Source organism: Bubalus bubalis, chromosome 11, assembly GCF_019923935.1.
Source record: "Bubalus bubalis isolate 160015118507 breed Murrah chromosome 11, NDDB_SH_1, whole genome shotgun sequence".
Classification (NCBI taxonomy): Eukaryota; Metazoa; Chordata; class Mammalia; order Artiodactyla; family Bovidae; genus Bubalus; species Bubalus bubalis.
Window position 1 is genome coordinate 64,947,528 of NC_059167.1, and position 972,174 is coordinate 65,919,701.

Below are 972,174 nucleotides of genomic sequence, written 5' to 3' on the forward strand. Positions count from 1 at the left end.
CTGGGTATTCAGTAATTTTTCTAACTTAAAAAAAAGGTAGATTTAAATTTTAAACAAATAATAAACACTTATTGTAAGAAAAATAAGCAAATACACAAAGTAGAAAAGTAAAATTTCCACAATTTTGCAATTCAGGGTAACTGAGATTAATATTTTGGTGATTAGTATTCATTAAATATCTAGGTGCATTTGTCTTACCAAGATAGAATCATACTGTTTTAGCAACTTGGTTTTTCCACACAATATGTTGGGCCAATATCATCCCAAGTCAATAAGAATGCCTCTATGACAGTGGCTCTCAAATTGTGGACTCAAGATCTTTTTATACTCTTAAAATTTAGATAAGTCAAGATTTTTATATTTATGTTGATCTGTTGATATCTACTGTATTAGAAACTAAAACTGAGTAAAATTTACAAATAACAATTTGTTTAAAATAAACCACCCATTTATGTTAAAATAAATAACATTTGTAAATGAAAAACAGGTTTTCCAAAACAAAAAGTGTGGCCATGTTTTACATTTTTGCAAATCTTTTTAATAGAAGACAACTGGGTTCTCATATCTGTTTCTTCATTCAATCTACTGTAATATGTTGTTTTTGTTCAAAGATATGAAGACACTCTGGCCTCAAACAGATACATAGTTGGAAAAAGGAGGAGTGTGTTTTCAAATAACTGTAGATATTACTCTTTGAAGCTACACCAGAACTGGTCCAACAGCAAAATCTTAAATGTGGAATCTGAAATTTTTGTACTCCATAACATTGAATTCTACTAGTCTCTTTAGCAATTTGAACAGATCTTTTACCCATGCTGGGTTTCATAACATCCTGTATTTGTCATTTAGAAAATACTGGTTCATTGACTTATATGGATTTTCTAAATCTCAATACTTTTCATTATATAGTACTACAGAATATTATGTTTTAATATCCCACCAAATTAACTAAGACTTTGTCAAATTCACAGCAGCAGACACAAGTTCTCCACAAAATATTCACTTGAAAGCTAGAATTTTATTGCAGACAAAAGTATCTTCCTTGAAGAGAAAGGCTTATTTTTCATATCTGAGAAAATGCCTGCCAAATACCTAAGTCTGAATAACTGTAGATTATCTGTCAGCTGTTTTAAATAGTGTTCCATGATAAAGGTGGCTGGTTCAGCTAGCAACTCTATCACAGAAGTGCTTCTCTTCAAGTCAACCATAACACTTTAGATATAGCAGAAAAGCTTTACGTATACTTCCCTGTTCATTATACAGAATATTAGAAGACTATCAGATTGAGATTTAATAAAATTAGTAATTTTTACTGTTGTATCAAGAACATTGTTAAGGGAAACAGGCTCCTCACCCTCCCCACCCCCATCCTTTTTAAGCAAGAGAAAGAAAGGTGGTGAGAAATGACTAGTGACTTTGGTGACTAGTTGCTGTTGGTGTCACTGCCTTTATTTTGTGCTGTGGCCAACAGTTTCACCACCATTGCTTCTGCAACAGTAATTACAAATACCAACATGTTTTTCTAAAAAAAGGCACATAACTTCTGCACCATTACCACAAAAAGTTTTTACCTCACAAACTTTCCCAATCTTAGGAACCCTCATGGGGTCTGTGGACCACACTTTAAGAACCAACATTCTATAGTACGTTTAAAGGCTGCAGTGTATTACATTGTATGTGTGACCATAGTTTAGCCAGTGTCCTTTATTGAGGGCATCTAAGTTATTTGTAATTTTTCTCCATTGCCAATGACCGGAGAAGGCACTGGCACCCCACTCCAGTACTCTTGTCTGGAAAATCCCATGGGCGGAGGAGCCTGGTAGGCTGCAGTCCATGGGGTCTCGAAGAGTTGGACACAACTGAGAGACTTCACTTTCACTTTTATGCACTGGAGAAGGAAATGGCAACCCAGTCCAGTGTTCTTGCCTGGAGAATTCCAGGGATGGGGAACCTGGTGGCCTGCCGTCTATGGGGTCGCATAGAGTCGGACACTATGAAGAAACTGAGTAGCAGCAGCAGCCAATAATGATGTAGCTAAAACTTCACTTGCATCCTGAATTATTTCTGCAGGATATAGTCTTAAAAATAGAACTGCCAAGCCAAGGAGTATACATCAAAAAAAAAAAAAAAAGAATCCTGAATATTGCCACATTGTTTTCCTGCAGGTTTACCAATTTACACTTGCATTTTACATAACAATATGTAAGTACCCTTCCACTTATCAACAACAGTGATTATCTTTAAGAAAAAAAAAGGTTACCAAATTTACAGGCAATAAGTGAATTCCATTTTTCTTTAATTTGAATTTATTTACTTACTAGTTAGGTTTTTTTCATATATTTATAAAAATTGATGAGTATTTATGTATGTTGTCCATTTCAAAATTGGAAGCCTTCTTGGGATTGTATCCTTTGGTCTGAGTGTGTAGGAATTTCTATCCAGGTTTTTTTTCACTTTTAAAATTTTGTTTACTTTTATGTGTAAATTTTTAATTTTAATGAAATTGCCCATCTTTTTTGAAAATAGCTACCCAGTCTTTTTGGAGAAGGAAATGGCATTCTTGCCTGGGAAATCCCATGGACAGAGGACCCTGGTGGGCTATGGTCCACGGAGTTCCAAAGAGTTAGACGTGACAGTGATTAAATCCGAGAGGTAAATGGCAACCCACTCCAGTATTCTTGCCTGGAGAATCCTGTGGACAGAGAAGCCTGGTGGGCTGCTGTCCATGGGGTCACACAGAGTAGGACATGACTGAAGCCACTTAGCATGCATGCATGCACAGTCTTTTTATATTATTTGTCTCTATTTTCTGCCTTGTAGTATTTTCTATATTGTATATTTTCTGGCTTTTCTGTCATGCTTTAAAAAGCCTTCTCCATCCCAATACTATAAAATGTATTTACTTTTTACTTTCTTAAAGCAGTTAACACCTCAATTCTTTACTTTTATATACTATTTGAGATAAAGATCTAATTTAATCTTTTCCCAAATAGTTAACTACTACTCATTCTTTCCAGAGCGTTCAGTTCAGTTCAGTCGCTCAGTCGTGTCCGACTCTTTGCGACTCCATGAATCGCAGCACGCCAGGCCTCCCAGTCTATCACCAACTCCCGGAGTTCACTCAGACTCACATCCATCGAGTCAGTGATGCCATCCAGCCATCTCATCCTCTGTTTGTCCCCTTCTCCTCCTGCCCTCAATCACTCCCAGCATCAGAGTCTTTTCCAGTGAGTCAACTCTTCCCATGAAGTGGCCAAAGTACTGGAGTTTCAGCTTTAACATCAGTCCTTCCAAAGAAATTCCAGTGCTGATCTCCTTCAGAATGGACTGGTTAGATCTCCTTGCAGTCCAAGGGACTCTCAAGAGTCTTCTCCAACACCACAGTTCAAAAGCATCAATTCTTCGGCGCTCAGCTTTCTTCACAGTCCAACTCTCACATCCATACATGACCACTGGAAAAACCATAGCCTTGACTAGACGGACCTTTGTTGGCAAAGTAATGTCTGCTTTTGAATATGCTATGTAGGTTGGTCATAACTTTCCTTCCCAGGAGTAAGCGTCTTTTAATTTCATGGCTGCAATCACCATCTGCAGTGATTTTGGAGCCCCAAAAAATAAAGTCTGACACTGTTTCCACTCTTTCCCCATCTATTTCCCATGAAGTGATGGGACCAGGTGCCATGATCTTCATTTTCTGAATGTTGAGCTTTAAGACAACTTTTTCACTCTCCTCTTTCACTTTCATCAAGAGGCTTTTTAGTTCCTCTTCACTTTCTGCCATAAGGGTGGTGTCGTCTGCATATCTGAGGTTATTGATATTTCTCCCAGCAATCTTCATTCCAGCTTGTGCTTCTTCCAGCTCAGGGTTTCTCATGATGTACTCTGCATAGAAGTTAAATAAGCAGGGTGACAATATACAGCCTTGATGTACTCCTTTTCCTATTGGAACCAGTCTGTTGTTCCATGTCCAGTTCTAACTGTTGCTTCCTGACCTGCATATAGGTTTCTCAAGCGTTAGGAGCTTTATTTTTTCCTTTTGTTAAAAAATACATTTTAAAATTACTTAATTTGTCAACAATTTAGTACACTACAGAAGACTCGTCTGTTTCTCAGAATCGTTGATGGTTTGCTCTGTTCCCTTTCAACACTGTTTCTTTTTCATTTAAAATACAGCTACTTAGAAGGCAATGGCAACCCACTCCAGTACTCTTGCCTGGAAAATCCCATGGACTGAGGAGCCCGGTAGGCTGCAGTCCATGGGGTCGCTACGAGTCAGGACACGACTGAGTGACTTCACTTTCACTTTTCACTTTCATGTATTGGAGAAGTAAACGGCAGCCCATTCCAATGTTCTTGCCTGGAGAATCCCAGGGACGGGGGAGCCTGGTGGGCTTCCGTCTATGGGGTCGCACAGAGTCGGACACGACTGAAGCGACTTAGTAGCAGCAGCAGCAAAATGTAGCTAAGCGCCAAAACATGGTTTGCGACAATTTCATTGCTTTCCCCTCCCATTTATCTTTACTGTATCACATAGAGCTACTCTGTTCTTTTTAAGAGCTACGTGATGTTCCATAATGCGGACATATCACGTTTATTTCGTCTTTCCTCTACCGATGAATGACTACGTTTCCAATTTTTCGTTATTTCTTCCATCTCTCCCAAGAACTGCTGGGGTACAAGCTTTCTTGCGCGCATGTGCAAGTGCCCACAGGTTACATTCCTAAACAGAGCTTAACTTTTGAGTGTTGTTGTTTGTTTGTTTGTTTGTTTTTCATTTTTGAGGGCTCTGGAGAACCAGTGCACGTATTTCGGGAAGCAAAACACGCCCACAACAACCCAACCAGGAAGAGACCCATGGCGGGTTCTCACTTAGCTTCTACAGTTTTTGTTTTTTTTTTTTCCTTTCATAACGTTGAATTTGCTTTTTACCTTGTAGATGCAACAGTTCCCAGCATCGAAACCAGCAATACACTCATTCACTTAGCCACCAAGCCCCGTAACTAAGAAAACAGGGGAAGCCTCTAGCCGCATAAGCCGTGACGCCTGCTTCCGGGAAGCGGACCGGAAGTCGCTCTTTGATTCTGCGTCAAACCCAACTTCAGGGGCCGTCGTAAAAGTGTCGCCCCTTGTCTCTGGGACCGGCCACAGGTTTCCACTCGCCTTTGGCAAGGGGTCTGGAACTGCGGGCGTCAGTTTCCCTCAAGATGGCGGACGAGGAGGCTGGGGACACAGAGAGGATGGAAATCAGCACGGAGTTGCCGCAGACCCCTCAGCAACTGGCGTCTGTAAGTCCCTGAAGGCCAGTTCCTTTTGTAACCTACCCCCGCCCCCACCCCCGCCCCAGTCCCTTCTTACCGCGCTCACGAGGATGTGGGGCTTCACCCTTTATGGTAGCTACGGGAATGGGGAGTCGTATGGATTGATCTGGATGGAAGTCACAGAATAAAAAGTTAGTCATCACTCAACTTCCTGCCGGGCAGGTCTCTGGAATATAATGACTTTGTAATTTATTAGCTTTGACAAGTTCAAGCATGTCTCTCTCCTGACGTGGAAAGAAATAGTAATGTTATTAGATGATCTGGTATGGGGGTTTTGGAGGACGAGCCATTTTCCGATAGACGCAGTGTTAACCCCTCCTGACGACAGGAGTCCAGGACGCAGCACCTAGTATTGTATTGCATAGCTGCCTGGGTGGGGCCTGATAGTGGCAGGCAATGCTCCCACTGTCAACTCATGTCAAGATACGGTGGGTAGCACATCGTTGTATCTTTAGAACCCAGGCCCAGTCCTCAGTGGAGAAACCCGTCTTCTGCCTTTGTTTTTTAAGGTGAAAAAGAGATGTTCAGACATTTCAGGTCAGAGCGATGCCATTAATTAATATCGGCTTCTACACTTTTCCCTTATCTTTTGTGAGGGTGCGGGGGCGGGCGGGGGACGAGAAGGCAGAGATAGTAAATTTGAGTCAATAGTCTGACTACAGGGAGAAAGCTGACTAAGGAGGATAAGAGGTAGGGGGCAACACTTGGGAATGTTCTGGATGTCCCCAGGCACCTAGTGGGGAGATAACATAGAAAATACTCAAATATTGGTCACTGCTTGATGTTGAGTTTTATTGATTGGCCTTTGTGTGGGATGTGCACTTCTTTCTGATGTGTCTTTGGTTTGCAGTTTTAATAAAAGCACTTTTTAAAGTATTTTACCCCTGCAGACACTTGAGTTTTGTTTTATGAGAGAACAGAGTGAGCTCCAGAAATAAGAGTCCACTTCAGGGACGGAAGAGACTGGCTGGAAGATAAAAATCAGGTGGGGAAGAAGTTGGAATAAGGGTTTGGCCATCAGCTAGGGCAGTGCTTGCAACCATCCTCTAACCCAAGTAGCAGTTCAGCCTCATTTCACCCTGTTAAAGAAGGAAGCATATGTTTGGGATGATAAGAAATGAGAAGATAGGGAAACTTTAGAAGCAGCTGAAACATCTGATCATAATGTAAACCTGTACATTTTACATCTTTAAAGGAGTGGAGAAACTGTGCTGTGGTCAGAAGTGTTACTGTAGTTTTGTGTTGCTAAAGATGACAAGCATTTATTTAAAGCTTTGATATGTTAATTCCTTGCAGGTGATGCAATAAAACCTCATCAGTCTAGACTGGATTTACTTAGAACAGTAGATAATGGTACAGAAGTCCAGCTGGAATTATATTGCAGACTCATCAAGATACATTAGATTTCTTTGGGCAAGACTTTGAGTTTTGCAAGATCGTAGGTAGATGACCGGAGAAGGCAATGGCACCCCCACTCCAGTACTCTTGCCTGGAAAATCCTGGTGAGCTGCAGTTCATGGGGTCGCTAAGAGTCGGACACGACTGAGCGACTTCGCCTTCACTTTTCACTTTCATGCATTGGAGAAGGAAATGGCAACCCACTCCAGTGTTCTTGCCTGGAGAATCCCAGGGACGGGGGAGCCTGGTGGGCTGCCGTCTATGGTGTCACACAGAGTCGGACACTACTGAAGCGACTTAGCAGCAGCAGCAGCAGGTAGATGACAAGAGAAATGTAGTAGCCTCAGATTATTCACACTCTAGAGACACTGGTAAGTGCTCAAACTTTAGTACAAGAGAGGGTGAATGAAGACCTGTGACTGGTAAGCCTCTGGATTACTTTTTTGGCTTGGATCTGTCTGCCTACTCTAGGACGCCAGACATCTTCCTACTTTCCTGTTCTTTTTAAAAATATCATCTTCAATTTTATCCTGACTGTGGAGTAAGATACAAGCTTTCCAGTTTACTTATTCTTTTTCATTAAGCAAAACAGGCACAGAGATTCTTTAATATTTAAATAATTTGAATTTAAATCACCATTGGGAGGCAGGGGAAAACAAAAATAATAAATATGGAACAGTTACAGAGGTTTAAGAAATCATACCAATTCCATTAGAGTCTTGTCCCTGTGTATTATTATATCTATTTTACTTATATCAAGCTTCCTTCTTAGAAAGTTTGTTTTTTGTTATATTGCTATCAACAGGCATGAAGTTTCTCAAATTTCTGACGTCATATAACATGCAATTAGAATGTTCAGTTCAGTTCAGTCACTCAGTCATGTCCAACTCTGCAACCCCATGGACTGTAGCCCGCCAGACCTCCCTGTCCATCACCAACTCCCGGAGTTTACCCAGACTCATGTCCATTGAGTTGGTGATGCCATACAACCATCTCATCCTCTGTCGTCCCCTTCTCCTCCTGACCTCAGTCTTTCCCAGCATCAGGGTCTTTTCAAATGAGTCAGCTCTTCACATCAGGTGGCCAAAGTATTGGGAGTTTCAACTTCAACATCAGTCCTTCCAGTCAACACCCAGGACTGATCTCCTTTAGGATGGACTGGTTGGATCTCCTTGCAATGTAAGGGACTCTCAAGAGTCTTCTCCAACACCACACTTCAAAAGCATCAATTCTTCAGCACTCAGCTTTCTTTACAGCCCAATTCTAATATCCGTACATGACTACTGGAAAAACTATAGGCTTGACTAGACGGACCTTTATTGGCAAAGTAATGTCTCTGTTTTTTAATATACTGTCTAGGTTGGTCATAACTTTCCTTCTAAGGAGTAAGTGTCTTTTAGTTTCATGGCTGCAATCGCCATCTGCAGTGATTTTGGAGCCCCAAAAAAATAAAGTCTGACACTTTTTCCACTGTTTCCCCATCTATTTGCCATGAAGTGATAGGACCAGATGCCATGATCTTACTTATCTGAATGTTGAGCTTTAAGCCAACTTTTTCACTTTCTTTCACTTTCATCAAGAGGCTTTTTAGTTCCTCTTCACTTTCTGCCATAAGGGTGGTGTCATCTGCATCTCTGAGGCTATTGATATTTCTCCCAGCAATCTTGATTCCAGCTTGTGCTTCCTCCAGCCCAGCGTTTCTCATGATGTATTCTGCATGTAAGTTAAATAAGCAGGGTGACAATATACAGCCTTGACGTACTCCTTTCCCAATTTGGAACCAGTCTGTTGTTCCATGTCCAGTTCTAACTGTTGCTTCCTGACCTGCATACAGGTTTCTCAAGGTGCAGGTCAGGTGGTCTGGTATTCCCATCTCTTTCAGAATTTTCCACGGTTTATTGTGATTCACACAGTCAAAGGCTTTGGCATAGTCAATAAAGCAGAAATAGATGTTTTTCTGGAACTCTCTTTTTCAATGATCCAGCACATGTTGGCAATTTGATCTCTGGTTCCTCTGCCTTTTCTAAAGCCAGCTTGAACATCTGGAAGTTCATGGTTCACGTATTGCTGAAGCCTGGCTTGGAGAATTTTGAGCATTACTTTACTAGCGTGTGAGATGAGTGCAATTGTGTGGTAGTTTGAGCGTTCTTTGGCATTGCCTTTCTTTGGGATTGGAATGAAAACTGACCTTTTCCAGTCCTGTGGCCACTGCTGAGTTTTCCAAATTTGCTGGCATATTGAGTGCAACACTTTCACAGCATCATCTTTCAGGATTTGAAATAGCTGAACTGGAATTCCATCACCTCCACTAGCTTTGTTTGTAGTGACGCTTCCTGAGGCCTACTTGACTTCCCATTCCAGGATGTCTGGCTCTAAGTGAGTGATCACACCATCATGATTATCTGGATCGTGAGGATCTTTTTTGTACAGTTCTTGTGTGTATTCTTGCCACCTCTTAATATCTTCTGCTTCTGTTAGGTCCATACCATTTCTGTCCTTTATTGAGCCCATCTTTGCATGAAATGTTCCCTTGGTATCTCTAGTTTTCTTGAAGAGATCTCTAGTCTTTCCCATTCTGTTGTTTTCCTCTATTTCTTTGCATTGATCGCTGAGGAAGGCTTTCTTATCTCTCCTTGCTATTTTTTGGAACTCTGCATTCAGATGCTTATATCTTTCCTTTTCTCCTTTGCTTTTCACCTCTCTTCTTTTCACAGCTATTTGTAAGGCCTCCCCAGACAGCCATTTTGGTTTTTTGCATTTCTTTTCCATGGGAATATTCTTGATCCCTGTCTCCTGTACAGTGTCACGAACCTCAGTCCATAGTTCATCAGGCACTCTATCAGGTCTAGTCCCTTGAGTCTATTTCTCACTTCCACTGTATAATCATAAGGGATTTGATTTAGTTCATACCTGAATGGTCTAGTGGTTTTCCCTACTTTGTTCAATTTAAGTCTGAATTTAGCAATAAGGAGTTCATGATCTGAGCCACAGTCAGCTCCTGGTCTTGTTTGTGCTGACTGTATAGAGCTTCTCCATCTTTGGCTGATTTTGGTGTTGACCATCTGGTGATGTCTATGTGTAGAGTCTTCTCTTGTGTTGTTGGAAGAGGATGTTTGCTATGACCAGTGCGTTATCTTGACAAAACTCTATTAGCCTTTGCCCTGCTTCATTTCGTATTCTAAGGCCAAATTTGCCTGTTACCCCAGGTGTTTCTTGATCCCCTACACACGTTCCCCTCATGTGTGTAGGGGATCTTTAAAAGATAACATAGTCTTTTGTTGATATTTGACGCTAAAATGTTGAGAGAAGAAGGAGTGAGAAGTTATATACCATTTTCAGTGTGGAGACATTTTTCCTTAGACATTTGTATCTATTGTTTTAGGCCAGAGCACAGCTTTCTGTAGTAAGAACACAGAGTAAGAAGACAAAGATAAAAACCAAAGTCTATGGAGTCCAGACTTAAGCCCTTTCCCACCAGATCATAGCAGGGCCTAGTGCCTGTTGCTTTTTTTCCATAAGCGTCTCCTAATTTCTGTTGTAGACAGCTAGGGAAAATTCTGATTTTCAGTACCAAATTCTGTAGAGTCATAAATGAAATTCTAAAACTACAAGTCAAGAGTGACAGCTTCAGTCCTTCTAGTAACTTACTATAGATGAGCTGGTGCTTGAGAGTGACTGCTTATGTTTAATAACAGACATTGTCCTGCAAATAAAGAGGTTTTTATTCTCAGCAGTGCATAGAGAGTCTGTCTGGCTAGATGTGTGTATAAATCAGTGACACAGGATAAACCAGTGTAGTATCTGCCCATCCTTTCTTTATGTGTACTGGCTTTGAGGGTTACCTTAGATTTCTCTGAAGGCGTTAATCATATGTTGGACTCTGTGAAACAGTTTTCTCTAAGCTTTTAACTCAGATGGCTTAAAACAGACTATTAAGGCCTCTTTAGTCCCAAATGATTCCTATGAACTCCTATGTGTTCTTCCAAGATAATGTGATTTACATACCTCCTGTTGAATAACCAATAGTTATTTGGTGAGTCTGTTATTTAAAACCATTTGGTATAGTCCTTTTTTTTTTTTTTTAATGTTACACTCTGTAGTAAGCTCACTGCTTATGGAAATACAGTGTACTGAATAAATGCTACTGAAAGGCTCAGAAGAGTTATTGTGCTTCTCTAAGTGCCTACTTGCTATTCAGGAATGACATAGGCCCTGTCCAGAATGGAGTTTGCTGTTCATCACTTAAATATAATTCTCCTTCAAATAATTTACTTAATGCTGTTCTTCAGAATGAAGTCTCTGACTTATTTGGAGGAGTAGGGCTATAACCACTTAATGTGTCTTTATGGACTGCCTTTTACAAATCCTTTGAACTTTTGGTATAGTTGGATAAGCTAGAAATGACTTTAGACACAGGAGGGAAAATCTGTTAATTTATCCATGTGTGTTTTTATATACACATACTCTGAGAAAGAATTTTAGTTTATTTGAAAATATTAATTCAACACAGTAGAAAGAGAATATGAGATATGTACCCCATAGTGTAGGAAACCAGATTTCATTCATCCAGAGACTTTAAGGAGAGCTTTGAAAATTGGAGCATGAACCTATGGTCAGAGAAAAAAGGGAAGAGAATGGCTTAGGAGGGATGGGATGCTTTCAAAGACTGAATTCTGACAGCATGCATATATGTAAATTATTTCAACAGGGAAGAAGAGAGAGGGGCCTTATTTGTCACACTTACTGTACATTTGATTCTGGCTAATGGCTTAGTGGTAAAGAATCCTCTTGCCAATGCAGGAGACCTGGGTTTGATCCCTGGATCAGGAAGATCCTCTGGAAAAGGAAATGGCAATCCACTCCAGTATTCTTGTCTGGGAAATCCCATGGACAGAGGAGCCTGGTGGGCTACAGTCCATGGGCTCACAAGAGAATTGGACATGAGTTAGCAACTCAACAACAACAACAAAACAACAATTTTATCAATGCCTTGAAGACATAGTAGACATACCATATTTACAAACAATATAAGGCTTAACAGATATAATAATATTATAGGACACACACACATACAAAATCTCCTTAGGCTAGATATTGCATTAAAACTAACAAGGTGAGATTTAATTGCCATGAAAATAAAGCCTTATGTCTAGGACTGCGTATTTGTGTGTAGGACTAAATCTCATGTATGTGACTGGTTTGAGGGTTTTAGTTTTTTGCAAACTTACTAAGTCATAACATGATATGACTGCCAAAACAAAGAAAGCAAGCAAAAAAAAAGAAACCTCTTTAAGCAGCTGAGTGTCCAGGATAAGGGAAATACAGAAGCATATTTTACATGTTCTGTGAAAGAGTAATCAACATGGAGTGTGGTCTGGATACCACGTCTTTATGGATGGCTAAATTTCATTTCTAGGAATGAGCAAGTTTTCTTTGGTTTCTACATTACTGTTTTTAGCCCTGGAATAAAGAGACTAATGGGAGTTAATATTTATTATCTTCGTTTCTTTGATAGGTTGTTGGGTGAAAGAGTAGAGTAATTTGTATTGGATTATTTCAGGCAGCATAACTTAAAAGTTACAGGAAGGTAGATTTTGGTTTAATTTGGGCTGTAAGAATGGAAACTAGCTGAGAGGAAGTCTTCAGACAGGCTTAGGGAGCTGATTATCAGATATAGACAATTTCCCTATGGGATAAGTGAGTGAACTAGGGTTTTTGTTGTTTGCTTGTTTTTAAACTTCATAAATCTTTCAGATAGTATTACAAAAAATTTTAGTGTAACCAAAAATTTTCTTGGTTCCTAGAGGTGTTCCAGTTACAAATCCAGTACTTGCTATGAACAATTCTGCAAGCTCCAGATTTTGTTATGCCTTTAAATCAGGGGGATTAGGAACAGAATTACTGGCCCTCTGAATACTGTTGATGTCCATCAGTTATCTCAGGAAGCGTAAGTTGTGATTTGAACAAAAGGGAACTAGTATACTTAAAGTAAGTTCCGTTTTCAGACTGATGTTCCCAAATAGGCATCCCAGTCCCTGGGTCAGAGTTGAAAGAATATCTTTAATCTCCATGGGGACAAGGAAAATATTTGGAATGTTTGAGAATTTAAGTGTGTGAGAACTTGTTTTCACAGAACAGTCAATTAGGAAAGTCTTTCCTTATCTAAATATTGAAAAAAAATGTTTTTTCCCCTGAATATGAACATTTAAAATTCTTAATCATGTCTCAAATTGGAGAAACTACTAAAAGCAACCAACCAAAGAACAAAATCAAACCTACTTCAGTCACCAGTAATTCTGAACATGTCACTCAGGAAAGTACATCCTGAATAGTTTTTCTTATCAAGGAAAAAAAGAAAGAAACCTTAGCTGAAAAAAGGTTTTCATAGTTGTGGCAGCCATTTAGGAGAGAATTTTTTGTGAAACAGTATAATTGTACTTTATCTTCTGTAAAAATTTTGTAAACAGTTTTGGAAGGTTTAATGTTACTTGCTTTGTTCTCTCTGGTAAGAAGTCCATAACTTTCAGCAATGACTGAGAACTTGTACTTGAGATAGGCTTGTGGGGATACAAGGATTTGGAAGGAAAGAACCTTCCTTCAGAGAGCTAACAGTCTGGTTGAAGGGGCTTGATGTCCGCATTTAAAAGTAACAATGTTATCTAGCCGGAGAAGGCAATGGCACCCCACTCCAGTACTCTTGCCTGGAAAATCCCATGGACGGAGGAGCCTGGTAAGCTGCAGTCCATGGGTTCACTGAGTCAGACACGACTGAGCGATTTCACTTTCGCTTTTCACTTTCATGCGTTGGAGAAGGAAATGGCAACCCACTCCAGTGTTCTTGCCTGGAGAATCCCGGGGACGGGGGAGCTTGGTGGGCTGCTGTCTATGGAGTCGCACAGAGTTGCACATGACCGACGTGACTTCACAAACAAAAACAAAAAAAATGTTATCTAGCAAAGATGTAGGTTCTGAATGTGTACCTCCTTTAGTTAGTGCTGTATTGGACATATGGGAGAGAGAAATTTCCTTAGGTTGGTTAGTGAAGTATTCATGGAGGTGAGTTTAGAGCTAAATAGACTTTAAGGAAGAGGTGAGGTAGAAGGATAGAGAGCTAGTGGTAAAGTCAGTGGAGAAGGTGTTGAAGGCATCAACACCCAGAGATTCTATCCAAATCAGCCAGTTCTATAAAGATAGCATTTTACAACGTTAGTTCCTCAGACTGAGATGTGTAATGACAGAAATAAAATTTAAGAACATTTAGTGGTATCCATGAATGTTAGGCATTTGTTAGCTAAAGAGGCTTTATTTAGAGGGAAATTTTAAAAAGAAGGCAAAGTTTTTTTTTGTTTGTTTTACTATTAAAGTGAAATTGATCAAGTCTTATGGGTAAATTTAAATGAATTATGTATTTATATTTGATTAAGTAGAATGAGCACTGAACTCTGAGAGTCAGAATACCTAAGTTCTGTTCCTGACCCTGATAATTAGTATTCAGTCTTGGACAAGCCAGTTTACTTTTTCCTTATAACTCAGTTTTAAATGAAGTAATTGAACCAGAATAGATCCCTGAGGTTTTGGTGATTCTCAAGCTTCTCATGTTCTTAAAAACATTCTTGAAAACTAGATTAGAAACTAGTTCTGTGCCTTCCATAATTAGATAGGACAGAAAAAGGTTTTTGGTGTATAGTACTGAATATATAGAGAATTTTTTAAAAAATGCTCTCTGAAGAAAAGAATTTCAGGTACGACATAGAATGTTAAATCTTCTAGTTATAGTTATTGTCAGGTATGCAAACATGAGTTGTTTGTTTGTCAGTGCCCTATAAAAATTGAAGTTAGAATATTGGAAGGTATAGTTGGTTTTTTTAAAAAAGGTTTTAGTAAAATATTTTTAATTTTATAATTAAAAAATTGCTCCCAAAATATGGAATCGCTGTAAAGATATTATTGTTATTAGGTAAGCAAACATACAAATAAATTCCATGAAAATATGCTAAAATCCCACTGCTCACTACTGTTAACATTTTGGTATATATTCCTACTAAATTTTCCCCATTTTAATATATATAGTATATAACCAAATGAGATTTTATACATGCTACTTTGTAACCTACTTTAATGTACTGTATATCTTTACTGCCTTTCCACTAGGTGGAAATAGACATCTTCAATATCATCTCTCTTTTTCAAACTTCTTATTTTGAACTCATTTTAGACTTTAAGAAAACTTACAAAAATAGCACAGGCAGTTCCATTATATCCCTAACCCCTGTATCCCCTAATGTTAGCATCTCACATAAAATAGTACAGTTATTAGGGTTGCTGCTGCTGCTGCTGCGTCACTTCAGTTGTGTCCGACTCTGTGTGACCCCAGAGACGGCAGCCCACCAGTCTCCCCTGTCCCTGGGATTCTCCAGGCAAGAACACTGGAGTGGGTTGCCATTTCCTTCTCCAGTTATTAGGGTTAGGAAGTTAATATTTCTACAAACTAAACAACAGTCCTTATTCAAATTTTACCAGTTTTCCTACTAATGTCCTTCTTTTGTTCCCAGATCCTATCAAGGTTCCCACCTTACCTCCCACCTGTTTCATCCAGTATGTAACAGTCTGTCCCAGTATGTAACAGTCTGTCCCAGTTTCTCCATAGTCTCCTTTCAGTTTTTAACAGTGTCTTGATTTTTCCTTATTTTTAATGACCTCAGCAAGAGCTCAAGAATATTGAGCAGTTACTTTGTACAATGTTCCCAGTTTGGGTAGGATATTCTCTTACGTTTGGAAGGAGGGTATATGTTTTTGGCAAGAATAACAAAAATGGTACCATATCCTCAGTATATCATTAAGGGATTCTTGATATCAGTATTTCTTATTACTGGTGATATTTATCTTAATCACTTTGTTAAGTTGGTATCTGCAAGTTTCCTCTATAGTTACTACCTTTTCCCTTTGTTCTTAATAAGCATCTTAAAGGGAGACATTTTGAGACTTTTTTGCATCATTTTAATGGATGTATCTGGAGAAGGCAATGGCACCCCACTCCAGTACTCCTGCCTGGAAAATCCCATGGATGGAGGAGCCTGGTAGGCTGCACTCCATGGGGTTGCTGAAGGTCAGACACGACTGAGGAACTTCACTTTCACTTTTCACTTGCATGCATTGGAGAAGGAAATGGCAACCCACTCGTGTTCTTGCCTGGAAGATCCCAGGGACGGCGGAGCCTGGTGGGCTGCTGTATATGGGGTCACACAGAGTCGGACACAACTGAAGTGACTTAGCAGCAGCAATGGATGTATCTCCTATGGTTGTTTTAGAGTTTTTTTTCCTCCCCTCTTGATTGCATTATTGACACTTGTCAAACAAGGTCAAACAGTGTAACATTGTTTACAGTGAAAAGTGAAAATTCTGAGACCTTTCCCTCAGTTCTTTTCCCCTCAGTTCTCCATATAACCACTGTTAACAATTTGATGTTTCTCTTTCTAGAGACTTATTCTGTGTTTAGGAAACAATGATACATGTATCTATACGGATGTATACATATATCTCTACATTGATGTACATGTTGAATTAGGAAACTCAAATGTATAGAAATGTATAAATATCATTTAGAGGTTTGTTTTTGCTTTTACAAAAATGAAATTATATTATTTTAAACTTGCTTTTTTCAGTCTACAGTATTTTATGACCTTCTGATTGCATATAGTACTATGGATGTACCCTTTAATGATAAACATTTAGGTGGCCTTGTTTTTTCACAGTTACAAGTCAAATAGTGGACACAATGGAATATATATATATTTTTTTACAGTTTTGCCTAGAAAATCCCATGGGCGGAGGAGCCTGGTAGGCTGCAGTCATGGGGTCGCTAGAGTCGGACACGACTGAGCGACTTCACTTTCACTTTTCACTTTCATGCATTGGAGAAGGAAATGGCAACCCACTCCAGTGTTCTTGCCTGGAGAATCCCAGGGATGGGAAGCCTGGTGGGCTGCCGTCTATGGGGTCGCACAGAGTCGGACACGACTGAAGTGACTTAGCAGCAGCAGCAGCAGGTCTGATTAAATGATAGATTCCACCATTTCTTTAAACTATTCCCTTATTGATGGACATTCAGATTTTTTTCCTGTTATGAATAACTTTGTACATGAAATGTATAGATAGAAAAAACTTTAAAATGATTTTTGATAGATAATACATATGTAAAAAAAATTAAATAGTAAAAATGTTTATACAGTGAAAAATAAATAGAGGCCTGTTTTTGCTGTTAACAATGTATTTTGAACCCTTTCAAAGATTGTCTACTCTCATGTAAGCATACACTGATATATCTCCTTCTCTTCACGTCTTTCTTTATAAATGGTAGCATACAGTTTTCACTGTTTTGTACTGTTTGCTTTTTATTTAACCGTATAGCTTGAAGAATATTTTATATTAGTACATTTAAACCTGTGCTCCCTCTCTTTTTTATAATGGCTGCATTGAATTTATGTGCCATGATTTATTCAGCTTTTGTTATGGGACATTTAAGTTGTTTCTAGCCTTTTACTATTATAATAATCCTGCAAATAAAATACTTGTATATATTTCTTTTTACATATTTGAGATTATCTGAGGAACAGATTCCTCGAAGTGGGAATTTCTGAGTCAAAGTTTATATAAATTAAAAATTTTAATAATTATTAAAATTGTCCTTCTGAGAGGACAGGCTAATTTAATTTCTACAATAAGACCTAATTTTAATATAATATGTTTTATATAAAGTTTTATAGAGTTGAACTTATGGAGGCATATTGAGCTTCAGGAGAGCAAACTCAGCCTTATATATAATCAAATATCTAGAACTTTCCTTAGTTACTTATGATGGAACTTTATGTAAATTTTTAAAAAAAAATTTTTTTATTGGAGTATAGTTGATTTATAATGTGTTAGTTTCAGGTATACACAAAGTGAATCAGTTTTATGTGTATATATATATATACACATATGTGTATATACACACACACACGCACATATATCCACTCTTTCTTTAGATTCTTTTCCCATATAGGCCATTACAGAGTATTGAGTAGAGTTCCCTGTGCTATACAGTAGGTTCTTATTTGTTACCTATTTTATGTGTATATACATATGTGTATATATATATACATATGTATATATACGCACACACACACACATGCACATATATCCACTCTTTCTTTAGATTCTTTTCCCATATAGGCCATTACAGAGTACTGAGTAGAATTCCCTGTGCTATACAGTAGGTTCTTATTTGTTACCTATTTTATGTGTATATACATATGTGTATATATATATACACATATGTATATATACGCACACACACACATGCACATATATCCACTCTTTCTTTAGATTCTTTTCCCATATAGGCCATTACAGAGTACTGAGTAAAATTCCCTGTGCTATACAGTAGGTTCTTATTTGTTACCTATTTTATGTATATAATACTGTGCATATGTCATTTGCAGTCTCTCGATTTATGCCTTTCCCCTGTTAATGATTAATTCTAATTGTATGTCAGCTTATAAAACTCCTTAGACAAGTTTTATGAGTTTATCATAGTTGGATAGATTTCTGATTCCTTTTCTTTGTCCTGAAAATTGTTTTTTACACTTCAAAGGGGCACCTGTTATTTAAGATATAGCGAACAAGTGTGTGTTCACCGTGTCAGAACTCTTAATGATTTTATAATGTTATCTAGCCTTTGTTTTTAAAGACTGAAGAGTCCTAGTTTTCCATCCCTATTATTTTTTCTAGGATTTTTTCATTTCCCTTGATAGTTTTCACTTCAGTAACACTACCCAATGGCCTGAAGAGTCAGTCTTACTTCTTTGGATCAGGGTATTCCTGTGCTAAAAGGGCCGGGACTTTAGCTATGTAGATAGCTGTGGGTGGGTGCTCTATCCTCTGTTGGCAAGTTGGGTTAGTATATGATAAATATACTTCATAGTTGCCTCCTATTTCTGTGTAATTTCATAGAAGCGGTAGCTCAATTTAAGAAGTAGGGATGTGTTCATTTTAATATATATCTGTTCTAAAATTTATCTTTCACAGTTTGATTGTATGAAAATTTGAAAAATGCACAGTAAGTAGCAGAACTGGATACCAGTTACTCATGTTTATTTTGAGGAACAGAAAGTTTTAATTTTGATTAATTCTGTTTTATCCATTTTTTTTCATGGTTAGCGTTTTTTGTGCCCTGTCCAAGAAATCTTTGCCCTCCCAGAGGGTGTCAAAGAGTTTTCTTCTATGTTTTTGTCAAGAAATTTTACAGTTTTAGTTATTACCTTTAAATCTGTGATCCATTTCAAATTAATTTTTGTGTATGGTATGAAGTATAGGTTGAAGTTAATTTTTTTCCATTAGGATATCTAATTATTCCTACACCAATTTTTGAAAATTGCTGTCTTTTTTGAACTATGTTGGTTCCTTTTTTGTTGTTGTTGTTGTTGTTGGTTCCTTTTTTAAAAAATGAATTGACACTCCACTCCAGTATTCTTGGGCTTCCCTTGTGGGTCAGCTGGTAAAGAATCCACCTGCAGCATGGGAGACCTGGGTTTGATCCCTGGGTTGGGAATGTCCCCTGGAGAAGGGAAAGGCTACCCACTCCAGTATTCTGGCCTGGAGAATTCCATGGACTATGGGGTTGCGAAGAGTCAGACACACTGAGCAACTTTCACCTTCACTTTACATACGTATGTGGATTCATTTTTAAACTGTCTTAGTTCCATCGATAAAAGTATATATATATATATATACACTAGTGCTAATTCCACACTATTAGTATACCTTTATAGTAAGTCCTAAAATCAGATACTGTTAAGTCTCTTTCTAAGTCCTTTACATTTCCTTTTTCTTTTTTGGGGGGGCTACCATGCACAGCTTGTAGGATTTTAGTTCCTCAACAAGGGATTGAACCTGGATCATGACAGTGAAAGTGCCAAGGTCTAACCACTGGACTGTGAGGGAATTCCCTCCATATTCGTTTTAGAATCAACTTGTTAATTTCTACAAGAAAGCTTGCTGGGATTGTGTAGAATTTGTAGTTCAGTTAGGATGTATAAACCTTTTAAAAATATTGAATCTTGTAAACAATGAACATGATGCAACTCTTCATTTTTTAAGATAGTTTATAAATTTCTCTCAATAATGTTTTAAAGTGTTCAATATAAACTAATTGCCAAGTATTTTTTTGATGCTACTGTAAATGCTATTTTAAAATTTCATTTTCCAATTATTTGTTGCTAGTATATAGAAATACAGTTGATTTTTATGTATTGATCTTACATCTGATGAGCTTGCTTAGTTCGCTTACTATTCTTGTTTTTTTTTTTTTTGCTACACTGGGTATTTGTTGCTGGGCACAGGCTTTCTCTAGTTGCGGCAACGGGGACTACTCTTCTTGCAGTTTGTGGGCTTCTCATTGTGGTGGCTTCTCTTGTTGTGGAGCATGGGCTCAGTATTTGGGTGCACAGGCTTAGTTGCCCCACAGCATGTGGAATCTTCCCTCGAACCTGTGTCCCCTCCATTGGCAGGTAGATTCTTAACCTCTGTACCACCACAGAAGTCTGTGTGTGTCTGTCTGTTTTAATAGTTGTATATGTTATTCTATTTTTGGCTGTGCTGGATATTTGTTGCCACACGGGCTTTTCTCTAGTTGTGGAGAGAGGGTGGTACCCTCTAGTTGTAGTGTGCCAGCGTCTCATTGTGGTGGCTTCTTTTGTGGTTCCTCAGCTCTAGGGCACGGGCTCAGTTGCTCCGCAGCATGTGGGATCTTCCCAGATCGGGGATCAAACCCATGTCTCCTGCACTGGCAGGCGGATTCTTTACCACTGAGCCACCAGGGAAACTTGTGTGTGTTTTTTAATTGATTTCTCAGAATTTTTTTGTGAAGAGTAATCATATTGTATGTGAATAGAGACAGTTTTATTTCTTCCTTTCCAATCACCATGCCTTTTATTTATTTTTCTTGTTTTATTTCACTAGCTATGACCTCTAGTACTATAGTGAATAGAAGAGAACAGATATCTTTGCCTCATCCTTGATCTTTGGGAGAGAAGTATTTAGTGTATTATTGCAGATATTTGTCTCAATCTGTGGTTCTTTTCATCTTTCAAACCATATTATTTTTTATTCACTATGAAAATTTCCATAAATAACTTTTTATTGTACAGTTCTGTGAGTTTTGAGAGTTGCCAACAGTTGTGTAACCATCACCATAATACAGATGCTACAGAACTGTTCCATTGCCCTCAAAATTTATGTTGCTGCTACTTTGTTGTCAGCCTCTTGCAACCACTGTGCTATCCTCTATCTCTAGTAGTTTTGCCTTTTCTGGAATGTTATATGAATGGAATTATATAGTACATAGCCTTAAAAAATTTTTTTTTAATTTAGAATATTGTTGTTTAGCCTCTCTAAGTCATGTCCAGTTCTTTGCAACCCCTTTGACTGCAGCACTCCAGGCCTCCCCGTCCCTCACTATCTTCCAAAGTTTGTCCAAGGTCATGTCCACTGAATCAGTGATGCCATCCAACCATATCATTCTTGGCCACCCTCTTCTCCTTTTGCCTTCAATCTTTCCCAGCATCAGTCTTTTCCAGTGAGTTGGCTCTTCACCAAAGTGTTAGCGCTTCACCTTCAACATCAGTCCTTTCAATAACTATTCAGGGTTGATTTCCTTTAAGATTGACTGGTTTGATCTTGCTGTCCAAGGGACTCTTCAAGAGTCTTCTTTAACACCACAGTTTGAAAGCATCATTTCTTTGGTACCCATCCTTCCTTATGGTCCAGCTCTGACATTCATACAAGACTACTGGAAAAACCACAGCTTTGACTGCTGCTGCTGCTAAGTCACTTCAGTTGTGTCCGACTCTGTGCTACCCCATAGACGGAAGCCCACCAGGCTCCCCCATCCCTGGGATTCTCCAGGCAAGAACACTGGAGTGGGTTGCCATTTCCTTCTCCAATGCGTGAAAGTGAAAAGTGAAGTCGCTCAATCGTGTCCAACTCTTAGCGACCCCATGGACTGCAGCCTACCAGGCTCCTCCGTCCATGGGATTTTCCAGGCAAAGAGTACTGGAGTGGGGTACCATTGCCTTCTCCACAGCTTTGACTATATGGACCTTTATCAGCAAATATGAAACTAGTATAAATGCCTTATATGGTTGTTATGTAAATATAAAACAAACATGAAAACTAATAAAACCAGAAAGCCAACCCATTTCAAATGAACAGAATTAATTTAATTCAGTTCAGTTCAGTCACTCAGTCGTGTCCGACTCTTTGCAACTCCATGGACTGCAGCACACCAGGGCTCCCTGTCCATCACCAACTCCCAGAGTCTATTCAAACTCAGGTCCATTGAGTCAGTGATGCCATCCAACCATCTCATCCATCCTCTGTCGTTCCTTTCTCCTCCTGCCTTCAGTCTTTCCCAGCATCAGGGTCTTATTCAGATGTGTCAGTTCTTCGCATCAGGTGGCCAAAGTATTGGAGTTTCAGCTTCAGCATCAGTCCTTCCAATGAATATTCAGGACTGATTTCCTTTAGCATGGACTGGTTGAATCTCCTTGCAGTCCAAGGGACTCTCAAGAGTCTTCTCCAACACCACAGTTCAAAAGCATTAATTCTTCGGTGCTCAGCTTTCTTTATAGTTCAACTCTCACATCCATACATGACTACTGGAAAAACCATAGCTTTGTTTAGACAGACCTTTGTTGGTAAAGTAATGTCTCTGCTTTTTAATATACTGTCTAGGTTGGTCATAACTTTCCTTCCAAGGAGCAAGCATCTTTTAATTTCATGACTGCAGTCACCATCTGCAGTGATTTTGGAGCCCCCCAAAATAGTCTGCCATTGTTTCCACTGTTAACCCATCTATTTGCCATGAAGTGATGGGACCGGATGCCATGATCTTAGTTTTCTGAATGTTGAGCTTTAAGCCAACTTTTTCACTCTCCTCTTTCACTTTCATCAAGAGGCTCTTTAGTTCTTCTTCACTTTCTGCCATAAGGGTGGTGTCATCTGCATATCTGAGGCTATTGATGTTTCTCCCTTTATTCCAGCTTGTGCTTCATCTAGTCTAGCATTGCTCATGATGTACTCTGCATATAAGTTAAATAAGCAGGGTGACAATATACAGCCTTGATGTACTCCATTCCCAAATTGGAACCAGTCTCTTGTTCCCTGTCCCATTCTAACTGTTGATTCTTGACCTGCATACAGATTTCTCAGGAGGCAGGTCAGGTGGTCTGGTATTCCCATCTCTTGAAGAATTTTCCACAGTTTATTGTGATCCACACAGTCAAAGGCTTCGGCATAGTCAGTAAAGCAGAAGTAGATGTTTTTCTGGAACTCTTGCTTTTTCGATGAACCAGAGGATGTTGGCAAATTGATCTCTGGTTCCTCTGCCTTTTCTAAATCCATCTTGAACATCTGGAAGTTCACGGTTCATGTACTGTTGAAGCCTGGCTTGGAGAATTTTGAGCATTACTTTGCTGACATGTGTGATGAGTACAATTGTGCAGTAGTTTGAGCATTCTTTGGCATTGCCTTTCTTTAAGATTGGAATGAAAACTGACCTTTTCCAGTCCTGTGGCCAGTGCTGAGTTTTCCAAATTTGCTGGCATATTAAGTTCAGCACTTTCACAGCATCATCTTGTAGGATTTGGAATAGCTCAGCTGGAATTCCATCACCTCCACTAGCTTTGTTCGTAGTGGCCCTCTTGACTTCACATTCCAGGATGTCTGTCTCTAGGTGAGTGATCACACATGATCTGGGTTGTGAAGATCTTTTTTGTACAGTTCTCCTGTGTATTCTTGCCACCTCTTCTTCTGCTTCTGTTAGGTCCATACCATTTCTGTCCTTTATTGTGCCCATCTTTGCATGAAATGTTCCCTTGGTATCTCTAATTTTCTTGAGGAGATCTCTAGTCTTTCCCAGTCTACTGTTTTCCTCTATTTCTTTGCATTGATCACTGAGAAAGGCTTTCTTATCTCTCTTTGCTATTCTTTGGAACTATGCATTCAAATGGGTTTGTCTTTCGTTTTCTCCTTTGCCTTTCGCTTCTCTTTTCATAGCTATTTGTAAGGCCTCATCAGACAACCATTTTGCTTTTTGCATTTCTTTTTCTTGGGGATGGTCTTGATCACTGCCTCCTGTACAATGTCACAACCTCCATCCATAGTTCTTCAGGTACTCCTCTATCAGATCTAATCCCTCGAATCTGTTTGTCACTCCACTGTATAATCGTAAGGGATTTGATTTAGGTCATACCTGAATGGTCTATTGGTTTTCCCTACTTTCTTCAATTTAAGTCTGAATTTGGCAATAAGGAGTTTATGATCTGAGCCACAGTCAGCTCCCAGTCTTGTTTTTGCTGACTTTATAGAGCTTCTCCATCTTTGGCTGCAAAGAATATAAACAGTATGATTTTGGTGTTGACCATCTGGTGATGTCCATTAACTGTGACTCAATTGCCAGTGTTGGTTTGAGAGTAGAGAGTTCTCTTTTTCCTGCCTGTATTTAAAGACTGCTGTTACTTAATAGCATTAAAAATGTTGGGCTGGCTGGGTGGTTTGAGGTAATTGCCTCACATTTAAAACCAAATTGCCAATGAGTAATCCATGAATGTCTTTTAACAGGGCATTTCTGGGTACTTAGAATGCTCTCTTGCTTGATTGAAGACAAAGGTGGCGTTATTGGAATCTGCATATAGTATCTGTTAAAACCACTTATAATAGGAGTCAGGAATTTGGCCCAGAGATGGGCTTTGCTCAGTTCACATATATGCTGTCAATATGAACAAGGTCCCAACTACTAAGAGGCAGTAGTACATAATCTTTTTGAGTTTGACTTCTTTTGATTTTGCATGTGTTGATCATTCAGTCCTTTTATTGCTGAGCAGTAAAGGAGTATGCTGAATATTCTGTGGTTTGGATGTACAAACTGTTTATAATTCGCCAGTTGAAGGACAACTCAGTCATTTCTAGTTTGGGGCAATTATGAATAAAGTTGCTATAACTTTCAAGTATAAGTGTTTTGTGAACATAAGTTTTTATTTCTTGGTTAGATAACTAGGAGTTTGATTGCTGGGTCATATGGTAAGTATATATTTAACTTTGTGAGAAACTGCTGAACTCCTTTGTAAAGTATGTGTATAACATTTTGAGTCCCTTTCCTTTCTAAGTTTTCTGCATTTGTGTTGATACTTGGTATTGCCAAATTTTTATTTTATTTTTTTACCTACACTCTGATAGGTTTTATAGGGATATCTCACTGCCATTTTAATTTGCATTTCTCTAATGATTTAATGATGTTGAGCATGTTTTCCTGTGCAAATAAGCATGGCAAAAAGCCACCTATTAACAGTTTCTTTTGAAAAGCAGAAGGTTTTTTGGGTTTTTTTTGCTGATGTTCATTTATCTTTTCTTTTTGTTTTATGGTGAGTGCTTTTTGTGTTCTCAAACTCTGGCACTCATTCATTTTGATCTCTCATTAAATGCTATGGTTCCTTTAAATAATTAAACTATTAGTAAATCCTAAGAGTTCTCATCACAAGGAAAAAATCATTTTTCCCCATTCATTTAATTTTATATCTTTGTGAGATGATGGATATTCACTGAAACTATTGGGGTAATCATTTCATGATGTATGTAAGTCAGATAATTATGTTGTACACCTTAAACTCATTAAGTGCTGTACGTCAATTACCTCTCAATAAAACTGGAAGAGAAAAACAAAATAATTAAACTACTGGTATGAGGAATACTTTATCGCTATAGCCTCTGAATCACCTTCACACACCAGGAGTTGGCCACTTCAGCAGGGAAGAGTAATTCTCATCTGCTATAGCTGCACTTCTTTTTTCTATATGTGGACAACCACTTATTTCCAAGTCCTTCTTTTAAAAAAAAAAAAATCACCCACTTTCCTTTTGTATTTGCTACTGTTCGGTCGCTCGGTCCTGTCCATCTCTTCGCGACCCCATGGACTGCAGCATGCCAGGCTTCCCTGTCCTTCACTGTCTTCTGGAGTTCGCTCAGTCTTATGTCCATTGAATCGATGATGCCATCCAACCATTTCATCCTCTGTAGCCCCCTTCTTATCTTGCCCTCAATCTTTCCCAGCATCAGGGTCTTTTCCAATGAGTCGGCTCCTCACATCAGGTGGCCAAAGTATCAGAGCCTCAGCATCAGTCTTTCTAATGAATATTCAGGGTTGATTTCCTTTAGGATTGACTGGTTTAATCTCCTTGCTGTCCAGGGGACTCTCAAGAGTCTTCTCCAGCACTACAGCTCCTTTTGTATTGGTGAAGAGTAAAATAGGAGTATACTGTAAATCACTTTCTCTGAAACTACAGAATTATGCCATTATCTGTGCCATTACTTGTGCTCCTAGATCTTTAAGAAGGAACTTGTAAGAAAGTTTAATTTTTGTTTTGTTTTTCAGTGCTGGGATCAGCAGATTGATTTTTATACTATTTTCTTGAACTATTTGGCACACGTGGTGCCTGACATTTATTTTGCTGAAATGGACCCAGATTTGGAAAAGCAGGAGGAGAGCATACAGAGGTCAATATTCACTCCCCTGGAATGGTACTTATTTGGAGAAGATCCAGATATTTGCTTAGAGAAACTGAAGCACAGTGGAGCATTTCAACTTTGTGGGAAGGTTTTCAAAAGTGGAGAGACAACATATTCTTGTAGGTAAGATTTAGAAATGTACAGGATTGGTTGTAATTACAGCTTAATATTCTGTGCCTACTTTATGATGTACCTTTCTTGGTGTATTGCTAGTTGTATTTAATTCTTCTTAATTAACTTCCTTTTATTATACATTTATGTTTGTTTTTGCTAGTACAGCTTATTTTTGAATATATGACTTACACAATTCTCTCACTTTTCTTCTTGTTCTCTGAAAGTATATAAGTGATTGATTTTTGCCTTGTTTGTAATGTAGTCCATACACCCTTATCTGAAACTCTTGGTGCCACATGTATTTCAGAATTCTGAATACTTCCCCAGTAAAGTTGGGGCAGGATCCTATAATCAAACACAGCATTTCTATAAGAAATCTATGACTATTCACGGCAAGTGGTATAAATAAAGTCTATAGTCCCTTGTCATTTCAGGTTGTTTTTTTTGCCACCAAGTGACATTTGGTATCAAAGAACCTGTTGGAGCATTTGTAACTTAATTGGATAGAAGAGGTCAGTGGTAGGGAAACTGGAAACAACTTTAGGTTTTTTGCCTTTTGTGAAAGGACTTAAGCAGCATGGTACACAGAGAACTTTTTTATTCCCTTCTCTTGCCTGAAACTTTTTAACTTTTAGGTCTTAATTGGACTTTTAGGGTTTTTTTTTTTCCTTTTATTAGAAGTTGTTTAGGTTAGGAATGTGAATTTTCAGATTTTATAAATACAGAGAATTACTTTTTGCTTCACTGTAATTCTAGATTTGACTGATTTGTGTATAGTAGCTCAGCTGGTAAAGAATCGCCTGCAATGTGGGAGACCTGGGGTCGATCCTTGGGTTGGGAAGATCCCCTGGAAGATGGCATGGCAACCCCCTCCAGTATTCTTGCCTGGAGAATCCCCATGGACAGGGGAGCCTAGCAGTCCATGGGGTCACAAAGAGTCAGACAATGACTGAGTGACTAAGCACACACAGCAGTTGTTTAGAACATACTACATTTCTTTATTCTCTTATTTTCTTAGGGAAAATTCAACTTTTGTATTTTGTATACCATTTTACTATATAGCAGTTTCATTTTTCTTGTTAAGTACTTTTAGCTGAAGCCCGGTCGGTTCCAACTAAAGCATAGTAGAAGACATTTGTAGACCTCATTTCTCCAAAAGGGTCCCGGAGGCATTTTTAATTGTCACACTAGGGGGATGGTACTGACATCTAGTGGATAGAGGCCGGGTTGCTGCTTAACCATCCTATGGTACACAGGATAGTCTCCTGTATCACCAGCAAATAATTATTCCGTTTAAAGTGTCAGTACTGCTGAGATTTGGAAATCCTGCTGTGAATAGGTTAGTAGATCATATATATTTTAGAAACTGTTATTAGTCAGTCTTTACTTATTAGCATTTAAAAGTTCAATTTTAACATTGCCCAATTCTATCGCTTCAACTTTTCTAAATAAATATTTTTAAAATTAATTTTGCACTTTGCACTTGTTTATATTATTGTCAATGTTTCTCTGAAAGTATTAAATAAAATTTTACATTTTAAAAGTTTTTATTAAGGAAAAAATTAAGAAAGATTGAATTTAATTTATTCAATAAATATTCATTGAATATTTATCATGGCATGCTGCGATTTATGGGGTCGCAAAGAGTCGGACTCGACTGAGCAACTGAACTGAACTGAACTGAGGCACTGCTCTACAAGCTTGGGAAATATTATACAAAATAAATTAAAATCCTTTCCCTTATGTTGCTTACATTCTAAGGAATTTTGTCTTTAACCAAGCCTCATTTACCAGTGAACAATCAGTGCCTGTAAAATACATTTGTAACTGTAATAGGCTAAGATGATGCAGAGAGTGAAGAAAAACTGATCAATTTTTCAGAAAACTAATTTTGGCATATATGCTGCCAAATCACGCACCAGAAACTAATTTTGAAGTGGAATTTAATAGTTTGAAACCAGGTGAAAGCTCAAAATAATGAGGATAATTTAGGGAACAAAACCAAACATCCAAACATATACATTAAAATATGGCCAGAAAGAGGCCAACAGTATTTGGAATTCAATTTTTAAAGTATTTTCATAAACAGTTTGTGTATCATATAGGAAATTGATTCATTGTTATACTTTGAGCATCAATGGGAGTCATCTAAATTTTGGCACCTGATTTTTAATGTTTTTCAGGGACTGTGCAATTGATCCAACATGTGTACTCTGTATGGACTGCTTCCAGAATAGTGTTCATAAAAATCATCGTTACAAGGTATGGAAATAGATGCATAAAATCTCTTGATTGGCAAGAGACTGATGGCCAGCTAGTCCAAATTCCTGATGAGTACTTGAGTTCCTGCTATAACACATCTGATATGTGAACCTTTAGCTCTGGTTAAACATATGTGGTGGAGCATCTGCTACCTCAAGAGACAGCCCCTTACAATTTTTTTTTTAAGTACATCTCTTTTATACAAAAGATTGTATAAAGCATATTAACAGCTTAAAGAATAACTATAAAGTGAACACCTTTCTAACCACTCCTTAGGTCAAGAAATGAGACATTGCTAGTTCTCAGGGGCCTCCTTCTGGATCACCATCCTTCTCTCCCACTTTATGATATAACCTCCCTTCTGTGTTTTGTGATAACAGTTTCCTTCATTTTCCTTTTAGCTTCTCACCCAAATCATATTGAATAGTTGCATCTGGTTTTGAATTCTGTATAGATGGAGTCATTCTGTACATTTCTCTTGTTGAGTAGCTTTCACTCAGCATTATGTGTATGTATATATGTGTGTGTGCATATTTATATATGTATATGTTTTGTCCATTTACCTTATAGTGTTTGATAACCCACATTGTTTTTATTCATTGTACTGTATATGGATATGTAGATTGTTTCCAATTTTGGACTATTACTGTATAAAACAATTTTTCTGTGAACATTCTTATTTGTGTATTTTGGTACACATGTATAGAAGTTTGTCCAGGGTGTATATCTGGAATAGAATTGCTGAGTTCTAGAGTATATCTTAAGTCATAGTGGATAATGTCAGACTGTTTTCCAAAGTGGTTATACCAATTTGTAAGTTCTTCAGCAGTATATGGGAGTTCCTATGGCTCCACATTCTTGCAAGATTTGATGTTGCCAACTTTTTAAGTTTTAGCCAATCTGGTAGGTATCGAATAGTATTATAATGTGGTCTTAGTGAGGGTGCCAAGCTTTGGAATTCTGTGGGCCAGTACAATTTCAGAAGACTTTGGGTAAGACACAGGGTTTTCAAATTTTTATTTGGCTAAATAAGTTCAGTTTTAACTTTAAAAAGAGCACATGAACAGCAACCAAAAAATCCTTACCATCTCCTATAGTTTTATGAAGAAAAGGAAAATTTAATTCCAAGGAAGTAGGATAATCTCAGACTAAAAAGCAGGTCTTTAAATTGTATACATGTACCTCTGTGGAAGAGCTCATCACAGTCCTTCCTTTTCTGATTTTTTCTGTTGACTGGTAAAGCTTGTCTGTTAAATTTGGGAACCTCTTCACTAAGCTATCTTTCAGTATTGAAAGCTTACAGTCTACATTGCACCACAAAGCACTCTTTTGTGAAGCATCCTTAAGTTTATCATCTTTAGGTTTTTGCAAAGCTCTTCCTATAGAAGGTGCATGTACAGCTTACTCAGGAATCTTTGTGTTATTAGGAGGATGGACTATTGTTTAACTAATAAAAAATTATGTTTATAAGCTTTAAAAAATACTGCCCTTCAAAAGTGTGTGTAAAGAACAGAAGACTTTTGTTGGGGGAATAAGTGATAGAATCTTTCTGAAATACCTGTTAGATGTGGTGAAATTTTTATAGAAAAGCAGGGGAATGACTAATAAATACAATTCAGGTAACAATAACCTCCGTGTCAAATGGAGGATCACACAGGGAACTTGGCAACAGTATTAATATTTTCCTGGGTTAGATGCTGAATCAGTGGTGTTCACTTCATTATTCTGCTTTGTAACTCACCTATATATTGTGTATATTCTTTTTAAATAAAACACAATAAAAGAAAAAAAATGAAGCCATTAAAAAAAAGATTAGAAGAAATAAGAAGGGATATGTTTTCCTGCTGAGAAGGGGAAGAAAAGGATAACGATGGGGATGCAGACCCAAGATCTGATACTGTTTTAAGAAAGCACCAAGAAAAACCTTTAGGCACAGAATAGTGCAGAACAACTTTTGCTGTCCCCAGCACTGTGGAGGGAGTGGGGCTGTTTCACAGAGATGGTGTGGGGTCTCTGTCCAGACCTGCTCGGCCACGTTGAAGATTCATTTCAAATCACGCTAATGGCTGCCTTATGGAGTACTCAGTGTTCCCCAAAGTACATCTTTCATAGCAATCTTAAAGTTCACAGCAGAAAAATTTAAAGTTCCTGTAGAGATCTATGCAGTATTACCTGTGATGGAGTAGGAATAAATCCTGCACTGCTGCAAGTTTTTTTTCTGAAGTATGATTCAGAACTGTGAATTAGGAAGTTCCCTGGTGGTCTACTGGTTAGGATTCAGTGCTTTCACTGCCATGGCCTGGGTTCAGTCCCTGGTTGGGGACCTGAGATCCTGCAAGCCATGAAGCGCACCTCACACCTCCCCCTGCCCCCACAAAAAAAGAACTGCAAATTATTCCTATAGAACGTGTTGGAAGTTCTGCTACTTGGAACATGTGATTACCTTTCAGAATAAATATTGGTATTGTTGTAAAATTGAAATCAGGCATTTAAAATACTGTGAAAACACCAGTAGTTGATGAAATAATGAAAGGTGACTCTCCATCCCTTATTCACACTCTTCACACACTGTGAGGAGGGAAGGCTTCTGCATTGAGGGTGTTATCACCATAGAAGATCATAGTCTTTCATTGCTACCTCACAACACACACAGGTAATTCATTTGGGGTAAATAGCTTATCCAACTATGTTTTATAACTCTTTCTGAGAACATCTGGAAAGATAAAATTTACTGAATTTTCCTATTTGTCTTTGAGTTAAAAATTTAAAAGGATTGTGGATCCGACATGGCAGTTTGCTTGATAGTATCTGACTTGCAGGCACAAAAATAGTTGGAAAAAAAAGAAAAAGTGAAGTTGGTCAGTCGTGACTCTTGGCGACCCCATGGACTGTAGCTTGCCAGGCTCTTCCATCCATGGGATTTTCCACGCAAAAATACTGGAGTGGATTGCCATTTCCTTCTTCAGGGGATCTTCCCAACCCAGAGATAGAACCCTGGTCTCCTGCAGTGCAGGCAGACTCTTTACTGTCTGAGCCACCAGGGAAGCCCCCCAAAAATGTGTTCATGTGTTCATATAAATTTTAATTTAATATCAAAGAACCCCATATTGAATTTTTGATCTATCTCTTTTGTGTAAAATTGCTATCCCACACCAAAGACTTTTTGCTATGATCTTGCAGAATCTAAGATGAGAATTGAAAATAAAGTAGAAGCATAAAAACAAACACAAAATTTTTGAGAACAGAGATAAAAATTTGAGCTTGATCTGCTGTGTGTAATGTGCCCCTTCTTTGTGATATCCAGCTTTTCAGTAGTTTATCCCTTAAAAATAAAAACTACAGTAAAGGGACTTCCCTGGTGGTACAGTAGATAAGAATCTGGCTGCCAACACAGGTAATGTGGTTTTGATCCCTGGTCCAGGAAGATTCCACATGCTGTGGTGCAGCTAAGCCTACACACTGCAACTACTGAGCCCACGTGCTGCAAATACTGAGCCCACATGCTGCAACTACTGAAGCCCGTGCACTTAGAGCCTGTGCTCTGCAGCCACAAGCAACTGCAACGAGAAAGCCCATGCCGCGCAACTGGAGAGTAGTCCCCGCTTATTACAACATAGAAAGCCTAAGTGCAGCAACAAAGACCCAGCATAACTAAAAACAAATTAATTAAAAAACTACAGTAAGATAAATAAGATCTGAGAATCTAAGGTATTTAACATGATGACTGTAGCTGATAACACTGTATTATTCTATAATTGAAATTTGTTTAGAGAGTAGCATGTAAACATTCTTAGATACATACAAAAAGGTAAATATGAAAAACAGAATATACTGAAGCACATTCTTTAAAAAAAATTTTCAGTAAACTTTGCATTTTTATCCTCAAAATAGATAAAAACACCCAGTATTAAAATTTTTACTATTTTTTTCTTTTTTGGCCACTCCATGCAATATGTGGGATCTTAGCTCTCTGACCAGGGATCAAACCTGTACCCCCTGCACTAGAAGCTGAGTCTTAACCACTGGACCACCACGGAAGTCCTTCAATAGATGTTTGTTGAAATCAAGTGTTAGGATCAAAAGGGCAGATCATAGGAAGTATTAGGATCATAGGCAGGGCTGATATCTAAGATTTAATTATAGAAGTAACAATCAGGGTCTGTCTTAAGATTAGTTCTATGTAATGAGAATTTATATATTGTCTTCAAAATGCAACAGCATTAAAAAAATTATTTACTTAGGCAATGCAATAAAACTTACTTTTTCAAAATTCAAATAATACAGAAGAATACAAATAAAAATTATTGTTGCCTTTCTGTCCCATCATACTTTGTTAAACTAAACACGATTTAGTACACATCCCTACAGATCTTTATTATTTATAAACATATATATTTATATGTTTAGGAGGTATGTTTGTGTGTGTGTGTGTGTGTGTGTGTGTGTGTGTGTGTGTGTATATAAATGGGATCCTACTATGTACTCGGTTTTGCAACTTTTTTTGGCCACACTGTGCAGCTTGCAGGATCTCAGTTCCCTGATCAAGGATTGAACCCAGGCCATGGCAGTGAAAGCCCAGAATCCTAACCACTAGGCCAACAGGGAATTCCTTGCAACTTGTTTTTAATTTAATGTATCATGGAGATAGTTCTGTGTTGTTACATATAATAATTCTTTTTTTTTTTTTTTTGAGAGATAATCCACATCTTTATTGACAGACAATTCACATTTAAAAAGTATAATTCACATAGTATATTCACAGAGTAGCACAATCATCACTATAATAAATTTTGGAACATTTTTATCACCCTCAAAAGAAACCTCATAACCCTTTTTACCCCAACTCTTCCTGCAGCCTGAGACAACCATTAATCTACTTTCTGTCACTACAGATTTGCCTATTCTGGACAATTCATATAAATGGCATCACACAACATGTGGTCCTGTGTAATTGGCTCCTTTCACTTAGCATGATGTTTCATTGATTATCCAGGCTGTAGCATGTATCTGTGCTTATTCCTTTTTATTATCAAATAATATGCCACTGTATGGCTATACCACATTTTATTTATGCATGCATCAGCTGATGGACATTTGGGTTGTTTCTATTTTGGGGTGATTATGAATAGTGCTATGATGAATATTGTAGCCCCCAAGCAGTCACTGATCTGGTTCCTGTCACTGTAGTTTGGTATTCCCTTTTCTAGAATTTTATGTAATGAAATCATGTAGTACATATGCTTTTGTGTCTGGCTTTTTTCACTGAGTGTATTGTTTTTATGATTCACTCATATTACTGTACCTGTTATTTAGTCGCTAGTAGCTCACAAACTTTTTTGCTGAATAGCATTCCATTGTGTAGATACATTCCCCAAATTTTAAATTCTCATGAAATCTAATTTACCAATTTTTTACCAAGTTTATGCTTTTTTTAAAAAACTGGAGCCTATTATACAGAGTGAAGTAAGCCAGAAAGAAAAACACCAATATAGTATACTAACGCATATATATGGAATTTAGAAAGATGGTAATGATAACCGTGTATAAGAGACAGCAAAAGAGACACAGATGTATAGAACAGTCTTTTGGACTCTGTGGGAGAGGGCGAGGGTGGGATGATTTGGGAGAATGGCATTGAAACATGTATAATATCATATGACATGTATAATATCATATGTGAAACGAATCGCCAGTCCAGGTTCGATGCATGATACAGGATGCTCGGGGCTGGTGCACTGGGATGACCAGAGGGATGGATGGTGGGAGGGGGGTTCAGGATGGGAAACACATGTACACCCGTGGCAGATTCATGTTGATGTATGGCAAAACCAATACAATATTGTAAAGTAATTAGCCTCCAATTAAAATAAATAAGAAAGCTTGACAATTTGATCATTATTTAGAATTGGGCATTCTAAGGCCTGGACAGAGACTGTCATGACCATGAGAACTTTTATTATCTGAGAGTCATGTGTATGCCCAAGATTTATTGGAACAGAGAGGAAAGATTCCCCAATGAATACAATTTAAATGTACATTGTGAATCAGATCCATATAATAACTCTTGCCTTGCTTAATTGCTACATGTATTCCTTTGTGGGAGTATGTCATTATATACTTAAATCATCCCTCTTTTCTAGGTAATTACATTGCTTCCAGTTTTACAGGAATTAACCAATAATGCAACATATACATATACCTTTGTTATACACTAATGTATATATTCAAGAGTGCTTGAGACTAGATTCTTAGAGGTATATTTTCTGACTTGAAGGGTGTGTGCATAAACTTTGATGGATTTTTCCAGATTTTTTTCTGAATTGCTGTGTCAGTTTACAGTCATTTCTCTATATCTGTCCCGAAGTTTATTTAATCAGTCTTTTTACTTTTTGCCAATCTGTTAGTAGTCAAATTATCTGATTATTTTAATTTGCACTTCTATTACTAGTATTATGAACATCTTTTCATTTTTTAATTGTATATTTAATTTCTTCTATGTAATGCCTATTTCTGTCCTTATTTTTCTGTTACTTTTTTCTTACTGCTATGTTATATACTTCACAAATATTATCTTAATATGATTGTCTTTAATAATTTTTCATTTTTAAGTTAGATTTTTAAAGATATAATTGATATACAATAAAATCTACCTTTCTACGTGTACAGTTCCATGAGTTTTCATAGACACATACAGTTTGGTAACCACCACAGTGTGAAAGTGTTAGTTGCTCAGTCGTGTCCGACTCTTTGTGTCCCCGTGGATTGTAGCCTGCCAGGCTCCTCTGTCCATGGAATTCTCCAGGAAAGAATACTGGAGTGGGTAGCCATTTCCTTCTCCAGGGGATCTTCCCAATCCAGGGATCGAAACCAGGTCTTCTGCATTGCAGGCAGATTCTTTACCATCTGAGCCACCAGGAAAGCCTACAATGCTGTTAAAGTATACAGCACTCAGTATGTCAGCAAATTTGGAAAACTCAGCAGCGGCCACAGGACTAGAAAAGGTTGGTTTTCATCACAGTCCCAAAGAAGGCTGATGCCAAAGAATGTTCAAACTACTGCACGATTGCACTTATTTCACATGCTATCAAGGTAATTCTCAAAATCCCTCAATCTAGGCTTCAACAGTACATGAACTATAATTTACAGATGTACAATCTGGATTGAGAAAAGGCAATGGAACCAGACAGAGATCAAATTGCCAACATCTGTTGGATCATAGAAAAAGCAAGGGAATACCAGAAAAGCATCTGCTTCATTGACTATGCTAAAACTTTTGACTGCGTGAATCACAACAAACTGGAAAATTCTTAAAGAGATGGGATTACCAGACTACCTTACCTGCCTCCTGAGAAACCTATATAGAGCTCAAGAAGCAACAGTTAGAACCAGACATGGAACAATTGATTGGTTCAGAATTGGGAAAGGAGTATGTCAAGGCTGTATATTGTCACCCTGCTTATTTAATATATGTAGAGTATGTCATGCAAAATGCCAGGCTGGATAAATCACAAACTGGAATCAAGATTGCAGGGAGAAATATCAGTAACCTCAGATGTGCAGATGATACCACTCTAAATGGCAGAAAGTGAAAAGGAACTAAAGAGCCTCTTGATGAGGGTGAAAGAGAAGAGTGAAAAAACTGGCTTAAATCTTAGCATTCAAAAAACTAAGAATCATGGCATCTGGTCCCATCACTTCATGGCAAATAGATGGGAGAAAAGTGGAAACAGTGTCAGATTTTATTTTCGTGGGCTCCAAAGTCACTGTGGACAGTGACTACAACCATGAAATTAAAAGACACTTGGCTCCTTGGAAGAAAAGCTACAACAAACTTAGACAATGTATTAAAAAGCAGAGACATCACTTTGCTGACAAAGGTCCAGTCCGTATAGTGAAAGCTATGGTTTTTCCAGTAGTCATGTATGGATGTGAGAGTTGGACTGTAAAGAAGGCTGAGGGCTGAAGAATTGATCCTTTTGAACTGTGGTGCTGGAGAAGACTCTTGAGAGTCCCTTGGACAGCAGAAAGGTCAAACCAGCCAATCCTGAAAGAATCCAACCCTGAATATTTGTTGGAAGGAGTGATGCTAAAACTCCAGTACTTTGGCCACCTGATGCAAAGAACCGACCCATTAGAAAAGACCCTGATGCTTGGAAGGACTGAGGGCAGAAGAAGAAGGGGGCAACAGAGGATGAGATAGTTGGAGGGCATCACTGATACAATGGACACCAACTTGGGTAAACTCTGGGAGATAGTGAAGGATAGGGAAACCTGGCATGTTCATGCAGTCCATGGAGTCGCAGAGTTGGACACGACTTAGCGACTGAACAACAACAACAAACCCCCACAATAAGATATAAAACATTTATATCATTTCAAAAGTTCTCTAGTGCCGTTTTGTAGGCAGTCCTCTTGCTCACATACCCGTAGCTCCTGGCGTTCACTGATCTGTTTTCTGTCCCTATAGTTTTGGCCTTTCAGAATGTCTTATAAGTGAAATCATACATTATATAGTGTTTCCTGTCTATTTTCACTTAGTATAATGCCTTTGAGCGCCTCTCATGTATCAGCAATTTGTTCCTTTTTATTGCCTGGTAGTATGCCATTGTATGGAAATGCCACAATATAGTACCTGTTCATCACTTGATGAATACTGGACTTACTTCTACCTTTTCAATAAAGCTATTCAAATACAAGTCTATGTATGGACATTTGTTTTCATTTCTCTTGGTAACCTCAGAATGATATTGCTGGATCATAAATTAAGTGTATGAAATCTATTTTCTGTCTTTTAAACTTGATTTATGCTGTCATTTGCCTTAATGACATTTTAATTAATATGTAGTTATGTTTGCCAGAATTTTTTTTAATGCTTCTGTAGTTTATGTCTTGCTTCCATGGCATTCCCTATACTAAAGTTTATACTTTTACTTTGATTTGAAACTACATTTTTAGTAATTATGGATGAGTTTAGCATTCCTCAGTATATAAAATTGATTTGTATATTCTAATTTCTTTTGTTACCTTTGTTCTAGTAGTAACATTTGTAGTAATAATTTTTATAGTGCTTTTAGTTCCTTTTTACTCCCTTACTTAACTTTTTATTGTCTAGTTTGTCAGTTTTAATGGTGTCTTTGCTTTCTTCCTATTACCTACTTAGTAGTTGATAATCTAATGCTTTCTCCTTCCTTTCTCCCATTATTTTAGTTGTCTTTCTAATTGTGAGGTTGTATAAAGTTTACATTCTTCTATGCATGTATCTTTCAACACCTTTGATTTGTCCTTTTTTAAAAAAATTTCCTTAGTTTTAATTGAAAGATAATTGCTTAACAGTATTGTGTTGATTTCTCCTGAACATCAACATGATTGATTTGTTCTTAGTTGTTTTTCAGTCACTAAGTCATGTCCAACTCTTTTTCAACCCCATGGACTGTAGCCTTCCAGGTTCCTCTGTCCATGGGATTTTCCAGGCAAGAATACTGGAGAGGGTTGCCATTCCCTTCTCCAGGGGATCTTCTTGACCCAGGGATTGAACCCATGTCTCATGCATTGCAGGAGGATTCTTTACCACTTAGCCAATGGGGAAGCCCTTTGATTTGTTCTTAGCACTACAATTACATACATAAAATATTTACCAACTATCCTTTCTCTGAAGTTTCTCCAGTCACTGCTTGGTCAGCTGAGGCTCATCCTCTAGGGTTCAGTAAATTACAGTTTATGGGTCCAATACAGTTCACCATCTATTTTTGTATATGGCCTGCAAGCTAAGTTTAGTTTTTATTCTTTTTTTTTTTTTCTTTTGGCCACACCACAAGCCATGTAGGATCTCAGTTCCCCAACCAAGGATCAAATCCATGCCCCCTGAAGTGGAAGTGCAGAGTCTTAACCCCTGGACTGCCAGGGAAGCCCCTAAGCTAGTTTTTATATTGTGAAAAAGAATAAGAAGAATAATCAGTTCTCAGTTCAGTCGCTCTGTTGTGTCTGACTCTGCGACCCCATAGAACAGGCTTCCCTGTCCGTCACCAACTCCCGGAGCTTGCTTAAGCTCATGTCCATCAAGTTGATGATGCCGTCCAACTAGCTCATCCTCTGTCGTCCCCTCCTGCCCTTAATCTTTCCCAGCATCAGGGTCTTTTCCAATGAGTCAGTTCCTCACATCAGGTGGCCAGAGTATTGGAGTTTGAGCTTTAGCATTAGTCCTTCCAATGAGTATTCAGGACTGATTTCCTTTAGGATTGACTGGTTTGATCTCCTTGCAGTCCAAGGGACTCTCAATAATATTTCATGATAAATGGAGCATAGCTATGTTTATTCATTTATTTATTATCTGTGGCTGCTGCTTCACTACAAAAGTAGAACTGAGTAATTCAAAAGAGGTTCCATGGCCTGCAAAGCCTAAAATATTTACTGTCTGTTCCTTTATACAGAGAGTTTTTTGATCACTGCTGAGACAGATCCCTCTGGAACGTCATGTGTATACAGTGTTCCTTTAGTTCTGACACGTTCAAAATTGTATTTTTAAAGCTTAGCTGTAGATAATATCCTTGGTTTACTGTTTCTTTTCTTGATCATGCTGCTCTGCTGTTGTCTTGTTTCATGTATTGCTATTGAGAAGTCTGCTACTGCTAAGTTGCTGCTAAGTCGTGTCAGTCATGTCAGACTCTGTGCAATCCCATAGACAGCAGCCCACCAGGCTCCTCCTTCCCTGGGATTCTCCAGGCAAGAATACTGGAGTGGGTTGCCATTTCCTTCTCCAGTGCATGAAAGTGAAAAGTGAAAGTGAAGTTGCTCAGTCGCATCCGACTCTTTGGGACCCCAGGGACTGTAGCCTACCAGGCACCTCCGTCCATGGGATATTCCAGGCATGAGTACTGGAGTGGGGTGCCATTGCCTTCTCCCGTTGAGAAGTCTGGTGCCAGTCTAATTTTCTTGTGATTATGTTATTTCTTCTTTTTGCCCAAAACCTCAGGGCTTTTATCTTTAAAGTCTAGTAGTTTTAGGAGTTGATCATACTGAGTTTTTTCTCAGTCACTGAGGGCCCTTTCACTGTGTAGATTAAGGCAGTTTGTTTTCAGGAAGTTCTCTTAGATTGTCATCCCTGTTCCATTGTTTTGATTTTTCTTTGGTGACTCGTTAACCTCATCTACCTTTCTTAGGCCTATCTTCTATTTCAACCATTTTTCCTCTGATTCTGTATTTCTTTGCTTCATCTTACTTTCATTCTCTTATTTCCCTGCTTTGTTTCAATGCTATTTACTTCTGATATATCATTTTCTTCTGTTTTTTCTCCTGAGTTAATTCAGGTCTCATTTATTTCTTCTTTTTTGTCCATTTCTGTTTTTAATTTTTGTGTTTATGATTAAAAGTGTCTTAATCTGATTAAGGGTTTTTAATGCTTGTTTGAGGATGGGTAATTCAGTTTAGAGCATTATATTTTCTTCCAGCTTCATAATTGAGTTTTGGCTGTTATTTATATTTTGTGGCTTTTTTTTTTTTTTTTTTTTTGCAGCAGTTTCACATGGATATGGTGTAGTTTTTTCTATTTCATTTCATGAATAGTGTTCATAAGTGCTCTCTTCTGTCAGTTTTACCCACTTCTGTGTAATTTCTTTTATAGATGATATTGGTGATGGTGGTGAAGTGAGGGGAGGGTTTGGCATGTCTTGTTTCTCTCTTGTTTCTGTAGGATTCTTAAGCTTTCTTTCTTCTTTCTTTCATTTACTGTCACATTCTATAAGGGGTTACCACCTTTTGAAAAGTATTTGATTTTCCTCCCAAAGTAATGCTTCTCAGAGGTGGCCACTTCTGGTCCTGCTCACCTTCAGTCTCTTTCCCTGTGAACCACCAAGTCCCAATCTGTGTTCAGTATTTGTTCCTTGACATTGAGCTTTCTCTTCTGGGATGTGATTTTGTGTGTGCTTGATTTAAGTCCTTTATACCCCTCTGTTCTCTTTAATGGAGTCTTTGCAGCTTCCCTCTCCTATTGTCTGTATGCACATGCTTGAAGTGATAGGCAACAGAAACTCTGATAAAAGAAGTCATTTGAAGGTTGTGGTATTTATCTTTTTGACTCCCAGTAATCCTGCAGACATGGGTCATGTGTGGCTTTACTTGTTCTCCTTGTTAGGTGTATAATTTGGAGGGGGGAGATTGGGGGAAGATTCAAATTCAGGTCATTGTCATCCTTCTCTATCTAAGCTACTGTATTTTAGATAATTTTTTTTACAGGCAGCCTCAAAGAAAAAAATGTTGTAATAAGTTTTAGTTGCTGTAGGATATTAATGTGGATGAAAATATACATTTCTTAAGTACTTAAGCTAGTATCATTGTAATGATTTAAAAAGTCTGTTTAATAATAAAATCTACTCAAGCATTCTGGGTGTCATATAGATTTTTTTCTTTTTCTTTTCTTTTTTTTTTGCACATGACACAATCTGTTTTAAAAACTATTAAACTATTTAAAAACTGAGTATGTTTCAAAAATGTATCAATTTTGAAGGTCCATTTTTGTTGTGATTAAGTATTGAGAATTTTTTTTGTTATCAAAATATTTTTTGATATTTATCTATAATATTAAAGGCAATCAAGGTTAAATAGCAGGAAACATGTATTATTTGAGTTCTCTTTATCATTCTTCTTTGCTTTGTAAAATGTTTTGAAATTAACACACACATTTTTCATTTGTCAGATGCATACTTCTACTGGAGGAGGATTTTGTGACTGTGGGGACACAGAAGCATGGAAAACTGGTCCTTTTTGTATAAGTCATGAACCTGGAAGAGCAGGTACCACAAAAGAGGTAAGAATATTACTATTTTTTAATTGCTATTTTAAGCTTGATGAAATTAAATAGAAATGTTATTTGTATGGGTTAAGCTGAATTCCTTCGAGAATCCTGATTTTATGTTCTAATATTTAAATGTAAGGAGTTGTATTTGATTCTAGAGGATTTAAAGATTTGATAAATTGATAAAGGTTTGATTCCATATTTCTCTAAAGGAGTGAATTTACACTGAAAAGATGAATTCAGAATACTTGTTTGTTAAGCAGTCAGTTTGATAAGTAAGAATAAACAATATATTATCCTAAAAGAGTGAATGGAAGTAGTTATTATGAAACAGGAGGATATAATGAATTAGAAAACAATAGAACTGACACATAAATTCTGTAATTGCTATTCTTAAAGGAAAAAAAAAAATCAACGAACATATTATCCACTATACCTCCTAATCAAGAAAAAAAACTGTAAGCCCAGATAGCGACAATTAAAAAGGAGAATGGGAAAATGACCATTGAACCACAGACACAGGAGGATTATAAAAGGCTATTTATATGACTCTGTGCAAAGACATTTGAAAATAGATTCCTTTATCCAACAGTATAGTTATAATTTATTCAAAAACAGAAAAAACTTGAACAGTTAATAACCATTGAAGAAATTTAAAAAGTTGTCACAAGAAAGTACTTTCTAAAAAATGCCGTGCTCAAATGGTTTCACAGAAGAATCCTTTTTAAAACTTAAGGAATAAATAGTTTTTGTATTCTTTAAACTGTTCCTGATAACTCTATAACACTGAATATCCCTAGGGTCTATATTTTGATCTCTTAAGTACCATTTTCTACTAAAAGAAACCAGGCCTTGTTGTAAAAATACCTGACTCCAGATATGAATTAGGGAATAGGTGAGGTAGGCTGGTGAGGATGGATTTGTGTCAAAAGAACCTAAAACTCAGTTTTAGGATACTTTTGGATACTTTCCTCCTAAGATGGGGAGTAAGGCATATTCTGCTTTGCCACAGTAAGTATCCATTCATTAGTATAATGGACCTTCCAGCTGAGGCAGTTAGACAAGAAAAAGATATAAAAAGCACCCAAATTGGAAAGGAAGAAGTAAAACTGTTTGCAGATGATGTGATTTTGTATATAGAAAATCCTAAGGAATCCATTAAAACATTGTTAGAACTAATAAACAAGTTCAGCACGATTGCAGGATATGAGATACAAAAATTACTTGTATTTTATACATTAGTAATGAACAATCCAAAGATAAAATTAAGAAAAAAGAAGTACAAAATTTATTTAATTTGAAAAGATATATGCACCCTTGTTTATGCAGCATTATTTACAGTAGCCAAGATATTGAATCAACCTAAGTGCTCATGAAGTTTACAAAACTAGCCTCCTTCTTCCTACCTTTTGGGGTTCCAGTCTGTTTGTGGTTTTCCTGAGTCATATGGCCTCAGAACACTGAATTGAGTCCTGAACTAACCTGGTCTTCTTGGGTTTCTTTGGATTTATAATTAGATTCAAAAAGAAATAGATCATTCAGGCTTGTTATGTCCGCAGATCTGTATACTCAGGAACAGATTCATGATCTGAATGTGAGAGCATACTTACAGCTAGGATATAACGAATAAGTTGCCCCCCAAGAGTCCTCTGTGCTTCACCTTTGTTTTGTCTCTGCTTTGGTGAGTGTGAAATCCATACTCTGCCAGGTGTGTGGCATTGTGCCAGCCCTAATAGGGATTTACCAAGTGTAATTAGACCTGGTCAATACCAATCAGCCTATAGTCCAGCATTTAGCAATATCTCTATAAGTATGTTTAAGGGAAATTTCTTTCTAGTTCTGTAGTACATTTCAGGTTTATTATTAAGGTTTTTTAAAAATTGATTTTGATCATCACTCTGTTGTTCCCTCTGATGGACCTTATAATATATATATATAAAAGCTATAAATGATTTATTTAAAAGTTTCTTCTCTACTAACTAGAACTCTTCTGAAGAACTTAGCTTCTGATATAGTATGGAAGTAATAAGTAGATTCTTCTAACTTTTCATTTCAGACTACTTCGATTAAGAATTGAAAGGAAATATTTCTAAAGCTAAAGAAGATAAGAAATAAGAACATAGTGGATTAATGTTGCTCTTAGTACCTTTGGCACTCTTTTTCTCTCTTTCTAGCAAAAGCTTCTGAGTAAAATCTCCAGAGAAAAGGTGACATATTGAAGAGATGGTAGAAAAGAAAATAATAAAGCGTTGGGGAGTAGGAAGAATAGGTGCAGAAGAGTAAATGTGTAGATTAATGTTTTGGTCACCACAGAATAAAATGCAGTTCATTAGTATGGTGTATAGCAGGTAGGTTAAAAAATTGAATATTAAAGCCTTCTACTGAATTTCTATTGGATTTTTATGTGTGTGTGTGTATGTGTGTGTGTCTTATTAAAGAGCTACTATATTTGTTTTCCTGCTTACTGCTTTGTTTAAACAACTTATTGAGTTATGATTTGCATACTATATTAAAAAACTCACCCATTTCAAGAGTATACTTTAGTACTTTTTTAGCATGTAGTTTATTTTTATGGCCAAATAATATTCCATTGTATGGATTATGCATCATTTTATTTATCCATTCATCAGTCTATGGAAATCTAGGTTGTTTCCACTTTTTGGCTATTATGAGTAATGCTGCTATGAGTATTTGTGTGCAAATTTTTTGTGTAGATATATGTTTTCATTTTTCTTGGGTAGATATCTCAGGGTGGAACTGGTGGATTATAAGGTCACTATACTTAACATTTTGAGCATCTCTCAGACTTTTCCAAATTGTACCATCTTACATTTCCATCAGCAGTGTATAAGGTTCAGGTTTCTCCGCATTCTGGCCAACACTTGTTACCTGCCTTTTTGATAATAGTCACCTTAGCAGGTATGAAGAGGCATCTCACTATGGTTTTGACTTGCATTTCACTAATGGTTTATGATGCAGAGCAGTTAAATGCTTTTTTTTTTTTAGCTAATTGGTTTGAACAAACCTTATTAAGGAAGTGGTATCCTTTAATGAAATGAACATTTTTTTCCCATGAAAGTCAAAAGACTCGGATGTTAGTATTGCTTTTTATATCCATTTAGAGGCTCTTTGACCTTGAATGGGATCTTTTTAAAAAAAAAATTTTTTTAGTATTTATTTATATTTGGCTGTGCTGGGTCTTTGTCGCTACAAGCAGGTGTTCTCTAGTTGTGGCAAGCAGGGACAACTCTCTAGTTGCAGTGCACGGGATTCTCATTGTGGTGGCTTCTCTTGTTGCTGTGTGTGGGCTCTAGAACACATGGGGTTCCATAGTTGTGGCACATGGGTTTAGTTGCCCCAAGACATGTGGAATCTTCCTATACTAAGGATCAAACCCATGTCCCCTGTGTTGGCAGGCAGATCCTTAACCACTGGACTACCCCAGAAGTCCTTAGATGGAATCTTTATCTCTTAAATGCCATAAATTTTCTGCCTTAACAGAGTGGCTGTAAGGATTGGTTGGAATAAATTAAATGAGAAATGCTTTTGTAAACTGTAGGGAAAAACAAAACCCTATAACTCGTTGTTCTCTGATATGATTAGTTTACTCAGGCAGAGAAGAACATTCATAAGGAAGAGCGTCATAAGGGAGGCTTCCATGATTTTGCCTCCTTTCCTTTCTGTCATCTGTAGCACCAACTTGGCCACAAGGAATTCAGCTAAACAGTGTGAACAGCAACCTCTTGGGCTGAAGTTAAATTCATTCTGGAGGATGGTGTAAATGAACTTATTAATATTGATCTTATAAATTAATAACATTATCATTCTCATCCACTTACTTGTATACAACATTGAGAATATGTTTTTCTATACTTTCTTGCAGAACTTACGCTGTCCATTGAATGAAGAGGTAATTGCCCAAGCCAGGAAAATATTCCCTTCGGTGATAAAATACATTGTAGAAATGACTATATGGGAAGAAGAAAAAGAACTGCCTCCTGAACTCCAGAAAAGGTAGGGGATTTTTTTAAAGGGGGAAGTTTTCATGATGGTTATTTATATTGCAAAATGAGTATTTGAAAAATGTCTTTTGTTTTTATCTAGTGTTTTAACTTAACTATCATTGTGAAAATTTTATATAGAGAATTTTTCCAAAATGTCCATTTATATGAAATGCTCTGCTAAGACATCATACAGAAGTTAAGGCAAAAGAAGGGCTTAATCAGGAGCTTCTGATTTTTTAAGAAAAAACATTTTGGGGGTGTTGTTCTAAATGATTTACAAGTTCTTAGCAGCCATTCATCCCAGCAAGGAAGTAAATTTCCCAGTTTGATCCTGGCCTGGACCAACTTCCAGGTTCCCTGAGAGGTTCGTGAACTAAGGTGGGGACTTCAGAACAGTGTTTCCCTTGTAGTCCAGATCTTGAGCACTTTTCTTGATCAAAAATTTTGATGGTCAGAATAAGGAGATATATCCCTTTGTCCTATGCTTTGGGATCTAGGATTATTTCACGTGTAGGAATTTAAGAGGTTTTTTGTTTTTGTTTTTAGCTAAAACCCAGCAATTTCTAACAACCATAAGTCTTTTAGTGACAGCAATATTGGCTCTTAATTTGCAAGAGGCGAAAGAGAATTCAAGACCTGATATGAAATACAGTTTGGGCATTGTGGGAATTTTTCTACCTGTGTAATATTAGGAGTTTCACAAATCTAAATACAGTTTTTTGAGTTTACTGGGTTTATTTGTATTCTTTTAGGAGAAAGACTTAAGAATTTCAATTTTTAAAGACATTGAATGTATCATTTTGACTTTTACGGGACCATAAACTGCTTGGAAAAATAAAGGTCATCAGAAATTATGTCCAAAAAAGTTTTAATTTCAAATACATTGATAGCATCAGTTAAATGCTTTAAGAAATTTTGTGTTGGTAAGCATAATTCTAGCAGTCTGCCTGTCTAAAAAGGGTGGGTTGCTTGAATGTGGTCATGTAGGTAGACAGCACTGTACTTCAGATTCACAGATCTGATTTCTAATTCTCATTGTTTCTTGGCTTTGGGACGAAAGAGAAGTCTTTTTGAATCTCTTATTTCCTAAGCTACAAGAGGCTTGAGAAAAGCTGCCTCTTAGAGTTATGAGGATCAATTGACTATTTAGTGGAAGATTATTATAATCTGTTTAAAACTGGTGGTGATTTCTGACATTTGTGTAGCTGTAGCACACAACCATTTTCACATATTTTATAAGGTCCTCACACTCAAATGGAGATATTATACATCTTTTCTTAGAGATGTAAAAGATACCATCATCTCAGCAAGATTAAATGCTTAAGTGATTTGTCTGAGGTTTTGCAGTCAAATGGTAGTGCTGGCACTTAAAATCTATACACCATAAAAAAAAACTTCAATGTACTATAAAACCAGTACTTCTTAAAATAAATAGAAGGTAGAAACAAAAATAAATGAAAACTAAATGTTAGTGAAATCTTGACTGTTTATCATTCCCTGCTTGAAAGTTCTGAGCCTGAGGTTTGTTTCCCTTTGTCAGAGTGGGAGATTAGCAAGAGTTATGAATGGTATTAAAGATATACTGCCACTTAATGAGAATAACATTTTACTTCTGGAAGTAAGAAAAATTCGGGGATAAACATGAAAAAACTGATACTTTTATCAGAGTTTTAAAATTTTATGGCACTGTACCACTTAACATCTCCTATACTAGTATTAGAGTGGTATTTTGGAGAAGAAAATGGCAACCCACTCCAGTATTCTTGCCTGGAAAATCCCATGGACAGAGGAGCCTCTTAGGCTGCAATCCATGGGGTCTCAAAGAGTCGGACACGACTTCACTTTCACTTTTCTCATACATAGGAAACTACATGGTGCTACTCATCACAGGGCATTTTTTATTTTAGTCTGGTTTTCATGTTTTCCTTTGCTTATTTGTTGCATTGTCTGAATATGTATCTTTTTGTTTTAAACAGGGAGAAAAATGATAGATACTACTGTGTCCTTTTCAATGACGAACACCATTCATATGACCATGTCATATACAGTCTACAAAGAGCTCTTGACTGTGAACTTGCAGAGGCCCAGATGCACACCACCGCCATAGACAAAGAGGTTCGTGAGTTTCATTTGAATTATTATACTGTCTTCTTCAGCTTCCTGGAAATTGGGTGTTGCCAAGTAGCTCTGTAGCCCTTGCCAAGTGCTTTCGTAGTGTGTTAGGTACAACCATGCTCTTCATTTATTCCTTATAGCCTAAGTAAATTGGTTGAAACTTGGTTTTTCTGTGTGTGTATATTATAGTTTTAGATTTCTATTATTTTCCTTTTTTAGTCTAAATAGAAAGTTACTGAATATATTTGGCAAAGAGCAGTTAAGAGTGTCAGCTCAACCTTAGTTCTGTTTCTGTAAATTATTGAATAAATGACTAAATACATGAATCCTGAAAAGTTGGTTAGCTTAACAGTATTTATTAAAACTATTTATAGAATAATGTTGATAACATGGCTCAGCTTTTATTTAACACCCATCCAAAGCAAAATGTGTTCTTCAGATAAGCAGAAGAAATATTAACCTAATCCCTACCCTCAAGAGGAGTGTAACACAGTGGAAGAAGCATCATGACACTAGTTACTGGTATTGTGATTCTAGGACTTGAGAAGTCAGTATCCGCTAGGCCACACCTCTAACCCACTAGTGGACTACATGTATATTATGTAACACATGTTAAAGAATTTCAGTTTCACTCATGAAAAGTATCTAAGGCCTATATTAATAATAGTAGTTTATTAAAGCTAATTTATTGTTATCTAATAGAGTACAATAAGTAAATAATGACATTCTTGTGAAATAAGAAATCTGAGTCCCTAAAGCATAGAAATTCCCTACTAGTGGCACTGAAAGTTCTGAAGCTGCATCAGATCAGATCAGATCAGATCAGTCGCTCAGTCGTGTCCAACTCTTTGCGACCCCATGAATCGCAGCACTCCAGGCCTCCCTGTCCATCACCAACTCCGGGAGTTCACTCAGACTCACGTCCATCGAGTCGGTGATGCCATCCAGCCATCTCATCCTCTGTTGTCCCCTTCTCCTCCTGCCCCCAATCCCTCCCAGCATCAGAGTCTTTTCCAATGAGTCAACTCTTCGCATGAAGTGGCCAAAGTACTGGAGTTTCAACTTTACCATCATTCCTTCCAAAGAAATCCCAGGGCTGATCTCCTTCAGAATGGACTGATTGGATCTCCTTGCAGTCCAAGGGACTGTCAAGAGTCTGTTTATCTTATAGGTGTTATCAATCTTAGGATTTTTAGGTGGTCAAAAATGATTAATAATTAAGAGCTTGTTGGGTCTTTGGGTTTTATATTATTTGTTGATTGGGATTGTCAATCTACTACTTAATTCTCATGTTTGTCTATAATTAGGGCCGTCGGGCTGTTAAAGCAGGTGCTTTTGCTGCTTGCCAGGAAGCAAAGGAAGATATAAAGGTAATTTTCTGAATTAGGGTCAAAACGAAAATGTTAAGTGGAATGTACAAGAGCTCAAGTAAAACAGTTATATTGTTGAAGTGGTTTGACATCCTAAGTAAACATAAGTTTGGAGCATTTAGACCCAGAGTTTTGAAAATGTAACAGTTATATGATTTGTTTTTTTGAGAACTAGATCACTTTTAAAACAAAAATTTAAAAACTAGTTTGTTTCTAATATTCCTTTCATTTGTAGAGTCATTCAGAAAATGTCTCTCAACATCCACTTCATGTAGAAGTATTACACTCTGAGGTTATGGCGCATCAGAAATTTGCTTTGCGTCTGGGGTCCTGGATGAATAAAATTATGAGCTACTCAAGTAAGCATATAGCCTGTTTTTCTTATTTTTCATAAAATATTGTCTTTTTAAATAGCCACAGATTTTAAAATGTTGTTGAGTATAAAGTAAAATGATTGTTGTTTGTTTTTTATGCATTTTGATTATTTTCAGTATTGCATTTCAAATGCTATGAATAATGTTTTTTTGGCTCTTGATTCTCTGATGTTGACAGAATTATTCTTGACATCAAGTATGAGAGCATTTACTGTTAGTTTTTTCATATGTTCTTATAGGAAATGTATTTTTGGGAGAAATACTTTAAGAATAAAAACTATGTAACTTCTTTTGTTTGTAGGTGACTTCAGACAGATCTTTTGCCAAGCTTGCCTTAGAGAAGAACCTGGCTCAGAGAATCCCTGTCTCATAAGCAGGTTAATGCTTTGGGATGCAAAACTTTATAAAGGTAGGTAGATCTTTACTTACACTTCTTGCTTTGAAGCAAAGGAATATTACAGCTGTAGTGGAGTTGTGATCTCTTTTGTTTATTAAATCAATGAACTTGATAAGATATTATATTTTCAGGGTGAGATTAAGCAGTCAATATGTATTCCTCTGTGTTAAAACCCAGGAAGATTGCCTTTTAATTGTAGTGCCTTTTCAATTAGTCAGAACCAGTAAAAAAGAGTATGTATGTATTCATGTAGTAATGCCATTATAAAAGCCATATTAATTTTCATTTTTAAAATCTAAACGAAGACCCAAAAGTAAAAATTTAGAGAAAGCCTTAAGGGGATGGAGAAGGGAAGGTACATAGGATAGTTTTTAGTGAGACACAATATAAAGAAATGGAGAAAGGTTGGCGAAGTAGGATGAAGTAAAAGGTACAGCGGTGAGACGGGTACAGAAAATAAGGGAAAAGGCATTACATGTATGTATCTCAAATTCTAGTTCTTAAATATTAACGTGATAAGCGCCACTAATATTTGAGTCCTTGAAGTCTGTTAGCATGTGAAATATTTTTATAGTGTTCTGCCACTACTAATAGCTAAAATGTTTTCTTTGCTTTGGCAATGCTCCTCCCACTTCTCCCCAAAATGATTTATAGGTGCCCGTAAGATCCTTCACGAGTTGATCTTCAGCAGTTTTTTTATGGAGATGGAATACAAAAAATTCTTTGCTATGGAATTTGTGAAGGTAATTGCTCTTTATAAATAGATGTCAACAAATGAAAATAGAAAACCATTTTGTAAGTGAAATAATGGAAACAAAAGGGATAATTACAGATCAGGAATTTAATTTTACAGCTTATTTGTTTTTCAAAAAGTTCATCATTTAACTTCACATTTGGTAGTATGAAAACAGTAGTCTAAGAGGAGATAGTTGGAAAATGACCTGTTATTTGCATAGACAAAGCAATAGGAAGTTGTCACAATTATGAGTACATTTATCTTTTCTAATCATTTGTCTGTTAGTTAAAATTGTAACAAGAGCAGTGACTAGTTGAAAGAAGAGCACGGAAAAGGAACAGATATATATACATGCTAAAAGGAGGCAGAAATTTGATGGGTAACAGTTATACTTAACTATCTGAGGCTAGAATATACAAATTTATATCTTTTTTAAAAAATTTATTTCAATTGGAGGATTTGCTTTACAATATTGTAGTGGTTTTTGCCATACATTGACATGAATTGGTCACAGGTGTACATGTGTCCCACATCCCGAAGCCCCCTCCCACCCTCCTCATCCCATCCCTCTGGGTTGTCCCAGTGCACCGGCTTTGAGTGCCCTGTTTCACGCATCAAACTTAGACTGGTCATCTATTTCATGTATGGTAATATACATGTTTCAATACTTTTCTCTCAAATCATCCCATGCTCGCCTTCTCCCACAGAGTCTAAAAGTCTGTGCTTTATATCTCTCTTTTGTTGTCTTGTGTATAGGGTCGTCATTACTGTCTTTCTAAATTCCATATATATGTGTTAATATACCGCATTGGTCTTTTTCTTTCTGACTTCACTCTGTATAATAGACTCCAGTTTCATCCATCTCATTAGAACTGATTCAAATGTGTTCTTTTTAATAGCTGAGTAATATTCCATTGTGTATATGTACCACAGCTTTCTTATCCATTCATCTGCCAATGGACATCTAGGTTGCTTCCATGTCCTGGCTATTGTTAACAGTGCTGCGATGAAAATTGGGGTACACATGTCTCTTTCAATTCTGGTTTCCTCAGTGTGTATGCCCCGCAGTGGGACTGCTGGGTCATATGGCACTTCTATTTCCAGTTTTTTAAGGAATCTCCACACTGTCCTCCATAGTGGCTGTACTAGTTTGCATTCCCACCAACAGTGTAAGAGTGTTCCCTTTTCTCCACACCCTCTCCAGCATTTATTGCTTGTAGACTTTTGGATCACAGCTGTTCTGACCGGCAAGAGATAGTACCTCATTGTGATTTTGATTTGCATTTCTCTGATCATGAGTGATGTTGAGCATCTTTTCATGTGTTTGTTAGCCATCTGTATATCTTCTTTAGAGAAATGTCTGTTTAGTTCTTTGGCCCATTTTTTGATTGGGTCATTTATTTTTCTGGAATTGAGCTGCAGGAGTTGCTTGTATGTTTTTGAGATTCTTTGTCAATTGCTTCATTTGCTATTATTTTCTCCCATTCTGAAGGCTGTCTTTTCACCTTGCTTATAGTTTCCTTTGTTGTGCAAAAAAGCTTTTAATTTTAATTAGGTCCCATTTGTTTATTTTTGCTTATATTTCCATTACTCTGGGAGGTGGGTCATAGAGGATTTTGCTGTGATTTATGTCAGATAGTGTTTTGCCTATGTTTTCCTTTAGGAGTTTTATAGTTTCTGATCTTACATTTAGATCTTTAATTCATTTTGAGTTTATTTTTGTGTATGGTGTTATAAAGTGTTCTAGTTTCATTCTTTTACAGGTGGTTGAGCAGTTTTTCCAGCACCGCTTGTTAAAGAGATTGTCTTTTCTCCATTGTATATTTTTGCCTCCTTTGTAAAAGATAAGGTGTCCACAGGTGCATGGATTTATCTCTGGGCTTTCTATTTTGTTCCATTGATCTGTATTTCTGTCTTTGTGCCAATACCATACTGTCTTCTTGATGACTATAGCTTTATAGTATAGTCTGAAGTCAGGCAGGTTGATTCCTCCACTTCTATTCTTCTTTCTCAAGATTGCTTTGGTATTCAAGGCTTTTTGTATTTCCATACAAATTGTGAAATTATTTGTTTTAGTTCTCTGAAAAATACCGTTGGTAGCTTGATCGATATTGCATTGAATCTGTAGTTTCCTTTGGGTAGTATACTCATTTTCACTATATGGATTCTTCCGATCCATGAACATGGTATATTTCTCCATCTATTTGTGTCATCTTTGATTTCTTTCATCAGTGTTTTATAGTTTTCTATATATAGGTATTTTGTTTCTTTAGGTAGATTTATTCCTAAGTATTTTATTCTTTTTTTTTTTTGCTATGGTAAATGAGATTGTTTCCTTAATTTCTCTTTCTCTTTTCTCATTGTTAGTGTATAGGAATGCAAGGGATTTCTGTATATTAATTTTATATGCTGCAACTATATTCATTGATTAGCTCTAGTAATTTTCTGGTGGTGTCTTCAGAGTTTTCTATGTAGAGAATCATGCCATCTACAAACAGTGAGAGTTTTACTTCTTTTCCAATTTGGGTTCCTTTTATTTCTTTGTCTTCTCTGATTGCTGTGGCTAAAACTTCCAAAACTATATTGAATAGTAGTGGTGAGAGCGGGCACCCTTATCTTGTTCCTGATTTTATGGGAAATGCTTTCAGTTTTTCACCATTAAGGATAATGTTTGCTGTGGGTTTATCATATATGGCTTTTATTATGTTGAGGTATATTCCTTCTATGCCTGCTTTCTGGAGAGTTTTTATCATAATGGGTGTTGAATTTTGTCAAAGGTTTTCTCTGCATCTGTTGAGATAATCATATGGTTTTTATCTTTCAATTTATTAATGTGTTATATGACATTGATTGATTTGCAGTATTGAAGAATCCTTGCATCCTTGGCGTAAAGCCCACTTGGTCATGATGTATGATCTTTTTAATAGATTGTTGGATTCTGTTTGCTAGAATTTTGTTGAGAATTTTTGCATCTGTGTTTATCATGAGATTGGCGTATAGTTTTCTTTTGTCTCTTTTGTGATCTTTATTTCAAAGTCTATTTTATCTGATGTTAGTATTGCTACTCCTGCTTTCTTTTGGTCTACATTCGCATGAAATATCTTTTGCCAGCTCTTCACTTTCAGTCTGTATGTGTCCCTTGGCTTGAGGTGGATCTCTTGTAGACAGCATATATAGGGGTCTTATTTTTGTATCCATCCAGCCAGTCTGTCTGTGGTTGGGGCATTCAACCTATTTACATTTAAGGTAATTATTGATAGGTATGATCCCGTTGCCATCTACTTGGTTGTTTTGGGTTTGAGTTTATAAACCTTTTCTGTGTTTCCTTTCTAGAGAAGATCCTATAGCATTTGTTGATGAACTGGTTTGGTAGTGCTGAATTCTCCCAGCTTTTGCTTGTCTGTAAAGCTTTTGAATTCTCCTTCATATTTGAAAGAGATCCTTGCTGGGAATAGTAATCTTGGTTGTAGGTTTTTCTCTTTCAGCACTGTAAGTATGTCCTGCCTTTCCCTCCTGGCCTGAAGAGTTTCTATTGAAGGATCAGCTGTTATCCTTATGGGGATCCCTTTGTATGTTATTTGTTGCTTTTCCCTTGCTGCTTTTGATATTTGCTCTTCATTAGTTTGATTAATATGTGTCTTGGGGTGTTTTTCCTTGGGTTTATTCTGTTTGGGACTCTCTGGGTTTCTTGGACTTGGGTGTCTATTTCATTCCCCATTTTAGGGAAGTTTTCAACTATTATCTCCTCAGGTATTTTCTCATGCCCTGTCTTTTTGTCTTGTTCTTCTGGGACACCTATGATTCGAATGTTTGGGTGTTTAACATTATGCCAGAGGTCTCTGAGGTTGTCCCCATTTCTTTCTATTCTTTTTTCTTTTTTCCTCTCTGCTTCATTTATCTCCACCATTCTGTCTTCCACCTCACTTATCCTATCTTCTGCCTCAGTTATTCTACTGTTGGTTTCCTCCAGAGTGTTTTTGATCTCATTTATTGCATTATTATTTTTTTTTTTTTGCATTATTCATTATTGATTGACTCTTCTTTATTTCTTCAAGGTCCTTGTTAAACATTTCCTGCATCTTCTCAATCCTTGTCTCTAGTCTATTTATCTATAACTCCATTTTGTTTTCAAGATTTTGGATCAGCTGTATTATCATTATTCTGAATCTTTTTCAGGTAGACTCCATATCTCCTCCTCTTTTGTTTGGTTTGGTGAGCATTTATCATGTTCCCTTACCTGCTGAATATTTCTCTGCCTTTTCATTTTGTTTCGATTGCTGTGTTTGGGGTGCCTTTTCTGTATGCTGGAAGTTTGTGTTTCCTCTTTATTGTGGAGCATGCTTCCTGTGGGTGGGTTTGGACTAGTGGCTTGTCAGGGTTTCCTGGTTAGGGGAGCTTGCATCTGTGTTCTGGTGGGTGGACCTGGATCTTTTCTCTCTGGAGCTCAATGAAGTGTCCAGTAGTGAGTTTTGGGGTGTCTGTGAGTTTGGCATGGCTTTGGACAGCTTGTCTTTTAATGTTCAGGGTTGTGTTCCTGCTTTGCTGGAGAATTAGCATGGTATGTCTTGCTCTGGAACTTGTCCCTTGGGTGGACCTTCGTTTCCGTGTAGATATGGAGGCTTTGAGTGAGCTCTTGTCTATTAATGTCCCCTGGAATCAGGAATTCTCTGATGTTCTCAAGTTTTAGAGCTAAGCCACCTGCCTCTGGTTTTCTGTCCTTTTCTTATAGTGGCCTCAAGATTTCTCCATCCATACAGCACAGATGAGAAAACATCTAGGTTAATGGTGAAGCAATTTTCCACAGCAGGGGTCACCCAGAGAGAGTCACAGTTACATAGAGAATAGAAGAGAGAGGAGGGAGATAGAGGTGACCAGGAGGAGAAGCTGCTGCTAAGTCGCTTCAGTCGTGTCTGACTCTGCGCGACCCCATAGACGGCAGCCCACCAGGCTCCCCCGTCCCTGGGATTCTCCAGGCAAGAACACTGGAGTGAGTTGCCATTTCCTTCTCCAATGCATGCAAGTGAAAAGTGAAAGTGAAGTCGCTCAGTCGTGTCTGACTCTTAGCGACCCCATGGACTGCAGCCCACCAGGCTCCTCCATCCATGGGATTTTCCAGGCAAGAGTACTGAAGTGGGGCGCCATTGCCTTCTCTGAGGAGGAGAAGAAGAGGAGTCAAAAGTGGAAAGAGCAGTCTAGCCAGTAATCAGTTCCCTAAGTGCTCTCCACAATCTGGAACACCCAGAGAGATTCACAGAGTTACACAGAGAAGAGAAGAGGGAGGAAGGAGATAGAAATGACCAGGAGAAAAGGGGCAGTCAAAGAGGAGAGACAAGTCTAGCCAGTAATCAGTTCCCTAAGTGTTCTCCACAGCCCAGAATACCCCAAGAGATTCACAGAGTTAAGTCGAGAAAAGACGGGGGAGGGAGGATTTAGAGATGACCTGGGGGAGGAAAGGGAGAGTCAAAAGGGGAGAGAGAAATCAAGCCAGTAATCACACCCCTGAGTGAAAATGGATCCTGAAGATTAGATTCTTAAAGGTACAAAATTGATAACAAATACCAAAAAAGCAGAGATTAAAAGTCTAGAGTAGAGGTTAGACTTTCAAAAAAACAATATTGAAAATACAAAACAAAATCAATCACAAAAAATTATAAAATATATATATATGAAACTTGCTTTAAAAATAGGGTCTTTTTTCCTGCAACATAACAGTAGGTTATAAAAATGAAAATTAAAGGAGTAATAAAGAGGTTAAACTTTAAAAAAATGAAAAAGTGATAATAGTAAAAATGTATCTAGGAATTTCTCTGAAGCTGTTGTGGGCAGTGTGGGGTCAGTTCAGTTTTAGATAGTTCTTTGTTCCAGCTTGTACTTGTTCCCACGGTCTATAGGCCCCTCCAGTGCTTAGTCAATGTTAACTACAGGGTTTTAATCTGTTGCACCTGACACTTCCAAAGCTGTTCCCTCTTCTTTATTTTGGCTTCCTCTGTTTGCAAGTCTCTTCAGTGTCTAATTTCTGCCCTGACACAAGGAAGCAAAGGTGGTCACTTATTTAGGCTTACTTGTTCAGTTGTGTTGTGGGGAGGGAGGGACACTGCCAACAAATATTGCTGGCATGTGTGGGGAGTGCTCGCAGTGTATGGACCACACTGGGTTTGCCCCAGCTCATGGCAGCATGTGCTTCCTGGGTCTACACTGCTCGGGCTCCAGGGTGCTCTGCAGGGGCATTGTCCAAAGCAGGCCCTGCAGTTTTTGCACTTCTCAGGTCTAAGCTGCTCAGGTTCTCGGGTACTCCGCAAGGGCACAGACTAGGTTGGGCATGCGTTTTGTGCCCTTCCCAGGTCTAAGCAGCTCAGGCAACCAGGTGTTTGGCAAATGCACTGTCCCAGGTGGAACATGCATCTTAATCACCTCCCCAGTCCCAGCCACGTGGTTTCCCAGGTAGGCTGCATATCTCTTATGGTGAGCTGATCTCAGGCTGCGACACTCCTGGCAGATGTCAACTGTCCAGGATCCCAGGAGGACATGGTTAGCAACTGGAAGCCTGCTCACAGTTTAGTGGAGGATGCCCATCTCTGGGACCAAGATTGGAGCAGCCCCTTGCCTTCCAACTCTGGCTGTCACACACCTGCTTCTCTGCCTCCAGCAGAGGGGAGAGGCCTGTACACCGCCCGCTAGCTCTCCTTTGGTATTGGCTCAATCCTTTGTTCTGTGAGCAGCACAGGCTGTGCTTTAGAGCCTTTTGCGGGAAAGTTCTCTCTTTTTTTTTCCTCTCCAACAATCCCACAGTTTGGATTGCTATCTCACGTTAGCTCCCTCAGATTGTCCTCAGGGCATTCAGGCCCAGTCCTTATCCTAAGCACCGATTATGCAGCCTTCACCTCCCTGTCCAGCTCCTGCTGGCTGGTGGCAAACGCAAGCGTTTGGGATACTTTTCCACTGGCAGTTGTGTTTAGGTGAGTATTCTGTGGGTTTTTGTTTTTGTTTTTTTCTCCCGGTTATGCTGCCCTCTGAGATTCTGAAACTCCCCACAGACCCACCTGTGAGAGGGTTTCCTACTGTTTGGGAAACTTTTCCTCTTTCACAGCTCCCTCCCCAGGACCGGTCTCTGTCCCTAACTCTTTTGTCTCTCTTTTTGTCTTTTATGTTTTGTCCTACCTTCTTTCAAGGAGAATGGGCTGCCTTTCTGGGTACCTGGTGTCTTCCGCCAGTGTTCAGAAATTGTTTTGTGGAAGTTGCTCAGCATTCAAATGATCTTTTGATGAATTTGTGGGAGGAAGTGTCCTATTCCCTCCGCCTTCTTAGAACTGCTTCTATAGCTTTTTAATATTGTTTTGTTGATCTATTGTATATCCCTTACACTGTTATATTTTCTTGTGTGTCTCTCAAGTTAAATTAGTTAGAACATGTACTTCTTTAAATCTTTTACTTTGTCTTATACAGAGGTATGCAAGAAATACTTGTTAGTTTCTTCTGATTTTGAGTTGCACAAAATTCTGCAAAACTTAGAACAGAGGTAGAATCAGAATGGAATTGGAAGCAGAACATGAAATAGTGGTTATCATAGGTAAATGATAATGTGGGATAAGATACTTGCACTTCCTTGATTTTATAATTAGATTGATGAAAGCAGCTAAGATATTTGGTTTCTTGAAAGGTGATGACAACTCAAATTATCAACTCTATTCTTCAGAAACTCTTTAGAGATAGAATAAAGGACCATGTATGTGATCTGAAATGAAGTTTTTTCTTTATACAACAGCAGTTCACCATCCTTAGGATTACCTGTTAAACTTCGTGTGAATTCTAATGGAATTAAATATTTAGGTTAAGGATCTAATACTGTGCTTATATATAATAGCTGCTTGAGGCATGACTGGATGTATTATTGTTTTTGTTCTTGCAAGATAGCAGGGTTGATTTTCATCTGGTATGCATTAGTATGGATAAGAAGTTATGCACAGCCAGCATCCATTCTGTTTAAGGCTGGATTGAATCTGATGATTGATTTTCTGGGTCATATCAGTTTTTAAATGCATTTAATATAGTCCCTGCTTTATTTCATTGGGAAGAAAATCTGCTAAAGATTGCCCCAGATTCTGTTTGGAGAAAGGATATATTGCACCTTTGCAGTCCTCTATGATTTTTACCTCTGTGTGTGTGTGTGTTTTCTTTTTTAAAAATCATTATTTCTTACTATACTAGATTGGATAGCTGAATTCCTATTCGATCTTTTGTTACTTGCTGTTTTAGTAAATTTTTATTAACTGTAGTATCTCCCTTTAATAAAAAGGTATTATAATACTTGCCATCTTATACATAGAAACAAATACAGCAGGTGTTAAAACTGGGATTTTAAAAGTTTTCAGTAGTCATTTATAATTGCTTCTCTACTTATTGTTGTATCTTTCAGTATTACAAGCAGCTCCAGAAAGACTATATCAGTGATGACCATGACAGAAGTATCTCTATAACTGCACTCTCAGTTCAGATGTTTACTGTTCCTACTTTGGTATGTATTAATTAGTCTTGACAATCTTTCTAAGTAACATTTGTTTTATTTTTAAAGAATTTTATTTAATGTTGAATTAAAACAATTTCTGAGTCACTATGTTCTATTCCACTTGGAAAGTTGAATAATTCTTCAGTGGTATCAGCATGTGAATACTTTAATGGTTCCCAAAGACTAGGTAACTCGTGGAGTGGGAGTGGTGTCTCTGAGTTGCTTTGAAAGTCCTCATTTCTGCAGGGGAACACCAGAGCTGGTTTCTCAGTGTCTAGAGTAACTTAGGAGCAGTGCCTTATTAATACCTTTACTCTTGTTGTTGTTGAGGGTGAGAGGAGAGCCTAAGATACAGCAAAACTGGGGGAGAGTATGACTGTTAGGCATTTGCAGGAGATGGTGCTGCAAGGCTTAGGAGGAGAGTGAAGGATTCTGCTTCCTTTTTGTACTACTACCATTGCTGTTTCTTATGGTCAGTTTGGTTTCTACTTTCTCTTTTCAAAGCCCAGAGAAAAGGATATGAAAGAGAAATTGAATTGTGAGTGAGGGGGAAATGTCAGAATACATAATGTATATGATAGAAGTCTGAAGTGTATCTATTTGTTCTACTTTGCTCACTGTATAATTAATAGTGGTAAACATTCATGTCAGTAATATGTGTAATGGGCTTTGGGTGTTCAGACAGGTGTTTTCTAGTTACTGAGAGGTAGGAAACTTTTAGAAAATAATTTCTCAGAAATTGCTATTCTGTGAGAATAGGACTGTGTTTGATGCTCAGCAAACATTTATTCAAAATGACTTACCAACCAAATGAATAGATAAAATCCATACTATAATGAGTTAATACTAATGACAATATTCTTGACATATTCTACAGGCTCGACATCTTATTGAAGAGCAGAATGTTATCTCTGTCATTACTGAAACTCTCCTGGAAGTTTTGCCTGAGTATTTGGATAGGAACAATAAATTCAACTTCCAGGGTTATAGCCAAGACAAATTGGGAAGAGTATATGCAGTAATTTGTGATCTAAAGTAAGTTGTTCGAGTCAAAAGGTGAGGGTACCTATTAAACACAGTTGGATTTATTCTATCCTATAAATAAACATCTGATCTTTTTGGTTATCTAGTGATGACGAGTACAAAGAACTGTGACTGTCATGTCAGTAAATCTCTTAAGTAAAGTCTTTTTATAAAGTTAAAATCAGGTCAATAAAGAAGATACTGAGGAAGGGCCTCTCATAGGAACTAGGGTCTTTTGGGATCATTAAATGAATCTCCATTGTAGTCAGCATGTCTTCCACTCACTTCCACTCATGCATTTTTCTTCTGCCCCTCTTGCGTAGTCTCTTTGTGGTTAGTTTCAAACGATCTTGTTGATGTGAATTTTTTTAATTCCCTTTTTCATACATATGATCAAGTTATAGATATTCATCCAAGGTTTCTTAAGATATTCTCGCTGAAGAGAATGGAGTTTCCTTTTAAACTAAAGTTGAAATCACATGATAGATCATATTTGGGATCATTGAACCTAAAAGGAAATAAATTTCTATTTTTTTAAAAATAGATGGCGACTACTGTAAGGATTATGCTATATAAAGTATTCAATAAATCATAAACTTCAAAAAATTATTTTAAGAATATATTGGCAAAATATGTTTCGTTTACTTTGCTGTTTAAAAAAAGAGCTCTGAGATATATATCACACAAAACAAACAAAAAATATACAAAAACTCCAAATGGCAGTACTTAATGTTTAGTGTTAAATTATTCTATTTGTCATTCCTTTGGTCTGCTGTATAGGAAAAATCTCTTTACTGTAGTTCTCATTACTCTGAAGTATTCTTATAACCGAGTTCCTTTTCTATCCAGATAAGTAGTGCATAATCACATCATTATTTTACCATATTTTATTCTATTTTGTGGATCTCTGACTATAATTATTCTCTACAGTAAATAATTTAGAGTTACTTCAACTCTTTGCGACCCCATAGACTATAGCCTGCCAGGCTTCTCTGTCCATGGAATTCTCCAGGCAAGAATACTGGAGTGGGTTGCCATTTCCTCCTCCAGGCTGCATCTCCTTGTCTCCTGCATTAGCAGGTGGGATTCTTCTACCATTGTACCACCTGGGAGGCCTACCCCTATGGTAAAACTTTAGGGTCCTTGGTTGGGAAGGTAATTTTAAAGTTTTCCCACTCTTGCAATGCTCACAACTTCTCTTCTACATCCTTATATAAGTAGACATATCTCTAAAGACAAGGAGAAGGGAAAATTAATGTCTTTTGAGGACTTATTTAATTCACTCTCACAAGGGTCCTGTGTTATTTATTAGTGACCATTGTGTGCTGAGGAACTTAACTTATTCTACTTCATTTTATTCTTGCAATGTTCTCATAAGGCAGGTGATATAATCTTTATTTGTAGATTATAATTATTTGCCTAAGGTCATAAAGCTAGTAAGTGGCCGGATTTGAGCCTAGCACTATTTATCTGTAATACTCATGTTCCTTTCACTACATCAAGTAGCCTCACAGACTACATAAACAGCAGTAAAGCCTTGTCTGAAACCTGGCCTAAAACACCAATCAGATATTCCCTTCATTTTACAAGTAATTATTGAGCCCCATTTCTCAGTCTCTCATTGTAGAAATTTTGTAGTCATTCTTATTATTTCCCCATAGCCTTATTCATTCACCACTTCTTCTTGAAACCCTTTTAAATCAGAAATAGCCACAAATACTTAATGCCTCTTAGTTGTTTCTTTTCTTCTTTACTCTTTCTTTTCTTCCTGTCTCTTGCATCTTCTTTACTTCCTAGGTCTCCTATAGGAGTCAGGCATAAACTATGTGAAGTCACAAGAAACTAGAAACAAATTCTTTTCTCTAGATCAGTGCTTCTCAAGTATTAATGACTGCAGATCATTGTGGGAGCTTGTTAAAAGGCAGACTGAGTAGATCTGACTAGAACCCAAGATTCTGCATTTCTAAAGATTTACTTGATGCTGATACTTCTGGTGTGTGAACCAACCTTTTGAGTAGCACTGTGCTCTAGAAAACAGCCAAACTTTGATACCATTTATTCATTGTGGTAAATTTAAACTTTAGCCTTTTTTACTTTTACTTTAAAGGAAAAGTTTAGAATATAATTAACATACATTAAAGTTATTTCTTTGATAAAGTCCAGATGATTGTATTTTAACTTTGAACATATTAATAGATATTTAAAGAAAGGAAAAAATTAAACCATAATCCTTATTATCTTTACAAATAAAATTAATTTTTCCTCCATATTTTTGCCTTTTCTTTTATGTTCTGCATTACTTCCTTTGTGCCCTTTTTTGGGGAGCTTAACTTTGGATTACAGTGTCCAGGATACATATCTGTTTTTTCCCTCTACACTGTGAACTTCAAGGGTTGGGTATCGTATCTGTTTCTGTTCCTGATACCTGTTGTGTAATAGGAATTGATTTGGGTTGACTGACTGCAAAATAATTTTTTATCAATTATTAATTACTCCTTCTTGAGAATTTATTTCATGGTAAACCTTCCCATTTCACATGAAACCAGTCATTTTCTTTGCAGCCTAAAGAAGTATTGTTCTTATAAATTGTAGGCAACATTGGGTCTGTTTATCTTTTGAAACAAATGTATTCGGATATGTAAGCCAGGATGACATAGGTGTTTATATCCTCCTTCTGGGATCAGGGCAAAGAATGCCTGGAGGTGGGAAGTCTGTTACAAATTTCCTGACCCACCAGCAGTAGTTTATCTTTGGTACTGAAATCAGATGGCAGGACTGAAAGGCTCTGGTAACCAGTACCGGAATATTCACACCAAGTTACAAATCTCTAGTCATACTAAGCAGCAACAATAAAGGTATTGAATCCTCAGGCCAAACTACTATATGCGTTGCAATTTTTCTGTAATTCTTATGACTACCTGCTTTAGGGGTAAAAGTATGTCATTTTAATGACTAAAATTAGTTTTTAACTTACAGAATATACTGAAACAGTTTGCACAGACAGCAGACATCCTGCACAGGTAGTTTTGACATGTATTTTGAGTCTGAGAGGATTTCATCTGGTCCTTCGGGTAAAGAGTATGAATGCTTCTAGAAAATTTGTATTGTGATTGTCCATCTGTGACCGGCTAGTTTCCTTCTAGATTCACTTAATCAGCCTAATTTTTGAGTGGAGAAGTCAGGCTTTAGCTTTGACATCTGCCTCTGGTAGAGCATTCACATTTTGCTGGCATAATTCTAGTGCTGCCTAGAATTGTAAGAAATTTGAATACATAATTTTGATGAATCAACATTGTCTATAGCCCTGAGAACCTTAAAATTATCTCAAAATAGGAAAGTAAAATGTTTCTTTGTCTCTTGAAATACTAGATACATCCTGATCAGCAAGCCCACAGTATGGACAGAAAGATTAAGAATGCAGTTCCTTGAAGGCTTTCGATCTTTTTTGAAGATTCTTACCTGTATGCAGGTATGATAGTTCTTCTGTACATCAGTAAGATAAATTTATTTTAAAAATTTAATCCCAATTTTTCATGTTTCGTTTTGAGCAAATTACAGTTTTGAGAAAGAATAATTGTAGCAAAGTAAAAGTAAAATTTAAACACTGCCTCACTGAACCTGCTTTCATAGACCTTAGTTAACTGCTGCTGTTACTATTAATGTTTATTACTGTATACTATGTGATAAGTGTTGTAAATATTTTCACGCATTATTTCTTTTGAACCTCATGGCAATCTTATGAGATAGTTACTATTATTATTCCCATTTTACATACAAGGGAATTATAGCTTAGAAATAATTTGACCAGGATCATACAGCTAGAGAGTGACAGTGAGAGTTTGAATCCATGCATTCTGACTTAGATAGCCATGTTTTAAAAAAATACTGAAGCATACATGAGTATGAACCTTGATGATTTTATATTTTGCCAATGGAGGAGCAAAGAAAGAGGGGGCATGTATGTATGTTAATTACTCTTTTGTTGTAGGGAATGGAAGAAATCAGAAGGCAAGTTGGGCAACACATAGAAGTAGATCCTGACTGGGAGGCTGCCATTGCTATACAGATGCAGTTGAAGAATATTTTACTAATGTTCCAAGAATGGTGTGCTTGTGATGTAAGTAAAGTTTGTTAGGAGGATCAGTGCCTTTTTAAGTGTTCTAATGGTTAATAGCACAGTTTTATGTTGCAACTTCCTTGATGTAAAGTTTTATTACTGCTGATATTTTCTTATATATTTGAATCATCTTATTAAATTTGTAGTTTTTTACACTTAGTTAGAAAATGTGCTCCATGGTATTCCATTTACTGCTGGGAAGAGTGGAGTTGAAAAAATACAACACACACTAATTAATAAATTAAATAAATTTATTTCCTTTGACATGAATATTAATAATATGAAAATTAAGATTAGACTTTTAAATAGTTCAACAATGGAAGTGGGTGGCTATTTATTCAATCAAGAGTCTTGTGTGCCTTAAACCATTAAAAATATTACTTTTAAAATACAGTACTAATGTTTTTCCTTAAGCAATAATTTTAGACCATAACCCTCTTTAAACATAATCCTAATCAAATTACCTTTTGAGAAGATGACCTCATTTATTTCTGCTCTGAGAAAATTAACATTATCTCAGTCAAATTTTTTCATCTTCTCCAGTTTTTCTGTACTACTCACTATAGTCTGTTCACTGAGTTTCTGCATATATCTTCACTATTGGTCTCTCTCTTTTTACCTCTTTCTTTCTTAAAGTGTTGTCTCTACCTAGACTCTTGGTCTCAATCTATATTACTTCTTCCTGGAGTTTCCTTCCTCTAGTATTTCCCACTCTTTCATTCATCTGCCTTAAACACCAGGACTGTCCTTAAAAGCAATGAAAATAAAAGACCCCTTGCCACTGCTACCTCATAAACTGTTTTCTGTCTTCCTTTTTTCCTTTTCTGTTGCACCACCAGCAGCTGGTCACAGGTTCAGAGTGGCAGCTACACTCACAGACACAGTAGACTTCAATCTAACGCAGTAGCTGTATAGAACATTAAGGACAGGAAATATTGTCCAGTTATCTGTCATAGCACATGTTTTTTGGCTCTCTTCACCTTTGGGGAGGGCATGGTTAATCGTTGGAGATGAGGTTAGTGTGTGGTGTTCATCTTGACACCTGCACATGTCTACATTTACTGAATGTAAATCATGTGAAGTCATCTACATATGCTGTTGCCACTCTTTAGCTTCTAAAACTGCTTTAGAGCCAGGTTTCTGTCCTTACGAATTAATAGGAACTGTATCTTGAAAAATTTCAAAGGATCTATTCAGTAACCAAATTCAGGTCTTTTCCCTCTACCTTAAATACCTGTAGCATTGTGTTCTTTTGAGAACCTTAATCATTTGAAATTCTCTTTCCCTCTGATTTTCACAAACCTTCTTCTCCTAGTATTTCTATTATTGGTTACCCATTTCAATCAATGACTGCCTTTTCCCCCTCAATTCCTTCTGCCTAGTAAACGAGACATTCCCCAATATTTTCTTCTCTTTCTTACAGATCTTTTATTTCTCCCACCTCAATTAAAACTTCATAAAATAACTTTCCCAAGCTATAGTATCACTTGTATTTGTGTGTTGCACATGACTGCTTAGATCCTACATTTCTATTTCAAACTCAATATAGAGTAAATTGATTTGTCATCATTTCATTCTATTTCCAGCTTGCATTTTCTCTTCTTGACTTTCTTGTTCTGTTCATGACACCATGATTCATGCATTCATCCATTATAGGAAATCTGAGAGCTACTGTGTTCTGTGTGTTAGATGTTAACAGACCTTTGAGGGAAAAAAATGTTTTGTGTTCAGGTTAAGATTGAAAAATGTTAGGTTGAACAAAATCAAACATTTTTTTAAACCACTGAACTTCTCAAACCTTTGATAAATCAATGGGTTAATCAATCATTTCTAAGAGGATTAGTCCCAAAATTTATTTAACTATAGAATTCTTTTTTAAAAATAAAATCCACGTGAGAAATGCTCTTAAAAAGTGACCTTTGACTCATCTCCCTCCCATACTCACCCAGATTTGAGTCTTCCTCCTCCTAAATTTGTTTTATAATCCTATTTCCTATAAGTTTATTCTTTTTCGCCATGACTGGCCCCACCCTTGCTGAGTCCCTTATCACCTTACACTTAACTTAGTAATAAAATTTTCTGTTGGTTTCCTTGTCTCCTAACATTGCCCCCTCCAATCCATCATCTTCAATGACACCCACTAATTCTTCTTGAAACAATACGTTGACTACATTATTACACATCAGATACTCTCAAGTCTATTCAAATTCACATGGCTGTGCCAAGGCATATTTCCAGTTTACTGGCTCATTAATTCTATCCATGAGCCCTCTGATTTATCCAAATTTTATGCTTTTCCACTCCCTGAACAGGAGTTGTACTTCCCCTTATTTCTGTTTGCTTATTCTGTATCTCTGCTTATATTGCTACCATCTCTCCAACTTCCCCCCATGCTTAAGCTGCATATTCTTTCAGACCTCACTCAAAAGCTATGTTTACAAATGTGTGTTCCCAATTGTCTGTGATTTTTTTCTTTTTTTTGCCCTATTAAAGTTGTTAGTTTATACCGCTTACATGGCTTACAGTTTCTTATTTTGATTGTGTATGTGTGTCTGTCTGACTGTCTTAATGTTTCCTACAGGTTTGCAGATCCTGTTGAGGTAGCTCTAATAACACATAGAACAATTTTGTGCTTGTATTTATTTAATAGTAAATATTTATTGAATGATACATTAATAATAAAGTAGGTAACTTATCAGTTTATTTGCATTCTTATATTCTTTTTAGGAAGAACTCTTACTAGTGGCTTATAAAGAATGTCACAAAGCTGTGATGAGGTGCAGTACAGGTTTCAAATCTAGTAGCAAAACAGTAATACAATTGTGTGGTCATACTTTGGAAACTAAGTCCTACAAAGTATCTGAAGATCTTGTAAGCATACATCTGCCACTGTCTAGGACTCTTGCTGGTGAGTGTTTATTTGGTTCTTGCATGTTTCTATTAGCTTTGTTTTCTGTAGATAGTCATAGTAGAATCAGTACTGCTTTTGTGAGCACATACTTAGATCAGATACTACAGTTAAGAACTGTCACTGTCCTTCAAAGAGCTGTGACCAGACATGTCAGTGTGTTTGTTTACCTGGATCTTTTGTTATCTGGCTCAACTCATGGATCCTCATAGTATACACTTTAGGACCAACTTGGTAACTTACTGCCTAACCAAGCGTATAGGAAAATCTTGTTGCAGTTTTTTCACCCTCTTCTCTATCTGATTGCACCAGTGATTCTGTCACTATTCCTTTCACCACTGAAAGAAAGAAATCATAGATTTCCTTCAATCATCCTTTGATTTGCTCGTCCATGAAAATTGGCCCTGTCAGTTTTTTTTCTTCTTTTAACAACTTTGTTGAAGTGTATGTATTTATATTTTTGTGGCGAAATATACATAAAATTTACCATTTTAATCATGCTTAGTTATATGATTCAGTGGTGTTAAGTATAATCACATTGTTGTACAACCATCACCACCATCCATATCCAAAATTTTTTCATCTTCCCAATCTGAAATTTTGTACCCATTCAACATAGCTTCTCATTCCTTGTTCACTGTCATAGAAATTTTCTGTCTCTATGACTTGACTACTCTAGGTATCTCATATAAGTGAAATCATTCTTGTATCCTTTTATAACGGGCTTATTTCACTTAGCATAATGTTCTCAAAGTTCATCCATGTTGTGATGTGTATAAGATTTCCTTCACCTTTAAGGTTGGATAGTATTCCATAGTGGGCTTCCCTGGTAGCTCAACTGGTAAAGAATTCACCTGCAGTGCAGGAGACCCCAGTTCCTGGGTCAGGAGGATCCCCTGGAGAAGGGATAAGCTACCCACTCCAGTATTCTTGGGCTTGCCTGTGGCTTAACTGGTAAAGAATCCGCCTGCAGTGCAGGAGACCTGGGTTCAATCCCTGGGTCGGAAAGATCCCCTGGAGGAGGGCATGGCAACCCACTCCAGTATTCTTGCCTGGAGAATCCCCATGGACAGAGGAGCCTGGTGGGCTATAGTCCATGGCATCGCAAAGAGTCGCACATGACTGAGCGACTAAGCACAGCACAATATTCTATAGTTTGCATACCACATTCTGTTTTTATCTATTCATCCTCCAGTAGATGTTTAGGTTGCTTACAACTTTTGACTATTGTTGAATAATGTTGCCATGAAGGCAAGTATCCAAATATCCGTTTGAATCCTTGTTTTCAGTTCTGGAGTTATACACCCATAGAGTGGCATTGCTGGATCATAAGATAATTCTAGTTTTTAATTTTTTGAGGAGCCACCATACTGTTTTCCATGGCAGCTGCGGCATTTTACATTCCCATCAACAGTGCACAAGGATTCCAGTTTCTTTACATCCTCATCAACATTTGTTATTTTTTCTTTTAAATAACCATCCTAATGAGTGTGAACTGGTATCTCCTGTGGTTTTGATTTGCATTTTCTTAATGATTAGTGATATTGAACATTGTTTCCTGTGCTTACTGGCCATATATATTTATTCTTTGGAGAAATGTCTGATCAAGTCCATTGTCTATTTTTTAATCAGATTTTATTGTTGAGTTATTGGAATTCCTTGTATATTCTGGATATTAACTGCTTATCAGATATATGATTTCCTGATATTTTCTTCCATTCTGTGGGTTGCCTTTTCACTCTGTTGTTCGTGTCCTTTGATGCACAAAAGTTTTTAATTTGGTATAGTCTTAATTTATTTTTCCTTTGATTACCTATGTTTTTGATGTCATATCCAAGAAATTACTATCAAATCCAATGTTGCAAAGTCATTTCCCTATGTTATTTTCTAAGAGTTTTATAGATTTAGCATCTGTATTCAGATTGCTGATATCAGTGTTAGGTAATTTTTGTATGTGGTATAATTGACATGTGATTTTTATGTCACTTCTATTTTTACAAAAAGAAATAACTAGATTAGTTTTTATTTCTTTTTATTTTATTGAGATATAGTTGATTTACAATGCTGTGTTAAATTTCTGTTGGACAATAACATAGTTAAGTTATATATACATATATATATATACACACACACACACACACACATTTGTATATTCTTTTTTCATAATGGTTTATCACAGGATATTTAATACAGTTCCCTGTGCTATACAGTTTTTATTTCTTTTGATACTTGGTTTGTGAGGAAAATCATTTCTTAGGAAGCAGCATAATATTTATATATATATAAATAATACAGTGTAGGATCTTAAATATGTTAGTAATACTGTGTTTCAAAATTAGAAATCAAAACTTTGCATTCTGAGGCGTCATATCTAAGCTCAATTAATGTATATTTAAATTTCACAAGTTTTCAAACTTGATGAATTAACTGGGAAACAAATCAACTGGGTTTATTGCTTTCTCATCTTTTTCATTTTTTAACTTTTAGGTCTTCATGTGCGTTTGAGCAGGCTGGGTGCTGTTTCAAGACTGCATGAATTTGTGCCTTTTGTAAGTGACTATTAAATTCTGACTTGCTTGTATTCTATTTCTAAATACCTCTTGGTTGAGTGGGAAGAAAAAGATATTTTGAAACCTACCTGAATAATTCCCAGTTAATAATTTTATGTCTGTGTCATAGAACATTGAAACCTGAATCATGGTGACTTGGAGTCCTCTAGTTCAAGCCCTTCCATTTTACAGATGAGAAAATGGAGCAATGTATATAGTGCCATAGCATCCAAACCTCTGAGAAATATTGACATTGATCTCACTCTGTTTCAGGAGGATTTTCAAGTAGAGGTACTGGTTGAATATCCTTTACGTTGTCTGGTATTGGTTGCCCAGGTTGTTGCTGAGATGTGGCGAAGAAATGGGCTCTCTCTCATTAGCCAGGTATGGCAAGGCGTATTATTCATATTGTGTGTTCATTTTCTGCTTGCTTTTTCCTTTATTAATTTATATTTTACTTTGTATCCCTGGATTCTGCTCAGTATTTTTGTTTTCTAGCTCTTGTGTAAACTCAAGGAAGTTCTAGTGATCATATGGACATTTTCTTTAATCCTCTTAAGTGGATAGGTCAGGTGAAAGCCAGTAGTACCAGCAGAAACTTTCCCACTAATAGATGTCTTTTCTGAAGATTACCTTACTTGGGAACTGTAAACTTCCTACCACCAGTCTTAATTGAACAGCATCTTACAATTTTTCCCTCTGTTCTAGAGCAAATAAGGAGAAGTACTTTTCCTGAAAGATGGGAAATGAATTGTAAAGATACTGCTTGGGAGAAAAATGGCATTGATTGATTGTAGGAATTTGGTTTACTTTTTTTGAAGTGGGTGTTTTAAACTTGGTATGTTTTTCTCTGCTCAGTCATGTCCAACTCTGTGACCCCATGGACTATAGCCCGCCAGATTCCTCTGTCCATGGAATTTCCCAGGCAAGAATGCTGGAGTGGGTTGCCATTTCCTCCTCCAGGGGATTTTCCGGACCCAGGGACTGAACCTGGGTCTCCTGCATTGCAGGCAGATTCTTTACTGCTAAGCTACCGAGGAAATTCTCGCAATTGAACTTGGTGGGGGAGTCAGTTACTTTGTTACACATTTTGAGAATAATAACTAGTATAGAGCATTTTAAACTCTGAAGTATTTTCATGCATATTTTCTCACATCATCCTCCCAAATCCCTTAAAATGATTCATAAATTTACAGCTTTTTTTTTTTCTGCTACAAAGTAGTTATTGGGGTTTCTAGTTTAGAAAAAATTTAAAGAATAGTTTTTGCTGAGAATTTTGTTTGAAATAAAATGATTCTCTTAGCTTCTGTTCTACCTTTTATTTTATAGGTGTTTTATTACCAAGATGTTAAATGCAGAGAAGAAATGTATGATAAAGATATCATTATGCTTCAGGTACCTATTTAAATTTGTTCTGATGTGTGTCATAACCTTCCTTCCTATATTCTTTGTAATAGGAGAAGATATTATAATAACTTTTTTATAACTTATTATTGTATTATACTTTTATTTACTTAAGTTTTTCTCACTGTTGAGATGAATATAGAATCATAGAAGCAGAAAGGACTGCTACATTATCTTCTGCAGATTTACCTTATTCTCATAGCCCTACTACTAGAGACAAAATGTTTCTCCATTTAATACATAGAACTATGGGACTTGATTTCTTTCACAGATTGGTGCATCTCTAATGGATCCCAACAAGTTCTTATTACTGGTACTTCAGAGGTATGAACTTGCTGATGCTTTTAACAAGACCATATCCATAAAAGACCAGGTAAGTGATAGAAACTGATATGTAAATTAATCCAAAGAAAATATTAATGTTAACTATTTTAATCATATATAAGATTATTTATTTATATATGTATATCTCCAAGCACCACACACATACATAAAACATACATATACTTCTGAATGTACATACATATATTCTTTTTACTCTGTAAAAATTAGAATGTAGTTGGCCCTCCATATACATGGATGCAGAATCCCGACCTACTAGTCAGTATATATAAGGGACTTGAGCATCTGTGATTTTGGTATCTGCAAGGGTCCTGGAGTAATCCCCTGAGGATACTGAGTGATGACTGTATACAGATTAACAAAAAGGAGAAGAAAATCACATACAACTCTGCCTCCTAGAAATGATCACTTTTAAAGTTTTGGTGGTGTTTGTTTTTAAAGGAAAAATTGAATCTTTCATATGTGCTATTTTGCAATTTGCTTCCTGTGCTTAATGAAATATTGTGATACGTTTTTTTTTCTTGGCATTAAAGAAGTATAAAACTGCATCATCTTTTTTAACATAATTTTTAATGGCTGTGTAATATTGCACTTTATACTTTAGTCTCCTATTGCTGAAGGGGTTTTTTGATTTTTGTTGCTCTTCTAAACATCTCTGCACCTCAAGGTTTAAATACTTGCCTACTTATTTTGTTAAAATAAATTCTTAGGGGTAGATTTGCTGGAGAATGCAGCATACCCTTTCTTATGTTTCTTGAATAGATATTGTCAAACTGACTCTCTCTAGCAGTATATACATCTGTAATGGCACTGGTACTTTGTTGATCTAATGTGTGAAAGATGGTGTTTAATTTTTGCAGTTTTTTAGTTATCAGTGAGGTTGACTTTGTTTTCATGATTATTGACTTTTTTTTTCTCCTTTTTGTTAGTGAATTATCTGTTCCTGTCCTTCACCTTTTTCCTGTTTCTATAAAAGTTCCTTATTTAGTAAAGATATTCTTTATTTGTATTTATTACCTTTTTTCAGTTTATAGTTTGTCTCTGGAGTTTTATCACCTCTTCATTGTTTTAATATTTCATACCGGTTTATAAAGTAGCCTTTGTAATTTATGAATTACATTATTTTATTCTTCAAATTAGAAGTCACTTACAAAGGCCCAAAGAATAGGGTACAAAATACAAAGCTAATTTTGTCATGTTTTTATACTCAGTGAAAATGAGTATCTAATTTACTATAGTATTTAAGTAACAGGTGTTTTAGGGAGGGGTACACTCACCATAGCTGTTAGTTACATATTTGTAGCCACTGTCTCACCAACCCTATTAAGAAGGAAGCCACAGTACAGGGAAAGTTCAAGGTTAAAGAATTCTTTTGCTGACTGAAGGCTTGGTGGGTAATAAGGATAATAAAAACAATAATAATATTTAGCAATTGTTACTGAGTTCTTCGGAGAAGGCGGTGGCAACCCACTCCAGTACTCTTGCCTGGAAAATCCCATGGATGGAGGAGCCTGGTAGGCTGCAGTCCATAGGATCACGAAGAGTCGGACACGACTGAGCATCTTCACTTTCACTTTTCACTTTCATGCATTGGAGAAGGAAATGGCAACCCACTCCAGTATTCTTGCCTGGAGAATCCCAGGGACGGCGGAGCCTGGTGGGCTTTGCCATCTGTGGGGTCGCACAGAGTTGGACACGACTGAAGCAACTTAGCAGCAGCAGCAGCAGCAGCATTGAGTTCTTATTACATGCTGAGTATTGTGACCTTGTAGAGTTTGAAGTCAACAAAAGGGAATTATTCATCTCATAATTCTCTGTTGCTGTGGTCTGAAAGAAAATACTGGATTGGCTGGACTGTCAGTCTGATCCCCAAAAAAATGTGTTTTATGGTGGCTTTTGGTTCTTATGTAACTAATTTTTTCTTTTATAATTCTACAGGATTTGGTTAAGCAGTATAATACCTTAATAGAAGAAATGCTTCAAGTCCTCATCTATATAGTGGGTAAGAGTAAAAGATGTTTTGAAACAGAGCATGAGTTACTTTATAGAGAGAACATTAGTAAGAACTCTAAGTTACTTTGTTCTTCTCCCAAATATAGCAGAGAATGTTAGAGATTGACATGACTAATGTGATTGATACGTTTAGAAACTCACCTTTAGAAAAACACAGCTATTACATCTTCATTTTTCAATACCTGATTTGTAATTGTTTGGACTTGTTTGTAGAGGTCTGGAAAATAATTACCCTTGTTAGAAACATAGATGTAAAATAACTATATGCTAGGGGCTAAAAATTTTATATATATATATATATATTTAAAATTTCAGTGTAACATGCATCTAAGTAAGATGTATTTTCATCCAGTTCTATTAAATTATTTTGTGCCAATATTGGCCTTACTTCTGCTTTTATATATTCTATATTATAGTCTCTTGATTTTACCAGCTGTGTAAAAGTTCTTAACTTCTTATTCTGGCTCTTGTTTCTTACTTTACTGTAGGAGACACTGCTTTGTATTAATAGTTCCTGGTAAGGATTCTAGCCATTAGCCGAATCTGAAAACATGGGTATATTTTACTTGCTGTTTGTCAGGGGCTAGTTGCTGGACTAGCTGCTTGTCTCAGCAGAAAGTGTGGTAAACCTTCATTGCCACGTGAGATGTAAATCTTCCAGGCACCAACTCTTCTGAAATAATTCCAGAGTATTCTGTAGGAAACTTCTGGATAAAAATGGACAAGTTAAAAATGTGAAAAATATTTTTAAGTTGATGATATACATTACTAGATTACAAAACTTGAGGGGAATTTTTGTGTTTGTTCTTGGAATACTATGAAGAATTTATGCTACTGCATATTAATACCATATATTAGAATTGTCAATAGGTTTTGGTATTTTATATTTTCACTATTTTACTATTGCTATTATATTGCTGTTATTTTGTTTACCTAAATTCATTGGATATTTCCTTCTATGTCATTTTATTTTTAGTTAATACTTGCTACATTTCTAAGTTTATTACTTTTAAGAGCCATCATTTTTTAAAAAGTGTATGTATGTGTAAAATCTCTGGTAATATTACAGAGAAAACATCAATAAGTGTAAAAGATTTGGATTAAGAATCATAAGATCTAGTCTTGACCTTGCTATAAACTATCAAGAGCATACCATTTACATTTTCAGGGGCTCACATTCTTGATTTGTAAAATGTAAAAGTAATCTACATGATCTATAAGATTCTTTCTAGCATGAAACTTACAGAGGGTACTGTTCTAGGGAAAAAATGAAAATTACAGTGTATTTAAAGAGTCTGTTGAGAGTGAATTAAACTAACAAAATCTCATTGTTTTGCTGATTTGTAGAATTCAAATCTCTTAGACAAAAAAACAATCTTGTCTTTGTACTCTAATTACCCTCTTATAGATATATCACGAGACTTTGTACACATTTAGTATTGAAATCATTAAGTACTATTGAATACTGTGACGTAAGATCAAATGTATCAACTCTTCTTGAGGCATTGGGAATTAGATGCTGTTGACACCAGTGACATTCCCATAGTTAAAATTAGCTGTTTTCTCTCTCCATTTGGCAGTTTATTGAGATAAAAAATAGAAATCTGATCATGTGGGCATGCTGGCAATAGCATCCATTTCTGACACACATTACTGTTTTGTCATTTAGCCTATACAGACATTTTTAAGTATTTTGTCTTTTAGTTTTCACTTTGTTCTTTCTTAAATAACAAGTAGAGACAAACTTGAGAAAGATCTTGAAAGAAAAGCTGTTGTTTCATGATCTTTTGTTGCTGCTGTTCAGTTGCTTAGTTGTGTCTGACTCTGTGACCCCATGGACTACAGCAAGCCAGACTTCCCTGTCCTTCACCATCTCTTGGAGCTTGCTCAAACTCATGTCCATTGTGTTGGTGATAGCATCCAACCATCTTGTCCTCTGTCATCCCCTTCTCCTCCTGCCTTCAATATTTCCCAACATTAGAGTCTTTTCCAATGAGTGAGTTCTTTGCATCAGGTGGCCAAAGTATTGGAGCTTCAGCTTCAGCCTCAGTCCTTCCAATGAATATTCAAGGTTGGTTTCCTTTAGGATTGATTGGTTGGATCTCGTTGCTGTCCAAGGGACTCTCAAGAGTCTTCTCCAACACCACAGTTAGAAAGCACCAATTCTTCAGCGCTCAGCCTTCTTTATGGTCCATCTCTCACAGCTGTACATGATTACTAGAAAAACCATAGCTTTGACTATACAGATCTTTGTTGGCAAATTGATATCTTTGCTTTTTAATATGCTGTCTGGGTTTGTTATAGCTTTTCTTCCAAGGAGCAAGCATCTTTTAATTTCATGTTGTCCCATGATGGCCACTACCCTCTTTTTTGTTTTTTTGATTAGTAATACATGCTTATTTAATTGAGGGGCTTTGTTTATAATATTTGAGTGTGTGTGTTTAAGTTAAGACAAGCCCTGTGTTACTCAGATCTCTGTATTTTTCTTCCTCTTTCAGCATATAGACTGTTGTTCAGGTTTAGAAACATGTTCAAATAACTTTTGGTCACTCTCTCATAGATTTGATTTAATGTAGTGTTCTTTATTTACGTGGAAAGCAATTAACTCTTACTTTTTCTTTTCATTTTTGTATTAGGAGAGCGTTACGTACCTGGAGTGGGGAATGTGACCAAAGAAGAGGTCACAATGAGAGAAATTACTCACTTGCTTTGTATTGAACCCATGCCACACAGTGCCATTGCCAAAAATTTACCTGAGAATGTAAGTCCAGTTTTGTTTTTTTACTCCATTCGCATCAAGATGGGATAGTTTTTTCTTTTTCTCTAATTGAAAGCTCTTGAAGTTTTAGGAAAATCCATTTTGATTTTCAGATATAAAACTCTCACCATTAATTTTTTAGTGGTATAAACCTTAATTCTGGGCTTTGGGGCCTTAGGTAACATTTTAGAGATATTCTGGCTATTTAGAAAACACCTTAGAGCAATAAACTCTTTAATTTTTTTACTTTAACCTAAATTTTCTCCAGAGGAGGAGATAACTTTGTGAAATACTGAAACTATTTGGGTGGTGTGTTAGTCTGGGTCTTCTGAGAAGCAGATGTCAAGATAAAACATTTAAGTTTTTATTAGGAGCAATGACTGTGAGAGGATTGATGAGGGAGCCGGGAAAGGCTGGGGGAGCCATCAAACTGTAGTGCAAGTCTGATCCCAGATGAAGAAAGAGGGAAGGAAGATTAGGTAGGAATGTCCTGGACTGCTGGGTAGTCTAATCAAGGTTTGGTGCCTTCCCACGCCTCCCTGAGTGAGCCTGCATTAGTGTCTCTGTTCCTCTAACTGGAGGTCTGCAGGGTGCATTCTCATAGCCGTCCCAGGTGATCTTTACATTCAGTATTGTTGATATTTAAGCAGTAATCCTAAAAGATTATAAGTCATATTTTTAACACATATTTTTAAATTATGCATTAGAACAATGATTCTTATAAGAGGTTAAACTTACCTTTACTATCAAGGCTTTCCAGAGAAGTAGAATAGAAATAAGCCTTGACTCTTGGTCATTTTTCTTCCAAAATATCCATAGTGCTTTTCTAGTTTCACTGTTAACTGATTCTCAAACTTTAACCATATCACCTTCATAATTTCTGTACATCTGTCTACCAATTTTAGAAATTACTAGTACATTTTAAAATTAACTTACATTTTCCCTTAGCATCTTTTTAAGCAACAATACGATGAAATAGTAGGTTTGACATTCTAGATTAATTTTTTCTTAATACATGTTAAGATACATGAATAACTGTTCAAAAATTTAAGGATATAGAACTGTGCCACCTAAAAACAATTTCACATACCATCAGTTCAGTTCAGTCACTCAGTCATGTCCAACTCTTTAGGACCCCATGGACTGCAGCACGCCAGGTTTCCCTGTCCATCACCAATTCCTGGAGCTTGCTCAAACTCATGTCCATTGAGTCAGTGATGCCATCCAACCATCTCATCCTCTATCATCCCCTTCTCCTCCCGCCTTCAATCTTTCCCAGCATCAGGGTCTTTTCCAATGAGTCAGTTCTTCACATCAGGTGGCCAAAGTATTGGAGTTTCAACTTCAACATCAGTCCTTCCAGTGAATATCCGGGACTGATTTCCTTTAGGATGGACTGGTTGGATCTCCTTGCAGTCCAAGGGACTCTCAAGAGTCTTTTCCAACACCACAGTTCAAAAGCATCAATTTTTCAGTGCTCAGCTTTCTTCACAGTCCAACTCTCACATCCATACATGACTACTGGAAAAACCATAGCTTTTACTAGATGGACCCTTGTTGGCAAAGTAATGTCTCTGCTTTTTAATATGCTATCTAGGTTGGTCATAACTTTTCTTCCAAGGAGCAGGCATCTTTTAATTTCATGGCTGCAGTCACCATCTGCAGTGATTTTGGAGCCAAAAAAAAAAAAAAAAACCATATTTAAATAAATACCGTAAATAATTACCAAAAAAATACATACCGTATTTTGCAAAAAAGTAGCAAGCTTTAATGTATACCCTTACTTTTCACTGCTTTCAAGTACTTTTTTAAAGGAAGCTAAATTTCTTAATTTTTTGCAGCACTGTAGGAGCCTATGAGCTTGCTTTAGTATATTGACTAAGTCCTTATCCTGATTTTAAATGACTTCATTTAAAAAAAAAAAAAAGATTCCTTGTTGGGACTTCCTGGTAGTCCAATGGTTAGGACTCTGCCTTTCCACTGGAGGGGGCGTGGGTTCAATTCCTGGTTAAGGAACTAAGATCCCACATGTGATGTAGCTTGACCAAAAAGAAAAAGAAAAATTTTTTGTTAAAGGGAAAGTTCAAGCCAATTTAAAAAAAAAAAAAAAAAATTACAATTGCAGAAGCCAGCATATATTTGGACATCTACTTGCCTGGAAAATCCCATGAACGGAGGAGCCTGGTAGGCTGCAGTCCATGAGGTCGCTAAGAGTCGAACATGACTGAGCAACTTCACTTTCACTTTTCACTTTCATGCATTGGAGAAGGAAATGGCAACCCACTCCAGTGTTCTTGCCTGGAGAATCCCAGGGACAGAGGAGCCTGGTGGGAGGCCGTCCATGGGGTCGCACAGAGTCGGACACGACTGAAGTGACTTAGCAGCATATATGTGTTTTACCATAGATCCTATTTATTTTGTTACCTTGGTTTTAGGGATTAGTTCAGCATGGACATGTGCTTAAATGATTTGGGTGAATAACATACGAGATAAAGAAAATAACAGTTTATTTGAATTACTGGTTGTATGTGTATACATATATGGTAAATTTAGATTAAATTTCTTCCTTAAGCAATTTATACAGGCATCCTACCTCTGTTAAGAAATCCATCCCTCAAAGCTAATAGGTTTTAGACCTAATTTTTAAATATTGGAAATTGATCTTATTTTGAATTATTTTTAAAATACTCAGAAATGCCTTGAAAGGGTATTTCAGTTCACAGTAAGAGAAAACAAAGTCATTATGTGAAGGTAAAAATAACAAAAATATCGTTTCAACAGGAAAATAATGAAACTGGCTTAGAGAATGTCATAAACAAAGTGGCCACATTTAAGTAAGTACTTAATATTTATGCTTATTCTGAAAGGTAGGTCAATCTTTGTCTTGTAATTTGAATTCTTGTAGAAGTTCTGAAGTTCTTTTCTGAACTCCTAAAAGCAAAATTCAAGTGTAGACAGAAAGGGTGAGGTCTAGGGGTGCACTGAAGGCACTTAGTACCTGTATGCTGAAGAAGGGAGTGTTTTTTGGCAAATCAATGAGAGATATCCACTTTTTATGTTAGGTGACTTAATAAGTAAACAAACCTTTCTGATAGTCTCTTTCCCATCAATTCTAAGCCGTGACTTCATTTATTCTATTAAATTTTCATTTTGTATACTAATTTAAAATTTTTCTCTGCTAGGATTAAAATATTTTGCAATCGTTTGATTCTTTGAGATGTGTAAAATGGAAATAAGATTTTAAAAGGTTAATTCTTGAAATTAAAATAATTGATACTAGTAGTGAATTTCTACTTGTTATTGTCACAAACTCATAGATAAATTGCTAGTGTCAAATACCTTTAAAAATAGAATATAGCTTTTTTATGCTCAAATAATATTCAGTAAGATATTTCACTTACTTTGATAGAGAGCAAAAGCTGTTTAATGTGCAGTAATATGCCTTTTGGCTTTAGTGTTTTTCCTTATAGTTCTCTATAGAGGATTCAGTATTTCATTTGAATTTACAATTTCCTAAGGACATGATATCTTAACTACTATTTTAGATTTCACCTTTGACAATGCAGGCTTTAGTCAAATAGGCAGTCTTAGGCTTCAGAGGCTAAAAACAAAGCCTTAGCGATTAAGTAGAGCATGGGATCAGATCTACGTGGTATAAAATAAACTTTTTCATATTTGTTTAAATTTCATAATTATGAGACACATCTGTTACCAGGACTTTGAGCTTACAGTGTTAAATTTTTTAGTTTATTTTCATGAAATGAAATTTGTCATTCAATTTAAGCAAGCTGAATAAGATGTGATTGTTTTCTTTCTCTTGATTTTAAGATTAATTTTTAGGTTCTTACTTTGTGTTACTTTATACTTCAAGGGCCGTGTAGTTCACCTCTGTATTTTCTGTCTTTTTAGGAAACCAGGTGTATCAGGCCATGGAGTTTATGAACTGAAGGATGAATCACTGAAAGACTTTAATATGTACTTTTATCATTACTCCAAAACACAGCATAGCAAGGTATGAAAAGTTACCCTCTTCGATAAATAAACCGAAAATGCTTTAGGCTTTCCAGCTCCATAGACAATTCCCTGGTTTTTCAGTAGTTTCATACTGGTTTTCATTATTAGAGGGCACTATCTTACCCAAGAAATTAAAATTGAATCAATAATACTATCTAGTATGTAGTCACTATTCAAATTTTCCTGATTATACCAAAAATATTCTTTTTTTTTTTTTTTTTTTAAGAGTCACTGGATGAATATATTTATCTTAATACATATATTAATAATATGTAATAATATATTAATAATAAATATATTAAGGCTGTATCATTGCTTATTAACCCATTTGGTCAACTTTTCATGACTGTATATTTTTTTTTTTTTAATTTTATTTTATTTTTAAACTTAACATAACTGTATTAGATTTGCCAAATATCAAAATGAATCCGCCACAGGTATACATGTGTTCCCCATCCTGAACCCTCCTCCCTCCTCCCTCCCCATTCCATCCCTCTGGGTCGTCCCAGTGCACCAGCCCCAAGCATCCAGTATCGTGCATCGAACCTGGACTGGCAACTCATTTCATACATGATATTTTACATGTTTCAATGCCATTCTCCCAAATCTTCCCACCCTCTCCCTCTCCCACAGAGTCCATAAGACTGTTCTATACATTGGTGTCTCTTTTGCTGTCTCGTACACAGGGTTATTGTTACCATCTTTCTAAATTCCATATATATGCGTTAGTATACTGTATTGGTGTTTTTCTTTCTGGCTTACTTCACTCTGGATAATAGGCTCCAGTTTCATCCACCTCATTAGAACTGATTCAAATGTATTCTTTTTAATGGCTGAATAATACTCCATTGTGTATATGTACCACAGCTTTCTTATCCATTCATCTGCTGATGGACATCTAGGTTGCTTCCATGTCCTGGCTATTATAAACAGTGCTGCGATGAACATTGGGGTACTCGTGTCTCTTTCCCTTCTGGTTTTCTCAGTGTGTATGCCCAGCAGTGGGATTGCTGGATCATAAGGCATGTCTATTTCCAGTTTTTTAAGGAATCTCCACACTGTTCTCCATAGTGGCTGTACTAGTTTGCATTCCCACCAACAGTGTAAGAGGGTTCCCTTTTCTCCACACCCTCTCCAGCATTTATTACTTGTAGACTTTTGGATCGCAGCCATTCTGACTGGTGTGAAATGGTATCTCATAGTGGTTTTGATTTGCATTTCTCTGATAATGAGTGATGTTGAGCATCTTTTCATGTGTTTGTTAGCCATCTGTATGTCTTCTTTGGAGAAATGTCTATTTAGTTCTTTGGCCCATTTTTTGATTGGGTCATTTATTTTTCTGGAGTTGAGCTGTAGGAGTTGCTTGTATATTCTCGAGATTAGTTGTTTGTCAGTTGCTTCATTTGCTATTATCTTCTCCCATTCTGAAGGCTGTCTTTTCACCTTGCTAATAGTTTCCTTTGATGTGCAGAAGCTTTTAAGTTTAATTAGGTCCCATTTGTTTATTTTTGCTTTTATTTCCAATATTCTGGGAGGTGGGTCATAGAGGATCCTGCTGTGATGTATGTCAGAGAGTGTTTTGCCTATGTTCTCCTCTAGGAGTTTTATAGTTTCTGGTCTTACATTTAGATCTTTAATCCATTTTGAGTTTATTTTTGTGTATGGTGTTAGAAAGTGTTCTAGTTTCATTCTTTTACAAGTGGTTGACCAGAGTTCCCAGCACCACTTGTTAAAGAGATTGTCTTTAATCCATTGTATATTCTTGCCTCCTTTGTCAAAGATAAGGTGTCCATATGTGCGTGGATTTATCTCTGGGCTTTCTATTTTGTTCCATTGATCTATATTTCTGTCTTTGTGCCAGTACCATACTGTCTTGATAACTGTGGCTTTGTAGTAGAGCCTGAAGTCAGGTAGGTTGATTCCTCCAGTTCCATTCTTCTTTCTCAAGATCGCTTTGGCTATTCGAGGTTTTTTGTTTTTCCATACAAATTGTGAAATTATTTGTTCAAGCTCTGTGAAGAATGCTGTTGGTAGCTTGATAGGGATTGCATTGAATCTATAGATTGCTTTGGGTAATATACTCATTTTCACTACATTGATTCTTCCAATCCATGAACATGGTATATTTCTCCATCTGTTAGTGTCCTCTTTGATTTCTTTCACCAGTGTTTTATAGTTTTCTATATATAGGTCTTTAGATTCTTTAGGTAGATATATTCCTAAGTATTTTATTCTTTCCGTTGCAATGGTGAATGGAATTGTTTCCTTAATTTCTCTTTCTGTTTTCTCATTATTAGTGTATAGGAATGCAAGGGATTTCTGTGTGTTGATTTTATATCCTGCAACTTTACTATAGTCATTGATTAGTTCTAGTAATTTTCTGGTGGAGTCTTTAGGGTTTTCTATGTAGAGGATCATGTCATCTGCAAACAGTGAGAGCTTTACTTCTTCTTTTCCAATTTGTATTCCTTTTATTTCTTTTTCTGTTCTGATTGCTGTGGCCAAAACTTCCAAAACTATGTTGAATAGTAATGGTGAAAGTGGGCACCCTTGTCTTGTTCCTGACTTTAGAGGAAATGCTTTCAATTTTTCACCGTTGAGGATAATGTTTGCTGTGGGTTTGTCATATATAGCTTTGATTATGTTGAGGTATGTTCCTTCTATTCCTGCTTTCTGGAGAGTTTTGATCATAAATGGATGTTGAATTTTGTCAAAGGCTTTCTCTGCATCTATTGAGATAATCATATGGTTTTTATTTTTCAATTTGTTAATGTGGTGTATTACATTGATTGATTTGCGGATATTGAAGAATCCTTGCATCCCTGGGATAAAGCCCACTTGGTCATGGTGTATGATCTTTTTAATGTGTTGTTGGATTCTGATTGCTAGAATTTTGTTAAGGATTTTTGCATCTATGTTCATCAGTGATATTGGCCAGTGATACTGGCCAGAGAGAAGAAATACAGCTCCATCCACCAGAACATCGACACAAGCTTCCCTAACCAGGAAACCTTGACAAGCCACCTGTACAAACCCACACACAGCGAGGAAACGCCACAATAAAGAGAACTCCACAAACTGCCAGAATACAGAAAGGACACCCCAAACTCAGCAACTTAAACAAGATGAAGAGACAGAGGAATACCCAGCAGATAAAGGAACAGGATAAATGCCCACCAAACCAAACAAAAGAGGAAGAGATAGGGAATCTACCTGATAAAGAATTCCGAATAATGATAGTGAAATTGATCCAAAATCTTGAAATTAAAATGGAATCACAGATAAATAGCCTGGAGGCAAGGATTGAGAAGATGCAAGAAAGGTTTAACAAGGACTTAGAAGAAATAAAAAAGAGTCAATATATAATGAATAATGCAATAAGTGAAATCAAAAACACTCTGGAGGCAACAAATAGTAGAATAACAGAGGCAGAAGATAGGATTAGTGAATTAGAAGATAGAATGGTAGAAATAAATGAATCAGAGAGGATAAAAGAAAAACGAATTAAAAGAAATGAGGACAATCTCAGAGACCTCCAGGACAATATTAAACGCTACAACATTCGAATCATAGGGATCCCAGAAGAAGAAGACAAAAAGAAAGACCATGAGAAAATACTTGAGGAGATAATAGTTGAAAACTTCCCTAAAATGGGGAAGGAAATAATCACCCAAGTCCAAGAAACCCAGAGAGTCCCAAACAGGATAAACCCAAGGCGAAACACCCCAAGACACATAGTAATCAAATTAACAAAGATCAAACACAAAGAACAAATATTAAAAGCAGCAAGGGAAAAACAACAAATAACACACAAGGGAATTCCCATAAGGATAACAGCTGATCTTTCAATAGAAACTCTTCAAGCCAGGAGGGAATGGCAAGACATACTTAAAATGATGAAAGAAAATAACCTACAGCCCAGATTATTGTACCCAGCAAGGATCTCATTCAAGTATGAAGGAGAAATCAAAAGCTTTTCAGACAAGCAAAAGCTGAGAGAATTCTGCACCACCAAACCAGCTCTCCAACAAATACTAAAGGATATTCTCTAGACAGGAAACACAAAAATGGTGTATAAATTCGAACCCAAAACAATAAAGTAAATGGCAACGGGGTCATACTTATCAGTAATTACCTTAAACGTAAATGGGTTGAATGCCCCAACCAAAAGACAAAGACTGGCTGAATGGATACAAAAACAAGACCCCTGCATATGTTGTCTACAAGAGACCCACCTCAAAACAGGGGACACATACAGACTGAAAGTGAAGGGCTGGAAAAAGATTTTCCATGCGAATAGGGACCAAAAGAAAGCAGGAGTAGCAATACTCATATCAGATAAAATAGACTTTAAAACAAAGACTGTGAAAAGAGACAAAGATGGTCACTACATAATGATCAAAGGATCAATCCAAGAAGAAGATATAACAATTATAAATATATATGCACCCAACACGGGAGCACCGCAGTATGTAAGACAAATGCTAACAAGTATGAAAGGAGAAATTACCAATAACACAATAATAGTGGGAGACTTTAATACCCCACTCACACCTATGGATAGATCAACTAAACAGAAAATTAACAAGGAAACACAAACTTTAAACGATACAATAGACCAGTTAGACCTAATTGATATATATAGGACATTTCATCCCAAAACAATGAATTTCACCTTCTTCTCAAGCGCACATGGAACCTTCTCCAGGATAGATCACATCCTGGGCCATAAAGCTAGCCTTGGTAAATTCAAAAAAATTGAAATCATTCCAAGCATCTTTTCTGACCACAATGCAGTACGATTAGATCTCAATTACAGGAGAAAAACTATTAAAAAATCCAACATATGGAGGCTGAACAACACGCTGCTGAATAACCAACAAATCACAGAAGAAATCAAAAAAGAAATCAAAATTTGCATAGAAACGAATGAAAATGAAAACACAACAACCCAAAACCTGTGGGACACGGTAAAAGCAGTCCTAAGGGGAAAGTTCATAGCAATACAGGCACACCTCAAGAAACAAGAAAAAAGTCAAATAAATAACCTAACTCTACACCTAAAGCAACTAGAAAAGGAAGAAATGAAGAACCCCAGGGTTAGTAGAAGGAAAGAAATCTTAAAAATTAGAGCAGAAATAAATGCAAAAGAAACAAAAGAGACCATAGCAAAAATCAACAAAACCAAAAGCTGGTTCTTTGAAAGGATAAATAAAATTGACAAACCATTAGCCAGACTCATCAAGAAACAAAGGGAGAAAAATCAAATCAATAAAATTAGAAATGAAAATGGAGAGATCACAACAGACAACACAGAAATACAAAGGATCATAAGAGACTACTATCAACAATTATATGCCAATAAAATGGACAACGAGGAAGAAATGGACAAATTCTTAGAAAAGTACAACTTTCCAAAACTCGATCAGGAAGAAATAGAAAATCTTAACAGACCCATCACAAGCACGGAAATTGAAACTGTAATCAAAAATCTTCCAGCAAACAAAAGCCCAGGTCCAGACGGCTTCACAGCTGAATTCTACCAAAAATTTAGAGAAGAGCTAACACCTATCCTGCTCAAACTCTTCCAGAAAATTGCAGAGGATGGTAAACTTCCCAACTCATTCTATGAGGCCACCATCACCCTAATACCAAAACCTGACAAAGATGCCACAAAAATATTCTTTATAATTATGTTGGGGTAGGAGGATTCAATCAAAGATCATGCACTTCATTTGCTGTCATGTTTCTATAATCTCCTTTAATTGGGAATACTCTTTTTGCCTTTTTTTGTTTTTCATAACATTCACATTTCTGTCAATGTCAACTAGTATAGGCTAGTTGTCTTTTAGAATACCCAATATTCTGGATATGTCTAATTTTATTCCCATGAGTAGATTCAAGTTAAGCATTTTGGAGCAAGAATACTACATAGGTGACATATTGTATCTCATCAGTAGATGCATAATGTCTGTTTGTCCTATTAAGGAAGATGTTAAGTTAGATCACTTAGTTAAGGTGATGAGTGAAGTTAAGTTAGATCATTCAGTTAAGTTTGATGTCTGGCTTTGTTGTTATAAAATGAATGAGTTCCAGTTTTTAGTACAATGCCCTGTATATAATAGACACTAGGTAAATATTGTTGACTGAAAGAATTGGGGAACTAAATTAATGATGAGGATTATTACCATCTATTTTGCAGTGACCTTCCCTAGGACGATGATTTTGTTTCTGGAATAAGGTAGCATTTGAATACATATTTCAGTATGTAAAGTATTTTGGTAGGTTTCCTGCCTACTTTAGAGTACTCCATTTGTTTCATGCTTGTCAAGTGTTATATTTTAAGATAGGCCTTTTTTTTTTTTAATATATATAGGCTGAACATATGCAGAAGAAAAGGAGAAAACAGGAAAACAAAGATGAAGGTAAAAGTGAGATTCTAAATTGACTGACTTTGTATTCTGATTTTTAGCAGCAAAGCATATAGTGTTTTGTTTTTGTTGTTTTTTTAAGTGAGCAACTAATGGAATGCAAAGAACCCTTTGTTTCTTGTTGACATATTAAGACATAGTGTACATCAATGGTGATAGAATTTTAAATTTTAACAAATGGAGTTCATTTTGGGTGACTTACATAGTGACTCATATTTCCCATAGTATTGATGTTTTCAGTGCTTTAAAGATAACAAAGATCCTATGTTGTTTTGCATGTAGTATATGATTCGATATTTGAAATTTAACATGTCTGATAACCCAAATAAAATAGTAACTGTTTATCTCTTCTGACATTGATCTCCTCCCCACCTTAGCATTACCACCACCACCACCTCCTGAATTCTGCCCTGCTTTCAGCAAAGCAGTTAACCTTCTCAATTGTGATATCATGATGTACATTCTCAGGACCATATTTGAGCGGGCAGTAGATCCAGATTCTAACTTGTGGACTGAAGGAATGCTCCAGATGGTATGTATACTGAAAATATTTTCTCTCTTTCAGATACTTTCTCTACTTCATAGAGGTCTTCAGGGCCTGGAGAAGTCTACCTTTCTGACCTTCAGTTAGAACCACAGCTAGAGCACCTGAGACCTAAAAGCCATTGAAAACAGCTCAGATGTGGCAGAGATTTCCTTGTGACACAGTCTCAGGCTTTTAGGATCCTTACTCTTGGGAATAATTTACATTAAAAAAAATAAATAAAAACAGAGGAAAAATGGAAAAGGCCTATTCCTGCTAATAATAAATTGGCATGTCATTATCGTATCACAGTTTCCTATATTTTTGATTTCACATGTACTGTTTCATAGAGTTGTTTGAGACTTAGCTCATTAAATGGAAGCAACTATTTTTTTCTCCATAGTGTTATAGATAAGTTACTTAATAATGTCACCTTTGGTAGCTATAATTGGATATTTATTTAGCACCTGCCTAACTGAATTTCCTTGACTGTTACTGATCTAGAGGCTGTAAATGATGTCATACTCTATGTGTGTCTCACATTTTTTCAATAACAGTGGTAAATAAATGCACTAAAACTTTCAACCCATAGAGACATATTTGAAGTCAAAAGGTAAAATTTTTCTTTCTGCCTCCTAGCACCCTATCTAAAAGGTTTGTGTCTTTTGGAAGTCATTCCGCATTAATGCATATAGGCCTAACACATGCTCAGTAGCTGCATATTCCATTATGGACATCTATGATGCATTTAACTATCTCCTATTAATATGCTTTTAGGTTGTTTTTAGGTCTTTGTATAACAAAGAACTGGAGAAGGAAATGGCAACCCACTCGAGTATTCTTGCCTGGAGGATCCCATGGATAAAGGAGTCCATGGGGTCACAAGAGTCGGACATGATTTAGTGACTAAACCACCACCAACCATAACAAAGAACACTTCCCAGGTGGCTCAGTGGTAAAGAATCTGCCTGCCAGTGCAGGCGATGTGGCTTAAATCCCTGAGGAGGAAATGGCAACCCACTCTAGTATTCTTGCTGACAAGATTCCATGGACAGAGGAGCCTGGCAGGCTACAGTCCATGGGGTTTCCAAAGAGTTGGAGATGACTTAGCAACTAAACAACAGAATCCTACTCATGAGGGCACACACACACACACACACACATAATAAAGAACACTAAAATGAATGTTGTATTTGTATACTTAAGTAAGTGAATCTATCACACTGATTCCTAGTTCTGGGTCTATACGTTTACATTACTAATAGATATTGTCTACTTGGCTTCCAAAAACATTATACTGGTTTACTTTCCCATTACCAGCGCAATGAGAAATGCCTGCTTCCTAACACTTTTATCACTCCTGTATTATAATAAGCTCTAAAATTTGCCATTTTAATAGGTGAAAAATAGATGATCTTGTTTGTTTCATTTACATTTCTTTAAGTGAGGTTGAACGTTCTTTTTTTTTTACTGTGCCATGCAGCTTGCCCTGAGCAGGGATCTAACCCAGGCCAAGGCATTGGAAGCCTAGAATCTTAACCACTAGGCCACCAGGGAACTCCCAAGGTTGAACATTTTTCATATGTGTATATATCATTTCTTTCTCTGTGAACTGTTTGTTCTTAAACTTTGCACATTTTTTTACCTGTTAGACTGCTTGCTTTTATACCTCTATTTAAAATATACTTACCTGAAGAAGTGCAGTTCTAAAGATCTTGTCCTATTTTCCTCTTTCAGGCATTTCACATTCTAGCATTGGGCTTACTAGAAGAAAAGCAACAGCTTCAAAAATCTCCTGAAGAAGAAGTGACATTTGACTTTTACCATAAGGCCTCAAGTATGTTTTAGTATCATTTTCAGCAGTTTCAGCTAATTGCCAATTTGTAATGGAAAGTTTAATTCTAATGGAGTTTTTCCCCCCCTTATTTATTTTTTTAATCTATTTTTTAATAGGAGGAAAATTGCTTTACAATGTTGTGTTGGTTTCTGCCATACAGCAATGCAAATTAGCCATAATTATACATGTATCACCTCCCTTTTTAGTTTCTCTCCCCTCCTCCCATCCCACCGCTCTAGATCATCACAGAGTGCTGGCTGGGCAACTTCTCACCAACTATCTATTTTACACATGGTGGTGTACATATGTCTGTGCTAAACTTTCTTCATTTGCCTCACTCTCTCCTTTCCCCACTGTGTCCATGAGTCTGTTCTCTGTCTGCATCTCCATTCCTTCCCTGAAAATAGACTTGTCAATACCATTTTTGGAGATTCCATATATATATATTAGTATATGATACTTGTTTTTCTCTTTCTGACTTACTTCATTCTATATAATAGGCTCTAGGTTCATCCACCTCACTAGAACTGACTCAGATGTGTTCTTTTTTTATGGCTGAGTAATATTCCATTTTGGGGCTTCCCTTGTAGCTCACTCAGTAAAGAATCTGCCTGCAGTGCAGGAGACCCGGGTTCGATCCCTGGGTTGGGAAGATCCCCTGGAGAAGGAAATGGCAACCTACTCCAGTATCCTTGCCTGGAAAATCTCATGGACAGGGGAGCCTGGTGGGCTGCAGTCTGTGGAGTCACAAAGAGTCGGGCACGACTGAGTGACTAACTCATAATGTTCCATTTTATATATGTACCATATCTTCCTTATCCATTCATCTGTCAATGAACATCTAGGTTGCTTACGTGTCCTATGTAAATAGTGCTACTGTGAACATTAGGATACATGTGTCTTTTTCAGTTATGGTTTTCTCAAGGTATGTGCCCAGTGGTGGGGTTATTGGATCATATGATATTTTATTCCTAGTTTTCATACTGTTCTCCATAGTGGCTCTGTCAATTTACATTCCCACCAACAGTGCAAGAGGGTTTCTGATAAAGTTTAGTTAGTCCTTAAGACAAAAAACTCTGAAATTGCTTTAAATCTTTTCCTAGCATCTTTAGTTTTTAAAATTTTCAGTAGTGCAAATAATGTTTTTTAATCCTCACAACAATCCTTTTACTGCACAATCTCATCCCCCTTTTGTGGGGGCTGCATACACTGAAGGTTTCTTACTTTCATTCCTTGTCACAGTATTATCAAATATATGCTGCTATATCAACCATAATATTCAGAGTACCCATCTATGAAAGTTTTGATGTTTCTGAATTTAAAATGATTGCAGAAGTCTGAGTGAATGATAATGTGTTTTGCATCGTTTTTAACCTGGAAGAGCAGGATAGGTTTAGATTAGATTTTTATTAAATGCTACGTCATTTAGACAGTTTTTTCAGAGCACATTCCAGGAACATTTGATTTATAAAATCAATAAGAGAAAAGCATCTCATTTTCTATTTAAACACTTTTTTTTTTAGATTCTTGCATACAGCCTAAACCTATTCAGTTTATAGGTATGACTGCTCTCACTTCCATATTTTGGGGCGCTTTGGTTCTCAGTAAGTATTTTTACTAGACAGCGAGCAAAGTAGAGGAAAGGCAAGAGACAGATCACTAAGGGTACTTTTCACTTTGCAGACCCAGTAGAAGATGTACAAGAGAGACCTAAAGTAATTCCAGTTTTTCAAGTTATTTAATTTAGTATTTGGTACTTCATGTGATTGCAGAGTCTTCCATTGAAAAATTAATGTAGCTAAGGGATTGAGTCCAAACTTTATCAATGTGAATAACATTAACTGTAAATTAAAATTTATGTGTAATTATGAAGTACATGTTTATGATGTAGAATTTTTATGTTTTAAAAAAGGATTGGGAAGTTCAGCCATGAATGCTCAGAATATACAAATGCTTTTGGAAAAACTCAAGGGGATTCCACAGTTAGAAGGCCAAAAGGACATGATTACGTGGATACTCCAGGTAAACCTAAAAATAAACGAATCATATCTGGTTTAAATATTTAAGAATCCTCTGCATGCCTCTAAGATTAAATCATAGTATTTGCTAATTGTAAAATTATTTATTACTGATCTTCATGGTCACTTGTAATTTTTCATGTTAGTAATACTAATTTGCTGCTGCTGCTGCTAAGTCGCTTCAGTCGTGTCCGACTCTGTGCGACCCCATAGACGGAAGCCCACCAGGCTCCCCCATCCCTGGGATTCTCCAGGCAAGAACACTGGAGTGGGTTGCCATTTCCTTCTCCAGTGCGTGAAAGTGAAGCCGCTCAGTTGTGTCCAACTCCTAGCGACCCCATGGACTGCTAGGGGGATTTTCCAGGCAAGAGTACTGGAGTGCGTTGCCACTGCCTCCTAGAGTTACACTATTACAATCATTGATCATATATCGAACTATACATTTGGTCAGCTGCTTCAAGTCTAGTCATCATTTCTGTTGAAGGTTCAGTCATATACTTGGTAATACAAGAAATAATAATCTTGTGAAACAAGCAAAATACAAATGGTATAGTTAATAACATTAGTGGAATTAAAAGTAAATATTTTAGCTGTGAGCCTCCCACACCAGTTTTTTTTAAAGATTGTCAAGACTAGGGAATGGGTCACTTAGAGCAGTAATCTGATTTTTCATGTGGTTCAAATGTGTTACATTAAAGGATTTATCAGATACAAAAATATAGCGTTCAGTTTGAATTATACCACAGATATCTCCCTGAGATGCTGTAAGGTGTCAAGGGTCTTGCAGTTGTGTAGCACTGCCTTTCTCATCATAGAGATCTCAGAATTCAATAGGCTAATAGCCCGGTTACTATCATTTAAAGCTTATGAAAGTTGTCAAGGCTTAGATGTGGTCAGTTACATCCTCCAACCCATTGAAGGCACACACACACACACACATACACACAAGCTGCTAAATGGTTATACCAGTAGAATACAGATCTTTGACCCATTGGGATCATACCAGTGGTAGATTGGTTGGGGTTACCTGTAATTTGTTAACATGTATGACCTTAAATTTATGGGAATCCCAGGCTACACCTTCGTATCATCCCTGTAGATGTCAAGGCCATAAATTAGTGCCACAAATCCACTGAGTTCTATACCAATCTCTCTCTCTAAGGGTAATAACAGGCATAGTTCATAAAGCACCCAGCCTTTCTCATAATTACCAGGTTGATCATTTTTAGTATGATTTAACCGTTCCCAACGTAGAGGAGCCTTTAAACTTAAATGACCATAGCCTGGTGTTAACCATGTTGATCCTCCCCATAATTGTAGGAGTTTTCCTTTTAATAGATGAGAAGTTAATTTTTTTTGAGACTTAGCTCATCACTCCAATTGAGTTTAAATGACCCTAAGAGGAAACTTAAATCTATGGCCAGCTTCTGAGCAGGTATTTTTAATTGGCCAGGTGAGAGGATCCCATCTAGAATTATTATGAATAGGTAGAACAGGACATTTCCCTATGTTTTAGTGGAGGGGTCTTTTTAATAAAATTTGTTTTATTAGTAAATATGTATTGTAAACCTGCTATGTGCCATGCTCATTTCTAGGCTCTGAAAAAGACAGATAAGGTGCTTGTTATCATGGAGTATACATTGAGGTACAGACAATAAACAAAAAATATCAGGATAATTCAGTAGATAAGTAGGGGCAACTTTATATGGGTAATAAGAAAGGCTGGCTTTAGGTAGTAACTTGGAACTGAAGGACAGGGAGCCAGTCTTACAGTAATCTGGGAAGGTACTCCAGATTGAGGAGGCAGCAATGCAAAAGCTCTGAGGCGTCCAGAGAGAAGGCTAGTGTGACTGGAACATAATGGGGGAGGTAGAGAAAGGTAAAGTCAGGCAGCAAAGTCAGAGGCGTTGCCAGGGGCCAGGTCATATAGGATCTTAGAGGTCAAGGGTAAATGGATTGTAGGGACAAGAATAAAAACAGGAACACCATTAAAAGGACTGCAGTAAACCTGGTGAGAAATGAACCATGACGTAGGCTAGGGGGCAGATGGCAAGAAACTGGACTGATTCATGTATAATGTGACAGTAGGAGCTATAGAACTTGCTGATAGATTTGATGGAAGGAATGAGAGAAATCAAAGATGACTTAACTTGGAGCTTGAACTGTTAAGTGGATGGCAGTACCTTTGAGAAGTTGATGAGGTGTAGAGAGGTCAGGAATGTTACTTTAATGGAAAACCCTCCAAATGGAAGCATGAAACCAAGGTTATGAAGTTTCTTCTCACTGTATTTATTAAAATATTTTTATGTTATCAGCTAGATATTATTTTGATGATTAGAATATAGAGTGGTTTTTGCCACATTTATATCAATTGGAGATCTTTTAACTGCTTTGTAATTCAAGCAGTCTGTTCTTTTGATTACTTAATCAGAAATACTTCTTAAACAAGTGTGATGTAATTTGATACGCAACTATAACATAATGTTATTACCAAGATTTTTCTTGAAGCAGATTTCATAATTTAGTATTTTTCTTAAACTTACCAATATGATCATTTTAAAATATAAAGCAAAAACATAAGAAGTGAAGTAGATAACTATTTTATAGATTTTATTCATATGTGGAATATTAAATTAATTGATGAAATTAAATAAATAAACGAATAGATCAAAACCAATCACATATATACAGAGACCAGAGTAGTGATTACCAGAAGGAAGGGAGTAAGGGGAGAGTGAAATGGGCAAAGGGAGTCAAACTGTATCATAATGGATGGAAACTAAGCTTTTGATGTGAGCATGCTATAGTGTATGGAGATGTAGAAATACAACATTGTGTACATGAAACTTGTAGAATGTTACAAGCCAATGATAACCTCAATTAACAAAAAGTGAACTGAACTATCATTTAGTCCAACATTTATATCCTGTGTAAATGGTGTTATAAATTGGAGATCTGGCCCTGAAAGTTTATTTTTCTATTACATACCAAAGTTCATTGTCAAACTATATGAAAAGCACAAATGTCTGATCTTATAAACATTAGATGATAATCCAAATGATTAAAGTTTTAAGTTCTTTGTGGGAGGTTTCCCACATGAAACTGAGGCTCTTTCAAAATATAAATACTGTAAGTTTTATGGATGTGATATCTTATTTCTGAAATCTTAATATTTATTAATAAAAATGAGATAGCTCTTCCTGGGCACTGACTGTGGAGGTAGCCATCTCCTACTTGGCATTATGGCCACTCTCATAAAGCCCAAGATTGTCAAAAAGAGGACCTGAGGACCAAGAAGTTCATCTGGCACCGGTCAGGCCACTATGTCAAAATTAAATGTAACTGGAGAAAACCAGCATTGACAGTGGGATGCCAGAAGACTCAAGGGCCAGATAATGTTGGGAGCAACAGCAAAACAAAGCACATGCTACCCAGTGGCTTCCGAAAGTTCCTGGTCCATAACATTGAGGAGCTTGAGGTGCCGCTAGTATGCAACAAATCTTACTGTACACCAAATGTTATTGTACAAACAAATCTGTCTCCTCCAAGAAGTGCAGAGCAGTTGTGGAGAGAACAGCCCAGCTGGCCACCCGAGTCACCAATCCCTGTGCCAGGCTGTGCAGTGAAGACGAGTACACAACACATGTGCATGTTGTGTCAATAAAACTGTAAAACTCAGACATGAAAAGAGCAAGATAGATCTGTATAAGCTACTTGCAAACACCTCTAAAGATAAATGATTCAGTGAAAATGGAAAGTAGGAAACGACATATAATAGTAGGATCCGTTTTTATGAGACTATATATAAAGAAATATATATTCTAATTTTTTTTCCTGCAAAGAAATGCTAATTATCTTTAAATTTAGTTGATTTGAGCAAAAGGGACTGGCATCAGGAAGAAAAGATTTCACTTTCCGTGTTATATCTTTGTCTTTATGTCTTTGCACTAGCAATGTTATTTGAAATTAAAAAAAAAAAAAAATTCCCCTAGAAAACAGAGGTATGCTTATCCTGCAGACTGATTCTGCTCATTTTTGCTATCTTCAAACTTCTTTTTAGCTGAATTGCTACTTATTATGTATTTATATGTATGTGTGTATGCATGTGTGTGGGTGTGAGTGTGTGTGTAAACAGCTTAAGTCAAAAACATTTGGAAACATGACAAAATCAGATGAGTTAATTTTTCTGTTCTGCTCAATTTAACCAAACTTTAACCAGACTTTTTTTTTTTTTAACATTTCATCTGTTTTTCACAGATGTTTGACACCGTGAAGCGATTAAGAGAAAAATCTTGTTTAATTGTAGCAACTACATCAGGATCAGATTCTATTAAGAATGATGAGGTAATAACATTATAATGACAGAGATATTCATCTCTGTCTTTGAACTTCACTGGCATGAGGGACTGCTTCTGTTCGTTACAAGGAACCTATTTATTGTAAAGTATATAGGAAAAGCAGAGGAAATTGCTTTTCAATGGAGCTCTGTTGAAAAATACCATATTTTATTAATTTTTGAAGTATTTTAATATCAGAAGTTGGAATGTCTTACAATCCATGCCTTCTTATTATTTAATCAGCAGCATTCATAGTGGAACACAGGATTATGGTGCATCTTAGGTTCAATAAAATGCAATAATATTTAGGTTATTAATTTTTCCGTAGTATAATGAATCAGGTTTTGAGGATTCCAGTCTTAAAATTGTTGAAATATTTTTACTTGTGGTTATTATCTATCTTTTCTAAAAGAAAAACACTGGTCTTAAGTTAAAATAAGTAAAAAGACACCAATATATCTCAGTAATGTTGTTAACATTCTCATTGTTAGCAGTGGGTCTAGGAGTAACTGTTAGACATCACCAAGTTGATTTTAAATTGATTAAATGTCAGTCGTTAAATGGTTGACAGGTGATTCAGAATTACTATTTAACTTTGTTTTTTAATATACCTGCATTGAATATGAAAGGCAGTTTGTTAGATATTTAAGGTACTTGACCTTTTAAGTTAAATTTTTTTTTAATGAGTTAAATTATTGATGTAAACAGAAGAGCAGTTAGTTGTATGATGTGATGAAGCCTGTATGTTGATTTTGAGACATCAGATTGAATCTAAGTTTACTATAGGAAATTTTTCCTAAGTGAACAGTATATGTAGATTTTAACAATGGATTTTACCTAATTTTTGTGGTCTCTTAATACTCAGATTACTCATGATAAAGAAAAAGCAGAACGAAAAAGAAAAGCTGAAGCTGCTAGGCTGCATCGCCAGAAGATCATGGCTCAGATGTCTGCCTTACAGAAAAACTTCATTGAAACTCACAAACTCATGTATGACAGTACGTCAGAAATGTCTGGGAAAGAAGACTCCATTATGGAAGAAGAGAGGTAAAATAAAGCAAAACCAGAAATTAGCAGTTCAGTGTTTCTTGGAGGAAAAATTACATATTCACTTTTAAATAATGTCTTTTCAAAATATATTTTAAAGTAAGCACAGTTACACTACTTTTAAGCTAGCAAAGGCACAGTGAAACCTCTTAGTGGATGTAATTTTATGTTGATACACAGTTAAAGTATGCAGTAAAGTTTGTCAGGAACCTTTACACACAAAAAGATATGAAGATGGAAACAGCAAAGATCAGCTCCTGTTCTCTTGTATGTGAGGGCTTTTTTAGGTGCATTTTTTAGTTCATATATTCCACCTTATTTTTATATGAGTTCCAATAAAAATGACTGCTGTTACTATAGAATGGGAAAAAACAAAAACAGCTCTTCACCATGTTAGTTTTTCTTTTTTTCTAAAACAGAAGACAGTACTTAGACTTATAGTCATGGAGAACACACTGGAATATGTGTACATGTGTGCGTGCTCAGTTGCGTCTGACTCTTTACAACCCCATGGACTGTAGCCTACCAGGCTCCTCTGTCCATGGGATTCTCCAGGCAAGAATACTGGACTGGGTTGCCATTTCCTCCTCTAGGGGATCTTCCCGACCAAGGAATGGAACCCGTGTCTCTTGTATCTTCTGCATGGACAGGCGGATTCTTTACCACTGCACCACCTGGAAAGCACATTGGAATGAGAATCAGTAAACCTCGTTTTCCGACTATATGACAATGGTGTGCTCTTAGGGAAATGAGTTAACTTTCTGAGAGCAGTGCACTGTGGGCTGTTATTTAGATACAGTAAGTAAAGGGAGGAGCCAAATAATGGTACTTTGAAAGCATTCCAATTTAAAACATTGAAAATACCTTCTATGCTTATTTTTAAAAACAAGCTTTCAATGCTCTTTAAAATGATGTGAGTTTTGGATACTTTTAGGAAATTGTGCTTTTACAATAACAGTAGGAACATTATGCTATACATAATACATCTGTTATCCTGAAGCTGAGCACCCTGGCAAAGAATCACAAAGATTATTGACTCAATATTGTAAAGATTAAAATACATATATATGATGGTAAACTATCCTGGGATGACAACAGTAGTAAAACTAAAAACTAATACAAAATTTAAAGCAAGTAAAAGTCCCAGCCCCCTCAATATTACATATTAACAATATATTATTTGTAAAGTAATGAACAAGAGACTATTGTATATTTATTTAAATGAGAGGTTTAAGCAGAAATGTACTCAGAATTAATTAGTGGCCCTAATGCTTTCAGAATATTTTTATTGCCTGATTGATTGTACCCATAATATATGTATTGTCATTGAGAACAATTCACAGTAACACAGTAAGTTCCCTTTAACCATCCTCTACATTCCTGGTCCGTCACCTATAGCCATTGTTATAAATAACTGTTGTTCTAGGTGTCTTTCTACACATTAGTAAACGTGTATGTGAGTAGTAATGAATCTTGTTTTGTGTGTTTTAGTGGCTTTTTAAAATTTTATCATACTTTGTCTGCAGCTTGCTTTTTCACTCTGTCTTTTAAATCTTTTCATGTCAATACTGATAGATCTGGAGTGTAGATTCTGCATCATTCTTCACAACTGCTGCATAGTATTACATATTATAGATATCCAGTATTTATCAGATTTTGGACACAAGGTGTTTTTCCCCTTATTTCCCAATTTTCCCATATTACAATGTGTCAGAACATTTTTATTTGTCCCCTTTTGCAATTCTACAAGTTCTTCTCTAGGGTGGAATCTATTAAATGAAAGGACTGGGTTATAAGTATTTAAAATTTTAGTAGATACTACCATGCTATGCTATGCTATGCTATGCTATGCTATGCTAAGTCACTTCAGTCGTGTCCGATTCTGTGCGACACCATAGACGGCAGCCCACCAGGCTCCCCCGTCCCTGGGATTCTCCAGGCAAGAACACTGGAGTGGGTTGCCATTTCCTTCTCCAATGCATATTGCCCTCCAAAGTAGTTTGACCAGTTGTCTACTCCCAGCAGTGTATAAAGAGTTCCTATTTCTTTCATTCTCACCAATACATAAAATTATCAGCACTTGAAAATATTTGATATAATCAAGATTATAAATTTGTGCTGTTCTGAAATTCCCTGATTAGTTAGTACTAGGTTGAGCATCTTTTCTTATGATTATTCACTAGCCTGTTACATTTTGTCTTCCAGGTATCCTTTGCCCATCTATTTTGGGTACTTTACTTTTGTCTTACTGATTTCTAGAAGTCCTTTAAAATTACAGATATTAAAGTTTGTTCCATGTTTCCCATATTTTTCCCTGTTTAAATTAATAATGAAATTTTAGCTATAGCAAATTTTCAGTGTTAATAAAGAGAGATTTGTCAGTTTTTTAGAGTTTTAACTGTTTATATCTTGTTTAAGCAGGCTTTTCCTATCCCAGGATAACAAATATATTTTCTTGAGTACTGAATGAAATCCTGCACTCCTTTCTGCCCTCCCTCAGAGATACTCTGGTTATCTTATAAGAATTTTCACTGTGCTGTTACATACAAATATATGTAGCCATGGAATGTGTCATTCAGCCTTTTGTTTTATTTGCATAAGTGGCATTATGTACATACCATTCTTCAGTTTCCCATTTTCATTTAATATTATGTCTTGGAAATCTGTATATGTATGTTCTCACATATAAAACAAGCTCAGTGGCATTTGGGCAGCAGTTCTTTTTCATGATAAATTGCAGGACATTTAGCATCTCTGGCCCTTCATCCATTAAAGTCCAGTAGTGTCCCCTAGGCCTTCAGTAACCAAAAGGTTAACTTTACCCACATGTTGCTGGATGCCTCCTAGAAGGTAGGACCACACCTAGCTGAGACCCACTTTTTAAAACTGCATAGTATTCTGTATTACGTAATTTCACTTACATTGATAATGACCATTCCATTTATTTCCAGTTTGTTCGATGACACATAATATTTCAGGGAGCTTCTTGTGCAGATAGATAGGCATTATTATGCAGCATGGCCTGTGAAATCAGATCATATAGGTTAAATCCTAGCCCAGTCACTTCCTAGATAAATCATTAAGTAAGTCTCATGCCATCTCTAGGCTTCAGTTTCTTCATCTGAAAAACAGAGATAATAATAGTACCTACCTTATAGAATTGTTGGAAGGATTCAGTGAAGTAGCATAACTTTTAAAGTATTTGAAACAGTGCCTTATATTGTAATTTGTGCTTTGTAAATATTTGCTCTTATTTTATTATTATTATTGTACACACTGAGTGTATCTTATGAGTTGCTAAATCATTAAGATGTATGTTTTTAATTTTAATAGCTACCAAAGTAGAATAGAAACTTAAATGCCTAATAAGTGGGAAAGGATAAAACTTATGGCACATAGAGTGAGGGTGCTGTACAGCCATTTAAAAATAATGTTTCTGAAGCAATTTTTATGATATGAAAAAATAACTAAGATAGAAGTAAATAAAACAGGACACAGACTCTATATATAATGTAATCTTAATTATGTAAAAAATGTTGTAACTGGAAAGCAGACTGGGAGGAAATACACAGTGGTTATTTCTAGGTTGTGAGAGTATAATGCTTTTTGTTTTCTTCTTTATACTTCTCTAGACTTTCCAAAATTTCTTAATAAGCATGCATTACTTTTATAATATCAGTAAGTTAAGTATAATTGTAATATACATTCTACTGTGTGATCTGAATTTTTTTTTTTTTTTTTTTTACTTTGCAACACAGAATGTATTTTCTAGTAAGCAAATTAACTGATTAAAGTCAGAAAAACTGGGGGGAGGGGCAGATTTTAAGCTAATATTTCTAAGTATAATTTTTATTTTATTATTTTTGTTCTTAAAGTTCTTGCCCTACAGTTACTTAAAATCTACCAGAATCTAAAGACAGGTGACCAAAACATATGTCCTCATTTCTGGTCGTTTCTCTTGGTAGCATCCCAGCAGTCAGTGACTACTCTAGAATTGCTTTGGGTCCTAAACGGGGTCCATCAATTACTGAAAAGGAGGTGCTGACGTGCATCCTCTGCCAAGAAGAACAAGAGGTGAAAATAGAAAATAATGCCATGGTATTATCAGCCTGTGTCCAGAAATCCACCGCCTTAACCCAGCACAGGGGAAAACCCATAGAACTCTCAGGGGGTATGTATTGTTTAATAAATGTCTTTTTGAGCGTTTCTTTTCTTTCCTGTATAATTAGAAAAATTACTATCTGAAAGAAGTTTGGGAGTGAGGTTGTATTTAGCCTTATTTGGTCCAATCACAATTTACCCATTTGTAAAATTCTTAAGTTTTTACATACCAAGTTGGCTCCTTGTCTGTTTTTTAAATTTTTGGTTAGCACAGGGCCACATTGCTCATTCTATCTAATCCTTCCATCTCCATTTCATTTTGCTGAACCATTTGAAAGTAGGAATTCATGGCATTTCATCCCTAAATGTTTCCACGTGCATTTTCTAAAACTAATCTATCCAGTATTCTTTTGTCTACCATACTGGGTATAACATTTAAGAAAGTTAATAATTCAGGAATATCTTTTAATATAAAATCCATATTCATATTTCCCCCAACTGTCCTCAGAAAGTCTTTTTTTAGCTAGACTTTTTTTTTCATTTAGGATTCAGAATGTTTCATATGTTGCTTTTGTTACGTCTGTTTTAATCTAGAATAGTCACTTGCTTTTCCTTTTTTTTCGTGATAATAAGTTTTTTGAAGAATGTAAACTAGTTAGTTGTCCTGTACAGTGTTTTACATTGAGGATTTGTCTGATTGTTGTCATGTGACTAGGTTCTTGTTAAACATTTTCTTGGCTGGAGTACTAATTAGGTAATGTGCTGTATTAAATAATTCTTACATTACATTAGGAGTTATCTGCTTTATTTTTTAAATATCTTTGAAATAATAAAAATGATAGAAAAGGCTAATTTTTTTTTTTTTAATTAAAAGGATCTTTTGTTATTTCGAAGCCGTTGGAAAATACAAGGAAGCAATCATTTTACTGTATTACCATATTTATACCACAGTTGTGAAAAAAGGCTAACATTATGAATACTCACTGTGTGCCACTGATTTATACTCACTAATTAAGTGCTTTATGTGTATTCACTCACTTATTCCTCACAACAGCACTGTGATCTAGGTATCAATATTTGCTCCGTTTACCGATGAAGAAATTGTGCTTGAATCATAGAATATCACTTCAACAACCAAGATAATGCAACTTGAAACCTAATGAAACCAAAATAAGGCAACTTGAAACTTAATGTTAAGATAAAAATGTACATTATGAATAGTAGTTGTCATTAATCCACACTAATCATACCTGAAGTCTAGCTTTATGTTTTCCTCTTTTTACTTAACTATTATGAATATATATCCTGCTACCCTGATATTCTTGAACATTCTTAAGAAAGTTTATGATTAGAATGTTAGAAGTGATAACCTCTTTTTTGTTTGGTTTCTTTTTATCATTGTGGAACAGATGAATATATACCTTATATTTTGTCTTTTTGTATCAGAAACCATGGACCCACTTTTCATGGATGCAGACTTGGCATATGGAACTTACACAGGGAGCTGTGGTCACGTAATGCATGCAGTGTGCTGGCAGAAGTAAGTTGTCCTTCTGACATTTTCTTGAAAGAAGCTAGGAATATTGAAGTTCTCTAAAGGCCACAAAAAGGCATGTTTTCTCATGTCTTCTTTTCTTCTTATTTGAATAATTGAAGCAGTTTTAATTATTAATTTTGTTTGCATGATACTTATTATAGTATCACCCTTTGAAATTGGTGTGTAAAATTATCAACTTAAATTTTTCACTGTACTTTCTTTCCCAAAGGAATTAGTCTTTCTTGATCAGTATTTGTATAAAAAGTAGTTATCTTTATAAAAATCTGATTCCCCTCAAAACATACAGTGAAAAATACCTCTGAGATAGAATAGGACATGAAATTCTAGTTATATGTCTGGAAGAGATAAAAATGCAGAAATATTTTTCTTGGGAAATATTTTATATCAGGTTTACCTTTTTGGCATCAGATTAAAATACATAATTTTCCTATGATTGCACTTACTACTTTGCTTGGTCATTGGAAACAGAGGGACATAGTGTCTGTATTGTATATCTCCATGCTGTTGAGGCAGGAGACAGGTTTATCAATATAATTCAGTAAAACTATTTTAAATTTGTTTCTGCCCTGATGTGTCCTCCAGTTTACCCCCAAAAGAATAGGCATGCTATTTCTTCTGTAATTTGTGTATTTTTGCATGTAGATTCTAAAGATGTATATTGGGGCAAAAATTCCAGATTTTTTTCACTTGGATTAGAGCAAAGATACATGTGTAGTTTTAAATGGACCTGTGTCTTGGAATTTTGCAGGTATTTTGAAGCTGTACAGCTGAGCTCTCAGCAGCGCATACATGTTGATCTTTTCGACTTGGAGAGTGGAGAGTATCTTTGCCCTCTATGCAAGTCTCTGTGCAATACTGTGATCCCCATTATTCCTTTGCAACATCAAAAGATAAGCAGGTATATTTAAATTAATGTTTTGGTTAATTTTCTTTTAAGTTGTCGTTAATGTTTTTCATTGTGACTGTTTTGATTAGATTATGAGTTTTTTTTTCTTTTTTCTCTCAAATTAAAGTAACATACTAATTGATATTATTACTTGGATTCAACTTTAAAAATATGATAAAAGCCCTAATTTTTTATTTCTAAAAGAACTGGAATGTTTATTTACTTGTGTACATGTTTTGCATCTTTCTTCTAATAACCATAAAAGCAATAGAACTTTGCTCTCTATCTTAGCGCTCACAGAAGGAAAAAAGTTGCAAAGAATATCTATTCCTTTCTTAGAGTACTTTGCCAGCATTAGAGTTGCTATTTGGAGTTTGGTTACTCTTCAGATCTTTGTATTATTATTTTTATTCTATTTTCTAAAGACCCAAATGCTGTAGTTGTAGAGATATGGACAAAATGTTAACTATAAATGTAAATGAAAACAATATGTTCATCTATGAATAGTTTTTTGGTGTTCAGAATAAGTTTTTAAACTTTTATATTCTGACCATCTGTGAATGGAATTTAACAGCAAATAACTATTAGTTTTTTATGACAGCTAGAACACTTAATTGTTTATTTCAATATTCTCACGATTCTACGTGATGATAACAGTACTATTAATATTTATTCTTGTTGCTATTAGTTTTTTTTAACTCAATGAATTTGTAGTAGTGACAGATATTAGTTTTTCTCAAGAAAATTATTTTATTGATAAAACACTTAACGTGAAAGGAGTTAAAGGTGGTAGGCTTGGCAGTTAGGGCCAGTAAGTAGTTCAGTTCAGTTCAGTTCAGTCGCTCAGTCATATCCGACTCTTTGCGATCCCATGAATCGCAGCACGCCAGACCTCCCTGTCCATCACCAACTCCCGGAGTTCACTCAGACTCACGTCCATCGAGTCAGTGATGCCATCCAGCCATCTCATCCTCTGTCATCCCCTTCTCCTCCTGCCCCCAGTCCCTCCCAGCATCAGAGTCTTTTCCAATGAGTCAACTCTTCGCATGAGGTGGCCAAAGTACTGGAGTTTCAGCTTTAGCATCATTCCTTCCAAAGAAATCCCAGGGCTGCTCTCCTTCAGAATGAACTCGTTGTATCTCCTTGCAGTCCAAGGGACTCTCAAGAGTCTTCTCCAACACCACAGTTCAAAAGCATCAATTCTTCAGTGCTCAGCTTTCTTCACAGTCCAACTCTCACATCCATACATAACCACTGGAAAAACCATAGCCTTGACTAGACAGACCTTTGTTGGCAAAGTAATGTCTCTGCTTTTGAATATGCTATCTAGGTTGGTCATAACTTTTTTTCCAAGGAGTAAGCGTCTTTTAATTTCATGGCTGTAATCACCATCTGCAGTGATTTTGGAGCCCCCAAAAATAAAGTCTGACACTGTTTGCACTGTTTCCTCATCTATTTCCCATGAAGTGATGGGACAGATGCCATGATCTTCATTTTCTGAATGTTGAGCTTTAAGCCAACTTTTTCACTCTCCTCTTTCACCTTCATCAAGAGGCTTTTTAGTTCCTCTTCACTTTCTGCCATAAGGGTGGTGTCATCTGCATATCTGAGGTTATTGATATTTCTCCCGGCAATCTTGATTCCAGCTTGTGCTTCTTCCAGCCCAGTGTTTCTCATGATGTACTCTGCATATAAGTTAAATAAGCAGGGTGACAATATACAGCCTTGACAGTAGTTGCTCTGTCTCTACTATTCCATGTCATTGGAAAACATAATTTTGAATTGTCTTCTACTTAGTATACTAGGACATAGAATGTCATCTTTTATGAAGAAGGTGTCATCAGAAAGATTTATCTTTTATTTGTTGACTACCATGTTGTAGCATTCTATGCTATATGTTTTTTTTTTATTCTTAATATAGTCTAATGAAGTAGGTACTGTTATTCCCATTTAAAGATGAGGAATTGGAGACTGTGAGTGGTTTTCACTTGTCCCAAGACAGACCAAGGATTTGAACCTAGACCTGACTCTAAAGCCTCACCTAACTATACACAGGTTGGCTAGTGGTAAAGAACTCACTTGTCAATGCAGGAGACCTGGGTCCGATCCCTGGGTCAGAAAGATCTCCTGGAGAAGGAAATGGCAACCCACTCCAGTATTCTTGTGTGGGAAGTCCCATGAACAAAGGAGTCTGGTGGGCTACAATCCATGGGGTCACAAAGAGTTGGACATGACTTAGTGACTAAACAGCAGCAATAACCGCAACCATAAACAAAAATAAATCATAATAAAATAAAGTAACAACTTCTTTTTACCCTCTGCAAGCCTATTTTACACAGTGGTTTCCCAAGAATTATTAACATGTAAATTATTCTCTAAAGAATATTCAGCACTTTCTTTCCTTGATATCTTTAAGAATAGGATGTCTCAGGGCTGCTGCTGCTAAGTCGCTTCAGTCGTGTCCGACTCTGTGCAACCCCATAGACGGCAGCCCACCAGGCTCCCCCGTCCCTGGGATTCTCCAGGCAAGAACACTGGAGTGGGCAGTCCTTTCTAACAATTTTAATCTGTAGTAACAGTTTTGTTACTTAGGATCTGAAAAACATAATTATACGTAACATTTTTATTAGGTATTTAAACTTACCTGTATAGTAGGAATATATTTGCCTCTTTTGTTAGAAAGTCATTGTGAGTATAACCTGAATCCCATGGACAGAGGAGCCTGGAAGGCTATAGTCCATGGGATCGCAAGAGTCAGACATGACTTAGCAACTAAACCACCACCAAGATACTAAAGTTAAGGGCATATAAAAAACTTTATCAAAGCTAATAATAAGCTAGCATTTTTAAAGAAAATTGATTATAACAAATCAGAGTATACTTTCATTTCTGAAAACTGAAAAAATTCTTAGGTCAGATTTGTACCCAGAGATAAGAATTTTGGCACAGTTCATTGTATATTTTAACTTCACTTAAAACTATCCTTTAAGTAAACAAATTTCTCCTTTTACTTCTTTTTAATAACACCGTTTCTGGTCTGCCTTTGTTGTTAGTTTGGATCAAGCTCCTGTGCAATGGAATTTGTATTACAGAGAAGAGAAACCAACGATAAACATATAAATATGGAATATTAAGTACTGAGAAATAGTGTGAAAGACTAAATTAGAATCATAAAGAGCCAGAGGACAGACCAGTGCATGAGGTTCTTTATAGACCGAGTCAGCAGGGAGCTCCTCTCTGAGATAGTAACATTTGTTCTATGTCACCAGTTCTATTCTCTGAGAGAGACACCAGTTCTGTTCTCTGAAAGAAGAGAATTCTAAGCACAGGCAACACTGAGAGCAAAGACCCTGAAGTAGGAACATATCAGCATGATGGAGACATAGCAAGAAGGCAGCAAGTTCAAGGCACAGTAAGAAGGCAGTATGCTTGGGATGGAGCAAGCAAGGAACCAGATCCTAAAAGGTCTTATGAGCCAAGATTGGAAATTAGAACTGTGTTTTATGTGTAATGGAAAACCATTGGAATGTTTTGGATAGGGAAATGATACGATACGATTTACATTTTTAAAATCTTCCTGGCTGTTGTTTGATGAATACATAGATAATAAAGAAACACCATCGTGGAAGCAGGAAGAACAGTCTACTGAAGCAGTCCAGGTGAGGAATAACGTAACTTGAATTAGGGTAATCATGAAGGAGATAGAAAGAAGTGACCAATTTGGGGTATATTTAGCAAGTAAAACCTAAGACTAGCTGATAGATTAGAATGTGGGGTTTGAGGGACTCATATATATCAGTGATGACACCTAGTTTTTGACTTGAGCAGCTGAAAGGGTGATTTCACTTACTGACATTTATCTATTGCTTCCAGGAAATGGGAGTGAGGGTGTTATCTTATTCTTTGTACTTTAAAATTTCTCCTCCCTCCCAAAACTGCATTTTTAGACATGTGTGTTTCTATGACCTAGGAAGCTAATCTGGAGGAGTTTGACTTTTTCATACAATTATTTATCCACAGAAAGACCCTACAAATTGAGCTTTTCAGTTTGACCTGTACCAATGGCTTTAATAACTTTCAAATATCAATTTTCAGCGAGAATACAGAACCTCTTGCTCAACTTTTGACCCTGGAACGATGGATACAGACTGTTCTGGCCAGAATAACAGGTTATAATATGAAACATGCTAAAGGTTTGCTTAAAATTATTTTATATTTAGCTGCGTGAGATTTAAGTGTCAGAATCTTTATTTTTTAAAGTACTTTTTGCTCTAAAATATGGTTTTCAAATACAGATTCATTAAATATTAGAAAATAGAGATTTCCTTAGGCCAAGGGGAGGAAGTACAAATCTGAGGAATGTTTAGTATAAGCAGTGAGTTTCCTGGGGGTTTTTGTCCCTCCTTTATTCCCCAGTTTTGACCCCAGCATAGCCTGAGACACAGAACTATGCGGTGGACATGAACAGTAAAAAACCCAGAAGAGATGCCATCTTTCTAGCCAGAGAACTTGAGAAAAAGCTCCTCAGAAGCTGGAGAGTGTAAAGGGAATTCCTGTTGCACGTGTTTTTGTTTTGTTTTTTTCTGTTTTGGCTCTTTCCCAAGGCCATCTCCAATCATGGAACTGCACTGCCGTGGTGGCCACATAGACATCTAAATTCCCAAGAGAAAATCAGTCTTACTGGCCAAAAGAACTGGGAGAAATGGGACCACTGTGTTCCAAAAACTGCAGGGTGAATCCTCTTTTCTTTTTTTAATTCCAAGTTAGGTGTTTTTGTTTTGTTTTATTTTTTATTTTTTTTTATTTTAATTTATTTTTTTGGTCATACTACTAAGCATGTGGGATCCTAGTTTCTTGACCAGAGATCAAACCTGTGCCCCCTGCATTGGAAGTGTGGAGTCTTAGCCATTTCTTTCCCTCACAGCTTCATCCCAAGATTAACTCCAGTCATGTGAATCTGCATGACAGCACAGGGGACTATAAAGCTGAAAGAAATTGATCATTTTGACTAGAGGAAAGGGGAAACAAGGGCCCCTTGCAGCTAGAGAGAATAGGGGTAAATCCCAGAGAGGAGAGTGCTATGAAAAGGAATCTCCTACTTTTGAGACCAACACAGGTCCAGAGCTCACCTCCAGCCTACACAGGTGCAGAACAGGCCCAAAGAAGGGTAAAAACAGCTTTGAGACTGAAACTACATTAAACCACCACTCAAGTCCCAGTCTAAGTTCTGAGTAGTACATGTACTAGCAGACTCAAACAGTTTAACAAAGGCTCTGAAAACTAACATTGGAACCACTCACAGAGTGAAACAAAACTTATGGAACCTAATTGGGTTGGTTGCCTACTAGAACAACAACAAAAAAGGTACATTTTTCCAGAGAATTTTAATGCAGGCCTTTTTTTAAATGGATATTCAAAACATCCAAGACCCTGATGCTGGGAAAGATTGAAGGCAGAAGAAGAAGAGGACAGCAGAGGATGAGGTGGTTGGATGGCATCACCAACTTGATGGACATGAGTTTGAGCAGGCTCCTGGTGCTGATGATGGACAGGGAAGCCTGGCATGCTACATTCCGTGGGGTCGCAAAGAGTTGGACATAACTGAGTTACTGAAATGAACTGAACTAAATCCAGAATTACTCAAGGTACAGAGAACCAGGAGGATCTGACCAACTCTCAAGGAAGAAACAATCAATCAAGTTCCAATCCTGAGATGTTTAAATGTTGAACTTTTCAGACAAAAAGTTTAAAGCAGGTTTATAATCATGAAACATGAATTAAAGATGAACACTCATGGAAGTGAATGGAAAGACAGAAGTTCTCAGCAGAGGGGAAAATATATATATGTAGAAAAAGGACCAAATGGAGATAACAGAATTGAAAGAATACTATATGAAAAAAAAAAATTTAACTGAATGGGCTCAGTAGTAGAATGGAGATGGTGAGATAAGAGTCAGTGAATTTGAAATTAGATAAGGGAAATTATGCAATGAAGAATTGACAGCAAAGTGATGGAGAAAAACATATAGCGTTAGGGACATATGGAATCTTCTTTTGTTCCCTTTAACCCAACGTTTTGTGTCATTGAAGTCCTGAAAAGAAAAATGATGGTACTGAAAAAATATTTGAAGAAATTACAACTGGGAACTTTACAAATTGGTAGAAAGACTTAGATTTATAAATTTAAGCTCAGTGAACCTCCAACAGATAAACTTAAAAGCATACCTAGATAGGTCATACCCAAACTTCTGGAAACCAAAGATGAAGAATCTCAAGAACCACCAGAAGAAAACTAACTCATTGCACTTATGGGAATGACAGTCTTAATTTTGATGAGGTTTAGTATTCACCCAAGGTCTTAGTAATAGTCACTAGCAAAGCTAGGATTCAGACCCAGGCAGCTTGGCTCCAGATCCTGTGCTCTTATTCACTAAAGTACTATGCATTCACTAAAAATAGAAATATAGAGGGACAGTTACTGATGTGGAAGATATATATGATCTATTAATGAGAAATCAAGATACACAATGGTGCTAGAGTTATTATCCTTTTAAGAAAAAAAAATCTACATGTGTAACATTTATATGGAGAATAGAAAAATATTACCCTCATGCTATCTGATTATCTGGGTGGAAATATTTTGAATGGTTATTTATTGCTTATTAGCATTATCCAAATTTTCTAAAGTGATTGTATGTAATTTACAAAAGCTTTAAAAAGTATGTGTCACACTGAACTCCCATGATTTTTTTTTGCTTTTTCCTTTTAATTTGTAAGGAGAAAACCCAACAATTCCAGTCCTGTTTGATCAAGGAATGGGTGATTCTACTCTTGAGTTCCATTCTATTCTGAGTTATGGAGTTCAGTCTTCGTAAGTATCTAAACAAGAGAAGTTTGTAAATGGTTGTGAAAATAAGAGTGAAGAACAATTCTTCCTTCCTTCCTTCTTGCTTTATTTGTGAAAGTGTTTTGTTTATCCCATTTTTATCTTGTTGCCGTCTCCCTAGAGTTTTATTTGTACTGATATTAAGTGATTTGAGATAGAATAATATGTATTTAATATGTGTTAAGATGAACCATGCCTATAATTATTTTTAACCAACAAAAATGCTATTTTTATATATTTCCACCTATAGGAAGAGCAGAATTTAAGAGACTTAAGTTAAAGTCACATCTGACTTGCTCTGTGACTTCTGAAAAGTTTCAGGTCACTCCACCCCCACTGCAATTCATATTCTTGTTTGTAAGATTGAGACAGTGGTCTCCTAGTTTACCTCATACAGTTATTGAAAAGATATTTATGTGAAGATGCTTTGAAAAATATAATGTATCCAAATCAGATACTATTATTTAATGAATAATATGAGGTTGATTTTTCTACTTGTGATCCTTGTTTACATTGTATATCCCATCACTACTGAAAATACTTGTTACAAATAGAAGTTCATGAAACCAGGAATTATCATTGCTAGTACATGGATTATTATATATACACACAGACACACATACACCCCTATCAGCACAAAAGTACTTCTTGGTCCCTTTTCAGATACTGAAATTTATGTCAGATGTGTTTCCTCTGATTTTTAATCCTGTCTCTAACCTGTTCTTAATTTGGACCTCGACCCTTTCTGCTGTGATCATTTACTGCATCTTTTACAAGAAATTATCTGGGTCATTACCATTTTGTCAGATACATTTTTCTACCCATAGGAGTTACAGTTCTGCTTTCACCATTTTTTTCTTAATGAATAAACCTTCAAAAGAAGTTAAATTCTTGCTTCAGTACCTAAGTGGACTTCTCAGTAGGTAGCCCCTTTTAATAAATCCTTATTTAAATTTTTATTGTTTTATTTTTAGGTTAAATTATTCTAATAGCATCAAGGAAATGGTCCTTCTCTTTGCCACAACAATTTATAGAATTGGATTGAAAGTGCCTCCTGATGAAACGGATCCTCGAATCCCCATGATGACCTGGAGCACATGTGCTTTTACTATCCAGGCAATTGGTAAAGCCTATAAGAAAACTGGTTTGGAGCTTTTATAGAAACAGAATTAACATTGACTGATCAAAAATTATTCCTTTTTTCCCACCCTAATGGCCTGGAATACTTTGACTTAAGGACTCTTGGTATATCGGTAGATTAGGTGGCATGATGCCATTTAGTTTGAGGATATTTTGTTTTGAACTCTTTTAACTACAAAAATGGGCATACATAACAGAAAACTAAATATACTTGAAATGAACAGCATGAAGCAAGCTGTATTTAAAAGGTGGCAATATAACAATGAAAGATATGAGAAAAAGCAAAGGAAGGAGAATCAACCCAGAAATATCCAGTAATTTTTATTTCTTTTACACTTTGAGAGAAAAAAGAAAAGTAAACCAAACCATCTAAAAAATTACCAGGAGAGAGAAAGGAAGACTGAGGTGGTCAGGAGAAAGAGATTAACAGCAAGAAACCTCCCAAATCTGAAGAAATCTGTTAGATTCTCTGCCGTGGTGAAAGCTTCTTAGAGAAAAGTGTATCAAATCAACAGGTTATACACCTTGCATTTACATGGTCTTATCTCTCATTAAATCTAGGGGAAATGAAGCAGTGAAGAATCACTCAGATTTTTAAAATAATGTATTTGCTTATGACAGTCACAAGATAAGAGTACTACATGAAAAACAATTAGATTACAATTAAGAGTTATAATTCTTTCAGACTCATTTTCCAGTATTTTTTGGAAGTTGTTTTTAATGGTTCTACCCCATTTCCTCATTTAAATAAAGTTTTGTAAAATGACACTATCTCACAATTTGAATTAAGTAGCACAAAGCTACTTCTTTCACAGACCCTTTCTGCATGCCAGCATTAGTCTCTGTGAACAGATTTTAGGAGTCATTTCCAAACCTGTCAGACTTCAATTGTGGGTAAAAAATAAATACACAAGTTTATATTTACTGTCATTAAATAAAAGGGGAAAATGAGGTTTAAACAGAATCTGAACAATTTGATATGAAATGTTAAGCATTCTTTTGGAGTCATGATCTATTAAATACCTGCAGATTGCCAGTAAAGGTACCTTTACACTTGACTATTTGGGGAACACAAGCATTAGGAATTGGAGATTTTTATTTAGGTATTGAACATTTTCAGAAGTGACAGTTTTGTCATAGAATGGATGAGAAGTTCATTGGAGAATAGGATTGATTCTTCATATGTGTTTCTGTAACATAGTAATTGGAAATTATTTGATTAATAGAGTGTTAGATTGTTTTCACTATAGGGCTTTTTCCATCCAGTGGATATAAGGCTGTGCTTTATTCCTAGCACATAAACAGCTAACTTATCTCACTCCCTGTGGGTGTGGAGAGACATATGCAGGATGTGTTGGCATAGTTATGAAAAACAGTTGAGGAATAAAAACAGAGGGTCTTTTATTGCTGTCCATTCAAAAATGGAAAAGGAAAATAGGAAATAAGCCATCCAGCCTCATAGATGTGTTTGTTGCCAAAGATCAGTGAAAATAAGTGATTCAGTAATAAATACCCTAGCCAACAAGGCAGAATATATTTCTGAGCTCATGGGTTTTTTGTATTTTCAAAAAATACATTGTTCACCTTGTTCTATCCTATAAATCTAATTCTTTTTTAATAGTACTTAACAATAAAGCTATTTACATTTGTTTTATGTATTTTTTTAACAAAATAGGTTGCAACTATATTTTTTAAATTAGTTTGTTTTTTTTTTACAGAGAACGACAAATATTGTATGTTTTCATTCATATGTGCTATCTAAAATAGGAAACAAATGAACCAATATAGTGAAACAGACTCACAAAGGACAAACTAGTGGTTACCAGAGGGGAGAGTGGTAGGGGTAGGAGCAAAATAGGTGAAGGAGATGAAGAGGTAAAGACTACTAGATATAACATTATTATAAGGAAATAATATAATAGTTACAAGAAAGTAATATAATACTTACAAGGAAGTATATTTAAAGTTCAAGGAAGTAATATAAAGCACAGGAATATAGTCAGTATTTTATAATAACTTTATATGGAGTATAATCTGTAAAAGCATCCAATTACTATAAACCTGAAACTAATATAATATTGTAAGTCAACTATACTTCAATTAAAATTGTTTTTTCTTTTTGCATAGAAGAGATGTTAAAAGGAGGATAAATGAAGCAGAATGCTTTGTTTTTCCCAAGTTTTCTTTATAGATTGCTCCAGGGGCTTTATTATTTATAAAAACAATTTGTCCATGGTCTACATTGCCTCTGTAGTGTCCTCTCACTCAAAAATGTGGAAATCTTGGCATAGACTTAAACATGAAATTTTGAAGGGGAAAAGTGCAAAGCACTTTTCTATTTGGTCAAAAATAGAATTAAAGAACATCTGATAGATAGAAACCAAGTATACTATTGTAGCAGTATTCGAAATTTATTACTTTTCTTTTTTTTGCTCTTTGAGAAAACCTGTTGGGAGATGAAGGAAAACCTTTGTTTGGAGCACTTCAAAATAGACAGGTATGTATACACATGGTGTATTTTTTTAGGGAGTCCTCAGTACATTTACCATTTAAAAAAATCTTTATTCACTTCTTTTTCTGTAAAAGCAGAATTCTGTTTTGGTTTTTTTAAAGCTACTTCAAACTCACAGGAGATGGAAAGGCCAACATTATACACTTTGGAGAGTTTATTCAATCTTGGTGGTTAAATGTAATTCACAGAAACATTTCTGGTGATACTTGGTTACTTTTTATCCCCCTCGCCATTTATTTCCAAATCAGAACCCTAATGTCTCCTATATTTTCCTTCTCACTAATTTTGCATCATCATGTAACATTAAGTATTAATGCTGGCTTAACTCCAGATAAATCTTCATACTGAACTCCAGAATAAAACTAAGCCATAACTCCTTCATGGGCAGATTCTGATTCTATGTAACTATACTCCTGCCTCAGGCCTAAGCCTTATAACTTTGGGGACCCTGCAAACAGTACTTAAGAAGTGATGCTCAGTAGCCCTGTGAAAACAAACTGGGCAACTGAGGATTCCCTGGACCACTCACCTAGCCATTTTCCTCTTATTTTCTGACAGCTGGCCCAGGGGACTTGGAGTCTATGACGTGCTTCCCAGAGTTCCCATCCTTCCATGTGGGAAGCAGAAGATTTATTCCCTGAATTCAGTGATGTTCTGCCATCATTTTAGAATTTCTACAAAGACATGTATTTGCACAGGCCTGAATAGAATGATGTAGGCCAAACATTTAAGAGAATGACTCTGAGGGAAATGAGTCCTTAAATGAGATGGAGATGATTGTATCTTTAATACTTCTTTGTCATGGGAAAATCTATTACAGAATTCAGTGAGGTCATAAAACTTTTTAGAAGTATTAAAAATATTGTAACTAAATTTGCAGTAGTGTAAAGTATATAGTAAGTTTACACTAGTTCTTACAGAGTAGGATTGGTTTATACAGTGAATGACTTAGGTCTTTCATCTTCACTTATCTTTTTATCTTCCCTTCTCTTACAATCTAGCATAATGGTCTGAAAGCATTAATGCAGTTTGCCATTGCACAAAGGGTTACCTGTTCTCAGGTCCTGATACAGAAACATCTGATTCGTCTTCTATCAGGTAGAGTCTTTTCTGAATTATTATGTTATTTGCATGTCTTTTCCCATTGCATTTCTGGCAGTGTATTAGGAAACCACACACTACACTAATGTCAGACACTCATCACCACAACCTTACAAAAGAAAAAAAAAAGAAAACAAAATACATGGTTGCTCTCTAATACCTGCAATCTTATTTTTAAAACCAAGTGTTTTCCAAATATTGTCAACTTGTATCCCTTACTCCCACCCAAGGGCCACAATCACTAATATCCTTAGTATTAACTACTAGTCTCTTGAGAAACCTGTATGCAGGTCAGGAAGCAACAGTTAGAACTGGACATGGAACAACAGACTGGTTCCAAATAGGAAAAGGAGTACGTCGAGGCTGTATATTGTCACCCTGCTTATTTAACTTCTGTGCAGAGTTCATCATGAGAAACACTGGGCTGGAAGAAGCACAAGCTGGAATCAAGATTGCCGGGAGAAATATCAATCACCTCAGATATGCAGATGACACCACCCTTATGGCAGAAAGTGGAAGAGGAACTCAAAAGCCTCTCGATGAAAGTGAAAGAGGGGAGTGAAAAAGTTGACTTAAAGCTCAACATTCAGAAAACGAAGATCATGACATCTGGTCCAATCACTTCATGGGAAATACTTGGGGAAACAGTGGAAACAGTGTCAGACTTTATTTTTGGGGGCTCCAAAATCACTGCAGATGGTGATTGCAGCCATGAAATTAAAAGACTCTAACTCCTTGGAAGGAAAGTTATGACCAACCTAGATAACATAGTAAAAAGCAGAGACATTACTTTGCCAACAAAGGTCCGTCTAGTCAAGGCTATGGTTTTTCCAGTGGTCATGTATGGATGTGAGAGTTGGACTGTGAAGAAAGCTGAGCGCCAAAGAAGTGATACTTTTGAACTGTGATGTTGGAGAAGACTCTTGAGAGTCCCTTGGACTGCAAGGAGATCCAACCAGTCCATCCTAAGAGAGATCAGTCCTGGGATGCTAAAGCTGAAACTCCAGTACTTTGGCCTCCTCATGTGAAGAGTTGACTCATTGGAAAAGACCCTGATGCCGGGAGGGATTGGGGGCAGGAGGAGAAGGGGACGACAGAGGAGGAGATGGCTGGATGGCATCACCGACTCAATGGACATGAGTTTGAGTAAACTCCGGGAGTTGGTGATAGACAGGGAGGCCTGGCATGCTGCGATTCATGGGGTCCCAAAGAGTCAGACATGACTGAGCGACTGAACTAAACTGAACTGATCTCAGTCTGGCTATAAAAGGGAGCAGTAATGTGGATAGATCATTTAAAAATGTCATTTTTCTGGTGTGTATCAAAGTCATATAAAAATAATAGAAGTGTTAATTATGGTAATCTCAGACTGTGGGTCCATGCATGCCTTTTTCTTTGAGAGACAGGCTATAACAGCTGAGTTGGGTTTTTTTTTTTTCTTTTTAGATTCTAGTAAGCTAGAAATTAGCTAAGCTCATGTGATGGTCTCACTGTGAAAATAAAAAGAAAAATTAGAGGTTATGCATAGTAGAATGATTTGACTTTCATTTTGATTATCTGCATTTCCATTTAGGTATTTGCACCACAGCAGCTCCTTTGCATCTAAAATAGGTCAAGCTTAAAAAACCCTCTTTATGTCTTTTGTTCATAAATTAAATATGTCACAGGTAAAGAGGTTTAAGCTTACACTTCCTCAGTGTGTTCTACCAAATAAGAGAGCCATTCCCTCTTTTTAAAGTTTAAAAGAATGCATAGTTTTTTCTACATAGAAAACAGGCTTTGTTTCCCCAAATTGACCAACTATTTTACCCTGAAAGTCTGTTGAAACAGGTCACCTTCCTCCTTGTTGAGTCTCACAAACTTCTTAGGGAACTTTTCCTGGGCAGCTTTCTGTCATTCTAATGACATGGGGGTTCCATGGCTCCGTTCAAAGCTGTCACCTAAGTTTCATTAGAACTTCCACTGTGCTAACCTTTTATATTTTCAAGTTAATTTCCAGCTATCTCCTGAATTAACCTCATGCTAGTAGTAATCTAACATTAATGCTGTTCTCTAACTACACACTTAATTATTTTTTCCTTTTTTCATTTACTTTTTTTTCTTACTGATCAGTTGCACAGGCCCAGAATTTTGCACATATTACACATGCTTCTAGTTCTTAGGACCTTTTCCTGTTGTTAACAGTTTATCCTATTTGCATAGTAGTATTTTGGTTTTGCTTTTTTTTGATTTTTGTTATCTCTTTTCATTTCAGTTATAATTTGGATACCTTGTTTTACCAACACTTCCAAATAGTCTTCTTGCTTTTACATTCATCACAGATTATGGGATTTGTAATATTTGTTGATTGTTGTTCAGTCACTAAATAATGTCCAACAATTTGCGACCCCATGGACTGCAATATGCCAGGTTTCCACATGCCTTCACTATATCCCAGAGGTTGCTCAAATTCATGTCTGTTGAGTTGGGGAATGCTATCTAACCATCTCAGTGTTTAAAATACCTCAAAATAAATACCAAGCAAGGAGACTAACATCATCACAGATGGCAGAAACTGAAATAATATTGCATAATGGCATCTGGTCCCATCACTTCATGGGAAATAGATGTGGAAACAGTGTCAGACTTTATTTTTCTGGGCTCCAAAATCACTGCAGATGGTGACTGCAGCCATGAAATTAAAAGACGCTTACTCCTTGGAAAAAAAGTTATGACCAACCTAGATAGCATATTGAAAAGCAGAGACATTACTTTGCCAACAAAGGTCCGTCTAGTCAAGGCTATGGTTTTTCCAGTGGTCATGTATAGATGCGAGAGTTGGACTGTGAAGAAAGCTGAGCCCCGGAGAATTGATGCTTTTGAACTGTGGTGTTGGAGAAGACTCTTGAGAGTCCCTTGGACTCCAAGGAGATCCAACCAGTCCATTCTAAAGGAGATCAGCCCTGGGATTTTTTTGGAAGGAATGATGCTAAAGCTGAAACTCCAGTACTTTGGCCACCGCATGCGAAGAGTTGACTCATTGGAAAAGACTCTGATGCTGGGAGGGATTGGGGGCAGGAGGAGAAGGGGATGACAGAGGATGAGATGGCTGGATGGCATCACTGACTCGATGGACGTAAGTCTGAGTGAACTCCGGCAGTTGGTGATGGACAGGGAGGTCTGGCATGCTGCGATTCATGGAGTCACAAAGAGTCGGACACGACTGAGAGACTGAACTGAACTGAACTGAATGTCTAATTGACAGTAACTAATAAACTTGATGTTCTTTTGCTCTGTAATATATCTTTGCGCCTTTATGTAAAAGTTTGTCATGTGAAAATTTATTAGCGAGAACATCTTTACTTGCAAGGTGTTAGGGCTGTAAACTGTGTAGAGGTACAAGATGTGGTCCCTGCCATTGTAATACTCATGATTGAATTAAAGAAGCAGAACCTCTGTGAAAACTCACACTATAAAATAGACAAATGCTAGATGTATTGTAAAAATATGTGCTTTACGAATTGAGACAGAAAAAGATCGCTCTAGGGGCTCTGCTGTTTTTTTGCTCTAACAAGGTATATAAAAATACATTGAGAGAAACAGATAGCATTCCAAACCAGGAGGACAATTTTAACAGAGATTGAGGATGTAGGAAAGCATGTGGTATGTTCAAATAGACAGGTTTGATAGGAATAGTGGCACCTATAGATAGAGAAGCATGAAGTTGTTTTGATAAAAATAGAAGGTCTTAAATGCCCCAGTGAGAAGTTTGAACTTTAGGTTATTGGGGATTTTTGAAACATTTTGAACAATATTATTCTAAGGCTAGATATTGTATAGACTGGGTTGGGAAAAGGAAAAATTAGAAGTAAAATATGTATCTGTATATAGTAGCATACTGGAGGAGGGCATGGCAACCCACTCCAGTATTCTTCCCTTGAGAATCCCACGGACAGAGGAAACTGGCAGGCTACAGTCTAAAGGGTCGCAAAGGGTCAGGCACAACTGAAGCGACTTTACACACACACACACACACACACACACATACACACATAGTAGCATAAATTAGGGAGGGAATTGGGATGGGTAGAAACAAGGTTTTGAATTAAAAGAAATAACTAGACTATTGAAAGAAATAGAGAAGTCCGCAATAGAGACTGTTTTATGTGAAAGATGATGAATATAGTTTTAACATGTTGATTCTCCAGTAGTAATAGGACATACAGTGTTCATTGCCATGTATGTGCCAGGCATTGTACAATGATCCCTGAACATTGTACAAGGATCTTTTTATATAATCATGTCTTCTAACCACCATTCTTCAACGAAATTATCATTTCCCCAATTTAGAGATGAAGAAGCTGAGGCACAGAGAACTTCTGTGACTTGACCAAGGTCATAAAACCAGTAAAAGGCAGAACTAGTGTTTGAACCCAAGCCTGACCATAAAACCTACGCTTTTCCTACTGTATCATTTAAGTTTCCCTGAGATATTTAATTTAGCGTAAATGAAAGATTTTACCAGTGGAGGAAAATATGCATGCCAAAAATGAACCTGATTTCAGAGGATTTTAAAAATAGATATATGTAACATCTGTGAACAAAAAAGTTTCACAACTGCCTGTAAGCAAAATTTGATGACAGAGTATTCTACTGACTGAAAAGTTAATAAAATCAGGGCAAGGAATTAGGAGTTAAGGAGAAAAGGAAAGATAGAAGCATCTGAATGCAGAGTTCCAAAGAATAGCAAGAAGAGATAAGAAAGCCTTCCTCAGTGATCAATGCAAAGAAATAGAGGAAAACAACAGAATGGGAAAGACTAGAGATCTTTTCAAGAAAATTAGAGATACCAAGGGAACATTTCATGCAAAGATGGGCTCGATAAAGGACAGAAATGGTATGGACCTAACAGAAACAGAAGACATTAAGAAGAGATGGCAAGAATACACAGAAGAACTGTACAAAAAAGATCTTCACGACCCACATAATCACGATGGTGTGATCACTGACCTAGAACCAGACATCCTGGAATGTGAAGTCAAGTGGGCCTTAGAAAGCATCACTACGAACAAAACTAGTGGAGGTGATGGAATTCCAGTTGAGCTATTTCAAATCCTGAAAGATGATGCTATGAAAGTGCTGCCCTCAATATGCCAGCAAATTTGGAAAACTCAGCAGTGGCCACAGAACTGGAAAAGGTCAGTTTTCATTCCAATCTCAAAGAAAGGCAGTGCCAAAGAATGCTCAAACTACCGCACAATTGCACTCATCTCACATGTTAGTAAAGTAATGCTCAAAATTCTCCAAGCCAGGCTTCAGCAATACGTGAACCATGAAATTCCAGATGTTCAAGCTGATTTTAGAAAAGGCAGAGAAACCAGAGACCAAATTGCCAGCTTCCGCTGGATCATGGAAAAGGGAAGGAAGTTCCAGAAAAACATCTATTTCTGCTTTATTGACTATGCCAAAGCCTTTGACTGTGTGGATCACAAGAAACTGTGGAAAATTCTGAAAGAGATGGGAATACCAGACCACCTGGCCTGCCTCTTGAGAAATTTGTATGCAGGTCAGGAAGCAAGAGTTAGAACTGGACATGGAACAACAGACTGGTTCCAAATAGGAAAAGGAGTACGTCAAGGCTGTATATTGTCACCCTGCTTATTTAACTTATATGCAGAGTACATCATGAGAAACGCTGGGCTGGAAGAAGCACAAGCTGGAATCAAGATTGCCGGGAGAAATATCAATAACCTCAGATATGTAGATGACACCACCCTTATGGCAGAAAGTGAAGAGGAACTTAAAAAGCCTCTTGATGAAAGTGAAAGAGGGGAGTGAAAAAGTTGGCTTAAAGCTCAACATTCAGAAAACAAAGATTATGGCATCTGGTCCCATCACTTCATGGGAAATACATGGGGAAACAGTGGAAACAGTGTCAGACTTTATTTTTTGGGGCTCCAAAATCACTGCACATGGTGATTGGAGCCATGAAATTAAAAGACGCTTACTCCTTGGAAGAAAAGTTATGACCAACCTAGATAGCATATTGAAAAGCAGAGACATTACTTTGCCAACAAAGGTCCGTCTAGTCAAGGCTATGGTTTTTCCAGTGGTCATGTATGGATGTGAGAGTTGGACTGTGAAGAAAGCTGAGCGCTGAAGAATTGATGCTTTTGAACTGTGGTGTTGGAGAAGACTCTTGAGAGTCCCTTGGACTCCAAGGAGATCCAACCAGTCCATTCTGAAGGAGATCAGCCCTGGGATTTCTTTGGAAGGAATGATGCTAAAGCTGAAACTAACTCCAGTACTTTGGCCTCCTCATGCGAAGAGTTGACTCACTGGAAAAGACTCTGATGCTGGGAGGGATTGGGGGCAGGAGGAGAAGGGGACGACAGAGGATGAGATGGCTGGATGGGATTACTGACTTGATGGACATGAGTCTGAGTGAACTCCGGGAGTTGGTGATGGACAGGGAGGCCTGGCATGCTGTGATTCATGGTGTCGCAAAGAGTCGGACATGACTGAGTAACTGAACTGAACTGAACTGAAAATATCCTGGGAGCAAAATACTTTAACACTGAGAAAATAAGGTAGGTAGTGTTGATTGTGTCATGGACATGTTAACTAATGTATTAAAAATATTACTTAAAAAGGACACATAGCTAGTTAATGGCAGAGCCCTGTATTCACTTTAGTTTATTTTATAGAGCCAGTATTAATAGTGTTTATAGTGGTTACTGTATGCCACACTCAGGTTAAGTACTTTGAATGCACAGGTTAACAAACCTCCCAACAATCCTGTATACTCTGGAGGCTTAGAGAAGTCAAATACCTTGCCTGTGACAGATAGTCATAGGAAGTACTGGACCCCATTTCTGTCTGACTCCAAAGCCCATGCTCTTAACTTTTATGCTTTTTGTTTAGAATCTTGGATTTGGGGTTAAGAAATTGACCTAGTCTGAAAAGAATCTTCTGTCCTTCATTTTAACTAAATGATAGCTTTATTTAAATATAATTAATTCTCATGGTTATGTATATATAAACACTTATTGTTTTGAATTATTGATTTCACTTCCTTGTAACTCTTTGCCTGACTTCTGAATTTAGAGACTGATCAAAATCCGAAAGGCAAAATTTTTGAGCTGTCTGCATTTCCTTCCACTCATCAGTTGTTTAGTTTTGTTCCGGAGGTTTGTCTCCATCCTCTTTTCACTTACACCAATTTGCATGCTCTCCCTGCTCCCCAACCCCAAATTTGTTCATGTATTTCGTGTATCACAGAACATTTAGAAATGTGTAGTTGGAGGTAGGAAGTGCTAGAGAACATTGTTTAAAAGTAATCCTTTTTGATTCAGTGAGTATAATACTTATCAAACAATTTCTTATTTCAGTCATCCTAGCTTATTTACCCTTACCTCCTATATCTTATCTTTCAACCATTAAATTTCATCCAGAGCTTTTTAGAGCCTTTTCTCAGTTTAGTTTATCTTTAGTTATGGTTCCTGTATCTTAAAGGTGTGATGGACCAGTTTATCAGTTTCTGTATTATAACCCTGTTAAATTTTTGTTTTAAATGTTAGTATGTTGTATTACATTTAACTGCATTGCTGTATTACTGGCTGAATTACATTAAGGTTTTTTGTTTGTTTGTTTTTTAGTTGTTCTTCCTAACCTGCAATCAGAAGCTACACCTTGCCTTCTATCCATAGATCTATTTCATGTTTTGGTAAGTGTTCAGTAAATTTTCTTTTTAAGTCACTCAAGTTTTTAAGTGTTTTCCTCATTCAAATTTATGCTCTTTGTTCAAGATTATAAATACTGATCTTGAAAGTTTAGTCTCTTTTTTCCATTCCCTTTACAAATAGATAAAGATTTGACTGAGACCATCAAAATCACTTTAAAAATAAAACCACATTTACCCTTTACATTGTAATAGATTGTAGTCTAGTTGATTATATTTAGTTAGGGTCTATACAGGCAGACTTTTTCTAATAATATGTTTTCCCCCTTCCCCTTTTTCTCAACTTGTTTACATTATAAGCAGTGAATAATGGTGTGAGCTGTCTTAAATTTGTTAATTATTCGTGATATGGACCAGGCCATGGGCGCATCTAGGTGTTTCCCAAAACACCTATGGTTAGTGACAACTGTTTTGTGAATTTCTTGTACAGTTTTTCCATCTCTCTGACGATTTCATTCCTTCAAGACAAGTTTTCTAGAGAGCCATAGTAAGGTTAGGACCATGGACTTTGTGGATGCAAGGCCAGCCAGTATCCTCTACCCTGTAGCTGTCACCACTGTCTTTTGAAGTCTCTCATGGGAATCTTGAAAGAAATGCTAGAAACTGGACCTTACCCCTGATATAATTATTTGATTGGACTAGGGTGGGGCCTATGTATCAATGTTATTTTAAGAGCTCCCCAAATGGTTGTAATGTTGAATCCCCTAAAACCACAAGGTTGAGACCATTACCTAGAACTAGAATAAGTGGACCCAGCAAAGGGATAAATCTGTTTGATGATGGCCTTTATCCTCTAAAATATCCTGTTAAATAATTAGGAAAAATATCGTGGTTATTTAAAAACACACATGGTGCAGGATCTTGTATTCTTTACATTTAGTTATGAGATAACTTGTGTTGGTCCTTTTGCTACCCATGTTGATGTCGATTTTCTCTCATAGGTGGGTACTGTGTTAGCATTCCCGTCCTTGTACTGGGATGATGCTGTTGATCTGCAGCCTTCACCAGTTAGCTCTTCGTATAACCACCTTTATCTCTTCCATTTGATCACCATGGCACACATGCTTCAGATACTTCTTACCATAGACACAGGTAAAGCTCCCATCAGTTGTTAATTGTAAATAACATTTGCCTGTGATTTACTAGGAAAATTAATTATGCTTGTGGTTAACCATTCTGTATTAGGTCTCTTATTGAGTGATCGTTCATTTGTTTCTTTACGAATGCTGTTTAAAGGGAAAGGTAGAACTGTGACAGGAATAATTAGCTAAACCACTTGATTCTCTCCCTTGCAGCTACTCCCTAGGTACACAGGGAAGCCATTTGGATCTGCTTTTCCTGCTCTCTTTTTTTTTTCCAGATTCCTCAAGGTCAAGGTTGGAGATTAGTCTCTCCAATGTTTGTCCCTGCCTAAATACTCTGAGCTTTTGATAAGCCTGTTTATAAAACATTGTCGATTCCTCCAGCTGGAATGATAGTACTTGGTTTATTTTATAGCATTTATCACATGGTGTCTTATTTTATAGTTATATCTTACTGCTGTTCCACTCTTTTTCCTGCTTCTCCTTGCTCCTTCATCCCTACTGTAAGCTTCTTGAATAGGGAACATTCAAATTTCAGAATCTTCCTTCATAAGCTTCAAATGGTTAGCAACTTCTGTTATACCCAGTAAGAACTCAATGAATATTTTTTGGATGAAAAAATATATATATATCCTTGTTTGAAGATACATGGGTAATATTAACATCATGGAATTGTGATATAGTTGTCCTTTTAGATTCTGCTCTTAATAGAAAGCAAAATTGGGTTTTGAGTATCAGCGGTCAATAATGGCTACTGAAAGTTCAGATAATTTAGAGGACAAATAATTAAAGTGATCTTAGAACAGTATCTAGCAAAATTAAATACACATCTACCTTTTGACCCACCAGTCCCACTTCTAAGAATCTACCCCAAAGCTCTACTGGCAGAAATATGAAAGAATATAAGCATAAGATTATTCATTGTAGCATTATTTGGAATAACAAAAAACTAGGTGATTGGTTGAGTAACCTATGGTGTACCCATATATTAGAATGATGTGCAGCTATAAAATGGAATAAAGTCTACTGAAGAAGTGAGCTCTAGGATATTAAGTGAAAAAAAGTAGGGTACAGAGCAAAAGTTATAGTATAATACCTTTGTGTAAGATATTTTATGTGTATTTATGCATATATATGCTTACATATATTCATATTTGCTCTTTTTAAATAAATGAAATGACAGAAGTATAAATGGAAAACAAAAAAGTTACCTGTGGTACAAAGTAAAGAGTACAAGAATTTATGCAAAGACTCTTGTGAATGTTTTTTTAATGTAGTTGATCTTAGAACTCTGATTATACTTAACAAAAAAAAATCTGAATGGCAAAAATAATTTTTTGACAGTTGAAAACAACAAATGAATCTAAGAAATATATTGAGAAAATAATTGCTTAGTGACTTTAAAAAACAGTATTTCAACTGTACTTTCCTAGTAGGGTATATTCTGATAATGGAGGAACTAAAAAAAAAAATCTTAATTTGAACTCAGTTAGTAGTATCAGTGGTACTAATATTATTATTTTGAAATTATCTTAGGTAATTTTTAAATCAAGTAAGTGATTGTGTTATTGCCATTGGGAACTGAATTTTCAGTATGAGAAGGAAGACACACAAAAGTAAATTCGGAAAAATTAAATATAAACCGAATAATCTCCCAGTCAGAATCCCTACCAGTTGTTCTTTGATTATCAGCAAACTAATTGTAAGTTTATTTGGCGAGGCAGAAGACTCAGAATAGCCAAGTCAGTATTGAAGGAGAAGAACAAAGACAGAGGACTGATACTACCTGACTTTAAGATTTGCTAGAAAGCTGTAGGAATGAAGACAGTGTAGTATTAGTGAAAGAACAGATAAATGAATCAGTGGAACAAAACAGAGCCCAAAATACACCTACATAAATATAATCAACTGATCTTTGACAAAGGAGTGAAGACAAATGGAGGAAAGACAGTCTTTTCAACAAATGGTGCTAGAACAACCAAATACCCACATGTAAGACACAGACACAGATCTTACACATTTCCCAAAAATTAACTAAAAATGAGTTTTAGACCTACATGTAAAATACAAAACTCTTAGGAGATAACATAGGAGAAAATCTAGGTGATTTTGAGGATACAGTGACTTTTTAGGTACAACACCAAAGGTACAATCCATGAAAGAAATAATTGATAAGCTGGACTTCTTACAATTCAGAACTTTTGCTTTGCAAAAGATTATTATCAAGAGAATTAGAAGATAAGCCACAAAGTGGTTAAACATATTTGCAAAAGATGCATCTGATAAAGAACTGTGATCCAGAATATACGAAGGACTAAGATTCAATGGTAAGAAAACAAACGGCCTCATTGAAAATGAACCAAAGATTTGAACAGACACCTTGCCAATGAAGATATCCCGATGGCAAATAAGCATATGAAAAGATGTTCAGTATCAGGTGTCATTAGAGAATTACAAATTAAAACAACAACGAGATACCAGTATACATTCATTAGAATGGGAAAAATCCAAAACACTAACAGCGCTTGCATATTGGCAAGGATGTGGAACAACAGGAACTCTCATTCTTTGCTGGCAGGAATGAAATCAATGCCACTTTGATACCATTTGGCAGTTTTTTACAAAACTATCATACTCCTACCATGCAGTCCAGCAGTCACACTCCTTGATACCTACCCAAATGAACTGAAAACTTATGTCCACACTAAACCTGCACACAGGTGTGTATAGCAGCTTTATTCATAATTGCCAAAACTTGGAAGCAACCCATATATCCTTGTGAATGGATAAATAAACTGGTGCATCCAAACAATGGAATATTCTTCAGTTCTAAAAAGAAATGAGCTATTAAGCGATGAAAGGACATGGAGGAATCTTAAGTGTGTACATCTAAGTGAAAGAAGCATATTTGAAATGGCTACATATTGTATGATTCCAACTATATGGCATTATGGAAAATGCAAAACAATGAGATGGTAAAATGATCAGTGGGTATTGGCAAGGGTTAGGGGAGAGAAAGGTGAATAGGCAGTGTGCAGAAGGCTTTCAGGGTAATGAAACTATTCTGCTGGATACAGTAATAGTGGGTACAACTTATTATACATTTGTCAAAACCCATAGAATGTACAGGGATTCCCTTGTAGCTCAGTTGGTAAAGAATCTGCCTGCAATGCAGGAGACCAGGGTTCAATTCTTGGGTGAGAAAGATCCTTTGGAAAAGGAAATGGCAACCCACTCCAGTATTCTTGCCTGGAGAATCCCTTGGACACAGGAGGCGTGGAGGGTTACAGTCCATGGGGGTCACAAGAGTCAGACATGACTTAGAGACTAAACCACCACCATAGAAGGTACAATAGCAAGAGTTATCTCTAATGTAAGCTATGGACTTTGAGTGATAATGATGCGTCACTGTAGGCTGTAACAAATGTGCCAGTGGTGCTAATAGTGGGGGAGACTGTAGGTGTTTGGGAACAGTAGGTATATGGGAAATCTGTGCTTTCCACTCAGTTTAGCTGTGAACCTAAAACTGCTTTAAAAAAATAGTTTATTAATTTTAGAAAGTGTTCTAGTTTCATTCTTTTACAAGTGGTTGACCAGTTTTCCCAGCACCACTTGTTAGAGATTGTCTTTAATTCATTGTATATTCTTGCCTCCTTTGTCAAAGATAAGGTGTCCATATGTGCGTGGATTTATCTCTGGGCTTTCTATTTTGTTCCATTGATCTATATTTCTGTCTTTGTGCCAGTACCATACTGTCTTGATGACTATGGCTTTGTAGTAGAGCCTGAAGTCAGGCAGGTTGATTCCTCCAGTTCCATTCTTCTTTCTCAAGATTGCTTTGGCTATTCAAGGTTTTTTGTATTTCCATACAAATTGTCAAATTATTTGTTCTAGCTCTGTGAAGAATACCGTTGGTAGCTTGATAGGGATTGCATTGAATCTATAAATTGCTTTGGGTAGTATACTCATTTTCACTATATTGAGTCTTCCAATCCATGAACATGGTATATTTCTCCATCTATTAGTGTCCTCTTTGATTTCTTTCACCAGTGTTTTATAGTTTTCTATATATAGGTCTTTAGTTTCTTTAGGTAGATATATTCCTAAGTATTTTATTCTTTCCGTTGCAATGGTGAATGGAATTGTTTCCTTAATTTCTCTTTCTATTTTCTCATTATTAGTGTATAGGAATGCAAGGGATTTCTGTGTGTTGATTTTATATCCTGCAACTTTACTATATTCATTGATTAGTGCTAGTAATTTTCAAGATATTGTTACATGGGTGTGTGCATTTGTCAAACTTCATCAAATGGTGCATTTAGTATTTATGTATTTTATTGCATTATACAATTTACCTCAAATCAAAAAATCATATACAAATACTGAACTCTTTATTTATTTATTTTATTTTGAACTGCGCTGGGTCTTCATTGCTGTGCACAAACATTCTCTAATTGCAGCGAGTGGAGGGCTACTCTCTAGTTGTGGTGCATGGGCTTCTCATTGCGGTGACTTCTCTTGCTGTGGAGCACGACCTCTAGGTGCTTGGGCTTCAGTAGTTGTGGTGCACGGGCCTAGTTGCCCCACGGCATGTGGGATCTTCCTGCACCAGGGATCGAACCCATGTCCCCTGCATTGGTAGACAGAGTCTTAACCACTGGACCACCAGGGAATTCTGAAATTGAGATTTTCACTAATAACTTGAATAGTAAATTCATAGATTTATCTTTCAGAATTTCTTTTTCAGACCTCCCCCTTGCACAGATACAGGAAGAGAGTGAAGAGGCTCGTTCTGCATCTTCTTTCTTGGCAGAAGTTTCTCAGTATACAAGTGGGTGAGTAACAGCCCATTAGTCCAGTCTATTTCAGTATTGTTTTTATAATTACACATCTTTGTTCAGTTGTTTAACAGTATCTCTTGAACCATTTTAATTCCAGTTTTTAAAAATCAGTTAAAGGCTTTTGGAATAACAACAAATAAAAATTACCCATTCATTTGTTTCTGAGATTGAAAACAAGTTTTGACACATCTTTATTCTTATAAACTGTTACAGGAATATAGGCAAAAGATGATAGAATTTTAACAAGATGCAGCAGTTAAACTTTAAATAAATATAAAAAGTTGAAAATAGGTTGTCCTTTTAAAGCAGTTCATACAGTTAATACACTTAACTACTGAGAGGTTTTTTTTAAGGCTGTTGTGAGTAATATGTGAAATATATTGACAACACAGAGGTTGAAACCAAAAGTGCAATAGAGTACTCGGCTGAGCGTCATCTGCTGCCAAGTTTCCCTCTTTGTTTTCATCTTCTTCATCAGTCAACTTTTTTTCAGTTTAAGTACTGAATATATGTGTATTTATCTTTATGTTACTAGACTTTATTTTTTAGAGCTGTTTTAGGTTTATAGAATACAAAGTGACCAAGAGTTTCCATTTCCTCCCTCCCACCACCAGTTTCTCCATTACATCTTTCATTTGTATGTGGTACATTTGTTAAGGTGATGACCCAGAATTGATACATTGTTATTAACTATATAGTCCATAGTCTACATTAAGGTTCACTTTGTGTTATAAGATTATAGTATCATATAGATTATTAGTTTCACTGCCCTGAAAATTGCCAGTTTTAATACAGAAGTCAGGAAAGTATTAGATTTTTTAAGCTAATTTAGCTGCTTTGCTTAGTTACTGATAAATGCATTTGCTCCACATTTCATTACAAGGGTTAGGAAAAAGAAAAAAGTTGTTCTTTGCCTTAAGAATCTACTTCATAAAATATGCAAGATTTGTGGTTTGCTTTAAGAAACTATTAGGAGATTTAAAGACTGAAGCAATAGCTAGTTAAATACTTTGTTTTAATGTTTATCGTTAATGCATAAAAAATTATTTAGTGCTGAGGTGTGTTTTTGAAAGGGGATGTATTTACAATCTGGGTGTTCATCTGATTTGTATTCTGTTCTGTTCTGGAATTGTTGCCTCTCAGCTGCATTGGGTGTGGTATTCCTGGCTGGTATTTATGGGTCTCCTTGAAGAATGGCATCATCCCATATCTTCGCTGTGCTGCATTGTTTTTCCACTATTTACTTGGAGTAACTCCACCTGAAGAACTGTTTACCAGTAAGTAGGAAAATGAAATCACAGAGTAGTAAATAAGAGACTTTTTTGTTACCTTCAACCTCAAGGGTAAGAGCAGGCAAAACCACTTCTTTATTCTTCACACTTTCATCAGTGTTCATTCCAAACATGTGTGCCCTTGCCCTGGTGTGGGTAAAAGGTGAATCAGAAACCAGATTAGCCTCATAATCTACAAAACCTATTCATGGCTGCTATCTATGTACAACTTTCGTATTTGAGCTTACATAATGCCTTCATGCAGTATAAGATAAGAAATTACAAAGATTGACTGGCTTTAAAGAAAGAGAACTGTTTGGCTTTATAATATACTCTGTTTCTTGAAGTTTGAACATTTGACTGTAACTATTATGAAATAAATAAAATGCCGCTGCAAAAGGCCTGTTGTGTTAACCGAGGCCCTGGGTATTTGAGTAACAGAATAATTTTCTTTCTTCTTTACTTGCCTTAAATCTACATCAAGGTAGAGAAGGTTTCCTTGTGGCTTTGTTTGGGTAAAAATCAGAAGGTTTGTATGATTTTGGAAGGGTCATCAAATTTCCTCTGAGATGCTTTCTTTTGTTCTTTTCTCAGGTCAACCTTAACAGGGTTCTTTATCTTGAACTCTGTTCAGTAGGGCTCATTAGATGTAGGTTTGTTTGTTCTGATTCTGTACAAATAGGATACTGCTTTCTTTCCAAGTGATTGTCAGCACAGATCTGTGTTTTCATTCTTTAAAAAATAATCTATTATCTTGTTGGTGCTGTCATATGGCAATGGATAAGATAAAGTCCTTTCTTTTGTTGAAAGGAGATGAAATGTAAGCCAACAGATAAATACATATAGTATAATGTCAAATGGTGGTAAGTGCTACAAAGAAAAATACAGCAGGTCATGAGAATAGAGAATGCTGGGGCAGAGTCATGGAAGACTTCTTTGTGAGGAGACATTGAGCAGAGAGATCAGAAAAGGACATGGTGTTGAACTGGATGGAGAGTTGAAGGAAGAGTATTGTAAGCAGAAGGAACAGTAAATGCAAAGCGTTCACTTGATGTCATCACAGAATAGTAGAGATGAGTGACTGAAGCCTAATGAACAGGGGGAGGCAGGTAAGAGATGAAGTCAGATCAGGTAGGGCCTTTTGCCACGATAAGCACTTTTGTATTTTGGGGGTGGTTTGACGTTGGAGAAGTCTGATCAGGACAGTGACTCAAATCAGATTTAAAAGGATCACTGTGTCTTATTTGTCACCCACAGTTTTACAAAGTATACTCTGTAGAGGCAGAGTATAGAAACGAGCATAAACAATAAAGAAACTCTAGACACAGGATGACCAGGTAAGAATAATGTACTTATTAAATATATTCTTGTTTTCTTGTAGATGCTGCAGAAGGAGAGTACAATGCACTCTGTAGCTATTTATCTTTACCCACAAATTTGTTCCTGCTTTTCCAGAAATACTGGGATACTGTGAGGCCCCTCCTCCAGAGGTATTGCGGGGATAAAATATCATTATTGGATTATTATACAGTTTGGAAATTTTAAATTTTAAATATTTGCTAAGCTTTTAGATTGATTACCATTGATTGAAGCTGGTGGCAAGAATACACAAGGTTCCTAATTCACACACCCACTCCAGTACCCTTGCCTGGAAGATCTCATGGACAAAGGAGCCTGGTAGGCTACAGTCCATGGGGTCACAAAGAGTCGGACACAACTGAGTGACTTCACTAATGGGCCACCAGAATTTCTGCTTGTTCCACCATGACTGCCAGTCATTGTGCTTAAGTTCCCCACAGCTGCTGTCTCATCCCAGTTTTAAATGGGGTGGAGGTGGTGGTGAAGTGAGGATAAGTCATGTTGTCAGCAGCCATACACTCATAGTTAAGCATCAGAAGAACCCAGAGTGGGGCAACAATAGTAGCGTATCTCATATGGTAGCACGTATCTTAGAAAGGTGACTGAGGAGGAAATAAAAGTCACAGTGTAATATTACTCAGCCATAAAAAGGCTGAGTAAAAAGAACTAACACCTTTGAGTTAGTTCTAATGAGGTGGATGAACCTAGAGCCTATTATACAGAGTGAAGTAAGTCAGAAAGAGAAAGATAAATATCATATTCTAATACATATATACAGAATCTAGAAAAATAGTACTGAAGAATCTATTCACAGGGCAGCAGTGGAGAAACAGGCATAAAGAATAGACTTATGGACATGAGGAGAGGGGAGGAGAGGGTAAGATGTATGCAAAGAGTAATGTGGAAACTTACATTACCATATGTAAAATAGATAGCCAATGGGAATTTGCTGTATGTCTCAGGAAACTTAAACAGGGACTCTATCAACCTAGAGGGGTGGGTAGGGGAGGGAGGTGGGAGGGAGGTTCAGAAGGGAGGGGATATATGTATACCTATGGCTGGTTCATGTTGAGGTTTGACAGAAAACAACAGAATTCTGTAAAGCAATTATCCTTCAATAAAAAAAAATTTAATTAATTTTTTAAAAAGTCATTTGGTAACTCAAAAATTTATCCATTTAAATTTCCCATGGGGAAGTGTGCTTTTATTTTATTAAAGATTTCTTTCTACCCCCATACTTAATTGACCCTTCTGCTTCTCTAGTCTCCTAACCCTATCTTTGTTACCACCATTTTCCATCTTTTTTTTTTTTTTTTAAATATAATTGACATATACCATGATTTTAATAGTCAATTCTCATCATGTTACTCTGTTTCCCCCATTAAAGATCCTGACATCCATTTCTGACACTCGGGGAGGGTGTTTTTCCCACACATCCAACAAGTAATTCTTCAGCATTAGCTGGGTGTCCTACAATTCAGCTTAGTTACTACCTGGAGATAGTGTCAGATCCCACAGGCTGAGGGCTCAGTCCTGAAAACATGACAACATCACATACTTCAGGAAAAAAACAGGCTGTCACAAATCCAGGCTGTCTCCTGTGCTGACCAAAAGGTTATATAGCGTGATTAATTTGTAGAGCAGCTCAGAGAACTCAGAGAAACGTTTTCCCTACTAGGGCATCAGTTTTTTATAAAGGGATATAACTCAGGGCCAGCCAGATAGAAGAGATACACAGGGCAAGGTGTGGGGAAAAGGGAGCAGAACTTCCACACTCTCTGAGCGCACCACTGTCCCCGAATTGACACATGTTCACCAACCTGGAAACTCTCCAAACGTGGTGAGTTCTCCTAGCTACCAGCCCTCATACTTGTGTTCAGTCTTGGTTTGATAGACATAGGTTTAGCCCAAGTAATTCCATTTGTGGCTTCTCATCTCTGTTTTAACATTATCAGTCACAGTTAATCTTTTCAGTTTTCTCCCCTTTTCTTTTCTTCTTTTTCTTTAATTGGTGTCTTGTTGCCTGCATGCTCAAGTCAGGATTTGTGTGAATGTCTGCCCATCTCTGGCCACCTTTCTATATGTTCTCATCTCTTCTTTTGGGTGCTTTTCTGTGTTTCCTCATTTCTCATGAGGTATTCTGATTTCCAGTGTGATAAAAATGAATCAGACGGATCCAAAAAATCAGTACCATGCTTTGTGTTGAGTACAATCACAGTAGGTTATACTAATTTTATTTTTATATTGTTGGAGTTTTAGCCTGCCATTCTAGTTTAATGTTAAAAATTCAAAGTTTGAAATGCACAGTCTGTACCATTCCTGGCTGTGCTTGCCTCAAAGCTTTTCCTCATCGTCTGCTCTGAAAGACGATGAACTGACCTCTCTAGGCCGTATTTCCCGGTCTCCTTTGTCAGTTGGCTTCAGCCTGTGGGAGGCACTGGCAGGATATTGGAAGCCAGGAGGAAGAGAGAAACCTGTGTTTAGATCACCTCTCCTTGCCTTGTGGGGCATCCCTGACAGTGGCTATAGCTCTTCTCTGGCTCTAGTTCCCACCAGACAAGTCTACTGTAGTTCCAGCATCCACCTGCTGCAGGAAAGGGGGACCCCATCCAGGGCCCAAGAGTGGGCTCTTTTCTAATACTCAAAAGTGAATTGTCTGAGGAGACACACATGCTGCCAAAGCAAGAGACTTTATTGGGAGGGGGCGCCCAGGTGGAGAGCAGCAGGGTAAGAGAACTCAGAAGAACTGCTCTGCCATGTCTCAGGTTTTATGGTAATTGAGTTAGTTTACGGGGTGTCTCTGGCCTATCACTCTGACTCAGGGTCCTTCCTGGTGACACCTGCATCGCTCAGCCAAGGTGGATTCCAGCAAGAAGGATTCTGGGAGGTTGGTGGGATGTATGGACTGGCATTTTCTTTTGATTTCCCTGAATTCTTCCGTTTGGTGGTAGCTTGTTAGTTCTGCATTCCTTACCAGGACCTCCTATTATAAGATAACTCATACAGGTGGATAGTATAGTGCGTAGCCAGTGCAGGTGGTTTTGGTCCTGGCTCATCTGATACACCAGTAACCCTTAGCTCCAACAATACCATTCCAAAAATACTGTTTTGTTCCTCCAGCCTGGCAAGGGTAGTAGCTTCCTGTTATTGGCTGATCTTCTTGTTGCCTTGCTTTTTTGTCTCCTGCTTGGCTTCTCAGCCTTTCTGTCACCTTTATTTCCAATTTCTGGTATTAAATTCCTTCTTCTTAAAATACTGAGCATAGTTTATGTTTTTCTAGTAATAGATAAACCCTTTAAAAAAGAAATTAATAGAAGATTTGACGGAGGATAAATAGGAAGACATTAAAAAAGGGGAGAAAAGAAAAGGAGAAGAAAGAAGAGGCAAGATGTAAGGTAAAAAGAAGTCTAGCAGACAGCACATGGAAAGAAGGGGCCAAGAGGTTTAGCAAGGATGGCTCGATGAATACTGCACTAAAGTTGTGATGACCCATTTGCTTTTCCCTCTGCTTCCCATACAGGTGGTGTACAGACCCTGCCTTACTAAACTGTTTGAAGCAAAAAAGCACTGTAGTCAGGTTGGTTTTACTTCTCAGTCCTTCCGTCAGCTGCTGAGTATGCTTTCTAGTCTTTTCTTTCTCACTCAGCATACTATTTCTCGCATTTCTGTTATGTCTTGCTGAAAATTCGATTCTTCCTACCATTGATTTTTTTCTTGGAGTGACTGTCCTTTCCCTCTTAAATTGTTTGGCACCACCAACTCCTATTTCTTAAGCTAATGCATACCTATTAAAAGGCAAAGGAAGAGATGGTTTCTTGGAGCTACTACTTATTAAAATGAGAGGGTAGTGACAGTATTCATGTAAATCACTTTTTTTTTTTCCTTTTGAGAATGAAAATATAAGTAAAACTATTCCCTCTTCCCCATCTCCTCCTTTCTATATGCTTGGAGACTACTCAACAAAAGTTTTCTTCAGCCCCCCATCTCCTTCAAGTTTTGGCTTAATCAAAATCCATCTCTTCCTCAAGGACTGATTTAAATATTACCCTCTCCCTGAAACCTATGCTAACATATCCTCTCATATCTGTAACCCAATTTTAGCGATTTAGAGATTATAGCTCCACCTCCTATGCTCAGAGGCAGTAGTATTCACATCACCAAGAAGGGTTTAAAAGATGAGTACATATTTTAGGACTATTAGTCTCACACAAGTCATTTTGTGTCTGTTAGACATCTGCTGTTTCCCCAGCATGGTACTAAATTAACATTACTCCTGGAGAGTTAAAAGATATATAACACATACAGGTTTTGGTCATAGGTAGTTTATAGTCTAGTTATATTCATAAATTCAAGAGATAAGATAAAGTATCATAATATATGGAATATACTGTTAATGCTAATAGAAAGTTAAAGAGTAAATATTCTTAATGATATAAGTTTAGCTTTAGAGGAGATAATTTTTGCTGCACACAGAAGGAATTACAAAATTTGAATTGATTGGGGTTTAAGGAGAGAATTTCATATTATTCATATTATTTCAGATGACCTTTATATGAAATAATAATTTCCTGTTATTCAAATGACCTTTCCCAGGGCATACATGCAAGGCTTTTGTTGTATTAGTATGGTGAGAATGAAAAATAATACTTAAAAACATGTATTAGGTACTAAGTATATTGTGTTTTGCTTCAATATCTAATTGAGTTCTCAGCAGCCATTTGAGATTCCTTGATACTGTTATTCATATTTAACATTTTTTCAATCAGCATGAGTATTTAATGTTTCTCTCCTCACCCCACCCCCTAACAAAATGTGTTACTAAATTGATAGTCTGCTTTCTAACTGAGGGATCATAATATATTTATTCTCAGTTTACAGACCGGCAAATACAGAATTAGGTTCAGTGGCTTGTCAAGTGTCAGCATCTAGGATTTGTAACTGGGCCAGTTTGATTTCAAAGATTGTGTTCTTAACTGCTACTTTATATTACTTCCTAGACAGTATAGAAATAATACAACAATTTAGTCTTAGGAAATAGTAGGAGTTGGATTTGGAAAGGAAACCTGCTGCTGAAAGATCTGGAATTCTAGACTGAAAAGTTTGAATAAATCTAGTCAATGGTAGAAATTACTACAGATTGCAAAAATGAATCCCTAAGTTTTTTGTTTTGTTTTTAGCTGTGCCATGTGGCAGATTCTTAGCACCCTAACCAGGGATTGAACCTGTGCCTCCTGCAGTGGAAGCAGGACCACCAGGGAATTTTTCTCTCATTATTTTTAAAACATTCATCCTTCTATTACTTGGTCTGTTTTTGACCTAGCTTATTTACTCACTGCCATTTAAATTATATTTCTAGGTACCCTAGAAAAAGAAATAGTTTGATAGAGCTTCCTGATGACTATAGCTGCCTCCTAAATCAAGCTTCTCATTTCAGGTAAGAAGAATTTTTCTTTCCTTTTTTTTTTTTTTTTTTTTTTTTTTTTGAGCTTGCATTTGGTACTACCACCACTAGCAAATTTTAATTGATGAAGTAGTCACATAACATACAATTTTGTATAATTCATTGGCATTTCAGTTCAGTTCAGTTCAGTCACTCCGTTATGTCCGACTCTTTGCGACCCCATGAATTGCAGCACACCAGGCCTCCCTGTCCATCACCAACTCCCGGAGTTCAATCAGACTCAACATCCATCGAGTCAGTGATGTCATCCAGCCATCTCATCCTCTGTAGTCCCCTTCTCCTCCTGCCCCCAATCCCTCCCAGCATCAGAGTCTTTTCCAATGAGTCAGCTCTTCACATGAGGTGGCTAATGTATTGGAGTTTCAGCTTTAGCATCAGTCCTTCCAAAGAACACCCAGGACTGATCTCCTTTAGATTGGACTGGTTGGATCTCCTTGCAGTCCAAGGGACTCTCAAGAGTCTTCTCCAACACCACAGTTCAAAAGCATCAATTCTTTGGCACTCAGCTTTCTTCACAGTCCAACTCTCACATCCATACATGACCACTGGAAAAACCATAGCCTTGACTAGACGGACCTTTGTTGGCAAAGTAATGTCTCTGCTTTTGAATATACTATCTAGGTTGGTCATAACTTTCCTTCCAAGGAGTAAGTGTCTTTTAATTTTATGGCTCCAATCACCATCTACAGTGATTTTGGAGTCCAAAAAAATAAGTCTGACACTGTTTCCACTGTTTCCCCATCTATCTGCCGTGAAGTGATGGCACCAGATGCCATGATCTTTGTTTTCTGAATGTTGAGCTTTAAGCCAACTTTTTCACTCTCCTCTTTCACTTTCAAGAGGCTTTTTAGTTCCTCTTCACTTTCTGCCATAAGGGTGGTGTCATCTGCATATCTGAGGTTATTGATATTTCTCCTGGCAATCTTCATTCCAGCTTGTGCTTCTTCCAGCCCATGATGTACTTTCTCATGATGTAGTCTGCATAGAAGTTAAATAAGCAGGGTGATAATATACAGCCTTGACGTACTCCTTTTCCTATATGGAACCAGTCTGTTGTTCCATGGCCAGTTCTAGCTGTTGCTTCCTGACCTGCATACAGGTTTCTCAAGAGGTAGGTCAGGTGGTCTGGTATTCCCATCTCTTGAAGAATTTTCCACAGTTTATTGTGATCCACACAGTCAAAGGCTTTGGCATAGTCAATAAAGCAGAAGTAGATGTTTTTCTGCAACTCCCTTCCCTTTTCCATGATCCAGCGGATGTTGGCTATTTGATCTCTGGTTCCTCTGCCTTTTCTAAAACCAGCTTCAACATCTGGAAGTTCATGGTTCATGTATTGCTGAAGCCTGGCTTGGAAAATTTTGAGCATTACTAGCGTGTGAGATGAGTGCAATTGTGCGGTAGTTTGAGCATTCTTTGGCATTGCCTTTCTTTGGGATTGGAATGAAAACTGACCTTTTCCAGTCCTGTGGCCACTGCTGAGTTTTCCAAATTTGCTGGCATATTGAGTGCAACACTTTCACAGCATCATCTTTCAGGATTTGAAATAGCTCCACTGGAATTCCATCACCTCCACTAGCTTTGTTTGTAGTGATGCTTTCTAAGGCCCACTTGACTTCACATTCCAGGATGTCTGGCTCTAGGTGAGTGATCACACTATCATGATTATCTTGGTCGTGAAGATCTTTTTTGTACAGATCTTCTGTGTATTCTTGCCACCTCTTTTTAATATCTTCTGCTTCTGTTAGGTCCATACCATTTCTGTCCTTTATCGAGCCCATCTTTGCATGAAATGTTCCCTTGGTATCTCTAATTTTCTTGAAAAGATCTCTAGTCTTTCCCATTCTGTTGTTTTCCTCTATTTCTTTGCATTGATCGCTGAGGAAGGCTTTCTTATCTCTCCTTGCTATTCTTTGGAACTCTGCATTCATATGCTTATATCTTTCCTTTTCTCCTTTGCTTTTCGCGTCTCTTCTTTTCACAGCTATTTGTAAGGCCTCTGCAGACAGCCATTTTGCTTTTTTGCATTTCTTTTCCATGGGGATGGTCTTGATCCCTGTCTCCTGTACAGTGTCATGAACCTCCATACATAGTTCATCAGGCACTCTGTCTATCAGATCTAGTCCCTTAAATCTTTTTCTCACTTCCACTGTATAATCATAAGGAATTTGATTTAGATCATACCTGAACAGTCTAGTGGTTTTCCCCACTTTCTTCAATTTAGGTCTGAATTTGGCAATAAGTTCATGATCTGAGCCACAGTCAGCTCCCAGTCTTGTTTTTGCTGACTGTATAGAGCTTCTCCATCTTTGACTGCAAAGAATATAATCAATCTGATTTCGGTGTTGACCATCTGGTGATGTCCATATGTAGAGTCTTCTCTTGTGTTGTTGGAAGAGGGTCTTTGCTATGACCATTGCGTTCTCTTGGCAAAACTCTATTAGCCTTTGCCCTGCTTCATTCCGTACTCCAAGGCCAAATTTGCCTGTTACCCAGGTGTTTCTTGACTTCCTAGTTTTGCATTCCAGTCCCCTATAATGAAAAGGACATCTTTTTTGGGTGTTAGTTCTAAAAGGTCTTGTAGGTCTTCATAGAACCGTTCAACTTCAGCTTCTTCAGTGTTACTGGTTGGGGCATAGACTTGGATTACTGTGATATTGAATGGTTTGCCTTGGAAACAAACAGAGATCATTCTGTCACTTTTGAGATTGCATCTAAGTACTGCATTTTGGACTCTTTTGTTGACCATAATGGCTACTCCATTTCTTCTAAGGGATTCCTGCCCACAGTAGTAGATATAATGGTCATCTGAGTTAAATTCACCCATTCCAGTCCATTTTAGTTCACTGATTCCTAGAATGTCGACATTCACTCTTGCCATATCCTGTTTGACCACTTCCAATTTGCCTTGATTTATGGACCTAACATTCCAGGTTCTTATGCAATATTGCTCTTTACAGCATCAGACCCTGCTTCTATCACCAGTCACATCTACAACTGGGTATTGTTTTTGTTTTGGCTCCATCCCTTCATTCTTTCTGGAGTTATTTCTCCACTGATCTCCAGTAGCATATTGGGCACCTACCGACCTGGGGAGTTCCTCTTTCAGTATCCTATCATTTTGCCTTTTCATACTGTTCATGGGGTTCTCAAGGCAAGAATACTGAAGTGGTTTGCCATTCCCTTCTCCAGTGGACCTCATTCTGTCAGACCTCTCCACCATGACCCGCCCGTCTTGGGTGGCCCCACACAGCATGGCTTAGTTTCATTGAGTTAGACAAGGCTGTGGTCCATGTGATTAGATTAACTAGTTTTCTGTGATTATGGTTTCAATGTGTCTGCCCTCTGATGCCCTCTCGCAGCACCTACCATCTTACTTGGGTTTCTCTTACCTTGGGTGTGGGGTATCTCTTCAGGGCTGCTCCAGCAAAGCACAGCCATTGCTCCTTACCTTGGATGAGGGGTATCTCCTCACCGCTGCCCCTCCTGACCTTGATCGTGGAGTAGCTCCTCTTGGCCCTCCTGCACCCGTGCATTTAGTGTATTGCTAATATTGTACAGTAACTATTTCTCTCTAGTTTCCAATCATTTTTAGCACACCAGAGAAAAACTTTGCATTCACAAAGTAATCATTCCCCATCCCGTTCTTTACCAGTACCCTCGTAACTGATAATCTGCTTTCTATCTCCGTGGATTTGCCTATTCTGGATACATTATATAAAAGGAATCATGTAATCTGTGACCTTTTGTGTCTGGATTTTTTCAATTAACATCCCTTTAAGGTTCATCCAAGTTGTAGGATGTATCAGTATTTCGTTTCTTTCTTGGCTAAATAATCCATTGTATGTATATACCAAAATTTATTAATCTATTCATCCATTGATGAGCATTTAGGTTGTTTCCCTCTTTAGACGTTTATGAACAATGCTACTATAAACATTCATGTGCAAGTTTCTGGTTGGACATATATTTTAATTTTTCTAGGGTATATATATTGCTAGTAAGTGGTATGTTGGAACATTATGGTAATCCTATGTTTAATGTTTTAAGGAACCACTAAACTGCCTTCCACAATGACTGTACCATTTCACACTCCCACCAGAATGTATGAGGGCCCTGTTTCTCCATATTCTCATCAACACTTGCTATTTTCTGTTTTTTTAACTAAAACCATCCTAGTGGGTGAAAAAATGGTAGTTCACTGTGGTTTGATACATATTTCCTTAATGACCAGTGATGTGGAACATTTTTGTGTGTTCTTGTTATGTATCTGTATATGTTCTTTGAAGAAATGTATGTTCAAGTTTTTTGCCCATTTTATAATTGTTTCTTTTGTTGTTGAGTTTTAAGAGTTCTTTTTATTTTCTGAGTATGAAACCCTTACCAGACTTTAATTTGTAGATATTTTCTCCTGTAAGTTGTTTTCATATTCTTTTTTACTTTTAAAAACCACTTTATTGAGATATGATTGATATACAAAAGGCTGTACATATTTAATGTATACAAACTTGGTAAGTTTGGAAATAAATATACACCTGTGAGATTATAATTAGAGCCATAAACTTATCCATCACCTATAAAAGTTTCCATTTGTTTTCATATTCTTCACAATGTCCTTTGATATATAAAAGTCCACTTTATGTTTTTTTCTTTTGTTGCTTATACTGTTGATATAAGAATTTGTTGCCAAATCTGAAGTCATGAAGATATATCCCTATGTTTTTTCCAAATAATTTTATAGTTTTAGCTCTTCTATTTTGGCTGTAGATCCATTTTTAATTAATTTTTTTAATAAAGTAGGAGGTACAACTACATTCTTTTTTTCATCTGGTTTCCAGTTGTCCCAGCATCATTTTTTGAGACTGTTGTTGCCCTCTCATTAAAAACTCTGGCACCTACTTTAAACATCAGTTGGTCATACATATTTGATTTTATTTCTGGATTCTCAATTCTGTTCCATTGGTCTATATGTCTATCCTTATGCTAGTACCACATCATTGTAATTACTGTAGCTTTGAAGTAAGTTTTGAAATTGTAACATAAGAGCTTTCCAAATTTGTTTTTCTTTTTCATTATTATTTTGACTACTTGGAGGTCATGTGCGATTACATTGGAATTTGAGAACTGACTTTTTCTTTTCTGCAAAAGAGGCAATTGGGATTTTAATAGAGGTTGCATTAATCTGTAGATCACTTTCTGGAGTGTTGCCTTCTTAACAGTAAGTATTAAGTCTTCTAGTCCATGAGCATGGACGCCTTCCATGCTTATGCCTTCTTTACTTTTATTCAGTGATGTTTTGTAGTTTTCAGAGTACAAGACTTTCCATCCTTGGTTGCATTTATTCCAAGGTATTTTATTGTTTTGAATGTTATTACAAATGACATTATTTTCTTAATTTCCTTTTTGGATTGTTCATTGCTGATGTATTGAAGCACAACTGATTTTTGTCTGTTGATCTTGTACCCTGCAACTTTGCTGGGTGTCAATAGGAATGATAACCCAAGTTTAGTTTGAATTAATACCAACTTAATTTCTATAGCATACATTAACTCTCTTTCTTTCTGATTCTTTCTCCCCTCTTTGTGTTGTTGAAATCACAGACTTAACATTTTTATACACTGTGTGCCTGTTAACATAGATTTCTAATGATTGTTTTATGTATTTGCCTTTTAAATCATACAGGAAACAAAAAGGATTTTGTATCAAAAATTACAATATATTAGCTTTTATGATAGCTTTTTTTACCTTAACAGTTATCTGTTTTTTACCTTCAAGTTACCTTTTGTGTTCTTTTGCTTTACCATGAAGAAGTCTCTTTAGAATTTCTTGTAGGACAGACCTGCTAACAGTGAACTAGTGTGGAAATGTCTTAATTTCTTCCTTATTTTTATTTTTTAATATAAATTTATTTATTTTAATTGGAGGCTAATTACTTTACAATACTGTATTGGTTTTGCCATACATTGACATGAATCTGCCATGGGTGTACATGTGTTCCCCATCCTGAACCCCCTACCCACCTCTCTCCCCATTCCATCCCTCTGGGTCATCCCAGTGCACCAGCCCCAAGCATCCTGTATCATGCATCGAACCTGGACTGGCGATTCGTTTCACATATGATAATATACGTTTCAATGCCATTCTCCCAAATCACCCACCGTCAACCCTCTCCCACAGAGTCCAAAAGACTGTTCTATACATCTGTGTCTCTTTTGCTGTCTCGCATACAGGGTTATCGTTACCATCTTTCTAAATTCCATATATATGTGTTAGTATACTGTATTGGTGTTTTTCTTTCTGGCTTACTTCATTCTGTATAATAGGCTCCAGTTTCATCCACCTCACTAGAACTGATTCAAATATATTCTTTTTAATAGCTGAGTAATACTCCATTCCAGTCCATTGTAGTCCTCTGATTGCTAGAATGCCGATGTTCACTCTTGCCGTCTCCTGTTTGACCACTTCCAATTTGTCTTGATTCATGGACCTGACATTCTAGGTTCCTATGCAATATTGCTCTTTACAGCATCAGACCTTGCTTCTATCACCAGTCACATCTACAACTGGGTATTGTTTTTGTTTTGGCTCCATCCCTTCATTCTTTCTGGAGTTATTTTTCCACTGATCTCTAGCAGCATATTGGGCACCTAACAACCTGGGGAGTTCCTCTTTCGGTATCCTTTCATATGCAGAGTACATCATGAGAAACACTGGGCTGGAAGAAGCACAAGCTGGAATCAAGATTGCCGGGAGAAATATCAATAACCTCAGATATGCAGATGACACCACCCTTATGGCAGAAAGTGAAGAGGAACTAAAAAGCCTCTTGATGAAAGTGAAAGAGGAGAGTGAAAAAGTTGGCTTAAAGCTCAACATTCAGAAAACTAAGATCATGGCATCTGGTCCCATCACTTCATGGGAAATAGATGGGGAAACAGTGGCTGACTTTATTTTTCTGGGCTCCAAAATCACTGCAGATGGTGATTGCAGCCAAGACACTTACTCCTTGGAAGAAAAGTTATGACCAACCTAGATTGAAAAGTAGAGACATTACTTTGCCAACAAAGATCCGTCTAGTCAAGGCTATGGTTTTTCCAGTGGTCATGTATGGATGTGAGAGTTGGACTGTGAAGAAAGCCGAATGCTGAAGAATTGATGCTTTTGAACTGTGGTGTTGGAGAAGACTCTTGAGAGTCCCGTGGACTGCAAGGAGATCCAACCAGTCCATTCTGAAGGAGATCAGCCCTGGGATTTCTTTGGAAGGAATGATGCTAAAGCTGAAACTCCAGTACTTTGGCCACCTCATGTGAAGAGTTGCCTCATTGGAAAAGACCCTGATGCTGGGAGGGATTGTGGGCAGGAGGAGAAGGGGACGACAGAGGATGAGATGGCTGGATGGCATCACTGACTTGATGGATGTGAGTCTGAGTGAACTCTGGGAGTTGGTGATAGACAGGGAGGCCTGACGTGCTGCGATTCATGGGGTCGCAAAGAGTCGGACACGACTGAGCGACTGAACTGAACTGAATACTCCAATGTGTATATGTACCACAGCTTTCTTATCCATTCATCTGCCAGTGGACATCTAGGTTGTTTCCATGTCCTGGCTGTTATAAACAGTGCTGCGGTGAACTTTGGGGTACATGTGTCTCTCAATTCTGGTTTCCTCAGTGTGTATGCCCAGCAATGGGATTGCTGGGTCGCATGGCAGTTCTATTTCCAGTTTTTTAAGGAATCTCCACACTGTTCTCCATAGTGGCTGTACTAGTTTGCATTCCCACCAACAGGGTAAGAAGGTTTCCTTTCCTCCACACCCTCTCCAGCGTTTATTGCTTGTAGACTTTTGGATCGCAGCCATTCTGACTGGCATGAAGTAGTACCTCATTGTGGTTTTGATTTGCATTTCTCTGATAATGAGTGATGTTGAGCAGCTTTTCATGTGTTTGTTAGCCATCTGTATGTCTTCTTTGGAGAAATGTCTATTTAGTTCTTTGGCCCATTTTTTGATTGGGTCGTTTTTTTCTGGAATTGAGCTGCAGGAATTGCTTGTATATTTTTGAGATTAATTCTTTGTCAGTTGCTTCATTTGCTATTATTTTCTCCCATTCTGAAGGCTGTCTTTTCACCTTGCTTTAGTTTCCTTTGTTGTGCAGAAGCTGTTAAGTTTAATTAAGTCCCATTTGTTTATTTTTGCTTTTATTTCCAATATTCTGGGAGGTGGGTCATAGAGGATCCTGCTGTGATTTATGTCAGAGAGTGTTTTGCCTATGTTCTCCCCTAGCAGTTTTATAGTTTCTGGTCTTACGTTTAGATCTTTAATCCATTTTGAGTTTATTTTTGTGTATGGTGTTAGAAAGTGTTCTAGTTTCATTCTTTTACAAGTGGTTGACCAGTTTTCCCAGCACCACTTGTTAAAGAGATTGTCTTTAATCCATTGTATATTCTTGCCTCCTTTGTCAAAGATAAGGTGTCCACAGGTGTGTGGATTTATCTCTGGGCTTTCTATTTTGTTCCATTGATCTATATTTCTGTCTTTGTGCCAGTACCATACTGTCTTAATGACTGGGGCTTTGTAGTAGAGCCTGAGTCAGGCAGGTTGATTCCTCCAGCACCATTCTTCTTTCTCAAGATTGCTTTGGCTATTCAGGGTTTTTTGTGTTTCCATACAAATTGTGAAATTATTTCTTCTAGCTCTGTGAAAAATACTGTTGGTAGCTTGGTAGGGATTGCATTGAATCTATAGATTGCTTTGGGTAGTATACTCATTTTCACTATATTGATTCTTCTGATCCACAAACACTGTATATTTCTCCATATATTAGTGTCCTCTTTGATTTCTTTCACCAGTGTTTTATAGTTTTCTATATATAGGTCTTTAGTTTCTTTAGGTAGATATATTCCTAAGTATTTTATTCTTTTTGTTGCAATGGGGATGTAATTATTTCCTTAATTTCTCTCTCTGTTTTCTCATTATTAGTGTATAGGAATGCAAGGGATTTCTGTGTGTTGATTTTATATCCTGCAACTTTACTATGTTCATTGATTAGCTCTAGTAATATTCTGGTGGAGTCTTTGGGGTTTTCTATGTAGAGGATCATGTCATCTGCAAACAGTGAGAGTTTTACTTCTTCTTTTCCAATTTGGATTCCTTTTCTTTTTCTGCTTTGATTGCTGTGGCCAGAACTTCCAAAACTATGTTGAATAGTAGTGGTAAGAGTGGGCACCCTTGTCTTTTTCCTGACTTTAGGGGAAATGCTTTCAATTTTTCACCATTGAGGATAATGTTTGCTGTGGGTTTGTCATATATAGCTTTTATTATGTTGAGGTATGTTCCTGCTATTCCTGCTTTCTGGAGGGTTTTTATCATAAATGGGTGTTTAATTTTGTCAAAGGCTTTCTCTGCATCTATTGAGATAATCATATGGCTTTTATTTTTAAATTTGTTAATGTGGTATATTACATTGATTGATTTGCAGATATTGAGGAATCCTTGCATCCCTGGGATAAAGCCCACTTGGTCGTGATGTATGATCTTTTTAATGTGTTCTTGGATTCTGTTTGCTAGAATTTTGTTAAGGATTTTTGCATCTGTGTTCATTAGTGATATTGGCCTGTAGTTTTCTTTTTTTGTGTGGCATCTTTGTCAGGTTTTGGTATTTGGGTGATGGTGGCCTCATAGAATGAGTTTGGAAGTTTACCTTCTTCTGCAGTTTTCTGGAAGAGTTTGAGTAGGATAGGTGTTAGCTCTTCTCTAAATTTTTGGTAGAATTCAGCTGTGAAGCCGTCTGGTCCTGGGCTTTTGTTTGCTGGAAGATGTCTGATTACAGTTTCAATTTCTATGCTTGTGATGGGTCTGTTAAGATTTTCTATTTCTTCCTGGTTCAGTTTTGGAAAGTTGTACTTTTCTAAGAATTTGTCCATTTCTTCCAAGTTGTCCATTTTATTGGCATATAATTGCTGATAGTAGTCCCTTATGATCCTTTGTATTTCTGTGTTGTCTGTTGTGATCTCTGCATTTTCATTTCTAATTTTATTGACTTGATTTTTCTCCCTTTGTTTCTTGATGAGTCTGGCTAATAGTTTGTCAATTTTATTTATCCTCTCAAAGAACCAGCTTTTGGCTTTGTTGATTTTTGCTATGGTCTCTTTTGTTTCTTTTGCATTTATTTCTGCCCTAATTTTTAATAATTCTTTCCTTCTACTAACCCTGGGGTTCTTCATTTCTTCCTTTACTAGTTGCTTTAGGTGTAGGGTTAGGTTATTTATCTGACTTTTTTCTTGTTTCTTGAAGTATGCCTGTATTGCTATGAACCTTCCCCTTAGCCCTGCTTTTACAGTGTCCCACAGGTTTTGGGTTGTTGGGTTTTCATTTTCATTTGTTTCTGTGCATATTTTGATTTCTTCTGTGATTTGTTGATTATTCAGCTGTGTGTTGTTCAGCCTCCATATGTTGGAATTTTTAATAGTTTTTCTCCTGTAATTGAGATCTAATCTTACTGCCTTGTGGTCAGAGAAGATGCTTGGAATTACTTCAGTCTTTTTGATTTTACCAAGGCTGGATTTATGTCCCAGGATGTGATCTGTCCTGGAGAAGGTTCCGTGTGTACTTGAGAAAAAGGTGAAATTCATTGTTTTGGGGTGAAATGTCCTATAGATATCAATTAGGTCTAAATAGTCTTTTGTATAGCACCCCACTCCAGTACTCTTGCCTGGAAAATCCCGTGGACAGAGGAACCTGGAAGGTTGCAGTCCATGGGGTTGCTGACGGTCAGACATGACTGAGAGACTTCACTTTCACTTTTCACTTTCATGCATCAGAGAAGTAAAAGAACACTCCAGTGTTCTTGCCTGGAGAATCCCAGGGACAGGGGAGCCTGGTGGGCTGCCGTCTGTGGGGTCACACAGTCAGACACGACTGAAGAGACTTAGCAGCAGCAGCAGCAGTCTATTGTATCATTTAAAGTTTGTGTTCCTTGTTAATTTTCTATTTAGTTGATCTATCCGTAGGTGTGAGTGGGGTATTAAAGTCTCCCACTATTATTGTGTTATTGTTAATTTCCCCTTTCATACTTGTTAGCATTTGTCTTACATATTGCGGTGCTCCTATGTTGGGGCATATATATTTATAATTGTTATATCTTCTTGGATTGATCCTTTGATCATTATGTAGTGACCTTCTTTGTCTCTTTTCACAGTCTTTGTTTTAAAGTCTATTTTATCTGATATGAGTATTGCTACTCCTGCTTTCTTTTGGTCTCTCTTTGCATGGAATATCTTTTTCCAGCCCTTCACTTTCAGTCTGTATGTGTCCCTTGTTTCGAGGTGGGTCTCTTGTAGACAACATATATAGGGGTCTTGTTTTTGTATCCATTCAGCCAGTCTTTGTCTTTTGGTTGGCGCATTCAACCCATTTACATTTAAGGTAATTATTGATAAGTATGATCCTGTTGCCATTTACTTTATTGTTTTGGGTTCGAGTTTATACAACATTTTTGTGTCTCCTGTCTAGAGAAGATCCTTTAGCATTTGTTGGAGAGCTGGTTTGATGGTGCTGAATTCTCTCAGCTTTTGCTTGTCTGTAAAGCTTTTGATTTCTCCTTCATATTTGAATGAGATCCTTGCTGGGTACAGTAATCTGGACTGTAGGTTATTTTCTTTCATCACTTTAAGTATGTCCTGCCATTCCCTCCTGGCCTAGAGTTTCTATTGAAAGATCAGCTGTTATCCTTATGGGAATCCCCTTGTGTGTTATTTGTTGTTTTTCCCTTGCTGCTTTTAATATTTGTTCTTTGTGTTTGATCTTTGTTAATTTGATTAATATGTGCCTTGGAGTGTTTCACCTTGGGTTTATCCTGTTTGGGACTCTGGGTTTCTTGGATTTGGGTGATTATTTCCTTCCCCATTTTAGGGAAGTTTTAAACTATTATCTCCTCAAGTATTTTCTAATGGTCTTTCTTTTTGTCTTCTTCTTCTGGGACTCCTATGATTCGAATGTTGGGGTGTTTAACATCGTCCCAGGGGTCTCTGAGATTGTCCTCATTTCTTTTAATTCGTTTTTCTTTTTTCCTCTCTGCTTCATTTATTTCTGCCATTCTATTTTCTACCTTAATTATCCTATCTTCTGCCTCTGTTATTCTACTGTTGGTTCCCTCCAGAGTGTTTTTGATCTCATTTATTGCATTATTCATTATATATTGACTCTTTTTTATTTCTTCTAGGTCCTTGTTAAACCTTTCTTGCATCTTTTCAATCCTTGTCTCCAGGCTATTTATCTATAACTCCATTTTGTTTTCAAGATTTTAGATCATTTTAACTATCATTATTTGGAATTCTTTATCAAGGAGATTCCCTATCTCTTTCTCTTTTGTTTGGTTTGGTGGGCATTTATCCTGTTCCTTTACCTGCTGGGTATTTCTCTGCCTCTTCATCTTGTTTATATTGCTATGTTTAGGGTGGCCTTTCTGTATTCTGGCAGTTTATAGAGTTCTCTTTATTGTGAAGTTTCCTCGCTGTGGATGGGGTTGAACGGATGGCTTGTCAAGGTTTCCTGGTTAGGGAAGCTTGTGTCAGTGTTCTGGTAGGTGGAGCTGGATTTCTTCCCTCTGGAGTGCAATAAAGTGTCCAGTAATGAGTTATGAGATGTCAGTGGGTTTGGTGTGACTTTGGGCAGCCTGTATATTGAAGCTCAGGGCTATATTCCTGTGTTGCTGGAGAATTTGCGTGGTATATCTTGCTGTGGAACTTGGCCCTTGGGTGGTGCTTGGTTTCAGTGTAGGTATGGAGGCGTTTGATGAGCTCCTGTCGATTAATGTTCCCTGGAGTCAGGAGTTCTGTGGTGTTCTCAGGATTTGGACTTAAGCCTCCTGCCTCTGGTTTTCAGTCTTATTCTTACAGTAGCCTCAAGACTTCTCCATCTATATAGCACCAATGATAAAACATCTAGGTTAAAGATGAAAAGTTTCTCCACAGTGAGGGACACACAGAGAGTTTCACAGAGTTACATGGAGAAGAGAAGAGGGAGGAGGGAGATAGAAGTGACCAGGAGGAGAAGAGGGGGAATCAAAGAGGAGAGAGCAAGCTAGCCAGTAATCACTTCCTTATGTGCTCTCCACAGTCTGGACCGCTCAGAGATGTTCATGGAGTTATACAGAGATGAGAAGAGGGAGGAAGGAGACAGAGGTGGCCAGGGGGAGGAAGGGGGGAATCCAAAAGAGAGAGACAGATCCAGCCAGTAATCAGTTCGATAAGTGTTCTCCACCTTCCAAAACACACAAAGAGATTCACAGAGTTAAGTAGAGAAGAGAAGGGGGAGGGAGGAGATAGAGGCAACATGGTGGAGAAAAAGGAGTGTCCAAAGGGGGAGAGAGCAGTCAAGCCAGTAATCTTGCTCCCAAGTAAAAATGGGTACTGAAGATTGGGTTCTTAAAGGTACAAAATTGATAACAAATACCAAAAAGCAAAGATTAAAAATCTAGAGTAGAGGTTGGAGTCTCAAAAATACAATATTAAAGACAAAAACAAAGTCACAAAAATTATAAAATACATATATATATGAAGTTTGCTTTAAAAAATAGTCTTTTTTTTTTTTGCAAAGTAAAAGTAGGTTATAAAAATGAAAATTAAAGGAGTAATAGAGGACTTGAACATTTTTTAAGGTTTTTTTTTTTTTTTTTAATTTAAAGAACAATAATGGTAAAAATATATCTAGGACTTTCTCTGGTGGTGTTGTGGACAGTGTGGGGTCAATTCATTTTCAAATAGTTCCTTGATCCGGCTTATACTTCTCAAGATCTATAGGCCCCTTCCTATGTAGTTGGTGCTAACTACAGGGTTTTAATCTATTGTACCTGTCACTTCCAAGGTGGTTCCCTCTGTTTTAGCTTCTTCTGTTTGCTGGTCTCTTCAGTGTCTAATTTCTTCCCTGACACAAGGGGGCAGTGGTGGACACTTTTTTAGGCTCACTTGTGCTGTGGGGAGGGAGGAACACTGAAAACAAGTAACACTGGCATGTGCTTGCAGTGTCTCGGCCACACTGGGTTTGCCCCCGCTCACGGTGTGTGTGCTTTCCCTGTCTACACTGCTTAGGCTCTAGGTTGCTCTGCCAGGAACTGTCTGAGGCCAGCCCTGGGTTGTATGCACTTCCCAGGTCTAAGCCACTCAGGTTCAGGTACTCAGGTACTCCACAAAGGCGCAGAATCAGTTGGGCCTGCATTTTGTGCCCTTCCCAGGTCTGAGCAGCTCAGGTGACCAGGTGTTTAGCATGCGCGGTCCCTGCGACTTATCACCTTCCCCGTCCCTGCCGCTCCATTTTCGGGGTGTACAACCAGCGCATCTTAGGTGTGCGTGTGTCTCTTCTGGGGAGCTGATCTCTGGCTGCAACCCTCCTAGTGGATGTTTACTGTCCAGAATCCCAAGAAGTCTTGGTTAGCAACAAAGCCTGCTTGCAGTTTGGTAGATGATGCCCTTCTGGGGCCGCGATTGCCCTCTTCGAGCTCTGGCTGCCCTCGCCTGCCTGTCTCCAGTTGGGGGGTGGGCCAGTCCACAGCCAGCTAGCTCTGCTCAGTCCTTTGTTCTGTGAGCAGGCCTGGTGGTGTCTTAGGTTAGGGCTTTTCATGGGATAGCAAACTCTGGTTTGCTATCTCAAGTTAGTTCCCTCAGATTGCCCTCAGGGCATTCGTGCCCGGTCCTTACTCTAAGCAATGCAGCCAGCACTTCCCTACCCAGCCCCGGCTTGCTAGTGGCAGATGAAGGCGTCTGCACTGCTTCTCTGCTGGGAGTTACCATTGGGCACGTAATCTGTGGATTTTAATTATTTATTTATTTTTCCTCCCAGTTATGTTGCCCTCTGAGGTCCCAGGGCTCGCCACAGACTCGCCAGTGAGAGTGTTTCCTGGTGTTTGGAAACTTCTCTCTTTTTTAAGACTGCCTTTCCCGATGGATCTCCGTCCCTGCCTCTTTTGTCTTTCTTTTTATCTTTTATATTTTTTCCTACCTCCTTTGGAAGACAATGGGCTGCTTTTCTGGGTACCTGATGTCCTCTGCCAGCATTCAGAAGTTGTTTTGTGGAATTGATTCATCGTTCAAATGTTCTTTTGATGAATTTGTGGGGGAGAAAGTGGTCTCCCCTTCCTATTCCTCCGCCATCTTAGGACCACCTCTCTTCCTTATTTTTAAAAGATTGTTTTGCCAGATATCAGATTCTTGATTGATAGTTTTTAGTTTGAGCACATTAAATGTATCATCATACTATTTTCTAGCCTCCATGGTTTCTGATGAGAAACCAGCAGTTGATTTTATTGAGGATCTCTTGTATGGGATAAGTTGCTTCTCTTTAGCTGCTTTCAAACTTCTCTCTTTGTCCTGGCTTTTAACAGTTTGGTTATAACGTGCCTAAGTGTGGATCTCTGAATTTATCCTGCTTGTAATTCAGTTTGATTTTTGGATGTGCAGACTCATATATTTCAACAAATTTGGGAAGTTGTTAGCCATTATTAGTATTTCTTCAAATTTTCTTTCCTCTCTATTTATCTTGGACTTCTGTGATGCATGTGTATATTGGTATGCTTGATGGTGTTCCATTAATGCCTTAGTCTCTGTTCCTTTTTCTTCATCCTTTTTTATTGGTCTGTTCCTCTGACTCCGTAACTTCAATTGCCCTGCCTTAAAATTCACTAGGAACCTACAGAGGAACCTGGAATTGGATAGGAACGTGAAATGTTAGGTCCATGAATCAAGGCAAATTAGAGGTAGTCAAACAGGAGATGGCAAGAGTCAACATCGACATTTGAGGAATCAGCGAAATAAAATGGACTGGAATGGGTGAATTTAATTCAGATACCCATTATATCTATTATTGTGGGCAAGAATCCCTTAGAAAAAACAGAGTGGCCATCGTAGTCAACAAGAGTCCAAAACACAGTACTTGGATGCAGTCTCAAGAATGACAGAATGATCTCTGTTTACAAGGCAAACCATTCAGTATCACAGTAATCCAAGCCTATGCCCCTGTCAGTAATGCTGAAGAAGCTGAAGTTGAAACAGTTCTGTGAAGACCTACAAGACCTTCTAGAACTAACACCCAAAAAAGATGTACTTTTCATTATAGGGGACTGGAATGCAAAAGTAGGAAGTCAAGAAATACCTGAAGTAACGGGCAAATTTGGCTTTGGAGTACAGAATGAAGCAGGGCAAAGGCTAATAGAACACACTGGTCATAGCAAACACCCTCTTCCAACAACACAAGAGAAGACTCTACACATGGACATCATCAGATGGTCAATACTGAAATCAGATTGATTATATTCTTTGCAGCCAAAGAAAGAGAAGCTCTATACAGTCAGCAAAATCAAGACCAGGAGCTGACTGTGGCACAGACCATGAACTCCTTTTTGCCAAATTCAGACTTAAATTAAAGAAAATAAGGAAAGCCACTAAACCATTCAGGTATGACCTAAATCAAATCCCTTACAATTATACAGTGGAAGTGACAAATAGATTCAATGGATTAGATCTGACAGACAGAGTGCCTGATGAACTATGCATGGAGGTTCGTGACATGTACAACAGGCAGGGATCAAGACCATCCCCAAGCAACAGAAATGCAAAAAGGCAAAATGGTTGTCTGAGGAGGCCTTACAAATAGCTGTGAAAAGAAGAGAAGCGAAAGGCAAAGGAGAAAAGGAAATACATTCCCATTTGAATGCAGAGTTCCAAAGAAAAGCAAGGAGAGATAAGAAAGCCTTCCTCAGCGATCAATGCAAAGATAGAGGAAAACAATAGAATGGTAAAGACAAGAGATGTCTTCAAGAAAATCAGAGATACAAAGGGAACATTTCATGCAAAGATGGGCACAATAAAGGCCAGAAATGGTATGGACCTAACAGAAGCAGAAGATATTAAGAAGAGGTGGCAAGAATACACAGAAGAACTGTACAAAAAAGATATTCACAACCCAGATAATCACGATGGTGTGATCACCAACCTACAGCCAGACATCCTGGAATGGGAAGTCAAGTGGGCCTTAGAAAGCATCACTACAAACAAAGCTAGTGGAGGTGATGAAATTCCAGTTCAGCTATTTCAAATCCTAAAAGATGAGGCTGTGAAAGTGCTACACTCAATATGCCAGCAAATTTGGAAAACTCAGCAGTGGCCACAGGACTGGAAAAGGTCAGTTTTCATTCCAATCCCAAAAAAAAGGCAATGCCAAAGAATGCTCAAACTGCCACACAATTGCACTCATCTCACACGCTAGTAAAGTAATGCTCAAAATTCTCCAAGCCAGGCTTCAGCAGTACGTGAACCATGAACTTCCAGATGTTCAAGCTGGTTTTAGAAAAGGCAGAGGAACCAGAGATCAAATAGCCAACATCCGCTGGATCATGGAAAAAGGAAGAGAGTTCCAGAAAAACATGTATTTCTGCTTTATTGACTATACCAAAGCCTTTGTGTGGATCACAATAAACTGTGGAAAATTCTTCAAGAGATGGGAATACCAGACCACCTGACTTGCCTGTTGAGAAACCTGTATGCAGGTCAGGAAGCAACACTTAGAACTAGACATGGAACAATAGACTGGTACTAAATGGGAAAAGGACTTTATCAAAGCTGTATATTGTCACCCTGCTTATTTAACTTATATGCAGAGTACATCATGCAAAATGCTGGACTGGATGAAGCATAAGCTGGAATCAAGATTGCCAGGAGAAATACCAATAACCTCAGATATGCAGATGACACCACCCTTATGGCAGAAAGTGAAGAAGAACTAAAGAGCCTCTTGATGAAAGTGAAAGAGGAGAGTGAAAAAGTTGGCTTAAAACTCAACATTCAGAAATCTAAGATCATGGCATCTGGTCCCATCACTTCATGGCAAATAGATGGGGAAACAATGGAAACTGTAACAGACTTTATTTTGGGGGCTTCAAAAACTGCAGGTGGTAACTGCAGCCGTGAAATTAAAAGACGCTTACTCCTTGGAAGAAAAGTTATAACCAACCTAGACAGCATATTGAAAAGCAAAGATGTTACTTTGCCAACAAAGGTCCGTCTAGTCGAAGCTATGGCTTTTTCAGTGGTCATGTATGGATGTGAGATTTGGACTATAAAGAAAGCTGAGCACCGAAGAATTGATGCTTTTGAACTGTGGTGTTGGAGAAGACTCTTGAGAGTCCCTTGGACTGCAAGGAGATCCAACCAGTCCATCCTAAAGGAAATCAGTTCTGAATATTCATTTGAAGGACTGAGGTTGAAGCTGAAACTCCAGTACTTTGGCCACCTGATGCAAAGAACTGACTCATTGGAAAAGACCCTGATGCTGGGAAAGATTGAAGGTGGGAGGAGAAGGGATCGACAGAGGATGAGATGGTTGGATGCAGCACTGACTCAGTGGACATAAGTTTGAGTAAATTCTGTGAGTTGGTGATGGACAGGGAGGCCTGGCATGTTGCACTTCATGGGGTCGTTGACATGACTGAGTGACCTAACTGAACTGAAAATTTACTAATTCTTCTGCATGCTTCTATATGCTAGTCAACAACCCCTTTGTAAGCTTTTAATTTCTGCTATTGTACTTTTCTATTTGTTTCCTTTTTATAATTTCTTTTACTGGTATTCCCTACTCTTTCATATATTTTCCTAATTTCCTTTTTTTTTTTTTTTTAATCAATGGTTTCTTTCAAAGAGCATATTTAAGAGAGTTAAAGTCTTTGTTTTTAGTGTGTTGGGCTTCCTTAGGGATAATTTCTGTCAATATCTTTTTTTTCCTATGAGTGGGCCATACTTTTCCATTTCTTTGTAAGTTTTGTTGAGAATGGAACATTTTGAGTATTCTGGTGTAATAACTCTGGAAATTAGAGCCCCCCCCATCCTAGGAACTGCCATTGTTGCTTGGTAAAGGCTATAGTTATGTTTGTTTTAGTCTTTTCCAAGCCTTTTTTGCAAAGACTCTACTCATTGTTGTGTGTTCTGGAAGTGGAATCTCTGTTCCATTATCTCTGTGGTCAGACAGTGACTGACAGAGATTTCCTTAAATGCCTGGATCCAATAAGAAAAAAAAAGAGGATGAAAAATATAGACTGTTTTGCCTCTTTAAATCCTCTCTACTGTCATCATCACCAAGAAATCTGCTTCAGTCCATGGGAGTTGAAACAATGGCCAGTCCCTGTGCCAGCCCCTCAGTGAACTGCCAGGGAAAATTAAGCTTACAACCCTAATTTTTTGAGGACAGGGTTCTTCTTGTCCACCTTGGCAGCAACAGCAACACACTGCACCATGATTGCGGGCAGCCACCCCCATAGCTACCTGCTGTGGAGCTTGAGGGTAAGAATGGTAATCTCTATATAAAATGCGAAAATTCACTGAAAGTTACCAGCCTCTGTTCTGTCAGGCATTCCTTTGGATGCTGCAAATGTTTGTCCAGACTCAGTTCCCAAAATAATTGCTTCAGACAGTTCTTACCAGATTAGTAGTTGTTCTGGTAGAGGAATCACACTGTTCTCAGCTTCACAAGCAAGTAACCCTCTTGGAAATATCTTTTATACATGTGTTTTTAGACACTGTTTTCCATGCATTACACTGTGGTGACCATATTCATCCACTGAAATAACACCGAAGAACTCTTTTTTTTTTCCAAACACAATCTTATATGGAAGCCCAGTATTATATAACAGTAATTATAACAGTAAAACAGATAACCCTGTGATTCAGATTTAAGTCTGGGTACTGGGAAGAGGAGTACACTCCTTTCTTGGCACCATGTTCCTCCTACCTCAATCAGATTAAACACTATTCTAAAGCAGTGTTTCTCAAACTTCCTTTTATCTTCTTCTTCCCTTTCACTGATCACTTCCAAATCAAAAAAATACTGTCTGATAAAGACTAGTGAGAAGCAGTATAAACAAGTTACATTATAGTCATTGCTAATACCATATGTGAATTACCTGTTAGTTACTTCTATAAGAGAAAATCATGAGCTTAAACCCATATTTCTATATAATAAAATTATGTTCTATAAAGGTAACAGTAATTTTCATTTTGCAATTACCATCTTTAATATGATGCAAGTTATTTGACTAGCATAAGATGAAGAACAGCTGCTGCTGCTAAGTTGCTTCAGTCATGTCCGACTCTGTGCGACCCCATAGACGGCAGCCCACCAGGCTCCCCCGTCCCTGGGATTCTCCAGGCAAGAACACGGGAGTGGGTTGCCATTTCCTTCTCCAATGCATGAAAGTGAAAAGTGAAAGTGAAGTCACTCAGTTGTGTCCAACTCTTAGTGACCCCATGGACTGCAGCCCACCAGGCTCCTCCATCCATGGGATTTTCCAGGCAAGAGTACTGGAGTGGGTTGCCATTGCCTTCTCCGAAGAACAGCACACCACCAGTGAAATGTCACTGAATGGAGAAATCAAATTCATATCTACTTTAGCCATTGGTGTCTGAATATTTCATATTGGAATCATAGTGCATCATCTTGAAAATAATGAGCCAAAGTTACTATTGATGCAGTTATGTATCCTTGATGCTCCAGTGGCATTACACACAACACCCATAGCAAATCAGACATGAAACTAGTAGTAACTCATAATTAAAAGGCAAGAATCTCAGTAGCCTGAAAATCAAAGCCTGTTCAAGACTCAGTTGATAATGTACCATTAACAAAGCGTCCTTTCCCCAAATTGCAGAAATTCCAAAGCTCAGTTGGGTGTTTTATAATATTCCCAAGCATTGTGCAGCAACTAAACTTCTTTGTAAACCTAGTTAGGTCTCTCACTAAACATAAATAATTCTCAAATTTAAGGATACCAATTAGTAATTCCAGGTAACTGCCTCTATCTGTAAGGTGACTTATTAGTAGTCTTTAGTTATATGTTAAATAACTTGCTGTCACTTGAAGGAACCAAAGGGAGAGATTGCATTTTAGGTCATCTTAAGGGCTTGAAGGGCCCTTCTTTGGCCTGCTCTGAGAATCACAGCCCTACAGGATGACCAACGAAATTGTCTTACTTAGTTATAACTATTGCTTTGAGTCACAAAGCCAGGGGATATAACTGGCCCACAAGGAGCTTGGGCAGCCCATTGCTCAGCCTCTATTCCCAGTTAGAATTTACTGCAATATCAGCTTCCTTGCTGCTTGTCTCATGCAGACTAAGGTCAGCCAACTAAAGAAGTGGTTGTATCACTTACCTCTCAGCCCTTGAAAAATTAGCTGGATGATTTCAAAGATTGCATCCAGATCCAAATTCAGTGATTGTCCTAATCTTAGGTCTGCATTGGTACCACAGAGGTCCAGTGAATAGATGTTGGCTTCATTCAAGAGTGTCAGGCAGTTGGCTCTTAGGAAGATCTGAGAAGAATGTTAATCATTAATCCAAGTGAAGATTCTCCTGGGTGATATTAGATATTATTGGTTTCAAGTAAAAATGAAAATAAATATTATGCTCTCTTCCAGTTTTATTTTTACTACCAGTTTTCATTAAAACTGAATCATTTCTAGGTAGAAGTGTGGCTGCTCAGTGACTGTGTTTTAGGCATCATCCCCATTTTCCTCTCTAGGATGGAGTTCAGCCATTCTGTGCTAAATGTGAAAGAAAATGCTGGCTTTACCCAAAAAGAGCAACATACTGGAAGTGAAAGTAATCCCCACATCTGTAGGAGACAGGAATGGAATACCTGTGCACAGAGTCCCTCTGCTCCTGTATAGACAATGGTGGTTTTCTTATCTTGCCTAAGACACTGGACTTCAGAGAATAAATTGTAAATACCCTAATGAAAATTTGTGTTGGTGCTCTTTATTCTAACTCAACTGTGGGCATCACTAGATCTCTCCTGGGGTTGCATTTATTTTTTGCTGTGCAAATTGATGTTTGCTTTATATCCATTATATAGCAGATAGGAATATAAAACGCTCCCTTTCAGAGATAGCAATTATCACTTTAATAAAGAGTGATACACCCCTTTTAGGGGTCATTTATAGCAAAGATCTGGCATACCACTGTGTTAAATGGCCAAATCTCATAGTACTACTTAGTTCAAGCAAGTCAACTTTGTTACTTTTTCCTTCGGAAGACTTGACTGTGTTTCTGGGTCGGAAGGTGCCTCAACTCAAAGACTGCAGTCTCCCCTTTTCAAGCCTAAAGATCTTAATACTCCAGAAAAGTGGGGGAAATGTGTTCAAACCTTTACTAAAAATTGTGGTTAAAACAACTGCCACAGTTAAATACCTTCAAAGTCATACTGCACCAACATTAGGGACACAAATTTGACTGAACCAATCCAGAGGGGGGAAATTGGCTATAAATCAGTCATGTCAAACGAAGACTCAATTCTCTAAATGCTCTCAATCTCAAGGCATATTTAATTGCCAGACTCTATGGGAAATCACCAGAACCCTGCATATTCAAAAATAAAGTTTCTTACTATGGATTAATCAGAAGACTTTTTGTTGTCTTAAGGAGAAATATTAAAGAAGAATCATCTAATTAAATGTTTCCTTGTCTTTTAGAGCTTGCTTCACTGCAAAGCTGCAAGTGCTGAAAACACTAATACATCTGAAACACTGCTAAATATTATATATTCATTGCTAACTGATTATCTTGCTTTTATTGTTTCTCCATCATATTAAATGGTTTCTTCCCTTTTGAGGTGCCCACGGTCTGCAGATGACGAGCGAAAGCACCCTGTCCTCTGTCTTTTCTGCGGAGCCATACTATGTTCTCAGAACATTTGCTGCCAAGAAATGGTGAATGGGGAAGAGGTGGGAGCTTGCATTTTTCATGCACTTCACTGTGGTGCTGGAGTCTGCATTTTCCTAAAGTAAGTAGGTTGCTTCATAATTAACTTAGGGAATTTGAGTCCAGTCTAGAGGCCATTATGGCAGGACAGTATGTTGATAGGATATGATCTGTCAGAAGTTTGAGCATAGACTTGTTATTCACATGCAGTTGAAATAGTTTTAAAAATTAGTAGTTAAAAAATAGGAATCTATTCACATTTTTATTACTTGTGGAAAACCTTAAATATGAAACTTTATATTGATTATTCTGCTATTGTGTAAAACTCAGGTAGAATGAAAGAGTTCAGAGTCTTAAAACTTACATTTTCAAAGGACATGTAATTGTTACTTTATATTGTTCTTTGAACGTTTTAATTTTCTTCACTTTCCTCTGTCAACCATTGTTTCCCCTGGTGTATTAGCAAACGACTGAGAACAGACGAGTAATCTCTCGTATCTATGAAAGAAGAGTGCAAGTTCCTGAGAGAGAGAGAATTCAAAGTCGATGGCGTGTGCTTTTTCTCTCCATTCTCTCCATGTAATATAGTTTCTGTTTACATAAACCCAAACATCTCGCGCACTGGGGAATATATAATCACTGCTTCTCAGCATCTGTTGGAACAAGGGGAATAAGTGCATGGAAGCCAAGTTCAAATCTATTTTCTTTTAGGGAATCTATAGCAAGTCACCTACTACCTATTCCAACCGTTTATTTTAATCATTTCTCTCTAGAGAACTTAACCCCTACACAAACATTATTTTTTATTTTTCCATTTCTCTGCTCTAAGAGTCCCAGGTATCTTCAAGGTTGCAGTGGTTCTTTATAATGTGTACTCTTAGAGGCTGGCTCTAACCAGAAAAGGCATGACACTTCCATAGATGACATTCTTTCTAGCCCAGGGTTATCAGACTAGGAGATGTGGTTCTGTTCTTTGGTTAAGTTCCCTCCCCCACCTCCAGGTCATAGGTCAGGAAAGAGGGCAGAGACAACCCTAGCCACTATTTTTCAGGGTACCTATGGTTCAAACGGGACAGCCTCCTTCCTTTCTTCAGTATATTTAGCCAGTACTACTGGCCGACCCCATTTCCCTAAATCCATGGATCCTTTCCCATAGCGTCAACAAAAATAGCAATGTTCATTTTCTTTTATTTAGACAAAACACAATTTAGTCTACTTGTCTATGTTTATATTATCTTTATACTGAATTCCTAACAAGACACCCATGGCCATTTCTAGATTAACTTGATGCAGTGCCTGTCATTTGCATACATGCACTTCCTAATATTCCTGTCATTTGTTTCGTCCTTCAGAATCAGAGAGTGTAGAGTGGTCCTGGTTGAAGGTAAAGCCAGAGGCTGTGCCTATCCAGCCCCTTATTTAGATGAATATGGAGAAACAGATCCTGGCCTGAAGTAAGTTTTTTTTAATTTTACTCGCATTATTGTACGTGGATGGTAGCAGGTCTTTAAACACAAAAGCTAGTGTTACATATTGAGAGATATTTTAAATAGCTATAAGTTGAAAATGTTAAATATGATACTATCCTAAATGTAACAAATAATTTTCAACAACTTTGTGCTTCTCCAAAATTTGAGGGTAGGGTCTTCCCTGGTGGTCCAGTGGCTAAGACTCCCCACTTCCACTACAGGGGACACAGGTTTGATCCCTGCTCGGGGAACTGAGATCCTGTATGCCACATGGAGGCCTCAAAAAAAAACACAGAAAACAAATTGGGGGTAATAAATTCTCCAAAATTTTTAGATCCAAGTCATCCTAAAATTTGAAACCTCTATTATTTTTAATCAGCCTTTCTTTAGAATTACTTAAAAGGTTTAATTGATGTTGATATATAAAAGAAAAAAAATCTGTGGTGTCCATTGAGGGAGCTTGGTTTAAAATGGATATTCATAGTTTCCATTGCAATACTTGAAACTTTTTATTAGTCAGCTATGTCAGCCCCCTTTGCTCCCAAGCATTAGCAAAAATACTTAGAATCCTGAAATTTCTATATCCTTCACTAATGTTAACAACTGGAGTACCACCCATGGGTATGAGAAAAAAAAAGTACATCTAGATAAAGGTTAGATCCCCTTACCGTAAACTATCTCTCTTTGTTTAACTGAAAGTTTGTTCTTTTGAAGTGTATTACTCAATATGAATTGGCTTATTAAATGAGGTTTAGAATTTCTTTGTTCGTACAGGAAATTGTTTTTATTGTAACAGCTTTTAACCTGTATAGAGAAGGTCTTTGGATTCAGGAAGAAAAACGCTGGGTGGTGAAAGTAGTTAATGATTGAAGATAGGTCTGAGTTGTTCCAGGAAGGTGTGAAGAAGCTGAATTTTTAAATTAGTTACGTGATATGAAAGAACTCAACCAGATGAGACGTGTGAGTGCCTCAAGGCTGAGAATCTCACAGTTTTCCATCATTGGCAATAACCAAACTTCAGTCATTTTGGATTAGTTGTTATACAGTGTTACAAACTGTGTGACTTTAGAATTGGTGTGGAGTATTTTTATTTAAATACTTGCTAATCACCAGCAAGTTTGTTGTGTCAGAAAGACATAACAACCAAAGATTTCTGAGGAACAGCATATAATTTGAGGGCTTAGTGTAACACCTCACACCTAATGTCAACCATTATAAGTTCAGAAATCAAAACTGAATAAACTGGATGAGGCCAAAAAGTCATTAAAGACCTACTTAGGCTAGCAACTCAAAATTGAATAGAACTGCATCAAGTTATAAACCTTTCTGGTGACTTAAATGAGGTCCCATAATGCCCATGGTATGTGAAAGTGAAAGTGTTAGTCATGCAGTAGTGTCTGACTCTTTGTGACCCAGTGAACTGTAGCCTGCCAGGCTCCTCTGTCCCTGGAATTTTCTAAGCAAGAATACTGGAGCGGGTAGCCATTCCTTTCTCCAGGGGATATCCCCAACCCAGGGACCAAACCCAGGTCTCCTGCATTGCAGGCAGATTCTTTACCATCTAAACCACCAGGGTAACCCAAATGTATTTGGTCTTTCCTAGCACAATGCATTGGAGAAGGCAATGGCACCCCACTCCAGTACTCTTGCCTGGAAAATCCCATGGATAGAGGAGCCTGGTAGGCTGTAGTCCATGGGGTCGCTAAGAGTTGGACACGACTGAGAGACTTCCCTTTCACTTTTCACTTGCATGCATTGGAGAAGGAAATGGCAACCCACTCCAGTGTTCTTGCCTGGAGAATCCCAGGGACAGGGGAGCCTGGTGGGCTGCTGTCTATGGGGTCGCACAGAGTCGGACACGATTGAAGCGACTTAGCAGCAGCAGCAGCAGCAGCACAATGCATACGTGCTCAGTCATATCCAACTCTTTGTGACCCCATGGACTGTAGCCCACCAGGCTCCTCTGTCCATGGGATTCTCCAGGCAAGAATACTGGACTGGGTTTCCATTTTCTATTCCAGGGGATCTTCCTGACCCAGGGATCAAACCTGAGTCTCCTGCATTGCAGTCAGATTCTTTACCACTAGTCACCTGATATACTTGACCTATTTTTCTGAATCAAGGAGTAGGTGTCTGCTTCTTAGCCAAGTGACTGATCCAGGTCATAGTGATCAGTGTTGAACGGAAAATATACTTTTTAAAACCTTGTCCTGGTGATTCCACCAGTTCCAAGAGTGTCTCAAACGTTCAGTATAATTTAAACAATAAAGATATGACAATTACTTGATTCAAACTTACATGTTTTGTTATTTTCTCCTAAAGGAGGGGCAACCCCCTTCATTTATCTCGTGAGCGGTATCGGAAGCTCCATTTGGTGTGGCAACAGCACTGCATCATAGAAGAGATTGCCAGGAGCCAGGAAACTAATCAGATGTTATTTGGATTCAACTGGCAGTTACTGTGAGCTCCAGCTCCACCTGGGAACAATCACGAATGAAGACAGGAATGAAGACTGATTCAAAATTATGGAGACCTTGCTGAAGGCTGAGGAAGGGTTGGAGGGTCTTTTGCTCCATGTCCAGATTCACACACGTCAATAAAATATTCCTTAATGGAGTATTTCTTTCAATTAGCAAACATATGTTTAAAAGGGAAAAAAAAAAAGCAACATAGATTAATCTGGTTTATGTTCCAGAACACTAAAGAATTGCTTCTTCACCCCAAGTGTCTGATTCTGCTAATAGTTCCAGAGAACTCATTTCCCTTCATCGTCTGTCCCATTTCACTCCATCCATCTGAAAAGTGAAGTCACATCAAGCAGTTGGCGAGCATTCTTACATATTAACTCTTCTACAATTTGGTTTTTCCCCCCAAATTTGGTTTAGCTAATGGATCATGGACAAGATTTTAATGATCTGTGATAGTCTCCCTTGCAGCTAAAGAGGAATTCAGAAACCATGTGGTATACTTCAGTTGAGAAAGTTTTCTAAAACGTAAACCTTTTATTAATATGTCTCTCTTAAGGAAATGCCCCTCATGTAACACTTACTGTTTCAGCCAGAAATTAAATTTCTGTATGGAGTTTCCATTTCTACAGCAAATTTCTGCTGGTATGGAAATGCTTTTTTTCCTTGAGGTCAAGTTTCTGTAGACCTCAAGAAGAGTTAGGATAGTGTATTCATTATTTATCCCTGATGTGACAAAGCCTGCAATCCTCACCTCTGATGGTGAGGATTAGCTTTGTTGGGTTTTGAAATTATACTTTCATTTTACAAAGGCAAGTTTCTAAAATGAGTTCACTTATCTCTTGATTGTGGCACCACTGTATTTAAATCAGAAACCTGTTGCAGTTCTGTTTAAACTATCTATAGAATGAGGGTAAAAAAATTCCCCCAATGAGTGGAGCATTGGATATAAATTAGAACAATCAGATTTAAGCCTGTTCTGTAACCTTCTAATGTCTTTGTAAGACAGATCCTTCATTTGTTATCTGTGTGCAAACTTTTCGTAAACTCTGGGTAGATGATGCGTACAACCAACCAAAAAAGCCATGTAATCAGTGGTCTCTGTCCTGTTATATATAACATGCTGTGGTTGCGCCATCTTGTTTATAAATAACAGAGCTCTCCTGAATCTGTGCATAGACTTCTTGGCTTTAACTTTTTATATCAAGAACTTGGAATATAAAACAGAAGGCAGAAGAGAAATTGAGATCTTATATTTTAGCTTCTGTTGTCTCTGGGATAAAGTTAGAAGTTTGAAAGATGCATTCAAAGACTATCTTATTTTGCCTTTGGTGACCATGGTCATATGTGTTTAAATGTTTTCCTACCTTCTTTTTGCTCAGCAAAAGCAAGCAAGTAAAAATATATTTGCAAATTGATGATACACATTTCGGGTTAGGTTTTTTGGTATCTTATGTAATATAAGAAAGTCTGGATTTTTCAATAAGGGATTGGCATGAACAAGTATCAGAATCACAATCATGATTTTCTACTTGAATAATTATCATTCAGAAAATATCAGGAAATATTAATAGATATAACTCTAGTGAACAATTTATAACTAGTGATGGGTGAGGATTAGAAATTTCAGTATTCAGTTTGTCACATTTACCAGTATGATTAAATGATTACATTTCCCTTTATTTCTTATATAATTTGTTGGATGGATTGTCTGGAAAAGTTTGAGCCATTTGCCTGGGAAACAGAAGATGCTCACTTCTGCCCTAATCAGTTGGCCCCAGTTTAGCAAAGATAAACTGCTTTTTCATTTCTAGCCTTTTCCTATCCACTTCATAAATCCTAGAGTTAGGCTCTCAAGCTGCCAGAAGGACTATCCTGCAGTGGCCAGTCAGATCTTTACTGCCAAAGAACCCATTTCCTGTTGAGTTCCATTTCCTGAGGTTGACTCAGATTTTTGCACTGTAGAGGAACTTATGTTCTCAGTGCTGCCCCCAGCCCAGGGGATTTCTAATTATGTTCAAATATCCTCGTTGTCTGCCTTCATCATTGTAAACAATTTAAAAGCTTATGAACTTTACTCTAAAAATGAGCAAAGAGTCACTTTATTTTCTATAGTGTATCATGTGGAGGAACTGGTTCAACAGATTGGCTCCAAGACTGTGTTTTTCTAATGTTTGGTGAGGGGCTGGCAGGAATTTTAATGATGCAGTGAAGAAGAACATATATCTGTATAATTAATTTATTATGTTGGTGTATGGGCTGTGAGTTCACCCTTTAGTGGTCATTTGTCATTTCATAACAACTATGAATTTTGGTTCACTGTGATGATCATCTATATTTAGTGACTGCAACTTGTTTATACCACTGATTCAAATTCCATCCATGATGAAGTTATACAAATAATGCATATATTGATATCTTTTATTGCAAAATGTAAATTTAAAACTTGTATAATGTTATGTGCTTTTTGAAATAAAATATCTTATATGTGTATATTTAAAAAGAAAGAAAGGGACTTCTCATGTTTGGGGATTTGGGTTTGAAGTATAAAAAACTATACCTAGAATGGAGCTCTAGCTAAAAGTTATATTTGTCAGCCCCAACAAACTCTTTAAAACATATAGGCATTTTGTGTAATTGTCTCCAAACTTTTTGACCATATACTCTTTATCAGTAAATAATTTTACCTTCTTTGTTTAGGGGCTTTCTCAACACATACTGACAGACATCATCTTCTTTGGAGAGACTGAAAAGCTTGCAGATTCCACTAGCTTCTTTGGCCCCAGGCAGTGAGGCACAGTAACAATCAGTGAGTCCAGGAATATCCTCGTCCCTTTTTTCACAATGACCAGATTGAGAACACTCAGATTGGCTTCCACAATGCAACTTCATACAGATTTGTGCTTTATTTCTCTAGTCCTCCTTGGCCTATAATAGGAATGTCCCTAACCTAGTAGCAGGTGGACTCAGCCATGGGTCAAGACACCCTGCTTCATGGAGAAACCCTGTTTGTCATTCCCACCACTGATTCGGCCCATGTATAACCCTTCCATTCTTCACCCAGAGTGTCAGCAGCAACTTCTGTGGCGACATGTTTCTCGTAAGAGGTACGAAGTTTTCTTTCATCATCCATTTCAATGAGTTTCTGGCAGCCAGTGGCAGGGAAAGAGATGTTCAGCTTCATTCTGAAGCAGCTGACTACCTCTGAGTCACTAAGACAAAGCTCACCTATTTTTTTAAAAATTAGATGAGCTAACAGAGTCAGATGAACATTAAAGAGATGAACCTAATTTTAAAATGGGCAAAAGATTTGAATAGATTTTTCTCCCCAAAGAAGATGTACATGTAAATTGCCAGTAAGGTCATGAAAAAAGGTGCATTAGTCATTCAGTTCAGCTGCTCAGTCATGTCCAACTCTGTGACCCAATGAACCGCAGCACGCCAGGCCTCCCTGTCCATCACCAAGTCATTAGGGAAACGCAAATCAAAATCACAATGAAGTATTGCTACATACCCACAAGAATGGCTGTCTTTTAAAGATAAAGACAGATAATGTGTTGGTGAGGATGTGGAGAATTGGGACCAAATACAGGCAGTCCTTTGTACAGTAATGAATTACTGCATATATGGTCATGTAAGCTGAAACCATAGAAAGCAATCTTAGTAATCAATGGGTAAGGTACAGTTGTTCTATGGCCTTAAAAATTTTTGGTCAAAACAAACTCTTACTGTCAATAGTAAAAGTATTGGGAAATGAAAATAGTAAAAATAATATTTATGTAGTGCAATGTAATTTATAACATTAGAAACATTGAAAATTAAAGTGTTTTTTTCTAAAACTTACAAGAAAATAACAAGCATGCCTGCCTTCTCTTTGTATAACTTATGATGATACAAAGTGAGCATCTTTTCTAGGCATTGGCAAATTGTCACATTTCTAAGTTTGGATCAGCTTCCAGGGTTTTACCCTTTTGTGTTCCAAAGCCATGAAATACTTCCAAGAGTTCCTTTAGTGTGAAGATTTTTGGTGTTGCTTCCAGAACATTCATCATAACCATATATATATATATATATAAATAAAATATATATTTTGAAGTTTGCCTTCACTAGCTTCTGACACACAGTCTCTCAAGTAGCAGTAGTCTCTCAAATTCCATAGTTAACTACTACTCCTATAACTCCAGTATAACTTATAAAACATCTAGATTTGACTCGAATTTCACTTCCAGCATTATCACTTTAGTCTCTGCTGCGTTTTTACCTTTGTTGGCCATTCCCTGTTTTGGTTGTCCATTTTCATAAACTGTCACACGGATTCATTACTGGGAGACAAGGAGACAACACAACTATATGCTTTGCCCTCCATCACTGAGCTAGACAACAGATTTAATGTCCAATCACCAGCAAACTCTAAAAGAAGTTACAGAATTGGTCACTGATCATTGACACACATCTGTTATTTAATGATTTGTGGATTGAAGAGCTAGCCATGTAATTTGCACTTTATGAAATTACTCAGTTATATACCATCATAAGTGAAATTTGAACTGTTTTGTTGAGGACTAATTTTAATAAAACATGGTAACTGGAAGATCTTGCATGTAGGAACTGCGCAGGCTGAGGATATCTTGCAGTAGAGCAGCAACTTTCCTAAAGCAAAACTACAGGATATAAAAGGATGAGTAGACACATTAATAAAGGAGACTTTAACAAACATCTCACGATCCTAGATAAAGTGGACAAAGAATTAAAAAGAATATAGTAGACCTAAACAACATAATCAGTGTGTTGGTTGGGTCCTACAGTAAGCAGATACTGAGACAGATTTGGGAGCAAAAAAGGTTTAAGTTGTTGCACTAAGCCATTCATTCAGTCACAACTGGGCAAGGCAGTACCCAGAAGTGTCCAAGTAGATCATCTAAATTCCACACATGTTCCTTCCTTAATGCAAGAGCCGCCCTACCTTCTGCTCATCCAGGTCAACTGCCCCTGCCAAAATGGCAACTCCTTGACTCGCTTGCTAGTTGCATGCAGTCCAAAAGACCACAGCCATGGTTTATAGTTTAGAAGGACCCTTGCTGTGTCCCCTGGCAAGAGTGAAACACTGTTAGGGACCAAGACATCTAACTGTGAAGAGCCCAGAATTGCAAGGACAGAAAGAAAGCACAGAATTCTCTAGGGAGTCATTTAAGATGTGAGTTGGAGTGACTGCTTGATTCCCAAATTCTAAGTATTCTTCCTGTTAGAAACACAGCAACATATAAAGGTTTCTGATTCAGTGCATTCCATGTGTTTTATAAATAAGTTAATTTGTATCATTTTTAATATCATTAATTTTAATATTTTCCTTTAGATGTATTTGATATTTACTATGTAGGTAATAAACATATTTTTTCTTTTCTCTTCCAGTATGTATACCTTATTTCTTCTTTTACTAAATGGATGGGAGAATAGAGTGTGGTTACTTAATAACAAGAGTGAAAATTGATCATAAAAAAGCTTTGTAAGTGATACTCAGGGCAATGAGGAAATCACTAATATTGTTTTCATAGATGAAGAATAATGTGATCAGATTTGCAGTAAGAAAGAGCTCTCTGGCTACCCTGTGGAAAAAACAAAAGACACTGCAAAGACTGGAAAGAAGACCGGCTAAGAGCCTCAGCTGAAATAATGTAGATAAGAAGTGATGACCTAAGAAGGAGAGTAGCAATGGAAATGGAGAATAATTGATTTTTAAAAGATAAAATATGTCTGTCTCCATTTAGTGCAATCAAGTGTGATTTTAATAAGCCAATCAATTAAAAAATGCACATATTAAGTCATTTTGAGGATAGACATTTCCTTTAGGGGAAATTCATCTCCAGAAGACACTAAAAAGAATTTTATAATAAATGTTATCAAACTGTTAACAAAAATGACTTGAAACAAATGAACCTATCAGGCTTAGTGTAAAATATAAAATGAAAATAATGCAACTCAATGAATGCAAAACCAGTTACTGGAATTTATTTTCCTACAAACAAGCCTCAGTCAGGGGAGGTCACAAGTTGTTTGTGGCAGCTGCTGGAACTAGTTAGCTAAATTGTAATAGTTGATGTGGTCCTCGATAAACAATATAGATGAACTGAAAAAAGTAAATTATCTCTTGTCGTTGTTTAATCACTATGTCGTGTCTGACTCTTTGCGACCCCGTGGACTATAACATGCCAGGCTCCCCTGTCCTTCACTCATCTCCCAAAGTTTGCTCAAATTCATGTCTGTCGAGTTGGTGATGGTATCTAGCAATCTCACCTTCTGCTGCCCCTTCTCCTTTTGCCTTCGATCTTTCCCAGCATCAGGGTCTTTTCCATCAGTCAGCTCTTCCCATCAGGTGGCCAAAGTGTTGGAGCTTCAGCTTCAGCATCAATCCTTCCAATGAATATTCAGGACTGATTTCCTTAGGATCGACCCGTTTGATTTTGGATTTCAACAGACTCTCAGTCTACTTCAACACAATTCAAAAGCATCAATTCTTTGGTGCTCAGCCTTCTCTATGGTCCAACTCTCAAATCCATACATGACTACTGGAAAAAATATAGCTTTGACTAGATGGACCTTTGTCAGCAAAGTGTTGACTCTGTTTTTTAATATGCTGTCTGAATCTGTCATAGCTTTGCTTCCAAGGAGCAAGTGTCTTAATTTCATGGCTGCAGTCACCATCTGCAGTGATTTTGGAAACCAGGAAAATAAAACCTGCCTCTGCTTCCACTTTTTCCCCTTCTATTTTCCACGAAGTGATGGGACCAGATGCCATGACCTTAGTTTTTTAATGTTGTGTTTTAAGTCAGCTTTTACCCACTAAATTTCTGGAAATTTCACTTGTCATCTGCAGATTTATTTTGTAGAACATTCAATATCCAAGTAAAACCACAAGAAAGATATTTTTAAAGATCATATTTATCATCATCATCACCTGATTTCTAAAAATTATATAAATCCCTATCCACTGGATAGTCAGCTTTGATTAATACGACAAAATCGAAGAGCCTGTTCTATTTCAATACAGCTGGCAGTGGGATACAATGGCCACTAGGGTGCGCTATTAGCATTGCCAGTCAGTTGCTGCTGCTGCTGCTGCTGCTGCTGCTGCTGCTGCTGCTAAGTTCGCTTCAGTCGTGTCCGACTCTGTGCGACCCCATTGACGGCAGCCCACCAGGCTCCCCTGTCCCTGGGATTCTCCAGACAAAACACTGGAGTGGGTTGCCATTTCCTTCTCCAATGCATGAAAGTGAAAAGTGAAAGTGAAGTCGCTCAGTCGTATCCGACTCTTTGCTACCCCATGGACTGTAGCCTAGCAGGCTCCTCCGTCCATGGGATTTGCCAGGCAAGAGTACTGGAGTGGGGCGCCATCGCCTTCTCCTGCCAGTCAGTTATTCTACTTTAAAATCACAGAAAGCCATTCAGCTTTTGGAGCTGCTAATCGCTGAACTAGATTGAAAATCACTCATTTTTCCAGACTGTTGCAGACACAGATCAGGAATCACATCACCTCACCACTTTCTCATTTGAAAATTGTGAGTATCCAATAAAAAGCCTATTGATGAGAGTGAAAGAGGAGAGTGAAAAAGTTGGCTTAAAGCTCAACATTCAGAAAACTAAGATCATGGCATCTGGTCCCATCACTTCATGGGAAATAGATGAGGAAATAGTGGAAACAGTGGCTGACTTTATTTTGGGGGGCTCCAAAATCACTGCAGATGGTAATTGCAGCCATGAAATTAAAAGACGCTTACTCCTTGGAAGGAAAGTTATGACCAACCTAGACAGCATATTCAAAAGCAGAGACATTACTTTGCCAACAAAGGTCTGTCTAATCAAGGCTATGGTTTTTCCAGTGGTCATGTATGGATGTGAGAGTTGGACTGTGAAGAAAGCTGAGTGCCAAAGAATTGATGCTCTTGAACTGTGGTGTTGGAGAAGACTCTTGAAAGTCCCTTGGGCTGCAAGGAGATCCAACCAGTCCTGGGTGTTCTTTGGAAGGACTGATGCTAAAGCTTAAACTCCAATACTTTGGCCACCTCATGAGAAGAGTTGACTCATTGGAAAAGACTCTGATGATGGGAGAGATTGGGGGCAGGAGGAGAAGAGGAAGACAGAGGATGAGATGGCTGGACGGCATCACCGACTCAATGGACATGAGTTTGAGTGAACTCCGGGAGTTAGTGATGGACAGGGAGGCCTGGGGTGCTGCGATTCATGGGATCGCAAAGAGTCGGACTCGACTGAGCGACTTAACTGAACGATGCTTTGTTAATTGATGACCTTGAAACAAAGAGAAAACCTAAAAGACTGAGCAAATACGTAGAGAATTTACTGTTCTAGTAGAACACAATTTGTAAAAAGTTAGATTTTAACATTTAGTGGTTTGTTGTTTTGTATTCCATAAAAGTTAGGCATAAATCAGAAGTCGATCAAGAAATAACTATGATTAGAATTACTTTTGTAATTGCAAATTAACTTTTAGTTTCTTTTCTAACTTTACTAATTTCAATCAATGAGTGTCAGTCTTCCCTAATATTATGGTCTATTTTAATGATCACCAAACACCAAACACCAACAGGTTAAAAGACAGTAGACTAATATATCCAAAACTGAGATTACTTTGCCTACCTATCCCCCCTCCCCTGCCATTTTTTTCTTACTGGTTCCTTTTTCTTTGAAATTTCTTTAATCAGAAATAACCCCTCACAGCAAAATAAAGGATGAAGTTTTCAAAAATGCAAACAGTTGAAGAAGTGTATTTAATGTGAATGTATTTGTCAAAATGAGCATGCTGCTGAAATTGGCTTAAAGAGGTCAAGCTCTCAGAGGACCCTCCCAAATTTGGCCTGCTGCCTATAGTTTACTGACCCCTGTTCTAGAGCATCTTTGTAGCCTACATAATATACCTCTAATAGTTATTATGGTGCATTGTAATAGGATTTGCATATTTGCTAATGCACTCTGAAACTCTTAAGGACAAAGACTGTTTATTCATATGTGTTTTTCCAATGCATAGCAGAGCAGTTGGCATTGATTGGCTTTTAAAATTTTTTGTTTAGTGGATTAAGTAACATTCAAATAGTAACTGGTTAGATTGACGACAAATTTAGAAAACAGGATTGTTTGCTGGTTTGTGGAAATGCTTGAGCACCAGTCCACTACTAGCTTCACATTTCAAAAGACCATGGAGAGTTTTTAAAAACAGCTTTATTGAGATCTACTGTCAGTGCCTTGGGCCTCTGTATCCTTGGGTGCTGCATATATGGATTCAACCAACCATGGATTGAAAATTTCAGAAAGTTCCAAAAGCAAAATTTGAATTTTCTGCATGCCATACAACTGTTCAAATAGTATTTATATTCTGTTAGGTATTATAAGTAATCTAGAGATAATTTAAAGTATATGGGAGGGTTATATGCAAGTGCTATGATGTTTGCTTTTCTTCTTCCATTTTATTGAAATATAATTGACACACAGCACTACACAAGTTTAAGATGCACAGCATAATGATTTGGCTTACTTACACCATGAAAGGATTATCACTAGTTTAATGAACACCCATCATCACATATAGATACAAAACAGAAAAAAAAAATTTCTTTGTGATGGGAACTCTTAGGATTTACCCCCTTAACAACTTTCATATATAATGCACAGCCTAAAAGACAAGAAAGCAAAAAAAAAACATTTTTAAAAAGCAGTGTTAATTATATTTATCATGTTGTACATTGCATCTCTAGAACTTATTTATCTTATAAATGGAAGTTTGTATTTTTTGACTGCCTTCATTTTCCCCTCCCCACCATCTTGCTTCTGGTAACCACAAATTGATCTCTATGATTTTGTTTGAAATATAATTTATCTACAACACTGTTAGTTCCAACTATGCCATTTTATATAAAGGACTTGAGTATCCTTGGATTTGGGTATCTGCAAGGAGGACCTACAGGAGGGATCCCCTACAGGAGGGGGGTGGTCTGGAACCAATTCTCCAGGAATACCAAGAGATGACTGTAATTCACATGCCATACAATCTACTCATTTAAAGTGTACAATTATGAGATTTTAAAAAATTGAAACATAATGTATATATTATTAGTTTCAGGTATACAACATGAGGAGCTTCCCTGGTGGCTCAGACAGTAAAGAATCCGCTTGCAATGCAGGAGACCAGGGTTCGATCCCTGGGTCAGGAAGATCCCTTGGCGAAGAGAATGGCAACCCACTCCAGTATTCTTGCCTGAAGAATCCCATGGACAGAAGAACCTGTGTACCTCTGTCCACGGGGTTGCAAAGAGTAGGACACAATTAAGTGACTAAGCATGCATGCATGCATACAATATGAGATTTATTTTAGAAGAGAGTGGGAAAGCAAAAGGTATGTGGTCTCTTTTCCTTGAATTGCACACTGGTTCACTGTGGTATTGTACAAATAATGTAAATAACTAGACTTATTTCCTGTTTAGATTTAGAGGAAGCTTAAAAAGTAGTAAATCAGTGGATATTTAAATATGGGTAGAGGAAGCCACAAATGAAGGGAAAGAATAAAGTATGTTATTTATTCTGTGCAGGAGAAAAGAAGCTGTGTTGAAAGAGGTTTTATGTTCTTTGGGGACCTCAGTATAAATCTGAACTTTGCTCATTATCCTAGAATACACTCTAAGGCTGATCCTAGAATCAGAGACTCATTGTTTCAGGCTCAGATATCCAGAGCACACATCTCTAGATTTGAGTCGTTCTTTTCTGCCATATTTTTGTCATTCTTACTATATTATTTGGGCTTCCCAGGTGGCATTCGTGGTAAAGAACCCACCTGCATGATGAATTGCCCCCAAAACTTAGTGCTTAAAACAACAGCAAACATTTATTGTATCACATCCTTTCTGTGGGTCTGGATTTTGGGTGTGGCTTAGTTGAGTGGTTCTGGCTGAAGTATCTCACAGAGGGGTAATCAAAATGCCAGCTAAGCCTGCCGTCATCTGAAGGCTTGGCTGGGTCTGGAGGATCTGTTTCCAAGAACAGTTCACTAAGATGGTTGGCAAATTGGTGCTGATTATTGGTGTAATGCCTGAGTTCCTTGCCAGATAGCGAGCTGCTCCAAGTGGCTGCTTAAGAGTCCTCATATTAGAGCACTGGGTTTCCTCTAAGTGAATGATCCAAGAGAGCATAAAGTGGAAGTTGCAAAGTAAGTCAGAAAGAGAAATATAAATACCATATACTGATGCATATATATGGAATCTGGAAAGATGGTACTGATGAATTTATCTTCAGGGTAGTAATGGGGAAACAGACATAGAGCACAGACCTATGGACCCCAGGGGAGAGGAGGGAAGGAGAGAATGAGATCCATGGAGAGGGTAACAAGGAAACTTACAATACCACATGTTAAATAGATAGCCAATGGGAACTTGGCATACGCCTCAGGGAACCCAAACAGGGGCTCTGTGACAATCTAGAAGAGTGGGATGGGGCAGGAGAAGGAAGGGAAGTTCAGGATAGAGGGGACATGGGTGTTCTTATGGCTGATTCTTGTTGATGTATGACAGAAACCATAAAATTCTATAAAGCAAAATCCTTCAATTAAAAAAATAAAGTGGCAAAAAAAAAAAGTGGAAGCTGCTAAGTATTTCATGACCTAGACCTGGAATTCAGAGACGGCAATGGCACCTCATTCCAGTACTCTTGCCTGGAAAATCCCATGGACGGAGGAGCCTGGTAGGCTGCAGTCCATGGGGTTGCGAAGAGTCGGACACGACTGAGCGACTTCACTTTCACTTTTCACTTTCATGCATTGGAGAAGGAAATGGCAACCCACTCCAGTGTTCTTGCCTAGAGAATCCCAGGGATGAGGGAGCCTGGTGGGCTGCTGTCCATGGGGTCGCACAGAGTCGGACACGACTGCAGCGACTTGGCAGCAGCAGCAGCAGCAGACCTGGAATTTACACAATTTCTGAAAAACCCCATCGGTTAAATGAGGCAGCCCAATTCAGTATGGGAGAGACTATACAATGGTAAAGATACCAGGAGGCATTGATCATTGGGGGCCATCTTAGAAGCTGGCTACCACATTTCTTTATTTTGTAATATATATATGAGATACATGTATCTCAAAAGGAGATTCCTGAGTTCTTGTACCAGCTCTTGAATAATATATTATCTTGCCATTTATCCTAACTGAACAAATATCTCTTGGGACATACCAATAATTCTCAAATGGAAAAGACCAAGGAAAAAAAAAGAGGCCTGGGAAGCCGTTTTCCTTGGGAATTCCTATTCCTGTGGCATTAACTCTCACTATAATATATACTCTCAGTATAATAGTATTGTTATACTTCCTAGTCTGCTATATGGTGCTGGTGCTCAGTTGAGTCTGGCTCCTTGCGACCCCTTGGACTGTAGCCTGCCAGGCTCCTCGGTCCATGGAATTCTCCAAGCAAGAACACTGGAGCAGGTTGCCATTTCCTACTCCAGGGGATCTTCCAGACCCAGAGATCGAACCCTCATCTCTTGTGTCTCCTGCATTGGCAGGTTGATTCTTTACCACTGCACCACCTGGGAAGCTCCACTCTGAAATATACTGTTGTCTTATTCTCAAGAAATTTATCATACAGCATTTCCTTTTCACTGCACCTTTTTTTTCCTCTTCAACTCTTTAGATACAGCTGCTGGACTGCTTTCTCACAGACTTTTCTATTTTTCTTATCCTTCATGGATTTGCAAATGAGAGTTGGTCATAAGATATCAGAAGAATAATCATCATTCCAACGTTTGGAGAACCCAGCTGTCTCTACTAACTCATTCAAAAAAAAACAATAGTTCTATGAATAAATTCACTAAAACCCTTATCTATGATAGCAGAGATTATATCTGGGTAGCTTGAAGAGGACAGACTATATTTGCTAAGTGAGTGAAAAATATTCTCTTCAAATGGAGAATAGCTATTTGAAATCCTGCTATCCATAATTTCAATGAAGCTGGACTTTGTTTTCCCCTATAAACATCTTTAAAATTAAAGAAAATTATTTACAGAAACACTGATCCTTTCCAATTCAAATTACTTGCCCTGACAATACCCTGAAGTGAACTATATTCTGTGAGACAAAGTAACGGAAAAAGCAACTTGTGGTTTCAATCAGTGGAAAGAAAACAATTTGGCAACTTCTTAAAGTTTGAATAGAACAAGAGAGCTGCATCATCAATTGCCTTTAATGTACATTTTGTCCTGCTTTTTATCCAAGGATCTAGACATGACAGAAGTGCCTGCTGTTTTTCAAAGAATGTCGAGAAGCTGTGGCATTTCCTGAACAGAAACAGATTCAATAATAGTTATGAGACTGAATATAGGATTCATATTTAACCATTATATATTCTTAATCAACTTTAATCATAAGGCCACTTGAGGAAATAAAAAAATTTAAAGTAAAATGAAGCTAAGAATTCATCACAATCTTTTCAGTCCATGGGATTTCAGACTCCCGGGAATGACTGTGATTATTAAGTAAAAACAGCACTGGACACGGGAGTTTATGAGATTGGAGTTTGGTTCTTCCACTAATTAGTTTTATAGTTCTAGGAAAGCTGTTAACCTCTTTGAGCTTTTTCTTCTGTAAGTTGGTGCGTAAGGATGGCAGAGGGGTTTTATCATAAGGTTTCCTCTTTACCAAAGAGCTTGATACACCAAAGACAAATTAGCCCACACAGCCTCCCTCTTTGCTCCGCCCTTCTCGCTTTTCTTTTAAAGTCTTAGTGGGACTCCCGCAGTGTCGCCCAGAAGCCCATACTGGACACCTCACGGGGGTGGGGGTGGGGGTGGGGGGCTCATTGAACACTTCACTGGGGGTGTTTCCCAAAAAGGAAGTGAAATCTTGTTCTTCATGAATGTGAAAACCGTAAGGATACGCCGGTCTCCAGGCTGACTCCTTTCTGGCGGTCTCGGTCTCCTTTCTTCCTTACACTTTTAGGCCTGTTCCCAGTACACACCGGTGAATAGCTTCATGTTAGGCTGTTCTGGGGACAGAGCCAATTTGCCAGATCCTGGCACCGAGGTTTCTGAGGAGGTGGCAAGGCAGGGCCTCAAGATTTGGGGCCCTTCGCGACCGAACTCCTCGGCGTATGTAAATTCGTATCGTGACAAAGCATTTCCGATCTTCCTCCGAAAAGACCAATCCTGGCGTCATAACTGTGTCTCTATAACCAAGATAACTGCTGAGCTAGGACGTCGCCACTATGCGCCAACCACCAGTCTCAGAAGCCCTACTTCGCTGCTCGGGACGAGCGGGCAGTTGCGGCTGCCGCTGGAACTACAAGAACCAGAATTCCCGCGCGCACGCGCGCTGCCATTGTGATGCTCCTTTCCCGGTAACTCGCCCTCTCAGGCAAACCTGAAGATAGCGGCAATTCTCCGGTGGGGGGCGGAGACGCTCTTTGCCTGACTCTCCGCCCCTTTCGTGATAGGCAATGGGACCAGCCAACCGACTTGGCGGGCTTGGGACGCGCTCTCCAATCAGCACCTGTGGCGGAGAGGTGGGCGTGCGCACTGGCAGGGCAGGTGGGCTAGGCTGTGCTGGGTTGCGAAGGGGGAGAATAACGTCGGGTCGGGTCAGCGGGCGCTGCAGTAGTCGCCGCAGCGGCGATGGGAGCGGTGGGGACCAGGCGGCGGCGGCGGCGGCAGGAGGAGGAGCAGAGGCTGGCACAACTACAGCGGCTGGGGGCGGCCAGCAGCAGCAGTAACAGCAGCAGCCGCCGCCGCCGCCAGTAAACGCGGACGGTACCCAAGGGGACTACCCAGCCGACCGGCCCTCGAAGCCGCGCTCCGGTCCCGCCGCGGTTGGCGGCGGGGGATGGGCAGGCGGCGGCCGTCCCGCCTGCTGAGGGTTGACCGCTGCAGGTCCCGGCTCTGAGCTGGACCCGAGCCCTCCTTCCGAAATCCCTGCGACCGCCACGGCCCAGGTAGGACACACCCCCCGCGACCCCCACAGGACGCCGCTGGGGGAGCCCCGCCCTCTCTCGGTCCTGACCCCCTCCTCCGGCCGCACCCCTCGCCCAGTGACGGACCGTGGTGTAGAGGGGAGGGAAACCGGAGACTCCTCGGTCGCTACCCACGCCCTGGGCTTGTGCCAGACTCAGTCACTCCAACTCGGAGACCGTCTGCTTCTCCCCGGTTTCTCCGGAGGGTTGTGCCCCGTATCCCCAGAGGCTTTTGGTGTCTTCACTGAACTTGGAGGGTCACAAAGCTTCGTTCTGTTTCTTTCTCTGTGGGTGACCCACATACCACTTGTATTCATGCTGCTTCGGGTACCAGGACTGAACACAGAGGATTCTCAGGATATACTAAACACTTCTTTCCCACCCCGCTCTCCCAGATCTAATAGAAGAGGGCACGGGACTATAGAATCTGTTTGTTGTGTAGTAACGACCGTGGAAGCCATGACTTTCTGATACTTAGGGTGCGAGGTAGACCTGAGGGATTTGCTCCTCATTTGCTTTGACTAAGATGGTGTTGACACCCTGGAATGTTGCAGGAAGGACAAAAGACTCCACACATACTTACTATCAAATCAGAAGTAAATAACCCAGTGGGATGCCAGGATACTTTATCCACAGTGAACTTAATTTTGTTTCAGTCGTGGCTGCCTTAGAGGTATAAATGACATTGAGTTGTACTTTGCTTTGAATTAAAGTTGATAGGTGGCAGCAATCCGGTATTACTCTTCTCATCCTTCACTTTAGAAATTGTTCTTTTTTTGAACATTAAAGAGGGCAATTTTATAATAACCTATGTATTATGTAAAGATGCTTTGGTATTAAGTAAAAATTAAGTTTTTAACACATATGTGAGGATCATGATATTATGAATGTGCACCTGCACACACACGGAGGATCCACTCAGTGTATTTTGTTACAGTGTTTGGTTCTGATCCATTAATAACAGTTGCATTGATTTCTAAATACTGATTTGCTAAGCTAGACCACAGAGATGTATTTGCTGTTTTCTTTTGGCTGAATGGAATAGAGTAACCTTCATTTGTCAGGGAAAGGATGATGGGCGACTTATTTTAAAGCTGAATGCTTTTTTTTTAATAAAGCAGTAATCATGACAAATCTTGAAGAATTTATCTCAACTCTAAAATTTTTTCAGATAACAAGTGTGTGGACTTGGATGATGTTTTGTGCTCTTTTGAAGTTGAAAACATACTGAAAGGAGTGTCTAATTTAGAAGCTTATGTTTTCCAGGTGATACATTTTTGTCTAGGCACTAAAAGGGATGTTTGAAGCATGGTTATAAAAGAAAGTTTTTGTAGTAACTTTTCCTTTATGTTACAAAATGATTTTTCTTTTTTTAGTTTTAGACACATAAAAGAAATTGAAGTCCCTAGCATCATTAATTTGTAATATTAAGTTTAAATAAATTTGATATTCAGTAGGAGAAGGAAATGGCAACCCACTCCAGTGTTCTTGCCTGGAGAATCCCAGGCACGGAGAAGCCTGTTGGGCTGCTGTCTATGGGGTCACACAGAGTCGGACAGGACTGAAGCGACTTAGCAGCAGCAGCAGCAGCAGGAGGCTAAGAATAGTGTATCTTATACTATAGTTGATACATAATATAGGAAATTCTTTATTGTACTATATATAACTTCAGGTTTTTGTGTCTTTTTTTGACTTCCTTTTAAATACTTATTATTTTAATGCCTCAGGAAATCTTCATGAGATTAAGGCTCATTTGCTTTAGTGAAGCGAGTATAATACAAAAAACTTTTGAGGGTATTTTACATTAAAAAAAAATGCACCAAAATGTGACAGTGCTAGATTGTGGTTTTCTCATTGTAAATAAATATTACAGAGCTAAGTATGCTATGACATGGAATTTAACTTTGGTGGTGATGGGGGGAGCAGGCAATTCTTTATACGTTTTGTATCTTAAAGTAATGATGATTTGCTTCAATTCAGGACAGACTGAGCTGGAACCACCCAACTAAGATACTCTCAGATTCCTAATCCTCATGATAAATGTTTGTTGTCTGAAAAAACAAAAAATAGTATAAAACAAGAGAAAATGTTTGAGCATTACTGAACTAGTGACAGATGAATTGATTAGCAAATGAAAAAGCATTTGAGAACTAATGGACAGTATAGCGTCCTTTCCCATTTAAAAAAATCTCCAATAGAAAAATTCTTTTATAAATATGTGGCATTCTTTACAGTTTGAGTGCATGTTACTCAAAATTACTAGAGTCATATGTTTCTTTCTTTGCTATTTTTGAGGTTTTTGAGAAACATTCAAAATATAGCTGGAACTGTATCAGTTTATTTGGTAAGTATTTAATATGGCAGGACATTTTTAATATTTATAGGTTTTGAAATATGAAATTAAATGTTTATCCTGTTTTACTTCATCGTCATTTTGTTGTTGTTGTTATTCAGTATATTGTAAACAATAGTTCTGATGGTGGTAGATTTTCCCCCCTCAGGCTTCAGTGAATAGACTCTATTTAAAAAAACTTTTTTTTTTTCTTTTATAGCTTTTGTGCTGTAAATATTCAGTGCTTTTAGGTTAAATATCATATTTCCATATTTGATAAAAGAGCTTTCAGGTCTGTATGAAAAAAGTTTGGGATTTTAGAGCTGAATTTTGAGCATAATTACGACACATATAACCACTCACAAGTTTCCTCAATATCTTGTGATCCTTGGTTGTAAGTTTAAAATATAGATTGAAATTATATTTTTTACATAACATCAACATCAGTTTTGTCAGAAAATTTCTTTTAAACAAGTGATTTTTAAGCAGACTTCTTGGTATATTTTCATTTATGGTATATGACTAAGTTAAGCATAATGATTCTTATCTGTGTGGTTAATATTTTAAGTGTTCTTAGTATTAATTGAGTCATAATACATGTCAAGTTTTGTTAGCATTTGGATTTTTTCTGTGATTTTTTTTTCTTTAACATTTGTATATAAGATCCTTGGTGTTTGGAATGTTGATAGCTGCTTTTTATTGTATTAAGCTATTGAATTTCACTTCAGTTAGAGTAGATTTTCCCAAGGTAAAAAATTAAGTGTTCTTTGAAAAGAACCTCAATACTCTGTAATGTCCTACATGGGAAAAGATTCTAAAAAGTGGATATATGTATAATTGAGTCACTTTGCTATTCACCTGAAGATAGGGCAACATTGCACATCAGCTGTGTTGTTTAGTCGCTCAATTATGTCCGACTCTTCGCAACTGCAAGGACTATAGCTTGCCAGGCTTCTTCGTTCATGGGATTTCCCAGGCAATAATACTGGCGTGGGTTGCCATTTCCTTCTCCAGGGGCTCTTCTCGATCCCAGGATGGAATCTAACTATATGCCAGTAAAAATTAAAAAAGAAGAAAAAAGCAACTGGGTTGTTGTGGTGTCTTCTGACAAATGGGAGGTAATAGCTTTGTAGCTCCCTTTGTTAAGCTGTCAAGATTTAACCTAACCATGTTTAAGAATCATTATTATATATTATACATATATACATGTATATATTAGATATTTATTTTAGAGAATTTGCATCTATTGAAAATAAAAATCAGTATTTTTTAATGTTTGTGTTAGAAAACTTATTTGCTGTTATGTCTGTTTTTACTGAAATGCTTTTATCATCATTTTTATACTTTAATTTTTTTTTTTTATCTTTCTGAAGTTCCATGTAATTGCCTTTTTAAAAAAAATGATTTTGCGTTGTTTCTCTGATCTTGTTTGAGCCATGTGATCATCTAAATACTGTATTTTGCTAATATTGGTCTAACATTTAGTTTTCCATGTGTACTGTGTGTTATGGATTAATTTTGGAAAGCCCTGCCCTCAACTTTTTTCCTTGAATCTGCTAGGTGCCTCATTTTCTAAAATTTCTCAGAAAAAGTTTTATCAGTATTTTTCAGTGACTAATGCAGAGATGAGAGGAGGAAAATAGAGGGGGAAATGAATAACTAAAGAGAAAAATATGAGCCTTGCTTCTCGTGAAATTTGATTTGAAAACATCATCTGGAAGCTAAATTGTATGGTAAGTAGTAAGCTAGATTAGGACTTCATTTCTGCTGGACTTGTCTAGCACTTAAAATATTCAACACGTCCAAGACCAAAGTCAGCCCTGTTTTAACTTCTTTAATTATATAGATGAAGGTGGCACTATTTATTCAATCACCCAGTTTGAAACATCTCATTAATTTTTTTTTTTTCCCCACTGATTCTACCTGCACAAACCCTCTCCCTTTCATTTCTACTGCTACCACCTTAATTTAGCCTCTCTGATCTTCAGTATCTCTCCTTAGAACTATTGCAGTTCAGTTCAGTCACTCACTTGTGTCCGACTCTTTGTGACCCATGGACTGTAGCACGCCAGGCTTTCCTGTCCATCACCAGCTCCAGGAGCTCACTCAAACTCATATCCATCGAGTCGGTGATGCCATCCAACCATCTCGTCCTCTGTTGTCCCCGTCTCCTCCCACCTTCAATCTTTCCCAGCATCAGGGTCTTTTCCAGTGAGTCAGTTCTTTGCATCAGGTGGCCAAAGTATTGGAGTTTCAGCTTCAACCTCAGTCCTTCCAATGAATATTCAGGACTGATTTCCTTTAGGATGAACTGGTTGGATCTCCTTGCAGTCCAAGGGACTCTCAAGAGTCTTCTCCAACACCACAGTTCAAAAGCATCAATTCTTTGGTGCTCAGCTTTCTTTATGGTCCAACTCTCACATCCATACATGACTACTGGAAAAACCATAGCTTTGACTAGATGGACCTTTGTCAGCAAAGTCACGTCTCTGCTTTTTAATACGCTGTCTAGGTTTGTCATAGGTTTTCTTCCAAGAAGCAAGTGTCTTAATTTCATGGTTGCAGTCACTACCTGCAGTGATTTTGGAGCCCAAGAAAATTAAGTCTTTCACTGTTTCCATTGTTTCCCCATCTATTTGCCATGAAATGATGGGACTGGATGCCATGATCTTAGTTTCCTGAATGTTGAGTTTTAAGCCAGGTTTTTCACTCTCCTCTTTCTCTTTCATCAAGAGGCTCTTTACTTCTTCACTTTCTGCCATAAGGGTGGTGTCATCTGCATATCTGAGGTTATTGGTATTTCTTTCAGCAATATTTAAATATTTGTTAAATATCTCCTATGTTTCTGTGGTAGGGGTTAGAGATTCAGCACGGAACAAGACAGAAATTATCTCACTTTTAGAATTTGCAGTACAATTGGAAGAGACAATCGTAGAATAAGGAATTACAAGTGTTCCAAGAATCGTGAAGGGAAAATGCAGACTGCCACGTAAACGTATTAACTGACAGACCTACAGTCTGGGAAGTGGTTCAGGAAAGTCTTCTATTTTATCAACCGCAGTTTATTCTGCATAGTCTACCAGTTGCAGAGGTTAGTGGATATTTTATAGCTATGAGCAGTTAAATGATTTAAAATAAATGTTTTAAAATGAAGAGATTTAATACAAATTAAATGTTCATACAACTTCTGAAACAGCTTTGGACAAATCCTTTCCGGACACCAGAACACTTTGAAAACTTTTGCCCTGAAGAGGCCACCCCCTCCCTCCAATGTGAGTTTCAACTTTGGGTTTTCCCAGGTCTCAATTGCTTAAGTACTGACAGAATTCCTATGTTATGTTTCACACTCTTTGAACATCAGAAGTTAGGAGTAGGCACTTTCAGTAGGAGGGTGTGTATGGTTACAAGAAAGAGGTCTTAACAGGTAGGTAGAGTCTCTCTGTAGCCAGAATCCAGCAGCTTATAGGTGAGATATTAAATGTACAAGTAACTAGGATATAGTTTGAATATTTTTGTAAGTTTTAAAATATATAAATTCATTTGTAAATCAGAAAAAATATCCCTTATCATATGCTGGCTCCTAATTTTTGGTTTATAAAATAAGGTTAGTATAGCCACAAACTTCAGTGCTTACTAAATGAATGAAACTGTTAATTTTGCATCAAGATGAGATCTGAATCCTTTCTCATCCCTGTGAGAACATGTCATAGGACCTTAGATTAATTAACCTCTCTGCCTCAGTACACACACATACACACACATATATATACACATATATAGTTTTGCTATTTTTAAGAAGTTAATATACTTTGATTATAATGAAGATCACTACAGAAAAGGTTATTGGATTTTTTTTGCTATTTTTAAAAAGAAGTTAATATACTTTAAATTTAATTATAATGAAGATCACTACAGAAAAGGTTCTTTATTGATTTTTTTTTTAGTGGGAGGATCATAGACAATGCATTGTTTGGTTGGTCTGGTTACAGTAGATTTTACCCAAGGAATGGTCTCGTTGAGTGTTTTCCTTACAATCTGGTTATGTAAGTTACACTGTACTTTCTATAAGGGAAGAATTCGTTTATGTGTTGTTAGTATCAGTAGCCAGGGAGAGGAGAACTAGGTTGTTGACACTTTTATTCTGTTGTAGGTAATTGTAACCATAACTGACTTGTAAAGCTTCTCTTCACTTTTAATAGATATTTTGCTTTATTGAATATATGAGCCCAGGGAGAGTCCATATTGCTGGAAGTATAATTTATCTCTTGTGAAAATTTAGAAGGAACAGTTGAAGTGTGAGTGGTGACTAAATTTTCTTTCTCTTTTGCAATCAGCAAATAGGGTTATTCATCTTCATTTCTTTTTACCAACCCTTTAGAGAGGCTTTTACTTAAACCTACAGCATTAAAAAAAAAAAATCTCATGGGGTTTATCCTATTCTTGATCCTAACTACTGTTGTTTATGTTAGTATTATTAGATATTTTGAAAAGCTTAGCTCGTGTGTAGTCTTTGTATATTTGTGTCTACACTTTAGTTTTATCTTGAAAGCATCCAATTTTTAACTTTAATAATAAGATTTGTTTAGCGTGTTGATAGTTTCCCTCAAATTTGGAAAAATTTCAGACATTTTTTTCTTCAGGTTTTGTTTTTTTTTTTTAGCTTGTAATCTCTTTGGGCCAAATAAATGTATCCAGAAATTAAAATATTTACTGAAAGTGGAGAGAAACTTTATATACAATAACATGGTTATAATAACTGACACCAAAATAAAAGTATAAACAACCTCTCTATTCTCTCTTTTAGGGATTCCAGTTATATGTATGTTAGGCTTTTTGATGTTATCCTTTTGTGCATTGATGCCCTGTTTAGTTTCTGTCTTTTTCTATGTACATTTAATTTTGGATGTTTCATTTTTCTTTACCTTCAGCTTCACTAATCCTTTCTTTCACAGTGGTTAAGCTGGTATTAATCCTATCCAGTGTATTTAAAAAAAATCTCAGATGTATACTTTTCATGTCTAGAAGTTTATTAAAAAAAAACTCCCCATTTCTTTCCTCATGCTTAATGCTTTTCTCTATTTTCTTGAATATATTTGTATTAGCTCTTTTAAAGTTCTTATCCTCCATTTTATCATCTGCACCATTTCTGAGTCTGTTTTTATTGATTGTTATTTCTCCTTGTTTGTATCCCTGGTAATTTCTCTTTGGATGCCAGACATTATGATTTTACACTGTTGTGTGCTGAAATTTTTTTTTTTTTAATTTTCATAAATGTTATGGGGATTTGTTCTGAGATATAGTTATTTGAAAATAGTTAGATGCATTCATGGCCCTGGATGTTTTTAAAGATTTTAAAAAAAATTTTTTTCACTCTGTGACTATACAGACTCTTCACAAACCTGTGTGATCATTAAGGATTGTTCTGCCTGCGCCTTTCTAGTTGTTCTTTGCTTTGTTACACACATGCATTCATAAGTACTAACCCAAAGTTTCAAGAGGAACTGCCTCTAGATATCAAGAGGCATATCTTTGTACAGCTCTCTTCAGTGTTCTCCCTTGCCTTGGCCTTCTCAAAACTCTTAATTCTGTCTCTTCAACTCATTGAGACTGCTTAGTTCTGTTTGGGTTCCTCATTCCTATACTGCAGTCTGAAAACTCTCTCAGGCAATAAGCTGGGGGCAATCTTAAGGATGACCTCACATTTTCTTTTGTGGATCCTTATTCTGTGCTGCCTATTGTCTAGTGTCTAAAATCCTTTGTTTCATATATTTTGTCTATTTTTCCCATTTAAGGTGGGAGGCTAAATCTGGTCTCTGTTAACTGTGGTGGTCAGAAGCTAAAGTGGTCTGGTGGGTATATGAAATCTCAAACAAAGAGGAATCATATTTCAAAGTTATGCTGTCATTAGAAATCTGTATTATCGTTGTGCCCAAACATAGTTTCAGAAATATTTTCCTTACTCTTTAGACACGTCATAAGCTCTTCTGATGATTAATTCTAGGACTGTTCTCATTGAAATTAAAATTGTAGGTAAAAATAATTTTCCTGTTTTTCTATTAAAGAACAGAATCTTATGTATAAGCTATATATGGCACTTACAGAACCATGCTGTTATCTGTTTAGCTTCCTGCAAATGTAGGAGAATTTTTTGCTTCAGCCTGTCTAGATAATAGTAGTTGTAACTGGACTTCTTTGCTCTTACATATCCTCCCCTGCTCTGAAGTCCTCAATGGCTCTTCCTTCTCCGTTTAAGTTGAATGAAGTCCATTCTCTTCCTAGCCTGATTTTTACAATCCGAACTCAACTTACTTTCAGGCTTATGTGTTCTCTCACTGTAATCAGAACTCTTTTTCATTTAGGCTCATGTAGCCATGAAAGTAAAAGACGCTTACTCCTTGGAAGGAAAGTTATGACCAACCTAGATAGCATATTCAAAAGCAGAGACATTACTTTGCCAACAAAGGTTCGTCTAGTCAAGGCTATGGTTTTTCCTGTGGTCATGTATGGATGTGAGACTTGGACTGTGAAGAAGGCTGAGCGCCGAAGAATTGATGCTTTTGAACTGTGGTGTTGGAGAAGACTCTTGAGAGTCCCTTGGACTCCAAGGAGATCCAACCAGTCCATTCCGAAGGAGATCAGCCCTGGGATTTCTTTGGAAGGAATGATGCTAAAGCTGAAACTCCAGGACTTTGGCCACCTCATGCGAAGAGTTGACTCATTGGAAAAGACTCTGATGCTGGGAGGGATTGGGGGCAGGAGGAGAAGGGGATGACAGAGGATGAGATGGCTGGATGGCATCACTGACTCAATGAACGTGAGTCTGAGTGAACTCCGGGAGTTGGTGATGGACAGGGAGGCCTGGCGTGCTGCGATTCATGGGGTCGCAAAGAGTCACACACGACTGAGCGACTGATCTGATCTGATCTGATGCATTCATTTTCTCCTGTACTTGTATGCTTTGCTCCTTTTCTTTTCTGCTCCTTTGCTTACACCTCAGTTAGTTTTTGTCATTAAACAAATCACCCCAAAGCTCAGGGACCAAAATTATAATTCATAAATTATTCTGTGGGTTGGCAGTTTGACTGGGTTCAGCTGAATGGTTCTTTTGGTCTTGTCTGGGCTCATTTGCTCTCGTCTGTGTGAAACAATCACCTACCTCGGGTTTCTTCATTATCTTGCTCCCAAAACCAGCCAAAGAGGGGAAGTCTCATGCATAAGTGCTTTTTAACCTTCTGGGTCATATTTGTTGATGTCCCACTGATCAAAGCAAGTCATAGGGCCAACCCCAGTTTCCAGAATGCTGAAGAAGCTCTACCTTTCAATGGCAGGTGGAGCAAGGCCATATTGTTAAGGCATGTGTATACAGTAATGGGAGAATTTGGGGCTATTTTGCAATCACCAGTGAGTCAGCTTCATTTTAGAAGTTGAACGAGCACTCTCATAGCCTCCCTGGATGACCCCAGTGGGAGGGGGAGCTTCCCTTGGCAGTGGTGCACCATAGTGTATGAGGGAAAACACTTTGAAGCCCAGCATGTTTAAGGGATAATGAATTATTTTTATAAAAGTTTATAGAGAAGGGTTTACTCATCCAGTCATATATTTTAAAGCTGGTTATGGGAGATAGGACTAGTGGAAAACCTAAGACCACTGAAATGCACTACGGCCAAGCACTGACTGGCTGGCAAGATGAGTAAGTGACCATCAGACCCAGGGCCTGGCAGGTCCAGTTAAAGTAGGAGAAAGGATTGATGGGATTGTGGGGAAAGAGGAAAGGTAATGAAGATGCACACAGGTTATATGAGGGTATGGAAAAGAGGAAAAACTGGTATTCAGTTGCTGCTTTCCTGTCCTTTTTTTTAAATGCTATAACTTTGGTAATATCCTATTTGTAAAGGCCAAGGCTTAATTCTATCATGAATTCATTAATTAAACATTACTGTGCCAGTTACTGGAATGGGACTTTTCATTCAGGAATGCTGTCACTGATTGATATTCACAATTAACTTAAAACTACAGGAAGGGATAAATTGGGAGATTGGGACTGACATATACACACTACTATATATAAAATAGGTAACTAATAATGTCCTACTGAATAGCACAGGGAACTCAGTACTCTGTAATGACCTGTATTGGAAAAGAATCTTAAAAAAGAGCAGATATATGTATATTATGGAGAAGGCAATGGTAACCCACTCCAGTACTTTTGCCTGGAAAATCCCATGGATGGAGGAGCCTGGCAGGCTGCAGTTCGTGGGGTTGCTACAAGTCAGATACAGTTGAGCGACTTCACTTTCACTTTTCACTTTCATGCATTGAAGAAGAAAATGGCAACCCACTCCAGTGTTCTTGCCTGGAGAATCCCAGGGACGGGGGAGCCTGGTGGGCTGCTGTCTATGGGGTCGCACAGAGTCAGACATGACTGAAGTGACATACCAGCAATCAGCAAACCACTATAAATTCTATCTAGCTCCTCTAAGAAACCTGGTATGATTATCTTAGCCCATGTTAATCTCTCCAGTTCTGGCTTATCATATGTGTTGGCCGTTGCAGTTTGATGTTGATTAATTTATATATCAGGAAGCAACAGTTGGAACTGGACATGGAACAACAGACTGGTTCCAGATAGGAAAAGGAGTCCATCAAGGCTGTATATTGTCACCCTGCTTATTTAACTTATATGCAGAGTACATCATGAGAAACCCTGGGCTGGAAGAAGCACAAGCTGGAATCAAGATTGCCGGGAGAAATATCAATAACCTCAGATATGCAGATGACACCACCCTTATGGCAGAAAGTGAAGAGGAACTAAAAAGCCTCTTGATGAAAGTGAAAGAGGAGAGTGAAAAAGTTGGCTTAAAACTCAACATTGAGAAAACTAAGATCATGGCATGTGGTCCCATCACTTCATGGGAAATGGATGGGGAAACAGTAGAAACAGTGAGAGACTTTATTTTGGGGGGCTCCAAAATCACTGCAGATGGTAATTGCAGCCATGAAATTAAAAGACGCTTACTCCTTGGAAGGAAAGTTATGACCAACCTAGATAGCATATTAAAAAGCAGAGACATTACTTTGCCAATAAAGGTCTGTCTAGTCAAGGCTATGGTTTTTCCAGTGGTCATGTATGGATGTAAGAGTTGGACTGTGAAGAAAGCTGAGCGCCCAAGAATTGATGCTTTTGAGCTGTGGTGTTGGAGAAGACTCTTGAGAGTCCCTTGGACTGCCAGGAGATCCAACCAATCCATTCTAAAGGAGATCAGTCCTGGGTGTTCTTTGGAAGGAATGATGCTAAAGCTGAAACTCCTGTACTTTGACCACCTCATGCGAAGAATTGACTCATTGGAAAAGACTCTGATGCTGGGAGGGATTGGGGGCAGGAGGAGAAGGGAACGACAGAGGATGAGATGGCTGGATGGCATCACTGACTCTATGGACATGAGGCTGAGTGAACTAAAGGAGTTGGTGATAGACAGGGAGTCCTGGCCTGCTGCGATTCATGGGGTCACAAAGAGCCAGACACGACTGAGCGACTGAACTGAACTTATATATTTTGCCTTTTTAATCCAAAAAATTATTAATACTATTAATTTCTGGTTTTATATTATGTGTTCTACTTCAAAAAATAATTTGGAAAAAATTGTTTAACTTCTTCCTTTGATTGTAATCTCATTGAGGGCAAAACTACGCATTTATACTTCTTTGTACTCTTCTATATGTTTGTAAGAATTATTGAATGACAGTCTGTTAAATTGGGCTTCCCAGGTGACGCCAGTGGTAAAGAATCCGCCTGCCAATGCAGGAGACATAAGAGATGCAGGTTCGACCCCTGGGTCAGGAAGATTCCTTGGAGGAGGGCATGGCAACCCCTGCCAGTGTTCTTGCCAGTATGCCCATGAACAGAGGAGCCCGGCAGGTTACAGCCCATGGGGTCGCACAGAGTTGAACACGACTGAAGCAACTTGGCACATATGATAAATTTAAAAGTCAACTCTTACTTATTTACTTGAGGACTACTTCTTTTCATTCAACTGTCTAGGTGGTAAAAGACATTTCATTCATTCTTCCATTCATTTTTTATTCAATGATTATTCTGTGGTAGGTATTATACTAGGTACTGAGATACAAAGATGAGAAGAATTCTGCTCTTGACCTCAAAAAATTTATAGTTTTGTAGGAAGACTTTGTAAAGTGTCTTAGAAGACATGTGATTTTGCAGTTGCTTGTAACCCTGTTCTTTACTCTGAACCTAGATTTCTGCCTCATGCCCAACTCACAGGTTACCTGACTTTTCACCGTTGTACAGATGGGACAGTCTCTTGCTGTCATACTGCTAGATGATTGTTGCCTAATCTAGGTTGTGTCTGGCTCTCCCTTCTCTGGTTTATATTACTGTTATCTGTTACTGTTCTTTTTAAGAGTCATTAGTTACTCAGTCGTGTCTGACTCTTTGTGACCCCATGGACTGTAGCCCGCCAGGCTCCTCCATCTATAGAATTTTCCAGGCGAGAATACCAGAGTGGTTGCCATTTCCTTCTGCAGGGGATGTCCAGACCTAGGGATTAAACCCAGGTCTCCAGCATTGCAGGCAGACTCTTTACTGTTTGAGCCCCTGGGGAAGCCCTAATCATAGGGTATGTAAAACGTGTGTGTACAGTTTAAAGAGGAAAGCCAAGGGGACAAGAAATAGAACATTGCCAGTATCTCAGAAGCCCTTTCTTTATCTCATCCCCTTTTCTTGTGGTGGTTTAGTCACTATCGTGTCCGACTCTCTTGATCTCATGGACTATAGCCTGCCAGGCTCCTCTGTCCATGGGATTTTCCAGGCAAGAATACTGGGGTGGTTTGCTATTTCCTTCTCTAGTGAATCTTCCCGATCCAGGGATTGAACATGGGTCTCCTGCACTGCAGGCAGATTCTTTACCGACTGAGCTACCAGGGAAGCCCTTTTCTTACTCCAAAGCAATTCGTTCTTATGCTTTTTATGAAAAATCATTTTCTTGTTTTATTCTTTATAGACTTAACTACCTATATTTGTACCCCTATTTATCATAATTTAGTTTTGCTTATTTTTGAACTTCATATGGAAGGAATATACATTGTATGTATATTTTTGTATTGCTTGATTTTTTTCAATATCTGTTGTCTTACCTGGTGGCTCAGGGTAAAGAATCTGCCTGCCAATGTAGAAGACGTTGGTTTGATCCCTGGGTCAGAAAAACCCCCTGGAGAAGAAAATGGCAACCCACTCCAGTGTTCTTGCCTGGAGAATCCCATGGACAGAAGATTCTGGTGGACTATAGTCCACAGGGTCGCAAAAGAGTCTGTTACACCTTAGCAACTAAACAACAACAACACTTGAGTTTCTTCATGTAGTTCAGAGTAGCAGTAGTTTCTTCATTTTAGTATATTTTTCAAATAATGGTATTATTCGAAAGATATTCACTTCCTAATCCCTGAAACTTCTGAATATGATACCTTATAGGGGAATGAACTTTATAGGTGTCATTAAATTAAAGCTCTGAGATGGGAAGGTTATTCTTCATTATCCACTTGGGCTTAGTGTACTCACAAGGGACCTACAAAAAGGAGGCATATATATTTTGTCAGAGGGAAATAAAGAGATGTGATGATGGAGGCACAGGTCAGAGAATTTTGAAGATGCTTGACTAAACCACTCTAGTTTTGAAGATGGTGGATGAGGCCATGAACCTAAGAATGAAGGCAACTTCTTGAGGTTGGAAAGGTCAAGGAAAAGGATTCTCCTCTAGAGACTCTAGAAGGAGCATAGCCTTGCTGACACCTTGAGTTTAGCCCCAGTGGAAGTCTGGACTTCTGATCTCCAGAACTGTAAGACTGTAACTTTATGTTGTTTTGCTGCTGAATTTATGGTGATTTGTTATGTCAGCAGTAGGAAGCTACTACATTTTTTTACTGTATGAGTATAATGTATCCATTCTTCTCTTGCTGGACATTTGGGTTGTTTCCAGGTTTTGGTATTTATGGACAATGTGATTGAAAATTCTTGTACATAGTTCCCAGTACATGTGAGAAGAGTGTTTTTAGGATGTATACATAGGAAAAGGGTTGCTGGGTCACAGTTGGTGCATGTTTTCAGCTTTACTTTGTAATAAGGAACCATTTTCCAAAGTACATTCCTACTAGCAGTATATGAATCTTTACTTTTTATATTTAAATAAGTTCTTTTTTTATATTCACTATGACAATGCTTTCTTTTTTTAAAGTAGGTGTGTACTCAAAATTTGCTTCAAGTCAAAACACATTTGGGAACGAATATATACTTTTTCCATCCTAGAAATACTTCTATTTCCTTTTTGGTCAACCAATTTTTGTTAACTCTAAGAGCAAAATTATAACAAATCAAATGCTATAATTTAATTTGAATCATAGTTGTAGAGTAACAGTTTCTCTTGCTGACAAAAACATTTTCATATCAATTTGATAAGTAGTAGTTGCATACTAGGTTTAAATTCTAGTCTTCCATGATTATTTCCTTTCATCAGCATTCAAGCAATTCAGGGACTGTTTTGGACAGCATTATGTTTGTGATTGTGATTATTTCTTCTTCTGTTGGTTAAGAAGCATGCAAATGATGTATAATAATAAATAATGATTACCATTTATTGGGCATAGTCAGTGTAGCAGGCACTGGGATGAATAAGCACTTTTACATATACCATATATTATGACTTTTAATCCTTAAATAGCCACACTTATTATCCTCTTTTTATAACTGAGGCAATTGAAGAGTCATAGAGAAGTTATGGAGTTTTCATTCCAATACCAAAGAAGGGCAGTGCCAAAGGGTGTTCAAACTACTGCACAATTGCACTCATTTCACATGCTACTAAGGTCATGCTCAAAATCCTCCAAGCTAGGCTTCAACAGCATGTGAACCGAGAACTTCCAAATGTACAAGCTGGATTTAGAAAAGGCAGAGGAACCAGAGGCCAAATTGCCAACATCCATTGGATCATAGAAAAAGCAAGAGAATTCCAGAAAAACATCTACTTCTGCTTCTTTGACTACATTAAAGCCTTTAACTGTGAGGATCACAACAAACTGTGGAAAATTCTTCAAGAGATGGGAATACCAGACCACCTTACCTGCTCCTGTGAAACCTGTATGCAGGTCTAGAAGCAGTGGTTAGAACAGAACATGGAACAATAGACTGGTTCAAAATTGGGAAAGGAGTGTGTATTGTTAAGTTAAGGCTGTATATTACCACCCTATTTATTTAACTTATATACAGAGTACATCATGCAAAATGCTGGGCTGGATGAAGCACATTTTGGAATCAAGATTGCTGGGAGAAATATTAATAACCTCTGATATGCAGATGACACCACCCTAATGGCAGAAAGTGAAGAGAAACTAAAGAGCCTCTTGATGAAGGTGAAAGAGAGGAGTGAAAAAGCTGGTTTTAAACTCAACGATCAGAAAACTATAATCATGGCATCCAGTCCCATTACTTCATGGCAAATAAATGGGAAAACAATGGAAACAGTGAAAGACTTTATTGTCTTGGGCTCCAAAATCACTGCAGATGGTGACTGCAGCCATGAAATTAAAAGACACTTGTTCCTTGGAAGAGAAGCTATGACAAACCGAGACAGCGTATTAAAAAGCAGAGACATTACTTTGTTGATAAAGGTGTGTCTAGTAAAAGCTATGGTTTTTCCCAGAAGTCATGTATGGATGTGAGAGTTGGACCATAAAGAAGGCTGAGTGCCGAAGAATTGATGCTTTGAAACTGTGGTGTTGGAGAGAAGACTCTGGAGAGTCCCTTGGACAACAAGGAAATCAGTCAGAGTTAAAGGAAATCAACTCTGAATATTCATTGGAAGAACTGATGCTGAAGCCCCAGTACTTTGGCCACCTGATGCGAAGAGCTGACCCATTGAAAAAGACCCTGGTGCTGGGAAAAATAGAAGGCAGGAGGAGAAGGGGATGACAAAGGATGAGATGGTTGGATGGCATCACCAACTCAATGGACATGAATTTGAGCAAGCTCTGGGATGAAGGGAGGCCTGGTGTGCTGCATCCATGGGGTTGCAAAGAGTTGGACACGACTGAGCGACTGAACAACAACAACAGAGAAGTCAAGTTATGGGTCATAGGTCACATAGCCAGGATTTGAATCTAGGTAGTCTGGGCTTCCCTGATGGCTCAGTTGGTTAAGAATCTACCTGCAATGCAGGAGACATGGACTGGATCCCTGGATCAGGAAGATCCACTGGAGGAGAAAATGGCAACCCACTGCAGTATTCTTGCCTGGAAAATTCCTTGGACAGGGCAGGCTGCAGTCCATAGGGTCACAAAGAGTTGGACAGGATTGAAGCAATTTAGCACTCACTGAAGCTAAAAGACAATAAACACACTGCAGTGTTACGTTACTTTCTCAGATAATACTCTTGTAGGGACTTCTTGTCATTAAGTGTGGTTTGATCTGGTTTATGTTTTTGGAATTCTTGTACACTTTTTATCCATCTGCCTATGCGTCCTATCCTTCTGATTTCCATTCTCCTTTTAGTTCTCATTTTTCCTCTCATCTGTTATAACTCTATATGTGACCCTATGTGACTTTTAAATTACATGCAGTTTAATGTCTCTTTTTCAGCTGGCTAAATTACTTTACCAAATATCTGTTGATTAACTTCAAACTTCATAATTTTTTATTATGGCAGAGGATTTAGTGACTATAATAGGATCTTCTTTGTCAAAGAATTTGTAATCTAGGAGATTGTCAATATTTACTTATTAATTTATTGGCTATTTTTCTTCTTAATCTTTTTCTACCAAGTAAATGTTTCAAGTGATTTTTCGCCACATGGTCTTTTACAAGTTGCATCTCCATTTAGTATGTTCTGTCCATATTTTGATCATCTTTGGGTCTGTTTTGGCAACACCTCCAGATTTAGCATCATTGTCTGAATTCATTAGCATGCTATTTACTTGTTATTTTAAGTCTTTGAGGGTATTGCCAAGAAGGAATTATTTCATTTCTCTCTTGCAGTATCTCATTTTCCCTCACCCAGATTATTTTAAGTCTATTAGTGTTACTTAAAAAATGAATCACAGGTACTTGACAGCATCGATGCTGCAGCCAAATTACATTAATTTTCTCAGATAAAATTTGTGATATGGAATCAGAAAGAACCTGTGGTTTGTGTACAACTTTGAGAAACTCTTGTCTTATAACATTGATATACATATACCTTGATATACATAGATAGCATTAGTTATTTATGGCTGCATGACAAATTACCTCAAACTTAGTGTTTTAAAACAGCAACCTTTATTATTTCAGAATGTCTGTGGGTAAGGATTTTGTGTGTTACTCAGATGGGTATTCTGTTTCAAGATCAACCACAGGCTACAATTAAGGTAGGCTGTAGTCATCTCAAGGCTCACCTGGGGAAGGTTCTATTTCCAAGCTTACTCCAGTAGTTGGCATGATTCCATTCCTTGTGGGTGGTTGGACTGAGAGCTTTCAGGTACCCTTTATAAGTGGAATCATATATCAGCAGAGGTTGTACTAGTATATGAGTCTTTCCTTGAGGCAACATGGACAGCTTTCCTCATCAGAGCAAGTAGGAAGAGCTATAGAGAGATAATAAGCAAGGTAGATGTCACTTGGTGACCTGAAGATGAGAAGTGCATCCTGTCGCTTCTGCTGCATTCTGTTCATTAGAGGCAGGTTACTGGATTCACCTACATTCAAGGGGAAGGGGTCAATAGCATGAGATAGGGATTATTAGGAGTCATTTTAGAAGCGATATAGTATACCTTGGTAGCTTATAGGATTCTGGGCTTTTTCCTTAGGGCTCAATTTCTAGTTGGAGCAAGTGTATTTTTTAGCTTTATATCAGTGTCTTGAAGGACTCCACCCAGGATACTGGGGGCTTCCCAGGTGGCAGAGTGATGAATCTGCCTGCCAATGCAGGAGACATAAGAGATGAGGGTTCAATTCCTGGATTAGGAAGATCCCTTCAAGTAGGAAATGACAACCCGCTCCATTATTCTTGCCTTGAGAATTCCATGGACAGAGGAGCCTGGAGGGCTACAGTCCATAGGGTCACAACTCCCTTCCCATCCAGGCTGCCACATAGCATTGAGCAGAGGTCCATGTACTGTACAGTAGGTCCTTGTTGGTTATGCATTTTAAATGTAGCAGTGTGCACATGTCCATCCCAAATGCCTTTGCTATGCCTTCCCCCAACAACCAGAAATTAATTCTCTAAGTTTGTGAGTCTGTTTCCGTTCTGTAAGTAACTTCATTTGTGTCATTTTTTAGATGGCCACATATAAGGGATGTCATATGATATTTAGCCTTCTCTGTCTGACTTCACTCAGTATGACAGTCTCTAAGTCCATCCATGTTGCAGCAAATGGCATTATTTCATTCTTTTTAATGGCTAATATTCCACTCATAATATCCCTTTATAATCATACCTTTATCCTACCTCTAACTCTTGGCAACCACTGATCTGTTCTTTGTCACTCTAGTTTTATTGTTTTGAAAATGTCATATAAATATAATCATACAGTATGTAACTTCTGGAGACTGGCCAGTGATGTCAAACATCTTTTCATGTCCAGTCAATATAACCTCTTTGGTGAAGTGTCTGTTTTTTGCCTCATTTTAAATTGGGTCATTCGTTTACATACAGTTGAATTTTAAGTGTTCTGTATGTATTTGGATACAAGCCCTTGGTTGGATATTATGATTTGCACACATTTTCTTCCAGTATATAGCTTGTCTTTTCATTTTCTTAACAATGTCTTTCACAGAGTATAAGTTTTCAATTTTAGTAAAGTTCAATTTATCAGGTTTTTTTCTTTTATGAAATGTGATTTAGGTATCATGTCCAAAACCTTTTGCACAAAGTTTTATTACAAGTTTATTTTTAAATGTTTTGTGTTTTACATTTAGATCTGTGATACATTTTAAGTTAAGTTTTTTATGTAAGGTTTGAGGTTTAAGATTGAGGTTGTTTTTTCCATACAGCTTACAACTGTTCCAACACTTCGTTGAAAATTCTGTCTTATCTGTGTCGAGTGGCCTTTCCGTCTTTGTCAAATACCGCTTGGCTTAGAATAGGCAAAGCTAGAGAGACAGAAAATAGACTAGTGGTTGCCAGGGACCAGGGAAAGGAACGAATAGAGTGACAGCTAATAAGTATGAAGTTTCTTTTTGGGTTGGTGAAAATGTTCTGGAATTGGATAGTGGTGGTGAATATACGACTTTGTGAATATACTACAAACCACTGAATTGTATACTTTAAAATACGGTATGTGGATTATACTTGCATTTTTAAAAAGCTGAAAATTTAATTGAACTATTTGTGTAGATGTGTTTATGCACTCTATTGTATTTCATTTATTTGTAATATGACTATCCCTTTGCCAATAGCACACTGGCTTGATTACTGTAACTATATAGTATTAAGTCTTAAAATCATGTACTGTGATTCCTCCAACTTTATTACTGTCTTTCAAAACTGTTTTAGATACTTTAGTTCCTTTCAGTTCAGTTCAGTCGCTCAGTCGTGTCCGACTCTTTGCGACCCCATGAATCGCAGCACGCCAGGCCTCCCTGTCCATCACCAACTCCCAGAGTTCACTCAGACTCATCCATTGAGTCGGTGATGCCATCCAGCCATCTCATCCTCTGTCGTCCTCCTCCTGTGCCCAATCCCTCCCAGCATCAGTCTTTTCCAATGAGTCAACTCTTTGCATGAGGTGGCCAGAGTCCTGGAGTTTTAGCTTTAGCATCATTCCTTCCAAAGAACACCCAGGACTGATCCACCTTTCCACATAAATTTTAGAATCAGCATGTCTATGTAATGGCTTTTCCTTGAATTTCAGTTGGAATATTGTTAAATATGTTGATCAGTTTGAGCAGCGTTTTTTTTTTTACTGTCCTTTATCAGGTTGAGAAAATTGCATTCCACTCCTAGTTTACTAAGAGTTTATATCATGTATGACTTGAATTTTGTCAAATGCTTCTCCTGCATTAAATAATAATTATGTTGTTTTTTGTTTTAGACTGTTAATCTGATGAATTTTATGAATTGATTTTTGAATATTAAACAAGTCTTACTTCCCCAGAGTAAACCATGTGGCACTGAAGTGTAATGCTTTTTATGTATTTCTGGATTTAATTTACTAATATTTTGTTGAGAATTTTTGTGTCTATGTATATGGACAGGGAGGCTTGGTGTGCTGCGGTTCATGGGGTTGCAAAGAGTCAAACACGACTGAGTAACTGAACTGAACTGATAGATGTTCATGGGAAAGATTGGTTTTTCTTGCATTGTCTTTTATTGTTTTTTTTTTTAAAATCATTTTTATAGTTTCTACACTGCTGCTGCTGCTGCTAAGTCGCTTCGGTCGTGTCCGACTCTGTGAGACCCCATAGACAGCAGCCCACCAGGCTCCCCCATCCCTGGGATTCTCCAGGCAAGAACACTGGAGTGGGTTGCCATTTCCTTCTCCAACGCATGAAAGTGAAAAGTGAAAGTGAAGTCGCTCAGTCGTGTCCAACTCCTAGCGACCCCATGGACTGCAGCCCACCAGGCCCCTCTGTCCATGGGATTTTCCAGGCAAGAGTACTGGAGTGGGGTACAGGGCATTACTGTTTTCCCCTCCAGCTTTATGACTGTTTTCATATCAGGCTAATGCTGTCTTCATAAAATGAATTGGGGTGTATTTCCTACCCTTCTATTTCTGGAAGAGATTGTATAGATCTTTTTTTAACATTTGATAGAATTTGGCAGTGGAAAAATCTCTGTATTCTTTTGTGGGAAGGTTTTGAATTATGGGTTCAGTTTTTTTAACAGGACAATTCAGACTTTTCCTTTAGTCTTGGGTGAATTGTTGGGTTTGCAGCTTTTGAGAAATTGGTCCATTGTTGTCCAGGTTATGTGTGCAGTATTGATCTTTTATACTTTTTAATGTTTGTAGAGTCTATAATGATAAGTCCTGTTACACAAGTTTTTAATGTTTTAATTTTCCCTCCAACCAAGGCTTTAGCTACATCCCACCAAATTTTGTTGTGTTTTAATTTTTATTCATATTTTCTAATTTACCTAAAGACTTTTTCTTTAATCTATAGATTATTTAGAATAGTCTTTGTCAAACTTTTTATTTTATTGTATTTTTTAACTTTACAATATTGTATTGGTTTTGCCATACATCAACATGAATCTGCCACAGGTATATACATGTTCCCCATCCTGAACCCTCCTCCCTCCTCCCTCCCCGTACTATCCCTCTGGGTCGTCCCAGTGCACCAGCCCCTAGCATCCAGTATTGTGCATCGAACCTGGACTGGCGACTCGTTTCATATATGATATTATACATGTTTCAATGCCATTCTCCCAAATCATCCCACCCTCTCCCTCTCCCACAGAGTCCAAAAGAATGTTCTATACATCAGTGTCTCTTTTGCTGTCTCGTATACAGGGTTATTGTTACCATCTTTCTAAATTCCATATATATGCATTAGTATACTGTATTGGTGTTTTTCTTTCTGGCTTACCTCACTCTGTATAATAGGCTCCAGTTTCATCCACCTCATTAGAACTGATTCAAATGTATTCTTTTTAATGGCTGAGTAATACTCCATTGTGTATATGTACCACCGCTTTCTTATCCATTCATCTGCTGATGGACATCTAGGTTGCTTCCATGTCCTGGCTATTATAAACAGTGCTGCAGTGAACACTGGGGTACACGTGTCTCTTTCAATTCTGGTTTCCTCAGTGTGTATGCCCAGAAGTTTTTATTATAAAGAATAAAAATGAACAACCAGATGAACAGGTACATAGGGCCAGTTTGTAAGGATTCGTTTTTGGTTTTTTTTTTTGTAAGGATTCTAAGCACAAGAACTTCTGTATTTATGGAATCAGGGTACATCACCCTCTTGGTACATCAATATGTTCACCAACCAGGAATCTCCCTGAGCCTTGTTACTCAGTGTTTTTAATATCAAGATTTCATTAGATAGACATGAGAAATGAAATCATTGTCCATGTAATTGAATTCACATCTCCAGGCCCACTCTCCCTAGAGGTTGGAGATTAGAGATTGGGCCAAACGTTTAAACCCTCTAATCACATGTTTGGTCTGTCTGATTCAGGAGTCCCCTCATTAGCATAACAGGCATTCTTGTCATTTAGTAAATGCCAAGCTCTGTAAAGGAGCTGGAGATAAAAAGATTTATAGACCAAATATAAAGACCCAATATGTTTTTATTATACCATAGTACTATTGTTCAGTTCTGTTCAAATATCTTGCTGGTATTTTTGTCTATTTCTTTTGAGGCAGGAGTGATGAAGTCTCTAATTATGAGTTTGCCTGTTTCTTCTTTCACCTTGTTCATGTGATTCATGTATTTTGATGCTGTTTTTAGATGCATGCACATTTATAGTTTCTTTGTAAATTGGCCTTCTGTGATTATGTGATGTCCCTCTTTATCTCTGGGGATTTTCTTTGCTCTGAAGTCTACATTGTCTGATAGTGATACAAACAGTTCTGACTTATGGTTCAATTTGCAATTTTTCAACTTTACGCTGGTGTGAAAGTGATATGGATTGAGTAGAAACCAATCATGGTGAATACATTTACAGCCATTCTTTTCCTATAGAGCCATTCTGTTTTTCACTTCCAATAATGCAGTCAGAAAATTATGTGAGATATTCAACATTTCATTACAAAATAGACTTGTTAGATTATTTTGCTCGATTGTAGGCTAATTTAAGTGTTCTAAGTATGTTTCAGGTAGATTCGGCCAAGCTTCAATGTTTGGTACATTAGTGTTTTGAATGCATTTTTGGCTTACAGTATTTTCAGCTTAATGATGGGATACCTCACCTATCATAAATCAAGGAAGATTTGTATAGGTTCTCCAGCTTTATGTGTGGTATATCTTTCCCCATTCTTTTGCCTTTTAAATTCATAAATAAGTTGATAATGATACTTGTATAATAAAAGCAAAACTCATGAAACGCAAAAGTTCTCAAAGAAACTGAAATATAATAATAATTTAAAAACCAATATAGACTGACAGAGAAGAATTTTAAAGATGTAGCAAACAGTTGAATACCAAATAGACAGCCTTACTTCTAAATTCTATTTTGTTACATTAAATTATATTTGAACAGGAGGTCCCACACTGGAAATGCTGGAAACTGGTGCATTACATTTTTATAAGTGTTTAAAGTTAGTAATGTATTACCATGTTGTACCCACTGCTGCCTTAATATGAAGTCATACTCAATATATTTTGAAGTGAAATAGCTGTAAGTTAATCTATTCTGCCAGGCTACAAAAATGTCACCAAAATTTTGCTAATGCATGCTAATGTGCCAAGATTGAACTGTTTAGAGGGTAAAGAAAACTGGAGCAAAACTGAGCACACCTTTGTTTTTAGCCTAAGTTTTCTGTTATTTTTGAAGTGAGTTTCTTGTAGAAATCATACTCATCTTCATAATCTCTGTCTTTTCAGTTGTGTGTTTAGGCCATTTCTATTTAAGGTAATTACAGGTATATTTGAGTTTAGCTCTAAGCATTTTATTATTTTTGTCTTATGTTTGTGGTCTCTGCTTTTGTTCTCCTGTTTCTCCTTTCTTAGCTTTTTTTGAATTATCTTAACATGTTTTGGCTTTGCACTGTAAATTTCATCTATTTTACTTTTTATTATATCTTTTTTTATATAGTTCTTTTTGAATGGTTCTTGTAGGGTTTTCAGTATACCTACTTAATTTCCACAATCTACTAGAATTATTATATCACCACATCAGGTAGAGTACAGAAGTCTAATCACTGTCATATAGATCTCTTTACTGTTCTGTCTTTTCATTGTGATTGTCTTGACCAGTTCGGTTCAGTCGCTCAGTTGTGTCCGACTCTTTGTGAGCCCATGGACCGCAGCATGCCAGGCCTCCCTGTCCATCACCAATTCCTGGAGTCTACCTAATCTCACATCCATTGAGTTGGTGATGCCATCCAACCATCTCATCCTCTGTCGTCCCCTTCTCCTCCTGCATTCAATCTTTCCCAACATCAGGGTCTTCTCAAATGAGTCAGCTCTTCGCATCAGGTGGCCAAAGTATTGGAGTTTCAGCTTCAACCTCAGTCCTTCCAATGAACACTCAGGATTGACCTCTTTTAGTATGGACTGGTTGGATCTCCTTGAAGTCCAAGGGACTCTCAAGAGTCTTCACCAACAACCACAGTTCAAAAGCATCAATTTTTTGGCGCTCATCTTTCTTTATAGTCCAACTCTCACATCCATACATGACTACTGGAAAAACCATAGCCTTGACTAGACGGACCTTTGGTGGCAAAGTAGTGTTTCTGCTTTTGAATATGCTATCTAGGTTGGTCATAACTTTCCTTCCAAAGAGTAAGCGTCTTTTAAATTTCTTGGCTGCAGTCACCACCTGCAGTGATTTTGGAGCCCCCCAAAATAAAGTGAGCCACTGTTTCCACCTTTTCCCCATATATTTGTCATGAAATGATGGGACTGGATGCCATGATATTAGTTTTCTGAACGTTGAGCTTCAAGCCAACTTTTCACTCTCCTCTTTCACTTTCATCATGAGGCTCTTTAGTTCTTATTCACTTTCTGCCACAAGGGTAGTGTCATCTGCATATCTGTTGCTACTGCTGCTGCTAAGTCGCTTCAGTCATGTCCGACTCTGTGCGACGCCGTAGACGGCAGCCCACCAGGCTCCCCCATCCCTGGGATTCTCCAGGCAAGAACACTGGAGTGGGTTGCCATTTTCTTCTCCAATGATGCATGAAAGTGAAAAGTGAAAGTGAAGTCGCTCAGTCGTGTCTGACTGCCGGGGTCCAGCCCCGGCTGATCCAGGGTATTCGAAGGAGAGACGGCTAGGCGAGGGTCAGGGAATAACTGCTTAATTACACTTTAATTAAGGATACAAAGAGTAATATAATAAGGATAGCTCAGTGAGGAAATTCAGTGGAGAAAAGCGGCTGAAATAAGGATAGCTCAGTAAGAAAATTCAGTGGAGAAAAGAAGCTGAGTGGCTTGGTTTACGCGGAAAATCAATATAACCCGTGACACCAGGTTAGCTCTGACCACGGAGGCCGCAGGCGCCCTCTCGAATAGCGGAAGGTGCCCCACCTTAGACACCTTCTCAAGTGGGTCTTAGAAGCCCAGGCAAATAAATGGTCGCAGAGGACATCCACGCTCCAGATGGACGCTCAGCCAGAAGTTAAAGGGAAGAATGACATGGGGAGACCAAGTTTCAGTGAACAAGGCCCGCACTTTATTTTCCAAAGTAGTTTTTATACCTTAAGTTATGCATAGAGGATAATGGGGGAAGGGGTAGAGTCATGCAGCAAGCCAGGCTTTTTTCCTGTAAACTTATCATATGCAAAAGTTCAGGTGATAGACATCATCTTCTGGCCCGGAGGCCTGTTAACATTTTAAGAAACTTATCTTTCTCTAAAGGTGATTATTCCAAAGTCAGGCGCCAGCCTTCCAAAAAGCATTGAACAAAGCTGCATTTTACATTTCTATACACCCATTACATCAATCAATACACTGCCAAGGACACAGTAGGAGTATGGAGACTTAGCAGCAAACATTGGCCCAACAAGTGAAAAACCCTTCACCAATACATTTTCTAATCAATCTTTTAACTACTCAAAGGAATCTGTGTTTAGGCAGTTTAGAACATCTCCTGCCTCTCACAGTTGGGAGGCTCTGAACAATCACATGTGGCCGGAAAAACCCATTCAGGCAGGCTAGAGGATTTCCAAAGGAGTTTGTAGGTTAAACACTGTCACACCCAGGAATTATTAACTGGAGCTGTGAGCTAACTCTTTTTTCAGAGAGAGGTAGTGGGGGACAGCCCCCCGTAAAGTCAGAGGTGTAGGTGAAAGCACAAAGCAGAAAGTAGGCAGACTCTGGTTTTGGGGGTAGATGCTCGAGAATTTCCAGGGGGACTCCTGAGGCTCGATCCCGCCTTTGCGTATGCCGAGCCTCCTTCCTCATGACCTTTGTCATGGGCGGAGTGCCTCACGGTGGCTCCCGGAAGTGATAGAATTCCAGTTGAGCTATTCCAGATCCTCACTCAATATGCAATGTGCCGGCTCCCAGCATCTCCCCCTTTTTTATTTCTTAAAACAGCCAGATGCAGCTCAGTCGCGAGCTTCTGAATGTTCTGCCGAAGAATCCTGACAATACAAGGAAGAATGAATATGAGAAGCAAAACTAAAGCACCAGCAGCGATGTATCCAAGGATATTAGACAGAATGTTTTTTCCTGAAATGAAGTCAGAGAAAGTGTGAAAAAAGTCATTAGCTGCCCCAGCGGCAGTAAAATCCAGTCGAGAGTGTTCCAGGGTCTGTATTTGATTATGAAGTTTCCCTAAGTCCAGGCCAATGTCAGAGCTGTTCCAAACACCTGAGATATGATTTTTTATTTTTTCCCATTCATAATCTGTCTCATTTACCTTTAAAGATGTCACGCATATCCACCGGTAATCAGCGTGGCAAGACAGAGCCATTTTCACTTTTAACGCCTGTAACTCAGTCCCAATATGCATTATTGCCTCTTCTAAGGCATCTACTCTCATCTCCAATTTTCTATCTATAACTTCCTGTGTTGCTAGAGTTAAAGAGACATTTTTAGACATGGTATCAACATATTGGGCAGTATGCACTTGTTGACTCAATGATATTGCTGCCGCAGTAACAGAAGTAATTGCTGCTATCAAAGCCGATATTCCTAAAATAAGTAAGCCCACAAATCGCCGTTGTCGCATTAAATCTCGTAGTTGTTGTAACACGGCAAGGCCGTAATTGTCATACCAGTGGCTAGTCACTGTCACAGGTATCATGAGATAGGGTGGGCGATGTAACACCACAAAAGAGCAAACATTATATTGAGGGGTCAAACAAGATGAAAGCATACATTGTTCACAAGTTACTATATTAGGTCCACCTGAATAATTCATGCGTACATTAAGCTTCTTGGAGTCATTAGTAAAAAGAAAAACATAAGGGGAGGGTAGACAAGCTAAAACAGAATAAGTAGAATTGCTATCTGGGCGGTACAAGGAGACAGGAGCAGTAGCAGCAAGGGCTCTCCAAATATCAGGTTGCCAATAGGTCTGTTTCTTCGTTGTATAAGACAGCATGGGAGGAACAAATTGATTACGATGCCTTCTAGTGGCATGTGTTGGCCAAGGAAGAGGAATCCTATCCCAATTCTCGAATCTGCCCTCAAATGTATCATTGGCCAATGGATCCTCACCTGGATTCGGGTTGCTCCAGTCCTGAATAGTATAATCTCCACCTCCTGGTATCCTATAATCAATCCTTGAATCATAAGTACAAGATGTCCAAGTCGGATACCCTGTACGACTGTCTATGGTGTTCCATACTTTCTCTGAAGGAGCAACCTTATAACAATTCGGATATTTTGGTGGAGATTTGGAATGCAGGGTTACATAGGGGTCAAGGATCCCGGGCATACGAGCCAATAATACCCAAGCTGATCGATGACGTAAAGACCAGGAATCTGTTATAATTATTTTTTTAGAGGCCCCAACACATCCTTCTTTGGTGGGGGTAATAAAGCTTCTAAGGTCATTGGGGAAGTTAAAGCAAACAGGGAAATCACCTGTTAATCCCCTGAAGGTATAGTTGAAGTTAATAGGATATTTATCTCTAGTGTAAGAAGTATAGGATCCTCCCAAGAGCTGGGGTTGGTCTGTGTTGACCCGTATAGGCTCATTATCCCAAGTAACAACTTGGAAAGTTGGAGGATCTGGGAGATACGCCCAATATTTGGTTGGAATAGGGGAGGCGCTTACCTGACAGGAAAGCAAAGCAAGCATGGCAATAAACAGTTTCTCAGGAGAAGCTGGAGATCCCTGTAAGGAAGCTATTCCCCGTGCCTGGTGGCAGAGTGTTTTTATTTGTCCCCAAGTAGGTATGGAGGCATTCCGGGTCGCCCGAGTCAGGCGGCCTGACACCCTTTTGTGAGGCAAAGGATCGGGAGGAGCAATATCCTGTATATGAAGTTGAGACATCTGCTTGGTGGGTGGATCCGTTCCTTGCTCATCCGGGATCTCCGATGTCAGTTGTCCCGACGCCGGCGGCGTTTCCCGTGCTGGCGGGGGGAGTGAAGGCAGAGGAGGTCCCTTCCTTTTTCGGGGTCGCGGCAGCTGGGGAATCCGGTATCCGAGGGGCTGAGACATGGCGAATCAATCTGTCTGGAACCCAAATTGGAGAATCTGCGTCCTGTGGAAAAATGCAAGCATATCCTCGACCACTGGTTAACAATGGGTCGGGACCTTTCCATTGTCCGGAAAGGAGGTCCTTCCATTTAACTAATGGTTTTGCATTCAGCTGCTCAGGGCACCAATGGCGAAGCATTGCAGTAATTCCGGCCGAATCGGCATTTAAAATATTTATTACGAAAAGAGCATGTTGCAAGATTTGATGGGGAGAGCTATACTTAAACTCCCCTTCTTTTAATTTTTGAATTTGGATTTTTAATGTTTGGTGTGCTCTTTCCACAATGGCTTGTCCCTGGGGATTATAAGGAATGCCTGTATTATGTTTAATTTGAAACTTTAGACAAAATTCCTGAAAAGACTTAGATGTGTAAGCAGGAGCATTATCAGTTTTCAAGGCTTTTGGCAGACCCATATATGAGAAACAAGTAAAGAGATGTTGTATTACATCTTTAACTGCTTCCCCTGTGCGAGCAGTTGCAATAATAACATGAGAAAAAGTATCTACAGTTACATGAACAAAAGACAATTTTCCAAATGAAGAGACATGAGTTACATCCATCTGCCAGAGTGCATTAGGTTTAAGACCGCGAGGATTAACTCCCATAGGTAAACTATTTACAGTAGTGGGGCAATGAGAACAGGAACGAACAATCTCCCGAGCAGATTCTCGAGGAATCTGAAATTGATATCTTAGCGCAGTAGCATTTTGATGGTGGAGTGAATGAGAGGCTCTGGCCTCCTCAATCACAGTAGCCACTGTACTTCTAGTTAACAAGTCAGCCAAATCATTAAAGGCATTTAAAGGGCCGGGCAATCCGGAATGAGCCCGAATGTGTCCAATAAAATATGCTCGGCTTCGTTTCCAAATTTGCTGCTGCAGTTTAGTTAACAAGTGAAATATTGCAGTTTTGTTCTCGGGCAGGACCGCAGTCTCAATATGTGGAAACAGCCTGACCACATACTGAGAATCAGAGTAAAGATTAAATTCCTCCTCTGCAAACGTAACAAAGGCCTCTATAACAGCTGTGAGTTCAGCTCTCTGGGCCGAAGTCTCCTGCGTGTGTAAAACTTTACGCTGATCTTTTGTAACTATAGAAGCTCTGCCATTAGCAGATCCGTCAGTAAAAACCATTTGAGCATCTGAGATGGGAGAGTATTTACATCTAACAGGAAAAATAACCGGGTGTTTAGACATAAAATTTAGCAAAACATGTGAAGGTAAATGATGCAGAATTTGGCCAAAATAATTTCCTATAGCAATCTGCCAATTCTCATCAAACATTAGAAGAGCATCAAGTTGTTCTTTATTATATGGAATCACAATTTCTGCTGGTTCTTTACCAAATAATTCAATGCTACGTTTTCTCCCTTTCAATATCAACGTAGCTATCAGTCCTGGATAAGAGGCCACTACTTTTTTAGCCTGGGCGGGGAGATGGACCCATTCTAGGGGGCCATTTTGCCATAAAACTCCTGTAGGTGCTGTTGGAGTAGCTAGGCAGAGGAATTGCCAATTTGTTTGTAAATTAACTCTTTTTACATAGCTATCGGATAAAGCTGCTTCCACTTTTTCTAAGGCCTCCTGAGCCTCAGCAGTTAATTGTCTCTTAGAAGTTGGATCAGGATCCCCGCGTAAAATGTTAAAAAGAGGTTTTAATTCAGCAGTGGTTAATTTTAAATAAGGTCTGATCCAATTAATGTCGCCTAAAAGTTTTTGATAATCATTTAAAGTAATAAGATGATCTTTTCTCAATTTTAATGGGGCATGAGTCACAGTTTCTGAATTGATAACCCGTCCTAAGTAAGTTATGGGCGGATTGACTTGAATTTTCTCTGGGGCAATTTTTAAGCCTCTGTCTGTTAATGCCTGGGTCAAATCCTGGAGGACAGTTTGTAAATGAGCTCTATCAGGATGAGCTATTAAAATATCATCCATATAGTGAATCATATAGACCTGTTCATATTTAGCTCTAACATCTTCTAAAGCAGCATTAACAAATTTTTGACATAGAGTAGGGCTATTTTTCATTCCCTGGGGCAACACTTTCCATTGAAACCTTAAATGAGGCTGTTTAAAATTTTCTGCTGGTAAACTAAAGGCAAATCGCTTTTTATCCTCAGCATTTAAGGGGATGGTGAAAAAACAGTCTTGCAAATCAATTACAATAATATTATATCCTTCTGGGATGGCTACTGGGGAAGGAAGCCCAGGTTGTAAGGCCCCCATATCTTCCATAGTGGCATTAATAGCTCTTAAATCTTGTAAAAGTCGCCACTTGCCAGATTTTTTCTTAATAACAAAAATAGGAGTATTCCAGGGGCTATTGGAGGGCTCAATATGTCCCAATCCTAGTTGTTCAGAAATTAACGCTTTGGCTGCCAGTAGTTTTTCTTTAGTCAGAGGCCATTGTTCTACCCACACCGGGTCTTGAGATTTCCACGTAATGGGGTCGGCAGCAAAAACAATGGCCTCCATCAAAAATTTGGATACCCTAATCCAGTACGGAACTTTCGAGGAGCCGGGCAAATTGGCTCAATTATTCCTGTCTGCTGTTTACCTAACCCTTTTGAGGGGTCATAGCCCATTTGTAGCATTTGAAAAGTTACTTTATCATCAGGGCTAAAAAGTAACATGCCCATTTGAGACAGCACATCTCTCCCCCACAGGGAAAAGGGGAGTGAAGGAATTACATACGGTTGGAATGTTCCACGGGTATTCTCAAATTGCCAATCTAAAATTTTTGCACTTTTAGCTACTGCAGGAGCTCTTCCTATGCCCACCAAATCATTTTCAGTAGTATGTGTGGGCCAGGAACTGGGCCAGTCTTTCCCAGAAATACAAGAAACGTCTGCCCCTGTATCTAATAGTCCTTCAATAGACTTGCCACTAACGAGAATAGATTTCATAGGACGCTTCTTAGTAATTTCTGTTACCCAAAAAGCCATGTCACTAGATCCAAATCCTTTGTCCTGCCTTTCATTTTGGGTGGCTGTTTGCCCAATTGCAGTATGATAAGGCAAAAGTAAAAGTTGGGCTATTCTCTGTCCCTGATATATTTGGAAAGTTTTAGTCGGGGGTGAAATCATTATCTGAATTTCTCCTGTATAATCTGAGTCAATTACTCCAGGAATAATTGTAAGACCTTGCATAGCTAGGGAACCTCTGCCTAGTATAATTCCTACCAGGCCTATTGGTAACGGGCCTTTAACTCCTGTAGGGATTTTTATAGTGGGGCTATCTGGTGTTAATATTGTTGAGGTGGTGGAACTGAGGTCCAGTCCTGCACTGCCTGGGGTTGCTCTGATGAGCTCTGCGACGGGACGAAGGGAATGAATGGGTTCAGTGAGGCTGCCCCAATCGTTGTCGGGGCCTGGGGCTGGCCCCTCAACCCGTTTCCCGACTGCTGGTCGGGGCCTAAAAAGACTCCATTTCTATGGAATCGTGACCTACAGTCCCTTGCCCAATGATATCCTCTCTGGCAGCGAGGGCAAAGAGACCTAGGATTAATGGGCAGGGGGGCAGGGTTTTGCGGAGCAGACGCAGCCGGTTGGGCCGGATTAGGCAGATAAGAACTGGGTGTTCTTTGAGGGCACTCACGAAAAGTGTGTCCCTCCTGGCCACAGGAAAAACAAGTTCTAGGGAATGCATTCCTGCCTTGGTTATTGGGATCGCCTTGTGATGGCTTATTCTTGTTAGTAAAAAAAGTTTGGACTGCCTGCTGATAAGAATTCCCTTTTATTGCTGCAGCTATAGCAACACCCTGTAGCATTGACGGTCCTACATCTGCACACTGTTTCATATAATCAATTAAGGATCCAGTTCTTCTAATAGGGCGCAATATAGCCTGGCAGGTGGAATTAGCATTTTCAAAGGCCAAGTGTTTTGTTAATAATTTAGCTCCCTCGGAATCGGAAATTATTCTCTGGACAGCTTCTGAGAGTCGTGAGACAAAGTCTTCAAATGGCTCTTCTGACTTTTGTTTAATATCAGATAGAGCAGTACCAGATGCCTTACCATCGGGCAATGAGCGCCAGGCAGTAAAGGCACAATCAGCCACCTGTTGTATAGCAGTCCTATCTAATTTCATCTGTTCGTCATACGAGGGGTAGTCGGTCTGTCCAAGTAATATAGGTTCAGTGATATGTTTAAGGTCAGTATTTTGGTTAGAAAAAGCATATATACGAGCGAGATCATCATATTCAGATTTCCAAAGTATGAAATGTCCTCCGGACAGGCAGGCCTTAGCAATTGTTTTCCACTCTCGAGGTGTTAACCATTGGCCTGCTAAATTTTCTACTAGCTGCATCGTATATGGGGCTTTAGGCCCATATGAAATACATGCATTTTTAAGTTCTTTGACCAATTGAAAGGAAACAGGCTCCCAGTCGATAGCCTTTTGTTCTCTTTCATCATTGTCAAAAATTAAAGGGAAACAAGCCTGAAGTTGGGGATCGAATTTCTCGCCAGGGACAGAGAAGGCCCGTCTCCGTGGGATCGATATTGGAGCTCTCCCACTTCGATAGGGAGGTGGCGGCAATAATGCGGGTTTAATAGGACCTGTACGGCTTGGTATGGGAGGTGGTGGCAAAGGCATGGGTTCCATATTCTCTGCTCTGTACTCTGGAGCTCTTTGAACTGTTTGGTATCCAGAGGTTACATATGGAGTAACTGGGAAGGTCTCTTGGAAATCCCTAGGGGCATATGGCCTAATGGGAGACGTTTCCCTTAGGTTCCTTGGAGCAGATGGCCTGATAGGGGAAGTTTCTCTTAGGCTTTTTGGGGCATCTTTGTTTAAGAGATGCCAATCTTCATCGGAGTGATATTTAGTTGTTATCTCGTCTAAATTCTCTTTTCCTTTTGGGGAAGGCTGATCTTGTTTCTCATCCCTATCTTTAAGTTGTTCCTGAGTAGTCATGGCTGCTAACATTTTTCTTAGTTGCCGATAGTCAGGTGGGTCTTCGTTTTTCTCATTTTCCTCAGGTTTAACTACAGTTTCGACCTCACTTTCCTCTTTAAGGGTTACTCTTTTAGAATCAGGGGCAGGTTTAGCTACAGCATTTTCTTCACTATCCCTTTTAAGATGTACTTTTTCTGAATCCGGGGCAGGGTCTAAGACATCTCTAATGATATTCCATAAGGAAAAGGCGTCATTAGGCACCTTTTCTGAGCCATGTTCGGCATGGTAAGTTTTTAGCTGTTTTCCTACTTTCTCCCAGACATCTAAGTTAACAGAGCCTTCGTCTGGAAACCAGGGACAGTGTTCTTGTACAAAGGAAAAAAATGATTGAATGGTAGATTTTTTAACTTTAATTCCTCTTTTATTTAATAACTGTAAAACTACTCCTATAAAGAGCTGTCTTTCATTTGATTCAGTGTTACCCATGTCAGAAAATTAAGTATAATAGAGGATTTTGCTTTTAGCTATCAAAAGATCAGGCCTTTCTTTGGCCTTTTAACTTCAGAAACCGTTTTCTCTAAGTCTTCAACACTTTCAACACTTCCCACTCCTCAGCCCTGTCTATCCTACAGGGGGGTCCGCGGCACCCTTGAGTGGGGTCCTAGCCGTCCCGAACACTGGAAGGACAATAGAGCTGGTGACCCAGATTGTCCCGGGGGGGAAACAGAAGGCTGATGACCCAAACTGTTCCGAGGGGGGAGCAGTAGAGCTGATGACCCAAACTGCTCCGTGGGGGAACAAGAGAGCTGATGACCCAGTTGTTCCGAGAACGGGGAGCAAATAGAGCTGATGACCCTAATTGCAGGGAGCTTACCTTCGAAAATCCTGTCTCGGGCGCCACCTGCCGGGGTCCAGCCCCGGCTGATCCAGGGTATTCGAAGGAGAGACGGCTAGGCGAGGGTCAGGGAATAACTGCTTAATTACACTTTAATTAAGGATACAAAGAGTAATATAATAAGGATAGCTCAGTGAGGAAATTCAGTGGAGAAAAGCGGCTGAAATAAGGATAGCTCAGTAAGAAAATTCAGTGGAGAAAAGAAGCTGAGTGGCTTGGTTTACGCGGAAAATCAATATAACCCGTGACACCAGGTTAGCTCTGACCACGGAGGCCGCAGGCGCCCTCTCGAATAGCGGAAGGTGCCCCACCTTAGACACCTTCTCGAGTGGGTCTTAGAAGCCCAGGCAAATAAATGGTCGCAGAGGACATCCACGCTCCAGATGGACGCTCAGCCAGAAGTTAAAGGGAAGAATGACATGGGGAGACCAAGTTTCAGTGAACAAGGCCCGCACTTTATTTTCCAAAGTAGTTTTTATACCTTAAGTTATGCATAGAGGATAATGGGGGAAGGGGTAGAGTCATGCAGCAAGCCAGGCTTTTTCCTGTAAACTTATCATATGCAAAAGTTCAGGTGATAGACATCATCTTCTGGCCCGGAGGCCTGTTAACATTTTAAGAAACTTATCTTTCTCTAAAGGTGATTATTCCAAAGTCAGGCGCCAGCCTTCCAAAAAGCATTGAACAAAGCTGCATTTTACATTTCTATACACCCATTACATCAATCAATACACTGCCAAGGACACAGTAGGAGTATGGAGACTTAGCAGCAAACATTGGCCCAACAAGTGAAAAACCCTTCACCAATACATTTTCTAATCAATCTTTTAACTACTCAAAGGAATCTGTGTTTAGGCAGTTTAGAACATCTCCTGCCTCTCACAGTTGGGAGGCTCTGAACAATCACATGTGGCCGGAAAAACCCATTCAGGCAGGCTAGAGGATTTCCAAAGGAGTTTGTAGGTTAAACACTGTCACACCCAGGAATTATTAACTGGAGCTGTGAGCTAACTCTTTTTTCAGAGAGAGGTAGTGGGGGACAGCCCCCCGTAAAGTCAGAGGTGTAGGTGAAAGCACAAAGCAGAAAGTAGGCAGACTCTGGTTTTGGGGGTAGATGCTCGAGAATTTCCAGGGGGACTCCTGAGGCTCGATCCCGCCTTTGCGTATGCCGAGCCTCCTTCCTCATGACCTTTGTCATGGGCGGAGTGCCTCACGGTGGCTCCCGGAAGTGATAGAATTCCAGTTGAGCTATTCCAGATCCTCACTCAATATGCAATGTGCCGGCTTGACTCTTAGCGACCCCATGGAGTGCAGCCTACCAGCCTTCTCCATCCATGGGATTCTCCAGGCAAGAGTACTGGAGTGGGTGCCATTGCCTTCTCCTTGCATATCTGAGGTGATTGATATTTCTCCCAGCAATCTCCAGCTTGTGCTTCATCTAGCCCAAGCACATGATGTACTCTGCATATAAGATAAACAAGCAGGGTGACAGTGTACAGCCTTGACATACTCCTTTTCCTATTTGGAACCAGTCTGTTGTTCCATGTCTAGTTCCAACTGTTGCTTCCTGACCTGCATACAGATTTCTCAACAGGCAGGTCAAGTGGTCTGGTATTCCCATCTCTTCAAGAATTTTCCAGAGTTTATTGTGATCCATACAGTCAAAGGCTTTGGCATAGTCAATAAAGCAGAAATAGATGTTTTTCTGGAACTCTCTTGCTTTTTTAATGATCTAGCAGATGTGGCAATTTGATCTCTGGTTCCTCTGCCTTTTCTAAAACCAGCTTGAAAATCTGGAAGTTCATGGTTCACGTATTGTTGAAGCCTGGCTTGAAGAATTTTGAGCATTACTTAACTAGCGTGTGAGATGAGTGCAATTGTGTGATAGTTTGAGCATTTTTGGGGATTACCTTTCTTTGGGATTGGAGTGAAAACTGACCTTTCCCAGTCCTGTGGTCACTGCTGAGTTTTCCAAATTTGCTGGCATATTGAGTGCAAGACTTTCACAGCATCATCTTTTAAGATTTGAAATAGTTCAACTGGAATTCCATCACCTCCACTAGCTTTGTCTTGTTATATCTGTATACGTTGAAAATCGTTTTAGATAGTGTTAGAATTTTAGCTCTTAGTTTTCAAGCATGGTTTTTTTTAATTAAGAGGAGATTAGTCTATTGTATTTACCTAGATTTCTGTTTTTCTTCATTCATTCCTATTAGTCCAGGTTCCCCTCTGTCATATTTTTTTCTCTGAAGAAGTTTCTTTGGTGATCCTTTCACAGCAGCTCTGCTGACAATACATAACCTTAATTTTCATTTATCTAAGAGTGTCCTTATCCCTGAAGGATATTTTCTCTGGGCGTAGAATTCTGGTTGACAGTACTTTTTTACTTTAAGTACTTTAAACATGTTTTTCTATTTCTTGTTGACCCCCATGTTTTATTATGAGAAAGTCACAGTCAATTGAATTAATGTTCCCAGTAAGGAATATGTCATTTTCCTCTGGCTGTTTTTAAAAAACCATTTGTTTATTTGTGGCCACGTGGAGGCTTACTTGCCAGCCAGAATCTTTTGCTGCGGCACATGGATTCTGTGGTTGTGGCACGTGGCCTCAGGAGTTGCAGTTGCGTGGCCTTGGTTGAGTTGCACGGGCTCAGTAGTTGTGGTGTGCAGGCTTAGTTGTCCTGTGGCAGGTGGAGTATTAGTTCCCCGCCCAGGAATCACATCCAGGTTCTCTGCACTGAAAGATGGATTCTTAACCACTGGATCACCAGGGAAATCAAGTTTTTCTTTGTGTTTAATTTTCAGCAGTTTGGTTTTGATGTGTTTGGAAATGGATTATTTTCTATCTTGTGTGCCTATCCTATTTAATTAAGGTTCTTCAGTCTATTGTTTTATGTCTTATACAAAACTTTTGAGAGGTTATTTTAGCCATTATTTTAGATTTTTTTTTCTGCCTTGCAATATACCTATGAAAAGTGAAAGTTAGTCACACAGTTGCATCTGACTCTGTGATCCCATGGACTGTGGCCTGCCAGGCTCCTCTGTCCATGGACTTCTCCAGGCAGGAGTACTTGAGTGGGCTGCCATTTCTTTCTCCAGGGGACCTTCCTGACCCAGGGATCAAACCTGGGTCTCCTGCATTGCAGGCAGATTCTTTACCAACTAAGCTACTAGGGAAGCTCTATAATAGGTTTTAAATAACAGAATTGATATCATTTCTAACAGTAGAACTACTAAATGTAGTTTTAAGATTTCTTTATAATTCTTTTTTTACTTAAGATATATCTGATTAGGAGTTATGCAATCAAAGCCCCTTGAGTTATTTTCTGTGTGATAATGCCACATACTTGATAAGCAGAGGGTTCTTGGTTTATTTTTAATTTTTAGAGATGGTACTCCTTTCATTTTTAGTATTTTTTTCTCTTGATTTATCTTTTAATTGTCTTGAACAAAGAAGTCACCACTTAGTGTCTGAACAAAATGCTGACTTTATTGCTCTCATTCAGAGGAGAGCTGTGAAACTTAGAGTTCAGGGATTGGTGAAGTGGGACTGTTTAGGAAGTGGTTGAACTTTTGATATGTGGTTATGAAATGTGGTTGTGTTGGTTGACCTTCTGAATTGTGGTTACTAGTTTGAAGCTGTCATTGATAAGACTGGGATGAGTTTAAAGCAGGTTCTGATGATTACTTTTTGCTTTTGTTGTTCAGTTGCTAAGTCGAGTCCAACTCTTTACGACCCCATGGACTGCAGCACTCCAGGCTTCCCTGTCCTTCACTATCTCCTGGAATTTGCTCAAACTCATGTCCATTGGGTCAGTGATGCTAGCCAACCATTTCACCCTCTGATGCCCTCTTTTCCTCCTGCCCTCAATCTTTCCCAGCATCAGGGTCTTTTCACTGAGTTGGCTCTTCACATCAAGTGGCCAGAGTACTTGTTGCTATGGTACTTTCTTGAATTTGGCGTATAGGAATTTTTTTCTCATGTGTAAAACAACAATTTTTATTCCAGAATCTAAACTCTGTTACAAAGTACATTCTTAGAAGTCTTAACTTCTATCCGTATCCCCTCCATCATAGTTTCTCCTTCTGGGAAAGGTTGGCAAACAATAACCTGCAGGCCACATTTGGCCACCTATCTCTTTTTGTAAATGAATTTTTGTTGGAAGACATACTCTTTTGTTTATGTATTGTCTTTGTCTTCTTTTTTGCTAAAACGGCCAAGCTAAGTAGCTGTGACAGGTTATATGGCTTGTAAAAACTGAAATATTTATTATTTGTCCCTTTACTGAAAAAATTTACTGATCTCTGCTATCATTTTTATCACATTTTGGCTTTTCCTTCCTTTTAAAAAAAAATGAAAGCAAATATGCTAATATACTTAACATTTACCCTTTTACATAAAAGGTAGTATACTGTAAACACATCACTGCATCTTATTTTTTTTTCACTTAACAATTTATCCTGAAAGTCACTCTTTGTCAATATATCTGTTATTCCTGGACTAGTACTCCATTACCTTAGTGAAACATTTTATATTCAACCAATATGGACTGTTAGTTTTCCCCTGGTTTTTTGTAATTACAAATAATGTTATAGTGAAAAGGCTTATGAAGAATTCATTTCACATATTTTCACCATGGTACCTTGGAAATAGGTTCCCTGAAGTGGAATTGCTGGAGTGCATGCTAAATCGCTTCAGTCGTGTGTGATTCTTTGCTACTCTGTGGACTGTAGCCCGCTAGGCTACCCTGTCCATGGGATTCTCCAGGCAAGAATACTGGAGTGGGTTGCCAAGCTCTCCTCCAGTGGATCTTCCCGACCCAGGGATCAAACCTGCATCACTTATGTCTCCTGCATTGGTAGGTGGGTTCTTTACCACTAGCACCACCTGGGAAGCCCTGCTAGATTGGAGTTTAAATGTAAATTATCTTATTATGCTGAATATTACCAGATTCTCCTCTAGGGGGCCCATAGTTTTTTTTTTTTTTTTTCTTTTTTTTTTACTGTGATAAGGAACACACAACAAAATTTTACCATCCTCATCATTTTTAAGTATACCATTCAGTTGTGTTAAGTGTATTTATTACTGTTTCAAAATAGATTTCTAAAAGTTCTTTATCTTGCAAAGCTAAAATTCTATACCTATTGAACAACAGTGCTCCTTTCCCCCTCTCTCCACTTGCCCATAGTAACCACCATTCTTCTATTTTCATGAGTTTGACTACTCTGGATATCTCATATAAATGGAATTATAAAATTATTTGTCGTTTGGTGACTAGCTTTATCACTCAGCCATGTTGCAGTATGTGATAGGATTTCTTTTTTAAGACTGAATAGTATTACGTTGTATGTATAGTCCACATTTTCTTTATCCATACATCTGTAGATGGATGTGTGGGCTGCTTCCACCTTATGGCTATTGTGAATAATGCTGCTATGGGCACGAGTGCACAAATACATTTGTCTGAGTCCTTGCTTTCAATTCTTGGGGTATATACCCTGAAGTGGAATTGCTAAATCATATGGGAATTGACTGCTTAATTTTTTAACAACTCCCAAACTATTTTTCATAGTGGCTGCATCATTTTATATCCTCACTCACAGTGTACAGGTGTTCTAATTTCTCCACATCCTTGTCACCACTTGATACTTTCTTTTAATGGTAGCCATTCTAGTGGGTATGGGGCAGTTTTTCATGTGGTTTTGATTTGTAGTTCTGTACTGACTCGATGGACGTGAGTCTGAATGAACTCCGGGAGTTGGTGATGGACAGGGTGGCCTGGCGTGCTGCGATTCATGGGGTCACGAAGAGTCTGACACGACTGAGCGACTGAACTGAACTGACTGAATGATTAGAGATTTTGAGCATTTTTTTCATGTGCTTTTTAGCTATTTGTATATATTTTTGGAGAAATATTTATTCAGGCCTTTTGCCCATTTTTAGATTGAATTATTGACTTCCATTTTGTTGAATTATTCTTTATATATTCTGGGTACTAGCCACATATCAGATATATAGTTTATAGTTATTTCCCACATTTTCATAGGTTGTCTTTTGGCATATAAAATTTTAAAACTTTTGATGGATTCCAATTTATCTATTTTCTTTGGTTTGTTGTGCTTTAGGCGTCATATTTAAGAAATCATTGCTTAATCCAAGGCCAGTGAAGACTTCTGCCAGTGTTTTCTTCCAAGAGTTTTATATAGTTTTAGCTTCTATATTTAGGTCTTTGATCCATTTTGAGTTAACTTTTATGTATGATGTTAGGTAGGGGTACAAATTCATTCTTCTTGCATGTGAGTATGTACTTGTCTCAGCTCCATTTGTTAAAATGAACTCTAGATCTTTTTAATCTATGTATCTTTTGTTTTTTACTTTTAATATATAATATAGCAGATATACTGAGAAATAGTATAATGGATTTACATGTACCCATCATCCAAAATTTATGAAAATTCTATTATTTTTATGTCGTTTGATCTTCTGTCCCCAATACAACTCCTTTTCCCCTTAGAGTGTTTTAAGGCAAATCTAAGAGCTTTTATCACTTTGCTTCCCTGGTGGCTCAGATGGTAAAGAATCTGCATGACATTCAGGAGACTGGGGTTTGATCCCTGGGTTGAGAAGATCCTCTGGAGAAGGGAAATGGGTACCCACTCAAGTATTCTTGCATGGAGAATTCCATGGACACAGAGGAGCCTGTTGGACTACAATCCATGGAGTCACAAAGAGTCGGACACTTTCACTTTCAAGACCTTTTATCACTTTTTGCATTGGTAGTTTATGTATCTCTTACAGAGAAAGACTCTATAAACATAACTACGCTACTGTTATTACACCCTACAAAATTACCAATTGTTGCTCACCCAGTACATGCTTCAGTTCAGTTCAGTTATGTCGCTCAGTCGTGTTCGACTCGTTGCAACCCCATGAATCGCAGCACACCAGGCCTCCCTGTCCATCACCAACTCTTGGAGTTCACTCAGACTCATGTCCATCGAGTTGGTGATGCCATCCAGTCATCTCATCCTCTGTAGTCCCCTTCTCCTCCTGCCCCCAATCCCTCCCAGCATCAGGGTCTTTTCCAATGAGTCAGCTCTTCGCATGAGGTGGTCCAATTGCTAGTTGCTGCTTTAGGTTGATATATATATCTTATTTCTTATAGTGTGCAGTGTAAAGCTTTTATTATTTTCCATGCCATTTGTTTTGGATCATTTTGTCATTTATATGGGCCATTTTGTTCTTTAGGATCTCCGTCATCATGGATTTAGCTCATTATATCTTCATGTTGTCATTTAACATGTACCTCGATCACCCTTGTTTTTGTAAACTTATAATCAAATCTAAAAGCTTGACTAGAGTTAAGGGTTTTTTGTTTGTTTGTTTGTTTCAAGGCAAGAGACTTCATAGGTGGTACTGAGAAAATTTTGTTGCATCAGGAAGCACTTCTTGTTTCATTGTCCTGGCTTTTAGTAATGTTAAGGTTGACCAATGAGTTCAACTTGATCCTTCCATATTAAAGTTCTCCATCCGCTTGTTACATTATGGCTTTAGCAGCCATTGATGGTCATTGTCTAGATTCATTATGTAACCAGGGATTGGAAAATGGTGATTTTCTAAATCTATAAGTTCTCCTGCATTTATTAGCTGTGACCATTCTCTAAGAAAAAGTAACCCTCATCATCTTTTTTGTCTCCCCAAAATATTGTTTATACTAGAAAGGCAGGATAAATGTTTGATTCTTTCTGTTTATTTGCCAATTATTAGAATAACGAGTTGTGCCCACGCAATCTTGACAATTGACCTCTAATCTTTTTTCTTTTTTGAGTGTCATTGTGAACTCATGGGTGTGTGTGTGTGTGTATATATATGTATGTATTTATATTTTTGATGTTTTTCAATCATTGTATTCTTGTATATGCTCAAATTGTTTCATCTTTGACAAATGAGGATTCCTTCCCTTGTCTCTGATTTCCTTTTGATTTGTTGATACTAGTGTTGTTAACATTTTTGCTTTCTTACTTGATGAGATGCACCAGGTTGATTGTGCATAATTTCCTGTGCCAGACCTGGAATAAGACATTTCTCCAAGGAGCCCTGATTTCTTTCAGTGGAATATGATGTTTAGAGTTCGCAGTCTGAAGGCAGGGGTTCTTATTGCTACTGGGTTGTCATTGATTTTAGGTCTTCTCAGATCAATCCTCATGTCAAATCTTCTACCGTAATCTGTCTGATACTTGTTATGTAGTTGATTCCTAGCGGCATTTCTTAGGACCAATATTATTTGGGTTCTGTGTGTTCGTAACTACTTCCCTTAGCCTTGAAGGTTACTTTGGCAGGATAGACCATGCTTGGCTCACATTTCCTTGGATACTTAAATATATTATAAGCTGTTTGTGCTGATGTCTGTTCTCAGACTGATTTTTCCCCGTTATGTGTAATTTGGACTTTCTGCACCTGTGTCCAGTGAATTTTTTTCCCATTTAAAATTCAGTAGTTTTACTAGACTGTATTTTGGCATTGGGTTTAATAAACAGCCATTTTCTGTGGCTCATGTTTATTTCCTATGGCTCATGTTTATTTCCTATGCATTTTAAGTGCATTATGTAACATTAAAATTTTATTAGCTCTGGTGATGTTAAGCTCTATCTTGCAGCTTATTAAACTGTAAGCTGTTGTAAATTAGGTATTTTTTTTTCTTAGTAAAAGGTTGGACTAAGGGTAGTAGTCTAAGTCAACTGCCATTGACACCATGCTTGCCCTATAGTCTAGCAATCTCAGTTATTGTAAGCTATATTTGTGTAGTAATATTCAGTTCAGTTCAGTCGCTCAGTCATGTCTGACTCTTTGCAACCCCATGGACTGCAGCATGCCAGGCTTCCCTGTCCATTACCAACTCCTAGGGCTTACTCAAACTCATGTCCATCAAATCAGTGATGTCATCCAACCATCTCATCCTCTGTCGTCCCCTTCTTCTCCCACCCTCAGTCTTTCCCAGCATCAGGGTCTTTTCAAATGAGTCAGTTCTTCGTGTCAGGTGGCCGAAGTATTGGAGTTTTAGCGTCAGCATCAGTCCTTCCAGTGAATATTCAGGACTGATTTCCTTTAGGATGGACTGGTTGGATCTCCTTGCAGTCCAAGGGACTCTCAAGAGTCTTCTCCAACACCACAGGTCAAAAGCAACAATTCTTCAGCACTCAGCTTTCTTTATGGTCCATCTCTCATATCCATACATGACTACTGGAAAAACCATAGCTTTGACTAGATGGACCTTCATCAGCAAAGTAATGTCTCTGCTTTTTAATATGCTATCTAGGTTTATCATAGCTTCTCTTCCAAGGAGCAAGCGTCTTTTAATTTCATGGCAGCAGTCACCATCTGCAGTGATTTTGGAGCCCAAGAAAATAAAGTCTTTTACTTTTTCCATATTTTCCCCATTTATTTGCCATGAAGCGATGGGACCAGATGGCATGATGTTAGTTTTTTGAATGTTGAGTTTTAAGCCAGCTTTTTCACTCTCCTCTTTCTCTTTCCTCAAGAGAATCTTTAGTTCCTCTTCACTTTCTGCCATTAGGGTGATGTCATCTGTGTATCTGAGGTTACTGATATTTCTCCCTGCAGTCTTGATTCTAGGTTGTGCTTAATCCAGTTGTAATATTAGGTTGCTGCAAAGTATTGTTGTTGTTCAGTTGCTCAGTCATGTCTGACTTTTTGCTGTCCCATGGATTGCAGCACGCCAGGCTTCCCTGTCCTTCATTGTCTCTTGGAGTTTGCTCAAATTCATGTCCATTGAGTGATGATGCCATCAAACTACCTTATCCTCTGTCACCCCATTCTTCTCCTGTGCTCAACCTTTCCCAGCATCAGGGTCTTTTCCAGTGAGTCAGCTCTTCACATCAGGTGGCCAGAGTATTGGAGCTTCAGCTTCAGCATCAATCCTTCCAATGAATATTCAGGATGGATTTCCTTTAGGACTGACTGATTGGAACTCCTTGCTGTCTAAGGACCTCTCAACAGTATTAGCATGGTGCAAAAGTAATTGCGGTTTTGCATTGTTGATCTTTGTTGTTTGATTTTGAGATGCCTTCTTAAATGTAATTATGCTATACTTCACTTTAATGTGCATTTATTGCATTATGTTTTTTGCTAATAATTTATTCAGTTCAGTTCAAATCACTCAGTCCTGTCCAACTCTTTGCAATGCCATGAGCTGCAGCACGCCAGGCCTCCCTGTCCAACACCAAATCCCGGAGCCCACCCAAACTCATGTCCGTTGAGTCGGTGATGCCATCCAACCATCTCATCCTTTGTCTTCCCCTTCTCCTCCTGCCCTCAATCTTTCCCAGCATTAGTGTCTTTTCAAATGAATCAGCTCTTCTCATCAGGTGGCCAAAGTATTGGAGTTTCACCTTCAACATCAGACCTTCCAATGAACACCCAGGACTGATCTCCTTTAGGATGGACTGGTTGGATCTCCTTGCAGTCCAAGGGACTCTCAAGAGTCTTCACCAACACCACAGTTCAAAAGCATCGATTCTTCAGCGCTCAGCTTTCTTTATAGTCCAACTCTCACATCCTTACATGACTACTGGAAAAACCATAGCCTTGACTAGACGGACCTTTGTTGGCAAAGTAATGTCTCTGCTTTTGAATATGCTATCTAGGTTGGTCATAACTTTCCTTTCAAGGAGTAAGCGTCTTTTAATTTCATGGCTGCAGTCACCATCTGTAGTGATTTTGGAGCCCCCCAAAATAAAGTCTGACGCTGTTTCCACTGTTTCCCCATCTATTTGCCATGAAGTGATGGGACCGGATGCCATGATCTTAGTTTTCTGAATATTGAGCTTTAAGCCAACTTTTTCACTCACCTGTTTCACTTTCATCAAGAGGCTTTTTAGTTCCTCTTCACTTTCTGCCATAAGGGTGGTGTCATCTGCATATCTGAGATTATTGATATTTCTCCCGGCAATCTTGATGCCAGCTTGTGCTTCATCAAGCCCAGCGTTTCGCATGATGTACTCTGCATGTAAGTTAAATAAGCAAGGTGACAATATACAGCCTTGACGTACTCCTTTTCCTATTTGGAACCAGTCTGTTGTTCCATGTCCGGTTCTAACTCTTGCTTCCTGACCTGCATACAGATTTCTCAAGAGGCAGGTCAAGTGGTCTAGTATTCCCATCTCTTTCAGGATTTTCTACAGTTTATTTTGATCCACACAGTCAAAGGCTTTGGCATAGTCAATAAAGCAGAAGTAGATGTTTTTCTGGAACTCTCTTGCCTTTTCGATGATCCAGTGGATGTTGGCAATTTGATCTCTGGTTCCTCTGCCTTTTCTAAAACCAGCTTGAACATCTGGAATTTCACAGTTCACGTATTGCTGAAGCCTGGCTTGGAGAATTTTGAGCATTACTTTACTAGCGTGTGAGATGAGTGCGATTGTGCAGTAATTTGAACATTCTTTGGCATTGCCTTTCTTTGAGATTGGAATGAAAACTGACCTTTTCTGGTCCTGTGGCCACTGCTGAGTTTTCCAAATTTGCTGGTATATTGAGTGCAACACTTTCACAGCATCATCTTTTAGGATTTGAAATAGCTCCACTGGAATTCCATCACCTCCACTAGCTTTGTTCGTAGTGATGCTTCCTAAGGCCCACTTGACTTCACATTCCAGGATGTCTGGCTCTTGATGAGTGAGCACACCATGGTGATTATCTGGGTCTTGAAGATCTTTTTTGTACAGTTCTTGTGTATATTCTTGCCACCTCTTCTTAATATCTTCTGCTTCTGTTAGGGCCATACCATTTCTGTCCTTTATTGCGCCCATCTTTGCATGAAATGTTCCCTTCGTATCTCTGATTTCCTTCAAGAGATCTCTAGTCTTTCCCATTCTGTTGTTTTCCTCTATTTCTTTGCATTGATGGCTGTGAAAGGCTTTCTTATCTCTCCTTGCTATTCTTTGGAACTCTTCATTCATATGCTTATATCTTTCCTTTTCTCCTTTGCTTTTTGCTTCTCTTCTATTCACAGCAATTTGTAAGGCCTCCTCAGACAGGCATTTTGATTTTTTGCATTTCTATTTCCTGATGATGGTCTTGATCCCTGTCTCCTGCACAGTGTCACGAACCTCTGTCCATAGTTCATCAGGCACTCTGTCTATCAGATCTAGTCCCTTAAATCTATTTCTCACTTCCACTGTATAATCATAAGGGATTTGATTTAGGTCATACCTGAATGGTTTAGTGGTTTTTACCCACTTTCTTCAACTTAAGAGACTTAAATGATTTATTATTTGGTGTTTATTTTATATTTATTTTAGACTATAGAAATGATGTTAGACAAAATGTGAATTTGAGCTTTTTAAATTTGTGTTCAAAATGAGTCATAGAGCAGTGTAGACAGCTCACAACATCAGCAACACATTTGACCCAGCAACTGCTAATGAATGTACAGTGGTGGTTCAAGAAATTTTGCAAAGGAGATGAGAGCCTTGAAGATGAGGAGCATAGTGGCTGGCCATCGGAAGTTGACGCCAATAAATTGAGAGCCATCATCAAAACTGATCCTCTTAAAATTATGCAAGAAGTTGCTGAAGAACTCAACATTGACCATTCTATGGTCATTTGACATTTGAAGCAAATTGGAATGGTGAAAAAGCTCAATGAATGGGTGTCTCACGTTCATGAGCTGACTGCAAATCAGAAAAATTGTTGTTTTGCAGTGTCCATGTTCTTTTATTCTACATGAACTATTTTCCGATTGGATTGTGATGTGTGATGAATAGTGGATTTTATACTACAACCAGGGATGACCAGATTGGTGGTTTGTCCAAGAAACTCCAAAGCACTTTCCAAAGCCAAACTTGCACCAAAGAAAGGTCATGGTCATTGTTTGGTATCTGCTGCTTGTTTCTTATCCACTACAGCTTTCTGAATTCTGGCGAAACCATTACATCTGAGAAGTATGTTCAACAAACTGATGAGATGCATCAAAAACTGCAACACCTACAGCCAGTATTGGTCAACAGAATGGGCCCAGTTCTTCTCCACGACAATGCCTGACTGCACGTTGCACAATTAACGCTTCAAAAGGTGAACAAATTGGGCTACGAAGGTTTGCCTTATCCACCATCTTCACCTGACCTCTCACCAGTGGCAACCGACTTCAACTTCTTCAAACTTCTTGACAACTTTTTACAGGGAAAATGCTTCCACAGCCAGCAGGAGGCAGAAAATGCTTTCCAAGAGTTTGTCTATTCCTGAAGCACAGATTTTTACACTACAGGAATAAACCAACTTATTTTTCATTGACAAAAATGTGTTGATTGTAATGGATCCTATTTTGATTAAGAAAAATGTGTTTGAACCTAGATATAATGATTTAAAATACATGATATGAAACTAGAATTACTTTTGTACCAACAAAGAGTCCGACATGACTGAGCGACTTCACTTTCAATATAATGCCTCTTTAATGTTTGGTTATCTCACTGGGCTCTGTAATGGAAAGGTAAGTACTTTTTTATATGCACTAAACAGATTTTAGAACCAAGATTTGGGATTTCCCCCTTTCCAGCCAAGCAACCTAATTAATGTATAGGATTAGTAGTACTTCTGGGTGCTGGAATGTTTGTGTTAATTAGTTAGTCCTGATATGCTGCTCCTGTTTCTTTTGTTTCAGGTTAAATGGAAACCACCCTTGGGAGCCAGATGCCTGTGTAGCCATTCTACCACATCAGTGAATTGCAATGAGTGGAGGAGGAGAGCAGCCGGATATCCTCAGTGTTGGAATCCTGGTCAAAGAAAGATGGAAAGTAGTAAGTAGACATCAGGAAGAGAGAGGGGTGGGGTAGGGGGAAGGAGGAGGTTTTGATATCTTGATAAAAGTAGCATTTCATTAGGAAATAATACATTTATTGCTTATATGCCTAAGCAGTTACTTTTGTTTCTTTTCCTATGATTAGGTTTTGTTTATACCCTAATTCTTGTTCTTGCACCTTATAGTAGTAAATTTTCCTAACCTCTAATAGTTACTATTGAGTAAGGTAAATGAAAGTATACTTAAGGAAAGAACAATTGAAAAAAACTACAGTGTAATGCCCTTTTTATTTTTTAACATTTTATTAAGGAAAATTTTAAGTATATGTTAAAATAGCATGACTGTTATAAAGAACCTTCAGGTACCCATGCCCCAGCTTAAACAGTTATAGATTGATAGTCTTGCTTCATCTCTTTAACCTCTTTCCTAAAATATTTTTAAATTGTTCTTTCTTATTTTTTAAATTATGAAAATATGATAACACATTTACAGGAGACGTGGAAAATACAGGACAAAGTTACATATAGTCCCATTATATATTACAGTCATTTGTTTTAAGTAGATAAATGAAGATTTTTAGTTGGAGTTTCAATATCAAACTCTCAGAAATTAATAGGATGATTGTACAGAGAAGTAGAATATAGTATACCTTAAAAGCACTATAAACCAGTTCGACACAATAAAGATTTATACAGTTTTCACACAACAGTAGGATACAGATTCTGTTGAAGTTCCCATTGACTATAAACTAAGAAACACTGGAACATACCCAGAGACATAAGATCAGATGCAGAAATTTCATGGTCTTAAAGGTGTAGAAATCATACAGAATCTGTTCTCTTACTTCTGTGGATTTAGGTTAGCGATCACTATCAAAAGATAGTTGAAAATAACCCACGTATTTTCAAGTACAGCGTGCATTTACCAAGAGAGCTCTTTAACTTAGCCTTTGAAAGCCTCAATAAAATTAGAAGACTGAAAAACATAGAAGGTGATTGCAGATAAAAAGCATTTAAATGAGAAATTAATATCAAAGATACTTCTAAAAATCCCATGTATTTGGAAATTAAATATCCACTTTTAAATGAGGGGTATATCTAAGAACCCGTAACATGGGAAATTACATATTTGTAATAGAATAAAAATGAAAAAACAATTTACCAGAATCTGTTGCATGCAGCTGAAGCTGCTAAATGCAATTAAATATAATGTGGAGTCTTAAATAAGGTATAAAACAAATAATGGACACTAGCATAAAATTTTGTGAAGATTTGAACAAAATCTGTACTTTAGTTAATACTGTATCACTTGTTAACTTCCTGTTTTTTTTTAACAGCATAATATTTCTTAATATTCTCAGAATTAGATTAGAAGTTTCAAGCCTCATTCACATTTTTTTTAATCACTAAGATAATAAACTTTATAGACTTCTGGCAGTAATACTAGATGCCAAAATATATTGAACTATATCAAAATTTTGAGTGAATATAAATTAGAAATCTAGTATTCTATCATACTGAGTCAGACAAGTGGAATCAAAATATCATGAATTTTTTAGCTAGGCAAAAATTCATAAGTCTTCTAAAATATGTGTATTATACATATTCTATATAGATATATATGTGTATACAAAAGCTTTTCTACTATACTTTGCTTGAGAAAGAACATCAAAAAAAATAGAGAGTGATGGAGAAATGGGAAAACATACCAAATGAAATGGGAGCACTGAATATGAAATAGAAAAAGTGAAACAAACTAGATAAAAATAAAAGATCATCATAGAGTCCAGTCTGTTTGTCTTTTTTTAATATTTTTAATGACTGGGACAGATGTAAAACCACAGCTTCTGGAAGAACCATTTGTTCTTGCCAGTGTTGTATCTCTCCTCAAACTTGACCTTTGCCTCTCATGGAGCCCTGCGTTTGAGAGCGGATCTCTGAAGACATCCTTGTTGACAACAGTTTTGTCCAAGGGGATATTCGGAGAGTACCTTGCGGGCATGAGGTGACTATAATTATAAACTTTGACAAAAGACTTGATCTTTGACCTCTTGGTGATTTTCTTCTTGCCCATGGAAGCTGTCACTTTTGCAGGGATGGTGATCAATTCCAGCCACCAGAGCATGGCTGTAGGGTCATTCTGAAGTGCCATCATCAATATTCTTCACGATGACTGCTTTGCGTCCAGAGTAGCAACAGGCCAGGACCAGCACCACCTTCCCGGGTTTCATGAACTTGCCCATTTAGGCAGCTACCACTTGGGACTACAGCAGAAAGCAAGAAAGGGCACTTCTGCTAACCTTTCACCGCGGGAAGCATGAATTCACTTCCCAGTTGTTTTTAAACATTAAAAACAGATCTCTCCCAAAATATTTTGAAGGAAATCTTTTACCTTACTTTTCTCTATGTACATCAGTATATAATCTCTAAAAGATAGACTTCTTTTTAAAATGTAATCATAATATCACATTCAGGAAAGCAATGTCATTAATATCATTAGATATCCTTCCAGCTTTCACATTTTCCTAATTGTTTTGTAAAGTTTTTTTAACAGCTGAATCAAATCCAAGTGAAGTCTGGATATTTCAGTTTTTTGACATCACTTAAGTTTCCTTTAATTTGTAAGTTCCTTTTCATCTTTCTTTTTTTCTTGCAGTTTATTTTTTGAAGAAACTAGGTTATTTGCCTGTAGAATTTTCTATAGTTTGGGTTTTTTTCTATTGTTTCCACATGGTGTTAACATGATTTTCTGTCTTGTGTATTTTATGTAAACTGTTGGTTATGTAGAGAGGCTTGATTAGATCTGACTTCAGGTTTGTTTATTGAAGTAGGGGCTTTTTTTTTCCCCCCCATAAAGGGTACTGTTAACTTTGGATGGGAGGCATATAATGTCTTATTGCCCATCATTTTGTTAACACTATTGATCATCATTGTCTAGGTCTGTTAATTCAAAGGGATGGCAGATTGGTGATATTCTGTCATTCCTTCATTTATTAGTTGAAGTACATCTATGAAGAGAAATTTTGCATTGTTAACTATTTGATTACCCTGAGATACAGTTTGACTAGGAATACAGGATAAATGCTTGATTCTTTTTTTAATTTACCAGCTTTCAAAGTAATAAATTGGTTCCCTAGCATCTTCTGATGCTAATGAGAATCAAACCCCATACCCACCAGAGATGCTTAGAGGGCACAAACATACCTTGTGTGCACCAGGACCCAGAGACCCCATAGAGACTGAGGCAGAACTGTGTTAGGGTGTCTCCTGAGGAGGTACGGATCAGCAGTGGACTGCTGTGGGGGCAGAGGCTCTGGGTGCAGTAGACCTGGGTATGGCATAAGCCGTCTTGGAGGAGATCGCCATTAACCCACCATAGAGCCGCCAGAACTTACGCAGGACCAGGGAAACAAACTCTGCGAGGGCACAAACAGAACCATGTGCGCACAAGGGCCCAGGAGAAAGGAGCAGCGACCCCACAAGAGACTAACCCAGACTTGTCCGTGAGTGTCTAGAAGTCTCTGGCGGAGGTGTGGGTTGACAGTGGCCAGCTGCAGGGTTAGGGGCACTGAGTGTAGCAGTGCTTGCATTGGACCTTTTGAAGGAGGTCATCATTGTCTTCATTAGCTCCACCGTAGTTTGGCCTCAGGTCAAATAACAGGGAGGGAACACAGCCCACCCTTCAACAGAAAATTGGATTAAAGATTTACTGAGCACAGCCCCGCCCATCAGAACAAGACCCTGTTTCCGCCTCAGTCTCTCCCATCAGGAAGCTTCCATAAGCCTCTTATCCTTCTCCATTAGAGGGAAGACAGACTGAAAACCACAGTCACAGAAAACTAGCCAATCTGATCACATGGACCACAGCCTTGTCTAATTCAGTGAAACTATGAGCCATGCTGTGTAGGGCCACGCATATGGACGGGTCATGGTGGAGAGTTCTGACAAAATATGGTCCACTGGAGAAGGGAATGGCAAACCACTTCAATATTCTTGCCTTGAGAACCCCAAGAACAGTATGAAAAGGCAAAAAGATGGACACTGAAAGATGAACTCCCTAGGTCGGTAGGTGCCCAATATGCTACTGGAGATCAGTGGAGAAATAAGTCCAGAAAGAATGAAGAGACAGAGCCAAAGCAAAAACAACACTCAGTTGTGGTTGTTGCTGGTGATGAAAGTAAAGTCCGATGCTGTAAAAAGTAATATTGTATAGGAACCTGGAATGTTAGGTCCATGAATCAAGGCAAATTGGAAGTGGTCAAACAGGAGATGGCAAGAGTGAACATTGACATTTTAGGAATCAGTGAACTAAAATGGACTGGAATGGGTGAATTTAACTCAGATGACCATTATATCTACTACTGAAGGAAGAATGGAGTAGCCATCATAGTTAGCAAAAGAGTCCAATCTTTTGGATGCAGTCTCAAAAATGACTGAATGATCTCTGTTCATTTCCAAGGAAAACCATTCAGTGTCACAGTAATCCAAGTCTATGCCCTGACCAATAATGCCGAAGAAGCTGAAGTTGAACAGTTCTATGAAGACCTACAAGACCTCCTAGAACTAACACCCGAAAAAGATGTCCTTTTCATTATAGGGGACTGGAATACAACAGTAGGAAGTCAAGAAATACCTGGAGTAATGGGCAAATTTGGCCTTGGAGTACAGAATGAAGCAGGGCAAAAGCTAACAGAGTTTTGCTAAGAGAATGCACTGGTCATAGCAAACACCCTCTTCCAACAACACAAGAGAAGACTCTACACATGGACATCACCAGATGGTCAGCATTGAAAACAGATTGATTATATTCTTTGCAGCCAAAGAGAGAGAAGCTCTATACAGTCAGCAAAAACAAGACTGGGAGCTGACTGTGGCTCAGATCATGAACTCCTTATTGCCAAATTCAGACTTAAATTGAAGAAAATAAGGAAAACCTCTAAACCATTTAGGTATGACCTAAATCAAATCCCTTACTACACTTGAAGTGACAAGTTGATTCAAGGAATTAGATCTGATAGAGTGCCTGAAAAACTATGGATGGAGGTTGGTGACATTGTACAGGAGGCACTGATCAAGACCATCCCCAAGGAAAAGAAATGCAAAAAGGCAAAATGGTTGTCTGACGATGCCTTGCAAACAGCTATGAAAAGAAGAAAAGCGAAAGGCATGGGAGAAAAGGAAGGATACACCCATTTGAATCCAGAGTTCCAAAGAATAGCAAGGAGAGATAAGAAAGCCTTCCTCAGTGATCAATGCAAAGAAATAGAGGAAAACAATAGAATGGAAAAGACAAGAGATGTCTTCAAGAAAATTAGAGATACCAAGGGAATATTTCATGCAAAGATGGGCTCAATAAAGGCCAGAAATAGTATAGACCTAACAGAAGCAGAAGATATTAAGAAGAGGTGGCAAGAATACACACAAGAACTATACAAAAAAGATCTTCATGACCCATATAATCATGATGGTGTGATCACCAGCCTACAGCCAGACATCCTGGAATGGGAAGTCAAGTGGGCCTTAGGAACCATCACTACAAACAAAGCTAGTGGAGGTGATGGAATTCCAGTTCAGCTATTTCAAATCCTAAAAGATGATGCTTTGAAAGTGCTGCATTCAATATGCCAGCAAATTTGGAAAACTCAGCAGTGGCCACAGGACTGGAAAAGGTCAGCTTTCATTCCAATCCCAAAGAAAGGCAATGCCAAAGAACGCTCAAACTACTTCAAAATTGCACTCAACTCACACGCTAGCAAAGTAATGCTTTAAATTCTCCAAGCCAGGCTGCAGCAATATGTGAACCATGAACTTCCAGATGTTCAAGCTGGATTTAGAAATGGCAGAGGAACCAGAGATCAAATTGCCAACATCCATCGGACCATCAAAAAAACTAGAGAGTTTCAGAAAAACATCTACTGCTTTATTGACTATGCCAAAGCCTTTGTCTCTGTGGATCACAACATAGTGTGGAAAATTCTGAAAGAGATGGGGATACCAGGCCACCTGAACCTGCCTCTTGAGAAACCTATATGCAGGTCAGGAAGCAAGAGTTAGAACTGGACATGGAACAACAGACTGGTTCCAAATCGGGAAAGGAATATGTCAAGGCAGTATATTGTCACCCTGCTTATTTAACTTATATGCATAGTACATCATGAGAAACGCTGGGCTGAAAGAAGCCAAGCTTGAATCATGATTGCTGGGAGAAATATCAATAACCTCAGAAATGCAGGTGACACTACCCTTATGGCAGATGGCGAAGAGACTCTTGATGAAAGTGAAAGAGGAAAGTGAAAAAGTTGGCTTAAAACTCAACAGTCAGAAAACTAAGATCATGGCATCTGGTCCCATCACTTCATGGCAAATAGATGGGGAAACCATGGAAAAAGTGAAAGACTATTCTTCTGGGCTCCAAAATCACTGCAGATGGTGACTTCAGACATGAAATTAAAAGACGTTTGCTCCTTGGAAGAAAAGCTATGACAAACCTAGACAATAACTTTGCTGACAAAGGTTCGTCTAGTCAAAGCTATAGTTTTTCCAGTAGTTGTATGGATGTGACAGTTGGACTATAAAGAAAGCTGAGCGCCGAAGAATTGATGCTTTTGAACTGTGGTGTTGGAGAAGACTCTTGAGAGTCCCTTGGACTGCAAGGAGATCCAACCAGCCCATCCTAAAGGAAATCAGTCCTGAATATTCATTGGAAGGACTGATGCTGAAGCCAAAACTCCAATACTTTGGCCACCTGATGAGAAGAACTGACTCATTTGTAAGACGCTGATGCTGGGAAGGATTGAGGGCTGGAGGAGAAGGGGACGACAGAGGATGAGATGGTTGGATGGCATCACCGACTCAATGGACATGAGTTTGAGTAAACTCCGGGAGTTTGTGATGGACAGGGAGGCCTGGTGTGTTGTAGTCCATGGGGTTGCAAAGAGTTGGACACAAATGAGTAACTGAACTGAGCATCTTCTCAAAGTGACTAATGAAATTTTAAAAATTATAATTAAGAATTTATGGATTTAAGCATATTTCATGTGTTTCAGTCTGTTGTAGTTATCATTGTTATTGATGTTTAAATTGTCTCATTTGACTAAAGGGATTTCCTTCAAGTTGTCTCCTGAGTCTTTTTAACATGATCCTTATAGTCTTTTGATGGCTTCCTTGCCCTGGACTTGGAATCTGCTCTTTTTCTTCCAGTAAAGAAGCATTTTTCTTTTAGATATATTTAAATATGTTTTATTGCTGCCTGGTCTTTTGTTAACCAAAGTTTTGTTCCACTGGCAAGTTTAGCCAAGCTATTCAATTGTTTCCTTAGTCTGTCAACAGATTGCAAAAAGCAGATTATTCTTCTAGAAATACAAATTTTGTTTTTATGGTACAGTGTTTTACTTATTAGGCAAAGCAGTAGACTTTGAAATTTTTCTTGAGTAAACATAGGAAAGAACCTTATCATCATGGCTGGTGCAGGGAGATTTCAGCAGTTGATAATCTTTATATAAGTCAGGCACGTGTGTTGCTTTGGTGAGAGCTCTGTGTTAAGTGCTGTGGTAAAGGTTGGCAGTTCTCCATTAGACATATCTGCTAAGTCACTTCAGTCGTGTCCAACTCTGTGCAACCCCATAGACGGCAGCCCAGCAGGCTCCCCGTCCCTGGGATTCTCCAGGCAAGAACACGGGAGTGGGTTGCCATTTCCTTCTCCAATGCATGAAAGTGAAAGTGAAGTTGCTCAGTCTTGCCTGACTTAGCAACCCCATGGACTGCAGCCTACCAGGCTCCTCCGTCCATGGGATTTTCCAGGCAAGAGTACTGGAGTGGGGTCCATATCAAAAGATGACAAATGCAACTGTGCCTGGCATAGTTGCTCTGTCTTGATAATGAGAGCCAATATACATGTGGAGCATGTCTGCCAAATTTGAGTGGCATAGTGGCCTCTTAGTAAAAAAAAAAATTTACAGGCTCATTGTTAAGGATGGTCCTTTGGTTATCTGTTGTTCATTGACTTGGCCAAAAGATTTGTTTGGGTTTTTCTGTTACATCTTATGGAAAAACCCAAATAAAGTTTTTGACCAACCCAGTAACAAGCTACATCGAAATCTAGAGGCTTAAAACAATCATTTATTTTGATCACAGTCTTATGGATTAGGAGTTAAAAAGAGTTCTGCCTATATGGTTTTTATTTCTTACCCATGTGGCAACTAGCAAGCTTGAGCATTGGAGGGGCCACCTCCAAATGACTTCTTTGGTGCCTTGGGGTCCTTAGTTCCCTTAACCCCAAGCTGCTGGCCCATTTTCAAGGACCTGTCTTCAGGGCTATGTTCTATGTAGCTATTCAGTGCCTCCAAGAGGAGGGTAAATGGTGCTGAGAGAACTGGGCTCTAATGGCCTGTCCCTCCAACCTCCCCACAGACACATCTCAGTCTGGTTCCAGAGGAGACTTCAGTTGGTAAAAAAGATGCTAGGGATTTAAAACATCTTCAAATGATTGCCTTAGAATTACAACAGATCTGGTGGTTGAGAGTTATATGTGGGAAGTGAAGCTTCAGATACTGTGTCTTTTATGATGTTTCTGATGCTGGCTGTAGACCTAATTTTAAAATTGTTTGTGGTGTTGAAATAAATTCAGTACTTCTTGTGGACAAATCTGTGGGAAAAAATTTTGACATTATTTCTAAGGATTCATTCTTGGCATATACTCAGTTAACAATATTGAGATCTTTTAGCATAAAATAGGGATAGTCAGTTATATATTATTTTGTAAATATAAGAGATGAATCAACTTCTAATTAGAATCTATTAATTGTGTATGTGTTCTTATTTTATTTCCCATGCAGTTGAGGAAGATTGGGGGTGGGGGCTTTGGAGAAATTTACGATGCCTTGGACATGCTCACCAGGGAAAATGTTGCACTGAAGGTGGAATCAGCTCAACAACCAAAGCAAGTTCTGAAAATGGAGGTTGCTGTATTGAAAAAACTACAAGGTAAGCTGCTTTGTATGATATACCAAACAATTTATTATTGTCTTTGAACCTCAAGTTACATCCTATATCAGTTGAATATTCTGGTGTCAACTAAGTGTAACCATGCTGAACATTTTTATCTTGGACATTTTATTGCTAGCTAGTAATTGTAGAGATACTGATTGCTTAGAATATTTAGATTTTGGGAATTTCTTTTCATGGTGAGTAAGGATAAGAGGGAGTGAATTACCTGAAACATTCTGCATTAGTAAGTGTTTGCATAATGTTTGTTATGGTAAAATTTACCTTTTAAAAAAATAACCAAATATAAACACCTCTGAGTTGTTTCTTCTTGTGTTTTTGGATGTTAAACACGATTTAATCACATTAAGAAAACTGCCTTCAAATCACACTGAAGGGTGGATAAAAAATAATAATATTTGTTACATGTTGATTTCATTAGCTTCAATTTCATCAAATAACTCCTTTCTGGCCCTGGCCGTCATTTTTGAGGTCCGTGTTACTACTTGAGTCCCTATTATTTTACTACAAGGATAAGTAACTTTTTTTCTGACATCATTCTACTGATGTAAAACCCTTAATACATGGCCAGTTTGACTCATCTTTGTATTTTCAGTTTATGACATAATCTGATATTACTGATATTTAAATATTTTTTCTCGATCAAAATTAAAGAGGTGTGATTAGCACACTGAATTATCTTATTAAACTCTAGAGGGTTGATATTGCAATGGGACATTCATTAGTGTCTAAAGGAATTTAGTGTTAACATACAGAGCAAAGGAAGTTGCTGTAATTGGTAGAAATAACAAGGACAAAATGCTATGTAGCTAAAGACCCCCAGATTCACATATATATTCACGTATATTCTCTAGGGTGAATGTGCTATCTTTGTGAATCACTGATGTTTGGAATTTTAGTAAAGTAGTTTCTGTTAAGTTAATGAAATGTGTATTATGCATTCTGGCAGCATCTGTTGTTTTAATCACTGCCCTTTGCCTTAAGCTTTCTCATTGTCCCAAGTTTCTCTACTAATTGACTCATTTTTTTAGAGTATGATGCTATTACAGTTATAGATCTGTTTAATAGTTGTTTTTAGGCCAAACTTAGCTTTCCCAAAACATGGGAAATCAGGAAGACAGTGGATAGATCAGCACCCATTGTAACTACTCGAAAAAATAGATGATTAGAGAAGGAAGAATAGAGAAAAGGATGGTGCTCTCTTTTCCTCACCTTTTCTGCTCTTCCATGTTTATTTTGAGCTGTTTGCATCTCAGTGATACGAACAAACAGGTGCAGCTAGAGCTATCTCATCCTGGCTTGCACAGATCTCAAGGGATCTGTTTTACTCTCAGCCAAGTCCATATTATGTTAATATCAGAAAGTATGTTAGTATCAGCGTGGCTTGGACAGTGCTGCTTCACCTGTCTTTCTCCTACTTGATCCTAAGGAAATGCTTCCAGATGAGGCAGGATACAGCTTTACAGCCCTTTCAGTAAGTTCTCCTGCCTATTTTGGCCATGGTTTACTCAGGATTCTATGCGATAAAGTTTAAAGAACAGTTCAGTACCTTTTAATGGGTGAATTGGAGATCCTTGGATGCTGAGTCTCTCCTTTCCTTCTTATTTCATCTTTCATACTATTACCTAAAATGCTTTTTTTACCTGTTTTTAGTTCCTCAGAACTTTTCACTTTCCAAAATAAATGGGTTTTTTTAATCTTTTGGTCTGTATTTCAATGGGCAGCCCTTGACTTTCTTTTCTTGGCTTTCTAACCATGCCTTCTGGATACTTAAGTCTCATAACTTCTTTTTGTTGAAGGTGCTTTGGAATCTAGACCCTTTGAGAACCTTTTAATGGAGCTGAACTTCTTGTTCCTGCCTGTCTGTTGTCATAATGATTTTCTTACTCAGTGACCCCAATAAAAAGGCTATATGCATAACGAAAAGGTATATAACCAGAGGTTAGCCCTTTATAGGACTGGTTGGTTTAAAATTATTGTTCAGTTTTTGATAACTGGTATAGGATTTATTTCTTTTTAACATAAAATGATACTTTATGATGAATTTAGCCTGAACCCTAAGTTTTGTTCATTTTAATAAATCAGTCCCCCTTTTCAAAATTCTCATTATTTCTTTTCCTGAATTCCTTCCATCTCCTTTTTCTCTGTCTTTTCCTGTACTTCACAATTCTGGATTTCCTCAGCTCATGCATAATTCTCATTACTAGAATATTCCTTTCTCATTGGCCCTAAAGTGTGAAGGCCTTAGCATTTTGCTGGAAATAATAAAAATATGCCAGACATTGCTTTGTAAGAACTTTCTTGATGATTAATGGTTTTGTGAGTGCATTAATTTATATTTATTGGAACATAGAAAGTCTTAGTCACTTATTCCCTACCAAAAAAAAAAAAAAAAGAATGATATGAGAATATATTAGAGGTAGTTTATGTTAAACATTAGGAAAATTTGGGAGAATCTACATTATTGAAAAAGTGAAATAATAACACTGTGGAAACTCTGCAGGTGACCAGTTTTAAGAATGGATTGGAGAGAAAGCCCGTGTTCCAGTTTTTTTTTTTTTTAATTTGTAGACTTTACTTTTTTAGAACTGGTTCAGGTTTACAGGAAAAACTGAGTGGAAGTTCAGAGTCCCCATCTACAGTTTCCTCTGTTATTAACATCTTGCATTAGTGTAATATATTTGTTACTGTTGGTGAAACAGTACTGATACATTATTGTTAACTAAAGTCCATAATTTACATTAGGGAATTCCTTTATTAATGACATAAACACTGTAGTCTTAAACAGCTAAGAAAATTATTTCTCAATACCATATAAAATCTAGCAGCCAGTATTTAATTTCTCCTACTGTCTTAAAAATACTCTTTTTACATTGAGTTGTGCAAATAAAGATTCACGTGCACGGTAAGCACTTTGCATTTAGTTGACATCTCTCTTAAGTATCTCTTAATATACATGAGTTCCCCCTCCTCTTTTTTTTTTTTTTTTTTTTTTTTTGTAATTTTGGCGTTGCTGTTTGCTGAGAATGAAGTTCTTAGTTTGCTAGAGCAGTCCACATCTGGATTTGGTTGATTGCATCCTTGTAGTGTTAACATGTTCCTCTATCCTCCACATTTCCTGTGAACTTGTAGTTAGACCTAGTGGCTCGATGAAATCCATGTTGTTATTGTTGCTGATGGAGTACATTGTCTTCATCCATTGTTTCCATAGGGCTTGTAAAATATTTCTGATTCTTTTATTCCTTCCAAATTTCTGAATTGGAATTATTCCACAGAATAGAATTTTATTTCATCAGCCATTTGTTCTCCTGAAATGATAGTTACTACAAGAAGGACAGGATAAAGACCTGATTTTTTTTTTCCTGTTTATTTACCAATTTTCAAAATAACAAGTTATGCCCTTATGTGAATAGTGAGCTGTTTTTCTGTTTTGAGTATCACTATGAGATCATGGATTTTTCTGTTTTCTTTCAATCCATTGCAGTTATTATTCTTTTTACGCTAAAATTTCCACTTCTTTTGACTGGTGGAAGCCCTTTTAAATTGGCTGCTTGTCCTCCTGATGTAACTTTAGTGTTCTTTTATGTGACTAGCTTACTGAAATAGTACATGTTCCAGGCTTGCCTTGAACTTTCTTTCCCTGCACCAGAGTTGGAATCAGGAACCCTTTTTCTCCAAGAAACCTTTATATTGGGAAAAAATTGAGATCGTGGTGTGGGGACTAGGACACCAATTACTGTTGGACCAACAGACTTCTTTCAGTAGGTTTTAATATTACTAGATATTACCTAGTTTATTCTTATATGCACTTTTCAATTTGTTTACATTTATTTTAGGCAAAATGTATTTTGTACATTTAAACTCGACATACTATGCTTAGTAGCAGAGTGATAGTAGAACGTGGCTTTGTATTTTGTGATACTGTACATTTGTAAATGGAGTTGTGGGAGAATAGGATAACATTAACTCTTCTATTTCTGGTTATCATTTTAATAAATTATTTTTTTGGTAAGAAAAAGAATTATTAAGATTCTGGAATAATTTGTTAAAGAGTGTTATAAATACTAGTTGGTAAAGTCATCTTTGGGTGACTAAGGTTTAGATTCTCAAAACCATGATATAGATGTTTAGTTCTTCATTGTTACAAGAGACAGTCACTTGGATCTTCCAGAAAATGGTTTATATTTGGTTTTGAAGTTGTTGTTTTTTTGTTTTTTTGTTTTTTTAATCTTTGCATATAGGTGGTGTGATGTGGAAATTCAGAATATTATAAAATGACTAAAATTTATCCTCATATCTTTTCATCAAAGGAAGTCTTCCTAAGATCTTGAGAAGTTTATATTTTGTTTACTTGCTTCCATTTGAAACAAGTGGTGGTTTAGTTCTAAGTCGTCTCTGACTCTTGTGACCCCATGGACTATAGCCTGCCAGGCTTCTTTGTCCATGGGATTTCCCAGGCAAGAATATTGGAGTGGATTGCCATTTCCTTCTACACACACACACACACCCACCCCCGCCCCTCCCAGTAATCCTGTGTCTTCCCTCCATAATGTGTTTAATAAAGTTTGTTGTACTTCCATTTCCTTCTATACACACACACAGACACACACACACACCACTAATCCTTATGTGTCTTCCCTCTATGATGTGTTCAATCTAATGAAGTTTGTTGTACTTCCATTTCCTTCTACACACACACACGCACACACACACCACTAATCCTTATGTGTCTTACCTCCATGATGTGTTCAATCTAATGAAGTTTATTGAACTTAAAACTAGAAAATTGCCCAGCCTTTCTATCCCATTTTAGCTCTTCATGCTGTAAATGATCAATATCATCTTATCTCTTGTGCCTTTTCAAAGCACAATTAAGTAAAACTGAGGTTTTTCTCTTAATGTATTTACCTTGGATGAGAAAATAATTAATTTAAAGCTTCTTTAAGTATTTAAACATTTTTCTCCTCCAGATCTTCTAAAGGCAAGTGAAGATCCTATTGATATCAAATAGAGTAAATACCACTGTTATAACCAAGTAATTTTTTCCTCAGTTGAACTAGGAATTTTTCTTTCCCCATATAAATGCAGGGGAAAACTGTGTTTCCCTTACAGCCCAAAAAGAGATTGTGATTTTTGTTTTGACTTGTGGGAACTTTTTTTTAAACCCTGGAATATTGGTCCTGAATTTTATTTTTGCTTTGGAGACTGAAGAGCACAAGCTGAAAGTTGAGATGAAAGCTTACTACTACAGAAGATCAGCTCTACCTCTTCTGCGTTCCCTGCTTGAAGTCTTCAGTTGCTGCTGTAAAATGTGACTCCTTTCTTCCCCCAGTCATAAGAATATAAGGAATATGTGATTTCTGGATTAGACCCCCTGATCTGTTCAGTATAGAATGTCTGTGAAAGTTATTCCAAATTTGCTTGCCCTCTCTGAGTTTCTGTTCCATCAGTTCAGTTCAGTTCAATCGCTCAGTCGTGTCCGCCTCTTTGCAACACCATGAACTGCAGCACACCAGGCCTCCCTGTCCATCACCAACTCCCAGAGTCCACCCAAACCCATGTCCATTGAGTCCGTGATGCCATCCAACCATCTCATCCTCTGTCCTCCCCTTCTCCTCCTGCCCTCAATCTTTCCCAGCATCAGGGTCTTTTCCAGTGAGTCAGCTCTTCGCATGGGGTGGCCAAAGTATTGGAGTTTCAGCTTCAACATCAGTCCTTCCAATGAACACCCAGGACTGAGCTCCTTTAGGATGGACTGCTTGGATCTCTTTGCAGTCCAAGGGACTCTCAAGAGTCTTCTCCAATACCATAGTTCAAAAGCATCAATTCTTCAGCACTCAGCTTTCTTCACAGTCCAACTCTCACATCCATACATGACCACTGGAAAAACCATAGCCTTGACTAGATGGACCTTTGTCGGCAAAGTATTGTCTCTGCTTTTTAATACGCTGTTCAGGTTGGTCATAACTTTCCTTCCAAGGAGTAAGTGTCTTTTAATTTCATGGCTGCAGTCACCATCTGCAGTGATTTTGGAGCCCAGAAAAGTAAAGTCAGCCACTGTTTCCCTATCTGTTTCCCATGAAGTGATGGAACCGGATGCCATGATCTTAGTTTTCTGGATATTGAGCTTTAAGCCAACTTTTTCACTCGCCTGTTTACTTTCATCAGAAGCTCTTTAGTTCCTCTTCACTTTCTGCCATAAGGATGGTATCATCTACCTATCTGAGGTTATTGATATTTCTCCCGGCAATCTTGATTCCAGCTTGTGCTTCCTCCAGCCCAGTGTTTCTCATGATATACTCTGCATCTAAGTTAAATAAGCAGGGTGACAATATACAGCCTTGACATACTCCTTTTCCTCTTTGGAACCAGTCTGTTGTTCCGTGTCCAGTTCTAACTCTTGCTTCTTGACCTGCATACAGGTTTTCCAAGAGGCAGGTCAGGTGGTCTGCCCCTGGCAAAGGTCTTGAGGAAGGAGGCTTGGCATACACAAAGGCGGGATCGAGCCTCAGGAGTCTCCCTGGAAATTCTCGAGCATCTACCCCCAAAACCAGAGTCTGCCTACTTTCTGCTTTGTGCTTTCACCTACACCTTTGACTTTACGGGGGGCTGTCCCCCACTACCTCTCTCTGAAAAAAGAGTTAGCTTACAGCTCCAGTTAATAATTCCTGGGTGTGACAGTGTTTCAACCTACAAACTCCTTTGGAAGTCCTCTAGCCTGCCTGAATAGGTTTTTTCCAGCAGCATGTGATTGTTCAGAGCCTCCCAACGGTGAGAGGCAGGAGATGTTCTAAACTGTTTAAACACAGATTCCTTTGAGTAGTTAAAAGATTGATTAGAAATTGTATTGGTGAAGGGTTTTTCACTTGTTGGGCCAATGTTTGCTGCTAAGTCTCCATATCCCTTACCTACTGTGTCCTTGGCAGTGTATTGATTAATATAATGGGTGTATAGAAATGTAAGTAGTAGCCTCAATGTTTGTAACCTTGGACCCTTGAGTTAATTCTTTTCTTGATTGAGCCCACCTCACCTTTGCCCTATAGGAATGCAGCTTTATCCAATGCTTTTTGGAGGCTGGCGCCTGACTTTAGAATAATCACCTTTAGAGAAAAATAAGTTTCTTAAAATGTTAACAGGCCTCCTGGCCAGAAGATGATGTAAATCACCTAAACTTTTGCATATGATATGTTTGAAAGCCTGGCTTCGATAAGGATCAGGAACTGCTGTCTTTGCATGACTCTACCCCTTCCCCCATTATCCTCTATGCACAACTTAAGGTATAAAACTACTTTGGAAAATAAAGTATGCCCTTTTTTGTTCACCGAAATTTGGTCTCCCCATGTCGTTCTTTCTTTCACCTTCTAGCTGAACTTTTCCTCTGAGGCAGGGAAGCTCGTCAAGCCTACTAATTTTGCCTGGGCTTCTAAGATCTGACCGGGGAGGCCTTAGTGTCTCCTCTCCTTCGGGAGAACGGGAGGACGCCTGCGGCCTTCGTAGGTGACGTAAATTCCCTGCTTTGGAATTTTATTCAGCCTCTTTTCTTCACTGAATTTCTTCGCTGAGCTATCCTTATTTCACCACTCTTTATATCCTTAATAAACGTTTATTTAAGCAGTTGTTTCCTGATTTTCGCTGACGCCGTCCCCGCTTCGAATTCCCTGGATCCACCGGGGCTGGACCCCGGCAGTCTGGTATTCCCATCTCTTTCAGAATTTTCCACAGTTTATTTTGATCCACAGAGTCAAAGGCTTTGGCATAGTCAATAAAGCAGAAATAGATGTTTTTCTGGAACTCTCTTGCTTTTTCGATGATCCAGCGGATGTTGGCAATTTGATCTCTGGTTCCTCTGCCTTTTCTAAAACCAGCTTGAACATCTGGAAGTTCCAGTTCATGTATTGCTGAAGCCTGGCTTGGAGAATTTTGAGCATTACTTTACTAGCGTGTGAGATGATGCAATTGTGCGGTAGTTTGAGCATTCTTTGGCATTGCCTTTCTTTGGGATTGGAATGAAAACTGACCTTTTCCAGTCCTGTGGCCACGACTGAGTTTTCCAAATTTGCTGGCATATTGAGTGTAGCACTTTCACAGCATCATCTTTTAGGATTTGAAATAGCTTAACTGGAATTCCACCCCCTCCAATAGTTTTGTTCATATTGATGCTTCCTAAGACCCACTTGACTTCACATTCCAGGATGTCTGTCTCTAGGTGAGTGATCACACCATCGTGATTATCTGGGTCATGAAGATTTTTTTTTTGTACAGTTCTTGTGTGTATTCTTGCCACCTCTTCTTAATATCTTCTGCTTCTGTTAGGTCCCTACCATTTCTGTCCTTTATTGAGCCCATCTTTGCATAAAATGTTCCCTTGGTATCTCTGATTTTCTTGAAGAGATCTCTAGTCTTTCCCATTCTATTGTTTTCCTCTCTTTCTTTGCATTGATCTCTGAGGAAGGCTTTCTTATCTCTCCTTGCTATTCTTTGGAACTCTGCATTCAGATGCTTATATCTTTCCTTTTCCCCTTTGCTTTTCGCTTTCCTTCTTCTGTGCCATCAGATATGGGTATGTTAGAAGATCTCAAATAACTTCTTTTGTGAGAGAGCATAGTAGTCAGACTTTGGGACCTAAAGATTAGGGATAACACCTTACCTCTCATTACATCTTTTAATCTTTAAAAAACCTTTCATCTGCCATTTTGTTCATTTTACCTAGTAATTTTTTCCCCTTAAAGTAACTTTTGTTTGCCCTAGTTAAGGTTTATCTTTTCTATCAAGGGATGTTAGGAGATCATTGAGAACTTCAACTGTTCAACCTGTCCATTTAAGTATATCCCAACTTGGAAGATTTAGCTTCATCTGGCAGTTTAAGGATTTGTTTATTCATTACTCTATTTGGGTTTAGAAAAATGATATTTAAGAAATAGAGTAGGTCTAGATTATTTAAAGGAGCAGAGATTAATTTCCTTGAAAGAGAATATAATATATATAAATATACATATTTATATGTGCTTTATATGCACAAAGAAAGTCTGCAATTGTATAGAACTCAAGAAGCCATTAAGCCATTGGGAATGGCTATGTTTGTGTATTGGAATTAGAGGGACCAGGAGAGGAGAGACTCTTTTCCCTTTATACCCTTCAGTGCTTAAGAAATTGAGAAAAATAGGCAAACATTTCTTTTTATAGCAAAAGTATAATTAAATGATAGTAAATATCTTTAAAATCCATTTTTACTCTTTATCTTTTCTCAGATTTCTAAATGCTTGAACATACCTGGTAAATTTGTGCAGTATAGCGTAGTGTAATTAAAATCAGCTGTTTTTTGTTGTGACCCTTCTTTATAAATGATTAATAACATCTTATTTGTAGGAAGATCTGTAACTGTTTGAGTGCTTACTATATGCTAGGAACAGTGCTCCTGAATGGTAGGCTCATACATATCTTATTTTAATGTCTTATATCTATATCATATTTAACTTTTGCATATGTTCTCCTTCCATTTTTTTTTTAAACCCTTTTTAAGAGTGTAAATGTTCATGGTAAAAGAATTTAAAATCAAATAGAAGAGTACTGTAAAAAGTAAAAGGTTTTTTCCCTTAGGCCTTTCACTCTCCTCTCTAACCACTATTACTGGTTTCTTTTGTTTTTTCCTGAAACATTCAATACATATTTAATCTATCCATATGTCTGTGTACATGAATATATACATATATATGTTATATAGAATCATAATAAGATAGAAATTAATATAATCATATGATTTATGGATATATGATATGTAATCATTTGATTATATATGATGTGTATCATAACATTGTATGTATGTGTGCATGTCTGTATGTGCATGTATGTGTATAAAATCTCCCTCCCTACCCATAACCCCCAACCACATGTGGAGTCATACTGTAAATACTGTTCTCCAACTTGATGAGACCCCCCCCCACTTAGAGTCAGACAATAAGATTCATTTTCTATGCACTTTTATGTTCTGCAGAGGTGTAATCCTTCAAGAAAATCATGTCACTCCCTGTCCATTGCTAAAACACTTCAGGGCCTTCCTTTACTTTCTTTATACCCACTTTAAATTAACATGGCACACAAAACCTTGAGTTGATATCTGCTTGCTTTTCTGTACTGTTTTCTTGAAACTGTTGGGCTTACACTTAGTGTTGGTCATCCTGAACTGTTTTTCAATTTCTTTAACACTTTATAGCTTCTCAAGTGCACTGGGCTTTCTCTGAGTCATACTTTCAATAAATCTTTTTTTTTTTTTCCTTCTTTTAAAAATTTTATAACAGTTCTACTATTCACAAAAATCCACAGGTAAAATAAGATTTAGAGAAGTAAAGCAAAGTATAATTAAGAACTTCACTTTTTTCCTAATAATTGAATAGCCAAAAGTATATATGCTTAAAATAATGTGATCCTGTTAAGTTGCTTGTTCCCTTTTCCTCAGTAGGATTATTACAGGATATATTTACTTTAAAATTTTAATTTCTTATGATCAAATTTAACAAGTAGTTGAGTCAGTCAGTTCTACAAAGTTTGTTATGAGAAGCAGTAGTCCAGGTTCTGGTTCCAGATAAGATGGAGTAAGCACACTTCACCCTGTCTTTCCCACTGAATGCAGCTGTAAGACCTGGACAGAATGCTTGGAGTGGCTATTTGAGGACTCTGAAAAATAAATAGTAGGAGGCAGATTGGGGAAGAAGACCAGAATTCAAAGTACTACTGAACCGTCGGTGAGTTTACCATTTTTTTTCTTCCAGTATGCCCCAGCCTGAACTTAATGTATCCTGAAACTTGGACGTGAGCATTATTAACATGGACAGAAAAAGCACCAGGAGAATCCCATTAGTTCTGACCCAAGGAAGAGGAAAGACGTCTCCTAATACTCAGAATGTGGCAATCCTACATCCTTCTCTTTTTTCTTTTTTTCCCCCTTTTTCTTCATTCTCTTGCACCCAGGCCTCAAGCAGTCCTGGGCAATGGCGTCAGTGGGGCAGGCAGGAGCCTGAATCTCAGAAGGATAGGAACCTTCCTCTCAGATTGGAGGAGCTGTGGTCTCAAGAGAGTGGGGCAAGTCCCATTGCTTTTTGTTTCCCTTTGCTCTTCTGTTGCTTGGCCCTGATGTGGGCATGGTTATGGGAAGTATATGGAAGAATAGGGCTAATGAAGCCCCAGCTTTCTGCAGGAAGCTGAAAAAGGGAAGCCCCAGGAATCCAGAGGATTGCAGGCGAATGAGAAGCTTGGGAAAGTGACCACTTAAAATTACTCACAGACTCCTGAGCTGACTTCCAAGCTGTGCGTGCTTGAGTGTGATCCTGAATGGCACACTGAGGACCAAATTATGGGATAGACCACTCCCAAGCCCCAAACTGGACACTGCGTGGGACAGTTATGGAACACATTCAGTATGACTTCAAAGGCTTTGCACACTAAACTGAAATTGGACATGCAGGCTACAGAAGGATGGTCAGAACTTGAAATGTGAACCCAGCTGGGTCAATTACTGGCTAAACTAAAAACACCAGCACTCTTGGTGGGACTTAAATAGGAGCCAGATTCTCAAAAGATTATATTCAAAATGTCCAGAATACAATCTTGGATTACTCAGCTTAAAAAGAACCTGTGAAATCTGCACTCACTTGGGAAAAGGCAGAAAAGAGATGCCAGTGCCAGGATCACAGATGTTAAAATTATCTCAAAAGGACTTAAAATCATATTATGACCATATTCTAGGAATGAGTGGGAAGATAGAAAGTCTCAGCAAAGAAATAGAAGATGTAAAGAAGAACTAAATGGAAATTTTAGAATTGAGAAATACAATAATGAAAATGAAAAGCTCACTGAACGGGCTTGATAGCAGAGAGGACATGACATAATAAGTCAGTGAAGTTAAATAAATAGAAATGATCCAATTTGAAGAACAGAGAAAAAAATAAATAAGTGCCTCAGAAATCCTGAAACTCTCATAAGGTCTAACATTTGTGTTGTCAGAGACCCAGAATGTGAAGATAATGGTTCTGGTATGGCAAAAATATTTGAAGAAATAATGACATACTGATTAGAAAGGAAGAAATAAAACTGTCTCTATTTATGCAGATAGTGTGATTATATTTATAAAATCCCAAGGAATCCAGAAAAAAATAACTGGAATACATGAGTTTAGTAAGTGGTTCAAGGTTAGCCCACACACAAAAAATCATATTTCTGTGTACTAGTAATAAATAATTGAAAATGGAATATTAAAAAATCCATTTATAGTAGCTCTCCCAAAATGAAATACTTAGGTATCAATGTAGCAAAATAACTATGAGAGCTTTATGGTGAAAATGTAAAATCCTTATTTTTAAAACTTCTTTAATTTTTATTTATTTTAAAAATTTATTTATTTTTAATTGAGGATAATTGCTTTATAGTATTGTGTTGGTTTCTGCCAAACATCAACATGAATCAGCTATAGGTATACATATGTCCCCTCCTAATTTATTTTTTAAAAAGAAAATTTAAATAAATAGAAAGACATGTTGTATTCATGAATTGTAAAATTCACTATACTTAAGACATCAATTTTCCTCAAGTTGATTTATATATTTGAAGCAATAACAATAGCAACAATTGGTTTCTCGTGATAGAGAAACCAATTTTAGAATTTTTATAGAAAGACAAAGGACCTAGAATATCTAAAACAATTTTAAAAAAGAAAAATGTTGGAAAAATCAAGCTACATGATTTTAAAACTTAGTACAAAGCTACCACAGTCAACACTGTGGTGAAGGAATAGACATATAGATCACCAAACTAGAATAGATTCCAGAAATAGACTCATAGAAATATGGCCAATAATGTTTAACAACGTTGCAAAGTGGAAAAATAATAGCACTTTTGATAAATGGTGTTGGAACAGTGGGACATACAAATACCAAAATAGTGAACCTTGACCTAAACTACACACATTATACAAAAATGAACTTGAAAAGTACCACACATCCAAATGTGAAATATAAACCTATCCAGTTTTTAGAAGCAAACACAGAAAATCTTTGTGAGCTGGCTGTAAGCAAGAAGTTCTTTTACATGACACCAAAATCATGATGGAAAAGAAGAAGCTGATGAATTGGACTGAATCAAATTAAGTATTTTGCTTGTGAAGACACTATTAAGAGAATGAAAAGACAGATTATAGACCAGGAGAAAATACTTGCAAATCACATATCTGTAAAGGACTTATATTCAGAATATTTAAAAACTTCAAAAACTCAACAATGAGAAAATAATCCAATTAAAGATCTTTAATGGGCTTTGGGAGAGGATATAGAATGGAAAATCAGCTCAGCAAAAGATGCTTAGAATCATTAGCCATTTTGTTTTTCTTCAGTTGCAAAGTCATGTCTGACTCTTTGTGACCCCATGGACTGCAGCATGCCAGGCTTCCCTGTCCACTATCTCCCTGAGTTTGCTTAAACTTATGTCCATTGAGTTGGTTATGCTATTTAAACATCTCATCCTCTGCCACCCTTGTCTCCTTTTGCCTTCAGTCTTTCCTGGCATCAGGATCTTTTCCCATAAGTGGGCTCTCCTCATGAGGTGACCAAAGTATTGGAGCTTCAGCATCATTCCTTCCAATGAATGTTCAGGGTTGATTTCTTTTAGGATTAACTAGTTTGATCTCCTTGCTGTCCAAGGAACTCTTAAGATCTTCTCCAGCACCACAGTTCAAAAGCATGAAGTCTTCGATGATCAGCCTTCTTTATGGTCCAACTCTCACATCCATACATGACTACTGGAAAAACCATAGCTTTGACTATATAGACCTTAGTTGGCAAAGTGATGTCTCTGTTCTTTAATATGTTGTCAAGGTTTGCCATAGCTTTCCTTCCATGGAGCAAGCATCTTTTGCTGATAGCTCAGTTGGTAAAGAATCTGCCTCCAATGCAGGAGACCCTGGTTCAGTTCCTGAGTCAGGAAGATCTGCTGGAGAAGGGATAGGCTACTCACTCCGGTATTCTTGGGCTTCCCTGTGGCTCAACTGGTAAAGAATCTGCCTGTAATGCAGGAGTCCTGGGTTCAATCCCTGGGTTGGGAAGATCCCCTGGAGAAGGGAAAGGCTACCCACTCCAGTATTCTGGCCTAGAGAATTCCATGAACCACTCCACGGGATGGCAAACAGTTGGACTGTTTGCTGAATCGACTGAGCGACTTTACTTTCACACTTTCCTTCCAAGGAGCAAGCGTCTCTTAATTTCCTGGCTGCAGTCACTGTCTGCAGGGATTTTGGAGCCCAAGAAAATGAAATCTGTCTGCTTCCACTTTTTCCCCATCTATTTGCCATTAAGTGATGGGACTGGATGCCATGATCTTAGTTTTCTGAATATTGAGTTTTAAGCCAGCTTTTTCACTCTCCTCTTTAACCCTCAAGAGGCTCTTTAATTCCTGTTCACTTTCTGCAGTTAGAATGGTATCATCTGCATAACTGAGGTTGTTGATATTTCTCCCAGCAGTCTTGATTCCAGCTTTTGATTCATCCAGCCCAGCATTTTGCATGATGTATTCTGCATATAAGTTAAATAAACAGGGTGGCAATAGACAGCTTTGTCCTACCGCTGTCCAGTTTTGAAGCAGTCTGTTCCATGTTTGGTTCTAACTGTTGCCTCTTGACTTGCATACAGCTTTCTCAGGAGACAGGTATGGTGGTCTGGTATTCCCACCTTTTTAAGAATTTTCCACAATTTGTTGTGATCCACACAGTAAAAGGCTTTCGAGTAGTCAATGAAGTAGATATTTTTCTGGAATTCCCTTCCTTTCTCTATGATCCAGTGATTGTTGGCAATTTGATCTCTGGTTCTTCTGCCTTTCCTAAGCCCAGCTTGTACATCTGAAAGTTCTCGGTTCACATACTTTTGAAGCCTAGCTTGAAGGAGTTTAAGCATAATCTCGTACTAGCATGAGAAATGAGTGCAATTATCCAGTAATTTGAAGTCTTTGGCACTACCCTTCTTTGGGATTGGAATGAAAACTGACCTTTTCCTATCCTGTGGCCACTGTTGAGTTTTTCAAATTTGCTGACATATTGAGTGCAGCACTTTAATAGCATCATCTTTTAAGATTTGAAATAGCTCAGCTGGAATTCTATCACCTCCACTAGCTTTGTTTGTAGTAATGCTTCCTAAGGCCCACTTGACTTCACACTCCAGGATGTCTGACTCTAGGTGCCTGACCACATCATCGTTGTTATCCAAGTCATTAAGACCTTTTTTGTATAGTTCTTCTGTGTATTCTTGCCATATCCTCTTAATCTCTTCTGCCTCTGTTAGGTCCTTACCATTTCTGTCCTTAATCATGTCCATCCTTGCATGAAATGTTCCCTTGATAACTCTAGTTTTCTTGATGAGATCTCTTGTCTTTCCCATTCTATTGTTTTCCTCTATTTCTTCACACTATTCAGAAGTCCCTCTTATTTCTCCTTGCTCTTCTCTGAAACTCTTCATTCAATTGTATATATTCCTTGCTTTTTGCTTCTCTTCTTTCCTCAGCTATTTGAGAAGTCTCCTCTGACAACCCACTTTGCCATCTTGAATTTCTTTTTCTTTGAGATGGTTTTGGTCACTGCTTCCTATATAGTGTTATGAACCTCTGTCCATAGTTCTTCAGACACTTTTTTTTAACAGATCTGATCCCTTGAATCTATTTATCACCTCCACTGTATAATCATAAGGGACTTGAATCAGGTCATAGCTGAATGGCTTATTGGTTTTCCTACTTTCTTCAATTTAAGCCTGGATTTTGCAATAAGGAGTTCATGATCTGAGCCACAGTCAGCTCCAGGTCTTGTTTTTGCTGACTCTGTAGAGCTTCATTTTCAGCTGCAAAGAATACAATCAATCTGATTTGGATATTGACCATCTGTGACGTCCATGTGTAGAGTCATCTCTTGTGCCATTGGAAAAGATTGTTTGCTATGACCAATGTGGTTCTCTTGACAAACCGTTAGCCTTTGCCCTGCATCATTTTGTCCTCCAAGGCCAGCTGCTGCATTTCAGACTCTTTGTTGGCTATGAGGCCTACTCCATTCCTTCTAAGGGATTCTTACCCACAGTAGATACAATGGTCATCTGAATTAAATTCACCCATTCCTGTCCATCTTAGTTCACTGATTCCCAAGATGTCGATGTTCACTCTTGCCATCTCCTGCTTGACTACATCCAGTTTTCCTTGATTCGTGTACCTAATGTTAAAGGTTCCTATGCAGTGTTGCTCTTTACAGCATTGGACTTTACTTTCACCACCAGACATGTCCACAACTGAGTGTCATTTCTGCTTTGGCCCAGATGCTTCATTCTTTTTGAAGCTGTTAGTAATTGCTCTCTGCAGTTCTCCAGTAGCATATTAGTCACCTTCCAAGCTGGGTGGCCCATCTTCTGGTGTCATATCTTTTTGCAGTTTCATACTGTTCATGGGGTTCTCATGGCAAGAATACTGGAGTGAGTTGCTGTTTCCTTCTCCTAAGCATCTTTCCAACCCACGGGTCGAACCCACATCTCCTGCACTGGCAGGTGGATTTTTTACCACTGAGCCACCTGGGGTAGTGGTCTCCTAATTTCTTATCTTTTCTCTCCTTTTTAAAACATATGTTGGTTTATACATTTTTGTTATACTTTAGTACATTTAAAAAATAGGATGAGGAAATCATGCTCATTTTTTTTTTCATTAGAATCATAAAAGCCTGCTAGTTTTAAGTTGGCCATTGTGGTAGGATAGTCTTGTTTAAATGATGAAATTCCCTGTGATGGCTATCTGGACTGAAGAGTCTAGAAACTTCTTTTGCCTTTGGCTCCTGATGAGCTACTGAGAACCTAAGGGTTATTAGATGGGCATCCTCATGAACACTGGTAGGAGCTTTATTCCTTAGACTTCTTGTCTCAGTTACTTTTCTGTGGGACTTGGCTTAGAAGACACCCTCCTGTCTTTTTGTATCACTGTCAAGTTAACTCAGTCAAGCTGCACTCTCTGTGATGCATTCTTATCTAATTTTTTGCTTTCTCTGTAATGCTTATTCTTTGTTTTTATAAGCTATAATTTGATCTGTACTGCCCATATTGGTCTTATAATACATTTATTGCTTTCGATAAGATTGTAAAGTCTTTGAGGATAGGACCTATACTATGTATTTTTCTGTCTTCCATTGGTGTGGATACTTCATGAGTTATTATTAGGGTAGATTTGGTTTGGTTTTGGTGAGGAGTGGGTAAATATGAGGAGTAAATGATAGATGGATAAGGAAGCTAATTTTGTTGTATTCTTAGCAGTCTAACTGTCCACCTTTGCAGAATCCCCTTATTTGCTAATTTGTAACTGACCTGGAGTTTGTTCTGTGAATTCCAGAGCATCCCCATTTAGTGGGTTAGGGATACTTTTAGCTCAGCTTTTCACTTTATTACTAAATGGCTTTTTTATTTAAAAAGAAACATGATTGATGCCCTTTTTGATAGATTTACTTTCCTCTAGTAGCAAGTCTCATGTAAAATTACTTGCCTTTTGCAAGATATTAATATTTAACACTAGGATTCACAGGGATCCCAGCCTGGTACTCTGTGATGACCTAGAGGGGTGGGATTGGGGGAAGGAAGGGACGCTCAAGAGGGAGATGATATATGTATAATTATGACTGATTTGTGTTGTTGTACAGCAGAAACCAACACAGCATTGTAAAGCAATTTTCCTCCAATTAAAAAATTAAAAAAAAATTTTATTGAGAAGTGGAGAGAAAAGTACAATCTGATGTAGTGAACTGGATGCCATCTACCCTTGAAGATTTCAGATTATTTTTATTGTTAATCCACTGCACCATTTGTGATTTGTTCAGTTTTTGAATTTCCAAAATACATTAGGACTCCAAAGAAATCTAATAACTCAAAAAAAAATTTAACATTAAGATGTAGACCACCACACCACCACCACCTGCCGAAGTTTTAAGCTCTTGAATTGAAACCAAAAGTGGTAGATGATCATCTGAAATCGTAAAAATAAAAATATTCTTTAGGTTATGTGCATTTCATTAAGCATATAGCATATCTCTTCCTTTAAGAACAAAAAGTATATAGTTAAGTTACTACTTCCCTTAGATAAATAGAAATCCTTTCTATATCACAGTTAAAATCTGTGTTTAACTAGTGAGGTCCTACTTTGCCTATAATATCTTTACATATTACCTGTCTAATTAAGTTTACTTATGGTCTTTTTTGGCTGGAGATATCACTCATTGTTTCTCTTTTGCACAGAGCTTGGTGACAGACCTCAAACATTCCCTGTAGGGTTAGAGTAGTCAAAAGCTAGAAGATTAAGAAAAAACTTCAGTGGTGATATTTCCAGTGGATAGTAAAGATCTGGCTTGTATGTTCAGACTTCCCTTTGTGTTTTAGCAGATTTCTAAGAGAAGACACATAAACAGAAAGTTAAAATTGGTTTGTTGATATATTTCCATCCTGTATTTTCTTGTGGTCAACAGCCTATGGTTCCTAGTGATCAGTGCTGACTTGCTGACTTCTGTTCTTTCTCTAGTTCCATCTGTGTACCAGACTCTATGTATTTATTTCTAGGGAACTCTTATTTTAATTTTCTTGTTTATTTTTTTCCCCCTCAGTGTCTGGCTAGGTGACTAACTTGCTAAATATCTGAAAATCTGATCCTGAGTTAATAATTTGTTGATATTACCTCCTATAGGGATATTTAGATTTTAAGAGTTGCATTTGATTTGAGGAGATGAGGTTGAGAGAAATAATGTGAACAAAAAATAAGGTAGAACGTTTGTGAGGGAGAATAAAAAAAGAAACAACTTCATCAGAGTGTATAATTTATGTTAAACTGAAGGAAATGAGGTTTGGTAAGTAACATAGAATGAATCTTGAAATCCAGGCTCACCATTTTAATCTAATCTCTTCAGGCATTATTGTTTATGGTTTCTTGAATAGGCAGATGATAAAAAGTTATTTTAGGGAGATTATCTAATGACTAGTGTGTGGGCAGTGACATTAGGGGACATGTTTGGCCTGGTCCACTGAAGTACAGTCAGATACGGCAGAATAGATGGCATCAGAGAGAGGCACATGCTAGGTGAGCCTACTCAGTAGAGCCAAGATTTGAGTTTATATATGTTTCCTTCCAAAATTAGTGGTCAAAATTACTAAGCTTTAGTGATAGTAATAGGGAGCATATATTGAGTATTTATTCTGTACCAGTCAGTATATTAAGTATTAGAAATACCTTATTTAGCTGATTCCACTTGTGCAATAGCTCTTTGACATAAGTGCGGTTGTTATTCTTCATGTTGAGATTAAATAACTAGCTGGCAGGTGAAAAAGCTAATATTTAACTCAAGCAGTCTTGAGCACATGCAGTTTTCTTCCATGCCAAGCTGAAAGATTCAGAGGTGATATATGATGTAGTTATATTTTAGTGGTTTCCTTTGCTGTGCAGAAACATTTTGATTTAATGTAATCTCACTTGTTTATTTTTGCATTTGCCATCTTTGCCCTTTGTTGTCAAGTCCAAAAAGTCATCTCCAAGGCTGATGTCAAGCAACTTACCCCTTGTGATCTGTTCTATGAGTTTTGTGGTTTCAAGTCTTACGGTCAAGTATTTAATCCATTTTGATGGATTGTTGATTTTTGATAGTTGATTTTTGTATATGGTATAAGATTGAGTCTGCTTTTCATTCCTTTGCATATGACTGTCCATCTGACACTCTTTTTCGCTGCAGTTATCTCTTCCATATTGTGAACTTTATCCTCATGTTGGTTTCTTTCACAGTTGAGAGACGATTGCCCATAACAACTGGAAGGGGCCTATATTCAAATATAATATCTCTTGTAATTATATGAAGGTATTGAGTTTTGCTCTGATTATAACATCCCAGAAATAATTATACTTATTAGAGTAATATCATGCATTGATTGTCTCCAGTCTTGAATATCTAGTTTTCTTTCCATCATCAAGTGAAATGAAAGTGCAAGTTGCTCAGTCATGTCCGACTGTTTGTGACCCCATGGACTACACTGTGCATGGAATTCTCCAGGCTAGAATACTGGAATGGGAGCCATTTCCTTCTCCAGGGGATCTTCCCAACCCAGGGATCGAACCCAGGTCTCCCACATTGCAGGTGGATTCTTTACCAGCTGAGCTTGATCTCAATTTCTAGATTATTCTGTTTGGCTTAGAGCAATGAATGTCCCACCTTGCCTGAGTAAATCAAATCCATTGAGACAGAGGAAGATCATTTCCAAAGGGAAATTTGGGTACTGTTAGCAGGGAGGAATGAACACTGAATAGTTAATCAAGAAAATGCTTTATAAATATATTATCTCGTTTAACTTTTTTCAGTAGCTCTGTTGAGGAAACCAAGATTTGATCAAAGTTCCATAATTATTAAGTGGCAGAGTTGAAATTTAACTTGAAGCTAATGCTTTTTTCTTTCCAGCAGTATTGTGTCTCCTTCAGAGAAAAATAATAGATTGTCCTGCATAATATATGGCATTAATGACCCTACCTTCTAAGATTCAAAACTGGTTCTACCGATTGCTTAGTTAAAATTAAAACTTCATCATCACGAGATACCTAAAGTTATGGGGTACATCTTGAACAGTACTTAGAAAGAAATTTATAGCAGTGAACACTTATATCATGAAACCAGAAAGATTTTCAGTAAATAGCCTAACCTTCTACCTTATGACACTAGAAAAAGAAGAGCAAATTAAACCTAAAGCAAGCAGAAGGAAGGAAATAAGAAAGATTACAGTGGAAATTAATAAAAGAGAGACTAGAAAAACAATGGGTAAAATTCTACAAAGTCAGAAATTGGTTCTTTTATTTAAAAAATGAACAAATTGACAAGCCTTTACTAGACAGACAAAGGAGGAGGGGGGAGCAAAAACACGGAAATTACTAAAATCAGGAGTGGAAGAGGGGACATTTCTACAGACCTTACAGGATTTTTAAAAGAATTATAATAAGGGAATACTATGAATTACATGACAACAAATTAAATAATTTACACGAAATGAACAAATTCCTAGAAAAACCTGCACTGTTGAAACTGACTCTCGAAAATCTGAATAGATTTCCTTCTCAATCTCCTTCACTAGTTCCTTCTTCTTTCCCTGACGTGCTGGTGTCCTAGCTGGTGTCCTTCTCTCAAACTATCTGTCTTCTCTGGGCAGTCAACTCCTACCTCATTGACAATACATAGGTCTATTTGCATAGTTGTGTGTCTGTGCTCAGTTGTGTCTGACTCTGTGTAGCCCTATGGACTGTAGTCCACCTGGTGCCTCTGTCCATGGGATTCTCCAGGCAAGAATACCGGAGTGGGTAGCTATTTCTTTCTCCAGGGAACCTTCCCAACCCAGAGATCAAACCTGTGTCTGCTTGTATTGGCAGGCAGATTCTTTACCACTGAGCCACTGGGAGGCCTTACATGGTTGACCTCTGTTAAACTCTACCCCTAAATTTCTAACACAGCTTCCATGTTCTATAGATAAATCAGTGCAAAATCCCCAACCAGAAATCATTATCCTCTCTCATACTTTTGTCTTGGTTTATATTAATGCAGTTTACTTTGTCCACTTAACTTAAAAGGCTTCATTCTCTTTCTTCTCTTGCATAATATGTTTATTCTGTCTCTCTTTTTTTTTTAATTTAAATTTATTTATTTTAATTGGAGGCTAATTACTTTACAATATTGTATTGGTTTTGCCATACATCAACATGAATCCTCCACGGGTGTACATGTCCTCCCCATCCTGAACCCCCTTCCCACCTCCCTCCCCATACCATCCCTCTGGGTCACCCCAGTGCACCAGCCCCAAGCATCCTATATCCTGCATCGAACCTGGACTGGTGATTCATTTCTTATAGGATATTATACATGTTCAATGCCATTCTCCCAAATCATCCCCCCTTCTCCCTCTCCCACAGAGTCCAGACTGTTCTATACATCTGTGTCTCTTTTGCTGTCTCGCATACAGGGTTATCGTTACCATCTTTCTAAATTCCATATATATGCGTTAGTATACTGCATTGGTGTTTTTCTTTCTGGCTTACTTCACTCTGTATAATAGGCTCCAGTTTCATCCACCTCATTAGAACTGATTCAAATGTATTCTTTTTAATGGCTGAGTAACACTCCATTGTGTATATGTACCATAGCTTTCTTATCCATTCATCTGCTGATGGACATCTAGGTTGCTTCCATGTCCTGGCTATTATAAACAGTGCTGCGATGAACATTGGGGTACACGTGTCTCTTTCCCTTCTGGTTTCCTCAGTGTGTATGCCCAGCAGTGGGATTTCTGGGTCATAAGGCAGTTCTATTTCCAGTTTTTTAAGGAATCTCCACACTGTTCTCCATAGTGGCTGTACTAGTTTGCATTCTCTATTCTGTCTCTTAAAGCTTAATTTGAAATCTTTCCTCTTCTTTAAATTCTCACACTCAGTGCTTTAATTTGAACCTTCCTTATCTTTTACCTCATCTGATGTATTAACCTCCTAATATCTCTCTGCCTTCAGCTCTTCCGTAAACCAGCATCTAATGGTGAATAGCATTACTTTTCCAAAACACAGGCCAAATTATGTTGCTCTCATGCTTGAAAATCTTTGAACTACCTCTCCCCACCCCCAACTGGCACCCATTATGTGTCAGATCTAAATTCCTTTATGTGGCATACAAGACTTTAGTGTACTTTTCTTATCTCAGCATGCCCCCCACCTCAGCCTCTTATCTAGCCCTTTAGTCTGTTAACTCTGTTAATTATTTAAAATCTAATGATTTAGCTCTAGAAAAGCCTCATAAAATTTTCACATCTTCTGTGTATCCACAGTAATTTGTCTGTAATGCAGAGCTCATCATACTAATACATATTGTAATTTTTTGTTTATATATCCAGGCTGTGAATTCCTTGAGGGCACGGATTTTATTTAATTTATCTTTTATTCCTAGTGCTTGCCTTAGTACTTGGCACATAGTGGATCTCCTTGTCTGTATTTTATCATGGTGGTGGTTTAGTTGCTAGGTCGATCTGACTCGTGCGACCCCATAGACTGTAGTCCGCCAGGCTACTTTGTCCATGGGATTTTCCAGGCCAAAATACTGGAGTGGGTTGCTATTTCCTTCTCCAGGGGATCTTCCCAACCCAGGAATCAAACCTGGGTCTCCTGCATTGCAGGCAGATTCTTTACTGACTGAGCTGTGAGGGAAGCCCATAATTTTGTCACAGTCTTTATTTACTGCTTAGTTTTAATATTTATTTACAAGGTGTTACTTGACTTTAAAATCTGTTTCATTTATTCCTGGCATAATGGGTAAGAACAAAAACTCTGGGATCAAACTGCTCCATCGCTGTGGGGTCTTAGACACAGTAGTTAACCTCACCAAGCCTCCATTTTCAAATTGGAAAAATAGAGACAATAATAATACTTATGCCATTTAAGTTGTGAGGATTCAGTTCAGTTCAGTGCAGTCGCTCAGTTGTGTCCGACTCTTTGCAACCCCATGAATCGCAGCGCACCAGGCCTCCCTGTCCATCACCAACTCCCGGAGTTCACTCAGACTCATCCATCAAGTTAGTGATGCCATCCAGCCATCTCATCCTCTGTCATCCCCTTCTCCTCCTGCCCCCAATCCCTCCCAGCATCAGAGTCTTTTCCAATGAGTCAACTCTTCGCATGAGGTGGCCAAAGTCCTGGAGTTTCAGCTTTAGCATCATTCCTTCCAAAGAAATCCCAGGGCTGATCTCCTTCAGAATGGACTGATTGGATCTCCTTGCAGTCCAAGGGACTCTCAAGAGTCTTCTTCAACACCACAGTTCAAAAGCATCAATTCTTCAGTGCTCAGCTTTCTTCACAGTCCAACTCTCACATCCATACATGACCACAGGAAAAACCATAGACGGACCTTTGCTGGCAAAGTAATGTCTCTGCTTTTCAATATGCTATCTAGGATGGTCATAACTTTCCTTCCAAGGAGTAAGCGTCTTTTAATTTCATGGCTGCAGTCACCATCTGTAGTGATTTTGTGAGGATTAAGTACATACAAAACACTTAATATAATGCCTACACAGTATGCTTCATATTGTGCATGCTTTATTATTATTAATATTATTTTTATTATAGTTATTATTTCCATTAGTTTGTTCATTCACAAATATCTTTGCCAGGTACTGTGGGGTAGTAACAGAACAACATAGATAGGACCCCTGTATTCATGAAATGATACTTCAGTTTGTACTAGTTATTATAAAGTTATTTTAAGAACTGCTATAAGCGGTGGTGAAGAGTTACTGTTTCAATTAAATTCTAGTTTCTCCATGCTTCCAAAAATTGGTACATATCTAATAAACTAACTTTAATAAGTAGTTTCATTAATTGTATATATCTAAAATATAAGAGCAGTGGGTACACTATGTTATAAAGTATGAGATAAGAATTCATTAAGCTCTTACCTAATGCAGTGAAGATGTACTGGGGAATCCTAGAAAATTTGCTACTGACTTTGTATTTTGGTTACCCAATAAAGGTCTAGTTTATTTTATTTTTATCTTTTTAAAAGTAGGGTGGTTTTAATATCAAGAGATAAATAGTATTTTATATTACTTATAAAGATATTTTAGAAAGAGCATTCCAAGAGGAGTTAAATTTAGTATGACCTTTTGTTATTAGATGACTTAAATGCCTTTGTAATAGAGATACTGCATTTAATTGTTATCTTAATAAGAAGTTGGAGTTTTGAGGAATGGATAGTAAGAAAATACTTTAAAATGATTGTTTATTTGAAGCTGGAAAAGAGTAAGTTGCCAGTTGACAGTCATTTTATCCTTTCACTCTTACTACAGTTTATTAGATGACTTATTTTGCAAACGTATGTAAAATGTATGTAAAGTGATATACATACATCGTACACATTGTGAATTATTGTTCCCATTGTACTTTTTCTTGCTAGTTATGACCCCTTTCAACAGAAGCACAGAGAATGAGAGAACAATGTGATAACCCAGATGCAAAAGAGAAGTGTGGACTCATTAACTAAATTAAACCTGGATTGTGTTTATATTTTAAATTAGTGGACTAATTCTTTTTGAATGTTGGGATATATTCCTCATCTGTCTATTAAAGTCTGTCCTTGTGGCTCTTGGTCTGTGATTTCCTCACTTTTTGGGAAGCTTCTTCAAAGATTGCCCTCATTGTCTCATGTTCCATTTATTCTTTAACCCATTATGAACTGGCTTCTGCCCCTTCCACTCACCAGTAACTTCCTAATTGTTTATATTACTGAGCACTTCTCAGCCCCTGGCCACTTCTACCTCTGAATTCTATCACCTTTATCTCTCATCGTTTTCTCCTGCCTTTCAGGCTATTACTCTGTTTCCTTCATGGGCTCTTTTATTTCTAGTCATGCTTTTTAGATGGTTCATTTTCTAGAATTCTGTTCTTAAGTTTCTTGTCTTCTCATTCTTTATTCTTTCAACTTGGAAATCTTCCATTTATGTTTGTAGTTCCATCTGCCTTCTATGAACCAGTCATTCCCCAGTAAATTTCTGGAGCTCAGTTTTTTGTCTCAGGCTTGAAATTACAATTGTCTGCTGAATTCACGTGGTTGTCCTCAAACTCAACATTCTGATATCCCTTAAAATCTATACAACTTACTATATTCTCTTGTTTCGGTACAACTTTTTATTTAATTGTGCCCATTTCTAGTCAGTAACTACATCTTTAGCATCTCTCTGATTTATCCTGTTTCTTTTTTCTATATCTACTGTAATACATTAGATTAAAAAGAGGTTCAAGTCCTGTTCTCTCTTGGGATGTTGTAACTGTCCCTAGAATGACCATTCTGCCTCCATAATTGACCTGTCTATAGTCTGTCTTCCTCATTGCTACCATGGCGATGTTCTAAAATGGAATGTTTTAAGTGTTTTTCTTTATGTTAAAATCTTTTAGATGCTTCTCACACTACTCAGCAGTAGTTTTCAAATATGTGGATGTTTCAAAAACATCCATGGCCTGTCTGCTTTTGGGTCAGAGAACTTTTGAAAGCTCATATCTTGTATCTTTCCCCCATAGATTCTGATTCAGTAAAAAAAGTTTAGGATTTTTCAAAAAGTTCCCCAGATAATTCTAATTAGCAGCTAGGGTTAGAAAACACTGACCTATATATGTGGTTCACATTCCTTATTATGGAGTCCAGGATCCTCCGGGATCTGGTGCCTGCCTATTTCTCCAGTATTATCTCATTCTGTTATCCCATCCCTCCTTTCGTTCACTGTTCTCCAGCCAGATTCCCTCTTCTGGTCCTGGAAGCCACCAGACCTGATCCTCTTTTAGGACCCTTGTTTGCTGTTCTGAATCAGATGCAAAAGCCTAGTCTCTCTCTGCTCCACCTCTACTTTGCTCTGGACCCCAGCCACTAGCACCTCCTTGGATTTCACATGTGAAACTCAGGTTGAAAACCGCTGAGCAAATCCATATCAATGGGGCCCAGAAAGATGAAGTGATTCACTGAGTCTATAATGGTGAATGGCAGGCCATATCTAAAATCCAGATTATATATTCCTAACATAGTTCTTGTTTATAGCTCTTCTTTCTTTTATATGTATCATGTCTGAGCAAGTTGATTTGAAATGACCTCTTAATTGTTTCCTTCCTAAATAGATTATCATTCATTAGTCCCCTCATTCGTTTATTCATTTAGTAAACACTTACTTTACTATATAAAGAGCAGTGTAGGATATGGAGAGAGGTGGGTAGAAATTTTGAATAATACTAGTTTCCTATCGTTAAGATTCTTAAGACAGGTTTTTATATTCAATCATTAAAATACTATACAGAAAAACGAAGAGAAACTATAGTATAACCTTTCTACTGTCTTGTATCTTTTTTTCTTTTTTTTTATCCAGGGAAAGACCATGTTTGTAGATTTATTGGTTGTGGGAGGAATGATCGATTCAACTACGTGGTCATGCAGTTGCAGGTAGGTTACTTTGAAAATGTATCTTAAAAATGACCAGTATCAATTGCAGAATTGATATCATTGATATCATTCTTGGTATCATTCTTGGTATCATTGCAGAATCTTTTATACTATACGGATGGTATATATTTAAACAGACCTAGTGATAACAGATTTTTGCAAAGATGGAAGGGTTGTCTTTATCAACTGTTTTCTCTGATGCACATCTTTGTTGATTGTCATCATTGCCAAATTTTTGATCCCCACATGGATTACCAGATATAATGAGTTTTGTCCTGTTCCCGTCCCTTCCTTCTCCACCATTTATTATGTTAAGGACTCTAGGTTCCCATTTTCACAAATATCAACCTTGACTGTTTGAAAATTTTAAAATGAGATGGAGAGAAATGCTGTTTTTTCTCTTTACTATTAACATAGCTCTGTTTTCCTGTCCTGAGATGGAGAGTGGAGTTGGGTTGGGTAGCAGATGACAGAAATTCAGAAAGGGAGCATTAAAGTAATGACTGCAGCAAAAAGAAGGAAATCAGCCCTTTCTCTCTGACACTGACACTGCCTCTGCCCCTGCCCCTGAATGAACACACACACGTGCACACGCATACACACACGCACACACACACAGCTCTGAACCTGTACTCACCATCAAAGTGTAAAAGCCATGGTTCATTTTGCTGCCTAACTTAAGAGAACTTAAGAGTTCTCAGGGTTTCCCTTCATCTTTAACAAAGTTTGTTTTAGGCATTTGGTTCTTTTGTTTGTTTATTTTTTCAACTTAACTACTTAGTAGTGATTTCAGAGACATAGATCCTCGCTTAAATTCTTCCTCTTCTTGTTAGGGCTTCTCTTGTTTCCCTCAGCTATCCTTCAGCATTTGATTTAGATCTATAGACATTAATTTCCTGCAGACTATTGTCTTGATGTCTCTGAGTCATGTGATTCACTACTCTTGAGCCAGCATAGTTTTTTTACCTGAAGCAGAATCCCTGTATCTTTTTAGGTCGTTAATATGGACCCTGCTGTCTCTCATTTTGGCCTGTAATAATAATATAACTTTTGTATGCTATTTTATAGTTTTTTTCTTCTGGATTTATTATGCATCTTACTTGATCCTTATCATTTCCTTTGAAGAGGATAGGGCAGGTTTTACCCCTATTTTGCAAATGAAGAGACTTTAGCTCAAGGAGGCTTGAGGTTTTCCTGGGACTGACTAACTTGATGGGTGTTAGGACTTACTTGATGGACACCTTGGGCCAATATTCTTGGCACAATAAGAGAAAACTCTTTATTTTTGTGTATAGGCTACTACTGACTGGACGATGTGGAGATGCTTTTTAAGTCTGCAGAGTCTCTCTCAGTCCTAGCATACAGTCTTTTTTATTTTATTTACACTCACCTTAATCTCACTTCTGGAAATGAGAAAGCTGCAAGTATGGAAAACTACGGATGGTGTATATGAGGCAGTGATGGCCCTGTGACCTTTGGCAAGCTCCTGTGGACTCATCTAAGAATGCTTTGTTTTGACTTGCATGCTGTTTTGTTTTTTTTTTCCCATCATAAAAAAATTAACCCACCATTAACCTCTATATGTTTGACTTGATGTGAGATAAGACTAAAGCTGGTATAACTGTTTGAGGGTTCTTTCTCTTGTTTGACATATTAAAGTTGACTGCCAGGGTTTCCCCATATATTTTGATAAAATTTATATGCTCAGACCCAGTTTCTCACCAACATTTCTAATTTCTTCTAAAAACCCTCCTTGTTCTTAAGCTAACTTTAGTCTTTTGCCTCCTGGTGATTCAGTTATATAATATATGCCTTTAAATTTTTAAGGAATAATCCCATTTCTCCTGTAGAAATTCTAGCTATTTACCATGAAAATGGGTCTGAAATCTAATAGGGTTCAAGCAGTCATACACATTTATTTTCTCATATCTCCTAGGAAGACCGTTGGTCAGGTCTCATTTGCTATCCTGTCACCATTGAGGCTTTATGTGATCATCCTTAGTATAGCCAAAGGATGGTATTTTGTGATAAGCATATCACCTAGGAAAGGGCAAAAAATGTTTTGAATCCTGTAACCAGAATAGATATAGATCTAGATTGCCTAACATCAGGGCTGCCATATATTTTTAAGCTTTTTATTATTGTGGAAAAAATTAAATATAAATGAAACTAGAGTTGTATTCTGCCTTTCTTCTCCTTCCTCAGATGATTTCAAAGCAAATTGAAGTCATATTTTATCATAAATATATCAATATATAGTCAAGGATTCTTTTTTCTCCACTAGTAACCATAATACACAATAATATCTTTTCAAGTCAGTCTTCACATTTTCTTGGTTGTGTCTCTCACTTATTTTCATATTTGTTATACTTGAACCTGGTTCCAGACAAGGTTCACACATTGTATTTGGTGGATATGTATATCTTAAGCCTCTTATTTTTTTAAAACAAAAATTTTAAAAGATTTATGTATGTATTAATTTATTTATTTTTGGCCGTGCTGGGTCTTTGCTACTGCAGGCAGGCTTTTTCTAATCACAGCCAGCCAGGGCTACTCTTCCTTGCTGCGCACAGGCTCCTCCTTGCAGGAGCTTCTCTTGTTGCCGAGCACGGGCTCTAGCAGTGTGAGCGTCAGTACTTGCAGCATGTGGGCTCAGTAGTTGTGGCGCACTGGCTTAGTTGCCCTTCGCCATGTGGAATTTTCCCAGACCAGGGATCAAACCTGTGTCCCCTGCAATTGCAGGTGGATTCTTAACCACAAGACCACCAGGCAAGCCCCTATTTTTATTTTTTTTAAATATTTATTTATTTGGCTGTGCCAGGTCTTAGTTGTGGATGATTTGATCATCATTGTGTTGGAGAAGGCAATGGCACCCCACTCCAGTACTCTTGCCTGGAAAATCCCATGGACGGAGGAGCCTGGTGGGCTGCAGTCCATGGGGTCACAAAGAGTCGGACACGACTGAGAAGCTTCACTTTCACTTTTCACTTTCATGCATTTGGAGAAGGAAATGGCAACCCACTCCAGTGTTCTTGCCTGGAGAATCCCAGGGACAGGGGAGCCTGGTGGGCTGCCATCTCTGGGGTCGCACAGACTTAGACACAACTAAAGCGACTTAGCAGTAGCAGCAGTGGCATGAGGAGTTTTTATGCAGGATCTTAGTTGTGGCACATGGAATCTAGTTCCCTAACCAGGGATACTAGGGATTGAACCTGTGCCCCCTGCATTGGGAGCTTGGAGTCTTAGCCACTGGACTACCAGGAAAGTCCCTCTTAAGCCTCTTTTTAAAAGTTCCCTCTCATTTTTTTTCTTAAGTTTTTTGTTGTTGTTGTTTGTATTGTCATTGATTAAAAAAATTATTTGTCATGCAGAAGTTTCCATGCTCTGGATTTTGCTAATTGTCTCCATGTGGTAATACTTAACATATTCTTCTGTCCCCTATATTTTCTATAAATTTGTGATTAGATCAGATTCCAGTTTTATTTTGCTAGAATACTTCAGAGATGGGTTGTGTGCTTCCTATTTATATTATATCAGCAGACAGTGTCTGCTTGTCTCTTTTAGTTGTGTTAAGATTGAATCAGTGAGGTTCTGAGGCTCCAACCATTTTAAAGTTCCCATAATTTTTCTCTTGTGTGTGCTGAGTCACTCAGTCATGTCCAACTCTTTGTGACCCCATGGACTATCGCCCCCCAGGCTCCTCAGTCCATAGGGATTCTCCAGGCAAGAATTCTGGAGTGGGTTGCCATGCTGGAGTGGGTTGTCATGCCCTCCTCCAGGGGATTGTTCCAACCCAGGGATCGAACCCAGGTCTCCCACATCACAGGCAGATTCTTTACTGTCTGAGCCACTGATTTTTATCTTAGGTTTTATCAACCTGTTAGTAATCACTGCCAAAATTCTTTACTTCAGTGGGTTGCAAATGTACAGGAATTCTTTTAAAAGCATTCCATCAATTATTAGGTTATCCTTAGGTACATTTCACACAGAAAGGCAGGACTAATGTTTGATTCTTTAATTTCAAGTTTTCAGAAAAATGAATTGGCTCCCAGTAGGGAGCTTTGACGGAGAAGGCAATGGCACCCCACTCCAGTACTCTTGCCTGGAAAATCCCAGGGATGGAGGAGCCTGGAAGGCTGCAGTCCATGGGGTCGCTGAGGGTCGGACACGACTGAGCGACTTCACTTTCACTTTTCACTTTCATGCATTGGAGAAAGAAATGGCAACCCACTCCAGTGTTCTTGCCTGGAGAATCCCAGGGATGGGGGAGCCTGGTGAGCTGCCGTCTATGGGGTCGCACAGAGTCGGCCACGACTGAAGCGACTTAGCAGCAGCAGCAGGGAGCTTTGATAGCATCCTTACTTTCTGACCCTGGAGGAGGAAACGGCAACCCACTCCACTATCATTGCCTGGAAAATTTCGCGGACAGGGAGCTGGCAGGCTACAGTCCATGGGGTCACACAGAGTCGGACATAACTGAGCGACTTTACACAGTTTACTTTCTGATTCCTCCTAATGAGAAATGGTGTTTAGAGACCAGAATCTAGATGCTATGGGTCCCTCCAATTGGGTTGGTCATTGTTCTAAATTCTTTTCAAGTGGATAGGTTCAGGGTATATAAATTTTTTTAAAAGAAAAAATATGGCTCATATTGATATTTCCAGTTTCAAATTTTTTGTGATAGAACTTCTGGCATATAATTTCTTTGATTTTATTATATATTTTCATTTATTTGCCTAATATATGTAGATGAAATTATGGTTAAAATTTACATGAGAATTATCCAGTATATGTGTGTAGGAAAGGAGACATTGTATGTTACATATGGGGAGAGGAGGGGTGGATAACAGATGAAAAAAGATTGGCCATTAATTGATAATTATTAATTCTGAGTGATGGATAGGTATATGAGGGTTCATTATATTACTTTCTTTCTTTTTGAGTATGTTTAAAATTTTTAATAATAAAATCCTCTTGCATAGTTATTGGATCATGTTAAATTTATAGCATTATTTAAGGAGAAATGAGTTTCCTTTTTTATTTAATAATATTAATTCCATATTACTATGAATATAAATTCTTCATATAAATGCTACAGGTGGAACTGCAGCATCATAGCCTGCTCTCACTCAGAATGCTGATTTGTTACCTACTCAATAAGGAGTCTTCTGGGTAGATCAGTACTGTAAAATGGAAAAAGAACACTTTCCAGTTAAACAGACTTAGATTTGAAGAACAACTTTATCTTAACAGGTTAACATTATTTAAACTCTCTGAGCCTTAGTATCCTCATCTGAAAAATTGGTGTAACAACTTCTGTTCAGGGTGCTAAGGACTAAATACAGTCATGAATGTAATACATCTGGCACAGACTAGATAAATTCCTTGCTTTTATCTACTGCTGTGATTGTTTCATACCTTTTTATTTATAATAGTAATTAGCACCTATTGAGTACCTACTGTGTGCCAGACACTACATGGATCTTGTTTAAGCCTTATAAAACAGTATAAGGTAAGTATTATTGGCCCCATTTTATAAGGAAGCTGTGACATAGAAAAGTTAAATAGTTTGTATAGGAATATATGTTAGGCAATAATGAGGAATTACTGCCCTGTGTATGTGTATCTTTTTTATGTAATCAAGACTACATTTTGTTATGACATCAGTGACAAAGGGAAACATGACGACTCAGGAACATAACATGTTATAGACATAGAAAAGATAAAGACAAATACTATAAGATATAACTTTTATGTGAAATCTAAAAATTATAACAAACTAGTGAGTAAAACAGAAAAGAAGCAGGTTCACAGTGGGGAGAGGGAAGCAGGAGATGGGGCAATATAGGGATAGGAGATTTTTGAAAAGTGTTTTTATGGCATTATATGAAATCATGTGTGTGAAACTTGCAAGTTGTGAAGTACTATAGATTTTAAAGAGTCCTTCATTTAAAAAAAAAGTTTAAAAAAAGGAAACAACTTTAAAAAAACTTTGGTTATTCTTAAATTTGTCTGAAATGTTCATACATTATCTTAAGAGAATTCTTCTCCTGAGTGAGAGGATCATGATTCAGATAAAATCCTTGCTATTTCAGTCAAAACATCTTTTAATGGTAAACAAATAATTCTCTGCTCATCTCTCATGCTTTCAGTAGCATACTTGAAAGCGTTTATTTGGTTTCCACAGGGCCGGAATCTGGCAGATCTACGCCGGAGCCAGTCCCGGGGCACATTCACCATTAGCACTACTCTTCGCTTGGGTAGACAGATTCTGGAGTCTATTGAGAGCATCCATTCTGTGGGATTCTTGCACCGAGACATCAAACCGGTAGGGGGCCTTTTCCTGCCAGAGCTCAGAATGAGTTTGCTTGGTACTCTTGGTCTTATGATGTGTGTGTGTGCTCAGTCACTCAGTGGTGTCAGACTCTTTGCAACTCTATGGATTGTAGCCTACCAGGCTCCTCTGTCCATGGAATTTTCCAGGAAAGAATATTGGAGCAGGTTGCCATTTCCTATTCCAGAGGATCTTCCCAGCCCAGGGATCAAACACACATCTCTTGTGTCTCCTGCATTGGCAGGCAGGTTCTTTACCACTGCACCACCTGGGAAGCCCAGTCTTATGATGGGACACAGTAAATTACAAATGTAGGTTTCTATGTTAAATACAAGATAATATTTCAATTTCCGTGGCAGAGATGTAAACTAGAAGTGTATTGTAACTTGCCTTTTAATTTTTAAAAAATTATAATTATATACTATAACTTATAATCAAGAGCTTTTCTCAAACAATGAAAGTGTTGCTCAGCAGCCAAATTAAAAATGACTAATGTTTGACTTATGTGTTAACAACTGATACTTAGCCTTACACCTAAATTGATAGTCATTCTTTGGATTTCTTTTTTCTGATATTGATTAAAAATACAGATGCATGTTGCTTTTAGATGTTGGCATTGTGTTCTTTGAACTATTTCTCAAGTGACAAATTATACTTGAAAGAAACCATCAATTATAAAAGAGCTTGCTTTTTCTCCTGAGTGCTACACTGCCAATATAGTATTTTTTTCTATTCTGTTTTCCTAGAAATTGCGATTTCTGTAAATGTTAAATATGCTTTTATTTTCTCCTTCTTGGTTTTTGTATTACTCACAGGGCAAATGACCCATTTCTGATATGCTGTATTTACTATAAATTTATTGTGTTGCTTGTTGCAGTTGAAAATTTTACCCATCTGTTGCTACATGATTTCAAAAATTAAACAGTTTACATGAAAATGACAGCTAAAATTAACATAGTTGAGTCAGACTTAATGTAATGTAGATTTTTCCTGCTTTTATTTCCATGTCAAGTTAAATGTCATTATTTGAGAACCATGGTAATTGAAGAGTTTCCAATTTGATTAGAAAGCTCCCTAACTAGAACAGTATTTTAAAATAAAAGCTAACAATTCTATAACAATTAGACTTTTGCTTTTATAAATTCCTTTACTTAATATACCCATTTTTGCAAACTTGCGGTCATTTAATGTTACATTTATCTTTGTTAAGGGAAGAATGGAAAATATATTGTCCTTAAGTCTGTTATGTTTCCTTGAATTGTATTTTTATTTTTGCACTTAGTGAAATTCAGCTTCATGATGCTTATAGGAAATTCATTTCAATTTCTGGACTATATATTCTATTTCGTTTACTTCCTAGTTCTTCCCATTTTAAAAAGTAAGGGCTGGGTGTTTGTTTAAGTAGTGACTTAGACTAGAATTTCAAGAAACTTATTGGAGTACTGACTCCAATTAAATCAGTGTTGTATTTTATGTAACTTTATAATAGTCACATAAATTTTTTTTGCTCAAGTTCACCTGATCTTAGGCATTAATAGAACCTGCAGCAAAATTATGTGTTAATATCCAATAAACATTGACTAGAGCAGTATAAGTGGGATGTGTATTATATAGAGTTTAAATAGAAGAATTAAAATACAGGAAGGATAAGATATAAGGACTAAGTGTAATAATAATAGGTATGTTTTCGTCCTTTATTTTCTAGTCAAATTTTGCCATGGGTCGCTTTCCTAGTACGTGTCGGAAATGTTATATGCTTGATTTTGGCTTGGCTCGACAGTTTACCAATTCCTGTGGTGACGTCAGACCAGTAAGAATTTTCATACTATTATTAAATATCTGCAGATTAACTTATTATAGTATCACTCTTTTTAAAGAAATGCCGATTGTGTATCAGAATGGATATCATCCAAGAAGTATCATAGAGAGTTTATGATTACGTTACAGATGGTATTCATTAATTTTATTATTGAGTGTTACAGCTTTTAAAAACATGTACAGAGTTAGTGTGTATCTTGGAAGAACACACATTACCCCTTTAGGATCAAGCGTCTTTTTTGCAGTCTGAGCTGCTTTCTACATCATATACTACTTCTGTTTCAGTTACTGTATTTGTCATACCCAGAATTTACATTTAGTTCCGCTTTAAAATTTCTCTTTAGTGATATTCCCTGTTTGATATGGCATTGCCGTTATACTTTCCTTTCTTTAATCAAGCTTTCCTTTAGTTCTATAACATAATACCTACTTTGAAATCTTTTTTATATCCAGCATCTAGTCATTCTCATAAGCGGTTTTTGTTGCCTACTTTTTTTTACATATATGGGTCACATTTTCCTGTTTCTTTGCATGTCTTGTAATTTTTTGTTGTTGCTGGGAACTGGGCATTTTAGATAATGTTTGCATGCTGCTTCTACTTAGTTGCTTCAGTTGTGTCTGACTCTTTGCGACCCTATGTACCATAGCCTGCCAGGCTCCTCTGTTCTTAACATTTAGTTCCTTAACATATTCTTTCTGAAGTTCATTATGTATGTACAATAAATACAAATGTGTACTCTTGTTTTTTCCTTTTTGATTCAAAGGTAGCATGATGTACACTTCCCTTTTTTTTTTTTTACTTTACAGTGTATCCAGGAGATCTTTCCATGTCAGAATATAGAGCAGCTGCAAAGTGTATATCTGTAAGACCAATCTCCAGAAGTGTAATTGCTGGGTCAAAGAGAACGTATCCATTTGCAACTTTAATGGTTAACAGTGAAAGTCACTCAGTCATGTCCCACTCTTTGAGATCTCATGGATGGTAGCCTGCCAGGCTCCTCCGTCCATGGAATTCTCCAGGCAAGAATACTGGAGTGGGTTGCCATTTCCTTCTCCAGGGGATCTTCCTGATCCGGGCTTGAACCCAGGTCTCCTGCATTGCAGGCAGATCTTTACCGTCTGAAATAGCTATTGCCAAATTACCATCAATTGAGGAAGTTTCTGGAGATCACCTTTTTCAAGGCTCAGTTATGTGTTTTCTTATTCTTAAGACATCCTTCCTCCACAGGACTTCTCCTTTCTTCTCACCAAGTAGAACTAATTCTTACCACTCCTAGACTTTCATAGCCCATTGTACTTTGCTAATGGTGTTTATTATAATCTACTTTCAATTACAGTTACCTGCATTTATAGCTGCTTTCCCCAGTTATGTTGAATTGTTTTTTCTGCATTATTTAAGATGGCTGAATTTCTTTGACCTGGTATTATTTCTTGGAGGGATCACATCAAAATCTCCCTAGGCAGCTGATCTCTCTTTACCTCTGTCTCAACCTTTCCATGGCAAAAGTAAGGTCAGAGCCAGAACAAAGGACTTTTAAATGGTTTTCTTCTAGAAGGAGAAATCTCCAACCTCGGAGTTACATCAGCCAAATTGAGAATATTAGATATTCCTGTTAGTCATGATGTCTTAGGAAAATATTGAGATCTGTTGACTGTGATTGTCAGTGAATGGCAGCTAAGGAAAAAAAAGGAAGCTTAAACAGATTGCAGAAATGTTTGATTCCTGAGACTTGTCATTAAATACAAAGAACATTTTAAAAATAGTTAAATCTTGAAACTAAAAAGGAATAACTGAAGGAGAAAAGATAATTTGATGAAAGAAGAAATAAGTAGATAATTAATATGAATAGATTAAACACAGGTGTGCAGAAATGAACAAATGGAGGAAGAACACATAGAATGTTTATCTGTGTATAGCACATGACTGAAATGACTCTGGTAACTGAAGATTTTTAAAATAACATTCATTGTAATCTCTTCAGCCTACCACATTAGTACATGTTAATTGAGGATAATTTGAAATTACTGAAAAAGAGAGCAAAAAATTCTACTAATGAAAATTATTGGCCATGATCATTTTAAAGTATGTTAGTTTTCCTGTTGAGCTACAGCACCATCCATGAATCTTAAAGGCACTGACTTGATCTTTGTGAAGCAGTAAAGTAGAAACATGGAGAAGGAAATGGCAGCCCACTCCAGCATTCTTGCCTGGAGAATCTCATGGGCAGAGGAGCCTGGTGGGCTACAGTCCATGGAGTTGCACAGAGTCGGACATGACTGAAGTGATTTAGTATGAAATAGAGTGTATGATTTCAAGTCAGAAGACCTTGGTTGATGCCTGGTTTTATCACCTACTAATTCTGCGTCCTCAAACAAGTTTACTTTTTGGAACTTGTTTCTGTGTGTGTAAAGTGGGCAAAAAAAAAGACTTTGCCATCACAGGGTTTATATTCCATTGAAAGAAGCAGGGAAAAACCAAATAAGTAAAAATATGAATAAAATTAATTTTAGGTAGCAAAAGATGTTTTGTGGGAAAAAAAAAGAGTAAAAGAACAGAGTGGCATTGCAAGGGCAGATATTACTTTAAATTACAATGATTAAACAATATTTCTCTGAGGAGGTGACATTCAAGCAGAGGGCTGAATTTGGGATAGAAGAGCCAGCCATTGGAGGCGTGTAGAGAGATGGTGTTCCAGCTAGAGAGAATAACAAGTACAAAGTTTTGCGCTAGAAACAAACTTGATTGAAGAGGAAACCTGAAGTAAATCCATTTTGGCATGAGGCAAGTGCCAGAATCTTGGAAGGTGTTGTAGGCCAAATAAGTAGAATTTGGACTTTATTCCAAGTTGAGCTCTCTGGGACTGGGATTCACATATTATGTAGAGTTTATTCCCAGTACCTGGCACATAATAAGTGCGCAATAACTTGAGTTGATGAATATGTGAATTACACATACAGGGAGAGGTTCAAGTTGCCACCATCTCTGAATTGAGTTTGAGTGATATACCCAAGACAAAGAGGTTGGTATCTTAGTTTACTTAGACCTCATGTTTTTAATGTACTTATTTGTAACCAGAGTCTGAATATTAACATATATACTATGATGCTTGGCATGATTCTGGGTACATGAAAACATTTATTTTTTCTCATGGATAGAGTTTATTTATCATAAATCCTACTTTATTTTAAAATGTAGGTAGAAAAAATGAGATTCATTGATAATTAAAATATGACTCATTAATAGCTATTATATTTTAAACGTATGATTTAGAGATATTCTCCTCTAATTTTTATAATTTCACTTATTAAAAAAAGTTAGAAATTTAAGTCATGTTTTCTTGACTATAATGCATGTTTCGCCCTTCTTCTTCATGAGCTCAACTGTGCTGAATCTTATGCTATTTAAAGCTCATTTATTATTCTTTGCTTGGTTTTGTAGCCTCGAGCTGTGGCAGGCTTTCGAGGGACAGTTCGTTATGCATCAGTCAATGCTCATCGGAACAGGGTAGGTGTCTGAACTAGAGTCATAGCTGTATGCGCATGCTGATGCTTGCATCAGACTGACTTCTTGACATTAGAGTACAGAAGTGTTAGTAATACTAAGGCATGGTAAGGTATATAGTGGATATATAATAGATGTGTGCAGCTGCAGAGAAAATAAAATTGAATCTGGCAGAAAATATAATAGCTAATTATATATACATCTATGGGGAATCTTGTGTCCTTAATTATATATAAGTAAGTATTAATACATTTATTAAAGAATTTTGCATAAATAAGACATCTGTGTTCTATTTCAAGAAGTTATTTGGGAATTCATATTATCAATACATAATGAAATGTAGGTCATCATTTTATCTGTAATATACATCTAATCTGTTATATCCTCTCTCCATCAAACATTTGTTTTTATGAATATCTAAAATATAGAAACTTAAATTTTTCTTTCATCTTTAGTGAGTTGTTCATCTCTTTTTGGGTTAAATTTTAAAAACCTCTCTTTTTTTCTTACTTTTATCCTTTTGTTTTGCTCTAATATTTTTTTTCCTCACCCTGAACTTTAGTTGTGAGTAGGAAAGGTGAGTACTTTATGGATTCTCAATCCTTGAACTTGTTTGGACAGAGTTGGGAGATTTAACATGTGATTCCTTGATGAAGAGAAATCTCTTGATTTTTGTTGCCTTATTCTTGTGCAGCCAAAACTGCTTTAATTAAAACTTGACTGCTGCTAAATGTAATAGGACTAGAATGCTGTGGTTTTACATGCAATGCTTCAGTTACCTTGGTTTCTTAGGATATAATTATAAATTGAAAATAGTTAAAGTATTTTTTTATCTGTGTGAAATACTCTGCTAAGCATTTGTAATTCATTTGATTTGATTCAGTGTGTTTTATTTTTTGGTATTTAGTTAATTATTCTGTCTTGAAAAGAAAGTATTCATTCTCTAGATAGATTCTTGCAAAATTTTAGAAGTACTATGCTTTCTAATTAATTCTGTTATATGTTCACATTAGAATCTTTGAAATATGGAATTCATTTTGAGATAAGCATAAACGTGTTCAGGGATCATAATATAAGCATTTCCAAAATAACTACTAGAAAGAGATTATGTGTGTTTTTTTTTTAATTTGAAGAGTAGAGATTTCGTCTAAAAGCCTTTCCAGCATAGAGTGGTCTATCAGCTTATTAATGTTGATAGGGAAATTTGATCACATATTGCACTGGTTCTTACCCTTCTTTTCTGGTCCCAACACATCTGAGGAGTAGAATGCTTTATACAGTAGCACAGCTTCACCATACTGATTGTCAGTGTATATGGTGACAGAGGAATACAACTAGTGGAACCTTGAGAGATTGTTGTCTAGTTTAAAAATAATTCCCAGGTAACTCTAATATACTTCTTTCTTCCATGCTCTGTGACCTTGATTTGATCATTTCTAAACTTAATGCACTGCATTTCTATTTTGGGGGTACCTAAATCTTAACCATTTTTGTTTGTTTTTTGTTTTCTTTTAAGTGAAAGCAGGTTTATTTAGAGAATCTGAAACTTAACATGAATAATTTCCAAACAATACAAGGACTTTTCAAAATACTTGAATACTATTTACTTCATCTCATTGTTTTCCTGCATTTTAATCCTTTGTTAATACTTGTTTTATCGCAATGTGTGTGTGCTCCGTCACTCAATCATGGCCGACTCTTTCCAACCCCATGGATTGTAGCCCACTAGGCTCCTCTGTACATGGAATTTTCTAGGCAAGATTACTGAAGTGGGTTGTCATTTCCTACTCCAGGGGATCTTCCTGACACAGGGATCAAACCCATGTCTCCGGCTTTAGCAGGAGGATTCTTTACCACTGCACCACCTGGGAAGCCCATTTATCACAGTACTTTGAAGAAATTATTTTACTTCTGGTTCTGTGGTTCTTACTGAGATCTTTGTCCATTTAATTCTTGTTGAAAGTGAAAAGTGAAAGTGAAATCACTCAGTTGTGTCCAACTCTTTGGGACCCCATGGACAGTAGCCTATGAGGCTCCTCCATCCATGGAATTTTCCAGGCAAGAATACTGGAGGGGGTTGCCATTTCCTCCTCCAGGAGATCTTCCCCACCCGGGGATAGAACCCCAGTCTTCTACATTGTAAGTAGATGCTTTTACCGTCTGAGCCACCAGGGAAATTTGCATATAATCTTTTTTTTTTCTTGACTACTTTTGGTATCTTCTCTTTGTCTTTGGTGTCCTATAGAAATGTTCAAATCTGCCTTGGTGTGGATTTCTTTATATTTATTCTCTTTGAGATTTGTAATGCTTCCTAAGGGCTTCCCTGGTGGCTCAGTGGTAAAGAATTTGCCTACCAATGCAGGAGACGTGGGTTTGATCCCTGAGTCAGGAAGATCCCCTGGAGAAGAAAATGGCAACCCACTCCAGTATTTTTGCTGGAGAATCCTGTGAACAGAGGAACCTGGGCTATTTCAAATAATGATCTGGTAGGGTTTTATCTGTAAGATTTCAAAGAGGCCTAAATTTAAGGGTGCTTTTTTACCTTGAGAGGATTTTCATCTGCATCTGTCATTACTGCAGAATAGGATCACCCAGAAAACACCATTTCTGGACTTGGTTTCCTAGACCACATAGACAATATAAATTTAAACCCCAAATCTGAGTGAGGGGCAGGCCCATGGTAACAGATTCTCAGGATGTTGTTTTTTGTTGTTGTTTTTGTTTTAAAAAAACACTATCTCTTTGATAGTGGTCAAATTTTACCAAGAATAAAATTATTGTAGTAATAACATACATACCAAATATTGCATTAAAGACAGCCCTTTTGAGGGTCCTGGGTATATGGTGGGGGAGAGGTGGGGCAGTGTCTCAGTTGCAACTCCTGTCTTGTGTAGGCTTAATGTTTTTACACCTGTCCCCTTCATGACTGATACAACCCTGGTTGATAAACCTGTGACAGATGCCTCCAAACAGCCAAAACCAAAGCTTCAGTCTTACGTTGCTTTTCATGTTTCCAGCTTTCTTTTCATTTTGGTTCTAAAGATTTTCTTTGCTGCTGCTTCATCTTCTTTTTATATTGTAGTAAAGAACACATAACATTCAATTTGCCGCCTTAACCATTTTGATACATACAATTAAGTAGTGTTAAATATATCCATACTATTTTGCACCAGATTTCTCAACTTTGTCGTTTTGCAACATTGAAATTCTGTACCCACTTAGCACTGACTCCCCTTCCCCCCTTCTCTGAATTCCTTGGCAACCGCCTTCCTTTACTAATTAACTCATTTATTAATTAATGGGTTCTTAAATACATTATTTCCAGTATTTCTGGGTTTTTGGGTGTTCTTTATATCAAAAAATTTTCAGTAAATCTGTTCTACCATGTAGATTGCTTTATAGCTCTATGGATATGTAAATATACCTGCCAGATAGTTTTATGGGAAAATGAAAACACAATGGTTAGGCCTTAGACAATGTAATGAACTCACAGGAGCAGTAATGTAATGTGACTGAATTCTCTTTTGCTTATGAAGGAAATGGGAAGACATGATGACCTTTGGTCCTTGTTCTACATGTTGGTGGAATTTGTGGTTGGTCAGCTCCCTTGGAGAAAAATAAAGGACAAGGTAATTTTGAAAATGGAAGCATCAGTTTTGGTAGTGGAAGGAGTACAAATTTCTCCTGGGTAGGCATTTTTTGTTGAAATTATACTTATGTATAAGAATTAACATTTTCCAACCCTTTCACTATATTCTAATATGTAGATTTTTCTTTCTGTGAGCTGATATTATAACTTTTTCTATGAAAATGCTAATTTAAGTACAACTGTCATTTCTGATTAAATTTCGAGCTCTCTTAGCTTTATTTTCACTAGTTCTCTTTTTTCTTTTTTAAAGTCAATTAGGTCTTTTAAGTGAAGTAAGTCAGAAAAAGACACATAACCATATGATATCACTTATAGTGTGGAATCTAAAATATGACACAAATGAATATCTACAAAACAGAAAAAACACTGATGGTTGCCAAGAAAAGAAATGTCAGTAGCCTTTTAATTTTTAATTGTCACATTATATTGTTCGATTTTATATCCCCTTGAGACTGTTACTGAGAGGCTCTTAATGTGTAGCTTCCAAGAGAAATTGACTTTGGTTCCTTTTCTCTTTATTTCCCAGGAACAAGTGGGCTCTATTAAGGAGAGGTATGACCACAGGCTTATGTTGAAACATCTCCCTCCAGAATTCAGCATCTTTCTGGAGCACATTTCCTCGTTGGATTATTTTACAAAACCAGACTACCAGGTAATCATCTTTGTGAGTTCTGTGGATTAATTCTTCTTTCTCTTTTAGTATTTATTCTTACCAAGCATTGTACCATTGAGGGTGTTGTAAATGAGTTAGGTGGTTCCTAGAATAATACTTTTTTAAAAATAGTACTGTTTTAATACATCATGAGAAATGTGGTTAAATTAACTGATGATGACATTATCCATGTCTGCACATGTTTGTGTTTTCTCCCTTCTGGATGAACATATGTCATTAAGAGTTTTAGATTTGTTTATCATGTAGCATTCTAACTGCTCCTGCTGTGATTCTTTTGGTAGTTTTGAATTGCTGATAGTTCAGATTATGTAAATCCTATATCTAATTTGTTGACCAGAAGGAAATGTCCAGATCAGGAATATATCTGTTAAGGGCTTGAGGGTTATATATCATGTGTTAACATGCTATGGGAGAGTAGTCAGTAAAGATTACTGGCTCCATTTTGTCTGTGGTCAGTGAAACATTTCCTAAGAGCATCAGTTAGTGAGGCCTATTAGGGGTGACTAGGCTTACCATAAATTGCATATCAAACCCCAACCAGCTAAATTTCAGAAGATTCTGTTGCTCTCAAGGGAAACTTGGTCAGAGCTTAATGCAAGATAATCACTACTACTGAAAACATAAATTCAAGGCACACATTGATGAATAATAATATCAGTGTATAAGTTTTATCTACAAAGGACAACACATGGGCTTTACTGCCTGTTAATGAAAGTTTTAAAAAGTTATTTATTTTTGGCTGTGCTGAGTCTTTGTTGCTGCATGGGCTTTCTCTTATTGTAGTGAGCAGGGGCTACTCTCTAGTTGCTGTGCACAGGCTTCTCATTGCAGTGGTTTCTCTTGTTGCAGAGCAGAGGCTCTAGGGCTCACGAGCTTCAGTAGTTGCAGCACACGGGCTCAAAAGTTTCAGTTCACAGGCTCTAGATCACAGGCTTAATAGTGGTGGCGTATGGGCTTCGTTGCCCTGCAGCATGAGGTATCTTCCCCGACCAGGGATTGAACCCATGTCTCCTGCATCAGCAGGTGGATTCTTTACTGCTGAGATACCAGGGAAGCCCTAGTGGAAGTTTCATATTCTAAAGTGTTGTCAGTGTCAAAGACTAAAAGACTGTCTACTGCACAGTGAACTTATTTGCATATAATAAATATTTCTTTGTGAAAAATGCAGTTTTTGTATAATATATAAATAGAATATAAAGCAGAGAGGCAACATACAGTCTTGAGTCCTTAGAGATCTTAAGTAGGTGAGCCTGTGTTGTTCTTTTCTATGTGGCTATTTGGGTTATAACATATAGGCTAACAAATGGCAAAACTACATTGTATATGAGTCACTTTGGAATATGTTCTCATATTTATATTTTATATATGGATTTTTAAAATGTGTAGCGTTCACATTATTTGCAATGAAATAATGAAGTTTTACTTGTAAGACTAGAATCAGGAGGAGCTGGGAATTGTTCCAACTTTCTCATCTTGGGTGGTAATAATTTTTTTATTGACAAAGTTTGATGTATTAGTTCCACAGCAAAAAAAGTTTTTAATTACATTCTCTGCTTAGTTATGCCTACATTCCAAAGAAGACTATAATGTTCACCAGCTAAAGTTTGAAACTTAGACCTACAATTTAAATTTACAAAATATTGTTCTCTGGTTTTTCATTTGGACATTCTTTTAGAGGCTTCTCTGTTATTCTGTCACCTGATAACAATAGAAAGTATAGTAATTTCCCTATTTTAGAAAAGAGAGAGCAGGCATAACATTTTCATAACATTTTCTGATTCTTCTTTGCTCTTTGATCTTCCGTAAGCAGTGAGTAGGAGCAGAGGGCAGGTAGATGGGAGAAGGATAATTGGGAAAAAGGTGTTGGTGACTAAAAGATGTTCTGATGACTAGTAGCAGTGTGATACCAGGTCCAGAAAGATCTGACCTTTGCACTTTCTGATTCCTGCTTTCCTCACAATGCCCTGCTGCAGTCTGCATTTTCAGAAAAATTACTCTACTTTGAATGTTCTTGTGAATTACTGGTGTCTAATGGTTAATATTATAATTTGGAATTCATTCCTGAATTTGAGTTTAATTACTGTTCTTTCAAAATTTTAAATTCCTTACTGAACAACCAGTGTAGTTAAAAACAGCAACAAACCTTCTCCAGCAGCAATCCAAAACCATGCCAGTACTTAGTGTGACTGCTTCCCTAGCTATATCAGAGGTCAGATAAACAATATGTCTCCAACTTTATATGTTCTGAGACAGGACCAAAGGGAATATATTTCATAATCAAGGTATTAAATGATGTTGTTTTCCAAAGCCACTTTTACTGTGAATGTCTGTGGTTTGTGAATTCTTAAAAATCATGGTTTCTTGCCAGAGAACATTATTATCTTAACAAGTTGCATATTGTCGGCACCCTACCAGTAACCGCTAGTGCTTGCCCTTGTAGCACATGCAGACCAAGAGGATTGATGCTGTCTACTGGGAATCTCATGCACGTCTCAGTTTGAATAAAGGCTGACATTCGCTTTTGGAAAGCACTATGGTGTTTGGGGGAATTACATCCAAATTTATACTTAGTACGTCCCTACTGGCTTTTAAATCCTGGAGGTACAGCTGTGTCTTACTTTGTTTTTATTATCCCATACTCTCCTGACACTGTGCCTGGCACCTAAATTTTCAACAAATGCTAAGAAAATTGAATCGTACTTTGCCTAATAATCTCCTGCTCAAGAAATGTAAGAAAAATCAGCTCTCATGAATACATAAATCCTGTTTTCTGTCTGTTAAACTGAAGGTGAAGATGTTAAAATTGTAGTTAAATTAAAGTAAATGTATCTTACTATGAGTATGGTCAACCCTTGATATCTGCAGGGGATTGGTTCCAGGCCCCCGGGGATTACTGGTCCTCAACTCCCTCATATAAAACAGCATAATACTTGTATATAACTTTCGCACATCCTGTCATATACTTTAACTCATCTCGAGATTGCTTGTAAAACCTCAGTTCAGTTCAGTTCAGTTGCTCAGTCATGTCCGACTCTTTGCGACCCCATGAATCGCAGCATGCCAGGCCTCCCTGTCCATCACCAACTCCCAGAGTTCACGCAAACTCATGTCCATCGAGTCGGTGATGCCATCCAGCCATCTCATTCTCTTTCGCCCCCTTCTCCTCCTGCCCCCAGTCCCTCCCAGCATCAGAGTCTTTTCCAATGAGTCAACTCTTCGCATGAGGTGGCCAAAATATTGGAGTTTCAGCTTCAGCATCAGTCCTTCCAGTGAACACCCAGGACTGATCTCCTTCACAATGGACGGGTTGGATCTCCTTGCAATCCAAGGGACTCTCAAGAGTCTTCTCCAACACCACAGTTCAAAAGCATCAATTCTTTGACACTCAGCTTTCTTCACAGTCCAACTCTCAAATCCATACATGACCACTGGAAAAACCATAGCCTTGACTAGACGGACCTTTGTTGGCAAAGTAATATCTCTGCTATTTAATGTTACCTAGGGTGGTCATAACTTTCCTTCCAAGGAGTAAGCGTCATTTAATTTCATGACTGCAATCACCATCTGCAGTGATCTTAGAGCCCCAAAAAATAAAGTCTACCACTGTTTCCACTGTTTCCCCATCTATTTCCCATGAAGTGATGGGACTGGATGCCATGATCTTAGTTTTCTGAATGTTGAGCTTTAAGCCAACTTTTTCACTCTCCTCTTTCACTTTCATCAAGAGGCTTTTGAGTTCCTCTTCACTTTCTGCCATAAGGGTGGTATCATCTGCATATCTGAGGTTATTGGTATTTCTCCCGGCAATCTTGATTCCAGCTTGTGCTTCTTCTAGTCCAGCGTTTCTCATGATGTACTCTGCATATAAGTTAAATAAGCAGGGTGACAATATACAGTCTTGACGTACTCCTTTTCCTATTTGGAACCAGTCTGTTGTTCCATGTCCAGTTCTAACAGTTGCTTCCTGACCTGCATATAGGTTTCTCAAGAGGCAGGTCAGGTGGTCTGGTATTCCCATCTCTTTCAGAATTTTCCACAGTTTATTGTGATCTACACAGTCAGAGGCTTTGGCATAGTCAATAAAGCAGAAATAGATGTTTTTCTGGAACTCTCTTGCTTTTTCGATGATCCAGCAGATGTTGGCAATTTGATCTCTGGTTCCCCTGCCTTTTCTAAAACCAGCTTGAACATCTGGAAGTTCATGGTTCACGTATTGCTGAAGCCTGGCTTGGAGAATTTTGAGCATTCCTTACTAGCATGTGAGATGAGTGCAATTGTGCGGTAGTTTGAGCATTCTTTGGCATTGCCTTTCTTTGGGATTGGAATGAAAACTGACCTTTCCCAGTCCTGTGGCCACTGCTGAGTTTTCCAAATTTGCTGGCATATTGAGTGCAGCACTTTCACAGCATCATCTTTCAGGATTTGAAATAGCTCTACTGGAATTCCATCTCCTCCACTAGCTTTGTTAGTAGTGATGCTATCTAAGGCCCACTTGACTTCCGATTCCAGGATGTCTGGTTCTAGGTGAGTGATCACACCATCGTGATTATCTGAGTCGTGAAGATCTTTTTTGTACAGTTCTTCTGTGTATTCTTGCCACCTCTTCTTAATATCTTCTGCTTCTGTTAGGTCCATACCATTTCTGTCCTTTATCAAGCCCACCTTTTCATGAAATGTTCCCTTGGTATCTCTCATTTTCTTGAGGAGATCTCCAGTCTTTCCCATTCTGTTGTTTTCCTCTATTTCTTTGCATTGATCGCTGAGGAAGGCTTTCTTATCTCTCCTTGCTATTCTTTGGAAGTCTGCATTCATATGCTGTATCTTTGCTTTTCTCCTTTGCTTTTCGCTTCTCTTCTTTTCACAGCTATTTTTAAGGCCTCCCCAGACAGCCACTTTCCTTTTTTGCATTTCTTTTCCATGGGAATGGTCTTGATCCCTATCTCCTGTACAATGTCATGAACCTCAGTCCATAGTTCATCAGGCACTCTATCTATCAGATCTAGGCCCTTAAATCTATTTCTTGCTTCCAGTGTATAATCATAAGGAATTGATTTAGGTCATACCTGAATGGTCTAGTGGTTTTCCCTACTTTCTTCAATTTCAGTCTGAATTTGGCAATAAGGAGTTCATGATCTGAGCCACAGTCAGTTCCCAGTCTTGTTTTTGCTGACTGTATAGAGCTTCTCCATATTTGGCTGCAAAGAATATAATCAGTCTGATTTTGGTGTTGACCATCTCGTGATGTCCATGTGTAGAGTCTTCTCTTGTGTTGTTGGAAGAGGGTGTTTGCTATGACCAGTGTGTTCTCTTGGCAAAACACTATTAGTCTTTGCCCTGCTTCATTCCGTATTCCAAGGCCAAATTTGCCTGTTAACCCTAGGTGTTTCTTGACTTCCTACTTTGGCATTCCAGTCACCTATAATGAAAAGGACATCTTTTTTGGGTGTTAGTTCTAAAAGGTCTTGTAAGTCTTCATAGAACCGTTCAACTTCAGCTTCTTCAGCATTACTGGTTGGGGCATAGGCTTGGATTACTGTTATAATGAATGGTTTACCTTGGAAATGAACAGAGATCATTCTGTTGTTTTTGAGATTGCATCCAAGTACTGCATTTCGGACTCTTGTTGACCATGATGGCTAATCCATTTCTTCTAAGGGATTCTTGCCCACAGTAGTAGATATAATGGTCATCTGAGTTAAATTCACCCATTCCAGTGCAATATAAATGCTTGAAACTAGTTGCTGGTAAATTTAAGTTTTGCTTTTGGGAACTTTCTGGATTTTTTTTAATATTTTTAATTTGGTTGGTTAAATCCTCAGATACAGAACCTGTGGATTGTTTTTATTAGCTTTCGAAAGTATAGCAACTATAAGAGACAAGTGCTAGGCCAAGAATCTCCTCTGGTGATAAAATTGTATAGAACCATAAAATCACACAGTTCAGTTCAGTCGCTCAGTTGTGTCTGACTCTTTTCGACCCCATGAACCACAGCATGACGGGCCTCCCTGTCCATCACCAACTCCCGGAGTTCACCCAAACCCATGTCCATTGAGTGGGTAATGCCATTCAACCATCTCCTCCTCTGTCATCCCCTTCTCCTCCTGCCCTCAATCTTTCCCAGCGTCAGGGTCTTTTCAAATGAGTCAGCTCTTCACGTAAGTACAGCTAAAACTGGTGACATTTGATAAACTCTCTGGATTGTAACAATGTTATTCTCCTGTTTTAGACATTGTACTCTAGTTATTTAAGATATCACCATTACGGCAAACTAGGTAAAGCGAACTTCTTTGTACTGTTTTTATGATTTCCTATGAATTTATATTTCAAATTTTAAGTTTTTTTAAAAAGTGCTGGGTGAACTTTTTCAGAAATGTAGATAGTGATAAAAATATTCAGTCTTGCTGTTGCCATCTTATGATTTAAATAAATCCTTTTAAAGTGTTTTGAGAAAGAGAGCTATTTCTGAGGGTTGCCTTGGGCAGTTTTATCTATCTTGAATTCCTCCACATCAATGAGCAAATTGAGAAGACTAATGAAACCCATAAATATACACATCATTGGTGAGCCTGAAAGTAAAATGTGTAGATGAGCCATTTCATACACTGCCAGAGGATTGCTAACATCAAAAGACATGAGCGAGGAAGCCATCCAGGTGTCCTTAATCTTGATATACCTTCCAGGTTTAGGAACAGGACTATTTATACAGTGCTTCCATCAAAATTCAGCAGGCTTGCCTCTTGCTTTGGGGGACTTAGAGGTGTTTTAGGCTCCCCTGACTCTAATAACAACAGAGTTCAATTTTTAGAAGGTACAGATGGGCTGCTTTTGAAGCAAACAAGAGGCTGGTCTAGAGAGTAACAAGGGGGACCGTCCCATAAAATAAGGTGTTGGAAGGTTTCTCTCTCGTTCTCTCTTAGGCTGCCCACGTAAGCTGAGCCCTAAAAAATGGGACTATAATGGCCACGTGGAGAGCAAAAACAGGAGGAAGAAGGTTATAAGCAAGAGGAGAAACATGTGCATATAGAGTGTGGTAAATGAGGGGAGAGAGTAGTTTGAGATGAGGTTGCAAAGGAGGGCAGAAGCCAGGTGATACAGGGCCTTGCCAGTCTTGTTGGGCATTTCATTTTATGCTGGTGCAACAGGAAGCCCTGCAAGTCTAACAAACAGGAACATGGTGATCCAGTTTGTGTTTGAAGAGGATTGCTTTTGTAGTTGTGTGCGTTCAAATGAGGCAGCGAGTTAGAGACTACATAGGAAGGTATTGAGAGAGACTGAGCTGTACCTTGGAAAGAAATATTTTAAAAATCAGTGTTTTAACACCACAGGTTTTTTTTTTTTTTTTCTTTGCTCACAAAACAGTGTCGTTAAGTTGGGCCTCTCTCTTGGGCAACTCTAGTGGTACCTTGAACAACCAGGCTCCACCCATATTTTAACTCTGCTATCTTTAATCCATGGCCTTTACAGTCATCAGGAAAGGGAAGAGCAAGTATAGATAATGGTTTGGGGGTTTAAGAACAGACCTGGAAGTGATCTGAGCACTTTGGCTGGTACTCTGTTACCAGAACTACATCACATTGGCTCAGTTCTAATTGCAAGAGGTGGCGCCTTCCTGGGCAGGAGGCAAGGGAACCATAATGGTCTTGACTTGGGTATAAGCAGTGGAGATAGAAGTGGATAAATTCTTGCTTTCCGTCTTCTAATTATCTCCTTCATTCTCAGTTGTACTTAATGTGTATCAGCTTTATTGGACTCCTCAGTGCAGTCAGATGGGACTCCTGGCCCTTCTTCCAGCTTGTCCTGCCTGGAATGCCTGTGTTTTATAATGCTGCTTGCTTGTCTTATGAAGTTGAAGGCCCGACTCAGATGCAACAGTCTCCTCTGATTGCTTTCAGACAGGAACGATTTCTTATGCTAAACTCTGAGAACAGTACTTTGTTGTGTCACCTTTCTAGATAAACTCCATTAGAGCCAGGACCTTGCACATTTAGTTCAGTTTTCTCAAGAAATTAGCACAGTGACAGTCATTTAATGAAAGTTTGCCAAATTGAACAAACTCTGCTTAATCTGATTATTGCTTCTGTTAAATGCAGACACTCTGGAGACAAGACTGCTTTGTTCATTCTTGCATTCCTAGCACCCAGCATCTTAGGCATTCAGCGTATGTCTGAGCCAATGAATGGGTATTTGATATAACTATAGAATACAATACAGTCACAGAATACCCATATTTACTAGACTCACTTAAATTCAGCTGCACATTCAGGAGATGCAGCAGTTTTATGGTGTCTGTGATTCTGCCTGTGCTTTGGCTCAGCCAGCCATGCCCTGTCCTGAGGGTGAGGGTGCAGAGCCCTTGTGAATCTGCTGTTGCCTCATGCTGTCACTCATTAACAGCAATCAGGCTGTACTGAGTGTGATTCTTATGTTTAAAAGAAAAGTAGTTTGGGGGTACAGTATAGCCCCTAAATGTAGGTAGCTTCATTCACATTCATCTGAAGAAATAGAAGTCTCTCCCAATGCTGAGGGAAGAACGAGCTATTTTGCATCTAGTACAACTACTGTCCTGTACTTTGTGGGCATCTTAAGAAGCTTTCAAGGATAATTTCAATTTTATACTGTTTTTGCCTTGCCTGTTGTATGGTCACACCACTTAACATGGCTCTTCTCTTGCTCTCTGCACATCCCCTGTTCAACCAGTTCTTGCTTCCCACCTATACCCTTCTCACAGGAACATCCTTGCCCCCTGCCCCAGCTAGTGATTGTTCTAGTCCTTAGCCAAGAATGATTCTGCTTCCTTGTTTATTAAAGAGAGCCATCAGCCCTTGTGATGGTTGTAAATCTGAGGGCTCTGAGGGATTTGCCCCAGTTGCTGGTTTCCCTGGTAACTGCTGAGCCAATCTGATGTCAGTTTCCCCTGCAAGTGGTAGCCTCCTTCATCCCCTAGGAGTGACGATTGCTGCCATGGTCTGCCTGCTGTCTGCCAGGCACTGCGAGGTGTTGCTCCAGGACCATTTTGCTGCAGATGTGTAAGATATCCTATCCAGTAAACCACTGATATCTCTGTCACTGTCTCTTGGCTCTTTCTTCAGTCTTGAGGCATGGCAATTACAGGGTTTGCAGGTTTGCAGAGTACAGCCCAACACCTGCTGACCAGCTGTAACTCTTATGTGGTAGAAATGACACTGAGTTTAAAAGATCTGTTTCAGCTGGAGCTTTGCTACACGCCATTTGTATGGCTTTCCTAAGCCTGTTTTCTTTTTCGCCTGTGAAATGGTGAAAATACCTACCCCACAGTGTTGTTAGGATATAAATGAGATAATTGTGAGACTGTTTTATGAATTGTAAAGCATCATGTTAACCTGAAGAGGTTTTACATGTCCCCCAGGGACACTGCATTTGCTTACAATTATCTTACTTTTCATTCTTGTATTCTACTCAGCATTACTTCTATGTTATTAATATTAATAAGAGAACTTCTTATGCTGCTTTGTCCTGTTAAGGCAAAAAGGAAATGTTGTTTATCTTTTTCACTGGGCATTTTAGGAGACATCTTAAAGCTTAGACATTGCCAGTCTACCTCGTGGGCTGATGAGCACCTGAAAAATGACCTTGGTAACAGGCAGCACAGTGGCTGAGGCTGCCTCATGCCGCCTCAGCTGCCCTGGGGCAGCCAACCGGGGGCACTCCTGAGTTGTTCTAGTATCTTATAAGTGGTGAAAACAGCCTAAAACTCTGCAGCTTCTTCAACTCATTCTCTTTATTTGATCTCTCTTCTTTTTTCGGTTCTTTTCTCCAAAGGATGCAGTTTGTTTTGTTTTGTTTTGTTTTTCCTCTACCAATGCTGCTAAAAAATTCCTGGAAGAGAGAAATGTAGACCCTTTCTTTTCCTCTATTGCATCTACTTATCACTGAAGTGAGGCAGTTTCTTTTGCTATAATCTATCTTTGAAACAGCCAAGACTGCATTGCCATTGTGCTCTACTGGTTAAGTGCTTTATTGATCCATTAATTTACCATTTATTAACTGATTATTCAGCAATCAGACTTCTCAGTCCCCAATATCACATTGCAAATAGTTCTTGTTTTTACAGTAATTGGACTTTATCTGCATTTTCTTTGAAAGGGCAAACTGGGGTTTCATGTGGAGGTAAATATGAAAAGCTGCCGATTCATTTGTGCTAAGGATAAGGAGAGGGGACATAATGCTCCCTCAGGCACTCTGTCTTTGTCAGATGACTGATCACCATGAAGAATAAGGTATTCCATGTGGCAGGAGCTGCACCATGCATTTTTGTGGACTACACCTGCTTATGTATACAATTAACTTATTTTAGATAATGCATTTCTGTTCAATTTTTTCTTGTTATTGAAAGCAATACATGTCATAAAAGAAGTTTGGAAATTACAGAAAGGTAGAAAATCAAAATTAATCAGAATCTAATTGCTCAGACGTAGTACTTGATTTTTATGTACTTTGTGTCTTGAATAATTTGCTTTAGAAAAAACATTTTATTGTATATCCCATTAGAATTAGGATTAAGAGAAACAACTACCTCTTATTTGTAAGTGAACCTGGATAGACAGTTGACCCAAATAATCAACAACGGTAACCACATAAAAAATAACACTGCACTGTTGTCTGTCTAGACCTTGCTCAGGCCCTCCCTCGTCTTTTCTCCACACCCCCAACCCCAGTCTCCTTCCCCCAACCTCCCTCCTGTCCCTACTTCCATTCAAGGAAGATTCAGCTTCCTAGTGATGTTAATGCTTCTAGAGTTTCTCACACTGTTTCACCGATTTCTCCTATTGCAGCAAAGTATGAGCATGTTCTCAAGAGGTCTGGGACCAGTCTTAAAATGTCAGCCATGAGTCCACAACTTCTCTGCATTCTGATTTATCCTAAAGGTTCCTATGAATTTTGCTTTCTAACTTCCTTGTGTTCATTGTATTATAAAATATATTAAGTGTCTTACCTCTGAATAAAATTCTCTAGGAAACTGTGCCACATTTATCAAATGACTTTTAAACTCTCTGGTATATGGCTGCATCCCCTGAGGGTACACATTACCCTAATTTGAGAAACCTGGACTCTGTAGATAAGTTTGTATTTTCTAAGAATATATTATTAAATAAAAGAAGTAAAGGAGTCAGATGTATACTGCTGCTGCTGCTGCTAAGTCGCTTCAGTCGTGTCCGACTCTGTGCGACCCCATAGACGGCAGCCCACCAGGCTCCCCTCTCCCTGGGATTCTCCAGGCAAGAGTACTGGGGTGGGGTGCCATTGCCTTCTCCAGGCAGATGTATACAAGACTCCAGTAATTCTCAATGGAGAGATACAGATCATGCCTTCCTAGAGGGAAGTGTCAGAATCATCTGGAAGGTTTCTTCAGATTTTGCTCTGCTTCCTTTTCAGTTTGAGAAAAAGGAAACAGGAAAAAGAAACAGGAGCACAATGAGCTCCTGTTCTGATTGGAAAAGTCCTTGACCTGTCCTGTTTATCCCATCCCAATCTGTTGAAGTTTAGGATTTGGAGCAACCATAGTCCTGAATTAGAAAATTATTCTGCTGCATTTGAAATGTATCTGCAGAGCTCTAATCATCTGACCATTTGTTCTCAGTAGGGTGCCTTCAGTGCTTCAGCGCTTTTAGCTCTCCTCCTATTTCCTTTGTTCTGTGCCCTGCATCCTTCCTGCAGGTTTCCAGTATCATCATCGTAGTAACGAGCTATTTCTTACTTGAGGCCCAATGGCATAAATGCTACATTTCTAAAACATTCAATACTATAATAAATGTAAGGAATTCCATGATAAAAGGACATCTGGCAATAAAAACTGTTTAGAGCCGTTCCTGTCACCACCCAGTACCAGCACAACACTGAGCAGTAGCAGTCTGAGTACTCACGCAGCAAGGCAGATGCTGACCCCACGACCAGAACTCCACTTTTCAGGAAAGAAGCGTCTCACTCTGTGGGACCTATGAGTATCTCAGGGTCCAGAGTCAGGAAAGGGGTCCAAAGTCTGCCTCTTCCGTTCTTATATGTGTAGGGTTTCAGTCCATTTCCCTTTCATCCTTTGTTTTCTGAAGCCTCTACCTCTGACAATTTGCGAAAAGTCTGAGCTGTAACACAGATAGTTTATGCCAAGAAAAACAGGGCCAAAGTAAAAATTCCCAGGTTTTATAACTAGGCCTTTCCCAATTCATTTTAACTTTTAGTTTTCTTTTCTACATTTATTATTTTTTTCTTTGAGACTTAGACAAAAAGATCATGTGAATCTGATAGTAAATATTATTACAAATAAAAGTTCATTCTTTAACAGTTTTTAGATACTATTTAAGGGATATTCACCCACAATTCCAACATGGTTTTTTCCCTCCATACCACCAAGCGATTCTCTGACACCAGCTGAGTTCCTAAAATTCAACTCAGTTCTGACACCATCTACCCACAGATAAGTAGTATCAATTTCCACAGGTTAATGACTTATTTCCAGGAGACTGCCCTCCACTTCAGAGGCTAATTGCAAGTCCTAGCTGTCATGTCTATTTCTGACTGAATGGCTGTAAGTTATGAGGGTCCCATGATTCCCTCCTTGAGTTTGATTAACTTGCTGGAGTGGCTCCCAGGTTGTGGGAAACCAGTTTTCCACTAGATTACCATTTCATTACAAAGGATATAACTTAAGCAGCCAGATAGAAGAACTGCATATAACAAGGTATGAGGAGAGGGTGTGGAGCTTTCCTGCCCTCTCTAAGGCACCATTCTCTGAGCACCTCCACATACTAACCAACCCAGAAGGTCTCTGAACCCTATACTTTGGGTTTTTATGGAGGTTTCATTACATAGGTATGATTTATTAAATCATTGACCACTGGTCATTTAAAAAAATTTTTTGTTTTTGTTTTTTAACTTTTTAGTTTATTTTGGAGTGTAGTTTGATCAACAGTGTGTCGTACAGCAGTGATTCAGTAATACATGTACATGTAGCTATTCTTTTTGAAATTCTTTCTCCCTTTAGATTGTTATATACTGTTGAGCAGAGTTCCCTGACCCTTGGTAATTTATTCAACCTTCAGCCGCCTTCCTTCCCCTGGAGGACACAAGTGTGGGACTGAAAGTTCCAACCCTCTAATCATATGGTTGGTTCCTCTGAAGAGCGGCCTCCATCCTTTGGTGCTTTCCAAAAGTCACCTTAGTAACATAAACCCAGTTATGGTAGAAAGGAGCTTGTTATGAATAAGAAGACACCCATTTCCCCTTTATGGCTCTGAAGTGATTTCAGGAACTGAGGACTAGAGATCAAATACTATAACAAAAAGTGCTCCCATTGCTCTTATCTCTCAGAAAATTTCAAGAGTTTGGGGAGCTGTGAGTCAGGAACTGTGGACAAAGACCAAATATATATGAGAAATATATTTTGGGTCTTTTAAATGACCAGATATATATTTCATATAAATCACAATATGACACTCTTTGATAGAAGGCATTATATTCGATACAGTGATGAACAAGATGAGCCATGTACCAGCCTCTTGGAGCCTACAGTCTGGGTGAAATCAATTAAATAATCAGAAATAACTGTTAAGTTTATAATTGATAGCATTTGACTATCTCCTTGTTGAGGTGGTTTCTTCACTTGGTCAACCCCACATACCCATTTCTTGCCTCACTGGCCACTCCTTGGTTTCATTTGCTGAGTCCACCTCATCTTTCCATCTAAATGTTGCAATGCCCTTGGCCTTAGCCCTTGAAGCCTACTCTACTTAGATCATATCATCTAGTCTATGGTTTTAAATAATACCTAGTAATATCAATACACTGATGACTCTCAAATTTGTATCTGTATTCCCTATTCCTCTCTAAACTCCATAAAACTTTAAACATCCCAATCCTCAGATTCACTACTTTCCATCTCATTAAATGGTACCACCATGTATCCGGGAGCTCAGGTCAGAAATACAAATTTTTCTTTATTCTTTCTTTACTTTTACAGCTTTCATCTACTCTGTCAGTAAGTTCTGTTGGCTCTACAAACTATGTCCTAATCCTACCACTTCTTATCACCTCCACTGTTCCCACTCAGGTTCAGTGACAGGAGCCTCCTAACTGGTCATCTGATCCTGGCACCCTCATCCCCCTCCTTATTTATGGCATCTGTTCTCCACTTCTTAGAGCAATATTTTTGAAGCCTGAAACAGACCCTTGTAAAAATCCTCCAGTGAAGAAGTACTGATTTCAGGTCTGGGGCAGGAAAAGTGCAAGGTGAATCTATGAGGGTAGGATACTAACAGTGAGAGAAATGATGAGAGTTTAATCCAGTTTTAACTATAAAATTTAAAGTGTTGCATACTGTCAAACAGTAAAGGAAGATCTTTATGAAATTTTTCTCGATATTACACCAGACTTTTGGAATTTAAAGACATAAAGTCAAAGAATGTGTAATATAAAGCAATAGCAGATTTCCTTTTTGATAGTTTGTGTGCACATACACATAGTTTAAGAATTTTTCAAACCAGCAAAAACATTCTAAGAAAGCACAATGAAGTTTTATATACCTCTTAACCTAGATATACCAACTGTTAACCTTGGTCACTTAAGTTGAAGCATATAAAAATGTTCCAAAAAAAAAATTGATCATTTAGATGATTGAAACTGAATGCACACATACACATATAATACATATTTCCTTTTGCCAAATCATCACAAAGTAGTGTGATGCTTCATTATTTATCTTCCTACATAAAATACATATCCTACGTAACTAAAAATCTGTATCTCAACTGAGAAAAATCAATGCTAATTGAACATCATCATCCTTATGTAGTCCTTATTCAAATTCCCCTATTTGTATCATCAGGCTTTTTTAAAACGTGATACTACCCAACTAATTTAAGAGTCTGCGGTGCTTTCTCTTATAGAATAAAGTGACTGTGTTTACTGTTGGCTTACTCCAGTTTTTTCCTTTTGTGATTTAGCTGCTTACATCCGTATTTGACAACAGCATCAAGGCATTTGGAGTAACTGAAAGTGATCCTTTTGACTGGGAGAAGACTGGAACTGATGGCTCCCTCACCACAACCACTACTTCCGCCACTCCTCAGCTGCACACCCGTTTGACCCCTGCAGCCATTGGGTATGTCCCGAACAGTGTTCAGCAGTGTCTTTTTTCTAGATGCATTCTCGTAGCAGAAATGTCTTTTATTTCATCCAGGTTGCCTCAGATAACCAAATGCGAAGACACAGGGATGCCTTTGGGTTTCCTGGAATTAACATTGCTCTTATACATGACTTTGTTCACCTTTACTTTTCTTAGAAAGTACTTACAGGTTATACCGTGAAATGGCCGCTTAGAACTGGTGTTGCTTGTTAATGTCAGATGTACAGAAGGTTTTCTTCCAAATGCAAAGGGGCATTTGCTGCATTTACTACTAAAGAATATATGAGATCCTGGAAACAACAGCCACAATTATTTCTAACTATCTTCTGCTTAAGTTTAGTGGGAACAAAACATGTAGCTATTCTTCTTATGAAAGTGATTAATTTTCAGAGTGTATTAGAAAGAGGTTAGTATTATTTTTGTTATTTAATGTCTTTTTCTCTACATATGCATTCATACAGTTGCTTTTGTTATTTTTTATTTGGAGGAAGTTGTCCTTTTTCTGACCTCCCCCTTTTTTTTTAAAACCTGTTCTCTAATTGCTTTAAACCGATTTAAAAGAAGGAGCAAATAGGGAAAAACCATACAGTGACCTAATTGGGATTCTCTATCACTAATCCATTGCTTTCCTTTTATATTGAGATGAGATACTAGAGCGTATTGACTCAGAAAAGCTTACATGGACCCATAGAACTGGAGATGATATCCCTAATTAGTCTGTGTGTTAGTTGCTCAATCATGTCCAACGCTTTGTGACCCCTTGGACTGTAGCCGCCAGGCTCTTCTGTTCATGGAATTTCTCCAGGCAAGAATACTAGAGTGGGTTGCCATGCCCTCCTCCAGGGGATCCTCCTGACCCAGGAATTGAACCCCGGTCTCCTGCATTGCAGGCAAATTCTTTACCGTCTGAGCCACCAGGGAAGCCCAGTTAGTTAGTCTAAGAGTTCTTAAATGTGAGACCCTGACTAGCTACAATAGAACCACCATAGATGTTTGTTTAAAAATACCTATTTGTAGGACTCAGAGCAGACCTACTAAATCAGAACATCTAGGCATGTGGAACAGAAGTTCATACACATCAGATGTTTCTCATGCTTATCTGGTTTTGGAATCCATCATCCTGTTCCAGCCACTTTACTTTACAAGTGAGAAACTAAATAGCAAAAGATTAAATAAGAAAATGGGACTAAGAGCATTTAAAAGGTAAATGTCCAAAGGTGGCCATTAAAACAAAAACGCAAAGCTTCTAAAATATATATTTTTTAAAGTACAAAGAGTGCCTATCTTATAGAGAATATAGCAAAGTACACATAATTATAAAATACTATAACAGGATTAAGACCAAACTTAGCAGTCATCGAGATAAATATGCATGGGCACATCTATTAAAAGATTTTTAGTTCCGTTTACATTGCTACATACAAGAGATACACTAAGAAAAACACATTTCAGAAAGGGATAGACAAAAATAAATCAGGAAAATGGAAATAGAAAGTAGCAATCCTGATATCAAACAATGTAGCATTCAAGTAAAAAAAAAAACACACACAAAACATTAAACATTACAGAGATGGAGGGGTACTTTTAATGCTAAGTGTCACAATTCACAAATGGGACATAGTATTTATTAATATTTAGTCGCCAGCATCATAGCAGTAATCTTTAGAAAGCCACAAATACCAGAGATTCAAAGATACAAAGAAACACACCAGTAACTGGAGATTGTAATACAGTTCAATCTGTGTTCACAATTGAGTTCAAGATTGAATTCAGCTGAATGAAGAATAAGAAATAGAAGACGACAACACAACTTAGGCATATTTTTCAACTCCTATACCCTGATGATAGAGATAGCACCATCCACTCAAGTGCCCCTGGTATATTCATAAAAATTGATCAGTTATCAGGTCACCAAACAGAGGTAGTTCCACAAAGCAGAAATGTTACCTTATCTGATCACACTGTAATAGAAACAGATATTCAGTTCCGTTCAGTTCAGTCGCTCAGTCGTGTCTGACTCTTCTCAACCCCATGAATCACAGCACGTCAGGCCTCCCTGTCCTTCACCAACTCCTGGAGTTCACTCAGACTCACGTCCATCGAGTCAGTGATGCCATCCAGCCATCTCATCCTCTGTCGTCCTCTTCTCCTCCTGCCCCCAATCCCTCCCAGCATCAGAGTCTTTTCCAATGAGTCAACTCTTCGCATGAGGTGGCCAAAGTCCTGGAGTTTCAGCTTCAGCATCATTCCCTCCAAAGGAATCCCAGGGCTGATCTCCTTCAGAATGGACTGGTTGGATCTCCTTGCAGTCCAAGGGATTCTCAAGAGTCTTCTCCAACACCACAGTTCAAAAGCATCAATTCTTCGGTGCTCAGCCTTCTTCACAGTCCAACTCTCACATCCATACATGACCACTGGAAAAACCATAGCCTTGACTAGACGGACCTTTGTTGGCAAAGTAATGTCTCTGCTTTTGAATATGCTGTCTAGGTTGGTCATAACTTTGCTTCCAAGGAGTAAGTGTCTTTTAATTTCATGGCTGCAGTCACCATCTGCAGTGATTTTGGAGCCCAAAAAAATAAAGTCTGACACTGTTTCCAATGTTTCCCCATCTATTTCCCATGAAGTGATGGGACCAGATGCCATGATCTTCGTTTTCTGAAAGTTGAGCTTTAAGCCAACTTTTTCACTCTCCACTTTCACTTTCATCAAGAGGCTTTTGAGTTCCTCTTCACTTTCTGCCATAAGGGTGGTGTCATCTGCATATCTGAGGTTATTGATATTTCTCCCGGCAATCTTGATTCCAGCTTGTGTTTCTTCTAGTCCAGCGTTTCTCATGATGTACTCTGCATATAAGTTAAATAAGCAGGGTGACAATATACAGCCTTGACGTACTCCTTTTCCTATTTGGAACCAGTCTGTTGTTCCATGTCCAGTTCTAACTCTTGCTTCCTGACCTGCATACAGATTTCTCAAGAGGCAGATCAGGTGGTCTGGTATTCCCATCTCTCAGAATTTTCCACAGTTTATTGTGATCCACACAGTCAAAGGCTTTGGCATAGTCAATAAAGCAGAAATAGATGTTTTTCTGGAACTCGCTTGCTTTTTCGATGATCCAGCAGATGTTGGCAATTTGATCTCTGGTTCCTCTGCCTTTTCTAAAACCAGCTTGAACATCAGGAAGTTCACGATTCACATATTGCTGAAGCCTGGCTTGGAGAATTTTGAGCATTACTTTACTAGCATGTGAGATGAGTGCAATTGTGCGGTAGTTTGAGCATTCTTTGGCATTGTCTTTCTTTGGGATTGGAATGAAAACTGACCTTTCCCAGTCCTGTGGCCACTGCTGAGTTTTCCAAATTTTCTGGCATATTGAGTGCAGCACCTTCACAGCATCATCTTTCAGGATTTGGAATAGCTCAACTGGAATTCCATCACCCCCACTAGCTTTGTTTGTAGTGATGCTTTCTAAGGCCCACTTGACTTCACATTCCAAGATGTCTGGCTCTAAGTGAGTGATCACACCATCGTGATTATCTGGATCGTGAAGAGCTTTTTTGTACAGTTTTTCTGTGTATTCTTGCTACCTCTTCTTAATATCTTCTGCTTCTGTTAGGTCCATACCATTTCTGTCCTTTATCGAGCCCATCTATTATTTACTAACAAAAAAGTGTCAAAGGCTCTTCAACCTGGAAACGTAAAAACCTTCTATCAAACTACTCTAGGGTAAAAGGGGAAATGGAAACTGAAATTATAGGAAAAACATTGATAACTAAAACAGTACATATCAGAATCTGTGGGATACATTTAAAGCCAAAATAAGGGGAAACTTGATAGCATTGAATAAGGAGATACGTAATGTCAAGATGTCTTATTACTGATGATATTAATGTTGGTAATCTGGTTAAGGTGGTGTTAGGTTTTTTTACCATAAAGTTGCTGTTTTTCCCTTTGTGTTTTACTACTCAGTAATACTTTGTGTTTTACTACTCAGGATACTTTGAGGCTGTTTGAATATACTTATTTTTCATCATACATTTGTCTACTCGTTTTAGTATCCATCTTGCCTGCAAAGTATTAGACCCATAAGCCTACTATTTACTATCTGGCTCTTTGAAAAAAAGTTCACTGACCTCTGAGTTTTCTCTCGTTGCAAATGATATGGTCGAATACCTGGAAAACCCTAGAGAATCAGTGTTAAAGAGAAAAAACGATAATTTGTGTCCCACAACTCTTAGCTCTTCGTAGAGGGTGAAAGTGTAGAAGGTAAGAGGATGCTTTAGATCAGGGGTCAGCAAGCCTTAGCTGGTAACTAAGGGCCAGGTGAATATCCGTGGGCTCTGCTGTCTGTCACCACCAGCACTGCCCCTGTAGTGCTAAAGTAGTACAGCCAGTGTGTAAACAAATGAGCATGCCCATGTGCCACACATAGTATTACACAAGTAGATGAACAGATTTGGCTCATAGGCCCTAATTTGCCGACTCCTACCTTATATTATGGGAAAGGGCATGAAAAGGATGTTCAGTCTCATTACTTGTCTTGACATCTGTCCAGTTCTTCCGTATATCTTCTTAATGTTTACCCCTAGTCTGCTTCTATAATTTATACCTTGCCTGCAAACACAGGCCGTGTGCTCCCGTCACATATCTTCCTTATTCTCACAGCGCGACGTATGTATAACACTTGGGCCTTTAGAGTGGTTCACTGAGAAGACATCCATTTTCCCACTCATAATAATTGTGTGCGTCAATATAATCTGCTGAAGGCATTTTTTTTCTACTTTTAGACATTGCAGATCCCTCTTAAGAAAAGGTTTTGCTGTGTGCTAAATCTTACGTTCAGTCAGCAATATTAAAAAAACAAATAAACTATAGTCTATAAAGTAGAACATACTAGTTACAGAACATCAGAGCCAGCAGGCATCTGATCACTTAGTGAGTTATAACTGAGAACTAGAAAAGCCCTTCATAGGCCAGAAGTCTTGGGGAGTGATGACCAACTATGTAAATTGGACATGAAATTACTTTGAAAGAACATATGGACAAATGCCAATTAATATTTTCTAGTTTGTTCCTGGTCAGTTCATACAGAACCATATGAACTGTATAGTTAGAAAATTTCTTGTTTCCCCTCGAAGGCAAGAATCATAACACAATATTTTTCTGTTTATAGTTTTTGTTATTCTCTAAGAAAAATAGGTTAAGAATAGAATATATTAAAATTCACAGAGTCAATAGAAAATAAATGCTTTTAAAGTGATTGCTAACTATTGTATCAGAATTTGTGTTTTTAAATCAGCTTGAAAGTTCTGTTGATCAAAATGCTGTTTATTTCGTAGAATTGGCATGCCCTAAGTTTCTGAGGTTTTTGTTTTCTTCTACTATCTTAATTATGTATAGACTTCATCATTTAAATCTAGAAACAAAAGGTAGGATAGTCCCATAGTAATTTTTGATTCTGGTGTTTTTAAACTTCTGCCCTTTTTTCTTTCTTTTTTTCATTTATCACTTTCAGAATTGCCAACGCCACTCCCATCCCAGGAGACATGCTTCGAGAAAATACAGATGAGGTGTTTCCAGACGAGCAGCTTAGTGATGGAGAGAATGGCGTCCCTGTTGGTGTGTCACCAGATAAAGTGCCCGGGTCTCTGGGACACCCTCGTCCCCAGGAGAAGGATGTCTGGGAAGAGATGGATACCAACAGGAATAAGATAAAGCTTGGGATTTGTAAGGTGCATATTTCTTGCATAGGAAATGATATGTATCTCTGTCTCATTTTTCTCCTATTGGTTTAGCAGAGTATCATGATTCTCAATTTTGAATAAGTAGAACACTCTGTTGGTAGTTATTTATATATTAATGATTGCAGTATTTTTTGGTTAATTTTGCCCATAGCATTCAGGTGTGGACATTAAAAAATCTTCATCTTATATTTTGTGGAAGATGAAGGTAGTTTTAAAAAATAACCAGAGGCGGAGTCTAAAAGAAGATACATCTGTAGAACAGAATTTAATGGTCTTTCCAAATAAAACGGCAAGACTCTGGCCCTCTACCATAGTGGAGACTAATGGAGGTCTAAGTGTTCATTCTGAAAACTGTCTCAAATGGAGGAGACGAAATGAGGATTGGAAGTGGAAAGCATCAAATTGGTCATGAACTGGCAAAGTGCATTTTGAATAAGTAACATGATTTTTTCTTCATTAGAACTGGAAGCAGGTGAACTTCCCTGGTAGCTCAGACAGTAAAGCATCTGCCTACAATGCGGGAGACCTGGGTTTGATCCCTGGGTCAGGAAGATCCACTGGAGAAGGAAATGGCAACCCACTCCAGCATTCATGCCTGGAAAACCCCATGGACTGAGAAGCCCATGGTAGGCTACAGTCCATGGGGTCACAAAGAGTCAGACACGACTGAGCGACTTCACTTTAACTTTTTCACTTTCCACTTGTAAGTATGGGGAGAGATACAGATTTCTGCATTAAATGATTTTTAGTATACTATCTTGGGGTAGATTGTCTTTAAATTTCTCTTGAGTTTTACTGTTTCTGGTCATTTCTATTTTCATGGACAATAAGATGAAGATAAATGGGATGGAGGAACAGTGAATTACAAATAAGTTAGTTTTTGGTACGTCCTCTTTTTATGATTTCGTTGGGAAGGAGGTTAACATTTATAGGTATAAAATGAGACTCCTGGCTGATATCTGTTAACAAGATTGATAGAAAGTTGGCTAGTCATTCTTTGTGAATGGGAAATATAGACTAAAAAGAATCTTAGTGATCACTTCTAAGGAGCTTGGCCTATCTTTGGACAATACATACTGTATTTTCAAACTATATAATTTTTAACAGTTAACAGAATATGAGAGTTATTTGCAGAAACATTCTCTGCGTTGATGTGATGTGCTCCCCTGTGTGTCTGGCTATTGGTTAGAACTTTCTGGACTAGTGAAAGTGAAAGTTAAGTCACTCAGTCGTGTCCAACTCTTTGCGACCCTGTGGACTGTATGTAGCCCATCAGGCTCCTCCATCCATGGGATTTTCCAGGCAAGAATACTGGAGTGGGGTGCCATTTCCTTCTCCATTCTGGACTAGTAGTAATCAGGAAAAAGTAGTGAAAAGTAGTCAGGAAGTTGGTGTCAGATTTTTGTAGTGTCACCTCTGTCTGTCTTTATAGTACCAGAAGCAAGCTCCTCTTTTTCTTTTTGTCTGTTTGGCTTGTGGAAATTTTAGTTGCCCAATCTTGGATTGAACCTGGACCCAAGGCATTGAAAGCTCTGAGTCCTAGCCACAGGACCACCAGGGAATTCCTGGGAGCAAACTGTTCTTTTTTCTTTTTCTTTTTTTAACTCATGTTTTTTTTTTTGTTTTTTTTGTTTTAATTTTTTGAAAATTGATATATAATTGATTTATAATGTGTTAATTTCTGCTGTACAGAAAAGTGATTCATGCATATATATATATATATATATATATATTATTTTTAAAATATCCTTCACCATTATGGTTTATGATAGGATACTGAATATAGTTCTCTGTGCTGTGCGGTAGGGCCTTGTTGTTTATCCATTCCATACATAATAGTTTGCATCTACTAAGCCCAGCTTACCACTCCACCTCTTCCCCCACCCCCTCTCTCTGGCAACCATGAGTCTGTTCTCCATGTGAGTCTTTCTGTTTCATAGATAAGTTTATGTGGGTCATATTTTAGATTTCACATAAAAGTGATATACAGCATCTGTCTCTATCTGACTTGCTTCACTTAATATAATAATCTTTAGGTCCATCCATGTTGCTACAAATGACATTATTTCACCAAAATATAAAACACTAAAATACTGAATCTGAGAATAAATTTAGAAAACTTATTTAGTAAAGGGTTAATAGTCTAATAATAATGAATTAAACTGGCCAAAATACCCTAATCTTCTGAAAAATACATCTCAAACACTTGTTTATATTGAAAGACTTCAATGATTCCTACCATGTATAGTGACTAGAATGTTTTTCATGGTTTTCTTTAATGTTTTGCCTAGGCTGCTACTGAAGAGGAAAACAGCCATGGTCAAGCAAATGGTATTCTGAATGCTCCAAGCCTTGGTTCCCCAATTCGTGTCCGCTCAGAGATTACTCAGCCAGACAGAGATGTTCCATTGGTGCGAAAGTTACGTTCTATCCACAGCTTTGAGCTGGAGAAACGCCTGGCGTTGGAACCAAAGCCAGATACTGACAAGTTTCTTGAGACCTGGTATAAAATGGTTTTTCTTTTTTCAAAGCAACTAAAATACTATTGTTATTATTAATTTCTATTATGTAAAATTTTTCAAATAAGGAGTTCTTGCATTTTTGTAATGCTGATTTGATAAAGGTGCCATCGTCATCCATGTTTTTTAGTTAACATTCTCATTCTTAATGTGACTTTCTTTCTAATATTGTTCCCAGTCCTGTAACATAGAGCCTTTGGCCATGGGAGCGGGTAACTTCCTAAGACTAGGTAGGAATTAAATGAACATTTTGAAGTGGCTTTGTTTGGAAGGTGATCTCTCTTATTGGAATGGAGGAGTGTAAGTTAGAGAGGGCCTAGGAAAGATGGCAATAGGCAAGAAGGTGGAAGAGTACATGAAACAGGGGAAAAATCAATATATATACAAGTGATAGGCAGTTCAATTCAATGAAAGCCTTCTATGAATAAATGCTATAGGAAAAAGAGAAAGAGATGTGATTGTTTATCGTTCTACCTAGACAAAAGGAAAGACGGAACTTCGGAGGTATATACATAGGTAACCACTGTTTGTAGTTCATGGTTATAAGGCCCATTATCTCCATTTGTGATTAAAAAAAAAACTGAAACAAAACTTTGAAAAGAACTTCAGATATATTTTTGAGTTATAGAAGGCTTTAATAATAGTAACATCCTTCAATATATCCCTGGTGACTACTATCAGTAATGAAATATGAGGTTAGAAGTACCATGTATTTGACTAACATAGTAGTTATGGTGTCTGAAGACAGTTCAGCCACTTGGGGACTAGTCTAGTCTGGCTTCCATCTAAGCAGTACTTCATAACTGTGTATTCTTCACGTGGTACTCATTCATTCTCACAGCTATGTGATGTAAGCTTGTGTCTACAGTGATGCAATCAAAAGGATGTGCTGAGGCAGTGTTTAAACATTTTCAGTTGTTCATGAGATTGGGAATAAAAATAAAAGTGTAATAGGGATAAAACCTTAGTTTGGGAAAGAATTAGTCTGACAAAAGAATGAAACTAAAAGAGGGTCCATGCTGAGGGAAGAGCTGAAAGACAAGACAGAGTTGAGAATAGAAGTACTCTGAGAAAATAAACTCAAGCCAAAACCTGGAATGAGTTGGGAACAGTGGAAGGAAGTGAAGCACCTGATTACAAAGGAGAGGAACAGGGTATTGCTTCAGCTGCTTCCCTGCAGGTAAGAGCAGTTCTCAGAAGCCAGTGCAGCCAAATACCACCCGTCTCATTATTGCCTAGCCCTGTCTTTGGAGGAGTTTATATAAACGAATATATATTTATATACCTCTCTGAAGACAAAACAAGTTCAGAAGGTATTTGCCTGGTGCATATTGGCGTCCTCATTTCCTTTTTTTAGGGCCTCTGCTGAGGCAAAAGCCCCTGGTAAGTTTTCCCTCAGTCCCTCAGAGCAGAGAGAAGAGGGCATTGTGATTGCCTTGGCCAAGCAAAGATGAAATGGATCACACAAGTCACCCTAGTTAACCTGGTTAAGACTCTCCTGCCTGGCAACAGGAGAGTCATCTTCCTCCCATGGGCTCTATCTTCCAAAACAGGATTATGACAGGTGGGGAAGAGCATTATTAGCTTGTGAAATGTTCCTAATGCTTTATCCATATTGTTTTCTTTCATCTATTGGTAAATATTAGTTCTGTATAGAGCATATAGGTTATATAGTAAGTATTTTCCCTAGGACAAGTAAATAACTTGTACTCATTTTCTTAAGCTTGGAGAAAATGCAGAAAGATCCCAGTGCAGGAAAAGAATCTACTCTCCCTGCTCTGCTTCATAAGCCTTGTGTTCCAGCTGTGTCCCGTGCAGACCACATCTGGCACTATGATGAAGAATATCTTCCAGACGCTTCCAAGCCTGCCTCGGTCAACACTCCTGAGCAGGCAGACGGTGGTGGCAGCAATGGATTTGTAGCCGTTAACTTGAGCTCCTGCAAGCAGGAGGTTGATTCCAAAGAATGGGTGATTGTGGACAAGGAACAGGACCTTCAGGACTTTAGGACAAATGAGGCTTTAGGCCCTAAAACAACTGGAAGCCCTTCTGATGAGGAGCCCGAAGTCCTCCAAGTCTTAGAGGAGTCGCCTCAAGATGAAAAGCTCCAACTGGGTCCTTGGGCAGAAAATGATCATTTAAAGAAGGAAACCTCAGGTGTGGTCTTTGTGCTTTCTGGGGAGTGCCCTGCCACTGCTGCTTCAGAGCAATATATAGATAGGCTAGAATTCCAGGCTGGAGCTGCTAGTCAGTTTATCACAGTGACACCCACAAGTCCAATGGAGGCGCAAGCGGAAGGACCCCTTACAGCGGTAAGTTATTTGCTCCTGTCATTTTTCTGTCATCCACTCAAGGTGCTATTAAAACAGGATATATCAACTAAGATTTCTCAGTGGAGGCCTAAGTTTGGCACATGGGTATAAGGGAATGGGGCTTCCCTGATAGCTCATTTGGTAAAGAATCCACCTGCAATGCAGGGAGACCCCAGTTCAATTCCTAAGTCAGGAAGATCCACTGGAGAAGGGATAGGCTACCCACGCCAGTATTATTGGGCTTCTAGCTTGTGGCTTCCATACTTGTGGCTCAGCTGGTAAAGAATCGGCCTGCATTGCGGGAGACCTGGGTTCGATCCCTGGGTTGGGAAGACCCCCCTGGAGAAGGGAGAGGCTACCCACGCTAGTATTCTGGCCTGGAGAATTCCATGAACTGTATAGTCCATGGGGTGGCAAAGTGTGGGACACAGCTGAGCAACTTTCACTTTCACTGTAAGGGAATGATGTCTGGGCTAAGTTCTGTAGTTAATCTCCCAATGTGAAATTTCTAACAATGTGAAATTTCTAAGTGTTTTCTAACAGGATAAACAACCTAATATGTGAAATGTCATTATAACCTAATTTCAGAATAACATAATTAGACCCCTAGAAGTGTCTATGTGTGTATATATAATAATGATTTTTTTAATTTGTAATTATAGAAATTTTTATATTTTATATGAAGATGGCATATATTTAACCATTCATGGTTTATACTTTATACTGTACACTGTTACTAGGTATCATTTTTTGTTTCTTCTACATAACATTCACCCAGAAATTCCTCATATTTTACATTCCTTTTAAACTGTGGTTTTCCAACCTTTTTTCCACATTTAATTTTTATTTTGATAGTAGTTCTCCACCTTTAATGTCCATTGTTCCCAAAATAGAGTCCCAGCCTCACTTCCATAGCTTCTGCTTCAGGAGGTCTGGGAGAGTGAGAACCCAGGAATCTGCATTTTAACAAGCAGTTGAAGATAATTCTTTTTTTTTTTTTTTTTTAAATTTTATTTTATTTTTAAACTTAACATAACTGTATTAGATTTGCCAAATATCAAAATGAATCCGCCACAGGTATACATGTGTTCCCCATCCTGAACCCTCCTCCCTCCTCCCTCCCCATTCCATCCCTCTGGGTCGTCCCAGTGCACCAGCCCCAAGCATCCAGTATCGTGCATCGAACCTGGACTGGCAACTCATTTCATACATGATATTTACATGTTTCAATGCCATTCTCCCAAATCTTCCCCCCCTCTCCCTCTCCCACAGAGTCCATATGAAGATAATTCTGATACAGGCCTTCAAAGGAACATTTTGAGGAAACTCTACTCTTTGCACTAAGTCTGGGCATTTAGATGGGGATACCTGTTACCCTGTTCTTATCAGTAAGCATTGGTGCCCTCTGACTACGTGAGACCCACAAAAGCTAGATCCAGAGGCAGTAAGGAACTGTATGCAGATCTTAGGCCAGAGTAGGTATATCTGCTTATGTCTTAATTGCAGACATATTAAATAGGGAGTACTACCAGTTAGTCTCTCTAGATCTTTTGTAGCTTGGTTTATATGCTCTGGCTTAGATAGTATGATAAAACACACTTTACCATTCTATCTGAATATTTTAAATTACGACATATCCTGATGGGAAACAGTTTATATCTTTTTCATTCAAGCTTGCTTGTTTGTTATGATAATGTGAAAGGAAAATGTCATGGTATCTTAAAATATGTAAGAGCTATGAAAATAGGCAAGGCAGAGTTTATCTGTATTATAAATATAGCTAGAATATTAACTGATGAGAACTTCAGCTCTTTTTAATTCTGTTTCTTAGCACAGATTTATGAACTTTGTTTAGGGCTTTCCTTATCCATACACATGAAACCACTAGGTATCACATAACATGTATAACATTTTTAGATAATATATTTTGAAAGATGGATAAATTTGCTAGATTGAAAAGAAATTGGTTTGGGGTTGTTTTTGGAAATTAGATTTTTTTCCCCATCAGGGTAAATGATGATGAAGTTGAACACATTACTAATCATTTCTAAAAAGATGCTGAACAACATAGATTTACAGGGGGCAAAATAAGACTAATCTTTGGTTTATAGGATAATATATATTACCTTATGTTTTGATTAGCAAATGGAGAGGCAAAATTAAGCTGGCATAAATGAACAAGTGTAGAGAAGGAAACTGAAATAACTGCTCTGAAAAAGGTCTGACTACTGGACCAGAATGGCAGTGATTATAGGAAAGAAGGTGACCACCAGTTTCACGTGGTGTTGGGTAATCACTGTTGGTAGGGAGAAATTGGACTTAGGTCTTATTGTGGAAATGGAGGAGTTTTTCCTTACAGAATATTGTGGCGGATTGTACCACATGATCTCTTGGTTCTAGACAGTCCTTTAGAAAGACAGTGCTTCATTTTACTTTGCAAACAGTATAAATGTGACTGGATAATAATAATACCACCTATATGTTACCTATTTCTATGTAACAAAGTACCCCAAATTTAGCTCAGTTGTGTCTGACCCTTTGCAACTCCATGGACTGTAGCACTCCAGGTTCTTCTGTCCGTGGAATTTTCCGGGCAAGAATACTGTTGAAACAGTAGTTGTTATTTCACACTTTCTCTGAGGGTTGGGAGTACAGGTCTGTTAGTCTGTTAGGTCTGGCTCAGGGTTTCTCATAAGGTTGCTACCAAGCTCTTAGCCAGGAAAATCATCTATGGTTTGACTGGGCTGGGAAGATCCACTTCCAAGGCCATCCACGTAGTTGTTCGCAGGCCTCAGTTCCTCACTGAGTGTTGGCCAGAGGCTTCAGTTCTTCACCACTCAGGCTTTCCATACTTAACATGGCAGCTGGCTTTTTCAGTGAGTGAGGAGAGAGAGACAGAGATGGGGGAGGCTTGGTGGTAGAGAGAACACCCTCCACCAAGGTAGAAGCCACACTGTCTTTTATAACCTAATCTCAGAAGGGGCAGTTATCTTGCTGCCATATTCTATTAGTCACACAGACCAACCTTTCCTTATATCAGGGGACTGTAATATACTGAAGAACTTTACTCATTGACTTTTTTCTCAGACGTTGAGAAGAAGAAAGAAGGGGTTGGGGGTGTAAAATAATGCACAGGGAGGGAGCAGGACAAAAAGAGTCACATAATATTTTTGTAATCTGTCTGTCAGCATCTGTTAAGAGGATTACTCTTGACTGTGTTACAGGAATTACTAATACCAGTACTAGGAGATTCAGGTCAGCAGTTGATTACATTGCCTTAATTCTGTTCTGTTCAGTCCTTCAATTTATTAAGTGTCTGCTAAGTTCCAGGTTTTATGCTATAGCTTAGGGATAAACAATTGGAGAAGGCAATGGCACCCCACTCCAGTACTCTCGCCTGGAGAATCCCATGGACGCAGGAGCCTGGTAGGCTGCAGTCCGTGATTGTGGTGGAGCAGTGTACACAATTGACGATGTAGATAAATCTGCCTAGAACAGGAGCATGCAATGTTGGGTGTTTTAATTGTCTCTTGTTTTCTGATTTTATTTACCATTGTTGTATAGTCACTACGTTGCGTCTGACTGTTTGCGACCCTATGGACTGCAGCACACCAGACTTCCCTGAGTGTCTCCCAGAGTTTGTTCAAACTCCTGTCCATTGAGTCAGTGATACCATCCAAGCATCTCATCCTCTGTTGCCCCGTTCTCCTCTTGCCCTCAGTCTTTCCCAGCATCAGGGTCTTTACCACGGTGAAGATTCATTACTTTCAAAAACAAGAGAGTTTTGAAGGATACGTTTGCTGGAAGGAGATGCAGGGGTGTCAAGCAAAGATCACAGAGTGTACAAAGGCACAGAGGCTTGAAACACCAAAATTCAGAGTATTTAAATAAGTAAGCCAGAATGGTAGGGCAAAGGAAGGAAACTGAAGATGAGCTGCACAAGTAAGGTGATAAAGGACGTTGGCCTGCCCTGCTGAGGTATATGGCCTGCAGGACAGGAAACTGCCAGGTTTCAGGGAGGGGAGTAACATGGTCTTTGCGAGCCATGTAGAGACAATGGCTGGGGCAGCAGCCAGTGAGGAGGCTTTGCAATTAGTTCAGTCAAATATGAGGGCTTGCATTGTGAATTGTGAAAATCTCAATGAAGACGTGAGAGACAGTTCGGTCGTGCAGCTTACCTGAAATAGTAGCTTCATGTGACTTTTCCAGTGTCCACTGAATATTTGGAGCCCTTGTACACCTAGAGTGACTATATTAAAGCTCACAGAGTTACTCAGAGTTTCCACTGAAAAGTGAATGAGCCATGTAATATGTTGATAGATGTAGACTTTAATAGTATGGAAAGGTAAAAACTTTTTGGATTGATTGCCACCTGGTTGATTGCTTACCAGGTGGCTCTAGTGGTAAAGAACTGCCAATGCAGGAGACATAAGAGATGCAGGTTCAGTCCCTGGGTCGGGAAGATCCCCTGGAGGAGGACATGGCAACCAACTCCAGTATTCTTACCTGGAGAATCCCATGGACAGAGGAGCCTGATGGGCTACAGTCCATGGGGTTGCAGAGTCAGTCAGACTTGAAATGGAGTTTGTGGGAGTTGAATGCATGTGCATTAACTAGGGAGTAACTAAATGTCCTCTGACTATGGATTTCTATTTTTGATCTGGAAATTTGGATCATTATAAGTACAGAAAAATTTTGTTTCTATGAGTTTACATCTCTAGAACTATTTATATGTATATATACACACACACACACACATATATATATATACACATGATACATTATATGTATTATATGTATATAACATATATATACACACACACATATATATGATAGTGTAATTTAATCTATGAACAGTCAGAAAAGACTAAAGACTGGGTGGACCAATTTGGGGAGTAAAAAAAGCCCATTTGTGAATTGTTCAAATGAAAGATTGGACTGTCACTTAGGAGCTTCATGGAAGGAGCCCAGGCATCCAGTGTTGATCTACTCATATGTTCAACCTTTACTGAGCATCTACTATGCGTCTGGTACAGTGCTAGGGGTCAAGAATTCAAAGCCCAGTGAGTCTTCTCACTATTTAAGTATGGCAGATGAGGTGATAGAAACCTATAGGTTGTGGAAGTTGGGGAGGGTTGGACTCTATTTATCCTGAAAGTGTCTTCCAGTGACACTTTCAGGGGCTTAAAAACTATTAAATCCTGTAGCCATGTGTGCGATACATAATTATAGGCCAGCCAAGAAATACTTATTTCAATCTGTCTTTTCTGGGACTTCTAAAAAAACTTTTACTCATAGTTTTTGGCACTTGTGTAAAGTATTTATATAAAGATGCTTTAAACAAAAGAAGTCTACAGTGAAATTTGAATAGCCCAAAGAAATTTGAATGGATAAAATTTAATTTCTTTGATAGACCCAGAATTTGTTCCTATAACTCAGTTATTCTTCCTATAGTAGGAACCCATAAATTACTACCTCTGTCTCTTCTAAATTATTTGTTAGGAAAACAAAATAAAATATAGATATTTCGTATATACCACATTGCTTTCATTTGGAAGAGAGACTATTTAGTATGGATGTTGAATTTACCATAGTTTTTATTATCTTAATAGCATTACTATCCTTGAATGAGAGGAAAGGAAAAGGATAATTTGTAAGTTAAAGTGCAAATAGTTGATTTGCAGTTTGTCTCTTGCTGTGTGGCCAGTTCTAAACATCGGGTAGCTGTAAAATAATGAGGCTACTTTATCTGAACTAAAAAGTAGTGAGACTGATATTAGTCACACTCAGGACTAGGCATTAATAAAAATAAGAAAATATGAAAGAAATGGAAAAGACTGAGGTCATTTTCTAGTTTTGTAGAAAGGTATATTGATACAATTAAAGAACAGAAGAAAGGAAATGTTTGAATTCATGCTTTAATGAAATGTTTGTGAATTAGAGAAGTAAACCTTTAAAAGAGACATATGGCTTACTGGCAGATCATTAATTTAGCCTATTTGTAGAATGTCCTGAGTATAGGAATTGCTTTTGTCTCTTTATAGTCTAATGTTAAGGAAGCTGTTTTCATCTATACTTCGATTTAGCTTTCTTTATTTCTGCCTGTGGCTATTGATCTTTGGTTTTGCTCATCTTAATGTTTTGTGGATTTTTTTGTTTTATTTTTCAGACTCAGTTTCCAAGACTTCATTTAAGAGTGTGTAGTACAAGTCAGTAGGCTTTCCCTTTGAAAGAAGGACTTTCAAAATCCTAGAATCCTGTCCCTGACATTTTTTTTTTACTGTGTTTTTCTTCATTTGTGAAATTTGTGTTAGTAGAAGTACTCAATTAAAATACCAAGCAGGTATGAAATGGAATCAGTAAAAATGATTTTAGGAATATTTTATAAATTAAAGTGCTATATAAATATTATATGACAGTAATTTATGCAGTTTATCATAATTGCCCAGAATCTTCTCAAGAAAATTAATTCTTCTGTCTGGTGGTTCATATATCTTTTCTGTGTACAAGATTATCACCTCTTTTGTCACACCACACATATATATACATATGTCCTGAATTCAGATGAATTAAGCTCAGAAGTACATTGATTCCCTAACTTCAATCCTAGAAAACCAATGGAATGTTACTTTTGTAAATAATGCTGATTTCATTTTGGCTAATGTACTTGAAATTACATATAATAATGAAAAGACTTGGTTTATTTTGAATGTAAATATAGTCATCTCCCTAGTTATTTGGTATTTAATACCATTTCATATCTGCTTTTCTTATCACCATCACTCTCGGGTCTTAAAAAGTAATTTTGAAGAGTAAATAACTATAAATTTTAGTTTCAAAATCATTTTTAAAAATATTAGCAGTTTGCCATCTGCCTCTAGTATAATGAAAGAGAGGTGCAGGTGTAAGGTGACTTCTGACGGCCACAGCACCAACGGCACTTGCTGCCTCTTTACAAGGTCATGGCAGGTGTGGGCTTACCGTGAGAAGTCATGTCTGAACTCAGCCTGTCTTTTTTTTTTTTTCCAGCCTGTCTTGATTAACCTGACAGAGCCTAGCAGGACACTGTTTCCATTTAGGAGCTATTCCAGGACATTAGTAAGGTGTTTTCTCCCTGGGCTGGGCTTAGGGCAAGCTTTGCACGTTCTTAAACCTAACAGTATTCCTGACACACAGAGAAACAGATCTAAACAACTTAGCTGACTCCGGCCAAATGGATTTCTTAAGTGTCATTGGACTAGAGGTGGGGTCTAAGTGAAATCTCCCATGAGAGCTCCAAATTCATTTCACTTTGATTTCAGAGCAATTTCCATCATTTTATTAGAGCTTAATGGGCTTCATTAAATGATCTGAATTACTTTCTCAAAAAGGTTTTTTTCTTACCAGTTTATGTAGTTGACATTTTCTGCCTCCTTACACATTTTAATAAATGTGAAGATGTAGGTGTCCTTAAGAAAAGACATTCTTACTAAATATTGAAACTTATTCATATAGAATTGAAATGACCTCTGTAGAAGGATGGTAGAATTTCATTTATCATAAACTTGACCTTAAGAAAAATTAAATAAGATACAAAACATTAGTAACATCTTCATGTTTGCTTATAGGAAAATATCAGTAATATTGATTGGCAGAATTTATGGGTACAATAAATGCATGTAAATTTGGAGTTTTTCAACTTAAAATAATTTGCTAATAATTTTTCCCTATGATCCTGTATCTGGATTCTGGCAGGAAATAGCTGGGACACTCAAAGGGACTTGGAGAAAATTTAATGAAAGGACCTTTTTACAGATGTGTGGGTAGAGTTTGAGAGAGCCAACGGAAACAGAAATAGAGGGAGCTATTCAATTTTCTGAGTCCTGAAAGAGAAGGAAGAGGGCAGTTAGCAGAACCTGGAAAGAGTCATATCTATAGGAGAGGGGTCCCTGTAAAAGAAGCTGTGGCCAGGAGTATTAGAATGTACCACCAAAGCTGCAGTCCCTCAGGAGGAAGCCAGGAGAAGGAACATCCAGATCTTTCTCTCCTCCAGTTCTCTGATCCTCTGTTGGTGCTGCCCATTGGGCAAACACAACCAGAAATCAGAAGAAGACAAGGGAGCCTGGACAGTGCAGGCACTAGAAGTCACTCTTCAGAGCACGGAGCAGGCTGAAGCAAAGGCAGAGATGGGCTTAAAGGAAGGCTGCTCTGCATAGTTTCCAAGCAGGGGAGCATGAGTACCATGCATTTGTATTCAGAATTATTCATCTGAAGCATGAGTTGGTCAAATCCGGTTGGGATCTGTGTTCCTCTTAGAAAAATTAGAATTTGAGCTGTCAGATCTCAACTCATGGATCATTTATAATTCCACATGATTGCATTTAACTTTTTTTCTCCTCTCTCCCCAGATTACAATTCCAAGACCTTCCGTGGCATCTACACAGTCGACTTCAGGAAGTTTTCATTATGGTCAGCAGCCAGAAAAGAAAGACCTTCATACCATTGAGCCCACTGTGGAACTTTACTCTCCAAGGGAGAACTTCTCTGGCTTGGTCGTGATAGAGGGCGAACCTCCTAGTGGAGGAAGCAGAACAGACTTGGGGCTTCAGATAGATCATATTGGTCATGACATGTTACCCAATATTAGAGAGTATGACAGATCCCAAGACCTGGGACCAAAAGACCTTCCTGACCATAACAGACTTGCTTTGAGAGAATTTGAGGGCCTCCCTAGGGAATTGGAAGAGAAAAGCATTGCTTTAGGGTCAGATAATGAAGATGAGAAATTAAGTAAAGGGCAGCATTATATTGAGATCTCCCCTCTCCCAGGAGACTTGGTAACAATGGAAAGGGATCACTCAGCTACTACTGAACCTCTTGATGTGACAAAGACACAGACTTTTAGTGTGGTGCCAAATCAAGACAAAAATCATGAGATAATGAAGCTTTTGGCAGTTGGACCTTCAGAAGTATCTCCACGCGTTATTGACCCATATGTTGAAGAGCAGATAGGCCAGGTGGCAGCAATGCAAAAAAGTAAGATATCTGAGGATGACATCAAGGGTGAAGACTTGCCCAATCATTCTGGAGACCTCTCTACTTTTTTGCACCAAGAGGGTAAGAGAGAGAAAATTGCCCCTAGAAAAGGAGAGCTATTTAATCCTGTTTCAGAGAGTGAACACTGTCCCCCATCCCGGAAGGATGTGGTTAGGTCATCCTTTGTAACTAGACACAGCCGAATCCCTGTTCTAGCACAAGAGATAGACTCAACTTTTGACTCATCCTCTCCAGTCTCTGCAAAAGAAAAGCTCCTCCAAAAGAAAGCTTGCCAGCCAGACCTCATCAAGCTCCTGGTGGAGAAAAGGCAACTCAGGTCTCTCCTTGGGGACCTCTCAAGTGCCTCTGATAAACTGCTAGAGGAGAGATTAGCCACTGTTCCTGCTCCCTTTTCTGAGGAGGAAGTCTTCACCCCCTTTTCAAGACTAGCTGCAGATTCACACCTGAGCAGGTCAGCCGAAGACAGCTTTCTGGCACCCATCATCTCCCAGTCCAGAAAGAGCAAAATTCCAAGACCAGTTTCATGGGTCAACACAGATCAAGTCAATAGCTCAACTCCATCTCAGTTCTTGCCTCGGCCACCACCCGGAAAACCACCCATGAGGCCTGGAGTAGAAGCCAGGTAATGCTGTGTCCTCTCCTTTGTTAAGTGTGCAGCATGATTTCTGTGTCTGCTTGATTATGTCAAAGGTTTCATTTCTTCATTGCCTACTTCTGATCATCTACTTCCTTCCCTGTCTTTCCCAAGCCATACAGCACAGTGTAGTTGAAGTGTTCAATTTGATTCCAGTTAATTCTTAGCTCTTCCACTTTCTAGTAGTACGAACCCAAATTTCCTTATCTGAAAGATGGGTAAAACATTTGCTTAATTGTTTTGGGAGGAGGAAATCTGGTAGCATATGTCAAGAACTTTGTTTAGTGCTTATTAGCATGCGACAAAGGTTCTCTTCCCCAGTCCATTTTAACAAGATAATTGGTAATTTTCTAGTTTTGTCTAATCGGAATCCCGTTATAACAGATGTCATTATGATGTCAAGTTCTAGGGACGAATACTTGTCTATAATTTGATGAATGGATCCTGTAACAGTTATATTTATCTGATGATAATGAATTAAATAAAAAAAATCCTATAGGGAGTTTCCCTACATCTGATGATATATACAACCATACATAATAAAGATATTGCCTTAATATTTACTGTATGGTATGCTTGTTTATTGAAATATTCTTATTTGTAGTTGACCAGGGAGTGATTTTATTTTGAAGAGGAGAAAATAATTGGGAAGTAATAAACCAATTAAGAGTACTTTCCTTGGAGCCATTACTCAGTTTTCAAAAAGTAGAATGGTCTAAACCCTTGGAGAACAAAGTGAAAGGATAGTCTTTTAACAAAAGCAAAGTGAACATCAAAATAAATTTACATGAAAATTATAGCCTGTTTTAGATAATACAATAGGCTTCCATCTGTTACAAAGATTTCTGAAGTATATTAAAGTGAGGTTCTATCTGTATCATTACTCAGCAGAAGTTGTTATCCTTACCTAAAGTAAGTTCAGTTTTGACTTGCCTTAGGGTTTCTTTCAGGTTCGAAGGTAAACATTGGACTTGAAATGACCATTGGACTAAACTTGAACAGGAAAAACGGTGATGAATAAACAGCAGTCATTTAGCTGAGACATTTTAAAAAGATGATTCCATGAACAGTATTCACACGTCCCCCACTTCTCTTTTGTTCGGTGTCTATGCTTAACAGAGATAGTATATCTATGGCTTAAGCTGCTTTGGACTGCAGCTCAAGTCCAAATCTTAATTATCATCTACTATTTAGAACTTTGCATCTCCCTTAGAAGTAAGAACTTCGTAACTTGATAACAAAGCCAAACATGTGGCATTGTGTCAGATACTACACAGCTGACCAGCCTGAAACTCGGGGAATTCAGTGGGAACTCAGCTTTCCCACACAGGTCCTAGCACAGAGGCATTGTCTTACTCCATTCTTCTAGTATTACTATAAGATCCATGAAGTTAGGCTTAACCAGAATGAATTCCCGTCATTTGTCAGTATAGGTAGATGACGGGGAAGAAAGAAGAGAGAAAATTTAGAGGGAAAAAAAAAAACAGTAACTTGTTCTGACCCATGATGGTGATGTGGCTACACATGTCCCCTGCATCCTGAGGTGCCAGTACAGCTTGGAAGTTTTTCTTCTGGTTCCTTCTGTAAGGAGTGGCATGTCAGCAGTTTGAGGTTTAAATTCTTATACTGAATGGATTTTAGATAGGCCAAGACAGAAAGACATTTAGGGCAGAGGAGATACTGCTATTCATATGAATATTTTCTATATTTGGAATTCTGGGCCCAAGCTTGGTTGCCAGTAAGAGAGGCAGTCAGTCCCCAAACCCAGCTCTCCTGAATCACAGGCTATTGTGAGGGGCAGAAACTGAGGCCCAGAGAAACCAGTGACTATTCTTTTCTTTTGGAAATTATTAAAGAAGTTGAAATATATTTTTATCTGCAGTTCCTGCTGTTGGTGAGTACAGTTGGTGTTGAAGACCTATTGTAGAGTTTAATGTTTGCATAAGTGCATGTAGAATCCCTGTCCTAGAAGCCTTAAATAGTTTACTCTCTCTCATGTGCTAACACGCTAGAGACATTTCATGAAGTGAATCCTGAAGTGGGAAGAGCTAACGTGCTCTAAGAGGAAGGGGACCAACAGCACGTAGTGCTTCTGGATGGCAGACATCGGTTCAGTCCTTTACGGCACTTGACTGCTCAGTAACCCTGTGAGATAGATGATGTTCGCTTTCAAAGCTGGGAGAGCTTAAGTAACTTGTCCAGGGTTCTACAGCTGATACATGGAAGAGTAACTCTGCGTCCTCTGTTTCCTGATTTCGACTCACATCATACATATTACATATTGGAGAAGGAAATGGCAACCCACTCCAGTATTCTTGCCTGGAGAATCCCACGGACAAAGGAGCCTGGTGGGCTACCGTCCATGGGGTCACAAAGAGTCAGACACGACTGAGCGATTAACACACACGCACTTACATATTATGACTGGGGACATTGTGACTTTCTAGTCTCAACTGAAGTGAATTAAAATGAAACTAATTATTCTCTGTTCTTTTAAGGCTCCGCAGATATAAAGTCCTAGGGAGTAGCAATTCTGACTCAGACCTTTTCTCCCGCCTGGCCCAAATTCTTCAAAATGGATCTCAGAAACCCCGGAGCACTACGCAGTGCAAGAGTCCAGGAACCCCTCACAATCCAAAAACACCACCCAAGAGTCCAGTTGTCCCTCGCAGGAGTCCCAGTGCCTCTCCTCGAAGCTCTTCCTTGCCTCGCACATCCAGTTCCTCACCATCTCGGGCTGGACGGCCCCACCATGACCAGAGGAGTTCATCCCCACATCTGGGGAGAAGCAAGTCACCTCCCAGCCACTCGGGATCTTCCTCCTCCAGGAGGTCCTGCCAACAGGAGCATTGCAAACCCAGCAAGAATGGCCTGAAAGGATCCGGCAGCTTCCACCACCACTCAGCCAGCGCTAAAGCCCCCCCAGGGAAGAGTAAGTCAGCCAGTAAACTCAGCAGATAGGAGCTGGGCCGCAGCTCTCTGAAAGGTGTGCGATCTTCCTCCTAAATCTGATGCATGTGTGTCCCTGTACTGTCTATTTAAAAAAGAAAAAAATCAGTGTTGATCTTCTCTCACAAAAGAAAGTAACATGATAAATTATTTATAAGAAGATATAAATATAAGAAATTACCTAAGGCAGGCAGCAAGCAGATCAGGAATCAGTGTCTTTGCATAGGAAGGGGCCATCAGCAAAATTGAAGGGGGTGAAACTGGTTAAATGAGCTCTCAGTTTTTAGATGCCTTCCAAACAAAAATGTTGAAGGTAGGTGGTAGATTGGAATTTTAAGGGGTATGGCCTGCTTTTTTTTAAGGCTCTACTCAAAGATTATATAGCAAAAGTGAAACTTCTAGTATTTGCTTTCCAAACTTCCCAACCTTGGAGAGTCAAATTTTAAGTCCAATATTAAGAGTATGTGAGAAGTGTGTGCTGGGGAGCCAGCACTTGGATACATTGGGCTGGTGTGTTTATCTAATGTATTGAAAGTTCACACCCTTACTTTGCATCATTCCTAGTACCCTCCTTGGATTTCACATTTTTTAAAGTTAGTGTTTGCACCTGATCCAGTCTCTCTTATTTTAACACATTCTAATATGCTTTATTCTAATATGCTTTTAAGCAGCACATGCTAAGAATTTAAAATCCAATTATTTTTAATCTCCTAATATTTATCTTTGGAGCAACAGTTCTTAGTATATTTTTATTGTGAAAAATAACTTGAAAGTTAGGTAAAGGAAGGAAAAGTCTAAATAGAACTACTTTGCAGGCTTTAGTGCTTTAGGGAGAAGGACAGAGTGTAGAGTAATACTCTTCAAGATAGAAGAACCCTCTTCCCTCTGTTAGTTTCCTCCTTGTGGAAGGAAAACTGACCAGAGTAGCAGACCTTGCTTCCTTAAATATTCTAGGTACCAGCTCTTTCTACTGTTAACCTCCAAGACAATACAGGAAAGTACATCGCTGTGGAATGTGACTTTATGCTTTTAGAGCTTTAGAAAGAAACATAGGAAGAAATTAGGTACGATGAGACTTAAAATTATCAAACTTTGTATTTTATATGTTTAGCCAATAAGGAATGAGTACCTGAGGAAATAAATTTAGGGTCAGTATTTATCTTTTAAGGTTTTATTACCTGCTTCTCCTGTGTTTTAGTTTGAATATTTGGGCTTCTTGACCTGATTTACACGTAATCTTAATTTATAAAGCCGTAAGGAGGATCATATTTGTTCTGATCTCACTCTTTGCTAAGAGGAATCAATCAAAGTTAAATTAGACTAGATTTTTTAAATGAGCTCTTTTATATTTTGTAGTTTTTGTGTTGTAAAGACCTCATTAAGGTCAGGTAAATTGGTCTGCTTGCTGTTGAAATCTGCCTTCTAGCAAACATCTGTGCTTTCGCTTTGACCTTGTGTTTGCTGCCAAATCTAATATGGTTGAATTGGAAAACAGAAAAAGAAAGATATGTCCTCACCAAGTGAACATACTCTAATGCTGCATCAGAGCTGCCCTGAAGCTGCACTGACTGAACTTTTCTTGTTCTCTTTATCTGTGTCGAGCTTTTTGAAAAAAAAACAAACAAAAAACTCAAAACACTATTGAGACATATATGGTCTTCCATAAGAAATGTAGCATAATGTGGAATCTTAATTTCTCTCCAGTTTCAAGACTACTGAGGAATGCAGTAGATAAGACATATTTGTTGTTTAACTAAAGCAACTGTAATATCGGAAGACCAATCCTTCTGTATTATATTGTATAATAGTTGCTAAAACACTACTTGCATGTCTTCATGGTAAATTATATAAATATTTATAAATATATAGAGAAACATATGCTTATCTAAACTCATTCTTTCTCATTCTCCATTTGTAATTTCAAGATCACAGATGGTGAGATTACTTTTTATTGTGTGCCTCGTGTACACTTGGGCCTTGCCTATCTTCATTTCTGAAAATCTGTTCTTGGCATGTGACACTTCAGATCTTTTGCCTTCCTTGTATATAGTGCAAAGGTTGGCAGTCTTTAACAGGCCAAGATAGGTTATTTAATTTTCATTTTAAAAAAATTTTAATAGGGGAAAAAGTACTAGGACAGCTTGTAATACTGATTCAGAGGTTTGTCATGTCAATCACATAATTCTCTCCTATGGTTAGAGTGGATAACCTGGGTTGATAATCATGGGTCTACTATAAATAGATTTTTTTTTAATCTCTTAAAAAATTACCATTCTGCTTTCCTCTTTTCATCTCACTTTGTCAGGGGCAGGGTGGAGGTAAGAAGTAATCTGTAATTAAGAAATTATCTTGTTTTTCCTGTTGTATTAGCAAAATTGTGCTAAAAGTAGCCAGCTTTAAATCCTGACCCCTCTAATCAGAAATGTGCTTGTGGTAACTATTCGAAAAACTGATGAGGCTGCGAACAGTATGAAGTATGCTATTTCATTTTTTACGGGCACGTCTCTGCTAGTTAAGCCTGATAGTGATGACAACATGGCAGCTAAATGTTCTCTCTCTCTCTCTCGAGTCCTTCCGTTTTTCTCCCAACTTTTCCACTGTGTTGCCCCTTTTTCTAAATGGCACTGACAAACTCAAGATCCAGAGAGAGAAAACTTTGCTGTGTAAGAATGTTTTATTTTGCACATAGAGAAAAAGAGTTAACCAAAGATATTTCTGCTTGGATACTTTCAAAAAAGATTAATTATATCTCATGTATCAATATAGCCACTTAAAAGGATTGTCTTGTATAGAGATTTACTCTGCTTTTTTTTTTTAAAAAAAAAAAAAAAAAAAAACCTCTATGGTTTTAGATGTCTTGGGCTAAAAAGAGAAGTTGGCAGCCCTGAGCAAAGCACTTTTGGCACAAGGGTTTTTGTTTTTATTTCTGTATGATACAGAAAATGAATTGGGTTTTGTTGTTATTGTTCTTTTTAAATTTATTATTTTTTTTTAGTGGTGGCATATTTCACACTTCAGTGACATAAGTCATCCAAGTAATTCTGAACCAGTTTGGTTATTCTAAAATGAGGGACTTGGCTATCCTTTAAAGTCAAGCCAAACTATATTAAGAGTAGTATGGGGAAGAAGTTAAAATTACCTTTTGAAAACCAAGTGCCTCCTAGATTCTCCTATCACAACAAAATGGTTAGTTACCTTGTCACACTTGCCCTTACCCTCCCTTGTCCAGTCTCTGGAATTACTTGAGTGGAGCAGAAGATGAAATTAGCCATAGCTCAGTCTCTTTAGGTAGCTTACTCCTAAATTATGCTGCCAAATCTCCAGGGTGTATAGATTGTTTGAAATATTAAAATTCCACACAGCAGTCTTTTGCACAGCTTAAAGGCATTTAACTCTAACGTATAGTGAACAAAGAATGAAAATTGGGTCATAGCAAATTTAACTGTAAAGCACAGATTATAAACATGCTTGAATGGTGAGTCTTAAATAGACACTGTTACTCTCAGCTGTGGTGTGCAAGCTGGCCTTGCTGACAGCAGCATAGTTACATTCTGGTTTTTAAGTTGCATGTTATGAAGTGAAACTTTTTTTTAAGTTGCCAAGTTAATCAAGTCCTAAATAACTAGCAAAATGGTAATTGAGACCCACTGTTGCCATTATCCACTCTGTATTGTTTGCTTTGAAACACTAAACAAATCTCAGCTGCTTACTAATCCAGTGGACTAGGGTGCAGTATCTCTCTGTGTCACTCTTAGCCACTACAGGAACTTGAGGTTCTTCTGTAATCATCAGCGATTCCTTCCAGGCCACAGATTTTTATGTGAATGTTTCTATGGTTATATTTAATTGACAAAGGAAAATGTTGGTGCATGTTTTATAATCCCAGACACAGATAGTTAAAACCATAACTAGTTTTTATATATCCAATAGCTTTGAATTAAAAACAGATGCTTCTTCCCTCAAGAGCAGAGGATTCTTTGTTCTAGGAACTACATTTTTAATCTAACATTAGAATTGGTGATAGGAGAAAAAGGATCTGGAATTCAGAATTTAGTGGCTTAAGGGAAAAATGCATCTTACTTTGGCTACTTGAAAACACATTTATTTGTAGATAAGTCTAGATTTAGCCTTGAAGGTCAGAATTTTCACATTTTAAAACTTTTTCATTCCTGATATCAAAGCGTGACATATGTTAGGGAACTATTTCTTTTGTCATGTTTATGTGTTTTGGAATTAAGTTGTATGCATTCATTGTTTTAAAATCTGCCCATTTCTGTTTATGTGTATTTACCACACATGTGTTGGGACTTTGCCTAAAGGAGAGAGATTTCAGCACCTGTATCACTGAGGAGATAATGGTTGATGACAACTGTGTTTCATTTTCTTGAGTTTGTACTATAGACAGTTGTTTGCAGAACATCATCTGTGTTCTAACAAGTATTCAGGATTAAGGCATGTAACCACTGTGGTAGTCCTCACATGTCAATATTTACCCAAGTTCAGGAATCACAGGTGCATATTTAGACCTTAACTTAGAGATGGGAACAAGAGGCAGTTCTAATCCACAGACAGACATACAGAAAGAGTAGTTCATGGGAAACCCCAGGTGGTTGTTAGGACGTCCCACTTCATCCAGTAGAACTCTGGTATAGAATTCAAGGATGTGGGAGTAGTGTGGAAACATATCATCGGATATTCTCCAGAGTTTGGCTGTCTCTCTGGCATCATGAGAAATTTAAGCCAGTTAGACTCAGGATACTGCAGAATCTCTTGCCAGCACTGCTAGGGAGAACTGCAGGCAATAAATGGGGAATTCATATAGTTCTTAGGTAACTCCAGCAAATGGACAAGGATCCCCCTATTGATTTAAAGGGAAATTTGGATGCTACACACCTCAAATTCTTGAAATTATTATATTCTTGACCCATCAGTATATTTTCTAGTTCAGTTGTGGTTATCTGTTCCAAATTTTAAAACATAAGCTTGATGTTTAATTACTTCCCTTAAGCAGATCCAAAAATCAGAGTATGTGACAAGATCAAAGTCACCTTGATCTGATCCACAATCTTAAAACTCTAAATCTGTAGATTTTGCTGGATTCTTGGTCTTAAGGAGACATGTAAAGGAAGTGAAGCCTTTTTCTTCATTGCCCTGTGAAACTTTAACAGGATCTTCCTCTTTAATTGAAGTGACAGTATGGATGCTCTGGGTCAGGGATTCTGGGTTCCTTGACTGAGAGAATGGGATTCCATGAGGCAGACCTTTGAGCCCATGTGACTATAGAACTTGCTGACATAATTTTACACACTAATGATAGGAAATTTTCTCTTTCTTTTCAGTAGTTTAATATTGTTTCATGTTGTGTACATAAGTGTTCACTCACCAAGTTAAAAACACTGGGTAAACCTAATTTTTATATAGACTACCCCTGCCATATATTCCCCCTCCCCACCCCCCCCCACCCCTTAAAATATACAGTTCAAATCCTTAAAAATTCCTATACGGCACTTCACCATCCCTGGGGTCTATCTGGGTGTTCTTCTCATCCACAAGGGATAAACAAACCTACCAGAGTATATTTTAGGGATCAACGCAGGGAAGGGAAAGCCCTTGGGATTTTTTTCTTTTTAAACTATTCACCAGTTAGATAAATTAGTTCACTAATTCAGAAATACAAATAGAGGAAGCTAAAGGAAATATAACATGTACCACTGGGGCTCTGAAATTGGATTGTGTGAACTTGTGAACTGAGTAAAGAAAAAAACAGATGACCCAGGCTCGCACTTCCTCACTTCTCATGCACAGTTCCTGGTTCCCCTCCTGACTCCTTTCCTAAAATAACCAAGTGCTGATGTCATTGGGTCATTTACTTACAAGTTTACAGCTTTTAGGAAAAAAGAGAGAGTTGAGAAGCACCTAATTTTGAATTAGATGTAAATCTTGAAAGTTTCTAACTGTTGGCATCTTTTAAATCAGATGGAACCACAAACCAGAAGAATTCACTCATCGAGCAAGACAAGTTAGAGTAATTTAACAGTTCCATAGTTTTCTCCCTTTTTTCTCTTCATGAAATCAGTGATGAGAAACTGCTCTTTGAAATACCTCCAAAGGTATTGTATTGTATCCCTTTCCCCTCCAAGCAGCCCTCTTTATGCATTTTTGCTCAGGCAACCAAGGACAGAGTATTGGCAGAAACATGAGTGCTTTTGTATAGGCCATCTGTACATAAAAGTGTAATTATTTATTTAATTTTCCCATTTGTATCATATTAAAGCTTTGTACAGTGTTTTAAGTTCTGTTTTAAAATTATTTTGTATTTTATTTTTATAATCTAGTAATAAAATATTCATTCCGCATGCAAACTCTAGTTCTATTTGTGTGATGGTTTGGATTTCAGAGGTGGGAAATATTTTTCTAATTTAATGGTTATTGAATGCACTGGAGGTCACAGGATCAACAGGGAGCAGAAAGTGTTCTATAAATGCAGTACCACATCCAGAAGTGACCTAGAAAAAGAAGCGCTGGAATAGAAACTAGGTATTCAATTTCCCCTGCAGACAACAACCAGGGTTCAGAGATGTGAGGAGAGGGTTCCCCATGTAATAAAATTGAAAGTGTTAAAAGCTCTGTTTCAACCCATCATTGTATCGCTGCTTGGAGGTATTTTTCCCTTCTCTGCAGGAAACGTCCCTGTATCACTGGAGTGATTTCTGCTTTCCAGCATCCCCTTTTTCCTTGTCCTTTGAACCAAGGGACCTCTCAGGAGGCTTTCATGCGGGCACTGCTTCACCCTTCCGGATTTGGTTTGGCCTGGAATATTAGTGCCATTTGTTTTTCTCAGCTCGGTTTCCCTTTCTTGAGTTCTCAGTGAGCAGCAACATCCAAAGAGGTGCTTCTCGTATTTTTTGAAATAAAAAAAATTAAGAAATAACAAGCTACCAGAAACTAATCATATGTATGCCTATTAACTTCTTAACTGCAAAGTAGCTAAACTATTAACCTTGTGTAACGTATAAGGGATAATAAAGACGGCGATTCTGTGTGCAGGGTGGCGGCACTTTTAAGGGTTGTGGGCTGAGGATCCTAAAAAGCCCCTCCGTCTTAAAGTCTTAAATGATCGATCAGTTGTTGGTGGGTGCTGGAAAACGAGTGGGCAGGGGATTGAAAACTCAGCTTTTGAGAAAGGCAAGGTCAAAATGAAGTTAAGCAAACTTTATCGTAATTTCTTTAGTGACGATTGAATCTAGAAAAGTTGAAAGAAAAGAATGCGCTTATCGTAGATGTAGGCATCTTCTCCGGAGAATAGTTCACCTTTAGGGTCCGGCCGCTGTCCCGGACCCTTGGTCTTCCCCGCCGCGTCCCCGAGTCCCGGCAGGTCACCCTCGGGCCAGGGCAGCCGGGGCCCGGCTTCACCGACAGCAGCACGCTGCACTTGGCGGGCCACCGGGTCTCTTGTCAGGAACCACGGACCCAGCCACGGCCTTGAGCCAAGGCCCAAGTCTAGCCTCAGTACGGGGAAGCCCCGCCGTCGGCGGCGGCGGCCCCGATCCCGCCCCTGGCCCTGCCCCCTCCGCCCCGCGGCCCAACGGTCGCCCCGCGGCGCCGGGCCCGCCCTTCCCAGGGCGCCCGTGGCGCGCCGGCGCCTGCGCAGTCGCCTCAGAGCGCCCTGACCGGGATGGCGGCCGTTTTGGAGTCGCTGCTGCGAGAGGAGCTGTCGGTCGCAGCCACTGTGCGGTGGATCGCGCGCAGCGCCCAGAGTTCGGAGGTAACAGCGCCGGCACGCCCCCAGCCTGGCCTGAAGCTGCTTCCCGCGGGAGATACCGCTCCTCCCGTCCCATTCCTCTAGAGTGCCTGGCTGTCAGCCGGGGCCGAGTGCGCTCCAACTAGGGGCCGCTGCCCCGGCCGCCCGCCAGCCTCATCGCGCCCCGCGGCCCCGGCTGCCCGCGGCCCCGCGCCGGCAGCTGACTGACTCTCGCCCCTCGCCACTTCTCCCTCAGGATGACCCCAGGGAGGCGGCGGCGCTGAGCTCACTTCGGCCACTGCGGAAGGAATTCGTGCCATTCCTGCTGAACTTCCTGAGGGAACAGAGCAGCCGCGTCCTCCCACAGGGCCCCCCAACCCCCGCCAAGGCCCCGGGCTCCTCGACAGGCTTGCCAGGGAGATCCGGGGGGCCGCAGCGGGGCGGCCGCGGAGCGCGCAACCAGCTCTTCCCTCCGATCGAGGCTTCCAGCGCCACCGCCGCTGACGCCCCTTCGGCCCGCCGTGGGGGCAGGAGGCGGGGCCCGGGGCCGGCCCGCGAGCGAGGCCGCGGCCCCGGGGGCCCGGAGGAGGGGGTCAGCGGGGAGTGTCTGCCCTGGGCCGGGGGCCGGAGGCCCAGGAGCTCTGGCAGCCCCAGCAGCCCCAGCCTCGCGCGCTCTGATCCGCCAAACCTCAGCAACCTGGAGGAGTTCCCTCCCGTGGGCTCCGTTCCCCCCGGCTCTGCAGGGTGAGAATCAGCCCTCATCTAAAATATGGCTCTGCTAGGGGAGTTAAAAAATTAAGGCTGGATGCTCTGTAGTAGAGCGTGGTAATGACAAGAAAGTAGGGGGTGAAATATCTACGTGGTGAGGGGCATTTTGCAAAGGGTACTAGATGTTATGGTGGAGGGGGAGATACTTGAAGATGGGAATTAGGGAAACCTATGGCTACTCTTCAACAGGACCAAGCCTTCCCGCAGGATCAACCCAACTCCAGTGAGCGAAGAGCGATCACTGTCCAAGCCCAAGACTTGCTTCACCTCACCCCCAATCAGCTGTGTTCCCAGTTTCCAACCCTCAGTCCTAGACACTAGCCCTTGGGGCCATGGGCTTCCCTCAGGGTGCAGAAGTCTGCAAGAGGAGCGGGAGATGCTCAGGAAGGAGCGGTATGGCTTTGCTGCTCCCGGGGATGTCAGCTTCCTCTGGAGGGGATTTGCAGGGCTTCTCCCTGTGATTAATTTGTCTCCTGGGAACCCTGGGTCTGTTTCTTGGGCTGTGGACATGTCTCTAAGGAACCTGAGTGTGGCTGCGGAGGGGAAGCCATGCTGACTGCTCATGACATTTCTCTTTCCCTGGTAGCTCTAAGCAGCTGCAGCAGTCACCTACTCCTGCCTGTCCCACCCTAGAATCAGGATCTCCTCACCCCAGCCGGACAGGACACCTCACAGCTGAACCCGCTGACCCTGACAGAGTATCTTCCCACCACCGTCTGGAGCTGGTTGCCCTTGTCTACTCTTCATGCATTGCAGGTGAGTGAGAACAGAGCCCTGGAATGAAGACACTTGTAGAACTACAGGGTAAAAGAATTGATAAGGTGTGTAGAACTGAGCCTTTGTTTTGACTGGCGTTCAGTACCCTGGAGTTTCCTTTTTAACCAGAGAACCTGGTACCAAACCTCTTCTTGGAGCTTTTCTTCGTCCTCCAGCTCCTTACTGCCCGGAGGATGGTGACTGCCAAAGACAGTGACCTTGAACCAACTCCAGGAGCTGTAGGTTGGTGAACAAGCCCCTTTTTGAGAAATGATGTCTGGAAATGAAATTGTTTTTAACCAACAGCTTGGTGCTGTCCTTCTAGATTCCCTGGAAAGCCCTCTGTTCCAGAGTGTCCATGATTGTGTCTTCTTTGCAGTGCAGGTTTTGGAACATCAATTTCAGTAAGTTTCCCCAGCTGAGGCATTTGAACCTTATTCGCATTATTCACTTGATTCTCTGGCTCCTTCGGGAGCATGCTTGTGCTTGACACAGGTGTAGTGACCCTAGACTTTTTCCTACGTGTAACCTTCAGTTTCGTGTCAAAGCTATGAATTTAGCCCTTGAAAGAATCAAACTGCCCCCAGTAGTCTTGGTAGCTGACCTTTGGGTTTATTTACTGTTTCTGCTTTGCTGTCGTTAGCTGCTCCGTGGGGTCTCCTTTCCCTTCCCTTTGCCTTTATCATCTTTAATCCTTGGCCCATGACTTTTCTTTATGTGCCTGCTCTGTGCTCCAGGTAACACACTGTGGTGTGCAGATGCCAGCTGCCTACTTGCAGTCTGTCCCATTCTCAGTCGTGTGTGCTCTTATCCCTGTAGCATTCTTTCCCACCTGGACAAAGGGACATTGAAGCTGTTGGCTGAGAACGAGCGGTTACTGTGTTTCTCACCGGCTCTGCAAGGCCGCCTCCGAGCTGCCTATGAGGGCAGTGTTGCCAAGGTAGTGACCCCATCTTACACATCTTCTAGCCTGGATCTGACCCTTCTCAGTCTCATAATTCAGACGGCCCAGCTCACACCACTGTAGTGTCATGTGGCCTAAAATTCTGGACTAGAATATGGGGATGAAGTTTTCTGAGCATAAACTCTGCTTTCAGTCCCTAATATCACTGTTTTAGGTCTCTCTGGCGATGCCACCTTCTGCTCAAGCTGTCTCCTTTCAGCCAGAAACTGACAATCGTGCTAACTTCTCCAGTGACCGAGCCTTTCATACTTTCAAAAAACAGAGGTGATGAGAAAAGGGGACTTTGGGGGAGGGGATGAAGCAGCATTTTCTCCGGGACAGGCGGCTTATGTTGTTTTCATAGAAACTAGGTGTTTGGTCCTAACAGGTGTAGTTTAGCACCACCAGGCCCTGCGTAGCAAACATCTTAAGGGCCACTTAGCCTCATTCTGTTTCATGCCCATGGACTCACACCTCTGACAGTAGCAGCTTTCATGCAGGTGCAATGAGTTTGGTCACAGGGTTCTCAGATGAGAGTGCCAGATCAGCCTTAACTGCCCACAGAAGCATGTGAAGCCTGTGGTGTGCTGCTGTCGGGTCTGTGGGATTATCACATAGAGAACCTTGGAGAGGATAAGGAATGGAGCTGTGAATGGTCCTGTCCTCAGTTCTGAGCTAGAGAAGGCACTCCTGAGAATGAGTTAAGCCAATTGTGCTTCAGGTGATCAGACATCTTATGTGTCTGCCAGGGATGTGTTTTACGAGGTACTTCGAGAGTGGGAAGATCGCCATGAGGAGCCTGGCTGGGATTTTGAGAAGGGCTTGGGCAGCAGGATCAGGTATGTGCTCATACACTGGTCACTTTTTCTTGCTTCCAGCAGTGAGCAACTTAGTGGTGTTTGGGTAACTGATTAGAGAAAGGCTTCTCTCCCCACCCCGAACTCCTTCGAGCACAAAGCTGTTTTCTGTCTTCCTTAATCTCTTAGTTACTGCCACCTCTGCCTCGACTCAAAAGGGATTTGTTTCTCCAACTCCTTCTACTCAGAAATCATTTATACTTGCTCTGTGATCGCAAATGATTGATAAAGTGGAACACTCTTATTCCAGGTTGCGTGAGTTTTGGCCCGTCACTGGCTTAGACCCTTTCCAACCTCTATTTTCTCCATCATCTAATCTGACAATACAGATAACTTTGCGTACCTGGATAACTAGGATACAGAAAGAATGTCCTCTTGTCCAGTGATCTCCCATCCACGTTGGTCATGAAGCTCACTGGCAGTCAGTGTAGACTGAAGATGAGAAGGGTGGTCTTATTTCATGTTTGGTTAAGTGTAAAGTTAAGGGCTTCCCTGGTGGCTCAGATGGTAAAGAACCTGCCTGCAATGCAGGAGACCCAGATTCTGTCTCGGGGTCGGGAAGATCCCCTGGAGAAGGAAATGGCAACCCATTCCAGTATTCTTGCCTGGGAAATCCCAATGGACAGAGGAGCCTGGCAGGCTACAGCTCATGGGGTCGCAAAGAGTCGGACATGACTGAGCGACTGACAGTTTCAGTAAGTGTATCTCTAGCCTTGAGGGATCTTGGTGCTAAGGAAAGTATCCTTTACCTTTCCCCATATCCTTGTGCCAGCCAGCTCTGGCAGAAGGCTGCTCAAGCCCCTGGTAAAGGGCTGAAAGTCTCAAGGATTGGCTTGTTCTCTCAGATCTTTCTCCCCCTCTTCCTCCCATCACACTCCATTCCTGCCTTTTATTCCTCAGAGCCATGATGGGTCAACTCTCTGCGGCCTGCAGCCACAGCCATTTTGTTCGACTTTTCCAAAAACAACTTCTCCAGGTAATTGCTCCAGCAGGAGATCTGTCTCCAGTGGACAGTATATATTATAGGTGCCAAGGAATGGCTGGCACTTTGGGACAGGCCAGGAGAACAGGCAGGTCCTTGGCTGAAGAGTAAACAAGAGTTCTGCTCTTTGGGTGGTGGTAGAAGCTTGGGAGCCAGAGCGCTCTCATGCCTTACACCTCCTGCCTCCGTGGGCCCCCTCACACACCCGGCTCTCCTGGCCCTTCTTCAGTCCCTCCCTGCTTTCTTGCCCTTGCTTTGTGGTGTAGTAGAAAGAGCGCAGGGTTAGATCTGGTTTCAAATCCTAGCTCTTGTGACCCTATGCAGATGTTGAATCTTAAAATTTCAGTTTCTTCACCTGTAAAAATAAGAATATAATGCAGACCTCAAAAAATATATCTATGGCACACAGTATAGGGTGGGCATCCCGTATTGTTCACTGCTTCCTCCTCATTTTCTTCAGCCCTTCTTTCCAGAAAAACTCACTGGTTTATCGATTTCTCTCCTCCTCCCCCTGCCCCAGATGTGTCAGAGCCCTGGTGGTGCTGGGGGCACTGTCTTGGGTGAGGCTCCGGATGTGTTAAATATGCTTGGAGCTGACAAGCTGGGGCGGTTGCGGCGCCTACAGGAACGGCTTGTGGCCCCTCAGAGCAGTGGGGGCCCCTGCCCACCCCCTACCTTCCCAGGCTGTCAGGGCTTCTTCAGGGACTTCATCTTGAGTGCCAGCAGGTAAAGGTCCCCTGTCTTGCCAAGAGTGGGGGCAGAGGCCTGAAGAGGTTTGTGTTCCCAGAAGGGCAAGAGTTTGCTCTCCTTGGCCTGGAATGTCAGCGGGTGGGACTGGGGGATGCCCAGCCTCCTTCTAACCCACGCTTCCTGCTTCCATTTCCCTTCTCACTCTCTCACCTACGAAGGTAAACTCCTTGTTCCTTGACCTCCTATGTCTGCCCTGCCAAGCCTTTCTGTCTGGAACACCACCTCTATTATCCTTCCTGCACCTCTTCCAGTACCTTTTTTCCCCCTTCCCTTCATAGCTTCCAGTTTAATCAGCATCTCATGGACAGTCTGAGTTTGAAGATCCGAGAACTCAACAGCCTCACCCTTCCTCAGCCTGAGCCTAGTGACGAGGACGGGGAGTCAGACGTGGACTGGCAGGTTAGAAAGCAGAAGAAGGGAGGCTCTGCTCTAGAGGGGAAAGGGTATTTTCAAGAAGTCTGTAACAGATGTGGTTTTGTTCTAGAAGCCTAATGCTTAGGACCTCTTACTTCTTGATGGCCTGCAGGGTGAACGGAGGCAGTTTGCTGTGGTGCTGCTCAGCCTAAGGCTTCTGGCCAAATTCTTGGGCTTTGTTGCTTTCCTGCCATACCGGGGGCCTGAACCACCCCCGACCCGTGAGCTCCAGGACTCCATCCTGTCCCTGAGGAGCCAGGTGAATGGGGGCGCTGGTAAGGAGGGAGCTGGGAGGAGCCGCACGGCAATGGTGTTAGAAGGCTTTCCCCAGCCCCTGACTGACCCTGGCCCTCCCAGGTGCCCCCAGTCCTGGATGTGCGAGCTCTGCTGCAGCAGGGGCTGCGGGCACGCCGAGCAGTGCTCACAGTGCCCTGGCTGGTGGAGTTCCTTTCTCTTGCTGACCACATTGTCCCCCTGCTGGACTATTACCGCAGCGTCTTCACTCTCCTGCTGCACCTGCATCGGTGAGTCAAGAGAGGGCAAGGCTTGAGGAAAGGGTGCAGGGAGAATGTTGCTGAGGCTGCTGCTTTTTGAAGAGGGCCAAGCAGCTTGTGCTTCCTGTGTGCTTCCATAGCTGTAGCTGACCCTCAGGGGAGAGGCCAGGCCTTGATCCACAAGGACAGACAGTGGGCAGTTATTTGCACTTTGGCCCTTTTCTATTCCTACTGTGGCCCAGCTAAGAGTGAGTACAGACTGGGAGAGGTGATGAGACCTGGTTGCCTACACAACAGCAGTCCCTTTTAGGTCTCCTTTTGAGAATCACCTTCCCAGTGATAGCTTTTTTTTTTTTTAACTCCATTCCATTTCTTTCATTGCATAGATTCCACTCACACCCTCATTTACCTTTTAGGAGCTTGATCTTGTCAAAGGAAAGTGAAGGAGAGATGTGTTTCCTGAACAAGCTGTTGCTGCTTGCTGTCCTAGGCTGGCTTTTCCAGGTTGGTGGAATGAGGGTCCAGGTTGGGGAAAGGGGGCGTGACTACTGTGGCTGGAAATGGGCAAAGGGAAAGTGTAGGACTCTGACAGAGAGCGGGGCCAGACACTAAAGGCCCAGAGGAGGAAGGATGGGGTTGCCATAGAGGAAGGTGGCTTTGAACCTGGTTGTCTAAACCCTGGGACCATGAGGTCGGAGATGTGATGAATCCCTAAAGTGCTGGCTGGCACTGCCCTCATCTCTTGCCAGATTCCCACAGTCCCTGAGGACCTATTCTTTCTCGAAGAGGGTCAGTTGGATGTCTTAGAGGTGGACACAGTAGCCTCAGAGCATGGCTTGGTAAGTGTTGGGGTCCAGCCAGAGCCATGGGGACCACAAGAGTAAAGGAGGTAGCCTGCCTGCCGGCAGGCCCAGAAACACAAGCCAGAATAGAAGCTGAAGTCTCACGTAATTCTCTAACCCGACCGCCCCATTTCTGGGAGGAAGAGAAGCTTGCCTTCCCCAGACTGACCTGTTCTCTCCCCCAGGACAGCATGCCTGTGGTGGACCAGCAGCTGCTCTACACTTGCTGCCCTTATATTGGTGAGCATACTCTTCCCCGAGGGTCCTTAGTCCTTGGCCTGCCCCTTCATGAGAACCCAAAAGGCACCCCATGGGCCCAGCACCCTCGTACTTTGTTCTGTGCTTAGGCAGGCCCTGATACCTTGTTCTGTCTATTCCACAAATGCTAGTCTGGATGCTTGGGTGGGTGGGACACTTCTGGAACTAAGCACCTGGGCTTCCCTGATGCAGGAGAGCTCCGCAAACTGCTCGCTTCATGGGTGTCGGGCAGCAGTGGACGGAGTGGGGGCTTCGTCAGGAAAATCACCCCCACCACCACCACGGGCCTGGGAGCCCAGCCTCCCCAGACCACACAGGGGCTGCAGGTAAGGGGCAGGGTGGAAGCAGGGGCCACCCCATGGGTAAGGGAAAGGGAGCCCTTCCCTGCACTGCTCCCTCCTCCCCACAGGCACAGCTGGCCCAAGCCTTTTTCCACAACCAGCCGCCCTCCCTGCGCAGGACCGTGGAGTTTGTGGCAGAGAGAATTGGTTCTAACTGTGTCAAGCATATAAAGTGAGTCTGAGTTGAGGGGGTTGGGAATGAAGGTGTTGCAGGTCCCAGGCTCATTTCCTTATCATTTTCCCCCTTTTAACACCTTGTTGCCAAACTGAGGAAAGTCAGCTGAGGGGTGGGGACAGCGGGTAATAGAGGACAGGGGCCCAGGGGGATGGGGGAGGCTGAAATGGCTAACATTCTTTCAAGTTAATTCTGACCTGGTTTGCTTGAATTTGCAGCCCCTTTCCAATTCAGCCTTTCCAACTACCTCTTGCTGTTCCTGCTGCAGGGCCACGCTGGTGGCAGAGCTGGTGCGCCAGGCAGAATCGCTTCTTCAAGAGCAGCTGGTGGCACAGGGACGGGAAGGGGGCGACCCAGCCCAGCTGCTGGAGATCTTGTGTTCCCAGCTGTGCCCTCACGGGGCCCAGGCGCTGACCCAGGGGCGGGAGTAAGATGCCAGTCTATTTGGATCCTCTCATCTCCACTGTTCTCTTAGCCTTTACTTTCCTGTCCTTTTTTTTTTCTTATATTGTTTATTCCATGTCCTCTCCCACCCTGCTTTTGTCATTCTATTTTTGCCTGTTTTGTAGGCTCTTATCTTGGTTTTTAGAGGTTTAAGGACCCAAGTTTAGAGTTGAACTGGAAGGGCATGTGGTTGGGTGTCCAATCTCCCGGCATCTGGGCTGGGCCCACAGAGCTGAGCAAGCCCTCCCCTGTGGCAGAGCTCTCCCAGCTCAGTGGATTGGTGCCCTCAGGGACCCAGCTGATGTCTCCAGACATCACTGACCTCTGTCTCCTTTCAGGTTCTGCCAAAAGAAGAGCCCAGGTGCCGTGAGGGCACTGCTTCCTGAGGAGACCCCGGCAGCCGTACGTAGGAAGTAGTCCTGGGGGTGGTGAGCTGGGGTGGTGGGAGAGGAGTGCTGTGGGGCTGTGTGTGTCAACATGCATATGAGGCGGCAGGCGGGCCAGTCCTGGACTTGGGCGTTCACCACTGTCCTAACTTGCCCCTGACGCAAAACTACTTCTGTGTCACAGGTTCTAAGCAGTGCAGAGAACATTGCTGTGAGCCTTGCAACAGAGAAAGCCTGTGCATGGTTGTCAGCCAACATCACAGGTAAGGTCCAGGGAAGGGGAGTGACTGACCAGGTTTTTCAAGTGGACTGGCAGGAAGTTGGAGGCCACTTGGGGGAAGAGAGGACTCAGGCCCAGTTGGCAACAGGGAAGGGCAGGGGTTAGCATGGTGAGCCTATGCAGGGCTGCTTTGGTGACCCCTTCTCTGTCCTCCCTCTGACTTGCAGCACTGATCAGAAGGGAGGTGAAAGCGGCCGTGAGTCGCACGCTTCGCGCCCAGGGTCCTGAGCCAGCTGCCCGGGGGGAGCGGAGGGGCTGCTCCCGTGCCTGTGAGCACCATGCTCCCCTCCCCTCCCACCTCATCTCCGAGATAAAAGTACACAGCTCCCTACTCCCTTCGGCTCCCCTCCTCCTGCTCCCTGCTCTTTTCCTAGTTGCCCTTCTTTCTTCCTCAGCTCCAGTATTTGTGTAGCAGCTTTCTGTGTTGTCCAGCTAGTTTCCATTTTGTTACTGAATGGAGTTAGGAAGGGCCAAATTGAATAGTTTTGGTAATTGCTTTTCTCTGACTTTTATACTTGAATCACCCAAAAGGGTCAAAGGGAAGAGGGCAGATGTGAAAATTGTTGACTGAGTACATGGTACATAGATGATATTGGGAGTGGAGTAGGGAATGGCTATCTAGTGCAGTAGGAAAGTTCTAAGGAACAGTCATCCCAGTATTGGGACAGTATTTCAGAAACACTTTCCTTTGGGGGAGATGATGCTTGTTTGGTTACAGGCAGTAAGAATAATCTATCAGTGCTCTTAATTTGATAAAAAGAATTTATACTGTCTAGAACAGGAATCAGTGAGCAATTCGTGGGCCAAATCCAACCTGCTGCTTGTTTTTGTAAATAAAATTTTATTGGCACACAGCCACGTTCATTCATTCACAAATTGGGGCTGTTTTCATGCTCAGCTGCAGAATTGGAGTGACTGGGACCGGAACCTAAGCTAGTAACTGGCCCAGAGCTGGGGTAGTAGTGTTGTAACAAAGATGTAAACTAGGGACAAAAAAGGACTGACTCAAGTTCGAGAGTATATAAGACGGAGAAGGAAACTCTCAGCAGCCATTAGCTACTGGTTTTCAATACACAGATGATTTCTGTCCTGAGGCCTCGACTCTCCTGAGAAAATGAACGGAGAATCATGAGGGACAGAAAATACCACGTGTACGTAGTAGGACATAAATGCTTTCAGAACTGACTTGGTACGGCATCTCGAGCTCTGGCAGCACACTCTCCCTTGGCTTACCTGTTCCATCTGTTCCCTCTGTTGTCCACTTGGTTGCTTCTCCCAGCTGTGCTGTCCTGCCCTGCCCTGCCCAAGTCCCAAGTCTGAGGGCACCTTGGCCCATTACTTCACCCCAGAGCCCTGTCTTCCTTTTCTTTCTGCCTCTCTCCACTGGCTGATCCCCATCCCAAGCCACATTCTCTGTGGCCTCCTTGGCCCTGGCCTGGCCTGAAGCCTTACGTTGCGTCCACCCTTCCTCTCTCCAGGACGTGCTCTCCTTGGCTGTGGGGCCCCGGGACCCTGAGGAGGGAGTTGCCCCCGAGTATCTGGAGCAGCTTCTAGGCCACCTGGGCCAGATGCTGCGGTGCCGCCAGGTGAGACATGGCATGATGCTCTTCTTTCGTATCCTCGTCCGGTGACTGGTAATCAGAGCTGCAGTGGCCCAGGGCTGCTGCTTGAATTATGGTGCTAATGTCCAGGGACTCCTGTTTTTCCCCCACAGTTCCTGTGCCCACCGGCTGAGCAGCATCTGGCAAAGTGCTCTGTGGAGTTAGCGTCCCTCCTTGGTATGGCTCCTTTTTATCACAGCCCTCTGTTGCCAGATCCCCCAGTTCTCTGGGTTGGGTACAAGCAAGATTAGAAAACAGCTTTTTTCTGCTCTTCTTCCTCCCAGGGACACATGACCCTGCCTCCACTTCTAAAGCTTGGCTTTTCTCTCTTCCCCCAGTTGCAGATCAGATTCCCATCCTGGGGCCTCCGGCACAGCACCAGCTGGAGAGGGGGCAGGCTCGGAGGCTCCTGCTCATGCTGCTCTCCCTGTGGAAGGATGACTTTCAGGTGCCAGTTCCCCTGCAGCTGCTGCTGAGGCCAAGAAATGTGGCGCTTCTGGCAGACACTCGGCCGAGGGAGGTGAGCCAGGGAAGGTGGATGGGGGCTGGCCGGCAGGCTTCTTAGAAGCCTCTGCAGTCATCTTTTACACCCACTGCCCCAAATGTTATTAGCTGGTTTAGTCCCCTTTTCTGGGGCTGTGCTTATTTTCTCCTGTACACTCAGAGAGACTCCTCGGTCTCATCTCCCCTTCTCCCTCAGCAGCTCTGTCCTCTGTATCAGGCTCGCTGTACAGTCCTCTTATACCCCTGAGCTCTTTCTCCATGTGTATTGCAGTGGGACCTGCTGCTCTTCTTGCTCCGGGAGCTGGTAGAGAAAGGTCTGATGAGACGGATGGAGATACAGGCTTGCCTGGGCAGCCTCCGTGAGACCCAGTGGCCAGGGGTAAGAAGCCTTCATGTTCTATCTGGAGAGAATAGGTGTCATGTCCCTTTTATCCTGAAAGGGGGGCAGGTGATAGGGCCTGGCATCCTGAGGATCTTCCAAAGCTCAGTGAATATTGTCAGATGTCTTGAGGCCCACCCTGAAATGAAATGGCTGCTCTGGGGCACCTCCTTCACATTTAAGTAGCTGTTATATGAAGGACTGTGTCCATGGAGGAAGGGAAGATGGCAGATAGTGAGAAAGCATGGCATACCTCTGGCGAACCCCTCTGATGGTGGGGTTGTTTCTGGCCACACTGCTTGTCTTGCAGGGTCAGGGACTGAACCTAGGCCCTGGCAGTGAAACTGCGGAGTCCTAACCACTGGATTGCTAGGGAGTTCCCAACTGTGGGTGTTTATAATCAGGATAATCTGGATTTTAATCTTAGTCAGTTCTTAATGTGATTTAGGGCAAAGTAGTTTCTTCATCCATAAAATGGGAATAACTTAGACCTTATGGGGTTTTTCAAGATGAAAAAATGTGCATATGAAGTACTCATTAGTGGTTCTGAGCCTCCCAATACAGGCTCGCCCTGTTCAACTTGAGCATCCTAGAGTACTAACAGGACAAGTCCATTTCCATGTAGAAGGCAGCTGGGAAAAAATAAAATACCTAGGGAAAAAATAAAATACCAAGGGCTAAGGGTGAACAAAAAGGGTGAACAATTTAGAATTGTGTGTCTGCTTTTTCAGTCACCTTTCTGCTTATTCCAGGATTTCTCTGAAGAATTAGCAACACTGTTCAACCTGTTTTTAGCTGAGCCCCATATGCCAGAACCCCAGCTAAGAGCTTGTGAACTGGTACAACCAAACCGGGGAACTGTGCTGGCCCAGAGCTAGGGCTGGAAAGTGTCCCTACTTTAGGCATCTCACCAGAGCGCTGGAACCCAGCCTGACTGTGCCTCAGGAGGAGGCCCCAGAGCCACCCCAAGTGCCCACTGTGACCCGTTCTGCTGTGAAAGTAGCTCGGTCTGTCATCAGGCTTCCTGCTCACATATGAAGGAAGAGTGTGGCTGCCTGGCATCCCACAGATGGCTCACCATCCCAAGTCCGAGAGGAAGAAGGAGGGGTCACTGGATTATGGTGGAAAAACCTAGAGACTCCAGTCCTGGAGAAGAAGAGTTGGCTTTATTACTTGGATACTAAGTGAAATGACCCATGGGGACTTGTTGCCACAAGATTCGAGTCCCACTTGCTGCTACCCCAGTATCTCTTAAAGCTTTGTGGTTTGGAAAATCATGACAAAGGCAACTGACTTCTACTTAACTTGTGAGTAAAGTTAACATGAATCTTGGGAGTCTACATTTTCTTACCACCAGGAGCTGGACTGCCATCTCCTTAAAAATGTACAACAGATGTGGGGCTCGCCCGACAGAAACCTGCCTTTTACCTTGCACCCTGCCTGCCTTCAGTCCCGTGCAGGTAGTAACTTTTGACTCTAGCTCCATCCAGGGGCCAAGCACGGGCAGAACACTAGAGCTTTTTAAAATAAACTGTTTCTTTACTGAGGGCTTCTTGTAATTTTCACCTTATTCATCCCTATAGAAGGCTGCGAAGTCTCAGGTGGGCTTGGAGGTGGGTATTGACAGGGTAGAGCTGTCCTAGTGGCTTGGCCACTCAGCAGAGACTAAATGTTCCCGTATGTGAGACCTGCAAGCCAGAGAGCCTGGGGCCCTTATTAACTCACTGCCAACAGTATTGACTTCTGTGCAGCTCCCTTTAAAGGTTTAGGATGTGTGAAATTTCTACTCACCAGCCCTTGGGATGCTTGTTTTTGTGGAGCGGTGGGAGTTGGGGATGTTTTGAGTTAACTCAGAACAGAAGCATTCTACATTTATAAATGGTGCACTGATTCTAAGAAAGCACTACTTTGATAATGTGCATTAAATTCATTCCTGTAAAATTCATGGTTTTTCTACTTTGGCAGTGTGTGCAGAGAGATTCAGTCTCTGCCAGGGAAAGGAGAAGGGAACTCAGTGAACCCTCTTGAAGTGACACAAAATCTGTCTGTGCATGTGTGTGTATTTCTTAGAGGAAAAGTTCTCAGCTGTCAAAGAGGTCTCCAACCCAAGGAAGCTACCTAGGTAAGAGGCTCTGGGCCTAAAGAGGTGTGCTGTGTGCCGTTACAATAGGTCCTGTCAGCACAGAAGGGTAAAAATGGGATGTCTCCCATACCACATACGACTCCAGTCACACTGCTGCCGAGTCAGGCTGTGACCTGCCCTTCCCCTCAGCTCATCCAAGTCAATAAGTTTTTGCATCTGAACCTTTTTTCTTCATCTGTCCTTTGAATCTAACATACTATAGGAAATTCTGAAAGTTCTAAATACTTGGGAACCAAAAAAGTTTTAAGAAATGTCTTAACCTTTCTGCACCCATCAGGTATGGCTCAACAAAAGCACTGCTCCAGGAAGCTGAGTCCCAAGGTAAGCAGCTACTTCAGACACTCAGCTCCATGTGAGGTGAGATAGACAAGCAAGCAGGGAGGAAAGCCTGGAGCCCTGGAAGATGCTGAGTTAAAGGCTACTCAGCTAAACAGCAACAGGCCCAATTCAGGAAACAACGCTGGTCTGTGTGAACCTTAAAAGCTTACTTTAGGCAGGCAATAAGAAAGGAATTAGAGACAGGCAGCTAATGAATTAGTGAACTCATTAGTATTTAGATTCTTTTCCATATGCCTGCTTTCTACTAGTTATCTCAACAGTGGTTTTCAACGTGTGGTCTCCAGACCAGCAGCCTCACAATCACCTGGGACTTCCTAGAAATACAAATATGTGGGCCCCTCCAGGCCTCTAAATCAGAAACTTGAGTGGGGGCCAGCCTGGGGTGTCACAAATCCTTTCCGAGATTCTAATGCACAATAAAGTCTGAGAACCAAATATCTTAACACCAGCGTCAGCTAATATTCTTTGATTTGCTGACTCACATGCCTGGCTTGTGGCTTCTCTAGTTCAGGGGATATGGTCTCCGTGGGGCTGCCTGCCCACATGTTCAGATTCCCACTGCTGGCTCTGCCTCAGAAGCTCCAGAGGTAAACACCTGCTAAAGAACTTCCTTCCAGGGCTCTGTGGTTACCGCTGGGTGTGCCAGTGACTGTTCTGGAATCGTCCCTCCTGTTCATACTTGGGCTACAGCTGGCAATAGCTGGGCAACTAATCTGGTTGCTCTTTATATGCAAAGCAGTGCTGAGCTCATAGGAAACAGTATATATGTGTAAACTATATAGCTTGAAACTGGGCCATGAGCAGTTACTGCCATCATAATCGAGGCTGAATTCTGAGCTCAAATGACACACTTAGGCTATCCCAGGGTAGTCTTCACTGAATAAAAGTACACACCGGACTTTTAATTTGCAAGTGTTCTGAACTTTTCAATCAGTGGTCTTAATCATATGAAAAGATATGGGAGTACATAAATAGGGTGTTAAATATATCAAGTGTTAACAAAATATTAACCAGAAAAATAAGTTTAAAAGCAATTTTTTTTAAAAAAAAACCTTCAATAATATATAAATAACTTAATCTGAGGTAAGAGGGGAAAAAAATCCTCAAATACTTTCAGAAAAATAAATCTCTGCTGGACTATGCAGAAATTTACCTTTTTACCACATCATCTCAATCCCCATATGGTCACCCTCTTCTACCAAAGATTCTGGGCACCAGAACTGAAGCCAAGAATCTCTCCTACCCCTACCACTTTCAAGTAACCATAAAGAATAAAAGCTCAAGTTCAGTCAGAAAACTGAACCCAGTCTCCATCCCACCCTAGAACAGAAGGGGCTACAGCAGTGTGTGGAATGCTCAAGAGCCTGAAGGCTGGAACCAAGCCTTCAAGTGAGGTAAGGAATGGAGCTGAGCTTCCTCCTAACAAATCACTTACCTCCTCTAGGAAGTCCACTATCATCCCTCCCGTCTTCAAAAGACAGTTTTTCATCTCTGAAATGAGAGATGCCCAAGCCCCATCCCCAGTCTTCCTCAAGGATCTGGGCCCCACCCGGACCCCAAATCTATCCAGCCAGCTTCTACAGTGCTGTTTCTCATTCTACTGAGCTCTGGAGTGATGGCTCCATAACACAGCACTGGTCAGTACTCCTAACTGGGCCAAGACCCAAACGAACGTCCTCTCCTGCGAGGGAAAGGAAGGGGGTGGGGTAAGGCAAAAATTAATAATAAAGCAATCTGTAAAGATTCAAGGAGGAGAAACAATTCTACATCATTGTTCTGGTTTGTGTAGATGTTTTTTTAAACCATTTTCTGTTTTGGTATTTCCTAACACTCCATCCCACAGTGCTGGAGGCAGATTCACTCAGCTGGCTGATGGCAGCTTCTCTACCAGCCCAAGGGCTGCACCAAACTAAGTAAGCACCATGTCAGAGCACTGCCATTTCCCAGCTCTACTGGCTGTACCCAATCCTGATCCTTGAGTAGCCTATATGCCATAGGGTCCCAGAGACAGGAAAAAAAAGGTGAGAAATCCAAAAAGGTGAGTTGAGCTTCATTCACACTGGACGGCCAGAGCCAGAAGCTCAAGTGCCCTTGCTCTGCGGAGGTGCCAGCTGTGACCAAGTGCCGACCAGGTTTCACTGGAACTTTGGGGCGGAATGCCATCTATTCAGTCGGCCACAGCAGGTAGCCTTGGCTCTTCTTGCATCAGGATACAGAGTAACAAGAACTGCCCCAGCAATTCTGGGGCATCCTGGAGTGCCATCTTGACTGTGAGATGCTAACTACCAAGGAAGGAAGCCAGTCTGGCTATAACCAGTGGCTGCTGTTTGATGAAGGAGCTTAGAAGTTGAGGGGGGAATCCTGGAGCACCAAGTTCTACCTGAAATAACCAGAGAGGGAAGAGTTAAAGGTACGCACTGGGGCATACTTCAGCCATAAGTAGCTGCGGTGATGGGACAAACTGAACTGAGCTGTGCACAGTCCTGTACGCTGCTGTTCAGATCTAGACAAAAGCTTCACTTCCCAATGCCAAGTCAGGAAACTGAGGCTGCTGCTCTGCCTCATAATGACTCATCTATGTCCCGAGAACCCTGGGAACAGCCAGAGGATGAAGGCCACCAGGCTCTGAAAATAGCAGCTTTCAAGAAGGTTGGTCAGCTCTGCCTCATTCCTTCCTCTGATTCACCACTGGTTTGTGACCCAAGAAGCCCTTAAACCTCCAGCCTCAGGCCACAGGTCCTGGGTCCTAAAGGATGTTGAACAGCTTTACAGTAAGCTCCCATGAGGCTGGGGTCAAAACAAGGCATGCTGTGAGACCAGCTGCAGGAGGTGAATCACCTGGGCTAAGTAGATGACTCTGGTGATCTCCTTCCCTTCCACAGTGAGGGGCTGCAGGATCCAGGCGCTGGGCAGGATCTCCCCTCGGACCATCTCCCTGCTGGGTCTCGGCATGGATGCGTCATACACAGACTGAGCTGCCATGATAGACAGTTGCCCCTAGAAACAGCAGTGTGAGTTCAGCCTATGTAATGTGGCTCCACCAGGGACAGGCTCCAGCGCAGGCAGTACCGTGGAAAGACCAGCCTTTGAGGCCCTCCCCACTGCCACACACCATGTCCAATTTGCCCTCCTCCCCACCCAGAGGACGGGATGCCCACAGAGATTGCTTTTCACAACATGCCAGCCCAAGTTCCTCCCACATCTTTACCACCAGCAAGGCAGGCACCTCTTTGGCTTCCACGCAGACACAACAGAAATCCCGTGGCTGCTTCAGTGCACACACGGTGGTATTGCACACCACATACACTGGAGGGGCAGGGATGCAGAAAGTCAGAAGGTGCCCTGTGACACCCCATCATTGTACAGCCTGACACCCGACTAGACCAAGCCTGAGTACCCAGCCTCCCAAGAGCGCTGCCTGTGTTCCCGGGGCTCACCCAGGTTGATGCTGTTGGTCACCCGCTGGTGCAGCCTCGCTGTCTGGACGGGCTTATGGTACAGGGGCCACAAGGTGGGGTCACTCACAGCTGCCCACACATGAGACAATGGCTGGGACACCACGCCAGCCCCCAGGAAGCCATGCCGGGTAGAAGAGAACATCTTGTAGTACAGCTGCACCTCCTGCTCCTCGCCCTGATGGCTGGGGGAGACACCAAGGGTGGGGAAGAAGAGGATGGGGTAAAAACTGGGTTCTAGGGTCACATAAGAAGAGTTCAGGTGAGGCACTCAAGGAAGCCAGGGTGGAGAAGGCAAAGGAAGAGACAAGGCCACCAGGGCTGCAACAATAAGACACTGTGCAAAGCAACTTACTTCCAGCCAGCTGCTGCCTGGCAGCTGAAGAGGTTGTTCAGGTTATCTGAGCAAGCAGCCATTACCTGGGGACACAGTGACCACACCCAGATTAGTGGGCACAGTTGGTACAAAGCAGGCCCTTGGATGAGTCCCTCAGGCCAGCGTTCCCTGAATTGCCCCTTTTGTAAAGATAGAGAGCTGCTGAAGAAGTCCTCATCTGCCCTGTTCCTCCCCTCTTCCTCCTCCCTCCCCACCGAGCAGAGTCTGCTGCAGGAAACCTCACATCAGCCATAGAGAGGTCCACAATGTGCTTGGCCAAATCCTTGTATGAGGAAGAGAAGGAGGTCCCCAGGCTGGACAGGCTGGACGGGGAACAGCAGCAACTGCCCAAGGCGGCTCTGCAGCCTACAATGAATAGGTGGAGGCTCCTGAGCATCAAGGCCTTGGGGCAGCACCAGCATCCTGAGGGACAGCAACCCCCCAGGATCTAGCAGACCTCAGCCCTGAAGTCCCCACACAAGGCAGGTACCTGCCCCACCACTTACTGTAGGCTAAGCTTTTCCAGGTAGAGCCAGCCAGATTCAGCTGATTGTTCCTCACTGAAGAGCGGCCCCGCACTTCCCCTACCCAGGAGTCTCTGGAATCAGGCAAGTTTGTGTTGCCCTGCAGAAGAGAAGATGCTCAGGACCAGAGCCAAAGGAGCGAGAGAGCAGAACACCAGAAAGCCAGTGCAGAATCATCTCTGCCTCTGAACTGCACAGTCTTCAACATAAAGGCTCCAGTGAAAAGGTCATCCCCACTGGGATTACAGGAAGCTGGATGCCCCCAAGAAGTCAAGAGCAATAGAAACCAGTCCCTGGAGAGTTTCCTTGCCCTTCAAGTCACAAGTTCAAGGTTGCTTGTAAAAGAATTCCAACAGGGATCAGTATAAACTGGGGCCTGAGAGGTACTAGGGGTCATTGGGTGAGGGGACCTTCTGCCCACTGAAGCAACTGGAATGAGGCCATGGCTGGAGCTGCGTTTAGTGTGAGCAGCAAACAAAGCCCAACTGGGAGGTGGGATGGGGAGGGAAAGTGATGGGCTGTGAAAAGCTTGACTTTTGGCCCCAGCCCCACGTCCAATGGCTAAGCCCAAGGTTGTAATGTGGAACCAGTTCCAGTCCAGTCACTAAATTGTGTCTTACTCTTTGCAGCCCCATGGACTGCAGCACACCTTGCTTCCCTGCCCTTCACCATCTCCCGGAGTTTGCTCAAACTCATATCCATTGAGTCAGTGATGCCATCCAACCATCTCATCCTCTGTTGTCTTCTGTCTCCTCCTGCCTTCAATCTTTCCCATCATCAGGAAATTGGGAGCCAGACCCCACCTTTACTGCAAGCAGCTCCTCAATGACACGACCCTTGACTTCCGCTGGATCTAACAGGCACTTACCATCCTACCTCTATCATCAGTTCCTAACTTTGTGCTGCTTTAAACACAAGAAGACGTAAACAGAGGTACTCTTCATCTCCTTTCTTCTTCCTGCAACATCCAGTCTGCTTCAGACTGAGATACTTTGCCACCCTCTTAAGAACTTTTCACTACTGATCACCTCGTTCTTCACTTGTTGCCTCCACCTCTTCCTCTTCACTAGGTTCTTCATATGAGCATTTAAGCATGCAAAGATTTCTCCCACCTTTAAAACCTTCCTTTATAGGCATCTTTGCTCTTCATAGACTTGAAAGGACTGTCGCTATTTGCCATCTACTGCCTCCATCCCCTCGGAACCCACTCAAGGCCAGCCTTTGCTAGATCCATGTGCCTGGGTCTAGCGAACAGGTCCCAGTCCACATCTTGCTGAGCACCTCCCTCTCACAGCAGCATTATTCATAGTAGGCAAAAAGTGGAAACAAACTAAATGTCCATCAACTTATGAATGGACAAATAAATATGATAATCATCCTGTGTGATATTTTTGGCCATAAAAAGGAATGAAATTCTGATACATGCTACAGTGTGGATGAACCGTGCGTGGGTTCAAAAAAAGATATACTGGAGTCCTAACTCCTGCTCTCTATAAGTGTAACTGTATTTGGAAATAGGGTCTTTGCAGATGTAATTGAGTTACAATGAGATCCTACTGGATTAGAGTGGGACCTACATTCAATGACAGGTGTACTTATAAGAAGGCCACATGAAGACATAGGGACAGAGAGGCACAGGGGGAGAAGCCATGTGATGCCAGAGGCAGAGGCTGGAGTGATCCAGTTACAAGCCAGGGACTGCCAGCCACTACCAGAAGCTCAGAAAGAGGCATGGAACTTTAGATTCTTCCCCTAGAGTTTTCAAAAGCAGCATGGCCTTGTTGACACCATGATTTCACACTCCCAGGCTCAAGAACTCTGGAAGAAGTTTCAGTTGTTTTAAGCCACTCTGTTTATGGTAATTTGTTATAGCAACTGTAGGACATCAAGAAACCCTGGAAACATTATGACTGAAAGAAGCCAGTCACAAAGGACCACATATTGTATAATTCCATTTATATGAAATGTCCAGAATACACACATCCATAGAGACAGGACGTAAGTAGATTAATGGCTTACAAAGAGTTGGGGATCGTGTGTTTGGGAAGTAATAACTAAGAAGGGTAGAGGGTTCCTTTTTGGGGTAATGAAGATATCCCAAAATTGATTGTGTTGATGGATATTCCACTCTGTGAATGTACTAAAAGTCAACAAGTTATAACAACAGCAACAACAAAAGAATAAATGAACTAAAGGAAGTGCTCAGAAAGGATGGGCATGTTAAAAGGGCATAAGACTCAATCTGAAAGAAAAAGAACTTCAAAAAATAAAATCTGGATCAATCTGGGCAATTAATAATGATAATACTGGATTATAACTCATAGAATGAAATATTTATGAGTCCAAACTGAACAAAATAAATAATTGGATAAATCTAAATAGGGAGAGAAACAATAATACTACCTTAAAGAAATACCAGAAGAATCAATAAATGTAGAAGAAATTAGGGAAATACAAAATTGCCATTAAAACACCACATTAATACTTTTTTTAGGCATACACCAATGGGTGCTAAAATAAGTGGACAAAAATTTGAGATAAAACAGTATATCTGCATGGTCTCTATCTTTCCCATGATGTTTATTAATTATAAAGAGAAAAATATTAACGTTCAGTGGAGAGATTCTAGCCACTACCATAACTTCAAGGTTAACATCACTAACAAGACATAATGACATCAAGTACCCTCTGAAATACTGAGGATAAGGCATTGCATGGAATATACACCACAGTGCTATTTGTTGTTTCTCTGAAATTCTAGAATAGCCAGTATCCTGCATTTTTCTTTGCTTTGTCTGGCAACCCCAACCGAGAGGACACAGTTTCTGTGGTATTCTTGCCAAAAATGCATAACCACAATCTAATCAAGAGAAAACAGCAGACAAACACATCCTACAAAATTACTGACCATGACACAAGGAAAAACTACGAAATTATCAGTGGAAGAAGGAATTAATTATTTTAAAGGGCAGAAATTAACAAGTTCAAATCAAAACTGACTTCAGAAGAGATGGAAAATCTAAAACAGAGGTTGGCAAACTTTTCTGTAAAGGGTATAGTAAGTATCTAAGGCTTTGTGGACCATTTTAATAGATGCAACTACTTACCTCTATCACTATACCATAAAAGCAACCACAGAGAACACATAAAAAAATAAGAGATGCCATATTCTAGTAAAATGTTATTTACAAAAACAACTGGAGGACCAGATACAGCCAAAGGAGTTTGCCGAACTCTGATCTCAACAGACCACTTTCCACAGAAGAAATTTTTCAAACAGCTTATCCTGCCAAACACCAGGCCTTGTCATTTTCACAGGATCATTATACTCCATTTTAAAAAATTAGGTAATTCTAAAAATATTTTAATCTCTCATCCCCAATTTCCCTCTCCTACCCACCTTAAATTATCCTGACTTCTTTAGAATACATCTTTTTGTTTGTATGTATTCTTATAAAAGGATTGTTTTACTGTATGTAGTTTTAATTTATACAAATTTTAGTTTTAACTTATACAAATAGTAATGTGTTTTACCTCACTGTTTCATAGTGCTTTTCATTCAGTACTTTGCCTAGGTGTTCATCCAATTTGTTGATTCTAACTCTTACATTGAATACAACAGTCCTGGCATAAGTCCTTTTGAAGGAGTTTACCACCATTACTCCTACCATAGTTTAGCCTCAGGCCAAGCTACATGGGGGAACATAGCCCCACCCATCAACAGAAAACTGGATTAAAGATTTACTGAGCATGGTCCCTCCCATCAGAGCAAGGACCAGATTCCCACACAGCCAGTCCCTCCTATCAGGAAGCTTCCACAAGCCTCTTATCCATCAGAGGGGAGACAGAATGGAAACCACAATTACAGAAAACTAACCAAACTGATGGCAAGAATACACAGAAGAACTGTACAAAAAAGATCTTCATGACCCAGATAATCACGATGGTGTGATCATTCACCTAGAGCCAGACATCCTGGAATGTGAAGTCAAGTGGGACTTAGAAAGCATCACTATGAACAAAGCTAGTGGAGGTGATGGAATTCCAGTTGAGCTATTTCAAATCCTGAAAGATGATGCTGTGGAAGTGCTGCACTCAATATGCCAGCAAATTTGGAAAACTCAGCAGTGGACACAGGACTGGAAAAGGTCAGTTTTCCTTCCAATCCCAAAGAAAGGCAATGCCAAAGAATGCTCAAACTACCGCACAATTGCACTCATCTCACACACTAGTAAAGTAATGCTCAAAATTCTCCAAGCCAGGCTTCAGCAATACGTGAACCATGAACTTCCAGATGTTCAAGCTGGTTTTAGAAAAGGCAGAGGAACCAGAGACCAAATTGCCAACATCCACTGGATCATGGAAAAAGCAAGAGAGTTCCAGAAAAACATCTATTTCTGCTTTATTGACTATGCCAAAGCCTTTGACTGTGTGGATCACAATAAACTGTGGAAAATTCTGAAAGAGATGGGAATACCAGACCACCTGACCTGCCTCTTGAGAAACCTATATGCAGGTCAGGAAGCAACTGTTAGAACTGGACATGGAACAACAGACTGGTTCCAAATAGGAAAAGGAGTACGTCGAGGCTGTATATTGTCACCCTGCTTATTTAACTTATATGCAGAGTACATCATGAGAAACGCTGGGCTGGAAGAAACACAAGCTGGAATCAAGATTGCTGGGAGAAATGTCAATAACCTCAGATACGCAGACGACACCACCCTTATGGCAGAAAGTGAAGAGGAACTAAAAAGCCTCTTGATGAAAGTGAAAGTGGAGAATGAAAAAGTTGGCTTAAAGCTCAACATTCAGAAAACGAAGATCATGGCATCCGGTCCCATCACTTCATGGGAAATAGATGGGGAAACAGTGGAAACAGTGTCAGACTTTATTTTTGGGGGCTCCAAAATCACTGCAGATGGTGACTGCAGCCATGAAATTAAAAGACGCTTACTTAAACGTCTTTTAAGCATTTAAAAGATGCTTAAAAGTTATGACCAACCTAGATAGCATATTCAAAAGCAAAGACATTACTTTGCCAACAAATGTTCATCTAGTCAAGGCTATGGTTTTTCCTGTGGTCATTTATGGAATGGAGAGTTGTACAGTGAAGAAGGCTGATCGCTGAAGAATTGATGCTTTTGAACTGTGGTGTTGGAGAAGACTCTTGAGAGTCCCTTGGACTGCAAGGAGATCCAACCAGTCCATTCTGAAGGAGATCAGCCCTAGGATTTCTTTGGAAGGAATGATGCTAAAGCTGAAACTCCAGTACTTTGGCCACCTCATGCGAAGAGTTGACTCGTTAGAAAAGACTCTGATGCTGGGAGGGATTGGGGGCAGGAGGAGAAGGGGACGACAGAGGATGAGATGGCTGGATGACATCACTGACTCGATGGACATGAGTCGGGGCAAACTCCAGGAGTTGGTGATGGACAGGGAGGCCTGGCGTGCTGTGATTCATGGGGTCGCAAAGAGTTAGTCACAACTGAGTGACTGAACTGAACTGAACCAAACTGATCACTTGGATCACAGCCTTGTCTAACTCAATGAAACTATGAGCCATGCCATGTAGGGTCACCCAAGACAGACGAGTCATGGTAGTGAGCTCTGACAAAATGTGGTCCACTGGAGAAGGGAAAGGCAAACCACTTTAGTATTCTTGCCTTGAGAACCCCAAGGAAAGTATGAAAAGGCAAAAAGATAGGACACTGAAAGATGAACTCCCCAGGTCAGTAGGTACCCAATATTCGACTGGAGAAAAGCAGAGAAGTAGTTCCAGAAAGAATGAAGAGGCTGAGCCAAGGTGAAAATAATGCCCAGTTGTGGATGTGACTGGTGATGGAAGTAAAGTCTGATGCTGTAAAGAACAATATTGCATAGGAACCTGGAATGTTAGGTCCATGAATCAAGGTAAATTTTAAGTGGTCATACGAGAGATGGCAAGAGTGAACATTGACATTTTAGGAATCAGTGAACTAAAATGGACCAGAATGGATGAATTTAACTCAGATGACCATTATATCTACTACTGTGGGCAAGAATCCCTTAGAAGAAATGGATCAGTCCTCATAGTCAACAAAAGAGTCCAAAATGCAGTACTTGGGTGCAATCTCAAAAATGACAGAATGATTTCTGTTCATTTCCAAGGAAAACCATTCAATATCACAGTAATCCAAGTCTATACTCCAACCACTAATGCCAAAGATGCTGAAGTTTAACAGTTCCATGAAGACCTATAAGACCTTCTAGAAACAACACTCAAAAAAGATGTCCTTTTCATCATAGGGGACTGGAATGCAAAAGTAGGAAGTCAAGAGATACCTGGAGTAACAGGCAAGCTTGGCCTTGGAGTACAGAATGAAGCAAGGCAAAGGCTAACAAATTTTGTCAAGAGAACACACTGGTCATAGCAAACACCCTTTTCCAACAACACAAGAGATGACTCTACACATGGACATCTCCAGATGGTCAATACCAAAATCAGATTGATTATATTCTTTGCAGCCAAAAATGGAGCAGGTCTATAGAGTCAGCAAAAACAAGACCAGGAGCTGACTGTGGCTCAGATCATGAACTCCTTATTGCAAAATTCAGTCTTAATTTGAAGAAAGTAGGGAAAACCAATAAGCCATTGAGGTATGACCTAAGTCAAATCCCTTATGATTATACAGTGGAAGTGACAAATAGACTAAAGGGATTAGATCTGATAGATAGAGTGCCTGAAGAACTATGGACGGGTTCGTAACATTGTATAGGAGGTGGTGATCAAAACCATTCCCAAGAAAAAGAAATGTAAAAGGCAAAATAGTTGTCTGAGGAGGCCTAACAAATAGCTGAGAAAAGAAGACAAGTGAAAAGCAAAAGAGAAAAGGAAAGATATATCCATCTGAATGCAGAGTTCCAAAGAATAGCAAAGAGAGATAAGAAAGCCTACTTAAGTGAACAATGCAAAGAAATAGAGGAAAACAATATAATGGGAAAGACTAGAGATCTCTTCAAGAAAATTAGATGTACCAAGGGAACATTTCATGCAAAGATGGGCTCGATAAAGGACAGAAATGGTATGGACCTAACAGAAGCAGAAGAGATTAAGAAGAGGTGGCAAGAATACACAGAACTATACAAAAAAGATCTTAATGACCCAGATAACCATGATGGTGTGATCACTCACCTAGAGCCATACATCCTGGAATGCAAAGTCAAGTGGATCTTAGGGAAGCATCACTAGGAATATAGCTAGTGGTGGTGATGGAATTCCAGCTGAGCTATTTCAAATCCTAACAGATGATACCGTGAAAGTGCCAGCAAATCTGGAAAACTCAGCAGTGGCCACAGGACTGGAAAAGGTCAGTTTTCATTCCAATCCCAAAGAAAGGCAATGCCAAAGAATGCTCAAACTACCGCACAATTATCCTTATCTCACATGCTAGCAAAGTAATGTTCAAAATTCTCCAAGCCAGGCTTCAACAGTACGTGAACCGAGAACCTTCAGATGTTCAAGATGCATTTAGAAAAGGCAGAGGAACCAGACATCAAATTGCCAACATCTGCTGGATCACAGAAAAAGCAAGAGAATTCCAGAAAAACATCTACTTCTGCTTCATTGACTATGCCAAAGCCTTTGACTGTGTGAATCACAACAAACTGTGGAAAATTCTTAAAATAGGTGGGAATACCAGACTACCTTACCTGCCTCCTGAGAAATCTGTATGCAGGTCAAAAATCAACAGTTAGAACTGGACATGGAACAATGGACTGGTTCCTAATTGGGAAAAGAGTAAGTCAAGGCTGTATATTGCCACCTTGCTTATTTAACTCATACACAGAGTACACCATGTGAAATGCCGGACTGGATGAAGCACAAGCTGAAATCAAGACTGCAGGGAGAAATATCAATAACCTCAAATATGCAGATAATTTGACCCTTATGGCAGAAAGGGAAGAGGAATTAAAGAGCCCCTTGATGAAAGTGAAAGAGGAGAGTAAAAATCTGGCTTAAAACTCAGCACTCAAAAAGTAAGATTATGACATCCAGTCCCATCACTGCATGGCAAATAGATGCAGAACAATGGAAACAGCGACAGAATTTATTTTCTTGGGCTCCAAAATCACTGCAGATGGTGACTGCAGCCATACAATTAAAAGACACTTGCTCCTTGGAAGAGAAGCTATGATAAACCTAGATAGCATATTAAAATGCAGAGACATCACTTTGCCAACAAAGGTCTGTCTAGTTAAAGCTATGGTTTTTCCAGTGGTCATGTATGGATCTGAGAGTTGCACCATAAAGAAAACTGAATGCCAAAGAATTGATGCTTTTGAACTGTGGTGTTGGTGAAGACTCTTGAGAGTCCCTTGGACAGCAAGGAGATCAAACCAGTCAACCCTAAAGGAAATCAGTCCTGAATATTCATTGGAAGGACTGATGCTAAAGCTGAAGCTCCAATACTTTGGCTACCTGCTGCAAAGAACTGACTCATCTGAAAAGACTCTGATGCTGGGAAAGGTTGAAGGTGGGACGAGAAGGGAACAACAGAGGATGAGATGGTTGGATGACATCACCGATTCAATGGACATGAGTTTGAGTAAGCTCTGGGAGTTGGTGATGGACAGGGAAGCCTGGCATGCTGCAGTCCACGGGGTCAGCCAAGAGTTAAGATATGACTGAGCGACTGAACTGACTGACTTTTACATAGTATTACAAATGTGCATTGACCACATCTTATATATCCATGGCATTCTCTCAGTTCAGTTCAGTTCAGTTGCTCAGTCATGTCCGATTCTTTGCAACTCCATAAATCACAGCACGCCAGGCCTCCCTGTCCATCACCAACTCCCGGAGTTCTCAAACTCATGTCCATCGCTACCAGGTTCCAATTCATTATCACTTCAAATAATGCTTTAGGAAATAATTTCATACATGTTCCCTCATAATCTTTGCAAGCACTGCTGGGTCATAAGACCTTATAAGGTTCCTACGTCCCCAAGACCTGGCATCATCTGACTTTAATCTGACAATTCAATAGGAGTAAACATTTCCATTATCTTTGTAACTATTCCTAAACATTGAAAAAGAAAATTTCAACCTTTTTTTTTCTATGGAAAGTATAACATTGATACAAAAATCTGAAATATACTGTAAAAACAAAAACTACAGGAAAAAAATTCATAAATACTGACACAAAATTCTGAATACAATATTAGCAAACAGACTCTGAATGTACATTAAAAGAAGATATCCTATGTATAAGTATATAAAGTATTATAAGAATGTATGAATTAATTATTAGCCCCTAGATCTTTAAACACTCATCTCTAGAGACTCTGAAATAACCTTCTGGATAAGAATACTCTATAAAATAGTAATAGACAAATGCTTCCTTAGTATTGCAAAATACATCTGTTTCAACTCAAATGTTAGCGTTCAGCTTAAATGAAGGAAATTCCTGAAGCATTCCCACTAAAGCCTGAAATAAGAGATGAGGATGTTTACTGTCATCACTATTATTTTATTTATGCTGGGACATTAGGTTCATTCGGAGAAGGCAATGGCACCCCACTGAAGTACTCTTGCTTGGAAAATCCCATGGACGGAGGACCCTGGTAGGCTGCAGTCCATGGGGTCGCTAAGAGTCGGACACGACTGAGCGACTTCACTTTCACTTTTCACTTTAGTGCATTGGAGAAGAAATGGCAACCCACTCCAGTGTTCTTGCCTGGAGAATCCCAGGGATGGGGGAGCCTGGTGGGCTGCCGTCTATGGGGTCGCACAGAGTCAGACACAACTGAAGCAACTTAGCAGTAGCATTAGGTTCATTCAATTAGAAAAGAAGAAGAAAATAGTGGTTCAAAAATTAGAAAACAAATGGTCAAATGATCACTATTTGCAGAGGATGTAGTTGTATATCTTAAAAAAAAATCAAGGGCACAGCTTCACAATATGGTAAGCACTAACCACATATGTTTACTGACCATATGAAATGTGGCTAGTGTGACTTAACTGAAATTTTAACATAATTAAATTAAGCTGCCTGTGTTAGTGACTACTGTATAAATGTAGACCTAGAGAATCAGTCAAAAAACAGTATGGGCACAAAATTAACACACAGCATTCAACTTAACTTTCATAAATGCAAGAAAACAACCAGACAGAAGACATAAAGGAAGAAGAAACCTATTTATAACAGAAATAAAAAAGATAAAGTAAGAAGAAATCTGATATGTAATTTTAGAGACACATGAAGGGAAACTTTTAAATCATAAAAAGGACTGAACCTTCTATATTCTTGGTTAGGAAATTACACAGGATAAGATGTGATTTTTCTATAAGTTGATTTATAAATCTAATATAGTCCCATTAAAAATAAGAAGTTTTTATAATTGAGCTAAACAAGCTAATCCTAACTTTCATGTAAAAAGCAAACAAGAAGGAATATACTACAGAGCTTCAGAGTTGGTGAACATGTGATTTGGGGAGGGTGGTGTTTGTGATTTGAAATTACATAATAGAGTAGCACAGGAATAAGCTTGTGGTAGGAGGGAGAATTAAATTTTACTCTATTCAACAATCATTATGGGGAGGAGACAAGATGGTGGAGTAGAAGGACTTAACCTTACCTCCTCTCTCAAAACACCAAAATCACACCTGCTGAACAATCATCAATAAAAGACTGACATATAAGACCAGATGAACTTAATTTATAGAACATTTCATCCAAAAGCAGCTGAATACACATTTTTCTCAAGTGTACACATAACCTTCTCCAGGGCCACAAAGCAAAAGTTTGCCAATTTAAGAAAACTGAAATCATATCAAGCATATTTTCTGACCATAATACTGAGATTAGAAATCAACTAAAAGGAAAAAAAACTGTAAAAAACACAAACACATGGAGGCTAAACAATGTTATTCAGTGACCAATGGATTCCTGATGAAATTAAAGAGGAAATAAAAAAATACCTAGAGACAAATGAAAATGATCCAAAACCTTTGGGATGCAGAAAAAGCAGTTCTAAGAGGGAAGTTTATAGCAATAAAATTTCACCTTAGGAAATGAAAAATCTCAACAATCTTATCTTACACCTAAAGCAACTAGGGAAAGAAGAACAAACAAAACCTAAAGTTAGCAGAAGGAAAGAAATCACACAGATCAGAGCAGAAATAAAGAAAACAATAGAAAAGATCAATGAAACTAAATGCTGGTTCTTTGAAAAAGAGAAACAAAAATGACAAACCTTTAGCCAGACTCAACAAGAAAAAAAGGGAAAGGACTCAAATCAATGAAGTTAGAAATGAAAAAGAAGTTATAATTACAAAAATAGAAAGGATCATAAGAGACTACTACAAGCAACTATATGCCAATAAAATGGACAAATTCTTAGAATGGTACACTCTTCCAAGACTGAACTAGGAAGAAACAGAAAATATGAGCCAGACCAATCACAAGTACTGACATTGAAACCGTGACTTAAAAACTCCCAACAAACCAAAGTCCAGGAGCAAATGGCTTCACAGGTAAATTCTATCAAACACCTAGATAAGACTTAACATCTATCATTCTGAAGCTATTTTTAAAAATTTCAGAGGAAGGAACACTCCCAAACTCATTCTATGAGGCCACCATCACCCTGATAACCAAAACCAAAGACATCACAAAAAAAGAAAATTACAAACCAATAACACTGATAAACACAGATGCAAAAATCTTCAACAAATACTAGCAAAACTAATCTAACAATAGGATCATTAAAGGATCATATACCATGATCAAGTAGAATTTATCCCAGGGATGCAAAGATTTTTCAATATCCAGAAATCGATCAGTGTGATACACCACATTAATCAGTTGAAGAATACAAACCATATGATTATCTCAACAGGTATAGAAAAAGCTTTTGACAAAATTCAACACCCATTTGTGATCAAAAAAAAAAAAAAAAAAAACAAACCTCTCCAGAAAGTGGGCATAGAGGGAACCTATCATAACATAATAAAGACCATACAGGATAAACCTACAGCTAACATCATACTCAATGATGAAAAGTTGAAAGCATTTCCTCTAAGATCAGGAACAAGATAAGGATGTGGATTCTTACCACTTTTATTTAACATAATTTTGGAAGCCCTAGCAATGGCAATCAGAGAAGGAAAAGAAATAAAAAAAGTTGGAAAAATTGAAAAAGTAAAAGAAAAATTGGGAAAGAAGAAGTAAAACTGTCACTGTTTGAAGATGACATGATACTATACATAGAAAATACTAAAGTTGCTACCAGAAAGCTACTACAGCTAAATGAATTTGGTAAGGTTGCAGGATATAAAATTAAAATGCAGAAATCTCTTGCATTTCTACACACTAACAATGAAAAAACAGAAACAAAAGTTAAGGAAACAATTCCATTTACTATCACAGCAAAAAGAAAAAAATAGCTAGGAATACACCTACTTAAGGAGGCAAAAGACCTATACTCCGAAAACTATAAGGTGCTGATGAAAGAAACTGAAGATGATACAAACAGATGAAAAGATATACCACGTTATTCAATTGGAAGAATCAGTATTGTCAAAATTACCATACTAACCAAGGCAATCTACAGATTCAATGCAATCCCTATCAAATTATCAATGGCATTTTTCACAGAACTAGAACAAGAAATTTTTAAATTTGTATGGAAACACAAAAGACCCTGAATAGCCAAAACAATCCTGAAAAGGAAAAATGGAGCAGGAGGAATCAGGCTCCCTGACTTCAAATTATACTAAAGCTACAGTAATCAAGCTGTATGGTACTAGCACAAAGATTTATAGATCCATGGGACTGCATAGAAAGTCCAGAAATAAACCCACACACTCGTGGTCAATGAATCTATAACAAAGGAGGCAAGAGTATAAACTGGAGAAAAAATAAACTCTTCAGTAACTGGTGCTGGGAAAACTGGACAGCTACAGGTAAAAGAATGTAATTAGAACACTAACACCATACACAAAAATAAATAAAAATGGATTAAAGACCTAAATGTAAGGCTAGATACTATAAAACTCATAGAGGAAAACATAGGCAGAATACTCTGACATAAATCACAGCAATATCTTTTTGGATACGCCTCCTAGAGTAATGAAAATAAAAACAAAAATAAATAAGAACTCATTAAACTTAAAAATCTTTTGTACAGCAAAGGAAACCATAAACAAAATGAAAAGACAACCTACAGAATGGGAGAAAATATTTGTAAACAAAGTGACTGACCTGGGATTAATCTCCAAAATATACAAACAACCCATGCAGCTCAATATATTTAAAAAAAAAAATCAAAAAATGCTCACAAGACCTAAACAGACATTTCTCCAAAGAAGATAAACAGATGGTCAAAAAGCACATAGAAAGATGCTCAACATTGCTAATTATCGAATCAATTGAAACTACAATGTGATATCACCTCACACCAATCAGAATGGCCATCATCAAAAACTGTATAAACACTAAATGCTGGAGACGGTGTGGAGAAAAGGGAACCCTCTCTGTTGATGGGAATATAAATTGGTACAATCACTATGGAAAACAGTTGGAGATTCTTTAAAAAGCTAAACAGAGAATTATCATATGATCTAGCAATTCTACTCCTGGGCATATATCTGGAGAAAATCATAATTCAAAACATACACGCACCCCAGTGTTCACTGCAGCACTGTTTACAATAATAACCAAGACACAAAAGCAACCTAAATGTCCAACAACTCATGAATGAATAAAGAAGATGTGGTTCATATATACAATGGAATATTACTCAGCCATAAAAAAGAAGGAAATAGAGCCATTTGCAGCAACATGGATGGACCTAGAGATTATCATACTAAGTGAAGTAAGTCAGACAGAGAAGAGACAAATATTGTATGATATCACTTGTATGTGGAATCTAAAAAGATGATACAAATGAACTTATTTACAAAACAGAAACAAAACAACATGCAATAAAAGAGAAAAGCACTATTCAGCTGTTTAAAAAAGCACAAGATTTACTGATATAAAACAATATCTAAAAAATATTTTTAAGGAAAAAGAGCAGAGAGAAAATGGATACAGTATGCTTCCATTCATGAACTTTACAAAAAAATACACATATTTTTTAAAGATATACATATCCTAACAGATGCACAGGATATCTCTGGAAATATACAGCAAACTGGGATGGATGAATGCTTCTGGGGAGGCAAAAAGGAGACTGAAAGATGCACTTGACGTTCTGTACCTTTGTTACTATTTGAGTACTATTTTTTTTTTTTACTATGTGAAGTTTTGCTTTCCGATTTTATATCCCCAGCCAGATTTCACCTCTGAGCTCCAGATCTGGATCCCAGCTGCCTGATTTTCAACTACTCCCCTGCATTTCTCACAAGTATTTTCAACACAGTCAATATAAAACTAGATGGTGATCTTCCCCTCAAAACCTGTCCCTTCCAGGGCTCCTCGTCACATGGACATCACAAGCCCTTTGAGCCCAAAGTGTGTGTGGTTCTGACTCCTCCCACTCCCTGGCTCCAACTTCCAATCCACCCTGGTGCCTGTGGATTCTCTAGTCAACACATGCACGTCGGATTCTCCACTTGGGCAGTGCCCTGAACCAAGTAACTGTCATCTCTCAGCTTTGTCACAGTCATGAGTGGGTCTACCGGGGCTGTTCTTGCCTCTTCTCTGGCACGTTTGTCATTCTCCCCACTAAAAAAATTCAGCAGCAGCTTCAGGAAATAGCATAAATCATATGGATTAGAAAGCAGCCAGATTTTCAATAGAGTCTACATGACCTTGCCTTTTCTAGTCTTCTCGTGTGATTCTTCCATCTCACTCTTTACATTCCAGCCACACTGACCTTCTTGTAGTTCCCCATAAAATTCTTCCCTTAAAGACTCATTTGCTGAGTCTTCCACATGGAAAGCTCTTCTGCCCCGCAAGTATCTCCAGACACCAACTTCTACTGAGTTAAGTACCTCTCACCTTTCCAGTCTCAGTTTAATCACAGTCTTTTCAGAGCATCTTTGCTGATCCTTCAGACTAAGTCAGGTTCCTGTTTCATATTGTCTTTGCACCCCTTCTTCATGGAACTTTCTACAACAATAATTAATCATAAAACAAGCTCCTTCCCTCTAATAATTTGTTTAAGGACAAGAACAATTTTGCCCAGTGACTAAAATAGTGCCCACAAAATAAATACCTGTTGAATAAATGAATGAATGAACAGGGAAGGGAGACAAAACCACAGGGAAGAACAAAGGCCATTGCTCATGAGGGTTCATGTCAGCAGTGAGTGGCCTCTAGGAGACACAACTTCCTAAGTATCACCAGGCCTGGCCCCTGGTTCATGCCTCGCATTTGCTACTCACCACACTGTCTGGGGACTGGAGCTGGCTTGGCAAGGCTGGGCTGCTATTATAGCCAGAGGTGACACCAGATGAGAGGCTTCCATTGGAGCTGGTGCACCGGGAGCCAGAGGTGGCCAAGGTGTGTAGTTTTTCCTCCTCCTGGGAAGGACAGATCAGCATCAGCCAGCTTCAGGTGCGTCATTACCACACTCCCATCGCCTCCCAGCGCCTCCTGCCTTAGCCTCATACCCTCAGGCTGCCCCCGTCCCAATCCCAAATATATTCCCAAGATGCCTCCTCCCAGACTCTCGCCAGGGGACGAGAGCTGGTCTGATGAGGATGATATGTAAACAGAGAGCGAAGCAGCTCTGAACAGGCACCAGGACCCGACACCTTCCTCCAGATGCTACGTTCCAAGACTCAGAGGCAGCATGGTGATGGCTGACCCAGTCTGAGGTCTGCCCCAGGCCCAAGCCCACCCTGAAATCAGAAGCTTGCCCCACTCCCCACCCGCAGCAGCTGGGAGATGATCTGCTGGCGAATTCTCAGCTTTTCCTGTTCAGTCCGCTCCCGCAGTCGGTCCCGGGCCCGGGCAATCTCCACTTTGGCCTCCTCACGGGCCCGCTGGTATTCTTGTAGCATCAGCTCTATGTCAGAGGGTGGGTGAGAAGACCTTGATGCTGACCCTGAGCTCCTGGGGAAAACCAGAGGGGTGGAGAGATGCCTTCTAACATGGTCAGTGGGCGATGGCCCAGGCCCGCAACACCGCCTTCTTGAAAGACCCATCCTCTCTTTGCCCACAGGGTCTTCAAGTTTGGTTTTATAAACATCCTGAGGCTCAGGCCTGCAGCCTTACATAGCACATCATGGCCCCTCTATCCACTCTACCCCCTCCACAGCTCCCTCCCACCCTCTTTTTTCCCTTTGCCTCTCTCTCCACAGCTGCCTACCACTGTCCACAGGCACGTAGGACCCACTCCTGGCATACAAAGCTGTGGCCTCCGGTGTCCAGGACACTAGAGTCCGGGCCCCGCTCCCCACATGCTCTCACCCCACACCAAGCCGACTCCCCGCAGGGCACTCGGTCCACCTACCGGGTGGTCTCCACAACATCCTTCCTCAGCTGCTGCAGGTATTCTCGGCGCCGGCTGGGGAGGTCAAAGTCCCGAGCGAAGCTCAGTTGTTTCTCGGGGCTGAGGCTTCGTGTCCAACGGGAGTTCTGATGTCCTTCAGCCCGCTTCCTCTGGAGGGTCTCTGCTGTGTGTTTTGGACTGAGACAGAACGTGACTGAGTCACTGACGCTGACCCTGAAGCCCCTTCTCCATCTTAAGATCTATCTCTGACCCCTGGAAGATCCCAGAGCTGAGCCAGGGAGAGAGGAACAGCCAGCTGTTAGCCTCCTCTGGCCTCCCACCCAGGGCCGGGTCCTTACCGGGCGTGTAGCTCCTCCTCCTCAGCAGCAAGCGCCTCCCCCGTGCCGCTCTGCAGCACCTGCAGCAGGGCGTCTGCCTCCCCGAAGCCATGGTGCAGTTTTGCTTCTGTGAGTTCTGTGCTGAGGGAGAGGTTCTGGGCCCCAACTTTCAGGGGGATCTGTTCCCTCTGGGGCCACTCAGGTGCCCGGCTCTGGTCCTCAGGGGCTTGTGGGAGCCTCTGGGACTGCTCTCCAGAGCTACAATCCCATCTGGTCCCCAGAGAATCCACGGTACCTGGCCCTCCAGGAGAGCTATTCTGAGGCCCACACCAGTCGCTAAATTTGTTATGTATGGGGAGGTCCCTCAGACCATGATGTTGGGGCTCAGGAGCCGTGTGCATCTGGGAACCGGGGGGCAGCAGTCCCCCAGGCTGGCAGGCCACAGGCGGGCCCAAGACGCAACCCTGGAGCCCTGGGGTATCAGTCAACTCAGAGAAAGGGCAGGGGCTGTGGCGCTGGAGGACCCCCAACGGACAGGGACCGTCCAGAGCGGGCCGCAGCTCCGCGGGAGATGCTGAGCACTCGCCCCTTTTCTCCGCCCTGCTCTGCCATCCACCTGGCCCCCTTCTGCTCAGCGGGCCACACTCTAGTGAGGCCATGTCCTCAGGCAGAAAGCTGTCAGCCAGCCTCTGGCTCCTGTTCCCCAGTGGAGGGGGCGACAGTCTGCTCTGCACCCCGGCGGTGGTCCTGGGCAGACACTGCCGCGGGGGCTGCTGCACAAAACGGACTTGGAGCTTTGTGCTCTGCTGTGGGTTGCCTTGGGAGCTCACCCCAAAGAAGGGCCTGCGGTCGCCCCCTTCTAAGGAACTTCTACCTTCTCCACATGGAGCCCTTGCTCTCTGAAAGCCATCGGCCTCATCAGTGGTTTGAGAAAAATTACCCACTGGAGGCCAGGGGGCAGGAAGGGGAAGGCTTGGGCTGGACACGAGTTTCTGGCGGCTGTCAAGGGAAAGAGCTGAGGGAGATGAAAGAGACAAGGCACTTGGGGGGATCCCCAACCCTGGGGTGCTGGCACTAAGTGTGAGGATCGGGGAGGAGGCCCTGTCCACCAGCAAGGTGCTGGCGGACCCCTGCTCCTTCTGCACCCTGAGCTCCCCAACAGACTCCACAGCGTGGGGGCAGGGCCCTGGGGAGGAAAACGCACTGAGGCAGGGTCTGCCAACAGCCAGGCAGGAGGGCTCCTCTGCCTGGGAGCTGGGAGGCAGGAGGGCATCTGGAGAAGCCTGGGGGCTCAGAGAAGGCAGGTTCTGCCCAAAGGGGCTTTTCTGCAAGTTGAAGTGGAATGAGGGTACAGGGGCGCTCTGGGGCCTGCAAAGATTGTCTTCTCCCTGAAGATGTAGGGGCCCTGCTGTTTTCCACACTGTCTCCTCTGCCTCTCTCTTCTGAAGTGTCCTAGGAACATGTCCCTTTCCTTGAGACATGCTAGTGAGATCTGAGCCCAGCCCTTCAAGGATCACATTGACCTTCTGAGGGTCGGCTTCTGGGGCCTGGAGGTGGAGAGGTGGTGAGGCCAGGTCAGTCTGGATGCCCTCATCCACGGTGGTCTGAGTAGAGCCGTCCGTCATCTGAGTCTGGGGCACCTCATGAGGGGTGTCCCTCTTGGCATTCCACTCCTTTTCGGCCACACTTGGCTGGGAGAGACTCCCCAACAGCTCCGAGGTGCTGTGCAGGAGTTGCGAGAGGTGGAGAGACAGGTTGTGCATGCTGGCCCAGGAGGCCAGATCTGACTGGGCAGACGAGAAGTCAGAATAGCTCCAGTGGGACCCACAGCCCAGGGTCTGCGTGCCTTGCTCCAAGGTGTCCATCCTGGACTGAGCTATGGGACCACCCACCTCGGATGGATACAGCAGCATAATCTCATCCACTGGACCTGCAGTGCTTCCCTCAGCCCAAGGGGGCTCCCTCCTCAGAAAACCCACTTCATCAGGGGTGCCCCGGAACTCGGCTCTCTCATCAGGACCCTTCGAGGGGGCTGCTCCTTCAGAGCTGATCAGGATGTCGGGGTTCCTCAGGGCAGGCAAGGAACCCCATACCTCCCAGGCCTTACGTGAACCTTGGGCATTTCCAAAGCTGCTGCGTTTGTTCAAAAGGCTCTGGGTGCTGGCCAAGGTGCTGAGGTGGGAGCGGAACAAGGAGCTCTGGTCCTCTAGGCGGCTATCCATGCTGCTCTGGGCCACGTTTGGTGGTGTCGGGCCCTGCGATGTGGAGCAGCGGGAGACACTGACTGCACCGCCAAACACATGCTGCCTCCAGCCAGTGCGCGCAGGCCCCTTGGGATGCCAGGGAAGGATGCAGGGGTTGACGTCACTGGGGCCCAAGAGCAGGGCTCCTCTGTCCACATCCATGGAGTGCCACTCCTCTGGCCTGGCTTGGCCACCGAGTCTCTCTGGCTTTCCTGACTGGGCCTGTTCCAGAGCACCAGATGGATGGACGGACGTGAGACTGGGGGTTGGCATTCTCGAGAAACCTGAAGTCGCTGAGTAAGGCAGGGGTGCGGGTGGCAGGGGCCTGAGATCAGCAGCAATACTGTCCAAGTCAGAGGAGGCTTCCTGATCACAGCCCTCAGCATTAAGAGACGTTCTCACCGCAGATTTTCCTGAGGAAGTGCCCCTGGGGTGTGAGGTCCACAATCGGCTGGGCTCCATGATATCCTCCTCTGTTGGGGAAGGAGGCTCCACACTCAAGTTCAGCTCCTGAAGAGACTGGGAAGAGCTGACCACAGAGAACTGTGGTCTGGAGTATTTGCGACCAGAGAAGACTGCAATTATAGGACGTGCACCCCGGTGGTGGGGCGCCGGCTGCTCCCCACCAGAAGAGGGCTGCCTGGGGCCCTGCGCTGCTGGCCAGTATGCTCTGCGTTGCCCTAAGGAGACAGCGGCTGAGTCACCAAACCTGGGCGAGATCGTCTTGGACACAGGGGACCTGGCCACCATCCTGCCCTCTCTGTCTGCACCTCTAATCTGACAGCTGTCCGAGCCACCTTCATCAGCACATGGGGGACTCCTGACCCCCGCAGGGTCTTCACAGCCACCTGCAGCCTGGTCTCTCTGCTGCTCTTCCTCCTCCCATAGACTGTCAACCTGAGATCTGGAGATACACTTTAACTCTGTTACGAGTTTGTCTTGGGGATGCAAGCCACCATGATCCCTGGACCCTGGGGCAAGTTGTGGCTCTTCTGGAAGGCATCTGATGTCATTTCCCAAACATCCCTGTTGTAGTCCCTCCAGCAGCTCACTCTCAACACATCGTTCACTTAAATTCAGGGTGTGTGGTCCCCCCAGTGCTGCTGGCTTGGGTTGAGAGCCCTTCACACCCTGGCCCCCCACAGAGCTGTCCTGCAACCTCCCGGGTGTATCGCAGCACTTGCCCTCAGGGAAAGGGAGAGCCTCAAGCTTGGCTTGGACTTTCTTCTCGGCAGCCTTCTTCTCAGGATCCCCTATTGACCTGGAGCTCCCATCAGTGAGCAAGTGGCTGGGGGAGCTCGTCCTCATGTCGGGGGCAGCAGGGGAGCTGCAGCCCCCAGTCAGAGGCAGGACCGCAGTGGCGGAGGCCTCCAGGGTGCTGCCGTCTGCTGGCCCCAGCTCCACGTTAATGCCTTTGGGCTCAAGGCCATGCGCCAACAGCACGCCAGGTTTCCCGCCATGGCCCTCTCTTCTCTCCATTCCCCAGGCCCTGGAGGGGACCCTGGAAGGGTGGTGAGGGTGTAGAGGGGCCGTGGAAGCCCCCCTGCCCAGGTCACCATCTCTGTAACACAGTGAGGTGGAGGAAGGGGAGGAACGGGCAGCCCAAACAACAGGTTGAGGGCTGCGCGGCTGCCAGCAAGGACCAGATCTACTCTCTTCCTGGCCCTGGGATAGGCCAAGGGTCTTGCTGCCACCAGGGCTCCATGAGGAGACACCAAAACCCAAGTCTTCCTGTGGGCATCTACTCAGGGCCTCCTCTCTGACTCCCCTGGGGCTCTGATCCGGCAACAGAGCTGGCCTGGGACCTCCCATGCCAGCCCTGCAGGCTTCTGCTGGCCCAGAGCCAACACTCCCTTCCCGCTTCACATGTGGCTGTGGGGGAGCTTCCAGTCCAACCCCTCTCAGGGCTCCAGGCAGGACAGTACCCTGTTTGGGGCTTGCCCTCCCTTCTTCTAAGCTGGTGGAAGCCTCGAGGCATTGGCCCTGGTCTTGGTTAGGCTCTGAGAGGCTGGTTGAATTCTGAACAACAGAGATCACAAGGTGACTTTCAAAACAGGTTGTTCTTCCTCCCTGTGCAATGGCTTGGAAGTTATCTGAACCTCCTCCCCACGTGCAGTCCAGAGTCCCAGGTTCTTGGTGGGCTGGGCTGCTCTCCTGATGGCCAGGGAGCATGCCCTCGGCCGCAGCCAACGCCTCTCTCCCCTGTGCAATCTGTCCAGAATCCTCAAAAGGGGCCTGAGGAAGTGAGGCAGCCACTACTTCACCTGTCATCACCCTCCTGTCCTCCTCCCTGGAGGCTGCTGAAGAAGGAAGACTATCTGAGCCCAGAGCATCAGCAGAGGGAGGCGCTCTGGTTGCTTCTTTGTTTTTCTCTGTGATTTCAGAAGAGCTTGTATGACACATAGATTGTTCACCTGCTCCCAGGAAACGCTCCAGTTTTCCGGTGCAATGGCTCCCACCTGGAGTAGGCTCAGTGTGGGAGGGAGTCCGTGAGGGACGCTGTGGTCCCATGTCAGTGTCAGTGCTGGGCAGAGAATGGAACCTGTCTGCAGAGGCGGGTATGGACTGAAGGACAGTTGTCCTCTTGTCAACTGATAGGTGTCCTGGTTCAACGGAGAGAGATGCCATGTGATTCCGTGCTTCAGGTTCATTTGTGGTCCTGTTGGCCACTGACTGGCCCATTTGAGGACACTGCAGCCTGCCGGGGGTACTTGAAGAACATTCAGGTTCTAATAAAGTCTTGATGGAAGGCAGGACTGTGCCCCCAGCCACCACATCATAAAGCTGCTTCCCCTGAGTCTTTGCCTGTCCCGTCTCCTCCAAAACAGCCAGGCTTGTGGGTGGCTGAGCAGAGGGCTCCGGCTGAGGCCCCACTGGTGGGGACACAGGTGCTGAGAAAGCCCCACCAGCAGGACTGAGGTCCTCGGCCTCCGGCCTTACCTCTCTGCCTTGGTTGTCTCCTTCTTCCAAGGGGCTGCCAACCCTCCTCTCAAGCAGGCTAAAGGCCGCATTCAGGACACCAGCTCTGTCTGGTCCTCTTGGTTCAGCTGCCTCGGCTCTGGAAGGAGAACCTATCCTGCTACCCAGGCCCATCGAGCTGCTTCTAAGGTCCCCTCCCTGATCTTGAGGACCAGTGCTTGCTGACCCCTTGCCCTCTGCCCCCAGGGGAATGCTCCCTGGTGCACTGGATTGACCACGAGGTCCCATGGCCATGGATGTCACAGATCCAGGCCAAGCAGAGTACACCACAGTGGAGCCCTGTCTGTCGTCTCCCTGCAGGCTATGGTGTCCGGACACTCCACTCTGGTCCTGCTGCCCCGCTCCAGCTACCAAGGGACTGGTGGGCATTTTCAGCATGGTAGGATCCAACACATAGTCAACAGAAGAAATGCCTAGAGTATTAGATGCATAAAGATAGCTTCTTGGCAGCCTTGTTGAATTCAAGAGCAAGGTATGACTCAGGTCTTGGCGAGGAGCCATACAGGAGTCTGGCTGGCTTGGTGACAGGCCAGTCTTGTGGCTGAACAGTGTGTGCACACAACGGTGGCACAGGCCAGGGAGTCCCTGAGTCAACGAGACTGTGTTTTTTTCCTCTAGGCTCCCTCTTTGAGCAGCCATCTCTTCCACTCTGCCTTGAACTGCTGGCTCCTCTTGCTTAGAATAATGGATGCACTTGGCAGGATGGCTTTCTTGAACACCCTCCACAGTCTTCAGTTCCTCCAGACTTCCCAAGCTGCGGGGTTGATGTCTGAGGTGCACTGCATTCACCACCTTGCCCTCCTCAGAAGTCCCCTCGGGCCTGGGCTGCAATGGCAGAGCTCTGGCTGACGCTTTCATCCTCGGGTGAGCAGAGGCATTGGTGCATTCTCTGCAAACTGTGCACACCCCTAAATAACCACCAGAGTCCTTGGCAGGTGTGTCAAGCACAGCTGGGTAGGTGTGCCCTCTCACAAATCTGCTGCCAGGTCCCCGGGGATCAATGCTACCATTCACCTCCACTTCCCCAGCTTCATCATCCCTGCAGATAACATTGTCTGTCCATTTGGGAGAAGTCGGCTGATCCTTGAAGGGCGGGTAGCTTCCAAAGCTGCCTGTCCTCAGCACGCCCTCAGCCGTCTCCTGGTCCTGTTGGTACTGGAAGATGAACTCCTTGCCGACTCCTGGTGGGTGGGAAGCGTGCAGCTGCTTACCCTGTTTGGATTCAATTTCTGAGATACCATTCTCCAGCTGCATCACACTCCTAATTAGCCTAGCCATCTCATCAGCATTATTAACTCTTTCATCCCATGTCTTTCCAGGAGGTGGTTCTTTGGGATTTGCTTTAAGCGCTTTTCCAGGGACTTTGCATTCGCTGAGGTTTCTTTCCTGAGAGCATGTAACTGACTGGAATTGCTCATATGTGGACTCAGTCTGTGAAAGCCTAAACTCTTCTGAGCCGTCTTTGGAATGGGGTGCTTTTCCAAGAAGCCCAGTTCCATTCCTCCGTTCCTCCTTATGGGCTGGACTCTTACCCAGGGCCACTGTCTCTGGGCTGCTTACCTCACGACGTACTGATCTAGACTTCAAAGGAAGAGCAGCATTCTGTGGCTTGTCCTTGTCAGGGGCTAAATAGATGGTTTTACAGGTGAAATCAGACCTAACCCTGGAAGGAAAGTGTCTCTTCGCGTCAAAGGCCTGGGCCTGTGTGAGGACTGCGTTCTGCCCCTGCTCTTCTTCCTTGCCCATCTCAGATTCACACGCAAGCAGAGGCTTCCCTGACCCAGAACTGTTTGAGGAGACACTGCAGTGGGACTGCACAGGAGCCTTTGCTCCCTGCTTGAGCATTGCAAGACTGTGTTTATTTAAAATTCCAACTTGATTTTCAAATTCACATACTTTTATGCTGGTAGATGGGAAAAAATGTCCCTTCTGAGTGACAAAAAAATAAACCGAATTATGGCTTCTTTCTTTAACCTTTCCAAGGCATTTCCCTTTTTCTCTGCAAACTTCCTTGGTGTTCAAATCAACTGGCCTCTTGGCTGCGACCTGCTGAGATGATACAATCTTGGAATTCTGGTTTTGTAATTGTACTGGCAACTTATTCTCCACATACACATTTTGGAGGACCTGGTGCTCATGTCCAAAGCCCCAGGCTTCCCTGAGGGGTGGGGAGGGCACCCTTGCTTCTCTGCAAGCTGGAATTTCCAAGGCAGTTTCTGTCAGGGCATCTCGGCTTTTGGTCACATAGAATGTTTCCAAGGGAGGTGGCTGCAGGGAAGACGGAAGTGGATTCCAGGGAGCAGAGTGAAGGTAGAGCTCTGGGCCAGATGGAAAGGGGCAGGAAGGCCTGCTATGTCTTCCACCCACTTCCACGGAGCTCTCCTGGGAGTCTGTCTTCTCTTCCTGTGGGGGGCAATGGCTGTTCTGACCTAATCGCCTCGCTGGGCCTGCTCTCTTCTTCCTCAAAGGAGCCCAGCCTCGGGGCCAATGGGGGTCTTTGGTGGCTATGGTGACAATATGGTGACAAGGGTTCTTCAGGATGAAACACTCATCAGAGGACGTCATGAGTCCAGGTTTCTTGCTGCTCTGAGAGGACTCCTCCAAGCTGCTCTTTCTGACTCCCTGTGCTGCCGTCATGGGATATGCCATCTTGTTCTTTGCTACAGAGACCTGTGTGTTTGTAGGTCCAGAAGTCAACGATTCTACATCTGCTGAGTAAGTTCCACTATGACTTACCTCTTTCTCACTAGTTGTAAAGAAATCTGAAGTACCTTCTACCTTGACATTCAGACTGTCCTGTTCTTTCTCTGCTCTCAAACACCTAATTTTGGACAGATGGGTTGGAACATTGTTGAAATCTGGGCTGCTAGATGCCCCAGGACCAACTGGCAATATAGCATCTCCTCCCCTGCCGGACACTTGAATCAGCGAACCAGAGTCTTCCTTAAGGGAGGGGGAAACTGGTCTGGGGGCTCCCGTGGCCTCCAAAACAGGATGAGACAGTTCAAGGAGGTACTTTTGCTGGAGGGCAGCCCAGTCTCTCTCACAGGCACTGCCAATATAAGTAAATGAGCTGGCAGAGGCAGCCAACAAGCTGGACACACTAGAGTTGGATGTTTCAGAGACGCCTTGCTGGGCCGTCTCAGGGACCCCACTGGCTTGAAAGGTACCCTCAGCTCCTGGCTGAAGAAGGCTGCAAGGGTCCCAGAGGGACACAGACCCAGAAACAGGGTCTGTATACACACTTCTAATGCTGCAAGGCAGCTCAGTGCTGGCTGGGGGCAGTGTGGAGCTGAAAGGCAGGATGGTTTCTGTACCTGGTGACTCGAGTTCTTCTGTATTGAGCCAGTATCCAAGCCTTTCCCAACCGCAGCACTGAACCTCCTGGGTGTCGGGACTTGGACATAAAGAATGTAGGGGGCTGCTGGGATTGATCTTGGAGTCACAGGAGAACCAGGAATCCATGGACACCAGAGGGCTCCCTCTGGAGGGCTGCACGTCTTGGAGAATGGTGGCCGGTTCTGTGGGGCCTCCCTCCACGGCCACCTCAGGCTGCTCACAGGGAGGCTGCGGCTGGGGTTCCGGGTAAAATGAACTGCTCACTGGCAAGATGGCATCTAGTCTGGTGGCTCTTCTGTGACTGATGGGACCAAGCCTGCACACTGCCTCCTGGCCCCCTGCAGGCAGAATGGGGCTCTGCAGGTGCCAGAAAGTCTCCGTGGGCATCTCATCTGCTGAACCAAAGAAAGGCTTTCCTTGCCAATGGTCCCCTGGTTCTTCTTCAGCATCGATCAGGCTGTCGAGGGAAACACTCCTGTGAGCCAAGGTGAATGGTCGACTGCCTGAGGATGTGGTGAAGCCCCTTCCAGAGGCTCGTGCTCTGGCCTGGCTGTGGCCACAGCCGCTGGTGAGGTAACTGTGTCCTGGGCTGTTCCGTGGGTTTCTGGGCCCCTTCTCGGCCAGCGAGTCCTCAGATATTTGGCTGTCGTCACTTTCAGAGTTGTCTGGCTCTGGGAGGTCCTGCTCCTTCCCCTGGGGCTCTTCCAGCTCCAGCGGCGCTGGCAGGGCTGTGGCACAGACACAGGAGAGAGAACCTACTGAGTAACCGCTATCTGCGTCAGGTACATCACCACCTTTTTCTCTTGCAAGAGCCACTATGGGGCTGGAGTCTGAGTGAGGCCATGGTGTCTGGGTCCCCCACTCTGTGCTGCCTCTTCAAAAGGCTGCCATGAGACAAGCAAGAGGACTTTTCAACCCTAGCTGCCAGGACCCTCTGCTGTCTTTTTGATGCCCCGCTTGGAGACGGTGGTATGAATCCTGCCCAGAAAGTCTTGGCTGCCTTTCCATGCCCAAATGTCTATTTGGATCCATGAAGATGTGAGGAACTGCAACTGGCTCCCTCAACTGCCTCGTGGGCCCAAGGTTCCCTTCTGTTCACCACCCTGCTGGTACGTGTCCTTAGCCCTCCTGGTCTGAGTAGAAGGGGTAAGGACCTTCAGTTTATCCCACGGCTTTCACTTGTGAGCTGACTGGCCCAGGGATACTAAACTCTGGGCCACCATCTGACGGGGCTGCTTACCCATTCTCTCCACTTCCTGGACACTGGCTGACTCTGAGCTCTCGGTGAGACACGTGCCCAGGGGTGAGGCTCCCTTCCAGGCCAGGGCCTTCCTGGCTGTGCCAAACTGCCCCTCGCCTGAGGAACAGAGGGCATGCTGGATGAGATGCCCTATCCTTGGGGGGTAAGAAGCAGCCAGGGGCAGATACTCTTCTGATAATTGCTCAGTAGGGTCAGGCATAGGTGGTAACGTGGTGGAGCGATCCCGATTCAGGAAAACACTGTGGAGACAAGGAAAGCCATCTCAGAGGCCAGAGGTCCCTACTTCCTGCTGACGGAATATAAAGTCCCCCTTAGTTTGCTCTGAAAGAGATTTAAATCTAGGCCAGGGCTTCCTTGGTGGTTCAGTGGTAAAGAATCTGCCTGCCAATGTAGGAGACACAGGTTCAATCCCTGGTCCTGGAAGATCCCACATGGTGCGGAGCAACTAAGCCCCTGAGCCACAACTACTGAGGGTGTGCTCTAGGGCCTGAGAGCCACAACTACTGAGCCCACATGCCACATCTACTAAAGCCTGTATGCCCTAGAGCCTGTGCTCCACAACAAGAGACGCCACCACAATAAGAAGCCCATGCACTGCAACCAGAGAGTAGCCCCTGCTTGCTGCAACTAGAGAAAAGCACATGCAACAATGAAGACCAAGCACAGTCAAAAATAAATAAATACAATTATTAAAACTAGGTCCCTAAAGCCTTTTGGGCTTCCCTGATAGCTCAGTTGGTAAAGAATCTGCCTGCAATGCAGGAGACCCCGGTTGGATTCCTGAGTTGGGAAGATCCACCAGAGAAGGGAACAGTTACCCACTCCAGTATTCTGGCCTGGAGAATTCCATGGACTGTATAGTCCAGGATTGCAAAGAGTCGGATACAACTGACCAACTGTCACTTCATTTCATGGCCTTTAGGGTCAGAAGAAAGCTCTACAGGTACATAAGGCAACTTCAGACTAGAGCCCTGGCTCTTAAAGTAGCCCTGAGTACACTGTGTTCCTCATTTTCTTTACTTATAAAAAGGTTGAACGGAATCCAAATCGAATCACGCCTTTAGGGAAAACTTCCAACATGAGGAACTGAAGCATAACTTAAACAGCTCTGCTGTTGCTGCTGCTAAGTCACTTCAGTTGTGTCCGACTCTGTGCGACCCCACAGACGGGCAGCCCACCAGGCTCTGCCGTCCCTGGGATTCTCCAGGCAAGAACACTGGAGTGGGTTGCCATTTCCTTCTCCAATGCATGAAAGTGAAAAGTGAAAGTGAAGTCGCTCAGTCATGTCCGACTCCTAGTGACCCCATGGACTTCAGCCCACCAGGCTCCTCCGTCCATGGGATTTTCCAGGCAAGAGTGCTGGAGTGGGGTGCCATTGCCTTCTCCTAAACAGCTCTACAAGGAGCCAAACAAACAAATCTATAAAGAAGCACATCGTATAGAACTGGCCCACTTTAACAAATTAATGATATGAACAAATTATTAAAAAGCAAAAAAGGATGATTAAAAGAAACTTGAAGGATATAATAACCACTTGCAGTGTGTATAAACTATTGGATCTTAATTTAACTATAAATATATATTTTGAGGCAACTAGAGAAATCTGAATATGGCCTAGGTTTTTTATTATACTGAGTAATTATTTTAATTTTGTTGGGTGTGACGACAATATGGTTACAAGGAAAGCCCTTATTTTTCAGAACTGTATACATTTGCTGTAGGATTGAAATGACATACTGTATAGGAGTTGTTCTAAAATACTTCATCAGCAAAATGAAGAAGGGGAGACAATGCAAATCGTGACACTTGCTGGGTGACAGGTGCATGATTCTTCCCACCTTGTGTGTTGGAAATGCTTCACACACTCTGAAGACTAAGAGTGATCGGTGAGCAAACGTAACACTGACAGACATTAACTGCACCTAATATGTGCGAGGCCCCCTGCTAGACCCAGAGCACATGAAGAGGTGGACACAGCCGTCTGTTCCAAGCAGTCTGGGAGACAGCATATCCTCACTTGACTGAACATGAGGAGTGAAGGAGAAAAGAAAAAGGAGGATCCCAAACTGAACCAGGAGTCAGAGAGACAGTGCTCCGTGTGCTCAGTATGGTGCGGGTTAAGACACTGACTGGAGCTGCTGGTTGGGTGGGAGGGGAAGGGGGACTGGTGTGGGAACAGACTGGAGGGGCAGCACCTACACAAGGAGGCATATGTGGACAGCCACGGTCTGGAGCATGGGGAAGACGAGGCTGAGATTCTCCCTCAGGAGATGTCACCAAAGAAGCAAGAGCTGCCGCTCAAAGTGGGGCAGGAGCAGTCTTAGAAGAGTCCGACTATAGAGAAAGAAGAAGAGTGGTAGGAAGAAAGAGAAAGTGATGAGCAAGAGAAGAGCAAACACATCTTTCCATTTCACAGCTGGAAGAAACTGAGGCCCTGGGAAGGGGCTGTAAACCTCAGCCGGTGCCTCCAGGCGGCCTCTGTGGGCTATACCTGCGCAGCTGGGCTGAGTGCCAGCCGCAGGGCCTTCGGAGGCGCAGAGAACTGCAGCTTGTCAACCTGCTTCTACGATGAGGCCCTGGGACCAGGGCACCAGGGTGGAGGGCTGGAAAGGGGGTCCTCTGGGGGCGGTCATCCTGGAGCCAGCACAGTGCCCTGAGCTGCTCCGGTCCCCTGTGGACCTCCAGCAGCCTCTGCTTCTTGATGATCCTCTCCAGTTTGAATGAGGCTCTTTTCTGTTGGACGTTCCGCTTGTGTCTCCACAGGAACTGTGGGTGCACCACCTTGCTCTGGCTTCGGACCTGGGGGGACGGCTGAGTCTTGGGGTCTGTCTGGCACCACGAATCAGAAGGCACTGCAGCCTCAAGTTCTTTCTCTGCTGCGTGGTCTTGCTGCAGCTGCTGCCACGAGCTGGCCAGCCAGGTCTCTCTTCTGAGCAGCCACTGCTGGTCTGCAAACCAAAAACACCCCAAGAGAAGGTCAGCCCTCCCTCCGTCCCTGGACTCAGGCACCTCTGGCCACAGCTGCACCTGCACAGAGTGAAGAGCTGGCCAGGTTGACAGGGTGGGATGAGGGCCACAGGGCCCTCTGGGGCAAGAGTGACGGCCCCCCTGACCACACGGCAAGGGGATGTAGCCCCTGGCCTCAGCAGGGCAGTGGGCACACACATGGGCCAGTAGCAGAGCCTGGACAAATGTGTGCACACGAATGAGCAGGCAGAAGAACCATCACCCCGATGAGGGGCCAAAAACAAGGCTGTTTCCTTATTCTTGCTTTCAGCCCCTTGTAAGAGCCTCTGGTCTCTAAAAGAGGGGAGAGAATCCCTAATACCACAGATTCCATCATATCACAAAGAAAACAAAGGAAAGAATACAGAAGGCGGGGGGGCACAGAGAGATGGGAATGGCAAGCAGGCTCCTACCGTCTTCAACCCGCAGGCCGGTGTGCAGCTGTTCCGGCTCCGCTTCCTGTTTGGCTCTAATCTGTCCCACTAGGATCTGCTGCCTCACATCCCCCACGAGGTGCTGCTGCTGCTGTGGGATCTGGGTCCCGCAGGGTGTCTCTCCAGCCCTCAGTGGCCAGTGGTCCTTGTCACTCTGCTCTCCCAGCGCACTCCTGTCACAGGGGCCGGGTCACCCGGGGGAAATGCAAACACAGCTCAGTACAAACCACAGTGGCCTCAGCCCTCTCCCTTGGACAGGGCACAGAGGGCTCCGGGCTCCTGACAGCTTGGGACACACCGGCACGGTGTCACAGGCAGCTGGTGATGTCACAGTGCGGGAGGAGAGAGCAGTCCTGAGGCTAGCAGATTCCTAGGCTGTGGGCTCAGCAGAAACACAGGTTCATTTTGGTTAAGGAAAACAGCAAAGTAAAGTGGTTGTTTTAAAAAAAAAACAAATTTAGCTAAATAAAGAAACCCTATCATTCAAAAAAAAGAAGAGAATAAAAAGGTATCTGCTGAAAATGTGGTATAATGAGAGTAGAGCAGAAGTTCTGGGAACATGGTGGGAACGGAACTTCTCATCCACATTCAGAGCCTACGACTGCACCTCTCGATCTAGTAGTGGGAGGAGAGGGAACTCAGATGTACACTGACCTCCATGTGCCCCAGGGTCCCCAGGGGAGGGCTGGTCTCAGGGACCGAGCCCTGCAAGAGGGTTCAAGACCTTTAGGCTCAACCTCACCTCTCAGAGACACCTGCTGATGTGTTTACTGGTGAAACTGTCCAGGATGTGTTTAGATGTAGTGGGGAGGCATTGGGAACATGTTGGGGATGTGAATGAAACATGATTTAGCCATGAGTTGATCATTTGTAGTACAGCTGAATTTTCCAATAATACAAAATTTTAAAAGGTTCTATTGGCTTGTACAAGGACTCAGATTCATTCCCCAGCACCTCTACCAAAAGAAGAAAAAGAAAATTCTAGACTCAGTCATGCTTTACTCTGCCACCAGGTTCCTACAGGACTGTGGACGGGTGCCCAGAGCCTTCCTCTGAAGACTGACAGCTTCTCCCCTCATGCTAACCTCTCCCTTGGTCTCACATGCCTTCTATGCATGGGCCTCCCATGCTGTTTCTTCAGGGCCTCTCCATTCCTGTCATTCAGGTTTCTAAAAGAGCCAAATGCATGGCGCTCTGCTCTGGGGTCAGAGGGGAAGCATCCAGGAAAGTTCAGTGTTTGCTGGAAGCTGACACATAAGCTGGATCTGGCCGTGCTTAGCCTACCCTCGGCCCTCATTCCAACCCCAGGAGCCCATGGCTCTCAGGCTTGGAAACTCTCTCAGTGACTTGACACCAGAAGCAGATGGCAAACTGGCTGAGCAATGCACTCTGAGGAGTCCACTCCACTTAGGAGATTTACCACCTTGTAGAGAAGAATGAAAGCAGAGGTCCAAAAACTACAGCCTGTGGGCCACATGGTCCACAGCCTGTTCTTGTGAATCCAGTTACTGGAACCCAGCCACACCTGAGGTCTATGTATTGTCTAGGGGGTTTCTGTGCCTTGTTGGCAGAGCTGAATAGCTGCAGCAAAGTGTAAAACACAATCCAGCCCTTCACAGAAAGTCTGCTGCTTTTGACTTAGAAGAAATTAAGATGTCTTAATGTAACCTGAGGAAGACAGTGAAGGATGGATGGGTGGGAGAGAATACAGGCACAGGGGCGTGGGTGGGAGCTGACACAGTGGCAGGATCCTCTGTAGAAAGGAGGCTGTGTGGGGCTCAAACTTCAGTGGGTCCAGGGACCTGCACCAGTGTGCTCTGGGGAAGACAGGTGCTGCTGCTGTGATCAAAAGGCCAAACACACACAGTGGAGTGTACAGAAAACAGGTACAGCAGAGGCTAGCAAATGGAATAAAAAGCCAGTGAGCACCACACAAACAGAAAAAACAGTTGATGAAAAACATTTTACACATATAATTTGTATGTATCATACCTGCATCACAGCTCCAAACTGTGTCTGACCATGGACATGGATGAATTACAAACCTGAACCCATCACAGGGTCTTAAGACATACCCAACAAAGATCCAGACCATCAATTACAAGAGGCAGGGAGGAGACATTTATTCTGAATTCCCTGAGAATATTCAGTTTCCTTCCTGACTCTCAGATTTATTAGGTTGACCAAAAAGTTTATTTGGGCTTTTCGCAAGCTGTTATGGAAACCTGAACGAACTTTTTCTTCAATCCAGTACAATCAGCTTCTCCCTAGAAGACAGCTCCTTCACCTCCCCCGGGGAAAGCTGCAGCTAGCCATCAGCTTCTGCAGACCCAACAGTGACAGAAGGCATGCAAGGAGAGGCAGTCTGGAAGAATCCCCACAGATCCTGCACGTTCACCTGAAGAGTCACACACCATCAGACTAAAAACGGCTCCTGTGCTGAGCACGTTGTCAAGTTCCCAGAAAGCAAGTGAAAAGATCATGCTGGCCTAATGCTCCACACTGGGTAGATGACCAAGGACCAGTCTTCAGTTACCTGCAGTTGAGGACCTCTGTCCCTCTCAGATGGTGCCCTTCACCCTGGGGGACCCCAGCACCTCCAGCTACTGCCAGGACTCTATCGGGCCCTCTGGCTGCTCAGCTCTGGAGGCTTCTGCAGCAGAAACGCAGAGGCACCCACTTGCAGAGGAGGCAGTAACAGTGGCAGCAGCAACAGTGTCCCTGGGTTCTAGGCACTTAAGGCTAAGTTCCCCAAATTCCAAATGGGACAATGCTAAGAACACAGATGACAAAGAGCCTTCAAGGACAAACTGCTCTCAGATCCAGATAACTGCCAACGGGCCGATCTCCCTTGGTCTGGCTTCAGTGCTAGCTTTGCAGGCTCCCAGCAGAGAAGTGCCCCACCAGAGAGAGGGGACGGAAAGGAAACTTGGGACACGAGGAGGCGTCGGAGCCTACACCACCCAAGAGCAAATGAGAGACCCTCATGGAGACACACGCCCAGATGGGGAGCCCCGCTGGCAACGTGCTGGGCCCCTCATGCTCACGGTCTCTCCAGCCCGTCTAGCAGATCACAGGCTTGAGCCCACCCCACCCACTGCTGCCAGGGGCTGGCGCATGCCTGCAGGTGATGGCAACTGGGTAGGACCACCCCAGCCCACAGGCTCCCAGGGCTGGAGCTGAAGATCGGATGCAGCAAGGGGGAGAGGCCTGCTTCTCTAGTCACCCTCTGTCCTCTGAATGAAAGGGGTCATTCTTGGTGCTGCTGAAAGGTCACGTCCATGCCCATGGGGGTAGAGAGCCTGAGAAGACTTCAAAAAGACAGAAGACCAGTGTTTTTCTGGGGTGAATGTGTCTGCTAGGGTGAGATACGAGGACAGGAAAACAAAAGGGAGGCCACCTTCCAGGGCAGCAGGGCTGTGGGGTGTCGGGCACTGGGCAAAGCATTCCATGTGCACCTGCTTCTTCAGCCTGTGTCACCAGGACCCCCTGGGAGAGAGATAGTACCACCCTTACTTAGAGATGAGAAAATGGGCTCAGAGACTTAGTAGCTTGCCTAAGATCACACAGCTTCCTGTTGTAGAGCCAGGAGGTAAGGCTACTTTACCCAATGCCAGTATCTCTTCAAGTATCTGTGGCTCTTTAAGTTGCAAAGCCAGGGCTTCCCTGGTGGCTCCATGGTAAAGAAGTCAATGCAGGAGATTTCTATCACTGATCTGGAAGATCCCAAATGACGCAGAGCAACTCAGCTCATGCACCACAACTACTGAGCCTGTGCTTTCAGCCTGGGAGCTGCAACTTCTGAGCCTGCGTTCTGCAGCTACTGAGCCCACGCACCCTACAGCCCGTGATCCCCAACAAGAGAAGCCACCGCAAGGAGAAGCCTAAGCACCTCAACTAGAGAGTAGCCCCCACTCACCACTAGAGAAAAGCCCATGCGGCAACAAAGACCCAGCACGGCCAAAATAAATAAATAAATATATAATTTTAATTAAAAAGATAGTAAGTTGCAGAGCTTTTTCCTGTAAACTTCTGGACTCGGGAGAAACACAGCCTCAGTGTGTCTTCCCAACAGAACTTACCTATGATAAGGCCTCCTTTCATGACTTCACTACAAAAAGGGAGGTCATTCTGACAAAACAAGAGCCCTGGCTTCAGCCCTGAGCCCGCCTTGGTCTTGATGCGCTCTACTCTGTGCCACTCCTCAGGGCCCCCAGTCGCCCTCCACTGGCCATCCTCCCTGAGGCCGGGATCTCTGTCCTCCAGGCCTCAGCAGCCCTCCCAGGAGCACCTGCCTGCTCTCGTGTTCTGGGCTCAGAGCACTCCTGTCCTCACCCAACATGTGGCCATCAAGGTCCAACCCAAGACTCTCCTCAGCTTCCATCACCGCTCCTAGCCTCAGGAGAGAGCAGCAGGAGCCCGGGGGCTGTCAGAACCCTCCCAGGCACCCTGAGTTCATGGTGCAGGACAACCACCCTGCACCAGGGCCTCACAGACACCAGGTTCCCTGCTGACATTTGCTATAGGAAGTCCCCCAGGTGCAAGACACTGGTGGCTTTCAGAATGGAAGGATACCACTGTTCCCAGTATCCAACCCACAAGGCACCTCGATCTGGGAGGGAGCTCCTACGCAGAAGTGGACAAAGGACAACTGTGAAGAAGAAAAGCAGTTGCTACGAATCACATAGAAAACTGACTCCATACTCCACAGTCTCAAGGCAGGCAAAGCAGGTAGATTAGGGCAGGAGCCCAAGATAGTTTCATGCTGTTCCTAGAGTTCCTGAACCCTTGGTTATGAGGAAAAGAGGCTTCTCAATCCTACAATAACTTAAAAAACTCAGAGGAAGATGGTCCTGGAAGTTAACTGACACACAAGTGAGCTCACACACAGGCAGGCCAGAATTCAGTGGGATCCATGGGAGGCAGGTCTGAAAGCAGCAACAGACATCCATAGTCATATCACATGTAAATCTTGTGGACAGAGAAGGTGGCCACAGGAAACATCAAGTGATATTAGTACATACCTCTCTCAGTGATGAAGGAAGTATGATATCCAAGGGGAAGTGAATGAAGACCATGACCGCTTCCCTGCCACCCACTGGCTGAGCGGCTAGCTCACCATCCTCAGACCACTCACCCAAGGTGGTTCAGGCCAGGCTTCATTCCCAACTTGGCTGCTACACTCAATTCTTCCCTGCTCCATGTTGTAATGAATTAAAAGCGAAACCAATAGGCTCCACAGCAGAACGAGCAACTCTCTCTCACCTTTCCTTCCAAAGCAAAGGGCAGAGACACATCTGGGAGGCGGTGACATCTCCACCCAAGTCCAGCCACTCCAGAGAGCCACTGCCGCCAACAGCCTCTCCCACCTGTGGACAAGGAAGGAAGCCTCATCACCCCTGTCCCAACAGATGCAGACACAGCTCAGCTCCCCCGCCAGACAGGCGAAGCAGGGAGGTCAACAGCTACATGGAGAACACCATGTGCTCACCTGCCTCCTCTGCCGAAGGACGGCGGCCTCTGCAGGGTGGTTGAACCGGAACTTCTGTGCTTTCCCCAGGGTTATGAGTGCTCCTGTGGCATAGATACCAGACTAAATTCAAGCCACAGCTCATGTCCTGAGTACAGTAATGTGCAGGGCACTATTCTGGGGGACAAAGTCCTACCCTCAGTAAGGTGATCATTTAGCTGAGTCAATAAGATCTGCACTCCCTGGATATCGTACAGCATATGCATTGAACTAATGAGATGAACAGGAGAAGCTCTGGTATTCCAGGGGATAGCAAGTGGAGCTCCAGGTGGAGCACTCAGGGAATGCTTCATGGAAGAAGGGGTACCCAAGTTCACCCACAAAGAACACAGAATCTGAATAGATTAATAGTAGTAGTAATAATGGCGTTAATCATCATAATGAGTATTTTCTGAGTGAAAAGAACACTGTTACACAGATTAGTTCATTCAATCCTCACAATGATTCTATTATTATCCCCATTTTCTAAATGAGGAAATTGAGGCTCAGAGACCTTCCCGAGGATGTGTTCTGTCATGCTAACAAACACAGGTACTAATTTCAGAGAGTCATTCTCTACTCTGGGGCCCTGTACTTGGGATTTCTCTATTTACAGGAAAAGGAGCGTATTAGGAAATCTTCAGATCCTTGGGTGCAGAGGCTGATGGTTCCATTCTTAAAGCCTGCTTCACTGAGCCCTCTGGATCTGGCTCCTGAGAACAGAGCTGGTCCACCACTCATGCCGGCATAAACTGGGCTGTGGATAGTCCTACCTTGGGTGAGACGGCAGGAGGAGGTGACCTCTCGGCCATTGACTGTGCAGCGGGCCCCACGGGCAGGACGTAGAATGACGACCCCACAGGCGCTGGTGATAGTGCAGTGGTCTCTCTCGATCCACTGACCCTGCAGGACTACAGATGACGGAGGCGGTGGGGGTGGGGGGTCACTCAGGTGGAGGCATAGCCCAGGAAACATCTCCACCATTCTTTTGATGAGATCAGAATCCACTTCTGGAAGATCTCACACCATGACAGAAGAGGAAGAGCCACCACCTGAAATCACCCCGACCCAGATGGCCCCACAGTGTGCTTCTCCTCCTCTCATGTCCAAAACCCACAGCCTGGCAGCAAAAGAGGAGCAGCCCTTCAGGACTCCAAGATTCCTTCCTCTCAGAACCCTCAGCTTCCTCGGAAGAAACCTGTCAGGCATGAACACCTACACAGAGCATCAGACCCATATGCTGTCACTCACCAATGTCCTGTTCCTGCTCTGAGTCAATCCTTCCTATTTTTGTTGTCCCCTCCTAAATGGAAAAACAAAGCCATTTTAAGGAGAATAAAAAGGGATGCAGCCCTGCCCCAAAGGAGAGTCCACCTGTTTGAGCACCGTCTGTCTCCCCATGCCCTCCCTAGCCTCCTTTCCACACCACTTCTCAGCTTTGGTCTACGCTGCTCTGACTGCTCTGCCCACTCACTATGCAGCCCAGGATGCCCCTGGGAAGGTGTGGGCAAAACAATGCAGGACAGAGCAAAAAGCATTGAGCTTTTTGCAAAGTGAATCCCAGGGACGGGGGAGCCTGGTGGGCTGCCGTCTATGGGGTTGCACAGAGTCGGACACGACTAAAGCGACTTAGCAGCAGCAGCAGCAGCTAGCACTGGCCAGCTCCTTTCTGTTCTGTAGCCTCGAGTTAGGCAGTCAGAGCTTCTCTAGTCTGAGGAAGTGGGCACATGAGTACGGCTTTCTCCCAGGGACTAAGGTTAGTGTGGCCCGAGTTTGGTCCAAGTCAGTCTCAAAGAGACATGCTTTCTATGACGATGTATGGAAGCACAGGATTTTTACCTTCTTGATCCACAGATGAAGTTTAACAGACACCAGATTCTAAGAAGAATAAAGCATAAAAAGGAGGAAAACACATCTAGAATCAAAAAAGACTGAAAGAGAGTATAAGAGAGGAGGTGAAAACTGGAGTTAGTATCAATGAATCACTGGGTTAGTAGAAACTGTAACAACGCAGTTTAAGAGCACACAGCTCTGTCTGAGGAAGGCAGTGACGTGGCAACAGAGATGCGAGTCTAGAGCTGAGTCTAGAGCTGTATTTATCATTTACTAACTATCCCCTATGTACGGGGCACCACACCGAGTGCTTTACAGACATCTCTCATTTAGTACTTTAACACCCAAAATGTAGTATTATGATCCTCTGCATAGAGGAGGAATCTGAAGCTGATAGGAAATAAGCTGCCCTGGGGGCCCACATACTACACAGGACAATTCTGGCTAGAATTCATTTCTCTCCTGGTCCTGTGCCCATTCTATTCCAACCTCACCAAACCACCTGCCTGGTGACTGATGCTTTTTAAGTGACTAGAAAGTTCCATGCTAGGCTTCACTGTAGCAGCCAGAAGGGAGGGCCCTGCCGCTCTCCCAAAATCACTTGTGAAGAAAGACTCCTGGAAGTAATAAATGAGGATCTGGCTCCCTCCCAAAACCCAGAACCCAGGCTTTCCTGCTCAGCCACTGAGGATCGCATGAGCCAATGGATGCCGGTCTCCAGACTCCACCAGCCAGAATGGAGGGAGAGGGGTCAAGACTGCTCTCAAGGGGTCAGGGTCAGCCCCAATGATGAGGCACATTCCTCCCAAAGGGATCAAGGCCACAGCACATCCCAGCCTCTGGATCTGCAGAGCAGAAACCACCCAAAACATGCTGGCATCTCATTTAACATGGGCTGAGCCAGCGCCTGCTGCTCCTCTGCTGCTTTATGCCTCTTTCTTGGGAGGAACAACAACACAAACGCAGTTATGAGGGTGAAGTCCAGGATATCAATAATCTGTGCTCCTCCCACCCTTTTGCTGCTCACTCCCCACCCAAGCTGCCTCCCAAGGTGACTCAGGCAAACAGCTCCCAGGCCATTGTTAGGGACTAGGTCTGGGTCTGGAATCAAGTTAACAAATAAAAACAGAGAATCTAGAATGAATATTGTTATACTACTACCCAACCCAGGATGTAAACAAATGAAAAGGAGGGAAATGGGTAAAAACCCATAGAAATGCCAGGATTAGAAGTAGACTGAGAGACTTCCCTGGTGATCCAGTGGTTATAAATCCACCTTCCAATGCAGGGGATGTGAGTTCGATCCATGGTCTCGGAACAAAGATCCCACATGCCTCAGGGCAACTAAGCCTGCATGTTGCAACTAGAGAAGCCCACGCACAGCAACCTAGACGAGCCTCCCCACCAAAAGTAGACTGGGACCTCATGCCTAGGTTCATTATCAGTGTGTGAGGGAGTGAGTGACCCTCAGTACACTGATTCCGCACGGACGCCAGTGACCCAGGATCATCCATCTCCTGCCTCCAACTCAATCTGCCCTTCATCCTTCAACCCTCCGCTGCTACCCTAACTCTGTCACATGATGTCTGCCTTCATCTGCTCACTCCACATCCAGTCAACGTATCACATCAGTTCTACTCAAATACTAAGCATTTTATTCCATCTGGTCTCTTCTGACCTCCAATCTTTCCCTATGGCTCTGACTAATGGAACGATCGATTGCCTTTGGTGTTTAGATTTGTTATTAAAGTCACAGCCATTTCTGCCTGGAGCGTTTTCACTGAGATGATTTATGCTGTGTCAAAAAAGAAGCTACTTTAACTTTCTGTCTGGGAGGCTCAGTCTCCGACAACTTCCCCGAGGGCTCAACCTCTGAACACAGACTTGCTAATAAGTGCATGAGTTTTGTTGAGGTCTCCCCATCACAGACCTTGCAGCAACAGCAACCTAATTTCTCCAGGGATGAAGGCAGCATCACATATCCCCATAAACTCTGCTCCTTTTAAATGTCGGTTTAACATGCTGGGGACAATTATGAAAATGCAGATTGGATTTCCAATGAGCATAGGGCTCCTGGCCACATACAATATGTTTTCCTGGTGGCTCAGATGGTAAAGAATCTGCCTGCAATGCAGGAGATGCAGGTTTGATCCCTGGGTTGGGAAGATCCCTTGGAGAAGAGAATGGCTTCCTACTCCAGCATTCTTGCCTGGAGAATCCCAGGGACAGAGAAGCCTGGTGGACTACAGTCCATGGGGGTTGCAAAGAGTAGGACACAACTGAGTGACTAACACTTTCACTTCAATGTATGTTTAGCCCACCCACGGGGACTGTCCTTCTACAATAGGACAAACACTTTTGATGAGGACAGGATATAAGACTCTACCTACCATGTGTCACTAACTCTCAAAATGCTTCATTTAGAAGTAAGGTGGCCTCCAGGTGACAAAGAACGACAGGAGCCAGGTCTTTGCAGAAGGGCTTCACATCACTCTATTTTCTCTGGGTGCTTGCATGTCGCACCCTGGTCACCCTTAGCCCACCAGCTCTCCAGAGTTCTGCATGCTTTTAATAAACTTCCTAAATCAACTTCCTCTCTCCTCTCTTCTTTCCCAGGCAAACCTAGTAATGGAGAAGGGGGGGTTGACTGAAGTGCGAAAGTACTAGAAGGGAACCGTTTCTTATCCTTTGATCCATTTAGCCCCTGAAAGCCGTCTGTGAGCTGCCTGTATCTGCGGGGAACGCTCAAGAGTGCTGGTGGAATTATGAGGTTGGGATTTCACCTCCAGGAGTGCACTCCTGTGCTTTAGGAAGCCAGAAAAGGAATATAAGCAGCATCTTTCTTATTTTTAATGAGGAAACTGAGGCACAGAAAGCAAAAACAAGAGCGACAGTAGTAGCAGCTGAAAAACAAATTCTGATGTCTAGTTCTGATTTCTAGTCTTCTGCTCTATTCATACAAAAATGAAACAGGTCACAATTGGTGGGCAGGCCTGGCTTCCTGAGGGCAGTTCTGCTGCCTCGGCTGCCACTGGCCTTTCCCTCCTGCACCTCTGGGGCCTGCAGCTCAGGGAGGGGGGGTGCACCCGCCTGCTCACCTTGAGGTGATAGAGCACGACACCTGTACTGAGCACGTCGTCCTCCAAGGCCATCAGGTGTGGCAGGCTGGAGTCAATGACCAGCCCAGCCTGCCTCTTGTTGATGTCCACTCTGTAATGTTCCACGAGAGCCTGCCACTCGTTCCACTTCCGGGCCCAGTCTTTAGACAGCTGGTCTGTCTGTGGAGACAGAGGGGTGGTCTTGGACACTCAGCATGAGGAGCAGACAGTGTCCAGTGCCATCCTGGCCCATTTCCGGGCATCACACCCTCACTTTCCTCCCCGGGGACTATTCAAGGCCCCACACAGGCCCTTGCACCTCCTCTGTAAGCTCTCTGTGCTTTCTAAGTTTTACTCAATAGTTACTACTAATTTTATAAATAGAAACTCAATAAATGTTATTTTTAAAGTTTTTTGCAATGAGCATGTATTGTTTTTATGGGGGAAAAAAGCACCATAAATGCTATTTTTGAAAATTAGTTGGGGGACTTCCCTGGTAGTCCAGCGGCTAAGACTCTGTGCTCCCAATGCAGAGGACCTGGGTTCGATCCCTGCTCAGGGAACTAGATCCTATATGCCACAACTAAAAAATCCAGCATGCTGAAGATCAAAGATCCTACGTGCTGAGACTAAGACCCAATGCATCTAAATAAATAAATAAACATAAACAAAAATTAGTTGGGATGTGAGTCAAACATCGTTTAAATTCCCTTCTTTGCATGACCATCCTGTGTGATCTACACTGGGAGTCCTCTTGTGACCTAACACTTCCACTTGAGTTCTAATATAAGTTTGCGCACCCCTCAAAGACCCACAAAGCACCAAGAGTGGTCTCCCCAGGGAGAATGAAGGCTATAAAACTGGTCCGAAAGACCATGCAATAGTAAAGTAACAACAGTAGTAACAATAAAATACTGAGGGCTTACTATGGATCAGGAACAGGATTTTCTTTTTTTTTCTAGGAACAGAATTTTAAAAATAAATATACTAAGGCTTAGAGGCCTTAAGCAGGAGAAGGCAATGGCACCCCACTCCAGTACTCTTGCCTGGAGAATCCCATGGATGGAGGAGCCTGGTAGGCTGCAGTCCATGGGGTCGCGAAGAGTTGGACACGACTGAGCGACTTCGCTTTTACTTTTCACTTTCACGCACTGGAGAAGGAAATGGCAACCCACTCCAGTGTTCTTGCCTGGAGAATCCCAGGGATGGGGGAGCCTGGTGGGCTGCCGTCTATGGGGTCGCACAGAGTCGGACACGACTGAAGGGACTTAGCAGCAGCAGCAGAGGCCTTAAGCTAACCCCACTGGGGAAATGTGAAGGAACAATGTTGAATAAGGGGTCCTTTTTCCTTCTTGTGGTGGAAACTGACGTCAGGGCAAGAAACTTCCTTTGGGAGTGAAGAACTGAGGAAGACCAGAAAAGGAACTAGATTCAGCTAACTCCTAATCTCATAAAGAAGAAAACTTAATTTTTTAAAAAATTTATTTTTAATTAAGAAAAAAGAAATCATGCCAAGTTTAGGTAAAAGTATTTTATCATCCTAGAAATATTATTTTCTTTTTTTTGGTCATGCCACATGGTTTACAGGATCTTAGTTTCCCCACCAGGGACTGAACCCATGCCTCCTGGAGCACAAGTGCAGTCCTAACCACTAGACTGTCAGGGAATTCCTGAAACTTTTTTTTTAATGTTATAATCATTAAGGTGAAGTTTGAAAACTACAGGATACCTATGAAGGACTGGCAGAGGTGGGTGGCAGGGCACACTCCCCTGAAGGTGCTGCAGAGGACACCTCCCCTCTGGAGACCTTTATCACCCACTCCTACCTGCCTAAAGTTGTAAGGCCAGCAAGTGGCAGGTTCAAGTCCAGTCTGCCAGCCTGTATAATGTAAAAATGCTAATGAGCCTGGAATGAAGCAAAAATCAGAACATACAGCTAAACACAATTTTTGAGACTTCTGAATATTTGAAGTAGTCTTAAAGTTTCATTTGAGTAACAAAATACTGACATAGCCAGTTATGTTATACTGTATGTTATATTGTAATAACATACAAGGATGATGCAGTGGAACACTAGAAGTGGGGACATTCATTTACAAGACCTAAATCCAACCTGTCACCAAATAATGCCTACCACTTCTTCCTTTTAAATGTCTCCAGGAATTACCATTTGATTCAATCTTCCCAAATATACTCACCCTCACAGGGTCACAAAAACAGTCTCTTTCCTTGTTGGTCTCTCTGTTTCCAGGCCTCAATCCATCCTACATGCAACTATCATATTAATTTCCCCTTATATACTCCTTTATCATGTCACCAACTTGGTTTAAGAAGCTACGAGTAACCTGCTTATGTCAAGTACACACCTCCTAAACCGGCCCTCTCCTCCCCTCAGTGCCTCTACCAGGAGCACGTATCCTGGCTGGCTTCAAGGTCCTCACTGCATGTGTCCACATGGTCTCTCACAGCAGCTCTTCTCTCACTTCTGTGGCTTTGCCTCTGTCATCCCTCCCTTACCCTGACACCTCAGCCCATCTCCTTATCTAACAGACCTTATCCATCCTCCAAGGTCTAGTTCAAATTCTCTGCCTTCCTACTCTAGCACTGAAGCTGTCAATGAAAGTTCCAAGCCACCATGATTTCTTCCTTCTGAAGCTCTTTCCATCTAACTCATGTAAGTTACTGCATTGACTCATTCTCTAAATGTGCTTCCAACTAGACTGCAAGCCACCTGAGGGCAGGGACTTCTCTGTGTCTCCTGCAGCATCAGGCTGAACACCCATTTGGTACTCAGTGACTACCTGTCATTTAGTTGATTTACTTATTTACTGGAAAATAATTTTTTCCTAGGCTACTGTACTGTCTGAAAGGAGTTATTATGATCCCCTGAGAGAACAAAGCAGTCAGAAAGCCAATCAGCAGCCCTAAGATAAACATCCCTGAACTCAAGGCTCAATGGAGACGAAAGTTTTCTCTATATAGAACCTCTCTGTCCTGATGAGGGAGCAGTCCTGGCCCAGGAATGATGGAAGGAGGTCAGAACTGTTCCCAAGGTGAAGTGAAGCACAACAGAGTGCCCCCAACATACCCACCTTCAATTCATTTTGGAGAATCAGCTCCTTCAAGTTTTCATCCTTTCCCTCATTCAATGAATGGAAGTTTCTCTGTACAAAGAGAGAGATGTGCTTCATGGGCCCCACCCTTACTCTTAGGAAAGAAAGGTGCAGATAAAGGAAAGACCTTATTCTTAAAATCAGAAGCAAATCAGAAGGCTAAGTATTGGGCTCAGAGTGGTACAAAGAAGGAGAATTCGAGGTAATTTTTTCTGGTAATTTTTTCTCATACCCTGTATCTGCCCACATACAGAACAAGGGTCATGCAGGCTGATGCCCTTTGGACAGCAGAGATGATAGAGTAAAAGGGTGCCCATCCCTTCTGAAACTACACAGGTAATCATAACTCCTGTCCTGTCTCTGCTCCCACTCTGCTCTTCAAGCATCACCTGACTGAGAACACAGAATGCAACAGGGCTCAGATCCTCTGCAGAAGAGAAAGGTCTCCTGAGGACAGAAAACTCCTGATGCCCACATACCAGCTCAAAGCTCAGCAGCATGGCTTTCAGTCTCCCAATCTCTTCCCTGAGTTCTCTGATCAACTTCACATTTGCATCCTGAAACACAGAGATAACTTGGTCACCACTGACTGATATGAAGGCCCAAAGGGCTATGAGGTGCTACTCACAATGAGCTTGGAAGAGGCAGATTATTCCCTTGGAGTAATTTCTAGGGCAGTCTTTTCAAAGTGTGGTCCCAGGACCAGCAGGAGCTTCACCTAAGAGCTAGTGAGAAATATGAAATCTGTGGACCCCCATTCCCTACAATGCCCCTGCTGCTGCTAAGTTGCTTCAGTCGTGTCCAACTCTGTGCGACCCCATAGACAGCCTCCTACCAGGCTCCTCTGTCTCTGGGATACTCCAGGCAAGAACACTGGAGTAGGTTGCCATTTCCTTCTCCAATGCATGAAAGTGAAAAGTGAAAGTGAAGTCGCTCAGTCATGTCCGACTCTTAGCGACCTCATGGACTGCAGCCTACCAGGCTCCCCCGTCCATGGGATTTTCCAAGCAAGAGTACTGGAGTGGGGTGCCATTACAATGCCCCAACACCTACTAAATCATCAAGTCTTCAGGGCTGATTTAACAAACCGTCCAAGTGATTTTGATACACATTGAAATTTCAGAATCACTGCCTTAGAGCAGGACATCAGGCAGGTAATACAAACACCAGAGTATGCTAATCTTCCAGTATTACATGTGACTAAACTTAGTGCCTAATTATTGATACACTGCCCTTTAAAACAGTCCATAGATGAGCTATACGTGGGCCACCCATTTGTAATTCCTGCCCTGGAATTGTTTACCAAAACTGAAAAGCAAATGAGGAAATTTTAGAATATTCTCATCATTAATTCAGCTTTAAAGGCTAAAAAATTCCTCATATGCCACTTTTAGCCCAAAACAGAGATGTCACTGAAATCTGCATATGAAAAAAGGCACAAAGCAACATAAACTCAGAATAAAGGCAGTAAACACAGACACTCTTAAGTGATCTTTCCTCTAGTGGCAATAGTGTACCAGGGATCTTAAGATCAATGGCCATAGGGAAATACCTAAAATAAATTATTTTAAAAGGCAACTGGATGAAGCCACTCGGGATATGAGAAAAGAAAGAATTTTGCTCCCTCATCACTTGGAGAACAAGTCTGGCCACTGGGGTGAGTACAAGGAGAAATCAATGGGAGGAAAACCGGAGAACTTGGTGTGAGCTGTAGGAAACCAGGACTTCAGAGGGAGGTCTCACCTCATTTACCCTTGGCTTGTTGATGATGTTTTTGGCATTGGATGCATATCTCAATGTACTCATGGTCTCACTGTAGCTAGTGTGTGCAGGAGACACGGCTGGGGTAGAAGCAGAAAGTTAAAACACACGCCGAGCCCTTCCCACCCAGCCCATGACCACTGGCCTTGCTGCTATCTCCAGGCTGAATAAGACCCTTGATGAAATGGGCAGTCATGGCCCTTACTCTGAGGCAGAGCACCAGACCCAACACAGAACAAACTCCACAGCCCACTCACTGGCAACCATGATGGTTCTGGAGTTGCCTCCGAGGCTGTCCTTCAGCAGCCAGGTCAACACTGAGTCCCGGTAGGGGATGTATGACTGCCTCCGGGAGGGTCCCGCTCCACTGCTGGTCCCAGAAGGAGAGCTAGGGAGCCCGCTGTCACCACCACCGCTCGCTGCACTGTTGAGGCTCTGGCAGCTGTTGAATACCTGAGAGTTCTGGGCTTAAGAGACAATAATAAAAGTGGAAGAAAAAAAAAAGTAATTATGAAACAAATGCATTAAAACAAAGCAATGCCTGGAGAACACAAACATCATACTCCCTAATCCCTTTCTGTCTATGTCAGGAGGCTTTAAATGTGGGCCCTGAATTAGACCCTGGACTCAAGCAATGGAATATTTAAGACATGTAATTTCTCAGTCTCTCTTCTTTTTGGAATGAGAGTGGTAGGATGATGGTAATGCTGTAATCAAAACCCATAAATATCCATTTTTCATGCCCCAAACCAGAAGGTAAACTTTATTAAAGAGAACCTTTTAAGTACCTACCCTATTTTGGCAAAATGAAAACATGTGAATTGTTTTCCAAAGTCTCCCTCCCACTATGGTCCTCCAGGTTACTGGCAAAATACCTAAGGTGGAGATGACGATTCCCAGAGTCACAAGAGACTTGTTGATATTGGCTCCTTCAGTAATCCGGTCCTTACAGTAACTGGGATCTGCTCTTTCACTAAAACACAGTCGATGAAAACAGAAACAGAAGCAAACAAGACGACACTATCCTTTTAACACTGTTGAAAAACACTATCCATTGTGTTGCCCTTCATGTAAAAGATCCATATAATAAATTCCCCTTAGAATTCAGTTCCAGAAATAATGTTACTGTCATGCCATGAACTGGCATCCTTCTACATCTCAGGCAATAAAAATCAAATAATTCATTACATTTGGCTGTCAGAGAACTTTGAGCTAAAAGTAATACTCATTTACTGTAATGATACCAATATAGCTTTCTGTTATATACCATTCCCCTTTTCTTTACTGTTTTAATTTCACATGTTAATGGCTTTATGGTATCTGGGTCATTAACAGTTTCAAATTCCTTATTCAAATAAATGGGAAATATTAAAAATTCACACTTCCAGTTGGCTGATACAGTTTCTTTCAGAAAGCACTTAAGCTTTTAAGGGAGTACTGTACCATATTAATTATTTAATAGTTTTAAAATAAGAAAAGTTGCCTTACTTCATGTTACACTTTTTTCTGACTACATTATTCCTGAAAATTTCTTCTTTCTAGATATATAAATACGTAAAATTCATGCTTTCATCTAATACTTTTTAAAAAGGCAGTATTTTATTCCCAATACCACAATGTTTTTTAAAGCTTTTCTTTTTTCTGAAGAGATGTGTAGAGCTGCATAAAATCAATACTAGGTCAAAGGTAAAAAGTGTGTTCAGTCACCTGTACTTAAAGCACCAGTTTTCCATCTTGGCTGCACACAGCCTCACTCCCCTTGACTCCACTAATAGTCTCATTTATTTCATCTGAGGTGCAGCCTAGGCACTGGGACCTCTGAAAGGTCCAGGTGCCTTCAGTGGGCAGCTAAGATTGAGAGCCCCTAACACAGAACTTCTCAGCCCTAGAAAACTATAATTTCTTAACCTAGCATTCAATTTGTTTCTTTTTTAATTTTCTCAGGATGATTGAAATGTGTAAAAGGCGGGGAAAAGTTTATTCCCTGTAAAATGGGCAAGAACAGGGTCATTGTCAAGGAAATAATTCCACCTGGTTTTGAGATCCTAATTTACCTGCCTGCTAGGTCCACAAGGTTGATCTTGCTAGCGATTTCAGAGGGGAGGTTGTTCTCCAGAAATGCCTGAGGGATGAAATAGATTTAGAGTGTCATTTGGAATGACGTGTTGTTGTTTTCCCCACAGACACCCTCCTAAGCAAGATGATATTTGGATTTTTAGCCAATTCACTCAAGAAATCTGTATTCTAATGTCCTCTGAACCAGATGAGCTCTCAATATCTGACAGGTACAATCAGTAAGCCCTGGGTTCTTCCTTCATTAAAAATATGAGCAAAACTTCCATAAAGTAGGTAGGCAACCTCCTCCCCACCCCCCACAAAGTTTCCTGAGCATAATTTACCAGGTAAATGCTCAACTCTGCTCTTGGAGGCTCTAACTCATCAGTAGAGATCCACAGCAGGTGTCGGTGTGCTGGGCAGGGGGTTGCCTCTTGTTAACCTGTCACGGGCTTCCCTGGTGGCTCAGACAGTAAAGAGTCTGCCTGCAACGCAGGAGACCTGGGTTTGATCCCTGGGTCGGGAAGATCCCTTGGAGAAGGGAATGGCAACCCACTCCAGTATTCTTCCCTGGAGAATCCCAGGGACAGAGGAGCCTGGTGGGCTGCCGTCTATGGGGTCACACTGAGTCAGACACGACTGAAGTGACAGCAGCAGCAGCAGCAGAACACAGCCTAAGTCACAGCATGTTATTAATCTGCTGGGCAGGACTCTCTCTGTGTTTTAAGCAGTGGCATCCAGTCCTCAAGAGCAAAACTACGCTGGCTTTTTTTTTAATTCAATATGGGATTTTTGTTGTTTTATTTTAATGTGCATCCATTGCCAAAATCCAGTTTTAAAACATTTCCAATAACTTCCCAAATTCCCTCAAGTCTGTTTGCAATCAATCTCCATTGTCATCTCCAGCCCCAGACCAACACTCAATTTTCTATCTATAAATCTGTCTTCTCAGGATATTTCACACAAACAGAATCATACAATGTCTGGCTTCTTTCACTGTGCATAATTATTTATAGATTCATTCAGATTGAAGTACATGTCAAAAGCTCAATTTTATTGCTGAGTATTAACAATATCAGCTGTATGAATATACCATGGTTTGTTCATCCATTCACCTCTTAATGAACATTTGGGTTGTTTCCAGTTTTGAACAATTACTAACAAAGCTGCTGTGAATATTTGTGTATAAGTCTTTCTATGGCCATATGATTTCTTTTCTCTTGAGAAAATACATAGGAGTGCAATGGCCAAATCATATGGTAGGTATGTGTTTAATTTTTTAAGAAACTAATTCTTTTTCAAAGTTGTTGTACCATTTTACATTCCCACCAGTACAATAATGTATGAGAACTCCAATTCCTACACATCTTGCCAGTATTTAGTATAATCATTCTTTTTAATTTCAGCCATTTTAAAAGGTGGGCAGTGATAGCTATTTGATGTTAACTTGCATTCCTCTAATAATTAATGATGTCTGCATCTTTTCAAGTGCTTGTCATCTGTATATTTTCTTAAGTATCAGTTCAAAATTTCTGCCCATCTTTTTGAGTTGTTTTACTGAGTTTAGAGAGTTTTGGATCTATTCTGGATACAAGCCTTTTATCTGACATACATTTTACAAAAAGCCTATCTGTGGCTTTTCTTTTTATTTACTTAATAGTATCTTTTGAAGATCAGAAGTTTTAAATTTTGACCCATTCCAAATTGCAATTTGTTCTTTTGTTCAATTTATATTTATAGTGCCATTTCTAAAAATACCTTTGCCTAGTCCAAGGTCACAAGGTTCACCCATGTTATTTTTCTATCATACAAGTTGAATGTTTTAGGTTTCACATGAGTGTCTATGATCCAGTTTGGTTAATTTTTTAATAAAATATACATTAATGATTTTCAACGTTTGGTGACTGGTTTTGGCCACCATTATTTTTTTATTTTTCTTATGCCTATTTTCTCTTCTTTCTTTCTAGGATTCCCATTATACTTATGCTGACACACCCGATATCCGACAGGTCTGTGCAGCTCTGTTCATTTTTCTTCAATTACTCTTCTTCAAACTGGATGCTTTCTATTGTTTTATCTTCAACTTCATTAATTCTTCTGACATCTAAAATTGACTCTTGAGTCCCATTAGTGAATTTTTCATTTCTGTTGTTATACATTTCCAGAATTTCCCCCTTTAAAATAACTTCTATCATTTTATTGAAATACCCTTGAGTCATAATCATCATGTTTTCCTTTAATTCTTTACAACATGGCTTCCTTCAGCTCTTTGAACATATTATATTAGCTGCCTGGAAGTCTTTGTATGCTAAATCCAACAAGTGGAGTACGTAAGAGGCAGTTTCTAGTGACTGTTTTATTTTCCTAGGTGTGGGCTGCATTTTCTTATTTGTTTTTGCATGTCTTAATTTTTGGTTGAATACCAGACATTTTAGATAACACCATAACAACCCTGGATTCTGATCTTTTTCCTCTTGAAGGTGATAGTGATTGTTGCTTTGTCTGTATGGTAACCTGCCTGGACTAAAGCTCTAAAATCTGACTCCTCTACAACATGCAGCCAAATTCAGCTTTTTTCCTTTAGTTGTTTTTAATTTTAGGCCTGGCTTCTAGGGGGCCACCAGTGTCTGCATACCTTAATGTTCAGCCAAAGATGGGTCAGAAATTGCAATTAAACACCTTGAGCCAATAGACTTTTACTCTCTGCTGATGGATCTATGTGTAAGCTGGGAAATTCACTAAAAATTCTGGCCATTTTAAGTTTACTCCAGCATTCACTAGCCAACAGGGCCCTCTTGTGTCTCTTCTGCACATGCGTGCAGATTGTGTCAGTCAGGGCTATATGGGCACATAGTCTCTGATGCATATGTGTACAGCTTCCATTCAACCCAGGATATGTGAAAATCTTATCAAGCTCCCTATGGCCATATCATCTCCCAGAATTCCCAGTTAAACCCCCAGATAATTTTCCAGTTCACTTCTTGCCTGAAGCAGATCTACAATCTCAGGTTAATGGAACCACTGATCTCCCTGTTAGCTTGCCACCAAGATCACCCACTTTAACTGACAATGCTCCTAATCAAGCGAACCCCTCAAGCAGTGGCAGCAACCAAGCTGCTGGCTTCCACCATCTGCCCTTCTCTGATTGAACTTCCTCACTGACAAAGATTGGGGTGTGGGTGGGGATGGGAGCAGCCCAAGGGAACATGCCATACATTTGTACTCTTACCAGAAATTCAGTAGCTCTCTTGAATACATGCTTCTCAGTTTATATGGCTTTGATCTATTCTGAAATACTTATTTTGACAGTTTTGTCTAGGTTTACTGTTGCTTTGGGAGGATAGGATTTGTTAACCTCCTCACTCCATCATAATAAAAGTGAATCTTCTACTTTTTAATTTTAATGTGTATTTTCATTTCAATCTTGCTTTTTATTTTAAATGCCCAGACTGATCATATGGATATGAAAGTGCTTTGAAATGTTAAAAGCAAAATGTAAGTCAAAGATACTTGATTAGTCTTTATGAAATGCCTCTAGCCATTCTGGGTGAGCAGCTTAGTAGATTGTGTGTAGGTCCTACTTATAATATTAGGTCATATCAGAGGACCTATAAAGGGATGGGTAGAAAGAAAGAAAAACAGGAAGATGAAAATTAGTCAAAAGGAACAATGAAAGGAAGAAATCTGAGCAAACATTTAAGTGGTAACCAACCTGTGTATAGTAGATAGTGAAGATGGCGTGGGATCTGCTGCTGGCTTCATGAACATGGGTTGCTGCTGTGATTCTGTGTACACAAGGGAAGAAAATTAGGACAAGATTGCTTATGCATGGTGGATCCTTAAGGATCCATGGGGAACACAAGAAAAAATGTTAGTGCTGAGGTTCACAAGTGAGGATCACAAAACACCAGTATTTAGTCTTTTAAAGTTAGGAGAATGGTCCCAAGAGAGCAGAAGCAGTGTTCCAGGTACTGATATCTGAGAACAACAGTGAGTATAACTTCATAATAAACCACAATTAGAACTTTTTTTAAGCAACAGAAGTTAAAAATCAGAATGGAAAGGTGTGATTCTAGAGAGTCATCAACCTGGAAGAATATCCCTAAAACAAACCCATTTAAATTAGACAAGTAGATATGGAGAACTTGTTGGAGAAGAAGGCTCAAAGACAGCGAAAGTAAGTCATTATTAAGAATATTAATCTCATGGTGCCAGGAAGGGCTTTAAAACTGAGATCTTGAATTACATGAACATCATGCTTAAGCCAGGTGAAGAATGCACAGTCTCCCTGACAGATTCATTTCAATGGTGACCTTTAAAGTCTGAAGAGTCCTCTCTTTATCTAAATCTAAGTCAGTCAATATGGCTTCAGTTTAAGACCAACTCATTGACTTCTGTTCTCAGAGAAGTTACAGAATTGAAGAGTTAAAATCTAGAGGCTGGTCAACTGAAGGATAAAAAGGACAAGGTGAAGCCTGACACTTAACAATCAAGAAACTCAGGGTACCCTGAAGACAGGAAGTAAGTGCTTCCAGAATAGTTCTATGAAAACCAAGGAACAGAAGTTTAAATTTAAATCTTTTCCTTTATGTTCAATTAACTCAGACATGTTATTAACAGGGGACATAGAAGACTCCAATTTCCTCAGTTTTTTTTTTTTTCAGGTGAAAAAGGCTATTTGGGGGGGCATATATTAATAACATTGTGGGTATTCCATAGTAACTAAAAATATAGAGTATTATCATAATTTACAATAGCTTTTAGGAGAGTCTACAGCACCTAGTATTTCATAGCTGATTCTAAACAGTCTTTTTGAGTAAACTTTACATGCTTCCCAGATGGCACAGTGGTAAAGAATCCACCTGCCAATGCAGGACATGCAAGAGACATGGGTTGGGAAGATCCTCTGGAGAAGGAAATGGCAACCCACTCCAGTATTCTTGCCTGGGAAATCCCATGGACAGAGGAGACACAGGGCTGCAAAAGAGTTGGACACGACTTAGTGACTCAATAACAATTACAGTATGCAAAACTTTTCTGGAAAAAAAAATTGGTTTTCTGAAAAATTTTAAACTATATTGTACTATAGCATCTCTATCAAGGAGAGGACCGTGCAGGCAAGAATCATTTCTTTGATGAAAACAGCAGAAATTGTGTATTATAAGACAAAACACAGGGTAATTCTCTGGGCTTACTACCTAATATTACTATATCCAGGACAAACTCCAGCTTCACCACCAGTGAGAAGAGCACTAAATCTCAGCCATGTCCCCCTACCCTGGGTACATTTTTGTTCTGACAAAGGCCTCCTGATTGTGAATGTGGGGAGCTGCAGAGAGAATCTATACTGCAAAAAGGCAGTGAGAACACAGGAAAGGAGAATGAGACTGAAAGAATGACAGGGACAAACAAACCTGTTACCTGTTTGCTATTCCCTCCTCCAAGAGTTGAATTACTTGCTTATAGTTGGTAACTACGTGTTGAGATAAACCTATCAGATTTGTGAGGAGGAAAAAAGAGATTAAATAAAATTTTTTGGCAAAGTTTAACCTTTTCTTGTAGGTAATTAAATTTATTATCCTATTTCATATTAGCTGGCAGACAAGAATTGAGGAACAACTTAATTCATTCAGATAATGGATTAAATGAACAAATAATTACTGGAAGCCTACTGTCAGGCACTGTGACAGTCTCTCTGGGAACATCAGTCTCTACGCTCCCAGAGATTATAGTCTAGAATTCATATAGTGGTTATGCTAACAACAAATGAATAATAATAATTCCTTACAAACAGACTCATGGACTTTGGGAACGAACCTATGGTTGCCAGAGGGAAGGATGAGGGAAAGGGAAAGTTAGGGAGTTTGGGAGGGACATGTACTCATAGCCATACTTAAAATGGATAACCAACATGGACCTACTGTATAGCACATGGAACTCTGCTCAGCGTTATGTGGATTGGAGGGGAGTTTGGGGGAGAAAGGATACATGTACATGTATGGCTGAGTCTCTTCGCTATTCACCTGAAACTATCACAACATTGTGGGTTATCAGCTATACCCCAAGATGAAATTAAAAGTTTAAAAAATATCCTTAGAATTGTACTATATTTAAGTTATAAGAAAAGTTCTCATGAATTACTTCATTTGGCCCTCATCAAATTTCTGAGGTAGACAGGGCCTAAATGCCCCACAAAATGGTGGACTCAATTTGACATACAAAACACAGTACATGTGTCCTTATCCTCCCACAGTTTACAGTCATGAGAAATCATACAAGATAATGTGGCCAAGTGCCACAGGAGTAGTAAGATAATAAATGCTGAGGAAGTCAGAGAAAAAGTCAGGGCAAGCTCCATGGAGGAAGCGAGACTTGAATTTAGCCACTGGAGAATGGGTAGCTTTAGATAAAAGGTAAGGAGGCACTTAAGGGCACAAAAGTAAATCTCTATGGCTGGTTACCCACCAAGTCAAAAAAGGCCTTCACAACTGTGCTAGAGAATCTCTTTATTAGAGATTCAGGAACCAAAGTATCTTCACGGGCTCATAGCTGAATACAATTACACTAAAAATTAACATAATTAACTTGAACACTGACTGGATTTTTTTATCTTAAGGAATTATTACTATTATTTAGATGTGATAATAATTTTGTGAGTGCAATTTCTTTAAAAAAAAACATTCCTTATCTTTTAGGGCTACATATTAAAATATTTATACATGAATTGATATCTGGAACTTGCCTCAAAATAATATAGAACGTGGACAGGAATGTAGATAAGGCAGAATTTGCCAAGAAGGCAATGGCACTCCACTCCAGCACTCTTGCCTGGAAAATCCCATGGATGGAGGAGCCTGGAAGGCTGCAGTCCATGGGGTCATGAAGAGTGGGACACGACTGAGCGACTTCACTTTCACTTTTCACTTTCATGCACTGGAGAAGGAAATGGCAACCCACTCCAGTGTTCTTGCCTGGAGAATCCCAGGGATGGGAGAGCCTGGTGGGCTGCCATCTATGGGGTCGCACAGAGTCGGACACGACTGAAGCGACTTAGCAGCAGCAGCAGCAGCATTGGATTATGGGTTTTGTGAACATGGGGTTCATTACACTAGTCTATTTTTGTTCAAAATGTTCAAAATTCTCTATAAGAAAAAGAATTTTAAAAAATTTAACCAAAGATAGAGACCTTCCATTTTCAGTAATGGCAAATTAGATAATATAAACCAACACTTCTGCCAGACTGTTAGAAACAGTTGGACAGAATATAAAAGACATCAATGTGAGGGCACAGAGGGATGATCAGATAGTGAAATTTTTTAAGGCCATATATTGGGGAAGGACGGAAGCCCAAAGACATCAGGCCAGCATTTGCAAACATTATCCCTCTGAGAGCATTTCCCATATCTTAAGAAGTGGCTGACAGCAGTTCTCCTGACAACCTCACAGATACAGAGAGACACAGACTACAGTCCAGGGCCCATGTGGGCCCTGTGGCACCCCACCTCTCTGAGTTGGAAACTTAAAGGGCTAAAACACAGGAATAAGTTTGAATTAGAAGTAAACATTTTCTGAAGGAACCTCAGCTCAACTTTGAACATTCTTAGTCCTTCACCTGGACTGAGTTGATTCTGGATTCCTAGCGTGTTTGTGCAGGAACCTGGCACAGGTAAACACGAGTCTTCTCCGCCAGGAGATATTATTGTTCTGCCTCTCAATTATTTCCACAAGCAATTTAGCAAATATTGTCTGGCACAAAACCGTAACACACTAGCACACAAGTAGATCTGACAACATAAGTGAAAATTAGCAAAAATTACACAGACTATCTAAAGAGACCTAAAACAGATCCAGATCCTGGAGTTATAGTAACTTTAAAGTAACTCTGCTTACTATTTTCAAGGGACTAAAAACAAGATTATAAAATTTCAGAGAAAACTGGAAACTATAACAAAAATATCAAATGTAGATTTGGGAAGTGAAAAGTACTATAAGTGAAAATAAGAACTCAATGTGTAAGTTTAACAGCAGGTTAGATACAGGTGAAACATATGTCAAAATCATATAACCAAAATAAAGCCTAGAGAGCCAAAAGATACAAAATATAGAAGAAAGGGTAAGAATCAAAAAATATATAAGGAGTAGGTCTAATAAACCTGTTATTGGAATTCCACAAGGAGAGAGTGGGGTAAAAGCAATGTTAGAATAATGTTGGAAGTAATGCCTATCTGTATAGCAGAAATTAACACAATATTGCAAGTCAGCTATACTTCAAAAAAAAAAAAAAAAAGAACCAGGGATCCTAGGAGAAATGGCTAGTTCAAAGATTGAGGCAGGAAAAGTAGATGAGCCTGGAACACCTCCTGTCAGAAAGCAAGGAAGTGCTCAAAGAATGATGGTGATATGTCAAAAAGTCATATGAACACATTTGAAGGGGATTCCATTGGCTAAATCCGGGATAATCGGAGCATCAAAATAAAAAATAATAGTAACATTTAATACAATAGGAAACATGAGTCTATGCCAACATAAATAAGTTAATAAATAAACTGAAAGTTAGATGAAGATAAGACACACACGATTTTACAGTTCCACAACCAATAAACACTTGTTGACTACAAAAGGAAAACAACAATTTCAAAGAGGCCTGGCAGGTATGACCTTAGCTAAGAAAATTAAAAATAATGAATATAGACATATCAAAATTATGCATCACTTAATGCTGTCAAGTTCATGAAGTCAAGTGAGACCAAGGAGCCTTTCCAGCTGGAGAACACTAGAGAGAGACACTAACCAAAGGCAACTCTGGACTCAAAGCAACAATCACTGGGACAATTTGTGAAACTTAAATGGGTGTTAAGGATCAGATGGTAGTAATGAATAAAAATTAATTTCCTGATGTGGATTTCATGTTGTAACTACACAGGAGTACTTCTTGTTTGAAATAAAAATACCCTAAAATAATCAGGGTATATGGGTCATTAGGTTGGCAATTTACTCTCATATGGTTCAAGTAAAAAAGCTCTTTATACTAGCAACTTTTTCAAAAGTTTTCTTCAAGATTAAAAAAATAAAAACTTTTAGAAAACTAAGATAAAGAGAGAATTCCCTTAACCTGCTAAGGTAATGCTTCTGAAAGTGGCTGCACAGACTGGAGTCAGTTCTCAAACCGTTATTGATGTGTGATGAGATAGGTACAGAAATTGAAAGCGTTAGAAACCTTTACAACAATATGACAGACTATATATCTTTTAAATCGAATAAAGAAGAATTGGGCTTACAATTAATATGTCTTTTACTTTTTTTCTAGTAATTCATCTTCATTTTATCAAAGTATTGGTTTGCCATGGATAGGAATTTTAAAAAAAACAAAACAAAAACTGGTCCTTTCCCCTAGACAGTCTGAGAAGTGTATGATACGAGTATCTATTAACAACACATGGTATTGAAAATGGCCTTCCCAAGTGGCACAGTGGTAAAGAATCTGCCTGCCAATACAGGAGATGCAAGAGAATGCAGGTTCAATCCCTGGGTCAGGAAGATCCCCTGGAGAAGGAAATGGCAAACCGCTACAATATTCTTGTCTGGGAAATCCCATGGACAGAGGAGCCTGGTGGCTACAGTCCATGGGGTTGCAAAGAGTTAGAAACGACTGAGGGCACATGCATGCTATTGCAAACATCATAGTAAAATGTTGAAGGTTTCCCCTGGGGACAAAACTAAATATTGTTACCATTTTAATAGGGTTCTAGTTGGTGTAGAAAGACAAGGAATAAAAAGGTGTAAGAATTAAAAAAACAAGAATACTGTTATGTGCAGACTGAATACAAAGAAAACACAAACAATTTTTTTCAGAGTCCCAACTACTCATTTCCAACAACCTCCTGCTTTGTACCCATCCCTGTATATTAAGATAAAGGCCAAAGCAAAAATATAATACTGTCTTTGCCTCACTTATTATCCCTTTAGACCCGGTAACCACTGGGCTCTTATGTATGCTTTGGACAGGGCTCTGTACATTTCAGATTTCAACTTAACCTGTCATCTAATTAATGAACTTTTTAATGAAAAATAAGAGGCTACTCCTTATCTTTCCTTGGATTTAGGCAGCTATCAAGTTCCAGCTTATGGTTCTGAACTAGAACTACAAATTCTTTACATTAAAATTATAACTTCTTGTATTTTCATGTTTCCCATGGCACCCTGAATAGAATAGACATCTAGCAGGTACTTAATAAATTCCTATAGATTGGTTTCAAAGCAGAAACCACTTTCGGCATTGGAATCATGTTCACAAAATGTATGAGCCCAAAGATAGAGAAATACAGACAGACGGGCAGACAATGAAAATAAATGAAGAAAGCAAGCAAACATTTAAAAAAAAATAAAAACTGCCGGGAGCCAGCACGGGAGTCCCCACCCATAACAAGGTTATGTGGGAGAGTTCTGGTGGGCAAAGCGAGCCAGAACTCGAGGGGTGCCCCTCTGGGCCTGCCTGAGCATCTACCCCAAAACCAGAGTCTGCCTGCTTTACTGCTTTGTGCTCTCACCTACACCTCTGACTTTACGGGGGGCTGTCCCCCACCACCATCTCTCTCTCTGAAAAAGAGTTAACTTACAGCTCCAATTAATAAAGTTCCTGGGTGTGACAAGAGTGTTTTAGTTCACAAACCCCTCAGATGGCTCTCTAACTTGCCTGACAGGCTTACCCGGACTCCTACAGCTACGCATACGATTGTTTACAGTCTCCCAGCCACAGAGGCACGGGAAGCTTAAGATATTCAAATAGTATAGAGCCTCTCGGAAAGTTAGAAATTGTCAGAATAGAACTAGTAGAAGATTTCATTGTTGAGCCAATGCTTGCTGCCAAGTTTCCACATCCCCTGTATTGTATCCTAGGAAGTGTATTAATTAATATAGTTGGTATGTAGAAAAAATAAATAGTGGCCTTGGTGTTAACAACTTTAGACCCTTAAGGTAATAAATTCTTTCCTTTGTTGTAAACCCATTGCACCTTTGCCCTATAGGAATGCAACTTAAACACCTTCGGAGGATGGCGCCAAACTTTAAAATAATTACTCTTAGAGAAAATAAGTCTTATGGTTGACAAACCTTTGTCAGAGTCATAAAATGTTAACAGGCCTTCTGGCCAGAAGATGATGTAAATCACCTAAACCATTTGTATACGATAAATTTACAGAAGAGAAAGCCTGGTCTCAATAAGGATCAAAGACTGCTGACTTTGCATGATTTCACACCCCCTATTATCCTCTATGTGCAACTTAGGGTATAAAAGCCACTGTTGAAAATAAAGCTATGGGCCTTGCCCACCAAAGCTTGGTCTCCCCGTGTCATTCTTTCTTGTTTCCTTTTCCTCCTTTTCTCTTCTGTTCTTCCTTCATGCCAAAATAATTTGGAGCGCGGGGGTCCTCTGCGATCACTTATTTGCCTGGGCTTCTAAGACCCACTCGAGAAGGTGCCTAAGGTGGGGCACCTTCCACTATTCAAGAGGGCGCCTGTGGCCTCCGTGGTCAGAGAAAGTTTGGTGTCACAAACTTTATTGATTTCCCGCGTAAACCAATTATTATTGAGCATCTAAAAAATCTCTCAGCCTTTGCTATCCCTTAATCGCCAATGCCATCATCCTGAGGAAATCCCTGGATCCAACCGGGGCTGGACCCCAGTAAAAAACTTTGCTATAATGCCATCAGAGGGTAGTAATGGAAATAACATTGTTCAGTGTGACTATTCAGGGTCTTGTTTTCCAAGGCTGGTTCTATACTATTTGAGCTCATGGCTCCTTCACTAAGAAATAAGAGAAATGTCCCCTATATTTGTAATGATGGAAAAAGTTCATACCGCCTTTAAGAAACATGTAATCCAAAGGACCTAAGAGACTTTTTGCTTGTTTAGAAATATTTCCTACCAAGCACCAAGCCTCCTCCCTCCCCACAAGGGTTCACTTCATCCAAACAGCCATTAGATTTAAGTCCTGATCCTGTCACCGACCTTGGGTGTATGATCCAAGTTGTACCACCTTGCATGAATTCTCAGAGTTTCAAGTACTATGCCAATCAGGAACCTATGTTCATAGGTTTCCTATGATCCATGTACAGGATTCTGTCCCATTCTTCTCTTCCAGTCCTAGACAAAGTTCCCAGTTTCAACCCTGCCCCAAGTAGCTGTGGAACTTTGGGAACGTCCCTTAACTTCTTCCAGACTTCATATCATCTTCTGTGCAGTGAAGACATTAGAACTACATCTGAGGTCTCCTCTAGTTACTATCTACCCCCACATTTACATATAAAAACACGTTAAGATAAAAATAAACAACAAGATGAGAAATTGTGGCACTACTACAACCACTCATGGTCTGCCTTCTAAGTATCGCTTTACACAGAAATGTGTATACACAGAGTTTTACAGAGGAAACTCCAACTGGTTCCCGGCAAAGTAAGTGGTATTTTTTAACCATTGTTTCCAGCTACCAATTAGGATGAAACATTTGGGGAAAGACTCAAGCAGCAGAATTTTTGACTGGCACACCTACTGAGTCATCCATTGGCCATTCTCTAATCAGAGAAGAGACCAGCTCTTGGTCTTTTCTGTCCCTCTGCCTGTGGGGATATTAATAGCATATTGTGGAGAAAAGAGGAACATAAAATTCATGTTATTTATTATGAGCGGCCCGAGAGAGTGAAAGCTTCCCCTACAAAAGCACCCAACAGCAAGGCCTAGTCTAATGGAAGAAGACAAATGGAAGCAAACATCAAATACCAATGTCTGATGAGAAAGCAGCATAGACCCTGCTCCATGTCTGGTGTCTCCCCATGACCCTGACTCTCACCATCTCTGGAACAGGAAGGTACCCCCAAAACAGACCCTGGCTGACCTGGGAATCCATCCCAGGCCCATTGGACCTGGCACCACAGACCCAATGCTATTCCATGCCACTTACCTCTCGCTCACCATGCTCTAGACACACCAGCTCCTTGAAATCACCAAGCAACCCCTTCATGCAGGGCTCTGGCCCATGCCGTTCCCTTCACCTGAAACACTCTTCCCCTTGCCATGCTATTCTTCACATGACTGGCTCCTGTGCCCCTCCGGGTCCAGCTTAAAATGTTACCACCCTCCTCAAGGAAGCTTTTCCTGACGACTCCATGAAGATGCTCTTTTTCATCACTGTATCTATTTTTTTATTAGCCTTTATCACAACTGTGATTAGTGCTTGTTGACTGACATTATGCCCCACAACAGTGTCAGCTTGCCTGTCTTTTCTATTTATTGGTACCTACTGGGCATCTCATACCAGTAGCTGGCAAATAATAAGTATTCATTACAAGTCTGTTGAATGAATCAGTGACCATCAGGAGAGCTTCCCAAGTTTTGGTTTGGTCTCTGACTTCCAGGACCATAGTGGCTCACCTTGCACATAGGGCCCCATCTCTGGGTGCTCCCTGACCCGCAGATTATAGGTCTTTTTTTGATCAGACTGCTTTAGCAGATCCCGCACTCGTTCATTATAGATTTCTAGGAAGCTAGAGACACAGAGAAAAAGGCATAAAATTAGATTTTGAACAGATGTGGGAAAAACACTAAGCCAAGAATCAGAAGGTCCTAGTTCTTGTTCTAGTTCTTGTTCAGAGTATCTCTGATACTCTTGAGACACTGGTCACTCCAGACTTCCCCCTTGAGCCTCTTTCTACATGTGTACACAGGGTTTTTAGCACTGGCTGGCACTACTCCAGTTTCAGGTTTACATTGTGAGTGCTGATTCAAGTTCAGCTTTCAAGAGGCTATTTGAGGACGGGTTTAGGCTGCCATCAGCCTGTGCTTTATCAGTTCCCTGCTGCATACAGTCTTACAAGCATGTTTCTTGAAGTGGTTTTCAAATTTGATCTTTGAGCTCTATTATTCATGGAAGGCATCTCAAGGACCACTGCTGAGCAATAAGGGAAGCTAACTGAGAAGGGTTCTGCTTCCCACTTCTAATTTAAGTTGCACAACTCTCATTTTACCTATCTTATACACTGGGATTCTGTTTAAGACATGCTCTGTTTTATTGGTATCTACTGGCATTTCATACTTTTTAAAATAATAGAACAGCTACAATTCTTAATTAAAATCAGTAAATATTTTGTTAAATAAGAAAGCACACTTCTCACAGAAAGGTCTTCCTCACTGGACCATGGATACTTGCCTGTGGAGCCAGCAATCAGAAAAAAGGCTCCAGCTCAAAGCTGCTCTCTGCACACACTCCTTATAAATTTTCCCTTCTTAATCATTTCAAATTCAGACATAGGAACCCCCAGATAGCTCTTAGAATAGTGGTCCCCAGATTTCATGGACAATAAAACACTTAATATATACTGCAAAATTTTACTTTACAAATTTAAAAATGTAAAAATAATGTTCACAACCATTTGATTTTTAAAAAGGACATTTATTCTTTCTACAGCAATGAAAATGTTAGGGAATTAGATAGTGATGATGGTTGAACAGTCTTGTAAATACTAAAAAAAAAATCACTGAACTATATACTTTAAAAGTGTGAATTTTATGGTATGTGAATTATGTCTCATGTTTTTAAACAAGGACATTAAATACCAAAAAGAAAAAAAAAGAATACAGAAAATTAATGGCAATTGGTAACATCACACTGGAGGTAGCCAGCATTAGTCTGGGTTACTCGAGTTTCCAGTATTCTTGCCTGGACAATTCCATGGGCAGAGGAGCCTGAAAGGCTATGGTCCTTGGGGTCACAGAGTCAGATCTGACTATGCATGCACCCACAACCACCACACAAGAGTTTGGGAACTACTAACCTGGAGAACAATCCAGGAAGGGGCTGGAAGAGAAATTCCAGAAGCTAGTATGAAACTGAACAGAAAATGAAGGAAGGGAAACCAGCCGGCCAACGGAAGCTGGTCCACAGGAGACACTAACTTGTTAAGCCTGAGGATAGAAACTAAGTTTCCTACAACACATCTGCACATTCACGTGACAAGCGCTGTAAGATATTTCTGCTGTGACTTTTCCCCATTCTTCTGGGTAACTCTGGAAGCAGAGAGGACAGCTCTGGAGTGGACATAGAAACACTTCAGGCTGCAGAGCCCAACAGGTTCTTACCTTACTTTTATACTGCAGGAGGCAGGCAGTGGGGCACACTTTTCTTCCCTGATGAAGAGACCCTGCATAAACCAGAGGGTTGTAGTTTCACTGAAGGGGATGTACAAGGAAGACCTACTTTGAGAGGATCCAGTCAAAAGAGAGTCTATACCTCACATATCCGTGGTGTCAGCCCAACAGAGGCCTGTAGAAGAGAAGAAAGCATTACTGTCCACTCATGCTAATGCTCTCCCCCAACACCCAGGACCCAAGCTCAGCAAGGATAGTGTTCTCGCTCTTGCCTCTTTACTTCAGGCAGTATCCCCAATGGTATGTGGAAGACTCTATTTGCCAGTGATCTCAGAAACAAACAGGTGGAAAGTATCAGATGAGGAGCATACCACCACCATAAGAAGGAAGAGAGGAGAAGCTAACAAACCCCCAGGTACCTGCTTTCATGCCGAAGAGGTGACATCCTTCTTAGATAAGCACACTTTACCACAGTGGTGCCTCCCAGAACCCTATCTCCTATCCCCCCACACACAGGAGAACCAGAGTACATGCATGTTCAAAACCCACATTTAGAGAGAAGTGATTTATTTCTTCATATTGGATTCAGTGCTAACTTGTATTCAGGTTAATGGCTTTAAACCCCTGGGTTATTGAGTCTTTTCTTCTTTTAAAATATATGAAATCACACCAAACATGAACCTTTAAGGTCTCAAGACATCCCACTGAAGATTAATTAAGCAATGATCTGGGCCCATGGCAGCAGGGACAATCTTTAAGGAGGAATAATACCCTAGAAAATTGTCCTCATATGGTGTTATTTATCACCTGCCCCACCAATTCATCTCACCAGAGTTCTTCTAAGCCTAAAACAAAGAAGTATTCTGAAGGAACTCTACCCTCCTAATTTTCCATGATAAAAGAAGGCTCTCATAAGTCCTACACACTTTTGAAAGCTCCCATCCCAGTGGTTTGTTCTCCCACTTCTTTCTAACAATCAGATTTAACACACACACAGCCCCATATCCACATGGCCTTAGCCAGCACTTAAGGCAGTCTGGGACTTGTCTACACCAGAGGCATTGAAAAGCTACAAGTGATGAACTTGAAATGGTAAGAGAAATATGAGAAATTCAGAAGGACTGACAAGGTCTGTTTCATCAAAGAGAGCTGGAAAATTCCAAGGTTCTTCAGGGTGTAATAAAAAGGAGCTAGTTATTTGAAGTTTACCTGTCAATTAAGGTGCTAAGAAACGTATTCTTAACAGAAAACAGAACCCTTTAAATCTGACTGAAGCCGACTGACTATGAAACTCACATCCTCTCTCAGTGGCAAGGACAATGCAACATTCAGGTTTGATGTGGCTTTAAGAAGACATCACATCCCAACACTCACTGGGGTGCCCAGCATGGTGTATGTCTTCCCAGAGCCTGTCTGCCCATAGGCGAAAAGGCATATGTTGTAGCCTTTGGCAGCTCCAGACAGTACTTCAGTCCCCAAGTCCTGGAACACCTGTAACAATAAAAACAGAGTGCATGTCACTCTGGTCCTACCTTCCAAAGCAGCCTTTTATATTATAAAATGTTTCAACATCCATGACTATAAATTCCCCACTGTTTTATGAGAATCAATTCAGTTTCAAAAAAAAGACTGCTAAGGAAAATTCATTTGTTCAGTAAGTCAATTATTTTTTAAAGTGCTTATTGTATGCTGGGCACAAGGCTAGATATTTAAGATGCAAAATTGATATGGTCCCTAATCTTTAGGGGAAAAGAGTCCAGGAGAAGGGCAAAGACATGCAAGCAAATTAGTGAAGGAAAACCATGTACATGAATTCTTTTTCCTTCCCATTACAAAAAAAAAAAAAAAAAAAACTTTAATATGGTTAATCAGGTAAAAGTACAATGAAATTTTGCCCAGGAACATATTAAACAAATTCAGGGTCTCAAGACACTACAATGAGGGTCAGTTAAGCCAAGAAATTAGGGAGAGTTTTTCCTGTGGGACCCTTTTCTACATGCTGCCTCTTCAGACTGATCCTAACAGCTGACTGCTTCTGCTCTCACTCATTTCTGTAGTTTTAGTGAATCAGAAACAACTAGAGGCCCTCCCAGGAAAACCCCTATACTTTATGTAGTGCCTGAAAGTCCTATTGGATTGCCAGGCAGACTCCAGGCTCAGGACAAAACAGCCTTGCTTATGGGAAAGGCATAACTTTCAGTTGAACCAGTCCTCAGCAGAATGCCACATGACATCTGCATACACAGCTGGTATGATGGGCATTTACTCTTCGCACTGCTGCTGCTCAGCATCCAAATACTCTTCTGATCTGGGAGGAAACTGTTTCAGTTTTCATGGGAAGCAGGGCCCAACCCTCCCAACAGAAGTCAAATAGGCCAGATAATTCTCTCCATCTCCTGGAGGATAGAATGTGAACATGTGAAATGAGGCTAGCAAAACTTGAAATTTCAAAGAATGACACAAAAGCAAAGAAAGAGTTAGTCAAGTCTCCTTGTTGGGATCGTGAGTCCAACAGTACTGCATCTGAAGTGTACAAGTAACAAGCACAGTACTCAAACTAGACTATTCTGTGATATGGCTTTACCTGGCCTCCCTGCGACTTAAGGCCTCATGGTTTGCCCATTTTCTACTTTCCCTTAAATTCTATGAATCTCCTGATACAGTTCCAAATTGGAACATGGTTCTTATGGTTAATAGCTGTGTGATCTTGAACAATTTACTTAAACTTTAAACCTTTTTTTTCCCCCCTGGTAAATTGGATATTTTGTGTCTATATCACAGGTTTGTTGTGAAGATTAAGTGAGATAATACATGTAACATGTAACTAGGGACCATGAGGATGAAGATAGGGGTTGCTGAGCTAAGATTACACTACACTATTCTGTTTCAGCAGCTGCAGTCATGCTTCTTGATCAGTGAACTATTTGCATTTTGTTTTTTAGTGCTTCTAATATTCAGGCATAGGGCCATAATAACCCAAGTAGAGGTGAAAGATCTAGACGTTATACTATTCCCATCGCCTTTCCCAATCTCCCTCCCAGCTCGGTTCTATATTTGCAAAGCTGAAAATTGGGCAGAATTCTCTGTGCCTCCTGACATCTGTCTGGGTTAAATTCCCAGGGACTGAAGGAGGAATCATCTGAATTAGAACACCTGAGTTGGCAGCCATCCATTTACTAGTTGGAAATGTTCACAAAACTCAACCTTTCTTTCCAGTGCTCCAGCAGAAAGTGGGAACAGAGGTGCAGACAGAGCAAGGCCACATCTAGTGTTATTTATTTCTCACCGCTCACACAGCAGGCAGAATGAGCTCAGTGGATTGTGAAAGCAGACAGGAGAATGTTACTTTGCCCATGTCTTTATCCAAATTCAAATAATCACCTGGAGGTTTTATGAAAAACATTTTTGAAGATGCCATTTCCACTCAACAGTAAAAGGTGTGAACAAGCAAAACTGGTAGGCTCCAAACATGGAATTGGGGGAAACTTAAGATTCCATTCTTTACGAACCGTGAGGCTTAGCTCATCATAAATCCTTAAACAGAGCACAACATAACCAGATGACATCGTGGTTTACTCTCACTGTGGTTATTATAATGAAGCATATGGGAACAGCTCAATATGAATACCAAAAACAGTTCGAAGGCTAAAATAAATTACCAAAGGGCAATCTAATATAGAGGATTAGAATCTAATAATCTAGAAGATCCAGTTCAGGAGGAGAGATGGGCAATGTAACTTTTTTTTCTGGAATATAAGTACAAGAACACATTTGATAGATTTCATGTGACACAGAACTTTCAGTCTTTTTAAGCATTCACTAGACTGGGTCAGCCCATGGGATGCTGCTGATTTGGGACTCACAATACCTGAAGCTCAAGCCGAAACCTATTTTATAGGGGCAACTGAATCCAGGAACCAGAATTTTTCATGTTCAATATCATGTCATTAGCATTGAAAATGAAAACAAGGGGACACCACCACACACCTATACAAATAGCCAAAATCTAACACACTGGCAACACCAAATGCTTACAAGGAGATGAAGCAATAGGAACTTTCATTCATTGATGATGGGAATGCAGAATGGTACAGCCACTTTGGAAGACATTATGCCAGTTTTTTTTTCTTAAACAAGACTAAATATATTACTCTTACCATACAGTGAGGCAATCTCACTCTTTGGTACTTACCCAAAGAGGCTGAAAACTTATACACACACAAAAACCTGCACACAGATATTTATAGATGCTTTCTTCAAAACTGTCAAAACGTGGAAGTAACCAAGATGTCTTTCAATAAGTGAATGTCTAAACTGTGGTACATCCAGAACATGGGATATTATTCAGTGCTAAAAAGAAATGAACTATTAAGGCATGAAAAAACATGAAGGAACCTTAAATGCACCTCACTAAGTGAAAGAAGCCAATCTGAAAAGGCTACACACTGTATGAGTCCAACTACATGACATGCTGGAAAAGGTAAAACAATAGAGACAGTTAAAGAAAAAATCAGTGGTTGCCAGGAGTCCGGGGAAGGACAGATGATGGGTGCGATGCAGAAGATTTTTAAGGCAGTGAAACTCCTCTATATATGATACTATAATTATGTGTGAAAAGTGAAAGTGTAAGTCAATTACTCGTGTCCGAGTCTTTGTGACCACATGGACTGTAGCCCGCCAGACTCCTCTGTCCATGGAATTCTGCTGGCAGGAATACTGCAGTGGGTTGCCATGCCGCCTCCAGGGGATGTGCCTGACGCAGGGATTGAACCTGCCTCTCATGTGTTTCCTGCATTGGCAGGCAGGTGATTTACCACTAGCGCCACCTGGTGGGAGGAAGGAGGTATATGGAATTTCTGTGCTCAATTTTTCTGTAAACCTAAAATTGCTCTAACAAATAAACTTTATTTTCAAAAAAGATCCACAAGATAAATCTCAAGGAATGGAATTCCCTGATAACAGCAACATTTATCAGACATACCCTTCCTAAAACCGGTTAGAATCAACTAAGTCTCTGGATTTATGTCTCTGATTTAATGATGACTATTTAAGGTCCAAAGCTAAAGGTTGCTCTGTATTTTTCTAAAGAAAATTTTCACTGTTAGATTTTTGTTGTTGTTGTTTGCTTGTTTTTGGTAGTTCTGTAGTTCTTTATTATACACTATGTTCTCTGAGTCCCAAGGTGACTCCTAACAACAACAAAAAAAAACCTGTGACTTCAAATTAGGATGAAAAAGGGTTCAAAATGATGAAATAAATAATGATTTCAAATACACAAATACAGGTAATAGAAACTGTTGATGAGTGAGAAGAGGGTCATTTCAAGGAGGAGAAAAAAAATTAGTTAAAAGAATCTAAAAACAAATTCTGTTAGCAGGCATCTTTAAACTGGAAAATAATTCTAGACAACTCTGGAAACTATTCAAACACATGTTTTCACTAATGCTGTTACTTAGGAAAACCTCAAAATACCCAGAGTTGTACTTCTACTTCTCATCATCACACAGAGATGATGAGGTACAGCAGATGTAAGCTTTTATATACAGAATAGATAAACAATAAGGTCCTACTATATAGCACAAAGAACTATATTCAGTATCCTATAATAAACCACAATGGAAAGAATATTTTATATATATGTATTATATGTATATGTATAATATTATATGTATATATAATATATAATGTATAATATTATATGTATATATATGTATGTATAACTGAATCACTTTGCTATACAGCAGTAATTAACACAACATTAAAAATCAACCATACTTCAGTTTTATGAAAAAAGTGTTTTATTCAAAACCAGAGCTTTAGATTCATACAGCTAGTAACATGAAACAATTATTGTGTTAGGCTCTCTTCTTCTTAGCACCTTAAATTATTAATCCATTTAATCCTCACAATACATCTATGACGATAGTTACTATTATCAAAATTCTCTATCACATGAGAAAATTGAAGTTCCATGGGTACTAAGTACCTCTAAATAAAGCTGTTGCCTTTAACCACTGTGATATTCTGCCACTAGCAAAATAACTGTCACCAGAATTATCAGGAAACACAAATTTTATCTGTTGAACACTAAGCTATTATCCTTTTATTTAAAACTGTTCTTCAAGGTTTCCTTATTTCCTGTTGTTTTGCTTCACACTGGGAAAAACTTTACCAAATCTCCCTTTCAGTATTTCTATTAAATAGAAGTCTCAGTAAAATTTTGTTTTAACCTTTGTTTTTCTCAATCAACACAATTTGCAATATATTCCATGGTGTAAATATGCCAAAATAGAGTCAATCACTCTCCTATAAATGGGCAATCACTTGTTTTCATTATTTTATCCCTACTCATAATGCTTCAATAAATATCTTTGAACATTCATGTTTATATACTGATGTTTTTTATAGACTGTTTCAGGAATGGGGCTGCTGGGTCAAAGGATTAAAATATTTCTTATTTTCATAAATATTAAGACTATTTTCCGAAAAGACTATAATAACTTACATTTCTATTGACAAAATTAATAAGAGAATCCTTTTCTTCATATTCCCACCAGGAATCTTTTTTTTTTTTAATTAAATTCATTCATTTTAATTAGAGGCTAATTACTTTACAATATTGTATTGGTTTTGCCATACATCAACATGAATCCACCATGGGTGTACACATGTTCCCAAACCTGAACCCCCCTCCCACCTCCCTCCCCATACCATCCCTCTGCACAACAAAAGAAACTATAAGCAAGGTGAAAAGACAGCCTTCAGAATGGGAGAAAATAATAGCAAATGAGGCAACTGACAAACAACTAATCTCAAAAATATACAAGCAACTCCTGCAGCTCAATTCCAGAAAAATAAACGAACCAATCAAAAAATGGGCCAAAGAACTAAATAGACATTTCTCCAAAGAAGACATACAGATGGCTAACAAATACATGAAAAGATGCTCAACATCACTCATTATCAGAGAAATGCAAATCAAAACCACAATGAGGTACCATCTCACCAGGAATCTTTTTAACTGCTCTTCATTTGAACAACACAAATTCATATCTTGATGTTACTAAAACAACAGTGAGTTTGAAGTCATCATTCTTTGGTGGGAGTATTTAAATTTGCTCTCCCCAAGAAGGGTCTATTCATATCCTTTGCCCATTTTTCTACTGGATTGCTTTTCTTTTTTTGTCAATATGAAAGACTTGTTATGCTATGCTATGCTCTGCTATGCTATGCTATGCTATGCTAAGTCACTTCAGTCATGTCCGACTCTGTGCGACCCCAGAGACGGCAGCCCACCAGGCTCCCCCATCCCTGGGATTCTCCAGGCAAGAACACTGGAGTGGGTTGCCATTTCCTTCTCCAGTGCATGAAAGTGAAAAGTGAAAGTGAAGTCACTCAGTTGTGTCCGACTCCTAGCGACCCCATGGACTGCAGCCTACCAGGCTCCTCCATCCATGCGATTTTCCAGGCAAGAGTACTGGAGTGGGGTGCCATTGCCTTCTCAGGAAAGACTTGTTAGTATATTATAAAGAGCAGTCCTTAATCTGCCATATGCATTGCAAATATTTTTCTCCCTAATCTATTCACCTTTTTCTAAGTTAAAAAGCAATTTTTTGAGCAGTTTTAGGTTAAGAGAAAAGTTGAGTGGAAATTATAAAGGTCTCATGCACCCCTTCAGCCCTCTTTCCTCTCGCTCCTCAGTCTCCAATATTATTAACATCTTGCATTACTATGATACATTTGTTGTGACTGATGAGCCAATACTGATGTAGTATTATTAAATAAAGCCCAAAGTTCACATTAGGGTTCATTTTTTGTTTTGTACAGTTCTATGAATTTTTATAAATACATAATAATATATAACCACCACTACAGTGTCTAGCCAAGGCTTTGGTTTTTCCAGTGGTCATGTATGGATGTGAGAGTTGGACTGTGAAGAAAGCTGAGCGCTGAAGAATTAATGCTTTTGAACTGTGGTGTTGGAGAAGACTCTTGAGAGTCCCTTGGACTGCAAGGAGATCCAACCAGTCCATCCTAAAGGAGATCAGCCCTGGGTGTTCTTTGGAAGGAATGATGCTAAAGCTGAAACTCCAGTACTTTGGCCACCTCAGGCAGAGTTGACTCATTGGAAAAGACTCTGATGCTGGGAGGGATTGGGGGCAGGAGGAAAAGGGGACGACAGAGGATGAGATGGCTGGATGGCATCACCGACTCAATGGACGTGAGTTTGAGTGAACTCCGGGAGTTGGTGATGGACAGGGAGGCCTGGCGTGCTGCGATTCATGGGGTTGCAAAGAGTCGGACGTGACTGAACGACTAAACTGAACTGAACTGAACAGCATCATACGGAGAAGGCAATGGCACCCCACTCCAATACTCTTGCCTGGAAAATCCCATGGATGGAGGAGCCTGGTAGGCTGCAGTCCACGGGGTCACTAAGAGTTGGACACGACTGGGCGACTTCACTTTCATGCATTAGAGAAGGACATGGCAACCCACTCCAGTATTCTTGCCTGGAGAATCCCAGGGACAGGGGAGCCTGGTGGGCTGCGGTCTCTGGGGTCGCACAGAGTCAGACACAACTGAAGTGACTTAGCAGCAGCAGCACAGTATCATAAAGAATAATTTCACTGCCCTAAAAAAAATCCCCTGTACTTTACCTGTTCATCCCTCCTTCCCTCCCATGAGCTCCTGGAAACTACTGATCTTTTCATTGTCTCCATAGTTTCCCAGAGTGTCATATAGTTGCAATCATATAATATACAGCCTTTTCAGACTGGCTTCTTTCACTTTGTTGTTGTTTAGTTGCTCAGTCATGTCTGACTCTGTGACACCATGGACTGCAGCACGCCTGGCTTGCTTGTCCTTCACCATCTCCCAGAATTTGCTCAAATTCATATTCACTGAATCAGTGATGCCATCCAACCATCTCAACCTCTTTCATACCCTTCTCCTCCTGCCTTCAATCTTTCCCGGCATCAGGTCTTTTCCAATGAGTCAGCTCTTTGCATCAGTGGTCAAAGGACTGGAGCTTCAGCTTCAGCATCAGTCCTTCCATTAAATATTCAGGGTTGATTTCCTTTCAGATTGACTGGTTTGATCTCCTGGCTGTCCAGGGGACTCTCAAGAGTCTTCTCCAGCACCACAGTTCGAATGCATCAATTCTTCAGTGCTCAGCCTTCTTTACAGTTCAACTCTCACATACATATATGACTACTGGGAAAACCATAGCTTTGATTATACACATCTTTGTCAGCAAAGTGATGTCTCTGCTTTTTAACATCCTGTCTAGGTTTGTCATAGCTTTTCTTCCATGGAGCAAGTACATTTTAATTTCATGGCTGCAGTCACCATCAGCAGTGATTTTGGAGACCAAGAAAATAAATCTGTCACTGTTTCCATTTCTTCCCCATCTATTTGTCATAAAGTGATGGAACCAGATGCCATGATCTTAGTTTTTTGAAAGTTGAGTTTTAGGCCAGCTTCTTCACTCTCCTCTTTCACCTTCATCAAGAGGCTCTTTAGTTCCTCTTCACTTTTTGCCATTAGGGTGGTGCCATCTGCATATCTGAGGTTATTTTACTTAGTAATATGCATTTAAGGTTCTTTCATGTCTTTTCATGACTTGATATCTCATTTCTTTTTCTATTTTTAAAAAATTTTATTTATTTATTTATGGCTGTGCTAGATCTTCATTGCTGTGTGGACTTTTCTCTAGCTGCAGTGAGCAGGGGCAGCTCTGTAGTTGCAATGCATGGGCTTCTTATTGTATTGGTTTCTCTTGTTGTGGAGCACAGGGGATGTTCAGGCTTCAGCAGCTGGGGCACTTGGGCTCAGTAGTTGTGGCTCCTGGGCTGAGCACAGGCTCAGTAATTGTAGCACACAAGCTTAGTTGCTTCATGGCACATGGGATCTTCCCAGATCAGGGACTGAACCTGTGTCTCCTGCACTGGCAGGGGGATTCTTTACCACTGAGCCCCCAGGGAAGCCCTCTCATTTCTTTTTAAGGCTGACTATCCCATCATTTGGAGGTGCCATAGTTTACACATTCACCTATTGAAGGACACTTTGGCTGCTTGCAAATTTTGGCAACTATGAATAAAGGTGCTATAAACATTTCGAGCACAGGTTTTTGTGTGGATGTATTTCTCAACTCCTTTGGGTAAATACCAAGAACTGTGACTGACCAATGACAACTTTTCCCTCACCTTGCACCACAATCCCCTGACAATTCATGCATTCCATCCCTTACATATAGGCACTACAAAATATAAAGTCAAACTTCTTCTATTAGAACTGCTGCAAAGCTTGAGGCCTCCCCTGAACCATGTAAGCCCTGACTGCCTGATAACCCACAACAGCAGCTGCTGCCCTTTTTTTAAAATAAAAGATGAAATAATCTTTATTTACAGGATACTGCAAAATATGAAATTCCACACAGAAATAAACCCACTGAGAGAAGCTTCATACAATATGTACAGTTTGGAACTGTTCAAGTGTAGTCTCCTTGTAAAAAGTGCTACAAAAGCAAACCACATTTAAAGAACTCTTAGTAGAGAAACAGAAAGACAAACTTATACCAAACATAGTACATGTTTGGTATAACAAACTTATGCTTCAGTTGTATAGTCTGAAAGATAATGGTCTCAGAATGCCATCCTGAACTATAGCCTCAGAGGTAGTTTCTGGCCCAACATTTTGATATTCTTGTTCCTCCATGCAGAAGTATTTCTCGATCAAGTTTAATAAAGCTTTGGGCACTTACTCATTTTCACGGTTTTATAGAGCTTCAGTTTTATCCAAACCTCTGCATTCTTCAATTACACCAAGTTTCTCAGTTTCACCTAATTTCTCAGCAACCCAAGATACTTGAAAGGGCATCCAGAATAACTAGGGTAATGTTGGTATGTTTCACAGTTAAGAGGTTCATCAACAGTTCTATTATGCCACATGAATGATGTTACACAATCTGTTCAACTGCTCCACCACTTCTATGGTTGTTCACAGCCCACACAGCTTCTTTTTGCATCTTAAAGTCTGCCTTAGAACACCAATGAAGAATGGGACTAAACCATGATTCACAACTCACTGGATCTGGTGCCAGTGGCCAGCTTTAATATCTGACATTGTCTGTGCATTTGCTAGTACTTTTGGACATCATGATACAGGAGATGAAGCAAAGTAGAATTTTCAGACTTCCCTGACAGTCCAGTGGATAAGAAACTGCCTGCCAATTCAGGGCACACAGGTTTGATCCTTGGTCTGGGAAGATCCCACATGCGTCAGGGCAATTAAGCCTGTGCACTACAACTACTGAGCCCATGCTCTAGAGCCCGCAAGCCACAACTACTGAACCTGTGTGCTGCAACTACCGAAGCCCAGGTACCTACAGCTCATGCTCTGCCACAAAAGAAGTCACTGCGATGAGAAGCTTGTGCACTGCAACTTGAGAGTATTCCCCACTTGCTGTAATTAGAGAAAGTCCATGCACAGCAATGAAGACCCAGCACAGCCAAAAATTAATTAATTACTTAAAAAAATAATTTACTCAGTAGCATCTAGCAAGGATTCAACTAAGGTGCTGCAAGTAACTGCATATTCAAGATGATACATTAGGAACTGCAAAAGGACCCAACAGCAGATTGATGGTACCACACTTGATAACCAAGTCTTGGAAAATAAAACCATCACCTGCAATGTTTCCAAGAGCCCGTGCAGCTTGTTCACTGATGTAATCATAGAGAGATGCCAGTAGAGAAATGAATGCTGGGGCAGCACCTCTATCTACCGCAGCCCCAGTCTGTTCTGACATTCTGGAAGCAATGCTGGTGAACACTCAAGTAGATTCAAACTGAACCGGACTACAGTCAGTTCTGCCCAAGAAGGACACAAACTTTGGAATCAAACCAGCCCAGATTATGTTGCCTACTGGGGGTTGTTTTTCCTAGAAGGCAGTTTCCCAGCAGCTTGAGTAGCTTTGACCTGGCTTTCCAAAGTGTTGCTACTGATGTCTTTGACAGTATCAACAACAGACCGATTTACAGCGCCCTGGTCGTTTCTGTTTTCCAGCAGTAGAGAAGGAGCAGCATCAGGAAGCAACCTTACATTTCTCCTTTTCAGCACCTGGTTGTCCTTCTTAGCTTAGCTTTCCTTGGTTCCACATTATCCAGTACTCAGCACTACATCATTTCTGTACTATTGTGCTCTTGAATCTATTAGGGCAATCAGTGGTCAGTTAGCATTCTTGTTGCTGAACATGGTTATGAGACACAGGAGGGAAGCTACAGAGCCAGCTCAGATTTCCACAGAAGGCTGTGCAGACCCTATGACTGCTTGACTTTAGAAAATCTGGGGCTAGAAATGGAAGGAAGATGAGACATATTCAATTTTATACCTTTCTAGATACTCTCTAAGCATGTGATGGCCCCCAATTCTTCAACCTCTTGTCACAATGTGCCCCTAAATGATTTTCCCCACCACCCTGCAGAATACTATAAATTCTCTCCAGTATAGTAATTTATCTGAGTTAGCTGTAACTTTACAGTGCCTCTATTAAAATGCACATGCTACCAGAGAGGACAGAGGGACATATTATTGTGAATAGAAAAGGTATTGGAGAAATTATTGAATGCTGGATAAGATTGTGATCAGGTATCAAGAAGTTAATAATAATAATACTTATGTAGCATTTATTATCAGAGAAGGCAATGGCGCCCCACTCCAGCAGCATTTATTATCTGCTAAGCACTGTTCTGCTGCTGCTGCTAAGTCTCTTCAGTCATGTCCGACTCTGTGTGACCCCATAGACGGCAGCCCACCAGGCTCCCCCATCCCTGGGATTCTCCAGGCAAGAACACTGGAGTGGGTTGCCATTTCCTTCTCCAATGCATGAAAGTGAAAAGTGAAAGTGAAGTCGCTCAGTCGTGTCCGACCCTTAGCAACCCCATGGACTGTAGCCTGCCAGGCTCCTCTGTCCATGGGATTTTCCAGGCAAGAGTACTGGAGTGGGGCGCCATTGCCTTCTCCGAAGCACTGTTCTGGGCTTCCCTAGTAGCTCAATGGTAAAGAATCCACCTGTCACTGCAGGAGACGTGGGTTCAGTCCCTGGGTTTGGAAGATCTCCTGGAGAAGGAAATGGAAACTACAGTATTCTTGCTTGGGAAATCCTATGGGCAGAGGAGCTTGGTGGGCTGTAGTCCATGGGGTCGAAACAGAGTCGGGCATGACTTAGCAACTAAACAACAACAAAAGCACAGTTCTAAGTATTTTATATTTACTTACTCATTTAGTCCTCACAACAACTCTGAGGTAGGTATCATTACGCCCTTTTACAGATAAGTAAAGCACAGAGAGATAAAGGGACTAGCCCAGGATCACAGCAAGTAATCTGTGAAACTGGAAAACAAACCATACTTTTAATCACATACTTCCCCACCCTTCATCTAAAATGGAGATGAAAGTCTAGGGTCCCTCTAATATCAGACCCTAAAATATACCCTCTCTGTTGAATGCAACTTTTATCACCTTATTCAAAAGATAAAAACAGGACTTCCCTAGTGGGTCAGTGGTGAAGAACCTGCCTGCCAATGCAGGAAACATGGGTCAATCCCTGATCCAGGAAGATTCCACATGCCATGGAGCTACTAAACCCGTGCACCACAATTATTAACCCTGTGCTCTAGAGCCTGGGAGTTGCAACTACTGAGCCCACGTGCTGCAACTACTGAAGCCCGCATGCCCTAGAGCCTGTGCTCCACAACAAGAGAAGCCACCACAATGAGAAGCCTGAGCACTGCAACTAAAGAGTAACCCCCACTCATGGCAACTAGAGAAAACCCATGTGCAGCAATGAAGACCCAGCACAGCCAAAAATAAGTACATAAAATTATGTTTTAAAAAGATAAAAACAGAAATCCCTGTCTACTTATCTAGGGCTTCTTTTTTATGCAAAGAGAAAAAAGTAAAGAAAAAAGTTGGGGACTTCCCTGGTGGTCCAGTGGCTAAGACCCTGTGCTCCCTATGCAAGAGGTCCAGGCTCAATCTCTGGTCAGGGAACTAGATCCCACATGCTGCAACAAAGATCAAAGCTCTCAAGTGCAGCAACTAAGACCCATCATAGCCAAACAAATAAATTAAAAAAAAAATGCAACTGCACACAGCAGCAAATACTCAAACAGATATACACACAGAAACATAAATTCATATTTTTAGTTTAAGTCCCTAGTTCCTGAAGGAATCAAGAAAACTGAACTTTGAGATCACCAAAACACATATCTTTGTTTATACAAGATTAGTCTATTTCTAACTGTTTTTTGCTAAGGAATGTTCCCATAGACAACTGTCCAAGTGGCACGTGAGATCTGGTAGGTCCCATATGCGCCTTTTGTACTCTCTGGACATAAGGAAGGAATTCACAGGACAGATACATGGCCATCTAGCGCTACCGCTTCCCTCCTCCCTGCAAAAAGAGATTCCTTAGACAAGTTCATGTGAGAAAAGAAGAAAGGTGGACTTACGGGAACAGAATCGAAGACTCTTGCTATTCCCACAGCCGCTTTTAAAAAGATGATCACAAGCGATTCCTTGATTGTAATCTACCATCTTTTGTCATTTAACCCTTTTTCTACGCCCCATCTGACTGTGCCCCAAGCAAAGTAAGTACAGGCAAAAGAGAGACTGTCAAGCATTGTCGTTTAGCTGCTAAGTCGTGTCTGACTCTTTGAGAGTCCATGGACTGTAGCCCTCTGTCCATGGGATTTTCCAGGCAAGAATACTGGAGTGGGTTGCCACTTCCTCCTCCAAGGAGTCTTACTGACCCAGGGATTGAACCCGTGTCTCCTGCATTGGCAAGCAGATTCTTTACCACTGAGCCACCAGGGAAACCCTTGTCAACCTTTAGATGACCCCAAATAAGGATGCTGTTAATAATAAGGGGGACTTGCTGGGATCCAGTAGCTAAGACTCCACACTTTAAGTGCTTCCACTGCAGGGGGCTTGAGTTCAATCCCTGGTCAGGGAACTAAGATCCCACATGCTGCACATCTCAGCCAAAAACAAGATAAAATAAACAGATAGCACCATTAAAAAAAAAAAAAAAAAACCTGAAAAAAAAAGAATGTTAATAAGGGTATGCCAAATCGGTTAAAGAGGAACTCTCTTGGGGAGCTCTGAATGGTAGACAGAGAGCTGCTGTTGGTCTCCTACAGTTACTACTGGATTCTGAACGGTGATGAATAATGCTCCATTGTTGTGTGGCCTGGCTGTGTGACGGTGGATACGGCAGACAGTTTCCAGTTTCCTGATTTCCTCACATAGCCTCACATTCATGACCCATCATGTGAGACAACCTGATCACCTCTCTCCCAGGCAGCTTGAAAAAGCCCTATCACAATGGCAGCTTTAACTGTCATCACCAACAGGCACAAAGCAGGATCTCTGAGCAGCAGTCACATGGCAAGTGGACTTGTTAGCAGTTTGCCCAGCAGCTGGTCTGAACAAAGACAAAGAAGGTGGTTGGATTATTAGGTGTGAGGGCATCTTGGCATCTTCACAGGCAGAATCCCAAAGGGATATGCTGTTTCATTGCCTTCAAGGTAGTGGATAAAATAAAGGGATGTTGCAGACCCATGGGGTTGCAAAGAGTCTGACACAACTTAATGACTAAACAACAACAGCAGACCCAGGAGAAGACCTTCATTCTATCAGACAGAACCTCCAAGAGCTAGGTATCTGCAACAATTCAGGCAAATCATCTGAGAATCTTTCTATTCCTAGTAATCAGGATTTGTGAGATAGGAGCTGGCAAAATTTTTCTATTATGAGCCACACAGCAAATATATTAGGCTTTATGGGCCATATGGTCTCTGTCACAACTGCTCAGCTCTGCCTTTGTAGTACAAAAGCATCCACAAATACTACACAAACAAATGGCATGGCTACGCTCCAAGAAAACTTTACTAATTCGGGTGGTGGCCAGATGGCATCCACAGGACATATTACTAGTTTGCCATCCAGAGCTATAGGGCGAAAGTCCTTTTTAGAGCCAACTTCTTCAAAAATATAAGTGGGTTTGAGGGTTCCAAGAGGAAAAGGAGTCAAAGAAAAACTAAACAGGGTCCTGCATACATGAAAGGCCTTCTAATACTTTTAATACCAGGAGTAACAAACAAGTTTGGCCTTGGAGTACAAAATAAAGCAGAGCAAAGTAACAGAGTTTTGCCAAGAGAAAGCACTGGTCAGAGCAAACACCCTCCTCCAACAATGCAAGAGACGACTCTACACATGGACATCACCAAATGGTCAATACCAAAATCAGGTTGATTATATTCTTTGCAGGTGAAGATGGAGAATCTCTGTACAGTCAGCAAAAACAAGACCGGGAGCTGACTATGGCTCGGATCATGAGTTTCTTATTGCAAAAATCAGGCTAAACTGAAGAAAGCAGGGGAAGACACTAGGCTATTCAAATATGATCTAAATCAAATCCCTTATAATTATACAGTAGAAGTGACAAACAGATTCAAGGGATTAGATCTGATAGACAGAGTGCCTGAAGAACTATGGATGGAAGTTCATAACACTGTACAGGAGGCAGTGATCAAAACCATCCCAAAGAAAAAGAAATGCAAAAAGGTAAAATAGTTGTCTGAGGAGGCCTTACAAAGAAATAGCTGAAAAGAGAAGTGAAAGGTAAAGGAGAAAAGGAAAGATATACCCATCTGAATGCGAAGTTCCAAAGAATAGCAAGGAGAGATAAGAAAGCCTTCTTTTTTTTTTAAGGTTTTTTTTAAATTTAAATTTATTTACTTTATAATATTGTATTGGTTTTGCCATACATCAACATGAATCCGCCATGGGTGTACACGTGTTCCCAATCCTGAACCCTCCTCCTACCTCCCTCCCCGTACCATCCCTCTGGGTCATCCCAGTGCACCAGCCCCAAGCTTCCTGTATCCTGCATCAAACCTGGACTGGCAATTCGTTTCTTATATGATATTATACATGTTTCAATGCCATTCTCCCAAATCATCCCACCCTCTCCCTCTCCCACAGAGTCCAAAAGACTGTTCTATACATCAGTGTCTCTTTTGCTGTCTCACATACAGGGTTATCATTACCATCTTTCTAAATTCCATATATATGCATTAGTATACTGTATTGGTGTTTTTCTTTCTGGCTTACTTCACTCTGTAGAATAGGCTCCAGTTTCATCCACCTCATTAGAACTGATTCAAATGTATTCTTTTTAATGGCTGAGTAATACTCCATTGTGTATATGTACCACAGCTTTCTTATCCATTCGTCTGCTGATGGACATCTAGGTTGCTTCCATGTCCTGGCTATTATAAACAGTGCTGTGACGAACATTGAGGTACACGTCACTCTTTCAATTCTGGTTTCCTCGGTGTGTATGCCCAGCAGTGGGATTTCTGGGTCGTATGGCAGTTCTATTTCCAGTTTTTTAAGGAATCTCCACACTGTTCTCCATAGTGGCTGTACTAGTTTGTGTTCCTACCAACAGTGTAAGAGGGTTCCCTTTTCTTCACACCCTCTCCAGCATTTATTGCTTGTGGACTTTTGGATTGCAGCCATTCTGACTGGTGTGAAATGGTACCTCATAGTGGTTTTGATTTGCATTTCTCTGATAATGAGTGATGTTGAGCATCTTTTCATGTGTTTGTTAGCCATCTGTATGTCTTCTTTGGAGAAATGTCTGTTTAGTTCTTTGGCCCATTTTTTGATTGGGTCTTTTTTTCTGGATTTGAGCTGCAGGAGTTTCTTGTATATTTTTGAGATTAATTCTTTGTCTGTTGCTTTATTTGCTATTATTTTCTCCCATTCTGAAGCCTGTCTTTTCACCTTGCTTATAGGCTCCTTTGTTGTGCAGAAGCTTTGAATTTTAATTAGGTCAATCATAAAGGAAATCAGTCCTGGATATCCACTGTAAGGACTGATACTGAAGCTCCAATACTTTGGCCACCTTAGGCAAAGAGCCAACTCATTAGAAAAGACCCTGATGCTGGGAAAGATCAAAGGCAGGAGGAGAAGGGGAAGACAGAGGACAAGATGGTTGGATGGCATCACTAACTCAATGGACATGAGTTTGAGCAAGCTCCAGGAGATGGTGAAGGACAGGGAAGCTGGTGTGCTGCAGTCCATGGGCGTGCAAAGAGTCGGATATGACTGAGCCACTGAACAACAACACTTTGAAACACATTAAGATCATTTATCATTGAAAATAAATGAAAGTACATGAACAAATCACCTTGACCCATTTTCTTAAGATACCTGATACTCTACCAAAGCTGGGCTTCCCAGGTGGTGTTAGTGGTAAAGAACCTGCCTGCTAATGCATTTGAGACATCCTAGGCATCGGGTTTGATCCCTGGGTCAGCAAGATCCCCTAGAGGAGGAAACGGCAACCCACTCCAGTATTCTTGCCTGGAGAATCCCATGAACAGAGGAGCCTGGCGGGCTGCAGTCCATAGAGTCGTACAGAGTCGGACACAACTGAAGCATGCATGCACTACTAAAGTTAAAGTTACTCAACAAGCTCAACATTGAAGAGTTAGCAGTCAGGACAAAGTCAGGCTACTGTAGCAAATCCCTAAGGGAGAAGGCGATGGCACCCCACTCCAGTACTCTTGCCTGGAAGATCCCATGGACGGAGGAGCCTGGTGGGCTGCAGTCCATGGGGTCACTAAGGGTCAGACACAACTGAGCAACAGACACTACTGAGCGACTTCACTTTCACTTTTCACTTTCATGCATTGGAGAAGGAAATGGCAACCCACTCCAGTGCTCTTGCCTGGAGAATCCCAGGGACGGGGGATCCTGGTGGGCTGCCGTCTATGGAGTCACACAGAGTCGGACACAACTGAAGCGACTTAGCAGCAGCAGCAAATCCCTAAAGCATAGTAGCTGAAAACAACAAAAGCTTATTTCTGGCTCATGCTACTTGTGGGTCAGTAGGGAGTCTTGGTGGTTATAGCTTCTCTGACAGAACTATCTATCTCCAATGTTACTGATCTTGATGCCAGAAGGAAAGAGGGCTTTGCAAGGTCATAGATCAGCAACTGAAGGCTTAGACATCATTTCTTCTTAAATATACTCACAGAGCTCATCATATGCAACACCCCTCCCCCCACACACAATGGGACCAGAAAGTGAAATTGTATCACACAATAGGAGATAAACAGCCATGAATATTCAGTGAACAGCATGAATGATCTTCACATAGCAATAGTTAAGCCACTTTTATTTATTCAATTTATTTATTTGGCTGTGCAGGGTCTTAGTTGTGGCATGTAAGATCTAGTTCCCTTACCAGGGATTGAACCTGGGACCCCTGCATTAGGAGCATGGAGTCTGAGCCACTGGACCACCAAGGAAGTTCCAAGCCACTTTTGGCTAAATGATCACAAAATGAGATTTTCTTAATAAAAAGATATTTCTGATATTTTAGTTAACCAGAAATCACTGTCAACTTCATGTACATTAAAAATTTCAAATTATTCAGTATATTCTTTCTTAGTGTCTAAAGATTTGGCAATGGCAGGACTTGAAGTCATCTTTATGAATATCAATTCTTAATGCCCACACTGGTAGATGTAGAAGATACAGGAGACTGTTTATAGACCACAGACCTAACTAGAAGACACATGGTGGGAGGCACAGGGCTCTCCCAGGAAGTCTTAGGGACAGGACACACAGAGTGGTTTTCCCATAGCCCACTCTGGTATCAGCATGTATTTCAGAATTCTTTAGTTTCCTACCATACTCTTCTGACCAGCTTTGATGGTATAGCAGGTGCTGTTAATGTTCTACATCTATATATAAAACATTTGGATTTCTTTACTATTTTCATGTGTACCAGCCAATGGGTGTGCTTTAACTTCCAAAAGTTATTATCTGTATCTCTTTGTCTCTTTTTTTGGAGGACTCCCCTCAGGAACTCCTTTTAAGAGCCAGATGTTCTTCAAAAGGCAATTATTACCAGTGACTGATGGATGCAGGGAAACTCAGGACATTTTTGATTGTGGTTGCTGTTCAGTCAATCAGTCATGTCTGACTCTTTGCAACCCCATGGACTTCAACACACCAGGCCTCTCTGTCCCTCACCATCTCCCAAAGTTTGCCCAAGTTGATGTCCACTGCATCAGTGATGCCATCCACCTATCTCATCCTCTGACGCCCTCCTTTCCTTCTGCCTTCAATCTTTTCCAGCATCAGGGACTTTTCCAATGAGTTAGCTGTTCACATCAGATGACCAAACTACTGGCGTTTCAACCTCAGCATCAGTCCTTCCAATTAGTATTCAAGGGTTGATTTCCCTTAAGATTGACAGGTTCGATTCTTGATTCAGAAAACTCTATACTCTGAATCTGCCTGCAATGCAGGAGACCCCAATTCAATTCTTGAGTTGGGAAGATCCACTGGAGAAGGGATAGGCTACCCACTCCAGTATTCTTGGAGTTCCCTTGTGGCTCATCTAGTAAAGAATCTGCCTGCAATGCGTGAGACCTGGGTTCAATCCCTGGGTTGGGAAGATCCCCTGGAGAAGGGAACGGCTACCAACTCCAGTATTCTGGTCTGGAGAATTCCATGGGGTCGCAAAGAATCAGACATGACTGAGTGACTTTCACTTCACTATACTCTGTCTTCAGGGCATGTCTATGGAGTTGCTTGGTCTCCTCCTTCCTGTCCTTGCTAGTCTCAGTTCCCCTCCCTACCAACCACTTCCTTTTCCAGCAATACTTCCTAATAAATGACCTTCACAGCTCCTCATTTCTGGGTCTGTTACTGAGAAAGCCAGACAAAAACCAGCCCACTCACAGCTCAAGGACAGAAAGGCTATGCAGTGCTACAGAAAGATGCCAGGATTTGGACTCGGGATACTTCAAATGACAAAGTTCCCAGTTCTGCAACTTATTAGGTGACAGCAGTCTTTATCAACTCTTCTAAAATATAGAAACAGGGACTTCCCTGCTGGTTAGGAATCTGTGCTTCCACTGCAGGGGGCACAGGTCCAATTCCCGGGTGGGGAACTAAGATCCTACACCCAGTGCTGCCAAAAATATAAAAAATAAGATGTGGAAATAATGGTACCTACCACAACATTTTGTGACAAATATATGTGACGATTACAATATATGTCAAAGCACTTTGTAAACTAAAGAATATTACACTGGGAAGAAGTTAGCTCATTAAGATAATGTGTTTCCTAGCTAATCCTTCCCCTAACCTATACTTATGACTACGTGTCCCCACTGTCTACATATAGTAGAAAATTTGTAAAGTGGCGGTTCTGGATTTTAGAATGTATCATATCACCTGGAGGGCTATTTAAAAAGTTTGATGGATGCCACCCCTAGAATTTGGATTCAGTAGGTCTGAGGTAGAGCCCAATAAGTTCCCAGGTAATATCAATTTTGCTGATGTGGAAACTTCACTTTCTTTGAGAAGGAAAACTTCAGCCACCTCTGCAGAGTGAAACTGATAAGAAGTTTACAATGGTTCTACGTTACTATAGAAAGAATTTATAGGAAACGAAGACTAAGCCTTAAAAAACGTTATTGTTCTTTCCCATGCTGTGGATATATGTCCTCATCTCATGAAATAAACAAGTGCAAATGAAGTTGGCTGTGAAGTAAACTTCCGTAGTGGAAACTCTATATTCTACCTCAATGCCATACTGACTGGCATTTAGATTTAAAAAAAAGAAGAGGTTCAGACAGTTGCCAATCTAGTGGTATGACAGATGTTAAAGTAACAAGAACAACATTTATTCACTATTGAAATGTACTAGGTGATATTTATAGCACTTTAGATACATTAATAATTTACTCCTCACAATAATCCATGAAGTTGATACTATTATCATCATTTTACAGATGAAACAACTAAATCAGAGAGCAGTCCAGAAAGTTGCCCTGTCACACAGCTAGTAATGTCAGAGATGGGGTTCCAACTCAGACTCTGTGGCACTACAGCCCAGTCTTAACAAAAACCACAAGTGCATGATGCATGACTTTTTAAAGTCATCTTAAAAAGTCATCATAAAGTCTGCCCGGTTTACAAAATTCTAACTCTATGACCTTTCTTCTTATCGGCTCCCCTTTATGTATATACCTTCCATTTCTATGTGGGCCATGTGATCAAGCGTGAAGCTACCCCAAGCAAAGGCACAGCTTCCCAGAAAGCTTGCCAACTGCTCTGCTTGCATGTGGATAATAACTCATAATGCTGGGCTATAATATAATCCTACATACAACAGTTAAATCTGGCATACACTCAGCCTGAAGAGTACCAAAACTGAGGAGGATACTAAAGCAGCACACATACTAAAACCTTGCTAATCTACTCTGTTTGGAAGATGTTCTCTGTAACATTTTTTTTTAATAAAGAAATGCACCTGTTCACTTTCAGTATATCTTATAAATGTAAAACACAAAGCAAAAACAAACTAAAATAGGGAATTCCCTGGAAGTTCAATGGTTAAGACCCTGAGCTTCCAATGCAGGGGGCATGGGTTTGATATCCCTGGTTGGGGAACTAGGATCCTACATGACTCATGGTATAGCCACAAAAAAAAAAAAAAGAGAGAGAGAGAGAACACATCAAAATGAGAGAGTCAGTTCCTAGGCAGGTTGATAAGGAGTCTAGGGGTCCCCAAGGAGAGAGGGGTCTGGAATTCTCAAGGAGGAAGAAAGGACAAACTTTTTTTCTTTCTCCACATTCCTTAGGATTATATAACAATAATGTATCCTGCCTAAGGACAGTCTCTGGATTAAACCTTCTGTTATCTTAAAATGTAAATTATGGGAGTAGACCTGGTCTTTACAAAGATGTATCCTGCCTGAGGACAGTGTTATCTTAAAATGTAAATTATGGGGGTAGGTCTGATGAGGTCTTTACAACCTCCAGACATTCTTTGGATTATATAACTTCATTGTTAACACTAGCAAGCGGGTACTCTTTCTGCCCACTTCTGATGCCTATGTCAGAAGCTTTCTCTATCTCCTTTATACTTTAATAAAACTTTATTACACAAAAGCTCTGAGCGATCAAGCCTCGTCTCTGGCCCCGGATTGAATTCTTCTCCGGGGGCCAAGAATCCCGGTGTCTTCGTGTGATTCAACAACAACCTTTCAAAAACGCATCTCTACAGCCAGAAACCAGGGGCTGAATTTAAGAGAAGGCTAATAGGATACTAAGAGCTGCAAGTCAGAAAAAGAAAGGAAGGGTGAGGAGAAAGCCAGGAAAGGCTGTGTTTGGCCTGCCTGTCCTCTTCAGAGATTAGCAGGCTAGGTAGGGACATTATTTCTCCTGTCAACATTGCAGAGTATACACTGGAAAAAAGCCCCAGGAAAGAGCTTTACAGTATATTTTAACAGAGCACAAGTGGGACTTCTGAGGTGCTGGTAATGCTGTATTTCTTGATCTGCATGCAGGTTATGTAGGTATGCTCAGTGTGTAAAAGTTCAAGTGGATAGAAACTTTGAGCTGTTCACTTCTAATACGTGCACTTTTCTGTGCATATATTCCACTTCAAAGTTTTAAAAAGCAGTTCTGTTTTTCTTACTAGCAAAAAATAATGACATACATCTGTAAAGAATCTTTTCACCACACAGTTTCTTCTACTATAGAAATTTGTTCGTGACACATTGGTCAAGCATGGTGAACAGAGGCTAGGGTCACTCACGTTCACTGAGGCCTTTGGTCCACTCTCTCCCCGCTGGACTACTTAGGCAGAGTGACATCACAATGGGAGAGGAAAGAACAGCATTTCCTCTCTAGCTTTTTAATATATATATATATATATATATAATTTATAAATTTATTTATTTTTGTCTATGCCAGGTCTTTGTTTACTGTGCAGGCCTTTTTCTGGCTGTAGGGCTGGGTGTGCACGTTTCAGTAACTCCCGCTCCCAGGCTCTAGAGGACAGGCTCAATAGTTGTGCTGCAGGGGCTGAGTCGCTCTATGGCATGATGGATCTTCCTGGCGCCACCATAGAACCTGAGTCTCCTGCGTTAGCAGGCAGATTCTGTACCACTGAGCCGACAGGGAAGCCCTCCTCTCAAGGTTTTACTTTCCTCTTTGTCCTCACTCTCTTCTTCCAAAATGTCCCCCTGTCCACCCCCATCAATCTCAGCAGCCAATTATGCAGAAGAGCAGCAGTCCCAGGAGTTGAACCCTTTGATTCAGGGCTGCCCTAGGCTGACTGTCAGGAGCAAACCCAAGCTGGTCCCACAGTACAAAAGGGATAAAAAGCACATCACATGTCTGAGGCACCCATGCACACCACACAGTACGTGCTCCGTTAACAATGACTGAATAAATGAATACATAACCCGTGGACCCAATCCAGAGTACACACCATACATGGGTGCTGAATCCAATTAAACAATAGCTGTTCTCTAGGTCTCCCCTGAGTGCTTCCAGCATTAATTCTGCATACGTGATCTTAGGTGAAGACAAACATCACCAAGTCAGCGTCCTCCACAGAGCACTGCCTTAATATTTTTTAATGTGTTCACAAGGGCTCTTTACCACCTTCTGTAATGAATCCCCTCAGGCAGTAGTCTGACAGGCAGTCAAGTAGGGCCAAGCTGCTTCAAGTCATTGGGAGTTGCAAACATTACTTTTATATAAGAAGAAAACAAGCCTGGAAGATGGAGTTTCTGTTTTTAACTCTCATTCCTGCCTAAGTGGAAAAAAGTTTTCCTGCAACTATGCTGCTAGGAGCAAATTTCCTGTTTTTAATACTGTTTAGTCTGAATGGGTCTCTAGAGACCAATCTTAATGCTGGAGAAGCAAATGAGCTGAACCCCACAACATGGTTCCAGTTTCACAGTTGGGCTCAGCAGCCCAGCTGAAGCCTATATCATTCTCAGCAATCCAAGGTCTGGTTAAAGAGATTAATTTCATGTTGATGTGAACAGCATCTGCCTCCTGCATCCCACCGGCAGGCAGCTTCCCCCTCTCGAACCACACTTTCCTCCTCCAACCCTGAAGACTGCCCTACTTTGCAAAAGATAGAGCTGCATGTTAGAATCATAAGACTTCAAACCACACTTGTCTTGTGGCGCTTCTTGTACCTCAGATCTTTATCTCAAGTCACCTCAACCAAATAAAGTGTGACTCCAGCCTTAGCCAATAGCCCTGGAACAAAGGTGCTTCTTGGTGTTGTCACAGGCACTTATTAAAGTGCATACAAAAGACAAAAAAAAAAAACTAGATGATCAAAGAGAGACCTGACAGTGTTGAGCACTTAGCTCAAAAGTCATCTGTTGGTGATGACCCAGAGATGCACTGACACAAACCTGGAGAGTCACTCAGAAACTTGGGGTGGATTTTCAAAGAAGCATAGTTGATAAACCTCTAAAAGCCCTAACAAGCTGATGAATGCCTGAGAGACTCATTCTCTCTGGTGTATAAATGCTATGTGGAAGATACTGAGCAGATGAGGTTCATCTTCATTGAAAAATAAATATTTGGAAATTAAAGCGGGTGGAATTTAGGATAGAACTAGAAAACAATATAGGATTTCATCTCATTCAAAAACATATATTAAGATTCTTCTGGATTCAAACTGGAGGTCCTGCTTTCATCTTTCCCTCCCCAACATGAAACTGGACATCCCAGGGTATTTCACAGATGAGGAAGGACCTATTTAGAAAAAGAGGTACCAAGGGCTTCCTTGGTTGCTCAGTGGTAAAGAATCCACCGGCCAATGCAGGTGACATGGGTTCAGTGCATGGTCCAGGAAGATCCCAAATGTCACGGAGCAACTAAGCCCATGCACCACAACTATTGAGCCTAGAGCCAGTGCAGCACAACTACTGAAGCCCCCAGACCCTAGAGCCCATGATCCACAACAAGAGACGCCACTGTAATGAGAAGCCAGTGCACTGCAACGAAGAGTAGCCTCCGCTCACCACAACTAGAGAAAAGCTTGTGCAGCAATGAAGACCTAGCATTGCCAAAAATAATTCAGTTCAGTTCAGTCGCTCAGTTGTGTCCGACTCTTTGCGATCCCATGGACTGCAGCACACCAGGCCTCCCTGTCTATCACCAACTCCCAGAGTTTACTCAAACTCATGTCCATTGCGTCAGTGATGCTATCCAACCATCTCATCCTCTGTCATCCCCTTCTCCTCCCACCTTCAATCTTTCCCAGCATCAGGGTCTTTTCCAATGAGTCAGCTCTTTGCGTCCGGTGGCCAAACTATTGGAATTTCAGCTTCAACATCAGTCCTTCCAATGAACACCCATGACTGGTCTCCTTTAGGATGGACTGGTTGGATCTCCTTGCAGTCCAAGGGACTCTCAAGAGTCTTCTCCAACACCACAGATCAAAAGCATCAATTCTTCAGCACTCAGCTTTCTTTATAGTCCAACTCTCACATTCATAGGTGACTACTGGAAAAACCACAGCTTTGACTAGACGGACCTTTGTTGACAAAGTAATGTCTCTGCTTTTGAATATGCTGTCTAGGTTGGTCATAACTTTCCTTCCAAGGAGTAAGTGTCTTTTAATTTCATGGCTGCAGTCACCATCTGCAGTGATTTTGGAGCCCCCAAAAATAAAGTCTGACACTGTTTCCACTGTTTCCCCATCTATTTGCCATGAAGTGATGGGACTGGATGCCATGATCTTCGTTTTCTGAATGTTGAGCTTTAAGCCAACTTTTTCACTCTCCTCTTTCACTCTCATCAACACCCAGTTGTGGATGTGACTGGTGATGGAAGCAAGGTCTGATGCTGTCATTCTCCATCAGAGGACAGACAGACTGAAAACCACAATCACAGAAAACTAACCAATCTAATCACATGGACCACAGCCTTGGCTAACTCAATGAAACTATGAGCCATGCCATGTAGGGCCACCCAAGACAGACAGGTCATGGTGGAGAGTTCTGACAAAATGTGGTCCACTGAAAACAGGAATGGAAAACCACTTCAGTATTCTTGCCTTGAGAACCCCATGAACAGTATGAAAAGGCAAAAATAATTTTTTTTTTTTTTTAAAAAAAGAGGTAACAAAAAAGGCTGACTTCCCTGGTGATCCAGTAGTTAAGACTCCACACATCCATTGTGGGTGGCACGGGTTCAATCCCTGGTCAGCGACCTAAGATCCTGCATGCCACATGGTACAGCCAAAAAATAAAGAGGTACCAGGCCATACTGAGTTGTGCCAGGAAGGAAAGGAGCAACCGGCTGGCAGGGTTAGTGCACAGATCCCAGGTTCCTTCATGGGCACATTTCACCACTTGTAAAGTCCACTTCAAAACCTGGCTACTGGGGAAGAGTGGAGAAGTAGCTCCAGAAGGAATGAAGAGGCTGAGCCAAAGCGGAAACAACACTCAACTGTGGATGTGTCTGGTGGTGAAAGTAAATTCTGATGCTATAAAGAATAATATTGCATAGGAACCTGGAATGTTAGGTTCAGGAATCAAGGTAAATTGGACATGGTCAATCAGGAAATGGCAAGAGTGAACATCGACATTTTAGGAATCAGTAAACTAAAATGGAAGGAAATGGGTGAATTTAATTCAGATGACTATTATATCTATTACTGTGGGCAAAAATCCCTTAGAAGAAATGGAGTAGCCCTCATAGTCAACAAAAGAGTCTAAAATGCAGTATTTGGGCGCTATCTCAAAAACAACAGAATGATCTCAGTTCATTTTCAAGGCAAACCATTCAACATCACAGTAATCTAAGTCTGTGCCCCAACCACTAATGCCAAAGAAGCTTAAATTCAATAGATACATAAAGATATACAAGACCTTCTAGAACTAATACCAAAAAATGATGTCCTTTTCATCATAGTGGACTGGAATGCAAAAGTAGGAAGTGAAGAGATACCTGGAGTAACAGGTAAGTTTGGCCTTGGAGTACAAAATGAAGCAGGGCAAAGGCTAATAGAATTTTGTCAAGAGAAAACACTGATCATAGCAAATACCCTCTTTCAACAACACAAGAGACGACTCTACACATGTACATCACCAGATGGTCAATACCAAAATTAGATTGATTATATTCTTTCCAGCTGAAGACAGAAAACCTCTATACAGCCAGCAAAACTAAGACCAGGAGCTAACTGTGGCTCATGAGCTCCTTATTGCAAAATTCAGGCAAAATTGAAGAAAGTAAGGAAAACCACTAGGCCATTCAGGTATAACCTAGATCAAATCCGCTTATGATCACTACAGTGCAGGTGATGAATAAATTCAAGAGATTAGACCTGGTAGACAGAGTGCCTAAAGAACTATGGATGGAGGTTCATAACATTGTACAGGAGGGGGTGACCAAAACCATCCCAAAGAAAAAGAAATGCAAAAAGGCAAAATGGTTGTCTGAGGAGGCCTTACAAATACCTGAGGAAAGAAGAGAAGCAAAAGGAAAAGGAAAAAGGGAAAGATATACCCATCTGAACGCAGAGTTCCAGAGAATAGCAAGGAGAGATAAGAAAGCCTTCTTAATTGAACACTGCAAAGAAACAGAGGAAAACAACAGAATGGGAAAGGCTAGAGATCTCATCAAGAAAATAGGAGATACCAAGGGAACATTTCATGCAGAGATGGGCACAATAAAGGACAGAAATGGCAAGAACCTAACAGAAGCAGAAGAGATTAAGAAGAGGTGGCAAGAATACACAGAAGAACTATACAGAAAAAGGTCTGAATGACCCGAACAACCACAAGAGTGTGGTCACTCACCTAGAGCCAAACATCCTGGAGTGTGAGGTCAAGTAGGCCTTAGGAAGCATCACTACAAACAAAACCAGTGGAGGTGATGGAATTCCAGCTGAGCTATTTCAAATCCTAAAAGATGATGCTGTGCAAGTGCTGCACTCAATATGTCAGCAAATTTAGAAAACTCATCAATGGCCGCAGGACTAGAAAATATCATTTTCATTCCAATCCCAAAGAAGGGCAATGCCAAACAATGTTCAAGCTATCACACAATTGCACTCATTTCACATGCTAGCAAAGTAATGCTCAAAATTCTCCAAGCTAAGCTTCAACAGTACATGAACTGAGAACTTTCAGATGTTCAAGCTGGGTTTAGAAAAGGCAGAGGAACCAAAGATCAAATTACCAGCATCTGTTGGATCACAGAAAAAGCAAGGGAATTCCAGGAAAACATCTACTTCATTGACTACACGGAAGCCTTTGACTGTGTGGATCATAACTGTGAAAAATTCTTCAAGAGATGGTAATACCAGACCACCTCACCTGCCTCCTGAGAAACCTGTATGCAGGTCAAGAAGCAACAGTTAGAACTGGACATGGAACAACAGACTGGTTCAAAATTGGGAAAGGAGTACATCAAGGCTGTATATTGTCACCATGCTTATTTAACCTATATGCAGAGTACATCATGCAAAATGTCAGGCTGGATGAATCATAAACTGGAATAAAAACTGCCAAGAGAAATGCCAACAACCTCAGATATGCAGATAATACCACTCTAATGGTAGAAAGTGAATAGGAACTAAAGAGCCTCTTGCTGAAAGTGAAATAGAGTGAAAAAGTTGGCTTAAAACTCAGCACTCAAAAAAATAAGATCATGGCATCAAGTCCCATCACTTTATGGCAAATAGATGGGGAAAAAGTGGAAACTGACAGATTTTTTTTCTTGGGCTCCAAAATCACCACTGATGGTGACTGCAGTAATGAAATTAATGGACACGTGCTCCTTAGAAAGTTAGACAAGTCTAGACAGTGTAATAAAAGCAGAGATTTCACTTTGCTGACAAAGGTCTGTATAGTCAAAGCTATGGTTATTGCAGTAGTCATGTATGGATATGAGAGTTGGACCATAAAGAAGGCTGAGTGCCAAAGAATTGATGCTTTCAAATTGTGGTGCTGGAGAAGACTCTTCAGAATCCCTTGGACAGCAAGATCAAACCAGTCAATCTTTAGAAATCAACCCTGAATATTAATTGGAAGCTGAAGCTCCAAGACTTTGGCCACCTGATGCAGAGGGTCAACTCATTGGAAAAGACCATGATGCTTGGAAAGAATGAGGGCAGGAGGAGAAGGGGGCGACAGGGGATGAGATGGTTGGATGACATCACCAATTCAATGGACGTGAGTTTGAGCAAACTTCAGGAGATAGTGAAGGACAAGGAAGCCTGGTATGCTGCAGTCCATGGCGTCACAAAGAGTCGGATGTGACTTAATGACTAAACAATAACAACATCTTGGGTCAGAATAGGTAAAACGAAGCATCCATTTGCTATAAAGTAGGAGCTATTTCTTGCATCTCAGAAAGTGACTGGGTCAACTAGAGTTATTTGAGGGGTTCAATAGAAAACACCCTGACTCCACCTGTAGACAGCACTTGCTTCAGACACAAAATTTAAAATAGATGGTGTTCTCCGTATCTCAGAGAAAAGCATCAACAGGGAGGATTGAAACCACATTCCTCATTATGGTTCCTCGATCCTTTCTTATGATAAATGCAAAGTTCAACAATTCAAATTCTTCTAATTGTCAGCTAATTCATATCATACTTCAAATATCAGAGGCAAGCGCATAGTCAGGAGGAGTTAGGGCACACAACCGGTGGCAGGGGTAGTGGAAAGAGCAAGGGCTTTGCAGACACCAGATCTGGGTTTCAATCCGGACTCCATCTCTTAGTGTGGACCTAAAGAACTTACCCTAACCTCTTTGAGCCCTGTTTTTCACATCTATAGAACAGAGATGGTAATAACCCACTTTATGGGGTTGCTGTTTAAGAGTGAATGAGAGGAATTAGGCACTCAGTTCAGTACCTGGAATACAGTAGGTTCTCAAAATGTGGTATTTTTTTCTTTCTTGCCACTTATAGGATTCATGAGAACATTCTCCAAAATTAAACATTATTTTTCCAAACCCTGAAATCGAGTCTCTAAACTCCATGCAAATGGTGCCAGATGCTTATTAAAGAAGGAAGCTGCTTCTATTTTCTCAAAAATCTTTAATGTGGGAAGGAAAGGAAAAGCAATACCAGCCAGAACCCACTACATGTTTGTGCTTTAAACCATAACACCACCACAAGCAAGATGGGGTTAGTTTAATAAGGAAGGAATAGTAAAGAGAAAAAGAAAAAGCAACTGAGGGTTTCCATTTCGGTGAGATCTCTTCTCATCTGAGCAGAACCACTACCTCTACCAACAGCATGGAAGCCACACTGGCTCTTTCCCCACATCAACTCAGCACATATCCCCAGAAAGCTTTTCAACTTTGTCTAACCGCCCAACTACAGAGGAAAGAGTTGAGCAATGAAATGACTAACAAAGGAATAATCTCCCACTGCCAGGAAAAGAAGCAAGAAAAATGAGTTTGCGCACACACTTCTTTTACCCTTCTGCTCCTACGGACCAGACGCAAGGGACTGTTTGTATACAAACAATCATCTTATGAGTGAGTCCAACCAGTTCTGCCCTGAAACCAACTTCCTAGCAGCTCTGCCTTTTCCAGCTTCTAAATACAGACTGGGAGATGCCTGGGCACATCTGGTCACCATTTGATTTCAGGCTTCTATTGTGTTCATCTGTGGGGGGAGGTGAATCTATAAATAGCTCATACTCCTCTGCCTCACACTTGAAAATTGAGAAACCATCCACTCTGCCTTTCCTGCAGAGAGAAGAGAGGTTTTTACTGAACCCAGCTCTCTTGTAATGATCAGAAATCAAGTTAATATTCTGTACAGCCAGGCTCAATCAAATGATTCATAAACCTATTTTATAAGACTAAGTGGTATCTAGAATGAAACCAGAAGGGAGTGAAATCAAGTAAAGATGAGTGAATGACTCATGTGATGCTTTTGAGAAGTCACTGATCTTTTTGGAAACTCACCAAATTGTGTAGTTAAATCCATGAATGTGAACCACCACCTTCAAGTCTTAAGGCCCTTCTCGCCTTTGGAAAAGAACTACATGTTTAAATCCTATTCAGTACTGAAAAGAGAAATCACCCTGTGGACTAGACTTGTTGACAACACCCCCACTCCCAATGAAAAAAGGCTAACCTCTCTCTTCAAGATTTTTCAAATGTTTAATAAAATACTTGCACACTGTAAGATAATTAACTCTATGTACCTGTCTCCCTCAAGAACTAAGTTTTTCATGGGTAAGTACAATGTCTAACTCTTATGGATTATTTCCAGTGCCTTGCACAATTCTTGGCTTATTTTTCAGTAGATGTAGGTTGAATGAAGAAGGTGAAATAATCACATATTATAGGATCTTAGTGAACTTTCACAAATAAGACATCAAACTTAATGTTGATTTAATGGAGAGGTAAGAGAAAAGGGTTAAAAGGTAAAAGCAAACAAAAAAAAGATATAAACACATTATTTCCCTTCATCCCCACACCTGTACAGGATTCTGCATGTGTCTATGCTAAGTTGCTTCAGTCCTGTCCAACTCTATGAGACTCTACCGTCTTTCACCTTCCAGGCTCCTCTGTCCATGGGATTCTCCAGGCAAGAATACTGGAGTGGGTTGCTATGACCTCCTCCAGGGGATCTTCCCAACCCAGGGATAGAACCTCACTCTCTTAAATCTCCTGCATTAGCAGGCAGATTCTGTACCATTAGCATCACCTGACCCACTCCAGTGTTCTTGCCTGGAGAATCCCAGGGACGGCGGAGCCTGGTGGGCTGCCGTCTATGGGGTCGCACAGAGTTGCACACAACTGAAGCGCTTAGCAGCACCACCACCACCACCACCTGGGAAGCCCCTGCTCAGGATTCTAAAAAGGCTATTTTTGCTGGAAGCTGAGCTTATGCAAATATGTGTAAACCACAGACTAATTAGAGCCAAGACACAATAATGACCACCCCTAACTTCAGATCTTGGAAAAGAAACTTCTGAAACCTATATATAGTCCTGGCACAAAAGTACAAATAGATCAATGAAATAAAATAATTTTAAAAGAGACCCCAGGTATACCCAGGAATTAAGCAAATGATAAAAATGGCTTTTTCATATTGTTCCAGAAAGGGGGACCCCTTCCAGGGCCCAAAAGGGGTTTTTTCCCTAATACTCAAAAATGAATTGTCCAGGGAGACACACGTGCTGACAAAACAAGAGACTTTATTGGGAAGGGGTGCCTGGGCAGAGAGCAGGAAGGTGTGGGAACCCAGGAGGACTGCTCTGCCATGTGGCTTGCAGTCTCAGGTATTATGGTGATGGGATTAGTTTCCAGGTTGTTTCTGGCCAATCATTTTGACTCAGTGTCCTTCCTGGTTGCTCAGCCAAGACGGATGCCAGTGAGAAGGATTCTGGGAGGTGGTAAGACAGGTGGCATCTCCTTTTGACCTTTCCAGAACTATTCCTATTAGTGGTGGCTTATTAGTTCCATGTTCCTAGTAAGGAACCTCCTGTCATAAAATAACTCATCCAAATGGTTACTATGGTGCCTGGCCAGGATGGGAAGCTTCAGTCAGTGTGTTTCCCCTAACATTATTAGCGGAGAAAGGACGGATGTTCAAGCCCCACCTCATTTCCTTCACCAAAAAAATTCAAATGGATCAAATATTTAAATTAAGAAGATAAATTCATTAGTATACCAGGAAAAAAAATAGCAAATACTTTCATAACTTCAGAATGGCAGGCCCTTCTAAGCTTAATATACCAGAAAGCCACAGAGAAAGGTCAATAAATTTGACTACATTTAAACACACACACAGGGGAAAAATTACAAAATCAAAACAAAAGTAAACAGAGAAAACAATTGCAACATCTATGACATGGAACATTTTCCTTAATATTCTAACTGCTCTTAAAAATAAGAGAAAGATGAACAGTACAGTAGAAAAATGGGGAAAAATACATGAACACATAATTCACAGGGAAGAAAGTATACAAATGGCTCAGAAACATAGAGAAATGCTCATCAAATATAACATAAAGAAAAGCTAAAAATAGGATACCATTTCTAATAAGACAGGCAAAGATTAAAGAGTTTGATAACACCTAGTATTGACAAGGAATGTGGTAAAGTATTCTGATACACTACTGTTAAGCATGTAAATTGGTATAATCTTTTGGGAAGGAAATTAGACAAAAATACATTGAAATTTAAAATATACTACTTTCCGAACAAGCAGCTATACTACTAGAAATTAAAGACGCTCACTCTAGTATTACAGAGAACAGCAGACACATAATATAATACATATTATATAATATCAGGAATCCATAATTATGGAATTATAATTATATATAATATATTCAAACCATACATCACTAGAAAAATAATTAAACTACAATACCTTTGTACGATGGAATTCTATATAGCATTAAAACAATGAGGTAGAACAATAGGTATTGCCAATAAATTAGGGCCAAGATAAGGTGATAAAGTAAAGCCAGTAGAAAATAAAATATACAGTGTAAGCCTGTTAGTACTTTTTTTTTTTTTTTTTCAAAGATAAGTGGTTACCTCTGAAGAATGAGACCAGTTTGGGGTTTTACATTATACCCTTCTGGACTGTTTGAACATTTTCCAGTTAGCTTGTATCATCTTTATAGCAAAATATTTTAATTAATTAATCTACTAACACATTTTATGCAGCTGTCTGCTTTCTGCTGAGCAAAGAACTAGAGAGAGACCAGTCCCATTTCTTTCCCGACACTTTCTGAACCCTTTTCGGAACACTGCACTTAGCAGGGGCCTTTTGTTGGTCAGCTGGACTGGCTCCCCGCAAACAGGACCACTGAAAGGTGCTGAGAGGGGACCAGACACAGGCTCACTGTGCAAGTATGTGGAGAGAGTTCAGCACCTGGACATGCAGACCAGGTGGCTCCCACTGGAGAAGCTTACTGTTATCAGTCTGCCTGTGAACACGTGTCCACTGTGGTGGACACACAGACCTTTTGTTCAAAGGGCTGTTCTTCATTTTACATCCTCTTGTTCGGGTGATTTTGCAAATCAGTTTTTCCAAAAATCCTCAAAGTGATCGTCTCCATCATCATGCCTCTCATCTTCAAGCAATCAACTGACAATCCTTGTAAATCCAGGACAAATTCAAGTGTAAAGGAAGTGGAGTATAGGGCAACTTCTCAGCACTGCAGGAACAGCAAGGACATGTCTCAGGATCTCTATCTGTATTTATGCTTAGGCTGCCCCAAGTTTCCAGCTGACTATCAAGCTTTGGGCATGCCACTCCTATACACAACCTCTCTCCCCAGGCTAAATCTCAAGGACTCCAGATAGTACCAGAAATTCCTTGTTACCCTTGGCTCACAGAGGAGAAAAAAAAAAAATCCAAACAAGCTTTTGCATCTTATAAGATTTCTCTCATTTCTGCTGTTCATTTTTGTACAGACATCCAGCACTAACAGCAAGGATTAAGTGTCAAGGATCTCAGTTCTTCAGATTTTTTTGTAAGTCTAAAAGCTACCCTTTAAAGACTGACAATCAAGTTTCTAGAGAGGGGAAAAAAGGAGTTTAGATGAAGCCAAAAGAATGACCTTATTCCTTTAAAATCCAGCCCATGGACATGCTTATGGAGCCAAGCAGCTGTGCTGTTGGCAGAGGGAATGTGCTGAAATGAAACACTCATGGTAATCTCCCTTCCCCCACTCAGGCCTGCAGAGCCCCATCCAATTATTGCACAAAAAGGCTTTTTCTTATAAAATTCTCTCCCTTCTACTTCTGTCTCCATCTTGGTTGGGAAGAACTAGCACTAGCAATGGAATGTACACAGCTCTGCAAATATTCATGAGAAAATCCTTTGACGCCCACACGCTCCCTTGCTGCCCTAGCACATATATGCATTAGGGAAAGGGATGCACAGAGAAATTCATAGATGTCTGTGGCTCTCTAGCTTAGGCAAACTGCAAGGCCTTCTCAAAACAGGCCACAAGGTTTAGGAAGGCAGAGTCCTGCTTGTCTCTCATCCATTGAACCATAAATGAAATTATCAATCCGCTAACCACTGATTGATCATTTAAGACGTGTAGCACTGGAAATACAGAAACAAAGAGAACTATGTATAAATAGCACAGCATTTGAGAGCTTGGAGTTCGGAATCACACAGTCAAAGGTTTGAATCCTGGCTCCACTACTTGATTGTGTGACCTTCAAGCAAGCTACTCAACCTATCCGAGCCTGTTCCTATACCCAAATTAGAAATGATTATCTACTGTAAAAAATGATATAATCCTAACCCCTCTGTAAACTCTCAAATTCCTTCTCACCTTAGTTTCTTCTTCATGTTTTCCCCTTCTCCTGCTCCTCCAGGGTCCCTCTTTAGTTTCAGTAACTCTTCCACCTTCTTTCCTCTTCTCGAAAGCCTTCATTCACATTCCAAGTACAGCAGAAACAACAAAAGTGAGGGTCATACTCCTCTCTGCCTCACCCTACTTACTTTCTGAGGCAGGAGGTCATAGGTCAATTATCATCTTATAATGGGTTGCAGTCCCCAGACAGAAATGTTATTTCTGTGGAAGCAGTAAGTAGCCCCCAGCCTGGTCACAATGTTGTTGTCGTTGTTCAGTCGCTAAGTCGTGTCTGACTCTTTGCAACCCCATGAACTGCAGCACACAAGGCTTCCCTGTCCTTCACTATCTCTCTGAGTTTGCTCAAACTTATGTCCATTGAGTCAGTGATGCCATCCAACCATCTCATCCTTTGTTGTCCCCTTCTCTTCTTGCCCTCAATATTTCCCAGCATCAGAGTCTTTTTCAATGAGTCAGCTCTTCCCATCAGGTGGCCACAACACTGGAGCTTCAGCTTCAGCATCAGCCCTTCCAATTAAAGGGTTGATTTCCTTTAGAATTGACTGTTTTGATCTCCTTGCTGTGCAAGGGACTCTCAAGAGTCTTCTCCAGCACCACAGTTTGAAAGCATCCGTTCCTTGGTGCTCAGCCTTCTTTATGGCCCAACTCTCACATCCATACATGATCACTGGAAAAACCATAGCTTTGACTATACAGACCTTTGTGGCAAAGTGATGTCTCTGCTTTTTAATATGCTGTCTAGGTTTGTCATAGCTATTCTTCTAAGGAGCAAATGTCTTAATTTTGTGGCTGCAGTTACCGTCTGCATTGATTTTGGAGCCCAAGAAAATGAAATCTGTCATTGTTTCCACATTTTCCCCATCTATTTGCCATGAAGTGATAGGACTGGATGCCATGATCTTAGTTTTTTGAATGCTGAATTTTAAGCCAGCTTTTTCACTCTCCTCTTTCACCTTCATCAACAGGCTCTTTAGTTCCTCTCTGCTTTCTGCCATTAACATGGTATCCTCTGCATATGTGAAGTTGTTAATATTTCTCCCAGCAATCTTGATTCCAGCCTGCGATTCATTCAGCCTGGCATTTCTCATGATATACTCTGCATATAAGTTAAATAAGCAGGGTGACAATTTACAGCTTTGAGGTACTCCTTTCCCAATTATGAACCAGTCCGTTGTTCCACATCCAGTTCTAACTGTTGCTTCTTGTTCTGCATACAGGTTTCTCAGGAGGCAAGTAATGAGGTCTGGTATTCCCATTTCATCAAGAATATTCCATATTGGAGAAGGAAATGGCAACCCACTCCAGTATTCTTGCCTGGAAAAGTCCATGGACAGAGGAGCCTGGCTGGCTGCAGTCCATGGGGTTACATGACTGAGCATGTGTGCATGAGGGTGGAGGGTCACGGGTTGGTAGCAATAAACTGGTAGAACTAAAAAAGAAAAAAAAAAAAAGAATATTCCATAGTTTGTGGAACTGCTCAAATTGAAGAAAGTAGGGAAAATCACTAGGCCATTCAGGTATGACCTAAATTAAATCCTTTATGATTATACAGTGGAGGTGACAAATAGATTCAAGGGACTAGATCTGGTAGACAGAGTGCCCAAAAAACTATGAATGGAGGTTCATAACATTGTACAGGAGGTGGTAACCAAAACCATTCCCAAGAAAAAGAAATGTAAGAAGGCAAAGTGGTTGTCTGAGGAGGCCTTACAAATAGCTGAGAAAAGAAGTGAAAGGCAAAGGAGAAAGGGAAAGATATACCCAAGAGAATAGCAAGGAGAGATAAGAAAGCCTTCTTAAGGTGAACAATGCAAAGAAATAGAGGAAAACAACAGAATGGGAAAGACTAGAGACCTCTTAAGAAAACTGGACATACCAAAGGAACATTTCATGCAAGGATAGGCATAATAAAGGACAAAACTGGCAAGGACCTAACAGAAGCAGAAGAAATTAAGGAAAGGTGGCAAGAATGCACAGAAGAACTGTACAAAAAAGCATATGTCACATTAGAGAACCTATAATAGTAGGCGTTCAATGCCGCCACATACTACTAGATGGCTACAATGCTATGTCCTCATCTTGATGGAGTACAGAGCCAGGGAGAGGCCCAGTCTCAAGAACAAGATCTTTCCTTGGGATTCTGCTAAGCAGCACACTTCCTGCCCTGCAGGAAACTCTGTGTTGCAGTTCACGACCCTGTCGCTAGAATAAGCAACAGACATTTCCATACAACATCAAGCACAATTCTGGACTAGCCAAAAAGAAAAAAACACCCTATAATTGCTATTTTTGTCTCTCTATGCCTTTATCCTTCAAATATGTGTCATGACAGTCTCTAGTATTTCTTCTAACACCAAAATTCTGGAATTCTAAAGTCAAAACTATTTAGCTGGATTCAAAAACTCTGCACAAGGTACTCTTCATGTCCTAATTACAAACAGTCTTTTGTAATTTAATCCAAAATTTCTCTATTTTTTCCTTTTCTTTTTTTTTTTTTTTTGGCTGTGCTGCACAGCTTGCGGAAACTCAGTTGCCTGACCAGGGATTCAACCTGTGCCCTCAGCAATGAAAGCGCAGAGTACAAACCACTGGATGGCCAGGGAATTCTCTTCTATTTTCTCCTAATGGCAATGAAGACCAGCTTGTTCTAATGCTGCATAAACTTAAAATCATCATGCTCCATACTTGCAAAGCACTATTGTCACCTGTCTTGCCTGTCTCCGGAGCAATGTTCCTTCATTAAATAATCACACACATGGCGTGCACTACACTGACAGTAGCTTTCCTCTTGGTTCCTGAAGCTGGCCCTTTAATCATTTTGGGATGTGTGGGGTTTTCCTCTGAAGCCTTTCCAGGTGCCTAACATCCTTAAACTGGAGTCCAGGACTGGAGAGTACGTTCACCAAAGAACCTGTAACACAAACATACATGCATGCATGCACGTCACACACACACACTCACTGCCTCCATCCTGGCCCCTGCCAGGGCTCTTTGAGGGTAAGCAAGGATGGTCTTTATGTGTTGTGTGACGTTCAGCGTATTGTGGACATGTAAACAACAACAAACACAATCACAGTGCTACTAGAATTTCAGTTTTGAATTTGGTAGTTGTGGGGAGGAAATCTCTGCTCACTCACACAATTTTTCATGTAGAAAAGCTACAGGCATTTTAGGCATTGTGTTTTAGCCAAATAACAAAAGCACTTTAAAATAAAGATTCCCAGGAGTATAGAAGCAATTACGTCCCACAAGGGCTGGGTGGTTTTTTGTTCCTGATTGGCTTTCTGTTGACTCAGTCTGCACTTGTTTTGACAGCCACTCACAGTCCTTGGTGGGTAAAGCTGAGCTAATGCTCTTCATGGAAATTTTTACAAACACGTAATCACCCAAACACAACATGCTTGAGCGGAGGACTCCCGCTCCAACAGATGTTCCTGACCAGGAGGAAGGGAGGGAAGTTAATTTTCCAAGTGGAGCATGCTGGTCCCAGAAGTGAGCACAAGAGATTCAAAGAAAAGATTTTCAAAACTAGTTCAGCTCTTATAAAGAAGCATGAGCCTTGCTTCTCTTGTACTGTGATAGTGATAATCACAGCCCAAGCCACAACACTCATGACCTCATTTACTCAACTTCTAGTTGCCAAACCCTAGACTGAATACTTCACATCATTCTTTCTTTCCTCCTCACAGTAACTCCAGCTAAAAAAACTAAGAGAGGTTAAGTTATCTGTCTGAAGAAAGCCAGCTAATAAGTGGCTGTGCCTGAATTCAAATCCAGTTCTAACTTCAAGAGTGCTCAGTCACTCGTAATGTCTAACTCTTTGTGACCCTGTGGACTGTAGCCCACCAGGTTACTCTGTCCATGGAATTCTCCAGGCAAGAATACTGGAGTGGATTGCCATGTCCTTCTCCAATACATTGAATGGGGGTACCCAAATCTGAAGTCTGTAAATGAATTCATCTCTAAGTAAGGTTATGGCAAAATCAACAAGAAGTGAATTGCCCTGATGGATAACACATTGATTGCACAATCTCTTGGGAAATATGGCATCATCTGCATGGAGAATATGAATCATGACATCTATATGTTGGAAAATGTTTCAAAGAAGCAAGCAGCTTCCTGTGACCCTTTAAATGTCTTCTCCATTAGGAGGAATGAAGAAAAAGACCACCCATTTTGTAGAAGGTGGAGATGCTGGCAACTGGGAAGACTAGATCAACAGGCTTATTAGAAGGATGAACTAAGGTATCTACCATAATTATTTTTGCAATCTAGTCAGTTAATAAATAACGATTGCTTTCAAACTGAAAAAAAAAAAAATGGAATGCTGATGTCCATTACCCCACGATTCTGATGTCAAATCAGATAGTATAATCCCCTGCCAATCCCTATTCACCATAACCTTTTCTCTCTCTTTCCCATCATCCTTTCTCCTCAATTTTCCTTCTCTTCCTTTTACTATATACCTCTTTTTATATTTTTATAAAAGAATATGAACTTTGCAATCAGATGATCCTGCATTCAAATCCAAGACTCATTTTCTTGTTGTATGACTTTGAGCAGATCATATAATCTCTTTAAGCCTAAATTTCCCCAACTACTGAAAGAGGATAAAATCTTCTCCATTTCAAGTTGAAACAGTGGAAACAGATAACACGTAGAAAGAGAGAACCAGGTCACTAGTAGACTAAACGAGAATTGTTTAATGTTGAGAGTCGGTGAGGCTTGGTGGACATGACACACAATTTAGAGCCGGACTGTCTTGGGTTTGAATCCTTGCTTCACTACTTATTCACTGGCTAAATGACTCAGGTAAGCCTTGTAACCTTTCATGCCTCAGTTTCCTTATCTATAAAACAGAGTAAAAACATATGTTTGATAGATTTTGGGGACAGAGTCAAATGAAATGATAAACATTTAGGATCTATAGATAATTAACAAGGAAGCTGCCTCTCAGAAGAACTTATAGTTGACTTGCTCTCTACAGGCTCATATTTGTTGACATCTGATCTATGTGTTTAAGTGTGTCACCATTAAGGTCTGGGAAGTGCTAAAGCACTAAGGAATTTTAATCTTGAACTAATTTTTTGAGGCTGTAACAAAAGCATAAAGAGAGGAGGTAGAATGACACAACGCAATGCAAAGGCCACCAGAGCAAGCAAGGTTCTAGTCCTGCTTGGGCATTAACTGCCTGTATAAGCCTATGTTAGTTATACTTTGTATCTGGAACATAAGAGGGTTGGCCTAGAAGACGGGCCTTGTCTGAAAACATTTTTGATTGTCATATTTGGGACTACTACCAGCATCTAGAGACTAGAGGCCAGTGACACTGCTAAAGATCCTACAGTGCCCAGGACAGATTCCTCACAACAAAGAATTACACAGCCAGAATATTAATAGTGCTGAGGTTGGGAAAACCTGGCCTGGATGACTGCTAGGTTCCCTTCAAGCTCTAACATTCTAAAAGACCATGAGGAGGAGGCAGCACCAACACCAAATAGGTGGATTCTCATCAACTTCTATCATGCAATGGTTTATGATGTCGCTCAAAAGCCCCCTAAGACCAGTGGGGAATATTTCAACGCAGATATCTGGATATTTTGAAATCAGTGCTGTATTTCTGAGGGTGATGACAGTCCTTCCTTCATAAAAGGAGGTACAGTCCTCCAGGGACTTGGTCCCTCACTCTTTAGAGTTAGAATTAATGTTTTCAAAGCCATAAGATTCCTTTGGGGCAAGAAAATTATTTACATGAGTCTGAATCAAGGTCAGATTACAAACCACAGCAGAGGTGAATCTCAAGTATTCAATACATCATGCTAAGTGAAGTAAGCCAGACTCAAGAGGCTACCTACTGTTATATTACACTTTTACAGCATTATGAAGCAGATAAAACTGTAGGGACGAAAACACTGCCAGGGGCTAGGTGGTTAAGGAGAACAGTCTGACTACAAAGAGGCATGGAAGATTTGCTGGATGATGCACAATATGATCAGAAAGACAGTAGAAAGGACTGCTGTATTTTGGGAGAGGAAGAACCAGATGACATATAAACTCTTTCCTACGCCAAGTCCTATTTTATAACAATCCGCCTCTCCTAACCCTGGTGACCGCAGAGCCATACTGATTAGGGTTAAAAGTCTGGACTCCAATTTCTGTCAGTGATGAATCCCTCCAAACAAATCAGGTGGATCTGAGTGTTGACAACATTCTGGAAACTCTGGCCCTTCTCCAGCCTGTGACAGAGATTCCTTTCCTTCCCGCTCATATACTACCCAATGAATGCCTTAGACTTTTAGTAAACAAACCAGGATAAATTTCAGGAGGCAGTGGTTTTATCTCTCTGCACAGGCTTCCTGTCCAAATCCCATTTGATCTTTCCACTGAATTTCAAATCAGGCAACAGAAGAGGAATCACATTTATGAATTCCCCTCCTCTATGGGCTTCTGGGTTTCCACTAGATAATTTTTACACGCTTAAGCTACATAAATACAAAATATGAGCCTCAAAACAAAATTATACCTGTACAGTGTACACTAAATGGTGATTTTTGTTTTGTTTACATATACTTCCCAGATTATCTATCAAATGTTACACAAAATAGTTAATGTTTCTTATGTGCAGAACAGTCCTAGGTATGCCATGGCCAAGAAGAATGGAAGGAGCCATTGGAATGCTCACACTTTCTTCTAGAGACCACTGTCTTCAATGCCACAGATACAGTCACAACTGTGAACTGCTTTAGGAGTACCATCCTCTTACTTAACAGTCAGTTCCTTTCCTGGCTCTTCTTGGAGGATCTCAGTGGAACAATATGAACACCAGTAAACTAGTTACCTCATACATGCTTGAGTATTGGGATAAAAGTCCAGGACCACAAGACAAGCCTGGATCTGCAAGAGCCCTCATCCTTCAAAGGACAGAGAAGGCTTTGTCAGGGCCAGGTAATACCCACACTGCACCTGCTAAGCAACTTCACTTTCACTTTTCACTTTCATGCATTGGAGAAGGAAATGGCAGCCCACTCCAGTGTTCTTGCCTGGAGAATCCCAGGGACGGGGGAGCCTGGTGGGCTGCTGTCTATGGGGTCGCACAGAGTCGGACACGACTGAAGCGACTTAGCAGCAGCAGCACCTGCTAAGCATTTATGGCAAATAAATTGTGACTACAAAAGTGAGGTGCTCATATTATAACAGAAGGGACCAACGAAAATAACAAATCCCACAGTGGTCTAGGATCTTGTTTCCACGTGGTCCCCTCAAAAGGGAAGGATGGGGAATTATACTTCCATGATTTAGAACTATCCAATCATCTTCAGAAGTCTCCACTAGCAGAAAAATCAGTACCAGTAGACCTTGGAGATGTTACAGGTCTGGCTCCAGACCAACACAATAAAGTGAATAATTGCAACAAAGGCAGTCACGTGAATTTTTTGGTTTCCTAGTGCATACCAATGGAGAAGGCAATGGCACCCCACTCCAGTACTCTTGCCTGGAAAATCCTATGGACAGAGGAGCCTGGTAGGCTGCAGTCCATGGGGTCGCGATGAGTCAGGAATGACTGAGTGACTTCAATTTCACTTTTCATTTTCATGCATTGGAGAAGGAAATGGCGACCCACTCCAGTGTTCTTGCCTGGAGAAAACCAGGGACAGGGGAGCCTGGTGGGCTGCCGTCTATGGGGTCACACAGAGTCAGACACGACCGAAGCAACTTAGCAGTGCATACCAAAGACATATTTACACATATTGCCGTCTACTAAGTACAATAGCAGTATGTTTATAAACAATGAACAAATCTTAATTAGAAAATTCTTTAAGACTAAAAAATACTAACCATCATCTGAGTCCTCAGTGAGTCATAGTGGTGACATGACCAGAGATAACCACAAAAATGGAATAATAATTTAAAAAATTTAAACATTATGAGAATTACCAAAATGTCACACAGAGACACAAAGTGAATAAATGCTATGAAAAATGGTACAGACAAACTTACTCGATGCAGAGTTGCCACAAATAGTCAATTTGTAAATAATGCAGTATCTATTAGGTGCAATAAAACCAAATGTCATAAAATGAGGTATGCCTATTCTGTCCTCTAAATCACTCAAACTTGATAAAATGGTTTCTTTAGCATAATTAGGGAACGTTTCACAAAGGATTGAAATATTTAGCAGAAAAGACACTTTGGCTTTTTATTCAAAGGCATATAGACTGACAGGCAATGGTTGTCTAGAGCTCCTCCCCAAATATATCCATTTTCAATACTTTTTCCTAAGGACATATTCCTCTAGTATTCTCTTTCTCATTTAAGAAAGAACATATGAAAAGCCAAAGATATTATTTTTCTAATTTTAGAAAGGACCCTGGCAGCTGCTAAGATAACAGCTACTGTCTATGGTCACAGAAGTGAATCAGGCAAGGCTTGCTGGCCATCACAGGGACCAAATGCATGATCTCTGACAGTGCTCCAACCAAGACAATGCTGCTGCTTCACAGCAACAGAAGTCCTATGTAGACCTCCTTGACCAGACCTGCTGCCTTGGAAATTTGTGGGAAAGCTAAGTAGCAGGAAGGATGACCAACAGCGTTAGCCAGTAAAGGCTTGGCTCATCCTCTCAGTCCTCAGCACATCTGCTGCAGACAACACTTCCCAGACAAAACATCATTAGTTTCTGACCAACCTACCATAAGTAAGAAATAGCCAGGGCCCATATTCCACGTTAATTTCCCAATAATTATCCAGTTACAAAGACCTGGGGAAAGTGAAGGAAAATGACATTACCACATCCTGAGAGGCATACTGGGGATCCTCTGGGTTGACTGACCAGTAGCAGTAATCAAAGCCAAACGCCACAACCTTCTCCCGGGAGTCGCCAAAGCCATTAGGTCGACCATCCACCTAAAATTAAACACAGAATCTAGTATCTTCTCTACTGTAATATCAGAATCAAATTAGAGGCACTTGATTCCTCTGCTTGTAGATAGAGATACCTAGACTGATCATAAGAACCTTTATGATATCTACCTGAAAGGGGGGGAAGAAGTAACCTTTGTCTTCATCTTGTTAGGTACAATGAAGCAACAGAGAATTAAATGTCTATCATATTATCACATATCTATATATAAACCAGACTTGTGAGACATAAGACCAGTTGGGAGAAAAAACTCTCCTTCCCTGGGCCTCCTCTTCTTACTATCATTTCTTCTCTGATTATTTCTATATAATATACCAGTCACGCATGAGTAATTCAGTCCCTGGGCCTGACAGGCTCTGTCAACCTAGAGCTTTCACAGAAGTCCCTGGGGTATCCACCTCCAAAAGGCATGTTGGACAGAAGAGCTGGGCCCAATCCAACTGCTCGGGGTAGAAGAGAGCAGCTTGGAAATTCTACCGACCTCCAGGTACTGGGGACAGTGGCATTATTCACAGAAATGCCTATCTAACTACTTAATATTTAGATTCTGGACAGGGAGAAACAATCCCTCGAACTGGGTACTAAAACCCACAGTCGAATGAGGCTGACAGAATGACAAAGAGATTCTGAGTGGATAACTGGACTCAGAAAAGAGGATAGCTGGCCAGCAAGGTGAGCAGGGGGCAGATTAGAGTGTGATCTTGGCCAAGATTTATTCTTAAGAACCAAAAATATAAGCTCTCAGAACAAAGCAGCTGAAGTGATTAGGCAACAGAGATATAAATAAGAGACAGGAGAGAATGAAAGGTCTTTTGTCCCTGGGGAGCTCCTGTTGAAAGTCTGGCAGGTTTCTCTCTCAGCAGTGAGCTACTGACAAAAGGAGATGGATCACATCATGGGAGGAACACAAGAGTGGATGTAGCTGGGGGGACTGGGGTCCAGAAAACCCTCCTCCTGCAAGTCAGCTTCCTCAGCTCTCAGGAATGTCAAATACCACCTGCAAGCTGACCACAGCAGCATTCACATGGCTGGCTTCCCTGTCCTCCACTACTCAAGGCTCAGAAACAAAGAATCCTTTCCACTTCCCCTGGCCTGGGAAAAGAAAAGAATGGGATGGGGGAAATAAGCCAGAGGAAGTAGTAAAGGTAGGGAAGGAAGGTGCCAGTGTCTGTCTAGTTGTGACTCAAAGATCAGTCAGATCTATGGAGAGTATTTACAGCAAGACTTGGGCTAATGCCCAACTGTCTTCTGGGGTCTAAAGTCTTTACTTGGCCTCACTGTGGCTAAAAATGAGTTCTGTATTAGCAGATGCATACTAAAACCCCTGCTAATGCTTCTCAATGAAATGATATTCAATAAGAAGATTGAGCTAACGTCTAATAGGAGGTCAGGTAAGTTAAACATATGCAAAAATTGTCCCCCAACATGATTTAAGCTGGCCATGTGTTTACTTTCAAAATATCTACTACTAACCAGTTTCCAAAATAGCTGTACCCCATTTGGTAGAACTTGGGTTCCAGTAACTACATCCCCGGAACTTCTTCCCTGTTATATTTTTATATTTGCTTTGTGGTTGGTCAAAGCTCTTCTCACAAATGCCCTTATATGCCCTTTCCTCTTCCACTCCCTCTCTCTAAATGCATTCACATACACACCTTCACCCCAGAAGTCACTATAATTAATACTAGTTCTTCAGGGGAAAGAAAAAGGAAAACAATTTTAGGCTTACCTTTAAATTCCTGATTTTTGCCACTTTGCCATTAACTTCCACAATAATTTTTCCCCCTTCTTTGATCTCCCTAGAAGCAAGACACAAATTTTTAAAATTAATCAGGAAAAGAGCAGCTGAGACCAGCACTATTGGGACAAAATATTTCCCCTACTGCCGTCTCCACAACTAGGGTGTCTGAAGCAGTCCCCGAGCTGGCATGCTTCTCTGGATTGTTAGAATTTGGCTTGGGCACAGTGAAGAGTCACTGTTATTGGGTACCCTCTATGTGCTAAGCATTGTATTAAGTACAGCATACACTATACTTAATCCTATGCTATCCTCTTAACACACCGTCCTGACATAACTCCCTGACAGATCTTTTTTTTTAATAAATGGAAGACTAAGAGGTCACACAGCTAGCAGTGGCAGAGCCTGAATTTAAATCCAGATCTGTCTAACCACAAAGCCATATGCCTCAGAAATCAGGCTTGGGAAACCCTGAGAATATCCTCGGCTCAGCACACAGCATGGCATCATTTCTCGTTTCCTCTGATATTTTCAGCATAAATAAATATAATGAAATATTTTATTTCATTATAAAATAATGAAAAAGGTTTCAGAGTCCTTTCTGTTGAGACCTGAGAACATATTTCCTAAATCCTTTCCTTATATTATCTTCTTAAGTCAGAATAACAGCCAAGATCCTTAAGGATCTTCCTAAATTGTAGTTATGTAGTAACACTTCTAACAACTAACCAACACTTAAATTCACTTTAAGGGGCTTAATCCAAGTGATTCATAAACCTGAAGCCCAAAATGAATGGAATACACTCCATTCTAGATATGAAATCTTTTTTCACAACATAAAGAGCTTTAGCTAAAGTGCTTAAGGCCAGGGACTTCCTGGTGGTCCAGAGGTTAGGAATCTGCCTTCCAATGCAGGGGCATGTGGGTTCCATCCCTGGTCTGGGAAGATTCCACGTGCTGTGGGGAAACTACTGAGCCCATGTGCCTCACTTAAGACCTGAAACAGCCAAATAAATAAATAAATATTTTAAAATAAAGTGCTCAAGGCCAGAATATTAACAGATGGGAGTTAACGCACTGGCAGTTTCTGCTACAGTAAAAACTATCAATTAAATTATTCCTGGCCTGGGACCTGAAAGTTGAGAAAATATGTTTAGTGTCATTTTTATCTTCCCTCAGGGTTCCCAGGATGTGGCCTTGAGGACTTGGGGGGAGGGGATGGCAAGGGATACACAGTGAGACAGGGGTCTTTAGATTTAAGATTATTTTTGTAAACTAGTCAGTGCATTTGGAATAAAGTACTGGAAAAAAATTTCCTTCTCACAGGTGATGGCATTCCTGTTACTTAATTTCCTCAAGGTTCTGATGCTCTTTCTTTCATATTTCATACTAGACAGAACTTAAGGCAGTACGGATATACTTTGTCCCCCAGAATTATAAAACTGCATCCCCTGCCCCTAGCTCTCCTAAAGAAAATCTTTCAGTTTTGGTGTTAAGATCATTTTTTTTTCCCTTCTGCATTTAAAAGTAGGTTTGATTCTCCCTTTACCCACTATAAAATACACAGACTATAGTAAAATTGAGCAACAAAGAAAGTAAGAGGAAAAACTTTTGCAAATCTATTTAATCTAATTTTTTTAAGTGAGCCCTTTCTTAAGGATTCACCTAGGACTCTGGCATAAAGCAGCCAAAATAAAAAAGGGTCTTGAATTTGACCTCTTGACAAAAGGATATGACACTATAGTTGGTGAGATGCCACCCCTTCCCTGCCTGACCCACAGCCATTGGTAACCTAGTGGTTCCAAAATATTCTAAAACAAAATAAAGACAAATTAAAGTTGAGCAGAAGAGAAAGAACATCAACCTCAACAGGGCAGCTGACTGCACAGAGTTCAAAGAAGTCTGCTGTGGCTACCACCACTTGCCTCTGGGGCTTGAATTCTACCAACAGGCATTCATTCCTTAGGATTAAAGGTTTTGCAAAGGAATAAATCCTCAGTTATGCACTGACTCCTAGGACAGTTTCTCAAAGTGTGGTCCACAGGCTTCACTCATTAGAATTACAGGAGGTGGTGGAGCTGCTGCTGCTGCTAAGTTGCTTCAGTCTTGTCCGACTCTGTGCGACCCCATAGACGGCAGCCCACCAGGCGCCCCCGTCCCTGGCATTCGGAGCTAGTTAATTTGAATTCCTCTTAACAAGTTGTATTATAACAAGCTCCCCAGGTGAACTGTATGTATCCTATAATTTGAGGATCACTGTCTTAGAAAATGGCCAAGCCATTTCCACTTGTTATCTACTCATTTATACAATTGAAAATAACAGCTAAGAACAAGGAGGAATAAAAATAGCTGTTAAAAATTATATAGCTAGCACTTTATCAGACACTTAAAAGCAGCCAGGCTCTGTTCTAAGTATTTTTAATGTATCCTTTCATTTAATCTTCACAAAAAAACCATTGAAGTAGTTATACTATTTCACAGATTTAAAAAGAAGAGCACATAAAGGGAATATAGTTCATGATAATTACCTTTTTGAAAGGGCAGTGGAAAGTGTTCCAGAGCCTACAGTATTGGCCAATATGTTCTGTCAATGATGATTTGGGACAAACAAGCGGCAGCATCTTACAATGAGACACAGATTTTCTGATTATGGGAAACAACTGTGTGGTAAAAAGGAGCGCACTAAAACCGTTTTCCATATTATCATTTTATTGATGGTCTCTACTAGTCCTACTGAGCAAACAGGCATTTGAGAAAGAAGTGCAATTTTTCTGTAATCTCAGGAAGGAGCAGCTTGGTCTGGTGAATGGAATCTTGGCTCTACCTACTTTTAGATCTTTAACAAGACCAATTTCTCATCTGGAAAAATAAAAAATGGAAGCTTGAGCTCTAAGATTTATTTCCAAGTACCACATAAGATCCATTGACTTTGTTAACTGTATCTGTGCTGATTACTTTTTTGAAGGCTGGGACAAATCACATAATCAGTAAATAGCCTATGTTGAGATGAGCCTCAGCGAAGGTGGTGGAAGTTAACAAACCCTGGAATACAGTGTGGTGAGAAGAGGGGAATAGTTTGGACTTCTTAGCTGGGGTCATGCTGGGTTTATTCATCCCGGCTCCTGAATCTTCAGCAGGCTATAATCCTCTCATACCTGGGTAACTGCTGTCTTGCCCTTCTACCCCTTGCTGCTCAAGGCTCTTAACCTGAGCTAAAAGTTAATAAGCTTTTCAGACTTCCCTGGAGGTCAGTGGTTGAGAACCTGCCTGCCAATGCAGGCAATGCAGGTTCGATTCCTGGTTCGGGAAGATTCAACAGGCCACAGAGGAACTAAGCCTGTGCACCACAACTACTGAGCCTGCGCTCTAGAGCCCATGCTCCAAAACAATAATAAACCACCTCAATGAGAAACTCGCTGGCCGCAACTAGAGAAAGCCCACACACAATAGTGAAGACCCAGGACAGCCAAAATAATAATAAATAAAATTTATTTAAAAGTTAATAAGCTTTTGTGCCCTTCTTTTCCCTTCACTTTTGTTTGACATGTTATTCTCTACTGTGGCTGCCAAACTCTTGCCAACTCTTCATTGTAGCATGTGGGATCTAATTCCGGACCACAGATGGAAATCAAACCCCTTGCGTTAGGAATGCAAGGTCTTAGCCACTGGACCACCAGTGAAGTTTCCACTGTACCACTTCTGTCTTTTCCTACTTTTTTGTCCCTTTCCCTTACCACACTGCTCTCATTATTCTGTCAACTGTATACTTTTCAAGCCAGTCACCTCCAGTCAGGACAAACACAGACCCTGCTGTGCTGTGTGCTGTGCTTAGTCGCTCAGTGAAGTCTGTCCAACTCTTCGTGACCCCATGGACTGTAGCCCACCAGGCTCCTCTGTCCAAGGGATTCTCAAGGCAAGAATACTGGAGTGAGTTGCCATGACCTCCTCAAGGGGATCTTCCCAATCCAAGGATCGAACCCTGGTCTCCCACACTGCAGGCAGATTCTTTACCAAATGAGCCACCAGGGAAGCTCTGCTCCTGCTAGAACCAAATTTTGTTCTGAGAGACAATGTCTTTTTCTGACTGCTCTGTCCAATTTTCAAGCCGTCTTGTGTCCTGGAAATTTTTAAACCTCCCAAATAGTTCCAATATGTGCCTTCAGGTCCCAAACCACATTCTGCCAGGTTTATCTCCTACCACTCACCTCCCTCCACACAGCCTCTCCTCAAAAACCCGAAACTTTTGTTTCCTAAGAGCCTAAGTCCTTTGCTCTGTGTTCTCACGGAACGCTCTCTATACCTTCTCCTCCACCTGTCAGCAAACCAACAACTCTTTCAAAAGCGTTTGGGTTCAAACACCAAGCCTTCTGTGAAGCCTTCCCTGACTTTCCAAACACGTGAGTGGAAAAATCAGTAAGAAGGGAAAGAAATTATGGACCCTGGATGCCTCAACAGCTGAGGAGTGTAGGATCAGATTGCCGCATGAAGGAAAAAAAAAAAAAAAAAAAAAACGGGAACTGGCTACGCTGAGGGAAGGGCTTAGAATGGCTTCCCCCTACTTCACACTTCTGAAGTCGCCCACAGAACGAAACCACGATCTCTCTTAGCCTCAATTTCCCTCTTATGCCTTACAACCTGCTTTCCTCCACTTCTTCACAGAGAAACCCATGTGCACGCAGAAACTCACCATTCTCCCTCAGTCCTTACAGGTACTCCAGAGCCACCAAGAAGAGACAGCAGACCGCCGACCCCTCTCCCCACTTAGAGATACTTCCCAGCCCTTCTCAGCGTATCCAGAGAGAAAGGCTCAACCTGTGCATGAAAACTTGAGCCGCGCGCGGTCCCTCAAAACTCCTGCCGGGACACAGGGACTTCGGGGACACGGACAGGACAGCCCACCCCGAGGCTTTCCACTAAGTGCTCCCCGCCAGGGAACTAATCGAAAACCCAACCCAAGCCAGGCCTTGTCCCGGACAGGCCTTTACGGTTTCCGGACGCTGGCCCCTTGGGCCACTTTGTGTCTGATTTCTCCACGCCAGACTCACTGAAGGGAGAGGCGGGGATCCCGCCTTCCTTTCCGCTCACTTGACGCCTCAGGCGCCCCCTCCCGCCCAGACTCACCTCTTGCTGAGGGGCCGGACCCTCACCGCCACCCGCACGTTGGCCATCCGTCGGCCACGGCTCAAACCCCGCAGGTCTGTCCAGCTGCAGCATCCCCGGACCCAGCCCCAAGTCAAGCCAGGACCCAACCCCTGCCTGGGTGCGGCCCCGCCTGCCCCACGCGCCTCACAGGACGACCCCGCCCATATGCGGGCCGACGCCTGGCCGGGGTGGTGCCTGCCGAGCCTCGGCCAATCCTGAGCTGGGTGGGCGGGAGGACGCCCGGGCCGCCCCGCCTCGCTCCGCCCACGCGCCTCACGGGACTGCCTCTCGCACAAGTGGGCCGGAAGCCCAGCCAGGGCTGAAGAGCCTGGACCAATCCTGAGCCTCGCGGTCGGGGTGGTGTAGATCCTGGCTGGGTAAGGCTGGCTCCCGCTTGAGAGAAACTAGCTTTTGTTTTTCCAGTGTCCGAAGCACTACAAAGTCTAGTAAATTCGTTAACACTAGACAGTTTACAGTCCTCGTTTAGTACGTTTAGTAATGTACAAAATCCTTTATTCTCTGCATTCGCCTGATCTGTCAATCCTGTGGTTAAATTTTAGGGGCAGAAATGAAGTGGGGAACACCGATGTTTTTGCTGTTCCCTTCAAGGGGCATTGTCTTTCTTTTAAGAGGCACTGGATTCGGGGTTTAGAGTTCTCACTGGCGAGCTTCTCGTAGATTGTGCTGGAAGCTCAGCGCCACCCTGACAGAGTTTCTGATCTTGTAGGGAATAGTATCGGACAGAAATGGTTCATTAATTCATCCAAGAAGTAACTACTTAGTACCTGCTCAGAGTCAAGTGCTGTTCTAAGGCCCTGAGGATACAGTCCTAACCTTCGTGGAAATTAGAATCCACAGGGAAGGGAAGAAGAGAGTAAATACGTGAATATATAATATGTCGAATGGTGCTAAATGAAACTTTTTGGAAAAAGCACGGTAAGGAAATTCAGTGATGGTCTCTGTGTGTATGTAGGGAGAAAGGTGCTACTTTATATAGGATTTCAGAAACTGTATGCGTGTTGGAGGGAGGAGGACTTGCAGGTATTAGTTTATGTATTTAACAAGTATTTCCTAAGTAGTCATGTATTACGATCAACGTCATAGCAGTGAAGAAAATAGGCAAACCTCTGACCTCATGCAGCTTGATGAGAGAAACTAATAAGTAAAACAATTTAAGTAAAATGTATATCAGATTAGCTAAGGAGTGAAAATAAAGCAGAAAGGGGGGTAGGAAGGAGTAAGGAGGGTGTTCATACTGTAAATAATATGGCCAGGTAAGGCCTTGAGAATGTGACACTTGAGAAAAATCTGAAGGTTGTAAAAAAAGAGTGTTGCTGTTCTGTGGAAGGGCAGTTTCAGACACAGGGAACAGACCCTGCACTTGGTAAAAACCTGGAATGTTAGAGGAACAGTGGGAAAGCCAGTGGGGATAGCATGGAGTGACAGAGGGAGAGAATCATAGAGGTAGCATGAGGCCATGGTAAAGCCTTTGGATTTTATTCTTGGTGAGCTGGAAAGCTACTGGACAGTGTTAAGGACAAAAGTAGAATTATTCTCAACCATAAAAAAGAATGAAATAATGCCATTTTCTGCAACATGAATGGACCAAGAGATTGTCATACTGAGTGAAGTAAGTCAGACAAAGACAAATAACATATGATATTGCTTATATGTGGAATCTTAAAAAATAGTACAAATGAACTTAGTTATAAAACAGAGTTACAGATGTAGAAAACCAATTTATGGTTATGGGGGCAGGGAGGGAGGGATAAATTAGATATTGGGATTGGCATATCCACACTACTATATATAAAATAGATAACTCATAAAGCCCCACTGTATAACACAGGGAACTCTACTCAATATAATGACCTATATGGGAAAGAATCTAAAAAAGATGTAGGTATATGTATAACTGATGCACTTTGCTAGACAGCAGAAATTAACCCAACCTTGTAAATCAACTATACTCCAGTAAAAATTTTAAAAATTAAAAAATTAAGTAAAAATTATGTAATCTATATTTTTAAAGGTTTACTCTGGCTACTGTTTTGAGACTATTTTCAGGAAAGGGAAAGGACTGAAGCCCAAGAGGGACCAGGTGGAGGCTATTTTAGTACTGCAGTGGCAGTAATAGAGTCATGGTGATGCCTTTACATGTCAGGCATGTTCCAATAGTGGTTTACCTATCCAGCCTCCTCTCTCACCTGTTTGAATGGACTCATCCCTGGAGTATTGGGACAGCTGGTTTACAATTCAAATTCACCTGGAAACCTAGTCTTCTGAATGACTTCTGTACTCACTGTGCTTTGCAGTGGAAAAAAATGGCTGTATTAGGGAAAATAGTATGAAAGTTCCTCAAAAAACTAAAAATAGAGCTACCTATGATCCAGCAATCTTTCTTCTGGGTATATATTCAAAGGAAATGAAATCACTGTCTCAAAAACATCCTCATGTTCATTGCAGCATTATGATTCGCCAAGATGTGGCAACAACCTAATTGTCCACTGAAGGATGAATGGATACAGAACATCTGATATATATATATATATATATATATATATATAGTGGAATATTATTCATCCATTATCAAAGAGAAAATCCTGCCATCTATGACAACATAGGTGGGCATTATACTGATTTAAATAATTCAGGCAGAAAAATCCTATATGATCTCACTTGTATAGAGAATCTAAAAAATCAAACTCATGGAAACAGAGTAGATAGGGAGAATGAGGATATGTTGGTCAAAGGGTACAAACACCCAGCTATAATAAGTTCTGGGGATCTAATGTATAGCAGGGTGATGTTATTTAATAATGTTGAAAATTGAATTTGCCAAGAGAATACATTTTTTTAGCTCCTAGTTTGCTTTGTGGGTAGTATATCCATTGATCTTTTCCTTTGTTAATTGGAGCATAGTTGCTTTACAATGTTGTCTTAGTTTCTGCTGTACAACAAAGTGAATTAGTAATTGTTGTTGTTGTTCAGTCGCTTGGTTGTGTCAGACTCTTTGCAACCCAATGGACTACAACACGCCAGGCTTCCCTGTCCTTTGCCATCTCCCAGAGCTTGCTCAAACTCATGTCCATTGAGTCAGTGATGCCATTCAACCACCTCATCCTCTGTCATCCCCTGCTCCTCCTGCCTTCAATCTTTTCCAGCATCAGGGTCTTTTCCAATGAGTCAGCTCTTCCCTTCAGGTGGCCAAAGTATTTTAGTTTCATCATCAGTCCTTCTAAAGAATATTCAGGATTGATTTCCTTTAGGACTGACTGGTTTGATCCCCTTGCAGTCCAAGGGACTCTCAAGAGTCTTCTCCAACACCACAGTTCAAAAGCATCAATTCTTTGGCGCTCAGCTTTCTTTATTGTCCAATTCTCAAATCCATACGTGACTACTGGAAAAACCATAGCTCTGACTATATGGACCTTTGTCAGCAAAGTAATGTCTCTGCTTTTTAATATGCTGTCTAGGTTTGTCATAGCTTTTCTTCCAAGGAGCAAGCGTCTTTTAATTTCATGGCTGCAGTCACCATCTGCAGTGATTTTGGAGCCCAAGAAATTAAAGTCTGCCACTCTTTCCATTGTTTCCCCATCTGTTTGCCATGAAGTGATGGGACTGGATGCCATGATTTTTTTAATGTTGAGTTTTAAGCCAGCTTTTACTCTCTCCTCTTTGACCTTCATCGAGAGGCTCTTTAGTTCCTCTTCAATTTCTGCCATAAGGGTGATTTCATCTGCATATCTGAGGTTATTGATATTTCTCCTGGCAATCGTGATTCCAGCTTGTGCTTCATTCAGTCCGGCATTTTGTGTGATATACTCTGCATATAAGTTAAATAAGCAGGGTGACAATATACAGCCTTGATGTACTCCTTTCCCAATTCTGTATCAGTCCATTGTTCCATGTCTGGTTCTAATTATTGCTTCTTGACCTGCATACATACAGGTTTCTCAGGAGGCAGGTAAGGTGGCCTGGTATTTCCATCTCCTTAAGAATTTTCCACAGTTGTGATCCACAGAGTCAAAGGCTTTAGCATAGTCAATGAAGCAGATGTTTTTATGGAATTCTCTTGCTTTTTCTATGATCCAGAGGATGTTGGCAATTTGATCTCTGGTTCCTCTGCCTTTTCTAAAACCAGCTTGAACATCTGGAAGTTCACGGTTCACATATTGCTGAAGCCTGGCTTGGAGAATTTTGAGCATTACTTTGCTAACATGTGAAATGAGTGCAATGTGTGGTAGTTTGAACATTGTTTGGCATTGCCCTTCTTTGGGATTGGAATGAAAACTGACCTTTTCCAGTCCTGTGGCCAGTGCCACAGTTTTCCAGATTTGCTGGCATATTGAATGTAGCACTTTCACAGCATCATCTTTTAGGATTTGAAATAGCTCAGCTGGAATTCCATCACCTTCACTAGCTTTTTTCATAGTAGTGCTTCCTAAGGCCCACTTGACTTCGCCCTCCAAGACGTCTGGCTCTAGGTGAGTGATCACAACATCATGGTTATCTGGGTCATCAAGATCTTTTTTGTATACTTCTACTATGTTTTCTTGCCACCTCTTCTTAATATCTTCTGCTTCTGTTAGGTCCATACCATTTCTGTCCTTTATTGTGCCCATCTTTGCATGAAATGTTCCCTTGGTATCTCTAATATTCTTGAAGAGATTTCTAGTCTTTCCCGTTCTATTGTTTTCCTCTATTTCTTTGCATTGTTCACTTAGAAAGGCTTTCTTATCTCTCCTTGCTATTTTTTGGAACTCTGGATTCAGATGGGTATATCTTTCCTTTTCTCCTTTGCCTTTCGCTTATTAGTTATATGTATACATATATCCTTTCCCCCATGGACCTCCCTCCCACCCTGGAATAAATCTTAAATATTCTCACCACCACTACCGCAAAAAAAAAAAAAAAGGTAATTATGTGAGATGAAGGATATATTAACCAATATTAATATTTCACAATATATACATGTATGAAATAATCATGTTGTATGATTTAAACTTCCACAATGTTATATGTTAATTATTTCTCAGTAAAGCTGGGATGGGGGAAGTATCACTATGTTAATATATTTCTATCTTGGCAATTCCCTGGCAGTTCAGTGGCTAGGATTCTGTGCTTTCACCCCAGTCAGGGAACTAAGATCCTGCAAGCCGAATGTTGGAGCCAAATACATATACATTTTATATATATACATATATATATATGTATTTATATAAACACACATTGTGTTCCCTGACCACGGTGAAAGCATGGAATCCTAGCCAGGTGTGTGTGTGTGAGTGAATGTGTGTGTATGTAGTCCTAGCCAGGTGTGTGTGTATGTGTGTGTGCATATATATATATATGTATATCTTATGTGCTTGTATATTTCTATCCTCAGGTTGGAGAAGTTGGCATAACAGTATTCTATATTTTTAGTTATATTGCTCATAAGTATTTCAACATGTGCCTTTGAATGATGAAGTCTACCTTTTTAACATAGCCATAATACAATTATCACAACCAAAGACACTAGTTTCCTAACACCATCAAATACATGAGTATGTTTTTTAACCATCTCTTTGTTTGAATAAGGATCCAAATATTGGTTGATATGTCTTTTAATCTTTTATTCAGTAGCTTCCTTGTCCCCCTCCTTTCCTGCTTTGGTATGTATTTGTTTAAGAAACCAGGCAGCTTTTTCTGTAAATTACCCACAGACTATTTAACAGATTGATCACTATGGTGATATTTAATTGTTTTTCTATCCTCTGTATTTTTTCTGGTTTAGTATTTCAATCTAGAGCCTTGATCAAATCAATTGGCACCTGTCTTTCTTTTTGTGCTATTTGCAGCCCCTAATGAGCTTCCTCTGAATTAATTAGATCATCATTTCATTAAGAGCGTAAAGGTTCTGGACCCAGTTTTTAACAGGTGGAGGCAGTCCCCACTGAAGTGACTTAGCAGCAGCAGCAGTGACTGATTGGTTTTTATGCATTATCTTGTTTATTCTTCCCAAGAATCCATGAAGTAGGTACTGTTATCATCTCATTACAGAGATGAGGAAAGTGTGACTGATACTAAATAAGTTAGAAAGAATACACAGCTAGTAAATGGTGGAACTTGGATTCAAAACCAGATCTAATTCGCCTTTGCTATTACTCTCTGTAATGTAGTAGCTAAAGACAAGCCCTGTCTCTAAATCTCTGAATTTGGAGTGGGAGATGGAAAGAATATAAGATGTGCTTGGAGAGAAAAGGCAGCTCAGATAGGTGAGTCCCACCTATCATCAGGTTTTCTGCAGAAAGGCTTCCATCCTGCAGTTTTTCAAGTAAATGTTTATTGACCAAGGTAAATGTTTATGCCCCACAAAAGCTAAGACTCAGAAAAGAAAATATGTTACAGAAAATATTATTAGTATCTACTGATCAAAAATAAGTGTATGTTGCCATCTTGAGGTAAATTAATTTTTGACAAGGAAGCATATTGAGTCTGTGTAGGGTCTCCTTGAAAATGTAATCTCACCACAGCCTTGAGGAAATGAATGACTTCCTTTTTACTAGCCTTCTACACTAAAGTGATTCAAAGTCTCAAGTAAGATATTTGTCTCCTGTTTTGGTACCCTAAATTTGGGTAGTGCAACCTTGGAGGTCCATCATCTCCTAGGAAAAGTTCATCAATTGCTAGACTCCTGCTCTTACTACATCCTAATGTAAATCTTTTCCTACAAACATTTATGTGGTTTTTCCAAAAGAAGAGAAAATTAACTTGGAAATGGTGAGAAAGGAAAAAGAAAAGGCAAAATAAAAAGAACTCTAGAACGTGATCTGCTTATCTTGAATTATACTAATTGCTAAGATAAAATTAATTACATAAGTAGATTCCCCAAATTGCAGAATAAATCTCATATAAATTCATGTTTTACAGGGATTACCTTAGGAAACTCCATAATACATTGATTAATTTTATTAATATCTCAACCCTCTATTTTGCATGTCAGGAAACCCTTTGGGTTTTCCTGTTCCTCAGACAATTTGCCTAACTATATGGAACGTTGAGAGGATAACAGGGGTCAGGTTGGCAGAATCACAAATCAGAGCAAGGGGTAAAATAAGAAAAGTGCTGGAAAAATCAGGCAACTCAAATTTCTTCAGAATGGTCTTCATAAAGTAGCATCATTCTTGTGTTGGAAGTGAATTCACAACTCTCACACATCTGGTGTAAGTAGAAAAACATTCAGAACTATTTTTGTTTGGATGGTTTTATTGATAGTATCTGGGGCTTCCCTTGGGCTTCCCCAGTGGCTTAACGGTAAAGAATCTGCCTGCAATGCAGGAGACACAGAAGACTCAATTCAATCCCTGGGTTGGGAAGATCCCCTGGAGGGCATGGCAACCCACTCCAGTATTCTTGTCTGGAGAATCCCATGGACTGAGGAGCCTGGTGGATTACAGTTCACAGGGCCACAAAGAGTCAGACACTACTAAAGCAACTGAGCACTCACGCATGGCGCTTCCCCTGGTAAAGACTCTGTCTGCCAATTCAGGAGACGCAAGAGCCATGGGTTGGGAAAATCCCCTGGAGAAGGAAATGGCAACCCACTCCGGTATTCTTGCCTGGTAAATCCCGTGGACAGAGGAGCCTGGTGGGCTACAGTCCAGACCCTACTTAGTGACTAAACAATATTGATAGTATCTACATGTCTAGAAGCTGGGGGAAAAGAACAACTGATCCACACTTATTGACTTCAGCATAGTACTAAGTTAGTTTTTCTCTTTGTAGTAGACCTCAGTCTCAACTTACCTGAAGCTTTTGTGAATCAGATAACCTGTATCCTTATACTTCTAACTGTGTATGCTAAATAAAGGATCTGTCCTTTCAATACAGAATTCAGACAAGGACCACAAAATTTTAGTTAGAAACTAAAGGTTTATTTATTTTGAAAAAGACATAAAAGACAAAAAAAGGCAAAAATAATACTGAAAACAATCATATATATCAATAACTGTGACATAAAAAATATATATACTCATATATACATATATGAAATTACATGAAGAAAATGCTTAGTAAGATGTTTGAAACCAAGAATGGACTTGAACGGATTTCTAATGAAATACAACTAAAAGTTTTACTTGGGGTGTCTAGGCAATGTTCAGCAATATTCAAGACATTATGACAACTCTTCTATATCCCAGTTGCAAAGGTCAGCAAAACAGGCTTCAAAACATGTTGTTTTAGCAGGATAGTTTTGGGTAATGATACTGTTTCCTTATGGATAACTACTTAACTCACCCACTATGTTGAGGTCTTCTTGTCTTTAAGAGTGTGCTAACTACAAGGATGAGTGAATTCCGGTGATAGAGAATGCAATAGCATAAAAATACTGAAGCATACATTTAAAGCAAAAGAGAACCTTAAGTCTGAAAATAAGCCAAGAGTAGTTTTACTCCTGATACAAATAAATACATCCTAAGACTTAGTATACCCAGTCTCTTTTGTATGCATAATAAACTCTGATATGTAAAATATCTGAGCAACTTGTGAGGTAAAACCTCTCAAAGTTTTACCATAATGTGCCTTTTTCTTTTCTTTGCTCTACTTTGCTTTTTGGCCTGTTTCTAAGGCTGCCAGTGAATACCCTCTGGAACTGCTTCATATGTCGGGTCCCCATAAACCCCTTTCCCTGCCACCCTGGTTTGATGAGATGCTCGGAGGACTCATAGGACTCAGCATATCACTGTATTCATGGCTATAATTTACTCCAGCAAAAGCATTCAAAGCAAAAGAGCAAAGCGAAAGGTGTACAGGGCAAAGTCTGGGGGGAAACCAGGCACAAACTTCCAGAGTCCTCTGCCAATAGAGTCCCACAGGATGTGCTTAATTCCTCCAGCAACTGAATTGTGACATGTGTGAAAGGTTGTCTACCATAAAACCTCATTAAAGATGCAGTGCCACAAACAAACAAAAACAAAAGATGCAGCGCCAGGGAATTCCCTGGCAGTTCAGTGATCAGGACTCCATGCTTTCACTGCCAACAGCCCGGGTTCAATACCTGGCTGGAGAACTGAGATCTCACAAGCCACACAGCAGGGCCAAAACAATACAAAACAAAGAAACAAGCTGTGCCAGGGTTGTTATTGTGGGCTATTCACATAGGTACATCCTTCCTAGCATATATGCAAATTCTAGATTCCCAGGAAGAAGGCATGTGTTAGCACAAACCACACTGTACAAACACCTTAGTCATAGCAAGCAACTCTTAACTGACGAGAGTGGAGGGAACCCTCTTGGAATCTAAGTTTCCAGATGCCAGCCAAGGTCCAACTTTACAAGCAGGCCTTTGATCTGCTGTTATTCTTCTGCACACTTAGTGACAATCCCACAGGAATAATCAACATACTTTGAGATTCTAGACTCTTCTAATTCAAAAACATGCATTTTTAAAAAACATAATAAAGTCTGCTACCTAAGATATGATTAATGCACTCATGTTAATAAACTGCCATATTTATATTTGAGCTTTACTGAAAAGTGGAATAAAAATACATGGAAAACAAAAGAAAACTCAGCTTTGTCTTAATGAACTTGGAATCTTAGTATTTCAATATAAAGAGGGCTCTTTCAGTTTGGCTAGTGGCAAAGTCTATAAATACCTGTGTTATAATTGACTAGAAATGGGCTTCACACAATTACATATAATTAAATAAAAATAAACAGTTGATAATTACTTGGCATTAATAGTTTGAACATTAACTTTAGAAGTAAGAGGTAAAGGAGGCACTATAACATCATGTTTATGAAGAGAATTTTTTTCAGCTAATATTTTGGGGATATAAGAGGAAACTTCCTTTTGTTGTTCTCGCCACTTGAGTATATTCTCTGCCAGTTCTTCTGTCTCAGTCACCAATATATCCATCTTTGCTAAAGCTGTGCTCTGTAACATATGAAAGAAGGGGAAAACAGGAGAAAAACCATGTCTATCATTAATACATCATTACTGTATCATAAGAATTATGACACCAAAAGTTAACAACTTATCTTTTCCAGCCTCTTAATACAAAGGCTCCTTAAATCTCCTACACATTCTTTTTCTTTGAGCTCAACTCTCCTTTGTCTTTACTGATCACCTTCATGTAGATGACACTCAGTTGATACTGTCAAACTAACCTTCTTAAAGTTCAGTCCTACATTTCAGTTTTCTGGAAATCTCCATCTAGATGCATATTCAGTATCTCAAACTCAATTTAACTGCAGTTCAACAAACCATGACTAAACATTTACTCTCTGTATAAGACATGTCAGAAAATAAAATTATTGGTTTCTTTAATCTCTTGATACTACTCATCCTCAAGTCCCCAAGGCTGGATGTGTCATTTGTCCAAATAGTAGCCACATGATAGAAACTTGACCTCCAGAATCTAAAATAATCAGCACAATCCTTTGTATTCAGATGCTTTAAATCTTTCATTTGAAAAACGATTTATTCTCCAAGTTTCTTGCTGTTGGTTCCTCTACCTAGTCCTCTAACCCACAGCTCATCAAATTTTAATGTGTACAGAAATCACCTGAGGAACTTGTTAAACTATAGATTCAGATACTGAAGGTCTAAGGTGAAGGAGTTCTGCATTTCTAACAAGGTTCCAGGAGATACTGATGCTATGCTCATACTTGGGAGTGACAAGGCTCAGTCTACTCTACCCAGTTGTTTTCTCCATGATTAAACTACAGTTCTGATTAAGTAAATCAACCCTCTGTGCACTACTCTAAAAACAAATGAAAAAAACATCCAACAGTTCCCCAATACTCAATGTCTAAACTTCTTAGTCTGATTTTCAAAATATTCCATGAACTAACCCTGAGCCAATCTCCCTCTCAATACCCTTAAAAATCAACTGGAGTACCATTCTTCCCTCAAATACCTATGCTCTCTAATTTTCATGTCTTGTCTCAAACTGCTTTTGGCTGAACTACTCTTTTTCACTGATTCTTCAAGATGCAGCTTGCTTCTAACTCCTATTTAAAACTTTACTGAAGTATTCCTACTTCCTATTCTAGTCCCAATCTTCTTAAAAGTGAAAGTAATCACCCCTTTTTCTGTGCTTAATAGATAGCATCTTCTTTATCATTCTCTGCTGTACTTGGAGAAAGCAATGGCACCCCACTCCAGTACTCTTGCCTGGAAAATCCCATGGACAGAGGAGCCTGGTGGGCTGCAGTCCATGGGGTTGCTAAGAGTCGGACACGACTGAGCGAGTTTACTTTCACTTTTCACTTTCATACTTTGGAGAAGGAAATGGCAACCCACTCCAGTGTTCTTGCCTGGAGAATCCCAGGGACGAGGGAGCCTGGTGGGCTGCCGTCTATGGGGTTGCACAGAGTCGGACACGACTGAAGCGACTTAGCAGCAGCAGCAGCAGCAGCTGTACTAACTGGGCAAATAATACTATAAAGTAGAAAGTATCTTATATTTTCTCTCACCAAACCTTGAGAATCTGAGGGAAGGGATTGGTCATATCTGATTAAAAAAATAATTCACTGATAATATTAGCCATCAAAAAGTTAAACAGAGAGATCACACATTTGAGATTCTAGTATAAAAGAATCAATGATAGTTAAGCAAGGTGAAAGGAGATGATGAACTACCTAAATGCTATTGGTAATACTCACCATTTTCTTTAGATCTGCATCTAAATGAGGGATATTTCTAATTGTTTCAAGATGATCTTCTAATCGCTCAATGAAAGTTACTGCCAATTCCAGCAAATGTACCATGTATCTGAAAGGAGAAAAAAAAAAGTCAACTATTTTTTTTTTCCACTTCAGATATTTTGTTTTCTTTTTTCCCTTTAATTAGAACTTTTAATATGAAATAAGAGAATTACAATCTACCCAATGAGTCATTAATAACCTTTCTGCATTAATGGAAATATCTGATAAAAAAGGTCCTTCTCTTTCATTTTAAACAGGAATTAGCTTGTCATCCAAACAGAAAAACAGAGAGAGACAACACTAATTGTGTCTAATGTTACCTAATGTTAGACAAACATGAATGTTAATAATTTTCTCACATAAGTAAAAAAATTTCTCTAGGTAAAACCTCATTCCATTTCAATCCACTTATTCTTGGTGAAGGGTGAAGACAAGGATAAATGTGCTTCACTGAAATAGCCTACACATGAAACTACTTTAAATCTTTGTATTTGCAAAATGCCTTCAGATTATTACTTAGTTCTTCTGATATTTATAATGTATAGTATACACATTAATGATATTTTACTATACTGAATATATTCACAAGCATGGGATTTGTATATCTATTATTTGACTGTAGGATAAAAGATTTGACATTTAAGAGGAAATACTGTTCCCTGGTGGTCCAGCAGTTAAGACTCTGCACTCCCCAATGCAAGGGGCCTGGGTTCCATCCCTGGTCAGGGAACTAGATCCTGCATGCCACAATTAAAGATCCTGTATGCTGTAACTAAGACCTGTCATAGCCAAATAAATAATTTTTTTAAAAAAGGAAAAATATTGGTCAGCTCAGGGTCAGTTAGTAAGACACTGGTTGGAGAAAGCAATCAGATCCCCAGATGCCTGCTTTTTCATTTTATTATTAATAACCTACACTTTCAATTTGATGCTTCCCAATCTCCTTTGAGAAAAAGAGAGCATGCCCCTTCTATGGAATGGGAAGCTAAGATAAAAACTTAAGTCATGGAGAAGGAAATGGCAACCCACTCCAGTACTCTTGCCTGGAGAATTCCATGGACAGAGGAGCCGGGCAGGCTACAGTCCATGGGATCACAAAGAGTCAGACACGACTGTGTAACTTTCAAGTAGACAACCTCTCTGTTAGGCAGATAGTTGGCAAGTTTCATTTGTTTTTTCCTCATATGTGTTTGGTATTGATTTTTGGGCTCCATAGACTCCAAGAGACACAGTCTGGGCTCTGTTAAGTTTAAATTGAAGGGGGAAGGAAACCCCCTCATCTCCCTGTGGCAGAATAAGGTAGACATAACATAACACTTTAGCAACTCTCCAAAGGAAATCTCCTTTGACCACAACCCTCTTATAACACTGAGGTACAAAACCAATTTTGCAAATCCTTGCATGGAAAAAACTAAATCACATTATCACTATCACATCCTTAAGAGAGACACAACATTATTTGTATATAATGTATGTTTGTTGGAGAGAAAAAGTAAGAGATTAAAATTTCATGTGAAATCTTAAATTCTGACTTTGAGGGGATATGATCTTGCAGATCTGTCAGGGTGGAACTTGACATAAACTAATGAATTCTGAAGTGAACTCCTGCTGTTATAATGGGATGAAAAAACACCAGTGGTCTGATAGTTGTTATAAATTTCAAAGTGTATGTAAAAACTCGGTGAAGATTAAAATATATATTTGCACACCTGGGAAAAAAAAAAAAACTTAAGTCATTTGACCAAGGCTCTGAGGCATACAATCAGCACAGGTGAGATCAGAATTGTAATTTTCCTCCTTTTAGTTGACCCTGTGTTCATCTGTCCCTGCTTAAACTCCCCCAACAGAATTTTTATATAGAGATATTAACATCATAATAAATTTACATCACAGAAAACTGTCTATACTCAATAAAAATGATTTCATCCACCTTGCTGCTGCTGCTGCTAAGTCGCTTCAGTTGTGTCCGACTCTGTGTGACCCCATAGACGGCAGCCTACCAGGCTCCACCATCCCTGGGATTCTCCAGGCAAGAAGACTGCAGTGGGTTGCCATTTCCTTCTCCAATGCATGAAAGTGGAAAGTGAAAGTGAAGTCGCTCAGTCGTGTCCGACTCTTCGCGACCCCATTGACTGCAGTCTACCAGGCTCCTCCGTCCATGGGATTTTCCAGGCAAGAGTATTGGAGTGGGGTGCCATTGCCTTACTATGGGGTGCCATCTACCTTACTATGTTATAAATCTAATTTCTTTCATTAAAGTCATTATAATTTCCAAGACACTGGGCAAAAGAAATGCCTTTCTCTTTACCATTGCTATAATTCTTTAAAAGTAAAGGGTTTTCTTTCTGGTTTAATGTATCAGCATTAATAATAGATACAATCACTCATATACTATTCAATGAATTATGCTATGAAATAATTACTAGTCTAAACAAAAACTACCCTCAGGAAACATGTAACTGTTAATGTCTACTTTGTAGTCTAACCTGTGATAAACAGCTTCAATAGGCAAGTTTCCTTGGCACATGGGTTTCAACAGTCTTTGCCTGAGGGACCGCTTTTCTTTTAGCACTGCTTCCAAATGATTATTCATGCTTTGCAGACTATGACACTTCTGAGCTACACAAACCAGAATCAGAATTTATAGTCAGCAACAGGACAAGTTTTGAAATCACTATCAACATCAAAAATCAATCCCACCATTTCTCTCCTAAATATCTCCCCTTTGCTATCTTTAATCCCCAATACTAGTTTCATTTTCAACTATTAATATTTTCTCTTACTTTTCCTACTGACTATCCAATCTAGTGCTAAATTCTTAGTGTTTTCCAATTCTACTCCTACTTTTTATAGCCAGAGCCATATTTCTCACATAGAGTCTTTGCCTCTAATATTCTATATGAACACTAAAAAGTAAACATTTGTCTTATCAGCTACTTTTATGTCAGTATTTTCCCCAGAATTCAGTTAATGGCTATCAACTGACTCTTAAATAATTATTTTTTAAAAATCTCAAACTTACAGAAGAGTTTCAAGAAAAGTTCACTGACTGAATTCCCATATACATTTCACCTAGACTCACGAACCAACATTTGGCTACATTTTTTTCTCTTTCTTTACACTCACATACATATATTTTTCATAACCAATTTGAGAGTAAGTTGCAGATGTCCTGACCTTTTACTTCTAAAACTTAAGGATGTATCTTCCCAAACAGGAACATTCTCTAATGTAACAACAAGTGTAGTTATATAAGAGAATCAAATCACTACTATTAAATTCAGATAATTTAACATTTAAATACCAATATTTAATGCAGCCTATATTTAATCACCAAATATCATAATAATAATGTCATTTATACCAAGAAAAATTTTTTTCTAATCAAATATTCAATCCATGGCTACCCTTTGCTTTAGCTATCATGTCCCTTTAGGATCCTTTCATCTGTAAGATTCTTCAGCCTTTGTCTTTTAAGCTCTACTGACTGAGGAGCTCCTTCCTCAGCCACTTTTTATGCTATTTGCAATAGCTAAGCCCACAGAAAAGCAGACTTTGTTAGCTTTGGCATAATATCTGGAAAAATTATCATAACCTTGTATCCTAGTGCTTATTTAAAGTAATCTTAAGAAAAAGTTGGCATTCTCATGATTACTCATTTAACTAAATCACTTACCCAAAAAGGAAGGATGGACAACATCTGCAGCATCTTTTTCTAGGCTTAGGAGTTCAATTTCCAGGTTTTTCTACATTAGAGACAAAAATACCACTTAGTTTACCTGAAGTAAAAGCTTAAACTTTGATTTTAAAAAAAATGACAGTCTTTAACTCAGGAATATTTAAAGGGAGCAGGAAGATGATTTGTTATGGAAGCTTTTCATTTTGGTGTTTAAGCCCTGTTGCTGCTATTGCTACTACTCATTACTACTGTGATTACTACTGTTATTAACTACTGCAAAAAAAAGCCTACACAGCTATGTGCTAGACACCATTCTACTTGCAAGAAAATTGTTGGAACCAATTAAGATGCTTTCCTTTAGTAGAAGTGGAAAGTAGAAACTCCAGCAAAATTTACCTGGTAGATTTCAGCTTGAATATCTGTGATCTGCTGTAGTCTGGAGAAGTTCACAAAGCAAGAAGTTGATTTCTTAGATATATTTAACATCTCCTATTGGTAAGTGAACAGACAAAGTAAGTAGTAGTATGTTAGAAAAAGTTTCTGTGTGCACTGGAATAGCATGCCCACATGTCTAAAATATGAGGATATGTCCAGCACTCCCCCTGAAAAATGAAGTACAGAGTAGGATAGTAGCAATGTGTATTTCCTGTTTTTAAAACCTCCACTATCACAAATCCTTTGCCCAAATATTTAAAAGATAAGAAAAACAAACAAAATCACTTTGTACTATTTCCTAAAGCATCATGCACACCAGATTGGCACTACTGATAGTTTACCAGAGAATTCTAAGGCTGAGTTTGCTAGAGAACCACTTCTACACAAATGACCAAGACCTAGTCTATTAGGCCTTGCTGATTAGAGGCTAAAATCAAACACTCTGGGCCACAGAATCATTCATCTGATTCATTAAATGACCTCTGTTGGCTACAAGTCATTCATATTGTCTCTTTCCATATTCTTCCTCTCTCAGATAAAGGAATAGTTTTGTCCAGGCATAATTATTCTTGTAAAAAGCCTACCCCCTTGCCCCACTTCCTTTGTATCCTTTCAGTCTGTTATATCACTTTTTTAAATCGCAGGTTATCATAGAATAAGAACATTATCTTTTTCATCTCTTGGCTTCATCCATAATTTTTTCTATTCTCTTTTTCTTTTCTAGAATGTTGGCACAGGAAAGAACTTCAGATACCATATAGGCCAGGGGCTGGGAAGCTACCTCCTATGAATTAAATACAGCCCATTGCCTGTTTTTGTGTAGCTTAAGGGTTAAGAATGGTTTTTATGTTTCTTAATTGTTGGAGAAAAAAAATCAAAAGAAAAATATTTTGTGACACATGGAAATTAAATGAAATTCAAATTTTAGGGTCCAAAAATAAAGTTTCACTGAAACTCAACTTCGTTCATTCATTTACTTATCTCATGTTGTTCTCATACTAAAATAGCTTAGTTTTGACCCTATGGACCTAAAAGCCTCAAATACTTACTCTACGGCCCTTCATAGCAAAAGTTGGCTGAATGATGATAATCAATTTTATAAACATTGAGTTAGACAATGGAAGATTCAAAGATGAATGAAACAAGCTCTCTGCCCTTAACAAGCTCATGATGGATGGTAAGGAAAAGGTATTCTAGACATTATAAATGCTCAGTAACTGTCAGTTAGTACTAACATATATGTGAGAAGGGGAAGATCAATCTGGAAACATAGTTTCCTACATAATCATGGGAGATCTTGATAGCTATAATAAGCCATCATAATTCAGAAAATGAGGGCAATTTAAAGTTTTCTGATGAAGTGACACAATCATATATAATACCTATTTTAGAAATGTAAATGGAGATAGTATGGAAAATAAAATTAATGGAGATGGGGAGAGGAAGGAGTGGGAAGTGTCTGCTTAATGAGTATGTGGATTCCATTGGGGATAATAAAGAAAAGTTTTAAAATAGTTTCACAACATTGTGGGGTTAAAAAACCCCAACCTACTCTAGTAATGCACCAACAATATCAAACAGACAAAAAACTAGTGAAGCTGGACTGGAGGTTGGATATTTAGACAGGTGGCTGCCACAGTATACCCGGTGAGAAGATAAGACTGGATTAGATCAGTAACAGTTAAAAAGGAAAGGGAGGGAGAGATATTAGTTCCTAAGAAGATGGCATTTGTAAGTACTAGTTGATACAGGGAGTGAGGAATAAAGTCAAGTCAGTAATGACTCCCAAGGATTCTGCTTCAGGTGACTGGACAGATAGTTATACCATTCACTGAGGTAGACAACACACGATATTTTACTGATGGCAAACCTGAGGACTGGGGAGGTTAAGTATTAGTTCAACTTTATACTGCCAATGTGTAACAGGACTGAAATGCGAATACATTCAATTTGCATTTCCATTATATTGGCCTGACTCTGCTCTCTCTTAGAAGTAAATTAAAGGTAAGAAAGTAAATTAAAACATCTCCTATTTCTCACTGTAACTTCCTCCTTCTCTGGTACCTCTCCATCCTTCCATGTTTGTACACTAATCTTGGTTGCACGTTTGCAAACTAGTAAACTCTTGGGTTCAACAACAGGGTAATGGAGCTTATCCAAAAACATGCAAGAGAAACCAGAGGGAAAACAAGAATTTTCAAGAAAAGGAGAGAGGAGAGAAAAACAGTCAAATTCCTCTAGTGAATGGAAATTCTGTTTTGAGGACTGTGACTTAGGGAACACCTTAAAAAAAAAAGCAAGGATTGGAAAATTCGAAAGTCTTTACTATTGACAACTACCATTATATATTATATGAACTTTACATGCCACTGGGCATCTGTTTAGGGTATTTCTGTTTACTCTGCTGCTAGGTACAAGAAGTTGAAATCCAGGACATTCATGTCTAGACATTCACGTAAAAATCCTGATAACACTGTGTTATCTATATATCTGTTCATGCTTGTATCTGTGAGCATCCTTTCTTTTTTTTTTAATTTATTTTATTTATTTTTATTTTATTTTTAAACTTTACACAATTCATCCTTTCTTTTTTTCTCTGTCCTTTCTTCTTCATACAGAATTCTAGCTAGGGACATTAAAAGGGAGGCAGCGTAAAAGAGAGGCTCTAAAATGGTAGCGAGGTGCGGAAGAGAGCAGTACACAGAAAATAGACTATGTGAGTATGTATGTGTAGTACTCTTCCTTTCTATTAGAAAATAGATTCTGAGGGGGTTTTTTTAGGTCCAGATCCTTATCGCACATATTGCCAGTAGAGGGAGCTCAGGTCAAGGCCCTGTGACTCAAAGTTTGCCAGAATATCTAGGATGTAAGGACTTCTGTGGTGGCTCAGATAGTAAAGAATCTACCTGCAATGTGGGAGACTGGGTTTGATCCCTGAGTCAGGAAGATCCCCTGGAGAAGGGAAAGGCTACCCACTCCAGTGTTCTTGCCTGGAGATTTCCATGGACAGAGGAGCCTCGAGGGTTACAGTCCATGGTGTTGCAAAGAGTGGGACATGACGGAGCGATTAACACTTCCACAAAGCCACTAAGAGGATATTAACAACCTCAGATATGCAGATACCACTCTAATGACAGAAAGTGAAGAGGAACCAAAGAGCCTCTTGATGAGGGTGAAAGAGGACACTGAGAAAGCTGGCTTAAAACTCAACACTCAAAAAACTAAGATCATGGCATCCAGTCCCATCACTTCATGGCAAATAGATGGGAGAAGGCTGGAAACAGTGACAGATTTTATTTTCTTGGGCTCCAAAATCAGTGTGGACGGTGACTGTAGCTATGAAGCTCCTTGGAAGGAAAGCTATGACAAAACTAGACAGAGTATGAAAAAGCAGAGACATCACTTTGCCGACAAAGGTCCGTACAGTCAAAGTTATGGTTTTTCCAGTAGTTGTGTATGGATGTAAGAGTTGGCTGAGCACCAAAGAATCCATGCTTTTGAATTACGGTGCTGGAGAAGACTCTTGAGAGTCCTTTGGACTGCAAGGAGATCAAACCAGTCAATCCTAAAGGAAATCAATCCTAAATATTCATTGGAAGGACTGATGCTGAGCTGAAGGTCCAATACTTTGGCCACCTGATGCAAAGAGCCGACTCACTGGAAAAGACCCTGATGCTGGGAAAGGCTGAAGGCAGAAGAAGAGGATGGCAGAGGATGAGATGGTTAGATAGCATCACCAATTCAATGAACATGAATTTGAGCAAACTCTGGGAGATGGTGAAGAACAGGGAAGACTGGCAGGCTGCAGTCCCTGGGGTCACAGAGTAAGAACAACAACAACAACAACAGGGCATAAGCCAAAGCAGTATCCCGTATTATCCTATAGACAATTAACCCTACCTTTCTGTCACTAAACCATTCTCCAATGGACAGATCAAAACATAACAAAGCTTCAATAAGCTGTATTTTCTAGAAGCATTGTATCATATCACATCACACAGTTTTAAGCATCACTCTTAATTTTTAATGCACATTGGATGATGTGTACTGACTGTTTAAAGGGATCGTATAATACATCATTCTGAAAGAATGATAAATCCTTATAATAAAAATAGGTTTTCATATGTACAGTTTGCTTAAAGTAGAATCATGCTACAAATCTGAGAAGTTTCCTCATTGGATCTAGCTGTGTAGTAAGATTATAAGATGGTTTTAAGGAGCTATGGATTGCCAGATCTTACCTGTAGGCAAAACAAGTATGTCTAATTAGCCTTACTTGAAGGACACAAGGAAGATCCTTCCCAAAGCAATCAGCAGCCTAACTCACCAGAGACTTATTCCCTTGGTTTATCTTCTACCAATGCATTCTAGACTGACAAATCCAAAATGTCTTATAGTATGAATTTATCAAATTACTTTGTTACAGAACTGGACTATACAAGTTGTCTGACTCTGTGACCCCAAGGACTGCAGCATGACAGGCTTCCCTGTCCTTCACTATCTCCCAGAGCCCTAGACAAGTTGGGAGGAAGAAAACACAGGAGAGAAGTGAGGAAGATGAGAATTGGGGAGTGCTGTGGTTATGTTTTGCCATTCATATCCAGGCCTTTTGGGTCTTTCTCGCCAATAACCCCCTCCGCACCCCCCAGCCCCCCGACTCCCTAGCCTGTAAAGATGCGTGCTTCCCTTGGCGCCCTCCCGGGCCCAGCGCTTCGTAAGACTTCAATATTTTACACAGTGAGCATCGTTTGGGAACGTCCGTTTTAACTATCTACCCATTATTTCCCAACCCCGCCATCCCTACAATCTCGAGGCGGCTATCACTGGATTGAAAAAAGGCGGGGAAACATTAGTTTTTATTATCGCCCACGAACTGACCTGAGATATCTCGCCTGCCAGACACCATCTACTCAGAGCCCCACTTTTGCATAACCCACAGCGGCCCAGTCACTTCTGCCAGCAAGCAGCCCTATCGGCCTCCAGCCAGCACCCTCACACCCACTCCGGCAGCCAGCACCACCACCTCACAGCCAGCTTCTGTCGCCACCGGGTACACCTCCTTAATGACGCCATCGTCGCCACGCACCTCAGTGACCAACTTCGATGTAATAAAGTGGCCCAGCAGTAGCCCAGCAGCGTTTGGCGCGGTAGCCGAGTCCCAGGGGTTCGCCGCGGCCATGGCCGTAAGCCACCTTCCCGGGTGGCGCGCAGAGTGAGTGGAACTCACCGCGCGCCTCGATGACGTCACAGGGCGTTTCCGCCCGTGCGGAAGCCTGGGCAGCGCATCCCAGTGAGCGCGGGTCCCGGGTCTTCCCTTGCCGAACCTGCCGTGAGCTGAGCTGTACGAGGCGAGTTCGGGGATCCCTGATCTTCCCTCAACTCCTAGCAGCGTCTCGCTTCGGATCAGCTGCAAAATCGGCAGGGCCTGGTGTTCTTCTCTTTCTTTCTTGCCACTCTTGAGCTGGCCTCCAAGATCCCAGGATCGGCAGGAGGTGACAGCTGGGGATTGAGACGCAGCCGGGAGGCCGACGGGGTGGCTGGGTGCCGGCTAGAACCGAGTGGTGACGGCTGCGCTTCCTTCCCGCAGGGACCTGAGCCTTGGAGTTAGGATGGGAAACAGTGCTCTCCGCGCTCATGTGGAAACCGCGCAGAAAACTGGTGTCTTTCAACTTAAGGACCGTGGGCTGACCGAGGTGAGAACTGGGAGGGATCCGACCAAGGAGTGTAAAGGGAGAGGGACGGCGGGCGGTGAAGTTAGATAAGAGATTCTCTGCTCTGAGAACCCCTTTCTTCAGTTCCCCTCAGAGTTGCAGAAGCTGACAAGCAATCTCAGGACCATCGACTTGTCCAACAACAAGATTGAGAATCTACCGCCTATGATCATAGGGAAGTTCACTCTGCTGAAGAGCCTCTCCTTGAACAATAACAAATTAAGTATGGCTTTTGCTCCTGGGAATTTTGCTAGTAATCGTCTTTAAAAAGGGTGGTTTTTCTCTTGGAATAGAGTTTGGAGTATAATGTTATTAAACTGGAATTCAAGTAAATGTATCAGAATCTAACAACAAAAAAAGGTGGGGTTTTTTGTTTGTTTGTTTTTTGGGTTTTTCTTACAAGCTTCAGGGAACTACAGACGCTGGAGAATGGCAGAATCCTCGAGGCGTTCTGTCTCTTAGAATTACATCTATAAGCCTCCTCTGGTGGAGTAATGATTGATAGGAAGTTAATTTGGACTTGAAAGGGACTGTCTTTGGAGTGTCCTGTAAACAGAGTTAATTTTGCTGCTAATTTGGAAGGGCAGATGGTATGGGAAGGAGAGGGCCTTCCAATCCCACGAAACTGATGTGGGATTGTGCAGTGGCTTCTTCACAAAAGGAGCCCATTATACACATAATGTTTTCCTGCATTTTGATGGCACCCTCACCTTCTGAAGACTATGTTGGTAAAGATGCAATACGTAAAAATGGGGCAACATGTGAAAAGCCTATGTATATTTAACACGAGGCGTAACAGACTGCCATATAGTTTTTTTTTTTTTTAAACTTCATCAAAGGTGTTTTTCAGCTGTATCAGATTCAGGTTTTTACATTTTTCTTTGCTAGCTGCTCTTCCTGATGAGTTATGCAATCTGAAGAAACTGGAGACACTAAGCCTAAACAACAATCAGTTGAGAGAGCTGCCATCTACTTTTGGGCAACTATCTGCCCTTAAGACCCTGAGCCTCTCTGGGAACCAGCTGAGAGCTCTGCCACCGCAGCTGTGTAGCCTACGGCACCTAGATGTAGTGGATCTCTCCAAGAACCAGATTCGGAGCATACCGGATACAGTCGGGGAGCTGCAGGTCATTGAACTAAACCTCAACCAGAACCAGGTCTAGAGCTTAACAATTTTTTTTCTACAGTGTGTTATGTTGATTTGCGGTCTCCTGAATAATCAATTGTTCTCTACACTATATTCATGGAGAGGGGTATCAGAGGTTAGAAGAGAGATATATTGTATGGACTGGACTAATTTCAAAGCCCAACATACCATGAAGTTAGTTGAGACACTGGATATGTTTGTTGTGTAGGTGTTCTTTGGAGGGTGAGATAGATAATGGGAGGTAATATCCAAAGTGAAACCTGTCTCAGGAACCTTAAGTTCTTCAGGTAGCCCTCAAATACCTCTGATTATCTAGCAACTATGTCAGGGAACTATCTAGGAACTATGTCAGGAAGATAGAGTGGAAAAGAGGCTTAAACTCATAAGTTCTCAGAGTTGGACATCAGGGGTTATTCACTTGTCTTTTCTTTGGCATGTCAAGTGTATCGTGCTTTTGCTGAAAAACCATCAGTGATAGATTTCTGTAGATCACTCATTTCTTTGTTGGATAGCTTTAATTGTAGTATTTGAAAGTTGTTTAACTTCAGAAGCTCTTTGGTTAACCTGTAGCTGACTGGAGAAACAATATCTCATCTAGAAATAAAGCACAAATGATGAAATATTAATCCCAGTGAGACCAGGTCATCTTTAGTTTTCTAGTCTGTGCTTCTAAATCTGCATAGTCCATTACAATAGCCAGTAGCTACATGGCCATTAAAATTCATTTAAACTTGAAAAAAATTTATTTCTTCAGCTTCACTAGCCATATTTCAATAGCTCAGTAACCATATGTGGCTAGTGGCTACCATATTGCACAGCATAGAGATGTAGGACATTCCAAAGACTGCAGTTAAGTTTTATTCGTCAAAACTATTCTAGATTGTATTGACCTTACTTTAGGATGAAATTCAGTCTTTGAGGCTGAATTTCTTATCTTTTCCTTAAAGTAGTTATTTTATGTTCTTGAGCTTTTGGGGAAAACATTCTGAATATTTGGGGAAAAAATTGGCTAAGCAAGTTGAACACCTGCTCTACATTCATATGCTCCATTAAATAAATGGTTCTCAGGTTTTAGTGTGCATTAGAATAACCTGGACAGCTGGTTAAGAGATCATGGGCCCCCATACTCATTGTTTCTGATTTTGTAGGTCTGGGCTAGGGCCTGAGAATTTGAGTTTTAACGAGGTCCCAGTGAAGGTCTGAGATGATTACTAGGCTGAGTAAATATAACTAGGTGACTTGGCACATTTAAAGGGCTGAAGAGGTGAATAAGTCAAAGATAACTGCTTCGTATTGCACTCAAGAGCTAAAAGAAGAGTGGTGCTCTTGGGAATGGGCACGATGGTGAAGCATCCAAAGTATTGAAAATCAGAGACACAGGAGAGGAAATAGAGGTGAGCAGAAATGAATGTAGATACATAGTTTAACAGAAGGGATAGCTTTAAGAATGAACAGGCTTTCCTAGGAGAAAGTTTAGAAAAATCAAATATTAAGTACTAGGGACTGCTGCTTGAAAAATGCCCATAGAAACAAGAAGGGAAGCCAAAAATCAGGAATAATTCAAAAAATAGGAGGAAAAAAACAAACCACAACACTTAGTATGTATAAGAGGGAGTTTCAAGGAAAGGATTGACAGCACAGTCAAATGCAACAGGGAATGAGGTCAATGAATCCTTGACTTTGGCAGAAAAGTGGTTGGCATCTACGTACACATAAAAGATTGGCAGTAAATTTACCAAAATGTTTACAGTGATGGGTTACAGGTAGCTGTTTTCTTTAAACTCGTGATTCTCGAATTTTGTATAATTAACAGTGCTTTTATTATCAGAGTTTTGTTTCCAAAAAGCCACTTGTGTGTTGTGTTAGTCACTCAGTCATGTCCAACTCTTTGTGACCCCATGGACTGGGGCCCACCAGGCTTCTCTGTCTATGGGATTTTCCAGGCAAGAATACAGGAGTGGGTTGCCATTTCCTTCTCCAAAAAAAGCCACTGGTGACCTTCAAAAGTTTTTCCCCAAAAAAACTGGAGGAGTAGTAACAGAAGCTGGGTAACACAAGAGGCTTCTGGAATGAGTGGGTAGTGAGAAAATGGGGGTGGTAAAAGAAAGAACTAGGACAAATAGTCAAGTAAAGATTTTTGTTTTAATTTAGTAAAAAATAATCACTATAGTACTTGTACTTTTTCTTATTATCCTTTTTAAAAAACTGTTGTTCAATAGATATCTCAGATCTCAGTGAAGATATCTTCTTGTCCTCGTCTTAAAGTTCTTCGTCTGGAGGAGAACTGTCTTGAGCTCAGTATGCTTCCACAGAGCATCCTCAGTGATTCACAGATCTGTCTGCTTGCTGTGGAAGGCAACCTTTTTGAAATTAAGAAACTTCGAGAACTGGAAGGCTATGATAAGGTATGTATTATTGTACTTCTGTATTTCTAGTTCCTGTTCCAGAGAAGAGAAAGGTGAAGTAACCCACATGAATGTTTACAGATACAGGATGTATGTACAGTATAATCCTGTTTATGTCAATAGGATTTGTTCCCAATATGGAGTTGGGTTCTGAGAATCAGCCAAATGGTATTGTGCCAAGATGATATTTTTCTTTTCTCTAAACAGCTTATTGTAAACCATCTTTATCTTTTGATAGGTTTCCTACTAGGATATAAGGAGGAAAAAACTCCACAAAACCATGTGCTTTAAATCTCCATCTAGAATAAGTAGATTTTGTAGGAAATGAAGAACCATAAAAACCTAAAGGAAGAAGAATCATCAAGTCCTAAATAACCATTAAAAAAAAAATCCTAAATAACCAATAAGTTAATTACCTTCTCAGGCATAGTAACACATAATTCTTTCATGATTTTTAGTACATGGAGAGGTTCACAGCCACTAAGAAGAAATTTGCATGATGTCCTCCAGGAGCATGGGAACTATAGAGTACACTGACTTGGAACCTGTTGCAATCTGGCTGACTGAAAGGCTCCTGTTGTTGTCAAGGGTGTCTGCTGTAAGAAGATGATACTCCAGGAGGTCACATTTCATGCAGTGATCGTTTTCCTTTCCAGGGCTCATCTTAAATAAGCTAAAAGGAATCAAGAGACAGGAAGCGTCCTCCATTCTGAGTCATGGATAGGGCAAAGGACAATGTTGATTTTCAAAACCATCACTACTTTGGCTTTAAGAAACCCAGTAGCTAGTTGCTATGTACACAGTGAGGGGATGCTGCCTGGTACCAGAATAGCTCCACACAACAGCTTGAAATTTCATGTGTTTCAATGTGTGAGCTTTCATAAAATCAGTTGCCATTCCACCTCTGTGTTAACACTTCATGTTTTTATGAAATTCAGGTAATTCGTGAGAGGCCACTATGGTTAATCTGAGGATTTATGATTTTATTCCAGTCCCTCCAAGTATTTATTCTTAGAATTTAGGATGTATGTAAATATATGACTCTTTTGATTAACAGTGTACTTTGCCAGAGAAACAACACAACACTAAGAGGTGTTCTGCAAGGCTGCAGTAGCAATTTTTTTTTTTAACTATTGCAGGTGCCTTATTGAGAAGAGCTAAAACTATATGCAAAACTTGTAAGATACAAGGGTTTTAATAATCAAGTTTTTCTTGAAGTTTTATTAGAAATAATGTCTTATTTCTGGTAATCTTTTTGTATTTATAACTATTAATAATCAAATTACCTATCAAAAAACTACTGCTACATTTTACAACTTATGTTTATCAACTTTATTCTCTGAATAAGAGAATATACTAAATAAAGATTTTTTTAATAACTATGGCTGGAAGAAAGGTTAATCCTTTAAAGGGAGAAGACAGGGGAACTTTAACCTGTAAATGGCCTTTTGAAAATAACTAATTAATGGGACTTTCCTGGGAGTCCAATGGTGAAAGACTCTGTGCTTCCACTGCAGGAAGCATGGGTTCGATACTGGTCAGGGAACTAGGAACCCACATGCCACACAGTGCAGCCAAAAAGTAAAAGCAAAAAAGTAAACTGATTAGGGAGAAATATTTCATCTTCTTGTTCAGGTTGCAAGAGTACTGAAATGCTTTCATGTGACTGATAAATATTTTTGTGGTACTGGAACCATGCTTATTAAGAGAAACTAAAGGTATAAAAGTAAATAATTTCAGACTGCTACTGATGTGAACATTTAGAAAGCTTCCACTGTTTTCTGAAGTTGTGTCTCAGCCAAGGGGCTGTTATTTCCATGTATTGTTAGTTCTCATTTTACAAACCTAGTTTAACCATTAAGTCAAGAGATCACAAGAACCTAGTGTTTATATGGGAAAGTCTCTGTAATCTTAAATCTGGTCTAGGGGTTCTCTTTTTCCCATGTCATTCTCTGTTTCTCAACTAGGGGAGGGATGGGGGTGCCAGTTTATCATCATTAATTTTTGTTTTTTATAAACTTTCATGCTTAATCTTACTGATCTACTGAACATTTCTCTAAATATTTTATCAGTACTTATCTAATAAATCAGAACTTATAAATTAAACAACTTAAATGTCTCCAGACATTTAATTATTAATGGGGTCCCCTTATGACTGCTTTTACAACCTGGACCCAGCCAGATAGTCTCTCTTCACCCTCATTTGCCTGCCCAGTCTTACCAGGTTATTCTCATTAAACCCACAGTGCAGTGTCTCTCTCCTTTGTCTTTACTTGTTTGCGCAGTCAGGAATGCCCTCTCTTATTAACATGTTCCTTCTCTATGTCTAAGCCCCCTCCTTAGAAGTCTAAGCCGAATTAACTGCTCCATCTGTTATGGTAGCACTTCTCAGATTCTATACTCATCTGTCTCTTGCTAGATTGGGCTACTTGAGGGCAAGGACTAAATGTAGTATACCTAAAGATATAGTACACAAGTATTTAGACTTAAATATAAGTTAATAAAGTAGGCTGACTTATGGTCTGGAGGCTGGGATTCTAGTGGCCACCAGTTCTAAGTCACTCAAGTTCTTTTAGAGCTCAGTTAGAAGTCAGTGTAGTATACTGAGTAAGAACATGAGCCTCAGAGTCAGAAAGATTCTGCTTTGAATCCAAAGTCCATCATTTACATGCTTTATGAATTTGAGCAATTTACTCTTATTTGTAATATGGGAAATACCTCCTACCTCTCAGGTGTGTTATAAGGACTTGATGAAAAGATACATAAAAGCATTTAGCATAGTGTCTATTGACAGAGTAAGCATTCAATGAATGCTTTTTATTTCAAGTGCAAAAAGGAAACAGAAAGCTTGGAGCAAACTATGTTAGAATGAAAAACAAATGAGTAGAGAAAAAGGAACTTGATTATCAGTCTGAGAACTATAAATATGATTAGAAATGTAATTGAAATAACTTAGAATTTTAGTAAGAGAGGTTATTCCCTTTAAATGTTAAAGAACTGCATTTAATGAAACTAATTCTGAGCGCAATTGAGTATCAGATGTCTGGGAAGCAGAAGTTAAAATTATGGGGAGATTCATAATCCATACATGACATGAAAAGATCTAGAGTTGAAATGTGGTAACAAAGAATGAATTAAAAGTGTGAAGGAAGAAAAAAAACAGGCACAACTATAGGGGATAAAGATCACTGTCATTAGAAGACTAGAAACCTGAAGAGGGAGCTAACCATTAAACAAAAAATTAAGTTCACTGGAGGATACTGTTTAACTCCTTCATTATGGGTCAGTTTTATGCTCAAGGTCACAAAACTAGTAAATGAACCAAACTCGAACCCGGATGGTCAGACTCCAGAGCTTGTGCTAACCATCTCAGTTACTGCCTTTCAAAAGTAATAGAAACAATTTTCCAGACAATATTACAGGAGAAAACTTTAGGTCAACAGCTTCTATTCCTAGTGTATTATGAGCCTAATTTCTAGGTTCTCATTCCTTTCTTCTCAGTAGCAGAAGCTTTGGAAAAGTATGTCATCTTGGATCCACGGATGGGCTTTCAAGACCCATTTATTCCTGATTCACATGTGTATGCTTGTGTGTCTATTTCTCTGGAGAGACAGGCTGTGTTATCTTTCATCAAATTCACAAAGAGGTCCTTGACCTAAAAAGAGCTCCACAATAGATAGAACAGCAGCTATCAGCAGTCTAATGAAATAAGCTCTTACATATGTTGGGCACTGCTCTAAGTGCTTTACATGCATTACACACTGAGTCTTCCCAGCAATGCTATGAGGTAGAAATCATTAATCCCTCCTTACACACAAGGAGACGGAGGCACAGAAATGGTTTTACAGTCACTCAGCCAGCAAGTGGCAGAGCTACAGGATAAATCCAGACAATCTGGAGCCTTAGCTTACACTTCTAACCAATTATATACTGTTGGAACAGCATATTGGTATCTTCAGAACAATTTCCTTTGGCTGTAATAGCATTAAAAAAAAATTTTAATGCTTTTAGGAAGGGCATTTATGTAAAGAACAGCCTACAGTGTTTTATACCTTCTTACTTTACACATTTACTACCACTTGCCAAACTATTCCTTTCAGCATGTGGCATTTCTGAAGGCCTAATTAACATCTCACTTTAAATATTTTCCTTTCAGCCTTTGAAAGTTTCCCATGTTAACTATCTCCTCCAAGAAGTAGGCTGTGGTATTCACCCACAAACACTTTCAGTCGCTTGTATATTTAAGATCAGATGAATAAAAGACTAGTAATGATTAAAATGAATCTCATGACAAATCACAGATGCAAAAGTCCTATATTTCCAGTAAGCGTAGGAAGGGTGCTCAAGTCAGCTCTTTGTTGCAGTGCCATTTGATTTATGGACCTTTGCTTTATTCAGTTTCTCAAATTAAAGCTGACAAAATTACTGCTTCCCATCCCCCCAAAGCAGTCACAGAAGTATATTACCTATTTGAAAAAACAATTCCATTAGTTACAAAATTTATCTGAAGGATCAAACAGTAGTTATTTGTCAAACTTATCGACATTAATAGCCTTGAAGTGTGCAGAAGCTAGTTTTTAAATAAAGGTGACAAATACCGGTAAGATGCTTATAACACTTATAAACAAATGTGATTCTGGAAGTTGAGTACAAGAGAATGATAGTGCAATCATCAATAAGTAAACCAAAGGCATAATCTTCTAAACCATTTAGTTAAACAATAAATTCTAGTTTTAAAAAAGTTTAAAACTACATAAAACTCAAAGCAATCTAACTATTTTCTACCTGAGATCAAAATAAGTTTTTTCTCCTATCTAAACATAATTTGTGGCATTGAGGTAAATCTGAATTCACGTGATACACTTTGTCAAACTTTTCCAAAAAATTTTAAGCCCTGCTGTAGAGAGAAATTCTCATGTTATACATTCATATTTACATATTTTTTCCTCAAAGACTAATGACAAATTTATGAGGTTAATAGGCCTGTAATGGGACCGTGATACTATTAATAATATGAAAATAAAGCTACTCATTTATACCATGTGTTCCTATATGTGCAATATGAAATGGATCATAGAATCTATGTACAAAGGTGAATCACCAAGAGTTCAGAAATTAAGCTTACTTTAAAAAAGCTCAGTCTGCTTGCTCTTTTTTGGAGCAGAGGTTGCAAAGTTGCGATGCATAACAAAAACATTGTGTACCCAGGCTCCAAAACCAAGCACTGGCCTAAACTGGCAATAACTGCAACTTAAAATAAAAATTAAACCCTACTAGATATTCACTGTGGTTACACCACTTTTGGCTTTAGGGTCTGTAGGTTTTACTGAGGTAACAACCTCTTATCTCATGCCTCCCCTCCTGTGCTTGCCCCCACTGCCTCCAGCTTCCTTTCACGTGGCTATCTTTGGCAATGCTTCCATATTTTGAAAGCAGAAGAACCTGCTAAAGTAAATGGAGAGGATGAAAAATAAAACTATAAAAAATGCATGAAAATCAACCTAATTGTATGGACTGAGAAAGAAAATGCTAGAAGGAAGACTAAGAATACCCTCAAGGGAAAATGAGAAAATTAAAAAAAAAAAATTGGGGGACTGTTACTCCTAGATCTTCTTCCACATCTCCTGATTAGAAGAGTGTGGAACCAAGATTTCAAACTCTGGAAAGGTGATGACTTTGAAGGAGGAGCTAGGGAAGTAAATAAATGATAAAGTACAGCAGTAGCTTTAGCTGTCAATGAGTTTCTTTGCTCTGGCATTGGCATTGTCAATACGATCTTTGTTGGTGTCAGCCTGGAAAAAAAGAAAAAGATACCAGCATTACTTGACAAGGTTAAGTTGTCCTAATAGGCATTAAATTTCATACACTGAGAGTAACTGACATACTGAGAAAATTCAGGAAGTAGTCAAAGTCACATTACAAAACTCATTTTGGGCAAGAAGTGACAGAATATCAAATGCATTTGAAAAAATGTGGGTGTATAAACACGACAAAGATATAACAGAAGAATGTGTTAATATTTCGTGAGTTCTGTAACATCTTTTTTCACAGTTTAACGTGTCTGAAACTAGGATGCATCTTACAGTCAATTGCATTTAGATGCAATGAAAATATAAGAATGCTCTTCTCTGCTATAGATCTGGATCCTGTGGCAGTCCCCTGAGCCGAACCATAGAAATCTCACCTGGAGTTACCCTAGATCTAAACCAGAGACTGAAATAATTTACCCCAAGATCTCTGGAACAGATGTCCTGCCATCCACATCAATCTGTAAATGAAAATGATGGGTAATATGTAGCCTACACCCACATAACAGCATGGAAAATATCTGATGAACTACTCTTTGCCCAAGTGAAATCCATCATAGATTATTCAACAGAGAAACCCCAATCTTTAAAGTATACTGAGATTTTAATGAAGTAACAAGAATGGCTTTTAGTTGTGACACTACCAAACACTGAACATGGTTTAATTTCAGCATCTTTTAGATCATATGAAGTGAAAAATAGCAACGACACTTTTTTTACTATTCACAGGACTCTCTCTTGTTTTTATGTGTCCACCCTACAAGAACCATTCTGCAGAACTGATTGTTACCTACTGACTCATGAGATGAGGATTCAGGAGTTTACTAATTTGTTATTAGCTAACACAATAGAATTCCAAAAGCTAACCTGCTCATTCAGGGGAAAGACAGCAAACAAAAAACCCTGACAGCTCACAGGAAGGTTAGAAGAGATTTTGAGTTTCATGGGTGAAATTTTGTTATTATTTTTAAACCAGTTGATCCCAAGGTCTTGGTTTCAAAATGAACCAATAATAAAGTTATTTTAGCTGCTGTATATCAACAGAACTACTTAGCTCAGGCAAAATAAAAATTTTAACAGAAAATAAAATGAACCAACTAAGTAAGAGATAGGAGGACCTGACTGTTATTTTTCTACATGTTAGAAACTCATCAAAACTGTAAGGCCTGTGAGGACAGAATCTTATCCCTGTTGTTCTTCCTGAGAGTACACAGCACAGATTTCTATTACTGAACACTGTGCTGGATGTCATTCGGCACAAAGGCAGTGTACATTCTGCCATTTTCCTGTGGCAGTAAGAAGCTCTTACCTTTTCTGTGATCCGTTCTATTTGTCGGTTTTGAGCTTCAATCTCATTGCCCATGTCCAGAGCCATGTTTTTTAGGTTTCCTAGGATACTGCCCACTTGAGTCAGGTTCTCTTCCATTTCATCTTCCCTGGCATCATTTGTTATACTATTACAAAAAGACACTTAATTCAGTACTTTTGGGTGAATTATACACGGACTGAGTCTGGGTTTAGTTTTTGTAAAAATAAGCAAATTGACATCAGCAACTGTTAGACCCAAACAGATGCAGGTTACCATTCTTGGGAAACATTCTATAGTGAAAATGGAAAGGCTGATTCCAGAGATAACAATGTCTTAAAGCCATGTAAGAGAAGATGAAGAAATGACTTTAGAATAGAGGTTTTTCATAGTGTAATTCCCAGCATAACCTGGGAACTTGTTAGACATGAAAATATGCCAATTCTTTGACTACTCCAGATCTCCTGAAGGGACTCCAGCAGTCTGTTTCACTAAACCTCCCAGGTGATTCTGATATACACTTAAGTCTAAAGAACCACTGCTCTAAAAATAGGGTTGCAAAATTCTGGCCCAAAGTCAAATGTGGCCCATTACCTGATTTTACCCTACAACAGAATTGAGTATTTATGACTCAGACTCTATGGCCTGGAAAACCTGAAATATTTACTATCTGACCCTTTACAGGGATATCCTTACCCTTTACAGGGATATCCTTACAGGGATCTGGCCAACTCCTACTCTAAATGATACATTTTAAATCACATCTTATTTACAGAAATAAAACATGACTACTTGAATAATTTTTAAAGTACTTTATAAAGAAAAGTTAATCCATCATTTAAGGTCAATAATCCCAGTCACCATTTTGTCAGAAGGCAAATTTTTAAATGGAATAAGGGAATTCTCTGATGGTCCAGTGGTTAGAGCTCAATGATTCCACTGCAGGGGGCCCAGGTTCAATCCCTGGTTGGGGAACTAAGATCCCACATGCTTTGCAGCCAAAAAAAAAAAAAAAAAAAGACCATGAAAAAAACCAACTATCCCCCCCCTCAAAAAAAAGAATAAATGCTGTTTCTAATTGATAAGTTACAGTTCATGGATAAATGCACCCAACCTCCAGAGAGAGACATTCCTTTAGGAAAAGGGTAAAAATATTGGGAAGAGCTAGCATACCGTTTAATGTATCCCCCGCTGGCTGCTCCTGCAGTCGCTTGTTGAGGCTGACCATTTGTCACTCGGCCTGGCTGCTTAGATACTATATTGCTAGGAGAGTTGTCTCCACCATCACCCCATGTTGCCTTATAGGCTTTACTAGACTCAAAGTTCTTTGTCCTATGTCAGGAGTGTAGAGATATCAAGAAGGAAAGGGAGAAATGTCATCATAAGTGCTTATTACCTTGGGGATGCCGTAGCACCCTTAGCATAAAAGCTACATGCAGCTAGATATAGATTATCTATACCATGCTCCATCACAATCTAGGGTAGAAAAAAGATGAACTGTGTAACCCCACCAACATTAAAAATAAATTTTTGAAGGTTAAACTACTTTTACCAACTCTTCACTGAGCAGTTATTAAGTAGCAAAATATAATTATTTGATTCTTCAGGTTCCCCTAGCCTCTGACACTCTCCAGAAAAAAGGTTAAAGGACACTAGAAAAAAATTAGGAAAAGTGTTCTGGGATGCCTTAAGGGTTTCTTAGAAGCATCTCAGAGGTTGATGAGGGATGAAAGAGAGAGAATAGGCAGTACTTAGACCTCAGCTGCCCACTTACTTAGACTGTAGTAGTTCCACCTGACCCATTTTTTAAATTTAGAATTGTTAACTTTAATTGTTAACATTCAATTCTTTAAAAAAAAAGTTTTCTTAACAAACATCATGAAGAAAGGCACGAATTATTTCCAAATTGAACAGATAATGAATAACTTGGCCACACTGTTACCAGTCACAATTGTCTCCTTTGGTTTAGGGCTTTTTCATTTAAGGGTTTACATATCCACTTTAATAAAAAATGATCCTAGATCCAAACCTCTTAAAAGTAAAAGTATATGCTTTAGATTAACTGATATAACCAAATTAAAATAATTTAAATTATTTTAAAAATTAGCCAAAGTCAGAATTTTACCATGGAATTTGCTACTTAAATTGGTATAAATGGCAAGAAAAGGAACCTGGTAAAATGACTTTTAAGTGGCTATTACAAAAAACACAAAACCTTTTTTTTACTGATTACTTGGCTAGGTAAAGTTTCCATTCACACAATTTTAGTTTCTTCTTTTCTATAAACAAAAAGTAGTATATGGATATGTTGGTTTCTGAATTATTCCATGATACATTAATGAGGAACTTTTGAAATTGCAAAAACAGAGATTTTAGCAAAGTAGTGGGTCTTTCCTTAATAGTATCATGTGAGGATTCATTTTTGGCAAACAAAGAACTGGATCTTAGACCTTAATCATCAGTGCTAAAGAAAGGGTACTATATGTTTAATTAATCAATTTATTTGGTTATTAATAAGCCATGTTAAATCCTTTCTGGAACAAGGGGGGATACAAATTATTTAAATGAATATTTATATATAATTTCTGTTCAGTAGAAAACCCATTTACATGTATTCTTTGTTAACAAGATACATGTTATCTAAATTCTCAGGCAAAATTCTAAAGCAGCGTAATAGTAACTAAGCAAAATAAACAGGATATAAGTTTATCAGAAAGTTAACCAGAAACATTAATAGAAATAACATAAGTAGGACTCTTACTAGGATATCAGATTGTAAAACAGGTTAAATAATGAGGGCTGGGATTCAAACTGTCACTAAATAATAAGACACTGTGCTTTGGAGAGTCTTAGCACATAAGCACTGGACTGGGACAGGATTTGTGGACTCTTGGTCTAACATGAGTTCCAACCTCCTCAACCTTAAAAAAAATGATATTTGAAATTCCTTCAACTTCTGAGAATTCTTCCTTCAATTAGATATAAGGGGCATAAAGTATAAACAGATTGTTTTAATATGATATTGTGAATGAGGTTCAATAAAAGCATAATTTAAAACAAAATCAGACTGGTTATCAAACTCTTCCTCCTTAAGAGGACTGGATCTTTGAAGACGTTCTTCAAATATCAAAGGGAAAAGGTGCAAAAAGCTGACTTCAATTGAATTTTCATATTTATTTTCAAATGGGTTGGGAAAAAATGCTATACTGTTTTCTTTAAGCATTTATGACATGTTCTGCATGTTTACAAAGCAGTGATCTTTATATGTTGTTGATGGCATACCATCATCCCTTTTCAGTACCTGTATTCCAGGTAATAAGGCTTGCTTAAGATCCTGCCACATGCTGTTACCATGGAGTTTCTCCCACTGAGTTGTAAAACCCTAAAAGATACCTGTTTTTGAGGGCACTGTCAGGCAGCTGTGTATCTAATAAAAACAATAATGATTTAATTAATTTGCCTTCCTTCAAAGAGTCTTAAGTGCCTTAAAAGGTACTATTTCCCAAACTTGACTGAGCATCAAAGTGAACTGGATGATTTTGAAAACAGAGGTAAATAGGCTACACTCTGAAGATTCTATTTCAATTTGTATGGGGTGGAGCCTAGGAATATTCTATTGTCACTATGGTTTTACTTAAATTCAATAGGTCACTTAGCTGCCCAACCAGGGAAGAGAAACACTAAGAGACTTCCAATCTGTTGCAGAAGGAATATTTTAAATTACTCTAGTAGTCTACCTTAGTATTTCTACGTATTGGGACACTGAGGAATTAATCTGGAGGAAGCAAATGTATAAACAAGGATTTTTCTAAGCCACAAGATTTATAGTAAATTGGAGGAACTAAAAAGCCTCTTGATAAAAGTGAAAGAGGAGAGTGAAAAAGTCGGCTTAAAGCTCAACATTCAGAAAACCAAGATCATGGCATCTTGTCCCATCACTTCATGGGAAATAGATGGGTAAACAGTGGAAACAGCGTCAAACTTTATTTTGAGGGGCTCCAAAATCACCACAGATGGTGATTGCAGCCATGAAATTAAAAGACGCTTGCTCCTTGGAAGAAAAGTTATGACCAACCTAGATAGCATATTCAAAAGCAGAGACATTACTTTGCCAACAAAGGTCCGTCTGTCTAGTCAAGGCTATGGTTTTTCCAGTGGTCATGTATGGATGTGAGAGTTGGACTGTGAAGAAAGCTGAGTGCCGAAGAATTGATGCTTTTGAACTGTGGTGTTGGAGAAGACTCTTGAGAGTCCCTTGGACTGCAAGGAGATGCAACCAGTCCATCCTAAAGGAGATCAGCCCTGGGTGTTCTTTGGAAGGACTGATGCTAAAGCTGAAACTCCAGTACTTTGGCCACCTCATGTGAAGAGTTGACTCACTGGAAAGGACTCTCTGATGCTGGGAGGGATTGGGGGCAGGAGGAGAAGGGGACGACAGAGGATGAGATGGCTGGATGGCATCACTGACTCGATGGACATGAGTTTGGGTGAACTCCAGAGTTGGTGATGGACAGGGAGGCCTGGCGTGCTGCAATTCATGGGGTCATAAAGAGTCGGACACGACTGAGTGACTGAACAGAACTGAACTGACTTGAATTCTAATCCCAGACCTGTCATTCAATAGGTATAGAGTCTCATGCAAATGTCCATCTCTGAGCATCTTTTTCTTATATATAAAACTAAGATAACAATATTTATTAATTCACAGAGCTGTTGACAATTGATGCAAAATTATTCTGTAAGTATTAGACAAATATATATATATTTTTTTAGACATATTTTTGTTCTTTCATTTCAACCTCAATCTGATCCTTAGTTAAAAAGTTCATGCCTTTAAGTGCACAAATTACCAACTGGCATGTTTATTCTTCTCACCCATTACTATTCCTGAGCTTTGAGATCTACAAGCAGCTGAAAATAACTGGAATACAGCTATATAAAAACACAATGGGGCCAGGGTTGTTTCTGGTCTACAGAAAGAAAGAAACCATTCTGATTTGCAACAAAACTCTTCTGCATAACAAAATTAACAGCCCCTCTGGGAAAAAAATTAGATTTCATAATAAAATGCTTAAGCAAATTTGTGGTAGATTTTAATGTAATTAAGAACTCCCATCTAGAAAGTTAGATTTACCTCGACTATCAGTTTTGAAGACTTTAATAATCTTTGTTGTGTTACTCACTCAATTATGTCTGACTCTTTGCAACCTCATGGACTATAGCCTGCCAGGCTCCTCTGTCCATGGAATTCTCCAGGCAAGAATACTAGAGTGGGTTGCCATTCCCTTTTTCAGGGGATCTTCCTGACCCAGGGATCAAACCTAGGTCTCCTGCATTGCAGGCCTATTCTTTACTGTCTGAGCTACAAGGGAAGCCCAATTAATAATCTTTAAGTACCACATTTTTTTCAGATAAATATCACATTCAAAAAGGGAATGATTAAAATAAGAATTTGAAATATTCCCTAATTTAGGAAGCTGCTATTAATCTGAACACAATAACCTTAATAATTTCTCTTTTGAGCTTTGATTGTCAACATTAGTACTAACAAAAATAGCAAAAAGAATGCCCAATATTAGCTATAATTCTTTCATACCAAAGAGAAAAGGGATCAAACAAATATCAGTTGTGGGACTTTCCTGGTGGTCCAGTGGTTAAGAATCTGATTTGCAATGCAGAGGACATGGAATCCCACATGCCTTGGAGCAACTAAGCCTGTGCGTAGCAACTACTGAAGCCCACGGAGCCCACAAGACACAGGTAGAGACTCCATGTGCCACAATGAAAGATCTCACATGACTCAACAAAGACCCCATGTGCTGCAACTAAGACCCAATGCAGCCAAATAAATAAATTTTTTTTTTAAATACCAGTTATAACGATTACAAGGGTGTGCATGTGTGGGGAGTGATCAGGTTACAAGAAAAAAGAAAAAGAAGAGCAAGAAACAAAGGGTAGAAATCAAACAATTTTCTAACATTTAACTATGGTCTTCAAAGTTCCCATAAAGATCCAAAATTAAGGAGTCAAATATTATAATAAGCAGTAGGCTAACTGGAGGGTTAACTTCCATAAAAAGTTAAGATTGGTTAGCTCTGCATTAATTCAATATGAAACCAGAGCAAGCTAACATATGACATAAAAGGTATTATGGAACAGGTGATAACATATAAAGAAGGCATACCTTTATTTTTTAAAAGAAGATACTAAATATGGTAACATTTTAAATTTATACCCGCCTTGTTCCAAATGGCATTTAAGATGACTTACACTGGCAATTAATTCCTCAATTTGGTAGTGGCCTAAATCATGGGGAATCCAAAATCATTAGAAGCAATACTTTAACTGAGGAAATCTTGATTCTGGAGCCAGAAAAGAATAGGAAAACCTAACACAAGATAGGAAGCTGAAATCAAAGTCCATGTATTTAGACTGAATCCCCTTACCTTTAATCAGAACTAGAATGCAGCTATTCTCTATAAAGATCAACCTATTTAAAACTTCTTAGGAAATTTTAGGGGTGTTTTTAGTTTTATAATCTTAAATGTTTTTTAGCAAAAACTTAGTATCAAAACCATTAGTCAAAGGATGTTATTATAAATTAAGATCTTTTTGTCAATCCAATCTTCTGGCAAATAGCACTCATCAAGAACAAATTCACTTTACATTACACACCACAGCACAGCTTTTAGAGTCTCCACCATTCACAAAATCCATGCACATGCACAGAAAAGTCATCTGAAGCATCACCTTTAGACAGCAGGTTAACAGCCCAAACTGCGCCACAAGACCGCATCTTACAGTTCCCTTTGATCAGTTACTGAGCTCAGCTTCTGATGTTAAATCTTCATTTTTAGTAAGCAGATTAGAAAGGAAGAGATTAAGTGAGAGAATGAAATGCAGAAAGTAGTGAATGCCATTCAAACAGAACAGAAGCAGGTTTGGAGTTTTCAAAACACAATGCATTTAAATTCCTGCCTGATTTCATAGAAACAACCAACATCTGAGAATCTAGATAAAAAGAAAAACAAGAAAACTATTTAAACCAGTGTATACTTCATTTTTCCTAAGAATGTCTGAATAATGATATTCTGTCCTAAAATTATGAGAATTAACAAGAAAAGAAGGCAAAATATTCAATACTTTGTATCTCCAGTGAGTAGAATGAAGGAATCACTCATACGTTGACTAAAATACAGTAATTCAATATTTATTTTAACAAATCAGAGCTGAATCTTTATACCATAATATGACTTAAGATTCAATAGTATAAAACCTGTAGTACCAACTTTCAACTTCTCTAGTAAGGTTGCCCAGAAATACCAACCTGTCTTGAAACTATGTGCCATTATGTTTGGCAATATAAGCACAGAATGCAAAGAGGCAAGTTAAGACAACAGACTACTTTGTCTGACAATGGTTAAACTGGGACATTAGGCAGTTTACAATTCTGAGACTTCCCATTTTAAACCTGCCTCTTTTTAAACTCTTGTTAATTAGAATTTTGACTTATCAGTTACTGACAAAGGGAATTTCCCAGTGGTCCAGGAGATTCAGCGCTTTCACTGCTAGAAACCACAGTTCAATCCCTGCTCAGGGAACTAAGATTCTGCAAGCCACAAGGCGAAGCCAAAACAAAAAAACAAGTTATTGACAAACACATAACATTTTTAATAGGGAATCTGTGCTTTTTGCTTTTAGGATTCAAATAGTAGCAAGCTAAAAAAATGGCATTTATTCACAGTTTTAAAGTTTAATCCTGGTAGTTTGTTTTTAAATTCTAGTAGTCCTTTAAAAAGAATGAGCTGAAATTAAAATTTCCTTCTCTTATAATACAGGGTTCTGTTAAGTGAAGCTATTTCCACATTTTATTAGAAAAAGATCTGTTGACATGGCTTCAGTGAATACCAGTGAACAAAAGAAATCTCAAAGAACAAATCTACTGAAGACATTTTCTAGATAGCAATACCTCTAACAATAGTAGCAACAAAAGGCTTCATTCTTTTCTTGCCAGTCAAGCAATGTAGCATCACACAGTTAAAAACTAGGGCTCCGTCTGGTTTCGAATCTCAGCTCTTCCACTTGCTAGTGTAGCATTCTGGTGACTCTGTTTCCCCATATATAAAATGGTGATAGTAAGAGAAACTATCTCCTATTAAGGTTACTGTAAGGATTACATTTCAAGTGTTCAGGATAGTAAGAACCTAAATTAATATATAGGCTCACAAATCTCATCCAAACCTTTGGATGCGAGACATCTTGAGCAGAACCACATAATCACATATATCAATATTTCTGCAGTGAAAGAGATTAACATTACACTAAGTGGGATAGATTAATAAACAGCTTCAGTTCAGGTTACATCTTGTAGCCTAATTAAAAACAAACCTTTGGCTTTCAGAAATTTTTAGATTTCTAAATGGCAGATAAGCGATTATGGACCTGAGCTGTTATTATTAGTACCATAATTAGTACTAGCGTTATACAGAAAACTAAGATCCTGTCTCTGCCTTGAGAAGCTCATGTTATGGCTATTCATATGATAATCTGCCTTGAGAAGCTCATGTTATGGCTATTCATATGATAAGTCTAACTGAAATACAGATTAGCAGATAAACTTAGAAAGATCACGCCCCTGGCAGGAGTGAAAGAGATACCATAGAGGGCAAGGTCTCAATGGTATAAAGGAGAAATGGGTGAAAGGAAGGCAATTAAAATCAGTCTTTAAATTGAAATACTACTCTCTTCTCTTCAAGGAACAACTGTTTTGTTATAGAAGCCTGTTAATTCCATATGTTATGAAGAGCTTTCTTCTCCTGACCCATTAGGAAAGGGCTCTGCTGATGTTAGAGGCTGAGAATGGACTGCTTTAAGAACATACTCTACCTAGTGTCCAAGAAAATCCTGCCCATGTTTGGCTGGGTACAAAAAGAAAAATAAAAATAATACTTCTATAGTTCCATTTTTCCCACCTTCTATGATATCAGACCATCTCAGGATTCATTCAGAGATAATTTGCTCTAGGTTCTAGAGAGAACTTCCTCTTCTTTGCTTTTCTCTTAATACCTATCTCAAGGAAGTTCACGAACTATTTTTTCCCCTGAACTCTTCCAAGAGCGTACACAGAACATAGGAGAAAAGCACAAGTGAGTGTGAAAACCATAGTTAAGAGTTTAGATCAAAAAGTCTGTGTGTTTCTAACTTGTTTGCTTAATATGTTAAACCCTGATTTACAGGTGATTGCTATTAAAATATACACTTTTGGAGAGTCAACCAAGGTCTAAACAGGTCAACAGACTTGTCTTTCTTGATTTCTTAAGCCCAAACACTAAAGCTGACCAATACATAATTTAACTATATTTTCTCAGGTAGAAATAGCACAGAGAATATTGTCACATGGAAACACTTAACTGAAAGTATGACAGAACAAAAGCTCCTCCATTCCTAACTCCTTTAGAGGAGTAAAAAATGCTGAGTCTGTAAACCTTTGTATCCTGGTCTTGCTTTATCACAGCGGCTGAGACAGCTGGATAGTTACAAAGCTCTTTTAAAAGTGAATATGCTCAGCAGAACAGATAGTCATTTAATCTCCAGACAATGTCATTTTGGCCAAAGGTGAAGTTCAAAGTTGATGGATGACTTCTCATCTTTGTCTGAATACACATATTATTTGTCAACACATGGAGGTTGTTTTACTCAAGATTAAGGAGAGAATTGAAATATTAATAATAAAGTCACTAAAATGAATGAATTCTTTTTTTGTCAAGTATTATCTCATACACTATACACAAATATTTGAAGACTTCTCATTTCCTAGTTTACTAGAGACTTCAAATCTTCAGTCTTCTTTGATGTTTCCTTCTTCACATTTGACACACAATCAGTTGGCTTCCCTGGTGGCTCAGCTGGTAAAGTGTCTGCCTGCAATGCAGGAGACCCGGGTTTGATCCCAGGTCAGGAAGATTCCCCTGGAGAAGGAAATGGCAACCCACTCCAGTACTCTTGCCTGGAAAATTCCATGGACAGAGGAACCTGACAGGCTACAGTCCATGGGGCCACAAAGAGTTGGACATGACTGAGAGACTTCACTTTTCTTATTTTCTTTCTTTCAGTTGATTTAAAGAGAATCCGACTTACACTTTTCTCTCTAATCTTAATGATAAGGTTATAGCTCACAGGCCTAGTTTACAAAACGTTCCTAATTCATCTCCTGGTGTGCAGTTATATCCTCCACTCCAATCAATCAACCCCTTAGGATGGCATTCAAGTTCCTTTACTGCCTGCTGCTGCTGCTGCGTTGCTTCAGTCGTGTCTGACTCTGTGCGACCCCATGGACGGCAGCCCACCAGGCTCCCCCGTCCCTGGGACTCTCCAGGCAAAAACACTGGAGTGGGTTGCCATTGCCTTCTCCAATGCATGAAAGTGAAAAGTGAAGTCGTTCAGTTGTGTCCGACTCTTCCCAATGGATGTGAGAGTTGGACTGTGAAGAAGGCTGAGCGCCGAAGAATTGATGCTTTGGAACTGTGGTGTTGGAGAAGACTCCTGAGAGTCCCTTGGACTGCAAGGAGATCCAACCAGTCCATTCTGAAGGAGATCAGCCCTGGGATTTCTTTGGAAGGAATGATGCTAAAGCTGAAACTCCAGTACTTTGGCCACCTCATGCGAAGAGTTGACTCATTAGAAAAGACTCTGATGCTGGGAGGGATTGGGGGCAGGAGGAGAAGGGGACGACAGAGGATGAGATGGCTGGATGGCATCACTGACTCGATGGACGTGAGTCTGGGTGAACTCCGGGAGGTCGTGATGGACAGGGAGGCCTGGTGTACTGCGATCCATGGGGTCGCAAAGAGTCGGACACGACTGAGCGACTGAACTGAACTGAACTGAACTTCCTGACCCCATGGACTGCAGCCTACCAGGCTCCTCCGCCCATGGGATTTGCCAGGCAAGAGTACTGGAGTGGATTGCCATTGCCTTCTCCGCCTTTACTGCCTACTTATGTCTTATTTTCCACTTCTCAATGTGAATCATGTAGTTCAGTTGAGTCAAGCTCCTCTGTAGTCTTTATTTACATTAAATCTTCCACAGGAAATGTCTTCCCACTTCTGCTGGGCCCATCCAGATCTTTCTAATTATTCAGAGCCCAACGCAAGTCCACTCTCTCCTATAAGATGAACTCCAAACTAACTTTGAGTAGTTCTGTACCCTTAGCCTCCATGGCACCCCACTCCAGTACTCTTGCCTGGAAAATCCCATGGATGGAGGAGCCTGGTAGGCTGTAGGCTGCAGTCCATGGGGTCGCGAAGAGTCAGACACAACTGAACGACTTCACTTTCACTTTTCACTTTCATGCATTGGAGAAGGAAATGGCAATCCACTCCAGTGTTCTTGCCTGGAGAATCCCAGGGACGGGGAAGCCTGGTGGGCTGCCGTCTCTGGGGTCACACAGAGTCGGACATGACTGAAGCGACTTAGCAGCAGCAGCAGCAGCAGCAGCCTCCATTGATATCATAGATCTAGCACTAGATTTCTATAGCTTCTACTTTCTGCTATTCTGTCTCATTTATCCAACCACATGGTAAGTCCTTTGATGCCAGGATCCAAGTCCTTTATTTCCTTGGCCATCCCTCATGTGCCTACCACAGAATATATGTTTTATTAATTCTCCTTATTTGAAAGGAAAACACACTAATTTCATCCTGCTATATATTATCCAGATGGATATTTCCCAAGCTTTTCATGTATTATTTAAAAATGTAATTGGGACTTGATTGAAAGATTGATCAAATTTAAGTGACGGTTCAGTGAGTGTGCCCATTCACATAAAAAGTTTGATCTGCCTGAAGGAGAAAGAGATTAAGTTGATCTAACCAAGTTCCTTATTTAGGCCCTGCAACACTTACTGGGGGGCTGAGAGGGGGGTTCTGAGGGTGATACTCTCACTTTAGATTTATTTGAAAAAGATTTTGATTTATCAACTCACCTACTACATGGGCATACACAAAGGCCACAGCACTTGTTGAGTTCTGTTAAAGTCTTCTCTGCTTCTCTCATGTCTTTATTTATTTGGTCCATGCCTTCTTCTATGCGTTTTAGTTGTTCTAAGAATAAGTTGTGGAAGTTAAATTTTATGTTACATTCATGCTGCCAATCAGAAAGTGCTATTATTAGTATAAAGGAAGAGCAAACTTTAACCTCGAATCCACCAACAATTCATCACAGTGACTATATCAGGGCCAGATGGCATTATATGCTGTCCAGCATTTAAAAGTCTTTCACATACTGATCCTAGGGTATCTGGCCTCTGTGGAAAAATTTGTTCTAAAGAAATTTGTATAACAGGAGCATGTGAGGATTGGTTTAGGCCTCACTAGACCAGATTCCTAGCATTTCTATTACTGAATAGGCTCAAAACCTAAAGACTGTCCTAAGAGGAATAAAAACTAGACCAGCTTGCTCAGGGCCAAATCAAATGCAAAGTTTCCAATTCCACAAGGATGTAACTTGATTTCTGAAAATGATGAAAGAATATCATAATGTCCAGGACACAAATGACCAGTGCACACAATAAGCCCTGCTATCTAATAAATAAATACTTGGTGGACAATGGGATAGTGTGACCTCCCACCCCAAATAGGCAACAAAACATGATATAAATCAGAAGAAAAGCAAAATACCACTCTTATCTTACAAAGGAAAGGTACTCCCAAAGGCTTAATTAATTTTAACTGTGGCTGATTTGAAAAGGCTTTTTGGCATTCTAAATCAAATCAAGAGTTCCTGCCAATGACTGCAACTCACCCCCTTGTTCATCCAGCATAGTGATAGTCTTGATTCCTGCATCCTGTGACTAAAAGAAGGGAAAAAAAGCTGATAGCACAACCAAACCAACAGAAACAAAAGCTACAAGGTCTGAAAAACAGCAAGGCAGAAACATTAGAAACTTAAGTTCTCAAAGGATTAGAAGAAAACTAACCTCCCCAAACCAACACACCTTAACATATTTACCTCCCCCCACCCCCCCACCCCCTCCAAATAATTAAGTCACAAACTCATGGTGAATTGTTTTCCCTGTTACATTCCAATACTATCAATTAGAAAAGCCAAAAAAGCCCATTAGTGAATAGTTTGACAATTTCAGCAATTGCCAATTTCAAATAATAAAGCTTATTGATACAATATCATTCTGATTCAACAGTAATTCCAGTCTGTATTATCAGAATTCCTTCTATACAGTTTCTATACTTAACTTGATGATTAAACACTTTCTTACCTCAATGGCTAAACCCAGGATTCTCCTTGTACTTTCCAGAGACTAGGAAAAAAAAAGAGTTTTAGCATTCTAAAATATGTAGCACAGCCCCACCCCCCAAATCTGATCACAGGCCATATTCATGATGATGCTACTTTATTTTTAAAGATTGCTAGCGCATCCACTCCTCCCTTCTTTAAAATAAAAAATAAAGCTTGCTAATATACTTTTAGTTATTTTCTTTCTACCAGATGCTTAAGAGAAAATTTGAAAGAATATAGTTAATGGGATTTATGAAAATGTAATGTAGCAGAAATCCAGGGATATTACACAGATATTAGAAAATTCTGTTAAAATTAAACGTCCAGAATTCTTCATCTATATCTTTGTTCTAAGTTACTATTCAGTAATGACTATTTAAAAAAAAATCATACAGACTGTTTGCACTTATTTAGTTTTTTGATGAGTTGACAAAATAAGAAGCTAGTAGTAATGGCACTCAAGGGCAGATGCATTCTTTGATATAAACAGACTAGGGAGAGGCCAAAATGGTCTTCTAAGAAGGTCCTCTCATGCTTCCACTGTGAAAACTGAAAGAGAATTAATGACCTATTCCAAGTAAAACTTTTACCTCATCAGTAACCTGGTTAGCCCTTATCTGAATTTCTTCTGCTGAGAGATTATCCATGGTGAATTAAAATTCTTGATAGTTGCAGAAACTGAAATGTGGATATTCTGTAAGAATAAGAACACAAAACTAAGCTTATTTGAGCAAAGAATGTGGAATATGGGATACTTATCTGGAAAACACGATAAAATAAACCTATCTAATATCTATCTATCTACATCTTACAGGTGAAGAAATTAAGGCTGAGAGATGGTAAACAAATGCTAGTTAGTACTAGAGCTGAATGTAAAACTCAGGTTTCAGGACTTTCAGGGAAGCACTATTTCTAATAGGAAAGTGGTCCCTCTACTTTGAGAAGGAAGGCATTATTAAAAGACAAGCTTCAAGAAGCTATCAAAATGAATTCCTGGTTGTAGAACGTTCTTTGTACATTGTTTGAATATGGAAAAGCAATAACGTGAAGAAGTCCAAGCCAGGTAGTATTCCATTAGTAAAGTAATAATATTCAAAGTCATATGCCTACAGAACACAAGGACCATTCTAAAAATGTGCTGGTCTTCCAGGCTTTTCATCAGAGAAAATGAAATACTTTCATTATTAACAAGAAAATGATATTGCTAATACAAAGAACTCAGTAAAGAACTAGTTTTTATTAATAGTAGACTCTCCCTTTCCAATTAGTATATGGTTTGTTATTTTAGTGAAGTCCCTAAGACTTAGTAACTTAGTACATAGTAACTTAGTAACTCATAGTAACTCAGGAAGTGATCTCATAGACATCCAAATTGAAACATAAAACTTTTAATAGATAAAGATTCCAAGAGTCCTGCCTTCTAATTATTAACAGTGATACACTGTGTATAGTATTCCTCTTTGAGCCCTCACCTGTAATAAGCACTGTGTGACTTATCTAGGTTGTGTTCTTTTTATTACATTTGCTAGCTTTGTAGTGAAATGTTGAAAACCAATTATATAAAAGCCTTTTGTCAACAACACATAAAAGTGTGGTTCACATTCTGGATTTATCATCAGGGGACATCTGGCAATATCTAGAGAATTTTTTGATTGTCAAGAGTTGGGGGGTAGGGAGAAGCAGTGTTACTGGAATCTGGTTGGTAGAAGTCAAGGATGCTTGCTAAACATCCTATAATGCTCCTTGGCACAAACCTCCTACAACAAAGAATTGTCTGGCCCCAAATGTCAAAGCACTGAGGTTGAGAAATCCTGCCACGCAGTACACTCATTGACAAGCAGAGAGGCTTGTTAACTGCGAATATACTAGACTGAACTCTTGGAGGGAAAGGATTTTGTTATGTCTTTGTACCTCTAACACCTAACAGGATCTGACAGTTGGTACTCCAGTAAATGTGTGCTGAATGAACAAATAAGTAGAAAAACAAGATGTACTCTCAAAAGTGTTGAAGTGAATCTTAGAAACAAAGTGACATACAATAGTAGCACAAAGCCTTCAAATAAACAACAGAACCACAAATCAAAAACTGCCGTAACATGTGTATGATCTAGAATAGCCTGCTGGTCACATACAGATCTTTTTAGTCACATCCATAGCTAATCAACACTTTTATTAGAGCCATCTTAAAAAAAGTAATAATATCCCATTCCCAGGACAGGAAGGCATTACATTTAGAGTTTTGTTTATAATTCTACTGTCCTTTCTAACCATTTCAGGATTTAATTTAGATTTTGAGCCTTGATTAAAGACATTAATGCTCATAAAATTATTGCTATTAAAATTATTAAACTGCCAAAGTTGCAAATTTAACCTCACATCTTATGTGCCATAGTATGACTTGTGGCTCTACCAAAAGGTTCATACACTAAGATACATAATCAACATATAGGGGCTTCCCAGATGGCTCAGTGGTAAACAATCTGCCTGCTAATGCAGGAGATAAGGGTTAGATCCCTGATCCATGCAGATCCCACATGCTAAGGAGCGACTAAGCCTATGCGCCACAGCTTTTAAGCCTGTGCTCTAGAATCCAGGAGCCGCAACTACTAAAACCCATGCGTCCTAGAGCCTGTGTTCCGCAACAGGAGAAATTACTGCAATGAAAAGTCCACATACCGTGCATGGCAACCTAGAGAGCAGCCCCCCACTGGTCACAACTAGAGAAAAGTGTGCAAGCAACAGTGACCCAGCACAGCCAAAAAATAAAAATAAATACAAAATTTAAAGAAAGCTATAAAGGTGTTTCTTAAATTAAGAACTGATCATTCATTAGATATAAGTATAAACAGAACCACATGCTTCATTACTTTGCTCACTGTTCATGAAACTTAAGCTTTAATCACATATGTTCATGTTACACACAATTTCTCTTTTGTCAGTCTTTCATAGCTGTAATTATGAAAAGAAAGGAAGCTGCTTTGTACCCTCTCATCTTTTTTGTACACTTTTCCTTTCTAGAATATCCCCCAGAGAAGGCAATGGCACCCCACTCCAGGACTCTTGCCTCGAAAATCCCATGGATGGAGGAGCCTGATAGGCTATAGTCCATGGGGTCGCTAAGAGTCGGACACGACTGAGTGACTTCACTTTTGCTTTTCACTTTCATGCATTGGAGAAAGAAATGGCAACCCACTCCAGTGTTCTTGCCTAGAGAATCCCAGGGACGGGGGAGCCTGGTGGGCTGCCGTCTATGGGGTCGCACAGAGTCGGACACTGACTGAAGTGACTTAGCAGCAGTAGCAGCAGCAGAATACCCCCATCTGCCTGCCCAGGCAGCCTCGTGCTTCCCCATTACTTCCTAGAGCCCCTACAAGGTACCTTTATAGCCGGTTCTTCCTAGGCAGGATGCTCCAGAGTTATCTGTCCCTGTCATATAAAACTCCTAAATGCTCCACAATGCAGAAAGTGATAAGATAAACAATACACACTAATCAATTAGTACCTGGAAATGATATCCCTATTAGGTTTTCCCATGTAGTACCCTATGGGTATAAAAATATTTGGGGAGTAAGGAAGCTCAGATCTCTCAAATTGGGTAATTTTTAATTCCACTCCTAGAGGTGACTCTTGCTAATTACAAGTCAGTATTTGTTACTCTCCTAGTAAATATGAGCAAAACTCCATGTAGGTTCAAACAGAGGCTTGAATGCAAAACTGACCTCTGTCAAACTTGAAGATTCCATTGTCTTGCCTTTAATTATCAAAAAAGCAGATTAAAAAAAAAGGCAAATATAGCTGGGAAGCAGATGCGAAGAGTCACTCCTGGCACAGCAATGGTGTCGTCTTGTAGGACACACCCTTTAACTGAACTCAAAGTGCTGCCTAGTACTCTTTGGTTCCTCCCTGAGCAGATGACACACAAGACAAGAAACAGACTTCTGTAAAGTTCTCACATGTTTGGCATGCTGGTATCAGGACAGAGCTGCCTAAGACTGCTCTACTCTGGAGTTTTGAGGATGTTGAGCACATGATTTATAGTAAACGGGAGTGAGACAGACAAAGCAGAATTGTTAAGGGGAAGGCCCAAGAGAGACAAAGAATAATACTCCCCAGGCTTTTTCAGCCTTTACTAAACTGCTCAGAAGTGTCAGGCAGGGTGTGTGATAGAATAAGCTATACAGCTTTCCTCATATTTATTATCTCCAGAAGTTTTTCTCATGGAATCAGGAAAGGCTATCCAGAATGTTAAGGAGAATTAGAGAAGAGGGAGGGGAAGGAAAATGAAACATCACTTGACACAAAGATCCCATTAAACTTACTTTTCTTAGGTATAACCTAATAGATTAAATATCTGTGTCCTTTTCCCAGTGCTCCTGGGATCTTATGCTGTTTGTGTGCCTTTGATATGAAAATGTAAGATTCTTCATGGTACTTTTACACCCTATTTTCCTTATTATGGTTCATTTGGGCTTACTACACTCCTAATTTACCTTTCTTAACTTCTTTTCTATTATAAAACCTTGGGGGAGAGGGAAGGAAGAAATGCTCACAGATCATGTACTATGTGTCTATATTCATCTAAGTTATTCATATATGTTCATATTCATATTATCTCTGTTATACTACTTTATAGGTGGGGAAACTAAGGCTGAGTTTACATAATTTGCCTAAGGTGACTGAGTCAATAAAGACCAGATTGATTATTCAAGGCCGAATTAACTCTGAAATCAAGGTTAGTTCATGGTCTAGTAAACAGTCTTACCGCTGAATGCACTGTCCCTTAATAAGATATAAGAACTGTTGAATATAAGAAAATAAGCTAAGCACTCTACCTGATGACTCATTTCAAAATTTCAGATACTTTCTATAGTAATACCATGAAATCTTCCACAGACTCAAAGATGGTTAAACTAAAGGAAGAATTAGAAAGACCAGAGTAATCATGGTTTTCAGCTGTTTTATAATAATTTTGAACCTGAAAAAAAGCTATACTAATTTAGAAAAAGAAAATACTAGTACTGGAAAGAAGGAATACAAAGAACAAAGGACTTAGAACTTAACAGGAGATCTAAGTCTTCATTGATAAAAATGGAGAGACAGGAAGTAATGAAGAAATAGCATCTTAAATCGATTCCTGACAAGACCAATATAAGAATGATTTTATAAGGTATTAAGTCAGTTTATACCAGAAAGCAAGGAGTTTGCATTAAGATATTCTACCAAGTTAGTTTCCTACTTTATTCCTTCTCTTAAAGTTAATCACAATGTAAATTTCTCTATGAGTTACACAGCTATTACTGTACTCTTAAGAGTTTGATAAAATTTGCAATTCTCCTTGGCATATTTTGATTAGACTTTCATGGTAACCAATGTATTTACAAGTAGAAACTTCCATTCAGAGCATGTTAGCATAGTGGTGAGTAGCAGGAGCTCCAGTAGCCAAATTCTGATCCTAAAATATATTTGCTGTGTGACCTTGGGCAAGCTACCTGTCCCCACTAAAGCTCAGTTTCGGCATTTATAAAATAGGTAACAGATCTATGAGACCTATTGAACAGATGTAAGGCTTTTTTGGTAAAGATTAAAGAAAATGATCTGGGGACTTCCCTGGTGCTCCAGTGGTTAAGATTCCACCCTGCAATGTAGGAGACATGGGTTTGATCCCTGGTTGGGGAACTAAAATCCCACATGCCATGGAGCAACTACTGAGTCCAAGCACTCTGGAGCCCATCGGCCATAATTAGAGAAGTCTGGGTGCTGCAATTAAGACCTGACACAGCCAAATAAATTTAAAAAAGAAGCTATTTAAATAAAAGTCTGCAGAATTTTCCTTAAAATAATTTGAAAGTAAGGAGATGAGTGGGAGTTTATAAAAGATGTAAGAATGGCCATGATCACTGAAGCTGGGTGAATAATACATGGAGGGTCATTATGTTACTTTCTTAACTTTTATTAGGAAAAAATTTTTAAATATACAAAAAAACTTGTAAATGACAGCTAACTTTTTAATAATCTTTATTCATCATTTTGAAAGTCTAGATAGTGGGTAGGGGATTGAGAGGACTCTAACTACAATGGTTAACACTTATAAAGCATTATACATACATTATTCTAGAAACAAAAAATATATATAAATACACATACACACATTCATTTAATCGTTACAACACCTAGTCCATTAAGGCTACAATAACAAAATACCAGACTGGGTATTTGACAAGTTCTTGTGAGGACCCTCTTTATGATTAAAGCTGGAGCATCCTCACATGGTGGGAGGAGCTAGCAACTCAGGAGTCATTTTTATAAGACACTCTTCCTACTAATGAGAGTTCCACCCTCATGGTTTAAGCACCAACCAAATGCCCTATCTACTAACACCATCACATCCTGCAATTTGGATTTTAAACATACGAATTTTGGAGGGGAGGACACACAAACATTAAGACCACAGCAAACACTATTTAATCCCACATTTTACATATGTACAAACTAAGGAACAGTGAGGCTAAGCAACTTTTGCAAGGTCACACAGGAGAGCAAGGATGAAACCTAGGCAGACTGCTCCAGAGCATATGTTTTCAATTACTATTAAGCATATTACATGGAGAATAGAGAGCCATATTATTAAGTCAATCAATTCTGTAGCCACAAAGAATCTCTGCCCCAAGAAAATACAGTTGACCCTTTAACAATGCATGGCCTAGGTTAGTACTGTAGTAGGAATTTATTGGGGGGGGGGGGAATCTAAGTATAACTGTACACACCCAGTTTAAACTCACTTTGTTCAAGGAGCAACCAGTATATACATGAAGTCCCTGTGAGACAGGAAAGGGCCAGGGCACAACCTTTAAAAGAATGATAGCCACTGAAGACATAAACTGGTTACAACCAACTAAGTTCAAGATGGTGGATAACTGACTTCTAGGCCTTGAGCCTCAGCATACACTCCTTACAATATCAATACACCTGCAAGCTAAATGACACACCCATAGGCACCATAACAGTTCCAAGGCTGACCATAAATGGCCAAAAAGTGGACGGTGACCCAATTCCTGGAAATCCCCAACCGTTTTCTAAAAGAGTTGGAATAATCCTCCCACTCAGCCTATAAAACTGCAAACCCCTATAAAAACTTGACAATTCCCCTGTGCCCAGGGGCCTCTCATTCTGTATATGAATGGGCCACATTCTGTCTGTGGAGTGTGTATTTCCCTGAATAAAACTTTTTTCACTTTACCATGGCTTGCCCTTGAATTCTTTCCAGTGTGAAGTCAAGCACCCACAATAGGTGGCCATCCCAGGAACTTGCCTAAGACCTGGGATGTGAAAATCCTCTCGTGCCCCACTTTGTTTCCTGCAATACCTGCCATCTGTTTTTCAAGTTGCAAAGCCTAACTTCAGTATTAGAGTACATTTTAGAGCTATGTTTTCCAGCATTGGCTACACATTATAATCACCTGATGAGCCTTTATAAATTTGGAGGCCAAAGCTGCTGCTCACATGAATTAAATCAGCATCTCTGGGGGTGGGAGCCAGGTATCAGTAGGTTTTAAAGTTCCTCAGGTGATTCCAATGTGCAGCCAAGGTTGAAAACCACTGTTTCAGATAAAAGTTTTGGCTTTTTGATGTACAAATAAGTACTAATGGATGATATTCTACCCTGTTACAATTCTGGTACTTAATGGAGGAAAAACATTACTAGCACTTAACGACCCAAGACAAGAACAACTTAGGCTTCAAAAAGTTAAACACAATTACCGTATGATCCAGCAATTTTATTCCTACATGTTAGAAAGAAATGAAAATACTGTCCACAGAAAAACTGGTACAGCAATGTTCAAAGCAGCACCATTCGTAATAGCCAAAAAGTAGGGGAAAAAAACGAGAGGGGGATAAAGACGGCAGAGTAGGAGGACACTGAGCTCACCTCCCCCCACCCCAAAAATATGTCTACATGTGCAACAATTCTCAAGGAAAATTGCTGGAAATCCCTATGCAACAAAAGCTACAAGAGAGATCTCCATTTAACAGGGAAGGATGGAAAAAGGCATCAGGTTGGAATCTACATCCTGGGAAGGATCCTGAAGAAAGAGAAGGTCTGCAGGGGCAGACTCTCGCCATGGGAAATGGGCAGGTAAAGAAACAATGTGGGCATCTCAGACCTGTGCACAAAGGAGACAAGCTCTACTGGCTGCAGGGAGAACCAACATGACAGAATGAAGAGCTGGAGAAGCCTAGACTCTACTCAGAGGAGTGCACGTGTACTGGCTTGCCAACAATCAGGGTGAACAGAGTCTTGCATGGTATCATCTGCTGCTGCTGCTGCTGCTGCTAAGTCGCTTCAGATCCTGAGTTCAAAAGGCAGCAATAAAAATGCTAATGAATTAAGAAAGATTATCAGTAGAAATCCAGGGCTTAGGAGGCTCAAAGATCATCTGGAAGATCCCCTAGCGAAGGAAATGTCAACCCACTCCAGTATTCTTACCTGGGAAATCGCATAGACAGAGGAACCTGGCAGGATACAGTCCATGGGGTTGCAAAAGAGTTGGACATGACTTGCAACTACACAACAACAACAATCAGTCAACAGAAACACAGGTCACTGTTACAAAGATCTAGAAAATATAAAGATAAACCAGTCAAAATAGATAATTCAACTGCTGAGATAAAAGCAATCCAGAAGCAATGAATAGCTGACTAAAGGACACAAAAACAAACAAGTGATCTGGAAGATAAAATAATGGAAATCACCCAGTCAGAACAACAAAAAGACAAATGACAAGGAAAAAAGAAAGCAACATACAAGATCTACGGAAAATAGAAAAATGTGCCAACCTATGAATAACAGAGGATTCAAAAGGAGGAGAGAAGTAGACCAAAAATGTTTAAAGAAGTTATGGCTAAAATCTTCCCAAACCTAAAGGAAACAGACATTCAGGAACAGAAGCACAGGGGTTTCAAACAAGACGAATCGAAACAGACCCACACCAAGATATATCATAATTAAAATGGCAAAAGTAAAAGAGAATTTTAAAGGAGAAAGAAAAAAACAAAGTATCAGTTATAAGGAAAGTCCCATAAGGGTATCAGCTGATTTCTCTCCAGAAACTCTGCAGGCCAAAAGGGAGTGGCATGATATATTTCAAAGTGCTGAAAGGGAAAAGCCTGCAACCTAGAATACTCTACCTAGTAAGATTATCATGTAGAATAGGAGAGTTAAAGAATTTCTCAGACAAGCAAAAATTAAAAGGATTCAGCAATACCAAACTTACCCTCAAAGAAGGGAAAAGATAAAACTATCACTATTGGCAGATGATATGAGTGCCAAAGAATTGATGCTTTCAAACTGTGGGGCTGGAGAAGACTTGAGAGTCCCTTGGATTGCAAGAAGATCAAACCAGTCAATCCTAAAGGAAATCAACCCTGAATATTCATTGGAAGGACTGATGTTATAGACTCAATAATTTGGCCACTTGATGCAAAGAGCTGACTCACTGGAAAAGACCCTGATGCTGGGAAAGATTGAGGGCAAGAGGAGATGGTGTGACAGAGGATGAGATGGTTGGATGGCATTACCGACTCATTGGACATGAGTTTGAGCAAACTCCAGAAGATAGTGAAGGTCAGAGAAGGCTGGTGTGCCGTAGTCCATGGACACGACTTAGCAACTGAACAACAATGACAGACGTCTATACAGAGAACCCTTACTCCTTGTGTGTGCTGTCATGGCCAACTCTTTGCAGCCCCACGGGCTGTGACCTGCCAGGCTCCTCTGTCCATGGAATTTTCTAAGCAAGAATACTGGAGTGGGTTGCCACTTCCTTCTCCAAGAGAAACCTTCAGATCAGATCAGTCACTCAGTTGTGTCCGACTCTTTGCGACCCCATGAATCGCAGCACGCCAGGCCTCCCTGTCCATCACCAACTCCCAGAGTTCACTCAGACTCACATCCATCGAGTCAGTGATGCCATCCAGCCATCTCATCCTCTGTCATCCCCTTCTCCTCCTGCCCCCAATCCCTCCCAGCATCAGAGTCTTTTCCAATGAGTCAACTCTTTGCATGAGGTGGCCAAAGTACTGGAGTTTCAGCTTTAGCATCACTCCTTCCAAAGAAATCCCAAGAAATCTCCTTCAGGATGGACTGGTTGGATCTCCTTGCAGTCCAAGGGACTCTCAAGAGTCTTCTCCAACACCACAGTTCAAAAGCATCAATTATTTGACGCTCAGCCTTCTTCACAGTCCAACTCTCACATCCATACATGTACCAGAACTATTAAATGAATTCAGAAAGGCAGCAGGATACAAGATTAATAGAGAGATCTGTTGAATTTCTTTATACTAATAATGAAATATCAGAAAGAGAAAGCAATAAAAAAATTTCCATTTAAAATCATATCAAAAGGGAATTCCCCTGGTGGTCCAGTGGTTAGGACTCTGTGCTCTCACTGCTGAGGGCCTGGGTTCAATCTCTGTTTGGGGAACCAAGATCCCACACGCTGCAGGGTGTGGCCAAAACAATCAATATCCCTAATTATTAGAGAAATGTAAATCAAAATCACAATGAGGTGTCACCTCACACCAGTCAGAATGGCCATCATCAAAAAGTTTATAAATAATAAATGTGAGAGAAAGTGTGGAGAAAAGGGAACCCTCCTACACTGTTGGTGGGAAAGTAAATTGCTGCAGCCACCATGAAAAATAGTATGGAGGGTCCTGAAAAAAATAATGCTACCATACAACCCAGCAATCCCAGTTCCTAGGTATGTATCTGGAAAAAATGAAAACTAATTCAAAAAGGTACATGCACCACAATTTCACAGCAGCACTATTTACAATAGCCAAGACATGGAAACAACCCAAGTGTCCACTCACAGATGAGTACTTCAAGAAGATGTGGTATATACATATATCATGAAACATTACTCAGCTATAAAAAAGAATGAAATATTGCTATTTGCAGCAACATGGGTGGACCTGGAGATCATGCTTAATGAAATGACAAATGAGCAAGACAAATACTATATGATATCGCTTATATGTGGAATCTAAAAAATAATACAAATGAATTTATATACAGAATAGAAACAGACTCACAGACACAGAAAACAAACTTATGGTTACCAAAGGGGAGGCAGGAGGGACGGACAATTAGGAGTAAGGGATTAACTGGTACAAACTACTATATATGAACTAGATAAAACAACCAGGATTTACTGTATAGCATAGGGAATTATAATCCTGCAATAACCAATAGTGGAATATAATCTAAAAAAAGAAATAACTGAATCACTATGCTGTATACCCAAAACTAACACAGTATTATAAATCAACTATACTTCAATTCCTGGAGGAGGAAATGGCAACCCACTCCAGTATTCTTGCTTGGAGAATCCCATGGATAGGGGAGCCTGGCAGGCTACAGTCCACGGGGTCACAAAGAGTCGGACATGACTTAGCAACTACACACATACTTCAGTTAAAAAAAGAAAACGCAGGGAAAAACTCAAATGTCCATACAATGGAGTATCATTCAGCCACAGAAAGGAATGTTACATGCTATAACATGTTGTTCTTGTTCAGTTGCCAAGTAGCGTCTGACTCGGCAATCTTATGGACTACAGCACACCATGCTTCCTTGTTCCCCACCATCTTCTGGAGCTTGCCCAAGTTCATGTCCATTGAATCAGTGATGACACCCAACCATCTCATCCCCTGTCACCCTCTTCTCCTTCTGTTTTCAATCTTTCCCAGCATCAGGGTCTTTTCCAATGAGTCAGCTCTTTGCATCAGGTGGCCAAAGTATCTCCTTGCAGTCCACGGGACTCTGAAGAGTCTTCTCCAGCACCACAGTTCAAAAGCATCAATTCTTCAGCATTCTGCCTTCTTTTATGGTCCAGATCTCACATCCATACATGGCTCCTGGGAAGACCACAGCCTTGACTATATGGACCTTTGTCGGCAAAAGTGATGTCTCTGCTTTTGTCACTGTCTAGGTTTGTTATAGCTTTCCTGCCAAGAAGCAACTGTCTTCTAATTTCATGACTGCAGCCACCATCGGCAGTGATTTCAAAGCCCAAGAAGAGGAAACCTGTCATTGCTTCCATCTTTTCCTCTTCCATCTGACATGAAGTGATGGGACTGGATGCCATGATCTTAGTTTTTTTAATACAGAGTTTTAACTGGCTTTTTCACTCTCTTCTTTCACCCTCATCAAGAGGCTCTTTAGTTCCTCTTCACTTTCTGCCACTAAAGTGGTATCATCCACATATCTGAGGTTGTCGGTATTTCTCCCGGCAATCTTGATTGATTCCAGTTTGTAATTCATCCAGTCCAGCATTTTGTATTACATGTTCTAAGTATAATTTAATAAACAGGATGACAATGAACAGCCTTGTCATACTCCCTTCTCAATCTTGAACCAGTCAGTTGTTCCATACAAGGTTCTAACTGTTGTTCTTGACTCACATACAGGTTTCTCAGGACACAGGTTAAGATGGTCTGGTATTCCCATCTCTTTAATCCCATCTCTTTAAGAGTTTCCACATCACTGCCTTGTCATGGCAAAGGAGCTCAATGAAGCTAGGAGCCGTACTGTGCAGGGCCACTCAAGACGGATGGGTCATAGTGTAGAGTTCTGAGAAAATGTGATCCACTAGAGGAGGGAATGGCAAACCACTCTAGTATACTTGCCATGAGAACCCTGTGAACTGTATAAAAAGGCTATAACATGTATGAGCCTCAAAAGCCTAATTCTTACTGAACAAAGCCAGATACAAAAGGCCCCATATTGTATAATGCCATTTATATAAAATGTCCAAAATAGATAAATCCATAAAGGCAGAAAGTAGATTAGTTGTTGCCAGGGTAGGGGGAGGTGGGACTGACTATCAATAGGTATGGGGCTGTTTGGGGGTAATGGAAATGTTCTGGAATTAGTGGTGATGGTTCCAGTCATACGAATATGCTAAAAGCTGCTAAATGGTATACTTTAAAATGGTGAATTTTAAGTTATATGAATAATATCTTAAATTTAAAAAAAACTGAAAAAGTCTTAAGAGTAGAGAAAGATTATGAGAAAGAATAGACTAATAAAAGAAAAAAGTTTGAGTAGGAATTAAAAGGAAGACAGGAAGGAAAACATTAATTTTGTAGCTTTTCCTATGCTAAACAAACTATTCTCTGCCACAGTGTAAAATCTAAGTTAGAGATTTAGTTAAAATAATATATGATAGCAGCTAGAGAGTAGGCACCACTGAAATAAAAAGTATATTTTACATTAAATAGATCACCTTTCTTTTCCAGTAAGAAAAATGGTTGGAAAATGGCAGAACAACCATGTTAAGAAATACATCTTATAGCCTTCTTCATTAACTTCTTCCAATTTCTTGGAATTCTGAAAACATGTATTTCTGTATTTTTAAAAGAAAAAAACTTCAAATTTTACTTCTTGTAATGAGAGAAAATTACTTTAAAACTGGTATTCCTGGCTATTATTAATAACTGTGTAATAGAAAGCGAAATTTAAATAAGACAATAACCAATGCATTATTTACATGCTAGTATATTTGAAAACGCTGATTTTCTGGAAAGACTTAAAATGGTCATTACAAAAGGTTAAACACTATTATTTCTATCAATAAGTCTTAATGCTACATTAAAAATATGTATAGTTTAATATCAACAACCTCAGATATGCAGATGAACCACTTTAATGGCAGAAAGTGAAGAGGAACTAAAGAGACTCTAAATGAAAGTGGAAAAGGAGAGTCAAAAAGCTGGCTTAAAACTCAACATTAAAAAAATCAAGATCGTGACATCTGCTCCCATCACTTCATGAAAAATAGAAGGCAGAAAAGTGGAAGCAGTGATGGATTTTGCATCCAGATTATCTGGCCATTTCAATTCTTACTCCTATTCAATTAAAGTTTAACTTGAACACTATTTAAGAAGATAAAATGCTGATTAAAAAATCAAAATTCTCAAAGGATAATGAAATATATACAAGTAAAATTAAAATATCCCTCTTCTCTGGGCTTTTCTCATTTTTATCAATTTAGAAGAAAATCACAGATAAGACAAAAATACCTTAGTGCCAATATTATTTATAATGTTAAAAAAATTCAAAGAGGTCTATATAACCAATGATAAGAGATCTGATTGAAAGTGTATGGTGTAACTACATGATGGAATGTCATTCAGTTATCAAAAATTATTTCTGAAGCTGTGATATTCTTCCATGTTTAATTTTAATGAAGTATATACACATGGTTTGAGATATCAAATAGCTCTACAGCAGTAATAAATAGCAGTTCCCCTGCCCTCCCTCTTCCCCCAAACCAATTCCTGCTCCCAAGACCCCAGAGAAAAATTTTCAACAGTATTAGTCATTTTAGTATTTAACTCCCTATCTCTAAATCATGCTTATGGTGTTGTTTCTTGATATTTGTCAATTTTGGGTATCATCCACTGACTGTCTACAATGAAGATATTTAACTCTTATACCTTCCCATCTCCTCCTAGTGTTCATGTATATCCTCACATTATAGACTGGCTGGCTCATTAAATTCTTGACTGGAAATCACAAGTCTTAAGCAGTGAAGAAATTTGTTCAACTTTGTCCCACTCACACATTCAGTTCAGTTCAGTTCAGTCACTCAGTTGTGTCCAACTCTTTGCGACCCCATGAACCACAACACGCCAGGCCTCCCTGTCCATCACCAACTCCCAGAGTCCACCCAAACCCATGTCCACTGTGTTGGTGATGCCATCCAACCATCTCATTCTCTGTCGTCCCCTTCTCCTCCTGCCCTCAATCTTTCCCAGCATCAGGGTCTTTTCCAATTTGTCAGCTCTTCGAATGAGCTGGCCAAAGTATTGGAATTTCAGCTTCAACATCAGTCCCTCCAATGAACACCCAGGACTGATCTCCTTTAGGATGGACTGGTTGGATCTGCTTGCAGTCCAAGGGATTCTAAGGAGTCTTCTCCAACACCACAGTTCAAAAGCATCAATTCTTCGGCGCTCAGCTTTCTTCACAGTCCAACTCTCACATCCATACATGACTACCAGAAAAAACATAGCCTTGACCAGACAGACCTTTGTTGGCAAAGTAACGTCTCTGCTTTTGAATATGCTGTCTAGGTTGGTCACAACTTTCCTTCCAAGGAGTAAGCATCTTTTAATTTCATGGCTGCAATCACCATCTGCAGTGATTTTGGAGCCCAGAAAAAGTCAGTCACTGTTTCCACTGTTTCCCCATCTATTGGGACCAGATGCCATAATCTTAGTTTTCTGAATGTTGAGCATTAAGCCAGCTTTTTCACTCTCCTCTTGCACTTTCATCAAGAGGCTCTTTAGTTCTTCCTCACTTTCTGCCATAAGGGTGGTGTCATCTGCATATCTGAGGTTATTGATATTTCTCCCAGCAATCTTCATTCCAGCTCGTGCTTCCTCCAGCCCAGCATTTCTCATGATGTACTCTGCATAGAAGTTAAATAAGCAGGGTGACAATATACAGCCTTGACGTACTCCTTTTCCTATTTGGAACCAGTCTGTTGTTCCATGTCCAGTTCTAACTGTTGCTTCCTGACCTGTATACAGGTTTCTCAAGAGGCAGGTCAGGTGGTCTGGTATCCCCATCTCTTTCAGAATTTTCCAGTTTATTGTGATCCACGCAGTCAAAGGCTTTGGCATAGTCAATAAAGCAGAAATAGATGTTTTTCTGAAACTCTCTTGCTTTTTCCGTGATCCAGCAGATGTTGGAAATTTGATGTCTAGTTCCTCTGCCTTTTCTAAAACCAGCTGGAACATCACAGTTCACATATTGCTGAAGCCTGGCTTGGAGAATTTTGAGCGTTACTTTACTAGTGTGTGAGATGAGTGCAATTGTGTGGTAGTTTGAGCATTCTTTGGCATTGCCTTTCTTTGGGACTGGAATGAAAACTGACCTTTTCCAGTCCTGTGGCCACTGCTGAGTTTTCCAAATTTGCTGACATATTGAGTGCAGCACTTTCACAGCATCATTTTTTAGGGTTTGAAATAGCTCAACTGGAATTCCATCACCTCCACTAGCTTTGTTTGTAGTGATGCTTGCTAAGGCCCACCTGCCTTTACATTCCAGGATGTCTGTCTCTAGGTGAGTGTGAGTGATCACACCTTTGTGATTATCTGGGTTGTGAAGATCTTTTTGTACAGTTCTTCTGTGTATTCTTGCCACTTCTTCTTAATATCTTCTGCTTCTGTTAGGTCCCTACCATTTCTGTCCTTTATTAAGCCCATCTTTGCATGAAATGTTGCCTTGGTATCTCTGATTTTCTTGAAGAGATCTGTAGTCTTTCCCATTCTATTGTTTTCCTCTATTTCTTTGCATTGATCACTGAGGAAGGCTTTCTTATTTCTCCTTGCTATTCTTTGGAACTCTGCATTCAAATGGGTATATCTTTCCTTTTCTCCTTTGCTTTTTGCTTCTCTTCTTTTTACAGCTATTTGTAAGGCCTCCTCAGACAGCCCTTTTGCTTTTTTGCATTTCTTTTTCTTGGGGATGGTCTTGATCCCTGTCTCCTGTACAATATCATGAACCTCCGTCCATAGTTCATCAGGCACTCTGTCTATCAGATCTAGTCCCTTAAATCTATTTCTCACTTCCACTCACACATAGATGACCATAAAACCTTTCCTACCAATAATGCTTTTTATTAATCCCAAAGAATCCATGGTTCCACAGAACACCAACTGGAAAATATAAGCCTACAGAAATTTTCTGGTTAATTAACCAATTATGTGTGAATAAAATTTCTTTTTAATTCTCATCTCAGAGAACTACCTCTAAAGGGAAATAAACCTCAGAGATCACCTAGTCTAACTTTTTTATGCTATGAGAATAAAGTGTAATTCTTAGGCTATCTATATATTACACAATCCTTACTGGAGAAGTGGTGGGGGTGGGGGTATACTTTTTGGAACAGACTTGATGGCAGCTGGGAAAGAAAAGGCAGAGGAGTGTGGTCATAAGATGGCAAGAGGGAACAGAGTCCAGCTGAAAAGGGAAACTGTAGGCCAGGGCTGTCAGAAGGGAATGTGTAAAAAGTACCATGTAGCTATGGTGACCTCCCCAAGAGAACTGAAAACTCTTGGAGAGCAAGATGGAGAGCAGGAGGAGTCAGCAGCCTACCTAGTCTGAAAGCACAGCAGAAAGGAACCCTGGTCCTAGAACACGTCTCTCTCAATACATACCACAAGCATTTTTTAAGCATCTGTTGTCAAGTAAAGGAACATATCTGATATTAAGAAAATTACCTTTGTTTCTTTTGCAATGTGTATTTTATGCTACACTGTAGTTAGGATATGCAAAATAAAGCATTCTTCTCTGTTGCCTCCAAATATACACAGTTTTCCATTTCACTTCAGTTTTCTAGTTGTTTTATGCACATAAATTCTACCTCTCTATAGGACTACAGTCTTCCTAGACTGAGGCGAAGACCATCTGAAATGCTGTCAAGGCCTAGTTGGGTTGAATATGATTTCAGCTATAATTCTCCAGTGACTAAACTTGCTACTCCCAGATAACGTGAGATACTTTAAACACTGTGTTGAATGAGCATAATGTAGTGGTTTCATAACACAGACTCTGATGTCAGATAGACCCTGAATTCATTCTAGCTCTGGTACCCAGGCACTTTACTTAACCTATTCAAGTCTCAGTTTCCTCATTCATTAGGATAACAGTTCTACCAAGAGGGTTGTTTCAGAAATAAAGTTATTAATAGTTAAGCTACATAACATGCTTAGCACAGAGTAAAGACTCATGAAATAACAATTATTAATGAATTTACCCATTTTCACTCATGTTATTTGTTACATCCTCCATGGCATCTGACTCCTAGTATCAGAATGTTTGAGAAGCTAATCAGAAAGCTTCCAGGCAAACTTAGAATCAGAGCCATAATACTTGGACGGTTGTAGTGAATATTTCATTCAGGCTGTTGGAAGCCTTGCCAATCATCCCTACCTCACATGTGGTATCTCATGTCATGAATTATTAGGTGTCTAGGATGGCACCTAACAAAGTAAAAGTATATGCACAATACGGGCTTCCTAGGTGGCACAGTGATAAACAATCTTCCTGCCGATGCAGGAGATGCAGAAGACGTGGGTTCGATCCCTGGGTGGGGAAGATCCCTTGGAAGAGGAACTAGGAACCCACTCCAGCATTCTTGCTTGCAGAATTCCATGGACAGAGGAGTCTGGTGGGCTGCAGTCCATGGGGTTGCAAAAGAGTTGGACATGATGGAGCATGCGTGTGTGTGTGCACACGTACACACACACACACACACACACACACACACACTACACTTAAGCAGCTCTTTTTTTTTGAAGACTCCTAAAGATGAAAAATAGAGGATAAATAGAAAGAATAGAAAAAAAAGGATTACAGAGAATGAAGCAGTTCAGATATGAACCATCACTTACTGCATAAAAGAATTTAGTTTTTCTTTAGATTTCATTCTTAAATTCTTTTTTTAACATGAAACATTAGAAGTGCTGACACACAAGGAAGGAAGAAAATAAGAAAAAATGTTCACATGTATACTCACATGGTATTCCAGTGTGTACATGGGAATACCATGTGAGTACAAGTACAGGCACATGGTATTCCAAAATACTCTAAACATCCTAGAGAGGCCAAAAAGAATCCATGCTCTGATTAGGAAATTTAATTCTTCCTGAAGGCACTTAGATGAGACGAGAGTCTTATTTAATGTTAGGTTCCTCCTTTCACTTCCTCTCTCAAGTCTCCTTTCTACTTCCTCCTACAGGAACAACTTTATTCTTATACCAAGCCCTCCCCGCTCCCCACCGCCAAAAAAAACACTGCAAATATAAGAAGTACACCTCTGAATCATATCTATTAAATATCTTGGTTTCAAAGACCACCGAAGCACATGATTCAAGACAGAAATAATACTGTTGAGGGAGAAAGTACCACTAAAACGACTAATCAAAATGATCAAAATTACACTTCAGCTTTACAGAAACATCTATTATAACTTAATTGCTTGATGTACAACACCAAGTTTTCAAGTCCTGCTCAACCTTGGGATTTCCACAATTATACTCTAAGTAACCAGGATATAATCCTGGGAAGGAAGATCTAGATGTGATTGTAATCAATTACACTGACTACGTCTAAAAGAAAGACTGTGAGAACAGAAAAGGGATGATTTATAAGAAAGATAAGGAGGCTCAAGAATGTAGCATTCACTTGCTGGGGAACAGAAAGACACAATTTGGCAGACATACCTACGGTATCTACCAGGGAAATACCAAGTGTGAGGTGGGGATGATTGGCAAGGCTTTATCCTGCTTGAGTAAAACATTCACCTAAGCCATCCAAGTACTTTGGCCCTGATTCCAAGTTCACTAAGATCCTTTTTGTTAAGCTTCTCAAATATTCTGATATGAGGAGTCAGATGCCACAGGTAGAAAACATAAGCATTCAAATCCCCAGAAAGGAATACTCCCCCACAGCAGACTGAATGGCATTCTTGTTTATACAAAAAGCAATACAGTATAGTGATTAAGTGCCCAGTATTTGGAAGCACAATGGTTTCAAATGGTGACTACGGCTTACTCAACTTCTCTGTGCTTGTTTTCTCACTAATTACTTCAAGTGTTGTGGTAAGGACTAAGTTAACTTATACAAAGAATTTAAAACCTTGCTAGAATGTAGTGCTCAGTAAAAGTATAATTTTTCATAATAATTATGAAACGTCTCAGGATTGTGATCTGGGAATCAAAGCACAATCAACTCTAAAACAAAAATTGTGATCTTAGACTATTGAAGAAGTGTCACAGGGAATTCCCTGGCAGTCCAGTAGTAAGGACTCAGTGCTTTCACTGCCAGGGCCTGGGTTCAGTCCCTGGTCAGGGAACTAAAATTCCACAAGCTGCATAGCATGGTCAAAAAAAAAAAGTGCCACAATACAGACATGCAGGAATAAAACGTGTATGTATGTGTGTGCATGTGTACAGAGTGGCGAGGGTGGCTTTAACAGGCAGACAGGACATAGTTTGTGAAGGGCTTATCTACTATACCAAGAAATTTGGATTTTCTTTTTCTTTTTAAAACTATTTATTTGGCTGCTCTGGGTCTTCATTGTGGCATGCAGGGTCTTTCAGTTGCAGCAATCAAACTCTTAGTTGCAGCATGTGGGATCTAGTTCTCTGATTGGGGATCAAACCTGGGCCCCCTGCATTGAAAATATGGAGTATTAGCCACTGGACCACCAGAGAAGTCCCTGAATTTTATTTTAAAAGCATCAAGTTCAGTTCAGTCACTCAGTCGTGTCCGACTCTTTGCGACCCCATGATCTGCCGCAACGCCAGGCCTCCCTGTCCATCACCAACTCCCGAGTCCACCCAAACCCATGTCCATTGAGTCAGTGATGCCATCCAGCCATCTCATCCTCTGTCCCCTTCACCTCCTGCCCTCAATCTTTCCCAGCATCAGGGTCTTTTCATGAGTCAGGTCTTTGCATCAGGTGGCCAAAGTATTGGGAGTTTCAGCTTCAACATCAGACCCTCCAATGAACACCCAGGACTGGTCTCCTTTAGGATGGACTGCTTGGATCTCCTTGCAATGTAAGGGATTCTCAAGAGTCTTCTCCAACACCACAGTTCAAAAGCATCAATTCTTCGGCGTTCAGCTTTCTTTATAGCCCAACTCTCACATCCATACATGACCACTGGACAAACCATAGCCTTGACTAGACAGACCTTTGTTGGCAAAATAATGTCTCTGCTTTTTAATATGCTGTCTAGGTTGGTCATAACTTTCCTTCCAAGGAATAAGCGTCTTTTAATTTCATGGCTGCAATCACCATCTGCAGTGATTTTGGAGCCCCCCAAAATAAAGTCAGCCACTGTTTCCACTGTTTCCCCATCTATTTGCCATGAAGTGATGGGACCGTCTAGAACTAACACTCCCAAAAGATGTCCTTTTCATTATATGGGACTGGAATGCAAAAGTAGGAAGTGAAGAAACACCTGGAGTAACAGGCAAATTTGGCCTTGGAGTATAGAATGAAGCAGGGCAAAGGCTAATAGGGTTCTGCCAAGAGAACGCACTAGTCATAGCAAACACCCTTTTCCAACAACACAAGAGAAGACATGGACATCACCAGATGGTCGACACCGAAATCAGATTGATTATATTCTTTGCAACCAAAAGCATCAAGAGGCAATCTAAAGGTAATCTCAACTGTGAAAACATTGTTAAAATAAATTTTAAACAAGTTTTATATCCAAGAACTCACAAAAATCAAGAAAATGAAGGAATTCCAGAAAAATATAGTGAATAGTGACTTAAATATTTTAGTAATAATTCAATCTAAATTGAAATCAAAACCAAAATGTCAGTGAACTTAAATGAGTAAAATGGAATCCCATCTCCACCCCCACCAATATTACAAAAGAACAGTAGATGCTGTTCCCTGGCTCCACAATCCACTTCCTCCAATTGTTAGAGGCACTGGATCCATCTGTTCCAAGCCCCTACCACCACCACCCCCAAGACAAAGAAAAGACCAGTCCCGTCATTTATTTTTCTGTCAATCTACAGACCTGAAAACAAAATACAGCACTGGAATAAAAAGTTCAGCACTCTTGGATGCAAGCAATGTCATATATTATAAATGCTAACACATACAGAATGCAAAGTACAAAGACAGTTAAAAAACAGATTTCAGAATGTTTAAGACATAGGAACCACAGGAGGAAAACAAAGTACCTTAATTCAGCTGATTTCACAAAAATGTCAAAGAGCAAAATTCTCTTTTTCCCTTTTGCTATTCTACTTTTATCTGGTTTCACTAGATAAGTTTGTTAGAATTGTGTCACAATAATGAATGCCATCACAAGGCTAAGAGAATTTTGGAGTCCATCAACATTAGAGTTTAGGTAGTTCAATTTTCGCTTTATTTTAAAAATGAGATTAGGCCCAAAGCAGCATTTTCCAAAGTGCAGAGCAAGAACAAGAAACGATTTTGCTGAGGGGGAGATGGGAGGTTCGGGAGGCAGGGGACATGGGTGTACCTATGGCTGATTCTTGTTAATGAATGACAGAAAAACACAAAATTCTGTAAAAAGCAATTATCCTTCAATTAAAAAACATTTTAAAAAATACACTAAAGCTGAAAAGAAATGATTTTGTTATATAAGCAATGTTTATGTACTTAATAGCTACATATTATAATGTGTACCAGAAAAGGTATAAAATATAGCTAAACCATGATTTCACAGATTATCACCTTGGAAGAGAGTAATGTTTTTTAAAAGTCGATTAAAATTTAAAGTAAAACTTCTAAAATGCAAAATTTATGATGGCGGTATAGTTCATGGGCTTCCCTGGTGGCTCAGTGGTAAACAATCTGCCTGCAAACAAGAGATGTGAGTTAGATCCCTAGCTCAAGAAGATCCACTGGAGAAGAAAATGGCAACCCACTCTAGTATTTTTGCCTGGGAAATTCTTGGGCAGAGGAACCTGGCAGGTTACGATCCATGGGGTCGCAAAAGAGTTCAACATGACTTAGTGACCTAAACAACAAAAAACAAATGGTTCAAAGCAAGTGAAGTACCATAACTGTCCCATGAGCAACAGGGCCTGTTCGTTTGCTCAAGATATTGTTCCCAATGATTAGAAAAGATGTGACCTGTAGTTCAGTGAGCTTGTTACTAAAGTTGATTTAGAGTAAAAGAAACAAACACTAAGATGCATACAGAAATTTTACTGTTTACAGGAAAGAGTGTAAATATTGTTAAAAAAATAATGGCACAAATAAATCATTCCTACTCTGGAACTAAGACAAAAGCAATTTTCTAGTGCATATTCACATACCATAAGCATCTAAAAAAAGAACTCTAGCAACACTGATAAACATTTAAGTTGTAGGTTAAATTATATGATCATTTTATTTACTTTCACATAACCTGTCAAAGGAGCAGAGTAATAAACGGTTTTTCGCTTAATTATTTACATGAATGTGTTTTTCCTCATTACCTCTGCCAAAGGAATGAATGACAGGTGATCACTGCATGCCTTGGCATCAACTTTGCTGGCGGCAGAAACAGTAATATTTAAAAATTTTACTATGAAATGTTTCAAGATGAGATGTCAAAGTATTCTTGCTAATGATGTCTCAAGAATTTCCAGGCAAGACAAGAAAGTGGAAGAACCATTTCTATGCCATACTTGCAGTATCTCACTGGGACATCTAAAAACCGATCTTAAGGGCACCACGGCAGATGGAGTAATATCACTCTCAATTCTTAAAGTATCTGCTACTAAGAGGCTACAGTATTTTCACAGTGCTGAGGGATCGCTGCCAATTTCCATACTCTCCTCTCCCAATTGCCCCCACCCTTCCCCGAGAGATGTAAGTTAATACTCCTTTCTCATCTTCTTTTCCCAACTTTGACGGATTTCGGTTTCCTCTAGCTCCCATCTGCCTTTCCTTGCATTGTGGTCACTAACGATGAGAAAAAGTCCCATGTGAAACACTTTCCAGGACTTTCCCCCGCCCCGCTTACCCTGTGGAATTCGATCTTTTACCGACCCTTTCCTTCGTGTATCTTCAGTAAAGCCGCGATGTAAAACTGGACTTCTGTGGACAGAATGGACTCTCCAATGCTATGAACCGCAGAACCCTCCTTCAAACAACTAGTTCAGAGTTTCTCTGATCACTGGAGCCACCATACAATCCCAACCGCAACAACACCGTGAGGGTGGGAAGTTAGACAGTGGGAGTTTACCTCTGCTAGGTTTCTAGGAAGAGTCTAGAGAACCATCATTCCTCCACCCTTCCTCCTCTGGCCGCTTGATAAGTCTCTCGGCGTCCAGCGTCCTCGATCAGGGCCGGACCTGCCCAGTCCCGGTCAGAGCGCCACCTCCTCCCCTTAAGCCCGACCTCACCAACTTTTCAACCGTCACGATACACTCTTTCTCCTTGGGATTATGATCCCAATCTTCTCCCCGGCCAGCTCACTCATCCCCACTCCTGGAGACTTACCAAGCAGAGTTCCAGCCACTCCTCTCCGGCCGCTACAGCTCGGACACCCGCAGGCCGAACTCCCAGCGGCGCCCTTCTTGCGCCTGCGCTCGCCAGACCTGCGCGCCTGCGCACTTCCCCTGCGCGGCGAGCCCGGACACACCCCTGAGGCTGGAGCCAATCAGCGCGCGAGGGCTTTAAATCTCCCTGCCACGCAGGCGGAGAGCCCTGGGACTCACCCGTTTACCGGATAATTCGAGTACTACCCAAAGGTGGGCGGTGTTCAGACAACAAATTTTCACTGAGGGCAACCCATGTGCCTAGCCTTGTGCGGGATGAATGCTGAGGAAAAGGCTGCGAAAGGAATGCCTTCCCTGACCTCTCTCTATACTGGGAGACAGATATGTAAACATAGTGGACAGAATATAGTGCTTGGCATACAGAACATCCGAGGCGCCGCTGGCGCACAATGAACTAAGAGCTTTATTCTTAGGGTATCTGAAAGGGTTCCCGGAGGAAGTGAGTTTTGAAGTCATGAAGGATAAGTAGGAGTTGCACCGGAGGTACGGGAGGGAGATAAAGGTTTCCATTGGAGAGTCCAAGAATTTGTAGTTCTTCTATTTAGACGCTTAAAGCTCCTCGTATATCTTCCGGTGAAGCGGGAAATGAGTTCTTAAAGTTGGCAATGGCCAAGTCTTGGAAAATCTTGTACTTTTGGAAGTGAGCCTACACTTTACCATGACCACTGAGAATATTGAAAGGTTTAAAAGCAGATCAGGAAACTGCTCCAGGCTTCCCTGAGAATACAGCACAGTGCCGGAAATAAAAGGAGTTTCAAAGGAGTTGTCTATTCCTAAGGAGTCAAGGAAGATGAAATCTGAGAAATACCACCACAGAGGTCATTGGTGATCTTAGTGAAAGCTATGTGATGAAATGACAAGTTAAAGATAGATTTCAGTAGTTTGGAGAGGAGATGCAGAAATGGAGACAAGTTGTAGAATGCTTTTGGAAAGTATGGTCTTGAGGGGAATGGGGGAAGAGGACAAGTGTTCAAGTTTTTTGTTTCTGCTTTTTTGGTTGCTATTAGAATTAAGACAGGAAAAATTTAAGCATGCTAGGTAAGATACAACTGAGAAAAAAAGTAGTTTTAAAGAGAAGCGCTAGTCAGTAGATCCTGAGTGGGTAAGAGTAGAGGCAGTCCAAAGTACTGGGGGAAGGAAAGGTCTTGGAAACAAGATAGAGAGGACATCTCCTCAATTTGAGTGACAGGAAGTATTTGTAAATCTGTATGTTTAGTAACAGGAAGTTAAAGAATTTCTCATCTGATGGCCTCTTATTTTCTCTGTGAAGTAGGAGATAAAGTCATCTACTGATAGAGAGTTAGGAGTTTTTAAGAAAGCAAAGAAGATTTGAAATATTGTTGTAGAAACTGATGGAGCAAGTCAACCAGAGAATAGCAGTATGAGTGGTAACTGGTTTTGAGGGCCTGTATGGTTGTGCTTTAGTCCCTAAGTCATGTCCGATTCTTTTGTGATCCCATGTACTGTAACCCACTGGGCTCCTCTGTCCATCAGATTTCACAGGCAAGAATACTGGAGTGGGCTGCCATTTCCTCCTCCAGGGGATCTTCCCAACCCAGGGATGGAACCCATGTCTCTTGTGTCTCCTGCATTAGCCGGAGGATTTTTAAAAAATTAATTAATTTGTGACTTGCTGGGTCTTTGATGCTGTGTGAACTCTTCTCTAGTTGCAGAGTGGGTGTTAGTTGTGGTGCATGGGCTTCTCATTGCTGTGGCTTCTTTTGCTGTGGAGCATGGGCCCTATGCATGCTGTAGTAGCTGTAGTACGTGGGCTCAGTAGTTGCAGCTCCTGGGCTCTAGAGCAGGACAGCACAAGAGTTTTCTCCAAAATGTCAACAGAGCCAAGGTTGAAAAACCCTCATCTGGGATTACCTTGATGCTCACCAACAGCTGACCTTGGTCTTCTACAAGCTTTCCCTTGGACCATAGCCCTGAGCTTATAAGGTAAAACAGTTCTTCCATTGCATGCCTTTAAAAGAGAGAAGAATGCACTGCATACCCCACACCTTGGTGTTTCAAAGACTTGTGATGTCACAAGTACAGAATGGGAGTAAATTCTTTAATCCTCCAGAAGCCAATCTGGATTTACATATAGATGGAGGGAGCTGCTTACTTTCATTTGAGGCATTGAAGGTCTTGTCAAACAAGCAATATTAGAAGTTCAATAATTTATCAACTTTAATGTAACTTGGTTTATCTGAGTAGTTTTAGTCACTAAAAGATCTGAGGGAATGGTCATGGGCTAAATTTAATGAATATAAATAAATCAAGTACTAATAAGAATATAATTATTGGTGTTAATGGATTATCTGCTTTATGATGCTAAGTTGCTTCAGTCATGTCCGACTTTGTGCGACCCCATGGACAGAAGCCCACCAGGCTCCCCTGGCCTTGGGATTCTCCAGGCAAGAACACTGGAGTGGGTTGCCATTTCTTTCTCCAATGCATGAAAGTGAAAAGTGAAAGGGAAGTTGCTCAGTCGTGTCTGACTCTTAGCGACCCCATGGACTGTGGCCTACCAGGCTTCTCCATCCACGGGATTTTCCAGGCAAGAGTACTGGAGTGGGGTGCCATTGCCTTCTCCACTGCTTTATGATAGACAGCACCAATTATCTGCTTTACGGACAGGCACTTGACCTATATTATGTCATTTAATCTCAGCAACACCCTGAGAGATTGCAGTATCTATCTGAATTTTAACTCTGAGGGAAGTAAGTTTCAAGAAAACTTGTCATTTTCCCAACATCACAAATTACTAGTACTTAAGGCAATGATGGCAGAAAGTGAAGAGGAACTCAAAAGCCTCTTGATGTAAGTGAAAGAGGAGAGTGAAGAAGTTGGCTTAAAGCTCAACATTCAGACAACTAAGATCATGGCATTTGGTCCCATCACTTCATGGGAAATAGATGGGGAAACAGTGTCAGACTTTATTTTGGGGGGCTCCAAAATCACTGCAGATGGTGACTGCAGCCATGAAATTAAAAGATGCTTACTCCTTGGAAAGAAAGTTATGACCAACCTAGATAGCATATTGAAAAGCAGAGACATTACTTTGCCAACAAAGGTCCGTCTAGTCAAAGCTATGGTTTTTCCAGTGGTTATGTATGGATATGAAAGTTGGACTGTGAAGAAAGCTGAGCGCGGAAGAATTGATGCTTTTGAACTGAGTGTTGGAGAAGACTCGTGAGAGTCCCTTGGACTGCAAGGAGATGCAACCAGTCCATCCTAAAGGAGATCAGTCCTGGGTGTTCTTTGGAAGGAATGATGCTAAAGCTGCAACTCCAGTACTCTGGCCACCTCACTCGAAGAGTTGACTCATTGGAAAAGACTCTGATGCTGGGAAGGATTGGGGGCAGGAGAAGGGGACGACAGGATGAGATGGTTGGATGGCATCACCGACTCGATGGACATGAGTTTGAGTGAACTCCGGGAGTTGGTGATGGACAGGGAGGCCTGGCGTGGGGCAATTCATGGGGTCGCAAAGAGTCGGACACGACTGAGCGACTAAACTGAACTGAACTGAAGGCAATGGCACCCCACTCCAGTACTCTTGCCTGGAAAATCCCATGGACGGAGGAGCCTGGTTCGCTGCAGTCCATGGGGTCGCTAAAAGTCGGACACGACTGAGCGACTTCACTTTCACTTTTCATGCACTGGAGAAGGAAATGGCAACCCACTCCAGGGTTCTTGCCTGGAGAATCCCAGGGACGGGGGAGCCTGGTGGGCTGCCGTCTATGGGGTCGCACAGAGTCGGACACGACTGAAGCGACTTAGCAGCAGCAGCAGCAGCAAGTCAAGATTTGAACTCGGGACTGTCTGTTCTGAAGCTCTTGCATCTTTCAATAAGCTTCAGTAAATTTTACAAGGAAAGAGTGATTGGAAATTTAGCCACAACAGTTGCCACTGCCTAGGCGGACGGTGAGGACTTAGGAAGAGAGTAGGAGCAAGAAGGAAGCCTAAAAAAGGCAAAAAGAATGGAAAAGAAAGGAGGGAGGCTGGTTAAAGCAGAGTCCAATGCAGCGGGATAATTCTTCTGCCAGCTGGTCTGCCTTGTGATCTTCCATTCTTTTGAAGTAAAGTCTCGTTCCTCTGTGTCCGTTGTTCACTCTCGTGTGTTCAAATAAAGCTAGGTTGTTGAGAAAGGCGGACCGCAGAGAGGCGGGGATAAAAGTGAGCGCGACGGAAGCTCTGTGCGCCTGCGCTCTGGCGGCGGCGGCGGCGGAGTTTCCCGGTGGGGAGCGGGTTCGGAGCGGGCCGCCGGACCCAAAGCTGAGGGGGGTGGCTGGGGCGTGAATGGGGTCCCTCGCCGGCGCCTCGGCGGCCTGATGGAGTAAGAGGGGTCGGCTGTGAGTGTGAGTATCAAAGGGCCGGGCGGCGCCGAGGCGTATCGGAACCCCAGGGACCTGGTGGTCTGCCACTGTAGTGAGGCTATGGGGGTGCAGGAAGCGGCCGGTCTCTGCGCCTGAGGACTGCGGCGCGGGGGCTGCGAGTCGTTCTTGAAGGGGTCGCGCGGGATTACGGGCAGGCGGTGCTTCTGGCCTCGGGATACCGTGTCGCGGGGGCGTTCCGGCTCTGCTCCCAGCTCCGGCGGGAAACGTGGCTCCAGAGGCTTGACCTTTCGGGGAGGTCGCTGACTTTCGCCCCCGAGGGCAACAGGGAGCCCATACATAGACCCAGGTACCCCTTAAAGGCCTACGGGCCTCAGGCCGCGGACACCTTTAGACCTCTTGTGACAGACAGCTTCTGTTCTTTTTCCTCCTTCGGACTTCTGGTGGGATGCGTCTTAATAGCTACTAATTAAGAAGAGCTTACTATGTGTCAATTTAACATTTAATCCGAATCTGAGTGCATAATTATGGAGAGGAAATGCTTTGCACGCCACTCCCCCTTCAGTCTGCTCAATTTAATCATCTTTGAGAATTAGATTAAGCCGTCTTGTTGGAAGTTTATTCCCATGGCTTTTAACAATTTGGAACTCCATGGTAGTTAAGGGAAGTTCTCTTAATCTAGCAAATGTCTTTATCCACCATAATGTTTTATATCAGATTTACTCAAGGCAAAATAACTTTTGAACACTTACTAAGAGCCTAAGTCCCTTGGAAAATCTTAAAATTTGTTTTGAGCCCTGGTCTCAAGTTAGTGAAACAATAGAAGATGATAATTAGGTTCAGTTAGGGTTTATCTAGCACCTACTACACATGTGCCAGATACACTCAGGTCTGTCACAAAAAATTAATGAGATATTATAATGGAAGTTGTTTTTTTTGGCGCACATTTCAGATGACGTCGCGGAAAGTTTGATGATAATTTGCCTAACCTAGCTGGGGAAGTGGTGAAATTCAAATAGGATGGAAAGGTAATTTTCCCCGTGTTACATCAAGTTAGATATTGTTAAGCACTTTTGTCGAGAAGCAGCTATACTAGAGTTACAGTTTCTAGAGTTAACTATTTAGTCTAGAAAATGATAGCCTTAATTAAAGATACTAGATGGTTTTAAAGTGGCTTGGAAGGAGTTAGGAGGTGTAGAGTCTGATCAGGTTAGTTCAAAACCAATTGCTTTGATTAAAAGGAAGATATTTAAAAAGGGAGAACTGTGAATGGTGATTATTGTACGTATATATATGCATAGAATATCTCTGTTAGAATACATAAGAAACAGTGATGAAGTGGAGGTGGCTAGGAAACAGGAGTGGGAGAGGAATAGTTTTCTCTGTAAGCTTTTTTTGTTTTATTTTTTTATTGTGAAAACTTTTAAGCATCCAGAAAAGTAGGGAAAATACTATTTTGAACTCTGTAAATTGATCACTCAGGTTTTAAAATTCCTTAATAGTTTGCTGTATTTGTTATTTTTATTCCTGATATTTCACCCTAAATAATATGTGTCTCTAATGAAAAGAAAATTTGTTCTGTGTAACCCTGTATAATAATCACACTGAACAACAGTTTATGTTATCTAATATTTGATCCTTTTTAAAAATTTCCCCAAATTATCCCGTTTTCTTGTTTTTACAATTTTTTATCTGTCTATGCATTGAGTTTGACTGTTACATCTCTTGAAGTCTTTTTAAATCTATAAGTTACTTTTTTTCTCTTCTTTTTTCTTCATGACTCAATGAGAGTAATACAGTTATCCAGATCTCTGATTGATCCTTCAGTTCAGTTCAGTCGCTCAGTCGTGTCCGACTCTTTGCAACCTCATGAATCCCAGCACGCCAGGCCGCCCTGTCCATCACCATTTCCCGGAGTTTACTCAAACTCACATCCATCGAGTCGGTGATGCCATCCAGCCATCTCATCCTCTGTCGTCCCCTTCTCCTCCTGCCCCCAGTCCCTCCCAGCATCAGAGTCTTTTCCAATGAGTCAACTCTTCGCATGAGGTGGCCAAAGTACTGGAGTTTCAGCTTTAGCATCATTCCTTCCAAAGAACACCCAGGACTGATCTCCTTTAGAATGGACTGGTTGGATCTCCTTGCAGTCCAAGGGACTCTCAAGAGTCTTCTCCAGCACCACAGTTCAAAAGCATCAATTTTTTGGTGCTCAGCTTTCTTCACAGTCCAACTCTCACATCCATACCTGACCACTGGAAAAACTATAGCCTTGACTATATGGACCTTTGTTGGCAAAGCAATGTCTCTGCTTTTGAATATGCTATTGAGGTTGGTCATAACTTTCCTCCCAAGAAGTAAGCGTCTTTTAATTTCATGGCTGCAGTCACCATCTGCTGTGATTTTGGAGCTCCCAAAAATAAAGTCAGCACTGTTTGCACTGTTTCCTCATCTATTTCCCATGCAGTGATGGGACTGGATGCCATGATCTTAGTTGTCTGAATGTTGAGCTTTAAGCCTACTTTTTCACTCTCTCTCACTTTCATCAAGAGGCTTTTTAGTTCCTCTTCACTTTCTTTCACTTCTTTCTTTTTTTCTCTTCACTTCACTTTCTTTTTCCTCTTTCACCCATAAGGGTGGTGTGTCTGAGGTTATTGATATTTCTCCCGGCAATCTTGATTCCAGCTTGTGCTTCTTCTAGCCCAGCGTGTCTCATGATGTACTCTGCATATAAGTTAAATAAGGTGGATGACAATATACAGCTTTGACGTACTCCTTTTCCTATTTGGAACCAGTCAGACCACTTAGGAGGATATATTATACAGGTATTCTTTTTAGGCTGATACTTTTAAGCTAAGTTTGAGCCTGGGAAATTTTTCAAGCTCTTGGAATACTGTACTTTTGAACAGCAGCTGATTTTTGTCTAAACATATTTTTTACTACATTGCTGAGATTTTGGATATGTCATTGCCTCATTCCAGAATGCATGTGAACTTTTAGTAAACTAAATTTGCAGATACCACTACTTTGTGTGTTCCTGCTAAGTCGCTTCAGTGGTATCTGACTCTGTGCAATCCTTTGGACTAGCCAGTCAGGCTTCTCTGTCCCTGGGATTCTCCAGGCAAGAATACTGGAGTGGGTTGCCATTTCCTTCTCCAGGGAATCTTCCCAACCCAGGGATCGAACCTGGGTCTCCCGCATTGCAGGCAGATGCTATAACCTCTGAGCCACCAGGGAAGCCTTCTTAAAATATACTAAAATATATGGTGACCTTTTCAGAGACTTAATCGTTTTTTAAAATACAAGACAAAGGCATTTAGAAAGCTATTAACATCAATTAAAACTACTAAAGTAAATGCTTTACTATATTACACATTACACCAATATTGTGGTATGATCACCCATTAACTTAAAAGATTTTGTAAGAAGAATTATGAAAACAATTGCTGTTATAATCATACTTGTATAAAGTGGATGAAAATTATTGAATGAACCGTTAGCAGTAAGATGCATGGAGAACAACAAAGCTTTTTGAGAAGAATGGTAAACAATTATCAAGGCTCCCTCAGCTTGCAGTGATTATAATTCATGTTATAGAACTTTAAATTGCTATGTGGATCTTTGGGGTTGCTTTGAGATATATATATATATACACACACACACATATATAATATATGTACATATGTATATATATATAAATGATGAATACAGGAATGCAAACTTTTTAAATGTTAGTCCCTCAGTCATGTCCAGCTCTTTGCAATCCCATGGACTGTAGCCCATCGGCCTCCTGTGTCCATAGAATTTTCCAGGCAAGAATACTGGAGTGGGTTGCCATTTCCTCCTCCAGGGGATCTTCCCCCACCTAGGGGTCAAACCCACATTGCCTCTGTTGGCAGGTGGATTCTTTACCAATGTGCTGCCTGGGAAGCCCAGGTGGGCTGAAAAGAAAACTTTTAAAACTATTAAATAAATGCAACAAGCCACCCAGTTAAACTTTTAAAACAGTGTTTGTATAAGTTATCTTATGACCTACTCTATTACGTGATGGTAACTTTAGATAGCATTTTTATTACTTTGTTAGAGTTGACGTTTCCCCATTTTCTTTCTCAGTTATTTTTCCCTCTAGGACATAATACTTCCAAGTTCCAGAATTGACAAGTATTGGAATCCGATCATAGTTCTGATTCTGAGATAAAGAATCAGATTGTGGTCTGTCCTGTCCATTTTCTTGCCTGGTGATAGGCAATCTGAACAGCTTCATTAATTGGATGCTTGACTTTGAATCACTTTTCCTGGGTCACAGCCTTAACTTCCTGTTTTTGTTTTAACCCTGTGTTTTCTAATAAAGAGTGGTTGATATATATATATATTATATATATATATATATATATATATATTCTTTTTTTTTTTCTTTTCCCTGCTGTGTATTGTGTTAGGACAGATAATATAAGAATGCTAGTAAAATGCTTATGAGCTTATGCTCCATCAAATATACTGGATTCAGGAAACCACCAGTCACTTACCTTGGGAAACAAGAGCCAGCCAGAACTCAGACCTAGTAAATAGGACAGCCTTTGAAAGTTGTGGTTATAGGTTCCTGTGCCCCCAAATACTTCCTGACCTTTCTTGTCAGCTTACTAAAACCCTTCCTTAGCTAGGATCCTTGAAACTTTCTGGGGAGTCCTGCTCAACAAAGTGAGGACTTTTCGGAAGTGCTAGTCACATCTTTGATCCGTAAACTGGCCAACCTAGGGGTAATGGCAGAAACTTGTTCTGTCACAGGACACTGTCTCTCTGTTATTCTGTCTTGATCACCAGAAGTCCGTTAGTTTTCTTTTGGGGTTAAGGGGGAGATGCAGAAAGTTATCTGTGGAATTCAGAAAAGGGATTCTAACTTGAGCACCAGTCCCCCTATCCCAAGAGACCAGTAATTACACTTTTGATCTTCAGCATTTTACAGTGTAGTATTGTCATTTGGCTTTATATCAAAGTTGAAATATCTTAAGTACTACTGTGCTTAATATTAACCTATGTTATAGGTATATGAAAAGACAGATTCCTTCCTCATGATAAGGTCAGGGAGATCAGACATACCCACCATCAAACAACCTGTTATTACTTACATAGTAGGTTTTTTTAACAGTTAAATGGGATAATGTGAAAATATTTCAGATAAAGTTCTTTGACACTAAATGATGTTTTCCAGCCTTAAGTTTCATAAATATTTAGAGGAATAATCTGATACTGATGTTTAAGATGGACTACAGTGTTATGAGATAGTGATTACTTAAAGGCTGACTTGCTGACCAGTTTAAGTCACTTTTGAGTGACTAGTAGAAGGATGGGGAGAGCATGGTGAAGTGCAGAATGGAATGTCTGGAGACTCTAATGCAATAATAGTTCTGCTCTGCCTTAACAGCTGTATTTCTTTTTATTGATAAGCTATGTAGGTGATTCTAATGAACTGCTTTGATTTAAAACTTGTTCATATATTGGGAGCAGGAGTTAGGGCAGGAAATGTTAGTGAGTATAGCAATTGGGGGAAGGGAGAAGAATAGAAATAAGTTCACGCAGGTTTATCACATTGAAGAGTATATAACAGAAATTTAAAAATTGAAATCTGTCAGGATTTGTTGACTAAATATGAGAAACTGAAAGGAAAGAATCTAATATGTTTTTGCCTATGGGAATGATACGTGTATTAGGATAGTAATCAAGATGTTGAGAAAAGGTAACTTAGATCAGATCAGATCAGTCACTCAGTCATGTCCGACTTTGTGACCCCATGAATCACAGCACGCCAGGCCTCCCTGTCCATCACCAACTCCCAGAGTTCACTGAGACTCACGTCCATCGAGTCAGTGATGCCATCCAGCCATCTCATCCTCTGTCGTCGCCTTCTCCTCCTGCACCCAATCCCTCCCAGCATCAGAGTCTTTTCCAGTGAGTCAGCTCTTCGCATGAGGTGGCCAAAGTGGCATAGGATTTTTTTAAACTTATGACTAAGAAATATTTCAGGTAATTCTCATAATTCATTGGAGAAAATTTGAAAGATTATATAATATATTTAAGTGATATGGGGGAAATATAAGATGTCCAAGTGAGGACAGCAGTTGTTTATTCACACTTACTTGACCTGTATAATGTAACCTCTCAAGCATTTTGAGATTGCAGAGTTGGATGGTTTCTATTTCCTTGACTTCTAATCCTTGTTAAGCCCTTTAAAGAGAGCTGCTGCTGCTGCTAAGTGACTTCAGTCGTGTCCGACTCTGTGTGACCCCATAGACGGCAGCCCACCAGGCTCCGCCATCCCTGGGATTCTCCAAGCAAGAACACTGGAGTGGGTTGCCATTTCCTTCTCCAATGCATGAAAGTGAAAAGAGAAAGTGAAGTTGCTCAGTTGTGTCTGACTCTTTGCGACCCCATGGACTGCAGCCTACCAGGCTCCCCCGTCCCTGGGATTCTCCAGGCAAGAGTCCTGGAGTGGGGTGCCATTGCCTTCTCCACAGTGGTTCCCAAATGGAAGGCTGTGAGTTAATTTCAGTATTTTAGAAACTGTAATGAAAATTATATTTTTATCCAGGTTAGGGATGTGCAAATTAAAATGCTTTTGTCTTTTTAGCTGGAATCATATCAACTCTGGAGAAGGCAATGGCAGCCCACTCCAGGACTCTTGCCTGGAAAATTCCATGGACAGAGGAGCCTGGTAGGCTGCAGTCCATGGGGTCGCGAAGAGTCAGACACGACTGAGTGACTTCACTTTCACTTTTCACTTTCATGCATTGGAGAAGGAAATGGCAACCCACTCCAGTGTTCTTGCCTGGAGAATCCCAGGGATGGTGGAGCCTGGTGGGCTGCCGTCTATGGGGTCACACAGAGTCAGACACGACTGAAGCGACTTAGCAGCAGCAGCAGCACATCAACTCAGTGTTTTTAAATACAAGGTCCTTCTTAGTAATTAAATACTTTGTTAGCAGTTTACACTTTTTGCTTCTTTATGAAAGTTGAAATTTTTACAAAAATGAAACCTAATCTATGCAAGTTAGAAACGTGAAGCTCTTGAAAATGAACTGTTGCTTGTGCCAGAAAATCTCACTTTTTCATTGATTTTATTGCTTCCAAGTTTCTGTTTTGCTTTAATGGGTAATAATTTGAAGCAGTATTAAAAACATTTCTGGCTATATCATCTTTATCACTGTTTATGCAACTCCTAGAACAATGCTTGCTAAACGAAATAACAAAATAGTGCTTGTAAATACTAATTAAAATTCAAGTAAATGTTAAGAATTAGAAAGAATAATTATGCTCTTGAGAAACCTATATGCAGGTCAGGAAGCAACAGTTAGAACTGGACATGGAACAACAGGCTGGTTCCAAATAGGAAAAGGAGTACGTCAAGGCTGTATATTGTCACCCTGCTTATTTAACTTATATGCAGAGTACATCATGAGAAATGCTGGGCTGGAAGAAGCACAAGCTGGAATCAAGATTGCCGAGAGAAATATCAATAACCTCAGATATGCAGATGATACCACCCTTATGGCCGAAAGTGAAGAGGAACTACAAAGCCTCTTGATGAAAGTGAAAGAGGAGAGTGAAAAAGTGGGCTTAAAGCTCAACATTCAGAAAATGAAGATCATGGCATCTGGTCCCATCACTTCATGGGAAATAAATGGGGAAACAGTGTCAGACTTTATTTTTTGGGGCTCCAAAATCACTGCAGGTGGTGATTGCAGCCATGAAATTAAAAGACACTTACTCCTTGGAAGAAAAGTTACGACCAACCTAGATAGCATATTGAAAAGCAGAGACATTACTTTGCCAACAAAGGTCCGTCTAGTCAAGGCTATGGTTTTTCCAGTGGTCATGTGTGGATGTGAGAGTTGGACTGTGAAGAAAGCTGAGGGCTGAAGAATTGTTGCTTTTGAACTGTGGTGTTGGAGAAGACTTGAGAGTCCCTTGGACTGCAAGGAGATCCAACCAGTCCATTCTAAAGGAGATCAGTCCTGGGTGTTCTTTGGAAGGAATGATGCTAAAGCTGAAACTCCGGTACTTTGGCCACCTCATGCGAAGAGTTGACTCATTGGAAAAGACTCTGATGCTGGGGGGCATTGGGGGCAGGAGGAGAAGGGGACGACAGAGGATGAGATGGCTGGATGGCATCACCGACTCGATGGATGTGAGTTTGAGTAAACTCCGGGAAATGGTGATGGACAGGGCGGCCTGGCGTGCTGCGATTCATGGGGTCTTAAAGAGTCAGACACGACTGAGCTACTGAACTGAATTATGCTTTGACACTTAGCACTAGAGTGGTTTGTGTTAATTTTGAGATTTAGGATAAATTAGTAATATTGAAGGCATAAATAGTACTATATCTATCCATGATGGTATATTTCTTTGTTTTAGTAGCTAGTTGACATTCAGCTTTCTCAAATGTTCACAATTTTATCCTACATTTTTGTTTTGTACTTTGTTATTGAGTATAATTATTTCAGACATTCAGTAGTGGTATGGAGTGGGTTGCAATAGAAGGAAACTACTGTGTGTCAAGAGAAGTAGAGGACCTTTAGGCTTCTTTTTCATTGGTTCTTTCACCATGTTGTCTAGGGCGTTACAGATTAAATTAGGGTAGTTTATAACTTCATTACCTCACAGTTTTAAGTCCCATAAGGAACTTAAAGCCCAGAGAGGATGCCAATAACTCTATTAAATGGAGTCTGGTATTGTATGTGTGGAGAGAAAAATAAGTTTGCTTGGGGAGTGGAATTAAATTCTCAGGTAGGGCATCCTTACAGAGATGCAGGAAGAAAGTATAATAGTGCTGGAGGGTTGTAGAGACCCTTCTGGTCTTAATCCAAACCTCATTATTTATCCAGTTATCTCTGACTCATATTTAATAACCCAAGATAATCCTATTTGGAACAATTCAGAAGATAATTAACGGAATGCCAACAGTATGCCAGACACTGTTTTCAGTGTTAGACCTGTACTAGTGAATTAAGTATACAGTCTTTGTTCTTGTGGAACTTAATTTGTAATTGGGGATACAGAAAATAACAATATATACTATGTTAGGTAGTAAAAGATGCTTGTGTCAGGTATTTCTTGCTGTTTAACAAGCTATTGTGAAATTCCTGACTTGAAACAGTTATTTTATTGATTCTTACAATTCTTTGGGTTGTAAAGGGCTCATTTGCCTGGTTCTTTAACTGGTCTCACTTGGGATACCTCATTGGCAGCTGGACCTGGAGGGCCCAACATGACTGTCAAATGGCGCTGGTTGTTTGGGTGCTCAGCTGTGCCCTCAGTTTTTTCCCTTTTGGCCTCTCCATGTGTCTGGGTTCTAAGAGGAAGTGTTTCCATTGTGCAAAGGCTGAAGCTGCAGATTTTTTAAGGCCTGACCTCTGAAATTGCATTGTAACTTCCATTGTATTTTATTGGTCAAAACAGGTCACAGAGAGGGACTCTACCTTTTGATGGGCAGTGGTGACAAAGTCACATCGCAGAAGAGAACGTGGGGTGGGGAATAATGTTGTGGCCATCTTTGGAAGCTGTCTCCCATTGTACTACTGCTGCTGCTGCCGCCAAGTCGCTTCAGTTGTGTCCGACTCTGTGCGACCCCATAGACGGCAGCCCACCAGGCTCCCCCGTCCCTGGGGTTCTCCAGGCAAGAACACTGGAGTGGGTTGCCATTTCCTTCTCCAATGCATGAAAATGAAAACTGAAAGGGAAGTCGCTCAGTCATGTCTGACTCTTCACGACCCCATGGATTGCAGCCTACCAGGCTCCTCCATCCATGGGATTTTCTAGGCAAGAGTCCTGGAGTGGATTGCCATTGCCTTCTCCAATTGTACTACTAAAAAGTAAAAAATTAAGAAGGTTATTAGGAGGATAGAAGAAATGGGGGGCAGGAAGTACAATTCTATAGGAGGACAGGGAAGGCCTCCCCGATGAGGCAACTGTGAGGGAATGATCCATGAGAACCATAAGTATATCTGAAGGAAGACTATTCCAGGCAGAGAAAACAGGACATATAGAAAGCCACAGGTGGGGAAATCCCTAGTGTGATCAAGGAACAGAAGGAAGGAGGGCAGTGTAACTTGAATGGAGCACTATAGGGAGAGTGATAGGACATGGAGTCAGAGCGTGAGAGAGAAATGGATTTTGTATCCTGTGACAAAGGACTCTGTATTTTCTTTCTTTTTTTAAATTTTATTTTATTTTTAAACTTTACATAACTGTATTAGTTTTGCCAAATATCAAAATGAATCCGCCACAGGTATACATGTGTTCCCCATCCTGAACCCTCCTCCCTCCTCCCTCCCCATTCCATCCCTCTGGGTCGTCCCAGTGCACCAGCCCCAAGCATCCAGTATCGTGCATCGAACCTGGACTGGCAACTCATTTCATACATGATATTTTACATGTTTCAATGCCATTCTCCCAAATCTTCCCAGGACTCTGTATTTTCTATAAGTGAGATGGACATCTGTTGGAAGATTCTGAGCAGAGGAGTTAAATGACCTGACTTAAATTTTAAAAGAGTTCCACATAACTTCATGGCAAATAGATGGGGAAACACTGGAAACAGTTTCTTTATAAATAACAGAGACTTTATTTTGGGGGGCTCCAAAATCACTGCAGATGGTGACTGCAGCCATGAAATTAATAGCTTGCTCCTTGGAAGAAAAGCTATGACCAACCTAGACAGTATATTAAAAAGCAGAGACATTATTTTTCCGACAAAGGTCCACTAGTCAAAGCTATGATTTTTCCAGTAGTCATGTATGGATGTGAGAGTTTGACCATAAAGAAAGCTGAGCGCCGAACAACTGATGCTTTTGAATTGTGGTGTAGGAGAAGACTCTTGAGAGTCCCTTGGACTGCAAGGAGATCAAACCAATTAATCCTAAAGAAAATCAGTCCTGACTGTTCATTGGAAGATCTGATGCTGAAGCTGAAACTCCAGTCCTTTGGTCACCTTATGCAAAGAAATGACTCATTGGAAAAGCCCCTGATGCTGGGAAGGATTGAAGGCAGGAGGCGAAGGGGACGAGAGAGGATGAGATGGTTGGATAGCATCACCGATTCAGTGGACATGAGTTTGAGCAAACTCCGGGAGTTGATGATGGACAGGGAAGCCTGGTGTGCTGTAATCCATGGGGTCACAAAGAGTCAGACACGAGTGAGCGACTGAACTGAACTGAGAATCTTTGGTTGCTGATTTGAGAATAGATCATTGTGAGGGTAGACAAAAGTGAAAATAGGGAGTCAGATCATCCATGCTGTCCTCCAGGGAATCTTCCCAATCCAGGGATGAAACCCAGGTCTCCCACATTGCAGGCAGATACTTGACCATCTGAGCCACCAGGGAAGCCCAAGAATACTGGAGTGGGTAGCCTATCCCTTCTTCAGGGGAACTTCCTAACCCAGGAGCTGAACTGGGGTCTCCTGCATTGCAGGCAGTTTCTTTACCAGCTGAGCTACCAGGGAAGCCCTAAGTGATCTAACTTAAATTTTAAAATCCCATTCTGAGAATCTTTGATTCCTGCTTTGAGACTGGATCGTGAGAGTATAGACAAGAGTGGAAATAGGGAGTCAGGTCAGTGGACTGGTGCCATGGGAGGTGATGAATGTGCTGAGCTGTGAGGAGTGACTAGATTTTGGATGTACTTCAAGATGGGACCGGCAGGATTTGCTGATGAGGGTGAATATGGGATGAGAAGGTGGGATCCAGGATGGCTTCCAAAGTTTTTGCCTTTGGGTCCTGTAGATTTGGAATTTTCATCTACGAAGATGCGTAGACTGGGGTAGGAGCAGGGTGGAGGTGAGGGAGATGCAGGACTTGTATTTTGGGCTATGTTAAGATGAAACTCAAGACATCTGGGAAGAAAATGTTACTAAATGTTACTTCCTCATTGCAGGTGTGACGTTGAGTGCTTCAGATCTGGTCACTATGGTACGAGAACGAAAATGCATATTGTGCCACATTGTGTACACCTCAAAAAAGGTAATCATAAAAAAAAAAAAAAGGTAATCATAGAAGAGAGAGAATCTGAGGCTTTTATGACTGATCATTTTTTCAGAGACACCATGTGGAATTTATAGATGAGTAAATGGTTTTAACAACATCTCGTTTATGCTTCTTTCCTAAACCTTAGTCTTATTTCACTGGTTTCTTTCTCATTACTGCCTTATGAAGACAGTAACTATATTATTAAACCTCTAAGTTGAATTTGAAGATACTCAACAGTATGATAAATAGAAATTCATCTAGTAACCAGTTATAGAGAAAATACATTAAAATTCATGCTGAGATTGTAACAGCTTTCTGATTAGCTAAGGGAATGGCATTGATTTGTAGCCTGTGAGTTCTCTGCCTGTGCTTGTGGGAAGCACAGCACAGCACAGCAGCAGTGGTTCTAACTATATCCTCAGACATCCACAAGGTGGGGATGTTGCTCAAAGAAAAACACTGTTTTAAAAACGAAAAGAATTTACCTGTGCTTTAAGGAAATTGTCTGCAATTTGTCTCATATTTTGCCACCCACCGCCCCCCGCCACCCCCTGCCTCTTATTTTGCTTTCCAAGAATTCATCTAGCTTAAATACTGAAGAACTTTCCCTCTATGCTTGATTCCCTCTATGGCAATCAAGATGTTCTTGATTGCCATTGGATATACAGAGAACTAGGAAAGTTACCATGAGTGAGGTTAGCCAGGCAAGTCTGAGTGAACCTTGAAAGATGTTTGGGAGTGAAATGGCTTACAAGAAATGGAGAAGAGGCATTTTAGGTGGAAGAAAAATACAAAGATTCAGCGGTAGAATGGAGTATAACAGCTCTAGGAATAGGTAAAAAGGCTTATCTGACTAAAACAGTTTCATCCTGGAAATAATAGGACTACAATTTAATTTATAAATTAAGTGAAGATAGTTGATAAACACTGTTGATTGCCCCACTGAGGAGTTTGATTGTGATCCATTTAGTAGGCTGGGTGAAGAATTTTTTTCTTTTTCCCTATTTAGGATTTCAATTAGTGTTGGGAAAATCAGCTGAGATTTTTAAATCATGTTTAGTAATATACTTGCTGCCTTTACAAATGTAAAAGAACTGCTGTTCTAATTTTAAAAATTTAGACCAGGTTTACTCAAATTTTCAATGAATAAAAATTTTTAATGCCTACTTTCACTTCATGGCAAATAGATGGGGAAACAGTTGAAACAGTGGCTGACTTTATTTTTCTGGGCTCCTAAATCACTGCAGATGGTGATTGCAGCCATGAAATTAAAAGACGCTTACTCCTTGGAAGGAAAGTTATGACCAACCTAGACAGCATATTAAAAAGCAGAGAAATTACTTTGCCAACAAAGGTCCATCTAGTCAAGGCTATGGTTTTTCCAGTGGTCATGTATGGATGTGAGAGTTGGACTACAGAGAAAGCTGAGTGCCGAAGAATTGATGCTTTTCAACTGTGGTGGAGAAGACTCCTGAGAATCCCTTGGACTACAAGGAGATCCAACCAGTCCATCCTAAAGATCAGTCCTGAGTGTTCATTGGAAGGACTGATGTTGAAGCTGAAACTCCAATACTTTGGCCATCTGATGCAGAGAGTTGACTCATTTGAAAATACCCTGATGCTGGGAAAGATTGAGGGCAGGAGGAGAAGGGGACAACAGAGGATAAGATGGTTGGATGGTATCACCGACTCAATGAACATGGGTTTGGGTAGACTCTGGGAGTTGGTGATGGGAGGCCTGGTGTGCTGCGGTTCATGGGGTCACAAAAAGTTGGACACGACTGAGCAACTGAACTGACTGACTGATGCCTACTTTTAGATTAGCGGGAGAAGGGAAGATGAGAAGATGTGAGATGGATAGGCAGCTACTCAGAGGTGTGGTGTCAGACTTGTGTGGAGTCTGTGGCCTATCTTGTTATATCTCACAACTTTTCTATTTTAAGTCTTTTTGGCATTTCTCCTACTCTGGATTAAAACATGTTTTGTCTCTTCATATTTTTCCATGGGTCATAATAAATAAGAGCTGAGTAGTTAAATCTCTTGCCTTAGGGAAAGCCAACAGTAGTTTTTTTAAGCAAGGGAATGGCATGATTTAAATGTTAAGAAGTTAATGGGTAAACTGAAAGGGATAAACTCAGATAGATTAAGAACAACTTATGTTGATGTACTTTCCTCTAGTTTCCCAAACTATTATAGTATTACCATGGTTGCTTCTGGTGGCTCAGTGATAAGAATCAGCCTGCCAGTGCAGGAGACACAGGTTCGATCCCTGGGTTGGGAAGATCCCTTGGAGGAAGAAATGGCAACCCACTCCAGTATTCTGCCTGGAAAATACCAGACAGAGGAGCCTGGCGGGCTACAGTCCATGCAGTTGCAAAAGAGTCAGACTTAGCACCCACACACACGTGATTGCTCCAAATACACTCAGGAGGAGAAAACAATCTAGGGTTACTGTATGTTACATCCTTGAGCATCCTGATGTTTCTTAGCTTATGAAAGTCTGAGAAGCCCTGGAATTTAAAAATATTTTTGTGTTACTCATGTTTTCCAAATTTGTTCAACCCCAAATCCCAGCCCCCCACTTCCTCCTCCTTTTAAAAACATACCCTGATAAGAGGAACTAAATAGAAGCTTGATACATCTGCAGGTATGCATTTGGAGCTGTGCCTGTAGGTATTTCCCAGTTATTTTGAAAACTCAAGTTGTCTCATTATTTGCATTCTTTGCTTGGAGCAGGATGGGCAAGGATTTCACATGTAAATTCAGAAACAGATTATTGAAGTATTCTAGACAATCAAAAGTTACGTTAAGGACCTCCCTAGCCTCCAGTGGTTGAGATTCTGTGGTTCCACTGCAGGGGGCAGGAGTTCATCCCTGATCAGTGAACTAAGATCCCATAAGCCATGTGTCATAGCCAAAAAAAAAAGTCTCCTTAAAACTAGTTTTGAATGATAACATGTTTTATTACTGAAATAGAATATAGAATTGGTTTTTACATCAGTGAGAATAACCCATTTCAGTTAATACTCTTTTGGTTAGGATTGGTTTCATTGCAAGAAACAGACCCACTTAAATATCACTCAAGAAACAGACCCAGTTAAATATCGCTCAAGAAAAGGAGATTTGGCTTATGTTTAGTCAAGGAAAAATTGAACAAGAGAAAACAGAAACTGAACACCAAGAAGCATAGGGATTAGAGCAGATGTTGTATATTGTTCTTGGATTTTTTCATTCTCTATCCTGTCACTAAATCCACTCAGTTTGCAGCTCTTTAATTGTTCATTCTGGTTAATGGTCAGTCAGTTGTAGCTAGCATGTAATGGCCAATCTTGTGTAAAAGTATCCCCCTCTGGATAAAGCATTTGTAGAGATAGGAAGGGAATGGTGATTGTCTTCAATAAGATTGCCATTTAAAGGAAGTGTTTTGAATCACAACACTGTGTATCACTGTATATAGATAACTTAAAGAATAGCTGTACATTTTTTGACAAATGAACTGTATATAATAAAAATATCTCAATGCACTAGGTGCTTGCAGTTGTGGCATGATCTTTGAAACATTGGCTTTGTTGTCAGATCTGCCAGAGTTTGAGTCCTAGTTTCACCACTTGATAATCTGACTCTGCAAGGACACGGCTGAATATTTTCACATTTATCCTTTTAATGCCCAGCTTTGTACTTAACACCTAAGAAGCACTTGATAAATATTTGGTGAATAAACAAGTTAGCTTCTCTATATCCTTGTGTCCTTATGACATTAATAATCGTACCTTAGCAGTGTTTTATGGTTCAAGTGAAAAAATGTTTGAGACACTTAGCACAGGGCAGAGTTAATAGTAATATGCAACCTGTGTGTGTGTATTAGTCGCTCAGACATGTCCAGCTCTTTGGGACCCCATGGACTCAAGCCCACCAGCCTCCTCTGTCCGTGGAATTCTCCGGGCAGGAATACTGTGAAAAGTGAAGTGAAGTCGCTCAGTCGTGTCTGACTCTTTGCGACCCCATGGACACTAGGCTCCTCCGTCCTGGAAGGAATACTGTAGTGGGTTACAATTCCCTTCTCCAGGGGATCTTTGTGACCCAGGGATCAAACCCAGGTCTTGCACACTGCAGGAGGATTCTTTGCCATCTGAGCCAGTTTTATATTTATAAACAGCCATTCTCTAATTATGACATAGTGGCTATATATATATATTTTGTGTGACAGAGAGACCGACATTTACAACTTTGAGTTTTTTGAGGTGTATGAGTGTGTGTGTCACACTTGCACATTTAAATGGAAACTCTTGGCATAGATTTTGTTTCCTTCCCAGTGGGATGGGGATGGGGGGAGGAATCTAGTACATTCTCAAACTTTTCATTGGAACCAAACACATAAGTTGTTGCAGGCAAGGGAGTGGGTAGTGAAAATGAAGCCATGATAGAACTGCTGTGTTCAAGGCATTTTTAAAATCTTGATCTACCATAGGAAAATTCCCTTATGTCTATAACTTCTGTCTAGAATTGATGTATCCATCTGTTCATTCAGCTGATATTAATAACTGTATGTCAGGCCCTGGCCAAGACATGGGTAAGAGTTGTACCATACTCTTGAGAAACTGTCAGTTGAATGGGGAAAGAGAGTATGAAGAAAAGTAGCCAAGTAGTTGAGAAGTTATGTGACTTCAGGCATTTTTGTTGTTGTTTTTTAATAAACTTAAGTAAATACTTTGTAAGGAATAGAATTTTACCTATTTGTTTATTGTTTAGTCTTTTGCCTCCTAAATACAATAAACTTTCTAACCTTTTTGGAAAGCCACTTAAATAGGTCTTTTAAAATTATTGCTTTATTTAAAAATAAAATATGTCAAAAACAGGCTAAAGAGTTACTTAATAAGGAACTGTTTTCTGTATTGACTTGTGAATAGAAATCACAAACACCACTTTAACACAAGGAGCTTGAGCCCTGATTGTTGATTGAATAGGACAGAGAAACTTTTTTCTCCAAAGCAGTCCCCTTTAGTTTAATCTGCTTTCTTTAATTTTGAAGGAGATGGATGAACACATGCGGAGCATGTTGCATCACAGGGAACTTGAGAATCTGAAGGGCAGGTATGGAACCTTTCTCTTCCATAAACTTGTGGATGTGGGGGAATCTGAGGGCCTGTTAGTTTATTTTATAGTAATGCTTCAAAAATGAATATTATCTTATGGCCTTGAACCGTCTTTTGGAATTAACAACGGGTACAATAGCTTTTTGTTTTGTTTCATTCAAAAAGGATAAATTGTTGTACATCTCAAATGTGTAGAATTCACAGCAACTTTGGCAAATAGATTTGACAAAGGTGGGTGGGGATGAGCTACTTCTGTCATTAGTAAGCTTTCTCATTCCTGCACACCAGCTTTGCAGCTAGGGCATTTCATATTATTGCCTAAGCAGCTTGCAAATTATCACATGCCATAAACCTTTACTGGTTGTTGGAATAGTCTGAGGAAGTCCAAAGTCTGCTAAATAGCACTGAATCTCATTAGTATAAATAAAATCCATGTATAAACCTGTATTTAAGAATGCTGTTTTGTGAATTAAAGCTTGAGATGTTTAAGGAAATTAAGACATTAAAGGTAATATGTATGTATATTCCATGTCTTTTTTCCAACTAAGTTTCCTTTTTTTGATGTTTTGAAAGTATGTGAATTTTAAGTTTGGAGACAGTATGGAACAGAGAAACTTTGGAAAACAAAAATATGAATTATACCTTAGTCCATGAATAATGGTTACAGACTGTGATCAAGATGCCAACCTAGGTCATTTGGAATTATCTGTATTTTAAGTAATATAGTTTTAGGTTGTATGGACAAATTAATATGTTATTGAACTTTCAGCATCTGTTGAAGAGGAATTTTTCTGTGGTCTCAGTCCCTTAGTGTGAAGTTTAGGTCTTCACAGCAGTGTAAAAGAGGTGTTCAGGCTTCTTGCCCTCTGAGATGGCCACACTCTGTGGAGTATGTTTCTCTCTAGCAATCTCTTCTTACCTATCAAAAAAAAAAAAAGATATTCACTCAGATTTAGTGTGGAGAACCCTTATAATATCTTGAACATATATGATCTTTAATTCATTATCATAGGAACCTATGAAATACAGTCAACCTTTGATTACCTATCTGTGGGTTGTCTTAATTATTTGATCCCATTTCCCATAGACTTCCTTCAGGAATTCACCTTTTTCTAGGCTACTCAGTGACCTGTATTGTGTTATGAAATGAAACAAAACAAATGAGGCCAGTAAGTCTAATCATTAGGAGAGAAGCCCATTTTTTTCTAAGAGAAATGCCTTGTTTTATTAAAAAATCACCAATCAGCTAATTAAAACATTTAAAACTTTTTGATAGCTTAAAATTCATGTTCATAGTCAATACAGAATCATAAAGAGTAAAGAAGGTAGAGGCCCTTTCACTCCCTCCCTGTCTTCCTACTCCAATCTTAGAGGAAAGTCAACAGTGTAGTGTATACCCTATCCAAACCTCTCTTCTGCGTGTAGACAGATTTATATCCATATGTTCACACTCATGTACACATGTTTTGATTTTGTTTTGTCTTATTAATAGAACTGAACTACATGCCATATACGTATTGTTCTGTAACTTGTTCCCCTCTCCTCCCACTTGTCTATTTAGTTGTGCCATGGAGATTTTGTCTACTGTTTACAGTTATTTGGAACATAGTCAAATAATAAAGAAATAAGCATTTGAAGCCTCTGAACTGACAATATTAATGTCAGCATTAGCACCCAAACTCATTTAGAGGAGGACACTTTGGTACTTAATTTACTCATATTTTAGATACGGTGCTATCAGGTTTGGAAACAGGTTAGGTATGGTTTTCTGACCAGTAACAAATTATAAGGGAGAAGGCAAGTAGGTAGCCAGGAAAAACAGCTGGCAAAGCTATAAAAAAACAACAGAATCTCAAACATCATTTACTGACTTGGGACATTTATTATCGTGACGAATAGTCATCACTATTTTGTACAAAAGGGACAAATAGTTATCAGTCATCTTTTTTCTTCCTGTCCTCAGTTTGTGATTATTTCCTCAGGATTTCATGTTTAAGAATTGGCTTTCTGATGTTATGCTATGCTATGCTAAGTCACTTCAGTCGTGTCCGACTCTGCGACCCCATAGACGGCAGCCCGCCATGGGGTGCCATTGCCTTCTCCATTCTGATGTTAAGTATCACTTAATTTTTGGTTGTGATCTGATTAAGAAATGTAAAATGAAAGTTGCTCAGTCGTGTCTAACTCTTTGCAACCCCATGGACTATACAGTCCACAGAATTCTGGAATGGGGAGTCTTTCTCTTCTCCAGGGGATCTTCCCAAACCAGGGATCGAACCCAGGTCTCCTGCATTGCGGGCGGATTCTTTACCAGCTGAGCCGTACACAGAAATGTAAAGAGCATATTATTTACATTTTGAATGCTGACTAGCTGAGAAGTGAGTACCTTATTTGGTTCACAATTAGAGACATCTGGAACATTTCCCTGTTTTTTCCTAATGTACTTGTTCAGTTATATGGCCTGTAAGTAGTTTCTACAGATAGATACTATTAAAATGGCACAAACCTTAATTTATCAACCAGCTGTTGTGGTATAGATAGAGCAAGCTTAATAAAGAGGCGCTTATGGATAGAATATCTGAAGGCTTTGCCTTTCACATATGAAAGGAAATTGTGTGGTAACAGGATGTAGCTAATTTGGGCCCTCTGTTAAACACTCTGAGGAAAACTATTGCCTTTATTAGTCAGGAAGTACGGAGAAGGCAATGGCACCCCACTCCAGTACTCTTGCCTGGAAAATCCATGGACGGAGGAGCCTGGTAGGCTGCAGTCCATGGGGTCGCTAAGAGTTGAACACAACTGAGCGACTTCACTTTCACTTTTTACTTTCATGCACTGGAGAAGGAAATGGCAACCCACTCCAGTGTTCTTGCCTGGAGAATCCCAGGGACGGGGGAGCCTGGTGGGCTGCCGTCTCTGGGGTCACACAGAGTCGGACATGACTGAAGCGACTTAGCAGCAGCAGCAGTCAGGAAGTACATCAGTACTTTTTTCCCAACAATTACTTTATATATTATACGAAGTAGTATTTTAACTGTTTATTGATAAAGAATTGGAAAATAGCATTATTAAAATGGTATTTAATTTGCTATTAACTTTAAAGAGCATGTGATTTCCCAAACACCCTATTTGGAAGCACGAATACATATTGTAATTAATGTGCTTAACCTCAGACATAGACACATTGGAATTTTCACGAGATGTGGTCATTCTGTCCTATTCTTTCCCTGTATAAATGTAAATTCTTTCTTTTCTCTTTATGAAGTTTCTTGTAAAGTTTATCTTAAAAAAGGAAAAAATCCCCAGAAACTTGATTTCATTTGTAAGAAAAATGTTAGAGATTTCTGTGTTCTGATAAATCATTTTTAGTGTTAACTTTATGTTGGTCTTATTGCTATACACATCTGGGTAGGATCTTGAGGTATTTTTCTATCAAGTAGCTTCAGAATTATGGTTAATACACTTTCTGGCAATGAAAGCAAAAATGTTTTAAATATCTGTGTTTGAGTATTTGATGCATATCTAACATATAATTGTGCTTTGGAAATTGCAAATTAGGTTTGTGGTTATGGATATTCATTTTTAAGAGTTAATTACTGTCTACATTCCTTAATAAGTTAAAAAGTCAGTGTGGTCTTCTAATTATGTCTTTTAAAGAAGGATTTTGATGGTTTGTACATATGAAAAATTCTCTGCGGGAATTCCTTGGCAGTGTAGTGGTTAGGACTCAGGGCTTCCACTGCAGGGGGCATGGGTTCCATCCCTGGTCAGGGAGCTAAGATCTTGCAAGCTGTAAGGCACAGCTCCCCCTGTTGCCTCCCCCCCCCCAAAAAAAAAACCCTCTGTATTTTCTTTTTTTTTTAACTCTGCATTTTAGAAGTAAGGAAAAAAATCAGGGTTTTTATTTAAGAATACCTTTTAGAAAGAAGTCCCTGGTACTGCAATACACAGTTTAGCGTTATATAAATTTTTAGGTGGGAAAGTGGACTAAAAACACATTCCAATTGTAGAGAGATTAAAGCCCAAAAGATTTTCTAACCAGAAAATTGAGTTGATCTGAGTTGTTATTATAGGGGAAATTATGTATTCTAAATTTGTTACAGTCTTCAGATTGTTCTGGGCTTCCCTGGTGGCTCAGAGGTTAAAGCATCTGCCTGGAATGCAGGAGACTCGGGTTCAATCCCTGGGTCGGGAAGATCCCCTGGAGAAGGAACTGGCAACCCACTCCAGTACTCTTGCCTGGAGAATCCCATGGAGAGAGGAGCCTGGTAGGCTCCAGTCCATGGGGTCGCAAAGAGTCGGACTCGACTGAGTGACGTGACTTCACTTCACTTCAGATTGTTCTGATACTGCCCTTTGGGGATAGATTTCTATTTATATATTCATTTTAAAGTTCGTTCTTTGTTGCTGTGAGAAAAGGCTTGCTTTTTGTTACAAGTTAATATTCATGAACTACCATAATCTTAGTTGCTTGAGAGATGAGTGTGGTAAACTGGAGAAAGTTGAGGTTTTTCTTTTTTTAAAGTATATAATTGTGGTAAGTACAGTGGAAAACTCGCTGAAAATAATATATTTAAGTTCCTGGAGAATTAGAAGGAATTAGTATATAGATATTCAGGGTAATTCGAGGAATCTGGTCAGGACTCATTAAAATGAATGTTAGCATCCTAGACTATTTTACATCCAGAGCATTTAAGTTACAAAGTCAAAAAAATAAAACAGAAGCTTACGAATTTTCTCCATTTTTCTGAGGTGTTTTTCATGATAGGTACAGAGTGAAAAAACAGTGTTTTTTTTGTTTTAACTTATTTGGCATAGTTTATTTATAATTTGTCACCATTAACCATATATTTAGTTTGTTGCCTGGAATTTAGTAGTTGTTCGATAAGTTGTTTTTTCTTTTTTTTTTAATGAATGTTCAGATGATCTGTGACAGAAACCATCTTCTAGTAAATGAGGGGCTTTATTTTGAGGGTCTCTCCTGGTTAGCTGAATTCTGCCCATGTATGGATGGATGTGAGGGGAAAGATGAAGCAGAGTCGTGTGTGTGTGTCTATGTCTATCTTATTAAAGACAACACTTTTTTGTATGTATGTGTTTGTGTATTTTTATAGAATGGCATAGGAAGGGCAAAAATATCACTAGTATTAACCCAAGACAAATGATACAGAGATAAGCCAATTTGGATTATTGAGTGGACATTACTGTCTGTTCATTACACATGTACCCATGGTGTTCTGATGTTTCTCATAGTGACTGCATGGATAGCTGAGCTGATTAAGGGACTCAAGAAGCTAAAAATGCAGTTAAATTATTCACCTACTACAGCTCTGGTCATTGATTCAAGACTTTGGCTTCTTAAACTGGCCACATATGAGATACATTATTAAGTATGTAAAGTAAAAGAAGAAAAACCCTGCTCAGTTATCTTTCTTAACTGAGAACCTGATTTTACATCTCTCTAAATGGTGTTCTTTTCTGAAACCTGAGAAAAACCATTTGCCTAGCACAGCTGTTAACTTCCTACAACTGAAATGCTTTCCATTCCCTTTAAAATAAACCCTTCTGAAGCAGAATGTGGATCACATGTATCATCGAGACCAAAAAAGTTTGCTGAGACTACTCCTATCATTTGTCCTGGAGTCCGGAATCTTCACATTCCAGGCAGAGCTCCAGCTGTTCCGATTTAGTTACTAGGCTGTGATTGGTTCTGCCTCCTACCCTTTTCCCCACCCCTTACTTTTCACTGGGAGAAAGCTTTTGAGCCAGAGATTAAATGTGAGCGCTGTCACCAGGATTTCTGAGTGCAGTTGGCATCATGGGTGTGCTCCAGAGCAACTTCTGTTTGCTCTGAGCCCCCTGCCCTGCCTCCCCTTTCACCACGTTTCCTCTGGCAAGGTTTTAAGTACAGCAATTCAAGAAGATTTCTCCTAAGCTATATTATTCTGAAGTGTATTGCCTCTTGATTGCTGGAAAAGAATCTTTAATTCATTTCAAAAGTAACTTATGAACAAACTTATTAAAAGTGATGAAAGGAGCATTGAGATTGATTAGCACTAATTTTTCACTGTGCCAAAGTTTGCAGTGTCTTTCAGAGGAAACTATAACAGATCTGGTGAGTGTGCCATGCCAGTGGGGAGCATTGAATGTCCCTCATCTCCCTCTTTCCCTAGGGACAGTAGTCATGAGTGCCGAGTGTGCGGGGTTACAGAAGTGGGTCTTTCTGCATATGCAAAGCACATTTCTGGCCAGTTGCACAAAGATAATGTTGACGCCCAGGAAGGAGAAGATGATGGAAAGGAAGAAGAAGAGGAAGATTATTTTGACAAGGAACTCATTCAGTTAATAAAACAAAGGAAAGAACAAAGTCGGTGAGTAATAATTTGATATTTTTAAAAGCCTATGTGAAACAGTGTAGGAGAGAATACATTTTCCATTTCCATTCTTTTCAGCCGGTAGCATTCAGATTTATCTTTTTTAATTGATTTGCAGTGTTGTGCCACAGATTTACCTTAAAGTTTACCTTGAAGTTGCCATCTTAATCTTAAAAGGCAATGGAATGGTTGCTTGAACTACTAAATTAACTCCTTAAAAAAAAACAAACCTCAGTATTGACCCTATCTAAAAACTATCCATAGCTGTTACATATCTGAAATTTTTACCATGCTGATAACTATGTTTAGAATTGTTTGTATTAGTTCCAATTTGCGGAGGGGGTACCAATAAATTCATGTTCATGAATTTTCTAGTGGAAAGATATTAGTAAATAAGTTTCATTTGAATATATTATATAGCATTTCTTATTTCATTCCTTAGGAAAAAATTGTTTTGCCTAATGTGAATTAACATGGTGCTTCTACTAAGTTTGATTTATCCTTTTATTATTAATTTCTTCAGTAAATATTTCTTGAATAAATTTATGCTGTATATTGGACAGTGTCAGAATCATTTCAACAATATAAGTTTTGTAGCTTGTACTAGATAGTTTCATACCTACAGCTATAATTTAGGTATTAGCCTTTTGTATTAACCTTACTGATTGGTGGTCTGAAAAGTTTAATGAAGCATAAAATTTCAGATATGAGTAAAAGATATAGAACCAGTTATGAAGTGGGGTGATTTTTTTAAGTTCTAGAACATGATAAAAAGCATTTCAGATTCCAAAAATTTTAAAGATCCTTCTTGAATACTAGTTATACCTGATCTGTATCTCATTTTCAGTTAGAATGCAGTTTGAATATAAAAAAGTAGTAGTTGTTATTCTGTATGCTAAAACCTTTTTGAACAGGTCTTTGAAAGGGACTTTCTTCGTTTTAAAATGTCCATAGCAGCATGATTCTTAAATTGCTTAGTTGTTTATCCTTCAAATGACATTCTCACTACTTTTATATAGCTGCAGTTTACTCTTGTTTTAGGGCGCTGGAGCCTCTAGGAGACTAACTTCTATTTTGGTTCTAACATTCTTGTGCCATTATTAGCTTATCTGTGTAAATGATTAAACATTAAGTCAGAGAGTAAAAGCTTCTCAGTAAATTAGACATTCATATTGCAGTCACTAGTCTTTGATTATTTTAATAAGCCTCTTTGGTGACATATTTATAAAGTCATGTACTTATTTCTTCATGAGGTTTTTTTTCTTTTTTCCTTCATGAGGTTTTTAATTTAGATTATTCTTTTTGAGCTGTGGGTTTAGCTACATGCTATTGTCCCCCTGACCTAGCCAATTCATGATAATCTAGGAATTTTACTTTGTGACTGACTTATTGCCAAATTCTCATTTCTGGATGATACTAGTAGACCTAGTCAGTGATCTCCTTGGATGTCAGAAGTTGCATTCAGCTTAGAAACAAAAAAAGCAAATTGGTTAATGGTGGTATAAAAATCTTCCAAGTGTCTGTAGGAACACTTGGGGACTTAGGATCTCCTGTTTAGCAGTAGTTGTAATTCATTATGTAAGTGGATGTTTGAACTTTAAGGTGAATTAGCTTTTATCCTAAAAGTGAAAAACAGAAGAATTCCAATTTATGTCCAAAATCTTAGAGACATTAGAAGCTATTAAAGTCCGTACTGAGTTTAAAATTTATGTCAGGTTCAGATTCAGAGGAGGGAACCCACTTGCAGAAACTGAGATTTTCATTCTGTCAAGGTTTAGTGGTCAAGAGTACAGGCTCAAAACAGACTTATAGTTGCCAGTGGGGAGGGGGATAGGGGAGAGATGGATTGGGAGTTTGGGATTAGCAGATACAAAGTATTGCATATAGAACAGATAAAAAACAAAGTCCTACTCTATAGCATAGGAAACTATGCAGTCTCCTGTGTTAAACCATAATGGAAAAAATACAAAAAAGAATATATATATGTATGTATACATATATAACTCAATCACTTTGCTTTATAGTAGAAAATAACATTACAAATCAACTATACTTCAGTTTGAATGTGGGCTCTAGAGTTAGACTGCCAAAGTTCAAATTTCTGCCATAACACTAACTAGGTATCTTACTCTAGGCAAGTTATTTAACCTCTCTAATCCTCAGTTTCCATATCTAAAAGTAGAAATAATAATGCTTGCTGCAGAGTTGTGAAAATTAAATGAGATAATCTTTGTAGTGTTTAGCAATAAATGCCTTATGATTAGTAGGTACTCAGTAATTTTAGTTAATATTATTCAGTTTTTTGAGCACCTTACCACATGTGAAGCACTGAGTTAGGGAAAACATAGGTATTTTTTGAAGGAAAATGGTTTTATGCCGATTCCCATGATGTTTGCTTAAATATATTCACATTTCTGTGGGCTTCTTGTCTAACATGAATAGTTGAAACAGCTTAGCTTCTTTTAAAAACCTCTGGCTCATGAAACTGCTTATGGCATTTATCGTGGATGCTACTTGCTTGTTATGTGCTATTTTATTCCTGTTTGTGACCTTACTTATTTCCTTAGCTAGGTTATAAGCCCTTCAGAAATAGGATCTATGCATATAAGTTTTCTTTCACTACTAATAGTCATTGAATGTGTACTTGATAAAGTGTTTATTAATGAAAGTTATTATGCAGAGTAAAATCTTACCATTTAAAATAGGTTAAGAAACTGGGTTTTCAGAAAGAACCAACTATTGAAGAAATCATGGTATTAAGAACAACTGGATTTAAATTGTGTTAACTATGATAGTTAACCATAGCTACAAAGTATACTTGCTCCTCTTTTCTAAAAGTTGTGTAATATAGAAATAATTGGACGATAGGAAAACAATCCTCAAATACGCTAAGAAAAACAGGAGCAGGAGAGGAAAGATAGTATAAATGTGTCAAGTTTTTAATATTTTGAGGTTGATAAATATATTAATTTTAAATCAATAAATTATGAAATATAAGTTTATCATGTAAAGATATGAAAACAATCACTATTTGAAATAAAAATAAGACTATTACATACTCTTAAGTTACATATTCTAAGTGACAGAGGAAGAAGGCAGAGGGCACGTTTGGTGGGTTATGCCTTTAAAGGAATCATGAGAACTCCTTTAAATCACTAATAAAAGACTGTTTTTCTTCTAGAAAAGATGAACCTTCCAATAGCAGCCAAGAAATAAACTCTGATGACAGGCGACCCCAATGGAGACGAGAAGACCGAATCCCTTACCAAGACAGAGAGAGCTACAGCCAGCCAGCATGGCATCATCGTGGACCTCCTCAGTGGGACAGGAAGTGGGAGAAAGATGGCTATAGTAACACTAGGAAAAACAGCTTCACACATTCTTCAAGGAATAATGGTGGATCAAGAGGATGTTCTGGGTGGCATAATGGTGGTGCAGGAGGTCCCTCACCTTGGTTTCACAACCATAGTAATTCTGGAGGTGGTTGGCATTCAAATAGTGGAACAGTAGATTGGAATCATAATGGTACAGGAAGGAATTCCAGTTGGCATTCTGAAGGAACAGGTGGCTTTTCCAGTTGGCATATGAACAGCAGTAACGGAAATTGGAAATCCAGTGCACGTGGTACAAATAGTTGGAATTACAGTGGCCCCGGAGACAAATTTCAACCGGGCAGAAACAGAAATTCTAACTGTCAAATGGAAGACATGAATATGCTATGGAATACGAAATCTAAGTCAAACAAATACAATCAAGACAGGTATAAGTGGCAGTGGCAAGAAAATGACAAAGTTGGTGCAGTTGCCACATACAGAGGTCCTTCTGAAGGATTTGCAAGTGGTAAGTTTCATTCAGAAGGCTTGCTTGACTTCAATTTTGAGCAGCTAGAAAGTCAAACCACTAAACAAACAGACACCTTCACTTCCAAAATTGGTGGGAAGAGTGGCAGTGTAGCAAGGGAAAAGCTCCATCGCTGGACTCCTTACCCTTCACAGAAGACTCTGGATTTACAATCAGGAATGAAAGAAGTCACTGGTAACAAGTCAGAAATGATAGATAAGCCTCTCTTTGATTTTAGCTTGATAACCACGGGAATAAAAGAGCCAGCAAATGATAAAACAAATAATTCTCAAAAACTGAAAACAAAAAAAGAAAAACATACTGAATCTCTTAAACACAAAACCTCTTCTGACTGCACTGCTTCTTATGAGGTAGTGAGAGAAGGCCCCATTACAGAAAAACCTGAACAAGAGCCTAATTTAAATAAGACGCCATCATTAAAATCCCCATTCCTTCCAACTCCAGGCAGTAAATCAGTTCCTCAAAAGCAAGATTCAAAGAATCCCTCAAAAAACACCAAAATTAATTCTTTTTTCTCTGGGGAACACTCAAATCCTTTGGCTAAACACACTGTGGAAGATAATCAGAGTTCTTGCATATCCAAAATGCGAAGTTCAGGTCCTCATGTTTTAAAAGGAAATAATAAAAGTTCACTTGGAACTCAAAGGGATTCTGATGAAAATTTAAGTGATACATTACAGAAAGCCAAAGATGTGCTGCAGTGTCATGAGACATTGCAAAATCCACTTAGCACTTCTAAAAGGACCAGGAATTATGCAAAAGCAAGTAGAAATGTAGAAGAGTCTGAAAAAGGATCTTTGAAGATTGAATTTCAAGTACAGGCATTAGAAGATGAAAGTGATGGAGAGATATCTGACACAGAAAAGCATGAGACAAAAATCGAAACCCTGGGTTCTACAACTACAGAAGTTTTATCCTGCAGTACTCCTGCTGCTGATGAGAAAAGGGGGGATGACCAAAACCTGGAAACATCTAGAAAACCATCCACTTCCCCATGTAACTCAGCAGTTCACCAAAAAGAAACTGAGTTACAAATGACATCTGTAGCCAGCCCACAGTCTGGTTTACTGCTAGATTTGAAAACCTCTCTAGAAGATGCACAGGTTGATGACCCTGTTAAATCTCATGAATCTTATGAAACTGAAGGCTTTGAGAGTACTAGCTTGGATGCCGAGCTTCAGAAAAGTGATATAGGTCAACCCTCAGGCCCCCTCCTGCCTGAACTAAGCAAGCTTGGCTTTCCTGCCTCACTCCAGAGAGATCTAACCCGGCACATTAGCTTGAAGAGCAAAACTGGAGCGCACCTTCCTGAGCCAAACCTCAATAGCGCTCGCCGCATCCGCAATATCAGTGGTCATCGAAAGAGTGAGACAGAGAAGGAATCTGGGCTCAAGCCAACCCTTCGACAGATTCTAAATGCATCTCGAAGAAATGTCAACTGGGAACAGGTCATTCAGCAAGTAACCAAGAAAAAGCAAGAGCTAGGCAAAGGCTTACCCAGGTGTGTGCCTCTTTTCAGTATCCATTTCCTTTTTTCTTTTAAACTTACCCTTTGGCTGTGGTCAAGAGAATTCTACTTGTTGAGTTTAATTAAATGTTTGCAAAAAAAAAAAATCTGTTGTAGATGTCTGGTTTAAATATCCAAGAGTGACTGCTACTCTATAACAAGTGGAATAAAGTGTTTCCTAGCAGGGAATTCAGGTTACAAAGAAACACACCTACTTCTGAGAAATGAAGTGGGGAAAATACCATTAGAAATCCATCACTTTGGTGATAGGAGCCATAAAGTGACAGCATGACAAAGATGTCTATCTGTAGCCCTGTATTTAACTATAGATCTTAATGAGTGATGCAACTTTTAGATACAACTTCTCATTACCTTTTCCTTAGAACGAATAGATGGTTATCTCTCTGTATCTGCTGTGGACATTGTATTTGTGATCACAAAATACATTCTCCTGAGTACTTGCATAATAATAGTTTGGCTGTTCACCTTACTTTAAGGCACTAAGCTTTTCTGAATGGGAAAGCAGTGTTCAACATAGGTTTGCTACTTGCAAATCATCCTGCTGTGTTTTAATTATATAGCCCTCCAGGCTTAAATTTCCATCCTTGTTGTGTAACATATTTATTGTACCTTCTTTTCTTTTCCCATAACTTGTGAGTATCATTGAAATTATGACTTAGCATGGTGTCTGTTGCTTGTAAACGCTTGATGAACACTTTTGTTTGTTTGCTCTTAAAAATTACATACTTACTGTTGATTTAGAGCTCCATATTAAATAAAACCTTCAGTTTTTATTCCTTCCCTTTGTATATAGCTATATACAAATATCTAATTCACTGCTTGTTACATTACAATACTTAGAGTTAACTTACTTTATGTTTAGAATTACTAGACTATAAGCTCCTTGAGGGCAGAAGCCATCTATTAACATTTGCAATCTCAGTGCCTAGCAGAGTTTGGCACATTAAGTGGTGCCCCCACTCCCAGCTGTGTCTGATTTATGAAAATTTTTTTTTCTTTCTTTCTTGAGGTTTGGCATAGAAATGGTGCCTCTGGTTCAAAATGAGCAAGAGGTCTTGGATCTGGATGGTGAACCTGATCTGTCTGATCTAGAAGGATTCCAGTGGGAAGGTGTTTCCATTCCTTCATCCCCTGGGTTGGCAAGGAAGCGAAGCCTTTCAGAGAGCAGTGTGATCATGGACAGGGCTCCGTCTGTGTATAGCTTCTTCAGTGAGGAAGGCACAGGCAAAGAAAATGAGCCCCAGCAGATTTTTTCACCTAATAATTCATTCAGATCCGCACAGAGTCAAAAACCAACCATGAGCCTTAAGCAGGAAGTGACACCTCTGGCTGCCTCCCTAAGAACAGATGAAAGAACTGAAAATGTTGCTACTCGAAGACGACATAGCGCGCAATTATCTCCTGACTGTACAATACCTTTGATGCATTTGACAAAAGAGCTGCACAGCCAGGAGAGCTCTACACTACTTTCAGAGAATCATAATGCCCAGGAAAGTAATGGAGAAGGAAACTCTTTATCATCAAATGCATCCTCAGCCCTTGCAAACTCCAGTTTGGCAGATGCAGCCACAGACAGCAGCTGTACCTCTGGTGCTGAACAGAATGATGGCCAGAATGTTAGAAAGAAACGAAGAGCCACTGGAGTGAGTATGATTCCTGTGTGTTTTGTAGAACATTTCATGTAGTGACTTGGCTATGATAAGAAAAACGTAATGTTTTTCTTGGGTACCTGGGCCTGTGTTTTGCCCTACTCAGGAATAGAAGATTTCTGAGGCTCTTACTTTCATATTTTTGTCCTACTGGTTTCTTTCACTGAGTAGCTCTACTAAGTTAGATGTAATTGAATAGGAATGTACAGTACTGGGAAAATATGAAGTCATCTCTAAAACTAGTCTCTAAGCCAATGATTCTTTGAATCACCTGACCAAGGAATGAGCCACATCTTCAGCTGTAACTTTATCTGTTTTCATGATGCATTCTGTACTGCTATTGAAGAATGGTTCTCTAGTGTTGTATTTGCTTGTTGGACCCAGAACTATTAGGCTTAATAAGGTAGTTTTAATACTATGAGAGTACATCTATATGAGCATAGTCTTAGTCTCTGTTACTTTGTCTTTTATACTTAAGTTGCCTAGCCTGGTCTTTTTAGAATCCATTACTTCACTGACACTTCTCTTTTCGCACTTCTGATGGTTAATATTGCTTAAGCCTTTCAGGAACCCTTTCTGAAAAGAAAGAGTTGCTGATGGTAGTATAGACTGGAATCTGACGCTCAGAAAATGGACTGTTTCCTTTAATATTGAGACAGTATTACAAACTAGTTAAAGGCATGGGTTGTAGACCTGGGTTTAAATTCCATCTCTGCCCTGTTGAACTAGATGTTGTAGCAGATAGTATTGGATGAGACATTGATTGTCTTATGGCATAGCCGATGTCTTGGGTCTTATCTCACAGACTGTTAAGCTTTTTGTTGTAAAGATTTTCTTGATGAATTCTAAAGTAGAAACTATGAAATCAGATATATTTTACTAGCTTTTACCAAGGTGAAGTGCTTTGCCCAAGCCCTTGGGCTTTACTACCTTTAGGATGCTAGGGAGGTACTTGACCTTGATTTTGTGTATATATATATATATATTTTGTCAGATACATTCAGTCAACTAATATTTGAGCTCATATCGTGTATATGAAACTCCTAACTATCCTGATGGTAGCAATCATGAATAATAATGTATGACTGACTTAGAATTGATTCTTTTTCCCCCTCCTGGATAATGGCCTTTGCAGATTTAATATTCCTTTTTTTTTTTTTTGTCTCCTTAGGATGGATCTTCTCCTGAACTGCCAAGTCTTGAGAGAAAAAATAAAAGAAGGAAAATTAAAGGAAAGAAAGGTATAGTATAGAATATTCTGGCAAAAAGAAACTGTTCTTGCATCACTTCAGCCTTTTACAACTTGATATACAAGTGTAGCTTATCAAACAGAGAACACCCATTTATTAATTTATGATATTTTTGTTGCCTTGCTTAAGGGCATAGAAAAAGTTTGATTTTCTCCTATATCCAGTTGGAGCTATAAAAGAAATATGTCATACCACCTAAAGCAGAAAGCTGAAATTAATATATATCATGGACAAATTGAGTTCAGTATAAAACCAGAAAGTCTCAGAAACAAGACATTTAGTAGAAGTTTTTATCCCTCTTGGTCATTTATAGCCATTTCACTCACTTTCTGAGGAATCTTGGTTGCTTTTCTCATGTGAATTAAGGAGAGAAGTTATTTGTGGGGCTCCCTGACTGATAGGCTTCTATGACTCTTGCCTTTCACTGATTCTCATACCATTTCAGTATAAGATCTAGTGCAAGAAGTGACTGGATGAACTTTGGGTGGCTGGATGGGATAAGGTAGGAGTCAAAGACGATACCAGTTTCTAGCTGGAGCAGTTGATGGCTTTATTTATAGCGCTAGAAAACTTTATGAGAGTTAGAGGTTGAGGGTAGAAGAAGATGGGAGTTCCCTTTTGGATCCCTTGAGTTAAAGGACTTTAGAGACACCTTAGTAGAAGTATCCGGTTGGTAGTTAGATATGTGGGTCTGGAATTTAGGGGAGTTGTCTTGGCATATTGCATGGGAAAGAGACAGATATAAAGATGACAAACAAATACATGTAGTAGGACATTTTATTTCAAAGCTATAAATATATATTATTTTATATTAAATATAAATATTTTTATTTATTTAAAATTTTTATATTAAAGAACTTTAATATATTAAGGTTTTAATTTTATATTAAAGAGAACTATTTTAAAGTAACTAACAGACTAGAAAAATAGGAATCCAGAAGAGAGTGCAAGCAGTTTAGGTTTGGGGCCCAATCTAAGCCAAAGCCTTGATTGAAGAGGATAGTAGATAAAGGAAGATGGAAAGTGAAACGGACAGGAGTTGATTTCCCCAGAGGTTTTGCTTGGAAGCATCACTGTGGAAGATGGTAATTTGGTAAGATGGTACCATGTTGGTGGTACACTTGAAACCATGAGGCTTGGTCTGTAGCTCTGATAGCATGACTTGACTACGTGATTTGTAAAAAATTTGATGAGTCTTCTTCCAGTGACCTAGTGGGGAGAAAATAAAGGCCTATCCTAGATAATTGATGCAGTTCCCTGGATTATTAAAGAGACGTCTCCAATATTAAACTAAGCCTTATGGTTTCTTTTGACAGAACGTTCTCAGGTTGACCAGCTGCTGAATATTTCTTTACGAGAGGAAGAACTAAGCAAATCATTGCAGTGCATGGATAACAATCTTCTACAAGCTCGTGCAGCACTTCAGACAGCTTATGTTGAAGTTCAAAGGCTACTTATGCTTAAGCAGCAGGTAACAGCAGATGGAATGTTTAATGAAAAAGGATCATCTTAAAGTTGAATTTTAAAATGCTTAACAAAATTCTTTATATATTTTTTAGATAACTATGGAAATGAGTGCCCTGAGGACCCATAGAATACAGATTCTACAGGGATTACAAGGTATTCAGAGATTGATTGGACTGTCTGTAACTTGTTACTTTTTTATTTTCTCTAGAGGGGAATTAAAGTAGTTATGAAAAAGTTAATATGATTATTCTTATGTCTCCTTGATGTTATCCTTCTGTAGAAAGGCCTGTAAGACTGTATGTCCCCAAAATGCTTAGCAATAGAAATAATGTTATAGAAAGAGTCTTGGGTTAGGCATCCCAAGACTGGGGTACAAATTTGACTCTTCTGTTAGCACCAGTATCACTTTGGAGAAGTCAGTTAAAATCTGAAAAATTAGAATATTAATGCCTGCCTGTCTGTATCCTCATTGGTTGTACATATAGCTTACATAATAATCTATTTTAAAGAATTATGAACATCTTTAAAATTCTCTTGTAATCTTTAGAAATACAAGTTGGCTCAGTAATGAGTGGCTTTTCAGATAACATTTTTGCATTTGTATGTGTGTACGTTTCCCATTCTAGAAACATATGAACCTTCTGAACATCCAGACCAGGTTCCCTCTAGCCTTACACGAGAACAGAAGAATGTTAGATCTCAAACATCTACTGATGGCACACTTCTGCCTAGTCCTTTTTTCCCGAATTTCCTGGAACCTCCATCTTCCCACGTGTCTCCATCACCCACTGGAACCCCTCTCCAAGCAATCACATCTTCTTTCCAAGTTCATGGCAGTGTTCCTGCTCCAGACTCATCAGTTCAGATTAAACAAGAACCCATGTCTCCTGAACAAGAAGAGACTGTCAATGCCGTATCACAAGGCTCTGCTTGCAGTGTGTCCAAGGAATTATTGCAAGCTAATAGTATGTAAACTTTTCTCTGTGTTAAGGGCAACCCTATAGTGGGTCTAGGGCAATTTTATATTAGTGATGTGACATCATACTTGTCCATTAAAACTAAAGTTATAACAGGACTTCCCTGGTGATACATTGGCTAAGACTTCACACTCCCATACAGGGGGCCTCAGGAACTAGATCCCACGTGCAACAAGTAAAGATTCTGCATCTGCAACTAAAGGAATCCTGCATGCCGCAATGAAGATAGAAGATCCTGTGTGCCGCAACTAAGACCCCACACAGCCAAATAAATGAATAAATAAATAAATATTTTTTTTAAAAGTTACTATAGTTTTTCTTTAAGTCTTCTTATTTAGGAGCATTATCTAAATATTGGTAACTCTTCCTAATTTTCTCTAATACAGGATTGCTAAATTGACTTTGGATTAGCATGTAACAAGTTCATTTATTAGGATTGGTGCAGAATTATCTGTTTTTCATGAGATAAATGGCATTGAAGTTGTTCAGTCAGTTTTCTAGATAAGATTCCTCTTCTGGATTTCTTATTACTTAACTGTTTTTATCATTTCAAGTACAGACTAAGGTTAATACAGACCTGAGGAACTGGTGGCCATGATGAAAAGCAGAGGGCTCTGGTGTTTGAAATCATCTAACAGGAACTTGGGGGTTTTGACAAATAGCCAGGGATTCTACTGTCTTTATAAAATAATCCTTATCTGGTTACCATATGAGAATAACTTCTAAGTTGTTTAAAATCTTATCTGAAGTTTGTATAACCACAGTGGTGCTGTATTGAAAATTAAGAAACAAATTGATATTGTGTGGTATTCTTTTTTTTTTTTTTTTAACAAAAAGAAAGTCTGAAGAATCATCCTAAATTTTGCTATCTGTTGCAGCACTAATCATTGATATGTACATCAAATATATGTTATCTTCCATATTGAATTTTGTTACTTTTATATGGATAGTATTTAGTATGTATTTTTTTAATGTGGTGACACTTTTTTCAAAAATAGCTTTTATTAGATTTCCTTTTCTGACTGCAAAAGTAATTCCTATTCATTGTTTCAAACAAGAAAGAGAAAAGATCAATAGAAACAATCTCTGCCCATAAAAGGAGCTTTTCTAGGATATAAGACATGCACATTATTTGAGATTAATACAAGGCAAAGTGTATAAATACTGTACTAGAAATACATGTAGGTTATGGGACGCTGAGCAGTGAGATAACTAAACCATGACTGTTAAAGTTGTTAACGTATCATCAAAGTGTCATATTATTTGATAGAATTGTAGTTTATCACTACACATAGCAGGCACAAAGACAATGGAATAATTTTTTTTTTTCCTTCTCAATTCAGGAGAGATCAGTGACAGTTGTCCAGTTTATCCAGTTACCACTGCAGCATTGTCCTTATCAGGACTAACAGAGAGATTCCATGAGCCTAGCCAAGAACTGAAGTTTTCTGTGGAGCAAGGAATTACCAGAAACAGAGGGAACAATCCCTCTTCCCAATCAGCTGGTCTTCCTAGCATAGATAAAGAAAGTGAAGAGCCAAACAAAGGCAACAGTGGGTCTGAAGCCTGTACCAGTTCTTTTCCAAGATTATCCTTTGCTTCAGAAACCCCTTTAGAGAAAGAGCCCCACTCTCCAGCTGACCAGCCAGAACAACAGGCAGAGTCCACTCTGACATCAGCTGAAGCTAGGGGGAACAAGAAAAAGAAGAAACTTAGGAAGAAGAAAACTCTGCGGGCTGCCCATGTTCCTGAGAACAGTGACACTGAACAGGATGTATTTACTGCTAAACCTGTAAGGAAAGTAAAAACTGGAAAGTCTGCTAAAGGGGGGAAAGTGACAACCTCCACCTGGGAAGATAGCAGAACTGGCCCAGAACAAGAAAGTGTCAGAGATGAACCAGATAGTGACTCGTCTCTTGAAGTCCTAGAACTTCCTAATCCTCAGTTAGAAGTGGTAGCCATTGATTCTTCTGAATCTGGAGAAGAGAAACCAGATAGCCCATCTAAAAAGGATATTTGGAACTCCACAGAGCAAAATTCATTAGAAACTTCTCGCTCTGGTTGTGACGAAGTTAGCTCTACCAGTGAGATTGGCACTCGCTATAAAGATGGCATCCCTGTAAGGTAAGGATACTATGTTGGTCCAATCAGAGCAGCTTTCACCATTCTTTCATTAGAAAACAGAACTTTTTGTTCCAAATCAGAATTTTTTTAGAGTCACATTTATAGAAAATCAGTGGGGATGGATGACGGATATGGATATCTCCTTAGCAATGGAGCGTTTCCGCTTTCTCAGTTGTGTTGTAAATATTTACTGTTTTTTCCTTTCATATAAAAATTTCACATGCAGAAACTGATCTTGTATCGTTGCTATTTTGTCCATTGTTTAGAATAATTTTTTGAGTCAGGAAAATACAAGTTTTCCTACCTGTCCTGTTCACACAGATGCTAAGAAGACTTTTGCTATTATTTTGTAGTGTGGCAGAAACTCAGACTGTGATCTCCTCCATAAAAGGATCAAAGAACTCTTCAGGTATTTGGTGGTTCAGTTTTATTTAAATGAATTACAGGAGGGACTTCCCTGGTGGTCCAGTGATTGAGAGTCAGCCTTCCAATACAGGGGATGCGGGTTGGATCTCTGGTCTGGGGACTTGGATCCCACACATCTTGGGCCAACTAAGCCCATGACCCACAGCTGTTAATCACTATAGAGTCCATGCACTCTGGAATACATATGTAAATAAATAAATCTTAACATATTTTTTTTAAATGACTGAATTGATAAATTAATCACAGGAAAAAAGCTTTGTAAGTATTAAAGCCAGGCTTTAAATCTACTTAAATATGCTTATAGAATAGGGGATGGGGACTGGGCTTATTACCAAGAGGATGGAATGCTTTGACCAGCAGTTACTGGTATCCCTGAATCCTCAAATCCTGGCATTTCAGTTTCTTACTCACATCTCTAATCTGGTTCTCTCGTGTGTTCAGCTAATTAGAATAGTTGGCCTTCTGTGTCTTCAGTTGTGCATCTATGGATTCAACTAATCACAGATTGTGTAATGGGCATTTATTGAAAAAAGAAAAAGTTGTGTGTAAGTGGACCTGCACAATTCAAAGCATGTTGTTCAAGGGTCAGCTGTAAACGGGAGGATGTGTATAAGTTATATGTAAATACTATGCCATTTTATATAAGGGACTTGAGCATCTGTGGATTTCGGTACATGTTGGGTGGAAGAATCCTGAAACCAATCCCCCTTGGTTACCAAGGGACAACTGTCTTAGGGTTTTGTTGGCTCTGGGGCGTGGGGGGTGGTGGGCTTTGCTCTGAGAAGGAATTACTTTAAAAATAATGCCTTAATAAAATAACTGGCAGCAGAAGAGACTGGATGTGGAAAGATATTTAGTGCCTTAAAGGGTATCATTCAAAGACTCACTATGTAAGTAGTTTTTTCCCTAAGAGAAGGGCCTTCCCTACCTTTTCTTAATATGAAATCTTCATAATGAAGATCACTAATGAGAATGTGGTGTTTTGCTAGGCGAACCAGGTTCTTAGGCGAATCCAGGCACCACTTTTTCATAATGTTTTAAATTTCTTAGTATCTTTTGAGATATAAGCCGACACATTTCTGAAACATTGCTTTCTAGAAATATCTTCAGAGCCAGGAGATGACGATGAGCCCACAGAAGGGAGCTTTGAGGGGCACCAAGCTGCAGTGAATGCAATTCAGATATTTGGGAATTTACTGTATACCTGTTCAGCAGATAAAACTGTCCGAGCTTATAATCTCGTGGTAAGTTAATACATCAGTTTGAATGTTTTTGCTTCTTTACAGGTTTTAGAAACTCCCAACTTGCTCTCTTTTAAACACGCGTCTGTTTGCTTTCCAGAGATGGAGTAGGCTTTAGACTAACTTCAGATACAGTTGATCTAGTGACTCAGAGGGGTCACCAGAGACTTAAATTCTTTCTTTCTCTCCTTTCTATTTTCTCTGGTATCAGCTCTTCCTAAAGCAGGTTCTCCTGCTCACAGATGTCAATAGCTACAAGAGTTTCTTTTCCCTCCCACCGCCAAAAAAAGGGTCATGTGCTTTCCTTCCTAAACAGTCACTTGGCAAAAGGAGATGGAATTATAACAGTAGGCTAGGGACAGTCAGGTCCCAGCCCTGGAGTGGATGCTGAGGTGTGTCACCTAGTTGCTACATAATAGAGAAGGGATAGAATGAACATTGGGGAAGTGTCAGAGGAGGCATTTTCCCTGAGAGTTGATGAATTGTGCAGGTTATTAAGAAGAGCAGCAGTCTTTCATTACCCCACACTTAATCTGATGCTCCTAACTCTTAATTTTCTTATAGTGGACTTTTGAGTTTTGAGTCTGGTATTTGTGCTTCCCTGGTGGTTTGTGGTAAAGAATTCGCCTGCCAATGCAAGAGATACAAGAGACATAGGTTTGATCCCTGGGTCAGGAAGATCTCCTGGAGTAGGAAATGACAACCCACTCTAATATTCTTGCCTGGAAAATTCTTTGGACAGAGGAGCCTGGCGGGCTACTGTCCATGGGGTTGCAAAAGAGTTGGACACGACTGAGAGCACACAGGATATCAGTTCAGTTCAGTCGCTCAGTTGTGTCCAGTTCTTTGCGACCCCATGGACTGAAGCACACCAGGCTTCCCTGTCCGTCACCAATTCCTGGAGCTTGCTCAAACTCATGTCCATTGAGTTGGTGATGCCATCCAACCATCTCATCCTCGGTCGTCCCCCTCTCCTGCCTTCAATCTTTCCCAGCATCAGGGGCTTTTCAAATGAGTCAGTTCTTCGCTTCAGGCGGCCAAAGGATTGGAGTTTCAGCTTCAGCATCAGTCCTTCTAATGAATATTCAGGACTGATTTCCTTTAGGATGGATTGGTTGGATCTCCTTGCTGTCCAAGGGACTCTAAAGAGTTCTCCGACACCGCAGTTCAAAAGCATAAGTTCTTCAGTACTCATCTTTCTTTATGGTCCACGTCTCACATCCATACTTGAGTACTAGAAAAACATATGTCAAACTAATTCTGTTTATCAATAATGATAGCCAAGAAACTTTAGGAACACTATGTTGTCTGAACAAATACAGTGAAAGTATATGAAATTGATGGAAGTTTTTGAAAGTCAAAAGATTAGACGATGGACTGAGAAAATGTGTTTACTATAGGCAACAGGTATATAGGGTCCTTTAGCCTAATAATGTATGAAGGGCAACAGAGATGACTGAAGGAAGAAAGCAGTGGTACTAGGAGGTATGAGTGTAAGATTGGGGAATTGGCTCTAACTCTAAATTGTAAGGTACGTATAGGTATGTATGTACATTGTAGATATATATAACAGTATGTGCACAGAGATAACAGGGTGTTGCATTATGAAACCACACCTGGGACACTAGGACCTGTGATGGCATGTCTTTGAATATTGTGAAGCTTTCTCTACGTACTAATCAAATGCAGCAACTTATCTGGGTAATTAGCTATAGTTTGAATTTGCTTGCACTTTAGTCCATATGCTAGAGAGACTTGGCCTAGCACTAATTAAAATTCTGATCTATCTTATAGCAAATTGCCCTAAGCAATTTTTGGTATGGCTCAGTTAACATATAAGTTGCAGGTACCACTGTTCACTGGGCATTCAGTGAATAGGTACTTACTGAACACCTTTTGATACCATATACTAGGTACTATTCTAGACTCTGGGGACACAAACATGAACTGTATGTTTTAGCTTTTTTTTTTTTTTTTTTAAGGAAATATATTATCTTATCCATCTATATCCACAAGTCATGATCTAAACTGTGCTTGACTTTAGAGTCGAAAGTGCATTGGTGTCTTTGAGGGCCATACCTCCAAAGTGAACTGCCTCCTGGTTACTCAGACCTCTGGGAAGAATGCTGCCCTTTACACTGGTTCCAGTGATCATACCATTCGCTGCTATAGTGTTAAGGTAAGTGGGTCCAGAGAAATCAAAAGTGATGATACTGAAGCACTTTGACTATATTTACTGTGTAGAGTGGAGACAGTGAGACAGATGCTTCATTCTGTTAACCTTCTTGCTTTTAAATCTGTTTTAGTACACTTATAACCTTTGGTAGAAATGAGGCTTAGGTCTAAACCATGTTTTCTGTCTCTCTCCACATATCTTTTCACTTGCTACTGTTAATAATATACCTCTTTTGATCTTTCCAACAAATATTCCTCTTGATTTTTATTTTCATGTCATATGTCAAAATTAATATTAGGTAGAAAAAGAAATGTTAAGTTTTTAAACTTAAAGATTACAAGTAGATCTCTCCTCTTGAGAAAGAATTTTCTAAATGAATTATAAGAAATGAGAAAATTGTTTGCATTAAAATATACATATATATACACAATTGCATAATATTTAAAATATAAAAATAAGTGAGCATGAAAAAAATATATACATATATTCTTAACTTTAAAAGAATTATTTAAGACAAAAGTTATAATACCACATAATTTGGTTTTTAATGTATATAGATGGTATATGTGAGATTAACAGGAACACAGGAAAGGGAGAGGCTAGAACTATGCTGGTACAAGGTTCTTATATTTTGTTGAGGATAAGTCAATATTAATTTGAACTAGATTGTTACAGTTTAAAGAGGTAATCTCTAGAAGGCTGATTCAAAACTTCAGTGTGTATCAGATGGACCTAGAGAGCTTGTTAAAACACATGTTACTAGATCCCTCTCCCAGAGTTTCTGATTCAGTAGGGTTGGGATAGAGCCCAAGAATTTATTTTTCAAACATGTGATACTGATGCTGCTGGTCTAGGGGTCACACGCTGAGAACAGCTGCCCTAAAGCAATCACTAAAAGAATAATGCAAAGAAAGATAGCTTAAAAATTTAATAGAGGAATTAAATGGCATACTAAAAAAACTGTTTAATACAAAACAAGGCAGAAATGGGGAAAAAGTAATAAAAATGAGACAAATAGAAAGCAAATTGGAGTCTAAATCTAACCATATTTAATATCATGTTAAATGTGAATTAACACCCAAAGTGAAAAGGAGATTAGATAAAGAACAAACATCAAAATCTATGCTGTCTACAAAACACTTTTAAATTCAAAGACACAGGTAGGCTGAAATAAAAGAATGGGGGAAAATGTACTTTTTTTTTTGCAAATAGTAACAAAAAGAGCTAGAGTAGTTATATTACTATCAGGCAAATAGACTTTAAGACAAAGAATACTACTGAGACAAGGTAGCTTTTTATAACCATAAAAGGGTCAGTATAGAAGACATTCAAGATAGGAAGATAGAACAGTGATCTATCTTATCAGAGAATAACAGCATCAAAATATGTAAAGAAATATTGATGGGATTACAGGGAGAAATGGACAAATCCATCCATAAATCTTTTTTTATTATTTTAGTCACTTAGTATCCTTCAACAGCATTCAATCTTGAGTACTTACTATGTAATTGGCCCTGTTCTAGGTAATTAGATTTTATCAATAAAACCCAGTTCTGGGAATTCATGGAAATCATTTTATGAACATCAGCTCAAACTGTGTTTGTATAACCTGTATATGCATCAGAATTATGAAGGAAATTTTTTAAAAAACATATTCTAGGGCCTACTGAGTTAGAATCTCAGGGTTTAGGGGTGAAACTTGGTGTTCTATATATTTTGAAAACTTTTTGGGTAATTATAGACCAGCTAGCCTGAAACTGGTTTAAAGGAGGCATTTGGGAGCTGTTGAAATAGAGAATCAGTTGCAGGAAAGCGCATAGTACTTGATTAATGCAATTATCAGATAATACAACTATAATCTTTATTTTCCTTTTTAGACAAAGAGTGCAGCTTTTTCTTTGGCTACTTAATTTAAGAGGCTAAAACCCAGTTCATAGTGCCCTTTGAAGAATTTCTGCATTCCAAGTTAGAAACATAGGTAACATTATTAGAAGTTACATTTGTTTACTGTGTTACCTATAGCTTGAGTTTTTTTGGCCACAAATTTCAAAGCAGAAAACAGTCTAAGATACTTTTCTACAAAATAGAGGATGCAACATTTTCTTCCTCATAAAAAATAATTTCACACTCTGTTTCACAGAGGGTTGTTTTCATACCTTATTTGCTTTTAACCTCTACTGATCAAGTGTTGTGTGCTTTTATCAGACTCGACACTGTGTGGAGCAGTTACAGCTGGAAGACCGGGTTCTCTGTCTCCACAGTAGGTGGCGAATTCTCTATGCAGGACTGGCAAATGGCACTGTGGTCACCTTCAACATAAAGGTTAGTGGTAGGGGAGAAAAGGCTGAACTCCCATGCCACTTAGAAGTGGGGTGTGTGAGGGAAGAAGTCAAAGACAAGGCCATTTTCCTGTTTTTGTGTGTGTAAAGAGAAAGCAGCAGAATTAGCCACTGCTCAAAAACTTACCTTCTGTTGTAAGTGAAACAAGATGCATTCTGTCTGCTCAGGCCCAAGTGTGCCAGGACCAAAGTGTAACTGTACTAAATTAAACCAAGCCTAATGATTTGGGGCCAAATAATGAGTCATGGGTTAAACTAGTTTGTCTCATTTTAAGAATGACACCATTAAAAGTGAGCTTAAATTCCTTTGAGTATGACAGTGATGTTGTTTAGAACTGATTTAGGGTGTCATGAAAGTAGCCTGTTCTGTAAACTGAACTAAGTCAAAGATTGCCTTCATGCCCTTGGGCCTCATCCTTTCTTGGCCCAAATATAAATCCATTTGTTGAGCAAACCTTTACTGAGCCACTGTTATGTGGTAGGTCTCAGGATAAGGCTTAGGAAACAAATGCAGGCCAATTCTTGATGGCTCTGTGTGCTTTGTTAATGTAGTTGAACTTGTAAGCTTTAAAGCATGAGAGACATGATCCAATTGGTATTTTAGAAAAAGTCACTTTGGTGTTGAACAGATTGGAAAATACTGATAGTAGAAGCTTGAAGACCATTTAGGAGGCTTTGTTACAGCAGCTGACATCTAAACTAAAGTGAAGAGAATACATAAAAAATGTAATCAGAGGTAGAAGTGATAGGTTTGGTTACTAATTAGTTGTGGCATTTTATCCCAAGGCCATCTGGTCACCTTATAACAGTGTATTAGAAGTTTGCTGTATTGTGCCTAATTAGAATATCATATGTTTAGTTAGTATTTACTGTCTCTCCTTCTACCAGCTATCTGGAACTACGTACAAGAAATGCAATAAAATATGCTATGGTTTCTGCCTTTAAAAAGCTTAGAATCAAGTTAGAAGAAACTAGCCCATAAATAATCAAATATCAAGTTATTTGGTTCACAGAAGACAAAATAGATTTTAAATGTTTTAAAGGCTAAAACTTGAATTACCAGTTCTATTTTGTGAGGTTAATGTAATCAAAGGTAAATGAAGTTAGGAGCCAGATTTTTGGGGCAAAATGATGACAAATTCAAATGGGAATGATCTTTATTTTTTATTTTTTTGAAATGGTCTTTAAATGGTTGAAAAGCCCCAGCAAAGATGGACTTTGAGACAGAGATTTGAGAGTGTTTACAGAGGTGTGAATTTTGAATCCTTGTTACGGCTAGACCTTTTTTCTGTTTTGCCCACATTTCTGAAATGCAGTGCTTTGATGATGCGGCTCATCAAAAAGCCAGGGCTGTTGACCTTGGCCTGTCTACCTTTGGGCCCTGAATGCCTTTCTTCTATCTCCCCAGCATTTTAAGATGGTTGAGATTAAGGTTCCCAGCTGCTGCTCTTGCCGAGTCTCTGGGAGTTTTGTCTTATACTTGCACCTAAAATACCTTTTTAGAGTTTTGGGAAAGTAGGAAACTATGAACAAGATTGGTTTGGGAGTAAGGAAAGCAAGTCTAAAATCTGAAGTAAAGGAATGTTTATCCACATCCACATTCAGAATGTGACCATGCTGTGCTGACTGACATAAAGGTTCCTATAGTTTAACTTAATGTTATGAGAGAGAAACATAGAACCAGAGGTCAGAAAAAGGTCAGAATAACATAAAAGTTGGAGAATGAGAAACTGGTTGTCTAAGTAGTTCTCAAAGAGAATTTTGGAGGCAACCATGACAAATAGAGTACATACATTCTGGATGACAAAAATCAGACTTCTTGGGTCTTTGGCATGGAAAATGTATTCAAATATGGAAAAAAGATTTCTCTTTCATGTCATTGACTTAAGGGAAGTGAGAGAGGACATAAAAAGAGAACCAAATTCTAATTATGATCAGGATAGCATGGGTCAAAGATAAAAATTAGTTTATAACGTAAGACTGTCCGCACTAGAATGGAGGAAGAAGGTGTCATGAGTACAGTGTTAGAATGGGAATGGCAGAGGTTGGGGAGTTAGGGATACAGCGTGGATATGAAAACTTACAGATGGGTGTTAGAATTTATAGAGTTTGTATCAAGGTAGTGATTTGGATTAGTTGATGCTGAGTTTTTCCAACTAAGTGGTTTTTACTTCATATAATGGTGGCTTATTTTTCAGAACAACAAACGACTTGAAATCTTTGAATGCCATGGCCCTCGGGCTGTCAGCTGTCTTGCCACAGCTCAGGAAGGTGCCCGAAAGTTGCTGGTTGTGGGTTCTTATGACTGTACCATTAGCGTACGCGATGCACGGAATGGATTGCTCCTTAGAACTCTGGAGGGCCACAGCAAAACCATCCTCTGCATGAAGGCAAGTGTAAAACAGGAGTTCATTGTCTGGTGCAAACAGAAGAGTTCAAATGAAGTTTCCCATGTTTTCTAATGCCTTATTTAGAATACAGGAGGTTACAGTCCTTTTCCTTAGGCCTGGAATCACCACAGGACGTACTGTTTTTTAGCATATTAATTGAGAGACAAATATCTTATAGAATGTAGATATACTCAAATGCTGTTCTAGGCTACTTCGTAATCATTCCAAAGAAGCAACAAACCCAATAATATGTTGTCAGTTCATCAGAGTACTTATTGGCAGCACATAAATTTCAGTTCAGAAAATTTGTCTGAGAAACTTATTTTATACCTCATTCATGCTCATCTCAAAATAGGGTGGAAAGTAGAATTTGCCAATGTATATTACAAGTTAAAGGAAACCTCAGAACTTTATACTGAATCTCACTCACTGAATTTTTTTTCTTTAAGGTGGTGAATGACCTTGTGTTCAGTGGCTCCAGTGATCAGTCAGTCCATGCTCACAACATTCATGTAAGCCTTGTTGGTGTATCTTTAATAAAATGGTGGATAAAGCTTGAAGGGATTCCTCAGACCTCTTGCAATTTAAATTAAGCCTCCTTTCTAGTGAAAGACTTAATAATAATCCCTGTGCATATGCTCTTGGATATTGTTAAGCACTATAGAAATCAAAATTCTTGGGGGACAGACTCAAAAGTTTACATCAGGTTTAGTTTGAATGTCTCATTTAAATGTGAGACATATTGAGCATCTGAGACTCTGAGAAAGTAGATATGATACATAGTTTAAAATAGCACAAATAGAAACAGCTGTGAGACTCTGCTTGGGTCATAGAGGCCACTTCTGAAGTTCAGTTCCTAGTCTGAACTTCTGAGGTTATTCAGCCTCAGGAACTTTTTGTCCAGATCCAGTGAAATGATAAAAGTGAATATACTTCGAACACTATAAAATACATACACGCAGAGCTGTGACCCTTCTCTCTCTGTAACACTGGGTTCTCTCCATCAGGATACAGTGCATATATTTTATATAAGTAACAAATGCTTGTGAGAATACTTCACCTGTCTAAAATTAGTACAGCTACATGTGTGTACAAGTAGTCTCATCATTACCTCTTTTAGAATTACAGAATTATAAATCTCAAAAGTCAAGACTCTTAGAAATCAGTCTAGTGACTCTTATCTCTCTTCTGATGCAGACTGGTGAGCTTGTCCGGATCTATAAAGGTCACAATCACGCAGTGACTGTGGTGAATATCCTAGGGAAAGTGATGGTGACTGCTTGCCTGGATAAATTTGTTCGTGTCTATGAGTTACAGGTAGAATTTAGATTCACTATTTTGTTTGAATGATTTGGAGAGATGGTCTGTTTGGATTTGGTGTGTATGTGTTTTTTGTTTTTTTTTCAATATGGAAAGGCTGGGGTAGAACTCAGAAATCTGTGTTCTTCATAAGTGTTGTAGGTAATTATGAAGTAGTTTGGTCCTTGGACAGTACTTTCAGAAAAACTGCCCTGAGATACCTGGTCAGGTTCACAGGTGTCAAAATTTAATGTTTTCTGGAGGGCAGCTGTAGCCTGTCACATCTGTGTGGTTCTCTGTGTACAATTTCAGGTTTGAGACTTTGACACTACACAGAAATTGGTTGGGAATTTTCCCCCCCAATTACCAGCTCTTCCCTTGAGGAGGAGGACTTATTAAAAGGATTGCTGTTCGATTATTCTTCTGTTAACAAGTGACTGGTGCTTCAGCTTGATACCTGAGGTACAGTTTTAAACTTGCAAAAGCCTTCAGGGACTATGCTTATTAAACACAAGGTATAAATAACCTTGATTCTCTTTCTCCCCCCACCCCCCGCCCTGCGACCACTTAAGTCACATGATCGATTGCAAGTTTATGGAGGACACAAAGACATGATTATGTGTATGACCATCCATAAAAGTATGGTGAGTTTAATTTGCTATGCCACATATTTGCTTTTGAATATGTTTACTAAAAATTCTACAGACTCTTAGTAATGTTACTACTTGTCACTTCCAAAAATGACATCTATTTTTGATATGCCTCATTATTGAATGTTTTCTATCTCTTGGTATTATAATATTGAGAAGTAACCCAGTAGTGCTCTTGAATATTACATTTTTATTAAGAACTAAAATAGTTACAATAAAAATATATAATACCACCATTGGATAGAAGATAAATTTAAGGTGTTTCCAAAAAAACAGATGAGTGGTGTTTTCTTCAGAGACATTATGATCTGGACAATACATTGGAATAGAGTCAGGAGATTTGGTCATTGTGGCATGGTTATAGCAGACCTAAAAGTAGAAGCTAACTCATGTAACCCTACTAATCTTTGATTTATTTTATTTTTAAATTTTGAGGTTGAACCAGAATGGATATTTTTCTAACTTTAAGCTGTAGAGCCTTGTCCCAGTAAAATTCAGAAGCCTGATATGTAATGCCCAGCAGAAGCCAGAGCTACACCAGTTAAAGTATAAGCAGTGCCTCTGAGCCCTACCACTTCTGCTCTCAATGACAGTCCCAAGAATGGCTTTCTAAGGAGCATAGCTTCCAAGTATCCAGACTAGAAGATGTATAAGATACTTTCCTATTATGGTACTCTGGGGCTGGTTTGGGTTTAGGTTTAAAGTTTCCTGTTGTAGTGCTACCAGCTTTTGACTCTTATTTTGAGGATGTTCATAGTAGTTTTATTGTGTGTTGTTTTAGTCTGATAATGATAAACATTTTTCTCTAGATTTATACTGGCTGTTATGATGGCAGTATTCAGGCCGTGAGGCTAAATCTGATGCAGAATTACCGCTGCTGGGTAAGGATTGAAACTGTTCTTGTCACCAGACTTAGATGTTGCCCAACCCCAGGCCAGTTTATAGATCTTCATTATCATTGGTTTAACATTTTCATATTGAGTCTTCCACCATAGGACAAATAAGCTTGTTTTTTAAAAAGTGCATAAAATGCTTCTGTAATTTTATAGTGAAAGTTCAATCTTAAGGTTAGATACAAACTTTAAGTGTCCATTCAGAGGTTATTTCCTTTGTGTTTTTTATTTTGCTTTATTACTATATTAATACATGCCTATAAAAACATCAGTAGTACAGAAGTGTGTGAAAGAAAAGTGGAAGTGCTTATTTTCATAACCTGCCTACAATATTTTACCCATTCCTCAGGCATTTACATGTATTAGTAGTTTGGTTTGTTCATTGGTTTTTGAGAAATAGACAAATAAAAATTTGCCCTCTTGAAGTTTTAAACCTCAGTTCACTAGACTAAATTTCATGGTTTTTATTTTAGAGTGGAGGATGGTGATTAAACCTCAAAACTTTCACACTGTTTCTTATAAACCTTAATTATTTCATCAGTTCTAATAGTACTGACCAGAGAAAAGTGGCTGGCACTGAATTTTTTTCCCCTAAACCCTAATCCCCTTTTCAGCATTGATGAACTGGATGCTCACATTTTAAAATTTGAGTTTAAATTTGTCTCTGGCCTAATTACTTTTCAGCTTTTTATACATCACTATCTTTGATTTTTAGTATTCTCAGTGAAGACAGGCAAAATCTAGTAAAACAGTATCCAGAACATACTTAATCCAAACCAGTATCCAAAATAGACTTATCTAGAGAAATGAGGAAAATACCTTCTGGTTTTGAAGCTGGGGGTATAAAATAGTGTTTACAGAGGGAAAATTAAAAATTTCATTACTGTTTAGAAATGAACATGTTAGAATCATTTCTTAAAAGCCTGTAAGGAAAAAAAGCCAAAACAAAAGAGTCTTTATGCTTTCTGACTAACAATTGAAATATAGCCACATTTATAATACAGTAAAAAAAAAAAAAAAAGATCACAAGACTGTGATTCAAGTGATAAAAATTGTGAGTAAAGACAGCCTTCCTTGGCAGTTTTCTGCCAGTATTTCCACAAATGTAGTTTTCTTTATCATACATTTGTGTTTTCAAGTTTACAAGCCAACAATTCTTAGAATTGTTAAAAATAACTCAAGTATTACAGGAAAGCTCTTTGTCTTTTTAAATAAATGAACTGAGAAACTCTTTTTATGATGGCAAGATAAAGAATTATTATGGTTTAACACGCTCTATGACAACCTAGAGGGGTGGGATGGAGTGGGAGGTGGGAGGGAGGTTCAGGAGGAGTTCATACCATAGGCTCATACCATGAGCCATAGGTTCATACCTATGGCTGATTCATATTGATGTATGGCAGAAACCAACATAATATTGTAAAGCAATTATCCTTCAATTAAAAATAAATTTTTTAAAAAAGAATAAATATAGTTTAAATTGAATTTTATTTAATTTGCCTGTCAGTATTTGCTAACAGCTTCATTATTTAAAGATGTAATGGCTACGTTAGTGCTTTGCCTTCTCAAAATACTGAACTGTCAAAAGACTTCCTAGTCTTTTCACAGTTGCTGAATAAATTCATGATTAATTTGGTTGCCTCTGGCTTTTTTGAATTTGCCAGCCAAGAATAAATTAAAGAATAGGGGCTTACTCACAGGCTACAATGAAGAATATTCTCATTGCATGTCTCCCGTACTCTTTATAACTTAACTCTTTCAATTCTCTCTCTCTCCAGTGGCATGGCTGCTCTCTCATATTTGGTGTTGTAGATCATTTAAAACAACATTTGCTGACTGACCATACAAATCCAAACTTTCAAACTCTAAAATGTCGCTGGAAGAACTGTGATGCTTTTTTTACTGCTAAGAAAGGATCCAAACAGGTATATCAGTGAGATTTGAGGTCAACCTGGGGTCATTGACTGCTCAGAGCAGGGTTCAGTAAACCTTTTTTGCCTTATTAGAATGTTCAGACTTGCAGTAAACAGGGAGAGTGTAAGGATTTTTCTTTTTATTATTAATATTATTCACAGATTTGAGAGATAGCTTAATGAGGTTTCAAGTGAAGAATTAGATAGTTTTTGAGAAAGTGCCTAAAGAGAATGTTTTCACTTGTTCCAGTAACTGAACCTAGAGGTTTATTACAGCATTCTTTTGTTAAGAACTCAAGTGCACAGTTCCATGTGAATTAAGAGTGATGGGTCCTAACTGCCTTTCATGGATCACAGATTAGACCTGGGAAGCTCTCCGTGGCTTTGACTTTCTTTTGACCTGCTACCAATGTCTTTCTCATGGGTCCTTTTCCCTTTATTTCCAGGATGCTGCAGGACACATTGAACATCATGCTGAGGATGACAGCAAAATTGATTCATGAAGTTTTTTGCCTCCCATGTTGGGAAGTCTTTAGTTGAACTAATCTCATATCAGCCCCTTGCACAGGCCAATGTCCTCCTTTCCCCAGTGAATCAGGGAAGGAGAAAGTGGTTACTAGCCAGGCTTACTACTAGCATAAGTCTGGGCAGCTCTATGGGATGACAGGTTACACTTCTAAATTTTTGCTGGAGGTTTGTCAGATTTAAGGAGATTTTTAAGGAGCCATACTCTTCTGGGACAGCATGGCATATAGTAATTTATGCTACTGGTGTTCTCCAGATGTTTATTAAAGACACAGATCTTAATTGGTTACCCAGTTTGACCCTAATCACACATGTATTTTATTGATTTCGGTTTGTGATTTTTAGTTTCTGTTCTTATGATGATTTAAACCAATAGTCACGTGTTTAAGTTCAAATTTGTTCAAATGTTAGGTTTTTAGGATCAGACTTAATTTCTCCTTCATTATTGCAATCAGTTAATTCTAACCACTGGGTATTTTAATTGGAAGCAAATATTTTCTTTTCTTAACAATTATGTACAATGTGTTTCGATATTCTCTTCTTAGATGGACAGAGCAGGCTTTAAATGCTAAAGGGACACACAGTAGATTTTTAACAGCTGGAGTAGCTGCTCTGCTGATTATATTTTAGGAGCTCAGGAAGTAGATCACATAATGACAAATCCTTGCAGACAATAATTCCTATTGAACCTCCGCAGATTTTGATAAAGTCCTCGGTTCAAGGCAATGCACAGACCTACCATCTACTTGGAGATCTCACTGTTAGACCTGGGTACTCCCTACAGGTATTGGCAGGCTGTTCAAACTGGAGGTGTGCCTTTGTCTTTCCAGGTTCTGACTCTCCAAGCGGGCAGTGGGTTTGAAACCTTTTAGTTTGCTTCATTGCCAACCCCTCTCCCATTCTCTGGTTGTGCCTAGACTGACAGCAGCCATCATATAGTTCCTCTGGGCTCATGAGGTACTTTTTGCCCACCCATAGTACACAAATGGGGGGAATCAGGATAAAGCATCTGAATATTGTTTTTAAGGCCTCAAGCAAACTTCTTAAAGACCAGTGTATTGCCTTCACCTCCCCAACTAAGCTGAGAAGGAAGGGTGGAGTGGGGTGAAGGGAAAAGACCCTCCCTGTCCTTCAAGAGCAGCCAAATGAACAAAGCCTTGACACTGCTTTGTTTTTAAATTCTCTCTGGAGTCTTAAGTGAAGCCATAGCGGTGTTACTTTCTAGCTTTTTGTTTCTGTGATCGTCAAAACTCTAAAAGATTCTACAGAGAGAGGGAGGAGAGGATAGAGGAGCTGAGTGCCACATACCGAACTCCGGATGTGATGCCCACTCTTTCCTAGAAGAGAGCAGCCAGGTTTATCCCCACCCACCTTAGTGTACACACTTCTTCCCCCGTGTCTTCACTCAGGCTTTAGGGCAGGGGAACTTCACCTGGGGTTCATGGATAGGTTTCATGAGGGTATCCAAAAACCTTGGAATTGAGTATAAGACTAAGTAGCTGTTCTTTTTTTCCAGGAAAGCCTCTGGTGGTTCTTATTAGATCAAAAAAAAAAAAAAAAAAAAGAACTAAGCTGGGAGATACATCTAGATAATGAATGGCCCCATGAATTATTTACTTCTGTCCTTATGAACGGCAGGACTCTTGTGTTGACCACATTACTGAGATTTGCATGGTATTTGAGAAAGCAGAGAAGATCTTGTTGCATAAAGTTTATGTGTGCTGTTTCTGTCTGAGAACAAGCATTCCCTTCTCTTACCCCATTTCCTGTACACGTGACCAGAGAAGCCAAGCTGTTCTGTGGGTTTGGGAATGGTGATTCCTAGGAAAGTACATTTGGATTTATTGCTAAACCTGGCATTTTCCTTAGGACTGTAGTGAACCCACATTCCTACATTGGCTGAGCAGTGTGCTGAGAAAGTCTTGCATGCTGTGTCACATAGGTGCCCTTCTGTTCTGCCTGAGGACATGTCTGAAAAGATGAGAGTGGTGGAGCCTATGTACAGCAGGAAGGGGATATGTGAGGTGTTGGGCAGTTGTGGGGAACTGTTGTAGGTATGAACAGATTGATAGAATCAGTAAAAACTGATTTGAGCTTAACTTTGATAGAATCATGCACAGTCTATCTGCCTCTATGTATGCAGTTATGGATGTTTCTTGTACATGTGTATGCGTGTGGGCACCTATACTTAATAATACTTCTCCCTGTTTCACAGGAATTTTCTTTGAAGCCGTAGCAATAATGTCTTTGTTTCAAGAATGTGTAAAACTCACTTAACACCAGGTTAGTGTATTGCCCTAAATGCACTGTTGTAGCCATCTGTTTAGAAATAAAGGCACCATAAGCATCTTGGCTGCTTATGGTTGTGTGTTATTACTTTTCAGTGTCTTCAAAGTTATGCAGAAGTCTTTTTTTTAAGTCTTCTATAATGTCTTGGCTGATTCTGGCCTTCTCTTCCTTCTCAGATTAGAGCAGTGGTTCAGGGCTTTGTGTTTGCTCTGATATTTCACACTTAGTGGAGGAAGGAAATTGTTACATGGTGTGACAAAACACAACTCATTTCTTCTAAGGAATCGAATGTTATTTTTAATTACTTGTGTTTACTTCTGACAACAGAAGCCAAGAAAACCATAGCATAAATCCTTTTGTGTGTATATGCTAGTGTTTTAATGGCAGTTTGTTCTGATGAGATACCAGTGACTTCAAGTTTTATCATGAAGTTTTTAATCAGGTTCAAAATTTTGGCATGCTACTCTACTCAGTATAAAGCAGTTAAATACAATGCAAACAAAGGGTTATCTTGACCTGATGTTACTTGAATTTGAGAGAACGTCATTGTTACTACACTCCTGCTTTCGTGGAGAATTTTTTTTTCTGCCTTAGAAGTTGAGTGTTTAGCTCCTGAACTACCTATAATTTGTAGGCAACATTATTGCTATTTAAGTGATTATTTGCCTAACAAAGGGTTTTTTGTTTTTCTCTTTTTGGTAGATTATACAGTGGTCAACTTTAGTGATTAGGAATGTGGATGATTTGGTGGAAGTAGGTGTACAACACTTAGCGGAATGGTAATGGTATATTTTATGGAAGAGTTCCATTTGAGGGGAAATCAAACTATATTGTGAAGTGGGATTTAAGTAGCACGCCCCCTCAGGTTTGCCGTTCATATACGCTGACTTATAAATTTTGTACCTGTTACCTAAAGGAGAGCACCTAAAAACTGTTAAGGCCATGCCTGCCACATTGTTACAACAGTGATTTTTATCCCAGCCGCAAATTCTCAGGATCTTGAGGATTTCAGAGATGCTGTCTGAGGGTCAGAAACAAGCTGTGGTATAGGTGGTTTGGGTTATACTGAGTTCCATGCATCAGTGGATGTGAAATCTTGATTAAACCAAACCTACTACTAATCAGACAGTAACCACTAACCTCACTTCCAACCCCCAACTATGTGGCCTTGCTGGGTCACATGGTGACTAACATTTCCCACATTTCTTCTGAATTCACAGTTGAATTAGCTCAGTTGAATTGAGGGAGAAGGAAGCAAGGAGGAAAGGCTGTTGAGGATCTTTTCTCCTGCTTCAGAGAAGTAAATGCCCTCGAGCTGCGCCAGTGCCCTTGGTGTCTTGAATTTTTTTTTTTTAATTGAATATGGGTTAGAAGACTGAAATCAGATGACATTTGACTGCAAAATGTTTATAAACAAATAGTTTAGCCTTCTTACATTTTGGTATAAAGCTGTGAACTTCCTAACTTTGTAAAGCAACATATAAAGCAAATATAAGAGGAAAATAAAGTACTTTTACTAATTGTTTATTTTTGTTACCTTATCTACATATTCACGGCCAACCCTTTTCCATGTTGATGTAGAGATCAAGAAGGAAATTGGGTGGAAAATGCAAGATGGTTATAGATCATGGTCCAGATAAGCACGGCACACACCTTCATTTAAGGGTTTGTCCAAGGTCATACAATAGGTCAGTGTTAGTAGAGGAGCTCTGCATCGTTACAGTCAGCTAACTTGCCCCTCCAGTTAATAGGTGACCCATTTTGTCTACACCAACAGCTATTCCCCTTCCTTTCCTGTATCTTGGAAAGTATTTGAGTGATTCCTGTGCTCAAGAAATAGCAAAAAGGCATGATTAAAGTGGGGTTTGGGATTTGTGTTTGTGTGTGTGTGTGTGTGTATTTTCCATTGCTGTATTCTGAAACTATAGCTCTATACCCAGTGGGTGAGATTGGAGCTACTCAGTCTTGCTATAGCTCTCAATGTGAGAAAACAAAACACAATCAAACCAGCAAAACATATGCCTTTATTTAGATGAACATTTTTTCAGAATGCAACCTAACTTATGAGTTAGATAACCCAAAATGTCCAAACCTCTTTTCACTGAACTAGTTTACTCCAGAGCAGGCCCGTCCTGAAACAGTCAGGCAGAACCAAGTGCTCATTGTGTTGCTGTCCCATGGGTGGGAGAACACAGAGATGATGGGGGCACGCGGGGTGGGGGGATCTAGCACCAGGAAGCACTGAGTGCCATTGGCAAATGCTTCTGCAAACAGCTGCAAGCATCTAAGGAGAGTACTTGTCTTCAGAGCTGAGGCCATCAGACTCCAAGCAAAGCTCTCACTGGCCTGTGGCTAGCCGAAGCAGACAGAGGCACTTGGCTCCATGTGGCACAGGGACAACACAGCTCTCCCTTCCCCATTCCTTAACTGAAGGGTCAGGCTGGGCCTGGCAAATGGACAGAAGCCCTGAGGCTGGGAGGGAAGTGAGTAGAGGAGGAACTAGACTGATGAGGTGCCTGGAGGCTTCTGGGGGTGCAGCAACTGTGTCCTTTGAGGTAAGGGACTAGCTCTGTTGGGTGAAATTGAAATCCTGAGTGATCCTCCATGCCTTGGATGTGGCCAGCTTGGTTCAGGCATACATGGTGAGCTGCAGCCACTGCAAGAGGAAGTCCCAAAATCAGAATGCACATGAGACAAAAGAGCCAAGCCCTAGAGATCTAAAGGGTAGAAGAAAAGGCCAGTCCCAGCATGCCAGACATGGAAGATTTCCTGAGAAGCATCCTTCCCACAGATCTCCCCTAGAAAGTACAGATTTTCCAGCATAAAGCCATAACTGAGGCTTCCTTAGAGCCTTCCCCCACTATGCGTTCCCCATGACCACATCCTGCTGAGCTCTGAGCTTCCCTTTATGTTCCTTTCCCATCCCATCCAATCCCATCCCTCCACCTCAAATTTTAAAGTGCGGGGGGAGTGTACTGTTAGGCTTTACCTCAAGAACATTGAGTTTGATGATACCGTCCCCATCCTTGTCAAATGCATTGAAAGCTCCTGCTCGGAAGAATGCACAGACCAGAGGCCAGTTACAGGTGCTCCCCCCCACCCCCGACCACTCCACCTTTTCTTAAGAGGACCATGTGCCTGGTGCTGCCCTTCAGCACCAAAATAGGCCAAAATATCACCAATAACTGCCCCTTGCCATCCTATTCTGAGCCTAAAGAGGGCTTCTTCATCTTTGTTCAGCCTGAACAGTAGACGGGTTTGTCTAGGGTCATATAGTAAGGTCAGTTAGTGGAGATTCCCTCCACCATAGGAGAGGGAGCAGGAAGGGCATAAGAAAGCAGAAGGGTAGCTGTCCACTTACTGAACATGCCCTCCAGCCTGACAAAGCAGCAGATGAAACTGTCGAAGTCGATATTCATGTACTTGTCTGCATAGCGCATGGTAATGATATCGTAGAGCTGGTTGTTGAGGTGGAAGCCTGTGGGGGAGAGCACAGGAGAGGAGATGGGGTGAGTCCTCAGGCCTGCTTGCTTTCTCCTTAGAACCTCCTTGTCCCACTGTGGCCTAGGAGAGGAGAACAAGAAGCCCTTTCTCTGGTAGGGCCCCAGTGGCCCAGTCCTCCCCTCTCATCCCTGCTCCTACCACCTCCCATCCGCATCCTGGCCACCCCATTTCTTCCCCATACCTGCATCCTTGACTGCATTGCGCATCTCGTAGCTGTTGATGGTGCCGGATTGGTCTGTGTCATAGTGTTTGAAAATTTTCTGGCAATAGAAAATTTGAGGACAGAGGTCACACACTCAACCTCTGAATTAGTCCCTTCCTTACTCCCACCTTTGTTCTCTCCTCCCACCTGCCATGTCTTAATCTTCTTCCAGAGGTGATGAAACTCATGCAGGTTCAGTCTGCCAGAGCCATCTGTCTGGATGAAGGAGGTCAGGGCTACAGGGCACATAGCAAAATCCTCCTGGCTTGGGTGCAGACCTTCTGAGGGGCTGTGCAAGGGAGGTCCTCTATAGAAGGGCTTTGCCCAGGATATCCACCCTTGTCCTGACCTAGTGTTTAACACACACACACCCCCACCCATGCTTCCCTAGTCAGAATCAGTGCCTGCTCTAGAACCCAGGGAACCTTTCTCTTAAAGACCACTCTGAGGTAGGGCCTCAGAATCCCAGGCCTGAGGTTGAGAGCAGGGGCCAGTGTTCTCCCAACTGTGCTTCCTCCAACAGCTCCTTAAAGAGCAGCAGCCAGGAAGTTCAGCACAGGGCCTCCTTAAATCTTTCCTTGAGCATGAATTTGGGCCCCTCTGCTTGACTGGGCCCCCCTCATTGTTGCCCTAGCCCCAGGAGACTACACAGGAGCTGCTGACAGGGCTGGGAAAGGGTGGCAGGAAGGATACGTCCATGAGAGCGATCATGCTACGGCAGGACTCCAGCGTGAAGCCTTGTGTCTTCAGGTCCTTATCTGAGAGGTATGGAGAAGAGTGAGGAGCTGCCTTCAGATAGCTGGACACAAACTGCCCGACTGCCCACCTGCCCCTGCAGAATTAAGCTGCTCACGTTTGTTCACAACTCTGTTAAGGACATTCTTGAGCTCATCTGCACAGATCTCCATGTCCTAAGGAGGAAAGGGGAAGAGAGTCATGGCTCAAGAGTGCAGCAGCTGATGGAGCATAGGCTTTGCGAATCAAATCCCGGCCGTCCATGCTTGTATAGTCCATGACAGGGCTGTTCTGTCATGGGGAAGCTGGGGCTTTTCTGAGGAAGACACTGTACCTTCAGCTGTCTAGAAAGCAGTGGGCCCACCCAGTGGGTGTGTCAGTCTAGAACTCAAAGGACTTCACTTGTGGATTCCTGTGCTACACTCATATGCCCCGTTTGCATCAAAAACCAAAATGACCTCCACTGAACAATAATGAAATAACTGGCAAATTGAGCAGTTCATCAAGGAGAGGAGTGTCGGAGTGAGTCAGAGTTGGAGGTACTCACATCGCCTGCTATCTGCCTGAAAATATTCCGGAATTGCCGCTGTTCCTCACTTTCCTGGTCGGTGTTGCTGGGCTCTAGCTGTGGAGGCACAAAGGAAAACTGGTTGGCAGGGATCAGGGAGATGGACAAACCCAAGAGGAAAGTTCCTTCTGGGCTGAGGGAGCCAGGGCGACTAAACCAGCCATAGGTGGCAGCGGGAGCTGGATACAGAGTCAATGCTCTTCTTTCTTGGTTGAACCTACTGATCTGGAGTAAGAATCATCTGGGCCCCAAGGACCCTTCACTCTGTACCTCCCCAGCCTAGCCAGAGGAGGTATATCAGCTGTGCAGACATGTAGACAGCCCCCTTGGTCCTCTTTCCCCCATCTGTACTAGCTGGAGCCCTCTCCTCCTTTTACAGCCTGACCATCCCAACCAAACCACCCCCAGCAGGATGAAGTGGACAAGACCAATCTGATACCTCCAGCCATTTCTGCCATCAAGGCCAAATCCTAAGAGGACCCTCCTCCCCTCCCCCGCGATTGCATGGGCACCACAGGACAGAGATGTCCCTGGGTTTATCTGGAATCTTGCCTGCTAGTCTCACCTCCTATATACTTTATATGACATCCTGTCCTCACTCCAATCTAACACTGTCCCCTGAGCTCTGGAGGACTCCACTTCTGGTGTCACCCCCCTCCCACTACTGTTCTTTATCTTCCCTGTTAATGACACCAGGAAATGAGCTGTTCTGTCTCAGTGTCTGTCACAGGCTTTGCATCCCTCTTCTCTCATCATCCTGGCTGGATGGGCTCCAGCAGGGAAGCTCAGCCCGTCCTTCCTAGGGCAGCCAATCCCAAGACATTCATCCAAGTAGCACCCCAAATTTTAGGATAATTTGATGAGGGAAAATGTCAGTGGGACAAACCTAAACCTCTGGATGTTAAAGGGACACCCCACCCCTATGGCTCCTCCAGCCCCCATGCACTCCAAAAGCACAGGCCTCGGTTGTGTGCAGGCCACCCCACTCATGCACATGCTCAGAAACCTGTGGGGATTTTGCTTGCTTATCAGGGCTTGTGTTGTCTTTTCCCTCCTCTGTTTCCTGGTCCACACCCAGCTCCTTGTTGCTGTTTGCTCTGTCTGAAACAAAGATGATGGGCTGGAGAGAAGAGGGGAGTGGGGAGAGGGCAGGAAGGAAACAAGGATTACTGGCTGAGTGGACACATGAAGCAACCTCTCTCCTGGAGCAGCTTTGTCCAGTGAGGAGGGAAAGAGCAGAGCTGGGACTTCTTGAACCTCTGTTCAAGCTCCATCTCTGCCACTAACAAGCTGTGTGACTTGAGGAAAGATGCTCGATCTCTCTGGACCTAAGTTTCTTATCTCCTTGTAGAGTTATGAGGATTAAACATGTTAGTTAGTACATGTTAAGAATGTAAGAATCCTAAAATGCTAAGAATCCTAAAAGCAGCATGGTATAGTGCAGTGATTTTCAAGTATTTTGTAGATTTTTTTTTTTTTTCAAATGGAAACCTTGTTAAAATTAAATTTCCCCAGAAGCTCTAAAAACTGAGCTTCTCTGCTTAATGAAGAGGGCAGAGCTCTTTTCCCTTGACACCCCCACGTCACCATGGCAGCTACTGAGGCTTCTCCAAGGAACCTCTAGGACTTGGCAGAGGACACATTGAGGAAAGAACTGACTATCTACATGGTCACTGAGTGGGGTCAGAATACTTGACTGGAGTCCCAGCCATGCCCCTCACATGAAAAATATCCTCTGGCCTGAGTTTACTCATCCATTAATGGGGATGATAAAAACTGCTTTGCCCTTTTCATGGGGCTCTTGTGGGGATCACACAAGATACTGAATGTATAATTGTACTGGAAAAACATTTAAGATGATGCCCAAATAAAAGGGGTATTTGTCAGACATGCTCATGCAAGTGAGGAGAATGTGAAAGGGTGGAGAGCGGCTGCCATGCTGTGGTGGCCCTGGTTGGGGTATACATCCCATTGAGAAAGCCGGAGGAGGAAGGCAAGGCTCCTGTCAGCAGTGCAGAGAACAAGGGGACAAGCAAAATCTCTCAGTGCATAAGAGTTCCTGAGCACTCTTGAGTTCCCGTTTGCCTTTCCATACTGTTCCTCTAGGGCAGCATGAATGGACAGACCATGGAGAGAGCTTCCCCAGCTTTGGCTCCCAGCAGGCCCCAAATACCTTGGCTTGCTCTGCTTTCCAAGCACGGGGTCTTGTTCAAGTAACTGATACCTGTAAGGAATCTCAGAGCAAGTGTGGCTAGCAGTCTGAGGGGGTAAGTGTGACCATGGGGCATCCCTACCAGGCACACAACTTGGGGCCCAAGCGTGGGTCTGGGCCACACAGGCCATGGAGTGTAAAGGTCTGGCACCAGAGAGCTGAGGGCAAGAAACATGGGTTCAGAACAAATATGGTTTCCAGTTCAAGTTTCCCCACTCATTAGTGGTGTGTCCTCAGACAAGGACTTCTGAATCTTTATCGTCTATAAAAGAGGGATCCTGACAGCACCTACCTTGTAGACACTGTTGTAACTGAACGCAATGTATATTTTACCCCCAGCGCAGGGCCTTAATATGCAGTTGGTGCTTGGTGAATGTCAGCTCTGGTCTGCACTAGCTTGGAGGACCCCTATGATGGATCCTTCCAGATGCTGTCATGAACACTAACGCCAAACCTTGTCTGATGGCCTATGGCTATTGCTCCATTGGTGTGAGGATGCGCAAAGGTCAGTCATTTCTGGATGGCACTCTGGATGGTCAAACCAAAGTTGTAAAAGGGGTAACATTATTGTAGGCATTACTGCCCTGGAGACCATGGGGGAAGTTATCAGGTGAAAGGAGCAAGGATGGGGTTGATTGTAATCTCGAGTTCCAAAATTACACATAAAAGCTTTCCTCTGAGGCCCCTGAGATGCTCTTAGCATGCATGGTTAGCTTTAGTGATGATGTCCCTGCAGCACAGTGGTCTTAACCAGGACACCCAGGAGGGCAAGCTCCCCAGGTAGCTCTCCTTATCTTTCCCCCTGAAACCAGTCAAGTTGAGCAGCTCCTCTGGGGCCACGCATGTGAAGCTTCTCTTCCCCTCTCCCCTTCCCCGTCTGGACATGCACAGCAAGCAGAGTCCCTCAGGGCCCATGACTTTGAGGGGCTTATTTCAGAGAGAGAGGTCACTACCTAGGAGGGAGTTGGCAACCTGCTTCACCTGGAATGAGAGCCCTGGCAGTGACAGCCCCTCTGGGTGTCCTCTGCCACCCCCTTCCCCAGAAGGCTAAGGAAAAAGGAGTGGGGAGCAGGCAGGGAAAACAGGAGGAAGAAGGAGTTGTCCTGTCTGCAGAGAAGGCACTGGTGTCGGAAGACAAGGCCCTCCCTGCCTGACATGGAAATCCTCACACAACTCTGTCACTGCTCCCTGAGGACCAAGGCCTGTTGCCATTTCTGCAAGAATCAAGTCTGAGCTTAGCTTAGTCACACCCACTTCTGAGAAAGAAGAGGTTCTCCTGTGGGTTTTTGCAGGACCCCCATGTCAGGCCCATTTTCACTGGTTGGCCATCCTCCCTTTCTCTTCTAAGCGGGCAGTAAAGTGTGGTGGTTCAGAGCACAGACTGCGGAGCCAGACCTCCTGGTTCCAGGGTGACTCTGCCACTGGCTGTGTGGTCTTGGGCATGTTGGTCAATCTGTCTGTACCTTTCCTTCCTCTGGAAATGAAGGTAATCATAGTACAGGCATCCCGTGCTTTATCATGCTTCGCAGATACTGCATTTTTTTACAAATTGAAGGTTTGTGGCAATTCCATCTTGAGTAAGTCTAATCAGTGCCATTTTCTGAACAGCATTGTGCGCTTTGTGTCTCTGTGTCACATTTTGGTAATTCTTATGATATTTCAAACTTTTTCATTACTATTTTATGGTGATCTGCAGTCAGTATTCTTTGATGTTACTACAACTTGCTGAAGGCTCAGATGATGATCAGCATTTTTTAGCAATAAAGTATTTTTAATTAAGGTACATACTTCTTTTTAGTATTAATGCTATTTCACACTTAATAGACTACAGTATAGTGCAGACAAAACTTTCATATGCACTGGAAAACCAAAAACTTCCTGTGACTTGGTTTATTCTGATACTCGCTTTTTTGCAATGTTCTGGAACTGAACCCATAATCTCTCTGAGTTCTGCGTGTACCAATTTCATAGAGTTGTTGTGAGGATGGAGAGAATCCACGGAAAGCACCTACAAGAGTGGCTGGCTCATAGCCTCCACTCGGCAAGTATAAGCTATCAATGCTCTGTACCCATAGCTGCCAGAGGAGCTCAGGTAAGGAGGTGGAGGGCTGGGGAGAGGAGGCAGGTCCAGTGCACACATGCTCACTCTTACACACTCACACTGTGTGCCCACTCACCCTGTTACACCCACCTTGTTTTTTTTCTTTTTCTGTACAAGAAAAGAAAATAATAAATGCAAGATAAGTGAAAAGCAAGTTCCCAGAAAGCCCAGTGGCTTTTGGCTTCCCTGTGAACCTGGTCCTCAGCGTCGGGTGAGGTTCATAAATCTGGGTCATGTGGAGCCAAATGGGCCTGGAGGGTATAGGGAGAAGATAATTCTCCAGGCCCAGACACCGGGCTGATATGGCTTTGCTTTTATAGTCCATTCTGCCATTGGTCGTGGCCAAGGAAGGGGAGCTTCTGGCAGATGTTTTGTATTTTTTCATGAAGTTGGTTACAAAAACACCCCAAAAGTAGGCTCACCTAAACTGGCCTGAAAATGAATTTTATTTGATTTATAGTTTTTGGTTTTTTGTGAAAATTAGAAGGTCAGGGCTTCCCTGGTGGCAGAGACGATAGAGTCCACCTGCGATGCAGGATACCCAGGTTTGATCCCTGGATCGGGAAGATCCCCTGGGGAAGGAAATGGCGACTCATTCCAGTATTCTTGCCTAGAGAATTCCATAGACAGAGGAGCCTGGTGGGCTACAGTCTATGGAGTTGCACACAGTCAGACACGACTGAGTGACTAACACTTTCACTTCCACTGGCAGCCTGCACAGATCTGTGACCCCATGGGACAGCAATCTGAGCAGCTGAGAGCAGCAGCTCTGCTTCCCCAGATTGCCACAGTCACCATCACTCCAGCTGTCTGAAGCCAAGAGGACCACAGGCAACTGTACCCGCACAGGGACACCAAAAGCCTCACACGTGCCTGCTCTGCTCCGTTAGGTGACATATGAATTCAGGTAAGCTTTTGAGTTTGCTGCACCTGATAAATACGCTACACTGATTACCGACATCCAAAAGATAAGAATAGCACCAAATGCACTTAATACTAAAACCAACGTCTGTGCTAATTCAAAAGGCCCTTGGGGATCTGCCAGTAGCACAGGGTTGGGATTAGAACCATGAGTGTCACTACCCAGAAGACAGTTCAGTGGGGGTATTTATGCTGTCCTCTTATTGGCCCAGGACACACCTGCAGAGCACAAGGGACTATTTATTCACCAAAACCCAAAGTCCAAGGCAGTCATAAAACTCCTCTACATGGAGACTCCAGCAGACACCAGCCCTTTGCTTCTAACCCTGGGCCTCCCACCCCCAGGGACAGGCCTCGGCATGGGGTCGGGGAGAGAGCCTGACTCCACTCAGAGAATCTGGTTGTGAGTTCCAGCCTTGCCACTTACAAGCTTTGTGAACTCAAAGAAACCACTTAACCTCTGCTTAACCCACTTAACCCACTGAGCCTCTGCTTCCTTACTTGAAAACCACGGATAATAACCTTATTACATGTCAGAAATCTTTCAAGGATCAGAGAGATGACACATGTGAGAAGTACCCTGAAGATGTAAAACATATGAACAATAGCCATTTAAGGGCCTGTGCTATTCCAGACCCTTCATGTACATGATCTCATCGATTCAAACCTCACAAAAGCCCTGCGAGGCATGTATTATTAATATCACCCCTATTTTACAGAGTAGGAAACTGAGTCAGAAGGGGTTACGTAACTTGTCTAGGTCACCGGGCTGGCAGGTGGAGGACCTGGGTTTTGACACTGACTCCAGAGCTGGTGTAGTGCTGCTTTTTTCCTGTGTGAGATCCTAACTCATAAATCCAGTGCTGGCTGCAGCTGCTGTCACCCCTTCCTGTGGCCTTGGTCCCTCCCTCTAATTGCTCAAACTGCTTTTCCTTCTAGGACTCTCCTCTGTCCTTCCAGCCCCTAGACTGACTAAATGGCCCCGGGACACAAGTCCCATGACCTCAGGCCATGCCACGCAGAAGTTGCAGTAACACAGGGTAATGGCTCTGCACACCCCAGACTCCCGTGTCCCGCTGCTACCCCTCCATCACCCGCCTGTTCCCTGGCCCTTTTCACATGTGAGAGCCAAACCACTCACCACTGGCCGATCCACGGAGATTGTATTCTCAACTTCCCTGTGGGGAACACAAACATGAGGGGGTCTCAGTGTCACCAAGAACAAGTAGGAAGCAGAGGGCTTTTGCTCAGGCCACCTGGCTTCTCGGAGCCAAGTCTGGACTGACCTCAAGAGAACCCCAGGGACTAATATCCCCTACCACAGGTGCCATTCCCTGAAGCCAAGTGCAGACACAGGGCTTCTTTTTGGCTTTGTCTAGGTTTCCCAGATGCATGACCCAGACACCTATTCATGGACCTTATGTTTCGTTTAGGGACAGAGGTCAAAGTGGCAAGGGCCTATGAACTTATCTCCAGTGACAAAGAGGGCAGGATGTGGCCTTGCTGGCTTCCCTGGTCACCATACCTAAAAGTTCAGTCACCCCCCAACTGCTCCTATCCTTCTTCCCACTTTATTTTTTCTCCTTATCACTTATGTAAATCTAATATACTCTATATACTTTTTCCTATTACATTGTCATCTCATGCTAAAATGTTAAATTCCACGAAGGCAGGGATTTCTTTCTGTTTAATTCATTGCTCTGTTCTTAGTGCCTAGAAGAGTGCCTGGGACAAAGCAGGTGCTCAGTAGCTATCTGTGGGATGAATGGGTGGGTGGATGGATGTAGGGGAGATGTTCCCAGTGGCTCAGGAACAGGGGAAGAGGTCCTGGTCAACAGGACTCCTGGAGAGACCTGTCCGGCTATCTCACACCTCTAGTCTCTGGTATGGGTCATGTGGGCTCTTAGGGACAGGTGGGGAAAGCCAGGCTGGGACTCACTCAGAGAGGTTCCTCTTTTCCGAGAAAACCCGGAGGATGAACTCGCCCTCCTGGTGGGGCTCGTAAGTGGAGGGCACAATGACGTACTCGCTGGGAGGCAGGCGGAAGCGCTCAGACACCTCCCGCATGTTGATGTAGGTTCTGCTCCTAGCCTTGGAGGCGTTGTACAGAAAGAAGTCCTTCTGCAGGTGCTGCTTGTTGCCGTGCATCTAAGGGAGAGAAGAGCCCAAGGTACCTCAGCCCCTCGGGAGGGACACCCTGTCCTGCTCACAGTCCTCCTCCAGGGGGGTCCTCCTTCCCAACTCCCTGGTCACTCATTTCATAGTCACGACCTACCAGCTTCCGATTCCCAAGGCCTCGAATAGCTCAACATCCCTGGAGCTCCCTACCCCATATCCTCTTCCTTTTCTGCTGTGATCCAGAAGTGAAGGTCAAGTCTGGCATCCCCCACTCAGGGTCACTTACCAGAATTGCTGCTGCTCAGCTCCAGAACACCTCTGGACTGGGGAAAGACCCCAGGGAGGCAGGGGTGGGGGTTGTGGACTGGGTCTGAGGGAGGTGATTCCTCCACCCCCAAAGAAGGCGATCAGCCTCACAATGTGTCTGTGTGATTCTGTGTGTGAGTGTGAGCAAGCATGTGAGTGTGTAATGGTCTCTGGTGGGCAAGGGGAAGGGCACGTTGTGGGGGTGGGGGTCAGGAGGCCATGCAATGGCCCGAGGACCTGCTCTGGAGTTAGGTAAGGTGGGCCAGGCCCTCTCCTATCACAGTCCTGCCCCAAAACCCCACAGGAGGTGCCCTGATGTGCCCCAGGCGGACACAGGACCCTGGTAACGCTGCACACACTGCTGGCTGCTCCACTTCTATACCTCTTTGGGAACCTTGGGGAGAAACAGAAAAGGAAGGTGCTCAGATTTTTGTGGATTTCAGGTCTTAATGGGGATGGAAACTTGCCAAAGGGCACGCTAGCAATCGTAGAGCGAATAAGGGGCTCTAATGCCCCATGTACCTACCTGGACAGCCCCAGCCCCACCCCCACCTCCCCTAGGTGGGTTCTTCCCCCACTGGTTATAAACTTCTAAGAGGTTCTGACACAAGTGGGCCTGATGTCAGTAGTTTTGGGGGGCACTGGATGTTGGGGAAGCTGGGGAACCCCTCAGGAAGCCCCCTGAAAGCCTCTTCCCTAAAGAGGCGGTCTGAAGCTCGTCAGGGACGGCACACCTCGTAGATGGCGAAACCGATAGTGAAGAGGTTAGCCCCCAGTTTCCGGTCCTTCCTCCGGTTCTTCTGCATCAGAGCCACCAGGAAACTACAGATCACCTCGGAATCATCGGGATCGTCGTCCTCCTCTAGGAGCTTCAGACGGTACTGTGGGTTGGTCCAGAAAGTGTCTGTGCCCCCCCAAAAGGAATTGCACTTTCAGATCTGCCTCTCAGAGAAAGGAAAGGACAGGAGATGAGACGGAGGGAACCTATTCATCTCTAGCCTCCTCATCTACATGCTCAAATATGTATGAAAAATAAAAAATATCCAGGCATTTATTTAATTTGGTGTGTGTGTTGGTGGGGGCAGGTAGCCTTTATACCTTTATACAGATGGACCTGCGCTGATTGGCTAGAGTGGCTCCTCCTTCCTCTGTGAATTTTCATTCTCTGTCTTTGCTGATGGCTTCACTTTTCTCACCTGCTCCTTCAGTGTTACTAGTCTCTGGGATTTGGTCCTGGGCCTCTTCTCTCACGTCCCTAGGCTGTCTTATCCACTCCTACTTTCTAACTGCTCCCTACGTGCTCTTGACTCCTGAGCTGTAGATCCCAGCTTCAATCTCTCTTTTGACTCCTTCCCATCATCCCTTCTTTCTTCCTTCCCTTTCCTTCCTCTCATCTTTCCATCCTTCTTTCCTTCCACAAATACATACTGAGTCCCTGTCATAGAGCCAAGTGCCATTTTTATCTGTGCATCCAGTTCTCCTTCATGCATCTTCACCTGGATATTCTACACATGCCTCAGACTTCCCATGTCCCAAAGTAAACTCCTTTGCAGAAGCCCACAACCAACTCTGTCAAAAACAAAAAACCTTTTTTTTTTTTTCTTCTCCTGTGCATTTCGTGTTATGTCATTGACATTATCTACTCAGGCTCCCAATGAGAGAATTTTGAAGTCATTCTTCCTTCTCCAGATCAACCAATATTTCCTTCCCTCAACCTGCCCCTTCTCCCCATCTCTGCTGCTCCTGACTTGGTCTTCACTTTCATCATCTCTGGCTTAAACTCTTGCAGCTGCTGCTAACTCAGTTCTCCAGTTCAATCCTCAGCATAATGAACACAGTCCTGTTCTGACATAATAACCTGCCTAAAAGTTGTTACCAGCTCCTTAATGTAAGCTACTCAGAATAGAGATTTCCTTCTCAGTAATGTTGTTATTGTTGTTTGGTCACTGCCGTGTCTCTTTGTGATGTCGTGGACTATAGCCCACCAGTCTCCTCTGTCCATAGAATTTTCCCAGGTAAGAATACTGGAGTGGGTTGCCATTTCCTTCTCAAGGGGATCTTCCTGACCCAGGGATCAAACCTGCAACTCCTGCACTGGCAGGCAGATTCTTTACCACAGAGCCACCAGGGAAGTCACCTCTCAGTAAAATGGGGACAATTTAATAAGACATTGTATGTCTGGAAGTTAGTAAAGACTCAGCAGATGCTAGTTAATATTATTCTGCCTGGAACTTGTTCTGCTTGGACCCTTCCCCCATCCAGAGCATCTCCCACCTGGGAAGTTGCGGCAGCCTCCGGCAGAGCAGCCCCTCACCCAGCGGCCCTCGTTCACGGACACTGTCCAAGTCTGAAGCTTGTCGGACTCCAGGGCATCAGCTGTGAGGTTGCAGATCTCCAGCTTTGTGAAATGGTAGATAAAATCATCGTAGGACATCCTGAGAGGTTGGAAGAAAAGAGAGAACTATTTGGGAGGCTGGGAAAGGTAAGAATGCAGGGCTAACACAGCACAATGAAATAGTCCAGAGCAGCTTTGTCATGGTCCTAGAGAGGACCCTGTCCTTCCTTTCCTAGGGTCAACACCGTGTCAGTTCTTTTTTTACATTTTTATTTATTTTTTTAAAATTTGGCCTTGCCATGTGGCTTTCAGATAGTTCCTGACCAGGGATTGAACCTATGTCCTCTGCAGCAGAAGTACATAGTCCTAAGCACTAAACTGCCAGGGAAGTCCCAACACTGTCAGTTCTGATGTATCTCTTGCATTAAACAACTCAAACTCATGCATTCTTGCTGGAAGAGCTTGGCAGCAATTCAGTTCTCCACAGTGGTCCTGTGTGCCTCTCCGCTGGGCCTAAGCACTGTACCAGGCACAGGGGAGGGGTAGTTGGGGAAGCACAGACAATTAAGCAAGCAATTTTATAGGTGATGAGTGATGTTGAGCATCTTTTCATGTGTTTGTTAGCCATCTGTATGTCTTCTTTGGAGAAATGTCTGTTTACTTCTTTGGACCACTTTTTGATTGGGTCTTTTATTTTTATGGAATTGAGCTGCAGGAGTTGCTTGTATATTTTTGAGATTAATTCTTTGTCCATTGCTTCATTTGCTATTATTTTCTCCCATTCTGAAGGCTGTCTTTTCACCTTGCCTATAGTTTCCTTTGTTGTGCAGAAGCTTTTAATTTTAATTAGGTCCCATTTGTTTATTTTTGCTTTTATTTCCAATATTCTGGGAGGTGGGTCATAGAGGATCCTGCTGTGGTTTATGTCAGAGAGTGTTTTGCCTGTGTTTTCCTCTACGAGTTTTATAGTTTCTGGTCTTACGTTTAGATCTTTAATCCATTTTGAGTTTATTTTTGTGTATGGTGTTAGAAAGTGTTCTAGCTTCATTCTTTTACAAGTGGTTGACCAGTTTTCCCAGCACCACTTGTTAAAGAGATTGTCTTTTCTCCATTGTATATTCTTGCCTCCTTTGTCAAAGATAAGGTGTCCACAGGTGCGTGGATTTATCTCTGGTCTTTCTATTTTGTTCCATTGATCTATATTTCTGTCTTTGTGCCAGTACCGTCCTGTCTTGATGACTGGGGCTTTGTAGTAGAGACTTAAGTCAGGCAGGTCGATTCCTCCAGTTCCATTCTTCTTTCTCAAGATTGCTTTGGCTATTTGAGGTTTTTTTTGTATTTCCATACAAATTGTGAAATTATTTGTTCTAGTTCTCTGAAAAATACTGTTGATAGCTTGATAGGATTGCATTGAATCTATAGATTGCTTTGGGTAGTATACTCATTTTCACTATATTGATTCTTCTGGTCCATGAACACAGTATATTTTTCCATCTACTTGTGTCCTCTTTGATTTCTTTCACCAGTGTTTTATAGTTTTCTATAGAAGATATACCGATGGCTAACAAACACATGAAAAGATGCTCAACATCACTCATTATCAGAGAAATGCAAATCAAAACCACAATGAGGCACCATTTCACACCAGTCAGAATGGCTGCTATCCAAAAATCTACAAGCAATAAATGCTGGAGAGGGTGTGGAGAAAAGGGAACCCTCTTACACTGTTGGTGGGAATGCAAACTAGTACAGCCACTATAGAGAACAGTGTGGAGATTACTTAAAAAACTGGAAATAGACCTTCCATATAACCCAGCAACCCCACTGCTGGGCATACATACTGAGGAAACCAGAATTGAAAGAGATACATGAACCCCAATGTTCATTGCAGCACTGTTTATAATAGCCAGGACATGGAAACAACCTAGATGTCCATCAGCAGATGAATGGATAAGAAAGCTGTGGTGCATATACACAATGGAGTATTACTCAGCCATTAAAAAGAATACATTTGAATCGGTTCTAATGAGGTGGATGAAACTGGAGCCTATTATACAGAGTGAAGTAAGCTAGAAAGAAAAACACCAATACAGTATACTAATGCATATATATGGAATTTGGAAAGATGGTAACAATAACCCTGTATGCGAGACAGCAAAAGAAACACAGATGTATTGAACAGTCTTTTGGACTCTGTGGGAGAGGGTGAGGGTGGGATGATATGGGAGAATGTCATTGAAACATGTAAATTATCATAAGTGAAATGAATCGCCAGTCCAGGTTTGATGCATAATACAGGGTGCTCGGGGCTGGTGCACTGGGATGACCCAGAGGGATGGGATGGGGAGGGAGGTGGGAGGGGGGTTCAGGATGGGGAACACATGTAGACCCATGGTGGCTTCAAGTCAATGTATGGCAAAACCAATACAATATTGTAAAGTAAAATAAATAAATTAATTAAAAAAATAAAGATGATGAGTATCACAAATTAATCCCAATCCTGAGGAAAACAAGTGGGTCCAGAAGAAAGTTCCCTTTAATCTGAGACTTGAAGCCTCAATAGAAATGATCAGAGTGAGGGTGAGAGTGGCATCGAGTGAGCTGAGTAACTAGGGCTTCCTCCACTCAGAAAACAGCTCCACCAAGGCCAGAGCAAGTGTCTGGAGCAGTGCGTGTGGTGGAGTGTCACAAAACCACAGGAGCCATAGCGCAGTGGCTTGGCCCGGGGCCCGGTCATCACCATAACTCTCAGGCTGCTCTCAAAACCCTCAATCTTGCCGGGTCTCTGGCTGGATTTGGAGAATAGGGCTCAGATGTCCCAAGGGCTAGAATCTGATGGCCATTTTCTGGGGTTGGAGGTTTGAGATTTCAGTGCCCACCCCATCCCTTACCCTTCAGAGTCCTCTTGGGTCCTGGACTCACCAGAACTCTCCATCCTCAGTGACCTGGTGCTGCAAACGGGCCTTCTCGTCCTTGTCCACATAGCTCCAGTCCTTCCAGCTGGAGGGATGATGGAGGTGTGATGAAAGGGAAAAGAAAGGGAAGGCCTGATATGAGCTGGGCCAGGAGGTGTCAGAGAAATATGAACAAAATAGCTCCTCTCCCAACTGCAGCCAGTGTGAACCACCAAAATGCAAATCTGACCTGATACCCCATAATCGCTTCCCACCATCCTCAGGATTAAGACCAAGCTTTTAAAATGGTTTATGAGGGCCTGACTTTTCTCTGATTAAAACTTTAACCATTCCTCACCCTTTCAAGTTAGGAGCTGGGCCTGGAAATAGGTAACTTGGGATTTCAATTTAATTATACCAGTACTAGCTGTAACCCTGGGCAAGTCACTTCACCTGTCGCAGTTTCTGTTTTCTCAACTGCAAAAGGGAAATGATTATGTCACCTACTCAGTGCTGTGATGAGCAAGAGATGAAATATTGCATGTAAAACTTTTAGAACAGGCCCATCATCTAATAAGTAACTGTCTGAGTTACTGAGAAAAAGACTAAACAGGTAAACTTCTCCTTCCTCCTGCCACCCCACAAAACATCCCAGTTTTGTATTTTTTAAGGGCTGGGCAGTTTTACACTCTCTCTCCCAAAGGAGGAGGAACTAAAGCACCTTTGTGAGGAGAATGAAGCTAAACTAGATTGTCTCTGGAGAGGTTAGGGATTGAAGAAGTGCTTGGAATCAGGGAATACCGGAGGGGAGATGGAGATTCCTGAGACCAGCAGGAGGGACACAGTGAGTGGGGGAGGGAACTCTCCTTGAGTGACCGAGGCTGAGTCCCACTTGTCACCAGTCCCTGAAGTGGAGGAGTTGGCAGAAAGTGGACCCCAAGATCTGAGACTGGAGAATATAGCGAGGGTCCCTGTGGGTGACTGGGACCAGTGGGCTGGTAGACTTATGGGGTACCAGGGACCCTTCCAGAGAAGAGAACCCAGTTCAAATGCCATCCCTCCAGGCAACCTTTTGCTACCTTCCTGTCCCCTCAAACTATGAGAAGGGCTCCTGCTTTGTGACCCTAACTGTAGCATTTATCTCAATGATTAGTGTTTTTCTGTCCTTCCCACTAGACCTTAAGGCCTATAGGGCAGGGTATGAATCTCTGTGTTCATTTCTAAGTCCCCAGACAGAAGCATGGGGCCTGACACATACTGCACAATGAGGTGTCTGGGATTTGTCACACAGATAAGAGAAGGGAACAGTAAGGAGACCAGGATCAGCACCTTATTGATCTACCCAGCAAAGTTGCCTATTCACAGAATGCCCCCAGTGCTTAGGATTGTGCCTGGGATTCAGTAAGTGCTCAACACATACTTGCTAAGTGCATGAATGGCCAAACAAGCCAGTAATTATGGTGCCCTGAGATGAGAGGTATGTTAAAATTAGCACAGGGGCTGAGGGCACACACAGCCTAGTTGTGGTCCTTCTCAGCTAAGGGGGCCTGCTCTGCCCCCTTGGGAATAAAGGAGCTCCAGGGCCCACTCTCCCTGCAGAGAGGCAGTCAGGAGCCAGCGATTGGGGTGGAACAATAAAGGCTTTGTGAAGGTTCTGGAGCCTTCACAATAGCTTCCTCCCTCTGTGTGCTGTTTTAGCTGCTTCCAGTCACTTGCTCCCAGTAATAAGTAGTACAGTTCTTTCAAAGGACCTATGCATCTCTTCCTGGGGCCAGTGAGGGAGAGGAAATGTTAGCACTGGCTAAGCTCTCTGCAACACCATCACATTTTCTCCTCATAACAGCCCACCAGGTAGGTGCTAACATTTTCCCCATTTTATAGATAATTATGAGAAAGGAAGTTACTTGTCTAGTCAGACCACTGCATCCAGACTCCCCTCCTGCCTGGACATGGCCCATGCTCTCTAGGATCTTTCCTTTCCCCTCAATGGCCATCAGCAAGCTCTTGGGGTCCCAGGTTCCCGAGGCTCTGCTCCCAGCCCTATCCTGGAGCTACACCCCTTCTGTTCCTTAGCATGAGCCCTTCTCTGGAGCCATCTCCTCTTCTATTCCCAGTCCTTCCCTAGAGCCACACCCCCTTTTCTCCTCTGTGGATCATTGGTTTTAAGGGTGATTTAAGACCAAGCATTTGTAGTACTCTTATGGCTTGGTCCCCAACCCAACCTTGTCCCAGGTCCTATTGTCCCCTATTCATGGGGTCCCCTCACCCACCTGTCACTCCAGGAGCCATTCCACTCCACCTGGCCCCAGGGGTTCCGCAGCCGCACCAGCTTCACTTTCTCACCCTTGTACAGCGCCTTGGGCAAAGAGGAAAAGCTCTCTTGCTCTGGACCCTTTCTGAAGCCGGGGTGGGGGATGGGGGGTGGGGGTGGGGGAGTCTTCTGTCTTACGCTGAGGGTTGGGGTGGGAGTGGGAGTTGGGAGAGGGATCCCATACAGGGAGCTGTCCTGATTGGTCAAGGAGACTAATCACAAGTTTGCTGTGAAATGGCAGAACCTTAGCACGAGCTTACAGGAGTCAGGCTTGGCCATCACCTTGCCATCTTCTAAGAAGTGATTTTCACAGTGAACATCTGGCTATTTAGAAATTTGGGTGGAGTGGGTGGAGGAGGCAGGGCATATAATGTAGGGCTCTGCTGGCAGTTAGGTGTCTCTGTGTGAATTATTAATAGAAAAAAATGCCCCTGCTGGCTGAAGAGTGACAGAAAATGTCCCCTCTAAGTAGATTTATCAGAAAAAGGGGCCCCTTCCTCCTGTCTGCAGCAGGGGCTGCTGTGGACAACTGCCTCTCTCTGCCCATCCCTATGACCACGGCACAACTGCCCAACTGTGCACAAGGGGCCTGACAAACTCCCTGTCTCTGTCGTGACCCAGTTAAGGCCAGATGTGCCAGTGGGAGCAAAACATCATTACTGACCATGAAAAACAAGAAACACAAGAGCCCATGAAATTAATTTCATAAAACCAAAGTGATTTCTCTTTGTTCGTTGGAAATGTTGGGGCAATTGCTATCTTTAGCACTAAAAACAAACATAAACTGAGCACTGTCTTGTGGCAAGATCCACCTACAAGTCCCAGTGGTCTCCTCCAACCCCAGGCACTCAGCCTGAGTACCTGATTGGAGGCAAATTCTGCAGATGCAAAAGGGCACAGAAAGCCAAGTCCTGACTTCAGGAGGTTCCCCCAAGTAGCCCCTCAAGTCCTAACCCTTCATACCCCGCCAGGCTCACCTCCTCCAGCCCAGTGACTGAGTAGGCATGGCCTTTGACCAGCCCACAGGCCATTCTTGTCTCAAACTGAACTGGAACAATTGTCTGTGGAGTGAAAACCGGACAGCCTGTCAGGGCTTGTTTCCTGAGACAAAGTTCACACTGGTTCACATCCTGGGTTCAGTGAGGACAAGGACTCCTCCATGCTCTGGAAGCGTGCCTCCTAGCCATGAGAAGACCCACACTAGCCCTTTAAGAGAGCCAAGAATATGCAGCCCAGACAAGGTGTTTCCTTCAAGCTGGTCCCTTGACCATTGGAGAACAATGTGGAGGCTGGGGCCATGAGGTGAGTGAGAGCGTGCCTGGCCCTCCTTTCTGGATCCCTTGGGTCTTTCAAAGGAAGAAGTGGGGGTGGATGGAGGCTGCCTTGGGTCAGGCTCCCCTTCCCTGAGCCCACCCAGGGTTGACTATTCCTGGAAGAGAAAGGGATTGAGAAAGGGGGTTAGATGAAACATGGAGGTCTAATCTTTTATCTTTATATCCCCTCACCTTCTCCACCCACCCTAGAACATATTCAAGAAATTAAAAGTAGACTTCCTTAGTGGTCCAGTGGTTAGGACTCCATACCTGCAGTGCAGGGGGTGCGGGTTTGATCCTTGATTGGGGAACGAAGATCCCACGTGCCATGTGATGTGGCCAAAAATTTAAAAAAAGAAAGAAATTAAAAGTTTCTGCACCCAGGCAGAGAATTCCAAGGCAGCTAGAGGAGAGTCCTGCTCAGACATGACTGTGCCTCAGGGAGCAGGGAAGTCTCTTCCATCTGAGATTTGCAGCCACAGGAGATCCTTGGGAGAAGGGTAGGATGGCCAAAACCCAGTGAGCCCTAGATGGATCTCTGTGGCTTCATTCTGCCTGGTGATATGACAGCTTTAAGAGGTAGCCTGGAGCCCTTTTCAAAGTGAGGGGTATGTGAGGAGCCAAGGCTTTTGACATCTCAAACTCTTCCAGATTTTAGTCTTTAGAGGACCCAGACCATGTGAATAGAAAGGCAGGGGGGCAGGAGGTTCACAAATCTCTCAGTTTTGGACCAGGGAAACCACCTGAAATGACTCTTGTGGCATTACATATGCATTCCCAGCTGTTCCACTACTGGCCATCTGTCCAAAGGAAAGTGTCCTGGATGGACACAAAGATGTATCTAATAGGATGTTAGCTGTAACATTTAAAAACTACAGCCAAAACAGAAAAAGAAAATATTTAAATTCCCCATAATAAGTTATGGGGTAAAAAAACTACAATTTATCTGCATGTTGGACTATTGTACAGCCACGAAAAATGTTATAGAAGACACACTAAGAATGTGATTCTTGTTGACACATTAGGTATATAAAGCTAACTGAAAAAGAAGCATGCTGCAAAGAGGTACATACAGTATGACTGCATTTTTAAAATAAAAATTTAGATTAGGTGTATGCATAGAAAAACCCTAGTAGGACATATGCCAAATGTTATTATCCTCAGATAGGGAAAAAATAGGTTCATTTTTTTCTCTGCTTTACTGTATAGCATGTATTACTTCCAAAACTACTAGAATATAAGCTCGGGGGGTGGGGCCGGGGGAGTGTGTGGAAACTGCTTGTTCCTTAGAATCTGAAACAAATGGGAGAGAATTTTCTTTGTTTGTTAGAAGAGTGCCTAGTAGGAGCTCAGTAAATAAGTGTCAAATACATAAATGAACGAACTAGAAGGAGAGAAATACTTTACAAATAAATGAAATCTCTCTCATAAATATTTATGCCAGTTAATTCATTATCAGAGAAACTGCCTGGACCATGGAGTATGAAGGAACCCCTTCCCCTCCCCCGCCAGAGATTCCCTCCAAAAGCTGTCTCCCCCCCTTGCCTCAGGAGCCTTAGAGCGAGCAAGAGATTCCAACCCAGACCCCTGGAAGGCCCCAGGAGGAGCCCACGTGGGCGGTGCCGGCTGCTGAGGAAGGTCTGACACCACACAACACACCCGTGCCATGCAGGTGGGAGGAGTACACACCCGAGTTGGTCTGTCATCTGAGCATCCCTCAGGGATGAGGTCTGAGTCCCTGAGCCGCGAGTTATCCATATTCCTCACCATCCGCTCAATCAACTCCCCCATTTTCAGCCCAGAAGGAGAGGTTCCATAGGTCATGTTTGTGCCATCCTGAGGCCCAACAGGGAGGGCAGGGGACAGTCCAGGAGAGGGAGAGGGAGTAACAAAGGAGGGTGATAGAAAGGGAAGGAGAGAGAAAGAAGGGAGGGGACAGACAAAGAAACAGAGGAGAGATAAGTAGAGCATGAATGGAGAAAAGATGGAGAACAGTGATGCAGAAAGAAAACGTTTGTCCATGGGTGCTTCATCTTCCCAAGCTTTCCCATCTACTGGGGGTACTAGGAGAGGAAGGAACAGGAATTCAGCTTGGGCCCCTTCCTCACCAACAGAGATAACCAAGACTATTAGAATACATTGACTACCCCCCAGGGAGGGTGTATCTCCTGGCCAGTCTGCCATCCCCTTGCCCTTGGCTCTGGTCTCAGTTCACACCACTTTGTTGAGAGGTGGACTGCAGGCTGAGCTTCTCCCAGAGTACAACACAAAGCCTGGGTCCCACATGTGAGATCTGATCAAAGCTCAATGACTGAGAGGCTTTCTTAGGGAACTGGTAGGTTCAGGTCCATAGCCCGGTGTGTGGCCAGCTTACTAGGGGCATGCTGGAACTGAGAAACACCAGCCCCGGAGGCCTATTTCCACCTAAATTTTTGCATCTTTATTGAAAACCTCCAGAAACTTCTCCCTTGAGAAATTCCCAGTTTTCAAAGTTGAGAGCTACTTTTCTGCTTCCTAAAACAGAACGTTCACCCCGCCCCAGAGGAAAGTCCTGTGCTGCTGTTCACTGGGTAAGTCTTCCCAGTAGTGGCAGCTCCCTGTCCTGCACCCCATACCCCAGACTTACATCAATGGAGCAGCCCATGAGGGAACCCCTCTCGATGGCTTTCTTCATGATCTTGTACATGTCTCTGGGAGCATCCTTGATTTCAAAAAACTCTGTCACTCCTCCCGTGAAGTCTTCCATGGCCTCTGTAGTGTTCCCACCTTTCAGGGCTTCATACGAACCATGGAGCCTTAGAGATAGGATGAAGACTAGTCTGGGGTCACAGGGTTCCAGGAAACATGACCCAGGTACCCCTGGCTCCAGGACTTTACTCTTGGGTCCTGTGATGCTGTCTTGTCCAAATTCTCCAACAACTCTGTAAGCTTTTAAACAGATACTATGATTCCCTTTCTTCACAATGGAGAAACTGAGCTCCAGAAGCTGTGTGACCAGCTAAGGCCACAGAGAGGAGAAACACTGGGGCTGGAACCTTCTATTCCCACTTCCTGATAGTTCTGTTTCCACTATACTCAGAATCCGAAGTAGGGCTCCATTAAAGCCATTAGTAGCTGGAGTGGAGCTTCTGAGAGGCAACATGGATTTTCTTCATTTATTCTGAGCTCCAGTGTTATGTGGCAGCCTGGATGGGAGGGGAGTTTGGGGGAAAATGGATACATGTATACTTATGGCCGAGTCCCTTCACTGTTCACCTGAAACTATCACAACATTGTTAATCAGCTGTACCCCAATACAAAATAAAAAGTTATATATATATATATAAATACATACATACATACATACATACATACATATATGTATATATAGTGAGCTCAGGAGGTTGAGCCAACCAGGGCTCTGGGATTTAAGTTCCAGAGAAATAATGTTGGGATCCAGGATCTGTAGTGCCACCAAGAAGGGAGGATTAAAGAGCTCACTATGGAAACTAAAGATTTCCTATCCCCGTCTTACTTAGCATAAGCCTTCTCCAGCAGAGCACTCCAGAACTCATTGCGATGGTTGGATTTGGTGAAAACCAGTTGATTGTTGTAAGTTGGCAGGCAGTCATCAATAACCACGTCCACCCAGTCTCCATAGCGCCAGAACTGCACAGAAGCATCAAGCACAGTGCCATCCTCAGATTACCAGTGGCAAATGTGTCCCTACCCCACGTTCCTTTTGTTCACACTATTCTGGGTTTAGAGAAGGTGAATCTGTCTTTAAGTGGACTGTGAGCTCTTTGAGGGCAGGAAGTATGTTACAAACCATTATGTCTCTTCCCCACAGTCCAGCTCAGTACAGGGGATGGTAGGTACTCCGTGTGTATCTGAGGGCTTGAGATTTTCCTTCTGCTCTGTAGGTCTGGGGAGGGTCTAGGTATCAGTATCATTAGTTATCTCAGCTGATTCTTATATGCAGTCAGGGCTGAGAAGCACTGGTCTAGGAGAAGGTGACGTATAATTTATGTACTTCTTGATGACAAATAAGGTAGGAATTGTTGTTGAAGAAGAAGGATTGACATGGAAATGGAAGGTGACCCAGAATATACTCTGGTTAAACCAGGAACACTGTCCAGTAATCCCAATTCTAGATGATCTTTATTGAACAAATCGGTTTTAACCCAAGAAAGCCAAAAGTAGTTTAATTTCCTTCTAATGACATTTACTATCCTATGAACAAGAAGGCAAAAATCCGTGTGGTCTTTGTGTTTATGATCCTTTCGGTTTCAGACCTTTTAAATACCCAAGGGGAGTGAGCAGCTCGATGGCATAGGGGAAAAACAAAACTTGGGACCCCGCTGCCCTGTCTGCATTGGAATGGCAGCAGGAATCTGATCCTAAACCTTCAGAGAAGGCAGTTTCTGAGGCCTTCCATCCTGGGATACAAGATCAACTGATGATCTGGGTCAGTCCAGGACACTGGGAGCCTTCAGGGCTGTTCAGAAGCCTCAGAATACCCGTAGATACAGGTGCCCACATACAAAGCTCATTTCAGTTCTGGGTCAGCATGGGGTTTTGCTCTTTGCTCGGACAATTTGGATCCAGAAAGTTTCCAGTGTCTGAACTTATTCTGAAACCAAAAGACTCATTGCTGGGCCAAGCCAGAAGCCTGGTCCCCAGATTAACCAGACTTTTCTTCCAGAGCCCGGAAGGGGTAAATGGTAGTGTGGGTATAGACCTGTGTTGGCATTTCTTTTGCAGCCTAAAGGGCCCTCTGGATTCCCAGTGCTAGTGTCTTAGGGATTTACTTGAGAAGGACTTCTGGTTATCACACAGAAGCCTGACAGCTGGAAAGGTAAAAATAGACCAACAGGCCAGCAAACAGGATATCTTCTAACCTTTCTGGGGCCTAACGGAAGGTGTAGGGGTTTGAGGGTAGGAAGAAATAAACAACTACTTCCTCACAGGCTTGAGGCCTGAAGGGGGTCACTGCCCACAGCCATAGCTGGCTGGGTGGGTGGGAATCTTTCCTGGAGCCACGGGGAAGTCAAGCCTGGGAGACCAGCGGTAGGTGGACAGCCCGCTGGCCCTCTTAACTACAGTCCCTTGACCTCACCTGGAAGTGAAAAATCCCCGCGTAGTTTTCAGTGAAACTCTGATCATGGGGTATGACCCGGAAAAGCAGACGCTTGTTCAAGGTCAGGCAAGCGATGGCTGCAAGAAACCAGCAGTCCCCTGCAGGCAAATATGTGGCACAGGTCACAGGAGGGCCCACTCCTCCAGGGAGGAAGGAGACCCCATCCCCATCAGCTGCTCTGCTTTCTGGAGAAGGGGGTACACTGGGCTCTCACTGTCCTGCTTCCAGATCTGACCTTATGGACATGTCAGCCAAGGAAAGGAGTGTGACTGCAGTCCCTGGACCATGCGATCAACAGGGTAACTTACCCCCTCGTGACTGCTTTCCTGAAGGCTATAGGCAATTCCTCTGTCTGCAGTATAAGCTCAGACCTCCATTTGGACCTCAGTGGAAACTGAGCGGTGGGGGTCATAATTGGGTCATTCTTTCTAACACCTGTAGGAAGGCTGCCTGCCCTGCACCTTTGCAATGTGACTGCAGAATCTGAGCATCTGAGAGCCATCAGACCAGCCCATTAGTACTGTAAGGAAAGCTGGTTAGTATTTGGAGGCGGCACTTTGCCCTGTTTGTGTGTGCATGCATGTGTGTGAATGCCCAAGTGGCAGGCCAGGAACACTAACAGAACACAGGCTAGGTTATGCAAGGCCTTTGCTGTGCCGTGTGGGATGTCACGACATCTTTGAGACTGCAGAGGGGAGGCTGAGAGCCTCCACAGGCCTCCTCCCACCACCACTACCACCTCCCCACTCCCCACCTCCCAAGCAGCCAGCCTCTCCTCTGAAACAGTGTGTTGGTTGGAAGGCCCAGGGTATTAGCTGGCCAGGGCTCTGCAGGCAGCCTTCCTTCAAGTGCAGGAAGTCAGATATTCAAAACCTCTTCAGCCTCTCCTTCCGGGACCAAATTAGCTAAATTCCTTTCATTTGGCCTTGAGCGCCCCTTTTCCCTCAAGTTCTAAATTATGTCTGTTGATGTTTGTTTCCTCCAGCTTTACTTCACAGAACTTTTCTGCAGTTTGCAGTAAAGACAATACCTTCCAAATAAGAGGCTGAGACAGAGGAAGCAGCCAAGCTAATTAACCAGACAGAAAATTGGATGCTCATCCACATGGCACGTGTTGTCTTTGTTGAAAAGCGTCTTTAATACGGAGCTATTCTAGGGCAGTTTAAACAAGAGTTTGAGTTATGAAAGCAGTTTTTGTGAGCATATTGATTCTGCATGCCCAAGGGACATGCATGGCACACAATTTCAGAGCTGCCTTCTAAGGAAGGTTGTTGTTTAGTCTCTAAGTCACGTCTGACTCCTCATGACCTCATGGACTTAGCCTGCCAGGCTCCTCTGTCCATGGGATTTACGAGGCAAGAACACTGGAGTGGGTAGCCATTTCCTTCTCCAGGGACTCTTTCTGACCCAGGGATCAAACTCCCATCTCCTGCACTATTAGGCAAATTCTTAACCACTGAGTCACAAGGGAAGCCCTTCAAGGAAGGTGGGTCCTGCTAGAAACAGGGCTTTTGTCTTGCTGAGTGGGGTGTGTGAGTGTCCTGGAGACTCTGGAGAGGAGGCGACCTCCTGTTGTAACACAAGGCAAACAACTGATGAGAAAGGTGGGAGGGACAGAAATTAAATGAAGCAATCTCCAACACAGAGCTGAATGAGTTTAAATAATGTTATCAAAACTACCTCCCCCAAATTCATTACAAGCAAAACCAGATTCGTGTCCCTTTACTTACTGTAAAAGGATCATACCTCTTAATCACCCCCTTGATTGTTTGGCTAAATAGGACCAGAGAAACTTTCCTACCTAGATCTCCTTGGCAGATGTCAGTTCTATTGGCTCCACCAACGATAAATCGCGGATTCTCACAAATTTCCTGCGAAGCAAAAAGGAAATAATAATAGTAGTAGTAGCTATTATTTACTGAGGTTCATATGCAGTACTGGCATCACATATCAGGAGTTTTACACACACCACTCATTTAAACCTCAGAAACGCCCATGAATTGGATACTATCGTTGTTATTTTTCAGATGAGAACACCAAGACTCAGAGAGGTTAAGAATTTGCCCAAGGACACACAGCTAGCAGGGAGGAGAAGCCAGATGCATGGCTCCTTTTCTCATTGTTCCACATTGATCCCTCACAGTGATACACTGTCTGAGTAAGGAAGCACCTTGGGAGTTAGGGCAGTGTCACTACTTCCACAGCTTTGACCAAGGGACAGTAGAAAACACGGCTCTTGTTTTTTTTCTAAGCCAGGAAAAGAGGTGCAGGAGAGAAAGAAAGGATCTTTTTCCCCTGGATGTGGTAACATAGATATTTACTGTCAGCATGTGTCCCAAGGGCCACAGGACTTGAGAGCTGGGGAGAGCCAAGAATAAATTTGACATGGGCCTCGAAGGCCTCCCAGTCTGTTGGCAGTATTTCTTTAATAAAGCTAACCCAACATGACACCCTGGTCTCAGCAGTTTTCAAATCCAGGCACTACCGGTTATATGCATCCCAACAGAGGCCAACAGAGGGTGCTCTTGTGTTTGTTTGGATGTGTCATGCTTTGTATTTTAACTTTAGAAATAATTATAGATTCTGTGTTTTGGTTTCAACTTTGTCCTTCACCGCTTCAAGAAGCCTTGCTATCTTGGTGATATAGCCCTCTCTGTTTTTCTGTCTTCCCTAATGCAACAACCCGGGTGAGTGAGCTCAGTGAGTGGATCTCCCTGAGCTCAAGGATCTGTCTCACCTACTAGATGGAAAGTCGTGCATAGATCACACCACACACACCACCCCCTTGAAGCTCTTATCAATGGAAAGATAAACCCCAAATAATAATTTTTTAAAAGGTTATCTATAGGGGAGGAAAGGATTCAGTGGTGAATATAGGGATGGAAGTAAAACTCCGAGTATATCTGTTTTAAAATAATTTTGACTTAGGAACCATGTGCATTTTATAGAATTAAAAACCAAATTGAAGAAAATGCAATTTTAAAAAGCAATCTGTAACTGTGAAAGGATAAAATTCTTATTTTAAGCTACCAAGTTTATGGTAATATATTATAGCAGCCATAGGAGCCTCATACAAATGGCAAAAAGTGCATGGGAAAATGCTCAACATCATTAATCATAAGGGAAGTTCAAATTAACACTACAATGTGATACTACTACACACCAGACAAAATGGTTAATACTGAAAAGAGTAATAAACTGGTATACTAATTTTACTGGGGAAAAAAGCAATCTGTAAAAGCTGAAAGCAAATTGAAGAAAAGGAACCTAACTGCTTATCAAATTGATGGCATGATCACATACATAAAATGAATTCTTACAAGTGACTTGCAATGTAAAATGTTGGCTGTTTATTCCTTTTGGGATATATCCTAAGTTCAGTTCAGTTTAGTCGCTCAGTTGTGTCCAACTCTTTGCGACCCTGTCTCTTTAAGAATTTTCCACAGTTTTTTGTGATCCACACAGTCAAAGGCTTTAGCATAGTCAATAAAGCAGAAGTAGATGTTTTTCTAGAATTCTCTTGCTTTTTCGATGATCCAACAGATGTTGACAATTTGATTTCTGATTCCTCTGCCTTTTCTAAATCCAGCTTGAACATTTGGAAGTTCACGGTTCAGGTACTGTTTAAGCCTGGCTTGGAGAATTTTGAGCATTACTTTACTAGCGTGTGCTGCTGCTGCTGCTGCTAAGTCGCTTCAGTCTTGTCCGACTCTGTGCGACCCCATAGACGGCAGCCCACCAGGCTTCCCCGTCCCTGGAATTCTCCAGGCAAGAACACTTGCCATTTCCTTCTCCAATGCATGAAAGTAAAAAGTGAAAGTGAAGTCGCTCAGTCGTGTCCGACTCTTAGCGGCCCCATGGACTGCAGCGTACCAGGCTCCTCCATCCATGGATTTTCCAGGCAAGCGTGTGAGATGAGTGCAATTGTGCGGTAGTTTAAGCATTCTTTGGCATTACCTTTCTTTGGGATTGGAATGAAAATTGACCTGGCATGCTGCAGTCCATGGGGTCGCCAAGAGTTGGACACAACTGAGAGATTGAACTGAACTGAACTTTGCTATCCTGTGGACCACAGCACACCAGGCTTCCCTGTCTATCACCAACTCCCAGAGCTTGCTGAAACTCATGTCCATTGAGTCCATGATGCCATCCAACCATCTCATCCTCTGTCATCCCCTCCTCCTGCCTTCAATCTTTCCCAGCATCAGGGTGTCTTCAGTGAGTCAGTTCTTTGCATCAGGTGGCCAAAGTATTGGAGTTTCAGCTTCAACATCAGTCCTTCCAATAAATATTCAGGACTGATTTCCTTTAGGATGGACTGGTTGGATCTCCTTGCAGTCCAAGGGACTCTCAAGAGTCTTCTCCAACACCACAGTTCAAAAGCATCAATTCTTTGGCACTCAGCTTTCTTTATAGTCCAACTCTCACAACCATACATGACTACTGGAAAAACTATAGCTTTGACTAGATGGACCTTTGCTGGCAAGGTAATGTCTCTGCTTTTTAATATGCTGTCTAGGTTGGTCATAGCTTTTCTTCCAAGAAGCAAGCATCTCTTAATTGTATGGCTGCAGTCACCATCTGCAGTGATTTTGGAGCCCAAGAAAATAAAGTCTGTCACTGTTTCCATTGTTTCCCCATCTATTTGCCATAAAATGATGGGACCAGATGCTATGATCTTAGGTTTTTGAATCCTGAGTTTTAAGCCAGCTTTTTCACTCTTCTCCTTCACCTTCATCAAATTGCTCTTTAGTTCCTTTTTGCCTTCTGCCATAATGGTGTTGTCATCTGTATATCTGAGGTTATTGATATTTCTGCCAGCAATTTTGATTCCAGCTTGTGTTTCATCCAGCCTGGCATTTTGTATGATAAACTCTGTATATAAGTTAAATAAGCAGGGTGAAAATATATGGCCTTGACGTACTCCTTTTCCAATTTGGAAACAGTCCACTGTTCCATGTCCAGTTCTAACGGTTGCTTTTTGACCTGCACACAGATTTCTCGGGAGGCAGGTAAGGTGTTCTGGTATTCTCATGTTTTTAAGAATGTTCCACAGTTTTTTGGGATCCATACGGTCAAAGGCTAAACCTTACATCCTAAGGTCAAACCCCAAACCATAATGAAATGTGAACCATAATAAATAAAAATAATATTGTTACTACTTCAAAACTTTCACATGTAGGATAAAGTAAATAATGTACATTAATGTCATTAGGAACTAGGATATTTTTAGTGTAAAAGAGAATATGTAGGGGGCCTCCCTGCTGACTCAGTGGTAAAGAATACACCTGCCAATGCAGGAGACAGGGGTTTGAACCCTGGTCTGGGAAGATCCCACATGCTCTCAGAGTAACTAAGCCCTTGAAACACAACTATTGAACCCTCGCTCTGGAGCCCGTGTTCCACAAGAGAAGCCGCTGCAGTGAGAAGCCCGCGCGCAATGAGAGAGTGGCCCCTGCTCGCCGCAACTAGAGAAAAGCCCACATAGCAACAAAGACCCAGCACGGCTAAAAATAAGTAAACTTCAAAAAGAGATGTCATTAAAAAAGAAAATACGTAAAATTATAAAAGTGAATAACTTAGGTAAAAACCCAGCAATGTTAAAGTTGAGTTGGATATTTAAGTATAACTCATGATTCATTTTTGTCTAACAAAATTTTCTATCTCCCTGCACTAAAACAAAACATAAAAACTAGAAGCAGTAAAAATTTAGTAAAGAGAATATCAACTACCAGAATACCGTCTTTAAAAACCGTTTTCCCCTAATAAAATATAAAACTCTCATTATTTCAAATAAGACTCTTTCCTCTTAAAAAGCAAAGCAATTAAGGTATAGTTAACATGTTATTTTTGTCTCCCCAGTATTTTGCATCCTTGCAATACGTTCCCCCCTCTCCTGAAATTATAGCTCAGCTTTCAGCTGGAGAGCAACCCTACTGTCAGCACTCGTTCCGGTGGGCGTCCCCCTTCACCCAGCTCCACACGGCTGTTGCGGCAACTAGAGTGAAGGTGATTAGTTCAGGAATGGGCAGATGACCAAATCTAGGCCAGGAGATATGGGCCAAGTCTTTTGTTGTAACTATTGAGAAAGAAATACATTCTCCTCCAGGAGTTACTAAGCTGGAGAATGTCAGCCTGAAGCTGCTTGTGCCCATTTCTGCCCCTTTGTGAAGGTAACCTACCTGAGAGTAAAGACAGCTCAGAAGAAGCAGATGGAGGAGTGGGTGGAGAGGGCAGAGGTGATGAATAGACAGACAGATAATATTAGGAAGTGTGTCTTGATGTGGTTTGAGACCTGGATTCCTCTAAACCCAATCATCATCTTTGAAAATTCAGTTATAGAACGTTTTTTGGTTTAAGTTAGTTTGAATTGGGCCTCTGTTACTTGCCAACTGAGATGCTTGACTATTGAGTGTCCTGCCCCTCTTATAAGAGAACATATTATAGACTGACTCAAATAATGGAATTTTGGCTACATTTTTTAGCTGTCACAGGGGTAGCTTTCTCTCCTTGGGTCTACAGGTTCAGAAGCCTCGTACCCCCATCTGCCACCAATTCCACGCTGACAACTTGGAAAGGAGCAGCAGCTGCACTGCTTTCTCTGCTGTCTGCTTACAAGTCCAGGTATTTGAGTGGAGTTCCATTTTTTGCAATGGTAGAGATTCCCCAATATGCTACATTTACCTTCAATACTACCTCAGCTAAACTCAACAGACACTAATTGGACTTCTGAGTACGTACAGGGCTGGGGGATTGAAGGATATGATAAAAAGAGGAAATCATCCCTGCCTGCCCTCTGGGAAACCCCCAGCCTAGAGACCCTCAATTGTGTGTCCTCATGAGAGATGTTTGTTTGGCGAGGGTCAGTTAGCAAGCTTGTTGAGGATTAATTCATAGAACAGCTAGATTTGCCTAGATACCCTCCTCACTGCCCACTTTTCTGGAGTGTCTGAGACCTGTTTTTGTGGGTTGATATAAACAAAGGGTAAACCATGCTGGCTCTGTCACTTTAGCTTGGGGCCCTAAGGCTTCTGGCCACTCCTTTGGCTATAATTTGGAATGAGACTGGATCTGTCAGTGATGGAGCCGCACCAGTTAGCATCAGGTAACCATTTCCTCCATTTTTGAGTGCTGTGGTTTGCACAGTGTCTCCAAACTTTTTTTTATTGTATACCTCCATCATAAGAGCATTTTTCTGGTGGCTCGGATGGTAAAGAATCTGCCTGCAATGCAGGAGACCCAGGTTGGATCCCTGGGTTGGGAAGATCCCCTCGAGAAGGGCAAGGCTACTCACTCCAGTATTCTTGCCTGGAGAATCCTATGGACAGAAGAGCCTGGTGGGCTACAGTCCATGGGGTTGCAAAGAGTCAGACACAACTGAGCAACTAACACTTTCACTTTCTTTCCATCATTAAAATGTTCTGAACACACAACTCTACAAAAGTATTTTTATTAGTTTTAAATTATCTGTTTGTATTATCCTAACATATAATGTGCATTATAAGATAAAAACATACATTTAAAAGGGTGGGCTAATATAGATGTACGTAGGGGACTTCTGGTTTCAGCTCCAACATGCAAAGAGCTTGGAAGTCATCACTCCCTTCCTTACCACAAGAAAAAGCCAAACACCTGAAAACCAGTGACTTTGCTTGGACCCATCAGAGAATTGAGGTTAGAGGTCAACCCACTACACTGAAATAAAGATGCAAGTGAAACCAGAGAGTTATAGCCAAGATCTGTTTATCTGGGGCAGAAGCTGCCTCAGCCACAAACTGGGAGAAACACTGAAATGGTAACCTTGATGAATTTCTGGAAGCTGAGTGAGGACTAGCACAGAGTGAGAAACTTCTGGAGGCCACATCTTTAGAAGAACCTGCCTCCCCCATACTTTCATGGTTTCTACCTCCAAAAATTCCACTAAGTTCTTGTGGTGAAAATTCAAGAGAGATCCTCCTATAGGGGAAAAGGCTTTTCCTGTCTTACCTATGTTGTTCAGTTCAGTTCAGTTCAGTCGCTCAGTCGTGTCTGACTCTTTGCCACTAGACCATTCAGGTATGACCTAAATCAAATCCCTTATGATTATACAGTGGAAGTGAGAAATAGATTTAAGGGCCTAGATCTGATAGATAGAGTGCCTAATGAACTATGGAATGAGGTTCATGACATTGTACAGGAGACAGGGATCAAGACCATCCCCATGGAAAAGAAATGCAAAAAAGCAAAATGGCTGTCTGGGGAGGCCTTACAAATAGCTGTGAAAAGGAGAGAAGCGAAAAGCAAAGGAGAAAAGGAAAGATATAAGCATGTGAATGTAGCTGCTGCTGCTGCTGCTAAGTCGCTTCAGTCGTGTCCAACTCTGTGTGACCCCATAGACGGCAGCCCACCAGGCTCCCCAGTCCCTGGGGTTCTCCAGGCAAGAACACTGGAGTGGGTTGCCATTTCCTTCTCCAATGCAGGAAAGTGAAAAGTGAAAGTGAAGTCGCTCAGTCGTGTCCAACTCTTAGTGACCCCATGGACTGCAGCCTACCATGCTCCTCCGCCCATGGGATTTTCCAGGCAAGAGTACTGGAGTGGGGTGCCATTGCCTTCTCCAAAGAATAGCAAGAAGAGATAAGAAAGCCTTCCTCAGCGATCAATGCAAAGGAATAGAGGAAAACAACAGAATGCAAAAGACTAGAGATCTCTTCAAGAAAATTAGAGATACCAAGGGAACATTTCATGCAAAGATGAGCTCGATAAAGGATAGAAATGATATGGACCTAACAGAAGCAGAAGATATTAAGAAGAGGTGGCAAGAATACACAGAAGAACTGTACAAAAAAGATCTTCAGGACCAAGATAATCACGATGGTGTGATCACTCACCTAGAGCCAGATATCCTGAAATGTGAAGTTAAGTGGGCCTTAGAAAGCATCACTACCTATGTTGGGGGAAGTATATTACTCCCACTCTAGCTCCCTCTAGTCTTTCTCACCAAAGAAGGGGAAAAAGCTATACCAGTGGAAAAATGTGTGAAGGCCACAGCCCAGAGAGACAGGCCCATTAAAAGACAGAGCTTTAATCATTAGACTATGGAACACTTCCCCTCTCCCACTGTACTACCACATCAACAGGGCTCCAGTGAAATAACGGTGACTTACAGCTGAAAGAGCTGTAAGATGTAAGCTCGGATAAGTACTTGGGAAAGCCCAAAGTCAGGAGAGGAAACAAACCAAGGATATTAAAGGAATTTGAAGCTTCCGACATCTGCAGCTATAAGAAACAACCATAGCACAACCAGCCTCTAGCCGGCCTAACATAAATCCTCATGCCAGGGCTTTTCTAGTGGTCCAGCGATTAAGACTGCATTCCCAATGCTGGGGTGGTGGGGGAGGGTCAGGGATGGGTTTGATCCCTGGCCAGGGAATTTCTGCACACCACTATGGTGTGACCAAAAAAAATTCACCTCATGCCAAAGGATTATTTATCTCAGTTCTTATTACCCAAAACAATGTCTACTTTCAGCCAAAAACTACAAGAGATGTCAAAAGCCAGGTAAAAGCAGTCTGAAAAGGTAAAGCAAACATCAGAACTAGATTCAGATATGACATAGATGTTGGAATTACCAAGTAGGGGATTTAAAATAATTATGACTAGTGTGTCAAAAGGTCTAATGGAAGAAGTAGACAGCATTCAAGAAAAGTTTGGTAATATAAGCAGAGCGATGGAAATCAAGAAAGAATCAAAAGGAAACGATAGAAATAAAAAATATTACAACATATATTTGATGGATCCGTCAGTAGATTAGACAAAGACAAAGAAAAAAATCAGCAAGATTGAAGATAAGACAATAGGAATTTCCTAAAGTGAAATGCAAAGAGAAGAATATAACAACAACAAACAGAGCAGAACATCCAAGAATGGTGAGACACTCAAAATGGGCAACACATGCATAATTGGAACACTGGAGGGAAAAAGAACAGAGCAGAAGAAATATTTGAAGTAATAATGCCCAAGAACTTTCCAAAATTAATGACAGATAACCAAATCACAGATCCAGGAAGCTCAAGGAACATCAAGCAACATAAATGCTGGAAAGATAAAACATAACTACACTTAGGCATATCATATTCAAACTGCAGATAACTAAAGATAAAGAAAAGATCTTGAAAGAAGCCAAGAGAGGGGAAATGCTCTAGAGGAAAAGAGATAAGAATTATAGCAGACTTTTCTTCAGAAACCATGCAAGCAAGAAAGATCAGATTGAAATACTTAAATTGATAGAAAAACCCATCAACCTAGCATTCTATATGCAGAGCATTAACCTTTCAAAACTGAAGGACAAGGACTTCCCTGGTGGTCCAGTGGTTAAAAATTTGCCTTACAGTGGAGCGGATATGGGTTTGATATCTGGTTGTGAAACTAAGATCCCACATTCCACGGGGAAACTAAACCTGTGTTCTATAGCTAGAGAGAAACCTGTGCACCACAACAAAGATTTCATCTGCCACAATTAACACCGGATGCAGCCAAAAATAAATAAATTTTTAAAAAACTGAAGGAGAAATAAAGGCTTTTCAGACAAATAAAACCACAGGGAATTCATTTCCAGAAGACTTGCCTTTCAAGAAAGGTTAAAAGAAGCTCCTCCAGGAGAAGGAAAATTATTTAGAACAGAAACCTGGACCTATATAAAAAAAGGAAAGGCATCAGAGAAGGTATAAATGAAGGTAAAATAAAGCTTTTATTTTTCTTATTCTTAATCTAAAGATAACTTTATTTAAAGTAATAAAAACAAAAACATGTTGAGTACTTACAGCATATGGTAAGTGAAATGCGTGATAGTAATGTCTCGAGGGAAGGGAGGGAGAAATTGGGTATTTTCTATTATAAGGTACTGGCAGAAAGTGAAGAGGAACTAAAAAGCCTCTTGATGAAAGTGGAGAGTGAAAAAGTTGGCTTAAAGCTCAACATTCAGAAAACGAAGATCATGGCATCTGGTCCCATCACTTCATGGGAAATAGATGGGGAAACAGTGGAAACAGTGTCAGACTTTATTTTCTTGGGCTCCAAAATCACTGCAGATGGTGACTGTAGCCATAAAATTAAAAGACCCTTACTCCTTGGAAGAAAAATTATGACCAACCTAGATAGCATATTGAAAAGCAGAGACATTACTTTGCCAACAAAGGTCCGTCTAGTCAAGGCTATGGTTTTTCCAGTGGTCATGTATGGATATGAGAGTTGGACTGTGAAGAAAGCTGAGCGATGAAGAATTGATGCTTTTGAACTGTGGTGTTGGACAAGACTCCTGAGAGTCCTTTGGACTGCAAGGAGATCCAACCAGTCCATTCTGAAGGAGATCAGCCCTGGGTGTTCTTTGGAGGGAATGATGCTAAAGCTGAAGCTCCAGTACTTTGGCCACCTCATGCAAAGAGTTTATTCATTGGAAAAGACTCTGATGCTGGGAGGGATTGGGGGCAGGAGAAGGGGACGACAGAGGATGAGATGGCTGGATGGCATCACCAACTCGATGGACGTGAGTTTGAGTGAGCTCTGGGAGTTAGTGATGGACAGGGAGGCCTGGCATGCTGCGATTCATGGGGTCGCAAAGAGCTGGACACGACTGAGCAACTGAACTGAACTGAGACTGCATATATTGGAGAAGGCAATGGCAACCCACTCCAGTACTCTTGCCTGGAGAATCCCAGGGATGGGGGAGCCTGGTGGGCTGCTGTCTATGGGGTCGCACGGAGTTGGACATGACTAAAGTGACTTAGCAGCAGCAGCAGCAGACTGCATATATGGACTTCCCCAGTGGCTGAGATGGTAAAGAGCCAGCCTGCCATACAGGAGACCCAGGCTCAATCCTGTGTCAGGAAGATATCCTAGGGAAGAGAATAGCTACCCACTCCAGTATTCCTGCTGGAGAATTCCATGGACAGGGGAGCCTGGCGGGCTACAGTCTATGGGGTCGCAAGGAGAATACACATTTCTGCTCTCAATATCACATGGAAGAGTCACTAAGACCACACTCTGGGCTATAAAACACACTTTGACAAATTTCAAAGAATATAAAACATACAAAGTATGTTTTCAGATGACAGTGGAATGAAAATAGAAAGGAATAATAAAATAACTGAAAAACCCCAAATTATTTGGAACTTAAATGACACAATTCTAAATAACACACAAGTCAAAGAAGAAGTTTCAGGAGAAGTTACAAATTATTTTGAACTAAATAAAAATATAACATCAAAATTTGTGGAATGCAGTGAAACCAAGGCTCAGAGGGAAATCTACAATATTAAATGTATATATTAGAAAAGAAGAAAGATCTGATATCAGTACCAATATTCTACCTTAGGACACTAGAGAAAGAAAAAAATTTAAGCGCAAAGCAAGTAGAAAAAAAGAATAGGAGCAGAATCAATGAAACTGAAAATAGCAAAACAATAGAAAGAATAAAGCCAAAAACTGGTTCTTGAAAAAGTCAATAATATTAATAAACCTCTAGCCATGCTAACTAAGGGAAAAAAAGGGAAGACACAAATTACCAATATCAAAAATGAACAGATCACTACTACTGATCCCATGGACATTAAAAGGATAATAAAGGAATACTACAGATAACTCTATGACCACAGGAACTGGTAACTTAGATAAAACATACTAATTTCATGGAAGACACAAACTATCAAAACATGCACAAGGACAAATAGATTATCTGAATATGGCTATACCTGTTAAGTTTTGTTCAATGATTAATGACCCTCCAAAAAAGAAAGCACCAGATCCAGATAATTTTCTTGGTGAATTCTGCCAAACATTCAAGGAAGAAATGATACCAATTCTCTACAATACCCCCCAGAAAAATAGAAGCAGAGAAAACAGTTCGTAACTCATTCTATGAGGCCAATATTACCCTAATACTCAAATCAGAAAATGACGTTGCAAAGTAAAACTACAGACCAATATCTCTTATGAAAGTAAAACCAAATCCTCAAAAAAATTAGTAACTCAAAAACAACAAATTATAAATGAAATTATACACTACAGACAAGTGGGATTTATTCCAGGTATGCAAGACTGGTTCAACATTTGAAAATCAATCATCACAACAGGCTAAGAAGAAAAATCAATGATCATATCAATTGATACACAAAAACCATTTGACAAAATTCAATACCCATTCATGATAAAAACTCTTAGGACCAGAGGGGAATGTCCTCAAGTTGGTAAAGAAAATGTACCTTTTTTTAGAGACCTACAATTATCATCATATTTAACGTTGAGAAATGAGATGCTTTCTCCTTCAGATTAGGAGATTAGACAAGTCAAAATGTCTCCTCTTACCACTCTTTTTTTTTCTTTTTCAAAAAATTTATTTTTTTGATTCAAGGATAATTGCTTTACAGAATTTTGTTTTTTGCCAAATATGAATCAGCCATAGTCCTCTTACCACTCTTACTCAACATCATATTGAAAGTCCTGGCTAACGCAATAAAACAAGAAAAGGAAATTTATAAAGATTGGAAAGGAAGAAATAAACTCCTCATTCACAGATGATGTAACTGTCTATGGAGAAAATCCTAAACAAATAACAAAAAGAAAAACACATTTCTGGAACTAATAAGGAAATATAGCACAGTTGATGGATAAAAAGTTAGTATATAAAAGTCATACACACACAAAGAGAAATATTTTGGTATGAGTCACCATGAACTCATGTTTCACTAATTACGAATACAGTCAGTTAAATACAGAAATATAGATACGTCTGGGATGAACCCTGGGACTCTGCATTTTAAACTGGCATCCCAGGTGATTCTGACGCAGGTAGTCCAAAGACCACAGTTTGAGAAGCACAGAGTAGCTGAATACAGTTGAAACAAATGGGCTTTTCAGTTGCCGGGCTATAAGGCATCCTTGAGCAAACTGCGGAGAAGGCAGTGGCGCCCCACTCCAGTAATCTTGCCTGGAAAATCCCATGGGCGGAGGAGCCTGGTGGGCTGCAGTCCATGGGGTCGCGAAGAGTTGGACACAACTGAGCGACTTCACTTTCACTTTTCACTTTCCTGCATTGGAGAAGGAAATGGCAACCCACTCCAGTGTTCTTGCCTGGAGAACCCCAGGGACGGGGGAGCCTGGTGGGCTGCCGTCTATGGGGTTGCACAGAGTCGGACACGACTGAAGCGACTTAGCAGCAGCAGCAGCAGAGAAAACTGCTTTTCCCAGTAAGCAGTGTGGCAGGTCAGCACGGACCTTTTTATTTAAACAGAAGTGACATATCACTAATGAACCAGCCTTAAGGCAAACAGTTAAGAAGACAAGTCTCCAGCCTCCTGCAGCCTCCTATTCCATAACTTTTCACCACCTTCCATGGAACTCCTTTTGTAACTATGAGCCCTAATTCTGTTCACCACTCCGCTTTCCCATCCCAGAATACCTGCTCTAGAGAAGAGATGTGATAATGATCCCTTACTGTTTTACTATGACTTTAAGTCAGTGCATTAGTTCTCTCAAAAATATTTACAGTCTCAGGCATTTATAAAGTATTAAATAGTCTTTAGTTCAGGAATAGAAAATAACAGCTCCAGTTTCAGGAGGAAGCAGGAAAGTATTTGGGAGCAGGAGTATGTTAATAAGCCACTTGGCCAGATCCAGGATCTTTGGTCTCAGGCTCTGGACCACTTGATCTCCTGTCCCCAGGAGCTGTCCCTCCTATCCCTACCTTTGGCCTTTTCCACGCAATGGCCTTCATCTTGGTTTTCTGGCTCAGCTCATGGGAGCCCAGGGATTGGATGCCTGCTGGGAACACACGGTCTTCAAAGAGGCACTTCTGAGCCAGGCACCGTTGTCTGAGAACAACAAAATCCTGCCCCTCATACTTGATGGGCTGTGTGGCAGTACCCTCTCCGTTTCTCCTGTCCCTCTCACGGATCACACGGTCACAGAAGAATCCTGGCAGCAGGTAGGGCATGGTGACCGCTCAGGGAGTGGAGCTGGGCCTTTGCTGTGGCCTCTTTCCTGCTGCGCCCTCGGTCCAGGCCTAATCCTCCCGTGAATGGGCCGGAGCCTATATAGCTCCTCCACCCTCAGCTGCGCAATGCAAATGAACACAGCCCAGAGAAAGGCCGTGGTCAGAGTCAGCAGCTTTGGCTGGAGGCCCCTATGCCCACGGTCAAGGGGCAACGCCATGCCAGTCAGACAGGGAGCCGGCAAGGGGAGCAAGAGAGCCAGGGACGGCCCCAGGACAGGCCACAAAGCCTACAGACCTTCAGGCCACCTCCATCAGCCTTGCTGGGATTCTTTCTTTAAAAAGAGAAAATATAGTTACAGAGAGGCTTACCCTGCCTCAGCAAAAGGCATTCAGGCCTTTAACACTGGCGGCCAATGGGATATAGCATGGGGCCTTCGAAACATGCTGTATACACTAATCCTATACAGGCTGCTGAATGCATAGGAGGAATCTGCTCCGGGCCATTGTCTGAGGTTAATGAAGCCTTCATTCTCCTGATGTCCCTGCCCCATCCCCCCAAAGACCTTGACTGACCATTTCAGGACTCGAATCTGTGAGAGGAACCTAGAGGGTAGGTAGCTTGACCTCGAATGAAAGTCCCTGTGAAAGTGGGTTCCAGTGGCTGTGAACCGACACACACTGTTCCGAGTTCAAGACCTTTGAGGCAGAGAACGTGGTGGACCCGGAAGGAGGATAAATGTGTGTCAGAATTATATTCACAAGTAATCTCGGCTTTTTCCACATTTCACCATGCTCAAATGGGCAATTCGAGTGTGAGTACAAGGAGCTGGCCCGGGGAGAAACTCTGTTCTGGCAGCCTGTCCATCAGGAGGATGCGTCTCCCTGTTCGTTTGTGCGGGCTCATCAGTCTTCATCTACTACGTGTTTCTCAGTGTGTGGTCTTTGGACTACCTACATCAGAATCACCTGGGATGCCAGTTAAGAATGCAGATTCCCAGGGCTTACCCCAGACCTAAGGATTCAGATCCTTTTGGAAGGGGTCAGGGAGATTCTATGTTCACTAGTGTTTGAAACTATGGCATTAGTTTTACAGGATACTATAACAGCTCGAAAAAATTTTTTTAATTTATTATTTTTAAGTTTATTGTTATTACTTTTTATTTTTGTCCATGCTCAGCAGCATGTGGGATCTTAATTCCCTGACCACAGATCAAAACTGTGCCCCCTGCAGTGTGGAAGCCTGAAGACCTAACCCTGAACTGCCTGGGAATTTCCTCAAAATACTTTTTGAGGTCAGTATTTTTTTAAAGAAATAATTTTATTTTTATTTGGTTTATACATGAATAAAGTTTTTAAAAAATCAAACAAAAGTTATCTAGAGGAAGCGCAGTCTCTTGCCCCACAAATCCCTCACTTCAGAAGCAGCCACTTTTAATTCTTTTAACTACTTTTTCTGGTATTTACCTCTATGTTTTTAAGTAATATGCTTGTACTATTACTTTTTAATTTACTATCTTTAGAAAGTATCAATAGAGTTCCTACTTGGGGGAATGAAGTTTAAGTTTCTCACATTATGCTCTGCCCATCGTCTTCCCAAAATAACATCATAAATTTTAGAGAAATTAAAAATCAGTATTTACTTTAGTATAATTGGGTAAATATTGTCCACTTAGCTAATTTCAAAATTCAGACTTATATTGAAGAAAGTAGGGAAAACCACTAGATCATTCAGGTATGATCTAAATCAAACCTCTTGCGATTATACAGTGGAAGTGAGAAATAGACGCACAGGATTAGATCTGATAGAATGCCTAAAGAACTATGGATGGAGCTTCCTAACATTGTACAGAAGGTGGTGATCAAAACCATCCCAAAGAAAAAGAAATGCAAAAGGCAAAATGGTTTTCTGAGAAGAGACAACAAATAGCTGAGAAGAAAAGAGAAGTGAAAGAAAGAAAAAGAAGCAAAGGAGAAAAGGAAAGATATACCCATCTGAATGCAAAGTTTCAAAGAATAGCAAGGAGAGAGGAAAAAAGCCTTCTTCAGTAAACAATACAAAGAAATAGAGGAAAACAATAGGATGTGAAAGACTAGAAATCTCTTCAAGAAAATTAGAGATACCAAGGGAACATTTCATGCAAAGATGGGCACAATATAGGTCAGAAATAGTATGGACCTAACAGAAGCAGAAGATATTAAGAACAGAAGGCGAGAATACACAGAAGAACTATACAAAAAAGATCTTCATGACCCAGATAATCATGATGGTGTGATCATTCACCTAGAGCCAGACATCCTGGAATGCAAAGTCATGTGGGCCTTAGAAGCATCACTATGGACAAAGGTGTCTGTAGTGACTGCAGCCTCAAATTAAAAGATGCTTGCTCCTTGGAAGAAAAGCTATGACAAACCTAGACAACATATTCAAAAGCAGACACTACTTTGCTAACAAAGGTTTGTCTTTTCAAAGCTATGGTTTTTCGAGTAGTCATGTGTGGATGTGAGGCTTGGCCCGTAAAGAAAGCCGAGCGCCAAAGAACTGATGATTCTGAACTGTAGTGTTGGAGAAGACTCTTGAGAGTCCCTTGGACAGCAAGGAGGTCAAACCAGTCAATCCTAAAGGAAATCAGCCCTGAATATTCATTGGAAGGACTGATGCTGAAGTTGAAGCTCCAATACTTTGGCTACCTGATGTGAAGAACTGACTCCTTAGAAAAGACCCTGATGCTGCGTAAGATTGAAGGCAGGAAGAGAAGGGGATGACAGAGGATCAGATGGTTGGATGGCATCACTGACTCAATGGACATGAGTTTGAGCAAGCTTCAGGAACTGGTGATGGACAGGGAAACCTGGTGTGCTGCAGTCCATGTTGTCCCCCAAAATTGGACATGACTGAGCAACTAAACAACAACAAAAACAATAAAGACAACAAATGCTCAAGAACTACATGAGTTATGAACAATTCTCTTCCTTGTTCATAATCAACAAAATGCATCTTCTCATACATTTCTTGGCTATTTCTGTCTCTGTCCCTCCCATTTATAGCATAATACTGCTGAGTTATTTCAGCTTATTCCTCCTATGATATCTAGAGTCCTGTCCGTATTATGACTTCTGGGAAAAGCTGCTGTCTTATGGGATATAATGGGAAGCAGTCCTGAAAGTTATTTATAGGATTGTCACTTTCAATGAAACTCATGGCCCCCATCTGCACTCCAGGATGGCACTGTGATGACTGATTTTCTGCTTATAGAGAGGGCTGACTCTCAATTGGGTATCTCATTTTGACTTTCAATTACCATCATCAGTACATCTTGGTTCATTGTGCTAAGCAAGTCATATACAGTATCTCATTCAATCCTTACAACAACTCTAAGAAAGCAGGAACTTTGATTTCCTTTTCACAGGTGAGGAAATCAAGCCTTGGGAAAGGTCACTAACTTACTTGCCTGAGGTCACACTGTTAAGAGGTGGAGCTGGGATATTAATGCAGTTTCTTTGACTCGAAAGCATGTGCACTCCCTTTGCTGCCTATCCTGATAGTAATTGCTGGCTTACCTTGAGCACCTACTTGGACTTTATGGATACTGGCTCAGAACAGCCATTTGATTAGAGTATCACTATCTGCATTATAGAAAAGAAACTAAAAGCTTGGAAACTTTATGACTTGCTAGGGACAGAGTCAGGGTTCAGACCAAAAATCCGTCTGACTTAACCACTCTGCACCATGTCCCCAGTGCTTCCTCTTTGTGGCTAGTCTGGTGATGCAACGTCTCTCTTAACTGTCTGACAGGTGATGACACTAAAACAGATTACAAAAAGACCTCCTCCCAGCCAGGTTCACTGGAAAGGTACTAATCCTGAGAGAAGCAACTGCACATGACTGGGTCCTAGACCCGGGGACAGGGTGCTCACTGCACACAGCCTCAGCGTCCCTATGACTCTGCATCTTCCCTCTCTTCTCACACTGGAATGGAGTAAATTTATTCTGTGCCAAACTAGGATTTCTTCCTTTCAGAATTGAGTAACTCAGGTCATGTGACCCCCCCCGGTAAGGAAGTCACACAGGGTACAGTGTTAATTTTAGCAGTGATGGGCATTGGCAGCAGTCATTAGAGCAAGAGACCTCCAGTGTCCCCACAGGTTGTCAGAAAGCTTCCAAATCCAGGGTGCTGATGTAAAGGGCAAGCCCTGGGTCCTAGGAAGTCAATGGTCAGCTGTGTTCTACATTTCAGTCCTTTTCTTCAACTCCAGTTCAGAATAAAAGGAACCAGGCTCCTTAAAGAAATGATTCATTCCAGGTTCTAGAGCAAGAAATGTATAAGACGAGCCTGGGACTTTTTGTTGTGGCCAGAAAACAAGGAAGCAGTTGAGGATGAATGGTGTCATGTCAAGTGATAATAGGCAACACTGTCTGAAGATGGGACAATTTAAACATCAAAAAGAATAATGACTGCAATGGATTAAAATATGTTGTAGTGTTTCCTATTGATCACACTGTTCATAGGGTATTATTTCAAGCTGTGATCCTCAGGAATAGGGAGAACATAGGAAGAGAGTTGATTCTCATTATTATTCTTGGTAGTTACGTTCTGTAAATTCACTGTGAATGTTCAGTTAGTGAATATTGAGCCATCACACCTGGTGGAAATACAATATTAGATTCCTGGTAGTCTCTGATCACAAGATTTTCATCAACCCATCAATATACAACCTTATTTTATGTGCATTTCTGTTTAAAGACACCTTATTTAATATGTTATTAATTCATTAACATTGAACTGACAGCACCATAGCTCATGCCTGAATGAAGCTTATCTAATACACGTATTTTCTCCTTAAGGCACATCACAGCCTTCTTGCACTTTAGAACACTCAATAGTACTTTAGCACAGCACGTTGGGGGGCATTTTAAAAGAGAAATCAGCAATAAAAAGTACTGAAATGTGACCAAACGTAACACCAAACAAACTATGAGAAGGACTCTTGTTTACAGTCTGAGAGCTGAAACTAGCAGGCAGAGGGTCACCTTGTCTGACTTCAGCTAGGAACATGTATGGAGGGAGACAAATTTTTCAGTGCCCTACACATGTCAGCAAATGACTGACGGAGCCATATGGATATTGACTTAGGGGTTACAAATAAATTTCAGTGAGTAGGCGAATTCACAGATAAAGAAGTCCTAAGGGTCAACTAATCATGGATCACAGCATTGACATCTCCAGGGAGGGAAAAACCACTTCCTTTAGAGTCAGAGGAATGGCAATTTGATCTGAAGCAACTAAAGGAAGGATGGCATTATTCACAAATAGGGAGAATTACAATATAGAGGAAATCAGATGACTCTGTTTCACTGTCTGCTGGGTCAGAGCCGGATATAATGTGCTAAAATAGTGGCCGGAAAAGTTCTGGCTGGAAATAAGCATGAACTTTCAGACTGTGAAAGGTTCATGCAGGAAGGAGATGGGGACTTCGTTTTGCCTTCAAAACCTTAACATCAGGAAAGGAGCCCCTCTACCTGGAGTGGTGGAAAGCAGTAGTTTCCAAACATTTTCAATTCTATGATTTATAATGAGTTTTTTATAGCAGTTTTTATACTCCTGTATAATATATACTATATATTCCTGGTGCTCTGGGGGTATACAGTACACTTCCAAAAGTTCTATCGTGATTATTTAAATCTGAAGTTTGGATGAAAATGGTAAAGAAGTGTCAAGCTTTTTTTAAAAAGTAGAATGCTTCCCAGGTGTGAGCTAAGGCCTCGTGGTTCCTTGGAGATCTTGAACCCCCATTCACAGCCTCTGAGAGGTCAGGCCCTCCTTGCCCCCACTTGCTTCTTCATGCTTCTCTCCTTTCCCCATTCCTGTGCTTTCCACATTCTGATTTGCGGGTGTGCTGGCCCAATCTAGCTTGTGAAAATCTAAGCACTAACTTCCATCCTTTACTGAGGAAAGTCACATACTTGCCTCCAGCATTTCACAAGCTCATCAATAAAGGGATCTTTGAGGTTCAGGTCAAGAGGGGTTTGACCCTGGCAGGTGAAGCCTCCTACCTTGTTGCTTCCCCCACCCCATTTTGGCTTCTGTTCTAGCTCTCCTTTCTCTTGTAAGTAAATCAGCATTATTTTTTTCTTTTTCTCCCCCAGAAAACAACCATGTCCAGCCCCCTTCCTGTGATTACAAGAATCTTCCTACATTTTCCTTGGGCGTTTTCCTCTTGAAGAGAGAAGCTGAAGATTCGACCATGCTGAGGATTCACATATAAAAGCACATTTGGATAAACATGTATAATATATCAAAGATAATTTTGTGGTAATAAGACCTAACCTGGAGAATGTAATGATTTATTTTCGTTTCGTTTTTGACTGTTCCATGAAGCATGTGGGATTTTAGTTCCCCAACCAGGGATTGAACCCGTGGCCCCTGCATTGGAAGCGTGGATCCCTAACTAGTGGACCACAGTTCATAGCATTCTCCAGGCCAGAATACTGGAGTGGGTAGCCTTTCCCTTCTCCAGGGTATTTTCCCAGCCCAGGGATCAAACCCAGGTCTCCCACATTGCAGGAGGATTCTTTACCAGCTGAACTACCAGGGAAGCCCACTAGACCACCAGGGAAGTCCTATTTTATTTTAAAATTTTGTCTGGTGTAACAACTTGGGACAGGGAGAAGTTAGTTCTGCCTGGATAGTGGGGACCTGGGAAGGGGCAGGAGACCAGGTCAGACAGACAGCAGCAAAGTCCAGCTTCAGGGGTTGGATTCAGGCTGATAGGAGCCCAGGAGAAAGAAATGGTTTGGGAAGAGGAGTATGAAGGGGGTGGCGGGACTCTGAGTTTAGGAGAAAAGGGGTCTTATTTGTCTTATTTCTCCATTCTAAAGGCAGTTTTCCCCCCCTCATATTTTAATATTCCTGAAATTGTCACACATCTTACATTAGAAACTTCCTTCAATTGCATTCAGCTGGGTGGTGATTGTGACCTTCCAGGGATACCCTCTGATAAGATCAAGAAAGTACCAGCATTAGAATCTTCTAGACTTGGTGAAAGACGGTTCATGATAAATTACAGCATGGAAAAATTATCTAAACTCTATCCTTAAAAAGAGTGTAATTCAAGAAATTTCCAGGTTTGGAACTATAAGGAGACAAAGTTGCCTGTTCAGAGTACAAAGGGACTTCTGTCTGTCTGGGAAAGAAGTTTCCTCAGGTCTAGGCAGAGGGAACTAGCTGACCCAAGGAAGCAGAAGAGCAAGGCTGACAGCCAGGTTAGAATAACAGGGCAAAGCACAACTAGATATGGGCTGTAATAATAATAACAGGTTAGAGGGAAGGCATACACTAGAGACAGGTGGGTGAAGCTGAGACCCAGCTCTGAACTGGCAAAGGGCCGGGCCCTGAATGGATGGCATGGAAACAGGACTTGAGAGGAAAAGGTAATTGGGCAGCCTATGGCTAGAGGCCCAGCTACTGCCAGCAAATTATAGAACACTAGATCTGGAGATCAGGGAAAGGTGGTTAATTTCCCCAACTCCCAAGAGCCAGTGAAAACAAAGAAAGCTGAGCAGAAAGTGGCTCAGGGAAAATGCAGAGTCCCAGCTGTCAGCCCTAGGAGCTTAGAGGGCAGAGGAGGAAGGGAAAACAGATTTCCTAGGGGAAGAGCTGAAGGGATGAATTAGAGGTGGCTGTATATCAACAAGGGGTTCCCTGGTGGCTCAGACGGTAAAGAATCTGCCTGCCAAGCAGGAGACACAGATTTGATCCCTGGGTTGGGGAGATCCCCTGGAAAAGGAAATGGCAACCCACTCTAATATTCTTGCCTGGGAGGTCCCATGGATAGAGGAGCCTGGTGGGCTTCAGTCCATAGGGTCTCAAAAAGTCAGACTTGAAGAGCAACTGAAGAGCAATAGCAGTATGTCAATGATGCAGTTTTGACCTCAGCTGTGAATGGGAGGTCCAAATAGGCTATAACCTCTCCTGGCAGAGCCAAGAGACACTGAGGCTGTATCCATCAAGTGCAGTTTAACCTGAAGTCTGACTTAGCCTGGCTGCCAAATAGAGTTGACCCCTCCTTCTCTGGGATCCAGGTTAGGGTGGGGCTGGAAAGAGATCGAATTTACTGAAACTGTCTAGGGTCAGAGACAAGGGAGGCTCAGGAACATGTTGCCAGTCCCTGTTGCTGGAGGCCTTAGTGAGCTGAGCTGACTTGGAGGGTCTGCACCACACGGAACCCCTGTGCCCTACGCCACAAGAGGATGTGAGTCAACTTGCCTATGGAGGGAAGGGTAGAGGCACCAGGAAGGGAGATGCTGCTTCCCAAGGGAGAATTCCCTCATGGGCCTCTTGGTCACTGTGGAGTGATTTGGGGATCCCACATTCCCAAGGGTAAGGAGGGCACCAGATGCACAAGGTCCTGCAGCTGGCCCCTCACGCCTCTCCCCTCCAAAAGCAAAAGGGATTTAAGTTGTCCTTGATTTTAACAGTGATTGCAGGAGAGTGTGGATAAATAACATGGAATGCACAAGGCAAAAGCAGATGGGGAAATGGGAACATTTGCTCGCCTCCTTAGTCCTGAGGTTGTTAGAGCCAGTCGCTGAGTGAGCAGCCGTGTTCCCCAGGGCATTGTGATCCCCCATTATGTGATCACCTTCACACTCCCATTTCACAATCAAACGCACTTTTGTATTTGATGGGGGATGACTGGAATTGCCCAAAAGGACAAGCAGTTGCCTGCCCACAGGAGATGGTTCACACATAAATCCTCACAATAGGTAGACCGCTTCATTTAGATCAGGGACAAAGTACTCAAATACATTACTGTGACTAGTATCTTGTTGGTCGAGACACAAATGAAGCTGGAAAGATGTTTCTGACATTGCCCTTTTTAGAGGCTGCACATCTAGTCATATTGGGAGCATTTTAAATTCATGGGCACTCCCCCACGTGCCAGGCACCTGTAAGTCTTTGGTGTGGATTAACTCAATCTTCACAACAATGTTGTGAGATGGATCTTTTTATTAGGATTATTCCTCATTTTTCTGATGGGGGAATTTGTGACAGGCAAAGAGAAGAGTAGGTGGTCAAGATTACCCAAGTGTTATGTATCTGAATCAGATTACCCAAGTGTTATGTATCTGAATCTGATCTCGGGTCAGGACTGGGCTCTTAGCGACTCTGCCATTCTAACTCTAGCTCACAGGGGCTGCTGCTTCCAGGGCCCCAAACCCCTAAGACACTACCCAATTCCTTTTGTGGCTTGTGGAGAACCCAGTAAATGACACCCCACTTCTGTGCCTGAGTTTTGAACCAATGGATAAATGAGACAAATGTGTAAGGCAGGTGGTAGTCGAAAATGCTACATTTATTGTTCATAAGTCTGATCTTGGCTTCTAAAGCCCACAATTAGATAGATTTTGTTGCTAAGAGTTGAGTTTCTATAGCCAGAATGCCTGGGGACAATAATAGTACTCACCTCTCCGGGTTGTTGTGAAGATAAAATCAGTTAACATGTGGAAGCACTTAGAATAGTTATCATTGTGTTGAATTCTTAGGGTTAATTGTGATCATCCTATTTGCCAGTATGTATGAGTCTCAGGGAGTCTGAGGACTCCCCTCAGGGACCTGCCTTTGGGAAACTTGCCACAAGGAACAGCAGGTAGCTTGTTCCCAGGAGGAAAAAGAAAGGAAAGTGTTGGGCTTCACAGGTCGTGTTCTCTTTACGAACCCACCCTCCCCGCTTGCCCCACCCCAGGGGAGGAGAGAGGCCATGTTATGTGACCGCAGCCCCTACCGCGTGAAATGGAACACAGGTTTCACCCCACACCTGTCCCCAGAACAGGTGGGCCAGAGTCATCAGTCTCCCAGAAGCCCTTTTAGAGCCATTCTTCTCTGTCCGGGGGTTTGTCATCAAGAAAATTTGGCTTAACAATTGGGAAGTGGTGTAAGGTTTGGTTGCTTTCTGATCCTAGAAATAGATGCTGTAAGTAAAGCGTGAAGGAATCAGATTGTTTGGTTTGGAGACTCAATGTGTGATGCTGTCTATGAGAGGGGGAAAGGCAGTGAGGCTGTGCCTGGTGCGGGTGAGGAGAGATTGCAGGAGGGTGCGTGGCCTGTGTCTCTCTTCCTTTAAGCTGAAAAGGTTGACGTGCAGCCGTTTATCTTAACTAGAATCATAGTTCGTCATGAGGAATTCTCCCTTTATCATCATCATCACCACCACCTGATTGTAATAAGCAATACTTGATTGTGAATAAAAATTCAGATTGGTGTTGACTGACTCTGTGCTTTTGATAGTAAAAGCAAGAAGGGCCTCTCATAGGATATAGTCCTCTTTTCAGACTGTTTGAGCCTGACAAAGGTCACTACCTCTATGAGATGCACGGAAAACTTATGTCTCCAAGAAGTGCTTTACATTTCAGAAAGTTCGAGTCAACGCAGTAGTTCAGTCTCAATCTCATTGCTGTGTGACTGTAGATAAGTCACATGCCCTTTCTGGACCTTAATCACATCACCTGTAGGTGAAGGGGCTGGACCACATCTCCAACATATTCCAAGGCTGACCATCTCTAATTCTGTATTCTAGTTTATACCAATGAGCCCAAGAGGCAGTGTTCCCCAAAACTCAACCTCAGAGGAAATAGGGACATTTTAACAGAGAGTGGGCTTTGCTATCTGGACCTTTAGAAACAGTACCAAGTTCCAGACTTGGGGTGGTGGTGGTGGTGGGAGCACAATTCAGGACGAGGCTTCTCACGGCCTTCCTTTCACACTGACAATAACAGTTTGTTTCGGGACCATCTAGGGCCTGGAGCATAACAGACCCATTTAAGGCATGTTTATTAATGTGCAGGTCTAAGTTTTAAGGCTAAAATCCACCAACAATTTCACTAAAAGCAGTATTTGTAAGTTTTTGGGTTTTTGTCTCTGCAGTACCGTTAGAAAAGGCTTTTAGGAACGATTAGGTTGGAGCACAGGACTGTCCCCTCTCAGAGGTCAATGCTCTGTGATGTGGGCTTTCATTGACCACCAGCAGCTGAGTGCCTACTGTGGGTCCGGTGCTTTGCTGGGTGAGGGGCTCCGAAGAGGAATGAGAATGCTCCCCCTGTCAGCTGATGGGAAAGGCCGTGAGAAAGCTGGAAGGAAGTGATACCTGAGCAGGGTTTCACAGCAAGGGTAAGGAAGAACAAAGCAGATAAAAACAAGAAGGGCATGGCAGGCATACAGAGGAGCAAAGGCTGAGAGGTACGAGAAGACTTGGGACAACAGAGCAGCTGCGTGTGTCAGGGTCCAGGGGAGAGGGTGAAGGAGAGATGGATGGGGAGGCCGGGCTGGCTGGAGGAGAGGCAATCCCCCAGGTAGGGAGTTTGATCTCAAGGCCTGCGGGCAGGGGTAGGGAGAGCGGTGTGGTTGAAGGTATTTCAGCAGGGATGTGATGTGTCCCAGTGCCCTGGCAGCAGGGCAGTGACTGGGTTGGGGAATGGAGTCCTTTCCAATCCTCTCTCCTAAACCGAGGGCCCTCAGGACAGTCATGGACCTGACCACAGAACCGGCAGGTGGGGAGTGGGGCCCTTGTGGAACACACAGCGTGAAGACAGGGTTGCTGGCTATTTCATCTCAGGTTAAAATGAAACACATGGCTCATGAATAGCACCGGGTCCCAGTGCTTCTTTTTAGTTTGCCAGTGGCCATGTGGTTCTGAAATACAGAGCCCTGGAAAGAGGAGAGTGGCAGCGAAGATTACTTTTTCAAGCACAAAATGTTAGGATTAGAAGGAGAAGCCCCAGCCATCATTTGTCCTCACCTTCTGTATGAGGAAATAAAGACACACTACAGCGAGGCTTATCCAGTTTAACCTGATGAAGCTAAAAAACAGCACTCAGATAACATGGGTTTCTCTCTCTGGCCTAGGTTAACTCTCCTTGCCTTCTGATCCCATAGCACCCTGAATGTTGTCTCCTGAAATGTATCTGTCTTGTTCAAAGCATGTCTTGCCCTCAGGACTCTTGGCTGCAGGTGGGCAGGAATTTTTGTTTTTCTTATTTACACGGACTCCTCAGTTGCTTGCCTGGTTTCTGGCTCTAGAAGACGTTCAAAAATATTTATTGAATTAAAGAAAGGGTCATGCCAGAGGTGTGATCAGAGAAGGAAGCCTGGGAAATGTGACTTGCCTTCTGGTAGATCACTGTACATGGAAGCCAGAGGCTGGAAGAGCCATTAAGAGAGAAAGGGTTTTCATCCAGGCTGTCATGCGTGTCCTGAATAGGCTTTGCTGTGGTGTGTCTTTATTTCCTCATTCAGGAGGTGAGGACAAATGATGGCTGGGGCTTCTCCTTCTAATCCTAACATTTTGTGCTCGAAAAAGTAGTCTTCGCTGCCACTTTCCTCTTTTCAGGACTCTATTTCAGAAAAACATGGCCACTGGCAAACTAAAATGAACATCACAATTTTCACCCTCCCATGAGAGAGTGAAAAAAATCCTAATCAGATGCAGGCCACTCAACAGAGAGTAGATCTGGAATCCTCTCCAGATCAGAATTTTGGAAGTTGTTTGGATATTCCAGTTTGGAATTTGTTCTGGGAAAGGAATATTTCCTTTTTATAGGGTGAATTAAATTGAGTTCCAATTGCTTTCGTAAAAAAAACAAGATTTTTTTCAGAAAGAGAGCAAGGAGTGAGAATGAGCCCTCCTCCCCTGAGAACAGAGCCCCGTGGAGCTGCTCCAGGATCCTCCACCCAGTGCCCTGTGCCTCCATGAGCTTTGCCGTGGGGAGGTGCTGAGTAGGAGGTTTTCTCTGAGGCAAAAAAACCCAAGCAGCAAGCAGTCAGCTACTCACCGGAGGTCTCTTCCAGACGAACTGGATGGGGAACTTTTGGCTGTAAAACAGGGAGGTCTCGTCCGGTGGGAACTCAGGATCCACAAAAAGAACCTTCTTTTCCAGACATTTCTTGTGAAGCTGCTCGAATGTCTTCTCTTTCACCCCAATAATGGGAAAATTGCGGCTGATGATGGCTGAGTAGATGCCACTTGGGTTTCCACCCCCTGCCTCGGTGCCCTTGCCCTGGGCTGCCTGGGCGATGGGCCCTGGGGACCTGGGCTCAGCCCCTGTCCGTGGGGCCACGGAGGCGCTAATGACGGTCGGCATGGCAGGCAAATTTGGAAAGAAAAGGTTTTTAAAGACAGCAAGATTCAGCTACCTTTAAGGAAAGGAAGCAACTGCAAAGGGGAAGTTCCAGTGATTCTGTCATCAGAAAGAAAAATGTCCACATCCAATTCGAAGTTTAAAACCCATCAGAAGGTCGTCCAGCTTAAAAACTGAGCTGTGGTCCGGAAGCCATCAGTTTTCCTGAGGAAGGAGCACTAAAGGATTTCTGCAGCAGTTTTTACCTGGGGGGCTCCAACCAGCAGCATACATACCAGAGGGAGAGAAAGAGAGTGAGGGTTGTGTTTCAGTGGCCCAAAGAAGCTTGAGCCAGGAAGACCAAAAATAGACATGAAGAAAGATCATGAGTATGAGAGCAAGAGAGAGGGTAGTGGTGCAGTTAGACTGCGTGGTAGAGAGAGGAGGACCTGGTCAGGGATGTCCCTGTGTTGCCTTGAAGTGCTGATGTTATCAGGAAATGAAAGGGGAATATTTGAGTACGTTGAAACTGAAAATTAGCAAAGAATGGCAGATGCAGTATTGAATCAGCAGACTACCAAACTATTGGCCACCAGATTAATGGAGAACAATATTGAGAAAAGCTAGCGAGTGTGGATGTGAAATACTGAATTCTAGGAGAATATTCTAGGTATTTTTAAGAACACGGTTTTTACTTTTAAAAATTCTAGGATATCAGACCATTATTCGACTTGATTTGGTATCTCTTCTAGAATGTTCTGATGTCAGCGTTCAGTGAAACCGTCTGGGTAGAAAATGCCACCCAGCAGAGTTCTCAGCTGAGAAAATCCCTGTCTCTTCTTGACCTAGGCATCACTTGTCTCTCCCCACCTCCCCAAATCAACACTGGGACCAGATCCTTTACGAAAAGTGCACCTGAGCACAGCATATTCAGGCGTGCCACATTAGGCATCTGAGTCAGAAGTTGGAATTGGATACTGAGCCAGATTGGCTGTCAAGTCCTGGCATGTGATACCTAAAGAGGTGGCTTCAGGCACAAGTGGCTCTGGGGAAGGGAACTGCCTGCCTGGCCTCCACCTTGTCTTCTGCTCATGGTAGCTGCTACCCAGGCTGTAAGGAGATGGCCACATTCCAAGTGTGGCTGAGTGGAATCTAGTCCCAGACTGCAGTCCCGCCTGTCCCCATGTGACCACCTCATCAGCCCAAGGCTATGAGAGAAGTAGGGAAGTGACAGCTGGAATAGGGAGAATTACCCGGGTCATGATCACCAGGGTTGCAGTTTTGAGGAGCCCTAGGTCTGGAGTTGCAGCTTGTAGGAACCATAAGCTCATTCTCCCATCCCTCCAAGGAAAAGCCCAAGGGTCTTTACTGCTATTCTTGAAGAGTAGAACAGAGGAGGGAGCATCTGAAGCTGATGTCTAGGTTCACAGTCTAGGCTTTCTGCTCCCTTGCTGTGCCTGTGCAGCTGTAGGTGGAGTGTGTGTGTTAGTTGCTCAGTCATGTCCGACTCTGTGACCCTATGGACTGTAGCCTGCCAGCCTCCTCTGACCATGGGATTTTCCAGGGAAGAATACTGGGGTTGGTTGTCATTCCCTTCTCCATGATTAAGTAGGTTACTTCTTCCTTTCATCTGATGTCTCAGTCTTCATGCCTATAAAATGGGTATAATGGTAGTCATTCTGTTATTGAGTTGTTGTAAAAATTAAGCAAATTGTGTAAAACATTTAAAATAGTGCCAGGATTGTCTTAAGCACATAATAAATGTTGTTATTGTGTCAACTTAAAAAAAATGCACAACGTGAGAGTTGCAAGTTAAGTTTTTATTTGGGCAAAATGAGGCCTGCAGCTGGAGAGACAGGACCTCAGATAGCTCTGAGACACTGCTCCAAAGAGGCAGGGAGGGTCAGTATATATGTGATTTTGGAAGAGGGAATACATGCAATCAAGCACATATTTTTCTAGAAGGTTTATGCTAGTCTCATAAAGCTTTTGCTAGTCATGAGGAACAGTCGTTACCATGAAGGGTTTTAGTGCTTTTCTAGATATGAAGAGATACGAGAATTGGGCTCATAAAATTGGCTCCTGAACATATCTAGCTATCTGAAGACCTGTTCTGCTAGTTTCCCTCCTCCCCCACTGGAGCACAGTGCTTTATTTCTGCTCTCCACCCTGAACTCCTTTCATGGCGCGTTGAACGTCAGCAGCTGCCACAGCACATGGTTTAATCCTTGTAGATGGTGAGTGCCCGTGGCAAGTGCCAGTTTGTAGTTGACAATTGTTAGAGATGAACCAAAGTTAACACTATTTTGGGGTTAACCAGGTTGAATGACATTGGTACAAATCAGCTTTCACTTTATGAGCATCTACTGAACATCTTCCATGTGTACAGTGAGTGCGTCTGCCCAGGACCGTGTGGTCACAGTCTCCAAGCAGAGGTGTGGTGTGCCTACCTGCCTGCACTAAAAGAGCCTCCAAAAAGACTGACTTCACCCTCAGATGAAGGTGAAGTCTCAGAGGAAGACTTCACCTAAGCCTATAGAAGGCTCTTAATAAACACATGTTGCATATCTGTTGAATGAAACTTCTCTGTGTGAGAAGAAATTTCTTCTGCTTCTTATTGCTTTGCCAATGCAATTAAAGTATCTTGGCTGATTTGTCCCTGGGGGAGGAGCTGTCTCCAGGCCACACACAGCTGATCTTTCTTTCCTCAACTGTCTAAGCCAGCTCCATCTGTGGGTAATGAAGACAGGTGTGTGATGGAGATCAGCCTCTTGTCATAGCAGGATGGGAATATCAAACGCACAGAGTGCAAGGTGGTATTCAGTTTGCTTTACCAATGGTTGTGGATAAAACCCCTATCAGATGAGCAGGTCCAGACTCAAGGTTTATTCATCTGCACAGCTGTAGAAACTCAGACTCTCAGTAAGAAATCCAATCTGAGCCCACAAACAAAGGCAGATAATGAGCATGTAAACAGCTGCACATTTCAATTCCTGGAAGCCTCTTCAAGAATGAAGGGAAAAAAAAGAATGAAGGACTAGTTTTTATAACACATTTCAGCCTAAGTTATGCAGTATCTGTGGCTGGAATGACTCCTGTTACACCAACAAGGCAGTTAATGATTGTGTATCACTGTCTCCCACCAAAATTTAACTCAACACTGTTAGAATTAATGAATTCATTTATAATTAGAACACCTACCACTCATTACATGCCTACTGTGAGCTAGCTACTTCACATAGTTTTTAAAACTTTTAAATTAATTTTAGACATACAAAGGCATTGCAAAGACAGCACAGAGTTCCCAAATACCCTCAATAGCCTCCCTTAATGTTTATACCTTATATAACCACGGTACAATGATCAAAACTCAGAAATGAATGTTGGTAAGGTACTATTAATTGAACTACAAGATATGTTTAGATTTTTGTCAGTGTTCCCACTATGTAGGTGTTTTTTTTTTTTTTCCTCTTCTTTTGCAGAATCTGATCTGCATTGCATTTAATTGTTGCGTCTCCTTGGTGTCCTCCAATCCCCGACAGTTCCAATCTCTCCTGAACTTGGCACTTTTGAAGTGTACTTGTCAGGTATGTTGCAGAATGTCCCTAACTTGAGTTTGTCTGATTTTCACGTGATTAGACTGAGGTTATGTTTTGGGGGGAAGACTATCACAGAGGTTATATGCCCTTCTCATCAAATCAGACATGGGGGTACTTAATATTGATGTATTTGATTACTGGTGATATCAACCTTGATTACTTGGCAAAGGTGGTATCTACCAGGTTTCTCCAAAGTTACTATTTTTTTCCTTTCATACACATGGAATACTTTGAGTCTGTATACAACCCTGCAGGTTTGATTAATCCCATTTTAGAGGTGAGAAAACTTGTGCTATCTACTGTATTTTTAGTTGTCATGGGAAAGTCACAGAATTTTAGAGATTATCTCTTTTCTTGAAAAAAGAGGAAACCCAGGCCTAGAGAGATTAAATGACATGGCCAAGATCACCCTGCCAGTTCGCTACAGAACCAAGCTAGATCCTGGGTCTCCTGATAATCAGTGAAAGAGTAAATGCAAAACTAAGACTCCAATAACTGCATTAGGCATAAGATCTCTGGATTCCTGTATATAAATAGTCAGGGCTTCCCTTCTCCTACCTCTGATGGGAGTGGAATCTAACACCATCAGCCATGCTGAAAACAACTGTTGAGAAGCAGCTGTCTGACTCTGGCTGGCCTTGCAGCGACACTGCAGCCTTGAGCAAGGCTGGTCATAAGACAGGCAGATCTGATATCAAATGCCAGTGTCTCCTTTATTTCTGCTAGAATGCCAGTTACATGGCCTCCATTGTCTATGGTTAAGACTGTAACGTTTCCAGGAGAGTTGCTGATGGCTTTCTATCCCCTAGGCTGAGAAGTTATTTTAGTCTAGAGTGCCACCTCCCTCCCACCCCTGGAATTATGCTGGGCATTCAGAGGATTTGATGGACGGAAATCTTAAAAACAGAGTGGAAAGCTTGATATTGCCATAGGAGTTCCATTACTGAGAAGGCTTTTAGGTAAGATGGTCAATTATGAGCTAAAAGCCATTAAACTCCAAATATTTAAGTGTTTTGACTGTGTTTCTGCTATCATTATGATACACTGATACTGAAAGGGATGTGAAAAAGTGAAGGAATTCTGCACACAGACCAAACTCCAGAATTCCCTATGGCTATTCCCTATATATCTGATAGGCCAATCTCAGCTAACCAGGATGTACGGTTCCTTGGTCAGCCCTTGCAGTCAGACAAGACCTCTGTGGGGAGACACATATAAAAGCTCGGAGAGTGCTGCCACAGCGTTGGCGGGGGCAGGGTGGGGGCAGTCCGGGTCTCCTGGCCTGGTGCTCTGAGTGTGGTATTTGTGTTCCCTGAAGTAGAGGACTTGGCCTGGCTGGCATTTCTCAAGTGAGGAACAGCTCATCTGATGATCTGAAGAGGTCTGCTGCATCAGAAATAAATGTATTTTCTTGTACTAGAGTTCATTCTTTTTAATTTTTTAAATTGAACTAAATAGTTGATTACAGTGTCGTGTTAGTTTCAGGTATACACAAAGTGATTCAGACATGTGTGTGTGTGTGTGTGTGTATACATACACATGTGTGTGTGTGTATATATATATATATATATTCTTTTTCAGATTCTTTCCTGTTACAGGTTTTTAACAATATATGTAATATGGTTCTCTGTGCTATACAGTAGGTGCTTGTTGTTTATTATATATATAGTGATGGGCATCTGTTAATTTCAAACTCCTAATTTACCCCTCACCCCTCTTTTCCCTTTGGTAACCATAAGTTTGTTTTCTAAGTCTACGGGCCTACTTCTGTTTTGTAAATAAATTAATTTCTTTCATTTTTTTAAATTCCACATATAAATTATATCATACGATATTTATCTTTCTTGAGTTACTTCCCTTAGAGTTTGATAATCTCTAGGTCTGTCCATGTTGTTGCAAATGGCATTATTTACTTCTTTTTTTATGGCTGAGTAATATTCCATTGTATAAATGTACTATATCTTCTTTATCCATTCCTCTGTTGATGGACATTTAGGTTGCTTCCATGTCTTGGCTATTGCAAACAGTGCTGCTATGAGCATTGGGGTGTACGTATGTTTTCTAATTATGTTTTCATCCTTTATGGATACATGGATACATGCTCAGAAGCTGGATTACCATATCCATTTTTAATTTGCATACTTTAACCCAACAATTCCACTTCAGATAAATCAGATAAATTGCTTAGAGCTACTAATTGCAATGTGGATTATACTGTTGAAAACCAGAAAAATGGATATGGTAATTCCATTTTTAGTGTTTTAAAGAACTTCCATACTGTTCTCCATAATGGTGTGGAGTTCATTCTTCTTCTTTTTTTTATTTTTGGCTGTGCTGGGTCTTCGTTGCCATGCACAGGCTTTCTCCAGTTGCAGTGAGCAGGGGTTACTCTCTAGTTGCAGTGCGAGGGCTTCTCGTTGTGGTGGCTTCTCTCGTTGAGGAGCACAGCTCTAGGCTCAGTGGTTGTGGTGCGTGGGCTTAGTTGCCCTGTGGCATGTGGAATCTTCCCAGACCAAGGATAGAACCTGTGTCCCCCACATTGGCTGACAGATACTTCACCACTGGACCACCAGGGAAATCCTTGGAGTTCATTCTTAACCCCATTTTTCATCCTATTTTACATGCCACACCTTATAACCCTTTACAATAATAGAAACCAAACTTTTTACAGCTACTGGATACTATGGAGATATGGCTCAGCATCTTTGTTTTTAAAATTTTGCTTTGAAATAGTTTAAAACTTACAGGCATGTTGAAAATATAGTATAAGAAGTTCCTGTACATGGTTCATCCAGATTCTTCAGTTGTAACATTTTTAACACATTTTGCTGATTTTCTCTGTCTCTGTTTTTCTCATACATACATAAATTATATTCTGAGCCATTTTAGAGTAAGTTAGAGCTATGAGGGCCCATTACCCTTTAATATTCAATACTTCCATGTGTTTCCTAAAACAAGGACATTCTTCTATATAATCATGGTGCAGTTCTTAAAATTACGAAAATTACCATGTAATCAAAATATCCCATTCAAATTTTTCCAACTGTCCTAGTAATGTCCCTTATAGTTCCAGGAGAGAACACATTTGGTGTCATGTCTCTTTATTTCCTCCTTCAATCTGAAAGTTCTGAGAGAGCTGTTTTTTATGTCCTTCTCACTTGCACAGTATAGGATGGTACATCAAATTTTGGTTTATTATTTACTTAAATGAAGTCACTCAGTAGACATTTTATCCAGAACATACTTCTATGTTGATATATATAGGTTTTTATTTTAATGGTTGCATAACACTCCACTGTATGAAAGGGTTATATTTAACCAATCTCCTGTTAAAGGACATTCAGTTTATTTCTGGTTTTCAACAGTATAAAACACATTGCAATTAGTAGCTCTGAGCAATTTATCTGAAGTGGAATTGTTGGGTTAAAGTATGCAAATTAAGAATTTTGATGCTATTGCCAGATTGCCATCCTGAAAGATTATACTTATTCTAATTCTTCTAATGATGCATGAGAATGCCTAGCTCCTATGCCAATATCAGTACTAGACATTTTCCTCCTAATCTTGGCCAATCAGGCAGCCCTTATTGAATTTCTTTAAATATTAATAGGGCTGAGCATCAGTCAGTTCAGTTCAGTCGCTCAGTCGTGTCCGACTCTTCTCGACCCCATGAATCACAGCACGCCAGGCCTCCCTGTCCATCACCAACTCCCGGAGTTCACTCAGACTCATGTCCATCGAGTCAGTGATGCCATCCAGCCATCTCATCCTCTGTCGTCCCCTTCTCCTCCTGCCCCCAATCCCTCCCAGCATCAGAGTTTTTTCCAATGAGTCAATATTTCATACTTATTTTGCCTGTTTCAATTTCTTCTGTGAATTACCTTTGCCCATATTGCTTTTGAGCAGTTTCTGTTTTTAAACTGATTTGTCAGCTCATTTCAGGGCATTTAAGTCTTAAAGGAAAGACATATTACACACTCATTTTAGAGTTTTGTTTGAATCACTCCTGAAATGATTCTACTTTATTACATTAAATCCAGTTTCCTGAGAAAGCATATCCAGAATCAGCCACAACAAGGTCACTGAACACTGTAGATCAACCTGGCCCCAAGTTGGTCAAAGCTCTCTGGACCTTAGCATCAGAAAAAGGAGATGGGGAAAGTGTGACAAGCGATTAAGAGCAGAGAACATTCGAGAACACCCAGGCTGTATTTTTCTCCATTCAATGTGTCTAGTTAAACTTTTCAGTATAGTTCTGGGTCAAGACAGAGAAGTTCCTCACTAACTTACTCTACAGTTCTTGTTACATTCCTTGTTTCCAAAATATTTTAAATGAATAGACATGCAATATATATTGATCTGAAGATAGGTCTTGATTATTCAGCTTTCAGTTCAGTTCAGTTGCTCAGTCATGTCCAACTCTTTGTGACCCCATGAATTGCAGCACGCCAGGCCTCCCTGCCCATCACCAACTCCCGGAGTTCACCCACTCATGTCCATCGAGTCAGTGATGCCATCCAGCCGTCTCAACCTCTGTCGTCCCCTTCTACTCCTGCCCCCAATCCCTCCCAGCATCAGAGTCTTTTCCAATGAGTCAACTCTTCGCATGAGGTGGCCAAAGTATTGGAGTTTCAGCTTTAGCATCAGTCCTTCCAATGAATACCCAGGACTGATCTCCTTTAGAATGGACTGGTTGGATCTCCTTGCAGTCCAAGGGACTCTCAAGAATCTTCTCCAACAGCATAGTTCAAAAGCATCAATTCTTCAGCACTCAGCTTTCTTCATAGTCCAACTCTCACATCCATACATGACCACTGGAAAAACCATAGACTTGACTAGATGGACCTTTGTTGGCAAAGTAATGTCTCTGCTTTTTAATATGCTATCTAGGTTGGTCATAATTTTCCTTTCAAGGAGTAAGCATCTTTTAATTTCATGGCTGCAGTCACCATCTGCAGTGATTTTGGAGTCCAAAAAAATAAAGTCTGACACTGTTTCCACTGTTTCCCTATCTATTTCCCATTAAATGCTATTAAAAGCCATCATTTATATTAGATAAGAACATTCAGCTTTCAGGTTCAGTTCAGTTCAGTCGCTCAGTCGTGTCTAACTATTTATGACCCCATGGACTGCAGCACACCAGGCTTCCCTGTCCATCACCAACTCCTGGAACTTGCTCAAATTCATGTCTATAGAGTCAGTGATGCCATCCAACCATTTCATCCTCTGTCGTCTCCTTCTCCTTCTGTCTTCAATTTTGTCCAGAATCAGGGTCTTTTCCAATTAGGTTGGGAGGGAAATCTGAAGTTGGGAAATAAAACTTCAGCCAATGGAGATTTCTTCCTTTCTCCTTAATTGTAAAACTTGCAGAAATAGGAACAAAGAATCTGCATATGTCTATGTTACTTACACATAGTGCAAAGTTCAACTGATACAATGAAATATGTCTACCAGGAAATGCACAACATTTACTATATCTGGAGAGAAGAGTCCTATGTCATAAAAGTCAAGCAGAAACAAGTATATTCAATTCTCAATTTTTAATCAATCCATCAGTCAGCCAATCATTACTAAAAGTCAAGTATAAAGGTGCTCTGGCAGATATAAGAGAAATATAACATGATCTTGGAGAACATGCCATCTAATAGGGGAACAAGACAGACGAACCTGAAACACTGAGGGGCCATCCAAGAGAATGTTCATCCAACTGCATATTATGTAGAAGTGGGGCTGCCTGTCAGAGAAGGGCAAAATCACTGCTTGTGGTAAAGGGGAGTTGTGGGTGTTAGGGAGTTAGAAAGGCTCTATGGGGAAGTGGGATTTGAGTTGTGCCTGGACAGATGGTAGGATCTGCATACATAGAGGGCAGGCAGTAGATATTGGGTCCAGGGAACAGAAGGCACTGGGGTGGCGGTTGGCAAGTTACTAAGTGGAGGATGCCTGATAAGCAAGTGTGCATGTTGAGGAGGGCTGAAGATAGGAGGCTGCTTCAGCAGATGCTGTAGCCGCAGGGAGTCCCTAGGGACCTCCCAAGGGGCTGCTGTGGTGTAGTGCTCCAGCCCATGCCGAGCTGTGCTGGGATCTGAGTCAAACGCAAAATGTGGTATATTGATCCTATCCTTATTTAAAATTGTGATATTTGTTCATCATGGATTTTTTTTCTTTTCGTGTTGATTTTTAAAATATTGCATTAAAGTATTACTTATTTTGATTACTGTGAATTTGGGCATCCCCATATATTTTCTGTCCCAGGCAAGTGTCTCACTTACCTCACCCTCAGTCTAGTCCTATGTTCTTATTCTGAAGTTTGATGGTGGGTATTTATGTTATTAATTTAAATTACAGTTCACTCATGTTACAAATAATCTTTAGGTAGTAGACAGTATTTAATAAAACCAATATTAAGAGATTAGAATTTTAAAAAGATTAATTTGGAACTTTGGAGACCCAAAAAACATGACAAGTAAAAGACTCCCTTTGTGTTCTTGATTCAGTCTCTTACTTTAGCTCAGTCACTCAGTCATGACTGACTCTTTGCGACCCCATAGACTGCAGCACGCCAGGCTTCCCTGTCCATCGCCAACTCCTAGAGTTTGCTCAAACTCATGTCCATCAAGTCGGTGATGCCATCCAACCATCTCATCCTCTGATGTCCCCTTCTCCTCCTGCCTTCAATCTTTCCGAGTATCAGGGTCTTTTTCAGTGAATCAGTTCTTCACATTAGGTGGCCAAAGTATTGGAACTTTAGCATCAGTCCTTCCAATGGATATTCAGGACTGATTTCCTTTAGGATTGACTGGTTTGATCTTCTTGCAGTCCAAGGGACTCTCGAGAGCCTTCTTCAACAGCATAGTTCAGAAGCATCAATTCTTCAGTGCTCAGCTTTCTTTGTGGTCCAACTCTTCCCACTTGTGATCCAAGTCATCCATACATGACTACTGGAAAAACCATAGCTTTGACTAGACGGACCTTTGTTGGCAAAGTAATGTCTCTGCTTTTTAATATGCTGTCTAGGTTGGTCATAACTTTTCTTTCAAGAAACAAGCATCTTTTAATTGCATGGCTGCAGTCACCATCTGCAGTGATTTTGGAGCCCAAGAAAATAAAGTCTATGACTGTTTCCATTGTTTTCCCATCTATTTGCCATGAAATGATGGGACCAGATGCCATGATCTTAGTTTTCTGAATATTGAGTTTTAAGCCAGCTTTTCAGTCTGTAAGGTAGAGTAACTCCCTGTTGCTGCAGTACATATAGTGCAAGTAGAAAAGGATTGCCTTGCCCATGTCTAAGTGGGTAAAAGAGATCTGTGGGGGGAGGTGGTTACCAGAGGCCACTGTCCACTTCAAGAGAGACCTTGAGCAGCTCAGCTGCTGGAGCTGGAGTGGCTTGGCCACATGGACTGAGACGAGCTTTCACAAATGGGCCACAAGGTGGGCTCGGCCCACCTATCACTTGAAACAAACTCACCCAGCTGTGCTCAAAGAGAAGCTCCCCACTGGGCCACGGCACATACCCCAGGCCATGGCCCAAGGAGCAATGCGAGGTCTGTGAATGCTATAAATGTCTCTGGGCCACTTGCATGTCGAAGTGGTGTGTGATACCAAGAGTATGATTCCCAGCATGTCTAAGAATGTAACATCTGAAAAATCTGAAATCTACTGTTCACTAATAAACTGTGACTAATGAAAGCTGACTTTAAGCCAGAGAAGTCAATTAGCATGTGGCACGAATTGCATAAAAGGCCCCAGGGAAGGCGGAGAGGTGCCGCTGCTCCTGGCTCTGCCACCAGGCGCACTGCTCCGTCACTGGACGCGCACCTTCCAGTCCACACCAATGTTCAGCGAGAGCGTCTCCAGCTTCAGGGTGGATGTTGTGGCATGGTACGTAAAAGCCACAGGCTGAGCGCTGCCATCTAGAGATCCAAACAGTAAAAGGGAAAGTCCGTTGACTATCCAGAAAAGAAATGTCTTTTCTTTGAATTTAAAAAGTTTCTGTCTCTGTCATAAAATCTTATATTCCATATAGGAGAATCCAAATTAATACCACTTGTACTCCAGGACTTCCATGAATTTTTAAAACATGAAACACTCCAGTCTTTTGAGTAAAAGACTGAATGAAAAGAAACTGTAAGGAGCAAAGTAATTTGTCCAGCAAATTCAGTAGGTTGAAAAAAGATATATCTTGTCCCAGGTCCTTTAAGAAACTCAATAAATATCAGTTGGATTCCCTACGACTTTAGATACCTACAGTTTGAAACAAATATTCAGAAAAGCTACAATATTATTTCAAGCCCCAAATGATTTCCCTCAGGAAAATATTAACAGCTTACAATGAGCAGAAAGACAGTTGATGAAGAAAGAAGCAGGATGGCCTCGTTCCCTCTAGATACTAGTATATTTGACTCTTGCCAGAAAGAGCAGAGTCCACATAGCTAAGCACATTACATCAGCTTTAGACTAACCATCTCTTCATGGCAAATACTTCTATGCTTATAGAACCAAGAGGCCTGTTTCCTTACCAGCTGAGTGGGCAGTCACAGAAGATGGCTGCTTCTTGAGGCCTAGGACCAAGATCTGCTCCACCACACACTTGCTGGGATAATGACCCCTCTCGTCAGCACAACTGGAATAGATACAACAAATGACATTAGGAAAAGGAGAGGAACAGGGGTTTGGACTGGCTACCAGATCACCATCCCCTCCCATCTTTCATGCCTATGGAGGCATGAAACATATAGCTGTCACATTTACTAGGATGAAGAGATGGAAAAAGATGACTCTATATGCAAAAACAAGCCAACCAGTGCACACGTGCTCAGTCATGTCTGGCTCTCTGCAACTCCATGAACCGTAGACCACCAGCCTCCTCTGTCCATGGAATTTTCCAGGCAAGAATAGTGAAACAGGTTGCCATTTCCTACTCCAGGAGATCTTCCTGACCCAGGGATCAAACCCGTGTCTCCTGTGTCTCCTGTTATGGCAGGCGGATTGTTTACCACTGAGTCATCTGGGAAGCCCAAGCTAACCAGTAGTCTTCCTCTAACAAGCCATTTGGAGGGATGTCACTTAAGGACACTGAAGTCCCAAATGTGACTTGGATGCTGCAATCAAATCGCAAGAAACCAGATCCTTAATGAATGTTTGAATAGATGAATAAATGGGATTAATAGGAATTTCTACTGAATTCTTTTTCATTTTTCAGAGAAGGAAGGAAAGGAAGATGAAGACAATAATGAAGGGATGTTCATAGAGTGATTGAAAAATACTCCCAGGGGGCTCCAGACCAAAGTGCCAATGTAAGAGGCTCCTGAATTTCCCTTTTCCAACAGATGCACTGAACATAGAGCTACACATGGAACAATTCTCTTTGAGAGAAACCAGAAAACTAGCTGAGCAACTCCTGCACATTGGGTGACTGAGAAAATATCCACATCAAAACAAGCAGGAAAGGCTGAAACACACTTTCCATATAACCCCCACCCCTGGCACGTTTGCGTGCTAAGTCACTTCAGTTGTGTCTAACTCTTTGCGACCCTATGGACTGTAGGCTCCGGGCTCCTCTGTCCATGGGTGTTGGGGGCCGGCGTGAGGCACTCCGCCCATGGCAAAGGTCATGAGGAAGGAGGCTCGACATACGCAAAGGCGGGATCGAGCCTCAGGAGTCCCCCTGGAAATCCTCGAGCATCTACCCCCATAACCAGAGCCTGCCTACTTTACTACTTTGTGCTCTTACCTACACCTCTGACTTTACGGGGGGCTGTCCCCCACCACCTCTTTCGGAGAAGGAGTTAACCTAGAGCTCCAGTTAATAATAATTCCTGGGTGTGATAGGAATGTTTCAACCTACAAACTCCTCTGAAGGTTCTCTAGCCTGCCTGACAGGCTTGTCCGGCCACATGTGATTGCTCACAGCCTCCCAACTGTGAGAGGCACGAGATGCTTTAAACCTTCTAAAAACAGGTTCCTTAGAAAAGTTAGAAAGCTATTAGTATAAGTATAATGGGCTGATTAGAAATCATATTGGTGAAGGGTTTTTCATTTGTTGAGCTGATGTTTACTGCTAAGTCTCCACATCCCCTGCCCTTATACACATTAATGAATATATAGAAGAAATAAGTATTAACCTTTGATATAAATCACGTTAGACCTTAGGCTAAGTAAATTCTTTCCTTAACTAAAACCCACTACACCCTCACCCTATAGGAATGTAACTTTATTTGGGTGGCATCTGTTTTAAGAATAATCACCCCTGGAGAAATAAGTGTCCTGGTTGACTGACCGCTGTCACAAGGAGAGGGTTGTAAATTGTCAGCAGGCCCCCCGGCCAGAAGATGATGTAACACCCCTAAGACCTCTGTATGCTTTTGTATGAAGCACCTGACTTTGATAAAAGTCAGGACTGCTGACCCCACGTGACTTTTGCATAACATCTCAGTGTATAAAAGTAGACCATGGAAAATAAAGAATTGGGATCAGTTCCTCGAAAGACTGGTCTCCCCATGTCTCTCTCTCTCTCACTCTGGTTGAGTCTCCATCTGGAGCGCGGAACCCACCATGCTTACTAATTATGCCTGGGCTTCTAAGATCCGACCGGGGAGGCCTCAGTGTCTCCTCTCCTTCGGAAGAACGGAAGGACGCCTGCGGCCTACGTAAGTGGTGCAAGCTTCTTGTCTTGAAGTTTTATTGGTCCCCCGCGTAAACCAAGCTACTCAGCCTCTTTTCTCCACTGAATTTTCCTACTGAGCTATCCTCATTCTATTACTCTTTATATCCTTAATTAACTTTTAATTAAGCAGTTGTTTCCTGACCCTCGCCTATGCCGTCTCTCCTTCGAATACCCTGGATCAGCTGGGGCTAGACCCCGGCACATGGGGATTCTCCAGGCAAGAAAACTGGAGTGAGTTGCCATGCCCTCCTCCAGGGAATCTTTTCAACCCAGGGAATGAACCTACGTCTCCTGTAACTCCTGCATTGCAGGTGGATTCTTTACTGCTGAGCTATCAGGGAAGCCCCACCCCTGGCATAGTCCTATACAATTGGGCAGGAATTTGCAACTCCTAGCTTCTCCAGACGGAGAAGGCAATGGCACCCCACTCCAGTACTCTTGCCTGGAAAATCCCATGGACGGAGGGGCCTGGTAGGCTGCAGTCCATTGGGTCGCTAGGAGTCGGACACGACTAAGCGACTTCACTTTCGCTTTTCACTTTCATGCATCGGAGAAGGAAATGGCAACCCACTCCAGTGTTCTTGCCTGGAGAATTCCAGGGACGGGGAGCCTGGTGGGCTGCCGTCTCTGGGGTCGCACAGAGTCGGATACGACTGAAGCGACTTAGCAGCAGCAGCAGCAGCTTCTCCAGAAAAAGTAAAAGGTTTGGATCACACTCATCCTTTCAAGGCTCCCACCTGGAGAGATAGGCCCTCAAATCACCTCGCTCTGAGAGCCAACAGAGTTAATTACGGCAAATAAAGCAGTTGTTAATAGGCAGCGTGGCTATCCCCCAGGGCTCAGTGCAGAGGGAGCAGGCAAAAATATCCATCTCCCAGGTTCTTCCTGGAAAGGATCTAACTGCATACTTTCCCAGCTACTGCCTGAAGGTTCTAATCAGCCTGTATATAGGTGATGACTAAAATATGTCCCTTTGGGATACAGATGGATCTCAGCATATCATTAACTACTGGCAGTCACTAAGAACAAACATGGCAGTGTGGATAATCACAAAGGTCTGGAAGCTATAAGGAGCTCAGGACAGGCTGATCAATGAGGATCATCTCCTACATGAGGCCCGTCTGTAGAGACTGGAAGACATAGGTGTCTTATCTAATGTGAGAAACAACACCAGGAGTCAAGGCAGATGAAACAGGAGAATATGTTCCTAACAAAAGAACATGATTAATCTACAGAAACTGACCTTAATGAAATAGAGATAAATTGTATACCTGATAGAATAGTTCAAACCAATGGTCATAAGGATGCTCACCAAGTTCAAAGAGCAATGCATGAACAAAATGAGAATTTCAATACATATGGAAAATATTAAAAAGTACCTAACAAAACACAGACCTGAACAGTACAAGAAGTGGACTGAAATATTCAACAAAGTGATGAATGGCATCACTTATATGTGGAATGCGCAAAAAAAGAAAAAAAGGAAAAAAAAGTTGAACTCATAGAAACAGAGTAAAATGGTGGTTGCTAGGGGCTGAGGGGTGGGAGAAGTAGGGAGAGGCTGGTAGAAGAGTACAGACTTTCAGTTATAAGATGAAGAAAGTTTGAGAATCAAATATCCAACATGGCAAATACAGTTGATAATTCTGTATTGCATAATTGAAATTTGCTAAGAGAGTAAAACTTGTGTTCTCATCAAAAGGCGGGGAAAAAAGGTTAAACACGTGAGGTGATGGATGTGTTAATTAACTTGATGAAGGGAATACTTCCACAATGTATACATATATCAAGTCATCACACCGTATACTTTAAATATACTACAATTGTATTTGTATACTATACTTGTATATTTATATTAAAATTTTATTTCTAAATCATACATTAATCAATCTGGAAGAAAAGAAGAAGAAAAATACAAATGGCCTTCATCATTAATTTTTAAAAATAGTACCTTAAAACATTAGCTGTGCATTTAAGGATAGCAAATGTATAGCATAATTTATTTATGAAAGCACATGGCTCTTTCAGCTGCCATTACCTGTTGGTCAAAACACCTGAGGAAAATGAAAATTTCCTGTGCAAGAATTGCTTCTGGTGGAGGTATTGGAAAGAATGCCCATCATCGAGATAGAATTCACCCATGGCAGAACCCTGGAGAGTGAATCACAGAGAGTATGCTCATGTAATAGTTTTCTTAGAAAAGACTATCCCTCCCTAAGGGAAATAACTGATTACAAAACCTGTGAAAAATTATGTTGAGCAACTGCTTAATATTAAAGCTGTACAAAGTCATCATAAAATATATAAACACTCAATACCCATTTGTGAAATAATATGAATAAGGAAGTCACACAAGAGGAGGCACAGAGAGTTAGGCTTTGTTGAAAGAGATTTAAACTGTGAAGTATGGTCAGTGGCATAGGTGACTTCAAAAATACTACCCTAAAATGTGACAACAGGTCAATAAATGTTCACCAAGTGAAACTGAAGTTAAAAGGAAAAAGTATGTAATGGATGAGATCAGCTATCTTTAGAAGAACCTCCATTTGGAGAATGGTGCCTACTTCCTACTGTCTTTTGGTAGGAGGATCCCTTTTGCACGTCAGACAATGTCACAGCACTCCATATGGCAGTTCCCTGTTACTGACAATGCTTCATGAGCTATGGACCTCAAGTCTCTTGCAATTTATTCCATGGCCTCCCGTGGGCCCAAGGCCCATAGTTTGACCCAAGAAGACATGCTTAAAAGAAATGGATGGAAGAGAAAGATGTAAGAAAAAGAAAGTGAATTATAATATTTGCGTAAGAGTGAGGATTTGTGTCTGGCACTGTATTTTGGGCAATGGTTAGGGGAGTAATCTCCTATAGGCCTCATTCAGCTCAAAAGATCTCCTCAAAAGAACAGATCAATTCTGGATCCTTCCAGACCTTACCCTAGGAGATTGTAGTTGTTTGAGTCATCCAATGAGAATGGAAGTTGATGTGTGTGGGGCTGCATCCCTGGAATATTGCATAGACACAGGACCCTTTTACTGGAGACTAAGAGTCAGGGTTAATCCACATGGCAGGCTGCCTATGGCCCAATGAGCTTTCAGTCCAGTGGTAATCAATGCCAAGCTGCAGAGCACCAAGGGTCACAGTACCCTAGAGGAAATTTCTATCATTTCTAGTTCTCAGAGTTCTCTGAAGAACAATTTCAGGAAAGTTAGATAAGTTGGACAATGATGCAGAAATGATTCAAATTTTTGATTTCTAGACAAACATCAGAAGCACCTATCCCATAGACGGGCTTCACCATTTATACACTCAAAGCTACCACTGTAAAGAGACAGAGTCATAACAAACAAGAGGTGTAAAAGTAATACTTTTCAAGTACCTTAGTGCTTAGAGCCACTCGGAGTCCATATGGGGAATCACTCATGAAGCCTGTGGATCTTCCTATAGTGGTCTTTATTGGTACCACACTTCCACCACGTTGAAACACTGGTATCTACAATAGGAGAATACTCTCAGAGGAGGATTTATATAAAGCAATTTCAAAGTAGGCTTTTAAAATATTTCATTATACATTCTTTTTAAAAATTTTTTATTTAGTTAGTTTTGGCTGTGCTGGGTCTTTGTTGCTGCGCTTGGGCTCTTTCTAGTTCCACTGAACACAGACCACTCTTTAGCTGTGGTGTGCACGCTTCTCATTGCGGTGGCTTCTCTTGTTGAGGAGCGCAGGCTCAAGAGTGCATGGGTTCAGTAGCTGTGGTGCATAGGCTTAGTCACCCTGTGACATGTGGAATCTTCCCAGAGCAGGGATGGAACCCATGTCTCCTGAACTGGCAGGTGGATTCTTAACCACTGGACTGCCAGGAAAGTCCCATTATACATTCTTTATAAATGTAGACTCAAAAGCAAAATAAATTTGTGAACACAAATTCATTACTATAGGGGAAAATATCTTTATATAGGGTTCTGTACTCTCCTCGGCTTCAGGCATCCATTTGGGGTCTTGGAACATATCCCTCATGGGGAAGGGGGTCTACTGTATTCTTTTCTCCCAGCTTGTAGCTTAGCACAGGCCCTGGCATTAAAAGGAAAAGAGTTCAAATATTAAAAATGGTTCATTTAAAAAATTATTAGGGAAAACTTCTCACCCTCCATCAACTTATTACCTATTCTGACTATCCTATAGATAACCTTTTCTGCTTTGTATTTTTAATTTTCCTGTCAATATAACAAACAAGTTTATTTTTAGGACCCTGCTAAAGAGGGGATTTTTATGTCTATGCAAGCAGGCCCAGATATACATGTGTATATGTTTATAAAAGATGGTGGTTTCTTGGTTTGGGATAGACAACTGTTGTCCCTACCTCAGCCTACACACTTCTTGGTCCCTGCTTCCCTGCATCACTAGGATGACTGGCTCAATTCTGAGGGTGAATCTGTGAAATCTCTGTTATAGAAGCTGCCAAGGGCACTTGATGTGACTCTGACAACACAGCTGTAGGCATGGGTCTTCTGGAATAGCACTCCCGGCAAGGACAACCCAGTAGGTTCCATGCCTCCCAGTGTAGTCCTCTCTTAGGAAGCTCCCTGGATCACGTGAGGGCTTATACTTTGCTCTGAGTAAGCTGCCAGTGGGGAGAAGAGCTAGAATACAGTAGGCACCCCCTTCCTCCACGGGGGATATGTTCCCAGACCCCCAGTGGATGCCTGAGACCGAGGAGAGTACCGAACCCTATATAATGATACCTTCCCCTATACTAATGGGTGGGTAGCATACACAGCTTGGATCTGCTGGACCGAGGGATGAGTCTTGTCCTGGGCAGGATGAAGCAGGATGGCACAAGATTTCATCATGCTCCTCAGGGTAGCATGCAGTTTAAAACTTATGAATTATTTCTGGAATTTTCCATTTAGTGTTTCTGGACCACAGTTAATACTTTGGGGCTGCAGCTGACTGAAGGTAACTGAAACTGAGGAACATGAAGTCTCGGATAAGGGGGACTGCTGTATATAGGAAGTTGTCAGTGAGGGTGGAGTAGGCAAGATGTCCACAGTCTGCTTGATTCGCAGCAAGAAGTGAAAGCACATTTACTTCCCCATCCGCATCAGTCAATTTCTTCTTCTTTTATTTTCCTTCAAAGAATGAGGCAGTAAGTTAATATGGATAGGCCCTGGAGTGGAAGTCCAATTGACCTGGGGTCTTATCTCAGTTCTGCCACAATTTAGCTGAAACCCTGGACAAGTAATTTAACTTCTCTGAACCTCCCTGTCTTCACCTGTAAGCATGAGGGATTCAAGCAGATGAATGTTAAGGTCTAGTCTAGATCTGAAAGTTGGCATCTGAAATCATTTTCTCTATGTGAACGTGAACATGTTAGTCGCTCAGTCATGTCTGACTCTTTTTGACCCCATGGACTACAGCCTGCTATGCTGCTTTGTTCATGGGATTTTCCAGGCAAGAATACTGGAGTGGGTTGCCATTCCCTTCTCCAAGGGACCTTCCTGACCCAGGAATTGAATCCAGGTCTCCTGGGTGGATTCTATACCATGTGAGCTACCAGGGAAGCCCTATTTTCTCTATAATGGAGTTCATATTGCTGCTGAGAATTTAAAAAAATAATATACATCTATTTAAAAATTTTCACACTACTTCAGGTCTCTGGTAGTGGCTATGATTCAGTTGCAGGAATAAACTTCCCTTCAGAAATGCACCCTGGGGGACTTCCCTGGTGGTCTAGTGGTTAAAAATCCACCTTGCAATACAGGGGACAAGGTTCCATCCCTGGTCGGGGAACTAAGATCCCAAATCATGCAGGACAAGTAAGTCTGCACACTACAACTGGACAGTCCGTGCACCGCAACTAAAGATCCCGCATGACACAGTGAAGACCCCGAGTGCTGCAGCTAAGACCTGATGCACCCAAATAAATAACAAATGAATTAATTTTAAAAAAAGGAAATGCAGCCTGCATGGGCTGCTCTGGGTCTAACATCATAACTCATAGCCTCCCCTTGGGCCTAGAGGTCCAACTAGAAACTCATGTCTCCTGACTTGGTGCTGTAGAGGCCATTCTGTATGGTACGTGTGCTATCACCATTTTACTCCCTGTTGTCAGTGTGATTATTTTTCTTAGACATACAAAGGTAAATAAATGTGGAAGAACTGTGTCTTCAGTGTTCCAAACTGTGAACTCAGAGTACATATTACTTTTATACTCTTCTTTTCCCTTCCCATTTTGGTAGTTTTATTGATAAAAATTCACATGTCATACAATTCATCCATTTACAGTGTACAATTGAGTGGTTTTTAGTATATTCAGAGTCATGCAACCATCAGCATAATCAATTAAAAATCACCCCCCCAAAGAAACCCTGTACCCATTAATGGTCACTCGCCATTGCTCCCCAAACCCTCTCCCTGCCTTCAGTTCTGTGTTGTATGCTGTGATTAGTTGCTCAGTTGGGCCCAACTTTTTGTGACCATATGGACTGTAGCCCTCCAGGCTCCTCTGTCCTTGGGGATTCTCCAGGTAAGAACACTAGAGTGGGTTGCCATGCCCTCCTCCAGGGAATCTTCCCAACCCAGGAATTGACCCAGGTCTCCCAAATTGCAGGCGGACTCTTTACCATCTGAACCACCAGGGAACCCCTCTACATTCGGTCTCCATGTGTATATGTTACTATACACTGACGTCCTTCGTTCTTTCTATGAAGGCACGTGTTATGAACTGAATGTGTCCCCACAAAATTCACAGAGTGAAGCCCCAAGCCCCTGTGTGACTGTATTTGGAGACCTTTACAGAGGTAATTAAGATTAAATGAAGTCATAGGAGTGGGGCCCTGATCCAAACGAGTTGTTTCATAAGAGACACAAGATGAGCACACACTCCCTCTACCATAAGAGGATGCATCAAGAAACTGTCTGTCTCCATGCCAGGAAGAAATCCTCCCCAGGACCCAAACTGGTTGGCCCCTTGATCTGGGGCTTCCAGCCTCCAGACTGTGAGAAATTAACTTTCTATTGTTGAAGCCAGTCAGTCTATGGTATTTTGTCATGGCAGCCTGAGTAAACTAATCAGCACAATAGGTAAAAATAACAGTCTGAAAATAGCTTACAGCGTCCAAGGTTACTGGGATCTTTACTGTACATGCTCCTTTCCAGTGAGCAAATGTCTTAGAGTCATACCAAATCTGAAAAGAAATAGACCCTAGTGAAAAAATGTGTATAAGCACATTTTTCTCATGATTTCATTATTTAATAAAACATCCATTTATTTGGATTTCAAATAACCAGAAAGCTAAAATAAGTATAATTTTAAAAAATTTAAGTATAATTTAAAAAATCTTGAATAGAAGTTAGAACATATGCTTTTAAGAAAATCCCAAAGGACTAACTAACCTAGTACTGTGATGGATTAAGCTGAGTAAAAGGCCATTCATTTTTCCATCCATCCATCCAAAAGTTATTTACTGAACAACTTACCATGTGCCCAGCATTGCTGGGTACATACAAGTGAACAGAAAGACATAGAACCTACCCTCATGGATTTTATAGTTCAACTGGCTTATAAAAACATAATGATCTTATAGTGAAAAAGATGATGGAAGAGAGAAAACAACAACAAAACAGAAAAGCACACAGCAAGCAAATAAATTACAAATGAGGCAGGAGAAAAGAAGTGTCTGACAGGGAAACAGACCTTAGAGAAAAACCAGTGGAAATTTGGATTACTAATACAGTGTCATTTTTTTAAAACAGAGTACAATTTAGCGACGAGGTTCAAATTCTTATCTGAGATGCCCATCGAGGGGGTTTACTTGCTAAAGTGCCAAAAAGCTCCTGCCAAAGTAAATTTGATGGGATAAATCCTTAAGATACTATCTTAAGGATGAAAAGAAAACCCTTTTCTCTCTTCTAGTCCAGTGTAATTTCTGGCAGCCACAGTTCACCTCCTGGGATTACCAGAGGCTGTATAAATTTGGGATGTTGAATCTGGCACTGTCCTGCCGTGACTGGGAGAGGGCTGTGCCCTGACAATTGTCAGCTGCAGTGAACTCTCAATTCAACTGGATCAGTCCTACCTTGTCATGAAGTATTATCTTTGGCTGGATTCAGTTTCCTAATGTATTGTCAAGGATTTCTGTGTCTATGTTTCCAAGGGATAATCCATTAGCTATCTTTCCTTGTAATGTCTTCCTTTGGTGAATTCTAGTTGCTCAAGATAAAAAGTTGGTGGGAGTGAAAGGTAAAAAAAAAAAGAAAAAAGAGGATTCAAACAAGATTTGGGCTTTACCCATCAACCATTTCCAGTCTGATTGAAATGAGAGGCATAGGGTGTGTGGTACCATAATCAAAGATTCCCAGCCTAAGAGGGGTACAACTGGTACAAAACACCATGCAGATGAGACCCAGAGCTTAGTTACTGAGCTCACCCAGCAAGTACTTACAGATGGCCTACTATGTGCCACATGCCTGTCTAGATGCGAGGGATACATTAACAGATAGGCCATTAATGCAAAGTCATTAACAGATAAAAATCATGGCTTTCAAAAAGCTAACATTCTAATGGGAGAGATACATAATAAACAAAACATAAAAGTAAATATTAGGATGTTTAAAATGGCATGTTCTACAGAGACAAATAAAGGATGCAGGAGAACTGGATAGTACCAGGGGCAGTGGGAGTGGTCTGTAATCTTAAAGAGGGCATCAGAGAAGGCCTCCCCAAGAAAGAGACTTGCAGGAGAGGGATGTGCTGTACAGAACACGGGAAGGTGACAGCCAGGCTGTGAGATAGCTCTCTGCCCGTTGTGGTACTTCACTAGCTAATCAGCAAGAAGCAGCGGCTCTCCTACCCAGGCTTTGGGAAGATGTAGCAAGAGAAACAATCACAGAACACTCCTGGAAACAGGAGTGTTGAAAGAATAGGCTACATAGTCATAACAGTGTGATTGAAATGATAATAGATCATTAATAGAAACTGTGGCAAAGTCAGACAGGGAGATAGCTCCTCTTAATGGGAGCCTGCATTTAGAATTAATTTAAGAAACTCTTAGCAGAAATGCTTGGTAAGCCATTTCATTTTGCTGTTGTAATATTTAACCTTTTTCTCAGGTTTCTGCTTTGCAGGGGAACCTTTGTAAAGAGCCCCCACCTTCAGAACTACAAATTCCTAGAGAAACCAAGCAGAAAGAACATCATTCATGGGCTTTCTGTAGAAAAGCCTGGTTATTGTCATATCAGTGATGACAAGTGTAGTGGGCTGGATGGTGGCCCTTCAAAAAAAATGTATTTGCTTCCTAATCCCTGGAAGGAGTGAATATTACCTTTATGGGAACAGATTTGACTAAGTTGAGGATCTTAAGGTAAGGAGATTATCTGGATTTATTTAGATAGGCCCTAAATATCATCACAAGTGTCTTGTAAGAGACAGATGGGAGAGGAGACACAGACACACACAGTGAAGATGGAGGCATAGACTGAAGTGAGGTGGGTACAAGCCAAGGAATGCCAAGAGCGCAGGCAGCCCCCGGAAGCGGGGAGCATGGAGAGTGGCATGGCACAGCCTCTCCCTCAGAACCTCCAGAAGAACCAACTCTGCCCACGCTGAGATTTTGGACTTCAAGCCTCCAGTACTGTGAGAGCATAAGTTTTTGTCGTTTTAAGCCACCAAGTTTGAAAGGAAGACATACACACGTAAGGTATGCGGATGTTTGTTGTTTACTGTTACCTCACTTGACCCTGGCAGAAACACATCAACAACAGTAGCTTTTGGTTCTGTGACTGGATGAACCAATAAAGCACCTCCTGAAAAGTGGAGAAGAAATAAAGTTGAATATCATTATGAGAGGTCTGAAAACATCCCTTCTCCTTAAAGATTTTTTTTATTTTAAATTTATTTATTTGTAATTGGAGTATAATTGCTTTACGTTATTATGTTGGTCTCTGCCACATATCAACATGCTCAGCTTTAGGTATACATATGTCCCTTCCTTTCTGAACCTCTCTCCCACCTCCTACCATCCACCCCCTCTCACCCCCCTCTAGGTTGTCACAGAGCACCAGATTTGAGCTTCCTGTGTCATACAGCAAATTTCCACTGGCTATGTAATTTTACATATGGTAATGTATACGTTTCAATGCTGCTCTCTTAATTGAGTGCTTTTGTGGTTTCAAAGACCACTAAACTGAACTTCTTAAAGGCAGAGATCCTGATGAGTTGAACCAATGATTCCTCAGGGAGATGTTAGTTAGAAAGAGGACAGGTGATCGGAGGTGACTGTATCATTGCCTATCATTAATCCACTTATGGTGTATTAGGATCACAGGGCGGGACCCTGACATAGTCCAGCATAGTCTCACTTTGTGCACAGCTGTAGTATGAAAGTACCATTTCACTTCTCCAAGTGCTTCACTGTTTGCTATATGTGACTTTAAATGTAGTGAGTCTACAACTGTGACCCAGAGGTGTGGTCTGCATAGATATTCAGGCCCTCTTTCTTGGGCAGGTATCATCAGGAAAACTATAATTCTCTTAAAGGAAATCTGGATTATTAATTTTGTTTTGATCTTGGCACTAGCATATGTAAAATTCACCCAATTACAAATTCACTATTTAATTCAACAAATATTCATTGAATTCTGCTGAGGACCAGGCACTGTGCTAGGCTCGAGGAATGTAGCTTCAAATCAGACAGACATGGTCCCTGCCCTCATCAAGTTTACAGTCAAAAGCAGATATTAAACAAGTAATTACAAATTAATTAGAGCTAAGACAAATAGTAAACTGGTAAAAGTACAAAATGGCATGAAAATTATGTATTAAGAGGGACTGATTTTGACTAAGGCAGGTGGAATTAGATATTAGGAAGCAATTTTGGTCAGGAAAATTTTCTCTAAGGAAGTAGCAGCTTTTTAACTTGAGACCGAAGGATGAGTGGAGACCTAAAGAGATAGGTTTTTTACATTTTGGGGATTCTACTCTTTAGAAACAGAATTCACCTTTTGGGCAACTCTCTGCCAAGCCTGGCCTCTTGAACACATTACCCAAATGATAAACTTCCCTGTTCCAAATTTGATTAACCCAACCAAAAACAAACAACCCACCCCAGTCCTGTTTTGCATATGAAATAAGCTCAAAGATAACTGTCTGGTTTACTTTTTTCGACTTCCCTTCCCTTCGGTATCTTAAGGCTTAGAGGTGGTCCCTGAACAAGAATTCCAAACGGCATTCACAAACGCAAGGGGTTTATATGACGTTAACATGTTATGAGAAGCACTACATGACAAAAGAATAGAGTTGGGATCCCACCAATACACGAAAAATCTTGGTGATGAAATTTCTTTTCTTTTTGGCTTTCTTGAAACTAGGGACTTTTTAGTGTTCCTATACTAGAAAATATAATAAAAACATAATTATAGTATTTCTCAGAAGTAAAATTAATCCAGAAATGCTCACCCAGCATGTATTCATCTTCCACACTAAAAGTCTCTAATTCATTAGGGAACTCTACCCACAGAGGCCTGGGGAAAAGAAAAAAGAAATTTCTTACTTCAACATCATTAGATTTTTTTTTTATAATTCAATCATTCATATTTTCAGTTTTATAACTATTCAAAGGAAACTGGAAAAAGTCAAGACTCTTTTCATATGAGTCAAGATTTTATGAGCACTGGTTATGATTATTGTTGTTTTTTAGTTGCTAAGTCTTGTTCAACTCTTTGCAGCTCCATGGGCTATAGCCCATCAGGCTCCTCTGTCCATGGGATCTCTCAGGCAAGAATACTGGATGGGTTGCATTCCCTTCTTCAGGGGATCTTCTAGACCCAGGGATCGAACCCAGTCTCTTACATCCCCTGCACTGGCAGGTGGGTTCTCTATCATTAGCACCAACTGGGATCCCCTTGTTATGATTACTATATACTTTTCTTGTGTGAAAGAGCTGTCTGTTAGCTTAAATGGTCCAATTAAAGCTTGAGAATTCTAGTACCCGAAACTTCTTGTTCTCATTGTTGAGCACTAAATTACTCTGACAGGCATAATCAGAACTTTGCCCAAGTCTAAATGCCTAATATGTTTGGTGTAAAACAAACTAAATGTTTTTTAAATTAATTTATTTTTAATTGAAGGATAACTGCTTAACTGTATTGTGTTCAGTTCAGTTCAGTCGCTCAGTCGTGTCTGAGTCTTCATGACCCCATGGACCACAGCACGCCAGGCCTCCCTGTCCATCACCAACTCCCGGAGTTTACTCAAACTCATCTCCATTGAGTCGGCTATGCCATCCAATCATCTCATCCTCTGTCGTCCCCTTCTCCTCCTGCCTTCAATCCTTCCCAGCATCAGGTCTTTTCAAATGAGTCAGCTCTTCGCATCAGGTGGCCAAAGTACTGGAGTTTCAACATCAACATCAGTCCTTCCAATGAACACCCAGGACTGATCTCCTTTGGAATGGACTGGTTGGATCTCCTTGCAGTCCAAGGGACTCTCAAGAGTCTCCTCCAACACCACAGTTCAAAAGCATAAATTCTTCGGTGCTCAGCTTTCTTTACAGTCCAATTCTCACATCCATACATGACTACTGGAAAAACCATAGCCTTGACTAGATGGACCTTTGTTGGCAAAGGAATGTCTCTGCTTTTGAATATGCTATCTAGGTTGGTCATAACTTTCCTTCCAAGGAATAAGCGTCTTTTAATTTCATGGCTGCAGCCACAATCTGCAGTGACTTTGGAGCCCCCAAAAATAAAGTCAGCCACTGTTTCCACTGTTTCCCCATCTATTTGCCATGAAGTGATGGGACCAGACGCCATGATCTTCGTTTTCTGAATGTTGAGCTTTAAGCCAACTTTTTCACTCTCCTCTTTCACTTTCATCAAGAGGCTCTTTAGTTCTTCTTCACTTTCTGTATTGTGTTGGTCTCTACCAAACTTAAATGTTGGTAAAACTGAATTTTATAATGTAGAATCTGTGCCATTTTTTTAATTGTTACTGCTTTTCATGCATCCTTAATCATTATGTAAGTGAAAAGAATTGGTTTTTCTTGTTTTCAAGTTGGCAACATTTTTGGAGGTTTCAGAAACTTGTGTGGTGTTTGGGTTTTGTTTTATTGTTACTGTTGTATACAACTAAGTAGGAGACATTTGGGCTTATTAAAATCACAAAACTTTCAACTTCTCTGGATATTAACTTCATGGTTCTAATGTTGCTTTCAATTTCATGAGGGAAAGATACTTTTTAATAAGAGAAACATTTTCATTTTATTCACTAGCCTTCGTAATAATCTATTTCTTTGATATTAAATAGTAACGAAGCATCTAAACTTGGCTGGTGTCTAAAATCACCAGGAAAACTTCCAACAAACATAGATCTCTGGAACTTAACTAAGGGACTCATAATAGGTTTGGAGGTCTAGCCTGGGAATCTGTATTTTTAAAAAAGCTCCCCAGGTGATTCTGATCTGAGTCAGGCTGAGGAACTGCTGATCTAGAGGTCTTGATGTACTATATGTGTCTCTGTGTGTACTGGTCTCTAACCCAGAAAGTTGGCCTTCACATCTTGCCTCCAAAATAGAATCAGAATATAATTTATACACCAGGAAAAGCCCTAAGGGTAAGAGAGAGCTAAGACTGGCAGAATAAGTTGTTCTTCATGAGAGAAGGCTTGTGGGTGTGGGGGATGAAAAAGCTACTTTCCTCTATTCCTCTAGGTTTTTCTGACTGGTCTAAGAATTAAGTTGACAAGACAGAGTTTAACAGTAGAAAATCAAATTTAATGATGTATAAACAGGAGCTCCATAAAAATATACTGCCTAAAGACAAGATAGGCAATTGAGGCTGATATAACACCTGAGAGAAGGAGAAGTGAGTGAGGTTTGGGACTTCAAAGGGGAGAAAGGAAACTTCCCCTGGCAGTCCAGTGGTTAAGACTCTGTGCTTCCCCTGCAGGGGGCATGGGTTCTATCCCTGGTCTGGGAACTAAGATCCCACATGCCTCATGGTGCAGCCAAAAAAAAAAAAAGATAAAAAACCAAAAGTGAGGCAAGATATTCACTTGGAGATGGAAAACCAAATGTTTGATAAACAAACATTTGCTGAACCATGCAAAGACAATGGGACACAGCTTCCCACTGTCATTCCCATTCCCAGCTTCCCCCTACTCTGCTTAGCTCATATTCGTTATAGGTATCTCTGGTGATAATGTAGTTCCTGGACCAAGCTCTTTATCTAAATTCTTATAGGCATTTAAGGAGGAGGTTAAAAAGAAAGACTTCCTGAGCCTTTTGTATGTTTAAAAACAATCAGCTCCTAAGAATCCTCAAGCCGAAAAGACACATTTTGGGGTGGCATGTTTTGTTTCCCTACATAGGTTAAATACTAGATGAACTGAAGTACAAAGTCACTTTATCTTTTCTTTCTCTTCCTTCCTTCTTCCTTCCTTCCTTCCTTCTATTTCTATCCCCTACTAAATATTATGGGTTTCCCTGGTGGCTTGGGTGGTAAAGAATCTGCCTGCAGTGCAGGACAACCAGGTTCAATCCCTGGGTCGGGAAGATCCCCTGGCGAATAGAATGGCTACCCCACTCCAGTATTCTTGCCTGGAGGATTCCATGGACAGAGGCTACTATTCAAAGGTTACAAAGAGTCGGACACAACTGAGCGACTAACACTAATATTTGGTTACCAAATATTAATGCTTGAATCACCAAATAGCAGGAGATCTAGTTTTTATCTTCTGTGACCTCTACTGCCTGACCCTGCTCACAGGTGGTGCTCAGTAACCTGACTGACACTTGGTTAAACTCCTGGCTTTTCTTTTGCAATCACTGTAATTACTCCATTGCAAGTGGCTGAGGGGATCTTTTGGTAGAGACTGGTTACTGGGGCGGTGGTGAAGCCTGTTTACCTCATGACAGGTTGAGAAGCCACATGTGCAGAGTAGAACAGAGAATACCAGTAGGGCAGGAGGGTGTAGCGCTCTCTGATGGCTTCTCGGATGAGCCGAGTGTGCTCCTCCCCAAAGAGCCAGGGCTCCCGTCGCTTGGTGTTCATGGTGGCATGGCCACGGAAGAAGGGCTGGTAGGCTCCTGCCTGGTACCACCGCATTAGCAGCTCTGCCTCTGGATCCCCGATGAAGCCACCTACATCCGCTGATTAGTCAGTAAAGAAAGGCTGAGTGAGATACCCGGGCGTCACAGATGATGCCCACAGGTAAGATAAGGCCTTGCAGACCAAAAGGGCAAAGGTATGTATGTGCACTCAAAACGACAGCATCACACTGTGGCCTCAGATTAGGAAGCACACGCTACAAACCTCAGGCTGTTTGGGGATCTGACAATATGCTCTTTGAATATGTTCTTCTCCTGTCAAAAGGCTTTATTGCAAGATCAACATTTCTGTTTGTCCTGGACCTTGGTAACTCAGAAACTGCATAATATCTGCCTGATTCAATAAGCCTGTATTTAGTGATGGCAGGAGGAGGTGGTAGTTGGCAATTGATTTTGTTCGAAAGCAAGATAAAAACTATAGAAAGAACTAAAGAGAGAGACATAATCAGAATTAGAAATTTAGGGAGAAAATTTCAGGCTTAGCCCTTAAGCAGGATACAAATTCTTTGTGTTGAATGTGAATTAGTGCTATTAAAAAACATCTATCAAAATGTGATATTAAGTGCTTCCCACAGAAAACAAGGAGCAGCTGGACCTGTAGCCAGGTTGAGCATCTCTATACTGAGATTTCTCATCTGTAGGGAATTACTAGGATTAGGGGAAAGCAACCCATCAGAGAATCTTATTTTAACTAAATTTTATCTTTTCCAAGTGTGTGTGTATATATATAAAATGCCACAGGATTTCTGTATAGCTGATTTCTGATTTGTTAAATTCTTTGTCGTTCTCTCCATTTTTCTCACTTTCAGATAGAAAAGGAGTATTTCAAGAAGAGAAACTCAGTTATCGAGAGTGTCTAAGGAACAGAGCAGTAAGGAATGAGGAAAAGAACACTGCGGCTCGCTTTCTGATGACTTTACTTCATGTCCTCAGTTCAGACGAGACGCTCGCAGTGCTGAAGCATCCCCTTCATTCTCCTCTCTAGTCTGTTCTCCATTCTCCTCATTTTCTCTTTCCCACATTTATTCTGTTGAAAACAACTCACAAGAAGGGATTTCTGACCAGCTTTAATGAAAACACCCCCCGCCCTGACTTTTAATTTTTCTCTCACTTCAGGCCTGAGGCTATCATCTTACCTCCACAAAAAGAGATCCCAGTCACGCTGAGGGTAAGTAACATAGGGATAGAAATTTTCAGGTAACTCCACTCTGCTGTGTTATCACCTGTCCACACAGCACCTTTGGTCATCAGTAAGAAGGTATTAAAAGAAAAAAAAAAAGAAATCAGCCCATGTGTACTCAATTTCATATTTAGATTCCATATTTGTAATAGACAAACTAATATAAAGGAAAACATTTCTTTCTTTTAATTATTTAATTGTGAAAGTTCTTTATATAGTCTGGATATAAGTTCTTTGATAAATACATATGTATATTGCAAATGTCTTTTCTCAGTCTGTGACTTGACTTTCATTTTCTTAACAATGGGCTTCCCTGATAGCTCATCTGGTAAAGAATCTGCCTGCAATGCAGGAGACCTGGATTTAATTTCTGGGTTGGGAAGTTCCCCTGGAGAAGGGAAAGGCTACCCACTCCAGTATTTTGGCCTGGAGAATTCCATGGACTGTATAGTCCATGGGGTCACAAAGAATTGGATATGACTGAGAGACTTTCACTTTCATTTTCTTAACAATATCTTTTAAAATTTTTGATGAAGTCCAATTTATCATTTTTTATGTTTTGTGATTTTTGTGTTCTAAGAAATTTTGCCATCTCAAAGTCACGAAGGTTTTCTACATTTTTTGTCTAGAAGCCTTTTGTTTGTTTTAACTTTTATAATATAAGTATATTCCATTCTGAGTTATTTTGTGTGTATGGTGTGAGGTAAAGGTTAAGATTCTTCCCACCCCCCCCCCCCATAAGTATACCCCATGTTTCAATACTATTTATTGAAGAAACTCCTTTCTCCACTGAATTGCCTTGGCAACTTTGCTGCTAAATATTTGATCATATATCTGTTGGACTTTTTCTGGATTCTCTATTCTGTTTCATTGATCTATATGCCTATGTGCTAGCCTGCTTTCTGCAAAATCCTCTGTAAGAGGTTTTAAGACCACATGAGGGAGACAAAATAAAGTAGCAATAACAATAGTTAACATTTATAGGGCCCTCACTGAGCCAGGAGGTATGCTACTTTGCTTGTATTGTTCCATTTAATCATCACAACAACTCTATCAGGTAAACACTAACTTCATTTTACAGCAGATGGAAATACGGCAAAAGTGGATATGGTAGGATTTGAGCTCAGACAGTCTGACTCTAAAGCCAGTGCTCTTGAGCACTGAATAGTTGGTAAGAACTTGTAAAGATATATAACACTAAAGAGAGTCATAAAAGAAAATAACCTTATTTTATTAAGTCTATATTACTCCTGAAACATTTTGTCTCTCTTTTATTAAAATAGTTTTGGTGGCTATTTTTATTTTAATATTTTGTAGAAATTTTAGGCTGTCCTATGGCCCTCAAAGGAAAATATTTTCAAGGGATTTTTCTTTTATTTTTTATTTTAATTTTATTTTATTTTTAAACTTTACATAAAAAACAGTACCTTCATAATTCCTCCTGGACTTCAAATGAGGTATGTATATATCTACATAACAACTTTGAAAGTCACAACATTCTTATAAAGTAACAAAGTTCATGTAAATATGCAGATGTTTTCAGGTCTCAAATGACTCTTTAGTTGGAAATTCTCTCTGGCTGTTGGTCTCAGCACAGGACTTGATACAACAGTATTCTTTGTAATGCCTCACTTGATACGCTTTGGGGATAAGTCAATAGCTTCACACCGAGTATTGAAGACTAGGCAATGGGCCAATATATTTAAGAGATAAAAAATTACTTATATGCATATCTTCTGTTATTTTTTAAAGTATAACTGATTTACAATTTTGTGCTAATTTCTGCTGCACAGCAGTGATCCAGTTATACATATATACATTTTTCATATTCTTTTCCATTATGGTTTATCTCAGGATATTGAATATAGTTCCCTGTGCTACACAGTAGGATCATGTTGTTTATCCATTCTATATGTAATAGTTTGCATCTGCTAACCTGAAACCCCCAGCCTACCCCTCTACTACCTCCAGTTATATCTTTTTAAAACTTCTCCTTATAAATGTTTTCATTCAAAGACCTTACTTGTTTTAGTGATTAAAAAGGATACTTATAGAGAATTTGGAAAATAGATAAAAAAGAAGAAAATTAAAATAACTCATAATCACCATGGTACTATATTCATTTAGATTACTGCGTGTGTGCTTGCTAAATCGCCTCTTTCGTGTCCGACTCTTTGAGACCCCATGGACTTGAGCTGGCCAGGCTTTTCTGTCCATGGGATTCTCCAGGCAAGAATACTGGAGTGGGTTGCCATGCTCTCCTCCAGGCGATCTTTTGAACTCAGGGATCGAACCCAAGTCTCCGAGGTCTCCTGAACTAAGAGGTGGGTTCTTTACCACTAGTGCCATCTAGGAAGCCCCATTTAGATTACTACCTACATATACCTTATATATATATATTTTTTTTTTAACAAAATCAGATAATATATAAACATTTAGGTATCCTGCTTTTTCCCCCCCTTCATCTACCATGCAATTAAGGCATATATTAAATATCCTTATGATAGTCTATCATATGAATACACCATAACTTAATAACTATTCCCTTACTGTTAGATATCTGGATTTTCTTTATTTCTTTTTATTTTAAGGAATAATGCTGTGTTGAGCATCTCTGTATATCTTTGCCTGCTGAGAATATTTTGGCCTTTTCCAGAGTACCATTGGGGCTGGTTTTCAGGGGTAGAGTAGGAGACCTGATAATGTCTCTGGTAAAATAAAGGCTAGATTCCTCAAACTGGGACCTAAGCTTCAGGTTATTTATGCAAGGCCAGGGGACTTAAAATAGCCTTCCTGCCATGGGGTGGTTAGGTTGAACTAGATCTGCATTAGCTAGTAAACTGGATCCAGCTATAGATGACACTGACCACAAGCAAAAAAGCTAGGTCTATTTTAAACCACATTGCTTAGTGGAACAGGTGGCTGAAGGAATGTTAGAAGTATATTTTCTCTGGTCTTGATAAATCAAAGAGACAGGGTCAGAAATGGCCATCCCAGAAAATAGATTCTCTAAAGACATTCTCCCAACTAAGTGGCCAATTCTTCCATGAAAAGTGAAAGTGAAAGTTGCTCAGTCGTGTTTGATTCTTTGCGACCCCATGGACTATACAGTCCATGGAATTCTCCAGGCCAGAATACTGGAGTGGGTAGTCTTTCCCTTCTCTAGAGGATCTTCCCAACCCAGGGATCGAACCCAGGTCTCCCTGATTGCAGGTGGATTCTTTACCAGCTGAGCCACAAGGGAAGTTCTTCCATGGGAAACAAGTAACTAAACTTTATTAAAATTGGTTTACTCTGTCCAGGACAAAATAAATATTTCAGGGCGCATCACTCTCCACAATCAAAGGGCTGATCTACTGAAAAGGAAAGTATCAACAGAGTTGCACCATATACCATATATGGTCAAAAGAGACAGGCTGCTAGCTTTTGTTTTTAAGTATGATCATATGAGCCAGTCCTTACCATATTTTTGTGATCCAGCAAAGAATGAACGTGTAAGAACAAAGGGTCTCTCCTTTCCTTTAGATCGCTGGATCAGTCCTTCTGTAGTGGCCATTTGCTATGATGTCAAAGAAGAAAAATTTCAAATAGACGACTGAATTATGGCATTGTGCAGACATCCCCAATAAGCTATTTCATGTGCAAAGAGTAAATAATAGGTGGGAACATGAAATGGAAAATATTAAAAAAATCTTCCAAATAATTTTCATGATGTAGTGAAACTGCTCTAAATTTCCCTATTAAAAGAGTGAAACAATTTCTTTGATTAAAATAGTAATAGAACAGGGGCTTCCCTGGTGGCTCAGAGGTAAAGACTCTGCTTGCCGATTCAGGAGACACAGGTTTGATCTCTGGTCTGGGAAGATCCCACATGCTGCGGAGCAACTAAGCCTGTGCACCACAACTACTGAGCCTATACTCTAGAGCCTGGGAGCCACAGCTACTGAGCTTACGCGCCCTAGAGCCCATGTTCCACAACAAGAGAAGCAACTTCAGCGAGAAGCCTGCACACTGCGCCTAGAGAGTAGCTCCTGCTTGCCGCAACTAGAGAAAAGCCTGAGCAGCAACTAAGACTCAGCACAGTCAAAAAAGTAAATCAATAAAAATTGAAAAATAGCAATGATAATGGTAAATAATAAAAGAATTTATTTGGTGCTTATTATTGTAGGCATTTTTATAAGATTTTTTTCTTATAACTTACACAACAACCTCTGAGATAGTTTTCATTAATGGAAAAAACTGAGCTTCAGAGAGGTAAAGTGACTGGCTCTGGCCTACATAAGAAAATTCTTCAACTATAAAGTAGTTGACAGTTATAGCAAGAGTCTGCATAGAGAAGTAAACTGATACTATCTGGAAACCATGCCATATGTAGCCGGCAGCTCCCACTGGAAAATAGCAATTGGTGGTAGGGTCACAAGAACACTGTTAAATTCTGAAGATAACAAAGAACCACAAATATATAAGGGCAAGTGACTGCAAAGATTTTTGAATGTGACTGGCAAATGGAAGACAATTCTACCACCTTCCATTGAGAAGGCTAAGTACTTAAGGAAGGCCTTCTACATTTAGAAAGTATACATACTGAAATTGTGCCTCTGTGTTCTAAATCTTACTTCCCTGGTATGAACATAAGACTTGCTGTATTTAGACAGCAAATTTAAAATTTTAAATTGTTTAAATTTAAAATTTTTCACAATTTAAAAACTGTGAAATTTTTAAAAATTTGTTTTGTCGTTGATGTATTTATGCACAGCCTACTTCAGTAAAAGGTTTGAGGGATTATCTAACGCTCCTTACTAATGGTTCCTGTCAAGGAAGATGTTTCTATGTTATCATTAATCTCACAATATCTATAAGTTAATCAATCGATCAGGTTCATTATAGAAGGAAAAGACGCAAAGGGAGAAATAATGTTTTATATTGGCTACAACCTGATAAGACCTATTACAGTTGACAGAAAAGACACACAAAGAGAAATGAACAGTATAGTATGGTTGTTACAAAGCAAATGACTTTCAGCCCCAAAGGTAGGGCCTGTGGATCCAGGCGGCTGCTTTTTAGATGTCTTACCTGATAAAAGCCATAGATGTTGTGAAGTTCCCGGTGCTCCCAGTTGCCGTGATGAATGGCATTCTTCTGCATGGTTTGCTCCGGGCCTTTAAAGACAGAGGGCTCATTCATGTCGTTCCATATGTGGAGGATGTCAGTAGATCCCTAGGAAGTCAATCTTGATCATGATAAAACTCCTACAGTGATAAGATTAATATGACAGCCGGCCCTAATCCTCTTTCCTACTCCATTTACCTTATTATTTATTCTGTTTATTATCTATGCTCTGTCATCTGCTAGAATAAAAGTTCCACAGGGCAAGGAATTTTGTCTGTTTTATTCACTGATAAATCCCAAATACCCAGTACAACCTGAATGGCAGAGGGTTCTCAATAAGTACTTGCTGATGAATGAAAGAGCGCTGTGCTGTATTCCCATGTCAGCCACAAGTCCATTCTGAGACCTCCTGGAGAACCCCTACAGGACAGGTTGTGAACCTTCACAATCAGGTTCTCCATCATCCCTCATCTGCTCCGACTGTTACTAGCGGCAGTTAGAGCTGTCCGTGAAGAGATTCTGCCTTCCCTCTAGTACTGTGAAGGGTGTGACAGCTAAGATACCATTTGTCAGCAGGATCTAGAGTTTGTATCCTACAGAGAATTGTTTGACTTGGAGTGGGAAGGGGCTGTTGACTCATCCAGTTAACACGGTGCTGGAGTCCCTTTATAAAAATCCCTGGTCTCTCAGCATTTGATTCAATAGTTACAATGACCAGGAGTCTCTCAGGCAGCTCATTCCAAGTTTTCTGAAAGTCTTGCTCCTTGTAATATTCTCTCACAGGGACCAGGCTGTCTTCTGGGATACCAGAAAATACATCTGCTGCCTTCCCCACATGGTAGTCTTTAAAATGCCTGGAGGAGGCTTACATGTTTTTTTCTGACTCTTTACTTCAAATTCTTTCTAATCATGTATACTTCAATGAACAAGGCTGTATAGGTTCCAAGTATTTAGCTGCTTTGACTGTTCTTTAACACCCTCTAATGCAGCAGCTGGCAAACTTTTTCTGGAAGGACCAGATAGTAAATATTTTCAACTTTGCAGGCCATAAGGGCTCTTTTTTCAGTAACCCAGTCCAGGTATAGTTACGTGCCAGCAGCCATAGACAATAGGGGAACAAGTATGTATGACTGGATTGGCCCAATTATTATATAACCCTGCTCTAAGTTCTCTTCTTTTTTTAAAAAAACAAACATTTATTCATTTAGTTGGCTGCATCAGGTCTTAGTTGCGGCACACGGATCTGCACCACCCCACGCGAGATCTTTTGCTGTGGCGTGACGGTTTACAACATGTGGGTCTTAGCTTCCCAATCAGGGATGGAACCCACATCTCCTGCATTGCAAGGCAGATTCTTAACCTCAGGGAAGCTCCTATTTCTATATCCTAATACAGGATGCTCAGAAACTAGAGTCTTGTGGTTAAGAGCCAGGCTTGGGAGACAGTTGACCTAAGTTAAAATCTTGGATTTACCACTTATTAGATAGGTGAATTTAGCAGATTTTTATACTTGTCCATGCCTTGATTTTCTTGTCTGTGGGATTAGAGTTAATTACAATTCCAAGTTCAAGGAGTTATTGTGAAGATGAAATGGTATAATGCACGCAAAGTGATTAGCACAGTGCTTGGCACATAGCCTGTACTCAATTTATATTAGTCATCATTCTTATCACTACCACCATTGGTTGAAAACAGTTGTCTAGATGTGGCCTCTCCAGTTTTCTCTGTGATTTTTATAAGATTTTAAGAATTATTATTATACCTTACTTTTAATGTCATGTTATACTCTGAAAGATACTTTCACATATATCATTATCATTTTTAATAATACCATATGAAGTAAAAATTTCTACAATTTGAAAATATTATAAATCTCTATTATTAAGTAATTTGGTATATCATACAGTCTATCATAATGAAAGTCAAAATCACAGCTTTTGTGCATTTGGTAGTTCATATGGTGCCTCTCCTCATATGCCATTCATATGGCACCACCAAAATCTGATATGTGGTTGGCATCCCTGCCTCTTCATATAAGTATTATTTATCAAGAGCTACTCAGTGAAGCAGAGTAATTCTATTTAGTCACTTCTTTCCTTCATCCTTCCAGGTAACTAGAAAAGGGCAAAGGAATAAAAACAAACCTGATAAACAGAGAAAGCGAAAAGACTAGAATACCACTCTCTGACTTTGGGGTTGGTGAAATCCAGGTAAGAGGAGAGACCTGCAGAGGCAGAAGAGTAGACAGCCTGTTAGGATCAGTGATCCTCATGGTAAGATGTAAGATGTGAAAGCTGGGTAATGAATGAGTGCCTTACAGCAAATGTAAAAGATAGCCGATACAGAGGCATAGTCTGGTGAGAAGCTAATGAAGAAGGCAATGCTGAACTCCAGTGACAATCACTAGTCCTCTCAGACCCAGAGGGCAGGGGAATGCCAATAAACAAGCGTCAGGATGGAGCCTATCGTTCACTGATGGCCTCAGACAGCCCCGTAAGTATTATGGCAGATATCCTGGAGTGAACCCTTTGTTCTGAATGAGGGCAGAGACGTGTTTATAAGTGGTATAGGGAGAAGAGGAATGCATGGGCTTTCTCCATTGTGTGTGAATTTGTGATAGAGTGCTGTCAGATGATAGACTGGTAATTCCCTTTTGTCTGTGAGGAGTTTCTACCAAGGCTTTAAATTAAGATTTAAATTTAAATTTAATTAAAATTTAATTTAAATTTAATTTAAATTAAATTTAATTTAAATTTAATTTAAATTTAATTTAATTTAAATTTAGATTTCTGAAATGAAGGCTTCAGAGTTGCCAGGGGCAGCTGAGATCACTCATGAAAGGCTGGAAAGTCAAACCTATGGGCTGTTGAGGCAAAAAAGAAGCACAGGGAGAGACATGCAGGACTCTTCTTTCTTTCTCTTCTTCTGTTCCAGTTCTCTGGCTTTTATTTTTATTTGCTAAGGGAAACAGCATGTCACTGAGGTTTGCTTATTTTTCAATCATTCACTGACTTATAAATGTATACAAAGAACATCATACCAGGTGTTAGATGAAAGATATAAAAGATGATAATACCTTTAAGGAAAGGCACCTAAAATACAGCACGTGACATCTATAAGAAATTAATGCAGCCTTCATTAATTGGGGCTAAACAGTGGGTATCAGGTGAAAAAATGACATCTTACCAGGCCAGCATACACCTTCAAAGTCTCCTCCTTCATGATTCCTCACAAAGAAGCCCTGTTCTTTGGCCTTAGCATACACTGAGTAGTTGGGATCAACCTTGATGTGGGGGTCACTAATGACCACAAGCTGTCAGGACATAAAAGTATAAAGATCTCATCAGTTTCACATAAGTCATATGTTCATTTATATGTTTTCATCATAGTTTTGGAGTTCACATTTTACTCAAAACAATTGTGTTGTGCTTAGTCACTCAGTCATGTCTGACTCTTTGCAACCCATTAGACTGTGGCCCACCAGGCTCCTCTGTCCATGCGATTTTTCAGCAAGAATACTGGAGTGGTTGCTATTCCCTTCTCCAGGGAATCATCCCGACCTGGGGATTGAACCTGTGTCTCCTGCATTCAGGCTGATTCTTTATCTGCTGAGCCATCGGGGAAGCCCATAACAACTACTATTACTGAGATATTTCAGACACCAGTAAAATCCTGTCACCTTTCATGTGCTCATGGGAATATAAATTGATATCAAAACCAGGTCTATTCTTTTTCACAGTGATTGCCGTCCCTCCAATACATGTTCTAAAGATCACAGTTATCAAGATTCTCTCTCTCTGCGGTGCTGAGTGCTTTACATAAGGATTAAGTAGGCAAGGTCTCTGCTCCCTGGATACCTAAGAGGCTAAGATAACACAAAAGCAAACATTAGAGAAAAGAGAATTATTAAAAACAAACAAACAAAAAAACCCCCCCAAATCCGGCACAGCCATATTTAGGAAGGAGTGAAGTGTTAATTGCTCAGTCATGTTCAACTCTTTGCGGCCCCATGGACTGTAGCCCACCAGGCTCCTCTGTCCACGGGATTTTTCAGACAAGAATACAGGAATGGTTGTCATTCCCTTCTCCAGGGCATCTTCCTGACACAGGGATCAAACCCAGGTTTCCTGCATTGCAGGCAGATTCTTTACCATCTGAGCCACCAGGGAAGCGTTTAGGAAGGAGGTTTGAAAAGAGCTATGATCAGAGCCCCATGTCTTTAGCATCTTTATCATCTCTCCTTGCCCTTCTAATACCATCACTTTAATCTACTTGAGGGCGTCAAAACCATCTATTTGGCTAGAATAATCTTCTAAAAATCATCCTTCATGTCTGTTAAAATCTACTCTACACACTGAAGTTTAATTTTCCATTGCTAAAAAACTTTAAAAATATTAAAATGTGGTAAGATATACATAACATAAAATTCACTATCTTGACCAGTTTTAAGTGTGCAGATAAAGAATCTGCCTGCAACGCAGAAGACATAGGAGACCTTGCAGTTCAACAGTGCATTCACAATGTTGTACAGTCAATGTCTACAACTCTTTTCATCTTGTAAAACTGAGACTCTATACCCATTAAAAACAACTTCCCATTGCCTCCTCCTCTCTAGCCCTTGGCAACCACCCTTCTCCTTTCTGTCTCTATGATTTTGACTGCTTTAGATATTACAGATTAGTGAAATCATATAGTATTTGTCTTTTTGTGATGGGCTTATTTCATTCAGCATAATGTCCTCAAGGTTCATTCATGTTGTAGTAGCATATATACAAACAGCCTCCCTTTTAATGACTGAGTAATTTTGTATCATTTGTGTATACCACATTTCCTTTATCCGTTCATCTGTCAGTTAGCTTTTGGGCTGCTGCTGCTGCTGCTGCTAAGTCACTTCAGTCATGTCCGACTCTATGCGACCCCATAGACGGCAGCCCACCCGGCTCCACTGTCCCTGGGATTCTCCAGGCAAGAACACTGGAGTGGGTTGCCATTTCCTTCTCCAATGCATGAAAGTGAAAAGTGAAAGTGAAGTCACTCAGTTGTGTCCAACTCTTCGTGACCCCATGGACTGCAGCCTATCAGGCTCCTCTGTCCATGGGATTTTCCAGGCAAGAGTACTGGAGTGAGGTGCTATTGCCTTCTCCAAGCTTTTGGGCTGCTTCAATAATAAACACCAATAAATGTTTATTAATTGGAAGATTAAGAGTTAACAGCATTGGCTCTGAACACTTGTAAAAGGCCTGGGGATCAACAGAATGGGTTGAAAAGGCAACTTGAATCTCACAGATAGGGACTGAGGGATCTGTTCACGAGATATATACGGGATTCTTCCCTTTTTCCTCTGTGTTTTTTTTTTTATCCTTCACTCTTTTCATTATTGCCATGACCACCACCACCACCACACCTGCATTATATACTTCCCAGTGCCATCTCCCTGTCCTCGTTTTCTATTTTAGTTCTTTCCTTGGCCATATGGACAGGTTGAGTCCATCAGGGAAGCATGCAGGAAAAACAGTGTACTAAAGAATCTGACTTCATTTCTGACCAACTGTTAAGAGCTTCAAGCCCCACCACATCTTCAGGCCCTTTACCCTTCTGCCCAGATCTGTGCATGCTGACAAAGCCCTGATGCTTCCTTCTTTGGGGCCAACAAGAAGTTCAAACCACACAAGCCCTAGTGAACACACAGGAACCCTCACCCCAGTTCAACACTGTAACCACTTAAAACCTGAGCCTGTCTCCTTTCCCAGCTCTCTTAGGCCATTTTCAGAGGAGCTTGGGAGCAGCTCTGCACCCCTAAAATGCCTCACTATGGGACTAATTAACCTGTTCATACCCTTTTGGTGCCAGTGTGATATCATCAATCTTGACATCAAATCAAATTTTGTGTGAGGTGCACCCATCACATTAGTACACGCTGGTCACAATGAATGGAACCGAATGGTAGGCCCCTTCATCCTTGTGGGGACCTAGACCCACTAAGGGAGGGGTGGATAGCGTTATCACCTTTTCACGAAAGCTTTTCTATGATCACAATTACAGTTACACTTGAAAGTACTATTTTCCGGCCATTTTTTTACAAGATGGTTCTTGTTCACTAATGTGCCAAGGCAACTTGAACATTTTTAAATGCTCTGCAATGAAAAGGTTCAGAATGCTGTCCTGTGCATACATGCATGCTAAGTTACATCAGTTGTGTGCAGTTTTTTGCGACTCCATGAACTGTCACCTGCTAGGCTCCTCTGTCCATGGGATTCGCCAGGCAAGAATACTGGAGTGGATTGCCATGCCTTCCTCCAAGGGATCTTCCTAACCCAGGGATCAAACCTGCGTCTCTTACATCTCCTACATTGGCAGGCAGGTTCTTTATCACTTGTGCCACCTGTAAGCCCACTGGCTTATTTTACCTTACGTTTTTTGCTCCTGAGCAGATCTTGCATCCTTTTGGGGTTTGGGAATCTTTTCTTGTCCCAGGTGAAGTACCTCTTGCCCTCTGTGTGCTCTATGTCCAGCCACATGACATCATAAGGAATGTTATGTTCATCAAATCCTGCATCCACTGCCTTTACATCCTGCTCATCTTCATAGTTCCAGCGGCACTGATGGTACCCCAGAGAAAAGAGAGGGGGCATGGCTTGTGTGCCTAAAAGGGGGAGATGACAACTGAGCCAGGAACCACCACAATGATAACTGTACATTCCTGAATATCTACAAGGTCTAAGCACTGAGTCTCACACTTAGGGCATCAAGAAGAAAGCATTTTGTTGATCCATTCATCTTTTTTAAAAAGAATTAGCTTATTTTTGGTTGTGCTGCGTCTTTGTTGCTGCACAAGGACTTTCTCTAGTGGTGAGTGGAGGACACTCTTTGTTGCACTGCACGGGCTTCTCATGGCAGTGGCTTCTCTTGTTGCAGAGCACAGACTCTAGATGCATAGGTTTCAGTAGTTGTGGCACGCAGGCTTTAGTTGCTCTGCAGCATGTGGAGTCTTCCTGGACCAGAGATCGAATCCATGTCTGTTGCATTGGGAGGTGAATTCTTATCCACTGTACTACCAGGGAAGACCATGTTTATCCATGCACTTCTGATGAGCACTTAGCATGTTTCCACTTTTGGGCTCTGGTAAATAATGCTGTAGTGATCTTTGGCATACAAGTACCTGTTCAGTCTCCATTCAGTTCAAGTATATATCTAGGAGTGGAACTCCTGGATGAATTAGTTAGGGTTCTGTAGAGAAACAGAATCAAAAGGATATGTATATATGTATTTATACATATACAGAGAAAGAAAATGATCGATTGATCATAAGGAACTGGTTCATGTGATTGTAGGGGCTCGTAGCTTTGGATTCTCCAGGTAGGCCAGCCTGGAGAACCAGGGAAGGGTTGAAGTTGCAGCTTGAATACAAAGACAGTCTCAAGACAGATTCCTTTTACTTTAGGGGATGTGTGTGCTCAGTCACTCAGTTGCATCCACGTCTTTGTGACCCTATGGACTATAACCTGCAAGGCTCTTCTATCCGTGAGATTCTCCAGGCAAGAATATTGGGGTGCGTTGCTATTTTCTCCTACAGGGTATCTTCCCAACCCAGGGATCAAACCTGTGTCTCCTGTGTTTCTTGCACTGCAGACAAATTCTTTTACTTCTGAGTCACCAGAGAAGCCCCTCTTTAGGAGGACATCTCAGTCCTTTTTTCTCAAGGTATTCAACTGATTGGATGAAACCCACTCACATTACAGGGTGTGAGTCTGCTTTACTCATAGTCTACTGATTTAATTATTAATCTCATCTAAAAAATAACTTCATAGTGACATCTACACTAGTGTTTAACTAAATATCTGGGCACCATGACTTGACACACAAAATTAATCATCGTGCTGGGTCATATGGTAATTCTATGTTTAGCTTTTTGAGGAACTGCCAAACTGTTTCCACAGCAGCTGACCATATTATGTCCCAACCAGTAATGTGTGAGTTTCTAATTTCTCCACATCCTCACCAACATTTACTATTTTTTTTCTCTCTCTCTTTTATTTTCTGATTTAGCCATCCCAGTGGGTTTGAAGCAGTATCTCATTGTGGTTTTAATTTACCTAATGCTGTTGAGCTTCTTTTCCGGTGCTCGTTAATCCATTTGTACATCTTCTTTTGAGAAATCTCTATTTAAGCCCTTGGTTCATCTTAGAATTAGACTGTTCCTTTTTGCTGTTGACTTATAAGAGTTCTTTATATATTCAGGATACTAGACCCTTATCATATATATGATTTGCAAATATTTTCTCCCATTCTATAGGCTGGCTTTGACTCACAAAAGTTTTTAAAGAAGTCCAACTTGCAACTTCCCTGGTGGTCTGATAGTTGAGACTCCCTACTTTCACTGCAGAGGGTGTGGGTTAGATCCCTGGTTGGGAAGACCCCACATGTCAAGTGGCACAGCTGGAAAAAAAAAAGGTCCAACTTATCTGTTTTTTTCTTCTGTTGCTCATGATTCTGGTGTCATAGCTAAGAATCTGTTGCCAAATCCAAGGTCATCATTTACCTGTTTTCTTATAAGAGTTCTATGACTTTAGTTCTTATATTTATTCCATCGATTGATTTTGAGTTAATTTTTTGTATATGGTGTGAGATAAGGGTCCACCTTCATTCTTTTGCATGTGGATATCCAGTTGTCCCAGTACCATGTGGTTAAGACATAATTATTTCTCCATTGAAAGGTCTTGAACATTTATTGAAAATCAATAGGCCAAAGATCTATGGGTTTATTTTTAGACTCTCAATTTTATTCCATTGGCTTATACGTCTATCCTTATGCCAGTACTACACTGTTTGGATTACTTTAACATTGTAATAAGTTTTGAAATTAGAAAAGTGTGAGTCCTTCAACATTTTATTTCAGGATTTTTTGGCTACTCAGGCTCTTTGAAATTCCATATGAATTTGAAGATCATTTTTTCTATTACTTAAAAATGATATTGGATTTTGGCAGGGATTGTAGTAAACCTATAGATTGCTTTTAGTAGGACTGCCATCTTAATAATATTAAATCTTCCAATCCATGAGCATGGGATTTCTTCTTATGTATCTTGGCCTTTGGTTCAGGGTTTTGTTTTTTTTTTTTTTTTTTGTAGTTTTTGGCATACAAGTCTTTCACCTCCTTGGTCAAGTTTATTCCTGGGTATTTTATTCTTTTGGATGTTACTGTAAATGGAATTGTCCTCTCAATTTCATTTTTAGATTGTTCATTTCTGATGTATAGAAACACAACAAATTTTGTGTGTTGATCATGTACCATACAACTTAGGTTAATTGTGTGTGTGTATATGTATTCTTTGGGATTTTATATCATATAGAATCACATTGTCTGTGAATAGAGATAATCTTACATTTTCCTTTCAAAGTTGGATGGTTTTTATTTCTTTTTCTTGCCTAATTTCTCTGGCTGGAACTTCAACTACAATGTTCAGTAGCAGTGATTAAAGTGGGAAACCTCATTTGTTTCTGATCTTAGGGGAAACCTTGCAGTCTTTCAGAATTGAGTATGAGGATAGCTGTGAATTTTTCATAAATGCCTTTTATCATGTGGAGGAAGCTTCTTGTTATTCCTAGTCTTCTGAATGTTTTTATCATGAAATAGTGTTAGATTTTGTCAAATGCTTTTTCTGCATTAATCAAAATGATCTCACATATCTTTTAAAGATAAAAATGCTTTAGTGCTAATCCCAGTGGTATATTTTAATGGAGAAAAGAACATATAGAAGTTCAGATTGGGATACTGGTTACCTGAGATAAAGGTAGAGAAAGCCCAGGGATTAAAGGGGTTAAAGGTAAAGAAAGCCCAGGAGACTTTAAGGCTCCAAGCAAGGCAGATGGGTGAACATTAGTGACTAGAGAATGGAGATTACCAGCCCCAGTGGAATGTTTAACCATTCCGCTGGTTAAAGGGAATGGGATGAGATGCTGAATGGGATGAGAGTGGGAGGGTAAATGCTTGCTTCTTAAAAAGCTTGGGTAAGTTGTTTATAAATGCTATATCATGTGCAAAAAATGTTAATTTACAGTGATTCTACACGGTTTAGAGGAAATACCATGGAACAAGAAACTGGCATGTCCACATGCAAGTACCTGTAAGGTATGAATACTGCTTGAAGACATCAGAAGGAGTAGGTCCTGTCAACAGAAAAACATCAATGATTCCACTCTCTGACATCCAGTGCACATCAGTTCGAGACCCGACCTTTTGTTTAGCAGCAACTGGGCCCGTCTGGGTCAGTGTGTACTGAAAAAGGAATGAATGAAAGTCTGAAAAATGTCCCTCTAACCCTCAAGACCCACCCTATGTGTATAATAGTCTGTTCCTTTGTACATACCAACAGCCTTCCCTAGTTATACTGTAAAGACTCTAGTGGCAGAAGACTGCCACTAGAAATCCCTGAACTATGATTACATTTCACTAGTTTTGTCTCTTCTGTAAGTATGGTATGCAGTCATGATCCGTAGCTCACCTTTACAGCAGGTTCTGTTTTGATCTCCACTAGTGTTTCTGAGGCATTTAGCCAAAAAATGCCTAGAGTTCTGCCCAGTTTGTGGACCAGGAGATAAGGCACTGAACCATAAATGCCCATTTTGTCATGTATTTTATATCCATAGACATCTAGGTTATAAAGACGGTAAGCATCACCATCACTGAAACATACAAAGAAGGATTACAAATGACCATCATGTATATATTATTAGTGAATATTATAGCTCCATTCTCCCCTGCAAAGCTTCCCTTATAGCTCAGTTGGTAAAGAATCTACCTGCAGCGCAGGAGACCCAGGTTTGATCCCTGGGTTGGGAAGATCCCCTGGAGAAGGAAATGGTGACCCACTCCAGTATCCTTGCCTGGAAAATCTCATGGACAGAGGAGCCTGGTGGGCTGCAGTTCATGGGGTTGCAAAGAATCAGGCACAACTGAGAGACTAACACTTACTTACTTACTTCCCCTGCAAAGACTTGGGTCCTATACATCTTTCAAAGCTCAACTCTTTACCACTTCTCTAAAGGTTTCCTGACTCAATCTGGCTGAATATGATCCTCCTCCTTTGATTCCTTTGGCATTTCTTCATGCTACTATTGGCATGCGTATCTCATGTCTTAGATATCTTTTCTGAGTATCTCTTATGAGGTGAGGACCATTTCCTATGAATCTTTCACAGTAGCATGCAAAAACTAAATTGACAGATTTGGTGAGTATTTCTCTGTCACTAAAACAAAACAATAGTGTCCTAAACATGCCTCCACAGCACTGAGTAAGGAAAGATTAGGAACTGAATAGAGGTAGGAAGCATGGAGCTCAGGCTGGTGTGAGAGCAACACAGTTTCTGATTCACCTGTCACTATGTCTACCTATCAGCTAAACAGCATCTGAACCAGGCAAATTTGACCAGATCTTTCAGTTCTGCTGCTGCTTTGTCTGATACCTCTGGCATTTTTCGGTCAATGGTGTTAGCTGGAAATAATCTCCCCAAGGGAATCCAAGGCGATATGAGATGCCACACTTTTCCACTCAGGCTCACTGTCCTTTTTTTAGTAAAAGCCTTTTCTAGGTCACTGATCTTCACAGTATATTTCCCAGGGTTCCCCAGAAAGGACTTGAGAGACAAAAGCAGAACCCAGGAAGGTGATGTAACAAAGATCTTCCTGCTACTTCAACCATGAGTGTGTGCATGCTCAGTTGCTCAGTTCCGTGTTTTTATGTCTTCTATACTTTTAAGTTCAGCATTACAGTTTTTATAATTGTCTAATTTTTGCTGAAAAAACAAAATAAAAATTGAAAACCATCGTTCTGAGTGATCATTAAAGGGAAACTCTTAAAGCTCTACAAGCAATATCAAAGAGGGAAAGGCCAGGCACATATTAGCACTGACTCAGACATCGCACATATTTTCTTTTCAAACTTTTCCAGTCCAGAAACCAGAGCCTCCTTAAGAATTCTTTTCACTTTACCTTGTGTTTTTAAGTTGGTGTGATTCAGCATGTTGCGGGATTCCATAGAGATGCTCAAAACCATGCAAAGAGAAATCCAAACCAATGGAGGCAGGACCTACAGGGACCAGGAGAGTGACTGAGTTTTGCTTCTCAATGGGGCAATCAATTAATGAGATTCAGTTAACTATAGGAATAGCAAGATGACTAGACTATGGATCAAGAGACCCGAGCTTGCCCTGACCAACCACATATGCTGACTCTTTGTACTTTGTTGTATTCAGGTGTTGTGGGGATACAAAAAATGCACAAGGCAAAGTTCTGGTCACTTATTAGTTACGTTTTCTTAGCTGTGTGCTACAGTTCTCTGTGTTCCCACATTTACAGTATATTTCTTTCCTATCTGTAAAATATGATTACAAAGTTTTATATTTTTTCCCTAAATTTTCCTGAACTATATTGCATACTTGTTTGCTTTAGAAAGAAGAGGGATGCTTGCCAGATGAAAGGCTGGGTGTCTTCTGCCTGCTTGTTCCTTCTTACTCCATACAAGAACTGTGAGGTCAAGGGCACCAGCAGTACCTCTCCTAGCTCCTCAATATACACCCCCTTCCCTGTGACTATAGATATAAAAATTTCCTTTAACCAAAGACAAAGTCCTTTATTTAACAATTATTTTAGAGATATGGGGAAAATGAAAATAACTAGGAGAAAGAACATTGATTTAAATTTACTCTTGGGTAAAAGTATTTGACATCAAACGGTCCTTGTTTGGAGGAGTTTATGGAAAGTGGTTGCTATAGATAAGACACAGAAAGGATTATAATGTTACATACAGGAGAGCCTTGCTGCTGCTGCTGCTGCTAAGTCGCTTCAGTCGTATCCGACTCTGTGCGATCCCATAGACGGCAGCCCACCAGGCTCCCCCGTCCCTGGGATTCTCCAGGCAAGAACACTGGAGTGGGTTGCCATTTCCTTCTCCAATGCATGAAAGTAAAAAGTGAAAGTGAAGTTGCTCAGTCGTGTCTGACTCTTCACGATCCCATGGACTGCAGCCTACCAGGCTCCTCCGTCCATGGGATTTTCCAGACAAGAGTACTGGAGTGGGGTGCCATTGCCTTCTCCGACAGGAGAGCCTTAGGGCTCCCCTATTTATAACTTTGGGCTACACTGTCAGTCCTGATCAGGACTATATATCAGTATACTAGGCTATAGAAATAGATGCTAGATCAGAGATTCTCAAGGAGTTAAGAGAAGGTCTGTTATTCTACAGGGTAGGGAGGAAGGAGGATAAAAGTCAGTATTTTTTCCAACTAAACAAGCCCCAGGTATTTGAAAAGTTATCTCCTAAAGAGACAAATTCCCTCCCTGCCACCTACATTCCCTAAGTCTCCCCTCATCACTAAGTGTAGTGAGAAATGTCATAGATGGTCACTCAACACTCACATGAATAATGAGGAGGCCTGGAAAAGGTTGAGAACCACTGGCTTGAAATGCTGGAGCTAATGAGCTGGGTTTCTCATCACTTGACTCTCATAAAAACAGAATGTGGAATTTGCAATTGATTCACTGAAGAGTGCAAGCAATATGCCGACCTAGGTCTTCTATGAGACCAGGAGCTTCACGAGGCCTGCATTTCTCTTACACTCCCCACAAGTCATACGCTCACTATTTCTCTATTGCAATGCATTACTGAAGAATCGTGGTCCCAAATACGAGATTTCTGTTCACCTTACAAAAGTCACGCATTTAGGTGTCAAAGCTCAAGGGACTTTTAGATAGAAACTTTTAGCTATTTTGGAAAGAACTGTTTGGAAAGAACACTACACCAATTTCAATTGTACCATTAACTTTGACATCCACAAAATTTTCAAATTTCTCCTCCCACAGGCCCAGTTCCTCTTGATTTTCCTGTTGGTACAAAAAAGAAAAAAGGTAGTAAACTAAGGCTATATATTGCAACACATGTGGTTACCGCAATAGCACATTTATCTGATTAGAATACTAGACTGAGGAAATGAGTTCATCTTTTAAAAGACCAATTTGTGATATCAATATACAAAATTAGATCTGTGTTCTATATAAATGCCATTAATCATCCTTATGATCTACAGCTAACATGAATATATTTTTTATTGTGGTAAAATATATATAACTTAAAACTTACCATTTTAACCATTTTTAAGTGGCATTAAGTACATTCACATCATTGTGCAACCAACATCACAATCCGACTCCAGAACTTTGACATCCTTCCAAACTGAACCACTGCAACCATTAACAGGAACGCCCCATCTCCCCTCCCCCCAGCTCCTGACAACCACTTTTCTAGCTCCTGTCTTTATGAATCTGACAACTCTAGATAACTCGTATAAATAGAATCATACTGTATTTGTCCTTTTGTGACTGGCTTATTTCACTTAGTATAATGTCTTCAAGATTCACCCATTTTGTAGCATGTGTCAGAACTGCCTTCCTTTTTAAGGCCGAATAATATTCCACTGTGTGTACATATCTCATTTTGTGTGTGCATTCATCAGTCAATGACTCTTGGATTGCTGGATTGCTTCTACCTTTGGGCTACTATGAATACTATTCTGCTTTGAACATAGGTATACAAATATCTGTTTGAGTCCCGCTTTTACTTTTGGATATATATCCATAAATGTAATTGCTAGATCATATTATAATTCTATGTTTAATTGTTTAGGAACTGCCACACCATTTGACATGAATATCTTTACAAGAGCCAAAATGATGGGAAAGCACTTTGAAAAATGTAGTTTTTATATAGGTAAAGCAAAACATTTAGAGTCAAACAACCTGGGTCTCTTTTGAGAGACTCTAAGTAAAGATTTTGGCTGAGATGAGCACTTTCTCTCACCAGCTTCAATTAGCCAGACTACAGGTTGTGTTCCTATGCTGCGTGGAGAGGTCAACTGGGATGGTGATTGCTCAGGTTCGCAATCTTCTGACCTAGAGCTATGAATGTCCTAGCTTTACAGAAGTCTCTTTTTCTCTGGTAAAATGAAAAGTTTTAAAAGAATTGTGTGTGTATATAAAAAGCACATTTCTTTTTAAAAAATGAGCTATTTTCCTGTTTCTAGGTTATTTCTTTATAATGAAAGCCTCTGTAAACTGAGTCTGTGTGTTGTGTGTTTGGTTCTTTAAAATCACGCCTGAATTCTTGATGCAGGGATTATCATCCTGAGGTCTAGATAGGTTTTAAAGTTTGTGAACGCCCTGAAATAGTATGAAAAAAAAAATTTTTTTTTTCTACAGAGATGGTTCATAGCTTTCATCAGATTCTTGTAAGTGGGTGTTTGACTCAAAACCACTACCTAGGCTATCTGACTAGAGGTCTCCCCAGAGCTGGTCTAATGTATTAGTGCAAACATGTGTAAGGCACAAGAACCATGTTAGTTGTTCTTAAGGATCAGTTTCGGTCAGTTCTCAAGAGGAAGAAGCATTTGTATTATTAAACTGGAAATATTTTTCACCTTCCTGATGACCATAGCTACTGTCAGAGACCCTTTGAAGATGCATGTGGCTTTGGATGAAGAGGTTTCTGGAACATCCGTTCCCAAGAATTCAGCCAAAATAATCTTTTAGACACAGAAATCAGACCATGCATCTCTGCTGAAGACCTTTGCAGTTTTTCTTTGTTCTTAAAAGTCCAAAAAGGTTAATGTGGCTTAGAAGAATGTAAACTCCAAGATAATGAGGGAATTAGATTAGTTCGATAATATACCACCAACTCCTTGAACAGTGCCTGGCCTACAGGAGGTCCCATTTATGTAAAGTAGAGCACTGACCAACTACCCATCTGTATAAGGGAAGAACAGACCCATTATATTTGTATGATGATAATAATAGTGGAAAAGATTTTAAAAAGATAAATTGCTCTGTGTAGATTACCTGAGTGGCGTCAACGGATGCATCCTTCTCATTTTTCTTGGTAACTCTGTAATGTAAAAAAGTTGTTTCAATGCCATTCTCCCAAATCTTCCCACCCTCTCCCTCTCCCACCGAGTCCATAAGACTGTTCTATACATCGGTGTCTCTTTTGCTGTCTCGTACACAGGGTTATTGTTACCATCATTGAAATGGCATTGAAACATGTAAAATATCATGTATGAAATGAGTTGCCAGTCCAGGTTCAATGCACGATACTGGATGCTTGGGGCTGGTGCACTGGGACGACCCAGAGGGATGGAAAAAAAAAAAAAAAAAAAAAAGTTGTTTCACTCATGGCAGGACCGACAATTTGCTCAATGATAAAAGATTTTCATTTCTAACTTTTGAGACCCTATATGTTATATCCTTTAACTTACTAAAAATAACATCATTATAAAAATAAGTATACAAAATTAAACATTTATGGTGAACATTACCAAGAGCTTGATATCTTATAAAAATGTAGACAGATTTGAATTTTCTTGTTAACTCTTTTAAAAATACATTAATCAGTTTTTTATTGTAATACATGCTCATAATACTAACATATGGAGAAGGCAATGGCACCCCACTCCAGTACTCTTGCCTGGAAAATCCCATGGATGGAGGAGCCTGGTGGGCTGCAGTCCATGGGGTCGCTAAGAGTCGGACACGACTAAGCGACTTCACTTTCACTTTTCACTTTCATGCATCGGAGAAGGAAATGGCAACCCACTCCAGTGTTCTTGCCTGGAGAATCCCAGGGACAGGGGAACCTGGTGGGCTGCCATCTCTGGGGTCGCACACAGTCAGACACGGCTGAAGAGACTTAGCAGTAGCAGTAGCAGCAATACTAACATAAGCAAGATAGAACACAGTTCCTCTTATGCAGTATTACCCTAGTATGGAGCAATATGATGCACCATCTTCCAGGATGATTGTGACAACTTATTCTAACATCTATTAGTTGTATTTGAGGGCTCATTTCTTCCCATTCTTAGCAATACTGGACTTTATGAATTTTTTTAACTCTTTGCCAATCTAAAATTTTAGAAAAGATAATGCATTTCAAATTGAATTTATACCATAAGTGATACAGACTACCTCTTTATACATTAAATGGTTATTTATAGTTCTTTAAATTATCCATTTATACTCATCATACAATAATCTTTTCTTTAGTGTAAAATGAGGCATGAATATAGTATGTAATGTATGTGCAGAGTTTAAAGACTAATACTAAAGTGAACAACTGTGAACCCACTAGTGAGCATAAACAACAGAAATTACTTGTTCCTTTGGAGTTCCTCTGTGCCTCTCTTCAAATGCATCTGTCTCTCTAATATTCGCATTCAATACTACATATTTCACTCTACTGCTTTTGCTGCATCCCACAAATTTTGATAAGTTATATTTTAATTTTCATTTAGTTTGAAATAGTTTTCTTTCTTTTTAGATTTCTTCTTTGTGTCACTAAGAAGCATGTTGTCTAATCTTCAAGTATTTTGGAATTTTCCAGCTTTCTGTTGTTGAATTCTAGTTTAATTGCATTAAATTAATGCAAATCATGCTGGCACAGTATGATTTCTATTTGTTGAAATTTCTTAAGGTGTGTTTTATGACACAAAATATGGTCTTGGTGAATGTTTCATGTGAGTTTAAGAAGAATGTGTATTCTACTGTTGTTGTATGAAGGAGACTGTAGATGTCAATTATATCCAGTTGATTGATGGTGCTTTTGAATTAGAATATGTCCTTATTGATTTTCTCTCTGATGGCTCTGTCCATTCCTGATAGAAGAGTGTTAAGGTCTCTAATTATAACAGTGAGTGAAAATCACTCAGTCATGTCTGACTCTTTGCCACCCCATGGACTATATAGGCCACGGAATTCTCCAGGCCAGAATACTGGAGTGGGTAGCCATTCACTTCTCCAGATCTTCCCAACCCAGGGATCGAACCCAGGTTTCCCTCATTGCAGGCGGATTCTTTACCAGCTGAGCCACCAGGAAAGCCCAATTATAATAGTGGATTCATCTATTTCTCTTTGCAGTTCTATATTCTTACCTTAAGTATTTTGATACTCTGTCATTAGGCACATACACATTAAGGACTGTTGTTTTCTCAGGGAATTGACCCCTTTATCTTTATGTAATGACATTCTTTATCCCTAATAACTTCCCCTGTTTTGAAGTAAGCTCTTTCTGAAATTAATAAAACTACTTCTATTTTCTTTTTTTTTTTAAAAGATCATAATGCTCTCATTTATTGGAAGAAAAAAGAATTGTTTTGTGATATTTAGGAGAAAAAACAGCTTGCTGCTGCTGCTGCTGCTAAGTCGCTTCAGTCATGTCCGACTCTGTGCAACCCCATAGACCGAAGCCCACCAGGCTCCCCCGTCCCTGGGATTCTCCAGGCAAGAACACTGGAGTGGCTTGCCATTTCCTTCTCCAATGCATGAAAGTGAAAAGTGAAAGTGAAGCTGCTCAGTCGTGTCCGACGCTTAGTGACCCCATGGACTGCAGCCCACCAGGCTCCTCCATCCATGGGATTTTCCAGGCAAGAGTACTGGAGTGGGGTGCCATTGCCTTCTCCGAAAAAACAGCTTACTTACAAGTCAAATTCTTTCTCTTTGAAATGAGTTAGTAAAAAAGAAAATCTTTATTCTATGAAAGAGCATCTTAAGGTAGCACACAAGAATATATTTTTGGATTTAAAAATATAGTTATGCCATCAGCAGCATTCAAAATTTGCTGAGTATCTATCAGATTAGATCAAATCATTCGCTCAGTCGTGTCCGACTCTTTGTGACCCCATGAATCGAAGCACGCCAGGCCTCTCTGTCCAACACCAACTCCCGGAGTTCACTGAGACTCACGTCCATCGAGTCAGTGATGCCATCCAGCAATCTCATCCTCTGTAGTCCCCTTCTCCTCCTGCCCCCAATCCCCCCCAGCATCAGATTTGTTTCCAATGAGTCAACTCTTCGCATGAGGTGGCCAAAGTACTGGAGTTTCAGCTTTAGCATCATTCCTTCCAAAGAAATCCCAGGGCTGATCTCCTTCAGAATGGACTGGTTGGATCTCCTTGCAGTCCAAGGGACTCTCAAGAGTCTTCTCCAACACCACAGTTCAAAAGCAGCAATTCTTCTGCGATCAGCCTTCTTCACAGTCCAACTCTCACATCCATACATGACCACAGGAAAAACCATAGCCTTGACTAGACGAACCTTTGTTGGCAAAGTAATGTCTCTGCTTTTGAATATGCTATCTAGGTTGGTCATAACTTTCCTTCCAAGGAGTAAGCGTCTTTTAATTTCATGGCTGCAGTCACCATCTGCAGTGATTTTGGAGCCCCCCAAAATAAAGTCTGACACTGTTTCCACTGTTTCCCCATCTATTTCCCATGAAGTGAAGGGACCAGATGCCATGATCATTTTCTGAATGCTGAGCTTTAAGCCAACTTTTTCACTCTCCACTTTCACTTTCATCAAGAGGCTTTTGAGTTCCTCTTCACTTTCTGCCATAAGGGTGGTGTCATCTGCATATCTGAGGTTATTGATATTTCTCCCAGCAATCTTGATTCCAGCTTGTGTTTCTTCCAGTCCAGTGTTTCTTATGATGTTCTCTGCATATAAGTTAAATAAACAGGGTGACAATATACAGCCTTGATGTACTCCTTTTCCTATTTGGAATCAGTCTGTTGTTCCATGTCCAGTTCTAACTGTTGCTTCCTGACCTGCATACAAATTTCTCAAGAGGTAGGTCAGGTGGTCTGGTATTCCCATCTCTTTCAGAATTTCCCACAGTTTATTGTGATTCACACAGTCAAAGGCTTTGGCATAGTCAATAAAGCAGAAATAGATGCTTTTTCTGGAACTCTCTTGCTTTTTCCATGATCCAGCGGATGTTGGCAATTTGATCTCTGGTTCTTCTGCCTTTTCTAAAACCAGCTTGAACATCAGGAAGTTCACGGTTCACACATTGCTGAAGCCTGGCTTGGAGAATTTTGAGCATTACTTTACTAGCGTGTGAGATGAGTGCAATTGTGCAGTAGTTTGAGCATTCTTTGGCATTGCCTTTCTTTGGGATTGGAATGAAAACTGACCTTTTCCAGTCCTGTAGCCACTGCTGAGTCTTCCAAATTTGCTGGCATATTGAGTGCAGCACTTTCACAGCATCATCTTTCAGGATTTGGAATAGCTCAACTGGAATTCTATCACTTCCACTAGCTTTGTTCGTAGTGATGCTTTCTAAGGCCCACTTGACTTCACATTCCAGGATGTCTGGCTCTAGGTCAGTGATCACACCATCGTGATTATCTGGGTCATGAAGATCTTTTTTGTACAGTTCTTCTGTGTATTCTTGCCATCTCTTCTTAATATCTTCTGCTTCTGTTAGGTCCATACCATTTCTGTCCTTTATTGAGCCCATCTTCGCATGAAATGTTCCTTTGGTATCTCTGATTTTCTTGAAGAGATCTCTAGTCTTTCCCACTCTGTTGTTTTCCTCTATTTCTTTGCATTGATCGCTGAAGAAGGCTTTCTTATCTCTTCTTGCTATTCTTTGGAACTCTGCATTCAGATGTTTATATCTTTCCTTTTCTCCTTTGCTTTTCGCTTCTCTTCTTTTCACAGCTATTTGTAAGGCCTCCCCAGACAGCCATTTTGCTTTTTTGCATTTCTTTTTCATGGGGATGGTCTTGATCCCTGTCTCCTGTACAATGTCATGAACCTCATTCCATAGTTCATTAGGCACTCTATCTATCAGATCTAGGCCCTTAAATCTATTTCTCACTTCCACTGCATGAGTATCTATACAATTACAAAAATTGATTCTTGTTCTAAGAAAAGTGTTTTAAAAGCTCATCATAATGGCATTGAAATATGTATAGTATCATATATGAAATGAGTCGCCAGTCCAGGTTCGATGCATGATACTGGATGCTTGGGGCTGGTGCACTGGGACGACCCAGAGGGATGGTATGGGGAGGGAGGAGGAAGGAGGTTTCAGGATGGGGAACACATGTATACCTGTGGCAGATTCATTTTGATATATGGCAAAACCAATACAATATTGTAAAGTTAAATAAAATAAAATTTTAAAAAATAAAAAAATAAAATTAATAATTAAAAAATAATAATAAAATAAATAAATAAAAGCTCATCATATTAGAATAAGCACAATATTCTAAAGACATATAAATTTCCCATGGGCTTTTGAACATCCTTATCCTCAACTTCACAATCAGAATGTACAAAAGCAATGGAAGATCAGAGTTCAGAGGTTGTTTATTTTTCCTTTCTTTGTTCAAAGTGTCTAAGACAGGCAAATACATTGAAAAAGGCAAAATAAACACTTTTCACAGCAGAAGATCACCAGATTGCATGTAAACTATGGTTCCCCTTTAGGATATTACACAAGGGCAAAGTTTGTCTGTACTTAGAACAAGGCTCTTACCTCTTCTTGCAGCATGAAAGTTCAATAGACAGGGGACAACATTCTGCCAGAGACCAATCTCAATCTGGTCTCCAAGAATGACTCCCAAGGATGCACAAGGATATTAAGTCTAGGCTACCATTTATATCAAGGAACTTTTGTCCATCTATGTCTATTTTTTGGTGCTGCTCATTAAATGTAGTGACATTATTTTGTTGTGAATATACAGATGAGTAGTAATTGTTTATTATGAGGCTGTGGATTGATTTTTTACTTCAAATAGCTATGTTCCTCCTGTCTAGTGAACTCACTGTTCCCTGGTTTCAGCTCATCCTGTCTTATAGAAAAAAAAAAAAATTTTTTTAACATATCCAAGCCCAGTATCAGTTTATCAGCTCCTGCCTATGAAGGACATGCTTTTATTTGGTCAATTTACAATTACAATAACTATAGTATTAGTCGCTCAGTTGTGTCCGACTCTTTGCAACCCCATGGACTGTAGCCTTGCCAGGCTCCTCTGTCCATGGGATTCTTGAGGGCAAGAATACTGGAGTGAATTGCCATTTCCTTGTCCAAGGGAACTTCCCGACCTTGGGACTGAACCTGGGTCTTCTGCATTACAGGCAGATTCTTTACCATCTGAGCCACCAGGGAGAAGCAATATAAATAATTAAATGGAAGGAAATCCCTTCTGCAGGGTTCCACTAAGTCACAGAATACAAAATAAATACCTCTGCTCAAGACTCAATGTCTATCAAAGCCCCTCGCTCTCCAGTCATGTTTCTAACAATATGGTTGGCCTGTTAAACTTTAACCATTTTAATAGATGTGTGGTAGTATGTCACTGTCATTTAATTTGCAATTTTCTAATAACTAATGGTATTGGACATATTTTTCAAGTGCTTATTTGTCACTTGTACATCTTTGGTGAAATATCTGTTTAAATATATTATTTTCTTGTTAAATTTTGAGAGTTCTTTCTATATTATAAATACAACTTCTTGATCATATATATGTTTACAAATATTTTTCCTTAGTCTATGACTTATCTTTGCATATATTTTACTTTTTGTAAAATAATTTTGTAAAAATTTTTTTTTTACAAAATTTAAATTTTGTAAAAAATTTAAAATTTAAATTAAAAAAAATTTTTTAAATTTACATTACAAAAAAATAATTTTTAATTTACAAAATTTAAATTTTAAATAAAATTTAAAATTTAAAATTGTAAAAATTTAAAAAAAATTTGTAAAAAAAAAAAATTTTGCATTTTTACTTTTGTTTCATTTAACCATATTTCTTCTTTTGTGGATCATGCTTTTGGTGTAATATCTAAGACCTCTGCCTAATTCAAGGTCATCAAGATTTTCTGATGTTGTCTAGAAGTTTTATGGTCTTAGATTTTACATTTAGGACTATATTATATTTTGAGTAATTTTATTTTTTGATTTTTCATTCTAGTTTGTGGCAACTTCTGAGCTCCTCACATGCCAAACTGGAAATTACAGATTCTTGCCTTTTCATTTTGTTCAAGTTTTTTTTGTTGTTGTTGTTTGTATTTTGTTTTTGTGGGTATAATAAAGTTTAAAATTTCTAGGTAATCAAATCCATCTTTTTCCTTACAGCTCTTCAGTTTCTATCACATTAATACAATTTAAAATATTCTATATTTTCTCTTATTTTTATTTTGTGTGTGTGTGTGTGTTTAATTTTTATTTACCTGGAATTAATTTTTTAAATTATTTATTTTTAACTTTTGGCTGCAATTGATCTTCATTGCTGTGCATGGGCTTTCTCTAGCTGCAGCAAGCCGGGGCTGCTCTTTGTTGTGGTGTGTGAGCTTCTCACTGTGGTGGCTTCTCTTCTTGTGGAGCACAGGCTCTAGGGGCATGGGTTTCTGTTGTTATGGCTCACCGGCTTAGTAGTTGTGGCTCATGGGTTCTAGAGCATGGGTTCAGTAGTTGTGGTGTATGGGTTGAGTTGCTCCACGGCATGTGGAATCTTCCTGGACCAGGGATCAAACCTGTGTCCCCTGCATTGGCAGGTGGACTCTTATTCACTGTACCACCAGGAAAGTCCTAGAATTCATTTTGCTAAATGGTTTGAGGTTAAGATCTAACTTATATTTTTCCCCCTAAGTGGATATAACACAAATATAAATAAAAATGATAGAAATATAAACGAGTACACAACCTCTATGGAAGGCAATTTGGAAACATCTATCAAAATAACAGATGTACAAACCATTTGATCAGAAATTATACTTCTATGACTCTGGTCTATGGATATATTTGCATGTATGCAAAATGACACACATACAAGGTTATTCATGAAGTAGTTGTAAAACAACATCAGAAATGATTTTAAAGTCCACTAATAGGGATTTCAGAGAAGGCGATGGCACCCCACTCCAGTACTCTTGCCTGGAAAATCCCATGGGCAGAGGAGCCTAGAGGGCTGCAGTCCATGGGGTCGCTGAGGGTCAGACACGACTGAGCGACTTCACTTTCACACATTGGAGAAGGAAATGGCAACCCACTCCAGTGTTCTTGCCTGGAGAATCCCAGGGACGGGGGAGCCTGGTGGGCTGCTGTCTATGGGGTCGCACAGAGTTGGACACGACTGACGCGACTTAGCAGCAGCAGCAGTAGGGATTTCGGAGAAGGCAATGGCACCCCACTCCAGTACTATTGCTTTCATCCCATGGACAGAGGAGCCTGGAGGGCTGCAGTCCATGGGGTCACTGAGGGTCAGACACAACTGAGCGACTTCACTTTCACTTTTCACTTTCACGCATCGGAGAAGGAAATGGCAACCCACTCCAGTGTTCTTGCTGGAGAATCCCAGGGACGGGGGAGCCTGGTGGGCTGCCGTCCATGGGGTCGCACAGAGTCGGACTTGACTGAAGTGACTTAGCAGTAGCAGCAGGGATTTACTAAATGAATCATAGTGTAACCGTATAATAGAAATAATGTAGCAGCTTTAAAGAAATTAGAAACTACCACACTGCTAAAGAAAAAAAAAAGGAGGTACAGAATAATGTGTATCATTTGCGTCAGGAAAGGAAAAAAACAAAGAATACATTAGTTTTACTGAATAGGCATAAATTATCTCTAGAAGGATACATAGAAAACTGGAAACATTGATTATTTTCAAACATGGAACTAGGTAGCTCAAAAGACAAATGGTGAGGCTGACTTTACTGGGCTTCATTAAAAAGCCCAACTTAGAAATCACCCCTAAAACAAAATAATAGGAGTTTATTAAAAGGAAAACTGCTTTAAAATTAATATTTTTAATATAAATAAACAACAAAATATAAGTAACACACACACAGGGATTTGTTATGCTGTTATTATTTTCAGTCAAAAAAAGTAAACTGAACTAAATTCATAAGGTACTAACAGCAGGGGTGGCAGGACTATGGGTATTTTAATTTTTTCTTCTTTTCAATATTTTCTATTTAGCCTATAGTGAACACATTTCTGTGATAAAATAAAAAATTTAACAATAAACTTTAAAAATAGAAATTAGCTGAGACTCAGGAAAAAATCACTATGTTAAATGTTTTCTGAAGCTCATGTAAGATGTTTATTATTTGAATAAAACTAGAACTACAGACTGGAGGATTTAAAAACAATATTGGTAAAAATGGATGAAAAATCTCCTTCTGCAACTATCTTCCAATTCATGTGATCCACACATAAACAGCTTTGATCAAGTGGTTGGTTCCAGAAAATTCCTAGACAACTATTCAAGTCTAAGGTAACTCATGTTATTGTAAAGGGGATAAAGTGAAATTTTGTTAGTTCACATTAACATCTATCAAGTTAACAGGGTCTTTTTTAAGAAAGTGTAGGGTAGAGAATGTAATCAGTCAAAAATATAGGATGTGTTAAGAGTATCACCTTTGCAAATGTCTGGGAATAACTTTTGTCATCAAGCCTGCATTAGTCTGTACAGGTGAAAAGATGAAATTTCTCAGAATATTCCAACAAATAAAGCAAATTAATTTTCTATGGAGACATAGTCACAATCAGATTTTAAGTTCTGTATGTATTAAGTAATGTGCAAAAATACCTTTGCTTGGGAGGAATCTGCAGCTGCTCAAAGTACAATTGGCCCAGGGAGTTTATGCTCATTACAACCTCTTCTTCAGATACCAAGTCAACCTTGAATGGGTTTGCCATGATGTGACACTTCAGATCTCCTTTTCCACTTGCCAACACCAGACTGCCTGTATCCCCTGGGCAAGAAGTCAGCCTGGAAAACAAGGCAGGGAGAGAAAAATAAATTGTTCTAAGTTTATGTGGCTCAGTGAAAGTCTCAGTTCAACTTAGTAAATCAATATTCATGTAACATAGCATGACAAGGCCGTGGAAGGCTGTAATTCAGAGTGTGAGCTTTGGTGTCAGAAAGCCTGGACTGAACATAGCTCTAACATGCACTAGGTGTGTAACTTTGGACAGGTTTATCTTTTCCAGTTCTTGGTTTCCTAATCTGTGAAGTGGAAATGATAAAAGCGAGAACAAACATAGCTTTTTGAGGATTCAATGAGACCACACATGTAAACGAGATCACACAGTGCCTGGCACATAGTAAGTGCTCAGTAAATGTTGGCTGTCATCACCATTATAATTACCTTGGTCTGGACAGTCTAGGAAAACTGTTTGGTGCATAGACTAAACATTTTTCTTTTCCTTCTCTCATTCTAACCATACATACAGAAACTGAGGAAATAACACAGATTGGGTTATTATCCACTCAGTCCACAGTGAGATGGAAAGGTCAAACTTTTATCTGTTTATCACCTGACTTCCATCAGCCCCCAATTGACAAGTAGACTTTGGGGATGTTTTAGATCCCCCAGGAGTTACATAAGCTCAGAGGCAGCACTTAAAACCCTAAGTCTAGATATTTCTTTTTCTAGTGCATAGTTACCCTGGTAAATGGTCACAGGCCTCTTTAGGGAGGATTAGAAGGGACAGGTTATAATCTTATTACATCCTTGCAGAATCTTCCTCCATGGATTCTAGGCCTTCTCCTCAAGTAAGATGCTTGGGTTCTGGAAACTAATTCCATTGACTGAGAGATTGTCTCTCACTGTTTATCAAATCTCAATAGAATTCTTTTGATTAGTCTATCAAGTAGGACTTTAGCCCCTCTATTTCAGTCTAATGGACTCTCTGACATATTGTTCACTGCCCTGAGGGTTGAGCCATTCTGAGTACCGCACAGGCCCTGCTGCACGTTAAGGAAACCTGTCCACCTTGTCTCCAACAACTAAATGCTGCTACTTTGACTTTGCTACTTAGAGTCTCATCATCTCCACTGAAACCAGGGAGCCTGTTTTAATGGTACCATTTGCACCATCGTCTCTAGCTCAGAAAAGACATTCACTCACTATAATGTTTTCCAAGTGTTCTCTCACCAATATATTTCTCAGTGAAGGTAGTTTCTTTTGGGTTCTTTGGAGAACAGAGTTAGGGGCTAGATGAGGTGGCTGTATATGACATACCCACTTCAACATTTCTATTTCCCTAAGTCTATGAATCATTTCTTCTACACTGTGCCAAGGAATTTCTGGTATCTCAGCTTCATTCAGCAGAGTCCATAGCTGACTCTACAGATTACACTTAGCCAATCAAGCAAATAATTAGAACCTCTTTCAGCTGTCCTAGATAGCATATCAAATCTGAATTCTCTAATTTATGTCAGTAAATTTAGCATGATCCTAAAATTATGTTGCTTCTTTCCAGTCTAGGAGTCCTTCAGAAACCATTACCATGCCTATCTCAGAGGTTTTTGCCAATATAACATCTTCTAATTCTTTAGGTGCCTCCTGGGTTTGACTGTAATTGGCTCCCTGGGAATGTTGGGGTCGGACTCTGACAGTGGATCTGGAGGCAGTGAAAGGGAGTAAGAGAGAAGCACAGCGAGCACTGGAATACCCTGACATAGTATATTTCAGGTGAGGTCAACATGGAGTGTCCCAGCAAGGTAATGCCAGCCTCATCAGAGGAGAGGGCGAGTCCTCAGCTGAACTGGGAGGCTCGGTGGAATTCTGAGGTTTAGGTACTCAGAGTTATCCAAATCTTCCCAGATGTTGCTATTCAATTTTGAGGAGTCCTATCTTTTCACAGTCGATGCCCTAAATTCATAGACTTGATAAAGCTCTGAATCCAACTTACACTTCAATTCAGCAAACCATAGAATCTAACCCTATATTTGATTTTCAGCTACAAGGGCTCTGTAGTTACAAGGACTCTATAGATATAAGAGATGTGTAAGATGGTCATAAAACCTATTAGGTTTCTGACAATATCGTGAGCTAAGAATTTAAAAGCCTGAAACTACTTTTTTTTTTTTTTCTTTTTTTCTTTTTCTTTAAGTTCTTCAGTGAAATTAGTAACAGCCCAGGCCACCTCAGCATTTTGAATTTCATATGACAATCAGGCTACGCTGTGGCCCCACCGCTTGGTCTGCCAGAGCCACACTTTCAATAGGCACTTGATTTCAGGTGACCACAAGTAGTAAGTTAAGTGACTTTGCCAGACAATGCTGTTGTTTATTGCTAGTTATACTAGTTTTCTAGAGCTGCTACCGCAGACTAGGTGGCTTAAACACAAGAAATATATTTTCTCACAATTCTGGAGGCTGGAAGTCCTAGATCAAAGTGTCAGCAGGTTTGGTTTCTTCTGAGGCCTTTCTTCTTGGCTTGCAGATGGCCATCCTCTTGCTGTGTCTTCACAAGGCCATACTTCTGTGTTATCTGTATCCTAATTGTCTCCTCTTATAGAACATCAGTCACGTTGGATCAGAGCCCACCCTAATGACCCTATTGTTACTTAATTACCTGTTCAAAGGCCCTATCTCTGAACAGTCACATTCTGAGGTATAAAGACTTAGGGTTTCAACATATCAACATATGGGGGGAGGGTAGTGTTCAGCCCCAAACACTAATATCACATTGTCTAATGAAAACCTCACTACCTTCAGAAAACCTCACTACCTTCAGATCCAACTAGATCAGCTAATTAAGCTCATGTTTCAATCCTTGAGGATTTGTTACTTATATTCATTTCTGATACCAACAATTATGTCAATTAAGATTCAACTGTAGATAACGGAAACAATTCTGGCCATTTTAAGCAGAAAGGAAATGACTTACTTAATATGGGGGAATTATGAGCTTACAATATCATGGAAGTTTTGAAGTAGCTGGTTCCTGGTTGAGTGCCCAGTAATAACCCCTAGGACAATACCACATAACTGTAGACCAACAGAACTTCTCTCTCAGCTGGAAGCAGGAAGTTGGGTAAACAGAAGTCAATGTGGCAATGGCTGGACTCCAGGGTCATGCCATCTTAGATGCAATCCAGAGGTCAAGAAACCACGGCCCTAACTAGTGGCTCTAGAGTCATTCCATAGCTGCCAATGCATACCAGCAAAATGGGAAACTCAGTTCTGAAATCAAGATACCTTGATGGAACCTAAAGTACACCAGAAACTAGCTTGAGTCTGGGAAATGGAGAAACGCAGTTTTTAGCTTTCTAGTTACTGCAGTAGCCAAAAGCCCTCTAGAAAGAGGTTGAAATAGAAGCAAAGCTAAAACTAATATAACATATTTACTACACAAAGCTAATATCACCCTGACTCCAAAACCTGGGCAAAGACACCACAGAAAAAGAAAACTACAGGCCGATTTTACTTATGAACACAGATGTAAAAATGTTAAAGATCTACTAGTAAAATGAATTGTCCAGGAGAGTAAAAACTAATGTGACCAAGAAGAAACACACACATACATACACATTCTCATTTGCCAAACTGCAAAGCCTTGAGAACAGTCTCTTTTTTTTAAATTTACTTATTTTAATTGGAGGATAATTACTTTATGATATTGTGGTGGTTTTTACCATTCATCTACATGAATCAGCCATGGGTGCGCATCTGTCTCCTAAGTTCTTGGCATATAGTAAGGCTCAGTGATATATTGTAAGTTTATGATAGTTTACCATAGCTAGATTAATTTACCCTTATAATTTATTAACTATTTATTAGATTTTCATGGAAAAATAATCCACATAAAACTATGATAATGATGTAGTGAAAATTAAAGCATCTGGCATAATGTCATATTCCCTTAGTACAATGATACAAAGAAAACAACAAACCCACAGACAGAACCAAGTTAAAATATCACAGGAAAATGTGTTGAGAACTGAGGCAGATTCTGCAGGTACATGAAAAATCCTTTAATCCCCAAAGACATTTTTTCACCTAGAAACTTACTATTAATTTAACTCCGACTCTAAGTCAAATTACATGTTAGACTTCTGAGACTGCCATTAATTAAAAGTGAGCCAGTCTAACTGTATAAATGACTGTAAGCATTGGGAGTTCAGCTAGTACCTTCAATCCCTGGAGCCCTGCTGCTCATCTTAGTGAGTCAATTAAATAGCTTTTCTGCTTTGCTGTTGACAAATTTTTTACTTTGTGGGGAGGAGAGAAGAGATGAGAAGCTCTGCTTCTCTTCATTAATAAGTACTGATGAGTCAAATGGCAGAGGAAGAGAATACAGAATGGATAACGTTAAAATGGATAAATTTATTCCCAAATAACTGAAAACTAACTTTGCAAATGGGCGTATCTTTGAAACACAAAATATGAGGCTCATACAAAAGCTGCCACTCAAGGTATGATAGAAGAACATATTGAGGGTGTATTCCAGGTAGCATGTTTCTTGGCTTACCTTACAGTGGTTAGCTTGCTTGTGAGGACATCAGAAACTTCATACCTAGGTTTCAAGGGTATTTCTTCATTGATTTTAAGTCTGAAAATATTTCCCTCTATGCCACAAACTTCAGCCAGGAGTGGAACCTGGGAACACATACATGAGATTGGTTTCAACAGCTTACCTAGGTCAGCTCTACAAATTACAATAATTAGAAAACTATGTTTAGATTATTACAGGGCAAGCTAATTGGTGAACAATGGCAATCATGAAGGAAAAGGCTTTCTAGTCTATAAATGTACTTGCCTGGCTCTACCTATAGTAGAAATAAACACCTCCTATGTGTTCCAGGGCTGTGTGCGTGCATGCCTGTTCAGTCGTGTCCAACTATTTGCCACCTCATGGACTGTAGTCCACCAGACTCTTCTGTCCATGGGATTTCCCAGGCAAGAATACTGGAATGGGTTGCCATGCCCTCCTCCAGGGGATTTTCCTGACCCAGGGATCAAACTCTCATCTCCTGCATTGGCAGGTAGATCCTTCAGCACTGAGCCACCTGGGAAGCCCCATGTATTGTTACTATAATGTCTGTTAAATGAAAAGCTAAGAAGGGTAGGCTGTGTGAGGTAATGCAGAACAGGTAGGATGTGGTGCAAGTAAGATATAGGAAGCCAGGAGAATATTAAATCAGCATCAAAAACAAAGCAAAATAAAATCCCCCGAATGATGTTACTGGAACCTTGCTTCTTCAGAGTACAGGAAATAGGGCACTTAAGCAGTGACAGGACACTGAGGAGTGACCAGGTATAAGTGGTAAAGAGGCTGTGAGTTCTTTTACAGACATTCTTATTATAAAATAGGGTTATGATGCAGTAGTTATCAGTAATTATTTTCCCCAGCTTTATTGAGAAACAATTGACAAGTATAAGTTGTTGCTCAACTCCTTGATTTGTTACTTACAACTTGCAAAACTGATCACCACCATAGCATTAGCTAACATCTGCACCAAGTCACATAATTACCATTTCCTTTTTGTGGTGAAAACATTTAAGATCTACTCTCTTAGGAACTTTCAAGTATATAGTAGAGTACTATTAGCTACAATCACTAGGCTGTACATTAAATCTCCAGAAGTTGTTCATCATATTATAGTTGGAAGTTTGTACACTTTGACCAATACCTCCCCCTTTCTTCCACCCTCGATCATATGTAATACTGCTTATATGCTTAATGTTCTTTTGTATATCTTTACTGGAAGTGTGCCATCAGGATTCTAAGATTTGAAAATGTGTTCAAATGTAAGACTGAAATCCTATTAGAGTATGTATTCTTTCCCAAATTAGACGTATATTTCCACTAGTCTCTCAAATTTAATTCAGCTAACATTTATTTGGAATCTAATAATGCAATGTGCTGATGGCTATGAAAAGGATGGCTAAACTCTTAGGGAGAGTGCAATTTAGAGGAGATGGAACACATATGTAATAACTATAAAGTATTTTATGATAAGTGCTGAGACAGGACAAGAACGGTGCTGTGCCAGGACAAGGAAGGGGAATATTGATGCCTGTAAGAAGAGGGGTCTGGGGCATCTCTCTGGAGGAAGAAGGACTTGACCAGGGCCTTCAGGAATTAGCAGGACTCTGGGTAGGCAAAAACGGGGCAAGAACATCCTAAGCAGATGGCACACAGGTTGTCTGCCTCTGTGTGACTAACAAATATTGAATCCAGTTTATGCACTCAGAGATTCTCCAATTTTTAGTAAAGTAACTTTCTTTTAAAAATTTATGTTTTAAACCACAGACTTTGGTATGTTCTGTTCTTGAGGCTACAGCCTAGGAAAGAATCCTAATTATACGAGAAAAAGTAGCAATAACCCTGCTTTTCCCATATGATCTTATGCAAGCAAACACATATATCAGTGTCAAAGCCCCATTTTGTTTTCATTTTAACTTAAGCAAACCAATTTTGCCAATAGGTAACCCTTTTCTTTTTTTTTTTTTTTAATTTTATTTTATTTTTAAACTTTACATAATTGTATTAGTTTTGCCAAATATCAAAATGAATCCGCCACAGGTATACATGTGTTCCCCATCCTGAACCCTCCTCCCTCCTCCCTCCCAATTCCATCCCTCTGGGTCATCCCAGTGCACCAGCCCCAAGCATCCAGTATCGTGCATCGAACCTGGACTGGCAACTTGTTTCATACATGATATTTTACATGTTTCAATGCCATGCTCCCAAATCTTCCCACCCTCTCCCTCTCTCACAGAGTCCATAAGACTGTTCTATACATCAGTGTCTCTTTTGCTGTCTCGTACACAGGGTTATTGTTACCATCTTTCTAAATTCCATATATATGCGTTAGTATACTGTATTGGTGTTTTTCTTTCTGGCTTACTTCACTCTGTATAATAGGCTTCAGTTTCATCCACCTCATTAGAACTGATTCAAATGTATTCTTTTTAATGGCTGAGTAATACTCCATTGTGTATATGTACCACAGCTTTCTTATCCATTCGTCTGCTGATGGACATCTAGGTTGCTTCCATGTCCTGGCTATTATAAACAGTGCTGCGATGAACATTGGGGTACTCGTGTCTCTTTCCCTTCTGGTTTCCTCAGTGTGTATGCCCAGCAGTGGGATTGCTGGATCATAAGGCAGTTCTATTTCCAGTTTTTTAAGGAATCTCCACACTGTTCTCCATAGTGGCTGTACTAGTTTGCGTTCCCACCAACAGTGCAAGAGGGTTCCCTTTTCTCCACACCCTCTCCAGCATTTATTACTTGTAGACTTTTGGATCGCAGCCATTCTGACTGGTGTGAAATGGTACCTCATAGTGGTTTTGATTTGCATTTCTCTGATAATGAGTGATGTTGAGCATCTTTTCATGTGTTTGTTAGCCATCTGGATGTCTTCTTTGGAGAAATGTCTATTTAGTTCTTTGGCCCATTTTTTGATTGGGTCATTTATTTTTCTGGAGTTGAGCTGTAGGAGTTGCTTGTATATTCTCGAGATTAGTTGTTTGTCAGTTGCTTCATTTGCGATTATCTTCTCCCATTCTGAAGGCTGTCTTTTCACCTTGCTAATAGTTTCCTTTGATGTGCAGAAGCTTTTAAGGTTAATTAGGTCCCATTTGTTTATTTTTGCTTTTATTTCCAATATTCTGGGAGGTGGGTCATAGAGGATCCTGCTGTGATGTATGTCAGAGAGTGTTTTGCCTATGTTCTCCTCTAGGAGTTTTATGGTTTCTGGTCTTACGTTTAGATCTTTAATCCATTTTGAGTTTATTTTTGTGTATGGTGTTAGAAAGTGTTCTAGTTTCATTCTTTTACAAGTGGTTGACCAGAGTTCCCAGCACCACTTGTTAAGGAGATTGTCTTTAATCCATTGTATATTCTTGCCTCCTTTGTCAAAGATAAGGTGTGCATATGTGCGTGGATTTATCTCTGGGCTTTCTATTTTGTTCCATTGATCTATATTTCTGTCTTTGTGCCAGTACCATACTGTCTTGATAACTGTGGCTTTGTAGTAGAGCCTGAAGTCAGGTAGTTTGATTCCTCCAGTTCCATTCTTCTTTCTCAAGATCGCTTTGGCTATTTGAGGTTTTTTGTATTTCCATACAAATTGTGAAATTATTTGTTCTAGCTCTGTGAAGAATGCTGTTGGTAGCTTGATAGGGATTGCATTGAATCTATAGATTGCTTTGGGTAGTATACTCATTTTCACTATATTGATTCTTCCAATCCATGAACATGGTATATTTCTCCATCTATTAGTGTCCTCTTTGATTTCTTTCACCAATGTTTTATAGTTTTCTATATATAGGTCTTTAGTTTCTTTAGGTAGATATATTCCTAAGTATTTTATTCTTTCTGTTGCAATGGTGAATGGAATTGTTTCCTTAATTTCTCTTTCTGTTTTCTCATTATTAGTGCATAGGAATGCAAGTGATTTCTGTGTGTTGATTTTATATCCTGCAACTTTACTATAGTCATTGATTAGTTCTAGTAATTTTCTGGTGGAGTCTTTAGGGCTTTCTATGTAGAGGATCATGTCATCTGCAAACAGTGAGAGTTTTACTTCTTCTTTTCCAATTTGGATTCCTTTTATTTCTTTTTCTGCTCTGATTGCTGTGGCCAAAACTTCCAAAACTATGTTGAATAGTAATGGTGAAAGTGGGCACCCTTGTCTTGTTCCTGACTTTAGAGGAAATGCTTTCAATTTTTCACCATTGAGGATAATGTTTGCTGTGGGTTTGTCATATATAGCTTTTATTATGTTGAGGTATGTTCCTTCTATTCCTGCTTTCTGGAGAGTTTTTATCATAAATGGATGTTGAATTTTGTCAAAGGCTTTCTCTGCATCTATTGAGATAATCATATGGTTTTTATTTTTCAATTTGTTCATGTGGTGTATTACATTGATTGATTTGCGGATATTGAAGAATCCTTGCATCCCTGGGATAAAGCCCACTTGGTCATGGTGTATGATCTTTTTAATGTGTTGTTGGATTCTGATTGCTAGAATTTTGTTAAGGATTTTTGCATCTATGTTCATCAGTGATATTGGCCTGTAGTTTTCTTTTTTTTGTGGGATCTTTGTCAGGTTTTGGTATTAGGGTGATTGTGGCCTCATAGAATGAGTTTGGAAGTTTACCATCCTCTGCAATTTTCTGGAAGAGTTTGAGCAGGATAGGTGTTAGTTCTTCTACCCTTTTCAAAGTCAATATCCAAGTTCATTCTTATCTCTTATTACCAGCACATTCCTTATTATCATGAACATAGCTTCATTTCCTTAGACCTTAAATCTGTTTTTACGGGCTTAAAAAAATTAACAGTAGTGGACTCTCAGAAGTCCAATAAGTAAAGCTACTTGGGTTGAAGACAGGAGAAAGAAGCTCAGAGCCTCGACCTTTGAGCCCCCTCCCCTCCCTGCACTGAGTCCTGAGACACCTCCACGGAAACCTCAGGGCTCTGTGGATGACAGTTTATAAACCACTTTCCTGGGCTTCTTAACTGCCAGTTATTGCCCAATTCTTCCACCAAAACTTGGCCATCAAAAAGTCTGGACATAAATGTTATATCCTTCTGTCTAAAACATTGAGAATTTCTAAATATTCCTGCTCTCTAGAGACTTGTTTGGACATTTATTTTAAAATAATATCCAAATAAATTATTGAATCTCTATTAATGATTTAAAATGATGAAAAATACATTGTTACAGAAGTTAGATTGCTTAAACTCAGAATTATTTAGTGTTGATAAATAGATAAGAGCAATAAAAATTGCAGCAAGATGGATTTATGGAAAATAAGAAACATAAAACTTTTAAACATTTTAAATAAGGTGAGACAGCATGGGTTTTGCTCCCTTAGAAACATTTAAGATATGTAAATCTCTCCTATCAGAGAAACTGAAATAAATTATCAGAGAAAGGAATACATTTTGGAAGTTCATTTTAGTACTACAAGTCTCTACTTGGTTTTTCACTGAGGCTCACCTCTGTAGTCTGGAGTGTAAATTCCCATTTCCTATCTTATTTCTCCCATACTCAATAAAAATAAAACCTGGTATTTTGCAATCCATAAGTCTAGTTTTTATTTCTTTGGTTATAAGGAAAAAAATAAGATAAATTATAAAAAAAAAACCACTGGTAAAAACATCCTTGTTTATATATTCAAGCAGCAGAGTTATCACAATTATATTAAATTTAAAAAATAAAATTTCACCCAGAACCAGTAGAGACTGTGACTGAGTTAACAGAAGAGCCCTAGAACACATATTTAAATGGTGGTGGGTATTAACAAAGGAAATTATGACCTCATCAACTACTCCTTGATGGGTGGATCTTGCTTTTCCTCTGGCACTAGGTCTCTCTACTACACTGTAAGGAAAGCTAATGTAAAAGGCCTAGAACAGTGAGCAAGGACCTTTCCCAACTATTGGTCAAGATCTCCCAGGATTCAGAGAATGGTTTAAGAGTTCATTAAAATAGCTGTAGGGGACTTATTGCTCCTTCCTCAGTTGCAGCCTATTGGTTTATTGTAAGCACTGACCTTCTACAGAGAACACTGGCAAGTTAAACTGGATATTAGCCTGTCTCCAAGGACAATTAGCCTGTCCAGGTGTGTTTCTGATTGCTTAGATAGATTCCAAACTGTTTTGCCTGTTCCTGGCCATTTCTGTAGAAATAATCCTGGATAACAAGTGGCAGTTGTTCCTCATCAGCTGAGGAGGTGGCTGGTTGGGCAAAGTCGCATTTTCATGAGGCTTAGATGAAGAGGCAAGGGGTAATTTCATGGAGGTGCTCAGAGATTTCCTTGCATTCTTGGAAAAGCTGCTAGAAGTGTTGTCTCTAGTGAAAATTTGCAAACAGACTGCATAGCAAACATTTTGCCAAATGGTCATTTATGTCATAAAAGAGTGAAAATTAGCAACATAATAGGTCAAAGACATAGGTCGGTTACAAACAGCCTCACTAGCAGTGCTTTTTAGGTATACTCAGAAGACAACCCACTCTGAGAGGGTAACAGGTAGGAAGGCCAGGGGTCTCCAAATGGAGGAAACAGCCTGCAAGTGTCAGACATTTTTCTCTCTCTTAAGCGGCAGGAGGAAACAAACTAGCAATATTTTTTTCCTTCTCTATACAAATTTAAAGAGAGGTTTCTCTTAAAATACTGTGTTGCCATAATGACACCTGGTTTCGCCTGAAGTTAGCTATTCTTGAGCCTAGAGATAACCAATGCCTTTTTCTTATGGAAATGTTTGTCTTAAGCTATGCTAATGTACTATGCCTTTACCTCAAACTCTGTCTCCAAGTCAGTTCCGCCTCTTGGCCCAAAACCTACTTGACAAACCAGTATGTTATACTCAGATATTGTTCCCCTAATCTATGTAAATGAAATTATTTGTATGGTGGTCTGCCCTTCTTTAAGATTCAAGTTAATTATTTTATGGCCCAAGATAAACCATTTGGTGCCAAGATTATCCCAAAATGCATCTTATGGGCGAGGGGCCTGGTGCTATTCTGAATTATAGGACATTCCTTTCTTTCATTAACAGACTGCTAGGGACTATATAACATCCAGCTGAAGACTAGCAAGGGGGTACTCATTCTGCCCCCTTCTGATGCCTATGTCAGAAGCTTTCTCTATCTCCTTTATACTTTAATAAAACTTTATTACACAAAAGCTCTGAGCGATCAAGCCTCGTCTCTGGCCCTGGATTGAATTCTTCTCCTCCGGGGGCCAAGAATCCCGGTGTATTCACATGATTCAACAACAACCTTTCAACTCCAGTACTCTTGCCTGGAAAATTCCATCGACGGAGGATCCTGGTAGGCTACAGTCCACGGGGTCACAAAGAGTCAGACACAACTGAGTGCCTTAACTTTCACTTTCAGAAGACAACATAAATTTCCCTTCTCTGATGTCACAAGAGTAGACATTCTCTGTTTCTCAATCCAGGTCAAATTTTGACTGAAAGTAAAAAATCAATAATAGTAGGGAAAAAGGAGTTCTAAAAAAGCAGTCAACACTTTACTGATAACGCCTTTAAGATTTTCTTCGGGAAGCTTCTTTGTCAAGTATCTGATTATATCATAAGAAATAAGATCCTATGTGAAAACTTAGGCATTTGAACCTGCAACCAGCTTTTCTTAAAGACCTAGGTGTCTTGACTTAGAAGCAACACACAGGCGACACTTCAATTCGCTTTGTAACATTATGGTGTCCCAGGAAGTTAATGTTTGCCAACAAAGGTCCATCTAGTCAAGGCTACGGTTTTTCCAGTGGTCATGTATGGATGTGAGAGTTGGACTGTGAAGAAAGCTGAGTGCCGAAGAATTGATGCTTTTGAACTGTGGTGTTGGAGAAGACTCTTGAGAGTCCCTTGGACTGCAAGGAGATCCAACCGGTCCATTCTTAAGGAGATCAGCCGTGAGATTTCTTTGGAAGGAATGATGCTAAAGCTGAAACTCTAATACTTTGGCCACCTCACGCGAAGAGTTGACTCACCGGAAAAGACTCTGATGCTGGGAGGGATTGGGGGCAGGAGGAGAAGGGGACGACAGAGGATGAGATGGCTGGATGGCATCACTGACTCGATGGACGTGAGTCTGAGTGAACTCCGGGAGTTGGTGATGGACAGGGAGGCCTGGCATGCTGTGATTCACGCGGTCACAAAGAGTCGGACACGACTGAGCGACTGAACTGAACTTAAGGACTGTGTCATCTTCTTTCTCCCAACCCACCCCCGCCTCATCCAGCCCTCCAATTCATATGCTGAAGCCTTAATCCTCAATGTGATGGCATTTGGAGATGAAGCCTTGGGAAAGTGAAGTTGCTCAGTTGTATCCGACTTTTTGTGACCCCATGGACTGTAGCCCACCAGGATTCTCCATCCATGGAATTTTCCAGGCATGAGTACTGGAGTGGGTTGCCATTTCCTTCTCCAGGGGATCTTCCCAACCCAGGAATTGAACCTGGGTCTCCAGCATTGCAGGCAGACGCTTTACCATCTGAGCAGGTGACTACGTTTTGATGAGGTCATGAGGGTGAAGTCATGATGGGATTACTGCCTTTACAGGAAGAGACCAGAGAATAAGTTCTCTCTCCACCAGCCATGGAATTAAAAGATGCTTGCTCCTTGGAAGAAAAGCTTTGACAAACCTAGACAGCATATGAAAAAGCAGAGACATCACTTTTCCAACAAAGGTCTGTATAGTCAAAGCTATGGCTTCTCCAGTAGTCATGTACGGATGTGAGAGCTGGACCATAAAGAAGTCTGAGAGCCGAAGAATTGATGCTTTCTAACTGTGGTGCTGAAGTGAGAATCCCTTTGACAGCAAGGAGATCAAACCAGTCAATCCTAAAGAAATCATCCCTGAATATTCATTGGAAGGACTGATGTTGAAGCTAAAGAGGCAATACTTTGGCCACCTAATGGGAAGAGCTGACTCATTGGAAAAGATCCTGATTCTGGGAAAGATTGAGGGCAGGAGGAGAAGGAAGAAACAGAGGATGAGATGGTTGGATGGCATCAGTGACTCAATGGACATGAGTCTGAAGAAACTCTGGGAGATAGAGAAGGACAGGGAAGCTCAGCATGCTGCAGTTCATGGAGGTGCAAAGAGTCGGACATGACTAAGCAACTGAACGACAACCACCACCACCATGTGAATATACAGTTGACCCTGCAACAGAGATTTGAACTGTGTGAGTCTGCTTATACATGGATTTTTTTCAATAATAATTTTTTTTTCAATAATAAATACTACGGGGACTTCCCTGGCAGTCCAGTGGTTAAAACTTCATGCCACCACTGCAGGGGGTGCAGGTTCAATCCCTGGTCAGGTAACTAAGACCCCACAACCCACATGCTGAGTGGGGTGGCCAACAACAACAATAAAACTATAGTACCACATGGTCGTTGGTTGGTTGAACCTGCAGATGCAAAATTATGTATACTAAGGGCCAACTGTGAAATTATACTTGGATTTTCCACTGCATGGGGATGTCGGCACCACTAAGCCCTATATGTTCAAGGGTCAACTGTACAGAAAAGAGGTGGCACCCAGGAATGGAACCTTGATCTTGGGCTTCCCAGACTCCAGAACTGTGAGAAAGAAATGTCTGTTGAGACACCCAGTGTTATGACAGTGTGAGCTGAAAAAGGTTGAATGAACCTTGGTTCTGTCTCGTGGTTGATTGTAAAGGGGCAGGTTGGGGGAAGAGAATTGGGAAGAAAAATTTCAAACATTAACAACAGACATTGACAACAAAGTTATTGCTTTAAGAGTTTTAATGGGGTGGGGTAGGCAGGCAGAAGAGGGCTGGGTTTGCCTCATCAGTGAAATCTGAGAACTGCAGCTGTGAGCTGAATATGATCCTCCTAGACTTGGGGCTCTGTCTCTCTGAACCTGAAATAAAAAGCTATCATTTTGAGCAAGTGGATGTATGCAGCTTTTTAAAAAACCTCCAGACTACACCCATACCATATCCTAATTGAAATCTCCCGTGAAACACCCATCTCGTCCCGGAAACAACCACTAGTGGTGGCTCCCTGACTATGCAGTGAGCAGGATACAAGGTTCAGACAACTTCAGAAATCACTATCTGAATCTCTGTTGTCCCTAACAAGCAGAGAGGGTACAAAACCTTAAGTTCCTATTCAGTTCAGCTCAGTTCAGTCGCTCAGTCGTGTCTAACTCTGTGTGACCCCATGAATCGCAGCACGCCAGGCCTCCCTGTCCATCACCAACTCCTGGAGTTCACTCAGACTCATGTCCATCGAGTCGGTGATGCCATCCAGCCATCTCATCCTCTGTCCTATTAGTCATCTCAATTCTAAGTGACAAGGAGGACATTAAAAATACATTAAAATCAAGTTCAGAATTTGAGGGTGATCTCCCCAAACATACACTTGCATGCATTTGTCTGAGATCAGAGTGTGTGGATTTCCTGCACAGCCCTGTTAATTCCAATAACTGAACGTGGAGTCTGTTCCACGAGGTCCTCAAAGTTCTTAGTCTTGGGAGCCGTGTTGCTGACATCCCAGATCACTTGCCCTTGCTTGTCTGACTCCTCAACTCCCTTCTGAGTCCCATGCTGTCTTGTGCTAAGCTCCCGTGTGTCTTCCTGGACTACAGCTTCTTTTTCTTTGAAGGCATACAGATCTGGTGGGCTCTGGTTCTAGCACCTGACCTGAACGGCACTGTCCCTCATGTTCAGGATCCAAAGAGAGGTGTGTACAAAAAAACTCACCAATAGTCTTCTAAGAAGCCGTGTGAGAGGGTCCACCACTCACTTCATGGGTATGGAGCTGCATTGAGAAGCTGCACTTTGGCCCACATTGGTATTCTGAGTGCCTTAATATACTCTGCCTCAGCATGTGTCATCTAGACAGTGGATTGTTAAGGTGCTCAGCAGACTGAACCTCCCCAAGAATGGAAAGGGATTCCTGCTGACCACAGCACAGCTGCAGCTCTCTGGGGCCAGACACATTGGAGACAAGTAGGGAAAAGAGCAAGTGACAGGAAAAATGCGAAAGGAAGTGACCTGGCTGCTGGTATTAGGGCTACTGACTCCGGGAAGGTCTCTTGTGGACTCCTTGCATTTCCTGGATCCAGCTGCTTCTGCTGATGCTGCATACAGGGTCCTGGCTGGGTACTGGCTATTAAAGCACATGCAAATGGTGGTTGGTTCTCTAGGAAATAAATTAATGCTATCCCATGTTTTCCCATGAAAAGCTTTCAAACTTGGCTACAAAAGGATGCCAAGTTTGGGAGACTTGGATCAGCAGTCAAGGAACTGTGACTTTGAGGGTACCATGAGCTGTGAACTCAAAGGTCTCACAGATGCCAAGTTGGGTGGGGGGAAATTCCTCTAGAAGGAGATGAGTGGTATAAGAAGCAGCACTAGGTTTTGAAGAAAGGCTAACCATCCCATCAGTGTAGTTAGGAGAAATGAACAAAGTGTGCTGCGACCACAAATGCATCCTTACATAACCAGAAGTTGGGAACAGGGGGTGGTGACAGAGAACACAGAACTGCTGACATGACTCTAGCCCCTGTTTTGAATTCAGGCAAGAAAGTTATGTCAGCATATTCTACATCTTTGAAATGACTAAAATCTCTATAACTTCATATGGAAAGTAGTCTTCCTCACTGTGCCACTGCTCCTCCTGCCCCTGGTGGCTCAGACAGTACAGAATCCGCCTGCAATGCAGGAGACCTGGGTTCAATTCCTGGGTCAGGAAAATGCCCTGGAGAAGGGAATGGCAACCCACTCCAGTATTCTTGCCTGGAGAATCCCATGCACAGAGGAGTCTGGCAGGCTATATAGTCCATGGTGTCACAAAGAGTTGGGCACGACTGAGTGACTAACACTTCTACTTCACGTCACTGGCTAAGTTAACTGTAAGTAAATATTAGTCACTCAGTTGTGCCCGACTCTTTGCGACCCCATGGACTGCAGCCCACCAGGCTCCTGTGTCCATGAGATTTTCCAGGCAAGGATACTGGTGTGGGTTGCATTTCCTTCTCCAGGGGATCATCCCGATCCAGGGATCAAACCTGGGTCTCCTGTACTGAAGGCAGATTATTTACCAACTGAGCTACAAGGGAAGGGTAAGTTAAAGGCCTTACAAATGTTACAGAGAATGCCCTAATGTTGTGGGGCAGTTTTGGTTCTGTCTTCTCTGAGGGGATTCCTTGGTGTAATGCTACACAGCACGTGACACAGCACCACAGGGAGCTTGCTCACGATGCTGCAGTGAAAGTGGGGATGTCTTCTCAGTCTGCTCCGCAGAACTGGGCTTTGTTAGTGAGCTGATGGAGTTACTATCTAAGCTGGCATGGCACTGAGACTGCATGTCTTTACCTATGTTCTTCAGTGAATTACCAATTAAACCAGATTGGTCTGGGAGGCCTTAGAAGTTTAGGACACCTTTAGAAGATGGGAAAAGATCTGAAGTGAGGGTCATGTTGGAAGCATCAGCTACTTGTGAGCTCAGCCACACTTCTGAGCTCAGCCCACAGCACTTCCTCTGTGACTGGCCCATGGGAAGTAGTGTGAAAACCCGACATGAGAAAAAGCACTTAGGACACTGTTCTAATGTTTCAGTATGTAAGAACTGTGGTGATCTGTGAGTGAAGCAGCTTCGGTAAGGGAACATTTGAGACTTATTCAACAGCAGAGACCATCGTTCCTCTTGTTCGCTCACATTTTGAGGTTTGGACATTCACTGAATCTGGACCTTGCTTAAGTATAAATTGTGTTAACAGTGATAGAAAGAGCACAGGTACTTGACAGAGTCTACAGTCACAGGTGAAAATTCTGGTTACTAGCTATGACTCTGGGCGGGTGGTCTTTTAGACTTCAATTTCCTTATCTAAAAATTGGGGACAATACAATGTACCTCTTGGATATTTTCTAAAAATTAAAAGGAAATAATATTTGTAAAACACCTAAGAAAGCATCTGATACAAGGCAATCTATATGTTGACAGTCATATTACTTTTAAAGTAACATTGTGTAGATAGTAAAGAGATAGCATGACTTATCTCACAAAGTTTATTTTTGAAGCAAACATAGTTTAATAGGCTTTGTAGAAACTCACTTCATTCAACCCAAATACATATAGAAACAAAGAACTGTCTGTAGAAAATATTTTTTCTCACCTTTGCTGGTTCGTTGATGATTTGGAACCTGGCACTGTCTTTGCCTGTTGTGACTGAGTCCAGTAATGCTCGATAGGTAGACTTCTTGGAGAGCAGCTGTTTCTGACGCCTGCAGATAGCAAGTATACAAATGCCTGAGAATGATTTGTGACTCAGCCTCCAAAAGACTATATTACCTTGTGGAAGTTATTAAGATTTCACTTCAATAATAAGTGAACTGGGCACAGGTGGTATATTAGTACTTCAATAAAGCACTAACAGAAGTACTTTAGAGAGCTAATAAAATTAATGAGTGCTAATACAACTAACAAAATAAGAGTACTAGTAAAATTGTTCTTCGCCATAACACTGCTCAAGGATGGTATTTTGTCCCCTTTACTGAGAAGGTGGGGCAGGTTTTTTTTGGTGGGATCTTAGTTCCCCAACCAGGGATTGAACCAGTGTTCCCTGCTTTGGGAACATGAAGTCTTAACCACTGGCCTACCAGGGAAATCCCAAGGGGCAGTTTTCATAGGTGACATTTGTTAGCTTGTTGATTTCTCTCCCTCTTTCCATGAAATGTACACTTTAATAGAAACTTATTAATAAATTCTAGTGGAAATCCAATATAATCTAGTGGTTTGACAAGGTGACCAGGAGTTCACTATAGAATTCCTTCTAAGGTACCTGTTCAGAATTAAAATGATATGATCTTTCTATCTCTAGAGTAGTGTGAATAAATTGGAGAGTTGTATGATATAATGTTTAGTGACTTCAGTTTTAGGACCACATAGAGGTAGACACTCAAAAAAAAAAAAAAAGATTTTAAAGAAATATTTGTTGAGGCTCTGGGGAAAAAGGCAATCATATATTGGTGATGGGAGTACAAAATGACACAATCTCTATGGAGGGATACCTAGTAATAGTTACAATTTCAAATACGTTTATTCTTTGACCTAGTAATCCCACTTCTGGAAATTCATCCTATAAATAGACCTGCATGTGTAGGAAATGACATATGCATAGCTTTCTTTCTTTCTTTTTTTTTTTTTTTTGGCCACACCATACCATGTGGCATGTATGCATTGATTGAATTCTGAGCAGGGATTGAATCCATGCCCCCTGCATTGGGAGCATAGTCTTAACCGTTGGACCACCAGGAAAATCCTGATATAGGTATAGCTTTTCACTGTGGCAGTGACATTATAGCAAAAGACTGAAAACAACCCAAAATCTAGTAAGATGAAACAGACTGAATAAATTATAATATAATTTACCCAATGGAATACTATACAGCTGTGAAAAGGACAGCCTCCATGTATTCTTGCAGAGCCCTTCAGAATAAATTATTAAGCAGGGGGGAAAAAAGAGGTAGGAGACACGGGTTCGATCCCTGGGTCAGGAAGATCCCCTGGAGTATGAAATGGCAACCCATTCTAGTATTCTTGCCTGGAAAATTCCATAGACAGAAAAGCCTGGTGAGCTACAGTTCATGGGATCTCAAAGAGTCAGATACAACTGAGTGACTGATTATACATGCATAGATAGAAAGCTATATGGTATAAGAATAGTTGTGATATAAGAATATATGCATTCACTAAAAGAAATACTGGAAAGAGAAATAAGAAATTAATAAACTTGGTTACTTACGGGGAAGGTGTAGAGTGGTGTGAAAGGGGACAGGAATGAGAGTAACTCTTCAATGTGTTTCTTTTCATAGTATTTGATTTTTGAACCATGTAAAAGTATTTCTTCAAAGATTCAAAAATTTAATATTAGTTTAAAAACACTGATTTTAAAAATAAAATAGTGGATTTATTAACATAGTAATGTTAATTATAATATATAACTATACAATATAATTAATTATAATAGTAACATATTAATTATAAAATAATATAACGGTAAGTTAAAGTTGTAAAAGTCAATGTCTCCTGTCAATAAACTCTTTGATCACTGAATTTTCTAATTGACTCTTTCCTCAGGAAGTCTATCAGTTCTCAAAAATTTAATAAACATCAATTTTGAAATATTTTCAGAACTGTTTTGCCTAGGTCATACACTTCCTCTCCTTACCTGTAGAAAGCAATCTTGCTGCACTCTTTGAAAACGTTTTTATCCACAGCTTCATCTTCAACACTAAATAAAAAGACATTTTAAGAAATTTGTTTTACACTGGGTGTGTGAATCCAATTTTTGTACCTTCTCTAACTATAATATAAACATGGGACATATATCACTGTGATACCAAATTGTGTCAAGGCCATAACATAATACGATAATGTGTTTGTAATATTGTTTAGTAAACCACCCAAGGTAGACAACAAAACATGAAGTTCTAGGATTTCTCTGAAAGCAAAAGAAAAAGAGCACTGTCACTTATGAGAAAGGGTTCTTTAAAAATAATGACTGAAGGCTATGATTAAAACAATAAAATCTGAAGAAGTAAAAACAAAAAAACCTCAAACCAAACCAATAAAAACAACCCACCCACCTGTTTATTCAATAAAGTACTTTCAGAATATTCTTTCTTAGTGTTGGGCTGTGAGGAACATATGAAGGACGGTATTCAAGCTTTCTTTGAGATCCTAACCAACATCATAAATCAATCTGACAAACACTGTAACAGAGGCATGTGTAAGGTGCTAGAATAGGCATACAAACAGATGAAGAAGGAAAATCCTTTGCTTTTTAAGATGATGCTGACAATTTAGGGGCCAATGTTTTTTAAAACTGAGTTTCCAAAAAAGCTGTTTCTGGAAGAGAACATGATCAAGATGTACATATACTTCAGGACATGTATTTAACATACACCAATTAAAACAACTACTGGCTCTAAGTAAAGAAATAAAACCACAGTGATTTTCATGGAGACACGTAATGAACACATCTGTAATAAGCATGTCCATGATTGTGTAGAAAGCTATGACTGAACACCAATTTCAAAATATTATGAAAATGAGCCCAGACAATACCCTTGGCCATGGTTTATCACAGAAGTAATCAAATCCTTCATTGACTCAATCTTTGTCACCATTTCTTTTAATCAAGTGTGTAAAGATTAGAGAAATTTGCAATCTCTTTTCAGTTTTGAAGAATGAACTCTGCAATGATATAGGAAGAGGTGTATTTAGCTGAACTTGGAAAGCAGCATGTTTGAAATTCATGTATTAAGAGTTATCCTGCAAGTATTTCATATGGGGCTATTTATATCAATTAATTCCCTGCGGAATTGAGAAGGATAGAAATTAAGTACACAAACATAAAACAGGCAAATAAGATGTGCAATCAATCACTCAATAAAATCTTCAAATCCAGAATGCTGTTTTCAGGTACTATCTATCCCCTGCCTCCGCAGACCCTGGACTCAGTTCCTGCTGGACCACTGGACCTTTACCTGATTTTCTCTTTCTCAGCTGATTCCATGGCTTCCCAGTCACTTCACAGGGTCTCAGGTTTCAGGCGGTCTTTTAGACTGTCAGTCTTTCTAAATAACCAGCGCTTCACCACCAAGTTTCTGGGACTTGCAGCTCTTTAAGGAGTGACAAATCGACACTTTTTCTCCTGAGATTTCTAGACTCCAGCTAGCGTTTCTACAGAGATTTATTTGGCAATTTTTTTCTTGGTTATGAGTGCTTGGTGACGCGCTCCCTCCCTTAGGAACCGAAAAAGGTTTTTGCAGCGGAGGAGGCGTGTACTCAAAGAGCCCTAGAGGATGAAAATCAAGAGCGTGAGAACCTGGAAATGGAGATGGCCTGCGGGACTGTAGCGAGGCTTCTGTACATCTACCTCAGTGAGGGTCACGCCACAGATACTGAAAACGGACCTGCCCTCTCCTGACTTTTCAGTTTTGAGTAGGAAGTGCCGGCCGGTTGGTGCTGGAGGTTGATGTTTTCCTGCCAAACGCTACATCATATTCTTCTGGACTAGAAGGGGCTTTTAAAAGGAGTTATCGACTACATCATCTATTTTAGGAATCGATTATACTCCAGTACTGCCAAACTCCAGTGATTGCTTAAATACTTCTGGAAACCTAAGAACTCACTGCTGCTGCTGCTGCTGCTAAGTCGCTTCAGTCGTGTCCGACTCTGTGCGACCCCATAGACCGCAGCCTACCAGGCTCCTCCGTCCCTTGGATTCTCGAGGCAAGAACACTGGAGTGGGTTGCCATTTCCTTCTCCAATGCATGAAAGTGAAAAGTGAAAGTAAAGTCGCTCGGTCGCTTCCGACTCTTCGCGACCCCATGGACTGCAGCCTACCAGGCTCCTCCGTTCACAGGATTTTCCAGGCAAGAGTACTGGAGTGGGGTGCCATTGCCTTCTCCGAAGAACTCACTGCTACACTCTAAATAAGCAGCCAGACTTACGGCTTTCCCAGACTTCTGGCCCCAGCGTCTGATTTTGACTCAGAAGGGACGAGGACTGGGGCGAACGGAAGGAGGAGAAAGCCAAACGCCACACTGGGTTCTTCCCTGGTCCCCAAACCCTTTAAGTGCTAGGAGAGAGAACGGCCGACAGACTCAGTGGTAGCTTTTGGCGATCATCCTAACAATCCAAGGTGACTAGGGTATGACAGGACGACACATGCGCAGTAGGTCTAAAGCCTCACACTGAGCCGTGACGACTGCCGAGGGCTGGGCCGCTGAGTCGCAAAACAAACAAGCCCCCAGAGGTTGTGAGGACCCGGATGATCCCGCCCCCAGAGCGGAGCCGGAAGAGGGCGGGACGAACCGGAAGAAGGTGAAATGCTTTCGGTAGGCACTCCACGGGTGTGAAGATGGCGGTGGCTGCGTGGCTGCAGGTGGTGCCTGTCATTCTTCTTCTCCTAGGCGCTCGAACGTCCCCATTGTCGCTTTTCAGTGTAGGGCCTGCACCTGTCGCTGCTGCCGAGAGATCCAAGTGGCACATTCCGATACCGTCGGTGAGTGTTCACTTCAGGAACAACTGAGACTGGAGGAACGAGGGGGTGGGGCTACGGCGGCCCAAGGAGTTCATGAAGGTTCCACAAAAGTCCGCTTCCAAAGGGGTGGGATTGCCGGTAGCGTCGGTGTAGCTGCCTAACGGGGACTCACCTCCCTGGAGCGGGAAGCCGTGCGCTTCTGTGGGTAGATTAGCAGGAATGTCAGGGTCATTTCTGGAGCTGAAAGTGGCTGTGGATTGGTTTCTTATTAGCAGAATCAGAGAACTTTTCACTGACAGACTGGAGACCTGTAAACTTGAAGTATAGGTGAGAATGGTTTCTCTTTCAGCTGAAGTTTTGCAGAATCTTGTGACCTCGGGTTGGATGAGAGGTATATGTAAATAGACATCTTTCTGGGTTTTTCCTCTGCACTTTTTTGTTAATGGATAGTTCCACTTACGAAGTTGGTTGATTTCGTTTGGACTTGGAAATGGTTAATCTAAGCTCTGCCATGTAATTGGGAAGCCTAGGCACTTAAAATGATGTATTCTAACATGAGAATGTTGAAAACGGAATAAACAGTATGCTAAAATTTCTTATGGTAAGTTAGTCTTTCTTAAGGACAATTGACTAGATCCTTTCTGCCTTTTATCACCCTTTCGAAACCCCATTTGAGTAAGAACTGTAGTCCTGTGAGCCGACAGATCAGGTGCTGGCTGGAAATGCCCGAAAGCATTAGTCTTATTAAAACCACAGTGGCCTTTTTGTTCTGCTCTGCTCACTGGTCATATTACCTAAATCTTTTTTGAGCTTTTGATATGGCAAGAATTACAGCTTTTGGTCATTTTGTGAAGATCTTCAGGCTCTCAGTTTTAGGTATTTACATGTTATTTGTAAAATGGTTGATAGTTAAATCTGGCTGTCTGCTCGTAGAATAGTTTATTTGAAGCACTGAAGGGTTATTCTGGACGGTGATTAATGAGTAAAGGGAATTAACTGATTAAGAAATACCTTCCAGAAAGATTGAAGTTAGGTTAGGATTTCTAGTAGCCTTCCTTCTAAAGTCCTTGCTTCATGGCCTGTGGGGAAAAAAATCATGTCTCTACACCAAGCAGCAAAATCCTTTAGTTTTGTTATGACTGGATTTTACTAAATGGAAGGATATTGATGTCTTGTGTGTGTGTGTTAAGAAAACTAACTTCAACATTTTATAAATTTATATTTTTGTATCAGTTATATTCTGCCTTCTGAATGAAAGTGATTCTTACGCTAATTATCTCTCCTTTATCTTTGCAGGCGAAAAATTATTTTAGTTTTGGAAAGATCCTCTTCAAAAATACCACTATCTTCCTGAAATGTGAGTTTTTGCATTTCATGAAGTTTTTATTCAAGTTTTTGAGTGATCTTTAAACTTTTAAATTACCTGTTTTCTACCTCTGATAATTAACACTCAACATAAATTCTGAAATTTAACAGTTCAGCACTCTCTAGGTATAAACTTACATAGTGTGACTAAGGTCCTTCACTGAATAATCTTCAGAATACTTACTTCTGTGAACTTTATTTTCTTCTCTTGTTTTTCTGGTGTTTGCAGTATATAGTAGATAAGTTGTTTTGGTTGACTGCATGGATTTTAATCTGTTCTGAGTCATAGAGGTAACTGCTGAGTTTACTTTTGTGTGCTTGTTAGAAGTTTATTGGACATATGACCTAGGTTTGTCAGACCATTGGCTCTGCACAAATACGTTCGGTAAAGCTCTTGTTTGCAGAAGGAGTATTTTACCACTTGGATCTTTGAAAGAGGAAGCTCAACAATAATTACCAGGAAATAGGGATTATGTAGAACAAAACCAGTCTGTCCAGTGGGAAAGCCACTGTATCTGAATCCAGAATAACCCATTGTTTATTATAGAAAAGCTTCCTTTTATTTCTGAAACTGGCTTTATTTTTAGAGAATGCATGATCATGGGCAGCTCCATTTCAAGATAAGGACTAAAAATCCAGATCGTCCATGTGTGTTCCTATGCGTATTTCTCCTTGTGAAAGTGCAAAGTTATGTCATAGTTGGATGATTTTATTCTTTTAATCATTTAGTAAGTAGTTATTGAACACATATTAATGTGCCAGGCACTGTTTTAGAAAGGAAGTGATAGAAAAGACTTTTTCTTTTAGTGAGCTTACAGTCTAGTGGGACAGGGGGGTCAGGTAGAATTTCTGTGAAGAATATACTGTTTTCATGAAAATATGATCTCGGCTAATGACTTAAGTTTGATTTAAATCAAATCTACTGTGGCACACTGGTCTTTCTTGTGAGGTTTTCTTACTAGAAAAGAAGAGCTTTTAGGGATAGCAGTATTTTGTCTTTTGGAATAGCCTGACAGCCTGTGTGCTAGTCTGTCCTTTTATTATATACAGTTTCTTTTTATCTGCGTTCTGTTCTAATGGTTTTTGTAGTGGTTTTTAGCCAAGCTGCGTATTTTGAAATGTTGATGTTTCTCTGTTTTTAGAGGAGTTGAGGCTTAAAATTGTCTTTCACTTTATTACTTCTGTGTTTTCTTATACTTAATCTTGTCTCTGATTTTATGCTTTTGTGGGTATGGTACACTATAGATTTCCTTGAAATTGGCAGGACCGTTTTCATTGTCCCTTAAAGCCATTCATTTAAAGTTCTGTGTCTTGGGAATTCCCTTGTGGTCCAGTGTTTAGGACTCTGAGCTTTCACTGCTGAGGATCAGGGTTGAATCCCTGATTGGGAAACTAAGATCCCAGAAGCCTTGCGGCATGGTCCCCCTAAAATTCTATGTCTTTTAACATAAATAGTAGTGTTTTTGCAGGCACGTTTCCCTGCAAATCTCCTTTTTAGGGGATTTTTCTTACTGGTTTTTATTTAATTAATTCCTTCTCTTGATTCTTCTGTGTAGTTCATAACAAGATTGCAGTATCCTTTTTAGCATTTCTATACATTCTATTCAACACATCAGATTTTTTGTGTATTTTAGTTAAGCCTTATAAAACTGTGCCACTTAAAAATTAGTTTGAGAAAACCACTTCAAACAGAGAAAAGGAAAAGGTTGTAATTTTAGGTGTGCTTCTTAAGAACCAGAAGTAGGTTCCTAGATATAGTTGTGTTTACCTTTGTCACATTTGCACAAAGTAGGTATGGTTAGTATGTTTTTTCATTTTCTGCTGGAACAAAGATAAAAGGGAATACTGACTTCCCCCAGGATGACAATCTAATAGACTCCCAAGTCTTCAGACTTAGGCTTTGGTTCATTAGGATATTGTTCTCCAAATTATGTTTAATAAGTTACGTGAGTGAGACTTATGTGATTTCATGAGGTTCCTTGAGGCTTCTCTTAAGGTGGATTTTTAAAAGGATCTAATATTCTTTTATCTTTGCTTTTGCTATTCTTGCCTTCCTCAGCCAGGTTTGCTTTTTGCTGATAGTTCTTTTGTATCCATTTAAGGTCTCTGAAGGGTTAAACTTTGAAGTTTTCCCTCAGTGAAATTATTTCCATTATTGTCTTGTGACATTTCCAATGTTGTTATTCTTTGAGTCTTCAGCTAGAATCCTTTTTAAGACTTTGCTTACCAGTCTTCAGTAATTTGTTCCCTTCTGTTCCCCTCTTTGGCCTAACACAGTGCCATGTGTCTTTGTGTACTTAAGTGCTTTGCTTAGTAAATATTTATATGATAATAGATGACTGAAATTTATTACTTCATTACGTTCTGTTTGGAGAAAGGATGGTCTTATAAGTATCCTGGTTTAGCAGGAAATGGAATATGGGGTAATAATTTAGGAAACATACTTTGGCAATTAAATCATCTTTTATTCACAGAGATTTCTTCTTTTATAGTTGATGGAGAGCCTTGTGATGCATCTTTGAATATAACGTGGTATCTGAAAAGTGCTGACTGTTACAATGAAATCTACAACTTCAAGGTATAGAACATAAAATTACAGACTTTTCTTTGAGTTTATTTAGAGATCCTTGGGTCCCCACCTGGTAGTGGAGAGAGTGTCATGTAGCTATGGAAGAGAAGAACTGGAACTGGAATTATACTTTCCAATTTGTAGGCATACTTGTACTATCAGTTCTCAAAACTTTTGGTCTCAGAACTTTGCTACATTCCTAAAAATTGCTGTAGATACCCAAAAAGCCTTTATTCATGTGGGTTACTATATTAGAAATTAAAACAAAAATACATAAATATATATTAATTTATTTTAAAATAGCAATGATAGACTCATTGCATGTTAATATAAAAAGCACATTTTTTAATGAAAAATAATTAATTTTCAAAAAACTGGGTGCAGTGGTGTTATTTTATATTTTTGCAGATCTCTTTATTTAATGTCTGAACTTCCCTGGTGGCTCAGATGGTAAAGTGTCTGCCTACAATGCGGGAGACCTGGGTTCAATCCCTGGGTTGGGAAGATCTCCTGGAGAAGGAAATGGCAACCCACTCCAGTATTCTTGCCTGGAAAATCTCATGGATGGAGGAACCTGGTAGGCTATAGTCCATGGGATCGCAAAGAGTCGGACACGACTGAGCGACTTCACTTCTTCACTTCTTATTTAATATCTAGGAGAAGGAGGTGGTGACCCACTCCAGTGTTCTTGCCTGGAGAATCCCAAGGATGGCGGAGCCTGGTGGGCTGCCATCTGTGGGGTCGCACAGAGTCGGACATGACTGAAGCGACTTAGCAGCAGCAGCAGCAGCAGTGTAGTAGAAGATAGCTAGATTCTTATATCTTCTTCACTCAGTCTGTTGTGATGTGTTATTTTGGTTGAAGTGTATGCACAAAATGTGGCCTCACACAGATATGTAGTTGGAAAAGGAATGGTATTTTAATAGTATTTTCAGGTAATTGGATGATTACTTTTGCACTATCAGCACAAGGCAAATAACAGATGACGACCATGAAAATAGTTTTGCCTTCTTAGATGCATGGAAGTGTCCATGGACCACACTTTCAGAATTGCTGTAGTACAATGTACATGAGCATTGAAGATACACAGCTCCTGGATAGATTTTTTATTCTGTTTTCATCCAGCTGTTTGTATTATTTCATTTTTTACATTTCGCCTACATTCTTGAGGTTTCTTTTGAAAAATAAAGTACTAGTCTTTAAAAAATATCTACCATCCAGTTGGTTTTTTAAACCCTAAGCATTTTTAATTTCTACCCAGTATTAGGGTTTTGGTGGTGATTGTTTTGTTTTTTTTTTACAGAACACTGGGTAAGATTGGTATGATGAGGACTGTGTGTGTTAGTCGTTCAGTCATGTCTGACTCTTTGCGACCCCATGAATTTAGCCAGCCACGTTCCTCTGTCCTTGGAATTCCCCAGGCAAGAATACTGGAGTGGTTTGCCATTCCCTTCTCCAGGGGATCTTCCCACCCAGGGATCGAACCTGGGTCTTCTGCGTCTCCTGCATTGGCAGGCATGTTCTTTACCACTAGCACCGCCTGGGAAGCCCCGTGATGAGGACCAAAAGGATTGGAAAATTTAGAAGTCTTTCTAGAGTATGGTTTGAAATATCATTGATCCTTTTCTCCTAATCAGTCAATCACTAGTTTAAAAGCTCATACAGTTGAAGATTGTGATAAAAACTGGTCAAGAGCTTAGCAGATTCAGTCCTCATGAGTAGTAAAGAATGTAAAAATTATTTTGAATTGCCATAGGACAGAATTATGGAAATAATAAGCAGATAGTTGGAAGTGTGAAATTGCAGCTTAGGAAAATAGAGAGTGAGATTAGAGATCTTGGTATGGGAGAAGAATCACAGAACTGATGAAGCCACAGAAATGATGAACTTTTTCAGAGTATTAATAGTGGGCTGTGAATGGCTGCAGCAGTTTTGTACTCGGGCATATCTAGCTTATAAGCACAAGTTTTGTTGTTGTTGGTATTGTTGATTGAGTCAAGGAACTCTTGTAAATATATTTTCTTATAACAAAACCCTCTGGACTCTGACAGTTTCCCACATCTTCCTGGAATTTTTAGAGGACCTACCCTTCTAGAGTCATAGACTGGAATTCTCTACTTGAGTACTGTTTGATTCTTGAATACTAATACATAGTCTTTATCTGATATTAATTTTAAAAATAGCAAATCCTGAACTATGTACCTAAGACAATCGATTTGTTATCTTTTAAATATTTCATGTAAAAACTAAGTTAAATACTTGGTATTTTCTCTGTTTTCCAGTTGGAAGAAGTAGACACATACTTGGAAAACCTTAAGGAAAAAAAAGGGTTGTCTGGGAAATATGAAACATCATCAAAATTGTTCCAGAACTGCAGTGAACTCTTTAAAGCACAGGTAATATTTGATAGTTGTTCAAGGGAAATAGAAGAGGTGAAAAATATGATACCTGTATTTTTGGTGATGTCCATTTCTCAGTTCTTTCTTCTGGCAGAAATAGGTTAGAAGTACGTTCTGATTGGTACATAGTGAGCTACTTAAATATTCTCAGCAAAGAGAGAATGTGCTTTCCTTTGTGTGTGAAAAGCAATGCCCCACTTTTTAAAAAATGCAGTAAAATATACATACCAAAATTTACCAGTTTAACCATTTTTAAGTGTGCCTTTCAGTTACTTAAATACATTCATTCACATTATTGTACAACTGTCACCACTAGCCAATTCCAGAACTTTTCATCCTCTTAAGTGGTTACTTTGTAACAATTAATAATAACACCAGCCCTCTACTCCCACTTGCCTTGTAATGGCTATTCTGCTTTCTTTTGCCATGAATCTGACTGTTCTAGATATCTCAGAGAAGTAAAATCATACACTGTTTTTTGGCTTTTTTAACTTAAAAAGTTTTCAGGGTTCATCCATATAGCATGTATCAGAATTTCATTTCTTTTTAAAGGCTGAATAATATTGCATTGTACATTTATACTACATTATCCATTCATCCATTGATGGACTTTTGAAACTTTCATTCTTTTTAATTCTCTTGTTATCTCATCTAGTTGATATGTCCTCAGAAAAATCAACATTTTTAGATTTTACTACTATAGACCTGAAATCAAAGGATTGAATTTTGCACCTTTTTCATATAAATGGGAAGAGGTGAATTATACTGTATATTTTATTCTATTTATTATTCTATTTTTTCAGCTTGATTGTGGGATCTTAGTTCCTTGAGCAGGTATTGAACCTGACCCCTACTTTTGAAACCACTTAGTCCTAATCATTGAAGCACCAGAGAATTGCCAATGTCATTTATTTTAATGCTTACATGTATGTAATCATATAAATGGAGTTTATTATAAAATTCTTTTTTCTTAGAAGTAGGATCTGACCCCAGTTTTTTGGTAGGATAAAATTATACATTATATAGGTTTGAAAATAGTTATTTTAGCTATAGCCTTTGCTTTGTTCTTATTGCATTTAAATGCTGCTTCAAATTATTTAGCAGCTTGCCTTGAAGAGGCAAGGAGTTCATGGAAAGTTAGGCTTTCTCTTTAGCTACTGCAAATAAAAATTATTGATAAAAACTCTTTTACTTAATAATTGATGAGCAAATGAAGTAATTGATAATTTGAACTGTCAATACATCGGTTGCATTCTTGTCATAGTATAGATTTTACAGTCTTGAAGGAAAAAGAAAATAGCTTTAGAATAGTGGAAGTAAGGTAGAAAAAGAAAGCTAGTCACAGAATGATGTTGACTAGGGGATTTTCTTTCGGTTTTCCAAATTTATCCTTTAGCCTAGGAGGATTGGTTGGCCTTTCTTGGATTTGATTGTGAAAAGTTACCTATTATATACTGTTTCCCAAGGTTCACTACTTTATATCTGCTATAAGCTTTCCAGGATTTTGGCATAAATCCCTATTCATAAGGTTTCTTCCTCCAGTCTAATGTAACATGACCTAATTACTCAGGAAGGATAATGCTTCCTCTGCTGATAACTGGAAAGAAAAGTAATTAGTGGAGGTTTTTTAACAGGCATGGCGTGTGTTGTGATGGAACAAGCAGTGGATCCTAGGGTTGAGAGGCTCAGATCCCATTTCTATATCTAAAGCTTTATAGCTTTGAGTCACAGTTTCCCCACCCTTGGAAATAGAGGGGAACTGTGATATCCATTTATCCTATTTATGTATCTTCCATCTAAGGTTTTGTCAAGAATGACAGTATCTATAATCATAGAAAAATTGAGTGGCCAATTTGGTTTACTGTTATTTTTTAGTTCCCAGCAAGGTTTTATTCACTTGTTTGTGGTTAAATGGAAATATTTTGTCTGTTAATGTCATACTATTTTGTTTACTTTTATACTATGTTTTGCTTTAACTTTCTGTGGATTTTGAGCTGTGTTTTTGTTTTGCTATTATACCTGTTTAATTTTAGTTTTATTTATCTTTCATAGAGCTTTTCTGGAGATTTTGTGCATCGATTGCCTCTGTTAGGAGAAAGACAGGAGGTAATTGTTTTTCTTGTTACATATTTCTGAGAGTAAAGTAGAAATTCTGAATTAATTTACTAATTTTCTTTTTTCCTGTTTCAGGCTAAGGAGAATGGAACAAATCTTACCTTTACTGGAGACAAAACTGTAAGTGTGGTAGGGAATTTAGGGCATCGAACATATTTTAGTGTTCTTATGTTTGTTTACTTTAAATTCTTGTGCTTACATTTAAAAAGAAACTTAAGAATGGAAGCTATATACCAAAATGTTAATAATGGTTATCTCTGGATGATATTGTGAGTGATTTTTATTTTCTTTGTGTTTTCTATATTTTCCATGTTTGCTACAATCAGTCTATATTGCTTTGTAATTACCACCCTATAAATATTATTTGTAAATAGTAAGAAACTTTTAAGAAAGATTCTTAAACTCCAGAACTCCGTCTAAAATTATCTTGTGATAGACTATAATTGGAAGAGTATATCTCAAAATTTACCCTTTAAAAATGCACAGTTAAGAGGTTTTTAGTTCTGTGACCACCAATCACTATTTAATTCTAAACATCATCACCCCAAAAAGTAACCATGTCGTCTTTAGCCGTCACTCCTCATTCCTCTTTTCCCCCAGCTCTAGGCAACCACTGTTCTCTCTCTCACAATTTGTGACCTATGTCTGGCTTCTTTAACAATTTCAAACTCTGTCTTAACTTTTACTTGTTTCTTGTATAGAGCCTCGAGATTAGTGGGGGTGAGTAATTAGGGCCTACTCAGGTCTTGATTGGGCACATGTGCACCATTTGGCACATATGTGCCCAGCCCTGAGTGTAGTTGGAGCCTTCTAGATTTCCAGGAATATCTCGAAGCTTTTCAAAACCCCTATGGACATGTTATTTCCAAATTTTCCTTTTAAGTTTTTAGTCAGCCTCTTCATAGCCTCACCTGGTAATGTCACTTCAGGCAGCTGTGATCTTTCACAGTTGCTGCTGAGTATTTTGAAAACTCCCTCAGTACAGGGTCCTTCCCACTGAATGAGCTCTGAAATCAGATCATGTAAAAGATACACCTGAGATTGGAGCTTTTCATCACCTACCAGACAGCTCTAGTGAATGGGCTTTAGGGGACCACCAGACTTTTCCACTGGCTGCCAAACTTCTGTTTTTCACAGCTGTTAAAATTGTGAGAACTTTGGTTTTAAGGAGCTTAGAAAAAGGTCAAGAAGTTACGGTGAACAAAACCACTACAGGCTTGCTTTTCTTGCTGAAATTCAGGTGCTTTTCTTGAGGAAACAGATCTCAGATGTGGTTGCAAGTCTTCGGTTGATTTTGATAATTTTTGCCCGTATTCTTGTTGCTTTTACTGGTGAGTGTATTTTCAGGGATCTTTATTCTGCCTTTCTGGAATTGTCCCCACTCTCCCTACCCTGATTATAGTTGTACAAAATTTTAACCTAAAAAGTTAGGCATGGTAAGCTTCATTAAAATTTTTTTTTTTTTAATTGCATCCATTGGGCTTTTTCTTGTTCACTGTCAGCTATTTAGAAAATATACATCAGTGAAAAGAAGAAAATAATCTTCTGTAATACCACCACACACTGATAGATTATAAACATTTATCTTCTAGTATTTTGTCTGTTTGCATATTTATATTGAATTAAAAATGAGAATGTTATGTACTGTATTGAAGCTTTTTAAAAATTTTAGCAATATAAGATGGACAGCTTTCCAGTTCAGTAAATATTGTATGGCATTGTTATTTCAATGACTGCATAGAGTTTTATTATATGAATATGTTGCAATTTATTAGATTATCTGTTTTTGGACATTTTTATGTTTCATTATCCTGCAGTTGGAAACAGTGCTGTAGTGAATATTCTTGTAGATGTATTTGTTTTTAGATCTTTTTTTCTGGTTTCAGAAGAATTCTGTGTTGGTGAACATTTGCTTCAATAACTTAAAAGTAAAAATCTTAATTTTCCTTTTAAGACCAGAAAATAAAAAATTGCAAGTCTAGGTAGTGGTGCCTCCTTTCAGACATGAGGAAGAAGCAGCCAAGTATTTTCTGTGTTTATCTTGTCTTTCTGTTATAGTCTTGCTTTTCTGAAGGTCCATAGTCTCTCTGGTATGTAAGGCAACAAATCCTTTGGTGGCTTTTTGCTAAGGCTGTGCACAGACTAACTGGCCTTGGAATAGATAGCCAGTTCCACAAGCATGGTGGCTATTAATTCTACTTCCTTGACTTTGGGGGACAGTGACTCTTGGCTTTTCATATAGCCTAGCTAAGATCAAATATTTTATATAAATGTAAGACCTTGTTAGCAGAAACTGTGGTGGTCCTGAGAAGGGCATTGAACGAAGGGAATTAGATTCAGGAATTGATGTTTATAAGTTACTGATGTCATCATTGGTGGTTTTTTCCAGGTAATTTAAACTAAATTTCTTTAGTTTGTTTGGGATATCTCTGTAAAATACAACCTGGCATCCTTTCATGACTTGGTTAAAAGTGAAGTGAAGTGAAAGTTGCCCAGTTGTGTCCGACTCTTTGTGACCCCAAGGACTACGCAGTCCATGGAATTCTCCAGGCCAGAATGCTGGTCTGGGTAGGCTTTACCTTCCCCAGGGCATCCTCCCAACCCAGGAATCAAACCCAGGTCTCCCGCATTGCAGGCAGATTCTTTGCCAGCTGAGCTACAACAGAGACTCAATTTAGTGATTTAAGCTGAGGTTTCCCTCATTAAAAAAAAGTTATATGTGAGTAATTTATTATCTAATCTACTTTATTGCACTGTAGGCCTGTTTGTTTTGCCTGCTGTGTTAATCAGTAAAAGTGAAGGAATGGACCATGTTTCTAGGCACACTCTGGAATGAAATTTTATATTTTGTAATTAACCTGTGTTCTCAATTCTTAAGATTATAAGATTTGATGTCTTCTTTCCACTGTAGGTAATGCATGATCCATTGAAAACTTGGCAAGATGCACCATACATTTTTATTGTACATGTTGGCATATCATCCTCCAAGGAATCATCAAAAGAAAATTCACGAAGTACTCTTTTTACCAGTAAGTACATTTTGTTTCTTTTTATCATTTGTGTTGCTACTGTCTGGTTGTGTCGTATGGTGGCTAGTGTCAAATTGCTTTAAAGAGGGAATTAAACGAAGAATGTTGTCAAGTAGAAAAATTGAGGGAGAGAAATTAACATTTTTCTGCATCCAGTGTGAACAAGATACAGTCTTAGGTACTCATATTTTATTAGTGTGTATTATAGATATTAGATTTCATTTCCCTTCGTTTGTTACTCCTGCTTTTAACTTTTTCAGTTAGTATCATGTTCTCAACAGACTAGTTAAAATTCAGTTACTAAGTCAAGACTTGGACATTTTTAAATTAATTGACTTGTATTATTTTTTAATGTCTCAGTTTTTCTTACTATTCTCCTTTCTATTTTTGCCACCCAGTTCAGGGAATCATCACCTGGAATTTTACAATAACTTATTAATTAGTCTTGTTTTCTGTAGTTTCTTTTTTTTTTATTTCTTCCTTTTTTGCAGTTTTCTTCCCTTCCCTGCCTTTTCAAGTAGAATATTGAGTAGAAGCAATGATGGTGGACATCCTTATCTTGCTCCTGACTTTATTGGCAGTATTGGCACATTTCACCATTGAGTATGATATTTACTATAGAGTTTTCAAAATATTCTGTTTCAAGATTTTTTTTTTAAGAATGAATACTCAGTTTTATGGAATCTTTTAATCGAGTTTATTAAATTGATCATATAGATTCCTCATTTAATCTGTTATTGTGATGCATTATATTAACTGATTTTTTAGTGCTAAATTGTTCTTAAATTTCTGATATGCCATTTTTGGCCTTGATACACACACACACACACACACACACATATACACACGTAGCTGGATTCTATTTTCCAGAATTTTATTTAGAGTTTTTTGTCTATGTTCAAAGTAAAATTGGCCTAATATTTTAATTTCTTGTGTGTCTTCTATGGGTTTTAATGTTCAAGTTATTGCTAATCTCATGCAATGAATCAAAGAATGTCCCCTGTTTTTATATTCTGTTGAACAGTTTTGGTAAGGATGGAATTATCCATTCCTTAAATGTTTGATAGAACTCACTTATGATAGTGTTTTGGCCTGATGTTCTTCTTTTTCCCCCATGAAGATTTTAAACAAGTGATTTTTTTTCTTTAATAGTAATAAATATTTTAGTTTTTCTATTTTTCCTTGAATTGGGATTTTTCTTTTTTTCTTCCCCCTGAGAAATTTTCCATTTCATTCAAGGTTTTAAATTTGTTGGCATAAAGTTAGTAATGATATTTCTTTTACCAAAAAAAAATTTTTTTTTAATTCTTAGTATTGCTTTTATGCCTTCTCTTTTTAACTTGCAAAATCTTTCTAGGATTCTGTTTTACTATATTTTTATCCCAATTAACCACTCTTTCACTTTGTTAATTTTCCTATTTCATTGTCTTTCATTAATTTTTATTCTTATTTTTATTTCATTTGACTTAATTTTAAACTTTTGTTTTATGGGTTCTTGTCTTGAATGTTTAATTCCCAAGACCAGAGATGGGTCTTATTCTCCATAATAATATGGAATATAGCAGATCTAGGCAAACCAGAGGTGACCTGGCAGTATATCCTCCAGACCCATGGCTTTGTAATGGGCAGTAGCCTCATTGAACAGTTGCTAGTGTTTATTTTGAACCTTCTTTCTTTGAAAAGGATGGAGAAGAAACCCTGCTCCCTCCACTTCAGCCTCTTCGTTCATCAAATGGTTCTGTTCCCCCTTTATCTTGAACACCTGTTATTTTGAGTGATCTAGTAGAAGCTGCATGCTCAACTACTTTGGGACCCAGAGTCCACCTTGACCATGGGTTCAGTCTCAGTCACTGTTCTGCATTTTTATTCTGTTTTGATATGTGGAGCTGTTTATCTTTTCAAGCTTATGTCCTTTTTGTTTCCTCTCTCTTTTTTTTGTTTTTGCTTTATCCATCAGTCGTTTGGAACTAGGAAGATGATACTCAAAACTTAAGTACCCCTTGGTGGGAGCCCTGAAATTCTCTTAAGACAATTTTATCTTCTTTCTTCCCTTCATTAAGATCTTTGGTATCTTCTGTTACCTATAAAATATCCAATTCTGCAGCAAGACTTAGAAAACTTCACAGATTATTCCAGTTTACCTTCTGCCGTTTGTCAGAATGCTACTGTATAGTACCATGTGCAGCCTCAGAACTACATGTCCTTTAAATGTATCCTGCATTTTCACAACCATGATCATTTTCTTTCGTCATGTAATGTCCTCTGCCTGGATGGCTTTTTACTTTGTCATAGAAAATATACATCCTTCTGGGGCTGGCTCAGGGGGACAGTTCTCTGTTGCTTTTCAACTCCCTCTCACCTGGGGATGGTAATCCACTTGGTGGCAGAAAACGTGCGTCTTTCCATCTCCTATATTTTCCATAATGTGTGTCACATGGTAAGTGCTCAGAAAATGTATGTTGTATTTTAGCATAGGACAGGGATTAGCTTTAGAGTGCCAGATAGTAAATGTTCTCTCTGCTGCAACTACCCAGCTCTGCCCTGTGGTGTAGATATAGCCATTGACAGTATGTAAGTGGATGTGACTGTTTTCCAATAAAACTTTGGAATGGTTGGCCAACTTTGGCCCATGCACTGTATTTTGCTGACTTCTGCTGTAGAGTAAATAGAGAATGTGACAGATATTTACGAAGTATTTATATTTACTCTTTCATTAAATTAAGAAGGTTTAGATTACTAACCAGTTTGGCTATGAAATTTTTGTGATTGCTAATATGGGATGCTCCTTTTCTTCATATAAGTATTGGGTCTTACTTTTAATAGTGGTATGTCCTTTTTGCTTGATAAAAATTGGTAAGAAATATTTGTTGCATAGTCTGTATCTGGAGATAGATGTCACTTCTCAGATAAATTTTATTTATTTATTAATCATACCTAAAATTTATCCAAGTAGTTTTTATCAGTTACAATTTAAAAGTAGTTATAGGTTTACTTCAGTAAGGCAGCTCTGTCACATTCTTGTTGGTACTGTCATTTGTTTTGCTTCATTAAACACTTATTATTAAGCACTTTCTGAAAATGATATGTTAATAGTAGGAAAGTTAAGTAAAATTGAAGTAGGTAAAAAAAAAAAGCAATAGGAAAACATAGGCCAGGAGAGAGAAGAGGCAAAGAGGGTGACAGAATGAAGAAATGAAGCCCTGTACTTGGCAAAGCATGTTAGTGATGTAAGAAAAAGCATATGTGAAATATGTTTGGAGTTTAGAGGAGATGAGGAATAGCTCCAGTTGGGCAGCTCACCAGGCCTTATGGACGAAATACATTCACCTTGGTCTTTAAAGGACATGAGTATGGGAACAGAGGACTTTTCTATTAAAAATGGTGATGGAGCCAGAGACCTCTGCAGGACACAGCATGAACCATCAGAGCACTTCATGATTGAAATGGTTAAAAGTGAATTACCCAATGGAATTTTCATTAATTTCATCAAACAAATATCAGATGATGTTTCTGTTTAATTTTTTCATCCTTTACATTAATTCTGAGAACTGTGTTTTGGCAGTGACTGTTGAAGTGAAAGGTCCCTATGAATACCTCACACTTGAAGAATACCCACTGATGATTGTAAGTGAACTTAAATTCCTTAACCTCAACATTAAATGTGTTTGACTTGTTTTGAGGCCATATTAAAGACTTGTTCCTGAACAGTTCAGAAAATACTGCTTGTAGTTCTGTACTTCTTACTAGAATGTGATCTTAGGAGTGTCAGTGAACCCCTCCATGCCTCGTTTTCTCATTTATAAAAGGAAGACGTCAATGACTTGCAGAATTTTAGAGTTGGAGAGTACCTGATTCACTTTTGACATCCCTTAGATCCAAAATGGAGTACTTAAAACTCTGTAGTTTCTGATCCCACTTAGTATGACTAAATGATGGTGCTTTCTCCTTTTCAGTTGTGTCTGTCTGAAAACATCCTTAATCTGTTTTCAGGTTTCTTTTTGTTCATGATTGTTGTTTTTCCCTTGTACTTTTATAGTTTTCCCACTTTGGTGTTTCATAGCCTTCAGCTGTATCCTAACCCTGCCTTGCCTTTTTTCCTCCTTGTGTTGTCTTCATTTAAATAATTTTTGATTGTGAGCTGAAAAAAACCTTTTAATACAGAAGAGTGGTCACTCTTGATGACAGGTCCTGAGGCAGTCTCCCTCTGCCCAAGAGGAGACAATTTTTTCATCTTAGTATTGAACTTCACAGAAATAAATAATAATTTTTTAAATAGAAGGTGTAATATGTATATTTTTTATAATATGTTAGGACTATGTGTAGATTCTAAATTGGCTCTTGGCCCTAATCCTTCTTTTTTTCTTTTACCCACTTGGATGACAGTTTTTCATGGTGATGTGTATTGTATATGTCCTGTTTGGTGTTCTGTGGCTGGCATGGTCTGCTTGCTATTGGAGAGATCTCCTGAGAATTCAGTTTTGGATCGGTGCTGTCATCTTTCTGGGAATGCTTGAGAAAGCCGTCTTCTATGCAGAATTTCAAAACATCCGATACAAAGGAGAATCTGGTATGTACCGAAAAATGTTTGCCAGTTTGTGAGTGATTGGTAGGTGAGACTAAAGAACAATTTTCCCAAGGTCAGCAGTCATTAAGTAGATGTGGCTTTTTAGTTTCTTGATTATGATAACAACTTAAGCAGAATCACTGTGATTGTGACATGATTTTTAATCTCTTAACTTGTGGTGTCAGTGATTTAAGAGTAAGGTATGGTACTGAAGTTGCTCAGTCATATCCAACTCTTTGTGACCCCATGGACTGTAGCCTACCAGGCTCCTCCGTCTGTGGGATTTTCCAGGCAAGAGTACTGGAGTGGGTTGTTATATCCTTCTCCAGAGGATCTTCCTGATCTAAGGATTGAACCCAGGTCTCCCGTATTGTAGGCAGACACTTTACCGTCTGAGCCACCAGGGAAGATTTAAGAATAATTTTATTGAAATATACTAAAAAACGTTGCAACAGTAGTGGCCATTTTGGGAATATTTTCACCATCATTGAATCTCAGTTGCTGTTGATTTTTAAGGTACCATTATTACATGCATCTAAGAAATAAGAAAGAAAGTAAATACTACTAATTTAATTGTAAGATGCCATTGATTGTAAGACACACCTTGATTTCAAAGCTTCTTTAGAGGTGTGGGGGTGGTATCTATTTGGTAAAATATAGTAATACCGTGAAAATAGAAGAGTATTTGTGGTTTAATAAGGTGAACAGATAATGATAGAAATTGTTTTGTGCTGAAGTGTTTTTTGATAGCTTCAGTTCTCTCATCAGACCATACATATAATTATTTTTTTCATTTAATTATTAGTAACTGTTATTGTAAGATATACTAATTAGATCTTTCCCTAGTCTTTGAAATGGCTTGAAAATAATAGATGTAAAAAAGAGTTGAAAATTCTGTGTTTGTGTTTTGTGTTTTCTGTGCTATATTTCACAGTTGTTTTTTTTTAATGGGAGGAATTCTCCTTAGATGCTATAAATTATTCAAATAGGGTAAGGTATTCTGAGGTTTTAGTGATGTGGGAGGTGGAGAGGGAAAGTAAATTGACACACCCAGGTTACTATCCACATGAGGAAGATCCTAAATAATATCAGCTTCTACTGGTAAACATTGGCAGAATCGATATTCTTTTCAAGTAGGACTGATGTCAGTGTTTGTTCTGAAGAATGTTAGAAATCTACATTTTGGGTCTACAGTTGCACCTTTTCCCAAACTTGGATTACATGCTGCAGTGTTTCTCTGTTTTTTTCTTTCTCACAGTCCAGGGTGCCCTAATCCTTGCAGAGCTGCTTTCTGCAGTTAAACGCTCACTGGCTCGAACCCTGGTCATCATAGTCAGTCTGGGATATGGCATAGTCAAGTAAGTATTGCCTTTAAGTGTTGTCTTCCTATATGGAAGAGCAAATTAAAATGCTGATTAAATTGAAACAGTGTTTCAGGTTCTCAATGTAGTTCTGAAAGAGTTTATATAAGAGATAGATATGAAGTCAAAAACATCTGAAATTTTTTAGATTCGCAGAAGTTGGAAAAACCTTAGTGTTTGATTTCACTGGTTAGAATTCAAGGAGCATCTACAGGAAACCTGCAATTTAGCAAATGACATTGAAACATCAAACTTTTAGAGTAAACTTATTGTCTTTACTCTTCCAAAATATTCTTGCAAATCAGATTTTTTGAATAGGTAGAGTGTTCTTGGGTGCCTTCTATATATTAGACTTTGTTCTAGGTCCTAGGGATACAGCAAGAAAACAAAAGACTTGGAGCTTACATTTATGGGGGGGCTGGTGCACAGACAAAGGTATTTGAGTGAGAAATCTAATGTGTCTGTGAGCAGATAAAGCAGGGAAAGGGTATAGAAAGTTCTAACCAGGAGGGGGAGCTTGAAATTATAATTATGGTGGTCAAGGAAGGCTTCACTTAGTGACATTTAAGAAAAGATCCAGGTTAGTGAAAGAACTATATATACATCCAGGGGAAGAGATGCTAAGATGTGGTCAGATTCTTTTATATTTTGAAGATAGAGAAAATGGACTTTGCTGATAGAGCAAATATATGATATGAAAAAAACGAATCAGGGATGATGCCAACGATTAATGTTTTGCCCTAAGCAAGTAGAAGGATGGAAGTGAAATTAACTGAGTTCAGGAAGATTTTAGGTAGAATAATTTGGAGTAGAGCCAGGATTAAGAGTTCAGATATCCGAATGAGGGAAGTAGGAGGAAAAAATTAGGGCAGAGATATAAATTTGGCAGTCATCAGGGCATCAGTTCAGTTCACTTCAGTAGCTCAGTTGTGTCTGACTCTTTCCAACCCCATGAATCACAGCACGCCAGGCCTCCCTGTCCATCACCAGCTCCCGGAGTTCACTCAAACTCATGTCCATAGAGTTGGTGATGCCATCTAGCCATCTCATTCTCTGTCGTCCCCTTCTCCTCCTGCCCCTAATCCTTCCCAGCATTAGGGTCTTTTCCAATGAGTGGCCAAAGTATTGGAGTTTCAGCTTTAGCATCAGTCCTTCCAAAGAACACCCAGGACTGATCTCCTTTAGGATGGACTGGTTGGATCTTCTTGCAGTCCAAGGGACTCTCAAGAGTCTTCTCCAACACCACAGTTCAAAAGCATCAATTCTTCGGCGCTCAGTTTTCTTCACAGTCCAACTCTCACATCCATACATGACCACTGGAAAAACCATAGCCTTGACTAGACAGACGTTTGTCAGCAAAGTAATGTCTCTGCTTTTTAATATGCTATCTAGGTTGGTCATAACTTTCCTTCCAAGGAATAAGTGTCTTTTAATTTCATGGCTGCAGTCACCATCTGCAGTGATTTGGGAGCCCAAAAAAATAGTCTGACACTGTTTCCACTGTTTCCCCATCTATTTCCCATGAAGGGATGGGACCAGATGCCATGATCTTAGTTTTCTGAATGTTGAGCTTTAAGCCAACTTTTTCACTATCCTCCTTCATTTTCATCAAGAGGCTTTTTAGTTCCTCTTCACTTTCTGCCATAAGTGTGGTGTGATCTGCATATCTGAGGTTACTGATATTTCTCCTGGCAATCTTGATTCCAGCTTGTGCTTCTTCCAGCCCAGCATTTCTCATGATGTACTCTGCATATAAGTTAAATAAGCAGGGTGACAATATACAGCCTTGACGTACTCCTTTTCCTATTTGGAACCAATCTGTTGTTCCATGTCCAGTTCTAACTGTTGCTTGCTGACCTGCATACATGTTTCTCAAGAGACAGGTCAGATGATGTTATTTAAAGCCTTGAGATAGGATGTGACCATCAAGGAAGTGAGTGTATATAAAGAGGTCAAAGGATTGATCCCTTGAACTATTATTATTTAGAAGTCAACGAAGTGAAGTAGAATTGTTGTAGTTCAGTTACTCAGTCATGTCCAACTTTTTGCAACTCCATGGACTGCAGCACAGCAGGCTTCTCTGTCCTTCACCATCTCTCAGAGTTTGCTCAGACTCAACGTCTGTTGAGTCAATGGTGCCATCCAGTCATCTCATCCTCTTTCATCTCCTCCTCCTGCTTTCAATCTTCCCCAGCTTCAGGGTCTTTTTAGGGCAGAGGAAATAGAGAAGTGACCAGTGAAGTGGGAGACGAAGCTGAAGACTTTCGAGAAGGGAGTGATTAATTGTGTCAAGTAAGAGGATTGAGATGTGAACATGGGCTTTAACTACATGAATGATATTAGTGACCTTAAATAAGAATGGTTTTGGTGAGGAGCAGAACAGAAAGCTCGATTGGAGTGAGTTTAAGAGAAAATAGGAGGAATTCTTTTAAATAGGGGAGAGGAATTAGGTATCAGTTCAGTTCAGTCGCCCAGTCGTGTCTGACTCTTTGCGACCCTATGAATTGCAGCACGCCAGGCCTCCCTGTCCATCACCAACTCCCTGGCAACCCACTTCAGTGTTCTTGCCTGGAGAATTCCAGAGACAGAGGAGCCTGGTAGGAGGCCATCTATGGGGTCGCACAGAGTTGGACACGACTGAAGCGACTTAGCAGCAGCAGCAGCATGTCCATCAAGTCAGTGATGCCATCCAGCCATCTCATCTTCTGTCGTCCCCTTCTCCTCCTGCCCCCGATTCCTCCCAGCATCAGTGTCTTTCCAGTGAGTCAACTCTTCGCATGAGGTGGCCAAAGTATTGGAGTTTCAGCTTTAGCATCAGTCCTTCCAAAGAACGCCCAGGACTGATCTCCTTCAGAATGGACTGGTTGGATCTCCTTGCAGTCCAAGGGACTCGCAAGAGTCTTCTCCAACACCACAGTTCAAAAGCATCAATTCTTCGGCACTCAGCTTTCTTCCCAGTCCAACTTTCATACATGAAAGTTTCAACATCCATACAGGACCACTGGAAAAACCATAGCCTTGACTAGACAGACGTTTGTTGGCAAAGTAATGTCTCTGCTTTTTAATATGCTATCTAGGTTGGTCATAACTTTCCTTTATAGGTAGTTATTTTCAAGGAGTTTTGCTTTAAGTGGAATTAAAGAAATGGGGGACATTAATTTTTAAAATTTATTCGTTTATTTAAGAGAGTTTTGCTTTAAATGGGATTGGGGTTCTCACTTTTGCAATTTATTTATTCGTTTAATGCATGTGGTTGCTTCCTGTAGGCCAGGAAACATTCTGGATTTCTAAGATAATACCAGTGGGGAGATAAATTCCTGTCCATTTGCAGTTTTTCTAGCATGTAACAAAATGTAAGAATAGGCATTGGTAAGGCTTAGGTAGACATGATTTAAGGCAGTGCATCTCACACTATAATGCTCTAATGAATCATCTTGGGGTCTTGTTAAAATGTATATTTGGATTAAAAGGTATTTTGAATTTCAGGGGTCTAAGATTTTTCCTCGGATGACACTGAAGCTACTCGTACTTTTCATATTTTGTTGAATTTTGAGCATAATAACAGGCTATTTAATGAGTTTTAATAAGATTTTGACTGTATTAAAGAACTGTTAAAAATTTTAGATTTGATAATGATATTGTGGTTATGTTTTCTCAAAGTCCATATCTTTAAAATATACAGAAATACATATATATATAAAAGGTAAGATTTCTAGGATTTGTATCAGGATAATATGGGGGATGGAAAGTGGATGAGATGTGCATGAGGCAGGATTAGTTGTAGGTTGATGGCTTTTGGAGCTGGATAATGGGTTTATAGGGGTTCATTACACTATTGAATATATTTCAGGATTCTCTATAATAAAAAGGTTTTGAAAAATTTAGTAAAAAGGGACTGGATCTCAAGTTCTAGTGTTTACTGTCTTGATTTAAAACCATACATCTATTTGAGTTTTTTTTTCAGGTAGATCAAGTATGTCTGGCTTATCTCTGTTAAGTTGTTAGCCTGTGTTAATCAACATGAGTTTCTGTTACTTAGCTTGTCTTGGGGTTTGTTGCATTTGTACTCAGCTATCTCTTTTCTTCCTCTTTAGGCCTCGCCTTGGAGTCACTCTTCACAAGGTTGTGGTAGCAGGGGCCCTTTATCTTTTGTTCTCTGGCATGGAAGGGGTCCTCAGAGTTACTGGGGTCAGTACTGCTCAATCTGAGTTTTTGTGATCATTCTCCATTTTGTGATCATTTTGTTTTTGCCTTGAAGTTAATTAGAAGTGTCTGTGGGCTTCTTTACTGTTTTCCTCTAAGTCACCTTTGGGCTCTGGTTTCCAAAACGTATGTATAATTTATTTTTCTTTTTAATCTCTTAGAGCTTTATAAATTTAATGTATGATGAGGAGTGAATGCTTTCTCACCTGCCCCCAAATTACTGCTTATTTACTAGTTCCTCAATGGGAAGCAGCAATGGAGCAGTGGGCTCCATTCTTGCATAAGTGACAAGCATTGTAATCATGCATTTTCTGGTTAATCTAATTTTTGTTTTAAAGTGACAGTGCTCTTTGCTTAACCAAGACTTGCATTTCAGAGGTTTCTTAAAATTGAACTGATTATGTTTTATATAATTATTGAGAATTCCATAATTATGCCTTTATCAGGGATGAAAACCAAAGCACTGAGATATATGATAAAGAAATTTATGTTAGAGCTGGTTTAATTTGAAGAAGTGGGCCTCCCTAGGTCATTACTCTCTGTTATAAATTGTCAGATTAAAGATGGTAAATGCTGTAAACTTTTCTCTCAATTAAACTGAGCTCAGTAAGTTTTGCAACAAATTGCCCCTTAAATGAAGCACTGTGGATGCACATTTGGTTTTCAAGTTGCACTGTCCTCTGTATGTAATTTTCTTAGACTTTCAGCAACTTTAACCCTCTGTCAATTTCATTTTCTTTCTCCTACTACTGTAGTATTTTTCTTATCCCTTGACTTTGATAATAAACCTGGCCCTCTCAGCAATTGATGCCTGTATTATTTTATGGATATCCTTTCAATAATGCCCTGGTGATTGAGTAATTAGGATTGAATAAGTAAATAGTATCTTAAACTTAGGAAAACAAGCAGCATAATTTTGGGGACAGATACTTACTTGCCTTACATCTTATTTTGAGATGAGCTTTTTTCGTAAAATACATTGTATACAATTCTAGAAACCAGTAATTCTTAGTATATAAATGATGCAGAAAGTTTTGAATGTGAAAAGGGTCTTTGATTTGCAGCCAAAATCAAAATGATGGGAAATGATAGGTTGGGATGGAAGCATATACTGCCATAACGTTTTTGGTATAGTCACTTCTTAATGTGGATCTTAATGTGCTAAGAACTCTATGCTGGTTGTCCCTTATTAGTTAGCAGCATATTTCACTGTGTTGAGGTTGTAGTCAACAAGCTGTGTGAAGTGCTAACAGCTGTATGTTCTGCATGATGGTTTATCAGGAGGGAAGAATGGTGTAGGTGCCACGTGTTACTCCACTTTGTTTTCTTTCAGTTCAAATGCAAAAATCACTCCAGCTGATTATATAAATGCAGAATCACGTGCTGATTTCTTCTCTATGACTCTCTGGACATCTGTTTTTTCACCATCTCTTTTTCTTTGTCTGCAGGCCCAGACTGATCTTGCTTCCTTGGCCTTTATCCCCTTGGCTTTCCTAGACACTGCCCTTTGCTGGTGGATATCCTTCTCATTGGCTATTTTGATGGCCATCCATTTTCTCCTTTTGGAGAACATGATCTTTCTGTAAAGGATTTTTTTTTTTAAACCAGTTTTGTTGATTACTCCTTAGTCTGGGATTAGAGAATTTTCATTCTAACAACCTGAGGCCTGAGGTAAGCAGTTTTCTTGTTTTGTTCTTAATTTTTCAAATTGCATCCTAAATCAGTGACTGTGTCTGAGCACAAAATACAAACTTCTGGCTTTCCTTTTATTTATTTACTTTTTACACCTACCTCTCCTCCTTTTTTTAAAAAATGAACTTTGATTTTGGACTAATTTGTGCATCCCACTTAGTGTTAGAGTAACTGGCTGCTCTGCCATTTCTTTCAGCCTCTAGGAATATTAAATGCTTTGAAAACTATGAAAAAATTTTGATTCTTAAAATATGGTTTTGAGACTCCATAAGGTTATTTGACTCTTAAAATTCTGTATGAGTTTAGCAGATTTAAGTCCTTACAGGTCAAATGTTTTGAACCCCTGTTCAGAAGGTGACTTGGAATTGTCAGAAGGCTTCCACTCTTTGAAGTAAATATTGATTCATTTACAGGTGAAGTCAACCAGCACACAACAGACAAATGTCTTTTTCTCCTGCTTCTTAAAAATAAATACTATTTATTAGATATTTGGCCTATTGAATGAAGGATTTGAGTTTTGGGATTTCTGTCTTTTTTTTTTTTTTTTTTTTTTGGTTTTTATGTCTATGCTCCTAGGTATAATTGTGCAATATTATTGTCTTGATAAACTAATGTTATAAAAGGCTGAATATAAAAAAAATAATTTTATGAATTTAAGTAGATTGTCATTATCAAAGATCTTTGAAATTAAAGTGTTTTGGTTCAAATGATCAAGCTTTTCTACATCAGTATCTTTCAAGTGTGCTTTGTGAACCTCTATAAATATTGGGAGGAATGAAGAGGAAAGTGGGATAAGACCAAACAGTGAGATAACACAGTGTTTAGGTAGCAGCTAGATATTTGTCAAAGCACAGACCAAGCTCCAGCTCACTCATTTTTGTGTCTGTTCACTCTGAAAGTTGTACATGAGGGCAGCTATCCTCTTTAGTAGTCATCAGTTCCCCTTCTGTCTTCTGTGGCAACTTCTCCTTGGGAATAATGTTCTGAAAATGTAAAGTCATTACTTTCAGAGGCCAGTTGCCTGGAATACTCAGCCAGTTGTAATTGTACCATCCTTTTAATTCAGGATCAATCTAGCAGCGGATGGTAGTTTTCTTAATATTACACAAGGGATCTAAGTGTAGAACTGTAGAAGGTTGTAGGCATAAGTATTTATGACCCTAGGCTGGATTAGCTGGGACAGTGAGAACAGAGATACTTAACCTTAGAGGAAGAGAAAATAATGCTGACTCCTATTCCCTTGCCTGAGACTCATTTTCATTTTCTTCCATTTGTCTTCATTTTCGTTTTCATTTTTGTTTCTCTAGAAAGCTGCTTCCTGTCTTAATTTCTCAATTTTGAATAATTTTTCTCTTCTTGTTTTTTCTTTTTCCATTCTCCTTTTATCGTGGTTTTATCTTCTTTTCAGTATCTCATTGAAAATGAAGACTTTCTTATTAATCATGATGAGGCCTGGGAGTGTTTATGAGATTGAGAATAAGCAAGCTGTAAGGCCTCTTATCATTAAGATAAAATCCTCAGAGAAACTTGAGAATTAATTTACTAGCTTATTGTTTTTTTCTGAATGTTGATTTCCTTGACCTTCAAACACATATTTATTAGCCTGACTCAAACCATGAAGCTATTAAAACTTAGGAGGAACATCGTAAAACTCTCTTTGTATCGACATTTCACCAACACACTTATCTTGGCAGTGGCAGGTAAGTCTTCCTGATGTTTAAATGGGATCCTTTTAGAGTAGAGATTCTTAACCCGAGAGGTCATAGGTGGGCTCTTTAAAATTACATAGAAAAGTTTTGTGCATTTTACTTAGGAAAGGGGTCTTTAGCTTTTGTTATTCTCCAAGGAGTCTGTGGTTCAGAAGAGATTGAGAATCACTTAGTTTAAGTATAATAGATGAAGAATAATTGCATTTACTTTCTTATATAGTTCTTAGTATATCTCTATCCTGTATTCATTCTTTTTTCTTGAGGCAAGTTAGTTTCAGTGCCATATAGCATTCATATTTATTTTAGAAGACATTAATTAATCCTTGTTATAGAATTTTAGGTCAGGATATGTTGCCTTTATAGTCCTTCCACATCTGTTACTAACCATGCGTAAAATATAGGCATTAGGTAGACCATAGCCAAAGTAGGCTTATTTTTTGCCTTTTGGCTCTTGTAACCAGTATAGTGAGGTCTGGCCTATGACTGGAACCAACAGTTGTGTTTGTTTTACAGTCATTTTATCAACCCTTTCCCCCCATTTGACTGGCTAACAAAAAAATTAACATTTACAATATTAAGGGTAAAGGAAGGGGAAAAAATTATTGATGTTGCTGGGAAAAGCCATATTTTCACTACTGTCTTTTCCAGTTCTCAGGGTTACTGAAGTAGTTAGATACCAAACAAAACTACTCTTTAAGTACAGAAATTTTTGACAAGAGTACATATCGTGGGCCTTATATCAAGTAGTTAAGTAGTTTTGTATTGAAAAAGTATGTTAAAATAACAAAGTGTGGTGATCATGTTTGGGGGTTCGGGATGTTTGAGATTCTACTTAACCAGAATTGAAGGATGTAATGGGGGATATAAACCAGCATTCACACTGACCAGGTTTGTTTTTTCTATTTCCTTTTAGCATCTATTGTGTTTATCATCTGGACAACCATGAAGTTCAGGATAGTGACTTGTCAGTCGGTGAGTTAACGAACAACATACATTTAGAAACAGTGTACCGTTTGTTGTACACAGACAATTATGTTGATGACAGTGGTAAGGTTTGCATTTTATAAAAAATTAGGGTTAGGTCTTCATTCTGGGAGTTAGAATGCTTCTCTCCTCCTGAGTATTTTATATATACCATATATGATATATACCAGTAGTTCAAGAGAATTTTATAAATGATAACCAGAGACTGTCATAACCCAATCTTGCCTTAACTGAAGATTCTCAAACAAGAAATCCAGAGTCTTAAGCATTAAGTTTCTGTGAATAATGCTGATCTGAGTAAAAACCATGTCCTTAAGATCTGGGCACAAAGAATATGGCCAGTAACATTTCTTTGGAGGGAGCTAAAGCTCTATTTTGGTAAAATTAAATAAATAGAAGTGAAAATTATTAAAAAATAATAATCTGATATTATTTTCTCTTACCTTGTATAAAAACCCTTCCCTAAAGATTCTCAGCTATAATGAAGCATTGACAGGTACTCTGTCTGCTTAGTGCCTTTTCTTTAGTAAACAAGGAAAGAAATTAGGTTCATTTACTTTGTATCCTAAGCACGTGGCACAGTGCTTATTAGCACATAACCGGCCCTTTTAGTAAATATAAGTTGAATGAATAAATAAGTGGTTCTTGTTCTATGCAAAGGGCTTTGTGAACAGCTGGTTAAGATGATATATTAATATATAAATTTTTTCTCCCCTTTTGGTAGGATTGGCGGGAGCTGTGGGTGGATGATGCCATCTGGCGGTTGCTATTCTCCATGATCCTCTTTGTCATCATGGTTCTCTGGCGACCATCAGCGAATAACCAAAGGTTTGGGGACACTTCTTATTCAAGCTGATAACCACTAAATGGATGTGTTATCAATTAGGCGTGGTTCAGTGAGTGACACTATTAGGGCTGTGTCATATAATGGAAATGATACTTTGTGGGTCCATATTTAGGAAATTGGGCTCATGTCTTAGCTCTCCTGTTAATTTGAGCTATGATTTTTGACATGCTGCCTCTCTTCATCTCTCTGAGCCTTTAGTTTCCTCTTCGTATAATGAGGGAGGAAATTGATACCTATTGATATGAGGTCCTTGTCAGTTCTGACATCTTCTATTAATATTTGTACGGGTAAATAAAAGGGAAGTAGATTGTGACAATTTTAATGGGAGTATCACCTATCTACTTTCCAGGAGAAAACAATTTCTATAGTTTGTTAGCTCAGCTGACTGTAACAACAGAAAGGGTAAAATGAGAACTTAAGTGACTGTGGAATAAAAATTGATAGGTGAATTTGCTTTATTTAACTGTAGGCTAATCTCAGTTATTTAGGAGTTAGCTGTCTTTATTTTGTTATTAGCTATACCTTTGTTTCCCTTGTTTTTCTCCTCTCTTCTTGTGCTTTAGACAGTTATGAGTTTATATTATACAACTGTACCACCAAAGAGGGAAAAGGTTGAGATGGTATAACCAAGGGTCTGGTGACCCTGCTTTACATTAATTTTTTTTTAATAGATAGACATCTCATAGATTTATTTCTCTGTCATGTTATATATTGATATATGTATATATACTCTTTTTATTGTCAGTATAGAAATTTATTTGAATTCAAAATAACATGGTTATATTTGGATAATGAGGTCCTGGTGCCTGGATATCATCAGCCTCTAGCCTCTGGTTGTACTGGAAGGCGAAGCATGTCCACATTCAGAGCCTTCCAGATGCCACACGTTCTGCAGGATGCAGGCCTCCACAGTATTGCATGTAGAATATACTTGCCTTTGGCAGCCAGGCTGATGATTGATAGGTGTCAAAACTTACCCTTCTGAGCCTCAGTGAGTAGGGGAAGATTCTGAGCTTCAGCTCAGTGCTCAGCATATGTCCCGCAAGGAAATGCCATCAGCAGCTGCAATGTGGAAGCAGAGTTCCCCTTAACCAGCTCTCTAACGTTAGGCATACCCAGCAATTCCCCAAATATGTAGACATCAGCACCTGGTTGATGAGGGTGGCCAGTGCTGCCCCCTTGACTGACTTGGCCAGGAGCAGAAATTGCTCTTCGTTCTCCCTTGGCACGTTTATCTCAGCATTCGTGGCTGCACTGAGCTGAAGGGACCTGGGCTCAGGGAGTGTTAAGCTTCCATGTGGCTCTGCCGCCTTTCTTAATGAGGCTGCCCAGAGACCAGGGCCTCCTGCCGACTGCCTCCTCGTACTCTGGGTCAGACTCTGCAGGCCACTACCTTGGAAGCTTTGTCTTCCAGTGTGCTGCACAGGGCCACTGCTCTATCATTTCTGGCAGCTTCTCAGTCTTTGCTGCCACCTCCCTCTGCAAATTGATCTATTGATCTTCTTCTCATTTGCTGGCTATTATCTATACACAAGAATTTTCCCTTTCTTCAGTCTTTTAGAAAAAATGTTTGCTTTACCTCTCTTCCTTTCTCCTTTTTTAAAAGTACATTGTGTACAGTCCCTGTAACTGCAGTGTTAATAGCCTAATGTGATGTATTCTTCCACATTATATTCCTTGTTCACATGTGGAATCTTCTTTTACTCACTCAAAGTGCACTTTGGAGTGCACAAGACAACTGGTTTAAATTAAACCATCTATTTTCATGGATGGCATTATCTATATTACATGATACAGATGTGCTACAATTAATTAACTTGTTTCATATTGATAGGCATTTGGCCTCTTTCCACTTTGGGTGTTTCAGGGTTCCCAAGGCCACATATGTTTAAAAGGACTCATGAGACTCAGTATACAGTTGTACTTTTTAAAAAAACATTGATTAATTGTTCTTTATTTTTGGCTGCACTGGGTCTTCACTGCTGCACAAGGACTTTCTCTAGTTGTGCGTGGACTTCTTCTCATTGTGGCGGCTTCTTTTGCGAAGAGCACAGGTTCTAGAGTGCGCAGGCCCAGCAGTTGCATCTTGCGGGCTCTAGAGTGTGAGTTCAGTAGTCGTGGAGCACAGGCTTAGTTGCCTTGCAGCATGTGGAATCCTCCCAGAACAGTGTTCAGAACCCATGTTCCCTGCACTTGCAGGGGTATTCTTAACAACTGGACCACCAGGGAAATCCCAGAGCAAAGTTTATTACAGCAAAATGGTGAGATCAGCAAGAGAAAAAGACACAGGTAGAGTATAGAAGAATCCTTGTTTGCTGATGTTCTCCTCCTCCTCTAAGGAAGTATTTATACATCATGCATGCTTCTTTTCCCAACACAAAAAATGCAGTAATGTTTCTGCCCATGGAATACCATTAGAGACTCAGCACTCAGGTTATTATCGGGGCCTGGCCACGTAAGCACCTTGTACCTTCCTGCCTGCCAAGTTTCTTCAGTCATATCCAACTCTGTGCAACCCTGTCAGGCCCCTCTGTCCATGAGATTCTCCAGGCAAGAATACTGGAGTGGGTTGTTACGCTGTCTTCCAGGGGATCTTCCCAACCCATGGGTCAAACCTGTGTCTCTTATGTCTCCTGCCTTGACAGGTGGGTTCTTTACCACTCGTGCCACCTGGGAAGCCCCACTTTGTACCTAATATGTACCAAAATTCCGAAAGCCCAGAAGCAAAGCAAATTTTATTATAGACTGCATTGTACAGACAGCCTAGGTACAGTGGTCCACCCTTAACCTGCTAGGGAACAGTTCAAGTGCCAAGTTACTGGACATCAGCCATGGAGCATCATTATAAGTAGGTCCTTCTAAAGATCTGCTGTGGATGCAAACTGTTATATATAGAATGGATAAGCAAGGTCCTACTGTATAGCACAGGGTACTGTATTGTATATTCTGTAGTAAACTATAGTGAAAAGGATATAAAAAAGAATGTATACGTATGTATAACTATCACTTTTCTTTACAGAAGAAATTAACACAACATTGTAATCTATACTTGATAAAAGAAAAAATAAAAATTATGGATACTTTTAAAAAAACCCAGCTTCAATCTAAATAATGGCCTGTAAATAAACAGTAAATATTACTGTATTACTGTAGTAGTAAATATTACTGTAAATAAATACCTTTTATGCACAGGAACATTAAAAATAGGAATAAGCTATAAGACTGTCTTAAATACCCTTGTACATTTTACCAGCCCAAACTTGGGCTTGCTTGCCTGTGCACAGTAAGGCCCATCTGCTGACCCTGGGTTGTGGTGAAGCAAAGTACAGTGTTTATTGCAGAACACAAGCAACGAGTCCGGGCAGCCAGGCTTAAAAGACCCAAACTCCCCTGTGGTTTTCAGAGAAAGGTTTTGTTTTTTTGTTTTTTGGTTGTTTTTTTTTTAGCTTGCCAGGCTCCTCTGTCTATTTTCTAGCTAAGAATACTAGAGTGGGTTGCCATTTCCTACTCCAGAGCAGAGAAAGGTTTTTAAAGATAGGGAGTAGGGGTATGGGTGCATGATCAGCTCATGGACATTCTTCTGATTGGTTAGAGGTGAGGTAATTGGGAGTCGGTACCCATCAACCTTCTGGTTCCAACAGTCTAGGATCTATCGACTTTTGGCAACACGTAGTTCCACCTGGTGGGGGTTTCAATATCTGAAAAACAGCTCAAAGGATATGGCTTAGACTATTATATGTAGCCCGTAAAGAGGAACTTAAGTGTCTTTGACTTTGTTAAATGGCTGAAATATTATTGTTTTGTCTTGCTTGACTGTTTTCCTTTGCTTCCTCATTTTCTCATTTCTCTGATTGAATTTTTTCTTTGGAATTCGGGGAAGGCCTAGGAAGCTAAAGTTTTTCTACAAACAAAAGGCTAGCAGAGGATTTGGAGCCAGGGAGGAGGGGGCCAGTGGGGGGAGGAATTATCCCAGGAAGATGGTAGAGGGTCCTGTTCAGTTACATACATTTATTTTTATATCCTCCAATACCCCTCTGCCCCATTTTTTCTTTCAGTGCACTTATTATCTTCTAAAATGTATATACTTTATTTATTGTGAAGTATCTACCTTCTCTTTCCATCCCCCACCCCTCAAACCAGAAGTACATTCCACAAAGACCAAGAAAAGTTCCTGGCTACATGGAGTTAGCTAAGCTGCAAAATCTGAGGGAATGGTCCCTATAAGACTGTCTTCACTTTTGACACACAGTTGCAAGTTCAGGGGTTTGCAGAACCAGTTCAGATTAGATAATTCACTAAAAGGACTCAGAACTCACTGAAAGCTGTTGCGTTCATGGCTATAGTTTATTACAGAAAAGGGGTAAACATTAAAATCAGCTTGGAGGAGATACTTAAAATACAGAGTCCAGGAGGGGTCCTAATGCATCTCTCCCAATTGTCTGCTCCCCATGGAGTCACAGATGGTGTTCCTTCCTCCTGGTTGCACTGTATATATGACAGTGACAGTATATACTGAGTATTGCCAGCTGAGGGAAACTCACCCGAGCCTGTGGGCCACTATTGGGGTTTGATTACCTGCTGCCTGTATGGCTAACCTTCAGTCTCCAAGGAGGGCCTGGAGGTCAGCCTGTGATCTTTAGTTGCTAGTTCCTCTGGAGACTGGAAGTGATATTGTGTGTCCCGGAGTATGTGCTGTGTTTAGTCACCCAGTTGTGTCCGCCTCTTTGCGACCCCATGGACTGTAGCCCGCCAGGCTCCTCTGTTTGTTCGGATTCTCCAGGCAAGAATACTGGAGTGGGTTGCCATGCCCTCTTCTAGGGGATCTTCCCAACCCAGGGATCGAACCCAGGTCTTCTGCATTGCAGGTGGATTCTTAACCATCAGAGAGCTTAACACAAATCACATTGTTAGACTGTCCTGTGGCCAGATCCAGAGTGGGTAACCAGTGACAGTCGTATCAGGCAGGACATGCCAGGGACATAGAGATCACCTCCCATCAGTCAGGGGCAAAGGCTAGATCTCTCTGTGTATACAAGGTGAGCCTTTAAGAACACACTGGCACACAGCATATACTCGGTACTAGTGAGTGCCTTGGGATTGCTGGGATTGTGAATTTTTGTTAGTTACCCTTTAACAGGTTATAGGTGTTCTTTATTATTCCTAGCTTATAGGAATGTAAGGGAGACTTTTAAAACAAGAAAATAAAAATAATAAGCAACAGTAAAATGAAAAGTGCAGAATGAGTTCACAGCTAAGCATTCTGAAAATTACCTATCCAGTAGCAGCTTTGCTGAACCTCTTGCAAGTTGCGAAGGAAGATAAATTACTTGGAACACAGCACAATCAGACTTTCCAAATCATAACTACCAGTTTGAAGGCTGAAATTTTGAATTGTATGCTTACCCTTGTGTGGTACATATGCTTATAAATGAACATTTAATTGATTGCTTACCATGAAGTATTGTTCTCAGCCCTTTATTTGAAATAACTTATCTGCTTTATTACAGTAATGTTCTATTATTATCCCCATCTACAGATGAGGAACCTGGGGCACAGAGAAGAATAGGGAACTTGTCTAAGGTCACAAGTAGCCTGTGGCTGAGCCTGCACTCATGAATATGATACCATTCTGCTTCTCTCTTGTTCAGAGCAGCAGTTGAGACCTTTCTGAAGGGAGGGAACTGTTGTGTTATTCATGAAACTGACATTATGAATGACTGTGATTGAGGTTTCCATAATTAGTCCTATAAAATCCAGACAGTGGAATAGTATTTTTCCTTTTCTAATTTTTTCCTTCTGTTCTACCTTTGTTCTGTCAGGTTTGCCTTTTCACCATTGTCTGAGGAAGAGGAGGAGGATGAACAAAAGGAACCTATGCTGAAAGAAAGCTTTGGTAGTGATAAAATTCACCTTTTATTTGTGCTTTTAATATTCCTTTCTGGTTTTTAGAAATAGAGTAAATGAAGTATAACATTGTGAGTATCAAAATCAAGAGACTTTGATTTACTCTTTTACAACATGCTATTCTTCAGTTGGGTATGTGGTAAAGTTAGAGGAAAGCAAAAGGGTATCAGTCTTTAGAAGAAACTTCATCTAAAGATGTTCAGTGATTAATGGCACATTAAATGTCCAGTGCTATAGATGAGCTGAAAATTTTACTTTGAACTTTCCAGCACAAATGTAAAGATGAAGAAACTTACCTGTAGTATAATTTAGTGTCAGTAAGCTTAAAATGAAGGTCTTGATATATTTTTGCTGTCAGTGTGGTCACTGACATAGTTAACCATATTTATTTTTTTTTCTTCTACAGAAGGGATGAAAATGAGAAGTACCAAACAAGAACCAAATGGAAATAGTAAAGTAAATAAAGCAGTAAGTATGATATCTTTTCTTTTTGCCCTCTCTTCTAACTCTTGGTGGAGCTCAGCAGTTATGTACAGGTCTTAGTGATTTTTTTTTTAACCTATTGTATAATTAACATTTTTAAAAACAGAGATAGCAAGAGATTCTGCTATGTCCTAAAAAAGTTCCAGACCATACTGATGTTTTTGTGTAATGGTTTTCATCAGTGTAATCATAGCCTCATTAATAACCTAAGGTGGTCTTTTTTGTAGTAAAGATCAAGATTTTTTCAGAACTACAATGAGATATTAACTCATACTGGTCAGAATGGCCATCATAAAAAAGTCTGCAAATAACAAATGCTGGAAAGGGTGTGGAGAAAAGTGAACCCTCCTACATTGTTGTTGAGAACGTAAATTGGTACAGCCACTACGGAGAACAGTATGGAGGCTCCTGAAAGAGTTGCCATATGACCCAGGGATCTTACCCTTGGGCATGTTTCCAGACAAAACATAATTCAAAAAGATATAGGCACTCCCCACTCCCATGTCCATAGCAGCACTATTCACAATAGCCAAGACATGGAAACAACCTAAATACTCATCAACAGATGAATGACTAAAGATGATGTGGTACATACACGCAATCGAATACTGCTCAGCCATAAAAAAGAATGAAATAACGGCCTTTGTAGCAACATGGATGAACAGATTACCAAACTAAGTAAGTCAGAAAGGGAAGGACAAATACCATATTATGTCACTTAAATGTGGAATCTAAAATATGATACAAGCGAACCTATCTATGAAACAGAAAAAGACTCATAGAGAACAGACTTATGGTTGGAAGTGGGGAGGGGTGGAGGAGGGAAGGAGTGGGAGTTTGGGATTAGCAAATGCAAGCTATTATATATAGGATGGATAAACAGCAAGGACCTACTATATAGCACAGGGAACTCTACTTACTAGTCTTCAATGGCCTATAAGGGAAAAGAATCTAAAAGCAAGTGGATATATGTATCACTGATTCACTTGGCTGTACATCTGAAACTAACACAACATTGAAATTCAACTATACTCCAGTATAACATTTTTTAAAATCCTCTGATAAACCATAATGGAGAGCATATGAAAAAGAATACATATATATATATATCTATTTATATAACTGAACACTTTGCCATATAGCAGAAATTAACACAGCATTGTAAATCAACTATACTTTGATTTTTTTTTAAAGAAAAAAGATCAAGATTTCTTCAATCAGCTTTTTTTTTTTCCTTCAGAACTGCATTCACTCAACATTTAAAAGGACTTTACAATTTATTTTATTTTTAAGGCTCAAAGCTTACATGAAGAACTCTAGGTATTACACTATTGAAAAGAAAGCATTTAGGGATATAAGATACCATTTTATATTTCGTATATATAGTTTACTTTTTCAAATTAAATTATTTGACTTCTATGTTTTCAGTCCTGTTATGTGAATATACTAATTCAGAGTAACAAGATTAAATTGAGACCTCTTTAGATTCTTACTTGAGATGTATATTTTGGTGCATTTTAGTAACATCTGGCATTTATGTGTTCTCAGCAGGAAGATGATTTAAAGTGGGTAGAAGAAAATGTTCCTTCTTCTGTGACAGATGTGTAAGTTTTTGAATCATTACCACAAGAATACTTTTCAAAGTAGTATTTTATTATTTTAAATGAATTGAGCTGAAGAACATAGTAATGAGAATGTTTGTAGTTAACTCTGAAAGTAAAAGATTAAATTATTGAAAATAATTCAAAATATTAAAAACATTAAAAGATGTTAGAAACTAAAAACTAGGAATGATGTATTAATACAAATGAAAGTAATCCAGATTGTTCATTCAGATGACATTTCTGCTCAGAAAGATTTAGCTATAGGTCTTCCTAAAATCAGTGGGGTAATCCTTTTGGAATTTTTGAGTTCCTTTCGATGTCTATAATGTTAATTAAACATTGGTCCTATTAAAGTCCATACAATTTTAGTAACTGATTCTTGTGGGGTTTTTTGTCTTTTCCTGAAATGTCATTAAATTGTACTCATTATTCCACTATCCTTTATGAACCATTTATGGCTTTATTTTACATTTATCAGTTTGTTTTTCTCTCTGTAGAGCACTTCCAGCCCTTCTGGATTCAGATGAGGTTAGTAATCAAATAATATACACATAAACTTTGTGTCTGGTGGCTTAATAGGCAGTCATCAGTCTTTTGTTCAAGAACACTGATCTATTTGACTCAGTAATGGCCTGGTTTTGTTACCTACTATCAGTACTCTCTGTGTCACTATCTTACAGATAATAAGGATAATAGTATACTTCTGATGTTTATGTTGTTGTAGTCCATGGGGTCACAGAGAGTTGGACACAACTTCAAGACTGAACAACAATAAAATGTTTATGTTGATTTTTAGTCTTTTAATATGGTTCCATACACTTCATCTAGAAGGTTTCTCATGAAGTCTTATTTAAGACTTGCAGTCTGAGTTCATGGAAACCTCTTCTAGACATGTTCTGAATGTTTAGGTTATCTTGATTTCAGAAAGCCTTTTAAAAGCTATGGACTCTTTGGGAGAGGGAGAGGGTGGGAAGATTTGGGAGAATGGCATTGAAGCATGTATAATATCATGTATGAAACGAGTTGCCAGTCCAGGTTCGATGCACGATACTGGATGCTTGGGGCTGGTGCACTGGGATGACCCAGAGGGATGGTATGGGGAGGGAGGAGGGTTCAGGATGGGGAACACATGTATACCTGTGGCGGATTCATTTCGATATTTGGCAAAACTAACACAATACTGTAAAGTTTAAAAATAAATAAATTAAAAAAAAATAAAAGCCTTTGCCCATTATGACTTACTGTATTGGATTGACTGTTAGAAAATGGTTTCTTCGCTCCCCACTGACCTGCTGTGTGGTGCAGCACAGTGTCAGATTCCTTAGCTGTTCTATGCATTGAATTAACTGAGAACTCTACCATTCAGACAAGCCTGCTTACGGAACACTTGGCTTTTTGTGGTGTATTCTCAGTTCTTTCTCTTGGGTGCCACCTTCTGCTTATAATGGGTTGGCCTTCAGGACTTCCCTTTTGGCTTCAGCTTTCCAGACATCCATATTTCAACCAGAGAGGGCTGAGGATGTGAAACCCAGCTGTGCTGTTCAGGGAATGTGTGTTTATTGTAGTACTTTTGGTGGCAGACTTCATGGTTTTATATTTTCCTGTATAAAAAAATGGTTCAAGAACTTAAATGAATTATAAGAGAAACAGATAAAGGACTAGAGTTGAAGAATCTGACTCTTCAACAACATCAGACTCTTCAACAACATTGGAAGCTAGAAGATAATAGAACAATGTATTTGAATTCTGAGAAAAATTATTTTCAAACTAGAATTCTATACTCAATTATCATTTGGGGATAAAATAAAGATGTTTTCAGTCATGCAAAAAATAAAATAATGGACATCCTATGTGTGCTTTCCCAGGAAACGTATCCTAAAATAAAATCAGAAAGTATTCTAAAGTAAAATTACTATGTAGATGTTTATTCATAAAATATATGAATATGAGGGAGCTATAAAGAGAAAGACTTTGGATCCAGGAAATCAAGGATCTGACACAGAGGCAGGGATAAATTCCTAGGATGATGTTTGGAGAGCAGTTAGTCCAGAATGGAACAGGATAACAGAGAGCTTCAGGGAGGAGTATTTCTAAGAAAAAAATGTGAAAAGGATAGATTTTCTGATGTAATTGATCATATTGCAAAGGGATTTACAGTTCTGTCAGAGTTTGGGGAAAATGAAGACTAAAGTAAAATTCCTGTGTAGTTACTGTGAAATTTAATAGTATTACATTAATCTTTTCAATTGAAACAGCATATTACAAATACTGTTTTATAATCAAATTACATGATTTTACAAAATTACATGATTTTAAAAAATTATAATGGAAAACACATAAAGTCTACCATTCTAACCTTTCTCAAGTGCAAAGTGTTAATTTATATGTGCATTGTTGTACAACAGATGTCTAGAACTTCTTCATCAAATGTAATTTTAATCAGGATATACTGTAGTTTGTCTATACAGTCTTATATTTTTGGACACAATTCTTTCTAGTATTGTTACAATAGTAGAGATGGTAGAAGCTAAATCTTTGCCCATATCCTTGACTCTTCCGTTAAGTTAAATTCCTGAATCACAGGAGGTACACATTTTTATTAAAGCTTAAGTGACTCTAAAATACACAGTTCCTTTTGCTTTGTGGCTTGTTGTCCAGAAGCCTATAGATTTTGCTTCAGTTAATTTTTGGACTTGGACATCTGTATGTTTCAAAATCTTCATAGATGATTAGGAAGCATTGCTCTAAATAGCTAATGAACATAAGCAAGTACTTAAGAAAACCTGGGATCATTTTTGTAAAAGATATTTGGAATGTAGACCATTTAAAATTAATATACTTAAAATAACTTTTTCCTCCCTAGGAACGAATGATCACGCACTTCGAAAGGTCCAAAATGGAGTAAAGAATGGGAAGATTAGCAACTGAGGATCGCTAGGACCTGGAAAGAGATCAGCTTCTATGTTAGTCACTGCACTGCTCCATGGGATTAAAGGAGGCAATGACATCTTGATCTGTTCCTTGATCTTTGTGCACTGGAGCTGGTGAGAGGTGTTGGAACAAGGAGAATATTCTCTTGAAAACAAGTTCATAGGATGAAAAGAATCTACAAGTTTTTTATTTGCAGCATTGATGCCCCTTTCCCTCCCACACCCTGACATTGATGTTTATGCAACTTGTGTATGTTGTTCCTAAACCTTCTATAATGTTTAAATTGTTTAATCTGTCAAACTAAAAAATTTAACATCCTCTGAAGAACTGTGACATCAATGCCATAATATGTAATATCCAGGAGCAACTGCCTGTAATTTTTATTTATTTAGGGAATTACATAGGTGATGGGTGAAATTGTTAATTATCTTTGTGTTTCCTGGGAAGCCAAGGTTAAATCTTGCAGAGGTAGTTTAGAGGGGGAAAAAAAAGTCCTGCGTTAAAGAGCCACAGTTCTATCAGTGATTAAAAGAGCAACAACAGACAACAAAGGGAGAGAGAGAGAGACTGTTACAGTGTGATTTAAATCATTTGAAGAAGCAAAATCAAGTGCAATTTTGTTTACAAATGGTGTATATTAAAGATTTTTCTATTTCAGATGTACTTTAGAGAGAAATATTAGCTTAACTCTTTTGACATCTGCTATTGTGACACATCCCATTGCTGGCAATGTGGTGCACACTCCAGAACTTTTAACTACTGTTTTGTAAGCCTTCAGGGGCAGCGTTGTGGAGTCCTGGGCAGTGCTCTGTTTGCCTTCATGCCTTTCACTGGGTGTTGCACTAGATGCAGAAAGGCACTCTATCGTAAGTGCATGTGAGCGAGCACCCTGCTAAAGGGGTCGTGCTTCAGAAGCAGGAGCTAATATAAAGGAAACAGGTCCTTCTTTCTTAAACAGTTTTTTCTGCATGAAATAATGTGGAGGCCCTGGACTGCTGCTCATTTTTTAGGATTGTACTTGTATCTGGTGTTGGCTTAGGGATGGTTTATAAGAAACATCACAAGGTGATGGGATTCATTTGAAGCACTATTATTTGTTCGAATGATTTTGTCCACAATTTTGCCTTCCCAAGATTTTTTGTTCTACATAGAAAGTTCATGCCACTTTTTAATATTAAAAAATTTTAACAAAATTCATGTTTTTGTCACTTTTTTTCCAAGACTTTCTCTGAAGACCCTTCTTTCTCCACACTCTCATTGAATTTCCCTTCCTTGGTTTTTATTCTATATTGTCTTATTTTCTGTTAAAATCAGTGACCATGTGACTACAATCTTCACTAAAGTGTTTATATAACATTTCTCTAGCTGTTTGGTATGGTGATTAACAACAACAAAAATCACCTAGATAGTATCTCTTAAGAAACAATACAGACTGCCTATTCTCAGGTTAACCTATTTGCAAACAGCTGGTATTAACTTTGTGTACTTCTGTTCTTCCACACCAAAACTCAGCAAGTGAATAGTGGTCATAATGCAGCAGCATAATTGGTCATATATTTTTGAGACTGGTTAGATATCAATTTGAAACTAGGCAAAAACCCCCGGTTTTTGTTTTTTGTTTTTTTTTAAACACCACATGGCTTGCAGGATCTTAGTTCCCCCACCAACAGTGAAAGTGCCAAGTCCTAAGCACCAGACTGCCTGGAAATTCCCAGAAACCTACTGTTACAAGCAGGGGTGTATAGCACAAATTCTATAGCCTGGTAATTCCGTTTTCTCATGACGTGTTAATGTGATTGGCTGTAGTGTATCAGTTCTTAGACTAGGTTCAGAAGGAATTTATATTATCACATTGATCTGTAACCAACTTAAGAGTCTACATGGTTTATTTTGGTCTTGAACTGGAACTACAAGGTAGCAGGCCTTCTAGCAGAACACCTGGTAATTCTCAATTTTCAAGGTGTTCAGTTTCTATGGGGAAAATTAGCCCCAAGATTTCTTTAGCAATTTTTGTGTTTCTTACTACTTGAAAATACTTCATTTGATTATCAGAAACAGTATTTGATAAAGATGGGACAGTATTCCTCATTTACAGATGAAGAAACTAAAAGTGACCAGGGCTGTAGGGTTTTTGTTTTTTAATATGGTTATATCACAGACTCACTCCTTTTTTCTTTTACATTTTGCTTTAAACCAAATGCTTCACTTCACAGCATACTAGCTGTTTTCTTGGGGGTAAACTGCCAGATACAGATCATTCTTGGCATTCGTTCTCAAACTTTAAATAAAAGTTCATGGACTCACCTTGGGGACTTAGTAAAACACAGTTGGACCACCACCCACCCCTCCCGCCTTCAGTGTTTGAGTCAGTAGGGCTGGATGAGGTCTGGGACTGCCTTTCTAACAAGTTCCCAGGTGATGCTGACCTAGGGACCATACTTTGAGAACTGCTGGCCTCGATAAGCCCCTAAAATAAAATACAAGGGAAAGTTACTGCGAATTAGTTGGGTTTATAATGGTAATACTAAAAGTACCATTGATTGAGTGCTTAGAATGTCAGCTGTTGCTAAGAGCTCACAAGGTTAGGTACACAACACTACCATCACTTTCCAGATACAGAACTAAGGCTTCTAGAGATTGTTTCTTAAACGCCACAGCTCCTGAGCTCATTTCCTAAATAACAGGTCTCCATCCCAAGTCTAACTAACGCCAAAGCCTGAATTCTTCATCATGCTCTGATGCCCAAAACAGTTCAAAGATTAAGATCCCTTTTCCACCTTGTTAAACCCATGACCACTCGGGCTCCACGATGGTCCAGCGAAAAACGCGAACCCAGGTACCAGGTCACTCCTGGAGATTGCGCTAGGAACCGGGGCGGAAGGGGCGGAACTTCAGCTGCGGAAGGGGCGGGCTTAACTCTGCAGGAAGTCCGGTATCGTTGATGGCTCTATTGCCCAAGAGCCAGTAGCCGAGGTCCCCACTCTTCCCTGGTCCTGATTCCGGCCCCACACCCGACTCGGCACAATCCGGTTGAGGCTGTGGCGGCGACTGCGCCTGCCGCCATGCACGACGCCTTCGAGCCAGTGCCGATCCTAGAAAAGCTGCCTCTGCAGATCGACTGTCTGGCTGCCTGGGGTGAGACGAGGGGTCAGGTGGGGTCAGCGCGGGAGCGGCTGAGACCTTTCACGAGGCTAGGGAAGTGGACGGCCTCTGGCTGTGTGGACTCTGGTCGGGTGTCCTCCAAAAGGGGCCTAGGATGAGGGGAGGCAGAGCACTGTTGACAGCGAGGGCGGTGGAGCTGTTTGGGCGATCTCCGGGGATCCAGGCATTTTAGGGATGTTCACCTGCCCTTGCTCTCGGTAGGGAGTTGGGGGTGGAACTTTGCTTATTAACTACTCAGTTTGGGCTCATTTCTGTTCCCAATAAGTCTTTAGTTTAGGTAACAAAGTTCCACAGAAGTTCTCAGACTGCTAGGGACTTGAACTTGTCCAGACAGTTGTTTTCCAGGTGAAAGACAGCACAGTTTTGCTTTTTGTTTGCTTGTTTTGCATTGAACAAGTTAGCAGCTATGTCTTTTCCCCCTTAATGGCCACTCATCACTTACTTCTAACTACTGTAGCTAACTTGTTACTCTCCACTTTTAATCTAGCCAAGTGGTTGATTGTCTCATAATCAAAATGCCCAAGTTACCTAACTCCTATAAGTAGAAGAGGGTCATTTCAGGCTGTCAGGAAACCTAACCCATAAAACGTTGCATGATCCACTTGGGATTGGCCAGTACAGAAAGCAAGATCAGGTGACTCTGTTCTAGAATACAAATGGTTTCTGAAATAAACCTTGACTCCTGTGAACATTATGCTCCTATCCACGAGTGTTTGTGTGTCTGATAACCAAACACCAAACAGAAGTAATTTCAGTCTTTCCTGTTAATGTCCAGGTCCTAGAAATCAAGGTGGCTCAGAACCTTAATCAGATCTTATACTGAGCTGAGTATCATGATGGGCTTGGTGGAATCTTGGTGGTAGCTGGCATTCTATTCATTGTCATGGACAGTGCCACTCAGTCAGAATTCTTCACATCCTTTTCAGTAAGGTACCTTCACTACATATCTTATTAATGTGTGCGCACTCCCCCTCCACCCCCACCACTCTCCCCCAGCTGCCATGGACCTCTTTTTTCAATTTTATTTTGTTGAAATATAGTTGATTTACACTGTTGTGTTAATTTCTACTGTATAGCAAATGATTCAGTTTTACATATATTATACATTATTTTTCATCTTCTTTTCTGTTATGGTTTTCACAAGATACTGAATATAGGCCCCTGTGCTATACAGTAACATTGTGGTTGTTTAGCTCTGGGACTTTTTAAAGTCACACCTCCACAGCAGTCTGCCCTAGGGTTAAGGAGAGAATCCTACTTCCTCCAGGTATCTCAAGAAAACTTCCACTTTTCTGTCATTAAATGCTCTCAGTAAAAATTTAAAATAAGTAGAGGAGAAAAAAAAAAGAAATTGAAAAAATGAAAGATCTGACACTCAGCACAAAGGGGATCACTCCCCTGTTTATTCGTCAAGTGTGTATTAAGTGCCTGCATGGGCCAGTCTCTCTGCTAAAAAGAGGAACCCAAAGATGAGTAAGAAACAGTGCCTGTGCTCCTGGGACACACAGTGGCAGACAAAGAAATGTGAACAGATTACAATACAAGATAAATGATAACAGAGACTTATGCTGCCTAATATGTGATCATGGAGGGAAGGCTAATCCACTCAGCCTCGGACATATGTTTCTGAAAAGGATGGATGCAGCCGCGTGCCACACTCCACTTAGCTTGTCAGAATCCTTGACCCTGATACCCTGTGGGACTAGTAGTCCACATATTTCAGGCTCTTTCACCAACTGCAGTTTGTTACCATAAAGATTTTCTGTACCTGTGCTTTCCAGAAACAGCTTTTGAAATGGTAGGTAGCTTTTGGCCTGTCTAAACTCCAGCAAAACAGGAGAAACACCTGTTGCTTACAAGATTGCTGCACTAGGTATTGGACTATGAGAGGCCATTTACTGCCTTGTGCCTCAAAACTACTTTATTTTCAGGCTTTAGCTGCAGTAAATATTGCTGTTTCTAGTTTTTACCCCTTCTGTCTACATTGTGACCTTAGGTGGAAAGTTCATCCAGGAACCTCCAGGCTTCTGTAGGGCCAGACAGTATTTGAGCTGGATGATGTCATAGAGCCACCATAATCCCATCTTCTGGGACATGGAAGTGAGGAAGATACTGATGGTGATGAGGAGGAGGAGGACTTCTCCTGAAACTCCAGAGTTGTAGAATCCAGCTGCCTCTTCAGCATCTGCATTTGGATATCTGGTCGCATGGCCAAAACAGTTCCTGATTTCAAAACATGCCCATCCCCCTGTATCCCATTATCTCTGCAAACAGAAATGGCATTTCTGTTTACCCATTTGGCTAAATCTCAAAGCCTTGGAATTATCCTTGACTTCTCTTAATCTCTTATACACCACATCCAATCCATCAGCAAATCTTATCTGTTCCACCTCCTGAAAAAATCTACAATCCAGTCGCTTCTCTCCATCTCTACTGTTCACTGCTGTTGATGAAGGCACCAGTCTCTCCCATCTGAATGACTGTAATAGTCTTCTGACTCATCACCCTGGGTTTGCCATTGTGCCATTTGCAGTCTTTTATCCACATAGAGGTAGAGAGATCCTTTGAAAACATCATCTATTTGCATCTCTCCTCTACTCAAAACCCTCCAGTAGCTTCACATCACAATTGGAATAAGTTCCAAAGTCCTTAACATGACTGGCAACACCTGTCATGATCAGGCCTCTAGTTATGTTCCTGGTTTTTCCCTGTGGTCTTATCCCTTGCTCCTCTCTGCTACTAGTTACATGGTTGTTCTTGTTCCATGAACACACAAAGCATGTAACTATCTCAGGGCCTTTGCACTTGCTGCTTCCTCTGCCTGACAGTCTCTTGTCCTAGATATACGGCTCATTCCTCATTTTGTTTGCTGAGATATCACATAAATCAGCAAGACCTTCCCGAGCTATTTTGTATAAAAGAAAATGCCGCATCCACCAATGTGCTACTGTTTTACTCAGCCTTATCTTCTTATCATAGAAGCCTCTTACTGCTATTTTATGTTATTATTGTCTCTGTCATTCCATATTAGAGTATAAGTTCCTTCAGAGCAACAACTTCGTTTTGTACATAGGTTTATTTACTGTGCCTAGAAGAGTTCCTGACTCATAATGGATACTTATTAAATATTTGTTTAATTGACTAATAGTAAGGGCCTTCATTGTTGAGTACTTAGATGTAGTAAGCATTTATGCAATAATAACAACTCCATTTTCCAGAGGAAGAACCTGAAAATTTAAGTAGTTTTTCCAAGGTAAATCCAGTAAATCATATCTGATTCTAGAGCTTGGTTCTCAAACTTTGATGTATATTCAGAGCCTATAAAGAAATGTAGGTATGTGTGTGTGTATCTGTATGTGTGTATACCAAATCATTTTTATTTGTTTTCCAAAGAAAATGGAAAAATAAGTTAAGAATGATTAAAATGGTTACTTACAGCAGAAGGAAGAGAACAAGGTGAAGTGGACAGAATGGATTTCTCATAGTTTTAGCTTTGGAACTAGGTTAATTTCTCATATAATGAAAAAATTTTTAAATGCAAATTTCAGGGCACCACTGCAGAATCACTGCATCAGAATCTCTGGGAGCTGGGCTCAGGACTGGGCATTTTTAATAAGTCCAGGTGATTCTGACACAGCGAATCAGGGGCTGCTGCTTTGAGAAACACTGTTCTTTGCCCTGTGACTCAAAGAAGGGAAGTGACCACTACCCTGTTCATCTCTGTATTCCCTGCCATGTTCAGCAGTGGGGGTTTATCACATACATTTGGACTGAGGGCACTGTTGGATCGGAGAAGGCAATGGCGCCCCACTCCAGTACTCTTGCCTGGAAAATCCCATGGACAGGAGGAGCCTGGTAGGCTGCGGTCCCTGGGGTCGCAAAGAGTAGGACACAACTGAGCGACTTCACTTTCACTTTTCACTTTCGTGCATTGGAGAAGGAAATGGCAACCCGCTCCAGTGTTCTTGCCTGGAGAATCCCAGGGACGGGGCAGCCTGGTGGGCTGCTGTCTATGGGGTCGTACAGAGTCGGACACGACTGAAGCGACTTAGCAGCAGCAGCAGCAGCACTGTTGGATGGAGCTTCACTAGGGTAATTGTGAGCTAGAGGGCTTCACCTTCCCTCCCAGGAGGAATGGTGTCTGTGATCCTGTGGCTCAGGATTAGGCCATTGGGAGTTTTCTAGGGCTGACTCTCCTTTGTTTTTGCCTGTGTTGCCTGTTTGTATAGTGTGTTCCACTTTCTGACGTGCAGTGTTGAGTCCCAGAAGAGACTGTCCACCTACCCCATGCTCTGCCTGCCCTGCAGGCTTTTCATGTTCAGTGTTTTACACGCACAGCTATGTTGTCTGGTGACATAGAGCATGCGTGGGTTGGTCCTCTGGTCACCTGAGCCTGGGTTGGTCCTCTGGCCTTGGGTTGGTTCAGGTTCTGGCCACCTGAACCCCCGTTGACTTCTGTAACCAAATCAGGCCTCGTCAGAGCTCTATGCCATTGTTATGTCTGGATGATGCACTTGTTTTCCTTGACTTTGAGTATTAGAAATGAATATGTGTGTGGTGCTTTTACTAGTTAAAAGAAAGCTGTTTCAATACATTGCATGTATGATCAGTGCATTTTCGTCAGCATCTCCAGAGGAATAATTGAGAAGGGTCAAATAAAATTTCAATTAAAAATTTTTTTAAGAAGTTTTTTCTTTTAATATTTATTTATTTCATTTGGCTGCATTGGGTCTTAGTTGCTGCATGTGGGATTCCCGTTGCAGCTCTCAGGCTTCAAGGCATGTGGGGTCCTAGTTCCTCATCCAGGGATCAAAGCCTTGTCCTCTGCCTTGCAAAGCGAATTCTTAACCACTGGACCACCAAGGAAGTCCCTCAATTAAAATTTTTTTTAAATTTTTCAATAAATTTATTTGATTCCATTTTATCACCAGTAGAGTAGACATTTGATAGAAATGTCTATTGGCAAATAAACATTTCAATACAAATGGAAAGCACACCCTTGGAAACCATGCTTAGGAGTTTGGCTTCATATTTTGGCAGTCCAGCTTCATGAGGATTTTTTAAACCCCGGTCTGACAGCATTGGAGATGTGCTTTAAGGTCACAGACAGCACATGGAAGGACACACAGCATGAGACCGGCCGAGGGGTCCCTGGGGACTCTGGGAGACGGCTGCTGCCAGGTCCCTTGTAGAGGTAAAGTTGATAGGTCTTGCAGACCTGGGTAGTTGATGAACCTGTTGAAAGAGGTAAAGAAAAACGGACACTGGCAGGTGCTTGGGGGTCACAGTGGAGAGGACGGGGAAGATGGTGAACATTATGTTGCCCTTTTTGCTGTAGGTTTTTGTGTGTAAGTAAATTTTTTAAAAAATTCTGTTTTATTTGTATTTGAAATATTAGTGGGTGTCCTGAAAATCAACTTTAATATTATCAATTGCTCGGTACAGTGATATCTATTAATATAAGTAAAGTTCTAAACATAATACATTTTTCGAAGCAAGCCTTGTGAACGGCACTCTTTTTTCCCCCATGTTCTGCTCTGACATACATCACCAGTGTGTCCACAGTGTGGACACTACAGTGTGGACTCCACACAGTGTGGAGCTAGTGTTATTTCTCGTTTCCACTTATGTCATTGAGAGCACACTATCTTACTTTCTGTGTCCTGCCTTTACTTTAAAACCTAAAAGAGGACAGAGTCATTATCTTCTTCTGGAAGACTAAGGACATCAACCTGGAGTGGCTCCAGACCTGTTTTATAAACATAACCGTACCTTTCAGATAGCCTGTGGCTAACACCCATTGTTTTGAGATGAGATGCCTTAATAAGTGCATCATAACATGTGCTTCATATCAGGGCTTCCCTGATAGCTCAGTTGGTGAAGAATCTGCCTGCAAATCTCCCTGGTTTGATTCCTGGGTCGGGAAGATCCCCTGGAGAAGGGATAGACTACCCACTCCAGTGTTCTTGGACTTTTCTTGTGGCTCAGCTGGTAAAGAGTCTGCCTGCAATGTGGGAGACCTGGGTTCGATTCCTGGGTTGGGAAGATCCCCTGGAGAAGGGAAAGGCTACCCACTCCAGTACTCTGGCCTGGAAAATCCCGTGGACAGTCCATGGGGTCGCAAAGAGTTGGACACGACTGAGCAACTTTCACTTTCAGCATATGGCTAAGGGTAAGACAAATTGGGGTTGGGATCCTGTCTCTGCTACACATGTCTTACTAAATGTGTGACTCTGGACAAGTTACTTATTCCCTAGGCCTCAACTTCCTCATCTATAAAATAGAGATTTAAGTTAAGGACATACTGGAACTTCCCTGGCGGTCCAGTGGTTAAGACTCCATGCTTCTACTGCAGGGGGAACCAGTTCCCTGGTTGGGGAACTAAGATCCCACATGTAGTATGGCCAAAAGTTCTTTTAAAAAAGAAAAAGGCATACTTCAAAGGATAGTTGTTATAACATGTGATAAGTGCTTAGCATTTCCAGGAATACAGTGCATCCTCAGTAAAGTTTGTCTATGCAATTATCCAATACAAAGGATCTAGAAGTTTATGAAGGGAATGAGTGACCTTTATGTTACAACATCAAAAAGCCAAGGAAATATCTGTACATGCTTAGTTTAGGTTAATTATTTAATATAAATCTATCAGGGTAATTATTTAAGTCCTTTCAGAACCTTTTGACTTTTAGCCAAGACCAGTGTCTCCCAAAATGCTATCTCTAGACAAACATTATAAGCATTGCCTGGGGACTTATTAGAAATGCAGATCCCCAGGCCCACTTCCAGACTTACTGAATCAGAAACTGAGGGCAAGGGCTACTAATCTATTTTAATAAATCCTCAAATAATTCTGATGCACATCAGAATTTAAGAACCAGTAACCAAGACCATCTTTTCTTTCTTTTTTTTTTTTTTAAGTAAGAGCTTTATTGAGATATAATTCATATACCATACAACTCACCCATTTAAAGTGTACAATTTGGTGGTTGTCAGTACATTCACAGAGTTGTGCAAATATCACCACAGTCAGTTTCAAAACGTTTTTGTAACCCTGAAAAGAAATCCCATTTCTTTTTCCCCAAGCCCACTAGCCCCATTCTTCTTAAGCCCACCAGCTCTAGGCAACCACTAATCTTACTGTCTCTCTATTTGCCTATCCTGGACATTTCATGTAATATAATAGAAGCATGCAATATGTAGCCTTTTTTGTCTAGCTTCTTTCATTTAGTATGATACTGTCAGATCCATCCGCTTTGTAGCATATGTCACCACTTCATTTCTTTTAATGACTGGAATATTCCATTGAATGGATATGCCACATTTTGTTTATCCACCCATCCATTGGTGGATACTTAGGCTGTTTCCACCTTTTGGCTATTGTGAATAACACTGCTGTGAACACCTATGAACAGTTTTTTGTGGGAACATATGTTTTCATTTCTAAGATGTGTATACCCATGGGTTTTGGAATTGCTGGGTCATACAGTAACTCTGTGTTTAGTCTTGTATGAAACTGTGAGATTGTTTTCCATAGGGCTGCAATTTTATTTTCCTGTGAACAATGTATGAACATTCTAGTTTCTTCACATCTTTGTCACACTTGATACTGTCTGTTAGACCATCTTTTGAGATAGTTAGTCCTATAAGCTTCATGTGCTGTGGCACAGGGAAACATACCTCGTCTTATGTTTATGCTACCCATTTGATGATTTTATAAACTTCTATCATATTTTTAGTCGGTTTCATTTTGAAACAATGAAGCTGGCGGCATTTTTCATTCTCTGATATGTCTCACCTACTTCAATAAATATTGTTTTCAATTATTCAATTCTCAAACATTTCTTGAATATAAACATTTCTTAGTTTTGCAAAACACATATTATCAAAGCCAAGTCATTTTCTCAACCTTTTGATTTCTGATTGTAAGCCCCAACTAAGGAAACAGGGTCTTACTAAAGCTGATGGTCCTTTTGTTTTTCAGAGGAATGGCTGCTTGTTGGAACAAAACAAGGTCATCTTCTTCTCTATAGGATTCGGAAAGACGTTGGTAAGTGGCAACTTTTCAGAACCAAGTAGGAAGTGGCTTACTACTCAAGTTTAAAAAAAAAAAAATGGTAGTCAACTGGTATACAGCTGTGAAATCAGTGATTACTGGACCATTAAAAAGGTGAGTGGGGGTTGGTGGTAGCACAGTGGAAGAGCGGGGAGTGGGGAGAAATTTGTGAGACTCTCAAGGGTTTTCTCTTTTTTTCAGACTATGTTCCCATATCACCTTCTGGGAGGTGGGGCTGGATGTGTTTTCCCTCCTCACTTGTTGGAGACTCAGGCCAGAAATAAGAAATATTACAGGAATAGAATTCTTGTGTAAATGGTGTGATAGAAAGGGAAGAAAAGTTAGGAGCTATTGATTTTAAAGATCGTGTTAAACTTCTGCGGGGCAGGCTAGGGCAGAGAGGACCTGGGTTTGAGTCAGGCTTTACTTCTCTGACATGTGACTCTGAGTAGGCCCTTTCCACGGTCAGTTTCCTCTTCTATAAAGTATCTCACAAAATTGCTGGGGTTGGATGCAAGGACTTGGAAAACTAAAACTTTAATCGAATATTTCTGTCAGTAAAAATGTAGAAAGTGAAAGTCGCTCAGTCGTGTCCAACTCTTTGCGACCCCATGGACTATACAGTCCACGGAATTCTCCAGGCCAGAATACTGGAATGGGTAGCCTTTCCCTTCTCCAGGGGATCTTCCCAACCCAGAAATTGAATCAGGGTCCCCTGAACTGCAGGCAGAATATTTTACCAACTGAGCTATCAGGGAAGCCTCTAAAAGTATTTGAAGTTTATTCTGTTAGAGTGCCCTCTAGTGGGGAAAAAGTACCTCACTCCCTTTTCCTAATTTTATTTCTGTTCTCTTTGTAGAAAATTGATGTTTGTATATTATACCCTGGAGATACATACTATAGGAATAAGCTGTTAAGGCCAGAGTAGGTTGAACCATATAAAATTGTCATTATTTGGCTATATTAGAAGAAACAATTTCATGGCTTTCAACCTGGTATATAACTTTCCATAGTAAATAGCTTACTGTAAGAGTGGAAATAGAGCATTCTCTTTGGAGCTTGTAACAAGGGTAACATTGGGAAAAAAGAGCATCTTACCGGGTGTAAGGGAGGAAAGAATTCTTTTTTACTCTTACCCATCTTAGGTTGACTGGATGAGGAGCTGTAAATCAGAGAAGCACCAAGACAAAGGAAGAGGACTTTGAGTTTCTAGAGTGGCAAATTATGGGAAGGCAAATATATGGGGAAACTAGCTGGAGATAAATTTGTTGTGTAGATTGCTCTGGTGTAGTCTCTGGGCTGATAAGGGTCTAGAGTTGTCTCTAAATTAAATGTTGCCCTTGGTAGAGAGGGGAGAGAAGGGACCTTTGTAAATTTATGTCTTGCTCTTTGGCAGATGGGGGAGGGTAGAGAACTTTTCTTGTATCTGCTGCACCTCAGTTACCTTCAGCTGAAAATAATCTTTGTGTCAGAGAAGCATATGTCAGGGTGGTATGTTCTGCTTCCCTTCACTGGTATAATAGAGAAGGAGGATGGTAGTCAAGTTCAGTGGTGGGGTAGGAAAGGAAACCAGAAGATCAAAATAGGCTTTACAGTAAGTCCCCTACACATGAACGAGTTCTATTCCAAGAGCACGTTCGTAAGTCCTGTTTGTTTGTAAGACCAACAAAGTTAGCCTGGGTACCCAACTAACACAATCGGAGGGCACAGGCTGCAACTTCAATACAACCTGACGTTGATGCAACGCATATTTGCATCTTTGAAAGTTCACAACCTGAATGTTCGTATGTAGGAGACTTACTATATTTCATTTCTAAGTTTTTTAACTTTAAATCAATAGTCTGCCAACTTGTTCCCAAAAAAAGGACTAAATGTTACCCCAAAACTGGGTTCGCCTCTTGGTGGGTGTTGAGCAAAAAGACACAAGCAAGCAAGAGAGTGGAAGAAGGAAGGATTTATTACTTGTTGCAACTAAGGAGAACACTGGAGATCTTTCCCAAAGCAGCGTGTCCCCAAGCAGCAAAATTGGAAAAGTTTTTTTAAATTAAGGGACTTGGGTAGTTGAGAGTTGAAGCTTTAGTTGAGTGAAGTCAAGAGGGTCTGAAAAGATCAATATCATTATCCTTTTGTGGGGGTGGGGGGTGGGGGGGTGGGTAGCGGGGACAGGTGTTAAATTCTGCAAAATCTCGAGAAAGTAGGCTAATCTTTACCACTGAAACAGAACTGGGAGTCTTGATACCTGCTTTGTTGTCTTTGCTGTTGTGACTTCTCTTGCCTGATAAAGGTTTGTTCTTTTGTTCCCTTAAGACCATTATTACTGAGACCTGGCAGGGACAAGCACTGTGGTCAGGCTTACATTACACAATGGCTTAGAGGAAGAAAAATGGCTTCTTTTATGTCAAGAAAACCATGACTGATTCTCTTTCTCTGGGAGCCCCTATCTTATCTACTTAGAGAAATAGTAAATATTTGGGGCTTTTCAGGTCATAAGGTCTCTGTCATGATTATTCTGCTACTGGAGCAAAAGAGCATGGATATGGCTGTGTGCCAGCAAAGCTTTATTTATAGAAACATATGGAGGACTGGGTTTGACCCCCAGACAGTACTTTGTTGGCCCTTGCTTTACATTTTTCAAAGCCAGAATATTTGTACTCTGTGATATCAACCCAGTCTATAATTTAAAAATTAAACCTGCCTTTGATTTTATTCAACATTAAGCAACTCTGTTTTGACCCTTTACTGTGGGCTCAGATGATGTACAAGGCAGGGAGATAAGAGAATCTAATATTCTTATCCCAAAAGATAATCACTTCTTTGTGCCATCATTCTGATAAAGTAACTTGTTTACTATATCATTTCTGTATAAGTGATGAGGAATTGAAAACTGGACTCTAAAAGTAAACTTTTCAACATAGTATAGGCTCACACTGGTAATGTTAATGTTAATCTGACTTGGAACCCTGGTGGTGATTGTTCCTTCCCCAATTCATCATGTAACCCTTGACAGGTTAGTTACTTTTCCTCAGTTTCCCCACAGGTCACTGGGATAGCAATATTAACTTACCTTACTTAGGAAATCAATCTCTAATTAGAAGCCTCACTTCTCTATATACCGTTAGAGAACAGCTCAGTTCTAAGCCACTTCTGTTCTGTTTATCAGCCAGAAATAGAGCTGGGCCTCTATGAATCATCCATGGAACTAGCTGCGTTTCTACATTTGAGATATTCCAAACTAAAACCACTAGTTGGCATTTTTTGGGAGTTCCAGTCCTTTATATCTCAGCACAGAAGGAATTCAGCGAGAAGCACAGGGATAGATAGGGAGTGATTTATTAGAATAGGACGCCTGTGAGACTTACAAGCGGGTGGGCAAGAGGGTGCTGTACCTCAAGAACTTAGTGGGCTACAGTTTTCTAATCAAAGGAAAAGTGGGGAGAGGGGAAAAAGCCACCTTCTTCCTCATTCTTGAGCAGATTTCACACTTCCGTCATCCGCTCTTCCTCCACGCCAGGTCGGGGAGTTTTCTTGTCCTACGTGGTCAAACTGGAACTATCATGGCGCAATAGAAGGGAACAAAATAGGCAATAACATATGCTAAAAATGGCAACATATCTGAGGTTTCAATATAATGTCACTTTTTCCTCATATTTTTGTTTTTAGTATGTGCAGAGAAGTGTGACCTAGGAATCATTAATTCATTGAGCTCACTGGGCAAGATGTGTGTCTCATGCACCATTGTTTTATTGTTTGGAGGCATGTTTCCTGTTTCTCTTGGGTGATTTTGTGGTTCCCAGGTGGTGCTAGTGGTAAAAAACCCGCCTGCAGATGCAGGAGACATAAGAGACCATGGTTTGATCCCTGGGTCAGAAAGATCCCCTGGAGGAGGACATTGCAACCCATTCCAATATTCTTGCCTGGAAAATCCCTTGGACAGAGGAGCCTGGCAGGCTACAGTCATGGGCTTGCAAAGAGTGACATGACAGAGGCGGCTTAACACGCACGTGCTTAAACAAACCTGCTTTCTTGCATGGTCTTTAATTTACACGGGGGTCTCCCATACTTTTTTCTTTACTCACAGTCCCCTACTGGGATTAACTATTGAATTACCTAGTTTGTCCCTTTACTCTCTCCCTATCAAAACCTTGATAAGTTTTCAACTAGACTCTTTCTGAGGAAAGGGACAGAGTGGGTAATAAGATTTCCTGGAAAGACTGGGATGAACGGGACTTGGACTCCAATCTGATCTGAGCCATCCCCATCCTGTGAGTTCACAAACATCTCTCGGCTTCAGTCTACTCAGAAACTTCAGTCTACTGGTATCTTAAACAGAGGCTTTAGATTACTTCTCATCTAAGGTCTTAACAATTTTATGTTTACTTCAGTGATGCTTCACCCTAGAGCAGTAGTTTGCAAAGTTTGGTCTTGTGAAGGAAAAATGTTATGTGCCATAACAGTGAACAAAGGATGTGTGACCCTCAAGCCATCAGTGACTGCAGCCTCAAACTGCACCCTGAGGGGATTCAGAAGGGAGAAAAACAGTATATGTGTTTGCGTGCTCAATCGCTTCAGTTGTATCATTTCTGACTCTTTGCAACCCCTTGGACTGTAGCCCGCCAGGCTCCTCTGTCTATGGGATTCTCCATGCAAGAATACTGGAGTGGGTTGCCATGCCCTCCTCCAGGGTATCTTCCAAACCCAGGGATCGAACCCACGTCTCATATGTCTCCTGCATTGGCAGGTGAGTTCTTTACCACTAGCACCACTTGGAAAGCCTGAAAAACAGTATACTGGCCCTAAATGGTTAAGGTGTGTATCAGAGGAATGATTTCAGTGAGTCCAGACACTTGGAGAAGGCAATGGCACCCCACTCCAGTACTCTTGCCTGAAAAATCCCATGGATGGAGGAGCCTGGTAGGCTGTAGTCCTTGGGGTTGCTAAGGGTCAGACTTGACTGAGCGACTTCACTTTCACTTTTCACTTTCATTCATTGGAGAAGGAAATGGCAACCCACTCCAGTGTTCTTGCCTGGAGAATCCCAGGGACGGGGGAGCCTGGTGGGCTGCTGTCTGTGGGGTCGCACAGAGTCGGACACGACTGTAGCGACTTAGCAGCAGTAGCAGGAGACTCTTGTATCTTCCCATACTTAGAAAAGCACTAAATTTGAGAAGTCTGGTTTTCTTAAATAGCAGTTCTTTTGATGTTTGACCACCTGGTTTTGTTTTGTTTTCGGTCTGAACTCCTATATATCCTGGCTCTTCTGAGGTCCTCAGCAAGTGTACAGAATAAAATATAATTCTCAACTTTTAGGTTGTGCATTTTTTTTCAATTGACAGTTTTTAGACCCCAGGAGGTTTCCCACAATCCTTTCAGAGGATCCACAACGTCAAAACTTAAGTTCACACCGTAACACTAAAGCATTATCATTTTTTCATTGACATTTATTGACATTTGCACTGATGGTCTAAAAGTAGTGGCAGCTAAAACTGCTGCCCCTTAAAACAAGTTCATGACAGTGTGTCAAAAAAACTGTGGCACCACACTGACCTAGCAGTTGCATTTTTCCCCCGTGTATGCTCACAGTGGTTTTTTTCTTTGGCCAGTTTCACCCCTGGTGACTCAGACAGTTAAGAATCTGCCTGCAATGTGGGAGACCTGGGTTTGATCCCTGGGTTGGGAAGATCCCCTGCAGGAGGGCATGGCAACCCACTCCAGTACTAAGGAGGGCATGGCAACCCACTCCAGTATTCTTGCCTGGAGAATCCCCATGGACAGAGGAGCCTGGCGGGTTGCAGTCCATGGGGTTGCAAAGAGTCGAACATGACTGAGCGACTAAGCATACATGTTCTTTGAGGGGCAGTAAAAACTATTAGTTTTATTATATCTTGCCGTTGAGAACACCTCTTCAATAATCTCTGTGGTATAATGGGAAGTACATGTAAGCACTTCTGCTGCGTGCAAGGTATGCAGCCCAGTGACCATCTCAGGGAAGAGTTCTCATGTGATTGTTGGGAGTAATGAGCTGAGCTGACCGTTTATTTAATGGAGCATCAGAATGACTAACAGATAGATTGTGGTTTTTTCAGAGCATTTGGGTGTTTGGTAGATGTTTTCTCAAAAATGAACAGTCTCTCACTTCAAAGAAAACAACTGGCAGTAGTGTTACTGAAGTTAGAGCTTTCAAGAGAAAATCAGAATTGTGGAAAAATTTTATCCAACCCCATGAACTTGACAGCTTCTTAGTACTGAAAGCTTTTTCTGATGAGACTGGGGCACTAAGCATGATTTTTTTTTCTCAATCTTGTAACAAAATGTGTCAACATTTGGAAAATCTGCATAACTATGTGAACCAATATTTTCTAAACAAAGCATGAATAAAAGAGCCATTCAAAATGTAAGATACACCAATGGACTGTAACAGAAAAGCTCATTAATAGGTTTCAGATTGCAGATTGCAAGAATCTCCATTTGTCAAGTTTTGGTCTATCATCAAAGATCCACAATTATCTGAAAAAGCTATTAAAAAGCTATTCCTCCCTTTTTCAACTACATGTCCACATGAGGACAGATGTTTGTCATATACCTCAACCATACAGTGTATCAAAACAGATTAAATGCAGAAACAAATGTAAGAGCCAGCTATCTTATGTTAGTGGAGTGAAAGTCACTCAGTCGTGTCCAACTCTTTGCAACTCCATGGACTATACAGTCCATGGATTTCTCGAGGCCAGAATAGTGGAGTGGGTAGCCTTTCCCTTCTCCAGGGGATCTTCCCAACCCAGGGATCGAACCCAGGTCTCCCACATTGCAGGTGGATTCTTTACCAGCTGAGCCACCAGGGAAGTCCAAGAATACTGGAGTGGGTAGCCTATCCCTACTCCAGCAGATCTTCCCAACCCAGGAATTGAACTGGGGTCTCCTGCCAGACCTTAAAGAAATTTACAAAAGTGTAAAACAATGCTTTTCTTTTAAATTTGGAAAAATAGTTATTATTCATAAAAATAAGTTATTTATGCTAATATGTAATGAACTTATTACTGTTATAAGTCAGTTAATGCATGTTTTTAAGGGGCTTCCCTCGGTGTTTCAGTGGTAAAGAACCAGCCTGCCAGTGCAGGAGACACAAATTCAGTCCCTGATCTGGGAAGATCCCACATGCTGGGGAGCAACTAAGCCCTTGCAACACAACTATTGAGCCTGTACTCTAGAGCCTGGAAATTGCGACTACTGAAGCCCACCTACCTAGAGCCTGTGCTCAGCAAGAAGAGAAGCCACCACAATGAGAAGCCAGCACAGCACAACTAGAGAATAGCCCCTACTCAACGCAACTAGAGAAAAACCTGTGCAGCTACAAAGACGCAGGATAGCACCCCTCCCCACCAAAATACATGTTTTTAAAATTTCTCAGTTTTAATTTCTGATATGGTGAACACTGATAGCTGTAATCCATGTAGAAGTTTGATCCTCAGTAATTTTTAAGATGAATGGGTCCTGAGATCAAAAAGTGTGAGAATCTGTGTCCTAGATAATTCTGCCAGAAAGAGAATTGTTAGAGGTAATAATGTCCTTTTCAAATACAGAACTCTTTATCAAGCAGTAATGGTTGATATTTTTTTTTTCCCTTGTGAAATGTAATGACGTAATACAGAGTAGGTTTCTGAATCGCCCACAACTTCAGGGCCCCGTCTTCATCTCCTCTTCTTAGGGACATGTGGAGGAAGTAAGAGCAGCTTTGGTGGTGTGGGCCTTTGTGGCTGCTCAGAGAATCTCCACCGACTTGACTTGCATGGTCAGCAATGTACATAGTCTCTCCTCTAGCTGGGAGGCAGGTGGCAGGGTGCAGGCTTTACTCAGGCTCCACAGAAAGTCAGCCCTGAGTTAGCCTCTGGGCGGTCTCTCACCAGCTGCTCTCTAACTGCTTGACCTGTCAGGTCTCTCAGAGACGAAATTGGAATAATCCTCCTTCTTGGGGTGGTCGTGAGGTCACAGAGAATACGCATAAATTTTAAAATCCAGAGCCTGGCACTTAGTTGTTGCTTAGTTAATCATAGCTGCTATTATCGCTGTGATAGTTATTCTTTTGACCCTTTGGTGGTTTTTGATGCTAAATATTTTGGTCACCCCAGCAAGATGGGCTTCATGTGTTTTTAAGGCCTATAACTTTTCCCCCCCTTTTTTTGCAACAGTGTCAGCAGGTGTAGCATCACCCGAGAGTGGCAGTAAGTGTAGATGCATTAAATTGCTTTAGCTCCGAGGATGGTGTTTGCTCTGTCTTGTGATGCAGGACATATGGTAGCTGCTGGGAGTTAGTTAGATCTAAGAACGCTTTGGGCTGGGATTCATTGCTTGGGCTCCCATATTTGACTGTTACTTTTTAACACTCTTTTGATGAAATACTTTGCCAAGGTACTATTATGTGGGATAAAATCCTCATAAGTACCTTGCAGCTTCAGTAAACTGTGGTGTGGTCCTTTCTGCTAATGCCAGGAAGAGGTGCATGAAATTCTTTGTTCTAAAATTGGAGCTAAAAGCAACTTACTATCCTCAGTAAAGACAACTGTCTCTTTTAGATCTCCAACTTCTGTTCTTTCAGGAATTTTTTTTTTTTTTATGATTCATGTAGGAGAGCAGTATGGAGCAGCATTTTTTTTTGTCATGGTTCTTTTTATAGGTATTCCTGTGTTTGGAAATGTGTTTGTTTCTTTTCCATAGGTTGCAACAGGTTTGAAGTGACATTAGAGAAATCCAATAAGAACTTCTCCAAAAAGATTCAGCAGGTAAGTCTTGATATTGACGTCTAAGAGACCTGATCAAAGCTAGAACTTTAGTAAAATTATTTACTCATCTTTGAATCCTCTGCTGTCTGTCCTCCTGTTTCTGCAGGGATATCTGTCCATCCGTCACATACCTGAAATCCTCTTTCATGAGCAGAAATTGTGATTGCATATAAGTCAGATCCTTGCCATTGATGTTGGCTTTTTAGTCCCTTTTTAGTTTTAGTTAAAATGAACATTTGCTGAACCTTGTCAGAAATGTTTAACTGAATCTAACGATTTGTTCTTTTCCAGATCCATGTGGTCTCCCAGTTTAAGATTCTGGTCAGCTTGTTAGGTAAGAAAAGGGGTTGCATTTGTATTTCATGTATCAAGAAACAGAAACTGTGCTGATTAACCTTTTCATGGTTAATTTGATAGTTGTTATTTAACAGTGAAACTGACACATTCCTCACCAGATACAGCAAGGTACACAGGTAGTAAAGGTACATCCTCCATATCTTGAGCTCTGTTCTCCAAGAAGTGTCATTTCATTCATTCAATATATATTGTGCCTTACTCTAGACATTGGAGATAAGAAATTTAATGAGACACGGTTTCCATCTTTAAAACTTAGGTTCTGATTCTGAGACCAAAATGACAGAAAGTACTCATATTACAGTGTGATAAGTTACAATCAAGCTTCCCCAGTGGCTTAGCAGAAGGAATCTACCTGCAATGCAGGAGACCCAGGTTTGATCCCTGGGTTGGGAAGATCCCTTGGAGGAGGGCATGACAACCCACTCAAGTATTCTTGCCTGGAGAATCCCATGGACAGAGGAGTCTGGCAGGCTACAGTCCATGGGGTCGCAAAGAGTCAGACACGCTAAGCAACTGAGCATGCAGGCACACAGGATCCAATGAAAATTTATAAAAAGTGCAGGGTCTTAATAACAGGAGGGGCAGCAGTGTCTATTGGGTGATTAGAATTTCAGCAGGAAGACAGAGGTCGGCAGAGCATTAAAGGCAGAGGAGACAGCTTCAGCAAAGGCCCTGAGATGTGGCCAAACTTCAGGTATATGGTGGAGAGTGGCTAGAGACAGGTGAGAGATCAGGGCCAGACTATTCAAGGCCTTGTTTGAAAAGCCACAGTTTCATGGGAGATGGCCAGTAAGACCTTTTCTTGACAAGCAGAAGAAACTTGCCTCATGCTGTTTGTTCAGCCCAGGGCCTGAATAGTAGAATCCTTTTAAACTTAGTTTCTAGTCAAGAGAGAAACATTTAAAATACCTAAAACTAGCTAGAAGGCCCAAGTGAAATTATTGTGCTTGCTTTGCTAGGAAAAAAAATTCTCGCCATGTGTTTTTACAGAATCCATAGGGTGTTTCCTTTCTCTTATTGGAACTTCCTAACGTGAATAGTTTTAAAAGGAATTTCTTGTACAAATATTACATCCAGAGTTTCCAGATTTGAGAAAGACCAAGTGTAAGAGTGCTGTTTGGAAATTAAAGAGCTCTTTTATTCAAGCTAGCCCAAATTGAAAGAAACAAAATATCCAAGTTTAGAAGACTAAGTGACCTCTTACCTGTTTTTTTTTACCTGTTCATGGACCAGAATAAGTCATGTTAGTGAAACTGAAGATAATGTCTTGAACCAACATTTGCCATTTAGTTCTTTTTTTTTTTTTTGTCTTGAAGTTGGCTATCCTAGAGAATTGTGATAATTTATAGTGGTGTTTTTATCTCCTACCAAACAGAAAATAATATTTACGTCCATGACCTGTTGACATTTCAACAAATCACTACGGTTTCCAAGGCAAAGGGAGCATCATTGTTCACATGTGACCTTCAGGTAAGTGCAAGGAAGATAAAATTTGACTTTGTGCTTTGATCAATACAGCCTTTCCTCACCATCCCTCCCAGCAGATGGGAAGAATGTAATATTGATATCCAAACTCAGCAGAGGCTCCAAAGAGACTATTTGATTTTGGATCATATTAGAGAAACCTCCCCCTTAGTATGTGACCTGATGCTAGAATATTTGCATTCCCTGGTTGTGTGCTAATTAGCAACGGACCGCTGTATTTCAGGAGGCAGCTAGCCAAAACCGAAAACACTTGCCATAGACAAACCATTAGTGAGGAATCAGGACTGTGGTAGTACATGAACATAGCTCTGTGGCATTAATTGACTCATGTTTTAAATGTATCATTGTAGTCTTCCCTAACTTTGTTAGGGAGTTTTCGCTGTTTAGAAAAGACATTTCTCCTGATTTTTGCCAGCTCATCATTCTTAGCTTCTTCACAGTCTGCCTCACCCTTCTAACTCAGCTTTGATCACTTATTAGCACTTATGGTCTACACTGACACTGCGCTGTTTGTTTTATGTAGGCATTTTCTATCCCCCCACCCCAGCTCCTTTAAAGGATTGAAAGCGGGCCTGCCGTCACTGCCACAGGCTGACCCCTGCCCCTGCGGGTACTGACAGCCATGAGCAAGAAACATTTAAGGAAAAAAGGAGGAAGCAGTTGTGTAGATTTTCTTCTCTAAACCACTTCTGTCTGTGAGGTTTGCTGGGGCCGGTGTCTCTCACTAGCAGCCCATGGGGAGGACACGCTCCTCAGCACGCTGGGTGTGAGTCTATCTTGAGAGAATGGTGTGCGCTGTGCTCAGCTTCTCTGGCAGCGTGAGTTTGTATGACAGGAATGTTCAGATGAGTAGCCATTTCAAGGCAGAAAATCTCTGAATCAGTCGCCGCCGAGTTCTGGAGTCATCAGTGTACGCATCCTCATCTGCTCTGGGTGTCTCTTCCCAGCACACAGAGACTGGGGAGGAGGTGTTGCGGATGTGTGTGGCCGTGAAAAAGAAGCTGCAGCTCTATTTCTGGAAAGACAGGGAATTTCATGAGTTGCAGGTAAAGTCCACGGTTACCTGGTCTGCGGGTTGGGTTGGAGCTGCTGCTAAGTTGACCCACAGCTTGAAAGATTGGCTGTTCAGTTCCTTTGAAGCCCAGGAACCCAGTGTTCTCCCCAGATGAATGCTCTGCTCTGAATACCTAAGAGTTACTCGTGCACATTTGTCAGTGTCTCCTGGTCTTCAGAGGCAAGGGAAGCACAGCCCTACATCTCTACAGATTAATTTATATCAAAATGGGTTTTCACCTTTTTTTATTTTAATTAGAGGCTAATTACAATATTGTATTGGTTTTGCCATACATCAACATGAATCTGCCACAGGTGTACACGTGTTCCCCATTCTGAACCCCCCTCCCACCTCCCTCCCCATACTATCCCTCTGGGTTATCCCAGTGCACCAGCCTTCTTAAATGCACCTTGTCCATTTCATGGGTTTCATATTTTATTATGGGTGCTTTCCTGGTCTTGTGCTTACAGAATTGTATTCAGAGGAGGGTGAGGGTGATTTTACAAAATAGGAGTAGAATAACAGGAAGGTCACCTATTTTTTTTCCCCTTTAACATCTTTCCAGTTGAACACTTGCTCTTTTTCTCCAGGGGGACTTTAGTGTACCGGATGTGCCCAAGTCCATGGCATGGTGCGAAAATTCAATCTGTGTGGGCTTCAAGAGAGACTACTACCTAATAAGGGTAAACCTTACCATTTTGCAAATATCATCAGTTTACTTTGGGGAAGTTGACTGTGAATTTACCTGGGAGAGATGATTATAGGCTTCTGAACTGCAGGTAGAGAGACTGTGTTAGGTAGAGTTTTGCCGTAACGGGGTTTATGTTTGTATGTTTGGTTCTTTTTCATGCTGTAAACGTCTTTTGCAAATAAGATGTCTTGTGTATCTTAAGCCAGACAGCATCAACTCTCAGTTCTCTACATAATGAATTATCCACATGCTGTATCTAGATAATTAGGACTGCTTGGCTCTGTCCAGTAGCATTAGCATGGGCTGCTATCTTGAGGCTTCCGTGTTAGGAATTATATACTAATTTTAGTTTTTTAAAAATTTTGGCTGCATTGCCTGGTTTGCAGGACCTCAGTTCCCCAACCAGTGATTGAACCCAAACCATAGCAGAGAAAGCACTGAATCCTAACAACTAGACCACCAGGAAACGCCCTGATTTTAATAGTAACTTAAGTATTTTGAGACTTTGAGTTTCTTGCCTCCCCAAATCTTACAGTATATTTGTTGTAAAAATTGTTTTCATTTTTTTTTTTTAATTTCGGAAGCCTTTTGTTTTTATTATAGAAAATAAGAAAATAGATAAGGACAGTAAAGGAAGTGTAAGTCATCTATAATTCTCCCACTCACTGTTAACCTTTTAGTAATGGGCATCTTCCCTGCTTACAAAAAATATCATTTTATACACATTGTTTTGTAACCTGCTTTTTCTCTTAACCTAAGTGGTAAATATCCACAACACTGGTTTTTTTCTCTCCAGTGTGCATATGTATGTAGACCAGGTTGGTATACTGTTCATTTTATAGAATAATATAAATTCCTTATCTTCATACCCCTCTCGTAATCTAGACTTGGCAATCAATCCTAGATTCTCCCCACCTCCTACTTCCCTACTTCGGCTGTGTTCGCTCTTCATTGTTTATCTAGTAAATGTATTCATTCCATATTTATGTTCTTGGGCTGGCCTCATTTTATCAGCATCAGAACTGCAAGCTCCTAGGTAGTTATTGGGCTTCTCTGGTGGCTCAGATGGTAAAGAATCTGCCTGCAATACAGGATATGTGGATTCTATCCCTGGGTTGGGAAGATCCCCTGGAGAAGGGAATGACCACCTACTCCAGTATTCTTGCCTGGGAAATCCCATGGACAGAGGAGCCTGTCAGGCTATAGTCCACGGGGTTGCAAGAGTCAGACATGACTTAGTGACTAAACCGCCACCACCAGGTGAGTTAGTGCTTTGTAACTCAGTATATAGCACCTGGGCAGACAGGCTCCGGGGAGGAGTCTGTGGGGGCTGGGGGACCGGAGCCGAAGTTGGAGGAGGGCTCTCATTCCTCTGACTGCCTTAGGTGTGCGGTCTCCTTCTTGAGAGAGTGGAGTGTTTTGAGGGTGAGGAATCTTGCTTTAGGACCAGTTTATTCAAAACTACTTCCTTTATTTACATACAGTAACATCCTTTTGCATATGTGGTTCTGAGTTTTGGCAGATGCCTAGAGTTGTATAACTACCACCACAATCAAGGTTCAGAACTGGGGACTTTCCTGGTTGCCCAGTGGTTAGGGCTTACCGCTTCCACTGCAGGGGGTTCAGGTTCAATCCTTGATCGAGGGAGTGACTAAGATCCTGCATACCTTGACGCCAAAAAAAAAAAATTCAGAACAGTTCCTTCACCCCAAGAAATTTCCTCATGCTCTCCCTCTGACGTCAGCCTTCCTCCCACACCCCCACCTCTAGTCACCACTGATCTATTCTTCTCTTATAGTTTGCCTTTTCCAGAATGTCTTATAAATAGTATCATACAGTATGTAGCCTTTTGAGCCTGGCTTCTTTCACTTAGCATAATGCAGTTGGCATCCATCTGTGTTGTGTGTGGGTCAGTATATTCTTATGACTTCCATTGTATGGAAGGACAAAGTTGTTTACAATTTTTAGCCATTATAAACAAAGCCACTATAAACATTTGCACACAGATTTTTATGTAAACATGGGTTTTTCAGTTCTCCTGAGCAAATGCCTAGGAATGGTATTGTCGGGTCCCATGGTAAGCGTATATTTAATTTTATAAGAAGCCAACAGCCAAAGCTACTATACCATTTTGTGTTCTCACCAGCATCGTATGAGAGTTCCAATTACTTTAGCACTTGACACTGTTAGCTGCCGAGCTAGATGCTTGTCTCCATGTTAGAGAAAAAAAGAACTGGTTCAAAAATTGTCATAACAGACTATAATATATCTTTATGCCAAATAAGGACTATTATTGGCCTCTGTAGGTTTGGGGTTTTAACTTGATTTTTCTAGGCTGTCCCTCCTTGTTCATGCCTCTGGCTGGAGAATGCTGGGTGACTCACTTGTGTCTTCCTGTAGGTGGATGGAAAGGGGGCCAACAAAGAGCTCTTCCCAACAGGAAAACAGCTGGAACCCTTAGTTGCACCTCTGGCGGATGGAAAAGTAGCTGTGGGTCAGGATGATCTCACCGTGGTGCTCAATGAGGAGGGGATCTGCACGCAGAAGTGTGCCCTGAACTGGACAGACATCCCAGTGGCCATGGGTAAGACCTGCATGGCTGCTGTTTCCCACTTTGGGCTGGGGCCATGCCACTCTCGCAGATTGGGGCTCCACTCAGAGCTTTAGCAGACTGGTTTCCAGCGTCACTTGCTCTCAGTTCCCCTTCTTGTAAGTAGAAAAGTGTTTCTGGGTTATTAAAAATGGGATATTCTGGGGACTTCCGTGCTTCTGCTGCAGGGGACACAGGTTTGATCTCCAGTCGGAGAGCTAAGGTCCCACATGCTACACGGTGTGGCCCCGCCGCAAAACAAGGAGACTGTTGTGGCTTTTGTAGGAAGTTGGGTTTTGCCAACTTCTGACTAAAGGGGGGAAAATGTAGACAGAATTGCACATTTTAGGAAGTGATTGTCTACTGCTATTTTTATCTTTTACTTCCTTTTCTTTTACCTTCATTAAAAAATTTTTTTATTAATTTTTTATTTTTGGTCGTGCTGGGGCTTCTCTGCTATGCAGGCTTTTTTTCTTTCTCTAGTTGCAGCAGGCTGGAGCTATTCTCTAGTTGTGCGTGGACTTCTCATTTCCATGGCTTCTCTTGTTGCAGAGCAGGGTCTCTAGGTCCCGAGGCTTCAGTAGTTGTGGTTCCCAGGCTCTAGAGCACAGGGTCAGTAGCTGTAACATACAGGTGTATTTGCTTCACAGCATGTCAGATCTTCCTGGACCAGAGATTGAACCCATGTCTCCTGCATTGGCAAGCAGATTCTTTACCACTGAGCCCCCAGGGAACCCTGCCTTCTTTTTTTAATGGTTTTATTTTGTCCGCTGCCAAATAGACTAAGCTTGTAAACTATTGGAAATTATTTAGTCCTATGGTATGTATAACAGCATTAAAAGGTTTTTGATGTGGTGGTTATTGCTGCTTTTGTTTTTGTAGCTTAGAGGCCACAGATTGTATTCAAAGTATGTCTACCCCACACATCAGGTGTTTCTGCTCCTACGCCTGCCTCAGGCTCCCAGCACTATGCAGTGATACTGCCTGGAAGCCCACGACCGCGCTCGCAGCAATTCATTTTTAGTTGGGAGAGTGAATATTAAATATTTTAGTTACTGCTGTGGAGGGGCATACCAGCCTGCTGTCTTTAAGGGCCCTAGCTCAGGAGGCCAGGATTACATCTTGCGAAAAGAGACAAAATGAGACCCTGCTTCAGGTATTAAATCGGATGAGTTGAGATTTGGTAGTTGAGAAAGGGGAAGTTCACTGTTCAATTAGTAAGAAGTTTTGTTAAAATTGGACTAGACCAGGCAGGGAGTTTAAGATCTAGCTTGAAGGAAAATTTCTTTCATTTTAAGCAGAAAAAAATGAGCAGAAATGCAGAAGACATGCTAGTTTGTGAGCAGATATCCAGAAACTGACCTGATGGAACAGGTGGGGTAGATTATGGACAGATGAGGAGGGGGCCAGTTGTTAGGGGTCCACGCGCAGGTCCAAGAGGCCAGTAGATTTCTAAATGATAGAATTCATAAAAGCATCAGCGGTTATTCTGGTGCTGACTAGAGATGAACAGACCAGAAGGAAGATAAAGCAAAAGGTCAGTATTTTATGGGACTCGCTGAAAGGACTGATGCTGAAGCTTCAACACTTTGGCCACCTGATGCAAAGAGCCAACTCATTTGAAAAGACCCTGATGCTAGTAAAGATCAAGGGCAAGAAGAGAAGGGGAAGACAGAGGATGAGATGGTTGGAGAGCATCACTGACTCAATGGACATGAGTTAGAGCAAACTCTGGGATAGGTGACAGACAGGAAAGCCTGGCATGCTGTAGTTCATGGAATCACAAAGAGTCAGATACGACATAGTGACCAAACAACAAAAAGGTTATGTATATTCACAAGTTTAGGGGCTTAACATGAGCAGGGAGGGGACATTCTTCCTAGGTAGGGTGAGAGAATACCCTTCAACAGGAAGAAGACTTAGCTTCCTGAATAGAGTACATGTTTTTTTGTTTCTTTTTAATTTTTATATTGATTTGTGCCATACACAAGGCAAATCAGCCTTAATTATACATATATTCCCTCCCCTTCTTCCCCCCATCCCTTCCCTCCAGGTCATCACAGAGTGCCAGACTGGGTTCCCTGTGCTTCACAGCAGCTTCTCACCGGCTATCATCCATCTTACACCTGATAGTATATATATATGTTGACGTACATATTTCTCCGTTCATCCTGAACGGAGTCCATTTTAAACTTGGATTGTATTTCTGCTCTCCTCTTCACTCCTGTACCCTGGCTCCAGTCATTCTTTTTTATTGTACTATCTTATTAATTAATTTTAATTTTTATTGTTATGTAGTTGCTGTACAGTGTTGTGTTAGTTTCTGTTGTACAGTAAAGTGAATCAGCCATGGTGGTGGTTTAGTCGCTGTCATGTCCGACTCTTGCAACCCCCTGGACTGTAGCCTGCCAGGTTCCTCTGTTCATGAGATTCTCCAGGCAAGAAGCAAGAGTACTGGAGTGGGTTGCCGTTTCCTTCTCCAGGGGATCTTCCCAACCCTGGAATCGAACCCAGGTCTCCTGCATTGCAGGCAGATTCTTTCCCAACTCGAATTGCATATGTAGACATATATCCCCTGCTTTTTGGATTTCCTTCCTAATTGCTCCAGTCATTTGGAAAAGACTCCCCATTCCTGTGCTTTCGTCTGGTTGTTGCCTCTTCCTTTCTTTGCCCAGCAGCATCCTGCTCATATGACAAGTCCCCTGCTCAGTGGCACTTCCTCTCAGAGGTCTTCTCCGACCCACAGGCGGAATTAGTCACTTCCCCCTGGGCGCTCCTACCATCCCTTCGGGTTTCTCTGTCGTGCGAGCTGCATGTCCCACTGGATGCAATGAGTTGTCTGTCTCCTCTGTTCCTGTGGGAGCTCTGTGAGCTCTGTGCTCATGTCTTGGTTCCCTATGAGCAGTGCCTGAAACATCCTAGCCTCTTAGTAAATGGTTGCTGTCAGAAGAATCACTGTTGTTGACCGCCCTTCATCACGTGCCTTCTGGATGCCAACCAGTCTGCCATGTTTGATGACTCAGATTCAGACCATCTCTGAATGAATGACATAATGTGACAACCAAAAGGGTTTCTATGATAGATTGCTTCTTTTGTTAAATTAGACCCTATTAAAGTAGGCCAGATTTTAAAAGGACAGAAGTTTTACATAGTTACATAAATTAACATGAAAAAAAATAACAGCTTTTTAAAAATTTTTATTGATTTTTTATTTGAAGGATAATTGCTGAAAATTGTAATAGCTTTTTAAGATGAGGCCAGCGTTAAAAAAAGAAAATATGTTATTTAATTCTGTTTTTTGGTGAGATGAAAGATATCAGCATAATAACAACAGTAGCATTTCAACTGATGAAGGAATTACTAGGCCTCAGTTTCTTCATTTTTGAGTTCTTTTCTGGTTTTGAACTTTTATTGTACTATTCATTTAGAGTATGAATAGCATGTATAATATGAAAGGCCTTTTATCTGAAAGTAAATGACAAGAAAATAAATTTATAGCAAGTTAATCACACCAAGAAGCTATTCTTATAGATATATTCTTTGAAGTTAAATTTTTATATAATAATTATGCCATCTAGTTCAGTTCAGTTCAGTTGCTCAGTCGTGTCCGACTCTTTGCGACCCCATGAATCGCAGCACGCCAGGCCTCCCTGTCCATCACCAACTCCCGGAGTTCACTCAGACTTACGTCCATCGAGTCAGTGATGCCATCCAGCCATCTCATCCTCTGTCATGCCCCCAATCCCTCCCAGCATCAGAGTCTTTTCCAATGAGTCAACTCTTCGCATGAGGTGGCCAAAGTACTGGAGTTTCAGCTTTAGCATCATTCCTTCCAAAGAAATCCCAGGGCTGATCTCCTTCAGAAGGGACTGGTTGGATCTCCTTGCAGTCCAAGGGACTCTCAAGAATCTTCTCCAACAGCACAGTTCAAAAGCATCAATTCTTCAGCGCTCAGCTTTCTTCACAGTCCAACTTTCACATCCATACATGACCACTGGAAAAACCATAGCCTTGACTAGACGAACCTTTGTTGGCAAAGTAATGTCTCTGCTTTTCAATATGCTATCTAGCTTACTCCTTTCTTCCAAGGAGTAAGCGTCTTTTAATTTCATGGCTGCAGTCACTATCTGCAGTGATTTTGGAGCCCAACTAGAGGTTCATTTTTTTTTTTACTAATTTAAAATTATTTTTAATTGTAGCTAAAAAAAGCACATAACATAAAATCTATCACCGTAACCATTTTTAAGTGCACAGTTCAGTAGAATTATGTATATTTATATTGTCATGCTGAGCTTCCCTGATGACTCAGAGGGTAAAGCATCTGCTTGCAATGTGGAAGACCTGGGTTCAAGCCCTGGGTCGGGAAGATCCCCTGGAGAAGGAAATGGCAACCCACTCCAGTACTCTTCCCTGGAAAATGGACAGAGAAGACCGGTAGGCTACAGTCCATGGGGTCACAAAGAGTTGGACACAACTGAGCGACTTCACTTTACTTTACTTTACATTGTCGTGCAGATTTCAGAGCCTTTCCTCTTGTGAAACTAAAACTCTATACCTATTAAACATCAACCCATTTCCTCTCCCCCTGCCCTGGCACCATACTACTTTCTGTTCCTATGAATTTGACACACTCATTACCTCCTGTAAGAAAATGGTTATACTGAGAATGCCATCCATCTGCCTTCTCTGTGATCCATTGAGCATCATGTGGAGTTTTGCATCTTTTCAATGTGATGATCTCAAGCAGAGATAGCATAGACCAGAAATGTGGATTTTTCTCTTTAGAATAATTTTCAGGAAAAAATAAAAAGAAGTTGCCCTCCTCTTGCCTTTCCTAAGAGGATGAAAGAAATTATGTCACCTTGTTCTCCAACTGACTCGTTAGGGGAGCTGCCACTGGCCTTGGTTTGGCCTGGCTTCGTGACTGATGAGAAAGGAGCCGCTGACTTTCACCCAGTCCTCTCAGGGAAACAGTAGAAATGGAGTCCGGTCATTCTGAGCAAAGCTAAGATGCATCCTTTTTGTGCAGGAGATTTCTCTTAGCGGCACTGAGACAAGCAGTTTTTTGTTTTCTTTTTTTTTTGTATATCACAGTACAGGATCCTGGCTTGGTATTTGACTAGTGGACCATTTGGAGATCCAAGTGCAGCTTAGAAATGAGAAGCTGAAATGTCTATAATCTAAAGCCTTAGAGAGAACCTCAACTCAACATGTTCTCTCTCACGCAGAGCACCAGCCTCCCTACATCATTGCAGTGTTGCCTCGATATGTGGAAATCCGAACATTTGAGCCGAGGCTTCTGGTCCAGAGCATTGAACTGCAAAGACCCCGTTTCATTACTTCGGGCGGGTAAGGAATTCCTTTCTTTACTGTAGCTACCATCTTGTTCCAAAATTTTAAAGTCATCTGGGTCATCATAAAGCTGGCCCTCTCTTGCTAATCATCTTACCCCTGTCTCCAGATCAAACATTATCTATGTGGCCAGTAATCACTTTGTCTGGAGACTCATTCCAGTCCCCATGGCGACCCAAATCCAACAGCTTCTCCAGGACAAGCAGTTTGAATTGGCTCTGCAGCTTGCAGTAAGTCTTTGTTTCTGAGATTTGGGTGTGAGTTTGCCTTCCTCATCACTCTTCAAGGCAGGTGATTTTGGTTTAGATGTTCATGTTTTGCTTGGAGTGGTGGAATAAGCACAGAACTGAAAGTCAAAGGGCTTGGTTTCAGGATCAGACCCTGCCATAAAAGTATCTATGTTATGTAACTCTAAGTAATCTCACTGTCTCTATTAAATGTAGAATGAATGCCAATTATACTAATAGTATTTCATAGAATTAATAGGACAGTGAAATAATTGAACAGATATGGTATGGCCTTGAAAAATTAAAGACAAACAGCAAAATAACAATTGTAACTGTCAAGGTTACAGTTTGGTTGAATGCAACAGCTCCAAAGCCTCCCAGAGTCCCTTTCACAAGTAGGCTCCTGGGCTTGGATAAGCAGGCCTTCCTTAGGGACTGAACCCACCTCAGGTTGCTGCCTTCGGCAGGGCCCCAGTCTTCAGGCTGTCACTCTGCTTGAATGTTCACATGGGACGCTACTCACGCTCTTGGCTGAGTAGTGACCGTGCTCTTATTTCAGTGGTGCTCTTATTGCCAACATGCTTCTTGAAGATTGACTTTCAAGTCTTGCCTTATTCTTTAAAACATCCCTAGTGGTGATTATTGTCATCTCGAAAGAGTGGATTTGAATTTATTGAAACAACTGAAAGTCATCTTGAGCCTCACTTAGTCATTAATACCAGACAGTGCTAATTTACTAAGAGAAGCAATTGTTATGAAGGTAATAGTAGGAAAACTCAGTTTTTAGAGTATCTTATAAATTATTTCTGAAAGGGAAACAGTGATCATAAATTTTGGAATACAATGATTATAATCATATGTGGTGGATACTTTTGAAGAGGAACTTTTATTTTGGGTGTATAAGTTCTAGACTGAAAACAAAAATCCAGTCTTAATTACTTAGACACATTTACTATCCCATAGATTGTTTCTTTCTTGCCCCATTTAATTTTAGCATCTTACTGTTTTTTTCCCCACTCATTTATTGCCCTAAATTATTTTTCATTTTTAAAATAATGAATACCCATAAACCCACCACCTAACCCCCCCCAAAATAACTTCTGTAACTGGTACATCCCTCCCCATCCCATCCCTCTGCCTATGCTCCAGACACAGCCATTATCCTAACTTTTGTGTTTTGTTGTTGTTCTATCACTAAGTCATGTCCGACTCTTTGAGACCTCATGAATTGCAGCACGCCAGGCTTCCCTGTCCTTCACCATCTCCCTGAGTTGGCTCAAATTCATGTCCCTTGAGTCAGTGATGCCATTCAAGCATCTCATCCTGTCGTCCCCTTCTCCTCCTGCCCTCAGTCTTGCCCAGCATCAGGGTCTTTTCCAATGAGTTGGCTCTTCGCATCAGGTGGCCAGAGTATTGGCGCTTCAGCTTCAACACCAGTCCTTCCAATGAATATTCAGGCTTGGTTTCCTTTAGGATTGACTGATCTCCTTGCTGTCCAAGGAACCCTCAAGAATCTTCTCCAGCACCACAGTTCTAAAGTGTCAATTCTTGGGTGCTCAACCTTCTTTATGGTACAACTCTCACATCCATACATGACTAATGGAGAAGGGAATAGCAAACCGCTTCAGTATTCTTGCCTTGAAAACCCCATGAACAGTATGAAAAGGCAAAAAGATATGACACTGAAAGATGAACCCCCCCAGGTCAGTAGATGTCCAATATACTACTGAGGAAGAGCAGAGAAATTGCTCCAGAAAGAATGAAGAGGCTGAGCCAAAGCGGAAATGATGCCCAGTTGTGGTTATATCTCTTGGTGAAAGTTAAGTCCAGTCCTGTAAAGAACAGTATTGCATAGGAACCTGGAATGTTAGGTCCATAAATCAAAGTAAATTAGATGTGGTCAAACAGGAAATGGCAATAGTGAACATCAACATTTTAGGAATCAGTGAACTAAAATGGACAGGAATGTTAGTCGCTCAGTTGTGTCCAACAACGGGAATGTGTGAATTTAATTCAGATGACCACTATATCTACTACTGTGGGCAAGAATCCCTTAGAAGGAATGGAGTAGCCCTCATAGTCAACAAAAGAATCTGACATACAGTACTTGATTGCAGTCCCAAAAATGACAGAATGATCTCGGTTCGTTTCCAAAGCAAACCATTCAACATCACAGTAATCCAAGTCTGTGCCCCAACCACTAATGCCAAAGAAGATGAAATTGAACGGTTCTGTGAAGACCTATAAGACCTCCTAGAATTAATATCAAAAAAGATGTCCTTTTCATCATAGGGGACTGGAATGCAAAGGTAGGAAGTCAAGAGATACCTGGAGTAACAGACCAGTTTGGCCTTGGAGTATAAAGTGAAGCAGGGCAAAGGCTAACAGAGTTTTGCCAAGAGAATGCAAAATGGTCATATGAAACATCCTCTTTCAACAACACAAGGGACAACTCTACACATGGACATCACCAGATGGTCCATACCAAAATCAGATTGATTATATTCTTTGCAGCCAAAGATGGAGAAGCTCCATACAGTCAGCAAAAACAAGACCTGGGGCTAACTGTGGCTCAGATCATCAGCTCCTTATTGCAAAATTCAGGCTCAAATTGAAGAAAGTAGGGAAAACCACTAGGCCATTTAGGTATGACCTAAATCAAATTCCTTATGATTATACAGTGGAGGTGATGAATAGATTTAAGGGACTAGATCTGGTAGACTAAGAGTGCCTGAAGAACTATGGATGGGGATTCATAACATTGTACAGGAGGTGGTAACCAAAACCATTCCCAAGAAAAAGAAATGCAAGAAGGCAAAGTGGTTGTCTCAGAAAGCCTTATGAGTAGCTGAGAAAAGAAGAGAAGCAAAGGCAAAGGAGAAAGGGAAAGGTATACCCAACAGAATGCAGAGATCCAGAGAATAGCAAGGAGAGAGAAGAAAGTCTTCTTAAGTGAACCTTTGTGTTTATCATGCCCTTAAATTTTTTTTGGATAGTATTTTACAAATATTTGTGTGCTTGAGTATGTGTCTAGTTTTTGAGCTTTATGAAAAGGGTATTATGTAGCACATGGCTTTTTTAGCATCCGTTTTTCTTAACAGGAATGTCTTCTCAGTGTTCTTTCTGCTGCTGGTTGTCTGTTTCATCTTCGGATGAAACAGAGAAGAAGAAAGTGGGTTTCCTTTTTTCCCTTCTCTTCTCTAGGCCTGTACTTACTAGGTGTTCTGCTCTATGACAAAAGAAGGTTGCTTGATATCATCTTGGCTCTTGAGGAACCTTTCATTTAAATTAATCAGAGGACATACACGAAACTTTCAGAGGGCAGTTACATACTGAACTTTGCTATTAGGCCAGAAAAAGAATCCTAAGGTTGGACTCTTTAAAGATAGGTCAGACCAGGAGCTTGAAACAGGGAGAGTTACAGAGCCTGGGGAAGTTAGAAGTGAAAACAAGTGTGGAAACGAGTATTTCCAGGACACTTGGAGCCCATTCTGACTGGCATGGGAATAACCTAGGTAAGGAGACTGTGCCAGGCTTTGAGAGCCTTTAAAGCACCAAGCAGAAGAGCTTAGCCCAAGCACAGCCACGTGCTGATGATGGCCTGGGTTAGGGTGACAGCAACAGGAGAGGAAAAGAAAGGAAGGGAAAGCATGGAGAGACATTTTGAAGGAAGAAGTTAAATGTGGTAAAGATTGGCTAAGAAGGATATAAGAGGCTAAGAAGGATAGAAGAGGGGGAAGGTTAAAGGAAGAAACAGAGATATTTGGCTTATACTGTGAACAGGACTGTGAACATCATGCCAGCTATGGTAAACATCTTCTGTCCTGTGAGCACGCCATGCTCTCTGTCATTTTAGGGTCTTGCACATGTGCTGTCCTCTTGGCCTCAGATGCCCTCCCCTCCCCATCTGTCACCTGCCACCCTCACCTGGCCAGCTCCAGCTCGTCCTTTGTGTCTCAGCTTACATTCCTCCTGGGAACCTTCCTGAACCCACTGTTCACACTGGGCTGACCTGAACACCCCACCCATGTGGTTCTATCGTCACTCACTCTGCTTTGTTCTGATTTTTTTTCTCTAAACCCTAAACTTTATTCAGATTTCACTAAGTTTTCCCATTAATTGTCCCTTTTTCTGTTCCAGGTTCAAATCCAGAAATCACAGGGATTTAGGTGTCACACATTCTTAGTGTCCTCTGACCTGTGGAAATTTCTTAGTTTTCCCTTGTTTTTCATGATCCTGACAGTTTTCAGGAGTACTGGTCAGGTATTTTGTAGAAGTCCTAATATGTTTTCATTGCATAGTTATTTATGATTAGACTGTAAGGGCAATCTGTGGGTCAGAGCCACGTGACTGCTTTGTACCCTCTGGCATATACATGTTCCAGCATATTGTCTGATACCTGGTAGATACTAAAAAAATATTGGTTGAGTGAGTGAGCGCCTCCCTATTCTACTCTCTTTTTAGGAAATGAAAGATGATTCCGACAGTGAAAAGCAGCAACAGATCCATCACATCAAGAACTTGTATGCCTTCAACCTCTTCTGCCAGAAGCGTTTCGATGAGTCCATGCAGGTCTTTGCTAAACTTGGCACAGGTAACAAGCGGGTATGGCCTTGGGATGAGGAACTACACTCAGGGAGGGGAAACTGGAAAGAATGGGGAGAAATGATATCAGACTTCCGAGAATGCGGAAAGTTAACCTCATCTAGATTGATCTTTGTACTTAACAGGATCCTGTGGGTGGCCATGTGACTATATATTTACAGCCCTGATCTTATGACTCTGGTTTCATTCACATACACAGACTTCCAGTTTTCCAGGATGCTTTGCCCTTGCCATTAGAGGAAGGCAACAGAAAGTCATTGGAGACAACAGACGTGTATTTTGTCATCTAGTAATCAGATTATTGACTGCAGTTCTAGACAGAAGTCACTGACCTGAGCTTAGTAGGATACAACAGTAGGTTTTTTTTTTTGGCTATGCTGGGTCTTTGTTGTGGTGTGCGGGCTTCTTCTAGTTGCAGCACACCGGCTTCTCTAGGGCTGCTTGAATGTCCTTATGCAGAGTGACTGGCTTTTCCTGGAGTTGGTGATCCAAGAGACCTAGCCGGAAGCCTTAGTGCCTTTTAGGGTGATCACTTCTCCCCATGTTCTGTTGATTTACAAGGGCTTTCCAAGTTAGGGCAAGGGAACACACAGCCCACCTCATGGTGGAGGAGTATCAACATTACGTAACAGAAGCATGTCAGATTGGGTATATGTTGGTGTGTGCCATACTGCTTGTCATCCTTAAATCTGTTTCTCAAGATCAAAGGAATCTGATTGGCCAGGATTAGATTTTCCCCTTATTTATATTATTCTCTTATCATCATGTCTGTTGCCCATTAATCAAATGAAATCCTATGTTTTTTTAAACCAATCTGTGTGAATTAATTTTATATAATCAACCTATTATCTTCTGCCATATATGCTACCAGTGTATTCCATAGCCTATTGCCTGGTGTTTTTGTTTTACTAATATTCCTTTACACACACACACACACACACACACACACACTTCTTATTCTTTAAGTCTAGTGATCTTTTCAACTTCACTGTCTTACCAGGTTTTCCTTTTACTTCTTTACTTTTAGTGAGTTAATGAATTTTCATTTTTAATTCTATATATGTCTTAGAATAGCATCATGCAATCATTATAATGTTTTAGTGTTCAAAATATATGTGTGTGGCTTGAGTTTTTATGAACTTAAGAGTCATTTAAAAAAAAAGTCAATCTGGAACTTATTTTGCTGTAGTGATAGTCTCGTTTTAGTTTATCTTTAAATTGCTGTGCTTCTATCTGGGGAATCATGTTCACCTTCCATGTAGATCCTACCCATGTGATGGGCCTGTACCCAGACCTGCTGCCCACAGACTACAGGAAGCAGCTGCAGTATCCTAACCCACTGCCTGTGCTGTCTGGGGCTGAGCTGGAGAAGGCTCACTTAGCTCTGATTGACTACCTGACGCAGGTAGGTGTGATCCCAAAGCATAGGGAAGAGTTTACCTGGGAGTTTCAGTACCTGCTTCTCTATGGCAGGGACGGGGGAGGCTTCTGTAATGCCACAGATGTTCCAGAAGTGAACACTGTAGAAGTCTGAGGGGGGCACATTTTTTCTGTTTCACCTCCTTGCTTAACTGTAGAATGCACATTTTGCTAAGTCACTTCAGTCTTTGCAGCCCCAAGGACTGTAGCCCGCCAGGCTCCTCTGTCCATGGAATTCTCCAGGCAAGAATACTGGACTGGGTTGCCATTTCTCCCTCCACAGATATTTCCAGCCCAGGGATGGAACCCGTGTCTCTTAGGTCTCCTGTATTGGCTATTGGGTTATAACAATAGAATAGAGCTCTTTTTTTGCCAAATCCTGGTACCAGGAAGCATACTCAGTTCCTGGTAGATTCACACTAAGCTCTTATAGGAACTAAAAAGAGAAAAGTTTAATTGATTGAAAAGAATAAGCATTTTAAAGAAACTTTTGGGGAACAGTTATACTTTTGGGAAAAAAATACCTGCTCTATGCAGAAAACTTGGAAAACACAGAAAAGTATAAAATAAAAATTAAAAAATCGCTTATTGCTCTACCACCCAGAGAATAGTAACTAACATTTTAGTGTTGTCCTTTCAGAGTTTTATATGTACTTGTGAATAATTTTTGTTTATTTATTTATCGGATTTTTTAAATTGCAAATGGATATCAAGATATATACTGTTTTATAGCTTACTTTTAAAGCATTTAGTCATATATTAGGAAAGTCCTTCCCTGTCATTAAGTATTCTTCTATAACATGTTTTTTTAGAGGGAGTATTTAGACTTAAATTATTTTCACTTTACTGTTACAGGCAGATAAGTGAAATTTTCAGATCAGCACTAAAACTAATATCTCCATTGAAGTCTCTGAACCCTAAATTTCCGTGCTTAAGGCTGTTATTTCTTTCCTGTGTACCCATTCAGAGTCAGTTGTTCAGTTGCTAAGTCATGTCCTACTCTTTGCAACCGTGTGGACTGCAGCATGCCAGGCTTCCCTGTCCTTCACTATCTCCTGGAGTTTGCTCAGATTCATGTCCACTGAGTTGGTAATGCTATCTAACCATGTCATGCTTTCTGACTCAGAGTCAGAGAACTTATTAAAATTTTTTCCCATAAGTGTTCTGCAGACTTGTAAGGGGTGTCCTGGAGGGGCATAAGTATTGCTAGGAAAATTGTAAGCCAGCTACCCACCACCTGCTTCTGGGTCAGTGGGTGTCCCACAGGTCCACTCAGGCATCTGTCGTCTTGGCACTTGCTTGACATTGGGCTCCATGGTTGGCTGGCAGCCTGCAAAGAGCACACCAGCTTGCCTCTGTCTGCACACTGCACAGTCCATGAGCCAAGTGAAAAAGGTTCCTGGGGCAGAAAGTGTCCCAAGCATGTAGCATCACAGAAGACCCTCTATTTCCAATATCTTAGCTTTAGAAACCCAAGCACAGTCTTCCCTGACCTTCTCCACTGAGTTTGGAATGTGTGGAGGTAACTGACACCAGCCTTGTGCCAGAGAGATGGTAGAACAAATAAGACCATGGGCATTCCAGACACAAAATAGTACAAATTGAATGATTCCATTTATATGCAGTTCTAGAAAGCATGCATTCTCAGTCGCTAAGTCAGTCTGACTCTTTGCCATCCCATGGACTGTAGCTCACCAAGTTCCTCTGCTCATGGGATTTTCCAGGCAAGAATACTGGAGTGAGCCCTCCTCCAGGGGATCTTCCCAACCCAGGGATCAAACCTGTGTCTCCTGCATTGGCAGGTGGATTCTCTACCACTGAGCCATGTGGAAAGCCCATTTGAAGTTCTAAAATAGAGAGTAATCATTAGTGATAGAAATCAGATCAGTTGTGTAGGGAGTGGGTGAGATTCTTTGGGAGGAGCACAAGGGAACTTTAAAGGGTAGTAGAAATGTTTTGTTCCTTGATTGGGGTGGTGGCTACATGCATGTATATATCTGTCAAAGTGCATCTGATAGTATACTTTTCAGGGGTACATTTTTTGTATATAACTCATACCTCAATAAAGTTGATTAAAAAAAAATAAAAACAAGCCCTTTGGAATCCGACCCTAATTTGAAGTCAGCCTCTGTTACTAATGAGGTAGCTAACATCTGTGCCTTGGGTTCTTCACTTATAAAATGGGGCTAATAATACCTGTATTTGTTTTAGATTTAAGATAGGATAAATCTATAAACTGCATGACACAGTGCCTGGTGTGTAGTAAATAGTAGATCATTGTTACTGTATCTGGTGATTTGGTAGGCATCTTATTTTTGATCCCTGATAAATGCCAATGTGGGATCAGGGTGGATAGGTGTGAGCTGATTTGAAGGTATTTTGAAGTGCCTGATAGCACAGATGATAAAGGAAGTTTTAAGCCTGGCCTTGACCCTGCATTTTTGCCCTTGGCAGAAACGCAGCCAATTGGTAAAGAAGCTGAATGACTCCGATCACCAGTCTAGCACCTCCCCTCTCATGGAAGGGACTCCTACCATCAAATCCAAGAAAAAGCTGCTGCAGATCATTGACACCACCCTGCTCAAGTGCTACCTTCACGTGAGTTTTCCCAGCACTCGGCTCCCTGCCATCCTCCCTTTTCCCTAGCCCGGGGTCCCTGCCACTAGTAAGAGTGAAGTATTTGTTCTTAGGAACCACCTACTCTTGACCTGACATCTGTGAGCTTCTTAGAATTGAGGGGTTAAGATGAGTTGTTGGCCCAGAACGGCTGGTCTTCTCTGCCAAGACTGGGGTTGATGCTACAAGGTGAATAGGGACAGTTCCCCAAAGAAAATTTCCCTTCTTTCCCCTCTTCCCCCTCCCCCACCCCCACCCTCTTACAAAATGTTGTGTGAGAGAGCATAAAGGCTATGAAAGCTCCTACCTGTAGTCCTGGAAAGGGTTGTTTGCTCTTTCTTGCTTGTGTAGCATGCCTGGTGTTTCAGCCTGAAGCAGGCCTGGGCTGAGGGAGGAAGGGCCTCCCCAGGAAGTAGTTCCTGCTGAAGTCCTGCCTCTCCTGCAGACGAACGTGGCCCTGGTGGCCCCCTTGCTGCGTCTGGAGAACAATCACTGCCACATCGAAGAGAGCGAGCACGTGCTGAAGAAGGCTCACAAGTACAGCGAGCTGATCATCCTGTATGAGAAGAAGGGGCTCCACGAGAAAGGTGACCGGGGCAGGGGTCATCCGTGATTAGAGGGTCTCTTGTATTTTGTCTGGGGGAAGCCTACTGAGGTGTGTTTGTTGTTACCGAATCCCGTCCAGCTGCTCACTGCTTGAAAATCAATACACGAGAGAGAGGCAAATGTTACAAAGAAAAGTTGCTTTTAATGAGAATGCTGGCAATCTGGGGAGATGGTGGACCCAGAGTGCCCCAAAAACCACATGTGAAGATTTTCAAAGCTCAGCCATGAAAGCTTTTAAAAGGAAAAAGGGATATAATCAGTTACTCACTGGGATAGGGAGTCAGAGTCCCCCCATCCCGCACTGTGTGTGGGCTTGTCTATAAGATTCTTATGTTTCTCTTTAGCTACCATCTTGTTCACAGGATTACTGAAGGGGAAGCTAGGGAGGAGATCTGGTCATCTGTTTTTACTTAGTCTTTATTTCTACTTCTTTGAAAGAAACAAGTTATGTAAAGTACTTTGTGATCACAAGATTTGAAAGGTGGGCAAGGGCTGGAGATGAGTAAGCGTATAGGTGCTTGGTTTAACATTAGTGACAAGACAAAGGGGCCTGCTGCAAAGACCTCTTTCCTGCTGAAAGCTGCGTGCAGTGTGATGATTCTCCAAGGAGGTATACCTTCTGGAAGGGGCTCATGACCTTATTCTTGGGCTTCATGGCCAGCTCTGCAGGTGCTGGTGGACCAGTCCAAAAAAGCAAATTCCCCTCTGAAAGGCCATGAGCGGACAGTACAGTACCTGCAACATCTGGGTGAGTCCAGCTCGTGGAAGGGGCAAGGGGAGGGGATTGTGTTCAAGGGAACCTGACTTCTCTCCCTTCCTGATTCTGGCTGGTCAGTCCCCTCCCTTCCTTGTGTTCACCCAGCTGGATTCCTCCGGGGGTGAAAGTCCCCCCAGTGGTGGAACCACAACAGCCCCTTGGTGTGTAGCCAGTCTGGTAGGTCCAAGCATCTCTGAGTGACTGGACAGAGCTAACTTCTCTGGATGATAAATCCTGGGCAACCTGGGTACCTGCCTTCCTGGTCCTGTGGGCAGAGTGGGTGGACTTCACCTGCTGACAAGTCTTCCTTTTCCCTCTAGGCACAGAAAATCTGCATTTAATTTTTTCCTACTCAGTGTGGGTGCTGAGAGACTTTCCAGAGGATGGTCTGAAGGTAGATCATGGAGCCCCTTGGATTTATTGGGTACCACGGTTGGTTCTGACTTTATTTTAGACAGTTGTGGGTGGAGGGCTAGGAAGGGTTTGTGCAGTTCTCTGGTGTTTCCAGGACTGGGACACATGGGACAGCAGTGGAGTGCAGTAGAAAGAGCCTGGTGCGGACGCCAGGAGACCTAGTCTGCCCCACACCGACTGGCCACAGATGCCCTTCCCGCCTCAGTGTCTGTCCATGTGACCCTACGCTTGTGTGCATGTGTGTTTGGAAGGATTGCCATCAGGTGGTTCTGCTGCTGGAACTCAGGTTTTATTCCAACAGATATTTACTGAGGACCTCCCAGAGGTGGAGTCTCTGCCACGAGACCGAGTGCTGGGCTTCTTAGTGGAGAATTTTAAGGGTCTGGCTATTCCTTATCTGGTAAGATATTTTTTGATCTGAACTAAAAAGTTTCGATCAAACCCAGGATCTATGACTACAAGAGACAGTGATTAGCCAGTTCAGATTAGGGTTTGTGTCCCTTGGGGATTGGAAGGACTGTAAAGAAGAGGGTTCTTTTAGTCTCCTCTGAAGACAGCCCAGTAGACCAAGCTGGAGATGGCACTTTTTGATGCTACCTTCTAAACCTAGGTGACGTACAGAGAGAGAAAAGAGAAGTAGAGAAAATGTTGGAGAAAAACATACCAGAGCCACATTTGTACAGCCAGACTTGACTGTGACCACAGGATGACCAAATCAGTCCTAAGTACCAAAATGTAAATATTTAACCTTAATTACATGGGCTGATTTGGATGATTATGAGACAATTAATAAAGGAGCTTAGATTGGAAATTGAGATGCTAATTCCTGATATTGCTGGGTTGTAGAACTGTCCCATGGTAATCTTAATTAGGGGACAGTCTGGATGGGACCTTTTGGGCCTTAAAGATGTGAGGGAGCCTGGGCGAATGGGCTGGGCCGCGCCACGCCACAGCATGGAGGGCACCAGGCAGACCATTCTCGCCCCAGGAACATGTCATCCACGTTTGGGAGGAGACTGGCTCTCGGTTCCACAACTGCCTGATCCAGTTGTACTGCGAGAAGGTGCAAGGTCTGATGAAGGAGTATCTCCTGTCCTTCCCTGCAGGTACCAGTTTTCAGCACGCAGGGTGGCCCCAGGCCTTAGAGGTGAGCTGGGACCCGAGGGGGCCATGGGTGGGGTAGAGAAGCAGACTTTCTCTGCAGGCCCAGGTGGGCAGGAAGAGCCTCAGAGGCACCAAGGCAGCTAAGTGACCCCACAGGTGAGACTTGGGGGCTGGTGTCTGGATCTGGGCATCTCTGAGCCTCCCTGGGCATCACCTATGGAGGAGGGGGAGTAGATCTGTATGCAGAGTGTCAGCTGTGCTGAAAAGGAACAGATTTGTCTATCAGAGTGCTTCTCTAAGCAGCTTGGTGGGTTTTTTTTCCTAAGCTGATGTTTTGGGGCCATACAGAGACCATAAACTAAGAGAAGGCCAACTGGAAAGCATCACGGAGGCCCTTTCTAATCATGGTGGTGACATCATTGAACCCCATCCCCTTCGTTTTTTCTTGATGACACCACTCATTGCTGCCCAACAGCATCCTTTCACGTTGAGCATGGTTTCTTTCAAAGGCAAAGCTCCAGTCCCTGCTGGTGAGGAGGAAGGAGAGCTGGGAGAATACCGACGGAAGCTCCTTATGTTCCTGGAAATTTCCAGCTACTATGACCCAGGCCGGCTCATCTGTGATTTTCCTTTTGATGGTGGGTATCTTTAGCCACTTTAGCAAAAGATAATGCAAAATGGATCCTTCCCTTATACCAGTTCCCCAGCCCTCCCAAAAGTTGGGCCTGGGAAAAACCATGTGTTTCAGGCCTGTGCTCCTCTTCTGTCCTCTCTGAAGACTCACTTTTGAACCATGATTATGCGAAGTCTCTTTTGGGTGTGAACCACATGCTAATTGTTAGCCAGGTTTAAACCTGTTTGTTGCTGCAGTACATGTTCTTGGCCAAGTTCCTTGTTTAGCAATTTCTGTAATCTGGAATAATTTATCTGAAAAAGATATGTCTGGCTGATGTATAAGCTCCATGAGAGCAGAGACCAGGTGTCTGCTTCCCTTAGCTGAAGCGCCTGGCACATTGTAGGTGCTTATTATGCATTTAGCTGATCAAGTATTGTTCTCCCATTTATAAATGATCACAGGAAAAGATGAGATAAAGTACCACCTAAAATAGTCCTCTTCCTCCTCAGTTTTAAAAATTTTAGTAATTTTCTCCTTGAAAAGAATCCCTGTCATTCCTCTAATAGCTTAGCCCCTGGCCTTGGGCTTGCCTGGTCATGGTGATGGTTTCTTCCACTCTTTCCCCCCCACAGGCCTCTTGGAAGAACGTGCTCTCCTGCTGGGACGCATGGGGAAACATGAACAAGCTCTCTTCATCTACGTCCACGTCCTGAAAGACACGAGGATGGCTGAAGAGTACGTTGACCCTGCCATCCCACCTCCCAGGGGTGTAAAAGAGGCGCTGCAGAGAGATGAGAGGCTGAGAAAGCCGCCCCTGCACTTGCAGCTGAGGCGAGGTCACCTCGTGTGCTGGCCCCCGATTGTGCTGTCATTAGGCTGCTCACTCAGGCAGCGTCCATGCCCTCTCTCTGCATGTGAGCTTGTCTGATCACTCTCTCCCTTACAGGTACTGCCACAAGCATTATGACCAAAACAAAGATGGCAACAAAGACGTAAGTAGTCGGCCCCAGGGCGCACACAGGCATTGCGCTGCCCCTCTTAGCATAGCCAGCGCCCTCTGGTTTGGGCCACAGGTGACACTGGCAGGAATTGCTGACATAAGACAGGGCACGGGTTAGGGCACTGATGGATTTTGCGCACACGTGCTGAGAGAGCGGCAAGGTGACCGCAGTCTTGGTTTGCTCGGGGTGGTTCTGGCTTGGTCTGTTGTCATCCGTGTGATTATTTGTAGTGCCCCTGCCACTTTACTCTTAAAACAGTCTCAACTTGTACAATAAATTTCCTGGTCAGCTTGTTGAGAAGGAACATCTGATGGTTCTTACAGTGTGCCCATGTGTGCTCTGCATAAATTCCGTGTGGATCTGTCAATGTGTAGAGAGATTTTGATGGCCATTGTTTGGCAGTGGTTGGGGGGGTGGGGTGGGGGGGATGGGGTTTGCTACCCGAATCTAGGAGGTAGAGGCCAGAGTTGCTGCTTATCGATGCACAGCACAGCCCAGAATGTTGAGAAACACTAGTGTGGGTCCAGTAGGAGATGCAGCATCTCATCTTGGGCTCATCTGCATCAGCTTATATATGGCAAGGTCTCAGCCTTCAAAGCCAAAGGAAATGAGGGGGTCTCTTGGAGTCATTTTGTTAACAGTATAATGCTAAACAATACAAGGCATTTGATATTTTTTTTCTCTCAGAAAGAACACAATCTTAACTTTTTAAATATTTTATTTCTATTTATTTGACTGCACCGGGTCTTAGTTGCTGCACTTGGATCTTTGATGGTCACCGCAGCATGCAGGATCTTTTGTTGTGGCTTATGAACTCTTAGTTGCAGCACGTGTGATCTAGTTCCCTGACCAGGGATCAAACTTGGGCCCTCTGCATTGGGAGTTTGGCGTCTTAGCCACTGGACCACCCAGGAGGTCCCACACAATCTTTAATTTTTGACATCTTCAGTCAACGGACTTTACAAAATTTATTAAAAGGTGAAAAATGCTGCGTTTTAAAGTTCCTCCAGACCAGCCCTCTTGCCTTTAGGTGTGGTCACGCTGAGGGTTTGGGGAGGGTTGCTGCCGGCCTGATGCGTGCATGGCTTGTTGTGTATGAGACAGGTGTATCTGTCCCTGCTCCGGATGTACCTGTCGCCCCCCAGCGTGCACTGCCTGGGGCCGATCAAGCTGGAACTGCTGGAGCCACAAGCCAACCTCCAGGCTGCCCTGCAGGTCCTGGAGCTGCACCACAGCAAGCTGGACACCACCAAGGTCAGCAGCTCTCCTCGCAGAGATGGAGGGCGCATGTGGGGAGCGTGGAACCACAGGAGGGGCTGGCAGGAGGGACGGGGGTTTGAGGGCTCCGCGACATCAGGCGTTTCCTCAGTCTCACTCCTGTCCCACCTCTCCCTGTTCCCGTCTCTCTTCCCGTCCCCAGGCCATCAATCTGCTGCCCGCGAACACTCAGATTAACGACATACGCATCTTTCTGGAAAAGGTCTTAGAAGAGAATGCACAGAAGAAACGGTTCAACCAAGTGCTCAAGAACCTTCTCCATGCAGAGTTCCTGAGGGTATGAGCCTTCCAGATGCGAGTGAAGGCTTGTACTTTTCAGTGTGAGGCCATTACCACGTCCCCTGAGACAGAGGCAGAGCTTGGTGCTTTTTAACTCGGTGGCTCAAACTGATCGGTAACCAGCTGGGCACGTAGCTATGGGTGTTTCAGTTAGGGAGCCCTTGTGGGCTGGGAGGTGAGGCAGTGCCGGCCCCTCCTCCTGCCTGCCAGACAGTGGGACCTCCCCCCAATCTCTCTGCTCCCAGGTCCAGGAAGAGCGCATCCTGCACCAGCAGGTGAAGTGCATCATCACAGAGGAGAAGGTGTGCATGGTGTGTAAGAAGAAGATTGGGAATAGGTGAGCCTCACCCATAGCTTGCTCAGGGTAGATTTCAGCCCCTTAACCCAAGAGGAAAGAGCAGCTGAGGGCTATCTGGGCCGCTTTTAGTACTTGAACCTCCAGAGGGCAGGCCATGTTTTCTGGTGTGTCTGTGGGGTGGGGTGCTTTGAGAATTTAAAGGCCTGAAATGTGTAGCATGGGGCTCTTGACTTCTTGCTCATAAAGGCCTTTCCCTCTGGCTGCTTAACAGTGACATGTACCACGGGGTGTGTGAGAGCTGTATGTGGCCAGGAGGTCCTTATCTTTTAAGGATACACCTCTGAAAGAAGAAAAAGGTCTTTCAACCTGCTGCCTCATGACCTGAGTAAAATCCTAAAGCAGCATCATTCTGTTTTAAGGCATGTACTCTAGTTAGTGCCCCTTCCTCCAAGGAAGAGTGATTTGTCCTTTTACTTCTATGGCTGGAAGAATGCTTCCCTTCAGAAAGACCCACTGCCCATTGTTAGAGTTAGCCCAAAATTTGTTCTGAAGGGCAGTTGGCACTCAGTAAACTGCTGCTGAGCCAGGCTGGTGCATTGCCCTGTCTGGCTGTGTATTACACACTGATGGCAGTAGGAAATATCCCCTGCTACTAGAGTATCATGCCAAGTGGAGGAAGTCAGAAAGAGAAAGACAAGTGCCACTTAAATGTGGAATCGAAAATCTGGCACAAATGAACTTATCTACAAGACAGAAATAGACCTATAGACATAGAGATCAGGCTTGTGGTTACCAGAGGGCGGTGGGGGAGGGAGTGAGATGGACTGGGAGTTTAGGGTTGGTAAATGCAAACTATTATATTTAGAATGGATAAACAAGGTCCTCGTGTATGGCATGGTGAGCTATATCCAGTTTCCTGGCATAAACCGTAATGGAAAAGAATATAAAAGAAGAAGGTGTATATGTGCATAGCTCAGTCACTTTGCTATACAGCAGAGATGGGTACATTGTAAATTAACTATATTTCAGTAAATTATTTTTTAATATAATAAATTAAAAAAAAAAAATCCCCATGCAATTGAATGGCATGGACCTCATCCTCTGTTTGGATATGTGACCGAGATGGTGGCCACACTGCTCTTTATGGTTAGAGTAGGTAGCTTCTGGGGTGGCTCCTGGTAAGGTGCCTTTTCCAGTAAGAACTTGTATTCTCTTAGAGGCAGTCCTCACTCCCTGGTCATTTTCCTTCCCTGCAGCGCATTTGCAAGATACCCCAATGGGGTGGTCGTGCATTACTTCTGCTCCAAAGAGGTCAACCCGGCTGACACCTGAGCCCAGCAGGCCGAGGACTGAGCAGCGGACAGCTCGGCTACCCCAGAGGGGAGAGCCTCGGCCTTGGGAATCGGGACTGCTACCACCACCGGGAGTCTCCCTGTTTGGACACTGGCTACCTTGAGCCCTGGAACATTTCTGAATTATTCAGACTTGTGTTCTGATGTTGCCAGATTTTTGATAGAAAAAGAAATTAGTTACACCTTTTATACCATTATGTTGCAGGCAATTTCAGAGAATTGGATACCTGCTTGGACAGGAAGAGATGGGAAGGGCACCATCCTGCGTTTGCATTCCAGTCACCCAAATATGGAAACTGTCAAGTGTCTGTAACCCTCCTGGGGGTTGTTTATTCAGTTTTCTGTTAGGATGTGCATAGGACTTCACAGGAGCCTTCAGCTTGGCTGCCTGGAGTCCCTTGAGCAGAGAAGCCCCAGAGCCCCTCTGACTGCAGAGGCTGGATGGGTCCGCCCTCTAGGTAGGGAAGCTGGTCACTTCGTAGTTGCTGACCCTGCATCCCCTCACCAGTGTCCCCCATCAGCACTTGATTTTTCAGTCTCCTTTTTCTATTTATTTTCTTCCTTTATCTCTCCCCTCACTGCTCCACCCAGGCTTTCTCTCCCATTTTCCTGATACCAGGAATTTTGAACAAGGTAAAATGAGAAGCAAGAGGAATTCCTGATTTCTAGGAATACATTGATAACTGACTGTCACGTGTGTTGTAAATAGAACCTGCTTGGACTGTACACTCCATGCCTAGAAGCTTAGAAGAGCATCGCTCTCAGGGCAGAGTATGACGGTAGCTCTCAGGGTGGGCTGCCCTGGCTATGTGACCTCTTGGCAGATGTCTGCAGAGGCTCCTGCTCCAGGTTCATCCTCCAGCCCCCCCAGGGCAGGAAACGATCAGATCAGAAACTGAAAATGATGATGTTGGGTGTGCTTGTGGGGGGCTCGGGGAGAGCCGAGAATGCTGCTAGAGCTCAGGAGCTCCTGACAAAACTCACCGCCAAACTTGGGGGAGCCCTTGTTCAGAGGAGACCCCGCCTCCTGTAGGGCCCCAGAGCCCACAGGCGGAGTCCCCAGCACTGCAGGCTGAAGACACACAGGGAGCGCACCCTGTCCTGTCCTCGATGGGGGCCTAGAGACTCACCATGACCCCAGAGTCCAACAGTTTTGAGGGTAGGTGACAGCGCCCGATACTGACACTGCTCTGGTGGCCTGTCCCTGACACGCTGAGATCCTTTTTAAAGCGCAGCATCGTGCTGTTTGGGGCCTGTGCTGTAGCCTGACTTGCTGGTGGTGTAGACGAGGCTCCTCGCAGGCCCACCCTCCATGGAGGGTCTGAAGGGACAAGAGTAAGAGCCATCAACGTTGTTCACAGAGATGGGGGACCCTGCTCAGGTTTGGGAGGCCAAACAGCACATCACAAGATCCACATCCCACTGGCCATGCCCCTCCTAAGAAGCAGGGCCACCCTGGGCCCCATTTGCACCAGTTCTGAGCACCAGGCTGAGTTTCCTCTGGAGCAGCAGCTGAAACTGGCCCCAGCCCACACGCCCTGCCTTCCTGGCCTCCATGTGTGCACCTCCCGTTCCCACCACCTGTGCGGCACACGTGTTTGAAGCAATAGAATAAAAAATGTGTTTCCTTCCCTGCTGGAATATATAAACAACCAAGTTTTCCCGAACTCCATTCTCCTGCCCTAGACACTCTGCCCTCCACGGAGGTGTGGCGAAGGCTGGAGATGAACGCACTACGGTGAGGACTGGCAGAGCTCTCATAATAAACATCATTAAGTAAGAAACCAAGCCTGTCTGGGTCTCTTCTCCCCCAACCCCTTTCCTGTGGGATTTGATGAAAATAACAATGAAATGCCAATTTAACAATCAAAATCTTGGTGGTCCATTAGTTAAAAACCCGCCTGCCAATGCAGGGAACACAGGTTTGATCTTTGGTCCAGGAAGATCCCACATGCTGTGGAGCATTAAATAGCCCATGTGCCAAAACTGCTGAGCTCACGCGCTGCAACTACTGAAGCCTGAGCATCGCAACAAGAGAAGCCCACACACCACAACTAGAGAGTAGCAGTGAAGACCCAGTGCAGCCGTGAATAAATATTTTTAAATTAAAAAAAGAAACTATAGCTTAAAAAATTATTTTAAAAAGAATGGAAAGACTAATCCAATTAGTGACTAAGAAAAAAAATCAGTATTACTAACACTATCTTGATCTGTGTTGTCCAGTTCAGCTAGTGTGTAGCTGCTGCGTTGACAGCATGCATGGAGAACTGCTGCTGCTGCTAAGTCGCTTCAGTCGTGTCCGACTCTGTGCGACCCCATAAGACGGCAGCCCATCAGGCTCCCCAGTCCCTGGGATTCTCCAGGCAAGAACACTGGAGTGGCTTGCCATTTCCTTCTACGCATGGAGAACATCTCATCACAAAGTGTCAGACACACCGCAGCTGTAGCTGATCCAAACTGTTTCCCCTTCACTTCACATGTTAGGGCCTCGTGCCTCTTCCTGCAGCTGAGAATGACTGGGAAGTGCATGGTGAGTGTGGAATTGGTGGGAGTAAGGGACTGGGGGATGTTTGAGAAGTGAAGTGTGGGTCCACTTTGACCAGCTTCAAAACAGCAGTCTGTTCTTTCTGTGTCCTTGAGAGCCATCTCTGGCCACCCTGAGTTCTCACAAAATGAAAAACATCTGGGACTAAGAGGTTTGACTTTCTTGAGGCATGGGGCCAATGGCTTCCAGGAGAAGGTGTGGTAACAGCCTAGAAAATCTGTCAGGAGCCCTGGCTGCCAGGCCTGGCTGACTCTGCCCCCAGCTAGCTCTGTGCCCCCTGCCCTCTTCAGTCTCCCCTGCTGTGTACAGATCACCAAGAGGGTGGGACACCATTTCTGAGATCCCAGCATAGGTTCTTGACCTCATGCTCCAGTTGAGCAGAAACAGGCACTCCCCTTTGGGACCTGGCCAGTAGCCGTTCTGGGAGTTTCTGGTCTGCACTTGCCTGTGGGTTTCATTTTGGAGTCGAATCACTTCATTTGGAATGTCATTTTTTCAGTCTCCAACTTGTGCCACGGGAAAGAGAGTGGAGATGACTGGATCTTGGTTGAGGAAGAGAAATGTATCTCCCAACAACTCGCTGCCCTAGAGATCCTTTCTTCCAGAAAAGGTGCCTATCTTGGACACCTCGGTGGTTGTGGTCCATGGAAAGGGGGACATCACACACCATCTGCAGCCTCGGGCTCACGATGGTCAGAGGGGACTCGGAAGCCTTTATCTCCAGTAGCTTAAGGACAAGCGGACCAGTTTTGGCCTGCCCTTATCCATACCACCTGGCCATATGGCTACTTCTGTCCCTGGACCATCCTGGCATTTCCACTGATTCAGGAAGGGCACCTGGGCAGAAGCCACAGGGAGTCAGGAGTCTGAGTTTGTCCAGGATGACGTCGGGCCCTCTTCACCTTTGGACCAGGGCCTAGTGCAGTGCCCCCTCAGGGTTTGAAGAACAAGTGAGGGGGACCTTGAGAGATTAGGAATACTTTGAGTTCAGATGAAACACGACACCAGAGATTTCCAAGTTTCTGCTTAAGTGCTGCGTGGAAGGTGGGACTTGAAAGGTGTTGGTTTTAGGATTTTCTGGTGGCTTGGTGGAGACTGGGCCCCTAATGCAGCACTAGCTGGCTGCTCTTCCCTGGACCACCTGTGTTGGCATCATCTCAAAGGCTTGTTGGAAATGCAAACACCTGGGTTCTATCCATACCCACTAAATCAAGTCATCTGGGGCTAGGGCTCAGGCATCGATTTTCCATAAGCAGCCCCCTGATAACCAGGGGCTGCTGGGACTGGGAACCAGATTGCCCGTTCTGCATCCTCTTGGAAAGGGTCTGAAGTCCCTCCTGACAGGAAACTGGGCTCCAGGCACTTCCTGGAGCATGTCAAACCCCACCTCCAGCCCCAGTTAAGAGTGCTCAGTGGAGCAGCCAGCTCCACCCTCCCCACCCCAGCTACCTGTCAGACTTGAGCCAGCAGCCAGTGTGGCCAGAGTGCAGGCAGGATTTCCTGCCAGGAATTGGGCTACCTGGCCATGCCCTGGGTGCTCTGGCCCAGGTGGCTGACAAGCAAGGGGCTGCCCTTCCTGGGTGCAGTGCAGCTACAGAAGCGAGAGAAGAGGGGACCTCAGTGCGAGCAGTGGCGGGTAAAGTACCTGATCTTCCCTGGGGGTGTGGACAGAAGTTCTGGGAGCCCAGTCCGCTGTGGAGACTGGGGCCAACCCCGGGAATGCATTTGGATCTGGGCCAGGACCAATTCGCTCCATATTACCTGGTAGAGCTTGGAGAACCTGGCCAAACAATAATCTTGAAAATGGTCCCATCTGCTTAGGAAGTGGAGGGCGAGGTGATGTGACACTCGCAGCTGGTTGGGTTAGCCTGGCTGTAGAGTTGGGGGGTTGGTGGTTGAGGGGGTGGTGAGAGTGAGGGGCTCGCTGGGGTCTGGAGGAGAGTCTCACTCCTGGGCGGCTGCAGTCTGCTCTCCTGAGCCCAAGCTGCCCAAGTCTCCTTAGTGACTTGTCAGACCAGTACCAGCTGCATGACTCTAGGTTTCCCTTCACCTCCCACCCCTTCTTGGGCCATCGTTTAGCCTTTGTCAGGAGCTGGCGGGTGCAGCTCATCACAGTTTTCTCTTTTGATAATCTCCTAAACACTTTACTCGAGGTTTCACTTCAGCTGTTCAGCTATAGCAGCGTTACTATAGTCAGGAGAGCCGCATGCTTGTGGTGCACAATAAACATAATTACTAAAGATAATTAGTTAATGTATTAAACACTTATGCTGGGCACTTTGTATGACTTCTCATTTAAAACTCACTATAACCCTATGAGATTATCATCTTAACACTCACTTTAGAGACAGGGAAACTAAAGCACAGGGAAATGAAGTTACTTGCCCAAGGTCATTTAGCTAGTCTGTAGTACAGCTTCGTTTTGATCCTGGCCTGACTGATTTCAAGGTCACATTCATCACCAATGGGCTCAGCTCCCAGTGCTTCACCTGCCCAGGCCTCCTGGGTTCCTGGCACAGGGATATCAGTGACCCTGGGCCAGGCTGCCTGATGCTCTGTGATGGGATGAGGGAAACCTGAGGTGGGCCCCACAGCTGGCTTCCTGGAACTGAGTCGTTCTGTCCTTTCAGCGGGAGACCCACCCCTTCTATGACCTCCAGGTGAAGGTGCTGAGGGCCAAAAATATCCAGGGCACAGACCTGCGTGAGTGACCCCTAATGCCACGCTTTCTCCCTTCCTCTCCCTGGGGCCTCCCCAGAGCTCAACAGGGGCTGGTCAGAAGTGCACATGCGTATTTAGAGTCTAGTGGATGGAGGTCTGTCTGGTGAGGGAGCCCAAGGGCCAGGCAGCCAGGAGCTGGAGGGGAGGGGAATATGCAGACCACTGACTCCTCCCTGAGTCTAGCACATGGAGCAGTGCCAGCCTGGGTGAGCGTGTGAGGCCCGCTGCTGCCAGAAGTCACTGTCTGCTCTCTAGGGGTTTCCATTCCAAGGCTCACGCTGGGCGGGAGCTTGGAGCTCGTTCTCTGCATCAGGCCCTTTCTGGGGATAGGCTGTGCTGTCACATAATCTCTTCAACTGGTCACCACAGAATCTCCATCCTGTTTAATGGGAGGAGTCTCCCTGGTGGAGATGGAGTCAAAGTCAAAGACATGGGCTCTCCCCATCCCAGCCTGCTCCAAGGGCAGCCTCCCCTCCCCTCTCTGCCCTTCCTACCCAGCCCCAGCTTCCTCCAGGCAACCTTTCCTGCCATAAGCTAGAGGCTGAGGACCCCTGTCCATCCTACCTACAGTGTCCAAAGCTGACTGCTATGTGCAACTATGGCTGCCCTCGGCATCCCCCAGCCCCTCCCGGACCAGGGTGGTGGCCAACTGCAGCGACCCCGAGTGGAACGAGACCTTCCACTACCGGATCCATGGTGCCGTGAAGGTGAAGGCTGGGCTGCGGAGGGGGAGGTCTCCTCCCAGATGCTTGCCCTCTGCCCCGTCTCAGGTCCCCCCCTTTTGACACTGTCCCCAGAATGTCCTGGAGCTCACCCTCTATGACAAGGACATCCTGGACAATGACCAGCTCTCCCTGCTGCTGTTTGATCTGAGGAGCCTCAAGCCAGGCCAACCACACAGACACACCTTCCCCCTCAGCCAGCAGGTGAGCCGCCCCACCTGGGCAGGGGGCGCAGCCCGGGGGAGATGAGGAGCTGGGCACAGGGGTCTCCAGGTCAGCATGGGCCAGGCCTCCAGGACAAACCTCCTCCATCCTGCAGCCCTGGTCCCACAAAGCTTTCCTGCAAACACTCCTTCCCTGAGTGAAGCCAGCACGTGGGCTCCTCGAGGGGATGGACTCTGTGTGTCTCTGTCACTCATGAATCCTCAGTGTCTAGAAAATACCTGCCCACAGCCTTGAATGGATGGAGCTCCTGGTGGTGATGCCACTACCCCTGGGCCCATGAGCAGCCACGACAGCAGTCTCCCTTCTAGTCCCTGGAGCTGAGTAGGACTGGGGGTGGGGGGGAAGGTCCTGAAGCTCTGGGAGTACTTCGAAAACTGGTGCTCCCTTGCTCCCTCCATGTAGGAGTCACACGAGCTGCAGGTGGAATTTGTTTTGGAGAAGAGGTGAGTTCCAGTGGAGCCCATACCCTCCCGTTTAGGCTGAGACCCTCCCAGCTCCCAATTACTAGGTCCTGCGCTGACCTGGCCTGAGACAGGAGGTCCTGATCCTGACACCCACCCCTACCCCAGACCTGCCCTGCTCCCTAAGTTCTTCAACTGCTTTGGTTACATTATTATAATAACAGTCATCTTGAGGGATTCATGTGTTCCTTGCAGCCAGGTGCCTGCACCTGAAGTCATCACTAATGGGGTCCTGGTGGTGAGTAGGGGAGACCAGTTGGGGGATCTTCAGGGCTTGGGGGGGCTTTGAGGAGTCCATGACTGAGCCCATCATGCCCACTTGCCTGAAGGGCACTCAAGGGGAGACATGCGGGGAAGGCATCTCCAGGGACAAGGGGATACCTTGCCTCCACCTGAGGGAATAGCCCAGAAGCCAGCCTTCCCTCCTGGGCACAGCACTCTGCTCACTCAGGCCCCTGGCTTCTGAGACTGCCAAGGAGCCACTGGCTGGGGCCCCTCCTCTCCTCCCGCTTTCCTTCCAGGGGCCACTGCCTCTGAGTCCTGGGAGGGGGTTGTGGCAGAAGACCCCTGCTCATAAGGCACAGGCCCTAGGAAGGATGTCAGGTCAACCTTTCCCCAGAGAGCCCTCCATCCCTCTCTCCTGGTTCAGGCCCTGCTCAGGGCCCCATGGATGCTCTGGCTCCCACAGCCCTCTGCTTTCCTCAGGCTCAGCCGTGTTTGAGAATCCAGGGCACCCTCAGGGGCGACGGGACAGCCCCACATCTAGGGCATGGTGAGTCTGCCCAGGGGCCTGGGGTCTTGCCTTCTCTCCTGGGGGATTGGAGGCTGCTGGTTTCAAGAAAATGGGTCTTAGGCAGAAAATCCTTAATCTTTCATTGCTTAAAGCTGACCAAGGATAAAATGGATTGCCTCTGAAAGTAGTGAATCTCTGGAAATATTCAAGTACTGTGGCTGTATCAGTTCAACTACTGATGTACAAAAAATACCCACAAAATCTCTGTGGCAGACACATCTGGAGGTCAGCTGGGGCAGGGCTGATCTAGGCTGGACTTGGTGGGGTGACATGGCTCGGCTCCCATGTCCCTTGTCTACCTTCTGTGACCAGTGGACAAGCCTGGGCGTGTCCTGAAGACATCTGCAGAGGTGCAAGAGAGCAAGTCCAGATGAGCAAGAGCTTTTCGAGTCTTTGGTTACATCACAGCCACTCACTAACATTTTGTTAGCCAAAACAAGCACAAGGCTGATTCTAAGTTGGAGGGTGAGGAATACAGTGGCTTCTTTAGTGGGAGGAATTGAGGTCACATGGCAAAGAGTGAGACCTCCAGAAGTGAAGAACTGGGGCCATTGCGGTCTGTCACGGAAGGCAGGCACTCAGGAGGGGGCCCAGGTGTGGGAGGGGAGCGGAGCCTGTGTGGCAGCTAAGGTCTCTCTGACGCTGGGAGTCTGGGCCTCCGGGCGAAGTGCTGCCCCAGTAACATCAGGCACTTTCTATGAGTCAGGCACTGGGCTAAGCATTTTATAGTGTTTTATTTTTGAATCCTCACAACAACCTTGCAAAATAGGTACAGTCATTACTCTCTTTTAATTCATGAGACGGAGGCTCAAAGAAGCTTGCTTAAAGTCACACAGTCAATAAGTGATGGAATAGACCCAGGCCCAGGTCTGTGACACCCAGGACCTGTTTGCTCCCCCCACCACAGCTTTTATTGTTTGTTTCTGTGAATAGTCCATGTTAGTCTCAGCTTGAAAACTGTGGTGTGAATAGAAGTATCGCTTATTCTTTAATTTCCTTCCACCCCTGCTCGTGTCAAGTCTCAGGTCTCATTTGGTGCCAAAGAAGGCATATAGGGAAAGGGATTCCATTTGAACCTCTGCTCCTGAGTGTTTGGGATCTGGGGCTCTTTTGTGGGTCTGTCTGGTCCCCTCTTCGTGGTTGTCGTTTGTAGTTCTTTCTGTCTGGGGTCTTGCTTGCTCTCCAGAAAGCTGCAGAGTCAAGGGCAGGCCCTGCTGCTCCTGGGCCTCCAGGCCTCTCCCTGCCTCCTCCCAGGCTGGCCTCACCCAGGCAGGGCCAGCTTTCCTCTGCTTCCCCAATCCTGTCCTCTCTGTGCCATGAACCCACGTCCTCCTCCTACCTCCCCTGCAAACCCTCTCTGTTCTCACAAGGTATTATGCTTCAGAAACAATATGCAGCTTATTTGCTTTCTCCCTGGCCACAAACCTGCCCCAAAACAGTCAACAGGGCTTGAACAGGGTAACAGAGGGAAAGTACCTGTTGAAAACTGGTAATTAATGTAATAATTAATATAGGATCATTATAATATGAGGAGAAGGCAATGGCAACCCACTCCAGTACTCTTGCCTGGAGAATCCCAGGAGGAGCCTGGTGGGCTGCCGTCTATGGGGTTGCACAGAGTCGGACATGACTGAAGCGACTTAGCAGCAGCAGCATTATAATATGATCCTATATATATATTTAAAAAATATGTTTTATACCAGGCTTCCGAGGTGGCGGTGGTAAAGAACTCACCTGCCAATGCAGGACACATAAGAGACTTGGGTTCAATCCCTGGGTCAGGAAGATTCCTCGGAGGAGGAATTGGCAACCCACTCCAGTATTCTTTCCTGGAGAATTCTGTGGAGAGAGGAGTCTGGCGGGCTATAGTCCATGAGGTTGCAAAAGAGTCGGACACAACTGAAGTAACTTAGCAGGCACTCATGTTATATTGGAGAAGGCGATGGCACCCCACTCTAGTACGCTTGCCTGGAAAATCCCGTGGACTGAGGAGCCTGGTAGGCTGCAGTCCATGGGGTCGCTGAGAGTCAGACACGACTGAGAGACTTACCTTTCACTTTTCACTTTCATCCATTGGAGAAGGAAATGGCAACCCACTCCAGTGTTCTTGCCTGGAGAATCCCAGGGATGGGGGAGCCTGGTGGGCTGCCGTCTATGGGGTCACACAGAGTCGGACACGACTGAAGTGACTTAGCAGCAGCAGCAGCAGCATGTTATATACTTAATACAATAATCTCAAAATCATCAGCCCCATAAGCCCTGAGCAGGAGCTCTTCACTCAATGACAGCTCCCAGTTCTGACCAGGACAGGTTATAGGACCCTGAGTGTCTTTTGTGATACCTTATCTGCGGGACACGGTGTCAGAGAGTGAGCAGGGTGATGAGCTGACATTTCCAAGGGGAAGAAAAGGGGAGTTGCTGCTGGGGTGCCACCATCATGAGCCACACACACCCCACCCTCACCCCCTCGCCTGGCACTCACCTGGGCCCTCTGCTCTCAGGCCCTAGGCAGATTCAGCTGGCAGTGCCTGGAGCCTACGAGAAGCCCCAGCTCTTGCCCTTGCAGCCTCCCACGGAGATGGGCGTCCCAGCCATGTTCACCTTCCACGTGAATCCAGTACTCAGCTCCAGGCTGGAGGTGGGCCTAGGAGAGAAGCTCATGGTCCAGGTGAGTGACGTGGCCTGGGAAGGAGCGAATGACAAAATCAGTCCAGTTTGGACGAGGCCCCTTTCCCTCCACTCTGAGTGTTTTCTCTGCAGGGCGACCCGAGGGCCAAGGAGGAGTCCCAGACCAGCAAGCCTGGCATCCTGCTCTCATCTCTGACCCTAGGCCAGGAGCAGCAGTGTGTCGTGGCCCTGGGGGAGGTAAGGCCCTCTCCAGGTGCCTGAGGGATCCCTGCCTGCTCTGTCACCACCAAAAAGGGTCAGGGGGAGGAGGTCAAGATAAGGCCCGCCTGGGGCTCAGTCATAGTGTCCACATCCGGGCCACAGTTACCAGAGCAACCAGTGTTGAGTCCCACTCAGTGCTCTGGTGATGGGCCATTGTCTCTTCCAGGGCCAGGAGGTGGCCATGAGTGTGAAGGCAGAGATGAGGTGAGGCAGTGGGGGCTATTCTGCTGACTCAGCTCAGCTGGGAGTTGGGGGTGTCTGGTTCCTGTGGGGTCTTCCTGAGGGGTTCCCTGGAGTGTGCATCTGTTTGCTCCTGTGAAAATGGGTTTGGCTGGAGGCTCTCCTCCACTGAACCATCACCCAATACCCCACCCCCGACCTCATCTGAGGCAGCTCTGGAGACCTTGACCTGCGTCTTGGCTTCGACCTCTGTGATGGGGAGAAGGAGTTTCTGGAGAAGAGGAAGCAGCTCGTGTCCAAGGCCCTTCAGCAGGCTTTGGGGTTGAGCCACGCTCCCGATAGTAGCCAGGTATGGAATGGAGGAGCTGGGCCCCAGAGTGGCTGGGACCAATTCCAACTTCTTCCTTGAGAGGACTGACTGTGTGGCTAGGAGGTGACAGGAAGCATTGAGGAAGTGTGGGGACCAGCGGAGGAAGGCAGCCGGCCTGTTTGCCTGAGCTGACAGGCATGCTCAGGAGAGTCAGGACCCCATACATAATGGGGGCTGAGCAGCCTCAGCTGAGGGGGCTCTATTAGTCTGCTCTGGCTGCTATAACAGAACACCCCAGACTGGTGGCTCAAAAAATGGACATTTATTATCTAGCCTGGAGGCTGGAAGTTCCAGATCAAAGAGCCATCAGGGTTGGCATCTGATGAGGCTGCTCTTGCTGACTGTAGACAGCCACCTTCTGGCTGGGCCCTCACATGGCCTCTCCCCTGTGCATGTGCAAAGGTTTGGGGGAGTCTCTCTCTCTTCCTCTTCTTACAAGGACACCAGTCCTATGGGATGAAGGTCCCACCCTTATCACCTCACATAATCTATATTACCTCCTTGTTGGGCCTCCCACCCATCTCCGCGGGAGGCTGCAGGGGCAAGGACACAATGCAGTCTGTAAGAGTAGACAAAGAGATTTGGAAGCGGAGGCTCCGTGGGAGCCTGTGTCTGGGAGGCAGGGGGAAAGGCAGTGCTGAGGGGGAGACCTGGGGTAGATTAGGAACGAGCAGTGGCTTCCTCCTGTGCCTGGCGCTGACAAGCTGAGCAAGCCTAGACTTCTGGTTTGGTAATGCCTGCCCTGCACCTGGTCTCCATTCTGTGGGCAGAGGGTAGAAAGGTCACAGGCCTGCCAACAGGCCCTCTGCCTCCTCCAGCCCTCTGAAGGCACAGTGACCTTGTTGGAATGCAGCCACAGAGCATTTCTTTCAAGACAGGAGAAGAAAGGAAAAACAGGGAAAGGAACCAGAAGCCCCGGATGGAATGAACCAGACCTTCCTGGAAAATTTGAGGAGCCAAAAAGTTTCTAGTCTGATTCCACCAGGCCCCTCTGATCCTAAAAAGACATCTGGGCACCTCTTGTGTCTGGTCCAGGTCCAAGCCGCATGCTGGCCTTTGTCACTTCAGTTCTTATTCTCGGCTGGGGGTAACTTCATGTCCCACCCATCTAGGGGACATTTGTCACCACCCCCGGGGGAGGGGAGGGGGATGCTAATGGCATCTGCTGGGTAACGGCCAGAAATGTTGCTCAACATCCTATAACACACAGAATAAGTTCCTTACAACAAAGAATGATCTGGCCCCAAATCACCAACAGTGCCAAAGTTGAGAAACCTTGATTTTGCTGTTTTGAGCAAATCCAATATACCTCTCAGGTACATACTTTCCTGGTATAATGTTAAGAGCCATCTCTGAGGCTCTACTGCATCAGTTTGATAGCCTAGTACTTACTATTGGTATGATTGTGGACACAGTATCTAAACATCCTGAGCCTCAGTTTCCTCATCTGTAAAGTGGGGATGCCATTGGGTTGCTTTGAAGATTTGGTGAGATAACACAAGACTTTTAGACCAGTGTCTGATATGCTAAGCAATAACAGATGAGCAATAGTGGGAGTGAGAGAGTCAGTTCCTAGGCAGGTTGATAAGGAGTCTAGGGGTTCCCAAAGAGAGAGGGGTCTGGAATTCTCAAGGAGGAAGAAAGGACAAATTTTTTTTCTTTCTCCACATTCCTTAGGATTATATAACAATAATGTATCTTGCCTAAGGACAGTCTCTGGATTAAACCTTCTGTTATCTTAAAATGTAAATTATGGGAGTAGGTCTGATGAGGTCTTTACAACCTCCAGACATTCTTTGGATTCATTGGAGAGTATATAACTTCACTGTTAACACTAGCAAGCGGGTACTCTTTCTGCCCCCTTCTGATGCCTATGTCAGAAGCTTTCTCTATCTCCTTTATACTTTAATAAAACTTTATTACACAAAAGCTCTGAGCGATCAAGCCTCGTCTCTGGCCCCAGATTGAATTCTCCTCTGGGGGCCAAGAATCTTGGTGTCTTCGCGTGATTCAACAACAACCTTTCAGGAGTAGACGGTATCATGACTATCATTGTGCCCAGGTGCCAGTGGTGGCCGTGCTGGGTTCAGGAGGTGGAACCCGAGCCATGTCGTCTTTGTATGGCAGCCTGGCTGGGCTACAGGAGCTCGGCCTCTTGGACACTGTGACCTACCTGAGCGGGGTCTCTGGGTCCACCTGGTAAGTGAGGTAGGGGCAGGACAAAATAAAGGAGAGCTCTGAAGGGGCAGGGGCATGACCTGGTGATCTGGTGAGGAGGAGCAGAAAGGGACAGAGTCCACAGGGCCCTCTGAGTGGGTGGTGCAGGTCAGTGCAAGGGATGGGGGAGGGGGTGACTCGCAGACACCCGCATCTCTCTATCCCCTTGCTATGCCTCCCTGTCCCTAATTCCCTCCATACCCAGGTGCATCTCCACACTCTACCAGGACCCCGCCTGGTCCCAGGTGGCCTTGCAGGGCCCTGTTGAGCGTGCCAAGTCTCGGGTGTGCAGCAGTAAGATGGGGGCAATGTCCACGGAGCGCCTGCAGTACTACGCCCAGGAACTGGGGATCCGGGAAAGCAGCGGCCACAGCACTTCCCTCATTGACCTCTGGGGCCTTCTCATTGAATATTTCCTGTACCAGGAGGTAAGAGATGAGTAGGTAATAAATGAACGTGGCTCCTGTCCACCTTACCCCATCAGCACTTAGTTCCACTAAAGCTTTCCAAAAACTTAGCGCCTAAGCCTCACTTCCAGAGATGGTGGTTTTGGTTGGTGAGTTGTCAAGCCCTAATTCAGATCTGCTTTGAAAGTGTCCTAAATGATTCCAACCTGCTGTTGAGGAAGAATGCCACTCCAGCCCACTGGTCAAACAGGCATGATGCACATCACCTGGGGATTTCTTCTGGAACTGCAGGCCCAGCAGACACTAGGAAGTGAGATGAGAGCTGAGTGAAGTTCTTAGGACCCTGGGGACCTATGGGTCCTGGCCCATTGCTGTGTGGCTGTTAGTTGTGAAAGTGATATCTTATTTCTAAGAAAGGAATACATGTTTTCTAGTGATTTACTTTTTAAAAGAAAGTAGAGTGGATTTTCAGTTGTTCCTTTAAAAATGTCACTTGACTCCCTTGGGTTCTGATGTGCTTTCTTGAATGGGAAGAAAGGGGGAGGGTGTTCCCACAGGCCCTGGAACCACACCAAGTCCACAGTGGCCTCCGCTCTGCTGCAGCCTAAAGCTTGTCCTTTCCAGAGTTGTCTCTAGATTACAGCCCTTAGCAAGCGAAGTCTTGGGAGCACACCATACTGTGCAGGGTGGCACAGGGCTGTGGGAAGGGAACTCCCAAAAGGCCAAGCGGTCTCCCTTCTTTCCTGACCAGGAAAATCCTGCCAAGCTGTCTGACCAGAAGGAGGCAGTCAGCCAGGGCCAGAACCCTTACCCCATCTATGCCAGCATCAACGTCCGCAGCAACATCAGTGGGGAGGACTTTGCAGGTGCCAGGGTGTGGGGACCTAGGGAGCAGGTAGAGGCAATGGTGGGGGCGGGTGTAAGAGGCCAGGGTTCTCGGTGTACAGGTGGGTGCCTTGGAGCAGCACAGTGGGCCTCCTGCACCCTGCTCTGGACAAGGCAAAGATTCCTGCTCTGGCACAAGGGTGGTGGGGAACCATGGGCTCCTAGTCAGAAGCCCCTAGTGACATTCCCTTCACTTCGGCTCCCAGAGTGGTGCGAGTTCACCCCCCATGAAGTCGGCTTCCCCAAGTACGGCGCGTATGTTCCCACCAAGCTCTTTGGCTCAGACTTCTTCATGGGGCGCCTGCTGCAGCTCCGGCCCGAGTCCCGCATCTGCTACCTGCAGGGTACGTCTAGGTGGGAGGGCTGGGGACAGGGCAGGCTCTGTGAAGTGGGTGGAGGGGTTGTAAGCGCCTGGGGCCTTGCCTTTCTCCCTAGGTATGTGGGGCAGCGCCTTTGCAGCCAGCCTGGATGAGATCTTCCTGAAGACCTCTGGCCGGGGCCTCAGCTTCCTAGACTGGCGCAAAGACAGTGTGAACATCACAGGTGAGAGCAGAGAACCCCCAACCAAGCCCACCCCCAGCCCCCAATACCTCTTTCCAGCAACAGGACCCTGGCAGAGGCCTAAGGAATGAGGGAGAAGGACTTGGATGTCCCATTTGGTTCAGAGAAGTACTGAGAAAATATCTTCTGGCTTAGGGTCTCTGGATGCCCAGAGGTCTATAAAGAGGCTGGAGGATGGGGGGCCCATGTCAGAAAATGGAGTGGGAGCTGTGAGTGCTCTGTGATAAGCCTGTGCCTTTAAAATTCTCCATTTGAGCTTCAATTAGATCAATCTGGGGCTACTAGGCAGCTGGCTGATCCTCTGCTCACCCACCTCAGGGTTCCCCTTCAGCCCACTCTTTAAATGGCCCATGAGCTTCGTGCTACGTAGAATACCTTCCTCACCTTTCTTCCCTGGGTAACTTTTGCCCTGTTCTAAAAGTTCAGCTCAGACATTATTTTGTCAGGAGGCATCTCTGTTCCACTGCATCCCCCCAGGTTGATAAAGGGTCTGACCGCCAGAGTCCCGTAGAACTGTATGCACATCCCATGTGGTCCTGACCTTAGGGCACTATCACCATTATGACCTCTTTATGTGACTCTCCCCGGTTTGCTGTGAGCCCTGGAGGGCCAGGGCCGGGCCTGTCCACCTCTGCAAACCCGTGCCCAGCACAGTGGCCAGCATGACATGTGATAATTGCTCAGCAGGGTGCAATTCTAACCGGAAGTTGCATATGCAGCTTCAAGCGTAGGTGGTATTTAATACATGCTGTGTCATAGGCAACTTTCAAAATGTGGGGACCATGAAAGAAAAAGTCATTTAAGTTTGGGAAGCAGTGGTCAGAGGCCTGGGAGTTGGGGTTGGGGAAGAGGAGGGGTATGGGGAGATGAAGCAGGCTTCTATGAAGCACAAGGACCACTGGGCAAAGGAGGGCACCACTTGTCACTGTATTTCACCCTCCCACCTCCATCTAGATGACTCCCAAGAGCTCCAGCTTCACGATCCAGGGCGGCTGAGAACCAGGCTCTTCACCCCTCAGGGACCCTTCTATCAGGCTGTGCTGGACATATGCACCTCCCGGTTGACCTCAGCCGAGACCTCCAACTTCACCCGGGGCCTCTACCTGCATGAGGACTATGTGTCTGGCAGGGAGTTTGTGGCCTGGAAAGGTGGGTGCTGCTCTGGGCAGGGTGCCACCTACTGCCTGTGCCTGCGGCTCTCTGAGGCCAGTTCTGCCTTTTGACCGTGATGAGGGTTGGGGTGGACCTCTGGCTGCCCCGAGGGGCGGGCAGGGGAAGGCCTGTGTTGACCGTGCTGGGGAGGCAGGGCTGGGAGCTGAGATGGGAGACCCCGTGGCTGTCAGAGGCAGGAGGAGAGCTCTCGACAGAGAGGGGCGAAGAGAAGAGGGGTGCTGCAAAACGCAAGCCTTTGTCTTTGTGCAGATTTGCATCCAGACGCCTTCCCCAACCAGCTCACTCCCATGAGAGACTGTCTATACCTGGTGGACGGAGGCTTTGCCATCAACTCCCCATTCCCGCTGAGCCTGCAGCCACAAAGAGCTATGGACCTCATTCTGTCCTTCGACTATTCCTTGGATGCCCCTTTTGAGGTAAAGTGCAGGGCGGGTGGGGGATGGGTCTTTGCTACAGCAGCCTGGCTGGGCATTGAGGGATCGCCCTTTAAGGAGGGCCTGGGTTCTGAGCTGTGGGCGAGCACCTTTGTGAACACTGTTAGCAGTTCTGGTCTCCCCATCTGGAAGGTGATGGGGGAGAGTGAGAGTCAGGAGAGGCGGCCAAAGAGAGTCCTCGGGAGCCTTTATCCGGGTAAAGAGGAGACTGCTGTTCTGGCCCATGCTGTTTCTGATGGATTCCCTGCTTCTGTCTGGGCCTGGGTCTAGGTCTGCTGTCCCTTGGTTACAATGGTAACCACAGAGCCAGCAGGGCCCCCCCAGGGAGTCTCGGTCAGCGGCTCCCTCCAGCCGTGTGGGGTTTTGGAGGTGGGATCTGTTTCTGTTGCCTAAAGTCACTTGGCTGGTGGGAGGCAGAGCTGGCGTCGAAGCCTGGGCCTGTGTGAGTCCAGGGGGCCTCAGGTAGGGTCAGAAGTGCACAAGTCAGCATCCCTACTCAGGTCTTACAGATGACAGAGAAGTACTGCCTGGACCGAGGCATCTCCTTCCCCAGGATTGAGGTGTCCCCGGAGGACATGAAGGAACCCCACGAGTGCTACCTGTTTGCCAAGGCTGAGGACCCAAGCTCACCCATCATACTGCACTTCCCTCTGGTCAACCGTACCTTCCGCACACACCTGGCCCCAGGTGAGGGGAGCCTGGGGTCTGGGTCTGGTCCACAGAGCCCTGGGCTGGTGAGGCGGGTGCTGTCCCCAGGACGATGTATGAAAGCCTTCCTCTTGGAGGCCCCGAGCTGGCCTCTGCTTCCTGGACTCAGCATGCACATTGGCCCGGCTCCTCCTGGTAGGTGAGAGAGCTGAGATGGGGGCCCAAGCAGAACCCATGGAACCAGCTGGATGTCCTGGGGAGGTAGGCTTTTGGATTGGTAACTCCTAGCCACAGAGTACCCTAGCCCGGCCTCTCTCCATGTCCCATCACAGGTGTGGAGCGAAAAACGGCTGAGGAGAAGGCCGGTGGGGACTTTGTCATCAATGGGCCAGACACTCCCTATGGCATGATGAACTTCACCTACGAGCCCCAAGAGTTTGAGCAGCTGGTGGCCCTGAGCCGATACAATGTCCTGAACAATGCGGAGACTGTGCGGAAGGCCCTCCAGCTGGCTCTAGACCGGCGACAGACTGGGGACAGGACTGGAGGCTGACCCAGGCTGGAGCTGAGGGACTGGGACAGAGGAGGGACCCTGGGCTCCAGACCAGGGCTTGGTAGGGGGAGGGGCAGCAGACCCTGCGGGGCTTATGCTTCTCATCTCTTTGGAACCTGCATTGAGGTCCCCAGGACCTGGGGATGTTCCTCCAGGGTGCAATCTGGACTTTTGGGGGTCCCTTCTCCCCTGTGTTTCTGGGAGGAGGTAGTGTGTCGGGGAGGGGATGTATGGCAGACATGAACAGTTCTCATCTGACATTGGAGTGTGTGGAGGGACTCAGGCAACCATCGTGGCCCAGAGCGCATGCCAAACACAGAAGGACTTCACAGGGACCAGGTCTTCAGACCCTCAACAGAAGGGGCGCTGTGAGAGCTGAGTGCAGGTTACTGCCCTGAACTGACACCAGAAGCAAAGATGTGTCCATCCAATCCACACTTCCTGCAAACAGTCCCAGCCCTAACCATCCCTCCACGCCCCACTGCATCTGGATGCTAACGGCATCCAGAATAAAGGGGGACCACATCGGTTGCCCATCGGGGTCACTCACCCCAGGGTCCTGTCTGTTAATTCCTCTTCACCTCTAGCCTCCTCTGCCTGCCCCATGGCTCCCCACCCTTCTGTGCTCAGCCTCCTGAAGGTTGTGGGATGATCTCCCCTCCTGGCTGGGCTCCAGCTGGAGGTTCCCCACGCTAATTCCCCATCTTTGCTCTTTAAACTGGGGTCACATCCTCTTATCAGGTGTACAGCTGCCACCTTGAGCAAACAGTCTCACCATTCCCAGAAGTTAAATGAGTATGTCTAGAGGGCATACCCACTTATCGGGGCAGAGCAAATATGAACTAGCATGTGGCTCTGGCCTGTGAGCGCCTGTCAGCTGCCGGGGATGCGCAGGGGTAGAGAGCCCAGCTGGGAACTCAGAGCCTGGGCTCCTGCCTTTTCACAGGTGTGTCCTGCCATCTGGGCCATCTACTTCCCTCTCCCTCTGCTTATCATTTCTTCCGACCCACAAGGGACCCTCCAAACACCCGAAGCCTCTCCAGCACTGGCAGATTTCTGGTCTGTGGAGAGGAGATCCACAATGACTGGGCTTGGTGTGGGGGTCTTCAGGCCCTCTCCCTCTGGCCAGGGCCTCTGTGGCCTCTTTCTCCTCCTGCTGTCCCACCCGGTGCTGAGCTGCCTGGGGCCCTTCCATGGCCCAGCTGCCATACAGTAAGTCCCCGACACACGAACTTTCCAGTTGTGAACTTTCAAAGATACGAACGTGCATTCCATCAGCATCAGGCCCTAGTGAAACTGCAGCTTGCCTTCCATCTCCTAGTGCTGACCATCATTCCACTCCACTGTCTCCCACCTCCTTTTCCTCATCCAGTCAGTAACTCTTTTTGCCTGTTCACTCAATGCCCATCCCTGTATGCCAGCTTTTGTCGTGTACTTTTTAAGGTACTGTACTGTAAGATTAAAAAGGTTTTCTTTGTTATGTTTGTTTATTATGTATTATTTGTGTGAAAAGTATTATAAGCCTATTAGAGTACAGTGTTATATAGCCAAGGTATCTTAGGCTAACTCTGTTGGATTTAACGTTCAAATTGGACTTACAAACATGCTCTCAGAATGGAACTTGTTCGCACGTTGGGGATTTACTGTACTCACTGCTCATTCAACAATCCTCTGCTGCCAGGACTACTCACTTTGGCTATTGCCTCTGCCTAGATCTGTCTCTCTCTCTCCCCTTCTCTCTCTCCCTCAATCACGCATGCACAGATACGCATGCTATCCAGGGCCCAAGTCACTATTCCTCTTTTAATCAGGGAACCTATGTGACAAAGCCTCACCTGTCCTGACTCTGGGAAGAAGACCCTAGTTCTGGTTTCCGACTGGGAGGAAGGTGTCTAGATCCCAGTGTGTGGCCCTAGCCTGGCCTTGGATCCGAGCCTCTAGCTGGATGGGAACCAGGAGGGCTGAGGGAGTTGGGCCTCAAAAGGGCCAGTGCTTTTTGCTGGTGTGGGGTGGGGCAGCTTGGGTCTTTCCTGCCTCCTCCCCAGGGACCATTGCTCCTCAGATAGGCTATCTGATTAGCTGGTGTTTGCATATCTTTTATGACTTTCTCCTTTGACCTCCTGTCTTCCTTTTGGTTTTATCTTTCTTTTTGTTGAAGTGCAAAATTGAATAGTTCTATAGTGGAGGAGTTCATCTTTCAGTGTCCTATCTTTTTGTCTTTTCATACTGTTAGTGGGGTTCTCAAGGAAAGAATACTGAAGTGGTTTGCCATTCCCTTCTCCAGTGGACCATGTTTTGTCAGATTTCTCCATCATGACCCATCTGTCCTGGGTGGCCCTACACAGCATGGCACATAGCTTCACTGAGTTAGACAAGGCTGTTGTCCATGTGATCAGATTGGTTAGTTTTCTGTGATTGTGGTTTTCAGTCCATCTGCCCTTTGATGGAGAAGGGTAAAAGGCTTATGGAAGCTTCTGGATGGGAGAGATTGACTAAGGGGTAAACTGGATCTTGTTCTGACTGGTTCCAAATCGGGAAAGGAGTACATCAAGGCTGTATATTGTCACCCTGCTTATTTAACTTCTACAGAGTACATCATGAGAAATGCTGGACTGGATGAAGCACAAGCTAGAATCAAGATTGCAGGGAGATATATCAGTAACCTCAGATATGCAGATGACACCACCCTTATGGCAGAAAGCAAAGAACTAAAGAGCCTCTTGATGAAAGTGAAAGAGGAGAGTGAAAAAGTTGGCTTAAAGCTCAACATTCAGAAAACTAAGATCATGGCATCTGGTCCCATCACTTCATGGCGAATGGATGGGGAAACAGTGGAAACAGTGACAGACTTTGTTTTTTGGGCTCCAAAATCACTGCAGATGGTGATTGCAGCCATGAAATTAAAAGATGCTCGCTCCTTGGAAGAAAAGCTATGACCAACCTAGACAGCTTATTAAAAAGCAGAGACATTACTTTGCCAACAAAGGTCCATCTAGTCAAAGCTATGGTTTTTCCAGTGGTCATATGTGGGTGTGAGAATTGGACTATAAAGAAAGCTGAGCGCCAAAGAATTGATGCTTTTGAACTGTGGTGTTGGAGAAGACTCTTGAGGGTCCCTTGGACTGCAAGGATATCCAACCAGTCCATCCTAAAGGAAATCAGTCCTGAATATTCATTGGAAGGACTGATGCTGAAGCTGAAACTCCAATACTTTGGCCACCTGATGCAAAGAACTGACTCATTTGAAAAGACTCTGATGCTGGGAAAGATTGAAGGTGGGAAAAGAAGGGGATGGCAGAGGATGAGATAGTTGGATGGCATCACTGACTCAATGGACATGAGTTTGAGTAAACTCCGGGAGTGGTGATCAACAGGGAGGCCTGGCGTGCTGCAGTCCATGGGGTCTCAAAGAGTTGGACACAACTGAGCGACTGAACTGAACTGAACTGATAGTGGAGGATCTGTGGAATATAAATCTTCTGAGTCCTGATATGTCTAGACTTGGCTTTTCTTGCCCTGACTTAGAACAGTCGAGAGGAGGGAAGAATTCTTGGTTCAGACTTACATTTACTCAGATTTTTATTTTCCTTGTGTTGGATATTGCTGCTGGGCAGCCTGATGTCAGATGTATTCTCATCCCATTGTAGGTAATTTATCTGTACCTAACTTTTAGGGTTTTCTCTTTGTCTTTGATTTTCAAAGTTTCACTATGATTTTTCTAAAGTTACAACTTGAAAAAATGAGTAAGCTCTTTCGATTTTGAGATTCATGTCTTTTTGAAGCTCTAAGAAATTATATGCCAATTTTATCAAAACACTACTCTTCATTCTTTCTTTTTGGGTTCCTATTAAATGGATACTGAAATATATGAATGGATCCTCTGTATCCCTAAACTTCTTTTTACATATTCAATTTTTTTCATTTGTGTGGCATTCTGGAACTTTTCTTTGCATGACTTTTTGGTTCATAAATACATTCTCCACCTGTGGGCAGTCTGCTCCTCTATCCAGCTTCTGGAGGATGGGTTTAACTTTTGACTGTCACATTTCCCTGCTTAAATTCCCAAATAGATCTTATGAAACTACCTGTTTTCATTGCATGGAAATGCTTGACTGCTTGCCTCAGATGGTGTTAATATGTACATTTGATGGAAATTTACTGATTGTTAAGTGAACAGTTTCCTTGGGGAAGATTCTCTGTTGCCTACCCTTCATGGGCTTTGCTTTCTTTATATATTTGGTAATTCTTGGTTGTCATTTCATCACTAAGAGGGTTATGTACAAGCTCCCAGCTGAGATGGCTCTTGGTCAGGTCACTGGCCATGCAATGGCAATGGTGGCCTTCAGGTGGCAGTGTGGGGCTCAGGGAGGCGGTGCAAAGGATGTAGTTCTAGAGACTGACCCGCAGAGCCTTGAAGAAACGTTATGAATTTATTAACCTGTTTGTATCTGATGGGTTTGGTGTTGCAAGGGGTATGTAAAATATTACAAAGAAGAATTCCAGTTTCAAGATGAAGGACAGAGGACAGACTGAGATCACTCCCCAGCATTTTTTAAAAAATTAACAATTTTCAGTTACCCAGTACATTTTCTGAATTTGTTTTTTAAGAAAAAGTTTAGGTTAAATCAGAAATTGTACATCCTAAATAATAAAAAGTTAGATGTTCTATTTGCAGGGAAGCAATGGAGATGTTGACATACAGAACAGACTTGTGGGCACAGTGTGGGAAGAAAAGGGTGAGACGAATCAAGAGAGCAGCACTGAAACATATGTGTATATTACCACATGTAAAACAGACCGGCGGTGGGAATTTGCTGCATGATGCAGGCGGCACGAACCAGTGCTCTGTTACAACCTAGAGGGGTGGGATGGGGTTGAGACGGGAGGGAGGTTCAAGAGCGGGACATGTGTATACTTAAAGCTAATTCATGTTGCTATATGGCAGAAACCAACATGCTGCTGCTGCTGCTGCTAAGTCGCTTCAGTCGTGTCCGACTCTGTGCGACCCCATAGACAGCAGCCTACCAGGCTCCCCCGTCCCTGGGATTCTTCAGGCAAGAACACTGGAGTGGGTTGCCATTTCCTTCTCCAATGCATGAAGGTGAAAAATGAAAGTGAAGTCGCTCTGTCGTGCCCGACTCTTAGCAACCCCATGGACTGCAGCCTTCCAGGCTCCTCCGTCCATGGGATTTTCCAGGCAAGAGTACTGGAGTGGGGTGCCATTGCCTTCTCCAGAAACCAACATATTGTAAAGCAATTATCCTCCAATTAAAAATAAAAATTTAAAAGTTAAGTATTATTTTTTTTATCTTTTTTTAAAATTTTATTTTATTTTTAAACTTTACAAAATTGTATTAGTTATGCCAAATATCATAATGAATCCGCCACAGGTATACATGTGTTCCCTATCCTGAACCCTGCTCCCTCCTCCCTCCCCATTCCATCCCTCTGGGTCCTCCCAGTGCACTAGCCCCAAGCATCCAGTATCGTGCATCGAACCTGGACTGGCAACTCGTTTCATACATGATATTTTACATGTTTCAATGCCATTCTCCCACATCTTCCCACCCTCTCCCTCTCCCACAGAGTCCATAAGACTGTTCTATATTGTTGCATAAAGTTCTATTCTATGAATAATACCTGAGTTTCTTTTTTGATCTCCAGGGTACTTTTTAGTCCCCCAATGCACTATCAATCTGAGGTGATGTCCATTCACTTCCGTAGGACCAGTCAACTCTGGCACACAAAAGGATAAGGAACCTCTTGGTCTGAGAGCCGCCAGCCTCACTAAGGTTCTCAAGGGCCACTTACAAGGAGCCATGAGGGTGAAATGAGACAAGGTGGGAGATATGCTGAGCACAGCAGCTGGCAGGCTGTCTGCTCTCAGCACTGGCTGGTTGCTCTTTTCTAAGAGGTGCTAAGCAAAAACAAGACCAGGAGCTGACTGTGGCTCAGACCATGAACTCCTTATTGCCAAATTCAGAGTTAAATTGAAGAAAGTGGGGAAAACCACTAAGCCATATAGGTATGACCTAAATCAAATCCCTTATGATTATACAGTGGAAGTGAGAAGTAGATTTAAGGGATTAGATGTGATAGACAGAGTGCCTGATGAACTATGGACAGAGGTTCATGACATTGTATAGGAGACAGGGATCAAGACCATCCTCAAGAAAAAGAAATGCAAAAAAGCAAAATGGCTGTCTGAGGACGCCTTACAAATAGCTGTGAAAAGAAGAGAAGCAAAAAGCAAAGAAGAAAAGGAAAGATATAAGCATCTGAATGCAGAGTTCCAAAGAATAGCAAGAAGAGATAAGAAAGCCTTCCTCAGAGATCAATGCAAAGAAATAGAGGAAAACAATAGAATGGGAAAGACTAGAGATCTCTTCAAGAAAATTAAAGATACCAAGGGAATATTTCAGCAAAGATGGACTCGATAAAGGACAGAAATGGTATGGACCTAACAGAAGCAGAAGATATTAAGAAGAGGTGGCAAGAATACACAGAAGATCTGTACAAAAAAGATCTTCACGACCAAGATAATCACAATGGTATGATCACTCACCTAGAGCCAGACATCCTGGAACGTGAAGTCAAGTGGGCCTTAGAAAGAATCACTACGAACAAAGCTAGTGGAGGTGATGGAATTCCAGTGGAGCTATTTCAAATCAAGCGCTGCACTCAATATGTCAGCAAATTTGGAAAACTCAGCAGTGGCCACAAGACTGGAAGAGGTCAGTTTTCATTCCAATTCCAAAGAAAGGCAGTGCCAAAGAATGCTCAAACTACCACACAATTACACTCATCTCACATGCTAGTGAAGTAATGCTCAAAATTCTCCAGGCCAGGCTTCAGCAATACGTGAACTGTGAACTTCCAGATGTTCAAGCTGGTTTTAGAAAAGGCAGAGGAACCAGAGATCAAATTGCCAACATCCACTGGATAATTGAAAAAGCAAGCGAGTTCCAGAAACACATCTATTTCTGCTTTATTGACTATGCCAAAGCCTTTGACTGTGTGGATCACAAGAAACTGTGGAAAATTCTGAAAGAGATGGGAATACCAGACCACCTGATCTGCTTCTTGAGAAACCTGTATGCAGGTCAGGAAGCAACAGTTAGAACTGGACATGGAACAACAGACTGGTTCCAAATAGGAAAAGGAGTACATCAAGGCTGTATATTGTCACCCTGCTTATTTAACTTATATGCAGAGTACATCATGAGAAACGCTGGGCTGGAAGAAGCACAAGCTGGAATCAAGATTGCCGGGAGAAATATCAATAACCTCAGATATGCAGATGATACCACCCTTATGGCAGAAAGTGAAGAGGAACTAAAATGCCTCTTGATGAAAGTGAAAGAGGAGAGTAAAAAAGTTGGCTTAAAGCTCAACATTCAGAAAACTAAAATCATGGCATCTGGTCCCATCACTTCATGGCAAATAGATGGGGAAATAGTGGAAACAGTGTCAGACTATTTTTTGGGGCTCCAAAATCACTGAAGATGGTGACTGCAGCCATGAAATCAAAAGACACTTACTCCTTGGAAGGAAAGTTATGACCAACCTAGACAGCATATTAAAAAGCAGAGACATTACTTTGTCAACAAAGGTCCATCTAGTCAAGGCTATGGTTTAAAAAAAAAAAAAAAAAGGCTATGGTTTTTCCAGTGGTCATGTATAGATGTGAGAGTTGGACTATAAAGAAAGCTGAGTGCCAAAGAATCGATGCTTTTGAACTGTGGTGTTGGAGAAGACTCCTGAGAGTCCCTTGGACTGCAAGGAGATCCAACTAGTCCATCCTAAAGGAGATCAGTCCTCGGTGTTCATTGGAAGGACTGATGTTGAAGCTGAAACTCCAATACTTTGGCCAGCTGATGTGAAGAGCTGACTCTTTAAAAGACCCTGATGCTGGGAAAGATTGAGGGCAGGAGGAGAAGGGGACGACAGAGGATGAGATGTTTGGATGGCATCACCGACTCAATGGACATGGGTTTGTGTGGACTCCAGGAGTTGGTGATAGACAGGGAGGCCTGGCAGGCTGTGGTTCATAGGTTGCAAAGAGTTGGACATGACTGAGTGACTGAACTGAACTGAGTCACTCTGAGCTGCAGACAAGTGGTCTTTTGGCTGGTCCTAAATGACTTGGTCCTCATCGCTCCCCATACCCTGCCAGGTACATTCAGAGCAACCTAGCTCAGACCTGGATTTGCTGTTGCCACATGGCTGGGGGTAAGGCTGGTGATGCTGACCAGAGTGACCTGTCCCCAGCCCCAACCCTCCCCTAGGCTGGGGGGAGGATCTAGCCATCTAGGGACATTTGACAGGACTCATCCCTTGTCTTTGCTCTATGAATCTTCCTCTTCTCCTTCTTCCTTCCTGGCCTGGGAGAAGGTGGTCCATCTCCCAGGTCCATGTGTTCCTGTGTGCACACACGAGTGTGCTCTCTCTCTGTTTTATCAGCTGTACCAGAAGTTCCTGGTGGTGCTGGCTGACATCCAAGAGGTGAAGAAAAAGCCCTCAGCGTGGAAGCCACCCAAGGGTGGAGCCCTGATGTCCTCACAGATCCTTGCCTTGCTGAGCTGGGCAGATTCAAGGCCCCATCCCTGTGGGGTTGCTGTTGCCACCACCAGGGAGCAAGTCTCTCTGTCTAGAGCTGGGCTTGGAGTGGAGCCAGAGCCGGGGTGGAGGGGTTGGAGCGGGAGAGCAGAGGCAGCCAGTAGCCAAGGGCAGGGCATCCCAGCCAGTGGCTGCTGTTCTCTGAGATTCCTGAATGAGACATCGAGTTCCTCAGTCCTCAGGGTGGCTGTCAGGGCCTGGGGGTTTGCAGCCCTCTTAGCCACCTCCTTCAGCTCCCTGAAGACCAGTCCATTTACCCTTCTGTGCCAGGCAAGTGACATCACTGCAGAGGAGTATTGTAACATGAGGGGTGGGAAGTACAGGCTTAAGGGGACACCTGGCCTTCCTCAGCCATGACAGTCTTGCGTTATCTGCTGGAACAAAGCCTTCACACAAGCCCCTTTCCTTGCTTTTGCAAGGAAAGCCACTGGCATGTGGCTCCCAGGCGTACCTGCAGTTTCATGCCCAGAGGGAGCCCCTGATGGGCATTAGCCTAGATGCCTCTCTCATCACCCCCCTTTCTTCACCTGTGCCTTCTTCTGAGCAAGACATTACATGCAGTCTGCTTTCTCAGGTCCCTCCTGATGTCCCGTGTGCCAGCTACCGAGGGGACCTGCATGTGACGGGGCCCCTATCTGGACACAGATAGGGGTCTCTCATTCCCAGATTAGGCCCAGCTTCAAGAATCTAGTCCTGAGCTGTGTCTGGACAAACAGCTTCCCATCAGAGAAGGCTTGCTGTGGGGTCAGGCTGACCCCAGGAAATCCAGGAATGAGAGGCAGCGTGGGGGTCCAAGACCTAAGATCCCCTTTCACTAGGGACACTGTGGCCAGGGACCTGCTGCCAAGCCTGTACCAGCATAAAGTCCTGGTGTTTCCAGCTGCCACAGAGAACATCACCCATTAGCAGCTAGAAGTACCCTACTGTAGGCTGGGAGAGCCCAAGCGTGCAGGAATGGGGTAGGTGGGGAGAAACAGCAGCTGGAGAGCGGGCTGGGTGTCCAGGACTCTTCTGGAACCTGTTGGCTGTGTGAACTGATGCAGGTTTTGAGAGATCAGGAAGGTGAAAAGCAGCAGCAAGGGTGACTGAGAGGGAGCAGGCTGGTGCGGTAGGAGAAATACCAGGTTACTGTGGTGTCCAGGAAGCCAGGGATAAAAGCATTTCAATAAGAGCTCCATCACCTGTGTCACATGCTGTTGAGAGGTCAAGTGAGGTGAGGACTGAGAGCTCATCACTGGACTAGCCATGGGTGCTGACTGGGGGCCTAGACAAGAGCAGTTTGGTAGAGCTGTGGGACAGAAACCTGACTGGTTCAAGGAAATTGGAGGAGAAAAATTGGATACAGTGTAGGTAAAGCTCTTGAAGGTCTAAGCAGTGTAGAAGAACAGAGAAGTAGGTAAGTAGCTGAAGGAATGTGATATGGGGGGAGCAAAAGAGTTTTTCCTTGGAGAGTGAAGAATTATTGCATGTGTACTCATTCATGGGTATGATCCAAGACAGGAAGAGTAGAGGATGCAGGAGGGAGAAAGAAAAATTTCTAGACCGATGTCCTTGAGTAGGGGAAAGAGGATGGGACCTAGTGGACGAGTCAGTGGTTTGGCCTTAGATCAGAGATGGACAACTGGCTTCTAGCTGCAAAAGGGAAGGCTGGGGACATGGCGTGGTTGTAGGTTGCTGGTAGAATTTGGTGAATTTATTTCTAATTACTTCTATTTCTCAGTGAAATAGGAATTGAGGTTATCAGCTGAGAGTCTGGAGGAGGTTTTAGAGGTTTATAGATAGTGGAGAAAGGATGACTGAGTTATTGGAGTGGCAGAGGAAATGGACTAGGGACATAGACTAGGCCTGCTGGGCAACACAAGGACCCACCTGAGGTTCCTGGTCACAGAGTTAAAGTGAGTGCAGGTGCCAAGTGGTCCAAGAGCTGGATTCCACTAGTACCAAGTGTTACCCAGGGAGTGTAATGAAGCAAGAGATGGGCAAATGGGTTAAGAATGGGTGTCAGTGCATGATTATAATGATGGAACATAGAACTGGTGACTTTCTTCTCATTCCTGGGAAAGGAGGATAAACAGCATTGAACCCCTTGGATTCTCACGTGGAGACTAGCCTCTGGGTATTTCCAGTTCCAAACATGAAGGCCAGACTCTGCCCAACCTGGAGGCCTCATGGGGGTTTCTGTGACCTACTCCTAACCTCCTTTCCTTCCCCCCCACCCACCTCCCGCCCCACGGCTGGTGTCCAGGGCAGTAAAGACTTGGAGCACTTGTACCATGAGGTCGCAGCGCCATGCTGCAGACTGCACGTTCTCCCTGATACAGTGGGGGTTAAGGGTGAAGGAGACCACCCAAGAGTTTGGGTGCCACACTCTGTCCCCCCAAGGGCTGGAGACTAAACCCAATCTGTGCTGGGCACAGCCACACCACTCCCTGGGCTACACTCCCAGGCCTGGGAGCTTCTATTTGGAGGCACAATAAAACTATGGCTACTGCTTTGTCACTTTGGGCTGCTTATGCTGGTAGACCAGCAGGCAAAGGAAGGAATTACTTACCATCCTGATGATTCTGATCATCAGGAGCTAGAGCAGCTGCTCTAGAACGAGAGCCGGGAGGACTATATTTGGCATCAGATGATCCTTGATTTTCTCACACAAAGTTTTAAACTGTAAGATGGGAAAATATAGCAACCATGGTCTGTTAACAGTATGGTAACCTGAACTCCAGATCTCTCAGAAATGAGGGTCTGGGACACCCCACCACGGGAGCCACTTGGACCAGTGGAAGTGCTGATTCAGGGGGAGGAGAGCCTAGGACGGGGCTAGGGTGGTGGTGTAGGGAGAGGTGACGGTATCCGTTACAGGTTTGGGGCTATAGTGGTAGCAGCACAAGCTGTAGTCATTCTGTTATTTCTTCTCTTGTGTTCCCAGAAATTGTGTCCAACCAGAATCCTGTAAACGATGTTCCTGAATAGAGTGAGTTGAATATGGGAAGCAAGTGGATCGGAGTGGTACAGAATGTGGACTGTAGTGAATGCTATTGGTGCCCTACCCTTCATAATGTGGGTGGGCCTCATCCAATCGGTTGAAGGTCTGACTAGAACAAAAAAGACTGGCTTCCACAAGTGAAAGGGAATTCTCCAGATGGCTGCCTCAGACTTCATGAGCATCACTGGCTTTCTTGGGTCTCCACTCTGCAAATGTGGACTTGCCAGCCTCCATAATTGCATGAGCCAATTCCTTATAATAATTCTCTTTATATATATACAACCTATTAGCTCTGTTTTGCTTTTTTTCCTGGGAAACCCTAATACAGATACAAACTGTTACAGAAAGTGGATCTCAAGGCTAAGGAGAGGCCTGGGTCTTTCGTACCCCAGCAGGAACCATCTTTATGTCTTAGGAAGGGTGTATGAATGCCATTCCTCAGCCAAGCTCATGTGTTGGAATACTCAGCTTCATGTTCAAAGGGCTTGTCTCTGGGATATTAATCAGCACTACCTCCTATATTTCTCATAACGAAACCAATTCCTGGGAAGTTTCTGCCACAAGCCCATGCACACCATTCCTTATTTTGGCTTTGCAATTCAGGGTGTGTTTCACACCCTGTTATGTACACTCTGAACTGTTTCTGAGCTCAGGCATCACCTGCATCCTTGCTCCTCTTCCTGCCTCTATGGCTTGATCTTTGCTGCTTTTGGCAGTCCTTCCACATATTTTGTGGGTTGGGATTCAAATATCTTTTACTTTCATCAAAGGTGGAGTTTGTGTTTCTACTATTATTTTCCAATGTTGCTTTTGGAGAACTAAGAGAAGGAAAAATGCTTAATTTGCTTCATCATTTAAAATCTTGTAGAATTTTTGAGTGTTTACAAATTTGATGTGCATGAAGTCATATCTTCCTGTGATTTTAATTTGCATTGCCCTGAATACTAGTAAGGTTGAACATATTATTTGTGAGTTTCTTGCTATCCTGGTTTGCCTGATTATAAATTTGAACATTTTTTCTATTCAGTTCTTTGTTTTTTTGTGACTGATTTGTAAATGCATGAAGATATTTTGATTCTAATACTTTTTTTGGATAAATGTGTTGCAAATACCTTCCCTCAGTGTGTGGCTTGGTTTTTCAACTTTGGAAAGTGTCTTTTATTTAAAAGTTTTGTATTTTAATTTCATTTTAATACAATTGAGTATGGGCTTCCCAGGTGGCGTGAGTAGCAAAGAACCCGCCTGCCAATGCAGGAGACATAAAAGACACGGATTCAATCCCTGGGTTGGGAAGATCTGATGGAGGAGAGCATGGCAACCCACTCCAGTATTCTTGCCTGGAGAATCCTATGGACAGAGGAGCCTGGGGGGCTATAGTCCTCAGGGACCCAAAAAGTCGGACACAACTGAAGCAACTTAGCACACACACATAATTGAGTATATGATTGTTTTCCTTTATGGTTTGTGTCTTTTGTTCTTGTTTAGGAAATGTTCTTTATTCTGATATTGTAAATATCAAACTCTTTAATTTTAAATAGAAGGTCTAAATTATGTTTTCCCCAGCACAATTTAGGGAACAGTTCTCTCCCCTCTGATCTACATTGCCACTTTTCTCACCTAATAATTTTCCAAATATTATCCAAAGCAGTATGGATCTGCTTCTGGGCTCCATATTCTGTTGCATTTATCTACTCCTGCACTAACACTTGGCTATAATTAATTTATGGTATGGCAAATCTCATTCCTGATCTTCTTTAGAATTACTTTGACTATTATTGTTTTTTCGCCTTCTCTATGTATTTCAGATTCAGCTTGTCAAATTTCATTGAAACCTTTTCTGGGATTTCATTTGGAATGGGATTAAATGTATAGATTATTTGTGGAAAGAATTGACGTCTCTATGTCTATTATTTTGTGCTATGCTGTTCTTAGTTGCTCAGTCATGTCCAGCTCTTCGCGATACCATGGATTGCAGCCTACCAGGCTCCTCTGTTTATGAGGATTCTCCAGACAAGAATACTGGAGTGGGTTGCCTGCTCTCCTCCAGGGATCTTCCTAAGCCAGGGGATTAAACTCGGGTCTCCCACATTGCACATGGATTCTTTACCATCTGAGCCAAGAATTCTTTTTGTAGGTACCCCCAAATTTCAACCTGCTTACTTAAATTCACAAAGTTTAAAGTTAATTTCTTTAATCTCCTCCAGAACAATACTAAGTTCCTCATAAAGTTTTACTTCCAGTCACATCTTCCTATTTCACTTGTCAATATGCTGTGGTTTACTTTTTTGTATTCCTTACATTAGTCATCATCATTATTATTATTTGTATAGTCAATATTTTGGTTTATCATATGTTTACTAACTTATTTTCTCATCAATGCTTCTTGCATTTCATCCTTTTTCTGTTTCCTTCTTCCTGGAGTAAATATTTAGAAGGGCTTTGTTGCTGGTGGTTCAGTTGTTTTTGATCTGATAAGTTCTTCATTTAATACTGAGTCTCAAATAATAGTTTGGCAGAGTTAAAATTCTCATTTGGCAGTTTTTTTCTCTCAGCAGTTTGAAGATATTTTACTTCCCTCTGACTTCTATTACTGCTGTTGAAAAGCCCATTCCTGCCTAATTGCCAATTTAAAAAAAATTTTTATTTATTTATTTCATTTTTGGCTGTGCTGGGTCTTTGTTTCTGCTTGGACTTTTCTCCAGTTATGGTGATTGGCGGCTACTCTCTAGTTGCTGTGCAAGGGCTTCTCGTTGTGGTGGCTTCCCTTGTTGCAGAGCACAGGCTCTGGGGCCTGTGAGCTTCAGTAGCTGTGGTGAGTGGGCTCAGTAGTCGCGGGTCCCAGGCTCTAGAGCACAGGCTCAGTAAGTTGTGGCGCACAGGCTTAGTTGCTCTGCAGCATGTGGGATCATCCCAGATCAGGGATCTCCTGCACTGGCTGGCAAAGCAAGCCCCTAATTGCCAGTCCTTTATAGACAACTGATCTCTCTTCCCTGAGGGCTTTTATTTTTTATTCTTTATTTTTGGTGTTCTGCAATTACATGACAATATGTCCAGGATGAATATTTTTATTTGTCCCCCAGATTTGTTGTGATTCCTCCATAATAGCTTAAAATAGTCATAGTGAATATCTACTGGGCCTTAGCTATGCACCAGGTACTATCCAAAGTACTCAAAATGTTAACTTATTTCATATTCAAAACAGTACTATTATTACCCCCATTTTATAAGTGATTTAAGTATCTTGTCCAAGTTGCACAATGATGAATGTTGAAGGCCAAACTGGAAATCAGGGTTTTCCCAGGGCTTCCTATGGGCTTCCTGGGACTCCATGAATTACTCTTCTGCTTAAATGAGTTTAAGTTTGGTTTCTCATACCAGCAACTGAAAACAAGTCCTGATTAATCCATTGGACAACTCAGTGGACATTGTGGCTACTTACTGAAATAAGAAATCCAAGAGGTAAAAGTTTCTTTTTGGGGAAAAGTGGGCCCAGCAAAGTGTTGTTTTATTGAGAAACCTGTTGGGCATACTCCTGGATGACAGGAAGTTTCAAAACCACATATTATTATACCTACAAAAACCTCCTGCCCATGTGGCCTCTCCTGGAACTGAGCATCTAATAGGAATGACGGCTTCTGAGCTATGGTTGGTAGCAGTGGGTCCTGAAGCACTGGGGAGTGGCAGTAAGTTGTGATGTGTATTTTAAATGGTTTATTATTAGTGACAAAGTGTCCATGTTTTCATATAACTTTTTTATTTTGGCCAAAGTCATCAATGTACCTAGTTTTAAAAAACAACAGTTTTAAAGAACTTATAATGAAAAAGTATTAATTCCCTACCCGACTCCTACCTACTCAACAGGCAACTGCTTTGAACTCTTTTAGTTGTTTCTTTAGGTATTCATCTCCATATTCCTGAGCAACATGCTTATATTATTATTTTTTGATTTTTTTGTGACTTCCTGGGTCATAAGAAAGACCAGGAAGATCCCCTGGAGAAGGAAATGGCAACCCACTTCAGTATTCTTGCCTGGAAAATTCCATGGATAGAGGAGCCTAGTGGACTACAGTCCATGGGGTCACAAAGAGTGGGGCACGACTGAGCACCCACAAATAAATGGTAGATGAGGGCCCAGTTCTTTTATCCTACCTTCCCTCAATTTCCCAATATTGTTACAATTTTTAGTCAATATTTATTATTTACATTATTGTGATTATGTAGTATATGATTACATTTCTTTTTCTCTCAAGTTCTAGTTTTCTTTAGAGTTAATAGTTGCCATTTTCATTGGCTTAGTTTTGCATCTAAGGGGATTTCTTTAATTTTATTGACTCATTGTTAATTTCAGTTATTTCTGCCATCAAGTTTTTAACTTGCAGGAATTCTTTATATTTTCTGAGTGTTCTGTTTTTTGGCATCCCATTTTTTTCTTATATAGATGCATCATCTTTATTAATCATAGGTGTTTTTTTTTAATTTTATTCCTGCTATCTGCATTATCTGTTTCCTCTGAATCTCTATCTTTGGTTTGTAGTTGATGATCTTTAGTTACAAGTTGGAGAATCTCTTCAAATATTGGTGATTCCCAGCTGTTTGTTCACATTTAAGAGTGAAGCAATAAAGAGATCTCTGGAAGCCTTATGTGTATAGTCTGAGCTGGTTGAGTGGTGGCTTCACTACAGGTTGATCAGATGGGCTGTATAGTGCAACCCTTACCTGTAGCATTTGTAGGTTTTTCTTTTACTGGATCATTTGCCTGGAATGGAACCTTTGTTCTCTTGCCTGGCAGTGGTGGCAGTGGTGCTGACAGGGGGTGCTGTAAGGCTGGCTGCCAGCATTCTTAGGGCTGAGTGGGAAAAGAAGTCTAGGACTGGTGACTCGCATTTCAGTACATGGACTCCCACTCAATCTACCTGTCCCCAGATGTGCCTGTTGTCCTTAAATCTTTCTCCTCTCTAGAGAGTAAATCTGTAATCTTTTGCTGGAATTGAGCAGATTATCTGTGGAACTAGGATTCTTCAGCCAGCTTCAAACCAATCACTTTTATCCTTAGAGGTAACACAGCTTTTCTAGGGGTTTGAACTATCAATCAATTTACTTCTTAGCTCTCTGCCCTCACCCCCAGTTGTCAAGTCTTAGCTGTTTTTTAAACCTTTTAATTGAGTATAACTTATATAGTACGTTGCATGATCATAGATGTACCACTGGGTGAATATCTACATAAGTGTACATCTGGAGTAACTACTACCTGGATCTAGATATAGAACATTTTCATCACTTCTGAAGAGTCTGTTATGCTTCCCTCCGAGAACATAACCAAGTCAAAGGTAACCACACGTTAACTTTCATCACCATAAATCAGCTTTTTCTTTTCCAGATCCTGGCATACACAGAGGAATCATGCAGAGAACTCTTCTGTGTCTGGCTTCTTTCATCCAACATTATGTCTGTAGCAGTACTTTCTGATTCATCATCCTTTTGTCTCCTCTTCCTCCTCACTCTTCAGCCTCTCCTGTCTCTCCCCACAGCTCAGCTCCTTTCTCTGCTCAGCCTCCTGAAGGTTGCAGGGTGATGGATCCGTGCTGGCGAGGCTGCCTGCTGGTGGGTGTGCACAGTTCGCTCCCTAATATCCACAGTTGGCTCTCTGAACTTGGGCCAGTGTACAACTGCCACCCCATGCAAACATGGACTCCTTGTTCTGGAAGCTATTAACAAATGGTGTATGTGAAAGAGTGTGTCTGTGTATGTGTGTGAGAGAGCCTGGTCTGAATTCTCAGCTCTTTCATAGGTGCTTCCTTTGATCTGAGTGAGCCTCCTAAAGAAGACTCAGGAGGGACTGTGGTGAGAGGGTCTGGGAGGAGGTAGGCATGGAAATGGGGAGGGGTTGCAGACAGCCCAAAATGCTGAGCACAGCTGCTGGATGACCTCCGAAATAACATCTTTACCAATAAATATGTTTTTGTGCCATTTTTAAATAGCTCAAAATACTGTAAATTGGTGTTGCAATAATCATAAATACCAACCCATGTTCCAAGTTTCCAAGTAAGGAATGTCTTCTCTGTGAATCTTTCCGCAGGAGTGCCTTTTAGGTTTCTTTTCATCTTATAGCTCATATCTTATTTTCCAGTCTTCAAGCCTCTGGAGTGTTGTGTAAGGGGAAGGTTGCCAAGGGCTAGAGGAATTGAAAATCACCAGTTACTGTAAACCAACTCTAGGTTCAGTTTTGGGTAAACTCATTTCCTTTGGGAAATGCTTAAAAAAATTTTTTTTTTAATTTTATATTGGAGTACCATTGATTTATAATTTTGTCTAAGTTTCAGGTATATAGCAAAGTGATTCAGCTTTACATATACATGTATCTATTATTTTTCAGATTCTTTTCCCCTATAGGTTATTACCAAGTATTGAGAAGAGTTCCTTGTACTATACAGTAGCTCCTTTTTGGTTATCTATTTTATATATAGAAGTGTATATATGTTAGTCCCAACTTCCTGATTTATCCCTCCCTCCTACCATTCCCCTTTGGTAACCTTGAGTTTTTTCCTAAGTCTGTGAGTCTGCTTCTATTTTGTAAATAAATTCCTTTGTATCATTTTCTTAGATTTCTCATATAAGTAATATTGAATTATATTCGTCTTTCTTTGTCTGACTTTACTTATTCCGATAATCTCTAGTTACACCCATGTTACTGCAAATGGCATTATTTAACTCTCTTTTATGCCTGAGTAGTATTTCATTGTGTATATATATCATACCTTCTTTCTCCATTCATCTCTCAATGGACACTTAGGTTGCTTCCATGTCTTGGCTATTGTAAATTAACATTGGAACCATGAATCTTTTCAATTTAGAGTTTTGATCTAAGTTTCATAAAAAATTCTTAAGGGCTGCAAGATTGCAGGAATGAGAATAAGCCAAGAGTAACTGTCATTATGGCTGAGTAATATTCCATTATATATATGTACCCAATCTTTATCCATTCATCTGTCAGTGGACATTTAGGTTGCTTCCATGTCTCAGCTATCACAAATAGAGCTACAGGGAACACTGGGGTGCATTATCTTTTCAAATTAGGCTTTTCTCTGGATATATGCCAGGAGTAGGATTGCTGGATCATATGGTAACTCTGTTTCTAGTTTTTTAGCCTCCATATTGTTCTCCAAAGTGGCTACACCAACCTAGATTCCCTCCAACAGAGTGGGAGAGTTCCCTTTTGCCCACACTTTCTCCAGCCTTTATTATCAAAACAGTAGAAGCACATTTATGCATGTATTTTAATCCCTGTTCCCTGAGATAAGAAATCTACCCCAGCTGTTGCTAAGCAGTGTGATGAGGGCCTGGCCTGGCTACCCAGCACCCATCTCCAGCTCAAGTCACTCGTGTAGCCGTTCTGTGGAGCCCAGAAGGAGGGAAGTCCCCCTGGCTCTTCGGGGGAAGCCTTGGGTGCTGCTTTCTCAGCTGCAGGAAGGGCAGTTTGACAAAGGTATAACCCATACTCCTCCAACCCCAGAAGGCAGATCATTGCCTCCTGGTCCTTTCCTGGGGAGGGGGGGTGTGAGTTGTTGGGTGTTTATAGGAAACATAAACATATGTTTATAGGAAACATATATGTGAGTTTATAGGAAACACACATTTCAGATGAGTCAATGCTGTGTGGAAAGAAAAGTGTATATTTCACACGGACTCCTGGTAACAGAGCAGGATCCCTGAAACTCTGAACACAGGGTCCCAATGGGGTTCTCCTGTGAAATCTGGTGGTGAAGGAGGACGTCACCACTGCAGTTTACAGAAAGATTTTTTTTGAGATAAGTTAACCCACAGAAATGAAAATCATTAAAAAGTCTTATTCATGCTTAACACTGTTTAGTTGGGGTTTCTGTTTTGAAATTGTATAAAAGGCTTGATTTTTTTTAAATGATGAGATAGAGTATAAAAGTTATAAACATAATAAATTTTAAATGTTCATACACATCTCCAATGTGTAGAAGTTTTATGAATATAAGGAATCAGAGAGAAAAGGACCAAGAGGGCAGAGTGGGGGCCAGGGAGAGCCCTAGAGCCGGAGGAAGCCAGGTTGGGGGAGACAAAGGTGTCCTCAGGGAGGTTGGTCCACGTGCATAAACAGGTCTTGAGACATGCTCCTATTTCTTAACTTACCTGAAACTCATGTACCTGTCACCTCTGCCCCCAGACAAAATTCATTAGCCAGATAATACGTGTTTATAATGATATTGTTGGCTCTTTATCTTGAAATTCCAGAGGCCCTTTTCTGGGTTAGATACCTGCTCTAGCACTCCAGGACTTCAGGGTAACATCCGGGGTCCTAAGTCAGTGATACGCTCTATTGTCTGAGAGACAGGGAGAGGAAGGCAGATTGTATCAGACAGAGCTTCCACAGATGGGAATTAAGCCTGTTTTACTCCCCTGGCCCTCTGAGACATGGAAGACACTCAGTAAATATCTGTTGGATGAATGAATGGACCACTTGGGTGGAGAGAGGCTCAGCCTTTCCAATAATCCTGCAATGAAAACAGGGGCCGGATATCCCCTCCTGCCTGGTCTTCAGCAGTCATAGACAGGAAATGGTCCTTTCTCTCTTGCCAGCGGAGTGAATAAGCAGTTGTGAAGCAAGAGCACAGACCTGCCTGTGTCTTGATCTTGGTATGGTAATCAGTGCTGAACCGTGAAGTCTGTGTCATCCCCAGCCCACTCAACACCTCGCTGCCTATCCCACCACCTGCTTCCGGGCTTTTCCCGGACTGAGAGGTACCTCCTCCACCCTGTCAGGTACTTGCTTTCCTCTGCGACATTGTCATTGAGTACTATTCTGGGAAAAGGTAAAGGAGGGGGGAGGGACCGAACCCTTCCTTCCTGGGGTTGAGGTAGATGGGGACGGGATGAGACCCAGTGAGAAGACCAGAGCTACATTCACTCCTTCAGGCAAGGTTGGACCCAGGGGTTCTCTGGTCCTCCCTCTTGCCTACATTTTTGCTGCAGAGGGACCATTTTGCCGGTGGTGGTTAACTGCACTATTTCTGGGCTAGATACCTGGGTTGATCTGGGGCAGTTCCTCAACTAATTCCTGCCACAGTTTTCCCATTTGTAATGTGAGGATAATAATAATAATCCCTGCTTCATAGGATTTGAGGAATCAATAATACAATATATAAATGAAGGGCTTTGAACAATGTGACACACAGATTAGATCCATGTTTTATGGAGCCTAAAGTTTATACAAGTTGATACAAAATTAGATAAAGTAATAGCACACAAAATACAAATTGTAGGGCTTCCCTGTGGCTCAGTGGTAAAGAATTTAACCTGCCAATGCAGGAGACATGGGTTCAATCCCTGATCTGGGAAGACACCACATGCCGTGGAGCAACAAATCCTGTGCGTCACAACTATTGAGCCTGTCCTCTGTAGCCTCAGAGCTGCAACAACTGAGTCCACGTGTCTCAACTACTGAAGCCCGTGGACCCTAGGGCTTGTGCTCTGCAATAAGAGAAGCCACTGGAATGAGAAGCTCACGTACTCCAGCTAGAGAGCAGCTCCCACTCGCCACAACTAGCGAAAAGCCTGCACAGCAACAAAGACCCAGTGCAGCCAAAAATAAATAAACAAATAATTAAAGTTATTTTAAAAAATACAAATTGTAAGGTTGACAAATGCCAAAACATCACAAAAATTTGGAAGCCAACATAATATTTTTATGAATTAACCTCTATACCTTTTCCTTCATCGTTTCGTTTCATACTCCTTGGTAACCTCTTTATTCAACCACAATTTTGTAAAATCATTTTCTTTAGAGCAAATAGAAAGCAATCTTCCCCCAGCCTGGTAGAACAAAATTCTGTTTTTAAATTATTGTTAGCAATAGTTAATTATTCACTTTCTTTCTGGTTCACAGCTCATTGACAATGCCATGTAAACTTGAGGATTTTTAGCAAATTTGAGAAAAGCTCTGATTTAGTTACTACGGCTAAGGAACAGACCATCCCAAACTTAGTGACATAACACAGCAGCCACTTAATTAGGTTCATAGATTTCATGAGTCAAAAATTCAGAAAGAGCACAGGCTGGGGATGATCCAATAGCTGAGCTGGAATCATCTGAAGGCTCATGCATCACCATGCCTGGGCTGGGAGGACCTGGGGACAAGGACACTAGGCTTCTCCATGTGCCCTGTCTTCCTCACAGCACGGAAGCTCAGGGACTCAGACATCTGTCATGGTGGCTCTCAGCAGGAGCGTGCCAGCTGTCAAGGAGAAGCTGCATGGTCTTTTATGATCTAACCACGGAATTAAGCAGGGTCAAGTTCCTCAAAATGTATTAGTAAGCGCCTCCAGCCCAAAAGATTCAAGAGAAGGGGAATCTGCCTCCACCTCTTTTTTTTTTTTCTTTGACTGTGCTTGGTCTTCCTTGCTGCTCGCAGGCTTTCTCTAGTTGTGGTGCGAGGATGTCTCATTGTGGTAGCTTCTCGTTGCAGAGCATGAGCAGGCGGGCTCAGCAGTTGCCCCGCAGCATGTGGAATCTTCCCAGACCAGGGATTGAACCTGTGTCCCCTGCCTTTGAAGGCAGATTCTTAACCACTGGACCACCAGAGAAGTCCTGCCTTCACCTCTTGATAAGGGAGAGGTAAGGTTCCAGAAGACCATGAGGACAGGAGACGTTGCTGCAGCCATCTTTAGAAAAATAAAATCTGCTACAGCCTCTGTCAAATTTCTCCCATATCTCAACTATTGTAGATGTGCTAGCTACTTGTGGTACAGGAGTAGGATAATGCCTGTTTCTTGAAACCCCCATCAAATAAAGGGGGGAAAATGCATTTAATACATGAATGAAAACATCTCTTTCAGGAGAGAACTTCTGTTTTGACCATGTTTCAACAAAACCTGTATCTTCCATTTAGGGCTTCCTATTTCTGAGTGGGTGAATTCTCCACAGACTAGTTTTGGTCTGCATGTTTTAGACCTTGTTTCCTTCCCTCCATCCTATTCTTGTGCTGCAGGACAACCTCTGCCTTGCACCTGTGTCACAACGCCAGACAAGCTGGTACAGTGCGTGGTAGGAGTATTTTGGAAACTATTTCTAAACCAGAATGGCTGACAGTAACGTCACTATACATGAAACCACATAGCTATGTCCCACTGAACTGAAACGTATGTACGTGTCTCTAACCTAAATTCTCCTTAGTCAGATCCTAAAAATACCACTGTTGCATCAATGCTGACAGAGGAGACAAAAGAGTGGGAAGACAGTGTTCTTCACAGCTGTAGTTAATGTCATTTACTTTTGTAGATTTTACTAACACGTATGAATGGTCACAAGAACCTATTGCCTCTGAAATGCCCACAAGTGGTTCCAGATGAGGCCTGCATCAGTTCTGCTGCTGCTGCTAAGTCGCTTCACTCATGTCCAACTCTATGCGACCCCAGAGACGGCAGCCCACCAGGCTCTGCCATCCCTGGGATTCTCCAGGCAAGAACGCTGAAGTGGGTTGCCATTTTCTTCTCCAATGCATGAAAGTGAAATGTGAAAGAGAAGTTGCTCAGTCGTGTCCGACTCTTAGTGACCCCATGGGCTGCAGCCCACCAGGCTTCTCCATCCATGGGATTTTCCAGGCAAGAGTACTGGAGTGGGTTGCCATTGCCTTCTCCGTGCATCAGTTCAGGTAGATGTAAATTCACTCTCCAGAGGGCTGTATTTCCTCAGGACTCCTGTGGTCTCAGGATTGCTGTGGGACTGGCCCTGCCCATGGAGGGCACCAATGACCCTCGAGGGTGGTCTGAGCCCAGTCTGGGGTGGAGGCAGGGCTTTCAGTCTACAGAGTATAATCTTAAACTCTGCCATTCACCAGCTGGTGACTTTGTGCACTGCTTCATCTGTGACCAAATCTGAATAAATAAGTTGTTCTTTGTAGTTTTCAACATTTTACCTTTACTTTTTCATTAGAGTTTATACCTGGTTCATGCAAATTTAGAATTATTTCTCATTCAAATTATGTTTTGCTTTTTCATGCAACCATTATTAATTTTCTTTTCTGGCTGATTCTGTAATAATACATTTTCAATCTACTTTCAATAGGTTAACATTAATTCAGTTTCACTTGCCTCGAAAAAACAAATCATTATTGCTCAGTTATATAATGAATTGACAGTAAAATGACTCAGTCAGTTCAGTTCAGTCGCTCAGTCGTGTCCGACTCTTTGCGACCCCATGGACTGCAGCGCACCAGGCCTCCCTGTCCATCACCAACTCCCAGAGTTCACTCAGACTCATGTCCATCGAGTCAGTGATGCCATCCAGCCATCTCATCCTCTGTCATCCCCTTCTCCTCCTGCCCTCAATCTTTCCCAGCATCAGGGTCTTTTCAAATGACTCAGCTCTTCGCATCAGGTGGCCAAAGTATTGGAGTCTCAGCTTCAACATCAGTCCTTCCAATGAACACCCAGGACTGATCTCCTTTAGGATGGACTAAGTTCATGATATTTCAGGAGAACACATCATGTCATGTGACAAATGTAATATTTTCTGCCATATCATTAAAAAAAGGATGTCACAGTCATTAAGGATTGCAACCACCAGGGATGGTGAGCTGGTGAGTATTGAAGGAACTTAGGAAGAAAAGAAAATCTGCCACCTAGCAGTCATAAGACTGCAGCCTCTCTGTATCGTGAACCCTGAGGAAACTCAGAATGTGAAAAAACAGGATACTGGCCCCAGATAGCTGAGGTGCATATCAAAAAAATGATTTGGTGAGCCCAGGCTCTGCCCATACATAGAAAAGCACTACATTTCTTAACTTGATAAGTCTGGTTTCTTTAATTAACAGTAATCATTTGATGTTCCTAGCCACCTGCATTTTGTTGCAGAACTCCCATATGTCCCAGCTCCCCCTTTGCCTCCTCAGAGCAATTTCTCAGAGCTGTCTGGAATGCTGTCTCCTGGGCTCTAGTCCTCATTTTGCTCCCAATAAAACTTAACTCAAAACTCCCATGTTGTGCCTATTCTTTAAGTCAGCATGTGCATAATGAATAGTTTAACAGGTACTTCACAAAGCTTTTTTCTGTAATATTCGTAATCTAAGAGTTTTCTGGTTGGTCTCTTACCTTTACTACAAAGCTTACCATTGAATTTTAACAGAAATTCCTCTAAACTCCTAGTGAAACCATTGGGTGCCCTTTAGGGGGCTCCCAAGAACTCTAGTACCACAGTCCTTTATGTCTCAGAGTAGAGAAAAATTCAGCGAGAGACAAAGTGATAGATAAGAACAACTTATTAGAAGAGGGGCTTCCCAGGTTGCTCAGTGGTTAAAGAATCTGCTTGCCAATGCAGGAGACATAAGAGATGCGGCTTCGATCCCTGGGTCGGGAACATCTCCTGGAGAAGGAAATGGTGACCCACTCCAGGATTCTTGCCTGGGAAATCCCATGGACAGAGGAGCTTGGTGGGCTACAGTCCATGGGGTCACAGAGAGTCAGACACGACTAAGCATGCATGCCCATGTTAGAATAGGACCCTTACAAGGCTTACAGGCAAGCAGATGAGAGATGATGCCCTGGTGAACTGAGTGGGCTACAGTTTCACATTCAAAGGAAAAGTGGGGAGGGAGAGAACACCATTTTATTCCTCATTCTTAAATAGATGTCATACTTTCATCATCAGCTGCTCCTCCAGGTTGAGCAGGGGAGTTTTCTTGTCCCTCCCTTTCCTGTTCCTAGCTAGGTCCACAAGTTATTGTATTTTAGGCATGCAGAACAGAAAGCATGTCCTAGAGGTCATTAACTTACTGAGCTCACTGGGCAGGATGTAGGTCTCATTCCACCATTGTTTTATTGTTTGGGGGCCTGCCTTGTGCTTCTGCCTCCTGGTTTTGTTCCTAAGCAAGCCTGCTTGCTTTTGTGGTTAAGCAAAGCTGCTTTCTTGAGTAATCTTTAATTTACAGGGGTCTCCCATATTTTTTCTACTTACAATCCCCTAGAGGAGTGAATTGTCACTAGAACCAGCTGCATGGAAGGGTAAGAGGTCTAGGACCAGAGTCCAGAGCCCCCTGCAGCTAGGTTGCCAGAGTCTGCTCAGTGCCTGCCTCTGGGGCTGCCCTCTTGTTACTCCTAGGCTCCTGGCTGCTTGCTTGCCCCCTCTCTGGTATCCTGACACTCCAGGTCTGGAAGGGATGCTTCACCTGCAGGTTCTGGAGCCCTGCCAGAAGTTTCTGGAGAAGAGAGTTGACTCAGCCTCCGGAGGAAGAGGAGAAGATGCTGGGCTGAGGGAGTGACCTGGAGGTGGGGCCCGGGCTCCCTATAGAATCATTGCTCCTTGAGGCTGGCAGGTTCACAGTCAGTCCCATCCCATTGGAGCAGTCGCTGCCAGCCAGCCAGGGAGCTGGCATCTTGGCTGGGCCTGGAGTGGAGCCAAAGTGTCGGCATGGAGAGATTGACACCTAGGGGACCACCTGGCCATCCTCACCAGGTAATAACGCCACCGAGCCTATTGGCATCACTCAGGGCAGGGCTTGGAGCCAGGGTGCCTCTAAAGAGCCTGACACAGCTGAAACAAAGGTGATTCTGGTCTCTGGGGAGGGGCTGGGTCCCAGACCTGGCATCTCTGCCTAGGCAGAGGATGAAGGAGGAAGGCAGAAGGTGAGGGAATCTGTGTTTAGGGATAATGAGTGGGTGGGATGGGTGATTAACAGCCATAGAAGTAAGCCCAAGGAGACCAGAGTCCACCATGATCGACCAGGCAGCAGCCCCTTAGAGCCCCACCCCTTCCTTCCTCCGAAGGCTCACACACCACATCAGAGAACACACTGGCTGTGTGTCACAGAAGGAGACCCCACCAGGTCCGCAGCCTACTACTGCAGGCAGCGGGCTTCCTGGATCCAGCCAGAACCCAGGAACCACCTGTGCATCTCAGGAGATATGCTAAATCCCCACCCTCAAATTATTTGCCAGGCCCGAGAGCTATGAGGCTGCAACCAGGCCAAAGAGGCCTACAAACTGCTTGCTGTCACCCTGCTAGGTGCTTTCCCTCAATCTTTGCCACAGACCCAGGTCAGAAGGACTGGCTCCTCAGGTCTCCCTTGCTGCCCCAGAAAGTGGCCATGAAGGATGCCAAGATCACTGTCCAGGGGCATTTATCTCATTCAAGAGCTGGCCAGGCTTCTGGAGCTTGGCCCTGAGATCCAGACCTGAGTTGCAGCTAGGTAAGCAGCTCTAGCCTGATGCTCCTGAAGATTTGTTTGGAGCAGGCCAGGCACCAGGGACTCCTGGACAAGACAGAGGGACACCTGCCGTCCCAGCCCATGTCAGCCTGAGATCTGGAGGACCCTTCCCAAGCCAGACATTAGTGGAAATGCCCTGATGTGGGCTAAGGGGGACTCATGGCTGCAGGAGCAGGAAGGTGGAGGGGCTGGGCTCCAATAGGAGCCTGAGCCCCAGGACCCAGCAGTGGAAGTGTCTGAAGCATCCCCTTTCCTCCTCATCTCCCTGGAGAAGGCTGGACATCCTTTTCTTCCACCCTTGCCTTCTCTGGGCCCAGCCCAGTGGGCAAAACTGGCTCATAGGCCCTGGGAGCCTACCAACACACCTGGGAAGCGTCTTATTTGACAGTCCTGGGATTGGCTGAATCCCCAAGGCCTTCAAGTTGGCTCCAGGGGCAGGCAAGCCTCAGCGGCTGCCCCACCCCACCTCTTACCTGGTGGAAGGGGAAACTGGGGCCTGCCTTGGCAGCAGAAGTGTGGCTGGTGGGGCAGGCTGGGGCATCCAGGACTTGCTCTGGGATGGGCCAATTGTGTGGTTCCGGAGCAACATCTCAGCCTGATTCAGAAGGTTCAGGGCTGGAATCTGTGGCTGCAGCTCCCACTCCGGGTCTCTCCAGCCTCCCATAGGCAGGTTACTGGGTGCCAGCAGGGAGAAAAGGTGGCCTGCTCATTTGTCTCTCCCAGCTGAAGACCTCATTGTCATAGGTCCTCTGGACCCCGGTCTGGGGACTCCAGCGCCCCTCAGTCTCCCTTGAGCAGGGCCAGCACTGAGCCATGGAGGAGGCCCTGGGGTCACCGTGCAGGGGGAGAGAGGGTGTCTAGGACTCTCAAAAAGGAGGCACTCCCAGGATGCTACAGGAAGCTGGGCTGGGGGACCCTACAGGAGACCCTCCACGAACGTCCATTGTCAGTCTTTAGTGAACAAAGTAGTCCAGGAGGGAGGGTCTTTAAACAAGGAAGGTGAAGCCCCAGAACCCTTGAGAGAAAAGACTTCTATTAGTTAACATGTTAGTTGGCTCAATAACCCTATTTGTCTAAAACAAATCTATGAAATTCTAACATTTAGATATCCACAGGGTAGAGGGAGAAATCTGGATGGTTTTACAAAGAGGCAAAGTCCTAAGAACCTTCTTACGGATTGTGAGCTCTGGCCCTGAAGGCCTGGGTTTGAATCCAAACTATGTCACTTGCTTACCAGGGGCTTCCCCTGTAGCTTGGTCAGTAAAGAAACTGCCTGCAGAGCAGGAGACCCAGGTTCAATCCCTGGGTCATGAAGATCCCCTGGAGAAGGAAATGGCAACCCACTCCAGTATTCTTGCCTAGAGAACCCCATGGACAGAGGAGCCTGGTGAGCTACCTACGGTCCATGGGGTTGCAAGAGTCAGACACGACTTAGTGACAAAATCACCATGTCACTTACCATCTCTGTGACCTAGGGCAAGTCAACCTTGCTGAGTCTCAATCCTCTCATCTGTGAAATGAGAGAACTATCTTACAAACTGTTGGGACAATAAACTGAGTTTGAATATGTAGTATGCTTAGTATAGCACCTAGAAACATAAACATAACAAGTACTTAATAAATAGTAATAGTAATAAGAACAATTGTCTAGAAACTGCTTACTTTTTTGCTAAGCATTCTACAGGCCTTAACACATTGAGCCTGAAAACACTGTGTCAGGTTGATACTGTTATTAGTCTCACTACAATGAGGAAACAGAGGCACCGGGGAGTTTAGTGACTTGTCCTGGGTCACACAGCAATCAAGCAATTTAGATCCAGACAATCTAGCTGGACACCTGCCTTGACCAATCTGTTCTCCGACCCCAGCAATGACCAGTCATTGTAGTGACGGTCACAGCCCATCCTCCAGATGCTATATTAGAGACACTCTTAGAGGTGAAGAGAATGGAGTTTCACCCTAGGAAAGAGATCCTCTGGGGAATGGTGGGCTTTCTGAGGTTGAGAGGTTCTCAGTGACCAGAGAGGAAAATGGGCAGCAACATCCAAATTGCGCAGGGTGGCTGTCTGGAAAGCAAGCAATTGGGATGCTTCTTAGTAGCCCCAAGTGGCTTTAGAGCAGCCCACAGGCTGTGGCCCTGAGAACTGGGGGGCCTGGGGCTGCCTCTGCCTCTCCCCAGCATGGAGTGGGCTTTGGAGCACAACTCCTCACAGGAACCAAGGTTCCAGCCTGCACCTTCTCTGTGGTGGATGGCGATGGAATTGGTGTGGGGAGGAAATGGAGCCAGGTGCCTAAAAAGTCACTAAATCACTGTCAATTACAACCTCTGGCTTATGGCCTGTGGATGTCACTGCTGCCACTAATCCCCAAGAAGGGAGAAACCAGTCTATCTTGCTGGGAGGGTCACGTGTGCTCTGCCAGAGAGCTGACTAGGGTGACAAAGACATTCAGCCAGAAGCCACAGGACAGGGAGAATTGAGGACCAAGGGGCACAAGCCTGATTGACTTTGCTGTGGCCCATTGTCCTTTAAGCCTCTCTGTGGGGCATGGAGAGCCTGTTCTGTGGACGCTGAGTCAGCCTTGGGCAGGGAGCACCCATGCAGGGCAGAGACGATTCCTGTCAGGAGCCAAGACTGTCGGATCACATGCACAGAAGCGGGACTGGCGGTGGGAGGGTACAGCACAGGAAAGAGCTTTGGTTTCATCACAGCGCTGTCTCCTGACCCTGCAAGCACAGTGTCCCCTCTGCCTCAGATGGCAGGGTCTTATCATAAGAAATGTGTGCAGGGTGCCCAGGAAAAACTACCCAGAGGGGCCTCAGGAAGAACAGAAACCCGGTGGCCCCCTAAATGCCAGCAGTGTCAAGGACCTCAGCGGTAGGGGTTTGAGGATACGCACCCCCCCCCCACCCTGTCCCTGGGCAGGACTCAGCCACACCCCACCTGCCCTCTGCTTTTCTTCCTGCCACCTACTTCTGCTCATCTTCTTGGTCCCTCAGAGCTTCTGCCCTTTCAGTTTCTTTTCCCATCTCATTAGGCTTGTCTGTGGGCTGATATGGCCTCACCATCATCTTAATTGGAACAGGAACTGGCAACCCACTCCAGCATTCGTGTCTGGAGAATTTCATGAACAGAAGAGCCTGGCGGGCTAAGGTCCATGGGGTCACAAACAGTCAGACACAACCGAGCGACTAACACACGTCGTCTTAATACATTTTGCCCCCTGCACACAGTTAACAGCCTGATGCTCTTGGAATTTCCCAATTCACATCCAAGAAAGGGTTTGTACCTGAGGCCATGAGGGAGCACTGGGCTCCTGGGGCTCAGCCTCCTGGAGTCACATGCCCACTTCCTTTCCAGAGGGCTGGGGGGACAGTGGGCAGCCGGGTCACATGCTTCACCAAGGGGCTGCCCTCCTGGGAGCTCTGGGGATGGCTGACCCCAAACTGACATGTCCAGTAAGGTGGGCATCCCCTGGCCCTTCGTTTCTTGCACTCTTCCCTATACTGTGCAATCCTGCCCCTGAAGGGAAGGGTTCCCACAAATTCTACCCCCTTTGAGGTCTGCCATTCTCTGACAGCCACAGCCCCAAGGGCTGCTAAGTCACTTCATTTGTGTCTGACTCTGTGCAAGTCCATAGACGGCAGCCCACCAAGCTCCCCTGTCCCTGGGATTCTCCAGGCAAGAACACTGGAGTGGGTTGCCATTTCCTTCTCCAATGCATGAAAGTGAAAAGTGAAAGTGAAGTCACGGGCAGTGGTAGGCCAAGGCTGTTTGGCCCTGCAATGCCTGGCAGCATCAGTAAGCATCTCAGGTACTGATCAGTGGGGCTCGTGCCTGAGCAGGAGGGACTCAGTGGTCTGTTTCTCTCCAGAGGGAGGCCTCTACCTGCTGGCGGCTCACCGTGAAGGTCCTGGAGGCACGGGGCCTGGGCTGGGCTGACCTGTGTGAGTAACTGTGAACTGGGCTCTAGGGAGGTGGGGTTGACTGGGTCCTAAGGGAAAGACCCAGGCAAGTGCCTAGAGGCTGGATTGGGCTGGGCTGCCCAGAGTGGCTGCAGGGATCTTGGGAGGAACCTGGTGAGGCTCCTGGAGAGTGATGTGAGGAATTCTGTCTCACAACGGCTCCCTTGATGTTGGCAGTGAGCGAGGCAGACCCCTATGTGGTCCTACAGATGCCAACCACACCTGGAACGAAGTTTAAGACCAAAACAGTTACCAACTCCAGTCATCCTGTGTGGAACGAGACCTTCACTTTCCTGATCCAGGGTCAGGTCAAGGTAAAGGTCAGAGTATCCTTGGCCACCCACCTGAGGACAGGTTGTACCACATACACGAATATTTTGGGGTGGAGCACACCTTTCTGTGGGGCTCAGGCAGAGACCCTGGGGAATGGGGTGTCTGTGCGCTCCAGCCTGGATGTGCTGTATGCGAGAGGATATGTGAACGGCAGGGTGATGGTCCTCCCGAAGCCAGTGTGTGGAGTGGAGGCATAAGAGCCCTCCTGACTGGGTTGTTTGAGGTTAAATGAGATCACACATGGAAGACTCCCAGTAAGTGCCTGGGACCTACTGTGCCTTAGGGAACCAGCAAAGCAGGCATGGAACTGGGATGGGGGAAACTCTTTAAAGAATTTAATTTCTTATAAAAACAAAAATTAACAGGGCTAAGTTAAGAACTTTGCTGATTTCCTTTAACCACTTTCAGGCTTTACCTATATTTTTATTTTGAAGTAAAAAGCGTGGAGGCATAATAATCTTTTCTTGCCCTCGGCATCGAGTGAGGGCTCAACAGTTGTGAGCCACACTATGAGTTAATAATGTGCTAAGTTGCTGTTCTCGGGTCCCTAGAATGTTTTGGAGCTGACCCTCTATGATGAGGACACAGTCACGCAGGATGACGCCTGGTTCAAGGTTCTCTATGATGTCTCTGAAGTCCTCCCTGGCAGGCTGCTCCGGAAGACCTTCTCCCTGCGCGCCCAGGTGGGTGGGGGTCCCTACCGGCCCCACCTCTCAGCTCCAGGCTGAGGAGGTTGCGTAGTTTCTCCTGTCTATTGGGATGCTGCCAGGCCCTTCCCGGAGATTTTTGCATTTTAATAGGAAAGGAGAGGCTTAACTTGACTATTATCAGCTGAATCATTTAATGAAGGATTCTAGTCTTCTACAGGGAAGGAAGGATTCTAGTCTTCTATAGGGAAGGAAGGTTTGGGATGATGTGAAAACTTCCTCATGTGCCACAAACACAGCTGGGTCTGCCCAGCTCGTCAGGGGGTGCAGGCTCATCACTCCTGCTCACTGCTCTGACCCTCCCAAGGCCTGCGTGATGGTCTGTGCTCCTTCTGCAGCAGGCAAAGCCTGGAGGCGTGGAAAGCAGAGTTCTGGGGTTGGTCCCCCTTGAGAGGAAGATGAAAAGGACCCTTGGCATCTTCAAGCCTCTTTAGGCTTGTGTCCCTCGTCTTCCCCTTCAGCCTTGCCAGCTGTGGAACCTGAGCAGGTAGCCCATTTTTCCCTAAGACTCAATTTCCTCATCTGTAAAATGGGAGCTGTTGTAACACCATGCCTCCCTTGGAGGCAGCTTGAGATGATGACACGATACACATAAAGGAGCTGTGCCAACTCCAAAGACACGGGGGCATGTTGGCAACTGGTTCATCTTTAATTCCAGGGACCGGAGGAGCTGGACGTGGAGTTCCTGATTGAGAAAATGTGAGTGCTACCACCCAGCCTAGGGAGTGTCTCAGGACAAGGCTGTCCTGAGGAAAATATCCTCGATTCAGATCTTCCCATTGGTCTTTCCAGTCTAGATGTGTTGTTCCTCATCTCCCACCCCTGCCAGTCAGGGTGGGGGGACCCTATTAGAGAAATGAAATGAGGAAGGCTGTATTTTCTCTGCCTCACTCTCCTCCTCCCTCCCCGCCTTTAGCGCTTCAGAAGCATCTCCCCACACCCTGAAGAATCATATCCAGGACTCCTTGTCACTCAAGGAGGCCCCATCCGGGTGCAGCCTGAGGTGGGAGGGGGTCGTCACTGCAGGAAGCCTTGGTCTTTGCAAGGCCGCACTCTGGATGGTTTGATTTTTCCAGGTCAGACCGCCCGGAAAACCTCATCACCAACAACGTGCTTGTGGTAACCACCTTCCCCACACCTGTGTGGGAACAGGAAGCAAGGAGGCTGAGGGAGGGACCCCAGAACAGACACCAGGGTAGAGGTGGAGGGTAGGGGTTGGGGGTGGGCCAGAAGGGGTGAGGCGAGGACAGGACTTTGCAGTGAGACTGCCTGGCCTTCCTGCTGGGTGGTCACCTGGGGCTGCAGGGCTTGGAGGGGCCTAAAGGGCACTTGGAGAGAGGGGAGGCCGAGGCTCTGCTAAGAGGAGTTCTGAGGGAGCTTTCAGGGAATTTTAGGCCGATGGTGTTTAGTCATGTGTAATGAGTTCATAGTTATTAGCCCTGAAGGTGGCAAGGAGGACTGGCAGGCCAAGCCAGGCTCAGGCTGTGAAAATTCAGGTAATGAGCCTGAGAGCCTTTCCAGTGTGGCATGCTTCCAAGCTGGGAGCCCTGAGATAGAGTCAGGGGTCAACCAGCTCCTCCCCGGGACCTTGGAGGGTCCTAGTCAGCTCTCCTAAAATACAGCAAGCTCACAGAGCTGCAGTGGACAGGAATGGGGTGGTGAGTGATGATTAGAAACTTTCTACTCAAAGCAAAGCTCCCAACAGGCAATACAGCCCTGACCTGGGAGCCAGGCCAGGCCCTGCTTGTGGTGAGTCAGGCCACTGGAGTTCAGAATTGAAGTGGGCACCCACCCTCGGGGTCCTACGAGTGTCTGTTTGATGGGCTAGTATTACTTTTTCAAATACCCTGTAAAGAGCCACACCTGAGGCAGCTGTCTTTCATCTGAGGTGATGGAGCCCAGTGACATGCTGTCAATGTAGCAGTTCTACAAGAGAGGCCAGTGGGCTGTGGGCTCCAGCTGGCAGGCATTACAGAGAGAACGCAGCAGACTCCCTTGGCAAGGCAGTCAACTGGAGGACAGTCAGGAGACGTTTCAGTGGCTAAAATGTTAAGGTTTTGTTTCTCTGACCCAGTCCATCATCCTGTGGACTGGCAGGTTGCATAATACTATTTGGGAGCAGTTATAATAGAATGCCTCCTCCAGGTTGAGTCTGCGGAGAAAGAGAAGAAAGAACTGGGCCTGAGGGCTGGGGGCACTTTCAGAGATGTCAGAAGTTTGGCAAATGTAGGAGGCTGGGTGGAGATGGGGCTTTCCTGGCTGCTCCGGGACCAGAGGTAGGGTGAGAGGTCTCTGCATCCGGTTCCACTTCTGGTTCTGGATGCAGTGGATTTGGGATAGTGGGGCTCAGGGGGTGAGGTTGAGGGGACCTCAGCTTCCCCTGCAGAGTCCCCTGTCCACAATGTGGTCTGCCCCAGGCCCGAGAGCTGTCACACCTGGATGTCCATGTTGTCAGCACAGCTGTGGCTACAGGTGAGACAAGGTCTGGCCTCCACCTGGAATGTAGGGGGTGGATGGGGGTGGCTGGGGAACCTGCAGAGCAGGAGGTTTCCCACACAGCACAAGGGCAACGGGGCTCCTCTGGGCATTAGAGTCGTCCCCTGAACAGAAGGTGGGAGTCCCATGGGGGTTTTGGGCAGAGCTCTTTCCAGAATGCTGTTCGCCCTGGTCCAGCCACTTGGCCTCCCCATATCTGGGGCAGTACTGCTGGTTTCCTGGATCCTAGTTGGGGTTCTGGGTTTTTGTTTCCTTGTGCTAGTCTGTCCTCTCTCTCCCTAGATCAGGATGAGCTGGAGCTGGTGCTGAAGGGCTCATATGAGGACACGCAGACATCTGCCCTGGGCACAGCCTCTGCCTTCTGCTTCCACTATATGGCAGCCCAAGAGGCTGAGCTGAGTGTGTGCCTGAGGGTAGGTCTTGGCTCTGGAGTTACCTTCCAACCCCAGCCTTGGGCCAGCTCCAGCTGCTGCAGGCCTCTTTCTGGCCATCCCCCTGCCAAGGTCAGGCCCCTGTGGCCTTATCAGCCTCCCCCAGTTAGGCACTATGCCCTTGGCACACAAGGAGGATGGCCAACGACCTAGGTTGGGCATGGGGGCTGTGCCATGTCAGTCTTTGTTTAAAGTCTTTAATGGCTCCTCCAACAATGCTCTTAGAATAAAATCCCATGTCTGTGTCCACAGGCCCTGCATAACCTGGCCCCTACACACCTCTGCGGACTCGTTTTCTTCCATGTGTCCCTCATTCATGATGCTCCAGCCATGTTTGTCTCTTCTTGTTTTTCCAGCACCCCAAGTGCTTTCCCTGTCCCCCCTGTGTCTCTTTCCAAGGCTGTCTACTCCTCTTCTTCCTTGTCTACTTCCTCCTCCTCCTGCTCACTTAGATCTCAGCTCAAACAGCACCTCTCCAGAGGCCCTCCTTGATCCTCCCATCTTAACTAGACTTCACATAGCTCTTTGGTTACTCTGTCACATCACACTACTTATTTCCTTTACGATACTTAGTAACATCAGTTTGTTACCTGTTCCTTTGTAGATTCATGCATATGATTCAGTTAGAATAATAAATAACTCTTAGCCATTGATATACTAAAAAATATAAGCTATTATAATTATTATTGATTGAATAATAATTGAAGTATGGTTGGTTTACAATATTGTGCTAGTTTCAGGTATGTAGCAAAATAATTCGTTAGCTGTTATTTGTGCAATTATAATTACAATAATTATAAATATTGTAATTATTTTTCTATTATCGGAGTGGGGCTTATATCTGTCTGGATCACTGTCTAGATACACAGTAAGGATTTGTTGAGTAAATGAATGAATGAACAAAGTTTTCTTCCAGAGCTCTATAAGCAGTGGCTGGAACTCAGGCCACCCAGCTGGGCACCTCACTGTGCCCCTGAGGTCCTTGGCCATGGGGAAGGAGGTGACCATTGACGTGCCTGCTACAAACGTAAGTGGCCTCGGCTAGATGGGAAGTGTCAGTGAGAACAAAGACGGGGGAGCCAAAGCCCCCAGGGGGTACCCACTCTCCCCTCAGGGTCTAGAACAATCTGAGTAGGGTCTCTTGCTCTGATTTCAGGCCCCAGGAGTGAAGCTGCAGCTCAAAGCTGAGAGCTGGTAAGGGCCATTCACATACGTGGAAGACCGGGGTAGTCACAGGAGTCGGGGAGAGTGGTATAAAGAATAGCCTTGGGAGTTGGGAGCAGGGAGTTTATTCGGCAGTCACTGTGGGCTTCACCAACCAGTGGCTGAGCTATGCAGGTGCCCCCTGACCCTTGACTCCTATACCGCCCCAGCCCTGAGGAGCTGGCTGTACGTCTGGGCTTTGATCTGAGTGTGGAGGAAAGAGACTTCCTGAGCAGGAGGAAGCAGGTGGTGGCCAAGGCCCTGAAGCAGGTCTTGCAGCTGGATGGAGACCTGCAGGAAGATGAGGTTTGTGGGGTAGAGGGACGTGGGTGCAGATAACTTGTACTGGCCCTAAGGGACTTCCTGACTGCTATGCCCTCTCCAGATACTTGAGTCACAGAGACTGGGGGATGGCCATGTGAGGGAGAGATATTGGGCGTGGGGAAGCTCTCTTTGGGGACACTCTCTTTGGGGACCTGTCCAGGGCTGAGAGCTATTACTTGTTGGGGAGAAGCAGGTGCTGGCTCTAATCCTGAACACTTTAGGCCCTGCCCACTAGGTCCCATCCCTGGGGGCAGGGGGCCACTCCACCCCTGTCCTTGTTAACCCAACCTGTGTCTGTGTGCAACCCAGGTCCCTGTAATAGGCATCATGGCCACAGGAGGAGGCGCCCGGGCCATGACCTCTCTCTATGGCCAACTGTTGGCCTTGCAGAAGCTAGGCCTTCTGGACTGTGTGACCTACTTCAGTGGCATCTCAGGCTCTACATGGTGAGGGCCCTGGGGACTTGGAAGAGCAGAGATGATCAGGCTCCAGGGGGATATGGAGAGGACATCAATGGGACCCTTTTTGTGGGGAAGCCAAGTGGTATGGGCTGATGGGTGCCAAATGGCTTTCTCAAAAGGGAGGAAATAGACAATCAGAGGTCCTGCCATGAGTGAGCAATGGCAGGACATCCATTCCATGCTACTGAATATGCGTAGGTTGGCTGATCTGGAAAGAGCTGGCTTTGAGTTTCTGCAACACTACTTACTGACTAAGTGACTCTGAGCAACTTATTTCCTCTGATTCTCAGTTGACTCATATCCGAAATGGGGGTAATAATAGCACAAACACCATAGGATTAGAGTGGGACAGCCCAAGTTGAAGCACTTAACATATCTGACACATATCAGGAACTCCTAATTGGTAGCTCTTTTTCCTTTAATGGTTGTTACCTCATTTTATCCTCACAACACTCTATGCTGTAGTCTTCCTTATTGTCCCTATTGTTGTTCAGTAGGTCAGTCATGTCCAACTATTTGGACTCCATGAACTGCAGCATGCCAGGCTCCCTGTCCTTCACTATGTCCCAGAGTTTGCTCAAACTCGTGTCCATTGAGTCCGTGATGCCATCCAACCATCCCATCCTCTGTCATCTCCTCCTCCTCCTGCCTTCAACCTTTCCCAGCATCAGGGTCTTTTCTAATGAGTCGGCTCTTCGAATCAGGTGGCCAAAGTATTGAAACTTCATCTTCAGCATCAGTCCTTCCAATGAATATTCAGGGTTGATTTCCTTTAGGACTGACTGGTTTGATCTCCTTGCTGTCCAAGGGACTCTCAAGAGTCTTCTCCAGCACCACATTTTGAAGGCATCAATTCTTCAGCGCTCAGCCTTTTTTATCATCCAGCTCTCACAACCCTATAGTATAGATGATAAAATGTAGGTCACAAGATGTTATTTTACCTAAAGGTAGCATTGCCTCCTGATACCCCACTCTGAGAAGTGAGACTTCTCACTGTTGGAGAGTCATTCCTTTGAGTCTTATTGAAATGTGACTTTAAGGAGTAAAAGATGAGTAAACTCCTCAGAGGAGTTTAGGTGACAGCTGTTGACAAGCAGTGTCTTAAAGGCTTCAGGACAGACATATAAAGAAAGGAGCAGGGCCTATAGCTGTGCTGCCCAATACAGCAGCCACCAGCTACACGTGGTTACTGATCACATGAAATGTGGCTAGTCCAAATTGAGATGTGTTATAAAATGTGCAGCGAGTTTTGAAAAACAGTTTGAAAAAATATAAATTTATATTAATTTAAATATTGATTACATGCTGTAATGATAATGTTTAGATACTGAATTAAATGAAATATACTGTTAAAATTAATTTTTTCAGGTCTCTTTTTACTTTTTAAAACTGTGGTCACTAGGAAAATGTAAATTACATATGTGGCTCACACTCTATATTGGACAGTGCCAACCAAGGAGAGAAAACCCTGAGACAGCTCCCAGACCGGCAGGGTTTGGTGGCAGGAACCACATGTTGGGAGAAGTCAGAGAATGGAAATTGGAGTTGCAGCAACCATGCTGAGCCTCAGTCTCCTACCGTAATGATCCTTTGTTTTCTCAGGACAATGGCCCATCTGTATGGGGACCCTGAGTGGTCGCAGAAGGACCTCAAGGGACCCATCAGTCATGTCCGGGAGCACCTGGCCAAGAGTAAGCTGGAGACCTTCTCTCCCGAGTGCCTGGCGACCTACCACCGGGAGCTGGAGCAGCGGGCTGAGCAGGGCCGCACCACGACTTTTGTGGACCTGTGGGGTCTGGTGCTGGAGTTGATGCTGCACGGTCAGGTAGGGCACCTGTGCATGTGAGGGGGAGGGTGTGTGCACTGGTGGGGCAGGGGCAGCCCTGCAGCTAGCTGAGGCCCATGTGCCTTTCCTGTTGGGAAAGAAAGGCCAGTACATTGTTGAAGGATATGGGAACAGCCATACCTCTGTACCTCAGTGTCTGCCAACTCTGGAATGCTGACTTTTTGAGTCAGGTTAGTCTTCAATTAATTACCATGAAACAGAAATTTCTGGATCTTCCAAGAGCTCGGGACCAGTTAGTGCCAAAGTCATTAAGCATTGTGTTTGAGTCAGTGAGATTTTTGGAACAGCTTTTTATTTATACTGTAATATGAAATGTATTCTTCTTCACTTCATGGTAGTGTTAAAAGCATACACTGTGGGGCCAGATTTCCTAGATTCTAATTCTAGGGCCTCTTACTAGCTATGTTTCCTTAGGCAAGTTACTTGACCTCTCTGTGCCTCAGTTTTCTCATATGTACAATGAGAATGAGAAGAGTACTTACCTTACAGGGTGGTTCTGAGCACTATTGTTGCCTTGGCATAGGGTAAGCATTCAGTTCAGTTCAGTTCAGTCGCTCAGTTGTGTCCAACTCCTTGCGACCCCATGAATTGCAGCACGCCAGGCTGTAAGCACGGAGAAGGCAATGGCACCCCACTCCAGTACTCTTGCTTGGAAAATCCCATGGATGGAGGAGCCTGGTAGACTGCAGTCCATGGGGTCGCGAAGAGTTGGACATGACTGAGTGACTTCACTTTCACTTTTCACTTTCATGCATTGGAGAAGGAAATGGCACCCCACTCCAGTGTTCTCGCCTGGAGAATCCCAGGGACGTGGGAGCCTGGTGGGCTGCCATCTATGGGGTCGCACAGAGTCGGACAGGACTGAAGCGACTTAGCAGCAGCAGCAGGCTGTAAGCATTGCTGCTGCGAAGTTGCTTCAGTCGTGTCCGACTCTGTGCGACCCCATAGACAGCAGCCCACCAGGCTCCGCCATCCCTGGGATTCTCCAGGCAAGAACACTGGAATGGGTTGCCATTTCCTTCTCCAATGCATGAAAGTGAAAAGTGAAAGTGAAGTCGCTCAGTCATGTCCAACTCTTCGCGACCCCATGGACTGCAGTCTACCAGGCTCCTCCATCCATGGGATTTTCCTGGCAAGAGTACTGGAGTGGGGTGCCATTGCCTTCTCCGGTAAGCATTAAGTGTCAGCAAATCTATTTCTTTACTGTGATCCTAACACCATTAAGACAAAACTGAGCATATAAAAATTTTTTATACCTTGCTTCTTTAAAAAAAGAAAAAGAAAAGCTTAGTAAGTCAACTTCTGGATCTTATATTAACTGATACAATGATTAAAATCAGGATTCTTTTTTTTTCTCCAAAAAAATATTGTGAAATTGTTTTTTTGTTGTTTTACCCCTTATAGTTTCTTTTAAAGCTTTTGAAGTGACTAAAACACAAAAAGTATTTTAATATGTGTAACAAAAAAGTACTATCAAATATATTAGCAGGGGAAAGATTCTTACCTTTCTTATCTTTGGATATCAAGCATTTGACCAAAAATGATTATTATGGTCCAAAGGACCATAAAAGGACCAAAAAGTGAATTTGTTTTCAATTTTTTCTTTAAATTTTTGTTCTTGTTGGCAAGCAAAATGCTATTTGGAAATTACCAACCGTTCTTATTTTTTATTAGTTAAAATATTTATTATAAAATCCTAATAAGTGTTTTTTACAATAATTTTCAGACCTAAGAAAATACATAAAGCATAAAGAATAATATAAGGAATATGCAGGATCTCACTAATCAGCCTAAGACATGAAATGTTACAGAAAAAGCCAAAGCTCCCTGTGGACCCCCCTCCAGCCCCATTTCCCTCCCACCCCCAGAGTGAACCACCATCCTGAATTTATTATCACATACATATCTGTAACCTGTATACTTTATATTATACATAACATACATCTTACAAACGTTTATACTTTCTTAGATCCACCTTTATTACATATACTTATATTAAAATATATATATCCTTAAGGAAAATGTAATATTAATTTCACAATGGTTTTATACAAGTCTTGTACCCATGTGTTCAAGATTCTCTAAGCCTTGAAAATACATACCCAGTAGTGGAAGTGTTAGGCCATTGGGTAGTGTATCTTCAACTTTTCTAAGCTATTGCCAAATTGTTCTCCAAAAGGGTGGTGTTAATTCACATTCTCACTACCAGTGTATTATAGTTTCTTTTTCTCTACATGATCTTCACACTTTTAAATGTTTGTCCATTTTATGGGCGTGAAAGGAAATTTTATTGTAGCTTTCCATTTCTTTGACTTTTAATAAGGCAACATTTTCATTTGTCATTGGAGCTTGCTCTTGCATTGATTATCTACTCAAATCCTTTTCTATTTAATGCACCTTTTAAATATTATTTTATAGGAATTCCTTATAAATTCAGGATATTAATCATTATCAGTCCTAATAGACTTTGATGCAGAGTTTCAATATAGTCCAATGTGTCATTCTTTTCCTTTATGGTTTGTACTTTTAGAGCTTCCCTGAGAAATCTTTTCCTCCCCTAAAGTTATGAAATATCTTTCTGTATATTCTTACATGAGTTTTATATCTTTCTTTTTCACAGTTAGGGCTTTAATCTACCCAGAATTTATCTTCAGGTATTATGTGAGTAGGAATTCGGTGTTGTTTTTTTCCACATGGATAGCAGACTTCCCCAGTATCACGTGTTATCCCCACTGATCTACATTGCTGCGTCTGTCATGTGTCAGCATGAAGCTACAGTAACTCACACATTCGTGGGACTTTTCCTGTGCACTTTATTCCATTCTGAAGTGAAGTGAAGTCGCTCAGTTGTGTCCAACTCTTTGCGACCCCATGGACTGTAACCTACCAGGCTCCATCCATGGGATTTTCCAGGCAAGAATACTGGAGTGGGTTGCCATTTCCTTCTCCAGAGGATCTTCCTGACCCAGGGATCGAACCCGGGTCTCCCACATTGCAGGCAGACGCTTTACCATCTGAGCCAACAGGGAAGCCCCTTATTCCATTCTAATGGGACTCAATCTTGATCCTGGTGCCAATCCTGCACTGGTTTAGTAACTACCTTTGTGATAAATGTCAGTTTCTGATTGGGCAAATTTATCCCCACCTTGGATCTCAGAATTATCTTGGCTACTTTTGGTGCTTTGCCTTTCTATATACATAATAGCCAGCTCAGTCTCGTGATATATATTGTTGGGATTTTTGTTGAAATGGCATGGAACTTATAAAATCAACATAATTACTTGAAACATTTTTATTTTATTACCATATCCTATGTACTCTTTGGCTCTACTGTTTAAGCTCATGTTTGGTTTTGAGGGTGCAGTGTTTTATTAACTGCCTTTTCTGTCTGGTGTCAACAATTAATTACTATAGGTAGGGAAAGCTTGTTTTAACAGCTCGCTTTTTGAGGTACTAGAAAGTGAAGTTTGATCCTAGGCTATAAAGAAGACATATTTAATTACCATTTGATCCTCCAGAAATGACTTAATGCATGGTTTTATGTAGTTTGTAGTCATTTTTAAAAAGACAAACTTAATTAGTCTTTTTATTATTGCTCACAAGAATAAAAATCCTTGTGGTGTTATTGAATGACAGTGCACCCCTTAGAATGAGCACCCATGCAGTTTTGAAAATTTTGTCCCAGTATGAGTGCTTTTTGAATATTTTCTTCTTTTCCTTAGTCATCATGCTTTATCTCTTAAAGCTCACCTTGATTGTGTGCTTTTTAAAATAATTCTTTTTTAATTATTTTATTTGTACTTATGTATCTTTATCTGTGACTGCGCTGGGTCTTCATTGCTTTGTGCAGGCTTTCTCTAGGTGTGGCGAGGGGGGCTTCTCTTTGTTGCAGGGCATGGGCTTCTCATTGCAGTGGCTTCTCTTGTCTCCGAGCACATGCTCTAGATGCGCGGGCTTCAGTAGTTGCGGCCCTAGAGCTCATGGGCTTCAGTCAGAGGGCTGTGGGGATAGGGAAGCTCATGGGGTGTGCTGAGGCTTTGTCCTCGGTGCAAGAGCAGGACTCCTCGTTGATTGGGCTGGGCTAGATACACACCTGGCTGATCATCAGAATCACCTGGGAAGATTTACAAAAGCCAAATTCCTAAGTGGCTTCTGCTGATTCTCAGAAGAGACCCAGTAATCTGTATTTCTCACACATTCTGAGTAAATCTGATGATAGAGGTAGATACAACAGGGTGGGAACCTCTTAGGTGTAGCTGCTGAGGACAACCTTCAGCCTTACAGCTCTGAAAGCCTGAGAGATGGTGTGTTCATGGTACATGTACCAATCCACAAGAAACAGCCCAGGGCTTGTGGTGGCAGGATCCTTCCCCAGGTGGGGCTCCAGGCAGCCACCACCAACACCCTTGCTGAGGCTTGAGATGAGTCATATTTGCATCTTGGTCTGGGATAGAGGGAGACCCTTCTGTACTGCTAGAATTCAGTGAGTCTCATTGGAGGTCTCCCCAATAGGCAAGCCACAATCCTTGCCAGAGTTCTGTTGGAGGGAAAAGTAGAAGCAGAAGGCAAGGATAAAGAGTGGGGTACAACTTGTACTGTGCAAAACAGGGACAGAGGAGGTGAGGGGAGGTGAGGATGTCAGGAGTGTGTTTGGGAGGGGCTAAAAGTTGAACTGTGTTCAGGTTTACCTAGAAGGGCCAGCCCCTGGCAAAGCTAACAATGCACACTGAAGGAGGATTCCTGAGTCCTTTGCAGAAAGCTCTGCGTGTGTGTGAGTGGGTGTGTGTGTGTCAGAGAGAGACAGAGGATCCTTGGCCCCTCCACCCTCTATCTCATAAAGATGGGCCACTGGCACCATAGGATACAGGGATGGCTGTCACTGTTGACACTGTGGTCCTTGTGATTGGCACTCTGCAGGTATGCAGCTCTCAACCTGCAAGGCCCTACATGGCAACCCTGAATGTGGGGCTGGTCAAACAAAGGGGCAGGAGTGGGAATTGCATCATGTGCCCACCCATGTCACCTAGACCCCCAGGCTCTTCCCCCCAGCCTGTACCCACACCCTGTCTCCAGGGTGCTCCCAACCTCACTTTGGCCCTCATGCCTGCATTCCAGGTGGTGGATCAGAAGCTGTCAGGACAGAGAGCTGCACTGGAGCGGGGCCAGAACCCTCTGCCCCTCTACTTGAGCCTCAGTGTCAAAGAGAACAGTCTGCAGACCCTGGACTTCAAGGGTACCATTCTCAGTCCCATCCATTGCGTCCTCCAATACACACACACATGCTCATGATGCACAGATGGCCCACGTCCTGGAAGGATGGTGGTGCAGATGGGCTGATGGGTCAGGCGGCAGAGCTCTCCATCTAGGGCAAGGGCTGTGGTGGCTGAGGATGTAGACAAAAGGCTGAGTTGGGGGGGTGGGTGGGGTTCAGCTCAAGAGTCAGTCAGGCCGGCAGGAGGCTGAGGCCTGCTGGGGGGCTGTGTCTTTGGCCCTTGTCAGATCTGCCCTTCCTCCCAAGCCCATTGTCCTCTCTTTCCTGCCTCTCGCTCCTGCCCCCTCAGAGTGGGTCGAGTTCTCTCCCTACGAGGTCGGGTTCCTGAAGTATGGAGCCTTTGTCCCTCCTGAGCTCTTCGGCTCTGAGTTCTTCATGGGGCGGCTGATGAAGAGGCTCCCAGAGTCCCGGATCTGCTTTCTGGAAGGTGAGGGGTTGTCACTCTGAAGGCCCCCGACGTCCCTTGGCCAGGCCTCTCTGATCATAACCCCTGTGCCCAGGTATGGGCAGAGCCCCTAGTGAGGGCGGATATTGGGTTGTGGGGAAGGGCCTTGTGGGGGCAGCCTGTTTCCCACTCCTTCTCCATCCATACCCAAGGGTGGGGACTATTGGGGGGCAGAGTGCTGAGGCTGACTCTCTTGGGGATTTGGCCTGCAGGTATCTGGAGCAACATTTTCTCCCTGAACTTGCTGGATGCCTGGTATGACCTCACCAGCTCTGATGACACCTGGAAGCAGCACATCCGGGACAAGATCAGGGACCTGGGTAAGGAGCCTGGAGTGAGGCTGCTTCCCCTTCTGATGCTGCAGGGTCGGGATGGGAGCACAGTCAGGATCAGGCAGGGCCAGGCATTTCCAAGCCCGTCATTGGACCAACATCTATTTCTCTGGGCTCAGAGGTGTCCCCTGCCTCCTCGGGGACCTCCTCATGGCCAGAGACCTTGTGGATGCAGCCCGGAACAGCACTGGCCCAGATGTTTAAAGGCCTCTTGACAAGCCGACCACTCTACCAGCACAGCTCCAACTTCCTCCAGGGCCTCCAGATGCATAAGGACTACTATGCCCAGAAAGACTTCACCACCTGGGCAGGTAAGGGCCAATGCCATGTGTCTCCCGGTAACAAGGTTTGGCTCCCAGGTGGAGATAGACCATGGCTGGGGCTACCAGGGGTCTTGGGTCCCAGCATCCACTTCTGGGGCGTGGCTTGGAGAAGGTCTTGCCAAAGGCTCAGATGACATGCATTCAGGGACTGACACAGAGGTAAGAAGGGGATGTGGAGGCAAATGCAGGATGAAGCAGGAGAGTGGTTGGTCTGTGTTGGAGTGGCTGCCCCTGACTATTGCTGCCTCCCCCATCAGACTGCAGGCCAGACTCCTCTCCCAACCAGCTGACCCCGCAGGAGCCCCAGCTCTGCCTGGTGGATGCCGGCTACTTCATCAACACCAGCTGTCCTGCCATGTTCCGGCCAGGCCGCAGGCTGGACCTCATAATCTCCTTCGACTACTCTCTATCCTCGCCCTTTGAGGTACTGCTGGTTGTCCCATGGGAACCCCAGACCCTCTGCCCAGCCAGGCCACACTCCAGCGGAGAGCAGAGGGCCTCTGACCCAGACTTTCTATGTTGCCAAGGAGAGGGAGAGGTGACAGGCTTTGACCCACAGGCTCCTGCCAGGGTGGGAAAGGGTTGTGGAAGAGCTGGGGCCCTGGGCTCCCAGGAATGGTAGACAGAGGGTGGGGGTGGGAGGAAGCTCATCATGCCCGCCCCCAAGAGGAAGCGCTGGACAGAGGTGAGAGGAAAGCCTGGCCTGTCCACATCCATCCCCCTGGGTCTCCCCCGGGGATGATCTTCTTCTCTGCAGAAGGGGGTGGGTAGGGCTGAGAGACAGAAGCCCTACAGAGGCTTACTTGAGGCTCTGAGAGTGAATAAGCCAGAACAGCAATCCCAAATGGGGATGGGGGTGCTAGGACTGTACCCCACCTAAATATTCTAGCCAAACAATACTACAGACCGCCTGGATCCTTCGCCTCCCTCTGAGGCACCACTTAGCTTGACTAGGCCATGAGGAGGACAAAACCAGGTTGCCCTGAGCAGTCTGTTTGGGCTGGAGCTATACTAGCATTTTCTAGAGTGCTGACATAGGATGACCCGGATGACCCGGAAGTAATCAGTGCTCTCTCTGGGTCCCCCTGCCCCACCAGGTGCTGCAGCAGACGGAGCTGGACTTCCGGGCCCGGGGCCTGCCGTTCCCCCGCGTGGAGCCCAGCCCCAAGGACCGACGCCAGCCCCGGGAGTGCCATCTCTTCTCAGACCCCGCCTGCCCCGACGCCCCTGTCGTGCTGCACTTCCCACTGGTCAACGCCTCCTTCAAGGACCACTCGGCCCCCGGTGAGGCAGCCCCACCCCTGCTTACTAACAGCCTGGCAGTCTGCTCCTCACAGGCACTGACCTGGGCTCTCCTGTGCCCCTGTGGCCAGCAGAGGGAGAGAGTCTTTTTTTTTTTTTTTGGAGAGAGTCTTAAGCTTGTCCAACCCAGTGTGGGACATGGCAGAACCCTGGCCTTTGGTGCATGCCCAGATCCCTGCAAAGTCACTGGGCTGCCCTTCTCTTTGTCATGACCCCAGGCTCAGTTGGCCTCTGCTACCCTACCCCTGGGCTCTGCTTTCTATTCTGTGGGCCAGGTGGGAGGGGCCAGAGCAGAATGTGGGAATCCCCACACTGTCACCTCCACAACTGCTACCAGTTGAAGGATTTTCTAATGGTCCCCCAGGTTGGACAGCTAGGAAAGAGAGACCCCGGTCCCCTCTCTCTTAGATTCCCCTAAGCCTGCCTAGGGTCACAGTTGGCCTCTCTATCATTCTACTGCAGCCCTTTCTGGGGTCCTTTCTGAGGGAACTGAGCCTCTACTCCAGGGTGCCTGAAATCTGAACTCTAATCACAGTCCCTCCAACCCTTGCCTCCCACCAAATGGTCAGAGTTTTATGACCTTTTGATGGGAAAGTCAAATTCTGCATTTGTACATGTTTTTGGCTTTCTATTAACAGTTCCCGCCATAATTCTGAAACTTCCAGCTTCACTCTTTTTTAAAAACATTTTTTATTTATTTGGCTGTGCCAGGTCTTAGCTGTGGCTTGTGGGATCTAGTTCTCTGACCAGGGATCAAACCCATGCCCCCAGCATTAGGAGCAAGGAATCTTAGCCACTGGAAGCCAAGGAAGTCCCCCGGATTTACTCTTTTCATTTTGTTTTTTATAATTTTTATTTATTTGTGACTGTGCTGGGTCTTCGTTGCTGCACAGGCTTTTCTCTAGTTGTGGCCAACAGGAGCTGCTACTCTGTAGTTGCCATGCTCGGGCCTCTCATTGCGGTAGTTTCTTTTGCTCTGAAGCATGGGCCTTTCAGTTGTTGTGGTGCATGGGCTTAGTTACTCAAAAGCATGTGGAATCTTCCCTGACCGGGAATCGAACCCATGTCCACTACATAGGCAGGCAGATTCTTTACCACTGAGCCAGGAGGGAAGCCCCAGCTTTACTCTTAATGTGCTCAGTCTGTATCTTGGAATTCTCTTTCTTTCTCAGCAAAGAGTATTTCTTGCAAAGCAAAAACCTTTTGGTTTTCAGATGTTCGTTTCCATCATGAATTCTAAGAAACCATTCACTAACCTAATGGACTTTGTTTTTCTGCTGCTTTCAACTTATCCCTGAGGCTGAGGTGGGTACCAGGGGGTGGAAGACATGCAATGCTGTGAGGAAGTGTGGGGAGCAGCGCACGCTTTATATCTCAAAATAGCATCCTGCCACTCACAGAGTTCTGGGCAGAGGACACAGGGCTGGGAGGAAAGCATGGAGCCCCTTCAGTGGGGAGCAGCTCAGCCCTGAGCCCAGCCTCCAGGAACAGTCCTGCCAGCTGTGGAGGCCCCGGTCCCTGTCCTTAACTCCCTCCCACCCCCGGGCAGGTGTCCAGCGTGGGTCTGCAGAACTCTCGGCCGGCCAGATAGATCTCACTGGGGTCACCTCGCCCTATTCCACGTTCAACATGACCTACAAGGAGGAAGACTTCAACCGCCTGGTGCAGCTCAGTGACTACAATGTACGGAGCAGCCAGAACACCATCCTGCAGGCCTTGAGGACCGTTCTGAAGCACCGGGCCCCAGAGGCCAGGCCTCCAAGGGTGCAGACTTGAGACTTCTCAGGGGCCCTGGGTTTTGAGGGCCTCACTGACCCCTCCAGTGGCCAGGGGCTCAGCCCACCTACAGTGGGCACAGCCCTTGTGGGGCTGAAGTTCCTGGGTTCTCTCAGGCCTGCATCCCATCCAGAGTTCTCCCTTACCTTCAGAGCTGGTTTCAGAGGAGCTGAAAGCAAACTCCTCACCAGGCCACTGAGAGGAACAGCTGGTCCAACCAGACATTCACAGGCAGTGCTTCTCATGCCTGAACAGCATGGATTTGAAGTGCAAGCTGGAGGTGCCAGACCAGGGTGGGGATGGCAGGGTATGGGCCCGCCTGAGGAGTGGATCTGGGTATCAGGAATCACAGTCCATCCTGACAGGCTTCTGTTACTGCCTTCGTTCCTCCTCCTCCTCCTCAGTGTAAACTATTTCAAAGCACCATTACTGAGATATGATCCACATGCCATATAATTCATCCATCTAAAGTATGCATCCAATGGCTTTTACTATATACTGGGTTGGTCAAAAAGTTCATCCAAATTTTTCTATAACATCTTATGGGAAATCCCAAACATTTTGGCTGCCCCAATATTAAGAAACTGCAATCAATTTTAGAACATTTTCATTAACCCCAAAGAAACCCATTACCTCTTAACTGTCAACCTCAAACCACCCCCACTCCAGCCCTAGGCAACCTCTAATCTGTTTCCTGTTTCTTTTAGATTTGCTTAAACACTTCATATAAATGGAATCATACAATATAAATGGAATCATACAGTATGAATGGAATCATACAATATGAATCATACAGTCATACATATGTGGCCTCTCGTGTCTGTTTTCTTTCAGCAAAATATTTTCAAGATTTGTCCATGTTGTAGCAGATGTCAGAACTTCATCCCTTTTATGGTTGTACAATACTCCGTTGTGTAGAAATACCACACTTTATTCATGGGTTGATGGACATTTGGATTGTTTCTACTTTTCTGGTTATTATAAATAATGCTGCTGTGAACATTCATATACAGTTTTTTTGTGTGGACAAAGTTTTTCATTCTCCTGCATATATACCTAGGAGTGAAGTTGGGTCTTATGGTAATTTTCTGTTTAATCTTTTGAGGAACGGCCAGACCATTTTCCAAAGTAGCTGCACCATTTTGCATTCCTGTCAGCATTGTATGAGGATTCTGCTTTCTTCACACCTTTGCCAACTCTTGTCATTGTCTGTCTTTTATTTGTTATTATAACTATCCTAGTGAATGTGAGGTAGTATCTTGTGTGCATTTTTGTAGTGTCAACATTAAGAATTTTTTCACATACTTTTTGGCCTTTTGTATATCTTCTTTAGAGAAATATCTATTTGGATCTTTTCCCCATTTTAATTGTTGTCTCTGTTGGATTGGAAAAATTCTTTATGTGTTCTCTCATTTGATGTAGGATTTGCAAAGTTTTTCTCCCAGTCCATGGGTTGTCTTTTCACTTTTTTGAAGATACCCTCTGAAGCACAGAAGTTTTGGATTTGGGTCATTTCCAGATTATTTTCTTTTACTGCTTGTGCTTTTGGTGTCATATTTAAAAAGCCATTGCCTAATCCAAGGTCATGAAGATTTACACCTACGTTTTCTTCTAATGGTTTTATAGGTTTTGCTTTTACATTTAGGTCTCTGATCTATTTTGAGTTAACATTTGTCTGTGTGAAGTTCAATTTCCATTCCTTTGCATATCCAGTGGATATCCAATTCTTCCAAAACCATTTGTTGAAAAGGCTGTTCTTTTCCCATTGTATTGTCTTGACATCTTTGTTGAAAACAAATTAGCTACAAATGTGAGGGTTTATTTCTGGATTCTGATTTCATTTTATGGATCTGTTTGTCTATCTTTATGCTGATATCATACTGCCTTGATTACTGTAGCTTTGTAGCAAGTCTTTTGTGAGTCCTATGACTTTGTTCTTCCTTTTCAAGATTGTACTGGTTATTCAGGGTCCCTTGAATTTCCATATGAATATTAGGATTAGCCTGTCAATTTGTATAAAGCAAATAGCTGAGATTTTAATGGAAGGGAAGGAGACGGCTTTTACAAGAGGAAAAGGAAGTTGGGAGGGCTTGAGTAAACAGAGTCCATGACTTTTCATTGACTAAGTCTTTTCCAGGAAAGAAAGAGTCTTTCTTCTTCCTGTTGGGCTCTCCTATTACTGGAGAGCAAGCCTGAGAGCTCCCTTGTCTGGCCTCCTGACTCTGAGGTTTCTGTTTATCAATATTTTACACTGTAAATCACCTCACACAAGCCCAAATCCTACAATAAAGCCCTCCTACTTCCCACTTACCGAGACACTCCATGGTTCCCCATAGAGTATGATCTCATTGGTTGCAACAAGTACCAATAAATTCAAATGGGTTCAATTACAGTGACGTTCCTGGGGGTGTTTGGTTGGTGGGCATCAACCAGAATTAAGCAACTTGCTCAGATCACTAAACTCAGAAGTGGCAAAGCCGGAGCTGAAACTCTGGGCTTTAAAATCAATGCCAGGCTCCTAACAGCCACACCACTCTGCATATTTCGGCACTTACTTTGGAACTTGCTCTATTGTATTGTGAAGATTTAACTTGTCCTAAATGGATGTAAGAGTTGGGCTATAAAGAAGGCTGAGCACCAAAGGATTAATGCTTTCAAACTGTGGTGCTAGAGAAGACTTTTGAGAGTCCCTTGGACTGCAAGGAAATCAAACAAATCAATCCTAAAGGAAATTAACCCTGAATATTCATTGGAAGGACTGATGCTGAAGCTGAAGCTCCAATACTTTGGCTACCTGCTGAGAAGAGCCGACTCCTTGGAAAAGACCCTGATGCTGGGAAAGATTGAAGGCAGGAGAAGGGGGCAACAGAGAATGAGATGGTTGGATGGCATCACCAGCTCCAATGGACATGAGTTTGAGCAAACTCTGGGAGATGGTGAAGGACAGGGAGGCCTCGCATGCTGCAGTCCATGGGGTCTCAAAGAGTCGGATACGACTGAGTGACTGAACAGCAAAAGACGGGTTTGGCCCCTGGAATGGCCTGCCTGATGCGAGGCTTTGTTTGTCTGGGCACTTCAGCTGCTGGACAACCTTTAAGTGTGATTTGTGATGAGGTCTCTGGAACAGGCTGATATGAGTTCCCACCTCCAGAGGAAGTGAAGCTAAAGCTCCTGGAGGGCTTGGAGACTAAAGGTCAGCCATCTGGTCAGTAAGTGGTGGAGCCCCAGTAAACATTGGACACCAAAGCCTCAAGCGCCCTGGTTGGGAGTACTCTGGGCATATCGTTACACGCTGCCCAGGAGGAGCTAATGCTATTTGTGTCTCCATGAAGAGGGGACAGTTGGAAGTTCCCGATTAGCCCCTCCCAGTCTCTGCCCTGTGGTCTCTCTCTGGCTGGTTTCAATTTGTATCCTTTCACTATAAAAAAACAAACATACAAAGTGTAGAGCTTTCCTGGGTTATGTGAGTTATCTTAGCAAATGATCAAACCTGAGGGTGGTCCTGGGCCCTCCCAAATTTGTAGCCAACTGGTCTAAAGTGAGGGTGGCTCTGGGGACCCCTGAATTTGCCACTGGTGTCTAAAGTGAGGGCAGTCTTGTGGGGGCTGCTCCCTGAGACTACATAGTGAGGTAAGCTCCTCTCCAAGTAGGGTCAGAAGGCCTGGCTGTCTGGAGGACTGTGTCCCCAACCTTGCGGTCTGGCTGATTCAGGACCTATGCTCTGGAGAGTGAGAAGGGGCACAAAGAAAAAAAAAATGTTGACACTTTACTACAAATTGGCACTTGCCAAGGGCATTGGCGGGCTTCCCAGGTGTTGCTAGTGGTAAAGAATCCACCTAAGAGATGTGGGTTCAATCCCTTGGTCGGGAAGATGCCCTGGAGGAGGGCACAGTAATCCACTCCAGTCTTCACCTGGAGAAGCCCAAGGACAAAGGAGCCTGGCAGGCTACAGTCCATAGGGTCGCACAGAGTCAGACACGACTGAAGCAACTTAGCACATATGCATGCAAGGGCATTTGTGCTCATTTCACATGCTAGCAAAGTAATGCTCAAAATCCTTCAAGCTAGGCTTCAACAGTACGTGAACCAAGAACTTCCAGATGTACAGACCGGATTAGAAAAGGCAGAGGTACCAGAGATCGAATTGATATCTGTTGGATTATAGAAAAAGCAAGGGAATTCCAGAAAAACGTCTACTGCTTTATTGACTGTGCTAAAGTCTTTGTGTGGGTCACAACAAACTGTGGAAAATTCTGAAAGAGATGGGAGTACCTGACCACCTTACTTCCCTCCTGTGAAACCTGTATGCAGGTCAAGAAGCAACAGTTAGAACCAGACATGGAACAACAGACTGGTTCAAAATTGGGAAAGGAGAATGTCAAGGCTGTATATTGTCACCTAGCTTGTTTAACTTCTACAAAGAATACACTATGCAAAATTCTGGGCTGGGTGAATCAAAATCTGGAATCAAGATTGCTGGGAGAAATATCAACAACCTCAGATATGCAGATGATGGCGGGAAGCAAAGAGGAACTAAACAGCTTCTTGATGAGGGTGAAAGAGAGTGAAAAAGCTGGCTTAAAACTCAACATTCAAAATCTAAGATCATGGCATCCAGTGCCATCACTTCATGGCAAATGGATTAGGAAAAAGTGGAAACAGTGGCAGATTTTATTTTCTTAGGCTCCAAAATCACTTCAGACTGTGACTGCAGCCACGAAATTAAAAGATGCTGGCTTCTTGAAAGGAAAGCTACAATAAACCTAGATAGAGTATTAAAAAACAGAGACATTACTTTGCCAACAAAGGTCCCTATAGTCAAAGTTGTGCTTTTTCCAATAGTAATGTACGAATGTGAGTGTTGGACCATAAAGAAGACTAAGCGTTGAAGAAGTGATGGTTTCGAATTGTGGTGCTGGAGAAGACTCTTGGAACTCCCTTGGACAGCAAGGAGATCAAACCAGTCCATCCTAAAGGAAATCAACCCTGAATATTCATTGGAAGGACTGATGCCAAAGCTGAAGCTCCAATACTTTGGCCACCTGATGCGAAGAGCTGACTCATTGGAAAAGACCTTGATGCTGGGAAAGATTGAGGGCAGGAGGACAAAGGGGTGACAGAGGATGGTTGGATGGCATCGCTGACTCAACGTACATGAGTTTGAGCAAACTCCAGGAGATAGTGAAGGACAGGGAAGCCTGGCGTGCTGCAGTCCATGGAGTCGCAAAAGAGTCAGACATGACTTAGCGACTGAACAACGATGACAAAGGGCATTTGCCATCCGCCCCTGTGAAGATTGAATCCCGTGCCGCTGCAGTTATTGACCTTCAACATGCCCTGACGGGAGTCCAGGGTGGAGAATGAGGCACTCTCTACTCCAGGGAAACTGGTGGAACAGGTCTTTAGATGGTTAGATATTTTCAGGAATGGATTTCCTGATGCCAATCCTTGTATTTCTTCATACCTAGGAAAGTACTAAATCCCTTCATGGTGACATCAGCTCCTCATGACTAGCAGAAAGCCTTTTGTAAGATACATGCTTGCTTTCATAAACTACCCCTTCAGGTGGTTCTAGTGGTAAAGAACCCACCTGCCCTTGTAAGAGACACAGGTTCGATCCCTGGGTTGGGAAGACCCCCCCGGAGTATGAAATGGGACTTCAACCATTTCATATTGCTTGAAGTCCACTTCAGTATTCTTGTCTGGAGAAACCCAAGGACAGAGGAACCTGGTGGGCTACAGTCCATAGTGTCTTGAAGAGTTTGACTCGATTGAAGTGACTTAGCACAACACAGCACAGCACACACTCCTTCACCAAAATCATTCATAGTGACCTTCCCCCACAACTTCTTTGAAGCAGTCTCTCAGAGCTATCTGAGGTGCTGTCTCCCTGGCTACCGTACTCATTTTGCCCCAAATAAAACTTAATTCACAACTCTCACATTGTGCATCTTTTTTAAGTTGCTTTCAATAAACACAGAGAAAACCAAGAAGTACCACAGTCCTTAGAATGGACTGGGCTAAGGCTCAAGGCCTTACCTGGTGCAGGAGAGTGTACATGTGAGTATATTTGCCTGTTTCACCTCCCCCAGCAGCTAGTCAGGGTGGGAGAGGTGAAACTATAACTCCAGACCCCTTGACTACCCAGACACCCCATCAGCCGCACTCTATCTGGGTAAGGACTATGACTTGGGCAGCTGTCAGATCCCACCTGTAGACTCTGTGTGGATTGTGCAAGGCTCTTCCTGTAGCCTGTGGGGCCCTCCAGGGCTAGGCCCAGAAGTGACCCAGTGGGAGTGGGTGACAGGAAGGCCCTGCACCAGGTCTCATTGCCAGTCTCAGCCATGAAATGGCACTCTGCTTTCTGGCTAGCATAGGGGTGATGGTGGGAATGGTGAGCAAAGGGTGAACTGAGAAACATTTCTTTTTCCCAATCAAGTAGGATTTATCTCAATACTGCAAGAAGAGTTTTAGAAAACATATACAATTTATTTAACAATGTATAGATCAATTGAGAATAATAATATAAAAGTAATTTCTTGATAAAATTCAACACAAACTCAGGATTTATGAAAATCCCTTAATAAATTAGGAATAGAAGGGCATTTATTTAACTGAATAGGGTAATTGAAATGATTAATTTTATGTCAACTTGTCTGGGCCATAAGGCCCAGAAATTTGGTCAAACAGTATTCTAGATATATTCCATGAAGTGTTTTGAGAATGAGATGAACATTGAAATCAGGTGGACTTGGAGTAAAGATTACCCTCCATAATCATTCCATCCAATCAGCTGAAGGCCTTCAGTTCAGTTCAGTTCCTCAGCTGTGTCTGATTCTCTCTGACCCCATGGACTGCAGCATGCCAGGCTTCCCTGTCCTTCACCATCTCCCAGAGCTTGCTCAAACTCATGTCCTCTGAGTTGGTGATGCCATCCAACCATCTCATCCTCTGTTGTCCCCTTCTCCTCCTGCCTTCAGTCTTTCCCAGCATCAGGGTCTTTTCCAATGAGTCAGCTCTTCACATCAGGTGGCCAAAGTATTGGAGCTTCAGCTTTAGCATCAGTCCTTCCAATGAATATTCAGGGTCAATTTCCTTTAGGAATGAAGACCTGAAGGCCTTAGTAGAGCAAAGAACTGCCCTCCTCCCCAAGCAACAGGGAATTCTGTGGGCAGAGGGCCTTTAGACTCAGGCTGCAGCTCTTCTCTGAGTCTCTGGCTTCCTCGCCTTCCCTGAAGATTTTGGACTCACTGTCTCTCTCTTGTTTCTCGAAAGAACCCTGAGGAACACAGTGTCCATTAGAAGAAAGAAACATCCCTGTCACCCCTGATGGTGAAATCTTAGATTCATTTCCTTGAAGTTCAGGCACAAGATCACACTCTCTGCTGCCTCCACATCCTGACAGCAATTGCCTGCATCTCTTTTGGTTTCTGTGGGCCAGGAATCCAGGCATGACGTAGCTGGTTCTCTGCAGTCAGAGTGGGGGCTGGGACTGTGATCAGCTCCCCTGGGGAAGGATCACCTCCAAGATGAAGCAAGTGGCTGCTGGCAGGACTCGGGCCCCCATAGGCTGTTGGCCTGAGGCTGTCCCCGGGTCCCCATCACCAGGCCGGTCCACAGGGCAAGTCACAGCATGGCAGTGGCCTTCATCAAAGTGAGCAAAGCAAGGGACTTTCCTGGCAGTCCAGTGGTGAAGACTCCACACTTCCAATGCAGGGGGTGTAAGTTCAAACCCCGGTCAGGGAGCTAAGGCCCCGCAAGCTGCATGACACAGCCAAAAAATTACAACAACAACAACCAAAAAAAGTGAGCAAAGCAAAAAGCAGAGAGGTGGCCTGAGGGACATGATAGAGAAAGGAAATGACAAAATTGTGTGGCAGCTCAGACTCAGTGGTGTAGGAGACGAAGATCCATGAAAGACCATGCAGCTTGAAAGAACAGTGGTGGCAAGAAAGATAAGGTGCTTTAGAAAGACTTCCAGCCTTTGTGGCGGATCAGTTTGAGAAGTTGTCCTATGGTTGGTGAGCCGTCTCTGAGAAGTCACATCATGCAGTCAGAGGAATGTGCCTGTGGAGGTGAGCTCAGAAATGATGTTTGGCATTTCTGAGAGTTTACATAGGGAATGCTCTGGAAGACTGGAGAAGGACCACTCAGCGCCACAGAGTTCAGTCCCAGCTATGATTTTAAGACACAAGAAGAAGGATGACGAGGCAACCAGAGCCCACAGTCAGAGTTCAGAGCTAGACAAGATTGCCAGGACCTTTAGCACATCACTCTCACCCACATATAAAGAAACAGACACCAAGGATGGAACATACCTTGTCCAGGAAAGGAATTCCCTTCTTTACTCTCAGCCCACAAGCTTAGGGCTCTAACACATCCTCCTTCCAGGGCTGGGCTTGTAGCTCATCCTCATCGATCAGAGTAGAACACTGAATCCACTGGCCTCAGAGACTGGCTCAGCAATGAGGGACATTGAGACATTCTTAGGGCTGCAGAAGTGATGCAAATTTAAATCAGCCCCCCAATCAGAGCACTCAATCATTCATCATTCCAACACATTTCTCCTGCACTCTGCCCCCTGCACCTATTTTTTTGCTTAATCTCACTTGACTTCCCTGGTGCCTCAGATGGTAGAGAATCTGCTTGCAATGTGGGAGACCCAGGTTTGATCCCTGGGACAGGAAGATCCGTTGGAGAAGGGAACAGCAACTCACTCCAGTATTCTTGCCTGGAGAATTCCATGGACAGGGGAGCCTGGCAGGCTACAGCCCATGGGTTTGCAAAGAGTTGGACATTACTGAATGACTAACACTTTCACACTTTTCACTTGACTTCAGCTTTTTGTTACTTGAAAATCCTAACTAATACACAGGGAAAGAGGCCTTGGTGGAGAGTGTTGAACTCAGAACTCTGAGGTAGAAAGAGAATCAGACCAGAGAACAGCACTTTGCCACTGGGCCATCAGTAAAGACTTCCAGGATCAAGTGTATACCTGAGAGTAACTTGTACACAGGCACACCAGGAATCATACATGAGACTGTTTGTGGCAGCACTGTGTGTGTTATCAAAAAGCTCAGTCTAAATGTCCATCAGTAGGAGAATGGGTAAACTGGTTATAGAATATTCAAACAGTGAAATACTACACAGCAAGGAAAATGATAAACTGCCGGGTTGTTTTTTTTTGCAGATTGATGTCATTGTTCAGTCCCTAAGTTGTGTCAGACTCTTTTGCAACCCCGTGGACTGTAGCCCGCCAGGCTCCTCTGTCCTTGTGATTTCCCAGCAAGGAAACTGGAGTGGGTTGCCATTTCCTTCTCCAGGTGATCTTTCCAACTTGGGAATCAAAGCCTGCATCTCCTGCATTGCATGTGGATTTGTTACCACTGAGCCACCTGGGAAGTCCCTAATGGTGGTTACTGATTGCTGATTAGCTCCTGTGTCACCAACCAGGAAGCCTAAAGAATGTCTCATTCTCTTAGTGAATCTAGAACAGCTCTGTCCGTGGTGCAACTTGGGCCCAATCTGCCCACGATTGAGAAGGGAAGTCAACTTTCTTGGGGACTGACACAGTTCCTGTGACTCAGGAATTTCAGTGTGAAAAGGCAGAGTCCCTAGCAAAGCAGGAAAGGCTTGTCATCTTCCCTAACACCTCGTCTGCAGCATTAGCAAGGACAGAAGAGAGGCTGACCTGATGCTACACAGGTGCAGAAAGATGGGGTAACACCCTCATGAACTTTAACCTTTAGGTGTATTAAGCCATCCTCGAGTTCAGCATGACCCAGTCAACATCTCAGGCTTCTGCCAATCAAAAAAACAACGGGTCCCCTTACGGGAACAGGGGTGGGCGTGGGGGGAAGCAGGAGTGCATGTCCCTTCCTCTTGGGCAGAGAGGGAGATGTGAGAAGAGGAGCTAGGAGCACTTGCCTTCCAGCAGAGAGCCCCAGGAGGGGCCCAAGCTCTTCTCCAGCCCCAGTCCTCCTCAGGGAGGGGTCTGGTGGAGTGAACCTTGAGTGGAGTACTGAACAGCGAGGCTCACACCACAGGCATACTTTGAGATGATTATTGAACTTGCTTAAGTCTGGTCTCTCACTGCAGAAAGGAGACAATAACCACTTCACAGTCTTGCTATAAGGATTACAGAGAATACTGTATGTTGTGAGGTTGACATATTATCTGACACATAGAAGGTACTTGAGAAATGGTAGTTGATACTTTAAATTTTCATTATTATTTTGAATATTGACCTGTATCTTGATTGTGATATGGAAATGGAACACTTTTATTTACACAAATGATCATTGGTTACTTCATGTAATGCTTTGAAAAGCCTGTTCAGTACTCAGTCTGTGAGCCACGGTTGCAGTTCAGAAAGCCGCCACCAGAGGACGGTGTTGCCAAATGATTGTTGGCAGGACATACAGAGGCGAGGAAAGGTGGGACCCCAAGTGCACAGGGCATCCTTATCTTTGTATAAACCCTTCCACAAAATGTGCTTTTAAGCTCAACCTTGAATATTAATTAGTAACCAGCGTTTACACATATATTCAAAGAAAGACAATTCAGGGGAAAATTCAAAGATATAAATGCCTATGTGAAGCCTCTAAGGTGGATAAACAAATTTTGGTATATTCATGCAATAGAATGCTACACAGCTATGAAATGAATGCTTTGTGTCTACGTGCAACAATGTGGATCGATTTCATAAACATAATACTGAGTATAAGAAACTAGGCATAAAGAACAATAATGAATGACAGCATTTATGTTGAATTCCCAAATTGATCAAATGAATTGTATTAGAAATCAAGACAGTTTTACCTTTTCAGGGTCGGGGTGGTCGGGAGAGTGGTGATTGGAAGGAAGCATAAGGTAGATTTCTAGGGCACTGGCAGTGTTCTGTCTCCTGATCAAGGCATTCATTCTTTCTATGGGTGTGTTCAATAGTGACAATTCATTGAACTGCACACTTAAAATTCATGCACTTTCTGAGTGTATGTTAAGGTCCAATTGGGAGTTTATTTTAAAATGCTGGGGACACCAGCATCTGCAGGGTGGACCGTAAGAGTCTTCAATTTGTTACCAGCAAGTGAAATTTCCCATCATTCTTCTCTGTCCGGTGGACTCAGGTGAGAGGGTGTGACCAATACTGGTTTATTACAATATGTCGTCTCCTTGGCACTGGGGGTGGCCCAGGAGTGGAAACTGACTTCAAACAGGCCCGTCAGAGCCCTTCCCTAGGATGCCTGGTAAAGGGACGTCTCTGGCTGTCCAATGCACTTCCACTACAGGGGGAGAGGGTTTGAGCCCTGGTTGGAGAACTAAGACCCCACATGCCACTTGGCCAAAAAAAAAATTAAAAAGTGCCTGGTGAGAAAACACTCTTGATGGGCTGGCGAAGCTTGGGCTGCTAATGACTATATCCCTTGCAGGTGGAGAGGGACTGTCTACATTAGGAGAGATGAAGGTCCCGGGCAAAGAGAAGCAGAGCAAGAGGGGATGGGAGCAGGACCGAGAAAGAGTCCTGCTGCTTCAAAGCCCAGGTTCTCTTCTTTCTCAGCTTCCCAGGATCTTCATCTTTCCCAGCAAGATGAGGCAACAGATTGCTGATGATGTTTAAGCTTGCTCCTGAAACCTACAGCTGAGAGTCTTGAGTAATTTGCTGAGCAACTGAGTGGTTGGAGGGCCACCTACTGATGTAAGCAACAGGAAGAGGAAGGGAATCCTCTTCTGGAGGAAGTATGAGCACTGTGAGTCCACCTCATCCTGGAAGGGGGTGCGGACCTCCCGGATGTCTGGAAGTTTCACAAGCTGATCATGGTGTTTTACGTCATCTTTGTCTACTCCAGGTGTGATGATTAGCCCCCAAGATAACAATGTATAATCACACCTCTAGCTGTGGGTTCCAATTGAGATTATTTTCTTTTAAATTATCAATCTAACTGACTTCGAGCCTCCAACTAGTTGAGCTTAGAAATATGTTTTTCCTTTCTGGATTTCTCTTGTCAGTGATAGCCACAAAACACCCAGGGGTGGCTTACTAGTCCAGAGAGGTGGTCCAGGCCATTAAAATCCTGAGAGGAAACTGGGAAGCCTTCCTTCAGCCAAGATTTTCAGCTATTTCTTTTTTTATTGAAGTATGGTTGAGTCATAATATTGTGTTCAGCACAGTGACTCAGTTATACATACAGTTTTTCAAATTCTTTCCCCTTATAGGTTTTTACAAAATATTGAGTAGCGTTCACTATGCTATACAGTAGGTCCCTGTTGGTTATCTGTTTTTACACATAGAAGTGTATATGTGTTCATCCCAACCTCCTAATTTCTCCTCACAGATTCTTTTCCATTAGGGTTGTTACAAGGTATTGAATATAGTTTCCTGTGTTCTACAGTAGGTCCTTGTTCTTTATTTTATATGTAGTCAGTGCCACCTGGGGTGGCTGCTGAAGCACAGGCCGTGCTGGCACCTGCCCTGCCCTGCTCTTGTCATGAAGCATTGATGATGAAAGACAGGAGCCCCAGTTACTCTGTGCCTGGTGTGCCCCTGCGCTTCACTGGGAGAGTGAAGGCGAGGTGGCTTTGCAGGGCACACACCCACCCCCGGGGCAAGCGGCTTTGACTTATCTGCCATTTTCCTAGCTCAGCCCCACCCTGGGCTCCTCAGCTCGTGAGGCCTGCACCATCTCACAGCCACTTTCCCCAGGGCCTGAGGTGCCAGGGTGGCAGGTTCCGAAAGGGTTTCTACGCTGCAGCTTCAGTCCCTCACTGGCTCTCAGCTACCATCCTTTCCCTATTTCTGCATTCTGGCCCCTGGAATGAGGGAGATTTTAACTCCAGCGAGCCCTGTCCCATTTCCTGTTCTGTGATGAAGAATTCCTGAGGGGTGGGGGTGGAGAGGATGGAGATGGGGGTGGGGATGCTATTGTGCACCCTTCTTTAAAAGTATTTATTTATTTGGCTGTGCAATGCAGCATGTTGGTCATAGTTCCCTGACCAGGGATTGAACCTGCGCCCCCTGCATTGGAAGCACGGAGTCTTAACTGGCTAGACTGCCAGGGCACGCCCCCAGCCCCTTAAAGCTAGTATTTAAAGGAAAAATTAGGAAAATGTTCATCCCCCCTTCATGGAATAAGACCAAAAAAAAAAAAAAAAGACTTTTTTTTCTGTAAAAAAAAAAAAATTTGTTGTTATCGTTGTTATATTGTGATCATTTTAGGAGTCCCAACAGATCTACGCTTAAATCAGTTCTGATATTAAGCTGGGTATTTGAAGCCACACTTTCTGTTATGGGGATTGAGCAGGAAAGGAACTAACATTGACTGCAGCCCACTGTTTGCTGCGTGTTAAATCTCACACTTATTCGAGGTCAGCATCATCATCATTATCCCTATTTTACAAATGAAGAAACCAAGGCTTAGAAAGGTTGAGTAACTTGCCACTAATTCGCCCTGGAGCTGGGGGAACCCCTTCCCACCTCACAAGCTCAAGCTGGGTCCTTGGTGGGCTTGCTGCATCCAGAGCGGGGTCCAGGCTGTAGGAGAGCCCCTGGCCTTTGTGTGTCTCCCTATGTCACCTGATACTTTCTCCCCAGGCCTGTAAGGAGATATTCTAATTGATTATTACCTCCTTGTATTCAGCTCCTTTTGGTAAAGCCCACCTCCCTTTCCTTGGAGCAAAATGAAGTGGGTTTTTGTTACCTGAAACCAAACTGACTTCAGAAGAGCCTGCCCACAGCTGGCGGGTGATGACCACTGTGCCCTGGGGGTTTGCCAGGCAGGACTGGACCCAGTTCCTGAGATAAATATGGAACAATGTTATTTTTTCCAGTAAATTACTCTCCCCAGCTCTACTCTGTCAAATGTTCCTTTCCTGTAGATACAGATATTTGAGAAAAGATAGTGTTCCTAACAATAAGACCAGAACCACCATTCATTTAAACACACACTTGGACTCATGTTTATGTTTGTAATTTTTTTCTTTTTCATTTCCTAAAATTGAAGGCTTGTAGGTGCATGGAATACTTACTAAGCCCTTAGCTGCCAAAACCTCAAGCCACAATGTTTCCCTACACAATTAACTAGTTCACTGTGCTGCTAAGTCACTTCAGTCGTGTCCGACTCTGTGCGACCCCATAGACGGCAACCCACGAGGCTCCCCCGTCCCTGGGATTCTCCAGGCAAGAACACTGGAGTGGGTTGCCATTTCCTTCTCCGATGTGTGAAAGTGAAAAGTGAAAGTGAAGTCGCTCAGTCGTGTCCGACTCTTAGTGACCCCATGGACTGCAGCCTACCAGGCTCCTCCATCCATGGGATTTTCCAAGCAAGAGTACTGGAGTGGGGTGCCATTGCCTTCTCCTAGTTCACTGTGCCAGGAGCCAGTTCTAGAATGTAATGTACTTTAGTTTTTAATGTTTGTTTATTCATTCATTTATTTGGCTGCTCCAGGTTTTCGCTGCTGCATGTGAACTCTTAGTTGCAGCATGTGGGATCTAGTTCCCTGACCAGGGATCAAACCTGGGTCCTCTGCATTGGAAGCGTGGTGTCTTAGCCACTGGACCACCAGGGAAGTCCCTGAAATGTAATTTACTGTTAACACCTATGGGACAATTAATATGGAATGGCTTGGTATTGCTGGCCTATTTGACAGCCCCTTTCTCCGCATGATTTTCTTCCTCTATTTCTCAGTAAGGGGGTGTGGGTTTCTTGTTGGAAAACTTCCTTAAAGAACCTGCCCCTGGAAATTGCAGGTGACTTTTTTTTTTTTTAACCTGTAGGACTTAACCACATTCTACACAATTTAAAAAATACATATATTTAAATTTCTTTTTGGCTGTGCTGGGTTTTCCTTGCTGCGTGGGCTTTTCTCTAGTTGCGGTGAGGTGGGGGGTTACCCTCTGATTGTGGAGCACGGGCTTCTCATTGTGGTGGCTTCTCTTGTGCGGAGCACAGGCTCTAGGGTGAGCAGGCTTCAGTGGTTGCAGCTCAGGGGCTCTAGAACACAGGCTCAATAGTTGTGGCACAACTACATGATTATTTAACCTAACAAAGCACCTTGACATTTTATCCATACCATGGAAGTGCCTTTTATTGATGCTTTTTACAATAAAAAAAGAAAAGCAGTGCACCTTAAAACGTATACCCTGCTGCTTGTCAATTCTATCTCAGTAAAGCTGGGCAGAAAAAAAAATATAATTAGATATTTAAAAATCAGTCTTTCATCCATCCAAGTGAACATTACTTTTAGGCCTAATCAGTGAGAAATAAAACCAGGAATAGCTAAATTTTCAATAGTAAGCTTTTAAAGAATTATGTCTTTGGGGATTAAAAAAAATGACCTGGGAAAAATTAGACTTGTCAAGAAATACTGGCCACAAAAGAAGAATTCACAAAAGTGAAGTTATTGAAGGAAAACAGATTTGCCCTCAAATATGGTGCTCTGTATATTGATAATTTTGAGCTAACGGCACTTAAATAGTAGATGTATAAGTGTACTCTGACCTTTCTTTTTCTTCCTAAAAGCGGGACATAAAACTCCCATGTGGAAGCTATACCAGGAGGAAAGAAACATTCTTATCACTAAAGATGAGGAATTGAGGCACACACAGACTGGGTTAATCTAACTTGTAGCTTCCTATTGGCTGTTGTTCAGTTGCTAAGTCGTGTGCTATTACTTTTCCATACCTGAGAGACCTAGCTCTGGTGCTTCTCAGGGCTCATAAAGGCCTGGAACTGTCTTTGCTGATTCTGTTCTGTTCTTCGTGGTGAAGAGGGGAGAAAACATATGTCCTGCTTTTAGGCAAATAGTGGGAGAGCAGAAAGGTTTCCTTGTAGCTGCGTTGCTTTTGGCTGAAAACAATCCTTACTGCTAAGCGCCATAATTGGGAGTAGAGGTTGCAAGTTCTGCTGTCTCTTGGCGCAAACAGAAGAACGACACTTTGAAATGAAGCAGGACCCTGTGGTCCTTGCCCACCACCGTGTCCCCCACGTGCCTTTTGTTTGTGAAAAAACTTTAGCCAAAGAAGAAGTTTAATCAGAGAAGTGAGAAAATGCAGAAACAAAGCAACACAGTCAACAAAGACCAAATAATAAAGTCATCAAGCATCTGCTGGAGGAAGGCATGGCAACCCATTCCAGTGTTCTTGCTGGGAAAATCCCACGGACAGAGGAGCCTGGCAGGCTATGGCACATGGAGTCACAAAGAGTTGGACACAACTGAAGTGACTGAGCATCAAACATAGTCAAGGACATTTAGTTCCTTCTCAAGGGCTATAGATAATATTCTGCGCCATGTCCCATGAGCTGTCTTAGACTGAAACCACCACCAGGTGTAAGAAGTTAACTACATGATGACTGGACTGCAGCCATGACAGAAGCTGCCACAGTTCTGAGATCTGGGCTCAAGAAATGGGAACAAACCGATCCTGGAACTGAAGATTAACTCTACTTAAAACAACCAAGATGACGATGGTCAGATGACCAATTTCAAGATGACTGTCAGAGCTGACTGTGCTGTTTCTACATGGAGACTCCTCCATCCAGCTGTAAAAGCTCTTGCCCACTGATTGTCATGGATGGGGGAGAGATGGCTTCTGGATAGGTGTCCACCCTCCCCCTACCCTGGGTTGCTGGCATCCAAAATAAAGCAAGCTTTCCTTTCCACCAATTCAGCCTCTTTACTGGCTTTTGAGTGGCAAGCAGCTGGACCCCAGTTTCGGTTACAGCTTTATACACGTATTCCCCCCTCCATCTCTGTCCCAAATACATGACTCTGGTCAGTCAGACTGGAAGTCTGGCTGCTGCTTGGTTTCTGTTGAGGCCAGAGGCAGTGCCCACTGGAAAACCACAGCCTCAGAAAAGAGTCTTGAAAGGGGGGCAGGGGGATTATGGGGTGTCCCCAACTAGAGAGGATGCGGGATCACTCAGAGCCGAGGAACAGAAAGATGCACGTTTTGAATGTCTATTTTAAAATGCTTATAAAAAAACATGAAGAGGGTTTGCTTTTTGTTTTTACCGTGGAGCTATGACACGTTGTCTTGAAGCTGCCAGACACAGCATCTGTCACATCAAAGAAAGGACTGCGAATGAGACACAGAGTAAATGATTAATCTCCCTTCTGGCCTGTGGCCCCTCCGTCAGTGCTGAACAGCAGGTTGGGGATTTATTTTCAGGGCTCAAAAGAGAGAGATGGGGATGTCAGCCAAGAGCCAGGGAGTCTACCTGACCCTCAGCACCTCCACCCACCCCGGTTCCCTCCTCCCCACGGACATATTGAGTGTCACACTTCTAAAAATATCCCCGAGCAGTGAGGCACTATCTCCAAGCCTGGATTCCAGCTCTGCAATGCAGGCCTCCCCTAAGGAGAGCAGGTGAAAGTAATTGTAGCTTCCTGTAGACTTTCTATGCAGCACAGGAACATTCCACCAGACTGTGTAAAGTGTTCACAGAAATGTGGGACTCTTTTAGCTAAGCCCTGACTGCCTTCACCTCCTTAATTATTCATCAGGCTCATATATCTTCAGGAGAAATCTGATGGCATTGCTTTTGCTTTTTTTTGCAAAACTCCCTTGAAATTTCCCGAGGATATTCGCCATTTGCCTCGCCATTAAGGACTAGCTCCAGCACCACTCAGCCTGTTTGGAGCCCCAGAGAGGTGGACGTGGCTGGAATGACTCTCCAGACCTCGGAAGGCCATCCTGGCTTGGGAACGGATGTGTTTGGCCCTCAGAGCCTTCAGTGGGATGAAGAAGGCAGCATGGCAGGAAGGAGTGTCTGTGAGTTGGAGCAGATACAGGTCCTGGAAACTCCCCATCTCACATCTCTACTTCCCGTGGCCCCTGATGGCTCTCAGGTATGTCTGTATTCTTGGGGAGAGGATCCCTGGCCCCTTAAATTTTACCCTCATTGTCCTGACTCTGAATAAGATCACCTGCATTGCTGCAGAATTAGAGGTTGTGTTTTTATTCATTTTGCTTTCCGGGATGAGTCCCTTCCACCCCACCCCATCACCTACCTGTCCTTACCTGTTTCCGTGCCCCAAAAGTGACACAGTGCTCAGCTGTGTCCGGCTCTTTGTGACCCTGTGGGCTATACAGTCCATGGAATTCGCCAGGCTAGAATACTGGAGTGGATAGTCTTTCCCTTCTCCAGGGGATCTTCGCAACCCAGGGATCGAACACAGGTCTCCCGCACTGTGGGCAGATTTTTTACCAGCTGAGCCACAAGGGAAGCCCAAGAATATTGGAGTGGGTAGCCTATCCCTTCTCCAGTGGATCTTCCGACACAGGAATCAAACTGGGGTCTCCTGCATTGCAGGTGTATTCTTTACCAACTGAGCTATCAGGGAAACCCCTAAGAGGTGTTACCCGGACAGCACTGTCCTTTTACTGCGTTCAGTCTGTGTGCTTGGGAGGGATTAATTGATGAAGAAACTGAAGCTCAGAGGAGTTGTTGGTGGTGGTGTTCAGTCGCTAAGTTGTGTCCAACTCTTTGTGACCCCATGGACTGCAGCATGCCAGGCCTTCCTGTCCCTCACCATCTCCTGGAGTTCACCCAAGTTCATGTCCATTGAATCAGTGATGGTATCCAACCCCTCACAGAGGGGTTAAAGTCACACAGCTAGTGGATGGGGGAGTGGACATGGAGGGTGTTTCTATTGATATAATACTGAGAAGAGGGTTTGGGCTCCTGTAGGTGAAGGATCTGGCAGACCTCCTGGCACATAATAGATTCTAACCCTGTGCCATCTGGCCTGGTGGCAAGGCAGGGTCATAGCTGTAACCACACGCACCTCTGGGGGTCTGGGACTGATTTGACCTTCCTTACAGATCCCAGCTGTGGGCCAGTGAAGAGAAAATCCTGACTCAGTCCCACCTGGTAAACTGAGTGGGCTGCAAAAGCTGAACAGTGGCTTTGGATAATGATCCATGATCTAGACCTGCCTCCCCAGCTTCCCCTCCGGGCTTCCTGCAGGCTCCCAACAACAGGGAGGGGCAGTGCTCTTGTGCCCCTCTGGCTGCTCTGGTCTCAGCAGCAGTACCAGGGGAAGCTTGGCTGAGGGGCAGCTTTATTTCACTGTTTGGGCCTTGCTCCCAAGAAGCACTGGGCCATGGCCCCTTCACCTCCTGTGGACCCCTCTGCTTCCGCTGCATTCTCTGTCTGGACCCTGGCTCTGTGAGTCCATCTGGGCCTGCACCGTGGGGTCACCTTGTCCAGCCCCAGTAGGTCCTACTTCATAGCTGCAACTGTCAACCCAGCGTCCATCCCCGTCAAGATACCTGAGGGCAGCTGGATGGATGACCAGTCCCCCAAGACCATCCCCTTGACCAGGCTGACTGACCCAAAGAAGTGCCAGGGTCCTGCCGGTGACGTTTCTCAGAGTCACAGGTGAAGAGTGTCTGTTCCCCTCCCCCTGTCTGCCCCACCCCTTCCCACTCTTCCTGCTATGCCCTGCACCCCAAGGGGCAGGCTTTCCTCCCCTTCCTTTCCTGCTCTGCCCTCTTCCAGAAGTCCCTGTGGTCCACTAGGCCAGGCCTGCTGCTAATATGCTGCAGGGGGAAAGGCAGTAGCTGCAGCCCTGCTGGGAGGTCAGGGCACTGACCTCTGGCCCCTGACCCCTCCCCTGCCCTGGCATCAGGAGCCTCCTGACTCAGAGGTGACCCCCCAAAGGCTGCAAGAGCCCTCAAAACACAAGTGCTCAGTATGTGGAAGAGCACCGTCCTTCTTAGAGTGGTTGAGAGCAGGGCCTGTGAGATCAGACCAGCTTCTCTAACTTTCTCGGCCAGCTCCCAGCCCTGGAACCTCAGACCAGCTCCTTCACCTCCCAGTTTTTTCACCTCTGGGGAAAGATCCTGTCAGGAGTAGATAGCGGAGCCTCTGGAGCACACGGAGCCGGAACCACATTGACCGCTGTTGTAGTTGTTGTGACTTTACGATGACCTCTCCCCTCCCACCCATCGTCCCCTCTCCGGACATGATTCAGGAATGAGGCTGTGTCCCTTGTCTTGTTTCAGCTGTTTGGGGAAACAGCAGAAGTGACACGGGTCTGAGACAGAGGCAACCACACGGAGATTTTTACTTTTGGCCGCACTGGGTCTTCACTGCTGTACGCAGGCTTTCTCTAGTTGCTGTGAGCAGGGGCCGCTCTTCCTTACGGTGTCTGGCTTTCACATTGAGGTGGCTTCTCTTGTAGCGGAGCATAGGCTCTAGGTGCAGGGGCTTCAGCAGTTGCAGCTTGCTGGCTTAGTAGTGGCTTGCAGGCTCAATTGCCTTGCAGCATGTAGAATCTTCCTGAACAAAGAATCAAACCTGTTTCCCCCATGTTGGCCGGCTAACTTCCAACCACTGAACCACCAGGGAAGTCCCTGGTGGAGGACTTAACCACTGTGCTTAATCTTAATATTTTCATTTTATGTATATAAAAGTAATTTCCAAAAATGTCGGGAAACATAAAGGAAAAACCTGCTGTAAATCCCATTAACTCAATACAATAGCTGTTCCCTTTCAGTTTTTTTCTCCTTAGATAATGTTGATATAGTTGTGCTTATAATACTTATACCAGATCTAAGCCCAGTTTGTTTGTTTGTTTTGGTCTTAGCCTAAAATTACAGCCAAGAATGTTTTCTTGGTTGGTACTTAAACCTTATAATTGTCACCTTAGTGGCAGAATAATATTCCATTGTGTGTCTGTACTATAGTTTGTTAAGATTTAAGGTGAAATGTCAGAAGTAAAAGGTGCTTTATTTTTTGCAAATTCCCATGGGATTTCTCAGAAACTTGTCAGTTGGTTCTTCCCTAAGACCTGTATGAAATATTGGAACAAGACAAGAAGAACCAGAGTCAGCTTTGAAAAGGAAGAATAATGTTACGGAGGGGAATGTGGGTGGGGGGCGTGTATGATTGGGGAGAATGTGTGTACATTTGGTGACAGAGGAGTCCTCAAGATGGAAAATTTTAAGGGAACCACAAGAACTCATCAATCTTCAAATAGTTCCTCATCTGCTCTCCATTTTGGTTTTTGAATGGTTTCCTTCCAGGGCCACCCTGTAGATGATGTCTTTGTCTTTCTAGAACCCCTTAGAGGCTGGCATTACTGGATAGCATATTGTCATCCAGCAATACTTTAGTGAAAATTAGTTTTCAGATTTGTTTTCAGGGTTACCATTTCCTGTATTCTTAGGCAACCCTTCCTGTGGCTTGTTACACATCTTCCATCTCGAGAAGACCAGGAACCACATCTGAAGCACAGATTCATTCACTGAACAAATATTTACCAAGTTCCCACTGTTCCCCCAGTGTTGTTCTAGGAGTGGGAGACCGAGCACAGAGCAGGTCAGACAGGATCCAGTTCTCTCGAAACTTAACAGTCTAATGAGGGAGACCGACAATAGAAACATACATGACTCTTTCTATGTCAAAGATTTTGGAACAAAACATGCTAGAGGATGTCAGCAAGGAGGGGATGTGAGGTAGATGGTGACATTTGAACCAAGAACAATGAGAAGACTCATGGGAAAATGTTACACAGAGAGCAAATTCTAAGTGCAAAAGCCCGCAGGTGCGTAAAGGTTGGTCTCTTCCAACCTTTACCCGCAGAGAGACAGACCAGTGTGTCTGGAAACAGAGGGAAGACCAGTGTGTCTGGAGAGCAAAGAGCAGGTGAAGGGAGGAAAGAGTCAGAGACTTAGGCTGGCCCAGTGCTGCAGGTGGCAATGCTGGGGTGGTTCTGAAGCATCAGAGGGAGCCACTAGAAGGTTCTAATATGAGGATAGACTTTGTTTATGTTTTACACCCATCGCTGTGGCTGGTCTGGGGAATGGACTGCCTGAGAGGAAACAGGGAGACAAGTGAGGAGGTTCTTGCTATAGTCCAGGAGGAAACAGCCATGACTTAAATACAAGTGGACAGATTTTGGATTTTTCTGGAGGTAGAACTTCCAGGACTGCTTATAGATCAGATCCGGAATGTGAACTCAAAGATGCTTCCTAGGTTTTTGCCTTAATAACAGGGAAGTACTGGGAGCCCCAGGGTAGGGTTTCCCAAACCCAAATGTGTTGTGATGGAGGAGACCGGGGGTTTCTGTGCTGGCAGTATTATTATTTTTAAAATTTTTCAGCTGCACTTGGTCTCTGTTGTGGCGCAAAGTCTCTTCATTGTGTGGCATGAGAGTTTTCTCTACCTGGGACACACGAGCTAAGTTACCCTGTGTCATATTGGAATTTTAATTCCCTGACCAGGAATCAAATCCTATTTCCTGCATTAGAAGGCAGACTCTTAACCACTGGACCACCAGGAAAATCCCCTGTATTGGACATTTTATATTTGAGATGGTTTATATATGTTTATCCAAGCAGAGATGTATTGTGTACAGTTGCAAATACAAGTCTGAAATTAGGGTGATAGGTCAGGGAGATAATTGGGTTGACTACATGAAGCAGAATATAGACAGATTTTCAAGCCATGAAGCTGGATGAGTCTCCCAAAAATGGGAGGAGGAGACAAAAGGGAAGAGGCAGGAGACTGTGCCTTCTGCTCCTCACTTCCTAGCTGCCTGGTGGAGACAGAAGAGCCGTCAAGGAGACTGAGACAGAATAGCCAATGAGGTTGGAAGAAACCAAGGAAGCCAAGAGACTTTGTCTTTAAACATCCCATACTTTTATCAGAGTAGGGTGTCAGTAAACATAAAGAAGCATAAACCTTGTGACTGCTTGTTAGTGTCTTTGCAGCCACTGGTACAGACCTGGAACGTTGAGTGACGAGTGTCTGGCTGTGGGCTGCAGGGCCCATTAAGTTTCCCATTATCTCTGGCATCAAGGCTGATACCTCTGCCTGGCTCCAGAGACCTGGTGAAATCAGACTCCACCCCCAGCTCTTCCTTGACTCCTGCCACACACCCTGTGGACTGGGGCCCCACTTGCCTCCTGGCAGGACTCGCCCTCTGCTGTGTCACCTACATGGTGTGAGGCAAGCTCATTCCTACCTCCAAAAGTGAAGGACACCCAGAACCACAGCCTTGTGCCTGGCACTTAGTAGGTGCTCAAAGGTCGTTGTCACCAATGAACGGAACTTTCCCTCACTTCTCCAGCCCATACTGGCCTTTAGATTCTTTGCTGACCACTTAGTTCTTCTCAACTTATTTGTCCTATAGCAAATATAATAAAAACAGAAATAGCTACAATTTCTTAAGGTTTATTATACACCAGATTCTATGTGCCAGTGGCATATACACATATGTATTTATTTATGTGCTGCTGCTGCTCAGTCACTTCAGTCATGTCCGACTCTTTCTGATCCTATGGACTGTAGCCTTCCAGGCTCCAGGCTCCTCTGTCCTTAGAATTCTCCAGACAAGAATACTGGAGTGGGTAGCTATTCCCATCTCCAGGGGATCTTCCCAACCCAGGGATCGAACTCAGGTCTCCTGCATTGCAGACAGATTCTTTTTTAAAAATGTATTTATTTATTTTAATTGGAGCCTAATTATTTTACAATATTGTGGTGGTTTTTGCCATACATAGACATGAATCAGCCACAGGTGTACCTGTGTCCCCCATCCCAAACCCGCTCCCACCTCCCTCCCCATCCCATCCCTCTGGGTTGTCCCAGTGCACCGGCTTTGAGTGCCCTATTTCATGCGTCGGACTTGGACTGGTCATCTGTTTCACATATGGTAATATACATGTTTCAATGCTATTCTCTCAAATCATCCCACCCTTGCCTTCTCCCAGTGGGTCCAAAAGTCTGTTCTTTATATCTGTGTCTCTTTTGCTATCTCACGTACAGGGTCGTCATTACCATCTTTCTAAATTCCATATATATGCACTAATATACTGTATTGGTGTTTTTCTTTCTGACTTACTTCACTCTGTATAATAGGCTCCAGTTTCAAACACCTCATTAGAACTGATTCAAATGCATTCTTTTAAATAGATGAGTAATATTCCATTGTGTGTATGTACCACAGCTTTCTTATCCATTCGTGCACATAGATTCTTTACCATCTGAGCCACCAGCAAAGCCCACATTCTCTATTATATATTCTCTTATATATTTTTTCTTTAATCTTTATACTAATCTTGTGAAATAGATACCATTAACCCAATTTTACATATTAGGAAAATAAGTCTCAGAGATAAAGTAAGAGATACAGTAATTGCTTAATGCTGCCTAGCTAGTCAGTGCCTCAGCCAAGTTAGGAATGCAGGCCTCTCTGACTCCAAAGCTCTTATTTCTTTCCCTATATTTTTCTATATGGGTGTTGTCTCAACTGGCCTGTGACATTTTGTTGTTTGTAAGCACTGTGTTGATGGCCTCTTTGGTTTGGGGTGGGAAGTTGTTTGATCGTCTGTATACAGCAGGTGCTCCCTAATCGCCTACCCTTTGTGAGTTGTGTCAGCATGCAGATGAGAGCCATGTGGAACAAAACATTCCATGTATCTGTCAAAGCTGCCCTGTAAGGTCCCAGGCTGAATATAAGAAGGTAGAGGGATGCATTCCAGGGGCCCAAAAGCCCACTTTCCCAAATATCTCCCTCAGGCCAGGTTAACCCTGCCTTGCCCTCTCCTCCCTGCCCAGTGGATTTTCTACCGTTGGTGTCACTTACATATTAAGCAACAGAGGCCTGCAGAAAGCCTATCCCACAGGTGCTTCAAGCAGCTGTCGGTGTTAGCAAACTGTCCTCGGGATCAGGGGCATGACCAGATGGAGAATAACAGAATCTTGAAACTGAAACAGATCATCTGGATTCTAGAGCAGCCTCCTGCCCAGGAGAGAAATCTGCCAGGCAGGAACTGCTGCATAACTCCAGCAATAGAAGCTTGTGTGTGTGCATGCTAAGTCACTTCAGTCATGTCCAACTGTTTAGGACTCAATGGACTGTAGGTCACCAGGCTCCTCTGTCCATGGGATTCTCCAGGCAAGAATACTGGAGTAGCTTTCCATGCCCTCCTCCAGGGGATCTTTCCATCCCAGAGATTGAACCCTTGTCTCTTATGTCTCCCCCACTGGCAATTGGGCTCTTTACTGCTAACATACCTGAGAAACCCCAATAGAAGCTTATTACCCATCAAATGGCCAAGTTCTTTCTTAACTGAAGTCAAGACTATCCACCCACAAAGGCCCCATTTCTACCAACAGGTGTGACACAACATGGGTCTAATCTTTCACTATGCTTGATAGCACTTCTTGTTCCCAAAGCCAGCAATTTCAAGGCCCTGGTGTCCTGGCCTCCACAATCACTTCAGTCACACATTAGATGACCTATTACTTTGCCCCCTTCCAGGCCCCTCTTGTGGATGTTTCAGATGGGCAAAGAGGAGGATCCAAATGGTGAGCACTGGGCCAGCTGCTCGTGGGAGGAGGAAAGGGCCTCCCAGCACCTAAGAAAGATTTTCTCCCCTAGGTGGACTGCCTGACCCTGTCCTCACTCAAGGCTTTCTACTCCCCTAGAGCATGGGCAAGAGAGACTATTCCCATGTACTTTTTACAGAATTAATGTAGTAAATATCAATATCTGGCAAGATGGCCTGGCACATGGAGGCACAAAGGAAATGTTAGTTTTCTTTCCCTCTTTATTTATTTATCATATAATATTCTATTTATTTAACATTTAACAATAATAATCCATTTATTAAACATGTAATAATCTGCTATTTTAATAGTTCCAACTAAAAACATGTAATATATGTTCAGTATAGACATAAGAAAATTTGAAAAGTTTACTCAAGAAAATAAACATTCCCAACCAATATCATCATCCAGAGATAAGCTCTCAAACCCTTAATATATTTCCTTTCAGTCTTCTTTCTAGACACAAATATACACAGAAATCGGTTTTACTTATATAGACATGTATTTGTACATGCAGAATTGAGCTCATATTTAAAACCATGTCCTTTCGACCTAACAGCAATTAGTGATTATTTTCCTCTGCCATTAAAAAAAAAGATTTTAAAAAATGGCTATAATATACCATCATATCATCTAGGTTGTTTCCAATTTTTTTTACTTTATTTATTTTTTGTTGAAGGATAATTGCTTTACAGAATTTTGCTGTTTTCTGTCAAACCTCAACATGAATCAGCCATAGGTATATATAAATCCCCTCCCTTCTCCCTCCCCATCCCACCCCTCTAGGTTGATACAGAGTCCCTGTTTGAGTTTCCTGAGCCATATGGCAAATTCCCATTGGCTATCTATTTTACATATGATAAGTTTCCATGTTACTCTTTCCATACATCTCACCCTCTCCTCCCCTCTCCCCATGTCCATAAATCTATTCTCTGTGTCTGTTTCTCCACTGTTGCTCTGTAAGTAAATTCTTCAGTACCATTTTTCTAGATTCTGTATATATGTGTTAGAATACAGTATTTATCTTTCTCTTTCTGACTCACTTCACTCTGTATAACAGGTTCTAGGTTCATCCACCTCATTAGAACTGACTCAAATGTGTTCCTTTTTATGGCTGAGTAATAGTCCATTGTGTATATATACCACAACTTTTTTATCCATTCATCTGTCAGTGGACATCTAGGTTACTTCCATGTTCTAGCTATTGTAAATGGTGCTGAAATGAACAATGGGATACATGTGTCTCCTTCAATTTCGGTTTCCTTAGGGTGTGTGACTAGGAGTGGGATTGCTGGGTCATATGTAGGTGTTATTCCTAGTCTTTTAAGGAATCTCCATACCGTCTTCCATAGTGGCTGCATCAGTTTACATTCCCACCAACAGTGCAAGTGTTCCCTTTTCTCCACACCCTTTCCAGCACTTATTGTTTGTAGACTTTTTGATGAGGGCTATTCTGACCAGTGTGAGGTGATATCTCACTGTAGTTTTGATTTGCATTTCTCGAATAATGACCGATGTTGAGCATCTTTTCATGTGTTTGTTAGCCACCTGTATGTCTTCTTTGGAGAAATGTCTGTTTAGGTCTTTACCCCACTTTTTGAGTAGGTTGTTTGTTTTTCTGGTATTGAGTTGTATGAGCTGGTTATATATTTTGGAAATTAATCCTTTGTCAGTTGTTTCATTTGCTATTATTTTCTCCCATTCTTAGGGTTGTCTTTTCACCTTGCTTATAGTTTCCTTTGCTGTGCAAAAGCTTTTAAGTTTAATTGGGTCCCACTTGTTTACTTTTGTTTTTATTTCCATTACTGTAGGAGGTGAGTCATAGAGGATCTTGCTTTGATTTATGTCATCAAGTGTTCTGCCTATGTTTTCCTCTAAGAGTTTTATAGTTTCTGGTCTTACATTTAGGTCTTCAATCCATTTTGAGTTTATCTCTGTGTATGGTGTTAGGAAGTGTTCTAATTTCATTCTTTTACTTGTAGCTGACCAGTTTTCCCAGCACCATTTATTGAAGAGGCTGTCTTTGCCCCATTTATATTCTTGCCTGGTGTGCTGTGATTCATGGGGTCGCAAAGAGTCGGACACAACTGAGCGACTGATCTGATCTGATCTGTGGTTTTTTTGACGTAGAGAAATTTAATATGTATATAGTCAGAATTATCCACTTGTTTTCCTTCATTGCATCTTGTGTTTTACTTCCTCACTAATTATGAAAAAACAATAACTGGCTAGATTATATTACCACCTACAATTTATTTTAATATAAAGAGGTAAGTATGGAACCAGCTTATTTTTTCTCCAGGTGGCAAAATGTTTATTTTTTCATAAATGGTTACTTTTCCAATATAATATTAAATAACCCACGTTTCCCTATTAGTTTGTAATGACATCATTTTCACACGGAAATTTCTTGTGTATTTTCCCCAGGTTTATTTGTTTTATTTTTCATTGCTATTGTGAATATGATCTTGCTTTCCCTTGTGGTTATGGTCTTTATAGGAAAACGTACAATTTTTGCATATTTATTTTCATTATAAGCCTTTTTTTTAATTATACCCTAAAGACTCCGATGCTGGGAGGGATTGGGGGCAGGAGGAAAAGGGGACGACGGAGGATGAGATGGCTGAATGACATCACCTACTCGATGGACGTGGGTTTGGGTGAACTCCGGGAGTTGGTGATGGACAGGGAGGCCTGGCGTGCTGCGATTCATGGGGTGGCAAAGAGTTGGACACGACTGAGCAGCTGGATTGAACTGAACTGAAATTCAAATATACATATATATTTTTATACTGATACATTCTCTTTATAGTTCTCCTTTTAATGCCTGCATAGAATTCAGTCATAGGAATATCCCATAATTTAATGTTATATCTACTAGTATTGGGGCTTTCTGGTTGCTCAGCAATAAAGAGTCTGGCTGCAATGCAGGAGCTGCAGGAGACTCAGTTTCCATCCCTAGGTCGGGAAGAACCCTTGGAGGAGGGCACAGCAACCCACTCCAGTATTCTTGTCTGGAGAATCACATGGACAGAGGAGGCTGGTGGGCTACAGTCCATAGGGTTGCAAAGAGTTAGACATGACTGAAGTGACTTTGCATGCACATATGCACTACTAGTATTGAGCATTTGGGTGATTTTCAATTCTTTAGCATAAAAATTTAGATGCAATTAATGTTTTTATGGTGTGCTGTGATTATTCATGGGGTCGCAAAGAGTCGGACACAACTGAGCTATTGAACTGAACTGAACTAAACTGAATGTTTTTTAGCATGTAGCATTTTTTCCTTCAGGATAAGTTCCCAAGCATGGAAATTACTTGGCCATAAATAGTTTTATAGCTTTTTTTTTTATAACTACTGCTATACATTGATAAGTATTGAAGGCAGTTGGATTTGACTGTGGTAAAGGAAGTTCCAGAGGCTTGAAGGTGGGGAGTTGATGAGGAGTCTCAAGTATATGGATTAGAGAAAGGAACAATCTTGAAAAGATACCCAAAACTACTAATAATCAGGGAAATGCATATTAAAACTACAATGAGAGGGACTTCCTTGGTGGTCCAGTAGTTAAGAATCCACCTTCCAATGCAGGGCACACAGGTTTGATCCCTGGTCTGGGAAGATCCCACATGCCGCGGGGCAACTAAGCCTGTGTGCCACAACCGCTGAGCCCATATGCCACCACTGCTGAAGCCTGCAGGCCCTAGAGCCTGTACTCCACAAGCAGAGAAGCCACCACAACAAGAAGCCTGTGCCCCACAACTAGAGAGTGCCCCCCTTGCCACAACTAGAGAAAGCCCATGCTCAGCAATAAAGAATCAGCACAGTCATAAATAAATAAATTTTTAAGAACGCAGAATAAGAGACAATTTTATACATGTTGGATTGGCAAAAGTCAAAAAGTTAGATGATGCCCCCTTGGTATTCCCCCAATGGGAGTTTCCTTACATAGTAGTGGAAGAGATATTAGTAAAAATCACTTTAGAAAACAATTTGGCAATATCTAGCCAATTTAAGCCAGAAGTTTTTACTCTTGGGGTATATACATTAAAGAAACACAACATGTACAAGGAAACTCACAGTAGGATTGTTTAATACCATTCTTCATTGAATCTAAGACACATCATTCACTAAAGGAAAATACCATCCAGTATTACATATCATCATTTTTAATAAGTATCCCATAACTCAAATATTTCCAAATGGAAAAAAAAAAAAACACTGATGAAATATGGTAAGAGCAAAAACTTAAAGGCAACTTAAGTGTCCATGGCACAAAAAATGGATAAATAAATTGTGGTATAGTTTACAGCTATGAAAATTAATGAGCCAGATCTATACCTATTAATGTAGGCAAATCTTATAATACCAAATGAAAGAAAAATGTTTACTGCAGAATACATATCCTTTATATGACATTACATATAAAGTTTAAAACATTCCCCTTCCCAATAAAATCTCTTGCTTTGTCAGCACATGTGTCTCCTCGGACAATTCATTTCCAAGTTTTAGACAAGAGCCCACTTCCTGCAACAGATACCCTAGAGAAGGGAATGGCAACCTACTCTAGTATTCTTGCCTGGAGAATCCCAGGAGAGAGGAGCCTGACAGGCTGTAGTCCATGGGGTTACAAAGAGTCGAACATGACTGAGCAACTAACACTTTCATTTTTACAAAGGCATAAGGGACTTGGTTCAGGACATGGAAGAGGACATCAGTTCAGTTCAGTTCAGTCGCTCAGTCATGTCCAACTCTTTGCGACCCCATGAATCGCAGCACGCCAGGCCTCCCTGTCCATCACCAACTCCCGGAGTTTACTCAAACTCATGTCCATTGAGTCAGTGATGCCATCCAGCCATCTCATCCTCTGTTGTCCCCTTCTCCTCCTGCCCCCAATCCCTCCCAGCATCAGAGTCTTCTCCAATGAGTCAACTCTTTGCATGAGGTGGCTAAAGTACTGGAGTTTCAGCTTTAGCATCATTCCTTCCAAAGAAATCCCAGGGCTGATCTCCTTCAGAATGGAATGGACTGGTTGGATCTCCTTGCAGTCCAAGGGACTCTCAAGAGTCTTCTCCAACATCACAGGTGAAAAGCATCAATTCTTCGGTGCTCAGCTTTCTTCATAGTCCAACTCTCACCCCAACAAATCCTCCCCTCTTCCTGCTGGAGACACCGAGTTGAGATCTGCCAGATATAGTGGCCGGGCATCTTAGAGCTCTTTCAGTCAAAAGTGGCAGAGTAACTAAAGTGAGTTCAAAGACATTTGAGGGGGGAAAATCCCTTTATCGTCTCCTGTAACTAGAAAGTCATGGCTCATGGGCTTTGCAGCAAGTAGGCTTCAGGCACAGCTGAATCTAGTGGTCCAGACTCTGTCCTCAGAACTTTATCTCCCCATCTCAGCTTTGCTTTTTTCCATGTCAGCTTCATTTCTAAGGCTGAGTCCCTCTATACGGTGGCAAAGATGACCAAAATTACCTCAAAGTTTACATCTTCCTTAGGGTTCATAATCCAGAGAAAAGAAGTTCCCTCTCCCTCTCCCCTCACTCTCTTACTCTCATGCTCTCTCCTCCCCCATATAATCCTAAAAAGAAAAATAAGAATGAGGAGGAGGTCTAATAGTTCCTTAACAAATCACCAAGTCTAAGGGATGGGAATGCCAACTGGCCACACTTGTCAGGGGCCCACATTTGAAAGGGTAGGTAGATTCCCCACAAATGACAGTTCCATAAAATCCCAAAGGATCAGGATTTTCTCTTTTTGGTGGAAGTGGAAAGGGATGCTGGGGGTTATTATGTGCATGGTATCGGAGTCCCACAGACAGACTCAATCATTCCTTAACCTCAGAATTAGCCTGAAAACTTGGAATTGTCCCATATAGATCTTGTTCATATACTCCATAATAAAGTCAGAAAATAATCAAATTATTTTGCCTCAATTATAAAGCCTATGCTATGCTACGCTACGCTAAGTCGCTTCAGTAGTGTCCGACTCTGTGCGGCCCCATAGACGGCAGCCCACCAGGCTCCCCCATCCCTGGGATTCTCCAGGCAAGAACACTGGAGTGGGTTGCCATTTCCTTCTCCAATGCACGAAAGTGAAAAGTGAAAGTGAAGTCACTCAGTCGTGTCTGACTCTTAGTGACCCCATGGACTGCAGCCTACCAGGCTCCTCTGTCAATGGGATTTTCCAGGCAAGAGTACTGGAGTGGGGTGCCATTGCCTTTTCCGTATAAAGCCTAGGAATAATTATAAATATAAGTAATTATAAACTCCATGTCTGGCATACCAGGTATGACTCTGCTTCAGAAAATACTTCCAAGGGAAGTTAGAAATAGGGTAGTCAGTCATGCTAGTTTGTCCAAGACTTTGGTTTCAGCACTGAGAGTGCCTTACCTCAGAAAACCTACAGTCTTGGGCCAACAACGTTGGTTGATCACTCTCAAATGAGCCTTCAGTTTCAGTTATTGTTTGAAGCAAACAAGAGCTCACAGCTCCAGGCCAGGGGCAACAGGGGCCAGCTCTGCACTCTTGGAATCCGGAGTCCTCCCCCATGGTGTAGTGATGAAGCTCTGCATCACCAGAAAGCGGACAGGTTCCACATTCTCACCCCACCACACCCCTAAGATGCATGCACAGTGGGAGGAGGGCGGTGTCGTTTCTACTTCGCAGGAGATAGCTGCAATGCTCCTACACACGTGACACAGGGCCTGAGCCCAGTTCCCCCCAACCCCCCGGGTCCTCTCAGGAAGGAGCTGGAGAATCCAGTTTTCCTGAATTGCTTGAGGCTCCTGTCCCTCTCTGTTCCTGCCCCCTGTCTGCCAGCTGTGCTTGGCTCACCTGCATCCTAAGCCTCACCCAGGCTGTCTGGATTGCAGCAGTAGGACTGCAGAGTCAGCCCAAGGGTGGCCCCACCCACCCTGTCACCATGGATGCCCTCTGCCCCAGTGCCTCCTTCCCGCTGCTCGGCTTTCCCAGGCCCTGGAGCCCACCTGCTGCCAACCAGACACAGCCAGTAGAAGGGGGGCAGACAACCAGGCAGGAGTGAGCCTCCCAGAGGTCACGCTGTGTCAAACAGCCGGCTCATCACTCTCTACTTCCTGGGTGCACATTCTCTAACTCTAATCCTCATCACTACCTTAAGATCAACCAAATATCACTAAAAAATAAAAAAAAATAGTAGGACCAGCAGGGCTGAAGCTTGTGGGGACAGTTGGAAATGAGTCTTTAGGGTCCTGTTGTAGGAGCCCCAGGGGCTGATGATGCTAAACCAGTTTGGTACAAAGCGACTTCCTTCTCCAGTGAGGGATCATGGTCCTTCTTCCCCTGACAAGAAAGAGCACATGTGCATCCCGCTCCCAAGTACACACACACACACACACACACACACACACACTCACACACACACGCTCTCACACATGTGGTATGGGGGTGGGGAGAGGGGCTGGCAGCCCTGGATCCTGCTGAGGACAGGCTACGGGCTCTGTTTTCACCCCCCACCCCCAGTGCCCTCCTCACAGGGTCTCCCATCCCCCTCACCAAATATAAGCCTGCTTTAGTCATTTTTGCTCTTTCCTGACCATTAACTTGGCTGTACCTCCTTTCTAGCACTCAACACGCTGCTTCGACAGTTTGGTGTCCATCATATTGTATTCAGAAGGACCCTGTGAATCTCCTATTTATTCTTATACTGAGCTGATGCCCGAGCAAGGCGCGGCCTCAGTGGGCAGCAAAAGTCAGAAACAGGAAAGGGCCCTGAGGCTGCCTGGTTCTATGGTCTTACCATTGTCGTGTCTCAGACTCACCTGAGGTGATGGAAGTATACGGATACCAGGCCCCACTCCTGGGGTTCTGGACTGACTTAATCCAACCTCCCATTTTACAGAAGAGGAAAGTGGGGCCCAGAGAGAGGGGGCCATTTGTTTTGTATCACACGGCAGAGCTGTAACTGGAGCCCATGACTCCTGGCTTCCAGGGCAGTGCTCTGCCCACCACACCATGGTGCCTTCCCAAACACGAATGGACCCTAACCTTGAAACCAAGGGAGCCAAAACATTCCTTGGCTCTGCTGGTCCCTGTCAAACCCATGACCTGATGTAAAGGCCTCTCCTGCCAATTGCCCAGTCCCCATCTCCCCTGTCCTGAGAGATTTTGGGGAAGAGCTCTCAGGAAATGACTGCAGAACCTTGGCTCAGGGCCTTGAACCAGATGGAATCAGTGGGGAATTCTGTTCCTCTGCTAGAACCTGGCTGGAACCAAATTCGGTCTAAAGACACAGCACCAGTGAATGGGGTAGACAAGAACCATCAGATACAGTTCTTAAAACAACAGTGCCAGGAAAACCTGGCCCTGTCCAGTCAGCCCCAAGCTGAAAATGATGGAAGACCCCCTTAACCCTCTCCCTGTGGAATCTGGGAGCTCCCCCCACTGCCCCCCACCATGTTCCCTGACTGAGGAGCTGACATCAGGAGACATGCAGGGTGGTGGGCATGTTTGGTCAGCTGGCTTTGGACCAAGAAAAGTGAGGGCTGCTTGTTACAACTACCCCTCTGTGGGAGGAGCCAGGAGCTCGGCTCCCTGCTCCCATCTGGCCAGTGGGCTCCCTCAATCTTAGTTGGATGGGGAACAAAAAGGAAGCCAACTGAATAAAGAAGAGAAGAAGAAGGTAAGGGGAGAGGAAGAGAAGAAAATGAGAGAAAGGAGGGAGAGTGGAGAAGTGCCAGGACAGGAGGCTAGGATTGTCAAATGAGCCCAGATGTGACATCACACTCCCTCCAGGTCACTAGGTAAAAATCAATCAGGCCTAGTCATTCCAGTCATAGTTATTTTCTCAAGAGAAATGAAGACTCATATATACACAAACACCTGTGCATGTGTTTAGAGCAGCTTTATTCATAATTGCTGAAAATGGGAAACACCTTTGTCCTTCAACTGATAAATGAATAAACAAATTGTCATTTTTACAATGGAATACTACATAGAAATGAGAAAGGAAGAACTCATACAATGGCATGGATAAATCTCAAACTTTGGCCTAACAAAAGACAATACTATGATTCCACTTATATTAAGCTCCAGAAGTGACACATCTAGTCAATAGCAGCAAAGAGCCCATCAGTGGTTCCCTGAGGCCCAGAGGGAAGGGGAGTCATTGACCACAAAAGACTGTGAGGCAACTTCGCGGACAAATGAAAGTGATCGATGATTTGAGTGTGGTGGTGGTTATACATCTGTATGTGTTTGTCAAAATCTATCAAATGAATACACTTTATCGTGTTAAATTATACCTCAATAAAGTTTATTTCTAAAGTAAAAAAAAAAAAAAAGTCAATTCACCGAATGGTGAGTTTACCAAAAGTATTATCTTTCTACTAGGTCATCCGCAAAGGCCCCCCTAACATGGTGTTCACCGAGCTGGGTGCTCAGGATCCAGCCAAGCAGTTCTCACTGTTGGGGCCCACAGCTCTCATAACTTCCAGGCCCCCTCAGGCAGCCTTGCAGAGTTTCCATGAACCTTCTCCAGCCTCTTCCTTCTATTCTCCAGGTGGAAAGGACACGTCTGTGAGGCTGCATCTCCCAGAGATCAGACGTGCTCTCAGTTCAGCTCCCAAGACTCTCTCATGACTATACCAGCTGTCAGGCAGTGGAGGTGGGGGCACACAATACCATAAATGACCGCCTATGTATTTCTCCATGTCTCTTATCTATCGGAGAAGGCGATGGCACCCCACTCCAGTACTGTTGCCTGGAAAATCCCATGGATGGAGGAGCCTGGTATGCTGCAGTCCATGGGGTCTCTAAGAGTCGGATACGACTAGTGACTTCACTTTCACTTTTCACTTTCATGCATTGGAGAAGGAAATGGCAACCCACTCCAGTGTTCTTGCCTGGAGAATCCCAGGGACGGGGGAGCCTGGTGGGCTGCCGTCTATGGGGTCACACAGAGTTGGACACGACTGAAGTGACTTAGCAGCAGCAGCAGCAGAGAAATTCAGAAACCAAGATTTAACTTCTGATTCTTTGTATTTTGAAGACGGTCTCCTACCTCAGGACAGCAGAGGCCAGAGACCAGTTTGAGGGAAGAAAGGACCATAGGGATTGCAAAGACAAAAACAAAAAACAAAACCACACAGGTTAAAATATTCACTTTCATTCTCTTTTAAAAACTCTTGGGTAAATCTCTGGTTCCCAGGAGGGGCTCAACAATGAGTTCCTTACTTACAGGAAGCCTGTGTTTGGAATTGGTTTCTCCAGAATTAGGGCCACCTCCTGCCTGCCCAGCAAATGTTCTCCACCGATGTCACAGCAGCTGACTCCTCTATTTAGCAATGTCTATTTAGCACTGTGCCTGCTTTTGACACCTGGCACCGTGTGGGCTCCAAAGTCAGGTGACTCCTGCCCTACTTGGCCTCTGCCGACATCTGGCCTCATGGCCAGCAGAAAGCCCTTCCATCTCTGTAAATTGACTCAACAGGAAGGAAGTATCTGCCTATGTAGACCTAGCCTGACCTAAATGGAGATAGACAAGAATCTGCTCTGGCCAGGCCAAGTGACCAGAGACAGTGAAGAATGAATGGAGCCTGTAACCTCACCTCCCACCAGCTTTCTCTGACACTCACAGGCCCTGCTCTGGATTTCTCTTCCTTCTGTGACCTGCAGGTTTACCTTTCCTGGACACTGTCTTCTCAGGCCCAGAGTGACAGCTTGAGAAGCTGAGACAGAGTCTGCCTGGAACTGGGGGCACTGGGAGCCTGCAGGGCATTTGGATAGGATGAGACCCATTGCCACTGCTGCCTGGTGAAGAGGGAGTGGCATTTATTTATCAGGTGCCTTTTACAGGCCACGGCTTGCCCCAAGCAGCCACCCTGGGCTGATGAAGGAGGCACACCTGCCTTCTGGCTCACCCGAACACAGTGCTGATAGCCACCTGTTCTGCCTGTGGGAGTGGGCTTTGCTCTCTTTTTTAAACATTCTCTGCTCATGAGTCACCACTGCCAACAAAAGAATCATCGTGATTCTTCTACTTGGCATCTAGGATCTTATTTAATTTCCTTTCTGAGTCTTCCTTCCTTTCTTCATGCTGTTTCACCTGACCAAAAATGCTCTTTCCCGGATCCTTCTCTTTCTTTCAAAGTACAGGTTTTTCCTGTTCCAGGCAGCCTCTGCTGACTTTCCCAGTCCCGGGTGGCTCTGATCCCCGAGCAGCATATTTTTCCTCATATGTGACCCAATCATCCTGAGACCGTTTGTGTGACCTTTCTGTCTCATCCAGCGAAGGCTGTGAGCTCCTTGGGCAGATGACATCTTAGTGTCTGAGGTTGTTGTCTGGTGGATCATAGCACTTGTATTGAATCCATTGCTAAGTAAGGGCAAGCCATGTGCTAAGATTTGGTTCATCTAGTCTTCACAGCCACCCTAGAGGTAGGAATTATTATGCTTCCCATTTTACACATGGAGAAACTCAGGTGTAGAGGGATAAATTTATCCAAGTTTATGCAGCTAACAAGTGACAGAACCAGTGGTTCAAATCCAAGTCTATGAAACTTCAGTGTCTAGACCATGAGCTAATTGAACAACGTTCAGTCAAGTCTGAGACAATGACAGTGTCATCCTCACAGAGGTGACAGTTGACAAAGAGCAAATTCAGTGTACAGAGGCTCTAGACAGTCTTACTATGTGTGAGAGAGAGTCAGGAACAGGAAGATAAAACCTATCATCCGGTTGAAACCAGAGACACAAGTTTAGTAGCAGGAATGTCACAAGGTTGACAAATGTTGAGCTATGGATACAGGTGCTTTGAGAATGCAAAGCACTAAGTTGGACCTTAACATCTTCTTATTAGAATAAAGAAGGGCAGGATCTGTTGACAATACTAGGAATAGAATTATTACCCATGTTAGAATGAAGATATTTTCTTGTCATATTTATCCTTATTTTATATCTTGTCATCATGAAATAGTCATGTCTTATCTGTTGGCCAGAAGTTCTGAGATATCTTAATGTATTAACTTCAATGGCTGATTATTTTTTTGCCTCCCGTTACTTGAAGGATATAATATTTGCTTTACTTTATGTAGCCCAAGATTTATTTACTCATTGTATGCTGTGTTAGCTTCTACTGAACAGCCCAGTGATTCAGTTATATATATATATATATATATATATATATATATATGTATTCTTTTTCATATTCTTTTCCATCATGGTCTCTTATAGTATATTGAATATAGTGTCCTGTGCTATACAATAGGACCTTGTTGTTTATTTGTTTTATATACAATAGTCTGTATCTGCTAATCCCAAACTCTTAATTTATCCCTTCTCCACCCCCTTTCCCTGTTTGGTAACCATAAATTTGTCTCTATGTCTGTGTTACTCGTTACATGTTTGTTTTAGGAAACTGAGCTTTCTCAATGAACACAGGAACATCAAGAGGCCTTTTACAAACATAATGGGGAATCTCAATTTTCAAGGCCAGTAGCATCTCCTGAAAGGCTGAGTGTATGATGGTTTGCCGAGGTCCAGCCCCGGCTGATCCAGGGTATTCGAAGGAGAGACGGCCTAGGCGACTATTTATATGTTAATTAGAGATATAAAGAGTAATAAAAAGAGGATAGCTCAGTAGGAAAACTCAGTGGAGAAAAGAAGCTGAGTGGCTTGGTTTACGCGTAAAATCAATATAACCCGTGACACCAGGTTAGCTCTGACCATGGAGGCCGCAGGCGCCCTCTCGAATAGCGGAAGGTGCCCCACCTTAGACACCTTCTCCAGTGGGTCTTAGAAGCCCAGGCAAATAAATGGTCGCAGAGGATATCCGCGCTCCAGATGGACACTCAGCTGGAAGTTAAAGGGAAGAATGACATGGGGAGACCAAGCGTTGGTGAGCAAGGCCCATACCTTTATTTTCAACAGGGGTTTTTATACCCTAAGTTACACATAGAGGATAATAGGAGATGCAAAGTCAGCAGTCTTTGATGCTTATCAAAAACCAGGGTTTCTTTCCTGCAAATTTATCATATACAAATGGTTTAGGTGATTTACATCATCTTCTGGCCAGAAGGCCTATTAACATTTTATGACTCTTGACAAGGACTTATCAACAAAGACTTATTTTCTCTAAGAGTAATTATTTAAGGTTTGGTGCCATCTTTCGAAGATAAAATTACATTCCTATAGGGCGGATGTGTAATGGGTTTACAAAGGAAAGAATTTATTACCTTAAGGGTCTAAAGTTACCAACACCAAGGCCACTACTTATTTTTTCTACATACCAACTATATTAATTAATACACATTCAAGGATACAATTCAGGGGATGTGAAAACTTGGCAACAAACATTGGCTCATCAATGAAATCTTTTACTAGTTTTATTCTGACAGTTTCTAACTCTCTGAGAGGCTCTAAGCTATTTGAATATCTTAGGCTTCCCGTGCCTCTCGAGGCTGGGAGACTGTAAACAATCGTATGCATAGCTGTAGGTGTCCGGGTAAACTTGTCAGGCGAGTTAGAGAGCCATCTGAGGGGTTTGGATTTAAACACTCCTAATTGCCCAGGAACTTTATTAATTGGAGCTGTAAGTTAGCTCTTTGACAGAGAGAGTGAGATGGTGATGGGGGACAGCCCCCAGTAAAGTCAGAGGTGAGAGCACAAAGCAATAAAGTAGGCAGACTCTGGTTTTTTGGGGGTAGATGCTCGAGAATATCCAGGGGCACTCCCGAGGCTCGATCCCGCCTTTGCGTATGCCGAGCCTCCTTCCTCATGACCTTTGTCATGAGTGGAATGTCTCTCGCCGGCTCCCGGCAATGGTTAAAGCCAGAAGTTCTGGGACAGACTGATTTGCATCATAGCCTCATCACTGGTGACTCAGGCTGAAAAGAATCTGCCTGCATTGCGGGATACCAGAGTTCAATCCCTCTGTCAGGAAGATACCCTGGATAAGGGAATGGCTACCCACTCCAATAGTCTTGCCTGGTGAATTCCATGGACAGAGGAGCCTGCTGGGCTACAGTCTATGGGGTCCAAAGACTCAGACACAACTGAGCAACTAACACCTGTCATATACCATGGTGGCTCTGAACAAGTGGCTTATCCTCTCCATATCTCAATTCTTCTTTAAAATGAAATAATAATAGTGTCTACATCTCAGGTAATACAAGATATGAAAAGTAGTCCCTGTCACTTTGTAAGCATTCAATAGATGGTAACCACTTTGTTCCTGTCGACACCTGTGTGATGGTCCAGCAGTTAACATAACATAACTAGCCACCAGTAAGAAACCGATGGGCATTAGGTGTTTCCAGTTGATGAACAAGATAAGCAATGTTCCTGCCCTGAAAAGGTTAATGGTCTGGTGGAATGAGGCAAAAAGAATAGATGAACAAGATAATCAAGATATGCTGTATTGAATTTGATTTAATTTAACTTAATTAATAGCCAGAGCAACACAGAAGCAAGTAGATAAGTGAAAGGCACACGAGTTATGAAGGGTGGATAGGGCAGGGCTCCTGGAGAAAATGACATTTGAGCAGAGCCATGACAGAGGAGAAAGAGCCAGCCATGCACAGTGTGGAAGTCAAGGACTTCAGTCAAGGGAATGGCAAGTGCAAAGTCCCTGAGGTGGGTAAGAATTTACATGTTCAGGGCATAGAGGGCCATGAAACAGACCCTGATATTTAAAGAAGCTTAATATATGATAAAAACTAAGATCATGGTATCTGGTCTTATCACTTCATGGCAAATAGAAGGGGGAAAAGTGGAAGCAGTGACAGATTTTCTTTTCTTGGGGTCCAAAATCACTGTGGACAGTGATTACAGCTGTGAAATTAAAAGACAGTTGCTCCTTGGAAGGAAAGTTATGACAAACCTAGACAGCATATTAAAAAGCAGAGACATCAATTTGCCGACAAAGGTTTGTATAGTCAAAGCTATAATTTTTCCAGTAGTCACCTACTGATGTAAGACTTGAACCATAAAGAAGGCTGTCTGACTCCTTGCCACCCCATGGACTGTAGCCCACCAGGTTCCTCTGTCCATGGAATTCTCCAGGCAAGAATACTGGAGTGGGTAGTCATTCCCTTCTTCAGGGGATCTTCCTGACACAGGGACCCAACCCAGGTCTCCTAACACCGCTGGCAGATTCTTTACCCTCTGAGCCACCAGGGAAGCCCAAAGAAGGCTGAGCACTGAAGAACTGATGCTTTCAAATTGTGCTGCTGGAGAAGACTCTTGAGAGTCCCTTGGACTGAAAGATGGAACCAGTTAATCCTGAAGGAAATCAACCTTGAATATTCATTGGAAAGACTGGTACTGAAGCTAAAGCTCCAACACTTTGACCACCTGATGCAAAGAGCTGACTCATTGGAAAAACTCTGATGCTGGGAAAGATTGAAGGCAATAGGGGGTGACAGAGGATGAGATGGTTGAATAACATCATTGACTCAATGGACATGAATCTGAGCAAACTCCAGGAGATAGTGAAGGAAAGAAGAGCCTGGCCTGACACAGTAGTTTGCAAAGAGACAGACACAACTTAGTGACTGAACAACAACAACAATATATGTAATAAAATTGGAACCACACATCAATAGAAAAAGAACACAGTAATCGATGACATGGTCACAAGTGGCTCCCTATGAAAGAAAGCAACAACTCCACTTCACAAGCTAAACTGTGTTCAAAAGAAGGAGTAGAAGGTGAGGAGCCATGGCAGGAAGTAAAAGCCACCAGAAGCTGTGGGAGGGTTCTAATCAGGGCTGTCAAATAATCTAGTTTATGTTTTGGGTAGGTTCTGTAGAGAACGGCTTATAGCAAGGCAAAAGGGCAAGCGGGAAGACCAGTTAGACTGAAGCTGTAGTTGAGATGAGGGAGATAATGAGTCAGGCTAGAGCAGTGGTAGTGACTCTGGGGAAAAGCTGGAAGGAAAAAAATTTTACCTGAGTGCAGGAGCTGAGGACATGGCCTGCTATCACCCTTGGTGCCTGTGAGCCCCGAGTTTGTCTTTTTAAAAACAATATTTATTTACTTGGCTATACTAAGTCTTAGTTGGGATATGTGGGATATAGTTCCTCCACCAGGGATTGAACCCAGGCCCCCTGCATTGGGAGCACAGGGTCTTAGCCACTAAACCACCAGGGAAGTCCCCCAAGTTTGTATTTTTGATTGTTACATCCCTGAGCCCACAAATCCTTTCCCATCCTCTCTCTCCAAAGAAGGGCAATCTTTATTCAGTGTTCTCAGTGTTGAATAACTGCTACAGTGAAATTTCATTGTTGTTTTAATTTCTCTGGTTACCAATGATTTTGAATTTCTCCTCAAATGCTTGTTAGTTTTCTGGGTTTCCCCTCCTATAAATTGCAGGTTCAAATCTGGTTCACTTTTTTAAAATATATTTATTTATTTAGTTGGCTGTGCTGGGGCCTAGTTGGGCATGTGGGATCTAGTTCCTTGACCAGGGATTCGACCTAGCCCCATGCACTGGGAGCATGGAGTCTTAGTTACTGGACCATCAGGAAAGTTTCTGACTCCCTTTTTGTGTTGGCATGGCCATCTTTTTCTTGTGGAGTATATGAGAATTCTTTGTATATACTAGACATGAATCCTTTAGTGATTTGCAACTGCATGGAAAATATCTTCTGTTATTCTGTCAGCTGTCTATTAACTAATTCTCTGTGTCCTTAGTTGAGAGGAAACCCTTACTTCTTATGTAATCCAATTTAGAAATGTTTTTGTGGTTCGTGGATTCAAAATGATGTTTAAGAAATCTTCATCCCAGGACCACAGATAGATTCTCCTATGTTGTCTTCTGTTAACTTCATAGTTTTCCATTTCTCGTGTTATAAGAACATACCCATTCACAGCCCATTTTTTTATATGGGGTGGGTGGGGGTGCTGTTTTATTTTATATTACACACTGAGCCATTCATGACCACGTCATCTCTTAAACTGTTCTTTTTCTACTGACTCGTGGTGCCAATTTTCTCCTTCATTAAGTTCCCTTAGACAACAGGGTCTATCTCTGACTCCTCTATTTTGTTTCACTGGTTCTGTTCTGACACCAACAACCGCTTCTTGTGTTAGTGTGACTTCATAGCTTGTTTTAGTACCAGGCAGGGTGAGACTCTCCTCTTGACTATTATTTTTTAGAAGTGAGTTTGTTACCCACAGATATTTCTTAAGAGGAAGAAATTTGGGATTCATTTTGGAGGTAGAACTGTGCTTATGGCATCTTTTGCTTTACCCCAGTTTTACATTTCTCTTTATTTAAATTTGACCACATTTCCCTATTGGTTTCTAGTTTTCATACCTTGCTTAGAAAAATCCTCTTCATCTTCCTCATTCTCTAATATTAATATTTTATTTTAAATCTTCTATAGTGTTGTTTTAATGTGTGCCTATTTAATCTGTCTGGAATTTATTTTTGTGTGGTTATAAAGTTTATAACTAACTTTATTTTATTCCAAATGGTCAGCTAACTTTTCTAATAATGAATACTCCATCCCTTTCTCACTGATTTAAAATACTTCCTCCATCATATAATGAAATTTCATACATACATAGGATTGTTTCTGGGCTCTACGTGGCTTATGGAAAGTGCTGGAATCCAGAATTTTTGACAAGAATGCAAGAGCATTAGATGAGTTAAGCAGTAAGTTAACCCGTTAAAATGACAGGTTGAAGGGGGTGGTTATAAAGGTCACTGGTCAGCCAGCTGTGTGGGGGAGGAACTCATGAGAGGCTGGAGGCTGAGAATCAGATGCTGCAGATGGGGTGGGAAGGAAGGGACAGGCTTCCAGGTATCTTGAAAGAGGGTAGGTGAAGAATTCATCCTTGCCTGTTCTCCTGAGAGAGAGGTTAGTTGAGCCACTGGAGAGGAATGTACTTTTCAATGCTGGGTTACCTGAGGCTAAGAGGCTGCTGGTGAAAACAGATCCTGGTTACCCTAATCAATGAGAGTCAATTAACAAGAACCCCAGATATAGACAGAGGTAGGGGTTCAGAGGAGCAGCTTGGGGGCTCTGAGGAGATCTCAGGCTCTCTGCTCATCAGGGAAGAAAGGGCGGTGGGTAGAAAGAAACTGAGTCCCCTCCACTTTGTGCAGAGATGGCTTCAGACTTTCCACAAGAAGTAACTCTGGGCACAGGGGCATTGATCTGGAGCATCAGTGATGTACCAATAACACTGTCATGGCTTAAATTTTATATTCAGGGACAGCCTGGATTGGAGAAGGCAGTTAGGCACCCTTCACCGGTAGTATGGACGTTGCCTTGTGCCTGGCACTGTGCCTTTCTGGCCCACTCCCACCATTCCCACCCAGTCCTCTGTCCCCTCCTGCTCTACAGAGAGTCCACATGGTCGATTTACTGCTTAACTGAGCCCTCTCTTGTCCCCTTAGTAGATCACAGATCCTTCACTGTTTCCTTCCCGACCACATCCCATCAGCACAGAGCCGGACAGCACAGGCTGAAGGGTGGGTCTGCTCTGTTTGCTGTTATAACAGGTCCACCTGGGTCAGAAACTGTGTAGAGAGTGCAGAGGAAGAAACTTCCCCCCTCCCTCCTGTTTGCCTACTATTCAATTTTATCTCATTCAACCTAAGTGAGGCCCTGCTCTTGAGGAGTTAATGGACAAATGAAGAAATACAAGGATTGGAGAGCCAGATTTTGCATATACTGCCTAGGCTGGATGGAGTGGGGGGAGAGCAAGGGAGGTTATGGCTAGGCTCCTTCAAGTTCTGGACATTGAGGAGTGCTTAGGAGTCTGGGGCTTGCCCTGGGCCTGTTTGATGGTGAAGGAGTGGGTGGAGGGAATGGGCAGCACATGGGCTGGCTCCTCAAGAGGAAGGTCGCCCTTCCCTCACAACCCTCATCTTATCAAGTTCATGACACTGCAGTGCTGTGGGCTGGCTAGTCCACAACATCAATCAGCATTGCTTTCCCAAAATTCAGCTCTGATCATGTCACTCTCCTGCTCAAAAACCACTGATGGCTCCTCATTGCCTAGAGAATAAGTCCAAACTTAAAGCACAGATTTTAAAGGTCATGGCTCTGGGACCCTAATGTATCTTTCCAGATTGTTCTGTCACAGAGCCTCCCTTGTCCCTACCCAACTCCCCCCACCCTCCATATCCCACTCACCCCCTATACCTCCTCCCACACAGCTCACTACTCTGATACCAGACCACTTACATTCTTGAGCATACCCTGCTTTCTGGCCTCCCTACTCCTACTCATGCTATTCCTCCTCCCAGCATGCCTTTCTCGCCTATCATTAGCTTTTGCAACCCTGTCCATCCTCAAAGACTCAACAGGTGCCACCTCCTCCATGAAGCCGTCTCATACCCAGTCCTTCCCTTTCCAGCTGACACTCATTTTCCAACTTCTGTGTTCTCTAAACCACAGTTTATTAGCTCTGTAAACCACAGATGTTTACAAATGGAAAGGGCTTATGCTGCTCCTTCTAGGATACCTGCTGTTAGCATAGCAGACTCAGTGCTCTGAGCTTCTGAGGGGTTGAAAGCATTGGGCTCCCTGGCTGGACTGTCAGCAGCTTCAAGCCTGGGATTTCCTCTCTTAGTAGCATGTATGCAATAGGTGCTCAATAAGTGTTGTGAACTAAATCCAATATAGTAGAATCCACCAAGGACTTGTCTGATGGCTCGGTGGTCAAGGATCCACCTGCCAATGCAGGAGCTGCAGGTTCGATCCCTGGGTAGGGAAGATATCCCTGGAAAAGGGCATGGCAACCCACTCCAGTATTCTTGCCTGGAGAATCCCTTGGGCAGAGGAACCTGATAGGGAACGGTCCATAGGGTCACAAAAGAGTTGGACATGACTTAACGACTAAAAACAAGAGTTCACCAAGGGGTGTGGATGCTGAGTTTGTGTCCTTGGCAGAGGGGGATGGCAAGAACAGAGAAGGATGCAAGCTGGGAGGGGTCCAAGCTAAGGCCCCATCCCCCCTCTGGAGGGTCTGGCAGGCAGAGAGGAGCAGGGTGGGGACGTCCTCCTTCTGCACAGGAGGAGGCTCCACAGATACCACCAACCAGTTTCCATCTCTGCATTCGAGTCAGCCCTGCATTCAGATTCACCCTGAGTTTCATACAATCATTTTAATCCATGAGCCAGAAAAGCCGGTTGTGGGGCCCCAGGCGATAGCTCAGGCAGGAAACTCCCAGTGCACCCAGCTGGGTAGCTGAGCAAGCGAAGCCACCTCACAGGTCCCCCAAGTAAGCCAACCACCAGGACAGAGATAAGAATCAGCGGGGTGGGGTGGGGGTGGGGTGGGAGCATCCTCGAAGCTGCCCTGAGCCTAGACAGGGGCTGGGCCCACCCTCCGTTGGCCTCCCGTGACCTAGGGCAGGGAGGACTTGCCCTTGACTCACCAAGGATTCGAGCAGTTACTTTCTTTTCCTCATCCTCTAACTTTGGAGTCCTGGTCACGGTCCCTGCCTCTCCTGAGGTCCCCGCCCACAGTTTGTGGAGTGTTGAGCCACGGGACTAAGTAGAGTTTGGAGGGAGGGCACATCCCCCAGAGGAGCAACTCTGAGCCAGGACCCTGACAAGTTGCAGAGACAGGGCATCCCCCAATCACGGCTGGGCTAATCCTAGAGTCAGGAGGGTCCGTCAGCCTCTTCCTGCCACTCCCTGGTCCAGTGGACAGCCTGATTGTTCTCCTGGGGGCAGCAGACTGCTGACCCTACCCCTCCCTGCATTTTCAGGATCTGAAGCCCTGAGGGTCCCTTGATATGAAGAGGCCTGTGTCCAGGACTCTACCTGGCTACCCACTTGAGCTCCTCCCAGAGCAATCCAGCCACTGCCGAGAATTCTCTGGAGGGTGGAGCTCTGAGTCAGAGTATAAGTTCCCCATCTCACCAGCCAGCTACAGAGCCACATGATGCTTCAGAAGCAGATTCCCGTCTGGGTCTCCCACTACCCGCCAGACTCATGCCAAGAGGACAGGGACAGGCCCGCGGCCACCTGTGCATTGGAGGTGAGGGAACAGGGCTGAGTGGGTGGGACAGGAGCCGAGGGCAGGAGACGTGCTCAGGGAGGGCTGGGGTCACGGCAGACTCCAGAGACATGGAGTGCCTTGGCTAGGACAGCCCCTGCTTGGCACTGGGAGACACAGTCTGGCCCAGTTGGTACCAGGCCTCTGGGTGGATGGCCCAGCTTCAGACACCCGCAAGCTTGACAAGATGCATGGGAGTGGCTCAGGGCCATCCTGGGGCCAGCAGCACCCAGAAAGTGCTTAGCACTGCAGGGGATGGGTCACATTTGGCCACTCCTAGCAGTGAGCAGGCTTTCACCCTGTGGACCTGCTGAACTGCCTGCTGTGAGTGTGTGTGGTGTGGTGTCAGGTGAAGACCAGTGCTACTGCCGACCTGTCCCCATTGGCCGTGAAGTGCCCCTCCTAGTTTTGTGGTCGAGACCCCTGGGTCGATATAACAGCTCCCAGGGAGACCCCAGGTTCATGGGTCAAACCTCCAGGGCTCTGGACCAGTTCTGTCTGGGCTTTCCCACCTCATCTCAGTCTTCCAGTTTGCTGCCGGCATGCCATGGAAGCACTGTCTGCAGTGACGTTTTCCTGTTGAACCTTCCCCCGGCCCACATTAGATCATGGAATGAGATGAACGATGCTCCGGAAGTGTTTTGTCTTGGAGTGGGAGGTGGAGACCCTGCTCAGTCTCCAAGGATCCCAAGAGGGAAGTTCCAGGCTGTGTAGTGCCTGATGCCCCGCTGACCGGTCCAGGATAGATGTCACCTTCTGGGCTGTTTCTATACAGCCCCCGGGATGCTGAAAGAGCTTCTGGTCCACACGTGCTCCTGTCTCCCTTGTCTCATTGAGCCTCCAGGAGCTTGAGTGAGGAGGAACCTCCACAGAAAGGACAGAGCTTACCTTAAAGTGAGGAATGAAGCAACTGAGAGCTGCACTCTTCCCTCTCAGGTCCTGGGGGGTCCATAACTCAGAGCTGGGACTTCTTGCCCAAACCCCTCACCTAGTCTGAGTGATAAAAAGGAACATGGTCTGGGGAGCTGCTCAGACTAGCAGGGAAGCATTCTAGGGGCCCATAGAGTCCTCATCTGCATGCTCTCCTTTTAGGGAGGGTCCTTGTCTCTTGGAAGCTACTGCCAGGCTGTCCTCAGCTCTGACATAAGTATTGCAGGAAATTGATGGATACCCCCAGCTCTCCAGCAAGGAGGTGGCATCACCAGCTGGCCCTGCCCTGAGAAGCCCTGCAGAGGGGAGTTCCCACAGGCTTCCAGGGAGCTGTCTTCCCTCATCAGCACCCAGACCTCATGGGCTGGTTTGGTTAGGGTAGCCTTGACCCTTACTACTTCTGAAATATGGTTGTCATACCCTCCTCCCAACTCCCACCCCCACCGGGAGCCAGACCCTGGGAGCCCACCTGTAACTAAATAGTCTTCTAATGTGTGGTGACAGCTAGTTTTCTGGGGTGTTAGGATAGCCCCCAAATGGGAGCTGAGGGTTTAACTTCTGCCTCTGCTGTTGACTACTCTAATGCTTGACCTGGAGCAAGCTGCCGGGGTCCAGCCCCGGCTGATCCAGGGTATTCGAAGCGGGGACGGCGTCGGCGACCTATTTAATTATTTATTCATCAAAGATATAAAGAGTAATAGAATGAGGATAGCTCAGTGAGGAAATTCAGTGGAGAAAAGCGGCTGAAATAAGGATAGCTCAGTAGGAAAATTCAGTGGAGAAAAGAAGCTGAGTGGCTTGGTTTACGCGGAAAATCAATATAACCCGTGACACCAGGTTAGCTCTGACCACGGAGGCCGCAGGCGCCCTCTCGAATAGCGGAAGGTGCCCCACCTTAGACACCTTCTCGAGTGGGTCTTAGAAGCCCAGGCAAATAAATGGTCGCAGAGGACATCCGCGCTCCAGATGGACACTCAGCTGGAATTTGGGAGAGAGAGTGACATGGGGAGACCAAGTTTCAGTGAACAAGGCCCGCACTTTATTTTCCAAAGTAGTTTTTATACCTTAAGGTATGCATAGAGGATAATGGGGGAAGGGGTAGAGTCATGCAGCAAGCCAGGCTTTCTTCCTGCAAACTTATCATATGCAAAAGTTCAGGTGATTGACATCATCTTCTGGCCCGGAGGCCTGTTAACATTTTAAGAAACTTATTTTTCTCTAAAGGTGATTATTCCAAAGTCAGGCACCAGCCTTCCAAAAAGCATTAGACAAAGCTGCATTTTACATTTCTATACACCCATTATATCAATCAATACACTGCCAAGGACACAGTAGGTAAGGAGTATGGAGACTTAGCAGCAAACTGGCTCAACAAGTGAAAAAACCCTTCACCAATACAATTTCTAATTAATCTTTTAACTACTCAAAGGAATCTGTGTTTAGGCAGTTTAGAACATCTCCTGCCTCTCACAGTTGGGAGGCTCTGAACAATCACATGTGGCCGGAAAAACCCATTCAGGCAGGCTAGAGGATTTCCAAAGGAGTTTGTAGGTTGAAACACTGTCACACCCAGGAATTATTAACTGGAGCTGTAAGCTAACTCTCTTTTCAGAGAGAGGTAGTGGGGGACAGCCCCCCGTAAAGTCAGAGGTGTAGGTGAAAGCACAAAGCAGAAAGTAGGCAGACTCTGGTTTTCGGGGTAGATGCTCGAGAATTTCCAGGGGGACTCCTGAGGCTCGATCCTGCCTTTGCGTATGCCGAGCCTCCTTCCTCATGACCTTTGTCATGGGCGGAATTCCTCACGCTGGCTCCCGGCAGTGATAGAATTCCAGTTGAGCTATTTCAGATCCTGAAAGATGATGCTGTGGAAAGTGCTGCACTCAATATGCAATATGCACTCAATATGCAATATGCCGGCTCCCGGCAGCAAGCTATTAACTGAGTTGGTTAATTCCTGGTGAGGGCCAGCCTCCAAGTGGATGGAATGGGCAATGCCCTGCAGCCAAGTACATCTACATCTGTGGCCCCGCCCCTTCTGGGCTGTGTGACCCTGTTTGAGATGCAAGCTCTTTAACCTTGGTCTTCTTCTCTGCAAAGAGGAATAGTAGTGCCTTCCCCAGAGTCTCGCTGGGGCAGGGGGCCTAGTTGAAAACAGATACAGTGCCCCGCCCCCAGGTAGAGCAGAGCCTGGCATATGAGAGGAGGGTAATGAATTGTGTTCCCAACCTCCCCACCAAAGCCCTGTCTATAAAGTAAGGGGCTGGAAAGGGGTAATATTGGATTGCAAAATAATCAATCCTGAGAGTCAAGCTTTTTTCCACATGAGCTGGCAAGATGCCCCTGTCCTAAGGAGGTTTCAGGGGAAAAAGAGTCCTGGCGAAACCAACCCCAAGGACCAAGGCCAGGAGGAGGCTGGAGCCAGGTGTGCCTACAGCCTGAGCCATGGCTTCCCAGAAACCTACCATCCAGCCCCCCGTCCATACACAGCGGTCCTGGTTGTTAAAGTATCTAAATACACTTCTCCAGTGGTTGCCAAATAGTCCCTGCCTTGAGCTCCAACCTCCTGAGTGCTCTCTGGTCCTTGTCCCTGGACCCTCCAGAGCCCTCATGAACTGGAGGATTACCACCCACCCCTGATTCAGGGCTGCAGACTAGCTGGTGCCTGGCCATATCTGCTGTTAAACTTTCACTCTGATACCCAGCTACCAATCCTGTCAGAGGGACGAGCTTGTCCAAGCCCCTGAAGTTCTTACCCAGATCCCATAAGCCACCCCATACACTTGGGTTCCATAAACCCACCAGTTTCTAGTTCCCATAGTCACAAACACTATCCTTTGTGATCTATTACATCTTTCTATTGTGTTCATTAGCTCTGAGACCATGCAGTTTTGCATATGCCTAGCATCACTCTGAGAAGACAATGGCACCCCATTCCAGTACTCTTGCCTGGAGAATCCCAGGGACGGGGAGCCTAGTGGGCTGCCGTCTATGGGGTCACACAGAGTCGGACACGACTGAAGTGACTTAGCAGCAGCAGCATCACTCCAATTGAGCTAATTATATCAGGAGCAAAATACGTACATTCACTTTAATCTCAGAAGGTCATTTTTCATAGACTTAATTCCTGGAATCATCTGGCCCCAAGACCTGAGTCCCGTGTTCCTGCTGCCTTCCTCCCAGCACGGCCCCTCTGGGCTCTCTCTCACACCCTCGAGGCTCTGTCTCCCTGCTGGCAGATGGATGAGTGCTTTGCGGAGTACTTGGCAACTGGGTGTCTCCTGAAAATTCCTGGGCTAAAGGTGTAAGCTGAGGCTCCAAACCACAAAGCAGCCCTCTGTGGCTGCTAGAAAGTGGGAACTTCTCTTAAAAGCTCTTACAGTCCTGACATGCTCTGGTTGTTTGATAAGGGGAGAGATGATGGAATGTGTCAGAAGAGTACTGAAAGTAGAAGGGCTGCTGGAGTGTGTGGGTTATTTGGGGGATTTGGGATAATTCAAGGTGAAACAAAAAATCTGCCAGGAAAATAGACTTTCAGAGAAGATTGGGGCAAGCAGCATCTGTCTTCATGTTTGTTGAGGGTCACTTTCAAGTTTAAGGTGACAATATAATCGTAGTTATGAACACAGGGTTAAGAATTAGAGCTTGGGGACTTCCCTGGTGGTCCAGTGGTTAAGACTTCACCTTCCAATGCATGGGGCATGGGTTCAGTCTCTGGTTGGGAAGCTCAGATCCCACATGCCTCATGGCCAAAAAGCCAAAATATAAAACAGCAGTGGTCTACATCATATACCCACAAAAATCAGAACTGGATGCAAACTCAGTTTCCTTTGATTCAAGCTGAGTGCCTGAAGTCAAAGGACTTAGGCTCAGAGTCTCCATCTGTAAAGCGAGGCTAATAATAACTGCTTTTGGGGTGCTGTAAGGATTAGTGGTGCTGAGTTAGAGTAGAAGAAATGGTCAACTTCGTCGGAAGGTACAGAGTTAGATGACAGCAGAGAGCTTTTCCTGGAAGGCAGGGAGACCCCGAGTGAGGTCCTACAGGAAGCTGTGGATGCTCATTCCCTCCCAGGGAAGACACAAGGGAGCTGGGCAGGGCCAAGGACAGCCCCTCCTGGAGGCAGGAAAAGGGCTGTGGTGGCTGAGAGGACCGGGCCCCTGGGTTCAGAGACGTGGGGAGTGATCCCTGCCTGGGCCAAGGCCTTGGCTGGCTCCCTGCTTGGAGTCCTCTAGCTGCCCTCTGAGGAAGTGGGTCGGGGGAACAGGCTTTGCCAGAGCCGCTCTCCTGGATGAAAGATGACTCCTGCGTCCTCCCCAGATCAGATCAGAACACGTGCTCTGCCCACATAAGGACCCATGTGCCTGGAGGGGTCTGCCCAAAGGCACAACTGTATTTCCAGAACCAGAAGAGAAGTGCTATGTACAGCCTTTGGTCCAAGTGAAAAGGCTCAAAAGGCAATCCCATTAGAGCAAGTGATTGACCATGAAAATATTCAGTGTTTCAGAGTTAATCTCACAAAAAGAATCCTCAGACCTGTATGTGACAGTCAGTATGGCTTTGTTTCAACTTCGAGGCAGCTGTTGGGGAAAGAGGAGGAAAAGGCCCTAAAGATGAATTATATATGGATCTCAGGGACCGAGCAACAGCCTTCCCAGCCATTGTCCTATTGTTCTTGGTTAGAATCAAGCCCCAGGAAATTCCCTGGTGGTCCAGTGGTTAGGATTTTTGCCTTCCAGTGCAAGGGGTGCAGGTTCGATCCTTGGTCAGGGAGCTAAAATCCCCCATGCCTCATGGTCAAAAATCCAAAACATAAAACAGAAACAATATTGTAACAAATTCAATAAAAGTCTTTAAAAATGGTCCACATCAAAAAAAGAGAGAGAGAGAAAGAGAGGGCAGGGACATATGTATGTCTATGGCTGATTCATGTTGATGTTTGGCAGAAACCAACACAATTCTGTAAAGCAATTATCCTTCAATTAAAAAATAAAAAGAAACAAAGAAACAAATTAAGCCCCAGTAGAGCCTGGAAGGACAGACATCAAAATAACAATTCTCATGACAAGAAAAAAATTTTAATTGCATGCGGTGATGGATAACTAAACTTCTTATGGTAACCATATGACAATACTAACTATAATCATCAAATCATTATGTTGTATACCTCAAACTCATGCAATGTTATATGTCAATTATTTAATTTTTAAAATGAGCAATACTTTTATTATAAAGGTTTTATGAAATTAGAAACTATAAGAGAAGGGTCTGGAAAATAGTAATGTTACCAAATGCAAATCTGTATACCTGATGCACGAATGTGCACCTGATGTGAGGCCAAACAAAACCAAAATGCTGGAGTTTGGAACAGAGAAAAGTTCATTGCAGGGCCATGCAAGGAGATGGGTCATGCCTTAAAAACTCCTGAACTCCCTAAAAGATTTCAGCAAAGCCCTTTTCTAGGAAAGACTAGAAAGGAGAGTGGTTAGTTGTTGCAAACTTTTTAGTGTCAGATCCTTTTTTTAAAATTGGGGTTTACTTGTGTTTCAATGTTGTGTTAGTTTCTGCTGTGCAGAAAAGTGAATCAGCTATTTGTATATATCCCCTCTTTTTTGAATTTCCTTCTCATTTAGGTCACCACAAAGCACTGGGTAGAATTCCCTGTGCTATACAATGGGTTCTCATTAGTTATCTATTTTAAACATAGTAGGGTATATATCGGAGAAGGCAATGACACCCCACTCCAGTACTCTTGCCTGGAAAATCCCATGGACGCAGGAGCCTGGTGGGCTGCAGTCCTTGGGGTCACTAAGAGTCGGACACGACTGGGCAACTTCACTTTCACTTTCCACTTTCATGCATTGGAGGAGGAAATAGCAACCCACTCCAGTGTTCTTGCCTGGAGAATCCCAGGGATGGGGGAGCCTGGTAGGCTGCCGTCCACGGGGTCACACAGAGTTGGACACGACTGAAGTGACTTAGCAGCAGCAGGGTATATATGTCAACCCCAGTTTCCAAATTCATCCCACCCTCTCTGCCATCCTTGGTGTCCATACATTTGTTCTCTACATTGTGTCTCTATTTCTTCTTTGCAAATATCTGTACCATTTTTCTAGATTCTATATACATGCATAAATATATATTTGTTTTTTCTTTCTGACTTAACTTCACTCTGTGTGACAGTTTCTAGGTCCATCCACATCTCTGCCAATGGCACAGTTTCGTTCTTTTTTATGGCCTAGTAATATTCCACTGTATATACGTGCCTTTGTTCTTGAGGTCAGGTCATGGTCAGGTCACAGTGTTCCTGTAAATCTCCACCAAACCAAATATTATCCTATTGGCTATACCTCAGTACAAAATGTTTTTGGTGTTAAAAACAAATATTATCCTCCATTCTGACAAGAAAGGGCAAGGTCTCAAGGCTCATCTCTTCCCCTCTGAGGTCTGGGCTCTGCTAAGAGGTGGAAGCTCCCTATGCAGGCCAGTTACCCTGCTCAGGAGCATTTGCCCAGCATCCAGTCTAGGTCCTCCCACAGTGCTGAGGCTCAACTGAGGAGGCATATCTCAGCTGGTAGCACCCTCAGGGCCAGGTCCTCAGACACTGTCCAGGTGACATCACTCAGGGAGCCAGGCACCCAAGACCCAGTTGGGCCTCTGGCTCCTCAGTACACCCAAATGAGGGCAGGTCCCCTGGACTGTGACCCATGGAGAGAGCTACCACCATTAGGGCTTGGAGGTGGGGATCAGGGAGAGGTTCGCTGCTGCTTCAAGGACTGAGCCCAACCAATGGACAAGCTGTGGTGAGGGCTCTGGAGCTCTGTGGGACACAGCCCTCAGTCTGCCCCTGGCCCCCAGATCACCCACCGGCCTGAGGCTGGAGGGCCCTAGGGAGAAGGCCATGATCAGCCTGCATTGCACTCTCTGCCCCAGGACCCCTGCAAGGCCAACTGAGCGGGACCTCTCACCAGCCAAGATCAAGGTCTCCTGCTGTGCCCACCCTTCCCCTATTAGAGTAAATGTTCAGTAGATTATATTACAAATATTATCTGACAATAGCCAAGGCAGATGAACTATCTGTGGACAGTCTGAGTTGAAAATAAAAGTATTTATACATAGTGATCTTCTCTGAGTATTGGCATTCTGGGGACTCTTTTTCTTCACACTCTCATGGTTTCCCCTAAACCCTACTACTACTTTAAATAGAGAAAAATCAAATTTGCTCAAAAGGGTAGAAGGTGACTCTTGTAACATGGAGTGGATGACTCAGAGTGTAAAGGGTTCCAGTTCAGAGGCCTCTATAAACATCATTGGATGGGTTGGAGGAGTCCGATGGTGTCTGCCTTGGGCACGGGCTGGAAGTGGATAGTAAAAAGACTCATGTAACGCAGACATAAAGGACAGACTTTTGGACACAGTGAGGGAAAGAGAGAGTGGGATGATTTGAGAGAGTAGCATTGAAATATATACATTATTGTATATAAAAATAGATAGCCAGTAGGAATTTGCTGTATGACACAGGGAACCCAAAGACAGTACTTCGTGACAACCCAGAGGGATAGGATGGGGAAGGAGGTTTAAGAGGGAGGGGACCTATGTATACCTAGATGTGGTTCATGTTGATATATGGCAAAAATCATCTCAAAATTGTAATTATCCTCAAATTAAAAAAAAAAAAAAAAAAAGACTCCTCTAAGCCTGGGTAAAATGCTCAGGAAAAGGGCTTCCAACTCCAGGATCCAAATAGGAAAGACATGGACAGAAGAGGCATGAAACTGTCCTTCCTCTGGGGTGTGTTGGCTCAGAGAGGATAGAGGACAAAGCCCCTCACCTGCACAGCCTTGGACCCCCTGGGGACCAGAAGCATTCTCCAGACCGCAGATGGTCCCAGGGGAGAGGTCACTGGAGTCTGGGCAGTGGGAGCCTGTCCAGGTTGAGCTGCTGTCTCCGCCAAGGCCACCTGCCACCACTGCATGAAGAGTGAGTCATGTCCTCTCCACCCACAGGACGGGCTGTCTCCATGCCACCTGCTGACAGTGAGGGTCATCCGCATGAAGAACGTCAGACAGGCCGACGTGGGTGAGTCTCCCCTCCTTCTTCCCTCCCTCCTCTCCACTTCTGGGGCCAGGATGGAGACAGGCCTAGAGAGGAAATGGTCAGGGGTCGCTCTGTGTGTCTGTGTGCATATGTGTGTCTGTGTGTGTTCTGAATTCAAGTTGTATTTCAGACTTTGAGGTTTGTATCATTTTCCAGGCCCCTCCCTGTAGCTGCAACCTTGGTACAAGCAGCCCCTGCAGTCCTCACCCGGCTGTCCACCTCTCACTCTCTCCTCCCTGCTCTCCCCTCCCTGGCACCCCTTTCAGGAGTCAGCTTCCCCAACCCTGGGCATGAGTTTAGGGGCTGTTGGAATGGAAGGAGAGGCCCTTGGGGACCATGAAGCCAATCAGCTCCAGTGCTCTTCTCAGGACCTGGATCCCAGACGGGCCCTACAGTGCATGCCAGGGCCCCAGTTCTGCATTCAGCCCATGGATATGGTTGACTCACCAGGGCTCTTTGTTCAGGGTCTTCTTGCTGCTTTAATTTCCCTTTCATCCCGGCCTCTGCTGCATTCCCAGGCCACAGGGGCCCAGGGAAGTCTCTGGTTTCAGGAAGAAATGAAGATATCTGGGTGGGTAGAACAAAAGCCCCTCCCTATGCTGCTCTCACCTCCCCACCATCCAGGGAGGAAGCCTGGTCCTCAAGGAGGACAAAGCTCTGTGTCAGGGCCCATGACTGAGGGGGTTCCCACTTACTGGCAACCACACAGGAATGGCCCAAGGGCTCCGGGTTCCCCAAAGCTCCCTTATATTGCCCTCACCCTGGGACTCAACTATGCTGGGAGAGCCTGACGCAAGGGGAGGCATCTATATGCAAAGCAATCATGGAGTGGTAATAGACAATGGCGGGCTTCCCTGGTGGCTCAGATGGTAAAGAATCTGCCTGCAGTGCAAAAGACCTGGGTTTGATCCCTGGGTCAGGAAGATCTTGAGATGGGAATGGCTACCCAATCCAGTGTTCTTGACTGGAGAATTCCACAGACAGAGGAGCCTGGCAGGCTACCAGTCCATGGGGTTGCAAAAGTGGAACATGACTGAGCAACTAACATTCTCACTTTCTTTAATAGAGGATGACATTCTGATCTTGTCACCACAGGATTTAAAGGACACTGAAAACTGGGAGTAGCTAAGAAAGGCTGCTTTGAGAGCCTGAGGTCTGAGGGGACAAGATGTGAGCATCCAGAGGTCTGGGAGCCCAATCTGGGGGAGGACTCCTCCTGCATTCCACCCCCAGCACCTGCTGGGGGCCTGCCCGGGGCAGATGCCACACATCCTCCTCAACCTGAGGGCAGTGCTGTGGGACCCATTTGCACATGAGGATTAAATGCGTCAAGCAGAATCAGTGTTTGATCCCAGGTCTGGCCTGCTGAGGGGTAGGAAGGACAAGCCAGGAGAAGGAACCCGGGCTATTCAGAGGATGGATGGGAATCGAGGTGGCACCCTAGTCCTTGAGGCAGGGACTGCATGACCTCGAGGGCTTCTGTGCGGATGGAGCAGGAGCCCTGGGGAAGAGGCTGACAGCCTGCTGCAAAGCTATCTCCGCAACACCGCAGCGCAAGGATGAGTGTAGAGGTGGGGAAGGGAGGGCCCTACATCCCAGGAGAGAACAAAGGGACCAGGCAGGATTCAGACCCCGTCCCCGGGACAGTGAGTGTCCAGAGCCCATGCCATCAGTTGCAGCCAGCATGGCTCTGTTCCCAGGTCGGCCAGGGGGCCATGGACTTCTTGGGCTTCTTGGGGCCTCCCAGGCCACCAGTAAGTGACGTGAGGAGCCTGGAAGTGTCCCCTGGATCCGGAGCCTGGTTGCCTCTTTTGCCTTCATTTCCACACCAGGGTGGGTCATCAGACACCTCACCCCACTCCCCTCGGGGACAGGTCACAGCTTTCACATGCCTGCAGAGGCCTCGCCCGCCTTGGCTCCTCTAGAGGTGGCTCTGTCCCCGCCCTGCGTGTCATGCGGGCCTCACACTCTCAGGCAGGCCTGCACTTGTGCTCTCAGACCCTCCCACCATCCAGGGCACTTCCTGCTACACCCATCACCTGTGGGCCCCAGAGGTGGAGGTGAGGTGGGGAGCAGGCAGCCAGAGAAATGGGCTAAGGTCTGGCCTATCTCCTCTCTCTCTCCCCCACATGTGCCTCTGGCACACAGGCTGCCCTTCAGGGGTACCTGGTCCCCTTTGGAACATGTCTGTGTTTTCCTCATTTCCCTGAGGAACAGAGTTGGGGGCAGTCACGGTGTCTGGGGGTATCAGCCCAGGTCACGTTGTATCTGGTTCCACAGTTGTCACGGGCTGGGCTCTGTTTCTGCCTCGCCTGGGTGGAGACTATCTTGACATCTTGCAGGTCCTGGGTCACCTTTGCCCTAAATCGTTCCTCCTGGCTTAGATCAAAAATGATCTCCCCTCTGGTTCAGTCCTGTAAGGGGTGCCTGAGTTTCTAAGATTTCCAGGAGCCCCAAAGGGATGAGATTCGGGGGTGGCTCCCTCATCAAGGAGCTAGGTCAGGGCTGCGAGAGAACTGGCCTGGAAATCTTGCAGCTGTCCAGAGTTTTTATTCCCCTTGGGACAATAAATTAAAATTCAAACCAGCACCCCAAGAGCTGTGAGGTGGGTGTCTCTAAGGAAGATAATGTTCTTGATATCAGTAGAGATGGTTAAGTCATCTTGGCCACCCACATTCTGGAAAAAAGAGATATGTCATTCCTATGACCAAGCCCTTTTTCACTTCATGAGGAACAAGGATTAGAACCAATCTGTGCTTAGGAAATTCTCCAAAGTTCTTAGAATTGGATCATCCTTTCTTAAGCACTCTTAATTGCCAACACAACAACACTCACTACCTTAGAGTCAGCTCATGATGCTGCAGCTTGTCATCTGAGCTTGGCGGCCTCCCTCCACCATCATCCCTCCCCAGGATTATCCTCTCTTGGGCTGCACTCTCCTTCCCAACCTTAGGGGGACAGGCAGAATGGCTCTCTGCAAAAGGACTGGAAAAAAAATTTAAGCTTGACGTGTAGGTGTCTGACCAATGCTGGCTCTTCCGGGAGTTTTGTTTTGTTTTTAATCTTAACTGGAGATTTAAGCCTTAGGTCAAAAATTCTGAGACTTCAGTGGATTTGTGTATGTTAGTCATTCAGTCGAATCCAACTCTGCAACCCCATGGACTATAAGCTACCAGGCTCCTCTGTCCAAGGGATTCTCTAGGCAAGAGTACTAGAGTGGGTTGCCATTTCCTTGTCCAGGGCATTTTCCCAACCCAGGGATCAAAGCCGGGTTTCCTGCATTGCAGGCAGATTTTTTTTACCATCTGAGCCACCAGGAAAAGCCCAGTGGATTTAATGGGACAATTTTAGGCATTGACTGATGATAGAAAAGGAATCTTAGAGGAAAAGGGGCCTTTCCAGGGTCTGTGAAATCATGCTAAGCAAGTGGGTGTAGGGTTGTGGGGTCCCTGCCTTCAGGCTCCCCCTGCACAGGAGGCAGGCCAAGAGGAGGGGACTTGGAGCCCAGGAAAAGCCAAAGGAGGGCCCAGGAGGACTGAGCAGGTCCCCAGGGAGTCTCCCTCTGAACAAAGCCATTAGACATGCCAACTTACCTCTCTATATCTATGGTGACTCAGCCCAGAATTTCTGGGGTGCTGGTATATCCCAACAGCAGGAAGCTGGGGTTTTCTATCATTCATTTAGTCACAAATATCCAGCGGTGTCAATACTGGGTCTCCTGGGCTTCCCAGGGCTCAGGGGGTGGTGGAGACACATGCACCAATCTGTCAGCAGTGCTCCATCAGGAGGAGAGCGGGAGGCGTAGGGCTACGAGGGGCTCCTGGCCCAGACTTGGGGGCTTAGGCAAGGCTTCCGGAGGGGGGTCCCTTCTGCAACCTGAAAGGGTGGGAAAAGGGTAGTGTGAAAGAGGAAGAGGAGGGTGTTCATGGCAAGACGACATGGCCTTCTGAGACCTACAGGGCACTGGGTTTGGCTGGAGTTTGGAGTATGAGTGTGAGCACATGCATGTAACAGTGTATGTGTGCATGCATGTGTGAATGCCTCTGTGTGTGTGTGTGTGTGTGTGTGTGTGTGTGTGTTTGGGGACAGGGCGGGGCTGGGATGATAGGGAGAAGGAATGATGAAAGGCTGGGAAAGTGGGAGGGGTAGCCATGCTGAGTGGGTGGGACTCAGCATGAGTGGGCAGGGAGCCACTGAAGGATCTTTAACTGGGGAGTGACTGATGAGAAAAGAGCCCTTTGGTTTCTCTAGAGAGAAAAGATGAGGGTGGGGCAGGACAAAAGACAGGGTTCCCACTGGGGTAGTGATGAAGAGATGGCAGAGATGAAGATGGCCTGCACCAAGGCGGTGGCCATGCAAGTAGGGAGAAGTGGACAGGCTGGAGAGCACCAAGGAGTTAAACCAACTCAATGTGAGAGCCTAGTCAGGACACCTGAGTTCATAGTGAGGAGGAACAAGCTGGGCATGGAAGGAATGGTAGGATGATGTCATCATTTTCTTTTGATTCTGTTGTGTTTGGATTAATGATGATTATGACATTTAAAGACAGTGTTATCTCACCTCTGTTTGATGGGCGGAAGGCCATGAATTCCAGTTCATTGAATGGTGAAAGACTAGCCTGAAAGATTAACCAGACAGAGGGGATGAAATCAGAAACCAGGGATGCTCATGATGCAAGCCATGGTTATTAAGTCTGATGAAGTTCTCAGTGTAGTAACAATATATGACTAAGTCAGTCTTCGGGGAGGGGTCACCTCTGGTTCCATTCTCAGAGGACATTATTAATTATAATTAGGAACTAGTTCGGATCAGTCCTATCAGTACAGAACTCCCATCCCTTCGCTGCTTTATCATCTAGAAGAAGCTTCTCTAACACTGGAAACTGTATTGACTTTTCCCCTTCTCTATGTATCTTGTGGGTGTCCTGGGAATTACGCCCAGCAGATTGCCAGAAGAGTGACAAGGGCCATCGGGGCACCTCTTCCTCCCTCCTCCCAGGTGGAATGGTGTCAGGACACTGGGTTTTCACCCTATTCCTATCCCTGTGCCTGCCACTGCTCCAAAGAGAAAACCCAGGAGGCCTTCTTTAACTTTAGGAGAGCATGTTGGGGTCACAGCTTCATCCTTCGAGCACACACAGCATCATCACATTCATGTTGTTCTTTTGAATGAAAAATAAAGTATGTAGTCTTAGATATGAGGGTTTCTTGGGCCACACAGTCCATGTGGGGAGACCAGTATAGATACAAAGAGGCCAGATGGGTGCATCTGAGATGTTCAGTCACATGAGGTTTGCATTCCCTGTCCCTAGATCCTGCTGAATAGCCTGTTCTGCTCCAGGCTGTCCCCACTGGGCCTTGGGACTGACTCCTTCCTCCTTAACAGTGTCCCTTCTAATCCTTGCTTCTCCACAGCCCAGAGCTGAGCCTTACTTTGGCTTCCCTGGTGCCCTGGGCTAAGGCAAGAGATAAACTTGACCTCTGGGTGGCTAGTCCTTCAGATCTTCCCCTGGCAGAGAGAAAACTTCCCAGCCATGTGTGTGTGTATGTTATTTGCTTAGTTATGTCTGACTCTTTGTGACCCCATCAATTACAGCCCGCCAGGCTCCTCTGTCCATGGGATTCTCTAGGCAAAATACTGGAGTGGGTAGCTATTTCTTTCTCCAGGGGATCCACCTGACCAAGAGACTGAACCCAGTTCTCCTGCATCGCAAGCAGATTTTTTACTGTTTGAGCCACCACGGAAGCCAAAAAAACTGCAGAGTCACAGCCATACCTTGTCCCAAACCAACAAGAGCCAGGGTGCTTCTTAGCAGAGCCAGAGGCCATCTCCAGTCTTAAGACCAGGCAGGGGGTCCTGCGTCCCCTCTGAAACCTCCAGCCTGAAGTCCATGACCTTCTCAGGGTTCTGGGACAAAGGTCTCTGGAGAGTCAGGGCCGTGAGTCAAGAGGGGACCTGAAGCTGAGACGAGGCCTCACTCTGGCTTCTGCCTCCACACTCTCTCCTCTTCAGACCTGGGTTGGCTCCTCACCCCCTCACCCTTGTCTTCCTCGGACAGTGAGCCTGACAGACTGCTTTGTGAGCCTCTGGCTGCCCACCGCCAGTGAAAAGAGGCTGAGGACTAGGACCATCTCCAACTGCCGAAACCCAGAATGGAATGAGACCTTCAGCTTCCAGATCCAGAGCCAAGTGAAGGTGAGACATGGGGACAGCACCTGCCTGCCTGCCTGCAGGTCCACTCCCTCCTGGCCTGCTTGTCCTTCTCTTTGTTCACGTGGCCTTCTCATGCCTATTTGTCTTTCTTTCTACCCACTTCTTGTCCCATGTCTCCCCACTCACCCACTCCTTTCTTCTGCCTGTCTCGTATTTGTCCCTCTGGGCATAGTTATCCTTCTACCATCTTTCCTGCTTCTCTGTCCCTTTCCCTAAATTGTCCCTAGAACTGTCTCCTGCCCCCAAATTGAGTGTGTTTCCAGAACATACACCAAGCGGAAGGATACAGAGAGAAGAGCCAATCTTCTCAATAGGTCTGAGGCCAGTCTAATCCCAAACAGAGGGCTTTCACTGTTGGCAATCCTTTTTGGATGGCTAATTTACTTCTAATTCCTTGGGTGCGTGCTCTTTCATTTGTTGAGTTGCTGATTCATGGTATGGGCCTTCTTCAGATATATGTGACTACATGGAGTTCATATCTCCTGTGGGAGAATCCTGTCCTGAACATCCTGAGTTTTGACAGCTGCCCCAGGGTTCCCTTCAGATAAATTTACCCTCATCATGAAGGCGTCAGAGCCAGTCCTGAGGCATCTGAGGCTTGACAGCTCCATCCAGCTTACCACTTTCATATTTTAGGAATGCATCTCCTTTTTTAGTTCATGACATATCCGTTTGTTTTCAAGTAGAGTTTTATATTTATTGTTTTAAAAATGTCTTTTCTATCATATATAAGATTTTTGGTGAGAAAGGGGGAGTTTCAGTATGAGCTATGCCATCTTGAAACCAGAACGTGTGTTTCTTTTTTCTGTAGATCTCTGGGGCTGCTGGGTTGGTTCTAGGACACACCTGGTTTCTTTTTTGGCCACACCGTGTGGCATGTAGCATCTTAGCTCCCTCACCACGAATTGAACTCATGCCCCCTGCATTGGGAATGCCAAGTCTTAACCACTGGACCACCAGTGAAGTCCCGCTCCTGGTATCTAGCAATTACAAAGTCAACATATCCCACTCACTAGGAAGCCCCAGAACCATCTCAGGTCTACTAGATAGGGACAAAAGAGGCAAATCCAGACCCAACCTACATCTCCCAGGATCCTTGGAACAAGAGGCCTCAGAGGCTAATCCAGAGGCTAATCTTAGTCACCTAAGTCATCTCAGAGTTTGGCCAGATGACAGGGTAGCTGCTCCACCCTTGACCTTCTGCTTTGGGACCACCCATGAGACATCACTTAGGGGCTGATGAGCCAAAAGATAGAGCTCCAACACTTCACCCCAACCCAATCAAAGCCTCTGTAATCTTTGCCACACTGCTCCACCTGGAGTATGAAATGTAATGGCGTCCCTGAACTGTGTTTTCTGTGCCAAAGGAACTGTCTTCAGCTCCTGGGTCCCAGAACTGGATACATGCTATATCTTGGCAAATGTCTTGCTTGCTGTGTCCTTCCATCCTTCCCCTATGTGAAATGAAATCCCTCACACTTCACAGGCCCCGGCCAAGCTTATAAAAGAGCAAAATTCCCCAGTAGGAGAATCAGAGAAGAAGGGCAGGAAGGCCTCAGAGAGTTGCAAAGGAGGGAATAGACACTTTTCTCCCTTAATCTAGGGCTTCCTTGGTGGCTCAGACAGTAAAGAATCTGTTTGCAATGCGGGAGACCTGGATTCGGTCCCTGGGTTGGGAAGATCCCCTAGAGAAGGGAATGGAAATCCACTCCAGTATTCTTGCCTGGGAAATCACATGGAGAGAAGAGCCTGGTGGGCTACAGTCCATGGGGTAGCAGAGTCAGACACAACTAACACTTTCACTTTTCCCTTTATTCATGTCCCCACAAATGTCCCTCACACCTGAGCTATGCTCCCCCCCATCCCTCAGACCCACCTACTCACTAGGACTGAGGTCAGGCCCCTCATCCTGGGAATGGGTGGATGCAGCCTCAGTGACCAGACTCACACCCCCCTCTTCTCCCCTAGAACGTTCTAGAGCTGAGCGTCTGTGATGAAGACACGGTGACACCTGATGACCATCTCTTGACAGTTCTCTATGACCTCACCAAGCTCTGCTTCCGAAAGAAAACCCACGTGAAGTTCCCACTCAACACAGAGGTGGGTGTGGGTGCCCCGGACCTCAGCCTCCTGCCTCATGAGGGGAAGCTGGTTATTCCTAAGATGCTGTTTTATGGGATCCTCTATCTGTAGCCAAGAGGAGAGAAGATAGTGCTGCTGTGCAAATCCCAGCATTTTGGCTTGCTAGCTGTGCAACCTGTAGATTTAATTCCTCTGAGTTCTATTTCCTTGTCTCTTCTGATAATAATATCTACCATACAGGGTCACTGTGAGCTTAAACGGGAATACACAATTAAGGCAACTAGCACTGTTCAATGGCTAGGTGGCTCAGTGGTAAAGAATCCACCTGTCAATGCAGGAAATACAGGTTCGATCCCTGGGTTGGGAAGATCCCCTGGAGAAGGAAATGGCAACCCACTCCAGTATTCTTGCCTGAAAAATCCCGTGGACAGAGGAGCCTGGCAGGCTACAGTCCATGGGGTTGTATCACAAAGGGTCAGACATGACTGAGCAACTAAAAGAACAAGTCCAGTTCAGAGTACTAAATGGAGATGGAGTAAATGTTGGTTCCCTTTCTTCACTCAGAGCCCTGCTGCTGGGATGGCCCCAGGGGACAGAGGACAGACAAGGCAAAGGAGGGCAAATCTGCAGAAAGGCCCAGGATGTTATTGATTCACCCAACAAGCATTTGAGTGCCCTATGGGAGAGGGGAGCCTGGTGGGCTGCAGTCCATGGGGTCACAAATAGTCAGACATGACTAAGTGACTAACACACACACAAACACACACACAGGGCAGGCACTGTTCCAGGCACCTGGACACCTCAGGGTATGAGCATCCCTGTGCTCACCTGGCTCATGCTCCATGGAGGAAATTAAGGACCCATGAGGTCATGACTTCCTGAAGTTACACAGCAAGAGATGCAAAGCAGAAGATGAAAGCACGGGGCCCTAGCCTTCAGAGTTGGGCTTGCCGGGGGCAGCATCTCAGCTGTCCCTTGCTCCAAACAGTGAGCTTGTTGGGAAAGCAGGAGAATGAATGAAGCTGAAGGGAGAGTATGAACATGTTCTGGGGCAAAGGGATTTACCTGCTGGGGCTGAGGGTCAGCTTCATACCCTGACCTCCTCTGGGTGGTCAGTGATGTTCCTGATAAAAAGACTTGGAGACCAAGAGAGACAAGGAGGACAAAAAGAGCCAAGAGCAGCTGCCCCCACTCTAAGACAGCAGGACCACCAAGTGGGACGGACATGGACATGTCCGCAGGGTCTCCTAGGGTGGCAAGAATCCTGGTCTGGAGAGAAGTGGAGACACAGCTCACAACTGCAGTCTCTTCCTCCCCCTGCAGGGCATGGAGGAGCTGGAAGTGGAGTTCCTGCTGGAGGAGAGGTGAGTAGGACCCAGCCCCCAAGGCTTCCACCGAGGTCCGGATTCCAAAGCAGCTTCTGCTCACAGGCATTGCACCTTCTTCCTGCAGTACCCCCTCTTCCACTCCCACCCCTGACACCCCTCAAACGCATGGGAATCACTTAGGAATTCCTAAATAGTGTAGGTGCCTGGGCTCCACCCCTTCTCATCCAGGTCTGCTGATGTCAGTGCTACTTTAAAGATCTAGTACTCTGGCCAATTCATCTGCCTCAGATCCCCAGCATTTCTGAGAGTGGCTCCTGGGAAGACTTCCTGCCACCATGGGGATGGGACTTTCCCGAGGTCAGGCTAAGAAAGACATCAGGACTAAGGTGTCTCCTCCTGGACCCAGAACTGTTAGAACAAACTCCCCCCAAACCCAGGGCTGAAGCAGCCCCTCTGCTGCTGCTGCTAAGTAGCTTCAGTTGTGTCCGACTCTGTGCGACCCCATAGATGGCAGCCCACCAGGCTCCCGCGTCCCTGAGATTCTCCAGGCAAGAGCACTGGAGTGGGCTGCTGTGCCCCTCTGCAGCCAGCTCCAACTCTGGAACCAAGTTAAGGGGAAGCTTGGGGCCAAGATGTGGGATTATTTCTCATCATTTCCAACTAAGAAAAAGATCCAGGCTCCTAGGGGTATGACTATGCTGTGGACTCACATGGACCTGGGTCACAGAGTTGGGAGTATGGGAAGAAGGGGACGAAGGGAGAGGAAGGAAGGGAAGGGGCAGTGAGGGAGGGCCCCTTCCTGGAGGGGACAAGCCTGCCCTGGGACAGCAGGGTGCCTTGTGATTGATTGGGTGGCTGGCTTCTTAGCCCTGGAAGGACTGAATCCCCTGGACTTACAATCAGCCCAGGAACAGGGGGACAATGAGAGGCAGGAACTAGAAGAGAGGGCTTGTCAAGATCCAACCAGAGAATCCTATGTGTAGCGGGTCTTGGGACTGAAGGTCCTCATTAAAATCAACTTAAAATTAAAATTTAATTTGGCAAGTTAAAATCTTGTTTCACATTAAAGAAAATCTGAGCTCTTTCCTTTGGTTCTTGGTTTAACAGGACTTTTAAGGGGAAAAGTGTTCCTTGGGTGAATTAGAAAGTGGAGGAACTACGTCAGAATAAGAGTTGACCTGGAGACACAGTCCTCTTGGGCTTAGGTTGACGAGGGAGGCTGTGGACTTCCCTAGACTAACTGTAACCAGAGCGGCTCTCTCAGGTTTGTAACACAGACATTTCACACTCACAAGGCCCCTCTCTGGCTGGGTCAGAACTATTTGTTAATGCACACATTAAAGCACAGAAGGGAGGAGGGGTCCATTTTTCTACCAGAACTGTTCACATCTGTGCTAGGCGGTGGGCTCCAGCCTTTTCTTGCAACCTGTTTATCCTTATAACTCCATGCAGTTGCATCTGGTTGGACATAAAGAACAGTTATCCTTTAAGCAAGAAGAAAAGGAAACTCTTCTACTCCCTCTATCCTATAAATCTTTATTTCTGGATATTTTATTTTAAATGTATGCCAGTTTTCTCCTTGCCAATTCCTAAGGCTTCTTAAGCCAGTATTTTTCACAAGCACTAAGAAGGTTCTGCTATCTTCTTATTGACTCTATATAGGCTCTTTGTCCCCTTTGTGAGAAATCATTCAAGAAGGATATGATTTAGAAAACAGACTTGTGGTTGCCAAGGGTGGGTGGGAGAGTGGGGGAGGGTTGGATTGGAAATTTGGGATTTGTTGATGAAAACTAGTATGTATAGAATGGATAAACAACAAAGTCCTACTGTATAGCTTAGGGAATTAAATATCCCATGATAAACCATAATGGAAAAGTATATGAAAAAGAATAGCATATACTTCAGTATTCTTGCCTTGAGAACCTCATGAACAGATGAAAAGGTAAAAAGATATGACACTGAAAGATGAACTCCCCAGGTCAGTAGGTGCCCAATATGCTACTGGAGATCAGTGGATACATAACTCCAGAAAGAATGAAGGGATGGAGCCAAATTGAAATTAACACCCAGTTGTGGATGTAACTGGTGATAGAAGTCAAGTCTGATGCTGTAAAGAACAATATTGCATAGGAATCTGGAATGATAGGTCCATGAATCAAGGTAAATTGGAAGTGGTCAAACAGGAGATAGTAAGACTGAACATCGACATTTTAGGAATCAGTGAGCTAAAGTGGACTGGAATGGAAGAATTTAATTCAGATGACCGTTATATCTACTATTGTGGGCAAGAATCGCTTAAAAGAAATGGAGTAGCCCTCATAGTCAACAAAAGAGTCTGAAATGCAGTACTTGGGTGCAATCTCAAAAACAATAGAATGATCTCTGTTTGTTTCCAAGGCAAGCCATTCAATATCACAGTAATCCAAGTCTATGCCCCAACCAGTAACGCTGAAGAAGCTGAAATTAAACAGTTCTATGAAGACCTACAAGACTTTCTAGAACTAACACCCAAAAAAGATGTCCTTTTCATCATGGGGGACTAAAATGCAAAAGTAGGAAGTCAAGAGATAACTGGAGTACCAGGCAAGTTTGGCATTGGAGTACAAAATGAAGCAGGGCAAAGTCTAACAGAGTTTTGCCAAGAGAACGCACTGGTCATGGCAAACACCCTCTTCCAACAACACAGCAAACAACTGTACACAGGGACCTCACCAGATGGTCAACACCAAAATCAGACTGATTATATTCTTTGCAGCCAAAGATGGAGACGCTCTATACAGTCAGCAAAAACAAGACCAGGAGCTGACTGTGGCTCAGACCATGAACTCCTTATTGCCAAATTCAGACTTAAATTGAAGAAAGTAGGGAAAACCCCTAGGCCATTCAAGTATGACCTAAATCAAATCCCTTATGACTATACAGTGGAAGTGAGAAATAGATTTAAGGGCCTAGATCTGATAGACAGAGTGCCAGATGAACTATGGACGGAGGTTCATTACATTGTACAGGAGACAGGAATAAAGACCATCCTCAAGAAAAATAAATGCAAAAAAGCAAAATGGTTGTCTGAGGAGGCTTACAAATAGCTGAGAAAAGAAGAGACGCAAAAGGCAAAGGAGAAAAGGAAAGATAATACCCATCTGAATGCAGAGTTTCAAAGAATAGCTGCTGCTGCTGCTGCTACTAAGTCACTTCAGTCGTGTCCAACTCTGTGTGACCCCATAGACAGTAGCCCACCAGGCTCCCCCATCCCTGGGATTCTCCAGGCAAGAACACTGAAGTGGGTTGCCATTTCCTTCTCCAATGCATGAAAGTGAAAAGTGAAAGTGAAGTCGTTCAGTCGTGCCTGGCTCTTAGCCACCCCATGGACTGCAGCCTACCAGCCTCCTCTGTCCATGGGATTTTCCAGGCAAGAGTACTGGAGTGGGTTGCCATTGCCTTCTCCTTCAAAGAATAGCAAGGAGAGATAAGAAAGCCTTCCTCAGTGATCAGTGCAAAGAAATAGAGGAAAACAATAGAATGGGAAAGACTAGAGATCTCTTCAAGAAAATTAGAGATACCAAGGGAACATTTCCTGCAAAGATGGGCACAATAAAGGACAGAAATGATATGGACATAACAGAAGCAGAAGATATTAAGAAAGGGTGGCAAGAATACACAGAAGAACTGTACAAAAAAAGATCTTCATGATCCAGATAACCATGATGGTGTGATCACTCACCTAGAGCCAGACATCCTGGAATATGAAGTCCAGTGGGCCTTAGGAGGCATCACTAAGAACAAAGCTACTGGAGGTGATGGAATTCCATCTGAACTTTTTTAAATCCTAAAAGATGATGCTGTGAAAGTGCTGCATTCAATATGTCAGCAAATTTGGAAAACTCAGCAGTGACCACAGGACTGGAAAAGGTCAGTTTTCATTTCCCATCCCAAAGAAAGGCAATGCCAAAGAATGTTCAAACTACCACACAATTGCAGTCATTTCACTCACTAGCAAAGTACTGCTCAAAATCTTGAAGCCAGGCTTCAACAGTACATAAACCAGGAACTTCCAGATGTTCAAGCTGGATTTAGAAAAGGCAGAAGAACCAGAGATCAGATTGCCAACATCTGTTGGATCATCGAAAAAACAAGAGAGTTCCAGAAAAACATCTATTTCTGTTTTATTGACTATGCCAAAGCCTTTGACTGTTTGGATCACAACAAATTGTGGAAAATTCTTAAAGAGATGGGAACAACAGACCCCCTGCCTGCATCCTGAGAAATCCGTATGTAGGTCAAGAAGCAACAGTTAGAACCGTACATGGAACAAGGGACTGGTACCAAATTGGGAAAGGAGTACATCAAGGCTGTATACTTGTCACTCTGCTTATTTAACTTATATGCAGAGTACATCATGAGAAATGTTGAGCTGGAGGAAGCACAAGCTGGAATCAAGATTGCTGGGAGAAATATCAATAACCTCAGATATGCAGGTAATACCACCCTTATGGCAGAAAGTGAAGAAGAACTAAAGAGCCTCTTGATGAAAGTGAAAGAGGAGAGTGAAAAAGTTGGCTTAAAACTCAACATTCAAAAAACTAACATCATGGCATCCAGTCCCATCACTTCATGGCAAATAGATGGGGAAACAGTGGAAACAGTGACAGACTTTATTTTGGGGGGCAGATGGTGACTGAAGCCATGAAATTAAAAGACACTTGCTCCTTGGAAGAAAAGCTATGACCAACCTAGACAGCATATTAAAAAGCAGCAACATTACTTTGCCAACAAAGGTCCTTCTAGTCAGAGCTATGGTTTTTCCAGTAGTCATGTATGGATGTGAGAGTTGGACTGTGAAGAAAGCTGAGTGCCGAAGAATTGATGCTTTTGAACTGTGGTGTTGGAGAAGACTCTTGAGAGTCTCTTGGACTGCAAGGAGATCCAACCAGTCAATCTTAAAGGAAATCAACCCTGAATATTCATTGGAAGGACTGACTGATGCTGAAGCTGAAACTCCAATCCTTTGGCCACCTGATGTGAAAAACTGACTCATTGGAAAAGACCCTGATGCTATGAAAGATTTAAGGTGGGAGGAAAAGGGGATGACAGAGGATGAGATGGTTGGATGGCATCACCGACTCAACGGACATGAGTTTGAGCAAGCTCTGGGAGTTGGTGATGGACAGGGAAGCCTGGCATGCTGCAGTCCATGGGGTCTCAAAGAATTGGACACGACTGAACTGAACTGATATGAAAAAGAATATATACATATGTGTGTGTATAACTAAACCACTTTGCTATACAGTGGAAATTAACACAATGTTGTAACTCAGGTATACTTCAATAAAATAAGTTAAAAAAAAAAAAAGAATGACAAGACTGACCAGGAGTTCTCACTTTGTTTTTCAGCCCCTCTCCACCTGAGAGCCTCATCACGAACGGCGTGCTGGTGGTAACTGTCCTTCCAGAGTCTCCTGTGGCTCTAGGGCCACCTGTGGCTGCTCCTCTCAGAGAACAGAACTGTGGGAAGGAAAACCAGGCCCAACTTGGACCCTTGCCCCAGAGCCCGCTAGGAGGCAGGCTAACTGAAGCCAGACAAAGGGAGCCAGGGCATGGTGGGGGCAGCAGCTGGGCTCCTGCTCCTGGGGAGAAAATATCTGGGCCATCACCCCATCTCCCACAACCATGTCCCAGGAACCCCCTAATAAAAGCACCCACTAGTCTGCAGCCTCCTCCCAGAATCAGTCTCATCCCAGTTTTCCCCAACTCTAATCCCTAAAAGCATTAAATTCAGAAGTTAAAAGTTTCCCATAATTAGGCTGTTAGTACAGCCATTTTAATTCGATGCAGCTAAAGCCTCAGGATTCAAGGAGCTCTCTCCCTGCAAGATCAGTCTCTGGGAATGTGTGGCCTGGTAGAGCATCCCAGGCAGCATGGGCTCAAAATGACCCCCCTTCCTTTGTTTCAGTCTCGACAAATGTCCTGCCTGGAGGTTTGTGCAGAATCCAGGAGGCCAAAGAAGAGGAAAAGTGAGCCCTTCAACCGCTTCTGCCTGCTGGCGGGTGGGAGGCAGGAATGGTGCTGTTTTCTGACTGTCAACATCAGGGTGGCCGCTCCATGGCCGCCCTCGGCTCGATGGGGAAGCCAAAGCTTGGCTGAGTCCTCGGGATCTTCTTACCCTCAGGGGTCATGAACCCCTGTCCTTCTCACTGCCCTAAAAGGAGGCTGCTCTTCCAGGCCCCCAGGTGACCCTCAGAGCTTCCCAGCGCCCTGGGCCAGGGATCAAGGGCACAGCACTGCCTATTTGTCCATACTGATCTGCGCTGCAGCCTGTCAGACCAGGAATTCCCTGGGTCTAGCGTGGTGGTCAGCACCCAAGGCAGGTAGGGCCTCTAGATGCACCACTTCCTCTAATCAGACTCCAGTTCACAGAGTTCTAGCATCTTATGGCCTGACAGATCCACAACTACAAGACCCTCCAGTTCAGCGCTCCATCCCATCCCCCACTCAAGCCCTGCTTGGAAAGAGGACAGCCTCAGAGCCCCACAGGCAGAGGGAGGGGAAGGAAGAGGCTCTACCCCCAAACTGGCAGAAAGGAGGGCTGCTTCCAGTGCAGTGGGAGGGTGATTTGGGGGCACCTTGCAGAGAAGGAGGAGGATTAGTCCAGAGGACTCAGCATCTCAGATCTCATGCACAAGCCTGTTGAAGTGCAGGTTCCAGGGCCCTGCCCTGCCCTTCAGAACAAGGCTCTGGGGCATTTTATCCAGTGCCTTGGTCATTCTAAACCCCTATCCTGTGTGCCTCCAGCTAGGCCTTTTAGTGGGCCATGTGAGGGTGGGAAGCAAGAGGCTTCCTGGGGGTCTCAGCCCTCTCGTCCTCTCTTCCAGAGAAGGACCTCCTGGTGACAGTGACGGAGTCCTTCGAGCACACCCAGCACATCTCACCCTGCCTGGAGTCCCGCTGCTCAAACCTTGCCTGCTTCCAATACCCCAAATACTTCCAGCCCGAGGTGCACGTGGAGTTGCCCAAGAGCCCATGGATCTGTGAGGTAGGGGCTGCAGAAGTATGTTGGGGGTAGGGGCCTGGGAGAGGTGTGGGGGGTAGGGGACTGGGAGAGGTGGTGGTGGGGGGTATAGGGGACTGGGAGAGGTGTGGGCGGTAAGGGACTGGGAGAGGTGGTGGGGGGGTATAGGGGACTGGGAGAGGTGTGGGCGGTAGGGGACTGGGAGTGGTGGGCAGCGGGAGGGGCCCTCCCCCTCACACACCTGCCCTCCTTCCAGCTTTGCTGCTGTGCACGCCAGAAGGGCCCTGTGTGCCAGTCCCTCCACTGCCTCCCCGATGGCCAGGCGGTGACCTTGCCTGTGGTGAGGGCCTGGGGTCTGGGAAGGGGCCCCTGAGCAGCTTAGCCTGGAGCTCCTGTGACAAGGAGATGGGGAGAGCCTGGGGGGCCATGAAGGAGGATGATTCCTGGTAGGGTAGAGGAGTCTTGTGGTGTAGGAGACTGCTGGGCTGCAGTGTGGAGCCAAAGACAGTGTGTGGAGGCTGAGTCCAGGATGGTGGGGAGGGTCACGTCCAGAAGAGAACATGGGTGTGTGCCCACACGTACACGCGTATGTCTGGAGTCAGGTCGGGGTGGACAGTGTGGTGAGTCTCCACTTCTTCGGTTGGGAACTCTTGGCTCTAAACTTGTCATCCCTGACAAACTTTTCATCTTTCACTTCCCAGAATGAGAACTGTGAATTACACATGAAGTCTACACCCTGGTAAAGTACCCTCTTTCTGTCTGTCCCTCTGACTCATTTCTCTTTAAGGATGTGGTATCTTGTGGTTTTGATTTGCATTTTGGTGATGGCCAGTGATGTTGGGCATCTTTTCATAGGCTTACAGGCCATTCATGTATCTTCTTCAGAGAAATATTTATTCAAATCTTTTGCCCATTTTAAAGTGGGTGATTTGCCTTTTATTGATGACTTGTAAAATTTCTTTGTATATTTTGATACAAGCCCCTTGTCAGATATATGACTTTTAAATATTTTTTCCTATTCTGAAGATTGTCTTTCACATTCTTAATAGTGTTCTTTGAAGCACAGAAATTTTCAGTTTTGGTGAATTTCAGCGTATGTATATTTTTCCTTTGTCACTTGGGCTCTTGGTGTCATATTTAAAACACCATTGCCTAATCCAAGGTCAAGAAGATTTACTCCCATGTTTTCTTTTAAGAGTGTTATAGTCCTAGCTCTCACATGTGAGTCTATGATTGATTTTGAGTTAATTTGTGTATATGTGAATATATATGTATATATTGTGAAATAGGGGTCCAACTTCACTCTTGGACTCTTGGCATGTGGATATCCATTGTCTCAGCATCATTTGGTGAAAAGATGATTCTTTCCCTTTTGAATTGTCTTGACACCCTTGTTGAAGATCAAGTGACTGTTGCTTCCATTTACAGTCTGACAGCTATTTTGTCCTCGGTCAAGTTATTAAGCCCCTCTAAGTCTCATTTTTTTTTTTCATCTGCGAATTACAGCAATACTAAAGGCATGGTCCATGGTTGGGTTGCTTTGAGGATCCAGTGAGATAACACATGTGAGGAAATCAGTGATCTGAGAAGTGGGACAGTCTGAAAATATCAACTAATGTTATTATTATTGCTGTTTGATTATTCATTCCTTGTTGAGACCAAGGGAAAATTTCCTGACAGCTGTGTCTGCAGGCCTGTACTAGACACAGAGGGAACGGATGGGACAGTCCCCAGATTCTGCCTTCAAGGAGATATGACCTTTTTAATTACACAGGTCACTAAGACTCAGGTCAGAAATTGTCAAAGGTTCATTTGCCTGGGGAGCAGGGCCTTGGAGGATGCAAGGGATGTTGGTGGGCAGAGGAAGGAGGCTCAGGACCCACACTGCTCCTGGGCTCTGGGAACCAACGGACCCTCCTAGAAAGTAGCAGGAGGTGAGGCTGGACAGATCAGGTGGGGCTTGGATGCCAGGCCATAAGCCTGGACCTGCTCAGATCAGGGATATGATAAAAAGAGGACAAGTGTTGGACATGCTTCTTCTGCCCCGCCCACCTTGTAGATCTGTAGGGATGACAGGATTACAACCAGAGTATGAAGGAGGAGTCTTACTCTGGGAGCAGAAAGAAATATGAGTACCATGAGAACAAGGCCTCGTTTATTCAGCTCACGAGAGCCCTTATGGTACAGCCTTATTCAGAAGTGTGTGTGTGAGTATGTGTGTGTTTGTGCTTAGTCATGTCTGACTCCTTGAAACCCCGAGGACTGCAGTCCTCCAGGCTCCTCTGTCCGTGGGATTTTCCAGGCAAGAATACTGGCATGGGTTGCCATTTCCTCCTCCAGGGGATCTTCCCAATCCAGGGATTGAACCCATATCTCTTGGATTTTCTGCACTGGCAGGTTCTTTACCACTGACTACCTGGGAAGCCCTTGCTTTATTCAGAGGGATTGGCTAAAAGGGTCTCAGGGACCCTTGTCACCATGTCTGGCCTCAGGCTCTAGCAGGTGCCTGGGGGACGCCTTCCAGCACTTTCCAGAACTTATTGAGAAAGCATAGGGTTCAATGAATACCTAATAGTGTTAAGTACCTGCTCACAGTGCACCAGCTAAGGCTTTGGGGGCTTTACATTTGGTGGCTCATTGTCGGGAGTCAAGCACGATTAGCCCCATTTTACAGATGAGAAAGCAGAGGCCCAAGGTCACAGAGGTGACACCTGGCAGAACCAGGCCTCAAGCCTAGGTCCAACTGACCCTAAAACCATGTCTTCTCCATGAAGATGGAATCTACAGGCCCGCTCAGCCAAGGTCCTCTGTCCCCATAGTTCCCAGGCGCTGGACGTGCGGCTGGGCTTCAGCCTGTGCCAGGCAGAACTGGAGTTCCTGCAGAAACGGAGGGTGGTGGCAGCCCAGGCGCTGAAGGAGGTGCTGCAGCTGGAGGAGGACCTGCGGGCAGATGAGGTGGGTGAGCGGAGGTCCACTCCAAGTCAAACCTGTCCTTCCAAACCGTGCCTGCTGGCTGCGCCCTGCAGTCCCTCCCGTGCCCCAGGGCGGCACTGCCTTTCCCGTGGTCCTTAGTGCCAAGGTTCCAGGCGCCCAGGTGAGGGCTGTGCTTCATCACTGTAGGATGTGATTCAGCTGTGTAGTCACAGGGGCAGGGAGGGTAGAGTAGAAGGAAAGGAAGGAGCCCAGCAGCTCCTCCCCTGCACTGACATCCTGAGACAATGAGTGATGTCCTAGTTACACGGGACCATGTGGCCTCCTTTTCCCAGCCAGGGAAACCTTGAGAGCTCCCCTAGCTCACACATGCCACACATTGCCTCCGTAAGCCGTAGGCCTTTCATTCTTTAATTCTCCCTTCCCCCAAATGTGCGTGCACACACACACACACACACACACACAGAATGAACTGCAGTCGGGGACTGAAGACAAGCAGCTTCCGCCTGCAGGGCCAGCTTCTGTGCACAGGGCAGACGACAGAGCCTCTGTGCCCTGTGTCATCTCCCTGGTGTGGGCTGGGGCCCACACTCCCGTGAGCAGCAGTCAGCCCACCGAGAGTTCCCCTTCTGAGGCTAACCACAGTGTGGACAGAGACCTCGCCACCTAGGACGGCTGTGACAGGGCTTCCGCTGACAATAGTTCTCACAGTCCCCACTCAAATGAAAACAAAGCGAGTCTTGGTAAAGACCCCACATCTCCCTCTCCCATCTGTAGGGAAATACACCAAGGGCATCTTAAACCTATGTAAGCCCACAGATGACAACCTTGCTCCTTCCCATATCAAAAATCCATCTGTTCCTGCTCCTACACATACGGTTTATTCTGAGCACATATCACGAGCCGAGCCTGGCCTTGATGCTCTAACATCAAATCCCCTTATAGAAGATACTGATTCACAGCCATTAAAGAATCACACTGGTTGGATTTTTGAGCAAGTCACCCAGCTCTCTGGCCCCAATTCATCCTCTTTTAACTGAGGGCTAGATTCACAGTGCTAAGAGCTCCTATGTGACTTTCTGATTTACCAAGCCTGACACCAACCATTGGGTTGAGAGATAAGGTCCAGCTTTCTACCTACCAAGTGGCCTGACACTGTGTGAAAAGCAGTTTTCAGGTTGCTCAATTCCCCCCGCCCCTGCTCTCTGTAGCCCGCTTCTCCTCCTCCACTGTTCTTTCTAAGCTCCTGTCATTCCAAGTCTTCTGCTGTCCAGCCTCATCCCAACAGCCTGCTCCATGTGCCCCCAGGTCCCGCTGATAGCCATCATGGCCACTGGGGGTGGAACAAGATCTATGACCGCCATGTACGGCCACTTGCTGGCGCTGCAGAAGCTGAACATCCTGAACTGTGCCAGCTATATCACCGGCCTGTCTGGGGCCACCTGGTAAGGAGCCAGGGACGTGTCTGGTGAAGCCCAGAGCAAGCAGCCAACAGCTTGGCCAGGAGGGGGGTTTCTGGTGAAGCTCCTCCGCCCCAAGATAGAGTGACTCGTGACACCTGTCACCACTCACAGCTGTGTGACCTTGGGCATACAGCTTAACTTCTCCGAGCCTCATTTTCTGTAGCTGTAAAGCGGGGATAGTAACAACACTGACCTCGTGGGGTTGTTTCGAGATGCTCTCCCAGGACTGGGTACACAAAGGACGTGTGTTGGCCATGACTTGCGTTTACTACGGCAGGGGCCCAGGGGTGTGGTGGCCAACCATGAGAGAGCCACTTCTGCCACCGACCCCATCCTGCCGGGGAGAGGCAGCTGTCCTCTCTCAGACTGACTGTGCAAGTCTCCTGGGGTGGGAGGAGCTGGCCCCACTGCCCTGGCTGCCCACATCGCAGCCCAGCCCGCCCCGTGCGCTCCCTCTGCCCTGTGGGCCACCTCGGGCTCCCGGCTCCTCACTCTTGCCGGTGAGCAGGGAGTGTGAGCCCTCAGCTCTGCCACAGGAGAGGCCAGGGTGAGGACGGCTTCTCCACAGATGCCTGTGGGGGGGCCCACAAAAATGTTTGAATTTCTTTTAAGATCAGGAAAAATGAAAAGAACTTCTAGGTTGAAGAAAATGTTTTAATAAATAATATTACTATATTTGTCTTTACACAACAGTCATAAAAGATAATTTTTTTTTTTACTATTTTTTATGGTGGAAGGGGCCCACCAAAGTCATGATGCAGCCCTGGTCTAGGATGACCCAGGCCTCGTGACAGCCCAGAGCCTCTCAGCCAGGGCTGAGTCTTATTCTGTGGGAACTAGTAAGCCCCAGAACCTTCCAGGCCCCAACCTGTGCCCCTCATCCTGGAGGACTCTGGGTAGCTTTCATTTGAGTGGACAGATGTGAGGAAAGCCAAGGGTTCCTGGCACACCAGAGGCCCTGAGGCTTCAGCCCAGAGGGGACAGAGGATAGCTGACAATTACTGGCGTTGCCTCTGTACTGAGTCCCGGGGACACTGTTTCCCATGGACCCTCTCATTTCTTCCTAACAAGACTATGAGGAAGATGTTGTCATTATGCTCATTTTACAGCTGGAGAAAGGAAGGGATTGGCCCAAGGTCACTCAGCTAATGAGTGGTTGAGCTGGGATTTCAACCCAGGTTGAGTCCAGGGCCTACATTCTCAATCCTCACTGATAAACTGCTGCCCATGGGAAGTGGGCTAAGGAGACAGACCTGCTTGCATCGGGGTAGAGGGGTGTCTGCCTCCTCCTGGCCTATCTCTGGATCAGGCAGGAAACTGGGAGGAACCCAGCCTGCGCTAGGGTGGGGGTGGGGTGTCTCCTGGCCTGGGAAAGCGCTGGAAAGGAGTTTTTAAAAATCAAAATCAATCCTTTGTAACATCTTTGAAAGCTTTTTAAAAGTATAAAAGTAACCGCATAAAACTAATGGAGAGCAGGGTGCTTTTTTGTTGCAGAACTCTCCTGAAGCCAGAGGCCGTGGCTCAGACAGTTGGCCAGCTGAAGGCCAGATCCCCGTGGGGAGGGCGATCCCTGGGTGCTGTCCTGACCTAGACTGAAGAAACTGTGTCTGGACTAAGCAAAGGCAGACAGAGGCAAAGACCCAGGGCTGGGGATCTCCATCTTTGTTCTACTCCTCCCGACTGCCCACATAGAAGTTAAGAAGAAAAAGGGGAAATGAATCTTTCAGTTCAGTTCAGTCGCTCAGTCGTGTCCAACTCTTTGTGACCCCATGAATCGCAGCACGCCAGGCCTCCCTGTCCATCACCAACTCCCGGAGTTCAATCAAACTCATGTCCATTGAGTCAGTGATGCCATCCAGCCATCTCATCCTCTGTCGTCCCCTTCTCCTCCTGCCCCCAATCCCTCCCAGCATCAGAGTCTTTTCCAATGAGTCAACTCTTCTCATGAGGTGGCCAAAGTACTGCAGTTTCAGCTTTAGCATCATTCCTTCCGAAGAAATCCCAGGGCTGATCTCCTTCAGAATGGACTGGTTGGATCTCCTTGCAGTCCAAGGGACTCTCAAGAGTCTTCTCCAACACCACAGTTCAAAAGCATCAATTCTTTGGCACTCAGCTTCCTTCACAGTCCAACTCTCACATCCATACATGGCCACTGGAAAAACCATAGCCTTGACTAGACGGACCTTTGTTGGCAAAGTAATGAATCTTTACCTGGCATCATAATTATAGAAATTAATGTGACAGAGTAGAAAGAGTCTAGAACTTGGAATCTGCCAAGCCTGGGGTCAGTTGCGCTAGTGGTAAAGAACTGGTCTGTCAGTGCAGGAGATGTAAGAGACATGGGTTTGACCCCTGGGTTGGGAAGATCCCCTGGAGGAAGGCATGGCAACCCACTCCAGTATTCTTGCCTGGAGAATCCCATGGACAGAGGAGCCTGGTGGGCTATAGTTCACAGGGCTGCAGGGTCAGACACAACTGAAGCGACTTAGCACACACAAACCCAGGGCCAAATGTTGGCCCTACCACTCTATGGCCCACCACTTACTTCGGGCCAGGTACTGTCCTCACCATTTTATATTAATTCACATCATCGTCACAGTAATGCTGTGAGGTGGGTACAGTTACCATCATTCTCCCCAGTCCACAGATGGGGAAACTGAGGTGAGGAGCAGGTAGGTGACTTGCCCAGATCACGCAGCTGGTGAGTGGCAGAGTCTAGTGTTGAACCCAGGCAGACCTGGGCCCAGAATCCTCACTGTTAAACAATGTACTTCGCCTGGCACAGGACAGGCAGTCAAGACATAGCAGCAGTTGTGACGCTGAGTAAGACTGTCCTCCCCGTCACTGCCAGGCCTCATCCCCTTTCCTTCAGGCTCCTCTCCTGGCAGGTGAGGGCTTCCCATAAAGCCCACCTTCTTTCCTGCCAGAGTCCAGGGTCCATCAGACCAGGCCTGGCTCAGCTCTATCAGCCATGCCTATCTCTCTCTCCAGGACCATGGCCACCTTGTACCGTGACCCTGACTGGTCCTCCAAAAACCTGGAGCGTGCCGTCCTCGAGGCACGGAGGCATACGGTCAAGGACAAGATGCCTGCCCTGTTCCCAGACCAGCTCCTCAAATTCCAGGAGGAACTCCAGCAGCGCAGGCAGGAAGGCTACAAGGTCACCTTCACAGACTTCTGGGGCCTGCTGATTGAGGCCTGTCTGGGGGATGAGGTAGGTGCTCAGCTTCCCTTGGGGCCCAACCTGCCCGGGGCTGATGCCCAGCCTTCTGCCTTCATGAGGGCATCGGGAGATACGTCGCAGCGTGAGGGAGTTAGACTTGCGTGCGGATGCATCCTTGCACTGTAAGAAGCTTGAGACATCAGAACGCATGATGGAGCCAGGCGGTGGGATTGTCTTCCCACATCCTTTTAAATATGACTGAGGCCCTCCCTTGGGGGTGGCTTTGGTGCAACCCTGCAGAGAGGCAGCTCTTCCTCTGAGAACCTGTGAGAGAAAATGGGGAGGAAGCTGTCAGACTGTGATACAAGCCTGACACCAAGTGGAAGAGAGAGGGAAGAAAGGCTGGGTGGAAGCATCCTAGTCCACTATGTGGTCCCTTGGAGAGTCCTCCAGCCAAGCTGGCTGTCAGAGGAGTCTGGCAACCCACCCCCCCACAGAATGGGCCTGACTCAAGATCCCTCTGTCATGGCCTGGGCCCCTACTCATGGCCACCACACAGAGGATGAGCTCAGGGAGGTTCTTTCCAGCTTTGCTATCCAATGATCTGAGCAATGTGTGCTCATGAAGAGAACCTACTTGGACTGGGACCCAGCTGCTGTGAGAGCCACGTCTGCCATGGTGGGGCAGTGGGATGCCCATGGGATGCTGTGGACCCAGACATTGCAGTGAGCTCAGCTAACACCTGGACACTTCTCACGGCATGGGCCCCGGGGAGGAACCAACTTTGGCTGTTGCTTGACACCAAAGTAGGGTTTCCCACCTAATTTCTATCCAGGCCTAGGACTGTCTACCCCATTCCCAAAGGTGTCTGAAGAGTTCTGAATTCAAATAAGAACTTGCCAGAAGGAAGAGGGACAGCAAATTATTTTCTAGTAGACCACCTCTTTTATAAAACAAAAAATTTGAGCAACCAAAGATGGCCCAAATCTCATCTTCAACATTCATTCACTCCCTCATTCATTCTTTCAACAAAATTAAGAACCTCCTGCATGCTAGGAACTGTGCTAGGCAGTGGGGATTCAGACTGGGGCCCTCACAGCTTTCAGTGGATCCCTGCCCCTTTTGATAACCCACCATCTACTCTGTCCCCATAATGGAAAAGGGCAGGCAGAGGCTGAGGGTGTCAGCTTTTGGTTTCCAGCAGGACAGGGTTTGAATTCTGGCTCTGCTCTGTGCTATTCCTTGAATGGGGATTTCGTCACTAAGTGGTAGTTGTTATTTCTAACAGTGGTTACTGTCCCATGTGATGAGGAGGAATGTGCCAAGGCCTTTAACATTAGAAGTCTGAGCATCGTCCAGGGTTTGGTGTGGGAAGGAGTTGAGGTTTCCAGGAAAGCAAGTCGAGGGCTGAAGGAAGGAGGCCTCTGCTCTTCCACTCTGGCCAAGGCAGGGGCCTCTTTCCCTCAGGACCCCTTGATAGTGAGTGTGGACTGGGCTCTTCCCTGAGTCTGCAATGTCTTCTCCTTCCAGGATGGTCAGCTCCATGGTACCTGCATCTCTGGGCCCGGTTGTGATAGGCATCCTGTTGGCCTTTCAAAGAAGGCTTTCATCAGTCCTTCCAATCAACTCTGAATATTCACTGAAAGGACTGAAGCTGAAGCTGAAGTTCCAATACTTTGGCCACCTGATGCAAAGAGCTGACTCATTGGAAAAGACCCTGATGCTAGGAAAAATTGAAGGCAGGAGTAGAAGGGGGTGACAGAGGATGAGATGGTTGGATGGCATTACTGACTCAATGGACATAAGTTTGAACAAACTCTGGGAGATAGTGAAGGACAGGGAAGCCTTGCATGCTGCAGTCCATGGGATCTGAATGATTGAACAACAGTTGTTTGACCCACATGTGTGTTTACCATACCATAAAAGTTCCATGGTCTTCACACACTTGGACAACCATGGATGTCAGCCACCAGGCAGCTGCTTGGTCTGGGGTTAGAGCCTGGCCTTGTCTACACAGGCTGATTCACTTTGGGAGGTGGCCTATGGTCTAGGAGGATCTGCAGGACACCCACTCTGATTAGACTGCACTGTGCTTTGGGGACTTGGAACTTGACTGCCATCTGGTGCCCAGTTTCCAAGCCTTTTGTTTTTAAAAAAGAAAAGTCTTTTTTCTTCTCAAACAAATTTGAGATCCCAACTTGCAAAGCAGATTTCTTGTTTTTAATGCAGCTGGTCTAGTTTGAGTGGGGTGGAAGATGATGAGGATGAAGGGGGGCAGTGGTGGCCCCTTCTACCCCTACTTTCTCATTTTGTGGCCCCTGACACATGAGAAGAACCCTGAGACTCTGAGGGTCAGACCTAAACTGCAGACCCAGTACCACCGGGTCTGTGTGTCTGAGGTGGTGAACAGCCCAAGGACAAGTGAGCATTCTCCAGATGCATTTTCAGAGCAGGTTTGGCTGGTATCAGCTGAGACCTCTGCAGAAGCCTGGTGGGCTCAGGAGCCGGAAATGGGCTGCCAGAGGTCCAGACTGTTCTCTATTTTGCACTGCTTTCAGGCAGCTTGTCTGCTTCTTCCCCTTAACCATTATTTTTCCCCACAGAGAAATGAATGCAAACTGTCAGATCAGCGCGCTGCTTTGTGCCATGGCCAGAACCCCCTGCCCATCTACCTCACCATCAATGTCAAGGATGATGTAAGCAACCAGGATTTCAGAGGTAACAGCGGTGACTAGCAATTTTACGAAGGGGTCCCTTCTCAGCAGGCAAAGGCACTCAGTACCCCCAGCACACACCTCTCCACCACACCTTTGCCAACCTCCGCACCAAAATACTGTGCTGACAGCTGAAGAAGTCCACTCTGCTCCCTGCTTCTGCTCAGATGCATGTAGGGGATGGGTGGCAGAGTACTGGGGTTTCCCTGAGCAGAGATTTGATGAGACAGAGGAAATAAAAGTCGTCAAGAGAAAGAATCCTAGATATTTCTTAAGCTGCCGGATGGAAGGACTCTAGAGACCTGCCCAGCTTCTGGGTCCGTTTTTGGTCCTGGTTTATCCCATTTTGAAGAGCAAATGAACCCGTACAGGTGGCAAAACTGTCTTGCGGGTCCTCAGAAGCTGGCCACGGGCTCCCCCTTGCGTCCTGCAGGAGGACTACGGCCTCCCGGTCCCAGGCTCCTTGAGGCACGGTGGGCGAGGCCGTCCCGGCAGGAGGCTGACATCTGCCTTTCTTCGTGTGCAGAGTGGTTCGAGTTCTCCCCCTACGAGGTGGGCATGCAGAAGTATGGAGCCTTCATCCCCACAGAGCTCTTCGGCTCCGAGTTCTTCATGGGGCGGCTGATGAAGAGGATCCCAGAGTCGCGGATGTGCTACATGCTAGGTGACTCCTGGCTGGGGGAGGCCCCTGGGAGCCCCGCTCCATGCTGAACAGGCTCCGCCTTGATTAGAGGACTGACAAATAAACACTCTCTGTTCCCCCCAGGATCTTGTCCCAGGTGCGGGGGCTAGTGTGGGTTATTCCATGGGCATGTGACCCTCCTGGCATCTGTCAGCATCCCCTCATCCCAAGAGAGGCTCCTGACCTAACCTGAGACTAGCCTCCCAGACTGCCCTGATCTGCATGTGACCCTTTGGGCCCAGAAGGACCTAACAGGGTCCCCGGGTCACTGGGGACCAAAGGGGACTCTCCCAATGTCTTTGTCTCTGTTGTCTCCCTGGTGTCTGTTCAGAACCAGACTGGGAGTGGCAGGCTGAGATGGAAGTTTCTGAAACTTCTGCCCCTTTCCTCAATCTCCATCTCCAGGCAGCAACATGCCTGTTTCCGGGGGTTGACTCTGCCCCTGGGCTCTCAGAGGCCAGAGGGGACCTTAGGGTGAAGACAGAGTCTCTGGAGAAGCCTGGCCCAGTTTCACTATGCTCCCAGGTCCTCCAGAAGGCTGGCCCGTTGAGTGCAGGGGCCTGACTGTGACATCCACTCATAGAGTCATCCCCTTCAGAGTCCGAACTATACCCATCGAAGGGAGACTGCCGAAAACAGACCCCTCTCTACAGCCTCAACAATCAGTTATACCCTTACTTAGGCTGGTTGTCTGCCTTCCTCTCCCTTGCATCTACCCCAAATCCAGCCCTCTTGGAAAGTCCCACTTAAGCCCTGTTTCTTAAGGGAAGCCCACCCTGAAGCCCGCAGCCCCCAGCAGCCTCTCCTTTCTCTGAACACCTTTGCTATCCGGTATGTGGCTCAGAGGTCTGTAGGTAAGACACTGGGGCATGGACTCTGGTTTCTCATTTGTTAGCTGCTCAAAGTTGGTCAATTTACCTAACCTTCCTGAGCTTCAGTTTTCTCATCTGTAAATTGAACTTATGAGTAAAACCAACCTTATCAGTTCAGTTCAGTTGTTCAGTCGTGGCCGACTCTTTGCAACCCCATGGACTGTAGCCTTCCAGGCTCCTCTGTCCATGGGGATTCTCCAGGCAAGAATACTGGAGTGGGTTGCTATGCCCTCCTCCAGGGGATCTTTCCAACCCAGGGATCTAGTCCACATCTCCTGAGTTGGCAGGTGGATTCTTTACCCACTGGACCACCTGGGAAGCCCCAACTGCCCTCTCCCAATTCCAAGAGGAGAGTGGAAAAGAGCTGAGTCACTTATGTCGAGCTGTTCCACTTATGTCGAGCTGTTCCACAAGGAGAGGGAAGTCAAAGCCTGTCCCTCTCCCTGAGCATCCTGGCTTGGAGGGTCATCAAGGCCAATATTTGGGTGGGCCTGGAGGTTCTTGGACAGAGCTGCTCATGGTTGGTCCTGCCCCTAGGTTTGTGGAGTAGCATCTTCTCCCTGAACCTGCTTGACGCCTGGAACCTATCCCACACCTCGGAGGAGTTTTTTCACCAGTGGACAAGGGATAGAGTGCATGATATTGGTGGGTGACCTACTGGCCTCTTCTCTTGGTTGGGAGACATAGGGGTGGGGAGGTAGGTCTGAGGACCAGACCACCTGCCTCATGTTTCATCATCAGGCAGCTAGGGCTAGAGAGTCTTCCCTGCCTGGAGAGGCAGGTGACTCTAGGTGGACACACTTGTGCCAGCTCTGGCCTGGCTGGGGCGGGGGTAGGAGGACGCACCGTGCAGTAGGCTTGGCAGAGCTGCACGGCACCCAGGAAAGCTGAAGAGGATGGGGATATATGAGCCTGCTAAAGGCTGCCCTTCCAGACTCTGTCCTCTTGGGAACGCCTCCTTGCCAATCACCCTGGCTCCCTCTCCGCTACCTTACTCCTGTTGCATGTCTCTCCCCTGGGTCCTCTTAGCTCTAATGCGAAAGCCTTGAGAACTAGGCAAGAAAGGTGTGCACTGCACTTACAGATGGACCTCTGGGTGCGGGGCACCCAGGCAGTGCTTCACCTGGGCAGCCTGGGGACCCCAGCCCTGTGACCTCCATCTCCCCCCACCACCCTGCAGAAGACGAGCCACTCCTGCCTGAAATCCCCAAATGTGATGCCAACGTCCTGGACACCACGGTGGTGACGCCAGCATCCTGGCTGTCCAACACTTTCCGCGACATCCTCACCCACAGGGCCTTTGTCTCCAAGTTCCACAATTTCCTGCTGGGGCTGCAGCTGCACACCGACTACCTCCAGAACAGCCAGTTCTCCATGTGGAAAGGTATCCCCACCTGCTGCCTCTGTTTGGAGGAAGGAGAAGTGGGTGTAGAGGCTGCCAGGGAGAAAGGATGAGAAAACGTCTGCCCACGTTCATCCGGCCAAATGGCAGGCTCTCCCCATGGTGTATTCTGAATTTGGTGAAGCTTTGAACAGTGAGTGGAGTAATGGCCTATTTAATTAATTGAATCTATGCTGTATCTCTAGATAGCATCTGTTTAAGAACCCCAGCAGGTAGAAATTGGCCCCATTTTACAGGTGGGGAGTGTATGGGTTCTGACTTTCTACAGCTGTGTTCTGGGGGCCCCTTTTATGTTGGTGTGGCCCCCAGAGTTGGGTGGGGATGGCCCAGTGCAAGATCCTCCTAATGGTGAGTGCAGAGCTAGCTGGATCTTAAAACTGTGGTCTGGCAGCTTCCACTACAGGCCCCATCCCACTCTGCCAAGGCTCTAAGGTTGATGTTCCACCATCTTCAGTATTTTACTTGGCCATGGTCTACATATGGCTGCTTGAGCCTGCCCTAATAATCTTTGTCCTATTTGGGGCAAGAAGGGCAACTGGCTCCTGGTCCACAGTCTGCACTCATCTATAGGATCCTCTTAAGCCCCTGCTCCCCACAAGCTCTGTGGCTGAGGCTTTGTGGGCTTTCTGTGTATATTCTATAAAAGACTTGCTAAACCCTTTCAGTTCAGTTCAGTTCAGTCACTCAGTTGTGTCCAACCCTTTGCAATCCCATGGATTGCAGCACGCCAGGCTTCCCTGTCTATCACCAACTCCCAGAGCTTGCTCAAACTCATGTCCATTGAGTTGGTGATGCCATCCAACCATCTCATCCTCTGTCATCCCCTTCTCCTCCTGCCTTCAATTCTTCCCAGCATCAGGGTCTTTCCCAGTGAGTCAGTTCTTCGCATCAGGTGGCCAAAGTATTGGAGCTTCAGCTTTAGCATCAGTCCTTCTGATGAATATTCAGGGTTGATTTCCTTTAGGATTGACTGGTTTGATATTCCTTGCAGTCCAAGGGCCTCTCAAGAGTTTTCTCCATCACCACAGTTCAAAAGCATCAATTCTTCGGCGCTCAGCTTTCTTTATGGTCCAACTCTCACATCCATACATGACTCCTGGAAAAACCATAGCTTTTTTTTTTTTGGCTAAAACCCCATAGATAAGGCTGTTCTTCCTCAGGCCACCCAGCAGGAGCACTGGGACTAACCGGGCACCCTGGTGGAAGGGAGGGTGGGAGGCCAGGCTGAAGTAGAGGAGCTCTGGGCAGGGCACCAGGTGCCTTTGAGCACCGGCTGAGATCAGGAGGTGAGGAGTGAGGATAACTGGAAGCCTGACTTTCAGACACGGTGCTGGACGGCTTCCCAAACCAGCTGACAGGATCTGTGAAACACCTGTGCCTGCTGGACACCGCATTCTTTGTCAACTCCAGCTACGCGCCCCTCCTCAGGCCCGAGAGAAAAGTTGACCTCATCATCCACCTTAATTACTGTGCTGGGTCCCAGACAAAGGTGAGTGAAGCAGAGAAAGGCTCCCACCCCACTCCCCACAGGCTCCTACACTTAGCATCAGAGTCACTCAAGCTCCTATGCGGGGGGTTAGGTGGAGGTTATGAAGCAGGCTAGACAACCAAACCTCAGGGGGCAGCCCATGGGCCCTCATGTGATGGGACCCAGGTTTACTAGATTCCCCGAGCTAATTCCAATTTTATTCTCACATTAAAGCATTTCCCATATTTGGAAATTCTTCCAGCTGCAAAGAGAAAAAAGAGTTTTAAAAAATAACCTTAATAGAGCCCAGTCAATTCTAAAGTATTGTACCATCCTAGGAGTTTGTAATGTCCTAGTTTCAAAAGGATCACACAATTCCTCCAACTCCAGAGTATGAGCCTCCATGTAATTACACCAAAGGGTTAGGACCAGAGACTTTTTTTAAATTTATTTCCTTTTGAAAATGTCTGGATTTTCAAGGGAAAGACACTGGGTTTTGGTCTGTCGTAATACAGTCCTATCCTGAGGCCAGGGAAAGGGGCATGAAGACAGACGACAAGGATGACACCAGTGATAATGACTGAAGTTTGTAAACAAAGCTTACTTGATCCTTGTGCCAGCTCTTGGAGGTAGATGGTAACTGCTATTCTTCCCATGTTATAGGAGACGGAGGTGACACAGAGAGGGTCAGTGGCTTGCTTAAGATCGTGCAGCTGGTGAACACAGAACAGGGAGTAGAATGAAAGGGATACTGCTCCGAGTTAAAGTCTGCCGTTCTTGTTACATCATGTTTACAAAGATGCCCTTTAAGAGTTCTCGCTGGCCCTGTGGCACTTTGTCAGTTTCAGATCCCATGCATGTCCCACAGGAGCCTGGCCAGCCATGGCTGTCACCCTCTCTGGGGCACCCACAGTTCCAGGTCTGTGTTTGGGTGAAGCATCATGAAAAGGCTTCTGTCCATTTTACTTGGGGCAGGAGCTTGTGGCTGGACACACACCAACCTACTGCCTCAGGCTCTTCATCCTGACCCAGCTTTGTCCTAAAAATAGCACAGATAGGCAAAGCAGTGGGAGACCTGAGTTGCTAGCTGGGGAAATCAGGAAGCTGGAGCTAAGAACTCTGTGTTTCTGGTCCACCCTCACCCCTCCTGAAACTCACACAATGTCCTCCTGTGATGTTCTAGCCCATGAAGCAAACCTGTGAGTACTGCACTGTGCAGAACATCCCCTTCCTCAAATATGAGCTGCAGAAGGAGGAGGATAACCTCAAGGAGTGCTACCTGCTGGAGAACTCCCAGGAGCCCGACACCCCCATCGTGACCTTTTTCCCACTCATCTGCGACACCTTCCAAAATTACAAGGCCCCAGGTAAGCTGCGGTGAGCTCAGGTCCCACCCGCCCCTGACCTTGAACGGCAAGCTCTTAGATGTGTGTGGTCTTCCAAGAGCGCTAACAGGGGGAGCCTGGCTTAGCTCCAGTCTGAACCAACCTTGGCTTTGGTGAGAAACGACAAGCCCCCAGGCCCCAGCGATGTCCAATTCCACTCTTTCAGTCATTCACAGCCTGGATCTGTGCTAGTACCATGGTGATCCTGAGATAGCCAAGCTGTGTCCCTGCCCTGGGGGACTGGGAAATGTGTGTGCGCATGTGCGTGTGAGTGTGCAACATGTGCCTGTTTTCCTGTGAATGTGCTGGGGTGGGCCTCACAGAGAGAGCCAGAAACAAGCCATTACAAGTTCACACATAAAGGGCTACAGTGAGTCCTTCTGCTCCTCCAGGTGTGGAACGAAGCCCCGAGGAGCTGGAGCAGGGCCAGGTTGACATCTACGGTCCCAAAAGTCCCTACGCCACCAAGGAGCTGACATACACTGAGGCCGCCTTCGACAAGCTGGTGAAGCTTTCTGAGTATAACATCCTGAATAACAAGGACAAGCTCCTTCAGGCCTTGCGACTGGCTGTAGAGAGGAAACGTCAGAAAAGCCAGTGTCCTCCCTAAAGTCCCAGGGCACCTCACCGATCCTGTCTGCTTCTAGCATCAGAGGTATAGAACCCACCAGGGCTGACCAGCCACACAGCCAGCTCTGCTCTCTAGCATGGCTGGCCTGGGCTTTCTATCAAAAAAAAATTAACATTAAAAAGGAGAGTTGAGAGAGACAGAGATAAAGGAACATAATAAAGGGATGTATGGGGGCCTTATATCCACTGGAATTTTTTAAAACCTTCCCTGCAGGGAAGGGGTTCCAAAAGCCACAGGTGCCCACATATGCCTAAAGAATGGATAATAATATCATGACCTGACTTTATATAAGAGGCTGGTTCCCCAGTAATCTCGAACTCACAGCAGGAGCTCAAAACCCTCCCCTCACTACTCCACTCTGCTTGGGGAATGCACCAGAGGACTTGAAAAGCATTCTGGGTTCTCTGGAAGAATGTTTTTTTTTTTAAGTTAAGGCAATTGTATTCTTGTGATTTTCATAGACAATTGTATTTTGTGACTTATTTTTATGAAGCCTCATATTAATAGGAAGTGTAATGCTTGAAGATCTAGGTGGTGCACTAGAGACATTCTGGTCTGTTCAGCAACACGAAAAACTGATGGGGTTTCAACAGCCCCTCTGCAGCTACTCAGAGCCCCAGGACTGATGATTCACCCTGTGATCTGGACTGGGCAGCCTTGCTGAGCAACCAGCTCCAGTGTTATGCCAGGCAAAGTCCATGTCTGTAGCTCAGGTCCACTGAACAAGGATCTGGGATACAGCTCAGCGAGGTCTGGTCAGGTACATCAGGCATCAGGTGAGTGCGGCCGCCACTCGCTGACCAGCCTGCTCCCTGAGCATATCCCCGTCCTCTTACCACCTCCTGTCTGGCTCCCAGATGGGATTATTTATTTCTGAGTTGCATTCCTCTTATTTATTATGTAAGCACCATGGCCAGTGTATCCCAGCTCTTGAAGAGACACTCAGATAACAAAACTGGAAAGGATCAACCCAGAAAGGACCAGGTTAACCCTAAGGAAAACACTCATCCATGGAGTTGGTTTCCAGATGAATCACTGGTAAAGCCCTGAGATACAGAAGCTCAAAGTATCCAGGTCTCCAATCAGGCCAGGAACTTAACTGAAGAAATGTGTAACCTGAGCCACTGAGAAGCCGGGGCAATGGGAGATGTGACCAGAAAGGCATGTGGCCCTCACAAAGCCCAGCACATCTGGAAGACACGGCCACTGTGCTCCCTAAGCAGTCCTTTGGATGTTAGGAGATGCGTGGTGACAGGTGCCAAAAGTTTACCAAAATCGTCCTCTGATTTATATCCTTGCTACTCAAGGAGAACTGATTAGAAATGCAGAGTCTCAGGCCACACCCCAGCCATACTGACTCAGAATCTACATATTAAGAAGATTCTTCACCTCCTCTCCCCTGCCTCTAGGTGATACTTAGATGCATATTGAAGTCTGAGAGGAATGAATTTAGCTGTACTCTCCCATAAGCCAGAAAGCATGAGTCCATCACCTCCCCTGAGCCCTTGATAAACTGGACCCGGTCCCCTCCAGAAAACGCTGACTTAGGACCCCACTGTCTCCTCCATCAGAGCAGCCAGCTGCCTCCACTCTGCCATCTTCTTTTTCTATCGCCCAAGACAGATTCTCTTCAAATTATCAGAGTGAGCCAGAAGGCCTGTGTTTATCAAAATACCTGTGTGTGTATTGTAAGGTGAAGGCAGCCCTGCCTTGGATTCATCAATGTAAAACAAGGTTTATAAAGTCATTGTATTATTTGAACCTGGAATAAACTGGCCATGTGGGTGAATGCTGTCAACTCATTGGCCTTCATTTATGATGCTGCAATCTATGCATAACTCCTGCCCTCATCCCTGTCTGGGCTTCCCACATGTTCTGCCAGAGGCGTGAGAAAGCCATGCCAGCCTTCCTGCCTTCAGGGGTCCCTCCTTTCTCGTGATGGGGTGTCCCTCTGCTGTTATGAAGTGTGTCAGTGGCCAGTGGAGAACCAGCTCTTGCTGATATGTGCTGTTTGAAGCTCAGGTGGTTTTCATGAAGCACTGATGGAGAGGAAAGAAGGGCAGCCAGCATCAGCCGAGCACCTACCTGATACACCGCAGTCCGTGAACAGCTTCTGCTTCCTAGAAAGTTAGATTTGGGTTCAGGGGAAAATGTGAAAACATAGTTTATGCTTTTTATGTTGTCAACAGATGTGAGAAGTTAAAAAGTGACTTAGCTTCTAAAACAATGCTGGTGATGTCATGGAGCTGGAGATAAGTAAGGACCACACAAGGGATAAGGACATGTGTCATCAGTTCCGAGAGGGGTGAGGGCATAGGGTCCTGGGGAGGACAAGGAGGCTCCCTCCTCAGGTTCCCTGCTCTCTACCTATAACAATTTTTTTTTAATTTTATTTTATTTTTGGGTGCACTGGATCTTCATTGCTGTGCTCGGCTTTTCTCTAGTTGTGGTGCGTGGGCTTCTCACTGTGGAGGCTTCTCTTGTTGTGGAGCATGGGCTCTAGTCACATGGTCTCAGTAGTTGCAACTCGATTTAATAGAAAAATTAAATAAAACTCCTGTCTCCCCCAGTCTTCCCAAGAGCAGCCATCATTCCACACTGCCATGCAGCCCAGGCGCCCTGCCCCACAGATGTTTTCTGCCCCTATGTCCCCATGAAAACACTTCTCCCCAAGGTCACCAATGTCGTCAGATAATTGCCAGATACACTGAGCCAAAAGGCACAGTCTCTTTACAGGCCTTATCTTACTCGATTGTTCTCCACATTTGGCCCTGCAGACCACTCCCTCCTTCCTGAAACCCTCCCTTCCCGAGACTTCCTTGCCAACAGCAGTTCAGTTCAGTTCCGCTTGCAAATATTTATTGCCTTCCCAACAACGTGCCAGTCAATGCTGTAGGCACTGGGGGACAATAAAAAGGATGAACAATTGACCCCGCACTTCAAGGAACTTCCTTCTGGTCCCACGCAGGAGGCCTACACGGAAACACGGGCTTGCAGTATGCAGAGGAAGCTCCATGAGAGCTGTGCACACAGGGGGCACACATCAGGGACTCCAACCCAGCCCTCGAGGAGAGGGGCCTAATGTGCTGGACGCTTTCTGTCCTGGATTTATTCGCATTTCAAACCCCTTCCCTGGCATCCCCTCCCCTCTCTCCTTTAAGTGCTGATTTTACTTCAGGGTCTCTCCTCAGTTCTGCCCCCCTTATCACTGTACCCTCCTTAAAGCAATCTCATCCACACCCAGAATTTCTACTACTGTGTCTATTTTGAAAACTCTCAAACCTTTATTTCTAGCCAGGGTAATGTCCTGAGTTCTTGATTCATGTATTCAAATTCTGTATCAGTTAGCATTGCTTTTGCTACATAACCGAAAAGATCTAAAGAGGCTTAAAGATCTAAAGATCTAAAAGATCTCTATTTCTAATCAGGGACCCAGCTCCTTTCAGCTGTTGCTTCTGCCATCCTCAAGTTTTCCTTCCATATGGTAGTTTCCAATATGGCTGTTGCACCTCTACCCACATTCTAGGCAGCAGAAAGGATAAAGGGGTCAGAGCATATATCATGTAGCATAATATTTTCAGGTTTCATCCAGATTGTGGCATGTGACAGGATTTGTTTCCTTTTTTAAGGCTGAATAACATTTCATTATATGTATATACACATTTTGTTTAAACGTTTATCCATTCATCTATCAATCGACACTTAGGTTGCTTTAGCCTCTTGACTATTGTGAGTGGAGCTGCTATGAACATGAATGTGCAAATATCTCCTAGAGGCCCTACTTTCAATTCTTTTGGGTATATACCCAGAAATAGGATTGGTGGATACTATGGCACCCCACTCCAGTACTCTTGCCTGGAAAATCCCATGGACGGAGGAGCCTGGTAGGCTGCAGTCCATGGGGTCCCTAAGAGTCGGACACGACTGAGCGACTTCACTTTCACTTTTCACTTTCATGCATTGGAAAAGGAAATGGCAACCCACTCCAGTGTTCTTGCCTGGAGAATCCCAGGGACGGGGGAGCCTGCTGCACTGCCGTCTCTGGGGTCGCACACAGTCGGACACTACTGAAGTGACTTAGCAGCAGCAGCAGCAGCAAGGTAGTTCTATCTTTATTGGAAGAACTGCCATCCTGTTTTCCATAGTAACTGCATGGATTCACTTCTGTCATCTGCTTTTTTCCACTTAAAAATATATTCTGAGCATTTTCTCAGGTGATTAATACTCTTCTCATATAACACGATTTTCAGAGACTACATAGGAATCCATCATCTGCTTAACTAGTCTTTTCATGGGAGAACAACTAGTCACAGCTTTTCACTGTTATAATGATACGCTGCTAGACATTCCTTAGAAAAAGCTTTATATTCATTATTCCTTCAGGATAAAATTCCTGAGAAGTGTGAGCATTTCTAACAATTAGGAAAGGTATACTTGACATCATAGACTGTGCATAATTAAAGTACACAATTTGATGAGTTTCAGCAGAGGTGTACAACTGTGAACCATCACAACAGTCAAGGTGATGAGTAAACCCTTCACCCCAGCAGGCCTACTCATGCCTTTTGTATCCGTCCCTCTGCTCCGCCCCTGCTGGGTCATGGGGCAGGCGCATGCTTCACTCTTTAAGAAACTGCCAAACTGTTTCCCAAGTGATTGTTACTAGCTTACATTCCACTGGCAATGCATGAGAGTTCTAGTTGCTCCACATCCTTACCAACAACTGGTATGATTCAGACATTCTAATAGGTGTATAATGGTACCTTGGTGTGGGTTTTGTTTTGTTTTTTAATTCACTTTTTTTTTTTTTTGGCCATGTCACACAGATTGCGGGATCTTAGTTCTCCAGCTAGGGACTGAACCCAGGCCACGGCAGTGAAAGCTCAAGTTCTAACCATTGGACTGCCAGGGAACTCCCTGTTTTCTTAATATTGAACTTCAAGAAGTCTTTATGTTTCAGATGCAAGTCCTTTATCAGATATCTGAAAATATAGTCTCCTAGTCTGTGATTTCTTTTCATTTTGTTTATAGTATCAAAGGTCAGGAGTTTGTAATTTTGATCATCTAATTTATCAATTTTTTTCTTTTATGGAGCATGCTCTTAGTATCATCTAAGAAACCTTTCCCTACACAAGTTCACAAAGGTTTTCTGCATTGTTTTGTTCTTTACATCTTCATTTATAATCATTTTGAGATCACTTTTACATATAGTGGAAGGTATAGATCAAAGTTCATCTTTTCACATACGGATGTCCAACTAGCATTATTAGTTGAAAAGACTTTCCTTATTCATTGAATTGCATTTGCATTGTGTCAAAAGTCAATTAACCAGTATGTGTGGGTCTGTTTTTAGACTCTATTTGTTCTTTTGATATATTAGTCTATCTTTATACCAATATCGTGCTGCCTTGATTTCTGTATCTTTACAATGAGTTTTGAAATTAGGTAGTGTAAATCTTCCAACTTTGTTGTTGGTTTTTTTTTTTTAAGTTGTTTTGGCTATTTTAGATTCTTTGCATTTACATGTGAATTTAGAATCAACTTGTCAATTAACAAAAATAAAAACATGCTAGGATTGCGCTGAATATGTTTATAAGTTTGAAGAAAATTGACATCTTAACAATATTGAGTCTTCTGATCCACAAGCATATATACATACCCACAAGTATATATTTCCATTTATTTAGACCTTCTTTATTTCTCCCAGAAATGCTCTGTAGCTATCAGTGTACAGACCTTGTACATTTTAATCAGATTTACCCCTAAGTATTTAATATATTTAATGCATTGCAAATTATATTGATTTTTTACTTCATTGTCCAATTATTCATTGCTAGTGTATAAAAAATAGAGGTTTTTGTCTTATACCTAGCAATCCTGCTAAACTCATTGGTTCTACTAGCTTTTTTGGTGAAGTAAGTGTGTGAAAGTCTCTGTTGTGTCCAACTGTTTGCGACCCCATGGACTATACAGTCTGGAATTCTCCAGGCCAGAATACTGGAGTAGGTATCCTTTCCCTTCTCCAGGAGATTTTCCCAACCCAGGGATCGAACCCAGGTGTCCTGCATTGGCAGCGGATTCTTTACTAGCTGAGCCACAAGGGAAACCCCTTTTTTGGTAGATTTTTTTTGGTAGATTTTTTGGTAGATTCCTTAGAATTTTCTACATAGATGGTCATATTTTCTGCAAATAAAGATGGTTTTACTTTTTTCTATCCAATCTAGATACCTTTTCTTTTACTTGCTTTATTGTACTGACTAGAATCTTAGTAGGGTGCTAAATGGGCTTCCCTGGTAGCTCAGCTGGTAAAGAATCTGCCTGCAGTGCAGGAGACCTGGGTTCAATCCCTGGGTTGGGAAGATCCCCTGGAGGAGAGGGCATGAGAATCCATTACAGTATTCTTGCCTGGAGAAGCCCCATGGACAGAGGAGCCTGGAGGGCTGCAGTCCATAGTGTTACAGAGTCAGACAAGACAGAGCGATTAAGCACAGGCACAGCACAGCATGTTAAATAGAAGTGGTAAAAGCAGATGTCTTTGCCCTGTTTCTGATCTCAGAAGGAAAGCTCTCAGTCATTTCATCTTAAGTTTTATGTTGAGAAGCAGAAGTCTTGAATGTGCATTTTCAAGATTTTTGGTAAGTATGGACTCCAGAAAAGTGCCAATTATACCATCTCCAGCAATGTATGAGAAGGTACCTTTTCCTACACCCTGGCTAACATTAGACATCATCTTAGAAAAATAAAAGCCTGTAATTCTTAATGTTACCTGTTCATTTTAAATTTGTTTATCTGATTGTTAATGGAGATCAGCATCATTTAGTTTACTGGTCAACTATATTAGTTTTTCTAGTTGTCTATGTCCTTTGCTCATTGGTCTAATTGAGTATTTTCTTTCTTAATAATTTCATATAGTTTTTAAAGTTTTAATTCCTTAATTAAATTTAAATATATATGATATAATATGTCTGTAATATTTTACCCCATTTGTCTTTTGACCCTTACTTTGGTTTATGGATTTTTTTTTAATGTGGACTGTTTCAAAAATCTTTATTGACTTTGTTACAATATTGCTTCTCTTTTAAGTTTGTTTGGGTTTTTTTTTTTGCCCTGAGGCATGTGGGATCTTAGCTCTCTGACCAGGGATGGAACTGCACTCCAGGCATTGGAAGGTGCAGTCTTAACCACTGGACTGCCAGGGAAGTCCCTGTTTGGTTTTTTATATATATACTACTTTTAATAGAATTTTTTAGAGTAGTTTTAGATTCACAGCAAAATTAAGTATAAAGTAAAGAGAGTTCCCATGTATCCTTTATCCCTGCAATACAGCCTTCCCACTATCGACACCCCACACAACCAACATCCTGCACCAGAGTGGTACATACGTTACCATTGATGAACCTAACCTACACCTACACATCACTGTCGCCCCAAATCCATAGTTTACATTAGGATTCACTCTTGGTGTTATAGATTCTATGGGTCTGGACAAATGTATAATGATATATATCCACAATTACATCATCATACAGAATAGTTCCACTGCCCTGCTGCTGCTGCTAAGTCGCTTCAGTCGTGTCCAACTCTGTGCGACCCCATAGACAGCAGCCCACCAGGCTCCCCCGTCCCTGGGATTCTCCAGGCAAGAACACTGGAGTGGGTTGCCATTTCCTTCTCCAATGCATGAAAGTGAAGTCGCTCAGTCGTGTCTTACTCTTAGCAACCCCATGGACTGCAGCCTACCAGGCTCCTGCGTCCATGGGATCTTCCAGGCAAGAGCACTGGAGTGGGGTGCCATTGCCTTCTCCGTCCACTGCCCTACAAACCTTCTATCCTCTTCCTACTCATCCTTCCCTCCTCTCTAACCCCCGGAAACCACTGATCTTTTTATAGTCTCCATAGCTTTGCCTTTTTCCAGAATGTCATACTGTTTCAATGACACAGTATATAGCCTTTTTAGATTGGCTTCTTTCACTTAATAATATAGATTTAAGCTTCCTTCACATCTTTTCTTGGCTTGGTAGCTCATTTCTTTTTAGCTGAATAATATTTTATTGTCTAAATGTACCACAGTTTATTTATCCATTCACCTAGATAAGGATATCTTCGTTGCTTCCAAGTTTGGGCAATTATGAATAAACCTACTGTAAATATTTACATGCAGTTCTTATATAGATATAAGTTTTCAACTCATTTGGGTAGATACCAAGGAGAGAAAATTCTGAATTATATGGCAAGAGTATGTTTATAAGTGTTTGTTTTTTATTTATTAAAAAAAAAAACCCCACATTGAAGCCTTTAGTTTTTTCCTGACAAAGCTATCAACCTTTTTTCATAATTTCTATATTTGGTTTTGATTAGAAAGGCTCTTCCCTTCCAAAATTTTACAAATCTTCAGTAGCTTCTGAAGTAGTAGTTCTTCTAGTAGGTCTATGGTTTTATTTTATTTTTACATTTCAAGCTTTGTTTTATTTTGATGAGGCAGCTATCTAACTAGATTTTTTTCTTGGCTTTCTTGTTACTTTCTTAGTCACATATAGCTCCCTCTAAATGTTTTATCCACCATTCCAAAAAAGTTCCCATTTTACAAACAAGAAAATTGAGGCAGAGGGACAACTCATTGCATTCAAGATCACACAAGTGTGTTAGTCACTCAGTCATGTCTGACTCTTTGCGATCTCATGGACTGTAGCTCACCAGGCTCCTCTGCCCATGGGATTCTCCAGGTAAGAATACTGAAATGGGTTGCCATTTCCTTCTACAGGGGATCGTCCCAACCCAGGGATTGAACCTGGGTCTCCAGCATTGCAGGCAATTCTTTACCATCTGAGCCACCAGGGAAGACCCTAAGATCACATAGCCATTAATTTATATAGTCAGAATTCAAATCTAGGTCTTTTGATGCCAAATCCTGTTCTTCCCACCACAGCCCTGGTACTCAAATTATGATCCATGAACAAGCAGCATTGGGCAACACCTGGGAGCTTGTTAGAAACACAGTCTTAGGTAACACCCCATACCCACTGAATCAGAATCTGCATTAATATCAAATGTGAGAAGTCTGTTGTGATACTATCTCCCCCAGATTAGAATACATCAACATCATCTGGGAATAGTTGTTGAGCTTCATCCTTCTCCAATATTTTAACTCAGTAGGACAGGGGTGATGACCAGACATCTGCATTTTAACAACCATCTCAAGTTTTCTTATGCAGGTACCCCCTTCCCCACCACCACCAGCACCACACTTGAGAAATGCACAGAAACAATTGAGACATTCTAAAACTGTAACGTAGGACCCCAAAAGTGATGTCTGATTATTTCTCCCTATCTCAGTTTAGATATATCCTTCAGTTCAGTTCAGTCGCTCAGTCGTGTCCGACTCTTTGAAGCCCTATGGACTGCAGCACGCCAGGCTTCCCTGTCCATTCAACTCCTCGAGCTTGCTCAAACTCATGTCCACTGAGTCGGTGATGCCATCCAATCATCTCATCCTCTGTCATCCCCTTCTCCTCCTGCCTTCAATCTTTCCCAGCATCAGGCTGTTTTCCAATGAGACAGTTCTTCACATCAGATGGCCAAAGTATTGGAGCTTCAGCATCAGTCCTTCCAATGAATATTCAGGACTGATTTCCTTTAGGATTGACTGGTTTGATCTTGCAGTCCAAGGGACACTCTAGAGTCTTCTCCACCAATGTATCCTTATCACCTGAGAGACTGCTACAGGCTAACAGTAACTCTTTTTATGTCAATATGTGGCAGTGAGGTTGTAATAATAAGAATAACTAAACCTTCAAATTTACAGAAAATCACATAAAGAAAATTAAGGGCAAAAAGCCTTCACTCGATCCAGAAGTTGGTGGAGGCAGCATGGAGAAACATTTACCCAAGTAGATTGAAGTCTACTATCCCAACTTCAAATTTGGTCAATTACGTCCTTGAGTCAGGGTTTCCTCACAGATAAAGTCAGAGTAATAATAAGCTGCCAGTAGTTAGAAAGAACCCGCCTGTTAACTTTTTTAACTTTTGTCCCCAGCATCGTAGGGCTGAGATGAAAAAACATCCCAGGAGACTAAGC

General features: G+C 41.5%; 16 protein-coding genes, 5 long non-coding RNA genes, 1 other non-coding gene and 3 pseudogenes across 92 annotated transcripts; 13 read left to right on the top strand and 12 right to left on the bottom strand.

Annotated features, from left to right (window-relative positions):
* The first annotated feature begins 5,156 nt into the window (after nucleotides 1–5,156).
* Nucleotides 5,157–165,391, top strand: UBR1 (ubiquitin protein ligase E3 component n-recognin 1). Of its 3 annotated transcripts, XM_006066177.4 has the most exons (47): nucleotides 5,157–5,285; nucleotides 26,182–26,438; nucleotides 28,613–28,691; nucleotides 41,380–41,490; nucleotides 45,362–45,492; nucleotides 47,459–47,597; nucleotides 48,905–48,967; nucleotides 49,203–49,326; nucleotides 49,643–49,750; nucleotides 50,393–50,481; nucleotides 58,888–58,986; nucleotides 59,855–60,012; nucleotides 63,370–63,469; nucleotides 63,989–64,117; nucleotides 66,845–67,025; nucleotides 69,513–69,574; nucleotides 69,848–69,958; nucleotides 70,904–70,969; nucleotides 71,250–71,351; nucleotides 73,259–73,322; nucleotides 75,970–76,094; nucleotides 78,873–78,925; nucleotides 80,001–80,103; nucleotides 86,482–86,530; nucleotides 86,914–87,068; nucleotides 88,797–88,896; nucleotides 90,809–90,918; nucleotides 95,172–95,258; nucleotides 96,117–96,298; nucleotides 100,264–100,469; nucleotides 101,846–101,939; nucleotides 102,706–102,855; nucleotides 106,939–107,036; nucleotides 109,621–109,714; nucleotides 110,704–110,852; nucleotides 113,311–113,366; nucleotides 114,383–114,479; nucleotides 122,120–122,187; nucleotides 123,144–123,294; nucleotides 128,032–128,119; nucleotides 129,269–129,402; nucleotides 130,778–130,886; nucleotides 134,276–134,332; nucleotides 136,112–136,189; nucleotides 158,858–159,028; nucleotides 160,299–160,400; nucleotides 162,738–165,391. In XM_006066177.4, the coding sequence occupies exons 1-47, from the start codon at nucleotides 5,205–5,207 to the stop codon at nucleotides 162,877–162,879; spliced, it is 5,262 nt and encodes a 1,753-aa protein (XP_006066239.1). In that variant the 5' UTR covers nucleotides 5,157–5,204; the 3' UTR covers nucleotides 162,880–165,391. The 3 variants fall into 3 exon arrangements, 2 of the variants coding, with proteins under 2 accessions (XP_006066239.1, XP_044781074.1); XM_044925139.2 differs by lacking the exon at nucleotides 26,182–26,438 and having other exon boundaries at nucleotides 5,161–5,285; XR_006542864.2 differs by lacking the exons at nucleotides 158,858–159,028; nucleotides 160,299–160,400; nucleotides 162,738–165,391 and adding an exon at nucleotides 134,036–134,150.
* LOC112587858 lies at nucleotides 91,222–95,162 on the top strand (annotated as a pseudogene).
* A 159-nt stretch (nucleotides 165,392–165,550) lies between the features above and the next one.
* Nucleotides 165,551–166,064, bottom strand: LOC112577811 (annotated as a pseudogene).
* Nucleotides 166,065–177,443: 11,379 nt separating this feature from the next.
* Nucleotides 177,444–322,819, top strand: TTBK2 (tau tubulin kinase 2). 14 transcript variants are annotated; one of them, XM_044925155.2, is made up of 18 exons: nucleotides 177,445–177,850; nucleotides 180,164–180,212; nucleotides 181,215–181,318; nucleotides 181,812–181,933; nucleotides 225,981–226,116; nucleotides 234,952–235,099; nucleotides 262,060–262,133; nucleotides 268,321–268,461; nucleotides 270,173–270,277; nucleotides 273,725–273,790; nucleotides 277,324–277,416; nucleotides 277,963–278,088; nucleotides 293,082–293,239; nucleotides 298,779–298,995; nucleotides 301,299–301,510; nucleotides 303,250–303,838; nucleotides 312,226–313,496; nucleotides 316,007–322,819. In XM_044925155.2, the coding sequence occupies exons 5-18, from the start codon at nucleotides 226,048–226,050 to the stop codon at nucleotides 316,467–316,469; spliced, it is 3,732 nt and encodes a 1,243-aa protein (XP_044781090.1). In that variant the 5' UTR covers nucleotides 177,445–177,850; nucleotides 180,164–180,212; nucleotides 181,215–181,318; nucleotides 181,812–181,933; nucleotides 225,981–226,047; the 3' UTR covers nucleotides 316,470–322,819. The 14 variants fall into 14 exon arrangements, with proteins under 14 accessions (XP_044781093.1, XP_044781090.1, XP_025151610.1 ...); XM_025295825.3 differs by lacking the exons at nucleotides 180,164–180,212; nucleotides 181,215–181,318 and adding exons at nucleotides 183,055–183,291; nucleotides 183,397–183,472 and having other exon boundaries at nucleotides 181,802–181,933; XM_044925153.2 differs by lacking the exons at nucleotides 180,164–180,212; nucleotides 181,215–181,318 and adding exons at nucleotides 183,103–183,291; nucleotides 183,397–183,472 and having other exon boundaries at nucleotides 181,802–181,933.
* LOC123328098 (periphilin-1-like) lies at nucleotides 204,377–206,744 on the bottom strand. Its single transcript, XM_044925160.1, has 2 exons — nucleotides 206,081–206,744; nucleotides 204,377–204,437 (listed from the first exon to the last, which is right to left on the bottom strand). Exons 1-2 carry the CDS (start codon nucleotides 206,465–206,467, stop codon nucleotides 204,402–204,404), a joined length of 423 nt encoding a protein of 140 aa, XP_044781095.1. The 5' UTR covers nucleotides 206,468–206,744; the 3' UTR covers nucleotides 204,377–204,401.
* On the bottom strand, nucleotides 227,832–228,360 carry LOC102409663 (annotated as a pseudogene).
* Nucleotides 322,820–324,062: 1,243 nt separating the features above from the next.
* CDAN1 (codanin 1) lies at nucleotides 324,063–336,920 on the top strand. Of its 5 annotated transcripts, XM_025295841.2 has the most exons (28): nucleotides 324,063–324,222; nucleotides 324,455–324,942; nucleotides 325,156–325,359; nucleotides 325,553–325,722; nucleotides 325,852–325,965; nucleotides 326,048–326,126; nucleotides 326,542–326,662; nucleotides 326,841–326,950; nucleotides 327,415–327,504; nucleotides 328,423–328,498; nucleotides 329,025–329,230; nucleotides 329,533–329,653; nucleotides 329,781–329,927; nucleotides 330,026–330,192; nucleotides 330,579–330,666; nucleotides 330,912–331,001; nucleotides 331,190–331,244; nucleotides 331,455–331,588; nucleotides 331,672–331,775; nucleotides 332,047–332,205; nucleotides 332,561–332,624; nucleotides 332,793–332,871; nucleotides 333,056–333,204; nucleotides 334,367–334,474; nucleotides 334,603–334,666; nucleotides 334,828–335,009; nucleotides 335,265–335,372; nucleotides 336,125–336,920. In XM_025295841.2, exons 1-28 carry the CDS (start codon nucleotides 324,133–324,135, stop codon nucleotides 336,248–336,250), a joined length of 3,693 nt encoding a protein of 1,230 aa, XP_025151626.1. In that variant the 5' UTR covers nucleotides 324,063–324,132; the 3' UTR covers nucleotides 336,251–336,920. The 5 variants fall into 5 exon arrangements, 4 of the variants coding, with proteins under 4 accessions (XP_025151626.1, XP_025151629.1, XP_025151627.1 ...); XM_025295844.2 differs by lacking the exon at nucleotides 332,047–332,205; XM_025295842.2 differs by lacking the exon at nucleotides 330,912–331,001.
* A 1,801-nt stretch (nucleotides 336,921–338,721) lies between these two features.
* Nucleotides 338,722–456,955, bottom strand: STARD9 (StAR related lipid transfer domain containing 9). 13 transcript variants are annotated; one of them, XM_025295833.3, is made up of 34 exons: nucleotides 456,777–456,954; nucleotides 451,647–451,716; nucleotides 449,785–449,901; nucleotides 406,119–406,235; nucleotides 404,887–404,919; nucleotides 404,736–404,797; nucleotides 403,032–403,144; nucleotides 395,028–395,097; nucleotides 393,319–393,391; nucleotides 389,606–389,673; nucleotides 388,427–388,524; nucleotides 387,809–388,018; nucleotides 387,534–387,631; nucleotides 386,270–386,347; nucleotides 385,770–385,841; nucleotides 382,678–382,857; nucleotides 378,998–379,049; nucleotides 378,520–378,657; nucleotides 377,729–377,811; nucleotides 377,503–377,606; nucleotides 372,217–372,410; nucleotides 371,289–371,745; nucleotides 368,777–369,036; nucleotides 358,997–368,264; nucleotides 358,659–358,835; nucleotides 358,075–358,258; nucleotides 357,586–357,723; nucleotides 342,192–342,309; nucleotides 341,930–342,051; nucleotides 341,665–341,729; nucleotides 341,292–341,494; nucleotides 341,081–341,160; nucleotides 340,693–340,851; nucleotides 338,722–340,234 (listed from the first exon to the last, which is right to left on the bottom strand). In XM_025295833.3, exons 1-34 carry the CDS (start codon nucleotides 456,821–456,823, stop codon nucleotides 340,133–340,135), a joined length of 13,410 nt encoding a protein of 4,469 aa, XP_025151618.3. In that variant the 5' UTR covers nucleotides 456,824–456,954; the 3' UTR covers nucleotides 338,722–340,132. The 13 variants fall into 13 exon arrangements, 11 of the variants coding, with proteins under 11 accessions (XP_025151618.3, XP_025151617.3, XP_044781079.2 ...); XM_025295832.3 differs by having other exon boundaries at nucleotides 341,063–341,160; XM_044925144.2 differs by having other exon boundaries at nucleotides 358,075–358,288.
* An 8,437-nt stretch (nucleotides 456,956–465,392) lies between these two features.
* HAUS2 (HAUS augmin like complex subunit 2) lies at nucleotides 465,393–477,829 on the bottom strand. 3 transcript variants are annotated; one of them, XM_006066193.3, is made up of 6 exons: nucleotides 477,698–477,829; nucleotides 472,573–472,665; nucleotides 472,174–472,243; nucleotides 470,984–471,116; nucleotides 468,456–468,564; nucleotides 465,393–466,722 (listed from the first exon to the last, which is right to left on the bottom strand). In XM_006066193.3, the coding sequence occupies exons 1-6, from the start codon at nucleotides 477,788–477,790 to the stop codon at nucleotides 466,513–466,515; spliced, it is 708 nt and encodes a 235-aa protein (XP_006066255.2). In that variant the 5' UTR covers nucleotides 477,791–477,829; the 3' UTR covers nucleotides 465,393–466,512. The 3 variants fall into 3 exon arrangements, with proteins under 3 accessions (XP_006066255.2, XP_044781097.1, XP_025151631.1); XM_044925162.1 differs by lacking the exon at nucleotides 472,573–472,665 and having other exon boundaries at nucleotides 477,698–477,822; XM_025295846.2 differs by lacking the exons at nucleotides 470,984–471,116; nucleotides 477,698–477,829 and having other exon boundaries at nucleotides 472,573–472,638.
* Nucleotides 477,812–483,253, top strand: LRRC57 (leucine rich repeat containing 57). Of its 3 annotated transcripts, none has more exons than XM_025295845.2 (6): nucleotides 477,812–477,959; nucleotides 478,199–478,304; nucleotides 478,407–478,545; nucleotides 479,211–479,449; nucleotides 481,689–481,874; nucleotides 482,333–483,253. In XM_025295845.2, exons 1-6 carry the CDS (start codon nucleotides 477,850–477,852, stop codon nucleotides 482,372–482,374), a joined length of 822 nt encoding a protein of 273 aa, XP_025151630.1. In that variant the 5' UTR covers nucleotides 477,812–477,849; the 3' UTR covers nucleotides 482,375–483,253. The 3 variants fall into 3 exon arrangements, with proteins under 3 accessions (XP_025151630.1, XP_006066254.2, XP_006066252.1); XM_006066192.3 differs by having other exon boundaries at nucleotides 477,813–477,959; nucleotides 479,211–479,479; XM_006066190.3 differs by lacking the exon at nucleotides 477,812–477,959 and adding an exon at nucleotides 477,963–478,103 and having other exon boundaries at nucleotides 479,211–479,479.
* A 2,916-nt stretch (nucleotides 483,254–486,169) lies between these two features.
* Nucleotides 486,170–526,495, bottom strand: SNAP23 (synaptosome associated protein 23). Of its 3 annotated transcripts, XM_025295847.2 has the most exons (10): nucleotides 526,346–526,438; nucleotides 509,060–509,125; nucleotides 502,871–502,974; nucleotides 502,261–502,302; nucleotides 501,789–501,837; nucleotides 500,971–501,088; nucleotides 495,966–495,998; nucleotides 490,161–490,319; nucleotides 488,991–489,135; nucleotides 486,170–487,666 (listed from the first exon to the last, which is right to left on the bottom strand). In XM_025295847.2, the coding sequence occupies exons 3-10, from the start codon at nucleotides 502,925–502,927 to the stop codon at nucleotides 487,601–487,603; spliced, it is 669 nt and encodes a 222-aa protein (XP_025151632.1). In that variant the 5' UTR covers nucleotides 502,928–502,974; nucleotides 509,060–509,125; nucleotides 526,346–526,438; the 3' UTR covers nucleotides 486,170–487,600. The 3 variants fall into 3 exon arrangements, with proteins under 3 accessions (XP_025151632.1, XP_006066248.1, XP_006066251.1); XM_006066186.3 differs by lacking the exon at nucleotides 509,060–509,125 and having other exon boundaries at nucleotides 526,346–526,495; XM_006066189.3 differs by lacking the exons at nucleotides 495,966–495,998; nucleotides 509,060–509,125 and having other exon boundaries at nucleotides 526,346–526,495.
* A 4,102-nt stretch (nucleotides 526,496–530,597) lies between these two features.
* On the top strand, nucleotides 530,598–584,737 carry ZNF106 (zinc finger protein 106). 4 transcript variants are annotated; one of them, XM_044925163.2, is made up of 23 exons: nucleotides 530,598–530,756; nucleotides 531,685–531,760; nucleotides 542,657–542,742; nucleotides 547,778–547,839; nucleotides 554,015–554,212; nucleotides 557,397–559,577; nucleotides 560,614–561,247; nucleotides 562,425–562,494; nucleotides 563,820–563,974; nucleotides 564,063–564,123; nucleotides 564,597–564,935; nucleotides 566,291–567,071; nucleotides 567,425–567,480; nucleotides 568,596–568,741; nucleotides 570,783–570,917; nucleotides 573,120–573,236; nucleotides 575,452–575,643; nucleotides 576,093–576,155; nucleotides 576,841–576,960; nucleotides 577,515–577,586; nucleotides 578,402–578,473; nucleotides 580,264–580,410; nucleotides 580,845–584,737. In XM_044925163.2, the coding sequence occupies exons 3-23, from the start codon at nucleotides 542,689–542,691 to the stop codon at nucleotides 580,899–580,901; spliced, it is 5,712 nt and encodes a 1,903-aa protein (XP_044781098.1). In that variant the 5' UTR covers nucleotides 530,598–530,756; nucleotides 531,685–531,760; nucleotides 542,657–542,688; the 3' UTR covers nucleotides 580,902–584,737. The 4 variants fall into 4 exon arrangements, 3 of the variants coding, with proteins under 3 accessions (XP_044781098.1, XP_006066261.1, XP_006066262.1); XM_006066199.4 differs by lacking the exon at nucleotides 531,685–531,760; XR_003112374.3 differs by lacking the exons at nucleotides 531,685–531,760; nucleotides 580,264–580,410; nucleotides 580,845–584,737 and adding an exon at nucleotides 577,255–577,404 and having other exon boundaries at nucleotides 578,402–578,446.
* Nucleotides 584,738–585,216: 479 nt separating this feature from the next.
* Nucleotides 585,217–638,271, bottom strand: CAPN3 (calpain 3). Of its 7 annotated transcripts, XM_006066194.4 has the most exons (24): nucleotides 637,643–638,269; nucleotides 611,653–611,722; nucleotides 609,831–609,949; nucleotides 608,247–608,380; nucleotides 607,359–607,527; nucleotides 606,422–606,568; nucleotides 604,397–604,480; nucleotides 603,379–603,464; nucleotides 601,137–601,214; nucleotides 598,154–598,314; nucleotides 596,614–596,783; nucleotides 596,262–596,273; nucleotides 595,395–595,603; nucleotides 594,597–594,633; nucleotides 592,625–592,642; nucleotides 589,228–589,341; nucleotides 588,201–588,278; nucleotides 587,772–587,829; nucleotides 587,612–587,676; nucleotides 587,066–587,134; nucleotides 586,898–586,976; nucleotides 586,574–586,690; nucleotides 586,202–586,260; nucleotides 585,217–585,868 (listed from the first exon to the last, which is right to left on the bottom strand). In XM_006066194.4, exons 1-24 carry the CDS (start codon nucleotides 637,949–637,951, stop codon nucleotides 585,842–585,844), a joined length of 2,469 nt encoding a protein of 822 aa, XP_006066256.1. In that variant the 5' UTR covers nucleotides 637,952–638,269; the 3' UTR covers nucleotides 585,217–585,841. The 7 variants fall into 7 exon arrangements, with proteins under 7 accessions (XP_006066256.1, XP_044781100.1, XP_044781099.1 ...); XM_044925165.2 differs by lacking the exon at nucleotides 606,422–606,568 and having other exon boundaries at nucleotides 637,643–638,271; XM_044925164.2 differs by lacking the exons at nucleotides 589,228–589,341; nucleotides 592,625–592,642.
* On the top strand, nucleotides 595,536–596,933 carry LOC123328100. Its single transcript, XR_006542868.1, has 2 exons — nucleotides 595,536–595,625; nucleotides 596,582–596,933. It is a non-coding gene; the product is annotated as an uncharacterized LOC123328100 (long non-coding RNA).
* LOC123328102 lies at nucleotides 636,037–637,986 on the top strand. The gene is made up of 2 exons (XR_006542870.1): nucleotides 636,037–636,163; nucleotides 637,466–637,986. It is a non-coding gene; the product is annotated as an uncharacterized LOC123328102 (long non-coding RNA).
* A 1,164-nt stretch (nucleotides 638,272–639,435) lies between the features above and the next one.
* LOC123328101 lies at nucleotides 639,436–641,138 on the bottom strand. The gene is made up of 2 exons (XR_006542869.1): nucleotides 640,378–641,138; nucleotides 639,436–639,578 (listed from the first exon to the last, which is right to left on the bottom strand). It is a non-coding gene; the product is annotated as an uncharacterized LOC123328101 (long non-coding RNA).
* Nucleotides 641,139–648,653: 7,515 nt separating this feature from the next.
* Nucleotides 648,654–721,687, bottom strand: GANC (glucosidase alpha, neutral C). Of its 17 annotated transcripts, none has more exons than XM_025295852.3 (25): nucleotides 721,553–721,687; nucleotides 718,899–718,961; nucleotides 718,473–718,573; nucleotides 716,844–716,952; nucleotides 703,679–703,806; nucleotides 699,004–699,186; nucleotides 689,469–689,514; nucleotides 687,395–687,461; nucleotides 685,572–685,668; nucleotides 684,086–684,266; nucleotides 683,706–683,859; nucleotides 679,991–680,226; nucleotides 676,770–676,896; nucleotides 675,728–675,807; nucleotides 673,548–673,691; nucleotides 671,937–672,033; nucleotides 668,431–668,532; nucleotides 667,093–667,336; nucleotides 663,646–663,710; nucleotides 661,918–661,994; nucleotides 659,303–659,377; nucleotides 655,569–655,682; nucleotides 654,231–654,343; nucleotides 650,046–650,149; nucleotides 648,654–649,439 (listed from the first exon to the last, which is right to left on the bottom strand). In XM_025295852.3, the coding sequence occupies exons 3-25, from the start codon at nucleotides 718,559–718,561 to the stop codon at nucleotides 649,330–649,332; spliced, it is 2,742 nt and encodes a 913-aa protein (XP_025151637.3). In that variant the 5' UTR covers nucleotides 718,562–718,573; nucleotides 718,899–718,961; nucleotides 721,553–721,687; the 3' UTR covers nucleotides 648,654–649,329. The 17 variants fall into 17 exon arrangements, 12 of the variants coding, with proteins under 12 accessions (XP_025151637.3, XP_006066268.4, XP_006066267.4 ...); XM_006066206.4 differs by lacking the exon at nucleotides 718,473–718,573 and adding an exon at nucleotides 720,220–720,530; XM_006066205.4 differs by lacking the exons at nucleotides 718,473–718,573; nucleotides 721,553–721,687 and adding exons at nucleotides 720,220–720,530; nucleotides 721,189–721,459.
* Nucleotides 713,447–714,714, bottom strand: LOC112587860. Its single transcript, XR_006542873.1, has 2 exons — nucleotides 714,427–714,714; nucleotides 713,447–714,009 (listed from the first exon to the last, which is right to left on the bottom strand). It is a non-coding gene; the product is annotated as an uncharacterized LOC112587860 (long non-coding RNA).
* TMEM87A (transmembrane protein 87A) lies at nucleotides 721,460–760,673 on the top strand. Of its 3 annotated transcripts, none has more exons than XM_006066202.4 (20): nucleotides 721,460–721,742; nucleotides 723,018–723,078; nucleotides 725,579–725,664; nucleotides 727,938–728,051; nucleotides 730,107–730,160; nucleotides 730,245–730,289; nucleotides 733,081–733,198; nucleotides 736,761–736,822; nucleotides 737,582–737,765; nucleotides 739,021–739,120; nucleotides 743,218–743,311; nucleotides 744,082–744,153; nucleotides 746,610–746,718; nucleotides 747,641–747,699; nucleotides 748,436–748,539; nucleotides 754,378–754,451; nucleotides 754,869–754,930; nucleotides 756,494–756,549; nucleotides 757,047–757,077; nucleotides 759,413–760,673. In XM_006066202.4, exons 1-20 carry the CDS (start codon nucleotides 721,599–721,601, stop codon nucleotides 759,452–759,454), a joined length of 1,671 nt encoding a protein of 556 aa, XP_006066264.3. In that variant the 5' UTR covers nucleotides 721,460–721,598; the 3' UTR covers nucleotides 759,455–760,673. The 3 variants fall into 3 exon arrangements, with proteins under 3 accessions (XP_006066264.3, XP_006066265.1, XP_044781114.1); XM_006066203.4 differs by lacking the exon at nucleotides 744,082–744,153 and adding an exon at nucleotides 744,775–744,843; XM_044925179.1 differs by lacking the exons at nucleotides 744,082–744,153; nucleotides 747,641–747,699; nucleotides 748,436–748,539; ... (3 more) ...; nucleotides 757,047–757,077; nucleotides 759,413–760,673 and adding an exon at nucleotides 744,775–744,843 and having other exon boundaries at nucleotides 746,608–746,689.
* Nucleotides 760,674–762,399: 1,726 nt separating this feature from the next.
* On the top strand, nucleotides 762,400–809,358 carry VPS39 (VPS39 subunit of HOPS complex). 3 transcript variants are annotated; one of them, XM_006066209.4, is made up of 25 exons: nucleotides 762,401–762,615; nucleotides 770,624–770,689; nucleotides 779,405–779,469; nucleotides 779,761–779,803; nucleotides 781,202–781,296; nucleotides 782,259–782,357; nucleotides 782,956–783,048; nucleotides 785,457–785,640; nucleotides 790,875–790,995; nucleotides 791,108–791,228; nucleotides 795,690–795,819; nucleotides 797,093–797,235; nucleotides 799,704–799,847; nucleotides 800,311–800,452; nucleotides 801,133–801,219; nucleotides 801,549–801,622; nucleotides 801,944–802,042; nucleotides 802,631–802,748; nucleotides 803,256–803,384; nucleotides 803,995–804,097; nucleotides 804,309–804,354; nucleotides 805,468–805,617; nucleotides 805,784–805,918; nucleotides 806,166–806,257; nucleotides 807,475–809,358. In XM_006066209.4, the coding sequence occupies exons 1-25, from the start codon at nucleotides 762,543–762,545 to the stop codon at nucleotides 807,548–807,550; spliced, it is 2,628 nt and encodes an 875-aa protein (XP_006066271.1). In that variant the 5' UTR covers nucleotides 762,401–762,542; the 3' UTR covers nucleotides 807,551–809,358. The 3 variants fall into 3 exon arrangements, 2 of the variants coding, with proteins under 2 accessions (XP_025151644.1, XP_006066271.1); XR_003112381.3 differs by having other exon boundaries at nucleotides 805,784–806,035; nucleotides 807,475–807,508; XM_025295859.3 differs by lacking the exons at nucleotides 805,468–805,617; nucleotides 805,784–805,918; nucleotides 806,166–806,257; nucleotides 807,475–809,358 and having other exon boundaries at nucleotides 762,400–762,615; nucleotides 802,631–802,789; nucleotides 804,309–804,339.
* A 144-nt stretch (nucleotides 809,359–809,502) lies between these two features.
* PLA2G4F (phospholipase A2 group IVF) lies at nucleotides 809,503–826,834 on the top strand. 2 transcript variants are annotated; one of them, XM_006066211.4, is made up of 20 exons: nucleotides 809,503–811,751; nucleotides 812,746–812,818; nucleotides 813,407–813,543; nucleotides 813,634–813,762; nucleotides 814,186–814,226; nucleotides 814,440–814,482; nucleotides 814,950–815,016; nucleotides 817,539–817,705; nucleotides 817,798–817,902; nucleotides 818,093–818,130; nucleotides 818,320–818,455; nucleotides 820,539–820,675; nucleotides 820,899–821,121; nucleotides 821,852–821,966; nucleotides 822,192–822,329; nucleotides 822,421–822,528; nucleotides 823,501–823,695; nucleotides 823,969–824,135; nucleotides 824,654–824,840; nucleotides 825,134–826,834. In XM_006066211.4, exons 1-20 carry the CDS (start codon nucleotides 811,641–811,643, stop codon nucleotides 825,352–825,354), a joined length of 2,538 nt encoding a protein of 845 aa, XP_006066273.3. In that variant the 5' UTR covers nucleotides 809,503–811,640; the 3' UTR covers nucleotides 825,355–826,834. The 2 variants fall into 2 exon arrangements, with proteins under 2 accessions (XP_006066273.3, XP_044781113.2); XM_044925178.2 differs by having other exon boundaries at nucleotides 809,503–810,100.
* A 24,415-nt stretch (nucleotides 826,835–851,249) lies between these two features.
* PLA2G4D (phospholipase A2 group IVD) lies at nucleotides 851,250–874,197 on the top strand. Of its 2 annotated transcripts, XM_044925180.2 has the most exons (20): nucleotides 851,250–851,428; nucleotides 856,053–856,125; nucleotides 856,321–856,457; nucleotides 857,028–857,159; nucleotides 857,842–857,882; nucleotides 858,260–858,302; nucleotides 859,601–859,655; nucleotides 859,962–860,092; nucleotides 861,027–861,137; nucleotides 861,267–861,304; nucleotides 861,484–861,619; nucleotides 861,947–862,083; nucleotides 863,701–863,923; nucleotides 869,060–869,177; nucleotides 869,506–869,643; nucleotides 869,874–869,981; nucleotides 870,113–870,304; nucleotides 870,574–870,740; nucleotides 871,414–871,600; nucleotides 873,168–874,197. In XM_044925180.2, the coding sequence occupies exons 1-20, from the start codon at nucleotides 851,384–851,386 to the stop codon at nucleotides 873,392–873,394; spliced, it is 2,439 nt and encodes an 812-aa protein (XP_044781115.2). In that variant the 5' UTR covers nucleotides 851,250–851,383; the 3' UTR covers nucleotides 873,395–874,197. The 2 variants fall into 2 exon arrangements, with proteins under 2 accessions (XP_044781115.2, XP_044781116.2); XM_044925181.2 differs by lacking the exons at nucleotides 851,250–851,428; nucleotides 856,053–856,125; nucleotides 856,321–856,457; nucleotides 857,028–857,159 and adding an exon at nucleotides 857,411–857,670.
* On the bottom strand, nucleotides 856,053–857,175 carry LOC123328103. The gene is made up of 2 exons (XR_006542874.1): nucleotides 857,045–857,175; nucleotides 856,053–856,365 (listed from the first exon to the last, which is right to left on the bottom strand). It is a non-coding gene; the product is annotated as an uncharacterized LOC123328103 (long non-coding RNA).
* Nucleotides 874,198–887,886: 13,689 nt separating the features above from the next.
* On the bottom strand, nucleotides 887,887–887,959 carry TRNAW-CCA. The gene has a single exon. It is a non-coding gene; the product is annotated as a tRNA-Trp (tRNA).
* Nucleotides 887,960–890,548: 2,589 nt separating this feature from the next.
* Nucleotides 890,549–965,793, top strand: PLA2G4E (phospholipase A2 group IVE). 3 transcript variants are annotated; one of them, XM_006066213.4, is made up of 20 exons: nucleotides 890,550–891,241; nucleotides 928,669–928,741; nucleotides 934,818–934,954; nucleotides 936,941–937,072; nucleotides 938,378–938,418; nucleotides 943,774–943,816; nucleotides 944,333–944,393; nucleotides 945,252–945,412; nucleotides 945,645–945,728; nucleotides 946,090–946,127; nucleotides 948,208–948,343; nucleotides 949,628–949,764; nucleotides 952,774–952,996; nucleotides 955,549–955,663; nucleotides 956,186–956,323; nucleotides 957,751–957,858; nucleotides 958,394–958,597; nucleotides 959,938–960,104; nucleotides 961,267–961,450; nucleotides 961,861–965,793. In XM_006066213.4, exons 1-20 carry the CDS (start codon nucleotides 891,059–891,061, stop codon nucleotides 962,076–962,078), a joined length of 2,583 nt encoding a protein of 860 aa, XP_006066275.2. In that variant the 5' UTR covers nucleotides 890,550–891,058; the 3' UTR covers nucleotides 962,079–965,793. The 3 variants fall into 3 exon arrangements, with proteins under 3 accessions (XP_044781118.2, XP_006066275.2, XP_044781117.1); XM_044925182.2 differs by lacking the exon at nucleotides 890,550–891,241 and adding an exon at nucleotides 919,506–919,719; XM_044925183.2 differs by lacking the exon at nucleotides 945,645–945,728 and having other exon boundaries at nucleotides 890,549–891,241.
* Nucleotides 965,794–972,174: the final 6,381 nt, after the last annotated feature.

Coding starts and splice junctions, on each gene's coding strand:
- LOC123328098 (XM_044925160.1), bottom strand. CDS start 206,467: ATGTCTCAGCCCCTCGGATACCGGATTCCCCAGCTGCCGCGACCCCGA. Junction 204,438..206,080: donor TTGCTTTGCTTTCCTGTCAG/GTAAGCGCCTCC, acceptor TTGTATTGTCAG/GATTCTTCGGCAGAACATTC.
- CDAN1 (XM_025295841.2), top strand. CDS start 324,133: ATGGCGGCCGTTTTGGAGTCGCTGCTGCGAGAGGAGCTGTCGGTCGCA. Junction 332,625..332,792: donor CTGAGGAGACCCCGGCAGCC/GTACGTAGGAAG, acceptor TCTGTGTCACAG/GTTCTAAGCAGTGCAGAGAA. Junction 335,010..335,264: donor CAGACACTCGGCCGAGGGAG/GTGAGCCAGGGA, acceptor TGTGTATTGCAG/TGGGACCTGCTGCTCTTCTT.
- VPS39 (XM_006066209.4), top strand. CDS start 762,543: ATGCACGACGCCTTCGAGCCAGTGCCGATCCTAGAAAAGCTGCCTCTG. Junction 783,049..785,456: donor GAGACTACTACCTAATAAGG/GTAAACCTTACC, acceptor GTCTTCCTGTAG/GTGGATGGAAAGGGGGCCAA. Junction 797,236..799,703: donor TGATTGACTACCTGACGCAG/GTAGGTGTGATC, acceptor TGCCCTTGGCAG/AAACGCAGCCAATTGGTAAA.
- LRRC57 (XM_006066192.3), top strand. CDS start 477,850: ATGACGTCACAGGGCGTTTCCGCCCGTGCGGAAGCCTGGGCAGCGCAT. Junction 478,305..478,406: donor AGGACCGTGGGCTGACCGAG/GTGAGAACTGGG, acceptor CCCTTTCTTCAG/TTCCCCTCAGAGTTGCAGAA. Junction 481,875..482,332: donor AACTGGAAGGCTATGATAAG/GTATGTATTATT, acceptor CATGATTTTTAG/TACATGGAGAGGTTCACAGC.
- SNAP23 (XM_006066186.3), bottom strand. CDS start 502,927: ATGGATAATCTCTCAGCAGAAGAAATTCAGATAAGGGCTAACCAGGTT. Junction 490,320..495,965: donor GGTTGTTTCTATGAAATCAG/GCAGGAATTTAA, acceptor CTCCTGACATAG/GACAAAGAACTTTGAGTCTA. Junction 487,667..488,990: donor TAGAACGGATCACAGAAAAG/GTAAGAGCTTCT, acceptor CTTTTTTTCCAG/GCTGACACCAACAAAGATCG.
- ZNF106 (XM_044925163.2), top strand. CDS start 542,689: ATGGTACGAGAACGAAAATGCATATTGTGCCACATTGTGTACACCTCA. Junction 561,248..562,424: donor AGAAACGAAGAGCCACTGGA/GTGAGTATGATT, acceptor TTGTCTCCTTAG/GATGGATCTTCTCCTGAACT. Junction 562,495..563,819: donor GAAAATTAAAGGAAAGAAAG/GTATAGTATAGA, acceptor TTCTTTTGACAG/AACGTTCTCAGGTTGACCAG.
- CAPN3 (XM_006066194.4), bottom strand. CDS start 637,951: ATGCCGACCGTCATTAGCGCCTCCGTGGCCCCACGGACAGGGGCTGAG. Junction 607,528..608,246: donor CTGGAGAAGGCTTATGCTAA/GTAAGACGGGGA, acceptor CCTATCTCTAAG/GCTCCATGGTTCGTATGAAG. Junction 598,315..601,136: donor ACTGAGGATGGAGAGTTCTG/GTGAGTCCAGGA, acceptor CCAACCTCTCAG/GATGTCCTACGATGATTTTA.
- STARD9 (XM_044925143.2), bottom strand. CDS start 456,823: ATGGCCAACGTGCGGGTGGCGGTGAGGGTCCGGCCCCTCAGCAAGAG. Junction 369,037..371,288: donor CACTCAGCCCAGCTGCGCAG/GTATAGCCCACA, acceptor TTGTCTCCACAG/TGTTTTCCTGAATCGGGATC. Junction 342,310..357,585: donor TCCAGTCCCCAGACAGTGTG/GTGAGTAGCAAA, acceptor TCTCTTCTGCAG/GGCAACACAAACTTGCCTGA.
- PLA2G4F (XM_044925178.2), top strand. CDS start 809,972: ATGGAGAACATCTCATCACAAAGTGTCAGACACACCGCAGCTGTAGCT. Junction 812,819..813,406: donor TATCCAGGGCACAGACCTGC/GTGAGTGACCCC, acceptor TCCTACCTACAG/TGTCCAAAGCTGACTGCTAT. Junction 814,483..814,949: donor TCACTAATGGGGTCCTGGTG/GTGAGTAGGGGA, acceptor TGCTTTCCTCAG/GCTCAGCCGTGTTTGAGAAT.
- UBR1 (XM_006066177.4), top strand. CDS start 5,205: ATGGCGGACGAGGAGGCTGGGGACACAGAGAGGATGGAAATCAGCACG. Junction 69,575..69,847: donor TGCATGAATTTGTGCCTTTT/GTAAGTGACTAT, acceptor ACTCTGTTTCAG/GAGGATTTTCAAGTAGAGGT. Junction 107,037..109,620: donor TAATATGAAACATGCTAAAG/GTTTGCTTAAAA, acceptor TTAATTTGTAAG/GAGAAAACCCAACAATTCCA.
- TMEM87A (XM_006066202.4), top strand. CDS start 721,599: ATGGCGGTGGCTGCGTGGCTGCAGGTGGTGCCTGTCATTCTTCTTCTC. Junction 739,121..743,217: donor CTGGGATATGGCATAGTCAA/GTAAGTATTGCC, acceptor CTTCCTCTTTAG/GCCTCGCCTTGGAGTCACTC. Junction 754,452..754,868: donor TATGCTGAAAGAAAGCTTTG/GTAGTGATAAAA, acceptor TTTCTTCTACAG/AAGGGATGAAAATGAGAAGT.
- HAUS2 (XM_006066193.3), bottom strand. CDS start 477,790: ATGGCCGCGGCGAACCCCTGGGACTCGGCTACCGCGCCAAACGCTGCT. Junction 472,666..477,697: donor CATCGAAGTTGGTCACTGAG/GTGCGTGGCGAC, acceptor ACTTACCAATAG/GAGATGTTAAATATATCTAA. Junction 471,117..472,173: donor TGTCCATCCTTCCTTTTTGG/GTAAGTGATTTA, acceptor TGGTTTGTGTAG/CTCAGAAGTGTCATAGTCTG.
- TTBK2 (XM_044925155.2), top strand. CDS start 226,048: ATGAGTGGAGGAGGAGAGCAGCCGGATATCCTCAGTGTTGGAATCCTG. Junction 226,117..234,951: donor TCAAAGAAAGATGGAAAGTA/GTAAGTAGACAT, acceptor TTTCCCATGCAG/TTGAGGAAGATTGGGGGTGG. Junction 298,996..301,298: donor TAAAGCTTGGGATTTGTAAG/GTGCATATTTCT, acceptor TGTTTTGCCTAG/GCTGCTACTGAAGAGGAAAA.
- GANC (XM_006066206.4), bottom strand. CDS start 720,248: ATGGAATCAGCTGAGAAAGAGAAAATCAG. Junction 667,337..668,430: donor TGGGATCTCTTTTTGTGGAG/GTAAGATGATAG, acceptor CTGACTAATCAG/CGGATGTAGGTGGCTTCATC. Junction 659,378..661,917: donor TTCTGCCAGGGTCAAGTGAG/GTAACAGTAAAC, acceptor ATTTCTTTTCAG/ATTTGGTATGACTCTAAGAC.
- PLA2G4E (XM_006066213.4), top strand. CDS start 891,059: ATGACTCTCCAGACCTCGGAAGGCCATCCTGGCTTGGGAACGGATGTG. Junction 943,817..944,332: donor TCACGAACGGCGTGCTGGTG/GTAACTGTCCTT, acceptor CCTTTGTTTCAG/TCTCGACAAATGTCCTGCCT. Junction 945,729..946,089: donor AGGCGGTGACCTTGCCTGTG/GTGAGGGCCTGG, acceptor TTCACTTCCCAG/AATGAGAACTGTGAATTACA.
- PLA2G4D (XM_044925180.2), top strand. CDS start 851,384: ATGGAGAGATTGACACCTAGGGGACCACCTGGCCATCCTCACCAG. Junction 861,305..861,483: donor CAGCTCAAAGCTGAGAGCTG/GTAAGGGCCATT, acceptor ATACCGCCCCAG/CCCTGAGGAGCTGGCTGTAC. Junction 869,644..869,873: donor CCGGATCTGCTTTCTGGAAG/GTGAGGGGTTGT, acceptor TTTGGCCTGCAG/GTATCTGGAGCAACATTTTC.